Below are 1,153,433 nucleotides of genomic sequence, written 5' to 3'. Positions count from 1 at the left end.
GTGAGGGTAAGGGGACACTATCCTTAAAACAATGCACCCTATATTTCACCCTGCCTAGCTGCGGGCTTGGCACCTTTTAAAAACACACAAGATTGGCACCTTGGCTCATCGCAGTCTTGCCCTATGGGACCCTAGGAAGCACTAAGCCAGGAAGGTCTACTGTAAAAACATCCTACAAGGAACACACAAATGAACACTAGAAACACATAATATGAATATAGATAGATTTCCTATAGTTCTAAAATGCTGACCGTGTTTGAGTAAAAAAAGGGTTCTTATCCGGATATAAAATACATGGTCCACACACATCAAGCAGTATGTCACAAACGTAGAAAACCTGCATGAGTTACATATTTACCATGACCTTAGGACAAAGGCAATACTGGGATAACTAGGACAATAAAATAAAGCCCCACATAGCTAGCAGTTCACCATGACCTTGACATGTTTCCCAATAAAGGTACTGGCTCAGCAGGAGTTGTGTAAGTGATGGTCCATAATTTGAAGCTTGTCTAGGAGGTGACCCATTGATATCAGTCATGCTAACTGCGGTTTAGGCACACTTTCTGAAGGGGTTAACCAGTGGTACAGTTTCATAGGTCAGTCAATAAGAGGTGATCGCAAATATGTACTCTTTTTGTTTTTTACTCAACATATATGTATTTATTGGATTCATATCACAATGACCTGCGATGATGTAGCGGTCTCGCGAGACCGTACGTCATCTGGTGTCATTACCGCGAGGCATTACTGGGAACAGGAGCATCGTGAGGAGTGGGAGACGCCGGAAGGTGAGAATATCACGATTTTTTATTTTTTTAAATTATTAACATTATATCTCTTTACTATTAATGCTGCATAGGCAGCATCAATAGTAAAAAGTTGGTCACACACTATGTTTGACAAGTGTGACCAACCTTTCAGTTTTTCAAGCGATGATACAGATCGCTTAGAAAACGCTAGCATTCTGCGAGCTAATTACGCTTGCAAAACGCTAGTGTTAAGCGGGAAAACGCATGCCAATTCTGCATGCAGTATACCGTGGAAATTTCCGCGGCAATTCTGCAACGTGTGCACACAGCCTTAACCTTGGATTGCCATGGCAGCCATAAGGACCACAACACCGTGATCAAGGGGGAGATTGATAAGGTTACAAAGAGGGAGCCCCCTGCACGCTGTTAACCATACAGATGCCATTGTCCCTATTGAGAGCAGTAGTTAGGCGATTAACAGCTATGGTTGGTGGCAACACTGATTGTGACTGATGCAGCAGGGTGGCTGCTAAAGTGTACAGCTGCTGTATTTTCACCCATTGGGGAAATGTTCTCATTTTAGGTCAGTAAAAAAAAGCGTATTGATGGTCATTAAATGGCTGAGACATTGAACATAGCATTCCCAATCATTACCTCCTTGCTCATACAGTCGTTTTTACATGTAGAGTGAAAGAAAGAAGAAAAAAAAAAAAAGATAAAAAAAAAAAAAAACCACCAGCAGCCAGAGGAAATTAAAAACTCTATGGCCATTATACTTTACCCCCTAAAACTAGTTACATATAAGAGTTAATAAAGGAATCTCTCGCGTCAAAAACTCAAATAATATACTTTAAATTTCGAACAAACACAAAAATACAGCATATCAATACATTGTAAATAGAACAGTTTACAGATCTGCAATAGGCATTAATTTTGTGTTTAGTGAACAGCAACTATGTGTCATGGTACAGAACATGGTTTGTGTCCTGCTCTTTCAGGGTTAATATTGCTGGCCTCTCTGGATCTGGGAGGGGTATTTATACACACTCCAGACCAGGATTCCCTGTCACTATACTTTCATTTAGTCTGTGTCTGACCCCTTGAGTGTGTGCTCGGTTTGCATTTGCTTGTTTTGCTCTCTGTGCTTAACTCTACTTGTTTGTTCTGTTGGCTTTCTGACCTTTGGCTCCCTTCTTGACTATCCCTCCTCCTCACCCCTCGGTTACCTTGTTATTTCCTGGTTTTGATCTTGGCACGTTTAACTACTCGCCAGTGTATATCGTCTCCTCTGCAACCCGGCGTCTGGCGCCGCTCTCGACCACCTCCTACCCAGTCACGTGCTTCAGGTCCTGTTTGCTACTCGGCGAGTTCCCCGCTGCTCTGCTCCCTTGCTGCGGCACGCAGCTCTCCCCGCATCAGCTATACCCGGGAGTCGTGACACTATGCAGTTAGTATTACATATTGTCCTTACTGACAATTGTGGTTATCAGTTATAGTTTTTCAATGCAGTTTGTCACTTTAGGTTTTGCAGAAATCATCTATTTCAATTGGTTCTAATAATGGTAAAAGTTTTTGCTCCTGTAGACGTCTTTGATATTCTCATAGACTAGTATTAGCGACGGATGGCCTCATGTTTCATCAGTCTTTCGAAAATTGTTTATCCGGCTGGAGAAAAAAGGACATAGTAACGTTTTTTTGTGTTTGTTCAAAAAACGGACGTCGCCGTCCGTCATTTGCTAGAATGCAAGCCTATGGCGTCAGATCTGTCAAATGACAGAATCCAGTGACGGATTCAGTTTTTATTAACTGAGCATGCTCTGATTTTTTTAGGATCCAATTAGCTGGATCAGCTAGTTGGATCCAGCGAAAAAAAAGGATCCGTCGCATCAGTTTTTCACAATCTGTGACTGATCAGTTTTTTTTCAACATTCGTCAGATTGTGACTGATGGCAAAAAACTGGTGTGTGAAAGCAGCCTAAGGCTTCTTTCACACTTCAGTTGTTTGGCGTCAGTCTGCTCCGACATTGTGACGGATTCGTTAAAATTGTTGAGCAAACGGTTCTAACAGATCCGGTTTTTTTTATGCATCCGTGTATCTGGGAAAAGTATGTACTTTTTGGAGCATGCTCAATTGAAAAAGCGGATTGGGGCGACGGATCCGCCAAATGACGGTCGCGACGGATCGCCCATAGGCCGCCATTCTATGAAATGGCAGACGCGATGGATCCATCGCGAACCGCCATTTCGGCGCAAACAAAAAACGTTGCAATGTCCGTCAATGTCTAGACAACGTCCGCCAAATTTCAACGGATCCGTCACATGGCGGATGGAACGGACGACCATCCGCCACAATCAGAACGCTAATGCGAGTCTATGGTAAAATAGCGGATCCACCAAAAAAAAAAAAAAAAAAAAAAAAGATGCGGATCCACTATTTGACGAAAACGGCGGATTCAAACTGACGCCAAAAGACTGAAGTGTGAAAGAGGCCTAAGGCTATTTTCACAAATCCGTTTTTTCAGATCCGTTGCAATGCATCGTTTTGGGGGGAAAAAACGGATCCTGCAAATGTGCCCGCAGGATCCGTTTTTTTCCCATAGACTTGTTTTAGCGACGGATGCCTCACTGAAAGTGCAGCTACAAGGAGAAAATGAACTTTATTCCTCCCAGTAACTGCTGGCTTGCAGTCATAAAGGTGTGCCTGGAGTGGTTTCTGCCATTGCTCCATAGCAGAGGGCTTGTTCTTTGCACATTAGGCATACATTTCTCAACTATAACATTTTCGTGTACATATGACGTCTTCATGTCTGTTACATTGTTTTGATGAGTGAGGTGACCGAAAAAAAGAACTGTATGATTAACATAATATATCTTGTTAGCACTTTTACATGCACGGTGATTTTTTTCAATAGGAAAAAGATGGGGCGGCGGGGAAATGGGTATTAATCAGAGAGGCGGTACAGAGATCAAATTGTAACCCTGAAAGAGCTGCAGAGTTCCCAAGCAGAGACTGGAATATCTGTCCATATGACCACAATAAGTCGCACACTCCATAGAAGTGGCCTTTATGGAAGAGTTGTCCAAAAAAAAAAAAAAAGCCTTTACTTACACACAAAAATTGTAAGGCTTGTTTTGAGTTTGTTAAAAGACATGGGAAATGCCCCAAATGTTTGGAGGAAGGTGGTCAGATGAGACCAAAATTGAACTTTTGGCCACAAAAGGTAAACACTGTCTGGCACCAAAACAACACAGCTTATCACCCCAAGAACACCATTCCCACAGAGAAAAATGGTGGTGGCAGCATCATGCTGTGGGGGAGTGGGGAGTTTGGCAGCAGGAACAGGGAAAATGGTCTGAACCGAGGGGAAGATAAATGATGTGAATTACAGGGATATTCTTGAGTAAAACATGTTTCAGTCTGTCCGCGATTTGAGACTGGGACAGAGGTTCACATTCCAACAAAACAATGTTCCAAAGCATACTGCTAAAAGCAACAGTCGAGTGATTTAAGGCCAAAACGAGTAAATATTTTGGAGTGGCCTAGTGAAAGCCCAGACCTTAATCCAATTGAGAATCTGTGGATAGACTTGAATATTGCTGTTCATCAGAGGAAACCATCGAATTTGAAGGAGCTGGATCAGTTTGCCTTGAGAATCCCAGTGGCAAGATGTGAAACGCTCAGACTTATCCAAAACTGCTGGTAGCTGTAATTTCCGAAAAAGGAGGGTCCACAAAGTACAGACTTTAGGGGGCTGAATAGTTATGTACACTGAAGTTTTTCAGTTATTTCGTTTCATTTGTTGTTTGCTTCACAATAAAAAGAAAGCGAAATGTTTCCTGCTGAAAGAATGTCCTTTACATTAACTGATTCAACACCTCCCACCCCCCCAAAAAAAGGTCACAAAATGCCAAGGGGTGAATACTTTTGCAAGCCAATGGATTTTTTTTTTTATACAACTTATGTTAATCTGCTACTGTATACTTTTGATTTATAAACCTCTAAAGGAACTTTAAGGTAAAAAACAAGCATTGCACCATATAGTGAAATTGCGGTTGACCTACGAGACTCCGTTTCAGAAGAAGACTAAGATGGCAGTTAAGGGGGCCATCAGCAGGCCCCAAGCTGCCATGACAACACAGAATCCCTATAATAGCATTGGGAGCCATTTAATTGACAGTCAACAACACATTGGAGCAAGCTCCAACTGCTGTTGTTGAAGGAAGATGCTGGCTGTGCAATACAGCTGGCATTGGCAGGGCATGGGGCAGACTGTTTGAGCTCACTAAATACACCCACCATGACCATATGATGTAAAGTTTCTGTAGTGTTCAGTTAAACAACTTGCGTGCCAGGAAACCTTGTTTCATTAAATCTGTTATGCTTACAATTATGTTGCAAGAATGCAAGAGCAAAGAGAGAACCCCAAAAATATCACTGCATTCAGTAAGGATTCCAAAAATACTACAGATTGCCTTACCTAATATACTCCCTTTATAACGGCGACCTTTTTCACCCGCCACAGCAGCATCAGCATCTTCTATACGCTCAAATTGGACAAATCCATAACGACGGAACATGGAGAGAGCTGGAAAATTAGTAATTGTTATAATAGAGAAAAAAAAAAATAGTCCCACTGAAATGCCCTGAACAAAAATTGTCATGAATAGTTTTTAGTTTTTACTAGATTATCTACAAGAACTGCCTATATTGGGCCCCTAAAGTGTATTAAAAACAAGGACAACATCTGGAAGGAGTTTGTATGTTCTCCCCATGTTTGCGCGGGATTCCTCAGATTTCCTCTCACACTCCAAAAACATACTGATAGGGAATCTAGAATGAGCCCAATTGGGGACAGTAATGATAATGGATGGAAAGCAATGTGGAATAAGATAGCGCTATATTAAAGGGAACCTGTCACCCCCGTTTTTTCAGATTGAGATATAAATACTGTTAAATAGGGCCTGCGCTGTGCGTTACAATAGTGTATGTAGTGTACCCTGATTCCCCACCTATGCTGAGAAATACATTACCAAAGTCGCCGTTTTCGCCTGTCAATCAGGCTGGTCTGGTCAGGTGGGCGTGGTGACATCGCTCTTTTCTTCCCCAGCTTTCCGTTGGTGGCGTAGTGGTGTGCGCATGTCGCAATGACGAATCCACTGCGCGCACGTGAAGAAGCAGCGCGCGATCTGCGCTATTACCCTCTGTCATCGGTGGGCGCGGCCATCCTCCTGGGGCCGCGCGTGCGCAGATGGAGTGCTCTGCTGCACGGGGCTTCAGGAAAATGGCCTCGGGATGCCGCGCGTGCGCAGAAGAGATCGCGGCGGCCATTTTCCCAAAGCCGAGTTTGCATCTTGGCTTTGGGAAAATGGCCGCCGCGATCTCTTCTGCGCACGCGCGGCATCCCGCGGCCATTTTCCTGAAGCCCCGTGCAGCAGAGCACTCCATCTGCGCACGCGCGGCCCCAGGAAGATGGCCGCCCCCACCGATGACAGGGGGTTATAGCGCAGATCGCGCACTGTTTCTTCACGTGCGCGCAGTGGATTCGTCACTGCGACATGCGCACACCACTACGCCACCAACGGAAAGCTGGGGAAGAAAAGAGCGATGTCACCACGCCCACCTGACCTGACCAGCCTGATTGACAGGCGAAAACGGCGACTTTGGTAATGTATTTCTCAGCATAGGTGGGGAATCAGGGTACACTACATACACTATTGTAACGCACAGCACAGGCCCTATTTAACAGTATTAATATCTCAATCTGAAAAAACGGGGTGACAGGTTCCCTTTAACAATGCATAATAAATAATGACATCTGCAAGTATAGCACTAAACTGCAGAGGTCAGCAGGGTTTTTGCTCATTTTTTCTCTTGTAGGTTTTAGAGGTCAGCGTTTGGCAGCAACCATCAGGTGTGCATTTATGGCTCCATCTGCAGAACCAGTGAAGGACTTGCCAAGACCATTGACGTGACGGTTCTCAAACCGCAGCGTGAGCAGAAGATTTTATTTATTCTTGTTTTTTCCTTTTTAACTACGTTCCCTGCTTTCAGTACATGGGCAACTAACAATTTGCCCTTTTTGATTGTCAGACTCTTAAGAGCCAAAATGTCGCTACTCTTCTATTAACATACTGTAGTTGTATGAGGGCTTATTTACGCTGAATAGGTTGTGAAGTTTTTTCCTTTTAATAATCCAAATTTTCAATAGGAGAAGTTTTTAATGAATATTTATGACATACAATTTTAATTTTTATTGTCCCCCCCGGGGACTTGACTTGAGGCAGTGAAACATTGTTTTTATTGCTTTGGAATACATAGCATTTAGCCAGTCAATAGTGCAGGAAACCTATGGCAGATACAGGTGGTAACCTGTGGTACACCAAATAATGGTGGTAATGGTCAAACACAAAGGGTGGCAAATGTCAAACACATGGGAGTCCAGGCCAAAATGTAGCTTTCAAGAATATTTACTCAATTACAAAAGATTTTCTAGGCTGTAGTAAAAAGTAAAATGAAAAAAAATTACCCCATACGCCAAAAAGCACATTTTATTCAAACTAATTTACAATGACAATGTCCTGCCATTAAATTAAAAGTAATACTAACCACTGATTTTTCCGTATTTGGAAAACATCGCTTTCATTTCTTGATATTCCATTACTTCTGTAGGTAAATTGCCAATAAAAATTCTTCTGTCCAAATCTTTTGGATCATCGCTGTCAGTTCGGTGGCGAAGCATATTTGACAAATTCCAATGGAACTTCGCAGAAAAAAAAACGTCCAGGCATAGAGTTTTAAAATATGTTAAGCGCCAGCATCATCACAAAATAGCTTTTTTTTTGGTTTGTTTTAAAAACTGACCATGTAATAACCAAATTACTTGATATAGAATATTGACTGTTTGAAATACTTGAGAAAACAAAAAAGCTGCTAAAGATGAAAAGCATTGAAACAAAACTGGTTTAGTAAAATGCAATTTATTATACAAGTTTAAAGTCAACAACAAACAGTGGAAAAAGTAGTAAAATTATCCTACAGGAATCAATAGAAGACAAACTGAAAACCACCAGATTATTTCTATGCACGTTTTTAACTGGCTCCTTGCAAAGTTACCGTAATAAAAACAACGGTTTATATAAGAAAACAACTAATCAAACAATTGAAACCCACACGCAAAAAGGTTTCATTTTTTTTAGATGGTCTTAGATTTGGACACAGGAAAAATAATAGAAATTCTCCAAAATATTTGTGAATCTCTGCCTCTTCTAGAATTTGTAAAGGAAAAGAACATTCTCCTAAAAACGCTACCGTGACCAGAGCCTAAGCTCTTTTTTAGGAACCAAAGTCACCCATGCATTAATACTTAATCAGTTCGATGCCATGAAGAGGCTGCTTAACCAAATCTCTAAGGCCGGCTTCACACTTGCGAGTTTTACGGACGTAAGAGCGCAGAAACTACGTCCATAAAACTCGCAAAAAATACGGCACAATTATTCTCTATGCCCCTGCTCCTATCTGCCGTATTATACGGCTTTCTACGGCCGTACAAAATCGTAGCATGCTGCGTTTGTCACCGTACTGTGCAAGAAATACGCCAATGAAAGTCTATGGAAGCGTGAAAAATACGGATTTCACACGGACAAGCAGTGTGACTTGCGAGAAATACGCAGCGCTGTTAGAGAGAAAAGCCGGTAATTCAGTGCGGTGTACAGTAAAATCACACTGACAGCTTACAGTAGAATAGGTAGAATAAATGTGTACACATAGAATAGATATATATATATGAATAGATATAGATATATAGAGAGATATATAGATATAGATATATAGAGAGATATATAGAGAGATATATAGATATAGATATATAGAGAGATATATAGAGAGATATATAGAGAGATATATAGAGAGATATATAGAGAGATATATAGAGAGATATATAGAGAGATATATAGAGAGATATATAGAGAGATATATAGAGAGATATATAGAGAGATATATAGAGAGATATATAGAGAGATATATAGAGAGATATATAGAGAGATATATAGAGAGATATATAGAGAGATATATAGAGAGATATATTATATATATAGAGAGATATATTATATATATAGAGAGATATAATATATATATAGAGAGATATAATATATATATATATATATATATATATATATATATATATATATATATATATATATATATATATATATATATATATATATGTATATGTCAGTGAGACACATATGTATATATATTAATATTTTTTCCAGCGCTATACAGCTTGAAAGCCGGTAATTCAATTACCGGCTTTTTCTTTCTCCTTCCTAAAACCCGACATGATTTGAGACATGGTTTACATACAGTAAACCATGTCTTCTCTCCTTTTTTTTGCAGATTCCACACTACTAATGTCAGTAGTGTGTATCTGCAAAATTTGGCCGTTCTAGCTCTTAAAATAAAGGGTTAAATGGCGGAAAAAATTGGCGTGGGCTCCCGCGCAATTTTCTCCGCCAGAGTAGTAAAGCCAGTGACTGAGGGCAGATATTAATAGCCTGGAGAGGGTCCATGGTTATTGGCCCCCCCCTGGCTAAAAATATCTGCCCCCAGCCACCCCAGAACAGGCACATCTGGAAGATGCGCCTATTCTGGCACTTGGCCACTCTCTTCCCATTCCCGTGTAGCGGTGGGATATGGGGTAATGAAGGGTTAATGCCACCTTGCTATTGTAAGGTGACATTAAGCCTAATTAATAATGGAGAGGCGTCAGTTATGACACCTATCCATTATTAATCCAATTGAATGAAAGGGTTAAATAAAACACAAACACATTATTTAAAATTATTTTAATGAAATAAAAACAATCGTTGTTGGAGTATTTTATTCTACGCCCAATCCAGTCACTGAAGACCCTCGTTCTGTGAAAGAAAAAACATAATAAACCAACAATATACTTACCCTCCGCAGATCTGTAACGTCCAACGATGTAAATCCTTCTGAAGGGGTTAAAACATTTTGCAGCAAGGAGCTTTGCTAATGCAGGCTGTTCCTCGCTGCAAAACCCCAGGGAATGAGTCTAAATATAGATCAATGAGCTATATTTAGCTTCATTTGCGGTGAGGCGCCCTCTGCTGGCTGTTTATAGATCGTGGGAACTTGCCTAGAAAGCCTGGGAGCTTTCTAGGAAATTTCTCACGATCTATGAACATCCAGCAGAGGGCGCCTCACCGCAAATGAAGCTAAATGTAGCTCATTGATCTATATTTAGACTCATTCCCTGGGGTTTTGCAGCGAGGAGCAGCCTGCATTAGCAAAGCTCCTTGCTGCAAAATGTTTTAACCCCTTCAGAAGGATTTACATCGTTGGACGTTACAGATCTGCGGAGGGTAAGTATATTGTTGGTTTATTATGTTTTTTCTTTCACAGAACGAGGGACTTCAGTGACTGGATTGGGCGTAGAATAAAATACTCCAACAACCATTGTTTTTATTTCATTAAAATAATTTTAAATAATGTGTTTGTGTTTTATTTAACCCTTTCATTCAATTGGATTAATAATGGATAGGTGTCATAACTGACGCCTCTCCATTATTAATTAGGCTTAATGTCACCTTACAATAGCAAGGTGGCATTAACCCTTCATTACCCCATATCCCACCGCTACACGGGAATGGGAAGAGAGTGGCCAAGTGCCAGAATAGGCGCATCTTCCAGATGTGCCTGTTCTGGGGTGGCTGGGGGCAGATATTTTTAGCCAGGGGGGGGCCAATAACCATGGACCCTCTCCAGGCTATTAATATCTGCCCTCAGTCACTGGCTTTACTACTCTGGCGGAGAAAATTGCGCGGGAGCCCACGCTAATTTTTTCCGCCATTTAACCCTTTATTTTAAGAGCTAGAACGGCCAAATTTTGCAGATACACACTACTGACATTAGTAGTGTGGAATCTGCAAAAAAATGGAGAGAAGACATGGTTTACTGTATGTAAACCATGTCTCAAATCATGTCGGGTTTTAGGAAGGAGAATGAAAAAGCCGGTAATTGAATTACCGGCTTTCAAGCTGTGTAGCGCTGGAAAAAATATTAATATATATACATCTGTGTCTAATGATATATATATATATATATATATATATATATATATATATATATATATATATATATATATATATATATATATATATATATATATATATATATATATATATATATATAACAGTATATATATCTTTTTTTTTCCTTTTGGGACACATGGATCATTTCTATAGCGGTATGTTGGTTTTGCAAGCCTGCGAGAAAACCACGCAGTACGGATGCCATACGGATTACATACGGAAGATGCCATGCGCAAAAAACGCTGACACACCCTGCCTACGGAGGAGCTACGGACCACTATTTTCGGGACATTTCAGCGTATTACGGCCGTAATATACGGACCGTATTTTCATACGCTGAGTGTGAAGCCGGCCTAAGGCTGGTTTCACACTTGCGTTTTTGTCTGCAGCGTTTTTTTAAAAAAAAAAAGGCATGCGTTTTTTTCCCCCTGTATTTAACATTGAAAACGCATGCGTTTTTTTGTGTATGCGTTTGGTCGCGTTTTGCAACGCATGCGTTTTTTTTTCTAAAATGCTACTTGTAGTATTTTTAGAAGCGTTTTTTGGACCAAAAAAAAAACGCATGCGTTTTCATGCGTTTTTTTGGGGTCAAAAAATGCATTGGAGTCAATGGGGATGCATGCGTTTTTTGGTGCACGCGTTTTTTGCGTTAAAAAACGCACGCGTTTTTTGCGTTAAAAAACGCACGCGTTTTTTGCGTTAAAAAACGCATGCGTTTTTTTATTAAAAACCCTGAAAACAAACTAATATGACACCCCCCAACGTAAAGGTGATAAAGGGATCCTAACCCTACCCCTAACCCTAAGGGATCCTAACCCTACCCCTATCCCTACCCCCTTTATGGTTAGGGGTAGGGTTAGGATCCCTAAGGGTTAGGGGTAGGGTTAGGATCCCTTTAGGGTTAGGGTTATGATCCCTACCCCTAACCCTAACTATTTGTTTATAGTGGGTTTTTTACTTTATTTTAATGATTGGCAGCTGTCACACATTTCTCAGCATGCGTTTAAAAAACGCAAACGCATGAAAAAACGCATGTAAACGCGGTAAAACGCCGAGGTTTTTACACCACATGCAAAAACGCATGCGTCAAAAAAACGCAGCGTTTGCATGCGTTTTTTCACCATGCGTTTTTTGCGTTTTTTACCGCAAAAACGCACCCAAAAAACGCAAATGTGAAACCAGCCTAAAACCTGGCTTTTGCTGGCAAACTAATCAGGGGCTCCTATGTTGAAAGAGGCTGCGTGTCATGGAGAGCCTCACCTTTCACTAGGAAATAAAACACCTTATTCCTCATGCAGCACCGTGTTAAGCTCGGCCATCTGAAAACGGTCCTCATTTGAAGTTAACATGTTTTCATGAACTTTGGACGTTACTAGATAAAGCTACATTATAAACCAGAACAAAGATAAAGGGCATTGCTTGCCTACAGTCACTGCTTAAAAATATTACAACCTTGAAGGATTTTTTTTTTAAAGGGAACCTGTCACCCCGAAAATCGCGGGTGAGGTAATCCCACCGCCATCAGGGGCTTATCTGCAGCATTCTGTAATGCTGTAGATAAGCCCCCGATGTTACCTGAAAAAGGAGAAAAAGACGTTAGATTATACTCACCCAGGGGCGGTCCCGCTGCTGGTCAGGTCGGATGGGCATCTCTGGTCCGCTGCGGCGCCTCCTATCTTCTTTCCATGACGTCCTCTTCTGATCTTTAGCCACGGCTCCGGCGCAGGCGTACTTTGCTCTGCCCTGTTGAGGGCAGACAAAGTACTGCAGTGCGCAGGCGCCGAGCCTCTGACCTTTCCGGCGCCTGCGCACTGAAGTACTATCCTCTGCCCTCAAGAGGGCAGAGCAAAGTACGCCTGCGCCGGAGCCATGGCTGAAGATCAGAAGAGGACGTCATGGAAAGAAGATAGGAGGCGCCGGAGCGGACCGGGGACGCCCATCCGACCTGACCAGCAGCGGGACCGCCCCTGGGTGAGTATAATCTAACGTCTTTTTCTCCTTTTTCAGGTAACATCGGGGGCTTATCTACAGCATTACAGAATGCTGCAGATAAGCCCCTGATGCCGGTGGGATTACCTCACCCGCGATTTTCGGGGTGACAGGTTCCCTTTAAAATATGTATAGCAAAAAGTGTCGCCCTTTCTCAACACAAGCTAGGCCAGAGTATGCACTAGGCCTTAGTAACTTTGTGTTGAGGGTAACATCATTGCTCCATCCACTATTGCCTCCAGTAATGTTTTGGCAATGATGACAAAACATCTTTTCACAAAGACTATATAAAGTTAAAAGGGCTATAAAGGAATATAAAATATGGTAAAGCAAAGTGTTCTTCAAATAAAGGTGACGAAGGTGACGCATTCGGTTTTTTTGTAACCTTAATTTTAACCTGCTACAGTTCTTCAGTACTTCTGGTTTATGGGCATTATGTCCAAGCCCCAGTAAGATACAAATGTTCTCAGAGGAGAAGAAAACAAAAAACTACACAGCTTTTGACAGAAAGACATAAGTAGTACTTTTCCCATCATACTAGTGCTAAAAGGCACTGACCCACGACAGATGACAACAGCAAGTTGCAGTTGTTTTTAGTGGTGCGACTTGTATGAGACCTGCTGTTTAAACGACATGCCACTATGTAGCCCCAGTCTCATCCATACATCACTGAGCCATTACCACTTCTACATCAGTCTTTATTTCGGGTAAGGCTACTTTCACACTAGCGTCGGAATCTCCCCGTCGCAATGCGTCAGGGAGAGATTCAGACGCTAGCGTTTAGCGCATTGCACAATGAAGGCAGCGGATGCATTTCTCCGGCGCATCCGCTGCCCCATTGTAAGGTGCGGGGAGGTGGGAGCGGAGTTCCGGCCGCGCATGCGCGGTCGGAAAAAGCGGTCCGTCAGGAGCAAAAAAACGTTACATGTAGCGTTTTTTGCTCCCGACGGTCCGCAGAAGCACGACGCATCCGTCGCTCGACGGATGCGACGTGTGGCAATCCGTCGCAAATGCGTCGTCAATACAAGTCTATGGGGAAAAAACGCATCCTGCAAGCACTTTTGCAGGATACGTTTTTTCTGCAAAACGACGCATTGTGACGGATTGCAGAAAACGCTAGTGTGAAACTAGCCTTACATTGGTTTCATAGGTCACACATTCCTTCATATGGAACATTTTGTTCTGCATCCAGATGCTTAGCAACTAAACTCAAAATTACAATGCATGGTTAGGATGTGTGCACACATCTTTAAGACACCAGGAAACCTGCTGAAGTTTTCCTAGGAAAAGCTGGCAGTTTATATCCTGAAGCAGCTTCACTGACATTATTGACTGCATCCATTTTCTATTCTATAGATTAAACTATAACTCGAGAGCGGCTTCCTAGAGGAAGCTGTCCAATCAGTGAACATACAATTTCATTTAACGGCTTCATGGTTTCCGAACCCTCGAAGGGGTTAAAATAATTAACAAAAGACTAAACATGTGCACAGCAACGTCATTTTCACATTGCAGAGCATAGTTTTCATTTTCTGAGGTTGCTTTGGGGCACTTTTTGAGGCAGGTTCCAGACAAAATTCACCTGAAAAAGATGATGTACACAACCTCTTGTACCCTCTCCCCAATCTACAGTTTGTTTTGGAGAAAAAAAGCTAGACTTTACTAACCCTCTCCTGGTGCAGCACCGAGTCGTTATTGCCTGCAGCGCAGAAGTTAGTAAGAGTTTCCTGACCAGGTCAATTTTTCAGTTCTGACCAGTGTCAGTTTATGTAGTAGTAACTCTGGAACATTTCAAATCCCAGTGATTCTGAGATTGTTTTTTTGGGTGACACATTGTTCCTTATGCTATTTGTAACTTTAAATCAAAATATTTCAAGCTTCGTTATGAAACTATGAAAAATTTTGCAGCTTTAAGTTTTGATGCCCGTAAACAAGATAGTCATGCCACACAAAATTTAAAGGTACCACATCCCATCTGAAGTGACTGAGGGTCCTATGATAGAAAGCATTAAGCTACTTACTGGTAGCGGCATTTTTCGGAGGCCCATGACAGCACTACGAGAGAGGGGATCCGCCCTTCAGGAACAGGAAACCTACAGATACAAAAGGGCGGCACCTCTCCCCATGCATCAGTTGTATTTCAGAGCCTGAGAGGACTACCGCGGTTAGTAGCACACAAATATACATTATATACAGTTTATGTACAAAAATAATCCATCATATTGAACTATATACCACACTTGAGATCTATCTATCTCATTATATATACTATAGGAAGTGCAACCCCCACGTGAATAGGGAGGGAACTAAGGGTGCTGTCATGGGCCTCCGAAAAATGCCGCTACCAGTAAGTAGCTTAATGCTTTATTCGGATTCCCATGACAGCACTACGAGAGAATTACAGAGATGTAAACTACCTTAGGGAGGGACTATAGCCTGCAGCACCCTTAACCCGAAGGTGAGATCAGAAGAGAACCCCAAGTCCAACCTATAGTGCTTGAAAAAGGTGGAAGGGGATGACCACGTAGCTGCCTTACATATCTGGTCGATCGACACTCCAGATCTTTCAGCCCAGGATGTAGCCATGGCGCGGGTGGAATGTGCCCTCAGATTCTGCGGAGCCGGACCTCCACCTGCAGTATAAGCCAGAGAGATAGCCTCCCTAATCCACTTCGCTAGCGTGTACTTTGAAACTCTAAGACCTTTCCTGGGACCTTGGAAGGATAGAAACAACGCATCCTCTCTCTTCCAAGCATCAGTGACTGATATATATTCTAATAGACATCTCCTAACATCTAATGTATGGAGTAACTCCTCTTTGGAATTAGAAAGATTAGGGAGAAATGACGGTAACACTATCTCCTGAGATCTGTGAAAATCTGAGGCCACTTTTGGTAAATAAGCTGGATCTGGTCTGAGGACTACTCTGTCCTGTAAAAATTCTGTATAAGGGGACAGCCTAGAAAGAGCCTGTATGTCTCCTACCCTACGAGCAGATGTAATTGCCACCAAAAACGCTGTTTTGAGGGATAGTAATTTAAGTGAGGCTGAATGTAAGGGCTCAAATGGTTCCTTAGTCAAGGCTGAAAGGACTAGATTGAGATCCCAAGGCATTGACCTATTCCTGTGTATAGGTCTGGATCTACTAGATGCTTTGATAAACCTTGATACCCAATAATTACCCGCAATGTTACAAGAAAATAGAGCCCCCAGGGCTGATACTTGTACTTTTAGTGTACTTGTGGATAGAATTAGCTCTAGCCCCCTCTGCAGGAATTCTAGAATCTGGTTGATTGGTATACCCTCTTCAATATTAAAATTTGAAGAGGCCAGAAACTTCCTCCAAGTTCTAGAGTAGATCTTAGTTGTTATGTTTTTCCTACTCTTCATAAGGGTATCAATTAGGTTTGGAGAAAAACCTCTGCTTTTTAACAATGACCTCTCAAAAACCATGCCGTCAAATGGAGACCCTTCACTTGTGGATGGTTGATCGGACCTTGATGAAGTAAGTCCGGAATGTCCGGCAGCACCCAGGGGTCTTTCACGGACATGGTCCTGAGCCAGGAAAACCAAGCTCTTCTGGGCCAGAACGGAGCGATCAGTATGACTCTCGCTTGATCCTCCCTTATCTTTCTGACCACCAGCGGCAATAGATTGAGCGGGGGGAACGCATATGCCAATCGGAAATCCCATCTGATCAGGAAGGCATCCACTGCCAGTGGATATTCCCTGGGATTTAAGGAACAGAAATTTATCGTCTTTCTGTTGTGCTTGGTGGCAAATAAGTCCACTTCTGGATGACCCCACATGCGGACAATCCGGTTGAAGATCTTTGTGTTCAGAGACCATTCTCCTTGTTTTAAGGTGCTTCGACTTAGAAAGTCTGCTCTTATATTCTCTCTCCCTCTTATGTGAACTGCGGATAAAGATAGAAAATGGTTTTCTGCTGTCTGGAGCAGGCGATCCGCTACTTCCATCAGGGACTTGGAGCGTGTTCCACCCTGGTGATTCACATAGGCCACTGCCACCTGGTTGTCGGAGAGGATTTTGACATGGTGACCCTGTAGATATACGAGGAGTTCTTTAATTGAGAATTCAATTGCCATTAACTCCTTCTGATTGGAAGAGGCTGATGTTTGGGGATCCCATAACCCCTGGACTACTACGTCACCCATGTGTTACCCCCACCCCGTGGGGCTGGCGTCCGTCGTAATTACCCGAGTCACTTGAGTCACCCAGGGAACTCCTGCTGACAGATTGTCTTCCTCTAGCCACCATTTAAGAGATGCCAGAACCTCTGGACTCAATGTCATCTGACCCTGCAAGGAACCCTGTAAGACTATCATAATTCAGTACTTCAAACTGTAAAGGTCTGGAGTGGAACTGTGCCCAACAGACGGCGGGAATACAGGAAGTTAGGGAACCTAATAAAGACATAGCCTGTCTAAGAGTCATGGTTGGTTTATTAATTGCTTTTAATACCTGTTGTTGGATATGGAGCAGTTTATCAGGTGGAAGACGGCATTGTTGGGACTCGGAATCTAACAGCAGCCCTAGAAATCTCTGGGTTTTTAGGGGTTGTAATCGGGATTTTTCATAGTTTATAATCCAGCCCAGATGTTCTAGTTTGGACATAGCTGTTTTTACCTGAGCAAGGCAATGGTCTGCTGAGTTTCCAACTATCAGGAAATCATCCAGATAAGGGATTATGAGGATATCAGATTCACGTAAGTGCGCCATGACCTCCGCAACAACTTTAGTGAATACTCTGGGAGACGTTGAGAGGCCGAAGGGAAGGGCTCTAAATTGAAAGTGTCGAACAATACCCCCCATAGACACCGCCACACGTAGAAACCTCTGAAAGTTTTCATGGATAGGAACATGATAATACGCATCTTTTAAGTCCACAACTACCATGAAGCAGTGTTTGAACAACATTTTTATTGCAGAGCTGATTGACTCCATTTTAAATGTGGCCTTAACCAGGTATTCATTAAGGGATTTAAGGTTAATAATAGTCCTAAATGACCTGTCTGGTTTTTGAATCAGAAATAGAGGAGAGTAGAATCCACTCCCTCTTTCTGACTCTGGGACCTCAATCAGCACGTTTTTAAGGCATAAACTCACAACTTCTGCCTCTAAAGCCGTCTGTTCAATAGTGGAGGAGCGTAAGGGGGTTAACAAATTTATCCCGAGGCCAGTGAATAAATTCCAATTTCAGACCTTCTGAAATAATACCTCGGACCCAGTCACTATTTGAGATGTTAGTCCATGCGGAAGAGAAGGCTGACAATCTCCCTCCCACAGGGATTGCTAGTCATTGGTCCGGTTTCTTACGTTCTTTTGAGGAACGGCGGAACATGTAACCCGTACCTTTCCTGCGTCTATCCTCAAATCTAAAATTCTCTCTAGAGGGCGAGGATGCGCGCTTCCTTCCGCGACCAAATCTCCTCCTGTTGAATGGACGCCGAAAAGAGGCTGATGACAAACTAGGGAATTTTTTCTTGTCATCTCCAGCCTTTTCAAGCAGCTCATCCAAGGTTGGCCCAAAGAGATATTCCCCTTTGCATGGAATAGCGCATAATTTGGACCTTGATTGAATGTCACCCGACCAACATTTCAACCACAGGGCTCTACGAGCCGCGTTGGAGAGTCCTGCTGCTCTGGCCGCCATTCTGACCGAATCGACCGACGCGTCCGACAGGAAAGCCACAGCATCTTGAATCACCGGAAGCGCACTTAGAATAGAACTTCTGGAAGCGCCTTCTTTAAGCTGGGATTCCAACTGTTCCAGCCAGACCATTAGGGATCTGGCTGTACAAGTCGCAGCCACTGCCGGTCTCAAGGATCCGGCTGCCATCTCCCAAGTACCTTTAAGGAAAGTATCCGCCTTCCTGTCAAGAGGGTCTTTAAGGGATCCCATGTCCTCGAAAGGTAATGCGGCTCTCTTTGATGCCTTTGCCACAGCGGCATCTAATTTAGGGGCCTTGTCCCAGGTATCCACAGTCGTATCCTCAAAGGGATACCTGCGTTTTAAAGCTGGTGGTAATGAGCCTTTCTTCTCCGGTTTCTTCCATTCTCGGAGAATCAGGTCTTGAATTTTATCATTCACCGGGAAGGATCTACGCTTCTTGTGTTCCAAGCCACTGAACATTAGCCCAAGACGGGAAAGCTGAGTCTTAGGTTCTTCTAGGCCCATCGTACCTCTGACCGACTTAACTAATTTATCCACCCGGTCCAGAGGCAGACAGAATCGGCCAGATTCCTCTTCTGATGACGAGGAAGAGAGATTTGAGCCATAAGAACCTTCCTCTTTATCTTCCTCTGACGAATCAGAGATCACCGAGGCTCTCTGTTTTGAACTTCCCGCCTGGGACATAGACCGCAGGGATTCCCTTACTTCTGTACGGATCATCTCACGTAGATTAGCCGTAGAAGCAGATTCTTCCGCTACCTAGGGGAGGACAATAAGGGTGATACCATCTATCTAGCCTGATGTCACTCAACCCCTCCACTCCTGTAGACCTCACCATCTGTTGTATACAGGAGGCGCATAATTTTTTAGTATAAGAATCTGGTAACGGGACTTCACACAGGGCACACTCCTTATGTTTCGACTTTGCACTTTTCTTCCCCTAGAATGACAAAGTATAAGGGGCCCGCGTCACTGAGTGAGCATTCACGTAGATCTCTTACCAGTGTACGCCAACAAAGGTACCGGAACACGAGGGGGTTCTTTGCCAGTCGATGCTCTAGATCCCTGCTTGGACGAGCTTTTACGGCTGGACTGGTCACTCCTGGCATGCTCCTTCTCCGTGGGCTTTTGTCGCACCTCCTCCGACAGCTGAAGCTGCCGCTCACCATCACTCTCCATGATGTGGATGTGACCAAAGGCAGAGCTCTAAATCCAGCTCCTGCTTAAATCCCCCTCAGATCCGGTCAGCAGGCTGCCTGGCGCTACTCTCATTGGTTCCTGCTGATGAGGCAACAGCTGGGGGGTCAGCGCAGTGTGTGAGGAGTCCGGCGTTCAGGATCGATGGGCGCCGCCATCTTGGATGAACTGCGCATGCGCAGTTCCCCAGTGACCCGGAAGCGCCTGCTGACTCTGCCCCCTCGACGTCACTGCACCCGAAAACGCTCCAGCTAACGCTGAGAGCGATGCAGGACGCCGAAGAGCACGCAGCAGCGCTCCGGATAGCGTTCCCCTCCTGGCACCGCTACCTCACCACCGCGCTGCACCACCACATGAACCGAAGGAGCGCTATACTTACCGGGGCCGGCGCTGAAGGAGATCAGGAATCCTCTGGACTCTGCTCCCTGCTGTCTACGTCACTGACGTGCAGTCCAGCCAGGACCACCGTGACATCTTCCAGGGGCTTCCGCACCAGCCGAGGTAGGAGACCCCCCCGCTACCTGATTCGGTCCGGCCGGCCTGGGATCCATTACGAGATTCATCTGTAGGATCCTGTCCCTTCAGGAACAGGAAACCAACTGATGCATAGGGAGAGGTGCCGCCCTTTTGTATCTGTAGGTTTCCTGTTCCTGAAGGGCGGATCCCCTCTCTCGTAGTGCTGTCATGGGAATCCGAATAAAAATTACATTTTAATCACATTATGTTTTAGCCCCAAATTTTAAAATTTTCACATGGTGAAAACTGGCAACAAAGTTTGTTACACTCTCTGCTTAACATGGTAATACCCTATATATGACTACAGTACTGCTCAGCCACACAAACTCTGAATATTCTTTTTCTGTCAGGTTTTAAATTTCAGTTAAGGGACTAGCACATACGAGAACCCTTGAAAAGGGTTGCAAGCTTGCATATTTTGGCCAAAAAATTGAGCAATAGCTCAGGTAATGTATTTTGTACATTATTTTCATCCATGCATGCATGTTCGTTGAGTGTATGTGGTGCCTGTCCTTGTGGGGTCCACTTACACAGTGCTGGGCAGCCCATCTGATCCATTAGTATTGGCGTCATCAATAGGCTGTAAGAAAAACACTGCAAGGAACTGCTGACTTGACATCAGAGCTGCCGACAAGAATAGGCACTTGAAGCAACAGACTCTGTAGTAGACCAAAAGAGTGAGTAAAGGTACTGTCACACTAGACGATATCGCTAGCGATCCGTGACGTTGCAGCGTCCTCGCTAGCGATATCGTCCAGTGTGACAGGCAGCAGCGATCAGGCCCCTGCTGGGAGATCGCTGGTTGGGGAAGAAAGTCCAGAACTTTATTTCGTCGCTGGACTCCCCGTAGACATCGCTGAATCGGCGTGTGTGACACCGATTCAGCGATGTCTTCGCTGGTAACCAGGGTAAACATCGGGTAACTAAGCGCAGGGCCGCGCTTAGTAACCCGATGTTTACCCTGGTTACCATCCTAAAAGTAAAAAAACAAACACTACATACTTACCTACCGCTGTCTGTCCTCCAGCGCTGTGCTCTGCTCTCCTCCTGCTCTGGCTGTGAGCGTCGGTCAGCCGGAAAGCAGAGCGGTGACGTCACCGCTCTGCTTTCTGGCTGCCCGGCGCTCACAGCCAGACCAGAGAAGCAGAGCGCCGAGGACAGACAGCGGAAGGTAAGTATGTAGCGTTTGTTTTTTTACTTTTTAGGATGGTAACCAGGGTAAACATCGGGTTACTAAGCGCGGCCCTGCGCTTACTTACCCGATGTTTACCCTGGTTACCGGGGACCTCGGGATCGTTGGTCGCTGGAGAGCTGTCTGTGTGACAGCTCTCCAGCGACCAAACAGTGATCCGGATCGTTGTCGGTATCGCTGCAGCGTCGCTATGTGTGACGGTACCTTAAGAGTGTTTTTTTCCTTTTGTAAAACAAACTGCAGCCGGGAGACCAAAAAAATCCCTTTAAGGCCACGAGCAAATGTTGAGTATTTGGTCAGTATTTTACCTCCGTATTTGTAAGCCAAAACCACGTCACCACTTCTGCATTTTTTACCAGCTCCTGGTTTTGGTTTACAAATATGGAGGTAAAAAACAGGTCAAACACTGAACGTGTGCACATGGCCCAAGAATGATGTTATATCACCGCTTTTAATGTAAATGCCCTCATTCACATTAGACTGGTCCAGACAACATAAGCCAACAGTAATGTACAAAGACAGATTATGTTGGGCAGTTAGAATTTTAACACCAAATCCTCTCGATCATCAGGAGCTAATCTACTGCCAGACCTATAACGCAGAAGCTCTCGATTGATGTGTATGTGGGGGAATTGGGAGATACAGAAAGCAGTCAAATGAGTGCTCAGCCAACAGCTATCATGTAGCCAGCTTTAATCCATAGCAAACAACTACTTCCCGCTTTTAGGCTATGTGCACACGTTGCGGATTGTATGCGTTTTTTGCAGAGTTATTTCGCTGCGAAAACACATACACAACACAGCCCATTGAATTCAATGGGATTCCGCAATGCTGTGCCATATTCGCCATTTTCCGATACCAGCAGCGTCTCCATTTTTCATGATCTCGGGTCGGGTGAGGGCTTATTTTTTGCGTGCCGAGCTGACGTTTTTAATGATACCATTTTGGTGCAGATACGTTCTTTTGATCGCCTGTTATTGCATTTTAATGCAATGTCGCGGCGTCAAAAAACGTAATTCTGGCGTTTCAATTTTTTGGGGGGCTACGCTGTTTAGCGATCAGGTTAATGCTTTTTTTATTGATAGATCGGGTGATTCTGAACGCGGCGATATACATGTGTAGGTTTGACTATTTTTATTGTTTTATTTTGAATGGGGCGATTTAAACTTATATTTTTTTTCATATTTTTTTAAACTTTTTTTTTTTTTTTTTTTTTTTACTTTTGCTATGCTTCAATAGCCTCCATGGGAGGCTAGAAGCTGGCACAACTCAATCGGCTCAGCTACATGGGAGCTATCATTAGATCGCTCCTATGTAGCTGAAATCCTGCATTGCAGCAGCACTCCATCTGCGCACGCGCGGCCTCAGGAAGATGGCCGCCCCCACCGATGACAAGGGTAATAGCGCAGATCGCGCGCTTTTTCTTCACCTGCGCGCGATCTCTTCTGCGCACGCGTAGCATCCCGCGGCCATTTTCCTGAAGCCCCGTGCAGCAGAGCACTCCATCTGCGCACGCGCGGCCCCAGGAAGATGGCCGCCCCCACCGATGAAAGGGATAACAGCGCAGATCGCGCGCTGTTTCTTCACGTGCGCGCAGGGAATTCGGCACTTGGACATGCGCACACCACTACGCCACCAACGGAAAGCTGGGGAAGAAAAGAGCGATGTCACCACGCCCACCCGACCAGCCTGATTGACAGGCGAAAACGGCGACTTTGGTAATGTATTTCTCAGCATAGGTGGGGAATCAGGGTACACTACATACACTATAGTAACGCACAGCGCAGGCCCTATATAACAGTATTTATATCTCAATCTGAAAAAACGGGGTGACAGGTTCCCTTTAAAGTAAAAGTATGGCCACAATGCCCTGTTATTTGCAGCCTGGTTCTGGTTTAATTCACGTTAGAAGTTTTGGTGCAATAGCCTCTTCGTGAATAGGGCCGTCGGCAGCTCTGCAGTAGCCCCTCCGCATTCTTATGAGCCCATTTTAAATTTTGCGCTGGTGCCGCCCGCAGAGCTTGCACACATTCATGACCCACTGCAGGTTGCTAGCGAACAGTGAACTCACTGAGCTCAACTTGCGTGAGCTCAAGTGACATTTTCTCACAGTGCTGAGGTCATCGCAGTTCAGCCCAGCTGGGAACACAGCCTCGATGATCTGCAGTAACCTCTATTGGGTCACCGCAGTGATTCTCAGCCTGGACGGTCGCATCTTGGCAACGTCCAGGTTGCAAACCAATTATCCCCAGACATGAATTACGGCGTTGGACAGAAAGTCAGACAGGTTGGGGATATTTTTTATTTTTGATTCATTACAGGAGAAAGAGGGCTTCGGTGGAATTAGGAGAGTATAAACTATGTTTGTTATTTTTAAATAAAAATGGAAAAGCGTGTTTTGTTTTTATTTCCCTGAAATGAAGTGTCATTAGAGATCATCGGTTCAGGGGCTGAGCTAGTTTCTGCGTGATGTGCACAATGACAGCGCAGTTTCTTGCTGGCTCAGATCCGCAGTAAGAAACTGGAAGCAGAGCACCATCACTTCCCATTGTCAGAATACCCGGTGTGCAGAGACCAAGCGCCACCTCTGCAAGTGACATCCCTGTTCTCTGCATGCCAGGTATTCTGGCAACGCACACTGACTGTGCTCTCTGTTGCCGATTGGATACTGATGATTGGCCCTTGTCAGTGCAAAGTATGAGATCTAATTTGGCTAAGGGAGAGGCTCTGGAAGGGTACCGTCACACAGTGGCACTTTGGTCGCTAGGATGGCACGATCCGTGACGTTCCAGCGATATCCTTACGATCTCGCTGTGTCTGACACGCTACTGCGATCAGGGACCCCGCTGAGAATCGTACGTCGTAGTAGATAGTTTGAAACTTTCTTTCGTCGCTGGATCTCCTGCTGACATCGCTGAATCGGCGTGTGTGACGCCGATTCAGCGATGTCTTCACTGGTAACAAGGGTAAACATCGGGTTACTAAGCGCAGGGCCGCGCTTAGTAACCCGATATTTACCCTGGTTACCAGTGTAAATGTAAAAAAAAAAAAAAAAAACACTACATACTTACATTCCCGGTGTCTGGTCAGGTCCCTCGCCTTCAGCTTCCCGCACTGACTGGTGAGCGCCAGCCGGCCGTAAAGAACAGCGGTTACGTCACCGCTCTGCTTTCCGGCGCTCACTGTCAGTGCAGAGAAGCACAGCGCCGAGGGACGCGACAGGAATGTAAGTATGTAGTGTTTGTTTTTTTTTACGTTTACGCTGGTAACCAGGGTAAACATCGGGTTACTAAGCGCGGCCCTGCGCTTAGTAACCCGATGTTTACCCTGGTTACCGGGGACTTCGGGATCGTTGGTCGCTGGAGTGGTGTGTGACAGCTCTCCAGCGACCAAACAGCGACGCTGCAGCGATCGACATCGTTGTCGTATCGCTGCAGCGTCGTTTTAGTGTGACGGTACCCTTAGGGGTAAAGTTTCTCCTTGTGAAGAGTGACACACCAGCTCTGGCTTGTCAAGCTAAGGAGGCTTATTCGCTGTACAATGCTACTCTGGGAAATTTATATTAGAAAATAGTTTACATCACGGGTGGGGAACATGCAGTGACTTCATGCGGTCCTGTGCTTTTCTACTGGTGATCTGTGTTCCCCACCAGTGCTGTATGCGCTTCCTGCGTGTGATGTGCAGACAGCGCCTCCTGCGTGTGATGTGCAGACAGCGCCTCCTGCGTGTGATGTGCAGACAGCGCCTCCTGCGTGTGATGTGCAGACAGCGCCTCCGCGACTACTATGTGGTGTATATACAGCTGTCTCAGCGTCTCCTATGTGATGTGATTTACATAGCTTATTATATTGACACAAACCTGGAAAAGCAGCTGTGAGAAGTAACATGACCATTATCACCTAACATCACAGCTGCACCAAAATAAAAGCAGCTCCAGCTGTCACATTAAAGGTGAGTAACTGTAATTGTTTGACTAAATATACCGGGGTAATTTTCAAGGTGATTATTTTTGTGTGACCCCCCAAATGATGGTAGAAATTTCTAAATGGGCCCCGGCTGGAGAAAATGCAATCCAGGGGTGGGGAACCTATCGCACTAAATAGATAAAAATGAATGTTCATCCTAAATCCCTATTTTGGACCACCCATTTAAAATAACCTCTGGTGGCAGACTCTCTGTCCCACCTAGAGAACTTAGCAGCTCAGTTACATATTACGAATAATGTGTCTGTCTCTGGAATAAGACATCGGATCACAGGTATCGTTTTACTCAGCTTCCTATGAACTGTATGCACATATAGACAATATAGGAGGGTTGATCCTACTTACAGATTCACATTAACCCCTTAGTGACAGAGCCAATTTGGAACTTAGGCTACTTTCACACTAGCGTCGGCCCGTCGCAGTGCGTCGGCCCGTCGCAGTGCGTCGGGCCGACGTACCGACGCATCCTGTCTCAACGCTGCACAATGGGGGCAGCGGATGCATTATTACAACGCATCCGCTGCCCCATTGTGAGTTGGGGGGAGGAGGGGGCGGAGTTCCGGCCACGACACACCAAAAACGTTACAAGCAACGGCGGTTGTGATGTGTGACAATGCGTCGCTAATACAAGCCTATGGAGAAAAAACGCATCCTGCAGACAACTTTGCAGAATGCATTTTTTTCTGCAAAACGACGCATTGTGACGGAGGCCAAACAACGCTAGTGTGAAAGTAGCCTTAAAGGGAACCTGTCACCCCGTTTTTTCAGATTGAGATAAAAATACTGTTAAATAGGGTCTGCGCTGTGCGTTACAATAGTGTATGTAGTGTACCCTGATTCCCCACCTATGCTGCGAAATACATTACCAAAGTGGCCTTTTTCACTTGTCAATCAGGCTGGTCAGGTCAGGTGGGCGTGGTGACATCGCTCTTTTCTTCCCCAGCTTTCCGTTGGTGGCGTAGTGGGGTGCGCATGTCCAAGTGCCGAATCCACTGCACGCAGGTGAAGAAAAAGCGAGCGATCTGCGCTATTACCCTTGTCATTGTCGGCTTCAGGAAAATGGCCGCCGCGATCTCCATCTGCGCACGCGCGGCATCCCGCGGCCATTTTCCTGAAGCCCCGTGCAGCAGAGCACTCCATCTGCGCACGCGTGGCCTCAAGAAGATGGCCGCCCCCACCGATGACAAGGGTAATAGCGCAGATCGCGAGATCGCATGCTTTTTCTTCACCTGTGCGCAGTGGATTCGGCACTGCGACATGCGCACACCACTACGCCACCAACGGAAAGCTGGGGAAGAAAAGAGCGATGTCACCACGCCCACCTGACCAGCCTGATTGACAGGCGAAAACGGCGACTTTGGTAATGTATTTCGCAGCATAGGTGGGGAATCAGGGTACACTACATACACTATTGTAACGCACAGCGCAGGCCCTATTTAACAGTATTTTTATCTCAATCTGAAAAAACGGGGTGACAGGTTCCCTTTAACGACCAAGAAATTTCTAACAATTCTGACCACTATCACGTTATGCGGTTATAACTCTGGAATCATGCCGATTCTGAGACGGTTTTTTATTGTGACATATTGTACTTCATGTTAGTGGTAAAATTTCTTCGATATGACTGGCGTTTATTTATGAAAAAAAAAAATATGGCAAAAATGTGGAAGATTTTCAAACTTTGAATTTTTATACTCTTAAATCAGAGAGATATCACACAAAATAGTTACTGCATTTTTCAGACTATAAGACGCAGTCTTCCCCCACAAATATTTTTTTTTTTTTAAGGGAAAATGGGGGTGCGTCTTTTAGTCGGAATATACTTACAAATACTGTGGCGGCAGCAGGAGTCGGGCGATTCTGTGGCGGTCCCGGTCCGATGAGAACACTCCCTTCCCAGGCTGGTGTGGCAGTGCTCTTTGGTGCGGTGGGCTCCACCGGCATTTTGTGAAAGCCCAGAGGCCACCCGCACATCCATTGTTGCGATGTGGTGGTCTCTGGGAAAATGGCCGCCGGGTGTGGTCATTGTGGTGCACGCTCCGATTGAGATCTTGGCAAAGAACTTGTCTACTGCGATCTCGGGACAAGATCTTGTTGCCGATATCTCAATCTGCTGCGATGCAGTGGCCTCCGGGAAAACGGTTGCCGGGGGCGGCGCATGTTCAAATTGAGATCTTGTCCCGAGATCTCGGGATGAGATCTTGCTGCCAACATCTCAATCTGAGCATGCGTTGCCCCCAGTGGCCATTTTCCAAGAGGCCACCGCATCACAGCAATGAATGTGTGGGAGCCTACGGGCTTTCATGAAATGCAGGCGGAGATCCCACACCACAAAGCACCACCGCCACACCAGCCTGGGTGACCACGATCCACCAGCGCTGCCGATCCCCCTGGTAAGCTGAATTGAACTGTAAGATGGACCCCCATTTGACACATTAATTTTTTTCCCTATTTTCCTTCGGAAAATTTGGGGTGCGTCTTATGGTCCGGTGCATCTTATAGTCCAAAAAAAATAAGGTAATAAGCAACATTTCCTGCATGTGTACTTTATATCAGCACAATTCTGGAAACAATGTTCTTTGTTAGGAAGTTATAAGGGTTAAAAGTTTTCTAATTTTTCCAACAAAATTTACAAAACCATTTTTTTTAGAGACCACTTCACATATGAAGTGAGTTGGGGGGGGGGTCAATATAGCAGAAAATACCCAAAAGTGACACCATTCTAAAAAATTGCACACTTCAAGGTACACAAAACCACATTCAAGAAGTTTATTAACCATTCAGGTGCTTCACGAGAACTAAAGCAAAGTGGAAGGAAAAAAATTAACATTTTACTTTTTTCACAAAAATCTTTGGAACCAATTTTTTTTATTTTTACAAGGGTATCAAAAGACAATGGACCACAAAATTTCTTGTGCAATTTCTCCTGAGTACGCCGATACACCGCATGTGGGGGTAAGCTATTGTTTGTGCGCATGGAAGGGAGGGAGCACCATTTAACTTTTTGAACACAAAATCGGCTACAATCAATGATGGGTGCCATGTCACATTTGGAGACCCCCCAGATGTACCTAAACAGTGGTACCCCCCAATTCAAATTCCAACCATAGATCAACCAGATATCTTCCCTCTCGTAATCACAGGTCCTCCCAAAACCTTCTCTCCTCCACACTTATTCGCTCCTCACCCAACTGAATCCAAGACTTCTCCTGAATATCCCCCATCCTCTGGAATTCTTTGCCCCAACACCTCCATCAACCACATTCGGATCCTTCAGATGGAACCAGAAAACCCATCTCTTCAGGAAAGCTTACAGCCTGCACTGACCCCACTGCCTCCTCACCACCACCAGAGCTACCTCCTCACCAACACCGGAGCTACTGCAAGCCCCCAACCCACTGTCTCCTTCACCACCATCCTGTAGAATGTAAGCCTCACAAGGGCAGAATCCTCGCCCCTCTGTATCAATCTGTAATTGTTAGTTTGCTTGCTATGATATCTGTAAGGCTAGTTTCACACTAGCGTTTTGCTGATCTGCAAACTTCCTCCGTGAAGCCCCACCCTCGGCCACACCTCCGCCGCTAGCTCCGCCCACTTCTGCATGCGGCCGGCATGCGGCCTGTGTACCTATCTTTAACATTAGGTACGCAAGTCGTGCAGCTGTATGCGGATGCTTCCGCATGCGTCGTTTTGATGCGGAGAAAAAAAATTGCTACAAGCTGCATCCTACGCTGGTCGCGGCATCGTCATCCGCATATAGCGGCAAGACCTGCGTACCTAATATTAAAGATAGGTACGCAGGTCGCATGCAGCAGTAGGCGGAGTTAGCGGCAGAGGTGCAGCCAAGGGCAGGGCTTCACGGAGGAAGTCCGCAGCCCTCCGCAGATCAGCAAAACGCGAAAATGAAATCGGCCTAATTTGTATGTCACCCCTTCTCATGTACAGCACCATGGAATCAATGGTGCTATATATTATTATTATTATTATTAACCTACTTTAGCCAAACCCTAACTAATAAACAGGGGATGATAAAGTGGGGGGTTTACTTACTTTTTTTTTTTATTTTGATCACTGTGATAGGGTCTATTACAGTGATCAAAATGAAGCAATGAAAAAAAAATTTCCTATTTTTGCCGGTTGGCAGATCTCAGCGGGCGCACTGCACATGTGCCCACCATTTTCTCCTGTAAAAAGATGCTGGCGGCCTAGGGGACTTCACGGGGGGATTGCAGGGACAACAGAGGTACTGAGGAGGAAATCAGGGGACTATATTCCTATTAAAGGGAACCTGTCACCCCGTTTTTTCAGATTGAGATAAAAATACTGTTAAATAGCCGAAATTGCACCTCGGCTTCAGGAAAATGGCCGCCGCGATCTCCATCTGCGCACACGCGGCATCCCGCGGCCATTTTCCTGAAGCCCCGTGCAGCAGAGCACTCCATCTGCGCACGCGCGGCCTCAGGAAGATGGCCGCCCCCACCGATGACAAGGGGTAATAGCGCAGATCGCGCGCTTTTTCTTCACCTGCACGCAGTGGATTCGGCACTTGGACATGCGCACACCACTACGCCACCAACGGAAAGCTGAGGAAGAAACAGTGATGTCACCACGCCCACCCGACCTGACCAGCCTGATTGACAGGCGAAAACGGCGACTTTGGTAATGTATTTCGCAGCATAGGTGGGGAATCAGGGTACACTACATACACTATTGTAACGCACAGCGCAGGCCCTATTTAACAGTATTTTTATCTCAATCTGAAAAAACGGGGTGACAGGTTCCCTTTAAATGGAAAATCTGATTTATTTATTTTGTTGCAGTCGGCGTTATACCGCTAGTAATGGCGATCGCAACACCGGGGTCGGTAAAAACAAACACGAATCATGTTCTCTGGGGGCCGCTATACACTTATTTCTCAGCGCCGTTAAAAAGCGGCGCTGTGGTTTAAAGGGAACCTGTCACCCCGAAATTCGCGGGTGAGGTAAGCCCACCGGCATCAGGGGCTTATCTACAGCATTCTGTAATGCTGTAGATAAGCCCCCGATATTACCTAAAAGATGAGAAAAAGACGTTATATTATACTCACCCAGGGGCGGTCCCGCTGCTGGTCCGGTTGGATGGGCGTCTCTGGTCTGCTGCGGCGCCTCCCATCTTCATTACAAGACGTCCTCTTCTGATCTTCAGCCACGGCTCCAGCGCAGGCGTACTTTGCTCTGCCCTGTTGAGGGCAAAGTACTGCAGTGCGCAGGCGCCGGGCCTCTGACCTTTCCGGCGCCTGCGCACTGCAGTACTATCCTCTGCCCTCAAGAGGGCAGAGCAAAGTACGCCTGCGCCGGAGCCGTGGCTGAAGATCAGAAGAGGACGTCTTGTAATGAAGATGGGAGGTGCCGCAGCAGATCGGAGACACCCGTTTGACCTGACCAGCAGCAGGACCGCTCCTGGGTGAGTATAATATAACGTCTTTTTCTCCTCTTTTAGGCAACATCGGGGGCTTATCTACAGCATTACAGAATGCTGTAGATAAGCCCCTGATGCCGGTGGGCTTACCTCACCCGCGATTTTCGGGGTGACAGGTTCCCTTTAAGTACCCTTAACTGCCACCGTTAAAAGGCGTATCGGTGGCCGTTAAGGGGTTAAAATGCATATTTAAAAGAGGTTGTCCATTACTCTTTTCATTTATGACTTCGGATAGGTCATTAATGCGGGGTCCCCACACCGGCACCCCACAGATCAGCTGGGTCAGGAAGTACCCACTTGCTGAGCTGATCCGTCCACTGATGGTGGTCGGGGGCTTGGTACTGCACATCGCCTCCTATTGAAATCAGTGATGCAGATGTGTAGCCCCCTGCAGCGGTTACTATCAGAGGACTAGCTTGGTAAGAGAGTACATCCGGCCGGCTGACCGGTGTGTTAGTTTGCACTTTGGAGGGTCGCACCACGGTCTGCTACATGCCAGCGCCAACTGGAGATATGATTGGTTTCATCAGATCAGTGACTACATGAACGGGATTAAAACCAAGGAGCAGCAAAGTAACAGTAATCATCACAGTATCAAATAAGGAACACCTGACAAATTCACATCACGGAAAATCCGGCTCCATGCACGTAGTGTAAATATACATGTAACCACCGTGTCGGAGTCTGCACTCATCACTACCGTAGCAGTGCATTACCGCAGCAGTGCATTACCGCTGCTGCACCTTGTAAACCGTGGTACAGCATGGCATGGCCGGGGCCTCATCGTGCGCGCCATAGTGCGCAGGCAGAACACATGCATATTGCCGCCAATGCACTGCCCGACGTGCACAATCACCGTTAAACATGGCGCTCACCTACTCCGAGCGTCGTCCTTGCTTTCTCTGCACACGAAACCGTTCCCGAACACAAAGCCTGCTCACGTCCCGGAGCGCCCCACAACGAAGTCTTGCTTTACGGCAAACCCCGCCTATCTCCTTGGCCTCGGAAAGCCGAGCGCTTGCGATTTGCCGCGCCAGAATCGTGACGTCACCTTCCTGACCAACCTTCCGTCGCCATCTTGTCTCCGAACGGTTCTTGTCAGTTAATGGCTGGTGATGACGTAGAACACGTTACCTGCTCAATTCTTATTTCAAAATACGTTAAATAAACGTTATGTCAGAAAAAAAACAAGAGAATGTAGTTCTGTCATAAAGAGCTGGTTAGTTTTCCTCACGGGCCAGAAGTCACTGGCAGATTTGCTTAGGGCATAATGCGTTATATCTTTTCTGAGGTAAAATATGTTCACATCTGTTTTTAAACACAACTGTATTTCTTTTTTCTGCCTGTAGCCTTGCCAATTCAGATAAAAATCAAAGAAAAAGGCATAAATACTTAAAAATTTACAAAGGAATATTAAACATGCTCCAGCCTTGAGGCTATGTGCACACGCTGCGGATTACTCTGCAGATTTTTCCAGACTGATTTTGGTAAATCCGCAGGTAATCCGCACTGCGGATTTACCTCATTTTTTGTGCGGATTTCGCCTGCAGTTTTACATCTGCGGATTCCTATTATGGAGCAGGTGTAAAAGCGCTGTGGAATCCGCATAAAGAATTGACATGCTGCGGAATAAACAACGCTACGTTTCCGCAGCATGTGCACTGCAGATGTTGTTTTCCATAGGTTTACATGGTACTGTAAACTCATGGAAAGCTGCTGCGAATCTGCAGCGGACAATCCCCTGCGGATCCGCAGCTAAATCTGCAGCGTGTGCACATACCCTTAGGAAGTAAGCTGGTTTCGGCCTCTGGAGCCCTCAGGTTTTTCAGCATGGTGGCTCAGAGATTAGAACCTGATGGGGCACTGGATTCAAATCCCCCCAATGTGGTTTCCTCCCACACGCCGTAGACATACTGAGGGTATTTTCACACTGGACATTTTTGCTGCTTTTTTCTGCAGCAAAACGTGATTTCTTGGTTGGAAATAAGCTGCGGCAAAAACGCAGGTTTAGTTGCGTTTTTAGTGCATTTTTTGGGCTAACTTGTGTCTGTTTGTCCATGTTAATGTCCCTGACTTTTCTACAGAAAAAAAACTGCAAACAATGATACCTTCATTTTTTCAACACCCATTCAAGCCAATGGGTGAAAAACTCTGCAAAAACGCTGAAGTGGCATGGTCTATGTTCAAAAAAAGCAGCAAAGCACAAAATCTTGATGACAAAAAAAACAATGTGTGTATGAGATTTTTGAAATCCCATAGGCTTTGCTGGTACTGTAAAAAGCAGCTGAAAATTAGCATTAAAAAAGAAAATGCAGCAAAAATGCCCAGTGTGAACATACCTTGATAGGGAATTCACATTGTGAGCCCCAATGGGGACAGTGCCAATGATGTCTGTAACACGCTGTGAAATTAATGGCGCTGTATAAGGTTGGTTTCACACTTGCGTTTGGCTGGTCTGCGTATGGCTGCGTACATCCTCCGTTAAGCTCCGCCTACTTCTGCATGCATCCTACTTCGTCCTTTGTACCTGCGAACGCAACTCTTTGTGTTCCCGTGCGGTTGGCGGGCACGTCAAAATGCCGCATGCGGAAACATCTGCATACAACGCATGTCCCTGCGTACCCAATGTTATAGCAGATCCGTTGAAAAACCGGATCCGTTGCATCCGTTTTTTCATCCGTTTCTTCCATTTTTTTTTTCCACGGATCCATTTTTTCATATCTCCAAATGGGAGGCTTCCAAACGTGATTGGCTACTGTAAAATAATGGAAACCTATATATTGAGTGTTTTAACACCCCATCTTTGAGAGGTTGTAGAGCAAGTGGCAGAAATAGAAGGAGTTCTAGCAAATATTGTGACCATCTATCCATCAGGCAGGTTGCTGGCAGGCTTCTTGCTTGTATGCTTCTTGCTGGTACATTGAGGAAAGAAGCCACATGGCAGGTTTATGTAGATTTGGGGCTGTCTGGCCAATTGGCTACTAAATACAGATTTGGAGCATGCCCATTGTAAAAAAAAAATGGAATCCATCGCTGCATTCCGTCATTTGACAGATAGCGACGGATCCTGCGCCCATAGGCTTCCATTCTAGACAACGACGGATGCCGCTGGAACTGTCGCTGTCCGACTTTTTGATGCAGACAAAAAACGTTACTTTGTCCGTCCTCTCCAGACGACGGATAAACAAATTCTGATGGATCCAGAGCACGACGGACGAAACGTGAGGCCATCCGTCGTAATCCGTCGCCAATACAAGTCTATGAGAAAAAAACGGATCCAGCGGGCAAATTCCCTGGATCCGTTTTTTTTCACAAAACAACAGATTTTGACTGAAACAAAAAGACTGAAGTGTGAAAGAGACTCATATACAGGTGCTTCTCACAAAATTATAATATCAAAAAGTTTCAGTTCTTCAATAGAAAAAGTGAAACCCATATAGAGTCATTACAAACAGTGATCTATTTCAAGTATTTGTTTCTGTTAGGCTATGTGCACGCGCTGCGGATTTTGCTGCGGATCTGCAGCGGTTTTGACGCTGCGGATTCGCAGCAGTTTTCCATGAGTTTACAGGACCATGTAAACCTATGGAAAACAAAACCTCAATGCACAGCATTACACCTGCTCCATAATAGGATTCCGCAGGTGTAAAACCGCAGGTGGAATTCGCACAAAAACCGTGGTAAATGCGCTGTAATTCTGCAGCAAAGCCGCAGGTAATTCGCAGTGCGTTTTACCTGCGGATTTACAAAAACAGGTGCGGAAAAATCCGCAGAGATTCCACCTACGTGTGCACATACCCTTACACATCAGTTTATTGCTATCACTCGCAATCCATTGAATTTTGAATAAAACGGTCTGGCGACTGATGCCGACGAATCCATTTTTTTTTTTTCATAGACTTGTATTAGCGACAGATTGGCCTCACGTTTCATCTGTTGTTCGCCGGATCCATCTAAAATTGTCCGGCGGCCGGAGACAACGGACAAAGTAACGTATTTTTGTGTCCGTCGAAAAAACGGACAGCGACGGATCCATCGCCGTTCGTCGGTTGCTCGAATGGAAGCCTATGGGCATCGGATCCGTCAAATGACAGAATCCGGCGACGGATTCCATTTTTTTAAACTGATCATGCTCCTATCCAATCAGCCAGATCTGCTGGTCGGATCCATCCAAAAACTGGATCCGTCGCATCAGTTTTTCACAATCTGCGACAAATCCGTCGATCCTTCTAGCCAGCGGATTGTGACTGACGGCAAAAAACTGATGTGTGAAAGGGGCCTTAATGTTGATGATTATGGCTTACAGCCAATGAAAACCCCAAAGTTATTATCTCAGTAATTTGGAATATTTTATAACATGGTGCTGAACACGGCTCTCTTCATTTTCCCCTGCTTTGCCGGCAATCAGCGCGAGCAAGGGAGAATGATGAGGTATATTTAAGTGGTAAAAGAGACAGCAGGCGGCGGCGGTGGAACAAATAGAGGAAAAGTATAATAGAAACATATGCACCACTTCTGCATTTATCACCCACTCCTGGTTTTGGCTTACAAATACTGATGTAAAATACTGACCAAATACTGCTAGTGTGACGGTGCCTTCCCCTGCTGCTGCTAATAACAGTGACAGCAGGAGCGCTATAAATAAATGAAAAAAATGGTGTGGGTTCCCCTGTATTTTCTATAACCAGCCAGGCAAAACTTAATTTTAAAAAACGGCATGGGGTTGCCCCCATTGTTGACAACCAGCCTTGCTAAAGCTCACAGCTAGGGGCTGGTATTCTCAGTCTGGTAAGGGGCCATGGATATTGATTCCCCCAGCCTAAAAATAGCAGCTTGCAGCTGCCCACAAAAGGCACTATTAGATGTGCCAATTCTGGCGCTTTGCCTGACTCTTCCCACTTGCCCTGTACGGTGGTAAGTGGGGTTGATGTCACTTTTGTATTGTCACGGCTCACAGTGCTAGCATGGATCTCACCGAAGTAATCGCAGTTCAGCCCGGTCTTATAGACTGAGAATACCAGCCCCTACCTGTGAACTTTAGCAAGGCTGGTTATCAAAAATAGGGGGAACCCACACCGGTTTTTAAAATCATTTATTTAAATCGTTTTAAAAAAGCAGCGTGGGGACCCCTCTATTCTTGATAACCAACCTTGCTGAAGATGACAGCTGAGGGTTGCAGCCCCCACCTGTGAGTTTTGCCTGGCTGGTTGTAAAAAATGCAGGGGAATCCACACTGTTTTTTTCATTTATTTATTTATAGTGCAGGCGGCGGCTGATGAATACCCCTATCAGCCTCTCCTACTGTCACTGTTATTAGCATTGGCAGGCTGATGGGAGTAATAGTCCCACCAGCCGCTGCCTGCTGTCTCATTTAGCACTTATATGTAACTCTCATCATTCTCCCCTGCTTGCGCCGATCGCTGGCAGAGAAGGGGAGAATGATGAGAGCCATGTTCAGCACCCGGCGCCGGGGAACAGCGCTTACTGTAACGCTTCTTCCCCAGCGCCGGTGCGTGTCACATGGATGACATCCATGTGTGTTATGAGTATGCACATGTGTGGAACATTTTGTGGCCCATGCTGACATTAAAAAACGGACATATCAGCCTGCTTTGCCCACAGACACACAGTCCTTGGAAACACACTAACATGTACACAAACCCATTCACTTGAATAGGCAAATAATGCTCTGTTCCTCCCGAGTCTCTCCGTATGGCTAAGTAGTACTGTACAGCCACATATGGGGTATTGCCACGTTCAGTAGAAATTGTGGGACAACTTTTGGTGCCATTTTTACCCACTTCTTGTGTGAAAATTTAAAATCTTTGGCTAAAACAATATTTTGGTGTTAAAAATGTAGTTATTTTGTCTTCAACGCCCAATGGTAGAAAATTCTGTGACACACACATGGTGTCAATATGATCACTGCACCCCTAGATGAATTCATTGAAAGGTGTAGTTCGTAAAATGGAGTCACTTATAGGGGGTTCTGCTGTCCTGGCACGTCATAGGCTCTCCCAGTGGTTCATGGCACCTGCAAACCATAACCGTAAAATCTTGCGCTCCTTGCCACTTGAGCTTTGAACTGTGCCTGGAAAATATTTCCCGATTACATGTAGGGTATTCGCACACTTAGGAAAAAATGGATGTCAGTTTGTTATAAAAACTTTCCTATTAGCCCTTAGAAAAATTAAAAACTTGGGGCTAAACAACATTTTAGTGGTAAAAATGTAATTTATTCTTTTTTTACCGCTCAGTGGTATGAAATTCTGTAAGGCACATGTGGTGTTAATATGATCACTGCACCTCTGGATGAATTCATTGGGGAGTGTAGTTTGTAACATGAGTTCACATATAGGGGGTTTCTGTTGTTCTGGCACCTCAGAGGCTCTGCCAATGTGACATGGCACCCTCAAACCATTCCAGCAAAATCTGAACTCCAATATGGCGCCTCTTCCCTTCTGAGCTCTGCACTGTACTTCAAAAGTAGTATTCCCCTATATATGGGTATCGGCGTACTCAAGAGAAACTGCAGAATAACTTTTGGGGTCCAATTTCTCCTATTGCCCTGTGGAAAATAAAAAATTGTTTTTGTGGAAAAAATATGATTTTTTATTTTCACGGCTTTACGTGAGGTAAAGGGGTTAAAATATATATATATATATATATATATATATATATATATATTGATTGTATGACTTAATATTGAACAGAATTAAGTATGCTGACATTCCCTTATATACAATATGAGCCCCCACATAGCCCCGTCAATCAAAAACTAAAACGATCATCCTATGGGGATCTTATTCATGTAAACCATAACAAAAAAAAACGTAAAAAAACTCTATTTAGTTTAAAAACCCAATACATAAATACTTAAATGCAGACATATTTGCACAGAAAAACAGTGATTAACCCATTTACCCCCAAGGGTGGTTTGCACGTTCATGACCGGGCCAGTTTTTACTATTTTGACCACTGTCCATTTATGAGGTTATAACTCTGGAACGCTTCAACGGATCCCGGTGATTCTGACAATGTTTTCTCATGACATATTGTACTTCATGATAGTGGTAACATTTTTTTGATATTACTTGCGTTTATTTGTGAAAAAAAACAAATTTGGCGAAAATTTTGAAAATGTCGCAATTTTCCAACTTTGAATTTTCATGCCCTTAAATCACAGAGAAATGTTCCACAAAATACTTAATAAGTAACATTTTCCACATGTCTACTTTACATCAGCACAATTTTGGACCAAGCATTTTTTTTGTTAGGGAGTTATAAGGGTTAAAAGTTGACCAGCGATTTCTCATTTTTACAACACCATTTTTTTTAGGGACCACATCACAATTGAAGTCACTTTGAGGGGTTTATATGATATAAAATACCCAAGTATGACACCATTCAAAAAACTGCATCCTCAAGGTGCTCAAAACCACATTCAAGATGTTTATTAACCCTTCAGGTGCTTCATAGGAATTTTTGGAATGGTTAACAAAAAATGAACATTAACTTTTTTTCACAAAAAAAATTACTTCAGATCCAAATTTTATTTTACCAATGGTAACAGGAGAATTTGGACCCCGAAAGTTGTTGTACAATTTGTCCTGAGTACAATGATACCCCATATGTGGGTGTAAACCCCTGTTTGGATGAATGGCAAGGCTCGGAAGGGAAGGAGCGCCGTTTCACTTTTCAATGCAAAATTGTCTGGAATTGAGATAGCACGCCATGTCGAGTTTGGGCGGCCCCTGATGTGCCTAAACAGTGGAAACCGCCAACAAGTGACACCATTTTGGAAAGTAGACCCCCTAAGGAACTTTTCTAGATGTGTGGTGAGCACCTTGAACCCGCAAGTTTATAATGTAGAGCCGTAAAAAGAAAAAATCATATTTTTTTCACAAAAATTATTTTTTCACCCCCAATTTTTCATTTTCCGAAGGGTAACAGGAGAAATTGGACCCCAAATGTTGTTCTGCAATTTGTCCTGAATACGCTGATACCCCATATGTGGGAGAAAACTACTGTTTGGGCACACGTCGGGGCTCGTAAGGGAAGAAGTGGCGTTTTGGAATGCAGACTTTGATGGAATGGTCTGTGGGTGTTATGTTGCGTTTGCAGAGCTCCTGATGTAGCTAAACAGTAGAATCCCCCCACAAGTGACCTCATAATTGAAACTAGACTCGCCAATTGAACCACAACCCTAACCCTAACACACCCCTAACCCAATCGTAAATGTAATCCAAACCCTAACTCCAACTCTAGCCCCAATCCTAATCCTAAAGGTACCATCACACTAAGCGACGCTGCAGCGATACCGACAACGATCCGGATCGCTGCAGCGTCGCTGTTTGGTCGCTGGAGAGCTGTCACACAGACAGCTCTCCAGCGACCAACTATGCCGGTAACCAGGGTAAACATCGGGTTACTAAGCGCAGGGCCGCGCTTAGTAACCCGATGTTTACCCTGGTTACCAGCGTAAAAGTAAAAAAAAAACAAACACTACATACTTACCTTCCGCTGTCTGTCCCTCGGCGCTCTGCTTCTCTGCCCTGTGTAAGCACAGCGGCCGGAAAGCAGAGTGGTGACGTCTGGACAAGAAAAGAAGATCATTAGCCATACTGCAATGAGGATAACAGTTCACAGGCCCAGGCACTATTCCTCCACATAGTCCCCTACATACAATATAAGCCCCCACATAGCCCCCTATATACAGTAAGAGCCCCCACATAGCCCCATACATACAGTATGAGCCCACACAGCCCTCTACATGCAGAATAAGTTCCCACATAACACCCTACACACAGTATGATCCATTACATAGCCCAAAAGTTACAGTATGAGTCCTCACATAGCTTACAGCTTGTAAGCAGACCCTGGCACTTTGACTGACAGCTCCCGATGCAGTGCATCATTACAGAGCCAACTGTATTACTGAAAGCCAACGGTTCCTGGGATGAATAAAGTCAATTTTTCCCCATGAGCTGCACTTTTAGTACAGCTGTCGGGCACCTTTTCAAACAATATTAACCTGTAGATTAACCCTACATCTGCAGGTTAGTAGTGTTATCTGACATGACAGGTTCCCTTTAAAGGGTTTGTTCACTACTCAGACAACCGCATCTCAATCCGTATGTTGCCCCCTTGTAAAATAACAACAATTATACTCACTGCTGGTGCTGTACCAGCAGCACCGTTGGTATGGCACCGGTGGTGAATATAAGTGTTGGTATTTTACAAGAGTGAAACATACAGATTAAGATGGGGTTGTCTGAGTAGTGGAAAAGCCCCTTAAGGCTCTGTCAGAGGCCAGTGTGTGGCGCCCCAGGGTCCTGGTCGTCGCAGTGGTATTGCTTTCCTCTCAGGGAAGAGTGATGCTACGTTTGGAGGCAAAGAAGGATAACTGCATCCAGGTATCATAAACATGCAACACATTTCACACTCCAGGCCACCAGGGGGAGCTCTTGCTCCTATTTATTAGGTCACTCCCCACATAGGTAAAACTGGTCGCCTGTAGGGAAAGTTAGTTACTGGCTGAGCTCCGCTCAGTTAGTTGGTCCCTGACAGGGGTGGGATCCTGTCAGAGAACGAAGGAGAAGGACACAGAGCTGTGCATGCCCTCAGAGCTGTATCTCCTAGGACGAGACATCGAAGGCAGAACTGTATTGCAGCGAGCATGCAAGGAAGTCGTAGCAAAGGAGAGGATACCAGAAAGGGACCAGCCCTGCACAGGCTGCCTCCTTCTGAGGCGCAGAAGCCTGGTAGCCGGAACACAGAGGGAGTAAGGACCTTTATGCTTTGATCCAGAGACTGGCAGGACAGCTAATTTCACGTTACCTGCCCGCCCTACACCCAGGAGGCACAGTGGCACCCCTTAGAGGCTGGGGCATGATAGAGTCCCTATAAACCGCCTCAAGCCACCAGTCATACGGGTTTGTCCTATCCTATATGGGGGACAAGAGAGAAAGACATTACATCTGTGAGGACCTTATGTGAAACCTTAGGCAGTAAGGAACTACAACACTGCAGCGAAAGGGAAGGCTACTGATTTCCACCTGGACAAGGGGACTCTGGACTTGCCTACAAACCGGCCGGACTCTGCCTGCCCTGTGATCCGGTGCTCTGGACTGTGGATGCTGAAGTCTTCAGTAAAGGTAAAGAGACTGCAACCTTGTGTCCTCGCTCTTCTCTGCGCCTCTCACCATACCACCATCTACACACCGGGAAGCCCTGGGGACATCCTTCACCCTGACCGAATACCACAGGTGGCGTCACGAACACAAACTTTATCCTTTTAAAGACCTTTCCCTTTTACACGGACGTCCCAGGGCCACGGACCAGGTCAGCTACCGTGACATCCCCCTGTGAACCGCAGGACCCGGTACCGAGTACCCCGCTGCCCTGACGGGGCGATCCATATGTGTCCGGTATGTATGGTGACAGTTTTCACACAAGCTGGACACACTTACACACATAGACACTTTCAAATGAATGGGTCTGTGTACATGCAAAGTGTGTTTCCAAGAACCGTGTGTCCATGGGCAAAACACGCTGACATGCCCATTTTTTAATAGCAGCACAGGCCGTAAAATGTCCCACACATGCACCCGGATGACATCCATGTGTTATCAGTGTGACACGTACCGGCGCCTGGGAAGCAGTGGTACTGTTAGCGCTGTACCCTGGTGCTAAAGACCACTCTTATCGTCTTATAAGGGAGAATGTTGAGAGTTATATTTAACTGCGAGAGCAGGAGGCTTATGGGACTACTACTGCCATCATCCTTCACCTATTGCTTCTAATAACAGTGAGAGCTGATGTTTGACAGTTTCTACTCTACTAACTGGACCTGCTACTATGGAGTACAAGGCATTAAGCAGCACGATAAAACATTATACTGCAAAGTTATCACATGCAGGGTGGGTGGCAAAAAAAAGAACCTTGTTTCCCTTGTGTGGTTTTTACAGGATACTGCTTATCGGGCCTTGTAATGTCCACACGGTGTAAGGAATTTAAGAGAGAGTAAGCTTTAACTGTATTTTATTCTTCTCTTTTCCTCCAGCCCACAGCATAACAGCAGCATAAGATTTTCTCCTCAGGCCAGAACTGAAACTGAAACTGAACTCAACTCCCGCCCTCGCTTTCTTAAAGAGACAGATCTAATTCTTATACATTGCATCATCCCCCTTTTTTATATATATATATATATATATATATATATATATATATATATATATATATATATTAACAACCTAAAACAAATATTGACAATGTAACAACACGAAAATGTCCAAGAAAAACCATATGTCTGTATTGTCTTATTCCCCTTTTTTTAAAACTATATCTCTGCAATAAGTCTCGATGGAGCCCTTCTTTCCCGTGTAGGGTAATGTCTGGGTTCATTGGGGGTGTCCAATGCTGACGGATCAGTCACCTCTTGTTGGTCCTCTCCACCGTCGGGTATCAAATCTTCCACTGGTGGGAGTTCATTACCATTGTTCTGCGGTATGATTTTAAAATGTGAGGAATTTCGAGTGATGGAGTGTCCGTCTCGCTCAGCCGTGACCATACTGCCTTTCCTCTCAGTAACATTATATTTTGCAGGACTATATACAGCTGAGGTTTTGTTGGTTGATTTTTGACGCACAACAACCATATCACCTCTTTTGATGGCACATGGCTGTGCCCGTCGCCTTCTGTCTGCATAATGTTTCATGGCTTGCTTGTTAAAGAAATCCGTTGATCGCACTGAAGAGTCATTTGGTAAGGGATAACTGGTCACATCAGGGATCCGTGTACGAAGAGTTCTGCTGAACATTAGATGAGATGGCGCAGCATTAGTGGTGGAATGTGGCGTGTTGCGGTAATTGCGCAGGAATTTGTATAGTGACTGTTTCAGTGGGGTGTGCTCCAGGCTAGCTGCCTTGATTCGTTTCCCCATGGTGCGCATGAAACGTTCTACGATTCCATTAGCTTGCGGCCAGCAAGGTGTGATTTTTCTGTGGCTGAACCCCAAGTATTCAGAAAACTGTGCAAACACATGTCCATTGAATGGAGGTCCATTATCTGTTTTGACCACTCTTGGAATGCCATATGCAGAGAATATGTCGTCCAGTTCTGGTATGACACTATTAGCAGACGTTGAAGAGATGAATGAAATGACAGGGTATCTAGAATATTCATCAATTGTTACTAGAATGTATTGGCCATTTGGTAATGGTCCATATATGTCGACTGCCACTTCCTCCCATACAGCAGTAGGTAACGGAGACATTTGTAATGGCTCTGGAGTTGATGATGGAGTAATTAATTGACAAGTGGAGCAATGTCCAATCTTCTCTTCCACCAATTTTTCCATATTTGGGAACCACACTTTTTCTCTGAGTAACTTTTTTGTGCCAACAATTCCTAGATGACCTTCGTGTGCTATCTGTATGACTAGGTTGCGCAAGGCCTTAGGTACAACCAGTTTGGTACCACGAAGGATGAGTTGATCTTCAGTGACTGATAATTCCTCACGTACATTTGAAAATAGTTTTAACTCTTTCAGATCAATCCCCTCTTCAGGAATTTTTTTCTTTTGAATTTCATGCCACCTTCTATTTTGGATAATTTGTATTAAGGCACAGAGTGTCTTGTCACTTGTTGTCGTATTCACAAACTGATCAACAGAAAGTGCTTTTGGCACGGCGTGAGCTGCAACAAAGTGGATGTATTCTTCAATGGAGGAATGCACAGGTAAATCATCATTCGTGGGATGTCTTGAGAGATAATCAGCCGGATTGCTGTATTTTCCAGGTTTGTGAACAATTTTGTAATTATAGTCCTGTAGACGTAGACCCCATCATTCTATCCGTGCTGGCATTTTAGCTCGGGGATTTCCAAAAATTGTAAGGAGAGCTTGATGATCTGTGACAATAGTGAAGGGAGCGCCATAGAGAAATAAATGAAAGTGTTCAAATCCCCAGACGACTGCCAAACTTTCTTTTTCAGGTTGTGAATATTTTCTTTCAGTGCTTGTTAAGCTTTTACTTGCATAAGAAATGATGTGGGGACTTTGATTGTCATCCTTGTATTGTGTTAAAATTGCACCCAGTCCCATAGGACTAGCATCCACAATCAGTTCAGTTCGAAGAGCTGGATCAAAATAGGCCATGGTGGTTGTTGAGCAGAGTTCGTTTTTGATTGTTTCAAAAGAGGCCTGACAGTCTTGGGACCATTGAAAAACGCAATTTTGTTTCGTAAGTTCCCTTAATGGAGTGCTGATTGTCGAAAAATTTGGAATATATCTAGCACAGTAACTTGCCATTCCAAGAAAAGAGCGCACTTCACTGGCATCCTGTGGAATTGAAGCTGCTCTGATGGATTCCACTTTCTTGGGATCAGGTCGTACTCCTTCCGCCGAGAAAATGTGACCATAGAACTCCAATGAATTTTTACCAAATTCGCATTTTTATTTGTTTAAAGTGAGTCCAGCAGAGAACAGACATTCAAAGATAGCATATAGAGCACGATTATGTTCAGCTTGAGTTTTCCCAAAAACCAGTATGTCATCACTGTAATTAAAGGCATTTGGAATATGTTGAATGACTCTCCTTATCGTATCCTGAAAAATTTCTGCTGCTGAGCAGACCCCAAACGTCAATCTTTTGTATCTTCTGAGACCCACATGGGTGGAAAATGTTGTTAAGTATCTGGATTCTGGACTCAATTGATGATAGCCCTTATTGAGGTCGAGCTTTGAAAAAACAGTTGCTCCATTTAATAAATGAATAATGTCATCAATTGTGGGTGAGATGTGTCTTTCCCTTTGAATAGCAGTATTGGGCAGGCGCATGTCAACACACAGTCTTACCTGCTCTGGAGTCTTTGGTTTTGGAACTACCACAAGTGGAGAGACCCACGGAGTGGGACCAGAAACAGTTTCAATGACATCATCATCCATGAGTAATTGGAGTTCCTTTTCTACCTTCTTTCTCAGGTGAAATGGAATACGCCTGTGAGCCTGGGCTACTGGACGGACACTGTCATCCACATGAAGATGCACTTGAGAGTCCTTTAATTTTCCTAGTCCACTAAATAGGGAGGGAAAACTATTCACCATGGCTTGTACATCCAGGTCCGCAGGGTCGGTTATGGTATGAACAATCTGGATGAGTCCTAGCTTCAAGGCAGTGTGATAGCTGAGAAGACAGCCTCCTGATCCTTGTAATGTGTGAAAAGTGGTTTTCTGCCTATTTTCTTTATAGCTAAGTTCAGCATCAAATTGTCCCATTGTAACTAGAGGTGTTTTAGATCCATATGGGAAGATTTTAGTATGCACTTGCTGTAAGGCTGGCTTTGTTTTCAACTGTTCATAAGTATTGCTGTCTATGATATCCACTGAAGCTCCTGTATCTATTGTAAAGGTGATATCCGTGTTGCAGATGGTGAGTGTAATACATGGAGACTGCACTGAGCCAGTGACAGAAGTTGTGAACACATAGTTCTCAGCCACAGACATTTCTTCTATATCCTGATTTACCATTTTTATATTTGCAGGCTTTGTCATTGGCAGAGGAGACTTGTTGGGCGCTGATTTGCAGACAACTGCAAAATGGTTCCCTTTTCCACATTTACTGCAAGTTTGTCCTATAGCTGGACATTTGTTCATGTGGTGAGGGAAATCTTGTCCACATCTATAACATTTCTTCTGTTGCGGGGCCTGCTTGCCTTGTGCACTGTTATGTTTGAGATTATGCACATGTAAATGATCCCCACTCTCCATTGCAGTTGCCTGATGATCTGCTATCTCTATAGCACGGGCCATCTTGAGTAAATCATGCAGAGAGAGATCCTGCTGCAGAGCTTTACGCCTTAGGCTACGTTCACATTAGCGTTGCGCGCCGGTGCGTCGGCGACGCAACGGCGACGCAACGCGCGACGCACCAAAAACGCGCGCAAAAACGCTGCGTTTTGCGACGCGTGCGTCGTTTTTTGAGGAAGATCGGACGCACGAAAAATGCAACTTGTTGCATTTTCTTGCGTCCGACGCTAGCGTCGAAAACGACGCACATGTCGGAAAACGCTACCAAAAAAACGCACGCGTCCCCATGTTAAACATAGGGGCGCGTCGCCGCTGCGTCGCCGACGCAACAGCGACGCACATTAGCGAAACCCTAATGTGAACGTAGCCTTATGGTATTAGACGAGCAGGTGACAATTACTTGAGTTAGGATTTCATCATCTACGTCAGTAAATGCACACCCATGTGCTAGTTCTTTTAGCCGGGTGACATAGGTGTCTATGGATTCTTCTGGAAGCTGCTTAGCAATCCTGAACTTGTATCTTTCATATCTGATGTTTTGTTTAGGGTTGAAGTAGTCGGTGAGAGCTTTGGAGCATTTGCTGTACGTGTCTGTCTCCGCTGCTGGTAATGTGCTGTATATGTCATAGACTCCTGTGCCCGCACAATGCAGGAACACGGCTTTTTTTCTGTTCTCCTCTTTTATATCTATTGCTTCCAGGAAATTCTCAAATCGATTTAACCATTTTCTCCAGTTATGAGAGAGATTAGTGACATCAGTCATATCAAACTGTGGGAACATGTGCAAGTATTCAGCCATGTTGGAGTCTCTCAGTGGTGCTGGCGTGTGAAGCAGTAAAGCAGGGGTCAGTACTCACAGTAGCAGGTGATTCAATCCCATCCTCGTCGCCAGTTGTAATGTCCACACGGTGTAAGGAATTTAAGAGAGAGTAAGCTTTAACTGTATTTTATTCTTCTCTTTTCCTCCAGCCCACAGCATAACAGCAGCATAAGATTTTCTCCTCAGGCCAGAACTGAAACTGAAACTGAACTCAACTCCCGCCCTCGCTTTCTTAAAGAGACAGATCTAATTCTTATACATTACAGGCCTCATTCATCAAAACTGTCTTACAATAAATCTACAGTTTTTTCTTACACATAGCAAACGGTGAATTAGAGCAAAGCTTTCTTTTTACCAGAGCAGTGTAAGAAATTAAGGAAGCCCATAGTATCCTTCCCCATCTGTTAAGTGACATCCTTTGCAGAGGGCAGTAGTGTTATTTGTGTGTCCTACATGATGTATTTGATTTATCAAAGAATTGCCATGCTGGAGGCCTATGTTACCACAGAAAGCAACAGAAATTATGCTGTTGCTTTCTAGTCAGTGTTTTACCTCCCCACAGAGAATTCAGTATATGCTATCTTTATTTTCCATAATGCACTGTTTCACTTAAAGTACGGTAACAAGCAGAAATACACACATGGCCACTGGAACGCAACATAGATAATGCAGAGTTAAATTATATATACAGTATATAAATCCATGAAGGTGCATTCCATGGCCACAATTACGGACTAGTAAAGGACCCACTGAGATCAATATGAGAAACCACACAAACAAAAATTTACAGTGGAACAAAAGCCAAAACAGTAAAGCAAAAATATTGCAAACATACATTTATTAGTACAAAAAAGATCAATTGACAACAAACATGGCTAAAAGGTGACGAGCAGTGCCGCATAGAAATAGGCAGTAAGAGACAGCATGATATCCACAGCTATATAATAATATAGGCTATAGATCCCCAAATAGTACAAGCAACAGTTCATGAATCAATGTCATCCTAGGAGTACTATACCTAGTGGTATGCAGCAGGGACACACGCAATCTCCTGCCCTCCCCGACGCGCGTTTCGGAAGTCTCCTTCCTTCCTCCTAAGCCCCCTGAGGAAGGAAGGAGAATTCTGAAACGCGCATCGGGGAGGGCGGGAGATTGCGTGTGTCCCTGCTGCATACCACTAGGTATAGTACCGCACATATAGTGGAGATAGGATTTCATAAAATCCCAGCCACTATGCTGTAACATCTGGCCGCTGCAGGTTGTACGTTGCAGCTGTACGTACCGTCCAATCCACAGCGTTTACTGACTGTGGAACCATACCCTTATATGAGAGCTATAAGTCAGACACTGTTAGGTCTGCTGACCATGCAGTCTAAAACTTATTGCACATTGTATGTTCTGTTAAGAGGAACCTGTCAAGGGATTTATACTGCCAAAACCGTGTACAGCATGAATCACGATATGATGCTGCACTGCAATACACACCGCATGGCAGTGACATCATACGTTGCCCATAGGAGGCTCTGTGACTGCTACAGACGAGGATGCCAAGGGAAGGCGAGTAGAATGGTTTTTTTTATGCTTTAGAGAGCAGCGTCAGAATGGGGACATATACAGTATACCAGGGATGAACCCAGGATAGGGGACATATATACCAGGAAGAGGCCCAGAATGGGGGACATATATACCAAGAATGGGCAGAGATGAGGGACATATATATCAAGAAATGGCCCAGCATAAAGACACATATACCAGGATCATTTATAAAAATAAATACTTGAAATTGATCACTCAATTTGAAATTACTCTATATAATATATGAGTTTCACTTTTTGTGTTGAAGAACTGAAATAAATTAACTTTTTGATGATATTCTAATTTTGTGAGAAGCATCTGTATATGCCAAAAAGGGACTCAGGATGGGGGACATATGTGGCACCCCAGGAGTTCAGGTACCACAGTGGTATTGCCGTCCTCTCGGGGAGGGTAATGCCATGCCTGGAGACAGGAGGAATCCCTTTGGCAGGTAACCTTACATGCAACACATTCTGATTCCAGGCCAGAAGGGGGAGCTCTACACCCGACTTGAGGGGAGCTGCTCTCTCTGGCCGGGAGGATGAGTCAGTTGCTAGGCAGACAAGCAGACAGTTGACCGTTGGTAGAAGACAGTGAAGGAGCACAGAGGTACTTAGGAGCTAGAGAAAGACTGCTACAAGGCCTCTCTAAGCTGAGTGCAGAAACCGGGTACCGAGAGCCGGAGGCTGAGGGGGACTGCAAGCCCCACAGCAGAACCGGAGGGCAGGAAACTAAAAGGCACTTGCCCACATAATACCTGAGGTACAGCAGCAATCAGAGTCCAGAGTCACCGTGAACAGAGACCCAAAAAAGACGGCTCAAGTTGCCTACCGTGCAGGTACTGTCTCTAGACAGGGAAGAAAGAGGGCCTTGTTCGAGAGCTACAGGCAGCAAGGGACCACAGACCAGCGCATAGTGGAAGGCTCCCAAACTGACCTGTCAAGGGGATTTCCACCTGTCTTCAGGCTGCCTGGACTCAAGCTACACCTGTTAACGGTACCCTGGACTGAGGCTGAATACCATCTCAGTAAACCAGGTAAAGACTGCAACCCTGTGTCCTCCAATTATTTTTGGCATTCACCATCCCTGCCAAATACACCGGGAGCCCTGGGGACACCACTTCACCTGTGGGAAGCGACACCATCCTTGCTGCAGCACCATCGCCCCCCAGAGGACCCTTTTAAGCAACGTCGGTCACCTCTGACCGAGAACCACAGGTGGCGTCACAAACTTTCCTTATTTCCACAACCCCTTTAAAGACCGTCCCTTTAACATGGGCACCCAGGGCCACGGACCGGGTCGCCACCACCGTGACGCGTCCCTTTAAGCAACAGACTCGGTACCGAGTACTCAACGGCCCTGACGGGCGACTCATTTTGGCGTCACGAACAAGATGGACTGACCCTTTGAAGTGGGTCTTGTGCACCTAAGTGACTATACTTAAAAGAGAGACTTTAATAAGTTGTATGCCAGAGACTTTAATGGGCTTCTAAAACATCGCCATCAAAACATCGACATAACTGCATCACACCATAACTGCCACCATCACCGCGTCACACAGTACTCGCACTTTGTTTTAAAAATAACCGCCAACAGCTACCGGAAGGAACGCCGTGAGAGCGCAGGAAAAGAGGGGTGTGTCATTGTGGGCGGAGCCTGAAGTGAGAGCCGCAAGTGAGGATGCCGTGCAGCAATACCGCAAGTGAAGACGCTGCACAGCTGCACAGGACGGAGGGTTGGGAGAAGAGCCCGACCGCTGACAAGAGGAACTGCTGCAGACCGCACACCGGAGAAACTGCTACAGTCTCCAGAAGAGAAAAAAACACTGGGCCTCTATAACGTTAGCAAGGGGACATGTCTGACCCGGGAGAAAAATTGGTGGCGGTCGCAGCCGCAAGCTCCATGATGCCCCCAGACCCCGCAGTGGATGCAGCCGCAGGTCCTATAATGCCACCAGGTTCCGCAGTGCCCGCACCTCCTGCCAGCCGGCCAGACCTCACCTCAGTAACTGCTCCCATAATGCTGCTATCCATGCCCTATATACCAGGAGCGGCCTGGCTTCCACAATATCTGGAGAGTCCCATACACTCAGTGACTTTAACCCCTTTCTGACATTGGACGTACTATTCCGTGTTATGAAAGGCAATTCAGTACTACAATGGACATAGCGGTCAGAGCACATACAGTGATCTGACAATAACCCAAAATCATAGAACGAGCTCTGAGACGTGGGAACTCTGCAGACCGCAATCCCTAATCCTCTCCAAACAACACTAGAGGCAGCCGTGGATTGCGCCTAACTCTGCCTAGGCAACTCGGCACAGCCTGAGAAACTAACTAGCCTGAAGATAGAAAATAAGCCTACCTTGCCTCAGAGAAATACCCCAAAGGAAAAGGCAGCCCCCCACATATAATGACTGTGAGTTAAGATGAAAAGACAAACGTAGAAATGAAATAGATTCAGCAAAGTGAGGCCCGACTTTCTTAACAGATCGAGGATAGAAAAGGTAACTTTGCGGTCTACACAAAACCCTAAAGAAAACCACGCAAAGGGGGCAAAAAGACCCTCCGTACCGAACTAACGGCACGGAGGTACACCCTTTGCGTCCCAGAGCTTCCAGCAACAAATTAGACAAGCTGGACAGAAAAAATAGCAAACAAATAGCAAAGAAGAACTTAGCTATGCAGAGCAGCAGGCCACAGGAATGATCCAGGGAAAAGCAAGTCCAACACTGGAACATTGACAGGAAGCCAGGATCAAAGCATTAGGTGGAGTTAAGTAGAGAAGCACCTAACGACCTCACCAGATCACCTGAGGGAGGAAACTCAGAAGCCGCAGTACCACTTCCCTCCACCAACAGAAGCTCACAGAGAGAATCAGCCGAAGTACCACTTGTGACCACAGGAGGGAGCTCTGCCACAGAATTCACAACAGTACCCCCCCCTTGAGGAGGGGTCACCGAACCCTCACCAGAGCCCCCAGGCCGACCAGGATGAGCCACATGAAAGGCACGAACAAGATCGGGAGCATGGACATCAGAGGCAAAAACCCAGGAATTATCTTCCTGAGCATAACCCTTCCATTTAACCAGATACTGGAGTTTCCGTCTAGAAACACGAGAATCCCAAATCTTCTCCACAATATACTCCAATTCCCCCTCCACCAAAACCGGGGCAGGAGGATCAACAGATGGAACCATAGGTGCCACGTATCTCCGCAACAATGACCTATGGAATACGTTATGTATGGAAAAAGAATCTGGAAGGGTCAGACGAAAAGACACAGGATTAAGAACCTCAGAAATCCTATACGGACCAATGAAACGAGGTTTAAACTTAGGAGAGGAAACCTTCATAGGAATATGACGAGAAGATAACCAAACCAGATCCCCAACACGAAGTCGGGGACCCACACAGCGTCTGCGATTAGCGAAACATTGAGCCTTCTCCTGGGACAAGGTCAAATTGTCCACTACATGAGTCCAAATCTGCTGCAACCTGTCCACCACAGTATCCACACCAGGACAGTCCGAAGACTCAACCTGTCCTGAAGAGAAACGAGGATGGAACCCAGAATTGCAGAAAAATGGCGAAACCAAGGTAGCCGAGCTGGCCCGATTATTAAGGGCGAACTCAGCCAAAGGCAAAAAGGACACCCAGTCATCCTGATCGGCAGAAACAAAGCATCTCAGATATGTTTCCAAGGTCTGATTGGTTCGTTCGGTCTGGCCATTAGTCTGAGGATGGAAAGCCGAGGAAAAAGACAAGTCAATGCCCATCCTACCACAAAAGGCTCGCCAAAACCTTGAAACAAACTGGGAACCTCTGTCAGAAACGATATTCTCTGGAATGCCATGTAAACGAACCACATGCTGGAAGAACAATGGCACCAAATCAGAGGAGGAAGGCAATTTAGACAAGGGTACCAGATGGACCATCTTAGAAAAGCGATCACAGACCACCCAAATGACTGACATCTTTTGAGAAACGGGAAGATCAGAAATAAAATCCATAGAGATATGTGTCCAAGGCCTCTTCGGGACCGGCAAGGGCAAAAGCAACCCACTGGCACGAGAACAGCAGGGCTTAGCCCGAGCACAAATCCCACAGGACTGCACAAAAACACGCACATCCCGTGACAGAGACAGCCACCAAAAGGATCTAGCCACCAACTCTCTGGTACCAAAGATTCCAGGATGACCAGCCAACACCGAACAATGAACCTCAGAGATAACTTTATTGGTCCACCTATCAGGGACAAACAGTCTCTCCGCTGGACAACGATCAGGTTTATTAGCCTGAAATTTTTGCAGCACCCGCCGCAAATCAGGGGAGATGGCAGATACAATTACTCCTTCCTTGAGGATACCCGCCGGCTCAGACAAACCCGGAGAGTCGGGCACAAAACTCCTAGATAGAGTTGAGCGACCTTGACCTTTTTAGAGTCGAGCCGGGTTTCGCGAAACCCGACTATCTCAAAAGTCGGGTCGAGTGAAATCGGCCGATTATGGCGAAAAGTCGGGATCGACCGAAACACGAAACCCAATGCAAGTCAATGGGGCAGCATAGTCGGCAGTGAGTGGGGGCCAGGAAAACACCTAGAGTGCCCATTTTAATGTCAAAACCATCCATTCTTCTTAATGAAGCTTGTCAAGCGTAATTTACCTTATAATAATTGGAAGGCATTTGAAATTGGGGGTCATTTGGCTAAAGTTGTGTGGGGTAGGGCTGGTTCAAGTAATTAGTGGGCCCAGGAAATCTGGACCACGTCACGGCAGTGGAGCAGGGAGAGGTAAGTATTTCAACTTTGCAAGTGCTGTGATCCTGAGCAAGCAGGGGGGGCCTACTTGTTGGCATTGGCACTGGCACAGGGCCCCTCAAAGTACAGCGGTGTGTTTGCACGGCGGGGGCGCCTCCCACCGGCAGCAACACTTTTGCGTACTATGAGAGGCCCTGTGCCAGTGACGTCGCCAACTAGTATTCCTCCCCCCACCTGATGAAGGAACCTGCACTTTCATCTGCACCTTCCTCTTTGTCCCCGTGTAAGGTGGTATGGTATGCGGGAAGAGCAACCTGACTTTCAGCAGGGTCACAATGTTGTTGTGTAGCATGCACGGGGAATGTTGCGTTATGGGTCAATGTACCAGCAGACTCATCTATCACTGGCTGGGCAATGGGCACGATGAAGTGGAAACACAGATATAGGCCCAAAGAATAAAGTGGGCTAAATGCAGTTCAAAATTGGTAACACAGGAATAACCAGGGGGCATTGCAGTGGAGGACAACTGGAATGAGAGGCTGACACAGAGAGTAGGGCCAAATCAGTAAGTAGTCGAAATGCAGTTCAAAATTGGCAACCGTAGTAAACAGGCGGCACAGCTTTGTTCAGTGGAGGAGAACAGCAAGGAGTGGCAGACACCGATAGTAGGCCCCAACCCAACTAGTAGGCCAAATGCAGTCTAACATTAACAACTACTTAACGAGAGCCTGAAAATGGAATTTCAGGACAGGAAACCAGGAGAACAGCAAGGAGTGGCAGACACCGATAGTAGGCCCCAAACCAACTAGTACGCCAAATGCAGTTGTTCCATTTAACCACAATTTAATGAGAGCCTGAAGATAGAAGCTCAGGAAAGGCAACCTGGGGAACACCTTGGAGTGTAACACACCATCTCTCTCCACCCCATACCCATTTTGTAGGCCTAATGCAGTGTACTTTTCTACAACTACTAAACGAGAGTCGGAAGACCGAAGCAATGGCAAGGAAACCTGGGGAACACCTTGGAGTGTAACACACCATCTCTCTCCACCCCATACCCAATTTGTAGGCCTAATGCAGTGTAGTTTCCAAGAACTACTAAACGAGAGCCGGAAGATCGAAGCTCAGGAAAGGCAACCTGGGGAACACCTTGGAGTGTAACACACCCTCTCTCTACACCCCATACCCAATTTGAAGGCCTAATGCAGTGTAGTTTCCAAGAACTACTAAACGAGAGCCGGAAGATCGAAGCTCAGGAAAGGCAACCTGGGGAACACCTTGGAGTGGAACACACCATCTCTCTACACCCCATACCCAATTTGAAGGCCTAATGCAGCGTAGTTTCCAACAACTACTAAACGAGAGCCGGAAGATCGAAGCTCAGGAAAGGCAACCTGGGGAACACCTTGGAGTGTAACACAACGTCTCTCTACACCACGGAAGGGCTGATTCTTAGGAAGGAAGGCTGTTGGAAATAAGCATTGCGCGTCCGAGGGTGATTATATTCTTATTAGGTATATACTCACCCTCGGACGCGCCCTGCTTCTTTATTTGGAATGAATGTTTATTTGCAATGTGGTGTTGACTTTCTCTATTATTTTGGTAATTAATGATTTTATTATTTTCATTGTTTTGCATCTTCTCGGCAATAATATAAAGAAGACGCGACAGGACAACACTCGGTGGATGCCATATCTGTGTTTTCAATTTAAAAAACCTTTCAGTTAAATACTTGCAGGATAAAGTAATTGTAGCTGGTGGCCATTTTTAGTACTGTACCAGATTTTAGTTGTGTGTTTGTTTTTAATGTTAAAATGTCCGCATTTGATATCTCACCAGTATTTTCTTTTTTATAAGCAAAATACTTTTTTTTTTATTTTATGATGTTGGTTCAAGGGGTACACGGGCAGCAGTAGACAGGTCAGTGGAGGCCTAGTGGAAGGAGGGACCGCAGACAGGCTTCGAAGCCCTAACATAATAAATTGGGCTGCCTGTAGGCAGTTTAAAATTGGTTCCAGGGGAACACGGGCAGCAGTAGACAGGTCAGTGGAGGCCTAGTGGAAGGAGGGACCGCAGACAGGCTTCGAAGCCCTAACATAATAAATTGGGCTGCCTGTAGGCAATTTAAAATTGGTTCCAGGGGAACACGGGCAGCAGTAGACAGGTAAGTGGAGGCCTAGTGGAAGGAGGGACCGCAGACAGGCTTCGAAGGCCTAACATAATAAAATGGGCTGGCTGTAGGCAATTTAAAATTGGTTCCAGGGGAACACGGGCAGCAGGAGACAGGTCAGTGGAGGCCTAGTGGAAGGAGGGACCGCAGACAGGCTTCGAAGGCCTAACATAATAAAATGGGCTGGCTGTAGGCAATTTAAAATTGGTTCCAGGGGAACACGGGCAGCAGTAGACAGGTAAGTGGAGGCCTAGTGGAAGGAGGGACCGCAGACAGGCTTCGAAGGCCTAACATAATAAATTGGGCTGCCTGTAGGCAATTTAAAATTGGTTCCAGGGGAACACGGGCAGCAGTAGACAGGTAAGTGGAGGCCTAGTGGAAGGAGGGACCGCAGACAGGCTTCGAAGGCCTAACGTAATAAAATGGGCTGGCTGTAGGCAATTTACAATTGGTTCCATGGGAACACGGGCAGCAGTAGACAGGTCAGTGGAGGCCTAGTGGAAGGAGTGACGGCAGACAGGCATCAAAGGCCTAACATCATAACATTGGGCTGTTGGCAATTTAAAATTGGTTCCAGGGGTACACGGGCAACAGTGGTCTGGTCAGTGGAAGTCTAGTGGAAGGAGTGACGGCAGACAGGCATCAAAGGCCTAACATAATAACATTTGGCTGTTGGCAATTTAAAATTGGTTCCAGGGGTACACGGGCAACAGTGGTCTGGTCAGTGGAAGTCTAGTGGAAGGAGTGACGGCAGACAGGCTAAGAAGGCCTAACATAACAAAATTGGGCTGGCTGTAGGCAAGTTTAAATTGGTTCCAGGGGAACACGGCCAGCAGTGGCCTGGTCAGTGTAGTAGTTGTAGAAAGAACGGACCGCAGACAGGCTTCGAAGGCCTAACATAACAAAAATGTCAAAACAATGGTATTGTCAGTGCCAGGCATTGAAGGATGTCAGCGCATAGACTAAACATTGGTGAAGCTGTGAGAGATAATTTTGCTAGTGGTAGAGCACTGTTTGAGCTGGGGGGGGAACTGTCTTGTGGCCGGCGGTACAGGCCCAGGGCCCCTCATATTACAATGGTGTGTCTGACGTTGGGTGCGCACCACCACCGCCAGAGACACTTTATTGTACTATGAGGGACCCAGTGGCAGTGCCGTCGACCAAAAGCGGGCACACCCACCTCTTCAGACAAACAGCACTCTCACGGGTGCTGGCGCAAAGTGGCGATACCACGGCCCCGTGTGGGGAGTTTGGCCATTTTGTTAGGAGTAAACATGTCGTATGCTGGACAATCAGGTGCAGAAAATTACGAGATTGGAAAAGTCATTCAGAAGAGTCCACAGGCAAGACCTTTTCATAGGAAAGTTAGGTGTCAGCCGGGCAAGGTGGGGCAAAAGATTTCGAAATCCAGTTGTGGTTCATTTTAATGAAGGTTAGATCATCTACATTTTGGGTAGCCAGACGAGTCCTTTTTTCAGTTAGTATTGAACCTGCAGCACTGAATACTCTTTCTGATAGGACACTAGCTGCCGGGCAAGCAAGCTCCTGCAATGCATATTCTGCCAATTCTGGCCAGGTGTCTAATTTGGATGCCCAGTAATGAAATGGGAATGACGGTTGAGGGAGAACGTCGATAAGGGATGAAAAATAGTTTGTAACCATACTGGACAAATGTTGTCTCCTGTCACTTTGAATTGATGCTGCAGTACCTGTCCTGTCTGCGGTCATAGCAAAATCACTCCACAACCTGGTCAGAAAACCCCTCTGGCCAACGCCACTTCTGATTTCTGCCCCTCTAACACCTCTGGTCTGCTGGTCCCTGGAGCTCGTGTGAGAACGATCACGGGCGCTGTGTGCAGGGAATGCCAGAAGCAAACAGTCAACAAGAGTTGATTGTTTTGTTGCTAATATTAGTTCCAAGTTCTCATGTGGCATAATATTTTGCAATTTGCCTTTATAGCGAGGATCAAGGAGGCAGGCCAACCAGTAATCGTCATCGTTCATCATTTTTGTAATGCGTGTGTCCCTTTTGAGGATACGCAAGGCATAATCCGCCATGTGGGCCAAAGTTCCAGTTGTCAAATCTGCGGTTGTGCTTGGTTGAGGGGCAGTTGCAGGCAAATCTACGTCACTTGTGTCCTTCAAAAAACCAGAACCCGCCCTTGCCACGCCACCAATTTCCAATGACCCCGGGAAAGCTTCCTCATTAAAAATATACTCATCCCCATCATCCTCCTCATCCTCCACCTCCTCTTCGCCCGCTACCTCGTCCTGTACACTGCCCTGACCAGACAATGGCTGACTGTCATCAAGGCTTTCCTCTTCCTCTGGTGCAGACGCCTGATCCTTTATGTGCGTCAAACTTTGCATCAGCAGACACATTAGGGGGATGCTCATGCTTATTATGGCGTTGTCTGCACTAACCAGCCGTGTGCATTCCTCAAAACACTGAAGGACTTGACACATGTCTTGAATCTTCGACCACTGCACACCTGACAACTCCATGTCTGCCATCCTACTGCCTGCCCGTGTATGTGTATCCTCCCACAAAAACATAACAGCCCGCCTCTGTTCGCACAGTCTCTGAAGCATGTGCAGTGTTGAGTTCCACCTTGTAACAACGTCTATGATTAGGCGATGCTGGGGAAGGTTCAAAGAACGCTGATAGGTCTGCATACGGCTGGAGTGTACAGGCGAACGGCGGATATGTGCGCAAAGTCCACGCACTTTGAGGAGCAGGTCGGATAACCCCGGATAACTTTTCAGGAAGCACTGCACCACCAGGTTTAAGGTGTGAGCCAGGCAAGGAATGTGTTTCAGTTGGGAAAGGGAGATGGCAGCCATGAAATTCCTTCCGTTATCACTCACTACCTTGCCTGCCTCAAGATCTACAGTGCCCAGCCACGACTGCGTTTCTTGCTGCAAGAACTCGGACAGAACTTCCGCGGTGTGTCTGTTGTCGCCCAAACACTTCATAGCCAATACAACCTGCTGACGTTTGCCAGTAGCTGCCCCATAATGGGAGACCTGGTGTGCAACAGTGGCAGCTGCAGATGGAGTGGTTGTGCGACTGCGGTCTGTGGACGAGCTCTCGCTTCTGCAGGAGGACGAGGAGGAGGAGGAGGGGGTGCGAACGGCTACAGCCAACTGTTTCCTAGACCGTGGGCTAGGCAGAACTGTCCCAAACTTGCTGTCCCCTGTGGACCCTGAATCCACCACATTTACCCAGTGTGCCGTGATGGACACGTAACGTCCCTGGCCATGCCTACTGGTCCATGCATCTGTTGTCAGGTGCACCTTTGTGCTCACAGATTGCCTGAGTGCATGGACGATGTGCTCTTTAACATGCTGGTGGAGGGCTGGGATGGCTTTTCTGGAAAAAAAGTGTCGACTGGGTAGCTCGTAGCGTGGTACAGCGTAGTCCATCAGGTCTTTGAAAGCTTCGCTTTCAACTAACCGGTAGGGCATCATCTCTAACGAGATTAGTCTAGCTATGTGGGCGTTCAAACCCTGTGTACGCGGATGCGAGGCTAAGTACTTCCTTTTTCTAACCATAGTCTCATGTAGGGTGAGCTGGACTGGAGAGCTGGAGATCGTGGAACTAGCGGGGGTGCCGGTGGACATGGCAGACTGAGAGACGGTGGGAGATGGTATTGTTGCCGCCGGTGCCCTAGATGCAGTGTTTCCTACTACGAAACTGGAGATTCCCTGACCCTGACTGCTTTGGCCTGGCAAAGAAACCTGCACAGATACTGCAGGTGGTGCAGAAAATGGTGGCCCTACACTGCCGGAAGGGATGTTGCGTTGATGAGTAGCTTCATTGGCCGAGAGTGCTACAACCTTAAGGGACGTTTGGTAGTTAGTCCAAGCTTGCAAATGCATGGTGGTTAAATGTCTATGCATGCAACTTGTATTGAGACTTTTCAGATTCTGGCCTCTGCTTAAGGTAGTTGAACATTTTTGACAGATTACTTTGTGCTGATCAATTGGATGTTGTTTAAAAAAATGCCAGACTGCACTCTTTCTAGCATCGGATACCTTTTCAGGCATTGCAGACTGAGCTTTAACCGGATGGCCACGCTGTCCTCCAACAGGTTTTGACTTTGCCACGCGTTTTGGCCAAGATACGGGCCCGGCAGATGGAACCTGTTGCGATGTTGATGCCTGCTGCGGCCCCTCCTCCTCCGCTTCAGAACTGCTGCCGCCTGCACCCTGTTCCCCCAATGGCTGCCAATCGGGGTCAAGAACTGGGTCATCTATTACCTCTTCTTGTAGCTCGTGTGCAACTTCGTCTGTGTCACCGTGTCGGTCGGTGGTATAGCGTTCGTGATGGGGCAACATAGTCTCATCAGGGTCTGATTCTTGATCAGCACCCTGCGAGGGCAATGTTGTGGTCTGAGTCAAAGGACCAGTATAGTAGTCTGGCTGTGGCTGTGCATCAGTGCACTCCATGTCAGATTCAACTTGTAATGGGCATGGACTGTTAACTGCTTCACTTTCTAAGCCAGGGACGGTATGTGTAAAGAGCTCCATGGAGTAACCCGTTGTGTCGCCTGCTGCATTCTTCTCTGTTGTTGTTTTTGCTGAAGAGGACAAGGAAGCGACTTGTCCCTGACCGTGAACATCCACTAACGACGCGCTGCTTTTACTTTTACCAGTTTCACGAGAGGAGGCAAAAGAGCTAGAGGCTGAGTCAGCAAGATAAGCCAAAACTTGCTCTTGATGCTCCGGCTTTAAAAGCGGTTTTCCTACTCCCAGAAAAGGGAGGGTTCGAGGCCTTGTGTAGCCAGACGACGAACCTGGCTCCACAGCTCCAGACTTAGGTGCAATATTTTTTTTTCCCACGACCACCTGATGCTCCACCACTACCACTACCCTCTTTACCAGCTGACAACGAACGCCCCCGGCCACGACCTCTTCCACCAGACTTCCTCATTGTTTTAAAAACGTTACCAAACGAACGGTATTTGTTGCTGTCACACAACTTACACGGTGAGCTATAACTTCAGTATGATTTAGCTACCCCTTTACAGGTGGGTGAGACCACAACGAAAATCAGCCACAATGTTACACACTCTGTTGTTGTTGGCAACAAATGAGATGGCACACACGCAGGACTGTCACTCAAGCGCAAATGTAAATATTTATCTCCCACTGATTTGTGTTTGTTTTTTTTAAAAGGGAGACTTCAGAAAAAAAAAAAATTAAAAAAAAATTATTTTTTACAGAAGAATTTATAAAACAAATAAAATGAAATGATTGTTTCAGGGAGAATTTAGGAAAAAAAAAAAAAAAAGGCTTTGTAGGGCCCACTGAGTGAGAGAGGACGCACACAGGAGTCAGGAGTGGCACACAAGCCCAGAGGCCAATATTAATCTCCCACCGATTGATTTAGTTATTTTTTTTGGTAGATTTTGGAACCCAAATCAAGCAAAAAAATTAATAGGCTTTCTATGGCCCACAATTGGGGAGAGAGAGAGAGATGGCACACCCAGGAGTCAAGACTGGCACACAAGCAGAAGGGGCAATATGAATCTCCCACAGATTTTTTTTTTTTTTTTTTTTTTCAGGGAGACTTGAGAGAAAAAAAAATACAAAAAAAATGATTTTTTTCAGGAATAATTTAGAAACCAAAGAAAATAAAATGATTGTTTCAGGGAGAATTTAGAAAACAAATAAAACAAAAAATAGGCTTTCTAGGGCCCACTGAGTGACAGATGACGCACACAGGAGTCAGGAGTGGCACACAAGCCCAGAGGCCAATATTAATCTCCCACTGATTGATTTAGTTATTTTTTTTGGTAGATTTTGGAACCCAAATCAAGCAAAAAAATTAATAGGCTTTCTATGGCCCACAATTGGGGAGAGAGAGAGAGATGGCACACCCAGGAGTCAAGACTGGCACACAAGCAGAAGGGGCAATATGAATCTCCCACAGATTTTTTTTTTTTTTTTTTTTTCAGGGAGATTTGAGAGAAAAAAAAATACAAAAAAAATGATTTTTTTCAGGAATAATTTAGAAACCAAAGAAAATAAAATGATTGTTTCAGGGAGAATTTAGAAAACAAATAAAACAAAAAATAGGCTTTCTAGGGCCCACTGAGTGACAGATGACGCACACAGGAGTCAGGAGTGGCACACAAGCCCAGAGGCCAATATTAATCTCCCACTGATTGATTTAGTTATTTTTTTTGGTAGATTTTGGAACCCAAATCAAGCAAAAAAATTAATAGGCTTTCTATGGCCCACAATTGGGGAGAGAGAGAGAGATGGCACACCCAGGAGTCAAGACTGGCACACAAGCAGAAGGGGCAATATGAATCTCCCACAGATTTTTTTTTTTTTTTTTTTTCAGGGAGACTTTAGAGAAAAAAAAATACAAAAAAAATGATTTTTTTCAGGAATAATTTAGAAACCAAAGAAAATAAAATGATTTTTTCAGGGAGAATTTAGAAAACAAATAAAACAAAAAATAGGCTTTCTAGGGCCCACTGAGTGACAGATGACGCACACAGGAGTCAGGAGTGGCAGACAAGCCCAGAGGCCAATATTAATCTCCCACTTATTGATTTAGTGATTATTTTTGGTAGATTTTGGAACCCAAATCAAGCAAAAAAATTAATAGGCTTTCTATGGCCCACAATTGGGGAGAGAGAGAGAGATGGCACACCCAGGAGTCAAGACTGGCACACAAGCAGAAGGGGCAATATGAATCTCCCACAGATTTTTTTTTTTTTTTTTCAGGGAGACTTTAGAGAAAAAAAAATACAAAAAAAATGATTTTTTTCAGGAATAATTTAGAAACCAAAGAAAATAAAATGATTTTTTCAGGGAGAATTTAGAAAACAAATAAAACAAAAAATAGGCTTTCTAGGGCCCACTGAGTGACAGATGACGCTCACAGGAGTCAGGAGTGGCACACAAGCCCAGAGGCCAATATTAATCTCCCACTGATTGATTTAGTGATTTTTTTTGGTAGATTTTGGAACCCAAATCAAGCAAAAAAATTAATAGGCTTTCTATGGCCCACTATTTGTGAGAGAGATGGCACGCTCAGGACTGGCACACAAGCCCAGAGGCCAATATTAATCTCCCATTTTTTTTTTTTCCAGGGAAAATTTATAAACCCAATAAAAAAAATAATAATAAATAGGCTTTCTATGGCCCACTATCTGAGAGAGAGAGATGGCACGCTTAGGACTGGCACACAAGCCCAAAGGCCAATATTAATCTCCCACTGATTGATTGATTGATTTTTTCAGGTAGAATTATGAACCCAAATCAACCAAAAAAATAAATAGGCTTTCTATGGCCCACTATTTGTGAGAGAGATGGCACGCTCAGGACTGGCACACAAGCCCAGAGGCCAATATTAATCTCCCACTTTTTTTTTTTTCCAGGGAAAATTTATAAACCCAATAAAATAATAAAAAAATAGGCTTTCTATGGCCCACTATCTGAGAGAGAGAGAGAGAGAGATGGCACGCTTAGGACTGGCACACAAGCCCAAAGGCCAATATTAATCTCCCACTGATTGATTTAATGATTTTTTCAGGTAGAATTTAGAACCCAAATCAAGCAAAAAAATTAATAGGCTTTCTATGGCCCACTGAGTGAGAGATGGCACACACAGGAGTCAAGACTGGCACACAAGCAGAAGGGGCAATATGAATCTCCCACAGATTTTTTTTTTTTTTTTTCAGGGAGACTTTAGAGAAAAAAAAATACAAAAAAAATGATTTTTTTCAGGAATAATTTAGAAACCAAAGAAAATAAAATGATTTTTTCAGGGAGAATTTAGAAAACAAATAAAACAAAAAATAGGCTTTCTAGGGCCCACTGAGTGACAGATGACGCTCACAGGAGTCAGGAGTGGCACACAAGCCCAGAGGCCAATATTAATCTCCCACTGATTGATTTAGTGATTTTTTTTGGTAGATTTTGGAACCCAAATCAAGCAAAAAAATTAATAGGCTTTCTATGGCCCACTATTTGTGAGAGAGATGGCACGCTCAGGACTGGCACACAAGCCCAGAGGCCAATATTAATCTCCCATTTTTTTTTTTTCCAGGGAAAATTTATAAACCCAATAAAAAAAATAATAATAAATAGGCTTTCTATGGCCCACTATCTGAGAGAGAGAGATGGCACGCTTAGGACTGGCACACAAGCCCAAAGGCCAATATTAATCTCCCACTGATTGATTGATTGATTTTTTCAGGTAGAATTATGAACCCAAATCAACCAAAAAAATAAATAGGCTTTCTATGGCCCACTATTTGTGAGAGAGATGGCACGCTCAGGACTGGCACACAAGCCCAGAGGCCAATATTAATCTCCCACTTTTTTTTTTTTCCAGGGAAAATTTATAAACCCAATAAAATAATAAAAAAATAGGCTTTCTATGGCCCACTATCTGAGAGAGAGAGAGAGAGAGATGGCACGCTTAGGACTGGCACACAAGCCCAAAGGCCAATATTAATCTCCCACTGATTGATTTAATGATTTTTTCAGGTAGAATTTAGAACCCAAATCAAGCAAAAAAATTAATAGGCTTTCTATGGCCCACTGAGTGAGAGATGGCACACACAGGAGTAAGGAGTGGCACACAAGCCCTGAGGCCAATATTTTTCTCCCACTGATTGATTGATTGATTTTTTCAGGTAGAATTATGAACCCAAATCAACCAAAAAAATAAATAGGCTTTCTATGGCCCACTATTTGTGAGAGAGATGGCACGCTCAGGACTGGCACACAAGCCCAGAGGCCAATATTAATCTCCCATTTTTTTTTTTTCCAGGGAAAATTTATAAACCCAATAAAAAAAATAATAATAAATAGGCTTTCTATGGCCCACTATCTGAGAGAGAGAGATGGCACGCTTAGGACTGACACACAAGCCCAAAGGCCAATATTAATCTCCCACTGATTGATTGATTGATTTTTTCAGGTAGAATTATGAACCCAAATCAACCAAAAAAATAAATAGGCTTTCTATGGCCCACTATTTGTGAGAGAGATGGCACGCTCAGGACTGGCACACAAGCCCAGAGGCCAATATTAATCTCCCACTTTTTTTTTTTTTCCAGGGAAAATTTATAAACCCAATAAAATAATAAAAAAATAGGCTTTCTATGGCCCACTATCTGAGAGAGAGAGAGATGGCACGCTTAGGACTGGCACACAAGCCCAAAGGCCAATATTAATCTCCCACTGATTGATTTATTGATTTTTTCAGGTAGAATTTAGAACCCAAATCAAGCAAAAAAATTAATAGGCTTTCTATGGCCCACTGAGTGAGAGATGGCACACACAGGAGTAAGGAGTGGCACACAAGCCCTGAGGCCAATATTTTTCTCCCACTGATTGATGTTGTGATTTTTTCTGGTAGATTTTGGAACCCAAATCAAGCAAAAAAATAAATAGGCTTTCTATGGCCCACTGAGTGAGAGATGACACAGACAGAGATGGCACTCTAGCAGAAATGTCAATCTTAATCTCCCACAAAAAAAAAAAAAAAAAAAAAGGAACTGTCCTTCAATTACTATCTCCCTGCAGTAATCTCAGCCAGGTATGGCAGGCAGCAATAAGGAGTGGACTGTTGCACAAATTAAATAAAAAGTGTGGACAAACAAACAAGATAGCTGTGCAGAAAGGAAGGAACAAGAGGATTTGTGCTTTGAAAAAAGCAGTTGGTTTGCACAGCGGCGTACACACAGCAATGCAGCTATCAGGGAGCCTTCTAGGGCAGCCCAATGAGCTACAGCGCTGAGGAAAAAAAAAAAAAAAGCAGCTTCCACTGTCCCTGCACACCGAAGGTGGTGTTGGGCAGTAGAAATCGCTACAGCACAAGCGGTTTTGTGGTTAATGGACCCTGCCTAACGCTATCCCTGCTTCTGACGAAGCGGCAGCAACCTCTCCCTAAGCTCAGATCAGCAGCAGTAACATGGCGGTCGGCGGGAACTCCCCTTTATAGCCCCTGTGACGCCGCAGACAGCAAGCCAATCACTGCAATGCCCTTCTCTAAGATGGTGGGGACCAGGACCTATGTCATCACGCTGCCCACACTCTGCGTTTACCTTCATTGGCTGAGAAATGGCGCTTTTCGCGTCATTGAAACGCGACTTTGGCGCGAAAGTCGCGTACCGCATGGCCGACCACGCACAGGGGTCGGATCGGGTTTCATGAAACTCGACTTTGCCAAAAGTCGGCGACTTTTGAAAATGTTCGACCCGTTTCGCTCAACCCTACTCCTAGACAGAGCATCCGCCTTCACATTTTTAGAGCCCGGAAGGTACGAAATCACAAAGTCAAAACGGGCAAAAAACAGCGACCAACGAGCCTGTCTAGGATTCAACCGCTTAGCAGACTCAAGATAAGTCAAGTTCTTATGATCAGTCAATACCACCATGCGATGCTTAGCTCCTTCAAGCCAATGACGCCACTCCTCGAATGCCCACTTCATGGCCAGCAACTCTTGGTTGCCCACATCATAAATTCGCTCAGCAGGCGAAAACTTCCTGGAAAAAAAAGCGCATGGTTTCATCACTGAGCAATCAGAACCTCTCTGCGACAAAACAGCCCCTGCTCCAATCTCAGAAGCATCAACCTCGACCTGGAACGGAAGAGAAACATCTGGTTGACACAACACAGGGGCAGAAGAAAAACGACGCTTCAAGTCTTGAAAAGCTTCCACAGCAGCAGAAGACCAATTGACCAAATCAGCACCCTTCTTGGTCAAATCGGTCAATGGTTTGGCAATACTAGAAAAATTGCAGATGAAGCGACGATAAAAATTAGCAAAGCCCAGGAACTTTTGCAGACTTTTCAGAGATGTCGGCTGAGTCCAATCATGGATGGCTTGGACCTTAACAGGATCCATCTCGATAGTAGAAGGGGAAAAGATGAACCCCAAAAATGAAACCTTCTGCACACCAAAGAGACACTTTGATCCCTTCACAAACAAAGAATTAGCACGCAGGACCTGAAAAACTGTTCTGACCTGCTTCACATGAGACTCCCAATCATCCGAGAAGATCAAAATGTCATCCAAGTACACAATCAGGAATTTATCCAGGTACTCTCGGAAGATGTCATGCATAAAGGACTGAAACACTGATGGAGCATTGGCAAGTCCGAATGGCATCACTAGATACTCAAAATGACCCTCGGGCGTATTAAATGCAGTTTTCCATTCATCTCCTCGCCTGATTCGCACCAGATTATACGCACCACGAAGATCTATCTTGGTGAACCAACTAGCCCCCTTAATCCGAGCAAACAAATCAGATAACAATGGCAAGGGGTACTGAAATTTAACCGTGATCTTATTTAGAAGGCGGTAATCTATACAAGGTCTCAGCGAACCATCCTTCTTGGCTACAAAAAAGAACCCTGCTCCTAATGGTGACGATGACGGGCGAATATGCCCCTTCTCCAGGGATTCCTTCACATAACTGCGCATAGCGGCGTGCTCAGGCACGGATAAATTAAACAGTCGACCTTTTGGGAATTTACTACCAGGAATCAAATTGATAGCACAATCACAATCCCTATGTGGAGGTAGGGCATCGGACTTGGGCTCATCAAATACATCCCGGTGTGAAGAGCAGAACAAAAATGATTACCTCCGACTGAGTGTGATCCCGACATTTCCTGGCGCCAGAACAGGGACCCGAGGTCTGTGTATTCCTTCAAGAACACCGGCAGAATACGAACGAAAAGAGAATCTGGGATAATGGACGGCAGATGAACAAAAACCTGGCCAGGTAAGAGACACTGTTAGATCTCTTATATCTGCCCTGCACTGTCCGTAAGATTTTCTGTGTCGTGTTCTTTAGCGGGTAGTTCTAGTAGAGGAGGATACCTATAGCTCGGGTTCTTGAACTATTTAGGAATTGATCACCTCACGGAGTACGGCATTGAATGAGAGTGAATGTGAATAGACGGTGTGTGGAAGTTGGGAATAGCCCTATAAGCCGCCCAGGGGGTTGAAACAGAAGAAGTGACTGTCCCACTGGGCAACGTGGTTGCGTCCTTTCGGGGAGACCTCCGCGCCTATGTTCAATCTCTGATCCTGTCTTTGACAAAAACCTGGTGACGGATAAGTGTATGATAGTATGAGCCCAGGACAGATAAATTAGCCTGGGACAAGAATACGTTGTATGTGATAGTATAAGCCCAGGACAGATAAATTAGCCTGGGACAAGATACGTTGTATGTTCTTTTTCTTTTTCTGTCTGGTTGCATTTGTGTTGTTTGCTATAGGTGTAGGAATCAGGATTTTCTTACATCAACACAGTTTAAACATCCTAGCTCCTTAGGAAGAAGGTAACGAGGTATTCTCATACCCAAACGCCACCTAGGGCAAGAAAAAGACATCCTAGCTCCTTAGGAAGAAGGTAACGAGGTATTCTCATACCCAAACGCCACCTAGGGCAAGAAAGCTCAGGATAAGAAAATGGGGAATAAGCAAACAAAGTCGGAACCAGAAGAATTAGATATCTATACTATCATAAAGGAGAGAAGTGGTGAAGATGCCACTAAGGGGCTGAAAAAGATTTTTAGTAAGTTTGGAGTTACTATGGCAGAAGCTTTTAGTAGAAAACTATGGGAAGGAATTCAGGAAAGGAAAAAAGGCATAATCAGAGACAAGAAATGGATAGATCAGATCCAAGCATTGATTGATGTCTCTAGGGTAGCAGAAAATGAGGGATGGACATATAATCAACAGAGTAAAAAGTGGTGTATTAGACCCACAGGCTGTGGAGTAAAACAAAATGTGGAATCTAAAAATACCCCACTCCCATACCTTAACCCACATGCCCCATCTTTTCTCCAAACACCACCTCAAAGTTTAGCCGGACCAGGAGGATGGGTATGTCCGCACTGTGGACAACAAAATCCAGACTGGAGAAATGATTGCCTAGCCTGTGGTACACCTAGACATGGCGCTGTACTTGCCCCTGTTAGGGTAGTACCAAGACCCTTTAGGGAACCTGGTGCTGACGGAGTAATGGGAACTAGATATCACCAAACTCGACAATATTTCCCTTGGTCCCCCGCTGAAGGCATGTCTCTCTTGCATAACGCACCAGATCCCACCCAGTGTCCAGTTAGATTTGCACAATATATACAGCAAATTATGCAGACTCACGCTGGAGTTTGGGCAGATGGAGAAGAATTATGTAGAATGAAAATGACTCCTGGACTCTTCCAGGAGCTATTAGCGAATCTACAGGTACATAGGCCCCAAGCAGGAGATGGTGCCTTACAAACGATAAAATCAGGTACACAATTTGTAGATCACTTAATGGTTTTCATGAGGGAGAGACAGAGGCAGAGAGGAACAACGGGAGTGGTGGCTCAGAAATCTGGACAATCAGTAGACGAATATTATCTAAGTGTAGAAAATAATTTCAGAGATGAAGGCATGGATCTAACCGCTCCAGGAATGATGAGGTTAGTTACAAAAACCTTTATAGATGGATTGTCTCCAAAAGTGAAGGAAAAGCTTAAGGCCGCAACCCCTGATTGGAGAACCTTGGAAGACCCACACCTGGCTAGACAGAAAGCTGTAGGGATAGAAATGGACTTAAGAGAAAATTCTAAGCCAGTAAGAATTGCACAGGCTAATACTGGCTCTGCTAATCAAAAGTTTACTTGTCATTACTGTAAGAAGCCAGGACATTTCCAAAGGGAATGTAGGAAGAGAAAAACAGATATAGATTCAGGAACCTTTGTACCCAAAAATAGGATAAATAACCCAGTGCCTGATCAAACAGACAGCTCAGAGTGACTGAAAGTTATGCAGGTCTCTCTTCCTTCTAGAAGACCAATAATACAAGTTGAAGTCGAGGGTAAAAATGTACCTTTTCTGATAGATACGGGAGCAACATCCTCCATTTTAAATCAGGACTTTTTACCATATCCTGACAATATATCCTCAAAGGTTACATATGCAGAAGGGTATGATGGTAAAATTCAGGCGTTGCCCTTTACAAAACCTTTAAATGTGAGCTTTGGCCCTAAAACTTTTGTATCCAAATTTTTATTTGCTAAAGGTGCACCTACCTGCTTGTTGGGTACTGATGTCTTAAGTAAAATGCATGCAAACATCCATTTTAGAGAAGATGGCACAGTTATGCTGACCATCCCTGAAGATGCAGAAACTCTGGAACCATATGTTAGAATACAGGCAATGGAGGATTTTCCCGAAATTTACACTCAACAAGCAAAAATTGACTTGTCTCGGGTTCCTGACAGCCTATGGGCAAAAGGAGACACTGATGTAGGATTTTTATCAGTAGCTCCTATACTGTTAGAAACTGCCCCGGGAACCATATTACCTCAGCTTAGGCAATACCCCATCAGCGCCCAGCAAGAACAGGCGATTTCTCAACAAATTCAGGATTATGTGTTACAAGGTGTTTTGGTAGAAATCAGGTCACCCGCCAATACACCCTTATATCCTGTTAAAAAGAAAGTGTCCTCCAAAGAAACTATGGTGAAATATCGCATGGTGCACGACTTACGGGAAATCAATAAGGTTTTGGCACCGGTCACCCCTGTGGTACCGAATCCTCATACCTTACTGTCTCAAATTCCCAGCACTGCTGCATATTTTACGGTAATTGACTTATCAAACGCATTTTTTTCTGTGCCACTACATAAGAACTGTTGGCATTTGTTTGGCTTTACATTCAAGGGTAAACAATTAGCATGGACAAGATTGCCACAAGGTATGGTACACTCACCAACTTTGTACTCTGAAGCAATGCAGACCGTGCTAAAAAATTTCATCCCAGAACCAGGAGTAGTCATTCTACAGTATGTAGATGACTTACTTATTTGTTGCCCTGATGAACAGACGGCAGTTACCTCAACTGTTAATTTCTTAATTTTCCTAGCGCAAGAAGGCTGTAAAGTAAATAGACAGAAACTCCAGGCTTGTCAACAAACAGTCGTGTTTTTAGGTCACTGCATATCACAGGGCATCAGACACCTCACACCTCAACGTACGGAAGCCATACGTAACATGCTTGAACCCAGGAATCACAAACAGCTGCGTGCTTTCCTAGGTATTGTTTCACACTGTAGACAGTGGATCATACATGCAAGTCAACTCATGCAGCCTTTATATGACTGTATTGCCAACACACCATATTCACTCAGTGAAGAGGCTAAACAGTCATTTTCCTCTTTGAAAACAGCACTGGTATCAGCTCCGGCTTTGGGACTCCCAGACTACACTAAACCTTTTCAATTGATGGCAGCTGAGATATCCTCACATGCTACAGGGGTGCTCACACAAAAACATGGAAACAAACAGAGACCTGTGGCATACATATCAGCTCATCTGGACCCTGTAGCTAGAGCCGCACCTTCTTGTGTAAGAGTAGTAGCCGCAATTTCACTGTTATTAGAAAAAGCTTCTGAGATTGTTCTTGATCACCCACTTCTAGTTCAGACCACTCATGATGTACATGGCATTCTTAACCAGGTCCAACCTAAACATATTTCAATGGCCAGACACCTCCGTCTCCAATGTTCCCTACCACTGCCGCCCAACATTTCCTTTGCCAGGATTCAGACTCTAAAGGTACCTTCACACATAACGATATTGTTAACGATATCGTTGCTATTTGTGACGTAGCAACGATATCGTTAATGAAATCGTTATGTGTGACAGCGACCAACGATCAGGCCCCTGCTGGGAGATCGTTGGTCGCTGAATAAAGTCCAGAACTTTATTTCGTCGCTGGACTCCCTGGAGACATCGCTGGATCGGCGTGTGTGACACCGATCCAGCGATGTCTTCACTGGTAACCAGGGTAAACATCGGGTAACTAAGCGCAGGGCCGCGCTTAGTAACCCGATGTTTACCCTGGTTACCATGCTAAAAGTAAAAAAAAACAAACAGTACATACTTACCTACAGCTGTCTGTCCTCCAGCGCTGCGCTCTGCACTCCTCCTGTACTGGCTGTGAGCCGGAAAGCAGAGCGGTGACGTCACCGCTCTGCTTTCCGGCTCCCAGACAGTACAGGAGGAGAGCAGAGAAGCAGAGCGCAGCGCTGGAGGACAGACGGCTGTAGGTAAGTATGTACTGTTTGTTTTTTTTTACTTTTAGCATGGTAACCAGGGTAAACATCGGGTTACTAAGCGCGGCCCTGCGCTTAGTTACCCGATGTTTACCCTGGTTACCGGCATCGTTGGTCGCTGGAGAGCGGTCTGTGTGACAGCTCTCCAGCGACCAAACAGCGACGCTGCAGCGATTCGGATCGTTGTCGGTATCGCTGCAGCGTCGCTAAATGTGAAGGGGCCTTTAATCTCGCGTCTTTGCTCCCTTTAGAGTCTGAGGGGGGTACCATACCTGAGGAAACTGCACTCTCCAACTCCTTTGAAACTGCACTCTCCAACTCCTTTGACCCATCAAAGTCAATGCATGATTGTGTACAATTAATGGAACAAGAGACTCAGGGCTTATGTAATGTACGTGACAAGCCACTCTGTAATGCTACATTTGAACTTTTCATAGATGGCAGTAGATATGCAGATATGAATGGACAATTTCATACAGGTTATGCGGTAGTACCTCAGCATGAAGTGCTGAAAGCAGAACCTCTCCCTGCTAATCAGTCTGCACAAGAAGCAGAACTTACGGCATTAGTTGAAGCTCTAAAAATAGCCAAAGATCAGACAGCAAACATATACACTGATTCTAGATATGCACATGGCATTATTTTCGATTTTGGCGTAATATGGAGAGCCAGAGGTTATATGACTGCTTCAGGCCAACCTGTTAAACATGCCTCCCTCATTAGACAGATTCTGGAGGCAGCACAAGAAACTAAAGAAATAGCGGTGATAAAGGTAGCTGCACATGTGAGACTCGACACCGAGGAAGCCAGGGGTAACGATAAAGCCGATAAGGCAGCAAAACAGGCAGCACGTAAACCCTTACATCATGCCCACACACTAGATAGCTCTGAAGATGATGAGGAAAGATTGAAGGAAGCTCAGAAACAGGTAGACGACGAAGAACGAGGGCAGTGGCAGAAAAAAGGGGCAGAAGATCAGCAAGGATTATGGAAAAAAGGAACTTTGTTGTGTTTACCCAGAGCCTGGTACCCCGCAGTGGCAAGTGACCTCCACCTACCCACGCATGTGTCGGCAAATGGTATGACGCTCAAGGTAAAAGAAAGGTGGTTGGCTCCAGGCTTTGGTAATTTTGCTCGGAACATGTGTGCTGCATGCGCTATATGCCTGGCACACATTCCAGGTCAGGCCATTAAAACCCCAACCAAGCATCATGTAAGACCACTGTATCCCTTTCAAAGACTCCAGATCGACTACATCCAACTTCCTAGGTACAATGGATACGAATATGTGCTTGTGTGTGTGGACATGTTCTCAGGGTGGCCAGAGGCTTATCCAGTTCGTAAAGCCTCAGCAAAAACTACTGCCATTAAAATAGCACATGAACTGATACCCCGTTACGGCATGCCTGAGGTGATCGAGTCAGATAGGGGTACCCATTTTACTGGGGAAATATTCCAGAATGTTATGAAAATGTTGGGAGTAGAAAACCAGTTTCACACTCCATATCATCCACAGACTTCAGGTAAAGTGGAAAGATTAAATGGGACAATAAAATTAAAAATCCAGAAGGCCATGGCAGAAACAGGAAAGCCTTGGACCGAGTGTCTACCACTTGCCCTGTATTCCATCCGAAACACCCCAAGGGGGAAGGCTAAGCTGTCACCACATGAGATTCTTTTTGGTAGAGCAGCAAATTTGGGTTGTTATTTTCCACAACAACTGATGTTGAATACTGAGACTTTAACTGCTTATGTACAAGAATTACAAAAACGTTTAACTAAAGTGCATTCGCAAGTTTTTGCTTCCCTTCCAGATCCAGAAAATCTCGAAGGAGGCCACAAGTTGGAACCTGGTGATCAAGTCTACGTGAAAAGACACACCAGAAAGACTCTGGAACCGAGATTTGACGGACCTTTCCAAGTCCTGTTAACAACTCCAACAGCAGTCAAGCTTGAAGGAAAGGCATCATGGATACATGCAAGCCATTGCAAAAAAGCAGTATAAGACTCATGATATTGATGTTAATAATGTTAACCTCAACGGAGGCATGGGAAAGACTGAATTCTCTAGCCCCTTTGAACAATAGATTCGTACAACATCATAGAAAATTAGTGCATGACTTGTTAAATAATACGCAACCCCTGGCAGATTGTTGGATCTGTACCCATTCACCAGTATCAGCCACAAGTATACCTTTTCTAGCAGTTCCCGTGTCAGCTGAAGAAATATTCGCTTGGCCTAATTGTTCAGACAACCTGGCCAACAACCAACCTGGCAATACTAGACTATGGAATACTACAATCGCCATACCAATTGTGGGATGGGTAGAATTTCCTTGGTGGCAGGGCAATCTTACAGGAAAAATAGACAACTTACAATATTTAGCATTCAAGGGAGGAAAATGGGTACCTAGGAATAAGACTGGATTAACTGATTTAGAACAGGTCCCCACTGAAAATCTACAGCTCAGTTTCAGTACAACCACCCCTTCCTCTGATGCTTTCAAACCTACAGTATTGGAAAGATACATACATAATAGAAAATGGGAACATTCTGAGTTGTTCCCCCAAGGTGATGCAGACAGTTGTACAAGTAAGCCGGGGAACCTGGTTTGTAATGAATCCAATGAGTATGTCAACGGAATGCATGTATGTGGGAATCCCGCAGCCGGGTACTGTAGCCCCTTGGGACAAAAACCCTCTTGGTGTATGCTTCAGAATGTATCTAGTTTTGTGGATTTGGCTCACAGATTGGTATTGCAGCACTCAGCTTTGTGGGATCTGCCTGAGGGTACATTTTGGATATGCGGAGAAGGAGCATATAAATGGCTTCCCGTAGGTATAAAGGGTACTTGTACATTAGGACGCCTAACCCCGGCTACTTTCATAATTTCAAATAAACAAGTGAATATGCAAGCCGTGCCCAAGCACACACTGTATAAAAGAGCTGCAGATAACTCACCACGTCCCTCGGGGAGGCCGCATATAGTACAAATGGGAATTCCCAACAAAATTGCTAGTACCATTTTTATTTATCCTATGTTAACACAGATGTGGGATAAATTAGTTAGAGCCACGGATTATCTAAATGATCAGATTTGGGATATATTGGACATATTAAATACTAGTATAGCTGTACAGAATCAGCTTATAATAGTCACTAACCAACATACCCTGGTATTGGATTACCTAACTGCCTCACAAGGGGGTATGTGTCAAATCATCGGACCCACCTGCTGTCATTATATAGACCCGAATAGTACTATGAGTATGAGATTTAAATTAAAAGACGTACAACGACTCAGGGATCAGTATGACAAAGACAATGACCAAAATAAGGATAGCTGGTGGTCAGATACCTTTTCTTTTCTTAACCCGGCCAATTGGTTCAGAGGGATCGGTGGGTGGGTTACCGGGATTATGCAAAGCCTAATACATACAGTTATGGTTATTGTAATTATATATGTATTATTCAAGGTTGTACTCAAGGGTATCTCGGTATGCACAAATAAATTTTGTGTAATGGATGCGAGAATATAAAGTTTTTTTTTTTGTAATATCACAAAAAGAATGACTAAAATGATCGACAAGGTTTTGAATGGAATATGTCAAAGGGGGGATTGTGAAGAGCAGAACAAAAATGATTACCTCAATGAACAAAAATTTAAAAAAAAGAATTTGTGATAAATATTGACCTGTCCATTCAAGGACATTTTAGCTATAGTATGAAATCCTGTTTTTCTTGTCTGTGGAATTGCCTTTGTACTGTTTGTTGTGAAACTGCCGCCCACGAAACTGTTTTCTTTTCTTTTCTTTCTTTCCTGTTTTGTCTCTTTGTTTAAACATGCAAAACTTGTATAACCACTAAACCTACTGAAACAACTATATAAAGAAGGGATAGCACCTTGAAGGCAGGCGTGCTTCAGAGACTTCCCAGTGATACACTATACAAGACGTGTCTTGTATATTATTTCTGGTGATTCCCCACTTCCAAAGGCTGCTCCGACTGAGTGTGATCCCGACACCGGTAATCAGACAAGAACTCTGGAACCTCAGAAGGGGTGGATGACGAAATTGACAGAAATAGAACATCACCATGTACCCCCTGACAACCCCAGCTGGACACCGACATGGATTTCCAATCTAATACTGGATTATGGGCTTGTAGCCATGGCAACCCCAACACGACCACATCATGCAGATTATGCAACACCAGAAAGCGAATAACCTCCTGATGTGCAGGAGCCATGCACATGGTCAGCTGGGTCCAGTATTGAGGCTTATTCTTGGCCAAAGGCGTGGCATCAATTCCTCTCAATGGAATAGGACACTGCAAGGGCTCTAAGAGAAACCCACAACGCTTAGCATACTCCAAGTCCATCAAATTCAGGGCAGTGCCTGAATCCACAAATGCCATGACAGAATACGATGACAAAGAGCAGATCAAGGTAACGGACAGAAGAAATTTTGACTGTACCGTACCAATGGTGGCAGACCTAGCGAACCGCTTAGTGCGCTTAGGACAATCAGAGATAGCATGAGTGGAATCACCACAGTAGAAACACAGCCCATTCAGACGTCTGTGTTCTTGCCGTTTAACTCTGGTCAAAGTCCTATCGCACTGCATAGGCTCAGGTTTAAGCTCAGGTAATACCGCCAAATGGTGCACAGATTTACGCTCACGCAAGCGTCGACCGATCTGAATGGCCAAAGACATAGACTCATTCAAACCAGCAGGCATAGGAAATCCCACCATGACATCCTTAAGGGCTTCAGAGAGACCCTTTCTGAACATAGCTGCCAGCGCAGATTCATTCCATTGAGTGAGCACGGACCACTTTCTAAATTTCTGACAATATACCTCTATCTCATCCTGACCCTGACAAAGAGCCAGCAAATTTTTCTCTGCCTGATCCACTGAATTAGGTTCATCGTACAGCAATCCGAGCGCCAGGAAAAACGCATCGATATTACTCAATGCAGGATCTCCTGGCGCAAGAGAAAATGCCCAGTCCTGAGGGTCACCGCGCAAAAAAGAAATAACAATCAAAACCTGTTGAACTGGATCACCAGAGGAGCGAGGTTTCAAGGCCAGAAATAATTTACAATTATTTTTGAAACTCAGAAACTTAGTTCTATCTCCAAAAAACAAATCAGGAATAGGAATTCTTGGTTCCAACATAGCTTTCTGATCAATAGTGTCTTGAATCTTTTGTACTCTTGCCGAGAGCTGATCCACAAATGAAGACAGACTTCTAATGTCCATCGCTACACCTGTGTACTGAACCACCCAAATGTCTAGGGGAAAAAAAAGGCAAAACACAGTGCAAAGAAAAAAAAATGGTCTCAGAAATTCTTTTTTCCCTGTATTGAGAATCATTAGTACTTTTGGCTTCCTGTACTGTTATGAAAGGCAATTCAGTACTACAATGGGCATGGCGGTCAGAGCAGATACAGTGATCTGACAATAACCCAAAATCATAGAACGAGCTCTGAGACGTGGGAACTCTGCAGACCGCAATCCCTAATCCTCTCCAAACAACACTAGAGGCAGCCGTGGATTGCGCCTAATTCTGCCTAGGCAACTCGGCACAGCCTGAGAAACTAACTAGCCTGAAGATAGAAAATAAGCCTACCTTGCCTCAGAGAAATACCCCAAAGGAAAAGGCAGCCCCCCACATATAATGACTGTGAGTTAAGATGAAAAGACAAACGTAGAGATGAAATAGATTCAGCAAAGTGAGGCCCGACTTTCTTAACAGATCGAGGATAGAAAAGGTAACTTTGCGGTCTACACAAAACCCTAAAGAAAACCACGCAAAGGGGGCAAAAAGACCCTCCGTACCGAACTAATGGCACGGAGGTACACCCTTTGCGTCCCAGAGCTTCCAGCAACAAATTAGAGAAGCTGGACAGAAAAAATAGCAAACAAATAGCAAAGAAGAACTTAGCTATGCAGAGCAGCAGGCCACAGGAATGATCCAGGGAAAAGCAAGTCCAACACTGGAACATTGACAGGAAGCCAGGATCAAAGTATTAGGTGGAGTTAAGTAGAGAAGCACCTAACGACCTCACCAGATCACCTGAGGGAGGAAACTCAGAAGCCGCAATACCACTTCCCTCCACCAACAGAAGCTCACAGAGAGAATCAGCCGAAGTACCACTTGTGACCACAGGAGGGAGCTCTGCCACAGAATTCACAACAATTCCGTCCATGTGTGCCCTAATTCCCAAGGACGGAATAGTACGTCCAGCGCGATAGGCCGCGCTCACAGGGGGAGCGCGGCCGATCGCGGCCGGGTGTCAGCTGACTATCGCAGCTGATATCTGGCACTATGTGCCAGGAGTGGTCACGGACCGCCCCCGGCACATTAACCCCTGGCACACCGCGATCAAACATGATCGCAGTGTTCCGGGGGCATAGGAAAGCATCGCGCAGGGAGGGGGCTCCCTGCGGGCTTCCCTGAGACGATCGGTACAAGGCGATGTGCTCACCTTGTACCGAGCGTCTCCTCCCTGCAGGCCCCGGAACCAAAATGGCCGCGGGGCTACTTCCGGGTCCAGCAGGGAGTACTTCCGGGTCCAGAGCAGGCTCTGGTAACTAAGCAGCAGGGCACGCCAGATCGCTGATCTGACACAGTGCTCTGCAAAGTGTCAGATCAGTGATCTGTCACTATACAGTGATGTCCCCCCTGGGACAAAGTAAAAAAGTTAAAAAAAATTTTTTTTAGATGTGTAAAAAAAAAAAAAAAAAATTCCTAAATAAAGAAAAAAAATATTGTTCCCATAGAAACAATAAAAGTACACATATTTAGTATCGCCGCATCTGTAACGACCCGACCTATAAAACTGTCCCACTAGTTAACCCCTTCAGTGAACACCGTAATAAAAAAAAAGAGGCAAAAAACAACGCTTTATTATCATACCACCGAACAAAAAGTGGAATAACACGCGATCAAAAAGACGGATATAAATAACCATGGTACCGCTGAAAACATCATCTTGTCCCGCAAAAAACGAGCTGCCATACAGCATCAACAGCAAAAAAAAAAGTTACAGTCCTCAGAATAAAGCAAAGCAAAAATAATTATTTTTTCTATAAAATAGTTTTTATCGTATAAAAAGCGCCAAAACATAAAAAAAGATATAAATGAGGTATCGCTGTAAACGTACTGACCTGAAGAATAAAACTGCTTTATCCATTTTATCAAACGCGGAACGGTATAAACTCCACCCCCCCCCCAAAGAAATTCATGAATAGCTGGGTTTTAGTCATTCTGCCTCACAAAAATTGGAATAAAAAGTGATCAAAAAATTTCACGTGCCCGAAAATGTTACCAATAAAAACGTCAACTTGTCCCGCAAGAAACAAGACCTCACATGACTCTGTGGACCAAAATATGGAAAAATTATAGGTCTCAAAATGTGGTAACGCAAAAAAAGCGTCTTTTAGTGTGTGACGGCTGCCAATCATAAAAATCCGCTAGAAAACACGCTATAAAAGTAAATCAAACCCCCCTTCATCACCCCCTTAGTTAGCAAAACATAAAAAAAATAAAAAAATGTATTTCCATTTTCCCATTAGGGCTAGGGTTAGGGCTAGGGTTGGGGTTAGGGTTAGGGTTGGGGCTAGGGTTGGGGCTAGGGTTGGGGTTAGGGTTGGGGCTAGGGTTGGGGCTAGGGTTAGGGTTGGGGCTAAAGTTAGGGTTGGGGCTAAAGTTAGGGTTGGGGCTAAAGTTAGGGTTAGGGTTGGGGCTAAAATTAGGGTTGGGGCTAAAGTTAGGGTTAGGGTTACATTTACGGTTGGGATTAAGGTTAGGGGGGTGTCAGGGTTAGGGGTGTGTTTAGGGTTATGGTTGGGATTAGGCTTAGGGGTGTGTTGTTAGGGTTTCATTTCGAATTGGGGGTTTCCACTGTTTAGGCACATCAGGGCTCTCCAAAGGCGACATGGCGTCCGATCTCAATTCCAGCCAATTCTGCGTTGAAAAAGTAAAACAGTGGTGCTTCCCTTCCGAGCTCTCCCATGCGCCCAAACAGGGGTTTACCCCAACATATGGGGTATCAGCATACTCAGGACAAATTGGACAACAACTATTTGGGTCCAATTTCTCTTGTTACCCTTGGGAAAATAAAAATTTGGGGGTCTAAAAAAACATTGTGGGAAAAAAATTAATTTTTATTTTCACGACTCTGCGTTATAATTGTAGTGAAACACTTGGGGGTTCAAAGCTGTCAAAACACATCTAGATAAGTTCCTTAGGGGGTCTACTTTCCAATATAGTGTCACTTGTGGGGCTTTCAATGTTTAGGCACATCAGGGGCTCTCCAAACGCAACATGGCGTCCCATCTCAATTCTCAATTTTGCATTGAAAAGTCAAACGGCGCTCCTTCCCTTCCGAGCTCTGCCCAAACAGTGGTTTACCCCCACATGTGGGGTATGAGCATACTCAGAACAAATTGCACAACAACTTTTGGGGTCCAATTTCTTCTCTTACCCTTGGGAAAATAAAAAATTGGGTGCGAAAAGATGGTATTTGTGAAAAAATATGATTTTTTATTTTTACGGCTCTGCATTCTAAACTTCTGTGAAGCACTTGGTGGGTTAAAGTGCTCACCACACATCAAGATAAGTTCCTTAGGGGGTCTACTTTCCAAAATGGTGTCACTTGTGGGGGGTTTCAATGTTTAGGCACATCAGGGGCTCTCCAAACGCAACATGGCATCCCATCTCAATTCCAGTCAATTTTGCATTGAAAAGTCAAACGGCGCTCCTTCCCTTCTGAGCTCAACCATGCGCCAAAACAGTGGTTTACCCCCACATGTGGGGTATCGGCGTACTCAGAACAAATGGCACAACTTTTTTTTTTCTTCTCTTACCCTTGGGAAAATAAAACAAATTTGAGCTGAAGTAAATTTTTTGTGAAAAAAGTTAAATGTTAATTTTTTTTAAAACATTCCAAAAATTCCTGTAAAACATCTGAAGGGTTAATAAACTTCTTGAATGTGGTTTTGAGCACCTTGAGGGGTGCAGTTTTTAGAATGGTGTCACACTTTGTTATTTTCTATCACATAGACCCCTCAAAATGACTTCAAATGTGATGCGGCCCCTAAAAAATATTGGTGTTGTAAAAATGAGAAATTGCTGGTCAAATTTTAACCCTTATTACTCCCTAACAAAAAAAATTTGGGGTTCCAAAATTGTGCTGATGTAAAGTAGACATGTGGGAAATGGTACTTATTAATTATTTTACATGACATATCTCTGTCATTTAAGGGCATAAAAATTCAAATTTGGAAAATTGCAAAATTTTCAAAATTTTCGCCAAAATTCCGTTTTTTTCACAAATAAACGCAAGTTATATCGAAGAATTTTTACCAAAATACGCTTTTATTGAGCCATGGTACAGTAGCAACGTTTCGACCACCACTTGGTCATGCTTGACAAAGACCAAGTGGTGGTCAAAACGTTGCTGCTGTACCATGGCTCAATAAAAGCGTATTTTGAAGATTTCTACACCTGGGTGGAGCGCTGTTCATTATGCATTATTTGAAATATATCCTCTGACAGAGCATCAAAAGGTCAGCATTCTAATTGGCCAACTAATTGGCACAATCCTAAGAGAGGTAAAATCCTGGCCACATATAGAAAACTAGATGGTGGCCTGATTCTAACGCATTGGGTATTCTAGAATATGCATGTCCACGTAGTATATTGCCCAGCCACGTAGTATATTGCCCAGCCACGTAGTATATTGCCCAGCCACGTAGTATATTGCCCAGTCACGTAGTATATTTCCCAGCCATGTAGTATATTGCCCAGTAACGTAGTATATTGCCTAGTCACGTAGTATATTGCCCAGTCACGTAGTATATTGCCGGGTCACGTAGTATATTGCCCAGTCACGTAGTATATTGCCCAGCCACGTAGTATATTGCCCAGCCACGTAGTATATTGCCCAGTCAAGTAGTATATTGCCCAGTGACGTAGTATATTGCCCAGCCACGTAGTATATTGCCCAGTTACGTAGTATATTGCCCAGTGACGTAGTATATTGCCCAGCCACGTAGTATATAGCCCAGTTACGTAGTATATTGCCCAGTTACGTAGTATATTGCCCAGTGACGTAGTATACAGCACAGAGCCACGTAGTATATTGCCCAGCCACGCAGTATATTGGCCAGTCACGTAGTATATTGCCCAGCTACGTACTATATTGCCCAGCCACGTATGTCACAGGTTAAAAAATAAAAAATAAACATATACTCACCTTCCGAGGACCCCTTGTAGTTTGGTTCGTAGGCGCGCAGGACCTGTGATGACGTCGCGGTCACATGACCGTGACGTCATGTCAGGTCGTTCTCGCGCAGGCGCGCAGGACCTGTGATGACGTCGCGGTCACATGACCGTGGCGTCATGGCAGGTCCTTCTCCCATACCATCCTTGCCACCGGAACCTGCCGCTTGCATGGAGCGGTCACCAGAGCGTAGCCAGGAGCGGGAAAGGCGGTGGAAGGTCAGTATATAATTAATTTTTTTTTCATTATTATTTTTAACATTAGATGTTCTTACTATTGACGCTGCCTAGGCAGCATCAATAGTAAAAACTTGGTCACACAAAGTTAATAGCGGCGGTAACAGAGTGAGTTACCCGTGGCATAACGTGGTCCGTTACCGCTGGCATTAACCCTGTGTGAGCGGTGACTGCGGGGAGTATGGAGCGGGCACCAGGCGCTGACTGCAGGGGAGTAGGGAGGGACTAATAGGACTGTGGCCATCGCTGATTGGTAGCGGCAGCCATGACAGGCAGCTGACGAGACCAATCAGCGACTTGGATTCCATGACAGACAGAGGCTGCGACTAATGAATATCTGTGACAGAAAGAAGGAAATAAAGAAGGACAGACAGAAGGACAGACAGAAAGACGGAAGTGACCCTTAGACAATTATATAGTAGAAGGGACTGTGCAGCAAATCTTTGGCAAACTTAAAATAAACTTTGACACCCGCACCGTTGCAGAAATCAAAATGAAGTTTTTCGGGTACAAGCAGGGAACACAGGATAGCATACGGGACTATGCCCTTAATCTACAGGAGGCACTGCAGGACATCAAACAAGTTGACCCTAACAGCGTACAGGATGGGACCCATCAGATTAATGAGACCACCTTGACGATGGTTGATGGGCTCACACTATTTGGCCAAATTCTGTGCAAAGCCTCTCTCAAATATTTTTCCTAATGTTCAAAAGCCATTTTGCTATTCATATTTCATGTATTTCATATTAGACATGCTTTGGCACGATAGAGTGCAACCTTTTTTTGTATATTGTATATGGAGGTAGCTGCTCCTGGTATGCACCTATTCACATTAGTTTGGATGTGCCAGTCGTTTTTTTGTCATTTCTATGTTAGCTTACTGACTGAGCACTCCTCCCTTCACCATGTGGTTTTTAATTACATCTAATCACACTTGGTTCCGACCAACCCATATGTAGGCTTTGCTGAAAGAGGTGTCCACATTCACCCAAGCATACAGACATTAGCCTTCGGTAAGTGATCACATTTGGACAGGGAGGTCAAGGACCCATCAGATTAATGAGACCACCTTGGCGATGGTTGATGGGCTCACACTATTTGGCCAAATTCTTTGCACAGCCTCTCTCAAATATTTTTCCTAATGTTCAAAAGCCATTTTGCTATTCATATTTCATGTATTTCATATTAGACATACTTTGGCACGATAGAGTGCAACCTTTTTTTGTATCGCGTACAGGATGGAGACAAGCTCTTAAAGGAGCAGTTCATTGAGGGACTCCTATCCAGCACGGGGACCCATCTGCGCATCCTGGCCTTGCAAAACCCTGACCTGGACTTTGCGCAATTTAAAGACAGGGCCATCTGGGTGCTGCACGAACCTCAGCCCCGCCGCACATTGCCCCCTTGGCATCCAGCCCTCACGTACCACCAGGAGGTAGCATCATGTCCTCAGGTCCCCGTTTAGGCCGACGCACAGATCCTGGATGATGATCCTTCCACAGGACTACGCCTCCAGGTGCAGGAACTGACAAAAAGCGTAGCTGCACTAGCCATGACCGTGCAGTCCCTGCAGGAATCTCCGAAAGAAAAGATCAAGCTGGCTGCCAGCCCTGAGGACGTCCCCTGGCAAAGACCGAAGAGGATTCTGCCAACCAGAGGAAGAGATAATGACCGCTATCATCAGGACTGATGACCCATCTGCTGCCACTGCAACCAGGCAGGACATATTGCAAGGTACTGTCATTTAAACAAGCGACCCCTGGGGCAGAGGGCCAACCCCCAGGAATAAGACGACCAGGCCCACAAAGTTGGCGAGCCAAGTATGTCGGAGGACGACTGGTCCTCCCCATTGTAATCGACGGCATCACTTGAACGCTTTATTGGACACTGGTTCTCAGGTGATGACTATGCCTTACATCCTATATAAACGGTACTGGGCTGACACAGACATTACCCGTGGCCCAGATAGTGATTTAACAATAGTTGCCAGTAATGGTCAGCCTTTGCCACAGGTGGGGTACAAAGAGGTCACCATTAAGGTTTGCCGGGTACAATTGAAGGCCCAAGGAATCGTGCTGATATTGATCGACGTGAATGTAACCCTATGATGACCACTGGTACTAATGTTGTTGAAAATTGTCTTGCCGAGGTTATTGTCTTGTTATAACAGGTGGCCGAAACTGCTGGTTCCAGTGAGCAACGTGTCCTACAGAAAGAAATCAGACCTCTGGTGCAGAGAGTACAAATCTCAAAGTACACATTGGTAGCATTTTCAAATATTTATACACCCACTATTCCAAAGCTCAATAAGGGTATACATCATATATGCTACATATGGCGGACCATATAAAGATAGGCCATTCGTTATATAGACTAAAGCAACAACACACGAGAAAACAAGGAACAATAGGCCAGATATATTGTAAAAAGTATAACAAATCTTTATTTAAATAGATACAATAAAACAGGTGAAACAGTGAGTATTCCTACAGGACATGTTTGTCAATAGAGTCAGCATAAACGGGACATGGGAGGTCTGGTGGTAGTAACTACAAAAGTATTCATATATAATAACTCAATATGTTATATTTTAATGTTATCCAAGAATAGTCCCCATTCATATAAATGGCGAGCAAAGCAAAACCCCTGCATTTGATAAGTATCCATAAAGGATAGTATAGAACACAAAAGATTGCTCCCAGTATTAATATATTATAGGGTATCGCCATTATATTCTTACCAGATGGATGGAATGCAAACGCCCAAATCCTAATAAGGGGACACACCAGAGGCTTCCACGTCGCCCCGACGCACGTTTCGGCACAGCCTTCGTCAGGGGTTCTAGTGAGCAACGTGTCCTACAGAAAGAAATCAGATCTCTGGTGCAGAGACAACAGGTAGAATTATCTGGTGGAGAAATTGGACGTGTCACAGTGAGTGATCCGATCCCCATTGCAATACCCCCCAGGAGTGAAATGTTGATATGGTGTCGGGCAGCAATAGGCCTCAGAGGTAAAGACTACCAGGCCCTGGGGGAACCTGTGTATTCAGATAGTAGGCCCACAATCCTGACAGCCAGAGGGGTGGTTGATGTCCGCAAGGGGAGGGTACCAGTACGTGTCCTTAACTGTGGAGAGAAAGAGGTCCACTTAACCAGATATGCCACACTTGCCAAACTGTTTACTGTTGATAATAATGCAATACAGCAACAGAACCCTTGGTCCTGTCCAACCAGGCCGAGGACAATGGCTCTGCAGGACAATTAGAAGATTGGTGTCAGAAATTACACTTGGGCACTGACTGTACCCCATCACACCACAAACAAGGGGCTTACCGGGTGGCCCATGAGTATGAGAGGTTATTAAGCAATCACCCACAAGATTTTGGGCAGGTAAAAGGGGTTCAACATCATATTTCCACAGGAAATCATCCGCCCATAAAAGAGAGGTACCAGCCTGTACCTCCAGCTCACTACCAGTGTGCCAAAAGTATGTTACGAGAGATGAAGGAGGCTGGGGTAATCAGAGATAGTTGTAGCCCCTAGGCAGCTCCATTAGTCCTCGTCAGGAAGAAGGATGGTACAATGAGGATGTGTGTTGATTACAGGCAGATAAACCACATTACACATAAGGATGCCCACCCATTACCCAGAATTGAAGAGTCATTAGCTGCTTTAAAATCTGCTATTTCTCTACCCTGGATCTCACTAGTGGGTATTGGCAGGTTCCCGTAGCAGAGGCGGATAAGGAAAGACGGCTTTCACAACGCCGATGGGTCTCTCTGAATTTAACTACATGCCGTTCAGACTGTGCAACGCACCAGGAACATTCCAGAGGATGATGGAGTGCTGTCTTGGGCACAAGAATTTCAAAACCGTCTTGTTGTACCTGGACGATGTCATTGTCTTCTCCAAGACATATGAGGACCACCTGAAGCACCTGGCCAAGGTGTTCGATGCTCTGTCCAACTTTGGCCTAAAGGTAAAACCATCCAAATGTCATCTGTTAAAGCCCAAAGTGCAGTACCTGGGCCATGTGGTAACCGCCAAAGGAATGGCACCAGACCCTGACAAGGTCACAGTGATTAGAGACTGGCCGAAGCCCAGCAACATCCATGAAGTCCGACAGTTCCTTGGGTTGGTAGGCTACTACAGAAGATTTATTAAAGACTTCACCAAGATAGCCGCACCACTACAAAACCTGTTAGTAGGCCAATCTAAGAAAACCAGGGGAAAGAACACCCCGTTTGACTGGAACGACAGACTGGAGGGATCCTTCGGTCGGTTGAAGGTGGCTCTCATGGGAGATGAGGTTCTGGCCTACCCAGAATATGACCAACCGTTCGTGCTGTACATGGATGCCAACAACGTGGGATTTGGAGCCGTGTTGTCCCAGGTACAGAAAGGCAAAGAAAGGATAATTGCCTACGCCAGCAGGAAACTTCGTCCCACCGAAAGGAACCTGGAGAAATACAGTTCCTTCAAGCTGGAGTTCCTCGCCGTAGTCTGGGCGGTAACAGAGTGGTTAAAACACTACCTGGCCTCCGCAAGATTCACAGTTTTCACGGACAACAATCCGCTGACACACCTGGAGACGTCAAAACTAGGTGCTTTGGAGCAGTGATAGATGGCCTGATTGTCCAATTATGAATTCACCATCAAGTACCGGGCAGGGCACAAGAATGCCAATGCCGATGCGCTGTCCAGGATGCCTAACTTACCAGAGATGGGAGAAGATTCGGAAGAACTCGAAGAAATAGAGTTACCAGCTTTCCATCGCCCTCTGGCGACTCAGTATTCCCATTATGTGAGGAACAGGCGTAAGGACAAGCAAGAAGCTACGCTGAACCCATTGCCTCATCATGGATGGGCCGAGACACAGGACAGTGACCCAGCAGTCCGTCTGGTCAAGGACCTGCTGATGCAAGCCGATTCGCACCCTAGTCCAGATGCTCCACAAGAGACTCAACAGCTGTGGAAAGAGAAAGGCAAACTGTTTATGTATGACGGTAAGCTGTGTCGGAGGAATATTGACCCACGCACTCAGACAGTGGTCCCAAGACAAGATGCGCCAATGGTTCTGGAAGCGTACCACGATGGAGCAGGACACTTTGGATGGAAAAAGTTAGAGATCCTACTTCGTGGAAGGTTTAACTGGATTGGAATGAGAAAAGCCATTGAAAGGTGGTGCCGAGACTGTGGCCCATGCAACCTGCGCAGAAAGGACCGTGACAGCCAGAAGGGAACACAGGGGTCACCGCCGAGGCCCCAACGCGCGTTTCGCGAAGCCGACGCGAAACGCGCGTTGGGGCCTCGGCGGTGACCCCTGTGTTCCCTTCTTATGGGTAAGAGCTATTTAACCGGGCTGAGTAGGATATTCGCCGAATATGGTGATCAGTATCCCACTGCGGGAAGTATATGGATAGACTCTTAGTTATCCGATTTATGTAGCACCCTTTGCTTTAATATGCACTTTTGGCACTTTGAGATGTTAAATTAACAGGGATTCACAGGGGCTGCCGCCCTGTAGATTTTTTCTGTGTTTTCCTCTAGTTCCTTTCTGTGTACATTATGTTTGTAATGATTTATTGTCTTAAATTATTTGTTATGTGACGGTTTCTGACCAATAAAGATATGTATTTATACTTTTTCTAAATGGGACTTATACTCCGTGTTTTTCTCTGGTGTTCTCCTAGTATCTAGAGATCATCTCAAATTATGCCCTGACAAATTGAGAGACAAAGAAAAGATCCAAGTACTACTCAACCAAAGATAGAAGAAAAAAAGAGGATCCCTACCGTTCTTGGAGATTTTCCCCGGTCTTGGACTCAAGTACATCAGGCCATAGTGATACCTGTCTTGGCTTCTCCTCAGCAGGAAATACCAGAACAAAATATGATTCAAGACCATCCTGAGACAGAAGAAACTTTACACCAGCGGGCTCAAGTAGGAAACGTCACCCCAGCAGTGGAACAAGAGAATCCACCATCTGCTATCGGTAAATCTGTCAGACCCATGGTGAATCTAAGAAGTCGCAGACATTTGCCCACTTTACCAATACCCATAGTACCAGAAGTCAGATCCCAGCGCGTTACAGGGACTGCTGTAAATAATTGTTGTTATCTGTTTTAAAAATATTTGCTTATGCTTGTTGCAGGTTTAAAATGGACAATAGAGTAATGGACAGTGAATAGCCCAAAAACTGTTATTGTACATAGTTGGCACCCTCAAGGTGCACCCTGGTAATGCCCACATTGCTGGCGTGGGTAGAAGCTTGTTACTTCACAGACCTGAAGCTAAAACCATCTGGCGTGGTGAGCACCGGGTCTGGATACGCCTTGTAGCCCACCTAAGGTCTACATTGGGGGTTTATGACGGATCCCCCACATCAGTAGTCTTGCTAATGAACAAGGACACCCTGGTATAAGACCAGTTGCACTTTTGTAAATATGTTGGCAACGTTTAAGCCAAAAATGCCTCCCATAAGGGAAGAATAAGTTTAAACCTGTTTTATGTTTTTCAAAATGTTTTACACCTTTGTAACCTGTTGTTTACAGTATGTTTCCTTTTCCCAGTCTGGGAGTACCGGATTTAGTGGGGGGGAATGTGGCACCCCAGGAGTTCAGGTACCACAGTGGTATTGCCTTCCTCTTGGGGAGGGTAATGCCATGCCTGAAGACAGGAGGAATCCCTTACATGCAACACATTCTGACTCCAGGATAGAAGGGGGAGCTCTACACCCGACTTGAGGGGAGCTGCTCTCTCTGGTCGGGAGGATGAGTCAGTTGCTAGGCAGACAAGCAGACAGTTGACAGTTGGTAGTAGACAGTGATGGAGCACAGAGGTACTTAGGAGCTAGAGAAAGACTGCTACTGGGCCTCTCTAAGCTGAGCGCAGAAACCGGGTACTGAGAGCCCGAGGCTGAGGGGGACTGCAAGCCCCACAGCAGAACCGGAGGGCAGGAAACTAAAAGGCACTTGCCCACATAATACCTGTAACAATTATAGTGGTACACTGAGGAATCTCTTGGCTTGAGACAAATAAGGCAACTGAACCAAAGTGCAGTGTAAAGTCTGTATTATTGAAATAAACACAGGTGCAAGGCGTGAGCAAGTTCAAACACAGCAAACAAGATGATATCAGAAGTGCCTTAGCAGCTCTGTTGCAGGCAGACTCAGTGTTTATATGCACAAACGTGGATGCAGCATGTGCACAACAGTTCAAGTAAATAGCAAACAAGGTCCTTCTTAGGAGTAGTTCAGTTGCAGCTCTGCTGCGGGCAAAGTCTTATGGGTGTAGCACCCTCTGTGGTGAAGCAGATAATAAGACACAGTTCATACTAGGTTTAGCAGTCACTAGAAAAGAGTCCAGAAGCAGTGCAGAGCTTCGAGTCCAGAAACAGTCAAACTGGCAGCGGATACCAAACTAGATTGGCTGTAGCAGGCAGAGCTTACGTGTCCTAGCAGGCAGGAGAAGATTGCAGATAGACACAGGCAAAAACAGTTGCAGCACAGACACCACTGAGAGCTGCTCCTGATGATCTGTCTCCAATACAATGGTAAGAGGTATGGTCACCTGATCGACAGGCCCAGAGATTAAAGGTGACCCATCCACTGTCTCCATGGCAATTGGGGAAGCATCTTTTTCCACAACCCCTTTAAAGACCGTCCCTATAACATGGGCGCCCAGGGCCACGGACCGGGTTGCTGCCGCCGTGACACATCCCTTTAAGTAACGGACCCGGTACCGAGTACCCCACGGCCCTGTCGGGCGACTCACATATATACCTGGAAGGGGCCCAAATGAGAGGCATATATACCTGGAAGAGGGCAATGATAGGGGACATTACTACATAATGTGCGTGCAACATGTACCGTATATACTCGAGTATAAGCCGAGATTTTCAGCCCATTTTTTTGGGCTGAAAGTCCCCCTCTCGGCTTATACTCGAGTCATATACCCGGGTGTCGGCAGGGGAGGGGGAGCGGGGGCTGTGTAGTCATACTTACCTGCTGCGGCGCGGTCCCTGCAGTCCCTGGCTTCTCCGGCGCTGCAGATTCTTCCTGTACTGAGCGGTTACATGGCACCGCACATTACAGAAATGAATAGGCGGCTCCACCCCCATAGGGGAGGAGCCGCATATTCATTGCTGTAAATGATCGGTGCCATGTGACTGCTCAATTACAGGAAGAAGCTGCAGCGCCGGAGAAGCCAGGGACTGCAGGGACCGCGCCGCAGCAGGTAAGGGGAGCGCAGCGCTATAATTACCTGCTCCTCGCTCCGGTGCGGCTCCGTCTGCAGCGTCCTCTAGCAGTGACGCTCAGGTTAGAGGGCGCGGTGACGTAGTCAGTTCGCGCCCTCTGCTGAGCGTCAGTGCTGGAGACGGAGCCGCAGAGGAGCATGTAATTATTGAAAGCGCTGGCGTCCTGAGAAGAGAGGTGAGTATGTGATTTTTATTGCAGCCGCATTCTATATGGCACAGCATTAAAAGGAGCACCTATTGGGCCATAATCAAAGGTGCAGAGCATATATGGCACAGCATTATAAGGAGCACCTATGGGGCCATAATCAAAGGTGCAGAGCATATATGGCACAGCATTATAAGGAGCATCTATGGGGCCATAATCAAAGGTGCAGAGCATATATGGCACAGCATTATAAGGAGCATCTATGGGGCCATAATCAAAGGTGCAGAGCATATATGGCACAGCATTATAAGGGGCATCTATGGGGCCATAATCAAAGGTGCAGAGTAGGGTTGAGCGAAACGGATCGTTCATTTTCAAAAGTCGCCGACTTTCATGAAACCCGACCCGATCCCTGTGTGGGGTCGGCCATGCGGTACGCGACTTTCGCGCCAAAGTCGCGTTTCGTATGACGCGCTTGGCGCCATTTTTTTCAGCCAATGAAGGGGCGTGGGCAGAGTGATGACATAGGTCTTAGGGGCGTGGACGCCTATCGCCATGTTGTCGCTTGTGCGCTGTAGCGATTTGCACTGTGTAACACCAGCTTTTCAGTTGAGAGAGAGAGAGAGAGAGAGGGAGAGAGAGAGAGAGAGAGAGAGAGAAAAAAAAAAAAATAAATAAATAAATTCCCGTTGGCTTTGCATTGGGTTTCGTGTTTCGGTCGATCCTCGACTTTTCGCCATAATCGGCCGATTTCACTCGACTCGACTTTTGAGATAGTCAACGGTGCAGAGCATTCTATATGGCACAGCTTTATGTGGAGCATCTATGGGGCAATAATGAACGGTGCAGAGCATTCTCTATAGCACAGTTGTATATGGAGCATCTATGGGGCAATAATGAACGGTATGGAGCATCTATTTTTATTTTTGAAATTCACCGGTAGCTGCTGCATTTTCTACCCTAGGCTTATACTCGAGTCAATAAGTTTTCCCAGTTTTTTGTGGCAAAATTAGGGGGGTCGGCTTATACTCGGGTCGGCTTATACTCGAGTATATACGGTATGTCCTTGTAGCATTTAGAACGCTACAATGGCCCATACATCTGATCAGGGCCGGACTGGCCATCGGGCACTTCTGGCAAATGCCAGAAGGTCCGGTGCCAGTAATGGGCCACTGCACACCGACTCATCCCCCCCACCGCATTCAACTATACCGGTGACTATGAGGCAGGTACAGTTGAATGCAATGATGGAGGAGAGAGCGTCTGCTAATGCCCCCTCTCCCATCATTCTCCGCTCTGCCTCTGACACTGCGGGTGCACGCGCACTCACTGTGCACCAGGCAGGGCAGCGGCAGCCGCCGAGACAGCAGCAGGGAGCAACGCGGGCATGGGGAGAGGTGAGGAGTGTTTTTTTTTTTTTACTAGACTGTGGGGCCATTCTCGGGGGGGAGGAGAGATGCGGGCTGTGCTGTATACTACTATGTGGGCTGTGCTGTATACTGCTAAGTGGGCTTAGCTGTATACTGCTACGTGGGCTGTGCTGTATACTGCTACGTGGGCTGTGCTGTATACTGCTATGTGGGCTGTGCTGTACACTGCTTCGTGGGCTGTGCTGTATACTACTGTGTGGGCAGTGCTGTATACTACTGTGTGGGCTGTGCTGTATACCAGGGCTGGACTGGCCATCGGGCACTTCTGGCAAATGCCAGAAGGGCCGGTGCCAGTAGTGGCCGCTGCACACCGACTCACCCCCCCCACCAGCGCAGCCACCGCATTCAACTATACCGGCGTCTATGACGCAGGTACTGTTGATTGCAATGATGGAGGAGAGAGCGTCTGCTAACGCCCCCTCTACCATCATTCCCTGCTCTGCCTCTGACACTGCGGGTGCACGCGCACTCACTGTGCGCCAGGCTACATGGGCTGTGCTGTATACTGCTACGTGAGCTGTGCTGTATACTGCTATGTGGGCTGTGCTGTATACTACTGTGTGGGCTGTGCTGTATACTACTGTGTGGGCTGTGCTGTATACTACTGTGTGGGCTGTGCTGTATACTACGTGGGCTATGTTATCTGCTATGCGGGTTGTGCTATATACTATGCAGGTTGTGCTATATACTATGCGGGCTTTGCTATATACTATGGGGGGTATATTATATAGGCCGTGTTATATACTATGTGGCTGTTATATACTATTGTGGGGGTATATTCTATTCTATGGGGAGGCTGTGTTATATACTATGGGGGGTGTTTTATATTCTATGGGGGAGGCTATGTTATATACTGTGGGGGGCTGCATTATATTCTATGGGGGCTACATTATATATTATGGGGAGGTGGCCTGTATTATATTCTATGGGGGGCTGTATTAGATTTTATGAGGGATGACTGCATCATACTCTTTGATGGGGCTGCATTATATTCTGTGGGGAGGTGGGCTGTATTATATTCTATTCGGAGCTACATTATATTCTATGGGGGGGGCTGTATTATATTTATATTCTTTGAGGGGTGATTGCGTCATACTCTATGAGGGAGGCTGCATTATATTCTATGGGGTGACTGTATTATAATCTGGGGTGGCTGCATTATACTCTGGGGTGGCGCATTATGCTCTGGGGTGGCGCATTATATTCTGTAGGGTGGTGGCTGCATTATACTGTATTGAGGACTATGGGGAATACGTTATACTATATGAAGAACTATGGGGTGCATTATGCTATGGGAAGTGAATTGTACTACATGGATGACTATGGTGGTGCATTATACTATATGGAGCACTATGAGAAGTGTATTATACTATGTGGAGCACTGAGCAGTGTATTTTAATATATGGAGGACTTTAGAGAGTGTATTATACTATATGGAGGACTGTGGTGCACATTATAATATATGGAGGACTATGGGGTGTATTTTACTAAACAAGTAAAATGCTGCATATTCAGATTGTTTTTGCTGGAACAAAACTCATTGTTCTCAGCAGCACATTGCCGGTGTAAACTGTAGATGTGCTGCTGATAATATGATACTGTATGGGGATCGGTTAGTGATCTGTTAGTGATCATTCTGTCCCATCATTATTCCTCAGTTGGTGGAAAGAGGCCGGGAAACAAGCGTTGAACAATTTCAGTATTGTCGATCAAACTGATTTAGCAGCCTGAGATCAGCGCATGTAAATACAACCAAAATAGTTTTGTGTGATGTGCAATATGTTAACATTTGGGGCCCCATTTTAAACTTTGCCTAGGGCCCCACTTTGCCTAAAACGGGCCCTGTCTACAAGTGTACAAAGATATTATACAGTCACCATGTGACAAGTGGGCCTGTGTAACTTCAAATGCCAGGGCTGAATTTTAGTCCCAGTCCGGCCCTGCATCTGACAAAATGTCAGCATAACAGCGCAATTGTGGCCATGCCTTTACTTTATGTTACTAAATACTGCTGGTAGGTTGTCGTTAACATCCAATGAGTAAAGGTGCTACGTGCACCAGAAACGCGTTGCTGTTCTCATTTTAAGAACTAAAATTCGGATGTTAAGATGCCTTTAAAAATTTACCAATGAAGACACAAATTTCAGATCTATAAATCTGGATTCTTTTCTACTATACTGTAACTGGTTCCACTCCTGGCAGTAACATTGAGCTCTGGATGAAATCAGGCCGATATCGTGAGCTGACTCTACGTTATCATAGTTTGGTTCTGCTCCTGGCAGTAACATTGAGCTCTGGATGAAATCAGGCTGATATCGTAAGCTGACTCTACGTTATCATAGTTTGGTTCTGCTCCTGGCAGTAACATTGAGCTCTGGATGAAATCAGGCTGATATCGTAAGCTGACTCTACGTTATCATAGTTTGGTTCTGCTCCTGGCAGTAACATTGAGCTCTGGATGAAATCAGGCCGATATCGTGAGCTGACTCTATCTTATCATAGTTTGGTTCCGCTCCTGGCAGTAACATTGAGCTCTGGATGAAATCAGGCCGATATCGTGAGCTGACTCTACGTTATCATAGTTTGGTTCTGCTCCTGGCAGTAACATTGAGCTCTGGATGAAATCAGGTCGATATCGTGAGCTGACTCTACGTTATCATAGTTTGGTTCCGCTCCTGGCAGTAACATTGAGCTCTGGATGAAATCAGGCCGATATCGTGAGCTGACTCTACGTTATCATAGTTTGGTTCCGCTCCTGGCAGTGACATTGAGCTCTGGATGAAATCAGGCCGATATCGTGAGCTGACTCTACGTTATCATAGTTTGGTTCCGCTCCTGGCAGTGACATTGAGCTCTGGATGAAATCAGGCCGATATCGTGAGCTGACTCTACGTTATCATAGTTTGGTTCTGCTCCTGGCAGTAACATTGAGCTCTGGATGAAATCAGGCCGATATCGTGAGCTGACTCTACGTTATCATAGTTTGGTTCCGCTCCTGGCAGTAACATTGAGCTCTGGATGAAATCAGGTCGATATCGTGAGCTGACTCTACGTTATCATAGTTTGGTTCCGCTCCTGGCAGTAACATTGAGCTCTGGATGAAATCAGGCCGATATCGTGAGCTGACTCTATCTTATCATAGTTTGGTTCCGCTCCTGGCTGTAACATTGAGCTCTGGATGAAATCAGGCCGATATCGTGAGCTGACTCTACGTTATCATAGTTTGGTTCCGCTCCTGGCAGTAACATTGAGCTCTGGATGAAATCAGGTCGATATCGTGAGCTGACTCTACGTTATCATAGTTTGGTTCCGCTCCTGGCAGTGACATTGAGCTCTGGATGAAATCAGGCCGATATCGTGAGCTGACTCTACGTTATCATAGTTTGGTTCCGCTCCTGGCAGTAACATTGAGCTCTGGATGAAATCAGGCCGATATCGTGAGCTGACTCTACGTTATCATAGTTTGGTTCCGCTCCTGGCAGTAACATTGAGCTCTGGATGAAATCAGGCCGATATCGTGAGCTGACTCTACGTTATCATAGTTTGGTTCTGCTCCTGGCAGTAACATTGAGCTCTGGATGAAATCAGGCCGATATCGTGAGCTGACTCTACGTTATCATAGTTTGGTTCCGCTCCTGGCAGTAACATTGAGCTCTGGATGAAATCAGGTCGATATCGTGAGCTGACTCTACGTTATCATAGTTTGGTTCCGCTCCTGGCAGTGACATTGAGCTCTGGATGAAATCAGGCCGATATCGTGAGCTGACTCTACGTTATCATAGTTTGGTTCCGCTCCTGGCAGTAACATTGAGCTCTGGATGAAATCAGGCCGATATCGTGAGCTGACTCTACGTTATCATAGTTTGGTTCCGCTCCTGGCAGTAACATTGAGCTCTGGATGAAATCAGGCCGATATCGTGAGCTGACTCTACGTTATCATAGTTTGGTTCTGCTCCTGGCAGTAACATTGAGCTCTGGATGAAATCAGGCCGATATCGTGAGCTGACTCTACGTTATCATAGTTTGGTTCCGCTCCTGGCAGTAACATTGAGCTCTGGATGAAATCAGGTCGATATCGTGAGCTGACTCTACGTTATCATAGTTTGGTTCCGCTCCTGGCAGTGACATTGAGCTCTGGATGAAATCAGGCCGATATCGTGAGCTGACTCTACGTTATCATAGTTTGGTTCCGCTCCTGGCAGTAACATTGAGCTCTGGATGAAATCAGGCCGATATCGTGAGCTGACTCTACGTTATCATAGTTTGGTTCTGCTCCTGGCAGTAACATTGAGCTCTGGATGAAATCAGGCCGATGTCGTGAGCTGACTCTACGTTATCATAGTTTTAAAGTATGCAAGATTTGTTAAACTGCATGAACCAGTTTGACCAATGTGAGCATTTTAAAACTGTATAAGAATTAGACAGCATTGATAAATATGCCTCAATGTGTGCTGTAATGGTAATTTTGTAGGAAACTGTCAGTTTCTATTTTAGAAAAATGAAACTTCCACTGTTATGTTATTTTAAATAGTCTAAAGCACCATCTAGTGGTGAAAATGGGTAATGTAGCAAAGTACATTTTTCTGGCAACCTTTCCACATACTTTCTGTTCTCTGTGAAAACTAGCACACAATACATGTTATGTAAATGTATCAAGCCTACCTATGTTTTTGTTTAGTAGCTTTGCTTGTGAACCCTGTATTCATGTGCCTTTTTTATGCACTTGATTCTGGAATTTTAAAAGTCTGTTGATCTGTAAAATGTATCTTAGTTCTAAATCCCATTTTCCAGAAAGCTTGATATTCTGGTAATTGCTACTTGCGCTAGATTGCAATAAAATATTTGATAAAACTATATGCAATAAAATACAAAAGTAATTTCACTGAAGAAGAAGCAGCTTGAGCTGAGCTATCCTGATCATAAAACACTGTCATCGTCACAGATTTTCTGTTAACATTTTTATTTCTTCTGTTTTATGTATGGTTCTGTTGTCTTCTGATAATCCACAAAGCAAAGGAAATAAAGATACTCAGGGACCTCAATTTTATTAATAAATGATGATGTTACATTTATATTAACCCCTTCATGACCCAGCCTATTTTGACCTTAAAGACCTTGCCGTTTTTTGCAATTCTGACCAGTGTCCCTTTATGAGGTAATAACTCAGGAACGCTTCAACGGATCCTAGCGGTTCTGAGATTGTTTTTTCATGACATATTGGGCTTCATGTTAGTGGTAAATTTAGGTCAATAAATTCTGCGTTTATTTGTAATAAAAACGGAAATTTGGCGAAAATTTTGAAAATTTTGCAATTTTCACATTTTGAATTTTTATTCTGTTAAACCAGAGAGATATGTGACACAAAATAGTTAATAAATAACATTTCCCACATGTTTACTTTACATCAGCACAATTTTGGAAACAAAATTTTTTTTTGTTAGGAAGTTATAAAGGTTAAAATTTGACCAGCGATTTGTCATTTTTACAACGAAATTTACAAAACCATTTTTTTTAGGGACCACCTCACATTTGAAGTCAGTTTGAGGGGTCTATATGGCTGAAAATACCCAAAAGTGACACCATTCTAAAAACTGCACCCCTCAAGGTACTCAAAACCACATTCAAGAAGTTTATTAACCCTTCAGGTGCTTCACAGCAGCAGAAGCAACATGGAAGGAAAAAATTAACATTTAACTTTTTAGTCACAAAAATTATCTTTTAGCAACAATTTTTTTATTTTCCCAATGGTAAAAGGAGAAACTGAACCACGAAAGTTGTTGTCCAATTTGTCCTGAGTACGCTGATACCTCATATGTGGGGGTAAACCACTGTTTGGGCGCACGGCAGGGCTTGGAAGGGAAGGAGCGCCATTTGACTTTTTGAATCAAAAATTGGCTCCACTCTTTAGCGGACACCATGTCACGTTTGGAGAGCCCCCGTGTGCCTAAAAATTGGAGCTCCCCCACAAGTGACCCCATTTTGGAAACTAGACGCCCCAAGGAACTTATCTAGATGCATAGTGAGCACTTTGAACCCCCAGGTGCTTCACAAATTGATCCGTAAAAATGAAAAAGTACTTTTTTTTTCACAAAAAAATTCTTTTAGCCTCAATTTTTTTCATTTTCACATGGGCAACACGATAAAATGGATCCCAAAATGTGTTGGGCAATTTCTCCTGAGTACGCCGATACCTCATATGTGGGGGTAAACCACTGTTTGGGCACATGGTAAGGCTCGGAAGGGAAGGAGCGCCATTTGACTTTTTGAATGAAAAATTATTTCCATCGTTAGCGGACACCATGTTGCGTTTGGAGAGCTCCTGTGTGCCTAAACATTGGAGATCCCCCAGAAATGACCCCATTTTGGAAACTAGACCCCCAAAGGAACTAATCTAGATGTGTGGTGAGGACTTTGAACCCCCAAGTGCTTCACAGAAGTTTATAACGCAGAGCCATGAAAATAAAAAATAAAAATTATTTTCTCAAAAATGATCTTTTAGCCTGCAATTTTTTATTTTCCCAAGGGTTACAGGAGAAATTGGATCCCAAAAGTTGTTGTCCAGTTTCTCCTGAGTACGCTGATACCCCATATGTGGGGGTAAACCACTGTTTGGGCACATGCCGAGGCTCGGAAGTGAAGTAGTGACGTTTTGAAATGCAGACTTTGATGGAATGCTCTGTGGGCGTCACGTTGCGTTTGCAGAGCCCCTGATGTGGCTTAACAGTAGAAACCCCCCACAAGTGACCCCATTTTGGAAACTAGACCCCGAAAGGAACTTATCTAGATGTGTGGTGAGCACTTTGAACCCCCAAGTGCTTCACAGAAGTTTATAATGCAGAGCCGTGAAAATAATAAATACGTTTTCTTTCCTCAAAAATAATTATTTAGCCCAGAATTTTTTAATTTTCCCAAACTGTAACAGGAGAAATTTGATCCCAATATTTGTTGTCCAGTTTCTCCTGAGTACGGTGATACCCCATATGTGGGGGTAAACTACTGTTTGGGCACATGCCGGGGCTCGGAATTGAAGTAGTGACGTTTTGAAATGCAGACTTTGATGGAATGCTCTGCGGGCGTCACGTTGCGTTTGCAGAGCCCCTGATGTGCCTAAACAGTAGAAACCCCCCACAAGTGACCCCATTTTGGAAACTAGACCCCGAAAGGAACTTATCTAGATGTGTGGTGAGCACTTTGAACCCCCAAGTGCTTCATAGAAGTTTATAATGCAGAGCCGTGAAAATAATAAATACGTTTTCTTTCCTCAAAAATAATTATTTAGCCCAGAATTTTTTATTTTCCCAAGGGTTACAGGAGAAATTGGACCCCAAAAGTTGTTGTCCAGTTTCTCCTGAGTACGCTGATACCCCATGTGTGGGGGTAAACCACTGTTTGGGCACACGTCGGGGCTCAGAAGGGAAGTAGTGACTTTTGAAATGCAGACTTTGATGGAATGGTCTGCGGGCGTCACATTGCGTTTGCAGAGCCCCTGGTGTGCCTAAACAGTAGAAACCCCCCACAAGTGATCCCATTTCAGAAACTAGACCCCCTAGACTTATCTAGATATGTGGTGAGCACTTTGAACCCCCAAGTGCTTCACAGACGTTTACAACGCAGAGCCGTGAAAATAAAAAATCATTTTTCTTTCCTCAAAAATGATGTTTTAGCAAGCATTTCTTTATTTTCACAAGGGTAACAGGAGAAACTGGACCCCAGTAATTGTTGCGCAGTTTATCCTGAGTATGCTGGTACCCCATATGTGGGGGTAAACCACTGTTTGGGCACACGTCAGGGCTCGGAATTGAGGGAGCACCATTTGACTTTTTGAATACGAGATTGGCTGGAATCAATGGTGGCGCCATGTTGCGTTTGGAGACCCCCTGATGTGCCTAAACAGTGGAAACCCCTCAATTCTAACTCCAACACTAACCCCCCCACACCCCTAACCCTAATCCCAACTGTAGCCATAACCCTAATCACAACCCTAATTCCAACCCTAACCCTAAGGCCATGTGCCCACGTTGCGGATTCGTGTGAGATTTTTCAGCATCATTTTTGAAAAATCCGCGGGTAAAAGGCACTGCGTTTTACCTGCGGATTTTCCGCGGATTTCCAGTATTTTTTGTGCGGATTTCACCTGCGGATTCCTATTGAGGAACAGGTGTAAAACGCTGTGGAATCCGCACAAAGAATTGACATGCTGCGGAAAATACAACGCAGCGTTTCCGCGCGGTATTTTCCGCACCATGGGCACAGCGGATTTGGTTTTCCATATGTTTACATGGTACTGTAAACCTGATGGAACACTGCTGCGAATCCGCAGCCAAATCCGCACCGTGTGCACATAGCCTAATTCTAAAGGTATGTGCACACGCTGCGGAAAACGCTGCGGATCCGCAGCAGTTTCCCATGAGTTTACAGTTCAATGTAAACCTACGGGAAACAAAAATCACTGTACATATGCTGCGGAAAAACTGCACGGAAACGCAGCGGTTTAAATTCCGCAGCATGTCACTTCTTTGTGCGAATTCCGCAGCAGTTTTACAACTGCTCCAATAGAAAATCGCAATTGTAAAACCGCAGTGAAATGCGCAGAAAAAAACGCGGTAAATCCGCCATAAATCCGCAGCGGTTTAGCACTGCGGATTTATCAAATCCGCAGCGGAAAAATCCACAGAGGACCAGAATACGTGTGCACATACCGAAACCCTAACCCTACCCCTAACCCTAGCCCTAACCCTAACCCTACCCCTACCCCTAGCCCTAACCCTTGCCCTAACCCTACCCCTACCCCTACCTTTAACCCTACCCCTAACCCTACCCCTAACCCTACCCCTACCCCTAACCCTACCCCTAACCCTAACCCTAACCCTATTCTAACATTAGTGGAAAAAAAAAATTTCTTTATTTTTTTATTGTCCCTACCTATGGGGGTGACAAAGGGGGGGGGGTCATTTATTATTTTTGTTATTTTGATCACTGAGATATAATCTATCTCAGTGATCAAAATGCACTTTGTAACGAATCTGCCGGTCGGCAGATTCGGCGGGCGCACTGTGCATGCGCCCACCATTTTGGAAGATGGCGGCGCCCAGGGAGAAGACGGACGGAGCCCGGCAGGATCGGTAAGTATGATGGGGTGGGGGGGAGCACGGGGGGGGATCGGAGCATGGAGGGGGGGAATCGGAGCGCAGCAGGCGTGGAACGGAGCACGGGGGGGCGTGGAACGGAGCACGGGGGGGCTGGAACGGAGCACGGGGGGGTGGAACGGAGCACGGGGGGGTGGAACGGAGCACGGGGGGGTGGATCGGAGTGCAGGGGGGGTGATTGGAGCACGGGGGGAGCGGACAAGAGCACGGGGGGGAGCGGAGCACTGGACGGAGGGGAGCCGGAGCAGTGTACCGGCCAGATCGGGGGGCTGGGGGGGCGATCGGTGTGGTGGGTTGGGGGCACATTAGTATTTCCAGCCATGGCCGATGATATTTCAGCATCGGCCATGGCTGGATTGTAATATTTCACCCGTTATAATAGGTGAAATATTACAAATCGCTGATTGGCAGTTTCACTTTCAACAGCCAATCAGAGCGATCGTAGCCACGAGGGGGTGAAGCCACCCCCCCTGGGCTAAACTACCACTCCCCCTGTCCCTGCAGATCGGGTGAAATGGGAGTTAACCCTTTCACCCGATCTGCAGGGACGCGATCTTTCCATGACGCCACATAGGCGTCATGGGTCGGATTGGCACCGACTTTCATGACGCCTACGTGGCGTCATGGGTCGGGAAGGGGTTAAAGGGGTTGTCTCATGTTCTTAAGTAATGTACATAAACACTTCTGCGCATGTGACTGCCAGAGGTTAATATACAGTTAGGTCCAAAAATATTTGGACAGTGACCGAACCTTTGTGATTTGGTCTCTGCGTGCAGCTATTTTTTTTAATGTAAAATGAAACAACTGAGATGCCATTAAAGTGTTGACTTTCAGTATACCTATCAACTTTGTAAGAACAGAAAGAGGGACCAATCATGCGGCATGTGTATCACTCTGCTGCAAATTGTGGCCACACCCCAATCCACTCCCATTTACCATTTTTTTTCTACCCTGGCAGGAGGAAATGTCAGAGGGGCGGTGGTAGTGAGGGAGTCGGGACAGTTAGCAGGCGCCCCAGACTGTAGGGTGTAGATCCAAATCCGGGACTGTCTTCTGTATACAAGACAGTTGGTACTAGAGGTAAGGCTGGTTTCACATTTGCGGTTGTGTCTGCAGCCTTTCGGACACATACATCCGCATGCATCTTGATTTCCTATCTTTTACATTGTAGACGCAGTTTGCATGCGTTATCCCTCCGTTTGCTTACGCATGCGTATTTTGGCGGTGTGCGGCTGGGCGCGGCTGACGCACCATGTTAGAATTTTTGTGGCGGCAAATTACTGCCGCCATACGCATGCGGATGCTTGCAGAAGGAGTGCGTCAAATAATTGCATTACAGTCTATGGGAACGCATGCTTACATAATGACTTGCGTTTGCGTACGCATGCGTTCTTCTGAGTAAACATGTCTAGGAACTTGTTTTAAGCCACCCCCCAAACAAACCTTATAAAAGTAGGTGTGGGCGGTGGAAATCCATTACTCTCAAGACTCTGGAAGCGAGAAAAGCATTGCAGCACACCAAGTTTGGAAGACTATCAAAATGTAAGTATTCAAGCTATGCGTCTGCCTGTCTGTTTTTCTCCCTGCAGTCTGTAATCATTTCTATCTTTCTTGCAGCATTCCTCCACGGAGGATCAGAGCTCACACAGTGGACATGAGACTGAAGTGAGTACATTTGCTGCTGATTGGTAACTATTCACTGTCACTATTACACATGTGGCAAAATATTTATTTTTATTTTTACAGAACCATTTCAGTGCAGATGAGCAGCAGACTCAGGCCCAAGTTCCGGTGGCAAAACGGTGTGTAAGTATTATTGACTGTTTTTATTTATCTTGTAGATTGTGAGCCCTCGCGGGCAGGGTCCTCTCTCCTCCTGTATCAGTTGTGACTTGTATTGTTCAAGATTATTGTACCTGTTTTTATTATGTATACCCCTCCTTACATGTAAAGCGCCATGAAATAAATGGCGCTATAATAATAAATAATAATAATAATAATTTATTCTTGACTGTTTATGGGATGCTTGACTATTTATTTTTTTTATTTTTGACTGTTTTTGTTTTAAGGGCAGAGACACACTGCCGTATTTCTCTTGCGATAATCGCATCGCACTGCACGGACTGGCCGGCACCTCTCCTGACCCAAGTATGACAGAATGATGGATTACTATGCTGCTGTCAGGAGAGCTGACATCCAGTACCAGTTTTACAATGCGATTCTCGTACGAGAAATACGTCAGTGTGTCCCTGCCCTAGTGTTATATCTTTCCAACATTAATGTCTTTTTTCATTTTTAGGTCCCACAACGGGAGGAGGATTTTATTGATAACGACCTTCTCATCACCTTGGTGCAGGAGCGAGTTGCGTTGTGGGACACCCGGGAGCAGCAGCACTCGGACGCTGTGGTGATTTGGCGGCTGTGGAATGAGGTGGCCCAAGCGCTGATGGATGACTGGGACATCGCCACGTCACGTGTCAGAAAGGCTTTTCGTAAGTATTGCAGTGTGGTCTGATGCGGCAGTGAACCTGAAGGCCGGGATCACACAACCGTGTGTGATGCGATAAACTCAGCGTCGGACTGGGGCACCGGGACACCGGAGAATCCTCCGGTGGGCCCCGCCCCCTGGCCCTGCCTGCCTCCTTCATTTGTCCCTGCAGTGCCCAGGCTGCCTCATTCACGCTCGCATAGTGTGTGATCATCTCATGTCCTGTGTGAGAAGTGCAGCCGCGCTGCAGCTCCTTCTCCACATCACATGACATCACATCACCACACTAGTGGACCATTCATTACCGCGCGCTCAGTGCTGGGCTGGCTGCAGACAGTGCAGTGGCTAGTACTGTCTGCAGCCGCTGCAGTGCCGACTGTGCGCTACTGGCTGCCTGGCTGCTATCATGCTATTGAGAGCAGGCAGCCCGTGCGCAGCGATTCGCCGCTCAGCAGACCCGGCCACGGCACCACCCCTCACCCCTCACCCCACCAGCACCAGTCAGGAGTCACTCAGTCTCAGTCACATACCATTGCATACATTTGATTTGCATGAGCATCATTCATGATCTTCTCAACTCCGCCTCCTCTTCTAGTTCTGTGGTCTGGTTGGACTACGGTATTCTAATGCTGATTGGCTGACATGCAGCCAATCAGCATTAGTTTTGCTTTGTGTGACCTCACAAGCCACAGCACAGAGTGAGCTGTGCTGTGATTGGTCGACTGTCCTCCTGCCCAAGCAGCACAGAGCCTGCACAGGCGCACTGAGTCCTGCACGATCATTCATAGTCGGAGTCGGAGAGGCTGCAGTGCTGCCTGTAGCTGATGGTTCAGAGACAGTCCAGGAATTTCCTGTCTTAGTTAGTGAGTCACTACTATTGTAATAAATCAATGTACTAATGTATGTAAAGCCCCCGTCACACACAGCGAGATCGCTAGCGAGATCGCTGCTGAGTCACAAGTTTTGTGAAGCAACAGCGATCTCAGTAGCGATCTCGCTATGTGTGACACGTAGCAGCGACCAGGCCCCTGCTGTGAGATCGCTGGTCGTGTCGGAATGGCCTGGGCCATTTTTTGATCGTTGAGGTCCCGCTGGGTAGCACACATCACTGTGTTTGATACCTTACCAACGACCTCGCTGACAGGACGTCCCATTGAATCGTCATGAAATAGCATCGTTGTACAGGTCGCTACAGGTCGCCGCATCGCTGCTGCGTCGTTGGTGAGATCTCACTGTTTGACATCTCACCAGCGACCACTTAGCGACGCTTGAGCGATCCCTGACAGGTCGTATCGTTGTCGGAATCGCTCAAGCGTCGCTATGTGTGACGGGGCCTTAAGACAGTATGTGAGTAAAATATGCCTGCAGCCTGCAGCAGTAGACAGCCACTGAGACAGTTATGGGAGGCCCCCCCGGCCCCTGCAATAAAGCGGTGACACAAGGTGTGGGTCTGGGGGGCCCCCATATAAAATTTCTAATTTCCTGTGGTCCACCTTCCCCACTGTCTCCTAATTTGCTGTGGGGCCCGGACACCTCTCCCATCATTTCACCTCTGGGGAAGGGCCCCAAAGGGGCACACAGGGGGCCCTCAAGAAATTAGGTGACACAGTGGGGAAGGCAATATACTACGTGACTGGGCAATATACTACGTGGCTCTGTGCTGTATATACTACGTGGCTGGGCAATATACTATGTCGCTGTGCAATATACTATGTGGCTGTGCAATATACAACGTGGCTCTGTGCTGTATATACTACGTGGCTCTGTGCTGTATATACTACGTGGCTGGGCAATATACTATGTCGCTGTGCAGTATACTATGTGGCTCTGTGCAATTTACAACGTGGCTCTGTGCTGGTTATACTATGTGGCTCTGTGCTGTATATACTACGTGGCTCTGTGCTGTATATACTACGTGGCTCTGTGCTGTATACTACGTGGCTGGGCAATATACTACGTCGCTGTGCAATATACTACGTGGCTCTGTGCTGTATATACTACGTGGCTCTGTGCTGTATATACTACGTGGCTCTGTGCTGTATACAACGTGGCTGGGCAATATACTACGTCACTGGGCAATATACTACGTGGCTGGGCAATATACTACGGGGCTCTGTGCTGTATACTACGTGACTGGGCAATATACTACGTGGCTGGCCAACATACTACGTCACTGGGCAATATACTACGTCGCTGTGCAATATACTACGTAGCTGGGCAATATAGTATGTCACTGGGCAATATACTACGTAACTGGGCAATATTCTACATGGCTCTGCTATATACTATGTGGCTGGGCAATATACTACGTGACTGAGCAATATACTGTACTACGTGCCTCTGCTATATACTACGTGACTGGGCAATATACTATGTGGCTGGACAATATACTCCGTAACTGGGCAATATACTACATGGCTCTGCTATATACTATGTGGCTGGGCAATATACTACGTGACTGAGCAATTTACCGTACTACGTGCCTCTGCTATATACTACGTGGCTGGGCAATATACTATGTGACTGGGCAATATACTATGTGGCTAGGCAATATACTATGTGACTGGGCAATATACTACGTGACTGGGCAATATACTATGTGGCTGGACAATATACTCCGTAACTGGGCAATATACTACATGGCTCTGCTATATACTATGTGGCTGGGCAATATACTACGTGACTGGGCAATATACTATGTGGCTGGACAATATACTCCGTAACTGGGCAATATACTACATGGCTCTGCTATATACTATGTGGCTGGGCAATATACTACGTGACTGAGCAATATACTACGTGACTGAGCAATTTACCGTACTACGTGCCTCTGCTATATACTACGTGGCTGGGCAATATATTGCGTGACTGGGCAATATACTGCGTGACTGGGCAATATACTACGTGAATGGGCAATATACCACGTGGCTGGGCAATATACTACGTGGCTGGGCAATATACTACGTGGCTGGGCAATATACTACGTGGCTGGGCAATATACTACGTGGCTGGGCAATATACTATATGGCTGGGCAATATACTACGTGCCTGGGCAATATACTACGTGGCTGGGCAATATACTACGTGGCTGGGCAATATACTACGTGGCTGGGAAATATACTACATGGCTGGGCAATATACTACGTGACTGGGCAATATACTACGTGGCTGGGCAATATACTACGTGGCTGGGCAATATACTACGTGCCTGGGCAATATACTACGTGGCTGGGAAATATACTACATGGCTGGGCAATATACTACGTGGCTGGGCAATATACTATATGGCTGGGCAATATATTACGTGACTGGGCAATATACTACGTGACTGGGCAATATACTACGTGGCTGAGCAATATACTACGTGGCTGGGCAATATACTACGTGCCTGGGCAATATACTACATGGCTGGGCAATATACTATGTGCCTGGGCAATATACTACATGCCTGGGCAATATACTACGTGGCTGGGCAATATACTACGAGACTGGGCAATATACTACGTGGACATGCATATTCTAGAATACCCGATGCGTTAGAATCGGGCCACCATCTAGTAAATATATATTCACCTCCCGCACTGGCAGCGTTCCAGTGATGTTGGGGCTGGATCTCATTGTTATGAGCACTGATGGGCGGCTTTGGTTTGGGCAATCCCTTTCAACTGAGTGATACATAATTGTGATTATACAGCATTTTACATGTTTGGAACGGTTGTACTGTCAGAAGCTGTGTGTCTCAATGACTCCCCTTGTAATGTCACTCACCCGAAATATTACAGCATCTCCCCTGACCACAATGGGCTGTGATTAGTGTTGAGCGATACCGTCCGATACTTGAAAGTATCGGTATCGGATAGTATCGGCCGATACCCGAAAAATATTGGATATCGCCGATACCGATATCCGATACCAATACAAGTCAATGGGACATCAAGTATCGGAAGATATTCTCATGGTTCCCAGGGTCTGAAGGAGAGGAAACTCTCCTTCAGGCCCTGGGATCCATAGGGATGTGTAAAATAAAGACTTAAAATAAAAAATATTGATATATTTACCTCTCCGGCGGCCCCTGAACTCAGCGCGGGTAACCGGCAGGCTTCTTTGTTCAAAATCAGCGCTTTTAGGACCTGAGAATCACGTCCCGGCTTCTGATTGGTCGCGGGCCGCCCATGTGACCGCCACGCGACCAATCACAAGCCATGACGTCATTCACAGGTCCTTAACGCGCTCATTTTTAAAAAATGAGCGCGGTAATGACTTTCAAAGACGTAGCAGCTTGTGATTGGTCGCGGCCACGCGACCAATCACAAGCCGCGACGTCACCGCAAGCTATTAACGCGCTCATTTTTAACCCCTTCGCGCCATGCGCCGTACTAGTACTGCGCTGCCGGCACTGCATTAGTGCCAGCCGCAGTACTAGTACGGCGCCGCCATTTTCCGGTCACCGCGCGGCACCGCGCGGTGATCGGGTTCCGGTGTCTGCTGTCCCTGACAGCAGACCATCCGTGCACGCAGCCCCGAGTGCCTGCACCGCCCCCCCGCATCAGCGATCGCTGTGATTGGCTGGTCAATTCTGACCAGCCAATCACAGCGATTTGACAATAAAGTTTAAAAAAAAAAAAAAGCATGTGACAGGCTGTGATTGATGCTGTGTGACGTCGCACCAATCACAGCCGTCACAGTAGGTGGGGTGATCACCACGTCACCTCACCTGATTAACCCCTATGGCGCTGATTGGCTGAACAATAGCTTCTAGCCAATCAGCGCCAAAGGGGTTAATTTAAAATACCGATCACCGCCCTGCACGCCATCATTCTCTCAGATTTGGCGTGCAGAGCGGTGGTCTAAGCCCCTCTGTCACCTTAGTCAAATAATCCATTGGTGGCCAGTGCGATCGTCCCTGCGATCTCCTGCTTCCAGCTTGTGCTCCAGCTTGTGCTCCAGTGCTGTGTGCTCTCTGCTGCCATCTGCCTGCTGTGTGACTCCTGTGATCACAGCAGCAGCAGCACCTCCCCCACCCCTTTCCCATCCCCCCATCCCTGTTCCAGTACCCCCTCCCTCCCCCACCCTCCAATTGAAATTTTTGCGCACTTTTTTGCGCTTTTTTTCCTGTGCGCGGCGTCCCGCGCAGAGCATTCGTGCTCTTCCTGTGTCCGCAGCGCTCTGATCAGTATCGCTGCTGATCAGAGACTGCGCCACAGGACTTTTTTTTTTTAGTTAGTTAGTGTAGCGGACATTGCAGTCTAAGCGACGTCCGTTTTTTTTTTTTTAGAAAAAAAATTGTAGTTAGTACAGTGTAGTTTTAGACGTAACAAGGTAGCGTAGCCGGCGTCAGTGTTTGGTGACGTCCCTCCATCCCTGTTCAAGTACCCCCCTCCAATTCAATTTTTGCGCACTTTTTTGCGCTTTTTTTCCTGTGCGCGGCGTCCCGCGCAGAGCATTCGTGCTCTTCCTGTGTCCGCAGCGCTCTGATCAGTATCGCTGCTGATCAGAGACTGCGCCACAGGACTTTTTTTTTTTAGTTAGTGTAGCGGACATTGCAGTCTAAGCGACGTCCGTTTTTTTTTTTTTAGAAAAAAAATTGTAGTTAGTACAGTGTAGTTTTAGACGTAACAAGGTAGCGTAGCCGGCGTCAGTGTTTGGTGACGTCCCTCCATCCCTGTTCAAGTACCCCCCTCCAATTCAATTTTGTGCGCACTTTTTTGCGCTTTTTTCCTGTGCGCGGCGTCCCGCGCAGAGCATTCGTGCTCTTCCTGTGTCCGCAGCGCTCTGATCAGTATCGCTGCTGATCAGAGACTGCGCCACAGGACTTTTATTTTTTAGCTAGTTAGTGTAACGGACTTCGCAGTCTAAGCGACGTCCGATTTTTTTTTTTTCTTTTACAAAAATATAATAGTAGTTAGTACAGTGTAGTCTTAGACGTAGATTAGCTGGTGTCACAGCGTTCGTGACGACCGGTCTTTTTTTTTTTTTTAGAGAAAAAAAAAATTGTACAGAGTAGTTTAGTGGTAGCGTGTTAGTGTAGCCGGCGTCACAGCGTTAGTGACAACCGATCATCTTTTAGAAAAAAAAAATCGTACTGAGTTTTATAGGTAGGGAGGTAGCGTCTTGTGCATAAAAAAAATCTGCTATCGCCGGATAATCTCTAGTGCATTAGGGGAGCGTACGTCACACTGTTAGTGGCGTTCGCTTTTCTTTTGTAAAAAGAATAATTAGTTGCGTCGTCTAATTTTTAGTGCGTTTGGGAAAAAAAAAATGGCCCATTCGTCAACAAGGCGCTATTCACCAGAGGAGGCTTACGCCATCCTTGCGTCCGACACAGATTCAGCCAGTGAGGAAGATCCCACGTTCCTCTATTCCTCCTCCTCCTCATCCTCCTCCTCATCTGGTGAGGAAAGACCCCTAATAAGGCGCCGTAGGACCCAGGCAACTCCTGCAGCAATCGATCCCGTATGGATTGCACCCTCGGAAAATTTTCAGCCCGTCATTCCGGATTTCAGCAGCAGCTCAGGAATCCAGTTTGACACGACTGGCCTCACTGAAATTGATTTCTTCAAATTCTTTTTCAGTGATGAAATAATAAATATTATGGTGGCCCAGACGAACCTGTATGCCCAACAATTTTTCACCCAAAATCCCACGTCATTTTATGCCAGATGGACCCCCGTAAATGCAGCAGAGATGATGACATTTTGGGGAATTGTGCTGCATATGGGCCTAATCAAAAAGCCAAAGCTTCGGCAATACTGGAGTACTGACATTCTCTACAGTACACCGGTATTCCGCATGGCCATGAAAAGGACACGATTTGAAGCGATCCAAAAATTTTTGCATTTCAGTGATAATGCGCAGTGTCCTCCCCAAGACGATCCAAACTTTGATCGTCTATATAAAATTCGTCCAGTGGTTGAACACTTCAGCAGAAAATTTGCTGAGGCGTACACACCCCAGAGGGACATCGCTATTGATGAATCTCTCGTTCATTTCAAAGGGAGGCTAAAATTCCGACAGTACCTGCCCAGTAAGAGGTCCAGGTACGGAATAAAGTTGTACAAACTGTGCGAGAGTACCTCAGGGTACACCCACAGATTTAGGGTCTACGAGGGTAAGGACACCCAGATTAACTCCCCTGAATGCCCCCCCATCCTGGGGGTGAGTGGGAAAATTGTGTGGGAATTGCTGCACCCACTGGTGGATAAGGGTTATCACCTCTACATTGACAACTTTTACACCAGCATCCCACTCTTCAAGGCCCTCTCTGCCAGAGGTACAGCTGCATGTGGCACCGTGCGAAAAAATCAGCGAGGCCTCCCTAAGCCGCTAATTGGGCAAACGCTAAGAAAAGGGGAAAGCAGAGCCAAATGCAGCGACAACATGCTGGTGGTCAAGTATAAGGACAAAAGGGATGTCCTTATCCTGACCACCATACACCGTGACAACAGCACCCTTGTCACTGTTCGTGGGACCACAACACAAGTCCCAAAGCCAGATTGTATCCTGGATTACAATCGGTACATGGGTGGTGTGGATCTCTCAGATCAGGTTCTCCAACCATACAGTGCCATGCGAAAAGCTTACGTATGGTACAAAAAATTGGCCGTGCACATTGTACAGATGGCACTGTACAATGCTTTTGTGCTGTCCCGATCTGCAGGCAATACGGGGACCTTCCTTCAGTTTCAGGAGGTAGTCATCAAGGCCCTAATGTTTGGCACTCAGGGAGGTGAGGGTCCCAGTACTTCTGAATCTGATAGTGCCCGTATTGTCCAAGGTCAACATTTCCCAGGACAGGTTCCCCAAACAGCGAGGACAGGACGATCACAAAAACGGTGCAGAGTATGTTCCAAGAGGGGAATCCGAAAGGACACAATTTACCATTGTGAAACCTGCCCTGAGAAACCTGGCCTTTGCATTAAGGATTGCTTCAAAGCATACCACACGTCCACAAATTAATAAAAATTAGTTTATACCCTGTTGACACAACACACTGTGTAGTTTCCAACATGGGGTCACTTGTGGAGTGAGGCACTTGCAGGTTTACGGTGCTCACCACATATCTAAATAAATTCCTTGGGAGGTCCAGTTTTAAAAATAGGGTCACTTGTGGAGTGAGGCACTTGGAGGTTTACGGTGCTCACCACATATCTAAATAAATTCCTTGGGAGGTCCAGTTTTAAAAATAGGGTCACTTGTGGAGTGAGGCACTTGGAGGTTTACGGTGCTCACCACATATCTAAATAAATTCCTTGGGAGGTCCAGTTTTAAAAATAGGGTCACTTGTGGAGTGAGGCACTTGGAGGTTTACGGTGCTCACCACATATCTAAATAAATTCCTTGGGAGGTCCAGTTTTAAAAATAGGGTCACTTGTGGAGTGAGGCACTTGGAGGTTTACGGTGCTCACCACATATCTAAATAAATTCCTTGGGAGGTCCAGTTTTAAAAATAGGGTCACTTGTGGAGTGAGGCACTTGGAGGTTTACGGTGCTCACCACATATCTAAATAAATTCCTTGGGAGGTCCAGTTTTCAAAATGGTGTCACTTGTGGAGTGAGGCACTTGGAGGTTTACGGTGCTCACCACATATCTAAATAAATTCCTTGGGAGGTCCAGTTTTCAAAATGGGGTCACTTGTGGAGTGAGGCACTTGGAGGTTTACGGTGCTCACCACATATCTAAATAAATTCCTTGGGAGGTCCAGTTTTCAAAATGGGGTCACTTGTGGCGGTTTTCCACTGTTTAGGCACATCAGGGGCTCTGCAAATGCAACGTGACGCCTGCAGACCAATCCATCTAAGTCTGCATTCCAAATGGTGCTCCTTCCCTTCCGAGCTCTGCCATGCGCACAAACAGTGGTTTTTCCCCACATATGGGGTATCAGTGTATTCAGGATAAATTGGTCAACAACTTTAGTGGTCCATTTTCTCCTTTTACACTTGTGAAGATAAAAAAATTGTTGTTAAAAGATCATTTTTGGGAAAAAAATGTGAATTTTTATTTTTACACCTCTACGTTCTAAACTTTTGTGAAGCACCTGGGGATTCAATGTGCTCACCACATAGCTAGATAAGTTCCTTGAAGGGTCTAGTTTCCAAAATGGGGTCACTTGTGGCGGTTTTCCACTGTTTAGGCACATCAGGGGCTCTCCAAACGGGACATGGTGTCCGATCTCAATTCCAGCCAATTTTGGTTTGTAAAAGTCAAATAGCGCTCCTTCCCTTCCGAGCCCTGCCGTGTGCCCAAGCAGTGGTTTTCCCCCACATATGGGGTGTCAGTGTATTCAGGATAAATTGGTCAACAACTTTAGTGGTCCATTTTCTCCTTTTACACTTGTGAAGATAAAAAAATTGTTGTTAAAAGATCATTTTTGGGGAAAAAATGTGAATTTTTAATTTTACGCCTCTACGTTCTAAACTTTTGTGAAGCACCTGGGGGTTCAATGTGCTCACCACATAGCTAGATAAGTTCCTTGAAGGGTCTAGTTTCCAAAATGGGGTCACTTGTGGTGGTTTTCCACTGTTTAGGCACATCAGGGGCTCTCCAAACGGGACATGGTGTCCGATCTCAATTCCAGCCAATTTTGGTTTGTAAAAGTCAAATGGCGCTCCTTCCCTTCCGAGCCCTGCCGTGTGCCCAAGCAGTGGTTTTCCCCCACATATGGGGTATCAGTGTATTCAGGATAAATTGGTCAATAACTTTAGTGGTCCATTTTCTCCTTTTACACTTGTGAAGATAAAAAAATTGTTGTTAAAAGATCATTTTTGGGGGAAAAATGTGAATTTTTATTTTTACGCCTCCACGTTCTAAACTTTTGTGAAGCACCTGGGGGTTCAATGTGCTCACCACATAGCTAGATAAGTTCCTTGAAGGGTCTAGTTTCCAAAATGGGGTCACTTGTGGCGGTTTTCCACTGTTTAGGCACATCAGTGGCTCTCCAAACGGGACATGGTGTCCAATCTCAATTCCAGCCAATTTTGGTTTGTAAAAGTCAAATGGCGCTCCTTCCCTTCCGAGCCCTGCCGTGTGCCCAAACAGTGGTTTTCCCCCACATATGGGGTATCAGTGTATTCAGGATAAATTGGTCAACAACTTTAGTGGTCCATTTTCTCCTTTTACACTTGTGAAGATAAAAAAATTGTTGTTAAAAGATCATTTTTGGGGGAAAAATGTGAATTTTTATTTTTACGCCTCCACGTTCTAAACTTTTGTGAAGCACCTGGGGATTCAATGTGCTCACCACATAGCTAGATAAGTTCCTTGAAGGGTCTAGTTTCCAAAATGGGGTCACTTGTGGTGGTTTTCCACTGTTTAGGCACATCAGTGGCTCTCCAAACGGGACATGGTGTCCAATCTCAATTCCAGCCAATTTTGGTTTGTAAAAGTCAAATGGCGCTCCTTCCCTTCCGAGCCCTGCCGTGTGCCCAAGCAGTGGTTTTCCCCCACATATGGGGTATCAGTGTATTCAGGATAAATTGGTCAACAACTTTAGTGGTCCATTTTCTCCTTTTACACTTGTGAAGATAAAAAAATTGTTGTTAAAAGATCATTTTTGGGGGAAAAATGTGAATTTTTATTTTTACGCCTCCACGTTCTAAACTTTTGTGAAGCACCTGGGGGTTCAATGTGCTCACCACATAGCTAGATAAGTTCCTTGAAGGGTCTAGTTTCCAAAATGGGGTCACTTGTGGCGGTTTTCCACTGTTTAGGCACATCAGTGGCTCTCCAAACGGGACATGGTGTCCAATCTCAATTCCAGCCAATTTTGGTTTGTAAAAGTCAAATGGCGCTCCTTCCCTTCCGAGCCCTGCCGTGTGCCCAAACAGTGGTTTTCCCCCACATGTGGGGTATCAGTGTATTCAGGATAAATTGGTCAACAACTTTAGTGGTCCATTTTCTCCTTTTACACTTGTGAAGATAAAAAAAATTGTTGTTAAAAGATCATTTTTTGGGGAAAAATGTGAATTTTTATTTTTACGCCTCCACGTTCTAAACTTTTGTGAAGCACCTGGGGATTCAATGTGCTCACCACATAGCTAGATAAGTTCCTTGAAGGGTCTAGTTTCCAAAATGGGGTCACTTGTGGCGGTTTTCCACTGTTTAGGCACATCAGTGGCTCTCCAAACGGGACATGGTGTCCAATCTCAATTCCAGCCAATTTTGGTTTGTAAAAGTCAAATGGCGCTCCTTCCCTTCCGAGCCCTGCCGTGTGCCCAAACAGTGGTTTTCCCCCACATATGGGGTATCAGTGTATTCAGGATAAATTGGTCAACAACTTTAGTGGTCCATTTTCTCCTTTTACACTTGTGAAGATAAAAAAATTGTTGTTAAAAGATCATTTTTGGGGGAAAAATGTGAATTTTTATTTTTACGCCTCCACGTTCTAAACTTTTGTGAAGCACCTGGGGGTTCAATGTGCTCACCACATAGCTAGATAAGTTCCTTGAAGGGTCTAGTTTCCAAAATGGGGTCACTTGTGGCGGTTTTCCACTGTTTAGGCACATCAGTGGCTCTCCAAACGGGACATGGTGTCCAATCTCAATTCCAGCCAATTTTGGTTTGTAAAAGTCAAATGGCGCTCCTTCCCTTCCGAGCCCTGCCGTGTGCCCAAACAGTGGTTTTCCCCCACATATGGGGTATCAGTGTATTCAGGATAAATTGGTCAACAACTTTAGTGGTCCATTTTCTCCTTTTACACTTGTGAAGATAAAAAAATTGTTGTTAAAAGATCATTTTTGGGGGAAAAATGTGAATTTTTATTTTTACGCCTCCACGTTCTAAACTTTTGTGAAGCACCTGGGGGTTCAATGTGCTCACCACATAGCTAGATAAGTTCCTTGAAGGGTCTAGTTTCCAAAATGGGGTCACTTGTGGCGGTTTTCCACTGTTTAGGCACATCAGTGGCTCTCCAAACGGGACATGGTGTCCAATCTCAATTCCAGCCAATTTTGGTTTGTAAAAGTCAAATGGCGCTCCTTCCCTTCCGAGCCCTGCCGTGTGCCCAAACAGTGGTTTTCCCCCACATATGGGGTATCAGTGTATTCAGGATAAATTGGTCAACAACTTTAGTGGTCCATTTTCTCCTTTTACACTTGTGAAGATAAAAAAATTGTTGTTAAAAGATCATTTTTGGGGGAAAAATGTGAATTTTTATTTTTACGCCTCCACGTTCTAAACTTTTGTGAAGCACCTGGGGATTCAATGTGCTCACCACATAGCTAGATAAGTTCCTTGAAGGGTCTAGTTTCCAAAATGGGGTCACTTGTGGCGGTTTTCCACTGTTTAGGCACATCAGTGGCTCTCCAAACGGGACATGGTGTCCAATCTCAATTCCAGCCAATTTTGGTTTGTAAAAGTCAAATGGCGCTCCTTCCCTTCCGAGCCCTGCCGTGTGCCCAAACAGTGGTTTTCCCCCACATATGGGGTATCAGTGTATTCAGGATAAATTGATCAACAACTTTAGTGGTCCATTTTCTCCTTTTACACTTGTGAAGATAAAAAAATTGTTGTTAAAAGATCATTTTTGGGGGAAAAATGTGAATTTTTATTTTTACGCCTCCACGTTCTAAACTTTTGTGAAGCACCTGGGGGTTCAATGTGCTCACCACATAGCTAGATAAGTTCCTTGAAGGGTCTAGTTTCCAAAATGGGGTCACTTGTGGCGGTTTTCCACTGTTTAGGCACATCAGTGGCTCTCCAAACGGGACATGGTGTCCAATCTCAATTCCAGCCAATTTTGGTTTGTAAAAGTCAAATGGCGCTCCTTCCCTTCCGAGCCCTGCCGTGTGCCCAAACAGTGGTTTTCCCCCACATATGGGGTATCAGTGTATTCAGGATAAATTGGTCAACAACTTTAGTGGTCCATTTTCTCCATTTACACTTGTGAAGATAAAAAAATTGTTGTTAAAAGATCATTTTTGGGGGAAAAATGTGAATTTTTATTTTTACGCCTCCACGTTCTAAACTTTTGTGAAGCACCTGGGGATTCAATGTGCTCACCACATAGCTAGATAAGTTCCTTGAAGGGTCTAGTTTCCAAAATGGGGTCACTTGTGGCGGTTTTCCACTGTTTAGGCACATCAGTGGCTCTCCAAACGGGACATGGTGTCCAATCTCAATTCCAGCCAATTTTGGTTTGTAAAAGTCAAATGGCGCTCCTTCCCTTCCGAGCCCTGCCGTGTGCCCAAACAGTGGTTTTCCCCCACATATGGGGTATCAGTGTATTCAGGATAAATTGGTCAACAACTTTAGTGGTCCATTTTCTCCTTTTACACTTGTGAAGATAAAAAAATTGTTGTTAAAAGATCATTTTTGGGGGAAAAATGTGAATTTTTATTTTTACGCCTCCACGTTCTAAACTTTTGTGAAGCACCTGGGGGTTCAATGTGCTCACCACATAGCTAGATAAGTTCCTTGAAGGGTCTAGTTTCCAAAATGGGGTCACTTGTGGCGGTTTTCCACTGTTTAGGTACATCAGGGGCTCTCCAAACGGGACATGGTGTCCGATCTCAATTCCAGCCAATTTTGGTTTGAAATAGTCAAAAGGCGCTCCTTCCCTTCCGAGCCCTGCCGTGCACCCAGACAGTGGTTTTCTCCCACATATGGGGTATCAGTGTATTCAGAAGGAATTGCACAACAACTTTCGTGGTCCATTTTCTTCTTTTACCCTTGTGAAAATAAAAAAAATGTTGCTAAAAGATCATTATGTGGAAAAAAAAGTTAAATGTTATTTTTTTCCTTCCACATTCCGTTAATTCCTGTGAAGCACCTGAAGGGTTAATAAACTTCTTGAATGTGGTTTTGAGTACCTCGGGGGGTGTAGTTTTTAGAATGGTGTCACTTTTGGGTATTTTAAATCCTATAAGCCTCTCAAAGTGACTTCAAATATGATGTGGTCCCTACAAAAAATGGTTTTATAAAAGTTGATGAAAAAATGAGAAATCGCTGTTTAACTTTTAACCCTTATAACTCCCTAACGAAAAAAAAATTGGTTCCAAAATGTTGCTGATGTAAAGTAGACATGTGGGAAATGTTATTTATTAACTAATTTGTGCGATATGAGTCTCTAATGCAAGGGTATAAAAATTCAAAGTTTAAAAATTGCAAAATTTTCAAAATTTTTGCCAAATTTCCATTTTTTTCACAAATAAACAAAGGTAATATCAAATAAATTTTACCACTATCATGAAGTACAATATGTCACGAGAAAACAATGTCAGAATCGCCAGGATCCATTGAAGCGTTTCAGAGTTATAACCTCATAAAGGGACAGTGGTCAGAATTGTTAAAATTGGCCCTGTCACTTAGGTGAAAACAGGCTTCGGGGTGAAGGGGTTAAAAATGAGCGCGTTAATGACTTTCAAAGACGTAGCGGCTTGTGATTGGTCGCGTGGCCGCGACCAATCACAAGCCGCTACGTCTTTGAAAGTCATTAACGCGCTCATTTTTAAAAATGAGCGCGTTAATAGCTTGCGGTGACGTCGCGGCTTGTGATTGGTCGCGTGGCCGCGACCAATCACAAGCCACTACGTCTTTGAAAGTCATTAACGCGCTCATTTTTAAAAATGAGTGCGTTAATAGCTTGCGGTGACGTCGCGGCTTGTGATTGGTCGCGTGGCGGTCACATGGGCGGCCCGCGACCAATCAGAAGCCGGAACGTGATTCTCAGGTCCTAAAAGTGCTGATTTTGAACAACGAAGCCTGCCGGTTACCCGCGCTGAGTCCAGGGGCCGCCGGAGAGGTAAATATATCAATATTTTTTATTTTAATTCTTTATTTTACACATCTCTATGTATCCGATACCGATACCCGATACCACAAAATTATCGGATCTCGGTATCGGAATTCCGATACCGCAAGTATCTGCCGATACCCGATACTTGCGGTATCGGAATGCTCAACACTAGCTGTGATATCACAACAGCTCCATAACTGATGCCAACCTCATAAAACGACATATGTGATGAGTTATCTGCTGTGATGACCAGGTAGTGCCAGTCATAGATCCCTATGACATTTCTTGTATCTGTAACCATATAGGTATTTGGATATAGCTGTAGAATGGGCCCCTAGGGTCAATTCCTCCTGTGGGCCCCAGACACCCCAGTCCGACGCTGGATAAACTCCTGCAAGTTTCTCGCATCACACACGATTGTGTGATCCCGGCCTAAAGTGCATTGTTTAACAATTTTTTTCTCCCTATTCACAGTGATCAAAGTTAAAACCCGTTGGTGTTCAATGAAAGATCACTTCAACAAGGACCCGAGACAGGAGATCCAAGTTCACAGTGGTGCAGCAGCAAGGATAGGGAAATACAAGTACCACCGGCTGTTTGCTTTCCTGAGGCCTGTCCTTGGTCAGAGAACGTAAGTATGTTTGTGTTGTATTCCATTGTGTTGTATTCACTAATCTGAATTTTTCTATTCCACAGGAGTTGGCGCTTTTACAATTTATTTTTTTGGTAGTAATGTTTTACTTTTTCTTTGCACAGAACCTGTAGCAGCACCCTCGAACCTAGATCATCCTCTAGAACGGTCCTTCATCAAACTGCCACGGATCAGTCCCAGCCATCCACCAGCGAAGCAGCAAGTGGGCTGGCGTCACAGGCTGGAGAACAGGCAGCTGGTCCTTCAGAGGTGCCCCTGTCCCAGTCCTCTGCCTCTTTTTTGGGGGCTCTTCCCGTTAGAAGGCCTCGGACAGGTCACTCATGCCCGAGTTTATTCACTTGAGCTCGGTCTTCCAGAAGGGCTCAAAGGCGCTGGGAGATAGACTGGAAAGTGGACTGACCTACTTTAATACACTTTTCCAGGATGTCAACCAGCGCCTTAACCATCAGGAAGCCGACCTCCAGAGACCAGGACACCATTTTTTTAACCAGATAAAGTAGGGCATGTCGGAACACCTTACGCCTGAACACCAGCTCAACGTGATGCAGGCCTGCAACGCTGCTTCCGTTCAGGCTATGTTGCAGACTCAGTACTTCCACCAGGCACAGGTGCCACCAATTACACACTTAACAGCAATACCGAGTCCTGCTGCATGCCACTGTACGGCCACCACTATGCCTAGTCCTGCCGCAGACCACTACACCGCCACCACATGCCGGGTGCTGCTGCAATCCACACCACCGCCATGCCGAGTCCTGTTCCTGCACGGCTGCCCACCGCCACCATCAGTAGGCCGCCAGAAGATCCTGCACGGCTGCCCACCGCCACCACCACCAGGCCGCCAGAAGTACCTGCAGAGCTGCCCACCACCACCACCAGTAGGCCGCCAGAAGTACCTGCATGGCTGTCCACCGCCATCACCACTAGGCCACCAGATGAACCTGCACGGCTGTCCACAGCCACCACCAGGCCGGGTCGAGTAGATACACGCCCTGCTGACTGCACCACTCCCACCCTCCCAAGGAGAAACAAAAAAAGAAGGATGTCACAGAAAAGTGGACATAAATTAAAAAGGACTAAAGGCAGCAGAAGTGTCATACTACCTCCACCCTCACCTCCCAATGTGTCTGTGTTGTCCAGTTTTTCTCTCCCTTCCAATGTGTCTCTCCCATCCCATGCTTCCACTCCTAATGTGTCTACTCCTTCACCTCCCAGACCCCACAAGTTTAGTTACCCCTTCCCCTGGAACCCCTTCATCGTCCACTGGTAGCCAATCCTCCCAGCTCCACACCCCCCAGGTCCATAACATTTTCCCCTCATAGGTTCGTAAATTTTTTTTTTTTGTAAATAAATTTGTGTTGTTTTCCCCCAATCACTGATTGATCTTTGTCTCTTTTGTCGCCGTCAACATACACCGTGTGCCGTCAACACATATGTCGCCGTATACACGCACTGTGTTTTTGCCACCTCATATCTTCATGACACACAAAAATACAGCTCCTCTTTTTTATTGCTATAAGTCACCTTTTTGTAAATGACTCCTCTCCATGGACTGAATTAATCAGTCCGACTCTAACCTCTACAACATGGGAAAGACCAAAGAGCTTTCTAAGGATGTCAGGGACAAGATCATAGACCTGCACAAAGCTAGAATGGGCTACGAAACCATAAATAAGACGTTGGGTGAGAAGGAGACAACTGTTGGTGCAATAGTAAGAAAATGGAAGAAATACAAAATGACTGTAAATTGACATTGATCTAGGGCACCACGCAAAATCTCTCCTTGTGGAGTATCCTTGATCATAAGGAAGGTGACAGATCAGCCTATAACTACCATCCCCACTGTCAAGCATGGAAGTGGGAACATTATGTTTTGGAGTCGTTTCTCTGCTAAGGGCGCAGGAATACTTCACTGCATCAATGGGAGAATGGATAGAGCCATATACTGTAAAATACTGAGTGACAACCTCCTTTCCTCCACCAGGACATTAAAAATGGGTCGTGGCTGAGTTTTCCAACAAGGCAATAATCCAAAACTAGGGGCGGACACAGACAGCTTCGGGCCCCTGTGCAGGAAATGTGTCTGGCCCCCCCTCCTTTTAAGGCGACAAAGCTAAGGGACTGTGCTATACATAAGTTAGTACACGTTATACTAAGGGACTGTGTTAGACATAATAGTGAAGAGCGAGTATACTCGTTGCTTGGGTTTTCCCGAGCACGCTCAGGTGGTCTCCGAGTATTTTTGACTGCTCGGAGATTTAGTTTTTGCTGACACAGCTGCATGATTTACAGCTGCTAGCCAGCCTGAGTACATGTGGGGGGTTGCCTGGTTGCTAGGGAATCCCCACATGTAATCAAGTGGTCTAATAGCCGCAAATCATGCAGCTGCGGCAAGAAAAACTAAATCACCAAGCAGTCACAAATACTCGGAGACCACCCGAGCATGCTCGGGAGAACCCAAGCAACGAGTATACTCGCTCATCACTAATAATAATTTATAATAATGTCTTCCTCCAACTCCCTCTGTTCTTAAATCCATTATAATCCCCTGCATCCCATTATTGCCCTCTTCACCACCTCCATTATTTCTTTCTCCCCACCACCCCATTATTGCCCATTCCACCACCTCCATCATTGCCTCCTCCTCACCACCCCTATCATTGTCCTTTCCACTGCCACCATCATTGCCTTCTCCCCCACCACCCCAACATTAACCATTCCACCACCTCCATCATTTCCTCCTCACCCAGCACCCCTATCATTGCCCTCTCCATCAACTCAATCATTGCCTTCTACCCATCACCTCCATCATTGCCCTCTCTGTCAACCTAATCATTGCCTTCTGCCCCATCACCCCCATCATTGCCCTCTCTGTCAACCCAATCATTGCCTTCTGCCCCATCACCCCATCATTGCCCTCCGTCAACTCAATCACTGCCTTCTTCCCCATCACCCCATCATTGCCCTCTCCTCCACCTACACACACACAGACACACACAGCACCATTAACCTCTCTGCACAAACACACCTCACCTCTGCGCACAGTATCCTGAAGCCGCACCATCGCTGGCAGCTTCTGTCTCGCACAGCCGTGGCGCTGAATGATGTAATTCAGCTGCGGCTGTGTGACAGGAAGCGCGGGCAGGAAGCAGGATGGATCCATTCCCTGCAGCTCTAATCCGCTGCCTTCTTCTCTTGCAGGCAGTGAAGTTGCAGCGATTGTTCCTGCCCGCCGCACATGAGGGCAATCTGGCCAGGGGCCTCCCAGAGGCTCAGGGCTGGATAAACTGGCCAGATTGCCCTCATTATTATCCGCCCTGCAGGCAGGGCTGGTTTTACGCAAAGTGGGGCCCTAGGCAAAGTTTAAAATGGGGCCCCAAATGCTAACATATTGTACATCACACAGAAGCATTTCGGTTGTATTTACATGCTCTGAGTTAAGGCCGCTAAATGAGTGTGATCGACAATATTGAAATAGTTCAATGCTTGCTTCCTGGCCTCTTTCCACCGTTTGAGAAAGAATGATGGGAACAGAATGATCACTAATAGATTACTAACAGATCACCATACAGTACAATGTTATCAGAAGCACATCTACAGTTTACACTGGCGATGTGCTGCTGAGAACAATTATTTCTGTTCCGGCATAAACAATCCAATCACTCGATGAATATGCAGCAATTTGCTTGTTTAGTATAATATACCCCATACTCCTCCATGTATTATAATGTGCACCACAGTCCTCCATATTATAAAATGCACTCCCCATAGTCCTCCATATAATATAATATGCCCCATAGTCCTCCATGTAGTATAATACACTCCCCAGTCCTCCATATAGTATTATACACTTCCCCTAGTCCTTCACATAGTATAATACACTCTTCATAGTGCTCCATATAGTATAATGCACCGCCATAGTCATCCATGTAGTACAATTCATTTCCCATAGTATAATGCACCCCATAGTTCTTCATATAGTATAATTTATTCCCCATAGTCCTCGATACAGTATAATGCAGCCTACATATAGTATAATGCAGCCACCCCATAGAATATAATGCAGCCCACATAAAGTATAATGCAGCCACCCCACAGAGTATAATGTAACCCCGAACAGAATATAATGCAGCCCCCTCATAGAGTATGATGCAAGTGCAGCGCCCCAGAGACCTGGTCGTTGCAGTATAGCGCTCTGCCACTAAGGGGAGCAGCGGTACGTCTGATGGCACTAAAGAGTTATCCTGACCAGGTATCACCAGAACACATTACACTTCACACTTCGGCCACTAGGGGGAGCAAAAGGCTTTATTTATTGGGCCACTCCGCACATTGGTAAAACTAGAGGTTGGGGAGGAAGTTAGTCAGAAGCTGACTGGGTTGGAACCAGGCAACATCCCGTGGCAGGGGGTGTTGCAGGGAGAAGGCACAGGGGGGTCCCTGTCAGGCGTGGGAACCTGGCAGGTGCCTAGCGACAGAACAGAACGTAACGGAACCGCGCCTGCACACCCTGCGGCGGTGTCCAGGAGAGAGACACGAGGGGAAGGATATTGTGGAACAGTGTAAACGAGATCAGCACAAAGGAGAGCCAGTAAGAGTCGTGCCGAGAGAGGAAGGCAACATCTTACTGAGGCGCGTAGTCGGTGGCCGGATCACCGTAGGAGTAACTGACTTCAGGCCTTACTTCAAATTCCGCTGGACAGTTGATTATAGGTTGGCTGTCTACCTTTCACACCTACGAAGACATAGGGGGCAACATTGGGAGAGGGGCGTCTCTAGGGTCCCGGAAGACCTCCAAGCCTTCCCGTCAAACGGGTGGCGTCCTAGCCATAACATACCTGGGGGACGTTAGAAACTAGTAACATCTGGAACCAGGGAACGAGAGAGAGAGAGAGATGTAGAGAACGAACGAACGAGAACAGCAGTTGTGAGGACTATTCCGAATGCTCAGCAGGGTAGAACTGCAACACACAGGCGCTATTGGTAGGCAACGATTTCCATCTGCGAGGGAAACTCTGGATGCGCCCATCGGACCGGCCGATCTCAGAGAGCCCTGTTGAACGTACTCTGGATTGAGGATCCTGAAACCTTCAGTAAAGAGGTAAAGAGACTGCAACCTTGTGTCCTCGTTATTGACTGCGCCTTACACCATCACCATCCACCTTACTGGGAAGCCCTGGGGACATACTTCACCTGTGGGAAGTTATAACATCCAGCTGCCATTCCATCACCCCAGTGGACCCCACAGCAGCGTCGGTCACCCTGACCGAACACCACAGGTGGCGTCACGAACCCTTGACAGACTGTACAAATCCCTTTACTGGACGCCCCTTAGCAGGGTCACGGACCGGGTCTAGCCACCGTGACAGCCTCAGAACCGAACCAGAGAGGCCCGGTACCGAGAACCCGTGGCCCTGTGTCTGGGGGCGCTCCAACTTGGCGTCACGGACAGGATCGTACTTAAGCCAGAAGAATTGGGTCATGTGTGCCTTGGAACTGTGATTGAAACGTGTTTGGACTGTGATTTATTGCAAGGACTGTGTATTGCTATTTGCCGCCAAGATCCCCGCCAAAACCGCCGCCATTGCAGCGCCACGAGGAGCGCAAGAGAAGAAGAAGGGCGTGGAAGTGGGCGTGAGTGAGCTGGAGAGCGCGAAAGATAATGGCCGCCCAGTCTAAATATTTCTACACCTTGAGGACGTGTCCGTCAGCAGCCGAGATCCGCCTCCTGATCCTCAATGGGGGGCGGAGGAACAAGAAGCGAATCCGCCCACGAAGGAGAGAGCGGGAAAGAGACCAGGAAGTGAGTCACGTGGAGGACGCCATGACAAGCCGCCCGGGACCGGAGCATGGGGTCGGAGCCGAGGACTCCCCCAGCTACCCAGAGAGATACCGCGGCCAGGCGTCACCTGTTGGCCCCGACTTCCTGCAGGCTGAAGTGGACGAGCTCAGCGATCGACTCCGGCGGACGCAGTGGAGCACTGAGGCCGGGTGGAAGGAGATCGTCACCGGGGGCCTCACCAGACGTCTGTCGGCAGCCTCATCTGGTCCGGAGCAAGGAAGAAGTTCCAGTGCTCCGAAGCCAGAAAGCAAGGCCGTGCCGAAAAGCGAGATACTGCAAACAGAGATGACGACGCTACAGCGCAAGGCCCCGCAGTCAGTGTTCCAGATCCCAGCTGAGATGGAGCAGGCCAGCACCGGAGGGACCGCATCTGAAGCACGTATGAAGAACGACCCTGCCCCAGTAACAGAAGACCTACTGATAGGCTACGTAGCAGCGCCACCTGCTGCCATGACTAAGAATAACTCTGAACTGACAAATCCTAATACTACTACCACAGTGGGCATTATTGCCGCTACTGAACCTACTACCAAAATTGACATTCGAACCCAGATGATACCTGAAAAACTGATTAGTGACATTGATACCGCATCGGATGAGAAAAGAGATATGCAAAGCCATGAGACCCCCATCTGGAGTGAGGGAGCTCCCTATGTGGCACTTGGTAGTCGCCAGTATCCAGCTGGGCTACCCCATGAGTTACAGCACTAAACCTTGAAACCCCGACAAATGTACATAGTTATTGAACTGTTTCCTGTTTTGCTGCTTTAAACCCGACCAGGGTTATTTCTTAAAGGGGTCCCTTTGTTTACCCGGGATCCCTAATGTTTTCTATTTCTTTTTCTACTTTTGCACAAAGTTCATCATTGTTTCAAAGACTGCCGGATCATGGACAGTGAATGATTCAGAACTGTTTTGTATATAGTTTGCACCTTCTTAAAGGTGCTCCCTACTGGTTTTACAAGCGAAAGAAGACTTTGCGAAGATAATGCTTCTGGACATGTCTAGTGTTGAGCATTCCAATACCGCAAGTATCGGGTATCGGCCGATACTTGCGGTATCGGAATTCCGATACCGAGATCCGATACTTTTGTGGTATCGGGTATCGGTATCGGATACATAGAGATGTGTAAAATAAAGAATTAAAATAAAAAATATTGATATATTTACCTCTCCGGCGGCCCCTGGACTCAGCGCGGGTAACCGGCAGGCTTCGTTGTTCAAAATCAGCGCTTTTAGGACCTGAGAATCACGTCCCGGCTTCTGATTGGTCGCGGGCCGCCCATGTGACCGCCACGCGACCAATCACAAGCCGCGACGTCACCGCAAGCTATTAGCGCGCTCATTTTTGAAAATGAGCGCGTTAATGACTTTCAAAGACGTAGCGGCTTGTGATTGGTCGCGGCCACGCGACCAATCACAAGCCGCGACGTCAAAGCAAGCTATTAACGCGCTCATTTTTAAAAATGAGCGCGTTAATGGCTTTCAAAGACGTAGCGGCTTGTGATTGGTCGCGTGGCCGCGACCAATCACAAGCCGCGACGTCACCGCAAGCTATTAACGCGCTCATTTTTAAAAATGAGCGCGTTAATGGCTTTCAAAGACGTAGCAGCTTGTGATTGGTCGCGTGGCCGCGACCAATCACAAGCCGCGACGTCACCGCAAGCTATTAACGCGCTCATTTTTAAAAATGAGCGCGTTAATGGCTTTCAAAGACGTAGCGGGTTGTGATTGGTCGCGGCCGCGACCAATCACAAGCCGCGACGTCACCGCAAGCTATTAACGCGCTCATTTTTAAAAATGAGCGCGTTAATGGCTTTCAAAGACGTAGCGGCTTGTGATTGGTCGCGTGGCCGCGACCAATCACAAGCCGCGACGTCACCGCAAGCTATTAACGCGCTCATTTTTAAAAATGAGCGCGTTAATGGCTTTCAAAGACGTAGCGGCTTGTGATTGGTCGCGTGGCCGCGACCAATCACAAGCCGCGACGTCACCGCAAGCTATTAACGCGCTCATTTTTAAAAATGAGCGCGTTAATGGCTTTCAAAGACGTAGCGGCTTGTGATTGGTCGCGTGGCCGCGACCAATCACAAGCCGCGACGTCACCGCAAGCTATTAACGCGCTCATTTTTAAAAATGAGCGCGTTAATAGCTTGCGGTGACGTCGCGGCTTGTGATTGGTCGCGTGGCCGCGACCAATCACAAGCCGCTACGTCTTTGAAAGTCATTAACGCGCTCATTTTTCAAAAATGAGCGCGCTAATAGCTTGCGGTGACGTCGCGGCTTGTGATTGGTCGCGTGGCGGTCACATGGGCGGCCCGCGACCAATCAGAAGCCGGGACGTGATTCTCAGGTCCTAAAAGCGCTGATTTTGAACAAAGAAGCCTGCCGGTTACCCGCGCTGAGTTCAGGGGCCGCCGGAGAGGTAAATATATCAATATTTTTTATTTTAATTCTTTATTTTACACATCCCTATGGATCCCAGGGCCTGAAGGAGAGTTTCCTCTCCTTCAGACCCTGGGAACCATGAGAATACCTTCCGATACTTGATGTCCCATTGACTTGTATTGGTATCGGATATCGGTATCGGCGATATCCGATATTTTTCGGGTATCGGCCGATACTATCCGATACCGATACTTTCAAGTATCGGACGGTATCGCTCAACACTAGACATGACGCAGAAGGTCTTGCTTTCCGTGAACTTGCAGACAGAGAGAGAATCTGCACTACCTCCTAGAGACTTGGGTCCCTCTTAAAGGGAATGTTTACATGATTGCAATAAAAGTTAAAAAACGTTAATGATGTTCAAATTTAGATAATGTTGATAGAGATTGAGGACAGGAAAGCTTGAAGTGAACCCGTAGGGGTTAGAGAGAGAGTCCTCCTGAGAACTTTAGAAAGATGGTCGGCACAATGGCAGTAGGCCCAGCCAAGGAGCTAGGCGGTCCTGCATTGGTGAAGTGAGAACGGAAAAGAAAGTTGAGTTGTTGTAGTACTTGATAGTAGGCCTTTAGTGGGTTCAGCTTATACGCCCTTAAAGGAAAGGTTAAACCAAAGTTTGCACTTAGTAGAATACCCGGCTGGGTACTGAGAGTTATTTATAGTCATAATGTTATTTAAAAATATTTAACTGTTATTTTTGTTTGTAACGTTCAAGTGTCCTTACCTCCCATAAAGGGAAGCACCTTTTCTATTTACTTGTTCTTAGCATTCAAAATTTTGAATGTCTTTCACCGCATTATATTGCTGTTCTTCTTCCCAGTCCAGGAGTACTGGATTTAACTGGGGGGGGGGGGGAGTGCAGTGCCCCAGAGACCTGGTCGTTGCAGTATAGCGCTCTGCCACTAAGGGGAGCAGCGGTACGTCTGATGGCACTAAAGAGTTATCCTGACCAGGTATCACCAGAACACATTACACTTCACTGTTGTGAATTCTGTTGTCGAACTCCCTCCTGTGGTCGTGAATGGTACTTCGGCGAGTTCTGTCCATGGACTCCCTCTGGTGGCTGTGAGTGAAGCTGCTGCTTCTGAGGTTCCTTACACAGGTGACGTGGTTTATCCTTTGGTTGGCTGCTCTATTTAACTCCACTTAGATCGTTACTCCATGCCAGCTGTCAATGTTCCTGCATTGGTTCAGTTCGCTCTTGGATCTTTCTGGTGACCTGTCTTCTCCAGCAGAAGCTAAGTTCCTGATAGTTATTATTTGTTCATTGTTTCCTTGTCCAGCTGGTTATCATGATTTTGTCTTGCTAGCTGGAAGCTCTGGGATGCAGAGTGGCATCTCCGCACCGTTAGTCGGTGCGGAGGTCTTTTTGCACACTCTGCGTGATCTTTTGTAGTTTTTTGTGCTGACCGCAAAGATACCTTTCCTATCCTCTGTCTGTTTAGTAAGTCTGGCCTCCCTTTGCTGAAACCTGTTTCATTTCTGCGTTTGTGACTTTCATCTTTACTCACAGTCAATATATGTGGGGGGATGCCTTTTCCTTTGGGGAATTTCTGTGAGGCAAGGTAGGCTTTATTTTCTATCTCTAGGGCTAGCTAGCTCTTAGGCTGTGAAGAGGCGTCTAGGGAGTGTCAGGAACGCTCCACGGCTATTTCTAGTCGTTGTGATAGGATTAGGGCCTGCGGTCAGCAGAGCTCCCACATCCCAGAGCTTGTCCTGTGTGAGTTTAACTATCAGGTCGTGCCGGGTGCTCCTAACCACCAGGTCCATAACAGTACAGCTGGCCCGAAGTATTAATGCATCTCAATAGAGGGATAAGAGAAGTTCTGAGACCATTTTTTTTCCTGTGCACTGTGTTTTGTCTTTCTTTTCCCCTAAACCTTTGGGTGGTTCAGGACACAGGTGTAGATATGGACATTCAAGGTCTGTCCTCTTGTGTGGATCATCTCACTGCAAGGGTACAAAACATTCAAGATTTTGTGGTTCAGAATCCTATGTTAGAGCCTAGAATTCCTATTCCTGATTTATTTTCTGGGGATAGATCTAAGTTTCTGAATTTCAAAAATAATTGTAAACTGTTTCTAGCTTTGAAACCCCGCTCCTCTGGTGACCCCGTTCAACAAGTAAAAATCATTATTTCTTTGTTGCGTGGTGACCCTCAAGACTGAGCATTTTCCCTTGCGCCAGGAGATCCTGCATTGCGTGATGTTGATGTGTTTTTTCTGGCGCTTGGATTGCTTTATGATGAACCAAATTCAGTGGATCAGGCAGAAAAAATCTTGCTGGCTTTGTGTCAGGGTCAGGATGAAGCGGAGGTGTACTGTCAGAAGTTTAGAAAGTGGTCTGTGCTTACTCAGTGGAATGAGTGTGCCCTGGCGGCAATTTTCAGAAAGGGTCTTTCTGAAGCCCTTAAGGATGTCATGGTGGGATTTCCCACGCCTGCTGGTCTGAATGAGTCTATGTCCTTGGCCATTCAGATCGATCGGCGCTTGCGTGAGCGCAAAGCTGTGCACCATCTGGCGGTATTCTCTGAGCATAGGCCTGAACCTATGCAGTGTGATAGGACTTTGACCAGAGCTGAACGGCAAGAACACAGAAGTCAGAATGGGCTGTGTTTTTACTGTGGTGAATCCACTCATGCTATCTCTGATTGTCCTAAGCGCACTATGCGGTTCGCTAGGTCTGCCACCATTGGTACGGTACAGTCTAAATTTTTTTTGTCCGTTACTCTGATTTGCTCTCTGTCGTCCTATTCTGTTATGGCATTTGTGGATTCAGGCGCTGCCCTGAATTTGATGGACTTGGAGTTTGCCAGGTGCTGTGGTTTTTTCTTGGAGCCCTTGCAGTATCCTATTCCATTGAGAGGAATTGATGCTACGCCTTTGGCCAAGAATAAGCCTCAGTACTGGACTCAATTGACCATGTGCATGGCTCCTGCACATCAGGAGGATATTCGCTTTTTGGTGTTGCATAATCTGCATGATGTGGTCGTTTTGGGGTTGCCATGGCTACAGGTCCATAATCCAGTGTTGGATTGGAAATCTATGTCTGTGTCCGGCTGGGGTTGTCAGGGGGTACATGGTGATGTTCCATTGTTGTCAATTTAGCCTTCCACTCCTTCTGAAGTCCCTGAGTTTTTATCAGATTACCGGGATGTATTTGAAGAGCCCAAATCCGGTGCCCTACCTCCTCATAGGGATTGCGATTGTGCTATTAATTTGATTCCTGGTAGTAAGTTTCCTAAGGGCCGTCTGTTTAATTTATCTGTGCCAGAGCACGCTGCTATGCGGAGTTATATAAAGGAATCCTTGGAGAAGGGTCATATTCGCCAGTCGTCGTCACCATTGGGAGCAGGGTTCTTTTTTGTGGCCAAGAAGGATGGCTCTTTGAGACCTTGTATTGATTACCGCCTTCTTAATAAGATCACAGTCAAATTTCAGTATCCTTTGCCGCTGCTGTCTGATTTGTTTGCTCAGATTAAGGGGGCTAGTTGGTTCACCAAGATAGATATTCGAGGGGCGTATAATCTTGTGCGAATTAAACAGGGCGATGAATGGAAAACAGCATTTAATACGCCCGAGGGCCATTTTGAGTACCTGGTTATGCCATTCGGGCTTTCTAATGCTCCATTTGTGTTTCAGTCCTTTATGCATGACATTTTCCGAGAGTACCTGGATAGATTCATGATTGTATATTTGGATGACATTTTGGTCTTTTCGGATGATTGGGAGTCTCATGTGAAGCAGGTCAGAATGGTGTTCCAGGTCCTTCGTGCGAATTCCTTGTTTGTGAAGGGGTCAAAGTGTCTCTTTGGTGTTCAGAAGGTTTCATTTTTGGGTTTCATTTTTTCCCCTTCTACTATCGAGATGGACCCTGTTAAAGTCCAGGCCATTTATGATTGGACTCAGCCGACATCTGTGAAGAGCATGCAGAAGTTCCTGGGCTTTGCTAATTTTTACCTTCGCTTCATCGCTAATTTTTCTAGTATTGCTAAACCGTTGACTGATTTGACCAAGAAAGGTGCTGATGTGGTCAATTGGTCCTCTGCGGCTGTAGAGGCTTTTCAGGAGTTGAAGCGTCGTTTTTCTTCTGCCCCTGTGTTGTGCCAGCCAGATGTTTCGCTCCCGTTTCAGGTCGAGGTTGATGTTTCTGAGATTGGAGCAGGGGCTGTTTTGTCGCAAAGAAGTTCTGATGGCTCGGTGATGAAACCATGTGCCTTCTTTTCTAGAAAATTCTCGCCTGCTGAGCTCAATTATGATGTTGGCAATCGAGAGTTGTTGGCCATGAAGTGGGCATTCGAGGAGTGGCGACATTGGCTTGAAGGAGCTAAACATCGCGTGGTGGTCTTGACGGATCACAAGAATTTGACTTATCTCGAGTCTGCCAAACGGTTGAATCCTAGACAGGCTCGATGGTCGCTCTTTTTCTCCCGTTTTGATTTTGTGGTTTCATACCTTCCGGGATCTAAGAATGTGAAGGCTGATGCCCTGTCAAGGAGTTTTGTGCCTGACTCTCCGGGTGTTCCGGAGCCGGCGGGTATTCTTAAAGAGGGGGTAATTTTGTCTGCCATCTCCCCTGACTTGCGGCGCGTGCTGCAGAAGTTTCAGGCTGATAGACCTGACCGTTGTCCTACGGAGAAACTATTTGTCCCTGATAGATGGACTAGTAGAGTTATCTCTGAGGTTCATTGTTCGGTGTTGGCTGGTCATCCTGGAATCTTTGGTACCAGAGATTTGGTGGCTAGATCCTTTTGGTGGCCTTCTTTGTCACGGGATGTGCATTCTTTTGTGCAGTCCTGTGGGACTTGTGCTCGGGCTAAGCCCTGCTATTCTCGTGCCAGTGGGTTGCTTTTGCCCTTGCCGGTCCCGAAGAGGCCCTGGACGCATATTTCCATGGATTTTATTTCTGATCTCCCTGTTTCTCAAAGGATGTCGGTCATTTGGGTGGTTTGTGATCGCTTCTCTAAGATGGTCCATTTGGTACCCTTGTCTAAATTGCCTTCCTCCTCTGATTTGGTGCCATTGTTTTTCCAACATGTGGTTCGTTTGCATGGCATTCCAGAGAACATCGTCTCGGACAGAGGTTCCCAGTTTGTTTCGAGGTTTTGACAGTCCTTTTGTGCTAAGATGGGCATTGATTTGTCTTTTTCTTCGGCTTTCCATCCTCAGACTAATGGCCAAACCGAACGAACTAATCAGACTTTGGAAACATATCTGAGATGCTTTGTTTCTGCTGATCAGGATGATTGGGTGTCCTTCTTGCCTTTGGCTGAGTTCGCCCTTAATAAGCTGGCCAGCTCGGCTACTTTAGTTTCTCCTTTTTTCTGTAATTCTGGTTTCCATCCTCGTTTCTCTTCAGGGCAGGTTGAGCCTTCGGACTGTCCTGGTGTGGATACTGTGGTGGACAGGTTGCAGCAGATTTGGACTCATGTGGTGGACAATTTGACATTGTCCCAGGAGAAGGCTCAACGTTTCGCTAACCGCCGGCGCTGTGTTGGTCCCCGACTTCGTGTTGGGGATTGGTTTGGTTGTCGTCTCGTCATGTTCCTATGAAGGTTTCCTCTCCTAAGTTTAAGCCTCGTTTCATTGGGCCATATAAGATTTCTGAAGTTCTTAATCCTGTGTCATTTCGTTTGGACCTTCCAGCTTCTTTTGCCATCCATAATGTGTTCCATAGGTCGTTGTTGCGGAGATACGTGGCGCCTATGGTTCCCTCCGTTGATCCTCCTGCCCCAGTGTTGGTCGAGGGGGAGTTGGAGTATGTGGTGGAGAAGATTTTGGATTCTCGTGTTTCGAGACGGAAACTCCAGTACTTGGTCAAGTGGAAGGGTTATGGTCAGGAAGATAATTCCTGGGTTTTTGCCTCTGATGTTCATGCTGCCGATCTAGTTCGTGCCTTTCATTTGGCTCATCCTGATCGGCCTGGGGGCTCTGGTGAGGGTTCGGTGACCCCTCCTCAAGAGGGGGGTACTGTTGTGAATTCTGTTGTCGAACTCCCTCCTGTGGTCGTGAATGGTACTTCGGCGAGTTCTGTCCATGGACTCCCTCTGGTGGCTGTGAGTGAAGCTGCTGCTTCTGAGGTTCCTTACACAGGTGACGTGGTTTATCCTTTGGTTGGCTGCTCTATTTAACTCCACTTAGATCGTTACTCCATGCCAGCTGTCAATGTTCCTGCATTGGTTCAGTTCGCTCTTGGATCTTTCTGGTGACCTGTCTTCTCCAGCAGAAGCTAAGTTCCTGATAGTTATTATTTGTTCATTGTTTCCTTGTCCAGCTGGTTATCATGATTTTGTCTTGCTAGCTGGAAGCTCTGGGATGCAGAGTGGCATCTCCGCACCGTTAGTCGGTGCGGAGGTCTTTTTGCACACTCTGCGTGATCTTTTGTAGTTTTTTGTGCTGACCGCAAAGATACCTTTCCTATCCTCTGTCTGTTTAGTAAGTCTGGCCTCCCTTTGCTGAAACCTGTTTCATTTCTGCGTTTGTGACTTTCATCTTTACTCACAGTCAATATATGTGGGGGGCTGCCTTTTCCTTTGGGGAATTTCTGTGAGGCAAGGTAGGCTTTATTTTCTATCTCTCGGGCTAGCTAGCTCTTAGGCTGTGAAGAGGCGTCTAGGGAGTGTCAGGAACGCTCCACGGCTATTTCTAGTCGTTGTGATAGGATTAGGGCTTGCGGTCAGCAGAGCTCCCACATCCCAGAGCTTGTCCTGTGTGAGTTTAACTATCAGGTCGTGCCAGGTGCTCCTAACCACCAGGTCCATAACACTTCACACTCCGGCCACTAGGGGGAGCAAAAGGCTTTATTTATTGGGCCACTCCTCACATTGGTAAAACTAGAGGTTGGGGAGGAAGTTAGTCAGAAGCTGACTGGGTTGGAACCTGGCAACATCCCGTGGCATGGGGTGTTGCAGGGAGAAGGCACAGGGGGGTCCCTGTCAGGCGTGGGAACCTGGCAGGTGCCTAGCAACAGAACGTAACGGAACCGCACCTGCACACCCTGCGGCCGTGTCCAGGAGAGAGACATGAGGGGAAGGATATTGCGGAACAGTGTAAACGAGATCAGCACAAAGGAGAGCCAGTAAGAGTCGTGCCGAGAGAGGAAGGCAACATCTTACTGAGGCGCGTAGTCGGTGGCCGGATCACCGTAGGAGTAACTAACTTCAGGCCTTACTTCAAATTTCGCTGGACAGTTGATTATAGGTTGGCTGTCTACCTTTCACACCTACGAAGACATAGGGGGCAACATTGGGAGAGGGGCGTCTCTAGGGTCCCGGAAGACCTCCAAGCCTTCCCGTCAAACGGGTGGCGTCCTAGCCATAACATACCTGGGGGACGTTAGAAACTAGTAACATCTGAAACCAAGGAACGAGAAAGAGAGAGAGAGAGCTGTAGAGAACGAACGAACGAGAACAGCAGTTGTGAGGACTATTCCGAATGCTCAGCAGGGTAGAACTACAACACACAGGTGCTATTGGTAGGCAACGATTTCCATCTTCGAGGGAAACTCTGGATGTGCCCATCGGACTGGCCGGTCTCAGAGAGCCCTGTTGAACGTACTCTGGATTGAGGATCCTGAAGCCTTCAGTAAAGAGGTAAAGAGACTGCAACCTTGTGTCCTCGTTATTGACTGCGCCTTACACCATCACCATCCACCTTACTGGGAAGCCCTGGGGACATACTTCACCTGTGGGAAGTTATAACATCCAGCTGCCATTCCATCACCCCAGTGGACCCCACAGCAGCGTCGGTCACCCTGACCGAACACCACAGGTGGCGTCACGAACCCTTGACAGACTGTACAAATCCCTTTACTGGACGCCCCTTAGCAGGGTCACGGACCGGGTCTAGCCACCGTGACAGCCTCAGAACCGAACCAGAGAGGCCCGGTACCGAGAACCCGTGGCCCTGTGTCTGGGGGCACTCCACAATCACCCCTCATATAATATAAATATAATACAGCCCTCCATAGAATATAATGTAGCCCCGAATAGAATATAACAGCCCACCTCCCCATAGTATATTATGTAGCCCCCCCATAGAATATAATGAGGCCCCCCATGGTATATAACACAGCCTCCCCCATAGAATATAATGTACACCCCATAGTATATAGCACAGCTTCCCCCATAGAATATAATATACCCCCAATAGTATATAACACAGCTCGCATAGTATAAAGCACAGCCCGCATAGTATATAGCACAGCCCGCATAGTATATAACACAGCCCGCATAGTATATAGCACAGCCCGCATAGTATATAGCACAGCCCGCATAGTATACAGCACAGCCCGCATAGTATACTGCACAGCCCGCATAGTATATAGAACAGCCCAGCCTCATAGTACACAGCACAGCCCGCAAAGTATACAGCACAGCCTCATAGTATATAGCCCAGCCTCATAGTATATAGCACAGCCCAGCCTCATAGTATATAGCACAGCCCAGCCCCATAGTATATAGCACAGCCCAGCCTCATAGTATATAGCACAGCCCAGCCCCATAGTATATAGCCCAGCCTCGTAGTATATAGCCAAGCCTCATAGTATATAGCACAGCCCAGCCTCATAGTATATAGCACAGCCCAGCCCCATAGTATATAGCAGAGCCCAGCCTCCTCATAGTATATAGCACAGCCCAGCCCCATAGTATATAACACAGCACAGCCCCATAGCATATAGCACAGCCCAGCCCCATAGCATATAGCACAGCCCAGCCTCATAGTATATAGCCCAGCCCCATAGTATATAGTACAACCCAGCCCCATAGTATATAGCACAGCACAGCCTCATAGCATATAGCACAGCGCAGCCTCATAGTATATAGCACAGCGCAGCCTCATAGTAGATAGCACAGCACAGCCTCATAGTATATAGCACAGCCCATCCTCATAGTATATAGCACAGCCCAGACTCATAGTATATAGCACAGCCCAGCCCCATAGTATATAGCCCAGCCTCATAGTATATAGCCCAGCCTCATTGTATATAGCACAGCCCAGCCTCATAGTATATAGCACAGCACAGCCTCATAGTATATAGCACAGCCCACATCTACCCTCGTCCCCATAGAATGGCCCCACAGTCCAGTACTCACTGTATAGTTAAAAAAAAAACACACTCCTCACCTCTCGTCATGCCCGCGCTGCTCACCTGCTCCTGTCTCAGTGTCTGGCACACAGTGAGTGCTCGATGACATCATCGCGCACCCGCAGTGTCAGAGGCAGAGCAGAGAACGATGGGAGAGGGAGCATCTGCTGACGCTCTCTCCTCCATCATTGCTTTGAACTGTACCGGCACACGCCGGTATAGTTCAATGGGGCGGGGGAATGGGCACTGGCGGCAGGTGGGCCCCCCTGCCTCACAAGGGGTCCCATAGCAGCTGCATGACTTGCCGCTAGCTGGGGGCTCCTGGGGGAGCGGAGGCCCTAGGCAGCTGCCTGTCCCAAACGCCAGCCCTGCCCCCAGAGCCTCTGGGCCCTTGTGTAGCCGCACCGGTTGAATCGGCGGTATGTCCACCCATGCCCAAATCATAGGCAAGAATTGGCTCAAAAAAAAGCACATTAAGGTCATGGAGTGGCCTAACCAGTTTCCAGACCTTAATCCCATAGAAAACTTATGCAGGGAGTTGAAGCTCCAAGTTTCCAAGCGACAGCCTCAAAATCGCAATGATTTAGAGATGATCTGCAAAGAGGAGTGGACCAAAATGCCTTCTGACATTTGTGCAAACCTCATCATCAACTACAAAAAAAAGTATGTCTGCTGTGCTTGCCAACAAGGGTTTTGCCACCAAGTATTAAGCCTTGTTTGCAAGAGGGAGCAAATACTTATTTCTCACTGCAAAATGTAAATAAATTTATTTTATTTGTATAATGTGATCTTCTGGATTTTATTTTTGTTATTCTATCTCTCAATGTAAAACTTAACCTACTCTTAAAGTTATAGACTATTCATGTCTTCTTCAGTGGGCAAACTTACAAAATCATCAAGGGATCAAATACTTATTTCCCCCACTGTAGAGGGGATGGAAACATAGTATGGAGAAAAAAATGTTTAAGTACCGTATATACTCGAGTATAAGCCGAGATTTTCAGCCCATTTTTTGGGGCTGAAAGTCCCCCTCTAGGCTTATACTCGAGTCATGCCCGGGGGTCGGCAGGTGAGGGGGAGCGGGGGCTATCTAGTTATACTTGCCTGCTCTGGCGCGGTCCCTGCAGTCCCTGCTTCTTCCAGCGCTGCATCTTCTTCCTGTATTGAGCGCTCACATGGTACTGCTCATTACAGTCATCCATAGGGGTGGAGCCGCATATTCATGACTGAAAATGAGCGGTAACTGTGACCGCTCAATGCAGGAAGAAGATGCAGCGCTGGAAGAAGCAGGGACTGCAGGGACCGCGCCAGGAGCAGGTAAGTATACAGGGAGGGGAGTGCTGCGCGATATTTACCTGCTTCTCGCTCCAGTGACGCTCAGGTCGGAGGGCACGGTGACGTAGTCAGTGCGCGCCCTCTGCTGAGCGTCAGTGCTGGAGACGGAGCCGCACGAGGAGCAGGTAAATATTGAAAGTGCCGGCGTCCTGAGCGAAGAGAGGTGAGTATGTGATTTTTTTTTTTATTGCAGCAGCAGCATTCTATATGGCACAGCATTATATATGGAGCATCTATGGGGCCATAATGAACGGTGCAGAGCATTCTATATGGCACAGCTTTATAAGGAGCATCTATGGGGCCATAATCAACGGTGCAGAGCATTATATATGGCACAGCTTTCTATGGAGCATCTATGGGGCCATAATCAACGGTGCAGAGCATTCCATATGGCACAGCTTTATATTGAGCATCTATGGGGCCATAATGAACGGTGCAGAGCATTATATATGGCACAGCTTTCTATGGAGCATCTATGGGGCCATAATCAACGGTGCAGAGCATTCCATATGGCACAGCTTTATATGGAGCATCTATGGGGTCATAATGAACGGTGCAGAGCATTATATGTGGCACAGCTTTATATGGAGCATCTATGGGGTCATAATGAACGGTGCAGAGCATTCCATATGGCACAGCTTTATGTGGAGCATCTATGGGGCCATAATGAACGGTGCAGAGCATTCTATATGGCACAGCTTTATGTGGAGCATCTATGGGGCCATAATGAACGGTGCAGAGCATTATATGTGGCACAGTTTTATATGGAGCATCTATGGGGACATAATGAACGGTGCAGAGCATTATATGTGGCACAGTTTTATATGGAGCATATATGGGGCCATAATGAACGGTGCAGAGCATTATATATGGCACAGTTTTATATGGAGCATCTATGGGGCCATAATGAACGGAGCAGAGCATTATATGTGGCACAGTTTTATATGGAGCATCTATGGGGCCATAATGAACGATGCAGAGCATTATATATGGCACAGCTTTATGTGGAGCATCTATGGGGCAATAATGAATGGTGCAGAGCATTATATGTGGCACAGTTTTATATGGAGCATCTATGGGGCCATAATGAACAGTGCAGAGTATTATATGTGGCACAGTTTTATATGGAGCATCTATGGGGCCATAATGAACGGTATAGAGCATTATATATGGCACAGCTATATATGGATAATCTATGGGGCAATAATCAATGGTATGGAGCATTATATATGGCACAGCTTTATAAGGAGCATCTATGGGACCATAATGAACAGTGCAGAGCATATATGGCACAGCTTTATGTGGAGCATCTATGGGGCCATAACAGAGGCGTAGCTAGGTGTTCAGCTCAGGGGGAACGAAACTTCTCAGTGGGCCCCTAACCCCTGATTACAACTATGATGGTGCACTGTAATCATGGGCAGGGCCGGCGTTTGGCACAGGCAGACCAGGCAGTCGCCTGGGGCCCCCACCTAGAAAGGGGGCCCCCTGCCTCTACAGCCCCTGTATGAAGTGCCCAGAGGGTGTACAGCAGTGAAGCAGCAGTCCCAGAACGTGTCTCCCAAACCCCCCTTGAGACACCCTCAGTGCTGTGATTTACTCATTTGGTCCCGGAGCTCTGTGCTGATTGCTGTAGGATCAGGTTTCACAGTCACATACAGCAGGAATCAGCATGGGCTCTGACCAGTCACTAAATCATTGCTTGTAATCTGATAGGGCGATGTCCTGTCACTACTGTCTGGATGACACAAGACAGGAATATTGTCTGCTGAATCAGGGCATTTATTATATAGAAATAAATGAATTCCCACGTGAAATAATAAGGATAAACCATACACATATATAGTACAGGTGTGCATAGGAATCAGCGTTTTTGGTGCTTTTTTTTTTGCAGCCAAAGCCTGCTCTCTTGGCAGTAAAAACACTGCTTTCAAAACACCCATTTTTTAGGGTATGTGCAGGGAATCCGGAAATGGCGGCCCTTTGGATGCAGCGGACATGTGCTGCGTCCAAAGTGCTGCCATCTTTTGAACACAGGTGATTCCACGTGTGTTCATTGAACCGTGTGGAATCCCTGGGTCCTATACATTGCAGGGGTGAGATTTCTCTTGCGGAGACTCGCGTCTGCGCAAGATAAATTGACATGCTGGGGTCTGGAGAGACGCAGTTGTGAAATTCAGTCAACGGAAAATAAAAGGGTGTGCAGGAGATTTCTGAAAATCTCAGTTTTTGCTTGTGTTGTAAACTGCTGTAAACTTATTATTTGCAGAAGAAAAAGCTGCAAAAATTCTGCCTATGAACATGGCCAAAAGCTGCTTTTCAAAGTGCCAGCAGTGACCCTGCATACAGCTAATAGTGGCAGACCCATTGGCCGATATAAGGCCCCTAAATATGGGGGCCACAGTGCAATGTTATCATTTAGGGCCCCCACTTTAAATTTTTGCCTAGGGCCCCACTTTGTCTAAAACCGGCCCTGATCATGGGTATAGTAGAACGTCAGCAGATGATCCTGCTGTAGGTAAAAAAAGATCTCCAAAAAGACCAACACTGATATTACCACCATACAGTGACCATATAGTGGTGGATACCAGTTGTACAAAGCATACAAGTGATTACAGTACACTTGTAGATGGTGATCTACAGCTGACGTTCTTTTTGATGGAATCGTTCATTTTTCCTGTCTTTTCCATCTGGACCAGACCGACATGACTTCTTCCACCCAGGACTGCTGCAGAGATTACAACAAAGACACATTTCACTTTTCTACTGTATGCGGTCACGTGGGGCCACCGATTACAGTCATGAATATGCAGCTCAACCTCCCTGTAAATGAGCGGCCCCACGTGACCGCATACATGAGAAGGTGCGGCCAGGACAGGAAGCAGCGCCAGCGAGGGAGCGAGCCGGGTGAGTATTTTAAGAACAGCGGGGGAGCGAACAGGGGGTGGGAGGGGGGTGGGGACATGGATCTTTATTTTAAACACGAGAAACTTAAAAAAAAAAGAAGGAATATTCATATCTTCTCTGCAGCAAACGCTGCTGCAGGGAAGAAATGAATGGCGGATTCAGCACCAGATGCTGGTGCGTGTGGTACCCAGCACGGTGCGTGTGGCACCCAGTGGGCACACGGGCGGCACATTTGTGCTGCACGTGTGCCACACTGATGTGCCACAGAAACACAGGGGCACACGGACACGGATAATTCCGGTACCGATTTTTCCGGTACCGGAATTATCTGGACGTGTGAGACTGCCCTTAGGGGGTTTTGCTGTCTAGACAGAGTATTTGTTCAGGGTCCTGCACCAATATATGATCTCCTATACGCACCTATTTGCGGTTTCTATTTTCTTCTGTCTTGCTATTTATCATACATATATTCAGCCTCAACTTTTTTTATTTTTAATACAAGGTTTCATAATGGGGTTTTCATGTTTACTACCTTGGATTTACTGATATGAGATCATGCAGACACTGTACTGATAGGATCCTGACCTTGGCTATAGGATGGATGGATAGATATCCTATAGCCGGGATTAGGGTCCTATCAGACCAGTGTTTGTGTGATCTCATATCAGTAAATGCAGTGTGTGTATATATATACTAACAAGACAGGTCAGTAATGTGCACTTATAGATTTGACCCCGGCTGCAGGACCCCACAGAGAAGGATATATGTCACACACACACACACACACGCACACACACACTCTACAGTGCCTCAGATACACACACACACTCTACAGTGCCTCAGATACACACACACACACACACTCTACAGTGCCTCAGATACATACACACACACACACACACTCTACAGTGCCTCAGATACATACACACACACACACACTCTACAGTGCCTCAGATACATACACACACACACACTCTACAGTGCCTCAGATACACACACACACTCTACAGTGCCTCAGATACATACACACACACTCTACAGTGCCTCAGATACATACACACACACACTCTACAGTGCCTCAGATACATACACACACACACACATCTACAGTGCCTCAGATACACACACACACACACTCTACAGTGCCTCAGATACACACACACACTCTACAGTGCCTCAGATACACACACAGACTCTACAGTGCCTCAGATACACACACACACACACTCTACAGTGCCTCAGATACACACACACACACTCTACAGTGCCTCAGATACATACACACACACACACACACACACACACACTCTACAGTGCCTCAGATACACACACACACACACACACTCTACAGTGCCTCAGATACATACACACACACACACACACACACTCTACAGTGCCTCAGATACATACACACACACTCTACAGTGCCTCAGATACATACACACACACACACACACACACTCTACAGTGCCTCAGATACACACACACACACACTCTACAGTGCCTCAGATACATACACACACACACACACACACACACTCTATAGTGCCTCAGATACACACACACACACACACTCTACAGTGCCTCAGATACATACACACACACACACACTCTACAGTGCCTCAGATACATACACACACACACACTCTACAGTGCCTTAGATACACACACACTCTACAGTGCCTCAGATACATACACACACACTCTACAGTGCCTCAGATACATACACACACACACACACACTCTACAGTGCCTCAGATACATACACACACACACACTCGACAGTGCCTCAGATACACACACACACACACACTCTACAGTGCCTCAGATACATACACACACACTCTACAGTGCCTCAGATACATACACACACACACACTCTACAGTGCCTCAGATACATACACACACACACACTCGACAGTGCCTCAGATACACACACACACACACACTCTACAGTGCCTCAGATACACACACAGACTCTACAGTGCCTCAGATACACACACACACACTCTACAGTGCCTCAGATACACACACACACACTCTACAGTGCCTCAGATACATACACACACACACACACACTCTACAGTGCCTCAGATACACACACACACACACACTCTACAGTGCCTCAGATACATACACACACACACACACTCTACAGTGCCTCAGATACATACACACACACACACTCTACAGTGCCTCAGATACACACACACACACACTCTATAGTGCCTCAGATACATACACACACACACTCTCTACAGTGCCTCAGATACATACACACACTCTACAGTGCCTCAGATACATACACACACACACACACACACACTCTACAGTGCCTCAGATACACACACACACACACACACACACTCTACAGTGCCTCAGATACACACACACACACACACACACACACACACACACTCTACAGTGCCTCAGATACACACACACAGACTCTACAGTGCCTCAAATACACACACACACACACACACACACTCTACAGTGCCTCAGATACACACACACAGACTCTACAGTGCCTCAGATACACACACACACACACAGAAATCTGTACTGATACAGCACCACTGTCCTGTGACTGTCTTGTTCTTCTCTGGACACTCAGAACCGTGCTGTGCTGTGTTCCTCCTGACTTCTCTGCAGCAGAGCAGACACGCTCACACAGCGAGCATTGTGGGCGTGACTCTGCTGTATACTGGAGTCAGCCAGCAGACAGGTACAGTGCAGGCACCTATCCTCCTTTGTGCATGTATTCCTCTGGCTCTCCCCGGTCACTGCCCGCAGTAGAGCAGAGAGATCGTGTCTCCCTGCTCTACAACGGAGCATGGAGATTAACTATATCAGCGGGCTGTGCACGCTGATATAATTAAGTGTAGTGTAGCTCCAGGTGGGCCCCTGTGAGCGGTGGGCCCGGGGCGGCCGCACCCTCTGCCCCCCTGGTAGCTACGCTACTGGGCCATAATGAACGGTGCAGAGCATTATTTGTGGCACAGTTTTATATGGAGCATCTATGGGGCCATAATGAACGGTGCAGAGCATTATTTGTGGCACAGTTTTATATGGAGCATCTATGGGGCCATAATGAACAGTGCAGAGCATTATTTGTGGCACAGTTTTATATGGAGCATCTATGGGGCCATAATGAACAGTGCAGAGCATTATATGTGGCACAGTTTTATATGGAGCATCTATGGGGCCATAATGAACAGTGCAGAGTATTATATGTGGCACAGTTTTATATGGAGCATCTATGGGGCCATAATGAACAGTGCAGAGTATTATATGTGGCACAGATTTATAAGGAGCATCTATGGGGCCATAATGAACAGTTCAGAGCATTATTTGTGGCACAGTTTTATATGGAGCATCTATGGGGCCATAATGAACAGTGCAGAGCATTATATGTGGCACAGTTTTATATGGAGCATCTATGGGGCCATAATGAACAGTGCAGAGCATTATATGTGGCACAGTTTTATATGGAGCATCTATGGGGCCATAATGAACAGTGCAGAGTATTATATGTGGCACAGTTTTATATGGAGCATCTATGGGGCCATAATGAACAGTGCAGAGTATTATATGTGGCACAGATTTATAAGGAGCATCTATGGGGCCATAATGAACGGTGCAGAGCATTATTTGTGGCACAGTTTTATATGGAGCATCTATGGGGCCATAATGAACAGTGCAGAGTATTATATGTGGCACAGTTTTATAAGGAGCATCTATGGGGCAATAATGAACAGTATGGAGCATTATATGTGGCACAGCTTTATGTGGAGCATCTATGGGGAAATAATGAATGGTATGGAGCATCTATTTTTATTTTTGAAATTCACCGGTAGCTGCTGTATTTCCTACCCTAGGCTTATACTCGAGTCAATAAGTTTTCCGTTTTTTGTGGCAAAATTATGGGGGTCGGCTTATAGTCGCATCGGCTTATACTCGAGTATATACGGTAGATTAGATAGGAAAAAAGTGGGGTAAGGCCAGGGAAAGAGGAAAAGGAGATCTTAAAATATAGCTTTATATGTTGTTACATCAGAGTTTACATATAAACGTTGTATTACAATCATGGTATATATAATGCAAAAAGTAACAAACAACAACTTACTACAACTCAATGTTAAAAAAAAAATGAATTTTTCACGGTCAAGAAAGTGGTAAACGTACAATATTTGCTAATACAGGTATATTTTCCAATACGGTCTTTAAGGAAAGTTGTTAATTCACACTTCCAATTTGTTAATGTCTTTTGAGCACATTGTTTGCTATAGCATGGATATTTTCATAGGTATATGTAGCATAACTTTCTGAATAATGTCTGAGATCTTAGGGAAATTTGTTTTTTTTTCCCGAAAGGCAGCAATGGAATTTTTGACCACCAAGAAATGGTGAGTTAAAATATATTTGAGTGACATTAACAGTCTCCATATTAAGTCATAGAAGTGACATTTGAAGAGTAATAGTTACATCTTTATTTAGCAATTGATTAACCAAAGAGGACATCTTCATCCATAACTTCCTTATTTTAGGGCATTTCCAGAAAATGTGTAATATGTCACTGTTCTGACTACAGTTCCTCCAACATTGTGGGGAAACATTTGGAGTTGCTTTAGCCAGTCTCACTGCGGAAAAGTACCATTTAGTAAGGAATTTACAATATGACTCATGAAGAGATATACAAATATTGTAAGGATATGTTAATTCCACACTCTTCTGCCGTTCTTCTGGGGTAAATGAAGTAAATTTCAAAATGTAGATTTTTTTTCGCAAGTTGTATCATTTTTGAGCAAGACATTAATATTGCTAGTTTTCCAAAGACAATTATTATTTAAGTTACATACGAGCTGGTCAATTATCTATGATAAAGGGTGCTTCTTTAGTAACAAATCTTGGATTGTTTCCCTACTAAGGAGGAGATGTAGGAAATCTTTACTTAGCGATTTATATTTTTGTTTAAGCTTCGCAAAGGGGATAAACCTATTTCCATCGTGCAGATCTTTAACCTTTTTTTTATCCCTAAATGAGACCAATTTGCTGTTACGTCAATTTTATTAAAAATTAGAAAAATTGAAATGGGGAAATTTTTACTTTGTTCAAATTACATGGTTTTCTTTATGGGTCTTTCCAGTTTTTTTCCAAGTTGGATAGTGGCTGTGCAGCGCCCCAGGGTCCTGGTCGTTGCAGTAATATCATTCTCCTATAGGGGGGAGTGATGTTACGTCTGAAGGCAATAAAGGAGATCACTTTACCAGGTATCACAAAACATGCAACACACTTCACACTCCAGTCCACCAGGGGGAGCTATGCTCCAACAGTATTTATTAGGGCACTCCTCACAATTAGGTAAAACTGGTGGTCTGGATAGGAAGTTAGTCAGAAGCTGACTGGGCTTCACCCAGGCAGTTCCTGTCAGGCAGACAGAGAGGAAGGAGGAACGTCTAGCAGATGCCGACAGAGTGGTCCCTGGCAGGGGTGGGATCCTGTCAGAGGCCTAGACAGAAAGACACGGAGCTGCAACTGCCTACCGATGCGGCAGCTTCCTAAGGAAGGACACGAAAGAGAATTGTATTGTAGAGGGTGAGAATTGAAGTCATAGCAAAAGGAGAGGAAAACCGGAAGGAATTCTGCCCTACAAAGGCTGCCACCTTCTGAGGTGCAGGATCCGGTAGCCAGAACACAGAGGGAGCAACAGTCTCCATGCCTTGCTCCAGAGACAGGCAGGACAGCTAACTCCACGTTACCTGCCTGACCTATACCCAGGAGGCACGGTAGCAACTTGTGTTGGCTGGGGCGTGCTAGAGTCCTTGTAAAAAGCCTCAGGCCACCAGTCATACGGGTTGTTCCTATCCATCTGGGGGACAGAGAGAAAGACATAACATCTAGGACACCAACAACAGTTGTGAGGACCTTATGAGAAGCTCAGCAGTAAGGTACTACAACATCCAGGCGCTAGAGGAAGGCTACTGATTTCCACCTGGATAAGGGGACTCTGGATTTGCCTTCAGACCGGCCGGTCTCTGCCTGCCCTGTGATTTGGTGCTCTGGACTCTGGATGCTGAAGCCTTCATTAAAGGTAAAGAGACTGCACCCTTGTGTCCTCGTTCTTCACTGTGCCTCACACCATCCACCATCTACACACTGGGAAGCCCTGGGGACATACTTCACCTGTGGGAAGGTATACCATCTAGCTGCCATAACATCACCCCCAGGGCCAGCGTCAGCACCTGGGCAAGTGCCGGGGCCCTGGCGAGACGGGAAGGGGGGCCCATTTATGGTAGTAATGGTACAACTACTGTACACACACATGCGCTCCTGGGGGCCCCGCAGCCGGACTACATCCCTGCTGTGTGTGACTCAGTCATTCAAATCCCTCTCCCAGCCAGGACTCGGAGCCTGGCGGAGCACATCCATCATCCCCGACGGCACCCCGGCAGCAGGTGGCACAGAGCTCTCTGAGGGTTTTGCTGGTGCTGTGCAGCTGCAATACTCACCTCCGCTGTCACCATGGATATGAAGAGAGTCACTTCCGGGCCGGCGGTCATCTGTCCTGTCACTTCCAGTCAGGTGAGAGCTCGTCATCCTAAGAGGCAAGAGCTCAGAGAAGATCATCCATTCCACGTCCACAGTCCAGGACAGGTCCAGTCCATCGGCAGGGCCAAGCGGAAGATGAGCAGCAGCTGCAGTCAGATGCACGGTCGGTGCACCCTGACCCTGTGTCCACAATGGGGGCGCCGGCGCCGCGTCAAGCAGTGAGTGAGTGAGTCTTCCGTCCCAACACATTGCGGGAGCGGGGGGATGCAGCCTGCTGAGCCTGGGAGCCAGCTGACTCCGAGGACAAGGTACGACCTGTAGAGGCGGCGGCGGGAGTGGATCATGGTCTCTGCAACTTGCAAGACAGACAGTACTGTCTGGGACTTGTGCTACAATATGGTATGTTAGCGATGCTGGGACTTGTTGTAGGCATAGACTACTGTATATACTAAATGGCTGGCTGTGTTATATACTACATGGGTGGTGTTATATACTACGTCATGGGGCTGTGCTATACTACGTGCGCTGTGCTGTATACTACGTGGGCTGTGTTATATACTGCGTAGCTGTGCTATATACCGCGTGGGCTGTGTTATATACTGCGTGGGCTGTGTTATATACTGCGTGGCTGTGTTATATAATGCGAGCCTGTGTTATATACTACGTGGGCTGTGCATGTACTATGTGGGCTGTGCTATATACTGCGTGGGCTGTGTTATATACTGTGTGGCTGTGTTATATACGGCGTGGCCGTGTTATATATGGCATGGCTCTGTTATATACTGCGTGGGCTGTGCTATATTTTGCGTGAGCTGTTTTATATACTGTGTGGGCTGTGCTATATACTGCGTGGACTGTGCTATATACTGCGTGGCTTGTGCTATATACTGCGTGAGCTGTGCTATATAATGCATGGGTTGTGTTATATACTGCGTGGCTGTGTTATATACTGCGTGGGCTGTGTTATATACTGCGTGGGCTGTTACATACTGCGTGGGCTGTGTTATATACTGCGTGGACTGTTATATACTGCGCATGCTGTGTTATATACTATGTCGGCTGTGTTATATACCGCGTGGCTGTACTTTTTACTGCGTGGCTGTGCTATATACTGCGTGGGCTGTGTTATATACTGCGTGGGCTGTGTTATAAACTGCGTTGGCTGTGTTATATACTGCATGGGCTTTGTTATATACTGCATGGGCTGTGTTATATACTGCATGGGCTGTGTTATATACTGCGTGGCTGTGTTATATACTGCAAGGGCTGTGTTATATACTGCGTGGGCTGTTATATACTGTGTGGGCTGTGTTATATACTGCGTGGACTGTGTTATATACTGCGCATGCTGTGTTATATACTGCATCGGCTGTGTTATATACCGCGTGGCTGTACTTTTTACTGCGTGGCTGTGCTATATACTGCGTGGGCTGTGTTATATACTGCGTGGGCTGTGTTATATACTGCGTGGGATGTGTAACAGCCTGAAGAACCACCTCTTCCGACAAGCATATAATCTGCAGTAAACACCAATCAACCAAACTACTGCATGACCAGCTGTACCCTCGTCTACTGTATTCTCACCCATCCCTTGTAGATTGTGAGTCTTTGCGGGCGGGGTCCTCTCTCCTCCTGTACCAGTTATGACTTGTATTGTTTAAGATTATTGTACTTGTTTTTATTATGTATATACATACGACATACTTCATACGACATACTTACATACATACATACTACATACATACAACATACATACTACATACAACATATATACTACATACAATACATTCATACATTACATATATATAGACATACAGTACATATAACAGAGTACATACTTACCATCACTTGTCACTTTGATCCCCGAAGCCAGTGTCACCTGTAAAAAAAATTAAAATAACAAACAAACAATATACTCCCTGATCCGCAGAAATCCACGAGTGTCCCACAACGATCTCCCGTGGAAAGCAGCAGCATCAGCTGATGCGACCGTTCTCTAGGGGATCCAGGAATACAATGATGGGATGGAGGTATCCTTCCGCACTGTATTCCTCCGCCACTGTAAAAAATAGTCCCTAGTCTCACTTTTGGCACTGCTGTGTGAGAAAGTTCCCACACAGCAATTGCCATAAAGTGAGACTACAGTAACCTCTCAGTGATACACTGCAGGAGCCATTGTCTCCTGTCAGTGTGTCACTGGAGGTCCTATAGAGCAGTGACATCACCCGATGTCACTGTTCTATAGGGGAGATTGTCATGGAACACTTGTTATTAATTGGACTGCGTCAGACAGGGAGTATACGGTTTATTATTTTACATTTTTTGCAGGCGCTGAAGTATGGTAAGTTTGGTTAAATTAAGGATAATAAAATACTTTTTTCTGGCTGTGTCTTTATTTTGTTTTTAGCTCTTTCACTACTCTAGGATTAATAATGGATAGGCGTCTTATTGACGCCTCTTGATTATTAGCCCGCTTAATATCACCTTACAATAGCAAGGTGACATTAACCCCTTACTACCCCATATCCCACCGCTACTCGGGAGTGGGAAGAGAGGGGCTAAGTGCTGGAATTGGCACATCTTACAGATGCGCCATTTCTGGGGCGGCTGCGGACTGGTATTTGTAGCCAGGGGGGGGGCAATATCCATGGCCTCTCTCTAGGCTACGAATATCAGCCCGTAGCTGTCTGCGTAGCCTTTCTGGCTATAAAATATAGGAGGACCCCACGTAATTTTTTTGGGGGGGTCCCTGTCATGATTCCAATGGCCGGGAATCACAAAAGGACAAGCACCAACGAGCTCTAGGGTGATGGAACCTGAGCTGACCGCGACCCTAAACCTGAACACACAAATAACAATAGCCGGGGAACGTGCCTACGTTGATCCTAGACGTCTCGCACCAGCCGAAGATCTAACTTCCCCTATTAGAAGAAACACAGACCTCTCTTGCCTCCAGAGAAATACCCCACAGAAATAGCAGCCCCCCACATATAATGACGGTGAAATGAGAGGAAGGCACATACACAGTATGAAAACAGATTCAGCAAAATGAGGCCCGCTAAAACTAGATAGCAGAGGATACAAAAGTAAACTGCGCAGTCAGCAAAAAACCCTTCAAAAAACCATCCTGGAATTACTTGAACTCATGTTCCAACTCATGGAACATGAGGAGCAATTACAGCCCACTAGAGCAACCAGCAGCAAAGAAACAATTATATGCAAGCTGGACAAGACAAAAATAAAGCAAAACGTGGAACAAGAAAATCAAAAACTTAGCTTGTCCTGAAGATTACTGAAGCCAGAAGCTGAGGTAACAAAACACTCTGAAAACCTTGATAGCCGGCGGGGAAATGACAAGAAAGCCCGGTTAAATAGGAAACTCCCAAATCCTAATAGAACAGGTGGACACCAGAGACAGCAGAACACAAATCACCCAGTACCATCAGTAACCACCAGAGGGAGCCCAAAAACAGAACTCACAACAGTACCCCCCCCTTGAGGAGGGGTCACCGAACCCTCACGAGAACCACCAGGGCGACCAGGATGAGCCCTATGAAAAGCGCGGACCAAATCATCAGCATGAACATCAGAGGCAACCACCCAAGAATTATCCTCCTGACCATAACCCTTCCACTTGACCAAATATTGGAGTTTCCGTCTGGAAACACGAGAATCCAAGATCTTCTCTACAACATACTCCAATTCTCCCTCCACCAGCACCGGAGCAGGAGGCTCAAGCGAAGGAACAACAGGTACCTCATACCTCCGCAACAACGACCGATGGAACACATTATGAATAGCAAACGATGCCGGGAGATCCAAACGAAACGACACAGGGTTAAGAAATTCCAAGATCCTATAAGGACCGATGAACCGAGGCTTGAACTTAGGAGAAGAGACCTTCATAGGAACAAAACGAGAAGACAACCACACCAAGTCCCCAACACGAAGTCGAGGACCCACGCGGCGACGGCAATTAGCAAACTGCTGAGCCTTCTCCTGGGACAACTTCAAATTGTCCACCACATGACTCCAAATCCGATGCAACCCATCCACCACCATGTCCACTCCAGGACAATCAGAAGGCTCCACCTGACCAGAGGAAAAACGAGGATGAAACCCCGAATTACAAAAGAAAGGAGAAACCAAGGTAGCAGAACTAGCCCGATTATTAAGGGCAAACTCGGCCAGCGGCAAAAAGGTAACCCAGTCATCCTGATCAGCAGAAACAAAACACCTCAAATAAGTTTCCAAGGTCTGATTAGTTTGCTCCGTCTGGCCATTCGTCTGAGGATGGAATGCAGACGAAAAGGACAAATCAATGTCCATCTTAGCACAGAACGTCCGCCAAAATCTAGACACAAACTGGGATCCCCTGTCAGAAACGATGTTCTCCGGAATCCCATGCAAACGAACCACGTTCTGGAAAAACAGAGGGACCAACTCAGAGGAGGAAGGCAACTTAGGCAAGGGTACAAGATGAACCATTTTAGAAAAGCGGTCACACACAACCCAGATGACAGACATTTTTTGAGAGACAGGGAGATCCGAAATAAAGTCCATGGAAATGTGCGTCCAAGGCCTCTTCGGGATAGGCAAAGGTGACAACAATCCACTGGCTCGAGAACAGCAAGGCTTAGCCCGAGCACAAACCTCACAAGACTGCACAAAAGAACGCACATCCCTCGACAAGGAAGGCCACCAAAAAGACCTGACCACCAAGTCTCTAGTACCAAATATTCCAGGATGACCTGCCAACGCAGAAGAATGGACCTCGGAGATGACTCTACTGGTCCAACTATCCGGAACAAACAGTCTCTCAGGTGGACAACGATCAGGTTTACCCGCCTGAAACTCCTGCAAAGCACGTCGCAAGTCTGGGAAGACGGCCGACAAAATCGCCCCATCCCTAAGGATACCAGTGGGCTCAGAATTTCCAGGGGAGTCAGGCACAAAACTCCTAGAAAGAGCATCCGCCTTCACATTCTTTGAACCTGGCAGGTATGAAACCACAAAATTGAAACGAGAGAAAAACAGTGACCAACGAGCCTGTCTAGGATTCAGACGCCTGGCAGACTCAAGGTAAATCAGATTTTTGTGATCAGTCAAGACCACCACACGATGTCTAGCACCCTCCAGCCAATGACGCCACTCCTCAAATGCCCACTTCATGGCCAAACGTTCCCGATTACCCACATCATAATTCCGCTCAGCGGGCGAAAATTTTCTAGAAAAGAACGCACATGGCTTCATCACCGAGCAATCGGAGCTTCTCTGTGACAAAACCGCCCCCGCTCCAATCTCGGAAGCATCAACCTCAACTTGGAAAGGAAGCGAAACATCAGGCTGACGCAACACAGGAGCAGAAGAAAACCGGCGTTTAAGTTCCTGAAAGGCCTCCACAGCCGCAGGAGACCAATCAGCAACATCAGCACCCTTCTTAGTCAAATCCGTCAAAGGCTTAACAACACTAGAAAAATTAGTTATAAAACGACGATAGAAATTAGCAAAGCCCAAGAACTTCTGCAGACTCTTAAGAGATGCAGGCTGCGTCCAGTCACAAATAGCCCGAACCTTGACGGGATCCATCTCAATAGTAGAAGGGGAAAAAATATACCCCAAGAAAGAAATCTTCTGGACTCCAAAGAGACACTTTGAGCCCTTTACAAACAAGGAATTAGCCCGCAGGACCTGAAACACCTTCCTGACCTGCTGAACATGAGACTCCCAGTCATCAGAAAAAAACAAAATATCATCCAAATACACAATCATAAATTTATCCAGATATTCACGGAAAATATCGTGCATAAAGGACTGGAAGACTGAAGGAGCATTAGAAAGTCCGAAAGGCATTACCAAATACTCAAAATGGCCCTCAGGCGTATTAAATGCGGTTTTCCACTCATCACCTTGCTTTATTCGTATAAGATTATACGCACCCCGAAGATCAATCTTAGTGAACCATTTAGCCCCCTTAATGCGAGCAAACAAATCAGTCAACAAAGGCAAAGGATACTGATATTTTACGGTAATCTTATTCAAAAGACGATAATCTATACAAGGCCTCAAGGACCCATCTTTTTTGGCCACGAAAAAAAAACCTGCTCCCAAAGGGGACGAAGATGGACGGATATGTCTCTTTTCCAAGGACTCCTTAACATAATCCCGCATAGCAGTATGCTCTGGCACTGACAGATTGAACAAACGACCTTTAGGAAATTTACTACCAGGAATTAAATCTATAGCACAATCGCAATCCCTGTGAGGAGGAAGCGAAATGAGCTTAGGCTCCTCAAAAACATCCCGATAATCAGACAAAAATACAGGAACCTCAGAAGGAGTAGATGAAGCGATAGAAATCGGAGGTGCATCATCATGAACCCCCTGACATCCCCAGCTTAACACAGACATTGTTTTCCAGTCAAGGACTGGATTATGAGTTTGTAACCATGGCAGACCAAGTACTAGAACATCATGTAAATTATACAATACCAGGAAGCGAATCACCTCCTGATGAACGGGAGTCATACGCATGGTCACTTGTGTCCAGTACTGAGGTTTATTCATAGCTAAAGGTGTAGAGTCAATTCCCTTCAAAGGAATAGGGACTTCCAGAGGCTCAAGACTAAACCCACATCGCTTGGCAAATGACCAATCCATAAGACTCAGGGCAGCGCCTGAATCTACATAGGCATCGACGGAAATGGATGATAATGAGCAAATCAGAGTCACAGACAGAATGAACTTAGACTGTAACGTACTAATGGCAACAGACTTATCAACCTTTTTTGTGCGTTTAGAGCATGCTGATATAACATGAGCTGAATCACCACAATAAAAGCACAACCCATTTTTCCGCCTATAGTTTTGCCGTTCACTTCTAGACTGAACTCTATCACATTGCATTGTCTCAAGTGCCTGTTCAGAAGACACCGCCAAATGGTGCACAGGTTTGCGCTCCCGTAAACGCCGATCAATCTGAATAGCCATAGTCATAGACTCATTCAGACCCGTAGGCGCAGGGAACCCCACCATAACATCTTTAATGGCCTCAGAAAGGCCATCTCTGAACTTTGCAGCCAGGGCGCACTCATTCCACTGAGTAAGCACTGACCATTTCCGAAATTTTTGACAATATATTTCTGCTTCATCTTGCCCCTGAGAGAGAGCTAATAAAGCTTTTTCAGCCTGAATCTCCTGGTTAGGTTCCTCATAGAGCAAACCCAATGCCCGAAAAAACGCATCCACATTAAGCAACGCAGGATCCCCTGGTGCCAATGCAAATGCCCAATTTTGAGGGTCACCCCGCAGGAAAGATATAATAATCTTAACCTGCTGAGCAGGGTCTCCAGAAGAGCGAGATTTCAAAGAAAGGAACAGCTTGCAATTGTTCCTAAAATTCAGAAAACTAGATCTATCTCCAGCAAAGAACTCTGGAATAGGAATTCTAGGTTCAGACATAGGAGCATGTACAACAAAATCTTGTATATTTTGAACCTTAGCAGCAAGATTATTCAAGCTGGAAGCTAAACTCTGGATGTCCATGATAAACAGCTAAGGTCAGAGCCATTCAAGGATTAAGAGGAGGAAAAAAAAAAAAAAAAATATCAGCCAGGCTGCAATTAAGGCTAGGCAGCAACCTCAGAGGAGAAAAAAAAAAAAAACTTCCTCAGACTACTTTTCCTCCTACTTCAGCCCAAACATTTTGGGCCGGCTATACTGTCATGATTCCAATGGCAGGGAATCACAAAAGGACAAGCACCAACGAGCTCTAGGGTGATGGAACCTGAGCTGACCGCGACCCTAAACCTGAACACACAAATAAAAATAGCCGGGGAACGTGCCTACGTTGATCCTAGACGTCTCGCACCAGCCGAAGATCTAACTTCCCCTATTAGAAGAAACACAGACCTCTCGCCTCCAGAGAAATACCCCACAGAAATAGCAGCCCCCCACATATAATGACGGTGAAATGAGAGGAAGGCACATACACAGTATGAAAACAGATTCAGCAAAATGAGGCCCGCTAAAACTAGATAGCAGAGGATACAAACTGTCATGATTCCAATGGCAGGGAATCACAAAAGGACAAGCACCAACGAGCTCTAGGGTGATGGAACCTGAGCTGACCGCGACCCTAAACCTGAACACACAAATAACAATAGCCGGGGAACGTGCCTACGTTGATCCTAGACGTCTCGCACCAGCCGAAGATCTAACTTCCCCTATTAGAAGAAACACAGACCTCTCTTGCCTCCAGAGAAATACCCCACAGAAATAGCAGCCCCCCACATATAATGACGGTGAAATGAGAGGAAGGCACATACACAGTATGAAAACAGATTCAGCAAAATGAGGCCCGCTAAAACTAGATAGCAGAGGATACAAAAGTAAACTGTGCGGTCAGCAAAAAACCCTTCAAAAAACCATCCTGCAATTACTTGAACTCATGTTCCAACTCATGGAACATGAGGAGCAATTACAGCCCACTAGAGCAACCAGCAGCAAAGAAACAATTATATGCAAGCTGGACAAGACAAAAATAAAGCAAAACGTGGAACAAGAAAATCAAAAACTTAGCTTGTCCTGAAGATTACTGAAGCCAGAAGCTGAGGTAACAAAACACTCTGAAAACCTTGATAACCGGCGGGGAAATGACAAGAAAGCCCGGTTAAATAGGAAACTCCCAAATCCTAATAGAACAGGTGGACACCAGAGACAGCAGAACACAAATCACCCAGTACCATCAGTAACCACCAGAGGGAGCCCAAAAACAGAACTCACAACAGGTCCCCCTATTTTAATAGCCAGTAAAGGCTACGCAGAGAGCTGCAGGCTGATATTCATAGCCTGAGAGGGACCATGGGTATTAACCCCTTCCCAGGCTACAAATATTGGCCTCCGGCAATTGGTGCAGTTTTGGGTGCGGTTTTAGGTTGCAGTTTTGATGCAGTTTTTGGTGCAGTTATGATGCAGTTTTTGAAGCAGTTTTGATGCAGTTTTTTTAATGCAGTTTTTGGTGCAGTTTTGATGCAGTTTTTGGTGCAGTTTTGATGCGGTTTTTGGTGCGGTTTTTGATGCATTTTTGGTGCAGTTATTATGATGTAGGTTTTGGTGCAGTTTTTGGTGCAGTTTTTGATGCATTTTATGCAGTTTTTTGTGCAGTTTTGATGCAGTTTTTGGTGCAGTTTTTGATGCAATTTTGGTGCAGCTTTTGGTGCAGTTTTTGTGCAGTTTTTGTGCAGTTATGATGCAGTTTTTGATGCAGGTTTTGATGCAGTTTTTGGTGAAGTTTTTGATGCAGTTTTGGTGCAGTTTTTTATGCATTTTTTATGCAGTTTATGCAGTTTTGGTGCAGTTTTTGGTGCAGTTTTTGCACGGTTTTGAAGCAGTTTTTGGAAATAAATAAATAAATAAACGGAAAATGTGCATGATTTGAATGGAAACATGCTTGAAAAACGGATTCGGAGGCCAGATTCATCATTTCACATCTCAGTTTCATACGTTTTTCGCCGGATTCGTCGATGTGCGTTCTTCGCCGGACAGAAACACGGTTCCTCTGTATGTGTTTTCCGTCGAGCGGAAACATCTTTTTTGACGGATCCAGCAAAAAACGGATGAAACATGTGGCCATCAGGTGCAATCCGGCGCTAATACATCTCTATGAGAAAAAACGTATCCAGCAGAAAAAAAAGGATCTTTTTTCAAAACTCGCCGGATTGTGCCTGATGGCAAAAACCTGATTTGTGACATTAGCCAGATAGATATATAGATAGAAACATCTATGTATCTATAGATATATCTATAGATAGATATATCCATAGATAGGCCGATGTTGATTAATGAACACAAAGAAAAAAACAGGGAAAAATGGCGTGTGCTCCCGCACAATTTTCTGCGCCAGAGGGGGAAAGCCGACGGCCGAGGGCCAATATTTGTAGCCTGGGAAGGGGGTAATACCCATGGCCCCTCCCAGGCTATGAATATCAGCCCACAGCTGTCTGCGTAGCCTTTACTGGCTATTAAAATAGGGGGACCCCCCAAAAAAAATGACGTGGGGTCCCCCTATATTTTATAGCCAGAAAGGCTACACAGACAGCTGCGGGCTGATATCCATAGCCTAGAGAGGGGCCATGGATATTGGCCCCCCCGGCTACAATTACCAGTCCGCAGCCACCCCAGAAATGGCACATCTGTAAGATGCGCCAATTCCGGCACTTAGCCCCTCTCTTCCCACTCCCGAGTAGCGGTGGGATATGAGGTAATAAGGGGTTAATGTCACCTTGCTATTGTAAGGTGAAATTAAGCAGGGTTAATAATGGAGAGGCGTCAATAAGACACCTATCCATTATTAATCCTACAGTAGTGAAAGAGTTAAAAACAAAATAAAGACACAGCCAGAAAAAAGTATTTTATTATTCTTAATTTAACCATACTTACAATAATTCAGCGCCTGCAAAAAACGTAAAATAATAAACCGTATACTCCTTGTCCAACGCAGTCCAATTAATATTGAGTGTCCCACGACGATCTCCCCTGTGGAACAGTGACATCGGGTGATGTCACTGCTCTATAGGACCTCCAGTGACACACTGACAGGAGACAATGGCTCCTGCAGTGCATCACTGAGAGGTTACTGTAGTTCACTGGTATCACTTTATGGCAATTGCTGCTTGGGAACTTTCTCACACAGCAGTGTCAAAAGTGACACTAGGGACTATTTTTTACAGTGGCGGAGGAATACAGTGCGGAAGGATACCTCCTTCCCGTCATTGTATTCCTGGAGCCCCTAGAGAGCGGTCGCATCAGCTGATGCTGCTGCTCTCCACGGGAGATCGTCGTGGGACACTCGTTTATTTCTGCGGATCAGGGAGTATATTGTTTGTTTGTTATTTTCATGTTTTACAGGTGACACTGGCTTCGGGGATCAAAGTGACAAGTGATGGTGAGTATGTACTCTATGTTATATGTACTGTATGTCTATATGTATGTATTGTATGTAATGTATGAATGTATTGTATGTAGTCTGTATGTAGTATGTTGTATATATGTAGTATGTATGTTGTATGTGTGTAGTATGTATGTATGTAGTATGTATGTTGTATGTATGTAGTATGTATGTATGTAGTATGCATGTAGTATGTATGTATGTAGTATGTATGTAGTATGTTGTATGTACAGTCATGGCCAAAATTTTTGAGAATGACACCAAAATTATATTTTCACATGATCTGCTGCCCTCTGATTTTTATTAGTGTTTGTCTGATGTTTATATCACATACAGAAATATAATTGCAATCATATTATGAGTACCAATAGGTTATATTGACAGTTAGAATGAGTTAATGCAGCAAGTCAATATTTGCAGTGTTGATCCTTCTTCAAGACCTCTGCAATTCTCCCTGGCATGCTCTCAATCAACTTCTGGACCAAATCCTGACTGATAGCAGTCCATTCTTGCTTAATCAATGCTTGCATTTTGCCAGAATTTGTTGGTTTTTGTTTCTCCACCCGTCTCTTGATGATTGACCACAAGTTCTCTTTTCTTTTCAATGTTCTTTTTATTGATTTTCATTAACGAACAGATGTACAAACATGTATAAAATACAAAAAAGAGAACAGTTAATAGAACGACATTAGATAAACTTCGAGTAAAAGCTCTTAGGACAAACATAGAGTTTTGAGGTCACTCAGATTATATGTAGGTAAGACAATTGTATTATATGAATGATGAGTAGTTGTCAATTGGAAGATACATAAATCTTCTTTTATACTAAGAGGTAGGAAGGTGTTCCTGCAATCAGACATTAATTATGTTCCGTCTAATACTGCTGGTCGTCGAAAGATAAAAACAACACAATTAAAGGAGAAAGAATTTAGAGAAGAAAAGGAGGTAGAAAAGAAGGGATCAGAATTCGGGGATAAAGATGGGCAGGGGGGGTAGCACCTTGTTCTGCAGTCGGCCTTGTTTAAGGTATGTCTTCAGACATCAGATGTTTGTTAGACCTATAGAGGGCCCAAGGGAGCCATGTTTCTTTGAATGATGGGATCGTATGGTTCACGGAGGCTGCTAATTCAGCTTATCTGTAAAGTTGGTCAATTTTGGATAATAGTTGTGGGAGTGTGGACCACAAGTTCTCAATGGGATTAAGGTCTGGGGAGTTTCCAGGCCATGGACCCAAAATCTCTATGTTTTGTTCCATGAACCATTTAGTTATCACCTTTGCTTTATGGCAATGTGCTCCATCATGCTGGAAAAGGCATTGTTGGGTGCCAAACTGCTCTTGGACGGTTGGGAGAAGTTGCTCTTGGAGGACATTCTGGTACCATTTTTTATTCATGGCTGTGTTTTTAGGCAAGACTGTGAGTGAGAGCCGATTCCCTTGGCTGAGAAGCAACCCCACACATGAATGGTTTCAGGATGCTTTACAGTTGGCATGAGACAAGACTGGTGGTAGCGCTCACCTCTTCTTCTCCGAATAAGCTGTTTTCCAGATGTCCCAAACAATCGAAAAGGGGATTCATCAGAGAAAATGACTTTGCCCCAGTCCTCAGCAGTCCACTCTCTGTACCTTTTGCAGAATATCAGTCGGTCCCTGATGTTTTTTCTGGAGAGAAGTGGCTTCTTTGCTGCCCTCCTTGAAACCAGGCCTTGCTCAAAGAGTCTCCGCCTCACAGTGCGTGCAGAAGCACTCACACCAGCCTGCTGCCATTCCTGAGCAAGCTCGGCACTGCTGGTAGTCCGATCCCGCAGCTGAAACAGTTTTAAGATACGGTCCTGGCGCTTGCTGGTCTTTCTTGGGCGCCCTGGAGCCTTTTTGACAACAATGGAATCTCTCTCCTTGAAGTTCTTGATGATGCGATAGATTGTTGACTGAGGTGCAATCTTTGTAGCTGTGATACTCTTCCCTATTGGGCCATTTTTGTGCAGTGCAATGATGGCTGCATGTGTTTCTTTAGAGATAACCATGGTTAACTGAAGAGAAACAATGATACCAAGCACCAGCCTCCTTTTAAAGTGTCCAGTGATGTCATTCTTACTTAATCATGACTGATTGATCGCCAGCCCTGTCCTCATCAACACCCACACCTGTGTTAATGGATCAATCACTAAAACGATGTTAGCTGCTCCTTTTAAGGCAGGACTGCAATGATGTTGAAATGTGTTTTCGGGGTTAAAGTTTATTTTCTGGGCAAATATTGACTTTGCAAGTACAGTAATTGCTGTTAAGCTGATCACTCTGACATTCAGGAGTATATGCAAATTGCCATTAGAAAAAATGAAGCAGTAGACTTTGGAAAAATTAATATTTGTCTCATTCTCAAAATTTTTGTCCATGACTGTATGTATGTAGTATGTATGTTGTATGTATGTAGTATGTTGTATGTATGTTGTATATATGTATGTAGTATGTATGTAGTTATATAGTATGATATATGTATGTATGTATGTAGTATTGTTGAGGAGAGCCATAAGATCAAATACTTAATTAACCTCAAGACATAAGAGGTTGTATTGTTTAACCTTACTTAAGCTTTCTCAGATCAAAGTGAGACCCTAAAGATGGCTGCCATTTCCTGTATCAGCAAGATAATGCCCACCCTGATGACCTCATGGATCCACCCACAGTGACGCCCACCTTAACGACCTCATGGACCAACCCACCCTGATGACCTCATGGATCCGCCCATGGACTTGCTCATTGCCCAACCCACTAACCAATGGAATGCATCCGATCACTCCCATTTTAAAGCTAACTGAGCCCCCCTTACAGGGGATATATAAACTTGTGTCCTGACTCCTGACTAAATAAAGCCCCTTGGAGCTGAGCCATAGATTGATCATGGAGAGTTTACATCTGACTGTGTGTCATATGTTTATTTCTTTAGTGCGCACCTGATCAATATCCATTAGGCCAGGAGTAGGCAACTAGAGAGTGAACATTTTTTAATTGTTCAACCCAACAGTATGTATGTAGTATGTTGTATGTAGTATGTATATTTGTGGGGTTTTTTTTAACATTCAACACATTAGCCGGATGATGGGACTACTACTGTTCCATCATTGGCTAATGTGTCAATCGCTGTCATTGTAGCAGGCATCGCCCGATGGGACTTGTAGTCCCATCGGACGATGCCTGCACACACAGACACAAAGACCCCCAAGAGGCCCGCACAGACCCCCGACAGCCGACACAGACCCCCTAGAGGCCCGCACAGACCCCCGACAGGCCCGCACAGACCCCCAACAGGCGCGCACAGACCCCCAGAAACCCGCACAGACCCCCGGCAGCCCGCACAGACCCCCGGCAGCCCGCACAGACCCCCAGCAGCCCGCACAGACCCCCGGAAAGCCCGCACAGACCCCCGGCGGCCCGCACAGACCCCCGGCGGCCCGCACAGACCCCCAACAGGCCCGCACAGACCCCCGGCAGGCGGCCCACACAGACCCCCGGCAGGCCCGCACAGACCCCCGGCAGGCCCGCACAGACCACCGGCAGCCCGCACAGACCCCCGGCAGCCCGCACAGACCCCCGGCAGCCCGCACAGACCCCCGGCAAGCCCGCACAGACCCCTGGCAGGCCCAAACAGACCCCCGGCAGGCCCGCACACTTCATTTTCATTCCGATATTTGTGTCCCATTGACTTGCATTGGTTTCCGGTATCGGAATTGGTGATATCCGATATTTTTTGGGTATCGGTCCGATCCAATCTAATCCGATATTTCCTGATATCGGAAGGTATCGCTCAACACTAGTCATTACCTCTCCATATAAAACCTGGCCAGACCTTCTCTTCCTTGCCAGAGAAAGCTTGGCTTCCTAGCTCATAGGAGATGCTGTGCTGAATTGGAGATCATTGTTACTACTAATGTCTGTTGCATGCTGTTTTTAGGGTGTAGATTTTCCTCAATGCCCTATTGACATTTGGTTGGTACATTCCTATCATTCTGTGTATACCTCTGTACCTTTGTGTTTGTATGTTTCTTGCCTTCTGTTATCCTTGTCTGACTTATGTGTTGATACACTAGCATTTCTGTCAAAGGTCTCCTTGGGGATGGGAGGGAACATCATAGTAATAACAGGACTAGAGTAAGGCTTGAGGCCCAAACCTCCTCACTAGGGTTGAGCGACTTTTAGTTTTTTAGGGTTGAGTCGGGTTTCGCGAAACCCGACTATCTCAAAAGTCGAGTCGAGTGGAATCGGCCGATTATCGCGAAAAGTCGGGGATCGACCGAAACACGAAACCCAATGCAAGTCAATGGGGAAGCATAGTCGGCAGTGAGTGGAGGCCAGGAAAACACCTACAGTGCCCATTTTAATGGCAAAAACATCCATTCTTGTTACTGAAGCTTGTCAATCTTAATTTACCTTATAATAATAGGCATTGGAAATTGGGGGTCACTTGACTAAAGTTGTGGGGGGTAGGGCTGGTTCAAGTATTTAGTGGGCCCAGGTAATCTGGACCACCTCAGGGCAGTGGAGCAGGGAGAGGTAAGTATTTAAACTTTGCAAGTGCTGTGATCCTGAGCAAGCAGGGGGGGGCCCACTCGTTGGCATTGGCACAGGCACAGGGCCCCTCAAAGTACGGCGGTGTGATTGCACGGCGGGGGCGCCTCCAACCGGCAGCAACACTTTTTGCGTACTATGAGGGGCCCTGTGCCAGTGACGTCGCCAACGAGTATTCCCCCCCCACTTGATGAGGAAACCTGCACTTTCATCTGCACCTTCCTCTTTGTCCCCGTGTAAGGTGTTATGGTATGCGGGAAGGGGAACCTGACTTTCAGCAGGGTCACATTCTTGCTGTGTAGCGTGCATGGGGAATGTAGCGTTCTCGGTCAATGTACCAGCAGACTCATCTATCACTGGCTGGGCAATGGGCAGGATGAGGAGGAAACAAAGATATAGGCCCAAAGAATAAAGTGGGCTAAATGCAGTTCAAAATTGGTAACAGTATTAAACAGGTGGCACTGGTTTGTTCAGTGTAGGAGAACATCAAGGAACGGCAGACACCGTTGGTAGGGCCAACAAAACAAGTAGGCCAAATGCAGTGTTATATTAAAAACAATTTAACGAGAGCCTGAAGATAGAAGCTAGGGAAAGGCAACCAGGAGAACACCTTGGAGCGGAAGACACCGTTTGTAGAACCCAGACCCAACTTGTAGGCCTAATGCAGTGTGGTTTCAACAACTACTTAACGAGAGCCTGAAGATTGAAGCTCAGGAAAGGCAACCAGGAGAACACCTTGGAGCGGCAGACACTGGTAGTAGGCCCCAACCCAACTAGTAGCCCCACTACAGTTGTTCGATTAAAAAACTATTTAACAAGAGCCTGAAGATTGAAACTCAGGAAAGGCAACCTGGAGAACACCTTGGAGTGGCATACACCATTAGTAGGCCCCAACCCAACTAGTAGCCCCACTGCAGTTGTTCGATTAAAAAACTATTTAACAAGAGCCTGAAGATTGAAGCTCAGGAAAGGCAACCTGGAGAACACCTTGGAGCGGCATACACCGTTAGTAGGCCCCAACCCAACTAGTAGGCCAAATGCAGTTGTTCCATTTAACAACTATTTAACAAGAGCCTGAAGATTGAAGCTCAGGAAAGGCAACCTGGAGAACACCTTGGAGCGACATACACCGTTAGTAGGCCCCAACCCAACTAGTAGCCCCACTGCAGTTGTTCGATTAAAAAACTATTTAACAAGAGCCTGAAGATTGAAGCTCAGGAAAGGCAACCAGGAGAACACCTTGGAGCGGCATACACTGGTAGTAGGCCCCAACCCAACTAGTAGCCCCACTGCAGTTGTCCGATTAAAAAACTATTTAACGAGAGCCTGAAGATTGAAGATCAGGAAAGGCAACCTGGAGAACACCTTGGAGTGGCAGACACCGTTAGTAGGCCCCAACCCAACTAGTAGCCTCACTGCAGTTGTTCGATTAAAAAACTATTTAACGGGAGCCTGAAGATTGAAGCTCAGGAAAGGCAACCTAGAGAACACCTTGGAGCAGCATACACCGTTAGTAGGCCCCAACCCAACTAGTAGCCCCACTGCAGTTGTTCGATTAAAAAAACTATTTAACAAGAGCCTGAAGATTGAAGCTCAGTAAAGGCAACCTGGAGAACATCTTGGAGCGGCATACACTGGTAGTAGGCCCCAACCCAACTAGTAGCCCCACTGCAGTTGTCCGATTAAAAAACTATTTAACGAGAGCCTGAAGATTGAAGCTCAGGAAAGGCAACCTGGAGAACACCTTGGAGCGGCAGACACCGTTAGTAGGCCCCAACCCAACTAGTAGGCCAAATGCAGTTGTTCCATTTAACAACTATTTAACAAGAGCCTGAAGATTGAAGCTCAGGAAAGGCAACCAGGAGAACACCTTGGAGCGGAAGAATCAGTTTGTAGACCACAACGAAACTTGCGGCCCCAATGCAGTTTTATAATTCTGACAGGCTGAAAACCAGCCTTTTTTTTTTTTGTAGAGGAGAACATCTGTATTAAGTGGCACAGTGTTGTGAATTCTGTGCCAGAGCTGCCTCCTGTGGTCACAAGTGGTACTTCGGCTGATTCTCTCTGTGAGCTTCCGTTGGTGGAGGAAAGTGGTACTGCGGCTTCTGAGTTTCCTTCCTCAGGTGATGTGGTGAAGTCGTTAGGTGCTGCTCTATTTAACTCCACCTAGTGCTTTGATTCTGGCCTCCAGTCAATGTTCTAGTATTGGACCTGTTTCCTCCTGGATCGTTCCTGTGGCCTGCTGCTCTGCATAGCTAAGTTCTGCTTTGCTATTTTGTTTGCTGTTTTTTTCTGTCCAGCTTGTCTATTTGTTTTTCCCTGCTTGCTGGAAGCTCTGAGACGCAGAGGGTGTACCTCCGTGCCGTTAGTTCGGTACGGAGGGTCTTTTTGCCCCCTTTGCGTGGTTTTTGTAGGGTTTTGTGTTGACCGCAAAGTTACCTTTCCTATCCTCGCTCTGTTCAGAAAGTCAGGCCTCACTTTACTAAATCTATTTCATCTCTACGTTTGTCTTTTCATCTTTACTCACAGTCATTATATGTGGGGGCTGCCTTTTCCTTTGGGGTATTGCTCTGAGGCAAGGTAGGCTTATTTTCTATCTTCAGGCTAGCTAGTTTCTCAGGCTGTGCCGAGTTGCATAGGGAGCGTTAGGCGCAATCCACGGCTGCCTCTAGTGTGGTTGGAGAGGATTAGGGATTGCGGTCAGCAGAGTTCCCATGTCTCAGAGCTCGTTCTATGTTTTTGGGTTATTGTCAGGTCACTGTATGTGCTCTGACCTCTATGTCCATTGTGGTACTGAATTACCTTATCATAACAGTACTGGAGGCCCAAAGTACTAATGATTCCCAATAGAGGGAAAAAAGAAGTTCTGAGACCATTTTTTTTTCTTTGCACTGTGTTTTGCTTTTTTTTTCCCCTAGACATTTGGGTGGTTCAGGACAGAGGTGTGGACATGGACATTCAGGGTCTGTGCTCTTCAATGGATAATCTCGTTATAAATGTACAAAAGATTCAAGATTTGGTGGTTCAGAAGCCTATGTTAGAACCAAGAATTCCTATTCCTGATTTGTTTTATGGTGATAGAGCCAAGTTTGTGAATTTCAAAAATAATTGCAAACTGTTTCTGGCCTTGAAACCTCGCTCCTCTGGTGACCCAGTTCAACAAGTGAGAATTATTATTTCTTTTTTGCGTGGCGACCCTCAAGACTGGGCATTTTCCCTTGCGCCAGGTGATCCTGCATTAAGTAATATTGATGCGTTTTTCCTGGCGCTCGGATTGCTGTACGATGAGCCTAATTCAGTGGATCAGGCAGAGAAAAATTTGCTGGTTCTGTGTCAGGGTCAAGATGAGATAGAGGTATATTGTCAGAAATTTAGAAAGTGGTCCGTACTCACTCAATGGAATGAAGGTGCGCTCGCAGCTATTTTCAGAAAGGGTCTCTCTGAAGCCCTTAAAGATGCAATGGTGGGATTTCCTATGCCTGCTGGTCTGAATGAGTCTATGTCTTTGGCCATTCAGATCGGTCGACGCTTGCGTGAGCGTAAATCTGTGCACCATTTGGCGGTATTACCTGAGCTTAAACCTGAGCCTATGCAGTGCGATAGGACTTTGACCAGAGTTGAACGGCAAGAACACAGACGTCTGAATGGGCTGTGTTTCTACTGTGGTGATTCCACTCATGCTATCTCTGAATGTCAAAAGCGCACTAAGCAGTTCGCTAGGTCTGCCACCATTGGTACGGTACAGTCAAAATTTCTTCTGTCCGTTACCTTGATCTGCTCTTTGTCATCGTATTCTGTCATGGCATTTGTGGATTCAGGCGCTGCCCTGAATTTGATGGACTTGGAGTATGCTAGGCGTTGTGGGTTTTTCTTGGAGCCCTTGCAGTGTCCTATTCCATTGAGAGGAATTGATGCTACGCCTTTGGCCAAGAATAAGCCTCAGTACTGGACCCAGCTGACCATGTGCATGGCTCCTGCACATCAGGAGGTTATTCGCTTTCTGGTGTTGCATAATCTGCATGATGTGGTCGTGTTGGGGTTGCCATGGCTACAAGTCCATAATCCAGTATTAGATTGGAAATCCATGTCTGTGTCCAGCTGGGGTTGTCAGGGGGTACATGGTGATGTCCCATTTCTGACTATTTCGTCATCCACCCCTTCTGAGGTTCCAGAGTTCTTGTCTGATTACCGGGATGTATTTGATGAGCCCAAGTCCGATACCCTACCTCCGCATAGGGATTGTGATTGTGCTATCGATTTGATTCCTGGTAGTAAATTCCCAAAAGGTCGACTGTTTAATTTATCTGTGCCTGAGCACGCCGCTATGCGGAGTTATGTGAAGGAGTCCTTGGAGAAGGGGCATATTCGCCCGTCATCGTCGCCATTAGGAGCAGGGTTCTTTTTTGTAGCTAAGAAGGATGGTTCGCTGAGACCTTGTATAGATTACCGCCTTCTAAATAAGATCACGGTTAAATTTCAGTACCCCTTGCCATTATTATCTGATTTGTTTGCTCGGATTAAGGGGGCTAGTTGGTTCACCAAGATAGATCTTCGTGGTGCGTATAATCTTGTGCGTATTAAGTGAGGCGATGAATGGAAAACTGCATTTAATATGCCCGAGGGCCATTTTGAGTATCTAGTAATGCCATTCGGACTTGCCAATGCTCCATCAGTGTTTCAGTCCTTTATGCATGACATCTTCCAAGAGTAACTGGATAAATTCCTGATTGTGTACTTGGATGACATTTTGATCTTCTCGGATGATTGGGAGTCTCATGTGAAGCAGGTCAGAACGGTGTTTCAGGTCCTGCGTGCTAATTCTTTGTGAAGGGATCAAAGTGTCTCTTTGGTGTTCAGAAGGTTTCATTTTTGGGGTTCATCTTTTCCCCTTCTACTATCGAGATGGACCCTGTTAAGGTCCAAGCCATCCATGATTGGACTCAGCCGACATCTCTGAAAAGTCTGCAAAAGTTCCTGGGCTTTGCTAATTTTTATCGTCGTTTCATCTGCAATTTTTCTAGTATTGCTAAACCATTGACCGATTTGACCAAGAAGGGTGCTGATGTGGTCAATTGGTCTTCTGCTGCTGTGGAAGCTTTTCAAGAGTTGAAGCGTCGTTTTTCTTCTGCCCCTGTGTTGTGTCAACCAGATGTTTCGCTTCCATTCCAGGTCGAGGTTGATGCTTCTGAGATTGGAGCAGGGGCTGTTTTGTCACAGAGAAGTTCTGATTGCTCGGTAATGAAACCATGCGCCTTCTTTTCCAGGAAGTTTTCGGCTGCTGAGCGAAATTATGATGTGGGTAATCGAGAGTTGCTGGCCATGAAGTGGGCATTCGAGGAGTGGCGTCATTGGCTTGAAGGAGCTAAGCATCGCGTGGTGGTCTTGACTGATCATAAGAACTTGACTTATCTCGAGTCTGCCAAGCGGTTGAATCCTAGACAGGCTCGTTGGTCGCTGTTTTTTGCCCGTTTTGACTTTGTGATTTCGTACCTTCTGGGCTCTAAAAATGTGAAGGCGGATGCTCTGTCTAGGAGTTTTGTGCCCGACTCTCCGGGTTTATCTGAGCCGGCGGGTATCCTCAAAGAGGGAGTAATTGTGTCTGCCATCTCCCCTGATTTGCGGCGGGTGCTGCAAAAATTTCAGGCTAATAAACCTGATCGTTGCCCAGCGGAGAAACTGTTTGTCCCTGATAGGTGGACGAATAAAGTTATCTCTGAGGTTCATTGTTCGGTGTTGGCTGGTCATCCTGGAATCTTTGGTACCAGAGAGTTAGTGGCTAGATCCTTTTGGTGGCCATCTCTGTCGCGGGATGTGCGTTCTTTTGTGCAGTCCTGTGGGATTTGTGCTCGGGCTAAGCCCTGCTGTTCTCGTGCCAGTGGGTTGCTTTTGCCCTTGCCGGTCCCGAAGAGGCCTTGGACACATATCTCTATGGATTTTATTTCAGATCTACCCGTCTCTCAAAAGATGTCACCATAGAAATGACAAAAAAAAGACTCGCACATCCAAACTAATGTGAATAGGTGCATACCAGGAGCAGCTACCTCCATACATAAATATACAAAAAGGGTTGCACTCTATTGTGCAAAAGCATGTCTAATCTGAAATATATGAAATATGAATAGCAAAATGGCTTTTGAACATTAGGAAAATATTTAAGAGACGCTTTGCACAGAATTTGATATAATCAAATAGTGTGAGCCCATCAACCGTCGTCAAGGTGGTCTCCCATCTCCCGTCTCCTCCCATCACCATGTGGTTTTTAATTGCATCTCATCACACTTGGTCCCAGCCAACCCATATATGTAGGCTTTGCTGAACAGAGGTGTCCACATTCACCCATGCATACAGACATTGGCCTTCGGTAAGTGTTCACATTTGGACAGGGGTGTGTGGGACCCATCAGTTATGAGACCACCTTGACGACGGTTGATGGACTCACACTATTTGATTATATCAAATTCTGTGCAAAGCGTCTCTTAAATATTTTCCTAATGTTCAAAAGCCATTTTGCTATTCATATTTCATATATTTCAGATTAGACATGCTTTTGCACAATAGAGTGCAACCCTTTTTGTATATTTATGTATGGAGGTAGCTGCTCCTGGTATGCACCTATTCACACTAGTTTGGATGTGCGAGTCTTTTTTTTGTCATTTCTATGGTAGCTGACTGACTCAGCACTCCTCCCATCACCATGTGGTTTTTAATTGCATCTCATCACACTTGGTCCCAGCCAAACCATATATGTAGGCTTTGCTGAACAGAGGTGTCCACATTCACCCAGGCATACAGACATTGGCCTTCGGTAAGTGTTCACATTTGGACAGGGGGGTCAGGGACCCATCAGTTATGAGACCATCTTGACGACGGTTGATGGGCTCACACTATTTGATTATATCAAATTCTGTGCAAAGCGTCTCTTAAATATTTTCCTAATGTTCAAAAGCCATTTTGCTATTCATATTTCATATATTTCAGATTAGACATGCTTTTGCACAATAGAGTGCAACCCTTTTTGTATATCTCAAAAGATGTCAGTCATTTGGGTGGTCTGTGATCGCTTCTCTAAGATGGTCTATTTGGTACCCTTGTCTAAATTACCTTCCTCCTCTGATTTGGTGCCATTGTTCTTCCAGCATGTGGTTCGTTTACATGGCATTCCAGAGAATATTGTTTCTGACAGAGGTTCCCAGTTTGTTTCGAGGTTTTGGCGAGCCTTTTGTGGTAGGATGGGCATTGACTTGTCTTTTTCCTCGGCTTTCCATCCTCAGACTAATGGCCAGACCGAACGAACCAATCAGACCTTGGAAACATATCTGAGATGCTTTGTTTCTGCTGATCAGGATGACTGGGTGTCCTTTTTGCCTTTGGCTGAGTTCGCCCTTAATAATCGGGCCAGCTCGGCTACCTTGGTTTCGCCGTTTTTCTGCAACTCTGGGTTCCATCCTCGTTTCTCTTCAGGGCAGGTTGAGTCTTCGGACTGTCCCGGTGTGGATACTGTGGTGGACAGGTTGCAGCAGATTTGGACTCATGTAGTGGACAATTTGACCTTGTCCCAGGAGAAGGCTCAACGTTTCGCTAATCGCAGACGCTGTGTGGGTCCCCGACTTCGTGTTGGGGATTTGGTTTGGTTATCTTCTCGTCATATTCCTATGAAGGTTTCCTCTCCTAAGTTTAAACCTCGTTTCATTGGTCCGTATAGGATTTCTGAGGTTCTTAATCCTGTGTCTTTTCGTCTGACCCTTCCAGATTCTTTTTCCATACATAACGTATTCCATAGGTCATTGTTGCGGAGATACGTGGCACCTATGGTTCCATCTGTTGATCCTCCTGCCCCGGTTTTGGTGGAGGGGGAGTTGGAGTATATTGTGGAGAAGATTTTGGATTCTCGTGTTTCAAGACGGAAACTCCAGTATCTGGTTAAGTGGAAGGGTTATGCTCAGGAAGATAATTCCTGGGTCTTTGCCTCTGATGTCCATGCTCCCGATCTTGTTCGTGCCTTTCATATGGCTCATCCTGGTCGTCCTGGGGGCTCTGGTGAGGGTTCGGTGACCCCTCCTCAAGGACGGGGGTACTGTTGTGAATTCTGTGGCAGAGCTCCCTCCTGTGGTCACAAGTGGTACTTCGGCTGATTCTCTCTGTGAGCTTCCGTTGGTGGAGGAAAGTGGTACTGCGGCTTCTGAGTTTCCTTCCTCAGGTGATGTGGTGAAGTCGTTAGGTGCTGCTCTATTTAACTCCACCTAGTGCTTTGATCCTGGCCTCCAGTCAATGTTCTAGTATTGGACCTGTTTCCTCCTGGATCGTTCCTGTGGCCTGCTGCTCTGCATAGCTAAGTTCTGCTTTGCTATTTTGTTTGCTGTTTTTTTCTGTCCAGCTTGTCTATTTGTTTTTCCCTGCTTGCTGGAAACTCTGAGACGCAGAGGGTGTACCTCTGTGCCGTTAGTTCGGTACGGAGGGTCTTTTTGCCCCCTTTGCGTGGTTTTTGTAGGGTTTTGTGTTGACCGCAAAGTTACCTTTCCTATCCTCGCTCTGTTCAGAAAGTCGGGCCTCACTTTGCTACTTTGCTAAATCTATTTCATCTCTACGTTTGTCTTTTCATCTTTACTCACAGTCATTATATGTGGGGGCTGCCTTTTCCTTTGGGGTATTTCTCTGAGGCAAGGTAGGCTTATTTTCTATCTTCAGGCTAGCTAGTTTCTCAGGCTGTGCCGAGTTGCATAGGGAGCGTTAGGCGCAATCCACGGCTGCCTCTAGTGTGGTTGGAGAGGATTAGGGATTGCGGTCAGCAGAGTTCCCACGTCTCAGAGCTCGTTCTATGTTTTTGGGTTATTGTCAGGTCACTGTATGTGCTCTGACCTCTATGTCCATTGTGGTACTGAATTACCTTATCATAACAGCGCAGACAGACACTGCTAGTAGGCCTTACACCACAAAGTTGGCTCACTGCAGGTTGAAAAAAAGGTACATGGGTACACGTTCGGCATTGGTGTGCTCAGCGGAGGACAAATGGAAGGATGGACCGCAGACAGACTTAGTAGGCCTACAATAAAGAAAGTAGGCTCTATGCACTTTTAAATAGGTTCCAGGGATACACAGGCAGCATTGGTGTGGTCAGCGGAGGACTATTGGAAGGAGGGACCGCAGACAGACTTAGTAGTCCTAAAATAAAAAAAATTAGGCTCAATGCAGTTCGAATTATCTTGCAGGGGTACACAGGCAGCATTGGTTTGTTCAGCGGAGGACGATTGGAAGGAGTGTCTGACACAGTTAGTACTCCCAAAAAATAAATAGATGTTAATGTCTCTCCAAACAACTAAACAAAAAAAAAAAAAGGGTGGTATACTTAGGTACAGGGGTGGGTTCCTCTGCTGAGTTTCAGACATAGTAATTTGGCGCCGCCAAGTATTTACTGGTGTCAATATAGGACACTGACCCTGACTATTTTAACTAGCATCATACATGTCAACAAATTGGTATTGTCAGTGCCAGGCATTGAAGGATGTCAGCTCATAGACTAAACATTGGTGGAGCTGTGAGAGATAATTTTGCAAGTGATAGAGCACTGTTTGAGCTGGGGGGGGGGGTAGGAAAACTCTCTTGTGGCCGGCGGTACAGGCCCAGGGCCCTTCATGTTACAACGGTGTGTCTGACGTTGGTTGCGCGCCATCACCGCCAGAGACACTTTATTGTACTATGAGGGACCCAGTGGCAGTGGCGTCGGCCAAAAGCGGGCACACCCACCTCTTCAGACAAACGGCACTCTCACGGGTGCTTGCACCAAGTGGCGAGACCACGGCCCCGTGGGGGGGAGTTAGCGCATTTAGGGAGGTGAAAACATGTTGTATGCTGGACAAACAGCTGCTGCAGATTAAGAGATTGGAACAGTCAGTAAGACCAGTCCACAAGCAAGACCTTTTTATAGGAAAGCTAGGTGTCAGCCGGGAAAGGTGGGGCAAAATAATTCGAAATCCATGAGTGGTTCATTTTAATGAAGGTTAGATCATCAACATTTTGGGTAGCCAGACGAGTCCTTTTTTCAGTCAATATTGAACCAGCAGCACTGAATACTCTTTCTGATAGCACACTAGCTGCTGGGCAAGCAAGCTCCTGCAATGCGTATTCTGCCAATTCAGGCCAGGTGTCTATTTTGGATGCCCAGTAATCAAATGGGAATGACGGTTGAGGGAGAATATCGATAAGGGATGAAAAATAGTTAGTAACCATACTGGACAAATGTTGTCTCCTGTCACTTTGAATTGATGCTGCAGTACCTGTCCTGTCTGCGGTCATTGCGAAATCACTCCACAACCTGGTCAGAAAACCCCTCTGTCCAAGGCCACTTCTGATTTGTGCACCTCTAACACCTCTGCCCTGTTGCCCCCTGCAGCTCGTGCGAGAACCATCACCGGCGCTGTGTGCTGGGAATGCCTGAATCAAACGGTCTACAAGAGTTGCTTGTTTAGTTGCTAATATTTGTTCGAGGTTCTCATGTGGCATGATATTTTGCAATTTGCCTTTATAGCAAGGATCAAGGAGGCAGGCCAACCAGTAATCGTCATCGGTCATCATTTTAATAATGCGTGGGTCCCTTTTGAGGATACGTTAGGCATAATCCGCCATGTGGGCCAAACTTCCAGTTGTCAAATCTGCGGTTGTGTTAGGTTGAGGGGCAGTTTCAGGCAAATCTACGTCACTTGTCTCCCTCAAAAAACCTGAACCCGGCCTTGCAACGCCACCAGTTTCTATTGGCCCCGGAGAAGCTTCCTCATTCAAAAAATACTCATCCCCATCATCCTCCTCGTCCTCCTCCTCTTTGCCCGCTACCTCGTCCTGTAGACTGCCCTGACCAGACAATGGCTTTCCTCTTCCTCGGCTGCAGACGCCTGCTCCTTTATGTGCGTCAAACTTTGCATCAGCAGTCGCATTAGGGGGATGCTCATGCTTATTATGGCGTTGTCTGCACTAACCAGCCGTGTGCATTCCTCAAAACACTGAAGGACTTGACACAGGTCTTGTACCTTCGACCACTGCACACCTGACAACTCCATGTCTGCCATCCAACTGCCTGCCCGTGTATGTGTATCCTCCCACAAATACATGACAGCACGTCTCTGTTCGCACAGTCTCTGAAGCATGTGCAGTGTGGAGTTCCACCTTGTTTCAACGTCGATGATTAGGCGATGCTGGGGAAGGTTCAAAGACCTCTGATGGTTCTGCATACGGCTGGAGTGTACGGGCGAACGGCGGATATGCGTGCAAAGTCTGCGCACTTTGAGGAGCAGGTCGGGTAACCCCGGATAACTTTTCAAGAAGCACTGCACCACCAGGTTTAAGGTGTGAGCCAGGCAAGGAATGTGATTCAGTTGGGAAAGGGCTATGGCAGCCATAAAATTCCTTCCGTTATCACTCACTACCTTGCCTGCCTCAAGATGTACACTGCCCAGCCATGACTGAGTTTCTTGCTGCAAGAACTCGGACAGAACTTCCGTGGTGTGTCTGTTGTCGCCCAAACACTTCATTGCCAATACAGCCTGCTGACGCTTGCCACTAGCTCCCATAATGGGACACCTCGTGTGCAACAGTGGCAGCTGCAGATGGAGTGCTCATGCGACTGCGGTTTGTGGACGAGCTCTCGCTTCTGCAGGAGGACGAGGAGGAGGAGGAGGGGGGGCGAACACCTACAGCCAACTGTTTCCTAGACCGTGGGCAAGGCAGAACTGTCCCAATATTGCTGTCCCTTGTGGACCCTGCATCCACCTCATTAACCCAGTGTGCCGTGATGGACACGTAACGTCCCTGGCCATGCCTACTGGTCCATGCATCTGTTGTCAGGTGCACCTTTGTACTCACAGATTGCCTGAGTGCATGGACGATGCGGTCTTTTACATGCTGGTGGAGGGCTGGGATGGCTTTTCTCGAAAAGAAGTGTCGACTGGGTAGCTCGTAGCGTAGTTCAGCGTAGTCCATCAGGGCTTTGAAAGCTTCGCTTTCAACTAACCGGTAGGGCATCATCTCTAATGAGATTAGTCTAGCAATGTGGGCGTTCAAACCCTGTGTACGCAGATGCAAGGATAAGTACTTCCTTTTCCTAACGAGAGTCTCATGTAGGGTGAGCTGGACTGGAGAGCTGCAGATCGTGGAACTAGCGGGGGTGCCGGTGGACATGGCAGACAGAGAGAGTTGGAGATGGTATTCTTGCTGGTGCCCTACATGCAGTGTTTCCTAATACGAAACTGGTGATTCCCTGACTGATTTGGCCTGGCAATGAAATCTGCACATTTACTGCAGGTGGTGTGGGAAATGGTGGGCTTACAGTGAGGGAAGGGATGTAGCGTTGCTGACTAGCTTCATTGGCCGAGGGTGCTACAACCTTAAGGGACGTTTGGTAGTGAGTCCAGGCTTGCAAATGCATGGTGGCTAAATGTCTACGCATGCAACTTGTATTTAGACTTTTCAGATTCTGACCTCTGCTTAAGGTAGTTGAACATTTTTGACAGATGACTTTGCGCTGATCATTTGGATGTTGTTTAAAAAAATGCCAGACTGCACTCTTTCTACTATCGGATACCTTTTCAGGCATTGCAGACTGAGCTTCTTTAACCGGATGGCCATGCTGTCCTACAACTGGTTTTGGTTTTGCCACGCGTTTTTGGCCAGATACGGGCCTGGCAGATTGAACCTGTTGCGATGTTGATGCCTTCTGCGGCCCCTCCTCCTCCGCTTCAGAGCTACTGCCACCTGCACCCTGTTTCCCCAATGGCTGCCAATTAGGGTCAACAACTGGGTCATCTATGACCTCCTCTTCTATCTCGTGTGCAACTTCGTCTGTGTCACCGTGTAAGCCGGTGGTATAGCGTTCGTGACGGGGCACCATAGTCTCATCAGGGTCTGATTTTGGATCAGTACACTGCGAGGGCAATGTTCTGGTCTGAGTCAAAGGAACATCATAGTAATCTGGCTGTGGCTGTGCATCTGTGCACTCCATGTCCGATTCAACTTGTAATGGGCATGGCCTGTTAACTATTTCACTTTCTAACCCAGGAACGGTATGTGTAAAGAGCTCCATGGAGTAACCCGTTGTGTCGCCTGACGCATCCTTCTCTGTTGTTCTTGGTGAAGAAGACAAGGAAGCGACTTGTCCCTGACCGTGAACATCCACTAACGACGCGCTGCTTTTACATTTAGCAGTTTCAGAAGAGGAGGCGAAAGAGCTAGAGGCTGAGTCAGCAAGGAAAGCCAAAACTTGTTCTTGCTGCTCCGGCTTTAAAAGCGGTTTTCCTACTCCCAGAAACGGGAGCGTTCAAGGCCTTGTGTAGCCAGACAACGAACCTGGCTCAACAACTCGAGACTTAGGTGCTATATTGCTTTTCCCACGACCACCTGATGCTCCACCACCACTACCATCATTACCAGCTGGCAATGACCGCCCACGACCACGACCTCTTCCACCAGACTTCCTCATTGTTTGAAAAACGTAACCAAACTAACGGTATTTGTTACTGTAAAACCAGTTACAAGGTGAACTCAAACTTCTGTTGGATTTATATATCCCTTTATAGGTTGGTGAGACTGCAGGGAAAATCAGGCCCAATGTATAACAGTACACAGCTTCAGTGGCAGACAGATATGCCACTAACAGGACTGACGCCGGAATGTAAGTATGTAGTGTTTGGTTTTTTTTACATTTACACTGGTAACCAGGGTAAACATCGGGTTACTAAGCGCGGCTCTGCGCTTATTAACCCGATGTTTACCCTGGTTACCAGTGAAGACATCTCTAAATCGGCGTCACACACGCCGATTCAGCGATGTCTGCGGGAGATCCAGCGACAAAATAAAGTTCTGGACTTTCTGCTCCGACCAGCGATGTCACAGCAGGATCCTGATCGCTGCTGCATGTCAAACACAACGATATCGCTATCCAGGACGCTGCAACGTCACGGATCGCTAGCGATATCGTTGTGAAGTTGGTCAGTGTGAAGGTACCTTTAGATTTTGGTGTAAGGTTAATGATGGCTTGTAGCATTTCAAGTGAAAATGTGCCTGTGTCTGACCCCTTCATGACAGGAAGTATTGTAAGTTTTGTTTTCGTTTTTTGCTACCCTTCTTCCCAGAGTCATAACTTTTTTATTATTCCATCAATATGGCCATGTGAGGGCTTAATTTTTGCAGGACAAGTTGTACTTTTAAACAACATCATTGGTTTTAGCATGTCATGTAATAGAAAACGGGAAAAAATTCTAAGTGTGGTGAAATTGCAAAAAAGTGCAATCCCACACTTGTTTTTTGTTTGGCTTTTTTGCTAGGTTCACTAAATGCTAAACTGACCTGCCATTATGATTCTCAAGGTCATTATGAGTTCATAGACACCAAATATGTCTAGGTTATGTTTTAGCTAAGTGGTAAAAAAAATTATTTTGATTGCCCGTTATTGCATTTTAATGCAATGTCACGGCGACCAAAAAAACATAATTCTGGAGTTTCAAATTTTCTTCTCGCTTTTTTTATTGATAGATCGGGCAATTCAGAATGTGCCGATACCAAATATGTCTAGGTTTGATTTTTTTATTGTTTTATTTTGAATGGGGTGAAAGGGGGTGATTTAAACTTTTATATATATATATATATTTTTTTTTCATATTTTTTAAAACATTTTTTTTAAACTTTTGCCATGTTTCAATAGCCTCCATGGGAGGCTAGAAGCTGGCATAGCCTGATCGGCTCTGCTACATAGGAGCGAAGCTCAGATGGCTCCTATGTAGTAGATTTACTGCATTGCTATGAGCGCCGACCACAGGGTGGCGCTCATAGCAATCCGGCATCAACAACCGTAGAGGTCTCAAGGAGACCTCTGGTTGTTATGCTGACGCATTGCTGACCCCTGATTACTTGACGCGGGTCAACGATGCGCTCATTTCCGGCCCGATGGCCGGAAGCGCTAGTTAAATGCCGCTGTCAGCGATTGACAGCGGCATTTAACTAGTTAATAGCGGAGAGTGGATCGCGATTCCACCCACTGCTATTGCGGGCACATGTCAGCTGTTCAAAACAGCTGCCATGTCCCGACTTTGATGCGGGCTCACCGCCGGAGCCTGCATCAAAAGAAGAGATGCGACCGCCGCAGTACTAGTACGGCAGAGGTCAGGAAGGGGTTAATGACTATCATATTCCAAGAACAATAATCTTTTGATTTTTCTTTGATTTTCAAAATTTTTTATTGAATATCTGATGATGAAGATAAATTTTGTTGAGATTTTTCCTTAATTTTTATTTTTTCCCTATTTTTTCCTCTTGTACAGTGGGGCAAAAAAGTATTTAGTCAGTCAGCAATAGTGCAAGTTCCACCACTTAAAAAGATGAGAGGCGTCTGTAATTTACATCATAGGTAGACCTCAACTATGGGAGACAAACTGAGAAAAAAAAATCCAGAAAATCACATTGTCTGTTTTTTTTAACATTTTATTTGCATATTATGGTGGAAAATAAGTATTTGGTCAGAAACAAACAATCAAGATTTCTGGTTCTCACAGACCTGTAACTTCTTCTTTAAGAGTCTACTCTTTCCTCCACTCATTACCTGTAGTAATGGCATCTGTTTAAACTTGTTATCAGTATAAAAAGACACCTGTGCACACCCTCAAACAGTCTGACTCCAAACTCCACTATGGTGAAGACCAAAGAGCTGTCAAAGCACACCAGAAACAAAATTGTAGCCCTGCACCAGGCTGGGAAGACTGAATCTGCAATAGCCAACCAGCTTGGAGTGAAGAAATCAACAGTGGGAGCAATAATTAGAAAATGGAAGACATACAAGACCACTGATAATCTCCCTCGATCTGGGGCTCCACGCAAAATCCCACCCCGTGGGGTCAGAATGATCACAAGAACGGTGAGCAAAAATCCCAGAACCACGCAGGGGGACCTAGTGAATGAACTGCAGAGAGCTGGGACCAATGTAACAAGGCCTACCATAAGCAACATACTACGCCACCATGGAATCAGATCCTGCAGTGCCAGACGTGTCCCACTGCTTAAGCCAGTACATGTCCAGGCCCGTCTGAAGTTTGCTAGAGAGAATTTGGATGATCAAGAGGAGTTTTGGGAGAATGTCCTATGGTCTGATGAAACCAAACTGGAACTGTTTGGTAGAAACACAACTTGTCGTGTTTGGAGGAAAAAGAATACTGAGTTGCATCCATCAAACACCATACCTACTGTAAAGCATGGTGGTGGAAACATCATGCTTTGGGGCTGTTTCTCTGCAAAGGGGCCAGGACGACTGATCCGGGTACATGAAAGAATGAATGGGGCCATGTATCGTGAGATTTTGAGTGCAAACCTCCTTCCATCAGCAAGGGCATTGAAGATGAAACGTGGCTGGGTCTTTCAACATGACAATGATCCAAAGCACACCGCCAGGGCAACGAAGGAGTGGCTTCGTAAGAAGCATTTCAAGGTCCTGGAGTGGCCTAGCCAGTCTCCAGATCTCAACCCTATAGAAAACCTTTGGAGGGAGTTGAATGTCCGTGTTGCCAAGCGAAAAGCCAAAAACATCACTGCTCTAGAGGAGATCTGCATGGAGGAATGGGCCAACATACCAACAACAGTGTGTGGCAACCTTGTGAAGACTTACAGAAAACGTTTGACCTCTGTCATTGCCAACAAAGGATATATTACAAAGTATTGAGATGAAATTTTGTTTCTGACCAAATACTTATTTTCCACCATAATATGCAAATAAAATGTTAAAAAAACAGACAATGTGATTCTCTGGATTTTTTTTTCTCAGTTTGTCTCCCATAGTTGAGGTCTACCTATGATGTAAATTACAGACGCCTCTCATCTTTTTAAGTGGTGGAACTTGCACTATTGCTGACTGACTAAATACTTTTTTGCCCCACTGTATATAGAAGACAATGTAATAAGAATTTCTCTTAAAGCCGCCATATGTGCAATCTAAATTACGAAAGGCCACTTGTTTCATGTGTGTTTTCCCTAAAATAGCTTTTTTTTTATCTCTGTTTCAATTTCGCTTTTATAGGTAGGAGATAACATAAAAAAGAATTGCATTTCCAAAGTAAACTGGTTTGAGTGGGAAGGCCCAGGGAGATCACTCCTAAAACCGATGAGTGGCTAGGGAAGGTCTTTGGATTTAGTTTGATCCTTTTCAATTTAGAAATAGTAAATATATCCGTCGGAATTAAGTCAATCTGGGAAGATGTTTTGTGGACCTCAGAATAGTATGTGAATTCTATCGGTGACGTATTTATACATCTAAGGGCTCATACTCACTTGCGCGAGACTCGGATGAGTCTTGCATGGCAATACCCGGCGCTGCTGCCGGCACTCAGATCGGAGCGTGTGATTACATGCAGCCGCACGCTCCGCTCCTGAGTGCCGGGTGCCGGGCCGGGTATTGCCGTGCGAGACTCATGCGAGTCTCGCGCAAGTGAGTATGAGCCCTAAAGGTGTCTATAAGTTCGTGTTTTTGTAGCCACTTCTTTAAAGTTGTGTAGGAGGAATGGGAGAGAGAAGTTGAATCTAAAATTGTATTGCAGACTAGATTAAAATCACCTAACAATAGGATATCTCCTTTATAATTTCTTACTAGATGGTGGCCCGATTCTAACGCATCGGGTATTCTAGAATATGCATGTCCACATAGTATATTGCCTAACCACGTAGTATATTGCCCAGCCACGTAGTATATTGCCCAGCCACGTAGTATATTGCCCAGCCATGTAGTATATTGCCCAGCCACATAGTATATTGCCCAGCCACATAGTATATTGCCCAGCCACATAGTATATTGCCCAGCCACATAGTATATTGCCCAGCCACATAGTATATTGCCCAGCCACATAGTATATTGTCCAGCCACATAGTATATTGCCCAGCCACATAGTATATTGCCCAGCCACATAGTATATTGCCCAGCCACATAGTATATTGCCCAGTCACGTAGTATACAGCACAGACACTTAGTATACTGCCCAGTCACGTAGTATATTGGCCAGTCATGTAGTATGCACCATATCCCTGTTAAAAAAAAGAATTAAAATAAAAAATAGTTACATACTCACCTTCCGGATCGAAGCGGCCAGTTACCGATACTCCTCACGCGCTCCGGTCTGAAGAGTGCATTGCGGTCTCGCGAGATGATGACGTAAGGGTCTCGTGAGATCGCACGTCACCATCTCGCGAGACCGCAATGCATGGAGCGGTCACCGGGGCGTCGCAAGGAGCATCGGTAACTGGTCGCTTCGATCCGGGGGCCAACCGAGGGTGAGTATGTAACTATTTTTTATTTTTTTAAAATTATTTTTAACATTAGATATTTTTACTATTCATGCTTCATAGGCAGCATGAATACTAAAAAGTTGGTCACACAGGGTTAATAGCAGCGTTAACCGAGTGCGTTACACCGTGGTCAACGCTGCCATTAACCCTGTGTGAGTGCTGACTGGAGGGGAGTATGCAGGCGCCGGGCACTGACTGCGGGGAGGTAGGAGCGGCCATTTTCTTCCGGACTGTGCCCGTCGCTGATTGGTCATGGCTGTTTTGCAGCGACCAATCAGCAACTTAGATTTCCATGACAGATAGAGGCCGCGACCAATGAATATCTGTGACAGACAGACAGACGGAAGTGACCCTTAGACAATTATATAGTAGATATTCTTTTTATAAGATTATGCAAGAACTGAATTTGGATTTTATTTGAAGAGTAAGTGTTTACTATTGTGCACAGGGCCGCCATCAGGGCATTACTGCCCTGACTGGCTTATAGGGCCCGATGACCGGAAGGGGCCCGCATCAGGCCCTCCCTCTTCTGGTCATCGGGCCCCAGTGGCAGGATTCTGCCGGTGCAGTAACTGAACCTGTGTCTGAGACGCTGGTTTAATTAAACTCTATTGCCATGCGTGCCCGGGCCCGCACTGAAATAGTTAAAAGCTGCCAGCCAATCGGAGGCTGGCAGCTAACGTCAGGATGCACGTCGCCAACGTATGACATCATTGTCATTCGCAAGTGCGCACCTGGACTGAATTGAGGGAACTTTGCCACAGGAGCACAGCAAGGTAAGAAGAAAGGAGTTTTTTTTATTTTTATTGAAAGCGGCAAGCCCGGGACAGACTGGGAAACCCAGGGGCAGGATGGGAGACATGGGGGGGGGGGGGGGAGAACAATGGACATACACAGGGAGACACAGGGGGAAGTATGGAGACACTGGGAAATATGGAGACACTGGGAAAAATGGAGACACTGGGAAAAATGGAGACACTGGGAAAAATGGAGACACAGGGGCAGAATGGGAGACACATGGGCAGAATGGGAGACACACAGGCAAGATAGGAAGCACTGGGGGAACAATGGACATACAGGGAGAAGTATGGAGACACGGGGAAGTATGGAGACACGGGGAAATATGGATCATGGGGAAATATGGAGATACGGGAAAATATGGAGAGACAGGGGGCAGTATGGAGACCTGGTGACATATGGAGACACAGGGGGCAGAATGGAGATATAGGGGCAAGAATGGAGATACAGGGGGCAAGAATGGAGATACAGATGGAAGTAAATTATGGAGACACAGGGGGAAGTATGGAGATATGGTGAAATATGGAGACACAGGGGGCAGAATGGAGATACAGGGGCAAGAATGGAGATACAGGGGGAAGTAAAGTATGGAGACACAGTGGGAAGTATGGAGACACAAGGAGAAGTATGGAGACACAGGTGGAATTGTGGAGACACAGGGGGAAGTATGGAGACACAGGGGGAATTATGGAGACATGGGGAAATATGGAGACACGGGGAAATATGGAGACACAGGGGGCAGATTGGGAGGCACAGGGGGAAGTATGGAGACATGGTGAAATATGGGGACACGGGGCAGAATGGAGATACAAGAGGCAAGAATGGAGATACAGGGGGAAGTATGGAGACACAGGGGGAAGTAGGGAGACACAGGGGGAAGTAGGGAGACACAGGGGGCAGAATGAAGACACAGGGTGTAGAATGGAGACACGGGGCAAGAATGGAGATACAGGGGGCAAGAATGGAGATACAGGGGGAAGAATGGAGGTACATGGGGAAGAATGGAGAATCCGGGGGAAGAATGAAGGCATGGGGCAGGATGGGAGATACAGGGGGAAGAATGGAGATACGGGGGAAGAAGGGAGACAAGGGGGCAGGATGGGAGACACGGGGGCAGGATGGGAGACACGGGGGCAGGATAGGAGACACGGGGGCAGGATGGAGACACGGGGGCAGGATGAGAGACACGGGGCAGGATGGAGACATGGGGACAGGATGGAGACACAGGGTCAGGATGGAGACACGGGGGCAGGATGGGAGATACGGGGGAACAATGGAGACACGGGGAAGTATGGAGACATGGGGAAATATGGAGACACGGGGCAGAATGGAGACATGGGGAAAGAATGGAGATTGTTGTGAATTCTGTGGCTGAGTTCACTTCTGTGGTCACAAGTGGTATTGCAGTCTCTGGGCTTCCTCCCTCAGGTGTTTTGGTGAGCTCGTTGGCTGCCTTGCTATTTAGCTCCACCTGAGTCTGTCTTCCTTGCTCCTTGTCAATGTTCCAGTGTTGGATCTGAGCTACTGCATCTTTCCTTGGGCCTGCTGCTCTGCTAGATAAGTGCTTCTAGTTTGTTTTCTGTTTTTTTTCTGTCCAGCTTGCTATTGTCTTTTGCTGGAAGCTCTGAGAAGCAGAGGGGTGCACCGCCGTGCTGTTAGTTCGGCACGGTGGGTCTTTTTGCCCCTTTGCGTGGTTTTCGTTTTAGGGTTTTTTGTAGACTGCATAGTTCTCTTTGCTATCCTCGCTCTGTCTAGAATATCGGGCCTCACTTTGCTGAATCTATTTCATTCCTACGTTTGTCTTTTCATCTTGCTAACAGTCATTATATGTGGGGGGCTGCCTATTCCTTTGGGGTATTTCTCTGAGGTAAGTCAGGCTTGTATTTCTATCTTCAGGCTAGTCAGCTCCTCAGGCAGTGCCGAGTTGCATAGGTAGTTGTTAGGCGCAATCCACTGCTGCTTATAGTTGTGTGAGGATAGATCAGGTACTGCAGTCTACAGAGATTCCACGTCTCAGAGCTCGTCCTATTGTTTTTGGTTATTGCCAGATCTCTGTATGTGCGCTGATTACTGCACGCTGTGTTGCCTGATTGCCAGCCATAACAGTACAAGGAGCCACACCAATGATTCCCAATAGAGGGAAAAAAGAAATCCTGACATCATTTTTTTTTCTTAGCTCTGTCTTCAGTCTTTTTTTCCCCCTAGACATTAGAGTGCTTCAGGACACAGCTGTGGACATGGATATTCAGGCTCTGTGCTCCTCAATGGATAATCTCGTTGTAAATGTACAAAAGATTCAAGATACTATTGATCAGAAATCGATGCTAGAACCAAGAATTCCGATTCCTGATTTGTTTTTTGGTGACAGAACTAAGTTCCTGAGCTTCAGAAATAATTGTAAGCTATTTTTGGCCTTGAAACCTCATTCTTCTGGTAATCCTATTCAACAGGTTTTGATTATTATTTCTTTTTTGCGCGGCGACCCACAGGACTGGGCGTTTTCTCTTGCACCAGGAGATTCTGCATTGAGTAATGTTGATGCATTTTTCCTGGCGCTCGGATTGCTTTACGATGAGCCTAATTCAGTGGATCAGGCTGAGAAAAATCTGCTGGCTTTATGCCAGGGTCAGGATGATGTAGAAGTATATTGTCAGAAATTTAGGAAATGGTCAGTACTCACTCTGTGGAATGAATCTGCACTAGCGGCTTTGTTCAGAAAGGGTCTCTCTGAAGCTCTTAAGGATGTAATGGTGGGATTTCCTATGCCTGCTGGTTTGAATGAGTCTATGTCCTTGGCCATTCAGATCGGTCGTCGCTTGCGCGAGCGTAAATCTGTGCACCATCTGGCGGTACTGCCTGAGAGTAAACCTGAGCCTATGCAGTGCGACAGGACTATGACTAAAGTAGAACGGCAAGAACACAGACGTCTGAACAGACTGTGTTTCTATTGTGGTGATTCTACTCATGCTATTTCTAATTGTCCTAAACGCACTAGGCGGTTCGATAGCTCTGCCGTTATTGGTACTGTACAGTCCAAATTCCTTTTGTCCATTACCTTAATGTGCTCTTTGTCATCGTATTCTGTCATGGCGTTTGTGGATTCAGGCGCTGCCCTGAATCTGATGGATTTGGATTATGCTAAACGTTGTGGATTTTTCTTGGAGCCTTTGCGGTGTCCTATTCCGTTGAGAGGAATTGATGCTACCCCTTTGGCCAAGAATAAGCCTCAGTACTGGGCCCAGCTGACCATGTGCATGGCTCCTGCACATCAGGAAGTTATTCGCTTTCTGGTACTGCATAATTTGCATGATGTGGTCGTGTTGGGGTTGCCATGGCTACAAACCCATAATCCAGTATTGGATTGGAACTCTATGTCGGTAACCAGCTGGGGTTGTCAGGGAGTACATGGTGATGTTCCATTTTTGTCTATTTCGTCATCCATTCCTTCTGACATCCCAGAGTTCTTGTCGGACTTTCAGGATGTATTTGAAGAGTCCAAGTCTGATGCCCTACCTCCGCATAGGAATTGTGATTGTGCTATCGATTTGATTCCTGGTAGTAAATTCCCTAAGGGTCGTTTATTTAATTTGTCCGTACCTGAACACACCGCTATGCGCAGTTATGTGAAGGAGTCCCTGGAGAAGGGACATATTCGCCCATCGTCGTCACCATTGGGAGCAGGGTTCTTTTTTGTAGCCAAGAAGGATGGTTCGCTAAGACCGTGTATTGATTACCGCCTTCTTAATAAGATCACTGTTAAGTTTCAGTATCCCTTGCCATTGATTTCTGACTTGTTTGCTCGGATTAAGGGGGCTAGTTGGTTTACTAAGATTGATCTTCGTGGTGCGTATAATCTGGTGAGAATCAGGCAGGGAGATGAATGGAAAACGGCATTTAATACGCCCGAGGGTCATTTTGAGTATCTGGTGATGCCGTTCGGACTTGCCAATGCTCCATCTGTTTTTCAGTCTTTTATGCATGACATTTTCCGTGAGTATCTGGATAAATTCTTGATTGTTTACTTGGATGACATTTTGATCTTCTCAGATGATTGGGAGTCTCATGTGAAGCAAGTCAGAATGGTTTTCCAGGTACTGCGTGCTAATTCCTTGTTCGTGAAGGGATCAAAGTGTCTCTTCGGTGTGCAGAAAGTTTCATTTTTGGGGTTCATCTTTTCCCCTTCTACTATCGAGATGGATCCGGTTAAGGTTCAGGCCATCCAGGATTGGACTCAGCCGACATCTCTAAAAAGTCTGCAGAAATTCCTGGGCTTTGCTAATTTTTATCGTCGCTTCATCTGTAATTTTTCTAGCATTGCCAGACCATTGACCGATTTGACCAAGAAGGGTGCTGATTTGGTTAATTGGTCTTCTGCTGCCGTGGAAGCTTTTCAGGAGTTGAAGCGTCGTTTTTGCTGTGCCCCTGTGTTGTGTCAACCTGATGTTTCTCTTCCGTTCCAGGTCGAGGTTGATGCTTCTGAGATTGGTGCAGGGGCGGTTTTGTCACAGAGAGGTTCTGGTTGCTCAGTGTTCAAACCATGTGCTTTCTTTTCCAGGAAATTTTCTGCTGCTGAGCGTAATTATGATGTGGGCAACCGAGAGTTGCTGGCCATGAAGTGGGCATTCGAGGAGTGGCGTCATTGGCTTGAGGGTGCTAAGCATCGCGTGGTGGTATTGACTGATCATAAGAACTTGACTTATCTCGAGTCTGCCAAGCGCTTGAATCCTAGACAGGCCCGTTGGTCGTTATTTTTTGCTCGTTTTGATTTTGTGATTTCATACCTTCCGGGCTCTAAAAATGTGAAGGCGGATGCTCTGTCTAGGAGTTTTGTGCCCGACTCTCCGGGGTTATCTGAGCCGGCGAGTATCCTCAAGGAAGGAGTCATTGTGTCTGCCATCTCCCCTGATTTGCGGAGAGTGTTGCAGAAATTTCAGGCTAATAAACCTGATCGCTGTCCGGCCGAGAAACTGTTCGTCCCTGATAGGTGGACTAGTAAAGTTATCTCTGAACTTCATTGTTCGGTGCTGGCCGGTCATCCAGGAATCTTTGGTACCAGGGAGTTGGTTGCTAGATCCTTCTGGTGGCCATCTCTGTCACGGGATGTGCGTGCTTTTGTGCAGTCCTGTGGAATTTGTGCTAGGGCTAAGCCCTGCTGTTCACGTGCCAGTGGGTTGCTTTTGCCCTTGCCGGTCCCGAAGAGGCCTTGGACACATATTTCGATGGATTTCATTTCTGACCTTCCCGTTTCTCAAAAAATGTCGGTCATTTGGGTGGTCTGTGATCGCTTTTCTAAAATGGTCCATCTGGTGCCCTTGGTTAAATTGCCTTCCTCCTCTGATTTGGTGCCTTTGTTCTTCCAGCATGTGGTTCGTTTACATGGCATTCCTGAGAATATTGTTTCTGACAGAGGTTCCCAGTTTGTCTCGAGGTTCTGGCGAGCCTTTTGTGGTAGGATGGGCATTGACCTATCTTTCTCCTCGGCCTTCCATCCTCAGACTAATGGCCAGACCGAACGAACCAATCAGACCTTGGAAACATATCTGAGATGTTTTGTTTCCGCTGACCAGGATGATTGGGTGTCATTTTTGCCGTTGGCTGAGTTCGCCCTTAATAATCGGGCCAGCTCGGCTACCTTGGTCTCTCCATTTTTCTGCAATTCTGGGTTCCATCCTCGTTTCTCTTCAGGACAGGTTGAGTCTTCGGACTGTCCTGGTGTGGATTCTGTGGTGGACAGGTTGCAGCAGATCTGGACTCAGGTAGTGGACAATTTGACCTTGTCCCAGGAGAAGGCTCAGCTTTTCGCTAATCGCAGACGCCGTGTGGGACCCCGACTTCGTGTTGGGGATTTGGTTTGGTTATCTTCTCGTCATATTCCTATGAAGGTTTCCTCTCCTAAATTTAAACCTCGTTTTATTGGTCCGTATAGGATTTCTGAGATTCTCAATCCGGTGTCTTTTCGTCTGACCCTCCCAGACTCCTTTTCCATACATAATGTATTCCATAGGTCGTTGTTGAGGAGATACGTGGCACCTATGGTTCCATCTGTGGAGCCTCCTGCCCCTGTTTTGGTGGAGGGGGAATTGGAGTATATTGTGGAGAAGATTTTGGATTCTCGTGTCTCTAGACGGAAACTCCAGTATCTGGTCAAATGGAAGGGTTATGCTCAGGAAGATAATTCCTGGGTTTTTGCCTCTGATGTCCATGCCCCAGATCTTGTTCGTGCCTTTCATGTGGCTCATCCTGGTCGGCCTGGGGGTTCTGGTGAGGGTTCGGTGACCCCTCCTCAAGGGGGGGGTACTGTTGTGAATTCTGTGGCTGAGTTCACTTCTGTGGTCACAAGTGGTATTGCAGTCTCTGGGCTTCCTCCCTCAGGTGTTTTGGTGAGCTCGTTGGCTGCCTTGCTATTTAGCTCCACCTGAGTCTGTCTTCCTTGCTCCTTGTCAATGTTCCAGTGTTGGATCTGAGCTACTGCATCTTTCCTTGGGCCTGCTGCTCTGCTAGATAAGTGCTTCTAGTTTGTTTTCTGTTTTTTTTCTGTCCAGCTTGCTATTGTCTTTTGCTGGAAGCTCTGAGAAGCAGAGGGGTGCACCGCCGTGCTGTTAGTTCGGCACGGTGGGTCTTTTTGCCCCTTTGCGTGGTTTTCGTTTTAGGGTTTTTTGTAGACTGCATAGTTCTCTTTGCTATCCTCGCTCTGTCTAGAATATCGGGCCTCACTTTGCTGAATCTATTTCATTCCTACGTTTGTCTTTTCATCTTGCTAACAGTCATTATATGTGGGGGGCTGCCTATTCCTTTGGGGTATTTCTCTGAGGTAAGTCAGGCTTGTATTTCTATCTTCAGGCTAGTCAGCTCCTCAGGCAGTGCCGAGTTGCATAGGTAGTTGTTAGGCGCAATCCAATGCTGCTTATAGTTGTGTGAGGATAGATCAGGTACTGCAGTCTACAGAGATTCCACGTCTCAGAGCTCGTCCTATTGTTTTTGGTTATTGCCAGATCTCTGTATGTGCGCTGATTACTGCACGCTGTGTTGCCTGATTGCCAGCCATAACAGGAGATATAAGGGGAAGTATGGAGACACAGGGAAGTATGGAGACATGGGGAAGTATGGAGACACAGGGGGAAGTATGGAGACACAGGGGGAAGTATGGAGACATGGGGGGAAGTATGGAGACACAGTGGGGAGTATGAAGACACAGGAAAGAATGGAGAAACAAGGGGCAAAATGGAGACACGGAAGAATGGAGATACATGGGGAAGAATGAAGATACAGGGGGAAGGATGGAGACAAGGTGAAGTATGGAGACATAGGGAAATATGAAGACACAGGGGGCAGAATGGAGACACAGGGGGCAAGAATGGAGACACAGGGGGCAAGAATGGAGACACAGGGGGCAAGAATGGAGACACGGGGAAGTATGGAGACATGGGGAAATATGGAGACACGGGGCAGAATGGAGACATGGGGAAAGAATGGAGATATAAGGGGAAGTATGGAGACACAGGGAAGTATGGAGACATGGGGAAGTATGGAGACACATGGGGAAGTATGGAGACACAGGGGGAAGTATGGAGACACAGGGGGAAGTATGGAGACATGGGGGGAAGTATGGAGACACAGTGGGGAGTATGAAGACACAGGAAAGAATGGAGAAACAAGGGGCAAAATGGAGACACGGAAGAATGGAGATACATGGGGAAGAATGGAGGTACATGGGGAAGAATGGAGATACAGGGGGAAGGATGGAGACAAGGTGAAGTATGGAGACATGGGGAAATATGAAGACACAGGGGGCAGAATGGAGACACAGGGGGCAAGAATGGAGACACAGAGGGCAAGAATGGAGACACAGGGGGCAAGAATGGAGACACAGGGGGCAAGAATGGAGACACGGGGAAGTATGGAAACACAGTGGGAAGTATGGAGACACAGGGAAGAATGGAGACACGGCAAAGAATGGAGACACGGGGAAGAATGGGAGACACGGGGGGAACAATGGAGAAACAGGGGGAAGTATGGAGACATGAGGAAATATGGAGACACGGGGCAGAATGGAGACACGGGGCAAGAATGGAGACACGGGGTAAGAATGGAGATATAAGGGTAAGTATGGAGACACAGGGGAAAGTATGGAGACACAGGAGAGAATGGAGATACAAGGGGCAAAATGAAGACACTGAAGAATGGAGATACAGGGGGAAGAATGGAGACAGTCAAATATGGAGACACAGGAGGAAATATGGAGACACAGAGGGAAGTATGGAGACACAGTGGGAAGTATGGAGACACAGTGGGAAGTATGGAGACACAGGAAAGAATGGAGATACAAGTGGCAAAATGGAGACACGGAAGAATGGAGATACAGGGGGAAGAATGGAGGTGCATGGGGAAGAATGGAGACACCGGGAAGTATGGAGACACAGTGAAGTATGGAGACACAGGAAATATGGAGACACAGGAAAGTATGGAGACATGGGGAAGTATGGAGACACAGGGGGCAAGAATGGAGACACAGGGGGCAAGAATGGAGACACGGGGCAAGAATGGAGACACGGGGCAAGAATGGAGACACAGGAGGAAGTATGGAGACACAGGGGGAAGTATGGAGACACAGGGGGCAGAATGGAGACATGGAAGAATGGAGATACAGGGGGAAGAATGGAGGTACATTGGGAAGAATGGAGACATTGGCCAGGATGGGAGATACAGGGGGCAGGATGGGAGATACGGAGGGAAGGATGGGAGATACAGAAGGAAGAATGAGATACAGGGGGCAGAATGGAGACATGGGGCAAGAATGGAGACACGGGGCAAGAATGGAGATACAAGGGAAAGTATGAAGACACAGGGAGCAAGAATGGAGAAACAGGGGGAAATATCGAGATAGATGGGGCAGGATGGAGACACATGGTGCAGGATCATGGGCAGGATGGATACAATGGAGACAAATAGGGCAGATGGGGCTCGGTCACGGGATAGATGGGGCAGGATCATGGGACAGATGGGGCAGGATTACAGGACAGATGGGGCAGGATCACAGGACAGATGAGGCAGGATTGGACATCCCATGAGTGCAGAATGGCTACTCATAAGGGCAGGATGGAAGACAATATGGGGCCAGGATGGGAGAACATATGGCTGGAGCCAGGTATAAGACACACGGGGGCCAGGATGGGGGATGTTATTACCATAAGAGCTAATTAAGGGATATTATTACTGCAGTCATGTATTTATTTTATTTTTTGAGGATACTGTTTTAAATGCTGGAAGTGGTCCTGTTACTGTGCAGAGCGACACTATGCTGCCTATTTTTCTTCATCTGGTGTAGTTTAGAAGTTGGTAAAAAATTAAGTAATGCGTTCTGCAAGCAGAGCTCTAGCTAACTGATATTTCCTGCAGAGATAAGCCCTGGCTGGAAGAGATGGCAGTCTGTGCTGGATGAAGATGAAAAACAAAGATGAAGGACTTCACCTAGAGACTTCACTGGAGAGTCAGTGTGTTACCTGTATACCTGTACACTGACACTATGCACTGTATACTATATACAAGCGGTCCTGTGTACAATGTCACCAGTGATCACTGTATTACCTTTACACTGACACTATATACAGAGCTCCTGTGTATAATGTCATTGATCACAGTATAACCTGTACAATATATACAGTTCTCATGTGTATGTCACTGTTGATCAATGTATTACCTGTACACTAATACTGTATACAGAACTCCTGTGTATAATGTCACCGGTGATCACTCTATTACCTGTGCACTGACACTATATACAGAGCTCCTGTGTATAAAGTCACTAGCGATCACTGTGGTACCTCTACACAGACATTGCATACTAAGTACAGATCTCCTGTGTATAATGGCACTTATGGTGATATTGGTATTGTGTTTTTTTTATTTTTTATTAATGATCAGTATTGTAGTATTCAATCACTATGTGGTGGTAATATGTTGTCCGGCCAAGGTGTGGCAGTATTTGTTCTTTGTATTTGCTATTATTTGGTCACTATGTGGTGGTTATATGTGGTCTGGTCGTAGTGTGGTGGTATTTGTTCCTTGTATGTGGTATTATTGGTCACCGTGTGGTGGTAATATGTGATCTGGACATGGTGCAGTGGTATTTGTCCCTTGTATGTGATATTATTTGGTCACTGTGGTGGTAATATGTGGTGTGGACATGGTGTGGCAGTATTTGTTTCTTGTATGTGATATTATAGGTCTCTATGTGGTGGTAATATGGTGTATGGTCATGATGCAGTGGTACTTGTCCCTTGTATATGATATTATTCGTCATTTTAAAAATTGAAAAATAAAAATATACCTAAGTTTATTGGATATTTTAACAAATGATTAATAGGATAGAGTAGAGTAGAGCTTGGCCAAAAGAGTCTACCTTGTCGTGGTGGAGGCTTAAAAAATCTCTTGGCCAAAACAAAAGCTGCTGGCTTTATGTATGATCTGGTGATGAGAACATTTAGGCCGGGATCACACATGCGAGAAACACGGCCGAGCCTCGCATGTTAATACCCGGCACTGCACCTGGCTCTCAGAAACAGAGCATGCGGCCGCATAGCAATATATGCAGACGCATGCTCTGTTCCAGAGTGCTGGGTGCAGTGTCAGTTATTAACATGCGAGACTCGGCCGTTTTTCTCACATGTGTGATCCCGGCCTCAATGTGTGATTGGTGAGAAGTGGCGTTTTTCCAAGAGAGAGCGGTGGAGCTGTAGACAGTTCAAGGGGTGGAGGCATTGCTGTGGTGGAGCCTGGGCGGAGTCTCGGGTGGGCCCTGAAAATTTTGCCAGTATGGGACCCCGAAATTCCTAGTGGCAGCCCTGATTGTGCATAAGTGGCTATTCATATAGCATACAAAATATAATATCTGCCTTCGGTATCAAAATATTCAGATTCCAACTTAAACAATACTGAGTATTTTATGATTGTAATCACCACTGCGTGTTTCTTTTCGTTTAAGGAGTTAATGATATAAGGATAATTTTTATGGATTAATTTGGGGTGTTTTTTTCCCTCCTTAATATTGTATCTTGTATACAAATTATGCCTGCATTACTATTTTTAATTTCCTTCCAAGTCAAGCACTGGAGCTTGATCTTCTGCTGCCTACTGTTAGAATCTATTTCGTTTTCACCATCCGCCATCTTGTTGTGGTTTTCAGGCTGCTGGTCTTTTTCCTCTGGTGCTGGGTTTGTCCTAGGTCAGGTGATTGTATCACCCTTTATTACCCAGCACCTGCCTCCCAGTCCTTGCTGGACAACAGTATTAATCCTTTAGTGTCCTAGCTTGGTGCCTTGAGCTTCCTGTGTATTATATTGTGCAGTTCTGGGATCTCTAGTTCTGCCAGTTTTGTTTTTGGTTTTCCATTCGTTTCTGCAGCTTACTCTATTTTCCTACTAGGAGGTTACCTGTTTTTGTTCCCAGTCCCTAGATCGTTCAGGGATACCCTTCCCCCTACCTGTAGGTCTTCGCTTGAGTTTAGTCTAGGAAAAGTCGGTGGGTCTATTCACAAAGAAAAGGTTGCCCACTCCATCGTGGGGTTTCAGCCTAGTCGTAGTACAGGGTCAGCTTTTCCCCCTAGTCCTGAGTTGCAGATCCATAACACCTACTCCATCAGCACCCCGCCACACCTCCAGTATAATCCTTGTGACAGATTGTCCATAATATTTAGACAAGGGCTACAAAGCAAGTCCTAGACAAGTTGTGTTACCAAAACACTTTTACGATACAAGGCCTCTAAGGGTTGCTTTCATTACCAAGTTTAGAAGTGCAATTTGGGTTTAAAAATATCCAAATGCCAGATGCGTTATTTCACATGAGACCTGCATTGAAGCCAAGAGTGTGGTATTTTTTGCAACTTTTGTATTAGGGTAACTAATCTATCACAAAGCAGTTCTATTAACAATTATTAGAAGAAATGCAGCACATCGATCTTCACAAATACCTTTATTTATATAAACCAGAATAACATTTTGAATGCACTCTATATTCAGACTCATTCAGATGTCTGATTTTCGCATACGAGTGCTTTCTGTGGTTTTCATGGATAGCACTCGTACCTGTGATAGTCTATTTACTTGTTTTTACATTTTCTGCAGATTGTGGAACCATGTCCAATTTTGATCCAAAGATCAGATCAAAATCAGCAATAAAAGTCGATGGGCCCATGAAAAAATCAAACCACACTCGGATGACATCCAATTACAATCCGATATCCACGGATTGTCGCAAAGAAGAAACTGTTTTTTCTCCATGTACGAGAAAAACAGATGACACTCGGACTACTCTTTGATCAAACTGTGATCTATGTGTGATCAAAATAATCGGTCTGTCTTTCTCGTATGTGAGAAATACGGACATCTGAATGATGCCTTAGGAGGAGGGATGATCAAACTCGAACTGGAAAGTTAAGGGTCCGTACTGAACACCTAGTGTACATTACCGAACCCTAAACAGAGAATTTTTACAGTATGTCCTTTTTCCTTTTCGGGTTTGCCAGTCTAATAAAGCTTGTTAAAACAGCACAGTCAGTCAACAGGCTTGTAAACTGTGGGCACTTCCGGAGCCATCACAGCCATGTCAAGTATTTGCATGGCTGTAATTGGATGGCACAGCATGAGACCTGGCCTGTATAAAGGCCAGAACATGAGTGCCGCTGCTATTATACTTTCATTATTGTAGGCAGGGCCGGTGTCAGCACCCGGCATACCCGGGCAAATGACGGGGCCCTGGTGAGACAGGAGGGCCCATTCAGGGCCGGCGTTAAGGGCAGGCAGCTGCCAGTGCCTAGGACCACCGCTCCCCCAGGGGCCCTCAGCTAGCGGCACATCACGGAGCTGACTCGGCAGGGGAGGGGGAGCGGCCGGGGGTTGTCTAATTATACTCACTCCTGGCGGCTGGTGCGGTCCCTGCAGGTCCCCGACTCCCCAGCTTCCTCCTGTACTGAGCGGTCACTTGGTACCGCTCATTACAGTAATGAATATGCGGCTCCACCTTCCATAAGGGTGGAGCCGCATATTCATTACTGTAATGAGTGGTAACGGTGACCACTCAATACAGGAAGAAGCTGCTGGCGCCGGGAAGCATGGACTGCACAGCACCAGGAGCAGGTGAGTATAACAGGGAGGGGAGCGCTGCGCGATATTCACCTGCTCCTCGTTCCAGCCGCCACTCTGTCTTCCACGTCCTCTGCAGTGACGCTTAGGTCAGAGGGCGTGGTGATGTGGTTAGTGCGCGCCCTCTGCCTGAGCGTCAGTGCAGAAGACGCTAAAGAAGATGGAGCGGCGGCTGGAACGAGGACAGGTGAATATTGAATGTGCCGGTGGCCTGAGTGACGGAGAGGTGAGTATGTGATTTTTTTTTTATCACAGCAACAACAAATGGGGCAAGTGTCTGTATGGAGCATCTTATGGGGCAATAACGTTTGTGCAGCACTATATGGGGCAAGTGTCTGTATGGGGCCATAATGTTTGTGCAGCACAATATGGGGCAAGTGTCTCTATATACTACATGGCTGTTCTATATACTACGTGGGCCGTGTTATATACTACGTGGGCTGTTATATGCTACGTGGGTTGTGCTATATACTAGATGGCTGTTCTATAAACTACGTGGGCCGTGTTATATACTATGTGGCTGTGCTATATACTATGTGGCTGTGTTATATGCTATGTGGGCTGTTATATACTACATGGCTGTGTTTATATGCGATCATGATTTGTGGTATGTGTTAAAGGGGGGGCCCACTGAGACTCTTTCGCCCGGGGCCCTCAAAAACCTGGAGCCGGCCCTGATTGTAGGGATAGGATGCAGCTGGAGTGAGGGACAGATTCTGACTGGGCACTCTGCAAAAAAATGCTGTGTGTACTCGGCAACCCATATCTGTGTTAGTAGTGTGCTAAAAGCTGCTGTATGTACTCTGCATGCCCACCAGTGGAAATACTAACCTTTAACACCTTACCGGCATCGGGTGTAACAGTACGCTGATGTTGGTATCCCTCCTTTTGATGTGGGCTCTGGCAGTGAGCCCACATCTTTTCTGGGATGTGTCAGCTGTTTTGAACAGCTGACATGTGCCCGCAATAGCCGTGGGTGGAATTACGATCCACCCGCCAATATTAACTAGTTAAATGCCGCTGTCAAATGCTGACAGCGGCATTTAAATAACGCTTCTGGCAATCGCGCCAGAGATACGCACACCGGTGACTTGCGTCACCTGATCGCAGGTCAACAGTGTGTCGGCATGGCAACTCGAGGTCTCCTGGAGACCTCTATGGTTGTCAATACAAGATTGCAGTGAGCGCAACCCAGTGGACGCCGCTCATAGCAAATCAGCAATTCTATACATAGAGGCGATCTGACGATCTGCCTCTATGTAGCAGAGCCAATCGGGCTATGGCAGCTTCTACTCTCCTATGGAGACTATTGAAGCATGTGTGGTGCCCCAGGGTCCTGGTCGTCACAGTGACATTGCTATCCTTACGGGGAAAGTGATGTTATGCTTACGCTTGGAATCGATGAAGGATATCTCTTTATCAGGTAATCGCAATGCACACAACATGTTTACACTCCAGACCACAAGGGGGAGCTTTTGATCCTATTCCTAGGTGACTCCCTGTTAGGGCTAGCGGAGCGCACCAAATAATTAGAGAAAAGGAATAAGGTGCGTTCGCAGCCCGTGGGTCCACCATGCAGAGATGGTACCTGCAGCTAAGCAATGATGGACTATATGGCGGTACAATGAGGATACACACGGGTTAGCTTTACCCTGTGTGGAAGAAGCGAACCCTGTTGCGTCACAGGGCCGCAGTACCGCACGTAACAAAACTAATAATTAAATAGCACGAGAGTGCGAGCTGTGCCGTACTGGTCGGACGCCACTAACCACCCAGACATGGGCTAAAGAAGCGCTCTAATGGTGCGTGGCGCCGTACTGGTAGTCACAGCAGTAGACGCTGTTTCGTGTGACTGTTTACGTGAACATAAAGACACAGATGATTGGCCTCGGGGAGACCAAAACATCCAACACTGCGGAGACACCATCACGTGTTTCTCAACGCAGTGATTCCAGAACACTGCCCCCATCCCTTATGGGAAATATGCAGATGCATGTAAAGAAGCTGCGGAGACACCATCACGTGTTTCTCGATGCAAGCAGTGAATAGCCAGGCCTTTCCCCGGGAAGGAACAACCACGGGAAGGGCAGCATCCTATGAAGGAAAGCCACCTATGCCAAGCATGGTATCCATCCACAGACAGCTGTTTCGGGGTGTTTGCTCCTCATCAGTGTGGAGTAGGAATCTGGCTATTAGGAGCAGTGCCTAGTAAAAAGGCTATAAAGGCACAGATGATTGGCCTCGGGGAGACCAAAACATCCAACACTGCGGAGACACCATCACGTGTTTTGAACAGCTGACATGTGCCCGCAATAGCCGTGGGTGGAATTACGATCCACCCGCCAATATTAACTAGTTAAATGCCGCTGTCAAATGCTGACAGCGGCATTTAAATAACGCTTCTGGCAATCGCGCCAGAGATACGCTCTTTATTATTATTAGTGAATAGCCAGGCCTTTCCCCGGGAAGGAACAACCACGGGAAGGGCAGCATCCTATCCCGGGGAAAGGCCTGGCTATTCACTGCTTGCGTCGAGAAACACGTGATGGTGTCTCCGCAGCTTCTTTACATGCATCTGCATATTTCCCATAAGGGATGGGGGCAGTGTTCTGAAATCACTGCGTTGAGAAACACGTGATGGTGTCTCCGCAGTGTTGGATGTTTTGGTCTCCCCGAGGCCAATCATCTGTGCCTTTGTAGCCTTTTTACTAGGCACTGCTCCTAATAGCCAGATTCCTACTCCACACTGATGAGGGGCAAACACCCCGAAACAGCTGTCTGGAGTGAGGTTTTCTGGAGCAATCCAGACTCTTTTGCAGAGAATTCTGTTTTTTTCTGTGGTCATTTGTACCGACAGCTTTGAAGATGAGTTATGTGAAGAACACCATCCGAGTGACGTTGGAGCCATCTATCCGGGCAAGGAACAGCGTGGTCTTTATTGTACGTGACCTTATTGAGGAAAAGGCTGGAGGAAAGCGGGAGAACATCTATAGCATCAATGAGTTCCCTAATCAAGGTAACTACGATGTTACTTTTATGTCGGAGCATTATTGCCTGAATGTCTATGAGTGGTTTCGGAATCATGCCGGAGATCCCTGTTTGAAGGGAGTCAAATGTGAACCACTGTTTGGTCTTCAGGAAAGGCAGGTGACTATCACTGTCTATAACCCCTTTACTGAACCTGCATTGTTGGAGAGCTTCCTCTCACAGTATTGTGACTTTGTTTCAAAGGGAGAGAAGCAAGTGAACTGTTTAGGAATCTTCAATTGTCGATACAAATATCGTGTAAAGTTCAGAAGAGATCCTGGCAGTGTGGGTGGGTTCAGACACCCTCCGGCAAACTTCTCTGTGGCAGGGCATAGGGGTTTCCTCACGTACCCTGGGCAGCCTCTGTTTTGCAGGAGATGTTTCTCTTTTGGACATGTCCAGGCAGACTGCCAGAAGGGGCAGTGTTGCCGAAACTGCAAGAAGGAGGGGCATATGGCTGGTGATTGCCCGATGGCTAAGACCTGTGATGTGTGTGGTAGTAGTGACCACATGTATAAGGATTGTCCGTGGAGGGCGCCTAGACGCTCAGAGAGTGAATGGAGAGAGGAGGAGGAGAGAAGGAGGAGGTTGGCGACTATCAGGAAGGAAACTGAAAGAATGGAGAGAGAGGAAAGGAGGGAGAGGGAGAGGGAAAGACGCTCTGTGACTCCAGATGACATTGTGCTAGCACCCCGTGGTACTATGAGTGATGCACAGAAGGAAGATAAGGAGTTTTGGTTGGCGGCAAAAAAAGTAGAGAAGGGGTTTAATAAGGAAGATCAGGAAGAAGATGAGGAAGAAGATGATGACTCTACTGTGCCTGAAATGTTTTCTCTTGAGGAAGCAATGGATGCAACGGAGGAAGACGTGCATATTTCTGAAGCTGAGAGCCCTGTGCACCCCTCAGATCCTCAGAATATTAGAGGGCTTTCTTCAGATCAGGACAGGGGTGCGAATAAGTGTCAAAGGGAGGAGGATGGGGAAAGTGATGAGGCATGCAGTAGTATGCCTAAGAGGAAAATTGGGCCAGCTAAAAAAAAATGGAGTGAGCACGAAGGGGTTAGTGGTTCAGAGACTTGCTGTTCAGTCCAAATGGCAGAGGAGGACAATGGTGATACTGGGTAAAATGAAAGCTCAGTGGATCTGTTTTTTTTTTCTCTCCTTTCTGTGAGTCTTGACCTTTGTCAAGGGCTTTTTGTGTAATGTGTGTAGTTTTGTGGTAATTTTTGCATTGTTTTTTTGTTTTTATAGTATGGGTTTTTCTATAGTTTCTCAAAATGTGAGAGTTTTTAAGAAAGCGAGGAGGAGAGCAGCAATTTTGGATTTTTTAGCTATGCAGAGTGCATCTATTTTTTGTTTGCAAGAATGTGGGATTGTGGATGGTGTGAAAGGGGATGAGTGGTCTTATGGTGCGTCTGTGTGGTCTGGTAGTGCAAATAATAGAAATGATGGTGTGGGTATTTTAGTTAAGGGGCAGGAGGTTGTTTTGAATAATTATTTGGTGGTGGAGGTGGGGAGGTGTATCTTAGCAAATTTTGAATATAAAAATGCTAAGTTTTGTGTTATCAATATTTATGCGCCAGTAGAAAAAAATGAGCGTAAGTTATTATTTGAAAAAGTGAAGCTTTTTGTTCCAGGAAGAGTGCCTGTGGTGATTGTGGGTGATATGAATTGTGATGTGGGGGGAGTGAATGTGGATGTGTCTGGAAAAGTTTTGCTGGAGTTAGTTACTGACTTTGATTTGAGTGATATGCAGCGTGTGTGTAAGGTTAACCCTTTGTTAGATACCTTTTTTTCTGATAGTGGAAGAGCACAGTCCAGGTTGGATTATTGTTTTATTTCTAAAAATATTATTCCTGTTGGATATAAGCAGGATAGGGTCGTTTTTTCGGACCATGTTTGTGTGTTGTGCGAGTTAGATATTAATGTTAGTGGTGTGTTTGGAAAGGGTTTGTGGAAATTAAATGTGAAATTGTTGGAAAATGAAGCTGTGAGGAAGGAGTATGTGAGAAAGTATGAACAGTGGTGTAAAAGTAAGGAAAGTTTTGGGAATGTTTGTGAGTGGTGGGATTGGGTTAAGAGGCAGACAAAAAAGTTTTTTAAAAGTGTGGGGTATGAATTTGCGGCAATTAAGAGGGAAAAGTTTGTTAAGTTGAATGCCCGTTTATGTTTATTGTATAAATTGAGGGAAGGAGGAATGGAGGTGGAGGAGGGGATAAAAAAGGTTAAAAAAGAAATTAAAGAGTTTTTGGAAGAGAAAGGGAAGAGTATTATTTTTAGGGCAAAAATTGATAGAATGGAGCAAGATGAAAGGTGTTCGAGGTTTTTCTTTAAAAAGGTTTTTGGGAAAAAGCAGAGTATGGGTGTTTTGAATGCAGAGGATGGAAGAGAGGTAAGTGGGGAGGATATGTGTGAACATGTGGCTAAGTTTTATGAGGAGCTGTATGCAGTGAAGTGGAGGGATGAGGCTTTGGAGGAGGATGTACTAAGTGTATTAGAAAATAAATTGAGTGAGATGGAGAGAGAGAGAGTGATGGGTGAGGTGACAGGTGATGAGGTATGGAAGGTAATGAATAGCATGGCGTTAAATAAGACTCCAGGAGAGGATGGACTTCCTATAGAGTTTTATAGGGTGATGTGGCATGTGATTGGTAAGGATTTTGTGGATATGTGTAAGTATATGTGGTCTAGTATGGAGGTGGCTGAGAGTATGCGTGCAGGGATGGTTGTGTTAATACCTAAAAAAGGAGATTTGAAGAGTTTAAAAAATTGGAGACCGATAACGTTGTTGAATTGCGATTATAAGATCTATGCGAAAGTAATGGCGAATAGGATGCGTGATGTCATAGAGAGTGTGATTGGGGATGAACAGTGTTGTGCAGTGCCTGGGAGACGTATACATGAGTGTGTGTGTATGTTGAGAGATTGTTTGTGGGACTGTATGAGTCGGAAGAAGAGTGTATTTGTTTTGAGTTTGGACTTTGAAAAGGCGTATGATCGGTTATCACATAGTTTTTTGTTCCGGGTATTATTGAGAATGGGGTTTCCGCCTGATTTTGTTTGGAGGGTGAGGAGCTTATATAAAGACATTTATAGTTGTGTTTTGATGAATGGTTCTGTGGGTAGAAGAGTGAATGTTTTTTCAGGTGTGCGACAAGGTTGTCCTTTGTCTCCTGTGGTTTTTATTTGTGCGATTGAACCGTTGCTTTGTATGTTGAGGAAAGATAAAGTGATTAGAGGAGTACAAGTGCCAGGAGGTGGAGGGAGGGAATGGAAGGTTAGTGCTTATATGGATGACGTGTGTGTGTTGTGTGATTCAGAGTATTCTGTGAGGCGGGTGAAGTTATTAGCGTCTATTTTTTGTGGTGCGTCAGCATTTAAGGTGAATTGGGAGAAGAGTGAGTGTAAGGTTTTTGGGGGAGGGGTTTTAAGTAAGGATGTAGGAGTGAATGAGGTGACTGGGTCTATTAAGGTTTTGGGGGTGAAATTTTCAGAGAGTTTGGATGGGAAAGAAAGTTGGGATGATGCGAAAGGAAAGGTTGAGCGGAAGTTATGTTTTTGGAAGATGAGAAGTCTTTCGTTTTTTGGAAAAATCTTAGTTATTAAAAGTGTGATTTTGCCTATTTTCTTATATATTGCAGTGGTCTTTCCGCCGGGGTATATGTGTATGAGGGGGTTAAATAGGATTCTGTTTGTGTTTTTGTGGAATTCTAGAATGGAGAGGGCTAGGAGGGAGGTTTTGGTGAAACGTTTAGAAAAAGGTGGGTTGGGTTTTCCAAATCTTGAGGTGTTTTTTGGTGTAAATATTGTGGTTTTTGTGTTGAGGGTGATTAGGATGGATGGCAAGTTTTCTTGTCTGTGTAGGTTTTTGTTTGGGGCGTATTTATTTCGTTTGAAGTGGCGAGAGAGGGATCTGAGGTATCCGGTTGCTTTTGACGTGCCTAGATGGTATGTGTGGGTTTATAAATTTTTGGTGAAGTATGAGTTATGTGATGTGGATGTTAGGTTGTTGAGTAATAAGAAGGCTGTATATAGGATGATTGAATGTAGAGAGACAGAGTGTGGAATAAACATGGTAAGAGGGAATGATATAGAAAAAGTATGGAAGAAAGTGCGGTTAGACGGTATGACGAATAGGCAGAGTGAGATTGTGTGGCAGTCTTTGCATGGAGTGTTACCAGTTAGGGAATTTCAGAAGAATCGTGGGTTGGGGAGAAATGATATGTGTCCGAGAGGTGGGTGTGGTGGAAGGGAGAGTGTAATACATGTGTTTTGGAATTGTCATTATGCTAGGGAGGTGATTGGAAGAATGGGACCGTTGTGTAAAGAATTGTGTGGTGTGAGCTTGTTATCATTCGAGTTGTTCATGTTTGGCTTGGGAATGTGTGATGGAGTGAAGGAGAGAGTGTTGTGGTTAATAGTTGCATGTATAAAGGAAGTATTATGGGATGTGAGCAATGTGTATGTTTTTAAGAGAAAGGAAATTGTAGTAAAGAATAGTCTAAAAGTGATTTTGGGGAAGATGTATGTGTGTTTTCTATGGGATAAAAGAAGAAGGGGGGAGGTGGATGCCGAAGGGATTTGGAAGGTGAAGAAGTGGAGATACCTTGTAAATATGTCTTGACTTGTTTTTTCTGATGTTGTAGTAAACTGAAATTTTACGATGATGATGGGAACAGCTTTTGTGTTTTGGATTTGATGCAGCTGTTTGGGATTTTTCTTTGGTCTTGGATTTCTGGACCGTGGATTTTCCCATCTGAGGGAAGAAAAAAAAAAAAAAAAAAAAGAAACAGCTGTCTGTGGATGGATACCATGCTTGGCATAGGTGGCTTTCCTTCATAGGATGCTGCCCTTCCCGTGGTTGTTCCTTCCCGGGGAAAGGCCTGGCTATTCACTGCTTGCGTCGAGAAACACGTGATGGTGTCTCCGCAGCTTCTTTACATGCATCTGCATATTTCCCATAAGGGATGGGGGCAGTGTTCTGGAATCACTGCGTTGAGAAACACGTGATGGTGTCTCCGCAGTGTTGGATGTTTTGGTCTCCCCGAGGCCAATCATCTGTGCCTTTATAGCCTTTTTACTAGGCACTGCTCCTAATAGCCAGATTCCTACTCCACACTGATGAGGGGCAAACACCCCGAAACAGCTGTCTGTGGATGGATACCATGCTTGGCATAGGTGGCTTTCCTTCATAGGATGCTGCCCTTCCCGTGGTTGTTCCTTCCCGGGGAAAGGCCTGGCTATTCACTGCTTGCGTCGAGAAACACGTGATGGTGTCTCCGCAGCTTCTTTACATGCATCTGCATATTTCCCATAAGGGATGGGGGCAGTGTTCTGGAATCACTGCGTTGAGAAACACGTGATGGTGTCTCCGCAGTGTTGGATGTTTTGGTCTCCCCGAGGCCGATCATCTGTGCCTTTATAGCCTTTTTACTAGGCACTGCTCCTAATAGCCAGATTCCTACTCCACACTGATGAGGGGCAAAAACCCCGAAACAGCTGTCTGTGGATGGATACCATGCTTGGCATAGGTGGCTTTCCTTCATAGGATGCTGCCCTTCCCGTGGTTGTTCCTTCCCGGGGAAAGGCCTGGCTATTCACTGCTTGCGTCGAGAAACACGTGATGGTGTCTTCGCAGCTTCTTTACATGCATCTGCATATTTCCCATAAGGGATGGGGGCAGTGTTCTGGAATCACTGCGTTGAGAAACACGTGATGGTGTCTCCGCAGTGTTGGATGTTTTGGTCTCCCCGAGGCCAATCATCTGTGCCTTTATAGCCTTTTTACTAGGCACTGCTCCTAATAGCCAGATTCCTACTCCACACTGATGAGGGGCAAACACCCCGAAACAGCTGTCTGTGGATGGATACCATGCTTGGCATAGGTGGCTTTCCTTCATAGGATGCTGCCCTTCCCGTGGTTGTTCCTTCCCGGGGAAAGGCCTGGCTATTCACTGCTTGCGTCGAGAAACACGTGATGGTGTCTCCGCAGCTTCTTTACATGTTTACGTGAACAGTCATACACAAGAAATGGGTTTTTTAAGGATCGACTTGCACTCATCAACACACACAAAATTACAATTGTATACTAGCGCATGGCCATGCGGCCATGCAAACCTTTTATAGCTGCAGTATGTACAGGACCTTCCCAGCAGGACCAATGGGAGGCTGCCACAGAAGTTGAGCACCTTCAGGACCTTCCTGGAGGACCAATGGAATCTGCTGCAGTATCTGAGCATGTGACCCTCGATCTCCAATCTCCAATATATATATTCCCCAGAAAAACGGTACCCGGAATACCGAGGTTGTAAGGGACTCTGAACTGCAAGTTACCTGTCTGCCTCAATACCCAGGAGGCACAGTGACGCATAGAGCCCGGGTCATGATAGAGATCCAGTAAAAAGGCTTGAGTCACCTGTCATACGGGTTTGTGTCCTATCCTATATGGGGACAGATAAGAACTGTGAGGACCTTATCAGAAGCCATAGGCAGTAAGGGACTACAACACCACCGTGCTAGAGGAAGGCTTTTAACTCCACCTGGTAAAGTGGAACTCTGGATTCGCTTCCAAGCCGGCCGGACCCTGCCTGTACCTGTGATCTGGTGCCCTGGACTGCGGTTGCCTGAAGCCTACAGTAAGCCAGGTAAAGAGACTGCAAACCTGTGTCCTAGTTCTTTACTGCACCATTCACCATCTTCCATCTACACACCGGGAGCCCTGGGGATATACTTCACCTGTGGGAAGTTATACCATCTAGCTGCCATAACATCACAAGGACCCCTTAAAGCAGCGTCGGTCCCCACTGACCGAATACCACAGGTGGAGTCACGAACATAAACTTTATTCAATCTCCCTTTTACATGGGTGACCAGGGCCACCGACCGGGTCGCCACCACCGTGACAGCCCACTGGGAAAACACCAGACCTGGTACCGGGTACCCCACGGCCCTGGCGGGCAACTCACATGCCAAAAGTAAGAAAAATAAATAAATAAAAGTTGAAATCACTCCCTTTTCGCCCCATTCAAAATAAAACAATACAAATAAAATCAAACATACATATATTTGGTATTGCCGCGTTCAGAACCGCCAGATCTGTCAATGAAAAAAAAGGATTAACCTGATCGCTAAACAGCATGGTGAGAAAAAAAGTAAAAACGCCACAATTATGTTTTTTTTTAAATGCAATAACGGGCCATCAAAAGTACATATCTGCACCAAAATGGTATCAAGAAAAAATGGAGATGCTACGGGTCTTGGAAAATGGTGCAATTTTTTAGGTTTTTTTTAGCAAAGTTTTGAATTTTTTTTTCACCCCTTTGATAAAAAAGTGGAACGCCCCCAGTAGGGCAGTGGGGTACTCGGAGCCGGGCCCTTCGGTTCTCAAGGGGGATTTCACGGTGGATGACCCGGTCCGTGGCCCTAGGGGCGTCTGTTGTAAATTGGGGGAAGGTCTTTAAAGGGATATGTTCGTGACGCCACCTGTGGTATTCAGTCAGGGTGACAGATGGTGCTTAGGGGTCCACTGGGGTGATGTTATGGCAGCTAGATGGTATACCTTCCCACAGGTGAAGTATATCCTCAGGGCTTCCGAGAGGTATAGATAGTGGATGGTGTGAGGCGCAGTGAAGAACGAGGACACAAGGTTGCAGTCTCTTTACCTTTTTACTGAAGGCTTCAGCATCCACAGTCCAGAGCACCAGATCACAGGGAAGGTAAAGTCCAGCCGGTCTGAAGGCAAATCCAGAGTCCCCTTATCCAGGTGGAAATCAGTAGCCTTCCTCTAGCACCTAAGTGTTGTAGTCCCTTCCTGCTGAGGTTCTCGGTAAGGTCCTCACAACTATTGCAGATGTTATTTCTCTCTCTCCCCCAGATGGATAGGAACAACCCGTATGACTGGTGGCTTGAGGCTTTTTACATGGACTTTAGCACGCGCCGGCCTCCCATCGTTGCCACCGTGCCTCCTGGGTAAAGGTCAGGCAACTAATATGGAATTAGCTGTCCTGCCGGTCTCTGGAGCCAGGCCAGGAGACGATGACTACCTCGGTGTTCCGCCTACCGGATCCTGCGCCTCCGAAAGGAGGCAGCCTTTTACAGGGCAGAACTCCTTCTGGTTTCCTCTCCTTTTGGTATGACTTCGTTTCTCACTCTCTGCAACACAATTCTCCTTCAGTGTCTCTTTCTTAGGATGCTGCCACACGTCGGGCCGACGCAGCTCCGTGGCCTTCTGTCTAGGCCCTTGACAGGATCCCACCCCTGTCAGGGACTCACTACCTGAGTGGAGCTCAGATAACAGCTAACTTGGTGAAGCCCAGCTCGCTTCTGCCTCACTTCCTATCCAGACCACCAGTTTTACCTAATTGTGAAGAGTGCCCTACTAAATAGGAGCATAGCTCCCTCTGGTGGACTGGAGTGTGAAGTGTGTTGTATGGCTTGTGATACCTGGTAAAGAGATCTCCTTCATTGCCTTCAGACGTAACATCACTCCCCCTGGTGGAAGAATGACATTACTGCAACGACCAGGACCCTGGGGCGCTGCAAAAGAACCTAGACATGTTTGGTCAGTTTTAGCATTTAGTGAACCTAGCAAAAAAGCCAAACAAAAAACAAGTGTGGGATTGCACTTTTTTGCAATTTCACCGCACTTGGAATTCTTTCCCATTTTCTAGTACATAACATGGTAAAACCAATGGTGTTGTTCAAAAGTACAACTCGTCCCACAAAAAATAAGCCCTTACATGGCCATATTGATGGAAAAATAAAAAAGTTATGGCTCTGGAGCTAAAAACGAAAACACAAAACTGAAAAAAGCTCCGGGGGTTAAGGGGTTAAGCCTATGTTTGTACTCTGTATTCCCATCTGTGGGAGAACTGTCCTTTAAGCCGCTGTATGTACTTTGCACCTCCTGTCTGTGGGAGTACAGTCCTCCCCCCATCTGTGGGAGTGCTGTCCTTTAAGCCACTGTGTGTACTCTGCATCCCTCCACCTGTGGGAATACTGTTCCTATGCCAAACAAGTGATTTGACTGTACTGCTGTGTTTATATAAGTAGTGTAATAATAATTGTACTCTGCTGCATTTTTTCGTGAGTAGTGTGTGTAAAAAATAAGTGTATTCTGCAGTTTTTTGTAGCCTCTGTGTGTACTTTGCCAAAAAGCCTCTGTGGGAGTACTCTGAAAAAAGCCTCTGTGGGAAACTCTGCAAAACAGCCTGTGTGGGTTGTCTGTATCTTCCCAGCGACTTTCTAGTGAAGCCCGTGAGCTGCTTTGAATGCCACCATGATATGAACACGGTTGTTCTTAATTCTCCTCTTCCAAAACTGTCCCCTGGCAGGACATTTGTGTACCTGGCCACTGGTGGTGCAGGAACTCATCTCGAAGACATGTGTGGATGCCTGGTCTGATAATGGTGTGAATGGTCTCTGTTCCTCCTCCTCATCCACCTGTGCCACCACCTCATCAATCATCACCTAAAGCTTTGTTTTTGTAGGAGGCTGTAATGCTCACACCCAGACTGGATGGCATGAGCGAGGATTGTAGCCCCACTGTGCCACAAACCAGACTACCCGGGAGGGGCATGACTAAGCAGCTACCTTGGTGTTCACTGGAGCCTCTAGTGGTGAAGACAGGCTTGTGCAGCAGGTAGCTGCTAGGTATCACTCCAGGGCTGTGTCTGGTAGAAGCAGCTGACCCCACAGGGGGACAGAACACTAATGACAGGTGCGGGCAAGTACTGATGGGCACAACTGGTACTCTGGTGGGCATGGCTGGTGTTATGAACAGGTAATTCAGAACCACAATGGACATTGAAGTTCAGAGCACACAAAGTGACCTGACATTTACCAAAAACATAGGACGAGCTCTGAGACGTGGAAACTCTGCTGACCGCAATCCCTAATCCTATCACACCACACTAGAGGTAGCCGTGGATTGCGCCTAACGCTCCCTATGCAACTCGGCACAGCCTGAGAAACTAACTAGCCCTGAATATAAAAAAATAAGCCTACCTTGCCTCAGAGAAATTCCCCAAAGGAAAAGGCAGCCCCCCACATATAATGACTGTGAGTAGAGATGAAATACAAACACAGAGATTAAATAGATTTAGCAAAGTGAGGCCCGACTTACTGAATAGACCGAGGATAGGAAAGATAGCTTTGCGGTCAACACAAAAACCTACAAACAACCACGCAGAGGGGCAAAAAGACCCTCCGCACCGACTAACGGTACGGAGGTGCTCCCTCTGCGTCTCAGAGCTTCCAGCAAGCAAGAAAAACCAATATAGCAAGCTGGACAGAAAAAATAGCAAACAAAAAACAACACAAGCAAAACTTAGCTTATGCAGGATAGACAGGCCACAGGAACGATCCAGGAGGAAGCAAGACCAATACTAGAACATTGACTGGAGGCCAGGATCAAAGCACCAGGTGGAGTTAAATAGAGCAGCACCTAACGACTTAACCTCATACCTGAAGAAGGAAACTCAGAAGCCGCAGTACCACTCTCATCCACAGGAGGGAGCTTGGCCACAGAATTCACAACAGTACCCCCCCCTTGAGGAGGGGTCACCGAACCCTCACCAGAGCCCCCAGGCCGACTAGGATGAGCCACATGAAAGGCATGAACCAGATCGGCAGCATGGACATCAGAGGCAAAGACCCAGGAATTATCTTCCTGACCATAACCTTTCCACTTAACCAGATACTGGAGTTTCCGTCTCGAAACACGAGAATCCAAAATCTTCTCCACTATATACTCCAATTCCCCTTCAACCAAAACCGGAGCAGGAGGATCAATAGACGGAACCACAGGTGCCACGTATCTCCGCAACAATGACCTATGGAACACGTTATGGATGGAAAAAGAAGCTGGAAGAGTCAAACGAAAAGACACAGGATTAAGAACCTCAGAAATCCTATATGGACCAATGAAACGAGGCTTAAATTTAGGAGAGGAAACCTTCATAGGAATATTACGAGATGACAACCAAACCAAATCCCCAACACGAAGTCGGGGACCCACACAGCGCCTGCGGTTAGCCAAACGTTGAGCCTTCTCCTGGGACAAAGTCAGATTGTCCACTACATGAGTCCAAATCTGCTGCAACCTATCCACCACAGTATCCACACCAGGACAGTCCGAAGACTCAACCTGCCCTGAAGAGAAACGAGGGTGGAACCCAGAATTGCAGAAAAACGGCGAAACGAAAGTAGCCGAGCTGGCCTGATTATTAAGGGCGAACTCAGCCAAAGGCAAAAAGGACACCCAATCATCCTGATCAGCAGAAACAAAACATCTCAGATATGTTTCCAAGGTCTGATTGGTTCGTTCAGTCTGGCCATTTGTCTGAGGATGGAAAGCCGAGGAAAAAGAAAAATCATTGCCCATCCTAGCACAAAAGGCTCGCCAAAACCTCGAAACAAACTGGGAACCTCTGTCAGAAACGATGTTCTCTGGAATGCCATGTAAACGAACCACATGCTGGAAAAACAACGGCACCAAATCAGAGGAGGAAGGCAATTTAGACAAGGGCATCAAATGGACCATCTTAGAGAAGCGATCACAAACCAACCAAATGACCGACATTCTTTGAGAGACGGGGAGATCCGAAATAAAATCCATTGAGATATGTGTCCAAGGCCTCTTCGGGACCGGCAAGGGCAAAAGCAATCCACTGGCACGAGAACAGCAGGGCTTAGCCCGAGCACAAATCCCACAGGACTGCACAAAAGAACGCACATCCCGCGACAGAGATGGCCACCAAAAGGATCTAGCCACCAAATCTCTGGTACCAAAGATTCCAGGATGACCAGCCAACACCGAACAATGAACCTCAGAGATAACTTTATTCGTCCACCTATCAGGGACAAACAGTTTCTCCGCTGGGCAACGGTCAGGTCTATTAGCCTGAAATTTTTGCAGCACCCGCCGCAAATCAGGGGAGATGGCAGACAAAATTACCCCCTCTTTGAGAATACCCGCCGGCTCAGGAAAACCCGGAGAATTGGGCACAAAACTCCTAGACAGGGCATCCGCCTTCACATTCTTAGAGCCCGGAAGGTACGAAACCACAAAGTCAAAACGGGAGAAAAACAGCGACCAACGAGCCTGTCTAGGATTCAACCATTTGGCAGACTCGAGATAAGTCAAGTTTTTGTGATCAGTCAAGACCACCACGCGATGCTTAGCTCCTTCAAGCCAATGACGCCACTTCTCGAATGCCCACTTCATGGCTAGCAACTCTCGATTGCCAACATCCTAATTTCGCTCAGCAGGCGAAAATTTCCTGGAAAAGAAGGCGCATGGTTTCATCACCGAGCAATCAGAACTTCTCTGCGACAAAACAGCCCCTACTCCAATTTCGGAAGCATCAACCTCGACATGGAACGGAAGCGAAACATCTGGTTGGCACAACACAGGGGCAGAAGAAAAACGACGCTTCAACTCCTGAAAAGCTTCCACAGCAGCAGAAGACCAATTGACCACATCAGCACCCTTCTTGGTTAAATCAGTCAACGGTTTAGCAATGCTAGAAAAATTAGCGATGAAGCGACGATAAAAATTAGCAAAGCCCAGGAACTTCTGCAGACTCTTCAGAGATATTGGCTGAGTCCAATCATAAATAGCCTGAACTTTAACAGGGTCCATCTCGATAGTAGAAGGAGAAAAAATGAACCCCAAAAATGAAACCTTCTGAACACCAAAGAGACACTTTGACCCCTTCACAAACAAAGAATTAGCACGCAGGACCTGGAACACCATTCTGACCTGCTTCACATGAGACTCCCAATCATCCGAGAAGACCAAAATATCATCCAAGTATACAATCAGTAATTTATCCAGGTACTCTCGGAAGATGTCATGCATAAAGAACTGAAACACTGATGGAGCATTAGAAAGTCCGAATGGCATAACCAGGTACTCAAAATGGCCTTCGGCGTATTAAATGCTGTTTTCCATTCATCGCCCCGTTTAATACGCACAAGATTATACGCACCACGAAGATCTATCTTGGTAAACCAACTAGCCCCCTTAACCCAAGCAAACAAATCAGACAGCAGCGGCAAGGGGTACTGAAATTTGACCGTAATTTTATTTAGAAGGCGGTAATCAATACAAGGTCTCAGTGAACCATCCTTCTTGGCCACAAAAAAGAACCCCGCTCCCAATGGCGACGATGACGGGCGAATACGACCCTTCTCCAAAGACTCCTTCACGTAACTCCGCATAGCGGCGTGCTCAGGTACAGATAAATTAAACAGTCGACCCTTAGGAAACTTACTACCAGGAATCAAATCGATAGCACAATCACAATCCCTATGCGGAGGTAGGGCATTGGACTTGGGCTCATCGAATACATCCCGGTAATCAGACAAGAACTCTGGGACCTCAGAAGGGGTGGATGATGAGATAGACAGAAATGGAACATCACCATGTACCCCCTGACAACCCCAGCTGGACACAGACATTGATTTCCAATCTAATACTGGGTTATGGACTTGTAGCCATGGCAACCCCAACACGACCACATCATGCAAATTATGCAACACCAGAAAGCGAATATCCTCCTGGTGCGCAGGAGCCATGCACATGGTCAGCTGGGTCCAATACTGAGGCTTATTCTTGGCCAAAGGCGTAGCATCAATTCCTCTCAATGGAATAGGACACTGCAAGGGCTCCAAGACAAACCCACAGCGCCTAGCAAACTCCAAGTCCATCAAATTCAGGGCAGCACCTGAATCCACAAATGCCATGACAGAATAGGAAGACAAAGAGCAGATCAAAGTAACGGACAAAAGAAATTTCGACTGTACCGTACCAATGGTGGCAGACCTAGCGAGCCGCTTAGTGCGCTTAGGACAATCGGAGATAGCATGAGTGGAATCACCACAGTAGAAACACAGCCCATTCTGACGTCTGTGTTCCTGCCTTTCAGCTCTGGTCAAAGTCCTATCGCACTGCATAGGCTCAGGTTCATGCTCAGATAATACCGCCAAATGGTGCACAGATTTACGCTCGCGCAAGCGTCGACCGATCTGAATGGCCAAAGACATAGACTCATTCAGACCAGCAGGCATAGGAAATCCCACCATGACATCCTTAAGGGCTTCAGAGAGACCCTTTCTGAAAATAGCTGCCAGTGCACATTCATTCCATTGAGTGAGCACGGACCACTTTCTAAACTTCTGACAATAAATCTCTATCTCATCCTGACCCTGACACAGAGCCAGCAAATTTTTCTCTGCCTGATCCACTGAATTTGGTTCGTCGTACAGCAATCCGAGCGCCAGAAAAAACGCATCAATATTACATAATGCAGGATCTCCTGGCGCAAGGGAAAATGCCCAGTCTTGAGGGTCGCCACGTAATAAAGAAATAATTATCTTAACTTGTTGAACTGGGTCACCAGAGGAGCGGGGTTTCAAAGCCAGAAATAATTTACAATTATTTTTAAAATTCAAAAACTTAGCTCTATCTCCAGAAAATAACTCAGGAATAGGAATTTTAGGTTCTAACATAGGATTCTGAACCACTAAATCTTGAATATTCTGTACATTTATAGCGAGATTATCCATCAAAGAGAACAGACCTTGAATGTCCATGTCCACACCTGTGTTCTGAACCACCCTGATGTAAAGGGGAAAAGAATGTCAGAACACAGTGCAAAGAAAAAAAAAATGGTCTCAGAACTTCTCTTTTCCCTCTATTGAGAAGCATTAGTACTTTGGTCCTCCAGTACTGTTATGAACAGGTAATTCAGAACCACAATGGACATTGAAGTTCAGAGCACACAAAGTGACCTGACATTTACCAAAAACATAGGACGAGCTCTGAGACGTGGAAACTCTGCTGACCGCAATCCCTAATCCTATCACACCACACTAGAGGTAGCCGTGGATTGCGCCTAACGCTCCCTATGCAACTCGGCACAGCCTGAGAAACTAACTAGCCCTGAAGATAGAAAAATAAGCCTACCTTGCCTCAGAGAAATTCCCCAAAGGAAAAGGCAGCCCCCCACATATAATGACTGTGAGTAAAGATGAAATACAAACACAGAGATGAAATAGATTTAGCAAAGTGAGGCCCGACTTACTGAATAGACCGAGGATAGGAAAGATAGCTTTGCGGTCAACACAAAAACCTACAAACAACCACGCAGGGGGGCAAAAAGACCCTCTGCACCGACTAACGGTACGGAGGTGCTCCCTCTGCGTCTCAGAGCTTCCAGCAAGCAAGAAAAACCAATATAGCAAGCTGGACAGAAAAAATAGCAAACAAAAAACAACACAAACAAAACTTAGCTTATGCAGGATAGACAGGCCACAGGAACGATCCAGGAGGAAGCAAGACCAATACTAGAACATTGACTGGAGGCCAGGATCAAAGCACCAGGTGGAGTTAAATAGAGCAGCACCTAACGACTTAACCTCATACCTGAAGAAGGAAACTCAGAAGCCGCAGTACCACTCTCATCCACAGGAGGGAGCTTGGCCACAGAATTCACAACAGGCTGGCACACAGGCAGGCGGGTACAACTGGCAGGCAGGCATGGCTGGCATTCTGGCAGGCGGGCATAGGTGGCTCTCTGGCCGGCAGGTGGGGTACAGACAGGAGGAACAGGAACTATTTTGAGAAGTACAGGAACACTGGCAGGTACGTGTGGGATGTGGGAACTGGTAGGCACCAGTTCAGACTAGAGGCATAAAGCTTTGGGAGGCACAGGAACACAGGAAGGTATGAGTGGGATAAGGGAACTGGTAGGAACCAGTTCAGACTGGAGGGACAAAGAGCCATGGGGTGTGGAGTGGGAGCAGAGAAGAGCGGAAGGATGCGGGACGGGAGCAGAGTAGAGCGGCAGGATGCGGGACGGGAGCAGAGCAGAGCCACTTGATGCAGGACGGGAGCTTAGAAGAGCCACAGGATGCAGGACAGGAGCAGAGCAGAGCCACAGGATGCGGGATGGAAGCAGAGCCACAGGACGCGGGACGGGAGCCGAGCGCAGGATGTGGGACGGGAGCAGAGCTGCAGGATGCGGGACGGGAGCAGAGCAGAGCCACAGGATGCGGGACAGGAGCAGAGCAGAGCCACAGGATGCAGGACGGGAGCAGAGCAGAGCCACAGGATGCAGGATGGGAACAGAGCCACAGGATGCGGGACAGGATCAGAGCCGCAGGATGTGGAACGGGAGCAGAGCTGCAGGATGCGGGACGGGAGCAGAGCAGAGCCACAGGATCCAGGACGGGAGCAGAGCAGAGCTGCAGGATGTGGGACGGGAGCAGAGCAGAGCCACAGAGGATGCGGGATGGGAGCAGAGCAGAGCCACAGGATGCGGGACGGGAGCAGAGCAGAGCTGCAGGATCCGGGACGGGGGCAAAGCAGAGCTGCAGGATGCGGGATGAGAGAAGAGCAGGGAAGGCTACAGACAAGAATACAAATAGGTTTAGATATAGGACTTAATTCAGACAAGGACAGACATGGGAACAAGTTTAGGATAAAGGATTCAGGCCTGGGTATACAGCCCCCAGGGTAGAAGAAACGAGACACACAGGAAACAGGAACAGGCCTGGGTATACAGCCCCCAGGGTGGCAGAAGCGAAAAGGACAGGACCTGGCAACTCAGTTGCAGAAAGCAGACTGAGAGTGTTTGATGCTCAGGCATCTCCTTATGAGTGGAGATGCCTTAAGTACCCCATACTTTTTAGCAATAGGCTGGGGACAAATTAGGAGTGTGCACACTGTCTCTATATGACTCAGGAAGTGCTGACACCCTAAGCATACAGCCAGAAAGTATGCAGCAATCAAGGACATGAGGTTCAGAGCATGGAGCAGGCAGGGGACAGAACTCACAGCATAGCCTGGAGTGGTGAGTAAGATGGGAGATGGGAAGCCATGCAGTGATCCCGGAAGGGATGTTACAGAGGCATAGAAGTGGGATAATATCCTACCATTCAGTCAGAAATCTACAAGCCATTAACCCTCATACACTTTCAGACTCCCTACGCTCATCATTGTCCCCAATATCTTCTTTTTCCTGTCCTGATCTGGCTGTACATCACTTCAATGACACTCTTAGAAGCACCCTTGACTAGAGTTGAGCGACCTTGACCTTTTTAGAGTCGAGCCGGGTTTCGCGAAACCCGACTATCTCAAAAGTCGGGTCGAGTGAAATCGGCCGATTATGACGTAAAGTCGGGATCGACCGAAACACGAAACCCAATGCAAGTCAATGGGGCAGCATAGTCGGCAGTGAGTGGGGGCCAGGAAAACACCTAGAGTGCCCATTTTAATGTAAAAACCATCCATTCTTCTTAATGAAGCTTGTCAAGCGTAATTTACCTTATAATAATTGGAAGGCATTTGAAATTGGGGGTCATTTGGCTAAAGTTGTGTGGGGTAGGGCTGGTTCAAGTAATTAGTGGGCCCAGGAAATCTGGACCACGTCACGGCAGTGGAGCAGGGAGAGGTAAGTATTTCAACTTTGCAAGTGCTGTGATCCTGAGCAAGCAGGGGGGCCCACTTGTTGGCATTGGCACTGGCACAGGGCCCCTCAAAGTACAGCGGTGTGTTTGCACGGCGGGGGCGCCTCCCACCGGCAGCAACACTTTTGCGTACTATGAGAGGCCCTGTGCCAGTGACGTCGCCAACTAGTATTCCTCCCCCCACCTGATGAAGGAACCTGCACTTTCATCTGCACCTTCCTCTTTGTCCCCGTGTAAGGTGGTATGGTATGCGGGAAGAGCAACCTGACTTTCAGCAGGGTCACAATGTTGTTGTGTAGCATGCACGGGGAATGTTGCGTTATGGGTCAATGTACCAGCAGACTCATCTATCACTGGCTGGGCAATGGGCACGATGAAGTGGAAACACAGATATAGGCCCAAAGAATAAAGTGGGCTAAATGCAGTTCAAAATTGGTAACACAGGAATAACCAGGGGGCATTGCAGTGGAGGACAACTGGAATGAGAGGCTGACACAGAGAGTAGGGCCAAATCAGTAAGTAGTCGAAATGCAGTTCAAAATTGGCAACCGTAGTAAACAGGCGGCACAGCTTTGTTCAGTGGAGGAGAACAGCAAGGAGTGGCAGACACCGATAGTAGGCCCCAACCCAACTAGTAGGCCAAATGCAGTCTAACATTAACAACTACTTAACGAGAGCCTGAAAATGGAATTTCAGGACAGGAAACCAGGAGAACAGCAAGGAGTGGCAGACACCGATAGTAGGCCCCAAACCAACTAGTACGCCAAATGCAGTTGTTCCATTTAACCACAATTTAATGAGAGCCTGAAGATAGAAGCTCAGGAAAGGCAACCTGGGGAACACCTTGGAGTGTAACACACCATCTCTCTCCACCCCATACCCATTTTGTAGGCCTAATGCAGTGTACTTTTCTACAACTACTAAACGAGAGTCGGAAGACCGAAGCAATGGCAAGGAAACCTGGGGAACACCTTGGAGTGTAACACACCATCTCTCTCCACCCCATACCCAATTTGTAGGCCTAATGCAGTGTAGTTTCCAAGAACTACTAAACGAGAGCCGGAAGATCGAAGCTCAGGAAAGGCAACCTGGGGAACACCTTGGAGTGTAACACACCCTCTCTCTACACCCCATACCCAATTTGAAGGCCTAATGCAGCGTAGTTTCCAACAACTACTAAACGAGAGCCGGAAGATCGAAGCTCAGGAAAGGCAACCTGGGGAACACCTTGGAGTGGAACACACCCTCTCTCTACACCCCATACCCAATTTGAAGGCCTAATGCAGTGTAGTTTCCAAGAACTACTAAACGAGAGCCGGAAGATCGAAGCTCAGGAAAGGCAACCTGGGGAACACCTTGGAGTGTAACACACCCTCTCTCTACACCCCATACCCAATTTGAAGGCCTAATGCAGTGTAGTTTCCAAGAACTACTAAACGAGAGCCGGAAGATCGAAGCTCAGGAAAGGCAACCTGGGGAACACCTTGGAGTGTAACACAACGTCTCTCTACACCACGGAAGGGCTGATTCTTAGGAAGGAAGGCTGTTGGAAATAAGCATTGCGCGTCCGAGGGTGATTATATTCTTATTAGGTATATACTCACCCTCGGACGCGCCCTGCTTCTTTATTTGGAATGAATGTTTATTTGCAATGTGGTGTTGACTTTCTCTATTATTTTGGTAATTAATGATTTTATTATTTTCATTGTTTTGCATCTTCTCGGCAATAATATAAAGAAGACGCGACAGGACAACACTCGGTGGATGCCATATGTGTGTTTTCAATTGAAAAAACCTTTCAGTTAACTACTTGTAGGAGAAAGTAATTGTAGCTGGTGGCCATTTTTAGTACTGTACCAGATTTTAGTTGTGTGTTTGTTTTTAATGTTAAAATGTCTGCATTTGATATCTCTCCAGTATTTTCTTTTTTGTAAGCAAAATACTTATTTTTATATTTTCTGATGTTGGTTCCAGGGGTACACGGGCAGCAGTGCCCTGGTCAGTGTAGTAGTAGTTGAAAGAATGGACCGCAGACAGGCATCGAAGGCCTAAAATAAAAAAATTGGGCTGGCTGTAGGCAATTTTAAATTGGTTACAGGGGTACACGGGCAGCAGTGGTGTGGTCAGTGGAGGCCTAGTGGAAGGAGTCACCGCAGACAGGCATCGAAGGCCTAAAATAATAACACATGGCTGTAGGCAATTTTAAATTGGTTCCAAGGGTACACGGGCAGCAGTGGTGTGGTCAGTGGAGGCCTAGTGGAAGGAGTCACCGCTGACAGGCATCGAAGGCCTAAAATAATAACACATGGCTGTAGGCAATTTTAAATTGGTTCCAGGGGTACACGGGCAGCAGTGGTGTGGTCAGTGGAGGCCTAGTGGAAGGAGTGACCGCAGACAGGCATCGAAGGCCTAAAATAATAGCACATGGCTGTAGGCAATTTTAAATTGGTTCCAGGGGTACACGGGCAGCAGTGGTGTGGTCAGTGGAGGCCTAGTGGAAGGAGTCACCGCAGACAGGCATCGAAGGCCTAAAATAATAACACATGGCTGTAGGCAATTTTAAATTGGTTCCAGGGGTACACGGGCAGCAGTGGTGTGGTCAGTGGAGGCCTAGTGGAAGGAGTCACCGCAGACAGGCATCGAAGGCCTAAAATAATAACACATGGCTGTAGGCAATTTTAAATTGGTTCCAGGGGTACACAGGCAGCAGTGGTGTGGTCAGTGGAGGCCTAGTGGAAGGAGTGACCACAGACAGGCATCGAAGGCCTAACATAACAAAAATGTCAATACAATGCTATTGTCAGTGGCAGGCATTGAAGGATGTCAGCGCATAGACTAAACATTGGTGGAGCTGTGAGATAATTTTGCAAGTGGTAGAGCACTGTTTGAGCTGGGGTGGGGGGAAACTGTCTTGTGGCCGGCGGTACAGGCCCAGGGCCCCTCATATTACAACGGTGTGTCTGACGTTGGGTGCGCACCACCACCGCCAGAGACACTTTATTGTACTAGGAGGGACCCAGTGGCAGTGCCGTCGACCAAAAGCGGGCTCACCCACCTCTTCAGACAAACTGCACTCTCACGGGTGCTGTCGCCAAGTGTCGATACCACGGCCCCGTGTGGGGAGTTTGGCCATTTAGTGAGGTGTAAACATGTCGTATGCTGGACAATCAGGTGCTGAAAATTACGGGATTGGAAAAGGCATTCAGAATAGTCCACAGGCAAGACCTTTTCATAGGAAAGCTAGGTGTCAGCCGGGCAAGGTGGGGCAAAAGATTTCGAAATCCAGTTGTGGTTCATTTTAATGAAGGTTAGATCATCTACATTTTGGGTAGCCAGACGAGTCCTTTTTTCTGTTAGTATTGAACCTGCAGCACTGAATACTCTTTCTGATAGGACACTAGCTGCCGGGCAAGCAAGCTCCTGCAATGCATATTCTGCCAATTCTGGCCAGGTGTCTAATTTTGATGCCCAGTAATCAAATGGGAATGACGGTTGAGGGAGAACATCGATAAGGGATGAAAAATAGTTTGTAACCATACTGGACAAATGTTGTCTCCTGTCACTTTGAATTGATGCTGCAGTACCTGTCCTGTCTGCGGTCATAGCAAAATCACTCCACAACCTGGTCAGAAAACCCCTCTGGCCAACGCCACTTCTGATTTCTGCCCCTCTAACTCCTCTGGTCTGCTGGCCCCTGCAGCTCGTGTGAGAACGATCACGGGCGCTGTGTGCAGGGAATGCCAGAAGCAAACGGTCAACAAGAGTTGATTGTTTGGTTGCTAATATTAGTTCCAAGTTCTCATGTGGCATTATATTTTGCAATTTGCCTTTATAGCGAGGATCAAGGAGGCAGGCCAACCAGTAATCGTCATCATTCATCATTTTAGTTATGCGTGTGTCCCTTTTGAGGATACGTAAGGCATAATCCGCCATGTGGGCCAAAGTTCCAGTTCTCAAATCTGCGGTTGTGCTTGGTTGAGGGGCAGTTTCAGGCAAATCCACGTCACTTGTGTCCCTCCAAAAACCAGAACCCGGCCTTGCCGCGCCACCAATTTCCAGTGGCCCCGGAAAAGCTTCCTCATTAAAAATATAATCATCCCCATCATCCTCCTCGTCCTCCTCCTCCTCTTCGCCCGCTACCTCGTCCTGTACACTGCCCTGGCCAGACAATGGCTGACTGTCATCAAGGCTTTCCTCTTCCTCAGCTGCAGACGCCTGATCCTTTATGTGCGTCAAACTTTGCATCAGCAGACGCATTAGGGGGATGCTCATGCTTATTATGGCGTTGTCTGCACTAACCAGCCGTGTGCATTCCTCAAAACACTGAAGGACTTGACACATGTCTTGAATCTTCGACCACTGCACACCTGACAACTCCATGTCTGCCATCCTACTGCCTGCCCGTGTATGTGTATCCTCCCACAAAAACATAACAGCCCGCCTCTGTTCACACAGTCTCTGAAGCATGTGCAGTGTTGAGTTCCACCTTGTTGCAACGTCTATGATTAGGCGATGCTGGGGAAGGTTCAAAGAACGCTGATAGGTCTGCATACGGCTGGAGTGTACGGGCGAACGGCGGATATGTGAGCAAAGTCCACGCACTTTGAGGAGCAGGTCGGATAACCCCCGATAACTTTTCAGGAAGCACTGCACCACCAGGTTTAAGGTGTGAGCCAGGCAAGGAATGTGTTTCAGTTGGGAAAGGGAGATGGCAGCCATGAAATTCCTTCCGTTATCACTCACTACCTTGCCTGCCTCAAGATCTACAGTGCCCAGCCACGACTGCGTTTCTTTCTGCAAGAACTCGGACAGAACGTCCGCGGTGTGTCTGTTGTCGCCCAAACACTTCATAGCCAATACAGCCTGCTGACGTTTGCCAGTAGCTGCCCCATAATGGGAGACCTGGTGTGCAACAGTGGCAGCTGCGGATGGAGTGGTTGTGCGACTGCGGTCTGTGGACGAGCTCTCGCTTCTGCAGGAGGACGAAGAGGAGGAGGAGGGGGTGCGAACGGCTATAGCCAATTGTTTTCCTAGACCGTGGGCTAGGCAGAACTGTCCCAAACTTGCTGTCCCCTGTGGACCCTGCATCCACCACATTTACCCAGTGTGCCGTGATGGACACGTAACGTCCCTGGCCATGCCTACTGGTCCATGCATCTGTTGTCAGGTGCACCATTGTGCTCACAGATTGCCTGAGTGCATGGACGATGCGCTCTTTAACATGCTGGTGGAGGGCTGGGATGGCTTTTCTGGAAAAAAAGTGTCGACTGGGTAGCTCGTAGCGTGGTACAGCGTAGTCCATCAGGGCTTTGAAAGCTTCGCTTTCAACTAACCGGTAGGGCATCATCTCTAACGAGATTAGTCTAGCTATGTGTGCGTTCAAACCCTGTGTACGCGGATGCGAGGCTAAGTACTTCCTTTTTCTAACCATAGTCTTATGTAGGGTGAGCTGGACTGGAGAGCTGCAGATCGTGGAACTAGCGGGGGTGCCGGTGGACATGGCAGACTGAGAGACGGTGGGAGATGGTATTGTTGCCACCGGTGCCCTAGATGCAGTGTTTCCTACTATGAAACTGGTGATTCCCTGACCCTGAAGGCTTTGGCCTGGCAAAGAAACCTGCACAGATACTGCAGGTGGTGCGGAAAATGGTGGCCCTACACTGCCGGAAGGGATGTTGCGTTGCTGACTAGCTTCATTGGCCGAGGGTGCTACAACCTTAAGGGACGTTTGGTAGTTAGTCCAGGCTTGCAAATGCATGGTGGTTAAATGTCTATGCATGCAACTTGTATTGAGACTTTTCAGATTCTGTCCTCTGCTTAAGGTAGTTGAACATTTTTGACAGATGACTTTGCGCTGATCAATTGGATGTTGTTTAAAAAAATGCCAGACTGCACTCTTTCTAGCATCGGATACCTTTTCAGGCATTGCAGACTGAGCTTTAACCGGATGGCCACGCTGTCCTCCAACAGGTTTTAGCTTTGCCACGCGTTTTGGGCAAGATACGGGCCCGGCAGATGGAACCTGTTGCGATGTTGATGCCTGCTGCGGCCCCTCCTCCTCCGCTTCAGAACTGCTGCCGCCTGCACCCTGTTCCCCCAATGGCTGCCAATCGGGGTCAAGAACTGGGTCATCTATTACCTCTTCTTGTAGCTCGTGTGCAACTTCGTCTGTGTCACCGTGGCGGTCGGTGGTATAGCGTTCGTGATGGGGCAACATAGTCTCATCAGGGTCTGATTCTTGATCAGCACCCTGCGATGGCAATGTTGTGGTCTGAGTCAAAGGACCAGGATAGTAGTCTGGCTGTGGCTGTGCATCAGTGCACTCCATGTCAGATTCAACTTGTAATGGGCATGGACTGTTAACTGCTTCACTTTCTAAGCCAGGGACGGTATGTGTAAAGAGCTCCATGGAGTAACCCGTTGTGTCGCCTGCTGCATTCTTCTCTGTTGTTGTTTTTGCTGAAGAGGACAAGGAAGCGACTTGTCCCTGACCGTGAACATCCACTAACGACGCGCTGCTTTGACATTTACCAGTTTCACGAGAGGAGGCAAAAGAGCTAGAGGCTGAGTCAGCAAGATAAGCCAAAACTTGCTCTTGCTGCTCCGGCTTTAAAAGCGGTTTTCCTACTCCCAGAAAAGGGAGCGTTCGAGGCCTTGTGTAGCCAGACGACGAACCTGGCTCCACAGCTCCAGACTTAGGTGCAATATTTTTTTTCCCACGACCAGCTGATGCTCCACCACTACCACTACCCTCATTACCAGCTGACAATGAACGCCCCCGGCCACGACCTCTTCCACCAGACTTCCTCATTGTTTTAAAAACGTTAACAAACGAACGGTATTTGTTGCTGTCACACAACTTACACGGTGAGCTATAACTTCAGTATGATTTAGCTACCCCTTTACAGGTGGGTGAGACCACAACGAAAATCAGCCACAATGTTACACACTCTGTTGTTGTTGGCAACAAATGAGATGGCACACACGCAGGACTGTCACTGAAGCGCAAATGTAAATATTTATCTCCCACTGATTTGTGTTTGTTTTTTTTAAAAGGGAGACTTCAGAAAAAAAAAAAAATTAAAAAAAAATTATTTTTTACAGAAGAATTTATAAAACAAATAAAATGAAATGATTGTTTCAGGGAGAATTTAGGAAAAAAAAAAAAAAAAAGGCTTTGTAGGGCCCACTGAGTGAGAGAGGACGCACACAGGAGTCAGGAGTGGCACACAAGCCCAGAGGCCAATATTTATCTCCCACTGATTGATGTAGTGATTTTTTCAGGTAGATTTTGGAACCCAAATCAAGCTAAAAAAAATAATAGGCTTTCTATAGCCCACAATTGGGGAGAGAGAGAGAGATGGCACACCCAGGAGTCAAGACTGGCACACAAGCAGAAGGGGCAATATGAATCTCCCACAGTTTTTTTTTTTTTTTTTTTTTTTTTTCAGGGAGACTTGAGAGAAAAAAAAATACCCAAAAAATGATTTTTTTCAGGAATAATTTAGAAACCAAAGAAAATAAAATGATTGTTTCAGGGAGAATTTAGAAAACAAATAAAACAAAAAATAGGCTTTCTAGGGCCCACTGAGTGACAGATGACGCACACAGGAGTCAGGAGTGGCACACAAGCCCAGAGGCCAATATTAATCTCCCACTGATTGATTTAGTGATTTTTTTCAGGTAGATTTTGGAACCCAAATCAAGCAAAAAAATTAATAGGCTTTCTATGGCCCACAATTGGGAGAGAGAGAGAGATGGCACACCCAGGAGTCAAGACTGGCACACAAGCAGAAGGGGCAATATGAATCTCCCACAGATTTTTTTTTTTTTTTTTTTTTTCAGGGAGACTTGAGAGAAAAAAAAATACCAAAAAAATGATTTTTTTCAGGAATAATTTAGAAACCAAAGAAAATAAAATGATTGTTTCAGGGAGAATTTAGAAAACAAATAAAACAAAAAATAGGCTTTCTAGGGCCCACTGAGTGACAGATGACGCACACAGGAGTCAGGAGTGGCACACAAGCCCAGAGGCCAATATTAATCTCCCACTGATTGATTTAGTGATTTTTTTCAGGTAGATTTTGGAACCCAAATCAAGCAAAAAAATTAATAGGCTTTCTATGGCCCACAATTGGGGAGAGAGAGAGAGATGGCACACCCAGGAGTCAAGACTGGCACACAAGCAGAAGGGGCAATATGAATCTCCCACAGATTTTTTTTTTTTTTTTTTTCAGGGAGACTTGAGAGAAAAAAAAATACAAAAAAAATGATTTTTTTCAGGAATAATTTAGAAACCAAAGAAAATAAAATGATTGTTTCAGGGAGAATTTAGAAAACAAATAAAACAAAAAATAGGCTTTCTAGGGCCCACTGAGTGACAGATGACGCACACAGGAGTCAGGAGTGGCACACAAGCCCAGAGGCCAATATTAATCTCCCATTTTTTTTTTTTCCAGGGAAAATTTATAAACCCAATAAAAAAAATAATAATAAATAGGCTTTCTATGGCCCACTATCTGAGAGAGAGAGAGAGATGGCACGCTTAGGACTGGCACACAAGCCCAAAGCCCAATATTAATCTCCCACTGATTGATTTAATGATTTTTTCAGGTAGAATTTAGAACCCAAATCAAGCAAAAAAATTAATAGGCTTTCTATGGCCCACTGAGTGAGAGATGGCAGACACAGGAGTAAGGAGTGGCACACAAGCCCTGAGGCCAATATTTTTCTCCCACTGATTGATTGATTGATTTTTTCCGGTAGAATTATGAACCCAAATCAACCCAAAAAATAAATAGGCTTTCTATGGCCCACTATTTGTGAGAGAGATGGCACGCTCAGGACTGGCACACAAGCCCAGAGGCCAATATTAATCTCCCACTTTTTTTTTTTTTCCAGGGAAAATTTATAAACCCAATACAAAAAATAATAATAAATAGGCTTTCTATGGCCCACTATCTGAGAGAGAGAGATGGCACGCTTAGGACTGGCACACAAGCCCAAAGGCCAATACTAATCTCCCACTGATTGATTGATTGATTTTTTAAGGTAGAATTATGAACCCAAATCAACCAAAAAAATAAATAGGCTTTCTATGGCCCACTATTTGTGAGAGAGATGGCACGCTCAGGACTGGCACACAAGCCCAGAGGCCAATATTAATCTCCCACTTTTTTTTTTTCCAGGGAAAATTTATAAACCCAATAAAAAAAAAAAAAATAAATAGGCTTTCTATGGCCCACTATCTGAGAGAGAGAGATGGCACGCTTAGGACTGGCACACAAGCCCAAAGGCCAATACTAATCTCCCACTGATTGATTGATTGATTTTTTAAGGTAGAATTATGAACCCAAATCAACCAAAAAAATAAATAGGCTTTCTATGGCCCACTATTTGTGAGAGAGATGGCACGCTCAGGACTGGCACACAAGCCCAGAGGCCAATATTAATCTCCCACTTTTTTTTTTTTTCCAGGGAAAATTTATAAACCCAATAAAATAATAAAAAAATAGGCTTTCTATGGCCCACTATCTGAGAGAGAGAGATGGCACGCTTAGGACTGGCACACAAGCCCAAAGGCCAATATTAATCTCCCACTGATTGATTTATTGATTTTTTCAGGTAGAATTTAGAACCCAAATCAAGCAAAAAAATTAATAGGCTTTCTATGGCCCACTGAGTGAGAGATGGCACACACAGGAGTAAGGAGTGGCACACAAGCCCTGAGGCCAATATTTTTCTCCCACTTATTGATGTTGTGATTTTTTCTGGTAGATTTTGGAACACAAATCAAGCAAAAAAATAAATAGGCTTTCTATGGCCCACTGAGTGAGAGATGACACAGACAGAGATGGCACTCTAGCAGAAATGTCAATCTTAATCTCCCACCAAAAAAAAAAAAAAAAAAAAAAAGGAACTGTCCTTCAATTACTATCTCCCTGCAGTAATCTCAGCCAGGTATGGCAGGCAGCAATAAGGAGTGGACTGATGCACAAATTAAATAAAAAGTGTGGACAAACAAACAAGATAGCTGTGCAGAAAGGAAGGAACAAGAGGATTTGTGCTTTGAAAAAAGCAGTTGGTTTGCACAGCGGCGTACACACAGCAATGCAGCTATCAGGGAGCCTTCTAGGGCAGCCCAATGAGCTACAGCGCTGAGGAAAAAAAAAAAAAAAGGAGCTTCCACTGTCCCTGCACACCGAAGGTGGTGTTGGGCAGTGGAAATCGCTACAGCACAAGCGGTTTTGTGGTTAATGGACCCTGCCTAACGCTATCCCTGCTTCTGACGAAGCGGCAGCAACCTCTCCCTAAGCTCAGATCAGCAGCAGTAACATGGCAGTCGGCGGGAACTCCCCTTTATAGCCCCTGTGACGCCGCAGACAGCAAGCCAATCACTGCAATGCCCTTCTCTAAGATGGTGGGGACCAGGACCTATGTCATCACGCTGCCCACACTCTGCGTTTACCTTCATTGGCTGAGAAATGGCGCTTTTCGCGTCATTGAAACGCGACTTTGGCGCGAAAGTCGCGTACCGCATGGCCGACCACGCACAGGGGTCGGATCGGGTTTCATGAAACTCGACTTCGCCAAAAGTCGGCGACTTTTGAAAATGTTCGACCCGTATCGCTCAACCCTACCCTTGACCAAGTAGCTCCCCTCACCCCCAGAACCTCCAAACACAGAGTGAAACAGCCCTGGCTCACTCTCCACATTCGATCCCATCACAGAAGAAGAAGTCTCCAAGCTCCTCTCCTCTTCTCGTCCGACTGCATGCACTACCAACCCCATTCCCTCACACCTCCTCCAGTCTCTCTCTCCAGTCTCACAACTCACCTAACTACAATCTTTAATCTCTCCCTCTCCTCTGGCATTTTCCCCTCCTCCTTCAAACACTCTATCATTATTCCATTGCTAAAGAAACCCACCCTTGACCCATCTTGCACAAACAACTACAGACCAGTCTCCAATCTCCCCTTCATCTCTAAACTCCTGGAGCGCCTGATATACTCCCACCTTACCCGTTACCTCTCCACTCACTCCCTCCTAGACCCTTCACAGTCCGGTTTCCGCCCCCTACATTCGACAGAAACTGCACTCATCAAAGTGACCAATGACCTTCTGACAGCAAAACGTAACAGTGACCAATCTCTGCTCATTCTTCTCGACCTTTCTGCAGCTTTTGACACTGTTGACCGCCCTCCCCTACTCTCTAGGCTCCAGTCACTAGGCATTAAGGACACTGCTCTCTCCTGGTTCTCCTCCTATCTTTCTGATCGCTCCTTCAGTGTTCTGTTCTCTGGCTCCACTTCATCTCCTCTTCCTCTCACTGTCGGGGTACCTCAGGGCTCAGTACTTGGCCCACTTCTCTTCTCTCTCTACACGGCCGCCCCAGTTCGACAGACCATCAGCAGATTTGGCTTTCAGTACCATCTTTATGCTGATGACACACAACTATACACATCATCCCCTGACCTTACCCCCGCTGTACTACAGAACACCACTGACTGTCTGTCTGCAGTCTCCAAGATCATGTCTGCTCTCTATCTGAAACTCAACCTCTCCAAAACTGAACTTCTTTTGCTCCCGCCATCTACTAACCTCCCTAAATCTGACATTTCCCTCTCTGTGGGTGACACCATAATAACACCCCGGTGGCAGGCTGGGTGTTATGTTTGACTCCGATCTCTCCTTCACCTCCCATATACAATCTCTTGCCCGCTTGTGCCGCTTACACCTAAAGATCATCTCTAAAATCCGCCCTTTTCTCACCATGGAAACAACAAAAACCCTCACTGTCGCCCTGATCCACTCCCGCCTGGACTACTGTAATGCTCTATTAATTGGCCTCCCCCTCACTCGACTTTCCCCTCTCCAGTCCATCCTTAATGCAGCAGCCAGGTTCATCCATCTGGCTAATCATTACTCGGACGCGTCCGCTCTTCGCCAGTCGTTACACTGGCTGCCCATTCATTACAGGATACAATTCAAAGTACTTGTTCTCACCCACAAAGCCCTCCACAATGCGGCACCCCCTTACATCTCCTCCTTCATTTCGGTCTATCAGCCTAGCCAACCGCTGCCCTCTGCAAATGACTTTTGACTAACCTCTGCACTAATCCGTACCTCCCACTCCCGACTCCAAGACTGCTCCCGTGCTGCGCCAATCCTCTGGAATGCTCTACCCAAAGATATTAGGACCATCCACAATTTGCATAGTTTTTGGCGCTCGCTCAAAACACAATTGTTCAGAGCGGCTTACCACGTTAACTAATGAAAGTAATTTTATGTTTGTGTGTGTGTAGCCCATTCACTATCTCCATCTATCCCCCACCCCCTGAAGATGGCTGGACCATCATTGTAAATGCATCATTGTAAATACACACCTGTGCTTTGTATCTCCCCCACCTCATTGTAGATTGTAAGCTCTCACGAGCAGGGTCATCTTATTTCGCTTTAATTATTGTATTTTTAACGTTGTTACTTATGACTGTTGTGTTTGAAACTTAAACAGTAAAGCGCTGCGGAATATGTTGGCGCTATATAAATAAAGATTATTATTATTATTATTATAATATCGCTGATGATGGCATCATCAGTGCTAGCCATGTTCATGGAGTACTCAAAGCAGCACAATACGGCACACCCGTCTCCACGTGGAAGCCCATTCGTTGGTCATGAATTTATATTGTTCCGCAAGGCAATTCACCAGTGCGTGTTGCAACTCAGTCTCCAGTATCACCTGCTGATGCTCGAACAGTCTCTCCTACATGTGCAAGGTGGATTTCTGCTTTGTGTGTATTTCACATATGAGGTGGTGAGCTGGAAGGCGGATGTGAAGCTGCAGCACAGACAGGCTAACAGCATCAGGGTGAGAATGCTGAAAGCGCGCACAAAAGGCCTACAGTTTCAGCAACAGTTCTTATACATCTGTGTAATTTTTAAGGAAGCTCTACACCACTAAATTCAGCACATGCATCAGCCAAGGGATGTGTGTGAAACCAGCTAGGCTCAGAACTGCCATGAGATTTCGCCTATTATCTCACACCACCAGGCCAGGCTTGGAGTTTAGCGACACCAACCGCACATCTGTCTGTTCCACATCCACAGCTCCTGCTCAGTGCAGGATTTTTCACACAAGCAGATGAGTTTCAGAATAACCTGCTGTAGTTTACCCCTGGCTGTGCTGAAGTTGGTGGAGCAGGGGTTATGCTGACCGGATGAGGAAGCCTTGGAGGAATGGAGTAGGAGGAGGAGCCAATATGGACAGAGAAACATCCAGCAATCCTTTATGGTGGTAGGGCAAGCACCAAAACATTTTCTGCCTCAGGCCCAGCCACTACAATATTTAGCCAGTGGGCAGTTAAAAAGATATAATGCCCCTTCTTTTGCTTACTGGTCAATGTACCTGTGGTTATATGGACCTTTTACACTGATGGCATTACGCAGTGCAAACTTGATTTTGTACACAACATGTTAGTGCAGGGCAGGTATAGCCCACCTTAAAAAGTAGTGGTAGCTGGGAAACATGTACTGTGTGTGGTTTCCATGATCCCTATGTATCCCATGTGTATTCTACACATGTAGATTATGGGATCCAGTTTTTGGGCTATGTACAGCAGAGCATTTTAATGGGATGTTGTCGCTGGCTATGTTCATGGACAAAAAAAGGCTAGGGGCCAGCTTTGGAGTTTTGGCACACTGCTCCTTTGTTTGCTGTGCAGCTCGGGCAGCGAGACCACCACCTCTTCCTCCGAACTGCCATCATGACTCGGATGGCCTTGATTACATGTGGAGTCTAGGACCTCATCATCTCCTATAGCATCATCATCCCTCTCTAGTCTGTCCGTTATTCTGCCACCCTACTAGTCCACTCCTGTACTCACTACTCTTCTGATTCCCCCTTTGCAAATCCCTTCATTGTCTCCCAATTGCACAATGTATATGTTCGGAATACCTGCAATAGACGCAATTGTCCTCCTTCAGTTTCCAGACTGCTCGCCTGGTTGAGCCGCACTGGGGGTGGAGATAGTGTACATTTGGGTGGTGTGACTACACACGGTGGTGCCTCATGTGTGGAAGTAATGAGCGATGTGGGAACACAAAATATCATGCTTCCCACTGATTTCATGGTCTGGGAGATATGGGATGCTGTGCCTCCCAATTGCAGGACACTGCCTTGCCTGGTGTTAGCCAATGGTGGGGATTTGTGCACCCTGCTGTTCAGGTGAGCAGGGAGTGATTCCCTGGACATAACTGGGAGGAATGTACCACCTAATTATTACCCTTGGATTAGGGCTTTCTTTATGAGGCTTGCTTCTAATCCAGCTCTGTGCTGTTTATCCAGTTCCCTTGCATAAGTGTATGATGACTGCTTCCTGGTTGAGCTCTGGTTGCTTCTCAGTAGTTGCTAATGATCATTATTGGTTCTTCTTTATTAGCTTTCATTTAGGTTTTATTATATCTTTATTAGGTTTTCATTTGGGTATTTTGCTAACTTTGGATTTACTCTTGTACCTGACTCCACATTGCCCACGTCACCAGACTCCAGCTACCCAGAGACAGCAGTCTGGAAAGGGCTCTTTAACTTTGGGAGTGGGAGAATATCCCATCCCTTAAAAACTTGCCTATGAGTGGTGGCTTGCATAAAATACATTTGTGACTGCATTTTTGCAGGTCCGATGCAAGTGGTTAGAGTATCTATTCCTGTGCATAACAGTATCCACTGTGATAGAGCGCCTCACTTGGCTGGGCACAGAGGTATATCTGGAACACTGTCTGTCATGATTCACACCATGACTGTCACCCCTACGTCACGGATCGGGGTGACGTTAGGTCAACAGACGGCTATCACATGTGCAGGGGGGCTTATCTTAGTTATCCCTCTACTGCTATCAATGTGATGAAAACACACACAAGGTTATTGACCTATCGATGTACAGCAGGGGCTTATTTTAGTAATCCCACTGCTCTACAATATACCATGAACTGCAGGGATTAATGTATATCCCGCTTTACAGTTCCACTTGAGAACTTGCAGCTCTCTGGCGCCCCCTTACCCTCAGGTCAGATTAGGTACTGCACCCAGGGTAATTAATCGCCAGAAAGGATGCTTGCTATGTACTGGCTATTGGGCACGCTGCAGCGAGGCGACATAACTACTCCCACTCAGGCAGGAACAATAATTATCAATGCCGCTGTCGTTACAATGACTCCCAAAGGCCCAGAACAAGGTATGCTGCCACCAGCTTCGATTAACGGGTCCGAAGCCAACCCAAAACAGTAGCGTAATTCCCTTCAGAAGACTTAGGGCAGGGGTGTCAAACTGCATTCCTCAAGGGCTGCAAACAGGTCATGTTTTCGGGATTTCCTTGCACTGCACAGGTGATAATTTAATCACCTACACACATAATGATTGCAGCACCTTGTGCAAAGCTAAGGAAATCTTGAAAACATGCATGGTTTGCGGCCCTTGAGGAATGCAGTTTGACACCCCTGACTTAGGGTACGTTTTAGAGCAGGAAGAATGAAAACTAGTAATTTAAATATTTTACTCCGAAAGATTAAGGCAGTGTTTATAAAAAATCTTACAAGGATGTTACAATAACAGACAATTGAAAATATGTACAAAGGTAATTATAAAATAACGGGTTAAATGAGAAGTTAACACTTACATGGGTTCAGGTCATTTCAGGCACAACCAGGCTAGTGAGCGGAGTTTCCAAATATCCCAATGCATCAGGGCTGGCAGTAAGGGCTCCTCAGGTAAGACTCAAGGCTGGGTTAAGTGTAGAGACTTATAAACTGCCGCCTCGTAACATCACTAAAGGGGTTGAGTTAACATCGCCCTCCCCTCTCCTCAGCTGTATAGTTTTATCCAACAATTCTTATAATTCTTGTATTTTTGTTCCCAAACATGTCAGAATCATAACACACCCAGCATTCATCTTATTTTAAAATTGGCTTTCTATTTATACCAAATTTTGGCTTGTTGGGACACCCAGTTCCGGAGAAATCCGTACTCTGTACCCATTGGAAATAGAAGCTCGCTCTTACAGTGGCTGACAAATCCGCCGATGGAGATTCGCAAAATGGACTTATTATTTTCCCAGCCCAAATTGGTGACTTAGTATCTTACTATAACAGAACAAAGACCCTCATGGATTTTGGGAGTCCTAGGCCAGTTTCAGCTGGAGGAAGATTTGAGCCTACATCAGCGCAATATAAATTCTTGTGGGGGGGCCATGAGGGATGAGTAAGTTGCCTAGAACGTGGAATTTGCAGCTAGAAGCCATAAAATCTCTTCTACACACACATTCCAGCAAGCAAAATACAGAGTGAAGGGGGGTAAACGCCCACTCTATATGTGCTGGCAAGAGAAACTAAAACTTATATTATACATTATCGTCACACTGTCTCTTTAAGAAATGCTTGGTTTATTGTAGCAGCATAAACCAAGCTATGAAAGTAAACACAGCCCTCTGGGCAAAACAAAGAAACAAAAAAAAGAAGCACAGTCCTTTGCCTAGTGGGATCAGCCCACCAACAGACAGCAATGTGCACAGTTCAGATGAAGCACACAACTTCCTGAAGTCCTCTCTCCAGGAACCACTAAACACTGGAAGCTCTGCCAGTTAGCCATTTAAGCCCTGACCTTGTGATTCCCCCATCATGTGACTGATCACATGATTCTGACATCAGACAGGTCCTGGCAGCTCTGCAGGTACAGATATGTGGGCATTCCCCCTCCCGCTCTATGAATGTCCACTAAAACCAGCCCATTATATATTTTTATATAAACCGTCCCAACACGCCGTGTGCTGGAGAAAGCTAATCAGGCTTCACATCACTGACACCATCATGCGCAGTGACACGTATCCTCCCTTCCATCACTTCACCAGTGACTCTGTCACACCACTTTAAATGGAACTTGTCAGCCGGATTGTGAACAGTAACCTACACACAGTGTCAGGTCAGCGCTGTTATACTGATTAAAATGATACCTTGGTTGATGCAATCCATCTTGTGGTTGTTTTTTAATCTTTATTTTCAGTTTTAAGTTAAAGGGACTCTGTCACCTGAATTTGGCGGGCTCTCTGTCCGGTCCGATGGGCTGTGTTTCTCTCCTTTCATGCACCCCTTCCTTTCCTGCTGGCCACAATATTATCTTGAATATGAGCCTGTTTCCTCCGTAGTTCACGCGTGCGCAAAGCAATCTTGCCTTGCGCACGCGCAGTATGCTTTGCCCAACTGCGGGCAAAGCCGAAAAGCATTAGTGCGCATGCACTATGTCCCGGAACACAGCGAAATACTTCCGGCACATAGTGCGCCGGTGCATGCGCACTAATGCTTTTCGGCTTTGCCCGCAGTTGGGCAAAGCATACTGCGCATGCGCAAGGCAAGATTGCTTTGCGCACGCGTGCACTACGGAGGAAACAGACTCATATTCAAGATAATATTGCGGCCAGCAGGAAACGAAGGGGTGCATGAAAGGAGAGAAAACATCGCCCATCGGACCGTTAACAGAGCCCGCCAAATTCTGGTGACAGGTTCCCTTTAATGATATGCTCGTGCCCTGGGGCGGCCTGTGATGGCCTTCATGTGGTGCTCTGATAAAGTATTCATTAAGCAGACTGCTGGCAGATCTCTGATCCCTCAGTGATCTGTCCCCTAGTTTGTATAATGAATATCTGTTCATACTGAAGAAAAAAACAAAAAACACTCCTGCAGGCAAGTGTTGGCCATAGCACCTGCTCTTCAGCAAAATCGCATGTTTATTGTCCAGTTAATAAGTATTTTTGATGTTATTGAGCAAGTGTAAAAAAAATCAATTTGAAAATGGCACCCGCCTCGCTTGCGCAGTAGAAGCTATCGGTGTGCAGAGATCCGATAGCTACTATTGCGTAGGCGGTGACATCTTGCTGGAGCAAAACTACATTTCCTCCCCCAAGATGGCACTGCCTGCACAGTAGCAGCTATTGGTGTGTATAGAGATCCGATAGCTACTATTGCGCAGGCGGCGCCATCTTGAAGGAGGAAATTTTTTTCCTTCTCCAGCAAGATGGTGCCGCAGGCGACTGCGCAATAGTAGCTATCGGATCTCTATACACACCAATAGCTGCTACTGCGCAGGTGCGGGTGCCATTTTCAAATTGATTCATTTTTTTTTTACACTTGCTCAATAACATCAAGAATACTTATTAACTGTGGACACTAAACATACGATTATGCTGCATCGCAAGTGCACCAGCTGGCACCTGCCTGCAGAAGTGTTTTTTGTTTTTTTTCTTCAGTATGTACATTATGCAAACTAGGGGGCAGGTTACTAAGGGATCAGTGACCTGTCAGCAGTCTGCATTATGAATAATTAATCAGAGCACCACATGAAGACCCCTCCCCCACAGGCCGCCCCAGGGCACGAGCATATCATTAACTAAAAACTGAAAATAAAGATTAAACAACAACCACAAGATGGATTTCATCAACCAAGGTATCATTTTAATCAGTATATTGGTGCCGACCTGACACTGTCTGTAGGTTACTGGGCACAATCCTACTGACAGGTTCCCTTTAAGCTACTAACATTGACATACAAAGCCATCCATAATCTGTCTCCTTGATATATCTCTGAACTAATCTCCTGATATCTCCCATCACATAATCTCTGGTCCTTCCATGACCTCCTTCTCTCCTCCACAATAGTACGTTCCTCATCCAGTCACCTTCAAGACTTCTCCCAAGTATCCCCCATTCCTTAGAATTCTATGGCCCAACACTTCTGATTATCCCCTACTTTCTGAAATTTCAAGAAGATCTTGAAAACGCATGTCTTCAGAACAGTTTACAGTCTGCAATGACCCTGCTGCCACCTCACCAACACCTTAGCAGCTGCAGCTCCTCAACTGATCCTCCTTCACCATTATCCTGTAGAATGTAAGGCAGCAAGGAAAGGGTCCTCTCGCCTCTGTACCTGTTTGTCACTATTAGCTTGTTCATTGAAATTTCTATTTGTGTATTGTGTGTAACCTCTCCTCAAGTACAGCCCCATTCAATCAATGGTGCTTTAAAAAAGTATAATAATAATCCATGATGTTCCTCACCACTGCCCTCCTTACCTGACTATACACAGCAGAAAACTGCAGCAGTTGGCACCTGTTTCATCATCATCATCATTATCATCATCATGATCATCCTCATCCTCAGAGATGTGCTTCGGTGGTTCTGCAGCACCCCAGGTCACCGGTTGCTGCAGTGATGTTGCCTTCCCTTCGGGGAGGCTGATGTCTCGCTTGGAGGCAAGGGGGATTCTCTCTATCAGGTAAGGCACTCACATTCAACACATCTAAATCTAGGCTAGGAGGGGGAGCTCAGGACCCGGATTCAGGGGAGCTTTCCTTAGCTATAGGCTTCCTTGTCTGGAGGAGGAGATAGGCAGTCTGAGGGATACAGTGGAGGGAGACAGTTGGTCTCCAGAAGAGGAGAAGGACATATGGAGCAGACGTGGGGGCGAGCAGCCACGAGGGAGCTGCTACCCCTGGAAAGAGAAATATCGTGAGGAGTTGAATTGTGGAGGAGCTTAGAGGGAAGAAGCACAGAGGAGGAAGAGGCTCAGCAGGGGAACAGCAGAAGGACACCCTGGGAGCCAGAGCGCAGAACCGGGTACCTGGAGCCCGAGGCTATAGTGGGACTCTAGGATGCTTAGCAGAACTGGAGGGAATAGGACTTTATGTCAATTGCCTGCATTAAGTCTGAGGTGAAGCAGTAACCCTAAGAGCCGGGTCATCTAAGAGATCCTATAAACAGGCTCAAACTGCCTATTATACAGACATCTGTCTCAGGACAGGAGAGAGGGGACGTGCACTGAGCTTCAAGTGGCAGGGACTCCACCAGCTAAAGTAGCACAAGTAGGAAAGGCTTACGGACCTCACCTGGAAGTGGGATCTCCTATTGCCTCCAAGCCGGTCAGACCATAGCTATCATGCACCTGGAACCCTGGACTGAGGACTATAACTACCATCAGTACACCAGGTAAAGACTTTGCAAACTTGCATCCTCGTTCTTTGCTCATTCATCAGCTTGCACCATCTTGCCATACACTTGGGAGGCCCTGGGGACCCCACTTCACCTGTGGGAAGCGTCACCATCTTACTGCATACCATCACCCCAGAGGACCCCTTTAACCCCTTCATGACCTTGGGATTTTTCGTTTTTCCGTGTTCGTTTTTCACTCCCCTCCTTCCCAGAGCCATAACTTTTTTATTTTTCCGTCAATTTGGCCATGAGGGCTTATTTTTTGCGGGACGAGTTGTACTTTTGAACGACATAATTGGTTTTAGCATGTCGTGTACTAGAAAACGGGAAAAAAATTCCAAGTGCGGTGAAATTGCAAAAAAAGCGCAATCCCACACTTGTTTTTTGTTTGGCTTTTTTGCTAGGTTCACTAAATGCTAAAACTGACCTGACATTATGATTCTCCAGGTCAGTACGAGTTCATAGACACCTAACATGACTAGGTTATTTTTTATCTAAGTGGTGAAAAAAAATTCCAAACTTTGCTAAAAAAAAAAAAAAATTGCGCCATTTTCCGATACTCGTAGCGTCTCCATTTTTCGTGATCTGGGGTCGGTTGAGGGCTTATTTTTTGTGTGCCAAGCTGGCGTTTTTAATGATAGCATTTTGGTGCAGATACGTTCTTTTGATCGCCCGTTATTGCATTTTAATGCAATGTCGCGGCGACCTAAAAAACGTAATTCTGGCGTTTCGAATTTTTCTCTCGCTACGCCTTTTAGCGATCAGGTTAATGCTTTTTTTTAATTGATAGATCGGGCGATTCTGAGCGCGGCGATACCAAATATGTGTAGATTTGTTTTTTTTTTTTATTGATTTATTTTGATTGGGGCGAAAGAGGGGTGATTTAAACTATTATATTTTTTTTATTTTTTTCACATTTTTTTTAAACTTTTTTTTTTACTTTTGCCATGCTTCAATAGCCTCCATGGGAGGTTAGAAGCAGGCACAACTCGATAGCCTCTGCTACATAGCAGCGATCTGCTGATCGCTGCTATGTAGCAGAAATGGAGGTGTGCTGTGGCTCACAGCCACCGGTGATCAGTAACCATAGAGGTCTCTAGGACCTCTATGGTTACCATCCTGACGCATCGCCGACCCCCGATCATGTGACGGGGGTCGGCGATGACGTCATTTCCGGCCGCCCGGCCGGAAGCGGTAGTTAAATGTCTGCGTTTGACAGCGGCATTTAACTAGTTAATAGGTGCGGGCAGATTGCGATTCTGCCCGCGCCTATTACGGGTCACATGTCAGCTGTTCAAAACGTTAAGCATCGGTCCTCACTGACCGAAAACCATAGGTGGCTTCAGGAACATAGACATTACAAATTCCCTTAACCCCTTAATCCCATATGACGTAGTGGATCGGCCGCGCTCATGGGGGGAGCGCGGCCGATCGCAGCCGGGTGTCAGCTGACTATCGCAGCTGACATCCGGCACATTAACCCCCGGCACACCGCGATCAAACATGATCGCGGTGTGCCGGCGATATAAGGAAGCATCGCGCAGGGAGGGGGCTCCCTGCGGGCTTCCCTGAGACCCCCGGTACAAGGCGATGTACTCACCTTGTACCGAGCGTCTCCTCCCTGCAGGCCCCGGATCCAAAATGGCCGCGGGGCTACTTCCGGATCCTGCAGGGAGTACTTCCGGGACCAGAGCAGGCTCTGTTGCCTAGCAGCAGGGCACGCCAGATCGCTGATCTGACACAGTGCTCTGCAAAGTGTCAGATCATGATCTGTCACTATACAGTGATGTCCCCCCTGGGACAAAGTAAAAAAGTAAAAAAAAAATTTTTTAGATGTGTAAAAAAATTTTTAAAAAATGTTCCTAAATAAAGAAAAAAAAATATATTGTTCCCATAAATACATTTCTTTATCTAAATAATAAAAAAAACAATAAAAGTACACATATTTAGTATTGCCGCGTCCGTAATGACCCAACCTATAAAACTGTCCCACTAGTTAACCCCTTCAGTGAACACTGTAAAAAAAAAAAAAACGAGGCAAAAAAACAACGCTTTATTATCATACTGCCGAACAAAAAGTGGAATAACATGTGATCAAAAAGACAGATATAAATAACCATGGTACCGCTGAAAACTGCATCTTGTCCCGCAAAAAATGAGCTGCCATACAGCATCATCAGCGAAAAGATAAAAAAGTTACAGTCCTCAGAATAAAGCGATGCAAAAATAATTATTTTTTCTATAAAATAGTTTTTATCGTATAAAAAGCGCCAAAACATTAAAAAATGATATAAATGAGGTATCGCTGTAAACGTACTGACCCGAAGAATAAAACTGTTTTATCCATTTTTGCCAAACGCGGAACGGTATAAACGCCCCCCTAAAAGAAATTCATGAATAGCTGGTTTTTGGTCATTCTGCCTCACAAAAATCAGAATAAAAAGCGATCAAAAAAGTCACGTGCCCGAAAATGTTACCAATAAAAACGTCAACTCGTCCCGCAAAAAACAAGATGTCACATGACTCTGTGGACCAAAATATGGAAAAATTATAGGTCACAAAATGTGGTAACGCAAAAAATATTTTTTGCAATAAAAAAGCGTCTTTTAGTGTGTGACGGCTGCCAATCATAAAAGTCCGCTAAAAAACCCACTATAAAAGGAAGTCAAACCCCCCTTCATCACCCCCTTAGTTAGGGAAGCATAACAAAATGTTAAAAATGTATTTATTTCCATTTTCCCATTAGGGTTAGGGCTAGGGTTAGGGTTGGGGCTAGGGTTGGGGCTAGGGTTGGGGTTAGGGTCGGGGTTAGGGCTAGGGTTAGGGCTAGGGTTGGGGCTAGGGATAGGGCTAGGGTTAGGGCTAGGGTTAGGGCTGGGGCTAGGGTTAGGGTTGGGGCTAAAGTTAGGGTTGGGGCTAAAGTTAGAATTAGGGTTGGAGCTAAAGTTAGGGTTAGGGTTGGGGCTAAAGTTAGGGTTAGGGTTGGGGCTAAAGTTAGGGTTGAGGCTAAAGTTAGGGTTGGGGCTAAAGTTAGGGTTAGGGTTACATTTACGGTTGGGATTAGGGCTAGAGGTGTGTCAGGGTTAGGGGTGTGGTTAGGGTTATGGTTGGGGTTAGGGTTAGGGGTGTGTTGGGGTTAGGGATTCAGTTAGAATTGGGGATTTCCACTGTTTAGGCACAAACGCGACATGGCGTCCGATCTCAATTCCAGCCAATTCTGCGTTGAAAAAGTAAAACAGTGGTCCTTCCCTTGCGAGCTCTCCTGTGCGCCCAAACAGGGGTTTACCCCAACATATGTGGTATCAGCATACTCAGGACAAATTGGATAACAGCTATTTGGGTTCAATTTCTCTTGTTACCCTTGGGAAAATAAAAATTTGAGGGTCTAAAAAAACATTTTTGTGGGAAAAAAATTAATTTTTATTTTCACGACTCTGCGTTATAAACTGTAGTGAAACACTTGGGGGTTCAAAGCTGTCAAAACACATCTAGATAATTTCCTTAGGGGGTCTACTTTCCAAAATGGTGTCACTTCTGGGGGTTTCTACTGTTTAGGTGCATCAGGGGCTCTGCAAATGCAACGTGACGCCTGCAGACCAATCCATCTAAGTCTGCATTCCAAATGGTGCTCCTTCCCTTCCGAGTTCTGCCATGCGCCCAAACGGTGGTTCTTCCCCACACATGGGGTATCAGCGTACTCAGGACAAATTGGACAACAACTTTTTGGGTCAAATTTCTCTTGTTACCTTTGGTAACATAAAAATTTGGGGGGCTAAAAAAACATTTTTGTGGGAAAAAAATAATTTTTAATTTCACGACTCTGCGTTATAAACTGTAGTGAAACACTTGGGGGTTCAAAGCTGTCAAAACACATCTAGATAAGTTCATTGAGGGGTCTAGTTTCCAAAATGGTGTCACTTGTGGGGGGTTTCTACTGTTTAGGTGCATCAGGGGCTCTGCAAATGCATCGTGACGCCTGCAGACCAATCCATCTAAGTTTGCATTCCAAATGGTGCTCCTTCCCTTCCGAGCTCTGCCATGCGCACAAACAGTGGTTCCCCCCACATATCGGGTATCAGCGTACTCAGGACAAATTGGATAACAACTTTTGGGGTAGAATTTCTCCTGTTACCCTTGGAAAAATACAAAACTGGTGGCTAAAAAATAATTTTTGTGAAAAAAAAATAATTTTCATTTTCACGGCTCTGCATTATAAACTGTAGTGAAACACTTGGGGGTTCAAAGCTGTCAAACCACAGCTAGATAAGTTCCTTACGGGGTCTACTTTCCAAAATGGTGTCACTTGTGGGGGGTTTCAATGTTTAGGCCCATCAGGGGCTCTCCAAACGTGACATGGTGTCCCATCTCAATTCCAGTCAATTTTGCATTGAAAAGTCAAATGGCGCTCCTTCCCTTCCAAGCTCTGCCATGCGCCCAAACAGTGGTTTACCCCCACATGTGGGGTATCGGCGTACTCAGAACAAATGGCACAACAACTTTTGAGGTCTAATTTCTTCTCTTCCCCTTGGGAAAATAAAAAATTGGGGGCGAAAATATCATATTTGTGAAAAAATATGATTTTTTATTTTTACGGCTCTGCATTATAAACTTCTGTGAAGCACTTGGTGGGTTAAAGTGCTCACCACACATCTAGATAAGTTCCTTAGGGGGTCTACTTTCCAAAATGGTGTCTCTTGTGGGGGGTTTCAATGTTTAGGCACATCAGGGGCTCTCCAAATGCAACGTGGCGTCCCATCTCATTTCCAGTCAATTTTGCATTGAAAAGTCAAATGGCACTCCTTCCCTTCCGAGCTCTTCCATGCACCCAAACAGTGGTTTACTCCCACATGTGGGGTATCGGCGTACTCAGAACAAATGGCACAACAACTTTTGGGGTCCAATTTCTTCTCTTACCCTTGGGAAAATAAAACAAATTGGAGCTGAAGTAAATTTTTTGTGAAAAAAAGTTAAAAGTTAATTTTTTTTAAACATTCCGAAAATTCCTGTAAAACACCTGAAGGGTTAATAAACTTCTTAAATGTGGTTTTGAGCACCTTGAGGGGTGCAGTTTTTAGAATGGTGTCACACTTGGTTATTTTCTATCATATAGACCCCTCAAAATGACTTCAAATGTGATTTGGTCCCTAAAAAATATTGGTGTTGTAAAAATGAGAAATTGCTGGTGAACTTTTAACCCTTATAACTCCCTAACAAAAAAAATTTTTGGTTCCAAAATTGTGCTGATGTAAAGTAGACATGTGGGAAATGTTACTTATTAATTATTTTACATGACATATCTCTGTGATTTAAGGGCATAAAAATTCAAATTTGGAAAATTGCAAAATTTTCAAAATTTTCGCCAAATTTCAGTTTTTTCACAAATAAACGCAAGTTATATTGAAGAAATTTTACCACTATCATGAAGTACAATATGTCACGAGAAAACAGTGTCAGAATCGCCAAGATCCGTTGAAGCGTTCCAGAGTTATAACCTCATAAAGGGACAGTGGTCAGAATTGTAAAAATTGGCCCGGTCATTAACGTGCAAACCACCCTTGGGGCTTAAGGGGTTAAAAGACCTGTCCCTTTAATTGTATGCCCAGGGCCACGGGCCAGGTCGCAGCCACCGTGACATCCCCTTTAAGACCGGACCTGGTACCGAGTACCCCACGGCCCTGGCAGGGCGCTTCAGTTCTCTGACCGTTTACAGTAATCCTCCAGTCAAATTCGAGATCAAGTTCAGACCCAAACCAAACTTTTTGCTGTAAATTCAGCGAACCTGGTGAACCTGAATATCCGCAGGTTCGTTCATCACTACTTAGGAGCTAACTCACCAATAACTGTAATAAAGAATCATCAGGTTGTCATTGCTATTAGTTTTGTTTCATAAATCAAAAGGCTGAGAAACAAAAAATACTTTTTTTCTGTCAATGACACAAGTCACTGTACGAAATTGAAGGGGTTAGACATAAAATGCTACTTTCATCTGACAATTTGCATGAAATAGTCCACATCACAGTAAGGTGAGAACACATTATGATTGAGGTTAACACAAAATACATTCATACACATTAATAGTCACTGTTTTTCAACAAATAAATTGCTTATGCCCGAGTTACATTTTAGCCAACTGTGTGGCTTTGTGCCCAAAGTACTATAATCACTGGTGAAAATGAGAGAAAAAGAATGACTTTCCCCAAGTTAGAAGCAAAAGAGTTCACACTGGATCACAGAGTAAAATAAGACCCCCATCTATTACTGTCAAATTGTGTTCTCTCTCTATAATTACACTGTGAAAAAATATGATGCCTACACTCTGACTTTTCAGGGTTTTTTTTATTCAACTTTTACTGGAAGTGGGTATTAATTTGGAATGGAATATACACTGCTCAAAAAAATGAAGGGAACACTTAAACATCAGGATATAACTCCAAGTAAATCAAACTTCTGTGATATAAAACTGTCCACTTAGGAAGCAACACTGTTTAACAATCAATTTCACAAGCTGTTGTGCAAAAGGAATAGACAACAGATGGAAATTACTGGCAATTATCAAGACACAATCAGTAAAAGAGTGGTTCTGCAGGTGGGGACCTCAGACCATATCTCAGTACCAATGCTTTCTGGCTGATGTTTTGGTCACTTTTGAATGTTGGTTGTGCTTTCACACTCGTGGTAGCATGAGACGGACTCTACAACCCAAACAAGTGGCTCAGGTAGTGCAGCTCATCCAGGATGGCACGTCAATGCGAGCTGTGGCAAGAAACTTTGCTGTGTCTGTCAGTGTAGTGTCCAGAGGCTGGAGGCGCTACAAGGAGACAGGCCAATACACCAGGAGATGTGGAAGGGTCCGTAGGAGGGCAACAACCCAGCAGCAAGACCACTACCTCAGCCTTTGTGCAAGGAGGAACAGGAGGAGCACTGCCAGAGCCCTGCAAAATGACCTCCAGCAGGCCACAAATGTGCATGTGTCTGCACAAATGGTTAGAAACTGACTCCATGAGGATATTCTGAGTGCCCGACGTCCACAGATGGGGGTTGTGCTCACAGCCCAACACAGTGCAGGATTCTTGGCATTTGCCACAGAACACCAGGATTGGCAAATTCGCCACAGGCACCCTGTGCTCTTCACAGATGAAAGCAGGTTCACACTGAGCATATGTGACCGACATTGCAGAGTCTGGAGACGCCGTGGAAAGCGATCTGCTGCCTGCAACATCCTTCAGCATGACCAGTTGGGCAGTGGGTCAGTAATGGTGTGAGGTGGCATTTCTTTGGAGGGCCGCACAGCCCTCCATATGATCGCCACAGGTAGCCTGACTGCCATTAGGTACCAAGATGAGATCCTCAGACCCCTTGTGAGACAATATGCGTTTATGGTGTGGTTGGACCTGGGTTCATCCTAATGCAGGACAATGCCAGACCTCATGTGACTGGAGTGTGTCAGCAGTTCCTGCAAGATGAAGGCATTGAAGCTATGGACTGGCCCGCCCGTTCCCCAGACCTGAATCCGATTGAACACATCTGTGACATCATGTTTCGCACCATCCACCAACGTCACGTTGCACCACAGACTGTCCAGGAGTTGGCGGATGCTTTAGTCCAGGTCTGGGAGGAGATCCCTGAGGAGACCATCCACAGCATCATCAAGAGCGTGCCCAGGCATTGCAGGGAGGTCATACAGGCACGTGGAGGCCGCACACACTACTGAGCATCATTTCCGTGTCTTGAGGCAATTCCACTGAAGTTGGAAGAGCCTGTAACGTCATTTTCCACTTTGATTTTGAGCATCATTCCAAATCCAGACCTCTGTCAGATATTAGTTGTGATTTACATTGATAATTTTTAGTTTTTTTTTGTTCTGAACACATTCCACTATGCAATGAATAAAGATTTACAACTGGAATATTTAATTCAGTGATATCTTGGATGTGGGATTTTAGTGTTCCCTTTTTTTGAGCAGTGTACATATACCAGCATACAGGGCAACATGAACTTATCCAGACAAATAAGGTAGACATGATAAGATTTACAGATCAATAAAGTAATCACTTAACCGGAACGTGTTTGGGGTCGAGGAAGTCTCTGTGACCCGCTACACACATTTGCTGGAATTTTCAGGCAAGGGAGCTGTTTGATGACAACCAATCGCTGACACAGCTAGCCCACTGTATGACTGAGGTAACCTCCTCCTGATGCAAAGACAAACAATGCATTGGATTCAGCCAGGAGCACACACTGTGTATGCTCTGCTCCCACCCTTAGAAAACTGTATTCAGTATCTGTGGAACTAAATTCAGATTTCCTTCAACAATAGCATGGGGGATATCTTGTAGAAGGTTTTCTTTTCTATTTCATTTATAAGGTTTTCTTGAAAGAATATTAAAATCGCTTGCTCTGAGTTTAATTAAAATTAAAGTGACAGTTATGTTTTAAAGGTGCAGTACATGACATGTATCTTCTACTGCCCTTTTGGGCACTGCACTAAGCATAATTGATTGCATTAGTCATTTTTTTAGGTTTTACATACTGTACAGCATTAAGGGTTATCTGGTAGTTAAATTCTCTCCTTGCTTCTATACCTGGGTTTTCTCATTTTCTTTTTTACTTCATTGTCTTCATTGTGAACCTGTCACTAATATGTTATTATCTTCTTGTAGAGTCTCTCTCAAAGGATTGAGTGAGGGATTATGAGTGACTTCTTGGATGCCTTCATTCACCAGCTCTAATTCCTTTACCTCTTCTTGGCTATCGATACATTCTTCATCTATTAGTGTAAACATATTGTGGATAAATGGTGATGAATGACTGGAGGCTTGGGAGATTGTTTGTGCTTTTAATGTGATATAATAGCATCCAATGTTTCATCATTACATATATGCTCTGCTGTTCAATAAATCCTTTTGTGAAATCGTCAGCAGATTTTATTTACTCAGTTTTTTTAAACTATGATTGGGGATACACATCTCAAATCTACTTTCCTAATTCAACAATTCATTGTAAACCTTTATTAACGCTATATCCTGATTTTGTAGAACTGAATATGTGACTAATTTAGTCTCTCCAACTGTATCATTCATTAGGGGAAATGCAAATTAGCCCTATTTTGGAAAGAAGAAGGCTGTCACTCTAGAGCCAGGTATGCAAGGTTGACACCCTAAATAATAGGCAAAATCCCAAAACCATATTGACAGTCTGGGTAAAAGGACACTAAAGTAGTGCACCCCCAGACAAATAAATCCGCTCCATAAAGTACGTAAAGAAAAAAAGGAGAACACGGAGCATACCATAGGATAATATATAAGCAAAGTCTTTATTGATATACAGTACAGACCAAAAGTTTGGACACACCTTCTCATTTAAAGATTTTTCTGTATTTTCATGACTATGAAAATTGTACATTCACACTGAAGGCAACAAAACTATGAATTAACACATGTGGAATTATATACTTAACAAAAAAGTATGAAGCAACTGAAAAAAATTCTTATATTCTAGGTTCCTTAACCCCTCTGTGACCTTAGACGTACTATCCCGTCGAGGTGCCCTGGGCTTATCTGACCCTGGACGGGATAGTACGTCATAGCCGATCGGCCGCGCTCACGGGGGGAGCGCGGCCGATCGCGGCCGGGTGTCAGCTGCTTATCGCAGCTGACATCCGGCACTATGTGCCAGGAGCGGTCACGGACCGCCCCCGGCACATTAACCCCTGGCACACCGCGATCAAAGATGATCGCGATGTGCCGGCGGTACAGGGAAGCACCGCGCAGGGAGGGGGCTCCCTGCGGGCTTCCCTGAGCCCCCCGCAGCAACGCGATGTGATCGCGTTGCTGCGAGGGTCTCCTCACCTCCCTCCCTGCTCGAGCCCCGGATCCAAGATGGCCGCGGATCCGGGTCCTGCAGGGAGGGAGGTGGCTTCACAGAGCCTGCTCAGAGCAGGCACTGTGAAGCAGCCTGCACTCCTATCAGATCAGTGATCTGACAGAGTGCTGTGCAAACTGTCAGATCACTGATCTGTGATGTCCCCCCCTGGGACAAAGTAAAAAAGTAAAAAAAAAAATTTCCAAATGTGTAAAAAAAATAAAAAAAAATATTCCAAAATAATGAAAAAAAAAAAAAAATATTATTCCCATAAATACATTTCTTCATCTAAATAAAAAAAAAAAACCAATAAAAGTACACATATTTAGTATCGCCGCGTCCGTAACGGCCCGACCTATAAAACTGGCCCACTAGTTAACCCCTTCAGTAAACACCGTAAGAAAAAAAAAAAAAAAACGAGGCAAAAAACAACGCTTTATTATCATACCGCCGAACAAAAAGTGGAATAACACGCGATCAAAAGGACAGATATAAATAACCATGGTACCGCTGAAAGCGTCATATTGTCCCGCAAAAAAAGAGCCGCCATACAGCATCATCAGCAAAAAAATAAAAAAGTTATAGTCCTGAGAATAAAGCGATGCAAAAATAATTATTTGTTCTGTAAAATAGTTTTTATCGTATAAAAGCACCAAACCAAAAAAAATGATATAAATGAGGTATCGCTGTAATCGTACTGACCCGAAGAATAAAACTGATTTATCAATTTTACCAAACGCGGAACGGTATAAACGCCTCCCCCAATAGAAATTCATGAATAGCTGGGTTTTGGTCATTCTTCCTCACAAAAATCGGAATAAAAAGCGATAAAAAAATGTCACGTGCCCAAAAATGTTTTCAATAAAAACGTCAACTCGTCCCGCAAAAAACAAGACCTCACATGACTCTGTGGACCAAAATATGGAAAAATTATAGCTCTCAAAATGTGGTATTGCAAAAAATATTTTTTGCAATAAAAAGGGTCTTTCAGTGTGTGACGGCTGCCAATCATAAAAATCCGCTAAAAAACTCGCTATAAAAGTAAATCAAACCCCCCTTCATCACCCCCTTAGTTAGGGAAAAATAAAAAAAAATGTATTTATTTCCATTTTCCCATTAGGGCTAGGGTTAGGGCTAGGGTTAGGGCTAGGGCTAGGGTTAGGGCTAGGGTTAGGGCTAGGGTTAGGGCTAAGGTTAGGGTTAGGGCTAGGGTTAGGGCTAGGGTTAGGGCTAGGGTTAGGGCTAGGGTTAGGGCTAGGGCTAGGGCTAGGGTTAGGGCTAGGGTTAGGGCTAGGGTTAGGGCTAGGGTTAGGGCTAGGGTTAGGGTTAGGGCTAGGGTTAGGGCTAGGATTAGGGTTAGGGTTAGGGTTGGGGCTACAGTTAGGGTTGGGGCTAAAGTTAGGGTTAGGGTTTAGATTACATTTACAGTTGGGAATAGGGTTGGGATTAGGGTTAGGGGTGTGTCAGGGTTAGAGGTGTGGTTAGGGTTACCGTTGGAATTAGGGTTAGGGGTGTGTTTAGATTAGGGTTTCAGTTATAATTGGGGGGTTTCCACTGTTTCGGCACATCAGGGGCTCTCCAAACACGACATGGCGTCCGATCTCAATTCCAGCCAATTCTGCGTTGAAAAAGTAAAACAGTGCTCCTTCCCTTCCGAGCTCTCCTGTGTGCCCAAACAGGGGTTTACCCCAACATATGGGGTATCAGCGTACTCAGGACAAATTGGACAACAACTTTTGTGGACCAATTTCTCCTGTTACCCTTGGGAAAATACAAAACTGGGGGCTAAAAAATAATTTTTGTGGGAAAACAAAAAGATTTTTTATTTTCACGGCTCTGCGTTATAAACTGTAGTGAAACACTTGGGGGTTCAAAGTTCTCACAACACATCTAGATAAGTTCATTGAGGGGTCTAGTTTCCAATATGGGGTCACTTGTGGGGGGTTTCTACTGTTTAGGTACATTAGGGGCTCTGCAAACGCAATGTGACGCCTGCAGACCAATCCATCTAAGTCTGCATTCCAAATGATGCTCCTTCCCTTCCGAGCCCTCCCATGCGCCCAAACGGTGGTTCCCCCCCACATATCGGGTATCAGCGTACTCAGGACAAATTGGACAACAACTTTTGTGGACCAATTTCTCCTGTTACCCTTGGGAAAATACAAAACTGGGGGCTAAAAAATAATTTTTGTGGGAAAACAAAAAGATTTTTTATTTTCACGGCTCTGCGTTATAAACTGTAGTGAAACACTTGGGGGTTCAAAGTTCTCACAACACATCTAGATAAGTTCATTGAGGGGTCTAGTTTCCAATATGGGGTCACTTGTGGGGGGTTTCTACTGTTTAGGTACATTAGGGGCTCTGCAAACGCAATGTGACGCCTGCAGACCAATCCATCTAAGTCTGCATTCCAAATGATGCTCCTTCCCTTCCGAGCCCTCCCATGCGCCCAAACGGTGGTTCCCCCCCACATATCGGGTATCAGCGTACTCAGGACAAATTGGACAACAACATTTAGGGTCCAATTTCTCCTGCTAACCTTGGAAAAATACAAAACTGGGGGCTAAAATATAATTTTTGTGGAAAAAAAAATATTTTTTATTTGCATGGCTCTGCGTTATAAACTGTAGTGAAATACTTGGGGGTTCAAAGCTCTCACAACACATCAAGATGAGTTCCTTAGGGGGTCTACTTTCCAAAATGGTGTCACTTGTGGGGGGTTTCTACTGTTTAGGTACATTAGGGGCTCTGCAAACGCAATGTGACGCCTGCAGACCATTCCATCTAAGTCTGCATTCCAAATGGCGCTCCTTCCCTTCCGAACCCTCCCATGCGCCCAAACGGTGGTTCCCCCCCACATATGGGGTATCAGCGTACTCAGGACAAATTGGACAACAACTTTTGTGGTCCAATTTCTCCTCTTACCCTAGGGAAAATACAAAACTGGGGGCTAAAAAATAATTTTTGTGGGAAAAAAATTTTGTTTTATTTTTATGGCTCTGCATTATAAACTTCTGTGAAGCCCTTGGTGGGTCAAAGTGCTCACCACACATCCAGATAAGTTCCTTAGGGGGTCTACTTTCCAAAATGGTGTCATTTGTGGGGGGTTTCAATGTTTAGGCACATCAGTGGCTCTCCAAACGCAACATGGCGTCCCATCTCAATTCCTGTCAATTTTGCATTGAAAAGTCAAACGGCGCTCCTTCCCTTCCGAGCTCTCCCATGCGCCCAAACAGTGGTTTACTGCCACATATGGGGTATCAGCGTACTCGGGACAAATTGGACAACAACTTTTGAGGTCCAATTTCTTCTCTTACCCTTGGAAAAATAAAAAATTGGGGGCAAAAATATAATTTTTGTGAAAAAATATGATTTTTTATTTTTACGGTTCTGCATTATAAACTTCTGTGAAGCACTTGGTGGGTCAAAGTGCTCACCACACCTCTAGATAAGTTCCTTAGGGGGTCTACTTTCCAAAATGGTGTCACTTGTGGGGGGTTTCAATGTTTAGGCACATCAGTGGCTCTCCAAACGCAACATGGCGTCCCATCTCAATTTCTGTCAATTTTGCATTGAAAAGTCAAACTGCGCTCCTTCCCTTCCGAGCTCTCCCATGCGCCCAAACAGTGGTTTACTGCCACATATGGGGTATCAGCGTACTCAGGACAAATTGGACAACAACTTTTGAGGTCCAATTTCTTCTCTTACCCTTGGAAAAATAAAAAATTGGGGGCAAAAATATAATTTTTGTGAAAAAATATGATTTTTTATTTTTACGGTTCTGCATTATAAACTTCTGTGAAGCACTTGGTGGGTCAAAGTGCTCACCACACATCCAGATAAGTTCCTTAGGGGGTCTACTTTCCAAAATGGTGTCACTTGTGGGGGGTTTCAATGTTTAGGCACATCAGTGGCTCTCCAAACGCAACATGGCGTCCCATCTCAATTCCTGTCAAGTTTGCATTGAAAAGTCAAATAGCGCTCCTTCCCTTCCGAGCTCTCCCATGCGCCCAAACAGTGGTTTACTGCCACATATGGGGTATCAGCGTACTCAGGACAAATTGGACAACAACTTTTTGGGTCCAATTTCTCCTGTTACCCTTGGTAAAATAAAACAAATTGGAGCTGAAGTAAATTTTTTGTGTAAAAAAGTTAAATGTTCATTTTTATTTAAACATTCCAAAAATTCCTATTAAACACCTGAAGGGTTAATAAACTTCTTGAATGTGGTTTTTAGCACCTTGAGGGGTGCAGTTTTTAGAATGGTGTCACACTTGGGCATTTTCTATCATATAGACCCCTCAAAATGACTTCAAATGAGACGTGGTCCCTAAAAAAAAATGGTGTTGTAAAAATGAGAAATTGCTGGTCAACTTTTAACCCTTATAACTCCCTAACAAAAAAAAAAATTGGTTCCAAAATTATGCTGATGTAAAGGAGACATGTGGGAAATGTTACTTATTAAGTATTTTGTGTGACATATCTCTGTGATTTAATTGCATAAAAATTCAAAGTTTGAAAATTGCGAAATTTTCAAAATTTTCGCCAAATTTCCGTTTTTTTCACAAATAAACGCAGGTACTATCAAAGAAATTTTACCACTATCATGAAGTACAATATGTCACGAGAAAACAATGTCAGAATCACCAGGATCCGTTGAAGCGTTTCGGAGTTATAACCTCATAAAGGGACAGTGGTCAGAATTGTAAAAATTGGCCTGGTCATTAACGTGCAAACCACCCTTGGGGGTAAAGGGGTTAAAGTAGCCACCTTTTGCTTTGATGACTGCTTTTCACACCTTTGGCATTCTCTTGATGAGCTTCAAGAGGTAGCCACCGGAAATGGTTTTCCAACAATTTTGAGGGACTTCCAAGAGATGCTTAGCACTTGTTGGCTCTTTTGCCTTCACTCTGCAGTCCAGCTCACCCCAAACATCTCGATTGGGTTCAGGTCTGGCGTAGCACCCCATCAATCTCCTTCTTGGTCAAATAGCCCTTACACAGCCTGGAGGTGTGCTTTGGGTCATTGTCCTTTTGAAAAATAAATGATGGTCCAACTAAACGCAAACCGGATGGAATAGCATGCCGCTGCATGATGCTGTTGTAGCCATGCTGGTTCATTATGCCTTCAATTTTGAATAAATCCCCAACAGTGTCACCAGCAAAGCACCCCCACACATTACACCTCCTCCTCCATGCTTCACGGTGGGAACCAGGCATGTAGAGTCCATCCGTTCACCTTTTCTGCGTTACACAAAGACACGGTGGTTGGAACCAAAGATCTCAAATTTGGACTCATCAGACCAAAGCACAGATTTCCACTGGTCTAATGTCCATTCCTTGTGTTCTTTAGCCCAAACAAGTCTCTTCTGCTTGTTGCCTGTCCTTAGCAGTGGTTTCCTAGCAGCTATTTTACCATGAAGGCCTGCTGCACAAAGTCTCCTCTTAACAGTTGTTGTAGAGATGTGTCTGCTGCTGGAACTCTCTGGCATTGCCCTGGTCTCTAATCTGAGCTGCTGTTAACTTGCGAATTCTGAGGCTGGTGACTTGGATAAACTTATCCTCAGAAGCAGAGGTGACTTTTGGTCTTCCTTTCCTGGGGCGGTCCTCATGTGAGCCAGTTTCTTTGTAGCGCTTGAGGTTTTTGCCACTGCACTTGGGGACACTTTCAAAGTTTTCCCAATTTTTCGGACTGACTGACCTTAATTTCTTAAAGTAATGATGGCCACTCGTTTTTCTTTACTTAGCTGCTTTTTTCTTGCCATAATACAAATTCTAACAGTCTACTCAGTAGGACTATCATCTGTGTACCCACCAGACTTCTGCTTAACACAACTGATGGTCCCAGCACCATTTATAAGGCAAGAAATCCCACTTATTAAACCTGACAGGGCACACCTGTGAAGTGAAAACCATTTCCGGTGACTACCTCTTGAATCTCATCCAGAGAATGCCAAGAGTGTGCAAAGCAATCATCAAAGCAAAAGGTGGCTACTTTGAAGAACCTAGAATATAAGACATCATTTCAGTTGTTTCACACTTTTTTGTTAAGTATATAATTCCACATGTGTTAATTCATAGTTTTGATGCCTTCAGTGTGAATTTACAATTTTCATAGTCATAAAAATACAGAAAAATCTTTAAATTAGAAGGTGTGTCCAAACTTTTGGTCTGTACTGTACATATAAATATTAAAATTCCAATCAGTAATGCGTCATAATATATATGTTCCAATGAAAAACAGAAGAACTGCCACTCCAATGTACCCCAATGGTGCTGCAAAAAAAACCCCAAAGGGGAGGAGGAAAAGCACAATATACTCCCCATGTAAGGTGCAGAAATAGGTAAGCCCATAGAGAGAAGATAGATCCGGTACGCCTATCACATGTCTCAGCCCATAAGTAAAGTGCACATCTATCTAGGGCATTATATCAATAATAAAAGGTGGGCTTACAAGCAGAGGGGTGCAGAGGAGTGACACAGCCGGAGAGAGGACCCCCGACGCGCGTTTCGCGGCACTGCCACGCCGCTTTCTCAAGGGGATATGTTGACACCCTATAAGAATAGAGGGATAATTTGCATATCCTTTTCCCAAGAAGTATTGCCTAGCTTCCCTACTTCAACTGTCACGCAGTGACTGTATGTGATTAGGGAAAAAGGCCCTGCAACATCCTTAGGATTGGGGCCCTAACTATCCCTGCAATTTACTGTACCTGCGGTATTTAACTGGAGGAAATAGGGTCAATCTGCCGATTTAATAGGACAGTATTGTAATGCAATCTGTTGATTGAAAGTGCGCATGCAGGAAGAAAATGAACATATTTCCTCCCAGAAGCCGGCTTTCATTCACGAGGCATGCACAGACCAGCTACAATCACCACTCAGTGACAGCTGTGTGCCCCGGCACTTTAATTGACAGTTCGCGCTGCAGATACACCCTGCACCCTGAGCTCTCAATCAAATTGCTGGGGCGTGTTTACAACCGCTGCTTAATGTGTACTGACCGGTAACTGTTGCTGCACAACCCCCATGACTAAAAGCCAGAGACTTCCAGGAGGAATAAATGTCATGGGTTTTCCTTAACCCTTGGATTTCAGCAGCAGAGATACAGTGTATCGTGTGTTGCGGAATATCATTCAATGTGACTAATGCATATGGAATCCACAAGTTGTCCCACACAGAATCTGCTGTTAGTTTTTAGCATGGAAAATTGATAATCTTATCTGTTTGGCGAGTGTTATAGTACGGTGCCAAAAATCTGCAGCAAATATTATTATTATTATTATTATACATTTTTATAACGCCATTTATTCCATGGCGCTTTACATGTGAAAAGGGGCAAAAACAGACAAATACAATAAACATGAGCAAAAAACAAGGCACAGAAGGAGGGAGGACCCTGCCTGCGAGGACTCACAGTCTGTAGGGAATGGGTTAGGACACACTAGGAGAGGGTAGAGTTGGTCGTGCGGCGTTTCAGTAGGTTGAGGATCACTGCAGGCTCTAAGCTTGTCGGAAGAGGTAAGACTTCAGGTTCTTTTTGAAGGTTTCCATGGTAGGTGAGAGTCTGATGTGTTGGGATAGAGTTCCAGAGTATGGGGGAAGCACGGGAGAAGTCTTGGTTGAGGTTGTGGGAAGAAGAGATAAGAGGGGAGTAGAGAAGGAGATCTTGTGAGGATCGAAGGTTGAGTGTAGTTAAGTACCGGGAGACCATGTCACAGATATATGGAGGAGACAGGTTGTGGATGGCTTTGTATGTCATAGTAAGGGTTTTAAACTGGAGTCTCTGGACGATAGGAAGCCAGTGAAGGGCTTGGCATAGGGGAGAGGCTGGCAAATAGCGGGGAGACAGGTAGATTAGTCAGGCAGCAGAGTGTAGGATGGATTAGAGTGGTGCCAGAGTGCTAGAGGTGAGGCCAGAAAGTAGGAGGTTGCAGCAGTCAACGCGGGAGAGAATAAGGACGTGCGCTAGTGTTTTTGTGGTTTCGTTGTCGAGGAATGCATGGATCCAGGAAATATTTTTGAGTTTGAGATGGCAGGAGGAGGCAAGGGCTTGGATATATGGCTTGAAAGAGAGGACAGAGTCGAGGATCAACCTGAGGCACCGAGCATGCGGGACTGGGGAAGGTGAGCAGCCATTGACATTGATGGAGAGGTCTGGTGGAGGGGTAGAGTGAGATGAGGAAAGATGATGAATTCTGTTTTGTTCATGTTCAGTTTTAGAAAGTGAGCAGAAAAGAAGGCTGAAATAGCAGACAGACAGTGTGGGATTTTGGTGAGTAAGGAGGTGATTTCAGGTCCGGATAGGTAGATCTGCGTTTCATCAGCGTAGAGATGATACTGCAAACCATGGGATTCTATGAGCTGTCCCAGGCCGAAGGTGTAGATGGAGAAGAGTAGGAGGTCCCAGAACTGAGCCTTAAGGGACACCAACAGACAAGGGGCGAGGTGAGGAGGTGGTGTGGGAGAGGAATACACTGAAAGTTCGGTCTGTTGGATATGATGAGATCCAGGATAGGGCCAAGTCTGTGATGCCTAGAGATAATAGAATCTGTAGCAGGAGGGAATGGTCCACAGTGTCAAAGGCAGAAGACAGGTCCAGGAGAAGGAGGACAGAGTAGTGTCGCTTGCTCTTGCCCTTAGTAGGTCATTGGTAACTGTAGTTAGGGCAGTTTCAGGTGAGTGATGGGGTTGGAAGCCAGATTGTAACCGGTCAAAGAGGGAGCAGGAGGAGAGGCGGGAGGACAGTTCAAGATGGACATGCTGTTCCAGTAGTTCTGAGGCATAAGGGAGAAGAGATAATAGGCGATAGCTAGACACAGAGGATGGGTCGAGGGAGGGCTTTTTGAGGATGGGTGTGATCTTGGCATGTTTGAAGGATGAGGGGAAGACACCAATTGTGAGTGAGAGGTTGAAGAGGTGTGTTAGGGTTGGGATGAAGACTGTGGTGAGGTTAGGGATGAGGTGGGACGGGAGCGGCTCAAGTGTGCAAGTGGTGAGATGTGATCTAGAAAGGAGGGTGGAGAGCTAATCTTCTGTCATAGTGGAGAAGCTGGTTTTGGAGGAACAGGGTTGAACAGCTAAGAGGGGCATTGGGCGCTGCGGGCCAATGCTTTCACTGATTGTATCGATCTTTTCTTTAAAGATAGAGGCAATGTCTTCCGCAGAAATGAGAGGGGAAGGAGGAGGTGCTAGGGGACGGAGGGACTGCTTGTATGCGATGAAGTGCTCAGCAGAGTGGGATCTCTTCCATCTCCTCTCAGCGACCCTGGAAGCCCGTCTCAGTTTTTTGGTCAGGCTGGTCAGCCAGGGCTGTCTGTTGAACGAGTTTTGCTATGCGTGAGGGGGGTGGCCGAATCGAGTGTAGCTGTGGTGTTATAAAAAGTGGCAGCAGCATCTGTGTCATGAAGGGAAGCTATGTCTGTAAGAGGGAGAAGGGACTTAGAGAGGTGTTTGAGATTTCTGTGAGGGTGAGTGAGTTTGTGGAGTGGGGGTTGCGCACTAGGAGAGGAGAGTATGGAATATAGAAAGTGTGCATTTATCCAACGAACGCACATTTCTTATTGAAATTATAGAATCTTGATTTCACCGGTACTTTAGTGGAGAATCCACGCTAGAACTATGTGTAAAGAAAATGAACATACCTGAGAAACTATTTATAGAATGTCAGCAGAATATAAACTTCTCAGAATAAATGAGTACACTCCTTTTGAAAAGTAAGATTTTAATCAATCAATAAATCAATCTGACACTGAACAATTTCCAAAATTTTATTTCCTAACATGAAAGTAAGGTTAATACTATAACTTTATTACAAAATCTTGAGATTTACTCAAATTAGTTGATGCAAAAATGAATACATCCCACATCAAACATTACTACCTATAGTATTTTGTATGACCACCATGATTTTTAAGGACAATACCATGTCTTCTATCCCTGGAATAAACAAGTTGTTGACATATTGCAACATCTAGCTTTTTCCATTCTTCAAAAACGACCTCTTTTAGTGGATGATGGATGGAAAGTGATGCTCAACTTGTCTCTTCAGAAGTCCCCATAGCTGTTCAACTCCGTTCACATCAAGAGACATATTTGGCCACTGAATCACTCTCAGCCTGGTCTTCACAAATGCAACAGTGGGCTTAGATATCTTGCATATCTTGGATCATTGTTGTGTCGGAAAAGTGCAGGTCTACCGAGCGCATGGAGTGATGGTAGCATCTTCTCTTTCAATACAGAGCAGTAAATCTGTGAATTCGTGATACATAAATGAAATATAGCTCCCCAATACCCACAGCACTCTTGCAACCCCACATAAGGACACTGCCACCACCATGTTTCACTGTAGACAGCATGCATTTTTCTTTATACCCCTCACCTTTGTGATGCGATACAGTTTTGAAGCCATCATTTTAAAAAATGTTTACTTTGGTCTCCTTACTCCAGAGTATAGAGTCCCTTTAGTCTTCATATTTTTAACCCCTTTGCCCCAAGGGTGGTTTGCACGTTAATGACCAGGCCAATTTTTACAATTCCGACCACTGTCCCTTTATGAGGTTATAACTCTGGAACGCTTCAACGGATCCAAGTGATTCTGACAATGTTTTCTCGGGACATATTGTACTTCATGATAGTGGTAAAAATTCTTTGATAGTACCTGCGTTTGTTTGTGAAAAAAACGGAAATTTGGCAAAAATTATGAAAATTTTGCAATTTTCCAACTTTGAATTTTTATGCAATTAAGTCACAGAGATATGTCACAAAAATACTTAATAAGTAACATTTCCCACATGTTTACTTTACATCAGCACAATTTTGGAACCAAAATTTTTTTTTGTTAGGGAGTTATAAGGGTTAAAAGTTGACCAGCAATTTCTCATTTTTACAACACCATTTTTTTTTAGGGACCACATCTCATTTGAAGTCATTTTGAGGGGTCTATATGATAGAAAATACCCAAGTGTGACACTATTCTAAAAACTGCACCCCTCAAGGTGCTCAAAACCATATTCAAGAAGTTTATTAACCCTTCTGGTGCTTCTCAGGAATTTTTGGAATGTTTAAATAAAAATGAACATTTAACTTTTTTTCACAAAAAATTTACTTCAGCTCCAATTTGTTTTATTTTATGAAGGGTAACAGGAGAAAATGGACCCCAAAAGTTGTTGTACAATTTGTCCTGAGTACACCGATACCCCATATGTGGGGGTAAACCACTGTTTGGGCGCATGACAGAGCTCAGAAGCGAAGGAGCGCCGTTTGACTTTTCAATGCAAAATTAACAGGAATTGAGATGGGACACCATGTTGCGTTTGGAGAGCCACTGATGTGCCTAAACATTGAAACCCCCCACAAGTGACACCATTTTGGAAAGTAGACCCCCTAAGGAACTTATCTAGAGGTGTGGTGAGCACTTTGACCCACCAAGTGCTTCACAGAAGTTTATAATGCAGAACCGTAAAAATAAAAAATCATATTTTTTCACAAAAATTATCTTTTCACCCCCAATTTTTTATTTTTCCAAGGGTAAGAGAAGAAATTGGACCCCAAAAGTTGTTTTACAATTTGTTCTGAGTACGCTGATACCCCATATGTGGCAGTAAACCACTGTTTGGGCGCATGGGAGAGCTCGGAAGGGAAGGAGCGCCGTTTGACTTTTCAATGCAAAATTGACAGGAATTGAGATGGGACGCCATGTTGCGTTTGGAGAGCCACTGATGTGCCTAAACATTGAAACCCCCAACAAGTGACACCATTTTGGAAAGTAGACCCCCTAAGGAATTTATCTAGATGTGTTTTGAGCGCTTTCACCCACCAAGGGCTTCACAGAAGTTTATAATGCAGAGCCGTAAAAATAAAACAAAATTTTTTTCCCACAAAAATTATTTTTTAGCCCCCATTTTTGTATTTTCCCGAGGGTAACAGGAGAAATTCGACCCCAAAATTTGTTGTACAATTTGTCCTGAGTGTGCTGATACCCCATATGTGGGGGGAACCACTGTTTGGCCGCATGGGAGGGCTCAGAAGGGAAGGAGCGCCATTTGGAATGCAGACTTAGATGGAATGGTCTGCAGTTGTCACATTGCGTTTGCAGAGCCCCTAATGTACCTAAACAGTAGAAACCCCCCACAAGTGACCCCATATTGGAAACTAGACCCCCAGGGAACTCATCTAGATGTGTTGTGAGAACTTTGAACCCCTAAGTGTTTCACTACAGTTTATAATGCAGAGCCGTGAAAATAAAGAATCTTTTTTTCCCACAAAAATTATTTTTTAGCCCCCAGTTTTGTATTTTTCCAAGGGTAACAGGAGAAATTGGACCCCAAAAGTTGTTTTCCTATTTGTCCTGAGTACGCTGATATCCCATATGTTGGGGTAAACCCCTGTTTGGGCACATGGGAGAGCTCGGAAGGGAAGGAGCACTGTTTTACTTTTTCAACGCAGAATTGGCTGGAATTGAGACCTGACGCCATGTCGCGTTTGAAGAGCCCCTGATGTGCCTAAACAGTGGAAACCCCTCAATTATAACTGAAACCCTAATCCAAACACACCTCTAACCCTAATCCCAACAGTAACCCTAACCACACCTCTAACCCTGACACACCCCAACCCTAATCCCAACCCTATTCCCAACTGTAAATGTAATCTAAACCTTAACCGTAACTTTAGCCCCAACCCTAACCCTAACTTTAGCCCCAACCCTAACTGTAGCCCCAACCCTAACCCTAACCCTAGCCCTAACCCTAGCCCTATCCCTAGCCCTAACCCTAACCCTAGCCCTAGCCCTAACCCTAGCCCTAACCCTAACCCTAGCCCTAACCCTAACCCTAACCCTAGCCCTAACCCTAACCCTAGCCCTAACCCTAGCCCTAACCCTAACCCCAACCCTAACCCTAGCCCTAACCCTAGCCCTAACCCTAATGGGAAAATGGAAATAAATACATTTTTTAAATTTTTCCCTAACTAAGGGGGTGATGAAGGGGGGTTTGATTTACTTTCATAGCGGGTTTTTTAGCGGATTTTTATGATTGGCAGCCGTCACACACTGAAAGACGCTTTTTATTGCAAAAAATATTTTTTGCATTACCACATTTTGAGAGCTATAATTTTTCCATATTTTGGTCCACAGAGTCATGTGAGGTCTTGTTTTTTGCGGGACGAGTTGACATTTTTATTGGTAACATTTTCGGGCACGTGACATTTTTTGATCGCTTTTTATTCCGATTTTTGTGAGGCAGAATGACCAAAAACCAGCTATTCATGAATTTCTTTTAGGGAAGGCATTTATACCGTTCCGCGTTTGGTAAAATTGATAAAGCAGTTTTATTCTTCGGGTCAGTACGATTACAGCGATACCTCATTTATATCATTTTTTTAATGTTTTGGCGCTTTTATACAATAAAAACTATTTTATAGAAAAAATAATTATTTTTGCATCGCTTTATTCTCAGGACTATAACTTTTTTATTTTTTCACTGATGATGCTGTGTGGTGGCTCGTTTTTTGCGGGACAAGATGACGTTTTCAGCGGTATCATGTTTATTTATATCAGTCTTTTTGATCGCGCGTTATTCCACTTTTTGTTCGGCGGTATGATAATAAAGCGTTTTTTGCCTCGTTTTTTTTTTTTTTCTTACGGTGTTTACTGAAGGGGTTAACTAGTGGGCCAGTTTTATTGGTGGGGTCGCTACGGACGCGGCGATACTAAATATGTGTACTTTTATAGTTTTTTTTATTATTTAGATGAAGAAATGTATTTATGGGAATAATATATATATTTTTTTTCATTATTTAGGAATATTTTTTTTTATTTTTTTTACACATTTGGAAATTTTTTTTAAACTTTTTTACTTTGTCCCAGGGGGGGACATCACAGTTCGATGATCTGACAGTTTGCACAGCACTCTGTCAGATCACCGATCTGACATGCAGCGCTGCAGGCTTCACAGTGCCTGCTCTGAGCAGGCTCTGTGAAGCCACATCCCTCCCTGCAGGACCTGGATGCAGTGGCCATCTTGGATCCGGGGACTGCAGCGAGGAAGGAGGTAGGAGACCCTCGCAGCAACGCGATCACATCGCGTTGCTGCGGGGGGCTCAGGGAAGCCCGCAGGGAGCCCCCTCCCTGCGCGATGCTTCCCAATACCGCCGGCACATCGCGATCATGTTTGATCGCGGTGTGCCGGGGGTTAATGTGCCGGGGGCGGTCCGTGACCGCTCCTGGCACATAGTGCCGGATGTCAGCTGCAATAGGCAGCTGACACCCGGCCGCGATCGGCGGCCCTCCCCCCGTGAGCGCTGCCGATCGCATATGACGTACTATCCCGTCGAGGGTCAGATAGGCCCAGGGCACCTCGACAGGATAGTACGTCTAAGGTCAGAAAGGGGTTAAACATGGGCCCTGGCAACTTTTTGTGCCTCAGTTTAAGGAGTGACTTACTCTTTGGATGAAACTCATGCATGCCATTCCTCTGCAGTGTATGCTATATTGTGTCATGGGAAACACTCACTACGGTTTGGCTTTCTACTTCTTTCTCAAACTGCATTGACCTGGGTATCATTCATTCTCTATGGGACTGCTCTGTCCTCATATTGTACATTTATGCATTTAGTAGGGTTTAAAGGGGTTTTCCCACGAGCAAAGTAAATTTTAAATTTGATTTTTATCAATACATCTTGGAATAATATCAATTTCCTGTAATGCCAGTGGTGCAGACCTGGGCAAGATGCGGCCCGCGGGCCGCATCCGTCCCGCCTGATGGTTTTAAACGGCCCGCCAGCTAGCTGTCACTTCTGACAGCCGCCCCCGGCACCGCTCGGCCAGCTGCTTCTGAGGCGGACCGCTGGTGGCTGGAGTGAAAGCTAACTACCACATGCTCCCATGACAGGCTATACAGCTGAGCATGTCTGTGCTCGGACACTGTGTGCAGACGGCTGCAGGCAGCACATGTGACCACACAGCTAGCGGGTGTGAGGATGCGGCACGCTGACACTGCGCGGCATGCACGGTGCCCGCCAGGATGCAGCGTGTGAGGATGAGTGCGGGGATGAGCTCAGCTTCCACTTCCGGGGGAGGACACAGCAGCCGGAGCCGTAGTACTGGCAGTGGCAGCAGCGGATCGCATGGGTGAAGGGAAGCAGCCCGCGTCCTGTCTGTGTAGTCCAGGCTGCACTGCAGCTGCTCCGGTAAGGCTCCTGCTCACACGTGGGGCGGGGGGTGTACGGGTGCCATCACTGTGTGGTCATAGAGGACTTATATGCGGGCTCCCCTCCCCCAGGCGCCAATGTCACATGCGGCCACATTCCGTGCAGGTCCCGCTGCCGCAGATGTCGGCACCTGCAATGGTGGCAGCAGGACGTGCAGAGCTCCTTGTATGCCCCCTGCTCCCGCCGCGCTGCTATCTTGTCCTTTGTGGTCCCCTTCAATGCTGGGGCACGCTTCTCACCCCTCGTAGGTTCATGCCGGGGAGTCCATTCTTTTTGGAATAATAGAATGCAGTGTCCTGTGGTGACAACTACTCCTCTCAGCACGTGTGGGGCGTGCTGGGAGTAGTAGTGCACTAGACATGATTGAAGACCACTGAAATGCTGAGTAATGGTTACACGAGTATTTGGGGGTCAGATGTGATTCATTGCTTTGCAGGAAAAGTACATGTTTGGTGCGCAGGTAAATGGTGTGTAGCAGTGTCCTTGTTCCTGCTGACATCTCACAGATGTTTATTCTCCGTCGCCCTCTTATGACTGGACGTAAATCTGTCCTTCTGATTTATATTCCCTGGATCCAATCTGACCTCGGCCAGTCTCCCACAGTAAGGCTGTCATTGAGACATTATCCATTGGTTTCACTCATCCTTCACCTATGGTCATCCCATCAGATCTGGTATCAGAACTCTGCGTCGTGTCAAAGGGCTCTCATCCACCAATCAGTGCTCCGCTGAGGCTCTGTCACGTATGTTTTCTCATCCAAGAAAATTGGGTCAATTATGCAAATCACAACATGATCATAGTGTGCTCCGATTCTCTCAAAATGAGTTAATTATATTAGTCCGGCCCTCTAAAACCATCCATATTTCTCATGCGGCCCCATGGCAAAATTAATTGCCCACCCATGCAGTGGTGTGAGGATGCCCAGCAAGTGACACGAACACAAGGGGAACACCAGGGAAGATATACAAGGATGATAGGGAGAAGGAAGAGGGGTCACCTCCTAACATAAACGTGAGTTAGATCCCTGCACTCCCTATCATCTCTAGATAGCTCCTTCCCCCCCACCCATATGCTTAATCCATCGCTGGCCATGAACCTATCCCGTCTAGTGCATAGGCCAGCGAAACACTAGAGAAGAAGGGGCAACCACAACCAATATATAGATATAAATACCAGAAAAGGACACCAGAGAAGAAGTAGATATAAAATGCCTTTATTATATATAGATGGCAAAAAAATATATATAATTTATAAAAGTAACAATGTGCGCACAACAGGACAAAAAAAGTATATACTAATTAATATAAAAACAATGTATAAAAACAAGGAAGATGGAAAGGACTGACCCAAATAAATTCGTATATTTAAAAGTAGGTGCTACCTCTAAAAAACATATGATAAAAAATATTGATACAACAATAATGGTGGGTAAAAAACGAAAAAACGAAAAAAACTGGAGCATAAATTGAATTCCTGAGGTAGTATATATGAATAAAAACCGTATTAACTAAAGTGTGACGTGACAATAATTAATAAATACCCATAAATATCAGCTCCATTAATGCAGGAACAAATAATTAAATGTATAATTGTATGTTATAGAGTTGTATTTTTAAAGGTGCTAGGTGGCAAAAAAATGTGCAAAATCAGCAATTAATAAGGTAAAGATCACACCCAATAATAAACTGTAAAGGAATTCAATTTATGCTCCAGTATTTTTCGTTTTTTTTCGTTTTTTACCCACCATTATTGTTGTATCAATATTTTTTATCATATGTTTTTTAGGGGTAGGACCTACTTTTAAATATACAAATTTATTTGGGTCAGTCCTTTCCATCTTCCTTGTTTTTATACATTGTTTTTATATTAATTAGTATATACTTTTTTTGTCCTGTTGTGCGCACATTGTTACTTTTATAAATTATATATATTTTTTTGCCATCTATATATAATAAAGGCATTTTATATCTACTTCTTCTCTGGTGTCCTTTTCTGGTATTTATATCTATATATTGGTTGTGGTTGCCCCTTCTCCTCTGTTAGTGGTTTGGTCCACATTTCTTCCACAGAAGACTGGTCACTGATATGAACTATTATTAGGTTTTATTGCTAATCATAGCACGGGTATAAGCAAGCAGTGTTTGGTGTATTTGTGGTTTTGTCCAGCGAAACACTAGTCCCACTCATGGCAACCAACATGGCATTACTGCTTTTACTGCTGTATGGGGCCTGATGAGCAGAAGAGCCCTTGATGCTGTATGGGGCTCTTGTGCTTCTGCTCACTGGGCCCCAGGGTATTTTAAAGTATGTTGCATCTCTGTGATGCGCATCTTCTGTGACATGCTGGTGATGGTGTGTACGCGATGACAGAAGCGGAGCTGCAAGGGATCATATGAGAGGTAAGTATGAACAACTTTTTTTTTTACAAATTGAATTACATGGGCTTATGAGGGGGCGAGCGATGACAAAATTGAGGGTGTGAGACAGGGGACAATGAATGATGATGTACTGATGTGGGGCAGCGCAAATAATGATGAATTGGAGTGGGGGACAGCAAATGATGAATTGAGGTTGAGGAATGCAAATGATGAATTGAGTGTGGGGGATGGGGGACGGCAAATTATTAATTAAAAGTGGGGGACAGGGGATAGCAAATGATGAATTTATGGTGTGGGAAAGCAAATGATGGTGAATTGAGGGTGGGTAATGGGGAAAGCAAATGATAATGGTTTGAGAGTGGGAGAGAGTTAATTATGAATTGAGTATAGGGGAGAACAAATGATGAATTGAGGGTGGGAGTGGGAGAAACCAAGGACATGACATAATGAATTAAGGCAGAGGGGCATGTAAATATAATGAATTGGGGGAGCAAAGTAAAGTAGAAGTTGAGGGATGTGTTCTGGAAGTGGAGCTCGAGATAACTGTGTTTTTTTATGCAGCGATGAATCCTGGCTGGAAGAAGTGATGGCGGTCTGTGCAGAATAAAGAAGAAAAGCGAAGATGATGGACTTCAACTAGAAACATCATCACTGAGTCAGTGTGTTACCTGTACACTGACACTATACACTGTATCACTGTATACTATATACAGAGCTATTGTGTATAATGTCACTGGTGATCACTCTATTACCTGTACACTATACACTATACACAGAGCTTTTGTGTATATTGTCACCAGTAATCAATGTATTACCTGAACACTGGCACTATATACAGAACTCCTGTGTATAATGTCACTGGTGATCACTGTATTACCTGTATACCTACACTGTACACTGTATACTATGTACAGAGCTCCTATGCATAATGACATTTATGGTAATATTAGAATTGTGTTTTTTTTTTTTTTACTAATGATCAGTATTGTAGTATGTGGTGGTAATATGTGGTCTGGTCACGGTGTTTTGGTATTTGTTCCTTATATGTGGTATTATTTGGTCACTATGTGGTGGTAATATATGGTCTGGTCATGGTGTAGCGGTATTTGTCTCTTTTATGTGGTATTATCCAGCCACTATGTGGTGGTAATATGTGGTCTAGTCATGGTGTGGTGGTATTTGTTCCTTGTATGTGGTATGATTTGGTCACTATGTGTTGGTAATATGTAGTCTGGTCAGGATGTGGCAGTATTTGTCCCTTGTATGTGAGGGATACTGCCTAGCCAGCCAGATCAGCCATACCTCCTATCCAGCCAGATCAGCCATACTGCCTAGTCAGCTAGATCAGCCATACTGCCTAGTCAACCAGATCAGCCATACTGTCTAGCCAGTCAGATCAGCAATACCACCCTGCCAGATCAGCCATACTGCCCAGCCAGTTAGATAAAACTAACCCCAGCAATCAATGGGGTGACAGATGTTACAGCCAGATCTCCCTCACACCCAGTATTAACCACTTTAACCTTTATGTGTACGGCCTGGAGAGGTGGCATTAGGTTCTCAATAAGGCACTCACACAAGGCACCTGCTTTGACCTTCTCCATTTCTGTCTGTTTTCTGCTGATGTAATGTGTAACTATGTGATGTCACTGCTCTCATATCTATAGTGGATGTATATTATGTCTCACTGTAAATATGATACAATTTACAAATTCTGGTACAATTTTCTGTTACGTGTTAGCATTAACCTTCTAGGCCCAGGAAGGGAAGTACAGCAGCCATAGTTCCCTAAAGGTTTCCTCTGCAAGAGGTTTTCCTCCCCTGAGTGCTGGGGGGTTTATTGTTAATGAGTTGGAGGTTTACCATTTTCATTTCTTGAATGAAATAATAATAATGTGATTTTTAATAAAATTTGGTTGCTTTAACATTCAGTAAAATATTTTTTGTGTTTCTTTCACAATCTTGAGTTGGGATTTTCTTGAGAATCAGGATCTAGCATCTATGATCAAGCCATGAAGCCAAATTTGGAGATGGAACATTTTTAACCCTGTGCTGGAAGACAGAACAGAGCAGAAATGATGAAGTTTTACTGCACAAAAAGCACAAGTTCACACTCTTCCTTGCATTCAGATAATGGGGGTGATTCAGGGCCGGACTGGGACTAAAACTCAGCCATGGCACAAAAAATTCACCAGCACACATATGTGGCACCCCTGGGGTCCAGTCGCCACAGAGGTACTGCACCTCACCCAGAGGTGTGGTATCCCACTCTCAGGTAAGGAGGAAGCACTATCCAGGACTCTAACACTCGCACCCAACACACACTAGTTCAGTTGGGGGACCTGCGCGTACCCTAAGGGAGGATGGCCTCATCCCAGGCTGGATAGGAAAGGGTGTTGGTGAGTGGGTAGGGTAGGTAGAGAAGGGGAGGAGCTTATTAGGAAGAACAGTGCAGTGAGCAGATTGAGTCTTATAGTGATGGGCAGTCCAGCTCTTTTTGGCTCAAAAAACGACTCTTCTTGCACATAGTGCTACTTTTACTACTTTTATCACTCCAGTCCTTTAATTATAATGTAGCATTGCCATGTTCTCAGATTGTAAGCTCCTGGGACCAGGCCCTCACTCCTAGTCTGTATTTCTGACTTGTGCTATTTTCTAAAATCCATGTACTAACCTGTTCTAATTGTCCCCCCTTTTAAGCCGGGGAGAATGCGCTCATGCAGCGGAGCTGGAGAGAATGCGCTCATGCAGTGGAGCCAGGGAGAATGCGCTAATGCAGCGGAGCCGGGAAGAATGATGCCTGCAGCGAGCAGGCCCCGGACCTCAGTGTGTGACAGAACACTGCTCGCTAAGTGCAGCAGAGGTCCGGGGCCTGCAGGCGTTATTTTCTCCAGCTCCTCTGCATGATTGGTCACATGGATTATACGGGGGGACATTTAAAACAGGTGAGTATAAGGATATTTTGTATTTTATCCTTATTTTTACAGGTGGAGACAGTGGGAGCAGACTACTAATCTCATCACATCCCCGCCATCCTGTAGAATGTAAGCCCGCAAGGGCAGGGTCCTCGCCCTTCTGTATCAGTCTGTCATTGTTAGTGTGTTTACTGTAAGTGATATTTGTAATTTGTATGTAAACCCTTCTCATATACAGCACCATGGAATCAATGGTGCTATATAAATACCAAACACTACATACTTACATTCCGGTGTCTGTCCCCCAGCGCTGTGCTTCTCTGCACTGACTGTGAGCGCCAGCCGGAAAGCAGAGCGGTGACGTCACCGCTGTGCTCTGCTTTCCGGCCGGCGCTTACACAGTGCAGAGAAGCACAGCGCCGGGGGACAGACATCGGAATGTAAGTATGTAGTGTTTTTTTTTTATGTTTACGCTGGTAACCAGGGTAAACATCGGGTTACTAAGCGTGGCCCTGCGCTTAGTAACCCCATATTTACCCTGGTTACCAGTGAAGACATCGCTGAATCGGCGTCACACACGCCGATTCAGCGATGTCTGCGGGAGTCCAGCGACGAAATAAAGTTCTGGACTTTCTGCTCCGACCAACTATGGCACAGCAGGATCCTGATCGCTGCTGCCTGTCAAACTCAAAGATATCGCTAGCCAGGGCGCTGCAACGTCACGGATCGCTAGCGATATCGTTCAATGTGACGGTACCTTAAGTAAAAAGCCCCAATCTGCTTTCGTTGTTCTGACTTGAATTTAAGGCCGGGGTCGCATCAAGTCCTTGCACTGCCTCAGGCATTTGGGACCAGAGCGTTCAGCTGCATAGAAATACATGCAGCCGCACAGTCCGGTCCTGAGTGCCGGCGGCAGTGCCGGGACTTGATGCGCGAGTTTCTCGCATTGAACTCGCAAGTGTGACCCCAGCCTAACGCTCATCATTCTTCCCTGCTCACAATGATCGCCGGCAGAGCAGGGGAGAATGATGAGAGCTGTGTTCCGCACCTGGCACTGGGGAACAGGGTTGCCACACATGTACCGCAAGTATTACACACATGGACACTGACAGGGCCGGCTCCAGGTTTTCGAGGGCCCCAGGCGAAAGAGTCTCACTGTGCATCTACTATATAATTGTCTAAGGGTCACTTCTGTCTGTCTGTCCTTCTGCCTGTCCTTCTGTCTGTCATGGATATTCATTGGTCGCGGCCTCTGTCTGTCATGGAAATCCAAGTCGCTGATTGGTCGCGGCAAAACAGCCACGACCAATCAGCGACGGGCACAGTCCGGAAGAAAATAGCCGCTCTTTACTCCCCGAAGTCAGTTCCCAGCGCCCGCATACTCCCCTCCGGTCACCGCTCACACAGGGTTAATGTCGGCGGTAATGGACCGTGTTATGCCGCGGGTAACGCACTCCGTTATGGCCGCTATTAACTCTGTGTGTCTCCAACTTTTTACTATTGATGCTGCCTATGCGGCATCAATAGTAAAAAAAATGTAATGTTAAAAATAATTAAAAAACAAAAAACCTGCTATACTCACCCTCTGTAGTCCGCCAAGCCGCTTGCGCCTGCCGCCATCTTCCATTCCCAGCGATGCATTGCGAAATTACCCAGAAGACTTAGCGGTCTTGCGAGACCGCTAAGTCTTCTGGGTAATTTCGCAATGCATCCTGTGAACGGAAGATGGCGGCAGCCGCACGCCCATCGCCACAGCGCCGTTGGATCCCAGGTGGTGAGTATGTAACTATTTTTTATTTTAATTCTTTTTTTTTAACAGGGATATGTGCCCACACTGCTAAATACTGCGTGGGCTACATGGCTGCTATATACTACGTGGGCAGTACTATATACTACATGGCTGCTACATACTACGTGGGCAGTACTATATACTACACGGCTGCTATATACTACGTGGACAGTACTATATACTACATGGCTGCTATATACTACGTGGGCAGTACTATATACTACATGGCTGCTATATACTACGTGGGCAGTACTATATACTACATGGCTGCTATATACTACGTGGGTAGTACTATGTACTACATTGCTGCTATATACTACGTGGGCAGTAATATATACTACATGGCTGCTATATACTACATGGACAGTACTGTATACTACATGGCTGCTATATACTACGTGGACAGTACTATATACTACATGGCTGCTATATACTACGTGAACAGTACTGTATACTACATGGCTGCTATAATCTACGTGAGCAGTACTATATACTACATGGCTGCTATATACTACGTGGGCAGTACTGTATACTACATGGCTGCTATATGCTACGTGGGCAGTACTATATACTACATGGCTGCTATATACTATGTGGACAGTACTTTATACTACATGGCTGCTATATACTACGTGGGCAGTACTATATACTACATGGCTGCTATATACTACGTGGGCAGTACTATATACTACATGGCTGCTATATACTACGTGGGCAGTGTTATATACTACATGGCTGCTGTATACTACGTGGCCTGTGTTAGATACTGCGTGGGCTGTGTTATATACAACGCATCGGGTATTCTACAATATGTATGTATGTATATAGCAGCCACATACTATATAGCACATACTATATATTACGTGGCTGGGCAATATACTACGTGCCTGGGCAATATACTACGTCACTGGGCAATATACTACGTCGCTGGGCAATATACTACGTGGCTGGGCAATATACTACATCACTGGGCAATATACTACGTGACTGGGCAATATACTACGTGGTTGGGCAATATACTATGTGACTGGGCAATATACTACGTGCCTGGGCAATATACTACGTGCCTGGGCAATATACTACATCACTGGGCAATATACTACGTGGCTGGGCAATATACTACGTGGCTGGGCAATATACTACATGGCTGGGCAATATACTACGTGACTGGGCAATATGCTACGTGGCTGGGCAATATACTACGTGGCTGTGCTATATACTACGTAGACATGCATATTCTAGATGGCTGCGTTAGAATCGGGCCACCATCTAGTAAAGTATAATGAGTCATGAAAAAACAGTCTCCAAATCAATGGGATATGTTGAAGCATTTCAGAGTTATTACCACGTAAAGTGAAACTGTTCAGATTTCAAAACTTTGGCCCTGTCAATAAAGGGGTTGATATATAAATGGTTGGGCTCATCAGAACTGAATCCTAACAGAGATAAATATCTCCATTTCAGTAAAAATATAAGTATATACATTTAGAGGTGTGGGGAGGCCCAAATAGAACTTTTGCTATGGTGCCTTGTGAACTCTCTGTAGGCCCCAGCTTGCAGGGTGGTGATAGTGAGGGCCATCTGGCCTGTTTCTCAGAGCCCAAGGCTCTGGGGGTCCCATGGCCAGGTTGTCCTCATCATATAAGGAATGTAGTGCAGGGAGGGGGGCCCAGACATATTTCTTGCACAGGTGTCCCAAGCAGTCAGGGTCCGCCCCTGACCCATTCATATAGTCATCCACACCAGATCAATATGAAAATCAATAGAAAATAAATAGTTAGCCATTAATAGTTTTCAGTTAGCCATTAAAAGGTATCAACCACTGAGGACTCTAAATTATAAGTATGACTGCTACGACCCACAAACCGTTTTTCCCATTAAGTGACACCCATACCTCCCAACTTTTGAAGCTGGGAAAGAGGGACAAAGTTTGCGGCGTGCGTTGCGCGCCGCGGCAAGTTTTAGGCCACGCCTCTGACCACACCCATTCACTAGTCACACCCATATCCACATCTCAACCACACCCATTTAGCACTGCTGATCACACTGTTCATAAAGAATAATTATAAACAAAAAAATATGGCCACACAGTGCTCCATACTGTATAATGGCCACACAGTGCTCCATACTGTATAATGGCCACACATGATGCTCAATACTGTATAATGGTCACACATGATGCTCCATACTGTATAATGGCCACACAGTGCTCCATACTGTTTAACGACCCCACATGATGATCAATACTGTATAATGGCCACACATGATGCTCCATACTGTATAATGGCCACACATGATGCTCCATTCTGTATAATGGCCACACATAATGCTCCATACTGTATAATGACCGCACATGATGCTCCATACTGTATAATGGCCACACATGATGCTCAATACTGTATAATGGTCACACATGATGCTCCATACTGTATAATGGCCACACAGTGCTCCATACTGTATAACGACCCCACATGATGATCAATACTGTATAATGGCCACACATGATGCTCCATACTGTATAATGGCCACACATGATGCTCCATACTGTATAATGACCCCACATGATGCTCCATACTGTATAATGACTGCACATGATGCTCCATACTGTATAATGGCCGCACATGATGCTCCATACTGTATAATGGCCGCACATGATGCTCCATACTGTATAATAGCCGCACATGATGCTCCATACTGTATAATGACCGCACATGATGCTCCATACTGTATAATGACCGCACATGATGCTCAATACGGTATAATGGCCACACATGATGCTCCATACTGTATAATGACCGCACATGATGCTCCATACTGTATAATGACCACACATGATGCTCCATACTGTATAATGACCGCACATGATGCTCCATACTGTATAATGGCCACACATGATGCTCCATTCTGTATAATGGCCACACATAATGCTCCATACTGTATAATGACCGCACATGATGCTCCATACTGTATAATGGCCACACATGATGCTCAATACTGTATAATGGTCACACATGATGCTCCATACTGTATAATGGCCACACAGTGCTCCATACTGTATAACGACCCCACATGATGATCAATACTGTATAATGGCCACACATGATGCTCCATACTGTATAATGGCCACACATGATGCTCCATACTGTATAATGACCCCACATGATGCTCCATACTGTATAATGACTGCACATGATGCTCCATACTGTATAATGGCCGCACATGATGCTCCATACTGTATAATGGCCGCACATGATGCTCCATACTGTATAATAGCCGCACATGATGCTCCATACTGTATAATGACCGCACATGATGCTCCATACTGTATAATGACCGCACATGATGCTCAATACGGTATAATGGCCACACATGATGCTCCATACTGTATAATGACCGCACATGATGCTCCATACTGTATAATGACCACACATGATGCTCCATACTGTATAATGACCGCACATGATGCTCCATACTGTATAATGGCCACACATGATGCTCCATACTGTATAATGACTGCACATGATGCTCCATACTGTATAATGGCTCCACATGATGCTCCATTCTGTATAATGGCCACACATGATGCTCCATACTGTATAATGACCGCACATTATGCTCCATACTGTGTAACGGCCACACATGATGCTCCATACTGTATAATGGCCACACATGATGCTCCATACTGTATAATGACCGCACATTATGCTCCATACTGTGTAACGGCCACACATGATGCTCCATACTGTATAATGGCCACACATGATGCTCCATACTGTATAATAACCGCACATGATGCTCCATACTGTATATTGGCCGCACATGATGCTCCATACTGTATATTGGCCGCACATGATACTCGTACCGTATAATGGCCACACATAGCTACTCCTACACACGCGGCTGCGCTCCGTACACTTTGCATAAACGGCTCTGCTCCGTACACACGGCTCTACTCCATACATCTCATACACACACGGCTCCGCTCCGTACACCTCGTACACATTCAGCTCCGCTCCATACATCTCGTACACACGGCACTTCTCCATACACCTCATACACACACCGCTCCGCTCCATACACATTGCACAAGCTGCTCCGCTCCGTATACCTTGCACACACACGGTTCCGCTGCGTACACCTCATACACATACGGCTCCTCTCCATACATCTCGTACACACACGGCACTACTTCGTACACCTCGTACACACAAGGCTCCGCTGTATACACATTGCACACGCTTCTCCGCTCCGTATACCTTGTACACACATGGCTCTGCTCCGCACACCTCGTACACACATGGCTCTGCTCTGTACACCTCGTACACACGTGGCTCCACTCCATACACCTTTCACACTCTGCTCTCATCCGCACACCTCGTACACACGCGGCTGTGCTCCGTACATCTTGTACACACGCGGCTGTGCTCCGTACACCTCGTGCACACGACTCCGCTCCGTACACCTTTCACATGCTGCTCCGCTCTGTACACCTTGTACACACGCGGTTGTGCTCCGTACACCTCATACACACGCGGTTGTGCTCCGTACACCTCATACACACGCGGCTGTGCTCCGTACACCTCTTACACACGACTCCGCTCCGTACACCTTTCACATGCTGCTCCGCTCTGTACACCTCGTACACACGCGGCTGTGCTCCGTACACCTCGTACACACGACTCTGCTCCGTACACCTTTCACATGCTGCTCCGCTCTGTACACCTTGTACACACGCGGCTCTGCTCCGTACACCTTGTACACACGCGGCTCTGCTCCGTACACCTCGTACACACGCGGCTGTGCTCCGTACACCTCGTACACACGCGGCTGTGCTCCGTACACCTCGTACACACAACTCCGCTCCGTACACCTTTCACATGCTGCTCCGCTCTGTACACCTCATACACACGCAGCTGTGCTCCATACACCTTGTACACACGCGGCTGTGCTCCGTGCACCTCGTACACACGACTCCGCTCCGTACACCTTTCACATGCTGCTCCGCTCCGTACACCCCGTACACACGCGGCTGTGCTCCGTACACCTCGTACACACGACTCCGCTCCATACACCTTTCACATGCTGCTCCGCTCAGTACACCTCGTACACACATGGCTCCGCTCCGTACACGTCTTACACACACGACTCCGCTCCGTACACCTTGCACACGCTGCTCCGCTCCGTACACCTCGTACACACGCGGCTGCGCTCCGTACACCTCATGCACATGGCTCCGTACACCTCGTACACACATAGCTCTGCTACATCCACACTCTAAACACCTCCTGACCTCACACATATGCTGCCTTACCCTCCTCCGGCGCCATGGCAACTGTTGTGAATTCTGTGGCAGAGTTCACTCCTGTGGTCACAAGTGGTACTTCGGCTGATTCTCTCTGGGATCTTCCTTCTGTGGAGGAAAGTGGTACTGCAGCTTCTGAGTTTCCTTCCTCAGGTGATCTGGTGAGCTCATTAGCTTCTTCTCTACTTAACTCCACCTGATGCTTTGATCTATGCTTCCTGTCAATGTTTCAGTGTGGGACTTGTTTTTTCCCTGGATCATTCCTGTGGCCTGCTGCTCTGCAAAGCTAAGTTTTGCTTATGTTTTTTGTTGCTATTTTTCTGTCCAGCTTGCTTATTGGTTTTTCTCGCCTGCTGGAAGCTCTGAGACGCAGAGGGACCACCTCCGTACCGTTAGTCGGTGCGGAGGGTCTTTTTGGTCCCCTCTGCATGGTTTTTTTATAGGTTTTTGTGCTGACCGCAAAGTTATCTTCCCTATCCTCGTTCTGTTCAGCTAGTCGGGCCTCGCTTTGCTAGATCTGTTTCATCTCTGTGTTTGTGTTTTCATCTTGCTCACAGTCATTATGTGTGGGGGGCTGCCTTTTCCTTTGGGGAATTTCTCTGAGGCAAGGTAGGCTTATTTTTCTATCTTCAGGATTAGCTAGTTTCTCAGGCTGTGACGAGGCGCCTAGGTTCTGGTCAGGAGCGCTCCACGGCTACCATTAGTGTGGTTTGATAGGCTTAGGGATTGCGGTCTGCAGAGTTCCCACGTCTCAGAGCTCATTCTATTATTTTGAGTTATTGTCAGTTCGCTGTATGTGCTCTGACCTCCATGTCCATTGTGATTCTGAATTGCCTTTCATAACAGGCAACCAGCAAAGTCCTGTACACGGAGGTCCTCCTCCCGATCATGTGACCCCTGACTCCTCCCATCCTGTGACCTCATCACAGGTCCTGAGCAGCCATTATGTGGTGTGCTGCTGTGCGGGCCGGGTGCAGGGACTCAGGGAGCTCTCAGCTGACCGGGTGATATCACATACCTCCCAACCAGTGGGGGACAATTAATGTCCCACCCGGGATCGCGGGGCTGACTGTCAAAATCAGTACAGTCCCGCTGGATCCGGGACGGTTGGGAGGTATGGACACCACAACAATTATTTAACATGTAAAAGTTTACTGGGAAATATTCTCATAAAAACTTCCATGTTTTACTTTGGCTTAAATTATTTGGTCGCAGCTTAACATAGGCAATATCTGCCAACAAATGGGGTGTAGGGAGATTATCTGCCTTCCGGTCTCCCGGTGCAGGTATCTTCACATCCAACAAACTCCACCCTTCCGCAGCTGCAACTGTAAAAACCATAACAAAAAGGGGAGGGAGGGCGGGAAACAGGATGTGGCGTCGGCTCTCCCCGGCGCCAAGTCAGGAGGCAAGCCCTGCCCCCCGCACCCAGCGGGGCGTAATCCCAAAATACTATTTGCCTCACAAAATGGGATATCTCATTTTAACCAGGGGGAGGCGCAGCAGTCAGGGGACAGCGGCATAAGCCGCAGTGTCCCTAATTTTCTATCTACTAGCTAACACGGTACCAAGATATATATCTTTCCTGTAGAAAATAAATAATCATTATCCTATTATTAATATTCAAATTATAATTACTATTCTGAAGAATACCTTTAAAAGAAAGCCTTAATTTGTATGTGTTGTTGAAGTGTGTGAAGTTCCCTTACAGAAATCCCCTAGTTCTTCCTGTAATGATCCATGTGGTTCCCAGTTTCACTTTCACTCCGCAGCAATCCTTGGGCGGGTCTTACTGTGTAATTCAGAACAGAGAACCCATAATAAGATCTTGTCGGCAGAGGTCCTGGGTCATTGCAGTAGGTGCTCTAACTGGATGGGCTTGCTGAACCTCCTATGTTCTTCTTTTGGGGTTATTCCTGAAAACTCCACTGGGGACCCCAAGATCCTGTGTGTCACAACTGCTATCTAAAGATTCCCCTGGGACCATCCTATTGATATCATCACAGAGAGGTCTTGCAATGTCCCCTTGGATTATACTGTTGGTCTTCTGCATCTGCTACTGCCAGGTGAGACATGACAGAGGCTACGTACTGTAATCACTATTTATATAGTCACAAATATTCATAACCAGCAAACTTGATGCTCCTCTGCCCTCATGTGTCTAGCATGCCTGTGTGCTACATCAATCTTCGCTCTAGTTTCCCCAAGAGTTAATATTTGTTTGTTCCTCATTTCTAATACCGGTAATTTCCGAGCACCTGCTGTTTGCCTCCCTGGGGACCTTATCTAAAGTCGGCAAAATGCTGTGTACTATCTAAATGTGTGCGCACTCCGGTATCCCACTGGTAGGCTCATTTTATGCCATGATCGACTAATCTTTTCTGTGTTAACAATGAATACATCTTGGAAAGTTGTACACTGTGGCAGTACTGCTGTTTACAGAATAACCCATTGAGAATTATGTTTAATGAAGCCACCGTTCAGTAAAAATTAACCCCTTAGTGACAGAGCCAATTTGGTACTTAATGACCGAGCCAATTTTTGCAATTCTGACCACTGTCACTTTATGAGGTTATAACTCTGGAACGCTTTAACAGATCCCGCTGATTCTGAGATTGTTTTTTCGTGAGATATTGTACTGCATGTTAGTGGTAACATTTCTTCGATATTACTTGCGATTATTTATGAAAAAAATGGAAATATGGCGAAAATTTTTAAAATTTTGCAATTTTCAAACTTTGTATTTTTATGTCCTTAAATCAGAGAGATATGTCACGAAAAATAGTTAATAAATAACATTTCCCACATGTCTACTTTACATCAGCACAATTTTGGAAGCAAATTTTTTTTTGTTAGGGAGTTATAAGGGTTAAAAGTTGACCAGCAATTTCTCATTTTTACAACACCATTTTTTTTTAGGGACCACATCACATTTGAAGTCATTTTGAAGGGTCTATATGATAGAAAATACCCAAGTGTGACACCATTCTAAAAACTACACCTCTCAAGGTGCTCAAAACCACATTCAAGAAGTTTATTAACCCTTTACGTGCTACACAGGAACTGAAACAATGTAGAAGGGAAAAATGAACATTTAACTTTTTTTTGCAAACATTTTAATTCACAACCCTTTTTTTCTTTTCACAAGTGTAAAAACAGAAATGTAACCATGAATTTTGTTATGCAATTTCTCCTGAACACGCCAATATGTGGGGGTTAACCCACTTTTTGGGCGCACCGCAGAGCTTGGAAGTGAAGGAGCGCCGTTTGTCTTTTTCAATGTAGAATTGGCTGGAATTGAGATCGGACGCCATGTCGCGTTTAGAGAGCCCCTGATGTGCCTAAACAGTGGAAACCCCCCACAAGTGGCACCATTTTGGAAACTAGACCCCTTAAGGAACTTATCTAGATGTCTGGTGAGAACTTTATACCCCCAGGTGCTTCACAGAAGTTTGTAACGTAGAGCCGTGAAAATAAAAAATCACATTTTTTGTACAAAAATGATTTTTTTGCCCCCAAATTTTTATTTTCACAAGGGTAACAGGAGAAATTAGACCACAAAAGTTGTTGTGCAATTTCTCCTGAGTACGTCAATACTCCATATGTGGAGGTAAACCACTGTTTGGGCGCACCGCAGAGCTTGGAAGGGAAGGAGTGCCGTTTTACTTTTTCAATGTAGAATTGGCTGGAATTGAGATCGGACGCCATGTCGCGTTTGGAGAGCCCCTGATGTGCCTAAACAGTAGAAACCCTCCACAAGTGACCCCACTTTGGAAACTATACCCCCTATGGAATTTATCTAGATGTGTGGTGGGAACTTTGAATGCCCAAGTGCTTCACAGAAGTTTAGAATGCAGAGTCGTGAAAATAAAAAATATTTTTTTTCCACAAAAAAGATATTGTAGCCCCCAAGTTTTTATTTTCACAAGGGTAACAGGAGAAATTGGACAGTAATAGTTGTTGTCCAATTTATCCTGACTACGCTGATGTGCCATATGTGGGGGTAAACCACTGTTTGGGCGCACAGCAGAGCTCGGAAGGGAAGGAGCGCCGTTTTGGAATGCAGACTTTGATAGAATGGTCTGTGGGCGTTATGTTGCAATTGCAGAGCCCCTGATGTACCTAAACTGTAGTAACCCCCCACAAGTGACCCCATTTTGGAAACTAGACCCACCAAAGAACTTATCTAGATGTGTGGTGAGAACTTTGAATGCCCAAGTGCTTCACAGAAGTTTAGAATGCTGAGTCGTGAAAATAAAAAATATATTTTTTTCCACAAACAAGATTTTGTAGCCCCAAGTTTTCATTTTCCCGAGGTAACAGGAGAAATTGGACCATGAAAGTTGTTGTCAATTTATCCCGAGTACTCTGATGCCCCATATGTGGGGGTAAACCACTGTTTGGGTGCACGGCAGAGCTCGGAAGGGAAGGAGCACCGTTTTTTAATGCAGACTTAGATAGAATGGTCTGTGGGCGTTATGTTGCGTTTGCAGAGCCCCTGATGTACCTAAACAGTAGTAACCCCCCACAAGTGACCCCATTTTGGAAACTAGACCCCCCAATGAACTTATATAGATGTGTGGTGAGAACTTTGAATGCCCAAGTGCTTCACAGAAGTTTATAATGCAGAGTCGTGAAAATAAAAAATATTTTTTTTTCCACAAAAAAGATTTTGTAGCCCCCAAGTTTTTATTTTTACAAGGGAAACAGAAGTAATTGGACCCCAAAAGTTGTTGTCCAATTTATCCCGAGTACGCTGATGCCTCATATGTGGGGTTAACCCACTGTTTGGGTGCGCGGCAGAGCTCAGAAGGGAGGGAGCACCATTTGACTTTTTGAGCGCAAAAAGAGACAGGTGAGTATTGGGGGGCTATCTGGGAACCCATTTCTCTGTCCTATGATGTGCGATCACATCGGAGGACAGAGAAATTAAAAGGGAAATCGCGTTTTTCTTTTTTTTGCGATCGCCGGTAAACGGTTAATTAACGGTTAATTAACGGCGATCGCAAAAGCGGGGTCGGTAAAAAAACCCCGAATCATGTTCTCTGGGGTCTCGGCTACCCCCGGCAGCCGAGACCCCGGAGAAAATCTGACTCTGGGGGGGCGCTATTGACTTTTTCCACAGCGCCGTTAATTAACGGCGCTGTGGTTTAAGTACCCTTAACTGCCGCCGTTAAAAGGCGTATCGGCGGTCGTTAACGGGTTAATATAACCAGAAAATACCAACAAGCAAGTAAACAATGAAATTAAAGACGATATTGACGTGCTTCTTTTGTATCAAGCCTAAAATTTCTTATGTGCAGTAGATCTACGTATAAAGCAGTTTAACCAGATTTCTATTGTGGCCTATCAGTGGTTGGGATGCTTTATGCCCTCTTTCCAGTTTCGGACTTGGGTGCCAAGGGCCCACCAGTTATCAACTCCATGGCCCAACTTGTCAGCTACATGCAAATGTGACGTTATCCTTAATCACAAATTTATGTAACAATGAACTGGGTAGATTGTTAAATGAATAAGATGCTGCCACTCTCTGTACATAGTGATTCAAGTATATAGTGCCAATTACTGCTCATAAAAGAGGGTGGTGGCCCACTCTTGCACAGCGGCCCACCGGTGGATTCCCCTGTTCTCTTGTGGGCCAGTCAAAGTCTGCCTCTCTCTGTTTTCCTTAATATTTTGCATCATTAACAACATGATAGTGATACCAACCGATAATTTAAGGTGCGTTTACATTACCCAATTTTACAGCGTTAACTGACCTCTATTCAGTAAATATTTACTGAATGGGGATCATTTAATATTTTGTTCACACAGGTAGATCGCGCTTCAGATGAGTACTGAATAATCTATAAAATATCTGTATTAGATCGTTCTGTGCACATAGACTGCCATTGCTCCTTGGCAGTACAAGTCCTGTTGCACAGGATAATGAGCTGCCGAGAATGATGATCTTTTGTGCAAGCCACCTCCACCTGATCTTTTGTGCACAAGTGTTGTGCCCCTTTATTAGATGATAGACAATCTACTTAGACTGCAGGATTATTGTAAAATGAAAGTTCCTACGGACACTCATTCACAATAATCTTGCAGTGTAAATGGACATTTAGTTATAGATTTCCTTGTCCATAAAATGACATTAGGCTGTGGTTATGTACTGTAGCAAGACCAAAAAAGTTTACCAGTCAAGGTTGGTGTCAGACGAGTATTTAAAATATTGTCCGAGTTTCATCCAGAAAACTCTGACGATTTTCTGCCAAATTGTCATCCATGTGCAATGTGTGTTCGCTTTTATGTCCGTGTGACATCCATTTTTTTTACACTTCAACATTTTAAAATCTGTATGATCGTATACAAATGTCCTGGGTTAATAATGGCAATGCATCCGTTACTATCAGATGGTAGTGATCTTTTTTTGCGCACCCATTTTTTGCTTCATGTGATTAAGGTAGTTTTCAAATCCTGAAATACTCATAGTAAAGAAAGCAAAAGTAAAACCTCTGTAAATGTGGATGAGAGTCAAGGAGTTGTAATAGCTGCCTGTTTGCACGAGTTAGGTTAGTTTCTTTGATAGTCCTCCTTGTTAGTAGACCTCTTGGATTGTAATCCAATAGAAACTGGTCAGTGGGACAAGCTAAGAGACGACAAACATCATTCTTATCTAATGCTTCTGTTAAAAATACAAATTTAGATGAACAGTTCAGAAGAGTATACTGTAACCCAGAGGTGTCAAACTGCATTCCTCGAGGGCCACAAACAGGTCATGTTTTCAGGAATTCCTTGTATTGCACAAGGTGCTGGAATCATTCTGTGCAGGTGATTAAATTATCACCTGTGCAATACAAGGAAATCCTGAAAACATGACCTGTTTGCGGCCCTCGAGGAATGCAGTTTGACACCTCTGCTGTAACCAGTCATGTAGGGAAGTACAATAACCAAAACCTTCCACAACGTCCATGAACATACTCCCGTCATCATGACCTGACAAATGATCAGGGCATATTGTGACAAAGTTGTACATAAAAATACAGTGCCTTGCAAAAGTATTGGACCCCCTGGAACTTTTCAACCTTTTCCCACATATCATGCTTCACTGAGCCTCTCATTACAGTTGTCCTCTACCGCTGAAAAAAGCTAAGCCGCCTGTGTACTCCTCTTACCAATTTTGAACTGCATTTAGCCTACTTACTTACTTGGGCCTAGTAACTGTGTGAGCCTCTCATAACAGTTGTCCTCCTCCGCTGAACAAAGCTATGCCGCCTGTGTACTCCTCTTACCAATTTTGAACTGCATTTAGCCTACTTTTTTATTTTAGGCCTAGTAAGTCTGTGTTAGCCTCTCATAACAGTTGTCCTCCTCCGCTGAAAAAAGCTATGCCGCCTGTGTAATCCTCTTACCAATTTTGAACTGCATTTAGTATACTTTTTTATTTTAGGCCTAGTAAGTCTGTGTGAGCCTCTCATAACAGTTGTCCTCCTCCGCTGAAAAAAGCTATGCCGCCTGTGTACTCCTCTTACCAATTTTGAACTGCATTTAGCCTACTTTTTTATTTTAGGCCTACTAAGTCTGTGTGAGCCTCTCATAACAGTTGTCCCCCTCTGCTGAAAAAAGCTATGCCGCCTGTGTACTCCTCTTACCAATTTTGAACTGCATTTAGCCTACTTACTTATTTGGGCCGAGTAACTGTGTGAGCCTCTCATAACAGTTGTCCTCCTCCGCTGAACAAAGCTATGCCGCCAGTGTACTCCTCTTACCAATTTTGAACTGTATTTAGCCTACTTTTTATGTTAGGCCTACTAAGTCTGTGTGAGCCTCTCATAACAGTTGTCATCCTCCGCTGAAAAAAGCTATGCCGCCTGTGTACTCCTCTTACCAATTTTGAACTGCATTTAGCCTAATTTTTTATTTTAGGCCTAGTAAGTCTGTGTGAGCCTCTCATAACAGTTCTCCTCCTCCGCTGAACAAAGCTATGCCGCCTGTATACTCCTCTTACCAATTTTGAACTGCATTTAGCCTACGTTTTTATTTTAGGCCTACTAAGTCTGTGTGAGCTTCTCATAACAGTTGTCCTCCTCCGCTGAAAAAAACTATGCTGCCTGTGTACTCCTCTTACCAATTTTGAACTGCATTTAGCCTAATTTTTTATTTTAGGCCTAGTAAGTCTGTGTGAGCCTCTCATAACAGTTGTCCTCCTCCGCTGAACAAAGCAATGCCGCCTGTGTACTCCTTTTACCAATTTTGAACTGCATTTAGCGTACTTTTTTATTTTAGGCCTACTAATTTTGTGTGAGCCTCTCATAACAGTTGTCCTCCTCCGCTGAACAAAGCTATGCCGCCAGTGTACTCCTCTTACCAATTTTGAACTGCATTTAGCCTACTTTTTTATTTTAGGCCTACTAAGTCTGTGTGAGCCTCTCATAACAGTTGTCCTCCTCCGCTGAAAAAGCTATGCCGCCTGTGTACTCCTCTTACCAATTTTGAACTGCATTTAGCCTACTTACTTACTTGGGCCTAGTAACTGTGTGAGCCTCTCATAACAGTTGTCCTCCTCCGCTGAAAAAAGCTATGCCGCCTGTGTACTCCTCTTACCAATTTTGAACTGCATTTAGCCTACTTTTTTATTTTAGGCCTACTAAGTCTGTGTGAGCCTCTCATATCAGTTGTCCCCCTCTGCTGAAAAAAGCTATGCCGCCTGTGTACTCCTCTTACCAATTTTGAACTGCATTTAGCCTACTTACTTATTTGGGCCGAGTAACTGTGTGAGCCTCTCATAACAGTTGTCCTCCTCCGCTGAACAAAGCTATGCCGCCAGTGTACTCCTCTTACCAATTTTGAACTGTATTTAGCCTACTTTTTATGTTAGGCCTACTAAGTCTGTGTGAGCCTCTCATAACAGTTGTCATCCTCCGCTGAAAAAAGCTATGCCGCCTGTGTACTCCTCTTACCAATTTTGAACTGCATTTAGCCTAATTTTTTATTTTAGGCCTAGTAAGTCTGTGTGAGCCTCTCATAACAGTTCTCCTCCTCCGCTGAACAAAGCTATGCCGCCTGTATACTCCTCTTACCAATTTTGAACTGCATTTAGCCTACGTTTTTATTTTAGGCCTACTAAGTCTGTGTGAGCTTCTCATAACAGTTGTCCTCCTCCGCTGAAAAAAACTATGCTGCCTGTGTACTCCTCTTACCAATTTTGAACTGCATTTAGCCTAATTTTTTATTTTAGGCCTAGTAAGTCTGTGTGAGCCTCTCATAACAGTTGTCCTCCTCCGCTGAACAAAGCAATGCCGCCTGTGTACTCCTTTTACCAATTTTGAACTGCATTTAGCCTACTTTTTTATTTTAGGCCTACTAATTTTGTGTGAGCCTCTCATAACAGTTGTCCTCCTCCGCTGAACAAAGCTATGCCGCCAGTGTACTCCTCTTACCAATTTTGAACTGCATTTAGCCTACTTTTTTATTTTAGGCCTACTAAGTCTGTGTGAGCCTCTCATAACAGTTGTCCTCCTCCGCTGAAAAAGCTATGCCGCCTGTGTACTCCTCTTACCAATTTTGAACTGCATTTAGCCTACTTACTTACTTGGGCCTAGTAACTGTGTGAGCCTCTCATAACAGTTGTCCTCCTCCGCTGAAAAAAGCTATGCCGCCTGTGTACTCCTCTTACCAATTTTGAACTGCATTTAGCCTACTTACTTATTTGGGCCTAGTAACTGTGTCAGCCACTCCTTACAGTTGTCCTCTGCTGAACAAAGCAATGCGCCAGTTTAGTCCTGTTAGCAATTTTGAACTGCATTTAGCCTACTTTCTTATTTGGGCCTACTAACTGTGTCTGCCCCTCATTACAGTTGTCCTCCGCTGAACAAAGCAATGCCGCCAGTTTAGTCCTGTTAGCAATTTTGAACTGCATTTAGCCTACTTGCTTTTTGGGACCTACTAACTGTGTCAGCCTCTCATTACAGTTGTCCTCCGCTGAACAAAGCAATGCCGCCTGTTTAGTCCTGTTACCAATTTTGAACTGCATTTAGCCTACTTTCTTATTTGGGCCTATATCTGTGTTTCCTCCTCATCCTGCCCATTGGCCAGCCACTGGCTAGATGAGTCTTCTGGTACATTGACCCAGACCACTACATTCCCCTTGCACTCTACACAGCCAGAATCTGACCCTGCTGAAAGTCAGGTTCCCCTTCCCGCATACTATACCACCTTACACGGGGACAAAGAGGAAGGTGCAGATGAAAGTGCAGGTTTCTTCATCAGGTGGGGGGGCATACTCATTGGTACTGGCACAGGGCCCCTCATAGTACGCAAAAGTGTCTCTGGCAGTGAGAGGCGCTCTCCGCCGTCAAACACACTGCCGTACTATGAGGGGCCCTGTGCCAGTGCCAACCTGTGGGCCCCCCCTGCTTGCTCAGGATCACAGCACTTGCAAAGTTGAAATACTTACCTCTCCCTGCTCCACCGCCGTGACGTATTTCGCGTTTCCTGGACCCACGAAAATCTTGAGCCAGCTCTACCCCCCCACAACTTTAGCCAAATGACCCCCTGTTTTCAATGCCTAACTATTATTATAAAGTAAATTAAGATTGACAAGCTTCAGTAATACGAATTGATGTTTTTGGACACTGTAGGTGTTTTCCTGTCCTCCACTCACTGCCGACTTTGATTTCCCATTGACTTGCATTGGGTTTCGTGTTTGGTCGGCCCCTGACTTTTTGAAATAATCGGCAGATTTCACCCTACCCGACTTTTGAGAAAGTCAGGTTTCGCGAAACCCGACTCGATCCTAAAAAAGTAAAAGTCGCTCAACTCTACTCCCTAGGATGCTAATTGGGCAGCTGCTCAGAAAGGGTGACAGTAGAGCCCAATGTAGCGACAACCTGCTGGTGGTCAAGTACAAGGACAAGAGGGATATCCTTTTCTTGACCACCATACATGGTGATGGCAGTATCTCCAACAATGTACGAGGTACCTCTTCACATTTCACCAAACCAAAATGTGTACTGGGGTACAACAAGAACATTGGGGCAATCAATACAAATGAACCAAAAGGAGAGTACAATATTCTGAATAAAAATAAGTTTATTATATAGCTACAGATAGATAATGACATATACCAATACGAACAGTCACATTTAAGACAAAGTAAAAAAACCTGACTTCACAGGTGTAGCGCCCAGGATCAAACGCGCGTTGGGGCTGCATCGCTCAGGCTCTAACAGTGGAGACTTATGGGTGAGGATTATAGCGTGGCCATTTATAAGGTTCTTAATCTTTTACTACGATTAGGTCTTTTACTTTAATTACCCAGTCTATGACTGACTAGATGTCCTTGCATTATTAGTACTTTTTTGCACATTGGCACTTTTGTAGGTCTGTCTTGCTATTCTAATCATTTAAACTGGTTGTAACATGATTGAGTGGATAGCAATGTCTGCTCTCTGAGCCTCATTGCTAATACTCCTTTCCCATCCACTTATACATGTTGATCCTGGGCGCTACACCTGTGAAGTCAGGTTTTTTTACTTTGTCTTAAATGTGACTGTTTGTATTGGTATATGTCATTATCTATCTGTAGCTATATAATAAACTTATTTTTATTCAGAATATTGTACTCTCCTTTTGGTTCATTTGTGTTGATTGCTGTCTGAGAGTGTTCTGGGCTAAATTTAGCGCCCCCCATGATGACATTAGAGGGGATTTGATATTTTGGAATATGTTTTCTGTCTTGAAGACTGTGTTGCTTGCAAGAACATTGGGGCAGTTGATCTCTCTGATTAAGTTCTCCAGCCATGCTGTGCCTTCAGAAAAGCCAAGGTATGGTACAAGAAGCTGGCCGTGCACATTGTACTGATGGCAATGTAAAATGCTTACATGCTATCAAGATGTGCAGGCCAGATCGGTATTATGTACCTTTAGTTCAAGGATGTAGTGATTAAGACCCTAATCTTTGGCAGTCAGGAAGGAGCATGCCCGGTACTCACTGTACTTCTGGAACTGAAGGTGATCGTATCATTTCAGGCCAGCATTTCGCTGGTGAGGTCCCTCAAACCTCAAGGAAAGGCAGGTCGCAAAAGAGGTGCCGAGTGTGTTATAGAAGGGGGATACACAAGTGTATCATTTGCCAATGTGACACCTGTCACAACAAACCTGGCATGTTTATAAAAGAATGCTTCAAACTGTACCACACATGCGTGGACTACTAATTTCATTTCTGACTTACATAGTCAGAGCGGCCTATCACGTTCCCTAATAAAATTCATATACTAGGATAACACCAGATCAGTTCCAAAATAGAGTTGACCATTCCATCACAGTCTGCATTCCAAAACGTCACTCCTTCCTTCCCGAGCCCTGCTGTGCACCGAAACAGTAGTTTTCTTCCACTTATGGGGTATCAGCATACTCAGGAGAAATTTCACAACAATTTTTGGGGTCCATTTTCTCCTGTTAAAAAAATGTGATTTTTTTTAAAATTTTTACAGCTCAATGTTATAAATTTCTGTGAAGCACTTGGGGGTTCAAGGTGCTCACCATACATTTAGATAAGTTCATTGAGGGGGGTCTGATTTCCAAAATGGGGTCACTTGTGGGGGATTTCTGATATTTAGGCACATCATGGGCTCTCCAAACGTGACATGGTGTCTGCTCTCGCTTTCAGCCAATTTTGAGTTCAAAAAGTCAAACGGTGTCTTTTCTTTCCGAGCCCTGCCGTGCACCCAAAAAGTGGTTTTCCTCCACAAAAAGATATCGGTGTACTCAGTAGAAAGTGCACAATGATATTTGGGGTCCACTTTCTCCTCTTCCCCTTGTGAAAATAAAAAAAAATTGGTCTAATGTAAAATGTGAAAAAAAGTAAAATGTTCATTTTCTCCTTTCACATTCCATTAATTCATGTGAAGCACCTCATGGATTAATAAACTTCTTGAATGTGGTTTTGAGCACCTTGAGCGGTGCATTTTTTAGAATGGTGTCACTTTTGGGTATTTTGTGTCAAATAGGCTCCTCAAAGTCACGCAAAATCACTTCAAATGGGATATCGTCCATAAAAAAATAATGGTTTTGTGAGTTTTGTTGTAAAAATGAGAAATGGTTGGTTAACTTTTTAACCCTTATACATTCCTAACAAAAAAAATTATGTTTCAAAAATTGTGCTGATGTAAAGTAGATATGTGGGAAATGTTATTTATTATCTTTTGTTGTGTGAAATAACTCTTTGATTTAAGGGCATAAAAAATAAAAGTTTGAAAATTGCAAAATTTTCTCCAAATTTCCAATTTTTTTCCACTGACAAAAGCAAGTCATGTTGAAAAAAATGTTACCGCTATAATGAAGTACAATTTGTCAAGAATAAACCGTCTCAGAATAATTAGTGGGATGCATTGAAGTGTTACCTCATAAAGTGGCAGTGGTCAGAATTGTAAAATTTGGCTTGGTCATGAAGGTGAAAACAGGCTTGGGGGTGAAGCGTTAAAAACAACTATGTACATGACGGGATAAAAGTTATAAAATAACTTTAAGATGATGTAAAAATAATTAAATATTTATTTGCAAAATGACTAGAATTGGAAAAATAAAGCTATTGTCCCCTAGACGCTCAGCCTGAAAGCAGCATACCATGGACATGGAGTAATGCTGATGTGTAGCCTCCCCACATGCATATGATAATGCCTATGAAAGATTACCAGCAGCCTTCTCTCATTCATGAAAATTAGTACAGAGTATAATATAGAATAGAATAGAATTTTAACATGACCTTTCAGACAAGGAGAACTAAGTGACAAATAATTTTATGAATCATCATAAATAATCTCATGCTGTTTCTTCCCTTCATTTACTATTTAATTCCCCATGCACCGCTGCTTCCGTGTACGATGTTATTGGGAAAGGTTATTTTGCCTTTATTACAGGTCTACTAAATGGGTTTTTCCATGCTGAGATTATGTAAGGGATTTTCCAGTTTATGTAAATAAATATTAACCATTATAATATGAAACACATCCAAATACGCTTTGTTAAGGCTGTAGAAAGAGTGTGGTAAAAAGTGTTTCTGCTAGGAAATGTAAACAATTTTAACTGTTAAGTACTGTATATAAATTTGAAAAAAAAAAACAGAATTACAAAATAAATAAAAATTGATCATATTTAGGTTGTGTGCTCCTAGTGTGACTAGAAAGAGAAACCATCTAAAACATTTATAAACAGACATAGAAAAACTAATATCAAACTTCAATGAAAGTGTCATCTTCTCCATATAAAATGTGCACGCAACTTATAGGAACCAGTCCTCCACGCTGCTGGACACAGGAGAAACATGGCAACATTGGTGGACACAGGGGCGGACATAACGCTGGTGCAGCCGTGCAGCTGCACAGGGGCCCGAAGGAGAGGGGGCCCAGTCAGGTGCTGTACTGTATTGTTCTCTGATAGAGCCAACAGCAGCATCTTCACAAAGAGGAGAGGAAGAGGGCCGTACCTGAGTGTTTTGCAGTCAGAGAGGTGCGTGCACTCTACAGAATATGTTAGAAGGGCCTCCTTCCTCTCCTCCTACTTGATCCTGCCACGTATGTTATCAGATATGAGCACCTAGGGACTCTTTGAGAAAGCCACTTGGCGAAACGTACATTGGAGTCCTTTCTCCTTGAGAAAGCCACTTGGCGAAACGTACATTGGAGTCCTTTCTCCTTGAGAAAGCCACTTGGCTAAACGTACGTTGGACTCCTGATTATCCTTAAGATAGTCTAGTAACATACTCTCTCTGCTTTTATAGATGTATACACTTGTAGTGATATCTTTGTGGTGATGTCTGTATATGATTAGCTATTTATTAATCCACTTGAATTAAATACATACTTGTATATGGACTTCACCCATAATAGTGATTTTGTCACATGATGCAAGAACACCAGTTGCCTGTTATACCCGCTTCCTATATGTTTTTTCTATGATTTCCCCATATAGAATTGCATGCCCTCTATATGTCCTTTATTCTGTCTGTGACAGACAGTTTTTATTCTTATGTTATAATAGAAATCTTTTTAATGAATATTTTTTTGTTTAAATTCACAATTCTTGGTAGGTGTACATTTTGTTGTGATTTCCCTATATGGAATTGCATTCCCTCTATATGTCTTTTATTCTGTCTATAACAGTTAGTTTTTATTCTTATGTTATAACTAGATGGTGGCCCGATTATAACGCATCGTGTATTCTAGAATATGCATGTCCACATAGTATATTGCCCAGCCACGTAATATATTGCCCAGCCACGTAGTATATTGCCCAGTCACGTAGTATATTGCCCGGCCACGGAGTATATTGCCCAGCCACGTAGTATATTGCGCAGCCAAGTAGTATATTGCACAGTCACGTAGTATATTGCCCAGCTACATAGTATATTGCCCAGTGACGTAGTATAATGCCCAGTGATGTAGTATATTGGCCAACCACGTAGTATATTGCCCAGTGACGTAGTATATTGGCCAGCTACGTAGTATATTGCCCAGCCACGTAGTATATTGCCCAGTGACGTAGTATATTGGCCAGCCACGTAGTATATTGCCCAGCTACGTAGTATATTGCCCAGTGACGTAGTATATTGCACAGTGACGTAGTATTCAGTACAGAGCCACGTAGTATATTGCCCAGTCACGTAGTATATTGCCCAATGACGTATATTGCCCAGCCACGTAGTATATTGCCCAGCTACGTAGTATATAGTACAGAGCCAAGTAGTATATTGCACAGCGACGTACTATACAGCACAGAGCCATGTAGTATACAGCACAGCCACGTAGTATATTGCCCAGTCACGTAGTATATTGCCCAGCTACGTAGTATATTGCCCAGCCACGTATGTCACAGGTTAGAAAATAAAAAATAAGCATACTCAACTTCGGATCCTAGGGCCCCTTGTAGTTGTAACATACTCACCTTCGGATCTGGCGCAGGTGATGAGCGCGCGGCTGCCGCCATCTTCCGTTCCCAGGATGCATTGCGAAATTACCCAGATGACTTAGCGGTCTCGCGAGGCCGCTAAGTCTTCTGGGTAATTTCGCAATGCATCGCTGGGAACGGAAGATGGCAGCCGGCGCAAGCGGCTCGGCGGACAATGGAGGATGAGTATAGCAGTTTTTTTGTTTTTTTTATTATTTTTAACATTAGATTTTTTACTATTGATGCCGCATAGGCAGCATCAATAGTAAAAAGTTGGGGACACACAGGATTAATAGCAGCAGTTACGGAGTACGTTACCCGCGGCATAACTCGGTCCGTTACCGTCGGCATTAACCCTGTGTTAGCGGTGGCTGGAGGGGAGTATACGGGTGCCGGGCAGTGAATGTGGGAAGTAAGAAGCGGCCATTTTCTTCCGGACTGTGCCCGTCGCTGATTGGTTGTGGCTTTTTTTCTGCGACCAATCAGCGACTTGGATTTCCTTGACAGACAGAGGCCACGACCAATGAATATCCATGACAGACAGACAGAAGGACAGAAAGACGGAAGTGACCCTTAGACAATTATATAGTAGATAACAATTTTTTTATTGAATATTTTTTGGTAACTATTTCCATTTCTTGGTAGGTTTATTAAATTTTCAAGTCATGCCACAGTTTTGGATTTAGGTAGGGACTTTGACTGAGCCATTTAAACACATGAACATGTTTTGAAATATTTTTGATTATAGCTCTTGCAGTATGTTTAGTGTTGCCCTGGCTTCAAGTCTTTTGTAGCCTCTAACAGGTTTTCCTCTAAGATTGCATTGTACTTAGATCCAGTCATCTTTCTATCAACTTCAACTAGCTTTCCTGTCCCTGCTGAAGAAAAGCATCCCAACAGTATGATGCTTCCACCAATATGTTTGAGGTTGGGAATGGTGTTTTCTGGGTGTTGTGCGGTATTCGTTTTTCACCACACATACTGTTTTGCATTTAGCCCTAAAAGTTCTACTTTGGTCTCATTTGGCCAGATCATTTTCTTCCACATGCTAGCTGTGTTCCCCACATTTCTTTTTGCAAACTGCAACAAGATTTCTTTTGAAATTAATATAAATGGTGGCGCAGAATGTGAAAAAGGTATCAATCCTTGCTAAGATACCAAAGCAACCTCCACACTTAGTTGGTAAATGAATGAATAACCCAATAAAATTATGTACCTAAGTACAAATAGGTACGCGCTTGATAATAGCCAGTGAAATATTTACAATAGGGAGAGGAGTGGAATGACCAATATGGGTAGTAAAAGATAGTGCAGTTTCTCAATATTTCCACCAAAAACTACCCTTGTTAGAACCAATGGTCGGTAGGAAGAGTAATGAGCATAAGTGTTCCTACCTCCAGTGACAAGTCTGCGGTGAATTGAGAAGCTGTAGTGCTGCCGCTATGTTTCCGAGGAACTCCAGGTACAGAGTGCTGATAAAAAATCCAAACTGGTGGCTGCCCCGGCCGGTAGCAGCCACCTGAAACTAACCTCCGGGTTGGAACGGGGTCCTGTGATGCCAGACGCCGCGTGGTGTGAGAGCGGTAAGTCCGGGTGAAGCGCAGGACCTGCGTGACGTATCTGGTCACGTGACCGTTACCAGGGCCCGGGAGTGAGTACGGAACGCAGTGAGGGTCAATCAACCGACCCTGAAGAAGGAGACAGCAGTCTCAGAAACGCGTCCGTTGATTGACCCTCACTGCATTCCGTACTCACTCCCGGGTCCTGGTAACAGTCACTGTTGTGAATTCCGCTCTTGGGCTCCCTCCGGTGGTTGTAACTGGCACTTTTGTGAGTTCTGCTCTTGGGCTCCCTCTTGTGGTTTCTAGTGGTATGGCTGCTCCTTGGAGTTAGCTGTCATCAGCTGCCTCCACTTATCTTCTCTTCTGCTCGGCTATTTAGGTCTGGCTCTTTCTTCAGCCAGTGCCACTTGTAAATTGTTCCTGGTTGGATTCACATCTCTTTGGAGTTCCCTGTTATCCTGACCAGTTCAGCTAAGCTAAGTTTTTGCTTGCTCTTTTCTGTCCATAGATTGTGGACTTATCCATTCTGTGCTTTCTATGTTTGTCCAGCTTATCAGTGTGAATTAATTCTGTCTTGCTGGAAGCTCTGGGAGGCAGATTTGCCCTCCACACCTTTAGTCAGGTGTGGAGATTTTTTGTAAACTCTGCGTGGATTTTTGTAGTGTTTTATACTGACCGCACAGTATTCCATCCTGTCCTATCTATTTAGCTAGCCTGGCCTCCTGTGCTCATCCTGGTTTCATTCTGTGTATGTCTTTTCCCTCTCCACTCACAGTCATTATTTGTGGGGGGCTAATCTATCCTTTGGGGACTTTCTCTGAGGCAAGATAGTTTTCCTGCTTCTTTCTTTAGGGGTAGTTAGCTCTTAGGCTGTGACGAGATGCCTAGGGAGAGTTAGGAGCATTCCACGGCTACTTCTAGTGTTGTGTTGAGCTTAGGGACTGCGGTCAGTATAGTTACCACGTCCTTCAGAGCTCGTTCCATGTTGCTCCTAGACCACCGTATCATAACAGTACAAGTGGCCAAAAATGAATTAAATGTGTCTCAAAAGAAGGAAAAGAAAGTTCTGAACCATTTTTTTTTCTGTGCTTTGGTTTGTCTTTTTTTTTTTCCTCTTGATATCTGGGTGGTTCAGGATATATGCTTTGGCATGGATGTTCAGGGTTTGTTTTCTCGTGTGGATCAACTTGCTGCAAGAGTACAGAGTATCCAGGACTATGTTGTCCAGACTACGACTTTAGAGCCCAGAATTCCCACTCCTGATTTGTTTTTTGGGGACAGATCCAAGTTTTTGAACTTTAAAAATAACTGCAAATTGTTTTTTGCTTTGAAACCCCGTTCTTCTGGTGATCCCATTCAGCAAGTAAAAATCATCATATCCTTGCTGCGTGGTGACCCTCAAGACTGGGCTTTTTCTCTTGAAACAGGGGATCCGGCATTATTGAATGTAGATGCATTTTTTCAAGCGCTCGGATTATTGTATGACGAACCTAATTCTGTGGATCATGCAGAAAAAACCCTGTTAGCCTTGTGTCAAGGTCAGGAAGTGGCAGAGTTATACTGCCAGAAATTTAGAAAATGGTCTGTGCTCACTAAATGGAATGAAGAGGCTCTGGCTGCTATTTTCAGAAAAGGTCTTTCTGAAGCCCTTAAAGATGTTATGGTGGGCTTTCCTACGCCTGCCGGTTTGAGCGAATCTATGTCTCTAGCCATTCAGATTGATCGGCGTCTGCGCGAGCGCAAAGCTGTGCACCATATGGCAGTATCCTCTGAGCAAAGTCCTGAACCTATGCAATGTGATAGGATTTTGACTAGAATAGAACGGCAGGAATTCAGACGTCAGAATAGGCTGTGTTTTTACTGTGGTGATTCGGCTCATGTTATCTCTGATTGCCCTAAGCGTACTAAGAGAGTCGCTAGGTCTGTTACCATTAGTACTATACAGCCTAAATTTCTCTTATCTGTGACCCTGATTTGCTCATTGTCGTCCTTTTCTGTCATGGCATTTGTGGATTCAGGCGCTGCCCTGAACTTAATGGACTTAGAATTCGCCAGGCGCTGTGGTTTTTCCTTGCAGCCTTTGCAGAGCACTATTCCTTTGAGGGGTATTGATGCTACACCCTTGGCCAAGGATAAATCTCAGTACTGGACACAGATGACTATGTACATGGCTCCTGCACATCAGGAAGATTGCCGTTTTCTGGTGTTGCATAACCTGCATGATGTTGTTGTACTGGGATTTCCATGGTTACAGGAACATGATCCGGTGCTGGATTGGAAAACTATGTCGGTGACTAGTTGGGGTTGTCGAGGAGTACATAGTGACGTTCCTTTGATGTCAATTTCCTCTTCCCCCTCTTCTGAGGTCTCTGAGTTTTTGTCGGATTTCCAGGATGTATTTGATGAGCCCAAGTCCAGTTCCCTTCCTCCACATAGGGACTGTGATTGTGCTATTAACTTGATTCCTGGTTGTAAGTTCCCTAAGGGCCGACTTTTCAATCTGTCTGTGTCAGAGCATGCCGCCATGCGGAGCTATGTTAAGGAATCTTTGGAGAAAGGGCATATTCGGCCCTCTTTGTCACCATTGGGAGCGGGTTTCTTTTTTGTTGCTAAGAAGGATGGCTCCTTGAGACCCTGTATTGATTATCGTCTTCTTAATAAGATCAAGGTCAAATTCCAATACCTCTTGCCTTTGCTTACTGATTTGTTTGCTCAGATTAAGGGGGCTAGTTGGTTTACTAAGATTGACCTCCGAGGGGCATATAATCTTGTTCGTATTAAACAGGGTGATGAATGGAAAACTGCATTTAATACGTCCGAAGGCCATTTTGAATACCTTGTGATGCCATTTGGGCTCTCTAATGCTCCATCTGTGTTCCAGTCTTTCATGCATGATATTTTCCGCAATTATCTTGATAAATTCATGGTCGTATATTTGGATATTTTGATTTTTTCCGATGATTGGGAGTCTCATGTGAAGCAGGTCAGGATGGTGTTCCAGATCCTTCGTGATAATGCTTTATTTGTGAAGGGGTCTAAGTGCCTATTCGGAGTTCAGAAGGTCTCTTATTTGGGTTTTATTTTTTCTCCCTCGTCTATAGAAATGGATCCTGTTAAGGTCCAAGCTGTTCATGACTGGATCCAACCCACATCTGTGAAGGGTCTTCAAAAATTTTTGGGCTTTGCTAATTTCTATCGCCGTTTCATTGCCAATTTTTCCAGTGTGGTTAAGCCCCTTACTGATTTGACGAAGAAAGGCGCTGATGTGACGAATTGGTCCTCTGAGGCTGTTGAGGCCTTTCAGGAGCTTAAACGCCGATTTACTTCTGCCCCTGTGTTGCGTCAACCGGATGTTTCTCTTCCTTTTCAGGTTGGGGTCGACGCTTCTGAGATTGGGGCAGGGGCCTTTTTGTCTCAGAGGGAGTTTGATGGTTCTTTGATGAAACCGTGTGCTTTTTTTTCCAGAAAGTTTTCGCCTGCGGAACGCAATTATGATGTCGGCAATCGGGAGTTGTTGGCTATGAAGTGGGCGTTTAAGGAGTGGCGACATTGGCTTGAGGGAGCTAAACACCGTGTTGTGGTCCTGACCGATCATAAGAATCTGATTAACCTCGAGTCGGCCAAGCGGCTGAATCCTAGACAGGCTCAATGGTCCCTGTTTTTCTCCCGTTTTGATTTTGTGGTCTCGTATCTTCCGGGATCTAAGAATGTTAAGGCTGATGCCCTCTCTAGGAGTTTTTTGCCTGATTCTCCTGGAGTCCTTGAGCCGGTTGGCATTCTAAAGGAGGGGGTGATTCTTTCAGCTATCTCCCCTGATTTGTGGCGGGTGCTTCAGGAATTTCAGGCTGATAGGCCTGACCGCTGTCCAGTGGGGAAGCTGTTTGTTCCTGATAGATGGACAAGTAAGGTAATTTCTGAGGTTCATTGTTCAGTGTTGGCTGGTCATCCTGGGATTTTTGGTACCAGAGATTTGGTTGCTAGGTCCTTTTGGTGGCCTTCCTTGTCACGCGATGTGCGTGCTTTTGTGCAGTCCTGTGGGACTTGCGCCCGGGCCAAGCCTTGCTGTTCCCGGTCTAGTGGGTTGCTTTTGCCTTTGCCGGTCCCTGAGAGGCCCTGGACGCATATTTCCATGGATTTTATTTCGGATCTTCCTGTTTCCCAGAAGATGTCTGTTATCTGGGTTGTTTGTGACCGGTTCTCTAAAATGGTCCATCTGGTACCTTTGCCTAAGTTGCCTTCCTCCTCAGATCTGGTTCCATTATTTTTTCAGCATGTGGTTCGTTTGCATGGCATTCCGGAGAATATTGTGTCTGACAGAGGTTCTCAGTTTGTCTCTAGATTTTGGCGGGCCTTTTGTGCTAGGATGGGCATTGATTTGTCTTTTTCTTCGGGTTTCATCCTCAGACTAATGGCCAAACTGAGCGAACTAATCAGACCTTGGAGACCTATTTGAGATGCTTTGTGTCTGCTGATCAGGATGATTGGGTGTCTTTCTTGCCGTTGGCCGAGTTTGCCCTTAATAATCGGGCTAGTTCGGCTACTTTGGTTTCAGCTTTCTTTTGTAATTTTGGTTTTCATCCTTGTTTTTCTTCTGGGCAGGTTGAGCCTTCTGATTGTCCTGGTGTTAATTCTGTGGTGGACAGGCTGCAGCAGATTTGGACTCATGTGGTGGACAATTTGACGTTGTCTTAGGAAAGGGCTCAAAGTTTTGCTAACCGCCGTCGGTGTGTTGGTCCCCGGCTTCGTGTGGGGGATTTGGTTTGGTTGTCTTCTCGTCATGTTCCTATGAAGGTTTCTTCTCCTAAGTTTAAGCCTCGGTTTATTGGTCCTTATAAAATTTCTGAAATTATTAATCCGGTGTCTTTTTGTTTGGCTCTTCCTGCCTCTTTTGCCATTCATAATGTTTTCCATAGATCTTTGTTGCGGAGATATGTGGTGCCCGTTGTTCCCTCGGTTGACCCTCCTGCCCCGGTGTTGGTTGAGGGAGAGTTGGAATATGAGGTTGAGAAGATTTTGGATTCTCGTTTTTCGAGGTGGAGGCTTCAGTATCTTGTCAAGTGGAAGGGTTATGGCCAGGAGGATAATTCTTGGGTTGTTGCCTCCGATGTCCATGCCACCGATTTGGTTCGTGCTTTTCACTTGGCTCGTCCTGATCGGCCTGGGGGCTCTGGTGAGGGTTCGGTGACCCCTCCTCAAGGGGTGGGGTACTGTTGTGAATTCTGCTCTTGGGCTCCCTCCGGTGGTTGTAAGTGGCACTTTTGTGAGTTCTGCTCTTGGGCTCCCTCTTGTGGTTTCTAGTGGTATGGCTGCTCCTTGGAGTTAGCTGTCATCAGCTGCCTCCACTTATCTTCTCTTCTGCTCGGCTATTTAGGTCTGGCTCTTTCTTCAGCCAGTGCCACTTGTAAATTGTTCCTGGTTGGATTCACATCTCTTTGGAGTTCCCTGTTATCCTGACCAGTTCAGCTAAGCTAAGTTTTTGCTTGCTCTTTTCTGTCCATAGATTGTGGACTTATCTATTCTGTGCTTTCTATGTTTGTCCAGCTTATCAGTGTGAATTAATTCTGTCTTGCTGGAAGCTCTGGGAGGAAGATTTGCCCTCCACACCTTTAGTCAGGTGTGGAGATTTTTTGTAAACTCTGCGTGGATTTTTGTAGTGTTTTATACTGACCGCACAGTATTCCATCCTGTCCTATCTATTTAGCTAGACTGGCCTCCTGTGCTCATCCTGGTTTCATTCTGTGTATGTCTTTTCCCTCTCCACTCACAGTCATTATTTGTGGGGGGCTAATCTATCCTTTGGGGACTTTCTCTGAGGCAAGATAGTTTTCCTGCTTCTTTCTTTAGGGGTAGTTAGCTCTTAGGCTGTGACGAGATGCCTAGGGAGAGTTAGGAGCATTCCACGGCTACTTCTAGTGTTGTGTTGAGCTTAGGGACTGTGGTCAGTACAGATACCACGTCCTTCAGAGCTCGTTCCATGTTGCTCCTAGACCACCGTATCATAACAGGTCACGTGACCAGATACGTCACGCAGGTCCTGCGCTTCTCCCGGACTTACCGCTCTCACACCACGCGGCGTCTGGCATCACAGGACCCCGTTCCAACCCGGAGGTTAGTTTCAGGTGGCTGCTCCCGGCCGGGGCAGCCACCAGTTTGGATTTTTTATCAGCCCTCTGTACCTGGAGTTCCTCGGAAACATAGCGGCAGCACTACAGCTTCTCAATTCACCGTGGACTTGTCACTGGAGGTAGGAACACTTATGCTCATTACTCTTCCTACCGACCATTGGTGCTAACAAGGGTAGTTTTTGGTGGAAATATTAAGATTTCTTTTGGCTTGCTTTCAAAACTGGCTTTTTTATTGCAACTCTTACGCAAAGGTCAGATTTGTGGAGTATATGACTAATAGTTTTCCTATGGACAGATTCTCTCACCTGAGCTGTGGATTTCTGCAATTCAACCAGAGAGACCATGGGCGTCTTGGCTATTTCTCTAATTAGTGCTCTCCTTGATTGCATGTCAGTTAAGGTGGACGGCCATGTCCTGGTAGATTTGTAGTTGTGCCATACTCCTTCCACTTTTGGATGATGAATTTAACAGTGCTCCGTGAGATGTTCAGAGTTGGGGCTATCTACTATATAACTGTCTAAGGGGTACTATCATCTGTCCTTCTGTCTGTCTGTCTGTAACGGTTATTCGTTCGCTGATTGGTCTCGGCAGCTGCCTGTCATGGCTGCCGCGACCAATCAGCGACGCGCACAGTCCGGAAGAAAATGGCCGCTCCTTACTCCCCGCACTCACTGCCCGGTGCCCGCATACACCCCTCCAGTCTGCCCTCACACAGGGTTAATGGCAGCGTTAACGGACTGCGTTATGCCGCGGTGTAATGCAGTCCATTACCGCTTCTATTAACCCTGTGTGACCAAGTTTTTTACTATTGACGCAGCCTATGCAGCGCCAATAGTAAAAACATCGAATGTTAAAAATAATTAAAAAAATAAAAAATGATTATATACTCACCTACGCCGCCTTTCCCGCTCCTCGTGATGCAACCAGCACGTTCCGGTCGCACGGATGGTCTGGCAGAAGGACCTGCCATGATGTCACGGCCATGTGACCGCTATGTCATCACAAGTCCTGCGCGCCTGCGCGGAAATTTCCTGCCGTGACGTCACGGTCATGTGACTGCTACACGGTCATGTGACCGCGATGTCATGACAGGTCCTGCACGATAAGGACCTGCCGTGACGTCATGGTCATGTGACCGCGACGTCAGCACACCCTGGGAGCGGAAGATGCCGCCTGCACCCAACACAGGCGACAGTGCTACAACGCGCCTGCGGAAGGTCAGTATATGTTTTTTTTTTTTTTTTATCCTGTGTCATACGTGGCTGGGCAATATACTACATAGCTGGGCAATATACTACATGGGCTGTGCAATATGCTACGTGGCTCTGTGCTGTATACTGCGTCACTGGGCAATATACTACGTCACTGGGCAATATACTATGTGGCTCTGTGCTGTATACTACGTCATTGGGCAATATACTACGTCACTGGGCAATATACTATGTGGCTGGGCAATATACTATGTGGCTCTGTGCTGTATACTACGTCACTGGGCAATATACTACGTCACTGGGCAATATACTACGTGGCTGGGCAATATACTATGTGGCTCTGTGCTGTATACTACGTCACTGGGCAATATACAACGTTACTGGGCAATATACTACGTTACTGGGCATTATACAATGTAACTGGGCAATCTAATACGTGGCTGGACAATATACTACGTGGCTGGGCAATATACTACGTGGCTGAGCAATCTACTACGTGGCTGGGCAATATACTACGTAGACATACATATTCTAGAACAGGGGTCCCCAACTCCAGTCCTCAAGGCCCACCAACATGTCATGTTTTCAGGATTTCCTTAGTCTTGCCCAGGTAATAATTGCATCACCTGTGCAATGCAAAGGAAATCCTGAAAACATGACCTGTTGGTGGGCCTTGAGGACTGGAGTTGGGGACCCCTGTTCTAGAATACCCGATGCGTTAGAATCGGGCCACCATCTAGTTTTTTTAATAATCTAACACTGCTTTACTTTTCTCCACAACTTTATCCCTGACCTGTCTGATGTGCTCCTTGATTTTCATGATGATGTTTGATCCCTAATATTCTTAAGCAAACCTCTATGCTTCACAGAACAGTGGTAGTTATACTGAGAATAAGTTGCACAGAGGTAGATTTAATTTAGTAATCATGTAACTTCTGGAGACAATTACCGTAGTCACTCAGGATTTTAGCGGCATTAGACTCAGGGAGGCTAAATGCAAATGCATCACAATTTTCAGATTTTATATTTTTAAAATAATTAGAAAACCATGTATCATTTTCTTTACTCTTCACAAATACTTTCTACTTTGTGTTGGTGTATCACATACAATCCCAATAAAATACATTGTAGGTGTAATGTGTAAAAACATGAAAAAGGTAATGGGGTATGAAAACCTGTCCACTGTACTGTATATAGAAAATTCTATTTTTGCCTCCGTGTTTTAATTCCTCTCCATTTTACTGCTTACTTTCAGTAAATGGAAATATTCAGTGTCACACAGACCTGATTTTCACATATGAAGGCTCTTTACTTTGCTGTATTCAGTCTAGACCAGACCTGGGCAAAGTATGGACTGAGACAGCTGACAGGCTGAAAACACTGGTCCACGGACCACATCATGTGGTTGTCGTTCTCGCTTGGCATTCCGATTTCACCACAATCTGCATCCTTAGGATGAAAACAGTGCTGAATATAATGGTGGGGGAGGGAGCTGCCGGCTTTTTTTTCCACATTCAGTGTGTGCTACTGAGAAAGCAGATGCGATGACCTTACTACATTGCATCTGCTTTGCGGATCATCAGTGTACACATCAAAGACCAAAGCTGAGAGTCGGGCAAACAGAAGCAAGGTGAGTATATGTTTCTTTTTAATGTGTGAATGTGTGTGGGATGTGTGTCTTTGTATAGAAGGACTATGGCTAATACTGTATATGGGGAGGCTATGTGAGGGTTCTTCCTCTATATAGCTGGACCATGTGGGGTTTCATGCTGTATATAGGGGTATGTGTGGGGGTCATCCTGTATATAGGGAGGCTATGTGGGGCTCATGCCATATATGGGAGGCTATGTGGGGTCTCATACTGTTTATAGGGAGTTTATGTGTGTGCTCACGCTGTACATAGGGAGGCTATGTGGGGGCAGGGGCGTACCTAGAGCTTTTGTCGCCCTAAACAGCTGCAGCACCGGCCGTGGCCCGGTGACACCCCCCCGCATTGTGCCGCCCGGGGCGGCCCGCCACCCGCACCCCCCTTCCTACGCCACTGTGTGGGGGTCATATTGTACATAGAGTGACTATGTGGGAGCTCATGCTGTATAGAGGGGGCTATGTGGAGGCTCATCCTGTATATAGGAAGGATATTTGGGGCTCATGTGTATATGGGAGGCTATGGGGAGTGCTAATATTGTATATAGAAGGGTATGTGTTGGCACATGCTGTATATAGGGAGGCTATGTGGGGGCTCATCCTGTATATAGGAAGGCTATTTGGGGCTCATGTGTACATGGGAGGCTATGTGGAGTGCTAATATTGTATATAGTAAGGGTATGTGTTGGCACATGCTGTATATAGGGAGGCTATGTGGGGGCTCATAGTGTATATAGGGAGACTGTGGGGGCTTATGTTGTATAGAAGGGGTTATGTGGGGCTTATATACTGTAGCATATAGGGGGACTGTGTGGGGGCTCACACTAAATAGGTGGGCTTTGTGAGGGCTCATATGATATATCGTGGGGATGTCAGCATACTTAATACTGCTCGATATTAAATGATACAATTAATATTAATATAATAGTTATAATTAATATGTTAATATTAATATTGGGCAGAATTGATTTCAGCCAATTGATTTGGCCCTCCACAACAGTCATGGTCTCTTATTATAATAATAATAATAATTCGTATTTATATAGCGTCAGCATATTCTGCAATACTTTACAATAGGGCAGCACGGTGGCGCGGTGGTTAGCACAGCAGCCTTGCAGCGCTGGAGTCCTGGGTTCAAACCCCGCTAAAGACAACATCTGTAAAGAGTTTGTATGTTCTCTCCGTGTTTGCGTGGGTTTCCTCTGGGTTCTCTGGTTTCCTCCCACATTCCAAAGACATACTGATAGGGAATTGAGATTGTGAGCCTCAACGGGGACAGTGATGATAATGTGTGAAACTGTAAAGTGCTGCGGAATATGTTAGCGCTATATAAAAATAAAGATTATTATTAAGCGGTGACATATACAGACAATAGATTCAATACAAGGTAAGGCAGTTTAACCCCTTTCTGACCTCGGACGGGATAGTACGTCCGAGGTCAGATCCCCTGCTTTGATGCAGGGCTCCGCGGTGAGCCCGCATCAAAGCCGGGACATGTCAGCTGCCCTATTACGGGCACATGTCAGCTGACATGTGCCCGTAATAGGCGCGGGCAGAATCGTGATCTGCCCGCACCTATTAACTAGTTAAATGCCGCTGTCAAACGCAGACAGCGGCATTTAACTACCACTTCCGGCCGGGCGGCCGGAAATGATGTCATCGCCGACCCCATGATCGGGGGTCGGCGATGCGTCAGGATGGTAACCATAGAGGTCATAGAGACCTCTATGGTTACTGATCACCGGTGGCTGTGAGCGCCACCCTGTGGTCGGCGCTCACAGCACACCTCCATTTCTGCTACATAGCAGCGATCAGCAGATCGCTGCTATGTAGCAGAGGCGATTGTGCTGTGCCTGCTTCTAGCCTCCCATGGAGGCTATTGAAGCATGGCAAAAGTAGAAAAAAATAAAAAAAATATAAAAGTTTAAATCATCCCCCTTTTTTCCCCAATCAAAATAAATCAATAAAAAAAAAATCAAATCTACACATATTTGGTATCGCCGCACTCAGAATCGCCCGATCTATCAATTAAAAAAAAGTATTAATCTGATCGCTAAACGGCGTAGCGAGAAAAAAATTCGAAACGCCAGAATTACGTTTTTTGGTCGCCGCGACATTGCATTAAAATGCAATAGCGGGCGATCAAAAGAACGTATCTGCACCAAAATGCTATCATTAAAAACGTCATCTCGGCAAAAAATAAGCCCTCAACCGACCCCAGATCACGAAAAATGGAGACGCTACGAGTATCGGAAAATGGCGCAATTTTTTTTTTTTTAGCAAAGTTTGGAATTTTTTTTGCACCACTTAGATAAAAAATAACCTAGTCATGTTAGGTGTCTATGAACTCGTACTGACCTGGAGAATCATAATTGCAGGTCAGTTTTAGCATTTAGTGAACCTAGCAAAAAAGCCAAACAAAAAACAAGTGTGGGATTGCACTTTTTTTGCAATTTCACCGCACTTGGAATTTTTTTCCCGTTTTCTAGTACACGACATGCTAAAACCAATGATGTCGTTCAAAAGTATAACTCGTCCCGCAAAAAATGAGCCCTCACATGGCCAAATTGACGGAAAATTAAAAAAGTTATGGCTCTGGGAAGGAGGGGAGTGAAAAACGAACACGGAAAAACGAAAAATCCCAAGGTCATGAAGGGGTTAAACAGTTGGAGTAGGGCCTGGCTTACAATCTACAATCCCCAAGGGAAAATTAAGTGCCCTCTCCTGATCTAGACTATTTCCTTTTTGCTAACCACATTACCACCAGTTTCCATTTCACTTATCGCCCAAGGCTAGCTTATAACACACCCTCAATTTGACGAGAGATTACACTGTTGTACAAATTTCAAAATTTGTCAGGTTTCGTTAGGAAACGAGCCATTTCTTAATGATTTTGACCTCCTGAATTCAAATCTGACAATGAAAATTTGTAGTTGGCTCCTGTTTCTGTGATATCAAAGAATTTTCCTTTTATTGCTACATATAATTAATGCATACAAGTTTCAGGACTTTGAAACATTATTATTTTGGCAAATATAAAGATACAAAATATTTTGTTATGCCAAATTTTTTTATATTTATTTGGAGGAAACGTAGCTATAATTCAAATAACTAAAACATGTCTAAACACTGTTGTGAATTATAAAAAGTACAGAGATTGCACTACACAATTTGGTCCTCATTCAGTGACAACTTTTTTGCTTGTCTCTTGTACTCCTGCATCGGATAATCTCTTACAATTGTCCAACAGTAATCTGCATTGATGGATTCTATTTTCCTTGAAATATTTTCTTCACAGTCGCAATATCTTGGTGAAATCTCTCACCATGCTCGTCTCTCTCTGCTCATCAGTTCAGTGGAAAAAAGTCTAGATGCAAATGTAATAAATTAATCTCTAAGGAAATGTTACAGCCAAAATCCTTCTATGCACATCTATTGCAGCATATGCGTGGAGTCCAACTCTTGTCCTGATCTCCTATTCTGCAACTAAAATACAGGTTATAGGCTTTCATTATTATGGTAGCCAAGTTTCGCCTTTGTGATGGAAAAGTGACTTCTCTGCATATGTAGCAAAAGCTATCCAATTTGTTAATGCAAGATTGAGGTTTATCTGAAAAAACATATAGAAACATGGCAAATGCTAAGAACTTAAGCTAAGAAATCCTAAAACTGTAAATCTTGAGCAGAGAGTGTTTATAAAAGTAGGACATGCAACTATGATTAGGATTACATCATCGGAGCCAAGTTGGCATTTTTTGATGATAGAATATGATGATCTAATATGATAGAATGCTGAAGGCTCAATAGACTAAATAGATGACGTAATAGGCTAACTACTAACAATGCAATAATGATGATGAAATAATTAACACGCAATTTTTTTTATAAGCCTACATGAAACGTTTCATAAGTAATTACTACCTCCTCTGGGTCTTGAAAATTAGAGACAATCAGCAAATTTAAGCATCATATTAGTTTTCAGCACCACAAAATTAGTTGAGTTCAACCGTTTTCGTCTCTGAACCAATTTGGCTGTAGAACACGATTATCAGTTGAGAATGTTTCTGTTTACTGGAAGCAATCAGAGATATTGTCAATTTTAAGGAACAAATAAAATTGAAAATAGAGAACAAAGCTCACTGCCATTTAAAAAAAAAAATCTGATTAGTTCCGCAGCCTGAGATAGGTAGTAGCATGGCTAGATTTTCACCGAGCAGATCATTTTCTTCTATGCTATCAGCACAGTGCCAGTTTAGCTGAGTAAACCACAAGTCAAATTTGACAGTGTGCCTCAAATAGCTCAGGCACTTAACTCATGAAAGAATTGTATGTGAACTGACAACAGTAAATGGAAAAAGAAGACTTGGAAGTATGGAAATCCCCTTTTTTATATCCATTTGAATCTGCCATATTAGCCCTATATTTGTAAAAATAAAAAATTGGAAAACTAGAATCCTTCTATATTATTTCAAACACTCTTTTTCGGTGATTACTTTGTATCTCCGTTCATACTGCACCCACACACAAACAAATGATACACCATTTGAAAGGTAAACTTGCCCCCCTCAGCAAGAAAATAGCCAAACAAACCACACATCCACGATGTTATCACAAACATTAATTTTCATAAAACTGCAGTAAGGAAAACTGACCTGCAGGTGGCACCACACTACCCCAAAGCATACTAATACAAAGCTGAAACAAATCCTAACATTTGCCTTGGGGGCTTTCCAGCTTGCAGAACTCCTTGCCCAGCCGATTTCAGGCAGGTACATATAAAATATTTGCTACATATGTGGAAGTAGAATAAAAGTAAAACTTTACCTGTTTAAAACTTCAGCTTTAACCCCTTACCGGCATCGGACGTACTATACCGTCCGATGCCGGCTCCCCTGCTTTGATGCAGGGCTCCGCGGTGAGCCCGCACCAAAGCCGGGACATGTCAGCTGTTTTGAACAGCTGACATGTGCCCGTAATAGGCGCGGGCAGAATCGCGATCTGCCCGCACCTATTAACTAGTTAAATGCCGCTGTCAAACGCAGACAGCGGCATTTAACTACCGCTTCCGGCCGGGCGGCCGGAAATGACGTCATCGCCGACCCCCGTCACATGTCCGGGGGTCGGCGATGCGTCTCCATTGTAGCCATAGAGGTCCTTGAGACCTCTATGGTTACTGATTGCCCGTCGCTGTGAGCGCCACCCTGTGGTCGGCGCTCACAGCACACGTGCAATTCTGCTACATAGCAGCGATCAGCAGATCGCTGCTATGTAGCAGAGCCGATCGTGCTGTCCCTGCTTCTAGCCTCCCATGGAGGCTATTGAAGCATGGCAAAAGTTAAAAAAAAAAGTTTAAAAAAATGTGAAAAAAATAAAAAAAACATAAAAGTTTAAATCACCCCCCTTTCGCCCCAATCAAAATAAATCAATAAAAAAAATATCAAATCTACGCATATTTGGTATCGCCGCGCTCAGAATTGCCCGATCTATCAAATAAAAAAAAGTATTAACCTGATCGCTAAACAGCGTAGCGGGAAAAAAACTCGAAACGCCAGAATTACGTTTTTTTGGTCGCCGCGACATTGCATTAAAATGCAATAACGGGCGATCAAAAGAACGTATCTGCACCGAAATGCTATCATTAAAAACGTCATCTCGGCACGCAAAAAATAAGCCCTCAACCGACCCCAGATCACGAAAAATGGAGACGCTACGAGTATCGGAAAATGGCGCAATTTTTTTTTTTTTTTTTTAGCAAAGTTTTGAATTTTTTTTCACCACTTAGATAAAAAATAACCTAGTCATGTTTGGTGTCTATGAACTCGTAATGACCTGGAGAATCATAATGGCAGGTCATTTTTAGCATTTAGTGAACCTAGCAAAAAAGCCAAACAAAAAACCAATGTGGGATTGCACTTTTTTTGCAATTTCACCGCACTTGGAATTTTTTTCCCGTTTTCTAGTACACGACATGCTAAAACCAATGATGTCGTTCAAAAGTACAACTTGTCCCGCAAAAAATAAGCCCTCACATGGCCAAATTGACGGAAAAATAAAAAAGTTATGGCTCTGGGAAGGAGGGGAGCGAAAAACGAACACGGAAAAACGAAAAATCCCCTGGTCATGAAGGGGTTAAAACTGAAGATATAAATGAATGCAGCCTAAAAGGGACCGGACAAGTTCTGAACCATCAGATTGTCCGTATTATTGGACAGTCATTGAAAAGTCTCTTCCTTCTAAGGTTGCAGCTTATTGGTGACCTGGAGTCACCTATGGTTCCAAGTAAAAACTGCAGCGTTGGCATAACTCAGATAGTACATTGTTTCCCAATGGGAAAGATTGGTGGAAACAACCTTGCAAAAATTGAAAAAAAAAAACCCAACCATATGGAAAAAAAGGTAAAATAATCTGCAGATATTGGATTTTTTAAAGGGATATTCCCAATTATTATACAATGGTGTAAATGCGCTCAGTTATTGGGTCAATTCTTTATCATTTTTACTGTCAAAGTGGCACTGCTGTACAGGGAGCTGCTCCATTCACATACATAGGGCTGTGTTGCACTTCCCTACACTGTAGATAGATAGCAGTACTGCTGTGGAGGGGAAGAAAATGCTGCTGCCCCTGTTCTTTTGCAAGGTCATGACAATCTGACCCCTTCTGATCAGTAAGTAAAATACCATTATGTTTAATGTTGGGGGATTTCCTTTAGGCTGGATTCACACACAACATATAAAAAATCATTCCATTTTACACGGACGAGAATCGCAGATATTTTCCCTGAACAGTGACCCTTATGTCATCCGTGTGCGGTGTGAGAATGCAATTTTCTCCCATGTAAGCATCCGTGTGACATCCGTATGACATCCATATGGCAAAATTTTCTTGCCAGCTTGCAAAATGGACATATAATGGGTCCATGGGCTCAACTATTCATGAAAACATATACAGCACCCCCAACAACCAATTTGCGATATTTTTTATACATGTCCTATTCTAGCTGTTCAGACCTGAGAGCCAACTACCAATTAAGTAAATCAGGTGATGTGCATCTCTGTAATGAGGAGGGGTGTTGTCTTCTGACATCAACACCCTATATAAGGTGTGCTTAATTATTAGGCAACTTTCTTTCCTTTGGCAAAATGGGTCAGAAGAGAGATTTGACGGGCTCTGAAAAGTCCAAAATTGTGAGATGTCTTGCAGAGGGATGCAGCAGTGTTGAAATTGCCAAATTTTGAAGCTTGATCACCGAACAATCAAGCATTTCATGGCAAATAGCCAACAGGGTTGCAAGAAGCGTGTTGGGCAAAAAAGGCGCAAAATAACTGCCCATGAATTGAGGAAAATTAAGCGTGAAGCAGCCAAGATGCAATTTGCCACCAGTTTTGCCATATTTCAGAGCTGCAACATTACTGGAGTAACAAAAAGCACAAGGTGTGCGATACTCAGGGACATGGCCAAGGTAAGGTATGCTGAAAAACGACCACCTTTGAACAAGAAACATAAGATAAAATGTCAAGACTGGGGCAAGAAAAATCTTAGGACTGACTTTTCAAAGGTTTTATAGACTGATGAAATGAGAGTGACTCTTGATGGGCCAGATGGATGGGCCAGAGGCTGGATTAGTAAAGGGCAGAGAGCTTCACTCCAACTCAGAAGCCAGCAAGGTGGAGGCGGGGTACTGGTATGGGCTGGTATCATCAAAGATGAACTTGTGGGACCTTTTCAGGTTGAGGATAGAGTGAAACTCAACTCCCAGACCTACTGCCAGTTTCTGGAAGACAACTTCTTCAACCAGTGGTACAGGAAGATGTCGGTATCGTTCAAGAAAAACATGATTTTCATGCAGGACAATGCTCCATCACATGCCTCCAACTACTCCACAGCGTGGCTGGCCAGTAAAGGTCTCAAAGAAGAAAAAATAGTGGCATGGCCCCCTTGTTCACCTGATCTGAACCCCATAGAGAACCTGTGGTCCCTCATAAAATCTGAGATCTACAGGGAGGGAAAACAGAACACCTCTCGGAACAGTGTCTGGGAGGCTGTGGTGGCTGCTGCACGCAATGTTGATCGCAAACAGATCAAGCAACTGACAGAATCCATGGATGGAAGGCTGTTCAGTGTCATCATAAAGAAAGGGCTAGATTGGTCACTAATTTTTGGGGTTTTGTTTTTGCATGTCAGAAATGTTTATTTCTAAATTTTGTGCAGTTATATTGGTTTATCTGGTGAAAATAAACAAGTGAGATGGGAATATATTTGGTTTTTATTAAGTTGCCTAATAATTCTGCACAGTAATAGTTACCTGCATAAACAGATATCCTCCTAAGATAGCCAAATCTAAAAAAAAAAACCACTCCAACTTCCCAAAAAATTAAGCTTTGATATTTATGAGTCTTTTGGGTTGATTGAGAACATAGTTGTTGATCAATAATAAAAATAATCCTCTAAAATACAACTTGCCTAATAATTTTGCATGCAGTGTAGTATTTATTGTATTACTATTCAACTAGCAATTTGCACAAAGTTGTTACACGCTGTCAATTTTCTAAATTAAAATTTAATTAATTATTTTTAAATTAAAGGACTTGTATCACTAGTCCAACTCATGTTCATGTGCCCTAAAAGGAATATTGTTGAGATTTGGGAACGCTGGACATTCATATTAATTGTTAGCTTTTAGTACTCATTGCTGTGGATGGTGAAATTGTAGAGAGTAAAAGGGTTATAAAAATGGAATACAGGCTTTGGAAGTTATCATCAATACTCATCAAAGGGGGTTTCTGTTTCCCACCATATAAGCACCCTTTCAGTTAGGTATTTAAAAGGAATTTATGGTAAAAAAATGACCTATTGTTTAAGTCAAATATGAGGACATCTCAGCTGTTGCACCCTAGCCCCTTCTGTACGCAGTGTCTACTGTATATGTCACAGATACAAAGCCATAACACACCATAGACATTTTTGTTTACATTTTTTTATATTAAAGAGGACCTGTTAGTTCTCCTTCATTTTCAATTTTAGTTAAAGTTGTTTTCCAACTCTATGATACTGATGACCATGACCTATTCTCAGAATAGGGCATGAATATCAAATCGATGGGGGAAAACACACGGCACTTGTATTGATCAGCTGTTACCAGCAGTGTCTGCGAATGTAAGCATGTATGAAGTGAAAAACCACATCTGGTATTCACCCCCACTGTCCAGATTAAGTAGGGGCACACAGTTTTGGCAAGGTGAATAGTAACACCCAGTTGTCAAATTTTTTCATAAATCTGTAAGGACATCAGCGAAACAGTACAACATACATTTCTAAGAAAATATGTCCCAGAATATCTATTTCATAGAGAATACAATATTAGATATTAAAACAAACATTTCAAGAGTGATGACAGATCTATTTTAAAATGTCTACTGTGATTCAGATCTCCAAAACTGCTGCTTCAGCAGAACAGACAAGATGACTTTCCCCATAACAGTGAAGACAAATGAAACAAACATAAAACATAGATAAAAAAACAGATATAGATAACAAAAAATGACCATGTATGCTACTATACTGTATATTTCTAGCTACAGTAGTTAAAAAGATCACTAATGTAAATGATGGAAACAATAATCTTAATTTGACAGCATTAAACACTTTCACTTCATAAAAATTGTACTGATGAGTTTTGTTTTTGCTAATACTAAAAATGAATGAAAAAGAGGAACTTACTTCTTTTTAAAGAAAAATTAGGGTATTTTTTTTATTCTCAAGTAATGAAGACCAAGAAGTCAAGATTACAATTTCTAGTCTATCTTGCTGTCCGTAAATGCATTCGTCCGTATTTCTACTTTAGTTGTCATCAGTGTTAGGGCTGGCGGAATGCACCAAGTAAATACAGAGATAGTATAGGTGAGTTCGCAGCCTGGGGTCCACCGTGCAGGAGTGGAACCTGCTGCTAGTAAATGGCGGTACTATGCCTGAATAGACACGGGTCCTGTCACCTGGTCTGTATAGGAGCGATCTCTGTTGCTTCACAGAGTTGCCGGGACTAAAGATAACGCTGTACCCTGTTAGCATTCACAGGGCGCAGCAAATGGATAATAGTGGGATCCCTGCAACTCACCCCCACTATGCTGGTGGTTGATCCCGCTCTGACCCTCGGTGGCTTTTGAGCCCATGCCTGAGGATGCCCTGAGTCAGATGCTGGGATCAAACGGGAGTTCCCACCCTACACTGACGGATTGTTAGGAGACGCTAAAGATAGCCGCACAGAGTGCGTACAGTACCGCAGCAGCGGTCACTGCAGGATAGAAGCAGCATATTTTGTGCCTGACTATCTGGCGCTAGACAGCTACAACACTCACGAGCATTCAACAACTCTAGGGATGGGAATGATTCGGAGCTTTCACCAGAACAGGCATACATCCACACAAATACAGATTTATACTAGCGCATGGCCGTGCTTTTATAGCTGTAGCACTCAAGGACCTTCCTAGTGGTCCAATAGGAGCTGCTACAGGACCTGAGCGTGTGACCAATGGGAGGTCGTCCTGTGGGCATGCTCAGTATGGGAAAAGCAGGACTTAGTCCCTGAAACGCCTGTTCGCTGCTGATCAGTACTGGCTACAAAGGCAGAACCTGGAAAGGCAGCAGTAACCAAGCGCGCAGTATCCGCTGAGCAGGCTCCACTGCGGCTGGAGGAGAATGGGAGATGGCAGCGGAGATGGTTCAAGATTCCCCCTGTGCAGCGGCTTGAACTCGACTCCTAACAGTCAGTCTCTCATTTAAAGGGGATGTGAAGTAGGACACGTAATGTTCTTCGGTGGACTTACATACAACCACTCGTAACATCTTTCTTAACTGCTGTTACTGTGCTATTTGGTTTAAACCCCTTAAATAAGGCAGTATACTCTGATCACAGTTCCATTTTAATTACAAGCTCCCATACACATTAGATAGCTGTCGGTCAAATGATTGTTCAACTGACACCTGTCACTCCCAAGCCCCCCAGACACAGGAACACTTTGCTCGACTGTCCCCTCCTGTGTTCACTATGATAGAATTACTGTCATAATCATCTGACTATGAAATATCTCCCTGCCAAGCTAAAAGAACGGCCATTGAAATGTCAACATAGATCCTTTTCCAACATTACTTGCCAGGGGAGAGTCGGGTGGCTCCCATACATATTAGATGGTGGGTCGATGCTGCCGAAATTAGTAGGTTGGGCCAATAATAGCATGTAAGAAATGTATTCTCTCAATTATACAACTTTTAAATATTTTTTAATTTGATTATTGATTGGGATAATTGTGGTAAATTTCTGTGCTGCTGAATCACTAGAATTCCAGAATTATTAGTACATGTGGCTTTATTATACTAGGAGTTCAAGACTCCTTCATCAAGGACACACCACAGGAACACCTCCAGATGAAGGAGTCTTGAACTCTGAAACATGTAGAATAATAAAGCCACATGTACTAATAATTCTCGAATTCTAGTGATTTAGCAGCGCAGAAATTTACCACAATTATCCCAATCTGTATCTAACGGCTGGTCCTTCCTGGACTTGTGGATCTGCTGCAGCAAATCCTTTCAATGGTTCAACTCAGCTACATCTGGTGAGTGCAATCCTATGGATTAAGCTTTTAACCTTCTCAGATAAGACGCTATCTGTCCTCTTTCCTTCAACAGTTTTCATATTACTTTGATTTTTAGAATTATATCATTATTTACTTCCAAGCCTGCCAGTTTACAAATTTCTGTAAACCTCTTTACATCTTGTTTTTTATATACAATGCTGTGCAAAGGTTTTACATAGGTGTGGAAAAAATGCAGCAAATCTTCGTAGAAATTTGTAGAAGTGTTAATAATTAATTTTAATCAATGAACAAAGTGCGGTATTTGGTGTGACCTCCCTTTGCCTTTGAAACAGCATCAAAGCATCATTCTTCTAGATACACTTGCCCCCAGTTTTTTGAAGGAACTCGGCTCTAAGGTTGTTACAAACATCTTGGAGAACAAACCTCAGATCTTCTGTAGATCTAGGCTTCTGGTTGCATGAGACAAAGCTTGGGACAGAGCTTGAATCAGCATTTCTAGCTTAAACATTGATCAGGTGGATGAATGACAGGTGTAGGCCTGGTGCTTTGAGAGACCTGCCAAATTCTGGCAACACGCATGAGTCCCAACTCGGAGTCCAAATGCTTCCAAAAATTAGGGGCAGAAACCAAGAAAAGTGGCATCAATTGACCCACAGTAGAAATTTGATAATGGCATAACATCACTCAGCCATCAGCCATGCATGAAGTATCAGGGTCTGGGCGAACATTCACAGCTTTGAATTTAAGTTTAAATTAAGACGAGGTGGGTGAGAGACCGGTGTAAGCCTGCTTTGCTGGGAACCCGGATATCTAATGCAACAGCTCAAACTGTAGACCACTAATGTTAGAAAAATTTAAGGATAGTAACACAGGTAGTTGACTAATCAGTTCACACACAATAGAAATTTTAGCATGGCACAGCAGCAGTCAGCCATGGGCCATGCATGAGGTACAGAGTCTGGGCCAGCATTTACAGCTTTGATTTGAAGTTCAAATTAAGACGAGGTGGGGGAGGGACTGGTGTAGGCCTGCTGTCCTGACAGCCCTGATACCTCGTGTAACGGGGTCTACCAAGCTGGGGTACCTCTTTCAGTACCACCCCGTGTTTCAGGAGGTCCAATCTGCTTTTGCTGGATTCTGAATGAAGGACACTGGCTGGACTTCCTTGATTACATGAGAGCATATAAAAGCTGACTGCTACCCCACGTATTTCCAGTCTAAGAACAACCTTTATTTACAGCACACAGAATATATAACACAGATACACCGGGCAGGCCAATAGGAAAACACAGCTGGCCAGACATACATTACAATAGCCGCAGGGGGCCGGAGCCTGCCGCTATTTACTGTGGGAATTACAAAGGTGGGGGGAGGTCAGAAAGAGAATATCTTGTCCAGGGGCGCAGCCTGTGGACTGATGCATTTCACATGGAACCTATTATACATAATATATACTGCATAACATATTCTTGGTGCTGGGGGTTCTGTAACATGGCTCCCCTTATCAGCGACGCAATCGGCATACACAGTCTGATCCTTAACGGATCGGTTTGGGGATGACCGAAGTTTATGGGGTTGGTGCGAGTTCCGTTTGTCGACTTAGTCCATCGGCATTACCGTTTTGTTTGCCGGGTCTGTAGTGGATGGTGAAGTCCAGAGGTTGTAGGGCTAAACTCCACCACAGTAATCTGGCGTTGTCTCCGGAGACCCGATTAAGCCAGACTAGGGGATTATGGTCCGTTAGGAGGGAAAACTGTTGTCCATACAAATATGGTTGTAACTTTTTGAGTGCCCATACTATTGCCAGGCACTCCTTCTCGATGGCCGCATAGCTCACTTCACGGGGCAGTCGTTTCCGACTCAGGTAAGCTACCGGGTGTTATTGGCCGTCCGGCCCGACTTGGCTCAGTACTGTCCCCAATCCAAACATAGAAGCGTCTGTGTGGACAAGGAAACGTTTAGTTGGATTGGGTGCGGCCAATACAGAGGTATTGGTGAGGGCGTCCTTTAGCTGGCGGAAGGCTTCCTCACACTCTGGGGTCCAGGTTACCTGGCGGGGTTGGTTCTTAAGGGTCAGATCAGTGAGGGGCTTGGCTACGAATTTCCTGTAACACCCAGCTGTCCCTAGAAACGCCATGACCTGGGTTTTAGTGCGTGGGGTGGGCCATTTGGCTATGGCCTCAATCTTGGCTGGTTCTGGTCTCTGTTTCCCACTTCCCACCCAATGTCCTAAATACTGAACCTCTGCTTTGCCCACGTGACACTTGTTTGGGTTCAGGGTGATTCCGGCCTTGTGGATCTTGTCTAATACTGTCTCTAGGTGACTTAGATGCTCTTCCCATGTCGCGCTGTAGATGGCGACACACAACCCATTGGTTTGTGGGTGGTATGGGGCGCTTCTAATGGACTTTACGCCGCACAGCTTCCACAGTTGGTTGGTCACCTCTGCTGTAAACTGGGTACCCTGGTCTGAGATAATCTCCCGGGGAAATCCAACCCGTGAGAAAAACTGGAGCAAGGCAGCCGCCACCGTCTCTGCCAGTATGTTAGGTAACGCAACCGCCTCTGGATACCGTGTGGCATAACCTACCACTGTCAATATATACCTTTTCCCTGACGGACTGGGTTTGGCTAACGGCCCTATCAGATCGACTGCTACTCGGCTAAATGGTTCCTCCACAATGGGGAGGGGGCGTAATTTGGCCTTGCATCGATCTCCCCTCTTGCCAATGCGCTGGCAACTGTCACAGGTCTGGCAGTATTGACAAACATCATAGGTTAACTCCGGCCAAATGAAGTTTTGTGTCAGACGATGCCTGGTGCGACTGACGCCGAAGTGCCCGGCCAAGGGTATGTCATGAGAGATTCGCAGTAACTCCTGCCTATACTTCTTGGGAACTACCAGCTGTCGTTTTATAGTGGGGCTCGTCCCTGTGTGGTGCTGCTCTGTGATCCGGTAGAGGAGTCCCTGCTTCCATATAAACTGTTCCCCTTCCAGTACCCCTCTCCCCTCCTGTGCCTTCCCACGATATCCCTCCAATGAAGGATCCTCAAGTAACTCCCTCTTAAATTCATCTGGGGTGGCCCAAGAAATGTGTCTGGCTATGGGAATACGTGTAGGGCTGGGATGTCTTACCTGGGTCTCCTCTGAGTGTGATTCCGCCTCTGCAGCTCGAGCTTGTCTCTGGGTGGTCACAGGATATGTCTCAGCCAGAGGGGCAACCGAGAAGGCAGACAACATGGGCCCCAAGTCATTTCCCAGCAAAACGTCTGCAGGCAAATCCTCCATCAAGCCGACCTCAACAAGGCCATCCCCAACTCCCCAGTTCAGGTGAATCCTGGCAGTGGGCAGTCGATGTATGGCTCCCCCTGCTACACGGACTGCCACGGTCCGGTCCGTCTTCTCTTGGTCCCGGACGAGATGAGGCTTCACAAAGGTCAAAGTTGCTCCGGAATCTCTTAGTCCCTGCATGCGTTTCTCATTAACCCACACGACCTGTCGATGCTGTTGTCGATTATCTGCCTGGGCTGCCTGCACGGGGTCTACTTCATGCAGCACTTCCTCCATGTCTTCCACCCCTTGGTAAGTTGTAGCCCCCAATGCCGGGTCAGCTTCGCCTTGGTAGCAGTGTACAGCGGCCCGGCGGAAGGTAGCTGTTCCCGCCTTTGGCCACTGGGTGTGCTGAGTCCGGTTGGGACATTGTCTTTGCAGGTGGCCCAGCTGATGGCAGGTGTGGCATCGCGCCCCAGGGGAACTGTGGTAGGCTGGGTTTCTAGCTGGTCCCCCTACAATCTTCGGTGGTTTGGGGCCCTCCAGCTCCATGGGCGGACCCCTAGTGATCATCTTTGATCCGGACAACTGAGGCCTCCTGGAATCATGATGTTCATCGGCCAGACGAGCGGCTTCCTCAAGAGTCATTGGCCGCCTGTCCCGAAGCCATTCCTGTGTCTCAGGGTTTAGTCCATTAAAGAATCGTTCTAACAAGAAGAGCTGGAGGACGTCCTCCTTAGTGGTTGCTTGGCTCCCTTGTCTCCACTGTAGCAGTGACCGCCGTAATTTACAGGCCCATTCAGCGTGGGTATTGGTTACTCGTTTTATAAGTCCGCTGAACTTTTGGCGGTATGCCTCTGGTGTCAGCGCATACCGGGCCAAGATCACTTCTTTGATCCACTCATAGTCCATACAGTCCTCATCAGGTACCGTGCGATAGGCGTCCGCTGCCCGGCCTGTCAGCTTGCTGGCCAGAATCTGAACCCGTTCCTCCGGCTTCACTTGATGAAGGGCACACTGCCGCTCAAAGTCCTGTAGAAAGCCATCAATGTCTTCCTCTGCCTCCCCCAACTGCCAACTGTCGGAAGGCATTATACTGGATCTTTTTGTGGCTTACTGTTGAAGGTACCTGGGCGGAAGCCAGAGCTCCCCCTGCTCGCTGACTCTCCTCTCTCCGCTCTGCCATCTCCATCTTGGCCAGCTCCACTTTGGTCCGCTCTGCCATCTCCATCTTGGCTAGCTCTATCCTGGTCCGCTCGGCCATCTTTTCCTTCAGATCAGTACGCACATCAGCCATCACCTCTCGTATGATCTCTACTGCAGGGTTTGGGCCATAGAACGCCAGTCTGTTCTTTACCTCCCTCTGGAATTCAGTCTCCTCCACATTCACATTGGGGGGCACTGCACTGTCGTGTTCCATGATGGCTGCTATCAAGTCCGCTTTTGTTTTGTTGCTGGCGATTAACCCTCGGGCTTCCACCAGATCTTTTAATGTAGTCCTCTTTAACTTCTGGTAGTTGTCTTCCATTCATTCCTTTCCTCCTGTAGAAGGGGTATCATATCCCACTGCTGCCACCAGTGTAACGGGGTCTACCAAGCTGGGGTACCTCTTTCAGTACCACCCCATGTTTCAGGAGGTCCAATCTGCTTTTGCTGGATTCTGAATGAAGGACGCTGGCTGGACTTCCTTGATTACGTGAGAGCATATAAAAGCTGACTGCTACCCCACGTATTTCCAGCCTAAGAACAACCTTTATTTACAGCACACAGAATATAAAACACAGATACACCGGGCAGGCCAATAGGAAAACAGCTGGCCAGACATACATTACAATAGCCGCAGGGGGCCGGAGCCTGCCGCTATTTACTGTGGGAATTACAAAGGTGGGGGGAGGTCAGAAAGAGAATATCTTGTCCAGGGGCGCAGCCTGTGGACTGATGCATTTCACATGGAACCTATTATACATAATATATACTGCATAACATATTCTTGGTGCTGGGGGTTCTGTAACACCTCGTGCAACAGCTCAAACTGTTTTTCTGCTCAGCCACACTCAGGTGGCACAAATATCAGTTTTGTAGACTATTGCTGTTTAAAAAAATGTAAGGATAGTAACACAGAGAGTAGACTGACGGGAGCTCTACTGCTACAGGCAACACACATGAAGGAGACTCAACTTGGAGTCCAAAAATTAAAAAAATAGGGGCAGACACCACTAAAGTGGGATCAATTTCCCCAGAGTAGAAATAGTATAATGGGGCTCTGACATCCATTCCACTCCAGGCAAATAACCAGATGGGGCCCCAACTTGGAGTCTCCACATTTCAAAAAATTATTAGCACACACCACTAAAGTGGCATCAATTTCCACAGAGAAGAAATATTATAACGTGGATCTGACACCCCTTACACTACAGGCAACCCACCAGATGGAGACCCAACATGGAGTCTCCACATTGCCACACACCACTAAAGTGGCATCAGTTTCCTCAAAGGAGAATAGTATAATTGTGCAGCATTTTGAAAACCTCAGTTACTGGTCAGGTTACTCAACTCCCTTTCTTTGTCAGCTGCAGAGCAGTATTATTATTTATTGTTATAGAGTCATTTATTCCATGGTGCTTTACATGTGATAGAGGTACGCATAATAAAAAACAAGTGTCAGGACTCTAGATTCCCTGTTTTCATTTGTGGTACTTTTCATCCATTTCCAAGATGGCGTCTGCTGCCTCGCTTCTGCTCATGTGATCCGCCTTCCCTGTTTTTATAACCCTGGTTCACATCCAACTCCTCGCTTGTGTATTCTGCTAGAATTCCTGGCTTGTGCTACAAGAGACTTTCCTCTTCAGATACTCCGGCTCTGCCTCCTCAGCAAACCTTCCCAGCTCTCAGTGGTGTCTGTGCTGCAAGGTGTTTTGCCTGTGTCTATCTGCAATCTTCTCCTGCCTGCTAGGACACATAAGCTCTGCCTGCTACAGCCAATCTAGTTTGGTATCTGCTGCCAGTTGACTGTTTCTGGACTTGAAGCTCTGCACTGCTTCTGGACTCTTTTCTAGTAACTGCCAAACCTACTATGAACTGTGTCTTATTATCTGCTTCACCACAAAGGGTGCTACACCCATAAGACTTTGCCCGCAGCAGAGCTGCAAATGAACTACTCCTAAGAAGGACCTTGTTTGCTATTTACTTGAACTGTTGTGCACATGCTGCATCCACATTTGTGCATATAACACTGACTCTGCCTGCAGCAGAGCTGCTAAAGCACTTCTCCTGATATCATCTTGTTTGCTGTGTTTGAACTTGCTCACGCCTTGCACCTGTGTTCATTTGTATAATATAGACTTTACACTGCACTTTTGTTCAGTTGCCTTATTTGTCTCAAGCCAAGAGATTCCTGAGTGTACCACTATAGTTGTTACAAGTACAATAGTCTGAAACAATACAAGTTACTGACTGGTACAGGAGGAGAGAGAACCCTGTCTATGTGTGCTCACAGTCTACAATGAATGGGTGAGGATTCAATAGATGAGGGTGGAGCTGGTCATGCATCGGTATGGTGGAACGATGGTTACTGTAGGTTGTAGGCTTGTCAGAAGAGGTAGTTCTTCAGGTCCCTTTTGTCATGGGATTACCGCAACAGAGAGGAGCCAGAAGACCGCATCATCTGATTGCTCCTACTCCTGTGCTGAAAAGAAGCACTTCACCTTCTTTTCTTCTTTTTAAATGGTGTTTATTTCTTTTGGCAGAACAAGGGTTAATCGGCCAAGCTGGAAACTCTGGGAGTCTGAGCTCTCAGCTGAGCTCATTCAGCCACTCATATCCCCTATATAATCTGGGTCCTGATTGAAACACATTGTCAGAGCTAGATTATGCTGCATGGTTTGGAGGAGAGGTGTTTTGGTGCTTATTATGAGGAGTTTAAAGGAGTTATCTGTGACTGTTGTGTGTGAGTGCATTGTAAGTGTGATAATTCCCTTCCCTCCTCTTATTTTGTTTTTTCCCCAACCTCCACTCCTCGGTGCATCCCTCTGTTATTTGTGACTGAGTATTTGTATGCCAGGTATTTTCAGTTACCCCTAGTGCGTGTTGCCTTGTTCATCGGGTTAGTGTACTTTGGTGCACGGCAGCTCCTCTCTTTCCTGTGTGGGGGAAGGGAAGAGACAGAGGGCTGATTCAGGAAATGAGGCAAGGGTGGACACCCCAGCATCTTTACCTTCAGAAATATCCAGGAGAATAGGGCAAACTAGGGCACTCCCTAGTGTTAGTGACAGGGAAGGAACCCCTGGTCCCGGGTCACCCGACAGCTGAGTCATGACACCTTTTGATGGTGTCAATGGTAGGCGAGAGTATGATATGTTGGGGTAGAGAGTTCCAGAGTAGAAAGGATGCACTGGAGAAATCTTGTATGCAATTTTGGGAAGAGGAGATAAGAGGGGAGTAGAGAAGGAGATCTTATGAGGGTCAGAGGTTGCATGCAGGTAAGTACTGGGAGACTAGGTCAGATATGTATGGAGGAAACAGGTTGCAGATGGCTTTGTATGCCATGGTTAGGGTTTTGAACTAGAGTCTCTGAGTAATGGGGAGCCAATGAAGGGATTGACAGAGAAGAAAGGCTTGAGAATAGTGGGAGGGATAGATGGATTAGTCAGGCAGCAGAGTTTAGGATATATTGGAGGGGTGCAAGACTGTTAAAAGGGAGGCCACAGAGCAGGGGGTTGCAGTAGTTGAGGTGGGAGATGATGAATGCATGGACCAGGGTTTTTGAAGATTCTTGATTAAGGAATGTACGGGGCTAGGAAAAAAAAATTATTTGATATTTGGCAGGAAGTAGAAAGGGCATGGATATGTGTTTTGAAGGAGAGATCAGAGTCCTGGGTTATCCCAATGCAGTGAGCTTGCCGGATGCCCTAATTTCTTGTAGATGAAGGACAGAAAGAGCATGTGCTCCAGTAGATGGCAAGCACTGCATGAAGTGGCCTCTCCTCCTCTTCCTCCACCTTAACATCACACACAGTACAGTGCTCAGAGGTGGCACCCAAATTACCCTTGTTTGCCCTCATGAAACAACTCTCTAACCGCCCAATTAACTGTTGCAAACCACAGATGGGCGAGTCTGCAGAGCTGTTCGCACATTCTATCTCTTGGGCATCAGAGGTCTGCTCCAAAGATTCACATACGCAAGAGGAGGAAAGCATCTGCACTGATGGTCATATTTTTTTTAAGTTGGATCAGAAGTAGGGTCCAAGCAGAATCCAGACCCTTGTCTCCAGATGTTAACCTCTGGGGTTGGAGGTAATCCTGATGAGATTCAGATACCTGAGGAGCACATGGACTGTATTGTGCTGTCAGTGTAGAAAGAGGCAGAGGGTGACTCTCAGAGTGAGGACTGGGAGAACAGAGAGGATGACGATGAAGTTGTATGTCCCATATGGTGTGAACCCAGAGGCACGCAGCTGAGTACATTACATTGCAGCTTGCCGCATGGATGATGACGCAATGATCCTGCATCCTCAGCCACAACTCTGGCTGTGACCAGCAGCGGCCGTGGGTCTGTAGTTTGCATGGGCGGCAAAGGTTGCCTAGCCTGGGCCATTTTTGAGACCAAAAAGGTTATCCAACTCACGCTATCTGCAACATTGTAAACAAAAGACACATTTGAGGTAATAATTCCAATAACTACTACATGCATGAATCGGCAAATGTGCGATCAACATGGGTTAGTCTGTGAATCTCACTGCATTAAAATGTGAATAAACATAAACCATACAAGGTACCATTAGTATAGTGGTGCCACAGAGACCAAGACCAATGCACATGTCTCATATAGGTGCACCTACGGGACACTCCCAAACATACTATAGAACATAAGAAAAAATGGGGATATAGTCCAATGTGATCAACAATTGTAAATTTATTAGAATGTTATACATAATATATAAATGAATAGATAAAAATACATACACAAGGATCAGGTAAAAAGATGTGGACAGTATGTCCTGACAACAATTGATCTTATTTGTCTCGGGTAAAAAGTGCTACAGTGCCGCGGAAACAACCCCATAGAGTCCAAACAATGATTTATAGTAAGAATACAAGTGTCACAGTAATTGTAATAAATTGAGCGCTATACCATAATTAGGACCGGGTTGTACCTTTTTGGAGGTGCATTGAACAGCAAGGCAGATTGCTACAGAGGAGAAAAAGAAAAAAAAATCTTTAAATCTCTAGCTTAGGCTACGTTCACATTTGCGGTGCGTCGGGCGCAACCGCGGCGAATCATGCGCCATGTGCCCCTATATTTAACATGGGGGGCGCAACGACATGCGTTGTGTTGCGTTTTGTGACGCATGCGTTTTTTGAGCGCAAGCGTCAGGGCGCAGAGGACGCTGCTTGTTGCATTTTTTTTGCGCTATAAAAATGAACGCATGCGTCACAAAACGCAGCGTTTTGCTGCGTTTTGCATGCCTTTTTGCATGCGTTGTGCGTTGCGTCACCGACGCAGCACACAACAACGCAAATGTGAACGTAGCCTTAGCGAGTGTGAGCGAGCTGAGTGTGACCTGAGCGTAAGTGTGAACGGAGGTAAGTGTGACTTGTGATTTAGTGAAGAGGTATTTGGAAAGCCTTTCACAAATACCTGTGTGAATTGGTGTGAGTTGCTGAATTGGGAGTAGCTATATTCACAAGGGGTTAACTTAGGGTGGGGGCTCATAATTAAGGGTTTATAAGGGGCAGCTGGTTGGGACTCAAGTCCTTTTTGGAGGTGCATTGAACAGCAAGGCAGATTGCTGCAGAGGGGAAGAAAAAAAAAATCTTTAAATCTCCAGCTTAGCGAGTGTGACCTGAGCGTAAGTGTGAACAGCGGTAAGTGTGACTTGTGATTCAGTGACTTTGGATTCAGGGAGTTTCCAAGGGAGGAATTGCTGAATTGCTGTCTGTATTTTATTAATACTTTGTATTTATTTTTATTTAACGATTTTGTCTGGTGCAATCCCCATTAGGAAATGTGCTCCACTATTGTTAATGCCATCCAGTGCACATCTTGCCACATGTATGCAGTCCTTGATCAGCCGGTCAAGGGTGCATACTGCTGTGTGAGATGTGAGCACGTTGAGCATTTGGAAGCCCAGATTCTGGATCTAAATGTGCAGCTGGCAACACTGAGATCCATAGACAATATGGAGAGGAGTCTTCTGCTCACTGAGCAGACACTTAATGGGATAGATGAGGGGGGGGGGGAATGGTAGGATGGAGCCGCAGGACAGTGAAGTAGCAAGCTGGGTGACAGTTAGGAAGCGGGGTAGAGGGAAGAGTGCCAGGGAGGCTAGTCCTGATCTGGCACACCCCAATAAGTTTGCTAAGTTGGCAGATGAGGGGGGTGCCAGTACAGGGGTAGCACTGCTGCAGCCAGGCATGTCCTCTGAAAGCCGGAGGAGTGACTGCTCCAGTAAGGAGGGAAAAAGGAGAGCAGGGCAGGCCAGACAGGTGCTGGTAGTGGGCGAGTCAATTATTAGGGGAACAGATAGGGCAATCTGTCCCAAAGACAGGGATCGTCGAACGGTGTGCTGCCTACCTGGTGCTCGAGTCCGACACATCGCTGATCGAGTGGACAGATTACTGGGAGGGGCTGGTGAGGACCCAGCGGTCATGGTGCACATTGGCACAAATGACAAAGTTAGAGGTAGGTGGAAGGTCCTTAAAGATGATTTCAGGGAACTAGGCTGCAAGCTGAAAGCAAGGACCTCCAACGTGGTATTTTCCAAAATACTGCCTGTACCACGTGCCACGCCAGAGAGGCAACGGGAGATTAGGGAGGTTAATAAGTGGCTCAAGAATTGGTGTAGGAAGGAGGCGTTTGGGTTCCTTCAGAACTGGGCCGACTTCTCAGTTGGCTACAGGCTCTACGCTAGGGACGGGCTGCATCTCAATGGGGAAGGTGCAGCTGTGCTGGGGGAGAAAATGGCTAGAAGGTTGGAGGAGTGTTTAAACTAGGGATTGGCAGGAGGGTATTCATTTTATAGGAGGGGAAGATAGTGCAGATAGAGACCTGGGCACAAATAAGGAAGTTGGGGGTGGCGGTGGCATGGGGGGTGGGGTTTGAACAGTTAATAATTTAAGAAAGAATAGAGGTACAGAGATTAACATTAAGTGCATGTATACTAATGCCAGAAGCCTCGCTAACAAAATGGACGAATTAGAACTAATGTTGTTGGAGCATAATTATGACATGGTGGGGATATCTGAAACTTGGCTGGATGAGAGCCATGACTGGGCTGTTAACTTGCAGGGCTATAGCCTTTTCAGAAATGACCGTACAGATAAGTGAGGGGGAGGTGTGTGTCTCTATGTAAAATCGTCCTTAAAACCCATAATATAGGTGAATTTAATGAAAATGTAGAGTTCCTGTGTGTGGAGATAAGGGGAGGGGAAAAAATAATAAATTACTGAGAGGGGTTTGTTATAAATCTCCAAAAATAGTGGAAGCAATGGAGAATATCCTCGTAAAGCAAATAGATGAAGCTGCGACTCAAGGAGAAGTCATTATTATGGAGGACTTCAACCCTGAAATACATTGGGGAACAGAAACCTGCAGTTCCAGCAAAGGTAATCGGTTTTTGACAACTATGAGAGACAATTACCTTTTACAACTGGTTCAGGACCCAACAAGAAGGGGGGCACTGCTAGACCTAATATTAACCAACAGGCCAGACCGCATATCAAATATAAGGGGTGGGGGTCACTTGGGGAATAGTGATCACAAAATAATAAGTTGTCATGTATCCTTTAATAAGATGTGTAGTAGAGGGGTTACAAAGACACTAAACTTCAGGAGGGCAAATTTCCAACGGATGAGAGATGATCTTGGTGCAATTAACTGGGACGATATCCTGAGACATAAAAATACACAAAGAAAATGGGAGACGTTTATTAGCATCCTGGAAAGGACCTGTGCACAGTATATACCGTATGGGAATAATCATACCAGAAATAGGAGGAAACCAATATGGCTAAATAGAGCTGTAAGGGGCGCAATAAGTGACAAAAAGAAAGCATTTAGAGAATTAAAGGAAGTAGGTAGTGATGAGGCATTAAATAAAGTCTGTAAAAAGCAAATCAAGGCAGCAAAGATTGAGACAGAGAGACTCATTGCCAGAGAGAGTAAAAATAATCCCAAAATATTCTTTAACTATGTAAATAGTAAGAAACTAAAAAATGATAGTGTTGGCCTCCTTAAAAATAGTCTGGGTGAAATGGTGGATGAGGATGAGGAGAAAGCCAATTTGCTAAATGACTTTTTTTCATCAGTATTTACAAAAGAAAATCCCATGGCAGACAAAATGACTAGTGATAGAAATTCCCAATTAAATGTCACCTGCTTAACCCAGCGGGAAGTGCGGTGGCGTCTAAAAATCACTAAAATTGACAAATCTCCGGGCCCGGATGGGATACACCCCCGAGTACTGCAGGAATTAAGTACAGTCATTGATCGACCATTATTTTCAATCTTTAAAGAGTCCATAATAACAGGGTCTGTACCACAGGACTGGCGTATAGCAAATGTGGTGCCAATATTCAAAAAGGGGACAAAAACTGTACTTGGTAATTATAGGCCAGTAAGCTTAACCTCTACTGTGGGTAAAATCCTGGAGGGCATTCTAAGGTATGCTATGCTGGAGTATCTGAAGAGGAATAACCTCATGACCCAGTATCAGCACGGGTTTACTAGGGACCGTTCAAGTCAGACTAATTTGATCAGCTTCTATGAAAAGGTAAGTTCCGGACTGGACCAAGAGAACCCAGTAGATGTAGTGTATATGAACTTTTCAAAAGCTTTTGATACGGTGCCACACAAATGGTTGATACATAAAATGAGAATAATGGGGATAGGGGAAAATATGTGTAAGTGGGTTGAGAGCTGGCTCAGGGATAGGAAACAAAGGGTGGTTATTAATGGAACACACTTGGACTGGGTCGCGGTTAGCAGTGGGGTACCACAGGGGTCAGTATTGGGCCCTCTTCTTTTTAACATATTTATTAATGACCTTGTAGGGGGCATTCAGAGTAGAATTTCAATATTTGCAGATGACACTAAACTCTGCAGGGTAATCAATACAGAGGAGGACAATTTTATATTACAGGATGATTTATGTAAACTAGAAGCTTGGGCTGATAAATGGCAAATGAGCTTTAATGGGGATAAATGTAAGGTCATGCACTTGGGTAGAAGTAATAAGATGTATAACTATGCGCTTAATTCTAAATCTCTGGGCAAAACCGTCAATGAAAAAGACCTGGGTGGGTGGGTGGATGACAAATTCATATTCAGTTGCCAGTGTCAGGCAGCTGCTACTAAGGCAAATAAAATAATGGGATGCATTAAAAGAGGCATAGATGCTCATGAGGAGAACATAATTTTACCTCTATACAAGTCATTTGTTCGACCACACCTAGAATACTGTGCACAGTTCTGGTCTCCGGTGTATAAGAAAGACATAGCTGAACTGGAGCGGGTGCAGAGAAGAGCGACCAAGGTTATTAGAGGACTGGGGGGTCTGCAATACCAAGATAGGTTATTACACTTGGGGCTATTTAGTTTGGAAAAACGAAGACTAAGGGGTGATCTTATTTTAATGTATAAATATATGAGGGGACAGTACAAAGACCTTTCTGGTGATCTTTTTAATCATAGACCTGAGATAGGGACAAGGGGGCATCCTCTACGTCTGGAGGAAAAAAGGTTTAAGCATAATAACACGCGGATTCTTTACTGTAAGAGCAGTGAGACTATGGAACTCTCTGCCGTATGATGTTGTAATGAGTGATTCATTACTTAAATTTAAGAGGGGACTGGATACCTTTCTGGAAAAGTATAATGTTACAGGATATATACACTAGATTCCTTGATAGGGCGTTGATCCAGAGAATTAGTCTGATTGCCGTATGTGGAGTCGGGAAGGAATTTATTTCCCCAATGTGGAACTTATTCTTTGCCACGTGGGTTTTTTTTTCCTTCCTCTGGATCAACATGTTAGGTCATGTTAGGTTAGGCTATGGGTTGAACTAGATGGACTTAAAGTCCAACCTTAATAACTATCTAACTATGTAACTATGTGTGCCCACATATGTGCTTACCCATAGCTTTACTGAGTCAGGATATGTCTTCACGCCGCCACCGACGCGCGTTTCACCTCTTTCTCAAGGTGCGGTAATGTGCTGTGTGCCCGGCCGCCCTTAAATATCCTCACCATTCCGTGTCTATCTTGATGGTGCATGTGTGAGGATCCATGCGCCGGTGATTGCATAACTTCCGGCAAGGAAGTTTGGTATAATTATAATTTGGTATAATTATTATATATTGTATATTATATATATGTCACTTTATAGTACACATGTTGTTATTTTTGTAGTCTGTTTGATTATTTTTGTAGTCTGTTTTATTATTACATACACTGTATGCTATAATTATGTCATCAATTATTGCACATTACCCTGATTAATTGTTCCTTAATTACGATTATTAGTATGTTGTATTTTCTAACATATCTGCGTGATTAGTTAATCAATTATTGCACATTGCACTTTACCCTGATCAGCGGTTCCTTGTTATCATGACTATTAGCGTTCTGTATTTCTAGTATACCTGCGTGATTAGATCTTGTTACAGCCTCCCTTTCCGTTATGGCACCACCTCCGGGTTCATGTGCGCATGTCTGGAGCCTGGGCATTGCGGGGCATTGCCGATGGCGCTGGGTGCTGACGTGTGCGGGTCAGTGACCCCCATGTGACGTCTTCCTGGCCCGAATGTCTGACGCACCTTGCCGGAAGTTATGCAATCACCGGCGCACGGATCCTCACACATGCACCATCAAGATGGACACGGAATGGTGAGGATATTTAAGAGCGGCCGGGCACACAGCACATTACCGCACCTTGATAAAGAGGTGAAACACGCGTCGGTGGCGGCATAGACACGTGTCCTGACTCAGTAAAACTATGGGTAAGCACATATGTGAGCGTACAACCCGGTCCTAATTATGGTATAGCGCGCAATTTATTACAATTACTGTGACACTTGTATTCTTACTATAAATCATTGTTTGGACTCTATGGGGTTGTTTCCGCGGCACTTTAGCACTTTTTACCCGAGACAAATAAGATCAATTGTTGTCAGGACATACTGTCCACATCTTTTTACCTAATCCTTGTGTATGTATTTTTATCTATTCATTTATATATTATGTTTAACATTCTAATAAATTTACAATTGTTGATCACATTGGACTATATCCCCATTTTTTCTTATGTTCTATTGCATTAAAATGTGGCCTAGCGGGCTTCGGCAACCACTGGCTGTCCCATCATCCGCATCTGCTGTTTTTTCCTCCGTCACCGTGGCAAGTGTTCTTACACAGGTCTCCAGCTGCAGAACCTCCACTTGTTTACACGCTACATTCGAGGTCAATCAACTGTCAATCGACATCAACTGTTACGGACATTTACATGCCTGCTGTTTTGACTGATCTCAGACACAGAGTACATTACATCATTCTCAATCCACCATAACATCTCTGCCTGCACCTCATTCACAGTCCAGCAGTTTGTCATGTTCACCCTACTGCACCCTCTCTCAGCACAGCAGCCAGCCCCCGGTCCCGCAGTTGTGGTCACATGAAAGATTGTTTCCTCCTACACTTGGCAAAGCTAAGAGCTTGAACTTCACCATCTCCATTCTGTTGGCCATGGAAAAACTGCCTTTCCTCTTGGTAGATAGAGATGGTTTCAGAAATTTGATGGCCGTCGCAGTCCCCCAGTACCAGTTGCCCAGTCACCATTGCTTATCTAAGAGAGATGTGCCTGCGCTACACCAGCATGTTGCAGACAACATCACCCCTTTTTTGAAAAAACCTATGTCTGCCAGGGTGCATTTCACCTCTGACACCTGGACGAGCAAGCTTTACAAGTCTTGGAATCCCCCTGGCTTGCAGGGTGCTTGGGGATGGAGAACTAAACCACTACACACCAGAGGATGGAGAAATAAACTACTAGACAACAGGAGTTGGAGAACTAAACTACTAAACACCTAGGGTGGGATAACCAAAATACTTCACACCAAGGGGTGGTGAACTAAACCGCTAGACACAAAGGGATGGAGAAACTTGGGGATTCAAAGTTCTCACCACACACCTAGACAAGTTCCTTAGGGGGTCTAGTTTCCAAATTGGGGTCACTTGTGGAGGTTTCCACTGTTTAGGCACATCAGTGGCTCGTCAAATGGAACATGACGGCCGCAGAACATTCCATCAAAGCCTGCATTCCAAAACGTCACTACTTCCCTTCTGAGCCCTGACGTGTGCCCAAACAGTAGTTTTCTCCCACATATGGGGTACCAGCTGTAAGACTCATGCTGGTGTGGTAGTTGGAGGCAGGTATATCTCGCCCAGGTGTTTGTCCTATGTGAATTAGGCCACTCAGTATCTTCAGGGTGCTAATGGGTTAATAAGTGCAGGAATAAAAGATGACCAGCTGGGGGTTTCCAGCGTCAGCCTGGGGCACACAGATTGCCTGTCTGTGTGAGACAAACGTGAGTGAGAGCTGTGTTCAGGAATTGTGTAATGTTAGCTGGGTGGGAGAAGCCCCCCCAGCTGTTGAGATAGCAACGTGTTGGTTTAGTTAGCGCCGGACAGGCTAGGATTTATTTTTATGTTTTGTTTTTCTATGTTGCTTTCACGTTAATAAATCTGACCTGAGGTCAGCTTGCTGAGAAACCTGCTGTACGCCTCAGATTAAATGCACAAACCTCGTGGCCTTTGACCCCAGCAAAGGCTATCCCAGACTGTTGTGTCACATTGTGGTGGAGAACGCGGGCATACCGTGGCACAGGCGACAGCATGGAAGACGTGGTGAAAGCCTTAGTGCAGTCCACTGCCGTACAGCAGCAGGCCACTGCCGCACAGCACGAAGCTAATCGCTTGATGGCCGCACAGCTGAAAGAGATAGTCGACATGACGGTTGCAGACCGCCAACTTCTCCAACAGGTGGCGCAGCGTCTGGCGAGCATGCCTGTTGCGGACCCGGAAGCAGAGTCCAGAAGGATCCATGTGAGTCGATACTGGCAAAAGCTGACTGTAGAAGATGACGTCGAGGCATACCTGACAACGTTTGAGCGGACGGCATTGAGAGAGAAGTGGCCGAAGGCACAGTGGGCCGATTTGATTGCCCCGTTTCTCTCCGGCGAGGCCCAAAAAGCTTACCATGATTTGGACCCAGAGGTCGCTCAGGACTTTGAGAAGCTGAAAGCTGAGATCCTGGCCCGGCTCGGTGTGACGACGGCTGTCCGGGCACAGAGGGTACATCAGTGGACATACCTGCAAGATAAACCGGCGCGGTCTCAGATGTTCGACCTGATCTACTTGACAAAGAAATGGCTGCAACCCGAGGTACTGACAATACCCGAAATAATCCAGCGGGTTGTCCTGGACAAGTACCTGAGAGTACTACCCCCAGCGCTGAAAAGGTGGGTAAGCCAAGGAAATCCCACGACAGCGGATCAACTTGTGGAGTTGGTCGAGCGTTATTCCGTGGCAGAAGGACTTCCCGATGACACCGCCAACCCCCGGTCTGTGCCTCCTCCTCGTGGAACCGGTAAGACTGTTCCAGGGACCACGGGTGAAGGAAAATCGCTTAAAACTGTGGGGGAGGAGCCCGGGACTGCTCGCACTCCGAGACCAAGAGTATTGGACGGTGGTCTCAGTAGGGGACCTGTTAGGTGTTTCCGCTGCCATGAGAAGGGTCATGTTTCTGCGAACTGTCCTGTTACCGCTGAACCCATGCAGTGCAACGTTATAGACTCTAAAAAACGCATGTCTTTGGTTACACAGCTAGTGAGTGTGAATGCGGGTCAAAATGATACAGCGAAACACCTGTGTGAATTATCTGTTGATGGGAAAAATGTTGTGGCATTACTAGACTCTGGAAGTGTGGTGACTCTGGTGAAAGCTAGTCTGGTGGCACTTCCATCTGGTCCGTCTGACAAGTTTTCTGTAACGTGTGTGCATGGTGACACCTGCTCGTACTTAACAGCGGTCATATGGATTTCTACTCCCTATGGGTCAGTGCAGCACAAAGTGGGACTCGTTCCCGCATTGTTACAGGATGTAATCCTGGGCAGGGATTTTCCCTACTTTTGGCAGTTGTGGGAGAATCAGTTGCTCCTTCACGGTAGCTGTACCCGTGAATCTTCTCCCATGCCATCTGGAGGTCCCGAGTCCCTAGAGGAGACCCCACAGGAAGATGTTGCTGGGGAGGTTAGTGAATCTAACCTTCCGTACCCCTTTTCTGTCATGGCGGGGGAAACGGAGGAAACTGAGGAACCCCAGCGAGAGGCGGTGGCAGATAGCCATCTGGCACCCTGCCTGCCAGATTTGGGGGTCCAGGTGGATGACTTCCACAGCGAGCAAATGAAAGATCCTACCCTGACTCCGGCTAGGAAAAATGTAAAAATGATAGATGGGGTACCCGTAGAACCTGACACTAGGCTAGCGTACCCGTATATGGTTCTTGAAAATGATTTGCTCTACCAGGTAGAAAAAAAGGGGAAGACACAGTGCAACGGTTAGTGGTACCCAAACCTTATCGGCGGAAGGTACTGGATTTGGCCCACGGACATATAATGGGGGGACATCTGGGGGTACAGAAAACCACAGAAAGGATATTGCATTGTTTTGTGTGACCTGGAATACATTATGATGTGCGTAACTATTGTGAGTCCTGTCCAGAGTGCCAAATCGCGGCCCCTAAATCTGGGTTCCGTAGCCCTTTGGTACCCCTTCCTATCATTGGGGTCCCTTTTGAGAGAATTGGGATGGATTTGGTTGGGCCCCTTCCCCGATCCGCACGTGGGCACCAACATATCCTCGTCATCGTGGACTATGCCACTCGTTACCCGGAAGCCGTCCCTTTGCGTAACACAGCTACCAAGACGATCGCCAAGGAATTGGTACAAGTGTTTAGTCGGGTGGGAATTCCAAAACAGATACTCACCGACCAGGGGACTCCATTTATGTCGAGGGTAATGAAGGAGCTCTGCAGGCTCTTACAAATAGACCCGTTGCGTACGTCTGTCTATCACCCTCAAACAGATGGCCTGGTTGAGCGCTTCAACAAAACCTTAAAACAGATGTTCCGGAAGGCGATAGACAAAGATGGGAAGAACTGGGATTACTTGTTACCCTATTTGCTGTTTGCCATTAGGGAAGTTCCCCAGTCTTCCACAGGGTTTTCGCCTTTCGAACTGTTGTACGCCCGTCGTCCCCGGGGACTGCTGGACGTCGCAAAAGAAACCTGGGAAGGACAAGTCACTCCCTTTAAAACGGTGATCGACCATGTAACACAAATGCAGGATCGTATTGCCGCTGTCATGCCCATTGTTAGGGACCATATGTTACAGGCCCAGGGAGCCCAGAGGCAAAGTTATGATAGAGGCGCTAAGGTCCGTACATTTGCACCCGGCGATAGGGTGTTGGTCCTAATCCCTACGGTGGATAGTAAATTCCTGGCGAAATGGCAGGGCCCATTTGAGGTCCGAGAAAGAGTTGGTGAAGTGAACTATAAAGTGTACCAGCCGGGTAAGAGAAAACCGGAACAGATTTATCATGTGAATCTGATAAAATCCTGGAAAGACCGCTCTGCCCTAACGGCGGATCTGCCCCGTCCGGTTTGTTCACCTACCGTACCGGAGGTGCAGGTTGCCGAGACTCTCTCAGAACGACAAAAATCTGAGGTTAAGCAATTTTTGTTACAGAACCGACAGTTTTTCTCCGAAAAACCTGGCCGGACTAAGTTGGTGAAACATGAGATTGTCACAGAGCCTGGCGTCACTGTTCATGTGAAGCCCTACCGGATTCCGGTAGCCCGCCGTGAAGCCGTCTCCCGGGAAGTGATGGCAATGTTGGACTTAGGAGTCATTGAGGAGTCGCACAGCGCCTGGTCCAGTCCAATTGTGTTGATACCTAAACCGGATGGCTCCATCCGGTTTTGTAATGACTTTAGGAAACTGAATGCAGTTTCTAAATTTGATGCGTACCCTATGCCCCGGGTCGATGAGTTGATCGACCGGCTTGGTAAAGCCCGATACATTACGACCCTGGATTTAACAAAGGGGTACTGGCAGATTCCTCTGGCCGAGGCGGCCAGAGAGAAGACGGCATTTGCTACACCAGAAGGTCTGTTCCAGTATGTCTATATGCCGTTTGGACTTCACGGAGCTCCCGCAACGTTCCAGAGATTGATGGATCGAGTCTTGAGGCCTCATAGACAATACGCTTCTGCCTACCTGGATGACATCGTAATTTACAGCATGGACTCGGAAACTCATATCCAGAAGGTACAAGCGGTGATTGATGACCTGCGAGATGCAGGTTTAACGGCAAACCCCAAGAAATGCCACATCGGGCTTGAAGAAGCCCGATACTTGGGCTACGTGATTGGCCGAGGAGTGGTTAAACCCCAGATCGACAAAATACAGCCAATTCAGGGCTGGCCACAGCCAGTGAACAAAAAACAAGTACAGGCTTTCCTGGGGATTTCCGGCTATTATCGCCGGTTCATACCCAATTTTGCAGCCATGGCTACTCCCTTGACGGATCTTACCAAGGGGAAGGGTTCCATCATGGTAAAATGGACCTCAGCTGCTGAAAAGGCCTTCCACAGCCTGAAACGGGCTTTGTGCTCTCAGCCCGTACTAGTGACTCCTGATTTCAGCAGCGAGTTTGTGGTACAAACTGATGCCTCTGATACTGGTGTCGGAGCTGTACTTTCCCAGGTGAGGGACGGAGTCGAACACCCGGTCCTCTACCTCAGTCGGAAACTGAATGTACATGAGCAGAGGTATGCGGTGGTTGAAAAAGAGTGCCTAGCCATTAAATGGGCTCTCGACTCCCTCAAGTATTACCTGGCTGGTAGGAAGTTTAGGCTGGTCACAGACCATGCCCCTCTCAAGTGGATGCACCTCCACAAAGACCGTAATAGTCGGGTAACCCGGTGGTTTCTTGCCCTGCAGGCTTACTCTTTTACGGTGGAGCACCGACCTGGGGTGCAGATGGGGAACGCCGATGCCCTATCCCGAGTGCACAGTTTCAAGAGTGTTCTTGCTCGACTGGAGTGGTCTGAGCAAGGGGGGGGATATGTAAGACTCATGCTGGTGTGGTAGTTGGAGGCAGGTATATCTCGCCCAGGTGTTTGTCCTATGTGAATTAGGCCACTCAGTATCTTCAGGGTGCTAATGGGTTAATAAGTGCAGGAATAAAAGATGACCAGCTGGGGGTTTCCAGCGTCAGCCTGGGGCACACAGATTGCCTGTCTGTGTGAGACAAACGTGAGTGAGAGCTGTGTTCAGGAATTGTGTAATGTTAGCTGGGTGGGAGAAGCCCCCCCAGCTGTTGAGATAGCAACATGTTGGTTTAGTTAGCGCCGGACAGGCTAGGATTTATTTTTATGTTTTGTTTTTCTATGTTGCTTTCACGTTAATAAATCTGACCTGAGGTCAGCTTGCTGAGAAACCTGCTGTACGCCTCAGATTAAATGCACAAACCACGTGGCCTTTGACCCCAGCAAAGGCGATCCCAGACTGTTGTGTCACACAGCGTACTCAGGACAAATTGGAAAACAACATTTGAGGTCCAATTTCTCCTGTTACCCTTGGGAAAATAAAAAATTGGGGACTAGAAAACTTTTTGGTGGGGAAAAAAATATAATTTTTTCTTTAACGCCCGGGCATTATAAACTTTAGTGAAGCCCCAGGGGATTAAAAGTGCTCATCACACATCTAGGTAAGTTCCTTAGGGGGTCTAGTTTCCAAAATAGGGTCACTTGTGGGGGGTTTCCACTGTTTAAGCACATCAGGGGCTCGTCAAACGCAACATGGCGTCCGATCGCAATTCCAGCCAATTTTAGGTTGAAAAAATCAAATGGTGGTCCTTCACTTCTGAGCCCTGCCATGCAGCCAAACAGTAGTTCCCCCCCCACATATGGGCTATCAGCGTACTCAGGACAAAATGTACAACTTTTAGGGTCCAATTTCTCCTGTTACCTTTGGGAAAATAAGAAATTGGGGTCTAAACGATCATGTCTGTAGAAAAAATATGATTTTTTATTTTCATGCCCGGGCATTATAAACTTCTGTGAAGCCTCTGGGTGTTCACAGTGCTCATCATACATCTAGATAAATTCCTTAGGGGGTCTGGTTTCCAAAATGGGGTCACTTGTTGGGGGTTTCTACTATTTAGGCACATCAAGAGCTCGTCAAACGCAACATTGCACCGGATCGCAATTCCAGCCAATTTTAGGTTGAAAAAAATCAAACGGCGCTCCTTCACTTCTGAGCCCTGCCGTGTGCCCAAACAGTGGTTCCCACCACATATGGGGTATCAGCGTACTCATAGTAAAATGCACAACAACTTTTACTGTCAAGTTTCTCCTGTTACCTTTGGGAAAATAAAAAAATTGGGGTCTAAACGATCATGTTTGTGGAAAAAATATGATTTTTAGTTTTCACGCCCGGGCGTCATAAACTTCTGTGAAGCCCCTGGGGGTTCAAAGTGCTCATCACACATCTAGATAAGTTCCTTAGGGGGTCTAGTTTCCAAAATTGGGTAACTTGTGGGAGGTTTCCACTGTTTACGCACATCAGGGGCTCGTCAAACGCAATATGGCGTCCGATCACAATTACAGCCAATTTTAGGTTGAAAAAAATCAAACGCCGCTCCTTTCCTTCCGAGCCCTGCCGTGTGCCCAAACAGTGGTTCCCCCTCACATCTGGGGTATCAGCATACTCAGGACAAATTGGACAACAACTTTTGTGGTCTAATTTCTCCTTTTACCCTTGGGAAAATAAAAAAATAGTTGCTAAAAATCATTTTCGTGACTAAAAAGTTAAATTTTCATTTTTTCCTTTCACATTGCTTCTGCTCCTGTGAAGCACCTGAATGGTTAATAAACTTCTTGAATGTGGTTTTGATCAGCTTGAGGGGTGCAGTTTTTAGAATGGTGTCACTTTTGGGTATTTTTTGCTATATAGACCCCTAAATGTGACTTCAAATGTGAGGTGGTCCCTAAAAAAATGGTTTTGTAAATTTTGTTGTAAAAATGAGAAATCGCTGGTCAACTTTTAACCCTTATAACTCCCTAACAAAAAAAAATTGTTTCCAAAATTGTTCTGATGTAAAATAGACTTGTGGAAAATGTTATTTATTAACTAAATTTTGTGATATATTTCTCTGTTTTAAGGGCACAAAAATTCAAAATTTGAAAATTGCAAAATTTTCCAAATTTTCGTCAAATTTCCATTTTTTACAGAAATAAATGCAAGTTCTATAAAATAAATTTTACCACTATCATAAAGTACAATAAGTCATGAGAAAACTTTCTCAGAATCGCCAAGATCCGTTGAAACGTTCCAGAGTTATACCCTCATAAAAGGAATGTGGTCAGAATTGTAAAAATTGGCCCGGTCATTAAGGTGCAAACCACCCTCTGGGCTTATGGGGTTAATAAAATAAACATTCCAACAGTATAGGGCTCACCACAATCAGGCAGTCTTTAAATAAATATGCCTTGAAGATCACAGTCACACAGCTCAAGAGTTGTGGACAGCTATCCAGGCTGAGTGTGAACAATGGCTGTCTCCACTGAACCTGGAGGAAGGGAATGGCGTGTGCAATATCAGTGCAAACCTCGTGGCAGCCCTATGCCGTGGTAACATTACACACGTGCCTAGCATAGCCCACGTACTCAACCTGGTAGTACAGCAATTTCTCTGCCACTATCCCAGCCTGGATGCGCTGCTGCAGAAAGCACGGTCATTGTGTGCTCACTTCCACTGTTCGCACCCCGCGAGCGATCGCTACAAATGTCTTTTGTTCTACCACCGGTTGATATGTGATGTGCTCACACAATGGAAATCCACTCTGCACATATTGCAGCGACTAGCAACAGCAACGAGCCCTGGTGCAGTATGTGAATTTGCATAGCCTGTCCCATCAGAGTACAGACGTGGTGCAAATCACGCTTGTGGAGTGGGCACAAATGAATGACCTCTGCACCTTTCTGCACAGTTTCTAATGGCTGCTAAGATGATTAGAGCTGACAGTGCTGTCATCAGCATTACTATTCCAGTCATTTACATATTGGAGTCCACGAGAGGAGATGGTGGTCGCAAAGGAAGAGGAGAAAGCAAGAGGATGCGAAAGGGATAACAATATCTCTAAGTTCTGTACTGTCGTCATGCAAGCGGGTGCCGTGGGAGGGTGGATTACAGTGATCGAAGGGAGTCATGTTACCAGACAAACTGTTAGTGAAGGTGCAGGAGCCGAGGAGGAAGAGGTGATGGGCGTGCAACAGTCAGAATATGAAGAGGATAATGATTCCCTCTCTGTTGTTCATGGCAGAAGGAGATGTTGGAAGCAAGCTTGAGTGTTACACCACCACTAACACACCATGAACTTGTACCTCATGTAAGCGTCTAACATATGAATGCCTTCATCCTGCACTATCTGCAACATAATGCCTGTATTGTTAGAATTAGAAATAGTGTGTCCTGATGAATAAGCACATCTGGCTGTCCCCTGAAAGTGTAGACTGCCTAAATTTCATCAAGATGAACAAGTCATGGCTCCAATGATTTTTGCACCCCTGTTGCAGACTGGGCAGAATAGGCGATAGTATAGATTTTAGTGCGTTGCATTGATCATGCATTATTGCAGTCTGTGACACCTTTGTCATGGTTTTTGTGCTGGCTGTTGCTACTGCTGCTGATGTTACTAACAATGTTTTGAAATGTGGAGACACCATCTGGTGGGTTGCCTGTAGAGGAAGGAGTGTCAGAGCCACATTATACTATTTCTACTCTGGGAAAATTGATGCCACTTTAGTGGTGTCTGCCCCTAATTTTTGAAATGTTTGGACTCCAAGTTGGGTCTCCTTAATGTGTGTTGAATTAATTTGGCAGGGTTCTCAAAGCATCAGGTCTACACCTGTCACTCATCCACCTGCTACTGATCAATGTTTAAGCTAGAAATGCTGGTTCAAACCATGTCCCATGCATCCATACTGCGCAATTATACTGTTTGTACTCTGGGTCAGTTGAGCGATTGGAGAGTTGTGATGTGGGGCGAAACAAGGATAATTGGGGTGCAACCTCTGAGGACTGTACTGTGTGTGATGTTAAGGTGTAGGAAGAGGAGGAGAGGCCACTTGATGCAGCGCTTGCCATCCACTCGAGTACATGCTGTTTACTGCCCTTATCTACAAGGTGTACCACTGTGTGGCCGCCAAAGAAAGGTAGTCAAGTAGCCCGTCCATTAATAAAACTTGTCAGTTGTCTTTTAATAGGATGTTTGTTCAGTAGAGCTTTCAGTAGCATTACCACCTGCCACATGTACATCTCGATCACCAAGCCTATGCCATCTTCCACCACAGCTTTGCTTTTTCCCACTCATGTTGGATGTACCCCTAGGCCCACACCAGGCAGTCTCCTGTTAGTAAATTAACAATGTATATTTATTTGTTGAGATAGTGTGGCTGGACTACAAAATTATCACAAAAGATTTAGATGCTGAAATGTGGACTCCTGGAAGGACAACATTTGGCACAAAGCATTTAGATGCTGAAATGTATAACTGTTGGCTGGAGCACAATAATAGAACAAACTATTTAGATTAGGAAATGTGGCCTCCTGCTTGCACCACAGTTTTAGCTCAAAACAACTTTGATTAGGATATGTGGCCTCCTGCATGCAGCACAATATTAGCAACAACAATTTAGATTAAGAAATGTGGCCTTCTGCTTGCTCCAAAGTATTACCCCAAACAATTTTGATTAGGAAATGTGGCTTCCTGCCTGACCTAAAATATTAGCACAAACAATTTTGATTATGAAATGTAGACTGGTGCCTGCACCACAGTATTAGCACAAAGGATTTATATTATGAAATGTGACCAGGTGCCTGCACCACAGTATTAACCCAAACAATTTATATCATGAAATGTGGCTAGGTGCCTGCATTACAATATTGGCATTTAGAATATGAAATATGGGCTGTTGTACATACCACAGTATTAGCCCAAATTATTTAGATGAGGAAATATGGCATGGTGCCTGCACCACAGCATTAGCCCAAACGATTTTGATCATGAAATGTGGACTGGCACCTGCACCACAGTATTAGCACAAAGGATTTAGATTGTGAAATGTGGCCTGGTGCCTGCACCAAAGTATTAGCCCAAATTATTTAGATTATTAATGTGGCCTGGTGCCTGCACCACAGTATTAAGACAAAAATTTTGACTATGAAATGTGGCCTCCTGCTTGCATTAAACTATTAGCACAAATGATTCTTATTAGGAAATGTGGCCTCCTGCCTGCACCACAATATTAGCCCAAACAATATAGATTATGAAATGTGGCATGGTGCCTGCACCACAGTATCAGCCCAAATGATTTTGATTAGGAAATGTGACCTCCTGCCTGCACCACAATGTTAGCACAAACTATTTTACTAGAAAATGTGGCCTCCTGCCTGCACCACTATATTAGTTCCTACAATTTTAATTAAGAAATGTGGCCTATTGCCTGCACAATAATATTAGCACAAACATTTTTATTTAGAAAATATGGCCTCCTGTCTGCATCACAATATTATCACAAACGATTTAGATTAGGAAATGTGGCCTCCTGCCTGCACCTCAATATTACCACAAACGAGTTAGATGCTGGTAGGTCGATTTCACACAGGATCCTATCTAACTGAACTATCTGGCAATAAATCACCTATCTGACTACTTACAACAAGAGCAGCCTCCTCCTATCAGTTATACTGATAAAATGGCGCCACCAAAACAACATGTCCGCTTTTTATCTGGAGTGGAACATGTGACTTCAGCAGCTAATTACAGAAGCCCTTGTGTCTGGACACTGTGGATGGTTTCTGCACCATGACTGGCTGCCAGAATGTCCGCACATTAGGTTAATAAAAAGAAAAAAAGAATAACAGTCCGCCATTCCTCTGACTTCTCCCCAGCACCTCCTCTCATCAAACACGTCCCCCCGCTCATCATACAGCACCACTATACTAGTCCTAACAAATGCATTAGTGGAAATACGATAATTTATCGAACTTCGCCATAATTTTGCCAAATTTGAAGCAAAATGCTCAGTAATCTAAATAAGTATTCAAATGAGCTATGTTTGTGCCAAATTTGAGATTGGCAAACGTTTTACAAACAAGTTTGCTCATCTCTAATTACAAACTGTATTGAAGAATTTAGGCACAATAACCATTATGGTTTTAACTAAATATATTTGAGGCCATTGCACTTGAACAGTCCATATTGGCCTAACAGCCAAAAAAGGGAAAACAGAAACAACTCTCAACTCATAATGGGTATGCAATTGTGGGCATATAGAGAAAAGGGCCCCTGTGCAAGAACATTATATGGGCCCTTTGCAATCCCAGAGCTCCTAAAAATGCAAAAGGGCACCTACTTTGAAGGTTGAAATGAGCCCCATTACTTCTTGGTCCCCTGTAAAGCCACACAGGTTGTACCAATGATAAGTCCGCCCCTTTGGCTACCTCATACCCTCATTTATAGCCAAAGCCTACTAATAGTCTGGGTACACATCTTTCAAAAATTGTATAACTTCATGGTGTTTTTTCACTGTTGCATTCTACGTCCCCATCATATTGACAGCCTGTGCTCTTTTCAAATGGTGCACAAGACAGGGCGTACACTCAATTTTTCCAGCAACTAGCAGACTGTTATCAGCTGTCCAATTGTATAAGTATAAGATGTCAGTTGTTGACCTAAGCTTGAGAGCAACTACATATACCGTATTCACATTTGATTACATGTTAATGTATGAATGACACACAGTACAAAGTCCCTATATATGAGAAGCTCACGGACGAAAAATAGAGTTTTCTGTACTGTTCGGCATAATAGACAGTAGGAACATTTTGGACTAGTCCTTGATGACTCTTTACATGCTACAGTAGATATTTATGTAGGGAAGTTTCTAGCAAACTACTGAAGTGCAGAATGTAAGCCATGCGCCATGACAAGTTTTTGAACTTTCATAATTGTTATTCATTTTACCAGCACGATCTCAGCACGTTTCCTCCATGGCTTCTAATATAGAAAATACTTTGTCATTTTTCTTTGGGAGCAGGCATTTTCCTAGTCATCAGAAAGACTGATGCAGCAACTAAAATACTGTTATTCTTCATCACATAGAAAAACAATGATAACATATTTTATTATCTACTAACAGAGTGGGAATTACTAATATGAACTATCACATTGGGGAAAACTTACATTTAATGAATACCTTATCTTCTGCTGCTCTCAACACATGCTGCCTGAGACGAGCGCTTATTAGAGGAATTCTGTGTGTAGGGAGACCTGTTTAATAGCTCACAAAGGGGCTCATTTATGAAAACTTGTGCAAGTAAAAAGTAGACCATTTTTTATGGTATATATTATAGGTTAGAAAGTTGTTTGCAATGGGCAATGTGTTTCTTGCAGCCATTTTTATATTCTAAATGGGTCCTAATGAATGGTTTACCTGAGCAATTCGGTATGTATTTGACATAACACTAATGTCTATACTGTATCTTCTTTTTGTAGAGTTCAGAATTGCAGTGTGATGATAAAGAATACGAGAAAAACAACAGATGTTGTTCATTATGTGACCCAGGTAAGCATATATTGGATACAAATCAGTAAAAAAAACCATCAGGCCTATTCAGCAAGCTGGTATTTCCACAATTTTGGATCCTAGACCAGCTTTGACAACTTTAAGAAAATTGTGCAGGAGGGGATGTGATCAAGAGTCAAATTCATCATAATTTAAGCTCAAAAAGTGGTGTAAATTACAGTAGAAATATGTGCCAACTTCTGTCTTGCATAGTTTTCTGGAGGTGGCACACAATAGTTGAAACCATTAACCCCTACATGACCTTGGAGGTATCCATACGTCCAGGTTGTTAAGTACTTACTGACCTTGGATGTATGGATACGTCCAGGCGATATTGCACTCACAGGAGCTGTGTGTGTGAGATCGCCGACGGGTGTTCATTTGACATAACAGCTGACACCAGGAGCAGTGCCCACACACTTCTGTCAGATTAACCCTCCTCTAAATGCTGTGATCAAATTTGATTGCACCATTTAGAAGGCAGGCAGAAGGAGGAGTCTCCCTCTGCTCTCCAATCAGCGCCGCAGCGACGTCAACTTGAGGGGCCGATTGTTGCCATGGTGACCTGATGTCGTCATGATTACTCTGGGTCCCTAGACTCTGGCAAGTCAGGCAAAATAAGGCAAAAAAATATGTTTTTATCATACCACCAAACAAGAAGTGTAATAAAGTGTGATTAAAAATACTAATGTAAATAAAAATGGTATAGCTGAAAACGGCATTTTGCCTTGCAAAAAACAAGCTGCCACACAGCTCCATTAACGTAAAATTTAAAAAGGTTCTAGCTCAGATGCGATGCTAAGATATTTCTTTTTATTTAGTTTAGTTTTTATTGCGTAAAAGCGCCCAAGCTAAAAAAAATTGGATATAAATGTGGTATTGCTGTAAACGTACTGACCAATGAATAAAGCTGCCTTATATAATAATAATTTTATTTATATAGCGCCAACATATTCCGCTGCGCTTTACAAATTATAAAGGGGATTTGTACAGACAATGGACATTACAGCATAACAAAAATCAGTTCAAAATAGATACCAAGAGGAGTGAGGGCCCTGCTCGCAAGCTTACAAACTATGAGGAAAAGGGGAGACGCGAGAGGTGGATGGTAACAATTGCTTTAGTTATTCGGACCAGCCATAGTGTAAGGCTCGGGTGTTCATGTAAAGCTGCATGAACCAGTTATCAGCCTAAGTATGTAACAGTACAGACAAAGAGGGCTATTAACTGCATAAAGTGTATGAGAACATGATGCGAGGAACCTGATTTTGGGTTAAGTTTTTTGAATGGGCTACACAGGGATAGTTAGGTAAATGCGCTGAGGTGGTAGGCCAGTCTGAACAGATGCGTTTTTAGTGCACGCTTAAAACTGTGGGGATTGGGAATTAATCGTATTAACCTGGGTACTGCATTCCACAGAATTGGTGAAGCATGTGAAAACCACACGTAGAATGGCATAAAAAACACACAAAAACAACTCCTGAATTGCTGTTTTTTGTTCATTATGCCTCCAAAAAAATAGAACAGAAAGCGATCAAAAAATGTCATGTGCCTGAAAATAGTGCCAATAAAAACGTCAAGTTGTCCCCCAAAAAACAAGCCCTCACATGACATTGTTGACAGAAATATAGAAAAATTATAGCTCTCAAAATATTGCAATGTAAAAACTTGCTTTTGCCAAAAAAAGCATCTTTTAGTATGTGTACAACCAAGAATAAAACTCAATATCTGGTATTGCTGTTAGCACACTGACCCGATAAAGTAATCTAATCACTTGTATCGCACGAGGAATGGCATAAAAAATGAATAAAACCAATTCTTCTCCTGCTGTTAATTTGTTCAATCTGCCTCTCAAAGATCGCAGCAAGGCTCAGCTCACATTTATCCTGCGCTCTGTGCTGAGCTCTTAAACCAGCATTTCCATGTAAATCTCTTAATTACATGTTTCAAACGGAACCCCCGGCGTAAAATTCCCTATAATGAGACAAATGGAGGCACTGTGGACTCCGTCTGGCCTATGATTTGGCGGTGTCCATCTTTTGGCTTCCATAAAAGCGCGGTCGGCCACAGTTTTGTGCACCTCTGAAAAGAAGGAAATCACTGAACAGAGGCCAGATGGAGCACAGAGTAACTCTGCTGCCTAATTATAGTGAATGGTTTCCTTAGGGGTTTCATCTGAATCATGTAATTGGGAGATTTAGATGGAAACCCGATGTAAGTGCTCAGCATAGGGCACAGAATAAATGTGATAACAAACGTTATGTAAAATGTTCCCAATAAAAGTTTCAAAATAATCCACAAAAATACCCACTCAGGTCCATCATCATCTGTTAAAAGAAATATAGGGGCTTCCATGTTACTCGTAGTGCTATCGCTCCTCGCCCCCCAAAAATATCCAGCAAATTCTGCACTCCCAAATCCAAATGTCTCTCCTACTTCTGAGCCTCATAGTGTGCCTATACCACATTTAGCATCCACATGTTTGGCATTTCTGTAGTGATGAGAGCCTGCCTAATTTACGAGTGCGTGTATTCAAAGCACGAGCACGAGCTGGATATAAAGTACTGGGCATCACTACTGCCACTACAAAATGGGGTCACTTGAGGGGGTTTTCTGCTATTCTAGCACTTATAGGCTCTGTAAATGGAGTCTGCAAGCTATTCTAGAAAAATCTGCACTCCAGGAGGCAAAAAGCGCTCCAGGAGGCAAATAACATCCCTCCTGAGTTTCGCTTTGTGGCTAAGCAGTACTGTACAGCCACATATGGGGTATTTCCACATTTAGCAGAAATTTTGTAACACATTTTCGTGCCATTTTTACCCATTTTCCCTAGTGAAAATTTAAAAATTGGGACTAAAACTAAATTTTTGTGATTAAAATGTAATTACCGGTATTTTTTCTTCACTGCCCAATGCTATAAAATTCTGTGACACACCCGTGGTGTCAATATGATCACTGCACGCTTAGATGAATTTATTGAGAAGTGTAGTTTGTAAAATGGGGTCACTTATGGGAGGGTTCTGCTGTTTTGACACCAAAGGTTCTCCCAGTGGGTCATGACACCCACAAACCATAACAGTGAAATCTGCCGTAAATTCTCAGTTTTGCACTGTGCTTGAAAAGTAGTTCCCGATTTCATGTAGGGTATTGGTATATTCAGCTGAAATTGCATAATATACTGAGACATCCGTTTTTTCCTGTTAGCCCTTATAAAAATGTAAAATTTGGGGTAAAACAAAATTTTAGCAATAAAATCGCTCAATGGTATAAAACTCTGTGAGGCACATGTGTTGTCAAAATGCTCACTACAGCCCTAGATTAATTTATGGAAAGGTGTACTTTGTAAAATGATATCACGTATGGGTGATTTCTACTGTTCTGGCACCTCAGGGGTTCTGCCATTGTGACATGGTACCCTCAAACCATTCCAGCAAAATCCAAGCTCCAATATAGTGCTGTTTCCCCTTCTGAGCTTTGTACTGTGCCTCAAAAGTAGGTTTTGACCTCATATGGTGTATTGTGTACCTGGGAGAAATTGCACAACAAATTGTATGGTACAAAAAAATTGGGCCTAAAAGAACATTTTTTTTGGAAAAATGTGATTTTCCTATTTTTACAGCTTAATGTTATATAACCTTCTGTGAAGCACCTGAGGGCTCTGTTTAGGCACTTCAGGAGCTCTCCAAAAGCGAAATGGTGTCCGCTAATGATTCCAGCAAATTTTGGTTTCAAAAAGTCAAATGGTGCTCCTTCTTTCTAAGCCCTTCCATGTGCCCAAACAGTAGTTTTCCCCCACATATGGGATATCGACATACTGAGAAGAAATTGCAAAATTCTCCTGTTACCCTTGTGAAAATAAAAAAAACATAGGGCTAAAGAACATTTTTATGGGAAAAATGTGATTTTTTTTTTCTACGACTCTACGTTTTAAACTTATGTGAAGCACCATGGGGTTTAAGGTGCTCAACACTCATCTGGATACATTCTTTGAGGGGGTCTAGTTTCTAAAATGCAATCACTTTTTGTGGCGGGTTTCCACTGTTTAGGCATATCAGTGGCTCTCCAAATGCGACATGGCATCCGCTAATGATTCCAGCAAATTTTGCTTTCAAAAAGTCAAATGGCACTCATTTCTTTGAGAGCCCTGCCACGCACCCAAATAATAGTTTTTCTCCACGTATTGGGCAACGACGTACTCAGGAGAAATTGCACAACAAAGTGCCTGATGCATTTTCTCTTGCTACCCTTATGAAAATGCTAAATTTGGGACTAAAGGAACATATCTGTGGAAAAAATTTGATTTTTTTTGTACGATTCTACGTTTTAAACTTAATGTGAAGCACTCTGGGGTTCAAGGTGCTCTCCAGACATCTAGATACATCTCTTGAGGGGTCTAGATTCCAAAATGGCATTACTTGTGGGGGGTTTCCACTGTTTAAGCACATCAAGGGCTCTCCACATAGCATCCACTAATGATTCCAGCCAATTTTGCATTCAAAAAGTCAAATGGGACGCCTTCCCTTCTGAGTCCTGTCGTAAAGAAAAATTTTTGTCAAAAAAAGTTAAATGTTCATTTTTTCCTTTCACATTCCAGTGAATCATATGATGGGTTAATTTGCTTTTTGAATGTGCTTTTGAAAACTTTGTGGAGTGCAGTTTTTAGAATGGTTTAACTTTTGGGTATTTTTCTGTCATATAGATCCCTCAAAGTCAATGGAAAAATGAGAAAAAAATGTTTAAAAAATTGTGCTGATGTAAAGTAGACATGTGAGAAATGTTATTTATTAACTATTTTGTGTGACATAGGTCTTTGATTTAAGAGCATAAAAATTAGAACAAAATTTTTTCAAATGTCTGTTTTTTTTCACAAATAAAAGTAATCTTTATCAAACACATTTTACCACTTTCATGAATCATTACCTTTCTGAATTTTTTCCTCATTTTCCAATACACTATATGGTAAAATCAATGGTGTCAGTGAAAAGTATAACTTGTCCCCAAAAAAACAAGCCCTCATAGGGCGATATTGATGGAAAAACTAAAAAGTTATGGCTCTGGAAAGAAGGCGAGGAAAAAAGAAAAATCAGAAAAAGAAAATGTCCATGGCCACTCCTGCAGCTTTTTTTCCTGCTTTTTTTATAATTACCGCCTTAGTTAGCAACCAGTAATGAGTTTAAAGTGTGTGCATTAAAATACTTAGAAGTGGCTGTGTTCTGTCATTTCTAGTGCAGCTCCTATCCTTTCCTGCATCATGGGTCTGCAAGCGATACTATCAGGCTCACACAGCATCTCCTGTGTGGACCAGAGGTCACTCCCTCAATCTAAGGCTATGAGACTAAGAACAATGCTCTCATAGGCTTACATCATGAAATAAACTAATGGTCAAATGTGTGAGCCGGCAAGTCAGAGCTGTGGTACATGATGCAAGAGAAAAACTGAGGTGTTATCTGAACATGCTCGGGTGCTAACGATGTCTTCAGCGTGCTTGAAAAATTTGTTTGAGTCCCCGCGACTGCGTGTCTCGCGGCTATTTAACAGCCACAACACATGCAGGGATTGCTTGCTCGTTAGGCAATCACTGCATGTGTTGTGGCTGTCGAACAATCGTGAGACATGCAGGCTCGGGGACTCGAACATATTTTTTGAGCACATCGAAGACACTCGGTTAGCACCCAAGCCTGCTCTGATATCACCTTATTTGAGCACGTTCATTCATCACTATTAACTATTTTTATGTGTTTCAATGTCTAAATTTATCATTCACAGGAGAAAGACTGCTCGAAGACTGCACAGAGCTTAATAAGACATTATGCATCCCCTGTTCTGTCGGAGAATACCAGGAAAAATACAATAGAGAAACTAGCTGTCTTCTGCACAAAGAATGCAATGAGCGTACGTGGATCTGTGATTTCTCTGTACGGATGCACTGCTGATCTAACTGCGCTTTCGGTGCTTCCTCCTTTGACTCAGTAGACATGTGATCACTGGGGTTAAGGGGGGAGGAGGAACTGCTGAATCCTAGGAGACTCAGATTAGCTCTGCTATGCAGCCAGACTACATTTCTGCTACAACTTAAACTAATATACCAGTTCCAGTTACAAGGGAAATCAGAAAAACATGTAGATATTGAAATGTCCTTCAAAGGTTTTTTTTTAACCTTATGTAGGGCACAATATGTTGAATATATGAATAATAAATAATAAAAAAAACACTGACAATCCATATCGCTGTTATTGTATAAGCATAATTGTTACAGAACATGAAGCAAAATTTTAAATGTATTTTAGTGGTCCCTTGCGGTCGTATGATTTTTTACGCTAAGGTATGTGATCTAACAACTCACCAACTACCCACCACATCTCCAGACCCAACAAGGAATTAAGGTGCTAATGCTGCCTGGCTATGTTAGATGTATAAATATATCGTTATAGGACATGTTCATCATACTAATAGCAAATAATACATGCTCACATTTACAGAGGCTACCTCACATATGAGATTAATCCAAATTTACTCTATAATCCATCATGACTTTGAAGCTTAGTACGCAGTTGTGTCCAGGCTGTTTTATAGATGTATTTCTAATGACGCATGATGTTTCTATCAACATTATTGAATATATTCAATCGATTTCTTGACTTGTCTTAACCTGTTTCAGATTTTTCTTAGTTTTCTAACCAATATGTTCTTTTTACATTAGAGCTTGGATTTCAGATTATAAGTAAGGGAACATCAACCCAAAACGTAGATTGCAGATGCCAATCTGGGAAGCACTGCTCAAGCGAAGCCTGTGAGACGTGTGTGCTGAACAAAGTGTGTGGACCAGGAGAAGGTGTTATACAGAGGGGTAAGAGAAAAGATATGGTCAACTGAAGTGGTTAGAAGAGGAAATTCAGAAACATCTTGGAAAAAAAAGTGTAATATGACATGACCATGCCTTCCAATTGCTGCCTATGGACCACTATAAACATGTCACCAAATGATAAACCAGATCGCAGACTTTTCCTTTAATTTAAGACCCATTAATTTAATATGGCTGATATGGAAGAAAAAACACATAGCACTCCATAGCGCACGCAACATGGAATAGAAAAAAACATCAGTTTTGACCAATTCCAGCTCTAATCACTTGATGATATTGTAGTACACAATACTGTTGTTAAAGAGGACCTTTCACCACATTTTTCATGTTTAACTGGACACAGGATGTAATACTGTCTGCAGAGCTGAATAAAAAAAAATGTTTGTGTGTTGTTTTTTTTAATTACATTTCTCCATTGCGGAAATATTAGCAATCAAAGTATTTCATAGCTGATAAGTCAATTTTTCGTAAATGCATGAGGGTGTTATCAGAAAGTTTTCACTGAGGATATATACAGTATTTCTTTCCCTTGTATGATGTTGACCAATCATAAGCAGCGATCAACTTTTAGGCTGTGTGCACACGCTGCAGTTTTTTCGTGTTTTTTTTGCGTTTTTTCTTGATAAAAACGCTATAAAACCACAAAAAAACTGCATACAATAAGCATCCCATCATTTAGAATGAATTCCGCATGTTTTGTGCACATGTTGCGTTTTTTTCCGCAAAAAAAAATGCATTGCGGATTTCCCACTACTAAATCCATTGGGAAGTGTCCGGAAAAAAACGCGGCAAAAACGCATCAAAACCGCGGCAAAAAGGCGTCAAAACCGCGGCAAAATCGCGGCAAAAGCGCATGCGTTTTCTTGCGGATTTCTTGCAAAAAATGTCCGGTTTTCTCAGGAATTTTCTGCGAGAAAACCTGAATGTGTGCACTTAGCCTTAAGGGAAATACACCTTAGCTAAGACGAATATGCTATTCACTTTGAGATATATGATGATAGACAGCCTAATCTCACTGCAGTGTTGCTGTGAGCACAGCAGACAGATGTGTGATTACTAACACCTTTGAGTTCTCACTTCCAGATAGGCATTGTGAGGAAAACTTCTGTCTGCTATGCTCACAGCAACTTGTAATCGCTCTGCTATGAGATCAGGCTTTCATTACATCTCACACAGGAGTAGCCTGTTCAGAGCCATTGTGGAGTGTTCTTCCTTCCTTTGACTGTTGCTGCCCGCTAATGATTGGTCAGCATCAAACAGGGGATGAAATACACGCCTTTCGGGAAAATTATCTGATAACACCCACTTGGACTTAATGAAAATTAACTCACTATCTACTAAGTACTTTGATTGCTAATATTTCTGCAACAGAGAGACAAAATAAAAATAAAATTAGTTTTATTCTGCTCTGCAGCCACTATAACATCCTGTGTCCATTAACATGACAAATTTGGTGAAAGATCCTTTTTAAGTTGAATTGAATAGTTGGTGTTCTTGATAAACTGCAACTATTGTTCAGGACTATTGGTGACATCTATAAGTCAAGTAAAATAGGTAAAATTAAGGTAATAAGAATGCTGCAGGATATACAATCCATACTAAAATACAATGATTTCAATTACTAGGTATATACGTGCCGTAATGTAACATAATATTACCAATAAATTCTACTTATGTCTTTATCCTACATATTGATAGCTATATTCTGTAGAGCACTAATTACCTGTTTTTTGTTAGGTATTTTACTTATTATCTCCTTAATCCCTTAACGACCTATGACAGATATATCCGTCATAGGTTGCGTCCACCTCTTTAGTGCTGATGTCATTGCTGAGGCCGCACCTTTTCCGGCACATGACAGTTGATCTGATCAGCTGTCATGTTCCCCTAATAGTCGCGGGTGGAATCGCGATCTAGCCACGGCTGTTAACCTGTTAAATGCCACTGTCAGCTCCGGCCATTGACATATAAGTCACATGACCACAGGTCGCTGATGAGTTGGCATGACAACCCGGGATCTGCAGAACACCCCTGTGGTTGTCATTGTTGAACTGCTATGAGCTGGTACTCATAGCAGATGAGCATTTTTGTTACACTGAGCAGGTCTGCAACCCTGCTATGTGTAACAAAAGCTATCAGAAGATCGCAGCTTCTAGTCTGCATTGGAGACTATTGAAGCAAGTAAAAAGTAGAAAAAAAAGTTTTTAAAAATATTAATTTTTAAAAAAAAATATAAACGTTCAAAGTACCCCCCTTTTACCCCATTCAAAATAAAATAATTAGGGTTGAGCGAAACGGGTCGGCCACTTTCAGAAGTCGCCGACTTTTGGCAAAGTCGGGTTTCATGAAACCCGACCCGACCCCTGTGTGGGGTCGGCCATGAAGTCGGCGATCTTCTGAATGTGGTATCGGAATTCCGATCCCGAGTTCCGATATGTTTGCAATATCGGAAATCGGTATCGGAATCCATATTTAATGTAAAATAAAGAATTAAAATAAAAAATATCGCTATACTTACCCTCTGACGCGCCCTGGTACTAACCGGGAACCTTCCTTCCTTCGAATCAGCGCTTGCAGGACCTTGCGGTGACATCGCGGTGACGTCGCGGCTTGTGATTGGTCGCGCGGCCGCCCATGTGACCGCTCGCGCGACCAATCACAAGCCGCGACGTCACGCAAGGTCCTGCAAGCGCTGATTCTTAGGAAGGAAGGCTGCCAGAAAGAAGCAGGGCGTGTCCGAGGGTGAGTATATACCTAATAGGAAGGTCAGAGGGTAAGTATAGCGATATTTTTTATTTTAATTCTTTATTTTACACTTAAATATGGATCCCAGGGCCTGAAGGAGAGTTTCCGCTCCTTCAGACCCTGGGAACCATTGGGCCATTGGACCATTGAACCATTGGGCGGCCGCGCGACCAATCACAAGCCGCGACGTCACCGCGACGTCACCGCAAGGTCCTGCAAGCGCTGATTCGAAGGAAGGAAGGTTCCCGGTTAGTACCAGGGCGCGTCAGAGGGTAAGTATAGCGATATTTTTTATTTTAATTCTTTATTTTACACTTAAATATGGATCCCAGGGCTTGAAGGAGAGTTTCCGCTCCTTCAGACCCTGGGAACCATTGGAAACCCAATGCACTGCATTGGGTTTCGAGTTTCGGCCGACCCCGACCCCGACTTTTTTATAGGATCGGCCGATTTCACTCGACCCGACTTTTGAAAAAGTCGGGTTTCGTGAAACCCGACCCGATCCTATAAAAGTAAAGGTCGCTCAACCCTAAAAATAATTTAAAAAATGCACATATTTGGCATTGCCGCTTTCAGAAACGTCCACTCTATCAAATTATATAAAGAATTAATCCAATTGGTAAATGGCATGACGAGAAAAAAAATAAAACGCCAGGATTACATTTTTTGGTCGCTGCAATGGGCGATTATAACATCGTATCTATCCCAAAATGGTAGCAATAAAAATGTCAGCCTGGCGTACAAAAAATAAGCCTGCACCAAGACCTAGATCCCGAAAAATGCAGATGCTATGGGTCTCGGAAAATGCCATTATTTTTTTTAAAGGAAGACTAATCTATTGTGGTGGTGGGGAATACGGCAGTAAAGAGGAGGTTCACAAATGTCTGGTCTGGGGTTCACGGACTACCAATGTAGCTGTTGGATGGGGTACTGTGAATCTTTTTAGTCAAGTCCAATAGACACTTATAGACACAAGGAATGACAAATATGTAAATGCAGTCTGATTCTTTGTGGATAGCATAGTATTACAGAAGTTATAATAATAGTTTGTATATTGCATTGTATTACACTTTCATGTATGTTTCTTTTTTTTTCTGTTTATGTGTTTATATTTTTGTCAGCTACCAGATTATCTGACACACAATGCTCACTATGCAAAGAGGGGACGTATTCAAGCAAAAAATCAGATGTGGAGCCATGTAAAAACTGGAGCAAGTAAGAAAACACTTACGCAGCATGGTTCAGAACAGTTATATGTAGTATTAAATTCAATAGATAAATATACCATTGCTGGCAGGGTGCCGGAAGATTACCAATATTTAATTTATTTCAGCAGTATTATTGCGCTTATCTGAATTTTCCAAGCTTAACTTCTAAGATCTCCATTCATAGTGAAGTTAGAAAATGTAAGATCTTGCATCTTCGTATCTAACATCTGTAATAAATCTGTATTAATTTTGTATGCCACTAAATACATTTTGAAAACAGTCTAGGGTATTTGTTTCCAGTTCTGAATACATTAAGCAGCTTAGCTCATTAATACTTGAAAATAGGAAATAAAACATAAACTGAATAAGTAAAAATTATTTCAGTATTTTGTGCTCATGAGGAAATCTGTGGAGTATTATGGACTCAAAACCCATTTTCATTAACACACCAATTATAATGTAAAAATGCTAAGTATTTTGAGAATAGAAATAAACGATCTGCCAACAGTAGCTTGTTGATGGTTTCCATACTGCATAGGGTAAAAGCAAATTAGTACATTAAAAGGAAACTGTCATCCACAACCACAGGCAGCACGAATCATATACTGGTTGTGCGAACGCAGCCAGATATGCTTTAGCATTTCAGAGTAAACATACAATTAGGTCCAGAAATATTTGGACAGTGACACAAGTTTTGGCATTTTAGCGGGTTACTAGTGATGAGTAGTGTTGAGCATTCCGATACCGCAAGTATCGGGTATCGGCCGATACTTGCGGTATCGGAATTCCGATACCGAGATCCGATATTTTTGTGATATCGGGTATCGGTATCGGAAGTGTAAAATAAAGAATTAAAATAAAAAATATTGTTATATTCACCTCTCCGGCGGCCCCTGGACATCAGCGGGAGGATCCGGCGTCCGGCACGGCTTCTTTCTTCAAAATGCGCGCCTTCAGGACCTGTGGAATGACGTCCCGGCTTCTGATTGGTCGCGTGCCGCCCATGTGACCGCCACGCGACCAATCAGAAGCCGCGACGTCATTCCTCAGCTAAAGTCCTAGAATGAGCGCCTTCTAGGACCTGAGGAATGACGTCGCGGCTTCTGATTGGTCGCGTGGCGGTCACATGGGCGGCACGCGACCAATCAGAAGCCGGGACGTCATTCCACAGGTCCTGAAGGCGCGCATTTTGAAGAAAGAAGCCGTGCCGGACGCCGGATCCTCCCGCTGATGTCCAGGGGCCGCCGGAGAGGTGAATATAACAATATTTTTTATTTTAATTCTTTATTTTACACTTTAATATGGATCCCAGGGCCTGAAGGAGAGTTTCCTCTCCTTCAGACCCTGGGATCCATGAGGATACATTCCGATACTTGATGTCCCATTGACTTGTATTGGTATCGGATATCGGTATCGGCGATATCCGATATTTTTCGGGTATCGGCCGATACTATCCGATACCGATACTTTCAAGTATCGGACGGTATCGCTCAACACTAGTGATGAGCGAATGTGCTCAGATAATGTGTTAGCATGCTTGTGTGCTAACTGAGTGTTTTCAGAGTGCTCGAAAAATATGTTCGAGTCCCTGCGGCTCCATGTCTCACATCTGTTCGACAGCCAAACCACATGCAGGGATTTTCTGTTTGTAAGGCAATGCACCATGTGTTTCAGCTGTCTAACACACATGAGACATGGAGCCGCGGGGACTCAAACATACTGAAGACACTCGGATAGCCCCGAGCATGCTCGGATGACACCTTATCCTAGCACATTCGCTCATCACTCATTTTTACCAAAACACATGTGCAGACTCACAGTTATAATTTGAGAGTATGCACATCCTAATTGGAGTAAGGGCTTAGTAATTACAGCTCTTTAATATGTAACTGCCTCTTTTTAAAGGGAATAGTATGCAATATACAGTCATGGCCAAAATTTTTGAGAATGACACCAAAATTATATTTTCACATGATCTGCTGCCCTCTGGTTTTTATTAGTGTTTGTCTGATGTTTATATCACATACAGAAATATAATTGCAATCATATTATGAGTACCAATAGGTTATATTGACAGTTAGAATGAGTAAATGCAGCAAGTCAATATTTGCAGTGTTGACCCTTCTTCTTCAAGACCTCTGCAATTCTCCCTGGCATGCTCTCAATCATCTTCTGGACCAAATCCTGACTGATAGCAGTCCATTCTTGCATAATCAATGCTTGCATTTTGCCAGAATTTGTTGGTTTTTGTTTGTCCACCCGTCTCTTGATGATTGACCACAAGTTCTCAATGGGATTAAGATCTGGGGAGTTTCCAGGCCATGGACCCAAAATCTCTATGTTTTGTTCCATGAGCAATTTAGTTATCACCTTTGCTTTATGGCAAGGTGCTCCATCATGCTGGAAAAGGCATTGTTGGGCGCCAAACTGCTCTTGGACGGTTGGGAGAAGTTGCTCTTGGAGGACATTCTGGTACCATTCTTTGTTCATGGCTGTGTTTTTAGGCAAGACTGTGAGTGAGCCGATTCCCTTGGCTGAGAAGCAACCCCACGCATGAATGGTTTCAGGATGCTTTACAGTTGGCATGAGACAAGACTGGTGGCAGCGCTCACCTCTTCTCCTCCGAATAAGCTGATTTCCAGATGTCCCAAACAATCGAAAAGGGGATTCATCAGAGAAAATGACTTTGCCCCAGTCCTCAGCAGTCGACTCCCTGTACCTTTTGCAGAATATTGGTCGGTCCCTGATGTTTTTTCTGGAGAGAAGTGGCTTCTTTGCTGCCCTCCTTGAAACCAGGCCTTGCTCAAAGAGTCTCCGCCTCACAGTGCGTGCAGAAGCACCTCACACCAGCCTGCTGCCATTCCTGAGCAAGCTCGGCACTGCTGGTAGTCCGATCCCGCAGCTGAAACAGTTTTAAGATACGGTCCTGGCGCTTGCGGGTCTTTCTTGGGCGCCCTGGAACAACACTGGAAGCTCTCTCCTTGAAGTTCTTGATGATGCGATAGATTGTTGACTGAGGTGCAATCTTTGTAGCTGCGATACTCTTCCCTGTTAGGCCATTTTTGTGCAGTGCAATGATGGCTGCACGTGTTTCTTTAGAGATAACCATGGTTAACTGAAGAGAAACAATGATACCAAGCACCAGCCTCCTTTTAAAGTGTCCAGTGATGTCATTCTTACTTAATCATGACTGATTGATCGCCAGCCCTGTCCTCATCCTCACCCACACCTGTGTTAATGGATCAATCACTAAAACGATGTTAGCTGCTCCTTTTAAGGCAGGACTGCAATGATGTTGAAATGTGTTTTGGGGGTTAAAGTTCATTTTCTGGGCAAATATTGACTTTGCAAGTACAGTAATTGCTGTTAACCCCTTCCCGACCTGTGACACAGCGTATGCGTCATGAAAGTCGGTGCCAATCCGACCTGTGACGCATATGCTGTGTCACAGAAAGATCGCGTCCCTGCAGATCGGGTGAAAGGGTTAACTCCCATTTCACCCGGCCTGCAGGGACAGGGGGAGTGGTAGTTTAGCCCAGGGGGGGTGGCTTCACCCCCCGCGTGGCTACGATCGCTCTGATTGGCTGTTGAAAGTGAAACTGCCAATCAGAGCGATTTGTAATATTTCACCTAAAAAACTGGTGAAATATTACAATCCAGCCATGGCCGATGCTGCAATATCATCGGCCATGGCTGGAAACACTTAGGTGCACCCACCCCACCGATCGCCCCCCCAGCCCTCCGATCTGTGGTCCGCTCCCCTCCGTCCTGTGCTCCGCTCCCCCGTCCTCCTGTCCGCTCCCCCGTGCTCCAATCACACCCCCCGTGCTCCAATCAAACCCCCCCGCACTCCGATCCCCCCCTCACAGCGATCCCCCCCATGCTCCGATCCACCCCCCCGCACAGCGATCCCCCACCTCGTGCTCCAATCCCCCACCCCGTGTTCCGATCCACCCCCCCGTGCTCCAATCCACCCCCCGTGTTCCGATCCACCCCCCCGTGCTCCGACGCCCCCCCATGCCCTGATCTCCCCCCTTATACTTACCTAGCCTCCCCGGGGTCCGTCTGTCTTCTTTGCTGGGCGCCGCCATCTTCCAAAATGGCGGGCGCATGTGCAGTGCCCGCCGAATCTGCCGGCCGGCAGATTCGTTCCAAAGTGAGTTTTGATCACTGAGATATAACCTATCTCAGTGATCAAAATAAAAAAAATAGTAAATGACCCCCCCCCTTTGTCACCCCCATAGGTAGGGACAATAAAAAAAAAATAAAGAATTTTTTTTTTTTGTTCCACTAATGTTGGGGTAAGAACTAGGGTTAGGGGCAGGGTTAGGGGTAGGGTTAGGGTTAGGGGTAGGGTTAGGGGTAGGGGTAGGGTTAGGGGTAGGGTTAGGGGTAGGGGTAGGGTTAGGGGTAGGGTTAGGGGTAGGGTTAGGAATGTGCACACGTATTCTGGTCCTCTGCGGATTTTTCCGCAGCGGATTTCATAAATCCGTAGTGCTAAACCGCTGCGGATTTATCGCAGATTTACAGCGGTTTTTCTGCGCATTTCACTGCGGTTTTACAACTGCGATTTTCTATTGGAGCAGTTGTAAAACCGCTGCGGAATCCGCAGAAAGTGACTTGCTGCGGAATGTAAACCGCTGCGTTTCCGTGCAGTTTTTCTGCAGCATGTGTACAGCGATTTTTGTTTCCCATAGGTTTACATTGAACTGTAAACTCATGGGAAACTGCTGCGGATCCGCAGCGTTTTCCGCAGCGTGTGCACATACCTTTAGAATTAGGCTATGTGCACACGGTGCGGATTTGGCTGCGGATCCGCAGCAGTGTTCCATCAGGTTTACAGTACCATGTAAACATATGGAAAACCAAATCCGCTGTGCCCATGGTGCGGAAAATACCACGCGGAAACGCTGCGTTGTATTTTCCGCAGCATGGCAATTCTTTGTGCGGATTCCGCAGCGTTTTACACCTGTTCCTCAATAGGAATCCGCAGGTGAAATCCGCACAAAAGACACTGGCAATCCGCGGTAAATCCGCAGGTAAAACGCAGTGCCTTTTACCCGCGGATTTTTCAAAAATGGTGCTGAAAAATCTCATACGAATCCGCAACGTTGGCACATAACCTTAGGGTTAGGGTTGGAATTAGGGTTGTGGTTAGGGTTAGGGGTGTGTTGGGGTTAGGGTTGTGGTTAGGGGTGTGTTGGGGTTAGGGTTGTGATTAGGGTTACGGCTACAGTTGGGATAAGGGTTAGGGGTGTGTTGGAGTTAGAATTGAGGGGTTTCCACTGTTTAGGCACATCAGGGGGTCTCCAAACGCAACATGGCGCCACCATTGATTCCAGCCAATCTTGTATTCAAAAGGTCAAATGGTGCTCCCTCACTTCCGAGCCCCGACGTGCGCCCAAACAGTGGTTTACCCCCACATATGGGGTACCAGCATACTCAGGACAAACTGCGCAACAATTATTGGGGTCCAATTTCTCCTGTTACCCTTGAGAAAATATAAAATTGCTTGCTAAAACATCATTTTTGAGGAAAGAAAAATGATTTTTTATTTTCACGGCTCTGCGTTGTAAACGTCTGTGAAGCACATGGGGGTTCAAAGTGCTCACCACATATCTAGATAAGTTCCTTGGGGGGTCTAGGTTCCAAAATGGGGTCACTTGTTGGGGGTTTCTACTGTTTAGGCACACCAGGGGCTCTGCAAACGTAACAAGATGTCCGCAGACCATTTGTTATGGCTGGCAATCAGGCAACACAGCGTGCAGTAATCAGCGCACATACAGAGATCTGGCAATAACCCAAAACAATAGGACGAGCTCTGAGACGTGGAATCTCTGTAGACTGCAGTACCTGATCTATCCTCACACAACTGGAAGCAGCAGTGGATTGCGCCTATCAACTACCTATGCAACTCGGCACTGCCTGAGGAGCTGACTAGCCTGAAGATAGAAATACAAGCCTGACTTACCTCAGAGAAATACCCCAAAGGAATAGGCAGCCCCCACATATAATGACTGTTAGCAAGATGAAAAGACAAACGTAGGAATGAAATAGATTCAGCAAAGTGAGGCCCGATATTCTAGACAGAGCGAGGATAGCAAAGAGAACTATGCAGTCTACAAAAAACCCTAAAACGAAAACCACGCAAAGGGGCAAAAAGACCCACCGTGCCGAACTAACAGCACGGCGGTGCACCCCTTTGCTTCTCAGAGCTTCCAGCAAAAGATAAAAACAAGCTGGACAGAAAAAACAGAAAACAAACTAGAAGAACTTATCTAGCAGAGCAGCAGGCCCAAGGAAAGATGCAGTAGCTCAGATCCAACACTGGAACATTGACAAGGAGCAAGGAAGACAGACTCAGGTGGAGCTAAATAGCAAGGCAGCCAACGAGCTCACCAAAACACCTGAGGGAGGAAGCCCAGAGACTGCAATACCACTTGTGACCACAGAAGTGAACTCAGCCACAGAATTCACAACAGTACCCCCCCCTTAAGGAGGGGTCACCGAACCCTCACCAGAACCCCCAGGCCGACCAGGATGAGCCACATGAAAGGCACGAACAAGATCTGGGGCATGGACATCAGAGGCAAAAACCCAGGAATTATCTTCCTGAGCATAACCCTTCCATTTGACCAGATACTGGAGTTTCCGTCTAGAGACACGAGAATCCAAAATCTTCTCCACAATATACTCCAATTCCCCCTCCACCAAAACAGGGGCAGGAGGCTCCACAGATGGAACCATAGGTGCCACGTATCTCCTCAACAACGACCTATGGAATACATTATGTATGGAAAAGGAGTCTGGGAGGGTCAGACGAAAAGACACCGGATTGAGAATCTCAGAAATCCTATACGGACCAATAAAACGAGGTTTAAATTTAGGAGAGGAAACCTTCATAGGTATATGACGAGAAGATAACCAAACCAGATCCCCAACACGAAGTCGGGGTCCCACACGGCGTCTGCGATTAGCGAAAAGCTGAGCCTTCTCCTGGGACAAGGTCAAATTGTCCACTACCTGAGTCCAGATCTGCTGCAACCTGTCCACCACATAATCCACACCAGGACAGTCCGAAGACTCAACCTGTCCTGAAGAGAAACGAGGATGGAACCCAGAATTGCAGAAAAATGGAGAGACCAAGGTAGCCGAGCTGGCCCGATTATTAAGGGCGAACTCAGCCAACGGCAAAAATGACACCCAATCATCCTGGTCAGCGGAAACAAAACATCTCAGATATGTTTCCAAGGTCTGATTGGTTCGTTCGGTCTGGCCATTAGTCTGAGGATGGAAGGCCGAGGAAAAAGATAGGTCAATGCCCATCCTACCACAAAAGGCTCGCCAGAACCTCGAGACAAACTGGGAACCTCTGTCAGAAACAATATTCTCAGGAATGCCATGTAAACGAACCACATGCTGGAAGAACAAAGGCACCAAATCAGAGGAGGAAGGCAATTTAACCAAGGGCACCAGATGGACCATTTTAGAAAAGCGATCACAGACCACCCAAATGACAGACATCTTTTGAGAAACGGGAAGGTCAGAAATGAAATCCATCGAAATATGTGTCCAAGGCCTCTTCGGGACCGGCAAGGGCAAAAGCAACCCACTGGCACGTGAACAGCAGGGCTTAGCCCTAGCACAAATTCCACAGGACTGCACAAAAGCACGCACATCCCGTGACAGAGATGGCCACCAGAAGGATCTAGCAACCAACTCCCTGGTACCAAAGATTCCTGGATGACCGGCCAGCACCGAACAATGAAGTTCAGAGATAACTTTACTAGTCCACCTATCAGGGACGAACAGTTTCTCGGCCGGACAACGATCAGGTTTATTAGCCTGAAATTTCTGCAACACTCTCCGCAAATCAGGGGAGATGGCAGACACAATGACTCCTTCCTTGAGGATACTCGCCGGCTCAGATAACCCCGGAGAGTCGGGCACAAAACTCCTAGACAGAGCATCCGCCTTCACATTTTTAGAGCCCGGAAGGTATGAAATCACAAAATCAAAACGAGCAAAAAATAACGACCAACGGGCCTGTCTAGGATTCAAGCGCTTGGCAGACTCAAGATAAGTAAGGTTCTTATGATCAGTCAAAACCACCACGCGATGCTTAACACCCTCAAGCCAATGACGCCACTCCTCGAATGCCCACTTCATGGCCAGCAACTCTCGGTTGCCCACATCATAATTACGCTCAGCAGCAGAAAATTTCCTGGAAAAGAAAGCACATGGTTTGAACACTGAGCAACCAGAACCTCTCTGTGACAAAACCGCCCCTGCACCAATCTCAGAAGCATCAACCTCGACCTGGAACGGAAGAGAAACATCAGGTTGACACAACACAGGGGCACAGCAAAAACGACGCTTCAACTCCTGAAAAGCTTCCACGGCAGCAGAAGACCAATTAACCAAATCAGCACCCTTCTTGGTCAAATCGGTCAATGGTCTGGCAATGCTAGAAAAATTACAGATGAAGCGACGATAAAAATTAGCAAAGCCCAGGAATTTCTGCAAACTTTTTAGAGATGTCGGCTGAGTCCAATCCTGGATGGCCTGAACCTTAACCGGATCCATCTCGATAGTAGAAGGGGAAAAGATGAACCCCAAAAATGAAACTTTCTGCACACCGAAGAGACACTTTGATCCCTTCACGAACAAGGAATTAGCACGCAGTACCTGGAAAACCATTCTGACTTCCTTCACATGAGACTCCCAATCATCTGAGAAGATCAAAATGTCATCCAAGTAAACAATCAAGAATTTATCCAGATACTCACGGAAAATGTCATGCATAAAAGACTGAAAAACAGATGGAGCATTGGCAAGTCCGAACGGCATCACCAGATACTCAAAATGACCCTCGGGCGTATTAAATGCCGTTTTCCATTCATCTCCCTGCCTGATTCTCACCAGATTATACGCACCACGAAGATCAATCTTAGTAAACCAACTAGCCCCCTTAATCCGAGCAAACAAGTCAGAAATCAATGGCAAGGGATACTGAAACTTAACAGTGATCTTATTAAGAAGGCGGTAATCAATACACGGTCTTAGCGAACCATCCTTCTTGGCTACAAAAAAGAACCCTGCTCCCAATGGTGACGATGATGGGCGAATATGTCCCTTCTCCAGGGACTCCTTCACATAACTGCGCATAGCGGTGTGTTCAGGTACGGACAAATTAAATAAACGACCCTTAGGGAATTTACTACCAGGAATCAAATCGATAGCACAATCACAATTCCTATGCGGAGGAAGGGCATCAGACTTGGACTCTTCAAATACATCCTGAAAGTCCGACAAGAACTCTGGGATGTCAGAAGGAATGGATGACGAAATAGACAAAAATGGAACATCACCATGTACTCCCTGACAACCCCAGCTGGTTACCGACATAGAGTTCCAATCCAATACTGGATTATGGGTTTGTAGCCATGGCAACCCCAACACGACCACATCATGCAAATTATGCAGTACCAAAAAGCGAATAACTTCCTGATGTGCAGGAGCCATGCACATGGTCAGCTGGGCCCAGTACTGAGGCTTATTCTTGGCCAGAGGTGTAGCATCAATTCCTCTCAACGGAATAGGACACCGCAAAGGCTCCAAGAAAAATCCACAACGTTTAGCATAATCCAAATCCATCAGATTCAGGGCAGCGCCTGAATCCACAAACGCCATGACAGAATATGATGACAAAGAGCACATTAAGGTAATGGACAAAAGGAATTTGGACTGTACAGTACCAATAACGGCAGAGCTATCGAACCGCCTAGTGCGTTTAGGACAATTAGAAATAGCATGAGTAGAATCACCACAATAGAAACACAGTCTGTTCAGACGTCTGTGTTCGTGCCGTTCTACTTTAGTCATAGTCCTGTCGCACTGCATAGGCTCAGGCTTACTCTCAGACAATACCGCCAGATGGTGCACAGATTTACGCTCGCGCAAGCGACGACCGATCTGAATGGCCAAGGACATAGACTCATTCAAACCAGCAGGCATAGGAAATCCCACCATTACATCCTTAAGAGCTTCAGAGAGACCCTTTCTGAACAAAGCCGCTAGTGCAGATTCATTCCACAGAGTGAGTACTGACCATTTTCTAAATTTCTGACAATATACTTCTACATCATCCTGACCCTGGCATAAAGCCAGCAGATTTTTCTCAGCTTGATCCACTGAATTAGGCTCATCGTAAAGCAATCCCAGCGCCTGGAAAAATGCATCAACATTACTCAATGCAGAATCTCCTGGTGCAAGAGAAAACGCCCAGTCCTGTGGGTCGCCGCGCAAAAAAGAAATAATAATCAAAACCTGTTGAATAGGATTACCAGAAGAATGAGGTTTCAAGGCCAAAAATAGCTTACAATTATTTCTGAAGCTCAGGAACTTAGTTCTGTCACCAAAAAACAAATCAGGAATCGGAATTCTTGGTTCTGGCATCGATTTCTGATCAATAGTATCTTGAATCTTTTGTACATTTACAACGAGATTATCCATTGAGGAGCACAGAGCCTGAATATCCATGTCCACAGCTGTGTCCTGAAGCACTCTAATGTCTAGGGGAAAAAAAAGACTGAAGACAGAGCTAAGAAAAAAAAATGATGTCAGGATTTCTTTTTTCCCTCTATTGGAAATCATTGAAAGGCTCCTTGTACTGTTATGGCTGGCAATCAGGCAACACAGCGTGCAGTAATCAGCGCACATACAGAGATCTGGCAATAACCCAAAACAATAGGACGAGCTCTGAGACGTGGAATCTCTGTAGACTGCAGTACCTGATCTATCCTCACACAACTGGAAGCAGCAGTGGATTGCGCCTATCAACTACCTATGCAACTCGGCACTGCCTGAGGAGCTGACTAGCCTGAAGATAGAAATACAAGCCTGACTTACCTCAGAGAAATACCCCAAAGGAATAGGCAGCCCTCACATATAATGACTGTTAGCAAGATGAAAAGACAAACGTAGGAGTGAAATAGATTCAGCAAAGTGAGGCCCGATATTCTAGACAGAGCGAGGATAGCAAAGAGAACTATGCAGTCTACAAAAAACCCTAAAACGAAAACCACGCAAAGGGGCAAAAAGACCCACCGTGCCGAACTAACAGCACGGCGGTGCACCCCTTTGCTTCTCAGAGCTTACAGCAAAAGATAAAAACAAGCTGGACAGAAAAAACAGAAAACAAACTAGAAGAACTTATCTAGCAGAGCAGCAGGCCCAAGGAAAGATGCAGTAGCTCAGATCCAACACTGGAACATTGACAAGGAGCAAGGAAGACAGACTCAGGTGGAGCTAAATAGCAAGGCAGCCAACGAGCTCACCAAAACACCTGAGGGAGGAAGCCCAGAGACTGCAATACCACTTGTGACCACAGAAGTGAACTCAGCCACAGAATTCACAACACCATTCCATCAAAGTCTGCATTTCAAAAGTCACTACTTTCCTTCTGAGCCCCGACGTGTGCCCAAACAGTGGTTTACCCCCACACATGGGGTATCAGCGTACTCAGGAGAAACTGGACAACAACTTTTGGGGTCCAATTTCTCCTGTAGCCCTTGGGAAAATAAAAAATTCTGGGCTAAAAAATTATTTTTGAGGAAAGAAAACGTATTTATTATTTTCACGGCTCTGCGTTATAAACTTCTGTAAAGCACTTGGGGGTTGAAAGTGCTCACTACATATCTAGATAAGTTCCTTTGGGGGTCTAGTTTCCAAAATGGGGTCACTTGTGGGGGGTTTCTACTGTTTAGGCACACCAGGGGCTCTGCAAACGCAACGTGACGCCCGCAGACCATTCCATCAAAGTCTGCATTTCAAAAGTCACTACTTCCCTTCTGAGCCCCGACGTGTGCCCAAACAGTGGTTTACCCCCACACATGGGGTATCAGCGTACTCAGGAGAAACTGGACAACAACTTTTGTGGTCCAATATCTCCTGTAACCCTTGGGAAAATAAAAAATTCTGGGCTAAAATATTATTTTTGAGGAAAGAAAACGTATTTATTATTTTCACGGCTCTGCGTTATAAACTTCCGTGAAGCACTTGGGGGTTCAAAGTGCTCACCTCACATCTAGATAAGTTCCTTGGGGGGGTCTAGTTTCCAAAATGGGGTCACTTGTGGGGGGTTTCTACTGTTTAGCCACATCAGGGGCTCTGCAAACACAACGTGACGCCCGCAGAGCATTCCATCAAAGTCTGCATTTCAAAACGTCACTACTTCACTTCCGAGCCCCAGCATGTGCCTAAACAGTGGTTTACCCCCACATATGGGGTATCAGCGTACTCAGGAGAAACTGGCAACAACTTTTGGGGTCAAATTTGTCCTGTTACCCTTGGGAAAATAAAAAATTGCGGGCTAAAAAATCATTTTTGAGAAAAGAATTTTTTTTTTAAATTTTCATGGCTCTGCGTTATAAACTTATGTGAAGCACTTGAGGGTTCAAAGTGCTCACCACACATCTAGATTAGTTCCTTTGGGGGTCTAGTTTCCAAAATGGGGTCATTTGTGGGGGATCTCCAATGTTTAGGCACACAGGGGCTCTCCAAACGCGACATGGTGTCCGCTAATGATTGGAGCTAATTTTCCATTTAAAAAGCCAAATGGCGTGCCTTCCCTTCTGAGCCCTGCCGTGCGCCCAAACAGTGGTTTACCCCCACACATGGGGTATCAGCGTACTCAGGAGAAACTGGACAACAACTTTTGGGGTCCAATTTCTCCTGTAGCCCTTGGGAAAATAAAAAATTCTGGGCTAAAAAATTATTTTTGAGGAAAGAAAACGTATTTATTATTTTCACGGCTCTGCGTTATAAACTTCTGTAAAGCACTTGGGGGTTGAAAGTGCTCACTACATATCTAGATAAGTTCCTTTGGGGGTCTAGGTTCCAAAATGGGGTCACTTGTGGGGGGTTTCTACTGTTTAGGCACACCAGGGGCTCTGCAAACGCAACGTGACGCCCGCAGACCATTCCATCAAAGTCTGCATTTCAAAAGTCACTACTTCCCTTCTGAGCCCCGACGTGTGCCCAAACAGTGGTTTACCCCCACACATGGGGTATTGGCGTACTCAGGAGAAACTGGACAACAACTTTTGTGGTCCAATATCTCCTGTAACCCTTGGGAAAATAAAAAATTCTGGGCTAAAATATTATTTTTGAGGAAAGAAAACGTATTTATTATTTTCACGGCTCTGCGTTATAAACTTCCGTGAAGCACTTGGGGGTTCAAAGTGCTCACCTCACATCTAGATAAGTTCCTTGGGGGGGTCTAGTTTCCAAAATGGGGTCACTTGTGGGGGGTTTCTACTGTTTAGCCACATCAGGGGCTCTGCAAACACAACGTGACGCCCGCAGAGCATTCCATCAAAGTCTGCATTTCAAAACGTCACTACTTCACTTCCGAGCCCCAGCATGTGCCTAAACAGTGGTTTACCCCCACATATGGGGTATCAGCGTACTCAGGAGAAACTGGACAACAACTTTTGGGGTCAAATTTGTCCTGTTACCCTTGGGAAAATAAAAAATTGCGGGCTAAAAAATCATTTTTGAGAAAAGAAAAATTATTTTTGATTTTCATGGCTCTGCATTATAAACTTCTGTGAAGCACCTGGGGGTTCAAAGTGCTCACCTCACATCTAGATAAGTTCCTTGGGGGGTCTAGTTTCCAAAATGGGGTCACTTGTGGGGGAGCTCCAATGTTTAGGCACACAGGGGCTCTCCAAACGCGACATGGTGTCCGCTAACAATTGGAGCTAATTTTCCATTCAAAAAGTCAAATGGCGCTCCTTTCCTTCCGAGCCTTACCATGTGCCCAAACAGTGGTTTACCCCCACATGTGAGGTATCGGTGTACTCAGGAGAAATTGCCCAACAAATTTTAGGATCCATTTTGTCCTGTTGTCCATGTGAAAATGAAAAAATTGAGGCTAAACTAATTTTTTTGTGAAAAAAAAGTTCTTTTTCATTTTTACGGATCAATTTGTGAAGCACCTGGGGGTTTAAAGGGCTCACTATGCATCTAGATAAGTTCCTTGGGGCGTCTAGTTTCCAAAATGGGGTCACTTGTGGGGGAGCTCCAATGTTTAGGCACACAGGGTCTCTCCAAACGTGACATGGTGTCCGCTAAAGAGTGCAGCCAATTTTTCATTCAAAAAGTCAAATGGCGCTCCTTCCCTTCCAAGCTCTGCCGTGCGCCCAAACAGTGGTTTACCCCCACATATACAGTATCAGCGTACTCAGGACAAATTGGACAACAACTTTCGTTGTTCAGTTTCTCTTTTTACCATTGTGAAAATAAAAAAATTGTTGCTGAAAAATCATTTTTGTGACTAAAAAGTTAAATGTTCATTTTTTCCTTCCATGTTGCTTCTGCTGCTGTGAAGCACCTGAAGGGTTAATAAACTTCTTGAATGTGGTTTTGTGCACCTTGAGGGCTGCAGTTTTTAGAATGGTGTCACTTTTGGGTATTTTCAGCCATATAGACCCCTCAAACTGACTTCAAATGTGAGGTGGTCCCTCAAAAAAATGGTTTTGTAAATTTCGTTGTAAAAATGAGAAATCGCTGGTCAAATTTTAACCCTTATAACTTCCTAGCAAAAAAAAATTTTGTTTCCAAAATTGTGCTGATGTAAAGTATACATGTGGGAAATGTTATTTATTAACTATTTTGTGTCACAAAACGCTCTGGTTTAACAGAATAAAAATTCAAAATGTGAAAATTGCGAAATTTTCAAAATTTTCGCCAAATTTCCATTTTTATCACAAATAAACACAGAATTTATTGACCTAAATTTACCACTAACACGAAGCCCAATATGTCTCGAAAAAACAATCTCAGAACCGCTAGGATCCATTGAAGCGTTCCTGAGTTATTACCTCATAAAGGGACACTGGTCAGAATTGCAAAAAACGGCAAGGTCTTTAAGGTCAAAATAGGCTGGGTCATGAAGGGGTTAAGCTGATCACTCTGACATTCATGAGTATATGCAAATTGCCATTAGAAAAAATGAAGCAGTAGACTTTGGAAAAATTAATATTTGTCTCATTCTCAAAATTTTTGGCCATGACTGTATAGTGGTATTACAAAACTAACAAAAAGTACCTTACCTATCAATATGCTATAGCCGGATGTGGGGTTAATAGTAAATATAACTTGCAATACAATCTCTAAAATGTAGCTTTTATTGACATATAGACATACATAACAAACATATTAAATCCCCAGTCGAATCTCTAAATGCACTATTGTTACATATGATTAACCTGTTGGTGGTACAGAGTTCAGATATGTGCCCTGAATCAAGTAATCTGGCAGTAAAAAAGAAAAGATTTCACCCAGATCCTTTCAGGGAATTTACGGGTATTTAAAGGAGATCCTCTGAATCATTCAGGGGGAGGCACTTAGTTTTCTTGCCCTCATATCATCTCGTGTTAGAGGAATCTTTAGTCGAAGGCATCTCCCTATGCATTTCCTCTGTAGATTCATTAGGAGAGTGCTAATGGGCTTTCATCTCATTGGCTATGTTTGGCGGGAGGGGGAGGGGGGGGGTAGAGGGGATCACTGCAATTATGGCTAAGAAATTTACCCAGGAGGCATTCCTTTCCTCTATTCTTATTTCTTACTGCCAGATGATTTGATTCAGCACACATATTTGAACTCTGTAGCACCAACACGTTAATTACATGGCATGTATACTATAACAATAATGCATTTAGAGATTTGGATTCAGTATTTTAATATGTGTTTGTTATGTATGTTTATGTGGCAATGCTAGCTACATTTTAGAGATTGTGTTAAAACTTATATTTTAAATTAACCCAATACTCTTTTTAAAGGGACCACGAGTAATTTAATAGGTAGCTCAAAAGCTCTTTAATGGGCTTCATGGGTTATTCCCTCATTAATCCATCATCGGTTAAGCAGACAAAAGGTCTGGAACTGATTCCGGGTGTGGCATTAGCATTTGGAAACTGATGCTGTGAACCCAACAACATGATTTCAAAGGAGACCTCAATGGAAGAGAAACAGACCATCATTAGGCAAAAAAAAAGGAGTCTACTAGAGAGATAGCAGAAATCTTAGGAGAGGCCAAATCAACAGTTTGGCATACTGAAAAAAAAAAACACTGGTGAGCTTGGGAACTCAAAAAGGCCTGGGCGTCTACAGAAGACAACAGTGGTGGCTACTCGCAGAATCTTTTCCATGGTCAAGAAAAACTCCTTCACAATATCGACCCAAGTGAAGAAAACTCTACAGGACTTAGGTATTTAAGTCTACCATAAAGAGAAGACTTCATGAGAGCAAATACAGAGAGTTCACCACAAGAGGCAAACAATTAACCAGCTTTAAAAATAGAAAGGCCAGATTAGACTTTGCCAAAAAAAAAATTGGAAGAAGCCAGACCAGTTCTGGAAAAGCATTCTATTGCACAGATAAAACTAAGATCAAACTGTACCAGAATGATGGGAAAAAGAAAGTATGGAGAAGGCTTGGAACGGTTCATGATCCAAAGTACACTACATACTTTGTAATAATGGTGGAGGCAGAGGGGTGGCATGGGCATGCATGGCTTCCTATGACACTGGGTCACTAGTGTTTATTGATGATGTGACTGAAGACAAAAGCAGTTGGATGAATTCTGAACTCTAGAGGGCTGTACTTTCTCCTCAGATTCAACCAAATGCCACAAGGTTGATTGGACGGCGCTTCACAGTACAGATGGAAAATTACCCAAAACATACTGCAAAAGCAACCTAGGAGTTTTTTTAAGGCAAAGAAGTGGAATATTCTTCAAAGGCCAAGTCAATAACGAAATCTCAACATCATTGAGCATGCATTTCACATGTTTAAGAAAAAAATTAAAGTGAACCTGTCAGCAGGATTGAGCTCAGTAAACTACAGACAGTGTCAGGTTGGTTCTGTTATACTGATGTATACTATAGATAGATACCACTGCGCAGGCACTGCCCCCGGTGCCATTTTAATGGAGCCAATTCTTTTTTCTCTAGCAAAATGGCACAGACTGCGACGCCTACACAGTAGCATCTATCGCATTCCGATAGATGCTACTGTGCAGGTGCCATCGGCGCCATCTTGGTGGAGACAATTTTTTTCCCCCATACAAAATGGTGCCAGCGGCCGTGCCTGCTCAGTAACATCTATCGGACGGTGATAACTGCTATTGCGCAGTCACTGCCACGGCACCATTTTGATGAAAACTTTTTTTTCTCCCCACAATACTATATGATGAAATCATACATGAATATATGCATATTATCCATTGTATCATGCTACAGCACAGTCGCTGCTTGTGTGATGAATGTTCATTTTTTTCCCATGCAATATTCTATGCAGTATGTAAAATTGGGGGCAGGTCTCTGAAGGATCAGTGATCTGTCATTAGCCCATAACATAGTAACATAGTAACATAGTTAGTAAGGCCGAAAAAAGACATTTGTCCATCCAGTTCAGCCTATATTCCATCATAATAAATCCCCAGATCTACGTCCTTCTACAGAACCTAATAATTGTATGTTACAATATTGTTCTGCTCCAGGAAGACATCCAGGCCTCTCTTGAATCCCTCGACTGAGTTCGCCATCACCACCTCCTCAGGCAAGCAATTCCAGATTCTCACTGCGCTAACAGTGAAGAATCCTCTTCTATGTTGGTGGAAAAACCTTCTCTCCTCTAGACGCAAAGAATGCCCCTTGTGCCCGTCACCTTCCTTGGTATAAACAGATCCTCAGCGAGATATTTGTATTGTCCCCTTATATACTTATACATGGTTATTAGATCGCCCCTCAGTCGTCTTTTTTCTAGACTAAATAATCCTAATTTCGCTAATCTATCTGGGTATTGTAGTTCTCCCATCCCCTTTATTAATTTTGTTGCCCTCCTTTGTACTCTCTCTAGTTCCATTATATCCTTCCTGAGCACCGGTGCCCAAAACTGGACACAGTACTCCATGTGCGGTCTAACTAGGGATTTGTACAGAGGCAGTATAATGTGTTGTGAATTCCACTCTTGGGCTCCCTCCGGTGGTTGTAAGTGGCACTTTTGTGAGTTCTGCTCTTGGGCTCCCTCCGGTGGTTTTAAGTGGAATGGCTGCTCCTTGGATTTAGCAGTCAGCAGCTGCTTCCACTGTTGTGAATTTCGCTCTTGGGCTCCCTCCGGTGGTTGTAAGTGGCACTTTTGTGAGATCTGCTCTTGGGCTCCCTCCGGTGGTTGTAAGTGGCACTTTTGTGAGATCTGCTCTTGGGCTCCCTCTTGTGGTTTCAAGTGGTATGGCTGCTACTTGGAGTTAGCTGTCATCAGATGCTCTCATCATGTGTATCCAGACCTCTTTTAATGCACCCCATGATCCTGTTTGCCTTGGCAGCTGCTGCCTGGCACTGGCTGCTCCAGGTAAGTTTATCATTAACTAGGATCCCCAAGTCCTTCTCCCTGTCAGATTTACCCAGTGGTTTCCCGTTCAGTGTGTAATGGTGATATTGATTCCTTCTTCCCATGTGTATAACCTTACATTTATCATTGTTAAACCTCATCTGCCACGTTTCAGCCCAAGTTTCCAACTTATCCAGATTCATCTGCAGCAGAATACTATCTTCTCTTGTATTAACTGCTTTACATAGTTTTGTATCATCTGCAAATATCGATATTTTACTGTGTAAACCTTCTACCAGATCATTAATGAATATGTTGAAGAGAACAGGTCCCAATACCGACCCCTGCGGTACCCCACTGGTCACAGCGACCCAGTTAGAGACTATACCATTTATAACCACCCTCTGCTTCCTATCACTAAGCCAGTTACCAACCCATTTACACACATTTTCCCCCAGACCAAGCATTCTCATTTTGTGTACCAACCTCTTGTGCGGCACGGTATCAAACGCTTTGGAAAAATCGAGATATACCACGTCCAATGACTCACCGTGGTCCAGCCTATAGCTTACCTCTTCATAAAAACTGATTAGATTGGTTTGACAGGAGCGATTTCTCATAAACCCATGCTGATATGGAGTTAAACAGTTATTCTCATTGAGATAATCCAGAATAACATCCCTCAGAAACCCTTCAAATATTTTACTAACAATAGAGGTTAGACTTACTGGCCTATAATTTCCAGGTTCACTTTTAGAGCCCTTTTTGAATATTGGCACCACATTTGCTATGCGCCAGTCCTGCGGAACAGACCCCGTCGCTATAGAGTCCCTAAAAATAAGAAATAATGGTTTATCTATTACATTACTTAGTTCTCTTAGTACTCGTGGGTGTATGCCATCCGGACCCGGAGATTTATCTATTTTAATCTTATTTAGCCGGTTTCGCACCTCTTCTTGGGTTAGATTGGTGACCCTTAATATAGGGTTTTCATTGTTTCTTGGGATTTCACCTAGCATTTCATTTTCCACCGTGAATACCGTGGAGAAGAAGGTGTTTAATATGTTAGCTTTTTCCTCGTCATCTACAACCATTCTTTCCTCACTATTTTTTAAGGGGCCTACATTTTCAGTTTTTATTCTTTTACTATTGATATAGTTGAAGAACAGTTTGGGATTAGTTTTACTCTCCTTAGCAATGTGCTTCTCTGTTTCCTTTTTGGCAGCTTTAATTAGTTTTTTAGATAAAGTATTTTTCTCCCTATAGTTTTTTAGAGCTTCAATGGTGCCATCGTGCTTTAGTAGTGCAAATGCTTTCTTTTTACTGTTAATTGCCTGTCTTACTTCTTTGTTTAGCCACATTGGGTTTTTCCTATTTCTAGTCCTTTTATTCCCACAAGGTATAAACCGCTTACAGTGCCTATTTAGGATGTTCTTAAACATTTTCCATTTATTATCTGTATTCTTATTTGTGAGGATATTGTCCCAGTCTACCAGATTAAAGGCATCTCTAAGCTGGTCAAACTTTGCCTTCCTAAAGTTCAGTGTTTTTGTGACTCCTTGACAAGTCCCCCTAGTGAAAGACAGGTGAAACCATGCACATGTAAAGAAAAAAACACATAAAGCCTCGCCCACAGGCCACCCCAGAGCACTAGAGTCTCATTAATTGAAAACTACAGATAAAGATTAAACGACCACAAGATGAATTTCATCAACCAAGGTATCATTTTAATCAGTATAACAGCGCCGACCTGACCAACTGCAGTAAAGGGCTGGTAGATTATCACAAGGGAGAAAACCAAGCGTTTAGTGTCATCCATGGCTTTCAGACTTTTAGCAATCATTGCCTGAAAAGGATTCTCTACAAACTATTAAAAACTAACATTTTATTTATGGTAAAGTTAATCTGTCCAATTACTTTTGAGTCCCTGAAATGAGAAGGCTTTGTAGAAAAAAGGTTGCAATTCCTAAACGTTTCACAGAATATTTTTGTTCAACCCATTTAGTTAAACCTAAAAGTTTACACTTCAATTGCATCTCAGTTGTTTAATTTTAAATAAAAAATAGCGGCATGCAGAGCCCAAATCACGAAGATTCGGTCATTACCCAAATATTTCTGGACCTAACTATATTTTGAAAAGGTGGCTAGGGAACATGTGTTCCAGATGGCTAGTCTGAGTCAGGTCCCTTGGCAGTTTCTCTCTACACATATACATTCACACAAAGAGAGACTTGTTAGTCAACTGGAGTAGGGAAAAACTGCCTGGAAACCTGACTCCAGCTAGTCAGCCAAGACACATAGTCCCCAGTTGGCTTATTAATTTCTGTTTTCTCTGAAATGCCACAGCATTTTAGATTAAAACATATCTTCGTGCTGCCTGTGGTTTGGGCAACATGAATCTACACCTTGATGTCGGCTGTTGGGCTCACATATATTGACCAATCTATGCGCTAAGTACCTTATTTTTTACTGTAATTTTTCATAGTCATATTGCAGTCTAATTTTTCCATTATTTCATATGTACATAATGTAGCATTTTCTTATTTTCTATGGCAGTAACTCAGTTACATTGTTCTAGAGTTATCATTCTTAGCAATTCTGGGTGCAACCAAATCTTTTTCCATAGTCATATTATTTTTAGTTGACACCTGTTCTCACAAGTTTGGTTGAACTGGTCATTTTCTTCTATATGTAGCAAACCTTTTTTGACTAGAGATGAGCAGACCCCTGGATGTCCTGCAGGTTTGGCCGAACAGTAAAAAAAATTTGAGTTTGGTACCAGAACAGTACTTGGACCCCAAACTAAACCTTGAACATCCAGTGTTTCTCACGCTGTCAGTTGCATGAGAGTGTGGCAAACACTGCTTCTGATCGGCTGTAAAATCATTATTGCTGGTCAGACGACCAAGGTTCCCATGCTGTCAAATGACAATGTGAACCCACAGCTGTGATCGCAGGTGAAAAGATTACCTACAATTACTGGCATGGGCTGATGGGACTACTGCTCCTCCTGCTGCTACTAACAGCGACAGCACGAGCGGCTAATAGGAGTATTCATCAGCTGTCCCCTGTGCTCTAAATAAATAATTTAAAAAAGCATGAGTTCCCCTGTATCTACTATATAATTGTCTAAGGGTCGCTTCCGTCTTTCTGTCTGTCTGTCTGTCCTTCTGTCTGTCACGGATATTCATTGGTCGCGGCCTCTGTCTGTCATGGAATCCGAGTCGCTGATTGCTCTCGCCAGCTGCCTGTCATGGCTACCGCGACCAATCAGCGACGGCCACAGTCCGATTAGTCCCTCCCCTGCAGTCAGCGCCTGGCACCCGCTCCATACTCCCCGCAGTCACCGATCACACAGGGTTAATGCCAGCGGTAATGGACCGCGTTATGCCGCGGGTAACTCATTCCGTTACCACCACTATTAACCCTGTGTGACCAAGTTTTTACTATTGATGCTGCCTATGCAGCGTCAATAGTAAAAACATCTAATGTTAAAAATAATAAAACTAATAAGAAATCATTATATACTCACCTTTCGCGACGCTCCGGTGACCGGTCCATGCAAGCGGCAGGTTCCGGTGCCGTGTATGGGAGAAGGACCTGCCATGACGTCATGGTCATGTGACCGCGACGTCATCACAAGCCCTGTGCGCCTGCGCGAGAGGGACCTGCCATGACGTCATGGTCATGTGACCGCGACGTCACTCATCACAGGTCCTTCTCGCGCAGGAGCGCAGGGCCTGTGATGACGTCCCGGTCACGTGACCGTGACGTCATGGCAGGTCCTTCTCGCGCAGGCGCGCAGGGCCTGTGATGACGTCACGGTCATGTGACCGTGACGTCATCACAAGTCCTGCGCGAGAAGGACCTGCCATGACGTCATGGTCATGTGACCGAACTACAAGGGGCCCTCGGAAGGTGAGCATATGTTTATTTTTTAACCTATGACATACGCGGCTGGGCAATATACTACGTAGCTGGGCAATATACTACGTGACTGGCCAATATACTACATGGTTCTGTGCTGTATACTACGTCGCTGTGCAATATACTACGTGGCTCTGTGCTGTATACTACGTCACTGGGCAATATATTACGTGACTGGGCAATATACTACGTCACTGGCTAATATACTACGTGCCCGGGCAATATACTACGTGGCTGGGCAATATACTACGTGGCTGGGCAATATACTATGTGGCTGGGCAATATACTACGTGACTGGGCAATATACTACGTCACTGGGCAATATACTACGTGGTTGGGCAATATACTACGTGGGCTGTGCAATATACTACGCGGCTGGGCAATATACTGTACTACGTGACTGGGCAATATACTACGTGGCTGGGCAATATACTACATGGCTGGGCAATATACTACGTGACTGGGCAATATACTACGTGGCTGGACAATATACTACATGGCTGGGCAATATACTACGTGGGCTGTGCAATATACTACGTGGACATGCATATTCTAGAATACCCGATGCGTTAGAATCGGGCCACCATCTAGTTTTTCATAACAAGCCAGGCAAAACTGACAGCTGGGGGCTGCAACCCTGCAATACAGGGGTCCCCATGCTGTTTTTAAATTATTTAAGTAAATAATTAAAAAAGACATGGAGTCCAACATTTTTGACAGCCAGCATTGCTAAAGCAGAGAGCAGGGGCCAGGTATTTTCAGGCTGGTAAGTGTCCGTTGATATTGGTCCTCAGCCTACAAAATACAGCCCACAGCTGCCCATAAAAGGTGCATCTATTAGATGCACCAATTCTGGCACTTTCCCCAGCCCTTCCCACTTGCCCTGAAGTGACGTCAAGTGGGGTTCATATCTGTGGGGTTGATATCACCTGTGTATTGTCTTCTTTAATGATTCTAAATTAAACCATACTCATGTCATTGCCCATTCCATTGAAGCCATTGTCTCCTATAATAAAACAAAAATAAAAAACAACCATATCTGTTATGATCAGGTGGCCTTGGAGCTGCATGAGAACTTTCACTGGAGAAAGTGGCCACTATACTGACCGCAACCCTGAACTTAACACCGCAACTAGAAGTAGCCGTGGAGTGTACCTAACACACCTAGACACCTCGTCACAGCCGGAGGACTAAATTCCCCTAAAGATGGAAATCGGAATACTATCTTGCCTCAGAGAAAATCCCCAAAGGATAGACAGCCCCCCACAAATATTGGCCGTGAGTCGGAGAGGAAAAAACATACACAGGCAGAAAAAACAGGATTTAGCACAGGAGGCCTCTCTAGCTAGATAGGACAAGATAGGACAGAGTTCTGTTGTGAATTCTGTTATCGAACTCCCTCCTGTGGTCATGAATGGTACTTCGGCGAGTTCTGTCCATGGACTCCCTCTGGTGGCTGTGAGTGGAGCTGCTGCTTCTGAGGTTCCTTCCACAGGTGACATAGTTTATTCTTTGGCTGGCTGCTCTATTTAACTCCACTCAGATCATTACTCCATGCCAGCTGGCAATGTTCTTGTACTGGTTCAGTTCGCTCTTGGATCTTTCTGGTGACCTGTCTACTCCAGCAGAAGCTAAGTCCCTGCTAGTTAATTATTTGTTCATTGTTTCCTTGTCCAGCTTGCTATAATGATTTTGCCTTGCTAGCTGGAAGCTCTGGGATGCAGAGTGGCACCTCCGCACCGTGAGTCGGTGCGGAGGTCTTTTTGCACACTCTGCGTGGTCTTTTGTAGTTTTTTGTGCTGACCGCAAAGTTACCTTTCCTATCCTCAGTCTGTTTAATAAGTCTGGCCTCCCTTTGCTGAAACCTGTTTCATTTCTGTCAATATATGTGGGGGGCTGCCTTTTCCTTTGGGGAATTTCTCTGAGGCAAGGTAGGCTTTATTTTCTATCTCTAGGGCTAGTTAGCTCTTAGGCTGTGAAGAGGCGTCTAGGCAATGTTAGGTACGCTCCACGGCTATTTCTAGTTGTGTGATAGGATTAGGGGTTGCGGTCAGCAGAGCTCCCACTTCCCAGAGCTTGTCCTGTGTGAGTTTAACCATCAGGTCGTTCCGGGTGCTCCTAACCACCAGGTCCATAACAGTACAGCTGGCCCAAAGTATTAATGCATCTCAATAGAGGGATAAGAGAAGTTCTGAGACCATTTTTTTTTTCTCTGCAGTGTGTTTTGTCTTTCTTTTCCCCTTAACCTCTGGGTGGTTCAGGACACAGGTGTAGATATGGACATTCAAGGTCTGTCCTCTTGTGTGGATCATCTCACTGCAAGGGTACAAAACATTCAAGATTTTGTGGTTCAGAATCCGATGTTAGAACCTAGAATTCCAATTCCTGATTTGTTTTCTGGGGATAGATCTAAGTTCCTGAATTTCAAAAATAATTGTAAACTGTTTCTAGCTTTGAAACCCCGCTCCTCTGGTGACCCCGTTCAACAAGTAAAAATCATTATTTCTTTGTTGCGTGGTGACCCTCAAGACTGGGCATTTTCCCTTGCGCCAGGAGATCCTGCATTGCGTGATGTAGATGCGTTTTTTCTGGCGCTTGGATTACTTTATGATGAACCAAATTCAGTGGATCAGGCAGAGAAAATCTTGCTGGCTTTGTGTCAGGGTCAGGATGAAGCGGAGGTGTATTGTCAGAAGTTTAGAAAGTGGTCTGTGCTTACTCAGTGGAATGAGTGTGCCCTGGCGGCAATTTTCAGAAAGGGTCTTTCTGAAGCCCTTAAGGATTACATAGTATTACATAGTTAGTAAGGCCGAAAAAAGACATTTGTCCATCCAGTTCAGCCTATATTCCATCATAATAAATCCCCAGATCTACGTCCTTCTACAGAACCTAATAATTGTATGATACAATATTGTTCTGCTCCAGGAAGACATCCAGGCCTCTCTTGAACCCCTCGACTGAGTTCGCCATCACCACCTCCTCAGGCAAGCAATTCCAGATTCTCACTGCCCTAACAGTAAAGAATCCTCTTCTATGTTGGTGGAAAAACCTTCTCTCCTCCAGACGCAAAGAATGCCCCCTTGTGCCCGTCACCTTCCTTGGTATAAACAGATCCTCAGCGAGATATTTGTATTGTCCCCTTATATACTTATACATGGTTATTAGATCGCCCCTCAGTCGTCTTTTTTCTAGACTAAATAATCCTAATTTCGCTAATCTATCTGGGTATTGTAGTTCTCCCATCCCCTTTATTAATTTTGTTGCCCTCCTTTGTACTCTCTCTAGTTCCATTATATCCTTCCTGAGCACTGGTGCCCAAAACTGGACACAGTACTCCATGTGCGGTCTAACTAGGGATTTGTACAGAGGCAGTATAATGCTCTCATCATGTGTATCCAGACCTCTTTTAATGCACCCCATGATCCTGTTTGCCTTGGCAGCTGCTGCCTGGCACTGGCTGCTCCAGGTAAGTTTACCGACACAAAAAGAGGACTTACAAATCCTCCAAAAAATTCAAAAAAGTCACAGAAAAAAGCAGAGATGTTTTACCTGCTGAAGCCTCCAACTGAATGCACCAGCAGGGCGCAGCGGACCCGATAAATGATGGCAAACACACAGGTGCAAAAAATACCGATGAAACAACCACTTTCAATCCAGTGTTGGCTGTTTGGCATTAGTGCACAAAAAGATAATAGATACTAGTCTGTATATGGCATAATTCACACACGCAATGCAAGGCATCTGGTTTACAGCCTATTAGTAACGCACATACAGGCGGGCTGCCCAGTGCTACAAAATGCATGCTGTGTGAACAGAGGCCAATAGTTTACAGAGCCATCATGGTCCGACTGCGCCCTGCAAGATAAAGTGCAAAAAGAAAACCACATATCAATGTATGTAAGGTATTAGTTTATATTGGGGCCTCAATACGTAAGCTGGCAACCCACGTCAAGGGTCCTTACAATTTGCCAGTCCTAACGCTAAACATTGAATAAAAGCTCACCGACACAAAAAGAGGACTTACAAATCCTCCAAAAAATTCAAAAAAGTCACAGAAAAAAGCAGAGATGTTTTACCTGCTGAAGCCTCCAACTGTATGCACCAGCAGGGCGCAGCGGACCCGATAAATGATGGCAAACACACAGGTGCAAAAAATACCGATGAAACAACCACTTTCAATACAGTGTTGGCTGTTTGTCATTAGTGCACAAAAAGATAATAGATACTAGTCTGTATATGGCATAATTCACACACGCAATGCAAGGCATCTGGTTTACAGCCTATTAGTAACGCACATACAGGCGGGCTGCCCAGTGCTACAAAATGCATGCTGTGTGAACAGAGGCCAATAGTTTACAGAGCCATCATGGTCCGACTGCGCCCTGCAAGATAAAGTGCAAAAAGAAAACCACATATCAATGTATGTAAGGTATTAGTTTATATTGGGGCCTCAATACGTAAGCTGGCAACCCACGTCAAGGGTCCTTACAATTTGCCAGTCCTAACGCTAAACATTGAATAAAAGCTCACCGACACAAAAAGAGGACTTACAAATCCTCCAAAAAATTCAAAAAAGTCACAGAAAAAAGCAGAGATGTTTTACCTGCTGAAGCCTCCAACTGAATGCACCAGCAGGGCGCAGCGGACCCGATAAATGATGGCAAACACACAGGTGCAAAAAATACCGATGAAACAACCACTTTCAATCCAGTGTTGGCTGTTTGGCATTAGTGCACAAAAAGATAATAGATACTAGTCTGTATATGGCATAATTCACACACGCAATGCAAGGCATCTGGTTTACAGCCTATTAGTAACGCACATACAGGCGGGCTGCCCAGTGCTACAAAATGCATGCTGTGTAAACAGAGGCCAATAGTTTACAGAGCCATCATGGTCCGACTGCGCCCTGCAAGATAAAGTGCAAAAAGAAAACCACATATCAATGTATGTAAGGTATTAGTTTATATTGGGGCCTCAATACGTAAGCTGGCAACCCACGTCAAGGGTCCTTACAATTTGCCAGTCCTAACGCTAAACATTGAATAAAAGCTCACCGACACAAAAAGAGGACTTACAAATCCTCCAAAAAATTCAAAAAAGTCACAGAAAAAAGCAGAGATGTTTTACCTGCTGAAGCCTCCAACTGAATGCACCAGCAGGGCGCAGCGGACCCGATAAATGATGGCAAACACACAGGTGCAAAAAATACCGATGAAACAACCACTTTCAATCCAGTGTTGGCTGTTTGTCATTAGTGCACAAAAAGATAATAGATACTAGTCTGTATATGGCATAATTCACACACGCAATGCAAGGCATCTGGTTTACAGCCTATTAGTAACGCACATACAGGCGGGCTGCCCAGTGCTACAAAATGCATGCTGTGTGAACAGAGGCCAATAGTTTACAGAGCCATCATGGTCCGACTGCGCCCTGCAAGATAAAGTGCAAAAAGAAAACCACATATCAATGTATGTAAGGTATTAGTTTATATTGGGGCCTCAATACGTAAGCTGGCAACCCACGTCAAGGGTCCTTACAATTTGCCAGTCCTAACGCTAAACATTGAATAAAAGCTCACCGACACAAAAAGAGGACTTACAAATCCTCCAAAAAATTCAAAAAAGTCACAGAAAAAAGCAGAGATGTTTTACCTGCTGAAGCCTCCAACTGAATGCACCAGCAGGGCGCAGCGGACCCGATAAATGATGGCAAACACACAGGTGCAAAAAATACCGATGAAACAACCACTTTCAATCCAGTGTTGGCTGTTTGGCATTAGTGCACAAAAAGATAATAGATACTAGTCTGTATATGGCATAATTCACACACGCAATGCAAGGCATCTGGTTTACAGCCTATTAGTAACGCACATACAGGCGGGCTGCCCAGTGCTACAAAATGCATGCTGTGTGAACAGAGGCCAATAGTTTACAGAGCCATCATGGTCCGACTGCGCCCTGCAAGATAAAGTGCAAAAAGAAAACCACATATCAATGTATGTAAGGTATTAGTTTATATTGGGGCCTCAATACGTAAGCTGGCAACCCACGTCAAGGGTCCTTACAATTTGCCAGTCCTAACGCTAAACATTGAATAAAAGCTCACCGACACAAAAAGAGGACTTACAAATCCTCCAAAAAATTCAAAAAAGTCACAGAAAAAAGCAGAGATGTTTTACCTGCTGAAGCCTCCAACTGAATGCACCAGCAGGGCGCAGCGGACCCGATAAATGATGGCAAACACACAGGTGCAAAAAATACCGATGAAACAACCACTTTCAATCCAGTGTTGGCTGTTTGGCATTAGTGCACAAAAAGATAATAGATACTAGTCTGTATATGGCATAATTCACACACGCAATGCAAGGCATCTGGTTTACAGCCTATTAGTAACGCACATACAGGCGGGCTGCCCAGTGCTACAAAATGCATGCTGTGTGAACAGAGGCCAATAGTTTACAGAGCCATCATGGTCCGACTGCGCCCTGCAAGATAAAGTGCAAAAAGAAAACCACATATCAATGTATGTAAGGTATTAGTTTATATTGGGGCCTCAATACGTAAGCTGGCAACCCACGTCAAGGGTCCTTACAATTTGCCAGTCCTAACGCTAAACATTGAATAAAAGCTCACCGACACAAAAAGAGGACTTACAAATCCTCCAAAAAATTCAAAAAAGTCACAGAAAAAAGCAGAGATGTTTTACCTGCTGAAGCCTCCAACTGAATGCACCAGCAGGGCGCAGCGGACCCGATAAATGATGGCAAACACACAGGTGCAAAAAATACCGATGAAACAACCACTTTCAATCCAGTGTTGGCTGTTTGGCATTAGTGCACAAAAAGATAATAGATACTAGTCTGTATATGGCATAATTCACACACGCAATGCAAGGCATCTGGTTTACAGCCTATTAGTAACGCACATACAGGCGGGCTGCCCAGTGCTACAAAATGCATGCTGTGTGAACAGAGGCCAATAGTTTACAGAGCCATCATGGTCCGACTGCGCCCTGCAAGATAAAGTGCAAAAAGAAAACCACATATCAATGTATGTAAGGTATTAGTTTATATTGGGGCCTCAATACGTAAGCTGGCAACCCACGTCAAGGGTCCTTACAATTTGCCAGTCCTAACGCTAAACATTGAATAAAAGCTCACCGACACAAAAAGAGGACTTACAAATCCTCCAAAAAATTCAAAAAAGTCACAGAAAAAAGCAGAGATGTTTTACCTGCTGAAGCCTCCAACTGAATGCACCAGCAGGGCGCAGCGGACCCGATAAATGATGGCAAACACACAGGTGCAAAAAATACCGATGAAACAACCACTTTCAATCCAGTGTTGGCTGTTTGTCATTAGTGCACAAAAAGATAATAGATACTAGTCTGTATATGGCATAATTCACACACGCAATGCAAGGCATCTGGTTTACAGCCTATTAGTAACGCACATACAGGCGGGCTGCCCAGTGCTACAAAATGCATGCTGTGTGAACAGAGGCCAATAGTTTACAGAGCCATCATGGTCCGACTGCGCCCTGCAAGATAAAGTGCAAAAAGAAAACCACATATCAATGTATGTAAGGTATTAGTTTATATTGGGGCCTCAATACGTAAGCTGGCAACCCACGTCAAGGGTCCTTACAATTTGCCAGTCCTAACGCTAAACATTGAATAAAAGCTCACCGACACAAAAAGAGGACTTACAAATCCTCCAAAAAATTCAAAAAAGTCACAGAAAAAAGCAGAGATGTTTTACCTGCTGAAGCCTCCAACTGAATGCACCAGCAGGGCGCAGCGGACCCGATAAATGATGGCAAACACACAGGTGCAAAAAATACCGATGAAACAACCCTGCTGGTGCATTCAGTTGGAGGCTTCAGCAGGTAAAACATCTCTGCTTTTTTCTGTGACTTTTTTCCAGGTAAGTTTATCATTAACTAGGATCCCCAAGTCCTTCTCCCTGTCAGATTTACCCAGTGGTTTCCCATTCAGTGTGTAATGGTGATATTGATTCCTTCTTCCCATGTGTATAACCTTACATTTATCATTGTTAAACCTCATCTGCCACCTTTCAGCCCAAGTTTCCAACTTATCCAGATCCATCTGTAGCAGAATACTATCTTCTCTTGTATTAACTGATTTACATAGTTTTGTATCATCTGCAAATATCGATATTTTACTGTGTAAACCTTCTACCAGATCATTAATGAATATGTTGAAGAGAACAGGTCCCAATACTGACCCCTGCGGTACCCCACTGGTCACAGCGACCCAGTTAGAGACTATATCATTTATAACCACCCTCTGCTTTCTATCACTAAGCCAGTTACTAACCCATTTACACACATTTTCCCCCAGACCAAGCATTCTCATTTTGTGTACCAACCTCTTGTGCGGCACGGTATCAAACGCTTTGGAAAAATCGAGATAGACCACGTCCAATGACTCACCGTGGTCCAGCCTATAGCTTACCTCTTCATAAAAACTGATTAGATTGGTTTGACAGGAGCGATTTCTCATAAACCCATGCTGATATGGAGTTAAACAGTTATTCTCATTGAGATAATCCAGAATAACATCCCTCAGAAACCCTTCAAATATTTTACCAACAATAGAGGTTAGACTTACTGGCCTATAATTTCCAGGTTCACTTTTAGAGCCCTTTTTGAATATTGGCACCACATTTGCTATGCGCCAGTCCTGCGGAACAGACCCTGTCGCTATAGAGTCCCTAAAAATAAGAAATAATGGTTTATCTATTACATTACTTAGTTCTCTTAGTACTCGTGGGTGTATGCCATCCGGACCCGGAGATTTATCTATTTTAATCTTATTTAGCCGGTTTCGCACCTCTTCTTGGGTTAGATTGGTGACCCTTAATATAGGGTTTTCATTGTTTCTTGGGATTTCACCTAGCATTTCATTTTCCACCGTGAATGTCATGGTGGGATTTCCCACGCCTGCTGGTCTGAATGAGTCTATGTCCTTGGCCATTCAGATCGATCGGCGCTTGCGTGAGCGCAAAGCTGTGCACCATTTGGCGGTATTCTCTGAGCATAGGCCTGAGCCTATGCAATGTGATAGGACTTTGACCAGAGCTGAACGGCAAGAACACAGACGTCGGAATGGGCTGTGTTTTTACTGTGGTGATTCCACTCATGCTATCTCCGATTGTCCTAAGCGTACTAAGCGGTTCGCTAGGTCTGCCACCATTGGTACGGTACAGTCTAAATTTCTTTTGTCCGTTACTCTGATTTGCTCTTTGTCGTCCTATTCTGTTATGGCATTTGTGGATTCAGGCGCTGCCCTGAATTTGATGGACTTGGAGTTTGCCAGGCGCTGTGGTTTTTTCTTGGAGCCCTTGCAGTATCCTATTCCATTGAGAGGAATTGATGCTACGCCTTTGGCCAAGAATAAGCCTCAGTACTGGACTCAATTGACCATGTGCATGGCTCCTGCACATCAGGAGGATATTCGCTTTTTGGTGTTGCATAATCTGCATGATGTGGTCGTTTTGGGGTTGCCATGGCTACAGGTCCATAATCCAGTATTGGATTGGAAATCTATGTCTGTGTCCGGCTGGGGTTGTCAGGGGGAACATGGTGATGTTCCATTGCTGTCAATTTCGCCTTCCACTCCTTCTGAAGTCCCTGAGTTTTTGTCAGATTACCGGGATGTATTTGATGAGCCCAAATCCAGTGCCCTACCTCCTCATAGGGATTGCGATTGTGCTATTAATTTGATTCCTGGTAGTAAGTTTCCTAAGGGCTGATTGTTTAATTTATCTGTGCCAGAGCACGCCTCTATGCAGAGTTATATAAAGGAATCCTTGGAGAAAGGTCATATTCGCCCGTCGTCATCACCGTTGGGAGCAGCTTTCTTTTTTGTGGCCAAGAAGGATGGTTCTTTGAGACCTTGTATTGATTACCGCCTTCTTAATAAGATCACAGTCAAATTTCAGTACCCTTTGCCGCTGCTGTCTGATTTGTTTGCTTGGATTAAGGGGGCTAGTTGGTTCACCAAGATAGATCTTCGAGGGGCGTATAATCTTGTGCGAATTAAACAGGGCGATGAATGGAAAACAGCATTTAATACGCCCGAGGGCCATTTTGAGTACCTGGTTATGCCATTCGGGCTTTCTAATGCTCCATCTGTGTTTCAGTCCTTTATGCATGACATCTTCCGAAAGTACCTGGATAGATTCATGATTGTATATTTGGATGATATTTTGGTCTTTTCAGATGATTGGGAGTCTCATGTGAAGCAGGTAAGAATGGTGTTCCAGGTCCTTCGTGCGAATTCCTTGTTTGTGAAGGGGTCAAAATGTCTCTTTGGAGTTCAGAGGGTTTCATTTTTGGGTTTCATTTTTTCCCCTTCTACTATCGAGATGGACCCTGTTAAAGTTCAGGCCATTTATGATTGGACTCAGCCGACATCTGTGAAGAGCATGCAGAAGTTCCTGGGCTTTGCTAATTTTTACCGTCGCTTCATCGCTAATTTTTCTAGTGTTGCTAAACCGTTGACTGATTTGACCAAGAAAGGCGCTGATGTGGTCAATTGGTCCTCTGCGGCTGTAGAGGCTTTTCAGGAGTTGAAGCGTCGTTTTTCTTCAGCCCCTGTGTTGTGCCAGCCAGATGTTTCGCTCCCGTTTCAGGTCGAGGTTGATGCTTCTGAGATTGGAGCAGGGGCTGTTTTGTCGCAAAGAAGTTCTGATGGCTCGGTGATGAAACCATGTGCCTTCTTTTCTAGAAAATTCTCGCCTGCTGAGCGCAATTATGATGTTGGCAATCGAGAGTTGTTGGCCATGAAGTGGGCATTCGAGGAGTGGCGACATTGGCTTGAAGGAGCCAAGCATCGCGTGGTGGTCTTGACGGATCATAAGAATTTGACTTATCTCGAGTCTGCCAAACGGTTGAATCCTAGACAGGCTCGATGGTCGCTGTTTTTCTCCCGTTTTGATTTTGTGGTTTCGTACCTTCCGGGCTCTAAGAATGTGAAGGCTGATGCCCTGTCAAGGAGTTTTGTGCCTGACTCTCCGGGTGTTCCTGAGCCGGCGGGTATTCTCAAAGAGGGGGTAATTTTGTCTGCCATCTCCCCTGATTTGCGGCGGGTGCTGCAGAAGTTTCAGACTGATAGACCTGACCGTTGTCCAGCGGAGAAACTGTTTGTCCCTGATAGATGGACTAGTAGAGTTATCTCTGAGGTTCATTGTTCGGTGTTGGCTGGTCATCCTGGAATCTTTGGTACCAGAGATTTGGTGGCTAGATCCTTTTGGTGGCCTTCTTTGTCACGGGATGTGCGTTCTTTTGTGCAGTCCTGTGGGACTTTTGCTCGGGCTAAGCCCTGCTGTTCTCGTGCCAGTGGGTTGCTTTTGCCCTTGCCGGTTCCGAAGAGGCCCTGGACGCATATTTCCATGGATTTTATTTCAGATCTCCCTATCTCTCAAAGGATGTCGGTCATTTGGGTGGTTTGTGATCGCTTCTCTAAGATGGTCCATTTGGTAACCTTGTCTAAATTGCCTTCCTCCTCTGATTTGGTGCCATTGTTTTTCCAGCATGTGGTTCGTTTGCATGGCATTCCGGAGAACATCGTCTCGGACAGAGGTTCCCAGTTTGTTTCGAGGTTTTGGCGGTCCTTTTGTGCTAAGATGGGCATTGATTTGTCTTTTTCTTCGGCTTTCCATCCTCAGACAAATGGCCAAACCGAACGAACTAATCAGACTTTGGAAACATATCTGAGATGCTTTGTTTCTGCTGATCAGGATGATTGGGTGTCCTTCTTGCCTTTGGCTGAGTTCGCCCTTAATAATCGGGACAGCTCGGCTACTTTGGTTTTGCCTTTTTTCTGTAATTCTGGTTTCCATCCTCGTTTCTCTTCAGGGCAGGATGAGCCTTCGGACTGTCCTGGTGTGGATACTGTGGTGGACAGGTTGCAGCAAATTTGGACTCATGTGGTGGACAATTTGACATTGTCCCAGGAGAAGGCTCAACGTTTCGCTAACCGCCGGCGCTGTGTTGGTCCCCGACTTTGTGTTGGGGATTTGGTTTGGTTGTCGTCTCGTTATGTTCCTATGAAGGTTTCCTCTCCTAAGTTTAAGCCTCGTTTTATTGGTCCGTATAAGATTTCTGAAGTTCTCAATCCTGTGTCATTTCGTTTGGCCCTTCCAGCTTCTTTTGCCATCCATAATGTGTTCCATAGGTCGTTATTGCGGAGATACGTGGCGCCTATGGTTCCCTCCGTTGATCCTCCTGCCCCGGTGTTGGTCGAGGGGGAGTTGGAATATGTGGTGGAGAAGTTTTTGGATTCTCGTATTTCGAGACGGAAACTCCAGTACCTGGTCAAGTGGAAGGGTTATGGTCAGGAAGATAATTCCTGGGTTTTTGCCTCTGATGTTCATGCTGCCGATCTGGTTCGTGCCTTTCATTTGGCTCGTCCTGATCGGCCTGGGGGCTCTGGTGAGGGTTCGGTGACCCCTCCTCAAGGGGGGGTACTGTTGTGAATTCTGTTATCGAACTCCCTCCTGTGGTCATGAATGGTACTTCGGCGAGTTCTGTCCATGGACTCCCTCTGGTGGCTGTGAGTGGAGCTGCTGCTTCTGAGGTTCCTTCCACAGGTGACGTAGTTTATTCTTTGGCTGGCTGCTCTATTTAACTCCACTCAGATCATTACTCCATGCCAGCTGGCAATGTTCTTGTACTGGTTCAGTTCGCTCTTGGATCTTTCTGGTGACCTGTCTACTCCAGCAGAAGCTAAGTCCCTGCTAGTTAATTATTTGTTCATTGTTTCCTTGTCCAGCTTGCTATAATGATTTTGCCTTGCTAGCTGGAAGCTCTGGGATGCAGAGTGGCACCTCCGCACCGTGAGTCGGTGCGGAGGTCTTTTTGCACACTCTGCGTGGTCTTTTGTAGTTTTTTGTGCTGACCGCAAAGTTACCTTTCCTATCCTCAGTCTGTTTAGTAAGTCTGGCCTCCCTTTGCTGAAACCTGTTTCATTTCTGTGTTTGTGACTTTCATCTTTACTCACAGTCAATATATGTGGGGGGCTGCCTTTTCCTTTGGGGAATTTCTCTGAGGCAAGGTAGGCTTTTGTTATGTTTGCTAATGACAGGTGTTATGAAGGCAATCCAGAAACACAGTGTGCTTAGCGATCAGAGCGCACACAGTGATCTGACAAATACCCAAAAATACAAGAACGAGCTCTGAGACGTGGAAACTCTGTAGACTGCACACCTGATCCTATCCTAAACACAACTAAAAGCAGCTGTGGATTGCGCCTAACAACTACCTAGGCAACTCGGCACAGCCTAAGAAACTAGCTAGCCTGAAGATAGAAAAATAGGCCTGACTTGCCCCAGAGAAATTCCCCAAAGGAAAAGGCAGCCCCCCACATATAATGACTGTGAGTAAGATGAAAAGACAAAACGTAGGGATGAAATAGATTCAGCAAAGTGGGGCCCGATATTCTAAGACAGAGCGAGGACAGTAAAGCGAACTTTGCAGTCTACAAAAAACCCTAAAGCAAAACCACGCAAAGGGGGCAAAAAAAAACCACCGTGCCGAACTAACGGCACGGCGGTACACCCTTTGCGTCTCAGAGCTTCCAGCAAAACAAAAGACAAGCTGGACAGAAAAAAAGCAACAAAAAAGCAAAAAGCACTTAGCTATACAGAGCAGCAGGTCACAGGAACAATCAGGAGAAGCTCAGATCCAACACTGAAACATTGACAAGGAGCAAGGATAGCAGCATCAGGCGGAGTTAAGTAATGAAGCAGTTAACGAGCTCACCAGAACACCTGAGGGAGGAAGCTCAGAAGCTGCAGTACCACTTGTGACCACAGGAGTGAATTCAGCCACAGAATTCACAACAGGCTTTATTTTCTATCTCTAGGGCTAGTTAGCTCTTAGGCTGTGAAGAGGCGTCTAGGCAATGTTAGGTACGCTCCACGGCTATTTCTAGTTGTGTGATAGGATTAGGGGTTGCGGTCAGCAGAGCTCCCACTTCCCAGAGCTTGTCCTGTGTGAGTTTATCCATCAGGTCGTTCCGGGTGCTCCTAACCACCAGGTCCATAACAGAGTTCTGTGCGGTCAGTATTAAAACCCTTCAAAAAATCCACAGCAGAATATACAAAAAACTTCCTACATCCAAGTAAAGATGTAGGAGCGTATATCTGCAACTCCAGTGAATCCTACAAACAGAGCAGGAGTAAACTGAAACAAGCACACAACAGTGTGCCACAGATACAAAAAACAAAACACTTATCTTTGCTGAAATTGGCAGCTAAGCAGGTGAGGCCAGGCAGAGATCCAATACTTCCAAAGAAACATTGACAACTGGCAAGGGCTAATGAATCCTGCACACTTAAATATCCCAGTCAGAACAGCAATTAGCAGATACACCTGGCCAGGAATGTGACTCAGAGACAACTGCATTCCCACCTACCACCACTGGAGGGAACCCAAGAGCAGAATTCACAACAGTACCCCCCCTTGAGGAGGGGTCACCGAACCCTCACCAGGACCTCCAGGATTATCAGGATGAGCCAGATGAAAGGCACGGACCAAATCAGCAGCATGAACATCCGAGGAAAAAACCCAAGAATTATCCTCCTGGCCATAACCCTTCCGTTTGACAAGGTACTGAAGCTTCCGCCTCGAAAAACGGGAATCCAAAATCTTCTCAACAACATATTCCAACTCCCCATCAACCAACACAGGGGCTGGAGGATCAACAGAGGGAACAACGGGCTCCACATATTTCTGCAACAAAGATCTATGGAAGACATTATGGATAGCAAAAGAGGCCGGAAGCGCCAGTCGAAAAGACACCGGATTAATAATCTCAGAAATCCTATAACTGGCAAGGGCTAATGAATCCTGCACACTTATATATCCCAGTGAGAACAGCAATTAGCAGATACACCTGGCCAGGAATGTGACTCAGAGACAACTGCATTCCCACCTACCACCACTGGAGGGAACCCAAGAGCAGAATTCACAACACATATCCTGTTGTGAATTCTGCTTTTGGGCTCCCTCCGGTGGCTGTAGGTGGTAATGCAGTTGTCCCTGGCCTGCAGTTCTTGACAGGTGTATCTGCTGATTGCAAATCTGACTGGGATATTTAGGTTTGCAGGACTCATTAGTCCTTGCCAGTTGTCAATGTTTCTTGTGAAGTGTTGGATCACTTTCTGGCTTCTCCTGTTTAGCTGCCAATTCAGCAAAAGATAAGTGTCTGTTTCTGAGGCACACATGCCGTGTGCTTGTATTCTGTGCTATTCATTTGTTTTTCTCCTGTCCAGCTTAGACTGTGTCAGTGTTTTCTCAGTCTTGTTGGATTCTCTGGAGTTGCAGATATACACTCCACATCTTTAGTTAGATGGTGGAGTTTTTGTATTTTCTGCTGTGGATTTTTTGGAAGGATTTTTAATACTGACCGCTTAGTATCCTGTCCTATTCTTTCCTATTTAGCTAGTGTGGCCTCATTTGCTAAATCTTGTTTCCTGCCTGTGTGTGTCTTTTCCTCTACTACTCACAGTCATTATTTGTGTGGGGCTGCCTATTCTTTAGGGTTCTGCTCTGAGGCAAGATAGTATTCCTATTTCCATCTATAGGGGTATTTAGTCCTCCGGCTGTGTCGAGGTGTCTAGGTTTTGTTAGGCACACCCCACGGCTACTTCTAGTTGCTGTGTTAAGATCAGGGTTTGCGGTCAGTATAGTTACCACCTACTTCAGTGAAAGTTTTCATGCTGCTCCAAGGTCACCAGATCATAACAATATCCCTCACCTGTCCATTGTTTTGTATCATGCCATAATCCATGTTTGGGGATAAACATTTTTCAACCTGGATAGTGCCAAGATGCTCCAAAAGGAAAAGTAAATCCAGCAAAAGGCCGTGGTTGCTAGTTTTTATTTTTTTATTCCTAGCAGATAAAATCATTTAGCTAACATATTCTTTCCAGCAGTGTATTACACTTATGAAACAAAATCAACTTATTTCAACTTGCGTCTTATTCATGATCTCATGCCAAGATGCAACCATCCAGGCTGAGAACCACTGGGGAATGAGCAGTATCAGTGACTAGCGGTAATGCCATCAAGGTTTATACCTCCAATCACAGCTGCAGGCTCATGTTGTCAATTGACAGCATGGAAACCGTGGCTATCTAATCAGCGGTAATGATTTTACAGCCTATCAGAAGCAGTATTTGCTGCGCTGTCATGCACATGACAGTGCGGCTAACACCCGGTGTTCGGGGGGCTGAACCCGAACAGTAACACGGACCTTCTGGTGAAGTCCGTGTTTGTTGTCCGTGCCCGAACAGTAGTTGTTCAGCACAAACGCCGAACTATACTGTTCGGGTACACCCATCTCTATTTTTGACATCTGCACTCCTACTCCCATCAGACTCAGGTGATTTTCAGTAGTAAGCTGGTTCCTTCCTGCTCCATAAATTGTAGGCTTCTTGCCTAGGAGATCAGGACAGGCACCCAACAATGAAGTACGCCTTGACGTTGGCAGTTAGGCTCACATATATTGCCCAATCTATGCGTGAAGTTCCTTTTTTTACTGTAATTTTTCATAACAATATTGCAGTTTCAGTTTTCCAATTTTCCATATGTACAGTACATAATGCAGCATTTTCCTATTTTCTATGATGTTACTCTGCTGTCATTATCTGGTTATTTAGATGCTTACAACTCCATGCCCCAGAGAAGTATTGTTTTTGAGTGTATTGCCTCTGAGTCTTCACTCATGCCCTTTCCTTACTCTAGGAATGGCGCCAGCACTAAATTCTTTGCTTGTATAGCTAGTCCTCATGATCTGGGAATAAATGAAGCATGCCTGTCCTGTAGTAAGTAAACTACATATCTTACATCAATCTGTTTCAAAGAGCATTGATTTTATAGGGGACTGTCATTGAGACTGCTGCGGTATAGCAAATTGAAGACAATGAAAGGGGACCCAGCTGTTTCGCCAATATTACAGCTGCTTGAAACATGTCATATTTGGAACAGATAGAGATTTCATTTTCACTCCAGAGTGCATGTTATTTTATTTTTACTATGACTGTTTCTACTAATGCTAAAGTTACCATATTAATATGGTTTTCACATCACGTGTGCTGAACAGATGTTCATTTTCTACCGGATTATAGAAAGGCTTGTTTAAAAAAAAAAAAAAGACAGGCAATTGAGCGTAGTGTCTTTTATAACAAATCAAAGTATACTTTGTAGGTTTCGCTTCCCTTTAACGTCATTCTGTCATTTCTTTTATTTGTTAAGTGGAAACTGCTATAATGAATATAAATTATGAATGTGTAGTCTACATTCTGTTTATTAATAAAATGTTACGGCTGTAAGGAACGACTTTTTTTAATTGCAAAGTGTTGTACAAAGTGGCAGCAGTGATATAAATGTGTTTTATATGAAGAAAACCTCAGCCTGCTTCCACACATTACATGTAACCACTTGTAGTATTATTGCACATGGTATATGTATGACAATCAATAATGATTCACCATGGATGCGACTACCATACGACCTATCATCATATGTAAACACATATCACAGAAAACAGATGATACTCAGTCGAAAAATTCATATAAAATCACAATACTTTATTTATCAAAAAATATTAAAAAATTGACATAAGTTAACTAGAGGAGATGAATAGCACACGGGCTGAACCGTGCTACATGACAACATTGATGAGAGGCATAGAACCAGGGGGTCAATAAGTATATATGCAGACTCTAATACCAATAATTGATAACCAACCCAGAGACAGCGGATTAAATAACCCAACTTATGGGGAGATAATTATACCCTCAGACCCTGGCACTAGGTTCCTATCCATAAAAAGGTAAAAATATGAACACTTCATAGCAAAAAACAGTGGGACTAATAATACCCCATGTCTGCAATGCCGCCGCTATAATAATAACATAATCACAGATGCAGCACATGAAAGTGTAAGAAAATCAAAATACAATCAAAATAATACCCACCGCAGTGTGGCTCGACCCTCCTGGAGCACGCCACACCCCAACGCGCGTTTCGGTTAAAAATCTTCGTCAGGGGGCATTGATTGGATTGTGGAAAGGGTTTAAGAAGGGTTGCACCTGGAAGTAATAGACCCGCAGTGCCGGAAACACCGCAGCGCCGCCATGGCAACCCATAACGCTGGTGCCCGCCGAAATGCTCAAACCAGGGAACTGCCACCGGAAGTGCTTACCCCGCAATGCCAAAAGTGACTAAGCGCCGTCATGGTAACCCACAACGCTGGCGCTGGCCGAGATGCTCCAACAAGGGAAGGCGATCACGGGGGCCCCACGTGACCATCCACCACTCGGCAGAGACCCGGACCAGCGCCTGCGCAGAGGAACCAGACTACTCGCAGCAAATAGAAGTAAGTATGGAGGCCGTACGGCAGCATATAAATAACAGTGGCTACCGCTGCTGCAACCTATATGACATCTGGTGACCTAATGAATGGCATACCATAAACCGCGGCAACCTATAAAATAATCAAACCAACTACCACCAGAGAGATTTCATATACGCAATAATACAGAAGTATATACATTCAATGGAAATTGCAGTAGCTTCACAATACTATATAATCCCTTATATACCCTCCATATACATAGCAATGATGTTACAATAATACACAGTACCATTCTCAGATCCATGCACCGCAAAATAACTAATCAAATGACATAATATTATCCAAACATGTATGTAAATTCATATAGAACATTATATGGAGAGGTAAATTCAGGTCCAATGTCCTTTGAATGGAGCACTTCTTTGCCATATTCCAAAGAGAGAATCAGGATCTTCATTAAAGGCGTCTAATATCGAGCAGGTAACTTCCATCACAACCCACATCATAGAGTAAAACCACGACAAAACTAAAAAAAACTAAAAGACAAATAATGAGAAAAAAAGAAAGACACACACAATAGATAAAATATTAAAAACAACAATGCAGAAATATAGCACTATCCAACCCGCGCTGTAATGCGCTAAGCATGACCAATAACTACAAAAATGGGGCATAGCTGATATTCTCGTTTAATCCCGCTGGGTGGACTGTTTTCAACACCCAGATCCATCTTGATTCCATTTGAGATAGACGTTGAAAAGTACCGCCACCCCGAATACCCACTTCCAATAAATCAATATCTTTTACTTTCAAGAGACTGGCGTCACAGTCATGGAATCTCTTGAAGTGGCGTGGCAATGTCTTTAATGTCGAGATGTCATCGACCGCATCCGCCGCGCCGATCCCCAATACATGTTCCCTAACCCTTATCTTAAGCTGTCGCGTTGTCATGCCAACATAAATTTTGTTGTATGGACAGACAGCATGATAAATGACGTTCTTGCTGGTACAGGTAATACGCTTTCTGATGGTATATTGACGGGAACCATCAGAATTAGAAAACATGCTAGTACGTTCGATACGGTCGTTGCGTGGCGTGTCCCAATATCGAACGTACTAGCATGTTTTCTAATTCTGATGGTTCCCGTCAATATACCATCAGAAAGCGTATTACCTGTACCAGCAAGAACGTCATTTATCATGCTGTCTGTTCATAGGTGGGTTTATTGTGTGTGTACAGTAGGGACATAGGATTATTTTGCCAAGAAGAACATATCTGAGATAGAAAAAGAAGATTATGAGCTTAAAGTAGAGGAATTATTGTAAATGGTGACAGTCTTGGTGGAATAAGTTGGTGCTATACAACCAGCTTTTTTCAGTTTATTTGGTGTGTGGTTCACGGAGCTAAAAAGTTTGGAGGTGGGTTCATTGTGTGCGTACAGTAGGGAGCATGGGAACATGTTAACAAGAAGAACATATCCGAGATAGAAGAAAGAGATTGTCTGCCTAGTTAAGGACAGGACCTAGTGTAAATGGTGATAATCTCGGTGGAATATGTTGGCGTTATTTAACCACCTGTTTCTGTTTATTTGGTATGTGGTTTATGGAGCTTACAAATTTGGAGGGTTTATTGTGTGTTTATAGTAGGGAACATGGGACTATGTTGACAAGAACTTACAACTCGTGAAGAGAATGACTTTATGGGAACAATGATGAGGGCACTTCTGGGAATATTGATGCTACTGCAATCAATGGTACTGTTGTTACATTGAGCTCAGATAATGTTTCTTAGAGGACTAGAATGGATTTCCTTCAGGTAAAGGAAGGAATGTAATCTCAAAACTGTACTTTTGGCCATAATGGCTACTATTAAATATCAATTAGAGGTCCATGTACACAGGATGATGATCTTCTAAATATGCCTGTGCATGCAAACTTTTTTTGCCAATTATTCATCCAGGTAAACATTTACTGCAATCGAATAACAGATTGTAGAACGCTTGTTTGTCATTGATCACATTGTCAGCAGCACATTCCCTCATGTAAACAGGGATGTGCTGTCGTCAATAATTAAATCTGCATGGAACGTACAATTATACGCCAAACCCCTCGATAATTGTAACACGTAAATGTAATTAAATTAATGTTGATCTAACTTTCTATATCATCAATCACCACTTGTTATGGGCAAATTATCTACATGGGCCCATACTTAAGTACGAAAAAACGGAGCATAGACATCCATGACACCATAATTATTAAAAAGGTATAGCGTTTATTCAATAATTCTGTCAATAGTAGCATCAAAATAACACCAATATTAGCATCAGAAAAACATATCTAATGCTGATAGTGCAGTAAGTGCTGTAAGCACTCTGCACATACAGGAAGGTAATAAAAAGGAGACATGGTGGTAGCCAAATCTCAAGGAGGGATAGACACTGTCTCACATATCTCATATATCTTTGTATCATCCCTTACACTAGCACTATTAAATCATATACCATTACATTCAGGGTCCCACCGGTCTCTCCTTACTATAAATAGCATAAGAGCATGGTGCCTATAGTGCACCGTATATTGGATCCGGCTTACCCATAGTGATTTTGCTAGAAAAGGTGTCCCCTCCTGGTCTGGCTCCCCTGGACGCACGTTTCGCGTATATCGCTTTCTCAACAGGGTTAATATACATCCAGTCTCGTGCAGCTTAAGTAGAGTTAAAACCGGAAGTGGGGCCGGGTCGGCGGCGCATGCGCGGTGGCTTCAGAGGCGTGTCATTGCCTAGGCCGTCATAGCAGGGCGGACGTGAGGCGGAAGTCCGCCCATTGACGTCATATGATGCGCGCCCTGCTAGACCAGACGGCTCCAGCTACAGACAAACACCCCCGACGGCAGCGGGCATGCGCTCACCCGGCAGCCATTTTCAAGAAGACCGCGGCCGCAGCCATTACAATAGAGATCATGGAGCTGCATACTCGAACCCCCGCATAAAGTGAGAGCACCGGTGAGTTAATAGCACTAATATAGTGCACAGAGTAAAAGTCTACAAGGGGAATAACATACTACACCTACAGCACTAAAACTGCGGTAGTAGCATGTACCCAAATGGACAGATTCATACAAAAAGTGCCAATCCATGTTTAAGTTTAGAATGTGCCGACAATATTGCAAAACGGAGACTGAAAAGTGCACGTAAGAATATACAGACAACATAGTAAATATTAAAATACAGTAATAAACAAAAACACCACTCTTCTTGTATTCTCAATTCCTTTTTTCCTTTTTTTTCCTTCTTTTTTTCCCTTTTTCTTTCTTATTTCCCATTTTATGTTGCTCTTCATTTCAACCATAAATATGTGATAATATAGGTGCATGGGGGAAGAGGTGCGATACAGCCCAAGAATCATCTAAGGTCCCGGTCATATCTATAGGATAAATTAAAGGATAAAAACAACAACACAAGACAAATTAATACAAAATTACTTTAAAATAGAGCGGCAAATCGACATAGAGAGAGAATAGTGGTCAAATCTCCCCACATCTCGAGTGTCCATAGCCGCACAGGCGCAACAAGACCAAGAGTGGAGCCCCACAGTATCATTCCATGTGGGTCCGTAAGAGCAAGGCATTCAGAGAAATGGGGCGAAGCTTGCACAACGTGAGTGCAGGTGGATTGTCACCCTTAATACCCTAGCTCCAAAAGGATTGAATGAGAAACTGAGATTCGCCCCGTTTCTCTGAATGCCTTGCTCTTACGGACCCACATGGAATGATACTGTGGGGCTCCACTCTTGGTCTTGTTGCGCCTGTGCGGCTATGGACACACTATATTAGATAAAAGTCAGCTAAATCTGTCCATTTTGGCATGACTTGCTGAGCATCTAAATTGCATGGGAGCCTTAGCATACTCCCATTACAGGTGATGTTGGGGGAGAGAAGGACCCAGCATTCTGATGTTAAATGTTAAATGTTCAATCATTTTGTTCATCCTAGTGATAAGAGGTATCTGAGAGAGGCTTAAGCCTCTCACACATTATATGAATGTTCTCCAAAACCACTGATATTGTTGGGTTTCACCCACTGTCTAATGTGCAAGGGGACCCTAAACAGATGATTCTCTGGGGGTTTAAGATCCAGGATGTCCGATTTCAGACTGCCGATCCATTTTTCTCCCTTAAGAAAGCCACAACAAGAGCTGTCTGGGAGCAGTCATAGAGAACACAGGACCACTCAACAGAGAGAGAGAGAGATCTTTTGTATGGGAGACATAGTCAATATACTGTAGCTGCCTGACAAATGATGGTACAAGCAGCCATCTAATGTGTATAGGGGGCTTACTTTAACTCTCCCTATTGAAAACACATGCAATTTTGGACAAGCGTTCATACGCATATGTGTTGGACAGATCATTGTTGGCCGAGTGCTTCATCAAATTACGGTAGTTTCTTACCTGCAATATACAATAACTTTTTCTTTTACAAAAGATGCAATTTATCTGATAACTAACTTTTTCTGTTTTAGATGTGGAGATGCCGATATGATACTACAGATAGGAACTCCAACTACTGATTTTGTTTGTGGTGAGTTATGATCCATGCCTAATGGGATATCATATTTAGATTGATATATTTTCACACTTTGCTCAAGAAGACACTGCAAAAAGGAGAAACTCGATAAAGATAAAAAGTCAGACCCTTTAAAGGTCTTTGCCACATGACGTACGAAAAGCAGAGTGTCAGAGGCCTCTAACCTGGCCAACCAGTTCTCTTGCTTTGTACTGATGAGGAGCAAACACCCCAAAACACGTGTTTGCAATAAGAGTTACTGATTTGTCATCTTAGCCTGTCATGTGGCACGTTTCTTTAAAGGGTTGATATTGACTTTTAGGATTACTAATTCCAACAGCTGGCGCTAGATTTCTTGTACTCTTCCTCTCTGAACAAGCTATTTGCATGTTTAATTTACCAGTGGAGCATTGCATGTCTTATAGGTCTTCCTATGTCACTTGGGCGCTGTCAACAAGAAGCTTTAGCCCTTAAACCCTTGAAAATTATGAGAAATGTAAAGACAAATTAACGTAATCATACATTTTACAAAACTTGTGGAGTGGTTTGGTTGGTAGAAGTCAACCAGTGTAAAATCAATACATAATAAATGAGCCCGTATTGGTTTCTTTCAAAAAGATTGTGGGTAGCAGTGCTAAAATATTCTAGGCTGACTGTAAGCCTGCGTGCAGAGGGGTACTGTGATAACGTGCATTAGCTGAGCACTGGCTGACAGTAGTATACTTTGTTGATGTGGGGAAGTATTGTGCTGGCCCCCGCCAATGTTTGCTGCCGAGTCCACCACTGATTGTTATAATGTGATTTTTTTTCTTTCCTTTCCAGAACCTAGATCCAATACTTGGGTATACGTTGTAGTCATCATGGTGGTCCTGGTGGCACTTTTTGTGCCAGCTATAGTCTTTAGTAAGTACAAAAATAACAGCAAAAGGAGGCCTGCTGCCTATGTAGCAGAGCACTGGAACTGAGCATGCGCTTTAGATTAATATTTGTCCTTTGAAGTGTAGTCTACAGTCTAATGTTTATGTACGTAGGGTCAGCTCCCTGATACCTGACATTGAGAAGGATTGAGTATGTAACATTTCAGGGGTGCCTTTTAGAGGTTTATTCCCCCTTTGTCTATTAAAATATTTATGGATAGTTAAAGGGTTTTTTCACATTCAGGGCATGTATTTAGGGCTAAAAAATATTTTTTCTTTCGGTTTTCTTTAAAAATGTTGCACCATTTGACTTTAACAGGTTCTTTGTTTTGCTACACATTCAACTGTAATGTGGTCTTTGGCCCTAAATCAGCTGAGAGGACCTCAGAAAAACACGGATAAAAGAGCTACACCTTTCCTGTTTGACTGTCAGAATGAGATTCGTGACGGATTCTCAGTTTTTTCTACCCCATCTGAGAGCAGCATGATGTAGGGGCAAAGACCCTGATTTCAGCAATATATAGCTTACTTGGCTGCTTGCTGTAGTTTTGATAAAATCATTGTTTAATCTGCTGCAAATTTAGCAGTTCTTTCAATGCTGAGCTGTGTATAACCCAGCCCAGCAACTGATAAGCAGCTTTCTGCCTATGCACAGTGTAAACAGAAATCTGTCAGTCAGTGGTGGCGTGGGGGTTATATAGAGTTAATGAATATGGCAGTCTACCTGCCAGTAGGTTAACTAGTACTCTGTGGTAAATAAAACAGTGATTTTGTCAAAACTACAGCAAGCAGCTGAGTAAGTAACACATCGTTACTTAGGGTCTATCATATTAGGTGTCAAATACCTGGTGACAGATTACCTTTAAATTAAAGCTACCTTTGGTATCAGGGGATCATTAAAGATTGGGAGACAGGGACTCCCTTCGGCTGCTGTAGGGGAAATGTATTGTTGTATTCAAATGAATAGTTGTCCATGTAACAGACATGCGGGCTGATGAAATAGACTTGTCCTAACAGGATCACCTAGATGACAACCATATAATAGACATCTTATTAGATATCTCATTTCTTACCCAATATTCACCAAAGGTTCAATAATTTTGTACTTTTTTTTTAGTTAGGAAATCATATTGTAAGGACAAGAACAAAAAAAGACAGGTAAGAAAGAGACTAGCGTCCATGTGGAGGCCAGTCCATATAAGAGCTCAATACCCACAGCATTGCTATCATGATTATTTTTGCCTTTTTTCTATTTTTCACAGACTCCACCTAAGGAAAACAATGAACAACAGCCTATGAAACCTGCAGAAGTCAACGTCAACCTTCCTGAAGAAGATCAGGATGATCAAGATATTACAATGCAAGGACTACCGGTGGCCCAGGAGCAGGGGAAGGACTACCACATGTCACAGGAGGAAGTCTGAAAGGACTACAGACGTCAAAATTAGCGAAGGTTTAAAATCATACTTGTAAAATAGGCAAAGGTCTGGCAGTCATTGATATTACTAAGAGTAGAAGTAGAAGCTTCAACGTGTCAGTAAAGACTTCCCTAAAAGACGTACTCCCTGGTAGAAGCAAACACTGAAACGTATGTTGGGGAGCAGCTGCTGTGTTTGTCAGTATCTAAATTACATGGACTCATTTTTTAACATTTTTCTGTTCTGGACTTCTTGTAAGTATTTATTCATGAGTGACAGCCTTTACAGTTTATTGGCAACACTTGGCTAATATGGTGTTTTTATGCCATGTGTTCAATGAATTTACTACACATTGTTTAATGAATTATGGATCATTACTCTTCCTTTACTGTGAGTGTTATGACTTTTTTAACTGTGATTTTATTAAAAATGTGTAATATCAATAAAGGAGAACTATTTTTGCTATTTGGTTGTGGTTTGTATTTCTGTAGGTCTTTCTATATCAGTAATGATGATTAAACTGGGCTTAAAAGGAACCTGTCACCCCCCCCCCTCAGGCATTTGTAACTAAAAGAGCCACCTTGTGCAGCACTAATGCTGCATTCTGACAAGGTGGCTCTTTTAGTTCTTGGTGCTGTAACTACAGAAATAATCGATTTTGCAATTTGTCCAAAATACCTTGAAATAGTCCTGGGGCAGGTCTTTTCCCCCTAATGCAGACGCAGCACCGCCGTCACTCATGCCCTCTTGACGCCTGGCACCGCCTCCCCAGCGTTGTTTTTAACTGTCCCGGTGCCTGTGCTGTTATCTTATGCCTTGGGCGTGCGCAGTTAGCGCTGCCCATCTTCTGACATCATTTGATGTCTTGCTGACTGTGCCTGTGCGGCCTCGCTGCCCGAGATCCCGCCCCGCAGTGTGAATAAATCAGAAGACACTGCAGGGCGGGATCTCGGGCAGCACGGCCGCACAGGCACAGTCAGCAAGACATCAAATGATGTCAGAAGATGGGCAGTGCTAACTGTGCATGCCCCAGGCATAAGATAACAGCGCAGGCGCCGGGACAGTTGAAAACAACGCTGAGGAGGCGGCACCAGGCACCAAGAGGGCATGAGTGACGGCGGTGCTGCGTCTGCATTGGGGGGGGTGGGGGGAGAACTGCCCCCAGGACTTTTCAAGGTATTTTGGACAAATTGCAAAATCGTTTATTTCTACAGTTACAGCACCAAGAACTAAAAGAGCCACCTTGTCAGAATGCAGCATTAGTGCTGCACAAGGTGGCTCTTTTAGTTACAAACGCCTGGGGGGGGGGGGTGACAGGTTCCCTTTAAAAGCATTCTGCCAGCAGGATCAACCCTCCCACCCTCCCACATCATCTATATAAGCATGCAGGTCATAGAGATGTCAATAAAAAGACAGTTTAATATCTGACATGCAATGTGTTATTACTAGTGATGAGCGAATATACTCGTTGCTCGGGTTTTCCCGAGCATGCTCGGGTGGTCTCCGAGTATTTGTGAGTGCTCGGAGATTTAGTTTTCGTCTCCGCAGCTGCATGATTTCCTGCTGCTGGACAGTCTGAATACATGTGGGGGTTGCCTGGTCGCCTTTTAGGAGATGGAAATTTCATTTTCCAGCAGGGCAAGGCCCCAGTCCACACTGCCAAAAGTACCAATACCTCGTGTCATGATTCAGTTTGGGTTTTGAGTCCTATCTGGCCTTTTCCCAGGCTGATCATGTCAAGGGCTAACTTTGCTCTTCCCTCATTCTGGGTTCAGATTTGCTATTTAGCTCTGCTGCATTCTGCAGGCGGTATCAGTTATAGTTTCTGTCTACGGTATATGTAGCTGATTCTGTGTACGCTGTTTCGTCCTGCTGCTTTTGCTGACTGTACCCGTGTCTGTTTATTCCATTTTTCCCATCCCGACTCTGTGTTCCCCTTTCATGTTTGGATTCCCTGGTACCTGTAACTTGGCTTGGACTCTGACCTGCTGTTTTGTTTTTTGTCTTTGGCATATCTGCTCCTGACCCATTTGGCTTGTTTCAGACTCTGTGCTTGGTTATTCCTCTGGTACTGCGCTACAGACGTATATCGACCCGGCTTGTTTTACTATTCCACTGCCACCTGGTGGTGGCTTCGCTGCTGCACTGCAGGTCTGCGCCTGCTGTGTGAAGTCCTCCCTCCACTCTACTGCCATCTAGTGGAGCTGCATCGCATCGGGAGGGTGGTAATGTCAAAATGGGGGCAGGCATGCGGCGCTGTTGTTGCCTAAGGTCATCCTGTGACAATCTAATGACTTTTGCATCTGGGGACTCGTGCTTGAAGCCTACACTTAAAAGCATTGATTTTATCCCAGCAATGCTGTTGCTCTTCAAGAGTTTCATTTGCCCTTTGTTGTCTTCGACGTTGTGCCTTTGCTGCTTTCCTTTCATTGTCATTGGCGTACTTTTTATGAGGAGCCATGTTGGCATTGATATTTGGTTTTTAAAGGGGTTTTCAAAAGTTCATTTTAAAAATTGTTTGTGTCTGACCGTGTACCAAACATATCACAGCTCCTGGGCAGGGGAGGAAGCAAAAGTCAATACTGACATTACAGCAGGAGATCGCAGAGGATACATTTTGTGAGGTAAAATATTTTTTAAAAACAGTCAGTGAAATATTTTACCTCACAAAATGAATCCACTGTGATCCCCTGCTGTAATGTCAGTATTGTCTTTTGCTTCCTCCCCTGCTCAGGAGGTGTGGTATGCTCCTTACATGGTCAGACACACTCATCCCTGTGTCTGACCGTGTACAGAACATACCACAGCTCCTGGGCAGGGGAGGAAGCAAAAAAAAAAACCTGACATTACAGCAAGAGGTCACAGAGGATACATTTTGTGAGGTAAGATACTTATTAAAAACAGTCAGTGAAATATTTTACCTCACAAAATGAGTCCACTGTGATCCTCTGCTGTAATGTCAGTATTACCTTTTGCTTCCTCCCCTGCCCAGGAGATGTGGTATGCTCTGTACACGGTCAGACAGTCAATTTTTAAAATAAACTTTCGTTCGTGGGAAAACCCCTTTAATGTGATTGGCTTCCTCTGCCTGTAGACACTTCAGCCGAATGATTCAATGCACCTGCGAGTAATGAGCGCAGGCACAGTAAATCAGACCGCCGCCATCTTTGTGCAGACAGATAGCAGCGGTCACATTAAAACTGTGCATGCACTCCTTCTGTACAAAGATGGCGGCAGTCAGTGAATCATTCGGCTGATCCCGGCGGTGGCATGTTCGTGATGGTGTTCTACTGGTGGTACCACGCAAGAGGCTGTGTGAGAGTGTGAGTGAGTGTGAATGTGAGTGTGAATGTGAGTGTGTGTGAGTATGAATGTGAGTGTGTGAGTGGTGCTTACAATGTATAGAGTGTGTGTGTGTGGTGCGACGGTGTTCCCCGCTGGTGGTATCGTGCAATAGGTTGGTACCAGCAACAGTTTCCATATTGAGACATCCATCACTTGTGTGTCCCAATATAGCAGTCGGTGAACTTCCTCCGCTTGGAATTCTGGGATACGATGACATCTGGACAAAACAGGAAATGAAAACAATACATGGCAATTATATACTAGCTGAGGAGCCCGGCGTTGTCTCGGAATTGTAAATATCTGTGGTTAGTTATAGCACCTCACTTCTCTCATTTTCCCATCATGCCTCTCATTTTCCCCCTCACACCTCTCATTTTCCCCCTCACTCCTCTCATTCCCCCCTAACACTTGTTAATTCGACCTCACATCTGTCATTTTCCTATCACTCCACTATTTTCCCTCACTCCTCTCATTTTGCACTCACACCTTTTAATTTTCACCTCACACCTCTCATTTTCCCCTCAGTATATACATGTTTGTCATCTCCCTTATATATAGTATACACCTGTATGTAATCTCCTGTATATAGTATATAACTGCATGTCATCTCCTCCTGTATATAGTATGTACCTGTATGTCATCTCCCCAGCGTATAGTATATACCTGCTGTATGTCATCTCTTTCTGTATATTGTATATACCTATGTGTCATCTCCTGTTGTATATAGTATATACCTGCATGTCATCTCTTCGGTATATAGTATATACCTGTATATAATCTCCTCCTATATATAGTATATACCTGTATGTCATCTCTTCCTATCTATATATATAATTGCCTAAGGGTTTTTCCGTCTGTCTGTCTGTCTGTCTGTCTGTCTGTCCTGGAAATCCCGGCTCTCTGATTGGTCGAGGCCGCCAGGCCTCGACCAATCAGAGAGCGGCACAGCATCGACGTAGAAATCCAGCGTCTCTGATTGGTCGAGGCCGCCAGTCTGATTGACACTTCTATATTGATCAGTCCTCCTGACACTTCTATATTGATCAGTCCTCCTGACACTTCTATATTGATCAGTCCTCCTGACATTCTATATTGATCAGTCCTCCTGACACTTCTATATTGATCAGTCCTCCTGACATTCTATATTGATCAGTCCTCCTGACACTTCTATATTGATCAGTCCTCCTGACACTTTTATATTGATCAGTCCTCCTGACACTTCTATATTGATCAGTCCTCCTGACACTTCTATATTGATCAGTCCTCCTGACATTCTATATTGATCAGTCCTCCTGACACTTCTATATTGATCAGTCCTCCTGACATTCTATATTGATCAGTCCTCCTGACACTTCTATATTGATCAGTCCTCCTGACACTTTTATATTGATCAGTCCTCCTGATACCTCTATATTGATCAGTCCTCCTGACATTCTACATTGATCAGTTCTCCTGACACTTCTATATTGATCAGTCCTCCTGACACTTCTATATTGATCAGTCCTCCTGACACTTCTATATTGATCAGTCCTCCTGACATTCTATATTGATCAGTCCTCCTGATACCTCTATATTGATCAGTCCTCCTGACACTTCAATATTGATCAGTCCTCCTGACACTTCTATATTGATCAGTCCTCCTGACACTTCTATATTGATCAGTCCTCCTGACACTTCTATATTGATCAGTCCTCCTGACACTTCTATATTGATCAGTCCTCCTGACATTCTATATTGATCAGTCCTCCTGACACTTCTGTATTGATCAGTCCTCCTCCTGACACTTCTATATTGATCAGTCCTCCTCCTGACACTTCTATATTGATCAGTCCTCCTGACACTTCTATATTGATCAGTCCTCCTGACATTCTATATTGATCAGTCCTCCTGACACTTCTATATTGATCAGTCCTCCTGACATTCTATATTGATCAGTCCTCCTGACACTTTTATATTGATCAGTCCTCCTGACACTTCTATATTGATCAGTCCTCCTGACACTTCAATATAGAGGTATCAGGAGGACTGATCAATATTGATCAGTCCTCCTGACATTCTACATTGATCAGTTCTCCTGACACCTCTATATTGATCAGTCCTCCTGACATTCTATATTGATCAGTCCTCCTGACACCTCTATATTGATCAGTCCTCCTGACATTCTATATTGATCAGTCCTCCTGACACTTCTATATTGATCAGTCCTCCTGACACTTCTATATTGATCAGTCCTCCTGACACTTCTATATTGATCAGTCCTCCTGACACTTCTATATTGATCAGTCCTCCTGACACTTCTATATTGATCAGTCCTCCTGACACTTCTATATTGATCAGTCCTCCTGACACTTCTATATTGATCAGTCCTCCTGACACTTCTATATTGATCAGTCCTCCTGACATTCTATATTGATCAGTCCTCCTGACACTTCTATATTGATCAGTCCTCCTGACATTCTATATTGATCAGTCCTCCTGACACTTCTATATTGATCAGTCCTCCTGACACTTTTATATTGATCAGTCCTCCTGATACCTCTATATTGATCAGTCCTCCTGACATTCTACATTGATCAGTTCTCCTGACACTTCTATATTGATCAGTCCTCCTGACACTTCTATATTGATCAGTCCTCCTGACACTTCTATATTGATCAGTCCTCCTGACACTTCTATATTGATCAGTCCTCCTGACATTCTATATTGATCAGTCCTCCTGATACCTCTATATTGATCAGTCCTCCTGACACTTCAATATTGATCAGTCCTCCTGACACTTCTATATTGATCAGTCCTCCTGACACTTCTATATTGATCAGTCCTCCTGACACTTCTATATTGATCAGTCCTCCTGACACTTCTATATTGATCAGTCCTCCTGACATTCTATATTGATCAGTCCTCCTGACACTTCTGTATTGATCAGTCCTCCTCCTGACACTTCTATATTGATCAGTCCTCCTCCTGACACTTCTATATTGATCAGTCCTCCTGACACTTCTATATTGATCAGTCCTCCTGACATTCTATATTGATCAGTCCTCCTGACACTTCTATATTGATCAGTCCTCCTGACATTCTATATTGATCAGTCCTCCTGACACTTTTATATTGATCAGTCCTCCTGACACTTCTATATTGATCAGTCCTCCTGACACTTCTATATTGATCAGTCCTCCTGACACTTCAATATAGAGGTATCAGGAGGACTGATCAATATTGATCAGTCCTCCTGACATTCTACATTGATCAGTTCTCCTGACACCTCTATATTGATCAGTCCTCCTGACATTCTATATTGATCAGTCCTCCTGACACCTCTATATTGATCAGTCCTCCTGACATTCTATATTGATCAGTCCTCCTGACACTTCTATATTGATCAGTCCTCCTGACACTTCTATATTGATCAGTCCTCCTGACACTTCTATATTGATCAGTCCTCCTGACACTTCTATATTGATCAGTCCTCCTGACACTTCTGTATTGATCAGTCCTCCTGATACCTCTATATTGATCAGTCCTTCTGACACTTCTATATTGATCAGTCCTCCTGACACTTCTATATTGATCAGTCCTCCTGACACTTCTATATTGATCAGTCCTCCTGACACTTCTATATTGATCAGTCCTCCTGACACTTCTATATTGATCAGTCCTCCTGACACTTCTATATTGATCAGTCCTCCTGACACTTCTATATTGATCAGTCCTCCTGACACTTCTATATTGATCAGTCCTCCTGACACTTCTATATTGATCAGTCCTCCTGACACTTCTATATTGATCAGTCCTCCTGACACTTCTATATTGATCATTCCTCCTGACACTTCTATATTGATCAGTCCTCCTGACACTTCTATATTGATCAGTCCTCCTGACACTTCTGTATTGATCAGTCCTCCTGATACCTCTATATTGATCAGTCCTCCTGACACTTCTATATTGATCAGTCCTCCTGACACTTCTATATTGATCAGTCCTCCTGACACTTCTATATTGATCAGTCCTCCTGACACTTCTATATTGATCAGTCCTCCTGACACTTCTATATTGATCAGTCCTCCTGACACTTCTATATTGATCAGTCCTCCTGACACTTCTATATTGATCAGTCCTCCTGACACTTCTATATTGATCAGTCCTCCTGACACTTCTATATTGATCATTCCTCCTGACACTTCTATATTGATCAGTCCTCCTGACATTCTATATTGATCAGTCCTCCTGACACTTCTATATTGATCAGTCCTCCTGATCTATATATATAATTGCCTAAGGGTTTTTCCGTCTGTCTGTCTGTCTGTCTGTCTGTCTGTCCGGGAAATCCCGGCTCTGTGATTGGTCGAGGCCGCCAGTCTGATTGACACTTTTATATATTGATCAGTCCTCCTGACACTTCTATATTGATCAGTCCTCCTGACACTTCTATATTGATCAGTCCTCCTGACATTCTATATTGATCAGTCCTCCTGACACTTCTATATTGATCAGTCCTCCTGACATTCTATATTGATCAGTCCTCCTGACACTTCTGTATTGATCAGTCCTCCTCCTGACACTTCTATATTGATCAGTCCTCCTCCTGACACTTCTATATTGATCAGTCCTCCTGACACTTCTATATTGATCAGTCCTCCTGACATTCTTTATTGATCAGTCCTCCTGACACTTCTATATTGATCAGTCCTCCTGACATTCTATATTGATCAGTCCTCCTGACACTTTTATATTGATCAGTCCTCCTGACACTTCTATATTGATCAGTCCTCCTGACACTTCAATATAGAGGTATCAGGAGGACTGATCAATATTGATCAGTCCTCCTGACATTCTACATTGATCAGTTCTCCTGACACCTCTATATTGATCAGTCCTCCTGACATTCTATATTGATCAGTCCTCCTGACACCTCTATATTGATCAGTCCTCCTGACATTCTATATTGATCAGTCCTCCTGACACCTCTATATTGATCAGTCCTCCTGACATTCTATATTGATCAGTCCTCCTGACACTTCTATATTGATCAGTCCTCCTGACACTTCTATATTGATCAGTCCTCCTGACACTTCTATATTGATCAGTCCTCCTGACACTTCTATATTGATCAGTCCTCCTGACACTTCTGTATTGATCAGTCCTCCTGATACCTCTATATTGATCAGTCCTCCTGACACTTCTATATTGATCAGTCCTCCTGACACTTCTATATTGATCAGTCCTCCTGACACTTCTATATTGATCAGTCCTCCTGACACTTCTATATTGATCAGTCCTCCTGACACTTCTATATTGATCAGTCCTCCTGACACTTCTATATTGATCAGTCCTCCTGACACTTCTATATTGATCAGTCCTCCTGACACTTCTATATTGATCAGTCCTCCTGTCACTTCTATATTGATCATTCCTCCTGACACTTCTATATTGATCAGTCCTCCTGACACTTCTATATTGATCAGTCCTCCTGACACTTCTATATTGATCAGTCCTCCTGATACCTCTATATTGATCAGTCCTCCTGACACTTCTATATTGATCAGTCCTCCTGACACTTCTATATTGATCAGTCCTCCTGACACTTCTATATTGATCAGTCCTCCTGACACTTCTATATTGATCAGTCCTCCTGACACTTCTATATTGATCAGTCCTCCTGACACTTCTATATTGATCAGTCCTCCTGACACTTCTATATTGATCAGTCCTCCTGACACTTCTATATTGATCATTCCTCCTGACACTTCTATATTGATCAGTCCTCCTGACATTCTATATTGATCAGTCCTCCTGACACTTCTATATTGATCAGTCCTCCTGATCTATATATATAATTGCCTAAGGGTTTTTCCGTCTGTCTGTCTGTCTGTCTGTCTGTCTGTCCGGGAAATCCCGGCTCTGTGATTGGTCGAGGCCGCCAGTCTGATTGACACTTCTATATTGATCAGTCCTCCTGACACTTCTATATTGATCAGTCCTCCTGACACTTCTATATTGATCAGTCCTCCTGACATTCTATATTGATCAGTCCTCCTGACACTTCTATATTGATCAGTCCTCCTGACATTCTATATTGATCAGTCCTCCTGACACTTCTATATTGATCAGTCCTCCTGACACTTTTATATTGATCAGTCCTCCTGATACCTCTATATTGATCAGTCCTCCTGACATTCTACATTGATCAGTTCTCCTGACACTTCTATATTGATCAGTCCTCCTGACACTTCTATATTGATCAGTCCTCCTGACACTTCTATATTGATCAGTCCTCCTGACATTCTATATTGATCAGTCCTCCTGATACCTCTATATTGATCAGTCCTCCTGACACTTCAATATTGATCAGTCCTCCTGACACTTCTATATTGATCAGTCCTCCTGACACTTCTATATTGATCAGTCCTCCTGACACTTCTATATTGATCAGTCCTCCTGACACTTCTATATTGATCAGTCCTCCTGACATTCTATATTGATCAGTCCTCCTGACACTTCTGTATTGATCAGTCCTCCTCCTGACACTTCTATATTGATCAGTCCTCCTCCTGACACTTCTATATTGATCAGTCCTCCTGACACTTCTATATTGATCAGTCCTCCTGACATTCTATATTGATCAGTCCTCCTGACACTTCTATATTGATCAGTCCTCCTGACATTCTATATTGATCAGTCCTCCTGACACTTTTATATTGATCAGTCCTCCTGACACTTCTATATTGATCAGTCCTCCTGACACTTCAATATAGAGGTATCAGGAGGACTGATCAATATTGATCAGTCCTCCTGACATTCTACATTGATCAGTTCTCCTGACACCTCTATATTGATCAGTCCTCCTGACATTCTATATTGATCAGTCCTCCTGACACCTCTATATTGATCAGTCCTCCTGACATTCTATATTGATCAGTCCTCCTGACACTTCTATATTGATCAGTCCTCCTGACACTTCTATATTGATCAGTCCTCCTGACACTTCTATATTGATCAGTCCTCCTGACACTTCTATATTGATCAGTCTTCCTGACACTTCTATATTGATCAGTCCTCCTGACACTTCTATATTGATCAGTCCTCCTGACACTTCTATATTGATCAGTCCTCCTGACACTTCTATATTGATCAGTCCTCCTGACATTCTATATTGATCAGTCCTCCTGACACTTCTATATTGATCAGTCCTCCTGACATTCTATATTGATCAGTCCTCCTGACACTTCTATATTGATCAGTCCTCCTGACACTTTTATATTGATCAGTCCTCCTGATACCTCTATATTGATCAGTCCTCCTGACATTCTACATTGATCAGTTCTCCTGACACTTCTATATTGATCAGTCCTCCTGACACTTCTATATTGATCAGTCCTCCTGACACTTCTATATTGATCAGTCCTCCTGACACTTCTATATTGATCAGTCCTCCTGACATTCTATATTGATCAGTCCTCCTGATACCTCTATATTGATCAGTCCTCCTGACACTTCAATATTGATCAGTCCTCCTGACACTTCTATATTGATCAGTCCTCCTGACACTTCTATATTGATCAGTCCTCCTGACACTTCTATATTGATCAGTCCTCCTGACACTTCTATATTGATCAGTCCTCCTGACATTCTATATTGATCAGTCCTCCTGACACTTCTGTATTGATCAGTCCTCCTCCTGACACTTCTATATTGATCAGTCCTCCTCCTGACACTTCTATATTGATCAGTCCTCCTGACACTTCTATATTGATCAGTCCTCCTGACATTCTATATTGATCAGTCCTCCTGACACTTCTATATTGATCAGTCCTCCTGACATTCTATATTGATCAGTCCTCCTGACACTTTTATATTGATCAGTCCTCTTGACACTTCTATATTGATCAGTCCTCCTGACACTTCTATATTGATCAGTCCTCCTGACACTTCAATATAGAGGTATCAGGAGGACTGATCAATATTGATCAGTCCTCCTGACATTCTACATTGATCAGTTCTCCTGACACCTCTATATTGATCAGTCCTCCTGACATTCTATATTGATCAGTCCTCCTGACACCTCTATATTGATCAGTCCTCCTGACATTCTATATTGAACAGTCCTCCTGACACTTCTATATTGATCAGTCCTCCTGACACTTCTATATTGATCAGTCCTCCTGACACTTCTATATTGATCAGTCCTCCTGACACTTCTATATTGATCAGTCCTCCTGACACTTCTGTATTGATCAGTCCTCCTGATACCTCTATATTGATCAGTCCTCCTGACACTTCTATATTGATCAGTCCTCCTGACACTTCTATATTGATCAGTCCTCCTGACACTTCTATATTGATCAGTCCTCCTGACACTTCTATATTGATCAGTCCTCCTGACACTTCTATATTGATCAGTCCTCCTGACACTTCTATATTGATCAGTCCTCCTGACACTTCTATATTGATCAGTCCTCCTGACACTTCTATATTGATCAGTCCTCCTGACACTTCTATATTGATCATTCCTCCTGACACTTCTATATTGATCAGTCCTCCTGACACTTCTATATTGATCAGTCCTCCTGACACTTCTGTATTGATCAGTCCTCCTGATACCTCTATATTGATCAGTCCTCCTGACACTTCTATATTGATCAGTCCTCCTGACACTTCTATATTGATCAGTCCTCCTGACACTTCTATATTGATCAGTCCTCCTGACACTTCTATATTGATCAGTCCTCCTGACACTTCTATATTGATCAGTCCTCCTGACACTTCTATATTGATCAGTCCTCCTGACACTTCTATATTGATCAGTCCTCCTGACACTTCTATATTGATCAGTCCTCCTGACACTTCTATATTGATCATTCCTCCTGACACTTCTATATTGATCAGTCCTCCTGACATTCTATATTGATCAGTCCTCCTGACACTTCTATATTGATCAGTCCTCCTGACACTTCTGTATTGATCAGTCCTCCTGACACTTCTGTATTGATCAGTCCTCCTGACACTTCTATATTGATCATTCCTCCTGACACCTCTATATTGATCAGTCCTCCTGACACTTCTATATTGATCATTCCTCCTGACACTTCTATATTGATCAGTCCTCCTGACATTCTATATTGATCAGTCCTCCTGACACTTCTATATTGATCAGTCCTCCTGATCTATATATATAATTGCCTAAGGGTTTTTCCGTCTGTCTGTCTGTCTGTCTGTCTGTCCGGGAAATCCCGGCTCTGTGATTGGTCGAGGCCGCCAGTCTGATTGACACTTCTATATTGATCAGTCCTCCTGACACTTCTATATTGATCAGTCCTCCTGACACTTCTGTATTGATCAGTCCTCCTGATACCTCTATATTGATCAGTCCTCCTGACACTTCTATATTGATCAGTCCTCCTGACACTTCAATATTGATCAGTCCTCCTGACACTTCTGTATTGATCAGTCCTCCTGACACTTCTGTATTGATCAGTCCTCCTGACACTTCTATATTGATCATTCCTCCTGACACCTCTATATTGATCAGTCCTCCTGACTCTTCTATATTGATCAGTCCTCCTGACACCTCTATATTGATCAGTCCAACTGACACCTCTATATTGATCAGTCCTCCTGACTCTTCTATATTGATCAGTCCTCCTGACACCTCTATATTGATCAGTCCTCCTGACACTTCTATATTGATCAGTCCTCCTGACACTTCTATATTGATCAGTCCTCCTGACATTCTATATTGATCAGTCCTCCTGACACTTCTATATTGATCAGTCCTCCTGACACTTCTATATTGATCAGTCCTCCTGACACCTCTATATTGATAAATCCTCCTGACACTTCTATATTGATCAGTGAGACCGGCACAGCATCGACGTAGAAATCCCGCGTCTCTGATTGGTCGAGGCCGCCAGTCTGATTGACACTTCTATATTGATCAGTCCTCCTGACACTTCTGTATTGATCAGTCCTCCTGACACTTCTGTATTGATCAGTCCTCCTGACACTTCTATATTGATCAGTCCTCCTGACACTTCAATATTGATCAGTCCTCCTGATACCTGTATATTGATCAGTCCTCCTGACACTTTTATATTGATCAGTCCTCCTGACACTTCTATATTGATCAGTCCTCCTGACACTTCTATATTGATCAGTCCTCCTGACACTTCTATATTGATCAGTCCTCCTGACACTTCTATATTGATCAGTCCTCCTGACACTTCTATATTGATCAGTCCTCCTGACACTTCTATATTGATCAGTCCTCCTGACACTTCTATATTGATCATTCCTCCTGACACCTCTAAATTGATCAGTCCTCCTGACTCTTCTATATTGATCAGTCCTCCTGACACTTCTATATTGATCATTCCTCCTGACACCTCTATATTGATAAATCCTCCTGACACTTCTATATTGATCAGTCCTCCTGACACTTCTATATTGATCAGTCCTCCTCACACCTCTATATTGATAAATCCTCCTGACACTTCTATATTGATCAGTCCTCCTGACACTTCTATATTGATCAGCCCTCCTGACACTTCTATATTGATCAGTCCTCCTGACATTCTATATTGATCAGTCCTTCTGACACTTCTATATTGATCAGTCCTCTTGACACCTCTATATTGATCAGTCCTCCTGACACTTCTATATTGATCAGTCCTCCTGATACCTCTATATTGATCAGTACTCCTGACACTTCTATATTGATCAGTCCTCCTGACACTTCTATATTGATCAGTCCTCCTGACACTTCTATATTGATCAGTACTCCTGACACTTCTATATTGATCAGTCCTCCTGACACTTCTATATTGATCTGTCCTCCTGACACTTCTATATTGATCTGTCCTCCTGACACTTCTATATTGATCAGTCCTCCTGACACTTCTATATTGATCAGTCCTCCTGACATTCTATATTGATCAGTCCTCCTGACATTCTATATTGATCAGTCCTCCTGACACTTCTATATTGATCAGTCCTCCTGACACTTCTATATTGATCAGTCCTCCTGACACTTCTATATTGATCAGTCCTCCTGACACTTCTATATTGATCAGTCCTCCTGACACTTCTATATTGATCAGTCCTCCTGACACTTCTATATTGATCAGTCCTCCTGACACTTCTATATTGATCAGTCCTCCTGACACTTCTATATTGATCAGTCCTCCTGACACTTCTATATTGATCAGTCCTCCTGACACTTCTATATTGATCAGTCCTCCTGACACTTCTATATTGATCAGTCCTCCTGACACTTCTATATTGATCAGTCCTCCTGACACTTCTATATTGATCAGTCCTCCTGACACTTCTATATTGATCAGTCCTCCTGACACTTCTATATTGATCAGTCCTCCTGACACTTCTATATTGATCTGTCCTCCTGACACTTCAATATTGATCAGTCCTCCTGACATTCTATATTGATCAGTCCTCCTGATACCTCTATATTGATCAGTCCTCCTGATACCTCTATATTGATCAGTCCTCCTGATACCTCTATATTGATCAGTCCTCCTGACACTTCTATATTGATCAGTCCTCCTGACACTTCTATATTGATCAGTCCTCCTGACACTTCTATATTGATCAGTCCTCCTGACACTTCTATATTGATCAGTCCTCCTGACACTTCTATATTGATCAGTCCTCCTGACACTTCTATATTGATCAGTCCTCCTGACACTTCTATATTGATCAGTCCTCCTGACACTTCTATATTGATCAGTCCTCCTGACACTTCTATATTGATCAGTCCTCCTGACACTTCTATATTGATCAGTCCTCCTGACATTCTATATTGATCAGTCCTCCTGACACTTCTATATTGATCAGTCCTCCTGACAGTTGACGATGTCATAAAGGACGTAGATATCCCGCGTCACTGATTCAGCGACGGGCACAGTATCGACGTAGATGTCATAATGGTTGCCATGGCGACGATGATGTCATAAAGGTTGCCTCGACCAATCAGCGACGGGCACAGTCTGCCGCGAATTCTGGAATCATCATTGTCCATATACTAAGGGGACATGCATATTCTAGAATACCCGATGCGTTAGAATCGGGCCACAATCTCCGTCTGTCTGTCTGTCTGTCTGTCTGTCTGTCCTGGAAATCCCGGCTCTCTGATTGGTCGAGGCCGCCAGGCCTCGACCAATCAGAGACCGGCACAGCATCGACGTAGAAATCCCGCGTCTCTGATTGGTCGAGGCCGCCAGGCCTCGACCAATCAGCAACGGGCACAGCGACGATGATGTCATAAAGGACGTAGAAATCCCGCGTCTGATTGGTCGAGGCCGCCAGGCCTCGACCAATCAGCATCGGGCACAGCGACGATGATGTCATAATGGTTGCCATGGCGACGAAGATGTCATAATGGTTGCCTCGACCAATCAGCGACGGGCACAGTCTGACGCAAATTCTGGAATCATCATTGTCCATATACTACGGGGACATGCATATTCTAGAATACCCGATGCATTAGAATCGGGCCACAATCTAGTATATAGTATATACCTGTATGTCATCTCCCCTGTATATGGTATATACCTGCTGTATGTCATCTCCTCCTGTATATACCTGTGTGTCATCTCCTCTTTTATATAGTATATACCTTGTAACAGGGTCTACTGTGCTGTAGTTCCTCTTTTAGCACCCCCCCATGTTTCAGGAGGTCCACTCTGCTTTTGCTGGATTCTGAATGAAGGACGCTGGCTGGAATTCCTTGATTACGTGAGAGCATATAAAAGCTGACTGCTACTCCACGTATTTCCAGTCTAAAAGAACACACTTTATTCACAGCACACAGAATATATAATACAGATACACAGGGCAGGCCAATAGAAAAAGCAGGCCAGACATACATTACAATAGCCACAGGGGGCTGGAGCCTGCTGATATTCACTGTGGGAATTACAAAGGTGGGGGAGGTAAAAAGGAGAAAACCTTGTCCCCTCAGACCAGGGGCGCAGCCTGTGGACTGATGCATTTCACATGGAACCTATTATACATAATATATACTGCATAACATATTCTTGGTGCTGGGGGTTCTGTAACACGGCTCCCCTTTTCAGCGACGCGATCGGCATACACAGCCTGATCCTTAACGGATCGGTTTGGGGATGACCGAAGTTTATGGGGTTGGTACAAGTTCCTTTTGTCGACTTAGTCCATCGGCACTACCGTTTTGTTTGCCGGGTCTGTAGTGGATGGTGAAGTCCAGAGGTTGTAGCACTAAACTCCACCGCAGTAATCTGGCGTTGTCTCCGGAGACCCGATTAAGCCAGACTAGTGGATTATGGTCCGTTAGGAGGGAAAACTGTCGTCCATACAAATATGGTTGTAACTTTTTGAGTGCCCATACTATTGCCAGGCACTCCTTCTCGATGGCCGCATAGCTCACTTCACGGGGCAGTAGTTTCCGACTCAGGTAAGCTACCGGGTGTTCTTGGCCGTCCGGCCCGACTTGGCTTAGTACTGCCCCCAATCCAAACATAGAAGCGTCTGTGTGAACAAGGAAACGTTTAGTTGGATCGGGTGCGGCCAATACAGGGGTATTGGTGAGGGCGTCCTTTAGCTGGTGGAAGGCTTCCTCACACTCTGGGGTCCAGGTTACCTGGCGGGGATGGTTCTTACGGGTCAGATCAGTGAGGGGCTTGGCCATGCTGCTGTAATTGGGAACGAATTTCCTGTAATACCCCGCTGTCCCTAGAAACGCCATGACCTGGGTTTTAGTGCGTGGGGTGGGCCATTTGGCTATGGCCTCAATCTTGGCTGGTTCTGGTCTCTGTTTCCCACTTCCCACCCAATGCCCTAAATACTGAACCTCTGCTTTGCCCATGTGACACTTGCTTGGGTTCAGGGTGATTCCGGCCTTGTGGATCCTGTCTAATACTGTCTCTAGGTGATTTAGATGCTCTTCCCATGTCGCGCTGTAGATGGCGATGTCATCCAGGTAGGCACACGCATAGTCCTGGAGACCATCCAGAAGCCGGTCAGCCAGCCTCTGGAAGGTCGCCGGGGCAGTCTTCATCCCGAATGGCATAACTTGAAACTGGAATAAGCCAAACGGGGTGACAAATGCCGACTTGGGAATAGCATCAGGACTAAGGGGAATCTGCCAGTAGCCTTTGCATAGATCGATGGTGGTCAAATACTTTGCCCCTGCCAGCCGGTCTAACAAGTCATCCACATGTGGCATGGGATACGCATCCGTCACTGTTTTCTCATTGAGCTTACGATAGTCTACACAAAACTGTGTAGTCCCATCCTTCTTGGGCACTAACACTACGGGGGATGCCCAGGGACTATCTGACTCTTCAATGACCCCTAAACGCAACATCTCTTGTATCTCTTGTCGCATCCCTTCTCGTACAGACTCAGGGATGCGGAAGGAGGGTTGTCGCAGGGGGGTCTGATCCTGGGTCTCAACCTTGTGTTGTGCCAGGTGAGTGTACCCGGGTTTCCCCGAAAACATCCTCTATCGCTGCCTCAACAACTCCTCCGCCTGCTGTCTCTCCCGGGGACCTAAGTCTTCACCCCAGTGTACCTGGTCCCATGTTTTAGACTGAGTCCTCTCCCCTAAGACATCAGGCAAGGGAAGTCCGGCTAAATCCTCTGCTTCAGGTGCACAGATGGCCACTACCTCTTCAGGGCGCTCCCGATAGGGCTTCAGCATATTCACGTGGAACATGCGGATAACCCTGGGGTCGTCACAATCGGCGACATTATAGGTGGTGTCGGCTATTTTCCCCACTACCTGGTAGGGCCCCTGCCATGCAGCTTGGAACTTGTTCTGCCTAGTGGGCTCTAACACCAGGACCTTCTGCCCTATTTCCAAGGTGCGCTCTCTGGCCCTCCGATCATACCATACGCGCTGGCGCCGCTGGGCCACCTGCATGTTCCCACGTACAGCCTGGGTCAGCTCCTGTAGGCGGTCCCGGAATTCCAGCACATAGGGTACAATAGGTACCCCTTCTATGATGCCCTCCCCTTCCCAGTGTTCTAGCACTAAGTCTAGGGGTCCCCTTACCTGTCTCCCGTATACCAGTTCGAATGGGGAGAGCCCCGTGGATTCTTGGGGCACCTCTCGATAGGCAAACAGGAGGTGAGGCAAGAATTTCTCCCAGTCCCTGTAGGTCCTGGTAAAAGTCCCAATGAGTTGTTTTAACGTCCCGTTAAAGCGTTCACACAACCCATTGGTTTGCGGGTGGTACGGGGCGCTTCTGATGGACTTTACGCCTCACAGCTTCCACAGTTGGTTGGTCACCTCTGCTGTAAACTGGGTACCCTGGTCTGAGATAATCTCCTGGGGAAATCCAACCCGTGAGAAAACCTGGAGCAGGGCAGCCGCCACTGTCTCTGCCAGTATGTTAGGTAACGCAACCGCCTCTGGATACCGTGTGGCATAATCTACCACTGTCAATATATACCTTTTCCCTGATGGACTGGGTTTGGCTAACGGCCCTATCAGATCGACCGCTACTCAGCTAAATGGTTCCTCCACAATGGGGAGGGGGCGTAATTTGGCCTTGCATTGATCTCCCCTCTTGCCAATGCGCTGGCTACTATCACAGGTCTGGCAGTATTGACGAACATGATAGGTTACCCCCGGCCAAATGAAGTTTTGTGTCAGATGACGCCTGGTGCGACTGACGTCGAAGTGCCCGGCCAAGGGTTTGTCATGAGAGATTTGCAGTAACTCCTGCCTATACTTCTTGGGAACTACCAGCTGTCGTTTTATAGTGGGGCTCGTCCCTGTGTGGTGCTGCTCTGTGATCCGGTAGGAGTTCCTGCTTCCATATAAACTGTTCCCCTTCCAGTACCCCTCTCCCCTCCTGTGCCTTCCCACGATATCCCTCCAATGAAGGATCCTCAAGTAACTCCCTCTTAAATTCATCTGGGGTGGCCCAAGAAATGTGTCTGGCTATGGGAATACGTGTAGGGCTGAGATGTCTTACCTAGGCCTCCTCTGAGTGTGATTCCGCCTCCGCAGCTCGAGCTTGTCTCCGGGTGGTCACAGGATATATCTCAGCCAGAGGGGCAACCGAGAAGGCAGACAACATGGGCCCCAAGTCATTTCCCAGCAAAACGTCTGCAGGCAAATCCTCCATCAAGCCGACCTCAACAAGGCCTTCCCCAACTCCCCAGTTCAGGTGAATCCTGGCAGTGGGTAGTCGATGTATGGCTCCCCCTGCTACACGGACTGCCACTGTCCGGTCCGTCTTCTCTGGGTCCCGGACGAAATGAGGCTTGACAAGGGTAAAAGTTGCTCCGGAATCTCTTAGTCCCTGCATGCGTTTCCCATTAACCCACACGACCTGTCGATGCTGTTGTTGATTATCTGTCCGGGCTGCCTGCACGGGGTCTACTTCATGCAGCACTTCCTCCATGTCTTCCACCCCTTGGCTAGTTGTAGCCCCCAATGCCGGGTCAGCTTCGCCTTGGTAGCAGTGTACAGCGGCCCGGCGGAAGGTAGCTGTTCCCGCTTTTGGCCACTGGGTATGCTGAGTCCGGTTGGGACATTGTCTTTGCAGGTGGCCCAGCTGATGGCAGGTGTGGCATCGCGCCCCAGGGGACCTGTGGTAGGCCGGGTTTCTAGCTGGTCCCCCTACAATCTTCGGTGGTTTGGGGCTCTCCAGGTCCATGGGCGGACCCCTAGTGACCATCTTTGATCCGGACAACTGAGGCCTCCTGGCGTCATGATGTTCATCGGCCAGACGAGCGGCTTCCTCAAGAGTCATTGGCCGCCTGTCCCGAAGCCATTCCTGTGTCTCGGGGTTTAGTCCATTAAAGAATCGTTCTAACAAGAAGAGCTGGAGGATGTCCTCTGTTATGAACAGGTAATTCAGAACCACAATGGACATTGAAGTTCAGAGCACACAAAGTGACCTGACAATTACCAAAAACAAAGGACGAGCTCTGAGACGTGGGAACTCAGCTGACCGCAATCCCTAATCCTAACACACCACACTAGAGGTAGCCGTGGATTGCGCCTAACGCTCCCTATGCAACTCGGCACAGCCTGAGAAACTAACTAGCCCTGAAGATAGAAAAATAAGCCTACCTTGCCTCAGAGAAATTCCCCAAAGGAAAAGGAAGCCCCCCACATATAATGACTGTGAGTAAGATGAAAATACAAACACAGAGATTAAATAGATTTAGCAAAGTGAGGCCCGACTTACTGAATAGACCGAGGATAGGAAAGATAGCTTTGCGGTCAACACAAAAGCCTACAAACAACCACGCAGAGGGGCAAAAAGACCCTCCGCACCGACTAACGGTACGGAGGTGCTCCCTCTGCGTCTCAGAGCTTCCAGCAAGCAAGAAAACCAATAAAGCAAGCTGGACAGAAAAAATAGCAAGCAAAAATAACACAAGCAAAACTTAGCTTATGCAGGATAGACAGGCCACAGGAACGATCCAGGTGGAAGCAAGACCAATACTAGAACATTGACTGGAGGCCAGGATCAAAGCACCAGGTGGAGTTAAATAGAGCAGCACCTAACGACTTAACCTCAACACCTGAGGAAGGAAACTCAGAAGCCGCAGTACCACTCTCATCCACCAAAGGAAGCTCATAGACAGAACCAGCCGAAGTACCACTCTCGACCACAGGAGGGAGCTTGGCCACAGAATTCACAACAGTCCTCCTTAGTGGTTGCTTGGTTCCCTTGTACCCACTGTAGCAGTGACCGCCATAATTTACAGGCCCATTCAGCGTGGGTATCGGTTACTCGTTTTATAAGTCCGCGGAACTTTTGGCGGTATGCCTCTGGTGTCAGCGCATACCGGGCCAAGATCACTTCTTTGATCCGCTCATAGTCCATACAGTCCTCATCAGGTACCGTGCGATAGGCGTCCGCTGCCTGGCCTGTCAGCTTGCTGGCCAGAATCTGAACCCGTTCCTCCGGCTTCACTTGATGAAGGGCACACTGCCGCTCAAAGTCCTACAGAAAGCCATCAATGTCTTCCTCTGCCTCCCCCAACTGTCGGGAGGCATTATACTGGATCCTTTTTTGGCTTACTGTTGAAGTTACCTGGGCGGAGGCCAGAGCTCCCCTTGCTCGCTGACTCTCCTCTCTCCGCTCTGCCATCTCCATCTTGGCCAGCTCCACTTTGGGCCGCTCTGCCATCTCCATCTTGGTTAGCTCTATCCTGGTCCGCTCGGCCATCTCTTCCTTCAGATCAGTACGCACATCAGCCATCACCTCTCGTATGATCTCTACTGCAGGGTTTGGGCCATAGAACGCCAGTCTGTTCTTTACCTCCCTCTGGAATTCAGTCTCCTCCACGTTCACATTGGGGGGCGCTACACTGTCGTGTTCCATGATGGCTGCTATCAAATCCACTTTTATTTTGTTGCTGGCAATTAACCCTCGGGCTTCCACCAGATCTTTTAATGTAGTCCTCTTTAACTTCTGGTAGTTGTCTTCCATTCATTCCTTTCCTCCTGTAGAAGGGGTATCACATCCCGCTGTCTGCCACCAGTGTAACGGGGTCTACTGTGCTGTAGTGTGTCTTTCAGCACCCCCCGTGTTTCAGGAGGTCCACTCTGCTTTTGCTGGATTCTGAATGAAGGACGCTGGCTGGAATTCCTTGATTATGTGAGAGCATATAATAGCTGACTGCTACTCCACGTATTTCCAGTCTAAAAGAACACACTTTATTCACAGCACACAGAATATATAACACAGATACACAGGGCAGGCCAATAGAAAAAGCAGGCCAGACATACATTACAATAGCCGCAGGGGGCCGGAGCCTGCTGATATTTACTGTGGGAATTAGAAAGGTGGGGGAGGTCAGAAGGAGAATATCTTGTCCCCTCTGACCAGGGGCGCAGCCTGTGGACTGATGCATTTCACATGGAACCTATTATACATAATATATACTGCATAACATATTCTTGGTGCTGGGGGTTCTGTAACATACCTGTATGTCATTTCCTCCTGTATATAGTATATACCTGTATGTCATCTCCTCCTATATATAGTATATACCTGTGTGTCATCTGCTCCTGTATATAGTATATACCTTGTGTCATCTCCCCTGTATATAGTATTTACCTGTATGTCATCTCCACCTGTATATAGTATATAACTGTGTGTCATCTGCTCCTGTATATAGTATATACCTGTGTGTCATCTGCTCCTGTATATAGTATATACCTGTGCCATCTCCCCTGTATATAGTATGTACCTGTATGTCATCTGCTCCTGTATATAGTATATACCTGTGTGTCATCACCCCTGTATATAGTATGTACCTGTGTGTCATCTCCTCCTGTATTAAGCCTTGTTCACATGTTATTTGGTCAGTATTTTTACCTCAGTATTTGTAAGTTAAATTGGCAGCCTGATAAATCCGCAGCCAACAGGAAGCCCTCCCCCTGGCAGTATATATTAGCTCACACATACACATAATAGACAGGTCATGTGACTGACAGCTGCTGTATTTCCTATATATATGGCACATTTGTTGCTCTTGTAGTTTGTCTGCTTATTAATCAGATTTTTATTTTTGTAGGCTAATACCGGACTTGTGTGTGTTTTAGGGCGAGTTTCATGTGTCAAGTTGTGTGTGTTGAGTTGCGTGTGGCGACATGCATGTAGCGACTTTTGTGAGATGAGTTGTGTGTGGCGACATGCGTGTAGCAACTTTTTGTGTGTCGAGTTGCATGTGACAGGTTAGTGAGGCAAGTTGTGTGCAGAAAGTTTTGCGCGTGGAGAGTTTTATGTGTGGTGTGTTTTAGGCATGTGCAAGTTTTGTGTGAGGCAACTTTTGCATGTGTTGCAACTTTTGTGCATGTGGCAATTTTTCCGCATGTGCAAGTTTTGCGTGTGGCGAGTTTTCCATGAGATGAGTTTTGCACGTGTGGTGAGTTTTGCGTGAGCCTAGTTTTGCATGTGGCGAGTTTTGCATGTGGCGAATTTTGCACGTGGCGAGTTTTGAGTGACGACTTTTGTGTTTCGACTTTTATGTGGCGAGGTTGGTGTATATGTGGTGAAATGTGTGCTGAGGGTGGTATATGTGTTCAAGCACGTGGTGGTATGTGGCGCATTTTGTGTGTGTGTTCATATCCCCGTGTGTGGTGAGTATCCCATGTCTGGGCCCCACCTTAGCAACTGTACGGTATATACTCTTTGGCGCCATCGCTCTCACTCTTTAAGTCCCCCTTGGTCACATCTGGCAGCTGTCAATTTGCCTCCAACACTTTTCCTTTCACTTTTTCCCCATTATGTAGATAGGGGCAAAATTGTTGAATTGGAACGCGTGGGGTTAAAATTTCGCCTCACAACATAGCCTATGACGCTCTCGGGGTCCAGACGTGTGACTGCTAAATTTTTTGGCTGTAGCTGCGACGGTGCACATGCCAATCCCGGGCACACACACACACACACACACACACATTTAGCTTTATATAAATTATATTATGTATATATATATTTATATATATAATCCGATTTATAGAAGAAAACTAGTAAATACTGCAATTTTTTCACTCAAACAATTTTTTCACATACACATTTTTCACATGCACATATTTCTTTCACACGCATACATATTTTTTCACCTGGACATTGAATAACATTGGTCCGAGTGCTGTCTGTCTTTGTTTCATTTACAGCACTAAAATTATTATGAAAATATGGTCAAGTGAAAGAGCTGAGAGGGTCGCTTTGATCACATCACATCTAAACATGAAGTATCTGCTGGGTAATATGCATGATCAGGAGATATCGCACACTTGCCCTATTATTACATGACGCTTAGTTGGTGTCTGGACAAATATTTAAGTTATGAAAAAAAATCAGCAGGTACATATAGACATAGTTGCATAGCAAATATCAAAATTTGGATCCCTTATTGTCATGATTTGTGGCACCATGCTCCTACTGTTGAATAATTTTTGGTTCTTGTGCCTTCTTCCTGTCAAGAATCCTCCACTCAGAGTGTCTGGGACTCTATGATGGACAGCTCTGTCATCCTATCCTGTGCTGGGGCGTGCTGATATGTCAGTGCTTTGATTGACAGCTCGGTTGACCTATCTGACTGGGAGATGCAGAGATTTCCAAAGGTGATCCCTATTCTTGGTAATTGCCCTACTATTAAGGTGAGCTGTCTGGCCCAGATCACTGCCAGTCAAAAGCTTGTGCTCTCTGGTGTGGTCACCTGTACCATGTGCTGTAAGTTCTGATCTGCTGTTGATCTTTGGACCCTGTTCTGACTACCCGTTTGTTATTGCCCCTTTGCAACTGATATTCTGCTGCTGACCTTTGGAACGTATTTAGACTGCCCATTTGTTATTGCCCCATTGCATTTGATATACTGCTGCTGACCTTTGGAATGTGTTCTGACTACCCATTTGTTATTGCCCCTTTGCATCTGATATTCCGCTGCTGATCTTTAACTGTGTTTAGACTACACATTTGTTATTGCCCCTTTGGTTATCCATGTGACCTGACTTACAACTTTGTATTTTCCCTTGGTTTACTACGTGCTGTTTTGGTATTGACCCCAGAAAGTCTGACTTCGCTGATTCACGGCCTGGCCGTGGGTTGTGACTAGTGTAAAAGTTCCCTTGACATGACCCTCATTACCCTGTTTCTTTTGCTCAGGGTTGATAACATTATCTCAGCTTCAGCAGTGGAGAGGTGGAGAATCAGAGACGACCAGTTGTATGATAAGAAGGTTAAAGGGAATCTGTCAGTATTTTTTTTTGCTATGAAATCTGAGCAGCAAATTGTAGGGTCAGGGACCTTGATTCCAGTGATGTGTAATTTGCTGGTCTGCATGATGTAGCTTTTATACAATCACTTTTATCAGCTGCAGAATGATGAGTTCTGTATAACACCACCAACACCATTGATTAACACCTCTCTGTGTACACTTTGCCTTGACAGAAAGCCGCTAATCAATGATGGGGGTGGGGTTACACAGCGCAAGAGGACTACATGGCCGGAGACTCTAGTCCTCAAACTATAAGTGAAATATTTACTTCTGTCCCATGTTTTTGAGACACTTCTGATTTTGGCACAAAATATAGTAACATAGTTAATAAGACAGAACAAAGACATTTGTCCATCCAGTTCAGTCTATATTCCGTCAGAATAAATCCCCAGATCTACGTCCTTCTAAAGACCCTAATAACTGTAAGATACAATATTGTTACGCTCCAGAAAGACATCCAGGCCTCTCTTGAACCCCTCGACTGAGTTCACCATCACCACCTCCTCAGGCAAGGAATTCCAGATTCTCACCGCCCTAACAGTAAAGAATCCTCTTCTATGTTGGTGGAAAAACCTACTCTCCTCCAGATGCAGAGAATGCCTCCTTGTGACCTCCACATTCCTTGGTATAAACAGATCCTCGGAGAGATATTTGTGTTGTCTCCTTATATACTTATACATGGTTATTAAATCGCCCCTCAGTCATCTTTTTTCTAGCCTAAATAATCCTAATTTTGCTAATCTCTCTGGGTACTTAAACATACTGCCCAACTAGACCGGTAAATTAACCGAATGCTGAGTCAAAAAAGTGTCTTATACATTATTTTCTATAAAAAGTTACAACTTTATTGACAGACATATTACACATAAAAAAATGATTAAAACAATACCTCTCAACCATAATAAACAGAATAGCTGACAGGTAGACGTGCAAGCTAGAGATTTATGGACATGTGTATACGGAGCGGCAGGTGCATTTGGTATATACTGCACGGTAACTTAGCCCTGTCTATGTAGAAAGGATCTGCGCTTTGCATCTCTTAGATTTATATCTTGCTTTAATAGTAGACTTATTTAGTAGTCATCTATTGTTATTTATATACCGGAGTCGGGTATTGATCGCAATTATTGCACAGCAAACTAGTTCATTCATTATATATAGAAGCACTATGGCTATGACATTAGGATTACTAAATATTTGTTTTATTTATAGTAGGTGACATGTTTGCGCAACATAAAAAAATCCAATTTTGGTTTTTTTATATAGACCTTATTCTATTTAAAGTCGGTAAGTTCTAGTTACGGGTTCTCTGTTTAGCTATATTTGCTCAATACGTCTACCTGTCAGCTATTCTGTTTATTATGGTTGAGAGGTATTGTTTTAATCATTTTTTTATGTGTAATATGTCTGTCAATAAAGTTGTAACTTTTTATAGAAAATAATGTATAAGACACTTTTTTGACTCAGCATTCGGTTAATTTACCGGTCTAGTTGGGCAGTATGTTTATATATCTAGCAAAGTGTTGCCCGCCCCAAGTGTGAGGGTATGGGTTTGGGTTATATGTTTACATCTCTCTGGGTACTGTAGTTCCCCCGTACCATTTATTAATTTTGTTACCCTCCTTTGTACTCGCTCTAATTCCATTATATTCTTCCTGAGCACCGGTGCCCAAAACTGTACACAGAACTCCATGTGCGGTCTAACCAGGTATTTGTACAGAGGCAGTATAATGCTCTCATCATGTGTATCCAGACCTCTTTTAATGCACCCCATGATCCTGTTTGCCTTGGCAGCTGCTGCCCGACACTGGCTTATCCAGGTAAGCTTATCATTAACTAGTATCCCAAGTCGTTCTCCATGTCAGATTTACCCAGTGGTTTCCGTTAAATGTGTAATGATGATATTGATTCCTTCTTCCCATGTGTATAACCTTACATTTATCATTGTTAAACCGCATCTGCCACCTTCCGACCCAAGTTTCCAACTTACCCAGATCCATCTGTAGCAGAATACTATCTTCTCTTGTATTGACTGCTTTACATAGTTTTGTATCATCTGCAAATATCGATATTTTACTGTATAAACCTTCTACCAAATTGTTAATAAATATGTTGAAGAGAATAGGTCCCAACACCGACCTCTGCGGTACCCCAATGGCCACAGCGACCCAGTTAGAGAATATACCATTTATAACCACCCTCTGCTTTCAATCACTAAGTCAGTTACTTACCTATTTACACACATTTTCACCCAGACCCAGCATTCTCACTTTGTGTACCAACCTCTTGTGTGGCACGGTATCAAATGCTTTGGAAAAATCAAGGTATACCATGTCCAATGACTCACCTTGGTCCAGTCTATAGCTTACCTGGGTGTTACATTTGACACCATTCTCTCCTTCACTTCCCATATACAATCTCTTACCCGCTTGTGCCGCTTACACCTAAAGAACATCTTTAGAATCCGCCCTTTTCTCACCATGGAAACAACAAAAACCCTCACTGTTGCCCTGATACACTCCCGCCTGGACTATTGTAACGCTCTATTAATTGGCCTCCCCTCACTTGATTTTCCCCTCTCCAGTCTATCCTATCTATGTACTTTGTATCTCCCCCACCTCATTGTAGATTGTAAGCTCTCATGAGCAGGGTCGTCTTATTGTGCTTTGATTATTGTATTGTTAACGTTGTTATTTATGACTTGCGTTTGAAACTGTTAAACTGTAAAGCGCTGCGAAATATGTTGGCGCTATATAAATAAAGATTATTATTATTATTATTATTATTACCTCTTCATAAAAACTGATTAGATTGGTTTGACAGGAGTGATTCCTCATAAACCCAGGCTGATATGGAGTTAAACAGTTATTCTCATTGAGATAAACCAGAATAACATCCCTCAGAAACGCTTCAAATATTTTACCAACAATAGAGGTTAGACTTACTGGCCTATAATTTCCATGTTCATTTTTATAGCCCTTTTTGAATATTGGTACCATACTTGCTATGCGCCAGTCCTGTGAAACAGACCCCATTGCTATAGAGTCCCTAAATATAAGAAATAATGGTTTATCTATTACATTACTTAGTTCTCTTAGTACTCGTGGGTGTATGCCATCCGGACCCGGAGATTTATCTATTTTAATCTTATTTAGCCGGTTTCGCACCTCCTTCTTGGGTTAGATTGGTGACCCTTAATATAAGGTTTTCTTTGTCTCTCGGCATTTCACCTAGCATTTCATTTTCCACCGTGAATACCTTGGAGAATAAGGTGTTTTATATTAGCTTTTTCCTCATCACCTACAACCATTCTTTCCCCACAATTTTTTTTAAGGGGTCTACATTTTTATTTATGATTCTTTTACTATTGATATAGTTGAAGAACAGTTTTGGATTAGTTTTACTCTCCTTAGCAATATGCTGCCCTTTTTTTCTCTATAGTTTTTTTAGAGCTTTAACCCCTTTCTACCATTATACGAACTATTCCGTCCATGTGACTTTGGCCCTAATTCCCATGGACGGAATAGTATATCACATGCGATCAGCCGCACTCACGGGGTAGCACAGCTGATCACGGCCGGATGTCAGCTGATTATCACAGTTGACATCCGGCACTATGTGCCAGGAGCGGTCACGGACCACTCCCGGCACTTTAACCCCCGGAACACTGCGATAAAACAAGATTGTAGAATTTCGGTGGCATAGGGAAGCATCGTGCAGGGAGGGGGCTCCCTGCGTGCTTCCGTGAGACCCTCAGAACAGCGTGATGTGATCGCGTTGTTCTGAGGGCCTCCTCCCTTCAGGCCCCTGGATCCAAGATGGCCGCGGGGTTCTTCCGGGTCATGCAGGGAGGTGGCTTCTCTGTGCCTGCTGAGAGCAGGCGCGGGCAAGCCTCCTGCACTGCCTGTAAGATCGCTGATCTGACACAGTGCTGTGCAAAGTGTCAGATCAGCGATCTGACACTATATAGTCATGTCCCACCCTGGGACAAAGTAAAAAAGTTAACATGTGTAAAAATATTTTTTTTTTAAATTCCTAAATAAAGAAAAAAAAATATTGTTCCAATAAATATATTTCTTTATGTAACAAAAAAAAAAAAAAAGTTCACATATTTAGTATCGCCGTGTCTGTAACGACCCAACCTATAAAACTCTCCCAGTAGTAAACCCCTTCAGTGAACACTAAAAAAAAAACCGAGGCAAAAAACAATGCTTTATCATCATACCACCGAACAAAAAGTGGAATAAAACGCGACCAAAGACGGATATAAAAAAAATGGCACAGCTGAAAGCGTCATCTTGTCCCACAAAAAACGAGCCGCCACAGCATCAGCAAAAAAAATAAGAAAGTTATAACCCTCAGAATAAAGCAACGCAAAAATAATTATTTTTTATATAAAATAGTTTTTATTGTATCTCTGTGGACCAAAATATTGAAAAATTATAGCTCTCAAAATGTGGTGACGCAACAACTATTTTTTGCAATAAAAAGCGTCTTTTAGTGTATGGCAGCTGCCAAACATAAAAACCCGCTTGTAATACTATTGTAGGAACTCGAGGATTCTGATAGCGTGGGGCAATGAACAGACAGACGGGTTTCTTTAGTGCAAATAGTGTATTTATAAAACAGCAATAACACCCAAAACAATATACTGATAACCCGCAGTGACCTGCAATGAAACAAGTCCTTGAAACATATACAGCAGATCAGCAGAGTTCTAAAGGCAGAGTCCTCAGCAAGGTGATCAAAAATGTGAGTGTGACAGGTGACGTGGTGCAGATCCAAAACACTGTCAGTGCAGAAAGAGTCATATCCAGGTATGAAGTAAACACAGGGAAGCCCAGAACAAGTCCACAAGTTAATCCCAGGTGTGGCATGAACACGGGTAAGTCCACAAACTAGTTCACAAGTTAATCCCAGATGTGGCATAAACATGAGTAAGTCCAGAAACAGGTTCACATTAAAGTATTATACTGGTGTTGTTTCCAACAGCTCCCGCCGGGGGTAGTAACTGAAGGATTAAGTAGCAACACACAGTCCAGAAATATAGTCCAGAAACATAGTTCAAAAACACAGTTCTTACCAGGAGGAGTGAACCAAGGGTTAAGTTCCAAAGTCAGCAGACTAATGATAACATGGAGAGTGTAGCTTACATATGCAGAGAATGGCCAGAGCCAGAGGTAGAGGCACACTCAGAACAAGCAGCTGAGCTGAAAGGGAATAGAAGCAGAATACTCCAGCAAGGAAGCTGACACCTGAACCGGGTTTTAAACAAATGAACAGGAAGTATGGCAGACAAAAACAGCAAACTCCATCTTAACAAAGGGCAAGATCATTCACAAGGTGATTTGGAAAACCCGGAATACTGACATTACTCTCCGCCTAGAAACGGCCTCAGGATGGTCCTGGACCAGGCTCTGCTTTATAAATTTAGTAAAACAATTGGGTGTTCAAAGTGCACATTAGATATCTAGAAAAGTTCCTTAGGTGATCTAGTTTCCAAAATGGGGTCACATGTAAGGGGTTTCCACTGTTTAGGCACATCAGGGGCTGTCCAAAATCCAAACGAGAGATGGCGTCTGATCTCAATTCCAGCCAATTCTGCATTGAAAAAGTCATACGGTGCTCCTTCCCTTCCGAGATCTGCCATCTGCCCAAACGGTGGTTTACCCCTACATATGGGGTATTGGCGTACTCGGGACAAATTGCACAACAACTTTTCGGGTGTAATTTCTATTGCTGCCCTTGAGAAAAAAAATTGGGGGCGAAAAGATAATTTTTGTGAAAAAATATGATTTTTTATTTTTATGGCTCTACATTATAAACTTCTGTGAAGTACTTGGGGGTTTAAAGTGCTCACTACATAAGAAAAGTTCCTTAGGGGGTCTAATTTCCAAAATAGTGCTCCTTCCCTTCCGAGTTTTGCCATGCGCCCAAATAGTGGTTTACCCCAAAATATAGGGTATCGGCGTACTCAGGACAAATTGTACAACAAATTTTGGGGTCCAATTTTTCTTGTTACCCTTGGTAAAATAAAACAAATTTGATTTAAAATATTTTTTTTGTGAAAAAAAGATAAATGTTTTTTTTTTTTTTTAAACATTCCAAAAATTCCTGTGAAACACCTGAAGGGTTAATAAACTTCTTAAATGTGATTTTGAGCACCTTGAGGGGGCAGTTTTTAGAATGGTGGCACTTTTTGGTATTTTCTATCATATAGACCCCTCAAAGTGTCTTCAAATGTGATGTGGTCCCAAAAAAAATGGTGTTGTAAAAATGAGAAATCGCTGGTCAACATTTAACCCTTATAACTCCCTAACAAAAAAAAATTTGGGGTCCAAAAGTATGCTGATGTAAAGTAGACATGTGGGAAATGTTACTTATTAAGTATTTTGTGTAACATATCTCTGTGATTTAAGGGCATTAAAATTAAAATTTGGAAAATTGCTACATTTTCATCAAATTTCCATTTTTTTCACAAATAGACGCAAGTAATATCAAAGAAATTTTACTACTATCATGAAGTACAACATGTCATGAGAAAAGAAGGTCAGAATCACCAGGATCCGTTAAAGCATTCCAGAGTTATAACCTCATAAAGGACAGTGGACAGAATTTAAAAAATTGGCCCGGTCATTAACGTGTAAACCACCCTTGGGGGTAAAGGGGTTAAGGCTGGGTTCAGATTACGTCCAAGCAGTCCATTAGACGGACTGCGTTACACCGCAGCATAACGCGGTGTAACTCAAACAGTTAACGCTGCCATTAATCTCTACAATATTTCAGGCGCATCGCTAGCGCACACCCAAAATGGTTGTGCGCTAGCGATGTGCCGTCATTGAGTGACAGACCCTGGGACGCGGGCTGCAGCATTTCCGGGTCCGTCACCGCTAGCACAGATAGAGCATCTGCTAGCTTTATCTGTGCTAGTGCGATGGCATGTCGGCACTTGTGTCAACGCAGCCTGTTTAACGCATGTGTTGAACGGGCTGCTGTTACCGCACTGTGAACCTAGCCTTATGGTCAGGGCCGTATTTGCCACTAGGCACGTGAGGGCACATGCGGGGGTGGCACCTGAGCAAGGTTTTTTTCTTTTTAAAGTCTGGGATCAACCACTCGCCCACCTTCCCATCTCCTTGAAGACGACATACTCACCTTCCTCCAGCGGTGCCTGCAGCTCTGATGGTCTCAGTGCCGGCAGCTCATCCTGTAATCAGCGGTCACGTGGTACCGCTCATTAAGGTGATGAATATGGATGCATATTCATTACCTTAATGAGTGGTACCATGTGACCGCTCACACAGGAAGAAGCTGCCATGCTGGGAGTCAGGACAGAGATGCAGGGAGTCCATTCAGTGTGCAGTGAGGAGGGTGAGTATGACGGCCGGGGGAGGATGAAGGAGGATGGAGGAGGAGAAGGCGGATGGGGAGGATGCTGGAGGATGAAGGAGGATGGGGAAGGATGGGGGAGCCACACATACAAGGATGGGAGGGGGAAGCAGAGCCACGCATAAAAGGATGTGAGGGGAGCAGAGCCACGCATATAAGGATGTGAGGGGGGAGCAGAACCACACATACAAGGATGTGGGGGGGAGCAGAGCCACGCATACATGGATGTGAGGGGGAACAGAGCCACGCATACAAGGATGTGAGGGGGGAGCAGAGCCACGCATACAAGGATGTGAGGGGGCAGCGGAGCCACACATACAAGGATGTGAGGGGGAGCAGAGCCACACATACAAGGATGTGAGGGGGGAACGGAGCAATGCATACAAGCATGGGAGGGTGGAACAGAGCCACGCATACAAGGATGTGAGGGGGGAGCAGAGCCACGCATACAAGGATGTGAGGGGGAGCAGAGCCACACATACAAGGATGTAAATCTGACAGGGAGAAGGACTTGGGGATCCTAGTTAATGATAAACTTACCTGGAGCAGCCAGTGCCAGGCAGCAGCTGCCAAGGCAAACAGGATCATGGGGTGCATTAAAAGAGGTCTGGATACACATGATGAGAGCATTATACTGCCTCTGTACAAATCCCTAGTTAGACCGCACATGGAGTACTGTGTCCAGTTTTGGGCACCGGTGCTCAGGAAGGATATAATGGAACTAGAGAGAGTACAAAGGAGGGCAGCAAAATTAATAAAGGGGATGGGAGAACTACAATACCCAGATAGATTAGCAAAATTAGGATTATTTAGTCTAGAAAAAAGACGACTGAGGGGCGATCTAATAACCATGTATAAGTATATAAGGGGACAATACAAATATCTCGCTGAGGATCTGTTTATACCAAGGAAGGTGACGGGCACAAGGGGGCATTCTTTGCGTCTGGAGGAGAGAAGGTTTTTCCACCAACATAGAAGAGGATTCTTTACTGTTAGGGCAGTGAGAATCTGGAATTGCTTGCCTGAGGAAGTGGTGATGGCGAACTCAGTCGAGGGGTTCAAGAGAGGCCTGGATGTCTTCCTGGAGCAGAACAATATTGTATCATACAATTAGGTTCTGTAGAAGGACGTAGATCTGGGGATTTATTATGATGGAATATAGGCTGAACTGGATGGACAAATGTCTTTTTTCGGCCTTACTAACTATGTTACTATGTTACTATGAGGGGGCAGCAGAGCCATGCATACAAGGATGCGAAGGGGGAGCAGAGCCATGCATACAAGGATGGGAGGGGGGAGCAGAGCCACGCATACAAGAATGGGACAGGTGGAGCCATGCATACAAGATGGGACTGGGGAGCCATGCATACAACAGGTGGAGCCACACAGAGCAAGACAAGAGGGGGGGGCACACATGATGGACAGTGATGAGGGGACAATACATACCCAGCTTATACTCGAGTTAATAAGCTTACCCAGTTTTCCGTGGCAAAATTAAGTGCCTCGGCTTACACTCGGGTCAGCTTATACTTGAGTATATACGGTATGTAATACATACGAATGTGTGTGTGGCTATATCTATATAGCTTTGTCATCATAAAAGGAGGTGGGTGTCCGACCCTGCCCTGGGATCAATTGTACTCACATCTTACAGAAGTGAGTACAATTGAGGCTCTGACTGCTGGGTCAGAGCGATGTGAGCAGTGTGATAAGATCATGTGATCACGGTGCTGATGTCGCTCACTCGCAGTGCAGAGACGAACACTGGTGGTAAGTTCTCCAGTGGAGCAGAAGACACTGAAGATTAAGTGCCCGGGGGGGGGGGGGGGGAGGCAATTTGAGTAGGGATGGGGGATTTATTATGCCTGCGGAGAATTTGAGTGGGGATAAGGGGATTTATTATGTGTGGGGAAAATTGGAGTGGGGATGGGGGTGTTTAAGGTGTGGGGGGAGATTTGGAGTGGAGATGGGGTTATTTATTGTGTGCGAGGAGATTTGTAGTGGGGATGGGGGGGATTTAATGTGTGGGGGAGATTTAAGGACACAAAATGTAGAGCAAAGGGGGAGATGGGGAAACAGTACTGGGGGAATGGGGGGCATGTATGAGGAAACAGTACTGGGGGAATGGGGGGCATGTATGAGGAAACAGTACTGGGGGATTGAGGGGCATGTATGAGGAAACAGTATGGGTGGATGGGTGCAGACATTATGGGGAGCGACAGGGGAATGTATGTGGACACAGTATGAGAAGCAATGTGAAAAATGTATGTAGACAGAGTATGGGGAGTGAGGGTGATGGGATGTGTGCAGACAGTATGAGGAGTCAGGTGAGCAGGCAGTATAGAAAGTGAGGGGGTAAATATATGAGGAGACAGTATGGTGAACAGGAGGGATGTGAGAGGAGACAGTATGAGAAGGGAGGGGAATAGTGTGAGGAGACAGTGTGGGGGGAGAAAAGTAAGTGGGCACAGAATAGAAACTGCGTAGTGGGGGTGTAGCATGGGAGGACAGTGTAAGGGCACAGCCAGGAGGGGACAGTATACCAAGGAGGGGGAGTGTGATGAGAGAGTACAGTATAAATACTGGGCCCTATAGGGGGGACAAAGTGTGAGAGGACAGTGTGAAGAGGGGGCCGGTATGGAAAGGAGAGGTCAGTGTAAAGAGCATGTACCGTAAGAGGGACAGTGTGTGTGTCATATTTTGTAGCAATAATATAGTGAGGGGCAATTTTTTATTCAGGATAATTATAATGACACTTCTATCTTTAAGGACATCACATGGAGATTTTCAGCAAAAGAGCGGAGAAGATGTAAGTCTGCAGAGACGGCTGTGGATGAGAAAACTCATCATGGGGTCAGGACAAGATGAAGAAAAGAAGGAGAACGACTCCAGAGATGACATCATCTCTAAAGGTACCTGGATGTAAATGTTATTTGTGATACTGACTAATTCTCATGTTTTTATTTATGTTAGGAGCATTAAAGGGGAGGTCCAGGTTTGTAATGAGACTGCAGTCATTCTATGTGATTGCAGACTTCTGACTGCTCACAGTGCGCCCTGCACGCTGTCAGGATTCTCTCGTGCTAGTGACTTACATACATGTGGTCACGTACCGACTAGACATGTGTGGCCTCACTTAATGAAAATGAACTGAGCGAGGCCGGGCAGGTCTAGTCGGAATTTGGTCAGAAGTATACAAATCACATGCTTGTGCTGACATGCCTGTCCACCGGCAAGGAAGAATCCTAAAAGTGTGCAGTGCATTCGTTGTGAGAATTCAGTAGCCTGCGATGTCAGGATTTAGCTCATTTGCGATTTTCATACTTATGGTCCTGTGACAACGAGCTTCTCTTCTGCTTCTCTGTTTTTCACTGAACATTGAGAGCATTAGGGAGAGCAGCTCGTTGGTACATGACTAAGTATGCAAATTGCATGTGTGCTGGGGGGGGGCGCCAAAATGAATTCTTGCCCCAGGGTGCCAGAAACCCTAGATACACATCTGCCGGTATGCTACTGCGAGCGGTGATTACCGGGTCCGGTAGAGGGATGTCTGTGCACAGGCAGTGAAGCAGGCAGGGCCTGCGTCAGTACCCGGGCAAGTGCCGGGGCCCTGGCGAGACAGGGGGGCCCATTCAAGGCCGGCATTAGGGGCAGGCAGCTGCCAGTGCCTAGGACCACGGCTCCCCCAGGGGCCCTCAGCTAGCGGCACATCACGGAGCTGACTCGAAAGGGGAGGGGGAGCAGCCGGGGGCTGTCTAATTATACTCACCTACTCCTGGCGGCTGGCGCGGTCCCTACAGGTCCCTGACTCCCCAGCTTCTTCCTGTACTGAGCGGTCACATGGTACCGCTCATTACAGTAATGAATATGCGGCTCCACCTCCCATAAGGGTAGAGCTGCATATTCATTACTGTAATGAGCGGTAACAGTGACCACTCAATACAGGAAGAAGCTGCCGGCGCCAGGAAGCAGGGACTGCACAGCGCCAGGAGCAGGTGAGTATAACGGGGAGGGGAGCGCAGCTCTGCGCGATATTCAGCTGCTCCTCGTTCCAGCCGCCGCTCCATCTGACTCTTCAGCATCTTCTGCAGTGACGCTGAGGTCAGAGGGCGCGGTGACGTGGTTAGTGCGCGCCCTCTGCCTGAGCGTCAGTGCAGAAGACGCTGAAGAAGATGGAGCGGCGGCTGGAACAAGGACAGGTGAATATTGAAAGTACCGGGGGCCTGAGCGACGGAGAGGTATGTGATTTTTTTTTTTTTTTTTTTTTTTTTTTTATCGCAGCAACAGCAAATGGGGCAAGTGTCTGTATGGAGCATCTTATGGGGCAATAACGTTTGTGCAGCACTATATGGGGCAAGTATCTGTATGTGGCCATAACGTTTGTGCAGCACTATATGGGGCAAGTGTCTCTATATACTACATGTCTGTTTTATATACTACGTGGGCCATGTTATATACTACGTGGGCTGTTATATCCTACTTGGGCTGTGCTATATACTAGATGGCTGTTCTATAAACTACGTGGGCTGTGTTATATACTATGTGGCTGTGCTATATACTATATGGGCTGTTATATGATACATGGGCTGTGCTATATACTACGTGGCTGTGTTATATGCTACGTGGGCTGTTATATACTACATGGCTGTGCGATATGCTACGTGGCTGTGCTATATACTATGTGGGCTGTATTATATACTACATGGCTGTGTTTATATGCGATCATGAATCATGGTATGTGTTAAAGGGGGGGCCCACTGAGACTTTCTCCCAGGGCCCTCAAAAACCTGGAGCCGGCCCTGGAGGCAGGGACTGAGGGTGTGCACAGAGAGGATGGAGACCCAGAGACTGCCCGTCTTAGTTTACGCCGTAGCCTGGAGCCCTCATTATCATAAGAATATGTCAGTTAATAAATTGTTTTTCTAAAGCTTTATAGTGTAGTTTTAGGTCAGGGAAGGATGGTTACAGATGAGCTAGCAAGGTGCAGGGACAGGTAGTGATGGCTACTTGCAGACATGTGCAGCACTTGCGGTTTTGCACTTGCAGTGAGACAAAAAGACCACTGCTAGCAGCGTTTTTTTTCCATTGCTGCAAGTACCACATTTACCAGATCGCGGCAAAACCGCAAGTGCCGCACATGTCCGCAGGTCCCATAGGGAATGAATGAGGCCGAACGCAGTGTTGCCGTAAGTGATCCTTTACGCGGCAGATGCAGAAAAACTGCCGGATCTGCTGCAAAAGGCTACTTTCACATCAGGATTTTAGCCAAAGTCACTGCCAATAGTGTCATACTCACCAATGGGAAAGGCAGCACTAAAAGTGCCTGGGGCAGCAGAAACTCTAAATACGGCCCTGTTAATGGTGCCACCCTCCTGCTTTAGTAGTTTAAATGCTTTCTTTTTACTATTAATTGCCCCTCTTACTTTTTTCCTATTGGGTTTTTCCTATTTCTTGTCCTTTTATTCCCACAAGGTATAGACCGCTTACAGTGCCTATATAGTATGTTCTTAAACATTTCCCATTTATTATCTGTATTCTTATTTCTGAGGATATTGTCCCAGTCTACCAGATTAAGGGCATCTCTAAGCTGGTCAAACTTTGCCTTCCGAAAGTTCAGTGTTTTTGTGACTCCCTGACAAGTCCCCCTAGTGAAAGACAGGTGAAACTGTACAATATTATGGTCGCTATTTTCTAGATGCCCGACCACCTGCAGATTTGTTATTCTGTCAGGTCTATTAGATAGTATTAGGTCTAAAAGTGCTGCTCCTCTGGTTGGATTCTGCACCAATTGTGAAAGATAATTTTTCTTGGTTATTAGCAGAAACCTGTTGCCTTTATGGGTTTCACAGGTTTCTGTTTCCCAGTTAATATCCGGGTAGTTAAAGTCCCCCATAACCAGGACCTCATTATGGGTTGCAGCTTCATCTATCTGCTTTAGAAGTAGACTTTCCATGGTTTCTGTTATATATGGGGGTTTGTAACAGACCCCAATGAGAATTTTTCTACTATATTTCCCTCCATGTATTTCGACCCATATGGATGAGACATCCTCATTCCTTTCGCTAATATCCTCCCTTAAAGTGGAATTTAGACAAGACTTTACATAGAGACAAACCCCTCCTCCTCTCCTCATCACACTGATGAAATTCTAATAAAAAATACTTATGTGTGAATAAAGCCTAATGCAGCTTTTGTGTGTGTAATGTAAGCTGTAACATGCGACACTAACAAGATCATTTGTAAAAACTTTGTATCTTTTATGTTTTATGTAAATGCTTTTGTTTAGGGTATTCCAATTGTAAACTGCTTTAATCCAATGCTCTGTAATATAAATAGATATACAGTGGGTATGAAAAGCATTCAGACCCCTTTCAATTTTTCACTCTTTGTTTCATTGCAGCCTTTTGGTAAATTCAAAACAGTTCTTTTTTCTCATTAATGTACACTCTGCACCCCATCTTGACTGAAAAAAACCTGAAATGTAGAATTTTTTGCACATTTATTAAAAAGGAAAAACCGAAATATCACATGGTCATAAGTATTCAGACCCTTTGCTCAGTATTGAGTAGAAGCACCCTTCTGAGCTAGTACAGGCATGAGTCTTCTTGGGAATGATGCAACAAGATTTTAACATCTGGATTTAGGGATCCTCTGCCATTCTTCCTTGCAGATCACCTCCAGTTCCGTCAGGTTGGATGGTGAACGTTGGTGGACAGCTATTTTCAGGTCTCTCCAGAGATTCTCAATTGGGTTTAGGTCAGGGCTCTTGCTGGGCCAGTCAAGAATGGTCAGAGTTGTTCTGAAGCCACTCCTTTGTTATTTTAGCTGTGTGCTTGGGGTAATTGTTGGAAGGTGAACCTTCGGCAAAGTCTGAGGTCCAGAGCACTCTGGAAGAGTTTTCCTCCAGAATATCTCTGAACTTGGCCACATTCATGCTTCCTTCAATGGCAACCAGTCCTCCTGTCCCTGTAGCTGAAAAACACCCCATAGCATGATGCTGCCTCCACTATGTTTCACTTGTTGGGATTGTATTGGGCAGGTGATGAGCAGTGCCTGGTTTTCTCCACACATACCGCATAGAATTATCACCAAAAAGGTCTATCTTCATCTCATCAGACCAAAAAATCTTATTTTCCATAGTCTGGGAGTCCTTCATGTGTTTTTTAGCAAGCTCTATGCAGGCTTTCATACAATATGTCTTGCACTGAGGAGAGGCTTCAGTCGGGCCACTCTGCCATAAAGGCCCGACTGGTGGAGGGCTGCAGTGATAGTTGACTTTGTGGAAGTTTCTCCCATCTCTCTACTGCATCTATGGAGCTCAGCCACAGTGATCTTGGGGTTCTTCTTTACCTCTCTCGCCAAGGCTCTTCTCCCACGATTGCTCAGCTTGGCTGGACGGCCAAGTATAGGAAGACTTCTGGTGGTCCCAAATTTCTTCCATTTAAGGATTATGGAGGTCACTGTGCTCTTAGGAACCTTGAGTACTGCACAAATTCTTTTGTAACCTTGGCCAGATCTGTGTCTTGACACAATTCTGTCTCTGAGCTCCTTGGCCAGTTCCTTTGACCTCATGATTCTCATTTGGTCTGACTTGCACTGTGAGCTGTGAGGTCTTATATAGACAGGTGTGTGCCTTTCCAAATCAAGTCCTACCAGTTTAATTAAACACAATTGGACTACCATGAAGGAGTAGAACCATCTCAAGGAGAATCACATGGAAATAAACAGCATGGGACTTAAATATGAGTGTCTGAGCAAAGGGTTTGAATACTTATGACCATGTGATATTTCAGTTATTCTTTTTTAATAAATATGCAAAAATTTCTACATTTCTGTTTTTTTTTTCAGTCAACATGGGGTGCAGAGTTAACATTAATGAGAAAAAAAATGAACTTTTTTGAATTTACTAAATGGCTGCAAGGAAATAAAGCGTGAAAAATTTAAAGTGGTCTGTATACTTTCTGTACCCACTGTATAATAATAATAATAATAATTTTTATTTACTGTATACTATTAGTGCACATGTAGCTACTTAACTTATTTTCACTGGATCATCCCCTTATCAGCTATATACAGGATAGGTGATGATCATGCCGACTGCGACTCCATTACTTATGGGGCTGCTGAGTACTGCGCCTGGCTTAAGGTACCGTCACATTAAGCGACGCTGCAGCGATATAGACAACGAGCCGATCGCTGCAGCGTCGCTGTTTAGGTCGCTAGGAGACGTCAAACACCGGCAACAGCTGAATGATGCAGGAGCGATCCAGTGACGTACTTATCGTTCTCGCTGGTTGTTCGCTCCATGAAAAACCATTGCAGGCATCTTTGCTTTTGCTGTCAAACATGACGAATCACGCCGACCTGACGACCAAATAAAGTTCCGGACTTCTAGCTACGACCAGCGATGTCCCAGCAGGATCCTGATCACTGCGTGTCAAACACAACGAGATCGCTTTCCAGGACGCTGCAACGTCACGGATTACTGTCGTTCTCGTTGGAAAGTTGCTCAGTGTGACGGTACCTTTAATCTGCAGGCTAATAGCATTCTGAAGCTGTTTGGCACCCAGCTGCCAGAGGAAATTAACTTTTAGAGGTGGTGCTTGCGCTGTTTTAGTCACTGATCAGGGTAAACCATGTCTGTAACCGCATCCCCGGCATTGACTGACAGCCGGCTGTAAGGGGTCGTGCACATGACTATATCTTCGCTTCAATTGCAATCCGACATAACATTGATCTTGGACCAATGGGACTATATCCAAGTCAGATTTTTCCTTGGAGCGAGCAGGTCTGAAGAAAAAAAATTGCTCTGCCATGCAAGTCAACGAGTCTATGGACACCATCAGACTGCAGTCGCATGACAACTGAGTTTAGTCTGATTTCCACAGACTGATAAAATGGAGAATAAAGAGAAATGTTTATCTCCACCTTCTCTTCATCCGAGAGAATCGAACCTTTCAGAGTTTGATCAGAGTATGATTTGCATAATTGTCCCGATTCTCTTGGATGAGAGAATACACGTTGGTGTGACCCTAACCTAATGCTGAGCCAGCTGCCAGTCAGTGATGGGGTGTGGTGTACTGAGCGGTGACTGTAGCCATGCCGGCCCACCCCTGTAACTGAAAGCCCGATGGTCACAGGAGCAATAAGGTTAATTTCCATCTAGGGGCTCTTAGTGCCCATATCTGCAGGTTAATAGCGTTTTTTACATGATGGGTTCCCTTTACATTTTGCAAAACCAGATACTAATTATCACTTGTCTAAATACGTAAATTCGTGTAGAAAAATAATTTACTATTTTACTATTTTGTCCTCATACATTAACAAGGATAATTTATGAACGTACAGAATGTGAGCCCTTTTTTATTCACTGTGCATGGATTTTGCTAATTAAAATGCATTTGTATGTAATGCCAAGGTAGTACCGTTCTTCCTTTTTCCTGATACTTTTAGTTTTTCTGGAACTGGCTCTTTATAAATGATGGTAAAAGTATTCTTAAATGTGTTTTGCATAGCAATCGGGTTGCAGTCATAGTAATAAATTCGAGCTGCATGGTGGACAATCTATTAAAGCGAAAGAATAGATGTCTTCCCTTAAGGAAAATCTCAACTTCTTAATGTCTTACTTAAAAATAATATATTTCTAATTCTTTGCTTTGCGTAATTCCTGTCTATTTTGTGTTACATAATTTTTATTGATTCTTCAAAATATACATGTTTTTTATTGTGAAGTGTAATCGCTGTCTAGCAGAATTTAGTGGGATATTAAAATAAATAGAAAATTACCCAAATCCAGTACACAAAGGTAAAGCAGGTAATTCGCCCAGTTATTCAACATTTTATGAACAATTTAAATGAAACATTAATAAAAACATGATTTATATTTAAATGTGTAATTTGTAGTCTAGAATTTTCCAACACAACTTACTATTTTTGATAATATAATCTTTATTATAATCTTTATTTTTATATAGCGCTTTACATTTTGCACACATTATCAAAAGAACATGAACATGATAAGAACACAAACTTTAAGACTACTGTGCTTTGCACTTTCTCTCAATTAACCCCTTTACCCCCAAGGGTGGTTTGCACGTTAATGACCGGGCCAATTTTTACAATTCTGACCACTGTCCCTTTATCAGGTTATAACTCTGGAACGCTTCAATGGATCCTGGTGATTCTGACATTGTTTTCTCGTGACATATTATACTTCATGACAATGGTAAAAATTATTTGATAGTACCTGCGTTTATTTGTGAAAAAAACGGAAATTTGGCGAAAATTATGAAAATTTCGCAATTTTCCAACTTTGAATTTTTATGCAATTAAATCACAGAGATATGTCACACAAAATACTTAATAAATAACATTTCCCACATGTCTACTTTACATCAGCACAATTTTGGAAACAAAATTTTTTTTTGTTAGGGAGTTATAAGGGTTAAAAGTTGACCAGCAATTTCTCATTTCTACAACACCATTTTATTTTAGGGACCACATCTCATTTGAAGTCATTTTGAGGGGTCTATATGATAGAAAATACCCAAGTGTGACACCATTCTAAAAACTACACCCCTCAAGGTGCTCAAAACCATATTCAAGAAGTTTATTAACCCTTCTGGTGCTTCACAGGAATTTTTTGAATGTTTAAATAAAAATGAACATTTAACTTTTTTTCACAAAAAATTTAATTCAGCTCCAATTTGTTTTATTTTACCAAGGGTAACAGGAGAAAATGGACCCCAAACATTGTTGTACAATTTGTCCTGAGTATGCCAATACCCCACATGTGGGGGTAAACCACTGTTTGGGCGCATGGCAGAGCTCGGAAGCGAAGGAGTGCCATTTGACTTTCAATGCAAAATTGACTGGAATTGAGATGGGACGCCATGTTTCGTTTGGAGAGCCCCTGATGTGGCTAAACATTGAAACCCCCCACAAGTGACACCATTTTGGAAAGTAGACCCCCTAAGGAACTTATCTAGAGGTGTGGTGAGCACTTTGACCCAACAAGTGCTTCACAGAAGTTTATAATGTAGAACCGTAAAAATAAAAAATCATATTTTTTCACAAAAATTATCTTTTCGCCCCCAGTTTTTTATTTTCCCAAGGGTAAGAGAAGAAATTGGACCCTAAAAGTTGTTGTACAATTTGTCCTGAGTACGCTGATAGCCCATATGTGGGGGTAAACCACTGTTTGGGCGGATGGGAGAGCTCGGAAGGGAAGGAGCGCCGTTTGACTTTTCAATGCAAAATTGACAGGAATTGAGATGGGACCTCATGTTGCGTTTGAAGAGCCACTGATGTGCCTAAACATTGAAACCCCCCACAAATGACACCATTTTGGAAAGTAGACCCCCTAAGGAACTTATCTAGAGGTGTGGTGAGCACTTTGACCCACCAAGTGCTTCACAGAAGTTTATAATGCAGAGCCGTAAAAATAAAACAAAATTTTTTTCCCACAAAAATTATTTTTTTAGCCCCCAGTTTTGTATTTTCCTGAGGGTAACAGGAGAAATTGGACCCCAAAATTTGTTGCCCAATTTGTCCTGAGTGCGATGATACACCATATGTGGGGGGAACCACTGTTTGGGCACATGGGAGGGCTCAGAAGGGAAGGAGTGCCATTTGAATGCAGACTTAGATGGAATGGTCTGCAGGTGTCACATTGCGTTTGCAGAGCCCCTAATGTACCTAAACAGTAGAAACCCCCCACAAGTGACCCCATATTGGAAACTAGACCCCCAGGGAACTCATCTAGATGTGTTGTGATAGCTTTGAACCCCCAAGTGTTTCACTACAGTTTGTAACGCAGAGCCGTGAAAATTAAAAAAAAAAATCTTTCCCCCCAAAATTATTTTTTAGCCCCCAGTTTTGTATTTTCCCGAGGGTAAGAGGAGAAATTCGACCCCAAAAGTTGTTGTCCAATTTGTCCTGAGTACGCTGATACCCCGTATGTTGGGGGAAACCACCGTTTGAGCGCATGGCAGAGCTCGGAAGGGAAGGAGCGCCATTTGGAATGCAGACTTAGATGGAATGGTCTGCAGACGTCACATTGCGTTTGCAGAACCCCTAATGTACCTAAACAGTAGAAACCCCCCACAAGTGACCCCATATTGGAAACTAGACCCCCCAGGGAACTAATCTAGATGTGTTGTGAGAACTTTGAACCCCCAAGTGTTTCACTACAGTTTATAACGCAGAGCCGTGAAAATAAAAAATCTTTTTTTTTCCCACAAAAAATATGTTTTAGCCCCGAGTTTTGTATTTTCCCAAGGGTAACAGGAGAAATTGGACCCCAGAAGTTGTTGTCCTATTTGTCCTGAGTACGCTGATACCCCATATGTTGGGGTAAACCCCTGTTTGGGCACACGGGAGAGCTCGGAAGGGAAGAAGCACTGTTTTACTTTTTCAACGCAGAATTGGCTGGAATTGAGATCGGACGCCATGTCGCGTTTGGAGAGCCCCTGATGTGCCTAAACATTGGAAACCCCCCAATTATAACTGAAACCCTAATCCAAACACATCCCTAACCCTAATCCCAACAGTAACCCTAACCACACCTCTAACCCTGACACACCCCTAACCCTAATCCCAACCCTATTCCCAACCGTAAATGTAATCTAAACCCTAACTGTAACTTTAGCCCCAACCCAAACTGTAGCCCTAGCCCTAACCCTAGCCCTAACCGTAGCCCTAGCCCTAACCCTAGCCCTAGCCCTAACCCTAGCCCTAACCCTAACCCTAGCCATAGCCCTAGCCCTAACCCTAGCCCTAACTCTAACCCTAGCCCTAATGGGAAAATGGAAATAAATACATTTTTTAAATTTTTCCCTAACTAAGGGGGTGATGAAGGGGGGTTTGATTTACTTTTATAGCGGGTTTTTTAGCGGATTTTTATGATTGGCAGCCCTCACACACTGAAAGACGCTTTTTATTGCAAAAAATATTTTTTGCGTTACCACATTTTGAGAGCTATAATTTTTCTATATTTTGGTCCACAGAGTCATGTGAGGTCTTGTTTTTTGCGGGACGAGTTGGTGTTTTTATTGGTAACATTTTCGGGCACGTGACATTTTTTGATCGCTTTTTATTCCGATTTTTGTGAGGCAGAATGACCAAAAACCAGCTATTCATGAATTTCTTTTGGGGGAGGCGTTTATACCGTTCCGCGTTTGGTAAAATTGATGAAGCAGTTTTATTCTTCGGGTCAGTACGATTACAGCGATACCTCATTTATATCATTTTTTTATGTTTTGGCGCTTTTATACGATAAAAACTATTTTATAGAAAAAATAATTATTTTTGCATCACTTTATTCTCAGGACTATAACTTTTTATTTTTTTGCTGATGATACTGTATGGCGGCTCGTTTTTTGCGGGACAAGATGACGTTTTCAGCGGTACCATGGTTAGTTATATCTGTCTTTTTGATCGCGTGTTATTCCACTTTTTGTTCGGCGGTATGATAATAAAGCGTTGTTTTTTGCCTCGTTTTTTTTTTTTTTTTTCTTACGGTGTTTACTGAAGGGGTTAACTAGTGGGCCAGTTTTATAGGTCGGGCCGTTACGGACGCGGCGATACTAAATATGTGTACTTTTATTGTTTTTTTTTTTTTTATTTAGATAAAGAAATGTATTTATGGGAATAATATTTTTTTTTTTTTTCATTATTTTGGAATATTTTTTTTTATTTTTTTTACACATTTGAAATTTTTTTTTTTTACTTTTTTACTTTGTCCCAGGGGGGGACATCACAGATCAGTGATCTGACAGTTTGCACAGCACTCTGTCAGATCACTGATCTGACATGCAGCGCTGCAGCCTTCACAGTGCCTGCTCTGAGCAGGCTCTGTGAAGCCACCTCCCTCCCTGCAGGACCCGGATCCGCGGCCATCTTGGATCCGGGGCTGGAGGGAGCAGGGAGGGAGGTGAGACCCTCGCAGCAACGCGATCACATCGCGTTGCTGCGGGGGGCTCAGGGAAGCCCGCAGGGAGCCCCCTCCCTGCGCGGTGCTTCCCTGTACCGCCGGCACATCGCGATCATCTTTGATCGCGGTGTGCCAGGGGTTAATGTGCCGGGGGCGGTCCGTGACCGCTCCTGGCACATAGTGCCGGATGTCAGCTGCGATAAACAGCTGACACCCGGCCGCGATCGGCGGCGCTCCCCCCGTGAGCGCTGCCGATCGCATATGACGTACTATTGCGTCCTTGGGAAGTAAAGCCCACCCCACATGGACGCAATAGTACGTCTAATGGCAGAAAGGGGTTAAAGATGTACTACCATTTTGTATAGAACTGTGTCTCCATGGTTACTGTAAGGTGAATTGGAATGGTGGTGTGCCACCATGCCAATGGTACTCATCGCAAGTAACCATGGAGACACCTTTGCATACAAAGGTCCATAGGTCCATGGTAGCCTGAGTGGTGTCTGGTGTCCCTTATTAGGGTTGACAGAATGATCGCAGACATACAATAGGAGTAGTTGAAGATAACTTTACTCCTGAAGAGGCAATACACTTGATAGTTACAGAGTCTCCTATAGGGCAACACTCGTGGTGGATACAAAATGTATCAGGTACCTGCATTGTGGAGGGTCCGGAACTGTCGAGGCTGCATCCAGTGTTGCCGGAGTGAAAGATTGGGGAACCGGACAGGTCCAATGACCCGCAGAAAGGGGACATGGCTAAGCCGGGCAGTGTACAGTAAGCGCGGGAAAGAAGTCTCAGTTTCCCCGTCGGCAGTGAGAGCAGAGGCAAGTGTGCGGCGTGCTCCGCAGTGTGAAAGACAGGATGGAGTTGAGCCATGGCAGAGCTTTCGCGTACATGCTGTTAAGCCAGTGAGTGTGCTGAGAGCCGCATGCCCAGCTAAGCAGAGTACAGTGCTCGCGCGGAGGAGCGGGTGCCACGTGCAGGACCTTGAGGTGTGTTCCCCATTGCTGACAGTCACTGCGGCAGCAGACCTGTTGTACAGAGACTCCTGCAGCGCTCCCCATTTTGGCTGCACAGATTTATGGACTAGGGGTTCAGCCGTCAGAACTGGTGACTGCACATTGCCGCCAGAAGCTGAACCCTGCTTTATTGGAATTCTTCTGAGGACACCACACCGGCCTTTGTCGGTACTCCAAGTCCCATAAGACTATGTGTGGATAATGACCAGATAGGACTATGATAAGTGCCATTTAAATATCAGACTGTTGAGTTAACCCCTTAACCCCCCCTTGTATATTGTTCGTTGCTCATTGTTTATTAACTCCCTGTGAGGAGACCATTGCCATCTCACTTGTTAAAAAAAATAATAATATTGTTATACATCCTTGTTCTGCAATCCCTGCGTTACAGTATCCCCGCACCTGCTTACATAACCAGGCATCTTGCACTTATGTACAGTGCAGAGCAAAAGTTTGGACACACCTTCTCATTTAAATATTTTTCTGTATTTTCATGACTCTGAAAATTGTACATTCACACTGAAAACTATGAATTTACACATGTGGAATGATATACTTAACACAAAAGTGTGGAAACAACTGAAATTATGTCTTATATTCTAGGTTCTTCAAAGTAGCCACCTTTTGCTTTGATGACTGCTTTGCCCACTCTTGGCATTCTCTTGATGAGCTTCAAGAGGTAGTCACCGGGAATGGTTTTCAATTCACAGGTGTGCCCTGTCAGGTTTAATAAGTGGAATTTCTTGCCTTATAAATGGGGTTGGGACCATCAGTTGTGTTTTGCAGAAGTCTCATGGATACACGAATAGACTGTTAGAATTTGTATTATGGCAAGAAAAAAGCAGCTAAGTAAAGAAAAACGAGTGGCCATCATTACTTTAAGAAATGAAGGTCAGTCAGTCCGAAAAATTGGGCAAACTTTGAAAGTGTCCCCAAGTGCAGTTGCAAAAACCATCAAGCGCTACAAAGAAACTGGCTCACATCAGGACCACCCCAGGAAAGGAAGACCAAGGGTCACCTCTGCTTCTGAGGATAAGTTTATCCGATTCACCAGCATCAGAAATCGCAGGTTAACAGCAGCTCATATTAGAGACCAGGTCAATGCCACACAGAGTTCTAGCAGCAGACACATCTCTACAACAACTGTTAAGAGGAGACTTTGTGCAGCAGGCCTTCATGGTAAAATAACTGCTAGGAAACCACTGCTAAGGACAGGCAACAAGCAGAAGAGACTTGTTTGGGCTAAAGAACACAAGGAATTGACATTAGACCAGTGAAAATCTGTGCTTTGGTCTGATGAGTCCAAATTTGAGATCTTTGTTTCCAACCACCGTGTCTTTGTGCGATGCAGAAAATGTGAACGGATGGACTCCACATGCCTGGTTCCCACCGTGAAGCATGGAGGAGGAGGTGTGATGGTGTGGGGGTGCTTTGCTGGTGACACTGTTGGGGATTTATTCAAAATTGAAGGCATACTGAACCAGCATGGCTACCACAGCATCTTGCATCGGCATGCTATTCAATCTGGTTTGCGTTTAGTTGGACCATCATTTATTTTTCAACAGGACAATGACCCCAAACAACTCCAGGCTGTGTAAGGGCTATTTGACCAAGAAGGAGAGTGATGGGGTGCTACACTAGATGATCTGGCCTCCACAGTCACCAGACCTGAACCCAATCGAGATGGTTTGGGGTGAGCTGGACCGCAGAGTGAAGGCAAAAGGGCCAACAAGTGCTAAGCATCTCTGGGAACTCCTTCAAGATTGTTGAAAGACCATTCCTGGTGACTACCTCTTGAAGCTCATCAAGAGAATGCCAAGAGTGTGCGAAGTAGTAATCGAAGCAAAAGGTGGCTCACACTTTTTTGTTAAGTATATAATTCCACATGTGTAAATTCATAGTTTTGATACCTTCAGTGTGAATGTACAATTTTCATAGTCTTGAAAATACAGAAAAATCTTTAAATGAGAAGGTGTGTCCAAACTTTTGGTCTGTACTATATCTCTCCTACAGTTGAACTAGTATCCATTGCCTGAGGTAAACTATGTTAGTACAAGTCGGAGCTTCCGGCTTCACATCTCTATGGGGGTTTCTTCGGACCTCAGATAACACACACCATTTGTAGCCAGCTATGACACAAACTTCACACATCTTTCAGGCGGTCTCCTTGCAAGTGTCTGAACTCTACTCCTGAGAACAGGATCCTTTTAAGAGACACTGTCACCAGCAACTACACTATATTGCTAAAAGTATTGAGATATCTACGTATTACACTTACCTACAAGAGCTTTTATGACATCCCATTCTAAAACCATAGGCATTAAAATGACCCTTCTACAAAAGCAATCCAACTCCAAAGTTCACGCTTATTAGATACATTTCGGAATCAGTGGCGGACACAAACAGAAGTGGGCCCCTGTGCAAAGAATAATAATATATGGGCCCTGTGCAGTTTAAAAGCTCATCATAATGCACAATTCCACTTGCTTTGGAGGAAGAAATTGACGCCCTTATGTTATGTCCGCCCCTGCTCGGAATCATTCCTAGTTGACTTAGATAGAAACTGGAAAAACAATTAAGTGCAAATTGGGTTTTATGCAATGTACAAAAGAACAGCAAAATACAGTGAATTACCCATCTGATACCATTGTGTGGCCACAACAGTATAATACGTTTTTAGAAACCCCAATATTTACCACCCACATTCCTTAGGGCTCTTTCACACGTTCGTGTCTCCGGTATGTGTGGTGACAATGTTCACATGTACTGGAGACACTGACAAACTTAGACTCATTCAACTGAATGGGTCTGTGCACATGTCAGTGTGTTTCCACAGACCATCTGTCTGTGGGAAAACATGCTGACGTGTCTGTTTTTTACTGTCAGCATGTGCTGCAAAACATCCAACACACATGCACACGGAGAACACACATAGATGTCATCCATGTGACATGCACTGGCACCTGAGAAGCAGCTCTACAGTAAGCACTGTTCCCCGGTGCTGAAGATGGCTCTCATCATTCTCCCCTGCTCTGCCAGCAATCAGCGCGAGCATGGGAAAATGATGAAAATTGTATTCAGGTGATCACAATGACAGCAGGTGGCGGCTGATGGGACCTTTACTCCCATCAGCCTACACCTGCTGCCACGAAGAACAGTTTCAGCAGGAGCGGCTGATGAGAGTATTCTTCACCAATCGCCTGCGCTGTAAATAAATAAATAAATGAATAAACCAAGAGTAAGTTCCCCTCTATTTTCCAGCCAGGCAAAACTGACAGATGGCTGTCAGCTTCAGCAAGGCTAGTTATCAAGAATAGAGGGGTCCCCACGCAGTTTTTTAAATTATTTAAATAAATAATTTAAAATAATGGCGTGGGGTCCCCCCATTTTTGACAACCAGCCTTGCTAAAGCTGACAGCTGGGGGCTGGTATTCTGAGGCTGGTATGGGGCCACAGATAGGGGCCCACCCCAGCCTAAAAGTAGCAGCCCAAAGCTGCCCAGAAAAGGCACATCTATTAGATGTGCCAATTCTGGCGCTTGGCCCTGCTCTTCCCAATTGAACTGTAGCAGTGGCAAGTGGGGTTCATAATTGTGGAGTTGATGTCACCTTTGTATTGTCAGGAGAAATCAAGCCCACGGCTTGTAGGAGAAATAGTTTTCAACCTGGACGATGTCAAGATGCGACCGTCCAGCCTGAGAACCACTAGTAAATGAGCTGCTCTGAGTGCAGCATCTTTGACCAGCAATGACATCATTGTGTATACCGCCTGTCAGTGAGGCTGCGTTCCCAGCAGAGCTGAACTGCAGTGACCTCAGCAACACGGGAAAAAGTCAGTCATGAGGTCACCTGAATTCAAGCTCAGTGTCTTCAGAGCAGATCACAGTGAGAATTTTTCAAAAATACAGAGGAATCCATGCCGCTTTTTCATTTATTTATTGCGCAGAAGCTGGGTGATGAGTACTCCCATCAGCCACTCCTACTGTCACTATTATTAGCGGCATGCTTTCATTGTGATCACTTGAATACAACTCTCATCATTCTTCCCTGCTCACGCTGATCACCGGCAGAGCAGGGGAGAATAATGAGAGTGGTCTTTAGCAGCTTACTGTAGCGCTTCTTCCCTGGTGTGCAAGTATTGCACACACGGACACACAGGCACGTTCATCTCCGGTACCGCCACCTGAGCCAATAACACTGTATATAAGGTGGCTTGCAAAAGTATTCACCCCCTTGGCTTTTCACGTATTTTTTTACATTACAACCTGTGTTTAAATATTTTTGCAATCTGATTGGTGTGTTTAAGTTGGTGAAGTGAATTGAGAACAATATAGGCATAAATTACATTTGTGGGATCAAATAACAAAAAATTGTCAAGTGCAGATGTATTCACCTTTTTGTGATAAAGTCCCTAAAAATTTCTGGTGCAAGCAATTACCTTCATAAGTCGCGTGCTTAGTGAAAGGAAGTCCATCTGTGTGCAATCTAAGTGTCATATGGTCTGTTAGTATATACCCACATTTTCTGAAAGGCCACAGAGGCTGAAACACATTAAGAAAGAGGGACCACTAGCCGAAAAACAATATGAAGACAAAGGAGATCTCCAAAAAAGTCAGGAACAAAGTTGTTTAGAATTACAATTCAGGGTTGCTTTATAAAAAAAATATTCCAATCTCTGATGATTCCCTGGAGCAACATCAAATCCGTTATAGTCAAATGGAAAGGACATGGTGCCACAAGAAACCCACCAATAGAAGGCTGCCCACCAAAACTCTCAGCCCGGGCTAGGAGGGCATTAATCAGAAAGGCAGCACAGAGACCAAAGGTAACCCTTAAAGAGCTGCCCACACTGCATAGAGGTGGCCTTTTTGGAAGAGTGGGCAGAAGTAAGTCTTTACTTACACACAAAAATTGTAAGGCTCATTTTGAGTTTGCCAAAAGCCATGTGGAAAAATCTCCAAATGTATGGAGTAAGATGCTGAGGTCAGATGAGACCAAAATTGAACTTTTGGTCACCAAGGTAAACTCTATGTCTGGTGTTGTGAATTCCGCTCTTGGGCTCCCTCCGGTGGTTGTAAGTGGCACTTTTGTGAGTTCTGCTCTTGGGCTCCCTCCGGTGGTTTTAAGTGCAATGGCTGCTCCTTGGATTTAGCAGTCAGCAGCTGCTTCCACTGATTGTCTATTCTGCTCGGCTATTTAGCCTGGCTCTTTTCTTCAGCTTGTGCCACTTGTCAATGGTTCCTGGTTGGATTCACATCTCTTTGGATTTCCCTGTTATCCTGACCAGTTCAGCAAAGCTAAGTCCTTGCTTGCTCTTTTCTGTCCACAGGTTGTGGACTTATCCGTTCTGTGCTTTCTATGTTTGTCCAGCTTGTCAGTATGAATTAATTCTGTGTAGCTGGAAGCTCTGGGAAGCAGATTTACCCTCCACACCTTTAGTCGGGTGTGGAGATTTTTGTAAACTCTGTGTGGATTTTTGTAGTGTTTTATACTGACCGCACAGTATTCCATCCTGTCCTATCTATCTAGCTAGACTGGCCTCCTGTGCTCATCCTGGTTTCATTCTGTGTATGTCTTTTCCCTCTCCACTCACAGTCATTACTTGTGGGGGGCTATCTATCCTTTGGGGATTTTCTCTGAGGCAAGATAGTTTTCCTGTTTCTATCTTTAGGGGTAGTTAGTTCTCAAGCTGTGACGAGGTGCCTAGGGAGTGTCAGGAGCATCCCACGGCTACTTCTAGTGTTGTGTTGAGCTTAGGGACTGCGGTCAGTACAGGTACCACTTCCTTCAGAGCTCGTCCCATGTTGCTCCTAAACCACCAGATCATAACAGTAGATGTGGCCAAAAATGAATTAAATGCATCTCAAAAGAAGGAAAAAATTCTGAGCCATTTTTTTTTCTGTGCTCTGTTCTGTCTTTTTTTCCTCTTGATCTCTGGGTGGTTCAGGATTTATGCTCTGGCATGGATGTTCAGGGTTGGTTTTCTCGTGTGGATCAGCTTGCTGCAAGAGTACAGAGTATCCAAGATTATGTTGTCCAGACTCCGGCTTTGGAGCCTAGAATTCCTACTCCTGATTTTTTTTTTTGGGGACAGATCCAAGTTTTTGAACTTTAAAAATAACTGCAAATTGTATTTTGCTTTGAAACCCCGTTCTTCTGGTGATCCCATTCAGCAAGTTAAAATCATCATATCCTTGCTGCGTGGTGACCCTCAGGACTGGGCATTCTCCCTTGAATCAGGGGATCCGGCATTGCTGAATGTAGACGCATTTTGTCAAGTGCTCGGATTATTGTATGACGAACCTAATTCTGTGGATCATGCAGAAAAAACCCTGTTGGCCTTGTGTCAAGGTCAGGAAGCGGCAAAATTATACTGCCAGAAATTTAGGAAATGGTCTGTGCTCACTAAATGGAATGAGGATGCTCTGGCTGCTATTTTCAGAAAAGGTCTTTCTGAAGCCCTTAAAGATGTTATGGTGGGCTTCCCTATGCCTACTGGTTTGAGCGAATCTATGTCTCTAGCCATTCAGATTGATCGGCGTCTGCGCGAGTGCAAAGCTATGCACCATATGGCAGTGTCCTCTGAGCAGAGTCCTGAACCTATGCAATGTGATAGGATTTTGACTAGAACAGAACGGCAGGAATTCAGACGTCAGAATAGTCTGTGTTTTTACTGTGGTGATTCTGCTCATGTTATTTCTGATTGCCCTAAACGTACTAGGAGGGTCGCTAGGTCTGTTACCATTAGTACTGTACAGCCTAAATTTCTTTTATCTGTGACCCTGATTTGCTCATTGTCGTCCTTTTCTGTCATGGCATTTGTGGATTCAGGCGCTGCCCTGAACTTAATGGACTTAGAATTCGCCAGGCGCTATGGTTTTTCCTTGCAGCCTTTGCAGAGTCCTATTCCTTTGAGGGGCATTGATGCTACACCATTGGCCAAGGATAAACCTCAGTACTGGACGCAGATGACCATGTACATGGCTCCTGCACATCAGGAAAATTGCCGTTTTCTGGTGTTGCATAACCTGCATGATGTTGTTGTACTGGGTTTTCCATGGTTACAGGAACATAATCCAGTGCTGGATTGGAAAACTATGTCTGTGACTAGTTGGGGTTGTCAAGGGGTACATAGTGACGTTCCTTTGATGTCAATTTCCTCTTCTCCCTCTTCTGAGGTCCCTGAGTTTTTGTCGGATTTCCAGGATGTATTTGATGAGCCCAAGTCCAGTTCCCTTCCTCCACATAGGGACTGTGATTGTGCTATTAACTTGATTCCTGGTTGTAAGTTCCCTAAGGGCCGACTTTTCAATCTGTCTGTGCCAGAGCATGCCGCCATGCGGAGCTATGTTAAGGAATCTTTGGAGAAAGGGCATATTCGGCCGTCTTCGTCACCATTGGGAGTGGGTTTCTTTTTTGTTGCTAACAAGGATGGCTCCGTGAGACCCTGTATAGACTATCGTCTTCTTAATAAGATCACGGTCAAATTCCAATACCCCTTGCCTTTGCTTTCTGATTTGTTTGCTCAGATTAAGGGGCTAGTTGGTTTACTAAGATTGACCTCTGAGGGGCATATAATCTTGTTCATATTAAACATGGTGACGAATGGAAAACTGCATTTAATACGCCCGAAGGCCATTTTGAATACCTTCTGATGCCATTCGGGTTCTCTAATGCTCCATCTGTGTTCCAGTCCTTCATGCATGATATTTTCCGCAATTATCTTGATAAATTCATGGTTGTATATTTGGATGATATTTTGATTTTTTCCGATGATTGGGAGTCTCATGTGAAGCAGGTCAGGATGGTGTTCCAGATCCTTCGTGATAATGCTTTATTTGTGAAGGGGTCTAAGTGCCTATTCGGAGTTCAGAAGGTCTCTTTTTTGGGTTTTATTTTTTCTCCCTCGTCTATGGAATTGGATCCTGTTAAGGTTCAAGCTGTTCATGACTGGATTCAACCCACATCTGTGAAGAGCCTTCAAAAATATTTGGGCTTTGCTAATTTCTATCGCCGTTTCATTGCCAACTTTTCCAGTGTGGTTAAGCCCCTTACTGATTTGACGAAGAAAGGCGCTGATGTTATGAATTGGTCCTCTGCGGCTGTTGAGGTCTTTCGGGAGCTTAAACGCCGATTTACTTCAGCCCCTGTGTTGCATCAGCCGGATGTTTCTCTTCCTTTTCAGGTTGAGGTTGACGCTTCTGAGATTGGGGCAGGGGCCGTTTTGTCTCAGAGGGATTCTGATGGTTCTTTGGTGAAACCGTGTGCTTTTTTTTTCCAGAAAGTTTTCGCCTGCGGAACGCAATTAGGATGTCAGCAATCGGGAGTTGTTGGCTATGAAGTGGGCATTTGAGGAGTGGCGACATTGGCTTGAGGGAGCTAAGCACCGCATTGTGGTCTTGACTGATCATAAGAATCTGATTTACCTCGAGTCGGCCAAGCGGCTGAATCCTAGACAGGCTCGATGGTCCTTGTTTTTCTCCCGTTTTGATTTTGTGGTCTCGTATCTTCCGGGATCTAAGAATGTTAAGGCTGATGCCCTCTCTAGGAGTTTTTCGCCTGATTCTCCTGGAGTCCTTGAGCCGGATGGCATTCTTAAGGAAGGGGTGATTCTTTCTGCCATCTCCCCTGATTTGCGGCGGGTGCTTCGGGAATTTCAGGCTGATAGGCCTGACCGCTGTCCAGTGGGGAAGCTGTTTGTTCCTGATAGATGGACAAGTAAGGTGATTTCTGAGGTTCATTGTTCAGTGTTGGCTGGTCATCCTGGGAATTTTGGTACCAGAGATTTGGTTGCTAGGTCCTTTTGGTGGCCTTCCTTGTCGGCCTTCCTTGTCGCGCGATGTGCGTGCTTTTGTGCAGTCCTGTGGGACTTGCGCCCGGGCCAAGCCTTGCTGTTCCCACACTAGTGGGTTGCTTTTGCCTTTGCCGGTCCCTGAGAGGCCCTGGACGCATATTTCCATGGATTTTATTTTGGATCTTCCTGTTTCCCAGAAGATGTCTGTTATCTGGGTTGTTTGTGACCGGTTCTCTAAAATGGTCCATCTGGTACCTTTGCCTAAGTTGCCTTCCTCCTCAGATTTGGTTCCATTGTTTTTTCAGCATGTGGTTCGTTTGCATGGCATTCGTAGAATATTGTGTCTGACAGAGGTTCTCAGTTTGTCTCTAGGTTTTGGCGGGCCTTTTGTGCTAGGATGGGCATTGATTTGTCTTTTTCTTCGGCGTTTCATCCTCAGAATAATGGCCAAACTGAGCGAACTAATCAGACCTTGGAGACCTATTTGAGATGCTTTGTGTCTGCTGATCAGGATGATTGGGTGGCTTTCTTACCGTTGGCCGAGTTTGCCCTTAATAATCGGGCTAGTTCGGCTACTTTGGTTTCACCTTTCTTTTGTAATTTTGGATTTCATCCTCGTTTTTCTTCTGGGCAGGTTGAGCCTTCTGATTGTCCTGGTGTGGATTCTGTGGTGGACAGGCTGCAGCAAATTTGGACTCATGTGGTGGACAATTTGACGTTGTCTCAGGAAAGGGCTCAACGTTTTGCTAACCGCCGTCGGTGTGTTGGTCCCCGGCTTCGTGTGGGGGATTTGGTTTGGTTGTCTTCTCGTCATATTCCTATGAAGGTTTCTTCCCCTAAGTTTAAGCCTCGGTTTATTGGTCCTTATAAGATTTCTGAAATTATCAATCCGGTGTCTTTTCATTTGGCTCTTCCAGCCTCTTTTGCCATTCATAATGTTTTCCATAGATCTTTGTTGCGGAGATATGTGGTGCCCGTTGTTCCCTCAGTTGATCCTCCTGCCCCGGTGTTTGTTGAGGGAGAGTTGGAATATGAGGTTGAGAAAATTTTGGATTCTCGTTTTTCGAGGTGGAGGCTTCAGTATCTTGTCAAGTGGAAGGGTTATGGCCAGGAGGATAATTCTTGGGTTGTTGCCTCCGATGTCCATGCCACCAATTTGGTTCGTGCTTTTCACTTGGCTCGTCCTGATCGGCCTGGGGGCTCTGGTGAGGGTTCGGTGACCCCTCCTCAAGGGGGGGTACTGTTGTGAATTCCGCTCTTGGGCACCCTCCGGTGGTTGTAAGTGGCACTTTTGTGAGTTCTGCTCTTTGGCTCCCTCAGGTGGTTTTAAGTGGAATGGCTGCTCCTTGGATTTAGCAGTCAGCAGCTGCTTCCACTGATTGTCTATTCTGCTCGGCTATTTAGCCTGGCTCTTTCCTTCAGCTTGTGCCACTTGTCAATGGTTCCTGGTTGGATTCACATCTCTTTGGATTTCCCTGTTATCCTGACCAGCTTGTCAGTATGAATTAATTCTGTGTAGCTGGAAGCTCTGGGAAGCAGATTTACCCTCCACACCTTTAGTCAGGTGTGGAGATTTTTGTAAACTCTGTGTGGATTTTTGTAGTGTTTTATACTGACCGCACAGTATTCCATCCTGTCCTATCTATCTATCTAGCTAGACTGGCCTCCTGTGCTCATCCTGGTTTCATTCTGTGTATGTCTTTTCCCTCTCCACTCACAGTCATTACTTGTGGGGGGCTATCTATCCTTTGGGGATTTTCTCTGAGGCAAGATAGTTTTCCTGTTTCTATCTTTAGGGGTAGTTAGTTCTCAGGCTGTGACGAGGTGCCTAGGGAGTGTCAGGAGCATCCCACGGCTACTTCTAGTGTTGTGTTGAGCTTAGGGACTGCGGTCAGTACAGGTACCACTTCCTTCAGAGCTCGTCCCATGTTGCTCCTAAACCACCAGATCATAACAGTCTGGCACATAAAGACACAGCTCATCACCTCCAAAACACCATCCCCACAGTGAAACATGGTGGCGGTAGGCATGTCTTTTGGCAGAAGAGACAGGGAAAATGGTCCGAGTCGGGGGGAACATGTACAGTGTGAAATACAGGGATATTCTTGAGCAAAACCTTTTTCAGACTGTCAGTGATTTGAGACTGAGAAGGAGCTTCACCTTCCTACAACACAATGACCCAAACCATACTGCTAAAGCAATACTTGAGTAGTTTAAGGGAAAACGTGAAAATGTTATGGAAAGGCCAAGTCAAAGCCCAGACCTTAATCCAAGATTGCTGTTCACCAGAGGAAACCATCTAACTTGAGCTGGAGAAGTTTTGCATTGAGAAATGGGCAAAAATCCCAATGGCAAGATGTGGAATGCTCATGGAGACTTATCCAAACCAACTTGCAGATGTAATTGTCGCAAAAGAAGGCTCTACAAAGTACTTACTCTAGGATGGTGAATAGTTATGCACACTAAAGTATTCAGTTATTTTGTCCTATTTTTTGGGTCACAATAAAAAGAAAAACAAATGTTCACAGTTGTAGGAATGTTCTGTACATGAACTCATTCATACCTTCAAAAATCCCATGAAATTTCAGATTGTGAGGTAGCAAAACATAAAAAAAGCCAAGGTGGGTTGGGTGGGTGAAAACTTTCGCAAGCCTGTGTATGAGAACAGAAAACACAGAAGGTCTCCAATACTTAACATCCGATCTGCAACATATGTATCCTGAGCTGGTTTGTGGGCCTAATGTGAATAGTAAATATTTTATATACGGTGGGTAGAAGTTATGTAGTTAAACAGCAAATTATTTGATTTGAGTGAGAGGAGCTATAAACATTATAGTGTAGTACAGTAATTACAGTATTCTGTTTTACATGAGAAAAATTCATTTTTGCACATGAAAAGAGCTATTACCAAGTACCTATAGAAATGTGTGTGTATGTTTTTTTATACAATACACAACTTTTTGCTGTTACTCATTGTTGTTCTAATTTTACTCCTTGCCACAATTCTCAAATGATATGTGTGTACTGATATCATCAGTCTGTAACCACCATCTTTAATTTATTATCGCTCATACTGGAAAATCAATGCAACAAACTTGTAATATTTTGTTAGGTCATTAAGAATATTTTTTGTCAAAATTCTGCTACACTAATAATTGCATAAGTCCTAAAATCCACAAAAATCAACTTGTGAGAAGATAGGAAGAACAATTTCTTACACTGGAGTCTTCTTATGATGCCAATTTTCGTGATCAGCATGATAATGCTAATGCTACGTAGGCATGGATCCCAGGTCTACAACTAGGGTAGCGGAAGACTTAGGTTTGCTGTTAGAGGTCCGAGTCATAAACACATTTCTGTGTTACTCTATACAGTGTGTGGCATTTTCTGTTAAATACTGTTTTGAGGAGATGGTAACATTAGGTCAGATTAATTTTTGGTTTGGTTATCTCAGTGTTTTTTAGCTCACCCGGTGAGGTGGATCCTCCAAGCCTCAGGTCCTGGTGAGCACAGAGGCTACAGTCGTCAGGGCAGGAGGCAGGTAAGGCATGCGGGAAACAGATACTGGAGGTTCTGCAGGCTACAGGTGGACAAGACACTGGGAGGCGGATATGGAGGAGATATTGGAAGCACTGGAGGGCTCAGGCAGACAGGACACTTGGGAGCAGATATAGAGCAGATATTGGAAGCACTGGAGGCTGCAAGCAGACAGGATACAGGAGAATTAAGAGTTTTAATACCAAGACACAGGTGTGTATTGGTGAGCTTTATATAGGCCTAGACAGATGATAAAATGGGAGCACGTCAGGCCACTTGCAAAGCTCAAAGTGTAGCACAAGGGAGGGGTTGAAGGAAGCAAAGCCCATACCTGGGACAGGTGTATAACACTAAGCAGGGAACAAAAGCATAGATATGATTAAATTGAACATGTTTTACCTTTCTTCCCCAACATCTGCTGAACCATGTAGCCGCCTTTCTCTTCCATTTCCCAATTGCCCTGCTATCTGAATCCTCAGGATGCAGATAGCGTTGAATATAATGGTGGAGGACAGAGCTACCCACTCCTCTTTTCCCCATGTGACTGAGACAGCAGATGACATCACTAATAGTGTTGAGCATTCCGAGACTGCAAATATCGGATATCGGCCGATATTCGCTGTATCGGATTTCCGATACTGAGTTCCAATATTTTTAAGATATTGTATGCTGGAATCGGAAGTTCCTATGGTGCAATGATGTATTTTAATGGAGTGTGGGCGGTGCGTGGGCGGAGACTGCATCTGTGTGTGCGGGCAGGGTCTGTGCGTGACTGTGGGGGGATCTGTGCGGGCCTGCCGGGGGTCTGTGTGGGCCTGCTGGGGGTCTGTACAGGCCTCTCGGGGGTCTGTGCGGTTGGCCGGGGGTCTGTGCGGCCTGCCGGGGGTCTGTACGGGCCTCTCGGAGGTCTGTGTGGTCTGCCGGGGGTCTGTACGGGCCTTTTGGGGTGTCTGTGTGGCCTGCCGGGCATCTGTGTGGCCGGTCGAGGGTCTGTACGGGCCTCTCTGGGGTCTGCGCGGCCTGCCAGGGGTCTGTACGGGCCTCTTGGGGGTCTGTGCGGTCTGCCGGTGGTCTGTACGGGCCTCTCTGGGGTCTGTGCGGCCTGCCGGGGGTCTGTATGGACTGCTGGTGGTCTGTGCGGCCTGTCGGGGGTCTGTGCGGCCTGCCGGGGGTCTGTGCGGCCTGCCGGGGGTCTGTGCAGCCTGCCGGGGGTCTGTCCAGCCTGCCGGGGGTCTGTACCGGCCTCTCTGGGGTCTGTGCAGCCTGCCGGGGGTCTGTACGGGCCTCTCGGGGGTCTGTGCGGGTGTGCAGGCATCGTCCGATGGGACTACAAGTCCCATCGGGCGATGCCTGCTACAATGGCAGTGATTGACACATTAGCCAATGATGGGACAGTAGTAGTCCCATCATCCGGCTAATGTGTTGAATGTAAAAAAAAAAAAAAAACTACATACAACATACATACAACATACATACATATATACTACATACATACTACATACATACATACTACATACATACTACATACATGCATACTACATACATACATACTACATACATACATACTACATACATACTACATACAATACATTTATACATTACATACAATACATACATATAGACATACAGTACATATAACATAGATTACATACTCACCATTACTTGTCATTTTGATCCCCGAAGCCAGTGTCACCTGTAAAAAATATTAAAATAACAAACAACCAATATACTCCCTGATCCGCAGAAATCCATGAGTGTCCCACGACGATCTCCGGTGGAGAACGGCAGCATCAGCTGATGCAACCACTCTCTAGGGGCTCCAGGAATACAATGACGGGAGGAAGGTATCCTTCCGCACTGTATTCCTCCGCCGCTGCAAAAAATAGTCCCTAGTCTCACTTTTGGCATTGCTGTGTGAGAAATTTTCCCACGCAGCAATTGCCATAAAGTGAGACTCTGAGAGGTTACTATAGTTCAGTGATGCACTGCAGGGGCCATTGTCTCCTGTCAGTTTGTCACTGAAGGTCCTATAGAGCAGTGACATCACCCGATGTCACTGTTCTATAGGGGAGATCGTCGTGGGACACTCGTTATTAATTGGACTACGGCGGACACGTAGTATACGGTTTATTATTTTACATTTTTTGCAGGCGCTGAAGTATGGTAAGTATGGTTAAATGAAGAATATTAAAATAATTTTTTCCTAATGTGTGTTTTATTAACCCTTTACTAGTATTGTATTAACCCTGCTGTTTTGTTCGCATTTACTATACACTTGTAGTGTTCCGGGTCACTATGACCCGGCTTATTAAACCTTGATTTTAGACACTCTAACTCCATTATTTTATACTTTTTGCTTACTAAACTGTTTGTGAACATGTTTGGTAGTAAAAAAAAAAAGAAAAATGAACTAGAAATCCTTTTTTTTTGTTTTTATTCTGAAAAAACAGATCAATGAGCAAAACGAAAATAGAAAACTACACATATTTTGTAATTAAAAAAAACTTTGTAAGTAAACAATAATAATAAAGTCTGAGAAAAAAAACAGCTTCAAAAACAATAAGAGCTTCTATACTACATCAAAGCATACCAGTGCTCAATATCCAGCAATCTATCATGCTAAGTGTAGAGCAGTGTATCACACAGTAATAACACTAATTACATGTAATAAAATAAAAGTATTCCTTTACAATATACAATCTATCAATAGAATTGATTAGTAAAAGCATAACAAGCAACATACCTGTAGAAAACAAAGATACTGCCTGGAACAGAGATATCCTGGAACAGAGGTATGTACACAGCTGCTCTCCAAAGAAACTGAAAGGTAACATGTCTGGGCTAGCATATGTGTACTGATAAGAGCAGAGAAGATAAGAACCCCTCTGAAAACAAGCAGATAAGCCAGGAAGACAGACTTACTTTACAAAAAAAACATCTTAGACAGCGCGTTCTGAGCAGTCCGTTCTGCACATAATATACACGTGTAGTGCACACCTAGTGATCTCTCCGGATGCACTCTACATTTTAGAATAGACTGCGCACCAAAAATAATCAATATAAAGCCATTTTTATGGTGCGCAGATCTCAATGCATATCCCCAGTAGAGCGCGTGTACGACCCCATTGAAATAATTTAGGAAATAAATCAATTGATATACAATAGTAGATGCAATAAATAGACCCAACTGAGGTTATAACTCCTTTATTTCACTGAAAATATGGCCTCACAGCTGTAAAAAACGATGTCGGGTCACTATGACCCGAACACAACAAGTGTAACTTTTTGCGTGTAGCAAAAAGTAAACGGAAAAAAAAAAAAATACTCATAGGTAGGTCCCCCCCAAATGAGGAAAAGTCAAGGAGTCTCAAGTTTTAGAGACTTACAGAAAAAAATCTACAGGGCCGCAAAAAGTCTGTTCGGGTCACTATGACCCGAACAGAACATCAGGGTTAATAATGGATAGGCGTCTTATTGACGCATCTCCATTATTAACCCGGTTTAATGTCACCTTATAATAGCAAGGTGACATTAACCCCATATTACCCCATATCCCACCACTACACGGGAGTAGGTAGAGAGGGGCTAAGTGCCGGAATTGGCGCATCTGTAAGATGCGCCATTTCTGGGGCGGCTGCAGACTGGTATTTGTAGCCGGGGAGGCCAATATCCATGGCTCCTCTCTAGGCTATGACTATCAGCCCGCAGCTGTCTGTGTAGCCTTTCTGGCTATAAAATATAGGGGGACCCCACATCATTTTTTTGGGGGTCGCCCTATTTTAATAGTCAGTAAAGGCTACGCAGACAGCTGCAGGCTGATATTCATAGCAGGCTACAAATATTGGCCCCCGGCCATCGGCTTTCCCCCTCTAGCACAGAAAATTGCACGGGAGCCCATGCCGTTTTTTTCCATTTTTTAAAAAAATTAATCGCTCATTAACCCCTTTACCCCCAAGGGTGGTTTGCACGTCAATGACCAGGCCAATTTTCACAATTCTGACCACTGTCCCTTTATGAGGTTATAACTCCGAAACGCTTCAACGGATCCTGGTGATTCTGACATTGTTTTCTCGTGACATATTGTACTTCATGATAGTGGTAAAATTTCTTTGATAGTACCTGCGTTTATTTGTGAAAAAAACGGAAATTTGGCGAAAATTTTGAAAATTTCGCAATTTTCAAACTTTGAATTTTTATGCAATTAAATCACAGAGATATGTCACACAAAATACTTAATAAGTAACATTTCCCACATGTCTCCTTTACATCAGCATAATTTTGGAACCAATTTTTTTTTTTGTTAGGGAGTTATAAGGGTTAAAAGTTGACCAGCAATTTCTCATTTTTACAACACCATTTTTTTTTAGGGACCACGTCTCATTTGGGGTCTATATGATAGAAAATGCCCAAGTGTGACACCATTCTAAAAACTGCACCCCTCAAGGTGCTCAAAACCACATTCAAGAAGTTTATTAACCCTTCAGGTGTTTAATAGGAATTTTTGGAATGTTTAAATAAAAATGAACATTTAACTTTTTTACACAAAAAATTTACTTCAGCTCCAATTTGTTTTATTTTACCAAGGGTAACAGGAGAAAATGGACCCCAAAAGTTGTTGTCCAATTTGTCCTGAGTACGCTGATACCCCATATGTGGCAGTAAACCACTGTTTGGGTGCATGGGAGAGCTCGGAAGGGAAGGAGCGCCGTTTGACTTTTCAATGCAAAATTGACAGGAATTGAGATGGGACGCCATGTTGCGTTTGGAGAGCCACTGATGTGCCTAAACATTGAAACCCCCCACAAGTGACACCATTTTGGAAAGTAGACCCCCTAAGGAACTTATCTGGATGTGTGGTGAGCACTTTGACCCACCAAGGGCTTCACAGAAGTTTATAATGCAGAGCCATAAAAATAAATCAAAATTTTTTTCCCACAAAAATTATTTTTTAGCCCCCAGTTTTGTATTTTCCCTAGGGTAACAGGAGAAATTGGACCCCAAAAGTTGTTGTCCAATTTGTCCTGAGTACGCTGATACCCCATATGTGGGGGGGAACCACCGTTTGGGCGCATGGGAGGGCTCGGAAGGGAAGGAGCGCCATTTGGAATGCAGACTTAGATGGAATGGTCTGCAGGCGTCACATTGCGTTTGCAGAGCCCCTAATGTACCTAAACAGTAGAAACCCCCCACAAGTGACCCCATATTGGAAACTAGACCCCTCAATGAACTTATCTAGATGTGTTGTGAGAACTTTGAACCCCCAAGTGTTTCACTACAGTTTATAACGCAGAGCCGTGAAAATAAAAAATCTTTTTGTTTTCCCACAAAAATTATTTTTTAGCCCCCAGTTTTGTATTTTCCCAAGGGTAACAGGAGAAATTGGTCCACAAAAGTTGTTGTCCAATTTGTCCTGAGTGCGCTGATACCCCATATGTGAGGGTAAACCCCTGTTTGGGCACACAGGAGAGCTCGGAAGGGAAGGAGCAGTGTTTTACTTTTTCAACGCAGAATTGGCTGGAATTGAGATCGGACGCCATGTCGTGTTTGGAGAGCCCCTGATGTGCCGAAACAGTGGAAACCCCCCAATTATAACTGAAACCCTAATCTAAACACACCCCTAACCCTAATTCCAACGGTAACCCTAACCACACCTCTAACCCTGACACACCCCTAACCCTAATCCCAACCCTATTCCCAATTGTAAATGTAATCTAAACCCTAACCCTAACTTTAGCCCCAACCCTAACTGTAGCCCCAACCCTAACCCTAGCCCTAACCCTAACCCTAGCCCTAACCCTAGCCCTAACCCTAGCCCTAACCCTAGCCCTAACCCTAGCCCTAACCCTAGCCCTAACCCTAACCCTAACCCTAGCCCTAACCCTAACCCTAGCCCTAACCCTAGCCCTAGCCCTAACCCTAGCCCTAATGGGAAAATGGAAATAAATACATTTTTTTTATTTTTCCCTAACTAAGGGGGTGATGAAGGGGGGTTTGATTTACTTTTATAGCGAGTTTTTTAGCGGATTTTTATGATTGGCAGCCGTCACACACTGAAAGACGCTTTTTATTGCAAAAAATATTTTTTGCAATACCACATTTTGAGAGCTATAATTTTTCCATATTTTTGGTCCACAGAGTCATGTGAGGTCTTGTTTTTTGCGGGACGAGTTGACGTTTTTATTGGTAACATTTTCGGGCACGTGACATTTTTTGATCACTTTTTATTCCGATTTTTGTGAGGCAGAATGACCAAAAACCAGCTATTCATGAATTTCTTTTGGGGGAGGCGTTTATACCGTTCCGCGTTTGGTAAAATTGATAAAGCAGTTTTATTCTTCGGGTCAGTACGATTACAGTGACACCTCATTTATATCATTTTTTTATGTTTTGGCGCTTTTATACGATAAAAACTATTTTATAGAAAAAAATAATTATTTGCATCGCTTTATTCTTAGGACTATAACTTTTTTATTTTTTTGCTGATGTTGCTGTATGGTGGCTCGTTTTTTGCGAGACAAGATGATGTTTTCAGCGGTACCATGGTTATTTATATTTGTCCTTTTGATCGCGTGTTATTCCACTTTTTGTTCGGCGGTATGATAATAAAGCGTTTTTTGCCTCGTTTTTTTTTTTTTTTTCTTACGTTGTTTACTGAAGGGGTTAACTAGTGGGACAGTTTTATAGGTCGGGTCGTTACGGACGCGGCGATACTAAATATGTGTACTTTTATTGGGTTTTTTTTTTTATTTAGATGAAGAAATGTATTTATGGGAATAATATTTTTTTTTTTTTTCATTATTTTGGAATATTTTTTTTAATTTTTTTTACACATTTGGAAATTTTTTTTAACTTTTTTACTTTGTCCCAGGGGGGGACATCACAGATCAGTGATCTGACAGTTTGCACAGCACTCTGTCAGATCACTGATCTGACTAGCAGCGCTGCAGCCTTCACAGTGCCTGCTCTGAGCAGGCTCTGTGAAGCCACCTCCCTCCCTGCAGGACCCGGATCCGCGGCCATCTTGGATCCGGGGCTGGAGGGAGCAGGGAGGGAGGTGAGACCCTCGCAGCAACGCGATCACATCGCGTTGCTCCGGGGGTCTCAGGGAAGCCCGCAGGGAGCCCCCTCCCTGCGCGGTGCTTCCCTGCACCGCCGGCACATCGCGATCATCTTTGATCGCGGTGTGCCAGGGGTTAATGTGCCGGGGGCGGTCCGTGACCGCTCCTGGCACATAGTGCCGGATGTCAGCTGCGATAAGCAGCTGACACCCGGCCGCGATCGGCCGCGCTCCCCCCGTGAGTGCGGCCGATCGGCTATGACGTACTATCCCGTCCAGGGTCAGATAAGTCCAGGGCACCTCGACGGGATAGTACGTCTAAGGTCACAGAGGGGTTAAGGCCTCTTTCATACTTGCGTTGGTACGGGTCCGTTGCTATGCGTCGGGTCGACGTACCGACGCACGTTGTGAAAGTTGTGCACGACATGGGCAGCGGATGCAGTTTTTCAACGCATCCGCTGCCCATTCTGAAGTCCTGGGAGGAGAGAACGGAGTTTCGGCCGCGCATGTGCGGTAGAAAATGGCGGACGCGACAGACAAAAAATGTTCACTTGAACATTTTTTCGTGCCGATGGTCTGCCAAAGCACGACGCATCCGTTGCACGACGGGCGCGACGTGTGGCCATCCGTCGCAATCCGTCGCTAATACAAGTCTATGGGTAAAAAACGCATCCTGCGAGCACATTTGCAGGATCAGTTTTTTTCCGCCAGATCCATTTTTTTCTCAAAGAGTTGTACTAGCGCCGGATTGCGCCTGATGGCCACACGTTTCATCCGTTTTTTGCAGGATCCGTCAAAAAAGCTGATTCCGCCAGACGGAAAACGCATACAGAGGAACGGTTTTTCTGTCCAGCGAAAAAACGCACAGCGACGGATCCGGCAAAAAACAGATGAAACTGAGATGTGAAATGATGAATCCGGTCTCCGAATCCGTTATTTCATGCATCTTTCCATTCAAATCATGCACATTTACCGTTTATTTATTTCCATAAACTGCATCAAAACCATGCAAAAACCGCACCAAAATCTGCATCAAAACTGCACCAAAAACTGCATCAAAACTGCACCAAAACTGCATCAAGAACTGCATCATAACCGCACCAAAAACTGAATCAAAACAGGTAACTTTGACATAGTGGGAATAACCGAGACATGGTTAGATGAAAGCTATGACTGGGCAGTTAACTTACAGGGTTACAGTCTGTTTAGAAAGGATCGTAAAAATCGGAGAGGAGGAGGGGTTTGTCTCTATGTAAAGTCTTGTCTAAAGTCCACTTTAAGGGAGGATATTAGCGAAGGAAATGAGGATGTCGAGTCCATATGGGTCGAAATTCATGGAGGGAAAAATGGTAACAAAATTCTCATTGGGGTCTGTTACAAACCCCCAAATATAACAGAAACCATGGAAAGTCTGCTTCTAAAGCAGATAGATGAAGCTGCAACCCATAATGAGGTCCTGGTTATGGGGGACTTTAACTAACCGGATATTAACTGGGAAACAGAAACCTGTGAAACCCATAAAGGCAACAGGTTTCTGCTAATAACCAAGAAAAATTATCTTTCACAATTGGTGCAGAATCCAACCAGAGGAGCAGCACTTTTAGACCTAATACTATCTAATAGACCTGACAGAATAACAAATCTGCAGGTGGTTGGGCATCTAGGAAATAGCGACCACAATATTGTACAGTTTCACCTGTCTTTCACTAGGGGGACTTGTCAGGGAGTCACAAAAACACTGAACTTTAGGAAAGCAAAGTTTGACCAGCTTAGAGATGCCCTTAATCTGGTAGACTGGGACAATATCCTCAGAAATAAGAATACAGATAATAAATGGGAAATGTTTAAGAACATCCTAAATAGGCAGTGTAAGCGGTTTATACCTTGTGGGAATAAAAGGACTAGAAATAGGAAAAACCCAATGTGGCTAAACAAAGAAGTAAGACAGGCAATTAACAGTAAAAAGAAAGCATTTGCACTACTAAAGCAGGATGGCACCATTGAAGCTCTAAAAAACTATAGGGAGAAAAATACTTTATCTAAAAAACTAATTAAAGCTGCCAAAAAGGAAACAGAGAAGCACATTGCTAAGGAGAGTAAAACTAATCCCAAGCTGTTCTTCAACTATATCAATAGTAAAAGAATAAAAACTGAAAATGTAGGCCCCTTAAAAAATAGTGAGGAAAGAATGGTTGTAGATGATGAGGAAAAAGCTAACATATTAAACACCTTCTTCTCCACGGTATTCACGGTGGAAAATGAAATGCTAGGTGAAATCCCAAGAAACAATGAAAACCCTATATTAAGGGTCACCAATCTAACCCAAGAAGAGGTGCGAAATCGGCTATATAAGATTAAAATACCGTATTTTCCGCTTTGTAAGACGCACTTTATTTCCCCCAAATTTGGGGGGGAAATGTGGGTGCGTCTAACAAAGCGGATATACCGCTTACCATTACAGGCTGGGAGGAGGGGGTGTCCGCCGCCGCTACCGCCTGCCGCCGCTGTCGTCCGCCGCCACTGCCGGGGTTGTCCGCTGCTGCCCCGGGTGATGCTGAAGGCTCCGGTGCTGCGGGGGGCTCTGGCGACATTTTGTGAAAGACCAGAGCCCCCCGGCAGTTCTTCCATGCGTTCCAGTATGACTAATTCCGGGAAAATGGCCGCCGGAATCTCGGGAGATGAGATTTCAGCGCTGAGATCTCATCTCTCGAGATTCCGGCGGCCATTTTCCCGGAGTTAGTTCCAGTATGACTGACTCCGGGAAAATGGCCGCCGGAATCTCGGGAGATGAGATTTCAGCGCTGAGATCTCATCTCTCGAGATTCCGGCGGCCATTTTCCCGGAATTAGTCATACTGGAACGCATGGAAGAACTGCCGGGGGGCTCTGGTCTTTCACAAAATGTCGCCAGAGCCCCCCGCAGCACCGGAGACAGCCCTACAGCACAGGAGCCCCCTGCAGACCCCTCATCCCAGCCTGCAGCAAAGGAGCCCCCTGCAGACCCCTCATCCCAGGCTGCAGCACAGGAGCCCCCCTGCAGCACAGGAGCCCCCTGCAGACCCCCTCATCCCAGCCTGCAGCAATGCTCCACTCCTGCCTCCGGCAACGAGCCTGGGACCCTGATCCACCACAACCACAACCCCTGGTAAGTAATAAGACGCATGGATTATAAGACGCCCCACCAATTTATTAAAAAATAGTTTTTTCCTATTTTTCTCCTCAAAATTTGGGGTGCGTCTTATAATCCGGAGCGTCTTACAAAGCGAAAAATACGGTAGATAAATCTCCGGGTCCGGATGGCATACACCCACGAGTACTAAGGGAACTAAGTAATGTAATAGATAAACCATTATTTCTTATTTTTAGGGACTCTATAGCGACAGGATCTGTTCCGCAGGACTGGCGCATAGCAAATGTGGTGCCAATATTCAAAAAGGGCTCTAAAAGTGAACCTGGAAATTATAGGCCAGTAGTCTAACCTCTATTGTTGGTAAAATATTTGAAGGGTTTCTGAGGGATGTTATTCTGGATTATCTCAATGAGAATAACTGTTTAACTCCATATCAGCATGGGTTTATGAGAAATCGCTCCTGTCAAACCAATCTAATCAGTTTTTATGAAGAGGTAAGCTATAGGCTGGACCACGGTGAGTCATTGGACGTGGTATATCTCGATTTTTCCAAAGCGTTTGATACCGTGCCGCACAAGAGGTTGGTACACAAAATGAGAATGCTTGGTCTGGGGGAAAATGTGTGTAAATGGGTTAGTAACTGGCTTAGTGATAGAAAGCAGAGGGTGGTTATAAATGGTATAGTCATCTAACTGGGTCGCTGTGACCAGTGGGGTACCGCAGGGGTCAGTATTGGGACCTGTTCTCTTCAACATATTCATTAATGATCTGGTAGAAGGTTTACACAGTTAAATATCGATATTTGCAGATGATACAAAACTATGTAAAGCAGTTAATACAAGAGAAGATAGTATTCTGCTACAGATGGATCTGGATAAGTTGGAAACTTGGGCTGAAAGGTGGCAGATGAGGTTTAACAATGATAAATGTAAGGTTATACACATGGGAAGAAGGAATCAATATCACCATTACACACTGAATGGGAAACCACTGGGTAAATCTGACAGGGAGATAGACTTGGGGATCCTAGTTAATGATAAACTTACCTGGAGCAGCCAGTGCCAGGCAGCAGCTGCCAAGGCAAACGGGATCATGGGGTGCATTAAAAGAGGTCTGGATACACATGATGAGAGCATTATACTGCCTCTGTGCAAATCCCTAGTTAGACCGCACATGGAGTACTGTGTCCAGTTTTGGGCACCGGTGCTCATGAAGGATATAATGGAACTAGAGAGAGTACAAAGGAGGGCAACAAAATTAATAAAGGGGATGGGAGAACTACAATACCCAGATAGATTAGCGAAATTAGGATTATTTAGTCTAGAAAAAAGACGACTGAGGGGCGATCTAATAACCATGTATAAGTATATAAGGGGACAATACAAATATCTCGCTGAGGATCTGTTTATACCAAGGAAGGTGACGGGCACAAGGGGGCATTCTTTGCGTCTGGAGGAGAGAAGGTTTTTCCACCAACATAGAAGAGGATTCTTTACTGTTAGGGCAGTGAGAATCTGGAATTGCTTGCCTGAGGAGGTGGTGATGGCGAACTCAGTCGAGGGGTTCAAGAGAGGCCTGGATGTCTTCCTGGAGCAGAACAATATTGTATCATACAATTATTAGGTTCTGTAGAAGGACTTAGATCTGGGGATTTATTATGATGGAATATAGGCTGAACTGGATGGACAAATGTCTTTTTTCGGCCTTACTAACTATGTTACTATGTTACTATGTTAAAACTGCACCAAAACTGCATCAAAAACAGCATCATAACCTGCATCAAAAACCACACCAAAAACCTGCATCAAAAACTGCACAAAAAACGACACTAAAAACAGGATCAAAAACTGCACCAAAACCTGCATCAAAAACTGCACCAAAAACTGCATCAAAACTGAACCAAAAACTGCATCAAAACTGTACCAAAAACTGCATCAAAAATCGCATAAAAAAAACAAACCAAAAACTGCATCAAAAACTGCACCAAAAACTGCATATAAAAATCGCATCAAGAACTGCATCAAAAACCGCAGTTTTGATGCGGTTTTTGATGCTGTTTTTGATGCAGTTTTTGGTACAGTTTTGATGCAGTTTTTGGCGCAGTTTTTAATGCAGGTTTTTTGTGCGTTTTTGATGCACTTTTTGGTGGTGTTTTTTATGCAGTTTTGGTGCAGTTTTGATGCAGTTTTTGATGTAGGTTTTTGGTGCCGTTTTGATGCAGTATTTGGTGCAGTTTTTGATGTAGGTTTTTGGTGCGGTTTTTTATGCTGTTTTTGATGCAGTTTTTGGTGCAGTTTTGATGCAGTTTTTGGTGCAGTTTTTGATGTAGGTTTTTGGTGCATTTTTTGATGCAGTTTTTGGTGCATTTTTGTGATGCGGTTTTTGGTGCAGTTATGATGCAGTTTTGGTGCAGTTTTGGTGCAGTTTTGATGCAGTTTTGATGCAGTTTTTAGAAATAAATAAACGGAAAATGTGCATGATTTGAATGGAAACATGCATGAAATAACGGATTCGGAGGCTGGATTCATCATTTCACATTTCAGTTTCATCTGTTTTTTGCCGGATCCGTCGCTGTGCGTTTTTTCGCCGGACAGAAAAACCGTTCCTCTGCATGTGTTTTCCGTCTGGCGGAAACAGCTTTTTTGACGGATCCTGCAATAACGGATGAAACGTGTGGCCATCAGGCGCAATCCGGCTCTTATACAATTCTATGAGAAAAAAACGGATCCGGCGGAAAAAGCGGGTCCTGCAAATGTGCTCGCAGGATGCATTTTTTACCCATAGACTTGTATTAGCCACACATCGCATCCGTCGTGCAACGGATCCGTCATGTTTTGGCAGACCGTCGGCACGAAAAAACGTTCAAGTGAACATTTTTTTGTCTGTCGCGTCCGCCATTTTCTACCGCACATGCATGGCCAAAACTCCGCCCCCTCCTCGGACTTCAGAAAAACTGCATCCGTTTCCCACGTCATGCACAAATTTCACAACGTGCGTCGGTATGTCGGCCCGACGCATAGTGACGGACCTGTACTGACGCAAGTATGAAAGAGGCCTTAACCCCTTCCCGACCCATGACGCCACGTAGGCGTCATGAAAGTCGGTGCCAATCCGACCCATGACGCCTATGTGGCGTCATGGAAAGATCGCGTCCCTGCAGATCGGGTGAAAGGGTTAACTCCCATTTTTCCCGATCTGCAGGGACAGGGGGAGTGGTAGTTTAGCCCATGAGGGGTGGCTTCACCCCCCCGTGGCTACGATCGCTCTGATAAAAGTGAAAGTGTTGAAAGTGAAACTGCCAATCAGAGCGATTTGTAATATTTCACCTATTAAAACTGGTGAAATATTACAATCCAGCCATAGCCGATGCTGCAATACCATCAGTCATGGCTGGAAACACTAATGTGCCCCCACTCCACCGATCACCCCCCCAGCCCCCCGATCAGTTCTATGCACCGCTCCGTCCTGTGCTCCGCTCCCCCGTGCTCTTGTCCGCCCCCCCGTGCTCCAATCACCCCCCGTGCTCCGATCCAACCCCCCTGCACTCCGATACACCCCCCGTGCTCCGATCCACCCCCCCGTGCTCCGATCCACCCCACCCATGCTCCGTTCCACCCCCCGTACTCCGTTCCACCCCCGCGCTCCGATCCACCCCCCCATGCTCCGATCCCCCCCCGTGCTCACCCCCCACCCCATCATACTTACCGATCCTGCCGGGGTCCGTCCGTCTTCTCCCTGGGCGCCACCATCTTCCAAAATGGCGGGCGCATACGCAGTGCGCCCGCCGAATCTGCCGGCCGGCAGATTCGTTCCAAAGTGCATTTTGATCACTGAAATGATCCCTCCCCCTTTGTCACCCCCATAGGTAGGGACAATAAAAAAATAAAGAATTTTTTTTTTTCCACTAAGGTTAGAATAGGGTTAGGGTTAGAGTTAGGGTTTCGGTATGTGCACAAGTATTCTGTTCCTCTGCGGATTTAAACCGCTGCGGATTTATGGCGGATTTACAGCGGTTTTTCTTCGCATTTCACTTCGGTTTTACAACTGCGATTTTCTATTGGAGCAGTTGTAAAACCGCTGCGGAATCCGCAGAACGAAGTGACATGCTGCAGAATGTAAACCCCTGCGTTTTTGTTTCCCATAGGTTTACATTGAACTGTAAACTCATGGGAAACTGCTGCGGATCCACAGCATTTTCCGCAGCGTGTGCACATACCTTTAGAATTAGGCTATGTGCACACGGTGCGGATTTAGCTGCGGATCCGCAGCGGATTGGCCGCTGCGGATTCGCAGCAGATTGGCCGCTACAGATTCGCAGCGGATTGGCTGCTGCGGATTCGCAGCAGAGTTCCATCAGGTTTACAGTACCAAGTAAACCTACGGAAAACCAAATTCGCTGTGCCCATGGTGCGGAAAATACAGAAAATACGGAAACGCTGCGTTGTATTTTCCGCAGCATGTCAATTCTTTGTGCGGATTCCGCAGCGTTTTACACCTGTTCCTCAATAGGAATCCACAGGTGAAATCCGCACAAAAACACTGGAAATCCGCAGTAAAGCCGCAGGTAAAACGCAGTGCCTTTTACCCGCGGATTTTTCAAAAATGATGCTGAAAAGTCTCAAACGAATCCACAACGTGGGCACATAGCCTTAGGGTTAGGGTTGGAATTAGGGTTGTGGTTAGGGTTATGGCTACAGTTGGGATTGTGTTGGGGTTAGTGTTGGAGGTAGAATTGAGGGGTTTCCACTGTTTAGGCACATCAGGGGTCTCCAAACGCAACATGGTGCCACCATTGATTCCAGCCAATCTTGTATTCAAAAAGTCAAATGGTGCTCCCTCACTTCCGAGCCCCGACGTGCGCCCAAACAGTGGTTTACCCCCACATATGGGGTATCAGTGTACTCAGGACAAACTGCGCAACAATTACTGGGGTCCAATTTCTCCTGTTACACTTCTGAAAATAAAAAAATGCTTGCTAAAACATCATTTTTGAGGAAAGAAAAATGATTTTTTATTTTCACGGCTCTGCGTTATAAACGTCTGTGAAGCACTTGGGGGTTCAAAGTGCTCAAAACATATCTAGATAAGTTCCTTGGGGGGTCTAGTTTCTAAAATGGGGTCACTTGTGGGGGGTTTCTACTGTTTAGGCACACCAGGGGCTCTGCAAACGCAACGTGACGCCCGCAGACCATTCCATCAAAGTCTGCATTTCAAAATGTCACTACTTCAATTCCGAGCCCGGGCATGTGCCCAAACAGTAGTTTACCCCCACATATCAGGTATCACCGTACTCAGGAGAAACTGGACAAGAAATATTGGGGTCAAATTTCTCCTGTTACCCTTGGGAAAATTAAAAAATTCTGGGCTAAATAATTATTTTTGAGGAAAGAAAACATATTTATTATTTTGACGGCTCTGCATTATAAACTTCTGTGAAGCACTTGGGGGTTCAAAGTCCTCACCACACATCTAGATTAGTTCCTTTGGGGGTCTAGTTTCCAAAATGGGGTCATTTGTGGGGGATCTCCAATGTTTAGGCACACAGGGGCTCTCCAAACGTGCCCTGCCGTGCGCCCAAACAGTGGTTTACCCCCACATATGGGGTATCAGCGTACTCAGGACAAACTGTACAACATTATTTGGGGTCCAATTTCTCCTATTACCCTTGGTAAAATAGGAATTTCCAGGCTAAAAAATCATTTTTGAGGAAAGAAAAATTATTTTTTATTTTCATGGCTCTGCGTTATAAACTTCTGTGAAGCACTTGGGGGTTTAAAGTGCTCAATATGCATCTAGATAAGTTCCTTGGGGCGTCTAGTTTCCAAAATGGGGTCACTTGTGGGGGAGCTCCAATTTTTAGGCACACGGGGGCTCTCCAAACGTGACATGGTGTCCGCTAAAGAGTGGAGCCAATTTTTCATTAAAAAAGTCAAATGGCGCTCCTTCCCTTCCAAGCCCTGCCGTGCGCCCAAATAGTGGTTTACCCCAATATATGAGGTATCAGCGTACTCAGGACAAATTGGACAACAACTTTCGTGGTTCAGTTTCTCCTTTTACCATTGGGAAAATAAAAAAATTGTTGCTAAAAGATAATTTTTGTGGCTAAAAAGTTAAATGTTAATTTTTTCCTTCCATGTTGCTTCTGCTGCTGTGAAGCACCTGAAGGGTTAATAAACTTCTTGAATGTGGTTTTGAGTACCTTGAGGGGTGCAGTTTTTAGAATGGTGTCACTTTTGGGTATTTTCAGCTATATAGACCCCTCAAACTGACTTCAAATGTGAGGTGGTCCCTAAAAAAAAATGGTTTTGTAAATTTCGTTGTAAAAATGAGAAATCGCTGGTCAAATTTTAACCCTTATAACTTCCTAGCAAAAAAATTTTTGTTTCCAAAATTGTGCTGATTTAAAGTATACATGTGGGAAATGTTATTTATTAACTATTTTGTGTCACATAACTCTCTGGTTAACAGAATAAAAATTCAAAATGTGAAAATTGCGAAATTTTCAAAATTTTCGCCAAATTTCCGTTTTTATCACAAATAAACGCAGAATTTATTGACCTAAATTTACCACTAACATGAAGCCCAATATGTCACCAAAAAACAGTCTCAGAACCGCTAGGATCCGTTGAAGCATTCCTGAGTTATTACCTCATAAAGGGACACTGGTCAGAATTGCAAAAAACGGCAAGGTCTTTAAGGTCAAAATAGGCTGGGTCATGAAGGGGTTAATGAGCGTTTAATTTTTTTTTGAAAAAAACAGCGTGGGCTCCTGCGCAATTTTCTGCACCAGAGGGGGAAAGCCGACGGCCAATATTTGTAGCCTGCTATGAATATCAGCCCGCAGCTGTCTGCGTAGCCTTTACTGGCTATTAAAATAGGGGGACCCAAAAAAAATGACATGGGGTCCCCCTATATTTTATAGCCAGAAAGGCTACGCAGACAGCTGCGGGCTGATATTCATAGCCTAGAGAGGGGCCATGGATATTGCCCCCCCGGCTACAAATACCAGTCTGCAGCCGCCCCAGAAATGGTGCATCTGTAAGATGCACCAATTCCGGCACTTAGCTCCACTCTTCCCACTCCCATGTAGCGGTGGGATATAGGGTAATAAGAGGTTAATGTCACCTTGCTATTATAAGGTGATATTAAGCCGGGTTAATAACGGAGAGGCGTCAATAAGACACCTATCCATTATTAATCCAATACTAGTAAAGGGTTAATAAAACACACACACATTAATAAAAAATTATTTTAATATTCTTCATTTAACCATACTTACCATACTTCAGTACCTGCAAAAAATGTAAAATAATAAACCGTATACTACGTGTCCGCCGTAGTCCAATTAATAACGAGTGTCCCACAACGATCTCCCCTATAGAACAGTGACATCGAGTGATGTCACTGCTCTATAGGACCTTCAGTGACACACTGACAGAAGACAATGGCTCCTGCAGTGCTTCACTGAACTATAGAAACCTCTCTGAGTCTCACTTCATGGCAATTGCTGCGTGGGAAAATTTCTCATACAGCAATGCCAAAAGTGAGACTAGGGACTATTTTTTACAGTGGCGGAGGAATACAGTGCGGAAAGATACCTGTTGTGAATTCTGTGGCCAAGCTCCCTCCTGTGGTCGTGAGTAGTACTTCGGCTGGTTCTGTCTATGAGCTTCCTTTGGTGGATGAGAGTGGTACTGCGGCTTCTGAGTTTCCTTCCTCAGGTGATGAGGTTAAGTCGTTAGGTGCTGCTCTATTTAACTCCACCTAGTGCTTTGATCCTGGCCTCCAGTCAATGTTCTAGTATTGGTCTTGCTCTCTCCTGGATCGTTCCTGTGGCCTGTCTATCCTGCATAAGCTAAGTTTTGCTTGTGTTATTTTTGTTTGCTATTTTTTCTGTCCAGCTTGCTATATTGGTTTTTCTTGCTTGCTGGAAGCTCTGGGACGCAGAGGGAGCACCTCCGTACCGTTAGTCGGTACGGAGGGTCTTTTTGCCCCCTCTGCGTGGTTGTTTGTAGGGTTTTGTGTTGACCGCAAAGCAATCTTTCCTATCTTCGGTCTGTTCAGTAAGTTGGGCCTCACTTTGCTAAATCTATTTCATCTCTGCGTTTGTATTTTCATCTCAACTCACAATCATTATATGTGGGGGGCTGCCTTTTCCTTTGGGGTATTTCTCTGAGGCAAGGTAGGCTTATTTTTCTTTCTTAGGGCTAGCTAGTTTCTCAGGCTGTGCTCGAGGTGCATAGGACTGGTCAAGAGCGCTCCACGGCTACCTCTAGTGTGGTTGGATAGGATTAGGGATTGCGGTCAGCAGAGTTCCCACGTCTCAGAGCTCGTCCTATGTTTTTGGTAATTGTCAGGTCACTTTGAGTGCTCTGAACTTCAAGGTCCATTGTGGTTCTGAATCTCCTGCTCATAACAGTACTGGAGGCCCAAAGTACTAATGCTTCGCAATAGAGGGAAAAGAGAAGTTCTGAGACCATTTTTTTTTCTTTGCACTGTGTTCTGTCTTTCTTTTCCCCTTTACATCAGGGTGGTTCAGAACACAGGTGTGGACATGGACATTCAGGGTCTGTTCTCTTTGATGGATAATCTCGCTATAAATGTACAGAACATTCAAGATTTAGTGGTTCAGAATCCTATGTTAGAACCTAAAATTCCTATTCCTGAGTTATTTTCTGGAGATAGAGCTAAGTTTTTGAATTTTAAAAATAATTGTAAACTATTTCTGGCTTTGAAACCCCGCTCCTCTGGTGACCCAGTTCAACAAGTTAAGATCATTATTTCTGTATTACGTGGCGACCCTCAAGACTGGGCATTTTCCCTTGCGCCATGAGATCCTGCATTATGTAATATTGATGCGTTTTTTCTGGCGCTCGGATTGCTGTATGATGAACCTAATTCAGTGGATCAGGCAGAGAAAATCTTGCTGGCTCTGTGTCAGGGTCAGGATGAGATAGAGATTTATTGTCAGAAGTTTAGAAAGTGGTCCGTGCTCACTCAATGGAATGAATGTGCGCTGGTAGCTATTTTCAGAAAGGGTCTCTCTGAAGCCCTTAAGGATGTCATGGTGGGATTTCCTATGCCTGCTGGTCTGAATGAGTCTATGTCTTTGGCCATTCAGATCGGTCGACGCTTGCGTGAGCGTAAATCTGTGCACCATTTGGCGGTATTATCTGAGCATAAACCTGAGCCTATGCAGTGCAATAGGACTTTGACCAGAGCTGAAAGGCAAGAACACAGACATCAGAATGGGCTGTGTTTCTACTGTGGTGATTCCACTCATGCTATCTCCGATTGTCCTAAGCGCACTAAGCGGTTCGCTACGTCTGCCACCATTGGTACGGTACAGTCGAAATTTCTTTTGTCCGTTACTTTGATCTGCTCTTTGTCTTCCTATTTTGTCATGGCATTTGTGGATTCAGGCGCTGCCCTGAATTTGATGGACTTGGAGTTTGCTAGGCGCTGTGGGTTTGTCTTGGAGCCCTTGCAGTGTCTTATTCCATTGAGAGGAATTGATGCTACGCCTTTGGCCAAGAATAAGCCTCAGTATTGGACCCAGCTGACCATGTGCATGGCTCCTGCGCACCAGGAGGATATTCGCTTTCTGGTGTTGCATAATCTGCATGATGTGGTCGTGTTGGGGTTGCCATGGCTACAAGTCCATAACCCAGTATTAGATTGGAAATCTATGTCTGTGTCCAGCTGGGGTTGTCAGGGGGTACATGGTGATGTTCCATTTCTGTCTATCTCATCATCCACCCCTTCTGAGGTCCCAGAGTTCTTGTCGGATTACCGGGATGTATTCGATGAGCCCAAGTCCAATGCCCTACCTCCGCATAGGGATTGTGATTGTGCTATCGATTTGATTCCTGGTAGTAAGTTTCCTAAGGGTCGACTGTTTAATTTATCTGTACCTGAGCACGCCGCTATGCGGAGTTACGTGAAGGAGTCCTTGGAGAAGGGTCATATTCGCCCATCATCGTCGCCATTGGGAGCAGGGTTCTTTTTTGTGGCCAAGAAGGATGGTTCGCTGAGACCTTGTATTGATTACCGCCTTCTAAATAAAATCACAGTCAAATTTCAGTATCCTTTGCCGCTGCTGTCTGATTTATTTGCTCGGATTAAGGGGGCTAGTTGGTTCACCAAGATAGATCTTCGTGGTGCGTATAATCTTGTGCGTATTAAACAGGGCGATGAATGGAAAACAGCATTTAATACGCCCGAGGGCCATTTTGAGTACCTGGTTATGCCATTCGGGCTTTCCAATGCTCCATCAGTATTTCAGTCCTTTATGCATGACATCTTCCGAGAGTACCTGGATAAATTCCTGATTGTATATTTGGATGATATTTTGGTCTTCTCGGATGATTGGGAGTCTCATGTGAAGCAGGTCAGAATGGTGTTCCAGGTCCTGCGTGCTAATTCTTTGTTTGTGAAGGGGTCAAAGTGTCTCTTTGGTGTTCAGAAGGTTTCATTTTTGGGGTTCATTTTTTCTCCTTCTACTATCGAGATGGACCCTGTTAAAGTTCAGGCTATTTATGATTGGACTCAGCCGACATCTCTGAAGAGTCTGCAGAAGTTCCTGGGCTTTGCTAATTTTTATCGTCGCTTCATCAATAATTTTTTTAGTATTGCTAAACCGTTGACTGATTTAACCAAGAAGGGTGCTGATGTGGTCAATTGGTCTTCTGCTGCTGTGGAAGCTTTTCAGGAGTTGAAGCGTCATTTTTCTTCTGCCCCTGTGTTGTGCCAACCAGATGTTTCGCTTCCGTTCCAGGTCGAGGTTGATGCTTCTGAAATTGGAGCAGGGGCTGTTTTGTCGCAGAGAAGTTCTGATTGCTCGGTGATGAAACCATGCACCTTCTTTTCCAGGAAATTTTCGCCTGCTGAGCGAAATTATGATGTTGGCAATCGAGAGTTGCTAGCCATGAAGTGGGCATTCGAGGAGTGGCGTCATTGGCTTGAAGGAGCTAAGCATCGCGTGATGGTCTTGACTGATCACAAGAACTTGACTTATCTCGAGTCTGCCAAACGGTTGAATCCTAGACAGGCTCGTTGGTCGCTGTTTTTCTCCCGTTTTGACTTTGTGGTTTCGTACCTTCCGGGCTCTAAAAATGTGAAGGCGGATGCCCTGTCTAGGAGTTTTGTGCCCAATTCTCCGGGTTTGCCTGAGCCGGCGGGTATTCTCAAAGAGGGGGTAATTTTGTCTGCCATCTCCCCTGATTTGCGGCGGGTGCTGCAAAAATTTCAGGCTAATAGACCTGACCGTTGCCCAGCGGAGAAACTGTTTGTCCCTGATAGGTGGACGAATAAAGTTATCTCTGAGGTTCATTGTTCGGTGTTGGCTGGTCATCCTGGAATCTTTGGTACCAGAGATTTGGGGGCTAGATCCTTTTGGTGGCCGTCTCTGTCGCGGGATGTGCGTTCTTTTGTGCAGTCCTGTGGGATTTGTGCTCGGGCTAAGCCCTGCTGTTCTCGTGCCAGTGGGTTGCTTTTGCCCTTGCCGGTCCCGAAGAGGCCTTGGACACATATCTCATAGTAACATAGTAACATAGTAACATAGTTAGTAAGGCCGAAAAAAGACATTTGTCCATCCAGTTCAGCCTATATTCCATCATAATAAATCCCCAGATCTACGTCCTTCTACAGAACCTAATTGTATCTCTATGGATTTTATTTCGGATCTCCCCGTCTCTCAAAGAATGTCGGTCATTTGGGTGGTTTGTGATCGCTTCTCTAAGATGGTCCATTTGGTGCCCTTGTCTAAATTGCCTTCCTCCTCTGATTTGGTGCCATTGTTTTTCCAGCATGTGGTTCGTTTACATGGCATTCCAGAGAACATCGTTTCTGACAGAGGTTCCCAGTTTGTTTCGAGGTTTTGGCGAGCCTTTTGTGCTAGGATGGGCATTGATTTGTCTTTTTCCTCGGCTTTCCATCCTCAGACAAATGGCCAGACTGAACGAACCAATCAGACCTTGGAAACATATCTGAGATGTTTTGTTTCTGCTGATCAGGATGATTGGGTGGCCTTCTTGCCTTTGGCTGAGTTCGCCCTTAATAATCGGGCCAGCTCGGCTACCTTGGTTTCGCCGTTTTTCTGCAATTCTGGGTTCCACCCTCGTTTCTCTTCAGGGCAGGTTGAGTCTTCGGACTGTCCTGGTGTGGATACTGTGGTGGATAGGTTGCAGCAGATTTGGACTCATGTAGTGGACAATTTGACTTTGTCCCAGGAGAAGGCTCATCGTTTCGCTAACCGCAGGCGCTGTGTGGGTCCCCGACTTCGTGTTGGGGATTTGGTTTGGTTGTCATCTCGTTATATTCCTATGAAAGTTTCCTCTCCTAAGTTTAAGCCTCGTTTCATTGGTCCGTATAGGATATCTGAGGTTCTTAATCCTGTGTCTTTTCGTTTGACTCTTCCAGCTTCTTTTTCTATCCATAACGTGTTCCATAGGTCATTGTTGCGGAGATACGTGGCACCTGTTGTTCCATCTGTTGATCCTCCTGCTCCGGTTTTGGTTGAAGGGGAGTTGGAGTATATAGTGGAGAAGATTTTGGATTCTCGTGTTTCGAGACGAAAACTCCAGTATCTGGTTAAGTGGAAAGGTTATGGTCAGGAAGATAATTCCTGGGTCTTTGCCTCTGATGTCCATGCTGCCGATCTGGTTCGTGCCTTTCATGTGGCTCATCCTGGTTGGCCTGGGGGCTCTGGTGAGGGTTCGGTGACCCCTCCTCAAGGGGGGGGGTACTGTTGTGAATTCTGTGGCCAAGCTCCCTCCTGTGGTCGTGAGTGGTACTTCGGCTGGTTCTGTCTATGAGCTTCCTTTGGTGGATGAGAGTGGTACTGCGGCTTCTGAGTTTCCTTCCTCAGGTGATGAGGTTAAGTCGTTAGGTGCTGCTCTAATTAACTCCACCTAGTGCTTTGATCCTGGCCTCCAGTCAATGTTCTAGTATTGTTCTTGCTCTCTCCTGGATCGTTCCTGCGGCCTGTTTATCCTGCATAAGCTAAGTTTTGCTTGTGTTATTTTTGTTTGCTATTTTTTCTGTCCAGCTTGCTATATTGGTTTTTCTTGCTTGCTGGAAGCTCTGGGACGCAGAGGGAGCACCTCCGTACCGTTAGTCGGTACGGAGGGTCTTTTTGCCCCCTCTGCGTGGTTGTTTGTAGGGTTTTGTGTTGACCACAAAGCAATCTTTCCTATCTTCGGTCTGTTCAGTAAGTTGGGCCTCACTTTGCTAAATCTATTTCATCTCTGCATTTGTATTTTCATCTCAACTCACAGTCATTATATGTGGGGGGCTGCCTTTTCCTTTGGGGTATTTCTCTGAGGCAAGGTAGGCTTATTTTTCTTTCTTAGGGCTAGCTAGTTTCTCAGGCTGTGCTCGAGGCGCATAGGACTGGTCAGGAGCGCTCCACGGCTACCTCTAGTGTGGTTGGATAGGATTAGGGATTGCGGTCAGCAGAGTTCCCACGTCTCAGAGCTTGTCCTATGTTTTTGGTAATTGTCAGGTCACTTTGTGTGCTCTGAACTTCAAGGTCCATTGTGGTTCTGAATCTCCTGCTCATAACAGATACCTTCCTCCCGTCATTGTGTTCTTGGAGCCCCTAGAGAGCGGTCACATCAGCTGATGCTGCCGTTCTCCACCGGAAATCGTCGTGGGACACTCGTGGATTTCTGCGGATCAGGGAGTATATTAGTTGTTTGTTATTTTAATCTTTGTTACAGATGGCACTGGCTTTGAGCATCAAAATGAAAAGTAATGGTGATTATGTACTCAATGTTATATGTACTGTATGTCTGTATCTATGTATTGTATGTAATGTATGAATGTATTGTATGTAGTATGTATGTGCTGTATGTATGTAGTATGTTGTATGTATGTTGTATGTGTGTAGTATGTATGTAGTATGTATGTAGTATGTTGTATGTATGTTGTATGTATGTATGTAGTATGTATGTGGTATGTTGTATGTATGTATGTATGTAGTATGTTGTATGTATGTAGTATGCATGTAGTACATTGTATGTATGTATGTAGTATGTATGTATTATGTTGTATGTAGTGTTTGTATGTAGTATGTATGTAGTATATTGTTTGTATGTATGTACAGGGTGGAGCGCGGTAATTTGCTGATTTGGGAATGAAATTAAAAAATTATGATCATTAGAAAAATTTATTTTATATTTTAATTATACTGAACAGTAATGGAATTTTTAAATTACATTGTTTTAAATAGTGTATCTGACAAATGTCGACCTTCGCTATACACACTGCTGCATACGTTTTCTGAAGTTTTCATGAACTCTAACAAGCATGTCCACTGGTATTCTGCCAATTTCAGCTTCAATATTGTTCCTTAGGTCTTCCAAGGTGTTGGGACGGTTGATATACACCTTAGACTTCAGGTAACCCCAAAGGAAAAAAATCGCATGGGGCTAAATCTGGTGAGCGTGCTGGCCAGTTCACATCTCCCCTCAAAGAGATAAGCCGTCCAGGAAACATTTGCCTCAAACTAACCCTCGCTGTGTGTGCAGTGGCACCATCCTGTTGGAACCATGTATCCTCTAGTTCCATTGCCTCAAGAGCCGGCTGAAAATAATCCTGTATCATAGACAAATACCGTTCGGAGTTCACAGCTATGGCACGACCATTATCCTGAAAAAAGTAAGGACCAATGATGCAACGTCTTGAAATGCCAAGAGCAAATGATTGCTTCCGAGCAGAGCGTTTCGGAGATTGCAGTACTGCTGCTCTAACTCTCTCGATGTTTTGTGGTGTTGTAATCCTTCTCTCAGGTCCTCTTCGTACACATGACACATTCCCTGCTGTTCTGAATGCATTCACCCAATTTACAATTGATTGCCGTCCAGGAACACGTCCGCGTGGAGGAACAGCGAATTGTAAACGAAAAGCACGCTGCACTGCAATGATCGAGTGGGCATTTGAAAAATACGCTTCAACACAAAATGACCTCTCCTCACGTGTCCACTGCATGATGGCAACTGAAAGGCAGAGGAATACAAATCTCCCATCAGCCACTGTAAGCCACACCCACTCTCCCCTCTCTTCGACCGACAGTGCCGCCACAGCATGCAGTGCAAAAAAGCAAATTACCGCGCTCCACCCTGTATGTAGTATGTATGTAGTATGTATTTAGTATGTTCGTAGTATGTAGTATGTATGCTTTTGTTTTTTTTACATTCAACACATTAGCCGGATGATGGGACTACTACTGTCCCATCATTGGCTAATGTGTCAATCACTGCCATTATAGCAGGCATAGCCCGATGGGACTTGTAGTCCCACCAGACGATGCCTGCACACCCGCACAGACCCCCAAGAGGCCCATACAGACCCGTGTTAGGCCGCACAGACCCCAGAGAGGCCGGTACAGACCCCTGGCAGGCCGCACAGACCCCCGGCAGGCCGCACAGACCCCCAAGAGGCCTGTACAGACCCCCGGTAGGCAGTACAGACCCCCGGCAGGCCACAGAGACCCCAGAGAGGCCCATACAGACCCCCAGCAGGCCACACAGACCCCCCGACAGGCCGCTAAGACCCCAGAGAGGCCCGTACAGACCCCCGGCAGGCCACACAGACCCCCCGAGAGGCCTGTACAGACCCCCAGCAGGCCGCACAGACCCCCTGCAGGCCACAGAGACCCCCAGCAGGCAGCATAGACCCCCTGAGAGGCCCATACAGACCCCCGGCAGGCCGCACAGACCCCTGGCTGGCCGCACAGACCCCCAAGAGGCTTGTACAGACCCCCGGCAGGCCAACACAGACTCCCGGCAACCCGCCCAGACCCTGAGAGGCCCGTGCAGACCCCCGGTAGGCCTGCACATAGCCCCCATGGTCCCGCACAGACACGCAGTCTCCGTCCACGCACTGCCCACACTCTTCCCCCCTCCAGAAGAGGATGAACAAGGACAGAAGGGGCTTATTTTAATTCCGATATTTGTGTCACATTGACTTGCATTGGTATCAGTTATCGGTATCAGCGACATCCGATACTTTTGGGATATCGGCTGATTCAATCTGATACCGATATTTCCGAATATCGGAAGGTATCGCTCAACACTAATCACTAATTATGTATAGTGTCGAGAGCATAAGTGCTCTAGTGCACACAGCAAAGACTGGAGCAGAGCTCAAGGAGAACGGGAGCAAGATGAGTGTGTATTTTTATAAGTGTGACATGTGTGTCTGTATGTAGGGGGCTAAATGAGGGTTCATAATGCATATTGGGAGACTAAGTGGGGGCTCATACTGAATATAGGTAGATTATGTGAGGGCTCATACTGTATATAGGGGGGCTGTGTTGGATTCATAACGTATATAGTGGCAATGTGGGGATCATACTGTATATGGGGGATATGTAGGCGCTCATACTGTATATAAGATTTGTGTGTGGGATAATATTTTATATAGGGAAGCTATCTGTGGGCTCATACTGTATATAGAGGGGCTATGTAGTGCTCATACTGTATATAGGGGGCTTTTACTATATATAGGGGCTGTGTGGGGTCTTGTGCTGAGTAAAAGGGGCTCATACTGTATATAGAGGGCTGTGTGAGTGCCCATGCTATATAAAGGTGGGATTGTGTTTGGGTTCGTGCGGTATGTAGGAGTTGCTGTTTGTGGGCTCATGTTGTGTATAGGCACTGTATCGGGGCTAATACTGTATATAAGGGGCTGTGTGTGGCCTCATACGGTATATAGGAAGTATCATAATACTTAATTCTGCCCAATATTAGGTGATACAATTAATATTAATATTAAATTATAATTATAATTATTATATATATAATAATATTAAGCCAAATTATTTTCTGCCTATTGGTTCATCCCTCCACAACAGTCACGATCTTTCATGTGGCCCCGCGGGAGCTGCAGCCAATCTTTGAGCTCAGCGTCTGATGCCATCTATGTAGGAAAAGCAGCTGAGCCCAGTAATTGGCTGCAATAGTTCCAAGTAATGTTGAGTGGTACCATCCGATATTTGAAAGTATCGGTATCGGATGGTATCGGCCGATATCCGAAAAATATCGGATATCGCCGATACCGATATCCGATACCAATACAAGTCAATGGGACACAAATATCGGAAGGTATCCTGTAATGGATCCCAGGGTCTGAAGGAGAGGAAACTCTCCTTCAGGCCCTGGGATCCATATTCATGTGTAAAATAAAGAATAAAAATAAAATATTGATATACTCACCCTCTGACGCGCCCTGGTCGTCACCGCTGCAACCGCCTTGCTTTCGTTCCGAAGAATGAGCGCGTTAAGGGCCTTCGATGACGTCGCGGCTTGTGATTGGTCGCTGAGCGGTCATGTGACCGCTCACGCGACCAATCACAAGCCGCGACGTCATCAAAGGTCCTTAACGCGCTCATTCTTAGGAATGAGCGCGTTAATGACATTCGATGACGTCACGGCTTGTGATTGGTCGCGTGAGCGGTCACATGACCGCTCAGCGACCAATCACAAGCCGCGACGTCATCGAAGGCCCTTAACGCGCTCATTCTTCGGAACGAAAGCAAGGCGGTTGCAGCGGTGACGACCAGGGCGCGTCAGAGGGTAAGTATATCAATATTTTTTTTTTTTTATTCTTTATTTTACACATTAATCTTAATCCCGATACCGATTCCCGATATCACAAAAATATCGGAACTCGGTATCGGAATTCCGATACCGCAAATATCGGCCGATACCCGATACTTGCGGTATCAGAATGCTCAACACTAGCTCCAAGTGATGTAGACGTGATGTCACCTCTGCAACCAATCAACAAAGACTGTAGCAGTGACCGAGAGGTATCACTGGACCCAGATAGAGTAAGTAAAAGCTGTCAGTCTCCTAGCCTATTGCATAATAAGAGTTAAACAGGATATCTACTTTAATATCTTAAGAGGCTGTCTACACATCTCACTGAGGTTACTTAGCAGGAAATCTAATTTAAGTGGAAAATCATCACTCTGATTTCCAAATAAGTCCGGAAGGAATTACATTCATATATGTTATGTTTGGATTTGTGGTCCTTAAAGTGTAAAATGTAAGCAAATATGGTTATGAATCACTTTTCTTTGCTAATTTAGAAAACTAAATGTAATTACTTATAAATGAAATAAGACTTTAGATTCATTAGGCATAGTAAGCTGGAAATGGTGAAATGCTTTATTATATTTGGAGCACTTTCCAATATATTAGTCATCAGTCTGTTTATGTTCCCAATTTTAACACCTCATTGGATGTGGAGATAACCCGTTGTTAATACATGCTAGTGAACTGATTTAATCAAATGCAAAAAATGAATGTAGCGTTTAAAGAGATCCCTAATGGTATTCTGATGAGTTTCTGATGAGTTTCCCATCTACACAACTTGTTAAAATTCTTTCAACCATTTTTTCCAGAAGCATTCACCGTAGCCACCTAAGTACCGCTCAAAGATCTTTAGTTTTTCTACACATTGTGGGTCAGGAAAGGGGACTATGAGTATGACAATGAGTACTAAAAGTGGTGCATGGTGAACCTAAGAATTTTCCACTGAATTACTGGATAGCAAGGGCAACAGCAGGATGGTCCAGAGGGGCGCAGAACGTGTAAAATCCAACTGCTTTTATCCTGCTGCCTTCCACCAGACCACAACTAAAACCACATCCTCACATTGAGGAGGTTTTGAGAAATTCACTATTGTGAGGGTCTTTTAGGTTAGACTTCTACAGACATCCAGCGGTAGTCACTGCATTGGAGGATTGTCTTGCTGTCATTGTTTGTCATTCTGTATGATAACTGAAAATCACTGTTTAATTGTGTTGGAATCTGCACAGGTGACAATTTCCTACTATCTGTAAGTTCCACCTTTATTGGGATTTTGTTGCACCATAGATAGTTTTGAAGGAGTTACGGTAATACATGTTTGGACTTACTTTGATGAAATGTTGCCACCCCTGGTCTTGGTCACTTTTTTTTTTTTTTCAGTCAGACAATCATTATGTTCATAAATTGTGAGGAACAATGTGCAGGATAAATATCTTGAATGCTGCCAATCCATCAACCTAAAAGGATATATCAAGCTTAAAGTGATTGTCCAGTTTAAACAAGTTATCACTAGAGATGAGCGTGTATTTTTAGAGCAGTTACAAGATTTCCAGTATTAAGATTCCCACTGATTTATTCTCCGCTAATCAAATTTTTGGGGAAAATTTTGATAATTTATTGATCAGTGGGATCTAACCACTATGACCTGCACTGATTAGCAGGACAAAGAACTTTTATCCCTATTTCAATACAGCAGCAATGGACATGCTCGACTGCTGGTCCATTCATTCGGTATAGGGCTGCTGAGCAGTGCGCTCGGCTTTTTCCAGCAGTCCCATAAAAAATAAATGGAGTGACAATCTGGCATTTGACCTGCCATGTCATTTTGTAACTAATACATTTTTCCTCTAGTGACAAAAATTTCCCATTCTGTCAACTGGTTCGGGACACCCACCGATCAGCAAGTTATCACCAATCCTGCGGATAGGTGATAACTTGTTTTGAAACATTAAAGAACCATTCATTGCCTGGAATATGTGAGAAATGCAACAATGGCATGTTGCTAATGGCATGCACCAAAGTTACCAAGGGGCTTTCCAACACTTTTAGCATAGCTTTGTACCTACTACCTTGACAAGTCCTAGAAGAACCAGATTAATTTGTGCTTTTATTTTGAAAAAGAAAAAGAATACTTACTTTATTGCATTTTTGCCCACAGTCTCAATCCTGCGCTCATGGCTTAAAATGGGTGGGGTTTATTCCCTGCGCAAAAGTAACATCATCATAGGGGCGTTCTTGAGCATTCATTGTGATTGGTTTAAATGTCATAATCTTGAGCTTTAAAATATTAATAAATATGTTTCTGGCAGCCATCTACAACCTCTTCTGCGGACAACATTGTTTTTCCAGGGAAATCAAGGTTATGTCACTGAAGGAGGGTACAGAGTCGGTTTGCTGTGGGCAGGAACTGAGTTCTCTTTGCCCTGAAACCCCAAATCTAAACAGGAGTCAAACAGGTGTAGGATGCTGTGCTGTGGAGTTCGTGCTTTACTTACTTTTTGTTTGGGAGCCATTGTTACCTCCCCGTCCATGGAACTGGATCCAGCTACAGAGAAGACAGGAGACCTTAGGTCAGGTTTAACAGATTCAGCTTTACTGTCCAGTTCAGTTACACACAGCTGCAGCATACATATTAAGACAGGGTCCTTTCTTGGTGATGTCCCCTTTTTCCTGTGTACTATCAGTCTGCCCAACCTGACCCCGACTCAACCTTCACTGGCTGTTGGTACCAGGGATCTTCTATCCAGCAGTATACCTTTCATGAGATCCACCATCTTTACCTTCCGCTGAAACCTGGTCAACAACTTCCTCACAGAGGAGACATAGATATGACACTTAATACTTCTTCAGGGCCCTAGACCCAAGACTGCCCCAGCGTCCTCATGAACCTTCAGATGGCACTGATAGACTGTTTGAGAACCTGTTGACACTGTATTGTCGAGCCTTCCTCTGACACCTGACACATCCACTCACACCTGACTCTGAACTAGACTAGACTCCAATCTCTAACTCAACATAATCAGCAAGTGCTTCTACTATTATCTCATCTAACCCCCTCCTAACTAGTGGGCTAATGACTTGTTAACGATATGTTTCCCTGTGTGAAGAAAACTATATCAGTACCCTGTTAATGATTCCACTAGTGATTCCACTAGACCTCTCCACATTCCGAGGGACAGCCTTGAAGCAGAGCCTCCAGGAGAACCGAGACACAAACCGGCCATAAGGATAAAATACAACACTCTTTATCAAACACATAACTTAACATATTAAACTTCATGTTTACCCTCTTTTTGCCACAACATCTTCCGTCTCCTTCCCACATCACAGAGGGACAATTTTAGAAGAGAAGATCAGGTTGCTTTATTTCATCTGTACATAAGGTTCTTTCTGCCTGACCTAGTTTGTTTTTTGACTCTGACCCTGAGTTGTCTCTGGATTGTCCCATCCTGATTGTAACCATGGCTTTATTCTTGATGTTGCATCAACCTCTGCTCAGGATGCTCTTCGCTGTATACACACTGAAAATTGATGATTGAAACTTACAAGTCCAACTGAGAAAGTCCATACGTCCATATCATGATAAAGAGGAAGGATGGGTTGATCCACTTCTCTGGTGAGGAGAGTAACATTAGCTATATCCTTAGAGGCAATGTTGTAAGGAAATTTCAGTGCCAAAAAACTGATATATATTGAAGTAAGTGATAAAGTATACAAGCTTCTATATCTAACTATTCCCTTTCAGTCTCTTGCTGTTTCCCGTCTCTGATTTTTATATCTCTCCTTTACCCCTCCCTTCCTCTTCCACAACCATCTCTGGTTTATGGGTCTCTGAGGCCTCCTCTGATTAAATGATTTCTTCCTTTTCAGCAGAAAAACTAATAAGAGCCTCAAAGGATTTTTCTTTTGACTTAAAAAAGAACAAATATCTTAATTTGCATCCACCCAGCAAACTAATTGGTGGAAAATGAAACTGGTGAAGCCGGTTAATTAAATGAGGACAGAGTGAAATCCGACCAGATCCTGATTAGCTGGCGCATTAATTCAGCTTGTGTGAATTTAGATGAGTTGGGAGCGGAGAAGAGGAGGGAAAGGAGGGATGGGAACCTCAGAGAGAGGTGACTGTAGACCGACAGGCAATCTCAAGATATTATATGGATAAATTGGTATACAAACAGCAGGAGTTCAGTGTGGTATGGGAAAGCAAAATAGGATCTCAACGAAACTTATTTGTTTACTCAGTTGTGGCTTAAAAGAAGAGCAATCAACCTCTTGGGTTACAATGAAAGATGATTACAATAGAATGCTGAAATTAATCTACTATGACCCATCTGCATTCATCCAATTGCTGGATGCCTCACATTGTGCCAAATCCTGTAATAAGACCGGTCATGTTCAAATAATGCAGCCTCTTGACTCCCAATAGATCAGAGAACAACAACAACCATTGCCATTGTGTTTCTAGACTCAATCTTTAAACTGTATATCTATTCAAATTACGGGTGTACTGTGACATATATAACTATTCAGAAGTAAGAAGCATTTGTATCAGAAATGTATAACCTTGGTTACAAACAACAAGAAGAACAAACTTTCATCCTTACTGCTAGAGGAAAAAGTATATACAGTCATGGCCGAAATTGTTGGCACAATTTCAAGGCCATCACTGTATACAGTAGATGTAAAGAGTCTACACACCTCTACTATATAATTGTCTAAGGATCACTCCCATCTTTCTGTCTGTCTGTCTGTCACGGATATTCATTGGTCACGGCCTCTGTCTGTCATGGAAATCCAAGTCGCTGATTGGTCGTGGCAAAACGCCCACGACCAGTCAGCGATGGCCATAGTCTGGCAGCAAAATGGCTGCTGCTTTACTGCTCTGCAGTCAGCGCTGAGCGCTCACACAGGGTTAATGCCAGCGTTAATGGACTGCGGTGTAACACACTCCGTTAACGCAGCTATTAACCCTGTGTGACCAACTTTTTACTATTAATGCTGCATATGCAGCATGAATAGTAAAAAGATCTAATGTTACAAATGATAATAATTGAAAAAAAAGGTTATTTTCACCCTCCGACGTCGCGCTGTCATTGGCAGTGCAAGCTAGTGATGGGTAGTTCGTGAGTGAGTAGTTCAAAATGAACTAATCTTCAGAGTGAACTAGTTCATCTAGTTCACCATCCTGACAGAGATTAGTTCATTATGAACTAAACAGCAAGTGGGAGGAGACAAAGAGTGATCCCTCATACAGCTCCTCACACTGAAGATCCCTGCTCTCACACTTGCTCTTTATAGCTCCTGATGCTGGAAAAGAAGGTAGTAACATAGTAACATAGTAACATAGTTAGTAAGGCCGAAAAAAGACATTTGTCCATCCAGTTCAGCCTATATTCCATCATAATAAATCCCCAGATCTACGTCCTTCTACAGAACCTAATAATTGTATGATACAATATTGTTCTGCTCCAGGAAGACATCCAGGCCTCTCTTGAACCCCTCGACTGAGTTCGCCATCACCACTGTTGTGAATTCTGTGGCTGAGTTCACTTCTGTGGTCACAAGTGGTATTGCAGTCTCTGGGCTTCCTCCCTCAGGTGTTTTGGTGAGCTCGTTGGCTGCCTTGCTATTTAGCTCCACCTGAGTCTGTCTTCCTTGCTCCTTGTCAATGTTCCAGTGTTGGATCTGAGCTACTGCATCTTTCCTTGGGCCTGCTGTTCTGCTAGATAAGTGCTTCTAGTTTGTTTTCTGTTTTTTCTGTCCAGCTTGCTATTAACTTTTGCTGGAAGCTCTGAGAAGCAAAGGGGTGCACCGCCGTGCTGTTAGTTCGGCACGGTGGGTCTTTTTGCCCCTTTGCGTGGTTTTCGTTTTAGGGTTTTTTGTAGACTGCATAGTTCTCTTTGCTATCCTCGCTCTGTCTAGAATATCGGGCCTCACTTTGCTGAATCTATTTCATTCCTACGTTTGTCTTTTCATCTTGCTAACAGTCATTATATGTGGGGGGCTGCCTATTCCTTTGGGGTATTTCTCTGAGGTAAGTCAGGCTTGTATTTCTATCTTCAGGCTAGTCAGCTCCTCAGGCAGTGCCGAGTTGCATAGGTAGTTGTTAGGCGCAATCCACTGCTGCTTATAGTTGTGTGAGGATAGATTAGGTACTGCAGTCTACAGAGATTCCACGTCTCAGAGCTCGTCCTATTGTTTTTTGGTTATTGCCAGATCTCTGTATGTGCGCTGATTACTGCACGCTGTGTTGCCTGATTGCCAGCCATAACAGTACAAGGAGCCACACCAATGATTCCCAATAGAGGGAAAAAAGAAATCCTGACATCATTTTTTTTTCTTAGCTCTGTCTTCAGTCTTTTTTTTCCCCTAGACATTAGAGTGCTTCAGGACACAGCTGTGGACATGGATATTCAGGCTCTGTGCTCCTCAATGGATAATCTCGTTGTAAATGTACAAAAGATTCAAGATACTATTGATCAGAAATCGATGCTAGAACCAAGAATTCCGATTCCTGATTTGTTTTTTGGTGACAGAACTAAGTTCCTGAGCTTCAGAAATAATTGTAAGCTATTTTTGGCCTTGAAACCTCATTCTTCTGGTAATCCTATTCAACAGGTTTTGATTATTATTTCTTTTTTGCGCGGCGACCCACAGGACTGGGCGTTTTCTCTTGCACCAGGAGATTCTGCATTGAGTAATGTTGATGCATTTTTCCTGGCGCTCGGATTGCTTTACGATGAGCCTAATTCAGTGGATCAGGCTGAGAAAAATCTGCTGGCTTTATGCCAGGGTCAGGATGATGTAGAAGTATATTGTCAGAAATTTAGGAAATGGTCAGTACTCACTCTGTGGAATGAATCTGCACTAGCGGCTTTGTTCAGAAAGGGTCTCTCTGAAGCTCTTAAGGATGTAATGGTGGGATTTCCTATGCCTGCTGGTTTGAATGAGTCTATGTCCTTGGCCATTCAGATCGGTCGTCGCTTGCGCGAGCGTAAATCTGTGCACCATCTGGCGGTACTGCCTGAGAGTAAACCTGAGCCTATGCAGTGCGACAGGACTATGACTAAAGTAGAACGGCAAGAACACAGACGTCTGAACAGACTGTGTTTCTATTGTGGTGATTCTACTCATGCTATTTCTAATTGTCCTAAACGCACTAGGCGGTTCGATAGCTCTGCCGTTATTGGTACTGTACAGTCCAAATTCCTTTTGTCCATTACCTTAATGTGCTCTTTGTCATCGTATTCCGTCATGGCGTTTGTGGATTCAGGCGCTGCCCTGAATCTGATGGATTTGGATTATGCTAAACGTTGTGGATTTTTCTTGGAGCCTTTGCGGTGTCCTATTCCGTTGAGAGGAATTGATGCTACACCTTTGGCCAAGAATAAGCCTCAGTACTGGGCCCAGCTGACCATGTGCATGGCTCCTGCACATCAGGAAGTTATTCGCTTTCTGGTACTGCATAATTTGCATGATGTGGTCGTGTTGGGGTTGCCATGGCTACAAACCCATTATCCAGTATTGGATTGGAACTCTATGTCGGTAACCAGCTGGGGTTGTCAGGGAGTACATGGTGATGTTCCATTTTTGTCTATTTCATCATCCATTCCTTCTGACATCCCAGAGTTCTTGTCGGACTTTCAGGATGTATTTGAAGAGTCCAAGTCTGATGCCCTACCTCCGCATAGGAATTGTGATTGTGCTATCGATTTGATTCCTGGTAGTAAATTCCCTAAGGGTCGTTTATTTAATTTGTCCGTACCTGAACACACCGCTATGCGCAGTTATGTGAAGGAGTCCCTGGAGAAGGGACATATTCGCCCATCGTCGTCACCATTGGGAGCAGGGTTCTTTTTTGTAGCCAAGAAGGATGGTTCGCTAAGACCGTGTATTGATTACCGCCTTCTTAATAAGATCACTGTTAAATTTCAGTATCCCTTGCCATTGATTTCTGACTTGTTTGCTCGGATTAAGGGGGCTAGTTGGTTTACTAAGATTGATCTTCGTGGTGCGTATAATCTGGTGAGAATCAGGCAGGGAGATGAATGGAAAACGGCATTTAATACGCCCGAGGGTCATTTTGAGTATCTGGTGATGCCGTTCGGACTTGCCAATGCTCCATCTGTTTTTCAGTCTTTTATGCATGACATTTTCCGTGAGTATCTGGATAAATTCTTGATTGTTTACTTGGATGACATTTTGATCTTCTCAGATGATTGGGAGTCTCATGTGAAGCAAGTCAGAATGGTTTTCCAGGTACTGCGTGCTAATTCCTTGTTCGTGAAGGGATCAAAGTGTCTCTTCGGTGTGCAGAAAGTTTCATTTTTGGGGTTCATCTTTTCCCCTTCTACTATCGAGATGGATCCGGTTAAGGTTCAGGCCATCCAGGATTGGACTCAGCCGACATCTCTAAAAAGTCTGCAGAAATTCCTGGGCTTTGCTAGTTTTTATCGTCGCTTCATCTGTAATTTTTCTAGCATTGCCAGACCATTGACCGATTTGACCAAGAAGGGTGCTGATTTGGTTAATTGGTCTTCTGCTGCCGTGGAAGCTTTTCAGGAGTTGAAGTGTCGTTTTTGCTGTGCCCCTGTGTTGTGTCAACCTGATGTTTCTCTTCCGTTCCAGGTCGAGGTTGATGCTTCTGAGATTGGTGCAGGGGCGGTTTTGTCACAGAGAGGTTCTGGTTGCTCAGTGTTGAAACCATGTGCTTTCTTTTCCAGGAAATTTTCTGCTGCTGAGCGTAATTATGATGTGGGCAACCGAGAGTTGCTGGCCATGAAGTGGGCATTCGAGGAGTGGCGTCATTGGCTTGAGGGTGCTAAGCATCGCGTGTTGGTATTGACTGATCATAAGAACTTGACTTATCTCGAGTCTGCCAAGCGCTTGAATCCTAGACAGGCCCGTTGGTCGTTATTTTTTGCTCGTTTTGATTTTGTGATTTCATACCTTCCGGGCTCTAAAAATGTGAAGGCGGATGCTCTGTCTAGGAGTTTTGTGCCCGACTCTCCGGGGTTATCTGAGCCGGCGAGTATCCTCAAGGAAGGAGTCATTGTGTCTGCCATCTCCCCTGATTTGCGGAGAGTGTTGCAGAAATTTCAGGCTAATAAACCTGATCGTTGTCCGGCCGAGAAACTGTTCGTCCCTGATAGGTGGACTAGTAAAGTTATCTCTGAACTTCATTGTTCGGTGCTGGCCGGTCATCCAGGAATCTTTGGTACCAGGGAGTTGGTTGCTAGATCCTTCTGGTGGCCATCTCTGTCACGGGATGTGCGTGCTTTTGTGCAGTCCTGTGGAATTTGTGCTAGGGCTAAGCCCTGCTGTTCACGTGCCAGTGGGTTGCTTTTGCCCTTGCCGGTCCCGAAGAGGCCTTGGACACATATTTCGATGGATTTCATTTCTGACCTTCCCGTTTCTCAAAAAATGTCGGTCATTTGGGTGGTCTGTGATCGCTTTTCTAAAATGGTCCATCTGGTGCCCTTGGTTAAATTGCCTTCCTCCTCTGATTTGGTGCCTTTGTTCTTCCAGCATGTGGTTCGTTTACATGGCATTCCTGAGAATATTGTTTCTGACAGAGGTTCCCAGTTTGTCTCGAGGTTCTGGCGAGCCTTTTGTGGTAGGATGGGCATTGACCTATCTTTCTCCTCGGCCTTCCATCCTCAGACTAATGGCCAGACCGAACGAACCAATCAGACCTTGGAAACATATCTGAGATGTTTTGTTTCCGCTGACCAGGATGATTGGGTGTCATTTTTGCCGTTGGCTGAGTTCGCCCTTAATAATCGGGCCAGCTCGGCTACCTTGGTCTCTCCATTTTTCTGCAATTCTGGGTTCCATCCTCGTTTCTCTTCAGGACAGGTTGAGTCTTCGGACTGTCCTGGTGTGGATTCTGTGGTGGACAGGTTGCAGCAGATCTGGACTCAGGTAGTGGACAATTTGACCTTGTCCCAGGAGAAGGCTCAGCTTTTCGCTAATCGCAGACGCCGTGTGGGACCCCGACTTCGTGTTGGGGATTTGGTTTGGTTATCTTCTCGTCATATTCCTATGAAGGTTTCCTCTCCTAAATTTAAACCTCGTTTTATTGGTCCGTATAGGATTTCTGAGATTCTCAATCCGGTGTCTTTTCGTCTGACCCTCCCAGACTCCTTTTCCATACATAATGTATTCCATAGGTCGTTGTTGAGGAGATACGTGGCACCTATGGTTCCATCTGTGGAGCCTCCTGCCCCTGTTTTGGTGGAGGGGGAATTGGAGTATATTGTGGAGAAGATTTTGGATTCTCGTGTCTCTAGACGGAAACTCCAGTATCTGGTCAAATGGAAGGGTTATGCTCAGGAAGATAATTCCTGGGTTTTTGCCTCTGATGTCCATGCCCCAGATCTTGTTCGTGCCTTTCATGTGGCTCATCCTGGTCGGCCTGGGGGTTCTGGTGAGGGTTCGGTGACCCCTCCTCAAGGGGGGGGTACTGTTGTGAATTCTGTGGCTGAGTTCACTTCTGTGGTCACAAGTGGTATTGCAGTCTCTGTGCTTCCTCCCTCAGGTGTTTTGGTGAGCTCGTTGGCTGCCTTGCTATTTAGCTCCACCTGAGTCTGTCTTCCTTGCTCCTTGTCAATGTTCCAGTTTTGGATCTGAGCTACTGCATCTTTCCTTGGGCCTGCTGTTCTGCTAGATAAGTGCTTCTAGTTTGTTTTCTGTTTTTTCTGTCCAGCTTGCTATTAACTTTTGCTGGAAGCTCTGAGAAGCAAAGGGGTGCACCGCCGTGCTGTTAGTTCGGCACGGTGGGTCTTTTTGCCCCTTTGCGTGGTTTTCGTTTTAGGGTTTTTTGTAGACTGCATAGTTCTCTTTGCTATCCTCGCTCTGTCTAGAATATCGGGCCTCACTTTGCTGAATCTATTTCATTCCTACGTTTGTCTTTTCATCTTGCTAACAGTCATTATATGTGGGGGGCTGCCTATTCCTTTGGGGTATTTCTCTGAGGTAAGTCAGGCTTGTATTTCTATCTTCAGGCTAGTCAGCTCCTCAGGCAGTGCCGAGTTGCATAGGTAGTTGTTAGGCGCAATCCACTGCTGCTTATAGTTGTGTGAGGATAGATTAGGTACTGCAGTCTACAGAGATTCCACGTCTCAGAGCTCGTCCTATTGTTTTTTGGTTATTGCCAGATCTCTGTATGTGCGCTGATTACTGCACGCTGTGTTGCCTGATTGCCAGCCATAACACACCACCTCCTCAGGCAAGCAATTCCAGATTCTCACTGCCCTAACAGTAAAGAATCCTCTTCTATGTTGGTGGAAAAACAACACTATAGTAAAACACTATACCACACATCAAATAGTAAATACAAATATAATAGTAATAATGCAAACTGAAATTGTACAGTAGACAGACACAGATCATGTGTGTATGAGAGAGAGTGTTTCTGTGGTGGTTCATGCCCCTCACCAGTCTTTGTGATAAGATCCGCCTCCTGTAGAGCATCAGCCTCAATACAGAACATCTAGTTCAGCAGTTCATATAGTTCATTTAGTTCACAGGTCACATGACATGATGCATTCCCTATCGGCTCCTCCCAGGATAGGGTGGAGAATTATCAGGCTGTCTAATAGGAAGATTTTCTTTGCCCCATAGCAACCAATCACAGGTCAGCTTTCTGATACTGCAGTAGTGCAGTGCTCTGCCAAGTGAAATCTGAGCTGTGATTGGTTGCTATGGGCAGCTTGGTAAATCTGTAGTTCTGTGTAGTTTCACCACATCTCTTCCTTTTGCCACCTACTGCAGTGGTGTGAAATGAATACTGACTGCTCAGTGCTCAATACCAGAGACTGCAAGTGACCATAATGTGTGCAGATAATACACTGAAGAGAAAGAGAAGCCGGGTATGGAATCATTTCACACTTAGTCTACGTTCACATTTGCGTTGTGCGCCGCTGCGTCGGAGACGCAACGCACATAAAAACGCACCAAAACGTACGCAAAAACGCTGCATTTTGCGACGCATGCATCCTTTTTTGCCGAAATTTGGACGCAAGAAAAATGCAACTTGTTGCATTTTCTGCGCCCGACGCTTGCGGAAAAAAAAACGCATGCGTCGCACAACGCATGTCCATGCGTCCCCCATGTTAAATATAGGGGCGCATGACGCATGTGTCGCCGCTGCGTCGCCCGACGCAAGCACGCAAAACACTAATGTGAACGTAGCCTTAGTGGAGATCAGAAGAAAGCAAAATGTTCCTACTGCTCAAATGTGAGAAGTGTAGCTTGCGGTTCTGTGGGCAATCTGTCACGCCATTTAAATATTAATAATAATAAATATTTCACAAAGAAAAAAAAAATTACTAACTTGAATAAATAACTTTTGAATTTTTTTTTTCTCCAGACTGAGTACCCCTTTAACAAGAGTTTGTTATGTAATGATCAGATGTATTAACTATTTCTGATCATTTTAACAAAACTATAACTCATCCTAGGAGACACAGCTTCTGTGTAACGAACTAGAACTGATCCATCTCTTCTCAGCAGAATCCAGAGAAATACTGAACTAAATGAACTAATCTTTTGAACTAATCTTTTCAGTGAACTAGTTCATGGTGAACTAATCACCAAAATGAACTAGATTTCCCATCACTAGTGCAAGCGGCAGGTTCCGGTGCCAAGGTTGCTATGCGAGAAGGACCTGCCGTGATGTCAGTCATGTGACTACGACGTCATCACAGGTCCTGTGCTCATACCAACCCTGGGACCGGAAGCTGCCGCGTGCACCACACACGGGCGCCAGGACTTCAAGGGGCCTTCGAAAAGTGAGTATATGTTTATTTTTTAGTTTAAGTCTTTTTTAACCATGCATATAGTGCCCACATTGCTATGTACTACGTGGGCTGTGTTACTACATAGCTGTGCAATACACTACGTAGCTGTGCAATACACTACCTGACTGTGTTATATACTACGTGGCTGTGCGATATACTACGTGTCTGTGCAATATGCTACATGGCTCTACAATATACTACGTGGCTATGTTATATACTACGTGGCTCTGCTATATACTATGTGGCTGACCAACATACTACATACCTGTGCAATACACTATGTGGCTGTATTATATACTACGTAGCTCTACTATATACTACGTATGCTGTGTTACATACTACGTAGCTCTGTTATATACTACATAGCTATGTTATATACTACGTGGCTCTGCTATATACTATGTGGCTGACCAACATACTACATACCTGTGCAATACACTATGTGGCTGTATTATATACTACGTAGCTCTACTATATACTACGTATGCTGTGTTACATACTACGTAGCTCTGTTATATACTACGTCGGTTACGTTATATACTACGTCACTATGCAATATAGTACGTAGCCTGTGCTATATACTACCTACATATTCTAGAATACCCGATACGTTAGAATCGGGCCACCATCTAGTCTGTTATAATGCCATGCTTTTGTCATGTATAATAGTCATATAACCATACCCAGAACTTTATTCAGAACTTTTCCATCTTTAAAGTCACTAATGTGTAATTCAGCTGAAAAAAAATTAAAATCCTTTAGGGTGGGAAAAGAAAAATACAGAACTTAAATAATGTGGTTACATAAATAGGCTTACCCTTCATCTAATACTTTTTTGAAGTACACTTTGAATTTATGACAGCATTCAGACTTTTTCGGTAGAAGTCAGCATGGCACATCTAGAATGGGCAATCTTTGCCTACTCTTCTTGATCGAAAAATATATCAGATTGCAAGAGCATCTATCGTATACAACCATCTTCAGGTCTGGACTCTGGCTGGGTCATTCCAAACAGAGTAATCTTTTTCAAGTGTTTATTTCTGTTAATGTTGATGATTATGGCTTACAGCCAATGAAAACCCAAGTCACTATCTCAGTAAATTAGAATACTTTATAACACCAGTTGAAAAATAATTTTAAAATCCAAAATGTTGGCCTACTGAGATGTACTTAGTCGGGGCTCCTTTTGCATCAGTTACTGCATCATTACTCCAGTGGCAGTTCACTCCTTGTGAATCTCCCCTACATTTTTGAATGGCATTTTCTTAACAATCCTTTCAAGGCTGCAGTTATTCTGGTTGCTTGTGCACCTTTTTCTACCACACTTTTTCTTTCAACTCAACTTTCCATTAATATGCTTGAATACAGCCCTCTGTGAACAGACAGCTTCTTTAGCAATGACCTTTTTTGGCTTACTCTCCTTGTGGAGTGTGTCAATGACTGCCTTCTGGACATCTGTCAAGTCAGCAGTCTTCCCCATGATTGTGGAGCCTACTGAAACAGACTAAGGGACTTTTTTAAATGCTTAGGAAGCAGGTGTTTTTTGTTAATTTTTCTATTTTACTGAGATAATAACTTTTGGATTTTCATTGGCTATAAGCCATCATCATCAACATTAACAGAAATAAACACTTGAAATAGATCACTCTGATGGTAATGACTCTATATAAAATATGAGTTTCACTTTTGTGTTGAAGAACTAAAATAAATTAACTTTTTGATGATATTCTGATTTTGTGAGAAGCACCTGTATCTATCTAATGTCTTGGAATATTTTGACTGATAATTTAAAAAAATTAGATCCTTTTGCTGTGTTGTAAGCTATTTGTGGACCATGGCTTTTTCTGTAAAATGCAACTTGGAAAATGTCAGTAAAATCCTAGTAGAACAGCTAAACTTTATATGGAGTTAATCAGAATCACCATTATTAGTGGCAACTGTGGACTGACTACTATTTAACATGAGCTTAAATGTGATTTGCTATTTCTGAACATCACCACATCCACAATTATAGTAGAGTATTCAAACTTACGCAACCAAACTATTCTAGTGTTATCTTTTTATTTCCACTTTCAAACTGATTTCAGTATCTCAATGGATTTGTACAGATAAGTGGCATTAAAAGTAGAAAAATTCTGAAATGATTCTTGGTACATTTTTTTTTTTTATAAAAACCTGGCATTCAAATATGTACCATCTTTTGGTGAATCCTTTACAGTTAGATGAGTTATGAATAAAACACAACAGCAAATACTAGCACTAGTAGTATTGGGAAAAGAAAGGGAGCAGAATACTTTGACACTGTTACCTACTGTAAGTTATTCTATCCTGGCTAGCAAATGTAACAGTTCCAAAATGCTACATTAATACACAATGCCAATCATTCATAGCAGAAAATAAGAACTAGTCAACTGTTGGGCACCAAAGTTCTAGAAGCCCATTGATAACCAAAGACTAAAATTGCAGACCTAACACTGACTTTACCAGAAAATAATAAGAAAAAGACAATATAGACAACTGCTACTAAAAATATGACTTTTAGATTTGATTCTTTTTATGTTGCTGGTGGTCAAGCTGTACGAAATCCACATACTGTATATAATAAGACACATGCATATGTGTATACTCAGTCATAACTCACATTTTTAAATTGGAAAGATGCCACAGTCCCCAAAAACAAAGTAGAAGAAATTGGCAAGTTTTCTGTTTTTTATTATTTGGCTGAGCGCTTGGTTTATATTGCATTCCTTACCTCTTTTGGGCCACACTCCAGAAAATGAGGGTCACGTGTGGCCCCTGGCTATAATTTGGGCATCACTGGAATTACTATTAACATCAAAGACAGCAATGCATAAAACACTATCAATGACCAGACAATGACCCATCTGGATGGGTTTCTAAGTCCAATAACATAGTTCAAAAATATCTTTAACCCCTTTCTGACATTGGACGTACTATCCCGTTGAGGTGGGGTGGGCCCCTATGACCACGGACGGGATAGTACGTCCAGCGCGATTGGCGGCGCTCACGGGGGGAGCGCCGCCGATCGCGGCCGGGTGTCAGCTGCCTATCGCAGCTGACATCCGGCACTATGTGCCAGGAGCGGTCACGGACCGCCCCCGGCACATTAACCCCCGGCACACCGCGATCAAAGATGATCGCGATGTGCCGGCGGTGCAGGGAAGCATCGCGCAGGGAGGGGGCTCCCTGCGGGCTTCCCTGAGCCCCCCGCAGCAACGCGATGTGATCGCGTTGCTGCGAGGGTCTTACCTCCCTCCCTGCCTGTTCCAGACCCGGATCCAAGATGGCCGCGGATCCGGGTCCTGCAGGGAGGGAGGTGGCTTCACAGAGTCTGCTCAGAGCAGGCACTGTGAAGCAGCCTGCACTGCTCTCAGATCGGTGATCTGACAGAGTGCTGTGCGAACTGTCAGATCACCGATCTGTGATGTCCCCCCCTGGGACAAAGTAAAAAAGTTAAAAAAATTTTTTTCAAAATTTCAAAAATTTCAAAATGTGTAAAAAAAAATAAATAAAAAAAATATTCCAAAATAATGAAAAAAAAAAATATTATTCCCATAAATACATTTCTTTATCTAAATAAAAAAAAAACAATAAAAGTACACATATTTAGTATTGCCGCGTCCGTAACGGCCCGACCTATAAAACTGGCCCACTAGTTAACCCCTTCAGTAAACACCGTAAGAAAAAAAAAAAAAAAACGAGGCAAAAAACAACGCTTTATTATCATACCGCCGAACAAAAAGTGGAATAACACGCGATCAAAAAGACAGATATAAATAACCATGGTACCGCTGAAAACATCATCTTGTCTCGCAAAAAACGAGCCGCCATACAGCAACATCAGCAAAAAAATAAAAAAGTTATAGTCCTGAGAATAAAGCGATGCAAATAATTATTTTTTTCTATAAAATAGTTTTTATCGTATAAAAGCGCCAAAACATAAAAAAATGATATAAATGAGGTGTCACTGTAATCGTACTGACCCGAAGAATAAAACTGCTTTATCAATTTTACCAAACGCGGAACGGTATAAACGCCTCCCCCAAAAGAAATTCATGAATAGCTGGTTTTTGGTCATTCTGCCTCACAAAAATCGGAATAAAATGTGATCAAAAAATGTCACGTGCCCGAAAATGTTACCAATAAAAACGTCAACTCGTCCCGCAAAAAACAAGACCTCACATGACTCTGTGGACCAAAATATGGAAAAATTATAGCTCTCAAAATGTCGTAACGCAAAAAATATTTTTTGCAATAAAAAGCGTCTTTCAGTGTGTGACGGCTGCCAATCATGAAAATCCGCTAAATAACCCGCTATAAAAGTAAATCAAACCCCCCTTCATCACCCCCTTAGTTAGGGAAAAATTAAAAAAATGTATTTATTTCCATTTTCCCATTAGGGCTAGGGTTATGGCTAGGGTTAGGGTTAGGGCTAGGGTTAGGGTTAGGGCTAGGGTTAGGGTTAGGGCTAGGGTTAGGGTTAGGGTTAGGGCTAGGTTTAGGGCTAGGTTTAGGGCTAGGTTTAGGGCTAGGGTTAGGGCTAGGGTTAGGGCTAGGGCTAGGGTTAGAGTTAGGGTTAGGGCTAGGGTTATGGCTAGGGTTAGGGCTACAGTTTGGGTTGGGGCTAAAGTTAGGGTTAGGTTTAGGGCTAGGGTTAGGGCTACAGTTTGGGTTGGGGCTAAAGTTAGGGTTCGGGTTGGGGCTAAAGTTACAGTTAGGGTTTAGATTACATTTACAGTTAGGAATAGGGTTGGGATTAGGGTTAGGGGTGTCTCAGGGTTAGAGGTGTGGTTAGGGTTACTGTTGGGATTAAGGTTAGGGGTGTGTTTGGATTAGGGTTTCAGTTATAATTGTGGGGTTTCCACTGTTTAGGCACATCAGGGGCTCTCCAAACGCGACATGGCGTCCGATCTCAATTCCAGCCAATTCTGCTTTGAAAAAGTAAAACAGTGCTTCTTCCCTTCCGAGCTCTCCCGTGTGCCCAAACAGGGGTTTACCCCAACATATGGGGTATCAGCGTACTCAGGACAAATAGGACAACAACTTTTGAGGTCCAATTTCTCCTGTTACTCTTGGTAAAATACAAAACTGGGGGCTAAAAATAATTTTTGTGGGAAAAAAAAGGATTTTTTATTTTCACAGCTCTGCGTTATAAACTGTAGTGAAACACTTGGGGGTTCAAAGTTCTCACAACACATCTAGATTAGTTCCCTGGGGGGTCTAGTTTCCAATATGGGGTCACTTGTGGGGGGTTTCTACTGTTTAGGTACATTAGGGGTTCTGCAAACGCAATGTGACGCCTGCAGACCATTCCATCTAAGTCTGCATTCCAAATGGAGCTCCTTCCCTTCCGAGCTCTGCCATGCGCTCAAACGGTGGTTCCCCCCAACATATGGGGTATCAGCGTACTCAGGACAAATTGGACAACAACTTTTGGGGTCGAATTTCTCCTCTTACCCTCGGGAAAATACAAAACTGGGGTGTTAGGGGTCGAGTTCCCGCTTCTGCACAGGGGGAATCTCGGGCCACTTCCGCTGCGGTCTCCCATTCTTGTCCAGCCGCAGTGGAGCCTGCTCAGCAAGGACGTCGGTCCCAGCGTCTTGCTCATTCTCACTCTGTTCTGAGAGTTAGTGCTGCTTCTCCAGTCTCTGCCTTTAAAGTCAGTGCTGGTCAGCAGCGAGCGGACTTCTCTGGGACTAAGTCCTTGTCTGCATGTACTGAGCATGCCCAGCGTAAGGTCTCCCGTTGGAGATCGAGGGTCATGTGCTCAGGCTCTGCAGCACATTCCATTGGTCCTCTTGGCAGGTCCTAGAAGGGCAAAAGTGCTGTGGCCACTTCCTGTGCTGCTGCTATATAAACTGCGCATGACCGCACGGCCATGCGCTAGTATTGTCTTACAATTGCTTATGTGTGTATGTTGTGAGTGCAAGTCGTCCTTGGAAACCCCTACCCTAGTGAATGTCTGTTCGCGGAAGGTGTATGGCTGCTACCTAGCGCCCGACTTAGCCTACAGCACTAAACACACATCACAGCGTCCTGTAGCTGTGCCTGCCAGTACGGCGCCGTGCGCCTGCCTTGCGCTTTCCATACCCGAGTCTGGGTGGTTAGTGGCGTCCGTTAGTGCGGCATCGCTCGCACTCTTGTGCATATAGATTTCTTAAGGTTCTCTACACACCCAGTTGCGGTGTTACGCCAGCAAGGGTCTAATCGGGCTCCAATCCCTTCTGGGGTTAAGTCCGCTGACCACTTGCTCGCGCACTAGTGCGGTACTGCGGTCCTGTGAATTAACAGGATCGCTTTCTTCACGCTGGGTGAGGTTTAACCCACGCGTGTATACTTTAGTGTACCGCCATATTGTCTGCTAATTGCTAGCAGCAGGTTCTCACCTGCACGGTGGATCCCGGACTGCGAACGCACCTTTATCATCTGTCTTGGTGCGTTCCGCCGGTCCTAACAGAATACTAGCGCCAGGGTCTGGCTAGTAAAATGGCGGACGATCAGCGTTCACAGCGGTACATCCAGCAGCTGGAGGGAAGGTTGGCGGCTCTTGAGCGTTCAACCTCAGCTGTGGATGTTACTGCTGTCGCTGTTCAGGCTGCAAGTGTGGCTGCAGCTACCTTGTCCACTGCCGCTCCTGTACCGACGCTATCTCGCCTCCCGCTACCAGAGAAATTTTCTGGTGACAGTAAGTCCTGTAGGGGTTTCGTGAGTCAGTGCTCAATACATCTCGAGCTTCTGGCCTCTCGTTTCCCTACAGAGCGGGCTAAGGTGGGCTTTATAATTTCCTTATTGTCGGACAGGGCGTTGCAGTGGGCTACGCCGCTGTGGGAGCGTGGCGATCATGTGGTGCAGAGTGCTCCGCTATTCCTGAACACTCTGAAACAGGTCTTTCTAGGACCTCGTGTCACCCATGACACGGCGCTCCAACTGTTGGCACTGACTCAGGGCTCGTCCTTGGTCAGCCTTTTTGCCGTCCATTTCCGCACTCTGGCATCTGAGCTGGAGTGGTCGGATAAAGCCCTTATCCCTATATTTTGGAGGGGGCTGGCTGACCACGTTAAGGACGCTCTGGCCACTAGGGAGATTCCCGCCACACTGGAGGAGTTAATAGCAGTATCTACTCGCATTGACCTCCGTTTTCACGAGCGGAGGTTAGAGCGAGCCCAGTGTAGGCAGAGGTTTCGGCTGGCTCCCACCTTCGCCAAACCTTTGGAATCTCCAGTTCAGGCTCCTGAGTTCCAGGAACCTAAGGTGGTGTCACGAGCGGGATCTAAGTCCCAGACGGCTCGTGCACTCCAGGGTTGCCAGGTTTGCCAACAGTCAGGACATCTTGCCACCAGATGTCATCAGCGGTTGAGGAAACGTCAGCGTCTAGTGGTAGTAGGTGGAGGTGCACTAGACACTGCGACGTTTGCCTCCAAATTGTCCTTTAAGGGGACAATTACCTTTGGCTCATCCTCCCACTCGGTAGACCTCTGCGTGGATTCTGGGGGCGGAGGGCAATTTTATGTCTTCTGCCTTCGCCCAACGTCACGCAATACCCCTGGTTATGCTATCCCAATCAGTAACGGTACGAGTGGTGAATGGGTCGACACTCCCCGCACAGATAACACATCAGACCATCCCTGTTACTCTGTCCCTGTCGCCATCCCATCAGGAGATTATTTCTCTGCTCGTCATTCCTGAGGGTATTGATGAGGTCCTGTTGGGGATACCTTGGCTACGGTACCACTCTCCTCACATCGAGTGGTCCTCAGGCAGAATTCTGGGATGGGGTGAATCATGTGGGGGTAGGTGTCACCGAGAGTGCGTTCAGGTTGCTACTACTGAGGTACCCGCAGATCTATCCTCTCTCCCCAAGCAATATTGGTCTTATGCAGACGTGTTCTCCAAGAGGGCGGCGGAGACCCTTCCGCCCCATCGCCCCTATGACTGTCCTATCGATCTCTTGCCTGGTGCTGAGCCTCCCCGGGGTCGAGTCTATCCGTTATCTCTCCCGGAAACGGAGACAATGTCTCAGTACATACAAGAGAATCTGGCAAGAGGGTTCATTAGGAAGTCAGTGTCACCTGCTGGGGCAGGGTTCTTCTTCGTGCAGAAGAAGAATGGAAAACTACGTCCATGCATAGACTACAGGGGTCTTAATGCTATCACAGTTAAGAACAAGTACCCTTTGCCGTTGATATCTGAGCTTTTCGATAGGCTTCTGGGAGCTAGAGTGTTTACGAAACTAGATCTGCGGGGTGCTTACAACCTGATTCGCATCCGTGAGGGGGACGAGTGGAAAACGGCATTTAACACCAGAGATGGGCACTATGAGTATCTGGTGATGCCCTTCGGGCTCTGTAATGCACCTGCCGTTTTTCAAGACTTTGTCAACGACATCTTCCGGGATATGCTTTCCACCTCGGTTGTAGTCTATCTGGATGATATTCTCATCTTTTCTCCAGATATTGACTCCCACCGGAGAGATGTTGGCAGAGTCTTCGACCTCCTACGGGCAAACTCTCTTTACGCAAAGTTGGAGAAGTGTGTGTTTGAGCAGGAGTCCTTACCTTTCCTGGACTATATCATCTCCGCCCAGGGATTGGCTATGGATCCTGCCAAACTACAGGCTGTGATGGACTGGCATGAGCCCCATTCTCTTAAAGCGGTGCAGCGCTTTATGGGGTTCATAAACTATTACCGCCAGTTCATTCCCCACTTCTCAACTCTGGTGGCTCCCTTGGTAGCCCTCACCAAGAAGGGAGCGAATCCCAAATTGTGGTCGGAAGAGGTCTCCAAGGCCTTCACTTCTATTAAGTCCCACTTTGCTAGCGCTCCCATCTTACATCGTCCCGATGTGGATAAGCCATTCCTACTGGAGGTGGATGCCTCGTCCGTTGGTGCTGGAGCAGTCCTCTACCAAAAGGATGCTCAAGGTCGGAAGCATCCATGCTTCTTCTTCTCCAAGACCTTCACGCCAGCGGAGAGGAACTACTCCATCGGGGACAGGGAGTTGCTAGCAATGAAGTTGGCCTTTTCGGAGTGGAGACATCTTCTGGAAGGTGCGCGGTTTCCCTTCCAAGTTTACACGGACCACAAAAATTTGGTCTATTTGCAGACAGCCCAGCGGCTAAATTCTCGCCAGGCCAGATGGTCCCTGTTCTTCTCCCGGTTCCACTTTTCCCTTCATTATCTCGCCGGGGAGAAGAATATCCGTGCTGACGCTCTCTCTCACTCCCTTATGTCAACTGAGGAGGAGGAAGAGGAGCCTCGGCTTATTGTCCCTTCCGAGAGCCTGAGAACCGTGGCGCCGGTTTCGCTAGAGTCTGTGCCTCCGGGCAAGACTTTTGTGCCCATTAATTTGCGACCGGAGGTTCTCTCTTGGGCTCATTCGTCCAGGGTGGGTGGACACTTTGGGACAAAGAGGACATCTGAGCTACTGGCGAGGACGTACTGGTGGCCGCATATGGTCCGGGATGTCAGGGATTATGTTCTGGCGTGTGTCTCCTGCGCCAAAAATAAATCTCCGCGTCAAAGGCCAGCTGGTTTGCTCTATCCCTTGCCGGTGGCAGATAGGCCCTGGGAGATGGTCGGGATGGACTTTGTTGTGGGTTTGCCCAAGTCTCGCGGCTGTACCATCATTTGGGTCATCACCGATCATTTCTCAAAAATGGTGCATTTGGTGCCGCTGCCGCGGTTACCTTCTGCACGAGCCTTGGCAGCGTTGTTCATCAGACATATCTTCCGCCTACATGGTATGCCAGACAAAATTGTCAGTGACCGGGGTCCCCAGTTTGCGTCTCGGTTCTGGAGAGAGCTCTGTCGTCTTCTCAGTATTGAGTTGAATCTCTCTTCCGCTTATCATCCCGAGACGAATGGGTTGGTAGAGAGGGCCAACCAGACCTTGGTCACATACCTGCGACATTTTGTTTCAGCCAGGCAGGATGACTGGGCATCCTTGCTATCATGGGCAGAGTTTGCACTGAACAACGCCGTTGCAGACTCCACTGGACAAACCCCATTCCTCCTCAACTATGGTCAGCATCCACGGGTACCTGTGCCTATGCCCGTGTCTTCCGCCGACTCCAGGGTGGCAGACTGGGCTGTGGAGGCACGGGATATTTGGGACCGCACTCAGGATGCCATTCGGGCCTCTAAGGAGAGAATGAGGTCCTCCGCTGATGCTCATCGGCGCCCCGCCCCGACCTTTGCTCCTGGCGACTTGGTGTGGCTCTCCGCCCGTAACATCAGGCTGCGAGTTGAGTCCGCTAAATTTGCTCCTCGCTACTTGGGTCCATTCAAGGTCCTCGAGCAGGTTAATCCTGTGGTCTATCATTTGGCCCTTCCGCCACGCCTGGGTATCACCGACACCTTTCATGTGTCCCTCTTGAAACCCGTGTATATGTCCCGCTTTTCCGAGTCATCTGCTGGGACATCGGGTTCGTCTACGGACGATTATGAGGTGAACGCTATTTTGGGGTGCAAGGTGGTGCGTGGTAAAAAATTTTACTTGGTGGACTGGAAGGGTTATGGCCCCGAGGACAGGTCCTGGGAGCCTGTTGAGCACATACGGGCTCCGCAGCTCATTGCTGCCTTCGAACGTAGCGAGGCCCAAGGAGGGGGGGGGCCCTAGGAGGGGGGGTAATGTTAGGGGTCGAGTTCCCGCTTCTGCACAGGGGGAATCTCGGGCCACTTCCGCTGCGGTCTCCCATTCTTGTCCAGCCGCAGTGGAGCCTGCTCAGCAAGGACGTCGGTCCCAGCGTCTTGCTCATTCTCACTCTGTTCTGAGAGTTAGTGCTGCTTCTCCAGTCTCTGCCTTTAAAGTCAGTGCTGGTCAGCAGCGAGCGGACTTCTCTGGGACTAAGTCCTTGTCTGCATGTACTGAGCATGCCCAGCGTAAGGTCTCCCATTGGAGATCGAGGGTCATGTGCTCAGGCTCTGCAGCACATTCCATTGGTCCTCTTGGCAGGTCCTAGAAGGGCAAAAGTGCTGTGGCCACTTCCTGTGCTGCTGCTATATAAACTGCGCATGACCGCACGGCCATGCGCTAGTATTGTCTTACAATTGCTTATGTGTGTATGTTGTGAGTGCAAGTCGTCCTTGGAAACCCCTACCCTAGTGAATGTCTGTTCGCGGAAGGTGTATGGCTGCTACCTAGCGCCCGACTTAGCCTACAGCACTAAACACACATCACAGCGTCCTGTAGCTGTGCCTGCCAGTACGGCGCCGTGCGCCTGCCTTGCGCTTTCCATACCCGAGTCTGGGTGGTTAGTGGCGTCCGTTAGTGCGGCATCGCTCGCACTCTTGTGCATATAGATTTCTTAAGGTTCTCTACACACCCAGTTGCGGTGTTACGCCAGCAAGGGTCTAATCGGGCTCCAATCCCTTCTGGGGTTAAGTCCGCTGACCACTTGCTCGCGCACTAGTGCGGTACTGCGGTCCTGTGAATTAACAGGATCGCTTTCTTCACGCTGGGTGAGGTTTAACCCACGCGTGTATACTTTAGTGTACCGCCATATTGTCTGCTAATTGCTAGCAGCAGGTTCTCACCTGCACGGTGGACCCCGGACTGCGAACGCACCTTTATCATCTGTCTTGGTGCATTCCGCCGGTCCTAACACTGGGGGCTAAAAAATAATTTTGGGGGGGAAGATTTTTTTTTTTTAATTTTCACGGCTCTGCGTTACAAATTGTAGTGAAACACTTGGGGGTTTATAGCTATCACAACACATCTAGATGAGTTCCTTATGGGTTCTAGTTTCCAAAATGGTGTCACTTGTGGGAGGTTTCTACTGTTTAGGTACATTAGGGGATCTGCAAATGCAATGTGACACCTGCAGACCGTTCCATCTAAGTCCTCATTCCAAATGGAGCTCCTTCCCTTCCGAGCCCTCCCATGCGCCCAAACAGTGGTTCCCCCCCACATATAGGGTATCAGCGCACTCAGGACAAATTTGACAACAAATTGTGGGGTCGAATTTCTCCTGTTACCCTCGGGAAAATACAAAACTGGGGGCTAAAAAATAATTTTTGTGGGAAAAAATTTTTGTTTTATTTTTACGGCTCTCCATTATAAACTTCTGTGAAGCCCTTGGTGGGTCAAAGCGCTCAGCACACATCTAGATAAGTTCCTAAGGGGGTCTACTTTCCAAAATGGTGTCACATGTGGGGGGTTTCTACTGTTTAGGTACATTAGGGGCTCTGCAAACGCAATGTGACACCTGCAGACCATTCCATCTAAGTCTGCATTCAGATGGCACTCCTTCCCTTCCGAGCCCTCCCATGTGCCCAAACAGTGGTTTCCCCCCACATATGGTGTATCATCGCACTCAGGACAAATTGGGCAACAAATTTTGGGGTCCAATTTCTCCTGTTACCCTCAGGAAAATACAAAACTGGGGGCTAAAAGAATAATTTTTGTGAAAAAATATGATTTTTTATTTTTACGGTTCTACATTATAAACTTCTGTGAAGCACTTGGTGGGTCAAAGTGCTCACCACACCTCTAGATAAGTTCCTTAGGGGGGTCTACTTTCCAAAATGGTGTCACTTGTGAGGGGTTTCAATGTTTAGGCACATCATGGGCTCTCCAAACGAAACATGGTGTCCCATCTCAATTCCAGTCAATTTTGCATTGAAAAGTCAAATGGCGCTCCTTCGCTTCCGAGCTCTGCCATGCGCCCAAACAGTGGTTTACCCCCACATGTGGGGTATTGGCGTACTCAGGACAAATTGTACAACAATGTTTGGGGTCCATTTTCTCCTGTTACCCTTGGTAAAATAAAACAAATTGGAGCTGAATTAAATTTTTTGTGAAAAAAAGTTAAATGTTCATTTTTATTTAAACATTCAAAAAATTCCTGTGAAGCACCAGAAGGTTTAATAAACTTCTTGAATATGGTTTTGAGCACCTCGATGGGTGTAGTTTTTAGAATGGTGTCACACTTGGGTATTTTCTATCATATAGACCCCTCAAAATGACTTCAAATGAGATGTGGTCCCTAAAAAAAAATGGTGTTGTAGAAATGAGAAATTGCTGGTCAACTTTTAACCCTTATAACTCCCTAACAAAAAAAAATTTTGGTTCCAAAATTGTGCTGATGTAAAGTAGACATGTGGAAAATGTTACTTATTAAGTATTTTGTGTGACATATCTCTGTGATTTAATTGCATAAAAATTCAAAGTTGGAAAATTGCGAAATTTTCATAATTTTCGCCAAATTTCCGTTTTTTTCACAAATAAACGCAGGTACTATCAAAGAATTTTTACCATTGTCATGAAGTACAATATGTCACGAGAAAACATTGTCAGAATCACTGGGATCCGTTGAAGCGTTCCAGAGTTATAACCTCATAAAGGGACAGTGGTCAGAATTGTAAAAATTGGCCCGGTCATTAACGTGCAAACCACCCTTGGGGGTAAAGGGGTTAAAAAAGGGAGTTCCTGCTGTACCCAAAAATTGACTAGGTGTGTAGGGTCAATTATAGCTAACTATTGATTTGTTATCTGCTAGTTCTTTCTTGTTCTCCTACTTTGGGACATCAGCTGTCCATCTGTCTACCAAGTTTGATTTCTTTTGCCCTGTGTATAGTTATATTTGCTAGTAAGTAGAGTTGTAGTGGCTGAATGGAAGTCCTGGAGAACGGCCTCTTTCCTGACGAATCTTATTTGTTTAACTGGCCTGGTCTTATGGCAATGTTGCAGCGTTATGCACATGTCACATATCAAAAGAAGAGCCACGGATGCCGTCACATAAGTTTTCATGGCAAGCATTTAGCAGCCACAGCTTGTTCAGAGTCAATAGATCGGGTCCTACAACTTGATTTGCACCAGAGTTAGTAGTGAGTGTTACTAACTGTTACCCTTTAAGTAGATACAATAATGTTTGTGATCACATTTAAGACACGCAATAATAATTTAGTAGAAGAAACTTTTATTTTGTCCTTTGAGGAATCATGATAAATAATGACAATCCCTCTTGGAGTTGTGGTAGTGTACTGTGGGAAACGTAGTCATTATAACTGCACTGTGTAGGCGATAGATGTAGATGACAGATCACAGGTGCAAGAGTTGATGCAATGAAAGTTTATTACAATGACAGCTAATACTGCAGATATGCCCTCATAAGGATCACTGTCAATCCTTTGAGGTTACCCTGTTAGATTCAGCTGTTTTGGAGTCTGGAGTCCCAGCTGGTGATAATGGCATCAATGATCATCATGAGGAGGAGGTTGCTTAGGAGATGAATGCAATAATGTATATAAAAAAGTACATGTACTCCAAAAAACTCTTAAAAAGAACCGTAGGAATGAAAAAAAATATGAATAATTTTTACATAGTCTGATAAAAATGTAAACTCACTTTATAGGTTTGATAGCTTGAAGCTATCTGATTTGGCTTCAGCTAAATCTTTTCTGAAGCTCTCAGATGTTGCAGTATACTGGATAACAATGGTTATGCCTACCTTCTTTACTGCATTGCTCATTGCTTTAAGTCTTATCTGAATTACCTTAGTTGCTTATTTGATATCATGCAACAATTTTTTAATTGTGAAAAATTCATGTTTTTGAATTTGCAGCTCCAAAAGGTTGATGACCACCTTTAGCATAAGCAGAGAAAGCAACGGCGGTCACACACTACTGCTCCCTTCTCAACGGGGCAAAGGTCTCCTGTTCTCGTGATCAGTGGAGGTTACAGCAGTCAGCCCCCCACATCCATTATACTCTTATCACTTAACTTTGGAATAGGTGACAAGTATTGTTTGTGGGATAACTTCTTTAAGGCAATAATCACCCAATATCTATCTTCTGACATATCACAGATATATGTCACAATACCAAATGTATGGAATGGAGTTTGTTAAATGTGATCTCCTTTAGTTATTAAAACTATAGAACACCGATTCCAAACTGTTTAAAGGGGTTATCAGGTACTGTTTTTATTTTTCCTAGGCACTTATGAGCAGATAGTTGCTAACAACCTGTTTGTGCTGCCCTGCAACGATCTCTCCCAGCTAAAAGCGGTTATGGATCACTCCTGCCAGAAATTTTCCTGCTTCCTCTAATGTCACATCAACAGATCAGTTCCTTTTCTTCTGCTCTGCCCTGTTGATGGGGATTCACTGCCGATGGTATGTTGATCAGCAACTTTCTCCCTGCTGTGTTAGCCAGCTGACCCTAGCAAATTCTATCAATTTACATGACATTGGCAAAGACACGCCATCGACAGAACAGAGCGGAATAGAAGAAACTGCTCTGATGATGTGACATCACAAGAAGAAGGAAAATCGCTGGCAAAACCGGTCAATTAGTTATCTGAGCCGGAGAGATTGTCGCAGTACAGCACATGAAGGTAGCTAGCAATTATCTGTGGTAAGTGCTTAGCATCATAGGAAAAATAAAGAAGTTCTGGATAACCCCTCTAAATATTTTAAATCACTGGGACCTCTTAACACTCAACTATTCAATTCAATGGAGCAAACTGATTTATCAAAGCAAGGCTTCAAGGTGTTCAGGCATTATTTAGAGTACTGTAACCTCTATATTCTGGAAATCACTGTCTGTATTCCCAGTGAGATCTAACACATATCTGTGAGAGGTCCGGAAATATTTTTTGACAAGAAGTCGCCAGGAAGCCAAATTAACGAAGGAACACTAAATTGTTAAAACAATTATTTAAGTGTGATACATATGGATTGCTGGAAAAAGTACATGTGAAATGGTGTCAGAATGTGATTAGAGATTGTTTATGGACTGCTTTGATCTTGCCAGAGAAGGTAAGGAACATGAGTGTCAAGGGTGGGAGAGATCTGTAAATAATCGGGCACCAGTGGAATGAACAATTAATGATCATAGTAGAGCAATGTCATGTGGTGTTTACATATTGATATGTAATAAATATGGAGCAAATCTGCCCCTGTAATTAGCGTGTAAGGTCTTGGTACCCTGAAAATTGAGGGAATAACTTGGGCTAGGAGCTCTGGCTTTCTTCATGTCCCTTGTGTCCAGCATATAGAGCTGCCAGTTGGCGAAATCTAGGACCCCAAGAACCCAACTGAGAAAAGTCTTGTTCTGAACTTGTAGACCAACTGCTGATTGAACTGAGAGATGCAGCACTGGACCCTGAGCCCTCAAAGGCATAAGTCTGGAAGGAATCATAAGGAGGCACTGATGAGTCCTGATCTGCGAGCCTCACTTTTCTACTGATGTAGTCTTTGAATAGTGAGAAGTCCAGTTCAGCTCCTGGAAACCACTGAGGCAAGGGGTGACGCTGAGTAGCAAGAGTACTACTGTCCCCTCCAGCTTCACTTCCTTCACTGAAATTGTACAAGCTGCGCAAGGCTGACATATCATATGCCTCTGTGTCCTGTTCTCCACCTCCTTCGTCATTGTACTTGATGACGTTATCCCTCATGTCTTCATCTTCATCTGATGAAAGATGACCCTGGTGGTGTCGTTTTAAGGCCAGGATAAGAAGAATCAGCACTGTAAGCAGTAAAATATGAGAATGTTTAAATGATGTAGTTAAAATAATAAAATACAACCAACAAACCTCTATGTCCTCTGTGTCCATGTAACTTGGGAGCTACCTTGTCTAACAAGGTAGGCCTTGTGAAAAAGAATTTTTTGCTCAAAAAGCACTAGATTTCTTGCTGGTTATTCAGAATATTGTTTCAGCCTCACTATTAAAATATTTGTGCAGTCAGCCATAAAAAATCTGAAAACAGCTTAGAATATTATAAAATGAACAAAGTAGTAATCAAATATTAGCTATCCCCTACCACCCCAACTTTCTACATTCACATCGGTCTTCACTTCTCTGCTGGCGACCAAGTGTAGTCTAGCTTCATGACTAACTGAGTCAATCTGTGATCGATGGGACATGATCAGTTGCAAGAAACGATACATACCTGTGTGGAACCGGGAATCATTGGAATCGGAGAGGCATTATTGGAGAATCGATATGGTAAGTATGACTCCTTCATTAGTTTTATTTCATAAGATTGTATGCTCTTTTCAGATGTTTTCATGGCAGCAATTACTGCTTTAGTCAAGGATTATACTACATACAGTACATTTATTTTGAGTCTAGAACTTCTGTGGTTTTATGTGTTACATCTCCTTTCATGAATTCATACATGCATACTCGATATTTACCGGAATGTTCTTTAAACTCTCGCGTTCCCTTATTTTTTTGACAAAAAATATATATAAATGCCTGTGATATCTGATTACTTTCCCAATTGCCCTTTAAAGGGAATCTGTTACCAGGATTTATCTGCTGCATGCAGATCTAACAGTTCTCTGAATGCTGAGCTCTGTATAACCCCGCCCACACAACTGATTGGTAGCTTTTTGTGCACACTGTGTATAGGCAGAAAGCTGCCAATCAGAGGTATGGGTGGAGTTTGTTATACAGCGCTCATGAATATGGAGGACTACATGACAGCAGGTTTACAAGTTCTTAGTGACAATCTCCTGCTCTTAAAACTGTGATAATATCAAAACTACAGCAAGAAGCCTTGTAAGTGACACTGCAGAAATCAGTGTGTCTGTCTCTACATTATGCTCCTCTCAGATTAGGTGGCAAACATCAGGTGACTGACATCATACAGCCAGTGAGTGATACACGCTGCCCTTGGATTGGGTACCATGTATTATATGTCAGGTTCCATGACAGCTGATACAATTAAGAGAGAGAACAATTTAACTCTCTGCGTAATACTCGTTACTCTTTATTTCAGTGCTCTCGTTTATTTCCCCTTACTATAACAATAGCTAAGCATTTTCAATGAATGCTTTTTTTAGGACCAGGAGACATAGTTACCTTTCCCATGACTGACGCTTCATCACCACTGTTTCCATGACAATCTGCAGCCATATTTTGCCCAGCTCCTGCAATGGTGTGTTGTTTCCACCACTTATCACTGACATATAACAGCTGCAGCCAGGGAAATGTCAGCATAGGAGGAACGGGGGATTGGAAAGGTGAACACACTTTTTTTGTGTTTCATACTATAGTCGGCAATTTAGACATTTCCTTAACAAAGTAAATCCCTCAGTGGTTGATACCTTTTACTGGCTAACTGAAAAGATGGTAACAAATTGCAAGCTTTCGAGTTTACTCAGGTCTCTATCAGGCAAAGACTAAAAGAAATTCTGGAGAATCCCATATTTATGCACCTATTAGAGGTATGCCATTGTGCGCAAAGTCAGATCAGAAATACTCCATTATTGGCTTCCATTATTGGCTCATATGTCACCATGTATAGAAAAGGCCCTAAGTACCTATTTGATTAAAATTGTCAATAAATAGCCTGCTTCATCCCAGTTTTGATATGATAAAGATCTCTACCGGCGGTTTTATTCTATATTTCGTAAGTGCCGGTGATATCCCTTTATTGAGTGATAGTGTTACACTTAGGACCTATCATGCAACACTGAGTGATGATTCTAGGTGTCCAGTATGTCTGTGGAGCACAGTAGATTTAATGCATCTCTTATGGAGTTGCACCAAGCTAAATTGGTTTTGGATTGTGGTAATAGACAAAATAAATTCAGACTTTTCTGCTCAAATGACTCCTGATCCATTGCTATGTTTTGGATTGTCTGGATGAGATGCAAGGTGATGAGTTTCTGTAGCTGGCAGTCTATAGCCTCTAAATGGATGTCCTCTTATCTTTTAATAGTAGCCAAATGGGTGAATGTTGTAAATCGCATTTCTTGATTTGAGAAGCCGACCTACCGGCACAGATCTTACAGAACAGAAGATGGATTTTTGTATAACACATAAATACGTTTTGACTCTTACACTTGGCCTACATTGGGAATTTTCCTATCAAATTGTTAGGTTTTTTGCTTCCTAGCTGTATTTTTTTATTGTAGCCTTCTCCAAATGAGAAAACATCAGTTATTAAGGCGGAAAGCTACGAAACGCCATATATTTTGCACATGCAGAAGAAATGTGATGTTACATGGTTGTTCTTAGTTCTCCAAAATCGGAGCCCTTCTTTGCAGCAGTACTCCACTTTGGCTAATAGAGAGATCTCCTAAGCAAGTTACCCCTTCTATGTAACCAATACGTCCAAATAAAGCATACGGGTTTGGGCAGGGGTACAATTGGGAGCAAAGGTTATTTTTTTATAATGCACTGGTAAAAATAATTTATAGTTGTGTTTGAATTTGGAAATAATGATATAAAAATATGATGAAGTAAAGTATATGTGAAGTTGGGATATACAAAATTAATAAAAACACTTGTAACTTACCTACAAGTATGAGAACACAGACCAACAAGGCAATAAGCGCTCCAGGGCTCAGACTCCCAGCCATCACATAGGCAGTTGTGTTACATGACTGCACCGCACCTGTGCTGTCACACCCACACACCCGAATGGTAAGAGTTCCTGTGCTACTCAAAGCTGGAGTACCTCCATCCACAACTAGTATTGGCAAGATAAACATATCCTGTTCCCTTCTGTCAAATGGCACTCGATGTGTATGTACAGACGCTGTGGTATCTGTAATGTAGAAAATACATGGTATTGGCACTGCAATTAGGTAACATTTAACCCTCTTTCTTTGTAACACTCAAGATAACCTAGCTGAGAGATAACCTTGCTTAAAGAGGACTTGTCCCTGAAAACAAAAATTGAGATAAATACCTTGTAGAAATCTCTGAACTCCCCTGATTCTGCCGCTCTTTTCCATTTTGCACTGCATCACGTAATTGCAGAGATATTCACATTTGTTACTTTTGGAGCACAGTATGTGAAATCTCTGCTTGTAGTTCAACTGGTTATTTCTTTAGTCACTTCTAGGGGCATGTGCTTTTACCCCTCGTTCCCAAATTCGGCCAATCACAGCTCGGCTCCTTCTGAACCTTATAGAGTGCTAGATCAGTTGGCGAGCTGTGCTTGACAGCGTCTGGGAGGGAGGGGTGATAGCGTACATCTCCAGAGATGAGGAAACATCCAGTTGAACTACCAGCAGAGATTTCACTGTGTTCCAAAAATAACAAATGTGAATATCTCTCCAATTAAATGATGCAACGCGGAACAGAAAAGAGAGTCAGAATCAGGGGAGGTATTTAACTCAATTTTTTGGAGCAAGTGACAAGTCCTCTTTAGTTGTATTTGTAAAGGCTCTCATTTCTAATCACTTAAAACTTTTCATTGTAAAAAAAAAATTGACCTGGCAAGAATAATGGTTGAAGAATTTCTTTAGATGAACTTTTTCAAGTGCGATTTGTTTTTCAGAGCCCAATTATGGAAAGCTATACAAAATGATCTCTATTGAAGTAAGAAGTGATAGGAGTAAAATTTAATCTAACCTTTCATTTAAAATTAATTTAAAATTAATAATAAATAAATAAAAGGAATTATTATTGACAATGACCTTATTTTCTATGATAAGAAATAGTATTTGATGCTGGGAAGTGTTAGTGTGTAAAGCGTTCATTGCAAAGTTATGTGCACTAACCCTAAATGGTAGCAAATCCGAAGATCTTAACCCTATGAGCTTGTGTCATGCACTTGTAGGCTTTACCAAATTGCTGTCTGTAGGCATCATACTCTTCTTCGAGTTGCGTGTCCTTAGGGAATTATAGGCTTTAAAATGGATCCATAATAAAGCTATGTGCATGAGTCTTAAAAACTGTTGGTAGTTTTAGTAAGGGTAGTGGAAAAACTGGGCTATCCAACATTGATCTCATACATATCATGAAGAATAATGTTACATGACAATACAATCAAATTGATGGTATTTGTAAGAAAGTGAATGGATGGATATCATGGATGGCATGATTAAAGTAGATATATGGTAGGTGACCAGCATATGGCTCACCCTTGACATTGAGCAGAGTAAAGTGATGCTCGGCGCTGGGTTCTGGAGCAAGTCTGAAGTAGAATCGATGCCCCCCCATTGGCTCATCTCGATCCACCACACTGATGGTCTGAATCAGCTACAGCAAAGGGAGCACAGGTTATTTGTTCAAGTTCGGTAAGGATGGATAATACATGTTTCAATACAAAGGAGAAATGCAAGTTTTCTAATAAGGTCATTTACTTTTAGAATCAAAATGCATAAATTATTTGTTGTTAGCTAAAATAGCCAATATACTGCCCAATTTACTGATGTCTTATCTCATGTATACTGTGCTTTGGTTGTCTAAGGAGGACCCATTATCTCGACCAACATCAGCACCGTGTTCATCCAAGAGTACAAGGAGTGTCTTAGACTACTGAAGCACAACGTGCATAGGGTACAAAGGCATAGCTATAGTGGGAGCATTGGTTACAGTTGTACCCAGGCCCTGGATCTTTGAGTGGGACCCAAATGGTTCTTTTGGCCCATAATAGAGTCCACTACTGTTTATGATCCTTGATAGTTGGGGTCCTGTTTGAGAATGCATTGCATAATGGTCAAAAGCTTCAAGTTACCCCACTAATTGTGTTGCGTAAGAATATGGTTGCCATTTTAAACAAATAAAGAGCAAATGGCAATCGGACAACTCATGCCAGAAGTAGTAAAAATGAGGGCACCAGGTATGTCAATTATACAATCTGCATTTCATTGTGTATTTTTTATGAACTTGTGGGTCACTTTAATTGTGTTATATCTTGTCTTTAAAGATGACTTGCCAATAGGTAAAAAGTGGGCAGTTTTCCTCTTATTTTATTCCCACACCTCCACTGATTAATCCATTTCCTTTTTTAAATTACCCATATAGTTCCAGAGATATGGGCCTTTTTTGTTTTTACTGCTAATGGTATGGTTTTTACTAAGGGGGATGGCTTACATGATTCTTTGGGGGATGTTTATAAAGGCTACTCTACATTATTTTTTTCTGTGAGCAACTCCCCCTTGATAAAGGCGATCAAAAATAGCACTGAATAGATATGCCCATATCTCTGGGACCATATGGTGAATTAAAAAAAAAAAACAACAAAGCAAACAAAAAAAGACTAATCAGGTGAACAATGGAAATACAATAAGAGCAAATACTGGCGACTTTTGACCCAAGTGCACCCTGGGAATACGAAATACAAACATATTTACTCGGTTCCATTCGTTTTATTAGCAGTCAGGCAGAAAAATCTATAACATACTATATAGCATTTAACAGAGCTTAGGCATGAAGCACAAATAAAAAGGTAAAAATCTGGTTAATATACAGGTTATATTGGCTAGATATATGGTAATCTTGTGCTGAAATTATTCGTATTATTTGGTGCTGACATAAAAAGACAGTCTAATGTGTGACAACAGTGAGAAGAGGAAAGCTTCTAATATGGCTTGGGGATCTCACAGAATGCACCATTATAATATAGTGTTATTCACCTTAAAAAAAAAAGTATTTCATGAGAAGTTTTCCTGTTCATCATAGTAATAGGGGTGTGCAAGGTTAGATATCAGCAGATTGGTAAAAGTGATGATTTAGGGGAAGAAAAATATCTCATAGTCCCTTTATTTACTTTTATGTAGGGATAAATGACAGAACATTACCTGTCCTGGAAGGGCATCTTCACACACAGAAGATTCATGGGGTGAAGCTAGCTCTGGAGGATTGTCATTTACATCCAGGATGCGTATCCTCAGAGACAGGATGGAAACTTTTTCAGGGTCATCTGTAGGATACATTACGGCATTGAATGAACTACTGTATTTCTTTAAAAGAAAGACATTATATAACCTTATATAAAATCAATATGCTGAAACACATCTAATATTATCTAAAAACAATTAAAATATGAATCCGTGAAATACTAAATTATATATTGGCAATGGACAAAATGCAAGCACAAGCTGTAAGCTAGAGAACTGTTGTAAAAAAAATGCGTTTGTACAGAAATATAGTCAACATATATGATAAATACAGCATTAGGGGAATGGGTACGGAAAGTATTCAGACCCATTTACATTTTTCACTCTTTGTTTCATTGCAGCCATTTGGTTTTCTTTTCTGAATTTACCAAATGGCTGCAATGAAACAAACAGTGAAAAATTTAAAGGTCTGAATACTTTCCGTACCCACTGTATTTCCCTACATAATTATTTACATTTCCTAGATTTGGAGCCTTGAACTTAGTGTACACAGTTTACCCTTTTCTGACAAATTTTCATCTCTGCATTTTCGTTTTTTCCCCAACCTTTTACGAGTCATAACTTTTTTTTATTTTTACATCAACATAGTCATAGGAAAACTTGTTCTCTGCAGGATGAGTTGCAGACACCATTCGCTTTATCATATAAAGGGCTGAAAAAGGGGAACAATATTACAAGTTAGTTGAATTGGTGAAAAGAACGCAATGCTGGCGTTGTTTTATGATTTACATTTTTTTGGCATTCATTGACCTGACAACAAATCTTCAATTCACACAAACCTGACCCACTGGATGTACAGTATCATAGAGTCAGGAGCTAGGCATAGAAGAATATACAAAAATCTCTCTAATATGCCACAAATAAATCAATATTAGCAACCCCATAGTTGTGTACTTACAAAAAACCCAAAACAAAATATTGCTACGCACACAGGTGGCACACATGGTTTCATGGACCCCTTGTGTCACAGGGCCAGGCTTACCTATAAGGAACACAACTAAGCAATTACCAGGTGTTCACTGGAGCTCCTGTTGGTGGGGTCAGGCTTGGCTGCAGGTAGCCACCAGGTACCACTCCTAGGCAGTCCCCGGTATTGCATCTGCTACACAGACATGAATATGGACTTAGACTGTGTTCAGACTAATAAGTTCTAGGTCCTCTGCACAATGGTTACTGACACGGAGAGACAGGACTGATTCAGATACTGCCTGAGTAGCTTCAGAATACAGGTACTGCTGGTGCTGCTTCAGTATTCGGACACTGATTGTAGCAGTCCGGATATACAGGGTACTCGGATAGACACACGTTCATACTCACAGGTCTCGGATATAGATTCAGGGACTGGCCATACATGGATGGGGAGAAGAGGTTCTGGCACTGGCCATAGTACGACCAGGGTACTAGGATAGGTATATGTTTATACTTACAGGTCTCGGACATAGATTCAGAGACTGGGCGCACATGGACCGTGGGATGAGTTTCTGGCACTGGCTGCACTACGACCAGGGACTTTGGATTAAGGACTGGCTGCACCAGAACCAGGGAGTTCAGATTCAGGGCAATGGCTGCACCAGGATCAAGGACTTTGGGTTAAGGACACTAGCCACACTGGCACAAGGGGACCTTACAACTTTACAGGTAGAACACCATACTACCTAATGACTCAATGTGTTGCTTGGCACTTCCCTATTGGGGAGGGTGCCTTTTAAAAAAGACATTTATACTAAATTCCTCTCAGCTATAGGTTGAAGGAATTTTACTATATGAGCGCTGCCCCTTCAAGAGCTCGGGAGTGGGTGCTCTAGACGCGCCATCTGGACACAGAACAGGAAGGAAGCAGGGAGCAAGACAGGTGACCACACATGGAGGGGTAAGGGGAAGCATGCAGGAGCGCTGGCAATTTCATTACATATATTATCCCCTTAACAACCACCACTGCGCATTAAAATGGCAACCGTTAAGGGGTCTTAGTCCCCTTAAAACAGCAGTCGGGAAAAAGATTATAGGACCCCCCAGCGTCAGAAAATCTCTGGGGTTACTTTCAGCTAAAGGGAGTAGCTGATATCCTGGAGAACATGATCAAGGCTGGTTTTTCTGGTCCCTGATCATGTGATCATCATTATTCATTGAATAATGGCGATCAAGTAAAAAAAAGTGGATCAACTATTACAAACATTTCTCTCTTTTCTGACATGATATATATGTCAGAAGATAGATAAATTAGGCCCCCAATCCCTCCGGTATTTCCGACACCCTCCCTCCAGCTCTATCCCCCGGCCCTCCACCTCCTCTTCCTGAAAAAAAAATGGTTGGCGCATGCGCAGATCTGCTGGCCCGCACCTCGTCAACAGCAGGGAGTTTTCCTAATGGTTCATTTTGATCACTGTGATAGACCCTATCTCAATGATCAAAAGCCAATAATTAGTATGACATCCCTCCTATGTCACCCCTGTAGCCAGATTACTTTTTTTTATTTTATAATTTTTATTTCTTTCATTCTTTGCCATTAGGGTTATGCTTAGGGTTAGGGTTGGGCTTAGAATTAGAGTTGAACTTAGGGTTAGGGTTGGACTACGGTTAGGGTTTGGGTTGGGCCAGGGTTAGGGTTAGCGATGGGGTTATGTTTTTTCAAAAGTAAAAAAATGATGACGATATGATGACTAGTGTTGAGTGCAACTGCTTGCTACTCGACTTGCGCTCAACACCAATGACATATTCAATGTGACAACAAATGTTTTCAAATTCATGGAAGTACATTTGGGTTGAAAATCCTTGCTATACCCCTGGACAAAATGTTTGAGGGTGCAGTTTCCAAAATGGGGGTCCCTTGTGGGGGAAGTTTCCACTGTTTAGCACATCAGGGGCTCTCCAAACACGACATGGCGCCCACTATTGATTCTTGCCATTCTTGCGTTCAAAAAGTCAAACAGTACTGCTTCCCTTTTGAGCCCTGCTGTGTGCCCAAATTGTTGTACTTGGAAGAAATTGTGGAACAAATTTTAGGTCCATTTTCTCCTGTTACTCGTGTGAAAGTAAAAAATTTAGGGCTAAAGCAACATTTTTGTGAAAAAAGTAAAATATAAATTTTTATCCTTACACATTCCATTAATTACAGTGAAGCACCTGAAGAGTTAATATATTTCTTGAATGTGGTTTTGAGGCCTTTGGGGGGGGGGGTGCAGTTTTTAGGTATTTTCTGTCATGTAAACTGCTGAAAGTCACTACAAATGTGACGTGGTCCCCAAAAAAATTGTTTTGTGAATTTTGTTGGAAAAATTAGAAATTGTTGATCAACTGTTAACCCTTCTAACTTCCTAACAAAAACAAATTATGTTACAAATATTGTGCTGATGTAAAGAAACATCTGTGAAATGTTATTTATTAATTATTTTGTGTGGTATAACTATCTGATTTAAGGACTTACAAATTTAAAGTTTGAAAATGGCGAAATTTTGGGATCTGTTGAAACATCCCTGAGTTATTACCTCATAAAGTGATACTATCAGCTATGGAGGGTCACCATTATTAAAACATAACCTTTAATATAACTTGCCTAAAATTATTGGAACCCAACAGAAAAACATATATAAATACACAAAGTGCTCAAATTAACCAGTGCTCAAAAATATAAAAGAATGGAACGGTCTCACCACTCAGGACGGACACATGGGTATAGTAGATATTTTCAGCCAGTTAAGCTATGAAGAGTAATGGTCCAGGGGAATAGCAGCGGGACGAGGTATATAGATACTGTCTACTCTGTAGTCCCTGTGTAACTCCTGTCCTGACAAGGGCAGGCCCCAAGTGGACCCTGCTATGGACAGCCACCAAATGAATGAATGTAAATAGACAAGCTTCCTCTTCTCCCTACACGTTTCATCACCAGTGTAGGAGACTCATCAGGGGAGCACTGGTTAATTTGAGCACTTTGTGTATTTATATATGTTTTTCTGTTGGGTTCCAATAATTTTAGGCAATTTATATTAAAGGTTATGTTTTAATAATGGTGACCCTCCATAGCTGATAGTATCTGTTTTCCCTGAGGGTGTTGTACGGTGTGGATTTATCTACACTATTGCTTTTTTACCTCATAAAGTGACCCTGGTCAGATGTAAAACAATTTTCTGGGTTATTAAGGTCAAAATTGGCTCCATCACTAAGGGGTTAAAGCTAATTAGTAAAAATTTTATTGTGCATAAAAAATAGCAATATGCTTAAGAAATCTTTACAATGACTTTCCAGACCAAGTCATAGGTCACATGTGGGGTGTAAATACTGAATCCAATAAATAAGTAATCAATTCAGTAATGCTTAAATCAAAAACACACACTAATAGTAAAGTGAGTCTTGTGCACAGTAGAGTATGCCATATAAAAAGCCCACTATATGATTCTTCATTTCAGTAGAATTACATTAATACCAAGCTTGTATAGTTTCTTTTTTTTAAGTGGGTAAAAAATTCAGAAAGTTTTTTCCTGTGTCAACTTTTTCTGATATTCATAACTTTTACTTTCAATGATTGCTTTTTTATTGTGTTTTTTTGGAGGAGGTGTGACTGAAAATGGCTATTCTGCCGTTTCAATTTTTTTTTCTTTATATTTTCATAGGTCAGTTTTTATGGTGCAATATGATTATTCTTTATCTGTTGCTTTTTTTAACTGAGAAAAGGAGGTGATTCAAACTTTTAGATATATTTTTAAAAATAATTATTGTTTAATTTTTCCCTCATTCATTTAGTCCTCATTATGTGACCAAAACCTGTCATCATTTAATTGCATGGTCTATGAACAATATTGCTACAGTATTGCAGTAGATCAAAGTAATGATGTTCTTCTTTGAAGCACAGTGCAGCCTATAGCTTGGTTTCGTGGAAGTTGGTGGTGGCACGGGCTTGCAGTCTTTGTAACTCATAACCTCCCCGTAATTGCAATGTGTGCTCAGGGTTTGGGGGGGGAGAACAATAGAAAGTGACGGAACTTAAATACTTCAATCAGTGGTTGACAGCAGCATTTAACTACTCCTACACCTACGTCCGACATAGAATAGGATATAACGGTATGTCCTTTTTCAGAAAAGGGCTAAGCTGACTATATATTTAAAAAAACTAATGTCATAAACATACACGGAGATGTGATAAAAAGTAAACTGCCTGATATAAATGCCATGCCTAGAGCATGTGAAAAAGGTAAAAGCATAAAAAGGCAATTGACGCCATTTAATGCAGTTTATGTATCTACATCTTTCATATAATATATATGGGGCTATAAGGAGGACCGCTGCACTATCCGGACTTACAATGGGTGAGCATTAGCTTTGAATTTACATGTGCCTTAGGGATAGGGTAGTACGTTACTAGCACATGTGTGCTGACCTTACGATTGATTTTCCTTGCGTATAGTTTGTTTATCCCTTCCATTGTGGCCGTTTTGTACTTGTATATGTATATACAGGTCCTTCTCAAAAAATTAGCATATAGTGTTAAATTTCATTATTTACCATAATGTAATGATTACAATTAAACTTTCATATATTATAGATTCATTATCCACCAACTGAAATTTGTCACATCTTTTATTGTTTTAATACTGATGATTTTGGCATACAACTCCTGATAACCCAAAAAACCTGTCTCAATAAATTAGCTTATCAAGAAAAGGTTCTCTAAACGACCTATTACCCTAATCTTCTGAATCAACTAATTAACTCTAAACACATGCAAAAGATACCTGAGGCTTTTATAAACTCCCTGCCTGGTTCATTACTCAAAACCCCCATCATGGGTAAGACTAGCGACCTGACAGATGTCAAGAAGGCCATCAATGACACCCTCAAGCAAGAGGGTAAGACCCAGAAAGAAATTTCTCAACAAATAGGCTGTTCCCAGAGTGCTGTATCAAGGCACCTCAATGGTAAGTCTGTTGGAAGGAAACAATGTGGCAGAAAACGCTGTACAACGAGAAGAGGAGACCGGACCCTGAGGAAGATTGTGGAGAAGGACCGATTCCAGACCTTGGGGAACCTGAGGAAGCAGTGGACTGAGTCTGGTGTGGAAACATCCAGAACCACCGTGCACAGGCGTGTGCAGGAAATGGGCTACAGGTGCCGAAATGGGCTACAGAGAAGCAGCACTGGACTGTTGCTAAGTGGTCCCAAGTACTTTTTTCTGATGAAAGCAAATTTTGCATGTCATTCGGAAATCAAGGTGCCAGAGTCTGGAGGAAGACTGGGGAGAAGGAAATGCCAAAATGCCTGAAGTCCAGTGTCAAGTACCCACAGTCAGTGATGGTGTGGGGTGCCATGTCAGCTGCTGGTGTTGGTCCACTGTGTTTCATCAAGGGCAGGGTCAATGCAGCTAGCTATCAGGAGATTTTGGAGCACTTCATGCTTCCATCGGCTGAAATGCTTTATGGAGATGAAGATTTCATTTTTCAGCACGACCTGGCACCTGCTCACAGTGCCAAAACCACTGGTAAATGGTTTACTGACCATGGTATTACTGTGCTCAATTGGCCTGCCAACTCTCCTGACCTGAACCCCATAGAGAATCTGTGGGATATTGTGAAGAGAAAGTTGAGAGACGCAAGACCCAACACTCTGGATGAGCTTAAGGCCGCTATTGAAGCATCCTGGGCCTCCATAACATCTCAGCAGTGTCACAGGCTGATTGCCTCCATGCCACGCCGCATTGAAGCAGTCATTTCTGCCAAAGGATTCCCGACCAAGTATTGAGTGCATAACTGAACATTATTATTTGATGGTTTTTTTGTTTGTTATTAAAAAACACTTTTATTTGATTGGATGGGTGAAATATGCTAATTTATTGAGACAGGTTTTTTGGGTTATCAGGAGTTGTATGCCAAAATCATCAGTATTAAAACAATAAAAGATGTGACAAATTTCAGTTGGTGGATAATGAATCTATAATATATGAAAGTTTAATTGTAATCATTACATTATGGTAAATAATGAAATTTAACACTATATGCTAATTTTTTGAGAAGGACCTGTATATGTATATATATATATATATATATATATATATATATATATATATATATATATAATATATATATACAGTGGGGCAAAAAAGTATTTAGTCAGTCAGCAATGGTGCAAGTTCCACCACTTAAAAAGATGAGAGGCGTCTGTAATTTACATCATAGGTAGACCTCAACTATGGGAGACAAACTGAGAAAAAAAAATCCAGAAAATCACATTGTCTGTTTTTTTAACATTTTATTTGCATATTATGGTGGAAAATAAGTATTTGGTCAGAAACAAAATTTCATCTCAATACTTTGTAATATATCCTTTGTTGGCAATGACAGAGGTCAAACGTTTTCTGTAAGTCTTCACAAGGTTGCCACACACTGTTGTTGGTATGTTGGCCCATTCCTCCATGCAGATCTCCTCTAGAGCAGTGATGTTTTTGGCTTTTCGCTTGGCAACACAGACTTTCAACTCCCTCCAAAGGTTTTCTATAGGGTTGAGATCTGGAGACTGGCTAGGCCACTCCAGGACCTTGAAATGCTTCTTATGAAGCCACTCCTTCGTTGCCCTGGCGGTGTGCTTTGGATCATTGTCATGTTGAAAGACCCAGCCACGTTTCATCTTTAATGCCCTTGCTGATGGAAGGAGGTTTGCACTCAAAATCTCACGATACATGGCCCCATTCATTCTTTCATGTACCCGGATCAGTCGTCCTGGCCCCTTTGCAGAGAAACAGCCCCAAAGCATGATGTTTCCACCACCATGCTTTACAGTAGGTATGGTGTTTGATGGATGCAACTCAGTATTCTTTTTCCTCCAAACACGACAAGTTGTGTTTCTACCAAACAGTTCCAGTTTGGTTTCATCAGACCATAGGACATTCTCCCAAAACTCCTCTGGATCATCCAAATGCTCTCTAGCAAACTTCAGACGGGCCCGGACATGTACTGGCTTAAGCAGTGGGACACGTCTGGCACTGCAGGATCTGAGTCCATGGTGGCGTAGTGTGTTACTTATGGTAGGCCTTGTTACATTGGTCCCAGCTCTCTGCAGTTCATTCACTAGGTCCCCCCGCGTGGTTCTGGGATTTTTGCTCACCGTTCTTGTGATCATTCTGACCCCACGGGGTGGGATTTTGCGTGGAGCCCCAGATCGAGGGAGATTATCAGTGGTCTTGTATGTCTTCCATTTTCTAATTATTGCTCCCACTGTTGATTTCTTCACTCCAAGCTGGTTGGCTATTGCAGATTCAGTCTTCCCAGCCTGGTGCAGGGCTACAATTTTGTTTCTGGTGTCCTTTGACAGCTCTTTGGTCTTTGGAGTTTGGAGTCAGACTGTTTGAGGGTGTGCACAGGTGTCTTTTTATACTGATAACAAGTTTAAACAGGTGCCATTACTACAGGTAATGAGTGGAGGAAAGAGGAGACTCTTAAAGAAGAAGTTACAGGTCTGTGAGAGCCAGAAATCTTGATTGTTTGTTTCTGACCAAATACTTATTTTCCACCATAATATGCAAAAAAAAAATGATAAAAAAACAGACAATGTGATTTTCTGGATTTTTTTTTCTCAGTTTGTCTCCCATAGTTGAGGTCTACCTATGATGTAAATTACAGACGCCTCTCATCTTTTTAAGTGGTGGAACTTGCACTATTGCTGACTGACTAAATACTTTTTTGCCCCACTGTGTATATATATATATATATATATATATATATATATATATATATATATATATATATATATATATATATATATATATATATATATATATATATACGCTCCCCCAAGTCTTATAGTGGAGCAGTGGTCCTCCTTTTGAGTATCAGTTGCTGTCCTTCCTTCTATCTGCTTATCTATTGAAGCATGTTATATGTAATCATGGTATATGTTTAATAAAAGTTGTTTCAATTACTGTGTGGGTGTTATATATACTCTTTTTTTCTTGTGTAGATAATCTTTCATATAATGTAAATGTCCAAGTTTGTTTCCAACTCTTATATTGTTTTATTTTTTAATTTCTACTACCTCCGTGGTTTGATTTACTGTAAAACCCTTTCTTTTACTTAAAGGGAACCTGTCACCCCCAAAATCGATGGTGAGGTAAGATCACCATCTGTTAGGACTGGCGGAACGCACCAAGACAGATGATAAAGGTGCGTTCGCAGTCCGGGGTCCACCGTGCAGGTGAGAACCTGCTGCTAGCAATTTGCAGACAATATGGCGGTACACTAAAGTATACACGCGTGGGTTAAACCTCACCCAGCGTGAAGAAAGCGATCCTGTTAATTCACAGGACCGCAGTACCGCACTAGTGCGCGAGCAAGTGGTCAGCGGACTTAACCCCAGAAGGGATTGGAGCCCGATTAGACCCTTGCTGGCGTAACACCGCAACTGGGTGTGTAGAGAACCTTAAGAAATCTATGTGCACAAGAGTGCGAGCGATGCCGCACTAACGGACGCCACTAACCACCCAGACTCGGGTATGGAAAGCGCAAGGCAGGCGCACGGCGCCGTACTGGCAGGCACAGCTACAGGACGCTGTGATGTGTGTTTAGTGCTGTAGGCTAAGTCGGGTGCTAGATAGCAGCCATACACCTTCCGCGAACAGACATTCAATAGGGTAGGGGTTTCCAAGGACGACTTGCACTCACAACATACACACATAAGCAATTGTAAGACAATACTAGCGCATGGCCGTGCGGTCATGCGCAGTTTATATAGCAGCAGCACAGGAAGTGGCCACAGCACTTTTGCCCTTCTAGGACCTGCCAAGAGGACCAATGGAATGTGCTGCAGAGCCTGAGCACATGACCCTCGATCTCCAACGGGAGACCTTACGCTGGGCATGCTCAGTACATGCAGACAAGGACTTAGTCCCAGAGAAGTCCGCTCGCTGCTGACCAGCACTGACTTTAATGGCAGAGACTGGAGAAGCAGCACTAACTCTCAGAACAGAGTGAGAATGAGCAAGACGCTGGGACCGACGTCCTTGCTGAGCAGGCTCCACTGCGGCTGGACAAGAATGGGAGACCGCAGCGGAAGTGGCTCGAGATTCCCCCTGTGCAGAAGCGGGAACTCGACCCCTAACACCATCATCAGGGGCTTATCTACAGCATTCTGTATATAAGCCGTCGATGTTACCTGAAAGAGAAGAAAAAGATGTTAGATTATACTCACCCAGGGGCGGTCCTGCTCCGATGGGTGTCTCAGGTCCGCTCCGGCGCCTCCTAGCTTCATTCCATGATGTCCTCTTCTGGTCTTCACACCCCGGCTCCGGCGTAGGTGTACTTTGTCTGTCCTGTTGAGGGCAAAGCAAAGTACTGCAGTGCGCAGGCGCCTGGCCTCTCTGACCTTTCCGGCACCTGCGCACTGCAGTACTATCCTCTGCCCTCAACAGGTCAGACAAAGTACACCTGCGCCGGAGCCGCGGCATTAAGACCAGAAGAGGATGTCATGGAATGAAGATGGGAGGCACCGCAGCGGACCTGAGACACCCATTTGACCAGACCGCAGCGGGAACACCCCTGGGTGAGTATAATCTAATGTCTTTTTCTCCTCTTTCAGGTAACATCGGCGGCTTATCTACAGCATTACAGAATTCTGTAGATAAGCCCCTGATGACGGTGGGCTTACCTCACTATCGATTTTGGGGGTGACAGGTTCCCTTTAAGGGGGTGCCTTGGCGTACAAGTCTGTAGTCACTCTATTTATGCATGCATACTTGTGAATTTTTACATTGCATGCACTGCTCGCTGTGAGCAACCTAAGGTGCCAGCGTCTTGTGACTGCAAGTATGTGATTTTCATAATTCCAGCCATATTCTGGAAAGTCATGTCCGGCCTCACTCAATACACTAGCATTCTACTCTAGTTGCCCATCTAGTTGGCAACTGACCGCATGTTTGCAAATCGCATTCTTGTGATCACAGGCCCACAGCTACCGGCACTGGAGAATCCCCAGAGCTCGTAGTGTTTCTAATTTGAGGATTCAAAAGTCAGCTTTTACATAGAGTGACTGCAGACTTGTGACCTAAGGCAGGATATCTCCTCCTTTAATATATTGTAAAGGATGTAATGATAGCTTCTGTTACTCAGCTTAGAGAGTGAATCTAGATACTGAAAAAGGCATTTTAAATTTCAATATTGGGATGTGCAAACTGTTTTTGACCTAAGTGAAGAAATGCTCTCCATTTGCGAGGTACTGTAGGGTGTGTACAGTCAAAGTGTGGCCAGATTCAGGGGTAAGCACACACAAATATAAAACTCATAAACACCACTTCAATGGATAAAATATAGGCGTGCACTCAAAATATGGCTTCCCTAAGAGATGAGTGATTGATATGACTGGTGAGGAGCCTGCAAATATATTTGCTGATGGAAATTGAAAAAAAAAAAGTGATATGAGCTTAAAAAGGAATATTGACTTGAACTAACCTGCTTCCTTGGCCTGCACTGTTAAATTGTGCCACCCAGAGGTTTCACGGTCCAGGGCTTTGGTTATCCTCATCTCACCGGACTCTTCATCAATTTCAAAAATCCCATCATCAGAAGTTTTTTCCAGTGTGTATCTGGGTGACAGTGCCAAACAAATATGAAGTGAGAAGATCAGAAGTAAGAGATGGAATAAGAAGGAGGCAGAAGGAAGGGTTGCATACATGAAATCTTACCGTGAGTTACGTCAGCAATATTCAAATCCTCATTCCATTACATATAACTGTAATACTACATAACCGGCAGATTTACTTGGGTCTATGTGCAAACACCACAGATATTTGCCCCCACCAGAATATATTTGCCCCCGGAGGTCTCAGGCGGGAGCTATTGTCATGTTTTCTATCACGATTCTAACCTTTTTATAGAGATGAAACATGGCATGGGTAGCATCATCCATCTGACCAATATTAAGTTGAAAGTGTTAGGACAGCCATACAGTGATGTGAGTGATTGTGTTATGTTCATCAGTTCACAATGACTTTGAAAGTATATTTCCCATAAATATCGGATTGATGCAAAACCCAAAATTCATCACTAGCCACTGGTTCCAGAGTGTTTGACATAATTCATTGGAAAAGAGGAAGATCTTGCCTCGGCAATTGTACTTCTCTGCCTCTGAGTATATGAAATCCAGACTTGGTGGCTGGCTCCCAGAGCAGATCCCCTGTTATAATTACCTGTTCACGACAGGAGGTCCTATTTCAATTGAGGGTTAAAGGTCAGCTGTTTGTCACTTCCCTAGTTATAAGTAATCCCATATGTTCAACATGAGGGTGACATGTACCCTCTCTGGAGAGGTCTTTATTTTTCTCTAAGACAATCGATGTAGCCCAAAACACAGCCTGCAACTAGGCATATTTTCTGAAACTCTCTTGCTGGGGACCATTGCAGGAGACCAGACTAGTCTGGTTCCTCCAACGGCCGTTATAAAAACCCTGATTGAGGGAGAGAGGGAAAAAGACAGGTGCGGTGCTTCCTCTGAGTGTAATACATTTTTATCAACAATGAACAATTCTTTTAGCTATGATTATGCTCACCTTTAATCAATAGATAAAAAACAAACCACATACAAAATACACACTATAGTGTTTTTATATGTTGTCTGTTTTTTGTTTTTTTACCTGATGAAGGCTGTACTGTAAAAATAGTTGCTGAAACGAGTTGTATTGTATTTTAACATTTTTTCTTTGAGAAATTAAATTAATCTTTTGGAATTTTCACTGAAAGTGGATGCATTTATGAAATAAGAAGGTGACTAGCGCCACATTTGTTTGGACTTTCTCTTCACTTTGAATCCTCCAATGGCCAGCTATATCAAAGGGCTGCTGCAGGTGTTTGACAACTTTCTCCCTAAGTACCTGCGATGGAGAGACCTGTAAATCAATAATATATATGGCTGCAATCGCCATCGCTAAACACTTAGCTTCCAGCCACCTCTGTCTGTCTTTGCATCATGACACCTGCATCTATGGAGTAGCTGGTTCCATATTTCGCCTCCTGATGACCCATATGATGGGGAAACGCGTCGAGGCTGTGGCTGGAAGCTAAGTGTTGGGTTAACACCCGGACATGCTTTTATTGAATCATTCATTGATGTTCGCTAATTTGTAGGCTGTGGTGGAAGCTGTCTTTTTTGGGTTAACACCCTGATATGCTTCTTCTGAATCACTCATTGATCTTTGCAAGTTTGTTTATTATTTTTATTATGTCTCCATGTGAACTATAATGTATAGATGACTGTTATTTGAACCAGGCTGTTTAACCTATCATCTCTTGGTTTATATGATTCCCCCCTCCCCCTCCCCTTTTTTTCTGGGGTTTAGGATCCGTTTCAATTGTGAAGCGGCCATTATATTTACCTGGTGTGTATTGATTAATTCCTTCATATGCATTGGCATTACAGGTTACATCTCATTTTTGAGAGACTAGTATTTTGTTGGATGGGGGTTATTTTATTGCGTACAATGACCTTTTAATAAGCTCTTTCCCTTCAACTCTTTATATTGCTTATTGTTTTCCCACCTATAGCGAAGTAGGATTTAACAGGGCTAGTCGGGGACAGCCGTCGCAGAGTGGGGGCGCCAAATAATCGTGTCTACCAGGGTGCCAACCTCCACTGCTAGGAAGGGATAGCAGTTTAATATAGGGAAATTGCTAGGTTATTGTAATAGACCAATTGTGTTATTATGTCTCGCACTGGGATAAGGTATTTTTAAAATAATATTACCTTAAAATATTTGATTTTTAAGGGATTACATGTTATATACTTTTTCCAATGTAATACATGTTCTTTATGCCTGCACCACCCAGAAGACAGCCGACAAGGCAATTTCTGAGGATTTGGGTTGAAATAACACACAGAAAAAAGTGACTTGGTGCCTGGAATAACCCTTCTTTTTTTGAAAAAAATAATAACATTTATACTGACCTCTGTTGCCGGTGCTGTTCCTGCAGTGTCAACACTGGTTCTCCAGGGAATTGCGTAACATTGTTATGTAATAATCTGCAGGAACGCGGGATTACGCCACAGACAGGAGGCAGACCGAGAGTTAAAGTATTTATTTAACAAAGAACAATACTCCTCGCAGGGAGTAGGAGGTTGAAGGGGGAAGGTAAGGAATGAGGCAGAACTGGGAGGATGGCAGGGTAGGACAGGTGCGAATGGAAGTACAGTAATAAAGAGGTTAAACTTATCGAACTGGAGACTTCTGATGTGAGGAAGTTCAAGGTTCCAACGGTGGCACCGATAACAGCCGAGCGCGTCATCTCGATAAAGTCTCTGACAGGGGGGAGTCCAACGGTGGCACCAAGAACAGCGGCGCAGGTCGTCTTGTCATAGCCTCTGGGAGGTTCACGTGCTCAAAATGTATTTAGCTCGGTACAGAGTCTAGTATGGGGAGCCACTGGAACGGGACTTCACTCCACGGTGTACACAAGTCCTTGGTAGAGTGGCTCTGGCCTAGCCGTCTATCTCTCTCTCTCTGCATCGCACACTCAGTGCAGTCTCTGCCTTCAACTTGGGTCACCTCCTAGCGTGGAGGGTAGTAGGGAGCTGAAAGTCAGTCGACCACAAATGGTGGACCTGTATGCAGGGGTCTGTCAAGTATGCGGTCACTCTAGGGCATAGCGTGTGTGGTACTCACTACCACGTCAGTTACGGCACCTGGCTTAGCTTCGCATGGTTCTTTACAGCTCCACTCTGCTGGAACGGCTCTGCACTGCTGGTTCAGCTCATCACAGCTGGCACGGCTCTGCTGGCATGGCTAATCCCCCCAGCAATACAGTTCCTATCCTGGACAGCAGCAGCATGGCGTGTCACAGGCCCAGCATTCTCAGGTGGAGGAAGCCAAGCGTGCTGCTCACCACTCTACGCACTACACTCACTTGGCGCTAGCCCCTCTTGCAGCTTGCTCTTTTCCTTCTTATACTCCTGTGGCTGCGTGCTCTTTTTAGGCTCTCCCCACCCCTTCCTGTCAGCAGGAAGCTCCGTCTCTCTCCTCCTTCCCTCCTGCAGCAGGGGAAGGTCCGCCTCTCTCAGACTTACCCCCTGGAAACAGAGGATGCAACCTTTTTAGTTCCGGACTTGGCATGCAGGTACCCGCAGTCCAGACCACATCTTTACATTTGCATCACATGATCCCAGCAGCCAATCAATCTCCTCGCCTCACTCTCCCGTCAGATGTATCACATACATCTAAAGTAAGGGAGAGAGCAGAAGCTCTTACTTCCTCCAGATGTATGTGATATGTCCGAAGGCGAGGAGAGGGAAGCTGCTGCTGATTGGTCACAGGGGTTGCATGATTTAACAATGCTATACAATCACCAGGAGAGCCATTGCTGACACCACTGAAATGGCACTGACAATGGAGTTCAATATAAATCTTATTTTACTGGGGGCAAAGATATGGATTGAAAAGGGGTTATCTGAGTCGAGAACCCATATAACTTCATTTTCTGCAGAACACAGGCAACAGTTAGAATGCTAAGGCTAACATTTATATGGCGGTATTTGAGGACAGGTTTGTGTACCATTCCATCCTTTGGCGCCACGTCAGAGCCTGGTGGCGTTACATCGATGACATTTTTGTTGTTTGGGAGGGGAGTTTGGTCGACCTAGAGGAGTTTCATGTCAATCTTAATGAGATTTATCCAGAATTGCAATTTACTTTGTCACATTCGACTTCACAGATTCAGTTTTTGGACACTTTAGTCTATAAAAATGGAGGTAGATTAAAAACGGACATTTTTATTAAGGATACGGATAAAAACAGTTTATTGTCATTCAACAGCAACCATCCTAGAAAGATGGTGGATTCGCTCCCATGGAGCCAATTATTAAGGGTACGTAGAATTGTATCTGATGATAATCTAGTTGATCAACGGTTGGAGGACATGTGTTTGAAATTTGTGGCTAGGGGCTATCCAAGAAAAAATGTGGAAGCATTTAAAGCTAAAGCCCGAAATTCAACAAGGGATAGTGTCCGTATGAAAATCTCCTCCAGAAACGTTTGTGATCGCATTCCTTTTGTTTCCACCTACAACTCTGTGAGTAATAGGATTGGTGGTGTAATAAAAAAGCATTGGGCCCTCCTACAACGAGGTTTACCACAGGTGTCAGGTTTTAAATTGCCCCCCATGATGTCATATAGGAGGGGAAAGAACCTAGGAGATAGATTAATGAGATCTGATTTTGGGACTTCTAAAAATGTGGTTCAGAAAACATTGAGTACACCGAAACATGGGAATTTCCCATGTCTCGGATGTGCTTGTTGCAATAACATGCTGAGGGGTGACTATTTCTGCCATCCCCACACTGGGAAGAAATTCTATTTAAAGGAGAGATACACATGTTTGTCCAGTTATGTTATCTACATGATTACCTGCCCTTGTGGTCTCGCCTATATTGGCGAAACAACTATGGAGGTGAAAGCTCGTATCACCAAACATAAAAGTACGATCAGAACGGGACTCACTGAGTTGCCAGTACCAAAACACTTCATTGATAGGAAGCATTCAGTGAATCAGCTTAGATTCAGGGTTATTGATCATGTTCCGGTTTTGAGAAGGGGTGGTAATAGGCTACAAATGCTTAAAACCAAGGAGATGAAATGGATCTATACGTTAGGTTCGTTACAACCAGGGGGATTGAATATCGATTTCAATCTCCATGGATGTGCCTATTAAATAGAGCCCCCCTTTGAGATATTATGTGTTTTTTTCCCCCTCTTCTTTCCGTACATGTTGCTCATCATGTTTTTAACATTGTGGGTATTTGTTATGTTTTTATTGTAACAGGCACACATGTGACAGTCGGTGGATGGATAAAATTGGATAGTTTACATGGATATGGGATATTTCTATCTCTAAAGAAGAAGCCTCTCCAAGTTTCCGACTGCCTCAGTGTGGCTGTTATGTATTTTATATTATATGTTCACTATAGTGGTGATAGATATAGTATATTTTGCTATGCCTTGATCTATATCTATGCGTTGACTTGCTAAGATTTAATTAGAATATACTATGTATCGGTGATCTCTATTTAATATTCTCTAAATTAGTTTCATTATTAATGCGTTTTCCCTTGATCCCTGACCTGCTAGTCGGTGCTGGGATATAGGTGGTGTGGGCGCAGTTATGCATTGCGTGTGGTCGGTGCTTATTGGTTCCTATCTGTACGCACTGCGCCTGTGCCTAGACTCCTTCTCCTGGACTGACTGGGAGGCGGGGCTTGGTGATGACGTGATGATGTTTACCAGCGTTTCCGTGGTGACCGGCCTGACTCGCGGGTGTGTGGAGGCGCGGCACTGGCTTCTGTCATTTCCGGGCGCGGCCTCTGTCGGGTCATGTGACGAGGCGCAGTTCTGGTATGACGTAACTGTGCCTGCGCCCCACTGCCTTCAAGCATGGTTAGCGATCATGGCGCCGGGTGATACCGATGTGGGTATGTGACTACAAGAGATCGCATGATTGGGTAAATCTTAGATGTTTTATGTTAGATTAAACGGGATTGGCTATGCTAGGCCTGGAACGTCTGCTAGTCCCACACAGGAAGTTCTAGTCAGATGATTAATTGTTTACTATGGCAACGAATACAGGCGGTGAGATCGAGGAAAGCTAAAATATAAACAAGCACTTGGTTTTAGTGTTTTAAGCAATCTTTTTTCACTGGTATAGAAATGAGGATGAATGTTACTATGTTTATATATACACTACAATACCTGATGTCTATTTTGTTTATGTTTATACAATGTTGATTTATATTGTGAGATGGGCGGTACTTGTTAGCGATTGGCTCCCTGTGTGGTGTCCACGCTATTTAAGACCGCCTGTCAGCCATGTTTGTATGCTTGAAAAAGACCAGCATATGGTCGAAACGTCGCTTGTGCTTAATGGCCGAATAAAGGATTTATTTTAATCTATACACCCGGTGGAGCGCTGTTCCTTTGTTCAGACTGAGAATGCTAAGGCTGGCGCCCATGATCTGGAACTAGCAGCGCTGTGGACGCAGCGGATGTTCGCTATGTCCAAAGCGCTGCCTTCTATTGAAAGCAGGTAAAACTGCATGTGTTCACTGAACCGTGCGGATTCATCACATTCAATACATATTATGGATGTAATTTCTCTTGCGGAGATGCGCCGCATGTGGAAAGACGCGACGCATGTCAGTCTCAGAGTGTGATCTGCAGGCATCTCTGGACACATAGTGGACATGGGCTTTCTAGAAATCCCATCCACTATGCTGTAACATCTGGCCACTGCGGGTTTGATGCTGCATAAGTATGCAGCGTCCAACAACCAGAAGTTCCTGATTGTGGGTACATACCCTAAAAGTGCAATTTTATAGTGGCTGTATATCTTTGTGTTTAGCTCATATTATCAGATTGCGCTGACAGACCTCCTTTAAGAGTGTGAACATGTGCATTTACAGAAGCTGAGGGAACGCCCCAGGTGACCTAGCACCCAAGGCTTTTTACCACCATCAACCTTCTTATCAATTGTATAGCAGTATTGCTTTTAGGGCTCGCACGAGCGATGATTCTCCCTTCTAAGAGCAATGAACAGATTATGGTACTGACACTCTGCTGAAACGCAGAGATTATGCCGAGCATCAGTTTATTGTGATTCCATTCTCTCGGATGAGAGAGTAGTATTATACGTGTGGAGATAACAGTGAACATAATTTCTCCATCTTCTCCACTGTGTCCGCATAAATTGGACTGCACTCGGATGACATCTGAGTACAGTTCGATGATTTCAGCGCACTCAAAGACTTGAATGGGGGCTAATGATTCAATTTGCGGAGCAGCTCACAGAATCATCATTAAAAAAAACCCACAGATTTGCACTGCCCCATAGTATAACATTGGTCCAGGTGCTATCCGATAAAACATCAGATAGCACTCCTCTGAGTTATACGCTCGTGTAAGCGAACCCTTACATTATATAACACACTGTGGGTATCTTTGCTTCATATTGGTAGGTATTATTTGGTTATGGTGGCAATCACTTATTTATTTACTGTACTATATTATATTAGGAAACTGTATGGAAAGCATTTATTCAATCTTTGCAACTTGTAGACACCTTAATTTCTGATGCCTAAAATTAGGCAATATTTGGTATGCAAATTGGCAAACTGTATGACAGTCTAACATGAGGTGGGCACATCCAAGACAACAGCAGAATAAGAATGATTCCACATGAACAGCAATTCCTTATTACTATTCAGCATGATACCTGATGGAGTTGTTTGCTTTATCTGGATCAGTAGCTGTGATTATCCCAATCACAGAGCCAACATGTGCATCCTCTGACACTTCAATTATCCCACTCAATGGATGAAATTGAGGAGGTTCATCTACATCCAGCACTGCCACTTTTACAATTGCTTGATCCCGGAAAGTCCCCAGATCGGAGAAGCGAGGGTCCAAAAAACGATTTTGGGCTTCCAGAACCAATGAGTGCTCCTTCTGGGTCTCAAAATCCAGCGGCTGTAAGACATAGTGAAGAAAAGTTGTTGATAGCGTGTTGCTAAGGCACTGCTTCTAAATGATGATTATGTAAAAAATAATACATAATTTCAACATGACAACGGTAAATAGATGCAAATATCAATTACTCGCAATCACCTTACTGTCTGCGTCCTTATTTAACATGCTTGATAAATGGATGCGCTCAATATTTCTGCCTCCATCGAAATCAAGAATACCCTTATTAATGATTGCCTTGTAATTACTTTAAGATAAAAAGACATTTCTCCAGCCCTGGAATTTAAATGATGTTTAGTCTGGAGTCGGAAGGCTCACAGGCTGTGTTGGCCACATTTGAGAAAGCTAATAATTGTAATTGTGCACATGTCAATGCAGCTTACCACATAAATCACCATAATATATTCCACAAATCAACTGAATATTGTTGGTTTCTAAGGAAGAAAACCTGTGGCGCTAATGGATATTTAAAGTGGGCTCGCTGATTTGAGGAATATAATTATAACTGAAGCTATTGTTTGGATACCAGCTGATTCTACGAAAAGACGTTTGTTACAGGTTTCACTTTTCTCTTTATATATGTGATAAATGCACATGTATGTGTGGGCAGGGCTTTAAACCGGGCAGAGCTTTTGTGTGGCCCTTTTACATACAAGGATTCCTTCTTTGGGATGATTCTATGACCTGTAATAGGTTTACTGAGATTGTGGAAGACAAGCACAGCCATTACAGTTTCTCAAAAAAGGCATTAGCTTAAAGGGGTATTCTCGTGTTATGAAATTGATATCGCTTTTTAGACAACATGAAAATAAGCAAGTTTGCAATTGACTTGCTTTTTCTATCTGCTTTAATTCTCCCGTCGTGAGAGACTTATCTTACATAGTGTACAGCTTGCTGCTAAGAAGAACAACCACCAGAGCTTGGTCAAATATGCATATTAGTAACATTCTAGGCTTAGGAGCTAACTCATTAGATACTAATGTCTAAAGCCAATTTATTTCTGCACGCGATGCTCATACTCAATACTGAATAAATTAAGATGTTTTGAAAATTTAGTTTCCATTTTTTTATCATTTACATATTGTGAAGAATATGAGAGATATAATTTCATGTCAACGATTTGTATACTATGGGGCTTGATTTTATAAAACCCACTTCAGTGTGCACCTGTTACAGAACACCTAGACCCTCTTCAGTATGCAGCTAGTTCAGCAGGGTAGCCAAGCCTCAAAGGCTGTGAGTGACAGATCTCACACTCTGACCAGCTCAGAGCAAGACAAAGGCCTGCATGCCTTATAGTCCTGCTGAAGCTGCAGAGAGGTTCTGGAATATTCCAGAAACAATTCTATAAGGAGTTAAGGAGATACTATACATCCTAGCCATATATTGTGTATATTTCTGAGACCGCCAAAACATGGCAAAAGCCTGCCATGGTCTTGAAACATTCTAGCCCCCAGGGTATGGAGATTAATAGGACAGCTAGTAGAAACCAGATAGCAAAGCTATCTTTGGTCTTAACGTGTAGCAGGGCCCTGGCTCGATCTGATGGTGTCAAAACCTCCTCCCTAGGAACGTCTATTAAGGAATTATGACTCATCTGAGGTTTTGGAGTTTTTAGCTGCAGAGGCAAGGAAAAGGGATTTAGGTTCATTCGAGAGGTCAGAAGGGGAGTGACCGACAGGGGATAAAGGCTAGTGTAAGGCAATGTGGTCCTTTCCTTTGTATGCTTGCTGGTTTCTTCAAAAGTGGGGGGCACATCGAGTAATGTTCTGAGAAGGGACCAAGGAGACAGCTGGCAGCCCATGCCACCTGCGGCCCAGCACACACACATGGTCGAACATCAAACCTGTAATTGACATATATTCTGCTTATATCTTTTGTCCTACCACTATCTGTAATTGCATTTCTGACCATTGTGTATGTATAACCATTGTGTATATAGTGTATTGTCTATATAATTTAACCCAGGGCTGCTCTTTTATCTCAATCCACAAATCTACATGTCTGTTTCTCAGTTTAACTTTCCATTCTTTCATGCTATGGTGCTGGTTTCTGGCCCGATATAATCCCGTTAACAGACTGGGCTTCTATCTATCGAGGAACTGGTGGAAGTCCTACCAGATTGGCAGTGCTCTGTTTCACTTGTGCTAGTGAAAGGGGCCTATTATCCTGTCAGGGTTGTGAGTGAGTGTGATGCCATGTCAGTGAATGCATGGGCCACATCCTCTTACTCCTCGTGCCTCTCTGGGCTCATGTGGACAGGATTAGTCTGTGTAAAACTGTCCCAAGCTCACCTTACATGTCCCCAGGGGGTGTGGAACTTCACATTGATGAAAGTTGGGAGACCGCATTATGTGATCCGTCTGACCTAATAGTGACATCATGTGGGGTTGAGAGTTGTGGGTGCATTACATTAAGGTGGCAGCGGTGGGATTCTACGTTATCTCTCTGTTGTCTTCCTTCACACATTTCATTAACATATCTATCGATCCTGTCATTTCCATAATTCCATGACTACTTCTTTATTATAGCAATATTGAGAACTTTATATTTTTTTACAATTCATATTTTGTAAACTTTTCTTAGTTTACACTGTATTTTTTAGTCCCCACGGTGACAAATGGCTTTACAGGTGAACCAAGATGGCAGCAATGAAAGTCTTCAACAGGCTTACAGCTGCCATGGCAACCCATCGTCCCCCAAAGATCATTTTGTGCAGGTGGGCTATGGGCAATGGAAAGCAACTGCTGCCACATTCCTAAGCTCTTAGATGCAGCTTTCTCGATTGACACGGGGATCTAAGAGTCTAAAGGGGTTGTACATTATTCTGACAACCCATTGTGAATCAGTTTGTCCCCAGTAAAATAACACTTATACTCCCCTCCAGTGCCGGTACTGTTCCAGCAGTGTTGGCACTCGTTTTCCTGGGGATCACATTATACTGCTACGTCATGTGATCCCCGCGCCCCATGAGAACTGGCGTCATTCTCCTGGACGTATCAGACATTAAGAGGAAGTGAGTGGTCAGCCGCAGCTCTGACTTCCTCTTGATGCCTCATTCATCCAAAGATGGGGATAGAGAAGCCAGTGAAGATTTGGCAGGGATCCCATGACTTAACAGTGTGATCCTGAGAGAGTGAGGGGCACCACCACTGGAACAGAGCAAGCATTGGAGGTGAGTATAAGTGTTGTTATTTTACTGGGGGGCAAACATGCTGATTGAGAAGGGGTTGTCTGAGTAGTGAACAACTCCTTTAAATTGTTGTGATGGGACCTTGCTCTAATAAGAGCATTTGCTCTTGAGTGCCATTTGTATCACACAGCTGGCGCAAGCATTATATGGAGCGAGCCCAGGTCCTAAGCCAATTCCTTATGGTGATGGCACACTTCCACTGTACATGTACCCTTGCTAAAGGGTTGAACAGTTTTACAGCCATCTGAAGCAATAAAATGTTGGCAGTTTACCCTAACCTCATTGTAATAACATGTTCACGCAAGGTGCAAATGATTCTTTTTGAAGAGCCAGCGGCAACCGCTCATTAATTATAACAGTACAGCATAAACAGGGGTACCATCACTCAGGTTGGTCAATTACTTTATAGGTCCAATTCAACAATGCTGTTCAAGAATTTGTTGTCTGTAATGAGCTGTGATAATGCTTTTTTTTACATGTGCTGCTCAGCACATTGGAACATGCAGTAGGCTGGATAGCAGGCAGTGCAGGCACAGCGTTACCAGCCTAGAAGCTGCAATTTTACATCATTCTCTGGCACCCTAGTGGACTCAGAAATAGCATATGGCTTTTTTTTATAATCTCCTTCTATGCGCCTTCACGTAATTGACCATTGATCCCTTGATTTCAATGTGGCTTGACTTAACTACTCTTTCTCCTCATATTTTGTAAGACTACTTGTTGCTGAGCCTTTGTCTGGATCTCATTATGCATGGTTTCCTGCCTTGCTATCCACTATTGGTGACTAAGTGCTTGTTCTTGGCTTCCATTCATGTGTGACCGGCTACTGATGACTGTATACTCTATGGGCAGCAGCGTGTTCAGTTAAGGCTCTATTAAACTTTCTTCAAAAACTTCATCGGCAATCTTGTCTAATTTGACAAGTAGAATATGCTGCACACAGCACTATTTTTTATGTCATAATGAAGGACAACTTGATGAAATCCTACAAATGCCAATATAAGTCAATGAGGGACATTGGGCATTGATGGTATTTGTTGCATGATGGATGGGCAGTTATACTCAAAAACTACGAAGCAAGTAAAAATAATAATCTAAGTCATCTTCTACTATTTAACTGAAATTATTCAGAGAATAAACATGGGGGAATACCACATCAGGGCTAAATATTACAGTAGCACGGTGGTGCAGTGGTTAGCACTGCAGCCTTGCAGCGCTGGGGTCCTGGGTTCTAATCCCACCCAGGACAACATCTGTAAAGAGTTTGTATGTTCTCTCTGTGTTTGTGTGGGTTTCCTCTGGGCACTCCGGTTTCCTCCCACATTCCAAAGACAAACTGATAGGGATTCTAGATTGTGAGCCCCATTGGGGACAGCGATGATAATGTGTGTAAAGCGCTGCGGAATATGTTAGCGCTATATAAAAATAAAGATTATTATTATTAAAGGAAAAGAGGCTCCTATAAGTAAAATATATGCTATGTAGGACTTTTTCTCCTGAGCATCTGTTCATCAGAAAAATACTTTATGTCCAATATGATATTCTGAGCTACTTGGCATCTGGTCCTGTTATGCAGACTGCAAATGAAAAAATGATTAGATTAATTACTAGTCTAAAAAGTTGTCCATTTTTTCAGGCCAGTTTTTTTTCTGAAAAGCCTTTTTTTTTTAAACCTAAAAAAACATTTTTGTAATTGACTTTTAAAATGTTGCACTATTTTACTTTCACAGAGGTTTCCCTGCACAATCAACTTTGATGTGGTCTGTGGTTATATATCAGCCAAAAATATACAACATGTATTTAAGTAAGAGACAAATTGTCCTTAAATGAGTACCTCCTAGACAAATGTTGAGTTTAGAGATTTTTATGCCAATCTTGGCCGACTTCACAAACTTTTTGAATAGTGGGCAGACAGCTTGGGTTCGAGGGGGCCACGCATGTATGCTAGTCCGTTACTTGTGAACATTTCTGTTGGTCGCGCACAACAGTTGTAAGATGCCCCAAAATATTAATGAATCTGGGTCTTTACCTTTAAGATACTGATAGGGTTGGCGGATTGCACTAAATAAATTTAATAGAGACGTGCGATTGCAACTCGGGGGCCACCGTGCAGAGATGTTAAACTGCAGCTAGTGTGAACAATGACGGTACACACATTGAACGATAGCTAGCACACGTCAAACGTCACTCAGTGAACTACACACGAAGCTGTGTCACTCGCAGACAGAAACAGAATAGATGCTCTGCAATAGAGCTGTGTCACTCACACACAGTAACAGAGTAGATGCTCTGCTATAGAGCTGTGTCAGTCGCACACAGTAATGGAATAGAAATAATGTTAGATACGATCCCTGTTAGCCTCACAAGGGATCGAAACCCACACACGGGGTAAATAGCAAACAGTGGTCACACAGCCAGCAAAACCACTCAGCCAATTCCTCTCCTGAGGTGCGGGAATTCTATTGGCTAAACGCCAGCCCTGAATTCTCTCAAACTCCTCTCCGGAAATGCCGGAATTCTAACGGCTTACCGCCGACCCTGAGCACATGCAGACATAGACCATACTGTTGCAATGTCTCATACACACATGTAAAATGGTTGATACTAGCGCACCCGTGTGTGGTTCTGAGACCCTTTTATATGTCCAGCTCAGGTCCAGTAGGACAAGACCTTACTTCCGGACCAATCCGGAGCTGCCACATCGCCAAAGCAGCTGATGACCGACCACCAATGAGACGTCACCACATCACGAACATGCTTAATAGGGTGATTTCTGGATTTAGTCTCTAGAGCGTTGGCTCGTCGCTGCCTACCACTGGTTACCATAGGTTTGGCTGAAGAGCCAGCAGTAACCAGATGAATAGCAAGAGCGATGTCTATGCTCAGCAGTACCCACAGCGGCCAAAGCTGAATGGGAGACCGCAGATGCAAACAAGGCTTGGGATCTACCCTGTGCAGCGTGAGAATCCCGGCGCCTAACAGATACAACATGAATCTGGGATAGGTGGGGGTTTCCAAACAAGTGTCTGATAAGAAGAGTTGATGATAAATAGAGGATTTGAATGTCATACTCTTACCAATCACACAATAAAGGGTTTGTCCCATCTTTATGTTTCAGGAGCAAACTGCTCCCCAGCCTCCCGACTACCTGATGATTAACAAACAGTTCAGACCAGCAGCATGGGTTTGAAAGTTCAGACAGCTTTAGAGCAGCACTCCCAAACTCTATAGCACAGAACTTTAAAGCAGTGCACTCCTTTATCTAGCAAACTAGTCACTTTTGATAAACTACATGGTGGCAAATAACCAAGGCAAAGAGCAAAACATTACAGGACTAAAAATCCCCCATTCTTGATAATGGAGACGATTTCTAAGAAGAGTTAAATTGCCAAATTGCTAGTTTTTTTTATAAGCAAATCCTTATCTGATTTACAAAAACTTTTCATAAGTTGGGCAATGTTTTTTTTTAAATAAAAAGAAAGTTAGTCATTGGTGGTCTCCAGCTGAACATGAGATAATGCTCTTCGGCAGCTGACCGCTGAGACATGTGTCTGGCTGATACTATTGTTAGTGCTCGCCTGGTGAAAAGGATCTGCTAAGTTTCAGGTCAGGTTGAACACATAGACCAGGTGATGACGCAAATAGGACTTAGACAACAGGCTATGGAAGGCAGGAAGCAAGTGGGGCAGGACACAATAAAAAGAAATTCAGGCAAACATATGAGAGCAGATGAAGGGTTAAATGGAAGGTTTGAACCAGGATGTAGATACAGGCTGAGTAAACCACAGGTGGTTGTAAGTATGATTGTAGTATAATGTGAAAAATCTCTAAATTAAGGTTAGCAATAGTTACAGCAGATGAAGGCTTAATTAGAATTTCTGATTAACAGTAGATGCATGTTGCAGAAACCACAGGAATTTGTAAAGATGTTTGCAGCTGATGCAAGTAAATGGTGGCAAACTCCAAGACAAACAACAACTGAACACTCCACTGACTAAATACTGAGACGCCACATGTGTGTATGTCAACCTTAAAAAGCCATGAACAATGATAACCGGTATGCCGAAGAGCTTGTGTATACAAACGCTGAGCACAGCAAAGTGAGGAGGCCATAAAGTAAGGGGAAAGAGCCTGACCCTGGATTTTAAATGTTTTCCTAACTACTTCCAATAGGTGGCAGTAGTGAGGCAGCTTTATCTTTTTCTGGTAGAGAGCTAATTATCATATCTTATATCCACTATCTTCTAATAATTTGCTGTTCACATTCCCTTTAAAGGGAATCTGTCAACACATTAGATTTATCTAACCTATTAATATGGGCATACAGGCTATAGACTGCTGAAAAAGTCCTCCCTGTATCCCTCATATCAGATGCCTTGTTGTGGAAAAGTAATCTTTTATTGCTTTATGTAAATGACCTTTTCCAGGCTATGGGACAGACATTGCCCGGATAATGCTGCCTCTTCGCTTTATTACTCTCTCTTTTTCCTCCCACATTGTCATTGTGTCCCTGTTACGTCAGGTGCACAGCCAGAAATCCCACGCCTGCGCATCGTATTCCGCCATTCTATGGGCATTGGCTTAATGTAGCTTCTTCACAGGCGCCGGCGAGTTACTGATACTTCCTCTCCCAGTGATCTCCAGGGTGCACTTCCGAATCCGTCCTCCCTTCATGGACAGTAACCCTATTGGTTCTGCTAACATCCTCAATAGAATGAAAAAGCAATAAATCGGCACTCAGTGTTGAATTGTGGTGCTCGTGGAAGGAGAATGCAAATGGAGAAACAGGTCCCAGCACTCACGTGTTGAATAATTGCTGTTTATTTCAATTCAGTGCATAGAAATCCAATTAAACTTTTCAGCCCATCCCAATTAGATGAAAGCCTAGGGTGGGCTGAAACGTCTAATTAGATTTCTATGCACTGAATTGAAATAAACAGCAATTATTCAACACGTGAGTTCCGGGACCTTTTTCTCCATTATAATCCTCAAAAACCTGAACCTCCCACTCCCGTTTCCAAGACTTTTCATGAGCTGCGCCACTTCTCTGTAATGCACTACCAAGAGCAATACAATTAATTGCCAATACCCTCAGTTTTAAGTGTGCCTTAAAAACTCACTTCTTTAGACTGTCGGCTCACCTTATTTATGTAACTATTCCAGTTTTTCCCTTCCAACATTTTCTTCCATATCTGATCCCTCATAGCATCTGCTCACACACCCTCCATGCACTTAGCAGCCCTCTGTGTCTGTACTTGTACACATACTGGCTGGTGACCGGTTCATGCAGTGTATTGTGAATGTTGTATTTATTATATTGATGGCAGGACCTTACAGGACAAGCACTTTTTACCATTTACCTTTCGTGTCTCCCCTATTTCCTCATAGATCATAAGCTTGTGAGCAGGGCCCTTGCTCCTCTGGGTATCTGTTGAATTATGTGTTGCTCTGTAATGTCTTTATTGTCTGTACAAGTTCCCTCTATAATGTAAAGTGCTGCGGAATATGTTGGCGCTTTAGAAATAAAATATTATCATCCATAAGGCATACAGGTATGTCTGTAACCTGTATGCCCATATTAGTAGGTTGTGGTGACAGATTCCCTTTAACTAATACACATATCACCATAATGATCTAGTTTTACAGTATTTTAATTTGGTTATATACTATTAAAATTACCTATTTTTATTATACTAGAGCAAACTTTTGTAGAGCATCGCGTGGACCACCAGACTATGAATTCACTAATGAGATCCCTTTGGTACTTGATAGTCTTCTGCTAGAACTTTAAGGTTATTTTTCCCTATGTGTTACAAAAGGGCCCCATGGGACCTGACATTTCTGCCTCCTCTCTTTCTTGCTAGAAGACTATAAATCACATGGATCAATAGTTAGGAGTTTCCTTTAAATGAAAGAGTCCCAAAGTGAAGGCAACCTGATGAGCTGCAGGGATAAAACATTTGTGCCGGGAGAGGATAAAGATGTGTCATTCTAGTTTGTAGCTAGTAGCAACTTTACTTGCAAAGCAGTCTTTCCTAAGTAGTATTGATTGGGTATACATGGCAGATATATACAGTATATATATATATATATATATATATATATATATATATATATATATATATATATATAATTATTTATAGGGCACATGAGCCCATTTCATCTGCTTGCATTAAGGGAGTTCATTTACTCTCTCAAAGATTAAACTAATTGTATTCCACATCCTAAGGGGGGTGTCCACTACTTTTCTATTGATGACCTATCCTTAGCATAAGTAAACACTATAAGATTGGTGGGGGTCCAACATTTGGAACCCCATATAAACATCAGTTATCATCTCTAATGGTGGCCAAATGTAAACAGTGCACAGAGCAGAACAGTATAGCTGTGAACACTGAATAGTGGTTGGATATGTTGAGGAGAGCCATAAGATCAAATACTAAATTAACCTCAAGACTTAATAATAAGAGATTGAGAGAAGCGACCCATAACGTTTATTATTTAACCTTACATAAGCTTTTTCAGATCAAAGTGAGACACTAAAGATGGCTGCCATTTCCTGTTTCACCACACCATTTGCTGGTATCCAAGATAGCGCCCACCCTGATGACCTTATGGATTCACCCACAATAACGCCCAGCCTGATTACCTCATGGATCCACCCACAATGACGCCCATCCTGATGACCTCATGGATCCACCCACAGTGACACCCACCTTGATGACCTCATGGACCAACCCACACTGATGACCTCATGGATCCACCCACGGACTTGCTCATTGCCCAATCCACTAACCAATGGAATACATCCGATCACTCCCATTTTAGAGCAAACCGAGCCCCCCTTACAGGGGTTATATAAACCTGCGTTTTGACTAAATAAAGCCCTTGGAGCTGAGCCATAGATTGATCAAGGAGAGTTTACATCCGACTGTGTGTCTGTCTGGTTTATTTCTTTAGTGCGCACCTGATCAATATCCATTAGGTCAGGAGTAGGCAACTGGAGAGAACATTTCTTATTATTCAACCAAACATATTTGGCATCCAACGTGGGGCCAGCAGAGGAACAGCCCTTAACCCTGAGGACCGGTGGGTGGAACGGCAGGACGCGCTGAATACCCCGAACTTGGAGACTGATCACCTCCTTATCAGAACACGGTAAGTCTGCTGATTTTTATAATCTGTAGTCTTTACCTGTGTCCTTCAGGGTATCCTGTGCAGATTGTCTGACTGTGTCCGGTTTTTGCGGTATCTGTAAGACATCAGAAGGGTCTCTCTGCTGCTGGTCATTTAATTGCAAGAACCGTCACATGTTTTAGTTGCCTACTGCCTGTTAGGTGTTGTGAAGAGGGGAGATGACTGGTAGTTAGGAGAGCAAGTGGATTTTTCAGCGTTTTTTTCTTTTCTTTAAAATATATATACAGTGGGGCAAAAAAGTATTTAGTCAGTCAGCAATAGTGCAAGTTCCACCACTTAAAAAGATGAGAGGCGTCTGTAATTTACATCATAGGTAGACCTCAACTATGGGAGACAAACGGGGAAAAAAAAATCCAGAAAATCACATTGTCTGTTTTTTTATCATTTTATTTGCATATTATGGTGGAAAATAAGTATTTGGTCAGAAACAAACAATCAAGATTTCTGGCTCTCACAGACCTGTAACTTCTTCTTTAAGAGTTTCCTCTTTCCTCCACTCATTACCTGTAGTAATGGCACCTGTTTAAACTTGTTATCAGTATAAAAAGACACCTGTGCACACCCTCAAACAGTCTGACTCCAAACTCCACTAAGGTGAAGACCAAAGAGCTGTCAAAGGACACCAGAAACAAAATTGTAGCCCTGCACCAGGCTGGGAAGACTGAATCTGCAATAGCCAACCAGCTTGGAGTGAAGAAATCAACAGTGGGAGCAATAATTAGAAAATGGAAGACATACAAGACCACTGATAATCTCCCTCGATCTGGGGCTCCACGCAAAATCCCACCCCGTGGGGTCAGAATGATCACAAGAACGGTGAGCAAAAATCCCAGAACCACGCGGGGGGACCTAGTGAATGAACTGCAGAGAGCTGGGACCAATGTAACAAGGCCTACCATAAGTAACACACTACGCCACCATGGACTCAGATCCTGCAGTACCAGACGTGTCCCACTGCTTAAGCCAGTACATGTCCGGGCCCATCTGAAGTTTGCTAGAGAGCATTTGGATGATCCAGAGGAGTTTTGGGAGAATGTCCCATGGTCTGATGAAACCAAACTGGAACTGTTTGGTAGAAACACAACTTGTCGTGTTTGGAGGAAAAAGAATACTGAGTTGCATCCATCAAACACCATACCTACTGTAAAGCATGGTGGTGGAAACATCATGCTTTGGGGCTGTTTCTCTGCAAAGGGGCCAGGACGACTGATCCGGGTACATGAAAGAATGAATGGGGCCATGTATCGTGAGATTTTGAGTGCAAACCTCCTTCCATCAGCAAGGGCATTGAAGATGAAACGTGGCTGGGTCTTTCAACATGACAATGATCCAAAGCACACCGCCAGGGCAACGAAGGAGTGGCTTCGTAAGAAGCATTTCAAGGTCCTGGAGTTGCCTAGCCAGTCTCCAGATCTCAACCCTATAGAAAACCTTTGGAGGGAGTTGAAAGTCCGTGTTGCCAAGCGAAAAGCCAAAAACATCACTGCTCTAGAGGAGATCTGCATGGAGGAATGGGCCAACATACCAACAACAGTGTGTGGCAACCTTGTGAAGACTTACAGAAAACGTTTGACCTCTGTCATTGCCAACAAAGGATATATTACAAAGTATTGAGATGAAATTTTGTTTCTGACCAAATACTTATTTTCCACCATAATATGCAAATAAAATGTTAAAAAAACAGACAATGTGATTTTCTGGATTTTTTTTTCTCAGTTTGTCTCCCATAGTTGAGGTCTACCTATGATGTAAATTACAGACGCCTCTCATCTTTTTAAGTGGTGGAACTTGCACTATTGCTGACTGACTAAATACTTTTTTGCCCCACTGTATTGTCTGTGGTACAGTACACAGTTTGTCACCTGTGATGCGATTTTCAGTTCCGTATAGGAGAAACTAGGACCTGGAGTGAATTGACTCGGCCTAGTAGGGGCCCGTTAACTTGGAGTGAGATGACTCAGTTCGGCGCCTAATAAATTGTGCAGCAGCCTGTTAACTTGGAGTGAGATGACTCAGTTTGAGCCTAATAAATTTAGTTTTTCCTTGTGACTTGGAGTGAATTGACTCAGAACAGGGCCTGGTAATTTAGGAGTAATTTGATTAACCCCTTCAAATCGCAGCCCTTTTTTGTTTTTGCGTTTTCGTTTTTCACTTCCCTCCTTCCCAGAGCCATAACTTTATTATTTTTCCGTCAAAATGGTCATGTGAGGGCTTATTTTTTGCTGGACGAGTTGTACTTTTGAACGACACCATTGGTTTTACCATGTCTTTTACTAGAACACGGGAAAAAAATTCCAAGTGCGGTGAAATTGCAAAAAAAGTGCAATCCCACACTTGTTTTTTGTTTTGCTTTTTTGCTAGGTTCATTAAATGGTAAAACTAACCTGCCATTGTGATTCTCTAGGTCATTACGAGTTCATAGACATCTAACATGTCTAGGTTATTTTTTATCCAAGTGGTGAAAAAAAAAGTGCCATTTTCCGATACCCGAAGCGTCTCCATTTTTCGTGATCTGGGGTCAGGTGAGGGCTTATTTTTTGCATGCCGAGCTGACATTTTTAATGATACCATTTCGGTGCAGATACGTTCTTTTGATCGCCCATTATTGCATTTTAATGCAATGTTGCGGCGACCAAAAGAATGTAATTCTGGCGTTTTGGATTTTTTCTCGCTACGCTGTTTAGTGATCAGTAGGTTTGAACGAAACGGGTCGAGATTTTTCAAAAGTCGCCGACTTTTGGCAAGGTCGGGTTTCATGAAACCCGACCCGACCCCAGTGTGGGGTCGGCCATGAAGTCGGCGATCTTTTGAATCTGGAATCGGAATTCCGATACCGATTCCCGATATGTTTAAGATATCGGGAATTGGTATCGGAATTCAGATTAAAGTGTAAAATAAAGAATTAAAATAAAAAATATCGCAATACTTACCCTCTGACGCGCCCTGGTACTAACCGGCAGTCTTCCTTCCTTAGAATCAGCCTTCCAGGACCTGGCGGTGACGTCGCGGTGACGTCGCGGCTTGTGATTGGCCGCGCGGCCGCCCATGTGACCGCTCGCACGACCAATCAGAAGCCGTGACGTCACCGAAGGTCCTTCAAGCGCTGATTCTTAGGAAGGAAGGCTGTCGGAAGGAAGCAGGGCGCTTCCGAGGGTGAGTATATTCCTATTAGGTATATACTCACCCTCGGAAGCACCCTGCTTCCTTCCGACAGCTTTCCTTCCTAAGAATCAGCGCTTGAAGGACCTTCGGTGACGTCACGGCCTCTGATTGGTCGCGCGAGCGGTCACATGGGCGGCCGCGCGGCCAATCACAAGCCGCGACGTCACCGCGACGTCACCGCCAGGTCCTGGAAGGCTGATTCTAAGGAAGGAAGACTGCCGGTTAGTACCAGGGCGCGTCAGAGGGTAAGTATTGCAATATTTTTTATTTTAATTCTTTATTTTACACTAAAATATGGATCGCAGGGCCTGAAGGAGAGTTTCCGCTCCTTCAGACCCTGGGAACCATGGAAACCCAATGCACTGCATTGGGTTTCGAGTTTCGGCCGACCCCGACCCCGACTTTTTTATAGGATCGGCCGATTTCACTCGACCCGACTTTTGAAAAAGTCGGGTTTCGTGAAACCCGACCCGATCCTATAAAAGTAAAGGTCGCTCATCCCTAGTGATCAGGTTAATGCTTTTTTTTATTGATAGATCGGGCGATTCTGAATGCGGCGATACCAAATACGTGTAGGTTTTTTTTTTAATTGTTTTATTTAGGATGGGGCGAAAGGGGGGTGAATTAAACTTTTATATTTTTTATATTTTTTCATATTTTTAAAAACATTTTTATTTACTTGTGCCATGCTTCAATAGCCTCCATGGGAGGCTAGAAGCTGGCATAGCCTGATCGGCTCTGCTACATAGCAGCGATCATCAGAACGCTGCTATGTAGCTGAAATGCAGGTGTGCTGTGAGCGCCGACCACAGAGGGGTGCTCACAGCAGGCCGGCATCAGTAACCATAGAGGTCTCAAGGACCTCTATGGTTACCATCCTGATGCATCGCCGACCCCCGATCATGTGACGGGGGTCGGCGATGACATCATTTCCGGCCGCCCGGCCGGAAGCGCCGGTTAATAGCGGCGGGTGAATAGCGATTTCACCCGCCGCTATTGCGCGCACATGTCAGCTGTACAAAACAGCTGACATGTCGCAACTTTGATGTGGGCTCTGTTATGAAAGGCAATTCAGTATCACAATGGACATGGAGGTCAGAGCACATACAGTGATCTGACAATAACCCAAAATCATAGAACGAGCTCTGAGACGTGGGAACTCTGCAGCCCGCAATCCCCTATCCTCTCCAAACAACACTAGAGGCAGCCGTGGATTGCGCCTAACTCTGCCTATGCAACTCGGCACAGCCAGAGAAACTAACTAGCCTGAAGATAGAAAATAAGCCTACCTTGCCTCAGAGAAATACCCCAAAGGAAAAGGCAGCCCCCCACATATAATGACTGTGAGTAAAGATGAAAAGACAAACGTAGGGATGAAATAGATTCAGCAAAGTGAGGCCCGACTTTCTTAACAGAGCGAGGATAGGAAAGATAACTTTGCGGTCTACACAAAACCCTAAAGAAAACCACGCAAAGGGGGCAAAAAGACCCTCCGTACCGAACTAACGGCACGGAGGTACACCCTTTGCGTCCCAGAGCTTCCAGCAAAACAATTAGACAAGCTGGACAGAAAAAATAGCAAACAAATAGCAAAGAAGAACTTAGCTATGCAGAGCAGCAGGCCACAGGAATGATCCAGGGAAAAACAAGTCCAACACTGGAACATTGACAGGAAGCCAGGATCAAAGCATTAGGTGGAGTTAAGTAGAGAAGCACCTAACGACCTCACCAGATCACCTGAGGGAGGAAACTCAGAAGCCGCAGTACCACTTTCCTCCACAAACGGAAGCTCCCAGAGAGAATCAGCCGAAGTACCACTTGTGACCACAGGAGGGAGCTCTGCCACAGAATTCACAACAGTACCCCCCCTTGAGGAGGGGTCACCGAACCCTCACCAGAGCCCCCAGGCCAACCAGGATGAGCCACATGAAAGGCACGAACAAGATCGGGAGCATGGACATCAGAGGCAAAAACCCAGGAATTATCTTCCTGAGCATAACCCTTCCATTTAACCAGATACTGGAGTTTCCGTCTTGAAACATGAGAATCCAAAATCTTCTCCACAATATACTCCAATTCCCCCTCCACCAAAACCGGGGCAGGAGGGTCAACAGATGGAACCATAGGTGCCACGTATCTCCGCAACAATGACCTATGGAATACGTTATGTATGGAAAAAGAATCTGGGAGGGTCAGACGAAAAGACACAGGATTAAGAACCTCAGAAATCCTATACGGACCAATAAAACGAGGTTTAAACTTAGGAGAGGAAACCTTCATAGGAATATGACGAGAAGATAACCAAACCAGATCCCCAACACGAAGTCGGGGACCCACACGGCGTCTGTGATTAGCGAAACGTTGAGCCTTCTCCTGGGACAAGGTCAAATTGTCCACTACATGAGTCCAAATCTGCTGCAACCTGTCCACCACAGTGTCCACACCAGGACAGTCCGCAGACTCAACCTGTCCTGAAGAGAAACGAGGATGGAACCCAGAATTGCAGAAAAATGGTGAAACCAAGGTAGCCGAGCTGGCCCGATTATTAAGGGCGAACTCAGCCAAAGGCAAAAAGGACACCCAGTCATCCTGATCGGCAGAAACAAAGCATCTCAGATAAGTTTCCAAGGTCTGATTGGTTCGTTCGGTCTGGCCATTAGTCTGAGGATGGAAAGCCGAGGAAAAAGACAAGTCAATGCCCATCCTACCACAAAAGGCTCGCCAAAACCTCGAAACAAACTGGGAACCTCTGTCAGAAAAGATATTCTCTGGAATGCCATGCAAACGAACCACATGCTGGAAGAACAATGGCACCAAATCAGAGGAGGAAGGCAACTTGGACAAGGGTACCAGATGGACCATCTTAGAAAAGCGATCACAGACCACCCAAATGACTGACATCTTTTGAGAAACGGGAAGATCTGAAATAAAATCCATAGAGATATGTGTCCAAGGCCTCTTCGGGACCGGCAAGGGCAAAAGCAACCCACTGGCACGAGAACAGCAGGGCTTAGCCCGAGCACAAATCCCACAGGACTGCACAAAAGTACGCACATCCCGCGACAGAGATGGCCACCAAAAGGATCTAGCCACTAACTCTCTGGTACCAAAGATTCCAGGATGACCAGCCAACACCGAACAATGAACCTCAGAGATAACTTTATTCGTCCACCTATCAGGGACAAACAGTTTCTCCGCTGGACAACGATCAGGTTTATTAGCCTGAAATTTTTGCAGCACCCGCTGCAAATCAGGGGAGATGGCAGACACAATTACTCCTTCCTTGAGCATACCCACCGGCTCAGACAAACCCGGAGAGTCGGGCACAAAACTCCTAGACAGAGCATCCGCCTTCACATTTTTAGAGCCCGGAAGGTACGAAATCACAAAATCGAAGCGGGCAAAAAATAACGACCAACGGGCCTGTCTAGGATTCAAGCGCTTGGCAGGCTCGAGATAAGTAAGGTTCTTATGATCAGTCAATACCACCACGCGATGCTTAGCTCCTTCAAGCCAATGACGCCACTCCTCGAATGCCCACTTCATGGCCAGCAACTCTCGGTTGCCCACATCATAATTCCGCTCAGCAGGCGAAAACTTCCTGGAAAAAAAAGCGCATGGTTTCATCACTGAGCAATCAGAACCTCTCTGCGACAAAACAGCCCCTGCTCCAATCTCAGAAGCATCAACCTCGACCTGGAACGGAAGAGAAACATCTGGCTGACACAACACAGGGGCAGAAGAAAAACGACGCTTCAACTCCTGAAAAGCCTCCACAGCAGCAGAAGACCAATTGACCACATCAGCACCCTTCTTGGTCAAATCGGTCAATGGTTTGGCAATACTAGAAAAATTGCAGATGAAGCGACGATAAAAATTAGCAAAGCCCAGGAACTTTTGCAGACTTTTCAGAGATGTCGGCTGAGTCCAATCATGGATGGCTTGGACCTTAACAGGATCCATCTTGATAGTAGAAGGGGAAAAGATGAACCCCAAAAATGAAACCTTCTGCACACCAAAGAGACACTTTGATCCCTTCACAAACAAAGAATTAGCACGCAGGACCTGAAAAACCGTTCTGACCTGTTTCACATGAGACTCCCAATCATCCGAGAAGATCAAAATGTCATCCAAGTACACAATCAGGAATTTATCCAGGTACTCTCAGAAGATGTCATGCATAAAGGACTGAAACACTGATGGAGCATTGGCAAGTCCGAATGGCATCACTAGATACTCAAAATGACCCTCGGGCGTATTAAATGCAGTTTTCCATTCATCGCCTCGCCTGATTCGCACCAGATTATACGCACCACGAAGATCGATCTTGGTGAACCAACTAGCCCCCTTAATCCGAGCAAACAAATCAGATAACAATGGCAAGGGGTACTGAAATTTAACTGTGATCTTATTTAGAAGGCGGTAATCTATACAAGGTCTCAGCGAACCATCCTTCTTGGCTACAAAAAAGAACCCTGCTCCTAATGGCGACGATGACGGGCGAATATGCCCCTTCTCCAGGGATTCCTTCACATAACTGCGCATAGCGGCGTGCTCAGGCACGGATAAATTAAACAGTCGACCTTTTGGGAATTTACTACCAGGAATCAAATTGATAGCACAATCACAATCCCTATGCGGAGGTAGGGTATCGGACTTGGGCTCATCAAATACATCCCGGTAATCAGACAAGAACTCTGGAACCTCAGAAGGGGTGGATGATGAAATTGACAGAAATGGAACATCACCATGTACCCCCTGACAACCCCAGCTGGACACCGACTTGGATTTCCAATCTAATACTGGATTATGGGCTTGTAGCCATGGCAACCCCAACACGACCACATCATGCAGATTATGCAATACCAGAAAGCAAATAACCTCCTGATGTGCAGGAGCCATGCACATGGTCAGCTGGGTCCAGTATTGAGGCTTATTCTTGGCCAAAGGCGTATCATCAATTCCTCTCAAGGGAATAGGACACTGCAAGGGCTCCAAGAAAAACCCACAATGCTTAGCATATTCCAAGTCCATCAAATTCAGGGCAGCGCCTGAATCCACAAATGCCATGACAGAATACGATGACAAAGAGCAGATCAAGGTAACGGACAGAAGAAATTTTGACTGTACTGTACCAATGGTGGCAGACCTAGCGAACCGCTTAGTGCGCTTAGGACAATCAGAGATAGCATGAGTGGAATCACCACAGTAGAAACACAGACCATTCAGACGTCTGTGTTCTTGCCGTTCATCTCTGGTCAAAGTCCTATCACACTGCATAGGCTCAGGTTTAAGCTCAGGTAATACCGCCAAATGGTGCACAGATTTACGCTCACGCAAGCGTCGACCGATCTGAATGGCCAAAAACATAGACTCATTCAAACCAGCAGGCATAGGAAATCCCACCATGACATCCTTAAGGGCTTCAGAGAGACCCTTTCTGAATATAGCTGCAAGCGCAGATTTATTCCATTGAGTGAGTACAGACCACTTTCTAAATTTCTGACAATATACCTCTATCTCATCCTGAGCCTGACAAAGAGCCAGCAAATTTTTTTTCTGCCTGATCCACTGAATTAGGCTCATCGTACAGCAACCCAAGCGCCAGGAAAAACGCATCAATATTACTCAATGCAGGATCTCCTGACGCAAGAGAAAATGCCCAGTCCTGAGGGTCGCCACGCAAAAAAGAAATGACGATCCTAACCTGTTGAACTGGGTCACCAGAGGAGCGAGGTTTCAAAGCCAGAAATAGTTTACAATTATTTTTGAAACTCAGAAATTTAGTTCTATCTCCAAAAAACAAATCTGGAATAGGAATTCTCGGTTCTAGCAAAGAATTCTGAACCACAAAATCTTGAATATTTTGAACTCTTGCCGTGAGCTGATCCACACATGAAGACAGACCTTTAATGTCCATTGCTACACCTGTGTCCTGAACCACCCAAATGTCTAGGGGAAAAAAAAGGCAAAACACAAAAAAAATGGTCTCAGAACTTCTTTTTTCCCTCTATTGAGAATCATTAGCACTTTTGGCTTCCTGTACAGTTATGAAAGGCAATTCAGTATCACAATGGACATGGAGGTCAGAGCACATACAGTGATCTGACAATAACCCAAAATCATAGAATGAGCTCTGAGACGTGGGAACTCTGCAGACCGCAATCCCTAATCCTCTCCAAACAACACTAGAGGCAGCCGTGGATTGCGCCTAACTCTGCCTATGCAACTCGGCACAGCCAGAGAAACTAACTAGCCTGAAGATAGAAAATAAGCCTACCTTGCCTCAGAGAAATACCCCAAAGGAAAAGGCAGCCCCCCACATATAATGACTGTGAGTAAAGATGAAAAGACAAACGTAGGGATGAAATAGATTCAGCAAAGTGAGGCCCGACTTTCTTAACAAATCGAGGATAGAAAAGGTAACTTTGCGGTCTACACAAAACCCTAAAGAAAACCACGCAAAGGGGGCAAAAAGACCCTCCGTACCGAACTAACGGCACGGAGGTACACCCTTTGCGTCCCAGAGCTTCCAGCAAAACAATTAGACAAGCTGGACAGAAAAAATAGCAAACAAATAGCAAAGAAGAACTTAGCTATGCAGAGCAGCAGGCCACAGGAATGATCCAGGGAAAAACAAGTCCAACACTGGAACATTGACAGGAAGCCAGGATCAAAGCATTAGGTGGAGTTAAGTAGAGAAGCACCTAACGACCTCACCAGATCACCTGAGGGAGGAAACTCAGAAGCCGCAGTACCACTTTCCTCCACAAACGGAAGCTCCCAGAGAGAATCAGCCGAAGTACCACTTGTGACCACAGGAGGGAGCTCTGCCACAGAATTCACAACAGGGCTCACCGCCGGAGCCCACATCAAAGGGGGTGACACGGCATGCGCAGTAATAGTACGGCGCATGTCGCGAAAGGGTTAAGTAGGGAATAATTGGTTTGTAAAGTACGGAACACGGAAGTCAGACAGGGACCACGTGACAAGAAGGAATAGGAAGTGTGTGCTGCAGACTCAGTTCTCTTTAGTAATAAATTGAGCGCCCCCCGAGGAAGCAGCATATGCGAAACGCGCGTCGGGGCTCCCTTTCCCGCACACGGCTGCAGGTTGGTACCCTTTGTATGTACTCTCTTATCTGGATTATGCAGGCAGACTTTAGGCTTCATTCATTCTATTATATGGGATTTTCCTTTTATTATTGATCCATGCCTTTGGTCTTGGCAAGCTTGTGCCATATAGGATACTTTGCCATATTTAGCTTACATTAAGCATTTTTTTGATACTACCTGGTATACATTTCTTTGCACTAGGCACTTTTCTTACATTGTCCTGCATACTGTGTATCTCCCTGCATCAGCACTTTATCTTAGAGCATTCATTATACGTGTATTATCCCTGATTACCATGTGCTCAGTGACCCTTATAAAAAATCAGTATGATTTTATTATTTGCACTATGCAATATATACTTAATTGATGTATGGTATTTTGCACTTTTGGTATCAGTGTTATTGACCAAGTTTTTTGCTCTATAAAATGTATCACTCGTTCCGTGTGTGGCACTAGTGTCGCCTTTTTTATCTTTTCATTGCATCCCATTATTTGGTTTCTATTCATTTTGTCTGTATTTGTGTATGGTTCTTTAATAAAGTGTTACATTTTAGCTCTTAGTGTCCATTTCTCTTTTGGGATTCTTTTCAGTTCTCTTTAGAATCTCAGGTTTGAGTCATCTCCCTCGTCTTATTGTTTGTTTGGTGTTTGTTATCTTGATATATATATATATATATATATATATATATATATATCTATAGAAAGATGGAGAAATTAATGCAGTTCTGCCGTATTGGCACTAAGCCAAATTCAGATGGCAAGTTAGACATGGGTACATTAGTGGCGACTCGTGAAGGGAAGCGTCAAATTTAACAATGTAAAAAGCTCATGTAGTTGTGTGGAATACCAGAAGGGGGGAGGTTACAGCCCCTGGAGTGGAAGACTGTCTTGAAAGAAAGAAAAGGTATCTTAGAAGATAATGGATTCTTGTCTGCTGCTAGGGCATGGGAAAGAGTCTCTGAAAGTCTGTATAGAGAAAATTGGGTAGAAGAGGAAAGGAATAAAAGGGTAGAGTTTTGAGTTATGTGTATTACAAAAATATATCCTGTGAGCGGCCACCACCGTAGAATGGTGGCCCAGAGCCATGTGCTAACTCTGACTTCAGCCATTTTGTGGATGGGCCATATGCTTATTCTGATGGCAGCGGCCATTTTGTGGATGGCAAATATAATGCTGGCGGCAGCCATTTTGTGGATGACAAATGTGTTAATGCTGGCAGCAGCCATTTTGTGGATGGCAAATGTGTTAATGCTGGCAGCAGTCATTTTGTGGATGGCAAATGTGTTAATGCTGTTCAGCAGCCATTTTGTGGATGGCAAATGTGTTAATGCTGGCAGCAGCCATTTTGTGGATGGCAAATGTAATTCTGGCGGTAGCCATTTTGTGGATGGCAAAAGTGCTAATTCTGATGGCAGCCATTTTGTGGATGGCAAAAGTGTTAATTCTAATAGCAGCCATTTTGTGGATGGCAAATGTAATTCTGACAGCAGCCATTTTGTGGATGGCAAATGTAATTCTGGCGGCGGCCATTTTGTGGATGGAAAATGTGCTGCTCCTGGTGGTGAACATCCTAGACTAAGGCTACACACCAAGTCACTAAATCCTTGTTACCCAGTAATGACCACTAACGGCCAATACTATATTCCTTCGGGAAGTGAACAGGCTTTACCCATGTTTCCCATTTCAGTGGTTTCCAATGGGGCACCGACCCTTTCCCCTATCACTCCTGTGAATCTAGCAATCCTCCCACATGGATCGTCCCCGGCACCGACCCTTTCTACTGTCACTTCCACTGCCAATTTAGCCGCACACCCACACGAGATGCTCCAAGCAATGGCCTCTCCTCCCAATGCTTCCACTACAACAGCACTCTCACGCAGTCTACCTAACCTTATACTTGGTACCTCACAGGCTAGGGGGAGGGAATGTTGGCAACCTATTTTTGAAAAAGAACTTCCTGAGGGAGCCTTGTTAGTGGTGGGAAAGGGTGACCTAACAACAATGGAGACAGGCGCTATTGTTAATGCTGCCAATTCTCGGTTAGAGCACAATGGAGGTGTAGCTAGAGTTATAGTGGAAGCAGGAGGGGTGACTATTCAAGCTGACAGTCGAATTATTGTTGAGTCACGTGGTCAGATAGCTGTTAGGGACATAGCAGTTACTAAAGCTGGCAATCTTCCGTGTAGAATGATCATACACGCTGTGACCCCTACTTTTGACCCTATTCATTCAGACATTAGAGCTCAACAACTTTGTGCAGTAATAACTCGCATTTTAGAGTATGCGAATATTAGTGAGCAGATTGAGACCTTGACAATTCCCGCCATTGGTGTTGGCATTTTCAGTTTCCCTGTTCATGCATGTACAAGGGAAATCATTGGAATTATAATACACAAGAGTAGCCCCCCAAGCATTTGCTGCCTCTCTGAAATCAGGTTAATTAGTAATGAGGACAGGACTGTTAAAGCTTTTAAGACTGCCTGCATCACCTGGACCCCACACCACGATACTGGAGCAGCCCAAATAGAGCCCCTCATTCCAGGACTGTTACCTCCTCCTGCTCCTCATACAGAAGTGATTACATCTGTACTCCTGGTGCCATCTCTACTCCCACCTCAAGTGCCACCAACAGTGCCAATGCTCATGTCTGAGGAGCCCATCTCTACTCTGTTGAACCAACTTCCAGATCCTGAAAAACAGCCAATGCTTTTCGATAGAAGCATGCTTCAAATCCAAAGGAATTACTCAGTGACGTGGCAAGATCTAATTTCCCTGGCAAATCTTACAGCACGCGTTGCATATTGGCCTGTTATGGAGATCGCTTTCAATGATGCCTCACTTGCCAGTGACACCACATGGGACTCTGGTATTTTGTTCTGGCAACAACTTAAGACATGGGCCTCGGATAAGTTGGCTGATCAGTCAACATCTTTCAAGGATGTCATGCAGCAACCAGGGGAATCGATGGAGAGATATCATGCTCGCCTAGATCAAATGTTTAATGAACTTGGCTTCAGTAATCAAATAAAAGTTCAACGGACTCTGCTCGTCTCCTCTTTTGTTGAAGGCCTTTGGGAAGCCCTGAGAAAGCAATTTCAAGCAATCAGACCTGAATATGCTACATTGGATCCTAAGGATGTTTTAACGATAGCTAAGGGATTAGAAAAAGCACTCTCTTGGAATCCCAAATTCTAATATCATCTGAGGACATCCAGTTCTCTTAATAGCTCCACACGACATTATTGCTATTCTTGCTACCTAAACATCTGTTGGTGCAGCGTCATATGAGACTCCAATGTTCGCTCTTGGTTCCGGATAATGTCACTCTTGTCCGCTGCGCCATCCTTAAACTGTTCATGCTGCTCCCTCTTTCCAGGGGGGATGTGGATGATGAAGCTGATGCTCTCTGTGAAGATGTTTCTACACACTCAGAGGAGGATCATGACTGTCTTGAATAAATGCAGGAAGAAGTAGCCTCCAAGAAAAAAATACTTGTCTGAAGACCCATTCCCACATGCTGACCTGATGTTCTTCACTGATGGTTCCAGATTTGCAGATGAAACAGGAAGGTTCCATACGGGATATGCCATGGTTACACATGACCAAGTCATCTCAGCCGGATCCTACCACCGCACATGTCTGCACAAGAAGCGGAACGTAAGGCTTTGACACTGGCTTGTCAGGAAGCGACGGAGAAGCTGGCTCATGACTTCGGCAGTATCTGGGCAGCCAGAGGATACCTAACGTCCAGTGGAACTCCTGTAAAACATGCTGCTACCATACAAGAACTTGTAGCCAATCTAGATCTACCTTTGGAGGTTGCAGTGATCAAGATCAAAGTTCATGGGAAATTGGATTCTCCAGAAGCAAGGGGGAACTGACAAAACAGCAAAAACTTATGCTGCAGATCCATTTTGGGAAAGAGAAAGCAGCGATGTACGTGTCAGAAGACACTGAAGAAGGGCCTAAAAGCTTTCTTATGAGGATTATCCATCTACATCAAGACAAGACATCAGATGATGAAAAGAAGTCATGGCAAGAAGGAGGAGCTAAAAAAAGGGATGAAGATGGAGTCTGGAGGGTGAACAAAAAGCTCTGTCTACCCCGTAATCTGTACTCCTCGGTGACAGAATGGGCACACGTTATCACCCAGAGGCAAGAATCAGATGAATGACCTGATTTGGAAGACTTACATAGCACCTGGGATCTCTACTGTCACCCAAAAATATTGCAATTCCTGCCTTGTGTGTGCAACATGCAATCCAGCACTGCCCCAGAAAGTTACTCAAACATTTGGCTAAACCACTCTATCTCTTTCAGAGGATTCAGATAGATCACATTCAAATGCCAAAAGTAGGGAAGTACAAAAATGTACTTGTAGTGACTGACATGTTCTCAGGATGACCCGAAGCCTATCCAGTAACCAACATGACTGGCAGAGTGACTGTTAAGAGACTGATGACTGAAGTAGTATGCAGATATGGGGTCCCAGAGGTAATTGAGAGTGACCAAGTACCCGCATGCATTGCAGCACTGACTAAGGAACTATGGACATTGGTGGGAGCTGATTTGGGTTTACATACTCCATATCACCCACAGACCAGTGGGAAAGTAGAAACACTGAATGGCACCTTCAAAAATAAAATACTGAAAGCCAGTTAGGAGGTCAGACTTGGACAGACATTTTGCCCGTTTCCTTATACTCAGTCAGAAACACTCCAAGGGGTCCTACTAAACTTACACTATTCGAGATTCTTTTTGGGGGGCCTCTACGGTTGGGTCAATATTTTCCACAACAGCTAGCCTTAGGAAGTGATACTCTTGTAAATTATGTAATTGTCCTTACTAAAGAACTGTCAGTAACACATGTACAAGTTTTATCATCCATTCCAGGTCCAGATTCCAGTGAAGGTACCCATGCTTCCGACCTGGTGACTACGTGCTGGTAAAGTAGTTCATCAGAAAGACATCCCTGGAGTCGAGATTTGAGGGTCCCTACCAAGTGCTCCTGACTACTCCTACTTCGGTGAGGGTTGCTGAGCATCTCCTGGATCCATCTCTCACATTGTAAACTTGTTAGACAGAAAGGGACAGAGTAGGATCTGACCTGCTTGTCAAAGTCCAGCTACAAAGGGAGGTTTTCCACAAGGGAAAACTTGTCTTAATCTGGTGAAAACTCCAATAACCCCCTCCCCGGCGAGACGGTCAGATTTAGGATGTGTACATCAGGGTTAGTCACATGTGTGTTTTATGTAACCATGGAGATGGGAGATGGGAGAGTAATAGATCCAGCAGGTAGGAAAGTCCCGAGGACACGGGTAGCGCACTCCGATATACATAAAAAGGTTGCACTCTATCGTGCCAAAACACGTCAAATATGAAATACATGAAATATGAATAGCAAAATTGCTTTTTGAACATTAGGAAAATTTTTTTTGAGACGCTTAGCACAGAATTTGGCCAAATAGTGTGAGCCCATCAACCATCGTCAAGGTGGTCTAATAAAAAAACTGATGGGTAACTGACCTTCCTCAGTTACCCATCAGTTTTTTAATGAGACCACCTTGACGATGGTTGATGGGCTCACACTATTTGGCCAAATTCTGTGCTAAGCGTCTCAAAAAATTCCTGATGACCTCATGGATCCACCCACAATGATGCCCACCCTGATGACCTCATGGATCCGCCCACAGTGACGCCCACCTTGATGACCTCATGGACCAACCCACCCTGATGACCTCATGGATCTGCCCACAGACTTGCTCATTGCCCAACCCACTAACCAATGGAATACATCCGATCACTCCCATTTTAGAGCTAACCGAGCCCCCCTTACAGGGGTTATATAAACCTGTGTTCTGGCTAAATAAAGCCCTTGGAGCTGAGCCATTGATTGATCAAGGAGAGTTTACATCCGACTGTGTGTCTGTCTGGTGTATTTCTTTAGTGCGCACCTGATCAATATCCATTAGGCCAGGAGTAGGCAACTGGAGTGAACATTTCTTATTGTTCAACCTAACAGATACAGAGTCAGTGGGCAGAGATGTGCTGCTCTACTTCGTACACTCTTTGTATTCACCTGCCGCCATAAGAGATAACAGCTAAGGACAGAACTTTAATATAGAAGTAGCAGACATCGAATTACATAATCCAGCTCAGTAGTTTGAAGGGTCATTTACACTGCATGACAATTGTTCATTAGTGTTGGTAAAAATGCTAATTTCATGATTATCTTGTTGTGTAAACAACTGCCAATCACATGATGACCGAGAAAAACACTTGGTTATTGGGTAACATGATATTTTATGTAGCACAAAAGATCATCATTCTCGGCAGCACATTGTGCTGAGTAAACAGGAATCTCATTGCCGAGAACTATGGCAGTATGTAGGCACTGAGTGATCTAGTATACTGTAGATCACTCAGTGCACATTGTTTAATTTATACTGCCTGTGTAAACAGCCATTTAAACCACCACCGATGAGTAACAGTTTACCTAATGGTGGTCACAACATTCCGCCATTGAATCTATGTAGAAAGACCTTAAGGTAAGGTAAGGTAACTGCATCAGGACTCAATCTTTCTATGACAATGAATTTATGGGTCATAGGAGGTTGTAATTTTTAGCTAATCCCATTTTTTTAGACTGAGCTACAAAAGATACCCAGATCAGCAGGTGCCCCAAGCAATCATCTGTAGCCTGCAATGATGAAAAATAATCTGAAGCCTACAAAATGTGGATATCTTGCCCAACATCATCCAAATCTAGCAGTAAATCCTGCACTTGCTTTATTCACCTGAAGGCTGGTGCATGCACCTTGGTCAGAGAACGTTATCGACATCATGGGGCTGGTTATCTTCACTGGAAGATGCTCGGAAGTGCGATTACCTACACTGCAGGAGGCTCCAATAATCTTGTCTCGCTCATTGGTCTTCTTGAGGGAGATTTGCATCAGCTTAGGACAAGTGTAAGGCCTATTTTTACAGAACTATAATGTTACACTTAGAAATGTGCATAGGACAAAGCAATGAGGGTATTTGGAATATCGTAAAACCAGATGACAGGTTCCCTATAATTCCTTTCCAGCAATACTGAAGGGAAAATGAGGCATTATATGGTGCCTCTGTAACACCTCAGGTAACCGGTTGTTACAGTGGCATTGCTTTCCTCACGGGGAGAGTGATGTCATGCTTGGAAACGAGGAAGGATCCCTTTAAAAGGTATTCAGCACATACAACACCATTCTGACTCCAGGTGGTCAGAAGGGGGAGCTCTACACCCGACTTCAGGGGAGCTGCTCTCTCTGGTTGGGAGGAGGAGTCAGTTGCTAGGCAGTTGCTAGGAAGCTAGGGAGAGTTAGTCAGTTGGTGATAGCGAGGAGTGAGGAAGGAAAGCTGGGGCCGTGCAGACGAGTGATTCTGCAGCTCCTGGGAGGAGAAAAGAGAGCAGAGCAACTTGTAAATAGACTGAAAGGAGGAAGGAACAAAGGCAAAGTGAAGAGCTGGAGAGAGAAGTTGCGACTGAACTTCATCCATGCTGAGCGCATTTACCGGTAGCCGGAAGACCGAGGTTGTGGGGGTAACTTTATGCCCCATGGCAGAAACCAGCAGACAGCTAGAGTTCAAGTTACCTGTCCACCATTAACACCCGAGAACACAGTAACAGATAGAGCCCGGGTCATGATAGAGATCTGTAAAAAGGCTCGAGTTACCTGTCGTACGGGTTAGTGTCCTACTAAAGGGGGACAGAGAGAATGTGAGGACCTTGAGTGAGGCCTAAGGCAGCAAGGGACTGCAACAAAGCACTAGAAGGAAGGCTTCCAACCACACCTGTATAGGGGGATTCCTGAGATGCTTCCAAGCCAGCTGGACCACCACTAGCACCTGTGATCCGGTACCCTGGACTGTGGCTGCCTGAATCATACAGTAAAGTGGTAAAGAGACTGCAACCCTGTGTCCTACGTTTCTTTCTACACCACCACCTACCACCTGTCTCTACAACACCGGGAGCCCTGGGGACCCAGCTTCACCTGTGGGAAGCCATATCATCCCAGGCAGTAAGGGACTACACACCATGCTAGTAGGAAGGCTTTTAACTCCACCTGGTAAAAGGGACACTGAACTCACTTCCAAGCCAGCCAGACCCTGCCTGTACCTGTGATCTGGTGCCCTGGACTGCGGTTGCCTGAAGCCTTCAGTAAACCAGGTAAAGAGACTGCAAACCTGTGTCCTCCGTTTCTTTATCACTACCCACCTTCTCCAGCTACACACCAGGAGCCCTGGGGACCCAACTTCACCTGTGGGAAGTTATACCATCTTAACTGCCATAACATCACCCCAGTGGACCCCTTTAAGCAGCGATGGTCACCCCTGACTGAATACCACAAGTGGCATCACAAATTTTTATTATTTCACATATCCCTTAAAAGATCATCCCTTTTACATAGGTGTCCAGGGCCACAGACCGGGTCACCGTTGCCGTGACACATCCCTTTAAGTACCGGACAGGTACCGAGTACCCCACTGCCCTAATGGGTGACTCACCTATTGACATACATGAGCCCTGATATGCCAGATTGCCAATGATGCTCTTGAAATAAAATGTATAGTGATAAAATTGTCATTTTTTATTTGTTGAAAAGTTGTTAGTTAAACAACAGTTAATAGGTGAAACTGGACCCCAAAATTTATTGCGCAATTTCTCCTGAACGTGGTGCTGCACCATATGTTGTCAGAAATGACTGTTCAGACAGATGTCAGAGCTGAGGAAGAAGGAGAGCTACTTGGCTTTTGGAACCCTAGAATAGTATGCCGGCGACATTTGCAAAGCCGCTAAAAGTGCCAGAACAACAGAAAAACCCCAAAAGGGACCCCATCATAGAAATTGCTCCTCTCAATGAATTCATCTACAGCTGCAGTGACTAATTTGTAATATCCAAGCCAGGGCTTTTTTCTGGAGAATTGAAAATATGCCAGTTTAGTTCCCGTACATTATTCCCCCTACAGCAGGGGTAGGGAATCTCAGGCCCTCAATGACCTTTAATCATTCCCTGGAACCACAGTGCTTGGGCCAGCAGCTGTATTTTGATGGCTGCTGACCCATTAATTTCTTCTTGCTCTGTAACCACGGGCACAAAGTGTTCACTACTGAACGCTGAGGCATGTGCAACAAAAGATTACATCCTGGCACCAGTGAAAACGTCAGAATGTACTTGAAGGGTGGAGTTAGCAATTGATTTGTACGGCCCCCAAAGGATGGTATAATAACATGGCCCTTGTCAGAAAAACGATTTCCCACTTCTGCTCTACATTGAAGAGCCCCCATATATTGTAGTGTAACCCAAACATTGTGCCCAGCTTGTCATTCTCGAGGCAAGCAATCCGTAAATTGTTAATTGAGCTCTCCCCTCTACAATAATGCCAAACATGTGGCTGTTGACTAAGATTTAGGCACAGTGGGGCTCATGAAGAGGGGGGCATTTGGATTTGGGAGCGCAGAATTCACTGGATTTTATTTGAGGGGGCGGGAGCCACGTTGCTTTTTCAGAGTCTTTGTTCTACAAGTAACATGAAAACCCTCTATATTTCCATTGACAGATGATGGACCTGAGTGGGGACTAGTTTTGTGCGGGATAAATTAGGGATTTTATTGATAACATTTTGGGGTACATAACATTTGTTGATCACTTCTAGTATAAAGCTGGGATCACATTCCTGTGCTCTACGCTGAACACTTAAGTTGGGGTTTCCGTGTAAATCCCACAAAATGCGATTCAGATGAAATCCCCAGAATCACTTACTCCAGTGAGGCAGATGGAGACACCTTGGACTCCATTTGCCATCTGTTCAGCTGGTATCCTTCTTTTTAAGCATTCACAGAACTAGTGGTCAACCACACTTGTACACTAAAAAGATACTTAAATGATTGGACACCACCAGAACACAGTGACTCTATCTGTCTCATTATAGGGAGAGGTTTTGTCTGAATCACATTTTTGGGGATTTGCATGGAAATCCTGATTTAAGCGCTCAGCAGAGAGTGCAGGATAAATGTGATCCAAGCCTTGTTTTTCAGTTTTTGGGAGGCACAATGAACAAATAGACAGAAGTACAAGAATAGTTATTTTTATTTTTGGGCTGTTCACCGTGCAGTATAATTGATAAAGTGGATTGTTTCTTCTGGTTGGTGCAAATACAGAGATACTAGATGTATTTCTTTTTTATGATTTGCTAATGTCACACAGTAAAATTCCATTTTTATAAAAAATAGTTTTTTTGTTGTCATATTCTGGGAGGTGTTAGCTTTTAATATTTTTGAGAATCGAGCTGTTTGAGGGCCTACTTTTTGCGTGATAAGTTGCAGATTTTTTTGTACCATTTAGGATACATAACATTTTTTGTTTCGCTTTTTATTCAAATTTTTTAGAAACAGAATGAACAAAAAACAGGAATTCAATTTTTGTTTTTATTTTTTATTTTTTGCTCCATTCACTGTGCGGTAAAGCTGATAAGACCAATTTGTTCGCCGATCTAAGTATGATTATTACAGCAATACCATTTTTTTATGCTTTGTTACTTTTACAAACTATAAACAATATTTTGCAAAGCTTGATTTGTCTTTGCATCATCATATTCTGAGAGCTGTAACTTTTTTTGTTGTTGAAAGAGCAGCATTATGGCTTGCTTTTTGCTGGATGGTTTGGCATTTTCATTTATACCATTTTTTTTACATATGTCTTTTTGATCGCAAATCGGCTTTTCATTATTTTTGTGAACTTTTTTTGTGTTTCTTTGACCTTATTACATATCATATATATTTTTCTACTTTTTCACTCAGTCTTATTGAACGACATGTATAATTTTGATCTCTAGTCTCATTCATAGCAGTACTCGGGTATTGCAGGGCCTGAGTCCTGTCAGTGACTCGCTGACTGTGCCAGCTTATAGTAGAATCTCACAGGCCACTGTACCCTGGGGTCATCAGGTGGCCTCAGTGTACGATGGCACCGATCAGCACTCGCGATTATGATCACGGGGTCGATCCTGCCATAATGTTTTTTTAACCACCATTTAACCACTTAGATACCACTGTTGCAATTGACAGCTGTATTTAAAGAGTAAATTACCCCGATCGGCTCCAAAACTTGCCAGTGCCAATACTGCAGTACGTTAGCTGTCACGTACAGCTGTCACCCACAGGAACTGCGTCAGAGGGAAGATGCAATTTTAAAAAGGCTGTGAGGAATAAGGCCGCTGAACGACTGCCGTTATAATGCGTAATGGTGGTCATTAAGAGGTTAAAACTCTGTAGTTTGCTACTTTTATGAACATTTTGACTGGCTGTGCTATAGAGAGGGGGTAGACATACCATTGTTGCAACCTGCGCAGCTGTACAGGGCTCCAAGAGGTAAGGGGGTCACTTCTACCTCCAAATCAGGTTTGCATTATGAGGAGCTTTTGGACTGCAGTGGACCTGTATGTTGTTCTTGCACAAGAGCTCTCGAGTTACTATACGTGGTTGAGCTTGAGGACACTGTTGCTGAGACTGTTACCATGGGAAATGTAGACAGACTAAACTACAATTGAACTATGGAGGGCACTTTGGCTGCCATTGTTTTAGAAGAACTGTAGCATATGAAAAAGTGGAAATAGGGCCCAAATTGCCCCACATACAGTATTTAGCTATCCTAGTTCAAAAGTTGTCAGAAAGCGGCTACTAAATGTCTGTGTATAGCAGTGTTTCCCAAGCCCAGTCCTCACGGCCCCCAACAAATCGTGTTTTCAGGGCTTCCTTAGTATTACACCAGGAAGAGAACCTGTGGCAGATGCTGATTTGGACAATACTATGGGATCCAGAAAACATGACGTGTGGGGGCCGTAAGGACTGGTGTTTGGGAAACACTGGTGTATAATGTGCCTCTGATAACGCACCATTCAGTTATCTGACCAGGTTGTGAAAGAACGGGAGTTCGTCACTTCCTGGCCAGCCATAGACCACCAGAGCAGCTTACTTTGGAGCCATTGGAGTTTTAGTTGGTGAGAATATATCTTATTCATTTCTACCCTTGCAACTATATTTTAAGTCGTACAAACCCTTAAAATTCTAAATCAAATCGCTAAATCCCCAAATATCCCAAATCACATGCTGAGCAATGTCAAGCTTCCTTCACATCGGCATTTTTATTTCAAATCTTCTGTTTTGTCATAGGTACAGAAACACAAAAGTAACAGCACATAATGGACACGGTTGACCATAAAATTGTATGATAGGTTTTGACCATGATAGCCAGAATTTGTAGTAAAATCTCCACTGGTGGATCAGAATCAATTTTCCAATACAGTTGTGAACATAGCCTTAAAGGGGTTGTCTGGTCCAAATCGATAAGTCTGCAGTCACTCTGTGTGACCGGTGGGTGCATACAGTATGTGTTATACATACTCACAGCCAGAGTCTGTCAAGTGGGCGCAGCCTCACTCAATACATTTGTATAAAGAGAGGCTGCGCCCACTGGCCAGAAGTATGTATAACTCGTAACTCAGTATTAGTGATGAGCGAATATACTCGGTACTTGAGATTTCCAGAGCATGCTCGGGGGTCCTCCGACTATTTTTTAGTGCTCGGAGATTTAGTTTTCCTCACCTCAGCTGAATGATTTACATCTGTTAGCCACCATAAGTACATGTGAGGGTTGCCTGGTTGCTAGGGAATACCCACATGTACTTATGCTGGCTAACAGATGTAAATCATTCAGCTGAGGTGAGGAAAACTAAATCTCCGAGCAGTCATAAATACTCGGAGGACACCCGAGCATGCTCGGGAAATCTCGAGTAACGAGTATATTCGCTCATCACTACTCAGCATGTATAACGCATACATACCCTCCGTTTCCAGCTTAGAAACCAGGGCATCCCTGCAGCAGACAGTGTGTGCGCTGAGGGGGATTCATTCATGAGTCTGCAGTCACACAGAGTGACTGCAGACTTATCGATTTGGACCGGACCGGACAACCCCTTTAAGGATGTAAACTGAAACCAAATCTTGGGGTCTGCAGCAACAATACTATACAAGGGGGCATTCTTTGCGTCTGGAGGATAGAAGGTTTTTCCACCAACATAGAAGAGGATTCTTTACTGTTAGGGCGGTGAGAATCTGGAATTGCTTGCCTGAGGAGGTGGTGATGGCGAACTCAGTCGAGGGATTCAAGAGAGGCCTGGATGCCTTCCTGGAGCAGAACAATATTGTATCATACAATTATTAGGTTCTGTAGAAGGACGTAGATCTGGGGATTTATTATGATGGAATATAGGCTGAACTGGATGGACAAATGTCTTTTTTCTCTTGAAGCTCATCAAGAGAATGCCAAGAGTGTGCAAAGCAGTCATCAAAGCAATAGGTGGCTACTTTGAAGAACCTAGAATATAAGACATATTTTCAGTTGTTTCACACTTTTTTGTTAAGTATATAATTCCACATGTGTTAATTGATAGTTTTGATGCCTTCAGTGTGAATTTACAATTATCATAGTCATGAAAATACAGAAAAATCTTTAAATGATAAGGTGTGTCCAAACTTTTGGTCTGTACTGTAGGTTTAGCAAATAATAGTAATTTATTACTTATTATTAGTGTTCAATAAGGAAGCGATGAATTAAGTGTATCCTAAACTGAGATAGAGATAGCCCAATTTACCAGTAGGTGGCGCTGATGTGACAAGTTACCGTATTTTTCAACCACTTACTAACATGCACAGCTATCAGACCACAGCAATTCGGAGAAGGTGTATCATATGTTTTTCACTATTCCCAGGTACAAAAAAGAGCATAAATGATACTGACTCGCAAATCTCAATAGCTATTTACTGTGCTAGAATAATTTACCTGTAGAGACTGAATAGGCACCTAGAGAATATATTAGGGACGGTAAAAGGGAAATAGGCCAGGGGCAACCATAAGGGATATGCTTACTTATAGCTTCCTTCAGTGACTACATTCATGAAAGATATCGGATGTTTAAAGGACACATATCATCACATTTTTTTTCTGCAGTTATATGCTTTATACAGTATCTAATATATAATTGCCTAGAATACTACTTCCTGCAATTTGTGCCAACTTCCGTGGCTTTGTCCGGAGCTAATGTCCGGAGCTAATGTCCGGAGCTAATGTCCGGAGATTAATTGCCTAGAATACTACTTCCTGCAATTTGTGCCAACTTCCGTGGCTTTGTCCGGAGCTAATGTCCGGAGCTAATGTGCGGAGCTAATGTGCGGAGCTAATGTGCGGAGCTAATGTCCGGAGCTAATGTCCGGAGCTAATGTCCGGAGATAAGTGACGTCAACAGTGTCCAGTGTCTGATTGGTTGCCGCCTGCTGCGAGCGACCAATCAGAAACGTGCCGTACTGTGACACACTCCGCCCGCCATTTTGGTGTGATTTTTGAATTTTTACCTCACAGCAAGTTTCTACTGTGTGGAGGCGGGCCCAGTGACGTTGCTCTTCAAGCTCCTGCCGAATTTCGTCAAAAAAATGATAATACCATTTACCAAAACTATATATATTTAGTTGTGAAGTGGTTCAGTGACATTTTCACACCAATTTTGAACTTTTGTTTGGTGTTTTCTCCATATACTGCCTATTATTTTTGTTCTTTCTTACTATTATTTATTAATTGTATTATTCTTACATTTGAATAAATAAAGTATATATGGATTCTAGACTCCCGATTCTTTAGAATCGGGCTGCCATCTAGTATACTATATTATGTGGACAAAGTGAGACATGGAAATTGGGGCTCATCCTGAATTGTCTATAAGAGAGAAGAATTAGATAAGTACCGTATTTTTCGCTTTGTAAGAAGCTCCGGATTATAAGACGCACCCCAAATTTTGAGGAGAAAAATAGGAAAAAACTTTTTTTAATAAATTGGTGGGGCTTCTTATAATCCATGCGTCTTATTACTTACCAGGGGTTGTGGCTGCGGTGGATCAGGGTCCCAGGGTCGTTGCTGGAGGCTGGAGTGGAGCATTGCTGCAGGCTGGGATGAGGGGGTCTGCAGGGGGGCTTCTGTGCTGCAGGGGGCTCCTGTGCTGCAGGCTGGGATGACGGGGTCTGCAGGGGGGCTCCGGTGCTGCAGGAGGCTCCTGTGCTGCAGGCTGGGATGAGGGGGTCTGCAGGGGAACTCCGGTGCTGCAGGGCTGTCTCCGGTGCTGCGGGGGGCTCTGGCGACATTTTGTGAAAGATCAGAGCCCCCCGGCACTTCTTTCATGCGTTCCTGTATGACTGACTCTGGGAAAATGGCCGCCGGAATCTCAGGAGATGAGATCTTACATGCGTTCCTGTATGACTGACTCCGGGAAAATGGCCGCCGTAATCTCGAGAGATGAGATCTCAGTGCTGAAATCTTATCTCCCGAGATTCCGGCGGCCATTTTCCCGGAGTCAGTCATACAGGAAAGCATGGAAGAAGTGCCGAGGGGCTCTGGTCTTTCACAAAATGTCGCCAGAGCCCCCCGCAGCACCGGAGCCTCCAGCATCACCCGGGGCAGCAGCGGTGGCGGGCGAGGTGACAGCGGTGGCGGGCGAGGTGACAGCGGTGGCGGGCGGCGACGGCGGCCACCCCCTCATCCCAGCCTGTAAGTGGTATATCCGCTTTGTAAGACGCACCCCCATTTCCCCCCCAAATTTGGGGGAAATAAAATGTGTCTTACAAAGCGGAAAATACAGTAATTTGTTTTGTCAGAAGATTTTGTAGCAGAGATAATTGAATGGATTGATTGTTATTGATATAGGCGCAAGCTATTATGTCAATACCAATCCCATAGGTCTCATAGACCTTTATTACAGATTTATCATTGCTCATTGCTCATAATTTATCATCTTACTTAAAGGGAGTTTCCCACAAGCAAAGTACATTTTAATCAAAAGATCTTGGAATAATAATAATTTCCACAATTGGATGTGTATAAAATAAAATGTTCCTGTGCTGAGATAATCTTATAAATGTGCCCCTGCTGTGTACTGTGTAATGGCTGTGTCTGACCATACAGGGACCTGGTCTGATCATACCACAGCTCCGACCGTACTTATTTGGAGTACAGATGATGGCAGTGAGAGAGTCAGCACTTGTATCCTCCTCTGAGTGTTCTGCCTATCCAGACAATCTTCTGAAGCAGCTGATCTCCAGAATTAGTGAGACACAGGCGTTGAGTCTTTCATTGCCATGTTCGGTAATCCACATGAACACTTTTTTATATCAATGAAGATAAAGGCAAACACAAACTTGGGAAAGCAGAGGTTTGGAAGCAATTTTCCATGCAATTTTTCATAGGAATGAAGACAAATTCCCTAATAAAATGATTTGCAAAATGTTTAGAATTGAGAGTCCTCAGTAGTTGATACCTTTTAATGGCTACCTGAAAAGATGGTAACAAATTGCAAGCTTCCGAGACTACTCAGGTCGCTTCATCAGGCATAGACTAAGGCCGGGATCACACATGCGAGAAACACGTCCGTGTCTCGCATGTGAAACCCAAGCTCTGGCGCCGGCACTACAGAGCGGAGCGTGCGGCCGCATAGCAACACATGGAGCCGCACGCTCCGCTCCCAAGTGCCGGCGCCAGAGCTTGGGTTTCACATGAGAGACATGGACGTGTTTCTTGCATGTGTGATCCCGGCCTAATGAAGAGACCTGAGCAGTCTCGAAAGCTTGCAATTTGTTACCATCTTTTCAGTTAGCCATTAAAAGGTATCAACTACTGAGGACTAGGGTTGAGCGACCTTTACTTTTATAGGATCGAGTGATCGAGGATCGAGTCGGGTCGAGTGAAATCGGCCGATCCTATAAAAAAGTCGGGGTCGGGTCGGCCGAAACTCGAAACCCAATGCAGTGCATTGGGTTTCTGTTGTGAATTCTGTGGCAGAGCTCCCTCCTGTGGTCACAAGTGGTACTTCGGCTGATTCTCTCTGGGAGCTTCCGTTTGTGGAGGAAACTGGTACTGCTGCTTCTGAGTTTCCTTCCTCAGGTGATCTGGTGAGGTCGTTAGGTGCTTCTCTACTTAACCCCACCTAATGCTTTGATTCTTGCTTCCTGTCAATGTTCCAGTGTTGGACTTGTGTTTCTCTGGATCATTCCTGTGGCCTGCTGCTCTGCATAGCTAAGTGCTTCTTTGCTATTTGTTGCTATTTTTTCTGTCCAGCTTGTCTATTTGTTTTGCTGGAAGCTCTGGGACGCAAAGGGTGTACCTCCGTGCCGTTAGTTCGGTACGGAGGGTCTTTTTGCCCCTTTGCGTGGTTTTCTTTAGGGTTTTGTGTAGACCGCAAAGTTATCTTTCCTATCCTCGTTCTGTCTAGAATATCGGGCCTCACTTTGCTGAATCTATTTCATCCCTACGTTTGTCTTTTCATCTTATTCACAGTCATTATATGTGGGGGGCTGCCTTTTCCTTTGGGGTATTTCTCTGAGGCAAGGTAGGCTTATTTTTTCTATCTTCAGGCTAGTTAGTTTCTCAGGCTGTGCCGAGTTGCATAGGGAGCTTTAGGCGCAATCCACGGCTGCCTCTAGTTGTGTTTGGAGAGGATCAGGGATTGCGGTCTGCAGAGTTCCCACGTCTCAGAGCTCGTTCTATTATTTTGGGTTATTGTCAGATCACTGTATGTGCTCTGACCTCCATGTCCATTGTGATACTGAATTGCCTTTCATAACAGTACAGGAAGCCAAAAGTACTAATGATTCTCAATAGAGGGAAAAAAGAAGTTCTGAGACCATTTTTTTTTCTTGGCTTTGTGTTTTGTCTTTTTTTCCCCCTAGACATTTGGGTGGTTCAGTACACAGGTGTAGCGATGGACATTAGAAGTCTGTCTTCATTTGTGGATCAGCTCTCGGCAAGAGTACAAAAGATTCAAGACACTATTGATCAGAAATCTATGTTAGAACCAAGAATTCCTATTCCTGATTTGTTTTTTGGAGATAGAACTAAGTTTCTGAGTTTCAAAAATAATTGTAAGTTATTTCTGGCCTTGAAACCTCGTTCCTCTGGTGATCCAGTTCAACAGGTTTTGATTATTATTTCTTTTTTGCGCGGCGACCCTCAGGACTGGGCATTTTCTCTTGCGCCAGGAGATCCTGCATTAAGTAATATCAATGCGTTTTTCCTGGCGCTCGGATTGCTGTACGATGAGCATAATTCAGTGGATCAGGCAGAAAAGAATTTGCTGGCTCTTTGTCAGGGTCAGGATGAGATAGAGGTATATTGCCAGAAATTTAGAAAATGGTCAGTGCTCACTCAATGGAATGAATTTGCGCTGGCAGCTATGTTCAGAAAGGGTCTCTCTGAAGCCCTTAAGGATGTCACGGTGGGATTTCCTATGCCTGCTGGTTTGAATGAGTCTATGTCTTTGGCTATTCAGATCAGTCGACGCTTGCGTGAGCGTAAATCTGTGCACCATTTGGCGGTATTACCTGAGCTTAAACCTGAGCCTATGCAGTGCGATAGGACTTTGACCAGAGTTGAACGGCAAGAACACAGACGTCTGAATGGGCTGTGTTTCTACTGTGGTGATTCCACTCATGCTATCTCTGATTGTCCTAAGCGCACTAAGCGGTTCGCTAGGTCTGCACCATTGGTACGGTACAGTCAAAATTTCTTCTGTCTGTTACCTTGATCTGCTCTTTGTCATCATATTCTGTCATGGCGTTTGTGGATTCAGGCGCTGCTCTGAATTTGATGGACTTGGAATATGCTAAGCGTTGTGGGTTTTTCTTGGAGCCCTTGCAGTGTCCTATTCCATTGAGAGGTATTGATGCTACGCCTTTGGCCAAGAATAAGCCTCAATACTGGACCCAGCTGACCATGTGCATGGCTCCTGCACATCAGGAGGATATTCGCTTTCTGGTGTTGCATAATCTGCATGATGTGGTCGTGTTGGGGTTGCATTGGCTACAAGCCCATAATCCAGTATTGGATTGGAAGTCCATGTCGGTGTCCAGCTGGGGTTGTCAGGGGGTACATGGTGATGTTCCATTTTTGTCAATTTCGTCATCCACCCCTTCTGAGGTTCCAGAGTTCTTGTCTGATTACCGGGATGTATTTGATGAGCCCAAGTCCGATGCCCTACCTCCGCATAGGGATTGTGATTGTGCTATCAATTTGATTCCTGGTGGTAAATTCCCAAAAGGTTGACTGTTTAATTTATCCGTGCCTGAGCACACCGCTATGCGCAGTTATGTGAAGGAATCCCTGGAGAAGGGCCATATTCGCCCGTCATCGTCGCCATTAGAAGCAGGGTTTTTTTTTGTAGCCAAAAAGGATGGTTCGCTGAGACCTTGTATAGATTATCGCCTTCTTAATAAGATCACTGTTAAATTTCAGTACCCCTTGCCTTTGTTATCTGATTTGTTTGCTCGGATTAAGGGGGCTAGTTGGTTCACCAAGATTGATCTTCGTGGTGCGTATAATCTGGTGCGAATCAGGCGAGGCGATGAATGGAAAACTGCATTTAATACGCCCGAGGGTCATTTTGAGTATCTAGTGATGCCATTCGGACTTGCCAATGCTCCATCAGTGTTTCAGTCCTTTATGCATGACATCTTCCGAGAGTACCTGGATAAATTCCTGATTGTGTACTTGGATGACATTTTGATCTTCTCGGATGATTGGGAGTCTCATGTGAAACAGGTCAGAACGGTTTTTCAGGTCCTGCGTGCTAATTCTTTGTTTGTGAAGGGATCAAAGTGTCTCTTTGGTGTGCAGAAGGTTTCATTTTTGGGGTTCATCTTTCCCCTTCTACTATCGAGATGGATCCTGTTAAGGTCCAAGCCATCCATGACTGGACTCAGCCGACATCTCTGAAAAGTCTGCAAAAGTTCCTGGGCTTTGCTAATTTTTATCGTCGCTTCATCTGCAATTTTTCTAGTATTGCCAAACCATTGACCGATTTGACCAAGAAGGGTGCTGATTTGGCCAATTGGTCTTCTGCTGCTGTGGAAGCTTTTCAAGAGTTGAAGCGTCGTTTTTCTTCTGCCCCTGTGTTGTGTCAACCTGATGTTTCTCTTCCGTTCCAGGTCGAGGTTGATGCTTCTGAGATTGGAGCAGGGGCTGTTTTGTCGCAGAGAGGTTCTGATTGTTCAGTGATGAAACCATGCGCTTTTTTTTCCAGGAAGTTTTCGCCTGCTGAGCGGAATTATGATGTGGGCAACCGAGAGTTGCTGGCCATGAAGTGGGCATTCGAGGAGTGGCGTCATTGGCTTGAAGGAGCTAAGCATCGCGTGGTGGTATTGACTGATCATAAGAACCTGACTTATCTCGAGTCTGCTAAGCGTTTGAATCCTAGACAGGCTCGTTGGTCGCTGTTTTTCGCCCGTTTTGACTTTGTGATTTTGTACCTTCCGGGCTCTAAAAATGTGAAGGCGAATGCTCTGTCTAGGAGTTTTGTGCCCGACTCTCCGGGTTTATCTGAGCCGGCTGGTATCCTCAAGGAAGGAGTAATTGTGTCTGCCATCTCCCCTGATTTGCGGCGGGTGCTGCAAAAATTTCAGGCTAAGAAACCTGATCGTTGTCCAGCGGAGAAACTTTTTGTCCCGGATAAGTGGACAAATAAAGTGATCTCTGAGGTTCATTGTTCGGTGTTGGCTGGTCATCCTGGAATCTTTGGTACCAGAGAGTTAGTGGCTAGATCCTTTTGGTGGCCATCTCTGTAGCGGGATGTGCGTTCTTTTGTGCAGTCCTGTGGGATTTGTGCTCGGGCTAAGCCCTGCTGTTCTCGTGCCAGTGGGTTGCTTTTGCCCTTGCCAGTCCCGAAGAGACCTTGGACACATATCTCTATGGATTTTATTTCAGATCTTCCCGTCTCTCAAAAGATGTCAGTCATTTGGGTGGTCTGTGATTGCTTTTCTAAGATGGTACATCTGGTACCCTTGTCCAAGTTGCCTTCCTCCTCTGATTTGGTGCCATTGTTCTTCCAGCATGTGGTTCGTTTGCATGGCATTCCAGAGAATATCGTTTCTGACAGAGGTTCCCAGTTTATTTCGAGGTTTTGGCGAGCCTTTTGTGGTAGGATGGGCATTGACTTGTATTTTTCCTCGGCTTTTCATCCTCAGACTAATGGCCAGACCGAACGAACCAATCAGACCTTGGAAACCTATCTGAGATGCTTTGTTTCTGCCGATCAGGATGACTGGGTGTCCTTTTTGCCTTTGGCTGAGTTCGCCCTTAATAATCGGGCCAGCTCGGCTACCTTGGTTTCGCCATTTTTCTGCAATTCTGGGTTCCATCCTCGTTTCTTTTCAGGACAGGTTGAGTCTTCGGACTGTCCTGGTGTGGATACTGTGGTGGACAGGTTGCAGCAGATTTGGACTCATGTAGTGGACAATTTGACCTTGTCCCAGGAGAAGGCTCAACGTTTCGCTAATCGCAGACGCCGTGTGGGTCCCCGACTTCGTGTTGGGGATCTGGTTTGGTTATCTTCTCGTCATATTCCTATGAAGGTTTCCTCTCCGAAGTTTAAACCTCGTTTCATTGGTCCTTATAGGATTTCTGAGGTTATTAAGCCTGTGTCTTTTCGTCTGACCCTCCCAGATTCTTTTTTCATACATAACGTCTTCCATAGGTCATTGTTGCGGAGATACGTGGCACCTATGGTTCCATCTGTTGACCCTCCTGCCCCGGTTTTGGTGGAGGGGGAATTGGAGTATATTGTGGAGAAGATTTTGGATTCTCGTGTTTCAAGACGGAAACTCCAGTATCTGGTTAAATGGAAGGGTTATGCTCAGGAGGATAATTCCTGGGTTTTTGCCTCTGATGTCCATGCTCCCGATCTTGTTCGTGCCTTTCATGTGGCTCATCCTGGTTGGCCTGGGGGCTCTGGTGAGGGTTCGGTGACCCCTCCTGTGAATTCTGTGGCAGAGCTCCCTCCTGTGGTCACAAGTGGTACTTCGGCTGATTCTCTCTGGGAGCTTCCGTTTGTGGAGGAAACTGGTACTGCTGCTTCTGAGTTTCCTTCCTCAGGTGATCTGGTGAGGTCGTTAGGTGCTTCTCTACTTAACCCCACCTAATGCTTTGATTCTTGCTTCCTGTCAATGTTCCAGTGTTGGACTTGTGTTTCTCTGGATCATTCCTGTGGCCTGCTGCTCTGCATAGCTAAGTGCTTCTTTGCTATTTGTTGCTATTTTTTCTGTCCAGCTTGTCTATTTGTTTTGCTGGAAGCTCTGGGACGCAAAGGGTGTACCTCCGTGCCGTTAGTTCGGTACGGAGGGTCTTTTTGCCCCTTTGCGTGGTTTTCTTTAGGGTTTTGTGTAGACCGCAAAGTTATCTTTCCTATCCTCATTCTGTCTAGAATATCGGGCCTCACTTTGCTGAATCTATTTCATCCCTACGTTTGTCTTTTCATCTTACTCACAGTCATTATATGTGGGGGGCTGCCTTTTCCTTTGGGGTATTTCTCTGAGGCAAGGTAGGCTTATTTTTTCTATCTTCAGGCTAGTTAGTTTCTCAGGCTGTGCCGAGTTGCATAGGGAGCTTTAGGCGCAATCCACGGCTGCCTCTAGTTGTGTTTGGAGAGGATCAGGGATTGCGGTCTGCAGAGTTCCCACGTCTCAGAGCTCGTTCTATTATTTTGGGTTATTGTCAGATCACTGTATGTGCTCTGACCTCCATGTCCATTGTGATACTGAATTGCCTTTCATAACAGGTTTCCAATGGTTCCCAGGGTCTGAAGGAGCGGAAACTCTCCTTCAGGCCCTGGGATCCATATTTAAGTGAAAAATAAAGAATTAAAATAAAAAATATCGCTATACTCACCCTCTGACGCGCCCTGGTACTAACCGGGAACCTTCCTTCCTTCGAATCAGCGCTTCCAGGACCTTGCGGTGACGTTGCGGTGACGTCGCGGCTTGTGATTGGTCGCGCGAGCGGTCACATGGGCGGCCGCGCGACCAATCACAAGCCGCGATGTCACTGTGATGTCACCGCAAGGTCCTGGAAGCGCTGATTCGAAGAAAGGAAGGTTCCCGTTTAGTACCAGGGCGCGTCAGAGGGTAAGTATAGCGATATTTTTTATTTTAATTCTTTATTTTACATTAAATATGGATTCCGATACCGATTTCCGATATTGCAAACATATGGGAAATCGGGATCGGAATTCCGATACCACATTCAGAAGATCGCCGACTTCATGGCCGACCCCACACAGGGGTCGGGTCGGGTTTCATGAAACCCGACTTTGCCAAAAGTCGGCGACTTCTGAAAGTGGCCGACCCGTTTCGCTCAACCCTACTGAGGACTCTCAATTCAAAATATTTCTCTATTTACTGGCTAACACGGTACAAGGTAAAAAAGTAATGTGAAGTTTAGTTGTTCTTTAAGTGGTGCTGTACTGCAACAGATACAATCATGGCCGAAAGTGTTGTCACTCTTGAAATTGTTCCAGAAAATTAAGTATTTCTCCCAGAAAATTATGGCAATTACAATTATTCCCTTTGTGTGTATTGGGACAACACAAAAATACAGAGATTAAAAGGCAAATTGGACATAATTTCACATATAATCCCCAAAATGGAAGGGTCAAAATTGTTGACACCTTCCCAAAATTGTGGGAAAACGACTTTGTTTCAAGCATGTGATGCTCATTCAAACTCACCTGTAGCAAGTAACAGGTTTGCCAATATGAAAATTACACCTGAAACAAAAAAGGGGAGACGGTTGACGCAACCTTATATTGTGTGGCTGTGGGTGCCAAACTAAGCATGGAGTACAGAAAGATTGGAAGAGAACTGTTTGAGGACTTGTGAACTAAAATTATTGATAAATATCAACAATCTCAAGGTTACAAATCTATCTCCAGAGATCTTGATGTTTCCTTGTCCTCGGTGTGCAACAAAATCAAGTTTACAACTCATGGCCCTGTAGCTAATCTCCTTGGAAGTGGACGACAGACAAATTGATGGAAGGTTCCAACGCAGGATAGTGCAGATGGTGGATAAGAAGCCCCAATTGAGTTCCAAAGAAATTCAATCTATCATGCAGACTCAGCATGCATCAGTGTCAGTACAAACTATCTGTTGACATTTGAATGAAATGAAACGTTATGGCAGGAGAAACAGGAGGACCCTGGGCTGACACAGACATGAAAAAGGTAGACTGCAGTTTGCAAAAATGTACATGAGTAAAGTAAGCATCTCTAGGACAGATGAGACCAAGATAGAGCTTTTTAGTAAAGCACATCATTCTACTGTTGACTGAAAATGGAATAAGGCCTACAAAGAAAATAACACAGCACCTACAGTCTAATATGATGGGGGTTCAAAGATTTTTTGCTGCCTCTGTCACTGGATTCCTTGACTGTGTGCAAGGCATCATAAAATCTGAAGACTACCAAAGGGTTCTGGGTCACAATGTAGTGCCTAGTGTCAGAAAGCTGGGTTTGCATCCTAGGTCATGGTTCTTCCAGCAGGACAATGACCCCAAACATACTTTAAGATACACCCAGTAATGGATGGAAACAAAGCGCTGGAGAATTTTGAAATGGCCAGCAATAAGTCCGGATCTAATGGTCCAAAATTCCAGTAGTGAGGTGTAAAAAGCTTGTTGATAGATATAGGAAGCGATTGATTGCAGTCATTTATTCCAAAGGGTGTGTAACCAAGAATTAAGTTGGGGGTGCCAACAATTTTGTCCAGCCCATTTTTGAGGTTTAGTGTGAAATTATGTCCAATTTGTATTTTTGTCTTTGTTTTGTGCTGCTCCAATACACACAAAGGAAATAAACATGTATAACAAAACATGTGCAATTGCAGTCATTTTCTGGGAGAAATACTTAATTTTATGTAACAATTTCAAGGATGCTAATACTTTTGGCCATGACTGCAGGCAGAAAAGTCCTGGTTTAATAAGAAAACTCTAGAACCTCAGCATTCTAAGGTAATATCACTTTAAAATTCTGACCACCTGCAATCTTGAAGTGATGGCATATCCTAGTGACTGTAGCACTGACTTATCTGGTAGTGAGTAATACTACTGCTCATCATGCGCCACCTGGTGCATGGTAACATGACAAACTGCCAGCACTTCTCTAATACTTACATCTAGTGATGAGCGAGTGTACTCGTTGCTTTGGTGGTCTCTGAGTATTAGTAACTGCTCGGAGATTTAGTTTTTGTTGATGCAGCTGCATGATTTATGGCTGCTTGCAAGCCTGAGTGCATGTGGGGGTTGCCTGGTTTCTAGGGAATCCCCATATGTATTCAAACTGTCTATCAGCTGTAAATCATGCAACTGAGGCAATGAAAACTAAATCTCTGAGCACTTACAAATACCCTGAGACCACCCGAGCGCGCTCGGGAAAACCGAGCAACGAGTATACTCGCTCCTCACTACTTATGTCTCATGCACAGCAGAGATGCATAACCAAAGTTTCTACCTTACAGTTCTGTACTATATACATGTAAGTGCAGCACCCCAGGTTACCGATTGCTGCAGTGATGTTGCTTTTCCTTTGGGGAAGGTGATGTCATGCTCAGAGGCAAAGGAGTTCTCTTCACCAGGTAAGGCACACACATGCATCACATTCTGAATCCAGGCCAGGAGGGGGAGCTCAATACCCGGATTCAGGGCACTTTCCCTACGCTTTATGTATCCTGACCTGGAGGAGGAGCTAGTTAGTTGTTCAGAGACACAGAAGTAGAAGGAAGTCTGGAACTGAGTGCAGACAGAGAGGTCTGGCAGCCAAGAGGGAGCTGCAGCCTCTGGAAGGACAGATGACCTGAAGGGTTGTTGTATGTGGAGTAGCCAGAAGGGAAGGAGAACAGGAGAGGAACAGAGCTCAGAGGAGAACTGTGGCAGGGCTCCCTCATAGCTGAAGCACAATAGTCTGGAATTGGGATCCCGAGGCTCTTGTGGGACTCTAGGACACAGTGCAGAACCGGAGGGCATGACACTTTACGCTACCTGCCCACACCCCGCCTGAGACACAGCCACACCAGAGGAGCCCGGGGCATGTTAGAGTCCCAGTCAAAAGGCTCAAGCTGCCTGTTGTGCACGTACCTGTCCCAGGACAGGAGGAAACTGTGACCCTGTAGGATGCCTCAGGCAGCAGGGACCTCACCTTGAAAGACGCTAGTTGGAAAGGCTCACGGGCCTCTACTGGTACAGGAGAACTCTCATTTGCCTCTGAGCCGGCCAGACCACCATCATCCGTGCCTGGTACCCTGGACTGTGGCCAGCAACCTGCAGTAAATCAGGTAAAGACTTACAGTATAACTTGTCTCCTCCATTCATTCACTGGCTTTACCATCTACGCCACACACCATAGGACCCCTGGGGACTCCGCTTCACCTGTTGGAAGTGTAACATCTGGGCTGCCGAAACATCCCCCCAGGGACCCCTCTAATGCATTGTCAGTCCCCCTATTGACCGATCCCCACAGGTGGCGTCACGACAAACTTTTAACATTTAACCCCCTTTAACGTTGATGCCCTGGGCCACTGACCGGGTCGCAGCCACCTTGACATCCCCTTTGTGACCGAACCCGGTACCGAGTATCCCACTGCCCTGTGGGCGCGTCATAAGCATTAATTGTGCCCCAGTTTGCTGCCTCCAAACGTCCTCAGGGAGAATCCACTAGAAGGCATGCTTCAATGGGAGAATATCTACATAACACAGAATCCACTGGAATATATACATTATATATACATTATTTTCCTGCTTTATTTGTAAAAATGAATGCATTCACATGAAATTGAAGTACTGTATATATGGGTACAGCATGGGCCCATAGGCTTTTAAGGGTAGTGATATTACAGTCTGCACAATTTAAACCACATACATGTCCTTAAAGGGAACCTGTCACCAGGTTTGGCCGATAAGAGATACAGCCATCACCTTTGCCCTCAACCAGACGTGCAAGAGAAGAAAAATAACTTTATTATTCTCACCTGTGGGGCGGTCCGGTCCAAGAGGTGTTGCTCTTTTTGGTTCGGCACCTCCCTTCTTCTTGCGATGCCGCCTTCCTACTTGCTTCATGTGGATAATGCATCTCCCCGGCACCACGCTCCTGCGCAGGCGTACTACTATGCCCTGTTGAGCGCAGAGCAAAGTACTGCAGTGCCCAGGTGCTGTCAATATATAGTGTACAGAAAGCTGTTGTGTGGTTAGCTTTCTGAGCTCTGCTACATGCTACATCTAAAACTCTGATTGTATCACAACTGCTGCACCCAGTAAATTAAGTGATATATAGATGGAATCAGGGTATCTTTCTCTACATTATGCTGCTCTCAGATGAGGTAGTGAAAATCTTGACACTGATTCCTTTTAATACGGCCATATTTCTGACTGACAATGCAGATTTACAGTAAAAGCTGGGTGACAACAATTATGATTGATTAGTAGTATAGAGTTAGCTGCATAGAGCCGTAAATGACTCCGTGCAATAGAACAACTAATTGACACTTATTTCCATGTAATAATGAGATCTTAGAGAGGAATGGTTTTGAATTCGGACCATGTCACTGCATTCAAAACAAAATAATGAAAAAATACAAAATAAAATATAGGTTTAGTCTCTGAACCAGCTTGCCACACAAAGGCATATTCAGTGCGCTGAACAGTGGCAGAGACACAGCCTGGATCCAAGGCTATGCCATTGTTTGGAAAAGCAAACATCATTATGCCTCTCTCTCTGGGTAGGGGTAGTCAATAACATAAAGAAAGAAAAAACAGAGGCGTTCAATAATACAAAGGAGAAAAAGAAGCCACTTCACTAAAAAGTCCAAACTTAATAGCTCAGGTTATTCTACCCCACCCGTTACAATGGATTTCAATATCTTTTGTCCGGTATTGAATAGCTATCATGGTGGATCCCCATGACTACCATCAGACGTCAATATACTCATAGATCTATAGTAGTTTTCACCTGATTTTTTTTTACAGGGGTTGTCACCGACTAATTACACCAAAGACACATTATACAAGCGGACTAGCTGATTTTAGGTGTATTGCTGAGACAGCTTTCCCCAAAACAGATATAATTATTACATTGCTGAACAGAATTTCTGAAAACTGGGCGTAAGATTTAAAAAATGATATTTACTGATGATTAGAGTTGGCGTGAATCGATTTTCAGAACAGGGTTCATAGTCCCTGGGCAAGAGCTCTGAGAACTACCTCCTACCTCCCTCCATTTGCAGCACTCCTCTTGATTAGCCAGCCTATTGCTATGCCACACGTGTGTCACGGTGATGACATTGCACTAGGTTAGCTATCAAAAAGGAGAGCCCCAGATGTTGGAAGGTAGGAAGTAGTTCTCAGGGCTCCCATCCGTCGGCCACAGATGACCGACGTGGACCAGATCCAACAAATCGATTTGCACCAACTGTGCTGATGACATTTTATACTGTATCAATATCACATTGTTCCAAAGCTCCAGAACAAAATATTTTTGGTATGATGTCAACAGGGTCTTATACAAAAATCGTAGGGCTACAAAACAAAACTCGGAATGGGTCTACTCCCTTTGCGAGTTGTATTACTCTGAATGCAGTGAGCTCCCTCTAATGGTGCTGCAGCTAAACCTTTACTGAACCTGAGAAGGGTCAGGACCCATATCTCCAAACGTCCCGTATCTCCAAAGGTCCCGTATCTCCAAAGGTCCCGTATTAGTGGAGTAGGCAGTCTTGAAAGATCACTGCCAAATGTGAGTTATGTTCCACACCTTTCATATGTTCTGGATCATCCAGAGTAGCCAAGGTTACTTTGCGCTACCTATATGAAGTCATAACCAACAAGTATATTTGTCTTTCTTTTTAAACTGTAACTACTAAGCGTGCTATACCTCTGTGAGGTGAAGCAAATAAAGTCACTAATTCTTCGAAAATACTCAGAGACCACATGATACCTCTTGCTTACGCTGAGAAGAAAAGAAGCACATTTCACACAAGCCATATCATTTGAAAAATTGGAAACAAAGTAAAGTTCTGAAAAGTAAAATGAAGACACGCTGTGCTATTTCTAGATCACTATTCAAATATCAGCTAATTTGTGACATTGACCAAGTTAAAGTCTTTGTACAAAGGTCAGACATCCTTGTCTTTTCTTCCTTCCATTGAAGCAGATGTTCAAACGACTCCCAGGCGGACAATGTGCCTCAGGTTTTTCGCAAAGCATTTAGTAAAATTGGAAAATATGACAGTAGAATGAAGTCAACGTTTTAGACGTCAATAAGTCATTCTATGCAAAGAAGAGCTTGAAATGAAATGAGGACTGGACTGGAGATGGTTCCTTAAAGGGTTGTGTGATACCCTTTGTTGGGATATTTGTGGGGAAAATTAATACGGCAGCAATGTACTGACTTTGCAAGACGTACTTGAAGATGACAGAAGAGCAGAGAATGCAAAAAGTCCAGATCTTTCCCCAGGGGTCAACTGACCTCAGTTACACCTAACACATCATGTAAGCTTTTGGAATTTTCTCAAATAAATCAACAGGTTTTCACAAACCTATGAAGTCCATGCCATCACTTGTGTGAACCGGCTACTATCAACCTGGGCTAAGACTGAGTTTGGCTCCCATCCACACATGTCCAGCCTGATTCTGTCTCGTATGTGCAAGTCACTGTGCTAAGAGAAGACGTTCTCATGCTGGCCACTGACTCTGAGGAGTGCGCACATCATGACCTGATATGGTGGAGAAGCGTAATCCCATGCTCCATCACTGCATTGGGGAGGACAGATTGGAAGGTGGGATGGGAGGCAAATGTACCATGATATTCAGTGACTGTTTATATTTACTTTTTAATAACTACTGAGATTATCATAATGACATGATACATCATTTTCAAAGGGGATTTGATTTAATCAAAATATTTTGCTGACAATATTATTTGTAATGAGAAATTTTATAGTAAATTAGAGAATAGTGTAAAATAGAAGCAAACAACAGATGGATAGATAAATGAATAGAGTTAAGTAAAGTTTCCGCATTTCATTTTACTGGAACTACACATGTGAGACGATTACATTGCCCTTGGATGACAAATCTGAGCTGACTATATTTATGTATAATGTTTCTCCTTACAGATACTCCCAGAACATACTCATTTTGGAAGCAATTCTCAATTTCAGATAAGTGTGGGAGAATCAAAGGAGTCTGACTCCCCCTCTCCACCAGAAATAGTGTTGAACATTTGTTCACAGCTATTGCCCAGTAATTTATAGCTCTGTACACCTCTGCACATTTGCTTCGTTCCTCCTGCCCAATCTGTGATGTATATTATTTACTATATGAATTCTGTGTAGCATTTCCTTTACTTATGAGCATATGGTCAATTTGTCGCGCTTTGTTTTAGTAGTCCTAATATAATAATAAATAATAACATTTATTTAGTATAAATTCTGCAACACTTAATTCAGAGGAGACATGTACAGATATTACAAAGTAACACATAATTCAACAGTTACCAAAAGAAGTGAGGGTCCGGATCTAAAGTTGCAATCTTGAATAAGGGTATTCAAACAATGCTGCATGAACCGGTCACCAGCCAGAGACAGAGGGCTACCAAGTGCATGGAGGGCGTGTAGACACATGGACCTGGGTCATGATTTACATATAGCTCTAAAGTCAATCCACTTTGTTTTTTGTCAACGTGAAAGTTTATATTGTCTACTTGACATGGTGGAACCTTTGGGTCACCATACTGTATGACTCCCTCTATACAATCATGTAATATCCTTCCAGAGGGAGCAGATGGGCTCTGTCTGGAGCAGTGTGAAGGGTGTGAGCTTCTTAGTTCAATCCTGTCTATCTATTCATTGAAGCAGGGGTTGGTTATACTAGCCATCGACTTTGAAAAATCATAATTTATTGTACGTATTGTAACATATGATTTTATAGAACTGGTGCTAGCCTTTAATATTTATTGAAGCTCAATAAAACATTGACCTACAAATGATTGGAGATGTCAATTCTAAATGATACATTCCTCTTACGTCAAAATATATAATAGCTTGTCTTATGTTGCCATTGAACAAAATGAAATGTTACTGAAACCAAGTCAAAACTTATATTTCGACTGGACAGTTTAGTAACAGCAAAAAAATTCTACCCATATACCATGATCATCCTATGCCGAGGAGTTAAAGATCAGAAACCATTTTGTGTGACAAAATGCCATGCTCTCTAGGTAGATGACTAATGCATGCAGGATGACAATGCTATCAGACTCATGCCCCATAAGTCAGTACCTGCAGAATGCTGAGGACAGCCTCTTGAGTGTCTGCATCTGTTGTCACACTGAAGTATGCAGCTGCTTCTTGCTGCTGGATCTGGTAGAACATGTCTGTGTTCTCCCCCACATCAGCATCTTCCGCTCTTACACGACCAATGACTGAGCCCGGAGAAGCCGACTCCATTACGCTAAACCGATAAAGCTCTAAAACAGAAAAAGAAATTATGGATTTTATGAAATGCATTTTAAATGTCTAAAATCGTCTTAAAGAGGTTCTTCACTTCAATTGTAGTTCATACAGATATCTGATCATTATGGCATTAAGAGTTGGAGATAATCCTCCTTTTCCCTTGTCTACCATAGTAAAGTGCTTTGATCAGAAGGCATGGTATCCTTGACAACCGATCAGTCTTAGATCAACTGGGCTTTCAACGTAAAGCTGCAGGGCTCTATGTGAAAGTCAAGCCTCCAATCGGTCAAGTTGTGTCATTACCTATTTTTCTAGGGATACGTTCAGGAGAAACCCATTCTTATATATAGCTATATGCCTTGCATTGAATCTGAAAGCACCTTATAGAGGTCCCCTTTTATGAAAAAAAGACTGGCCTAGACTAGGGTATTTGTATTTTCAACACTTTCCCAATCTGGATCATGTTCTCAAGTTCTGGTATTTAAAGCATTTGGACCTCTTTTAATTCTGTATTATACATATGTGCTGCTTTCTTCCTTCTACATGCTTGTTAATGGCTTCCTTATCAATCTACAACTTATTTTATTCTCTTTTACTTACTTTGAGGAAACCTTGGTGGGTTGTCATTGATGTCAGTGATCACGATAGTTACTGTTGTTGACCCAGAGAGCCCTCCCATCTGCCCAGCCATATCTGTGGCCTGTATCACAAGGTCATAGCGGTCCTGAGACTCCCGATCAAGGTCTGGTACTGCTGTTCGGATCACACCTGGGATAGAAAGAACACATCAAATAGAACAGTACCATAATATGACTACAGTGTAATAACAATTTATTTACATTACAAGGACAAAAATATCGGGACACCTACACATTACAGCTACAGGAGCTTTTATCACATCCCTTTCTACAGTACATCCAAGGGAATTAATAAGGAGTTGGTCCTCACTTTGCATCTAACATAGCTTCCATTCCTCTGCCAAGGCTTTCTACAAGACTCTGGAGTGTGTCTGTGAGAATCTTTACCAATTCATCCAGAAAAGCATTTGTGAGGTCAGACACCAATATTGGATGAAAGGGTCTTGTTTGTAATCACCATTCTAGTTCATCACAAAAGTGTTGAGGCATGGCAGCCATTAGAAAGTGTTGGGTTCCATATGGTTCAAGAATCAGAGCTCCCTGTGACCATTCTAGCATCACTTCTAATATTCCTCCGATCCACTGTATATTCTAGAATATACAAATGGTCTATTCCTACCATCTGTACCACACTCAAAGGAATTTTTGGCACAGAACTTTAAGACTCGGACACCTTGATTACACATGATCTCCCACGAATTACAGTAAAATCACGACAAAATTTTGAATGTTTTGCTTTGCATTTTTTAGTAAAATCCACAGGAAAAATCTGCAAAAAGAAATAACATGCTTTGGATTTGAAATGTCCATCGCAAGTCAATTTCTGTGCAGATTTTTTTTGCCAGTGCATGTGTGAAACTTTTTACCAGATGGCTGTATATACAGAAACATGGTCACCACCTGTCACTCATGCTGTGGAGTGAGGAAAGAGGCTGGGGTGTTATGCACATGAATACACTGGATTCAAAAATAATGTGTTCCTAGTCAATGTCTTAGGGTTGACTGTAATATATAAAAGAAACAATGGCATCAGGGTCTTAAAAATATGAAAAATCCTTTGAGAAAGGCGAACTGTTGAGCCAAAATATCACACACTATATGGTGGTAATAAATCCACCCTTTTTCATATTTTCAATACCCTGTATTGTACCTCTTTAATATATACTGTATTGTACCTCTTTAATATATTCTTTGGATTCTTTTCAAGGAGTTGTTACAATATGTATATTTTTTAAGCAGGTGTGGAAACGATGCTGCAAGAATAGAAGTGTTACTAGTTTCATTTTATTAATTTATAAAAATAAAGGCCAGAAGTCGTCTTCAATTATGATCAAAAACCATACTTTTGACATGGAAACAAGGCCAAGAGACAAATATTTCTCATTTTGATTCTATGCACGAAAACATAGGAACTGGAGTGCAGGAATATTACAGCAGGATTTCTGGACTGATGAATCAGAATGTGAAATATTTGTCTGAAACAGAAGACCATTTGTTTGCCTAAGGGTTGGAGGGGGGTACAATAATGAGTATCTATAAACAACAGCATGGTGGAGATGCCTTGCATGTTTAGGGCTGTAATTTAGCAAATTAGGTTGGGATTATGGTCAAGATTTATGTTTTCCTCAATGTTGAGAAATACAGGCAAATAATAATCTCTCACGCAATACAATCAGGGAGGTGTTTGGTTGACTACAAATTTATAGGACAATAACCGCAAACACACAGCAGAGCAAGTAGTCCTAGAAGTGATGATATGGGCCCAAAGATCACTGATCACAACATCATTGAGGATTACATGAAGAGGACAATGATCCAAAACACACCACGAAGTCCACCTCTGAATGGCTTAAGAATAACAAAATTAAGACTTTGGAGTGGCCTAGTTAAAGTCCTGACCTTAATCCAATTGAGATGCTGTGGCATGGCCTTACAAAGGTTGTTCATGTTCGGAGACAATCCAATGTCGCTGAATGACAACAATTCTGAAAAAATGAGTTTGCCAAAATTCCTCCAGAGCATTGCAAAAGACTCATTGCCAGCTATCATAAAAGCTTGATTGCAGTTGTTACTACTAAGGGTGGCCCAACCAGTTATTAGGTTTACAGAGCAATCACTTTTTCGCACAGGGCCCTGTAGGTTTGGATTTCTTTTTCCCTTATTAATAAAGAACTTCCTTTAAAAACTGCATTTTGAGTTTTCCTGTGTAATCTTTGTCTAATATTTAAATTGGGTGATCTTAAACCTTTAAGTATGACAAACATGTAAAAGAATAGGAAATCAGGAAGGGGCAAACAATTTTTCACTCACTGAATACAAGAACCATTTCCAAAATTTTGACAAGACTCAGTTTCACGGAACATTTTTTTTTTTAAAACGTGGCATGAAAGTAAAGTTTGTAATACAACTTGCATTACAAAATATTCAGTTTTAATCAAATTAGTTGTAACAAAAATGAATACGCCCCACATCAAAAACTACTGCTTCTAATATTTTATATGACCTCCATTATTTTTAAGGACAGCACCAAGTCTTCTAGGCATGGAATGAACATGTTGGTGACAAACTGCAACATCTATCTTTTTCCATTCTTCAAATACGTCCGCTTTTAGATCCAGGATGCTGGATGGAGAGTGATGGTCAACTTCTCTCTTAAAGGGAACCTCACCCCGTTTTTTGAGATTGAGCTATAAATACTGTTAAATAGGGCCTGCGCTGTGTGTTCCTATAGTGTATGTAGTGTACCCCGATTCCCCATGTATGCTGAGAAATAACTTACCAAAGTCGCCGTTTTCGCCTGTCAATCAGGCTGGTCAGGTCGGGAGGGCGTGGTGACATCGCTGGTTCTTCCTCAGCTTTACGTTGGTGGCGTAGTGGCGTAGTGGTGAAGACACAGCGCGCGATCTGCGCTGTCATCCCTTTCGTCGGTGGGGGCGGCCATCTTCCTGGGGCCGCGCGTGCGCAGATCGAGTGCTCTGCTGCACGGGGCTTCAGGAAAATGGCCGCGGGATGCCGCGCGTGCGCATTAGAGATCGCGGCGGCCATTTTCCCAAAGCCGAGTTTGCATCTCCTCATAGGTGTTTTATTGGGTTCAGATCTGGAGACATATTTGGCCACTGAATCACTTTCAACCTGTTCTTTAAAAATGCAACAGTAGCCTTAGCTGTGTGTTTTGCATCATTGTCATGTTGGAAAATAAATGTCTACTAAGGGCATGGAGTGGTGGCGGAATCTTCTTTTTCAACATAGACCAGGACATCTGTGAATTCATGATAACATCAATGAAATGTAGCTCCCCATCACCAGGAGCTCTCATGCAGCCCCACATAAGAACACCACTATGTTTCACTGTAGGCACTATGCTTTTAGAAAATGGTATATTTATTAGTCCTGAAGTTTTACATTGTAAAGTTTACTGTTAATTTCATCTTAAATGCAAAATTTTAAATAATGGAAAAAAAACCTCATATATAATAATGGAAGAATTATGTCTTGAGCATTACAACATGCCATACTGGAGCCTTTTAAGCAAACACATTGTCAGCTCTGAAAAAACTTTCGTAGCATTTAACAGCTAATGATTAAACACAGCGATTGAAGCGTTTGGAGTATATTTCATACTCTGACAGTTCATTTCAGTTCAACTGAGAAACGGCAACCGTGAGTGAATAAAGCTCTTGGGGTGACAGGGCTAGCAGAAATATCACTGTATGCTGTAAAGAAGCTTTTTACATGTGCATTTGGAGATGAAAAAGCAGTGGCAATGTTCTGTTGCCCTCTAATGAATACTATTCGGCTTTGTTGTTCAGTTGATATGATGCACTTAAACCACTCTCATAACAATCACCTGTACAACGCTTCTATTTCAGGAAGGAAAAACAAGAATAGCAGATTTACCGTGTGAACATCACACAGGCTCGCTACGCTACAAGCCTTCCTAATCCCAGCATAGAGGTTTCAGAATGCTTTTCTGCACGCTAAGGCATTTTCGGCATGATTGCTGTCTGACAGCTAACAGCCCCAGTGGTGCAAAGGCTCAAAAACATGGAATTAATTAGACCAAAAACAACGATTTCAGTGGGACTGGTTGACCACATTGTTATGAGGGCTTCCCATATCTTTTATCAACAGCTATTGGAGATGAGAAGGCTTGAGAATATTACATTTAGATGTCAGTTCCTTTGTTCTCAAAGGATATAAGCCATCAACAAAAGAGTTTAGTAGTGCCTTAATTTCCCTTTTTTCAAAAGTGAGCACATACACACCCATTGTAGCTAAGCCGGCATGTTTATGAGAGGACAGGAGAGTTAGTTGTTGGCCAAACAAGAATTTGCACACAAATGAGTACTTTCCTTTACTGTGGGTTTACTGGCTCAATGATCGCCTACAGCACAATCAACTGCTTAGCTACAACTTCTGACTGCCTGTACAAAGTTTTGAAAGGCAGAATTTTTTTTGAAAATTCATATTTAACCTTCTTCCACTCAATGGCACCTAAGCTGACCACCAACTTTACCTACCACTCATATCAGGGTGCCATGCACATTTATCCTGGAATTGTTTAAAGGGAATCTGTTAACAGGTTTTTGCCACCTGATGTGAGAGAAGCATAATGTACAGACAGAGACCCAGATTCCAGTGATATGTCACTTATTGGGCTACTTGCTGTAGTTTTGCTATCTAGATTATCACTAGAGCACTAGTAAACCAACTGACATGTAGTTCTTCATGTTCATGAGCTCTATGTAACCCCATCCCCCACAACTGATTTGTGGCTTTCTGCCTATGCACACAGGTATGCGCAGAGATCTCATCTCACGAGATCTTGGTGCTGAGATCTCCATCTGCGCATGCGCTGCCCCCGGCAGCCATTTTCCCCGGAGTCCACCTCATAGTAAACCATGTAAGTGAAGGGGCTCTGGGCTTTCGCAAAATATCGACAGCAGCACTGAACACCCGCAGCGGCGCACATCCGAACACCCCCTCATCCCAGACTGCAGCCTGCACCAACGCTCCACCCGTGCATCCTCCAGCAGCAACCCTGGGACCCCGCTTCACCACAGACACCACCCCTAGTAAGCAATAAGGCACATGGATTATAAGAAGCACCACCATTTTATTAAAAAAAAGGTTTTTTTCCTATTTTTATCCTCAACATTTGGGGTGCGTCTTATAATCCGGTGTGTCTTATAATCCGCAAAATATGTTAATTGCGATAATCAGGTTCTCTACCCATACATTATGCTGGGGTAGCAAAAATCTGGTGACAGATTGTCCCTTAAATAACAGTTCCCTATAAAAATTACTATTGTCAGGACTGCTCTTTTCAGTAACAAAAAATAGAAGGATGCAGGGAAGTTTGAATTCTCCATGATTCATTTGCGAATCTATTAGCAGACAACAGGCTGCTATTTACTGCCTATAGTTTATGAATGAGATTCATTTCCCTGCAGGCAAGTGTTCTTGGTTGGCTTCCTCAGCCCTTTCAAAATGAAATCATGTTAGGGAATTTCTATTTTTCCAAATGTCTGCTACCATTGAGAATAAATCTGAATCACATTGTACAGAATAACTGTTTTTATAGAGATCTCCAAATATTTCACCTTACAACCTTTTAACCTGACAACAGTAGAGAAGCAGTCTCTGACAACTCCTCTGAGACATTCATAGCATCAAGTGAATATTTCTGTTACCATCGCTGATTTATCATTAATTTCCATGGAAAGACCCCATACAGCCGTCTCCCTGTAGACGTAGTTGGGGGTAAACAAAATGTTCTCTTTTCATTTAATTTAGTGAATGGTTGCAGGGAGTTATTATTTTTTCTTCACTTGCAAACCCCAATAAAAATATAAAATGCCTCTTCAGAAAGGAAGAAAACTTGAACTCAAGTCCCACCTATTAGAATCAGTAATCCTAATAGTCAATATCAACCATTTAAGGGGCCTTGCCATTTAATTTAGGGTAAGAAGCAAATATAGAAGGTCAGTTTTTTTCAGACACGTGTTTCGGAGTGTTTGCCCCTCATCAGTGTAAAGCATGAGAACTGATTTGGCTGGGTTCTACCCCTTAGAACACCTATAAAGATTTCCAAACCATTTCAGGTACAGCTTTCATCCCCAGCCCTTCCCACAATCGTAAAACACCAAGAATACTAAAAGTTAACCAGTAAATAACCATAGACCCCCAGAGACATCAGATATTAACTTATACTCGTCCTGAACCTGTTTGGGTAATGAATATTAATTTTATCTTTTCATAATACCTAATCTCCAGCAATATGGAATATTGACTCCTAAACCACTAAGCGTAAAGTAATTCGAATGAGACGTAGCATATGTAGGAAATTGTTAAAGGGAGGCTTCTCAGTGGGCATATTGCCATCTCTGACATGGGCACTAGTGAAACTTTGATTTTTCTACTTTTGCATCAAGTGACCAAATTGCCTTCATATTTATTATATTTCTACAGGTATTCTATTCTATAGAATATTCTGAGCAAAACCATATATTATTTTGATCCAAAACATACTATTTCGATTTTACAGCTCTCGTTGTCGGCTTAACCAATGTCCCTGCAAATGGGTGTTGACGTTCCATTCCAGATTTGTGGCATTGCACCGATGCGTGTTTTGTTTTGATTAGTATTCACAGCCAGTGGCGCTGTGGGACTGGCATCTACATAAAAGGTTTCTTGGTACCCCGGTAACCTGGTACTGTAATGAAAAACAGTACTGTGAATAGGAATATTAAATTTAAACTGAAGGTTAACCTACTTTATGAACCTACAGGAACATATTGTGAATTTGTGAAAAGAGTCACTTCATTCTGCAGAAACAAATTTCCAATGACTTCTCAGTCGGATGCCTCCACAGATCACGGGTTGTTACGCTGCTATTATCTATACCCAGTGCCCTTGCATAGCGCCATGGTTTTATTACAATGCTACCGCAGATGAAAAGCAGTCATCTAAATGATCACACAATATTAGAAATTGCTACTAAAGTAACTCACTAATATTTTATCATAGGTTTCGAGAGGATCTGTCACTTGGCATAGATATACTGTATCGTATGCAATGTTTTACCTGGACTAAATGTTCTTCTAACTCCAGCTTTTTGTTTGGTCATGCACCTCTGCTGTATATTCCAGATATATTGGCCCCTGCCCTCTTTGTTTTTTTGCAGCCTGTATGTAAATCTAATGTTCACTAGTCTGCAATCACATAGAGTGACTTCAGACTTGCTGCCTAAGGCCGACAACCCCTTTAAATCTACCATTCAATGGTATTAGTGGGGATTGCCACTTTAATATAAGTAAGGCATAATTATTGTGTAAAGGGAATCTGTCAGCATGTTTTCGCTATGTAATCCAAGAACAGCATGATGTAGAGCCTGATTCCTGTTTAGTGTAATTTTTTTTTTAAATAAAAATAATTGTTTTATCAGAAGGAGATTATCTCTAGTGGACTGCTTGGCCTGTTATAAGGTAGTCTAACCACTCCTCCACCACTGATTGGCAGATTTCTACCTCTTGTACAGTGTACACAGAAAGCTGCCAATCAGTGGTGTGGGCGGGGTTATACAGAGAACTGGTAGATCTGAAGCAGATTTTAATAAAAACAGTAAAAGCAGATGACACATTGCTGGATTCAGGGTCTCCGCCTCTATATCATGTTTTCTCAGAACAGGTAGCAAAAATGTGGAGACAGTTTCCCTCTTACCCAGGGATGTCAAATTCAAAAATACAGTAGGCCAAAATTAGAAACTTGGACAAAGTTGCAGGCCAACCTTGATATTTATTTAAAAAAATGTCCACAATATATGACGTTTTTCTTTTTCAGAAAATATAACAATGAACATTTTCCTATGGAAACAAACTTAAGTTTTGTTTTAACATTGAATCTCGAACAAGCAAAGCTTAAAGGGGTTAACTTTATGAGTTAACTTTAATCAACAGATCTTTGAATAATTAGTGAGCTCCACATGTGAATGTGTATAAAAAATGTTCCTGTGCTGAGATAATCTTATATATGTGCCACTGCTGTTTACTGTGTAATGGCCGTGTCTGACCGTGCAGGAACATGGTCTGATCATATCACAGCTCCTGGGCAGGGGGAGGAAGCAAGAGAGAGTATACAGACATTACAGCATGGGACCATAGCTGATTCTTTCTGTGAGGTAAAACATTGCTTAAAAACAGTCCTGTCCTGTCAGTCAGTATACTTTTTTGCTTCCATCCCTGCCCAGGAACTGTGATATGTGCAGACCATGTTTCTGTACGGTCAGACTAACATTGGTGAAATGTGATCCGATGCTTTGTTGGATTGCACTTGGGACCGATAATACGGCCATCTGTACCTGCCCTTAAACGCAGAAATTACCTGCTGGTTAAATTCACTCCCGACTTGCACCATGCATGTACGGCAGATGTCGTGAAGCCGTTAAAACGCATTTTATTTTCTATGCAAATACTCCTTCATAGTCAGTGTGCGTGTGCCGCCCTGCGGTTAGGGTTCAGGCAGTTAGGCGGTAAGGTGTCATTGATAGTGCTCACTTGGCTACAGCAGGCGCTTCCTGAACCATAACTGGAGCGCTGCACATGCTCACTGACTATGAAGAAGTCAGCAGCGCACACACGGTGTGAGGATGGGTTTTCTTTTCATTTTCACCTCCTGTCAACTGCCGCTGCTTGCTACAACTAGAAGTGTAGCGACCATCTTGAAAGAGAAGAAGAGTGCAGAGAAGATCACTTAGGCCTCTTTCACACTTCTGTTTTTTACAATCAGTCACAATCCGTAAAAATGTTGAAAAGACGGATCCTGTGCAGATTGTAAAAAAACGGGTGCACCGCGTCCGTTTTTTTGACGGACCCGTCGAGGCAGTTGTTGCCAGAATTGGCTATGTGCACACGTTGTGCATGCGTCTTCGCTGCGTTTTTCTGCTGCGAAAACACATACACAACACAACCCATGTTAAAAATAATGTAAAAAATTAGAAATCGTGATATTATTACTTTCCGGCATCCCCCGCAGCCTTCCCGATGCTCGCAATGCTCCCGGCAGCTCCCGTTCCCAGTAATGCCTTGCGAGACAATGACCTGTGATGATGTAGCGGTCTCGTGAGTCATTTCCCAAGGCATCACTGGGAACTGGAGCTGCAGGGAGCATCGTGAGCATCTGGAAGGCTGCGGGGAACGCCGAAAGGTGAGAATATCACGATTTATTATTTTTTAATTATTTTTAACTGCACAGGCAGCATCAATAGTAAAAAGAGAGAGAGTGAGAGAGAATTTCCCTGACTGGAAATTCTTCCGCGCATGCTCAGTTTCAAAAGACGGCATCAGTTGCTGGATTCCTGCTTTTGACGGTCAGCGACGGATCCTGTGTCCATAGGCTTCCATTAAAGCCAACGGCGGACAGCGCAGGATAAGTTGCAGAGCGATTTTCCGACGTACACAAAAAACGTTCTTCTGTGCGTTTTCTCCGCCTGACGGACAGCGATTTTCCAACGGATCCAGCACGCGACGGATGAAACGGAAGGCCATCCATCACAATCCATCACTAATACAAGTCTATGAGAAAAAAAACGGATCCAGCAGAAACATTTGCTGAATCCGTTTTTTTTTCACAAAACGACGCATTGTGACGGAAAAAGAAAGACGGAAGTGTGAAAGAGGCCTTATGTGCGAAGTTAGCGCTATCAACCAGCGTAAGGGAACTGCTCAGTATGCAAACTGATCGGAGTACAACTGTGCAACGAGCTCGTGGCTACTCCAAGGGTGCAAGTTTTCTAAGTAATTACAGCAATTAAACATATACTAGGGGCTAAGTCCAGGGGCATAACTACAACAGGCGCAGGGGTTGCAATCGCAAACGGACCCTGGAGCCTGGGGGGGGGCCCTAAAAGTCCCTTTGGCCTATAGAAAAAGACTATTGCTATTAAAGATTTCAAATATTTGGGGGCCCCTTTGAAGCTTTTGCATTGGGGCCCATGAGTTTCAAGTTACTCCACTGGCTAAGTCCCTTATATAATGGTTTAATTACCGTAGTTTAATTTGCATTTTGGGGATGACTCTCTTTAAAGAAGTTGTGCCATCTTCATATTTATATTAGTTAGCGAAAAAAATGTATTTTTGATGTTTTTTCAGTGTATTTCTATTCCAAATAATACATGTTTATAGAGATCTTTCTGTTTAATTACAAGAATGGTGCCCATAAGCGTTAGTAATATTGTGGCCCTGTGTATGTGACTGTTATTAGGTGGTCGAGCATGCGTATTAACTCTTTATTCTCTTGTCACTGTGGATAAAAGTATAGTTCTGTAAAAGTATAATCCTTCACCCTGATTAGTTCTCACCTAGAACAGTAAAAAGAGGGGATACTTTATACAAAGCTGGCCAGGACAGCAGAGTCTAATTTTGCTGCTGCATGTCGCTTTCAAGAATTATTGCACTTCCTTGGCCATCTTTCTTCTTTTACAGTAGCCACACACAGCCGGAAAAATGAGATTTCTACCATTCTGGCCAGCTTTATATATGCTATTTCTGGCTGTTTGCTGCAAAAGAACAAATCTGGTCAGGATGGAGAATCATACTCAACCTTCGGTGGCAGGAAAATAAAGATTGACTGCGCATGCTCGGCCACCTAATAACGGCTCCATACAAAGGGCCACAAAACAGGCGATATTACTAACCTTTAAGAGCATACTGCCTCTAATAAAACATAAATATCTTTATAACTGTGACGCCCAGGAGACCGGGGTACCCAGCACCGGACCAATGGGGTCTGTCTCTTAAGCGGGATGTCACGGGTGGCTTGACCCGGTGCTGTGGCCTCAGGCAATGCACAGTGTAAGGGGTATCATGAGGGAACAGGCACTTACTTGATCAGCAGCAGGTTCTCCCAGCGGTGATGATCCTGATCCTGGATAGATAGCTATTGTCCAAATGAAAGTCTGAGGCACTGAAACGTTTAACCAGTTTACTTCAACATAAAAGGATTTACAACCAGTCCTGTCACCGGAGTCTGTATGGAAACTCTGAGTTACTTTGACCCTGCCGGGGTCTTCGCCTCTTATTGTACGCAATTTCTGTGTGGCCCTGCTGCTGTATGTGAACTGGCTGCCGGCCCAATCTGTCCCCTCCGGGTCCTGGTTCGACGGGCAACCCGAGTCCTTTTATCGGCTTACCCCCTCCAGGAGTACCGCTGAACTCTGTGTCTGTTGCTGCGTCCGGCCCTAGTGAAGCTGATATCACCTCACGTTTTTCCGGTTGCTGTATTATATATAATGAGTACAGCCACGGATCCGGTATCCGTCTTTGCGCCTGTCCTGGGTAGTGATTAATGCTACCCGGTTTTCACAATGTCCTTTTTCTCTGTCCCTTTTCTCCTCAGGCCGGTGATTTGGGCCTGGAAACCGTCATAGGGCTGTTAGAAATTCAGCTGTATGACCTCTCACTATCAGCTCCTTAGCCCAACTGCCAGTTCTTCTCTCAGACCAGAATGGATCAAGGGGAGTCTCTGGAGCTCCCCCTTCTGGCCGGAGGTGGTAGTGCAGTCTTGCTATTTTAGTATTTGTATCCAGTGTCAGTAACTGTTTTTGTGGCAAATACCCCTAGGGGTGCCACATTCCCCCTTAGTTAAGAACAGTACTCCGGGACTGTGGGACGATAACATTTTGAAATAACAATTAATATGTACAGAGTCTTAAAAATGAAAAGTTACAAAAACCACTCAAGGAAACAAAAATAGAGTTCTGTAAAAAGTCACTTCAAATAGCGTCCATTAATACAGTTCTATCCTTGAAGGTACTAGGAAAGGCACTGCACTTTGTGTCCAGGAATTTAGTTCCATTTTTCCAACGGAGTTACCAATATAAAGTCTAAAGAAAGTTCAAAAAGAGCAAAAAGCAAAGTTCAAAAAGCAGTCTTTCCGGAACTTTGATTTAGTGCCTCCGGGCTGATAAAAAGTTCAAGAATATACAAGAAGTTCATACAGACAAGTCTCTGTAGGTACTGGGCTTAAACGTTGCAGACTGATAACAATGACTATACTACATTTTCTGTTTAACTATATACGGCATAACATATATACAATTCACATTATGAGCTTTATAGTTGGTAATCTGCATACCTGGCTGGTAATTGACCCTGGGTACTACGCTGTGATCTACGTAATAACGGTATCTCTTCATGTGGTGTACTACTGTCTACTGCGGATGTAGTATCTGCCCGCTCTGCTAAAGATAATTCCATAACTATGGAGTTGGCAAGTCCACCGTGAATGGGATTACTCTTTTCAGGAATCTGTTCTTCCTGGCCTGGAACCTCCTGTAGTACGGGGTCAGCCTCTTCCTGTCTTGGGACTTCTGGTATTGGGTTCGGTGTTGGTTAAAAGGCCACCATGGGAACCACTACTGCACCATGGTATGTTAGTAGGGTTTTGGGAAAGTCTCCTATACAGGTGTGATACACTTCCTCTTCTTTTTCCTTTACTGGTTGAACCTGTATGGGTTGAATAACTTCTGGTTCTGGCTGGACAACGTCTGGCTCTTTCAATGCTTCCGGGCATAATTTAAGATTGTCTCTTGACACTAGTACAGATGTTAAGCCTCCGTTTTTGCTAATGAGACACATTTTAGGATTATCCACTCTTGTTGGTAAAACTGTGTAGGGTACGGCTTCCCACTGATTGTCCAGTTTATTGGTTCGACGATTTCTCTTGAGCACTTGGTCACCCGGTCTTAATGGGGTCGCTAGAGCATTCTGGTTGAAAGTTCGCTCTTGTCTTTCTCTAGTTTGCTGAAGGCTTCTTTCCACACTCTCTTGCACTTGGCGATACTGCTTTTGCCGTATGATATCCCAATTGGAGTCTTGAACTTCTGCGTCTGGTTTCAGAATTCCCATTTCTAGATCGATTGGTAATTGGCCGGGTCTTGCACGCATAAGATAAGCTGGGGTGCAGTTGGTGGAGCTCACCGGGACATGATTATACAGATCCACCAAGTCAGGCAATTTCTCTGGCCATTGATTCCTTTCTGTCTCAGGTAAAGTCTTTAGTAGGTCTATTACAATATGGTTCATCTTCTCGCATAAGCCGTTTGTTTGTGGATGATAGGCTGTCGTCCTGATCTTTTTGCAACCATACATATTACAGAATTCTCTGAAGATCTCTGATTCAAAGGCTGTACCTTGGTCGGTGAGAACCTGTTCCGGATATCCATGGGGTCTACAAAAGTACGTTTGGAACGCTTTGGCTGCTGTTTTTGCTGTCAGATCTTTTACGGGTACTACTACCAAGAAGCGTGAATAATGGTCCACGATGGTCAAGGCATAGACATAGCCGGACCGGCTTGGTATTAACTTCACGTGGTCTATGGCTACAAGTTCAAGTGGTTGTTTGGTGATTATGGGCTGCAGTGGTGCTCTTTGGTTCTTTTGATCGTTTCTTCTGAGGTTGCACGGGCCACAATTTCTGCACCACTGTTCGATTGATTTTCTCATCCCGACCCAATAAAATCTTTCTCTTAGAAGTACTTCTAACTTTTTCCAACTAAAGTGACCAGCACCATTATGGTAAGCTTCGAGGACCATCTTGACATCTTGTTTAGGCACGATAATCTGCCAAACCAATTCATGTGTTTTCGGATTGGTGTAGCTTCTACAGAGCTTCCCTTGATACAGGAACATTTTGCCTCTCTCTTTCCAGAGTTGATGCGTCTCTTCTGGGGCATTCTCATCGGGATATGCACTTTGCTCAGTTAACAGTTCCTTCACCAACTTCACAGCCGGATTGCTGTCTTGGGTGTCAGCCCATCTATGGTGTGCTAACGGATTAAAATTCACCTCTTGTTGTTTCTGATAGGTACTTGACTGATGATGTTTTGCCTTGGGACGATGGAAGGCTGGTAGTTCAATTTCTTCAAGCTCCCCCGTTTCTTCTTCTACATCTCTCAAGTGTGGCATCCGGGATAGGGCATCGGCATTTCCATTCTTGCGACCTGCTCGATACTTGATCTTGAAGTTGTAATTAGATAACCGGGCTATCCATCGCTGTTCTAACGCACCTAATTTGGCTGTGTCCAGGTGGGTCAACGGATTGTTGTCAGTATAGACAATAAATTCTGCAGCGGCCAGATAGTGTTTGAAACGTTCCGTCACAGCCCAAACTACTGCCAGTAGTTCCAATTTGAAGGAGCTATAATTTTCTGGATTTCTTTCAGTAGGCCGGAGCTTTCTACTTGCAAAGGCGATGACTTTCTCCCGACCTTCTTGCTTTTGTGACAGCACTGCTCCTAGTCCCACATTACTGGCATCGGTGTAGAGGATGAAAGGTTAATGGTAATCTGGGTATGCCAGAACCTCTTCTCCGGTTAGTGCCTTCTTTAGTTGTTCAAAGGAGTCTTCCCTTTCATCGTTCCACTGAAAAGGAGGGTTTCGGTTTGAAGGTTTCTTCGTCTGCCCTACCAAAGTGTCTTGCAAGGGTGCTGCCAACTTGGTAAATCCTTTTATAAATCTGCGATAGTAACCCACCAATCCCAGGAATTGTCTCACTTCTTTTGCGCTGGTAGGTCTTGGCCAATCCCTTATGGCGCTTATTTTCTCGGGATCTGGTGCTACTCCCTCCGAACTCACGATGTGTCCCAGGTACTGTACCTTTGGCTTGAGAAGGTGACATTTGGATGGCTTGACTTTCATGCCATACCTGGATAAGGCTTCGAACACTTCTGCCAGGTCTATTAAGTGTTGTTCATAAGTCTTTGAGTAGACGATCACATCATCTAGGTACAGGAGGACGGTCTCGAAGTTCTTGTGTCCGAGGCAGCATTCCATCAGCCGCTGGAAGGTACCGGATGCGTTGCAGAGTCCGAACGGCATGCGATTAAATTCACATAGACCCATTGGTGTGGTGAATGCCGTCTTTTCCTTATCTCTCTCAGCCACAGGGACTTGCCAATACCCGCTTGTTAAGTCTAAGGTGGAAAAATAATTAGCAGATTTCAAAGCAGTCAAGGACTCTTCTATCCTAGGCAAGGGGTAGGCGTCTTTATGGGTGATGTTATTAATCTGCCGGTAGTCTACGCACATTCTCATAGTTCCATCTTTTTTTTTGACAATCACTAGAGGGGCCGCCCAGGGGCTACAGCTGTCTCTTATTACCCCGGCCTGTTTCATTTCCCTCAGCATATCTTTTGCACATTGATAGTGAGCGGGCGGTATGGGTCTATATCTTTCTTTTATTGGGGGATGGTCACCTGTGGGGATTGTGTGTTCTACCCCTTCTATCCGTCCGAAGTCCAATGGGTGTTTACTGAAGACTTGTTCATATTCCGTCACTAGCCTATACACCCCTTGTTTTTGATGGGTAGGTGTTGAATTTATGCCCACGTGTAGCTGTTGGCACCAATCCTCCATTTCTCCATCTGAGCCATTGCCTTCCACCTGACAGGTTGGTTCTAAGGGCTCAATGGTTGTGATGGCATTGTTGTCAACAGTATATAGCTTTGCCATTGTAGCATACCTTGGCAAAGTGACCTCTTCCTCTCCACAGTTCAAAAGTCGTACCGGCACTCGTCCCCGGTGTACCTCGACTATCCCTCGTGCTGTGAGTATAGTGGGCCTGCTGTCGGTGTACACTGGTTCTATTAAGGCTTGATAATCTCGTCCCTTAGTACCAATGGCTGCTCTACACCATACCAGCATTTCCGTTTTTGGTGGGATTACAATAGATGTCGGATCACTTACCCTCACACTGCCGATTTCTCCACCTGCAACTTCTACCTGTTGCCTTAACATCAATACTTTTATTTCCCTCCGGAGAACTCTCTGCTGGCAGGATTGGGCAGTTTCAGCAATTTGCTGTAAGACAGAAATGACTTCGGAAAAGCAGTTCTCTAACACAGAGGTCCCCAACTCCAGTCCTCAAGGCCCACCAACAGGTCATGTTTTCAGGATTTCCTTTGCATTGCACAGGTGATGCAATTATTACCTGGGCAAGACTAAGGAAATCCTGAAAACATGACATGTTGGTGGGCCTTGAGGACTGGAGTTGGGGACCTCTGCTCTAACACATTCATTCCTATCAATACAGTTGGTTCACAGTTCCGCCGGTCAACATCAACAACAATTATACCCTGTTTCTTCAATTCTACTTTACCAATCTTTATGGTCATCTCCCTGAATCCTAGTTTCGGTACCAACTTACCATTACTGGCCCATATATCTAGTTCAACATCAGAGGGCCCTTTATCAACATCTGCATCAGCCCAGTACCTCTTATAAAGGATATACGGTATAGATGAAATCTGGGAACCTGTGTCCAGCAAAGCGTTGAGGGGCATTCCGTCCAGCACGATAGGGATAATGGGTCGTCCTCCGATATACCTGTCGTGCCAGGGTGTTGGGCCTTGAAAGTTCATTCCTGCGAAGCGGCCCGCATTCCCAGGGGATTCCCGTTTAAATCACAATCTCGTGCAAAGTGGCCTGGCTGCTGGCAACGGCGGCAAATGGGCTGTCCATCCGGTTGGTAGCGGTCGCGGGGTCGTCCTCTCCATGTCGGGTATCTCCGGGGTCTCATCCATGGAACACCTTCTCTACGGTCTGACAACTCCATCTTGGGTCCTCTCATCTCCTGCATGGTTTTAGCCATTGAAGCAACAACATCAGTTAAAGAGTCAAGCTTTTGTTGAAAAGCCTCATTAGTACTGGGCCCCAGGGGCTTAGCAATGGCCCCGGACATAGCTGATGTCACTGGTACTCCATGTTGTTGAGGAGCCTCTGCCATGAGTTGCGCAGGCTCCTGATCCCGAGGTGCCTCTGCCAGCTGGAGACGTATAACGCTCTCCTTTAATTGGGCAAATGTCAATTCAGGGTTCTTAAAAACAAGCATGCTCACATGCCCCCGGTGAGAAGGGGTGTAGAGTCCCTCAATAAATTGATCTCTTAGCAGTTTATCCGCTCCGGTATTAAAAATGGGTTCAGCCAGTGTAAGTGATTTAAGGGCTTCCTGCAGGTTTAAGGCAAAGTCTCTCACGCCCTCATTAACTTTTTGTTTGCAATTAAAGAATCGTACTTTAGCTTTGCTGCTGGCAGTGGTTTCAAATGTAGCTTTTAATCCAGCAAATATGCGTTCAACAGTGCCTTTTAGATCAGCTGCCCATGCTGTGACTTCTCGCTTAGCATGGCCACTTAACTGCATCATCAGGAGACTAACACGCTGAACTTCACCCACGGGGAACATGTCAAAATGGGCCAGCATCTTTTCTCTGAAATCGTCAAGGGTATTAGGCTCACCTTCATACATTGGAAGCCATGGGCCACCCGGGGTATATGGCATCAGCACAGGCATGATGGGCGCCACTCCTTGCACCGCTGCGCTACCAGACTCTCTATCGACACTCTGTCTTTCAGCTGCATTAGCGTCGCCGGATGCTGCGGCGTCTCCGTGCTGCGACATACTGTGCCCCCTTAGTTAATCCGGACCCTTCCGGTCCTCCGCTTCCGTCGGGATAGTGTAGATTCGTTCCGCTGTGCAGCAGGATCGATTTTCCCCTTGCTCTGATGTCAGAGCGCTCAGCTTGGTGCCGCCCACAATGACACGCCCCCTGCTGCTCCCACCCACCGCGCTCTGTAATGGCGGATTCTGAAGTTTTTCAGTTAGACTGGGGCTCAGGTGATGGCGTAGCTCAATTAACAGTCTCGTGCCTAACGGTTATGAGGTGATTACCTCAGGGGATGGCGGCCATCTTTACTCCATTATAACCAATGGGGAAAAGTCACTTTCAATAGTTTTCAATGGGGAATGGATTTTTCTTTAATAAAGTCAATTTTCAAGATTTTTCATCCAAGTTTTCACAGTTTTGGGCTCCAATCACGGCACACAATACCCGGTATACGGGCTGGCTAGATCCTGTTCGTGACGCCAATTGTGACGCCCAGGAGACCGGGGTACCCAGCACCGGACCAATGGGGTCTGTCTCTTGAGGGGGATGTCACGGGTGGCTTGACCCGGTGCTGTGGCCTCAGGCAATGCACAGTGTAAGGGGTATCATGAGGGAACAGGCACTTACTTGATCAGCAGCAGGTTCTCCCAGCGGTGATGATCCTGATCCTGGATAGATAGCTATTGTCCAAATGAAAGTCTGAGGCACTGAAACGTTTAACCAGTTTACTTCAACATAAAAGGATTTACAACCAGTCCTGTCACCGGAGTCTGTATGGAAACTCTGAGTTACTTTGACCCTGCCGGGGTCTTCGCCTCTTATTGTACGCAATTTCTGTGTGGCCCTGCTGCTGTATGTGAACTGGCTGCCGGCCCAATCTGTCCCCTCCGGGTCCTGGTTCGACGGGCAACCCGAGTCCTTTTATCGGCTTACCCCCTCCAGGAGTACCGCTGAACTCTGTGTCTGTTGCTGCGTCCGGCCCTAGTGAAGCTGATATCACCTCACGTTTTTCCGGTTGCTGTATTATATATAATGAGTACAGCCACGGATCCGGTATCCGTCTTTGCGCCTGTTCTGGGTAGTGATTAATGCTACCCGGTTTTCACAATGTCCTTTTTCTCTGTCCCTTTTCTCCTCAGGCCGGTGATTTGGGCCTGGAAACCGTCATAGGGCTGTTAGAAATTCAGCTGTATGACCTCTCACTATCAGCTCCTTAGCCCAACTGCCAGTTCTTCTCTCAGACCAGAATGGATCAAGGGGAGTCTCTGGAGCTCCCCCTTCTGGCCGGAGGTGGTAGTGCAGTCTTACTATTTTAGTATTTGTATCCAGTGTCAGTAACTGTTTTTGTGGCAAATACCCCTAGGGGTGCCACATAACCTTATATTTTAATGGGAGGAAATTGAAAAAATAGCAAAAATACAATTTTCTTCATAAATATGAATATGATTTACCGTATATTTAAGATTTCTGATGGAAAGTTCAAAATACGCTAAAATTGACACGCAGAGAACATCGGGGGGATTATGTGTATGCAATCAACTGTAACTTTTTGTGGTCATTAATCCTCACTGGTTGCTAATGTATTTTCTATCGACATAACCCTCACTTTATTTTTAAATGCCACAATCACAGAATGTAAAATGTGCAATCATCTATACATCGTGGAAATAGACGCTCTATTCCATAAATTAAAGCTGTCTCCAGGACATGGTCACTTAAAGGTGTAATAAATGAGCTTAACAAAAGGTCAGCTCTGCATCTTAGATAATACAGTATTATTCTGTACTGGCTACTGTTATGTTTACGATGTAAGGACCTGAATGTTGGTGAGTACACAGAGTGATTGACAGCTCTTGGCTAAAGGTACCGTCACACTTAGCGACGCTGCAGCGATACTGACAACGATCCGGATCGCTGCAGCGTCGCTGTTTGGTCGCTGGAGAGCTGTCACACAGACAGCTCTCCAGCGACCAACGATCCCGAGGTCCCCGGTAACCAGGGTAAACATCGGGTAACTAAGCGCAGGGCCGCGCTTAGTAACCCAATGTTTACCCTGGTTACCAGCGTAAAAAAACAAACAGTACATACTTACATTCAGCTGTCTGTCCCTTGCCGTCTGGTTCCTGCACTGACTGCTGGCCGTAAAGTGAAAGTGAAAGCACAGCACAGCGGTGAGTCACACAGCGGTGACTCACCGCTGTGGCTGTGCTCTGCTTTCACTTTACGGCCAGCAGTCAGTGCAGGAACCAGACGGCAAGGGACAGACAGCTGAATGTAAGTATGTACTGTTTGTTTTTTTACGCTGGTAACCAGGGTAAACATCGGGTTACTAAGCGCGGCCCTGCGCTTAGTTACCCGATGTTTACCCTGGTTACTAGTGAAGACATCGCTGAATCGGTGTCACACGCCGATTCAGCGATGTCTACGGGGAGTCCAGCGACGAAATAAAGTTCTGGACTTTCTTCCCCGACCAGCGATCTCCCAGCAGGGGCCTGATCGCTGCTGCCTGTCACACTGGACGATATCGCTAGCGAGGACGCTGCAACGTCACGGATCGCTAGCGATATCGTCTAGTGTGACAGTACCTTAAGGTTCTACAGATTAGTCCCATGTAGAGAGAACACTATCTTAAAGAGGTTATCTGAAACTAATATTGATTTTCATCCTAAATGTCTTTCTATTTATTATAATGTAGTTTTTCTAATATGGTTTAATTAAAAAATCCCCACTGTTCTCTCTCTAACCTGTCTGCTTTATTTTTTTTAACTATATCTCTTTTGATGACGCTTCAAGTGAGAATCCCTAATGCATGTAGGTACCATCCAACGAGGTGTCATCAGGGGCCAGAGGCTGCAGTCACTGTTTAGTCCCCACCCTGAAACAAAGTGTAATCAGTGATATCTGCAATATTCTTCTCAGTGCACAGTGACAGTGCGCTCCTTCGGCTGCAGTCACTGTTTAGTCCCCACCCTGAAACAAAGTGTAATCAGTGACATCTGCAATATTCTTCTCAGTGCAAGTGACAGTGTGCTCCATCCGCTGAAGTCACTGTTTAGTCCCCACCCTGAAACAAAGTGTAATCAGTGATGACAGCAATATTCTTCTCAGTGCAAAGTGACAGTGCACTCCACGCCGGCTCTAATTATAGCATCAGTGCGCATTGTAAGATGAGGACACAGCAAGCAGAGACCAGCCCTGCCTCCGAAAATGTTGTGCACTGGGAACAAAATTGCATAGTAAGACCACGTTCTCACCTTCAGTATTTGGTCAGTATTTTACATCAGCATTTGTAAGTCAAAACCAGGAGTGGAACAATCAGAGGAAAAGTATAATAAAAACACGTCACCACTTCTGGATTTGTCACCCACTCTTTGTTTTGGATTACAAATACTGGTGTGAAATATTGACCAAATACCAAACGTGTGAATGTGGTCTAAGTAGGGAGCTTGTACTTAGCATACATCGGACTTGCAACAGTAGGTACAAGCCAAACCCCTGAAACAGACGTCACTGATAATAACACTTTATCTCTTGGCGGGGACAAAGGCTGTGGCATTGATTGCAGCCTCTGCCCCCTGATAACATCTCATTTGAGTATCACAGCATACTCTGGGCATTCTCAAATAGTCATTAAAATGGAAATAGTTAAAAAAAATTAAACGTTAGATTAGAGAGTGAAGGGTTGGGATTTAATTAATTAAACCATATTAGAAAAACTATTGCACCATTAACATAAATAGACACACATTTTGGATGTAAATCCATAATAGTTTCGGGCCAACCCTTTGATTCTTTGAAGGCTTTAACAGACAATATTTGCATTGGCCAATCTGAATAGCAAATCCCAGGGAACACCCAGATCCATATACAAGGATTTGGTTGCCTTTTATACAAAAGTCTCTGTGCTATGTCCATCAACTCGCTAATGGCCGGTGAAGCAAGTTAGCAGGAGTAAAGCATCAGGAGCAGAATAAATGCTTATAACTGGCAATGAATCAGATGTCAGGGGAAGTTTGAATAAAGTGCGGTGCTGTACCACTGGCCACCGGACACCATCCTGCAATTTGTCTACTGACTGGCTCCACTCATTGACTGGTCAGCAACACCTAATTTACATGAATTAACTCCTTCCCGCAGGCTAATTATCATTTTTCTGTTCGTTTTGCCATCCCCCTTCTTCAGAAGCCATAACTTTTTATTTGTCTGTCTACAAAGCCATATGAGAGCTTGTTTAATGTGGGATGAGTTGTAGTTTTCTAATGACGCTATTCATACTACCATACAATCTACTGGAAAATTTGAAGTTTGGTGAAATGGTGCAGAAAATTAATTTTACCATTTTTTTGGGAGGCTTGGTTTTTAGTGTCCATTTTGCATTAAAAACTTACTTAGCAAAATGATTCCCCAGGCCAGTATGATTACATCAATTCCAAACTTGTATATATTTATATACGGTATTTTTTTCTTACATTGTAAAAACTATATGGGGACATTTGTAAAAAAAAAGTTTTTATTACCATTTTTGAGACACATAACTTTTCATTTTTCTGTCAATGGGGCAATGTGAAGGCTTATTTTTTGTGAACCAAGCTGATGTTTTTATTGATACAATTTTGGGGTACATAAGATGTTTTGATTACTTTTTATTGCATTTTTTTGTGGTGAGGTGAAGTGACCCAAAAAGATGGCAATTCTGGCGTTTCATGTATATGTTTATTTTTTTTTAAATTTCTTTATTTTTTATATGGGAAAAGAAGAGCGATTAAAACATTTCAACTTTTTTTTATTATCTGATTTAATTTGTGGTCCCCTTTGGAGACTTGATCCTGCAATTGTTTTATCTTATGCTGTATGTACTGTATTACTAAAATATTACAGTATATAGTAAACATTTCCACCAAGATGGCCTTCAAGAAGCAGCAACCAATACACTTGGCAACCAATACACTTAAATGCCACTGTCAGAGACTGAAATAAATTAAAGGGAAATGCATTATCCCCAGCAGTTTACAGGGATAGGTCATTACAGAAAACTCACCTGAAGCAGTTGTGCAAGGCACAACACTATTCTGTGCGTATGGATGAAACTCTCCAAGGCTGTATTTACTTCCACGGATTTCTGAGGCTTTCGACAGGAAACAATTTACCAAGGACAAAAAAACAAACAAAAGCACGGTAACCTGAGGCTGCCAAGGACGGGAACATCCAGAGGTATAAGTAACAGTCTTTTATTCATGCAACGCGTTTCAGATTCGATAGGTCTCCTTCATCAGGCATATGAATATCAACTGTGAAACGCGTTGCATGAATAAAAGACTGCCAGTTATGGATGCTCCCATCCTTGGCAGTGCTCCTGTCACCACCCTTTTGGGTTTTTTTTCTCCTTGGTATACTCTCAGAGATTTACATTGGCATTAGAATTGATAAACAGCAGCAATTAGAGCACTGGTCACTGCTGTTATAGGCAGATTTCGACTGTATAAACCATGGGGAGTGTAGTGATAAGTCTAAAACCATGCTGTGCTCTAAGAAAGGAAAGGCAGGGGAGGAATGGTTTAGATTTACCACTGCGCTCCCCACGCCACTGCAATTGCCATCTTGGAAGGAGGAGGAAAGGAACGCCGATCTGAGCAGAGGAATACAGAGACTCCCGGTGGGGTGGCTATACACACGAAATGTACAGTCACTTTTCAGTCCCAGGGTGAAAGGCTGCTTACGCATTAACTAGTGGACACAACTGTATTTGCACAATTGTACGATACGATACGATACACTTTATTGATCCCGTGGGAAATTATACTGTATAATGCCAGCCACAGCCCAGAATTAATAAACCACGTGATCCACACTTAGAAATATGACTCTTTTTAGGCTTTTAATTGGTGCTTTAAGTAGATGGTTAAATAGAGCATATTTTTAAAGAAGGGAAACATCAGTATATTACACAGAATAAATGGAACATTGTTTCTTGACCACTTCCAACATATGATGTAAATTTAAATGATTGATAAGACTTGGCTATTTTTATTTAGATACTGAAAATGATTACTACTGCTTCCCAAATTATGGGCCGACTAACGATAATATATAATAGAGTAGTCACTCACAAAACTCTTGTCTTGGAATATGCATGTATTTTATGTCAGCACTCTCCAATGACTTGTCAGATTTACTGTACACATGTAAAGCTGCTACGTTTGTCATCAAAAATGCTTATCTTAGCGCCTGAAGTTTGTAATTAAGGGGTCAGTGATTGGCAGAATGCAGTTCTATACTGCTGATGTGGGTCTTTCCAATGGTTCTTTACAAGCGTCCATGACAGCTTCCTACTGTAGATTGATAGATGTCAATAGTTAGCGAACATGATGTGGTAATGAGGAAGCTGTAGTAAAAAGGCTTAAGTGCTTGACTAGCTGGAGACTGCGTGCATTGTTCATCATTCACCATAATTTATGGTCACAACAATTAATTAACATGCATTTGGGATGGAAGGTTACATTTAAAGCAACAGAACAATCTGCCTTACGCCTGTCAGTATCAAGACTGATATAGTGATGTCTCCACTTTTCTTAAATGGATTTCTGTGGCCACCAAGTTCTATATTTCCTTGTGAATACCTTAGTCATGGTGACAAATGTCCTTACCTGTCTTGCTGTCCACAGTGAAATGCTTCTCCCCCTCCAAGACACTGTATACCACTCTGGCACTGCTTCCATAAGCAGGGTCATCTGCATCAAATGCTGAAACCGCCATAACAGATGTTCCTATAAGGAGGACAGAAACAGATGTCATAATCCCAGTAATCATTTGGCCTACGTTCTCTTGATGAGCTTTTGGTGTATTTTTGATGCTGCGTATTTTGGCTGCTTCAAAAACGCAGCGTCTTACAATTCCAGCAAAGTGGATGAGGTTAATTGAAATCTCATGCCCACTGTGCTTCTTTTTAATGCTGCGTAATCTGACCTGTGGTACATGTTTCAAATCCGCAGCAAGTCAATTGCTCCGACAGGTCCGCTGAATTTTCTGTTCAGATTTTCCCCAATGACTTGTATTAGATGCGAAAATTCCGCAGATAAAAAATGCACATGCGTTTTTAGTGCATTTCCATGGCCAAAACACATCAAAACGCATGTATCCGCTCCTACGTATGTTAATGCCAATAAATTTTTTTCAAAGCCAAATACCAGGAAGTATTAAACACAAAGCCACTCTACTTAACCCCTTAACGATTGCCGATATGCCTTTTAACGGCAACAGTTAAGGGTACTTATTCTTGAGTGCCACTTTATAAGTATATAGCGCCCCCCAGCGTTGGAAAATCTCCGGAGTCTCAGCAACCAAAGGTAGCCGAGATCCCAGAGAACATGATTCAGGTCAGTTTTTACTGTCCCCCCTGTCACGTAATCGCCATTATTCAGCCAACAATGGTGATCGTAAAAAAAGTCCACTTCTCAATTAATTTCTCACTCCTCTGATATCATCTAGCATATCAGAGGAGAGAGAAATGGGGTCTCCCAAGCCCCCCGGTACATCCACCATCCCTGGGCCATCCTACTCCATCCCCCGGCCCTCCGTGTCATCTTCCTGGAAGAAAATGGCGTGTACATGCGCATTGTGTCCGCCGAGATCTGTCTGCCGTTGCTCGGCAACAATGGGAGATTTTTCCTAATGGCTCATTTTGAGCTCTATTACAGATCCTATCACAGTGATCAAAATAAAAAAAAATGTAAATCAAACCCCCTTAGTCAGATAAAAAAATAAAAAAAAATTGTAATTTTTTCCATTCTTTGCAGTTACAGTTAGGGTTAGGGTTGGCGTTAGGGTTGTGTTGGGGTTAGAGTTGTTGTTACGGTTAGGGTTGGGATTAAGGTTAGAGATAGGATTGTGCTGGAGTTAGGGTTGGAGTTAGGGCTGTGTTGGGTTGGAGACAGGGGCGGACTGGGCCGGGTGGCAAAGATGCAAATGCCCCCCCGGGCCGCTCCCCCAGCAGCTGCTCAGGGCCAGCCGCCTGGTGGTGGCTGAGCAGCCGCACATCAAATTGTTTGCCGCCGTGTGTGCTGCACTGTGACGCGGCCGGCAGCACACGTCTATGCCGGGTCCGGGAGCTGTGCACGGCTGTCACCTTGACAGCTACACAGCTCCTGCTCCCTCCATGATCTCTCTATGCTTCCGGGTCAGGTGTCATCATCTCACGCGCCGACATGTCCCGACCAGGATGCTAGAAGCAGAGAGGCGCTGCAGGGGAGCGAGTGGTGATGTAAGTATAAAAAGAACTTTTTTTATTAAATGGTGGTAATTGCAAATGAGAAGTGGGGAGGGGTGAAAGGAGACTGCACATGATGGAATTTGGGGGGTTAAATGAGGCTGCACATGATGGAATTTGGGGGGTTAAAGGAAGCTGCACATGATGGAATTTGGGGGGTTATAGGAGGCTGCACATGATGGAATTTGGGGGCTTAAAGGAGGCTGCACACGATGGAATTTGGGGGTTAAAGGAGGCTGCACATGATGGAATTTGGGGGGTTAAAGGAGGCTGCACACGATGAAATTTAGGGGGTTAAAGGAGGCTGCACATGATGGAATTTGGGGGGTAAAGGAGGCTGCACATGATGGAATTTGGGGTGTTAAAGGAGGCTGCACATGATGGAATTTGTGGGGTTAAAGGAGGCTACACATGATGGAATTTGGAGGGGTTAAAGGAGGCTGCACATGATGGAATTTGGGGGTTAAAGGAGGCTGCACATGATGGAATTTGGGGGTTATGGAGACTGCTCATGATGGAATTTGGGGGTTAAAGAGACTGCACATGATGAAGGGGAGTGGGGCCGCACATGATGGAATTTGGGGGTTTAAGGAGGCTGCACATGATGAGGGGAGTGGGACCGCACATGATGGAATTTGGGGGTTAAGGAGACAGCACATGATGAAGGGGAGTGGGGCCATACATGATGGAATTTAGAGGTTAAGGAGACTGCACATGATGAAGGGAATTGGGGCCAAACATGATGGAATTTGGGGGTTAAGGAGAATGCACATGATGAAGGGGAGTGGGGCCGCACATGATGGAATTTGGGGGTTAAGGAGAATGCACATGATGAAGGGGAGTGGGGCCATACATGATGGAATTTAGAGGTTAAGGAGACTGCACATGATGAAGGGAATTGGGGCCAAACATGATGGAATTTGGGGGTTAAGGAGAATGCACATGATGAAGGGGAGTGGGGCCGCACATGATGGAATTTGGGGGTTAAGGAGGATTGCACATGATGAAGGGAATTGGGGTCAAACATGATGGAATTTGGGGGTTAAGGAGAATGCACATGATGAAGGGAAGTGGGGCTGCACATGATGGAATTTGGGGGTTAAAGGAGGCTGCACATGATGCAGGGGGAGTGGGGCCGCACATGATGGAGTTTGGGGGTTAAGGAGACTGCACATGATGAGGTGAGTGGGGCCGCACATGATGGAATTTGGGGGTTAAGGAGGACTGCACATGATGAAGGAGGAGTTGGGCTGCACATGATGAAGTGGGGGAGTTGGGCTGCACATGATGAAGTAGTGGTAAGGGGGACTGCACATGAAGTTTGAGGTAAAGGGGACTGCACATGATGGGGGACTCGTAAGCTTGCAATCTATGAGGTTGCATAATAACCAATTATATATTGATTGTGGGTGGACCTCTGTATTCAGATGTGTAGTGTAAAAAAAAGGGAAAAAGTGGGGAATGTGCTCTGGAAGTGGTGCTCTGGGTAACTGTGTTATTTTATGCAGAGGCGAGTCCTGGCTGGAAGAAGCGATGGCGGTCTGTGCTGCATGAATGAGAAAAGCAAAGATGAAGGACTCCAGCTACAGACGTCACTGGTGAGTCAGTGTTTTACCTGTACACTGACACTATACACTGTATGCTATATACAGAGCTCCTGTGTATAATGTCACTGGCAGTGGTGATCACTGTATTACCTGTACACTGGCACTTTTTACAGAGCTCCTGTGTATAATGTCACTGGTGATCCCTGTATTACCTGTACACTGACACTATATACAGAGCTCCTGCATATAATGTCACCAGTGATCACTGTATTACCTGTACACTGACAGTAAATACAGAGTTCCTGTATACAATAGCACTTAGTATTGTGTTTTTTTTTATATTAATGATCAGTATTGTAGTATTTAGTCACTATGTGGTGGTAACATGTGGTCTGGTCATGGTGTGGCGGTATTTGTTCCTTGTATGTGGTATTATTGGTCATCAGGTGGAGGTAATATGTGGTCTGGACATGGTGCATTGGTATTTGTTTAGTGATGAGCGAGCATACTCGTTACTCGAGATTTCCCGAGCACGCTCGGGTGTCCTCCGATTATTTTTTAGTGCTCAGAGATTTAGTTTTCAGTGCCCAGCTGAATGATTTACATCTCTTAGCCAGCTTGATTACATGTGGGGATTCCCTAGCAACCAGGCAACCCCCACATGTATACTTATGCTGGCTAACAGATGTAAATCATTCAGCTGCAGTGATGAAAACTAAATCTCCGAGCACTAAAAAATACTCGGAGGACACCCGAGCGTGCTTGGGAAATGTTGAATAACGAGTATACTCACTCATCACTATATTTGTTCCTTGTAAGTGGTATTATTCAGTCACTTTGTGGTGGTAATTAGAGTTGAGCAAAACGGATCGGACAAATTCAAAAATCGCCGACTTTCGGTAAAGTCGGGTTTCATGAAACCCGACCCGATCCTAGTCGCTTTTCGTATGACGCTTTCAGTGCCATTTTTCAGCCAATGAAGGAGGACTCAGAATGTGGGCAGCGTGATGACATAGGTCTCGGTCCCCACCATCTTAGAGAAGGGCATGACAGTGATTGGCTTGCTTTCTGCGGCGTCACAGGGGCTATAAAGGTGCGTGCACGCCGACCGCCATCTTACTTCTGCCGATCGTAGGATAGGGAGAGGTTGCTGCAGCTTCATCAGAAGAAGGGATATAGTTAGGGAGGGAAGATTAAGCCCCCAAACTGCTTGTGCTGTAGCGATTTCCAATGTCCAACATCACCATTTTTTTGCAGGGACAAGGGAGGCTATATTTTTGTGCATCAGCTCTGTAGCTTATTAGGCTGCCTTATAAGGCTCCTTGATAGCTGCATTGCTGTTTGCACGCTGCTGTGCAAACCAACTGCTTTTTTAAAAGCAAAAATCCTGTTGCTCCTTTCTGCACAGTTATCTTGTTTATTTGTCCACACTTTTGTGTGCAGCAGTCCTTTTTATTGCTGCCATACTTGTCCTGAGATCATTGTAGGGAGATTGAAATTGTACTACAGTCCTTGTATTTGTTCATATATCTTCCAGCCACTTTCTGCCACTTACATTGTGTTGTTTTATGCACAGGGCCTGATGTTTGGTTTAGTCTCCCCCCAAAAAAAGTGAGATTCAAATTATCACAAAGTGGATATACTGCAGTCCTGTTAGTTTGTGGTATATCAGCCAGCCACTTTCTGCCACTTACATTGTGTTGTTCTATACACTGGGCCTAAGTTGTGGTTCAGTCTCCCCCAAAAAAGGAGATTTAAATTCTCACAAAGTGGATATACTTCTGTCCTGTTAATTTGTCGTATATCAGCCAGCCACTTTCAGCCACTTACATTGTGTTGTTTTTTGCACAGGGCCTGATTTTTTGTTCAGTCTACCCCCCCTCCCCCCCAAAAAAAAGGGAGATTTAAAATCTCAACATGTTTATATACACCTTCTACCTTGTTTTACAGTACCATATAACGGTTGTTATTCTGGTTAGATTTTCCAAAAAATGAGGAAGTCAGGTGGAAGAGGCCGTGGGCAGTGGTTGCGAGCTGGTACTGATGGTGGTGGTGATGCATCTGGTGGTAGTGGCAAAAGCACAATAGCACCTAAGGCTGGAGGTGTTGAGCCAGCGTCATCGTCTGGCTACACAAGGCCTCGAAGGCTCCCTTATCTGGGAGTAGGAAAACGGCTTTTAAAGCCGGAGCAGCAGGAAAAAGTTTTGGCTTTCCTTGCTGATTCAGCCTCTAGCTCTTTCGCCTCCTCTTCAAAAAGTTCCAAATATAAAAGCAGTGAGTCGTCAGTGGATGCTCCCGGTCAGGAACAAGACGTTTCCTTGTGTCCTTCACCCAAACCAAAAGTGAAGGATGCGTCAGGCGACACTACAGGTTACTGTTACTCCATGGCGCTCTTTACACATACCGTGCCTGGGTTGGAATCGGAAATTGTTAACTGCCCATTACAAGATGAATCGGACATGGAGTTCACTGATTCACAGCCACAGCTAAATTATAATGCTGTTCCATTGACTCAGATCACTACATTGCCCTCGCAGTGTACTGAGCCAGAATCTGACCCTGATGAGACTATGGTGCCCCGTCCCAAACGCTATAGCACCTTACACGGTGACACAGAGGAAGGTGCACATGACATTGAAGAGGAGGTGATAGATGACCCAGTTGTTGACCCAGATTGGCAGCCATTGGGGGAAGAGGGTGCCGCTGCCAGTAGCTCAGAAGCGGAGGAGGATGATCCGCAGCAGCCATATACATCGCAACAGCTGTCACCTGGCAGGCCCGTATCAGGCCAGAAACATTTGTCAAAAGCAAAAACAGTTTTAGGACAGCGTGGCCATCTGGTGAAAGTAGCACAGCGTGCAATGCCTGAAAAAGTATTCCATAGTAGGAAGAGTGCAGTGTGGCAATTTTTTAACCAAGATCCGAATGATCAGTCAAAAGTTATCTGTAAGAAATGCTCAAAGACCTTTAGCAGAGGGAAGAATCTTCAAAATTTAAATACAACGTGCATGCTTAGACATTTAACCAGCATGCACTTGCAAGCCTGGACTAACTACCAAACGTCCCGTACCGTTGGTGCACCTGCTCAGAATGAAGGTAGTCAGCAACGCTACATTGCTTCCCTTACTGTAAGCCCACCAGTTAGGACCCCACCAGCAGCAAATGTGGAGGTATCGTCGCAAGGCCAAAGCAGTCAGGGAATCACAAGGTTATTGGTGGGAAACACTGTATGTAGGCCAACTGTTATGGACCTGGTGGTTAGGAGCACCCGGCACGACCTGATAGTTAAACTCACACAGGACAAGCTCTGGGATGTGGGAGCTCTGCTGACTGCAACCCCTAATCCTATCACAACAACTAGAAATAGCCATGGAGCATTCCTGACACTCCCTAGACGCCTCTTCACAGCCTAAGAGCTAGCTAGCCCTAGAGATAGAAAATAAAGCCTACCTTGCCTCAGAGAAATTCCCCAAAGGAAAAGGCAGCCCCCCACATATATTGACTGTGAGTAAAGATGAAAGTCACAAACGCAGAAATGAAACAGGTTTCAGCAAAGGGAGGCCAGACTTACTAAACAGACAGAGGATAGGAAAGGTATCTTTGCGGTCAGCACAAAAAACTACAAAAGACCACGCAGAGTGTGCAAAAAGACCTCCGCACCGATTAACGGTGCGGAGATGCCACTCTGCATCCCAGAGCTTCCAGCTAGCAAGGCAAAATCATGATATCCAGCTGGACAAGGAAACAATGAACAAATAATAACTAGCAGGAACTTAGCTTCTGCTGGAGTAGACAGGTCACCAGAAAGATCCAAGAGCGAACTGAACCAATGCAGGAACATTGACAGCTGGCATGGAGTAACGATCTGAGTGGAGTTAAATAGAGCAGCCAACCAAAGGATAAACCATGTCACCTGTGTAAGGAACTTCAGAAGCAGCAGCTCCACTCACAGCCACCAGAGGGAGTCCATGGACAGAACTCGCCGAAGTACCATTCACGACCACAGGAGGGAGTTCAACAACAGAATTCACAACAGCCAACATCGAGAATACCATCACCAACCCTCTCTCAATCTGCCATGTCCACCACCACCACCACCACCGATAGTTCCACCATATGCACCTCTCCAGTCCAGCTCACCCTACAAGAGACTCTCGTTAAGAAAAGAAAGTACTCATCTTCTCATCCACGTACACAGGGTTTGAACCCTGTGTAGAAAAACATGTGAGGCCTACCGCCTCAATGCATTAACCTAACTATCCCTGTGTGGCCCATTAAAAAAAAAAAAACATAATTGGGTTCCTCGCATCATGTTCTCATACACTTTATGCAGTTAATAGCCCTCTGTGTCTGTACTGCTACATACTTAGGCAGTTAACTGGTTCATGCAGCTTTACATGAACACCCGAGCCTTACACTATGGCTAGTCCGGCTAACTAAAGCAATTGTTACCATACACCTCTCGTGTCTCCCCTTTTCCTCATAGTTTGTAAGCTTGCGAGCAGGGCCCTCATTCCTCTTGGTATCTATTTTGAACTGTGATTTCTGTTATGCTGTAATGCCTATTATCTGTACAAGTCCCCTCTATAATTTGTAAAGCGCTGCGGAATATGTTGGCGCTATATAAATAAAATTATTATTATTATTTTTATTATTATAATTTGAATGCCCACATTGCCAGACTAATCTTGTTAGAGATGATGCCCTACCGGTTGGTTGAAAGCGAAGCTTTCAAAGCCCTGATGGCCTACGCAGTACCATGCTATGACCTACCCAGTCGACACTTCTTTGTAAGAAAAGCCATCCCAGCCCTCCACCAGCATGTCAAAGACCGCATTGTCCATGCACTGAGGCAATCAGATGCATGGACCAGTAGGCATGGCCAGGGACGTTACGTGTCCATCACGGCACACTGGGTTAATGTGGTGGATGCAGGGTCCACAGGGGATAGCCATAGTGTTACAGTTCTGCCTAGCCCACGGTCTAGGAAACAGTTGGCTGTCGGCGTTCGCCCCCCCTCCTCCTCGTCCTCCTGCAGAAGCAAGAGCTCGTCCACAGACCGCAGTCGCACGAGCACTCCATTCGCAGCTGCCACTGTTGCACACGAGGTGTCCCATTATGGGACACCTAGTGGCAAGTGTCAGCAGGCTGTATTGGCAATGAAGTGTTTGGGCGACAACAGACACACCGTGGAAGTACTGGCCGAGTATTTGCAGCAACAAACTCAGTCATGGCTGGGCAGTGTACATCTTGAGGCAGGCAAGGTAGTAGTCAGTGATAACGGAAGGAATTTTATGGCTGCCATCACCCTTTCAGAACTTAAACACATACCTTGCCTGGCTAACACCTTGAACCTGGTGGTGTATTGCTTCCTCAAAAATTATCCAGAGTTACCAGCCCTGCTCCTGAAGGTGCGAAGACTTTGCTCGCACATCCGCCGGTCGCCCATACACTCCAGCCGTATGTTGAAACATCAGCAATCACTGAATCTTCCCTAGCACCGCCTAATAATCGACGTTGCAACAAGGTGGAACTCCACACTGCACATGGTTCAGAGGCTGTGCGAACAGAGGCGTGCTGTAATTAATTTGTGGGAGGATACACATACACGGGCAGGCAGTTGGATGGCAGACATGGAGTTGTCTGGTGTGCAGTGGTCGAAGCTCCAAGACCTCTGTCAAGTCCTTCAGTGTTTTGAGGAATGCACATGGCTGGTAAGTGCAGACAACGCCATCATAAGCATGAGCATACCACTAATTCGTCTGCTGATGCAAAGTTTGATGCACATTAAAGAGCTGGCGTCTGTAGCCGAGGAGGAGGGAAGCCTTGATGACAGTCAGCCATTGTCTGCTCAAGGAGCTCTCCTGGACGAGGTGGCAGACAAAGAGGAGGATGATGGGGATGAATATTTATGGGAGGAGGATGCTTCACAGGGGGCAATAGAAACTGGTGGTGTTGCAAGGTCAGGTACAGGGTTTTTGTGGGACACAAGGGATGTTGATTTGCAAGAAAGTGCTCCTCAACCCAGCACAAGCAGTGAATTGACACCTGGAACATTGGCCCACATGGTTGAGTATGCCTTGCGTATCCTAAAAAGGGACCCCTGCATTATCAAAATGATGACCGATGACGATTACTGGTTGGCCTGCCTCCTGGATCCACGATATAAAGGAAAATTACAAAATATCATGCCACATGAGAGCCTTGAGCAAATATTGGCTACCAAACAAGCAACTCTTGTAGACTGTTTGGTTCAGGCATTCCCAGCACACAGCGGCGGTGATGGTTCTCACACGAGCCGTTGGGGGCAACATGGCAGAGGTGTTAGAGGTGCAAAAATCCGAAATGGCATTGAACAGAGGGATTTTATGACCAGGTTGTGGAGTGATTTCGCAATGACCGCTGACACGACAGGTAGTACTGCATCGATTCAAAGTGACAGGAGACAGCATTTGTCCATTATGGTTACAAACTACTTTTCCTCCCTTATCGATGTTCTCCCTCACAGGTCATTCCCCTTTGATTACTGGGCATCTAAAATAGACATCTGGCCTGAATTGGCAGAATATGCATTACAGGAGCTCACTTGCCCTGCTTCTAGTGTGCTATCAGATAGAGTCTTCAGTGCTGCTGGTTCAATACTGACCGAAAAAAGGACACGTCTGGCTACCCAGAATGTTGATGATCTAACCTTCATTAAAATGAACCAATCGTGGATTTCAAATTATTTTGCCCCACCTTCTCCTGCTGACACGTAGCTTGCCTGAAAAATGTCTTGCTTTTGGCCTCCTCCTACTGACTTCTCCAATTCTGCCATTTGCAGCTGCTGAATGTCCACCATAGGCCATTTTTATACCTCCCTAAATGGGCTGACTCCCCCCACAGGGCTGTGGTCAATGAAATGTCTCTGAAGGTGGTGGTGCACAACCAACGTCAGACACACCGTCGTAATATGAGGGGCCCTGTGCCAGTACCGCCGCACATGAGAGAGTGTTCCCCCCAGCTGGAACAGTGCTCTACTACTTGCAATACTTACCTCTCCCTGCTCCACCACTGTGTAGTCTGTGCTGTTAAATCCTTCAATGGCACTGCCAATACAAATTTGTTGAAATGATAGTTGATAGTTAAAATATATAGGGGCCCTGGCCTCCATTTAGACCAGTTAATACTTTGCGCCTACTACCACTGTCTGCTACTCAGCAGAGGAGCCCACCCCAGTACCTAGCTATGCCACCTGTTTAGTCCTGTTACCAATTTTGAACTGCATTTAGCCTACTTTTGTATTTGGGTATCTACAGTTAGGTCCATATATATTTGGACAGAGACAATATTTTTCTAATTTTGGTTATAGACATTACCACAATGAATTTTAAACAAAACAATTCAGATGCAGTTGAAGTTCAGACTTTCAGCTTTCATTTGAGGGTATGCACATTAAAATTGGATGAAGGGTTTAGGAGTTTCAGCTCCTTAACATGTGCAACCCTGTTTTTAAAGGGACCAAAAGTAATTGGACAATTGACTCCAAGGCTATTTCATGGACAGGTGTGGGGAATCCCTTTGTTATGCCATTCTCAATTAAGCAGATAAAAGGCCTGGAGTTGATTTGAGGTGTGGTGCTTGCATTTGGAAGGTTTTGCTGTGAAGTAAACATGCGGTCAAAGGAGCTCTCCATGTAGGTGAAACCAGCCATCCTTAAGCTGCAAAAACAGAAAAAACCCATCCGAGAAATTTCGACAATGTTAGGAGTGGCAAAATCTACAATTTGGTACATCCTGAGAAAGAAAGAAAGCACTGGTGAACTCATCAATGCAAAAAGACTTGGGTGCCCACGGAAGACAACAGTGGTGGATGATCGCAGAATAATCTCCATGGTGAAGAGAAACCCTTTCACAACAGCCAATCAAGTGACCAACACTCTCCAGGAGGTAGGCATATCAATATCCAAATCTACCATAAAGAGAAGACTGCATGAAAGTAAATACAGAGGGTTCACTGCACGGTGCAAGCCACTCATAAGCATCAAGAATAAAAAGGCTAGACTGGACTTTGCTAAAAAAAAATCTAAACAAGCCAGCACAGTTCTGGAATAACATTCTTTGGACAGATGAAACCAAGATCAACCTCTACCAGAATGATGGAAAGAGAAAAGTATGGCGATGACGTGGTGCAGCTCATGATCCAAAGCATACCACATCATCTGTAAAACACGGCGGAGGCAGTGTGATCGCTTGGGCATGCATGGCTTCCAGTGGCACTGGGTCACTAGTGTTTATTGATGATGTGACACAGGACAGAAGCAGCTGAATGAATTCTGAGGTATTCAGAAACATACTGTGTGCTCAGATCCAGCCAAATGCAGCAAAACTGATTGGTCGTCGTTTCATACTGCAGATGGACAATGACCCAAAACATAAAGCCAAAGCAACCCAGGAGTTTATTAAAGCAAAGAAGTGGAATATTCTTGAATGGCCTAGTCAGTCACCTGATCTCAACCCAATTGAGCATGCATTTCACTTGTTAAAGACTAAACATCAGACAGAAAGGCCCACAAACAAACAACAACTGAAAACTACCGCAGTGTAGGCCTGGCAGAGCATCAAAAAGGAGGAAACACAGCGTCTGGTGATGTCCATGAGTTCAAGACTTCAGGCAGTCATTGCCAACAAAGGGTTTTCAACCAAGTACTAAAAATTAACATTTTATTTAAAATTATTGAATCTGTCCAATTACTTTTGGCCCCTTTAAAAACAGGGTGGCACATATTAAGGAGCTGAAACTCCTAAACCCTTCATCCAGTTTTAATGTGGATACCCTCAAATGAAAGCTGAAAGTCTGTACTTCAACTGCATCTGAATTGTTTTGTTTAAAATTCATTGTGGTAATGTCTATAACCAAAATTAGAAAAATATTGTCTCTGTCCAAATATATATGGACCTAACTGTAACTGTGTCTGCGCCACTCATTACAGTTGTCCTCCACTGAACAAAGCTAGGCCGCCTGTTTAGTCCTGTTACGAATTTTGAACTGCATTTAGCCTACTTTTTTATTTTGGGCCTACTATCTGTGCCTGCGCCACTCATTACAGTTGTCCTCCACTGAACAAAGCAATGCCGCCTGTTTAGTCCTGTTACCAATTTTGAACTACTTTTAGCCTACTTTTTTATTTTGGGCCTACTATCTGTGTCTGCGCCACTCTGTTGTGAATTCTGCTTTTGGGCTCCCTCCGGTGGTTGTAGAGGGTAATGCAGTTGTGCCTGGACTGCAGGATTGGACAGGTGTATATGCTAATTGCAAGGCTGACTGGGGTATTTAGCTTTGCAGGACTCTTTAGTCCCTGCTAGTTGTCAATGTTTCTTGTGAAGTGTTGGATCACTTTCTGGCTTCTCCTGCTCGCTGCCAATTTCAGCAAAGATAAGTGTTTGGTTTTTGTTTCTGTGGCAAACTGCCGGTGTGCTTGTTTCAGTTTTATTCCTGCTCTGATTGTAGGATTCACTGGAGTTGCAGATGTACGCTCCTGCATCTTTTAGTAGATGTAGGAAGTTTTTGTATATTCTGCTGTGGATGTTTTGAAGGGTTTTATACTGACCGCACAGAACTCTGTCCTATCCTGTCCTATCTAGCTAGAGTGGCCTCCTGTGCTAATCCTGTTTTTCTGCCTGTGTATGTTTTTTTTCCTCTCCGACTCACCGCCAATATTTGTGGGGGGCTGTCTGTCCTTTGGGGATTTTCTCTGAGGCAAGATAGTATTCCTATTTCCATCTTTAAGGGTATTTAGTTCTCCGGCTGTGACGAGGTGTCTAGGTGTGTTAGGTACACTCCACGGCTACTTCTAGTTGCGGTGTTAAGTTCAGGATTGCGGTCAGTACAGTGGCCACTTTCTCCAGTGAAAGTTCTCATGCAGCTCCTAGGTCACCGGATCATAACAGTACAACTGGCCAACAATGAGTTAATTGCATCTCAGAAGAAGGGAGGAAAGGTTTTGAGCCATTTTTTTTTCTCAGCCTGTTTTGTCTTCTCCTCCCTCTTAATCTCTGGGTGGCTGAGGAACCTAGTGCTAACATGAATGTTCAGGAGTTAGCTCCTCGTGTGGATCAGCTTGCTGCTAGGGTACAGGGTATTTCGGATTATATTGTTCAGACTCCTGCTTTAGAACCTAAGATTCCCACTCCTGATTTATTTTTTGGTGACCGATCCAAATTTTTGAGTTTCAAAAATAACTGCATTGAGACCCCGGTCCTCTGGTGATCCCATTCAGCAGGTTAAAATCATCATATCCCTGCTGTGTGGTGACCCACAGGATTGGGCATTTTCCCTGGAATCAGGCAATTCTGCTTTGCTTAATGTTGATTCTTTCTTTCAAGCATTGGGGTTATTGTATGATGAGCCTAATTCTGTGGATCAAGCTGAGAAGACCTTGTTGGCCCTATCTCAGGGGCAAGAGGCGGCTGAATTGTATTGTCAGAAATTCAGAAAATGGTCTGTGCTGACTAAATGGAATGATGATGCTTTGGCGGCAATTTTCAGAAAGGGTCTTTCTGAATCCGTTAAGGATGTTATGGTGGGGTTTCCCACACCCTCCAATCTGAGTGATTCTATGTCTTTGGTAGTGTTGAGCGATACCGTCCGATACTTGAAAGTATCGGTATCGGATAGTATCGGCCGATACCCGAAAAATATCGGATATCGCCGATACCGATATCCGATACCAATACAAGTCAATGGGACATCAAGTATCGGAAGGTATTCTCATGGTTCCCAGGGTCTGAAGAAGAGGAAACTCTCCTTCAGGCCCTGGGATCCATAGGGATGTGTAAAATAAAGAATTAAAATAAAAAATATTGATATGCTCACCTCTCTGGCGGCCCCTGGACATCACGCTGCTAACCGGGAGGCTTCTTTGTTTAAAATGCGCGCCTTTAGGACCTGCGAATGACGTCCCGGCTTCTGATTGGTCGCGTGCCGCCCGTGTGACCGGCACACGACCAATCAGAAGCCGCGACGTCATTCGCAGGTCCTTAATTCCTAGAATTAGGAGTTTTTGTGAATGAGAATGACGTCGCGGCTTCTGATTGGTCGCGTGCCGGTCACATGGGTGGCACGCGACCAATCAGAAGCCGGGACGTCATTCGCAGGTCCTAAAGGCGCGCATTTTAAACAAAGAAGCCTCCCGGTTAGCAGCGTGATGTCCAGGGGCCGCCGGAGAGGTGAGCATATCAATATTTTTTATTTTAATTCTTTATTTTACACATCCCTATTGATCCGATACCCGATATCACAAAAGTATCGGATCTCGGTATCGGAATTCCGATACCGCAAGTATCGGCCGATACCCGATACTTGCGGTATCGGAATGCTCAACACTAGTCTTTGGCCATTCAGATTGACCGGCGCTTGCGGGAACGCAGAACTGTGCGCGCTATGGCGTTATCCTCAGAGCAAATTCCTGAGCCTATGCAGTGTGATAGGATTCTGTCTAAAACGGAACGACAAGGTTTCAGACGTCTCAACAGGTTGTGTTTTTATTGTGGCGACGCTTCTCATGTCATTTCTGTCTGCCCTAAGCGGACAAAAAGGATCGCCAGTTCATTTACCATCAGTACTGTACAACCTAAATTTCTGTTATCTGTGTCCTTGATCTCATTGTCATCATTTTCTGTCATGGCGTTTGTGGATTCAGGCGCCGCCTTGAATTTGATGGACTTTGACTTTGCTAGGCGTTGTGGTTTTCCCTTGCAGCCTTTGCAGAATCCTATTCCTTTAAGGGGCATTGATGCTACACCCTTGGCTAAAGATAAGCCCCAGTTTTGGATACAGGTGACCATGCGCATGGCGCCAGCCCACCAGGAAGATTGCCGATTTCTGGTGTTGCATAATTTGCATAATGCTGTCGTGCTGGGTTTTCCGTGGTTGCAGGTCCATAATCCTGTTTTGGATCGGAAGTCCATGTCTGTAACTAGTTGGGGTTGTCAGGGGGTTCATAATGATGTTCCTCTGATGTCAATCGCCCCTTCTCCCTCTTCTGAAATTCCGGAGTTTTTATCTGATTTTCAGGATGTATTCGATGAGCCTAAGTCCAGTTTCCTTCCACCGCACAGGGACTGCGATTGTGCTATTGACTTGATTCCAGGCTGTAAGTTTCCTAAGGGTCGACTTTTCAACCTTTCTGTACCTGAACATACCGCCATGCGGAGTTATATTAAGGAGTCTTTGGAGAAGGGGCATATTCGTCCATATTCTTCACCGTTGGGAGCAGGGTTCTTTTTTGTTGCTAAAAAAGATGGTTCTTTGAGACCCTGTATTAATTATCGCCTCTTAAATAAGATCACGGTCAAGTTTCAATACCCCTTGCCTTTGCTTTCTGATTTGTTTGCTAGGATTATGGGAGCTAGTTGGTTTACTAAGATTGACCTTCGGGGGGCTTATAATCTTGTTTGTATAAAGCAGGGTGATGAATGGAAAACTGCGTTTAACACGCCCGAAGGCCATTTTAAATATCTTGTGATGCCATTCGGACTCTCTAATGCCCCATCTGTTTTTCAGTCCTTCATGCATGATATCTCCCGGAGTTATCTTGATAAATTCTTGATCATTTATTTGGACGATATTTTGATTTTTTCCGATGATTGGGAGTCTCATGTGCAGCAGGTCAGGATGGTATTTCAGATCCTTCGTGACAATGCCTTGTTTGTGAAAGGGTCTAAGTGTCTTTTTGGGGTGCAGAAGGTTTCCTTTTTGGGCTTTATTTTTTCTCCCTCATCTTTTGAGATGGATCCGGTTAAGGTTCAGGCCATTCATGATTGGATTCAGCCCACATCCGTGAAGAGCCTTCAGAAATTTTTGGGTTTCGCTAATTTTTATCGCCGTTTCATTGCTAATTTTTCCAGCGTGCTTAAACCCTTGACTGATTTGACTAAGAAGTGCGCTGATGTGGCGAATTGGCCCTCTGCGGCTGTCTCTGCCTTTCTAGAACTTAAACGTCGTTTTTCTTCTGCTCCAGTGTTGCGTCAGCCGGCTGTTTTTCTTCCGTTTCAGGTTGAGGTTGACGCTTCTGAGATTGGGGCAGGGGCCGTTTTGTCTCAGAGGGATCCTGTTGGTTCCTTGATGAAACCGTGTGCCTTCTTTTCCCGTAAATTTTCGCCTGCGAAACGCAATTATGATGTCGGCAATCGGGAGTTGTTGGCTATGAAGTGGGCGTTTAAGGAGTAGCGACATTGGCTTGAGGGAGCTAAGCACCGTATTGTGGTCTTGACTGACCATAAGAATTTGATTTACCTCGAGTCTGCCAAACGGTTGAATCCTAGACAGGCTCGATGGTCCTTGTTTTTTTCTCGTTTTGATTTTGTGGTCTCGCACCTTCCTGGTACTAAGAATGTTAAGGCTGATGCCCTCTCTAGGAGTTTTTTGCCTGATTCTCCTGAGGTTTTGGAACCAGTCGGTATTTTGAAGGAAGGGGTGGTCCTTTCTGCCATTTCTCCTGATTTACGACGGGTTCTTCAGAAATTTCAGGCTGACAAACCTGACCGTTGTCATGTGGGGAAACTGTTTGTTCCTGACAGATGGACTAGTAGAGTGATTTCTGAGGTTCATTGTTCTGTGTTGGCTGGTCATCCTGGTATTTTTGGTACCAGAGACTTGGTTGGTAGGTCCTTTTGGTGGCCTTCTTTGTCGCGTGATGTGCGGTCTTTTGTGCAGTCCTGTGGGACTTGTGCGCGGGCCAAGCCTTGTTGCTCCCGTGCTAGTGGGTTGCTCTTGCCATTGCCGGTCCCCGAGAGGCCCTGGACACATATTTCTATGGATTTTATTTCCGATCTTCCTGTTTCCCAAAGGATGTCAGTTATCTGGGTTGTTTGTGACCGATTCTCTAAGATGGTTCATTTGGTGCCTTTGCCTATATTGCCTTCTTCTTCTGAATTGGTTCCGTTGTTTTTTCACCATGTGGTCCGTTTGCATGGTATTCCAGAGAATATTGTGTCCGACAGAGGTTCCCAGTTTGTTTCTAGGTTTTGGCGGGCCTTTTGTGCCAAGCTGGGCATTGATTTGTCTTTTTTTTCTGCATTTCATGCTCAGACAAATGGCCAGACTAAGGGAACTAATCAGACCTTGGAGACCTATTTGAGATGCTTTGTGTCTGCTGATCAGGATGATTGGGTGGCTTTTTTGCCATTGGCCGAGTTTGCCCTTAATAATCGGACTAGTTCGGCTACTTTGGTTTCGCCTTTTTTTGTAATTTTGGTTTTCATCCTCGTTTTTTCTTCTGGGCAGGTTGAGCCTTCTGACCTTCCTGGTGTGGATTCTGTGGTCGACAGGTTGCAGCAGATTTGGGCTCATGTGGTATACAATTTGGTGCTGTCTCAGGAGGAGGCTCAACGTTTTGCTAACCATTGTCGGTGTGTTGGTTCCCGGCTTCGGGTTGGGGATCTGGTTTGGTTATCTTCCCGTCATGTTCCTATGAAGGTTTCTTCCCCTAAGTTTAAGCCTCGATTTATTGGTCCTTATAGGATTTCTGAGATTATTAATCCGGTGTCCTTTCGCCTGGCGCTTCCGGCCTCTTTTGCTATTCATAATGTCTTCCATAGATCTTTGTTGCGGAAATATGTGGAGCCCGTTGTTCCCTCTGTTGATCCTCCGGCCCCTGTGTTGGTCGATGGGGAGTTGGAATATGTTGTTGAGAAGATTTTGGATTCTTGTTTTTCGAGGCGGAAGCTTCAGTACCTTGTCAAATGGAAGGGTTATGGCCAGGAGGATAATTCTTGGGTTTCTGCCGCTGATGTCCATGTTGCTGATTTGGTCCGTGCCTTTCATCTGGCTCATCCTGATCGTCTTAGGGGCTCTGGTGAGGGTTCGGTGACCCCTCCTCAAGGGGGGGGGTACTGTTGTGAATTCTGCTCTTGGGTTCCCTCCAATGGTTGTAGATGGGAATGCAGTTGTCTCTGACTCGCAGTCCTGGCCAGGTGTATCGGATGATTACAATTCTGACTGGGATATTTAGGTGTGCAGGATCCTTTAGCCCTTGCCAGTTGTCAAGGTTTCTGGTGAAGTGTTGGATCTCTTTCTGGCTTCTCCTGCTGGCTGCCAAATTCAGCAAAGATAAGTGTTTTGTTTTTGCATCTGTGGCACACTGCTGTGTGCTTGTTTCAGTTTTATTCCTGCTCTGATTGTAGGATTCACTGGAGTTGCAGATATACGCTCCTACATCTTTAGTTAGATGTAGGAAGTTTTTGTATATTCTGCTGTGGATTTTTTGAAGGGTTTTAATACTGACCGCACAGAACTCTGTCCTATCCTGTCCTATCTAGCTAGAGTGGCCTCCTGTGCTAATCCTGTTTTTCTGCCTGTGTATGTTTTTTCCTCTCCTACTCACCGCCAATATTTGTGGGGGGCTGTCTATCCTTTGGGGATTTTCTTTGAGGCAAGATAGTATTCCTATTTCCATCTTTAGGTGTATTTAGTCCTCCGGCTGTGACGAGGTGTCTAGGTGTGTTAGGTACACTCCACGGCTACTTCTAGTTGCGGTGTTAAGTTCAGGATTGCGGTCAGTATAGTGGCCACTTTCTCCAGTGAAAGTTCTCATGCAGCTCCAAGGTCACCGGATCATAACAGCCTACTAACTGTGTCTGCACCACTCATTACAGTTGTCCTCCACTAAACAAAGCTATGACGCCTGTTTAGTCCTGTTACCAATTTTGAACTGCATTTAGCCTACTTTATTATTTGGGCCTATATCTGTGTTTCTTCCTCATCCTGCCCATTGCCCAGCCACTGCTAGATGAGTCTGCTGGTACATTGACCCAGACCACTACATTCCCCTTGCACTCTACACAGATATAATCTGACCCTGCTGAAAGTCAGGTTCCCCTTCCCGCATACTATACCACCTTACACGGGGACAAAGAGGAAGGTGCAGATGAAAGTGCAGGTTCCTTCATCAGGTGGGGGGGCATACTCGTTGGTGATATCACTGGCACAGGGCCCCTCATAGTATGCAAAAGTGTCTCTGGCAGTGGGAGGCGCCACCCGCCGTCAAACACACCGCCGTACTATGAGGGGCCCTGTGCCAGTGCCAAGTGCCAACGAGTGGGCCCCTCCTGCTTGCTCAGGATCACAGCACTTGCAAAGTTAAAATACTTACCTCTCCCTGCTCCACCGCCGTGACGTATTCCGCGTTTCCTGGGCCCATGAAAATCTTGAGCCAGCCCTACCCCCCACAACTTTAGCCAAATGACCCCCTGTTTTCAATGCATAACTATTATTATAAAGTAAACTAGATTGTGGCCCGATTCTAACGCATCGGGTATTCTAGAATATGCATGTCCCCGTAGTATATGGACAATGATGATTCCAGAATTCGCGGCAGACTGTGCCCGTCGCTGATTGGTCGAGGCAACCTTTATGACATCATCGTCGCCATGGCAACCATTATGACATCATCGTCGCTATGCCCGTTGCTGATTGGTCGAGGCCTGGCGGCCTCGACCAATCAGAGACGCAGGATGTCTACGTCCTTTATGACATCATCGTCGCTGTGCCCGTTGCTGATTGGTCGAGGCCTGGAGGCCTCGACCAATCAGAGACGCAGGATGTCTACGTGCTTTATGACATCATCGTCGCTGTGCCCGTTGCTGATTGGTCGAGGCCTTGCGGCCTCGACCAATCAGAGACGCGGGATGTCTACGTCCTTTATGACATCATCGTCGCTGTGCCCATTGCTGATTGGTCGAGGCCTGGCGGCCTCGACCAATCAGAGACGCGGGATTTCTACGTCGATGCTGTGCCGGTCTCTGATTGGTCGAGGCCTTGCGGCCTCGACCAATCAGAGAGCAGGGATTTCCAGGACAGACAGACAGACAGACAGACGGAAAAACCCTTAGGCAATTATATATATAGATTAAGATTGACAAGCTTAAGAAATAAGAATTAATGTTTTTGGCATTAAAATGGGCACTGTAGGTGTTTTCCTGTCCTCCACTCACTGCCGACTTTGATTCCCCATTGACTTGCATTGGGTTTCGTGTTTCGGTCGGCCCACGACTTAATAATCGCAATAATCGTCCGATTTCACCCAACCCGACTTTTGACAAATTAGGGTTTTGCGAAACCCGACTCGATCCTAAAAAAGTAAAAATCACTCAACTCTAGCGGTAATATGTGATCTGGTCATGGTGTGGTCATGGTGTGGCAGTATTTGTTCCTTTTATGTGATATTATTCGGTCACTGTGGTGGTAATGTGTGGTCTGGTCATGGTGTGACGATATTTGTCCCTTGTACTGTATGTGGTATTTATGGTTGTTTAAAACAAAATGTAAATGTATGTCACTCATTCTCTTAAAGAAAAATCCATAAAAATATATTTATTTTTAATAGTTTAGAGTAGAGTAGGGCCCGGCCGAAAGAGTCTACCGTGTCGTGGTGTCAACTTAAAAATTCTTTTGGCCAGAAAAAAAGCTGCTGGTTATTAATGTGATCTGGTGTTTGATGGGAACTGTTAATATCTGATCGGTGAGGATGTGGTGGAGAAGTTGAGTTTTTCCAAGAATGAGCAGTGGGACAGTGGAGGTGGAGGTGGAACTGGGGTGGAGCCTGGGCGGAGGCTCAAGGCAACCCGAAAATGTTGCCAGTATGGGGCTCCGAAATTCCTAGTGGAAACCCTGGTCTGTCTCATAAGCTGCAGACCGCAGCTTCCTGAGACTTCAGTGTGCTCACTCAGGCAGCGCGATGACATTATTGCCTCATGCCGCTCTACGGACCGGAAGAGAAAAATATGGGGGAGAACTGGGCCCATCCTACTATATATATGGGGAGAACTGGGGTCATCATTCTAGATATTTGGGGAGAACTGGGGCCATCATAATATATATATATATATATATATATATATATATATATATATATATAATAGTTTAGAGTATATATATATATATATATATATATATATATATATATATATATACAGTGGGGCAAAAAAGTATTTAGTCAGTCAGCAATAGTGCAAGTTCCACCACTTAAAAAGATGAGAGGCGTCTGTAATTTACATCATAGGTAGACCTCAACTATGGGAGACAAACTGTGAAAAAAAAATCCAGAAAATCACATTGTCTGTTTTTTTTAACATTTTATTTGCATATTATGGTGGAAAATAAGTATTTGGTCAGAAACAAAATTTCATCTCAATACTTTGGAATATATCCTTTGTTGGCAATGACAGAGGTCAAACGTTTTCTGTAAGTCTTCACAAGGTTGCCACACACTGTTATTGGTATGTTGGCCCATTCCTCCATGCAGATCTCCTCTAGAGCAGTGATGTTTTTGGCTTTTCGCTTGGCAACACGGACTTTCAACTGCCTCCAAAGGTTTTCTATAGGGTTGAGATCTGGAGACTGGCTAGGCCACTCCAGGACCTTGAAATGCTTCTTACGAAGCCACTCCTTCGTTGCCCTGGCGGTGTGCTTTGGATCATTGTCATGTTGAAAGACCCAGCCACGTTTCATCTTCAATGCCCTTGCTGATGGAAGGAGGTTTGCACTCAAAATCTCACGATACATGGCCCCATTCATTCTTTCATGTACCCGGATCAGTCGTCCTGGCCCCTTTGCAGAGAAACAGCCCCAAAGCATGATGTTTCCACCACCATGCTTTACAGTAGGTATGGTGTTTGATGGATGCAACTCAGTATTCTTTTTCCTCCAAACACGACAAGTTGTGTTTCTACCAAACAGTTCCAGTTTGGTTTCATCAGACCATAGGACATTCTCCCAAAACTCCTCTGGATCATCCAAATGCTCTCTAGCAAACTTCAGATGGGCCCGGACATGTACTGGCTTAAGCAGTGGGACACGTCTGGCACTGCAGGATCTGAGTCCATGGTGGATTAGTGTGTTACTTATGGTAGGCCTTGTTACATTGGTCCCAGCTCTCTGCAGTTCATTCACTAGGTCCCCCCGCGTGGTTCTGGGATTTTTGCTCACCGTTCTTGTGATCATTCTGACCCCACGGGGTGGGATTTTGCGCGGAGCCCCAGATCGAGGGAGATTATCAGTGGTCTTGTATGTCTTCCATTTTCTAATTATTGCTCCCACTGTTGATTTCTTCACTCCAAGCTGGTTGGCTATTGCAGATTCAGTCTTCCCAGCCTGGTGCAGGGCTACAATTTTGTTTCTGGTGTCCTTTGACAGCTCTTTGGTCTTCACCATAGTGGAGTTTGGAGTCAGACTGTTTGAGGGTGTGCACAGGTGTCTTTTTATACTGATAACAAGTTTAAACAGGTGCCATTACTACAGGTAATGAGTGGAGGAAAGAGGAGACTCTTAAAGAAGAAGTTACAGGTCTGTGAAAGCCAGAAATCTTGATTGTTTGTTTCTGACCAAATACTTATTTTCCACCATAATATGCAAATAAAATGTTAAAAAAACAGACAATGTGATTTTCTGGATTTTTTTTTCTCAGTTTGTCTCCTATAGTTGAGGTCTACCTATGATGTAAATTACAGACGCCTCTCATCTTATTAAGTGGTGGAACTTGCACTATTGCTGACTGACTAAATACTTTTTTGCCCAACTGTATATATATGCAACTTGTGCCATCGTCCTATATTTATTGTGGGAACTGGGGCCATTGCACTACATATACTATATACAGGGCCGCCATCAGGGCATTACTACCCTTACTACTGTATGGGGCCCGGTGATGAGGAGCAAAAAGGGGGGCCCGAACAGGCTGGCAGCTCGTGCCCTCCCTCTCTTTGCTTCTCCTGAGCCTCATCGGGCCCCTGGACATTTTGTTCAAGGCTTCCGAACCCCCTATGCATAACAGCACTGTGGTGTTTTAAAGATATACCTACAGTATTGTTAATGCATTCGGAGAACGGAAAATGGCACTGTACCTTTAAAAGCTGCGGCCGGCCCAGGTGCATCATGGTCCTGCCTGACGTCACACGCTGTTCCGCTCCATTTCTTCATTCGGTAGCAGAGAGAGCAGCGTGAGGTGTGTCACGCGGGGGCGGACTGCAGATGACGGAGGAGCAGAGTGAGTCTCTCCGGTGATCCCATCTGCTGAGTTGTTTGTAATCCTCTCCTGTGTGATACTGTCTGCTAAGCCTTGTATCTAATCCTATACTATGTGATACTGTCTGCTGAGCCATGTATCTAATCCTATCCTGTGTGATACTGACTGCTGAGCCATGTATCTAATCCTATCCTGTGTGATACTGTCTGCTGAGCCGTGTATCTAATCCTATCCTGTGTGATACTGTCTGCTGAGCCATGTATCTAATCCTATCCTGTGTGATACCGTCTGCTGAGCTGTGTATCTAATCCTATCCTGTGTATTACTGCCTGTTGAGCTGTGTATCTAATCCTATCCTGTGTGATACTGACTGCTGAGCCATGTATCTAATCCTATCCTGTGTGATACTGTCTGCTGAGCCGTGTATCTAATCCTATCCTATGTGATCCCATCTGCTGAGTTGTTTGTAATCCTCTCCTGTGTGATACTGTCTGCTAAGCCATGTATCTAATCCTATACTATGTGATACTGTCTGCTGAGCCATGTATCTAATCCTATCCTGTGTGATACCGTCTGCTGAGCTGTGTAGCTAATCCTATCCTGTGTATTACTGTCTGTTGAGCTGTGTATCTAATCCTATCCTGTGTGATACTGACTGCTGAGCCATGTATCTAATCTTATCCTGTGTGATACTGTCTGCTGAGCCATGTATCTAATCCTATCCTGTGTGATACTGTCTGCTGAGCTGTGTATCTAATCCTATCCTGTGTAATACTGTCTATTGAGCTGTGTATCTAATCCTATCCTGTGTGATACTGTCTGCTGAGCTGTGTATCTAATCCTATCCTGTCTGATACTGTCTGCTGAGCTGTATCTAATCCTATCCTGTGTGATACTGTCTGCTGAATTGTATCTAATCCTATCCTGTGTGATACTGTCTGCTGAGCTGTGTATCTAATCCTATCCTGTGTGATACTGTCTGCTGAGCTGTGTATCTAATACTATCCTGTGTGATACTGTCTGTTGAGCTGTGTATCTAATCCTATCCTGTGTGATACTGACTGCTGAGCCATGTATCTAATCCTATCCTGTGTGATACTGACTTCTGAGCCATGTATCTAATCCTCTCCTGTGTGGTATTGTCTGCTGAGCTGTATCTAATCCTATCCTATATGATACTGTCTGCTGAGTTGTATCTAATCATATCCTGTGTGATACAGTCTGCTGAGCTGTGTATCTAATCCTATCCTGTGTATTACTGTCTCTTGAGCAGTGTATCTAATCCTATCCTGTGTGATACTGACTGCTGAGCCATGTATCTAATCCTATCCTGTGTGATACTGACTGCTGAGCCGTGTATCTAATCCTATCCTGTGTGATACCGTCTGCTGAGCTGTGTATCTAATCCTATCCTGTGTGATACCGTCTGCTGAGCTGTGTATCTAATCCTATCCTGTGTATTACTGTCTGTTGAGCTGTGTATCTAAACATATCCTGTGTGATACTGACTGCTAAGCCATGTATCTAATCATATTCTCTATGATACTGTCTGCTGAGCCATATATCTAATCCTATCCTGTGTGATACCGTCTGCTGAGCTGTGTATCTAATCCTATCCTGTGTGATACTGTCTGCTGAGCTGTATCTAATCCTATCCCGTGTGATACTGTCTGCTGAGTTGTATCTAATCCTATCCTGTGTGATACAGTCTGCTGAGCCATATCTAATCCTATTCTGTGTGATACTGCCTGCTGAGCTGTATCTAATCTTATCCTGTGTGATACTGTCTGCTGAGCTGTGTATCTAATCCTCTCCTGCGTGATACTGTCTGCTGAGCCATGTATCTAATCCTCTCCTGTGTGATACTGTCTGCTGAGCTGTGTATCTAATCCTCTCCTGTGTGATACTGTCTGCTGAGCTGTGTATCTAATGATCCTATCCTATGTGATACTGTCTGCTGAGCTGTGTATCTAATCCTATCCTGTGTAATACTGTCTGCTGAGCTGTGTATCTAATGATCCTATCCTATGTGATACTGTCTGCTGAGCTGTGTATCTAATCCTCTCCTGTGTGATACTGTCTGCTGAGCTGTGTATCTAATGATCCTATCCTATGTGATACTGTCTGCTGAGCTGTGTATCTAATTCTATCCTGTGTGATACTGTCTGCTGAGCCGTGTATCTAATCCTCTACTGTGTGATACTGTCTGCTGAGCTGTGTATCTAATCCTCTCCTGTGTGATACTGTCTGCTGAGCCATGTATCTAATCCTCTCCTGTGTGATACTGTCTGCTAAGCTGTGTATCTAATCTTATCATGTGATACTGTCTGCTGAGCTGTGTATCTAATCCTCTCCTGTGTGATACTGTCTGCTGAGCTGTGTATCTAATGATCCTATCCTATGTGATACTGTCTGCTGAGCTGTGTATCTGATCATATCCTGTGATACTGTCTGCTGAGTTGTATCTAATCCTATCCTGTGTGATACCATCTGCTGAGCCGTGTACCTAATTGTATCCTGTGTGATACTGCCTGCTGAGCTGTATCTAATCTTATCCTGTGTGATACTGACTGCTGAGCCATGTATCTAATCCTATCCTGTGTGATGCCGTGTACCTAATCCTATCCTGTGTGATACTGCCTGCTGAGCTTTATCTAATCCTATCCTGTGTGATACTGAATGCTGAGCCATGTACCTAATCCTCTCCTGTGTGATACTGTCTGCTGAGCTGTGTATCTAATCTTATCCTGTGTGATGCCGTGTACCTAATCCTATCCTGTGTGATACTGCCTGCTGAGCTTTATCTAATCCTATCCTGTGTGATACTGAATGCTGAGCCATGTATCTAATCCCCTCCTGTGTGATACTGTCTGCTGAGCTGTGTATCTAATCTTATCCTGTGATACAGTCTGCTGAGCAGTGTATCTAATCCTCTACTGTGTGATTAGCTGTATCTCGTTCTTCCCTGTGTGACCCCATCCGGTGGGCACTGTGGTATAACCCCTTCTTGCTGTTTTAGGTTGGGTGGTCTTGGAGGTCATCGCTTCTGCCGTTCTGTTCTTCTTACTGGGGGTTTACGGATGAGCAGGTGGAGGCGGAAGGCAGATCAGGCGGAGGGCGGGCGAGCAGGGTGAGTGTCTCCAGTGAGAAGAGGCTTCAGGTAGCTCACTGTGGCTGTGTATGTACTGGTATCGTGTGGCTGATGAGGGAAGGCGAGTGGGGACTGGGGGCCGCATCCAACAAGGCCCAGGGGGAGGCTAGTGGGGACTGAGGGCCGCATACAACAGGGTCCAGGGGGAGGCTAGTGGGGACTGGGGGCCTCATCCAACAGGGTCCAGGGGGAGGCTAGTGGGGACTGAGGGCCGCATACAACAGGGTCCAGGGGGAGGCTAGTGGGGACTGGGGGCCTCATCCAACAGGGTCCAGGGGGAGGCGGCCGGTCCATGTGCAGACCGATATTCACCAGAAGTGGAGCTTTTCCAAGAGAGGGTGGAGGAACTGTGGAAAGTTCGTGGGGTGGAGGCGGTGCTAGGGTAGAGGTGAAACTGGGGGTGGAGCCTGGGCGGAGTTTCAAGGGGGCCCCAAAAGTTTGACAGTATGGGGCCCTGAAATTCCTAGTGGCAGCCCTGACTATATATGTGGGGCAGTGGGATACTTTCACTATATATATCATCATACATCATATGGGGCTGTTGGGCCACCATTTTCCATATAGGGGGCTGTAGGGACATGATACTATATATAGAGTGAATACGGGATCATCATACTATATATGAGGGTGTGAGGTGCATAATATCGCAATTAGAGAGCTGTAGGGGACCGTCATACATATATACATATATAGGGGGTTTTGGAGACATACTATGTGTGGGGAGCTATAGTATATATAGGAAACTGTAAAGCCTCATACTATATATAGGAGGCAGTTGGGACATCATATTGTATATAGGGGCTATGTAGCCATTTTACTATATATAGGGAGTTTTGGAGTCCTCAATGAATAATAAAGGGGTATTGGGGGCTGTAGAACCATCATTCTGTATATACAGAGCTGTGTGGGTGCTCAGCAGACATTATTTGTTATGAATGGGCACATTATTAGTTTTGATAGGGGCACTCAGGATCCTTTTTTTGGGGGGGATAGTGTTACTTTAAGTGAGCACTCAAGGGTATTTGTTGCTGGAAGGGGGCACTTGGGATATTATATCCTTCAAAGGCCCATACATGTCACTGCACAGTAGGGGCATTACTACTTTCTGTGGGACACTTTAATTTTGGGGGGGTGGGAGTAATCCTAGTAATAACACAATATTAAATTAAATATTGGGGCCAGTGGTCCACACTGCAGGTGCACACAGAGTGGGGAGTTTTTGTAGGTTGGGAATAGATGGAGACAGTGCTAGAAATGTGAGAAGTCAAATGTACCTTTGCTGTAATCTGTGCAGATGAGCCCTGGCAGGAGAAGTTGTCATGTCGGTCTGGGCCAGATAGAAATGTGAACGACCCGAATCAGAAAGAACGTCATGTGTAAGTTACTATATAAAACTGTACTGTAATCACTTATTCTGCGGAATGGTATCTAACAATATACGGTTACTGTTAGGTTGTAATATTGCTTTTTAGGTAACATTTTTTTAAAAATTTAGTAGCAGCTGAATGTAATTCAGTCATAGTAAAGGGTGTATGGTGGCATCATTGGTCTTTGTACAGAGTGTAGTTTCATATAGAGGTAATGGTGATATTGTAATATTATGTATTCGCTGTGTAGTAGTGACAGTAGTAGGCACTGTGTAGCCGTATTGTATGTATGATTGTAAGTAAGCTCCGTTATGGCACCATATCTAAGCAGTAAACTTGGTTCTAGTACTGTATCAATGTAGTAATCTAGATTATGGTACCGTATGTATGCCGTAATCTCGGTTCTGCTCCAGTTTCTATGTAGCAGGCTTGGTTCCATGTAGTAGACTTATTAAGCTCGGTTCTGTTCCCTTATCTCTGTAGTAAGCTCTGTTCTGCTCCCATATCTCTGTAATAAGCTCGGTTCTGCGCCCATATCTCTGTAGTAAGCTCGGTTCTGCTCCCTTATCTTTGTAGTAAGCTCCATTCTGCTCCCATATCTCTGTAGTAAGCTCGGTTCTGCTCCCTTATCTCTGCAGTAAGCTCTGCTCTGCTCCCATATGTCTGTAGTAAGCTTGGTTTTGCTCCCATATCTCTGTACTAAGCTCTGTTTTGCTCCCATATCTCTATAGTAAGCTCCGTTCTGCTCCCATATTTCTGTAGTAAGCTCTGTTTTGCTCCCATATCTCTGTAGTAAGCTCTGTTCTGCTCCCATATCTCTGTAGTAAGCTCGGTTCTGCTACCATATCTCTGGAGTAAGCTCGGTTTTGCTCCCATATCTCTGCAGTAAGCTCTGTTCTGCTCCCATATCTCTGGAGTAAGCTCGGTTCTGCTCCCATATTTCTGTAGTAAGCTCAGTTCTGCTCCCATATCTCTGGAGTAAGCTCTGTTCTGCTCCCATATCTCAGTAGTAAGCTCGGTTCTGCTCCCATATCTTCGGAGTAAGCTCGGTTCCGCTCCCATATCTCTGGAGTACGCTTGGTTCTGCTACCATATCTATGCAGCAAACTCTGTTCTATTCCCATATCTATGAACCAGCCTGTTTTTAAAGCCTGTTATCTCTGCTACTTTTATGCAGTGGCCAGAGATTATTAGGGAAAAGGAGGGCCACCGCAACTGAAGGGCCACTGCCTTGTGATTGCCCCCCCAGGCTGAAAAATGCCAGCCAGCCCTTGGTTGGAGATAGAATTCGGGGGTTTCCACTGTTTAGTCACATCAGGGGATCGGTAAATGCACATGATGCTTGCCATCAATTCCAGCCAATTTGGCGTCCAAGAAGTCAAACAGTACTCCCACCCTTCAAAGTTCTGCCATGTGCCTAAATAGTAGACTTTCCCCACATATAGGGTATCGGTGTACTCAAGAGCAATTGCTCAACAAATTTTGAGGTCCATTTTCCCCGTTGCCCTTGTAAAAATAAAAAAGTTTGGGTCTAAAGTAAATTTTTTGTGAAAAAAGTTAAATGTTAATTTTTTCATTCTGCATTGTTTTAGTTTTTGTGAAGTACCTGAAGGGTTAATAAACTTCTTGAATGTGGTTTTGAGCACCTTGAGGGGTGTAGTTTTTAGAATGGTGTCACTTATGGGTATTTTCTGTCATACTCACCCCTCAGTCACTTCAAATGTGATGTGGTCCCTATAAAAATGGTTTTCTAAATTTTGTTTGAAAAATGAGAAATCGATGGTCAACTTTTAATCCTTATAACGAACTAACAAAAAAATTACATTTCCAAAATTGTGGTGATGTAAAGTTGACATGTGTGAAATGTTATTTATTAACTATTTTTTGTGACATAACTCTATGATTTGAGGGCACAAAAATGAAAAGTTTGACAATTGCAAAATTTTCATAATTTTTGCTAAATTTCAGTTTTTTCATAAATAAACACAAGTCATATAGATGAAATTTTACCACTATCATGAAGTACAATATGTCCCCAAAAAATAATCTCAGAATTAGTGGGATCCGTTAATTCATTCCAGAGTTATAACCTCATAAAGTGACAGTGGTCAGAATTCTAAAAATTGTCTTGGCCATTAAAGGGGTAAAGCATGACACACGAAACAGAGACAAAAAACGCAGTGTCAAAAACATGATCAAGACACATGTTAAAAAATGTACTCAAAATGCAATAAAAAAATGCAGGTAACTAGAGATGAGCAAACCCAAACTTAAAAGTTCGGGGTTTATACTACACTCCAAACATGGACTTCTCCTGGAAGTCCGTTTTAATGTTCAGAGGTCCGAGGGAAGTCCAGGGGAAAGAGATAGAGGGAGGGAGGGACAGAGGTAGAGAGGAAAAGAGGGAGGGAGAGAGAGAATTTTCCACCTCTAAAGTTCATGCTCTCATTGAGTTCAATGGGATTCAGGTTCACATTTGAGAAGTTTGGGTACAGTTATGGTACCCAAACCAAACTTTGGATTAAAGTTTCATCCTTTACCAGTATCCGAACTTTCATGGGTCTGCTCATCCCTAAAAGTAATCTAATTTAAATAATAGGTGCGGAAATGCTGTAGAATTCAGCAAAGTAAAAAATGCACCAAAAGCTAATAGTGGGAACATAGCCTTAGCCCACATTCACACTTTCAGAATTTGGTCAGTATTGTACATCAGTGTTTGTAAGCCAGGAGTGGGTAAAGAGTACAGAAGTGTTTCTATTATACTTTTCCTCTGATTTTTCCACTTCTGGTTTTGGCTTACAAATACTGAGGCAAAAAATTCACCAAATGCTCAACGTGGCCTTATGGCCCAACTTGTCCAGGAAAATTGACTCACCAACAGGAGACAGCTCAGGGACACTTCCAATGTATGGGGCCTGCAGGAACCGAGGTTCACTATCATTAATATCCTGCACTTTAATGATGAATTCAGACTCTGGTTCAAGTAGTCTATCTGTGTGTCTATCTCTGGCCTGGGCACGGAGGGTGTAGAAGGTCTTGTGCTCCCGATCCAAGCGCTCGGTGGCATGTATATCTCCAGTCAGTTCATCGATGATAAAGATGGAGCCTGCTCCCTCTCCAGAAATAGTGTATTTAATGGAACCATCTCCTTCGTCTGAGTCTGAGTGAATCTGTAAAGACAAATGGGATGTTGATACGAATCAGAAGAACTGAGATGAAAAAAACAAATATGACAACGTTTATTATCTGACATAAAATGAAATATTGAATGTAATTCAGGCAAAAAGCTGAACTAAACATACAGTTTAAGTAGAGCAAAATCATTCAGTTCCCTAGGAGACCGAATAATGTCACAATGACTGTGCCCTGTGACAAGGGCACTACCATGACAATGAAGGGGACAGAGACAACACAGTGAATATATGTTCAGTGAGGTTCATGGGATGGATGGAGAGGGGTCCTCCAGCATCACTGTGTGGGGGTTCTTACACAGAAAGAAAGGGTCTTCAATTGTAACAAAATGAAATAGACTTTACTGGCTGATCTCAAAAGAGAAGTAAAAAAATGCCTAAAGTTCCAGGATCTGAATAGTTAAATCATAAAATCCTTCATTTTTTTAATTACCGTAATTTTGCATAGCATGGAAAGTCATAAAACTTTGCTAATCATTTATTATGGCATTTGTCTTCATGACTCTGAAAAAAAATTGCATTCATGTGTCCTCTAAACCCCTGGTTTTTCCCAGCTTATTTCCTGAATTTAGCTGCATTGATATCAAAGCATGCTCATATAAAGTACTGCTGCTGGCAGTGAAAAGGTCAGCATCCGTGTCCTCCTCTGAGGGTTCTGTTCAGGGCTCACACTCATCTGCATTTATAAAATTGGTAGATGCTGTTCCTGAAAAGACGAGTGTTATGCAAGTGTCATGGAAGCGTCATTCAAGTAAAATGTGATCTTTCTCACCTAGTATCTGTATGACATCTGTAGGATATGCATATGCAATCCGTATGCAATGCCTACATAGATAGATAGATATGGGATAGATTGACAGATATATGTCATTGAGATATATAATCAGTGCAGGGCATGTATAGTTTACTGTACATAGGAAATCAATAAATTAAAGAAAAAATGGTGTGGGGTCCCCCTAATTTTTCTTAACCAGCTGAGGTAAAGCCATGGGGGCATGATGTCAATACAAAGCTAACATCAACCCCAATACTATTACCACACTGGCCACGGCACCAGGGAAAGTGGGAAGAGCAGAGGCTAAGCATCAGAATTGGCATACCTAATTTCTGGTGCGGCTGAGAGCAGATGTTCTTAGTCTGGGAGGGAGCCAATATCCATGGGACTTTCCTAGCCTATTAATATTAGCCTGCAGCTGTCTACCTAGCCTTTGCTGATTCCTAATCATAGGGGGCACCCCACATCATTTTTTGGGCAGTGACCCCATTTTAATAACCAGTAAAGGTTAAGTAGATACCTGTGAGCTGATATTAATAGCCTGGGAAGCTCCATGTTTATTACCACCTTCCCAGGCTATAAACATCAGCCCCCAGCTGTTGGCTTTCCCTCAGCTGGTTAACAAAATTGAGGGTGGTTCTACGCCATTGTTTTTGGAGATATTTTTCATTCATTGTAAAAACATGTTAAACAACATAAAAACATTGGTCAGTAAAATACACATGAAGAGAAAATATAAAGGTCCCTATATCCAAAACAAACTCATCAATGCTATGGGCCTACTTAGGTGTTTTAAGTACTCCTTTCTGTAAATCTGTTAACACAAGTTAAGTTTAAAAGTATTTTTCAGTACAGATATGCTGTAACACTACTCAAAATTACATGTTTGTATAAAGCATGAAATAAAAGAACGTGAAGGTGTGTTTTTTTTTTTTTTTTTTACATTTATAACATCCCTTGTGTCAAACGATGAACTCCATGCGTTGTCCTAATGCAATTTCCTGGATTTTGGACACATTGATGCGTTTTATAAGGATGAAATGGCATACGCATAGTCCGTGTGCTGTGCAATTTTTTCCTTGCACCCACTTACTTGCATTGGTAAGTATCATCTGATATATGGATATACGCAGCCACTCGAAGCATGCTGTGATTTTTTTTCCTACTCCGATCTGACGTGAGAACAAAAATCGCAGATGAGCAGGGAATCATGGAATAACATTAGTCAGAGTGAAATCTGATTTTTTTATCGGATTCCACTAGTCGGCTTTAAATGCAGATGATTATGAGCCCTTATCAGAAGAATCCTCTGCATAAGGCTTGCTTATGCTGAAAGTTAATGAGTGCAACCAGAGCTCCGATCACTCCTATATAACGTCTTTAATGTGTGTCAAGAAAAAGACCCTTGCTGCCCCCTATATACTGTAATGGAAGAATTGGATTTGTTTACACAAACTCCACAAGAACAGACACAGTGAGGGTCTGTCAAACCTTCTGCAGGGCATTGTACCGATAAGCAGAATGCTCAGAGAGAACAGAGGTGCTGACCCTCTCACTGCTATCATCAGTACTCCAAATCTATGTGTTCTGATGTCAATTCAGCTGAAGGCAGGCAAATAGACTGGGAAAAAGCAGAGGATTGGAAGCCACTTCCATGCATTTTTTTACGTGATTGAAGACAAATCCCCAAAGTGATTTTTAAATGTTCATAACTTTCCAGGCTGGACAAAATTATTTATGAAAAATAAAAGTTTAGTTACTCTTTAAATTCAACCCAGGCATTATATTTGGGCATGATTCCTGCATGTACAGTTACATGTGTTACTATTCTCGCAGATTTTGGCTATACACTTTAGTTGACTCTACAAATTCATCATATTTTTGCCTTTCTCTGAATCAGAACTGTACCTTAAAAGTTATCTGTCAGTGGAATCAACCCTCCTAAGCCGTCTATATGGGAATGCAGGTCATAGGATGCTGAATGAAATGATACCCTGATGACTTGTTTCAGAGAAATCCATGTTTTTCTTATATATAAATAATCTTTTCAGGGCTATGGGCCGGACTCTGACCTACATGAGAATCTGCCTCAGAGATTATTTTTAATAAAAGGGGGCATTACCAATTTGAGACATGTAACTAAAACTGAACAGGACACCTGAACTTTGTCTCCTTATAAACAAATTTGCTGCAGCTCTCACAGCTCTGCTGTATTGTAACTCTATTGCAATCCTGTCTGCCTGTGAGCTGGAAGCTGAAGATGAGAGAAACCTGCAGATGTGTCAGGTATAGTGTTGAGCAGTCCGATAATGCAAATATCGGGTATCGGCTGATATTTGCGGTATCGGAATTCCGATACCGAGTTCTGATACTTTTGCAATATCGGATACCGGAATCGGAAGTTCCCATAATGCAAAAGAGCCAGTTTCATTTAATTCAGCCTATGAGGAATCATTAGAAGTGTAGGCACATCCTGTTCTGCATGTTAGGCATGTAACTACTGGCATGGCTAAGATTGGCTGATGAAAGGATGTCATGATGCACTATAAAAGTCGCCGCCGCCATTTTGGGTTCTCTCTGCTGTGAATTGAGTTAGGGACAGGACGCTGTGTTCTGACCGAGGGCCAGTTTTGAGATAGCGATTTGCTTCTTTGTGCTTTACCCAGGTAAATTTAGCAACCGCTGTGGGAGAACCGTGTTTTTGCCTTGCAGCGCTGTTCACGGCTGTCTGCAAGGTGTCTGTGTGAGTGCAGCTCACTCTGTAGTCTGTTCTGCCGCCACAGCTGGTTGTAGTCAGCTCAGGGTGCGTCACTGCCTCATACTGTTCCATTGTCCTTTTTTCAATTAGTGCTGCCTGCTGCACATTTTTTCAAATTTATCCTATTAGTGGGTTTCCATCCGTATCCTGCTAGATTGTGGAAAAACACTATATAGGATTACATAGAGGAGCTTTTTTTGACCTTGCAGCGCCATTCACTGCTGTCTGCATGGTCTCTGTGTGAGTGCAGCTCACTCTGTAGTCTGTTCTGCGAAAAAAAAAAAAAAAAGTTAATAAAGTTAACCAAACACTCCACTTTACAGTTGTGTAGGCCACATTAGTTCATATTAAAGTCTAGTCCACACTTAGTGTTTCGTATACGTGTTAGCAGCTGTTCAGGAATAAGCACACTAACCCCTAAGTACTTTTCTGCCTATCTTTATCAGTCTACCAAGATGAAGAAGGCAGGGAGTAAGGCACGTGGTCATGGGCGTGGAGTTTATGCATGGAGAGGACGTGGGGATTCTGTTCCTGCTGCGGGCACCAGTGACTCATCATCCCCCAGTTTTAGCAGGGAACAGTCCTTCATACGCAGCTTTGTAGGAGCTCACCGTACCCCGCTGCTGCGGGACGAACAAATTGATGGATGGCAGCTAACGCATCGATTTCAATTAGTGCCACATCCTCTCAGGCACAGAGCACTGAAGAGCACCCATCTGTCTCTTCACCACCTGCCAAATTGCCCAGGCAGTCAGAGAGCCCAGGACAGGAGACATCTCTACTTCTGTTCTCTGAATCTCTTGGCTTGGAAAGAGGGGGCCAGCCAAGCAGCATTCGAGAAATGGAAGAAGAGGCAGTATGCAGTGATGCCCAAGAGCTTTGAATCTGAAGAGGCGGGTGGGCCAGTGCCTCTGGTCAGCACACCTCAGTACGCATCTGATGATGAGACTCAGGTGCCACTTTCTGGTGTGTACTGTGCTGCCGAGACTACCCAGGAGAAGCAGTTGTTGGAAGAGGGTAGTGTAGATGATAAGGTCCTTGACCCATCATGGCATGAGGTACAGGAAGGTGGTGGGAGCAGCTCTGAGGAAGAGATTCCCCAAACGGCCCAAAGAGGGAGAGGGAGGGGGAAGACTGCGTTGCCTGTAGCCTCCACTTTGGCACCCATTAGGAGCATGCCTCTTCCAAAAGCCAAAACTGGTGCTCCCAAGACTTGCAGTGCCTGGTCCTTTTTTAACACAGTTGCAGATTGCATTTGCTTTGTCAAATGCAAGCTGTGTCATCAGAAAGTCAAAAGAGGGAAAAGTGTCAGCAACCTCAATACCACAAATATGTGGAAACATGTGGGACAAAAGGCGGCCATTCTCGGGAAACCACCCCCAAGCACAGGCTTTGAATGCTGGAATTGCAAAACTACTATCCCTTGAAATGCTGTCATTCAGGCTGGTGGAGACTGACACCTTCTGTAACTTGATGGCATTGGCAGTCCCACAATACAACATGCCCAGCCGCTTTTATTTCAGCAGGCAAGCCATCCCTGCCCTGCAAAAGCATGTGGAGGGAAACATTAAACATGCGCTACTAAACGCCATCAGTAGCAAGGTCCACCTCACCACCGATGCGTGGACCAGTCACCATGGACAGGGATGATACCGTTTCCTCGCTGCCCATTGGGTAAATGTTGTGGAGCCGGGTAAAGATTGTGAGAGTGGCGCTGTACGTGTTCTGCCAACTCCAAGGATTGCAGGAATCCAGTCTGTACACATTGACTCCTCCTCATACTCCAGTTCCTCTTAATCAGCGCTGCAGGAGCCATCACAGTCCACCTCCACAAGGACCCATAAATGCTTACCTGTTAGGACTGGTATGAGCACAGCCGTGGCCAAACGTCAACAGGCCGTATTGAAATTAATTTCTTTGGGGAATCAAAGCCACACAGCGCAGGAGCTCTGGAATGCCATCAAGCAGGAGAGCGACGTATGGTTTGTGCCAGCGAATCTCCAGCCAGGCATGGTAGTGTGTGACAATGGCCAAAATCTGGTGGCAACTCTGGGCCTAGGCAACCTCCCTCACATCCCATGTCTGGCACATGTGCTCAACTTGGTCATGCAGAGTTTTTTGAGGGACTATCCGGATCTTGATGCACTGCTGCACAAGGTCCGCCTAGAGTGTGCTCACTTGCGGCGTTCCAGGATGGCAAGATCGCGCATTACAGCTCTGCAGCGCCGATTCCGCCTTCCGGAACATTGCATCATATGTGACCTACCCACCAGGTGGAATTCAACGTTACATATGTTGGAGTGGTTGTGTGAGCAGCAGCCAGCAGTAATGGAGTACCAGCTGCATCAGGCGCAAAGAATTTGCACTGCGCGCCGTTCAGTCTTCACAACCATTGGGTGGGCCACTATGAAGGAAATCTGCCAGGTTTTGCGTGCCTTCGATGATTCCACGTGGATGGTGAGTTCAGGTGATGCACTAGTCAGCATGACTATCCCCCTTATCTGCCTGCTTGAAAATACACTGCAAGCGCTAAGGGATGAGGTTGTGGAAGAGGTGGAGGATGAGGAGTCATAAATGCCATCTGCTTCTGGACAGTCTGCGCAACGTAGTTCCTCACAAAGGCCTAGGCAGGAGACACTTTGTGAGGAGGATGAGGAGGAGTCAATGGAGGAGGAAGACATCTGTCTAGAGGACGGAGTTACACAATTCTCCAGTAGTCAGTATGTAGAGCGAGGGTGGGGTGATGCAGAGCAGGCAGAGATCTCGCCTCAAGCAGGGGACAGCGTCTCTTGGCCAGTTGGCAGTCTGCAGCACATGGTTGATTTCATGCTGCAGTGCCTGAGAAATGACCGCCGCATCGCCCACATTCTCAACACGGCTGATTATTGGTTGTACACCCTCCTAGATCCTTGCTACTGGGACAACTTTCAAAGCCTCATAACACCGTTGAACCGGGAGTGTAAAATGCGGGAGTACAAAGACACACTGATGCAGTCCATCATCTTCTCCAGTCCAATCAAGAGCAGTGCTGCTAGTGCTTTGCAAAGCAGCTCAGTGCATCGAGGCAGTGGAGGAAGCTCTGCACAAAGAGGGAGTAGAAGCAGTGCCTCAGCACAAGGCAAGACCAGTATGGCCCAACTGTGGCAAAGTTTTGTGTGCCTGCCACAAATGTCTACACCATCACAGACGGCTCCAGTCAGCAGAAGGCAACGTTTCCGTCAGATGGTGACAGACTACATGTCTTGCCCTCTCAGTGTACTCCCATACGGCTCTTCCCCCTTCAAGTTTTGGGTCTCTAAGCTGGATACATGGCCAGAGCTTAGCCAGTATGCATTTGATGTGCTGGCTTGCCCTGCTGCTAGTGTATTATCGGAATGCATCTTTAGTGCCGCAGGTGGTGTACTAACAGACCGTCGCATGCAACTATCCTCCGATAACGTTGACTGGGTTACTTTTCTGAAAATGAACAAGGCCTGTATCTCGCAGGAATTTGCCACTCCTCTTCCAGATTAAATGATTGGTTGGCAACAGTATCCAGGTCTCCTGTTGTGTTCATGTTTCTACCACCTGAACTGTAATCCCTGGGCTACAACACCACCAATTGCTACTCAGAATAACACTCTGCTGCCGTGTGTGTTATTGGGTTTCAGTAATGTCAGCTGATCCCCAGCTGTGTATCCGGCAATTTGTCCTGCTACCTCCACGCTGACACAACAGATATTAAACTGCCTCGAGTGCAGGCCTCGGCCTACACTCTGCTTCTCCTGGATTCCCTGGGCTCCAACACCGCCAGATGCTGCTTGGAAGTGCCGTTTGCACAGAGAAGAACACTCGCTCCTGTGTTAGTGGGGTTCAGTAACGTCAGCTGCTCCCTAGCTGTGCATCCAGCAATTTCTCCTGCTCCCTCCACACTCACAGTACTACAGAAATTAAAGGGAACCTGCCCCCCACCAGGTGTTTGTAACTGAAAGAATCACCTTGTGCAGCACTAATGCTGCATTTGGACAAGGTGGCTCTTTTAGTTATTCTCCTTGCACACCCTGAACTAAACACTTATAAAATGTGCCCCTTCATACCGTGAAAGTCCCAGAGCCTGACTTTCCTTAATAATCAGACGCGGCACAGCCGTCATTCATACCCCCTTGGTGCCGTGCGCCGCCTCCTGAGTGTTGTTTGATTCTGTCCCGGAGCCTGCGCTGTTATGTTATCCATTGGCCATGCGCAGTTAGCGCTACCCGTCTTCTGACATCATTTGATGTAATGCTGACTGCGCCTGTGTGGTCGCGCTGCCCGAGACCCCGCCCCGCAGTGTCTTCTGATTTATTCACAGTGCAGGGCTGGGATTCATGGGCATGCGCAGTGCATATCTTCACCTCTCCCTCATCTCCCTCCACCTTCTTCAGACTGTGTGCTGTCAGCTGATCCCTAATCGCCATGCCATGCACTTAGGGATCAGCTGACGCCGCACAGTCTGAAGAAGGCAGAAGAAGATGACTGAGGGGCGAAGATATGCACTGCGCATGCCCATGAATCCCAGCCCCGCAGTGTGAATAAATCAGAAGTCACTGTGGGGCGGGATCTCGGGCAGGACGGCCGCACAGGTGCAGCCAGCCTGACAACAAATGTTGTCAGAAGACGGGCAGCGCTAACTGCGCATGGCCAAGGGATAACATAACAGCGCAAGATACGGACAGATCCAAACGCTGAAGAGGCGGCGCCCGACGCCAAGATGGTGTGAATGATGGCTGTGCTGCATCTCATTAAGAAGGAAAGTCCCGCCTCCGGGATGGTTTCACGGTATGAGGGGCCACATTTTATAAGTGTTAACTTCAGCGTGTGCAAATAGCATAAGTAAAAGAGACACCTTTTCCTTGTGTAGCATTAGTGCTGCACAAGGTGGCTCTTTTAGTTACAAATGCCTGGGGGGGGTTAAAGATTCCCTTTCAACTTGCTCCAATTAGGCTTCAGCCTACACTCTGTTTCTCATGTAATCACTGGGCTCCAACAACGCCAGTTGCTGCTCAGAAGTGTCTTTGGCACTGGTACTCCCTCCTGCCCAGCCTGGTTCCAGCACGCCAGCTCTTTCCGGGTAGTGTCAAGGTCACTTTGCCTTCAATACGTTGTCCTATCGGGTTGTGGTCGGGTTACCCATTTCTATGGTGCCTGCAGTTTAGGAGCTTCCTATGTGGGCTGCGGGAACTGGCAATCAAGGCTGGTTCTGTAGTGCCAATAGGACAAGCTCCCCCTGTAGGACTGTGGCTTTTTGGTAACTACGGCCGGCTCATGGCCTAGCAATTTTTTTTTCTGTGGACCCTCTGCTGCCTATCTGAGTTCCAGCACCATTAGCTGGTTCTTAGGAAGACAATCTTGAATAGGTCCTCCTGGTTTCAGTACCGTTAGCTAGTTCCAGGCAGAGCCTTTGGCTTAGGGGCCTCCTTTTGGGTATCCGAGTTCCACCAACATCTGGTGGTCCTTGGTAGTGCTTTCTGGCATGGGTACCTCCTGCTTAGTAACCGAGTTCCAGTACGTCAGCTGGTCCTCGGTAGTTCCATTGGCTCTTGTTCCTTCGGCTGCCCATCCGTGTTCCAGTACCATCAGTTGGTTCTCGCCAGTGTCTTTGGCTCTTGTACCTTCTGCTCCCCATCCTGGTTCCAGTACCGTCAGCTGGTTCTGGGCAGAGCCTTTGGCTTAGGTGCCTCCTTCTGGGTATCCGAGTTCCACCAATGTCTGGTGGTCCTTGGTAGTGCTTTTTGGCACATGTACCTCCTGCTTAGTAACTGGGTTCCAGTACCGTCAGCTGGTCCTTGTTAGTTCCATTGGCTCTTGTACCTTCGGCTACCCATCCTGGTTCCAGTACCGTCAGCTGGTTCTCGGCAGTGTCTTTTGCTCTTGTACCTTCTGCTCCCCATCCTGGTTCCAGTACCTTCAGCTCGTTCCAGGCAGAGCCTTTGGCTTAGGTGCCTCCTTCTGGGTATCCGAGTTCCATCAACGTCTGGTGGTCCTCGGTAGTTCCATTGGCTCTTGTACCTTCGGGTAGCCATCCGGGTTCCAGTACCGTCAGCTGGTTCTCGGCAGTTCCTCAGCCTTCTTGTACCTTCTGCTACATTTCCAAGTTCAAGACCCTAAAGACGACAACCCTGAAGACCACCCTGAAGAGGATGACGACCCCTGAGACGACCCTGGAGAGGATGATGAAGAAGAAAGTGTAGGAGAAGTAAAAAAGAACGTGAAGAGCATAGAAGTAGAGAAACCCTCAACCTACTGTCTCCTTCCCCATAATCCTGTAGAATGTAAGCCCGCAAGGGCAGGGTCCTCGCCCCTCTGTATCAGTCCGTCATTGTTAGTTTGTTTACTGTATGTGATATTTGTAACTTGTATGTAACCCCTTCTCATGTACAGCACCATGGAATCAATGGTGCTATATAAATAAATAATAATAATAATAATAACATAAATATCTGACAAAATATAAAAAATCTTAACATAGTCAATATCTTTGTAACTCCGAACGTCTTAAAAAAAAAAAAATTCCTGCTATTCCATTTGATTGGCCTAAACCTCTATGCATTTAATGTCTCCTCCACCTCCCCCAATACATCCTACATTATTCTTAGTTGTTTTCCTTCATGTTGAATTAACCTACAAGGAAAGAAAGTGTTTATTTTAATTCCGATATTTTTGGCCCATAGACTTTCATTGGTATCGGGTATCGGTATCGGCGATATCCGATATTTTTTGAATATCGGCCGATCCAATCCGATACCGATACTTCTGGATATCGGAAGGTATCGCTCAACACTAGTCAGGTATAATCACACACAGCTCTGCGATGAGATCAGGAGACCTGAAGAGCATTATACATCACAGTGGTGACACCTCCTTTCATTTACAATAATCTCTGGAGGCAGACTCTCATGCTGATCAGTGTCCTGAGCAGCTCATTTGCATATAAGAAAAAACATGGATTTCTCTGGAATAATACATAAGATCACAGATATCCAGGTATCATTTTATTCAGTTTCCTATGACCTGCGTGTCTATATAGACGGCTTAGGAAGGTTAAGCCTACTAAAAGATTCCCTTTAACAAGCAGGACTACATAAAAATACGCATATTCTCAAACTTACAAAATATAGAGTTGAAATCAAAATTTATCCACCACCAATGCATATTAGATTTAGCAGCAACATTTACAACTTTCTAATGTATGCAATAAACCAATCATAAAAGAAAAACAGATAACAGTGAAAAGAGAGAATGTAGTCAGAAGAGCAGGAGAAATTATAATTTTGTCCCTGCGCAGGTATCTGGAGATTTACTTTATACCAAACCCTTTAGCATTCAGAAATAAAACAAGATACAACTGCCCATGACATGCATACCACACTTAACACCTTCGCAAGCTTGGGTTTTCCCGTTTTTGAGTTTCTATTTTTTGCTCCCCTTCTTCCCAGAGCCATACCTTTTTTTTATTTTTCAGTCAATATAGCCATATGAGGGCTTGTTTTTCGCGGGACAATTTGTACTTTTGAACAACACCATTGGTTTTTATAATGTACTGGAAAATGGGAAAAAATTTAAAGTGCAGTGAAATTGCAAAAAAACTGCAATTCCACAATTGCTTTTCTTGTTTTGTTTTTTAACAATGTTCATTAAATGCTAAAACTGACCTTTCATTATGATTCTCCAGGTCATTACGAGTTTATAGACACCAAACATGTCTAGGTTATCTTTTTTAAGTGGTAAAAAAAATCCAAAGTTTCTAAAAAAAAAAAAAAAAAAAAAAAAGATACCATATTCCGATACCCGTAGCGTCTCCATTTTTTCTGATCTGTGGCTGGGCGAGGACTTGCTTTTTGCAGGCTGAGCTGATGTTTTTATTGATACCATATTGGTGTAGATACAATAATTTGATCACCCGTTATTGCATTTTAATATAATGTTGCGGCAACCAAAAAAACCGTAATTCTGGTGTTTTCATTTTTTTGCTTATTACGCAGTTTACCGATCAGATTAATTATTTTTATATATTGATAGATCGGGCGATTATGAATGCGGTGATAGCAAATGTGTGTATTTTTTATTTGATTTATTTTATTTTAATGGGGCGAATGTGGGGTGATTTGAACTTTTATATATATATTTTTTTAAATATTTTTAAAAACATTTCTGTTTTTTGTTTTCACTAGCTGTTAGGCTAGGTTCACATTGCGTCAAGTACATGGCGTCAAACGGATGCGTTAAACGCATGTACAGAAACGGAGCAAAAATATGTGAAATTCGTCGTCACGGTAACGCTAGCGTTAACGCATGTGATCGCGTTTTTTCATTTTGATGTCCGTTTACGAAGTATCCGTTTGTCTGCGTTTGTCACTGTCAATAAAGTTGTTCTTTTTTTTTTTTTTTTTCCCTTTTGTCATTGTCGGGTGTGGGCACAGACTCATTCTCCATTTTGAAAGCATTGAGTGAACTTCTGCTAGCAAGATGTTTGTGTCTGAGCTCGTCAGATTTCGCTTGATGCGGTTGCGACTTCGGCAGAGAAAGCGTAGTTCGCAAAGGAGATATTGGATCCACGAAGTGAATTTCTTGCGGAGTACATATGGTGCCTTTCACACCCTGTATGTGCAGCTTCGGGATCATCCCTTCAAATTCCAACGCTATCTACGGATGTCCATTGAGACCTTTGATGTTCTGCTCTCACATGTGAAGGATGAGATACATCATCATCGCAGCACTTTTCGTGAAAGCATCAGTGCGGAGCAACGTTTAGTAGTGACTGTGAGGTAATTATACATTTTTTTTATCATTCTATTGACAAAGACTAGATCTCGGTATCGTGTGGCCTAATGTTCATTTTGCAATTGTATATTATATTGTCAACTAGCCTTTAGATGATCATTAAAATCCTAATTTTTTTTTTTTTGTTTTTGAATGTCAACAGATATCTGGCTACCGGAGAAACTTTTGCGTCACTGCATTACCAGTTTCGACTTGGGAAGTCAACAATTTGTCAACTGGTTCGGGAAACTTGTGATGCCATTTGGAACAACTTGCAACCACTTGTGCTACCAACACCAACATCAGAAATGTGGCTAGCAATTTCCCAACAGTTCGAGGATGTGGCTAATTTCCCCAATTGTATTGGTGCCGTGGACGGAAAGCACATTCGGATTCAGAAACCTGCACATAGTGGTTCCCTCTACTATAACTATAAGAAATACTTTTCTATAGTATTGATGGCGATTGCGGATGCCAGGTACCGTTTTGTTGCTGTGGATATTGGAGCTTATGGCCGGACTAACGATTCCAGAGTATTCAGAGACTCCAACATGGGCCAATGTTTGTACAACCAAAGTTTAAACATACCGTCATCACGACCTCTTCCGGGGACCGAAGGCCCAAGTTTGCCCTATGTTTTAGTTGGTGATGAGGCCTTCCAACTAGGACAAAATCTCCTCAAGCCCTACTCAAGCCGTAGTCTAGACTCCAGCAGGCGCATTTTTAATTATCGCTTGAGCCGGGCTAGACGTTATGTGGAGTGTGCCTTTGGGATTTTGACATTAAAATGGCGGATTTTACTAACCTGCATGCAACTGCAACCAGACAATGTGGACCGTGTTGTGAAGGCATGCATCTGTCTGCACAATTTTGTGGCGAGACATGAACCCCAGTTGGTAGACCCCAATGATTGTGAGTCGAACCTCAGTAGCATTGAATCGACTACAGTTCGTTCTGCATCACAAATAATGAGGATTCGTGATCAATTTGCACACTACTTCACACATGAAGGCCAGGTTCCATGGCAAGACAGACACGTGTGAAAATAATTTAAAGTCTTCCTGATGTCGTGTAAAAAGTTACGTAGTGTAAAAAGTTATGTTGTTTAACCTGATGTCGTGTAAAAAGTTACGTAGTGTAAAAAGTTATGTTGTTTAACCTGATGTCGTGTAAAAAGTTACGTAGTGTAAAAAGTTATGTTGTTTAACCTGATGTCGTGTAAAAAGTTACGTAGTGTAAAAAGTTATGTTGTTTAACCTGATGTCGTGTAAAAAGTTACCTTATGTCGTGTAAAAAGTTAAAGTTAAAGTCATACAAGAATCTGAAATTTGAAACAGTTTACTAAATGTTTTTGTATTTTCCCAACAAACTGTTGGTACACAGGTGTAACATATGATATCCCATAGGGATGAAAAAAAAAAGGAAAATAGAAATTAACAACAAAACCCCCCCCCCAAAAAAAAAATTCCAACGCGGTAATTGCACCTGGCTGTGGACAGTGAACTGTACTAAAGACTTTGGTACTGCACGGGAGTATTGTCTGCCCAACTATATGATGGACTACTACATTGTCTTTGAGGTTCCACGCTCGTTTCACCCCGGCCTCTATATTGAGGGTTGTAGGGCGGCATGTCCAGTCTTCTTCTTCCCGATGGAGCGGGTTCCTCGGTGCCCACAAATTCCTCTACAAGCTCGTTAAGTCTTTGTCGAAACATAAGGTTTCTATGTGCCGGGATATTTTGTACTACAGGCACATAGGATAATAAAAGTAGCTTCCACTCATTAGCAGAGTAGACAGACTCGCGTGCTTGCAGCTCGGTAATTTCTCGTCTCAGGTCTTTGAGCTCACTGCGACACATGTCCTCTACCCGTTGGAGTCCATCCACGATAATTGCATCTGCTTCATCTTTTTGAGATGCTCGCTTGCGTCCACGCTGTGATTGCAACCGGGCACTCACACCTGCAGCAACAGTGCTTCTATCCGCAGATCGTGGCTCGGTGATGCCAGACACATCTTCAGGTTGCGTTGGTTCCACTGAAGAAGGCTCAAGTTCCTCTGCTGGTCTAGGAGCAGCGGTACTGCATATCGTGCTGTAACCCAAAAACAAAAATTACTTATTTTCCTTTAAACAATTTAGTCTCGCACACAGACCTTCTTGTACTTACGAGCGCTGAGACACTGTTTTCTGAAGAAAGAGCAGTTGGTCATAATGCACATACGGTGTCACCCGTTTGCCACTTGATCCGCTTGGTGCATTCTGACTGTTCCGGTAGTCACGGACAAAGCGATCGCGGATGGACTTCCAACGGGTATGGACAGCATCGGCTTTAAATTTAAAAAAAAAAAATATATATATAAAAATAGTAGATTGTGTTAAGATATAGGAAAAATTGTTCATAGTTTGCTACGATAGTTGATATATAAATAGTAGATAGATAGTTGTTAGATAAGAAATAGTGTAGAAATAGTGTATAGATAGATAGATATATAGTGTACAGATAGTTGATAATTGAGAGATAGATAGCAGACAACAAGTGGATAGGTTGATAGGATAGAAAATTTTTTTTTTTTTAAACATTTTCCGATGTTACGTCACCAATATTTACCAATTTTTTTCTTTGAGGTTGTCGACTTCTCCATGTATCGGGGATCAAAGTGACAGATTATTTGATCCCACAACTTCCGGTTCTTCACGATGTCATGGTGGGAGCTGTCGCTCTGGTCCCATATGGAGGGGTTGGCTTCCACAAGGTTAATAAGTGTCTCATTGTGGATAGTCAATGGCTCTTCGTCAACGACAATCCTTTTTTTTTTTGGCGCTGACTTGGACTATGTAAACACAAAACGTTATGTTGATAGTGTCAATTTCACTGGATGGCCATATTCATATATACAGAGATAGATAGATACATAGATATAGCAATATATAGATATATAGATAGATAGATAGATGTAGATAGATAGATATACATTGATAGATAGATAGATAGATACATAGATATTGATAGATAGATATATAGATAGATAGATAGATACATAGATATTGATAGATAGATATATAGATAGATAGATACATAGATAGATAGATAGATATAGATTGATAGATAGATATTGATAGATAGATATATAGATAGATAGATACATAGATATAGATAGATAGATAGATAGATACAAAGATATTGATAGATAGATATATAGATAGATACATAGATTTAGATAGATAGATATAGATAGATAGATACATAGATATTGATAGATAGATACATAGATATAGATAGACAAATAGATGGAGCGATAGATAGTTGATAGATAGTTTATAGGTATAGTAGATAGAAAGTGAATAGATAGATTGTTGGTAAATATTGGATAGAATATTTCTATTTTATATTTACCACTGGCAGTTGTGGCGACGACAGACGGCTAGGGACCTTTTTTCTTTTTTGTCCTCCTTGTGCCACAACCTATTGTGTATGTAAAATGTAAAAAAAAATATTTTAACATTAAATAATGTTAACATTCATTGGATCAATAAATTTATGCCTGAAAAATTCAACATGTGTGCTATGTACCTTTGTTGTTTTTGCGTGTTTTTTTGGGGGAGGTCTAACAGCCTTGGGCTCAGAAGACTCCTATTCACAATAAAACAATAAACAGGATTGTTATGCCTAGCTCAATACAATGGAGTTTCACACAACATGGTTTTTTAAAGTGCAAGCCTACCGACTCAGAAGAAAAAATCGCAGACACGCTGCTGCTGCTGACATCTGTATCCGACATCTGTGTGCAACAAAACAATACATTTTTAGTACACACACATCCGACGGACATTACAGACTCCCATGATGTATACAGAGATATATAATATATAGAAATGTACTTACAATTTAGCTACGGCAAAACACTCTGTCACGTGCAGGAGACTTTGTGTGAGTGGGATATTTTAATGGCCGAAGTCACATTTCCTGTCACATGACCACATGTGACCACCTTCAAAAGCTATTAAAACGTGTGGTTCTATTTGGAAATTTTTCATGATTTGCGTCTGACTGCGTTTGCCATAGCCTTCTATGGCAGAATGAACGCTTCCGTTAGTAGTGCGTTAGCTTGGCCGGACCCGAAAACGCTGCAAGCCGCGTTGAAGGTCCGTCAGAAAAAAAACGTTATGTGACAAACGCATACCAATTTAGGGATGCGTCACGATGCGTCAGACAATGCAAGTCTATGGGCGCGTTAGTATGTGCGTTACATTGCGTTTTTACTACTTAAAAACGAGTCCGTTAGACGGACACACCTAGCGCAATGTGAACCCAGCCTTAGGGCTAGCGGAACGCACCGAGTAAATATAGATGTTTTATTATAATTGATGCGTTCGCAGCCTGGGGTCCACCGTGCAGGAGAACCTGCTGCTAGCAATGGCGGCACTATATGGAGGTATGAACTAGCTCTGTTATTTCACAGAGTAGCCGTGAAAGCAAAGCACTGCGCCCTGCTAGACTTCACAGAGGCACAGGCTAACTGCCCAACAGAGAGCAGTTAGTGGTCATGCATGCACACAAAACTCCTTGCCGGAGGTGCCAGCATTCTAGGGGCTTATTTCAGCCAGGTCCCTGAATACATACAAAGACACAATCTCCTTGTCGGAGGTGCCAGCATTCTAGGGGCTTATTTCAGGCGGGTCCCTGAACACAATCTTACATGACCACACTGGCACAAAGAACATAACTTAGAAAGATACTAGTGCATGGCCATGAGGCCATGCGAGCCTTAAATAGTTGCAGCACGTACAGGACCTTCCTAGAAGGACCAATGAGAGGCTGCTACAGAGCCTGAGCACCTACAGGACCTTCCTGGAGGACCAATGGATTAAGCTGCAGTATCTGAACATGTGACCCTCGATCTCCACTGAGAGATCTTACTCTGGGCATGCTCAGAACAAGAAAAGCAGGACTTAGTCCTAGAAGCATCTGCTCGCCGCTGCCCAGCACTGGCTTCAATGGCAGAAGCAGGGAAAGCAGCAGTAACTCTTTGTACAGAGTCAGACTGAGCAAGACGCTGGGACTGACGCCTCCGCTGAGCAGGCTCCACTGTGGCGGGAGAAGAATGGGAGACCACAGCGGAGATGGCCTGAGATTCCCCCTGTGCAGAGGTGGGAACTCGACCCCTAACACTAGCTTTAATAGTTTTCATGGGAGACTAGAAGCTGTGATCATCCGATCACTTGTGCTACATAGCGAAAAACATGCAGCAAAAATGCTCAGTTGCCATGAGGCTCGACAACTGGGCCACGCTCATAGCAATCCAGCAATGACAACCACAGGCATCTGCTGCAGACCCTGGGTTGTCATGCTAACTCATTGGCAACCCATGGTCATGTGACACGTGCACCGTTTGTCGGGATTAGTAACGCGCTTCTTGAGAAACCAAATTGTGAGGAAGCATGAGCAATCTCAATGCTACAAGTCCATCTCCAAAGACCTGAATGTTCCTGTGTCTACCGTGCGCAGTGTCATCAAGAAGTTTAAAGCCCATGGCACTGTGGATAACTTCCCTAGATGTGGACGGAAAAGAAAAATTGACAAGAGATTTCAATGCAAGATTGTGCGGATGTTGGATAAAGAACCTCGACTAACATCCAAACAAGTTCAAGCTGCCCTGCAGTCCAAGGGTCCAACAGTGTCAACCCGTACTATCCGTCGGCATCTGAATGAAAAGGGACTGTATGGTAGGAGACCCTGGAAGACCCCACTTCTTACCCTGAGACATAAAAAAGCCAGGCTGGATTTTGCCAAAACTTACCTGAAAAAGCCTAAAACATTTTGGAAGAATGTTCTCTGGTCAGATGAGACAAAAGTAGAGCTTTTTGAGCAAAGGCATCAACATAGAGTTTACAGGAGAAAAAAAGAGGCATTCAAAGAAAAGAACACGGTCCCTACAGTCAAACATGGCGGAGGTTCCCTGATGTTTTGGGGTTGCTTTGCTGCCTCTGGCACTGGACTGCTTGACCATGTGCATGGCATTATGAAGTCTGAAGACTACCAACAAATTTTGCAGCATAATGTAGGGCACAGTGTGAGAAAGCTGGGTCTCCCTCAGAGGTCATAGGTCTTCCAGCAGGACAATGACCCAAAACACACTTCAAAAAGCACTAGAAAATGGTTTGAGAGATAGCACTGGAGACTTCTAAGGTGGCCAGCAATGAGTCCAGACCTGAATCCCATAGAACACCTGTGGAGAGATCTAAAAATGGCAGTTTGGAGAAGGCACCCTTCAAATATCAGGGACCTGGAGCAGTTTGCCAAAGAAGAATGGTCTAAAATTCCAGCAGAGCATTGTAAGAAACTCATTGATGGTTACCGGAAGCGGCTGGTCGCAGTTATTTTGGCTAAAGGTTGTGCAACCAAGTATTAGGCTGAGGGTGCCAATACTTTTGTCTTGCCCATTTTTGGAGTTTTGTGTGAAATGATCAATGTTTTGCTTCATTCTCTTTTGTGTTTTTTCATTTAAGACAAATTAAATGAAGATAATAATACCAAATAATTTGTGTTTGCAATCATTTTCAGGAAGAAAATGAGTATTATCTGACAGAATTGCAGGGGTGTCAATACTTTTGGCCATGACTGTATACATCCAAAGTGGTAAAGGGGTTAAAAGGTTTGCTTCAAGTCAAAGATGTCGTATAATAATATGGCAGCCTCAGATGCCCCATAACAGTGTGCCTTCTTCAAATGTTCCATATGCTTGTGACAGATGTCCATATACCTGTCTACTATGTGTGCTTGTCACAAAATAACCCCATTTTTTTGCCTTAGCTAACCTGGAATTGGTCAATTGAAAAAAATTAACAACAAAAGTTGTATGAAGAGATATTTTTCCACCAAAGAAGATGTTTCTATTCCAATTAGGCATCACAGCACACATATGGGAACTCTGCCAACATGCTTAGTATTTATGTGCTAATAGGGAGCAAAAGTAACAAAGCAATCTATGAAAATCATAAAGTCAAACTTCTTTTTGCCACAGTGGGTAATGGCACATTCGTGATTTAACACTTTAATAGTAATTACTCCCAATGGCATTTACTTACTGGGATTGTGTATCAGATTTTTCACAAGATTAAAAATCTGTATTCATTGAAATATATTTTAATAATATTATGCGGGGATACGTTACTAGAGTCTGTTAAGAAATAAATTCCCATTGTTCTCAGCACACACCTGTTCTTGGTATGCACCTTTCGCCTCGGTTAATATTTTTGCATAGCGTCTTGTTTGTTACATATGTACTGTACTCTTTTAAAAGTAACCTGTCACGTGAAAAAATGTTAATTTTCCCCAGCAGCATTCAGGTTTCATTCATGGGAATGGCCCTGTTACAGTTTCAAGTAAATAAGGCAGCACACTGCAGCACAAAACATGCAAACATGAAACACGAAAATTGAACTGCATTACTGCACTAGAAATATGAAAAATGAGAGCGTTTAGCACATAAAAATGGCCAAGTTTATGTGTACCCGGTAGCCACTTTACGGCATCTCTCTTATACCAGGTCCTACACTTGCCTTTCCTCACTGAGAATGGGTACCTGTGAAACCTCTTCTTAGACTAAAATTCTCTCTCTCTGTGGAGGGGTATTGGACCTGCTGTAATTAAAACACCTGTGGCTAGGAGGCGGAGTGTATACATTTCTCTAAATGTATTCTTTAGCCTTCTGATCGAGCACTCCGCCTCCTAGCCACAGGTGTTTTAATTACAGCAGGTCCAATGCTCTGCTGGAATTTTAGACCATTCTTCTTTGTAGGACCTGGTATAAGAGAGATGTCGTAAAGTGGCTACCAGATACACATAAAATTGGCCATTTTTATGCGCTAAACGCTCTCATTTTTCATATTTCTAGTGCAGTAATGCAGTTTAATTTTCGTGTTTCATGTTTGCATGTTTTGGCGCTGCAGTGTGCTGCCTTATTTACTTGACTATATACGAGTTGGCGACTCTAGGTTCAACACCTGTTCACACTTAGTCTATGTTTGGATGTGACGGCCTGTTACAGTTTCAGTCTTGAGGAAATATTGGTTGTACTGTATGGCCCAGCCATCTTTAAAAATACAGTGTAATACATATAAACCTCCATAAGCCAGTCACCAGCCATTATCCGTGCATGTACAGGTATGAGGTTCATTTAGCTGCAAGATGTCTAGGGAGTGTTGGTAAAAGAAGGAGTAAGGTTCTCAAGACTAATACGGAAAATTAGTTAGAATAGGTAATGTGATAGGCTAGGCCAGGTGTTTAAATAGGAAAGGGTTCTTTACTGTTAGAGCAATCAGACTGTGGATTCCTGACCACAAAAGGTAGTAATGGCAGATACTATAACAGCATTTAAAAAGGACTAAATGCTTTCCTCACAACATTTGGCATTATGGTCTAAAAATAATCTAGCGATAGAGAATGTAGAACTGATGGAGAAAAGTTGGACTTGATGGACCTGTATGTTTTTTCAACCTTTGTTGAAACATTTGTTGGACTGCCTGCTCTCTGACATGCCACTATAGAGAGGGAAGGGGAGAGAGGAGCACAGGTGGAGGGAGAAACAGAAATAACATGATGAGCACTCTAACAAGTCTTTTAAGAGCTTTCTAACAAGTCAGCATAGTCTCAATTACAAATTTAGCAATAGAGCCCGTAAAGATTAAAAAACGGGTAAAAAGCAGGATGCAAGTCACTTAATAGTGTAACATAGTGTTTTTCCTCATGTACACACACATGACGGCTTATTCTGAAAAGTTATTTGAAAATATAGCTACTTATTAAAGCCGTGGAAGTCAGGAAGTAAAATGATAGTTTTAAGTAGTACCGTATATTCCAGTGAACTGGTGCAGCAGAAGAAAAATAATGGAGATGGTAGTGCAAGGTTCAGTTAAGGAGGATGTTACTCTTAGAGCAAAGGTATGGTAGTAGACGAAGATGAGGGACAAGATATCGGCTGATGCAGCATTGTGGAGGCCTTTGTAGGTGATGGTAATAAGGGTATTGACATCAGTGTGTGGTTTAAAAGAAGTATGAGTCTGGGTGTTGTATTGAGGATAGATTGGAGAATGAAGAGTTTAGAGCATGGTGAGTAATCAGGACAAGAATGAAACAGAGCAACAGTAGTCATTTTTTGTAGTTTCCACTGTAAGAAAGGTAGGATACTGAAGATATTTTTCAGGTGTAGGCGAAATGAGTGTGTAAGTGAAGGACAGATTTCAGAGGTTAAGTCAGACATAACAAGAGAGCGAGCATCATGCAAAGCAGTTATGGTAGTACGACACACTGAGATAGAAATAGCAGGACTTAGTAAGTTAGTAGATACAGTATAAAAAATTGCTACAATTCCCATGAACTCAGTCTTTTTTAGGTGGGTTACTTTTGGTGTTTACAAGCCCAGGGTTGTAGTGACTCTATGTCCTATCCAAGGATCCTTTTCTGGAAGGTCACTCTGTCTTGTCGGTTACTTCAGTATCTTGCTATTTCCCTATCCGTTAGTCTCCTCTCTCTCTCTCTCTCTGAATCTACATTAAGGCAGCTCTAATCACATAGAACTTTCCACTCGCACATAAACTTGAACTCTAATTAACTGGCAGTCTCTTTCCCTAACACTAATGGCTAGTCCCAAGCATTAACACTATCCTATTTTACCTTATCGTCATCATTACATAGACTACAGTCACTATGTGTCCCTATGTTACCTATCTTTTACACTATTCTATCCTACACTGTACATTACTAACATTGGTTATCTTATACTACTCACAAAAAGTTTGGGATATTTGGCTTCAAGGTGAAATTTCAGAATGATCCTAAAATGCACTCTAATCTTTTCCGATGAACTTAATGTGACCATCTCTAAACGTTATAATGCACATGTCCAACTATTCAATCTTTCAGAAATTTTTGCAAAATTTAACAAATGGCAAAACTAACCCTTTAGTGACAGAGCCAATTTGGTAATGACCAGGCCAATTTTTACAATTCTGACCACTGTCACTTTATGAGGTTATAGCTCTGGAACACTTCAACGTATCCCACTGATTCTGAGATTGTTTTTTGTGACATATTGTACTTCATGTTAGTGGTAAAATTTATTCGATATAACTGGCATTTACTTAGGAAAAAAATGGAAATTTGGCAAAAAATTTAGAAAATTTTGCAATTTCAAACTTTTAGTTTTTGTGCTCTTAACTCAGAGAGTGGTGTCCAACGAAATAGTTAGAAAAATAACATTTCTCACATGTCAAATTTACATCAGCACAATTTTGGAAACATAATATTTTTATGTTAGGGCTAGGGTTGAGCGACTTTTCTTTTTATAGGATCAGGTCGGGTTTCACGAAACCCAACTTTTTCAAAAGTCGGGTCGAGTGAAATCGGCCGATCCTATAGAAAAGTCGGGGTCGGGGTCGGCCGAAACACGAAACCCAATGCAGTGCATTGGGTTTCTAATGGTTCCCAGGGTCTAAAGGAGAGGAAACTCTCCTTCTGGCCCTGGGATCCATATTTAAGTGTAAAATAAAGAATCAAAATAAAAAATATTGATATACTTACCCTCGGACACGCCCTGGTTCTCACCGGCAGACTTCCTTCCTAAGAATGAGTGCCTGAAGGACCTTCGATGACGTCGCGGCTTGTGATTGGTCGCGTGAGCGGTCACATGGGCGTCACACGACCAATCACAAGCTGCGACTTCATCTAAGGTCCTTCAGGCGCTGATTCTTAGGAAGGAAGGCTGCGGGTTAGAACCAGGGCACGTCCGAGGGTGAGTATATACCTATTAGGAATATACTCACCCTTGAACGCGCCCTCGGACGCTTCTTTCCTAAGAATTAGCGCCTGAAGGACCTTAGATGACGTCGCGGCTTGTGATTGGTCGCGTGACCGCCCATGTGACCTCTCACGCGACCAATCACAAGCTGCGACGTCATCGAAGGCCCTTCAGGCGCTCATTCTTAGGAAGGAAGGCTGCCGGTGAGAACCAGGGCGCGTCCGAGGGTGAGTATATCAATTTTTTTTATTTTTATTCTTTATTTTACACTTAAATATGAATTCTGATACCGATTCCCGATATCTTAAACATATCGGAACTCGGTATCGGAATTCCGATTCCAGATTCAGAAGATCGCTGACCTTATGGCCGACCCCACACAGGGGTCGGGTCGGGTTTCATGAAACCCGATTTTGCCAAAAGTCGGCGACTTCTGAATCTGGCCGACCCGTTTCGCTCAACCCTAGTTAGGACGTTATAAGGATAAAAAGTTGACCATCGATTTCTCATTTTTCCCAACAAAATTTACATAACCAATCAATACCCAAAAGTGACACCATTCTAAAAACTACACCCAAGGTGCTCAAAATCACATTTGAGAAGTTTATTAACCCTTCAGGTGCTTCACGATAACTAAAGCAATGTGGTAGGAAACAATTAACATTTTACTTTTTTCACAAAAAAATTACTTAGGAACCAATTTTTGTAATTTTCACAAGGGTATCAGGAGAAAATGGACCAAAAAATGTGTTGTGCTATTTCTCACGAGTACGCCGTATGTGGTTGAAAGCCACTGTTTGGGTGCATGGCAGGGTTCAGAAGGGAGGGAGTACCTTTTGACTTTTTGAAAGGAAAATTGGCTAGAATCAATGGATGCGCCATGCCGTGCTTGGAGACCCCCTGGTATACCTAAACAGTGGAACCCCCAATTCTAACTCCAAACCTAACCCCACCACACCCCTAACCCTAATCTCCAACCCTAACCATAACCCTACCCACAACCCTAATCCCAACACACCCCTAAACGTAATCTCAATCATAACCATAATCCCAACCATAACCACAACCCTAACTTTAGCCCAACCCTAACCCTAACCTCAAACCCTAACTGTAGCCCAAACCTAATTTAGCCCAATCCTAACCCTAGCCCAACCCTAACTCTAACTTTAGCCCAACCCTAACTTTAGTCCAACTCTAACCCTAATGGAAAAATGGAAATAAATACTTTTTTTAATTTTATTATTTTTACCTAACTAAGGGGGTGATAAAGGGGGGTTTGATTTACTATTTTTTTTTATTTTAATCACTGTGATAGGGTCTACACAGTACACAGCAGGGGCACATTTATAAGATTATCTCAGCACAGGAGCATTTTTTTAAACACATCCAATTGAGAAAATTACTATTATTCCAAGATCTATTGATTAAAATGAACTTTGTTTGTGGCAAAACCTTTTCAAGTACTCTGAGCATGACAGAGCACTTCCAGATCCTCTGCCTTCAGCTTGATTGATAGCTCATTGTCTGTATGATGTCAAGTGCCAGGAAACTAGGCAGGTAACAATCTCAGGAGGTAGCTGTTTGTGAAGTACTCTGTTACGCTCAGAGCATTTTCTGTCGCATTTGCAAGTGCATTAAAATGGTGAATCCTTGGGACTGCATCAACAGATAGAAGAAATAAAGGGGGTTGATAGATTTAGCATTAGAGACCTGCTGCCCAGATATGTGGTTTCCGGGGGAAGAGGGAATTGATATTACTGACAGATTCCCTTAAAGAAGTTGTCCAGTACTATAACTTTGTTTTTCATAAATCTTGCTATTATGTGCCGCTGAAAACATCCACTGTGTTTATTTCAACAATATTACCTTTTATCATGCTATACCAGCACATCTTCAGTACTGGATCCAGCTCTCATGGGGTTAATCGACAACTTTCTTTCTCCTGACTTATTGTGCTCTAATACTACAAGTTCCATGATGCATTGCACAGGCCTCTAAGCCCAAACCTAGCAAACCCACTCCAAAACACACCCAAACCCCTCCCTCCTCTAGCTTCAAAATGATTTGTGATGTCATTTCTGTCCAACTCCTCTTTTACATTTGTCCAACCCACACTCCATTACACACAGATAGATAGATAGATAGATAGATAGATAGATAGATAGATAGATAATACATAGATAGATATGGGATGGATAGATAGATACATAAAGAGCTATATCTATATATCTATATCTATTCCCATAGATATGTCCATATCCATGTTTCTACACCCCTTCACCCCTGGAGCTTTTTTTGTTTTTTCGTTTATCGTTTATTCGTTTTTCGTTTATCTTCTTTCCAGAGCCATAATTTTTCCATCAATATGGCCATGTGGGGGCTTATCTTTTGCGGGACAAGTTCTACTTTTGAAAGACATCATTGGTTTTACCATGTCATGTAACAGAAAATGTGAAAAAAATCAAAGTGCGATGAAATTGCAAAAAAACTGCAATCCCACACTTGTTTTTTGCTTGGCTTTATTGCTAGGTTCACTAAGTGCTAAGACTGTGTGCACACGTTACGGATTTGATTGCAGATCACAGCGTTTTTTGGCGCACGGAATTGCATCAAATCCGCAGTGTAGTGCACAACCAATGTAAGTCTATGGGAGCCACAGACTGGTTGTGCACATGCTGCGGAAAAGGCCGCACCGAAACGCAGCTTTTTTTTTCCGCAGCATGTCACTTCTTTTGTGCAGAGCTGCAGCGTTTCTGCACCCATAGACTTGCATTGAGTCGGGAACATCCGCAGCAAAACCGCAGATGTAAAAAAGATCTGCAGTTTTGCTGCGGATGTGGGTCCGAGAAACGCTGCAGTTCGGGAGGAGGGAAGTGTGTGGGCGGTGACTGTGTGCGTGTATGTGTGTGCGGGCGGGGTCTGCAGGCTGTTCAGATGTGTGTGGGTGTGTGCGGGACTGTTCGGGCGTGTGTGGGACTGTTCGGGTGTGTGCGGGCGGGGTCTGCGGGCTGTTCGGATGTGAGCGGCGCTGTGTGGGACTGTCAGGGTGTGTGCGGGTCTGTGTGTGGGGGGTCTTAGGGGGTGTGTGTTTGTGCAGGCATCATCCGATGGGACTACAAGTACGCAGCATCCAATCTGCAGGTAATCCAGATGTAATCCGGACAGTGGACACGCACTCTACACTATCCATACATCTATCAATAGATATATCTATCCATAGATATATCTATCCAGATATATCTATCCAGATATATCTATAGATAGATATATAAATACATAGATGCATGCATCTATAGATCTATCTATATGTAGATCTATCTAGCCATCTCATCTTTCTGTGTGTGTAATGGAGTGTGGGTTGGACAAATGTAAAAGAGGAGGTTGGACAATAATGACATCACAAATCTTTTTTTTGTTCAATAATACTTTATTTAACTTTCAAAAACGCATACAAAAACGCATTAAATAATGCATAAAAACGCTCAAAAAATGCACAAATAGCTGCATCAAAATCTAATAAAAAATGCATCGAAACTGCGCAAAAACTGCACCAAAAACTGCACCAAAAACTGAGTCAAAACCGCGCAAAAAACCGCACCAAAAACTGCATCAAAACAGCACTAAAACCTGAATCAAAATCGCGTAAAAAAAGCACCAAAAACTGCATCAAAATCGCGCAAAAACTGCACAAAAACTGCATCAAAAACACATCAAAACAGCACCAAAACCTGAATCAAAATCGGGCAAAAACCGCACCAAAAACTGCATAAAAATCGCACAAAAAACGCACACAAAAACTGCACAAAAATCTGCATCAAAAACGCATCAAAACTGCACCAAAACTGCGCAAAAAATGCACCAAAAACTGGATCAAAAACTGCATCAAAAACGCATCAAAATTGCACCAAAACCTGAATCAAAATCAGCCTAGAGAGGGGCCCCGGATATTGGCCCACCCCTGGCTACAAATACCAGCCAGTAGCCGCCCCAGAAATGGCGCATCTGTTAGATATTCTTAATTTCACCATACTTACCGTACTCGATCACCTGCAAAACAATTAAAATAATAAACCAACCATATACTACCTGTGCACCATAGTCCAATTAATAAAAAGTGTCCCATGACGATCTCCCCTCTAGAACAGTGAAATCAGGTGATGTCACTGCTCTATAGACCTTCAATGACACACTGACAGGAGACAATGGCTCCTGCAGTGCATCACTGAGGTTACCTGAGTTCAGACACTGTCACTTAATGGCAAAGCTGTGTGAGAATTTTCCCACACAGCAATGCCACAAGTGAGAGTAGGGACTATTTCTCACAGGGGCGGAGGAATACATTGTGAGGAATACATTGTGGAAGGATACCTACCATCATTGTATTCCTGGAGCCCCTGGAGAGCGGTGACATCAGCTGGTGCTGCTGCTCTCCACGGGAGATCGTCGTGGGACACTCGTTTTAATTGGATATCTGCGGATCAGGGAGTATATTGCTTGTTTATTATTTTAATATTTTTTACAGGTGACACTGGCTTCAGGGATCAAAGTGACAAGGTGATGGTTAGTATGTACTCTATGTTGTATGTACTGTATGTATGTTGTATGTATGCACTGTACGTATGTTATGTATGTGGCATGTTGCATGCCGCATGTCACTTGGTGCATGTTGCATGTTTCATGTCGCATGGTGCATGTTGTATGTTGCATGTTGCATGGTGCATGTTTTATGTCGCATAGTGCATATTGTATGTTGCATGCTGTATGTACTGTATGTCTATATGTATGTTGTATGTACTGAATGTTAGGTGTCGAGTTCCCGCCTCTGCACAGGGGGAATCTCGAGCCATCTCTGCTGCGGTCTCCCATTCTTCTCCAGCCGCAGTGGAGGCTGCTCAGCGGATACGTCGTTCCCAGCGTCTTGCTCAGTCTCACTCTGTGCATAGGATTACTGCTGCTTTGCCTGCTTCTGCCATTGAAGCCAGTGCTGGGCAGCGGCGAGCAGACGCTTTTGGGATCTAAGTCCTGCTTTTTCCCTTCTGAGCATGCCCAGGGTGAGATCTCCCATTGGAGATCGAGGGTCACATGCTCAGATGCTGCAGCGGTTCCCATTGGTCCTTTATTGGAAGGTCCTGAACGTGCTGCAGCTATATAAGCTGCGCATGACCGCACGGCCATGCGCTAGTGTACATTTAGAAACGTGTGTGTGTTGTGAGTGAAAGTCGTTCATTAAAATCCCCTCCCTATTGTATGACTGTTCGCGTGGAAGGTGGGTGATTGCTATCTAGCACCCGACTTAGCTACCAGCACATTACTCCATACAGCGTCTAATTGCTGTGACCGCCAGTGCGGCGCCGTGCGCTTTCACAGCGCTTTCCTGACCCAAGCCTGGGTGGTTAGTGGCGTCCGCCAGTGCGGCACCGCATGCACTCTCGTGCATCTGTTATTATTTACTTTGGTTACGCTGACACCCCCTTAGCGGTGTTGAGCGCAAGTAGTCTAGTCGGACTTGGATCCCAAGTCTTGGAACTGAGCTTAGTGACTCCTTGCTTGCGCTCTTGTGTGTAGTACCACGGCCCTGTGACTTAACAGGGTTCGCTTCCTTCACACAGGGTGAAGTTAACCCGTGTGTGTATTCACATTGTACCGCCATATAGTCCATCATTACTTGGCAGCAGGTTCCATCTCTGCACGGTGGACCCCGGGCTGCGAACGCACCTTAATCTATATTATTATTTGGTGCGTTCCGCTAGCCCTAACATTACACTAGCGCCAGGGTCTGGCTAGTAATGACGGACATACAGCAATCCTTGCGGTATATCCAGCAGCTGGAGGGTAGGTTGGCGGCTCTCGAGAGCTCAACCTCAGCTGTGGATGTTACCGCAGTTGCTGTACAGGCTGCTAACGTGGCTGCAGCAACCTTGTCCACTGCCACCCCTGTTCCGACATTATCTCGCCTCCCACTGCCAGAAAAATTTTCTGGAGATAGCAAATCTTGTAGGGGATTCGTGAGTCAGTGCTCTATTCACCTTGAGCTCCTGGCTGCACGTTTTCCCACAGAGCGGGCTAAGGTGGGATTTATTGTCTCACTCTTGTCGGACAGGGCGTTGGAATGGGCTACGCCCATGTGGGAGTGTGGCGATCATGTGGTGCAGAGTGCTCCGCTGGTTCTGAGCACTCTAAAACAGGTCTTTTTAGGACCTCAAGTCACCCATGATACTGTGCTCCAACTGCTGGCATTAACTCAGGGCGAGTCCTTGGTCAGCCATTTTGCCGTCCACTTCCGCACTTTAGCTTCTGAGCTGGAGTGGTCGGATAAAACCCTTATCCCCATATTTTGGAAGGGGCTGGCTGATCACTTGAAGGACGCTCTGGCCACTAGGGAGATTCCTGCCACACTGGAGGAGTTAATAACTATCTCTACTCGTATTGACCTCCGTTTTAACGAGCGGAGGTTAGAACGAGCCCAGTGTAGGCAGAGGTTTCGGCTGGCTCCTACCTTCGCCAAACCTCTGGAATCTCCAGTCCTGGTTAATGAGTCACATGAGACCATGGAAGTGTCACGAGCGGGATCTAAGTCCCGGACCGCTTGTGCACTCAAGGTCTGTCATGTTTGCCAGCTGTCAGGACATCTTGCCACCAGATGTCCCCAGCGGTCGAGGAAACATCAGCGTCTAGTGGTAGTGGGTGGAGGTACACTAGACACGGCGACGTTTGCCTCCAAATTGTCCTTTAAGGGGACAATTATTATAGGCTCATCCTCCCACTCGGTACAGCTGTGCGTGGATTCTGGGGCGGAGGGCAATTTTATGTCTTCTGCCTTCGCCCAACGTCACGCAATACCCCTGGTTATGCTAGCTCAACCAGTAACGGTACGAGTGGTGAATAGGACGACTCTGCCCTCACAGATAACACACCAGACCATCCCTTTTACTCTGTCCATGTCGCCATCCCATCAGGAGATTATATCTCTGCTCGTCATTCCTGAGGGAATTGATGAGGTCCTGTTGGGAATACCTTGGCTACGGTACCACTCTCCTCATATCGAGTGGTCCTCAGGCAGAATTCTGGGATGGGGTGAATCTTGTGGGGGTAGGTGTCAGAGGGAGTGCGTTCAGGTTGCTACTACAGAGGTACCCGCAGATCTTTCGTCTCTCCCCAAGCAATACTGGTCTTATGCAAACGTGTTCTCCAAAAAGGCAGCAGAGACCCTTCTGCCCCATCGCCCCTATGACTGTCCTATTGATCTCTTGCCTGGTGCTGAGCCTCCCCGGGGTCGAGTCTATCCGTTATCTCTCCCGGAGATGGAGGCAATGTCTCAGTACATCCAGGAAAATCTGGCAAGAGGATTCATTAGGAAGTCAGTGTCACCTGCTGGGGCAGGGTTCTTCTTCGTGCAGAAGAAGAATGGAGAATTGCGTCCATGCATAGACTACAGAGGTCTTAACGCTATCACCGTTAAGAATAAGTATCCTTTGCCCCTGATATCTGAGCTCTTCGATAGGCTTCGGGGAGCAAGGGTATTTACTAAATTAGATCTGTGGGGTGCTTACAATCTGATTCGCATCCGTGAGGGGGACGAATGGAAGACGGCTTTTAACACCAGGGATGGGCACTATGAATATCTGGTGATGCTCTTCGGGCTCTGTAATGCCCCAGCCGTCTTCCAAGACTTTGTGAACGACATCTTCCGGGATATGCTCTCCACCTTGGTCGTAGTCTATCTGGATGATATTCTCATCTACTCTCCAGATATTGACTCTCACCGGAGAGATGTTTGCAAAGTCTTCGACCTCCTACGGGCAAACTCCCTCTATGCTAAGTTGGAGAAGTGTATGTTCGAGCAGGAGTCCTTACCTTTGCTGGGCTATATCATCTCCGCCCAGGGATTGGCTATGGATCCAGCCAAACTACAGGCTGTGATGGACTGGCAGGAACCCCATTCACTTAAAGCGGTGCAGCGCTTTATGGGGTTCATTAACTACTATCGTCAGTTCATCCCACACTTCTCAACTTTGGTAGCTCCCTTGCTTGCCCTCACCAAGAAGGGAGCAAATCCCAAGTTGTGGTCAGAGGAGGTCTCCAAGGCCTTTCTCTCAATTAAGTCACACTTTGCTAGCGCTCCCATCCTATATCGCCCCGATGTAGATAAGCCATTTGTCATGGAGGTGGATGCCTCTTCCGTTGGTGCTGGAGCAGTCCTTTTCCAAAAGGATGCTCAAGGTCGGAAGCATCCTTGCTTCTTCTTTTCCAAGACCTTCACATCAGCGGAGAGGAATTATTCCATCGGGGACAGGGAGTTGCTAGCCATGAAGTTAGCTTTTTCAGAGTGGAGACACCTCTTGGAGGGAGCTTGCTTTCCCTTCCAAGTGTTCATTGACCACAAGAACTTGTTGTAACTGCAGACAGCCCAGCGGTTAAATTCTCGCCAGGCCAGATGGTCCTTGTTCTTCTCCCGGTTTCATTTCACCCTCCATTTCCTTTCTGGGGAGAAGAACATTTGGGCCGACGCTCTCTCTCGCTCCGTTGTGTCATCTGTGGAGGAGGAAGAGGAGCCCCGGCTTATTGTCCCCACCGAGAGCTTGAGAACTGTGGCCCCGGTTTCGCTAGAGTCTGTGCCTCCGGGCAAGACTTTTGTACCATCTAGTTTGCGACCGGAGGTTCTCTCTTGGGCACACTCGTCCAGGGTGGGTGGACATTTTGGTTCCAAAAGGACATCTGAGTTACTGGCGAGGACATACTGGTGGCCGCATATGGCTCGTGATGTCGCAGAATATGCTCGAGCGTGTGTCTCTTGTGCCAAGAACAAGTCCCCTCGGCAACGGCCAGCTGGTTTGCTTTACCCTCTGCCGGTGGCGGACAGGCCCTGGGAGATGGTCGGGATGGACTTTGTAGTGGGCTTACCCAAGTCTCGTAACTGCACCATTATCTGGGTGATCACCGACCATTTTTCCAAAATGGTGCACTTGGTGCCTCTTCCATGGCTACCTTCTGCACGGGCTCTGGCTGTGTTGTTCATCAAACACATCTTTCGCCTACACGGTATGCCAGACAAAATTGTTAGTGACCAGGGTCCCCAGTTTGCATCTCGATTCTGGAGAGAGCTTTCTCGTCTACTCAGTATTGAGTTGAATCTCTCTTCGCCATATCATCCCGAGACGAATGGGTTGGTAGAGACGGCCAACCAGACCTTGGTCACATATTTACGACATTTTGTCTCTGCCAGGCAGGATGACTGGGCATCCTTGCTACCGTGGGCAGAGTTTGCATTTAACAACGCCGCAGCTGACTCCACCGGTCAGACTCCATTCCTCCTAAATTACGGCCAGCATCCACGTGTTCCTGTGCCCATGCCTGTGTCTTCCGCCGATTCCAGGGTGGCAGACTGGGCTGTGGAGGCATGGGACATTTGGGACCGCACTCAGGATGCCATTCGGGGCTCCAAGGAGAGAATGAGGTCCTCCGCCAATGCTCATCGGCGCCCCACTCCGAACTTTGCTCCTGGCGACTTAGTGTGGCTCTCCGCCCGTAACATCAGGCTGCGTGTTGAGTCCACTAAGTTTGAACCTCGCTACTTGGGCCCCTTCAAGGTCCTCGAACAGGTTAACCCTGTGGTCTACCGTCTGGCCCTTCCTCCACGCTTGGGTATCACCGACACCTTTCATGTGTCCCTCTTGAAACCCGTATTCATGTCCCGGTTTTCTGAGTCATCTGCCGGGACATCAGGTTCGTCTACAGACGATTACGAGGTGAACGCTATTTTGGGGTGCAAGGTGGTACGTGGCAAAAAATTCTATTTGGTGGATTGGAAGGGTTATGGCCCAGAGGACAGGTCCTGGGAGCCTGCTGAACACATTCAAGCTCCACAGCTCATTGCTGCCTTTGAGCGTAGCGAGGTCCAAGGAGGGGGCGGGCCCTAGGAGGGGGGGTAATGTTAGGTGTCGAGTTCCCGCCTCTGCACAGGGGGAATCTCGAGCCATCTCTGCTGCGGTCTCCCATTCTTCTCCAGCCGCAGTGCAGGCTGCTCAGCGGAGACATCATTCCCAGCGTCTTGCTCAGTCTCGCTCTGTGCATAGGATTACTGCTGCTTTGCCTGCTTCTGCCATTGAAGCCAGTGCTGGGCAGTGGCGAGCAGACGCTTTTGGGATCTAAGTCCTGCTTTTTCCCTTCTGAGCATGCCCAGGGTGAGATCTCCCATTGGAGATCGAGGGTCACATGCTCAGATGCTGCAGCGGTTCCCATTGGTCCTTTATTGGAAGGTCATGAACGTGCTGCAGCTATATAAGCTGCGCATGACCGCACGGCCATGCGCTAGTGTACATTTGGAAACGTGTGTGTGTTGTGAGTGAAAGTCATTCATTAAAATCCCCTCCCTATTGTATGACTGTTCGCGGAAGGTGGGTGATTGCTATCTAGCGCCCTACTTAGCTACCAGCACGTTACTCCATACAGCGTCTAATTGCTGTGACCGCCAGTGCGGCACCGTGCGCTTTCACAGCGCTTTCCTGACCCAAGCCTGGGTGGTTAGTGGCGTCTGCCAGTGCGCACCGCATGCACTCTCGTGCATCTGTTATTATTTACTTTGGTTACGCTGACACCCCCTTAGCGGTGTCAAGCGCAAGTAGTCTAGTCGGACTCGGATCCCAAGTCTTGGGACTGAGCTTGGTGACTCCTTGCTTGCGCTCTTGTGTGCGTACCGTGGCCCTGTGACTTAACAGGGTTCGCTTCCTTCACACAGGGTGAAGTTAACCCATGTGTGTATTCACATTGTACCGCCATATAGTCCATCATTACTTGGCAGCAGGTTCCATCTCTGCACGGTGGACCCCGGGCTGCGAACGCACCTTAATCTATATTATTATTTGGTGCGTTCCGCTAGCCCTAACACTGTATGTGTGTAGTGTATGTCTATATGTATGTTGTATGTATGTTATATGTATGTTGCATGTACTGTATGTGTGTACTGTATGTTGTACGTATGGTATGTTGCATGTTGTATGTACTGTGTGTGTAATCTATGTTGTATGTATGTACTGTATATGTGTTTTTTTTACATTCAACACATTAGCCGAATGATGGGACTACTATTGTCCCAACATTGGCTAATGTGTCACTCACTGTCACTGTAGCAGGCGTAGCCCGATGGGACTTTAAAGGTACCTTCACACATAACGATATTGTTAACGATATCGTTGCATTTTGTGACGTAGCAACGATATCGTTAATGAAATCGTTATGTGTGACAGCGACCAACGATCAGGCCCCTGCTGGGAGATCGTTGGTCGCTGAACAAAGTCCTGAACTTTATTTCGTCGCTGGATCTCCCGTGGACATCGCTGAATCGGCGTGTGTGACACCGATCCAGCGATGTCTTCACTGGTAACCAGGGTAAACATCAGGTAACTAAGCGCAGGGCCGCGCTTAGTAACCCGATGTTTACCCTGGTTACCATCCTAAAAGTAAAAAAACAAACAGTACATACTTACCTACCGCTGTCTGTCCCCGGCGCTGTGCTCTGCTCTCCTACTGCACTGGCTGTGAGTGTCGGTCAGCCGGAAAGCAGAGCGGTCCCAAACTATGATTGATATGGAGACAACCAGAATAATTGGAACTTATGACTGTCAAAATGAAAGAGTTGCTAGGATCCTGGCAAAACACTGGGATGTCTTATCAGCCGATCCCGATCTGACCCATATGATCGGACCAAGACCTTTAATAACATACAGAAAAGGCTGGTCCTTAAAAGACAATTTGGTACATAGTCACTTCAAAAGGCCTACCCCTGAGGGTACATGGCTAGATAGAAAAACCTGTGTTTTTTTTCAAATGTGGTAGTTGTGTTAACTGTAAGTTTATGAAACCGTGTAAGTTCATCATTAGTTTATCTACATGCAAAAAGTTTTTTCTTCGTGATTTTTCGAACTGCAAAACCACTGACCTGGTCTACATTGCTACATGCAGCAGTCCTAAGGACTATTTTGGTAAGACGAGGAGGGGGTTTAGGAGGAGAGTAGGCGAACACTTAGGTGACATCAGGCATAGACGAGACACCCTTATAGGTAGACAAATGAACGAGGCACATCAATGAAATGTTCATGAGATTTCATTTAGTATCATTGAAGTTTATACACGAAATCCGAGGGGTGGCGATTTTGACAGGTTACTGTTGCAAACAGAATGTACATGGATTTACCGAATAAATTGCATTGCACCATTAGGACTCAATGAGAACTTATCCCATGCATGCTTCCTGTAAATATCTAGTCCCTTTGTGGCTGCCTCCTCCTACTCTCCCTCTTTGAATCAGTAACTGGTGTGTTGGCTTAGGTTGCTTTTCACTATTCCCTTTCCATTGTTTTTCATTGAAATCTGTACCTGAATATTGATTCTTTTATGCTTGCTGTGCGACCAATGCTGACCCTGTCTTTTGATAGGGTATACAGTATTTACTGTGATTATTAAAGCTAGTATCATTAATAATTTCTTCATCTACAGTTACTGTACTTTAATTTCCACCTTCTCCCATAGGTGTATATATATATATATATGTATGTATTGGCTTATAAATATCAGCCCCAGCCTCATGTGCCATTTATAATGTTGGTAATATTGCCCTGTAAATATGAATATGTCCAAGATAATGTGGTTCATTGTAGCACAATATTGTTACCATTTATGATATCTTATTGTTATATTGGCAACTAGAGTTCAACAGTGCCGTTAAGTATCCATCTATGCAGTGGCTGCTGTAGTGACGAATACAGGGAATAATACACGTTCAGCAGAGGTGCTGTTGACCAGAGGCTTGGTGATTTATGAGCATGCGTATTAGCGGGGGGTAAGGCCCTTTATACTTACATGTCCTGGGTTTCCCTCTGCTCGGGACGTAGTAACCATATGGAGCTATGAACAACTTGGACATGCCCAGGGATTGTCACTTAGTATTGGTCATGCGCGTAGAGATACACCCGACCGCTTGTTGCCTATCAACTATACAGCGCTATGCATTGTCTAGACATGTGCAGTCCAGCATCTAGGGAGCGCTGTGTAGTTCCGGTCATGCGAGCTGTAACAAGCGCGTTTTTCTGCGCTCCAGCTGGAACGCACGCCAGTAATAGCTCCGGTGGAGCACAGCACTAGAGGTAATATCCATTGCTATTAAAGATATGGGTGATGTGTTTGATTTGCCACATGAACATGGTGCAGGCTAACTAGATAAGTTAAATCGCACTGCTATATAACTAATGGCCCGAGGTCCATGTTTGGTATGCCGTGTTAATAATAGCCCCCCTATATCGAAGACAAATCTAGGATCTGAAAGGATCTTCCTCTAGTAGTGCTAGTAAAGACCTCCTACCTAAGTGGGGCTAATCTATATATGCATGGGAGTTGGTGGATGACTCCATGAAGCATCATGGCCTCCTGATGATCCGTGAAGGTGAAACGCATTGAGGCGTGTTATAACATCAAAATATGATGAGTATTTTTCCTTGCTTGCTGCTATACTTTATCTATATGAGTATACATTGGTAGATAATTGTGTTTGAGCCTGATATGGTATATTTATTGATTAGTCATTGGTATGGCCACCAATGTAATACAATACAAAGGTGTACTACTCCTGCCTATATAGCTAGCCATAGGGCATCTGAGGGATAGCCATCGTGGAGTGGGGGCGCCATATCCACTGAATATTAGGGTGCCTACCCCCACTGACAGGCAGGATCGAAAAACAGCAGGGAGCAGCATAGCAAGAGTATTTATGTTCACTTTAGCACTAATTTGCAGTTTTTGCACTTTTCTGTCTGTGTCTCTCACCCTGTCACAAATTGGCCTTTTGGCAAAGTAATAGCCAATATCGGCTTTATCGTATTTCTGTCTGCTTATTTCCTGTTGAGTAATTGGTAGCCCAACTGTGACACTAATCCAGGGCAACAACAGGAGACTTAGGGGCAGTCGATGGTGAGCGGGGGCACCAGTCTCGATTGTGTATTAGGGTGCCAACCTCCGCTGCTAGGTAGTGCTATAAAGGGTCTGTGATAGGGTTATATGTCGAGAGCACGGTTGTCTGTTGTGTTTGATTGTGGTTGTTTTTCTTGGTTTTATACATTGATTAAAGGTATGTTTTATCTGTAATCTCGAAAAGGATTTTAGGTCATTTGCTTATATTTTTGCACACAGAGACACACACACCAATGACCCCACCGCACAGCCCCGCAGACCCCCCGCACACTCCAGCACCACCAGCAGATCCTAGCACCGCCCACAGACCCACCGCGCAGAACCCTGCATGTAGATCCCATCAGACGTGTCATTCGCGAATGATCCGACACAAGGAGTTGGATCACCAAAAAGAGCCGGACTGCCCATCACTGCACGGCCCATCCCAGCACAGCCAGCAGACCGCCCTGCCCGCAGACCCCAGCACTGGCTTCACAGCCAGCAGACTGCCCTGCCCCACCCGCAGATCCCAACACAGCCCCGCAGGCTGACCCTAGCACTGCCCACATCCCAGTCACTCTTGATGAGTGACCGCTGTCTGTGGAGGCTGGGTCACGCCTGCTGATGACGTCACATCAATTTCCAGAGTCTGGAAATTGATGTGACATCGGTGGAAATTAGCGGCAGCTGTTATGACCTGGTGGTCAGGACAATAATGGACCTGGTGGTTAAGAGCACACGGAATGACCTGATAGTTACTGATAATAAGGACGAGCTCTGGGACGTGGGAACTCTGCTGACCGCAATCCCTAAACCTATCAAACACACTAGAAATAGCCGTGGATTGCGCCTAACGCTCCCTATGCAACTCGTCACAGCCTAAGAAACTAGCTAGCCCTGAAGATAGAAAAATAAAGCCTACCTTGCCTCAGAGAAATTCCCCAAAGGAAAAGGCAGCCCCCCACATATAATGACTGTGAGTAAAGATGAAAATACAAACACAGAGATGAAATAGATTTAGCAAAGTGAGGCCCGACTTACTGAACAGACCGAGGATAGGAAAGGTTACTTTGCGGTCAGCACAAAAAGACCACGCAGAGGGCGCAAAAATACCTTCCGCACCGACTCACAGTGCGGAGGCGCTCCCTCTGCGTCCCAGAGCTTCCAGCAAGCAAGACAACAAATTAAATAGCAAGCTGGACAGAAAAATAGCAAACCAAAGAAATACAAGCTGGAACTTAGCTTCTGATGGGAAGACAGGTCACAAGAACGATCCAGGAGTGAACAGACCAATACTGGAACATTGACAGGTGGCATGGAGCAAAGATCTAAGTGGAGTTAAATAGAGCAGCAGCTAACAAATTAACCTCGTCACCTGTGAAACTCAGAAACACCCACCAGAGGAAGTCCATGGACAGAACCAGCCGAAGTACCATTCATGACCACAGGAGGGAGCCTGACAACAGAATTCACAACAGGCAGCTGCAGCCTGGGGGTCACGTGACCCGGACTCAGCTGCCGGCATAGCGCCGCTCACAGGCAGTATCGCAACATAAAGTATTTACAAAATTCATTAGGGGCCACAGGGGGATACATTGGGTTTAAAAAGAAGATTGCAAAGAGTGATATCAGATTAGATGACAATACACCAAGAATTCGAGGAAAGTGGAAATGAAGAGAAGATTAAAGTTAGGATGGTATTTAAGCTCAGGAGGGGTCAAGAGATGCTTTTCTAATGGGTAATAAATACATCTTTAAAAGAGGAGAGATACCAGAAGAAAAAGAGAGGTGAAATATATTAGTCAGATCAGTAGTGACAGCCGAGGGGAAGACTTAAAGTGTGAAGGAACAAAGACACTAATGTAGGTAGTAGGGTAAAAATAAGAGTGGACCCTGGTGACTTTATCTTCTGATAGGGCCTGAGGTGAGAGTAAAAGGTGGGAGGCTTTCACCCCAACCGAACAACATTCATTGCCATGAACACATGGAAAGGGAAGGTGCAGGAACACATCGAAAAAAATATTTTCCCTTCTCCACATCTATGGTCAGTCTGAAAAGTATAGCTTATAGTGGCAGATATGTTTATGGTTTCCAGCAAGAAATGCCTATTTTTACACCGCAAAAAACAAAAGTGATGAAGTGTTAAATGTACATATGTTAGATGAAGGTTGTCCATACAGAATAATAGGCTATAACACATGATTTTATATGCTTTAACTCTTTCAATGTTACCCACATACCCTATGCCAAAAACTATCTGCAAGTTTAGGCATTCATCTGTCTAGACTTCCTCACATCCACAAAAGCCCTCACCAATCTGCTCCAGCATGATTGCACTTCTGACGAGCAGCTTCCCTCGAGAAGACCTATCTATTCAAGGCCTTTGAATCTAGTCATTCCTATGGGCTAGGAAGTGTATATTTCATAATTCCTTCAGAGCGAAGAAAAAAAAATCAATGTAAGTATTCTGTAGCCGTGGCTGTTAGAGGCTGCTTTGGGTTTGTAGAATATAATAGGCCTATTCTCAACATTATGTTTCTCAACATGTGCTTCTGGTGTTATTCCCTGGTGGTATACTAATAGCTGATTATCCTGGAAAAAAACCTGAATTTAAGTTCCCGACAACTGTAAAATTAAATCCAACAACAATTATTACATTTATCGCTAGTTTGTTCTGCTGGGGGGAAGGTGCAATCAATTGCTGGCTCACTCATGAAGCGGCAAAGATCTGCATACATTGAATTGTATATTATGTATGAGGAGTATGTACTGTATAAATACACACCTATATAAATACATACAGTGCTCAGCATAAATGAGTACACCGCCTTTGAAAAGTAAGATTTTATCAATATGTCTCTGAACACGACAGAGTTTCATAGAACATTTGTTTAACATATAACTTGAAAATAAGGTTTATAATATAGCTTTCATTATAAAATCTACAATTTTACTCAAATTAGTTGATTGATGCAAAAATGAATGCACACCACATCAAAAACTACTACATCTATGACCTCCATGATTTTTAAGAACAGTGCAAAGTCTTCTAGGTGCATGGAATGAGTAAGTTGGTGAAATTACAATATCTCTTTTTCCATTATTCTAGAACAATCTCTTTTAGAGCCTGGATGCTGAATGGAGAGTGATGCTCAACATGTGTCTCTTCAGAATACTCCATAGGTGTTTGATTGGGTTCAGATCAGGAGTCCGACTTGGCCAATGATTCACTTTCACCCTCTTCTTATTCAGAAATGCACCAGTGGCCTTAGATTAGTTTTTTGGGATGTTTTTTCATGTTAAAAAAGTGCATGTCTTCCAAGGGCACAGAGAGATGGCAGCATCTTTTCTTTCAATATAGAGAAATGCATCTGTGAATTCATGATAGCATCAATGAAATGTAGCTCTCCTTCACTAAGAGCTCTCATGCAGCCCCACATAAGGACATTGCCACCACCATGTTCCACTGTAGGCACCATGTATTTTTCTTTATACTCCTCACCTGTGTGTCACCATACAGGTTTGGATAGATCAGCTCCAAAAACATTTATCTTAGTCTCATCCCTCCAGAGTATAGAGTCCCAGTAGTCTTCATATTTTTCAGCATGGGCCCTGTCATATTGTAGGCAGTCTTTTTTGTGCATGGGCTATAGAAAAATGTTCCTAATGCCCATGCATTAGACAGTAGAAAAAAATACCATATGGAGTCATTAACTTTTTCGGAGGTCATAACTTAATATTCAACACTGAAGCATTACTTCGGGCATAAAGAGAAGCCCAAAAACCTAGAGTATATTAAATAAACAATAAACCTTTATTAGTTAAATTAGATGGTGGCCCGATTCTAACGCATCGGGTATTCTAGAATATGTATGTCCACGTAGTATATTGCACAGGCACGTAGTATATTGCCCAGTCACGTAGTATATTGCCCAGTCACGTAGTATATTGCTCAGCCACGTAGTATATTGCCCAGCCACGTAGTATATTGCCCAGCCACGTAGTATATTGCCCAGCCACGTAGTATACTGCCCAGCCACGTAGTATATTGCCCAGCCACGTAGTATATTGCCCAGCCACGTAGTATATTGCCCAGTCACGTAGTATACAGCACTGTCACGTAGTATGCACCATATCCCTGTTAAAAAAAAGAATTAAAATAAAAAATAGTTATATACTCATCTCCTGGAGCCTCTGGATCGAAGCGGCCGGTTCCCGATGCTTGGCGCGCGGTCCAGTCCCAAGAGTGCATTGCGGTCTCGGGCGATGATGATGTAGCGGTCTCGTGAGACTGTACGTCATCATCTCGCGAGACCGCAATGCATGCAGCGGTCACCGGGACGTCGCGAGGAGCGGAAAAGGCCGGTTCCTGATCGGGGGGGGGGGGGCACCGGAGGGTGAGTATGCAACTATTTTTTATTTTTTTTATTATTTTTAACATTAGATATTTTTACTATTCATGCTGCATAGGCAGCATGAATAGTAAAAAGGTGGTCACACAGGGTTAATAGCAGTGTTAACCGAGTGCGTTACACTGCGGTCAACGCTGCCATTAACCCTGTGTGAGCGCTGACTGGAGGGGAGTATGCGGACGCTGGGCACTGAGTGCGGGGAGGAAGGAGCGGCCATTTTTTTCCGGACTGTGGCCGTCGCTGATTGGTCACGGCAGCTATGACAGGCAGCTGCCGAGACCAATCAGCGAATGAATAACCGCGACAGAAGGACAGACAGACGGAAGTGGCCCTTAGACAATTATATAGTAGATAAACAAAAAATAATAAAACTACAAGTGCTTCTATTTAAATGCGGGGATATATAGCCTACATTGACACCAGCCAGATATACATACATAGTGCAATTACCACCTGTAAGACTATAAAGTGACTATTTGCAATAAAGTTCACTTAACAAATAATTATACATTTCATTTATACAAACCAGGTCCACATGACATATACCAGTATAGATAGTAACCAAATTAATGTATAAAGTGACTGTGCAAGTATAGTATACCTATAAGGTTAAAGTTCTAATAGATGAGGCACTTACATGTAATGCTGCTGGTTAAATGACTTCCCCGCTGCCTCAACAAGCGTTTCACCCTTTGTTTATCAAGGGGCATGTGTTCAGCCAGTTTAAATAGATTCAGCCACTCAATCGCAACATGTGTATGAGCAAATTAAAGGGACTCTGTCACCCGAATTTGGCAGGCTATGTAAATGCCCTGTTTTCGGTCTGATGGGCAGTGTTTCTTCTTTTTTCCTCTACCCCATCCTTCCCCGCTGTCCGCAATATATTCCGAAATTGTAGTAGGTGTCCTCCATAGTTCACGCGTGCGCAATGCAATCTTGTCTTGCGCACGTGCAGTATGATTTGGCCATCTGCGGGCAAAGCCAAAAAGCATTGCTGCACATGCACCAGTGCACTAAGTCCCGGAACACAGATAAATACTTCCGGAACATAGTGTGCCGATTTGTGTCCTGGGTGATGCTACTAGTCTGTAACGGCACATGCAACGTTGGGCCTGTGGACTGCACATTTACCGCCATTGCATGGCAATGAAGGATTCATGAGTGTCCGACTTGGCCACTTTTAGAAGATCCAGGGGCTCTCAACCGTGTGGGAAAAATGTATTTTTTAATTTTTACAGCATAACATTATAAAACTCTATGATGCACCTGTGGGTTCAAGGTACTCAGCACTCCTCTAGATACATTTTTTGAGGTGTGCAGTTTCCACAATTGAGTCACTTGTGGCAGATTTCCACTGTTTTGGCACATGACGGGCTCTGCAAACACGACATAGTGTCAGTTATCTATTCTAGCCAATTTTGCTCTCCATAAGTCAAATGGTGCTCCTTCACTTCTTAGCTGTGACATGCGCCCAAACAGAAGCTTTCCTCCACATATGTTTTGTCGTAATCAGAAGAAATTGCCCAATAAATTGAATAATTAACTTACTCCTTTTACCCTTGTAAAATGCAAAATTTGGGGCTAAGTGAACATTTTTGTGGAAAAATTAAAAATGTTAATTCTTTTTTCTTGTTATTGTTTTGCTTCCTGTGAGGCACCTAAACAGTTAATAAACCTCTTGAATGTGGTTTGGTGCACTTTTAGAGGTGCAGTCTTTAAAATGGTGTCACTTTTGAGTATTTTCTGTAATATTGGCACACTAAATATGATGTGGTCTCTAAAAAAACGGTTTTGTTAATTTTGTTGGAAAAATGAGAAATTGCTGATACATTTTTAACACTTCTAACTTCCTAATAAAAATAATGATTTTTCCAAAATAATGCGATGTAAAGAAGAAATATGGGAGATTTTATTTATACGTTATTTTGTACAGCATGACTAACTGGTTCAAGGATGCAAAAATTGAAAGTCTGAGCATTGTGATAGATATACTCAAAATTTTTGCCAAAGTTCTGATATTTCCACAGATAAATGCAAAACATTTTTACCTAGATTTACCACAAACATAAAGTACAATGTATCAAGAAAAAAAAAACAGAGTTATTACCGCATAACCTGACACTGGTTGGAATTGTAAAATTTAGCCTGGTCAGGAAGGTAAAAGCAGGCTTGGGGTGAAGGTTTAACCCCTTTGAGATGGAGCAGGAAAAGATGTGGGCTCAGCGCCGGAGCCTACATCAAAGGGGGAGACACGACATGCACTGTACTAGTACGGCGCATGTCGTGAAAGGGTTAAAGAGGACCTGACATCAGCATTTACCACTAGAAAGTATTGGGAGCACTTTATGAGTCTGTATTATCACTAAGTGCTGCAGTATGTTTAAAAAAGAAGTTGAATGCCGCTCTGATATCATGCCTACAGTGGCGTGATTGGCATGCCAGAGTGTGCAAGGAGAACAGGGAGTGGGAAAGCAATCACACCACTGTGTCCATGGTACCAGTACACTGTTGGAGCTAGTGACAGCAGCATAGGACTAGTCCAGGTGCACACATGCCAACATTAAGGGTATGTGCATACGTTGCGGATTTCCCTGTGGAATTTTCTGGCAGAAAACGCAGGTAAAAATCCGCGGGTTTTTGATGCGGATTTTCATGCGTTTTTTTATGCAGATTTGTTTGCGTTTTTGTAACCTAAATAAAGATCTATTATTTAACAAAAAAATAATTGTGATGTCATTTCTTTGTGCAACCTCTTATTTTACATCATTGAAGAATAATGTTTACACACAGACAGACAGATAGATGATAGATAATAGATAGATCTGTAGATAAATAGATGATAGATAGATAATACCAAGGCCGATGTTTAGTAATAAGCCTAATAAAATGGTACATAAATAGTTAAATAAAGACACACACACACACAAATCTGCACGCAATATCTTTAATTTAAAAAAGGGGAAGGAAATTACGTGGGCTCCCGCGCAATTTTTTGCACTAGAGAGGGAAAGCCAACGGTTGGGGGCAGATGTTTCTAGCCTGGGAAGGGGGGTAATACCCAAGGAGCTTCACAGGCTATGAATATCAACCGGCAGCTGTATAATTAGCCTTTACTGGCTAATAAAATTGCGGGACCCCTCAAAAAATGACGTGAGGTACCCCTATAATTGCCAGAAATGCTATGCAGACAGCTGCAGGCTGATATTCATAGCCTAGAGAGGGGCCATGGATACTGACCCCCCCTGCTACAAATACTAGCTCCCAGCTGCCCCAGAAATAGCACATCTGTAAGATGCGCCAATTCTGGCACTTAGCCTCTCTCTTCCCATTGCCCTGTAGCGGTGGCATATGGGGTAATAAGGTGTTAATGTAACCTTTGATCATAAGGTGACATTAAGCCCGGTTAGTAATGGAGAGGCGTCAATAAGGCACCTATCCATTTCTAATCCTATAGTATTGAAAGAATTAAATAAAGACACAGCCAGAAAAAAGTATTTTAATATTCTTAATTTCACCATACTTACAACCACGCCTAATTCCCCGAAGCCATTGATCACCTGCAAAAAATAAAAAATAATAAACCAACAATACACTCCTTGTTCCGACACAGTCCAATTAATAACGAGTGTCCCACGACAATCTCCCCTATAGAACAGTGACATCGGGTGATGTCTCTGCTGTACAGGGCCTCCGACGATGCCCTGACAGGAGATAATGGCTCCTGCAGTGCATCGCTGAAAAGGAGACCTGAGTTCAGGCTCACTTTACGACAATGCTGAGTGGGAATTTTATCACACAGTGCTGCCGGTGAGAGAATGAACTCAGGTGACCTCTCTCCCGGCAGTGGCGGAGGGATACATCGGGGAGCATTACCTCCGCATGTCAGTTCATCGCAGAGGTCTTGTAGAGCACTGACATCGCCCGATGTCACTGTTCTACAAGGGAGATCATCGTGGTACACTGGTTATTAACTGGACTATGGTGGAAAGGTAAGTATAGGTTGGTTTATTATGTTATTTTTATTACAGGAGATTGAGGGCTTTGGGGACTATGTGATTGGTGAGTATGTACTGTATGTTATATGTTGTATGTACTGTCTGTTATGTATGTCCTGTATGTCTGCTGTATGGTCTGTATGCTTTGTTTTTTTCTTTTACTACTGAACACATGCATTGTCTGATGGGACAACTTTCCCATCATCCGCAAGCTGTCACTGTGAGCATTCATAGCAGGATGGGAGCAGCAGTCCCATCAGAAAATTGCTGCTTACACAGACCCGCACACACACAGGGACACACACACACGCACACACACAGATCCGCACACACACATACACACAAGCCCCCGCACACAGACACCCACATCTTCTCCACACATACATACAGTTTCCGCCCACACACATAGTCTCCACCTACACTCCGTCCACACACTCTTTACCCTCCTGATCTGCAGCGTTTCTCACACCCGCATATGCAGCAAATCCGCAGATCTTTTTTACACCTGCGGTTTTGCTGCAGATTGGCCTGACTGAATGGAAGCCAATGGGTGCAGAAAGCTGCAGATCCGCAAAAAGAATTGACATGCTGCGGAAAATAGAACGCTGCTAATCTGCGCTGATTTTTCCGCAGCATGTGCACAACAATTCTTCATTACACATAGACTAACATTGCTTGTGCACTACACTGCGGATTTGATGCAATTCCGCATGTCCAAAAATGTTGCGGATCCGCATCAAAATCTGCAACGTATGCACATAGCCTAAAGGATTTTCCCACAAACAAAAGTATATTGTAATCAATACATCTTGGAATAATGATAATTTCCTTAATTGGATGTGATTAAAACAAATGTTCCTGTGCTGAGATAATCTTATAAATGTGTCCCTGCTGTGTACTGTGTAAGAGCTGTGTCTGACAGAGACATGGTCTGATTATATCCCAGCTCCTGGGCAGGGGAGGGACACAAAGGACGGTATACAGATATTACTGCATGGGATCACAATTGATTCTTTCTTTGAGGTAAAACATTGTTTAAAAACAAGCAGCAAATGTTTTACCTCACAGGAAGAATCAGCTGCAATCCCATGATGTAATGTCTGTATACACTTTTGCTTTCTCCCAGGCCATACAGGCCATGTCCCTATACGGTCAGACACAGCCATTACACAGTACACAGCAGGAGCACATTTATAAATATTTGTTTTTGCTGTCATGCCAGGCCTATTTTTTTTTTATTCAGGTAGGAGATAATCCCTTTAAGCTGACAGATTCTCCTTAACAGCTTCCTATTCCTAAATCACCAGGAATACTAGATATAAATCTTTAAAGGGGTATCCTCATCTCCAAGATCTCAATATGTAGTAGGCGTAATAATAACATTAGCAAATACTGTACCTCTAATTAGAAATGTAGTATAGTTCTCCTGATTCGCTGTGTTGTTTACCCCATGTGCAGGGCATTCCAGTAGCTTAGATATCCATGGTTACGACCACTGATATAGTGACAGTCATTTGTTAGTTGTCATAACCATGGATATCTAAGCTACTGCAATGCCCTACATTCCCTGTGAAAAAGCTACCGTGAAACGCGCGTCGGGATTGTACCAGACCCTGGTGGACACCAACCATGACATGGGTAAGCACCACTAATGAAATGATATACTTTCAGCACACGTCGTGCACCATACATATGAAAGAAGTGGTTTATACGATGGATCATATATCCATACTGTCTATCTGACAGACTGAGGTAACCACTAGTGAGAATCACTTTTTTCTCACTTTGGTTACTTGAATTGACCCTAAATTCTCAAACCTCTCCCACCATTCATTGTGCCTTGACAGTGAGCATGTGTTTACCCCAGGTCGCTATTTATTCCAGGTTGTTTGTCCTTGTAACTTTTAATCAGTGTTTTACATGGTTTGTGATTATGCAAATAAACTTTTTGATACATGTTTATATCTATTGTATTGTACTTCCTTTTTTTGTATTTATATACTACATTTCTAATTGGAGGCATTTGCTTATATTATTACTAGATGGTGGCCCAATTCTAACGCATCGGGTATTCTAGAATATGCATGTCCACGTAGTATATTGCACAGCCCATGTAGTATATTACCCAGTCACGTAGTATATTGCCCAGCCACGTAGTATATTGCCCAGCCACGTAGTATATTGCCCAGCCACTTGGTATATTGCGCAGTCACGTAGTATATTGCCCAGTCACGTAGTATATTGCCCAGTCACGTAGTATATTGCACAGCCCACGTAGTATATTGCCCAGCCACGTAGTATATTGCCTAGACACGTAGTATATTGCCCAGACACGTAGTATATTGCCCAGCCACGTAGTATATTGCCCAGTCACATAGTATATTGCCCAGCCACGTAGTATACAGCAGAGCCATGTAGTATATTCTCGCGCAGGACCTGTGATGATGTCGCGGTCACATGACCGTGACGTTATGGCAGGTCCTTCTCGCGCAGGGCCTGTGATGACATCGCGGTCACATGACCGTGACGTCATGGCAGGTCCTTCTCCCATACCACCGGAACCTGCCGGTTGCTTGGAGCGGTCACCGGACTGTAGCCAGGAGCGGGAAAGGCGGCGGAAGGTGAGTATATAATGATTTTTTATTTTTTTTTAGTATTTTTAACATTAGATGTTTTTACTATTGGTGCTGCATAGGCAGCATCTATAGTAAAAACTTGGTCACACAGGGTTAATAGTGGCGGTAACGGAGTGAGTTACCCGTGACATAACGCGGTCCATTACCGCTGGCATTAACCCTGTGTGAGCGGTGACCGGAGGGGAGTATGCGGGCACTGGGCACTGACTGCGGGGAGTAAGGAGCGGCCATTTTCTTCTGGACTGTGCCCGTCACTGATTGGTCGTTGCTGTTTTGCCGCAACCAAGCAGCGACTTGGATTTCCATGACAGACAGAGGCCGCGACCAATTAATATCCGTGACAGACAGACAGAAGGACAGAAAGACGGAAGTGGCCCTTAGACAATTATATAGTAGATTATTACACCTACTACATATTGGGATAGAATCTTGGAGATTGAAATACCCCTTTAATGCACAGAAACTTTAGATGTTAGCTCATAACCTTGACTATTACCATTATTCCATATTCTAGCAGATATATTAGATATTAACCCATAAACCTCTGTCAACCACTAGGAATATACAGCTAGGAATATTGTCGGTAAACACTTATGCCTAAGGTTTGGGTTTATATGGCACGATGCTGGAGCGAGAGCAGTCTTAATCTTTAGCATTACGTACACGGAAAGTGGTAGCGGCACTGTCTATTTCCTAGCATAAAACAACAGAAGACTGTGGCAGATTCTGGGCACCTCATCTCCAGACACGATTCTCATACCTGACTTATATATTCTAATCATTAGTACAAGCAACAAGTACATTGCTATCTCGGTTTTTCCACTTATTAGCAGGAAGCATTTGCTTCGAGCCAGGGACAAGCTCAACTTGGTATTGTCACAATTTCAGCAGGCGAGAAGTGTTGCCCCTGCCAAAAAAAGCATTGCTAAAAAGAATGAAACTGCTGTATTTAATGTTTAACTAAACCCATAACATGAAAGCTCTTATTAAGGAGCTCAATGTAATGGACATCCATTCACATATATCAAAGTGATAAATGTCCATTGTATAATACATTTTCTCTAGGCTGTTTTTTTTTTTAAGCTTTTTGTTTCTAAGAAGCTTTAATGATGATGTCTCTTGGCATAGAAAACACTGACATCCTGACAGCAAAAACAACCACAGAGTGGAATCTGGTTTTTTTTTGCTGCTTCTTTGTAAAATTGTAAAATTTTGTTGAAAAGTATCTTTCTGGAACACTATTGTTCTTGAAAGAAAAAAATCCCTCTAAAAAATCCGCAATGAATAGAAGTCATTGAGATGTCCTCATCTATTTTGGAGATTCTGCTTATTTGGAGATTTATGCATATCCATACGCTTTAAAACCAAGTAATATACCAATAAAAACTGTAACAAAAAAAGTTGCAAAGTTGCCCTGTTTTGCAATACGAGACTACATTACACAATGGCTCCAATTTTGGGAGTCTTTTGCCATTATATTGGTGGTCCATATAGTCCAAAATAACTTTCCTTATCAATCCCTATCTATTTAGTGCCATAATCTAAACTATTTTCTAACATACTTGCATAAAACATTCCCTATCCTCCCGTAACTACACCATCTAACTGATTGTCTATTCTTTTTTCACTTTCTTTTTGATGACGCTTCGTTTGAAAATCCCAGTGCATGCTGGGATATTCAAATGAAGCGCCATCTTGGGGCTGAGGCTGCAGCCCCTACCTCCTCCCTGGAATGAAGTGTCAATCAATGTAAGAATGTAGGAAAATCAAAATAAAAGTAAAAGTATGCATAAAAATGAAAACAGCCGACCAGGATAAAGTAAGTTTGGAAAAAGAACAAACTGAAAGCAGCATACGTTCTATGCACCAAAAACGTAAATCTACCTGAAACACCGATTTTACACAGACTAACTGGGAGTGAAATAATACCTGATGTAGAAACCTAAATTGTATTAGCAGTTCCCTCACATTAACAACTGATGGAGAAAGTGAGTCCTTACTTCCTCCCAATCACTGTCAATTCCTCCCAGTCTTACAGCTCCATTTGGCCAAAGGATGCTCAAAAAGTGTGGCAGCAGACATAGACTGGGCACTATATTTACACCTCGGGAGTTTTGCTAGACAAGAGGATCTTAGTACATTTTCTAAATGGGAGGTGCCCAACTTAATCTGGAGGGAGCTAAAATAAAGACATGCATGCAAAAACATTGACAGAAGGTCAAGTTTGGAAGGGCAAATTGAGATTTCAAGGCATCAAAAGTAGGGAAGATATTCAATTACATAAGAAGTTGACCCAAGTACTTAAGCCATTTCCCCTCCCCAAATCTCTGTGCTGGGTGGTCCCACAGATGAGGTAAAAGAGATTATGTCACAGGGGGTTTAGATATTAATCCTGTTACTATGCATACTCGAGCAACAGTTTTTACTAGAAGAAGCTTGAACTGGCACGGAGCCTTGCATCTACAAAGATTGTTTGACAAGGACCCCTTGTAAGGCTTTAGCTGCATTGCTCATATCCAGGGCCCAGTTTGCATATACCAGATGTGCTACTAAGTAGAAATTCCTTATATTAGGAGCTAGCAAACCTCCTTACTCCCCAACAGCCTACAGCATTGCTAGTTTGAATGTAGGGAATCAACCCTGCCTATAGAAGGTGCATCGAATCTTGTTTGCAAAGAACCTAGGGGAAAGATGACAGAACAAGTATGAAAGAAATATAGACATCTGGATTGATTTATCATCTTAAAAACATTTACTCTTCCCAATGAAGTGGAAGTGGAATTTCCATCGGTCACAAAGCAGTCCAACACCAAGTGGATGGAGGAACAGGGACAATCCTATTGGCTCGAGAAGTCAAGCAGCCTTCCATTTTTATTCCATGTTTTCCCCGTTATCCTTGTGAAAATGAAAAATTTGAGGCTAAAGCAACATTTTTGTGGTACATATTACACAGTACCACAATTCAATTTGTTATTGCACATTGTGGTACATATTAAAATTTTAATTTTTCCTTATCAGATTGCTTTAATTCATGTGAAGCACTTAAAGGATTAATAAACTTCTTGAATGTGGTTTTGAGCACCTTGAGGGGTGCAGTTTTTAAAAAGGTGTCACTTTTGGATATTTTATGTCACATAGGCTACTCAAAGGGACTTCAAATGTGATGTTGTCCCTGAAGAAAATGATTTTGTAAATTTTGTTGGGAAAATGAGACATTGCTGATAAACTTTAACCTTTCTAACTTCCCAAAACAAAAAATATGCTTAAAAAATGATGTTGATGTAAAGTAGACACGTGGTAAATGTAATTTATTAACTATTTTGTGTGTTATGACTATCAGGTTTAAGGGCATAAAAATAAACAGTTTGGAAATTGCTACATTTCCTAAGTTTTCTACAAAATTCTGATATTTTCACAAATAAAGGCAAAAAGTATTGATTCACTACTAACACAATGTACAGTTTGTTATGAAAAAAAACAAATCTCAGAATACCACAAGAGGGCACCTTGAGGGGTGCAGTTTTTAGAATGGTGTCACTTTTGGGCATTTTCTGTCATATAGACCCCTCAAAGTCACTTCAAGTGTGAGGTGGTCCGTAAAAAAATGGTTTTGCAAATTTTGTTCCAAAAATGAGAAATCGCTGGTCAACTTTTAACCCTTATAACGTCCTAACAAAAAAAAATTATGTTTCCAAAATTGTGCTGATGTAAAGCAGACATGTGGGAAATGTTGTTTATTAACTATATTATGTGATATAACTCTCTAATTTAAGGGCATAAAAACTAAGAGTTTGAAAATTGCTAAATTTTCATAATTTCCGACAAATTTTTGTTTTTTTCACAAATAAATGCAAGTCATATCAAAGAAGTTTTACCACTATCATGAAGTACAATATGTCACGAGAAAACAGTGTCAGAATCACCGGGATCCATTGAAGCGTTTCAGAGTTATGACCTCATAAAGTGACAGTGGTCAGAATTGTAAAAATTGGCCCTGTCACTTAGGTGAAAACAGGCTTTGGGGTGAAGGGGTTAAAAACACTCGCTTAACAATTATTTTGCTTTGTAAACAGATTTTCAATCACCTGATGCACAAGCAAAATGCTCGTTCAACAGATTAAATGATCTGTTATGCAGTATAAAAATTGAATATTAATATAATTGTCCCGTGTATACAGGACTCGAACTGACAAGAACAAAGGCATCCTGTGTGCTTTGCTGTATCTAATATAGACTGCTCAATGCGTATCGGTTACTTTGGTGTGCTTGTGTAAACAGGCATTCACACGACTGCCAATCCATAAATGTTTACCGGCCGGCGGTCTTATCATGCTGCCAGTCTGTCTGTGTAAACAGACCCTTATGTTTACTTGGTGCTCTGTTCATTTTGTAAGAGAATTAGAAAAGGATCATTTCCTTGTTAGTGTTACATTGGACACGCAATGTTTTGGTCATGATAGAAAACCGGAATGAAGAAAGTTTCATAGAGTGAGACGAAACAGGTCTAGAATAGACACGTGCAGCCTTCCCAGGAGCTCGCATTTCCTGCTCGCAAATCCAATGCTTCTAAAGTTGACAAATGCTGTGATTTGGCATTACTCCAAGCTGAATAAGCTCCATACAATGAAACGCAAGACAATACAGCTAACTCTCCTCTCAACATATCGCGTCTTCAGCTTTAATTTCTCATTAACAACGTTAATTAGACATATCCTAATTAGATGTTTTATAGATAGCAATTCAGTGTTATGTAAGAATGACAATGTCTTAGTTTGCTTAGTTGGAGTTTGTCAAAGGAACAAAACATTCAAACAACTGCCTAAAAAAGCTCATTGTCACTGGATATGGAGCTACTTAGAAATGTGATATCTACAGGTAGAATTTATTTTCTGCTTTCTGCTGCTTGTAGAGCACTAGAGGTGCCTATACACACTCGATTAACGTCAGCTCATCCCACTGATTTCAGTGGCCAACCTACTAATGTACAGGTGCTTCTCACAAAATTATATCATCAAAAAGTTAAATTATTTCAGTTCTTCAATACAAAAAGTGAAACTCATATATTTTATAGAGTCATTACACAGAGTGATCTCTTTCAAGTGTTTATTTATGTTAATGTTGATGATTATGGCTTATAGCCAATAGAAACCCAAAAGTCATTATCTCAGTAACTTAGAATAATTAACAAAAACACATGCTTCCTAAGCATGTAGATGGACACAAGACATTAAACTGAGGCTCTGTCAGATAAATGTGCCTTATTCAATGTTATACCCTGCAAGCCTTAGGGTGGTAGCAATGAACTCCACCTTCTTCTTTGAAACGCCTAAATGTATGAATGGATTAGAGTGGGAGACGCCTTTGGGACACCCTGATAAGACTGTCAACATCTACTTGATACGAGTTAGATGAATGATTAATGTGGACTTCTTGTGGTGTTCTTGATTCATGTTACTCATGATTCTAAAGTTGTCATAATGGTCAACTCATACGTCTGAAATATATATGCTACTGATTAGGGTCATATGCTGGGTTGTGGACCCTTCTCCTCCTTCACCCTACACCCCTCCCTTGTTTTTCTTTTTCTTTTCTTTCCTCTTTATGAGTGCTGATAGGTCAATGTGGTGATATGGATAAATCTGTTAAGCTTACAATACTTGGTACTTGGAGATGCAGGGCTATGTTAATTTGCTCTGCTTCTTCTGCCAGATTATGACCCCTAGGATGTTTAGTACATAGACAGTGGTATTTGGTCTTGACTTCTCCTGGAGAGGGGACTGTTCTATAGACTTCTAGAATCACATAAAACAGCAAATTTCTGAGGCTGAAGAGGATTAACAGTAATCCAGATCTTTCAAGGAACAATCTTCAGATCTATATAAAAGATTTGCAGATAGAGGATACCCGAGATCTCTTTTTTATGCAGCTCTTCTCCTTCCCTTTTGCCTCACTCTGGTCACACTGGTGCATTTGAACAAAGCATTACACTGCTTAAGAATAAATAACACCACCGCAGTCTCCAGATGCAGTATACAAGTAGCCCCTAATGGGACTCCAGCACCTCTCATGAAACATTTCCTCTCCTTGCCTTTCTACTATGAGTAAGGTTTGAAAAAGACCCAATGGGTCAAAACGTTACCTTATCCCATTGGAATACCTTATTGTCTCAACTGCAGTAAATCATATAATTTTGGTGTTTTGAAAATAAAATTCTAAATTGTTTGCAACTTAAAGGAATTTTGCGTGCGACTGTTTATCCTTGGGGTTAAGAATAAAGGTAGGAGATTTATTTTCAGTTTTACTTATAGTCCTATGGATAGACAGTTTAGGGCGACCATTAATAAACATTAGCATGGGCTGGAAAAAGAATAAGGGATTGCAGAAATAGTGTCACGGGGACCTTTAATTTCTAATAAGCAAACAACTAACCTCAAATATTTATTAGTACAAAACTGCATTAAAACAAAATTGAGTAACTGGTTAGAGGATAGTATTCCAAAGAGGAACTTCAAATGTGGACACTGATCATTTTGCTCATATCATTTGACATCCAAAGAACTTAATATAGGAGGGGTTAAACATAAGGTCTGCGATTTTATGTCTTGCCGCACCTGCTATACGGTGTATGTCATCTTCTGCCCCTGTAGATTTTTTTTACATCGGCAAAACCATTCGACCTCTTTTTGTTCGCATTAGGGAACATTTTAATTCCATATAATCGGGAAAGGTGCTCTCAGACTATTCAAACATGACAGAGAATGTCATACTTGTAATCTTGCGATTCTGTGCATTGTGGGGATTGAAAGGGTTAAGTCACCTGTCCAGGGAGGGGATCACCACAGGTTGTTACTTAGGAGAGAAGCTGAATGGATCCTGTGCAAACAAGCACAAGGTTCAGCATGGTTTAATTATAAGGTCAATATGTCTGTTTTTCTATGATTTGATAATGTCTGTTCATCTATTTTAAATATGTGCACATAGCATTTTTTAATTTTGTATTTTTTTGGTGTTGTTATGAGTCTACCGTATGGTGGGTGTATCGTAGTCTCTGATGATTTTGGATGACATCAGGAGTGGGGAGGCTCTGTACCAATACCTGTATATGAGTCCCGTCACTTCCTTTTTACCTAGGGACCCATAGAAACATATACCAGTGCGAAACGGCCATCGTCCTGACACTTGTCCACACGATTTTCTCCTGCCTCTGCTGTTTTATGTGATTCCAGATTAAAGGATTATTTTTAAAGGGCCACCATCTTTTCTACATTGTATCAAAGACTTGGTCATTGTGATCTTTTATATGGGTGAGCACCCGAGTGTCCCGGAGCGGGTGCACCAAAATGTTTGAGCTCCTGTGAATTACGGACTACAAATGCACGGCTGGGCCAATTCTGCTATTCTCTAAAAGTGTGTTCTATAGACTTCACTGTCATCCCTGTTACATGTGGGTTAATAGAGGAGTTATAATAATAATAATTATATTTATTTTTAGAAAGCGCTAACATATTCCGCAGCGCTTTACAGTTTGCACACATTATCATCACTGTCCCCCATGGGGCTCACAATCTAAATTCCCTATCAGTATGTCTTTGGAGTGTGGGAGGAAACCGGAGTACCCGGAGGAAACCCACGCAAACATGAGGAGAACATATAAACTCCTTGCAGATGTTGTCCTTGGTAGGATTTGAGCCCAGGACCCCAGCGCTGCAAGGCTGCAGTGTTAACCACTGAGCCACACGTGCTGCCCATGGGGAGTTATCTTTGGGTTGGTAAAAGTTGAGTTAGGATCTGTGTTTGGGAATGCTATATTTGCTGATGTTTAGCCGGAATGTATAAGTTTGAAGATAATTCTATCTGATATGAGCTCTGCGTCATGGTGTGAAATTGCTATAGAAAATGGCTAATAATACAACTTTTTTTGTCATGAAATGTTAGGGGGTATTGAGTCTGTAAAATGCAGGGCTATTCTAGATTATAGAAAACCTTTCCCTCCCGCAATAATTTGTCCACAAGATACTCATTTAACTGGGGACAAAATACACATGTTGAGGCACCCTAGAATGGTCAAAGCTTTCATGAATACTCAGTACAATCAAGAGGGTGACTGTATTGATCCATCGTAATGTTCCTCTTAATTGCCAATTGGTTAAAATTGATTAAGAGGGCAGATACATTTGCACTATGGGAAAATTAAATAATATGGACTGTATTATTGTGGCGGTCTACATACCACCCTCGTATTCTGGAACGGTATTACAGGAAATTTTGCAATATATCAGCCAAGCTAAACAAACACCACATATAATCTTGGGCAATTTCAATAACACCATAGATAAGACTTTAGATATATTTCAAAAGAGAACGGGTTGTCGAGGTGGGTTTAACTACTTTTTTGAAAAATATACAGGAAGTGAATCTTTTGGATCTTTGGAGAATCCAAAATGCTTTTAGACTATATTTGTTCTTCTCACCCACATATGGCTCCCTTTCCGTATAGATTTGGCACTTGGAACTGTAAGACCATGCTGGGAGATGGTAGGCTTTCACCCTCTATGAATGAAGCCACTATTGCTTTTATCCCTAAGAAAGAAAAGTCCCATCTTCCAGAATCGTATCATCCAATTTCACTACTAAATACGGACAATAAAATACTAGCTAAAGCCCTTGCAAACCACCTTTCTAGAGTAGATACGCGTACCATACATCCAGATCAGACATGATTAATGCTGAATAAGTGGGTAGCAACCAATATCAGACACCTATATTTAAAAATGCAAATACCTTCAGAGGACAGCTGTTCTGAAGCAGTGGTGTTTCTGGAAGCAGCCTAGGTGGTATCAATGAAGAGGTTTCTAATAAATCATTTTGGAACCCTTTCAACTCTTACAATTAATTGGGATAAATCTTCTCTTATGACCCTAGGCCCGAAGCCATCTGCATATAAAGAACTCTGAGGTCAACTAAAATTAGTGACATCATTTATGTATTTGGGAATTCAAATCAGTGAAATTTTAACAGATTATGAAATGCTAAATATATTACCAATGCTAGTGAGATTCCAACAAAAACTAATAAGTGATGTATACTTCCGTTGTCTGTAATAGGGAGAGCTAACCTAATTAAAATGGTTCTTATGCTACAAGTTCTTTATATTCTGCATATATTCTGGCTGCCTAGGTGTATTTTCTATAAAATTGACAGTATTTTTCGAAACTTGCTATCTAAGAAGGGGATTGCCAGGATTAAGTTACGAACTTTGCATAACCCTAAAACCAATGATGATTTAGCAATACCAGATCCCTTTCTATATTATTTTTCTTCGCAATTAAAACATCTAAGAGGCTGGAACGGGGAAAATGTGACACCTACTTTCTCAATGACCATGGTGAGATGGGTGCTAAAGGGATACAATTTGGTCCAAACCTTGGACTCTGGGAGATTTTTGATGGCACTCCTGTGACGATGCTTGGTTTAGGTAGAATTTGGAAAAAAAGCCAAAGATCTATATAAAACAATGTTTCACAAAATTCTCATTGATTTGGAAAAACTCCAACTACTTAAAACTTGATAAACTAACAGAGTTTGATTTTTGGGAACAAAAGGGTATCTGCACAATAACCCAATTGTATAGTGAGGGGTATTTTATAATATTTGAGATACTCAATCAAGAATTTGTCTTAGAGAACAATAGGTTTTTCCAATATTTACAACTCAGACATGCCCGTGCAGCTCAAGCCAAATCTAATATATTGACCCCAATGGTGTCTGCACCTTTCCAGGATAGGATGGTGTCTGGGGAGACCCAAAAGGGGCGATCACTCTATATTATAAATGTTTATTGAAATCTAGGCTGAGAGGGGGAGCCTGTCATCTAAAAGAGAAATGGCAGAAAGATGTTGGCCCCCTAAATGATGAGACATGGGATGCTATAGAGCAGGATATTCTTAGGGTGTCTGCTAGTCAGGTAGACTCTCCCATTTATTCAGAATTCATAGGGTTTATAGGACACCTGTTCTATAAAATGGGGGTAAAATCATATTTTTTACTTTCAGAGGTATTGAAGAGATGTAATAGATCTTATAAACTTGGTGTATGATTGTCAGATTCCTTAGGAACCTTTAATTTGTGTTCTTGCCTACACAGCTAAAATTCCTATGAGTGAGAATCGCTGACTGGCTATTGCACATATACTATCTGAGGCCCCGAGAAATAAAGCTTCATATTGGAAAAATTAGAATCCTAAGGTTGTTGGAGAGGTAATAAATGGGTTGAATAAGAGTATACGTCTTGAGAAATATGTTTACCAGAAATAGGACATATCAGAAGTTTGAAGATATTTGGGCACCCTGACTGAATATACCAAATCTGGCCCCCCTAACATTAATGTGGTCTACGTTAGAGCACTCTTACGAATGTTTTGAACTATGAGCAGATCAGGTTATTAATATGTGAGTCTCTAATAAATATATGTTACCATAAGTGCCCTTACTGTTATGATGGCAGGCGTTGTTTTTATGTATTTGCCAATGTTTATATGGGTATCTTTGTATTCTTTTATCAACAGCAGCATAGGTAGGGGGGATAATGTGCATGGGGTTAATTGTATTGTATTTTTTAAAATGTTTAATAAAAATTATCTGATAAAAAAAATTGTGGCATGTTTGGTGATCAGCTTCAGAAGCCCCCCAAAACACCTGAAATGTATGGCTATTGCTATAACAGACCAGTCAGACAAACAGGGCTGGATCTCCCAGAGCGAGAGCCGTTATTTATTAGAAGCTCTTGCTATGAAGCATTATAGTCTTCAGAGGCCATAAAGAGAAGAGTCAATCTGACTAGGTAAGTCTTTTACCCAACTATTCTCCCTAAAAATCTACTAATTATAATTTGATCTCATTAGCCTTGGCATGCTTTCTCACTGTGTTCTGGCCCTGTCGGGGCCTATGTTTGAACCCACCGCAAAAAGGGATTCGTGCGTATGTGCTGACGGGGTGATAGACTATAACAGTGCCAACAGAGCGAATGTGTGCTCTGCCATGCATCATTTTTAGGCGTATACACCCAGGCATAGTAAACGTCTGTCTCCAGTAAGCATATATGCACACATTCGCTTTATCGGTACCATTATAGTCTATGACTCCATAGCTGTGTAGCCCGAATCCCTTTGTGAGATGGAATTCGGGCATAAGCCATGACGGGACCAACGATCTGGTGCCAGAAGCACCCTTACTCTGGAGTTGGCAGCAACACAAACTATATATAGCATGCCAATATAAACTTTGTACTTTATACAAAGCATATGGCAACAAGTGGCCCAATTTGAGGTTTGTCTATCTAACATCTTGGGAGATGACATCAGTGGCCTAAAAGAGGCTGTGAATTCTGTAAGTAGTCATACCACTTCAGCTTTGATTGATGAATCCTTTCACTAAAATTGTTAGACCCTTCAACTGTCCCTTGCCTATAGGAATAACATTTAAAAGAAGCTGCACAAAATCCTTTAGATTTCAAAGTCCTTTTATGTAATATTGGCAATTATTAAGCTCACAAGACATTCTGAACTTAAGCAATTATGAAGTTCCCTGCCTCAAGCTTGCAAATAATGAGGAGTTGACGCAGAGTGTGTATTTTTACAATCCCCAATAAAAAAATAGCTAATCAAACAAAAGTTCAGCTATTGCTAAATGTATTAGGATCTGAAGGCAGAGAGTAATGCAGTCATAGAAGAAGACTATAAAAAAGTAATTACATAACAGTTTTTTTTATTTAGACAATATTATCAGATTCTGGGACTGTGTGTGAATTTGCGGCAGTTCTGCTGAACTAGATATGATTCAGTACAGGGAAAGAAGCGATTTCTATTCAGAACGGAGGAATCCATAGCAGTCAAAATACATTGAAATCAAGAGTATTGGAATAATTTCTTATTAAGAAAAAATTGGTGGGTTGGATGGTGGAAGCCGGATAAATAAAGAAATACATAGGGGGAATGGTTAGCGCTTTGTCAGGATTAGGTACATATGCCCTTTTCCCATCCATTATAAGTTTTTTTTTCTACCTTAAAGGAACTGTCCACTATGACCAAAAATATGGTGACACCAGGGTTCACATATGGGAACCCTCTGATCTTTGGAGAAAACCACAGCAAGTCCTGTAGAATGTAAGCCCGCAAGGGCAGGGTCCTCGCCCCTCTGTATCAGTCCGTCATTGTTAGTTTGTTTACTGTATGTGATATTTGTAACTTGTATGTAACCCCTTCTCATGTACAGCACCATGGAATCAATGGTGCTATATAAATAAATAAAAATAATAATAAGTATACAGTTTCCAGCAGTGCAGCCACATGAGAGATCGTTTCATAGGTTTTATAGTTTTAGGCTGTGTGCACACATAACAGATTTTAAAACGCTGTAAAACCGCGAAAAAAAACGCTCACATTAAGCATCCTATTTTATAGAATGCAGTCCGCATTTTTTGTGCACATGCTGCATTTTTTTCCTGAGCGGATTCGCATTCCAGAAAAAAAACGCAGCATGTTCATTAAATTTGCGGAATCGCGGGGATTCCGCACACCTAGGAATGCATTGATCTGCTTACTTTCCGCATGGGGCTATGCCCACCATGCGGGAAGTAAGCAGATCATGTGCGGTTGGTACCCAGGGTGGAGGAGAGGAGACTCTCCTTCACGAACTGGGCACCATATAATTGTTTAAAAAAAAAAGAATTAAAATAAAAAAATCGTGATATACTCACCTTCGATGGCCCCCGAAGTCTTCCTGCCTCTCAGCGCTGCACGCGGCCCCTTCCGTTCCTGTAGATGGTGTGCGAAGGACCTGCGATGACGTCGCGGTCACATGACTGCAATGATGTCACGGTCACGTGACCGCGACGTCATGGAAGGTCCTGCACACACACACCATCTATAGGAGCGGAAGCCGCTGAGGAGATCGGCTGTCTGCAGGGTGAGTATAACCATTTTTTTTAATTTTTTTAATTATTTTTAACATTCTATCTTTTACTATTGATGCGGCATAGGCAGCATCAATAGTAAAAAGTTGGTCACACTTGTCAAACACTGTTTGACAAGTGTGACCGACCTGTCAATCAGTTTTCCAAGCGATGCTACAGATCGCTTGGAAAACGCTAGCATTCTGCAAGCTAATTATGCTTGTAAAACGCTAGTTTTCTGCGGGAATATGCATGCCAATTCCGCATGCGATATGCCCGCGGCAGGAGGCGCAGAATTGCCGTGGAAATTTCCGTGGCAATTCTGCAACATGTGCACTTAGCCTTAAAGGTTGAAGGTAGACTTAAGTCCACCATGTCCAACCTATAGGCTAACATGCTAATCCAGAGGAAGGCAAAAACCCCATGGAACAGACGCTAATGGCTTCCATTTGTGACAATCCGACTAGTTCCCTTAATCAATGCCCAATCACAGAGTCTAGGACCCATTTGTAATATTATATTTTTCAAGAAAGTTATCCAGGTTCATCTTGAATTTTAGTAGTGGATCAACCATTACAATATGTGGCAGAGAGTTCCACAGTCTCACTGCTCTTACAGTAAAGAATCTGTGTCTGTACAGTAAATAATCTGCATTACATATTGCCCATTGAATCTACATTGCATATTACCCATTGAAATCAATGGATATGTCCTACAGAAACAGAGACGAGACTCCGCTCCAATAAGGACTGTAGATAGAAGTGCCGACTACCTCTTCGAAGTAAATAAATCCTGTTTTAAAATTCCAATTCGAAACTAAAAAACTTTTTAACCTGTGAATACATCATAGTGTGATGCAGTTTTACTACCCTTTATTGAAAGGGACAAAAACAAGGGTTAGATCTAATAGATGTCAATAAATTCACAAAAGTGCGACCCAACCAATGATGCGTGAATCCAGACCTGGACATCTAAATGGCTGATTTTTCTTTGTTCTACTGGATATAGCACAGCTTGGAAATTGGTGCTGAAGTCCCTCAAAAAGTCCTTCCTTTTGGAGCAATCCAGTACTGAGCTGAATGTTATAGTTAGTATATTTGGGAATATTTATCAGCTTTAATATATTTTCCTATTTTAAAACCAGATAAGACCTTTAATGTTTACGCGTTAACTTGTTTTCCTTTTTTCCATTTTCCATAAGTTATATTGAATCAGTTTTCTATGTTAGTATTCTATGGTGAAATGCAATGTCGCACTTTACAAGCTTTCAAGTCTTTCCAGTATATTAAATCATATCCTTAGCAGCCCCCGGGTGTTTAATTGTGAGAGAATGACAGGAGAGACTTTCTTAGGTATTATTGGATTATGGGACACAGATAAATACAATGGTACAATAGGGCAAGGTAGAAGAGTAATGGATTGTTCTCCTGGGTGTTTTTACATCTATCTGTACAGTAATACCATTCAGCGCATGAACATGAAGGTGAATGCAACCTAGCCAGGTAAAAATAGTGTTATTTAAGTAATAGTCAGTTCTAATTACAATGATAAACCTGGTACAAAAAAACAATAGATTGCTGTGAACTGCATGTAGGAACAGCTAGGCCCATTGCCTGTATAGTTAAGGTACGTCACACTAGACGATATCGCTAGCGATCCGTGACGTTGCAGCGTCCTGGCTAGCGATATCGTCCAGTGTGACAGGCAGCAGCGATCAGGCCCCTGCTGTGCTGTCGCTGGTCGGGGAAGAAAGGCCAGAACTTTATTTCGTCGCTGGACTCCCCGCAGACATCGCTGAATCAGCGTGTGTGACACCGATTCAGCGATGTCTTCACTGGTAACCAGGGTAAACATCGGGTAACTAAGCGCAGGGCCGCACTTAGTAACCCGATGTTTACCCTGGTTACCATCCTAAAAGTAAAAAAACAAACACTACATACTTACCTACAGCCGTCTGTCCTCCAGCGCTGTGCTCTGCACTCCTCCTGTACTGGCTGTGAGCGTCGGTCAGCCGGAAAGCAGAGCGGTGACGTCACCGCTCTGCTTTCCGGCCGCTGTGCTCACACAGACAGTACAGGAGGAGTGCAGAGCACAGCGCTGGAGGACAGACGGCTGTAGGTAAGTATGTAGTGTTTGTTTTTTTACTTTTAGGATGGTAACCAGGGTAAACATCGGGTTACTAAGCGCGGCCCTGCGCTTAGTTACCCGATGTTTACCCTGGTTACCGGCATCGTTGGTCGCTGGAGAGCGGTCTGTGTGACAGCTCTCCAGCGACCAAACAGCGACGCTGCAGCGATCCGGATCGTTGTCGGTATCGCTGCAGCGTCGCTAAGTGTGACGGTACCTTTATACTAATGTTAAAAAAAATGGAGATGAAAGGACACGAGAGTTTAACAGCATAACCACTATATGAACAATATTCAAAGGAATCTCTCATCAGGTTTTTGCTATCTCATCTGTGAGCAGCATAATGTAGGGGCAGAGAACCCGATTCCAGGGATGTATCACTTAGTTTACTGGGTACAGCAATTTTGATAAAATCAGTTTTCTCTGTGGCAGATCTAGCAATTCTCTAAATGCTGAGCCCAGTATAACCCCGCCCACATCACTGATTAGCAGCTTTTTTGTCAATACACAGTGTACACAGAAATCGGCCAATCAGTGGTGGGGGTGGGACTACACAGAGCAGTTGACTAGGAGGCACAAGACACCTAGTCTTGTAGTGATAATCTCCTGCTCTTAAAACACTGATTTTATTGAAACAGCAGCCCAGTAACTGACATGTTGCTGGAATCGGTGTTTCTGCCCTAGATCATGCTGCTCTCAGATTATGAAGCAAATATCTACTGTGAGATTCCCTTTAACTGTAAAAAAAATCAACATTAGTATAGATAGATTATTATTTTATATTATTATGATTATTATCTTCAGTTAATCACCCCACACCATCCAAGTACTGTAAATTTTGTCCTACAGTTTCCAAAATAAAAGTGCCATACAGTATCATAATAATACTGTTTCAGACAAACCCCAAGTTTTAGTGTCATAAAGGGCTACAATTATACTTAAAAAAGCATGCTAACATAATAACACTAAAAGTGCTAACATAGTACTGCCATATTGTGTCTTTTAGGTAACATGACACACTTATAATACTGTTCTTCTTACACTGAATTAAGGAACATTCAGCTCTATCGTTCCATGCAATCCACTCAGCATCCTGTCCTTCAATAAAGTGGTTTTCTAACTTCTCAATAAGGCGATTATGTTTGGAAAGTGTTAAAGGCCACATATGCATTTCACTAAAATGTGTATCTGATATGTCTGGGAGCCTCCTGACTCTCCCTAGACAAATGATCTTGGGGGATGTAAAGATCAGACAATTTGAATTTCATACACTCACAGACTCCCAATATACTATATTTAAGGTACACTAACACTATCCTGAATTAACTACCCCCAACTGCCCCTCCCTTATGTATCCCCCACAGGGATATCTTCCACGAGCCAATCAAATAATCACACTTTATCCCCCTGGCCCTATACTCCTCCCCTCATAAATTCACGCCCAAACTCTATTCCTCACCTTAACCCCTTACTACCACAAAATACGGCCTAGCAGACCTCCTGAATCATGCGGCTCTCCCCTTAATCCCCCTATGGAGGATACAGTTCGGGCCATTACTCTACATTGCATAACCCATAGCCTTATTTATTGGATGATTGTATATGCCAACTTGTGTACATAAGTATTAGGGTATTGTATGCACGTTGAGTATTTGACTGCAGAAATGTCTGCAACTTTCTGGAACATTAGGAATTTGTTAGCAGCAAAAACACAACAGAAAAAATGTGCATTTTTATGATTTTTTTGTGCATTTTTTATGCGTTTTGTACAGCAATGAATGCTGTATGCATGGATATTGGTCTCTCCCTGACTAAAAACATCAGCTCTCAGGCACCAGAGAAAAGGCGCATCCATAAATGGGCCAATTCTGTCACATGGCGCTCTTCATACTTACCCTGGTGTAGTGGCGAGTGGGATGATAGTATTGGAGTTGATATCACCTTTGTATTGTAAGTAGAGATGAGCAAATATTTCAATGTTCGGTTCGGCTTACGATCGCCGATTTTGCAATATTCGCTGATTTATTAGTCAAATATTCGGCAAACATAGCCGAACGCAATTGAAGTCAATGTGAGGCAAAAACAAATGCATACTCAACACCTTCAAACCTTCCCAAAAGTTGCCAAAACACGTCAAGTTAGGGGCAGACACAGGGAAAGTGGCCTTAATTCACCCACAGTACAAATTTTAGAATGTCACTGCAGCAATCAGCCAGGCATGAGGTATCGGGGTCTGGGACAGTATTTACAGATTTGAATTGAACGTCAAATTAAAATGAGGTGGGCGAGGGATCGGTGTAGGTCTCCTGTGCTGGTTGCCCTGATACCACATACAACTCCTCTACCTGCTTTCATGCTTAGCCACACTCAGGTGGCACAAATATCAGTTTCATAGATTACTATTGCCAGAAAAATGTAAGGATAGTAACATGTGTAGTTGATTCAAAATAGGTGGCGGCCTATCGAACTACTGCTACAGGCAACACACATGAAGGAGACCCAACCAGGAGTCTACACATTTACAAAAATTTGTGGTAAACACCACCAAAGTGGCATCAATTTTACCAGAGTAGAAATAGTACAAAAGGAAGCAATACCTCTTCCACCACAGCCAACCCAGCAAATGGAGACACAATCAGAAGTCTTCAAATTTAAATAATTAGGGGCAGACACCACTGAAGTGGCATAAATTATATCAGAGTAGAAATAGTATAATGGGGAGTGACATCTCTTCCACTACAGCCAACCCAGCCAATGGACAGCCAACCAGGGGTATTCACGTTTTCAACAATTAGTGTCAGACACCAACAAAGTAGCATTAATTTCACCAGAGTAGAAATAGTATAATGGGGAGCGACATGTCTTCCACTACAGCCACTTATAAAAATGAGATCTCCTCTACTGTATCACATTAGTAACAGAAGAAAGAATTGTTTTATTGTGGATGAGGCCTGTATGACAAAGAAGATAAGTTCCAAACAATTTAAGACTCTGATCTAGCCTGCTGTATCACATTTGCCACAGAAAAAAATAAAAATATTTATTTTTACTGTGCAACAGCTCTGCACACAGAACAATTTCACCACCACTAAATGACAAGGTGGGATATGTGCTGTATCATGTTTAGCAAACAGAAAAATGTGTTTTTTTAACTCTGCAACAGCTGTGCAGAAAGATGAATTTTACCGCCACTAAATGACAAGATGAAATATGGTGTGCTGAATCACATTAGCAACTTCAAAAATAATTTTTATTTACTCTGCAACAGCTCTGCACACAGAACAACTTTACAACCACTAAATAACAAGGTTGGATATGGCATGCTGTATCACATTTAGCAACAGAAAAAAATGTTTTTTGTTTAACTCTGCAACAGCTGTGCAGAAAGATGAATTTCACCTCCGCTAAATGACAAGGTGAGATATGGCATGTTGAATAATGTTAGCAATTAGAAAAAATATTTTTATTTACTCTGCAACAGCTCTGCACTCAGAACAATTTTACCGCCACTACATGACAACATGAGATATGGCACGCTGAATCACATTAGCAACTGCAAAAAATATATTTTGTTACTGTGTAACATCTGTGGATTGATTTCACAGGCACAGATGACACTAGTTATTTAAACTATTTGACTTAGAAACAACCGCATAGCTAACTAGCTAAAATCTACCCCTCTACCCCTAGCTAAAATCTAACTAGCTAAAATCTACACCTCTCTGAGATGTTACCAGGGCCTGCTCCAGGTTTTTGAGGGCCCCGGGCGAAAGAGTCTCAGTGGGCCCCCTTTAACACATATCACGATTCATGATCGCACATAAACACAGCCATGTAGTATATAACACAGCCCACGTAGTATATAGGACAGCCACATAGCATATAACACAGCCATGTAGTATTTAACAGCCCACATAGCATATAACACAGCCACATAGTATATAGCACAGCCACATAGTATATAACATGGCCCACGTAATATATAGAACAGCCATGTAGTATATAGAGACACTTGCCCCATTTAGTGCTGCACAAATGTTATGGCCCCATACAGACACTTGCCCCATATAATGCTGCACAAACGTTATTGCCCCATAAGATGCTCCATGCAGACACTTGCTCCATTTGCTGTTGCTGCAATAAAAAAAAAATCACATACCTCTCCGTTGCTCAGGCCACCGGCACTTTCAATATTCACCTGCTTCTCCTTCCAGCTGCCGCTCCATCTTCTTCAGCATCTTCTGCACTGACGCTCAGGCAGAGGGCACGCACTAACCACGTCACCGCGCCCTCTGACCTCAGCATCACTGCAGAGGACGTGGAAGACGGAGCGGCGGCTGGAAAGAGGAGCAGGTGAATATCGCGCAGCGCAGCGCTCCCCTCCCCGTTATACTCACCTGCTCCTGGTGCTGTGCAGTCCCTGCTTCCCGGCGCTGGCAGCTTCTTCCTGTATTGAGCGGTCACCGTTACCGCTCATTACAGTAATGAATATGCGGTTCCACCCTCATGGAAGGTGGAGCCGCATATTCATTACTGTAATGAGCGGTACCATGTGACTGCTCAGTACAGGAAGAAGCTGGGGAGTCGGGGGACCTGCAGGGACCGTACCAGTTACCAGGAGTAGGTGAGTTTAATTAGACAGCGCCCGTCCGCTCCCCCTCCCCTGCCAAGTCAGCTCTGTGATGTGCCGCTAGCTGAAGGCCCCTGGAGGAGCGGTGGTCCTAGGCACTGGCAGCTGCCTGCCCTTAACGCCGGCCTTGAATGGGCCCCCCTGTCTCGCCAGGACCCTGGCACTTGCCCAGGTACGCCGGGTGCTCACGCCGGCCCTGGATGTTACAGTGACAAAATGGCGATAAAACAAGATGTTCGCTCTTTATATACACTGCGTGCAGAATTATTAGGCAAGTTGTTTTTTGGATCACATGATACTTTTTATACATGTTGTCCTACTCCAAGCTGTTCAGGCTTGAGAGCGAACTACCAATTAAGTAAATCAGGTGATGTGCATCTCTGTAATGAGGACATCAACACCCTATATAAGGTGTGCTTAATTATTAGGCAACTTTCTTTCCTTTGGCAAAATGGGTCAGAAAATAGATTTGACGGCTCTGAATAGTCCAAAATTGTGAGATGTCTTGCAGAGGGATGCAGCAGTGTTGAAATTGCCAAACTTTTGAAGCGCGATCACCGAACAATCAAGCATTTCATGGCAAATAGCCAACAGGGTCGCAAGTAGCTTGTTGGGCAAAAAAGGCGCAAAATAACTGCCCATGAATTGAGGAAAATTAAGCGTGAAGCTGCCAATATGCCATTTGCCACCAGGTTTGCCATATTTCAGAGCTCCAACGTTACTGGAGTAACAAAAAGCACAAGGTGTGCGATACTCAGGGACATGGCGATGGTAAAGAAAGGCTGAAAAATGACCACATTTGAACAAGAAACATAAGATAAAATGTCAAGACTGGGCCAAGAAATATCTTAAGACTGACTTTTCAAAGGTTTTATGGACTGATGAAATGAGAGAGACTCTTGATGTGCCAGATGGATGGGGGCCATAGGCTGGATCAGTAAAGGGCAGAGAGCTCCACTCCGACTCAGACACCAGCAAGGTGGAGGTGGGGTACTGGTATGGGCTGGGATCATTAAAGATGAACTTGTGGAACCTTTATGGCTTGAGGATGGAATGAAGCTCAACTCCCAGACCTACTGCCAGTTTCTGGAAGACAACTTCTTCAAACAGTGGTACAGGAAGAAGTCGGTATCGTTCAAAAACAACATGATTTTCATGCAGGACAATGCTCCATCACATGCCTCCAACTACTCCACAGTGTGGCTGGCCAGTAAAGGTCTCAAAGAAGAAAAAATAATGACATGGCCCTCTTGTTCACCTGATCTGAACCCCATAGAGAACCTGTAGTCCCTCATAAAATGTGAGATCTACAGGGGCTGAAAACAGTACACCTCTCGGAACAGTGTCTGGGAGGTTGTGGTGGCTGCTGCATGCAATGTTGATCGTAAACAGATCAAGCAACTGACAGAATCTATGGATGGAGGCTGCTGAGTGTCATCATAAAGAAAGGTGGCTATATTGGTCACTAATTTTTTTTGTTTTTGCATGTCAGAAATGTTTATTTCTAAATTTTGTGCAGTTATATTGGTTTACCTGGTGAAAATAAACAAGTGAGATGAGAATATATTTGTTTTTTATTAAGTTGCCTAATAATTCTGCACAGTAATAGTTACCTGCACAAACAGATATCCTCCTAAGATAGCCAAATCTAAAAAAAAATAAAAACACTCCAACTTCCAAAAATATTAAGCTTTGGTATTTATGAGTATTTTGGGTTGATTGAGAACATGGTTGTTGATCAATAATACAAATAATCCTCTAAAATACAACTTGCCTAATAATTCTGCACGCAGTGTAGTGAGGGACATGTGATTTTAGCAGCAAATGACACAAGCCGTTGTGTCTGGGCATTGTAGATATTTCCTGCACTCGGAATGGCTAGCCACAATGTGCATGTCATGACTCTGGACAGGATGGTTCCGCCTCCATCCTGGTCAGGTCAGTGTTAATTCAGTCCAAGAGAAGAAAATGTCCAGCTTCACCGAATCCGTGAAAAAATGTTTTCTTTATTCACAAACTTAAACATGGAGGATACAAACGTCAGCACAAACCATATGGGTAAGAATCTCTACGCGTTTCTGGAGACTAAGCTCCCTTAATCATGACAATTGTAAGTAAGTAAGTAAACACTACACTTATTGCACACTATCACTACATACAGTAGCTACATCACATGTCTTACTGCAAAAGTCAGAATTTGATTTATTTCCAGTTTTCTTTTTTATATGTAAGGCCCGTTGTATGATCTGCTACATTAGTATTGATGCGCACAATAAATGTGGCAGGACTGTGCGCATGTAATACTCGCCTGAGCCTTGCATACCGGGTGACTATATTAGAATGTCAGTCCTGTGCTTACAATCCCATCAATACAAAGCCAATTATATCCAGTGAAGTGCCTTATTGCAATCAAAAAGAATGTGATTTTCTATCGCGGACGCATTGTTTCAAATCACACGTAATCCAACTTAAGCTTTTTAAATAAGCAGAATTTAATATTCAGTTGTTTGGTATCCCCAGAGAAAGAGAAAACTTCAGCACTTTCCTTTAATTCTCAGCAAGTTAATTAAACGTGTGAGCTTTGTGTTTAATCCCTTTTATATCTAAAATAGATCTTTCTGTATTCTGTCTTCCTTGGCAGGCTCTGACCCTATAATCCTATTAAACAAGAGAGATCTGCACTTGGAGAACAGTAAACAACAAGAACAGCAGGGGGCGCTACTGTATCTACAAAAACACTCTTTAGGCGTGTGTCATTTTGTGATTATTGTGTATCAATGTAACAGGGCTTTTCCAAGGAGTTAGATTGAGATGCCTACGAGCACAGTATCACCTATTATACTGCACAGTATTAAGCACAAAGCGGTTGAGTCTCTTAAGGACAATGGGAAACTTACAAGACACCAGAGCTTCAACTCAGACAAGTAAGATTTTCCAAATGGCATTGTGCCCAGATATATCTTCTATCTTTGAGAATGTTGCCAGCTGGAAGCTCTGAAGTCACCGCAGTTGCTGCAATGAAGTCTCGTATCACAAAAATGCAAAGATTTCAACTTTTTTTGCTACATTTAGTTTATAAGGGTACCGTCACACTATACGATTTACCTACGATCACGACCAGCGATATGACCTGGCCGTGATCGTAGGTAAATCGTAGTGTGGTCGCTGGGGAGCTGTCACACAGACAGCTCTCCAGCGACCAACGATGCCGAGGTCCCTGGGTAACCAGGGTAAACATCGGGTAACTAAGTGCAGGACCGCGCTTAGTAACCCGATGTTTACCCTGGTTACAAGCGTAAAACTAAAAAAAACCAAACAGCACATACTTACATTCTGGTGTCCGTCAGGTCCCTTGCCGTCTGCTTCCCGCACTCACTGACTGCCGGCCGTAAAGTGAAAGTGAAAGCACAGCCGCTGTGCTCTGCTTTCACTTTACGGCCGGCAGTCACAGTGCGGGAAGCAGACGGCAAGGGACCTGACGGACACCAGAATGTAAGTATGTGCTGTTTGTTTTTTTTAGTTTTACGCTTGTAACCAGGGTAAACATCGGGTTACTAAGCGCGGCCCTGCGCTTAGTAACCCGATGTTTACCCTGGTTACAAGCGAACGCATCGCTGGATCGCATCGCTAGATCGCTAGATCGGTGTCACACACACCGATCTAGCGATGACAGCGGGAGATCCAGTGATGAAAGAAAGTTCTAAACGATCTGCTACGACGTACGATTCTCAGCAGGATCCCTGATCGCTGCTGCGTGTCAGACACAGCGATATCGTAACGATATCGCTGGAACGTCACGAATCGTACCATCGTAGCGATCGAAATGGTATAGTGTGACGGTACCCTAAGGCAAACATTACATTAAAGAGGTTGTTCACTACTTTTACATTTATGGCCTATCCTTAGGATAGGTCATCAATGTTGGATCGGTCGGGGTGCAACACCTGGCACCCCTGCCAACCAGATATTATTGGCGGTGGTTGCTGGCCGGAATTACTCAATTGCAAAGCTGACCTTCTACTTGGAGTGGTTGGGGCTTGGTACTGCTCATCTGCCTACTATTCAAATCAACAGGAGGCAGATGTGTAGTACCCTGCAGCAACCATTACAAGTAGAATGAGCAGCTCGGCAAGTGAGTACTTCTGGACGGTGTCCGCCACTGCCACCAATAAGAGTTGATCGGTGGGGATGCCGAGGGTCAGGTCCTAGCCGATCAGACATTAATCACCTATCCTAAGGATCGGCCATCAATATAAAAGTAGTGGACAACGTCTATAAATAAAATTGCGACTTCAGAGGATGCATATCTACTGTGGACAACGCTGACATTGAAGTAGGTACCAGGATGCAGTAACGCTCAGAATTAGAACAAGGGTTAACAGAGGGATTTAATGTAACAGCGTTACTCCACACAGGGAGAGGATAAATGGAGGGGAGGATGAACAAGTTATACTTGGTAAACTTATCAGTTCTGGAATTGGGTAGGGGAGAGTTCAAAGGTATCAAAACCTATCGATCTGACGTAGATGAGGAACAGTCTCTGCAAGAATGGCGGTGACGTCCCGGCTTGAACACTTGAAGGATCCAGAGTCGTCCTGGTGCGGAAGCAGTCCTGGGTGCCGATGTCATTGGTGGTCCTGAGATGTCCGGTCGTGGATCCTGGATCCAAGAGAGGAACCGCTGGAAAGGTGACAGTCCCTTCTTTTAAGTGCCAGCACAATGCTGCAGTATGCAGGAGCAGATATATTAGGCAGCCGTACTCACTCTGCGGCTTGGTTGCCCCGTCTCGATGTACGCCCCCTGCGGTTGAGTCGTGAAGAGGAATCGCTCACTGTCAGGGATACCGGTAGGCGTCTCTGCCTTTCATCTCCGGTAAGTCTCCGTGGGCCCCTCGGGCTTGGCCCTACTTTGTCCTGACTATACAGCAAGGGAGGATTCACAATCCACCTCCGTGCACCACAGCTTATCACAGGTATTGAATGCATAATATATCAAATATATCAGAGATGACCCCATTTAAAACATCTTAGCTGGTGCTTGCTTCCAATGTCGTCATTCAAGTCATGAGGATAGAGCAAAACTCTACTACTGTCATCCATGAGGAAGTAAGAAGACACAAACTAGAGGAGGAACCCAACTTCCCATAGTGATCATAGCCACCATAGAATTCATTCTTCAGTAGGTAGTACACCTAGCCCACATTTCTTGCAGTGCAATGACCCAAAATTTGCAGTAAATAAAAGGTTTTCTAGTGGAGTGGTCCATGCGAAGTAGAATGTAGATTAGATGGTGGTCTCAAAGATTAGGTTTTACTGTACTTTACTTTGAAATTCCAAATCTGTACTTGAAGAGTTTTTCTCATCTCGGAAGTGTTTGGCATATCCATACATTTTGATATAAATGTCTGATAGATGTGGGCCCCAACAATATAACCAATACCTATCATGACAATGTTGGAATTTGTCCCTTGCCTTGTGACTGCACACAGAAGTCAACAGAGAGAGTTGTGCATTTTCGGGCTACCTCTTTGCTGACAGCAACCAAGAGATTTTAGTTTCTGTTGTTCAGATAAGTGGGGGGTCCCACTTGTGTCCCATAAATCTATAAAATGAGAATTTTAACATTCACCTCTTGTTTTTATCAGTGACATATGGGACATAACTATCCATCTAGGCTTACAAATTCCCATATAGCTTTTCCTGGACATGGCTTCTGATATCGTCATTGCTGCCTCTAATTTTCCACAATCATGATCCTTGATTAGTACATATGAGCGAATTGATTAATTGCAAAATTAATTTGTGTCATATTTTTAGGAATTCGTGGAACGCGACAAATTCTAACGATTTATAACGTTGTTTTGCACAAGTTACCTACAGTGGCTGCAGACCTTTTAGACATTGCGGAAGATTGTTGAGTCAGTCTAGATCCAAGAGGTATCGTTTCTCCTTGTGGACAGTGACATGTCAAGCATGCCGAGATGAGGAGACTTTTAAGCCGCAATGCTCCTCTGGGAAATATGCAAACTATCTTTTCAGAGAAGAAGAGGACTAGAACTTTAGTGCCACCTATAGGAAGTAGCATTTGAATCAGCCAAAGAAGATTCACATGACCTTGAGCGTGGCTGAGCTGGCATACCTATATTTGCCTTGCGGCTATCTTATCACATGGTATAGCACAGCCAATCGGAAGGTGCCATCATAGCCTGTATAAAAGCAAAGGTAGGGAATGTAACAGCCACTGTTTTTGTGAGAGTATGTCACAACTCACAGCTCAACAATAGAGATATGGAGTGAAAGCCATAACACAGTGAATAAACATTGCTTACAGTGTGTGACTAACAGATACCTTCCAATTACCCATAGCCATATATGTTAAGGTCACTTTGTCATTATAATGGTTGTGTTTTAATTAAAGAGCTTGAAATGACTTGGAAACAGTTCTAGGAGACCTCAGCTTTTCAGGTCGATTGGAAAACGTGTGATTACTCAAAAATCTACCTTGGGAAGAATTTGTAGAACTTGGTAAAATTGACATTTCAGAACATTTGTTCATCTCTATTAACTAGTAAATATTTCTAAATGTGCACAAGTAGCCCACTTCTAAACTCTACAAAATATAAATCTGGAAGTAAAAGTGAGAAACCCACAACATCTGTGTCAGAATAATTCCCCCAAGCATCTGTAACTAAAAATACATTAGGGAGTAACTCATAATGCACCCCTTCTTCATACCTATTTGTATAATATTTTCTGTACATAAGTAAAGAGGTTGTCTAGTTTAGAAAACCAGTTTTAAAATATTGTAATGTATTCTATGTTTTGTTAATAAGCCACAGTGAATACTGACAATAAAAACCTTTTGCTCTCTGAAGGACCCAGCCCGTCCATGCTTCACACAGACATTCCACTCTTTCCAAAGGGAATGATGCAATGCTTTATATATCCTGTAGAGGCGCTTTAGGGAAACTGAACACCTGCTGCTTGTTGGCTGAAATTATAAAATTTTATTTTTAGAGAATCCTTCCAACATTGCTATTATATAAATGACACAGCTGATTTGGACTACTTGCTGCACCATTATTTAGCTACCAAACAGCTTTATAGTAACCCAATAAAAAATATTCTACAGTAATATTATCCCCTTTCTGACATCAGACGTACTATCCCGTCGAGGTGGTCAGGGCCCATATGACCACCGACGGGATAGTACGTCATCACCGATCAGCCGCGCTCATGGGGGGAGCGTAGCCAGGTGTCAGCTGATTATGACAGCTGACATCCGGCACTATGTGCCGGGAGCAGTCAAGGACTTCTCCCGGCACACATTAATCCCGGGAACACTGATCAAACATGATCGCAGCGCTCCGGCGGCATAGAGAAGCATCGCACAGGGAGGGGGCTTCCTACGTGCTTCCCTGAGACCCTCGGAACAACGCTATGTGATCGCGTTGTTCCGAGTGTCTCCTCCGGCCTCCTCCCTGCAGGCCCTGGATCCAAAATGGCCTCGGAGGGCCTTCCGGGTCCTGCAGGGAGGTGGCTTGCAAGCGCCTGCTGAGAGCAGACAGCGGCAAGCCTGCAACAGAGCCTGTCAGAACGCTGATCTGACAAAGTGCTGTGCAAAGTGTAAGATCAGTGATCTGACACTATAGCATGATGTCCCACCCTGGGACAAAGTAAGAAAGTTAAAAAATATATATATTTACATGTGTAAAAAAAATACAAACCCTGAATAAATTTATAAAAAATATATATATTGTTCCAATAAATACAATTCTTTATGTAAATAAATAAAAAAAACAATAAAAGTACACATATTTAGTATCGTCGCATCCGTAGCGACCCGGCCTATAAAACTCTGCCACTAGTTAACCCCTTTAGTGAACACCGTAAAAAAAAAAAACGAGGCAAAAAACAATGCTTTATCATACCGCCGAAAAAAAAGTGGAATAACACGCGATCAAAAAGATGGATATAAATAAACATGGTACCGCCGAAAACGTCATCTTTTACCGCAAACAAGAAGCTGCGATACAGGTTCATCAGCAAACAAAATAAAAAAGTTATAGCCCTCGGAGTAAAGCATTGCAAAAAAAAAATATTTTTTCTATAAAACAGTTTTTATTGTATAAAAGTGCTAAAACATAAAAAATGATATAAATGAATGAGGCATCGCTGTAATCGTACTGACGCAAAGAATACAACTGCTTTATCAATTTTACCAAACGAGGAAAGGTATAAACGCCCCCCCAGAAGAAATTAACGAATTGCTGGTTTTTGTTCATTCTGCCTAACAAAAATCTGAATAAAAAGCTATCAAAAAATGTGATGTGCCCGAAAATGGTACCAATAAAAACACCAACTTGTCCCACAAAAAACAAGACCTTACATGACTCTGTGGACCAAAATATGGAAAAATTATGGCTCTCAAAATGTGGTGCCGCAAAAAATATTTTTTGCAATAAAAAGCGTCTTTTAGTGTGTGACAGCTGGACAAACATAAAAACCTGTACATAACACTAGCGAAACAAAGGGGAGTATCGACACCAAAATGTGATAGAAAGAGTGTTAGGGTTGGCGGAACGCACCAAATATATTGTTTATTAAAAGGAATTGGTGCGTTCGCAATCCGGGATCCACCGTGCAGGAAAGTACCTGCTGCTAAATAATGGCGGCTCTATATGGCGGTATATATTAACTCTGTTAGCTTCACAGAGTAACCACGAGAGGTGAGCTCTGTGCCCTGTTAGACTTTCACAGAGGCACAGGCCAACTACCCAGATGTGAGCAGTGAGTGGTCATGCATGCATACTTAATCTCCTCGCCGGAGGAGCCAGCATTCTAGGGGCTTATTTCAGCCGGGTCCCTGAACACACTTATACACAATCTCCTCGCCGGAGGTGCCAGCATTCTAGGGGCTTATTTCAGCCGGGTCCCTGAACACATACAAACACATGACCACATTGGTGCAAAGCATATAGCAACAGACGATACTAGTGCATGGCCGTGCGGTCATGCGCAGTTTATATAGTTGCAGCACAGGAAGCTGCTACTGAAGTTTTTTGCCCTTTCAGGACCTTCCAGAAGGACCAATGGAAAGTGCTGCAGTACCTGAGCATGTTTTGCCCTTTCAGGACCTTCCAGAAGGACCAATGGAATGTACTGCAGCACCTGAGCATGTGACCGAACATGTGGCCCTCAACCTCCAATGGGAGACCCTGCCCTGGGCATGCTCAGTGTGAGTAAACAAGGACTTAGTCCCAGAGAGGCTCGCTCACCGCAGATCAGTGCAGGGTACCATAGGAAAGCCAGAAAAGGCAGTAGTGACCCTATGCACCGAATCAGCCCCAGCGAGACGCTGGGAGCGACGTCTCCACTGAGCAGAGCCCACTGCGGCCGATACCGAATGGGAGACCGCAGCAGACACGGATCGAGATTCCCCCTGTGCAGCAGAGGAAACTCGACTCCTAACATTACCCCCCCCTCCTAGGGCCCCCCCCTCCTTGAGCCTCACTACGCTCAAAAGCTGCGATAAGCAGCGGAGCCCGAATATGCTCCACAGGCTCCCAGGTTCTATCCTCTGGGCCGTGACCCTTCCAGTCCACCAGATAAAATTTCTTGCCACGTACCACCTTGCACCCCACAATAGCATTCACCTCAAACTCATCCGTGGATGAACCCGATGTCCCAGCAGATGACTCGGAAAACTGGGACAAATGAACGGGCTTTAAGAGGGAAACGTGGAAAGTATCGGTGATACCAAGGCGTGGAGGAATAGCCAAACGGTAGACCACAGGGTTGACCTGTTCCAGAACCTTAAGCGGGCCAATGTAGCGAGGAGCAAACTTAGTGGACTCAACTCGCAGCCTGATGTTATGGGCGGAGAGCCACACTAAGTCGCCAGGAGCAAAGACCGGAGCGGGGCGCCGGTGTGTATCAGCCGAAACCCTCATTCTCTCCTTGGAGGCCCGGATGGCATCCTGTGTGCGGTCCCAGATGTCACGTGCCTCCACCGCCCAGTCTGCCACCCTAGAATCGGTGGATGACACGGGCATGGGCACAGGGACACGCGGATGCTGGCCGTAATTAAGGAGAAAAGGAGTTTGACCAGTGGAATCGGCTACGGCGTTGTTCAGGGCAAATTCCGCCCAAGGTAGCAAAGATGCCCAGTCATCCTGCCTAGCAGAGACGAAATGTCGCAAATATGTCACCAGAGTCTGGTTGGTTCTCTCCACCAACCCATTCGTCTCGGGATGGTATGCAGAGGAGAGGTTTAACTCTATGCTGAGTAAACGGCAGAGCTCTCTCCAAAACCGAGATGCGAACTGGGGACCCCGATCGCTGACAATCTTATCAGGCATACCATGCAAACGGAAAACGTGTTTAATGAACAACACCGCCAAGGCCCGTGCTGAGGGTAACTGAGGAAGCGGCACCAAATGCACCATCTTGGAGAAATGGTCGGTGACAACCCAAATAATGGAGCAGCCACGCGACTTGGGTAGACCAACCACAAAGTCCATCCCGACCATCTCCCAGGGCCTGTCTGCCACCGGTAGAGGGTAAAGCAACCCAGCAGGCTGTTGCCGAGGAGACCGATTCTGGGCGCAAGAAACGCACGCCTGAATATAGTCCCTGACATCTCGGGCCATATGCGGCCACCAGTATGTTCTCGCCAAAAGCTCAGATGTCCTCTTGGTCCCAAAATGCCCACCCACTCTGGAGGAGTGAGCCCAAGAGAGAACCTCCGGTCGCAAGTTAGCTGGCACGAAAGTCTTGCCTGGGGGCACAGACTCTAGCGAAACCGGAGCTACAGTTCTCAGGCTCTCAGAAGGGACAATAAGCCGAGGCTCCTCCTCCTCCTCCTCCGATGACACTACGGAGTGGGAGAGAGCGTCGGCACGAACGTTCTTCTCCCCGGAGAGAAAATGGAGAGTAAAATGGAACCGGGAGAAGAACAGGGACCATCTAGCCTGGCGAGAATTCAGCCGCTGGGCCGTCTGTATATACACCAAGTTCTTGTGGTCAGTGAAGACTTGGAAGGGAAAGCGAGCTCCCTCCAAGAGGTGTCTCCACTCTGAAAAAGCCAACTTCATGGCTAGCAACTCCCTGTCCCCGATGGAATAATTCCTCTCCGCTGGTGTGAAGGTCTTGGAGAAGAAGAAGCAAGGATGCTTCCGACCTTGAGCATCCTTTTGGAAAAGGACTGCTCCAGCACCAACGGATGAGGCATCCACCTCCAAGATAAATGGTTTATCTACATCGGGGCGATGTAGGATGGGAGCGCTAGCGAAGTGTGACTTAATTGAGAGAAAGGCCTTGGAGACCTCCTCTGACCACAACTTGGGATTTGCTCCCTTCTTGGTGAGGGCAACCAAGGGAGCTACCAAAGTTGAGAAGTGTGGAATGAACTGACGATAGTAGTTAATGAACCCCATAAAGCGCTGCACCGCTTTAAGAGAATGGGGTTCCTGCCAGTCCATTACAGCCTGTAGCTTAGCAGGATCCATAGCCAAACCCTGGGCAGAGATGATATAACCAAGGAAAGGCAAGGACTCCTGCTCAAACACACACTTCAACTTGGCGTAGAGGGAGTTTGCCCGTAAGAGGTCGAAGACTTTGCGAACATCTCTCCGATGGGAGTCAATATCTGGAGAGTAGATGAGAATATCATCCAGATAGACTACGACCGAGGTGGTGAGCATATCTCGGAAGATGTCGTTCACAAAGTCTTGGAAAACGGCTGGGGCATTACAGAGCCCGAAGGGCATCACCAGATATTCATAGTGCCCATCCCTGGTGTTAAAAGCCGTCTTCCATTCATCCCCCTCACGGATGCGAATCAGGTTGTAAGCACCCCGCAGATCTAACTTTGTAAATACCCTTGCTCCCCGTAGCCTATCAAAAAGCTCAGATATTAGGGGTAATGGGTACTTGTTCTTAACGGTGATGGCGTTAAGACCCCTGTAGTCTATGCATGGACGTAAGTCTCCAGTCTTCTTCTGTACGAAGAAGAACCCAGCCCCTGCCGGTGACACTGACTTCCTAATGAATCCTCTTGCCAGATTCTCTTGGATGTACTGGGACATTGCCTCCGTCTCCGGGAGAGATAACGGATAGACTCGACCCCGGGGAGGCTCAGCACCAGGCAAGAGGTCAATAGGACAGTCATAGGGGCGGTGAGGCGGAAGGGTCTCCGCAGCTCTTTTGGAGAACACGTCTGCATAGGGCCAATAGTGCTTGGGGAGAGAGGAAAGATCTGCGGGTACCTGTGTAGTAGCAACCTGAACGCACTCCCTCTGACATCTACCCTCGCAGGATTTACTCCATCCCAAAATTCTCCCAGAGGACCACTCAATATGAGGAGAATGGTAGCGAAGCCATGGTATCCCCAACAGGACCTCATCAATTCCCTCAGGAATGACTAATAGGGAGATTATCTCCTGATGTGATGGAGACACAGATAGCGTGAAAGGAATGGTTTGGTGGGTAATCTGTGAAGGTAGTGTTGACCCGTTTACCACTCGAACGGTTACTGGCTTGGCGAGCATCACCAAGGGTATTGCGTGACGCTGGGCAAAAGCGGAAGACATAAAGTTACCCTCTGCCCCAGAATCCACGCATAGCTCGACCATAAGAGTGGATGGGCCTATGGTAATTGTCCCCTTGAAGGACAACTTTGAGGCAAACATCGCCGTGTCTAGTGTACCTCCTCCAACTGCCACTAGACGCTGACGTTTCCCCGACCGCTGAGGACCCTTGGAGGCAAGATGTCCTAACTGCTGGCAAACATGATGGACCTTATGTGCACGGGCGGACTGAGACTTGGATCCCGCTCGTGTCACCTCTAAGGCCTCATGTGACTCGGACGCCTGGACTGGAGATTCCAAAAGTTTGGCGAAGGTGGGAGCCAGCCGAAACCTCTGCCTACACTGGGCTCGCTCCAACCTTCGCTCGTGAAAACGAAGGTCTATGCGAGTAGATACGGCTATGAGCTCCTCCAGTGTGGCGGGAATCTCCCTAGTGGCCAAAGCGTCCTTCACATGGTCAGCCAGCCCCCTCCAAAATACGGGAATGAGGGTTTTATCTGGCCATTCCAACTCAGACGCTAATGTCCGGAATTGAACAGCAAAATGGCTGACCATGGTTGAACCCTGAGTCAAAGCCAGCAGTTGGAGCGCTGTATCATGGGTGACTTGAGGTCCTAAAAAGACCTGTTTCAGAGTGTCCAGAAACCTAGGAACACTCCGCACCACATGATCGTTGCGCTCCCACAGCGGCGTAGCCCACTCCAACGCTTTGTCCGACAGTAGAGAGATTATGAATCCCACCTTTGCCCGCTCAGTAGGGAAACATGCAGCCAGAAGCTCGAGGTGTATACCACATTGGCTCACGAAACCCCTACAGGACTTACTGTCCCCAGAGTATCTCTCAGGCAAAGGAAGGTGAGATAGGGTCGGAACAGAGGTGGCAGTGGGTAAAGCTGCTGCAGCCACGCTAGCAGCCTGAACAGCTATTGCGGTAACATCCACCGCCGAGGTTGCACGCTCAAGGGACGCCAACCGGCCCTCCAGCAGCTGGATGTACCCCTGCAATCGCTGTTCATCCGCCATTACTTAGCCAGATCCGGGCGCTAGTATACTGTTAGGGTTGGCGGAACGCACCAAATATATTGTTTATTAAAAGGAATTGGTGCGTTCGCAACCCGGGATCCACCGTGCAGGAAAGTACCTGCTGCTAAATAATGGCGGCTCTATATGGCGGTATATATTAACTCTGTTAGCTTCACAGAGTAACCGCGAGAGGTGAGCTCTGTGCCCTGTTAGACTTTCACAGAGGCACAGGCCAACTACCCAGATGTGAGCAGTGAGTGGTCATGCATGCATACTCAATCTCCTCGCTGGAGGAGCCAGCATTCTAGGGGCTTATTTCAGCCGGGTCCCTGAACACACTTATACACAATCTCCTCGCCGGAGGTGCCAGCATTCTAGGGGCTTATTTCAGCCGGGTCCCTGAACACATACAAACACATGACCACATTGGCGCAAAGCATATAGCAACAGACGATACTAGCGCATGGCCGTGCGGTCATGCGCAGTTTATATAGTTGCAGCACAGGAAGCTGCTACTGAAGTTTTTTGCCCTTTCAGGACCTTCCAGAAGGACCAATGGAAAGTGCTGCAGTACCTGAGCATGTTTTGCCCTTTCAGGACCTTCCAGAAGGACCAATGGAATGTACTGCAGCACCTGAGCATGTGACCGAACATGTGGCCCTCGACCTCCAATGGGAGACCCTGCCCTGGGCATGCTCAGTGTGAGTAAACAAGGACTTAGTCCCAGAGAGGCTCGCTCGCCGCAGATCAGTGCAGGGTACCATAGGAAAGCCAGAAAAGGCAGTAGTGACCCTATGCACCGAATCAGCCCCAGCGAGACGCTGGGAGCGACGTCTCCGCTGAGCAGAGCCCACTGCGGCCGATACCGAATGGGAGACCGCAGCAGACACGGATCGAGATTCCCCCTGTGCAGCAGAGGAAATTCGACTCCTAACAAAGAGTATACAATTTTTATTAATAAATACATATACAGCGAGATAACATATACAAACACAAACATGGAGGACTATAGCAACTCCACCATGTGAAGAGGAGGGAAAAACCAACCGGTACACAAATGGTGAAGCATGCTAGTACATATACGACCTGGGCAGATAGTTCAAAAGATACTAATGGACCAGGATACCAAGGGATACAAATATAAAAACATCATCCCTTCAATGCCATATCGGCTCTGTCTCAAATTATATCGTATAATCCTGGATATGATGTCATATCAAAAAATCTCAGAACTTACCCATCATAAGTCCGCACTAGCGTAGCCTTCCCACGACCCCTGACGCGCGTTTCGCGCTGATCGCTTCTTCAAAGGGGAAGTGTGGGTCACTCATATTGCGCTATTTAAGGGATGTCAGCACATGAATGTAATTAGCGCATGCACGCCCAAAATCCCTCCACACATAATAAAGTGCGAACTCCATATGCGTCAATGGTGCGGCGCTCATGGTGGCGAAAAAGAACGCCAATGGTACCGATATCCATCCGCGCCGCACCTGTTAGACGCCATGGAGAAGAAGCAGCGTGGGACGGATCGGGCAGCGCATGCGCACCACTGACGCCAAGAAACCGGAAGCGCATCATCGCTGGAGACCGGAACTTCCAATACTACAGTTCCGGACCTACAGCGCCTGCGCATAAGCCATACGTTGTGTCATACAATCAACAAAGAGTGTTGCCATGGTCAGGGAAATCGCGCCTGCGCATAACAATAGTAGCCAGGTCCTAAAACAAGAGTCCCTTGTTAAGTGCATACCGCTTGTGTGTGGCACGTCTATTATGCAGCTGCCTTAGCGGTGAACTATACAGAGGAGAGTTTCTCTTCAGTCCCAACTAATAAACAGGTAAGTATTTCACCTACAGACACAAAAGAGAATAGTAAAACCAAAAACACTCAGTTTGAAAAAAATGTTGCAGTAATCCGCAAGTGCTAGTAAAAGATGTAAAAAACAGGGTATTTGGTTGATACGTTTTTTGCAAAAAATGTATACTAAGCTGCTCTACCAAACTTCACGGTATACCCTTATCAGAGCAGTCCTAACTAATGTATGCAATCCCTATCTGATGTATTTAAAAACCTGATCATCTGTATATTACCTGTGTGAACAGGGTTCAGAGAGGAAAAATCCATGTGTGCATACAGAGAAGAACAGCTTTTGTGCAGATAGCCCAAGAGGAGTGGTGGGTAGCTCCCCAGTCTTGTAGACACAAGAGAACATGCTTTGCAAAAAAGAAAAAAAAGAGCATGAACCGCACATCCCAAAATCATACGTTGATCTAAAGCCGCTAGGCAAAAATTAATATAACTGAATATGAGGTTTTCAGTTTAACATTCTGATCAGACTGTATGAAGCCCACTGCCCCTTCACGGCAAACCTCGTAGTGGGTCCTATCGCCCTAACGGAGCAGAGCCGTGCGGGGCCCACCGCCACAGCGGCCATGCACCAGCAGGGCGGACGGCCTGTTGCCCCACAGCACCCATGCTGCAAGACTGAGTCCCCAAGACTCCAGACCGCGCCGCCCCACCAGCACAAAGCCACAGCAACAATGGCCGCCACACAGCACCAACACCATACAGACACAAGAGAACAATTATGGAAACAGGAACACATGGGCTCCTTGCACAGTGAACAAGTCTGTAGGATCATGTTCACACACCACCAAGAAACCTGAAGACACAAAAGAGAATAGTAAAACCAAAAACACTCAGTTTGAAAAACAATTATGAACAGAATCCATCAAAGAAAAAAACACATGGAGGGACAAAAATACAAGACAAAAACATCGAGTGCACATATTAATGTGTCTAAAACTGCAGATAATGCATTCACAAAAGTGTATAGGCGTGCTTATATCACCTAGTGGACTGAAAGCCCCTAAGCTGAAATAAAAAAGACTTGTGTCCAAGTGCACAGGGAAAATACCTACGTAACGTGATATAAATATATATATAATCACTGACTTCAAGATCGGTCAGAACTCCAAAACAGAGGGGATGTAGCGAAACCAGCCTATTATTGGGTCGGCGGCCTGTGCCACGTCGCCATGGAAAACCTGTCTCTCCCAAAAACCGAGAAACAGGTTTGCATACGACGGCGCACAGGCTGCGCCCATCGCGGTACCCTGCGTTTGCAGAAAAAAACGATCTTTAAATACAAAAAAATTGTGTGTTAACGCAAATTCCAACAAATCCAAAACAAAATCCGAAAAATGACCATCCCAGTTGGTTTCCCTCAGGAAGAAGCGTGACACACAAGACATATCAACCCTGAAGACCCTTCCCAGACATTTTCGGGAACGGCATGGATGTAATCCTAAGGGGTTGAGTATAAGGGGTATTGACCACATTCACGGGGGCATTAGAGGCGGTGACCTCAAACAGATTCTTGCCCAACGTGAGTGTAGGTGGACAAATCCCAGCACTCTCTAATCTAATAATCATCTTCACTTCCCTCTTACCTCCCCACCTGTCCTCCTCTGCTGACCTGCTCCTCAACCTCAAATCTGTCCAACAAACACATAAAACAAGTCGGCCACTCTCTTTCTCCCACCTGCTCTCTCTCTCTCTCTCTCTCCTTCTCCTCACTGCTGGAGACATATCTCCCATCCCTGGACCCCCACATCTCATATCTCCCATTACTACTCCCTCCTATCACTCCCTATCCAACATGAACTTCCGCAATCTTTCCAACATAAAACCCGTGCCCCTGACGTCCACCCCCCTGCTCCCTCTCTCTGGAGCACTCTGGAATGCCCGCTCAATCTGCAATAAGCTTCATGTGATTCACAACCTTTTTCTCTCCCGCAATCTTGCCTTCCTTGGCCTCTCAGAAACATGGCTAACACCCTCTGACACCGCCTCCCCTGCTGCGCTGTGTTACGGAGGCCTCCACTTTACCCACACGCCTCGACCCGGCAACAAACATGGTGGAGGAGTGGGTCTTCTCCTTTCTTCAAACTGCACCTTTAACCCAATCCCACCTCTTCCCTCCCTTATCCTCCCCTCTTTTGAAGTCCATTCTGTCCGCATCTACTCTCCCTCCAACCTCCAAGTGGCCGTCATATAACGACCTCCGGGCCCGGCCACTGCCTTTATTGACCAATTCTCCACCTGGCTTCTTCACTTTCTCTCTGCTGACACTCCCACCATCATCATGGGTGACTTCAACATCCCCATTGATACCCTTCAGTCAACAGCCTCCAAACTTCTGTCCCTTACCTCATCCTTTGGACTTACTCAGTGGTCCTCCGCAGCCACCCACACGGATGGGCATACACTAGACCTGGTATTCACCCGTCTCTGCTCTCTATCTAACTTCACCACCTCCCCTCTCCCTCTATCCGACCACCATCTGCTCACCTTCTCATCCCTGTCCTCCTCACCAATCATCCATATCCAGCAACATGCGCACCCACGCAGAAACCTTGCACACCTAGACACCCACACACTCTCTGACTCCATCCTACCACTAGCATCCATATCCTCACTCCACGACACTGACACTGCTACTGCTTTCTACAATGCCACTCTCGCATCAGCTATTGACACGGTTGCCCCTCTCGTCCATGGCAGAGCGTGACGTATCAATAGACAACCTTGGCATAATAACACCACCAAAAAGCTAAAGCAAGTGTCCAGGGTTGCGGAGCGGCGTTGAAAGAGAACACACTCGCAAGACGACTTCACTGTATTCAAACAAGCAACACTCGCTTTTAAATCTGCACTCACCTCTGCTAAACAGGTCTACTTCACAACCCTCGTATCTTCCCTATCCCACAACCCCAAACAGTTATTCAAAACATTTAACTCCCTCCTCCGCCCCCCACTGCCCCCTCCAACCTCCCTCATCTCTGCTGAGGACTTTGCCACACACTTTAAAAATAAGATCGACCAGACAAGGCAAGTCTTTATTATTCAACCACCACAACCCCTTTGTATACCAGACCAATGCCCAAACCCCATAACCTCCCTATCCAACATCACTGAAGGGGGACTTAATTGTCTCCTCTCCAAATCCCACCTCACCACCTGTGCGCTCGACCCCATCCCATTCCATCTCCTCCCCAACCTCACCACCACACTTATCCCATCCCTAACCCACCTCTTCAACCTATCACTAACTTCTGGCACCTTCCCCTCTGCGTTCAAACATGCCACAATCACGCCTATCCTTAAAAAGCCAGCCCTCGATCCAACTGCTATGTCCAGCTATCGCCCAATATCGCTGCTCCCATTTGCTTCCAAACTCCTGGAGCAGCACGTCCATGCTGGACTCTCCTCCCACCTCTCATCTAACTTGTTGTACGACAATCTACAATCTGGTTTCCGCCCCCATCACTCAACTGAGACTGCCCTGACCAAAATCACTAACGACCTACTTACCGCCAAAGCTACTGGACAATACTCTGTACTCCTCCTTCTAGACCTGTCCTCTGCTTTCGACACAGTTGACCACTGCCTCCTACTGCAGATGCTCTCCTCCTTTGGCATCAAAGACCTCGCCCTATCCTGGATCGCCTCGTACCTTTCCAACCGCACATTCAGCGTCTCCCACTCCCATACTACCTCCTCATCCCACTTTCTCTCTGTTGGAGTCCCCCAAGGCTCTGTTCTAGGACCCCTACTCTTCTCAATCTATACACTTGGCTTGGGACAACTCATAAAGTCCCATGGATTCCAGTACCACCTCTATGATGACGACACTCAGATCTACCTCTCTGGCCCAGACGTCACCACTCTGCTGTCCAGAATCCCAGAGTGCCTATCAGCCATCTCCTCCTTCTTCTCCTCTCGCTTCCTCAAACTCAATGTGGACAAATCTGAACTCATCATCTTTCCTCCATCCCACAAATCTTCCTTACCTGACCTATTTATCGCAGTCAATGACATCATGCTTTCCCCTGTACCCGAAGTCCGCTGCCTCGGAGTAACCTTCGACTCTGCCCTGTCCTTCAAACCACACATCCAAGCTCTTTCCATCTCCTGTTGCCTCCAGCTCAAAAATATCTCCAGGATCCGTCCCTTCCTCAACCCCCAATCTACTAAAATGCTTGTGCACGCCCTCATCATTTCCCGCCTTGACTACTGCAACATCCTTTTCTGTGGCCTCCCTGCTAACACCCTTGCACCTCTCCAGTCCATCCTTAACTCTGCTGCCCGACTAATCCATCTCTCTCCTCGCTACTCCTCTGCTTCCCCCCTCTGCAAGTCTCTTCACTGGCTCCCATTCCCTCAGCGTATCCAGTTCAAATTACTAATACTGACCTACAAAGCCATCCACAACCTGTCTCCTCCATATATCTCTGAACTAATCTCTCGATATCTTCCCTCACGTGATCTCCGGTCCTCCCAAGACCTCCTTCTCTCCTCCACACTTATTCGCTCCTCATCCAATCGCCTCCAAGACTTCTCCCGAATATCCCCCATCCTCTGGAACTCTCTGCTCCAACACGTCCGACTATCAACCACAGTCGGATCCTTCAGACGGAACCTGAAAACTCATCTCTTCAGGAAAGCCTACAGCCTGCACTGACACCGCTGCTGCCTCATCACTATCGAAGCTACCGCCTCACCAACACCGGAGCTACCGCCTCACCAACACCGGAGCTCCTGCAACCCTCAACTTACTGTCTCCTTCCCCATAATCCTGTAGAATGTAAGCCCGCAAGGGCAGGGTCCTCGCCCCTCTGTATCAGTCCGTCATTGTTAGTTTGTTTACTGTATGTGATATTTGTAACTTGTATGTAACCCCTTCTCATGTACAGCACCATGGAATCAATGGTGCTATATAAATAAATAATAATAATAATAATAATAATAGATACAGTAACACCAAGAGGGTTAAATGAAACAGTATCCTTTGCCCCATTTTTGTGAGGTTTTCCCTGTTCCCCACACCTTTGTCCGCGTGCAGATTATTTATAAGGACTTTGTATGGAATATATCTTGGAATCATGGTATGATTTTAATTTTGTGTTTCTTTGTCTCCCTTTTTTCAGTTTTATGTTTCTATAGTGTATTTTTCTCTCTCACATGATACGTACATCTTCGCGCTGTTATTATTGGATCTTGGCTATCAAGATCTTCGAGGACGGATGAAATTTCAAGACATCGATGCCGTGCGTTCTTGTGGGCTATGATCTGGATTAGTCAAGAAGGACTTGTGGGCTGATGTGGGTTCATGGACTCTTTGGACACTTATCTTGTGCACTTCTTGTAGGTTTTAAGCATTATATATGTAATGTTGCAGTCAGTTATGATATGCGACTTTGTTTTAGTCTTCACTAAATCCCCTCTGTTTTGGGGTTCTGACCGATCTTGAAGTCAGTGATTATATATATATTTATATCACGTTATGTAGGTATTTTCCCTGCGCACTTGGACACAAGTCTTTTTTATTTCAGCTTAGGGGCTTTCAGTCCACTAGGTGATATAAGCACGCCTATACACTTTTGTGAATGCATTATCTGCAGTTTTAGACACATTAATATATGCACTCGATGTTTTTGTCTTGTATTTTTGTCCCTCCATGTGTTTTTTTCTTTGATGGATTCTGTTCATAATTGAATTTATTATTAGAATATTTATTTATTATATTGCGCTTTTTTGATCCGAATTTTCCTGGTATGGGTCATATCAGGAGATCTCAGTGTATATACGTCATCCACAATGAAAGAGTGTTAGCCACGATAAAAATCTTTAGAAGTGGGGTTTATGGGACCTGAGAGTTGCAGTGCTGCAGAACGGTCTGTCTGACTAAAATATAGATGGAGTAGGCGGTGATCTTTTGATATGATCTGTAGGAGTAAGTAAGGTGTAGGTGAAATACTTACCTGTTTATTAGTTGGGACTGAAGAGAAACTCTCCTCTGCATAGTTCACCGCTAAGGCAGCTGCATAATAGACGTGCCACACACAAGCGGTATGCACTTAACAAGGGACTCTTGTTTTAGGACCCGGCTACTATTTTTATGCGCAGGCGCGATTTCCCTGACCATGGCAACACTCTTTGTTGATTGTATGACACAACGTATGGCTTATGCGCATGCGCTGTAGGTCCGGAACTGTAGTATTGGAAGTTCCGGTCTCCAGCGATGATGCGCTTCCGGTTTCTCGGCGTGAGTGGTGCGCATGCGCGGCCCGATCCGTCCCATGCTGCTTCTTCTCATTGGCGTCTAACAGGTGCGGCGCGGATGGATATCGGTACCATTGGCGTTCTTTTTCGCCCCCATGAGCGCCGCACCATTGACGCATATGGAGTTCGCACTTTTTTATGTGTGGAGGGATTTTGGGCGTGCATGCGCTAATTAGATTCATGTGCTGACATCCCTTAAGAAGCGCAATATGAGTGAGACACAGGTCACACTTCTCCTTTGAAGAAGCGATCAACGCGAAACGCGCGTCAGGGGTCGTGGGAAGGCTACGCTAGTGCGGACTTATGATGGGTAAGTTCTGAGATTTTTTGATATGACATCATATCCAGGATTATACGATATAATTTGAGACAGCGCCGATATGGCATTGAAGGGATGATGTTTTTATATTTGTATCCCTTGGTATCCTGGTCCATTAGTATCTTTTGAACTATCTGCCCAGGTCGTATATGTACTAGCATGCTTTACCATTTGTGTACCGGTTGGTTTTTCCCTCCTCTTCGCATGGTGGAGTTGCTATAGTCCTCCATGTTTGTGTTTGTATATGTTATCTCGCTGTATATGTATTTATTAATAAAAATTGTATACTCTTTCTATCATATTTTGGTGTCGATACTCCCCTTTGTTTCGCTAGTGTTATGTACTTATATTTAGGAGTGACACTCCTGTGTATATGACCTTTATGGTTTGATATTTGGGAGAGCGTTTTTGGTGGACTATGACCATGCTCTCGGCCACTTATTGTATGAAAAGCTTAACGATTACTGTTTTAGTATAAAACATAAAAACCTGCTATAAATAGTAAATCAAACCCACCCCCATCACCCCCTTAGTTAGGAAAAAATTATAAAATAAAAACATGTATTTATTTTCATTTTCCCATTAGGGTTAGGGTTGGGGCTAAAGTTATGGTTAGGGTTGGGGCTAAAGTTAGGGTTGGTGCTAAAGTTAGGGTTAGGGTTGGGGCTAAAGTTAGGGTTGGGGCTAAAGTTAGGGATGGGGCTAAAGTTAGGGTTAGGGTTGGGGCTAAAGTTAGGGTTGGGGCTAAAGTTAGGGATGGGGCTAGAGTTGGGATTACATTTACAGTTAGGTTAGGAGTGTGTCAGGGTTAAGGGTATGGTTAGGGTTGGGATTAGGGTTAGTGGTGTGTTGGGGTTAGGGGTATGTTGGGGTTGGGATTAGGGTTAGGGGTGTGGTTAGGGGTGTGGTTAGGGTTGGGATTAGGGTTAGGTGTGTTGGGGTTAAGGGTGTGTTGGGGTTAGAGGTGTGGTTAGGGTTGGGATTAGGGTTAGGGGTGTGTTGGAGTAAGTGTTGGAGTTTGAATTGGGAGGCTTCCACTGTTTAGGCACACCAGGGGCTCTGCAAACGCAACATGACATTCGATCTAAATCCATACAATTCTGCATTGAAAAAGTAAAATGGTGCGCCTTCCCTTCCAAGCTTTGCTGTGCACCCAAACAGTGGTTTACCCCCACATATGGGGTATCAGCATACTCAGGACAAATTGAACAACAACTTTTGGGGTCCAATTTCTCCTGTTACCCTTGGAAAAATACAAAACTGGGGTCTAAAATATTATTTTTCTGGAAAAAAAAAGGATTTTTTTATTTTCACAGCTCTGCATTATAAACTTTAGTGAAACACTTGGGGGTTCAAAGTTCTCACAACACATCTACATAAGTTCCTTGGGGGACTAATTTCCAATATGGGGTCACTTGTTGGGGGTTTCTACTGTTTAGGTACATCAGGGGCTCTGCAAGCACAACGTGAAGCCCGCAGACCATTCCATCAAAGTCTGCATTCCAAAACGCCGCTTCTTCCCTTCCGAGCTCGGCCATGCGCCCAAAAAGTAGTTTTCTCCCAAATGGGGTATCAGCGTACTGAGGACAAATTGAACAACAACTTTTGGGGTCCAACTTCTCCAGATACCCTTGGGAAAATACAAAATTCGGGGCTAAAAGATCACTTTTGTGTAAAAAATAAATGATTTTTTAAATTTTCACGGCTCTACATTATAAACTTCTGTGAAGCACTTGGGGGTTCAAAGTGCTCATCACACATCTAGATAAGTTCCTTAGGGGGTCTATTTTCCAAAATGTTGTCACTTTAGGGGGGTTTCCACTGTTTAGGCACAGCAAGTGCTCTCCAAACAAGACATGGCGTCCTATCTCAATTCCAGCCAATTTTGCATTGAAAAGTCAAATGGCGCTCCTTCCCTTCTGAGCTCTGCCATGCGCTCAAACAGTGGTTTACTCCCACATATGAGGTATCAGCATACTCAGGACAAATTGTACAACAACTTTTGTGGTCCAATTTCTCTTGTTACCCTAAAGGTACCGTCACACTTAGCGACGCTGCAGCGATACCGACGACGATCCGGATCGCTGCAGCGTCGCTGTTTGGTCGCTGGAGAGCTGTCACACAGACCGCTCTCCAGCGACCAACGATGCCGGTAACCAGGGTAAACATCGGGTAACTAAGCGCAGGGCCGCGCTTAGTAACCCGATGTTTACCCTGGTTACCATCCTAAAAGTAAAAAAAAACAAACAGTACATACTTACCTACAGCCGTCTGTCCTCCAGCGCTGTGCTCTGCACTCCTCCTGTACTGTCTGTGTGAGCACAGCGGCCGGAAAGCAGAGCGGTGACGTCACCGCTCTGCTTTCCGGCTGACCGACGCTCACAGCCAGTACAGGAGGAGTGCAGAGCACAGCGCTGGAGGACAGACGGCTGTAGGTAAGTATGTAGTGTTTTTTTTTTTTTACTTTTAGGATGGTAACCAGGGTAAACATCGGGTTACTAAGCGCGGCCCTGCGCTTAGTTACCCGATGTTTACCCTGGTTACCAGTGAAGACATCGCTGAATCGGTGTCACACACGCCGATTCAGCGATGTCTGCGGGGAGTCCAGCGACCAAATAAAGTTCTGGACTTTCTTCCCCGACCAGCGACAGCACAGCAGGGGCCTGATCGCTGCTGCGTGTCACACTGGACGATATCGCTAGCGAGGACGCTGCAACGTCACGGATCGCTAGCGATATCGTCTAGTGTGACGGTACCTTTAGTAAAATAAAACAAATTGGATCTGAAGTAAATGTTTTGTGAAAATAAGTTAAATGTTCATTTTTTAAACATTCCAAAAATTCCTGTGAAACACCTGAAGGGTTAATAAACTTCTTGAATGTGGTTTTGAGCACCTTGAGGGGTGCAGTTTTTAGAATGGTGTCACACTTGGGTATTTTCTATCATATAGATCCCTCAAAGTGACTTCAAATGTGATGTGGTCCCTCACAAAAATGGTGTTGTAAAAATGAGAAACTGCCGGTTAACTTTTAACCCTTATAACTCCCTAACAAGAAAAAATATTGGTTCCAAAATTGTGCTGATGTAAAGTAGACATGTGGGAAATGTTACTTATTAAGTATTTTGTGTGACATTTCTCTGTGATTTAAGTGCTTGAAAATTCAAAGTTGGAAAATTGCAAAATTTTCAAAATTTTCCCCAATTTTCCATTTTTTGTCACAAATAAACTCACAAAGTAATGTCAAGGAAATTGTGTGACATTTCTCTGTGATTTAAGTGCTTGAAAATTCAAAGTTGGAAAATTGCAAAATTTTCGCCAATTTTCCATTTTTTGTCACAAATAAACTCACAAAGTAATGTCAAGGAAATTTTACCACTAACATGAAGTACAATATGTCATGAGAAAACAATGTCAGAATCACCAGGATCCATTGAAGCGTTCCAGAGTTATAACCTCATAAAGGGACAGTGGTCAGAATTGTAAAAATTGGCCCGGTCATTAACGTGCAAACCACCCTTGGGGGTAAAGGGGTTAAAAATATTAAAAGATGTTTTTTTTTACTGTACCAGGTGCAAATTCGTTTACACCGTAAATTGTAATCTGCTACAAATATTAAATGTAAGTAATGAGTATAACTTAATCATAATGAATTTGAAATCTCTGCAAATTAGATCATTCTCATTATCTTTGCCTCTAATTCACATAAACCAGCAGTGTATATAACTGTTAACTAGATATCGACCGCCATATGGCAAAATTATAATGCCTCTGGCTGACTACAAATAGAAAAAATATGCAACATATTGGGATCCTGGAGACTGAGAAAGAAGTCTTGGGTCCCAAAAAATCCTTAAAGGGATAACTGACCTGCACACAGGAAGGCATACAAAACTACATAGAAAACAGCATCAGACACCCTCTAATTTTAGGAGCTCGAACATACTCATAGAGAATCGCAGATAAAAACTTGCTGCTATTCAGCTAATTTGATTTCCACAGGTAGAAACACACAATTATGCACTGTGGGATCTCTCTGCTTCCATTCGCTACATGCCAAGCAATAAACAGACTTGTGAATACACTGTATCTACACGAAAACATTAATAAGTATTTGGGAGAATTACATAAAAGTGTAGTACATAAACAGATAAACCAATGGCAAAAAAATAATACATAACTACACATAAATCCTTGGCTGAGGTTCTTTTTTATAAACTACTAAATAAAAGAAACACTATTCAGAACTACAAAAGCAAAGAACGAGTGCTCATTTAATGCAGAACTTTGCATATAATTTGCATTCTGAGAGGGAAGGAGAGGAAAAGGGAAAGGGGCAAAGCACATGAAAGGTCAAGACTAAGGCAGGAAAAAAAACGATAATATTATACCATTGGATCTATGTGGTTTTTGTCCATGTGGAGAGCGCTAAGTTGGTGTAAAGAGACTTATTGGCCACGCAATGCTCCTCTGGGAATTTAAATTTACAGATAGCATCTTTAGCGTGGAAGAGGACATGAACTCCAGTGCCAGCTATCGGAGGTAGCTATCCAAAAAGTCAATATCGACCCTTGGCACAAGACTTAGGATAAGAAGCCAAACCAAAAACTCCATTTGTAGACACATGTTTCGGGGACTTTATCCCTCATAAGTGCAAAGCAGAAGAATTGGTTTGGCTAGGTGAGAGGCTCTGACAGGTGGTCTAAAAAGTAAAGTTTCTACTTGTAAAGTATGAAACGTTGGTGTAAGGAGAATTATAGGCTATGCAATGCTCCTCTGGGAATTTAAAGGAAACCTGTCAGCTGGTACATGCTGCTCAAACTGTGGGCAGCATGTATCAGTCACTGGCTGTAGTGTCTTGGCAATGTATGTTTGTCAAAGCATTTCAGAGAAAACATGTTTTTAATTGTCACTGGAGATGGAGAATGCACTACTAATAGTCATATAGGCGGGATCCCGGCAGCTTTTCCCTTGCCTGCTCACAGTGATTGGCAAGCCTTTGCGTGCACAAAGGCAGAGAGAGACTTGCATGTCACTGTCAGTGGATGGGGAGAATACGCTAGGGACTCGCCTGTACGACTAGTGTATGGCATTAGTGGGATGGCTTTTGCATTTCTTTGATCAAAAAACATGTTAACTAAGTACCGTATATTATTTTCATGTACTATGCTGTTTATTTATATACTGCAGGATATTCAATCAATATGATTGTCTTTGCATTGTTTTTTTGGGGGGTATAGCACAGTCTAGGGTCCCTGCGGCTATTACAAGTATGTTTTAACCTGAAATGCTTTACAGAAACACACATACAGTTAAGTCCATATATATTTGGACAGAGACAACATTTTTCTAATTTTGGTTATAGACATTACCACAATGAATTTTAAACAAAACAATTCAGATGCAGTTGAAGTTCAGACTTTCAGCTTTCATTTGAGGGTATCCACATTAAAATTGGATGAAGGGTTTCAGCTCCTTAACATGTGCCACCCTGTTTTAAAGGGACCAAAAGTAATTGGACAATTGACTCCAAGGCTATTTCATGGACAGGTGTGGGCAATTCCTTTTGTTATGTCTTTGTCAATTAAGCAGATAAAAGGCCTGGAGTTCATTTGAGGTGTGGTGCTTGCATTTGGAAGGTTTTGCTGTGAAATAAACATGCGGTCAAAGGAGCTCTCCATGCAGGTGAAACAAGCCATCCTTAAGCTGGGAAAACAGAAAAAACCCATCCAAGAAATTGCTACAATATTAGGAGTGGCAAAATCTACAGTTTGGTACATCCTGAGAAAGAAAGAAAGCACTGGTGAACTGATAAATGCAAAAAGACCTGGGCGCCCACGGAAGACAATAGTGGTGGATGATCGCAGAATAATCTCCATGGTGAAGAGAAACCCTTCACAACAGCCAACCAAGTGACCAACACTCTCCAGGAGGTAGGCGTATCAATATCCAAATCTACCATAAAGAGAAGGCTGCATGAAAGTAAATACAGAGGGTTCACTGAACGGTGCAAGCCACTCATAAGCATCAAGAATAAAAAGGCTAGACTGGACTTTGCTAAAAAACATCTAAAAAAGCCAACACAGTTCTGGAAGAACATTCTTTGGACAGATGAAGCCAAGATCAACCTCTATCAGAATGATGGAAAGAGAAAAGTATGGAGAAGGCGTGGTACAGCTCATGATCCAAAGCATACCACATCATCTGTAAAACACGGCGGAGGCAGTGTGATGGCTTGGGCATCCATGGCTGCCAGTGGCACAGGGTCACTAGTGTTTATTGATGATGTGACACAGGACAGAAGCAGCCAAATGAATTCTGAGGTATTCAGAGACATACTGTGTGCTCAGATCCAGCCAAATGCAGCCAATCTGATTGGTCGTCGTTTCATATTACAGATGGACTATGACCCAAAACATAAAGCCAAAGCAACCCAGGAGTTTATTAAAGCAAAGAAGTGGAATATTCTTGAATGGCCAAGTCAGTCACCTGATCTCAACCCAATTGAGCATGCATTTCACTTGGTAAAGACTAAACTTCAGACAGAAAGGCCCACAAACAAACAGCAACTGAAAACCACCGCAGTGAAGGCCTGGCAGAGCATCAAAAAGGAGGAAACACAGCATCTGGTGATGTCCATGAGCTCAAGACTTCAGGTAGTCATTGCCAACAAAGGGTTTTCAACCAAGTACTAGAAATGAACATTTTATTTAAAATTATTTAATCTGTCCAATTACTTTTGGTCCCTTTAAAAACAGGGTGGCACATGTTAAGGAGCTGAAACTCCTAAACCTTTCATCCAATTTTAATCTGGATACCCTCAAATGAAAGCTGAAAGTCTGAGCTTCAACTACATATGAATTGTTTTGTTTAAAATTCATTGTGGTAATGTCTGTAACCAAAATTAAAAAAATGTTGTCCCTGTCCAAATATATATGGACTTAACTGTATATGGCTAGGACACTACAGCCAGTGGCTGATACGTGCTGCCCACGGTTTGGCAGCATGTTTCAGCCGACAGATTCTCATTAAATATGCAATTAACCTTTTCAGATAGGAAGACAGGAACTCCATTGCCGCATATTGGAGATATTGAATATTATGCCATTAAAATATTTGATAATACAAAAGAATGTATTGAAGTGAGCATTCTAAAAAAAAGTAAGCAATATGTCTATGGGTGATATTACGTTAAAAGAGGGGATCTCAAGTCGATAAATTCCTCATGTCAGTAATGATATCTTGCGTAAATCATTTATGAGTGCAAACAGTTTGATTAAGTCCAAATTGTTTCATGCTAAGGAATTTTGTCCTCTAAAACAGCAATAACATGTTCAAAGTCCCAAATGTCTCAGAATGTTATTGTGTTTCTCTATTCAGCTGCAGACCTATAAAATAACAATCAAAGCCTTTAACCCACCCTCCCTGGGTCTAGCACTGCTTCTTTTCCTCCTCTCTGGTCTTTGATGAAAGTGCATGTTGCCTCTGCAGCTAATCACTGGGGTCAGCAATGATGCTGGTGCACATAGCACTAGCTCCTAAGTTCAGTGAATGGCTGCAGTGCTGATAAGCGCTGAAAATTTCACCACTGCACCCTATCAACAAAGACTGGAGAAGCAACAGAGAAGCAGTGCTGGATCTGCATGGATGAGTTACGGCTGTGATTGTTATTTTATTATCCAAAGACAGATGTGCGGGATCCTGAAGAATTTGAAGGGTTCCTTTAGTAGGATGTTGAGATCATTACGTATTTGTTCAAAGGATTTGATTTTTCCACCTTTAGTTTGGATGAAAAATTAAAATACATTGTCAATCTTCCAATCAAATAAAGGTGGAGAGGGATTGACCCACGAACATATATGGAGTATTGAATAAATCCTGTACTTAAATTCATAAATGGTATTTAATGCCTTCAAACATCTTGGTGCACACAGTATGCTGCTGCACTCATTGGTTTGTATAAGGTGCTGTCATTAGAGTTGAGCGACCTTGACCTTTTTAGAGTCGAGCCGGGTTTTGCGAAACCCGACTATGTCCAAAGTCGGGTCGAGTGAAATCGGCCGATTATGACGTAAAGTCGGGATCGACCGAAACACGAAACCCAATGCAAGTCAATGGGGCAGCATAGTCGGCAGTGAGTGGGGGCCAGGAAAACACCTAGAGTGCCCATTTTAATGTCAAAACCATCCATTCTTCTTAATGAAGCTTGTCAAGCGTAATTTACCTTATAATAATTGGAAGGCATTTGAAATTGGGGGTCATTTGGCTAAAGTTGTGGGGGGTAGGGCTGGTTCAAGTAATTAGTGGGCCCAGGAAATCTGGACCACGTCACGGCAGTGGAGCAGGGAGAGGTAAGTATTTCAACTTTGCAAGTGCTGTGAACCTGAGCAAGCAGGGGGGGCCCACTCGTTGGCATTGGCACTGGCACAGGGCCCCTCAAAGTACAGCGGTGTGTTTGCACGGCGGGGGCGCCTCCCACCGGCAGCAACACTTTTGCGTACTATGAGAGGCCCTGTGCCAGTGACGTCGCCAACTAGTATTCCTCCCCCCACCTGATGAAGGAACCTGCACTTTCATCTGCACCTTCCTCTTTGTCCCCGTGTAAGGTGGTATGGTATGCGGGAAGAGCAACCTGACTTTCAGCAGGGTCACAATGTTGTTGTGTAGCGTGCACGGGGAATGTTGCGTTATGGGTCAATGTACCAGCAGACTCATCTATCACTGGCTGGGCAATGGGCACGATGAAGTGGAAACACAGATATAGGCCCAAAGAAGAAAGTGGGCTAAATGCAGTTCAAAATTGGTAACACAGGAATAACCAGGGGGCATTGCAGTGGAGGACAACTGGAATGAGAGGCTGACACAGAGAGTAGGGCCAAATCAGTAAGTAGTCGAAATGCAGTTCAAAATTGGCAACCGTAGTAAACAGGCGGCACAGCTTTGTTCAGTGGAGGAGAACAGCAAGGAGTGGCAGACACCGATAGTAGGCCCCAAACCAACTAGTACGCCAAATGCAGTTGTTCCATTTAACCACAATTTAATGAGAGCCTGAAGATAGAAGCTCAGGAAAGGCAACCTGGGGAACACCTTGGAGTGTAACACACCATCTCTCTCCACCCCATACCCATTTTGTATGGCCTAATGCAGTGTACTTTTCTACAACTACTAAACGAGAGTCGGAAGACCGAAGCAATGGCAAGGAAACCTGGGGAACACCTTAGAGTGTAACACACCCTCTCTCTACACCCCATACCCAATTTGAAGGTCTAATGCAGTGTAGTTTCCAAGAACTACTAAACGAGAGCCGGAAGATCGAAGCTCAGGAAAGGCAACCTGGGGAACACCTTGGAGTGTAACACACCCTCTCGCTACACCCCATACCCAATTTGAAGGCCTAATGCAGCGTAGTTTCCAACAACTACTAAACGAGAGCCGGAAGATCGAAGCTCAGGAAAGGCAACCTGGGGAACACCTTGGAGTGTAACAAACCCTCTCTCTACACCCCATACCCAATTTGTAGGCCTAATGCAGCGTAGTTTCCGACAACTACTAAACGAGAGCCGGAATATCGAAGCTCAGGAAAGGCAACCTGGGGAACACCTTGGAGTGTAACACACCCTCTCTCTACACCCCATACCCAATTTGAAGGCCTAATGCAGTGTAGTTTCCAAGAACTACTAAACGAGAGCCGGAAGATCGAAGCTCAGGAAAGGCAACCTGGGGAACACCTTGGAGTGGAACACACCATCTCTCTACACCCCATACCCAATTTGAAGGCCTAATGCAGCGTAGTTTCCAACAACTACTAAACGAGAGCCGGTAGATCGAAGCTCAGGAAAGGCAACCTGGGGAACACCTTGGAGTGTAACACAACGTCTCTCTACACCACGGAAGGGATGATTCTTAGGAAGGAAGGCTGTTGGAAATAAGCATTGCGCGTCCGAGGGTGATTAGATTCTTATTAGGTATATACTCACCCTCGGACGCGCCCTGCTTCTTTATTTGGAATGAATGTTTATTTGCAATGTGGTGTTGACTTTCTCTATTATTTTGGTAATTAATGATTTTATTATTTTCATTATTTTGCATCTTCTCGGCAATAATATAAAGAAGACGCGACAGGACAACACTCGGTGGATGCCATATGTGTGTTTTCAATTTAAAAAAACTTTCAGTTAACTACTTGCAGGAGAAAGTAATTGTAGCTGGTGGCCATTTTTAGTACTGTACCAGATTTTAGTTGTGTGTTTGTTTTTAATGTTAAAATGTCTGCATTTGATATCTCACCAGTATTTTCTTTTTTATAAGCAAAATACTTATTTTTATATTTTCTGATGTTGGTTCCAGGGGTACACGGGCAGCAGTGACCTGGTCAGTGTAGTAGTAGTTGAAAGAATGGACCGCAGACAGGCATCGAAGGCCTAAAATAAAAAAATTGGGCTGGCTGTAGGCAATTTTAAATTGGTTCCAGGGGTACACGGGCAGCAGTGGTGTGGTCAGTGGAGGCCTAGTGGAAGGAGTGACCGCAGACAGGCATCGAAGGCCTAAAATAATAACACATGGCTGTAGGCAATTTTAAATTGGTTCCAGGGGTACACGGGCAGCAGTGACCTGGTCAGTGTAGTAGTAGTTGAAAGAATGGACCGCAGACAGGCATCGAAGGCCTAAAATAAAAAAATTGGGCTGGCTGTAGGCAATTTTAAATTGGTTCCAGGGGTACACGGACAGCAGTGGTGTGGTCAGTGGAGGCCTAGTGGAAGGAGTGACCGCAGACAGGCATCGAAGGCCTAAAATAATAACACATGGCTGTAGGCAATTTTAAATTGGTTCCAGGGGTACACGGACAGCAGTGGTGTGGTCAGTGGAGGCCTAGTGGAAGGAGTGACCGCAGACAGGCATCGAAGGCCTAAAATAATAACACATGGCTGTAGGCAATTTTAAATTGGTTCCAGGGGTAGACGGGCAGCAGTGACCTGGTCAGTGTAGTAGTAGTTGAAAGAATGGACCGCAGACAGGCATCGAAGGCCTAAAATAAAAAAATTGGGCTGGCTGTAGGCAATTTTAAATTGGTTCCAGGGGTACACGGGCAGCAGTGACCTGGTCAGTGTAGTAGTAGTTGAAAGAATGGACCGCAGACAGGCATCGAAGGCCTAAAATAAAAAAATTGGGCTGGCTGTAGGCAATTTTAAATTGGTTCCAGGGGTACACGGGCAGCAGTGGTGTGGTCAGTGGAGGCCTAGTGGAAGGAGTGACCGCAGACAGGCATCGAAGGCCTAAAATAATAACACATGGCTGTAGGCAATTTTAAATTGGTTCCAGGGGTACACGGGCAGCAGTGACCTGGTCAGTGTAGTAGTAGTTGAAAGAATGGACCGCAGACAGGCATCGAAGGCCTAAAATAAAAAAATTGGGCTGGCTGTAGGCAATTTTAAATTTGTTCCAGGGGTACACGGACAGCAGTGGTGTGGTCAGTGGAGGCCTAGTGGAAGGATTGACCGCAGACAGGCATCGAAGGCCTAAAATAATAACACATGGCTGTAGGCAATTTTAAATTGGTTCCAGGGGTACACGGACAGCAGTGGTGTGGTCAGTGGAGGCCTAGTGGAAGGAGTGACCGCAGACAGGCATCGAAGGCCTAAAATAATAACACATGGCTGTAGGCAATTTTAAATTGGTTCCAGGGGTACACGGACAGCAGTGGTGTGGTCAGTGGAGGCCTAGTGGAAGGAGTGACCGCAGACAGGCATCGAAGGCCTAAAATAATAACACATGGCTGTAGGCAATTTTAAATTGGTTCCAGGGGTAGACGGGCAGCAGTGACCTGGTCAGTGTAGTAGTAGTTGAAAGAATGGACCGCAGACAGGCATCGAAGGCCTAAAATAAAAAAATTGGGCTGGCTGTAGGCAATTTTAAATTGGTTCCAGGGGTACACGGGCAGCAGTGACCTGGTCAGTGTAGTAGTAGTTGAAAGAATGGACCGCAGACAGGCATCGAAGGCCTAAAATAAAAAAATTGGGCTGGCTGTAGGCAATTTTAAATTGGTTCCAGGGGTACACGGGCAGCAGTGGTGTGGTCAGTGGAGGCCTAGTGGAAGGAGTGACCGCAGACAGGCATCGAAGGCCTAAAATAATAACACATGGCTGTAGGCAATTTTAAATTGGTTCCAGGGGTACACGGGCAGCAGTGACCTGGTCAGTGTAGTAGTAGTTGAAAGAATGGACCGCAGACAGGCATCGAAGGCCTAAAATAAAAAAATTGGGCTGGCTGTAGGCAATTTTAAATTGGTTCCAGGGGTACACGGGCAGCAGTGGTGTGGTCAGTGGAGGCCTAGTGGAAGGAGTGACCGCAGACAGGCATCGAAGGCCTAAAATAATAACACATGGCTGTAGGCAATTTTAAATTGGTTCCAGGGGTACACGGGCAGCAGTGACCTGGTCAGTGTAGTAGTAGTTGAAAGAATGGACCGCAGACAGGCATCGAAGGCCTAAAATAAAAAAATTGGGCTGGCTGTAGGCAATTTTAAATTGGTTCCAGGGGTACACGGACAGCAGTGGTGTGGTCAGTGGAGGCCTAGTGGAAGGAGTGACCGCAGACAGGCATCGAAGGCCTAAAATAATAACACATGGCTGTAGGCAATTTTAAATTGGTTCCAGGGGTACACGGACAGCAGTGGTGTGGTCAGTGGAGGCCTAGTGGAAGGAGTGACCGCAGACAGGCATCGAAGGCCTAAAATAATAACACATGGCTGTAGGCAATTTTAAATTGGTTCCAGGGGTACACGGACAGCAGTGGTGTGGTCAGTGGAGGCCTAGTGGAAGGAGTGACCGCAGACAGGCATCGAAGGCCTAAAATAATAACACATGGCTGTAGGCAATTTTAAATTGGTTCCAGGGGTAGACGGGCAGCAGTGACCTGGTCAGTGTAGTAGTAGTTGAAAGAATGGACCGCAGACAGGCATCGAAGGCCTAAAATAAAAAAATTGGGCTGGCTGTAGGCAATTTTAAATTGGTTCCAGGGGTACACGGGCAGCAGTGACCTGGTCAGTGTAGTAGTAGTTGAAAGAATGGACCGCAGACAGGCATCGAAGGCCTAAAATAAAAAAATTGGGCTGGCTGTAGGCAATTTTAAATTGGTTCCAGGGGTACACGGGCAGCAGTGGTGTGGTCAGTGGAGGCCTAGTGGAAGGAGTGACCGCAGACAGGCATCGAAGGCCTAAAATAATAACACATGGCTGTAGGCAATTTTAAATTGGTTCCAGGGGTACACGGACAGCAGTGGTGTGGTCAGTGGAGGCCTAGTGGAAGGAGTGAACGCAGACAGGCATCGAAGGCCTAAAATAATAACACATGGCTGTAGGCAATTTTAAATTGGTTCCAGGGGTAGACGGGCAGCAGTGACCTGGTCAGTGTAGTAGTAGTTGAAAGAATGGACCGCAGACAGGCATCGAAGGCCTAAAATAAAAAAATTGGGCTGGCTGTAGGCAATTTTAAATTGGTTCCAGGGGTACACGGGCAGCAGTGGTCTGGTCAGTGGAAGTCTAGTGGAAGGAGTGACCGCAGACAGGCTTCCAAGGCCTAACATAACAAACTTGGGCTGGCTGTAGGCACTTTTAAATTGGTTCCAGGGGTACACGGGCAGCAGTGACCTGGTCAGTGTAGTAGTAGTTGAAAGAATGGACCGCAGACAGGCATCGAAGGCCTAAAATAAAAAAATTGGGCTGGCTGTAGGCAATTTTAAATTGGTTCCAGGGGTACACGGGCAGCAGTGGTGTGGTCAGTGGAGGCCTAGTGGAAGGAGTGACCGCAGACAGGCATCGAAGGCCTAAAATAATAACACATGGCTGTAGGCAATTTTAAATTGGTTCCAGGGGTACACGGGCAGCAGTGACCTGGTCAGTGTAGTAGTAGTTGAAAGAATGGACCGCAGACAGGCATCGAAGGCCTAAAATAAAAAAATTGGGCTGGCTGTAGGCACTTTTAAATTGGTTCCAGGGGTACACGGGCAGCAGTGGTCTGGTCAGTGGAAGTCTAGTGGAAGGAGTGACCGCAGACAGGCTTCGAAGGCCTAACATAACAAAATTGGGCTGGCTATAGGCACTTTAAATTGGTTCCAGGGGTACATGGGCAGCAGTGTATGGTCAGTGGAAGTCTAGTGGAAGGAGTGACGGCAGACAGTCTTCGAAGGCCTAACATAACAAAATTGGGCTGACTGTAGGCACTTTTAAATTGGTTCCAGGGTAACACGGCCAGCAGTGGCCTGGTCAGTGTAGTAGTTGTAGAAAGAAGGGACCGCAGACAGGCTTCGAAGGCCTAACATAACTAAAATGTCAAAACAATGGTATTGTCAGTGCCAGGCATTGAAGGATGTCAGCGCCTAGACTACACATTGGTGAAGCTGTGAGAGATAATTTTGCTAGTGGTAGAGCACTGTTTGAGCTGGGGGGGGGAACTGTCTTGTGGCCGGCGTTACAGGCACAGGGCCCCTCATATTACAACGGTGTGTCTGACGTTGGGTGCGCACCACCACCGCCAGAGACACTTTATTGTACTATGAGGGACCCAGTGGCAGTGCCGTCGACCAAAAGCGGCCACACCCACCTCTTCAGACAAACAGCACTCTCAAGGGTCCAAGCGCAAAGTGGCGATAGCACGGCCCCGTGTGGGGAGTTTGGCCATTTCGTGAGGTGGAAACATGTCGTATGCTGGACAATCAGGTGAAGAAAATTACGAGATTGGAAAAGTCATTCAGAATAGTCCACAGGCAAGACCTTTTCATAGGAAAGCTAGGTGTCAGCCGGGCAGGGTGGGGCAAAAGATTTTGAAATCCAGTTGTGGTTCATTTTAATGAAGGTTAGATCATCTACATTTTGGGTAGCCAGACGAGTCCTTTTTTCTGTTAGTATTGAACCTGCAGCACTGAATACTCTTTCTGATAGGACACTAGCTGCCGGGCAAGCAAGCTCCTGCAATGCATATTCTGCCAATTCTGGCCAGGTGTCTAATTTGGATGCCCAGTAATCAAATGGGAATGACGGTTGAGGGAGAACGTCGATAAGGGATGAAAAATAGTTTGTAACCATACTGGACAAATGTTGTCTCCTGTCACTTTGAATTGATGCTGCAGTACCTGTCCTGTCTGCGGTCATAGAAAAATCACTCCACAACCTGGTCAGAAAACCCCTCTGGCCAACGCCACTTCTGATTTCTGCCCCTCTAACACCTCTGGTCTGCTGGCCCCTGGAGCTCGTGTGAGAACGATCACGGGCGCTGTGTGCAGGGAATGCCAGAAGCAAACGGTCAACAAGAGTTGATTGTTTTGTTGCTAATATTAGTTCCAAGTTCTCATGTGGCATAATATTTTGCAATTTGCCTTTATAGCGAGGATCAAGGAGGCAGGCCAACCAGTAATCGTCATCGTTCATCATTTTTGTAATGCGTGTGTCCCTTTTGAGGATACGCAAGGCATAATCCGCCATGTGGGCCAAAGTTCCCGTTGTCAAATCTGCGGTTGTGCTTGGTTGAGGGGCAGTTGCAGGCAAATCTACGTCACTTGTGTCCCTCAAAAAACCAGAACCCGGCCTTGCCACGCCACCAATTTCCCGTGCCCCCGGGAAAGCTTCCTCATTAAAAATATACTCATCCCCATCATCCTCCTCATCCTCCACCTCCTCTTCGCCCGGTACCTCGTCATGTACACTGCCCTGACCAGACAATCGCTGACTGTCATCAAGGCTTTCCTCTTCCTCTGGTGCAGACGCCTGATCCTTTATGTGCGTCAAACTTTGCATCAGCAGACGCATTAGGGGGATGCTCATGCTTATTATGGCGTTGTCTGCACTAACCAGCCGTGTGCATTCCTCAAAACACTGAAGGACTTGACACATGTCTTGAATCTTCGACCACTGCACACCTGACAACTCCATGTCTGCCATCCTACTGCCTGCCCGTGTATGTGTATCCTCCCACAAAAACATAACAGCCCGCCTCTGTTCGCACAGTCTCTGAAGCATGTGCAGTGTTGAGTTCCACCTTGTTGCAACGTCTATGATTAGGCGATGCTGGGGAAGGTTCAAAGAACGCTGATAGGTCTGCATACGGCTGGAGTGTACAGGCGAACGGCGGATATGTGCGCAAAGTCCACGCACTTTGAGGAGCAGGTCGGATAACCCCGGATAACTTTTCAGGAAGCACTGCACCACCAGGTTTAAGGTGTGAGCCAGGCAAGGAATGTGTTTCAGTTGGGAAAGGGAGATGGCAGCCATGAAATTCCTTCCGTTATCACTCACTACCTTGCCTGCCTCAAGATCTACAGTGCCCAGCCACGACTGCGTTTCTTGCTGCAAGAACTCGGACAGAACTTCCGCGGTGTGTCTATTGTCGCCCAAACACTTCATAGCCAATACAGCCTGCTGACGTATGCCAGTAGCTGCCCCATAATGGGAGACCTGGTGTGCAACAGTGGCAGGTGCGGATGGAGTGTTTGTGCGACTGCGGTCTGTGGACGAGCTCTTGCTTCTGCAGGAGGACGAGGAGGAGGAGGAGGAGGAGGAGGGGGTGCGAACGGCTACAGACAACTGTTTACTAGACCGTGGGCTAGGCAGAACTGTCCCAAACTTGCTGTCCCCTGTGGACCCTGAATCCACCACATTTACCCAGTGTGCCGTGATGGACACGTAACGTCCCTGGCCATGCCTACTGGTCCATGCATCTGTTGTCAGGTGCACCTTTGTGCTCACAGATTGCCTGAGTGCATGGACGATGCGCTCTTTAACATGCTGGTGGAGGGCTGGGATGGCTTTTCTGGAAAAAAAGTGTCGACTGGGTAGCTCGTAGCGTGGTACAGCGTAGTCCATCAGGTCTTTGAAAGCTTCGCTTTCAACTAACCGGTAGGGCATCATCTCTAACGAGATTAGTCTAGCTATGTGGGCGTTCAAACCCTGTGTACGCGGATGCGAGGCTAAGTATTTCCTTTTTCTAACCATAGTCTCATGTAGGGTGAGCTGGACTGGAGAGCTGGAGATCGTGGAACTAGCGGGGGTGCCGGTGGACATGGCAGACTGAGAGACGGTGGGAGATGGTATTGTTGCCGCCGGTGCCCTAGATGCAGTGTTTCCTACTACGAAACTGGTGATTCCCTGACCCTGACTGCTTTGGCCTGGCAAAGATACCTGCACAGATACAGCAGGTGGTGCACTAAATGGTGGTCCTACACTGCCGGAAGGGATGTTGCGTTGATGACTAGCTTCATTGGCCGAGGGTGCAACAACCTTAAGGGACGTTTGGTAGTTAGTCCAAGCTTTCAAATGCATGGTGGTTAAATGTCTATGCATGCAACTAGTATTGAGACTTTTCAGATTCTGACCTCTGCTTAAGGAAGTAGAACATTTTTGACAGATGACTTTGCGCTGATCAATTGGATGTTGTTTAAAAAAATGCCAGACTGCACTCTTTCTAGCATCGGATACCTTTTCAGGCATTGCAGACTGAGCTTTAACCGGATGGCCACGCTGTCCTCCACCAGGTTTTGGCTTTGCCACGCGTTTTGGGCAAGATACGGGCCCGGCAGATGGAACCTGTGGCGATGTTGATGCCTGCTGCGGCCCCTCCTCCTCCTCTGCTTCAGAACTGCTGCCGCCTGCACCCTGTTCCCCCAATGGCTGCCAATCGGGGTCAAGAACTGGGTCATCTAATAACTCTTCTTGTACCTCCTGCGCAACTTCGTCTGTGTCACCGTGTCGTTCGGTGGTATAGCGTTCGTGATGGGGCAACATAGTCTCATCAGGGTCTGATTCTTGATCAGCACCCTGCGAGGGCAATGTTGTGGTCTGAGTCAAAGGACCAGCATAGTAGTCTGGCTGTGGCTGTGCGTCAGTGCACTCCATGTCAGATTCAATTTGTAATGGGCATGGACTGTTAACTGCTTCACTTTCTAAGCCAGGGACGGTATGTGTAAAGAGCTCCATGGAGTAACCCGTTGTGTCGCCTGCTGCATTCTTCTCTGTTGTTGTTTTTGCTGAAGAGGACAAGGAAGTGACTTGTCCCTGACCGTGAACATCCACTAACGACGCGCTGCTTTTACTTTTACCAGTTTCACGAGATGAGGCAAAAGAGCTAGAGGCTGAGTCAGCAAGATAAGCCAAAACTTGCTCTTGCTGCTCCGGCTTTAAAAGCGGTTTTCCTAATCCCAGAAAAGGGAGCGTTCGAGGCCTTGTGTAGCCGGACGACGAACCTGGCTCCACAGCTCCAGACTTAGGTGCAATATTTTTTCCCCCACGACCACCTGATGCTCCACCACTACCACTACCCTCATTACCAGCTGACAATGAACGCCCCCGGCCACGACCTCTTCCACTAGACTTCCTCATTGTTTTAAAAACGTAACCAAACTAACGTTATTTGTTGCAGTCACACAACTTACACGGTGAGCTATAACTTCAGTATGATTTAGCTACCCCTTTACAGGTTGGTGAGACCACAGCGAAAATCAGGCCCAATGTTACACACTCTTTTTTTGGTGGCTGCAAATTAGAGAGATGCCCCACACGCAGGACTGTCACTGAAGCACAAATGTTAATATTAATGTCACACTATTATTTTTTTTTTATTTTTATTTTTTTCAGGAACACTTTAGAAACCCCCCCCAAAAAAAAAAAAAGATTTTTGCAGGGAGAATTTAGAAAACAAATGTAACAAACTATATGCTTTCTATGGGCCACTGAGTGAGAGATGACGCACACAGGAATCAGGAGTGGCACACAAGCCCAGAGGCCAATATTTTTCTACCAATGATTGATGGAGTTATTTTCTCTGGTAGATTTTGGAACCCAAATCAAGGAAAAAAAATGTAGGCTTTCTATGGACCACAATTGGAGAGAGAGAGAGAGAGAGAGAGAGATGGCACACCCAGGAGTCAAGACTGGCACACAAGCAGAAAGGCCAATATTAATCTCCCACTGTTTTTTTTTTTTTTTTTTTCAGGGAGACTTTAGAAAAAAAAATAATAAAAAAAATGTGATTTTATCAGGAAGAATTTAGAAACCAAATAAAATAAAATGATTTTTTCAGGGAGAATTTAGAAAACAAATAAAACCAAAAATAGGCGTTCTATGGCCCACTGACTGAGAGATGACGCACCCAGGAGTCAAGACTGGCACACAAGCAGAAAGGCCAATATTAATCTCCCACTGTTTTTTTTTTTTTTTTTCAGGGAGACTTTAGAAAAAAAAATAATAAAAAAAATGTGATTTTATCAGGAAGAATTTAGAAACCAAATAAAATAAAATGATTTTTTCAGGGAGAATTTATAAAACAAATAAAACCAAAAATAGGCGTTCTATGGCCCACTGACTGAGAGATGACGCACCCAGGAGTCAAGACTGGCACACAAGCAGAAAGGCCAATATTAATCTCCCACTGTTTTTTTTTTTTTTTTTCAGGGAGACTTTAGAAAAAAAAATAATAAAAAAAAAAAGATTTTATCAGGAAGAATTTAGAAACCAAATAAAATAAAATGATTTTTTCAGGGAGAATTTATAAAACAAATAAAACCAAAAATAGGCGTTCTATGGCCCACTGACTGAGAGAGAGAGAGAGAGAGATGGAACGCTTAGTACTGGCACACAAGCCCAAAGGGCAATATTAATCTCCCTTTTTTTTTCCAGGGAGAATTTCTAAAACCCAAAAAAAAAATAAAATAGGCTTTCTATGGCCCACTATTTGTGAGAGAGATGGGACGCTCAGGACTGGCACAGATGGCACGCTCAGGACTGGCACAGAAGCCCAGAGGCCAATATTAATCTCCCTTTTTTTCTGGGAGAATTTATAAAACCAAAAAAATATTTAAATAGGCTTTCTATGGCCCACTATTTGTGAGAGAGATGGCACGCTCAGGACTGGCACAGATGGCACGCTCACAACTGGCACACAAGCCCAGAGGCCAATATTAATCTCCCTTTTTTCAGGGAAAATTTATAAAACAAAAAAAAAAAAAAATAGGCTTTCTATGGCCCACTATTTGTGAGAGAGATGGCACGCTCAGGGCTGGCACAGATGGCACGCTCAGGACTGGCACACAAGCCCAGAGGCCAATATTAATCTCCCTTTTTTTCAGGGAGAAATTATAAAACCCCCCAAAAAAATAAAATAGGCTTTCTATGGCCCACTATTTGTGAGAGAGATGGGACGCTCAGGACTGGCACAGATGGCACGCTCAGGACTGGCACAGAAGCCCAGAGGCCAATATTAATCTCCCTTTTTTTCTGGGAGAATTTATAAAACCAAAAAAAAATTTAAATAGGCTTTCTATGGCCCACTATTTGTGAGAGAGATGGCACGCTCAGGACTGGCACAGATGGCACGCTCACAACTGGCACACAAGCCCAGAGGCCAATATTAATCTCCCTTTTTTCAGGGAAAATTTATAAAACAAAAAAAAAAATTAAATAGGCTTTCTATGGCCCACTATTTGTGAGAGAGATGGCACGCTCAGGGCTGGCACAGATGGCACGCTCAGGACTGGCACACAAGCCCAGAGGCCAATATTAATCTCCCTTTTTTTCAGGGAGAATTTATAAAACCAAAAAAATAAATAAATAGGCTTTCTATGGCCCACTATTTGTGAGAGAGATGGCACGCTCAGGGCTGGCACAGATGGCACGCTCAGGACTGGCACACAAGCCCAGAGGCCAATATTAATCTCCCTTTTTTTCAGGGAGAATTTATAAAACCCCCAAAAAAATAAAATAGGCTTTCTATGGCCCACTATTTGTGAGAGAGATGGCACACTCAGGACTGGCACACAAGCCCAAAGGCCAATATTAATCTCCCACTGTATTTTTATCAGGGAGAATTTATACACCCCACAAAAAAAAATACAGAAAAATGAAAAGGCTTTCTATGGCCCACTATGTGAGAGAGATGGCACACACAGGGATGGCACTCTAGCAGAAATGCCAAATTGCCAATCTTAATCTCCCACCAAAAAAAAAAAAAAAAAAAAAACAGGGAATGTCCTACAATTACTATCTCCCTGCCTGCAGTAATCTCAGCCAGGTATGGCAGGCAGCTACTATCTCCCTGCCTGCAGTAATCTCAGCCAGGTATGGCAGGCAGCAATAAGGAGTGGACTGATGCACAAATGAAATAAAAAGTGTGGACAAACAAAAAAGATAGCTGTGCAGAAAGGAAGGAACAAGAGGATTTGTGCTTTGAAAAAAGCAGTTGGTTTGCACAGCGGCGTACACACAGCAATGCAGCTATCAGGGAGCCTTCTAGGGCAGCCCAATGAGCTACAGCGCTGAGGGGAAAAAAAAAAAAAAAAAAACTTCCACTGTCCCTGCACACCGAGGGTGGTGTTGGACAGTGCAAATCGCTGCAGCACAAGCGGTTTTGTGGTTAATGGACCCTGCCTAACGCTATCCCTGCTTCTGACAAAGCGGCAGCAACCTCTCCCTAAGCTCAGATCAGCAGCAGTAAGATGGCGGTCGGCGGGAACGCCTCTTTATAGCCCCTGTGACGTCGCAGACAGCAAGCCAATCACTGCAATGCCCTTCTCTAAGATGGTGGGGACCAGGACCTATGTCATCACGCTGCCCACACTCTGCGTTTACCTTCATTGGCTGAGAAATGGCGCTTTTCGCGTCATTGAAACGCGACTTTGGCGCGAAAGTCGCGTACCGCATGGCCGACCCCGCACAGGGGTCGGATCGGGTTTCATGAAACCCCGACTTAGCCAAAAGTCGGCGACTTTTGAAAATGTTCGACCCGTTTCGCTCAACCCTAGCTGTCATGGCAGTTTTCACATCATTGTAAGGCGACTCTTGTATAAATGCCACCATTGCAGTGAGTGTGCCACAATTTTCTTGGTAATGGAGTGTGTCTGAGTAGATTAGCAGACCAAATTAGATTCAGCTACAGAAGGAGCCTAAAACAAGGATTACAGATCACAATCTGATATATTTGTGCAGCTAAGAAATATACCTTTTTGGGAGGCCCAAGCCATCCTATAAGGTATACTTTTATAAAACTTTCCTGGGACTGTGACTCACCTAGAATAAATAGCAGTACAAGAATGGGTAATGAATGATCTGTAAGGCCATGTGCACACGTTGCAGTTTTTACCGCGGATCCGCAGCGTTTTTGACGCTGCGGATCTGCAGAAGTTTTCCATGCGGTCTACAGTACCATGTAAACCTATGGAAAACCAAATCCGCTGTGCTCATGCTGGGGAAAAAAACGCGCAGAAATGTAGCGTTGTTTTTTCCGCAGCATGTCAATTCTTTGTGGGATCTGCAGCGTTTCTGCACCCATTGACTTGCATTAAGTCCTGCAATTCCGCAGCAAAACCGCAGTGACCGATGTCACTGTTCTATAGGGGAGATCGTCGTGGGACTCTCTTTATTAATTGGACTGCATCGGACAGGGAGTATACACTTTATTATTTTACGTTTTTTGCAGGCGCTAAAGTACGGTAAGTATGGTGAAATTAAGAATAATAAAATACCGTATATACTCGAGTATAAGCCGACCCGAGTATAAGCCGACCCCCCTAATTTTGCCACAAAAAACTGGGAAAACTTATTGACTCGAGTATAAGCCTAGGGTGGAAATGCAGCATTTACCGGTGAAATTCCAAAATAAAAATAGATCATTATTTCCCCATAGCTGTGCCATATAGTGCTCTGCACCGTTCATTATTGCCCCATAGCTGTGCCATATAGTGCTCTGCACTGTTCATACTGCCCCATACCTGTACCATATAGTGCTCTGCACCATTCATACTGCCCCATAGCTCTGCCATATAGTGCTCTGCACCGTTCATACTGCCCCATAGCTGTACCATATAGTGCTCTGCACCATTCATACTGCCCCATAGCTGTGCCCCATATAGTGCTCTGCACCGTTCATTATTGCCCATAGATGCTCCATATAAATCTGTGCCGCTGCTGCTGCAATAATAAAAAAAAAAGCCATACTCACCTCTCTTGCTTGCAGCTCCCGGTGTCCCGTCCCGGCGTCTCCGCACTGACTGATCAGGCAGAGGGCGCCGCGCACACTTAATGCGTCATCGCGCCCTCTGACCTGAACAGTCAGAGCGGAGCGACGCCGGGAAGATTGAGCGGCGCCCGGCGGCTGGAACGTGGACAGGTAAATATGACATACTTACCTGGTCCCGGCGTCCGGCTCCTTCTCCCACACAGCTGTCTTCGGTGCCGCAGCCTCTTCCTCTATCAGCGGTCACCGGCACCGCTGATTAGAGAAATGAATAGGCGGCTCCACTCCTATGGGAGGTGGAGCCGCCTATTCATTTCTCTAATGAGCGGTCCCACGTGAACGCTGAAGAGGGGTAGAGCTGCAGCACAGAAGACCGTGGGATGGCAGGGGGAGTGCCAGGATCGCTGGAAGCAGGTAAGTATGCCTCAGCGCCCTCACCCCCTCACCCGCCAACCCTGCCACCCACCTTGACTCGAGTATAAGCTGAGAGGGGCACTTTCAGCCCAAAAATTTGGGCTGAAAATCTCGGCTTATACTCGAGTATATACAGTACTTTTTTCTGAATGTATTTTATTTTTTTTAACTCTTTCACTATGTAGGATTAATAATGGATAGGCATCTTATTGACGCCTCTCCATTATTAACCCGGCTTAATGTCACCTTACAATAGCAAGGTGACATTAACTCCTTATTACCCCATATCCCACCGCTACTTGGGAGTAGAGATGAGCGGTGTTCGAGTCGAAAGGTTCGCCAATTTCAAATTCGAGCTGTTTTGGGCGGTGTTCGAGTCGTTCAACGAACCCGAACAATTTGCTTAAAATTCGGCTGTTCGAGTTTCTGTTCGATAACTGTTCGTTCTCCAAAAGCCTAGCTTGATTTGCACATTAAAACTGTTTATCATTGTTAATAGACTGTTTCAGTGTATAGTGGGCGGGGGATAGATCTGTGCAGAAATAACGCCAATCTCCATTTTTTTTTCTTTCCCGCATTTACAGTGGGGCGGTGCAGTCTCTCAGCCTATCAGCAGTGCACAAACACATAGCAATGTGCATGTGATACACACAAGCAAGGGCATGTGTCATTGGCTGTGTATGTCACATGTCCTTGCCCTATAAGAACCAGCCATTTGCCCCATTGCCACCATTTCCTCACTGCTGCAGCTTAGTGTTAGACGGCACTGCTGCTGCTGTGGGCGTTATACAGACTAAGAGTGTTTTTTTGGAGCGAATAGTCAGAGAGATAGGTTTAGGGAGTCGGGAGGAGTCGGGACTAGTTGTAATATCAGCCCTTTTCAGGGTAGGTTACAGCAGTTCATAGCACTCTTTGCCAGGCAGGTCTGTGCCAGTGCTGTGCAAGTGTTTGTCACAGCATTTGGTGTAATCTAGCTCAGCCAAATATTTTGGGCTAGTAGCATTGTCTGATAGTCATCTGAGTAGCCCGCCTGTGAAGCTAGCTACACCGCCTGTGTATCTCAATTTTCACTGCATCTAAACCAGTTATTAGTTTTGGGCCTAGGAGCAGTGTCTGCACGTCAGCAGAGTAGCCCGCCTGTGAAACAAACTATACCGTCTGTGTATCTCAATTTTCACTGCATCTAATCAAGTTATTAGTTTTGGGCCTAGGAGCAGTGTCTGCTAGGGTTGAGCGAAACGGGTCGTTCATTTTCAAAAGTCGCCGACTTTTGGCAAAGTCGGGTTTCATGAAACCCGATCCGACCCCTGTGCGGGGTCGGCCATGCGGTACGCGACTTTCGTGCCAAAGTCGCGTTTCAATGACGCGAAAAGCGCAATTTCTCAGCCAATGAAGGTAAACGCAGAGTGTGGGCAGCGTGATGACATAGGTCCTGGTCGCCACCATCTTAGAGAAGGGCATTGCAGTGATTGGCTTGCTGTCTGCGGCGTCACAGGGGCTATAAAGGGGCGTTCCCGCCGACCGCCATGTTACTGCTGCTGATCTGAGCTTAGGGAGAGGTTGCTGCCGCTTCGTCAGAAGCAGGGATAGCGTTAGGCAGGGTCCATTAACCACCAAACCGCTTGTGCTGTAGCGATTTCCACTGCCCAACACCACCTTCGGTGTGCAGGGACAGTGGAAGCTACATTTTTTTTTTTTTCCCCCTCAGCGCTGTAGCTCATTGGGCTGCCCTAGAAGGCTCCCTGATAGCTGCATTGCTGTGTGTACGCCGCTGTGCAAACCAACTGCTTTTTTCAAAGCACAAATCCTCTTGTTCCTTCCTTTCTGCACAGCTATCTTTTTGGTTTGTACACACTTTTTATTTAATTTGTGCATCAGTCCACTCCTTATTGCTGCCTGCCATACCTGGCTGAGATTACTGCAGGGAGATAGTAATTGAAGGACACTCCCTGTTTTTTTGTTTTTTTTTGTGGGAGATTAAGATTGACATTTCTGCTAGAGTGCCATCCCTGTCTGTGTCATCTCTCACTCAGTGGGCCATAGAAAGCCTATTTATTTTTTTGCTTGCTTTGGGTTATAAAATCTACCTGAAAAAATCACTACATCAATCAGTGGGAGAAAAATATTGGCCTCAGGGCTTGTGTGCCACTCTTGACTCCTGTGTGCATCATCACTCACTCAGTGGGCCATAGAAAGCCTATTTATTTTTTTTGCTTGATTTTGGTTCTAAAATCTACCTGAAAAAATCACTACATCAATCAGTGGGAGAAAAATATTGGCCTCAGGGCTTGTGTGCCACTCCTGACTCCTGTGTGCATCATCACTCACTCAGTGGGCCATAGAAAGCCCATTTTTTTTTTTTTTTTGCTTTATTTGGGTTCTAAATTCTACCTGAAAAAATCAATAAATCAATCAGTGGGAGATTAATATTGGCCTTTGGGCTTGTGTGCCAGTCCTAATCGTGCCATCTCTCTCTCTCAGATAGTGGGCCATAGAAAGCCTATTTATTTATTTATTTTTTTATTGGGTTTATAAATTTTCCCTGGAAAAAAAAAAAAAAGTGGGAGATTAATATTGGCCTCTGGGCTTGTGTGCCAGTCCTGAGCATGCCATCTCTATCACAAATAGTGGGCCATAGAAAGCCTATTTATTATTTTTTTTATTGGGTTTATAAATTTTCCCTGGAACAAAAAAAAAAAAGTGGGAGATAAATATTGGCCTCTGGGCTTGTGTGCCACTCCTGACTCCTGTGTGCGTCATCTCTCACTCAGTGGGCCATAGAAAGCCTTTTTTTGTTTTATTTGTTTTCTAAATTCTCCCTGAAAAAATCATTTTATTTTCTTTGGTTTCTAAATTCTTCCTGAAAAAATCATTTTATTCTATTTTTTTTTTCCTAAAGTCTCCCTGAAAAAAAAACAAAAAAAAAAACAAATCAGTGGGAGATTAATATTGCCCTTTCTGCTTGTGTGCCAGTCTTGACTCCTGGGTGTGCCATCTCTCTCTCTCTCCAATTGTGGGCCATAGAAAGCCTATTATTTTTTTAGCTTGATTTGGGTTCCAAAATCTACCTGAAAAAATCACTACATCAATCAGTGGGAGATAAATATTGGCCTCTGGGCTTGTGTGCCACTCCTGACTCCTGTGTGCGTCATCTCTCACTCAGTGGGCCATAGAAAGCCTTTTTTTGTTTTATTTGTTTTCTAAATTCTCCCTGAAAAAATCATTTTATTTTCTTTGGTTTCTAAATTCTTCCTGAAAAAATCATTTTATTCTATTTTTTTTTCCTAAAGTCTCCCTGAAAAAAAAAAAAAAAAAACAAATCAGTGGGAGATTAATATTGCCCTTTCTGCTTGTGTGCCAGTCTTGACTCCTGGGTGTGCCATCTCTCTCTCTCTCTCCAATTGTGGGCCATAGAAAGCCTATTATTTTTTTAGCTTGATTTGGGTTCCAAAATCTACCTGAAAAAATCACTACATCAATCAGTGGGAGATAAATATTGGCCTCTGGGCTTGTGTGCCACTCCTGACTCCTGTGTGCGTCATCTCTCACTCAGTGGGCCATAGAAAGCCTTTTTTTGTTTTATTTGTTTTCTAAATTCTCCCTGAAAAAATCATTTTATTTTATTTGGTTTCTAAATTCTTCCTGAAAAAATCATTTTATTCTATTATTTTTTTTCCTAAAGTCTCCCTTAAAAAAAAAAAAAAATCAAATCAGTGGGAGATTAATATTTACATTTGTGCTTCAGTGACAGTCCTGCGTGTGTGGCATCTCTCTCATTTGTTGCCACCAACAACAGAGTGTGTAACATTGTGCCTGATTTTCGTTGTGGTCTCACTCACCTGTAAAGGGGTAGCTAAATCATACTGAAGTTATAGCTCACCGTGTAATTTGTGTGACAGCAACAAATACCGTTAGTTTGTTTACGTTTTTAAAACAATGAGGAAGTATGGTGGAAGAGGTCGTGGCCGGGGGCGTTCATTGTCAGCTGGTAATGAGGGTAGTGGTAGTGGTGGAGCATCAGCTGGTCGTGGGAAGAAAAATATTGCACCTAAGTCTGGAGCTGTGGAGCCAGGTTCGTCGTCTGGCTACACAAGGCCTCGAACGCTCCCTTTTCTGGGAGTAGGAAAACCGCTTTTAAAGCCGGAGCAGCAAGAGCAAGTTTTGGCTTATCTTGCTGACTCAGCCTCTAGCTCTTTTGCCTCCTCTCGTGAAACTGGTAAATGTCAAAGCAGCGCGTCGTTAGTGGATGTTCACGGTCAGGGACAAGTCGCTTCCTTGTCCTCTTCAGCAAAAACAACAACAGAGAAGAATGCAGCAGGCGACACAACGGGTTACTCCATGGAGCTCTTTACACATACCGTCCCTGGCTTAGAAAGTGAAGCAGTTAACAGTCCATGCCCATTACAAGTTGAATCTGACATGGAGTGCACTGATGCACAGCCACAGCCAGACTACTATGCTGGTCCTTTGACTCAGACCACAACATTGCCCTCGCAGGGTGCTGATCAAGAATCAGACCCTGATGAGACTATGTTGCCCCATCACGAACGCTATACCACCGACCGACACGGTGACACAGACGAAGTTGCACACGAGCTACAAGAAGAGGTAATAGATGACCCAGTTCTTGACCCCGATTGGCAGCCATTGGGGGAACAGGGTGCAGGCGGCAGCAGTTCTGAAGCGGAGGAGGATGGGCCGCAGCAGGCATCAACATCGCAACAGGTTCCATCTGCCGGGCCCGTATCTTGCCCAAAACGCGTGGCAAAGCCAAAACCTGTTGGAGGACAGCGTGGCCATCCGGTTAAAGCTCAGTCTGCAATGCCTGAAAAGGTATCCGATGCTAGAAAGAGTGCAGTCTGGCATTTTTTTAAACAACATCCAATTGATCAGCGCAAAGTCATCTGTCAAAAATGTTCAACTACCTTAAGCAGAGGACAGAATCTGAAAAGTCTCAATACAAATTGCATGCATAGACATTTAACCACCATGCATTTGCAAGCCTGGACTAACTACCAAACGTCCCTTAAGGTTGTAGCACCCTCGGCCAATGAAGCTAGTCAGCAACGCAACATCCCTTCCGGCAGTGTAGGGCCACCATTTTCCGCACCACCTGCAGTATCTGTGCAGGTTTCTTTGCCAGGCCAAAGCAGTCAGGGTCAGGGAATCACCAGTTTCGTAGTAGGAAACACTGCATCTAGGGCACCGGTGGCAACAATACCATCTCCCACCGTCTCTCAGTCTGCCATGTCCACCGGCACCCCCGCTAGTTCCACGATCTCCAGCTCTCCAGTCCAGCTCACCCTACATGAGACTATGGTTAGAAAAAGGAAGTACTTAGCCTCGCATCCGCGTACACAGGGTTTGAACGCACACATAGCTAGACTAATCTCGTTAGAGATGATGCCCTACCGGTTAGTTGAAAGCGAAGCTTTCAAAGCCCTGATGGACTACGCTGTACCACGCTACGAGCTACCCAGTTGACACTTTTTTTCCAGAAAAGCCATCCCAGCCCTCCACCAGCATGTTAAAGAGCGCATCGTCCATGCACTCAGGCAATCTGTGAGCACAAAGGTGCACCTGACAACAGATGCATGGACCAGTAGGCATGGCCAGGGACGTTACGTGTCCATCACGGCACACTGGGTAAATGTGGTGGATGCAGGGTCCACAGGGGACAGCAAGTTTGGGACAGTTCTGCCTAGCCCACGGTCTAGGAAACAATTGGCTGTAGCCGTTCGCACCCCCTCCTCCTCCTCTTCGTCCTCCTGCAGAAGCGAGAGCTCGTCCACAGACCGCAGTCGCACAACCACTCCATCCGCAGCTGCCACTGTTGCACACCAGGTCTCCCATTATGGGGCAGCTACTGGCAAACGTCAGCAGGCTGTATTGGCTATGAAGTGTTTGGGCGACAACAGACACACCGTGGAAGTTCTGTCCGAGTTCTTGCAGAAAGAAACGCAGTCGTGGCTGGGCACTGTAGATCTTGAGGCAGGCAAGGTAGTGAGTGATAACGGAAGGAATTTCATGGCTGCCATCTCCCTTTCCCAACTGAAACACATTCCTTGCCTGGCTCACACCTTAAACCTGGTGGTGCAGTGCTTCCTGAAAAGTTATCCGGGGTTATCCGACCTGCTCCTCAAAGTGCGTGGACTTTGCTCACATATCCGCCGTTCGCCCGTACACTCCAGCCGTATGCAGACCTATCAGCGTTCTTTGAACCTTCCCCAGCATCGCCTAATCATAGACGTTGCAACAAGGTGGAACTCAACACTGCACATGCTTCAGAGACTGTGTGAACAGAGGCGGGCTGTTATGTTTTTGTGGGAGGATACACATACACGGGCAGGCAGTAGGATGGCAGACATGGAGTTGTCAGGTGTGCAGTGGTCGAAGATTCAAGACATGTGTCAAGTCCTTCAGTGTTTTGAGGAATGCACACGGCTGGTTAGTGCAGACAACGCCATAATAAGCATGAGCATCCCCCTAATGCGTCTGCTGATTCAAAGTTTGACGCACATAAAGGATCAGGCGTCTGCAGCTGAGGAAGAGGAAAGCCTTGATGACAGTCAGCCATTGTCTGGCCAGGGCAGTGTACAGGACGAGGTAGCGGGCGAAGAGGAGGATGAGGACGAGGAGGATGATGGGGATGATTATATTTTTAATGAGGAAGCTTTTCCGGGGCCACTGGAAATTGGTGGCGCGGCAAGGCCGGGTTCTGGTTTTTTGAGGGACACAACGTGTTTGACGTGGATTTGCCTGAAACTGCCCCTCAACCAAGCACAACCGCAGATTTGAGAACTGGAACTTTGGCCCACATGGCGGATTATGCCTTACGTATCCTCAAAAGGGACACACGCATAACCAAAATGATGAATGATGACGATTACTGGTTGGCCTGCCTCCTTGATCTTCGCTATAAAGGCAATTTGCAAAATATAATGCCACATGAGAACTTGGAACTAATATTAGCAACCAAACAATCAACTCTTGTTGACCGTTTGCTTCTGGCATTCCCTGCACACAGCGCCCGTGATTGTTCTCACACGAGCTGCAGGGGCCAGCAGACCAGAGGAGTTAGAGGGGCAGAAATCAGAAGTGGCGTTGGCCAGAGGGGTTTTCTGACCAGGTTGTGGAGTGATTTTGCTATGACCGCAGACAGGACAGGTACTGCAGCATCAATTCAAAGTGACAGGAGACAACATTTGTCCAGTATGGTTACAAACTATTTTTCATCCCTTATCGATGTTCTCCCTCAACCGTCATTCCCATTTGATTACTGGGCATCAAAATTAGACACCTGGCCAGAATTGGCAGAATATGCATTGCAGGAGCTTGCTTGCCCGGCAGCTAGTGTCCTATCAGAAAGAGTATTCAGTGCTGCAGGTTCAATACTAACAGAAAAAAGGACTCGTCTGGCTACCCAAAATGTAGATGATCTAACCTTCATTAAAATGAACCACAACTGGATTTCGAAATCTTTTGCCCCACCTTGCCCGGCTGACACCTAGCTTTCCTATGAAAAGGTCTTGCCTGTGGACTATTCTGAATGCCTTTTCCAATCTCGTAATTTTCTGCACCTGATTGTCCAGCATACGACATGTTTACACCTCACTAAATGGCCAAACTCCCCACACGGGGTCGTGGTATCGACACTTGGCGACAGCACCCGTGAGAGTGCAGTTTGTCTGAAGAGGTGGGTGAGCCCGCTTTTGGTCGACGGCACTGCCACTGGGTCCCTCCTAGTACAATAAAGTGTCTCTGGCGGTGGTGGTGCGCACCCAACGTCAGACACACCGTTGTAATATGAGGGGCCCTGGGCCTGTACCGCCGGCCACAAGACAGTTTCCCCCCACCCCAGCTCAAACAGTGCTCTACCACTTGCAAAATTATCTCACAGCTCCACCAATGTTTAGTCTATGCGCTGACATCCTTCAATGCCTGCCACTGACAATACCATTGTATTGACATTTTTGTTATGTTAGGCCTTCGATGCCTGTCTGTGGTCACTCCTTCCACTAGGCCTCCACTGACCACACCACTGCTGCCCGTGTACCCCTGTAACCAATTTAAAATTGCCTACAGCCATGTGTTATTATTTTAGGCCTTCGATGCCTGTCTACGGTGACTCCTTCCACTAGGCCTCCACTGACCACACCACTGCTGCCCGTGTACCCCTGGAACCAATTTAAAATTGCCTACAGCCATGTGTTATTATTTTAGGCCTTCGATGCCTGTCTGTGGTCACTCCTTCCACTAGGCCTCCACTGACCACACCACTGCTGCCCGTGTACCCCTGGAACCAATTTAAAATTGCCTACAGCCATGTGTTATTATTTTAGGCCTTCGATGCCTGTCTGCGGTCACTCCTTCCACTATGCCTCCACTGACCACACCACTGCTGCCCGTGTACCCCTGGAACCAATTTAAAATTGCCTACAGCCAGCCCAATTTTTTTATTTTAGGCCTTCGATGCCTGTCTGCGGTCACTCCTTCCACTAGGCCTCCACTGACCACACCACTGCTGCCCGTGTACCCCTGTAACCAATTTAAAATTGCCTACAGCCATGTGTTATTATTTTAGGCCTTCGATGCCTGTCTGCGGTGACTCCTTCCACTAGGCCTCCACTGACCACACCACTGCTGTCCGTGTACCCCTGGAACCAATTTAAAATTGCCTACAGCCATGTGTTATTATTTTAGGCCTTCGATGCCTGTCTGCGGTCACTCCTTCCACTAGGCCTCCACTGACCACACCACTGCTGCCCGTGTACCCCTGGAACCAATTTAAAATTGCCTACAGCCATGTGTTATTATTTTAGGCCTTCGATGCCTGTCTGCGGTCACTCCTTCCACTAGGCCTCCACTGACCTGTCTACTGCTGCCCGTGTTCCCCTGGAACCAATTTTAAATTGCCTACAGCCAGCCCAATTTATTATGTTAGGGCTTCGAAGCCTGTCTGCGGTCCCTCCTTCCACTAGGCCTCCACTGACCTGTCTACTGCTGCCCGTGTACCCCTGGAACCAACATCAGAAAATATAAAAATAAGTATTTTGCTTATAAAAAAGAAAATACTGGAGAGATATCAAATGCAGACATTTTAACATTAAAAACAAACACATACAACAAAAATCTGGTACAGTACTAAAAATGGCCACCAGCTACAATAACTTTCTCCTGCAAGTAGTTAAATGAAAGGTTTTTTCAATTTTAAACACAGATATGGCATCCACCGAGTGTTGTCCTGTCGCGTCTTCTTTATATTATTGCCAAGAAGATGCAAAACAATGAAAATAATAAAATCATTATTTACCAAAAAAATAGAGTAAGTCAAAACCACATTGCAAATAAACATTCATTACAAATAAAGAAGCAGGGCGCGTCCGAGGGTGAGTATATACCTAATAAGAATATAATCACCCTCGGACGCGCCCTGCTTCTTTCCGACAGCCTTCCTTCCTAAGAATCAGCCCTTCCGTGGTGTAGAGAGAGGGTTTGTTACACTCCAAGGTGTTCCCCAGGTTGCCTTTCCTGAGCTTCGATCTTACGGCTCTCGTTTAGTAGTTGTTGGAAACTACGCTGCATTGGGCCTACAAATTGGGTATGGGGTGTAGAGAGATGGTGTGTTCCACTCCAAGGTGTTCCCCAGGTTGCCTTTCCTGAGCTTCGATCTTCCGGCTCTCGTTTAGTAGTTGTTGGAAACTACGCTGCATTAGGCCTACAAATTGGGTATGGGGTGTAAAGAGATGGTGTGTTCCACTGTAGAGAGATGGTGTGTTCCACTCCAAGGTGTTCCCCAGGTTTCCTCGCCAATGCTTCGATCATCATGCTCTCGTTTAGTAGTTGTTGGAAACTACGCTGCATTAGGCCTACAAATTGGGTATGGGGTGTAGAGAGATGGTGTGTTCCACTCCAAGGTGTTCCCCAGGTTTCCTCTCCATTGCTTCGATCTTCATGCTCTCGTTTAGTAGTTGTTGGAAACTACTCTGCATTAGGCCTACAAATTGGGTATGGGGTGTAGAGAGATGGTGTCTTACACTCCAAGGTGTTCCCCAGGTTTCCTCTCCATTGCTTCGATCTTCCGGCTCTCGTTTAGTAGTTGTTGGAAACTACGCTGCATTAGGCCTACAAATTGGGTATGGGGTGTAGAGAGATGGTGTGTTACACTCCAAGGTGTTCCCCAGGTTTCCTCTCCATTGCTTCGATCTTCCGGCTCTCGTTTAGTAGTTGTTGGAAACTACGCTGCATTAGGCCTACAAATTGGGTATGGGGTGTAGAGAGATGATGTGTTACACTCCAAGGTGTTCCCTAGGTTTCCTCTCCATTGCTTCGATCTTCCGGCTCTCGTTTAGTAGTTGTTGGAAACTACGCTGCATTAGGCCTACAAACTGGGTATGGGGTGTAGAGAGATGGTGTGTTACACTCCAAGGTGTTCCCCAGGTTTCCTCTCCATTGCTTCGATCTTCCGGCTCTCGTTTAGTAGTTGTTGGAAACTACGCTGCATTGGGCCTACAAATTGGGTATGGGGTGTAGAGAGATGGTGTGTTCCACTCCAAGGTGTTCCCCAGGTTGCCTTTCCTGAGCTTCGATCTTCCGGCTCTCGTTTAGTAGTTGTTGGAAACTACGCTGCATTAGGCCTACAAATTGGGTATGGGGTGTAGAGAGATGGTGTGTTCCACTGTAGAGAGATGGTGTGTTCCACTCCAAGGTGTTCCCCAGGTTTCCTCGCCAATGCTTCGATCATCATGCTCTCGTTTAGTAGTTGTTGGAAACTACGCTACATTAGGCCTACAAATTGGGTATGGGGTGTAGAGAGATGGTGTGTTCCACTCCAAGGTGTTCCCCAGGTTTCCTCTCCATTGCTTCGATCTTCATGCTCTCGTTTAGTAGTTGTTGGAAACTACGCTGCATTAGGCCTACAAATTGGGTATGGGGTGTAGAGAGATGGTGTCTTACACTCCAAGGTGTTCCCCAGGTTTCCTCTCCATTGCTTCGATCTTCCGGCTCTCGTTTAGTAGTTGTTGGAAACTACGCTGCATTAGGCCTACAAATTGGGTATGGGGTGTAGAGAGATGGTGTGTTACACTCCAAGATGTTCCCCAGGTTTCCTCTCCATTGCTTCGATCTTCCGGCTCTCGTTTAGTAGTTGTTGGAAACTACGCTGCATTAGGCCTACAAATTGGGTATGGGGTGTAGAGAGATGGTGTGTTACACTCCAAGGTGTTCCCCAGGTTTCCTCTCCATTGCTTCGATCTTCCGGCTCTCGTTTAGTAGTTGTTGGAAACTACGCTGCATTGGGCCTACAAATTGGGTATGGGGTGTAGAGAGATGGTGTGTTCCACTCCAAGGTGTTCTCCAGGTTGCCTTTTCTGAGCTTCGATCTTCCAGCTCTCGTTTAGTAGTTGTTGGAAACTATGCTGCATTAGGCCTACAAATTGGGTATGGGGTGTAGAGAGATGGTGTGTTCCACTGTAGAGAGATGGTGTGTTCCACTCCAAGGTGTTCCCCAGGTTTCCTCGCCAATGCTTCGATCATCATGCTCTCGTTTAGTAGTTGTTGGAAACTACGCTGCATTAGGCCTACAAATTGGGTATGGGGTGTAGAGAGATGGTGTGTTCCACTCCAAGGTGTTCCCCAGGTTTCCTCGCCAATGCTTCGATCATCATGCTCTCGTTTAGTAGTTGTTGGAAACTACGCTGCATTAGACCTACAAATTGGGTATGGGGTGTAGAGAGATGGTGTGTTCCACTCCAAGGTGTTCTCCAGGTTGCCTTTCCTGAACTTCTATCTTCAGGCTCTCATTAAATTGTGGTTAAACGGAACAACTGCATTTGGCGTACTAGTTGGTTTGGGGCCTACTATCGGTGTCTGCCGCTCCTTGCTGTTCTCCTGGTTTCCTGTCCTGAAATTCCGTTTTCAGGCGCTCGTTAAGTAGTTGTTAATGTTAGACTGCATTTGGCCTACTAGTTGGGTTGGGGCCTACTATCGGTGTCTGCCACTCCTTGCTGTTCTCCTCCACTGAACAAAGCTGTGCCGCCTGTTTACTACTGTTGCCAATTTTGAACTGCATTTCGACTACTTACTGATTTGGGCCTACTCTCTGTGTCAGCCTCTCATTCCAGTTGTCCTCCACTGCAATGCCCCCTGATTAGTCCTGTGTTACCAATTTTGAACTGCATTTAGCCCACTTTATTCTTTGGGCCTATATCTGTGTTTCCTCCTCATCCTGCCCATTGCCCAGCCAGTGATAGATGAGTCTGCTGGTACATTGACCCATAACGCAACATTTCCCGTGCACGCTACACTGCAAGATTGTGACCCTGCTGAAAGTCAGGTCCCCCTTCCCGCATACCATACCACCTTACACGGGGACAAACAGGAAGGTGCAGATGAAAGTGCAGGTTCCTTCATCAGGTGGGGGGAGGAATACTAGTTGGCGACGTCACTGGCACAGGGCCTCTCATGGTACGCAAAAGTGTTGCTGCCGGTGGGAGGCGCCCCCGCCGTGCAAACACACCGCTGTACTTTGAGGGGCCCTGTGCCAGTGCCAATGCCAACGAGTGGGCCCCCCCTGCTTGCTCAGGTTCACAGCACTTGCAAAGTTGAAATACTTACCTCTCCCTGCTCCACTGCCGTGACGTGGTCCAGATTTCCTGGGCCCACTAATTACTTGAACCAGCCCTACCCACCACAACTTTAGCCAAATGACCCCCAATTTCAAATGCCTTCCAATTATTATAAGGTAAATTACGCTTGACAAGCTTCATTAAGAAGAATGGATGGTTTTGACATTAAAATGGGCACTCTAGGTGTTTTCCTGGCCCCCACTCACTGCCGACTATGCTGCCCCATTGACTTGCATTGGGTTTCGTGTTTCGGTCGATCCCGACTTTACGTCATAATCGGCCGATTTCACTCGACCCGACTTTTGAGATAGTCGGGTTTCGCGAAACCCGGCTCGACTCTAAAAAGGTCAAGGTCGCTCAACTCTAGTGTCTGCATGTCAGCAGAGTAGCCCGCCTGTGAAACTAACTACATCGCCTGTGTATCTCAATTTTCACTGCTTCTAATCCAGTTAATAGTTTTGGACCTAGTACCACAGTTTGGCCACTCAGTTCTGCTCAGTTTTCATCCATCCGTTGTTGTGCCAACGACTACAGATACAGAGTTGACAATTAGTTAAGCACAAAAGGCCTGCTGCTGGTGGAAAGGGGAATAGGCGTGATGGAAAGGTAAAAAAAGGTTGTGTCCGTGGGGTAGGTGGTAAAGCAGCAGTAACATCTGCAGAAGAAAGACAATCTTCCAGCCAAAGTGAGATGTCTACTTCTTTTCGTGGACAATTTGATATGATCCCTTTCTTATGACCATCGCTACAAGCATCGCCAAAAATTCCAGATGAGGCACAAAAACAGCAGGTGCTTGAACGGATATCAAGTGCTCGTTCAAGTGGACTCTCCTCCATGTCAACTTCAACATCACAACTTCTCCAGTCCTCAGAGTTGTCACCTCAATTGCACTTACTTCCTCACTGCTCCCAAGTCTCCAGCTGCCCGTCTGAGCATGGGGTAACACACATGGTTGAGTCTGTAGAGCTGTTTACGCATACTATAGCCTGGGAATCAGAGGTCTGCTCCAGAGCTTCTGTGAATCCAGACGAGGAAATGATCTGCACTCACAGAATCTTTGTGAGTCGGATCCAGGCCCAGATGAAGAAGGTTCTGAGCATAATGTAGACCCTCGTTCCCAAACTGTTACTCCTGTTGGTGGAGACAATGAGGAAGATGATGATGAGACTGAGATACCTGATTGGAACGAAAACTTGACTTTTCGGTCGGGGCAGGAAGAGGTTGGCTCTGAGGACGACGGGTGTGAGAACACACAGGATGATGATGACGAGGTTGTAGACCCCACTTACTGTCAACCCCCAGTCTGCCAGTCCATGAGGTCAGCAGAGGAGGTGGAGGAGGATGCTAGTGTAGTGACGAGTCTGACGATGAGGTAATGGTGCGCCTTCCTGGACAGAGATGGAGTACTGGAAGCACCTCAAAAACTGCATCCTCAACCCCAACTGTGCCTCAGACCAGAAGTCGTGGTGGCTCTTCAGGTCGCACGGGCTCTAAGCCTTGCATAGCCTAGGCATTTTTTGACATCGCAAAGGATGACCCAACTCATGTTGTCTGTAAGATTTGTCAACAAAATCTCAGTAGAGGCCAAAAAATCACTAGCTTGAGTACTTCATGCATGAACCGTCACATGGATATGAGGCATAAGTTGCAGTGGGAAGCTCACTGTGCTACAATGCGGCCTAGTGGGCCGGGTCAACCACCGTCTGCCCCATCAAGTGCATCCGCGTCCTCTTCATCCTCTGTGACTGTGGGGACAGCAGTCGCACATGGTTTTGGATGCAGACCTTCCATCTCATTACCCACAAAAGCCAGTGTGATTGGCAGGTCGTCAGTACATTTGCAAGTGGAAACACCTGCTGGTGTTGAGCGCTCTCTGACATCGACACCACATTTTGATCGAGGCAACATAACATCTCCGCCTGCACCTTCCTCACAGACCAGCAGTTTGCCATGGACACCCTACTCAACTCCGTCTAAGCATGGCAGCCAGCCCTCACTCCCTCAGATGTGGACAAGTAAAAGACCATTTCCTCCTAGCCATGACAAAGCTAAGAGGTTGAACTTCTCCATCTGCAAGCTGTTGGCTACAGAAATGCTGCCTTTCCGCCTGGTGGACACAGAGGATTTTTGAGACCTTATGTCCGTCACAGTGCCCCAGTACCAGATACCCAGTCGCCACTACTTCTCAAAGAAAGCTGGGCCTGTGCTACACCAACATGTCGCACACAACATCACCGCTTCCCTGAGAAACTCTGTGTGTGACAGGGTGCATTTCACCACAGACACTTAGATGAGTAGACATGGACAGGGGCGTTACATGTCGGTGACTGGGCACTGGGTAACTACAGCGACATCAGGAGAAGGTGCTGCTGTCCAAGTCTTGCCGTCCCCATGAGTTGCTCATCGATCCTTTGTATCTAGAAGTTCCTCCACTGCTTCTGCCTCCTCAACCTCCTATCGGTCCTCCACCTGTACCCAAAGCCTGTCTGGTAATGCCACCCACGTTGTAACTGCGCAGAAGGAATCCTGCACACCTCCTCACTATGCTTTCACCAGAGCTCAACGGCATCAGGCAGTGTTTACATTGAAATGTCTGGGAAATGTGAGTCACACAGCTGAGGAGTTGTGGTCAGCTCTGGAGACCGAGTTCCATCAATGGTTGTCTCGACTCAACCTGCAGCCAGGGAAGGCTGTGTGCAACAATGCTGCAAAACTGGGTGCGGTCCTTTGCCGTGGCAATGTCACACTCGTGCCTTGTATGGCTCACGTTTTGAACCTCGTTGTCCAGCAATTTTTATCCCACTATCCCGGACAAGATGGCAGAGGGCACGGTCGCTGTGTGCTCACTTCCGCCATTCGCATCCCGCAGCTCGATGACTTGCATCTCTACAGACGTCGTTGGGCCTGCCAGTTCACCAGCTGAAATGCGATGTGCCCATATGGTGGAATTCAACTCTGCACATGTTGCAGCGACTGTGGCAACACCGACGAGCCCTGGTGCAATACGTTATGACGTATTGCCTGGGCCAACGAGATCAAGAGGTGGGGCAAATCACGCTGCAGGAGTGGTCTCAGATCAGGGACCTATGCACCTTTCTGCACAGTTTTGAAATAGCAATGAAGATGTTTAGTGCTGAAGATGCCATTATCAGCATGACCATTCCGGTGATGTACATGCTGGAGCACACCTTACACAGTGTTCGGAGTCAGGTGGTGGAACAAGAGGAGGAGGAGGAGGAACAGGAGGAGACGTATGCGGAAGGGATCATATCTCCAAGGTCAAGAAGGTTGGCAGCACCAAGGCGGCTGGCATTTTAGGTTGGGGGAGAGGGATTACTGAGGGCGCATGGTAGCAGCCAAACTGTTGAGGAAGGTGCAGGAGGCGAGGAAGAAGTGGAGGACGAACTGGCGCTGGGCATGGAAGACTCATCAGATGAGGGAGACCTTGATCAAATTTCTGTTGTGCGAGGTTGGGGGAAGAGGGCAGACGAAAGAAGCATGATTCTCACCTTGCAACCACCAAGACAACAAGGACTTGGTCCTCCTGGATGCGCAAGACACATGAGTGCCTTCTTGCTGCACTACCTGCAACATGACCCTCGGATTGTCAGAATCCGAAGTAATGCCAACTACTGGGTTGCTTCACTCTTAGATCCCCGGTAGAAAAGCAAATTTGGCAAAATAATTCCTGCCATAGAAAGGGATTCACGCATGCAGGAGTATCAGCAGAGACTGTTACAGAATCTAACATCTGCTTTTCCACAAAACACCAGTGGAGCACATAGTGAATCTCTGAGTTCTAACTTGCCAACCGTGGGACTATCGAGTCATCACTCAAACCGTAACAGTAACATCGTATCTGGTGGTAACAGCAATTTTTTCCAATCGTTTCAAGATTTTTTTAGACCATCCTTTGCAAGGCCACAGGAGACAAGAAGTCTGACGCACAGCCAACGCCTAGAGAGGATGGTACAAGAGTATCTCCAAGTTAACATCGATGCCATGACTGTGGAACTGGACCCTTGCTCATTTTGGGCTTCCAATCTTGAAAAATGACCTGAGCTCACCACTCACGCCTTGGAGATCTTGTTGTGCTCCGCAGCCAGCGTTCTCTCTGAACGTGTGTTCAGTGCTGCTGGTGGTGTGCTGACAGATAAGCGCACGCGACTGTCCAATGACAATGTAGACAGACTAACGTTCATCAAGATGAACAAATCCTGGATCCGCAAGGACTTTTCTACCCCTATGTCATCTTGGGGAGACTAAAAGCTTGATGATTTTCGAAAATCACCTCACCAACAGTTTTAAAAAAACTCTGGCGAAATTGATGCCACTTATGTGGTGTCTGTGGCAGAATTTTTGGAAAAATGGAGACTCTTTTATTTAGTCCCCTTGCTGAGTTTTACATGATGTTGCCATCGTCAATTCCAGGTGGGTTGTGTCGTCTACAGAGTTGTTTACTCATACTATGGCCTGGGATTCAGAGGTCTGCTCCAAAGCTTCAGTGTCTGCTAGTAAGAAGAGTAGCCCAGCCACCCACCGCCTGTTTACCTAAGTACTATTTTTAACAGCATCTGGCCCAGGAAATCCTTTTGGGCCTAGTAGAATTTGGTGCTACTCATCAGCGTACCCCACCCATGAAGCAAGCTACACCGCCTGTTTACCTAACTACTATTTTGTAATGGCATCTAGCCCAGGAAATCCTTTTGGGCCTAGTAGAATTTGGTGCTACTCAGCAGCGTACCCCACCCATGAAGCAAGCTACACTGCCTGTTTACCTAACTACTATTTTGTAACGGCATCTAGCCCAGGAAATCCTTTTGGGCCTAGTAGAATTTGGTGCAACTCAGCAGTGTACCCCAGCCATGAAGCAAGCTACACCACCTGTTTACCTAACTACTATTTTGTAACGGCATCTAGCCCAGAAAATCCTTTTTGGCCTAGTAGAATTTGGTGGTACTCAGCAGCGTACGTCACCCATGAAGCAAGCTACACCGCCTGTTTACCTAACTAATATTTTGTAATGGCATCTAGTCCAGGAAATCCTTTTGGGCCTAGTAAAATTTAGTGCTACTCAGCAGCGTACCCCTCCCACGAAGCAAGCTATACTGCCTGTTGATCTAATTACAAATTTTTAACTGCATCTAGCCCAGGAAATCGTTTTGTACCTAATAGCATTTTGTGCTACTCAGCACAGTACCCCACCCATGAAGCAAGCTACACTGCCTGTTTACCTAAGTACTATTTTTTAACGGCATCTGGCCCAGGAAATCCTTTAGGGCCTAGTAGAATTTGGTGCTACTCAGCAGCGTACCCCACCCATGAAGCAAGCTACACCACCTGTTTACCTAAGTACTATTTTTTAACGGCATCTAGCCCAGGAAATCCTTTTGGACCTAGTAGAATTTAGTGCTACTCAGCAGCGTACCCCACCCGTGAAGCAAGCTACACCGCCTATTTACCTAAGTACTATTTTTTAACGGCATTTGGTCCAGGAAATCCTTTTGGGCCTAGTAGCAATTTCTGCTACTCAGCAGAGTACCCCACCCATGAAGCAAGCTACACCGCCTTCTTTTTTCTCAATCTAACCCCTTGGCTCTGGGGTGTCCACTCTCCCTCCAGCTCTCTCCTTCTCACAGGTGGACTACCGCATGTTTTCACACTGTGGCGAATCTTTTGGGCCCAAGCATAAGAAGTCGTCAAGGTATTGGATAATATGTGCCGCCTTACAAACATCCATGACGACACATTCGAGGAAGCAACTAAACGCCTCAAATAGTGAGCAGGATATGGAGCACCCCATGGGCAAACAGCGATCTATGTAGTATGCTCCTTCACAGAAGCAGCCTAATGGGAGGGCACTATTCGGAGGCACAGGTAGTAACCGGAACGCCCCCTCAATGTCTGTTTTGGCCATTAGGGTGCCCATTACCAACTTCTTGACCCGCCTGATTGCCTTGTCAAAGGAGGTACAGTACATAGTACTGTACTTGGTTCCGCGTTGATGTTGTCGTTTACTTACCTGTCCCTTGGATATGACAAAACGTGGATTAGTCTGAATGTATTGGGTTCATTTTTTGGCACAACTCCCAAGGGGGGTACCACTATGTCTTCTAAGGAAAGTGTTCTGAATGGACCCGCTGCCATTCTACCTAAAGATATTTCTTTTTTTCTTTTTTTCGTCAAGAAGTCTGAGTGTTGGTAGAGTGAGTTTAGATTTTTACTCCAGCCTTTCTTGATTTTAGAAGGGCATGACATGCCTATATCTGTGTCTCCTCCTTTTACTCCTCCACCTCTTTTCTTTTCGCATGACTATATGTAGTTGTGACTTTTCCATGTGTTTGTTGTGTCTTCTGAGCAGTTTGTCAGCTTTTGGACACCTTTTAAGGTGTTTTCTATGTGTTTTCCATGTGTTTGTATGTGTTTGTGTTTGCCTGCCATTGGTTTCAATGGGGTTCGACGGTGTTCGTCGAACGTTCGACAAACACAGGGACGTGTTCGACGAACCGAACCCGAACACTAGGGAGGTGGCTCAACACTACTAGGGAGTGGGAAGAGGGGGCTAAGTTACGGAATTGGCAGGTCTTACAGGTGCGCTATTTCTGGGGATGCTGCGAACTGGTATTTGTAGCTGGGGGGGCCAATATCCATGGCCCCTCTCTAGGCTATATCAGCCCGCAGCTGTCTGCATAGCCTTTCTGGCTATAAAATATAGGGGGACCCCACATCATTTTTTTGGGGGGTCCCCCTATTTTAATAGCCAGTAAAGGCTACGCAGACAGCTGCGGGCTGATATTCATAGCCTGGGAGGGGCCATGGGTATTACCCCCTTCCCAGGCTACAAATATTGGCCCCCGGCCGTCGGCTTTCCCCCTCTGCTGCAGAAAATTGCGCGGGAGCCCACGCCATTTTTTTTCTTTCTTTTTTTTTTTTAATTAAATGCTCATTAAGAAACATTGGCCTTTCTATTATATATCTATGGATATATCGATCTCTAGATATATTTATAGATAGATATATCTAAAGATACACAGATGTATCTATCCATATATCTGGTTGCTTTCACACATCAGGTTTTTGCCATCAGGCATAATCCGACGAGTTTTGAAAAAAACAGATCCGTTTCTTTCCACTGGATCCTTTTTTCTCTCATAGAGTTGTACTAGCGCCAGATTGTGCCTGATGGCCACACGTTTCATCCATTTTTTGCCTGATCCATCAGAAAAGCTGTTTCCGGCGGAAGGAGAAAACGTACAGAAGAACAGTTTTTCTGTCCGGCGAAAATACGCGCAGCGACGGATCCGGCAAAAAATGTATGAAACTGAGATGTGAAATGAAGAATTCGGCTTCTGAATCCAGTTTCTCATGCATTTTTTCCATTGAAATCATGCACATCTTTCATTATCTATCTATCTATCTATCTATCTATCTATCTATCTATCTATCTATCTATGTGTGTAATGGAGTGTGGATTGGACAAAAATGTAAAAGAGGAGGTTGAACAAGACATGACATCACAATTTTTTCAAAAATGCATACAAAACTGCATAAAAAACCGCATCAAAAAACGCGCAAAACACGTCAAAACCGCACAAAAACCACATCAAAAATGCACCTGCGTTTTCTGCCAAGACCTGCGGATTTAGTGCAGAAAAATCCGCAGGCAAATCTGCAACGTGTGCACATACCCTAAAGATTGAGCAGCTTAGAATGGATTTTCATATGGTATGCAACGGCCATTTTTAATGATTAAATTCTTCCAAAAGTCTTCGAATACAAGTAAATAGTTTAGGGTAAAAGAGTGCTGTGGGATTTTAGGGAATGGTCACATCTGAATAAAATATACGGTCTGCGTCTGCTTCTACCTTAAAACCAAAATTCTGGGACATTTTTCATTTCAAGTCAGAGTTATAATTATTCTCAGAGCTTCTGACTTGAAGGGATTAACTCACAGTCCGGAGCAAAATTCAAAATGAGTTATACTGTTACACATATTTTGGAAGGGATCTCAGATAAATGAAACATGTGGTCAGAATACATACTGTGTGGTGAAATGTCTAGGCTAAAGGCTCAATGAAGGTGATAAATAAAAAGTATGGGTAAAGGATATTCCTATACAGTATATATTTGGCTATATATTTATATATATTTAAAGATATATTTGGCTATACAGTGTTGGAGGGGACTTCCTCTGCTTCTGATTGACAATGCTCGCTTCCCAGAATGCTGCCGCATGATCGCATGCACATGCAGTAGTTGCGTGCGTTCAGACGACACTCGCTGCACTTCTGGGTGTGATAGAGTACTGAGTAGTGATGAGCGAGTATACTTGTTGCTCGGGTTTTTCCGAGCATGCTCGGGTGGTCTCTGAGTATTTGGATGTGCTTGGAGATTTAGTTTTCGTCCCCACAGCTGCATGATTTGCGGCTTCTTGACAGCCTGAATACATGTGGGATTCCCTAGCAACCAGGCAACCCCCACATGTACTCAGGCTGGCTAGCAGCTATAAATCATGCAGCTGTATCAACAAAAACTAAATCTCCGAGCACTGACAAATACTCGAAGACCACCCGAGTGTGCTCGGAAAAACCCGAGCAACGAGTACACTCGCTCATCACTAGTACGAAGCGGTGTCAGAATACAGGAAACAGGGAGGAGAAGGCACATGGCCACTAAGGTCTTGAGGCCGCAGGTATGCCAAAAGCATTCAGACAGTGCTTGTTCTGCGAAGCAAGCACTGTCATTTAGGAGTGGAGGAATTGCTCGAATATGCAAATGAGGAGGTGTGACAGTGAACCAAATTTTTGTCCACACTAAGGGAACATTGAAGCCTTTTCATTTGCATAAGAATTAAAACTTCTTTTCTCAGGAACTTTACCAGTAATAGGTACAGTGGTAGTATGGTTGTTATAGGGACTATAGGGCATGGGATCATCTGCTAAAAATAATAACAGAGACTTTGTAACAGACATGGGAAACCCATATGTGGTTTACAGCATGAAGGCGTTTGAGGTTTGCCACTTCCTCTTCTATAACGAAGAATGCAAGTCAACAAAATGCAAAAGACGAAAGGACTGGGAGATCTGGTGAAGACCACCGCTGATCGCCTGCATCTATTTACATGGAGGATTGGTATAAATACACACAATCACTGGGGTACTTGTGAGATATTGACACTGGAACAAAATGTTATTTTCTCGAAAAGAGCCTGGAATTGGCCTCCAGAACGATCAACTTATTCAACCATATCTAGTCATACTAAATAATTGCACGTTATGCCTTGAACCTTTATAGGAATAGCAGAGAGCTTTGCACTGACATTTTTGTGACTAGGAACTAATAATTTAAGTTACCTGTTCAACAGGAATTGCCTTATCACCGTTATATATAATAATACAGTATTTAATGGCACTTTGGTTTTTTTTCAGTCACTACTTAAAGTAGCAATATAAGTTAACATAGAAAATCATGAAAAACATTTTTGTGGCCTGATAATGAGAGCAAGAAAATATTATACTGTAGATTCAGATAGGTAAGGCCTATGTGTTACGTATCAATGAAGATACAGGAAAGAAATATATCTTGGTACCGTGTTAGCCAGTAGATAGAAAAATATTTAGAATTGAGAGTAGAGTTGAGCGACCTTGACCTTTTTAGAGTCGAGCCGGGTTTCGCGAAACCCGACTATCTCAAAAGTCAAGTCGAGTGGAATCGGCCGATTATCGCGAAAAGTCGGGGATCGACCGAAACACGAAACCCAATGCAAGTCAATGGGGGAGCATAGTCGGCAGTGAGTAGAGGCCAGAAAAACATGTACAGAGCCCATTGTATTGGCAAAAACATCCATTCTTGCTACTGAAGCTTGTCAATCGTAATTTAGCTTATAATAATTGTAAGGCATTTGAAATTGGGGGTCATTTGGCTAAAGTTGTGGGGGGTACGGCTGGTTCAAGCAATTAGTGTGCCAAGGACATCTGGACCACGTCACGGCAGTGGAGCAGGGAGAGGTAAGTATTTCAACTTTGCAAGTGCTGTGATCCTGAGCAAGCAGGGGGGGCCCACTCGTTGGCATTGGCACTGGCACAGGGCCGCTCAAAGTACAGCGGTGTGTTTGCACAGCGGGGGCGCCTCCCACCGGCAGCAACACTTTTGCGTACTATGAGAGGCCCTGTGCCAGTGACGTCACCAACGAGTATTCCTCCCCCCACCTGATGAAGGAACCTGCACTTTCATCTGCACCTTCCTGTTTGTCCCCGTGTAAGGTGGTATGGTATGCGGGAAGGGGGACCTGACTTTCAGCAGGGTCACAATCTTGCAGTGTAGCGTGCACGGGAAATGTTGCGTTATGGGTCAATGTACCAGCAGACTCATCTATCACTGGCTGGGCAATGGGCAGGATGAGAGGGAAACAGATATGGGCCCAAAGAATAAAGTGGGCTAAATGCAGTTCAAAATTGGTAACAGGACTAACCAGGGGGCATTGCTTTGTTCAGTGGAGCACAACTGGAATGAGAGGCTGACACAGAGAGTAGGCCCAAATCAGTAAGTATTCTAAATGCAGTTCAAAATTGGCAACAGTAGTAAACCGGCGGCATAGCTTTGTTCACTGGAGGAGAACAGCAAAGAGCGGCAGACACAGATAGAAGGCCCCAACCCAACTAGTAGGCCTAATGCAGTGTTGTTTTTAACAACTACTAAACGAGAGTCGGAAGACCGAAGCAATGGAGAGGAAACCTGGGGAACACCTTGGAGTGGAACACACCGTCTCTACACCCCATACCCAATTTGTTGGCCTAATGCAGTGTAGTTTTCAACAACTACTAAACGAGAGTCGGAAGACCGAAGCAATGGAGAGGAAACCTGGGGAACACCTTGGAATGGAACACACCGACTCTACACCCCATACCCAATTTGTAGGCCTAATGCAGTGTAGTTTTCAACAACTACTAAACGAGAGTCAGAAGACCGAAGCAATGTAGACGAAACCTGGGGAACACCTTGGAGTGGAACACACCGTCTCTACACCCCATACCCAATTTGTTGGCCTAATGCAGTGTAGTTTTCAACAACTACTAAACGAGAGTCGGAAGACCGAAGCAATGGAGAGGAAACCTGGGGAACACCTTGGAATGGAACACACCGACTCTACACCCCATACCCAATTTGTAGGCCTAATGCAGTGTAGTTTTCAACAACTACTAAACGAGAGTCGGAAGACCGAAGCAATGGAGAGGAAACCTGGGGAGCACATTGGAGTGGAACACACCGTCTCTACACCCCATACCCAATTTGTAGGCCTAATGCAGTGTAGTTTTCAACAACTACTAAACGAGAGTCGGAAGACCGAAGCAATGGTGAGGAAACCTGGGGAACATCTTGGAGTGGAACACACCGTCTCTACACCCCATACCCAATTTGTAGGCCTAATACAGTGTAGTTTTCAACAACTACTAAACGAGAGTTGGAAGACCGAACAATGTAGACGAAACCTGGGGAACACCTTGGAGTGGAACACACCGTCTCTACACCCCATACCCAATTTGTAGGCCTAATGCAGTGTAGTTTTCAACAACTACTTAACGAGAGTCGGAAGACCGAAGCAATGGAGAGGAAACCTGGGGAACACCTTGGAGTGGAACACACCGTCTCTACACCCCATACCCAATTTGTAGGCCTAATGCAGTGTAGTTTTCAACAACTACTAAACGAGAGTCGGAAGACCGAAGCAATGGAGAGGAAACCTGGGGAACACCTTGGAGTGGAACACACCGTCTCTACACCCCATACCCAATTTGTAGGCCTAATGCAGTGTAGTTTTCAACAACTACTAAACGAGAGTCGGAAGACCGAAGCAATGGAGAGGAAACCTGGGGAACACCTTGGAGTGGAACACACCGTCTCTACACCCCATACCCAATTTGTTGGCCTAATGCAGTGTAGTTTTCAAAAACTACTAAACGAGAGTCAGAAGACCGAAGCAATGTAGACGAAACCTTGGGAACACCTTGGAGTGGAACACACCGTCTCTACACCCCATACCCAATTTGTTGGCCTAATGCAGTGTAGTTTTCAACAACTACTAAACGAGAGTCGGAAGACCGAAGCAATGTAGACGAAACCTGGGGAACACCTTGGAGTGGAACACACCGTCTCTACACCCCATACCCAATTTGTAGGCCTAATGCAGTGTAGTTTTCAACAACTACTAAACGAGAGTCGGAAGACCGAAGCAATGTAGACGAAACCTGGGGAACACCTTGGAGTGGAACACACCATCTCTACACTCCATACCCAATTTGTAGGCCTAATGCAGTGTTGTTTTCAACAACTACTAAATGAGAGTCGGAAGACCGAAGCAATGGCGAGGAAACCTGGGGAACACCTTGGAGCGGCAGACACCGTTAGTAGGCCCTACCGAAGTAGTAGCCCAAATGCAGTTTTCAAATTCATAGAGGCTGAAAACAAGACTATTGACGCTCTGCTTTTTTCAAAGGAGGACAGCTGTATTGAGTGGCGAAGACAGACACAGGTAGTAGGCCTTAAACCAAAAATGTGGCTCAATGCAGTTTAAAAAAGGTTACAGGGGTACACAGGCAGCATTGCTCTGGTCAGTGGAGGACAATTTCAATAGTGGACCGCAGACAGACTTTGTACGCCTACTATTAAAAAAAGGATGCTCTATGCAATTAAAAATAGGTTACAGGGGTCCACGGGCAGCAGTGGTGTGGTCAGTGGAGGAGTATTGGAAGGAGGGACCGCAGACAGGCGTAGTAGGCCTAACATAACAAAATTAGGCTGTAGGCACTTTAAAATTGGTTCCAGGGGTACACGGGCAGCAGTGGTGTGGTCAGCGGAGGACAATTTGAATTAGGGACTGCAGACAGACTTTGTAGGCTGTCCCCTGTGGACCATGCATCCAACACATTAACCCAGTGCGCCGTAATGGACACGTAACTTTTTGTGGACATGCCTACTGGTCCATGCGTCTCTTGTCAGGTGCACCTTTCAACTGTTTGATTGCCTGAGTGCTATGATAATGCAGACTTTTTCATGCCGGTGGAGGGCTGGGATGGCTTTTCTCGCAAAATAAATGTCGACTGGGTAGCTTGAACCGTGGTACAGCGTAGTTCATCTGTGCTTTCTAAATATAAAACAAAGAAAAAAAGTAGGCTCCATGCACTTTCACCTGGGTTCCAGGGGTACACGGCCAGCATTGGTCTGGTCAGTGGAGAACTATTGGAAGGAGGGACCGCAGACAGGCTTAGAAGGTCTAACATAATAAAATTGGGCTGTAGGCACTTTATAATTGCTTCCAGGCGTACACGGGCAGCAGTAGACAGGTCAGTGGAGGCCTAGTGGAAGGAGGGACCGCAGACAGGCTTCGAAGGCCTAACATAATAAAATTGGGCTGTAGGCACTTTAAAATTGGTTCCAGGGGTACACGGGCAGCAGTAGACAGGTCACTGGAGGCCTAGTGGAAGGAGGGACCGCAGACAGGCTTCGAAGGCCTAATATAATAAAATTGGGCTGTAGGCACTTTAAAATTGGTTCCAGGGGTACACGGGCAGCAGTAGACAGGTCACTGGAGGCCTAGTGGAAGGAGGGACCGCAGACAGGCTTCGAAGGCCTAACATAATAAAATTGGGCTGTAGGCACTTTAAAATTGGGGAGTTTGGCCATTTAGGGAGGTGTAAACATGTCGTATGCTGGACAATCAGCTGCTGCAAATTACGAGATTGGTAAAGTCATTCAGAGTAGTCCACAGGCAATACCTTTTCATAGGAAAGCTAGGTGTCGGCCGGGCAAGGTGGGGCAAAAGAATTCGAAATCCAGTTGTGGTTCATTTTAATGAAGGTTAGATCATCAACATTTTGGGTAGCCAGACGAGTCCTTTTTTCGGTTAATATTGAACCTGCAGCACTGAATACTCTTTCTGATAGGACACTAGCTGCCGGGCAAGGAAGCTCCTGCAATGCATATTCTGCCAACTCTGGCCAGGTGTCTAATTTGGATGCCCAGTAATCAAATGGGAATGACGGTTGAGGTAGAACATCGATAAGGGATGAAAAATAGTTAGTAACCATACTGGACAAATGTTGTCTCCTGTCACTTTGAATTGATGCAGCAGTACCTGTCCTGTCTGCGGTCATAGCAAAATCACTCCACAACCTGGTCAGAAAACCCCTCTGTTCAACACCACTTCTGATTTCTGCACCTCTAACACTTCTGGTCTGCTGCCCCCTGCAGCTCGCATGAGAACGATCACGGGCGCTGTGTGCTGGGAATGCCTGAAGCAAACGGTCAACAAGAGTTTATTGTTTGGTTGCTAATATTAGTTCCAAGTTCTCATGTGGCATAATATTTTGCAATTTGCCTTTATAGCGAGGATCAAGGAGACAGGCCAACCAGTAATCGTCATCGTTCATCATTTTCGTAATGCGTGTGTCCCTTTTGAGGATACGTAAGGCATAATCCGCCATGTGTGCCAAAGTTCCAGTTGTCAAATCTGCGGTTGTGCTTGGTTGAGGGGCAGTTTCAGGCAAATCTACATCACTTGTGTCCCTCAAAAAACCAGAACCCGGCCTTGCCATGCCACCAATTTCCAGTGGCCCCGGAGAAGCTTCCTCATTAAAAAAATACTCATCCCCATCATCCTCCTCGTCCTCCTCCTCCTGTTCGCCCGCTACCTCGTCCTGTACACTGCCCTGACCAGACAATGGCTGACTGTCATCAAGGCTTTCCTCTTCCTCGGCTGCAGATGCCTGCTCCTTTATGTGCGTCAAACTTTGCATCAGCAGACGCATTAGGGGGATGCTCATGCTTATTATGGCGTTGTCTGCACTAACCAGCCGTGTGCATTCCTCAAAACACTGAAGGACTTGACACATGTCTTGTATCTTCGACCACTGCACACCTGACAACTCCATGTCTGCCATCCTACTGCCTGCCCGTGTATGTGTATCCTCCCACAAAAACATAACAGCCCGCCTCTGTTCGCACAGTCTCTGAAGCATGTGCAGTGTTGAGTTCCACCTTGTTTCAACATCTATGATTAGGCGATGCTGGGGAAGGTTCAAAGACCGCTGATAGGTCTGCATACGGTTGGAGTGTACGGGCGAACGGCGGATATGTGAGCAAAGTCCGCGCACTTTGAGGAGCAGGTCGGATAACCCCGGATAACTTTTCAGGAAGCACTGCACCACCAGGTTTAAGGTGTGAGCCAGGCAAGGAATGTGTTTCAGTTGGGAAAGGGAGATGGCAGCCATGAAATTCCTTCCGTTATCACTCACTACCTTGCCTGCCTCAAGATCTACTGTGCCCAGCCACGACTGCGTTTCCCTCTGCAAGAACTCGGACAGAACTTCCGCGGTGTGTCTGTTGTCGCCCAAACACTTCATAGCCAATACAGCCTGCTGACGCTTGCCAGTAGCTGGCCCATAATGGGAGACCTGGTGTGCAACAGTGGCAGCTGCGGATGGAGTGGTTGGGCGACTGCGGTCTGTGGACGAGCTCTCGCTTCTGCAGAAGGACGAGGAGGAGGAGGAGGGGGTGCGAACACCTACAGCCAACTGTTTCCTAGACAGTGGGCTAGGCAGAACTGTCCCGAAATTGATGTCCCCTGTGGACCCTGCATCCACCACATTCGCCCAGTGTGCCGTGATGGACACGTAACGTCCCTGGCCTTGCCTACTGGTCCATGCATCTGTTGTCAGGTGCACCTTTGTACTCACAGATTGCCTGAGTGCATGGACGACGCGCTCTTTAACATGCTGGTGGAGGGCTGGGATGGCTTTTCTCGAAAAGAAGTGTCGACTGGGTAGCTCGTAGCATGGTTCAGCGTAGTCCATCAGGGCTTTGAAAGCTTCGCTTTCAACTAACCGTTGGGCATCATCTCTAACGAGATTAGTCTAGCTATGTGGGCGTTCAAACCCTGTGTACGCGCAAGCGAGGATAAGTACTTCCTTTTTCTAACCAGAGTATCATGTAGGGTGAGATGGACTGGAGAGCTGGAGATCGTGGAACTAGCGGGTGTGCCGGTGGACATGGCATAATGAGAGACGGTTGGAGACGGTATTGTTTCCGCTGGTGCCCTAGATGCACTGTTTCCTACTACGAAACTGGTGATTCCCTGACCCTGACTGCTTTGGCCTGGCAAAGAAACCTGCACAGATACTGCAGGTGGTGCGGAAAATGGTGGCCTTACAGTGACGGCAGGGATGTAGCGTTGCTGACTAGCTTCATTGGCCGAGGGTGCTACAACCTTAAGGGACGTTTGGTAGTTAGTCCAGGCTTGCAAATGCATGGTGGTTAAATGTCTATGCATGCAACTTGTATTGAGACTTTTCAGATTCTGACCTCTGCTTAAGGTAGTTGAACATTTTTGACAGATGACTTTGCGCTGATCAATTGGATGTTGTTTAAAAAAATGCCAGACTGCACTCTTTCAAGCCTCGGATCCCTTTTCAGGCATTGCAGACTGAGCTTTAACCGGATGGCCACGCTGTCCTCCAACAGGTTTTGGCTTTGCCACGCGTTTTGTCCCATCTACGGGCCCGGCAGATGGAACCTGTTGCGATGTTGATGCCTGCTGCAGCCCCTCCTCCTCCGCTTCAGAACTACTGCCGCCTGCACCCTGTTCCCCCAATGGCTGCCAATCAAGGTCAACAACTGGGTCATCTATAACCTCCTCTTCTAGCTCGTGTGCAACTTCGTCTGTGTCACCGTGTAAGTCAGTGGTAGAGCGTTCGTGACGGGGCAACATAGTCTCATCAGGGTCTGATTCTGGATCAGTACCCTGCGAGGGCAATGTTGTGGTCTGAGTCAAAGGACCAGCATAGTAGTCTGGCTGTGGCTGTGCATCAGTGGACTCCATGTCAGATTCAACTTGTAATGGGCATGGCATGTTAACTGTTTCACTTTCTAAGCCAGGGACGGTATGTGTAAAGAGCTCCATGGAGTAACCCGTTGTGTCGCCTGCTGCATCCTTCTCTGTTGTTGTTTTTGCTGAAGAGGACAAGGAAGCGACTTGTCCCTGACCGTGAACATCCACTAACGACGTGCTGCTTTTACATTTACCAGTTTCAAAAGAGGAGGCAAAAGAGCTAGAGGCTGAGTCAGCAAGGTAAGCCAAAACTTGCTCTTGCTGCTCCGGCTTTAAAAGCGGTTTTCCTACTCCCAGAAAAGGGAGCGTTCGAGGCCTTCTGTAGCCAAACGACGAACCTGGCTCCACAGCTCCAGACTTAGGTGCAATATTTTTTTTCCCACGACCACCTGATGCTCCACTACCACTACCATCATTACCAGCTGACAATGAACGCCCACGGCCACGACCTCTTCCACCAGACTTCCTCATTATTTTAAAAACGTAACCAAAGTAACGGTATTTGTTGCTGTCAAACAACTTACACGGTGAGCTATAACTTCAGTATGATTTAGATATCCCTTTACAGGTGGGTGAGACCGCAAGGAAAATCAGGCACAATGTTACACACTCTGCTTTCGGTGGCACCAAATGAGAGAGATGCCACACACGCAGGACTGTCACTCAAGCACAAATGTCAATATTAATCTCCCACTTTCTTTTTTTTTTTTTTCAGGGAGAATTTAGAAACCAAATAAAAAAAAAATAGGGTTTCTATGGCCCACTATTTGAGAGAGAGATGGCACACCCAGGAGTCAGGACTGGCACACAAGCAGAAAGGCCAATATTAATCTCCCACTGATTTTTTTTTAATTTTTTCAGGGAGAATTTAGAAAACAAATAATAATAAAAAAAATAGGCTTTCTATGGCCCACTATTTGAGAGAGAGAGATGGCACACCCAGGAGTCAAGACTGGCACACAAGCAGAAAAGGCAATATTAATCTCCCACTGATTTTTTTTTATTTTTTCAGGGAGAATTTAGAAACCAAATTAAAAAAAATAATTTTTTCAGGGAGAATTTAGAAACAAAAAAAAAAAAAAAACTAGGCTTTCTATGGCCCACTATTTGAGAGAGAGAGATGGCACACCCAGGAGTCAAGACTGGCACACAAGCAGAAAGGCCAATATTAATCTCCCACTGATTTTTTTTTATTTTTTCAGGGAGAATTTAGAAACCAAATAAAAAAAAAATATTTTTTCAGGGAGAATTTAGAAACCAAATAAAAAAATTGATTTTTTCAGGGAGAATTTAGAAACCAAATAAAAAAAAAATAGGCTTTCTATGGCCCACTATTTGAGAGAGAGAGATGGCACACCCAGGAGTCAGGACTGGCACACAAGCTGAAAGGCAAATATTAATCTCCCACTGATTTTTTTTTATTTTTTCAGTGAGAATTTAGAAAACAAAAAAAAAAAATAGGCTTTCTATGGCCCACTATTTGAGAGAGAGAGATGGCACACCCAGGAGTCAGGACTGGCACACAAGCAGAAAGGCCAATATTAATCTCCCACTGATTTTTTTTTATTTTTTCAGGGAGAATTTAGAAACCAAATAAAAAAAATGATTTTTTCAGGGAGAATTTAGAAACCAAATAAAAAAAATTGATTTTTTCAGGGAGAATTTAGAAACCAAATAAAAAAAAAAAGCTTTCTATGGCCCACTATTTGAGAGAGAGAGATGGCACAACCAGGAGTCAGGAGTGGCACACAAGCAGAAAGGCCAATATTAATCTCCCACTGATTTTTTTTTATTTTTTCAGGGAGAATTTAGAAACTAAATAAAAAAAATTGATTTTTTTCAGGGAGAATTTAGAAACCAAATAAAAAAAATTAAAAAAAGGCTTTCTATGGCCCACTATTTGAGAGAGAGAGATAGCACACCCAGGAGTCAAGACTGGCACACAAGCAGAAAGGCCAATATTAATCTCCCACTGATTTTTTTTATTTTTTCAGGGAGAATTTAGAAACCAAATAAAAAAAAATAGGCTTTCTATGGCCCACTATTTGAGAGAGAGAGATGGCACACCCAGGAGTCAAGACTGGCACACAAGCAGAAAGGCCAATATTAATCTCCCACGGTTTTTTGTTATTTTTTCAGGGAGAATTTAGAAACCAAATTTAAAAAAAAATAAATAAATAGGCTTTCTATGGCCCACTATTTGAGAGAGAGATGGCACACTCAGGACTGGCACACAAGCCCAAAGGCCAATATTAATCTCCCACTGTTTTTTTTTTTCAGGGAGAATTTATAAACCCCCCCAAAAAACCAGAAAAATAAAAAGGCTTTCTATGGCCCACTATGTTAGAGAGATGGCACACACAGGGATGGCACTCTAGCAGAAATGCCAATCTTAATCTCCCACAACTTATTTTTTAGGGAGAATTAAAAAAAATAAAAAAAATAACAGGGACTGTCCTACAATTACTATCTCCCTGCAGTAATCTCAGCCACGTATGGCAGGCAGCAATAAGGAGTGGACTGATGCACAAATTAAATCAAAAGTGTGGACAAACAAACAAGATAGCTGTGCAGAAAGGAAGGAACAACAGGATTTCTGCTTTGAAAAAAGCAGTTGGTTTGCACAGCGGCGTACACACAGCAATGCAGCTATCAGGGAGCCTTCTAGGGCAGCCCAATGAGCTACAGCGCTGAGGGAAAAAAAATGTAGCTTCCACTGTCCCTGCAAACAAAAGGTGGTGTTGGACAGTGGAAATCGCTACAGCACAAGCGGTTTGGTGGTTAATGGACCCTGCCTAACGCTATCCCTGCTTCTGACGAAGCGGCAGCAACCTCTCCCTAGGCTCAGATCAGCAGCAGTAAGATGGCGGTCGGCGGGAACGCCTCTTTATAGCCCCTGTGACGCCGCAGACAGCAAGCCAATCACTGCAATGCCCTTCTCTAAGATGGTGGGGACCAGGACCTATGTCATCACGCTGCCCACACTCTGCGTCCACCTTCATTGGCTGAGAAATGGCGCTTTTCGCGTCATTGAAACGCGACTTTGGCGCGAAAGTTGCGTACCGCATGGCCGACCCCACACAGGGGTCGGGTTTCATGAAACCCGACTTTGCCAAAAATCAGCGACTTTTGAAAATGAACGATCCGTTTCGCTCAACCCTAATTGAGAGTCCTCAGTGGTTGATACCTTTTAATGGCTAACTGAAAAGATGGTAACAAATTGCAAGCTTTCGAGACTACATACATCTCTTCATCAGGCAAAGACTAAAACAAATTCTGAAGAATCACATATTTATGCACAACATAGTATAGAAAAAAAACCCCACCATGGATAAGCCAGGTGACATGAAGCAGAATTACCATGGGTGATAAACAGTTACGTCCATAAATATTGGGCCAATTCTTAGATAAGGATTGTTTTATTGTCCTGTGATTAGGGTCTCTGTTGTGGTGACCCTTCATGGTCTGAGGGGCAAGTTCCTTAGTTGATGTAAAAAGACATAAATCCGTGGGACACATTCATTCCTGCATTTAGAGTGTCAAAGGTCGTCATCAGTTTATATTCCCAGATTCTCCTTTCTCTCTAGGATTTGAATTTCCCCTTTAACACAAGTAATTTCATGTCCATAATGTTATGATTTGGGAGACAGAAATGTATTGCCACAGGTAGATTCATTCTTTTTTCTCTTATTGTATGGCGATGAGAGTTCATCCTTGTTCTCAATTTCTGCCCTCGTCTCCCCCACATACAGACCCCCAGTTGGACATTTAGTACATATAATTAGGTACACCACATTGGAAGTGACGCAGCTGAAAGTACCTGGGATCTTGTAGTCCTGATGTGAATTGGGGATCTTTATCTTGTCCGTGGTCATTATATATGGACAGGTTTTACATTTTTTCTGGTTGCAAGGAAAGGTTCCTGCAGCTGTTGGAGAGGACAGGGAGCTCTTGACAATGATGCTTCTTAGATTTGGGGGCTGCCTAAAACACAGTAGTGGGGGGTCTGGAAAAATGGATTGTAATCGGGCATCTTTTTGCAGTAAAGGTTGTAATTTCCGTGTAGCTCCCTTTAGCACCTCCAGATTTGGATCGTAGGTAACCACTAGAGGCACCCGGTTGTTTTCTTCTTTAGCTTTGTAATGTAGCAGGTGATTCCTTGATATTCTGGTGGCTCTTGTGATCTGATTTTCAATTGTTCTTGGATGGTAGCCCTGATTCAAAAAGGTCTTTCTGAGGCGACCAAGGTGTTTATCCCTATCCATTGGGTTGGAACATATACGATTGTATCTGATGGCTCGGCTGTAGACAATAGAGTTTTTTATGTGTTTTGGATGGAAACTGTCCCATTTAAGGTATGTTGGACGGTCGATTGGCTTCTGATACAGGGATGTCTCTATTTTATTGTTCTGCAGCTTAATGATGGTGTCCAAAAAGTTAATTTCAGTGCAGGAGTAGTTGAGTGTCAAGTTGATGGTAGGATGAAATTGATTAAACTGTTCATGGAACGTCTTTAGCTGTGGCTCAGACTCCGTCCAGATGATTAAAATGTCATCAATGTAGCGGTAATACGCCAGAGGCCTGATGGGACATGAGGACAAAAAGTCGCTTTCAAGCTTGGAATTGAAAAGATTTGCATAAAGTGGGGCCATTTTACTTCCCATTGCTGTGCCAGTCTCCTGTAGATAGATCTTCTTGTCTAGCTCAAAGTAATTGTGGGTAAGGATGAATTTTATAAGTGTCACCACAGAATTTGCATCAGTCCCTGCGTTTTCCAGGAAGAATTTGCAGGCATTTAATCCATCCTGGTGTGGGATATTGGAGGACAAAGATTCCACATCCATGGTGGCCAGGATGGTTCCTTCTGGTAGAAGACCTATTGCTGAAAGTTTATTCAATAGGTCAGTTGTGTCCTGAATGAAGCTGGGTGTATCCTTTACCAGGGGTTTAAGAATACCCTCTACCCATCCAGATACCTGCTCAGTAAGGGTGCCCACACATGAAATAATTGGTCTTCTTGGGTTTCCAGATATGTGGATTTTGGGAAGCATGTAGAATGTCCCTGTTCTTGGACTTTCTGGTATCAGGTCATTGGTTCTTATGGATTCTTCAGGCAGACAAGATACCAACTTGCCCACTTACAATCCATTTTTCCAGACCCCCCACTACTGTGTTTTAGGCAGCCCCCAAATCTAAGAAGCATCATTGTCAAGAGCTCCCTGTCCTCTCCAACAGCTGCAGGAACCTTTCCTTGCAACCAGAAAAAATGTAAAACCTGTCCATTTATAATGACCACGGACAAGATAAAGATCCCCCAAGTCACATCAGGACTACAAGATCCCAGGTACTTTCAGCTGCATCACTTCTAATGTGGTGTACTTAATTATTTGTACTAAATGTCCAACTGGGGGTCTGTATGTGGGGGAGACAGGGCAGAAATTGAGAACAAGGATGAACTCTCATCGCCATACAATAAGAGAAAATATGTGGCAATACATTTCTGTCTCCCGGATCATAACATTATGGACATGAAATTACTTGTGTTAAAGGGGAAATTCAAATCTCAGAGAGACAGAAGAGTCTGGGAATATAAACTGATGACGACCTTTGACACTCTAAATGCAGGAATGAATGTGTCCCACGGATTTATGTCTTTTTACATCAACTAAGGAACTTGCCCCTCAGACCATGAAGGGTCACCACAACAGAGAACCTAATCACAGGACAATAAAACAATCCTTATCTAAGAATTGGCCCAATATTTCTGGACGTAACTGTTTATCACCCATGGTAATTCTGCTTCATGTCACCTGGCTTATCCATGGTGTTTTTTTTTTTTATACTATGTTGTGCACAAATATGTGATTCTTCAGAATTTGTTTTAGTCTTTGCCTGATGAAGAGACGTATGTAGTCTCGAAAACTTGCAATTTGTTACCATCTTTTCAGTTAGCCATTAAAAGGTATCAACCACTGAGGACTCTCAATTCTAAATATTTTTGTATCAATTAAGTACATTCTAGTTAAAGGCAGTGTCATTGTCAAGTTGGAAAGTCCAGTGACCCATACATTGGGAATTCAGTTCTTTTCAGAGGGTGACAAATAGAGCATTTACCTTTGCTTTGGGGCCATTAGTCTTTGGGGATCTACAGCTATTTATCTGGAGAGCTTTATATACAGTCATCTGTCCCTGGGATCAGCACACGAGGGTCATATGAAGAACACTGATATGGGGTAACTTTTGAAAGTCCTGTTCAATGACCAAGATTGTGTTGTCCAATGGAAATTTGTTTGTCTATTGTCAGGGAAACTCTTATAAATGTATGAAAAATGTAAAAACTGAGTGTTTCCAGCTAAGTAAGGGGGTGTCCAAGAATACCATGACACAGTCCAACCAGTGCTGAATATGCCAGACTTTGTAGGGATATAGCACTCAGTTATTAATTTATTCATATATTTTAATGTTGATCAAAAATATTTGCAGGACCCTGTTCCAGCGACCACATCAGTAGCCTGTGGCTGACGGACCAGAGCCCTAGAAATCTCCTAACTGCCTGTATTTCCAGCTCACCTACATACCATGTTTCCCTGAAAATAAGACCTATCCCAAAAATAGGCATTAGTATGGTTTTAAAGGATTTTTGGAGTATGCTTAAAATATAAGCCCTAATCAAAAAATAAGCTCTAGATACAGTCGGGACTGGCGTTTGAGGGTGGCGGGTGGGCAAAATGGTCAATTGTCCATGACCAAGGTTCATGGTTGAAATAGTTTAAGGACTTTTAGTCACATAGTGACATGAAAATAATGTAGATGGTTGTTTATGGAAAAAAAAAATAAAAGATAGCCCCTGAAAATAAGTCCTAATCCATCTTTCGGAGCAAAAAATAATATAAGACGCTTATTAGTCTTATTTTTGGAGAAACATGGTATTAGTAGTCCCAAAAGGATTTCATGTGTGCATTGTGGAAGGCCTACTAATCAGAAGGGGCACTGGGGATGATGGCAGGTAGGACGAAGTACGCAGGGCTTTGGTCCGACAGCTCCAGACAGGTTACGTGACAGCAGGACCAGAGTCCTGCAAATGTTTTTTGTCAATCCTAACAAATTTTGAAGACAAACGTAGGAACGGAACTACCATGCTTTAGGGGGAAATTATTTTCTATAACATGCATGTCAGGAGGGTGACAAGGCAGCGTTTATTTTTTGATGTTGTGTAATTGCTCATCATAAACTATCACAGTAAAAATACCAAACCCCATGTAGGCGCAGTGATCATCGCAAACATCTCTCCTTATGTAACATCACAAACATTAACCATTAAAATTGGCAGTGTCAGTTGAAAATTAAAAGGCTTTTTTACATTCAATCTTATACAGTCAGCATCCAAAAATCTTTAAGTGTTGAAAGGGCAGTATCAGCTGAAAATCAAATGGCTTATCTACATATAAATTTCTTGTAGGCAGCATCTCTGGTTAAGGGAATGTCTGCCTATGACAGTGTATTTGACAGAAAGGCATGTATTAGTATTTGTGGATCTCAATCCGACATTTGATAGCTTAAGAATACGAGTAAGAGCTTATTCAAATTTCCCTCTAATGTGATTTTCAGGACTTAGTATAGGCATGGAAATGCATTATATATAGACAAGAGACTTACAATAGTGCGATTGCATTATATATTGAAGATAGTAGGGTGCCCTGGGGGCAAGTATCAATAATGGAGATCTTATGAACTGGAGCATTCTTTAAAACTGCATTCACTATCGTTGTCAGCCTACCCTCAATATTTCTCAAAATGTCACATGACGGTTGCAGATTACGTGATTAACTATAATAGTCCATTCGTATGAGTCTCTTTTGACAATGCGAAGTAGCATACGGTCCTCCGGAGAACGGCAGATTACATTTAATGGTATTACTATGAACCTTTCTAATGACAAAATAGAAAAATCTATTGGCAGGTGTGCTAAAACACAGTGCAATTAAAGCCTAAATATGGTACACTTTACGGGCGTCATCTCGGCAGCATCCTAAATCCATTTTAGAGAACATAATGGCATGTGTGTCCTGTGCTTATAGTTTTCTGTCACATTATCAGTATAGCTAAATACTGTATGTAAAATGCTGATTCTAAGACTTATTAAAGGGGTTGTCTCAATCTAATATTTCCAGTCTTTTTGACCTACAGTATAGCACAGGCATGGATGGTGTTGCAAGGATGGGGAAACTTGGAAATTGCCCAGGGCTCCCATGCCGTAAGGGGACTCCTGCTTTGCTGTACACAGTTGCAAATAGAGCTGTTAGGTCGAGATCAGGAGGATCCAGCAGCATCTACAAGCAAGATGTGCTTCAGCTAACTCCTGACAGTCATTCGGGAAGGATGAGGTGATGGGGGTTGATGTCTTGCACCATGAGACGATACATTGATGGGAAACGCGCGTTGGGGAACGTGGCTGTGGTCTAGGCAGGACGGACTAATAGAATGGGTAATTATTCCCTGCATTGATTGTAGTTTCTGAACATGCGCAGTGTACAACAAAAGAACTCAAAGATATATTGTAACAGATACTGGATTCCTGCTCCCATATTTGATGATCTTTTTGGTACCAATCCACATTGAGTGACAATTGAACGTAGGGGTACCAGTTTCTATAAATGTCTGTTATGAACTTCTAACATGGGATAATATATTTTTGGCTTTTCTGCACTTCACTATGAAGTTCGGACTTATACTCCAGCCTCTCTTTTTTCACCCACAGATTAAATCAAATTTTTCCCGTGCTAAGTTTACCCATGTATTTTTTTTATTGTTAATTTTATGTATCAACAAACTTTTATAGTTTTGGCATCTTTTAACTCTATTTTCTTCGTGTTTGGTAATTTGGAAATATTTGGCAAGCTATCCTCTGTGAACATCAACAGTTTCTCAGGCTCATTTATAACATATAGATATCAGAGCAGCCATAAATGCTATTTTCCACACTACTCTGTCGTGAGTTTACCACATTTTATCTTGTTGCCCTTTGTGATAGTAATTGATGATTAATAGGCGGCATTATCAGAACTTCTACAGGAAGTTGTACTAAATTTATACTAAAGGGTCCAGGGTGTACGGGCTGCGCAGTTCCTAATAGCTCATTATAGAGCATCTGTTTTATGCCTGTCTAATAATCCACAACTGTAGTAATTATAAACCATGTAATTAATTATTTCAGTCCCTCACATGCAATCTGATAGACAGTAAAAAGCTGCTTATGAGGTGACACTGGGCCCTCATTATCTACTGGGCCCCTGTCCAACTCCATAGGTTGCACATATGGTATGTCCACCCCTGCAAGGCGGTAAAATATAGGGTTTTATTGCAGTTCGAATACGTTTTTCTCACATATTATAATTTTCTCTGTGTAGTAATTCTGTCCTATAGACCTGAAGTAGCAGGAGCATGGACAACTGTTGGAACATGTCTACATGTCTGTGTATCAGCGCGTATGTATGTCTCTATCTCTCCACTTTCTTTTTTTAGGAGTTATTTTCAAAAACATGACAGATTTTACTGTATATAGCACATTTATTACACAGGTTCTTAAATAGGCATGAGCATTACACATCAGCGTGAATTATGGAAGACGGTTAGTTGTGACTATAATAATGTCTGCAAAACAATTTACCGAGCACTATAATATTCTGCAGAAACATAGGCTTGTGACAGCAGGTAAAGATTGATCAGTGCATCCAGCCTGCACATGTTATTTATTAATGACTTTGTCTGGCAGAGGTTGATTTTGTCACTCGATCTATGTTGGTCAAGGTCCAGCAATTCAGCTTCTCAGCCAAAGCGCTGTAGGCCCTTGTTACTGGCTGGGAAGAAGCCACATATACGCTCCTATAGGGCAGATCAGAAACCATCTTATAAACACATTTTCTAATTTTGTCAGGTAATGATCCTTTTAATCCTTTTATCACGGAAGAGGGTATTAGCCACACAGGCTGAAAGGAACAGTGTATGGGCAGCTTACTCATAAAGAGCTTGTAATACATTGGTCTAAAATATCTGCTTTCTTCTTTTAGATACAGCGCCATTGTTTTACACAGGCTGTAGCTGGTATTATAGCTCAGTCCCATTCACTTGCCAATGGTATAGACATCTTACCATATGCCTCTGAACTAGTTTTCATATTCTGATTATGCTGTGTCTTGGCTATTGTGGAAGAATTTATCAAAGCTGGTGGAAATAAATAATAATGGGACAATTGCCCATAGTAAGAAATCAGATCCAGTTGTAATTTTCCAGAGATCCTTGAAGAATGGGCAACAAAACTGAGTTAGTTGCTTTGGCCAACTCCTTGACTTCTCTCTGATACCTCTTTAGAGAAATCTTTTTCATTACATGGTGACTAAAATTAGACCAAGTATATACACTCCTCAACATTGAGATAGCAACACAAAAAAGGAAAATGTTTTCGAATTATGGAAATCTCAGGACGGATAGATATGTTAATCAGATGCTAATGGTAAAAATATTGAAACTAAATTTTAAAAACATCTCATTTTATTCAGTATTGATACCTGCACTTACACGCCTTGGCTGCTATCAATGAGGTTATTAATGGTTGTCTGAAGAATGTTCTGCCATGATGTTTGCACCTGGGCAAATCATCAACATCAGCTGCTAGCAGCTACCTTTGCAATTGTTGCTGAATGGTGTCCAAGATTTGTCTTCGATAGGAGATAAGTCGTGAGACGCTACAGTCTATGGTAGCATGTTTAGGCCACACAGGCTGCTCACAGTAGCAAGAACAACATGTGGCCTGCCATTGTTATGTTGAAAAATGGTTCTTGGGAAATAGCCTTATCACTGGTTCCATGTTTGATACTGCAACATCCAGCTACTGGTCTTCCATTGACCTTGTGCCACCATACTCAAAGGTTATCATGGTGCCGAACAAGATGACAGTCTATCCTCTTTAGCGATGAATCTTGCTTTTGTCCTTGATGCAATGGTAGCTGCATATTGGACTAGAGATGTGGGCCAAGTCATGAAGAGGCCTTTGTGGTTGAATGTCACACCGGTCCTTCTCCCAGTATTATAGTGTGGGATGGCATAATGTATGGTTGCTGGACTCCTGCAGTCTTCATTCTATGTACTATAACATATTGACGTTAAATATGGTTGTTGAACCTGTGAAATGGCTATTAATCTAAAGTATGCCAAGAGCTATTTTTCAAAATGACAACTCCAGGCCACAAGTTTATTAGAACTACTGTACATAGCCTGCATAGCATAAACATGATACCATGGCCTGAAGATCCTCCAGACTTTTCTATCATTGAGCACATCTGGGTAATTGGTTGGCAATTGCAAAAGGGAGCTGCCAGCAGCGAATCTTGATAATTTGTGTATCCAAGTGCATTCGGTGTAGCAGAACGTTGCTCAACCATTAATAACCTCATTAAGAACCAGCCAAGGTGTGTTAGTGCATGTTAGTGTATGTATTTCTATGCCTGACTCTAATACTTGATAATTAATAAATACAATTATTTTTTACATTTTCTTTCAATTTTTCATCATTTGCATATCATTAACATGGCTTTCAATCCTGTGATTTTCAAAATTCCATGAAGTTTCCTTCTTGGTTTTACGACTTTGATGCTGAGGATTGTATTTTGCGTGGGTCTCTCTTTTGTAGGCAGTGGTCAGACCTAGCACAAAAACATACTGTCCATTTTTTATGGCTGAGATAAGCAGAAAAGTTCCTGAACAGTGATCCGTATTCAATGTGAGCATCCGATTTTTTTCTCCAAAAAGTATCCATGTGTCAGCCGTATGGCATCCGTGTGGCATCCGTGCGGCGAGATTTTCTCGCCAGCTTGCAAAATGGACATATAATGGATCCATGGGCTCAAATATTCGTGAAAACATATATAGTCCATATCAGGGCCAGACTGGCCATCAGGCACTTCTGGCAAATGCCAGAAGGGCCGGTGGCAGTAGTGGGCCGCTCGCCAGCACGGACTCCCCCCCCCAGCGCCGTCTGCCCCCCCAGCTCTGACTCACCCCCCCGCCAGCGCCACCGCAATCAACTATACCAGCGTCTATGATGCCAGTACAGTTGAATGCAATGATGGAGGAGAGAGCATCTGCTGACGCTCCCTCTTCCATCATTCATCGCTCTGCCTCTGACACTGCAGGTGCGCGATGACATCATATCATTGCGTACCTGCTGTGTGTCGGGCAGACTGCAACCACTGAGACATGAGCCAGGAGCAGAGCGGGCACGAGGAGAGTGTTTTTTTTAAAAAATATCAATGAGTGATAACTGGATTGTGGGGCTATATTACATTGTATGGGGGCTGTGCTGTATTACATTCTATGGGGGCTGGCTGCATTACATTCTATGGGGGCTGTGCTGCATTACATTCTATGGGGGCTGACTGCCTTACATTCTATAGGGGCTGGCTGCATTACATTCTATTGGGGCTGTGCTGCATTATATTCTATGGGGCTGTGCTGCATTACATTCTATGGGGGCTGGCTGCATTACATTCTATGGGGCCTGGCTGCATTACATTCTATGAGGGATGGCTGCATTACATTCTATAGGGGCTGTGCTGTATTACATTCTATGGGGGCTGTGCTGCATTACATTCTATGGAGGCTGGCTGCATTACATTCTATGGGGCCTGGCTGCATTACATTCTATGAGGGCTGGCTGCATTGCATTCTATGGGGGCTGTGCTGTATTACATTCTATGGGGGCTGTGCTGCATTACATTCTATGGGGGCTGGCTGCATTACATTCTATGGGGCCTGGCTGCATTACATTCTATGAGGGCTGGCTGCATTACATTCTATGAGGGCTGGCTGCGTTACATTCTATGGGGGCTGTGCTTTATTACATTCTATGGGGGCTGTGCTGCATTACATTCTATGGGGCTGTGCTGCATTACATTCTATGGGGGCTGGCTGCATTACATTCTATGGGGGCTGGCTGCATTACATTTTATGGGGGCTGGCTGCATTACATTCTATGGGGGCTGTGCTGTATTACATTCTAGGGGGGCTGTGCTGTATTACATTCTATGGGGGCTGAGCTGTATTACATTCTATGGGGGCTGTGCTGCACTATAATCTATGGAGGCTGGCTGCATTACATTCTATGGGGGCTGTGCTGTATTACATTCTAGGGGGGCTGTGCTGTATTATATTCTATGGGGGCTGTGCTGCATTACATTCTATGGGGGCTGTGCTGTATTACATTCTATGGGCGATGTGCTGTATTACATTCTATGGGGGCTGGCTGCATTACATTCTATGGGGGCTGGCTGCATTACAATCTATGGGGGCTGGCTGCATTACATTCTATGGGGGCGTGCTGCATTACATTCTATGGGGGCGTGCTGCATTACATTCTATGGGGGCTGGCTGCATTACATTCTATGGGGGCTGGCTGCATTACAATCTATGGGGGCTGGCAGCATTACATTCTATGGGGGCGTGCTGCATTACATTCTATGGGGGCGGGCTGCATTACATTCTATGGGGGCTGGCTGCATTACATTCTGTGGGGGCTGGCTGCATTACATTCTATGGGGGGCTGTATTACATTCTATGGGGTGTTGTGAATTCTGTGGCTGAATTCACTCCTGTGGTCACAAGTGGTACTGCACCTTCTGGGCTTCCTCCCTCAGGTGTTCTGGTGAGCTCGTTGGCTGCCTTGTTATTTAACTCCACCTGATTCTGTCTTCCTTGCTCCTTGTCAATGTTCCAGTGTTGGATCTGAGCTTCTGGATCTTTCCTGTGACCTGCTGCTCTTCTTAGATAAGTGCTTCTTTGCTTTTGTTGCTGTTTTTTCTGTCCAGCTTATCTATTCATTTTTGCTGGAAGCTCTGAGACGCAAAGGGTGTACCGCCGTGCCGTTAGTTCGGCACGGTGGGTCTTTTTGCCCCCTTTGCGTGGTTTTTTGTTTTAGGGTTTTTTGTAGACTGCAAAGTTCTCTTTGCTATCCTCGCTCTATCTAGAATATCGGGCCTCACTTTGCTGAATCTATTTCATCCCTACGTTTTGTCTTTTCATCTTGCTAACAGTCATTATATGTGGGGGGCTGCCTTTTCCTTTGGGGTATTTCTCTGAGGCAAGTCAGGCTTGTATTTCTTTTCAAAAAACCTGATCTGCACATCCAAACATAGACACAGTGTGAACAGGTGCTGAACCCAGAGTCGCCAACTCGTATATATTTAAGTAAATAGGGCAGCACACTGCAGCGCCAAAACATGCAAACTTGAAAACACAAAATTTGAACTGCATTACTGCACTGAAAATATGAAAAATGAGAGCTTTTAGCGCATAAAAATGGCCAATTTTATGTGTACCTCGTAGCCACGATAAGGCATCTCTCTTATACGAGGCCCTACGCTTGACCTACCTCTCTGAGAATAAACGTCTCCATCTGAATGGGTACATGTGAAACCTCTCCTTGGACTCAAATTCTCTCTCACTGTGGAGGGGTATTGGACCTATTATAATTAAAACACCTGAAGCTAGGAGGCGGGGAGTGCACGATCAGAAGGCTAGAGAATACATTTCAAAAAACCTGATCTGCACATCCAAACATAGACACAGTGTGAACAGGTGCTGAACCCAGAGTCGCCAACTCGTATATATTTAAGTAAATAGGGCAGCACACTGCAGCGCCAAAACATGCAAACTTGAAAACACAAAATTTGAACTGCATTACTGCACTGAAAATATGAAAAATGAGAGCTTTTAGCGCATAAAAATGGCCAATTTTATGTGTACCTCGTAGCCACGATAAGGCATCTCTCTTATACGAGGCCCTACGCTTGACCTACCTCTCTGAGAATAAACGTCTCCATCTGAATGGGTACATGTGAAACCTCTCCTTGGACTCAAATTCTCTCTCACTGTGGAGGGGTATTGGACCTATTATAATTAAAACACCTGAAGCTAGGAGGCGGGGAGTGCACGATCAGAAGGCTAGAGAATACATTTCAAAAAACCTGATCTGCACATCCAAACATAGACACAGTGTGAACAGGTGCTGAACCCAGAGTCGCCAACTCGTATATATTTAAGTAAATAGGGCAGCACACTGCAGCGCCAAAACATGCAAACTTGAAAACACAAAATTTGAACTGCATTACTGCACTGAAAATATGAAAAATGAGAGCTTTTAGCGCATAAAAATGGCCAATTTTATGTGTACCTCGTAGCCACGATAAGGCATCTCTCTTATACGAGGCCCTACGCTTGACCTACCTCTCTGAGAATAAACGTCTCCATCTGAATGGGTACATGTGAAACCTCTCCTTGGACTCAAATTCTCTCTCACTGTGGAGGGGTATTGGACCTATTATAATTAAAACACCTGAAGCTAGGAGGCGGGGAGTGCACGATCAGAAGGCTAGAGAATACATTTCAAAAAACCTGATCTGCACATCCAAACATAGACACAGTGTGAACAGGTGCTGAACCCAGAGTCGCCAACTCGTATATATTTAAGTAAATAGGGCAGCACACTGCAGCGCCAAAACATGCAAACTTGAAAACACAAAATTTGAACTGCATTACTGCACTGAAAATATGAAAAATGAGAGCTTTTAGCGCATAAAAATGGCCAATTTTATGTGTACCTCGTAGCCACGATAAGGCATCTCTCTTATACGAGGCCCTACGCTTGACCTACCTCTCTGAGAATAAACGTCTCCATCTGAATGGGTACATGTGAAACCTCTCCTTGGACTCAAATTCTCTCTCACTGTGGAGGGGTATTGGACCTATTATAATTAAAACACCTGAAGCTAGGAGGCGGGGAGTGCACGATCAGAAGGCTAGAGAATACATTTCAAAAAACCTGATCTGCACATCCAAACATAGACACAGTGTGAACAGGTGCTGAACCCAGAGTCGCCAACTCGTATATATTTAAGTAAATAGGGCAGCACACTGCAGCGCCAAAACATGCAAACTTGAAAACACAAAATTTGAACTGCATTACTGCACTGAAAATATGAAAAATGAGAGCTTTTAGCGCATAAAAATGGCCAATTTTATGTGTACCTCGTAGCCACGATAAGGCATCTCTCTTATACGAGGCCCTACGCTTGACCTACCTCTCTGAGAATAAACGTCTCCATCTGAATGGGTACATGTGAAACCTCTCCTTGGACTCAAATTCTCTCTCACTGTGGAGGGGTATTGGACCTATTATAATTAAAACACCTGAAGCTAGGAGGCGGGGAGTGCACGATCAGAAGGCTAGAGAATACATTTCAAAAAACCTGATCTGCACATCCAAACATAGACACAGTGTGAACAGGTGCTGAACCCAGAGTCGCCAACTCGTATATATTTAAGTAAATAGGGCAGCACACTGCAGCGCCAAAACATGCAAACTTGAAAACACAAAATTTGAACTGCATTACTGCACTGAAAATATGAAAAATGAGAGCTTTTAGCGCATAAAAATGGCCAATTTTATGTGTACCTCGTAGCCACGATAAGGCATCTCTCTTATACGAGGCCCTACGCTTGACCTACCTCTCTGAGAATAAACGTCTCCATCTGAATGGGTACATGTGAAACCTCTCCTTGGACTCAAATTCTCTCTCACTGTGGAGGGGTATTGGACCTATTATAATTAAAACACCTGAAGCTAGGAGGCGGGGAGTGCACGATCAGAAGGCTAGAGAATACATTTCAAAAAACCTGATCTGCACATCCAAACATAGACACAGTGTGAACAGGTGCTGAACCCAGAGTCGCCAACTCGTATATATTTAAGTAAATAGGGCAGCACACTGCAGCGCCAAAACATGCAAACTTGAAAACACAAAATTTGAACTGCATTACTGCACTGAAAATATGAAAAATGAGAGCTTTTAGCGCATAAAAATGGCCAATTTTATGTGTACCTCGTAGCCACGATAAGGCATCTCTCTTATACGAGGCCCTACGCTTGACCTACCTCTCTGAGAATAAACGTCTCCATCTGAATGGGTACATGTGAAACCTCTCCTTGGACTCAAATTCTCTCTCACTGTGGAGGGGTATTGGACCTATTATAATTAAAACACCTGAAGCTAGGAGGCGGGGAGTGCACGATCAGAAGGCTAGAGAATACATTTCAAAAAACCTGATCTGCACATCCAAACATAGACACAGTGTGAACAGGTGCTGAACCCAGAGTCGCCAACTCGTATATATTTAAGTAAATAGGGCAGCACACTGCAGCGCCAAAACATGCAAACTTGAAAACACAAAATTTGAACTGCATTACTGCACTGAAAATATGAAAAATGAGAGCTTTTAGCGCATAAAAATGGCCAATTTTATGTGTACCTCGTAGCCACGATAAGGCATCTCTCTTATACGAGGCCCTACGCTTGACCTACCTCTCTGAGAATAAACGTCTCCATCTGAATGGGTACATGTGAAACCTCTCCTTGGACTCAAATTCTCTCTCACTGTGGAGGGGTATTGGACCTATTATAATTAAAACACCTGAAGCTAGGAGGCGGGGAGTGCACGATCAGAAGGCTAGAGAATACATTTCAAAAAACCTGATCTGCACATCCAAACATAGACACAGTGTGAACAGGTGCTGAACCCAGAGTCGCCAACTCGTATATATTTAAGTAAATAGGGCAGCACACTGCAGCGCCAAAACATGCAAACTTGAAAACACAAAATTTGAACTGCATTACTGCACTGAAAATATGAAAAATGAGAGCTTTTAGCGCATAAAAATGGCCAATTTTATGTGTACCTCGTAGCCACGATAAGGCATCTCTCTTATACGAGGCCCTACGCTTGACCTACCTCTCTGAGAATAAACGTCTCCATCTGAATGGGTACATGTGAAACCTCTCCTTGGACTCAAATTCTCTCTCACTGTGGAGGGGTATTGGACCTATTATAATTAAAACACCTGAAGCTAGGAGGCGGGGAGTGCACGATCAGAAGGCTAGAGAATACATTTCAAAAAACCTGATCTGCACATCCAAACATAGACACAGTGTGAACAGGTGCTGAACCCAGAGTCGCCAACTCGTATATATTTAAGTAAATAGGGCAGCACACTGCAGCGCCAAAACATGCAAACTTGAAAACACAAAATTTGAACTGCATTACTGCACTGAAAATATGAAAAATGAGAGCTTTTAGCGCATAAAAATGGCCAATTTTATGTGTACCTCGTAGCCACGATAAGGCATCTCTCTTATACGAGGCCCTACGCTTGACCTACCTCTCTGAGAATAAACGTCTCCATCTGAATGGGTACATGTGAAACCTCTCCTTGGACTCAAATTCTCTCTCACTGTGGAGGGGTATTGGACCTATTATAATTAAAACACCTGAAGCTAGGAGGCGGGGAGTGCACGATCAGAAGGCTAGAGAATACATTTCAAAAAACCTGATCTGCACATCCAAACATAGACACAGTGTGAACAGGTGCTGAACCCAGAGTCGCCAACTCGTATATATTTAAGTAAATAGGGCAGCACACTGCAGCGCCAAAACATGCAAACTTGAAAACACAAAATTTGAACTGCATTACTGCACTGAAAATATGAAAAATGAGAGCTTTTAGCGCATAAAAATGGCCAATTTTATGTGTACCTCGTAGCCACGATAAGGCATCTCTCTTATACGAGGCCCTACGCTTGACCTACCTCTCTGAGAATAAACGTCTCCATCTGAATGGGTACATGTGAAACCTCTCCTTGGACTCAAATTCTCTCTCACTGTGGAGGGGTATTGGACCTATTATAATTAAAACACCTGAAGCTAGGAGGCGGGGAGTGCACGATCAGAAGGCTAGAGAATACATTTCAAAAAACCTGATCTGCACATCCAAACATAGACACAGTGTGAACAGGTGCTGAACCCAGAGTCGCCAACTCGTATATATTTAAGTAAATAGGGCAGCACACTGCAGCGCCAAAACATGCAAACTTGAAAACACAAAATTTGAACTGCATTACTGCACTGAAAATATGAAAAATGAGAGCTTTTAGCGCATAAAAATGGCCAATTTTATGTGTACCTCGTAGCCACGATAAGGCATCTCTCTTATACGAGGCCCTACGCTTGACCTACCTCTCTGAGAATAAACGTCTCCATCTGAATGGGTACATGTGAAACCTCTCCTTGGACTCAAATTCTCTCTCACTGTGGAGGGGTATTGGACCTATTATAATTAAAACACCTGAAGCTAGGAGGCGGGGAGTGCACGATCAGAAGGCTAGAGAATACATTTCAAAAAACCTGATCTGCACATCCAAACATAGACACAGTGTGAACAGGTGCTGAACCCAGAGTCGCCAACTCGTATATATTTAAGTAAATAGGGCAGCACACTGCAGCGCCAAAACATGCAAACTTGAAAACACAAAATTTGAACTGCATTACTGCACTGAAAATATGAAAAATGAGAGCTTTTAGCGCATAAAAATGGCCAATTTTATGTGTACCTCGTAGCCACGATAAGGCATCTCTCTTATACGAGGCCCTACGCTTGACCTACCTCTCTGAGAATAAACGTCTCCATCTGAATGGGTACATGTGAAACCTCTCCTTGGACTCAAATTCTCTCTCACTGTGGAGGGGTATTGGACCTATTATAATTAAAACACCTGAAGCTAGGAGGCGGGGAGTGCACGATCAGAAGGCTAGAGAATACATTTCAAAAAACCTGATCTGCACATCCAAACATAGACACAGTGTGAACAGGTGCTGAACCCAGAGTCGCCAACTCGTATATATTTAAGTAAATAGGGCAGCACACTGCAGCGCCAAAACATGCAAACTTGAAAACACAAAATTTGAACTGCATTACTGCACTGAAAATATGAAAAATGAGAGCTTTTAGCGCATAAAAATGGCCAATTTTATGTGTACCTCGTAGCCACGATAAGGCATCTCTCTTATACGAGGCCCTACGCTTGACCTACCTCTCTGAGAATAAACGTCTCCATCTGAATGGGTACATGTGAAACCTCTCCTTGGACTCAAATTCTCTCTCACTGTGGAGGGGTATTGGACCTATTATAATTAAAACACCTGAAGCTAGGAGGCGGGGAGTGCACGATCAGAAGGCTAGAGAATACATTTCAAAAAACCTGATCTGCACATCCAAACATAGACACAGTGTGAACAGGTGCTGAACCCAGAGTCGCCAACTCGTATATATTTAAGTAAATAGGGCAGCACACTGCAGCGCCAAAACATGCAAACTTGAAAACACAAAATTTGAACTGCATTACTGCACTGAAAATATGAAAAATGAGAGCTTTTAGCGCATAAAAATGGCCAATTTTATGTGTACCTCGTAGCCACGATAAGGCATCTCTCTTATACGAGGCCCTACGCTTGACCTACCTCTCTGAGAATAAACGTCTCCATCTGAATGGGTACATGTGAAACCTCTCCTTGGACTCAAATTCTCTCTCACTGTGGAGGGGTATTGGACCTATTATAATTAAAACACCTGAAGCTAGGAGGCGGGGAGTGCACGATCAGAAGGCTAGAGAATACATTTCAAAAAACCTGATCTGCACATCCAAACATAGACACAGTGTGAACAGGTGCTGAACCCAGAGTCGCCAACTCGTATATATTTAAGTAAATAGGGCAGCACACTGCAGCGCCAAAACATGCAAACTTGAAAACACAAAATTTGAACTGCATTACTGCACTGAAAATATGAAAAATGAGAGCTTTTAGCGCATAAAAATGGCCAATTTTATGTGTACCTCGTAGCCACGATAAGGCATCTCTCTTATACGAGGCCCTACGCTTGACCTACCTCTCTGAGAATAAACGTCTCCATCTGAATGGGTACATGTGAAACCTCTCCTTGGACTCAAATTCTCTCTCACTGTGGAGGGGTATTGGACCTATTATAATTAAAACACCTGAAGCTAGGAGGCGGGGAGTGCACGATCAGAAGGCTAGAGAATACATTTCAAAAAACCTGATCTGCACATCCAAACATAGACACAGTGTGAACAGGTGCTGAACCCAGAGTCGCCAACTCGTATATATTTAAGTAAATAGGGCAGCACACTGCAGCGCCAAAACATGCAAACTTGAAAACACAAAATTTGAACTGCATTACTGCACTGAAAATATGAAAAATGAGAGCTTTTAGCGCATAAAAATGGCCAATTTTATGTGTACCTCGTAGCCACGATAAGGCATCTCTCTTATACGAGGCCCTACGCTTGACCTACCTCTCTGAGAATAAACGTCTCCATCTGAATGGGTACATGTGAAACCTCTCCTTGGACTCAAATTCTCTCTCACTGTGGAGGGGTATTGGACCTATTATAATTAAAACACCTGAAGCTAGGAGGCGGGGAGTGCACGATCAGAAGGCTAGAGAATACATTTCAAAAAACCTGATCTGCACATCCAAACATAGACACAGTGTGAACAGGTGCTGAACCCAGAGTCGCCAACTCGTATATATTTAAGTAAATAGGGCAGCACACTGCAGCGCCAAAACATGCAAACTTGAAAACACAAAATTTGAACTGCATTACTGCACTGAAAATATGAAAAATGAGAGCTTTTAGCGCATAAAAATGGCCAATTTTATGTGTACCTCGTAGCCACGATAAGGCATCTCTCTTATACGAGGCCCTACGCTTGACCTACCTCTCTGAGAATAAACGTCTCCATCTGAATGGGTACATGTGAAACCTCTCCTTGGACTCAAATTCTCTCTCACTGTGGAGGGGTATTGGACCTATTATAATTAAAACACCTGAAGCTAGGAGGCGGGGAGTGCACGATCAGAAGGCTAGAGAATACATTTCAAAAAACCTGATCTGCACATCCAAACATAGACACAGTGTGAACAGGTGCTGAACCCAGAGTCGCCAACTCGTATATATTTAAGTAAATAGGGCAGCACACTGCAGCGCCAAAACATGCAAACTTGAAAACACAAAATTTGAACTGCATTACTGCACTGAAAATATGAAAAATGAGAGCTTTTAGCGCATAAAAATGGCCAATTTTATGTGTACCTCGTAGCCACGATAAGGCATCTCTCTTATACGAGGCCCTACGCTTGACCTACCTCTCTGAGAATAAACGTCTCCATCTGAATGGGTACATGTGAAACCTCTCCTTGGACTCAAATTCTCTCTCACTGTGGAGGGGTATTGGACCTATTATAATTAAAACACCTGAAGCTAGGAGGCGGGGAGTGCACGATCAGAAGGCTAGAGAATACATTTCAAAAAACCTGATCTGCACATCCAAACATAGACACAGTGTGAACAGGTGCTGAACCCAGAGTCGCCAACTCGTATATATTTAAGTAAATAGGGCAGCACACTGCAGCGCCAAAACATGCAAACTTGAAAACACAAAATTTGAACTGCATTACTGCACTGAAAATATGAAAAATGAGAGCTTTTAGCGCATAAAAATGGCCAATTTTATGTGTACCTCGTAGCCACGATAAGGCATCTTTCTTATACGAGGCCCTACGCTTGACCTACCTCTCTGAGAATAAACGTCTCCATCTGAATGGGTACATGTGAAACCTCTCCTTGGACTCAAATTCTCTCTCACTGTGGAGGGGTATTGGACCTATTATAATTAAAACACCTGAAGCTAGGAGGCGGGGAGTGCACGATCAGAAGGCTAGAGAATACATTTCAAAAAACCTGATCTGCACATCCAAACATAGACACAGTGTGAACAGGTGCTGAACCCAGAGTCGCCAACTCGTATATATTTAAGTAAATAGGGCAGCACACTGCAGCGCATTTTTATGCGCTAAAAGCTCTCATTTTTCATATTTTCAGTGCAGTAATGCAGTTCAAATTTTGTGTTTTCAAGTTTGCATGTTTTGGCGCTGCAGTGTGCTGCCCTATTTACTTAAATATATACGAGTTGGCGACTCTGGGTTCAGCACCTGTTCACACTGTGTCTATGTTTGGATGTGCAGATCAGGTTTTTTGAAATGTATTCTCTAGCCTTCTGATCGTGCACTCCCCGCCTCCTAGCTTCAGGTGTTTTAATTATAATAGGTCCAATACCCCTCCACAGTGAGAGAGAATTTGAGTCCAAGGAGAGGTTTCACATGTACCCATTCAGATGGAGACGTTTATTCTCAGAGAGGTAGGTCAAGCGTAGGGCCTCGTATAAGAGAGATGCCTTATCGTGGCTACGAGGTACACATAAAATTGGCCATTTTTATGCGCTAAAAGCTCTCATTTTTCATATTTTCAGTGCAGTAATGCAGTTCAAATTTTGTGTTTTCAAGTTTGCATGTTTTGGCGCTGCAGTGTGCTGCCCTATTTACTTAAATATATACGAGTTGGCGACTCTGGGTTCAGCACCTGTTCACACTGTGTCTATGTTTGGATGTGCAGATCAGGTTTTTTGAAATGTATTCTCTAGCCTTCTGATCGTGCACTCCCCGCCTCCTAGCTTCAGGTGTTTTAATTATAATAGGTCCAATACCCCTCCACAGTGAGAGAGAATTTGAGTCCAAGGAGAGGTTTCACATGTACCCATTCAGATGGAGACGTTTATTCTCAGAGAGGTAGGTCAAGCGTAGGGCCTCGTATAAGAGAGATGCCTTATCGTGGCTACGAGGTACACATAAAATTGGCCATTTTTATGCGCTAAAAGCTCTCATTTTTCATATTTTCAGTGCAGTAATGCAGTTCAAATTTTGTGTTTTCAAGTTTGCATGTTTTGGCGCTGCAGTGTGCTGCCCTATTTACTTAAATATATACGAGTTGGCGACTCTGGGTTCAGCACCTGTTCACACTGTGTCTATGTTTGGATGTGCAGATCAGGTTTTTTGAAATGTATTCTCTAGCCTTCTGATCGTGCACTCCCCGCCTCCTAGCTTCAGGTGTTTTAATTATAATAGGTCCAATACCCCTCCACAGTGAGAGAGAATTTGAGTCCAAGGAGAGGTTTCACATGTACCCATTCAGATGGAGACGTTTATTCTCAGAGAGGTAGGTCAAGCGTAGGGCCTCGTATAAGAGAGATGCCTTATCGTGGCTACGAGGTACACATAAAATTGGCCATTTTTATGCGCTAAAAGCTCTCATTTTTCATATTTTCAGTGCAGTAATGCAGTTCAAATTTTGTGTTTTCAAGTTTGCATGTTTTGGCGCTGCAGTGTGCTGCCCTATTTACTTAAATATATACGAGTTGGCGACTCTGGGTTCAGCACCTGTTCACACTGTGTCTATGTTTGGATGTGCAGATCAGGTTTTTTGAAATGTATTCTCTAGCCTTCTGATCGTGCACTCCCCGCCTCCTAGCTTCAGGTGTTTTAATTATAATAGGTCCAATACCCCTCCACAGTGAGAGAGAATTTGAGTCCAAGGAGAGGTTTCACATGTACCCATTCAGATGGAGACGTTTATTCTCAGAGAGGTAGGTCAAGCGTAGGGCCTCGTATAAGAGAGATGCCTTATCGTGGCTACGAGGTACACATAAAATTGGCCATTTTTATGCGCTAAAAGCTCTCATTTTTCATATTTTCAGTGCAGTAATGCAGTTCAAATTTTGTGTTTTCAAGTTTGCATGTTTTGGCGCTGCAGTGTGCTGCCCTATTTACTTAAATATATACGAGTTGGCGACTCTGGGTTCAGCACCTGTTCACACTGTGTCTATGTTTGGATGTGCAGATCAGGTTTTTTGAAATGTATTCTCTAGCCTTCTGATCGTGCACTCCCCGCCTCCTAGCTTCAGGTGTTTTAATTATAATAGGTCCAATACCCCTCCACAGTGAGAGAGAATTTGAGTCCAAGGAGAGGTTTCACATGTACCCATTCAGATGGAGACGTTTATTCTCAGAGAGGTAGGTCAAGCGTAGGGCCTCGTATAAGAGAGATGCCTTATCGTGGCTACGAGGTACACATAAAATTGGCCATTTTTATGCGCTAAAAGCTCTCATTTTTCATATTTTCAGTGCAGTAATGCAGTTCAAATTTTGTGTTTTCAAGTTTGCATGTTTTGGCGCTGCAGTGTGCTGCCCTATTTACTTAAATATATACGAGTTGGCGACTCTGGGTTCAGCACCTGTTCACACTGTGTCTATGTTTGGATGTGCAGATCAGGTTTTTTGAAATGTATTCTCTAGCCTTCTGATCGTGCACTCCCCGCCTCCTAGCTTCAGGTGTTTTAATTATAATAGGTCCAATACCCCTCCACAGTGAGAGAGAATTTGAGTCCAAGGAGAGGTTTCACATGTACCCATTCAGATGGAGACGTTTATTCTCAGAGAGGTAGGTCAAGCGTAGGGCCTCGTATAAGAGAGATGCCTTATCGTGGCTACGAGGTACACATAAAATTGGCCATTTTTATGCGCTAAAAGCTCTCATTTTTCATATTTTCAGTGCAGTAATGCAGTTCAAATTTTGTGTTTTCAAGTTTGCATGTTTTGGCGCTGCAGTGTGCTGCCCTATTTACTTAAATATATACGAGTTGGCGACTCTGGGTTCAGCACCTGTTCACACTGTGTCTATGTTTGGATGTGCAGATCAGGTTTTTTGAAATGTATTCTCTAGCCTTCTGATCGTGCACTCCCCGCCTCCTAGCTTCAGGTGTTTTAATTATAATAGGTCCAATACCCCTCCACAGTGAGAGAGAATTTGAGTCCAAGGAGAGGTTTCACATGTACCCATTCAGATGGAGACGTTTATTCTCAGAGAGGTAGGTCAAGCGTAGGGCCTCGTATAAGAGAGATGCCTTATCGTGGCTACGAGGTACACATAAAATTGGCCATTTTTATGCGCTAAAAGCTCTCATTTTTCATATTTTCAGTGCAGTAATGCAGTTCAAATTTTGTGTTTTCAAGTTTGCATGTTTTGGCGCTGCAGTGTGCTGCCCTATTTACTTAAATATATACGAGTTGGCGACTCTGGGTTCAGCACCTGTTCACACTGTGTCTATGTTTGGATGTGCAGATCAGGTTTTTTGAAATGTATTCTCTAGCCTTCTGATCGTGCACTCCCCGCCTCCTAGCTTCAGGTGTTTTAATTATAATAGGTCCAATACCCCTCCACAGTGAGAGAGAATTTGAGTCCAAGGAGAGGTTTCACATGTACCCATTCAGATGGAGACGTTTATTCTCAGAGAGGTAGGTCAAGCGTAGGGCCTCGTATAAGAGAGATGCCTTATCGTGGCTACGAGGTACACATAAAATTGGCCATTTTTATGCGCTAAAAGCTCTCATTTTTCATATTTTCAGTGCAGTAATGCAGTTCAAATTTTGTGTTTTCAAGTTTGCATGTTTTGGCGCTGCAGTGTGCTGCCCTATTTACTTAAATATATACGAGTTGGCGACTCTGGGTTCAGCACCTGTTCACACTGTGTCTATGTTTGGATGTGCAGATCAGGTTTTTTGAAATGTATTCTCTAGCCTTCTGATCGTGCACTCCCCGCCTCCTAGCTTCAGGTGTTTTAATTATAATAGGTCCAATACCCCTCCACAGTGAGAGAGAATTTGAGTCCAAGGAGAGGTTTCACATGTACCCATTCAGATGGAGACGTTTATTCTCAGAGAGGTAGGTCAAGCGTAGGGCCTCGTATAAGAGAGATGCCTTATCGTGGCTACGAGGTACACATAAAATTGGCCATTTTTATGCGCTAAAAGCTCTCATTTTTCATATTTTCAGTGCAGTAATGCAGTTCAAATTTTGTGTTTTCAAGTTTGCATGTTTTGGCGCTGCAGTGTGCTGCCCTATTTACTTAAATATATACGAGTTGGCGACTCTGGGTTCAGCACCTGTTCACACTGTGTCTATGTTTGGATGTGCAGATCAGGTTTTTTGAAATGTATTCTCTAGCCTTCTGATCGTGCACTCCCCGCCTCCTAGCTTCAGGTGTTTTAATTATAATAGGTCCAATACCCCTCCACAGTGAGAGAGAATTTGAGTCCAAGGAGAGGTTTCACATGTACCCATTCAGATGGAGACGTTTATTCTCAGAGAGGTAGGTCAAGCGTAGGGCCTCGTATAAGAGAGATGCCTTATCGTGGCTACGAGGTACACATAAAATTGGCCATTTTTATGCGCTAAAAGCTCTCATTTTTCATATTTTCAGTGCAGTAATGCAGTTCAAATTTTGTGTTTTCAAGTTTGCATGTTTTGGCGCTGCAGTGTGCTGCCCTATTTACTTAAATATATACGAGTTGGCGACTCTGGGTTCAGCACCTGTTCACACTGTGTCTATGTTTGGATGTGCAGATCAGGTTTTTTGAAATGTATTCTCTAGCCTTCTGATCGTGCACTCCCCGCCTCCTAGCTTCAGGTGTTTTAATTATAATAGGTCCAATACCCCTCCACAGTGAGAGAGAATTTGAGTCCAAGGAGAGGTTTCACATGTACCCATTCAGATGGAGACGTTTATTCTCAGAGAGGTAGGTCAAGCGTAGGGCCTCGTATAAGAGAGATGCCTTATCGTGGCTACGAGGTACACATAAAATTGGCCATTTTTATGCGCTAAAAGCTCTCATTTTTCATATTTTCAGTGCAGTAATGCAGTTCAAATTTTGTGTTTTCAAGTTTGCATGTTTTGGCGCTGCAGTGTGCTGCCCTATTTACTTAAATATATACGAGTTGGCGACTCTGGGTTCAGCACCTGTTCACACTGTGTCTATGTTTGGATGTGCAGATCAGGTTTTTTGAAATGTATTCTCTAGCCTTCTGATCGTGCACTCCCCGCCTCCTAGCTTCAGGTGTTTTAATTATAATAGGTCCAATACCCCTCCACAGTGAGAGAGAATTTGAGTCCAAGGAGAGGTTTCACATGTACCCATTCAGATGGAGACGTTTATTCTCAGAGAGGTAGGTCAAGCGTAGGGCCTCGTATAAGAGAGATGCCTTATCGTGGCTACGAGGTACACATAAAATTGGCCATTTTTATGCGCTAAAAGCTCTCATTTTTCATATTTTCAGTGCAGTAATGCAGTTCAAATTTTGTGTTTTCAAGTTTGCATGTTTTGGCGCTGCAGTGTGCTGCCCTATTTACTTAAATATATACGAGTTGGCGACTCTGGGTTCAGCACCTGTTCACACTGTGTCTATGTTTGGATGTGCAGATCAGGTTTTTTGAAATGTATTCTCTAGCCTTCTGATCGTGCACTCCCCGCCTCCTAGCTTCAGGTGTTTTAATTATAATAGGTCCAATACCCCTCCACAGTGAGAGAGAATTTGAGTCCAAGGAGAGGTTTCACATGTACCCATTCAGATGGAGACGTTTATTCTCAGAGAGGTAGGTCAAGCGTAGGGCCTCGTATAAGAGAGATGCCTTATCGTGGCTACGAGGTACACATAAAATTGGCCATTTTTATGCGCTAAAAGCTCTCATTTTTCATATTTTCAGTGCAGTAATGCAGTTCAAATTTTGTGTTTTCAAGTTTGCATGTTTTGGCGCTGCAGTGTGCTGCCCTATTTACTTAAATATATACGAGTTGGCGACTCTGGGTTCAGCACCTGTTCACACTGTGTCTATGTTTGGATGTGCAGATCAGGTTTTTTGAAATGTATTCTCTAGCCTTCTGATCGTGCACTCCCCGCCTCCTAGCTTCAGGTGTTTTAATTATAATAGGTCCAATACCCCTCCACAGTGAGAGAGAATTTGAGTCCAAGGAGAGGTTTCACATGTACCCATTCAGATGGAGACGTTTATTCTCAGAGAGGTAGGTCAAGCGTAGGGCCTCGTATAAGAGAGATGCCTTATCGTGGCTACGAGGTACACATAAAATTGGCCATTTTTATGCGCTAAAAGCTCTCATTTTTCATATTTTCAGTGCAGTAATGCAGTTCAAATTTTGTGTTTTCAAGTTTGCATGTTTTGGCGCTGCAGTGTGCTGCCCTATTTACTTAAATATATACGAGTTGGCGACTCTGGGTTCAGCACCTGTTCACACTGTGTCTATGTTTGGATGTGCAGATCAGGTTTTTTGAAATGTATTCTCTAGCCTTCTGATCGTGCACTCCCCGCCTCCTAGCTTCAGGTGTTTTAATTATAATAGGTCCAATACCCCTCCACAGTGAGAGAGAATTTGAGTCCAAGGAGAGGTTTCACATGTACCCATTCAGATGGAGACGTTTATTCTCAGAGAGGTAGGTCAAGCGTAGGGCCTCGTATAAGAGAGATGCCTTATCGTGGCTACGAGGTACACATAAAATTGGCCATTTTTATGCGCTAAAAGCTCTCATTTTTCATATTTTCAGTGCAGTAATGCAGTTCAAATTTTGTGTTTTCAAGTTTGCATGTTTTGGCGCTGCAGTGTGCTGCCCTATTTACTTAAATATATACGAGTTGGCGACTCTGGGTTCAGCACCTGTTCACACTGTGTCTATGTTTGGATGTGCAGATCAGGTTTTTTGAAATGTATTCTCTAGCCTTCTGATCGTGCACTCCCCGCCTCCTAGCTTCAGGTGTTTTAATTATAATAGGTCCAATACCCCTCCACAGTGAGAGAGAATTTGAGTCCAAGGAGAGGTTTCACATGTACCCATTCAGATGGAGACGTTTATTCTCAGAGAGGTAGGTCAAGCGTAGGGCCTCGTATAAGAGAGATGCCTTATCGTGGCTACGAGGTACACATAAAATTGGCCATTTTTATGCGCTAAAAGCTCTCATTTTTCATATTTTCAGTGCAGTAATGCAGTTCAAATTTTGTGTTTTCAAGTTTGCATGTTTTGGCGCTGCAGTGTGCTGCCCTATTTACTTAAATATATACGAGTTGGCGACTCTGGGTTCAGCACCTGTTCACACTGTGTCTATGTTTGGATGTGCAGATCAGGTTTTTTGAAATGTATTCTCTAGCCTTCTGATCGTGCACTCCCCGCCTCCTAGCTTCAGGTGTTTTAATTATAATAGGTCCAATACCCCTCCACAGTGAGAGAGAATTTGAGTCCAAGGAGAGGTTTCACATGTACCCATTCAGATGGAGACGTTTATTCTCAGAGAGGTAGGTCAAGCGTAGGGCCTCGTATAAGAGAGATGCCTTATCGTGGCTACGAGGTACACATAAAATTGGCCATTTTTATGCGCTAAAAGCTCTCATTTTTCATATTTTCAGTGCAGTAATGCAGTTCAAATTTTGTGTTTTCAAGTTTGCATGTTTTGGCGCTGCAGTGTGCTGCCCTATTTACTTAAATATAGGCTTGTATTTCTATCTTCAGGCTAGTCAGTTCCTCAGGCTGTGCCGAGTTGCATAGGTAGTGTCAGGCGCAATCCACAGCTGCCTTTAGTTGTGTTTAGGATAGGTTCAGGTATTGCGGTCCACAGAGATTCCACGTCTCAGAGCTCGTTCTATTGTTTTTGGGTTATTGTCAGATCACTGTATGTGCTCTGATTACTGGCACACTGTGTTACTGGATTGCCTACATAACAGTACAAGGAGCCAAACTAATGATTCTCAATAGAGGGAAAAAAGAAGTTCTGACATCATTTTTTTTTCTCAGCTCTGTGTTCAGTCTTTTTTTTCCCCTAGACATTAGGGTGCTTCAGGACACAGCTGTGGACATGGATATTCAGGCTCTGTGCTCTTCAATGGATAATCTCGTTATAAATGTACAAAAGATTCAAGATACAATTGATCAGAAATCTATGCTAGAACCAAGAATTCCTATTCCTGATTTGTTTTTTGGTGATAGAACTAAGTTTCTGAGCTTCAAAAATAATTGTAAGCTATTTCTGGCCTTGAAACCTCATTCTTCTGGTAATTCAGTTCAACAGGTTTTGATTATTATTTCTTTTTTGCGCGGCGACCCTCAGGACTGGGCATTTTCTCTTGCGCCAGGAGACCCTGCATTGAGTGGTGTCGATGCGTTTTTCCTGGCGCTCGGATTGCTGTACGATGAGCCTAATTCAGTGGATCAGGCTGAGAAAAATTTGCTGGCTTTGTGCCAGGGTCAGGATGATATAGAAGTATATTGTCAGAAATTTAGGAAGTGGTCAGTACTCACTCTGTGGAATGAATCTGCGCTGGCAGCTTTGTTCAGAAAGGGTCTCTCTGAGGCTCTTAAGGATGTCATGGTGGGTTTTCCTATGACTGCTGGTTTGAATGAGTCTATGTCTTTGGCCATTCAGATCGGTCGTCGCTTGCGCGAGCATAAATCTGTGCACCATCTGGCGGTATTGTCTGAGATTAAACCTGAGCCTATGCAGTGCGATAGGACTATGACCAGAGTTGAATGGCAAGAACACAGACGTCTGAATGGGCTGTGTTTCTACTGTGGTGATTCCACTCATGCTATTTCTGATTGTCCTAAGCGCACTAAGCGGTTCGATAGGTCTGCCGTCATTGGTACTGTACAGTCCAAATTCCTTCTGTCCATTACCTTGATATGCTCTTTGTCATCGTATTCTGTCATGGCGTTTGTGGATTCAGGCGCTGCCCTGAATCTGATGGATTTGGATTATGCTAAACGTTGTGGATTTTTCTTGGAGCCTTTGCGGTGTCCTATTCCGTTGAGAGGAATTGATGCTACACCTTTGGCCAAGAATAAACCTCAGTACTGGGCCCAGCTGACCATGTGCATGGCTCCTGCACATCAGGAAGTTATTCGCTTTCTGGTGCTACATAATCTGCATGATGTGGTCGTGTTGGGGTTGCCATGGCTACAAACCCATAATCCAGTATTGGATTGGAACTCTATGTCGGTATCCAGCTGGGGTTGTCAGGGGGTACATGGTGATGTTCCATTTTTGTCTATTTCATCATCCACTCCTTCTGAGGTCCCAGAGTTCTTGTCTGATTATCAGGATGTATTTGAAGAGCCCAAGTCCGATGCCCTACCTCCGCATAGGGATTGTGATTGTGCTATCAATTTGATTCCTGGTAGTAAATTCCCTAAAGGTCGTTTATTTAATTTATCCGTGCCTGAACACACCGCTATGCGCAGTTATGTGAAGGAATCCCTGGAGAAGGGACATATTCGCCCATCGTCATCACCTCTGGGAGCAGGGTTCTTTTTTGTAGCCAAGAAGGATGGTTCGCTGAGACCGTGTATTGATTACCGCCTTCTTAATAAGATCACTGTTAAGTTTCAGTATCCCTTGCCATTGTTATCTGACTTGTTTGCTCGGATTAAGGGGGCTAGTTGGTTCACTAAGATAGATCTTCGTGGTGCGTATAATCTGGTGAGAATCAGGCAAGGAGATGAATGGAAAACGGCATTTAATACGCCCGAGGGTCATTTTGAGTATCTAGTGATGCCGCTCGGACTTGCCAATGCTCCATCTGTTTTTCAGTCTTTTATGCATGACATCTTCCGTGAGTATCTGGATAAATTCCTGATTGTTTACTTGGATGACATTTTGATCTTCTCAGATGATTGGGAGTCTCATGTGAAGCAGGTCAGAATGGTTTTCCAGGTCCTGCGTGCTAATTCTTTGTTTGTGAAGGGATCAAAGTGTCTCTTCGGTGTGCAGAAAGTTTCATTTTTGGGGTTCATCTTTTCCCCTTCTACTATCGAGATGGATCCGGTTAAGGTCCAAGCCATCCAGGATTGGACTCAGCCGACATCTCTGAAAAGTCTGCAAAAGTTCCTGGGCTTTGCTAATTTTTATCGTCGCTTCATCTGTAATTTTTCTAACATTGCCAAACCATTGACCGATTTGACCAAGAAGGGTGCTGATTTGGTTAATTGGTCTTCTGCTGCCGTGGAAGCTTTTCAGGAGTTGAAGCGTCGTTTTTGTTCTGCCCCTGTGTTGTGTCAACCAGATGTTTCTCTTCCGTTCCAGGTCGAGGTTGATGCTTCTGAGATTGGAGCAGGGGCGGTTTTGTCACAGAGAGGTTCTGGTTGCTCAGTGTTGAAACCATGTGCTTTCTTTTCCAGGAAGTTTTCTGCTGCTGAGCGTAATTATGATGTGGGCAACCGAGAGTTGCTGGCCATGAAGTGGGCATTCGAGGAGTGGCGTCATTGGCTTGAAGGAGCTAAGCATCGCGTGGTGGTATTGACTGATCATAAGAACCTTACTTATCTTGAGTCTGCCAAGCACTTGAATCCTAGACAGGCCCGTTGGTCGTTATTTTTTGCTCGCTTCAATTTTGTGATTTCGTACCTTCCGGGCTCTGTCTAGGAGTTTTGTGCCTGACTCTCCGGGTTTATCTGAGCCGGCGAGTATCCTCAAGGAAGGAGTCATTGTGTCTGCCATCTCCCCTGATTTGCGGCGAGTGTTGCAAAAATTTCAGGCTAATAAACCTGATCATTGTCCGGCCGAGAAACTGTTCGTCCCTGATAGGTGGACTAGTAAAGTTATCTCTGAACTTCATTGTTCGGTGTTGGCTGGTCATCCAGGAATCTTTGGTACCAGGGAGTTAGTGGCTAGATCCTTCTGGTGGCCATCTCTGTCACGGGATGTACGTACTTTTGTGCAGTCCTGTGGGATTTGTGCTAGGGCTAAGCCCTGCTGTTCACGTGCCAGTGGGTTGCTTTTGCCCTTGCCGGTCCCGAAGAGGCCTTGGACACATATTTCGATGGATTTCATTTCTGGCCTTCCCGTTTCTCAAAAGATGTCAGTCATTTGGGTGGTCTGTGATCGCTTTTCTAAAATGGTCCATCTGGTGCCCTTGGTTAAATTGCCTTCCTCCTCTGATTTGGTGCCTTTGGTCTTCCAGCATGTGGTTCGTTTGCATGGCATTCCTGAGAATATTGTTTCTGACAGAGGTTCACAGTTTGTTTCAAGGTTCTGGCGAGCCTTTTGTGGTAGGATGGGCATTGACCTATCTTTTTCCTCGGCTTTCCATCCTCAGACCAAATGGCCAGACCGAACGAACCAATCAGACCTTGGAAACATATCTGAGATGTTTTGTTTCTGCAGACCAGGATGATTGGGTGTCCTTTTTGCCGTTGGCTGAGTTCGCCCTTAATAATCGGGCCAGCTCGGCTACCTTGGTCTCTCCATTTTTCTGCAATTCTGGGTTCCATCCTCGTTTCTCTTCAGGACAGGTTGAGTCTTCGGACTGTCCTGGTGTGGATTCTGTGGTGGACAGGTTGCAGCAGATCTGGACTCAGGTAGTGGACAATTTGACCTTGTCCCAGGAGAAGGCTCAACTTTTCGCTAATCGCAGACGCCGTGTGGGTCCCCGACTTCGTGTTGGGGATCTGGTTTGGTTATCTTCTCGTCATATTCCTATGAAGGTTTCCTCTCCTAAATTTAAACCTCGTTTTATTGGTCCGTATAGGATTTCTGAGATTCTCAATCCTGTGTCCTTTCGTCTGACCCTCCCGGACTCCTTTTCCATACATAATGTATTCCATAGGTCGTTGTTGCGGAGATACGTGGCACCTATGGTTCCATCTGTTGAGCCTCCTGCCCCTGTTTTGGTGGAGGGGGAATTGGAGTATATTGTGGAGAAAATTTTGGATTCTCGTGTCTCTAGACGGAAACTCCAGTATCTGGTTAAATGGAAGGGTTATGCTCAGGAAGATAATTCCTGGGTTTTTGCCTCTGATGTCCATGCTCCAGATCTTGTTCGTGCCTTTCATGTGGCTCATCCTGGTCAGCCTGAGGGCTCTGGTGAGGGTTCGGTGACCCCTCCTCAAGGGGGGGGTACTGTTGTGAATTCTGTGGCTGAATTTACTCCTGTGGTCACAAGTGGTACTGCACCTTCTGGGCTTCCTCCCTCAGGTGTTCTGGTGAGCTCGTTGGCTGCCTTGTTATTTAACTCCACCTGATTCTGTCTTCCTTGCTCCTTGTCAATGTTCCAGTGTTGGATCTGAGCTTCTGGATCTTTCCTGTGACCTGCTGCTCTGCTTAGATAAGTGCTTCTTTGCTTTTGTTGCTGTTTTTTCTGTCCAGCTTATCTATTCATTTTTGCTGGAAGCTCTGAGACGCAAAGGGTGTACCGCCGAGCCGTTAGTTCGGCACGGTGGGTCTTTTTGCCCCCTTTGCGTGGTTTTTTGTTTTAGGGTTTTTTGTAGACTGCAAAGTTCTCTTTGCTATCCTCACTCTATCTAGAATATCGGGCCTCACTTTGCTGAATCTATTTCATCCCTACGTTTTGTCTTTTCATCTTGCTAACAGTCATTATATGTGGGGGGCTGCCTTTTCCTTTGGGGTATTTCTCTGAGGCAAGTCAGGCTTGTATTTCTATCTTCAGGCTAGTCAGTTCCTCAGGCTGTGCCGAGTTGCATAGGTAGTGTCAGGCGCAATCCACAGCTGCCTTTAGTTGTGTTTAGGATAGGTTCAGGTATTGCGGTCTACAGAGATTCCACGTCTCAGAGCTCGTTCTATTGTTTTTGGGTTATTGTCAGATCACTGTATGTGCTCTGATTACTGGCACACTGTGTTACTGGATTGCCTACATAACAATGGGGGCTGGCTGCATTACATTCTATGGGGGCTGACTGCATTACATTCTATGGGGCTGGCTGCATTACATTCTATGGGGGCTGTGCTGCATTACATTCTATGGGGGCTGTGCTGTATTACATTCTAAGGGGGATGTGCTCTATTACATTCTATGGGGGCTGGCTGCATTACATTCTATGGGGGCTGGCTGCATTACAATCTATGGGGGCTGGCTGCATTACATTCTATGGAGCTGGCTGCATTACATTCTATGGGGGCTGGCAGCATTACATTCTATGGGGGCTGGCTGCATTACATTCCATGGGGGCGTGCTGCATTACATTCTATGGGGGCTGGCTGCATTACATTCTGTGGGGGCTGGCTGAATTACATTCTATGGGGGCTGTATTACATTCTATGTGGGAGGGCTGTATTACATTCTATGTGGGAGGGCTGTATTACATTCTATGGGCGGCTGTATTACATTCTATGGAGGGGCTGTATTACATTCTCTGGGGGCTACATTATATTCTATTGGGGGCTGTATTATATTCTATGGGGAGGTGGGATGTATTACATTCTATGGGGGGGCTGTATTACATTCTATGGGGTGCTGTATTATATTCTATGGAGGGGCTACATTATGCTCTATGAGGGGGTACCATATATTATATATGCAGGGGCTGCATTATACTATATGAGGGGGCTGCATTATATTCTCTGGGGGGTTACATTATACTCAGGGGGCTACAATATATTCTGTGGGGTGGCTGCATTATACTATGGGGTGGCATTATACTATATGTGGGCTGCATTATACTGTATCGAGGACTATGCGGAATACATTATACTATATGAAGAACTATAGGGTGCATTATACTATGGGAAGTGAATTGTACTACATGGATGACAATGGCAGGGCATTGTACTATATGGAGCACTATGAGGAATGTATTATACTATTTGGAGGACTGAGAAGTGTATTATACTATATGGAGGACTGTGGCAGTACATTATACTATATGGAGGACTGAGGAGTGTATTATACTATATGGAGGAATTACAGTGTGTTTTAATATATGGAGGACAATGAGGAGTGTATTATACTATATGGAGGACTGAGGTGCACATTATAATATATGGAGGACTATGGAGTGTATTATACTAAACAAGCAAAATGCTGCCTATTCATCGAGTGATTGGATTGTTTATGTGGGAATAGAAATCCTTGTTCTCAGCAGCACAACGCCGGTGTAAACTGTAGTTGTGCTGCTGATGACATGATACTGTATGGGGACAGATTGATCTAATTGTGATTGTTCTGTTCCCATCATTCTTTCTCAGTTGGTGTAAAGAGGCCAGGAAACAAGCAAACGATTTCACTATTGTCGATCACACTTGTTTAGCGGCCTGAGATCAGCGCATGTAAATACAGCAGAAATGCTTCGCAGGGAGACCAGGCAAGGATGATGACAGTTGTACAGTAGTGAGCACCCGGCACCTGGGAATAACGCTAACTCTACTGCTTTTCCCAGCCGCCAGAGCATTTAATTCTGGTATGTGTAATGATTTTTAGGGTTGATGTCAGCTGCATAATGTCAGCTGCCATCAATCCCTGGTGTAAATAATGGAGAGGTGTCTATCAGACACCCCCACTACTAGCTCAGACCTGGCGAGACCCAGCGACTCTGAAGAGTGGTGACGGTCGTAACAATACCGCTCTTCACAGTCGCCGAGCTCAGTGCAAGACCCGGAATATGTGAAGAGCGGTGACGTTACTGATGTCACCGCTCTTCAGAGTCACCATGTCTCGTGCTGCGCAGCAGAACCAAAAGTGGCTGTAGGCAAAGACTATGGAGCATCAGAATGAGGTTATCAACGAGATCCAGTTATGTATGTAAAGTAGCGGCTTTTCTTGGTACTGCAACTAAAAGCAATAAATAGGACTGAGCTATAATGTTGCACACAGCTGTAATCATATGTGTCATGTCACACTCCCCTCACTTCTTGTAATCTACAAGTGTACAAAGATATTTTACAGTCAGCATGTGACAAGTGGGCCTGTGTAACTTTAAATGCAATATAATCAGTGAGACATATATATAGTAAGATTGCACTTACCAAGTGTATTGGGGGACACTCGCTTGGCACGGGATTAACGTACACAGGCACTGTTCTTCCAAAAAAAACAGTCACTTTGGTTTATTAAAGACTCATAAACCGTACCAGGAACAGTCCATTACACATTCCATCAGGATATCACATTAAGTCTGCGGCAACTCAACACGCTGGTCCTCCTGACCAGTTGCCGTGGGTTACCACACAGTTCATTTAACATACGAAGCACCAACAATCAATTGTACCTTATGGGAGCTTCTGCTCCACCTGCCGACTCCTTGTCAGTCCTCTCTCTTGGGAAGGCTGCCTCACGGGGATCACCAACTTGCCAGGTCGGCACACAATATCAGTCCAGACCCGCCGAAGGACTGTAGCTTCCCCACACAGTAGCTGTCACTGGCTCTGCAGATCCCTGTCCTCACCTCGTGCTGTTCAGGGATCCGGTCCTACTCCCAGGACCTCCCAACACCCAGGTTACTCAGGATCACACAGGTGGCCTGTCCAGGTACTATTCAGGACGTCCATTCCCGGTCCGGGACCAACCAATACCCAGGCCACCAGTAGCAAAGCCCCATCATGTGCTCTTCAGGAAACCTCCTCCCAGGTTTTCCAACACAGGTAACTCACAGTGAACATGCACAGGACCTGTGACCCACACCCTGGTCACCTTATATATCCTTAACCACTCCCTGGGTGGAAGTGTGGGTGTGTGGCTAGTTTGTCCCGTCCATCTCACATAACTAGCCCTGCCAAACCTCCCATGACTATTACGCAACATGCAACATACTTAACCATGATCCCTCTGTAGGCTATTAATATCTGACCTCAGTCACTGGCTTTCCCACTCTGGCGTAGAAAATTGCACGGGAGCCCACACCATTTTTTCTGTGATTCAACCCTTTATTTTAACACCTAGAGCTCCAAAATTTGAACACACAAAATACTAACATTATTAGTGAGGAATATGTAAAAATCTAACGGATAAGAAATGGTTTACTGTATGTAAACTATGTCTCATATCCTGTCGGGTTTGGTAAGGAGTTAGCAAAAGCCGGCAATTGAATTACCGGCTTTTATGCTATCTAGCGCTGTATTAAATATAAATATATTGTGAGGCTGTGGCCTCTGATACAGCTAGGGGGCGCTGTTTGTTCTCCCCAGAATGTGCATGCAGACGGATGAAGTCCTTAGGTGTGCATGAGAGTCACAGATTTCCGGTCTGGGTTTTCCAGGTGGCTGAAGGCCACAGGTTTGTGTGTGTTTAAAAACCCTTCAGTAAAGGGTATGGGTGTGTCAGGCCGTGTCAGGTGTCTGGCCAGGTGCACGTCAGTGTCAGTCTGGGGTGTGCAGGTCTGCAGAGTGCATGGAGGCCAGCAGAGCCAGCACCCAGGGCAGCTGAATAGCCTGGCACCCGCAGCGTACACAGAGATGCAAGTCGTCTATGGTACTGGTCTCTGATGTGGACAGTCCTGTGCCCGGAGGTGGATGTCCTGTGCCCATAGGAGTCAGATGTGGACAGTCCTGTGCCCGGAGGTGGATGTCCTGTACCTGAAAGAGGACTAGCATGTGCAACGATTGCAAACAGGTGGATATGGTGCCCGGCTGCTATCTGGAGGATATCCTGAACTGTGTACGACTGTGTGAGTAAAGAGTCTGTAAAGAGACTGTGATACAGCGATGCAGGACACCCACGAGAAGTAGTCAGAGGAGGGCTGGCGTGTGTAGTGTCTGCAACATATGAGGCTGTGTGTATGGAGACGTATAGAGACTGTGAAATGGCGTGCGGTTGCCCAGGGAAACTGGACAAGGGAAGTCTGGCCTGTTTAGGGACCGCAAATCTAAAGCCATGTGATATGTATTACTTTGGACTGGTGTAAACTGTTCATTGAAGTTATATGCATTTATGTGAAGTGGACTTTAATGCTGTGAAGAAACACATTAAAAGAGACTATTGTGTTTGAATTTGTGGGTCACTGCTTCTTCACTGCGTTCAAAGCTACTGCAGCTTTACAATATATATATATGTGTGTGTCAATGAAATATATACTGTATATACCTATTTTGTGTGTAGATATTTATTTTATCTATTCTATTCTATTCTAACCTGTCAGTGTGATTTTACTATACACCGCACTGAATTACCGGCTTTTCTATAGGACAAGTCACACTGTTGGTCCGTGTGTAATCCGTATTTTTCTCGCCCCCATAGACTTTCATTGGCATATTTTTGGAGGAATACGCTGACAATCGCAGCATGATGTGATTTTCTCAGCCCATTAAATACGGCAGAGAAATATATGGCTGATGGAAGCTGTCCCATAGAGAAACATTGGTCCGAGTGCAATGCCTTGTTTTTGCACCTCTCCCTCGCCCGTATTTCTCTCTAGTGTGACCCCGGTCTTAGGCTGTTTTTTTAGACTGGTTTCATACTTGCGTGTGGCTGGTTTGCGTATGGCTGCATAGTTCCTCCCTTAAGATCCACCTACACACCGCCTACTTCTGCATACATCCTGCGCTGTCCTGCGTACCTATCTTTAACATTTGGTACGCAGGAACATGCGTTGTATGCAAATGCGTCCGCATGCGGCATTTAGACGTGCCCGACGACCGCATGGGAACTCATATAACAAGTGTCCCTGCATACCCAATGTTAAAGATAGGTACGCAGGACGACACAGGACGCATGCGGAAGTAGAAATGGCATAGGCGGAGCTTAAGGGAGGAACTACGCAGCCATACGCAGACCAGCCACACGCAAGTGTGAACTTAGCCTTATGTTGCCTATGAAGATGATCTTAACTTTAGGTGAGGAGCCTAAATGTCAATTTATATTATGTGAATAAGGCCGGGTTCACATTGCGTCCTGGCAGTGCGTTAGATGGACTACATTACACCGCGGCATAAACGCGGTGTAACGTAGTCCGTTAAGGCCGCCATTGACTGCAATGTCAGACGCATCGCTAGCGCACATTGTTATGACACGTGAGTCCGGTGCCCAATCAGCGCTGGTGCCCCTGTCTCTGCCTTCTGTCGAATTGAACCTGAAGAGGAAGTTAGGGCTGTCATTGATCTCTGACTTCCTCTTCATGTTCAATACGACAAAAGGCAGGGACACTGACATCAGCGCTGATTGGGCACCGGGCTCACGTGTCACAGCAACAGCATGAGAGTCCCGGGAGAGCCAGTGCCACACCACTGGAATGGCGCAAGCACAGGAGATGAGTTTTAACAGAGCTGAGCATGGGGTATAACAAGGGGTTGTCCAAGTACTGTACAACTTCTTTAACTAAAGTTACTTTATTAGGTGACAAATATTTTGATTGCTAATATCTCCGCAACGAAGAGCCAAAATGAAAAACAAACCAAAAATTTGGTGAAAGGTCCAAATGCAATCTTGTATTGAAAATACCTCCTTATCCAGATAAATGATTACTCACAGTCTATTGGGGCCTACCTAGGTTGCTATTGCACAGTAATGGAAGAGGAGGATGTGCAGTAAACACATAGCCCTTCGGGCTACGTCTCCTTGCTACTGGTGAGTGCATACTCTGGACATGCACACTTCACTCGACCAACCAAGAAGGAAATTTGAGTAAATGGGGAACAAGAAGAATGAAAATAATGGATTTGAAGGTATAAGATATTGCAAGCAGTATGCATACTTTCCATACTTTAATTTTTTGCTGTACCCGAGCTTATAAATAAAAATGAGACAACCCATGTAACGAAAAAATCTTGTTCACATGCCCAGTGTACCAGTAATAATTTTCTATTAAGTAAAAGGTTGGGTAATCCAAGAGGAATATGGAGGAGGCGAGATACTTGACATGACTTGACATGCTGCTTTGTGCTGTAGAGCTAAGGAGATGAGTCTCTACAGTCATTATTTAGACAATGGTATTGCACTTAGCAAATGACCCTGTAGCTCCATGCATAGAGTAATAATTATGTGCATGGTTTTACAATGATTACTTAGTAAGGTTGGGAAGAAAATCTGGTCAGGTGGAAACTAATGGCTACCTTAGTCTCAATGAATGAAGTCTACTATAGATAATAGTAAAAGTATGGTTTTAACATATAATAAGGAGAAATTAGTGGCATCTCAGGTTGATTGGTCTATGTTGTATAAGACACACAGGGCTTCTCTTTAGCGCATTGAAGGCTATGCTACATGTAAGGCTGGTCTTATGGTCACACAGGGTACATCACCGATCGCTGCTGACGGGAGTGCAACAGGTTCTAATGGCACTTGAGGCTTATGGCCCTGATCACAAACTTGATGCCCTAAACCTATGGTAAGGCAAATGCATGAGATTGTACTACATTCCTTACTTTACGGATTGGGGAGTATTTGAAAGTATTATTTAAGCACCTAAGGCTATGTTTCCACGGTCAGTATTGGCTGAGGATTGGATTCTGCATACAGCCACAGCGTCCAATCCGCAGTTGCCAGATGTTACAGCATGGTGGAGGGGATTTCATGAAATTCCATCTCCACTATGCACGCATGGATGCCTCCAGCTTCCCTGCGTAACCGGACATGCGGTGCGTCTTTCCAGACCGCAGCATGTCAATTTATCTTGCGGAGAGGCTCAGGCTCTGCAAGATTTATATCACCATCCTATGTATAAGACGCGGTGATTCAGCATGGTTCAATTTATACTGACTCTTTTCCAAAAAACCTGTTTATCATTTTGCTCAATTTCTCCTTTTCTACAGGAAGTCTGTTTATATATATATCTTTTTCTAGTAGTAAAACATCCCTTCCCGCATTGTAACAGCTGTTGTCCTTGAGATCAGAGCTTAGACACCACAACATCTTACCAAACTCTCTTTAAGGGAATCTGTCACCGGGGTTTTGCTGCCCCATCTGAGAGAAGTCTGATATAGGGACATATTCCCTGATTACAGAGATGTATTACTGGGTTGGTTGCTGCTGTTTTGATAAAATCCCTGTTTTATCTGCTGCAGATCTAGCAGTTCTCTGAATGCTTATACAGAGATAACCCCACCCACACCTCTGATTGGCAGCTTTCTGTGTACACTCTGCTTTGGCAGAAAGCTGCCAATCAGGGAAGGAGGCGTTGTTGGACTGTATGTCAGCAGGTTCTCTGGTAATAATCTCCTGCTGATAAAACAGTGATTTTTCTAAAAACTCCAGAAAATAGCAGAGAAAGAGGCCCATGACTGGAATCAGTATCTCTGTTTTTTTGTCTCGACTTATGCTGATCTTAGATTAGACAGCAAAAACCTAGTGACAGATTCCTTATAATTCAGAAATAGAATATGCTCTTTTAGTATTCACAACTATGTTGCCTTTTGATCTAGACTCTCTCTATCCTTCTGCATAAATTACCTATGCAAAAATGGAGCAATTTTATTGTTAGGACCTTGCTTAGACCTAAAACAAATGCTCAAGTAAACTTTTTTTCTTTCAACTTCAGCATCGGGAAAACTCATACCTTATAATACAAATTTGCATTGTTGCTATTGATGTACAAAAATAACTTGAGAACTTGAAGAAAAAAAAATAAAAATTGAAGTCCCATAGAAAATTGTTTGCAAGCACATGCCCTGGCCTTGGAGACCCGAATATCAGACATTACCTGGTTGGCAGACAAACTTGTATAAATTGAATTTGTATATGAAATGTGTCTTCAATGAAGAAAGGATTTAAAGGTGCACTTGATTGCAATGCAAATTCGCTAAGTAAATTTTCCAGACTTTGATGAAGAGGAAAGACGGCAACAAAAATCCATGAAATTGAAATGGAATAGATGATGTGAATATTCTCTCGTGCTTTCATGACTAGACCTCTATTACTCCTAGCAGCGTGATTACCCTGCGGTATAACGTGTCTCAGGTTTGCTCTCAAACCTCATCTCGTGAGCATGATCTCTCAGTGTTTGATTCGCCCACGTGTCCCCCTCAGGCTTTTGGCTCCATTTGCTCTCCCCTAGGCTTTGACTTTTCCCTTGTGAGGACCTTCAGACACTGTGTCCTCCCTACGTTCTCTCCTTCAGGCACTGTTCTGTGAGTTTACCCTTTACAAGCCGCCCCCACCCAGTGCGCCTCTCAATCTGAAGAGCTGTCACACGTCTCCTTACCTTCCCCACATATAGTGGTTCTGTCCCTGTGTATTCCTCCACAACAAAGAACTGATTCCACACCCAGCCGCGCTTCACCCGTCCGGACACCTCTAACGACAATCCTGTCTCCATGGAAACCATTCCCAAGAGCTTCGAGCTGCAGAAAATCAGCACCACAGTCCAGGCAAAGCCTTGTGCAGCCATCCCAAGTCCACAGGATCCTTGGGGCGTCACATCACGCAGGGGGCATAGGTACACAAGGAGTCGTAATGGCACAAGAGAACTTCATTCTTCTTTTACTAGTTTGCAGACATTCTCTCAAGACATTTTCCAAGTACGTGAAACCACTTGCTGTCAAAATAAGTCAACGATATCCCAGGGTGGACTAGGAGGCACCTAAGTGCAATTCAATGGACTGTTTAAGTAGGGCCGGTGTGGCCTTCTATTATTATGCCGTGATTTATACTTTATCGGCTCATATAGGGTTCTGCATGTATTGGATGAGGTTTATACGTAGGTGCAAACACACTTTATTCTCATCCAAAAATACCATGCTGGCTTCGGATACCATTGATTTTCTGCCGCACAGTGGAGATCTTCATTGTGCATTTGCGCCCAGTAGGCACGTATGATCTCGGACTACAATACACAAATGATAATGAACTTATTCAGGTACTGTAATAAACTCGCACTTCAAGCTGTCTTTTGCTGTAGTGTAATGGACTTGAGTTCCTCTTTTGAACAGCTAAACCCAGCTGTTCTTTAATATAACGTTCCTCTATACAATACAATGCTGGAATATGCTGTGCAGTATTAAAAGACACTCAGCTGGTGTGTACAATACTTGGAGGTAATTAAGATATCTCAGGAAAACCAGATTGCATTAATATGGTAGGCACAGCTGTTTCGGAATATACCGTGATGCAAAATACAATTTAGTAGGATATATAATGGATTCATATGGTGATATGCAACACGCTGGACTATGCTACCATGTATGAAAAATTGTAGTCATAAAGAAATCTATATTAGGGGATATAGTCCCTTTTTACCTACAGTGGATTGTTGCCAACATAGTATCGTAATGTATATATAATACATAATAAAATATATCTGTAGCTATGCTGGTCATTGAAAAGAAGGCTCAAAAACTGAGGATCCTTGACATTGAAGGTAATGTGCCAAAAATCTTTAAAAAATCGTTAGATGATGGGAATATCATCGGCCCGGGCTCATTTGGAACAAGGTGGGTCACTTTTTCAACTCTTAGTACACTGAAGTGAAAAACATGTATGACTTGTCAAGCTTTGACTGTGTGGGTCTCTGTTGAAGTTTTCTGTTGAATCATCCAGTTTGCTTCCTTTTAAGCCGGTTTAGAACCGTACCACGCGATGCTTGTCTCACTGTAGAGATGGAGACATCAATGTCCTTTTCATCTTCTTGGCCCAAAAGAAGACAGCGGGAAGACCTGTCCGTGGTGCTGAATTTCTATTCATATGTTCTGGTAGCCGTTCAGCAGTCTGAGACCTGATGAGAGAAAGAAATACGGATATTTTGTCTGTGATATCATTTAGTTTGGGTCAGGATACAACATCAGTTGAGGTTTCTTCACATCAGTTCTAATTAAAATCGTGTAAATGTATATGAAGAAACATGCAATTCTTGCATCTACTGTTACTTTTATTACGGAAATTTTAATTGGATGTAACAATAAAAATATCCAGATTTTTTATTCGACCAGCATAAAAATACATTTTTCACAAAAGATAATAAAACAAGTCCAGATGCTCACATTTAAACACATATGCCATACATTCTACATTTGTAGCGTCTGCTTTGTCGACCAAATAAAATATGTTAAGTGGGCAATATGGAGGGATTTTACGCCTCACCGACAAGCACCCCATAAATGTCGAGGCTAACTGTAAGGAATACAAAAGTCATAGGTGGGTGATTGAATTACTGACCAGAATAAAAGGCTTCCACCCAAAGGACCCATTTACTTGATATACCCCTGTGAAAACAAACTTTATAGGAGCATAGAGGGGGAGATTTGTTAAAAGAGTTGTCCACTACTTGGAAAACGCCTTCTTAAATTATGTATTTCCCAGTGTAAAATAAAAATAGCAAATACTCACCTGGCGCCATTTATGCAATGTGAGTGCTGCAGCCAATCAGCGGCTGCAAACAGGCTGCTTTGATAGCACTTCCCTCAGTCAAAGCTTGGACGTGAGACTTGCAGCTCATTGATGGCCACTGATTGGCAGCAGCGTTCATGAGTTATAACCGACTCTGATATTGCTGAATGAGGTCGTTGTGGGAGTTGATTCTCTGTTTATTTTATTTGACACTGGAGAATATAGTATTTAAGAAGGGGTTTCCAAGTAATGGATTACCCCTGAAGGCTAAATGCACCAGAAGACCGGCCCATTTTGCACCAAGAAAAAGTCATTTATGATTTGTACTATATTTATTATGTGTTTTTTATGTTTTCTGCAGATTGTCTGAAAAGTGGTGTTGCCTCACATGTGTGGCCTAAATTAAACATTTTACACCAAAAAATGCAGGAAAATTTGTGTTCAAATTTTTGGCACAAATGTAAGCTAACGAATAGGTGGTATGAACTTAGATTAGGCAGGCTATCGATGCACCCCACTTTTTGGATAGCATTCACCACTTTGATAGAGTTGGTGCATTTTAAGATTGTCTAGTCTAATGGTACATTTACACAAACAGCATTCACACCATTACATGAGTGCAAATTCATGACATACAAGACATATGGTGCTCATTTACCATCCTATTTACATAGGAGGAAGAACAAGAAGGGGGACAGAGCAATTGCTAATACAAGTGTCCTGTTCCCATACTGTTTTGTGTCTGTCAATGTGCTGCCAGATTATTTTTTTGATGGCATAAATGATCCAACCAACTGACAAACATTCTGCTTGTTTGTTGAGCCATTATCATGTTATGCGGTCCATTGTGTTCCTAGAAATGATCATTTGACGATTATTGGCTCATCTAAGTGCATCATTAGTTTGCAGTGTCTAAAAGTTAGACGGTATTAATAAATATGCCACACAGTGTTTAATCCGACATATAACGTATAGTTTTGTCATATGCTCCCTTCCTAACTTTGATGCAGGAACTGAGCCCACATATTTGCCAGGAGATGATGGCTGTGTTATTCAACTATTTTCTGCCTCTTCACTTGGGGTGTGCTGTTCTATCAGTTCACTGGCTCACCTTCAAAGCAATAGCGGGACGTCGATGGGTTGCCATTACAGCTGGGTGTCTGATAAAGGTCTCCGTGATCATAATGACTGTGCTCCTAAAAGTAACAGCCATAGGCTGGATTTCATACAAAAGTGTGATTTATTTTACTATACACAGCAGTAGTCGTCAGATTGCAGGTTCACATTCCCTGATGGGACTACAAAAGTCAGTGAAAAATCATATATGATCTATAAGTTTCGAATCAGGCATTTTTCCCCAAGAAAATATGTACAAAGCTACAGATTTATGATATTGCTAGATTGGTAAAAGTCTGATCTAACAAAGTAAAATAATTAATTAACCCACTTGGTAAATGGCAAAGTGAGAAAAAAAAAATTTCCAAACCTGAAAAAAATGCAATCAGAGGCGATCAAAACATCATTTCTACCCCAAAATCACAACCAAAACTGCATCCAAGACTTCTCCCATGCTTCCCCTATTCTCTGGAATTCTCTATCCCAACACATCCGGCTTTCGCCTACCATAGAAACCTTCAAAAAGAACCCGAAGACCCACCTCTTCCGACAAGCCTACAGCCTACAGCCTGCAGTGATCCCCAACCTACTGAACCGCCGCACGACCAGCTCTACCCTCTCCTAGTGTATCCTCACCCATCCCCTGCAGACTGTGAGCCCTCACGGGCCGGGTCCTCCGTCCTTCTGTACTCCTTAGTGCCTTGTTTTACTTATGTTTATTGTACTTGTCTATATTTGCCCCGTTCACATGTAAAGCGCCATGGAATAAATGGCGCTATAAAAATGTATAATAATAATAAAATTGTATTAACCCCTTAATGACAGCCAATACATCTTTTAACTGACCTGATGTATAAGAGAATAACCTCCCCATACAGGTGACAATCCAGCAGCTGTCGGTTGTGCACTATAGCTGACAACTTGGTGCATCAGCCACGATCAGTGTTTGCACCATCCAAATCTGTTTAACCCCTTAGATGCTGCTGTCAATAGTGACTACATCATTATAAATGATTAACAGAGAGTGGGGGCTTCCTATTTAACCAAATTGGTGCCCTCAGATCTTGATTTTGTGGTCCTGATGTTTGCCATGGCAATTCATGACCAAATAGCGGCCTTAGACTCTGATTGCTGTAGCAATCTGTTCAGAAGTTAGAGACATTTAGGTGGTAAAAATGCACATTTTCATTCCTATCATGACACTTTGCATTAATTCTTGTAAAGCACCTGAAGAGTTAATAAACTACCTGACTGCAGTTTTTGATATGTCAGGGGGTGCTGTTTTTAAAATGGTATCACGTTTGGGGGTTTCCCAATATATGAGACCTCTAAAGTCACTTCAAACATGGATAAGTCTCTAAAAAAATACATTTTGTAAATTTCCTTGAAAAAATGAAAAATTGCTGCTACATTTTTAATCCTCCTAAAATGCTAAAAAAATAAAATAACATTTTACAAATGGTGCTGATGTAAAGCAGACGTATTAATGGTTTGCTGTGGTATGACCATCTGGATTAAAGAGATAATCATTCAAATTTTGAAAATTGCTAATTTTTTAACATTTCTCTCAAATTTTTGATTTTTTTTATAAATAAACACAAAACATATTGACCTAAATTTACCATTATCATAAAGTATAATGTGTCACGAAAAAACAATCTCAAAATCACTGGGCTTTGTTGAAGTGTTGCAGAGTTATTACCACATAAAGTGACACTGGTCAGAGTTCAAAAATGTGGCTCCGTCACTAAGGGGTTAATAAAAACCTCAGCTCAGAGTGCAAACACCAGCCCTCACAAAGCCCTATTACCAGAAAAATGACAACGTCACGGGTCTTGGAAAATGGTGACAAACGTAAAAAGGAATGTCACCATTTTAATAAAAAGTAAACCATGTATGTTTGGTATCACTGTAATCATACTGACCTGGAGAATCGCAATTTAAGGTCATTTTTACCATATAATGAAGGCTGTAAAAAAACCAAAAACAATTGCAGAGGTTTTTTCGTAGTTTTTCCACACTTGGAATTTTTTCCCCACTTTCCAGTAAATGGAATGGTGTCATTCAGAAGTACCCGGCTAGTCTTCTCGCTGCTCCCGATGTCTATGAACCAGGTAGATGGAATGCCCCACTCAGAGCCACCGAGCTCACTGATTGGCTGCTTCGCTGTCAATATGATGTCAGTGCCGAAGCCAAAACCATACACCGAGAGCAGCGACAAGACTCACAGATGGACCCCGAGGAAGGTGACTACTGAGCGGTTTGTTTCTGTAGTGTAACACGTGGTCAGGGATTAACATTTACTGAAAATGAAAAACCCCTTGGCTAGTGGCTTTCTAGGTGCGCAAAAACATAATAATGACAGCAGGTTCGACAATTGGAGCCCAATATCAGTTCTGAGAATTGAGGGAGGGTCTCATCCATATTTTACTTGTGTTTTTCCCCTTATCTGCAAAGTTGGTGGACTGGAGTGCTGCGGTGCAGGGAAATATTGTAGAGCTGGTATTACAGCTTCATTCCTCCTATTATTAGCGGAGGACCCCATCGTCATTCCCCCATCCATCAGGCAGTGATAACATATGCTAGTGATATGCAATCACTCCTAGGAGAAAACCCTTTTAAAGATGTATTAAATTGGAATATTACAGTTTTTAGAACTGTGACACTATACATTAATAGCATATTATAATAAAACAGCAGCAATTCTGGCAAGTATAAAATATAAGTTATGTATAAGGTTACTTCTTCAAGGAGTTTTCATTCATTATCTATCCAGCAGTAGCATCTTTAGTACCTGCACCTGCTGTTTAGTCATGTTCTAGCTCCCCAATGTAGACCTGGATAGATATTTTAGGTAATTCAATTAACTCTTCATATGCACTAAAAATATAATGGCATGGAATTGCAGATACCATGTTTCTCTGCATTACTATTCCTCTAAGCCTACTTGTACTGTAGACGCAATACTCTATGTTTGGCTGAGCTCTACTGTACATCATGTTGACAATAAAAATTACATCCCAGTCTCTGTTTCACACAGACTCCTGTCAGAATGACTGCGAGTCAATGATCAGGACAAATTGAATACATCCAGACCGTATCAATATTTATTTCATTCCACAAATGGGGATGACGTGTGGCAACCCGACAAAATAAAAGATTGACTAACTCTCTATTGAACCTAGTTAAATGGAATTCATGAGGATGGAAGCTCAAAGTCAAATACCCTAACACACAAACACACGCAAACACCCTACACTAACACACACCATCACACACCCTACAGTAACACACAAAATGCACTAATACACACACACACATATGCTGTACTAACACACAAACACAGACACATACAAACCCTGCCCTAAGGCACCAACACATACACCTGCACTAGCACACCCTACACTAACATACACTATCACACACACCCTACAGTAACGCACAAAATGCACATATACACACACCCTGCACTAATATACACACACTCCATACTCTATGAAAATAAAGATCAGAGCACAAATTGTATAATAAATTACTGACAACAAACAAAAACATTCAGTGTGTCGGTATGACAAAAAACTCCCATAATTATACAAAAAATTTGAAAAATGGAGTCAAGAGAAATGTTAAATGAAAAAGAAAATAATGTATTAAATATAGTTAAGCAATAAGAAGTATATCTAAAAGGTATCAATGTATATAGATACACATACATTTCAAATGAGTGTCAGAAAAATTAAGGACACCTGTAAAAACTGTCTAAAGAACAACACTGATAAATATGAATATTCGACCAGAGGAATCCAGTTCTTTGAAAAAAAAAGACCATGGAATAAAGTGTGTATACATCTTTAAGAGCACGTAGTAAATTGGTTAATCAAAGACAGATCCTCACCCATCATGGTCGCAGACTCGCAGTGTGTCAAAGGACTTCCAGCCCCTACACGCGTTTCGCGTAAACTTCTTCGGGGAGCCATCAATGATGTTTGCACATTTGTTCCATGGTTTATTTTTTCAAAGAACTAGATTCCTCTGGTCGGATATTCATATTTATCAGTGTTGCTCTTTGGACAGTTTTTACCTGTGTCCTTCATTTTTCTGATACTCATTTGAAATGTATGTGTATCTATATATATTGATTCCTTTTAGATATACTTCTTATTTTTTTAACTATATTTAATAAATTATTTTATTTTTTCATTTGACATATCTCTTGACTCCATTTTTCACATTTTTTGTATAATTATGGGAGTTTTTTGTCATACCGACACACTGAATGTTTTTGTTTGTACTAACACACAAACACAGACACACAATAAGACACCAACACACACTCCTGCACTAAGGGTACCGTCACACAGTGCAATTTTGATCGCTACGACGGCACGATTTGTGACGTTACATCGTCGCTTAATTATCGCTCCACTGCAGTCACACTTCACGATGTACGGCGCTGGAGCGATAATTTCATGACGTATTTGCGATGTAGAAGTCGTATGGGACAGTCGTACGGTCGTGTCACACAAGACGATTCAGAGCAAATTTTGCATAATCTGTGCGTGACGTTGTTCCCTAGGGGGCGTGTCGAGCTGCTAGCTATGTGCTGATAGGCCACAGGTTCGGTGCACACAATTGGTTGGAAAATTTGTCACCTGAGCGCTATTGTTTCCAAGCCACCTCACCGGTTTCAAAATTTCCTTTCTTCACTTTGTACTTGGACACTTGTTGGACTAGGACATCGGATTCAGTATTTCACAGAATATTCCACGCTTTGCACCGCAGCTTCGAGGTATGTTACACCGCTTGGGCATAGTGGATGGAACGATGTACTGTCGTCATGAGCGCTTCGTTCCATCGCTGAAGCGATGCGGATGGTACGCTGTTGTGACTGGTTGTGACTGGTGGGCTAGAGCGTGGTAGATGGAACGCTGTTTGGTCGGCATGACCGCTTCGTTCCGCCGCTGAAGCGATGCGGATGGTACGCTGTTGTGACTGGTTGTGACTGGTTGTGTCTGGTGAGCTACAGCGTGGCAGATGGTACAATGTATGGTCACCATGAGCGATTTGTGTGGCTGCTGTAGTGAAGCAGGCGGTACACTGTTTTGGGTTATGGTGGCCTGTGGCGTGGCAGATGGAACAATGGATGGTAGGCATGAGCTCTTTGTGTGGCTGTTGTTGTTAAGCGTTTGGCACACTGGCAAAAGTATTGTTTAAAGGACTCTTTGTCAACCGTGTAATTTTTTTTTTTTTTATAATTATTTTTCAGATGTCAAATCGTGTGGAATTCATCAGGGAATTCATCGAAATATACCAGCCTTTTCCCTGCCTCTGGAAAATCAAATCTCCAGAGTATTGTAACAGGGAAAAGAGGCAGGAGGGTTATTTAAAGCTCATAGCGCTTTACAATCGTCATGCACCAGAAGAGCCAGCAAACGAAGCGGTTATTAAAAAGAAAATTCAGGCGCTCCGCACGGTGTGGAGGAAGGAGCTGAACAAGGTTCTTCACACTACAAAGTCCGGGGCTTCCACCGAAGATGTTTATGTGCCAAAGCTTTGGTATTTTGAACATCTGAATTTTCTGAGGGACCAAGAGGTGCCACGGACTTCCACGTGTTTTCGCTTGTTGGCACCTGTGGAACAAATTGTTTCGGAGAACCACGCCGAGCAGGAGTCACAAGGGCAACAAGTAAGTAGCTCTTTGGACGAAAGTTCACCAATGTGTCCTATAATTACATAATTTTTCTCTGCATTTTATGTTTTATACTTCTGATTATCACATCAGTTTGAAGTTATTACAAAAACATGTCCACATAAGTAACCCTGTCGCAGTAAAGTATTATATGTGGAACATAATATGTATGAAATGGCGATATTTCTAAACCATACCATCTAAGCAATATAGAAAATAGTATCGCTTCAAGCTGCCGATGTACTCTTGTTGAGACTATTTAGACTATAAAATATTCATCAGGTTCCCCTAGCAGTCAGAACAGTGTAGTTAAAAGTATTAAATAAATGGGAAGGTTAAAGAATATTACTAAGCTTAAAATATATTACAACCTTTTTTTACCTACTACGAATATATAGTTTGGATGCGGTTATGGTGGTCAAACTTTTTGTTGCCAGGTTCGTAACTTGTTTTTTTTTTTTTTCCCCCAGGATGACAGTGCGCAGGACAGTACACTGGACTGTTCACAGGACTGCACGACAACAGATTTAGTGGAGGCGGCACCTGCCAGGACTCAATCAAGGCAAGGTCCAAGGAAACGGAAAGCCACCTCAGACGTTTCACATGAACTGTTGAGCCTTGCAAAAAAGGTGTTAACAAACAATGTTAGCCCTGCGTTGCAGGGGTTTGGACACTATGTTGTTGACAAACTGGCCAAAATGGACGACAGCCAAAGAACACTAGCGGAGCGTCTAATATTGGAAGCAGTAAACAAGGGTACAGATGGCGATTTGGACAAGCACACTCGTTTGGTCTATTCCCGGCCAATGCAGCGGACAGAGCCCTCATATTACAATGGTTGGTCACAGTGTCAGACACCAATGCGACACAATGCTCACGTTTCCCACTTCGGCCAGCCACCCCCTAACCACTCCTACACGCCAATACCTTCACATATGGCTTCGCCCGTCAGGCACCAAAGTTATCAGCCGGAAGAATCGTCGTATCACAATTTGTGATTTCCTAACTTCTTTTACATTACTTTTTATTTTATTGTCTTGTTAAAATAATGTTTCAAATAAAAGCTTTTATTAGAAATTCTATCACGACTGTTTGATTGGTGTGTCTCGATCACAGCACTGTATGAGGGCACAAATTAACGTAACAAATTCATGTACAGTTAACTAATACAAAAAAAATGGAATCATAGTTTAACTAAATATTTTTAATGTAACAACCAAAAATGTATTATTGGCCCGCCTCCAACTGCTGGCACATGTCCCGAAGCTTCTGCAGCTCCTCCATTGCCACATTGTGCTGCTCCTGAATCCGCGCCATAGTGTGGATAAGCCTTTCTATGCCGGCTTCAAGATCCTCCTTGTTCACACTGACGACAGCTGTGGGTCAAAAAACATAACATTAATAACACAGTAGTCTCCCGATGTGTCTTTGCTTCTGTGAAGGAAAAAAGAAAAAAAAACAGTCAGCATATAAGGCAATACTGACTTGGGGGGGGGGGGTGTTTGGGTTGGGGGTGAAAGAGTGGGCCTGCCACAAAATCAAAATAACTTTATTGTGGGAACCTACTAGGATGTTGAGGCACGGAGGGCACTTCGGGATCAGAGTCCATGTTGAATGCCTCGTGCTGTCGGCGGCGGCGCTGTCTCTTTGCCTCTGTGAAGGGAAAAAAAAAAAAAAGGTCTGTTAGCATATATGGCAACACTGGCTGCCGGGGGAGGGGGGGAGAAGAGGGGACCTGCAACTGAATCCAAATCACATAATTGTGGGAACCTACTAGGATCTGGAGGAGTTGACCCGGAGGGCACAGATCCAGAAGAGGCTGTGCGGGATGCCTCGTGGCGGCGGTGGTGCTGTGTCTTTGCCTCTGTGAAGGAAAAAAAAAAAAAAATTAAAAAAAAAAGGTCTGTTAGCATATATGGCAACACTGGCTGCCGGGGGAGGGGGGGGGGGGGAAGAGGGGACCTGCAACTGAATCCAAATCACATAATTGTGGGAACCTACTAGGATCTGGAGGAGTTGACCCGGAGGGCACAGATCCAGAAGAGGCTGTGCGGGATGCCTCGTGGCGGCGGTGGTGCTGTGTCTTTGCCTCTGTGAAGGAAAAAAAAAAAAAAATTTAAAAAAAAAGGTCTGTTAGCATATATGGCAACACTGGCTGCCGGGGAAGGGGGGGGGGAAGAGGGGACCTGCAACTGAATCCAAATCACATAATTGTGAGAACCTACTAGGATCTGGAGGAGTTGACCCGGAGGGCACAGATCCAGAAGAGGCTGTGCGGGATGCCTCGTGGCGGCGGTGGTGCTGTGTCTTTGCCTCTGTGAAGGAAAAAAATAAATAAATTAAAAAAAAAAAGGTCTGTTAGCATATATGGCAACACTGGCTGCCGGGGGAGGGGGGGGGAAGAGGGGACCTGCAACTGAATCCAAATCACATAATTGTGGGAACCTACTAGGATCTGGAGGAGTTGACCCGGAGGGCACAGATCCAGAAGAGGCTGTGCGGGATGCCTCGTGGCGGCGGTGGTGCTGTGTCTTTGCCTCTGTGAAGGAAAAAAAAAAAAATTTTTTAAAAAAAGGTCTGTTAGCATATATGGCAACACTGGCTGCCGGGGGAGGGGGGGGGGAAGAGGGGACCTGCAACTGAATCCAAATCACATAATTGTGGGAACCTACTAGGATCTGGAGGAGTTGACCCGGAGGGCACAGATCCAGAAGAGGCTGTGCGGGATGCCTCGTGGCGGCGGCGGTGCTGTCTCTTTGCCTCTGTGAAGGAAAAAAAAAAGGTAGGTCTGCAGTTAGCTGTGCCACATAGTACTTTTCACCGTTCATACTGTCCCATAGCTGTGGCACATAGTGGCTCTGCAACGTTCAAACTGTCCCATAGCTGTGCCGCATAGTGGCTCTGCAACGTTCATACTGCCCCATAGCTGTGGCACATAGTGGCTCTGCAACGTTCAAACTGTCCCATAGCTGTGCCACATAGTGGCTCTGCAACGTTCAAGCTGTGGCACATAGTGGCTCTGCAACGTTCAAACTGTCCCATAGCTGTGCCACATAGTGGCTCTGCAACGTTCAAGCTGTGGCACATAGTGGCTCTGCAACGTTCATACTGCCCCATAGCTGTGGCACATAGTGGCTCTGCAACGTTCAAACTGTCCCATAGCTGTGCCACATAGTGGCTCTGCAACGTTCAAACTGCCCCATAGCTGTGCCACATACTTTTGGGTACCTGCGTACTGACCTCTGCGAATCTCCTTGCGAAGCTCCTGCAGGCGCTCTGGGCTTTTGGACTTGAGATCGCCCCATTTTTTCACAATCTGGGCCTTACTGCGAGTTATCCCAAACCGCTTCCTGAGGCCCTCAGACACCACACGGACAACTTCCTCCTTGTGCTGGTTGCGGTGCAGCACCAGCCCAGTTGTCTCGTACTGCATCCGATCCATTGTTCCAATAAGGAACTTGAGCTCTGGGATGCCCATAGGAGGATCACGGCGACTGGCAGCCATTATCAAGATGTCAGGGAACCAAAACAAGCTAGCGCAGGCACGCCGGAACGCTGTAACGTCATCACGCCGTCATAGACCACGAGCGTACATTACGTGACGCTCCGGCGTTAAATAACCATCCTTCGAACGGCATTTACTATGTGCGTTCATTCCGTACCGCTCAGCCGTCACAAATGTGACGCTGTCCATAAACGGCAACGCTATTGCGATGCCGATCTGGCGGCAGGACGGCGGAGTACAGCTCCTCCTCTGGGCGTTGCTGTTCAGGGTCATTCCATCTAAAATGGCGGCGAGAATGCGTTCTGCTCCTCTGGGGCAGCCAGAGCTCCTTTTTTCTATTAGACAGATGGATGCCCTGGATTATGAGGGTCTGGAGAGCCGCCCTGCCCACCCACACATCCACAAGCGGGAAGTGCTCGGCCACATAGCCAGAATGATGGAGAGGAGGTTTGGCGTCTGCCGCAGTCAGCTTCAGCTGCGTAAAAAATGGGCTGACCTCCGCTATAAAACGCCACAAATGTTTGCTGAGTTGCGTGCGGAGGCAAGGCGAGGCAAGTACTAGTATGGGGGGATTGGGAGATGCACGCTGTCAGGAGGGGGGGGGGGTTTGGGAGGGAGGCTTGCGCTCATGGTCGCCAACGTGACCTCAAATGCATTAAAACACATGCCCCGTTTTTGTAAAATTTAGTTATTTTCCAAGCAGAATATGCGTTGTCCGTGAGAAAACTTGTCGGGTTCCCTAATCTCAACCTCCATCTTGAAATTATTATGATGTCCATTATTTTTAGTTTCTCAATTTCCCAAAAATATTAACGGAGGAGGTTGGCCTACTGATGAAATAATACGTTTTCCAAAGACAGGAAGACCATTGAACACCAGAGCCCACATACATGTCTGAGTATCACACCCCTGTAAAGTGTGATCTCTATTTTATGTTTGAGTATATTGTAAGCTTTGATCTGCAGCACTCAACATTTGTGTGTAAACATTGTGATTCTTTACTTTAGGTGTAGAGAGACAGCGGCGGCAAGTGAGACCCACCATTGCCACCAGTACCCCATCTTCAGACACCAGTGGGAGCCCACAGTCCGGGACATCACGTAAGTTCACAATCATTGATTGCATTTTTTTTAACATCACACGGGACATAACAGGGTAGCTGAAATATTTGAAGACATTACAGACGCAATAATGACCCAGCGGCCTACCACGCCTCCACCATCTGTTGCGACCATGCACCCTCGCACCCCTGTGAAGTGTGATATAAATTTTATGTTTCAGTATATTGTTAGCTTTGATCTGCAGCACTCTACATGTGTTTTTAAAGATTGCGTTTGTTAACTTTATGTGTAGAGAGACAGCGGCGGCAACAGGTACCTGCCATTGCCAGCAGCACCACAGCATCCACCACCAGCGGGAGCCCACAGTCCGTGACGTCACGTAAGTTAACAATCATAGATTACAGTTTTTCAACTGCATACGGGACATAAGAGGGTAGCGGAAATATTTGAATACATTACAGACGCAGTAATGACCCAGCGGCCTACCACGCCACCACCAGACAGCAGACGGCCTCGCACCCCTACACCACCCTCAACACCTCCCTTCCGACACTCCTCTTCCTCCCCCGGGTCGGCGGCATTCTCCCCAGAACATAACATACGTAAGTGACCAAAACAGCGAGCGCTTCCCAACGGCGTGTTCCATAGTTAACCAGATCTGTTATTATTTCCTTTAAGGTGCTGCAGCAGTGGCCAGATCGCTGGGGTGGGAAATTAGCAGCTCTGGTTCTGGCAATGAGGAACCGGCGTCCCTTCTCCGTAAGTATCAAGATAATACGAGTGGTTTTCTGCTGGATGTCACAATAGACAACTAAAACTGTAAAATTTAATAAAATTTACATCGCCCTGTGGTGCCAGACCAAATAGAAATTTACAACACACAAAATTTGGTCCTGCCCCAGAGGTCGAGATGTATTTTCAGCGGAATCAACGTTGGTTCTCCAACCTCTTCTATCCACAGAACCGCCCACCGTAAGAGAGCTCCTGGCGAGACAATTGCGCCTGGAGCGGACAGCAGCGCTCCTGCAGCAGACAGCAGCGCTCCTCCAGACTCAAGTAGAGCAGCAGGGCGTGACGCTGCGACACCTCTTGGGCCGTGGAAGGAGATAATTTTTTTTTGGGGGGGTTTATGTTATATTTTGTTGTTTAATAATTTAAAACCAAGAAATTGTTACAAAAAAACCCAAAAATCTTCGCATTCTTTCTTTAATGTTTACCAAGCTATAAGGGTTAACAGCACCATTTTATAGGCATCACATTTAAAGTTATTTAGAGAGGTTTATATGACAGCAAAGCAAAAAAAAATATTTTTTTATACGGCGCGATCCTGCCAGGGTACAGCTCCAGAACCATTAAAGTACTGACAGTATTTTTCGCGACAGTCCCTTGCATCGTCTGCCTGTCTGCCAGATCCAAGAGCTTGAAGAGCTGTAAAATTATCAGGTTGTGTACGCCATTCCCCGGGCACAATATCTCCGGTTCTTGCGTCCACTGCATCAATAAACAAAGGAGGAGAATAGGAGCTCGTATCATGACGTCTCAGGAAATTATGGAGCACACAGCATGCCAAAACCACAAAGTCTATAGACGGCAGCTTCAAGTTGATAGCTGTGTGGAACACTCTAAACCGATTTGCCATAATCCCAAAGGCATTTTCAACCACACGACGGGCCCTCGACAACCGGTAATTAAAGATTCTGCGCTCCGGTGTGAGTGTTCTCTGTGCAAATGGCTTCAGCAAATGTGGATGAAGAGGGAAAGCTTCATCAGCGATGAAGACAAAATTTAGGTTTGCTTTTGTGTCTTCATTTAGTGGCAACAGCAGTTCATTGTTCCTCAAGCTTTCCCCAAATGAAGTGTGTTCAAAAACACCACCGTCGGAGACTCGACCATTCATGCCAACATCCACATCGACAAACTCATAGTTCGCATTGACAAGGGCCATGAGGATCACACTGAAATATCCTTTGTAGTTGAAAAAAAAGGATCCAGAGTTGGCTGGTTGCGTGATGCGCACATGCTTTCCATCTAATGCACCACCGCAGTTTGGAAACTGCCACAGCTCATCAAAATCGGAAGCAATCCTCTTCCAGTCATCCGCCGTCTTGGGAAACTGCAAGATGAGAAGGAAACATGTACAAATTAGGTCAAATATATTATGCACATACACTCTCATGTGGACATCCTACAGTGATTGAGGCGCAGTATGGATTAGTATAACAAAGTCAACAACCCTGAGTATGCAGGCAGCCATTTTTTCAGATGGCTTCGGTGACTCAGAGGGGGTGCTAAACAATATATCTAAATTATATAATCAATAAAATTACGTTGGGAGCAGCAAATAAAAGAAGGGTGGCGCAGGGTTGGAGCAGCACATATCAGAATGGAGACGCAAAATGGTAGCAGCACATGTCAGACTGGAGGCGCAGGATCACAGCAGCACATGTCTGAATGGGGGCGCAGGATGGGAGCAGCACATGATAGGATGTAGAACATATACCAATAGAAATGCTCGCCATCAGGGTGTAGAACGGGTTCAATAGCTAGTATAATATATCGACATAACACAGCAGCCAAAAAAAATATAGTAGTACCTCCATATAATGCCTTAAGCTCTGCACAATGGCCTCGCATGTCTCCGGAATCACAACGCTCAGGAAAGGTCTGGAAACAGCGGCGGAAAACTGCAAATCCTGAAGAGACCTTCCTGTTGCCAGGAACCGCAGTGTCACCGCCAACCTTTCCTCCACGGGCACGGCTGCACGCATCGGCGTATCACGCCTTTGTATGAGTGGCGTAACAGCAGACAGTATTATTTTGAAGGATTCCTCGGACATCCGAAGGTAGTTTCGGAAATCATGAGGGTTATTGTCACGTAACTCTCTTATGAGACCCATGTGTGACAATGTGGATCTTTTCTGCAGCCAGCTCCGGGTCCACATGCGACGTTTTCGTTTAGGACGTCTCTCCTCTTGGAGACGTGCTGCCTCAAACACCAGGGCAGCAGCAACAACAGAACTCTCATCGGAAGTGAGCATAGTTCCTAAAAAGAAAACAAACGTACAATAAATACACGTGCTTACAAAACAATGTTCTGACCATTGATCTAATAACTATATATGTTACTACTGGTATTAAATGGGGCAGTCAACCATCTCGATCTGTAAAAGGATTAATTAATTGGGCCACGCTACAGCTGTGTACCTGAGGTTCTCAGGCCTACCCTACTCAAAGGAACAATCGACCACACTCCAGCGTTTATCCCCGTTGAAGCTCAACATATGCTACGCTGTAGCGTTATACATACCTTTAGCGGTAAAAGTCTAGTAGTTAAAAGTCCAGGGAATCCAGCGAATTTAGGAGTTCTGTTTACAGCACGTGCTACAGAGAGAAATGAATAGCGCGCTCGAGAGCTTCGGTTTTATCCGCTGGGAACAATAGTCCTTTGTCGAATGAGCGCACAGTATTGTACCGCCCAATCAGCACACGGGAGGTGGAGAATTCAGCGCTCCTACGTAGCCAGCTCCTCCGCCCTTTACATCGTATACAATATCGTGCACACCTTTGTTACACCATGCGATCATGCCGCCACAGCGGGACACTAGACGACGAAAGAAAGTTTCAAACGATGTGCTACGACGTACGATTCACAGCGGGGTCCCTGATCGCAGGAGCGTGTCACACACTGCGATATCGTACCTATATCGCTCGAACGTCACAAATCGTGCCGTCGTAGCGTTCAAAATTGCACTGTGTGACGGTACCCTAACACCCACCCTGCACTAACACACACAGACCCTGCCCTAACACACCTGAACTAACACATAAATACCCTGTCCAAACACAAACACAGACACACACAGACCCAGTCCTAACACAAACACACATACCCTGCCATAACACACACATCTTGCCCAAATACTCAAACAAGCTGTCCTAGCACATGTCCACACACCTTGCCCTAACACACACATATACACCCTCCTGCCCTGACACATACATACTCTGCCCTAGCAAATACACCTCATGACATAACACATTAACACCCTGCCTTAAAGAGAATCTGTCACCTAATTTTGGCCCTATAAGCTTCGGCCACCCACATCAGGGGCTTATCTACAGCATTCTATAATGCACGCGCTGGGAATGTTCAGAGAGGCCCGGCACCTGCGCACTGCATTACTTTGCTCTGCCCTCAACAGGGCAAATCAGTACGCATGCGCAGGAGCCGCAACAGAAGCAAGGAGGATGATGACATCGTATGAAGATGGGAGGCGCCAGACCCGGACCTGCGACGCCCATCAGACCGGACTGCACCGGACCGCCCCTGGGTGAGTATAATCTAACTTGTTTTTCTTATCTTTCAGGTTACATCAGGGGTTTATCCACAGCATTGCAGAATGCTGTAGATAAGCCCCTGAAGGCGGTGGCCGAAGCTTATAGGGCCAAAATTAGGTGACAGATTCCCTTTAACACAAACAGCATGCCCTAGCACACACCCTGTGCCATAACACACACATACGGTACATACACTCCTCTTACATCAAATAATTTTCTTCTCACAGCCATAAATCTTATCTTTTGTCAAGTAAGATAATTTTCTATTGTTTATTTTGTACCTGGGTCATGTTCTATAAAATCTCCTTCAGAGCTTCCCGTACATAACGTACATGATTTGAGGCTCCTGCTTCAACCCTGTGGTTTGCTGTTTTTGCTGCACCTGTGACAAATTCTGCTGCACATGGGACAGTTGCTGCCTCTCCTGTGCCTTGAGTCAGAATGTGATGGACCATTTTTACAACCATTGAGGATGAATTCTAATTGTTATCTAATTAGAGATCTCTTTTAATTTAAGACACATACAGTATATTAACAAGATCAGAAAAGTCTGGTAGGGGGTGATCACACCTTTGGCAAGACAGTGGGCAACAGATATTCTGTATATGAGTGAACACCAATTAAAGAAGTGGTTGTGCTATCCGAGTGAGAATTATAGAAGCAGCCGATATGTTTGTCGTGAGTGACCGACTTTTCAATTACAGTAGTGTGGCACCCCAGGAGTTTGGGTACCACAGTAGTGCTGTCTTTCTCACGGGGAGGATGGTGCTATGTCTGGAGACAAGTGGGATTTCCTTTGGTAGGTTTACACACACACACACACACACACACACAACACCTTCCAATTCCAGACCAGGAGGAGGAGCTCAAAACCCTGTTGTAGGGCAGCTTCCCTGAAATAAAGAAACTGGTTTGGAGGCAGAGTGAGCTCAGTCTGGATGGAGTAGGAGTCTGTGTGTGAGGACAGGCAGGAGTGGAGCACAGAGGAAAGTGAGAGCTCCAAGAGGCCACGAGCAGGCCTCTGAAGAGTTACAAGAATCCGGGTACCGGGAGCCCGAGGCGTTTGTGGATTATAAAAGAGCAGAATCGGAGGGTATTGTTCTACAATGACTATGCCCATAATTACCTGTGGCACAGCAGCACCTAGGAGCCTGGAGTCACCGAGAACAGACCCCAGTTCACACGGCTCGAGCTGCCTGCCATACTGGTACCTGTCCTAGGACAACAGAATGATTAATGATTAAAGACCTTGTTGAGACACTTAGTGGCAGCAGGGACTTAGAGATAGATAGTGCAGAGTGGTAGGCTCCCACATGACTTACCCAGGGGAACTTGCTGTTCTCTGGACTGCCTGGACATCTCTGCCTGCCCTGTGATCTGGTGCTCTGGACTGTTGACGCTGAAGTCTTCAGTAAAGGTAAAGAGACTGCAACCTTGTGTCCTCGTCCTTCTCTGCGTCATTTACCATCCACCATCTACACATTGGGAAGCCCTGGGGATATACTTCACCTGTGGGAAGGTATACCATCTAGCTGCCATGACATCAACCCAGAGGACCCCTTAAAGCAGTGTTGGTCCCCACTGACCGAATACCACAGGTGGCGTCACGAACATAAACTTCCCTTTTACACTGGCGCCCTGGGCCACAGACCGGGTCGCAGCCACCGTGACATCCCCCTGTGAGCACCGGACCAGGTACCGAGTAACCCTTAGCCCACGGGGCGACACAGTAGTCTTCTCCAATATGTTTATGATGCTCGTCATCTTGTTTGGCTTGCCTCCTGATGTCAGTCAGGAGACCCATGTTCTTTGGAGGTGTAAGTCCACAGTGGGCAGACAGAAATGAGTTTTCTGGATGGTATTTCCTCTTTAAATCCCTTCTACTAGTAAATTAAATAAATCTGGAAACATTTTTAGTTTAGAGAATTGCTATTTATTTCAATTCAAGAAAGTTCTTACCGTAAATGTGGATCCAAACAGAAGCTTCACATTAAGTTTCATTCTTTTTTTGTAAGTCCATTGTATAATCCTCCATTTTTGTTGCAATACTAACAGTGTACTGTGACATGTATATTTATTAGTACGTTTTCTAGGTCAATAGATAGCATTATTTGACGAATTGAAAAACATCAAGTGGTAAGCCAGTACAATCAGGCTAGCAAGCTCTGGAGACACGATCATTATTGGTTACTGGTGAGGATGAGAAACTGGGGAATTGTGGTTGTACCGCAGATATTTACACTTCTGTTTCCTTATAGTAGAAAGTAATAAGGTGCGGAAGAATACAATGTATTCCATATTGGAACTAGAAAACATACATTTTTAATTTAAATATTAAAATAGTCATTTAGTTATGTAATTCTCTATGTACTGTTGGTGCCATATGAATTCAATCAATTGGGTAATCAGACATTGCCTTTTTTTGCCTAAGTCTAACACTGTTAAAGGGAATCTGTCAGCAGGTTTTTGCTATGTAATCTGCCAGCATCATGAGGTAGGAGCTGAGACACTAATTTCAGCAATGTGTCACTTATTACGCTGTATGCTGTTGTCTTAATACAAAGTGTTTTATCCCCAGGAGATTGTCACTGCCTGGGTTGCTCACGTTAGACCTAGTCCAACCATAACCCCAGCACTGATAAGCAGATTATTGTCAATAGATAATGTACACAGAAAGCTGTGGTTTGGGCGGAATTAGCTTTCTGAGCTCTGCTTTATGCTACATTTAAGAACTCTGATTGTAAAGGTACCGTCACACTAAGCGACGCTGCAGCGATACCGACAATGATGTCAATCGCTGCAGTGTCGCTGTTTGGTCGCTGGAGAGCTGTCACACAGACAGCTCTCAAGCGACCAACGATCCTGAAGTCCCCAGGTAACCAGGGTAAACATCGGGTTACTAAGCGCAGGGCCGCGCTTAGTAACCCGATGTTTACCCTGGTTACCGTTGTAAATGTAAAAAAACAAACACTACATACTTACATTCCCGGTGTCTGGTCAGGTCCCTCGCCTTCAGCTTCCAGCACTGACTGAGCGCCGACCGTAAAGTACAGCGGTGACGTCACCGCTGTGCTCTGCTTTACGTCTGGCCGGTGCTCACAGTCAGTGCGGGAAGCTGAAGGCGGGGGACATGACCAGACACCGGGAATGTAAGTATGTAGTGTTTGTTTTTTTACATTTACAACGGTAACCAGGGTTAACATCGGGTTACTAAGCGCGGCCCTGCGCTTAGTAACCCGATGTTTACCCTGGTTACCAGTGACGACATCGCTGAAGCTGCGTCACACACGCCGATTCAGCGATGTCAGCGGGAGATCCAGTGACAAAATAAAGTGCTGGACTTTCCCCAGCGACCAACGATCTCCCAGCAGGGGCCTGATCGTTGGTCGCTGTCACACATAACGATTTAGTTAACGATATCGTTGCTACATCACAAAAAGCAACGATATCGTTAACGATATCGTTATGTGTGACGGTACCCTAAGACAGCTGCTGCACCCAGTAAACTAAGTGATACATAATTGGAATCAGGGTCTGTTTTACTATATTATGCTGCTCTCAGATTATGTAGCAAAAACCTGTTGACAGATTCTCTTAAAACAGCTTTCCTACAGTAACAATCTACTAACGTACTTATTCTCCAAAAGGTAGTTTATAGACTGGTCATTATTTGGGTACCGGACTTGAAACGCACACTTATGATAAGAAAAGGAGTCCTGAGCCCATTGTTTGAATGGAATAGCTGTCGATCGTGTGAACTGCTTTCTATATCTATGAGGCTGATGAAGAGTTCTGGACACTATACTGGGCTATTTCTTTTAGGCTGTGGTCAGATAAATGTATAAAAAATTGTCAGATTTTCATCCAGAAAACCCGGACAATTTTCATTTTTAATGTTATCCATGCACCATCTGTGTATCCATATTTTACGTCCGCTTTGCATCCGTGTTCCCTCTGTTTTTACGCAACAACATTTTAAAACGTACTTCATCAAAAGTTTCCTACATTAATAATGACAATGTATCCATAGAAATCGGATGCAGTACAGATGATCCATACAGGATCCATTTTTTTGCGCATACATGTCATCCGATACTCGGAAGAGAATAGTGTATGCTCCGAGTGTCCAAGTGGAAAAACTTTTATATTATTATCATTAATTTATATAGCACCATTGATTCCATGGTGCTGTACATGAGAAGGTGTTACATACAAATTACAGATATCACAGGGGCGAGGACCCTGCCCTTACGGGCTTACATTCTACAGAGTGGTGGGGAAATAGACAATAAGGGTTGAGGGTTGCAGGAGCTCTAGTGTTGGTGAGGCCGTAGCTTCAGTAGTGGTGAGGAGGCAGCGGGGTCAGTGCATGCTGTAGGCTTTCCTGAAGAGGTGGGTTTTCAGGTTCTGTCTGAAAGATCCAAATGTGGTTGATAGTCGGACGTGTTGGGGCACAGAATTCCAGAAGATAGGGGATATTCGGGAGAAGTCTTGGAGGCGGTTGGGTGAGGAGCGAATAAGTTTGGAGGAGAGAAGGAGGTCTTGGGAGGACCGGAGATTACATGAGGGAAGATATTGGGAGATTAGTTCAGAGATATATGGAGGAGACAGGTTATGGATGGCTTTGTAGGTTAGTATTAGTAATTTGAACTGGATACACTGAGGGAATGAGAGCCAGTGAAGAGATTTTCAGAGGGGGGAAACGGAGGAGTAGTGAGGAGAGAGATGAATTAGTCGGGCAGCAGAGTTAAGGATGAACTGGAGAGGTGTAAGGGTGTTAGCAGGGAGTCCACAGAAAAGGATGTTGCAGTAGTCAAGGCGGGAGATGATAAGGGCATGCACAAGCATTTTAGTAGATTGAGGAAAGGACGGATTCTGGAGATATTTTTGAGCTGGAGGCGACAGGAGGTGGAAAGAGCTTGGATGTGCAGTTTGAAGGACAGGGCAGAGTCAAGGGTTACTCCGAGGCAGCAGACTTCCAGTACGGGGGAAAGCGTGATGTCGTTAATTGCGATAGATAGGTCAGGTAAGGAAGATCTATGAGATGGAGGAAAGATGATGAGTTCAGATTTGTCCACATTGAGCTTGAGGAAGAGAGAGGAGAAGAAGGAGGATATGGCTGATAGACACTCTGGGATTCTGGACAGCAGAGAGGTGACGTCTGGGCCAGAAAGGTAGATCGGAGTGTCATCAGCATAAAGATGGTACTGGAATCCTTGGGACTTTATCAGTTGTCCCAGGCCAAGTGTATAGATTGAGAAGAGTAGGAGTCCTAGAACAGAGCTTTGGGGAACTCCAACAGAGAGAGGGTGGGATGAGGAGGTAGTGTGGGAGTGGGAGACGCTAAATGTTCGGTTGGAAAGGTAGGATGAGATCCAGGATAGGGCGAGGTCTTTGGTGCCAAAGGAGGAAAGGATATGTAGTAGGAGGCAGAGGTCAACTGTGTCGAAAGCAGAGGACAGGTCTAGAAGGAGGAGTGCAGATTATTGTCCGGTAGCTTTGGCTGTAAGTAGATCGTTAGTAATTTTGGTCAGGGCTGTCTCAGTTGAGTGATGGGGGCAGAAACCAGATTATAGATTGTCAAAGAGCAAGTTAGATGAGAGGTGGGAGGACAGTTCTGCGGGGACGTGCTGCTCCAGGAGTTTCGAGGTGAATGGGAGCAGCAATATTGGGCGATAGCTGGACATAGCAGTTGGATCAAGAGTTGGCTTTTTAAGGATAGACGTGATTGTGGTATGTTTGAAAGCAGAAGGGAAGGTGCCAGAACTTAGTGATAGGTTGAAGAGGTGGGTTAGGGATGGGATAAGAGTGGTGGTGAGGTTGGGGAGGAGGTGGGGTGGGATGGGATGGGATGGGATCAAGTGCACAGGTGGTGAGGTGCGATTTGGAGAGGAGACAGTTAAGCCCCGCTTCAGTGATGTTGGATAGGGAAGTTATGGGGTTTGAGCATTGGTCTGGATACAAAGGGGTTGTGGACATGCCTTGTTTGGTTAATCTTATTTTTAAAGTGTGTGGCAAAGTCCTTAGCAGAGATGAGGGAGGTTGGAGGGGGCACTAGGGGGGGCGGAGGAGGGAATTAAATGTTTAGAATAACTGTTTGGGGTTGTAGGATAGGGAAGATACGAGGGTTGTGAAGTAGGCCTGTTTAGCAGAGTTGAGAGCAGATTTAAAAACGAGTGTTGCCTGTTTGAATGCCGTGAAGTCGTCTTGCGAATGTGTTTTCTTCCAATACCACTCTGCAACCCTGAACATTCGCCAGAGCTTTTTAGTGGTGTTATTGTGCCAGGGTTGTCTATTGATACGTCGCACTCTGCCATGAAAGAGAGGGGCAACCGTGTCAATAGCTGATGCGAGAGTGGCATTGTAGAAAGCAGTGGCACTGTCTGTGTTGTGGAGTGAGGATATGGATGCCAGTGGTAGGATAGAGTCAGAGAGTATGTGGATGTCTAGGTGTGCAAGGTTTCTGTGGGGGTGCGCATGTTGCTGGACATGGGTGACCGATGAGGGGGACAGGAATGAGAAAGTGAGCAGATGATGGTCGGATAAAGGGAGAGGGGAGGTGATGAAGTTAGATAGAGAGCAGAGACAGGTGAAGACCAGGTCTAGTGTATGTCTGTCTGTGTGGGTGGCTGCGGAGGACCACTGAATAAGTCCAAAAGATGAAGTAAGGGACAGAAGTTTTGAGGCTGTTGACTGAAGGGTATCAGTGGGGATGTTGAAGTCACCCATGATGATGGTGGGAATGTCAATAAACCTACAAGGAGGGCAAACAAATTAATATAGATGCTCCACCATGATACAATACAAGAAAACCGAAGAAACAATGGACACAAGAGCTCAGAGTAACAATGTAATCAACTTTATTAAGAGCAATTTAAAAACTAACAGCAATCATTATATGCAAAATACCATATATATATATAAGACACAAAAGATGCAATGAATAAAAGTGGAGGCGAACCTAGTACCACGCATATATGAAAAAATGTACTCAGGAGCAAATCACGTGATGGCTATGAGGTCAAGAAGCCATATAAATATAAGCAAAATAACAATTTAGCGAAAAATAGTAAGCTATAAGACCTAAAAATTGGATAAATGTGCCAACCATATAAACAATAATAGGTGACTAAGCTCCGAACAGCAGGAGGGAAAGGCAGATGTATAAACCGCTACATGGGAAAATCCCATTAAGGTGCAGTGCATATGGATAAATCCCGCAGTGCTAAATAATCCATCTGATCCACAATGTTTGGCATATGAAACTATAAACTCCTAATGTCAATGTCAGTAATATACCACATATAATCCTAGGCAGATGTATAAACTGCTACATGGGAAAGTCCCTTTAAAGTGCAGTGCATAAGTAGATCCCACAATGCTTAATAATCCATCTGATCCCAAATTTTTAGGCATGTAAATCTGTAAGCCCCTAATATCAAAATCAATAAGGTACCACATATGATCCTAGGAGATACCGGGCAAAAGGGGAAGACTGAGCCAGTGAAGGGTTAAAGTATGTACCGACCTGCTGTTAACATGCGTGGAAGAGGGAGCCCCGACGCGCGTTTCGCAGTAGTTGCTTCCTCGGGGGGCGCAGATGATGGTCGGATAAAGGGAGAGGGGAGGTGATGAAGTTAGATAGAGAGCAGAGACAGGTGAAGACCAGGTCTAGTGTATGTCTGTCTGTGTGGGTGGCTGCGGAGGACCACTGAATAAGTCCAAAAGATGAAGTAAGGGACAGAAGTTTTGAGGCTGTTGACTGAAGGGTATCAGTGGGGATGTTGAAGTCACCCATGATGATGGTGGGAATGTCAGCAGAGAAAAAGTGAAGAAACCAGGTGGAGATTTGGTCAATAAAAGCAGTGGCCAGGCCCGGAAGTCGGTATATGACGGCCACTTGGAGGTTGGAGGGAGAGTAGATGCAGATAGAGTGGACTTCAAAAGAGGGGAGGATAAGGGAGGGTGGAGGTGGGATTGGGTTAAAGGTGCAGTTTGAAGAAAGGAGAAGACCCACTCCTCCACCATGTTTGTTGCCAGGGCAAGGGGTGTAAGTGAAGTGGAGGCCACTGTAACACTGCGCAGCAGCAGAGGTGGAGTCAGAGGGTGTTAGTCATGTTTCTGTGGGGCCGAGGAAGGCAAGCTTGTGAGAGAGAAAATGGTCATGAATCACATGAAGCTTATTGCAGATTGAGCGGGCATTCCAGAGTGCTCCAGAGAGAGGGAGCAGAGGGCTGGGCATCAGGGGCATGGGTTTTATGTTGGAAAGACTGCGGTAGTTCATATTAGAGGAGCGGTAGGAGGGGGTAGTAATTAGGTTTGGGAGATATGTCGCAAGCAGTGAGGAGAAGCAGAAAAAGGGAGAGCAGGTGGGAGAAGGAGAGTGGCTGGCTTGTTTTATGTTGTATTAGGACAGATTTGAGGTTGAGGAGCAGGTCAGCAGAGGAGGACAGGTGGGTAGGTAAGAGGGAAGGGGAGATGATTATTTGGCGAGAGGGTGCTGGGGTTTATGGATAACGAAGGAGAGAGAGGATTAGTGGAGCAAACACTGTAAGAGCATACGTAAACATGGTGAAGGAGTAAGATGGGTTAATACAAAAGCTAGATCCAAGTAATAAGAAGTGCTTATTCAGCAGACATACCCAAAAGAGACAGATACATAGAGTGGGGTTCTGACTCCTGCCGTGACTAATTGCCATTGAAATAACTGCAGTTTCACGATACTTTAGCTGCAGTGATACTTTTGCTGCAGGGAGAAGCGTGCCCCCCTAGAATGCTACTAAATTTATAGGACTAAGTAGAGGATCAGGTGAGAGGGATTGTTGGACCTTATGTGAACAACCCTATTGATTTACGGTGGCCAGTATGGTGCTCGAATTTTTCATATTATACTCTAGTCTGAACAAGGCCTTAGTCGACGGGTTGGAAAACTTTTTTCTGCCAAGATCCATTTGGATATTTATATAATCCTTCGGAAGCCATGCAAATTGTGCTCTATCTCTGCCCACAAAGTGTGTCTTGACGCTGGCACTAGTGTCATGATGTACTGTTTCATTGCACGTGCCTCAACATTCAGTAATGAGCACTGTGTGCGTGTGCTCACAGAGTAAGAAGAAATTGAAAGGCCGGAGGCTGTCAAAACACAGCTGCTGGCCCAAGTACTGCTGTCCCCGGGAATCTGCCAAGGGGGCCGGAGAAAAGGTAATGGTGAGGTGCAAATGGCCCGTGGCCCAGGGGTTCCCCACCCCTGCTCAGTCCAATAGGTATTGATCGGATTGCCAATTCTCATGCTCGTCCACTCAAACAAAGTATTGAGAATCCTTTGTCCTATGACATGGGGACCCTTAGCGATCAGCAACTTACCACCTATCCTGAAGATAAATTATTAATTTTCGATTGAAGGACAATCTTTTTAAGCCACATTTTTCACATTACAGCTCAAGTCACACTGGCACAAGACATGTGCTTCGAAAGTTGCAGGACTAATATTTTACAAATTAGCCCAGTATGCTAATTACATATTTTTGGCAGATAGACAACACATAGTTATGGCCACAGCATGTTCTGAAAGGAGTCACAACAATGACATGTGCCATGAATCGTCTCGTCTCAACCAATTAGTCTGGGTGCTGCCATAATTATGGTTTGCACTTTTTGAACAGTGCCCCAAATGGGAGTTTGTCACACCGTTTAGCACCCTCTGAAGCACACCGCTATCACCATCTTGTAGATGCTCTTTAACAAAGAGGCTGACAGATTTTCCATATTCCCCACTCTTCTCTAATTATGGCTGAGCAGAGTAACAGTAATCAGACATAACCCACAGTTACACGGCCCATGTGAAGGACCGTACAGATGCTGAAGCATGGAGAGCAAATTACATCTCTCAGATATACAATAATCTACAGGGCAGTTTATTAGCCGCAAACTCAACAAGAAATTTTAAATGTCTGCAAAAATAAAGACCCCCTGAGGGAAAAAGATGAATCTTCTTCTAATTATGAGTGAGAAAGAAGTTACCTACAGTACTTCCTTCATGTACTGTATGCTCGTGCAATTTCACTCCTTCATTACTGAAAGAAAAATAAAACAAAAAATTGGAATCCCTTGTCGCTTTAACATAAATGCTTAATTTTATCAAATTCAATCCCATCATTAAAAGAATAATCACAATATTTAATGTCCTTATAAAAACATCAACAAAATGTTAGGTTACCTCAGCTCACCTCCGCCAACAGAACTGCCTTCAAAATTACGCAGAAATAATTACAGACACGTGCACTGCAGATATGACGTGGACGATTTTATACCAGGATAAGGTAACTTTACACTTCTAGGAGGATCTCAGATGGACTGTTTACCATAGGGATCTGTTGGGATTAGATGTTTGCTGTGTACAACCATTTTATCAAAACTCATCTTACACCGTTCTCCAGGGAACAGATCCTACCTTGGAATTTACAAAAGCAAGCTAGTACAGATCCCAGCTATGTGCCATGAATACATAGTGAGCACTGGGAGCGGACATGCACAGCCGCACATACACTCACAATCTTGCCGTTTGGCCCTAAGGTATTAATAGACAACGTAAATGGTGAAAAAGCGTTACATTAGATTAGAAATTGAATGAAAATTCCCATCGGGGATAGGTATTTATTAACTCAATCCAATATACATGGTGTATGTAATATCAGTTCTACATATCTTAGATAGATAGATCAAACAAAGAAGAACTGCTTACATTTTTGCGCCAGGAGCAGTGTGAAAGACTGGTGGAAAGCATGCCAAGACGCATGAAAGCTGTGATTAAAAATCATGGTTATTCCACAAAATATTGATTTCTGAACTCTTCCTGAGTTAAAACATTAGTATTGTTGTTTCTAAATGATTATGAACTTGTTTTCTTTGCATTATTTGAGGTCTCAAAGCACTGTTTTTTTTTGTAATTCTGACGACTTCTCCTTTTCAGAAAAAAAATACAAAATTTATTGCTTGGAAATTCAGAGACGTTGTCAGAAGTTTATAGAGCAAATGAAAAAATTACATTTTACTCAAAAATATACAGTGCCTTGCGAAAGTATTCGGCCCCCTGGAACTTTGCAACCTTTTCCCACATACCATGCTTCAAACATAAAGATACCAAATGTAATTTTTTGGTGAAGAATCAACAACAAGTGGAACACATATGTGAAGTTGAACAAAATTTATTTGTTATTTAAAATTTTTGTAGAAATTCAAAAACAGAAAAGTGGGGCGTGCAATATTATTCGGCCCCTTTCACATAATGCATTGTTGCGCCACCTTTTGCTGCAATTAAAGCTGCAAGTCGCTTGGGGTATGTCTCTATCAGTTTTGTACATCAAGAGCCTGAAATCCTTGCCCATTCTTCCTTGGCAAACAGCTCGAGCTCAGTGAGGTTTGATGGAGATCGTTTGTGAACAGCAGTTTTCAGCTCTTTCTACAGATTCTCAATTGGATTGAGGTCTGGACTTTGACTTGGCCATTCTAACACCTGGATACGTTTATTTGTGAACCATTCCATTGTAGATTTTGCTTTATATTGTGGATCATTTTCTTGTTGGAAGACAAATCTCCGTCCCAGTCTCAGGTCTTTTGCAGACTCCAACAGGTTTTCTTCAAGAATAGTCCTGTATTTGGCTCCATCCATCTTCCCATCAATTTTAGCCATCTTTCCTATCACTGCTGAAGAAAAGCAGGCCCAAACCATGATGCTGCCACCACCATGTTTGACAGTGGGGATGGTGTGTTCAGGGTGATGAGCTGTGTTACCTTTACGCCAAACATATCGATTGGCATTGTTGCCAAAAAGTTTGATTTTGGTTTCATCTGACCAGAGCACCTTCTTCCACATGCTTGGTGTGTCTCCCAGGTGGCTTGTTGCAAACTTTAAATGACACTTTTTATCGATATCTTTGAGAAATGGCTTTCTTCTTGCCACTCTTCTGTAAAGGCCAGATTTGTGCAGTGTATGACTGATTGTTGTCCTATGGACAGACTGTCCCACCTCAGCTGTAGATCTCTGCAGTTCATCCAGAGTGATTATGGGCCTCTTGGCTGCATCTCTAATCAGTCTTCTCCTTGTTTGAGATGAAAGTTTAGAGGGCCGGCCGGGTCTTGGTAGATTTGCAGTGGTATGATACTCCTTCCATTTCAATATGATCGTTTGCACAGTCCTCCTTGGTATGTTTAAAGTTTTGGAAATCATTTTGTATCCAAATCCAGCTTTATACTTCTCCACAACACTATCACGGACCTGCCTGTTGTGTTACTTGGTCTTCATGATGCTCTCTGTGCTTCAAACAGAACCCTGAGACTATCACAGAGCAGGTGCATTTATACAGAGACTTTATTACACACAGGTGGATTATATTTATCATTAGTAAGCATTTAGGACAACATTGGATCATTCAGAGATCCACAATGAATTTCAGGAGTGAGTTTGCATTACTGAAAGTAAAGAGGCCGAATAATATTGCACGCCCCACTTTTCAGTTTTTGAATTTCCACAAAAATTTAAAATAACCAATGAATTTCAATCAACTTCACAATTGTGTTCCACTTGTTGTTGATTCTTCACCAAAAATTTACATTTGGTATCTTTTTATTTGAAGTGTGATATGTGGGAAAAGGTTGAAAAGTTCCAGGGGGCCGAATACTTTCACAAGGCCCTGTACCTATAAAGAGAAAAATCAGACAAACTGAACATTTTTCAGTGGTCTCTTAATTTTTGCCAGAGCTGTATATCAACTTTAGATTGCTATGGAGATTGATTAGATGATTTGCAAATGTAAGTAAACCATTTATGGGATCATGAAGAACTTCAAAGAGAGGTATTAATTTACTGTTAAGAATTTTTTAGGGCATGCAAGAAAGTCCAGTAAGTGTCAGGACTATCTCCTAAAGAGGATTCAGCTACGGGATCGGCTTCATATCAGGAAAGAGCTTGCCCTTGAATGGTAGCAGGTTGTTGTCAGTGCATCTGTATCCACAATGTGACATAGGCTTTTGTAGGCCGACCTGGCGTCATAAATGACAACAAAGAAGCCACTTCTTTCCAAGAAAAACATCAAGTAGAGACTGACGTTCTGCAGGAAGTATATGGATTGGACTGCAGAGGGCTTGGGTAAAGATATGCTTCTGATGAACACCCCCTTACAGACTATTTTGGGACATCTATAAGAATAATTGTGCCTAGAAGAGAAGGTGAGCACCACCATACGTCCTGTGTTATTGAAACAAAAATAGAAATCCTCTGTCCTTTCATGCGTGACGTTGCTTTCCATCCAAGGTAAGTGATTTTCCCTAAGACACTGCCATTAATAAAGAATGGGATCTAAACATCCTGAAGAGCAACTGCTCTCAATGATCCAGGAGCAATTTTTTGCTTTTTTTCAACATGATGGAGACCATGGCAAAAGTGATGACTGAGTGGCTCAGCAAACATAAACATTGAAATTTGGGGTACATGACCAGAAACCTCCCCAAACCTCAATCTCAATGAAAACTTATGGTCGATCCTGAAAAAGTTGACAAATGAAAACACAGAAATTGTGATAAGCTCCAAGCATTGGATAAGTACGAATGGCTTGTCATCAGTCATGATTTGGCCAAAAAGCTAATATTCAGCATGCCTTGATGAAGAACAGGAAACTTGAATAACAAGTTTCATCACTGTAAATATTGAGTCTTTGCATTAACTTGATATATGTGTCACTAAAAGTGTAAAACCTTAAAAAATGCTGATAATTGTACTGCAGTAGCCATAGAAACATCTAGCTAAATATCTAAAAGCGCCGAAAGCAAACTTTGTGAAAAGCAAAACGTGTGTCAGCGTCAAAACTTTTGGCCAATATTGTATTAAACAAGCTCTAAAATTTTTACTAACAATTAGCCTGCAAATAAGGTTATTCTCTGGAAGGACTTGATTATATTATTACAATTATTTCACAAACACTTTGCTAATTATATATATATATATATTTTTCCTTTCAATGTTGTTTTTAAGATAATAAACGTAGGAATGGAAAAGGGGACTTATTGGAAGTGTTACGTGACACAAGTGAAACATTAGCTACTTTAAGATTCAAAGCTGTTCTTCAAGGCTCTTATTGAAGACTATAACAATGCTGCTCAAATGTCTGAGAGACACTTTACTGCTTGGAAGAGAAAAGTGCATGAAAGAATGTACTTATTACAGGAAATATAAAGCATTTAGTGCTATTAAAGGAGCATTAAACATAAAATGTTCTGCTTATAAAGAGAGCTGCTAATATCACTCACACAGACAATATGTTTATGAATGTTCCTGGAGGTTCTCAACAATGGAGATATCCGATGTAGACGTGCCTAGCTATAGGGGTGCCAAGGCAGCAAATATATCTGCTCCCTAATACTTGAAAAGACCCAAATGACCTTCATAACAAAAGACCTGTATTAAAAATAACACCTAGTAGGTAGAACTTTTCCTTTAGGACCCACTTATCCTTTTAGTGGTATAAGCCATGGTCCTTCGTGTAGAGATCATGGCAGCAATCCCAATGTAGATCACTGCAACCAGTTATTCCCGGGCCTAAATTAACCATTAAAAGTTACAGGACTAATGTTTCTTTAGGTCCATGTAAATCTACTGTATATTACAATATCTAGATTCTCTAACTTCTGTAACTTCAGTATTTTCTTGCATAGACCCTCAGGTCAATAATCCACACACACACCATATTATTGGTTACCAACTTATGTTTTGGAAAGTGATCTAAAAAACCACAAATAATATTAGCAAACATCACTGAAAATTAATTTCAAGCAAAGAGGGATCAATACCACGTAATAATACAGACAATATAGTTTAAAAATATCTGGTATAAGTAATGTAGCCTTTGAAGAGAATTTGTTAGCAGGTTTCTTCAATTCAATTAGTGTTTTATTACTGCACCACTCCATCATTTTTTTTAATGTAGTGGTGCCACTAATCTACTTTCCCAGACCCAAGTATTATAGTTACCAGCCGCCATCTTTGGTTCTTCCCGACACTGCTCTGGTCCCATACCTCCATCTTGTGTCCAGAAGTCAGAGGTAACAGTCACAAGCTATGAGAATATCTTTCTAGCCTCATTTCTGGCTCCATAGACTTACATTAAGTTATGACTTTCAGATCCCTAAACAAACTTAGGAGCGTTCCGGCAGGTCGTAAACTAGTGACGACCGACCGGAGTGGCGTCAGAAACAGCTTAAGTCCGTAACTGTCAGTATAAGACAAGGGGCAAGGACCTTAGATTAGTAACACCACTCCAGGGCTGCACTAAAAAAATGCCGGAGTGAAGCTTTAATTTCCTTTGTGTTGAGATTTATGCTCCAACCCTACTATGAGAAGAAGCTTTTGCTCGTATTTTATCGACAATGCTTATTGGTTTGATCCAAATAGAGTGGCATGAGATCCGATGTCTCTGTAATTGCGCGTAACTTTTAAAGCACTGAATAAAAACTTGGTTTTGGGCAAACATCCTTTTGTGGTACTTCTTTAAGAAACCAGTTATTTAAAGAAAACAATTAAATGTATTATTCATCCATGTTTGCTCACTGTCATCGGCGTGATTATGCCTCCTGTAAACAGCTTCTAGTTTCCAGTAATATCATTAAAAATTCCCTATCAAGTAAATAGCCCTTGAGAATTCGATGTCCACGGTTAAATGTTTTTCATCTCATTTCTTTTAACTACTATTGTTGGGATGACATTTACATCTCAGTGACAGTATCCTTATTAATAACAAAGCCATAACCTTTCACAACGAGTCAATGGAATGTTATTTAGTGTGGGACAGACTCTGTGATCAGTATTGAATTTAATTTAGTGGAGGGCAAGCACCCCTGATCAGTGGTGAGTGTCATTCAGTCGGAGGCAGACTGACTGATTGGCGATGTGCAGCACAGCGGAGGACAGCCTAATTGATCGGTACTAAGTGTTATTCATTAGATGACAGACCCTTTGGTAAGCAGGAAGGAGGCAGATTGAATCGGAGCTCTGGTGTTTGGGTTATTTTCAGCTGTTTTTATGTTAACGTATTCAGCTTTGTTATAGACAGGAAAAATAAGACAATACCTTTGACTAAGCCAAATTATAATAGTAAGCATCGATGGACTATAATTTCATTGCATTCTTCACTATGTATGGTTACAGGACAGGACAAGCAGGCCCATTTACGTAAATGCTCTTTATAAGAGTGGGTGTGAATTAGTCAAAGGATTTCATTGTTTTTCTACATAGACATTTTGAATACTGTGCTGTCCTCAGATGTGTTGAACTTGGGTACATGACGCCCACCAGATTACTACAGTGAATTATCCTGAGACATTCACCATACGGAACAAATTTATGTTCACTCTATTGCATTTTAAAATTTTCCCACACTGGTTATATGTGTAGTCATGAGTAATAGTTTATTTATGGGATATCCCCATAACATGATAGATCCCTTACGCAAATAAATTGTCACTGAGGTTTAATATGATGTATCAGAACCATGGCCTACCAGAGGTTCCTCTCCCCCTTCCCCTATGGGCCAGTCAAGAGCTAGTCCTTAGTCACAAGCAATATCTTTAACTTAGGAGGTTTTTCCTACTGTATTATCAAAGCATTGATGACCTATCCATATAGAAGAATAGTCACATTTTTAGTTGAGGTAATGGGGCTTAGACCTGTTATTGATCACAGTACATCCAAATTCATCTGGTACTTGAGGATATACAATAAAGAATGCATGGTGCATGCTGAACCATCAGTGAAAGATCACTTTAAAGATAAATGCCACAGGATAATTATGGAATGAGACACTGTTGTGTTGCATTTATCTTCTGTTTTAACATTTAATTTTCATCCAATGGTCTCTATATGTCAAAGATCATAACTGCTGTACCTTAGATACAAAATGGCTGTGATTGGAAGGGGAAGTAAAAATGCAAGATGTAACATCAACTTTCACTCCCTCTCCATATGATGAAGGGTACATATATGATTGCTGGTCTGTCTACTGAGAACTCCTCCAATTCCATGAATGGAAGGGTCAAACTCCTCTTTGTGAATGGAGCTATATAGTGAATATGTGCAACCACCACTCTTAAAGACATTGAATGGAGCTGTGGTCACACATGCTCAATACTGCTCAACAACCACAGAAGATATGGGAACGTTCTCATAATCAGGGTTGAACTGGCCCAAAGGGGAACAGGAGAACCCCTCATGGGGCTACTTATCCTCTTATATGAGCAGTAGCTTGCACAATACAGTTGATTCACTTTGTACAGACAGAAGCAGCAAACTCATCATTCAATAAACAAACTACCTAGTTTATTATATATAAATCTATGAATGTGGTTTAACATAATATTTGCATGTAGCTATACAGTGGGCCCCTAGAGTCAATGTTACTGCTGGGCACTGGGAACCCCAGTTCTACTCATAATTACTAAGGGTTCCAGCGACTCTACATTTATTATCTATCCTTTTGATAGATGATATAGGTAATTTTATCTATTTTAACAGTAGACTAGAATGCTGCTTTAAAAATATACACCATATATACAAATATATAAAAGTATATACTTATTACCTTTTCTCTGCAGATTTCACTAAAAGTAATTCTATATGTGAATGCCAGTTATCCAATCTTACAATCATATTTGATTTAAACTAAAACCTGAAGCCATTTTGTTAATGGAGGCTCACTCAAGACAGGATGAAACGGAGGTTGCTTAAGCATGAACTGCTACTTAATCTGTAAATGGTTGGGAATATCTGCTTCTGAATTGGCTATTAAGTAGAGAGAGATGTCACTCACTATTGTAAGCATTGTATCCCAGAGAGTAGTACCTAGTTTGATCTACGCAGCAGAAAAACCGCATTGCTGGCACTGATTATTGTTCACCAGACAGAAAAAAATGTAGTTGAAAATGTGAGTTGTTATAGAGTGTGGGCATTTGCCGAGTGTAAAGGCTGTCTAGTATGTCAGTCTTCCTTAACAAACTAGATTGAAAAGCGCTAGCATTCATGTCAAATGCTAGAGAAGAAATGTAACTGTTCCGTGGTACCATGAAAAAAAAGACGATTCGCAGGAGTGCTGAATGATACATGTGCAGTCTTTCAATCCTATGACCTAGAGTATGCTAGAATATTTCCGTTGACTATTCATTGAGAACTGCTTTTTAGATCTTTCTCCAACCTCAGTCATATGCGTGACCTTCAACACGAAATTGCGGAGTCCAATATGGAATGTTACATCTGCATGCTGGTCAACCACTGGGAGGCTTCTTCTTGATCTTCACTCTTGATCATTTATTTATCAATGCTAGATGTACCCCAAAGGAGATTATCTAGCAAATATTTTAATAATAATTCTAATTAGTTCTGTAAAAACCAGTATTGGCTTTTTTTTAAATCCAGCCTGTTTGGTCTCTGAATGCTTATAGCAACCAAACCAAATCCATGGAATACTTTTTACTGAACAGTTATTAAATACTTTACCACATTCAGTATCTCAGATTGTATGAAAATGCACAAGATGTAGAGACACTGTATAGAGACATTCATGCACAGCCTTAATTTATCTTATCATATTCCACAGCATTTTACAGACATCATCATCATCATTGTCCCCATTGGGGGATCATGAGCTTAATTCCCTATTAGTATGTCTTGGAGTGTGGGAGGAAACCGGAGAACCAGGAGGAAACTCACACAAACATGGGTAGAACATACAATCTTCTTGCAGATGTTGTTCTTGGTGGGATTGGAACTTAGGACCCCAGTGCTGTAAGGTCATGCTGCTTGCGGTAGTAAATTGATTTCCTATCTATTTTAGTAAATTTTGTAAATTGATTTCCTATCTATTTTAGTAAATTGATTTCCTATCTATTTTAGTAAATTTAGTAAATTGATTTCCTATCTATTTTATCTATATTGTGGTTATTGACTTTTCTGAGTAATCCAATGGATGTCTAAGGTAAGTCACTCTAACAATTTAAGGCAGGAACCTACTCATATAATATAGATAATTAAGAAGATAATGAAAAAAGGTAAACTAAAAAAAGGCATTGGGCAGAGGAGAGAGGGTCAGGGAACTTCATGTCATAGGGTAGTGGCGACATTAAAAAGTTGTACAAACACATAGACTCAAAGGAGGACACACATTAATTTTGGATGCCTATTCTGAACAGAAATTATATTAAAGGGCTTATCCAGGGCTATTTTTTTTAATATGGGCCTAAAAACTAACAGGTAGGAAGTTATTGGCTACCTGCCTTCTCTACCTGGTGCCAGCTCAGAGCGGTCTACTGCTGGCAATTCAGCTGCTCAACATCAACAGAGCAGCTCTTCATCTTCTAGGACACAGCTAGGCAGGGGGATCTGGCAGTTAATCAGCGTGTTGTCAGCAGTCATGCCATGTCAACAGGGCACAGCAGAAGAGAAGCCGCTGCTCAGTCGACGTGACGTCTGCTGAATTGCCAGTAGGAGCGGTCTGCGACTGCTCTGAGCCGGCAGAGATTGGCGCCGGGCACAACAGGCAGGTAGTAGGCAGCCCTGGATAAACCCTTTAAGAAAAGTCTTGAAAAAACCCAAAGGAGGAATGTACCATTTTCAGGGGCAGTGCAAACAGAATAGCTGGCATGTCTGGTAAGAATGCTGCATGGCCAATTAACTTTTGCTATACGATCCACTTTAAAGCACAAATGATGCCAGTTATGTTGAGATAACAATATGTGCATTGTCTATATCAAATGAAAACATCATATTATCTTAAAATATGCCAAATAGTCGTTGCCCAAATTTATTATTCTCACAGTCACATTCACATCTTTAAGAAACCACTGTTGAACCTTGAACTATTTCAGAACTTTTATCTCCATCTCTGATGCACATAAATCCAGCATTTGATGAACAGTTAAGAAGGCAGACACAGAATCGGGTTTGGGAATGTAATGTCAAAATGATGACACTGCCATAAAATGACTGGAAAAGGTGTCCTGACACTGAACTGATATATCCAAGCAAAAAAAAGAGAAAATAATCATCCAAAATCTTTTAAGTGCCATGCCTCGGCAGACAAGCCGCCCTAAATCACTATTATATGTAAGCTTATAGGCACATCTGTATATCTTGTATACTCTATTATAGGATAAAGCCCTTTATTTCTTCCCAATGTGAATTATGTCTCTGTAGAAAAATTACATTTCTGAAATTCTCTATCACGGGACAGGAGATTTTAATCAAAGATTTGGCGTTAAGCTTGAATTATTTATCATCCAATACAGGAGGAAACAAATGACTGAGTCTCTCTCAGCACCGCTGTTATAGCAGAGGCCCTCTGGGGCAAACAAGATCCGAGCTACAGAAGCAGAGTATTCCTTGATTGTCCTGTTATCAACGCAGCGGCTGGTATACCTGTGACATGGTAGAAGGTGTAGCGGCATTACACCTAGAGAAATAAATAGATTCATGTCAGCATTCTCACTTAAAGGGGTTTTCCACTATATTTTAAGTCATTTGACCCAAATAATATATAAAAAAATGAAATAAAAAAGATTTACTCACTTCCCTGAGGAGTCCTGCTGTGTCCTCTCCCCACCGGTCTGCCAGCAATAACATCCAGCGGATTCTTGACTCCAGGCGGAATGACAAGACTACAACCGCTTAGTGGCTGCTCATTTACTACAACTGCCATGTGACATTCCCACAAGCTGTTTCTTCCTGCAGTTCAGCGGGGAACATACACTGACGAGCAAAAGGGTAACAATGTTTTGAAGTTTTGACTTTCAGGCTTCATATCTCACCATCCACTACTGCTTCTAATGTGAGACTACTAGTGATGAGTGAGTATACTCGTTACTTGAGATTTCCTGAGAATGCTCCACTGGTCTCTGAGTATTTAGATGTGCTCGGAGATTTAGCTTCTGTCTCCGTAGCTGCATGATTTGCAGCTGCTAGCCAGCCTGAGTACAGGTGGGAGTTGCTTGTTTGTTAGGAAATTCCCACATGTATTCAGGCTTTCTAGCAGCTGCAAATCATGCAGCTACGGAGACAGAAACTAGATCTCCGAGCTTGCCAAAATACTCAGAGACCACCTGAGCATGCTTGGGAAATCTCATGTAACGAGCATACTCGCTCATCACTAGAGACTAACATCATTTTATAGACAATCATATTGGATAAATCATACATACATTTGACCGGTAACTATTTTGCGTATGATTAGTTATGCAGATTCTTTTCATGTCGCTGCATTGTTACTTTTTTGCTCCTGGTGGTGGAAAAATCTTTTTCTTCCAGTCTACTACAAAATACAACCTGTTCTACCATTCCCTAATATCTCTGTGTGTTATTAGGTTGATTCACAAGAAAAAAGTCACTGGTTTGAATCGAGGAGCAGCCATGAAGAAGATTTTCCGAGAAAAGAGAAAACAGCATCATCCAGCTCATCAATTGCCGTCTCACAAGTAAAAAAATTGCCAAATTGCATCATATGAGTGAGATGACAGTTGGAATAATACGAAATAACATCCGTTCCTCCATTCAAAATCCAAGAGGTGGATGTCCAGGCAAAATATGGAGTTAGTATGTCTGCTCATTGCAAGGTCTGTCTGTTTTGGTGTGACAAATACAGCAGTGGAGGTGGCTGGTATGCTTCATAATAGTGAGATCACAGATGTTCACGCAAGCACTGTGCGATGTTCGTTACACAAGTCTGGAATGGTGGCCCGAAAAACGGTGAAAAAGCCTCAACTTCAATATCATCATAATAAGCTCGAGTTTACAAAAAAGTACGAAAAGTGGACAGTGGATTGGAATTTGTTGATTTTGAGTGATGAGACAAGAGTCAATACAAGAGAAAAAAGGACTAACAGATTGAGAAGTTTAAAAAACTGTCAAGTTCGTTGAAGTTAGCTAAAGGCATTGAAAACTTGACAAGGATTGATGGTGGTCTCAATACTGAGCTATATGTGAGTATCCTACAATACATGTTACTTTGTATACTCAGGAACTATGGGTGTGAAAAGGAGAAAAGAATGACATAGGGTCCCAGCAGGACAGTGTCCTGAAGCATACGTCAAGTTTGGTAAAAAAAAAGATGATTCCATGACAAAGAATTAAAGGTGCTGGATTGGCCTCTACAGTCCCCAGACCTCAACCCAAGCAAACAACTGTGGGTAGAGTTTAAGAAAAAGCTGTATACATGCGCAAGTGAGTCGATCAGATTTTGGTTGAGACATGCTTGAATCTGATCGAAAGCATACCCAGAAGGATTTAGGCTGTGTTGAAAGCAAAAGTAGAAATTACAAAATACTAACAAAATACTAAAAATGTAAATGTAGATTTTTACCAAAATATAGATTCAAAAAGCAGAAATAGCCAATCTTAGCCAGAAGCATTCTGTACTTGCTTCTCTATAATAAATAACCTATTACCGATTAGTGGACAAGTCCATATAGCTACAACAATATGAGTACTAAGTACCCACAGACCACTATATCACACTGTTATAAAATCAATAAAGTTTATTGAAAATAAGTTAAAAATAGTACATCCTACCATATGAAATTTGTCAAAGAGAATTAGTCAAAAGATTCCATGAGCAGCAGAAAAAATCGCATCCAGCCATGTCATGTCAAGCATGCTTGACATGACATGGCTGGATGCGATTTTTTCTGCTGCTCATGGAATCTTTTGACTAATTCTCTTTGACAAATTTCATATGGTAGGATGTACTATTTTTAACTTATTTTCAATAAATGTAGATTTTTAGAAGCAAAATAGTAACAATGCAGTGACATGACAAGAATCTGCATAACTAATCATACAATAAATAGTTGCAAGTCAAATTTATGTATGAGATAGCCAAGATGATTGCCTATAAAATGCTGGTGGTCTCGCGTTCCAAGCAGTACTGGATGCTGAGATTTGGAGCCTGAAAGTCAAAAGTTCAAAACATGGTTACCTTTTTGCTCATCAGTGTGCATGTGAGAAAGAAAGAATGGCACTCTTCAGGGAAGGGAGTATAGTTTTTTTAATTTTATTATACCCCCTGGATCAAAGGAGCCTTACTAAGAAAAGTTGTGGAACACACCTTTAAAGGGGTACAAAGTACATTTTAATTAATAGGGACAGGGAGAAGGACTTGGGGGTCCTAGTTAATGATAAACTTACCTGGAGCAGCCAGTGCCAGGCAGCAGCTGCCAAGGCAAACAGGATCATGGGGTGCATTAAAAGAGGTCTGGATACACATGATGAGAGCATTATACTGCCTCTGTACAAATCCCTAGTTAGACCGCACATGGAGTACTGTGTCCAGTTTTGGGCACCGGTGCTCAGGAAGGATATAATGGAACTAGAGAGAGTACAAAGGAGGGCAACAAAATTAATAAAGGGGATGGGAGAACTACAATACCCAGATAGATTAGCGAAATTAGGATTATTTAGTCTAGAAAAAAGATGACTGAGGGGCGATCTAATAACCATGTATAAGTATATAAGGGGACAATACAAATATCTCGCTGAGGATCTGTTTATACCAAGGAAGGTGACGGGCACAAGGGGGCATTCTTTGCGTCTGGAGGAGAGAAGGTTTTTCCACCAACATAGAAGAGGATTCTTTACTGTTAGGGCAGTGAGAATCTGGAATTGCTTGCCTGAGGAGGTGGTGATGGCGAACTCAGTCGAGGGGTTCAAGAGAGGCCTGGATGTCTTCCTGGAGCAGAACAATATTGTATCATACAATTAGGTTCTGTAGAAGGACGTAGATCTGGGGATTTATTATGATGGAATATAGGCTGAACTGGATGGACAAATGTCTTTTTTCGGCCTTACTAACTATGTTACTATGTTACTAATATATTTTGGAATAATAATAATTTCCACATTTTGATCTATTAAATAAAATGTTCCTGTGCTGAGATAATCTTATAAATGTGCCTCTGCTGTCTACTGTGAAATGGCCGCGTCTGACTGTGCAGCAACATGGTCTTATCAAGCCACAGCTCTTGGGTAGTGGAGGAATAAAAGTGAGTTAAACACACAGGACAGCACGAGATCACAGATGATTCTTTCTGTGAGGTAAAACATGTTTCTAAACAGGCAGTGAAATATTTTACCTATACAAACAGCAGCTATGATCCCCCGCTATCCTGTCTGTATACTCGCTTATTCCTCCCCTGCCCAGGAGCTGTGGTATGATCTGACCATGCTCCTGTATTGTCAGACACAGCCATTACACAGTACACAACAGGGGCACATATATAAAATTATCTCAGGACAGGAATGTTTTTTTTTTTTTATCCAATTGTGGAACTTATTTTGAATCCAAGATCTATTGATTACAATGTACTATGTTCATGGGGCAACACCTCTAAGCCCTGAAGCCAGTGTCACCTGAAGGTCTGTCCACATTAGTCTTAAGTGACAAGTACAGTGAGGCTATTCAACCAGCAGCAACATGAATAAAGGAGGCCCTCAGGACAGAGGAGGAAGCAGACATTCCCAATCAGCAGAAAACACATACCACCCACCTGTCAGGGTTTTCTATAGTTTTAGAATAAAAATAAAGCTGGGCAACTGCATAAAAGCTTACATAGTTATCCAGCAATTTGTGATTTTAATGCACTCCCTAACATTCTCTCTCCCAGTTACCAACAAGTACCAGTAATTTCCCCCTGCCATGGAGACCCCTGAGGATGTTTCAGATTACTAAATTCTGCCCTAAACTTATTTTCCAGTTGGTGACCAGTTCCTTTTTGTACCAAACAATCTTGTTTTATTTTTATATTATTTTATTATTAATGATTTTTCGATGATTGTATCAAAATTTGGGACTTGCACCAGAATTGTGCTATTTTTGCCAAAATTTCAAAAATCATAAAAAAATATTCATGTTATCTTATCATGCCTTAAGGCCATGTTGACAGGCTAATGGTATTTGTCAGGATTTTGGTTTGTATATTCAGTGCTTCAATCCTAAAAAGTAAGTGCTGACATTCCATAGGCAATGCATGCATAGCATGGGCTCAAGAGAAATGTTGAAAAGGTAATTTTCACACCACTGAATTATAATAGGTCTAATCCACAGCAGATTTCTGCCACAGCCATAGCCTAAGTTAAAATCCTGAAGCATATGTAACAGAAAAATCCATATACAACTCCAGGCATGCTGTTGACTTTTACATCAGCAATATGTCTTTTTATTACTCTAACAAAAAATGAGACATATGCTCTAGAACCACATTCTTTGAACTCAGTGACAGTCTGGGTTTCATAATTGTGATTTTGTTTTCCATAGTTTGAGAAGCTCCTTGTTATGTCTACTGAAAAGTCTTCTATAGCAGGTGGTGCAAAGGAAATCATTTTAAGCTCTGACTATATGAGGAAGGTAAAAGACAAGTAAAATAAATATTATTGTGCCTTATTTTTCTTTCATTTTGCAACTTTCTACACGTACAGTATATGTTTGCTTGTGTTTTTTAGATGTAGGAAACAAAGAGTTGTTGTAAATGATACATTCCCTAAGTTGGATAAAGTCAGCAGTGAGGACCACAGGAGTAAGTGTTGGGGTCATTCTTTTGAATCTCTTTAATAATGCCCTTGTCGATGGGATTGACAGTAAAATATCAGTTTTTGCTGATGGTACAAAACTATAATAGGATAACAAGAATCTATGCTTGGCCATGTATTATTGTAATATTACTTAATGATTTAGATAAGACGTCTATATGGGTAAACACATGGCAGAAGAAGTTTAATGAGTTGTCCGGTCTAAAATGAAAAGTCTGAAGACTTGTGTGACTGCAGACTTGTGAATCCTCTCAGCGCACATACTATTCACTGTGAGTGTTAGGGTTGGCGGAACCCACCGAATATATTTACTAGAAGAATTGGTGCGTTCGCAACCCGGGATCCACCGTGCAGGAAAGAACCCGCTGCTAAGTAAGGCGGTGAAGTATATTGGTATAAACGAACTCTGTTACTTCACAGAGTCCGTTAGCAAAGAGAACGCTGTGCCCTGTTTAGCTCACAGGGGAACACAGCTACTTAGTAGAGCCGACAATGGTCATGCAGTCAAATGCAAACACGCAGCTCCTCTCCGGTGGAGCCAGAATTCTAATGGCTATTAGCCAGCCATGAATCCACTCACATAAAACTCCTCGCTGGAGGTGCCAGCATTCTAGGGGCTTATTTCAGCTGGGTCCCTAAATGCACACAAAAGAAACTCCTTGCCGGAGGTGCCAGCATTCTAGGGGCTTATATCATCCGGGTCCCTGACTGCACACACATGACCACACTGGCGCTGAGCACATACATAATTTACACTAGCGCATGGCCGTGCGGACCTGTGAATGTTTTGTAGTTGCAGCTCTACAGGACCTTCCAGGAGGACCAATGGGAGCTGCTACAGGGCCTGAGCATGTGACCCTCGACCTCCAATGAGAGGTCCTCCCATGGGCATGCTCAGTGTGTGCAAAGCAGGACTTAGTCCCAGAAAAGCCTGCTTGCTGCAGACCAGTAAAGGGTACAATAGCAGGGCCTGAAAAGGCAGCAGTAACCCTTTGCACAATACCAGACTGAGTGAGAGATGCTGGGACTGATGCCTCCGCTAAGCAGGCTCCACTGCGGCTGATGCAGAATGGGAGACCACAGCGGACATGGCTCGAGATTCCCCCTGTGCAGCGACGTGAACTCGACTCCTAACAGTGAGGAGTTGATGTTGTCTGCCCTGGAAACAGCTATCAAGTATGTGATATGAATACTCCCGGGCAGAATCAGTCTAGTGGGCACATCCTCGCTCAGTACAATTTCTCCCTGTCTTCCACTCTCTCAAAGACAGTCAGGAAAGCCTCAACATCATCCTCCAAACTCATCTTTGTTAAATCCTCCTGTAACGTTTTCCTCACCCGGATAGCTTCACTTTGGCTGGTGTGTGGTGCCATCTACCTGGCTCGGACACTTTCTGCAAGGAGAGCCATCTTCTGCTGATGCTGCTGCTGAACCTGCTGTAACTGCTGCTGATGCTGTTATATCTGCTACTGCATTTGCTGTATCTGCTGCTGACACTGTTATATCTGCTACTGCTTCGCCTGAACTTAATTGCTCCATAAGCTCCTCAATGCTTTCTGACTGTGCTTTCAATGCTTTAGCTGCCTTTACCCAGGATATTAAATCTTTACACTGCAATCGCCTGTGCTCTTTGGAACTTCATGCCTGCATTCTCCACCAAGTGTAGGGACTCACTTTTTGGTAGGCATTAGGCCTTAGTTAGCGTTCACATAAGCAATGCAGTTTTGGTCCAAACCTGCAGTTTTTATTGTTTTCCACAGGTTGCACAGCAACAAAACAAGGTCAAAAACATGAATCCCTAGCCTGGTCCAGGTGCTAACTAAACAGAACAGACCCTGGAAACTCACAAATGGCTGAGCTAAACCTAGCTTGATCAAACCAAATAGGTATTGTCCATAGCAACCTCTGACACCTTTGATTCTCTGCAAATGGCATGTACAACTCTTCTCAGAGAGGGATTCTGGCTTTTCTCTATCTTCAGCTCCAAGACACATCCAGTCTGGTCAGTTTCCCTGAGCTGACTGATGAACACCTAGTCTATTTATATGCAGAGCTAGTCAGGTGAACCAATCAAAGTCTGCAGAGCTAGGATTTAATCTTAGCCTCCTTGGCATTACTACGATATACATTCAGATGAACACATAGATACAAGGGAGACATCTGGAGGGAACAATGTGCAGGGTGATGGGAGAGCTGTGTCTGCAGTTGTTTGCATAAAAGCAACGATTCAGCTCTGTTGAATAGTGTATCCCACCCAAACAGCATAAAAGTCACATGACTGTGATATCACATAAGATTCCAGAGCTAGGAAGCCAAGAGAAATGGACATGACACTGTAGGAAGCCAAAGTATTGTCAGCCAAAGATTCCTGTGATCAAGAGAGTGGCTCAGGTTACAGAAAGCTTAATTTTTCAAAAGAGCTTTTCTATAGCAGTTAGGTCATATAAAAGGGACTTATAAAGTAGTGACCAACCCCTTTAAGATAGGTTGAACGTGATGGACGTATGTCTTTTTTCACTCTAAGTAATTTTGTCTTGTGTAGGCAAACTCTAGACCCAGGTACACAATGCACCTATAAATGGCTAACTGAGTTGTATTTTTATTGATGTCCAAGGTCATGTTCCTATGACATCAAATACATGTTTATATCATTTATGATGTCCACTTAGTGTGTATGCCGGGAAATGTTCCCAATGTACATGCTAAGAATATCTATAGGTTACAATTAGACCAAGTGCGGCCAAAAGAGTGTCATTTCAGAATCTATTGTGCCGCTATGCAAAAAAGTAATAGCTTAACAGTAGTCTACATAATTCTCTACAAAGGGATATGACAGAAAATTGTAGGCTTTTTAACAATCAGACTATACGGATTCTGTTGGTGGCTTCCATTCATTGACTTTTTCCAGCATATAAGTCAAATGGAGGTCATAAATGTGATATTAACATGGCTTTCGAACATTATTTTGGCATATGGTGGTGTGAGTAGACTAGCCTACAAATTTCAGGATTCAACACACACCTTTCACAAGTTTTACCCATGCTACATTAACTCTTTTAGCTAATTATTAGTATCCAGGTCCTTGAACATCAATCATGGGTTAGGAATATTTTCTCATTGGTAAATTGCCTTTTAAAATAACATAATGCTTTATCTGGACAACTTGTCTTTGTATCCTCACATTGTAGTACAAAATATAGTCAGGTTATGTGTACTAGAGACATACTGATTATAGCTACAACCTTCACGCTGTCCAGAAAATGACCAAAGGGCTCTGTAACCAAGAGTTGAGATGTATAGAAGTAAATGAAATATACAAAATAAAGCTAATATTTAGATACATTCATCTTTAAACTACACTAATACTATAGGAAAGCAGAAACAAAAAAGCTGACATTTTGGTAAAAGCGCTAATAAGAAAGACTAGTTTATGTGAAAATAATGCAAGGGAGGCAACTGAAGATCAATATAAATCATTTACATCTCCATCCTAATTTACTGGGCTAAAGACATTGATATATTGAAAACAGTGAGAGGGAAAGTTTGCAGTGACAGAAAATGAATATAAAGCAGCCAATACATATTGTACATAGGACTGTAAGAAGGAAGCCAGATTTTGACATAGAAGCAAAATATAGCACTGTTTAGTATAGGGTAGTAATATACTGTTTCACTATGTATTAAAGGGTGTCATGATCCGTTCCAGGGTTTAATCCTGTCTGTCCTTTTTCCGGGCGGATCATGTCAAGGGTTAACTTTGCTCTGCCTCATTCTGGGTTCAGGTTTGCTATTTAGCTCCAATGCATCCTGTATCAGCCATAGTTCTGCCTTTGGCGTGTGAACCTGACTCTGGTAGCTCTTGATCTGTCCTGCTGTGATCCCTGACTTGCCCCGTGTCTGTTGACTCCATCTGTCTGCCCTTTTCCCAGTGTTTCCCTGTTTGTTGGCTTGATTCTCTGTTTTTTGACTAAGCTCATCTTTGGACTCGCTTCTGCCTTCTGTCTTTGTCTTATCCGCTTCTGACCGTTGCTGAACCCCCTGGCTTATTCCTGACCATGTATACTGCTGCTACTATTGGTACTTCTGCTTCTAACGGCTTTTTGACTCGGCTTGTCTGACCGCTCTCACCACTTGGTGGCGTCTGTGCTGCTGCTCTGTGTGTGCAGTCTTACTTCCCTCTCAAGCTTCTCCTGGTGGAGGTTGCACTATACTACACTGCAGCAGCATGACAAAGGGGTTGCCCAGTAATGTGATGACCCTTTCTCAATCACCATGTTTCCCCCTTATAAAATAATAACGTCTATAATCTCACCTCGAGCGCGCACGCTATTCAAGTAGTGATGGCTCTGGCTTTCCCAGGGCTCACATGACATTATGTCACACGATCACTGTTGGCAATCAGTGGTCGCTTTCCATCCTTCAGACAAATCAAACATCTAAAGGAAGTGATTGCTGCGGCTGATCTCTCGCCTTTTCTCACCTCTGGATATCTGATTTGACTGAAGCAGCTGCTGATTGGCCACTGGAATGGTGTCGGCACCGGAGGGGAGTATAAGGTGTTATTATTTTATAAGGGCGAAACATGGTGATTAAAAAGGAGTTGACTGAGTAGTGAATAACTCATTTAATTAGAGAATTTCTACTAAGAACTAGTCTACACAGGGGATAGAAGCAGGGGCGTAACTACCACGGTCGCAGCAGTCACCACTGCAACCGGGCCCGGGGGGCCAGGGGCCCGGTAGGTCAGAGGCATGCCAACACCAGCAAAAATTTAAAATATGTTGCCGTGCAGGAGATTCCTCACGCATGGCAACAGACAGACCTGCCCTCCACCTGACCTTCCGGGCCCATACATCAGCTCAGTAGCTGACACCTGAACTGTTAGAAAGCAAGAGCTGAAGGACCTGTGGTGATGTCATCATCATCATAGGTCCTTCACCATTTATCAGCTCCACCTCCTGATCACATGACGATGACATCACCACAGGTCCTTCAGCTCTCAGCAGCAGCTCCATCCTGGTTGTGTGCAGCTCTTGTTCTCTGGTATCAGCCAGCAGCAGATTTATGGTTCCTGCCGTTCTGGTGAGATGTGGAGTCAGATAGGGCAGAATGTGGAGACAGATGGGGCAGAATGTGGAGATAGATGGGGAAGAATGTGGAGTCAGATAGGGCAGAATGTGGAGAAAGATGGGGAAGAATGTAGAGTCAGATGGGGCAGAATGTGGAGAAAGATGGGGCAGAATGTGGATTCAGATAGGGCAGAATGTGGAGCCAGATGGGGCAGAATGTGGAGAAAGATGGGGCAGAATGTGGAGGCATATGGGGCAGAATGTGGAGGCAGATGGGGCAGAATAGAGTCAGATGGGGCAGAATGTAGATACAGATGGGGCATAATGTGGAGGCAGATGGGGCAGAATGTGGAGGCAGATGGGGCAGGATATGCGCAGAATGTGGATTTGGGTGGAAAATATTTTAGCGTAGATCCTATATGTCCCTTTGATTGTCAGTAACCCTTGTTGGTCAAGGGAGGTGACTGCAGCTTTCTGTAATATACAAGTAGGTTATGAGCAAGAGGGTGGGTTATTTAGAAATGTTCCAACCAGCAGCTCTGCATTAGCTACTGCATGTTGTCTCATTTCTAGCTGCATGAATTGACTCCCACCCGCACAAGAACACACGGGCTACACATGGTCACATATGTGGTACCAAAACACTATGTGTAGGAGCAGCTCCTCCTAGCATCAGTGGCACACTTCCCTGACTTGTGGACCTGCATGCCTTGTCATGTATTGTCAAGCTCTACATACATACAACACAGCAACATCAACACATGCCAAGCAGCACACATCGCTGACCAACAACCACACGACTGCCTGAAAGTAGCATCCGGTTATCATCACTGGGGAACTAATACTGATCTGTTCAGCTTTACTAAGGTGCCATTATTAGAAATCCTGACTTCACCAGAAAATTCTGATAAAGAGTTGCTCATTGGAGCCAATAACAATCCAAGATGGACCAGAAATGATCCATCTAAAATACAAGCAAAACCAAGACTAAGTATTGCAACCAACCAACCAACCAACCGAATCGGCATGAGAAAATAATCACAGATCTTCACTGCCTCATAGCATACCACTGGGCCAAGTTCTGTCCGATAAACATCACATACCACTCGGCTGTGTTATATTCTCATATGAGCAAGCCCTTGGGTAGAGAGGATACAAAACCCCAGCCAAGAGTGAGTTCCAGGATCCGATAGTCAGAGCTAATTGCTGAGGAAGCAGAACTGTAACCTATTGAGCAACAAATCGAGAAAATTATAGACGATATATAAAGCAAAGGCGGAACAACAGAGGCTTTGTCAGGGGGAGAGGACTCACCGTTACAAGAGTGTAACATTATAAATTATGGCCCCAGATCAAGCTGACAGAGCTGAGCACAATCACGAATGGTTTTGAATAGGTATTTATCATAGGATAGACATGTGACAAAAATTAAAACCGGTACATCAGAAAGAGTTTATCCACTGAGTTCTATAGATCATAGTAATATGAGGAAGACGCACAAGGGAAAGAAATGTCTACAGCAACATAGAGTGGCCAATGTGTGAATGAGTCCCATAAACTCAAGCTTAAATGAAAAGCGGACTGGGTTAACCCTTCTTGTGCCAGATCTTTACATCTCCCACACAACACAGTCTACAGTATAGTCGCAATGCATATATGTAGCAGATCCATAGACGGTGGTAGAACAACGTCATAAAACAAACACAATCTTCAAAATTTCAGAGACTGTATGTGATCAACAAGCGCAGCTTAACTCCTTTCTACCCTCGGGCGGAATAGTACGTCCGAGGGCAGAACCCCGTTTTGATGATGTGGGCGCCGGCGGTGTGCCCGCCTCAAAGCCGGGACATGTCAGCTGTTTTGAACAGCTGACATGTGCCCGCAATAGGCGAGGGCGGAATCGCTATCTGCTCATGGAACGCCTGCCAGGGCCGTGGGGTACTCGGTACCGGATACGGTACTCAAAGGGATGTGTCACGGCTGCAATTACCCAGTCCTGAGCACCCATGTTAAGGGAAAAGTCTTTAAAGGAGTGATGAATAAAGTTTGTGTTCGAGACACCACCTGTGGTATTCGGTCAGGGATGTCCGACGCTGCTTAAAGGGGTCTGCTGTGGTGATGTTATGGCAGCTAAGATGGTATAACTTCCCACAGGTGAAGTTGGGTCCCCAGGGCTCCCGATGTGTAGATGAAGATGGTGGGTGGTGCGGTTAGAAACAGAGGACACAGGTTTGCACTCTCTTTACCTGGTTTACTGAAGACTTCAGGCAACCACAGTACAGGGCACAAGATCACAGGTATAGGCAGGGTCCGGCCGGCTTGGAAGCGAGTTCAGAGTCCCCTTTACCAGGTGGAGTTAGAAGCCTTCCTACTACTAATAATAATCTTTATTTTTGTATAGCGCTAACATATTCCGCAGCGCTTTAAAGTTTTGCACACATTATCATCGCTGCCCCTGTTGGGGCTCACAATCTAAATTCCCTATAAGTATGTCTTTGGAATGTGAGAGGAAACCGGAGTACCTGGAGGAAACCCACGCAAACACACAGAGAACATACAAACTCTTTGCAGATTTTGTCCTTAGTGGGGTTTGAACCCAGGACTCCAGGGCTGCAAGACTGCTGTGCTATCCACTGCGCCACCGTGCTGCCTACTAGCGCTGTGGTGTAGTCCCTTGCTGCCTGTGGCTTCTGTCAAGGTCCTCACTGTTCTCTCTGTCCTCCATAAAGGTGGGACACTAACCCGTATGAGAGGTGGCTCGAGCCTTTTTACAGGGTCTCTATCTCGACCCAGGCTCTATGTGCCACTGTGTCTCCAGGTGTTAGGGCAGACAGGTGACGTGTAGTCAAGCTGTCCTGCCGGTTTCTGCTGTGCCACTTGGACTTCGACACAACCCCGGTCTTCCATTACCGGTGTCTGCGCTCTGCCAGGGGGGAGCTCAGACGCAGCTATTCTCCCCAGGTTTCACTCTCCTGTTCTCCACTCTCCTGCATGCTCATTACAAGCTGTTCTTCCTTCTGTGTTATCTCTGTCCAGGAGCTGCAGCACCCTCTTGGCTGCACTCTTGGCCCCTCTGCTTTCCTCTCTGCCTCAGACTGCTCCACTCTGCTGTCTGGCACTCGCTCCTTCCTCTCACTGACTCTCTGACTTTCCCTCCAGACCGGGATATATAGGGGAGCCATCCACAAGCTGGGTCAGAGCTCCCCCTTCTTCCCTGGAGTGTGAACATGTTGTATGTTTGTGTTTACCTGATAAAGAAGATCCTCCCTCGCTTCCATGCGTGACATAACTCTCCCCGTAAGGAAAGCAATGTCTCTGTAACAACCAGGACCCTGGGGTGTTACACTAACGCCTATTAACTAGTTAAATGCTGCTGTCAAACTCTGACAGCGGCATTTAACAAGCGCTTCCTGCCATCTGGCCGGAAATGCGTGCACCGGTGACCCCATCACATGATCGGGGGTCTTCAGTGCATTGCCATAACAACCAAAGGTCTAAAGCAGACCTCTATGGTTGTTGATGCCAGATTGCTATGAGCGCCACCCTGTGGTTGGCGCTCATAGCAATGCAGTAGTTCTACTACATAGGGACGATCTGAGCATTGCCTCTACGTAGCAGAGGTGATCGAGTTGTGGCAGCTTCTAGCCTCCCATGGAGGCTATTGAAGCATGGCAAAAGTAAACAAAAAAGTTTTAGAAAATATGAAAAAAATTAAAAAAATATAAAAGTTTAAATCACCCCTTTTTTGCCCCATTCAAAATAAAACAATAAAAAAAATCAAACCTACACATATTTGGTATCGCCTCATTCAGAATTGCCCGATATATCAATAAAAAAAGTATTAACCTGATCGCTAAACAGCGTAGCGAGAAAAAAAGTTAAAACGCCAGAATTACCTTCTTTTGGACGCCGCAACATTGCATTAAAGTGCTATAATGAGCAATCAAAAGAACGTATCTTCACCAAATTGATATCACTTAAAACATCAGCTCGGCGCACAAAAAATAAGCCCTCACCCAATCCGACATCTTGAAAAATGGAGGAGCTACGGGTATCGTAAAATTGCACAATTTTTTTTTCTTTTTTAGCAAAGTTTGGACTTTTTTTCACCACTTAGACAAATTTGGTGTCTATGAACTCGTAATGACCTGGAGAATCATAATGGCAGGTTAGTTTTAGCATTTAGTGAACCTAGCAAAAAAGCCAAACAAAAAACAAGTGTGGGATTGCACTTGTTTTTACAATTTCACCACACTTGGTATTTTTTTCCCATTTTCTAATACATGACATGGTAAAACCAATGATGTCTTTCAAAAGTACAACTTGTCCCGCAAAAAATAAGCCCTTACATGGCCATATTGATGGAAAAATAAAAAAGTTATGGATCTGGGAAGAAGGGGAGCGAAAACGCAAAATGCAAAAACGAAAAACCCGGGTCATTAAGGGGTTACAGTGATTTCGATTTTACTGTGTTTTAAAAATCCTTTTAAATGTAGGGTGAAAATTCAATTTTCGTTGACTATGTGAGGAGGATCCAGGGGGCTATCTGTCTATGTAATAAAGGGGGGGGGGGGACAGAGGTCTGAATGAAGGGAGGAGTATGGAGAGTCCTGATAGTGACAGGAAGATGCAGAGAGAGGACAGAGTGCCGTCTGTGGTGGGCCAGGGATGCGAGGGAGACATTTCTGAATTTGTGCCTCTAGCTTCATTCATATGCATTTGTGGACCTATAAATCTTTGATGGAAGAAAGTGTATCCTTATTCATAGCTCTTGCAAGAATTGCTTGCTTAGCTGTCACTATTCCCTCCGCCTTTTCGCACTGTCCCCAGGGACATTCAACTCCCCCACCTGCTGAATGCGAATATTAATGACGGCAGAATTAATTTCAAACAGGACGGGTGGGCACATAAACTCGGAGATCGCACTGAACAGGCCCCTTTGTATGATAATGTTTTTCCCTTGTGACAGAAAACCCCATATGCACCTCATATAGCGCTGCTCACACAGACACCGCATACGGAGGGAGGTGGATTATAGCCAAGAGCTATGTATATGTGAGACACTTAGAAATCACAGTCTTGGGAAATGTGCTGTGATATATAGCTACATGGCAAATACATAACATCACAATGAAGTGAGATATGAATGCGCCAAGCAGGTCATGCCAGTGGGATGATTTTACAGAGACGAACAATTGCCTATGGGCAGATTATGGGTGTCAAAACTGTGTCTTCGCTACCAGATACTAAGACAAAAATAGCTAGGGGACTAGTATTGGCAGTGACAGTCACACCATATGTGCAGCCTCGGCAACTGCACAGGGGCCCTGGAGGCAAAAAAGCCCATTTCCAACATAAAAAAGAAAATAGTGCTGACTACTTTCTACTAGATTGTATGTATAAGGTTATTTATTATTGGTGGACTTATATCCAACATAGAAATTGGCATGCTCGAAAAATGCTGTCATACAAGTACTACATTCTCAGTAAAGGACCTCTCATAGAGCAAGCAATACATTTCCTGCACAGGGGTCATTGTTCTCTGAACTTTGGGGACAATATTATTCACCAGGGATGTAATGATCACACCCTCTGCAACCGCGACTGGAAAGGGAGGTAAAGCGGCCCACCTGATTGCCTGCTCAGTCACTCCTTTTAGTGGTAATACCTGCAGTGAGAGCTGTGTGGACAGAGACTACTACTGCTGGGATTACACAGACATTCACAGCACCAGACTGTAAAGATTCTCTTCCTGCACTGCTCTGGACTACAACTCCAAGCAGACATTGCTCCTCTCTGCATCACAGGGGAGGAGGAGCAGCAGAGGAAGGGGCTGATTGTCTGAGCAGGTTGGAGAATAAAGGTGGAGATAGCAGCAACGGAAGCAATGTGTGTGATCCTCCATTACAGAAATGTGAGCGTCCGATCCTGGAGAGCAGGGGATAAGAGGCAAAGAGTGAGTGCTAATAGTCCAACCGCTCAGTATGTGAAGGGAGAAGATAATCCCACAGCTGATCCACATCTACAGACCAGCCTGATTACCAGGAGATATGTAGCATCCCAGGGTACTAGTTGTTACAGTGGCATTGATTTCCTCACGGGGAGAGTGATATCACTCTTGGAAGGCAAGGAAGATCTCTTTCATCAGGTAAACACAAGCATACAACATGTTCACACTCCAGGCCAGAAGGGGGAGCTCTGATCCAGCTTATGGGTGGCTCCCCTATATATATATTCTGGTCTGGAGGGAAAGTTAGTTTGCTCCTGTCAGAGAGACAGAGGAGGAGGGAGTAGTAAGAGGGAGCTCCCTGTCAGAGGGGGCTAGAGAGAGATTGCCAGAAGGGAGCTTGTCGAGGAACATCAGCTTAGGCGGAGCTGCTACGAGAGGAGTGCAGCTGAGCAAACATGGGAGTCTGCAGCTCCTGGCAGACAGCGAAGAGAGGTAAAGGACTGAGGGGCCGTGCAGCCATGAGAAAGTGCTGCAGCTCCTGGACAGATATAACACAGAAGGAACAACAGCTTGTAGAGAGCGTGCAGGAGAGCGAAGCACAGGAGTGACAATTGGGGAGGACAACTGCGACTGGGCTACCTCCTTACAGAGCGCAGACACCAGTAGCCGGAAGACCGAGGTTGTGAGGGACTCCAATACTTACAGCAGAAACCGGCAGGACAGCTGGACTATATGTAACCTGTCCGCCCTAGTACCCAGGAGACACAGTGGTGCATAGAGCCTGGGTCGTGACAGAGACCCTGTAAAAAGGCTCAAGCCACCTGTCATACAGGTTTGTGTCCCACCTTTATGGAGGACAGAGAGAACTGTGAGGACCTTGACAGAAGCCACAGGCAGGAAGGGACTACACCACAGTGCTGGTAGGAAGGCTTTTATCTCCACCTAGTAAAGGGGACTCTGAACTCGTTTCCAAGCCGACCGGACCCTGCCTGTACCTGTGATCCGGTGCCCTGGACTTTGGCTGCCTGAAGTCTCCAGTAAACCAGGTAAAGAGACAGCAAACTTGTGTCCTCCGTTCTTCACTGCACCACTCACCATCCTCATCTATACACCGGGAGCCTTGGGGACATATTTCACCTGTGGGAAGTTATACCATCTTAGCTGCCATAAAATCACCCCAGTGGACCCCTTTAAGCAGTGTTGGTCCCCACTGACCAAACACCACAGGTGGCATCAAGAGCACAAACTTTATTCTGCAAACCCCTTTAAGGACATTCCCTTTTAACATGGGCGCCCAGGGTCATGAACCGGGTCGCCACCATTGTGACATCCCCCTTTAAGTACCGGACCCAGTACTGAGCACCCCACGGCCCTGGCGGGTGTTCCATATGTCCATCACTGCTAGGAGTGTGTTTGCTGTCTCTTACAGGGGAAGTGCCATCTGTAACTGAGGGCCAGCAGTGTAAGTAGAATTGGGGAACTTATGTGTGATTCCAGTACTGTTGTACCTCCCCAGACATTGCCCTGTGCTATCACAACATCTAGGCTGGCTGCAAAGCATGTCCTTTACCTTTAAGTGCATAGCACATCTGCTGTGTTGGTGTGATATCCTTTGTTCACTGCTCTTTGTTATGCCCCTGCCTTTTACATCTTTAACTCCTGTACAATAAACCTGTTAAGTGTTTCAACCTCATCTCTTGTGAGTGTGTACAGAGTCTACCTCTGGCAGAAGAGGAAGACTCTCTGCATCCCAATACAGCTCCAAGCAAAATTTGGGTGGAGGCACTGCGCCATATTTAGGTGAGAACTACCGGACTACCCTGCCAACGAAGGCAGCTAAAAGGAGTGTTACATAACTATATCGGTGTTTTTGTGGCGTGGATACTTACTCACTGTGGCGGAGCAGCGAGACCTAGCTCACTAGCTCTGGTAAGCTATGGTACATCATAGACTGATTAATGTCTGTGGTAATTTACCCTGCAGCCTGACACATGATCATCACCTGACCGCAGGCTACATGGTAAAGTAGAGGGAGAATGTCACTGCTCGTCCTGAAAGCGGGTATGATTTTTTTTAATTGAAAATCAGAGTATTGGAGGAAACTAAAAAGGACATCAATAGTTTGATGGGGACAAAGAGAGCATTATTTTTATTGCATGGGGTAAAGGGGGTATTACTATTATTGTATGGGGCATAGGAGGCATTAGTAATATTGTATGGGAACATACATATTTTATGGAGCACAAACATGGACATAATTATTGTATGTGGGGTAAAGAGACACAACATTTTTGTATAGGGCTTCAAAGAGGGATATAATTATTGTGTTGGGGCACAAAAAGAGACATATCTTTATCATGTGGGGCTGCAACTAGGGACAGGATTACTAATTGGAGCCACAAAGAGGGAAATAATTAATTGAATGGGGGTGCAAAGAAAGACATAATTATTGTATGAGGCACACAGTGTGACATTGCAAAGGGGTAATGACTTCTTTGTGAAGAATCAAAGGTAGTACTGTTACTGCGTGAAGGCATTGAGCAGGCACTATAGCTCTGTGGAGCTACACACTGTATTGTTGATATATTTGTTTTTTTTTTTATGTTTTCTTTTGGGGAAGAGGGAGATATTTCTTTATAGATCATAGCAAACTCACAGGGTCCCATGTGTCAAAGCAAAAACCTCATGGATGTGGGCTGCCCATGTCCAAAACTTACACCGTGGCATGTAGGACTCTAGTCACCTCCCTGTCATTAGCCACTAACCATCCTATTCATTAAATTTATTTGAATAATGGACAATTACTATGTAAACATTTGACAATTAGGTGAAGAACTAAACAAGTAAATGCCCCTCCCTGTAACAGAACTCCTATTGCTAAATTGCACCAATTGCTAAATAATGTTGACTTATCGTTCTCATACAACGTGTGAAGAATAAGGCTGGAGTCACATGAGCATATATTATCACCGAGAGATCAGATTGATTATATAAATGACACTCGATTCAAACTCTGATCAGGGTTTGAGCCGAGTGTCAACTTAGTGTCATCTGATTGTCTCGGATGAGAGAAATCGTGTCACAGGTCAGAAGATGGAGAACAAAACTTCTCCATTGTGTGAGTCCATGGAAATCAGACTGTACTCAGATATCATCCAAGTGCAGTCCAATTTTTTCCATGTCCCCATAGATTTGTGCTATGATTTTTTTAATACTGATGCGGCAGAGAAAAAACACTGATCAGCACTGCCCCATAGTACAACATTGGTCTGAGTGCTATCTGATAAAACATCAGATAGCACTGGTTTGATGTATACGCGAGATATAAATGTGATCGTGATATTAGTAGCTAGCATGGATCACATTTTTTTGGCTCACTTAAAAAAATACACGACTCCTATATATGCAAAAACACTCGTGGAGATACTTGGTGAGCTTGCTGGGCAAAGCTACTAACTAGCTTTTGTGTTCTTCTAACTGGCCACTTGGATCGTAAGCATGGCCATCATACACAGTATTCATAGCAAAGTTTTAATAAAGTTAAACCCCATGCATTTTAGAAAAGCTCCTTTTCTAGTAGGACCTGGCAATAGCCTAAGGGTGTCCATATACATTAAACTAAAATTGCCAGGTGTAATGTAACTTGGACTTGGCTCATTGATAACTTGAAAAAAGTAATCACGTTATGATTTTTTGTCCAGTAGAAAAAAAGATCTATCATACTAAAACTTTTCTTTCAAAGAATATCCCAGAACAATCTTCCGTCCTTCGCGCAGTGTAATTGCACATGCATGGCCTGGTTAAATTACTGTAATCACCAAACCTATGTATTACCACATCAAAGGAATTAGTTTTACAAACCATTAACTAATTTAATGAGCATTACTAAAGGCCCCTTCACATTTAGCGACGCTGCAGCGATACCGACAACGATCCGAATTGCTGCAGCGTCGCTGTTTGGTCGCTGGAGAGCTGTCACACAGACCGCTCTCCAGCGACCAACGATGCCGGTAACCAGGGTAAACATCGGGTAACTAAGCGCAGGGCCGCGCTTAGTAACCCGATGTTTACCCTGGTTACCATGCTAAAAGTAAAAAAAAAACAAACAGTACATACTTACCTACCGCTGTCTGTCCTCCAGCGCTGCGCTCTGCTTCTCTGCTCTCCTCCTGTACTGTCTGTGAGCCGGAAAGCAGAGCGGTGACGTCACCGCTCTGCTTTCCGGCTCACAGCCAGTACAGGAGGAGAGCAGAGCGCAGCGCTGGAGGACAGACAGCTGTAGGTAAGTATGTAGTGTTTGTTTTTTTTTACTTTTAGCATGGTAACCAGGGTAAACATCGGGTTACTAAGCGTGGCCCTGCGCTTAGTTACCCGATGTTTACCCTGGTTACCAGTGAAGACATCGCTGGATCGGTGTCACACACGCCGATCCAGCGATGTCTCCAGGGAGTCCAGCGACGAAATAAAGTTCTGGACTTTATTCAGCGACCAACGATCTCCCAGCAGGGGCCTGATCGTTGGTCGCTGTCACACAGAACGATTTCATTAACGATATCGTTGCTACGTCACAAATAGCAACGATATCGTTAACAATATCGTTATGTGTGAAGGTACCTTAAGTTAAAGGTGTTATGCCAAGTCTGGTAGCTATCCCTTATCTGTGGGGATAAGTGGGAAAAGGGATAGCTTCCCGGTCGCTGGGTCCAACAGCTGGAACATCTACAAATCTCGATAATGGAGCATAAGTGCGAAAGTATATGCATCTCCGCAATATTCATTTTTATTGGGATCGCCGGAGATAGCCAAGCATTGCACTCAGCCATCATTCCCATTAAGAATGAATAATGTGACCATGCACATGCTTGACCTGCTCTACATTTAGACTTGGCTCTTTTAGGCCTTATTTTGGGATTGATGTGGGTTCCAGTGGCCTGAATCCCAGTGACTGGGGATGTCTATCCAACAAATAGGGGTTAACTTCCCAGCTTGGCACAACCTTTTTAAGACATTGTCAAAGAAGAAAAATTCTTTGTGGCCTCCATGTCTTGTGACTCAGTTGAGTTGTGACTCATTGTTGAACTAGTACAAATCACCTGAATGTTCCAGCTTTTAAAGAGTGGGATTTTCATTATGGTTTTATAAGAGGGAATTATGGTCCATTCAATTCACTAAGACATAAATGTTGCTTCTATACATTCCATAGGCAAACCTAAACTTTAAGTATTCATAACACAGCACTGGTGACAAAGCCATAAGGAATTCTACAAATGGGGACATCACGACGTACAATTTTCCTGAGTAATTTAGCCATAATAATAAAAGTACCTGTCAATTTTCTTCCGCAGAACAATCTAGATCAGTGTTTTTCAACTCCAGTCCTCAAAACCCCTCAACAGGTCAAGTTTTCATGATATCCTTAGTATTACACAGGTGACAATTTCATCACCTGCTCAAGCATTAATTCCATCACCTGTGCAATACTAAGGAAATCATGAAGACATGACCTGTTGGTGGGTGTTGAGGACTGGAGTTGAGAAACACTGGTCTAGATAGTATCTGAGCTAGGCTTGGATCTTCTGACCAGTACTCCATATCCTTATTTATGCCCACAAGGCTGTTGAATTTGGGCTTGGGGACCATCTGTGGCTTGTCCGGATATTGCATTCCCTACGCAGACTATGAATTTCAGATTTGTGAAAACACTTATAAGACTTGTACACTTTTAGAAAAGTGGACCCCAACAATTCCTGCACTATAAAATAACAATAACAGTGATCGATCGCTATTATCACTGCTGCAGCCAATCACTTAGATCAGCGGCTTGCATTGTCTTAGTGGATTCACTGAGCTCAGTGATTGGCGGCATCCATGAAGTGACCAGTGATGTAATCGCTACAGCCAAAACACAGACTTCAGCAGCAGGGAATAAGCACTGGAGCGAGGGGGGTGAATATTATCTTGTGTCCAGAACAACCTCCACCCTTATGTATAAAATATTAAAACTCTATTTCAAACTATTAAAAAATAACCCACTTACCAACACACACAAAAAAGATTAATTCATATGTGGTAATATTTAATCCAATTAGTGAAGAAGTATGGAGAATGGAAGCAACAAATATTCCATAATCACCTTATACCATATATTCCCCAAAAGAGATATTAAAAAATATTCTTTATATTTAAAGTGCACAAAAAGGGATATACAAGGAAACAAACCCCAGGTGATTAAGTAGAATATCCCTTTAAATAGACCATACCAAGTTCTGTTGTTCCAAGTTCCAATGCTGGTGAATATCTTTATAATGGGAGTCTCTAAGAACCAGTCTCCCAAGTCCCTGTATCCATGGGTTTCCCCCTTATCAGTGGCCAGGGTCCATCAGGGGACAATCGACCATATTGGACGTGATGGTCCATATTCCAAACAGCAAGGTGCAATCATGTACAGTACTATATGTCTTTATTATTTTACATTACAAGAATTGTTTGAGGTCCAACTTTCTAAAAATGGGAAACCTCTTTAAGATTGTCCACTTGGGATTGAAGGTTCGCTGGACGATATCACCTATGGAAGGTTTAATGGAAGCTTTGCCAGAAGCAAAGAAATAAGTTGAATTGGTAACAAAGGGTTGTCTCGTCATAGACAGTGGTGCCAGATCACCACCAGGATGTGTCGCCAATATCTAATCTTCAGGGGGATGCTATGACCCTGGCTCTCCCCAATTTCTTGTTTTTTAATGGCAAAGGCTGATTATACGGCCATTCGAAGAATCCTAGTAGCGTTCATTCTAGCAGTTCTAGGCCATTCATTTTTAAATGGGGTTTTCATCACTCCCCCATACTTTGGATGCATATTTTAGAGAAATGTCTCAAATTTCTATAATGAGAAAACCCTTTTAACAGCGGTGGCTGATTTTTTTTTCCTATTTTAGAGAAAAATGATCTCTAAATAAAACATAACAGTATGCAAATTACCGTTAATCTCACAACACACTTTATGATTAAAAGGAATTGTAAACTTGTTAAAAAATTGACTGCTAAATTGCCTTCCTTGAAGCTGTCTAAGATACATTTTTATGATTACTATAGGACACTGAAGTCGAGCCATGGTTGTTAATTTTGCCATTTTGCAAACGCTACATGTCCTACATGACAAGTCTTTTCCTCTGGGAAGATAAATATATGTACACAGCCCTGCGTGCTTTTTTCTAAAGCAGTCTACCTTATGCATTAATCAAATTTGTAATAACCTTGTTGGAGAAAACCACTGCATTTAGATCAGAATATGGCATGATGTATAATCTCTATACTGCAAGCACCACTAGACAGACAGCATTCCTGCTAAAGGAAAAATGGAGAAACGCGACAGATGCAGAATTCCATCTGGAGGAAATCCCAGACTGCTTAAGTATATTCCATTGACTCTCTGATATCCCTTCTTTTGAATTAAGATTTTGTTTTAACATTAAAACTGTAAAAAATACAAGAAAATGCAATAAAGAAACCATCCAATAAACATAAAAATATATATTGAAAGTGCCCACAGATTGAGCTTCCAAAAAAAACTATATAGCTAAAGTTTAACCACTATTTTTACCAATAGTACACATGAAAATAAGAAACTTTGTAATAGATCTGATCAGAGAAATCTGCTTCTTTCTCCTCCTGGACTGATCATTCATTCTTCAAATTCTCAATTCACAGGTAAACTCTGTCTTCATTGAATACAGCTATTCCCATTACTGAGATAGATTGGTGCTATGTAGAACTGTAACTCTCATTTCAGGAGAATTTGCAGCAGAATGTACGTGTACCCTCTCCATAGAATGTTCTAAGCACCAATTTTCATCTCTTATCTCATTAATGGTAACATCTGTCTTCACTAAATACAGATATTATAGATTTTACTCATGAAAATTGAGAATGAAAGAGCAAACCAGGAGGCGAGAGAAGTCAATTTCTCTGATTAATATTACAGACTTTCTGATTTTCATGTGTACTATTGAATTGTGAAATAAAAATTAAGACGATGGCTACTCTTCACGCGCAAGTCTGTGTTCTTATCTGAAACTGCAGTGTAGGCTTTTTAAAATAGACCTTTAGTATAGAAAAATAGGAGACAGAAAAGCGCAAATAGGGTCTTATCCCCAGGATTGCTTCTAATGAATTGTGAGAGAACTGCTCACCTGGTGGTACACAGTACAGGCGTGTAATTTTTCAGCTGCTGCAGATCCACAGGTCGGTGCTGCGACCACTTAGAACCATTAAAATAGATGAAATGTAGATTAAATCGACAAATAATGGATCCAGATATAATTGTAAGGTGTTCGGGTGGTTTATTCAATGCGTTTCGAAGCTCATGGCTTCTTCTTCAGGAAGTTTCCACACAAAGATATGACACGTGGTACTGTTGCCCCGCTTATATACATTCAGAATTCAAATAACGGCGCCAAGCAGTCTTCTGGCATGTGACAGATAGTGTCAAAGTTAAAAAAAAAAGCCGTATTATATAAAAATAAGCTATTTTCAACATTTACGTAAATCATTGATATCATGATTACAATTGACGAACAATATACTAAAATTTCACTTATTTTTCAGATTCTGAAATACTACTACTTGGACACTACTTGGACAATGTCTTGTCATACCCCTCGCTTGGCTCCAAAAAAATAATAAAAGCTTATACTCACGTCCTGTGCCACCACTGTTCCCAATAGTGTGAGGACTCATTTTCCCGGAGCTCCTATGCTGTTATTGTGACACGTGACGCCGGTGCCCAATCAGCACTGGCATCACTGTCTCCGCCTTCGGACAAATCGAACATGACAAGGAAGTTAGAAAGCAGCTGGAGCCCACACTTCCTCTTCATGTTTGATTTGTACTAAGTGACAACAGCGCTGATTGGGCATCAGCGTCATGTGTCACAACACCGCATAAGAGCCCCCGATAGAGTGAGTGCCAACACCGCAGGAACGGCGCCGGCCTGGGAAGTGAGTATAGGCTTTATTATTTTATGGGGGCCAAACATTTTGTTCAAGAAGGGGTTGTCCTAGTAGTGGACAATCTCTCTAAGCCTGCATGGTCTAGGGATTCTAATGAGAACATTTCCTTTACTGATTTCTATCAAGAGTCAAATTAATAAAATTTACAAAATACACTGCATATCGCCTACATATGAGCATACATAACTCACAAAATTCAGAAGTGGTCTTGTTTTCAGCAGATTATTTAATCTTCATAGTATATGACTTCATACTTATCACTCCAGTATTTAAATGTGTTACTATTTTCCATAAAAACAATTTTTAATGTTACGTGAGGGAAACACAGTAACTCTAATTGTTTAATTAAAATGAACCACCACTCTAGTCACTTTCCAAATTGCCCTGAAATGGTTGTCTCTAGGATTCTTCCATATTTTGGAAAGTATATAGCTAATAAGACTATTTTACTTCTCACCCTCTAAGGCATTTTCATGAACACACTATCTATAAAGCATATCTATGTAAAAAGAAAGTATGAACACTTGAATGTGGTCTTGAATCCCCTCCTGTTACTTCCTATAAGCTCAGCTCTTTGACCACTAGGATTATTCTCCTTTTAGTTTTTAGAACAATAAATCTGACTGCGAATGTCAGCCATATTAACTTCCTTGTGGTTGCTTTTCCTGTCATTCGGTCACTCAATGGGTACCTCATCCCAGTTGCTTAATAATAGTATCTGAGGATGCCTAACAGCCCCTCAGACAAAATTGTCTGAAATTTATACGCTAGAAGATTAAAAAGCACAGAATGCTGTGGAGAGTCAAGAAGGAAGTAGCTAACTTCTTCTCTTACAAGAGAAGTCAATAGACTAATAATCCATGTCAAGTACAAAACTATTTATTGTGTAACCCTCACCAAATATATTCTCTGCCAGCTATCAGCCTGGTATTTCAACCATAAACAACTAGACATATGAAGATAACAGATGACCTCTCTTGGCACAAGTGTGGTCACCGTCTGGCCATATTCCCTAAATATAAAGCAGCCAAACTGGGAACCAACAGATTAGTAAGCGACCAGATCCCCCCATACAGGGAACATTATCAGTAATAATGTGAACATGAAATAAGGAATTTCTGCTTCTTCCTCTTGTTTTACATTTTACTAGTCAGATTCCAAGAGTCTTGGGCGATTACATGAATGTATGAACCATTTCATTGAGACAACTGTCAATTATTATGCCACACTGGGGAGGGGGGGACTCTCCTTTCCAAGATCTTTTGAGATTAGAATTGGAGGTTGTGAATAACAGACGCCATGCGCACAAAAAGCTGTTGATTGCCGTGGCTGATGCTGGCACAGTTACGATGTGTTCGGTTTTGTATTTTGCTGCATAGTATTAGACTTTTTGATGTCAAGGACGAGCAAGATTACATGAATAAAACTGGTTTCTCAAAGAGAGCGATTTGCCAGCGAAATACCATGGAAGTAAAAAGGAACAACTTTTACTGATTCCATTCCGCAGATGTTTGTGCCTCTAAAATACATGGCTGTTTATTAGTTATTAAAATTGAGGTAAGGTCAATTATGTAAATGTGAAAAAATATTTCTCAGAAGTACATTTACCTTTTGTGACATTCACCGTCAGCCTGACATTCAGCAAATACATAAAAGGATCTTTTTTTTTAACTGCATGAAGGATTTTACATTTTTAAACAATGATCATTTTTTTGCCAGTGAATAATCCAGAAATATAAATGTTTCAGGGACTGTGCAAAGCAAGGAAGCAGTGAGGGAAGAATGTTCTGTGCACACAGGTCCAATGTAGACCGATGTGCTGCCATGGTTCTATAGCTACAGATGTTTAAGTAGTGACGGAGCCAAATTTTTTAAATCTGACCTGTGTCACTTTATGTGACAATAAGGCTACTTTCACACTGGCATTTTTTGCCAGACGTCGCAATGCGTCGTTTATGGCAAAAAACGCATCCTGCAAAGTTGTTTGCAGGATGCGTTTTTGCACCATAGATTAACATTAGCGACGCATTGCGACGCTTTGCCACACGTCGCAACCGTCGTGCGATGGTTGCGCGCGTGTTGTGGCGGACCGCCGGGAGCAAAAAACGTTACATGTAACGTTTTTTGCTCCTGGCGGACCGCTTTTTCTGACCGCGCATGCGCGGCCGGAACTCCGCCCCTACCTCCCCGCACCTCACAATGGGGCAGCAGATGCGCCGGAGAAATGCATCCGCTGCACCCATTGTGCAGTGCGTTAAACGCTAGCATCGGAATCTCTGCCCGACACATTGCGACGGGGAGATTCCGATGCTAGTGTGAAAGTAGCCTAACTCTGCAATGCTTCAACAAATCCCAATAATTTTGAGACTGTTTTTTCGTGACATATTATACTTTATGATAATGATAAATTTAGGTCAACATGTTTTGTGCTTATTTATAAAAAATATCAAAAATTTGAGAAAAATGTTAAAAAATTAGCAATTTCCAAAGTTTGAATGATTATCCCTTTAATTCAGATAGTCATACCACAGCAAACCATTAATAAATAGCATTTCCCACATGTCTGCTTTACATCAGCACCATTTGTAAAATGTTCTTTTATTTTGTTAGCATTTTAGGAGGTTTAAAAATGTAGCAGCAATTTTTCATTTTTTCAAGGAAATTTACAACATTTATTTTTTTAGGGACCTATCCATGTTTGAAGTGACTTTAGGGGTCACATATATTGGGAAACCCCCAAACGTGATACCATTTTAAAAACAGCACCCCCTGACATATTGAAAACTGCTTTCAGGTAGTTTTTTAACCCTTCAGGTGCTTTACAGGAATTAATGCAAAGTGGTATGACAGAAATGAAAATGTGTATTTTTACCACCTAAATGCCTCTAACTTCTAAACAGATTACTACAGCCGACAGACTCTAAGGCCGCTATTTGGTCGTGAATTACCATCGCAAACATCAGGACCACACAATCATGATCTGCGGGCAACAATTGGGATAAAGAGGAAGCCCCCACACTCTGTTAACCATTTATAATGATGTAGTCACTATTGACAGCAGCATCTAAAGGGTTAAAAAGATATGGACGGCGCCAACACTGATCGTGGCTGGTACAGCAAGTTGTCAGGGAGAGTGTACAGCCGACAGCTGCTGGATTGTCACCAGTATGGGGAGGCTATTCTCTTATATGTCAGGTCAGTTAAAAGACGTATTGGCTGTCACTAAGGGGTTAATGCCCTATCAAGGATATATCCATCATGGAGTGGGTTAGCTTGTGCATAGTTGACTAAGTTGCTGGGCCCGCTTCATACACTGCAGATGCTGGTTATATTAGATATCAGATATGTGTCTTAGCTGCCATCTTGGTATTTTTAAGCAGCTCAGCCACACACTGAACTTCAAAAAGACAAGAGATTTTCACTCTGTATTGCCAAATCTTAACCCCTTCACCCCCGGAGCTTTTTTCATTTTTTTTGCTTTTGTTTTTCACTCCCCTTATTTCCAGAGCCATAACGTTTTTAATTTTCTGTCAATATGGCCATGTGAGGGCTTATTTTTTGCGGGACGAGTTGCACTTTTGAACGGCACCATTGGTTTTACCATGTCGTGTAACAGAAAACGGGAAAAAAATTCCAAGTGCGATGAAATTGCAAAAAAAGTGCAATCCCACACTTGTTTTTTGTTTGGCTTTTTTGCTAGGTTCACTAAAAGCTAAAACTGACCTGCCATTATGATTCTCCAGGTCACTACGAGTTCATAGACACCAAACATGTCTAGGTTCTTATTTATCTAAGTGGTAAACAAAATGCCAAAATTTGCTAAAAAAAAATTAAAATTGCGCAATTTTCCGATAACAGTAGCGTCTCCAATTTTCGTGATCTGGGGTCAGGTGAGGGCTTATTTTTTGTGTGCCAAGCTAATATTTTTAAGGAACCCTCACCAGAGCCCCCAGGCCGATCAGGATGAGCCAGATGAAAGGCATGAACAAGATCGGCAGCATGAACATCAGAGGCAAAAACCCAGGAATTATCTTCCTGACCATAACCCTTCCACTTGACCAGGTACTGAAGTTTCCGTCTCGAAATACGAGAATCCAAAATCTTCTCCACCACATTCTCCAACTCCCCCTTAACCAACACCGGGGCAGGGGGATCAACGGAGGGAACCATAGGCGCCACGTATCTCCGCAACAACGACCTATGGAACACATTATGGATGGCAAAAGAAGCTGGAAGGTCCAAACGAAATGACACAGGATTAAGAACTTCAGAAATCTTATAAGGCCCAATGAAACGAGGTTTAAACTTAGGAGAGGAAACCTTCATAGGAACGTGACGAGATGACAACCAAACCAAATCCCCAACACGAAGTCGGGGACCAACACAACGCCGGCGGTTAGCGAAAAGTTGAGCCTTCTCCTGGGACAATGTCAAATTGTCCACCACATGAGTCCAAATCCGCTGCAACCTGTCCACCACCGCATCCACACCAGGACAGTCCGAAGGCTCAACCTGCCCTGAAGAGAAACGAGGATGGAAACCAGAATTACAGAAAAAAGGAGAAACTAAAGTAGCCGAGCTGGCCCGATTATTGAGGGCGAACTCAGCCAAAGGCAAGAAGGACACCCAATCATCCTGATCAGCAGAAACAAAGCATCTCAGATATGTCTCCAAAGTCTGATTAGTTCGTTCGGTTTGGCCATTAGTCTGAGGATGGAAAGCCGAAGAAAAAGACAAATCAATGCCCATCTTAGCACAAAAGGACCGCCAAAACCTCAAAACAAACTGGGAACCTCTGTCCGAGACGATGTTCTCTGGAATGCCATGCAAATGAACCACATGCTGGAAAAACAATGGCACCAAATCAGAGGAGGAAGGCAATTTAGACAAGGGCACCAAATGGACAATCTTAGAGAAGCGATCACAAACCACCCAAATGACCGACATCCATTGAGAAACAGGGAGATCTGAAATAAAATCCATGGAAATATGCGTCCAGGGCCTCTTCGGGATCGGCAAGGGCAAAAGCAACCCACTGGCACGAGAACAGCAGGGCTTAGCCCGAGCACAAGTCCCACAGGACTGCACAAAGGAACGCACATCCCATGACAAAGAAGGCCACCAAAAGGATCTAGCCACCAAATCTCTGGTACCAAAGATTCCAGGATGACCAGCCAACACTGAACAATGAATCTCAGAGATAACTCTACTAGTCCATCTATCAGGGACAAACAGTTTCTCCGTAGGACAACGGTCAGGTCTATCAGCCTGAAACTTTTGCAGCACACGCCGCAAATCAGGGGAAATGGCAGACAAAATTACCCCTTGTTTAAGAATACCCGCCGGCTCCGGAATACCCGGAGAGTCAGGCACAAAACTCCTTGACAGGTCGTCAGCCTTCACATTCTTAGATCCCGGAAGGTATGAAACCACAAAATCAAAACGGGAGAAAAAGAGCGACCATCGAGCCTGTCTAGGATTCAACCGTTTGGCAGACTCGAGATAAGTTAAATTCTTGTGATCCGTCAAGACCACCACGCGATGTTTAGCTCCTTCAAGCCAATGTCGCCACTCCTCGAATGCCCACTTCATGGCCAACAACTCCCGATTGCCCACATCATAATTGCGCTCAGCAGGCGAGAATTTTCTAGAAAAGAAGGCACAGGGTTTCATCACCGAGCCATCAGAACTTCTTTGCGACAAAACAGCCCCTGCTCCAATTTCAGAAGCATGAACCTCAAACTGAAAAGGGAGCAAAACATCTGGCTGGCACAACACAGGGGCAGAAGCAAAACGTCGCTTCAACTCCCGAAAAGCCTCTACAGCCGCAGAGGATCAATTGACCACATCAGTACCTTTCTTGGTCAAATCAGTCAACGGTTTAGCAACACTGGAAAAATTAGCGATGAAGCGACGATAAAAATTAGCAAAGCCCAGGAACTTCTGCAAGCTCTTCACAGATGTAGGCTGAGTCCAATCGTGAATGACCTGAACTTTAACAGGGTCCACCTCGATAGTAGAAGGGGAAAAAATGAAACCCAAAAATGAAACCTTCTGAACACCAAAGAGACACTTTGACCCCTTCACAAACAAGGAATTCGCACGAAGGACCTGGAACACCATTCTGACCTGCTTCACATGAGACTCCCAATCATCCGAAAAGACCAAAATGTCATCCAAATATACAATCATGAATCTATCCCGGTACTCTCGGAAGATGTCATGCATAAAGGACTGAAACACAGATGGAGCATTAGAAAGCCCGAATGGCATAACCAGGTACTCAAATTGGCCCTCGGGCGTATTAAATGCCGTTTTCCATTCATCACCCTGTTTAATTCGCACAAGATTATAGGCACCACGCAGATCTATCTTGGTGAACCAACTAGCCCCCTTAATCCGAGCAAATAAATCAGACAGCAGCGGCAAAGGATACTGAAATTTGACTGTGATCTTATTAAGAAGGCAGTAATCAATACAAGGTCTCAAAGAACCATCCTTCTTGGCCGCAAAAAAGAACCCTGCTCCCAATGGTGACGACGACGGACGAATATGACCCTTCTCCAAGGATTCCTTTATATAACTCCGCATAGCGGCGTGCTCTGGCACAGATAAATTAAACAGACGGCCCTTAGGAAACTTACTACCAGGAATCAAATTAATAGCACAGTCGCAATCCCTATGAGGGGGTAGGGCACCGGATTTGGGCTCTTCAAATACATCCCGGTAATCTGATAAAAACTCAGGGACTTCAGAAGGAGTGGAAGGCGAAATAGACAGCAATGGAACATCACCATGTACCCCCTGACAACCCCAGCTGGACACAGATATAGATTTCCAATCCAACACTGGATTATGGACCTGTAGCCATGGCAACCCCAAAACGACCACATCATGCAGATTATGCAACACCAAAAAGCGAATATCCTCCTGATGTGCAGGAGCCATGCACATGGTCAATTGAGTCCAGTACTGAGGCTTATTCTTGGCCAAAGGCGAAGCATCAATTCCTCTCAATGGAATAGGATACTGCAAGGGCTCCAAGAAAAAACCACAGCGCCTGACAAACTGCAGATCCATCAAATTCAGGGCAGCGCCTGAATCCACAAATGCCATTACAGAATAGGACGACAGAGAGCAAATCAGAGTAACGGACAAAAGAAATTTAGACTGTACCGTACCAATGGTGACAGACCCAGCGAACCGCTTAGTGCGCTTAGGACAATCGGAGATAGCATGAGTGGATTCACCACAGTAAAAACACAGCCCATTACGTCTGTGTTCTTGCCTTTCAGCTCTGGTCAAAGTCCTATCACACTGCATAGGCTCAGGCCTATGCTCAGAGAAGACCGCCAGATGGTGCACAGCTTTGCGCTCACATATGCGCCGATCGATCTGAATGGCCAAAGACATAGACTCATTCAGACCAGCAGGCACATTCATTCCACTGAGTAAGCACAGACCACTTTCTAAACTTCTGACAGTACACCTCCACTTCATCCTGACCCTGACACAAAGCCAGCAAGATTTTCTCTGCCTGATCCACTGAATTTGGTTCATCATAAAGCAATCCAAGCGCCAGAAAAAACGCATCAACATCACGCAATGCAGGATCTCCTGGCGCAAGGGAAAATGCCCAGTCTTGAGGGTCACCACGCAACAAAGAAATAATGATTTTTACTTGTTGAGCGGGGTCACCAGAGGAGCGGGGTTTCAAAGCTAGAAACAGTTTACAATTATTTTTGAAATTCAAGAACCTAGATCTATCCCCAGAAAATAAGTCAGGAATAGGAATTCTAGGCTCTAACATAGGATTCTGAACCACAAAATCTTGAATGTTTTGTATCCTTGTAGTGAGATGATCCACACAAGAGGACAGACCTTGAATGTCCATACCTACACCTGTGTCCTGAACCACCCAAAGGTCTAGGGGAAAAGAGAAACAAAACACAGTGCAAAGAAAAAAAAATGGTCTCAGAAGTTCTCTTATCCCTCTATTGAGATGCATTAATACTTTGGGCCAGCTGTACTGTTATGACCTGGTGGTTAGGAGCACCCGGAATGACCTGATAGTTAAACCTCATACAGGACGAGCTCTGGAATGTGGGAACTCTGCTGACCGCAAGCCCTAATCCTATCACACACACTAGAAATAGCCATGGAGCGCTCCTGACCAGACCTAGGCGCCTCGTCACAGCCTAAGAACTATCTAGCCCTAGAGATGGAAAATAAAGCCTACCTTGCCTCAGAGAAATTCCCCAAAGGTAAAGGAAGCCCCCCACATATATTGACTGTGAGTAAAGATGAAAGTCACAAACACAGAAATGAAACAGGTTTCAGCAAAGGGAGGCCAGACTTACTAAATAGACAGAGGATAGGAAAGGTAACTTTGCGATCAGCACAAAAACCTACAAAAGACCACACAGAGTGTGCAAAAAAGACCTCCGCGCCGACTCACGGTGCGGAGGGACCACTCTGCATCCCAGAGCTTCCAGCTAGCAAGACAAAATCATGATAACCAGCTGGACAAGAAAACAAAAAACAAATAATGACTATCAGGAACTTAGCTTCTGCAGGAGAAGGCAGGACACCAGAGAGATCCAGGAGCGAACTGAACAAATGCAAAAACATTGACAGCTGGCATGGAGTAACGATCTGAGAGGAGTTAAATAGAGCAGCCAACCAAAGGATTAACCACGTCACCTGTGTAAGGAACCTCAGAAGCCGCAGCTTCACTCATAGCCACCAGAGGGAGCCCATAGACAGAACTCGCCGAAGTACTATTCACGACCACAGGAGGGAGCTCGACAACAGAATTCACAACAGGCACCCAAGTGATGGGTGTCTCAATATGGAAACTGCTGGTGGTACCAGGCTCTTGTGCGGTACCAGCAGCGGAACACCGTCGCACCCCACACACACACTGTATACACTGTACGCACCACAGACACACACACACTTTATGCGCCATGTGCACCACACACACAGACACACACTGCATACGTCGTATGCAGCCTCTTGAGCGGTACCACCAGTCGAATACCATCGTGAACACGCCGTCGCCAGGATCAGCCTAATGATTCACTGACCACCGCCATCTATGTCCAGGAGGAGTGGATGCGCAGTTTTAATGTGACCGCTGATATTGTATCTGTCCGCACAGAGATGGCGGTGGTCTGATTTACTGCACCTGCGCGAATTCCGCGCAGGTGCAGTGAATCATTCGGCTGATCCCGGCGGCAGATGCATGACGTTTCTACGGGCAGAGGAAGCCGGTCACATCAAAGGGGTTTTCCCCACAAATAAAAGTTCATTTTAATAATTGTCTGTGTCTGACCGTGTACAGAGCATACCACATCTCCTGGGCAGGGGAGGAAGCAAAAGGTGATACTGACATTACAGCAGGGGATCACAGAGGATATCTTTTGTCGGGTAAAATATTTCACTGACTGTTTTTAAACAATATTTTACCTCATAAAATGTATAAAATGTTACCTTTACATACTTTGCTTTCATTTTAACACAGGGGGAGGGGTGAATGCACATGGGAAAGAGGACACACAGGGGGGAGACAACTCAAACGAGAGAACACATGAGGGAATTAGACAGCAAAGTGGTGGAGAAAGATAGAGAGCAGTCAAGGGGGGAGAGCACATGGGGTACACAGGTCAAAGAAGAGATGAAATGAGAGGAAAAGACATCAGATGGGGGAGAGAGAAAGAGCACAGGGGTGAGAGACAGAGCACAGAGGGAGACAGCTCAAACGGGACAGCACATGAGAGGGGAACACAGCACAGGAAGGAGAGAGACTGCAGACAAGGGGGATAGCACATGGGGTAGACATGTCAAAAGAGAGCGCACAGATGGGAGAAGTCAGCACATGGGGAAAGAGAGAGTGGATAGGTGGGGGAGCATATGGGGCCACCATCTAGTATAGTATAAGTGATCAGTTGATTGCAAATTCAAGTTTCCTAAGGGGACTAATTTTTTTTTTTAATATATAAAAATACAAACCACCGTCTTTTTCTCCCATTAACAACAAAGAAATTAAAAGCCTCAAAACACACCCTGTATCACCGCATCCATAAAAGTCCTGTATATCAAAATTAATAAACACATATAGCAAACACTCTAAAGAGAAAATAAAATGGAACGGAAGGTTAACTGTTTTTCGGGCACCACACTTTTATAAAAAAAAAAAAACAGGAAGCGATCAAAACACCATATCTACTCCAAAATGATATCAATAAAACCATCAGCTTATCACATGGAAAATAAGCCTTCACACAATTCCTTCAAGAGAAAAATAAAAATGTTATGAGACACAGAAAACGGAGACAGAAACCAAAATGTTTTCTTTTTTACTAATTTCTAAATGTTTGTAATAATAAAAAAGAAAATATTGTGCTAGTTGGGTATTGGTGTAATCAAACTAACCTGGAGAATAATCTTTCTAACTCATTTTTAGCATGCAATGAACACCATAAAAAGAAAACCCAAATAAGGTTTTTATTCACCATTTCACCATTTTGCAACTTTCATCTCACTTTTTTCTGTTTTTTAGTACATTCTATGATAAAATGAAAGCAAGCCCTTACCTATCTATGTCGACAGAAAAATAAAAAAGTTATGGCTCTTGGAAGTAGTCAGGGAAAAAACGCGATCGCAAAAAGGAAAAATTGCCTGAGCCTTAAGGGGTTAAGTCACGTGTTGCTCCCTTATATTTAAGCCCCATCAACGTTTTAAGAAAAGTGATAAAGGCATCTAGAAATAAATTTAAGTTGCATTTTGGCCCAAAAATACATGAGCCAAAATGTGCTACTCTTTCCTCTCCAGGAAACTAACGTACAAGCCTTAAAAAATCCCTCCCCCCCTTTGTTTTTAGCTAAATCTGGACTGGGAAAATAACTTCACACTGTGCAGTTATATGTGAAGAAACAAAATTGTCTTTTATGAGACAAGCTACATTAAAACAAGGAAAGATTGGTATATTTATAAGGTATTAGCATGCGGCGACAGAGCTACTTTCTCCCTGTAGAAGAACTGAATTTTATGAGTTGAAATTTCAATGGAATGTCTTTTTTTACTATCTAAATGTATTTCATATAGGTGAACACGCACATAAAAAAATAACACACACGCAAAAGGAAAAAACAAAGTTGACTACTTCACAACCATAAGGCAAGAAGATCCTGGAGATGAATTTTGGTTTGTTTTTCTTCTTGCAGATTACATTTGCAACTGTTTATGCCTATTCATGCTAATTTTGTCAAAATCTTCCTTACTGTGTCTCCATTACGGCAATGCCTCTCCCTCACACATTGGATTCAATTTTGTCAATGTCATCATCAATTTACAAGTCAACCAAAGCAACTGTAAAATAAAGAAAAGGTTGTCCAAAATAAAAAAAAAAAAAGAAGAGCAGGGGAAGAGTCAAAATACTAAAATAACATAAGCCCTCTCCCCGTATACATTTCACGAAAGTAGGCTGAACCCACAGATATTGACCATTAGTCTAATATATCAGGGCTTTCCCATTCCCCGACAACAGAGGATGTCAAAGAAAAAAGGATCCAGCCTGTTGGATTTCCCAAAACCGAGACTATTGGTCCTATTAAGTCTATTGCTTAATCATCTGCCAGAAAAGTCAGGGAAGGGCTCACTCATGGACCTGAGGCTGAGGGTTCATATGTACTGTATGTGGGAGTAAGGGGAGATAGCTGTTGTCTAACAATGGGAATAATGGGAAAATGTGAATAATTGGACCTTTGGTGTAGGTGGTAAAAAGTTATATGAAAGGAAAACTATCGCCAGAAAACCAGAAAATTACGTATTGGTTAAATCAGGCTTTTGTGATATCTACCATATAATTGTCTAAGGGTCACTTCCGTCTCTCTGTCAAAGATATTCATTGGTCATGGCCTCTGTCTGCCATGGAAATCCAAGTCGCTGATTTGTCGTGGCAAAACAGCCATGACCAATCAGCGACGGGCACAGTCCGGAAGAAAATGGCCGCTCCTTCCTCCCCGCAGTCAGTGCCTGGCGCCCGCATACACCCTCCGGTCAGCGCTCAAGGTTAATGGCAGCGTTGACCGCACTCCATTAACGCTGCTATTAAACCTGTGTGACCAACTTTTTACTATTCATGCGGCCTATGCAGCATGAACAGTAAAAAAATCTAATGTTAAAAATAATAAAAAAATGAAATAAAAAATCGTTATATACTCATCGTCCGTCGGCCCCTCGGATCCACAACAGGCCTTTCCCGCTCGCGATGCTCCGGTAACTGGTCCATGCTGCGAACTCGCGAGATGATGACGTAGCGGTCTCGCGAGACCGCTACGTCATCATCTCGCGAGACCGCGATGCACTCTTCAGACCGAAGCGCGCGAGGACCATCGGTAACCGGCCGCTTCAATCGGGAGGCTCCGGAAGGTGAGTATGTAACTATTTTTTATTTTAATTCTTTTTTTTAACAGGGATATGGTGCATACTACGTGATTGGCCAATATACTACGTGACTGGGCAGTATACTATGTGGTTGAGCAATATACTATGTGGCTGGGCAATATACTCTGTGGCTGGGCAATATACTATGTGGCTGGGCAATATACTACGTGACTGGGCAATATACTATGTGGCTGGGCAATATACTACATGGCTGGGCAATATACTACGTGGCTGGGCAATATACTATGTGGCTGCGCAATATACTATGTGGCTGGGCAATGTACTATGTGGCTGAGCAATATACTATGTGGCTGGGCAATATACTACGCGGCTGGGCAATATACTACGTGCTGGGCAATATACTATGTGGCTGGGCAATATACAACATGGGCTGTGCAATATACTATGTGGCTGGGCAATATACTATGTGGCTGGGCAATATACTACGTGGCTGGGTAATATACTACGTGACTGGGCAATATACTATGTGGCTGGGCAATATACTATGTGGCTGGGCAATATACTACGTGGCTGGGCAATATACTACGTGACTGGGCAATATACTATGTGGCTGGGCAATATACTATGTGGCTGGGCAATATACTACGTGGCTGGGCAATATACTATGTGGCTGGGCAATATACTGTGTGGCTGGGCAATATTCTACGTGACTGGGCAATATACTATGTGGCTGGGCAATATACTACGTGGCTGGGCAATATACTACGTGGCTGGGCAATATACTATGTGGCTGGGCAATATACTATGTGGCTGGGCAATATACTACGTGGCTGGGCAATATACTATATGGCTGGGCAATATACTACATGGGCTGTGCAATATACTCCGTGGCTCTGTGCTGTATAATATGTCACTGGGCAATGTGCTATGGCGCTAAGCAATATATTACGTGGCTGGGCAATATACTACGTGGCTGGGCAATATACTACGTGGCTGGGCAATATACTACGTGACTGGGCAATATACTATGTGGCTGGGCAATATATGTGGCTAGGCAATATACTACGTGGCTGGGCAATATACTATGTGGCTGGGCAATATACTATGTGGCTGGGCAATATTCTACATGGGTTGTGCAATATAGTGCTGTATACTACGTCACTGGGCAATGTACTATGTGTCTAGGCAATATACTACGTGGCTGGGCAATATACTACGTGGCTGGGCAATATACTATGTGATTGGGCAATATACTACGTGGCTGGGCAATATACTATGTGACTGGGCAAAATACTACGTGGCTGGGCAATATACTACGTGGCTGGGCAATATACTACATGGCTGGGCAATATACTACGTGACTGGGCAATATACTACGTGACTGGGCAATATACTATGTGGCTGGGCAATATACTATGTGGCTGGGCAATATACTACGTGGCTGGGCAATAAATTATGTGGCTGGGCAATATACTATGTGGCTGGGCAATATTCTACATGGGTTGTGCAATATAGTGCTGTATACTACGTCACTGGGCAATGTACTATGTGGCTAGGCACTATACTACGTGGCTGGGCAATATACTATGTGGCTGGGCAATATACTATGTGACTGGGCAATATACTACGTGGCTGGGCAATATACTACGTGACTGGGCAATATACTACGTGGCTGGGCAATATACTACGTGGCTGGGCAATATACTATGTGGCTGGGCAATATACTACGTCACTGTGCAATATACTATGTGGCTGGGCAATATACTACGTGGTTAGGCAATAAACTACATGGACATGCATATTCTAGACTAACCGATCCGTTAGAATGGGGCCACCATCTAGTATATAGATAGAAACAGTAGATAGATAGATAGATAGATAGATAGACAGATAAAAAAGATCAAAATTATATATATATATATATATATATATATATATAATTTTGACATTGGCCACTGGGTCTTTTTTAGATACAGACTTATTCTTGTTCCAGGAAACAACACATGTACATTGCCACAATGGTCAGACATGTACACTATCTTTTGTATTGAAGTGTCTAATGGGCCTGCGCACACATCAATGAGAAGGGAGGGCGATGAGGGGAGATATGATATCACCTATTGTGATTGGTGGATTCTGTGCTATTAGCTGTGTTTTGAGGTGTTAATTGTCATTGTAATTCTGCCTTTCATAATAAGAAAACTCCTGTAAACTCTTTTTGAAAGGACAGGAAGTATGAATCTAAAAAAAGACTCAGTGGCCAGTGTGAAAATTGCAATATGACAAATTGTATGTATTCTTTTTAATAAACTGTGTTGTGAAAAAAATATTACCAAATTAAAAAAAAATGCATGTAACGCAAAAACCTGATTTAATCATTAGCTCATTTTCTGATGACAGTTTCCCTATTAGTTATTTTGTAATTTAGTCACATCCCCTACTATTTGTCACTTATTTAAAAGTCCTGAGCAACCACTTTTAATTCATTCAAAGACATGCAAGGATGCATAATTTCTGCACATCACCATAGCAATGGCATTTTTTTAGATGGTCGATAAGTAGGCTCCTGAGGTTTATAATTGTTTGTTGGTCAAGAAGAGGTTAATACTCATGAACCTGAAAACGCCAGGACGTCTGTGGAAAAATTCCGGGGGTTTGATTTGGTAAAATCGGCAAAGAATTTTAATGTGACATGTTTATTATTTTTCATTCTAAAAATATGTAAATGGCTTCTCTTTTACAAGAAAGAGAAACAACCTCTGAAGTGCTATTTACTGACATTATCTTCTTTTTGGAGGGGAGATATTTACATATTTTCCCATAAAGCATTACTTTATTTTTCTGCTGATTTTCCCTATGAGAGTCAGTATTCCAGTGAGATACAACTTGTTAATAACCACCCAAATTCTCAATTTACAAAACTAAAAGCAATTATCTCTGTACAGGAAAAGATTTGAATAACTGAATCATATATAGATCTTAAAGGGAAGCTAACATCAGAAAATGACCTATTGTTTAAATCAAGTTTTTTGTTACAAGTATTTTTAATAATTAATTTGCCATTTTGTTTTCGTATCACAATCTTCATTAAAAAGGTAATTAAATGAACAATCTTGCATTTTTTATACTGGCCAATTGAGCGTTTTAAAACTTAAAATTTCAGTCCTTTTATGAAAAGCTTAGTTAAGTTTTCTTAACAGTAGATACATGATTAGAATGATAGGTAATACCTCTGTACACAATTGATAAAACTGGATCCTCCAATCAAAATACGTGATTTCACACCTGATCCTGCCCTCTCACTTCAGATACTATGTGCATGTGTTGCTTCCTTAAACAAAAGCAAGTATGAGTTTAAAAAATCCCCAGTGACCAGTATGATTATTGCAATATTTCAAAATTTTATTTTTAATACAGATTGCGCTATGTAAAAAGCCAATATTCAAAAATAAATAAATCTAACCTAAAAATCTGATTTAATTATTAAGTTGATTTCTGGTGATAAGCTTCCCTTTAATAACTTATTTGCAGACAAATAACTTAAAAGGTCCAGGGCTCCAGTGTAAAATGTCTAATAGGGGCCCAATCAATCAAGTGCTCTTTTTAATATGAGTGGGCTCTTTGGCATCCCTCTGGCTCCTGTGGATAGATACAGGTGATTTATCTACAACCAACAAATCAATTATTGGTAAACAGTAATTAAAGGGGTTGTTTCATCAAGAAAACTCCTATATAAAATAATTTGTGACTTGACAGAAAGGAACAGATGAAGTGTAGAGGTGGCCATGCATGGAACTATCTTCATTATATTGTATGGACGCAGTGAAACACTAGACTGTTCTAGCAACTCAATTAAACCACAATTGGAAGAGTCACATGCATCAAATATTCTTCAAATGCAGTTAAAACATTTCAGGATGGAAGCTGAGATCTGTATTTATTTTTGCAGACTCTAGTGAAAAGACTTGAGAAACAACACTGATCATCTATCTACAAGATAGGTTATACTAAATAATTACTTGGGGTCTAATCAATGGAATCCCAAGAACTGAAGATTTGTGTTCCCATGTAAAACAAGCAGTATTGCACGTGAATGCATAAAGCGTTGGTCAAGCATGCGCACTACTGCTTCACTCAAATGGGGATACAAGACTTTTAAAGGGACTCTGTCACCTGAATTTGGAGGGAACAATCTTCAGCCATGGAGGCGGGGTTTTGGGGTTTTTGATTCACCCTTTCCTTATCCGCTGTCTGCATGCTGTCTGCAATAGTGGATTGAAGTTCATTCTCTGTCCTCCGTAGTACACGCCTGCACAAGGTAATCTTGCCTTGCGCAGGCGTGTACTATGGAGGACAGAGAATGAACTTCAATCCAATATTGCAGCCAGCATGCAGCCAGCGGGTAAGGAAAGGGTGAATCAAAAACCCCAAAACCCTGCCTCCATGGCTGAAGATTGTTCCCTCCAAATTCAGGTGACAGTGTCCCTTTAATCTTAGGATAAGCCCCCAGTGACTATGCATATGTCACCTATTTTGTCCAGCTTGTGAAAAGAGTTGATCAATGTTTTTTTCTCATGTCTTTTACTATAATCACCATGGAATCTGGTACCCTCATACTTGGGAAATATGGACAGACAATTGTTTGGGCCCCCAAATGATCATATATTTCCTATTTCCTCTCCTGTGGTTAAGTGTTAAAGCACCACTTCAGCATTCCCTGCCCCCGGTCTTATACTTACCAACTGCAATCTTCATCTGTTCCCAGTTTGTGACCTGCCGGATCACTCCAGTGTTTGCTGGGTGATCCAAAAGTCAAAACTCAATGTAAGTCTATGAGAGCCATATCGAGGCCATAACGAGGGTCTCAGTCTTAAATTTACAGCTTGTGTACGATATCTCTTAATTCCGGTCAGTCAGAAGTTGGGATTACAAGATGGTGGTGCGGGACCGAAGCAATGCAGAAAACAGCTGAAGACAGCAACTGGTAAGTATAAGTCTAGGGGCAGGAGTTTAGATTAGTAGCACCGCTGCAATGCTCCAGAACTGGAGTGGTGATTTAAATGTTGTCCAACACTTTAATACACTGCAAGAGTACAAGTCCACCTTCAAACTACTGGTAGATATGTCCCTTATTACCCCAGTAATGTAGAAATAAGACTTGTTATCCACAAATGGAAGAAAGCCAAGAACCTGCACAAAAGCATGATTTTTCAGAGCAGTGATTATTTTCCAGTATGCAGATTTTAGAGTGTTTTTACTCTATAGTCTCATACATCAAATGCCTGACCATAATATTCCTATGTGCTCCGGTTTCCTCACACACTCCTACAAGATGCTCATTAGGGAATTTAGATTATGAGCCCCAATGGGGACAGTGATGACAATATCTGTATGGCACTGCAGAAACTGCTGGTGCTACAAAAGCAAGCCTAATAATTAATTAACATCCAGCCTGTTCTGTAAGTCACTTGTTGCCTCTGTTACAAGAGTTTTAATAATTTTAGTCATTTTTATCAAATACCATACCAGCATTTCCAGACCAATGAGTGTTGGATTAAAGCACCTTTTCTGTGCTAGGCTAACTAGCTTGCTTGGAAATAGACCATTTAAATTCACGTGGATACAGGCTCGGACTGGCCCACCGGAGAACCGGAGGATTCTCCGGTGGGCCCAGGCACTTCTCCAGGGCCCCCACTGCTACAGGCCCCCCCCCCCCCGCACTCACCCGCCTCCCTCCCACCCACCCTCCTTGAAGACGATACTCACCTGACCCTGCTCCAGCGATGCCTGGTCTCGGCGTCAGCAGCTCCTCCTGAATGAGCGGTCACGTGGTATCGCTCATTAAGGTCATGAATATGCGCATATTCATGACCTTAATGAGCGGTATCACATGATCGCACACACAGGAAGAAGGTGCTGCGCCGGGAGTCAGGACAGAGGCAGAGGGTTGTCGGCGCGGCCGCGCGGTGTGTGGGGTGGGACAGGTGACGCCGGTCAGGTGAGTATGAGGGATGGGGGGACAGGGGGATGAAGGAGGACATAAGCCAGCGCGCCATGCAGGAGCAGGAGCGGGAGCGGGGGGGTGTGGTGGAGAGAAGCCATGCATACAGGAAGGGGGAATATGAGCCAGAGCCATGCATTCAGGAGGGGGAATATGAGCCATGCATTCAGGGGGGGGATATGAGCCAGAGCCATGCATTCAGGAGGGGGGAATATGAGCCATGCATTGGGGGGAGGGAATATGAGCCAGAGCCATGCATACAGGAGGGTTAATGTGAGCCATGCATTCAGGGGGAGATATGAGCCAGAGCCATGCATACAGGAGGGGGGAATATGAGCCAGAGCCATGCATACAGGAGGGGGGGATATGAGCCATGCATTCAGGGGGGGGATATGAGCCAGAGCCATGCATTCAGGAGGGGGGAATATGAGCCATGCATTCGGAGGGGGGGGGATATGAGCCAGAGCCATGCATACAGGAGGGGGAATATGAGCCATGCATACAGGAGGGGGGATATCAGCCACCATGCCTACAGGAGGGGGGGTCATTATACAGTATTGAGCATCATGTGGGATCATTATACAGTATGGAGAACTGTGTGTGGGCATTATACAGTATTGAGCATCATGTGTGGCGGTTATACAGTATGGAACATCATGTGTGACCATTATACAGTATTGAGCATCATGTGTGGCCATTATACAGTGTGGAACATCATGTGTGGCCATTATACAGTATGGAGCATCATGTGTGGCCGTTATACAGTATGGAGCATCATTTGTGGCCATTATACAGTATTGAGCATCATGTGGGATCATTATACAGTATGGAGCGCTATGTGTGACCATTATACAGTATTCAGCATCATGTGTGGCCATTATACAGTATGGAGCATCATGTGTGGCCATTATACAGTATTGAGCATCATGTGGGATCATTATACAGTATGGAGCGCTATGTGTGACCATTATACAGTATGGAGCACTGTGTGGCCATTATACATTATGGAGCATCATGTGTGGCCATTATACACTATGGAGCATCATGTGTGGCCATTATACAGTATTGAGCATCATGTGTGGCCATTATACAGTATGGAGAACTGTGTGTGGCCATTATACAGTATGGAGCATCATGTGTGGCTATTATGTGTGGCCATATTTCTTTTTGTTTATAATTATTGTATATAAAACAGTGTGATCAGCAGTGCTAAATGGCTGTGGTTGGGACGTGGATATGGGTGTGACTAGTTGTGAAATGGGTGTGGTCAGAGACGTGGCCTAAAATTTGCCGCGGCACACTACGCGCGCCACAAACTTTATACCTCCTTCCCTTCTTCAAAAGTTGAGAGGTATGGTACCACATTTGCAAGATCACAGCAAGTGCCGCAAATCCCATAGGGAATGAATGAGGCCGAATGCAGTGTTGCTGTAAGTGATCCGTTACGCGGCAGATGCAGAAAAACTGCCCGATCTGCTGCAAAAGGCGACTTTCACATCAGTGATTCTTGCCAAAGTCACTGCCGATAGTGTCATACTCACCAAAGGGGGAGGCAGCACTAAAAGTGCCTAGGGCAGCAGAAAATCTAAATATGGCCCTGGGGGGCTACATTATATTCTGTGGGGGGACTGCAATATACTCAGGGTACTACATTATATTTAGGGGGTGCTACAGTATACTCTATGGGGGGGCTGCATTATATTCTGTGGTGGAACTGCATTCTCTCAGGGGACTGCATTATATTCTGTGAGGGGGCTACCCCAACCCTTGCTACATTATTAAGACGTGGACTACTTTATTTTACACCCTGATATTAGCGCTTTTTTCCGCACAATTGGTGGTCTTGTATCTATTTCTATGTAGCTACATAGTGGGCCCCAAGAATGATTTTCTCTGGTGGGCCCAAGGTGCTCCAGTCCGATGCTGCGTGGATACTAAGTCAGCTATGCGACAGTAGGCTATCCATAGGCTGCAGATCTTCTTTCCATTATCTGCAATTAAATTGGTATATTTGGATTCTTCAGGGACCGTTATGTAATCTTTATGGGAGAAGACACAAAGTGGGTGCTATTCTCCAAACTGCTGTTGCTAAGTGGTAAAAAAAGTAAAAAATGGTTTGCAAGAATCCATAATCTACAAACGTTATTCAATTATTCAAGGCATAGAATTGGCCCTTAGTAACTGCAACGTAACATCAGAAATTAACGACCCTATTGGCTGCTTGTTATACTTGGTATCAGTATTAATGATATTTGCATACTTTGGAAAAGGCAATGGGTAACCTGGAAATTACACAATATTTAAATAACTGATTTTTCTTCTAAGTATGTTTTAAAATGTCTTTTTATGAGACTATCACTAAAAATATACCTGTTTTTATGTGATAATTATTGATTTAAAAAATCTTTAAATATTGCATTAGCAAGATCCAATATACTGACCTTCCTGACTTTTGCATTTCTTTGTCAGCTTTGCTGTATAGAGTGGGACAGGACGAGGAGTCTTTTTTATCATTAGAGAGCAGGAGGCTGGCTCTGTCTTACTGGTGGAAGCTTAGATAAGGCAGGATAGTAGTACTATATGCACACATTTAAAGCACTACAAGCAACTCCCCTGCTATCGCCGGTTCTCCAGGGGATGAGGTTGTACTTCAACACTTATCGGAGACTATAAAAGTGTCTAACAATTAGCTGTCAATATATAACTAATTTCAGATGCTATGAAACACATGATATATAATCTATATATAATCTATATAGAAGACACAGGAAGGAAACGTGTATCATCTATATGGTTGCCCTTAGAAAAGTTTTTAGAAATAAAAAAAAGGTGTAGCCACAACAATTAGGCAAATTAGGACATATTAATCAATACAGACCTAAAATACACCAGCTTTATTAGAATCATAGAATGTTAGAGTTGGAAGTGACCACCGGGGTCATCGTGTTCAACCCCCTGCTTAATGCGGGATTCACTTAATCATCTCAGACAGATAGATGTCTGTCCAACCTCTGTTTGAAGACTTCCATTGAAGGAGAACTCATCACCTCTCGTGGCAGCCTGTTCCACTCATTGATCACCATCACTGTCTAAAGCTTTTTCAATATCTAATCTGTATCTTCCCCTTTCAGTTTCATTCCATTGCTTCTCGTGTCTCCATGTGCAAATGAGAATAAAGGTACCTTCACACTGAACGATATCGCTAGCGATCCGTGACGTTGCAGCGTCCTGGCTAGCGATATCGTTCAGTTTCACACGCAGCAGCGATCAGGATCCTGCTGTGATGTCGTTGGTCGCTGCAGAAAGTCCAGCACTTTATTTCGTCGCTGGACTCCCTGCAGACATCGCTGAATCGGCGTGTGTGACGCCGATTCAGTGATGTCTTCACTGGTAACCAGGGTAAACATCGGGTTACTAAGCCCAGGGCCGCGCTTAGTAACCTGATAATTACCCTGGTTACCAGCGTAAAAGTAAAAAAAACAAACACTACATACTTACCTTCCTCTGTCTGTCCCCGGCGCTCTGCTTCCTGCACTGGCTGTGAGCGCCGGCCAGCCGGAAAGCACAGTGGTGACGTCACCGCTCTGCTTTCCGGCCGCTGTGCTCACAGTCAGTGCAGGAAAGCACAGCGCCGAGGACAGACAGCGGAAGGTAAGTATGTAGTGTTTGTTTTTTTTAACTTTTACACTGGTAACCAGGGTAAACATCGGGTTACTAAGCACGGCCCTGTGCTTAGTAACCCGATGTTTACCCTGGTTACCGGCATCATTGGTCGCTGGAGAGCTGTCTGTGTGACAGCTCTCCAGTGACCAAACAGCGACGCTGCAGCGATCGACATCGTTGTCGGTATCGCTGCAGCATCGCTGAGTGTGAAGGTACCTTAAGGATGATCCCTCTACACTGTGACAGCCCTTCAGATATTTGTTGACAGCTATTAAGTCTCCTCTTAGCCTTCTATGCAAGCTTCACATTCTCAGATCCTTTAACCGTTCCTCGTAGGAAATACTTTGTAGCCAGCTCACATCCTGATAGCTCTCCTCTGAACTTGCTCCAGTTAAAATGTGCCCAGAGCTAGACACAGTATTCCAGATGAAGATGAAGCCTGATCAAGCAGGAGTAGAGGGGGATAATTACTTCACATAATCTAGACTCTATGCTTCTTTTAATACATCCTAGAACTGTGTTTGCCTTTTTTGTTGTTGCATCACTGTTGACTCATGTGATCTATTAGTATACCCAAGTCTTTTTCACAAATGGTGTTGCTTAGGCTACATTCACATTGGCGTTCCGCCAATGTGCGTCGCTGTTGCGCCGGCGACGCAGCGGCGACGCAGCGGCGACGCGCCCCTATGTTTAACATAGGGGACGCGTGCGTCGTTTTGGTGGCGTTTTTCGCCACGTGCGTCGTTTCCGACGCTAGCGTCGGACGCAAGAAAACGCTACATGTAGCATTTTCTGTGCGTCCGATTTTCGTCGGAAAACGACGCACGCGTCGCAAAACGCGCGTGTTTTTGCGCGCGTTTGCGCGCGTTTTAGCGTGCGTTGCGTCGCCGACGCACGGCGGCGCAACGCTAATGTGAACGTAGCCTTAGTTCTAATTCTTCCCATTCTGTAGTTGTAATTTTTGTTTTTCTTGAGCAGATGTAGAATCTTGCATGTATCCCTGTTAAATACCATTCTATTAGGTCTGCCCATTGTTCAAGCTTATCTAGATCCTTCTAAATCCTTTCTCTATCTTCTCTAGCGTTAGCTATCCTTTGTAGTTTTGCATCATCTGCAAATTTGACTACTTTACCTTCAGTTCCCTTATCCAGATCATTTATAAAAATGTTGAACAACATTGGGGCCTGGACACAGCTTTGTGTTATTCCACTTGAAACACTCTTCCATTTGGATGTGCGACCATTTACTATCACTCTTTGAGTACGGTCAATGAGCCAGTTATAAATCCAACCATAGCCTTGTAAATCCCATACTTGGTCACTTTTTCAATGAGGATTGTATAAGATACTTTATCAATTGTTTCTCTTCTAGATGCAGCCTGAGTTGAGGCCATCTGGCCTTGTGCATGGCCCAAGCTATTAGCAAAAAGGATTTAGATTCTGAAATGTCACCTAGTGTCTGGCTCAGACTATTAGCACAAACTATTTAGAATCTGAAATGTGGCATGGTGTATGGTCCACACTAGTATCAGAAAGGATTTAGATGCTGGAAGCCCAATTTCACACAGAATCCTAACTGAACTATCTGACTACTTGGAGCAGCAGGAGCAGTCTCTCTGCGCTGTTACACTGACAAAATGCCTCAAAAACATGTCCACTTTTTATATGGAAAGAGACATGTGACTTCTGCAGCCAATGACAGAAACCCTTGTGTCTTGACTAGTGTTGAGCATTCCGATACCGCAAGTATCGGGTATCGGCCGATATTTGCGGTATCGGAATTCCGATACCGAGTTCCGATATTTTTGTGATATCGGGAATCGGTATCGGGATTTAGATTAATGTGTAAAATAAAGAATAAAAATAAAAAATATTGATATACTTACCCTCGGACGGGCCCTGGTTGTCACCGCTGCAATCACCATGCTTTTCTTCCTAAGAATGAGCGCGTTAAGGACCTTCGATGACGTCGCGGCTTGTGATTGGTCGCGTGAGCGGTCACATGACCGCTCAGCGACTAATCACAAGCCGCGATGTCATCGAAGGTCATTAAAGCGCTCATTCTTAGGAAGAAAAGCATGGTGATTGCAGCGGTGACAACCAGGGCCCGTCCGAGGGTAAGTATATCAATATTTTTTATTTTTATTCTTTATTTTACACATTAATATGGATCCCAGGGCCTGAAGGAGAGTTTCCTCTCCTTCAGACCCTGGGAACCATTACGGATACCTTCCGATATTTGTGTCCCATTGACTTGTATTGGTATCGGATATCGGTATCGGCGATATCCGATATTTTTCGGATTTCGGCCGATACCATCCGATACCGATACTTTCAAATATCGGACGGTATCGCTCAACACTAGTCTTGACAATGTGGATGGCTTCTGCACCCAGATTGGCTACTGGAATCTCCACACATTAACCACTTCACTCCCAAGCATGTTTTCAACTTCATGCCCGGACCAAATTTTACAATTCTGACCAGTGTCACCTTATGTGGTAATAACTCTGGAAAGCTTCAACGAATCCACTGATTCTGAGAATATTTTTTCGTGACATATTGCACTTAATGACAGTAGTCAAATTTCTTTGTTATGACTTGCGTTTATTTGTGAAAAAAATGGAAATTTGCAGAAAATTTTAAAAATTTAGCATGAAACATGAAAGCTTTCTGCCCTTAAATCAGAGTTATTTCATACAAAATAGCTAATAAACAACATTTTCCACATGTCTACTTTACATCAGAACAATTTTTAAAACATATTTTTTTGTTAGGAAGTTATAAGGGTTAAAAGTTGACCAGTGATTTCTAATTTTTCCAACAAAATTTACAAAACCATTTTTTATGGACTACATTACATTTGAAGTGACTTTGAGGGGCCTATATGACAGAACATACCCAAAAGTTGTAGAATTATAAAAAGTGCACCCCTCAAAGTGCTCAAAACCACATTCAAGTTTTTTTTTAACCCTTCAGGTGCTTCACAGGAATTTTTGGAATGTGGAAGGAAAAAATGAATATTTCACTTTTTGTCACAAATTTTAATTTAGACCCACTTTTTTATTCTCTCAAGGGTAACAGGAAAAAATGGACCCCAAAATATGTTGTGAACTTTCTCTTGAACATGCCGATACACCATATGTGGGGGAATACCAGTTTGGGCACACGGCAGGGCTTGGAAGGAAGGGGCACCATTTGACTTTTTGAATGTAAAATTTGCTGGAATAATTATTGAACACCATGTTGCATTAGGAGAGCCGTACATATACTTAAATAATGGAAACTTCATACAAGTGACACCATTTTGGAAACTTATCTAGCTGTGTAATGAGGACCTTGAACCTCAAGGTGCTACTCAGAAATGTATAACATTGAGCCGTGAAAATTAAAAAAATCCCATTTTCCCCACAAAAATATTTTTTGCCCCAAATTTTGCATTTTCACAAGTGCAACAGGAGAAATTGCACTACACAATATGTTGTGCAATATCTCCTGAGTACGCCAATACCCCATATGTGGGGGAAAACTACTGTTTGGGTGCACAGCAGGGTTTGGAAGGGACGCAGCACCATTTGACTTCTTGAATGCAAAATTTTCTGGAATAATTAGCTGACGCCATGTCGCATTTGGAGAGCCCCTGATGTGCCTAAACAGTGGAAATCCCCCACAAGTGACACCATTTTGGAATATAGACCCCTCACGGAACTTGTCTAAATGTGTGGTGAGCTCCTTGAACCCCCAGGTGTTTTACAGAAGTTTATAACATTGAGTTGCAAAAATAAAAAAAATCAAATTTTTCCAACAAAAATATTATTTAGCCCCAATTATTTTATTTTCACAAGGATAGCAGTAGAAAACCAACACCAAAATTTGTTGTGCAATTTCTCCTGAGTTCGCAGATACCCCATATGTGGGGGCAAACTACTGTGTAGGCTCATGGCAGGTCTCAGAAAAGAAGTGACGTTTTGGAACGCAGACTATGATGAAATGGTCTGCCAGTGTCATGTCTCACTTTGAGAGCCCCTAATGTGCCTATATAGTGGAACACACCCACAAGTAAACCTATTTTGGGAGCTAGACCCCTCAAGGAAAGTATCTAGAAGTGTGGGACGCACCTTAAACCCTCATCTGCTTCACAGAAGTTTATAACGCAGAGCAGTGAAAATAATAAAAATCTAATTTTTCCCATAAAAATTGTATTTTAACCCCATTTTTTTATTTTCACAAGGACAGCAGGAGAAAATGGACCCTAACATTTTGTTTAATAATTTCTCCTGTCTTTGCCAATACCCCATATGTGGTCAAAAACTACTTTTGAGGTACAGTACAAAGCTCAGAAGGGAAGAAGTGCCATATTGGAGTTCACATTTTGCTGAACTGGTTTGAGGGTGCCAAGTCAATTTGGCAGAGCCCCTGATGTGCCTGAACAGCAGAACCCCCATGAGAGACTCCATTTTACAAACAACACCTCTCAATGAATTCAACTAGGGATACAGGTAGGTCACAGAATTTTTTACCATTGGGCAATGAAGAAAAAAATTATTATATTTTTACCACCCAAATTTTACTTCAGCCGCAGATTACATTACAATTTCTGCTGAATCTAGAAATACCCCAAATGTGACTGTACAGTATTGCTTAGCCATATGGTGAGACTTGGGAGGGACAGAGAGCTATTGTCAAATTTTCTGATCACCCAGCAAACATTGGAGTGATCCGGCAGATCTCAACCTGCAAAAGTCCGACTGGAGAGGTGCTGAGTAGTGATGAGCGAATATACTCGTTACATGTGGGGGTTGCCTGGTTGCTAGGGAATCTCCACATGTACTTATGCTGGCTAACAGATGTAAATCATTCAGCTGCGGCAAGAAAAACTAAATCTCCGAGCACTAAAAAATACTTGGAGGACCCCCGAGCATGCTCGAGAAATCTCGAGTAACGAGTATATTCGCTCATCACTAGTGCTGAGAGCTGATGAAGATGGCAGTTGGTAAATATAATACTACTAGATGGTGGCCCGATTCTAACGCATCGGGTATTCTAGAATATGCATGTCCACGTAGTATATTGCCCAGCCACGTAGTATATTGCCCAGCCACATAGTATATTGCCCAGTCACATAGTATATTGCCCAGCCACGTAGTATATTGCCCAGCCACGTAGTATATTGCCCAGTCATGTAGTATATTGCCCAGTGATGTAGTATATTGCCCAGCCATGTAGTATATTGCCCAGTGACATAGTATATTGCCCAGCCACGTAGTATATTGCCCAGTCACATAGTATATTGCCCAGTGACGTAGTATATTGCCCAGCCACGTAGCATATTGCCCAGTTACGTAGTATATTGCCCAGTGACGTAGTATACATCACAGAGCCACATAATATATTGCCCAGCCACGTAGTATATTGCCCAGCCACATAGTATATTGCCCAGTGACATAGTATATTGCCCAGCCACATAGCATATTGCCCAACCACGTAGTATATTGCCCAGTCACATAGTATATTGCCCAGCCGCGTAGTATATTGCCCAGCCACGTAGTATATTGCCCAGTCATGTAGTATATTGCCCAGTGACGTAGTATATTGCCCAGTGATATAGTATATTGCCCAGCCACGTAGTATATTGCCCAGTCACATAGTATATTGCCCAGTGACGTAGTATATTGCCCAGCCACGTAGCATATTGCCCAGTTACGTAGTATATTGCCCAGTGACGTAGTATACATCACAGAGCCACATAATATATTGCCCAGCCATGTAGAATATTGGCCAGTCACGTAGTATATTGCCCAGCTACATAGTATATTGCCCAGCCACGTATGTCACAGGTTAAAAAATAAAAAAATAAACATATACTCACCTTCTGAGGGCCCCTTGTAGTTCAGTCACATGACCGTGACGTCATGGCAGGTCCTTCTCGAGCAGGCGCGCAGGACCTGTGATGACGTCGTGGTCACATGACCGTGACATCATGGCAGGTCCTTCTCGTGCAGGCACGCAGGACCTGTGATGACATCGTGGTCACATGACTGTGACGTCATGGCAGGTCCTTCTCCCATACCATCCTTGCCACTGATACCTGCCGCTTGCATGGAGCAGTCACCGGAGCGTCGCGAAAGGTGAGTATATAATGATTTATTTTTTTTTCATTATTTTTAACATTAAATGTTTTTACTATTGACGCTGCATAGGCAGCATCAATAGTAAAAACTTGGTCACACAGGTTTAATAGCGGCAGTAACGGAGTGAGTTACCCGCGGCATAATGCGGTCCGTTACCGCTGGCATTAACCCTGTGTGAGCTGTGACTGCGGGGAGTATGGAGCGGGCGCTGACTGCAGGGCAGTAGGGAGGGACTAATCGGACTGTGGCCATCGCTGATTGGTCGCGGCAGCCATGACAGGCAGCTGGCTAGACCAATCAGCGACTTGGATTCCATGACAGACAGAGGCCGCGACCAATGAATATCCCTGACAGACAGAAGGACAGACAGACAGAAAGAAGGAAGTGACCCTTAGACAATTATATAGTAGAAGGGCAAGGAACCTAGATTTGCAGCACAATCCAGTGTTGCAACAACAACAAAAAAATACTGGAGTGGTGCTTGAAACATTGATTTAAACGTTTCTTTTATAATTGTTATGGTAAATGTTTTATATTTTTCTTTCATTATTATTTAGACAATTAAATATACCTATATATCTTTGATAATTTAGTATTTTAGTATGAGTTTTATAAGTTTTATTCATAAAAGCAATAACACATGGCATTGTCTCTGATAAAGACATATCTTTGTGTTAAAGTTTTCCTTTGTTTCTAAAAGTATAGCAAACTGGACAGAGCTAGTTTCAAGGAATTCAGCAGAATCGATAATTTACGACTTTGTTATTCCCAACTTAAATATTTTCTTTCTTAGGTAATGTAATGTATTAAGCCATTCCCCTTTTCTTATCTTTGTGATATTAATAAAAACTTCTGACTGAGTATCTGAGATTCAGACAAGCCTCGTACACTTACAGAAACTGGATGTGTGCTGTTACCTCTGATTAATCGACTCCCTGATTTGATCAAAACTGGCAAACATGTAAAACCTTTTGAGTTTCTCCTTTCTTTCCATATAGAAGGTTTCCTCATCATAATCTTTCTTATGATCTGATTCTTACTTTGGTAGATGGCTATACAATCTAAAGGGGTTGTCTGTTTTTGAAAACTTTACCTTATTCAGAATCCTCATTTTTGAGGCACAACGGAAAATGGTTAGAAAAACAACTTTTTCTTTGAGAAACTTGTGCTGTTCATCCCATTCATTGATTTGACATTAGGTAACAGTTCATTCTCCTTTTATTTTTTTAAGCAAAATTGAACACTTTCTGTCTAGCTTCCCCTTAGATTACAACTTAACATTTGAGTTCTTAGTCACTAGATCTTTATGAGCTAATTATCAAGAGATGTTTTAACAGTTATTGGATGTCCAAATTGAACCCCTCCCTTCAAGATTCCTGCAATAAAGGCTTGTTGTGTACCACTGTATGTTGCAGTATGGGTGCAGACATATAGTTTTAAGGTAAACAATCATATTATGGCAGCGCATTACTGACAGAGAAAGCTCTGTATGATTTTGTGTGAATATAGAGACATACTTAAGATCTTACAGTCTACAGGTGGTATATTTTGGCTTGCAAAACACGGAGTCTGTCGAATCTTGATTTTTAGTACTCTTGAGGATTTGTTTGTAGATCAATGTTTGTGCAACTTTCATGGCAGTCTACAATTCAGAGTGAAGGGCTGAAGGACATTCTATAGTGCTGCGATCTCTTAGGCTGGGTTCACATTGAGTTATAGGCGTACGTTAGATGGACTACATTACACTGCAGCATAACGCGGTGTAACGCAGTCCGTTAATGCTGCCATTAAGTCCGATGTCGGACGCATCACTAGCACACGCCCACAATGGGCGTGTGCTAGCGATGTCCCTTCATTGAGTGACGGACCCTGGGACACGGGCTGCAGCATTTCCTGGTCCGTCACTGCTAGCGCAGATAGAGCTAGCAGATGCTCTAACTGCGATAGCGCGATGACATATCGGCATTTGCGTTAACAGCAGCCCGTTAACACATGTGTTGAACGGGCTGCTGTTAACGCAATGTGAACCTAGCCTTACATGGTTATGAAGCTCTTATTTCTTTCTGCGTTAACTTGTAACAGTTATTACATGTCATTGTGCAGGGTTTACAAATGTTCATCAAGCAAAATGGGTCAACAATTTAAGCCAACAAAAATTATCAAGAAATTACTCGAATTAACATAAATAAACATTGCTTTTTAACACGAATAAACTTTTCAGACAAAAGCAAAACATAAAACACCTCTACTAAAGGTCCTTAATAGTGATGAGCGAGTATACTCGTTGCTCGGGTGTTCGAGTATTTGTAATGCTCGGAAATTCAGTTTTCCTTGCTGCAGCTGCATGATTTGGGGCTACTAGACAGCTTGATTACATGTGGGGATTCCCTAGCAACCAGGCAACCCCCACATGTACTCAGGCTCTGAGCAGTCATAAATACTCGGAGACCACCCTAGCGTGCTCAGGAAAACCCGAGCAACGAGTACACTTGCTCATCACTAGTCCTTAAGTATTACAGTTCTACCATACTTTAAATGCTTCTAAAATATGTTAATATCTGAAATATGGAATTTAAAGTTCTGACATTGGCATATTCAAAACTAATGAAAAGTATGAAAATATGTATTTATAAAAATACATAAAACACAAAGAAATAAGAGTGCAACAAAATAAAACAAAATCTTTAACAAACAAAATAAAACTATTCCTTTGTTTTAAAATAAAAGTTTTAACTAGAGTCTAGCATAATTGGGATTATATGTTAATATGTGATAATATAATGTATATACAATTTATAACATCTATTAATTCAATTTACATACAGTGGGGCAAAAAAGTATTTAGTCAGTCAGCAATAGTGCAAGTTCCACCACTTAAAAAGATGAGAGGTGTCTGTAATTTACATCATAGGTAGACCTCAACTATGGGAGACAAACTGAGAAAAAAAAATCCAGAAAATCACATTCTGTTTTTTTTTAACAATTTATTTGCATATTATGGTGGAAAATAAGTATTTGGTCAGAAACAAACAATCAAGATTTCTGGCTCTCACAGACCTGTAACTTCTTCTTTAAGAGTCTCCTCTTTCCTCCACTCATTACCTGTAGTAATGGCACCTGTTTAAACTTGTTATCAGTATAAAAAGACACCTGTGCACACCCTCAAACAGTCTGACTCCAAACTCCACTATGGTGAAGACCAAAGAGCTGTCAAAGGACACCAGAAACAAAATTGTAGCCCTGCACCAGGCTGGGAAGACTGAATCTGCAATAGCCAACCAGCTTGGAGTGAAGAAATCAACAGTGGGAGCAATAATTAGAAAATGGAAGACATACAAGACCACTGATAATCTCCCTCGATCTGGGGCTCCACGCAAAATCCCACCCCGTGGGGTCAGAATGATCACAAGAACGGTGAGCAAAAATCCCAGAACCACGCGGGGGGACCTAGTGAATGAACTGCAGAGAGCTGGGACCAATGTAACAAGGCCTACCATAAGTAACACACTACGCCACCATGGACTCAGATCCTGCAGTGCCAGACGTGTCCCACTGCTTAAGCCAGTACATGTCCGGGCCCGTCTGAAGTTTGCTAGAGAGCATTTGGATGATCCAGAGGAGTTTTGGGAGAATGTCCTATGGTCTGATGAAACCAAACTGGAACTGTTTGGTAGAAACACAACTTGTCGTGTTTGGAGGAAAAAGAATACTGAGTTGCATCCATCAAACACCATACCTACTGTAAAGCATGGTGGTGGAAACATCATGCTTTGGGGTTGTTTCTCTGCAAAGGGGCCAGGACGACTGATCCGGGTACATGAAAGAATGAATGGGGCCATGTATCGTGAGATTTTGAGTGCAAACCTCCTTCCATCAGCAAGGGCATTGAAGATGAAACGTGGCTGGGTCTTTCAACGTGACAATGATCCAAAGCACACCGCCAGGGCAACGAAGGAGTGGCTTCGTAAGAAGCATTTCAAGGTCCTGGAGTGGCCTAGCCAGTCTCCAGATCTCAACCCTATAGAAAACCTTTGGAGGGAGTTGAAAGTCCATGTTGCCAAGCGAAAAGCCAAAAACATCACTGCTCTAGAGGAGATCTGCATGGAGGAATGGGTCAACATACCAACAACAGTGTGTGGCAACCTTGTGAAGACTTACAGAAAACGTTTGACCTCTGTCATTGCCAACAAAGGATATATTACAAAGTATTGAGATGAAATTTTGTTTCTGACCAAATACTTATTTTCCACCATAATATGCAAATAAATTGTTAAAAAAAACAGACAATGTGATTTTCTGGATTTTTTTTTTTTCAGTTTGTCTCCCATAGTTGAGGTCTACCTATGATGTAAATTACAGACACCTCTCATCTTTTTAAGTGGTGGAACTTGCACTATTGCTGACTGACTAAATACTTTTTTGCCCCACTGTATAGGAAAGGGAGTGTTAATAAAAATGTCTTATAAAAGTTATAGGAAGTTAACCCACCCCCATTATAATCAATATCTATTTTTTTAAATACTACTCATCAGATATAGTGATTATTTCGTAAGAAATTATGCAAATCTCATTGCGTGCACAGGTAGTTGACATAATTTACCATGAATAGGTGAACACCTTTTAACTTTGATTGTAGAGGCTTAGGGATTTGTTATATTAAATGTATCTACACCTTAGGTTATAGTCTCCAGAATATTCTCTGATACTGGGAGTGAGCAGTCATGTGACCACTATAATGCGATTTGCATACTTCCGGCCACATAGAACTAGACATGTCCAGTGCGCGTCTAGTCGGCACTTGACTACATGTATGGAAAAAGGATACTTGCAGTCACACGTCGTGCTGACATCAAAGAATCCTCTCAGCACTCAATGCTTGCGATCTGAATTTACAAGTCTGCAGTCACATATAGTAACTGCAGACTTGCACTCTAAGGCTGGACAAGCCCTTAAAGCAAGGGTGAAATTGATGCGTTGCAAAAGTTCAAGGCCATAAGTCAGTTAATAGTGGTTCTACGGGGGTGTAACAGAAACAAAGTCACAAATGTATTGGTGTGGAATAGAATTCAGCAACTAAAAAGACAAAATCAGGACTAAGTGCTGAAAATGGAACCAGAAAGGTATGAAAATATATGTGTTAGTTTAGCGCCAGTGCCGCTTCACAAGTCCCCTTCCTCCTCTCAGCAGGAACCCCGTCGTATTCACTTACCCTCCCATTCTGCTCCGGTCTCAGCAGCGTCTGCTTTCACCCAGGACCTTAGCACGATACCCAGGTTTACTGGGAGTGTGTTTAGGGAGTGCGTTTTCTGCCTCTTAATTTGGCAGTGTGTGCGCTTCTCAAAACATGCCCAGCAATTAGCAGCGAGATGTCTGATATATAAGGCTCCCTTCGCTATTGGGAGGTGCCTTAGCAACATTATCTATCAGTCTGCATTCCTGTTACCTAGTCGTAAGGTCCCTGTACCTGTGCTCCCAGAATATGAACCTGTCCATCCTGTCTGAACCAGATTCTGCTCATCCTGTCTGAACTTGATCATGTCCATCCTGCTTTAACCTGAGCCTGTCCTACCTCTAGCCAAGTCCTGAGCCTGATCTGTCTTGTCCTCATCTATACCGTTACATTTACCTGTTCAGTCTGAATGAGCACCTGTGATCCTGCTCCCGAGCTTGCCTTGTGTTCCTGGAACTATGTGGTGCGTTACTGATCCTGAACCTGTTTTTTCTAACCAGCTGCATATCCTTCAGTTAGCAAGTTCTTAACTGGTTCTGGTTCCCTGCCTCTTTGGTGGTCAGCTGCTACAGCTCCAGGGTCTGTCCTGGATTGGCAACGGGTGTCCACTTGGGTTCAAGTCTAACCACACCATCTGGGATTCTAGTGAAGAAACAGGTGTTTGTTTAGTTACGCCCCTTCAGGCTTTCCCAGAACAGTGGTACAGTGGTTCCACAACCACGTGCTAATAGTTTGCTAAAGGTACCTTCACATTTAGCGACGCTGCAGCGATACCGACAACGATCCGGATCGCTGCAGCGTCGCTGTTTGGTCGCTGGAGAGCTGTCACACAGACCGCTCTCCAGCGACCAACGATGCCGGTAACCAGGGTAAACATCGGGTAACTAAGCGCAGGGCCGCGCTTAGTAACCCGATGTTTACCCTGGTTACCATGCTAAAAGTAAAAAAAAACAAACACTAGATACTTACCTACCGCTGTCTGTCCTCCAGCGCTGCGCTCTGCTTCTCTGCTCTCCTCCTGTACTGTCTGGGAGCCGGAAAGCAGAGCGGTGACGTCACCGCTCTGCTTTCCGGCTCACAGACAGTACAGGAGGAGTGCAGAGCGCAGCGCTGGAGGACAGACAGCGGTAGGTAAGTATGTACTGTTTTTTTTTTTTTACTTTTAGCATGGTAACCAGGGTAAACATCGGGTTACTAAGCGCGGCCCTGCGCTTAGTTACCCGATGTTTACCCTGGTTACCAGTGAAGACATCGCTGGATCGGTGTCACACACGCCGATCCAGCGATGTCTCCAGGGAGTCCAGCGACGAAATAAAGTTCTGGACTTTATTCAGCGACCAACGATCTCCCAGCAGGGGCCTGATCGTTGGTCGCTGTCACACATAACGATTTAATTAACGATATCGTTGCTACGTCACAAATAGCAACGATATCGTTAACAATATCGTTATGTGTGAAGGTACCTTAAGGCAATGGAACCTGCTGACTGTCATACCCCTCCATCGGAGAGACCAGCAAGATAAGATCTTGAGATTTCTGTGGACTGTGAACACTCACCTGAAAACACTATAACATCTGCAGCACTAACCCCTCTGGTTCAAGCTGCAGCAATCTCGTCCGTAACTATTCAGTCCGCAAGTCATGTTCCAGGTCTTGGACCCCGTCTGTCTTCACTATCATGTTTTGACAGAGATCTGAAGCAATGCCAAGGATTTATTAACCAGGGCTTTCTGCACTTTGAACTACTGTATATTTATCAGAACCCAAAGGAAGGAAAAAAGGAATGTATTTAACAATACGCAAAATTTATTAATGCATTTACATCAAAATAAATAAATAAAAATAAATAAAAATGGATGCCTCATGTCAGACAATAGAGACACAGAAAAAAATTGACTAACACCCTTTTTTTTAGGTAAAGTATAGTGTTGCATTAAGCTAAGTGGTCACAATCACCTGCACATTTGGCTGCATGAATAGATATATATTGCATTATATTTTCAATCCTAGGCTAAAGTGCTTGTTGTAAAAGTGTATGTGACTATACATGTTCATATAGAAGGATAATATTAATCAAGTAGTCATAAGGTGCCATGGTGCGTGGAGAATCTACTGTTGCTGTTGTCTAGAGTACAATGAATACAGCAATGAATACATTCATAGAATAGGACTGAATAAATGGTCATAAGGTGCCACAGTGCATAGAAAATAAGCTGTTGTAAAGTGCAATAGTAATTTATACCATCATCACATATAAAATATGACAATATAAGTGTAACACCCACATTGAGTAAAGTGCATAATGAATTATACATGGGGTAAGCCAAAATTTTCTGCGTCTCCCATCCCAACACGCATTTAGAGGATTAATATTCCGGGTGAGTGCTCAAATGGAGAGGTTATGATTATTTAAAGTGCCCATGGACCAATCTGAAATCGTTTGTGCTGACACGTGATGTCAGTATGAAATGGAGGCTGATCACTGTGATGAAGTCCGCCCCATCCTAATCATGTAAGCTGTGATAATTGTCGGCTCATCTGGTACTGACATCACTGCTGCAAGGGACCTCCCACTTCCGGTGGTGATGGAATGCATGCATTCCACCCGGACGTTTGGGCTCAGCAAACTACATCTTCTGCCATCTCCTCTATACTTGTGTCATAGTTTATCTGGACGATATCTTGGTATTCTCTCCAGATCTGCCCTCTCATAGGTGGAGTGTTCGCCAAGTCCTGCAGTGTCTTAAGGAGAATAGCCTGCATGCTAAATTTGAAAAATGCAGTTTTGAACAATCGTCTGTTTTTTCAGGTAATATCATCTTGGACACAGGCTTGAAGATGGATCTGGAGAAAGTGTCTTCCATCCTCAAGTGGCTGTGCCCTGCTGGCATAAAGGCTATCCAGTGATTCCTAGGATTCGCCAATTACTACCGACAATTTATTCTGCATTTCTCGTGCTGACAGCTCTCATTTCTGTTATGATCTTTTAGGGTGCTAATCCAAAGGTATGGACTCCTGTGGCTGAGAACACTTTTCTCTCCCTGAACAGGTCTTTTCCTCCACTTCAGTATTACATAGACCAAAAGTGAACAAACAATTCTTGCTGGAGGTAGATGCTTCGTCTTCTGGGGAAGGAGCAGTTCTCACCCAAAAGTGTCCCTCCGGTTGTATGGTTACCTCTGTTTTTTTCTCCAAGGCCTTCTCTGTACCGGAGTGCAACTATTCGATTGGTGTCTGAGAGTTGTTGGCAATTAAGATGGATCTAGAAGAGTGGTGGGATCTTCTCGAGGGAGCAGTCCATCATATTGTGATTTATACAGACCATAAGAACCTGGCCTATCTATAGGTAGCACAAAGATTGAACCTTCACCAGGCTAGTCGGTCGTTATTTTTTGCCAGTTTTGACTTTGTTCTGCATTTTCAACCAGCTGCCAAGAATATCAAGGCTTATGTACTTTCTCACTCCTTTCTGTCCATCTACCAAGGAGGAGGAACAACTCAACATCTAGCCATCCAAGATAGTTACTATGGCTCCGGTAAAATTGTCCCAAATTCTTCCAGGAAAGACCTCAGTGGAAAAATTGGATGAGAGGCGAGTCCTGCTAAGAGTTCACTCCTCTAAGGTGGCCAGCCATGCCAGGCAAAGAAAGGCATTGCAGCTGATCTGACATCACTATTGGAAGGTCCACCATGTGCAAGGAAATTATGGAGTTCGTTACCGCCTGTCCTTTCTGTGCCTGCAACAAGTCCAAGGCAACTGCAGTCCAGGTGATTGCTACCGCTGTTTTTTGCTCTCTGTGCCTCAGTAGCATATCTCCATGGACTTTATCACGTACCTACCTGTGTCTTCTGGCTACTCTGTCATCTGGGTAGTGGTGGATCACTCCTTGAAAATAGCTCATATTACTGCATTGCCAAGCCTGCCTTCCACTCCAGAGCTTGCGAGCTTTGTGCAAACTTTTAACAGTAGTGGTGACCTTCTCTTCTGCGTACTATCCTCAATCCAACGGACAGAGAGAGTCAGCCAGGTTCTGGCCAGCTTCTTGTAGCACTTCACAAATGCAAATCATGATGATTGGGTCAAACGCTTACCATGGGCAGAGTTCTCCTATAACAATCACGTGAGTCTTCGTCACTGTCCTTTGGGTGACAGCCAGGAATCATTCTTCTGGTGTCAGCTACTTCTGGTGCACCAGCAGCCAATGCTTTCACAAAAGATTTCTCGCAGGTATGGTAGGACACAAAAGCCACTCTAGAGAGATTGCTTGAGTGTATGAAGAAACATGTGAACAAGAGATGCTTGTACCCACCTTGTTAACATCCAGGGGATAAGGTGTGGCTACCTTCTAAGTACATCCATCTCAAGATCACATCCTACAAGTTGGGCACTCACTTCATCGGTCCCTTTGAAGTTATCAAGTAAAATAAAGCTGTATCTTATAAATTGAAACTGCCAGTCTTTTTAAGAGTACCCACATGTCCCTAGTGAAGCTGGTCATCTTCAATTCCTTCTTCAAGGATCCTGGTACAAAGCCTGTTCCCATCAGCTCTGAGGATGTCTTTGAGGTGAAGATTATCTCAGCCTTGAAGGTGAGAGTAAAAACTTTTCTTAGTTGATTGGAAGGGATTTGGACCTTAAGAAAGGTCTTGGGTGCCCAAAGAAAATATTCAAGCTCCACTTCTTCTACAGAAATTCCTTGCGGGTTTGAAGAAAAGGAAGGGAATTAGAACAGTGCTGGTGCCCCTGCACAAGTTCACTTCCTCCTCTCATGAACGCTGGCGTGTTCATTTCCTTTCCAAGCCTACTCTGATCACAGCTGCATCTGCTTCCCCTCAGGACTGCGCACGGTACACAAGTCTCCTGGGAGTGTGCTTAGGGTGTGCTTTCTGCCTGTTAAAGAGGCAGTGTGCTATTCTGATAAAATCCCCAGCCAATAGCTTGTTGTAAGGTCCCTGTACCTGTGCTGATGTCTTCATTAGGTGATAGATCAGCACAGTTTCTATACTGCATTTATTTCCTACTAGCTGAAGAGCCCGGCGTTGCCTGGGCATAGTAAATATCTGTGGTTAGTTATAGCACATCACTTCTCTTATTTTCCCATCACGCCTCTCATTTTCCCAATCACATCTTTAATTTTCCCCCTCACATCTCTCATTTTCTCCCTCACACCTCTCATTTTCTCCCTCACTCCTCTCATTCCCCCCTAACACTTGTCATTTCGACCTCACATCTGTCATTTTCCGATCACTACACTATTTTCCCTCACTCCTCTCATTTTGCACTCACACCTTATACATCTCCTGTATATAGTATATACCTGTATGTCATCTCCCCTGTATATAGTATATACCTGCTGTGTGTCATCTCCCCTGTATATAGTATATACCTGTATGTCATCTCCTCCTATATATAGTATATACCTGTATGTCATCTCCTCCTATATATAGTATATACGTGTATGTCATCTCCTCCTATATATAGTATATACCTGTATGTCATCTCCTTCTATATATAGTATATACCTGTATGTCATCTCCTCCTATATATAGTATATACCTGTGTGTCATCTCCCCTGTATATAGTATATATCTGTGTGTCATCTCCCCTGTATATAGTATATATCTGTGTGTCATCTCCTCCTGTATATAGTATATACCTGTATGTCATCTTCTATATATAGCATATACCTGTATGTCATCTCCTCCTGTATATAGTATATACCTGTAGATAATCTGCTCCTGTATATTGTATATACCTGTGTGTCATCTCCTCCTCTATATAGTATATACCTGTGTGTCATCTCTCCTGTATATAGTATATATCTGTGTGTCATCTCCCCTGTATATAGTATATACCTGTGTGATCTCCTGTATTAGACCTCATTAACACGTTATTTGCTCAGTATTTTTACCTCAGTATTTGTAAGATAAATTGGCAGCCTGATAAATCCCCAGCCAACAGGAAGCCCTCCCCCTGGCAGTATATATTAGCTTACACATACACATAATAGACAGGTCATGTGACTGACAGCTGCTGTATTTCCTATATGGTACATTTGTTGCTCTTGTAGTTTGTCTGCTTATTAATCAGATTTTTATTTTTGAAGGCTAATACCAGACTTGTGTGTGTTTTAGGGCGAGTTTCGTTTGTCAAGTAGTGTGTGTTGAGTTGTGTGTGGCGACATGCATGTAGCGACTTTTGTGAGATGAGTTTTGTGTGGCAACATGCGTGTAGCAACTTTTTGTGTGTCGAGTTGCATGTGACAGGTTAGTGTAGCAAGTTGTGTGCAGCAAGATTTGCGCATGGCGAGTTTTGCGCGTGGTTAGTTTTATGTCTGGTGCCTTTTGAGTATGTGCAAGTTTTGTGTAAGGCAACTTTTGCATGTGTTGCAAATTTTGTGCATGTGGCAATTTTTCCGTGTGTGCAAGTTTTGCGTGTGGCGAGTTTTCCATGAGGTGAGTTTTGCACTTGTGGCGAGTTTTGCGTGAGCCTAGTTTTTGCATGTGGCGAGTTTTGCGCGTGGCGAGTTTTGAGCGGCGACTTTTGTGTTCCGACTTTTATGTGGCGAGGTTGGTGTATGTGTGGTGAAATGTGTGCTGAGGGTGGTATATGTGTTCAAGCACGTGGTAGTGTGTGGCGCATTTTGTGTGTGTGTTCATATCCCCGTGTGTGGTGAGTATCCCATGTCGGGGCCCCACCTTAGCAACTGTACGGTATATACTCTTTTGCGCCATCGCTCTCATTCTTTAAGTCCCCCTTGTTCACATCTGGCAGCTGTCAATTTGCCTCCAACACTTTTCCTTTCACTTTTCCCCATTATGTAGATAGGGGAAAAATAGTTTGGTGAATTGGAAAGCGCGGAGTTAAAATTTCACCTCACAACATAGCCTATGATGCTCTCAGGGTCCAGACGTGTGACTGTTCAAAATTTTGTGGCTGTAGCTGCGACGCCTCCAACACTTTTCCTTTCACTTTTTTCCCCATTATGTAGATAGGGGCAAAATTGTTTGGTGAATTGGAAAGCGCGGGGTTAAAATTTCCCCTCACAACGTAGGCTATGATGCTCTCAGGGTCCAGACGTGTGACTGTGCAAAATTTTGTTTCTGTAGCTGCGACGCCTCCAACACTTTTCCTTTCACTTTTTTCCCCATTATGTAGATAGGGGCAAAATTGTTTGGTGAATTGGAAAGCGTGGGGTTAAAATTTCACCTCACAACGTAGCCTATGACGCTCTCAGGGTCCAGACGTGTGACTGTGCAAAATTTTGTTGCTGTAGCTGCGACGCTTCCAACACTTTTCCTTTCACTTTTTTCCCCATTATGTAGATAGGGGCAAAATTGTTTGGTGAATTGGAAAGTGCGGGGTTAAAATTTCCCCTCACAACGTAGGCTATGATGCTCTCAGGGTCCAGACGTGTGACTGTGCAAAATTTTGTTTCTGTAGCTGCGACGCCTCCAACACTTTTCCTTTCACTTTTTTCCCCATTATGTAGATAGGTGCAAAATTGTTTGGTGAATTGGAAAGCGTGGGGTTAAAATTTCACCTCACAACGTAGCCTATGACGCTCTCAGGGTCCAGACGTGTGACTGTGCAAAATTTTGTTGCTGTAGCTGCGACGCTTCCAACACTTTTCCTTTCACTTTTTTCCCCATTATGTAGATAGGGGCAAAATTGTTTGGTGAATTGGAAAGCGCGGGGTTAAAATTTCCCCTCACAACGTAGGCTATGATGCTCTCAGGGTCCAGACGTGTGACTGTGCAAAATTTTGTTTCTGTAGCTGCGACGCCTCCAACACTTTTCCTTTCACTTTTTTCCCCATTATGTAGATAGGGGCAAAATTGTTTGGTGAATTGGAAAGCGTGGGGTTAAAATTTCACCTCACAACGTAGCCTATGACGCTCTCAGGGTCCAGACGTGTGACTGTGCAAAATTTTGTTGCTGTAGCTGCGACGCTTCCAACACTTTTCCTTTCACTTTTTTCCCCATTATGTAGATAGGGGCAAAATTGTTTGGTGAATTGGAAAGCGCGGGGTTAAAATTTCCCCTCACAACATAGGCTATGATGCTCTCAGGGTCCAGACGTGTGACTGTGCAAAATTTTGTTTCTGTAGCTGCGACGCCTCCAACACTTTTCCTTTCACTTTTTTCCCCATTATGTAGATAGGGGCAAAATTGTTTGGTGAATTGGAAAGCGTGGGGTTAAAATTTCACCTCACAACGTAGCCTATGACGCTCTCAGGGTCCAGACGTGTGACTGTGCAAAATTTTGTTGCTGTAGCTGCGATGCTTCCAACACTTTTCCTTTCACTTTTTTCCCCTTTATGTAGATAGGGGCAAAATTGTTTGGTGAATTGGAAAGCGCGGGGTTAAAATTTCCCCTCACAACGTAGGCTATGATGCTCTCAGGGTCCAGACGTGTGACTGTGCAAAATTTTGTTTCTGTAGCTGCGACGCCTCCAACACTTTTCCTTTCACTTTTTTCCCCATTATGTAGATAGGGGCAAAATTGTTTGGTGAATTGGAAAGCGTGGGGTTAAAATTTCACCTCACAATGTAGCCTATGACGCTCTCAGGGTCCAGACGTGTGACTGTGCAAAATTTTGTTGCTGTAGCTGCGACGCCTCCAACACTTTTCCTTTCACTTTTTTCCCCATTATGTAGATAGGGGCAAAATTGTTTGGTGAATTGGAAAGTGCGGGGTTAAAATTTCACCTCACAACATAGCCTATGACGCTCTCGGGGTCCAGACGTGTGACTGTGCAAAATTTTGTGGCTGTAGCTGCGACGGTGCAGATGCCAATCCCGGACATACACACACACACACATACACACACACACATTCAGCTTTATATAGTAGATTCATGTACTCCTTATTGACAGTCTTTCTTTCTCCACCCAGAGACTAACTCCCTGCGACTGAGATATATTTTCCCCTTTCTACTTTTGAGATCTATGCGACAGCCCCTCCCCCCACACACCTCTGCTATCTGTACCAGTTAACACAGAGAAAATAGAGTAGAAGAACAGAGAGAGCAGTAGGAACCAGTATCGCTGTCGGATTTGTAACATTTTTGCATAGCACTCAGCTAGATATGGAAATTACAGACATCTGCATCAGCTAAATGGTAAAAACATTTCAATGTAGGCTACTTAGCATGTTGCTTAACTTTAATTTAAGTACGAAAAATTAACAATAAAAAAATTCAGCATGAAGTTATATGTAGTCTTTAAGTGTATATTCGCACAGCATGTTTTAGATGCTGGAATACCCGAATCGATTTTGAAGCAGAAGATGCTTCAGTAAAACACCAGCAGCGTTTCTCCTGAAGTGCCTTCTTTGATGTCTTATGGATCAGGTTTAGGCAGCTTTACCACCTTGTTTTCTTTTCTTTTTTAATTACATATTTGAGATAGTTTCATCAGAAGAATGATCAGGTTACTTAGTTTACCAGTTTCAAATAGAGATGAGCGAATGTGCTCTGATGAGGTGTGATTCGATCATGGTCGGGTGCTAACCGAGTGATTTCGGCATGCTCGAATTATTTGTTTGAGTCCCCGTGCCTGCATGTCTCGTGACTGTTCAACAGCTGCAGCACATGCAAGGATTGGCTAACAAACTGGAAATCCAAGCATGTGTTGCAGCTGTCGAGCAGCCATGAGACATGCAACTGCGACTAGGGTTGAGCGAAACGGGTCGTTCATTTTCAAAAGTCGCCGACTTTTGGCAAAGTCGGGTTTCATGAAACCCGATCCGACCCCTGTGCGGGGTCGGCCATGCGGTACGCGACTTTCGCGCCAAAGTCGCGTTTCAATGACGCGAAAAGCGCCATTTCTCAGCCAATGAAGGTAAACGCAGAGTGTGGGCAGCGTGATGACATAGGTCCTGGTCCCCACCATCTTAGAGAAGGGCATGGCAGTGATTGGCTTGCTGTCTGCGGCGTCACAGGGGCTATAAAGGGGAGTTCCCGCCGATCGCCATGTTACTGCTGCTGATCTGAGCTTAGGGAGAGGTTGCTGCCGCTTCGTCAGAAGCAGGGATAGCGTTAGGCAGGGTCCATTAACCACCAAACCGCTTGTGCTGTAGCGATTTCCACTGCCCAACACCACCTTCGGTGTGCAGGGACAGTGGAAGCTACATTTTTTTTTTTTTTTCCCTCAGCGCTGTAGCTCATTGGGCTGCCCTAGAAGGCTCCCTGATAGCTGCATTGCTGTGTGTACGCCGCTGTGCAAACCAACTGCTTTTTTCAAAGCACAAATCCTCTTGTTCCTTCCTTTCTGCACAGCTATCTTGTTTGTTTGTCCACACTTTTTATTTAATTTGTGCATCAGTCCACTCCTTATTGCTGCCTGCCATACCTGGCTGAGATTACTGCAGGGAGATAGTAATTGAAGGACACTCCCTGTTTTTTTTTTTTTTTTTGTGGGAGATTAAGATTGACATTTCTGCTAGAGTGCCATCCCTGTCTGTGTCATCTCTCACTCAGTGGGCCATAGAAAGCCTATTTATTTTTTTGCTTGATTTGGGTTACAAAATCTACCTGAAAAAATCACTACATCAATCAGTGGGAGAAAAATATTGGCCTCAGGGCTTGTGTGCCACTCTTGACTCCTGTCTGCATCATCACTCACTCAGTGGGCCATAGAAAGCCTATTTATTTTTTTGCTTGATTTTGGTTCTAAAATCTACCTGAAAAAATCACTACATCAATCAGTGGGAGAAAAATATTGGCCTCAGGGCTTGTGTGCCACTCCTGACTCCTGTGTGCATCATCACTCACACAGTGGGCCATAGAAAGGCCATTTTTTTTTTTTTTTTTGCTTTATTTGGGTTCTAAATTCTACCTGAAAAAATCAATAAATCAATCAGTGGGAGATTAATATTGGCCTTTGGGCTTGTGTGCCAGTCCTAAGCGTGCCATCTCTCTCTCTCAGATAGTGGGCCATAGAAAGCCTATTTATTTATTTTTTTTTTTATTGGGTTTATAAATTTTCCCTGGAAAAAAAAAAAAAGTGGGAGATTAATATTGGCCTCTGGGCTTGTGTGCCACTCCTGAGCGTGCCATTTCTCTCACAAATAGTGGGCCATAGAAAGCCTATTTATTTTTTTTTTTTTGGTTTTATAAATTCTCCCTTAAAAAAAAAAGGGAGATTAATATTGGCCTTTGGGCTTGTGTGCCAGTCCTAAGCGTGCCATCTCTCTCTGTCTCTCAGATAGCGGGCCATAGAAAGCCTATTTATTATTTTTTTTATTGGGTTTATAAATTTTCCCTGGAACAAAAAAAAAAAAGTGGGAGATAAATATTGGCCTCTGGGCTTGTGTGCCACTCCTGACTCCTGTGTGCGTCATCTCTCACTCAGTGGGCCATAGAAAGCCTTTTTTTGTTTTATTTGTTTTCTAAATTCTCCCTGAAAAAATCATTTTATTTTATTTGGTTTCTAAATTCTTCCTGAAAAAATCATTTTATTCTTTTTTTTTTTTTCCTAAAGTCTCCCTGAAAAAAAAAAAAAAAAAAAAATCAGTGGGAGATTAATATTGCCCTTTCTGCTTGTGTGCCAGTCTTGACTCCTGGGTGTGCCATCTCTCTCTCTCTCTCCAATTGTGGGCCATAGAAAGCCTATTATTTTTTTAGCTTGATTTGGGTTCCAAAATCTACCTGAAAAAATCACTACATCAATCAGTGGGAGATAAATATTGGCCTCTGGGCTTGTGTGCCACTCCTGACTCCTGTGTGCGTCATCTCTCACTCAGTGGGCCATAGAAAGCCTTTTTTTGTTTTATTTGTTTTCTAAATTCTCCCTGAAAAAATCATTTTATTTTATTTGGTTTCTAAATTCTTCCTGAAAAAATCATTTTATTCTATTTTTTTTTTCCTAAAGTCTCCCTGAAAAAACAAAAACAAAAAACAAATCAGTGGGAGATTAATATTGCCCTTTCTGCTTGTGTGCCAGTCTTGACTCCTGGGTGTGCCATCTCTCTCTCTCTCTCCAATTGTGGGCCATAGAAAGCCTATTATTTTTTTTAGCTTGATTTGGGTTCCAAAATCTACCTGAAAAAATCACTACATCAATCAGTGGGAGATAAATATTGGCCTCTGGGCTTGTGTGCCACTCCTGACTCCTGTGTGCGTCATCTCTCACTCAGTGGGCCATAGAAAGCCTTTTTTTGTTTTATTTGTTTTCTAAATTCTCCCTGAAAAAATCATTTTATTTTATTTGGTTTCTAAATTCTTCCTGAAAAAATCATTTTATTCTATTTTTTTTTCCTAAAGTCTCCCTGAAAAAAAAAAAAAAAAAAACAAATCAGTGGGAGATTAATATTGCCCTTTCTGCTTGTGTGCCAGTCTTGACTCCTGGGTGTGCCATCTCTCTCTCTCTCTCCAATTGTGGGCCATAGAAAGCCTATTATTTTTTTTAGCTTGATTTGGGTTCCAAAATCTACCTGAAAAAATCACTACATCAATCAGTGGGAGATAAATATTGGCCTCTGGGCTTGTGTGCCACTCCTGACTCCTGTGTGCGTCATCTCTCACTCAGTGGGCCATAGAAAGCCTTTTTTTGTTTTATTTGTTTTCTAAATTCTCCCTGAAAAAATCATTTTATTTTATTTGGTTTCTAAATTCTTCCTGAAAAAATCATTTTATTCTTTTTTTTTTTTTTTCCTAAAGTCTCCCTGAAAAAAAAAAAAAAAAACAAATCAGTGGGAGATTAATATTGCCCTTTCTGCTTGTGTGCCAGTCTTGACTCCTGGGTGTGCCATCTCTCTCTCTCTCTCCAATTGTGGGCCATAGAAAGCCTATTATTTTTTTAGCTTGATTTGGGTTCCAAAATCTACCTGAAAAAATCACTACATCAATCAGTGGGAGATAAATATTGGCCTCTGGGCTTGTGTGCCACTCCTGACTCCTGTGTGCGTCATCTCTCACTCAGTGGGCCATAGAAAGCCTTTTTTTGTTTTATTTGTTTTCTAAATTCTCCCTGAAAAAATCATTTTATTTTATTTGGTTTCTAAATTCTTCCTGAAAAAATCATTTTATTCTATTTTTTTTTCCTAAAGTCTCCCTGAAAAAAACAAAAAAAAAAAACAAATCAGTGGGAGATTAATATTGCCCTTTCTGCTTGTGTGCCAGTCTTGACTCCTGGGTGTGCCATCTCTCTCTCTCTCTAAAATTGTGGGCCATAGAAAGCCTATTATTTTTTTTAGCTTGATTTGGGTTCCAAAATCTACCTGAAAAAATCACTACATCAATCAGTGGGAGATAAATATTGGCCTCTGGGCTTGTGTGCCACTCCTGACTCCTGTGTGCGTCATCTCTCACTCAGTGGGCCATAGAAAGCCTTTTTTTGTTTTATTTGTTTTCTAAATTCTCCCTGAAAAAATCATTTTATTTTATTTGGTTTCTAAATTCTTCCTGAAAAAATCATTTTATTCTATTTTTTTTTCCTAAAGTCTCCCTGAAAAAAAAAAAAAAAAAACCAAATCAGTGGGAGATTAATATTGCCCTTTCTGCTTGTGTGCCAGTCTTGACTCCTGGGTGTGCCATCTCTCTCTCTCTCTCCAATTGTGGGCCATAGAAAGCCTATTATTTTTTTTAGCTTGATTTGGGTTCCAAAATCTACCTGAAAAAATCACTACATCAATCAGTGGGAGATAAATATTGGCCTCTGGGCTTGTGTGCCACTCCTGACTCCTGTGTGCGTCATCTCTCACTCAGTGGGCCATAGAAAGCCTTTTTTTGTTTTATTTGTTTTCTAAATTCTCCCTGAAAAAATCATTTTATTTTATTTGGTTTCTAAATTCTTCCTGAAAAAATCATTTTATTCTATTTTTTTTTTCCTAAAGTCTCCCTGAAAAAACAAAAAAAAAAAACAAATCAGTGGGAGATTAATATTGCCCTTTCTGCTTGTGTGCCAGTCTTGACTCCTGGGTGTGCCATCTCTCTCTCTCTCTCCAATTGTGGGCCATAGAAAGCCTATTATTTTTTTTAGCTTGATTTGGGTTCCAAAATCTACCTGAAAAAATCACTACATCAATCAGTGGGAGATAAATATTGGCCTCTGGGCTTGTGTGCCACTCCTGACTCCTGTGTGCGTCATCTCTCACTCAGTGGGCCATAGAAAGCCTTTTTTTGTTTTATTTGTTTTCTAAATTCTCCCTGAAAAAATCATTTTATTTTATTTGGTTTCTAAATTCTTCCTGAAAAAATCATTTTATTCTTTTTTTTTTTTTTCCTAAAGTCTCCCTGAAAAAAAAAAAAAAAAACAAATCAGTGGGAGATTAATATTGCCCTTTCTGCTTGTGTGCCAGTCTTGACTCCTGGGTGTGCCATCTCTCTCTCTCTCTCCAATTGTGGGCCATAGAAAGCCTATTATTTTTTTAGCTTGATTTGGGTTCCAAAATCTACCTGAAAAAATCACTACATCAATCAGTGGGAGATAAATATTGGCCTCTGGGCTTGTGTGCCACTCCTGACTCCTGTGTGCGTCATCTCTCACTCAGTGGGCCATAGAAAGCCTTTTTTTGTTTTATTTGTTTTCTAAATTCTCCCTGAAAAAATCATTTTATTTTATTTGGTTTCTAAATTCTTCCTGAAAAAATCATTTTATTCTATTTTTTTTTCCTAAAGTCTCCCTGAAAAAAAACAAACAAAAACAAATCAGTGGGAGATTAATATTGCCCTTTCTGCTTGTGTGCCAGTCTTGACTCCTGGGTGTGCCATCTCTCTCTCTCTCTCCAATTGTGGGCCATAGAAAGCCTATTATTTTTTTTAGCTTGATTTGGGTTCCAAAATCTACCTGAAAAAATCACTACATCAATCAGTGGGAGATAAATATTGGCCTCTGGGCTTGTGTGCCACTCCTGACTCCTGTGTGCGTCATCTCTCACTCAGTGGGCCATAGAAAGCCTTTTTTTGTTTTATTTGTTTTCTAAATTCTCCCTGAAAAAATCATTTTATTTTATTTGGTTTCTAAATTCTTCCTGAAAAAATCATTTTATTCTATTTTTTTTTCCTAAAGTCTCCCTGAAAAAAACAAAACAAAAACAAATCAGTGGGAGATTAATATTGCCCTTTCTGCTTGTGTGCCAGTCTTGACTCCTGGGTGTGCCATCTCTCTCTCTCTCTCCAATTGTGGGCCATAGAAAGCCTATTATTTTTTTTAGCTTGATTTGGGTTCCAAAATCTACCTGAAAAAATCACTACATCAATCAGTGGGAGATAAATATTGGCCTCTGGGCTTGTGTGCCACTCCTGACTCCTGTGTGCGTCATCTCTCACTCAGTGGGCCATAGAAAGCCTTTTTTTGTTTTATTTGTTTTCTAAATTCTCCCTGAAAAAATCATTTTATTTTATTTGGTTTCTAAATTCTTCCTGAAAAAATCATTTTATTCTATTTTTTTTTTCCTAAAGTCTCCCTGAAAAAAAACAAAACAAAAACAAATCAGTGGGAGATTAATATTGCCCTTTCTGCTTGTGTGCCAGTCTTGACTCCTGGGTGTGCCATCTCTCTCTCTCTCTCCAATTGTGGGCCATAGAAAGCCTATTATTTTCTTTAGCTTGATTTGGGTTCCAAAATCTACCTGAAAAAATCACTACATCAATCAGTGGGAGATAAATATTGGCCTCTGGGCTTGTGTGCCACTCCTGACTCCTGTGTGCGTCATCTCTCACTCAGTGGGCCATAGAAAGCCTTTTTTTGTTTTATTTGTTTTCTAAATTCTCCCTGAAAAAATCATTTTATTTTATTTGGTTTCTAAATTCTTCCTGAAAAAATCATTTTATTCTATTTTTTTTTCCTAAAGTCTCCCTGAAAAAAAAAAAAAACAAAACAAATCAGTGGGAGATTAATATTGCCCTTTCTGCTTGTGTGCCAGTCTTGACTCCTGGGTGTGCCATCTCTCTCTCTCTCTCTCCAATTGTGGGCCATAGAAAGCCTATTATTTTTTTTTAGCTTGATTTTGGTTCCAAAATCTACCTGAAAAAATCACTACATCAATCAGTGGGAGATAAATATTGGCCTCTGGGCTTGTGTGCCACTCCTGACTCCTGTGTGCGTCATCTCTCACTCAGTGGGCCATAGAAAGCCTTTTTTTGTTTTATTTGTTTTCTAAATTCTCCCTGAAAAAATCATTTTATTTTCTTTGGTTTCTAAATTCTTCCTGAAAAAATCATTTTATTCTATTTTTTTTTTCCTAAAGTCTCCCTAAAAAAAAAAAAAAAAAATCAAATCAGTGGGAGATTAATATTTACATTTGTGCTTCAGTGACAGTCCTGCGTGTGTGGCATCTCTCTCATTTGTTGCCACCAACAACAGAGTGTGTAACATTGTGCCTGATTTTCGTTGTGGTCTCACTCACCTGTAAAGGGGTAGCTAAATCATACTGAAGTTATAGCTCACCGTGTAATTTGTGTGACAGCAACAAATACCGTTAGTTTGTTTACGTTTTTAAAACAATGAGGAAGTATGGTGGAAGAGGTCGTGGCCGGGGGCGTTCATTGTCAGCTGGTAATGAGGGTAGTGGTAGTGGTGGAGCATCAGCTGGTCGTGGGAAAAAAAATATTGCACCTAAGTCTGGAGCTGTGGAGCCAGGTTCGTCGTCTGGCTACACAAGGCCTCGAACGCTCCCTTTTCTGGGAGTAGGAAAACCGCTTTTAAAGCCGGAGCAGCAAGAGCAAGTTTTGGCTTATCTTGCTGACTCAGCCTCTAGCTCTTTTGCCTCCTCTCGTGAAACTGGTAAATGTCAAAGCAGCGCGTCGTTAGTGGATGTTCACGGTCAGGGACAAGTCGCTTCCTTGTCCTCTTCAGCAAAAACAACAACAGAGAAGAATGCAGCAGGCGACACAACGGGTTACTCCATGGAGCTCTTTACACATACCGTCCCTGGCTTAGAAAGTGAAGCAGTTAACAGTCCATGCCCATTACAAGTTGAATCTGACATGGAGTGCACTGATGCACAGCCACAGACAGACTACTATGCTGGTCCTTTGACTCAGACCACAACATTGCCCTCGCAGGGTGCTGATCAAGAATCAGACCCTGATGAGACTATGTTGCCCCATCACGAACGCTATACCACCGACCGACACGGTGACACAGACGAAGTTGCACACGAGCTACAAGAAGAGGTAATAGATGACCCAGTTCTTGACCCCGATTGGCAGCCATTGGGGGAACAGGGTGCAGGCGGCAGCAGTTCTGAAGCGGAGGAGGAGGGGCCGCAGCAGGCATCAACAACGCAACAGGTTCCATCTGCCGGGCCCGTATCTTGCCCAAAACGCGTGGCAAAGCTAAAACCTGCTGGAGGACAGCGTGGCCATCCGGTTAAAGCTCAGTCTGCAATGCCTGAAAAGGTATCCGATGCTAGAAAGAGTGCAGTCTGGCATTTTTTTAAACAACATCCAATTGATCAGCGCAAAGTCATCTGTCAAAAATGTTCAACTACCTTAAGCAGAGGACAGAATCTGAAAAGTCTCAATACAAGTTGCATGCATAGACATTTAACCACCATGCATTTGCAAGCCTGGACTAACTACCAAACGTCCCTTAAGGTTGTAGCACCCTCGGCCAATGAAGCTAGTCAGCAACGCAACATCCCTTCCGGCAGTGTAGGGCCACCATTTTCCGCACCACCTGCAGTATCTGTGCAGGTTTCTTTGCCCGGCCAAAGCCGTCAGGGTCAGGGAATCACCAGTTTCGTAGTAGGAAACACTGCATCTAGGGCACCGGTGGCAACAATACCATCTCCCACCGTCTCTCAGTCTGCCATGTCCACCGGCACCCCTGCTAGTTCCACGATCTCCAGCTCTCCAGTCCAGCTCACCCTACATGAGACTATGGTTAGAAAAAGGAAGTACTTAGCCTCGCATCCGCGTACACAGGGTTTGAACGCACACATAGCTAGACTAATCTCGTTAGAGATGATGCCCTACCGGTTAGTTGAAAGCGAAGCTTTCAAAGCCCTGATGGACTACGCTGTACCACGCTACGAGCTACCCAGTCGACACTTTTTTTCCAGAAAAGCCATCCCAGCCCTCCACCAGCATGTTAAAGAGCGCATCGTCCATGCACTCAGGCAATCTGTGAGCACAAAGGTGCACCTGACAACAGATGCATGGACCAGTAGGCATGGCCAGGGACGTTACGTGTCCATCACGGCACACTGGGTAAATGTGGTGGATGCAGGGTCCACAGGGGACAGCAAGTTTGGGACAGTTCTGCCTAGCCCACGGTCTAGGAAACAATTGGCTGTAGCCGTTCGCACCCCCTCCTCCTCCTCTTCGTCCTCCTGCAGAAGCGAGAGCTCGTCCACAGACCGCAGTCGCACAACCACTCCATCCGCAGCTGCCACTGTTGCACACCAGGTCTCCCATTATGGGGCAGCTACTGGCAAACGTCAGCAGGCTGTATTGGCTATGAAGTGTTTGGGCGACAACAGACACACCGCGGAAGTTCTGTCCGAGTTCTTGCAGAAAGAAACGCAGTCGTGGCAGGGCACTGTAGATCTTGAGGCAGGCAAGGTAGTGAGTGATAACGGAAGGAATTTCATGGCTGCCATCTCCCTTTCCCAACTGAAACACATTCCTTGCCTGGCTCACACCTTAAACCTGGTGGTGCAGTGCTTCCTGAAAAGTTATCCGGGGTTATCCGACCTGCTCCTCAAAGTGCGTGGACTTTGCTCACATATCCGCCGTTCGCCCGTACACTCCAGCCGTATGCAGACCTATCAGCGTTCTTTGAACCTTCCCCAGCATCGCCTAATCATAGACGTTGCAACAAGGTGGAACTCAACACTGCACATGCTTCAGAGACTGTGTGAACAGAGGCGGGCTGTTATGTTTTTGTGGGAGGATACACATACACGGGCAGGCAGTAGGATGGCAGACATGGAGTTGTCAGGTGTGCAGTGGTCGAAGATTCAAGACATGTGTCAAGTCCTTCAGTGTTTTGAGGAATGCACACGGCTGGTTAGTGCAGACAACGCCATAATAAGCATGAGCATCCCCCTAATGCGTCTGCTGATGCAAAGTTTGACGCACATAAAGGATCAGGCGTCTGCAGCTGAGGAAGAGGAAAGCCTTGATGACAGTCAGCCATTGTCTGGCCAGGGCAGTGTACAGGACGAGGTAGCGGGTGAAGAGGAGGAGGAGGACGAGGAGGATGATGGGGATGATTATATTTTTAATGAGGAAGCTTTTCCGGGGCCACTGGAAATTGGTGGCGCGGCAAGGCCGGGTTCTGGTTTTTGGAGGGACACAAGTGACGTGGATTTGCCTGAAACTGCCCCTCAACCAAGCACAACCGCAGATTTGAGAACTGGAACTTTGGCCCACATGGCGGATTATGCCTTACGTATCCTCAAAAGGGACACACGCATAACTAAAATGATGAATGATGACGATTACTGGTTGGCCTGCCTCCTTGATCTTCGCTATAAAGGCAAATTGCAAAATATAATGCCACATGAGAACTTGGAACTAATATTAGCAACCAAACAATCAACTCTTGTTGACCGTTTGCTTCTGGCATTCCCTGCACACAGCGCCCGTGATCGTTCTCACACGAGCTGCAGGGGCCAGCAGACCAGAGGAGTTAGAGGGGCAGAAATCAGAAGTGGCGTTGGCCAGAGGGGTTTTCTGACCAGGTTGTGGAGTGATTTTGCTATGACCGCAGACAGGACAGGTACTGCAGCATCAATTCAAAGTGACAGGAGACAACATTTGTCCAGTATGGTTACAAACTATTTTTCATCCCTTATCGATGTTCTCCCTCAACCGTCATTCCCATTTGATTACTGGGCATCAAAATTAGACACCTGGCCAGAATTGGCAGAATATGCATTGCAGGAGCTTTCTTGCCCGGCAGCTAGTGTCCTATCAGAAAGAGTATTCAGTGCTGCAGGTTCAATACTAACAGAAAAAAGGACTCGTCTGGCTACCCAAAATGTAGATGATCTAACCTTCATTAAAATGAACCACAACTGGATTTCGAAATCTTTTGCCCCACCTTGCCCGGCTGACACCTAGCTTTCCTATGAAAAGGTCTTGCCTGTGGACTATTCTGAATGCCTTTTCCAATCTCGTAATTTTCTGCACCTGATTGTCCAGCATACGACATGTTTACACCTCACTAAATGGCCAAACTCCCCACACGGGGCCGTGGTATCGACACTTGGCGACAGCACCCGTGAGAGTGCAGTTTGTCTGAAGAGGTGGGTGAGCCCGCTTTTGGTCGACGGCACTGCCACTGGGTCCCTCCTAGTACAATAAAGTGTCTCTGGCGGTGGTGGTGCGCACCCAACGTCAGACACACCGTTGTAATATGAGGGGCCCTGGGCCTGTACCGCCGGCCACAAGACAGTTTCCCCCCACCCCAGCTCAAACAGTGCTCTACCACTTGCAAAATTATCTCACAGCTCCACCAATGTTTAGTCTATGCGCTGACATCCTTCAATGCCTGCCACTGACAATACCATTGTATTGACATTTTTGTTATGTTAGGCCTTCGATGCCTGTCTGTGGTCACTCCTTCCACTAGGCCTCCACTGACCACACCACTGCTGCCCGTGTACCCCTGTAACCAATTTAAAATTGCCTACAGCCATGTGTTATTATTTTAGGCCTTCGATGCCTGTCTGCGGTGACTCCTTCCACTAGGCCTCCACTGACCACACCACTGCTGCCCGTGTACCCCTGGAACCAATTTAAAATTGCCTACAGCCATGTGTTATTATTTTAGGCCTTCGATGCCTGTCTGCGGTCACTCCTTCCACTAGGCCTCCACTGACCACACCACTGCTGCCCGTGTACCCCTGGAACCAATTTAAAATTGCCTACAGCCATGTGTTATTATTTTAGGCCTTCGATGCCTGTCTGTGGTCACTCCTTCCACTAGGCCTCCACTGACCACACCACTGCTGCCCGTGTACCCCTGGAACCAATTTAAAATTGCCTACAGCCATGTGTTATTATTTTAGGCCTTCGATGCCTGTCTGCGGTGACTCCTTCCACTAGGCCTCCACTGACCACACCACTGCTGCCCGTGTACCCCTGGAACCAATTTAAAATTGCCTACAGCCATGTGTTATTATTTTAGGCCTTCGATGCCTGTCTGCGGTGACTCCTTCCACTAGGCCTCCACTGACCACACCATTGCTGCCCGTGTACCCCTGTAACCAATTTAAAATTGCCGACAGCCATGTGTTATTATTTTAGGCCTTCGATGCCTGTCTGCGGTGACTCCTTCCACTAGGCCTCCACTGACAACAACACTGCTGCCCGTGTACCCCTGGAACCAATTTAAAATTGCCTACAGCCATGTGTTATTATTTTAGGCCTTCGATGCCTGTCTGCGGTGACTCCTTCCACTAGGCCTCCACTGACCACACCACTGCTGCCCGTGTACCCCTGGAACCAATTTAAAATTGCCTACAGCCATGTGTTATTATTTTAGGCCTTCGATGCCTGTCTGCGGTCACTCCTTCCACTAGGCCTCCACTGACCACACCACTGCTGCCCGTGTACCCCTGTAACCAATTTAAAATTGCCTACAGCCATGTGTTATTATTTTAGGCCTTCGATGCCTGTCTGCGGTCACTCCTTCCACTAGGCCTCCACTGACCACACCACTGCTGCCCGTGTACCCCTGGAACCAATTTAAAATTGCCTACAGCCATGTGTTATTATTTTAGGCCTTCGATGCCTGTCTGCGGTCACTCCTTCCACTAGGCCTCCACTGACCACACCACTGCTGCCCGTGTACCCCTGTAACCAATTTAAAATTGCCTACAGCCATGTGTTATTATTTTAGGCCTTCGATGCCTGTCTGCGGTCACTCCTTCCACTAGGCCTCCACTGACCACACCACTGCTGCCCGTGTACCCCTGGAACCAACATCAGAAAATATAAAAATAAGTATTTTGCTTATAAAAAAGAAAATACTGGAGAGATATCAAATGCAGACATTTTAACATTAAAAACAAACACATACAACAAAAATCTGGTACAGTACTAAAAATGGCCACCAGCTACAATAACTTTCTCCTGCAAGTAGTTAACTGAAAGGTTTTTTCAATTTTAAACACAGATATGGCATCCACCGAGTGTTGTCCTGTCGCGTCTTCTTTATATTATTGCCAAGAAGATGCAAAACAATGAAAATAATAAAATCATTATTTACCAAAAAATAGAGTAAGTCAAAACCACATTGCAAATAAACATTCATTGCAAATAAAGAAGCAGGGCGCGTCCGAGGGTGAGTATATACCTAATAAGAATATAATCACCCTCGGACGTGCCCTGCTTCTTTCCGACAGCCTTCCTTCCTAAGAATCAGCCCTTCCGTGGTGTAGAGAGAGGGTTTGTTACACTCCAAGGTGTTCCCCAGGTTGCCTTTCCTGAGCTTCGATCTTCCGGCTCTCGTTTAGTAGTTGTTGGAAATTACGCTGCATTGGGCCTACAAATTGGGTATGGGGTGTAGAGAGATGGTGTGTTCCACTCCAAGGTGTTCCCCAGGTTGCCTTTCCTGAGCTTCGATCTTCCGGCTCTCGTTTAGTAGTTGTTGGAAACTACGCTGCATTAGGCCTACAAATTGGGTATGGGGTGTAGAGAGATGGTGTGTTCGACTGTAGAGAGATGGTGTGTTCCACTCCAAGGTGTTCCCCAGGTTTCCTCTCCATTGCTTCGATCTTCCGGCTCTCGTTTAGTAGTTGTTGGAAACTACGCTGCATTAGGCCTACAAATTGGGTATGGGGTGTAGAGAGATGGTGTGTTACACTCCAAGGTGTTCCCCAGGTTTCCTCTCCATTGCTTCGATCTTCCGGCTCTCGTTTAGTAGTTGTTGGAAACTACGCTGCATTAGGCCTACAAATTGGGTATGGGGTGTAGAGAGATGGTGTGTTACACTCCAAGGTGTTCCCCAGGTTTCCTCTCCATTGCTTCGATCTTCCGGCTCTCGTTTAGTAGTTGTTGGAAACTACGCTGCATTAGGCCTACAAATTGGGTATGGGGTGTAGAGAGATGGTGTGTTCCACTGTAGAGAGATGGTGTGTTCCACTCCAAGGTGTTCCCCAGGTTTCCTCGCCAATGCTTCGATCATCATGCTCTCGTTTAGTAGTTGTTGGAAACTACGCTGCATTGGGCCTACATATTGGGTATGGGGTGTAGAGAGATGGTGTGTTCCACTCCAAGGTGTTCTCCAGGTTGCCTTTCCTGAGCTTCGATCTTCCGGCTCTCGTTTAGTAGTTGTTGGAAACTACGCTGCATTGGGCCTACAAATTGGGTATGGGGTGTAGAGAGATGGTGTGTTCCACTCCAAGGTGTTCTCCAGGTTGCCTTTCCTGAGCTTCGATCTTCCGGCTCTCGTTTAGTAGTTGTTGGAAACTACGCTGCATTGGGCCTACAAATTGGGTATGGGGTGTAGATAGATGGTGTGTTTCACTCCAAGGTGTTCTCCAGGTTGCCTTTCCTGAGCTTCGATCTTCCGGCTCTCGTTTAGTAGTTGTTGGAAACTACGCTGCATTAGGCCTACAAATTGGGTATGGGGTGTAGAGAGATGGTGTCTTACACTCCAAGGTGTTCCCCAGGTTTCCTCTCCATTGCTTCGATCTTCCGGCTCTCGTTTAGTAGTTGTTGGAAACTACGCTGCATTAGGCCTACAAATTGGGTATGGGGTGTAGAGAGATGGTGTGTTCCACTGTAGAGAGATGGTGTGTTCCACTCCAAGGTGTTCCCCAGGTTTCCTCGCCAATGTTTCGATCATCATGCTCTCGTTTAGTAGTTGTTGGAAACTACGCTGCATTAGGCCTACAAATTGGGTATGGGGTGTAGAGAGATGGTGTGTTCCACTCCAAGGTGTTCTCCAGGTTGCCTTTCCTGAACTTCTATCTTCAGGCTCTCATTAAATTGTGGTTAAACGGAACAACTGCATTTGGCGTACTAGTTGGTTTGGGGCCTACTATCGGTGTCTGCCGCTCCTTGCTGTTCTCCTGGTTTCCTGTCCTGAAATTCCGTTTTCAGGCGCTCGTTAAGTAGTTGTTAATGTTAGACTGCATTTGGCCTACTAGTTGGGTTGGGGCCTACTATCGGTGTCTGCCACTCCTTGCTGTTCTCCTCCACTGAACAAAGCTGTGCCGCCTGTTTACTACTGTTGCCAATTTTGAACTGCATTTCGACTACTTACTGATTTGGGCCTACTCTCTGTGTCAGCCTCTCATTCCAGTTGTCCTCCACTGCAATGCCCCCTGATTAGTCCTGTGTTACCAATTTTGAACTGCATTTAGCCCACTTTATTCTTTGGGCCTATACAGTGGGGCAAAAAAGTATTTAGTCAGTCAGCAATAGTGCAAGTTCCACCACTTAAAAAGATGAGAGGCGTCTGTAATTTACATCATAGGTAGACCTCAACTATGGAAGACAAACTGAGAAAAAAAAATCCAGAAAATCACATTGTCTGTTTTTTTTTACATTTTATTTGCATATTATGGTGGAAAATAAGTATTTGGTCAGAAACAAACAATCAAGATTTCTGGCTCTCACAGACTTGTAACTTCTTCTTTAAGAGTCTCCTCTTTCCTCCACTCATTACCTGTTGTAATGGCACCTGTTTAAACTTGTTATCAGTATAAAAAGACACCTGTGCACACCCTCAAACAGTCTGACTCCAAACTCCACTATGGTGAAGACCAAAGAGCTGTCAAAGGACACCAGAAACAAAATTGTAGCCCTGCACCAGGCTGGGAAGACTGAATCTGCAATAGACAACCAGCTTGGAGTGAAGAAATCAACAGTGGGAGCAATAATTAGAAAATGGAAGACATACAAGACCACTGATAATCTCCCTTGATCTGGGGCTCCACGCAAAATCCCACCCCGTGGGGTCAGAATGATCACAAGAACAGTGAGCAAAAATCACAGAACCATGCGGGGGGACCTAGTGAATGAACTGCAGAGAGCTGGGACCAATGTAACAAGGCCTACCATAAGTAACACACTACGCCACCATGGGCTCAGATCCTGCAGTGCCAGACGTGTCCCACTGCTTAAGCCAGTACATGTCCGGGCCCGTCTGAAGTTTGCTAGAGAGCATTTGGATGATCCAGAGGAGTTTTGGGAGAATGTCCTATGGTCTGATGAAACCAAACTGGAACTGTTTGGTAGAAACACAACTTGTCGTGTTTGGAGGAAAAAGAATACTGAGTTGCATCCATCAAACACCATACCTACTGTAAAGCATGGTGGTGGAAACATCATGCTTTGGGGCTGTTTCTCTGCAAAGGGGCCAGGACGACTGATCCGGGTACATGAAAGAATGAATGGGGCCATGTATCGTGAGATTTTGAGTGCAAACCTCCTTCCATCAGCAAGGGCATTGAAGATGAAACGTGGCTGGGTCTTTCAACATGACATTGATCCAAAGCACACCGCCAGGGCAACGAAGGAGTGGCTTCGTAAGAAGCATTTCAAGGTCCTGGAGTGGCCTAGCCAGTCTCCAGATCTCAACCCTATAGAAAACCTTTGGAGGGAGTTGAAAGTCCGTGTTGACAAGCGAAAAGCCAAAAACATCACTGCTCTAGAGGAGATCTGCATGGAGGAATGGGCCAACATACCAACAACAGTGTGTGGCAACCTTGTGAAGACTTAGAGAAAACGTTTGACCTCTGTCATTGCCAACAAAGGATATATTACAAAGTATTGAGATGAAATTTTGTTTCTGACCAAATACTTATTTTCCACCATAATATGCAAATAAAATGTTAAAAAAACAGACAATGTGATTTTCGGGATTTTTTTTTCTCAGTTTGTCTCCCATAGTTGAGGTCTACCTATGATGTAAATTACAGACGCCTCTCATCTTTTTAAGTGGTGGGACTTGCACTATTGCTGACTGACTAAATACTTTTTTGCCCCACTGTATCTGTGTTTCCTCCTCATCCTGCCCATTGCCCAGCCAGTGATAGATGAGTCTGCTGGTACATTGACCCATAACGCAACATTTCCCGTGCACGCTACACTGCAAGATTGTGACCCTGCTGAAAGTCAGGTCCCCCTTCCCGCATACCATACCACCTTACACGGGGACAAACAGGAAGGTGCAGATGAAAGTGCAGGTTCCTTCATCAGGTGGGGGGAGGAATACTAGTTGGCGACGTCACTGGCACAGGGCCTCTCATGGTACGCAAAAGTGTTGCTGCCGGTGGGAGGCGCCCCCGCCGTGCAAACACACCGCTGTACTTTGAGGGGCCCTGTGCCAGTGCCAATGCCAACGAGTGGGCCCCCCCTGCTTGCTCAGGTTCACAGCACTTGCAAAGTTGAAATACTTACCTCTCCCTGCTCCACTGCCGTGACGTGGTCCAGATTTCCTGGGCCCACTAATTACTTGAACCAGCCCTACCCACCACAACTTTAGCCAAATGACCCCAAATTTCAAATGCCTTCCAATTATTATAAGGTAAATTACGCTTGACAAGCTTCATTAAGAAGAATGGATGGTTTTGACATTAAAATGGGCACTCTAGGTGTTTTCCTGGCCCCCACTCACTGCCGACTATGCTGCCCCATTGACTTGCATTGGGTTTCGTGTTTCGGTCGATCCCGACTTTACGTCATAATCGGCCGATTTCACTCGACCCGACTTTTGAGATAGTCGGGTTTCGCGAAACCCGGCTCGACTCTAAAAAGGTCAAGGTCGCTCAACTCTAACTGCGACAACTGGAACATATCATTTGATCATGCTGAAGTCACTCGGTTAGCACCCAAGTATGCTCAGATAACACCTTATCCGAGCATGTTTGCTCATCACTACCTTCAAAGCCTGAAGCAGATAAAAGAAGTTACAAAAGACGGATCATATGTACAGCAAATGGTTTTGACATTGTTGTGTTTGTGAAAAAGATGCTGTTGTAAAACTTTTTTAAGATCATTTTTTTGAGATGTTGAGGGGGAGGTGTATGGGACTGAACAACCCACTTAAAGATATTTTAACATTATATGTCTCCTTTAACATGAATACTATTATCAGCGAGTGACATTGAACTCAATGATTTTCTCTTTTCAGCATAAAATACCAATCGGCCCCAGGGAGAAATGTCCAAGCTGTGTTGTAATGAATTTGATATGGTATGCCAAGTTTTGAGTTAGTTTTTTTCTAAAGTATGTTATGTACTTTATGAAATTGTCAAGCTGCGGATTCCGTCCTGATGTACTCCTCACAGGAGTGACAAGCTAACAGACTGATTGCCATTGCCAATTACATGCATTATATAAAAAAAACAATGTTCAGAATTTTACGTCTGACAATGCAGCCAGAATGCTGCTATAGGAACCACAATACAGTACGTTAAAGCCTAGCCAATGACAAGCTCTATCCTCCCTCTCACAGCCCAAAGAAAGATGCAGAAAATGTTTCCTCAAAAGAGAAATAAACGGGAGTGAGAGAAAAGAGAACAGCAAAGTGGTAGATGATTGTTATAGAGCAAAATAAAAAAGCAAAGAAACCTTCATGTAAAGCCAATACTCTGGAATACACACTTTACAAGCACACAGTAATAACACCTAGAGCACTTACAAGCTCTTTTCTATAGAGCATGACATCTCCTCTCTAAGCCGGCCAGATCCGGTCAGTCTCAGCGCCCATGTGCACCTCTGATGCTCTAGAAGTAAATTTGTCTATGACTGCAGATTCAGAGAGTGCACAGTTTGAGCCACCCATGCAACAAGGACACTGGTCAGAGCTGTCACTTACTGCTTGGACAACCCCTTCGCATTCCCCATGTTTGGCCCCTTTACAATAAAACATTCATACTTACCTCCCGTGCCTGCGCCGTTCCAGCAGTGTCAGTATTGGCTATCCTGAAGCTTACATGAGTTTATTATGTCATGTCAACCCTGTCTCCAAACAGCGCTCACGTCACTGTCCCTGCCACTGCCTTCAGATGTATAAGAAATTAACAGGAAGTGAGAAGCCGCTGCAGCTCTCACTTCCTGTTATTACAGACAGCACACTAGTTAGTCAGCGGGTGCCCAGGCCTCCCTAGCAATTCATCCAATACTTGCCAAAAATATAGAAAGGAAAAAGGAGGCAGAACTCTAAGAAGTTTTTTCAAAAAAATAAGATGGATTTTAATAGACCCCATGGCGTGGCGACGTTTCGGCTCACATGAGTCTTTTTCATGCAGTGAGCACATTATACAAACAGGTATATATAGGGGTGATTAAACCAACATCAGTTAAGGAATTATTCATAAAAAGTGCAATACAATACATTGCTTTGTCGATAGTGCAATATATATGACAGTCATGTGTTGATCTAAAGTGCCTGTGCTATAAAGTGCTTAATAGAGACATGTACAGTTATATCAGAAACACATAAATTGCATTTGATTGTTAAGTTGACGCATCTGTGACATACATTATAATGGTTTACATTGGTGTACATTGCTGTATTTTATATTGAGAACATGCATGCCGAGTTCGGCGTCCATAGCATCTCACTGCGCATGTCTCAGCGTGTCATATGTTTGTCATAAGCTGAGCAGCCAATCAGGGCATAGGTGCGGCAGGTTTTACCCGCGTATGTGCATTTTAGAGAAGAGGACGTACCGGCGCCACATTTGATATCTCATACCAAAAATACATCACTACGTCTGTCCGCAATACTTTTACTCCACCGTTACCCATATTGTTGTTGCTTGAAAGTTAGGTATATTTATAATTAATCTCTTAGTTCATTTATAGCTACTTTATTGAAATATGTTATTAAAGTTGAACTATGCTTATTAGTCTTTACTTAATTTCTCTATATAGGTGGCCAGAGTAGGGTAATACATATATATCTTAATAGAGTATTAAGGAAGTAGGGATGTTGGTATTGAACCCTTAGCCTAGCATTCCGAACAGTCCCCTGTATGGGGATACTTTCAGAATAGGAGACATGGAACCCCTCCGAGTACACATGCCTCGACCAATGTGACCATAACGGTAATTCTGGGTACATGCACCAATCCACAACACAATAAAACCACAAATTCTATATAGGATAATATAATACTGTTCTATTATTTATTAATAATTGCTGACCGATCAAGACAACAAGAATAATTATAGCTTACAATTTTTTTAAATAAAAAAATAAATAAGTAAAAAAAGAAGAAAGACAAGCTGAATTTTCCTTCTTCATTACAATGTTTTTTTCCTGAGTGAGTATATATCCCCACAGTGATTCTCAAGATATTGTGATGTATCTGTGAAAATACACATAGATATCAAAGGTTAAAAACATACCAAAAAATATATTTTCTGTTGAACTTGGAGATGCTTAGATCTCCATTATACTACCATGGATGAGGTATATTATTATTATTAACCCAAGGTGGAACCCTACAAAGTCTTTGTTGATTACTAGATTATTGAGTGAATTTTGAAGTCTACATTTAGGCCTGACGGTTTAAGAGTGTTTAATTTATTGTTCCACTCTAACTATGCTAGTTATGTATACGTCTGAAGGCAGCGCCAGTGATGCCAGTGCTGAATGGGCACAGGGCTCTCGTGACATAATAACCTCACATGAGCCCCGGGAATGCGAGTGCCAACAATGCTGGAATGGTGCTCAGAGGGGAAGTGAGTACAAGAGTTTTATTTTATTTTGGAAGCCAAGTGGCTGGGACGTGGTGCATTCTTAAATGGAACGTGACAGGTGATCGTGGATTGAGCAGCATGATACTGGTTGCATGATTTTAGCTATGCATGTTTGACTGTAAAACGCTGCAGCATTTCAAAGAAAAACATACCGTATATACTTGTGTATAAGCCGAGTTTTTCAGCACACTGTTTTGTGCTGAAAACACCCCCCCTCGGCTTATACACGAGTCAATTGTCCCTGAAAGATGGTGAGGGAGGGGAGCGGCGGAGCAGCGGGTCACAAAGGAAGGAGATGGCAGCTGTGGCTAAAGCCTTTGCCGCTGCTAAAGAGAAATTAATATTCACTGTGCTGGCAGTGAATATTCATTTCTCTGTAATAAGGCACAGTGACAGCCGCTGGCTTCCAGCACACATCCTGCTTACCTTCCCTGCGTGCCCTCTCTGCATCTCGTTCGTTCCGGTGCCAGCAACTCTTCCGGCCGAGCGATCACATGGCTCCACTCATTAAGATAATGAATATAAATGCCTTTCCACTCCCATAGGTATGGAGTGTATATTCATTACCTTAATGAGGGGGGCCACGTGATCACTCGGCAGGAAGAGCTGTTGGATTCGGAACGATATGCAGCAAGGGCACGCAGGCAAGGTAAGTAGAATTTTTTTTTTGTTTGTTTTTTTTAGAAGCCATGCATACAAGAATAGGGGATAAGGAGCCATGCATACAAGGAAAAGGGATAAGGAGCCATGCATACAAGGACATGATGGTGGAGCCATGCACACAAGGACAGCGATGGGGGAGCTATGAATACAAGGACAGGGACCGGAGAGCCATGCATACAAGGACAGGGACCGGGGAGACATGCATACAAGGACAGGGACCGGGGAGCCATGCACATAAGGACAGGGAGCGGGGAGCCATGCATACAAGGACAGGGATGGGAGAGCAATGCATATCTGGATAGAGATGAGGGAGCAATGCATACCCGACATATACTTGAGTCAATAAGTTTACCTAGTTTTTCATGGCAAAATTAGGTGCTTCGGCTTATACTCGGGTCGGCTTATACTCAAGTGTATACGGTACTTTAAAAGCCGCCCAAACTATTTTAGACTCCTATGTCCTGTCCTTTCAGGAAAACATATCAGTAGGCTCTTTATCATCAATATGTTTAGATGATGCTATGAGGTGTTGGTGAAAAATCCTGAAATACTGCAGTTTTCACTCTAGTCACTGAGCCTCACAATAGGCTGTTACTTCTTGTTAGGTAGATATTCTGTGATGATCACAACTCAGCTTGTACATTGACTACAACAGGTCACTGAGCATGCCTGAAGAAAATGATATCCATATGGCCACTGTAAAACACATCCCTAAATGCTTCTGATCAAGCAGAGTAGCAACTCATTCCAAATGGCCATGCCCATAATGGTGTACAAAAAACTCAATAAAAACCTACAGATAAAAAAAAAATGTTTTTTTTCAGTGCTTCTCTGGTTTTAATTAGTAAAACAAAAAGACCTAAAAAATAGCTAGGTAACACTTTCCCTTTCAGATGATCTGACACGTGATAGCACAGCTTACAGTAGTATGGACCGCATGCTGATTCTGTCTCCGCTTAGCTGTTGTGGTATTTGGCTGCTGTATATAAATCTGCAGTGCTAGTAAATGGAACTTTATACAATTCCTATTCACACTTTTCATTTTTTTTCAACTGTGATTTTGAATTAGTTTTAGATCATGCTGTGGCTTTCTGAGATTTCAGTATCCTCTTGGTATATCAAATGGATTCAGAATATAAAAATGCACGTAGGAACCCTAGGTGTCATTTTTTATTTCAGAAAAGGGGGTTTTCCACAGAAACAATTCTGGAAACATTAGATGAAAAATTCCTAATGCTAATTTATGTTATAGAGTGTGAAGAACTAAATAATTTATATTCAATATTCAGCTATATCTAAATTCATCCTCTGCAGGATTACAATAACAGATAATACCACTATACACCACAGGATCCAGCATTTACAATAAGTGATAACTCCCTATGTCCCCCCCCAACAATGATTTTTGCACACCCTTATTAGATGAAAAAAAAATATCTAAATCCATCTATTGCTGCTAATTTACATGTGGATTTCCTGAAACAACATGAGGTTAGAGTACAGAAAAGCCCCTATGGCCAGTGCAAAAATTGCAAGATTTATAAAAAAAAAATAATAACACAGAGTGTAATGAAAACAAAAATTGACATTTAAAGCAGAAAAAAAAATAGCGCTAAGAGCTGATTTAAATTATAAGTTATTTCTTATAAAAAATTACTTTTAAGGTAGTGACCTCCCAGAGATGAGATCACGCAGCACAGTGACATGACTCCATCACACTGCCTGCTACTGCAGACATTAGGAAAGCTACCCACTGCTCCTGGGAGTGTGGTGAGGAGGGTTTCCATTTATGTTGCTTTTAAAGAAAGGGTAACGAAGAACTGAAGCAATTATTACTGTGTAGACAGGGTCGTTACAACCACAGTCGCCACAGTCGCCACTCTAATCAATTCCGGCGGATAAGGGGATCAGAAACTTTAACTGGATGTGTCTTTGTACAAATATCCAGGTGAAATGTAATGCGGTACACAGACACATCGGGTCCGTGCATCACAATATACACAGCCGGCCAGCAGCTGACTTTAGTGTGCACATGATGGGACACATGGCAGTGACGTCACGCACTTCCGTCACACTCCGAAGTCAGCTGCTGACTTCACAAGAGGAAACGAGCGGTGAGGGAGCAAAGGAAATGCATTTATTTATCATTTTTAAAAAATCAGTGGCCATACTAGTACATGGATGACTATGGGGTGCATTGTACTTTAGAATGACTATGGGGTGCGTTATACTTTATAGATGACTATTGGGGCCCATTATATATTAGAATGACCTTTGGTTTGCATGATACTTTATGGATAACTATGGGGGTGCTTTATACTTTATGGATGACTACTATGGGGTATATTATACTTTATGAATGACTATAGGCTGTCCATTATACTTTATGGATACCAACCAAAACAACAAAAGACATGGATAGCCAAAAATATCAAGCAGGAAATAGATAATAGATAATAAAATGCCTTTATTAGGTAGAAATGGCTAGATAATAAAATTAGTAATAGAAATTGTACACGTATCAGGACAAGAATAACATCATTAATATATATATATATATATATATATATATATATATATATATATATATATATATACATATATATATATATATAGCCAAATAAAAAATGGCAGACCCTATTACCCCATTTTATAAATATATTCCTCAATTGGGTAATCCAAAAATAAAAATCAAAAATAAAGTAATATAGTGATATACACCGCCCCCCAAAATAAAGGGAACACTTAAACAACAGAATATAACTCCAAGTAAATCAAACTTCTGTTAAATCAAACTGTCCACTTAGGAAGCAAGACTGGTTGACAATCAATTTCACATGCTGTTGTGCAAATGGAATAGACAATAGATTGAAATTATTGGCAATTATCAATACACACGCAATAAAGGAGTGGTTCTGCAGATGGGGACCACAGACCACGTCTCAGTACCAATGCTTTCTGCCTGATGTTTTGGTCACTTTTGAATGTTGTTTGTGCTTTCACACTTGTGGTAGCATGAGCCGAACTCTACAACCCACACAAGTGGCTCAGGTAGTGCAGCTCATCCAGGATGGCACATCAATGCGAGTTGTGGCAAGAAGGTTTGCTATGTCTGTCAGCGTAGTGTCCGGAGGCTGGAGGCACAACCAGGAGACAGGCCAGTACACCAGGAGAGATGGAGGGGGACGTAGGAGGGCAACAACCCAGCAGCAGGACCACTACCTCAGCCTTTGTGCAAGGAGGAACTGGAGGAGCACTGCCAGAGCCCTGCAAAATGACCTCCAGCAGGCCACAAATGTGCATGTGTCTGCGCAAACAGTTAGAAACCGACTACATGAGGATGGTCTGAGTGCCTGATGTCCACAGATGGGGGTTGTCCTCACAGCCCAACACCATGCAGGATGCTTGGCATTTGCCACAGAACACTAGGATTAGCAAATTTGCCACTGGCGCCCTGTGCTTTTCACAGATGAAAGCAGGTTCACACTGAGCACATGTGACAGAGTCAGCAGACGCCGTGGAGAGCGATCTGCTGCCTGCAACATCCTTCAGCATTACCGGTTTGGCAGTGGATCGGTAATGGTGTGGGGTGGCATGTCTTTGGAGGGCCACACAGCCGTCCATGTGCTCGCCAGAGGTAACCTGACTGCCATTAGGTACTGAGATGAGATCCTCAGACCCCTTGTGAGACCATATGCTGGTGTGGTTGGCCCTGGGTTCCTCCTAATGCAGGACAATGCCAGATCTCTTGTGGCTGGAGTGTGTCAGCAGTTCCTGCAAGATGAAGGCTTTGAAGCTATGGACTGGCCTGCCCATTCCCCAGACCTGAATCCGATTGAACACATCTGGGACATCATGTCTAGCACCATCCACCAATGTCACGTTGCACCACATACTGTCCAGGAGCTGGCGGTTGCTTTAGTCCGGGTTTGGGAGTAGATCCCTCAAGAGACCATCCGCCGCCTCATCAGGAGCATGCCCAGGCATTGTAGGGAGGTCATACAGGCACGTGGAGGCTACACACACTACTGAGCATCATTTCCTTGCCTTGAGGCAATTCCACTGAAGTTGGTTCAGCCTGTAACTTCATTTTCCACTTTGATTTTGAGCATCATTCCAACGCCAGACCTCCGTGGGGACATTAGTTGTGATTTACGTTGATCATTTTTAGGTTTTATTGTTCTCAACACATTCCACTATGTAATGAATAAAGATTTACAACTGGAATATTTCATTCAGTGATATCTAGGATGTGGGATTTTAGTGTTCTCTTTATTTTTTTGAGCAGTGTATATAATTCATAATTGGGGAGGGGGGGGCGGTCCAAATCTTGTGCTAGGGACCATTAGACTCTAGTTACGCCACTGTGTGTAGAGGCACAAAGGGGAAATTATTACTTTCTGCAGGCATAGAGGCAGGCTATGTTAAGACTGAATAGTGGGAGTATTAATATGTGGAGCCACAGAAGGAACATTATTCGTGTGTGAAGTCACAATGGGGGCACTTCTACTTTGCGCTGGTACCAAGATGGCATTATTACTATATGGAGACACAGAGGGTGCGCTTTTAATATACCGATGCACAATTTGGGGATTATTACTGTGTGGAGGCACAATGAGGACATTTCAACTATCTGTAGGCACAGAGGCAGGCTTTGTGAAGACTGAATAGGGTGAGTATTAATATGTAGAGGCACAGAGGGGGCACTATTAGTTTTTGAAGGAACATTAGGGTCACTACTAGTGTGTGGAGGCACCAAGATGACACTATTACTATATGGAGGCACAATACAGCAGTATGTGGTTTGTGTAACTGAGAGTAATGTTGGCAGGGTGCTGGAGAAGCAATTAGTCACAGAAAATATTTGTACAGTATACACATATACCAGGTTACCAACAATCCAGAAATTCCTGGACAGTCCAGAAAAATGAGGAACGTTTTCTTAAAAAAAGTAATGCATCTGTGATTTTTTGAAGCAGGAGAACGTTATACAGATTATTATGACTGAAATTACCATGATTTGACAGTCCACAGTGAATGCAGCTGATGTCTTCATATCAGAATTATGGGCTGTAGACATGCACCACTCACATTCTTAATGATTTATTATGGTTTTCCAATGTGTCCATATAGGTTATTGGCTGTTTATGATTTTTTTTGCCACAAACAAAGAGTAGACCTTTCAGCTCTCAAATGCTAGGGATGAATTTCACTCCCAGTCTAGACATGCTTCACCCCCACACAATTATGGCAATAAAATTTTCCATTATTTTCAAGTCATAATCATCTAGATAATTCACAAGCATTACTCCAGACGAAATATAGATCTATGTACTGCCTCTCTGTTCTAATAGAAAAGGGCCCAAATTGGGACATACCCTCTATTAAATGCATATGTGCTTATTGACATATGTCATAAAGGTAGAATCCATATTACGTGTATTCCGAATGCTCTGTTACAGGGGTTGTCCAGGTCTAAGATATGGAGGACATACCCTTAGTAGAGGTCAACAATTATAAAACAGTGGGGTCCATTACCTGGTATCCACACCGATTAGCTCTTAGGGCAGGGGTGTCAAACTGCATTTCTCGAGGGCCGCAAACCATGCATGTTTTCAAGATTTCCTTAGCTTTGCACAAGGTGCTGTAATCATTATGTGTTTAGGTGATTAAATCATCACCTGTGCAGTACAAGGAAATCCTGAAAACATGACCTGTTTGCAGCCCTCGAGGAATGCAGTTTGACTCCCCTGTCTTAGGGTATGTTCACATTAGCGTTTTGCGGGGCTGCGTTGGGCGCAGCCGTGGCGACGCATGCATCATGCGCCCCTATATTTAACATGGGGGCGCATGGACATGCATTGTCTTGCGTTTTGTGACGCATGCGTCTTTTTTGGCGCAAGCGTCAGGTCGCAGAGGACGCAGCAAGTTGCATTTTTTTTGCGTCCAAAATCATGCCAAAAAAGGACGCATGCGTCACAAAACAATGCGTTTTGCATGCGTTTTTGTTTGCGTTGTGCGTTGCGTCGCCGAAGTAGCCCCGCACAACGCAAATGTGAACGTAGCCTTAGTGTCCGTTCACTTCAATAGTAGCTGAGCTACAGCACCCAAGAACTGGCACTACAGAGTTTAGTATTCTGGTTCCATACACGTTTACTTCCGGCAGCTGCAGGACCTGGGAACATGACCCATGTGCAAGATTCTCACAAATCTGATGTTGGTGACATATCCCAGAATTACGCATTTCAGCTCCGTTCAATGCGTATGCATGCGGCCACAACTAGAGCCATATATACAATATTGATGACCTATCCTAAGGAAAGCTCATCAATTTCTTGCAACCAGAAGACCCCATCGAATTAGTTTTTTCAAAATATGCTGTTTCCAGGGTGACACTCGGCAAGGGTTGCCAACTTGACCTTTTATTTTTTTCTGGACATCTTATTCTAAAATATCACGGGCGAACAACATGTTTTACGGACAAACTGGGAAACCATAACAAAACATTACGATTCTAAGTGTCTACAATCCATAATTCTGATAAGAAGACATCATGTAAAATGATGAGAATTACAATCCAAATAATCTGTAAATGTTCCTTCAGCTTCAAAAGAAATCATGGACATCTCAAATTATTTTTTACGGGTAAATATAGTGCCATATTTTCATGGACTGTCATGGACTTTCTGGACAGTTGGCAGCCCTGGACTTGACCCAAGAAACAAAGATTCACATTCAAGGATGAGGCCTGCAATATACTGTAGTTCTGTATTCTGGCCCAAAATGGAAATACCTGTGTGAATGAGTCAAGACGCAGGATGGTTATTGAAAGCAAGGTTTCACCTGAGATGACCCTTGTATCAATATTATGGAGAATAATTCATATGAACTTTTTAATGTATACCTATTACATGAATTACTCCCACTTGCCAAAGAAATGATTAGAGAGAAGCACTTGTGAAGTGTTGTGGAGAGAAAACCCCCATAGACTGCGGCGCGGCCCATTGAAGATGCTTTTACAGAATTGACATTCTGTTTATGTCCCCCTCCCCCAACATTAACTGCACTACCATATCATTTCAGATTCTATCTGAACGACTCCTATAGTATGGCTCATCCTGATTTTTTATAAGAGAATGAAAACAGATCTACAATAAACCCTATACATACGATGTGTCATTTGTAATACTGCTGTTTTTCTGCATGATCGACTGGCCTTTGGGCTCAACCAGGCACACTGGACTGGATGTGACTGCTACCTCTGTAGCTACAGCGCTAGCAGAGAGAAAAATACATTTTTTTCCTACAGATCCAAAGTTTGGATCTCTATTGTTTTCAATGGGGTTCAAGTTTGGCTATAATTTTGGAACCTAAACCTTTTCTCTGCGTAATGCACGTGTAGCCATTTTTTAATATATATATTCTCTTCTTCTTGGATCTCTGCTTCTTCTCCCCTCATTATATTATTATCCTTATTCTTTTTGTATCATCGCCTCATTATTGGAAAGATGGTAAGTCACTTGCATTGTGTGAGTGGAGAGTATATGGTTAAACCAATGGTTAACTTGAGCTTTTTGCTAAGCCTTTTTAGAAACTGGTGGTTGTTTTGGCTTAAGGTTCTTTCTTAGGTAAAATATTTATTAAAGTTACCGTATTTTTCGGACTATAAGACGCACCGGACCATAAGACGCACCCCAAATTTGGGGTGAAAATTGCAGAAAAAAAGATTTTTTATAACATGGGGGTCCGTCTTATTGTCCGAATTTACCGTATCTTATGGCGGTGGCAGAGCAGGGTCACAGGAGGCAAGGTGGGATGATGCTGGGATGAGGAGGTGCTGGGATGAGAAGGTGCTGGGATGAGAAGGTGCTGGGATGAGAAGGTGCTGGGATCAGGAGGTGCTGGGATCAGGAGGTGCTGGGATCAGGAGGTGCTGGGATCAGGAGGTGCTGGGATCAGGAGGTGCTGGGATCAGGAGGTGCTGGGATCAGGAGGTGCTGGGATCAGGAGGTGCTGGGATCAGGAGGTGCTGGGATCAGGAGGTGCAGTGAGAGGTATGGCGTGAGAGGGGTCCCTGGCGTACCATGCAGGCTTACCTAGGTGGCAGAGGTGCGGTGGCAGAGGTCCGGTGGCAGAGGTGCGGTGGCGGGGGTGTGGCAGCAGAGGAGGCGCAGGAAGCGGGGTCCCTTTCCCCGGTATGGTGATGCAGCAGGCCCGGTATGCAGCAGAGCCGGGTGAATCCTCTTGTTATCGGTGGGCGCGGCCATCTTCCTGAGGCCGCGCGTGTGCAGATGAAGCGCTCTGCTCCCGGGGCTTCAGGAAAATGGCCGCGGGAGGCCGCACGTGCGCAGATGGAGATCGCGGCGGCCATTTTCCTGAAGCCCCGGGAAGCAGAGCGCTCCATCTGCGCACGCGCGGCCTCCGGAAAATGGCCGCCACCACCGATAACAAGAGGATTCACCCGGCTCTGCTGCATACCGGGCCTGCTGCATCACCATACCGGGGAAAGGGATCCCGCTTACTGCGCCTCCTCTGCCGCCACACCCCCGCAACCGCACCTCTGCCACCGGACCTCTGCCACCGCACCTCTGCCACCTAGGTAAGCCTGCATTGCGACTATTAGATGCACCCCCCATTTTCCCCCCTTTTTTTTGGGGGAAAAAGTGCGTCTTTTAGTCCGAAAAATACGGTATATTTTTTAAATTACACTTAATAAAGATGGACAAGGCCAATGCCTTCACTTTATCTTATTATTATTATTATTATTTATTGTTATAGCGCCACTTATTCCATGGCGCTTTACATGTGAGGAGGAGTATACATAATAAAAACAAGTACAATAATCTTAAACAATACAAGTCATAACTGGTACAGGAGGAGGGTGGACCCTGCCCGCGAGGGTTCACAATCTACAAGGGATGGGTGAGGATACAGTAGGCGAGGGTAGAGCTAGTTGTGCAGCAGTTTGGTCGATCGGTGGTTACTGCAGGTTGTACGCTTGTCGGAAGAGGTGGGTCTTCAGGTTCTTTTTGAAGGTTTCGATGGTAGGCGAGAGTCTGATGTGTTGTGGTAGAGGGTTCCAGAGTAGGGGTGATACGCGAGAGAAATCTTGTATGCGATTGTGGGAAGAGGAGATAAGAGGGGAGTAGAGAAGGAGATCTTGTGAGGATCGGCGGTTGCGTGCAGGAAAGTACCGGGAGACGAGGTCACAGATGTATGGAGGAGACAGGTTGTGGATGGCTTTGTATGTCATGGTTAGGGTTTTGTACTGGAGTCTCTGGGTGATGGGGAGCCAGTGAAGGGATTGACAGAGGGGAGAGGCCAGGGAATAGAGGGGGGACAGGTGGATTAGTCAGGCAGCAGAGTTTAGAATTGATTGGAGGGGTGCGAGAGTGTTAGAGGGGAGGCCACAGAGCAGGAGGTTGCAGTAGTCAAGGCGAGAGATGATGAGGGCATGGACTAGGGTTTTTGCAGATTCTGGGTTGAGGAATGTACGGATTCGTGAAATATTTTTGAGTTGAAGTCGGCAGGAAGTGGAGAGGGCTTGGATATGTTGTTTGAAGGAGAGATCAGCGTCAAGGATTACCCCAAGGCAGAGAGCTTGTGGGACTGGGGAGAGTGGGCAGCCATGCACTGTATCTAGTATTTTATGTTTGGTAAGGGATGATGCTAGTATTTTAAGGCAATCTGCCAGCAGGTTTTTGCTATGTAATCTCACAGGAGCAAAATGTATGGCTAGAAACCCTGATTCCAGTTAAGGCGGTGTTTTTTTTTCAATAAAATCAGTATTTTATCAGCACGAGATTATCACCACAGGACTAGATGTCTTGTGCCACGTAGTCCGCTTGCCCTGTATAACAGGCACCATCGCTGATTGCTAGCTTTCTGTCTACTACTACTCAGACAACAGAGAGTGAGGGTAAAACAGTGTGGCAATGCTTTACTGAACCACAAAACAGGCAGATGACACATAGAACAGTCCCAGCAAAATTCCCTAGCATGGTGCACATTACAGAGTCTCACCCTTCCGCTGACGCGCCGGGATAATGGCAGATATTACGTCGGAGCTCCCAGGGTCGGCTACTCCACCTGTGGTACACACAGAGAGGAGGTAACAAGCATAGAAAAATGACAGTCCATTGAGTTCATATGAGGTGCAAGGCCAGTTGACACGAGAGTCTCAACCTGGCTTATCCGAACATCTTCATGGAGCCAGGCGACCAGTGGGTCCCAATCCTGGCTTTCTCCAAATGTATCCATGGTCCAGCGATGGTCATTGGAGTAGATCTGCATTCTTCCAACCGGAGCTGAAAACCCCTAGGTTGTTTCCTGTAGAATGTTAGATCCGTGTCCCTCGTGATGGTGCCATGATATTGGCTGCTGTCTTGTATCTGGTCCTTTGGATGTATGTGTTTTGTCAGAATCTCTGGCTGTCTCTCTCCCTGTCTTTGAGTCTCTTTATACAGAGGCATGTAACCTATTTTTAGATTTACCTAGTGTCCTTCAGTCCAGCATCAAGATGAAGGGAAAATGCTGATGAGATCAAGTAGCATTTAATATATTTTCATAGTTTTTCCCTCTCTGTTTTCAGAGCCAACAAACTGGCTTCATAATACAATGCATAATTAGCATATCAGCAAATATCACTAGTCATCAAAGATAAGCTCACACTATGTTATATGAAACATCAGCTTACAAGTCACTATTACAGGCTTACACAAGCAAAAGTAGAGATAATAGCATATTTATCTTGGTTTGGTAAAAATAGTCATCTGGGTAATTAAGATATAATCCAGTTTCTTCACAGACCGCTACAATACCAGTGAGTGACACATCACTGGAATCAGGCTTTCAGACCCTACAGTACATCATGCTGTTCTCAGATTATACAGCAAAAACAGTCTGTTAGATACCCTTTAAAGTAGAAGGTTTGGTGTGCACCAAATAATCTTATGATAATCCAATGGCTCTACAATACACACTTGTACATTCTGCGTTCGCGAATCTATGTTACAAAGCCATTGGACCCTGTAATAATGACCAAAATGGGTTTTCAAGCAATTATGTCCTGTGTAATGCAGCCTAAATGACTCAGAAGCAACATTAGAATATTACAAGACTTCCCAAAACATTGTATAGGGGAAATAGTCTCCCATGATTAGCCATACAATGTCAGTCTTTGGATAAATATTGGTTAACAGCTGTGACATTATCTTCTACGGACCCAAAATCTATATTTATGGGATCTCTTCTAATTCTTAATGGCCAAGTCTGTGTACAGTAATACAGCAATATATTCCGGCCTTGGAGAGGTAATGTAAATGTAATTTTGTCTGTCTCTTCAATAAAGCAATGGGATTAGTCTGATGTCATAAGAGTCGTTCCTGTGAAGGTAATGTATCACGTAAAAATGTATTCTACTTCTCTAATTAATGAGGTAACTCAAGTGTTAGCAAATGTCTTATTGAAAACCCATTCGGTTTTAACCTCCTCTCAATCACCTTGTTCAGGCTCACTTCTGATTCACAAGGGCACATCACGGAGTACTAGGAAATGGATTTTGGCATTTTATGTAACTGTCACAGGCTGTAGGGATTCAAAGAATTATTACTGTAATCATTTTAACAATTTCAGATTGCAGCAAATGATGTGGTAGAATTAAACGGAACGCTTCAGATAAACACCCATACCCTACCATAGCAATCATAGTGCTTTCATGCCTTCACAGTCATGCCATGTATTATATGAATAAAGCATGCAATACCTGTCAAACTGAATAAAATCTAACAATGCAAGTATAACTTTAGTAAAAGCCTAATGTAAAGGTACTGTATACTAGACTAAAACCCAACAAAAGTGCCTGTTCACGTTAAATAGATGCTATTACATGGATTGGTTTAGTTTAGAATAGGAAATCTATACTATGCCATTTTAAATATGGACTAGTGTGCACATTTGCATCCTTTAAAATGACTGTATAATTAGAAAATGACCTATTATTTAAATCTGATTTTTGTATATTTTTTAAAATTTTTGCAATGGTTTTCCTTTTCATATTATGATCTGTTTTTTTTAAAAAAGAAAGATTTTGCAATTTTCACATTTGCCAATGGGGCTATTTTAGACTCAAATTTCCTGTTCTTTCAGAAGTCTCATTATTATCCTAAGTAAGATTACAATGACAAAAACACCTCTATGTAGAATCCACCAATCACAATAGGTGTTGCAAACCCTCTTCGCTCTGTAACAGAGGCACTGTTCGTGGTCACCTGACAGGGCTAAAGATGGCTACTGTAAGGGGGACGGTAGCACCGCGGTTACCTGTGTGCCGGGTCCAGAGCTGAAAAGGCTGCATCCTCTGTTCCAGGAGAGAAGCTTTAGTGAGGCGGACCTTCCTCTGTTGCCTGGGAGAAGCTGGAATGAGGGATAACTTCCTCCTGACCGAAGGGGGCGGAGATATAAAAGGGAAAAGCGCACGCAGCAGAGCAGTTTGGCGCCAACCCAGGGCAGCACGCATGAAGGTGAGTGACGTGCTCCGCTTCCCCTCCCCACTACAGGGTACCGGCTCTGCGGCAGGGCCCTACCATCTGAAGAGGACCGCCACACTGAGGGGAAAAGTGCCCAGCAGCGATCCAGAGAGACGGACCACTCCAGAGAGAGGGACCACTACAGAGAGTGCAGAGCCAAGTGTGTTCAGCAGCAACCAGGGAGAGAAGTGCTCCATCCCTGGAGCACCAGCCACACGCAGTTCAGCATCTGTTGTCTCCCACCGCCAGCCGCAGGGACCAGTGAGTGCGGCGGTCCCGGAGCATCCGTATAGCACAGCACCGTGCTCAAGCACCCCCATCGCCACTGCTGACAGACTGTGAGGAGAAACGTGCTGGGTGTCCATTGATCACCACGGAGCAAGGTGCTGAACATTCCAAGCTAGTGAGTACTGTGTGCGAGCTGCCAAAGAGAGATCGGGTGCAGCACTCTGCAAGAAAAGCAGCGCCCCAGTGGTTATCGGTGCTTCAATCTTGGCAGGAGCAGGCAGCACGCAGCATGGTGAGAGGAGAGCAGTGTGCCCAGTGGCTGACAGAGATCGAGGCGCTGTGTGCTTCATGACCGTGAGTGCAGCGCGCGTGCCGCAAAGAGAGAACCAAGTACTGGATAGACTTTTGTAACCCACCTAACCAGCATATACTTTCCCGCTCATGGGAGACCCTGATTTTGCCAGTTTATATTTGCTGAGCCACATTGGGCTCGTACAGTACTGTGGCCCGCACCCTTATCAGCCACTGTAACATATGGACTAGGCTCAGTGGAAGGTACCGGAGTCAGACAGCTGCCGGCAGAAGATGGAGCATTGTTGCCCACAGAACCTTCCTGAAAAAGACACCGCACCAGCCGTTGCCGGGGCTATTGAGTTGACAGCAGGAGTTACAGTTTGAGAAACTCCTGACCCAAGTACAACCGAACTGCCGTTATCTGAACTGTTGTTCTTCACCTCACGATATCCTTTGCCATTTAAACTGTTTAATCCCCTGTTTAACGCTTTACCTCCCTGCGTGGAGTATACCCCTGATATTAAACCTGTTAACCATTGCTCTGCCTCCGGTCCATCACTGCATCCCGCCACCTGCTAACATGCCACAAACAGGCGTGGCCAGGGCCGGTGTTAGTCAAAGTAATGCCCTGGGCAAAGTTTAAAGTGGGGCCCCAAATGCTCATATATCACCATCACACAGAAACATTTCTGTTGTATTTACGAGGGCAAGGTTCAGGCTGCTAAACAAGTGTGATCAATGTTGCTCAATGCTTGCTTCCCGGCCTCCTTAGGGTAGGTGCACACTTTCAGTAACTGGCAGCTCTTTGGATGCAGCACATGTCCACTGCATCCAAATCACTACTGGCTATTAAACACAGGTGAATCTGCATGTGTTCATTGAACCGTGCGGATTCCCTGTTTCCAATACAATGTACGGGTGAAATTTATCTTGCAGAGACAAATAAAGATAAATTCACATGTTGCAGTCTGGAGACACGAGCCGCATGTCCGTCTCCGCAGGTGAGCTGCGGGTGTCTGTGCACATACAGTGGGCACGGGATTTCTTGAAATCCCATCCACTAATCCACTATGCTGTAATATCTGGCCGCTGCACAAGTACGTGACATCCAGGTACAGGTAGTCCTCGATACAGTATAATGCAGGTCCTATTTGTTACATATCGTAAAATGCACTCCCCATGGTCCTTGGCAGAGAATACTGCAGCCCCCCTCATAGACTATACTGCAGCCCCCTCAGAGTATAAATGCAGCCACCTCAGAGTATAATGCAGCCCCACACACACACACAGTATAATGCAGTCCCCTCAGAGTATGATACAGCCCCCTCAGATTATAATGCAGCCCCTCACCGTATAATGGAGCCCCACACACACACAGTATAATGCAGCCCCCTCAGAGTATAATGCAGCTCCACACACACAGTATAATGCAGGCCTCACCCCCACAAACACACACAGTATCGTGTAGCCCCTTCACATACAGTGTAATGCAGCAATCCCACGCACAGTATAATGCAGCACCACACACAGAATAATGCAGGCCTCACACAGTATAATTCAGCCCCCCCTCAAACACAGTATAGTGTAGTACTCCTACACACTATCATGCAGCAGACACACACACTATAATGTAGACAGACAGATATACACACACACACACAATACCTACCTCTCCTCAATCCCCAGCTGCTCTGATTTTAGCAGAACGTCTCAGCATCTTATTTCTCAATCCCCAGTTGCTCTGACTTCTGCAGAGCATCTCAGCATCTTAGGCCTCTTTCACACTTCCGTCGTTGGCTGTGCATCATAGTGCAGTGAAATGACGCGTCAACAGACGTTGTGAAAATAGAGGAAAACGTGTGTGACGCATCCAGTATTTTGACGGATGCGTCGACTGAGTTCTTGGGCGAGAGAGAAGATTTTTTTTTTCCCCAGATTTCAAATCTTTCCAAGCATGCTCACAGTACAAAAACGGGATACATCGCTGGATTTCTGTGTGTGACGGTCAGCGACGGATCCTGCGTCCATAGGCTTCCATTATAGCCGATGACAGACCGCGCAGGACCGGTCGCTGAGCGATTTTCCGACGTGCACAAAAAACGTTCCTCTGAACGTTTTCTCTGCACAACGGACCACTATTTTCCGACTGATCCAGTGCATGACAGATGAAACGGATGGTCAGAAAAATTTTCAGGATCCTGTTTTTTCAAAACTCAATGGATTTTGACTTGAGACAAAAGATGGAAGTGTGAAAGAGGTCTTATCCGCTCCACTGCTGAAACACTCTGAGTCAGAGAGGGGAGTGATGGGAGAGGGAGTGTCAGATGATGGTCTCTCCCCATCACTGTTATCAAATTTATCGGCATCTATGATGCCGATAAGTTGAATGCACGATGCGGGGAGGGGGCGGTGCCAGGCCCATAGCAGCCACTGGCTGGGAGCCCCTAAGGAGCGGGGGACCTAGGTGGCTTCCTGGTCTGCCTACCCCCAACACCAACCCTGGTCATAGCACTAGCTACTCCGTTTTCCAGCTCCCCGGGGTTGTCCTGTCTTCACCCTTTTCCCCCTATACATAAATCTGGACTTAACAGAGACCCCTAGGTTGAGGCTATGTAGCTAGCTGCTGTTCGGTGGTGCAAGCTGGCAAGCTGAATGTAGTCTGGTCAGAACCAAGAGGTCAGCGCAAGAACCAAATTATAAGGCAAGAGAGTAGTAAAAAAGCAGGCAAGGTCAAAATCAAGAGTGTCTACTGGGAATTAAAGCAGGATATTAAGATGATCACTGGAGCTAGTCAAATTATAACTGGCAGTGGACGGCAGGGTCTCAGGAGCTTAAAAAGCTTGCAGCCACATCAAGGCCAAACGGGAGGAAGCAAACACTGACAAATGTTAACTCTTGATCTCTGAACATGAACAAAGCTACAAGTCCTAGAGGACACAGAACTAGTGTTGTTGTCTTGTATCGTCTGCAACCAGAGTGTTGCGCAAATTGGTAACAGAAGCAGAGACAAGAAGGGCAGGCACTGATACAGATGCCACAATATCAGTATTTTACGAGAGGCCTTTGTACCCTTAGGGTACCGTCACACTATACGATTTACCTACGATCATGACCAGCGATACGACCTGGCCGTGATCGTAGGTAAATCGTAGTGTGGTCGCTGGGGAGCTGTCACACAGACAGCTCTCCAGCGACCAACGATGCCGAGGTCCCCGGGTAACCAGGGTAAACATCGGGTTACTAAGCGCAGGACCGCGCTTAGTAACCCGATGTTTACCCTGGTTACCAGCGTAAAAAAAACCAAACAGCACATACTTACATTCCGGTATCTGTCCCTTGCCGTCTGCTTCCCGCACTCAGTGACTGCCGGCCGTAAAGTGAAAGCACAGCACAGCTGTGACGTCACCGCTGTGCTCTGCTTTCACTTTACGGCCGGCAGTCAGTGAGTGCGGGAAGCAGACGGCAAGGGACCTGACGGACACCGGAATGTAAGTATGTACTGTTTTTTTTTTTTTACATTTACGCTGGTAACCAGGGTAAACATCGGGTTACTAAGCGCGGCCCTGCGCTTAGTAACCCGATGTTTACCCTGGTTACAAGCGAACGCATCGCTAGATCGCATCGCTAGATCGGTGTCACACACACCGATCTAGCGATGACAGCGGGAGATCCAGCGACGAAAGAAAGTTCCATACCATCTGCTACGACGTACGATTCTCAGCAGGATCCCTGATCGCTGCTGCGTGTCAGACACAGCGATATCGTAACGATATCGCTGGAACGTCACGAATCGTACCGTCGTAGCGATCGAAATGGCACTGTGTGACGGTACCCTTAGGGCCGTATACAGGGAGAAATCCCACCATACCATGACCAGCTCACATATTACCATCACTTGGTGACCAAATAATACCAATACCAAATAACTGATTTTATTAGCCGACATCCGCAATCTTTCCTCTGGCCCATAACCCTTCCAATGAATGAAATATTGAAGAGATCCTCTAACAACCATAGAGTCAAGGATCTTTTGTACCTCAAACTCAAGATTGCCCTGATCAGGATGTGAGAAGGACTACTGACAAAAGTTAGCTCTTGATGTCCCAGCATGGACAAGACTACAAGTCCTCAAGGACACACAACTAGAGTTGTAAAAAAAACCTCATAATCAAATATTTTTAAGAAAAAATGTAACATAAAAACCTGATTTAAACAGCAAGTTATTTTCTGCTAACATATTCTCTTCATAGGTGTTGTCCTATCTGGACTGGGTATCCCTTTTTCTAAATGAGGACCTGCAGATCATCAGCTACTTGCAGTATTCTCTGCAGGTAAATCGCTTCTAGCCATCGGCTGTAATATTTTTGTAAATCGGCATGAGGCTGCACCCACTGCAGCGCCCACTCCATTGGAAATGTTGTATTACATGGAGCTAGTTTAAATGGTCATGCTCAAGTCTCCAGAATGCAAGTTGCTCACTGTAGTTCATTTCTGCTGTAGCTAATTAGATATAGTAAGGTCTGAGCTGCTAATGCAAAAAACTGACTACAGGCTGTTAGGAATAACCTGACCATATGTTGCTCATTCGGCAATAACAGCTGATTGTGTGCAGAGAAGACATGTTTGCTTCTGTTTAAAAAGGTTTATCTTCATCAGAACATCTTTCATATATAACTATATATTGGTTAAAGCTGATATTTTTGATTGTTTATAGACCTGTGAGTGGAAATGAATCATAAAATAAAAAATAAGGATTACTGTGAAGGATGGCACTTGAGAGATCACACAGAATCCCACTGCTGCCACCACAAGTGACAAACCCACACCTCGCCACCCACTTGACGTCACTATTATGTCAGATGGATCACGTAATGCAGTCTCCCCACTATCACTATCGTAACGTTCTATACCCCCTGGGAACACGAGGTAAGCTTGGTACAATTTTACACAGACACCCCTAGTCCACACGGACCCAGAAAGGCATGGAGCGTGAGAGGATGTGGCCTAAACAGTCACTGACGTGGCACCACACTTGCTCACAACCCTGACAGTCTGAGAGGCTCTTTCACTTGCAGCAGTGAAACAGCACTATCAGCCTGGTAGGACTGCCACCATTAGCTAAAAGCCCAGTCTGTTAATGGGATTATATCGCAACAGAAACCAGCCCCGCTAGCATGGAAAGGTAAATCGAGAAATGGACGTTTGGATTTGTGGATTGAGATAAAAGCGCAGTTCATGGCTAAATTATATATTTAATCGCCTTAAGGGCACACTTGAAAATACACTATATAAACAATGGTTACACATATACAATGGTCAGATATGCAAATACAGATAGTGGTAGGATAAAAGATATCAGCTACCAGTAGATGGAAGGCCTGACCTTTGGGAGGAGGGGCTGCCACACTGGAGGCTTGTGGTCCCTTCTGTTCCTTGACTTCTCCCCATACAATGTGCATGATATGTGGTTGCAATCTCCCACAGAAAAATAAATCTTCCATGCTGTACATAAGCATTTAACCCTTTTTGGTCAACTTCCCTCCTGCCCTCTGGGCTGAAACTAAATACTCTCCCCTTGTCTCTGGCAGCTAAAAACTCCAAATCCTAAGATGAGTCATAACTCTTTAATGGACGGTCCTACGGAGGCAATTTTGGCACCATCAAATCCAGCTAGGCTCCTGCTATGCTCCATGCCCCTGGTTGTTAGAACGGGTCAAAACCCAGGCGGGCATTGTAGCATATATATATATATATATATATATATATATATATATATATATATATATATACATACAGTTAAGTCCATATATATTTGGACAGAGACAACATTTTTCTAATTTTAGTTATAGACATTACCACAATGAATTTTAAACAAAACAATTCAGATGCAGTTGAAGTTCAGACTTTCAGCTTTCATTTGAGGGTATCCGCATTAAAATTGGATGAAGGGTTTAGGAGTTTCAGCTCCTTAACATGTGCCACCCTGTTTTTAAAGGGACCAAAAGTAATTGGAGAATTGACTCCAAGGTTATTTCATGGAGAGGTGTGGGCAATCCCTTCATTATGTCATTCTCAATTACTGTAAGCAGATAAAAGGCCTGGAGTTGATTTGAGGTGTAGTGATTGCATTTGGAAGGTTTTGCTGTGAAGTAAACATGCGGTCAAAGGAGCTCTCCATGCAGGTGAAACAAGCCATCCTTAAGCTGTGAAAACAGAAAAAACCCATCCGAAAAATTGCTACAATATTAGGAGTGGCAAAATGTATAGTTTGGTACATCCTGAGAAAGAAAGAAAGCACTGGTGAACTCATCAATGTAAAAAGACCTGGGTGCCCACGGAAGACAACAGTGGTGGATGATCGCAGAATAATCTCCATGGTGAAGAGAAACCCCTTCACAACAGCCGACCAAGTGAACAACACTCTCCAGGAGGTCGGCGTATCAATATCCAAATCTACCATAAAGAGAAGACTGCATGAAAGTAAACAGGGAGGGTTCACTGCACGGTGCAAGCCACTCATAAGCATCAAGTATAAAAAGGCTAGACTGGACTTTGCTAAAAAACATCTAAAAAAGCCAACACAGTTCTGGAAGAACATTCTTTGGACAGATGAAACCAAGATCAACCGCTACCAGAATGGTGGAAAGCGAAAAGTATGGCGAAGGCGTGGTACAGCTCATGATCCAAAGCATACCACATCATCTGTAAAACACGGCGGAGGCAGTGTGATGGCTTGGGCATGCATGGCTGCCAGTGGCACAGGGTCACTAGTGTTTATTGATGATGTGACACAGGACAGAAGCAGCTGAATGAATTCTGAGGTATTCAGAGCCATACTGTGTGCTCAGATCCAGCCAAATGCAGCCAAACTGATTGGTCGTCATTTCATACTACAGATGGACAATGACCCAAAACATAAAGCCAAAGCAACCCAGGAGTTTATTAAAGCAAAGAAGTGGAATATTCTTGAATGGCCAAGTCAGTCACCTGATCTCAACCCAATTGAGCATGCATTTCACTTGTTAAAGACTAAACTTCAGACAGAAAGGCCCACAAACAAACAGCAACTGAAAACCACTGCAGTGAAGGCCTGGCAGAGCATCAAAAAGGAGGACACACAGCATCTGGTGATGTCCATGAGCTCAAGACTTCAGGCAGTCATTGCCAACAAAGGGTTTTCAGCCAAGTACTAAAAATGAACATTTTATTTAAAATTATTTAATCTGTCCAATTACTTTTAGTCCCTTTAAAAATAGGGTGGCACATGTTAAGGAGCTGAAACTCCTAAACCTTTCATCCAATTTTAATGTGGATACCCTCAAATAAAAGCTGAAAGTCTGAACTTCAACTGCATCTGAATTGTTTTGTTTAAAATTCATTGTGGTAATGTCTATAACCAAAATTAGAAAAATGTTGTCTCTGTCCTAATATATATGAACGTAACTGTATATAATGCCACTGGAGACCTGTGTATTACCTGTACACTGACTCTCTATACAGAGCTCCTGCGTGTAATGTCATTGGTGATCACTGTATTACCTGTACACTGGCACTATATACAGTACTCCTGTGTATAATGTCACCGGTGAGCACTGTATTAAGTATACAATTACACTATACACTATATACAGAGCTCCTGTTATTACTGTATTACCTGTACACTATATACTATTTACACAGTTTTTGTGTGTAACATCACTAGTGGTCACTGGTCAGAGTAATTACCTTACACTGACACTATATACAGAGCTCCTGTGTATCATGTCACTGGTGAGTCGCTGTATTACCTGTACACTATACACTATATACAGAACTCCTGGGTATAAAGTCACCAGTGATCACTGTATTACTTGTACATTATACACTATATACTATCTCCAAAGCTCATGTGTATAATATCACCTGCGATCACTGTATTACCTGTACACTATACACTATACAGAGCTCATGTGTATAATGGCACTGATGGTAATATTAGTTTTATTAGTATTGTGGGTTTTATCAATGTTCAATGTTATAGTGTTCGGTTGCTATGTGGTGGTATTATGTTCTATGTGGCATTATTTGGTCACTGAGTGATGGTAATGTGTGAGCTGGTCATGGTATGGTGAGATTTCTCTCTGTATATGGTGGTATTTGGTCACTATTTGGTGGTAATATGTGGTCTGGTCATGGTGTGGTGGTATTTTGCGCATATTTGGCCTGTGGCTACTGAGGCCAAAGTTTAGGTGCAAAAGACAGTTGATCTGACAGATGGAAAGTAGGTCATCCTTTCCAATTAGCACTAATTTTCAAAATTTGTAGAAAACCCCTTTAATCTCCTACACACTATACTAAGAAGTGACTGACAGTGACTGGAACAATGTGGGTTGGAGGCAATGAGACTTACTATGAAGGTAAAGGTGGGGTAAGCAGGGGAAAGTGCTTACTTGTATTTTGTGGATAAGGAAAGTGCGCATGAAATACCACAGTGAAATATGTAGAGGTTTATATGTGTAACCAGCAGTAGTTTACCATCTGTCCTGGAGGCTGCAGGTCTCACATGGATCACAGCATATATTATTTTGAGAAAGCAGTCTACTGTCTCCAATCTTGACAGGGGGTCTGGCTGGGAACCAGGAAGAATGGGGAATGTTTCACACCTTTGGCTTTTTGAAGAGAGATGTCAATTACAGCCTGACACTATCTATCCATGAGAAACTTTACACAGGGAATCTCAGAGGAAATAATATATTCTTTGGGGAACGGACGTGGTCTAATCAAAAACAAGCAATTATAATATTAACATGAGAGGCTGGTCTAGAAATTTAACCTCCAGAGTAACTCTATAAATTAGGCTTGTACGTAAATGTATATAAAGTTGTTCACATGTGGGGGCAGCCTGGGAAGCTGATGTGTTCCATTCCATATTTCTCCCTCCCTCAGGGAGCAGAAAGCAGACTACAAAGTTAGCTATTTCTGTAAGTTTTCTCCTGTTTATTTTTATAACTGTTTTGCATATTTGTGTGTCTTTTTATTACCATATTTTATACCTTTTCCTTGTAAGCACTGCATTTTTGTATTAAAGCATAAAACTTTAACAAGTTGAACCTTGTATGTTCTAAAGAATCCACAGCCTTAAAGTGTTTGATCCTTATGATTGGCAGACAATGGTAGTAATATTTCTGGGACTCATCGCCGATTTGTTCAGTGAGTGGTGGCAACATGTATGACCGTGTGTGTGGCCTGGGTCGGTGTGTGATTTATGCTCCCATTACAGCATAGGACAGTGGTTGAATGCTGGACTGAGAGAAGGGAGATAGATTAACCCTTGCAGGTGCAACCCCAAGTCGCGTGCTGTGAAGCGGGCACGTGACAAATTGGTGGTAGCACTGGGGGATCTGTGACAACCACGATGCCCCTTGCTACATTTACCTTAAAGTGTCCTTTTAATGCTTCCAATCTGTCTAATCTTGCTACATGCAAAACTCACCAGGGGAGTACTAGCAGGGGAGTAATCAACAGGGTTGGTAAAGTTTAGGACAGAAACAATTTGACTGATGTCAGCACATGGAGAAACCCTCATTTATTCTATAAGGATTAGTGATGAGCGGGTTTACTCGTTGCTTGGGTTTTCCCGAGCACGCATGGGTGACCTCCGAGTACTTATGACTGCTCGGACATTTAGTTTTCATTGCGGCAGCTGAATGATTTACAGCTATTAGCCAGAATGAGTACATGTGGGGGTTGCCTGGTTGCTAGGGAATCCCGAAATGTAATCAAGCTCGCTAGTAGCTGTAAATCATTCAGCTGCCGCGATGAAAACTAAATCTCCGAGCACTAACAAATACTCGGAGATCACCCGAGTGTGCTCAGGAAAACCCGAGCAACGAGTACACTCGCTCATCACTAATAAGGATCCATGACCAGTTTATAAAAAAGATGTGAAAAATAACTGTATGGGGATCAAGCTGCAGATGCTAGTGCTGGGTAGAGATACAATCTCAATAGGCAGAGGATCAGCTGGATAGGGAAACAACCTCAATAGGCAGAGGATCAGGAAGTGCTTTGTCATACCCAGGTCACTTAACTATTAATTTACATATTAATTAAAAAACTAATCTCCAAGGAATGCAGCAACAGATAGAAGAAATAAAGTTGTCGATGGATTTCCATTTTAAAGACCTGCATGCCCATATGTTCAGTTTTGAGTGCTCAATCTTACTGACAGAATTCCTTTAATACAGGTGTATCCACTATATTTTATATCCCTGGCCTACAAATATAAATATATCCACTGCTTCTGGAGGAAAGAAGGTTTCACCATCATCATAGAAAGTTTGTTATTACTGTCAAAGCAGGGAGTCTACATAACTTTCTGCCTTAGGACACTGTGCTGGAATTAATTAAATTAATTCAACCTTTAATTAATTAAAGGGGTTAGATGCTTTTTCTCTAGAATGGAAAAAAAATTCCACATTAACTGTATCAGATTACTTGGGATGTGTAATTAAATCATAGATTTTATCTTTGAATTGGCATTCTATTTCTCCTGCTTCCAAGATGGCTGGCACAATGGCACGGGGAGTGCAGAGGTAATTCACTGAAAATGATCTAAAAATTCAAACAGCTTCACAGAAAAAAAGTCACACTACTATTGCACTAATATTTAACAGATTTGCAATGTATCCATAAAAATCCAATTCTATACTGTGGCTCCGCATGGCATCCAATTTTTTTTCATGTTCCCCAAAAGGCTTTAATGGGCGAGTCTCATCCGATTTATGGAAGAAACTAGTGCATGCTGCAATTTTTTTCACATACAGATTTGGCCAGTGAAAGAAATCACTGTTCTGAACTGCCTCATTGAATAACATTAGTCTAAATGCTGTCTGATTTTTCACCGAACAGCGCTCGGAAAAACAAATCGGCCATATGAGCGAGCCGCTAGTGACCCCCATACTATCAGATCTGCAGACTATATAAGTACACCTCACAGGCATAGACACCCCAATTTATCCAGCCAACACCAAAGATCATTCGTAGTGTGGTCTGGAGTGCAGCGGTAAGTCTGATCGACGTCTCCTATGCCTTTCCTCTGCTAGAAAAGGGAAGGAAAAGTAGCAAGGTATGGTTTAGACTCACCAGTACATTCCCATGCCAACATGGTCACTATCTTGAAAGTAGAAGGAAAAGAATTAATCAAAGCGGAGAAAGAAGCAGGAAGCAAACAGAGGGGTCCAGGTAGGGTGACTATACATGATATATAGTCATTTTTCAGTCTTAAGAGGGGGTCACTTTAGGAAGGATTAATCCATAAAAAGGTAAAAACAATATCCAGTGGGGAAAATAAGTATTTAATGCATTGCCAAATTTGCACGTTTTCCTACTGTATCTACAATGAATTGAGAGGTCTGCAATTTTTATCGTAGGTACACTTCAACTGTGGGAGACAAAATCTTAAAAAATAATAGGGAAAATCACATTGGATGATTATTACATAATTGATTTGCATTTTATTGCATGAAATAAGTAGAAAAACAGAACTTAATATTTGGTAAAGAAACCTATGATTGTAGTTACAGAAGTCAGACGATTACTGTAGTTCTTCACCAAGTTTGCTCACACTGCAGAGGGATGTTTGGCCCACTCCTCCATACAGATCTTCTCCAGACCTTTCAGGTTTTGGGGCTGTCGCAGGGCAACATTAAGTTTCAGCTCCCTCAAAAGATTTTCTATTGGGTTCAGGTCTGGAAACTGGCTAGGCCACTCCAGGACCTTAAAATGTTTTGTACGGAGTCACTCCTTAGTTGCCCTGGAAGTGTGTTTCGGGTCATTGTAATGCTGAAAGACCCAGCCTCGACCCATCTTCAATGCTCTTACTGAGGGAAGGCAGTTGTTGGCCAAAATCTCGCCATACATAACCCCATCCATCCTCCCTTCAATATGGTGCAGCCGTCCTGTCCCGTTTGCTGAAAAGCACCCCCAAGTATGATGTTTCCCCCATCATGCTTCAGACTTGGACAGTGTTCTTGGGGTTGTTCTCATCTTTCTTCTTCCTCCAAACCATTGAGTAGATACTAGTGATGAGCGAGTGGACTCGTTGCTCTGGTTTTCCCGAGCACGCTAGGGTGATCTCCGAGTATTTGTAAATGCTCGGAGATTTCATTTTCATTGCCTCAACTGCATGATTTACAGCTGCTAGACAGCTTGATTACATGTGGGGATTCCCTAGCAACTAGGCAACCCCCACATGTACTCAGGCTGGCTAGCAGCCATAAATCATGAAGCTGCATCAACAGAAACTAAAGCTCTGAACAGTTACAAATACTCGGGGACTACCCGAGCAACGAGTACACTCACTCATCACTAATAGACACCAAAAAGTTCTAGTTTGGTCTCATATGACCACATTACCTTCTCCCATGCATCCTCTAGATCAACCAGATGGTCATTGGTGAACTTCATACGGGCCTGGACATGTGCTGGCATAAGCCAAGGGACATTGTGTGCCCTGCAGGATTTTACAGCATGACAGCATAGCGTGTTACTACCAGTAATGTTGGGGACTGTGGTCCCATCTTTATTCAGGTTATTGACCAGGTCCTCTCATGTAGTTCTTGATTGATTCCTATTTTTTCTGAGAATCATCTTTACCCCACGAGGTGAGATCTTGCATGGAGCCCAAGACTGAGGAAGATTGACAGTTGTCTTATGTTTCTTCCATTTTCTAATATTTGTGCCAACAGTTGTTGCACTTTCACCAAGCTGCTTGCCTATTGTCCTTGTGAGAACCAAAATTCTTGCTGGTTGTTAGGTGCTCAAATACTTATTTCATGCAATACATTGCAAATCAATTATGTAAAACTCACACAATGTGATTTTCTGCAAAAACCACAAAAGACACACTGGCGCTAAAAGGATTCTGAAGCTGCTGATATCACGACAAACGCTGTGCCACCTTTGTCAGAATAAAGAAAACGTACATAAAAAGTAGTATATCGCGCTACAGCTATGGCCTAGAAATTGCCTAATAACAAAAGAACCGCTTTCAGTAGAATGTTTATTTGGGACTACTGCTTAATACTAGAGTTGAGCGACCTTGACCTTTTTAGAGTCGCGAAACCCGACTATCTCAAAAGTCGGGTCGAGTGAAATCGGCCGATTATGGCGAAAAGTCGGGATCGACCGAAACACGAAACCCAATGCAAGTCAATGGGGCAGCATAGTCGGCAGTGAGTGGGGGCCAGGAAAACACCTAGAGTGCCCATTTTAATGTCAAAACCATCCATTCTTCTTAATGAAGCTTGTCAAGCGTAATTTACCTTATAATAATTGGAAGGCATTTGAAATTGGGGGTCATTTGGCTAAAGTTGTGTGGGGTAGGGCTGGTTCAAGTAATTAGTGGGCCGAGGAAATCTGGACCACGTCACGGCAGTGGAGCAGGGAGAGGTAAGTATTTCAACTTTGCAAGTGCTGTGATCCTGAGCAAGCAGGGGGGGCCCACTTGTTGGCATTGGCACTGGCACAGGGCCCCTCAAAGTACAGCGGTGTGTTTGCACGGCGGGGGCGCCTCCCACCGGCAGCAACACTTTTGCATACTATGAGAGGCCCTGTGCCAGTGACGTCGCCAACTAGTATTCCTCCCCCCACCTGATGAAGGAACCTGCACTTTCATCTGCACCTTCCTCTTTGTCCCCGTGTAAGGTGGTATGGTATGCGGGAAGAGCAACCTGACTTTCAGCAGGGTCACAATGTTGTTGTGTAGCATGCACGGGGAATGTTGCGTTATGGGTCAATGTACCAGCAGACTCATCTATCACTGGCTGGGCAATGGGCACGATGAAGTGGAAACACAGATATAGGCCCAAAGAATAAAGTGGGCTAAATGCAGTTCAAAATTGGTAACACAGGAATAAGCAGGGGGCATTGCAGTGGAGGACAACTGGAATGAGAGGCTGACACAGAGAGTAGGGCCAAATCAGTAAGTAGTCGAAATGCAGTTCAAAATTGGCAACCGTAGTAAACAGGCGGCACAGCTTTGTTCAGTGGAGGAGAACAGCAAGGAGTGGCAGACACCGATAGTAGGCCCCAACCCAACTAGTAGGCCAAATGCAGTCTAACATTAACAACTACTTAACGAGAGCCTGAAAATGGAATTTCAGGACAGGAAACCAGGAGAACAGCAAGGAGTGGCAGACACCGATAGTAGGCCCCAAACCAACTAGTACGCCAAATGCAGTTGTTCCATTTAACCACAATTTAATGAGAGCCTGAAGATGGAAGCTCAGGAAAGGCAACCTGGGGAACACCTTGGAGTGTAACACACCATCTCTCTCCACCCCATACCCATTTTGTAGGCCTAATGCAGTGTACTTTTCTACTACTACTAAACGAGAGTCAGAAGACCGAAGCAATGGCAAGGAAACCTGGGGAACACCTTGGAGTGTAACACACCATCTCTCTCCACCCCATACCCAATTTGTAGGCCTAATGCAGTGTAGTTTCCAAGAACTACTAAACGAGAGCCGGAAGATCGAAGCTCAGGAAAGGCAACCTGGGGAACACCTTGGAGTGTAACACACCCTCTCTCTACACCCCATACCCAATTTGAAGGCCTAATGCAGTGTAGTTTCCAAGAACTACTAAACGAGAGCCGGAAGATCGAAGCTCAGGAAAGGCAACCTGGGGAACACCTTGGAGTGTAACACACCCTCTCTCTACACCCCATACCCAATTTGAAGGCCTAATGCAGCGTAGTTTCCAACAACTACTAAACGAGAGCCGGAAGATCGAAGCTCAGGAAAGGCAACCTGGGGAACACCTTGGAGTGTAACAAACCCTCTCTCTACACCCCATACCCAATTTGTAGGCCTAATGCAGCGTAGTTTCCGACAACTACTAAACGAGAGCATGAAGATCGAAGCTCAGGAAAGGCAACCTGGGGAACACCTTGGAGTGTAACACACCCTCTCTCTACACCCCATACCCAATTTGAAGGCCTAATGCAGTGTAGTTTCCAAGAACTACTAAACGAGAGCCGGAAGTTCGAAGCTCAGGAAAGGCAACCTGGGGAACACCTTGGAGTGGAACACACCCTCTCTCTACACCCCATACCCAATTTGAAGGCCTAGTGCAGCGTAGTTTCCAACAACTACTAAACGAGAGCCAGAAGATCGAAGCTCAGGAAAGGCAACCTGGGGAACACCTTGGAGTGTAACACACCCTCTCTCTACACCGCATACCCAATTTGAAGGCCTAATGCAGTGTAGTTTCCAAGAACTACTAAACGAGAGCCGGAAGATCGAAGCTCAGGAAAGACAACCTGGGGAACACCTTGAAGTGTAACACAACGTCTCTCTACACCACGGAAGGGCTGATTCTTAGGAAGGAAGGCTGTTGGAAATAAGCATTGCGCGTCCGAGGGTGATTATATTCTTATTAGGTATATACTCACCCTCGGACGCGCCCTGCTTCTTTATTTGGAATGAATGTTTATTTGCAATGTGGTGTTGACTTTCTCTATTATTTTGGTAATTAATGATTTTATTATTTTCATTGTTTTGCATCTTCTCGGCAATAATATAAAGAAGACGCGACAGGACAACACTCGGTGGATGCCATATCTGTGTTTTCAATTTAAAAAACCTTTCAGTTAAATACTTGCAGGATAAAGTAATTGTAGCTGGTGGCCATTTTTAGTACTGTACCAGATTTTAGTTGTGTGTTTGTTTTTAATGTTAAAATGTCTGCATTTGATATCTCACCAGTATTTTCTTTTTTATAAGCAAAATACCTTTTTTTTATTTTATGATGTTGGTTCAAGGGGTACACGGGCAGCAGTAGACAGGTCAGTGGAGGCCTAGTGGAAGGAGGGACCGCAGACAGGCTTCGAAGCCCTAACATAATAAATTGGGCTTCCTGTAGGCAGTTTAAAATTGGTTCCAGGGGAACACGGGCAGCAGTAGACAGGTCAGTGGAGGCCTAGTGGAAGGAGGGACCGCAGACAGGCTTCGAAGCCCTAACATAATAAATTGGGCTGCCTGTAGGCAATTTAAAATTGGTTCCAGGGGAACACGGGCAGCAGTAGACAGGTAAGTGGAGGCCTAGTGGAAGGAGGGACCGCAGACAGGCTTCGAAGGCCTAACATAATAAAATGGGCTGGCTGTAGGCAATTTAAAATTGGTTCCAGGGGAACACGGGCAGCAGTAGACAGGTCAGTGGAGGCCTAGTGGAAGGAGGGACCGCAGACAGGCTTCGAAGGCCTAACATAATAAAATGGGCTGGCTGTAGGCAATTTAAAATTGGTTCCAGGGGAACACGGGCAGCAGTAGACAGGTAAGTGGAGGCCTAGTGGAAGGAGGGACCGCAGACAGGCTTCGAAGGCCTAACATAATAAATTGGGCTGCCTGTAGGCAATTTAAAATTGGTTCCAGGGGAACACGGGCAGCAGTAGACAGGTAAGTGGAGGCCTAGTGGAAGGAGGGACCGCAGACAGGCTTCGAAGGCCTAACGTAATAAAATGGGCTGGCTGTAGGCAATTTACAATTGGTTCCATGGGAACACGGGCAGCAGTAGACAGGTCAGTGGAGGCCTAGTGGAAGGAGTGACGGCAGACAGGCATCAAAGGCCTAACATCATAACATTGGGCTGTTGGCAATTTAAAATTGGTTCCAGGGGTACACGGGCAACAGTGGTCTGGTCAGTGGAAGTCTAGTGGAAGGAGTGACGGCAGACAGGCTAAGAAGGCCTAACATAACAAAATTGGGCTGGCTGTAGGCAAGTTTAAATTGGTTCCAGGGGAACACGGCCAGCAGTGGCCTGGTCAGTGTAGTAGTTGTAGAAAGAACGGACCGCAGACAGGCTTCGAAGGCCTAACATAACAAAAATGTCAAAACAATGGTATTGTCAGTGCCAGGCATTGAAGGATGTCAGCGCATAGACTAAACATTGGTGAAGCTGTGAGAGATAATTTTGCTAGTGGTAGAGCACTGTTTGAGCTGGGGGGGGGAACTGTCTTGTGGCCGGCGGTACAGGCCCAGGGCCCCTCATATTACAATGGTGTGTCTGACGTTGGGTGCGCACCACCACCGCCAGAGACACTTTATTGTACTATGAGGGACCCAGTGGCAGTGCCGTCGACCAAAAGCGGGCACACCCACCTCTTCAGACAAACAGCACTCTCACGGGTGCTGGCGCAAAGTGGCGATACCACGGCCCCGTGTGGGGAGTTTGGCCATTTTGTTAGGAGTAAACATGTTGTATGCTGGACAATCAGGTGCAGAAAATTACGAGATTGGAAAAGTCATTCAGAAGAGTCCACAGGCAAGACCTTTTCATAGGAAAGTTAGGTGTCAGCCGGGCAAGGTGGGGCAAAAGATTTCGAAATCCAGTTGTGGTTCATTTTAATGAAGGTTAGATCATCTACATTTTGGGTAGCCAGACGAGTCCTTTTTTCAGTTAGTATTGAACCTGCAGCACTGAATACTCTTTCTGATAGGACACTAGCTGCCGGGCAAGCAAGCTCCTGCAATGCATATTCTGCCAATTCTGGCCAGGTGTCTAATTTGGATGCCCAGTAATCAAATGGGAATGACGGTTGAGGGAGAACGTCGATAAGGGATGAAAAATAGTTTGTAACCATACTGGACAAATGTTGTCTCCTGTCACTTTGAATTGATGCTGCAGTACCTGTCCTGTCTGCGGTCATAGCAAAATCACTCCACAACCTGGTCAGAAAACCCCTCTGGCCAACGCCACTTCTGATTTCTGCCCCTCTAACACCTCTGGTCTGCTGGTCCCTGGAGCTCGTGTGAGAACGATCACGGGCGCTGTGTGCAGGGAATGCCAGAAGCAAACGGTCAACAAGAGTTGATTGTTTTGTTGCTAATATTAGTTCCAAGTTCTCATGTGGCATAATATTTTGCAATTTGCCTTTATAGCGAGGATCAAGGAGGCAGGCCAACCAGTAATCGTCATCGTTCATCATTTTTGTAATGCGTGTGTCCCTTTTGAGGATACGCAAGGCATAATCCGCCATGTGGGCCAAAGTTCCAGTTGTCAAATCTGCGGTTGTGCTTGGTTGAGGGGCAGTTGCAGGCAAATCTACGTCACTTGTGTCCCTCAAAAAACCAGAACCCGCCCTTGCCACGCCACCAATTTCCAATGACCCCCGGAAAGCTTCCTCATTAAAAATATACTCATCCCCATCATCCTCCTCATCCTCCACCTCCTCTTCGCCCGCTACCTCGTCCTGTACACTGCCCTGACCAGACAATGGCTGACTGTCATCAAGGCTTTCCTCTTCCTCTGGTGCAGACGCCTGATCCTTTATGTGCGTCAAACTTTGCATCAGCAGACACATTAGGGGGATGCTCATGCTTATTATGGCGTTGTCTGCACTAACCAGCTGTGTGCATTCCTCAAAACACTGAAGGACTTGACACATGTCTTGAATCTTCGACCACTGCACACCTGACAACTCTTGTCTGCCATCCTACTGCCTGCCCGTGTATGTGTATCCTCCCACAAAAACATAACAGCCCGCCTCTGTTCGCACAGTCTCTGAAGCATGTGCAGTGTTGAGTTCCACCTTGTAACAACGTCTATGATTAGGCGATGCTGGGGAAGGTTCAAAGAATGCTGATAGGTCTGCATACGGCTGGAGTGTACAGGCGAACGGCGGATATGTGCGCAAAGTCCACGCACTTTGAGGAGCAGGTCGGATAACCCCGGATAACTTTTCAGGAAGCACTGCACCACCAGGTTTAAGGTGTGAGCCAGGCAAGGAATGTGTTTCAGTTGGGAAAGGGAGATGGCAGCCATGAAATTCCTTCCGTTATCACTCACTACCTTGCCTGCCTCAAGATCTACAGTGGCCAGCCACGACTGCGTTTCTTGCTGCAAGAACTCGGACAGAACTTCCGCGGTGTGTCTGTTGTCGCCCAAACACTTCATAGCCAATACAGCCTGCTGACGTTTGCCAGTAGCTGCCCCATAATGGGAGACCTGGTGTGCAACAGTGGCAGCTGCAGATGGAGTGGTTGTGCGACTGCGGTCTGTGGACGAGCTCTCGCTTCTGCAGGAGGACGAGGAGGAGGAGGAGGGGGTGCGAACGGCTACAGCCAACTGTTTCCTAGACCGTGGGCTAGGCAGAACTGTCCCAAACTTGCTGTCCCCTGTGGACCGTGAATCCACCACATTTACCCAGTGTGCCGTGATGGACACGTAACGTCCCTGGCCATGCCTACTGGTGCATGCATCTGTTGTCAGGTGCACCTTTGTGCTCACAGATTGCCTGAGTGCATGGACGATGCGCTCTTTAACATGCTGGTGGAGGGCTGGGATGGCTTTTCTGGAAAAAAAGTGTCGACTGGGTAGCTCGTAGCGTGGTACAGCGTAGTCCATCAGGTCTTTGAAAGCTTCGCTTTCAACTAACCGGTAGGGCATCATCTCTAACGAGATTAGTCTAGCTATGTGGGCGTTCAAACCCTGTGTACGCAGATGCGAGGCTAAGTACTTCCTTTTTCTAACCATAGTCTCATGTAGGGTGAGCTGGACTGGAGAGCTGGAGATCGTGGAACTAGCGGGGGTGCCGGTGGACATGGCAGACTGAGAGACGGTGGGAGATGGTATTGTTGCCGCCGGTGCCCTAGATGCAGTGTTTCCTACTACGAAACTGGAGATTCCCTGACCCTGACTGCTTTGGCCTGGCAAAGAAACCTGCACAGATACTGCAGGTGGTGCAGAAAATGGTGGCCCTACACTGCCGGAAGGGATGTTGCGTTGATGAGTAGCTTCATTGGCCGAGGGTGCTACAACCTTAAGGGACGTTTGGTAGTTAGTCCAAGCTTGCAAATGCATGGTGGTTAAATGTCTATGCATGCAACTTGTATTGAGACTTTTCAGATTATGCCCTCTGCTTAAGGTAGTTGAACATTTTTGACAGATTACTTTGTGCTGATCAATTGGATGTTGTTTAAAAAAAATGCCAGACTGCACTCTTTCTAGCATCGGATACCTTTTCAGGCATTGCAGACTGAGCTTTAACCGGATGGCCACGCTGTCCTCCAACAGGTTTTGACTTTGCCACGAGTTTTGGCCAAGATACGGGCCCGGCAGATGGAACCTGTTGCGATGTTGATGCCTGCTGCGGCCCCTCCTCCTCCGCTTCAGAACTGCTGCCGCCTGCACCCTGTTCCCCCAATGGCTGCCAATCGGGGTCAAGAACTGGGTCATCTATTACCTCTTCTTGTAGCTCGTGTGCAACTTCGTCTGTGTCACCGTGTCGGTCGGTGGTATAGCGTTCGTGATGGGGCAACATAGTCTCATCAGGGTCTGATTCTTGATCAGCACCCTGCGAGGGCAATGTTGTGGTCTGAGTCAAAGGACCAGCATAGTAGTCTGGCTGTGGCTGTGCATCAGTGCACTCCATGTCAGATTCAACTTGTAATGGGCATGGACTGTTAACTGCTTCACTTTCTAAGCCAGGGACGGTATGTGTAAAGAGCTCCATGGAGTAACCCGTTGTGTCGCCTGCTGCATTCTTCTCTGTTGTTGTTTTTGCTGAAGAGGACAAGGAAGCGACTTGTCCCTGACCGTGAACATCCACTAACGACGCGCTGCTTTTACTTTTACAAGTTTCACGAGAGGAGGCAAAAGAGCTAGAGGCTGAGTCAGCAAGATAAGCCAAAACTTGCTCTTGATGCTCCGGCTTTAAAAGCGGTTTTCCTACTCCCAGAAAAGGGAGGGTTCGAGGCCTTGTGTAGCCAGACGACGAACCTGGCTCCACAGCTCCAGACTTAGGGGCAATATTTTTTTTCCCACGACCACCTGATGCTCCACCACTACCACTACCCTCATTACCAGCTGACAATGAACGCCCCCGGCCACGACCTCTTCCACCAGACTTCCTCATTGTTTTAAAAACGTTACCAAACGAACGGTATTTGTTGCTGTCACACAACTTACACGGTGAGCTATAACTTCAGTATGATTTAGCTACCCCTTTACAGGTGGGTGAGACCACAACGAAAATCAGCCACAATGTTACACTCTGTTGTTGTTGGCAACAAATGAGATGGCACACACGCAGGACTGTCACTGAAGCGCAAATGTAAATATTTATCTCCCACTGATTTGTGTTTGTTTTTTTTAAAAGGGAGACTTCAGAAAAAAAAAAAATTAAAAAAAAATTATTTTTTACAGAAGAATTTATAAAACAAATAAAATGAAATGATTGTTTCAGGGAGAATTTAGGGAAAAAAAAAAAAAAAAGGCTTTGTAGGGCCCACTGAGTGAGAGAGGACGCACACAGGAGTCAGGAGTGGCACACAAGCCCAGAGGCCAATATTAATCTCCCACTGATTGATTTAGTTATTTTTTTTGGTAGATTTTGGAACCCAAATCAAGCAAAAAAATTAATAGGCTTTCTATGGCCCACAATTGGGGAGAGAGAGAGAGATGGCACACCCAGGAGTCAAGACTGGCACACAAGCAGAAGGGGCAAAATGAATCTCCCACAGATTTTTTTTTTTTTTTTTTTTTCAGGGAGACTTGAGAGAAAAAAAAATACAAAAAAAATGATTTTTTTCAGGAATAATTTAGAAACCAAAGAAAATAAAATGATTGTTTCAGGGAGAATTTAGAAAACAAATAAAACAAAAAATAGGCTTTCTAGGGCCCACTGAGTGACAGATGACGCACACAGGAGTCAGGAGTGGCACACAAGCCCAGAGGCCAATATTAATCTCCCACTGATTGATTTAGTTATTTTTTTTTGGTAGATTTTGGAACCCAAATCAAGCAAAAAAATTAATAGGCTTTCTATGGCCCACAATTGGGGAGAGAGAGAGATGGCACACCCAGGAGTCAAGACTGGCACACAAGCAGAAGGGGCAATATGAATCTCCCACAGATTTTTTTTTTTTTTTTTTTTTTCAGGGAGACTTGAGAGAAAAAAAAAATACAAAAAAAAATGATTTTTTTCAGGAATAATTTAGAAACCAAAGAAAATAAAATGATTTTTTCAGGGAGAATTTAGAAAACAAATAAAACAAAAAATAGGCTTTCTAGGGCCCACTGAGTGACAGATGACGCACACAGGAGTCAGGAGTGGCAGACAAGCCCAGAGGCCAATATTAATCTCCCACTGATTGATTTAGTGATTATTTTTGGTAGATTTTGGAACCCAAATCAAGCAAAAAAATTAATAGGCTTTCTATGGCCCACAATTGGGGAGAGAGAGAGAGAGATGGCACACCCAGGAGTCAAGACTGGCACACAAGCAGAAGGGGCAATATGAATCTCCCACAGATTTTTTTTTTTTTTTTTCAGGGAGACTTTAGAGAAAAAAAAATACAAAAAAAATGATTTTTTTCAGGAATAATTTAGAAACCAAAGAAAATAAAATGATTTTTTCAGGGAGAATTTAGAAAACAAATAAAACAAAAAATAGGCTTTCTAGGGCCCACTGAGTGACAGATGACGCTCACAGGAGTCAGGAGTGGCACACAAGCCCAGAGGCCAATATTAATCTCCCACTGATTGATTTAGTGATTTTTTTGGTAGATTTTGGAACCCAAATCAAGCAAAAGAATTAATAGGCTTTCTATGGCCCACTATTTGTGAGAGAGATGGCACGCTCAGGACTGGCACACAAGCCCAGAGGCCAATATTAATCTCCCACTGATTGATTGATTGATTTTTTCAGGTAGAATTATGAACCCAAATCAACCAAAAAAATAAATAGGCTTTCTATGGCCCACTATTTGTGAGAGAGATGGCACGCTCAGGACTGGCACACAAGCCCAGAGGCCAATATTAATCTCCCACTTTTTTTTTTCCAGGGAAAATTTATAAACCCAATAAAATAATAAAAAAATAGGCTTTCTATGGCCCACTATCTGAGAGAGAGAGAGAGATGGCACGCTTAGGACTGGCACACAAGCCCAAAGGCCAATATTAATCTCCCACTGATTGATTTAATGATTTTTTCAGGTAGAATTTAGAACCCAAATCAAGCAAAAAAATTAATAGGCTTTCTATGGCCCACTGAGTGAGAGATGGCACACACAGGAGTAAGGAGTGGCACACAAGCCCTGAGGCCAATATTTTTCTCCCACTGATTGATTGATTGATTTTTTCAGGTAGAATTATGAACCCAAATCAACCAAAAAAATAAATAGGCTTTCTATGGCCCACTATTTGTGAGAGAGATGGCACGCTCAGGACTGGCACACAAGCCCAGAGGCCAATATTAATCTCCCATTTGTTTTTTTTTCCAGGGAAAATTTATAAACCCAATAAAAAAAATAATAATAAATAGGCTTTCTATGGCCCACTATCTGAAAGAGAGAGATGGCACGCTTAGGACTGGCACACAAGCCCAAAGGCCAATATTAATCTCCCACTGATTGATTGATTGATTTTTTCAGGTAGAATTATGAACCCAAATCAACCAAAAAAATAAATAGGCTTTCTATGGCCCACTATTTGTGAGAGAGATGGCACGCTCAGGACTGGCACACAAGCCCAGAGGCCAATATTAATCTCCCACTTTTTTTTTTTTCCAGGGAAAATTTATAAACCCAATAAAATAATAAAAAAATAGGCTTTCTATGGCCCACTATCTGAGAGAGAGAGAGATGGCACGCTTAGGACTGGCACACAAGCCCAAAGGCCAATATTAATCTCCCACTGATTGATTTATTGATTTTTTCAGGTAGAATTTAGAACCCAAATCAAGCAAAAAAATTAATAGGCTTTCTATGGCCCACTGAGTGAGAGATGGCACACACAGGAGTAAGGAGTGGCACACAAGCCCTGAGGCCAATATTTTTCTCCCACTGATTGATGTTGTGATTTTTTCTGGTAGATTTTGGAACCCAAATCAAGCAAAAAAATAAATAGGCTTTCTATGGCCCACTGAGTGAGAGATGACACAGACAGAGATGGCACTCTAGCAGAAATGTCAATCTTAATCTCCCACAAAAAAAAAAAGAAAAAAAGGAACTGTCCTTCAATTACTATCTCCCTGCAGTAATCTCAGCCAGGTATGGCAGGCAGCAATAAGGAGTGGACTGATGCACAAATTAAATAAAAAGTGTGGACAAACAAACAAGATAGCTGTGCAGAAAGGAAGGAACAAGAGGATTTGTGCTTTGAAAAAAGCAGTTGGTTTGCACAGCGGCGTACACACAGCAATGCAGCTATCAGGGAGCCTTCTAGGGCAGCCCAATGAGCTACAGCGCTGAGGAAAAAAAAAAAAAAAGGAGCTTCCACTGTCCCTGCACACCGAAGGTGGTGTTGGGCAGTGGAAATCGCTACAGCACAAGCGGTTTTGTGGTTAATGGACCCTGCCTAACGCTATCCCTGCTTCTGACGAAGCGGCAGCAACCTCTCCCTAAGCTCAGATCAGCAGCAGTAACATGGCGGTCGGCGGGAACTCCCCTTTATAGCCCCTGTGACGCCGCAGACAGCAAGCCAATCACTGCAATGCCCTTCTCTAAGATGGTGGGGACCAGGACCTATGTCATCACGCTGCCCACACTCTGCGTTTACCTTCATTGGCTGAGAAATGGCGCTTTTCGCGTCATTGAAACGCGACTTTGGCGCGAAAGTCGCGTACCGCATGGCCGACCACGCACAGGGGTCGGATCGGGTTTCATGAAACTCGACTTCGCCAAAAGTCGGCGACTTTTGAAAATGTTCGACCAGTTTCGCTCAACCCTACTTAATACTATACTAGATAACCAGCTCTAGATATCAGTCTTCAAGCCCTGATTTTGTGCACCAAATAGATGGTATTCGCACTATACCTGTCAAAAGAGTGTGTGTGGTATGTGATAGCAGGTATCAACCACACCTCACACACACTAAAGAATATATAGAATACAGTTAGGGCCAGAAATATTTGGACAGTGACACAAGTTTTGTTATTTTAGCTGTTTACAAAAACATGTTCAGAAATACAATTATATATATAATATGGGCTGAAAGTGCACACTCCCAGCTGCAATATGATAGTTTCCACATCCAAATCGGAGAAAGGGTTTAGGAATCATAGCTCTGTAATGCATAGCGTCCTCTTTTTCAAGGGACCAAAAGTAATTGGACAATGGACTCTAAGGGCTGCAATTAACTCTGAAGGCGTCTCCCTCGTTAACCTGTAATCAATGAAGTAGTTAAAAGGTCAGAGGTGGATTCCAGGTGTATGGTTTTGCATTTTGAAGCTGTTGCTGTGAGCAGACAACATGCGGTCAAAGGAACTCTCAATTGAAGTGAAGCAGAACATCCTGAGGCTGAAAAAAATAGAAAAAATCTTTCAGAGAGATAGCAGACATGCTTGGAGTAGCAAAATCAACAGTTGGGTACATTCTGAGAAAAAAGGAATTGACTGGTCAGCTTGGGAACTCAAAAAGGCCTGGGCGTCCACGGATGACAACAGTGGTGGATGATCGCCGCATACTTAATTTGGTGAAGAAGAACCCGTTCACAACATCAACTGAAGTCCAGAACACTCTCAGTGAAGTAGGTGTATCTGTCTCTAAGTCAACAGTAAAGAGAAGACTCCATGACAGTAAATACAAAGGGTTCACATCTAGATGCAAACCATTCATCAATACCAAAAATAGACAGGCCAGAGTTAAATTTGCAGAAAAACACCTCAAGAAGCCAGCTCAGTTCTGGAAAAGTATTCTATGGACAGATGAGACAAAGATCAACCTGTACCAGAATGATGGGAAGAAAAAAGTTTGGAGAAGAAAGGGAACGGCACATGATCCAAGGCACACCACATCCTCTGTAAAACATGGTGGAGGCAACGTGATGGCATGGGCATGCATGGCTTTCAATGGCACTGGGTCACTTGTGTTTATTGATGACATAAGAGCAGACAAGAGTAGCCGGATGAATTCTGAAGTGTACCGGGATATACTTTCAACCCAGATTCAGCCAAATGCTGCAAAGTTGATTGGACGGCGCTTCATAGTACAGATGGACAATGACCCCAAGCATACATCCAAAGCTACCCAGGAATTCATGAGTGCCAAAAAGTGGAACATTCTGCAATGGCCAAGTCAATCTCCAGATCTAAACCCAATTGAGCATGCATTTCACTTGCTGAAATCCAGACTTAAGACGGAAAGACCCACAAACAAGCAAGACCTGAAGGCTGCGGCTGTAAAGGCCTGGCAAAGCATTAAAAAGGAGGAAACCCAGCGTTTGGTGATGTGCATGGGTTCCAGACTTAAGGCAGTGATTGCCTCCAAAGGATTTGCAACAAAATATTGAAAATAAAAATATTTTGTTTGGGTTATGTTTATTTGTCCAATTACTTTTGACCTCCTAAAATGTGGAGTGTTTGTAAAGAAATGTGTACAATTCCTACATTTTCTATCAGATATTTTTGTTCAACCCTTCAAATTAAACGTTACAATCTGCACTTGAATTCTGTTGTAGAGGTTTCATTTCAAATCCAATGTGGTGGCATGCAGAGCCCAACTCGCGAAAATTGTGTCACTGTCCAAATATTTCTGGCCCTAACTGTATATAGGTGTCCGGCGCAAATGTTAAATCGTGCCAAATGGTGTATAGTGAGTGTAGGTACTCAGCACTGGCAATAACTGTGGTCCAGATATTTCATTCACTGACCCACAGATATTGCCAGTGCAGCACTGGCAAAAACTTGCAGTGCATCAAATACTTATTTTCCCCACTGTTAGTGAAGATGACAACAGTATGAAAGTACAGTAGGTCGTTATGGAGCAGTTATACCACTTCAAGATGGCTTCAAGATATTCTGGCCTTGAGTAATAATAACTCTATTTGAGAGTATGCAAAAACGATGTTGCAGACCAGTTAGGGTGTGTATACATGAGACGTGTACAGTCACTTTCCAGTGCCTGGGTGATTGGTCTCTTTTATTAGCCAAATAATATAACATTTCAGGTAACAAAGTATTTTGTATTGATGATTCTATTAGTTAGTATTATGAGCTAGGTACTAACGCCATAAGCATTGATGATCCTAAAATAAATTCACCATACCTGCTTTATACACACATTTATTTAGCTATAGGCAGTAGCAGAAAAGAAGTTTCAAAGCCTTACCCAGAAGCAATGTTACGACTAAGGATGCTTATTCTAGAATACTTGGCATGGCAAAAAAAATATACAGATTTTATTTATATAAGCGACAATCAAGGTTAAACTGCTGGATTCTGATTATGTGCCCTGCTGCTGTCATTTTCGGAATACCAAGAAGACAAGGCATTATCTTAATGAGAGGTCACGTAAATGGTATTTTCATAAACGACATCTCCTACAATAGTGACGCCTTTTTGACGATTTAATTGAAAAAATTAAATCACAATGTCCACTCCTGTGCTTCGGGATAATTTGTATCATGCTGCCAGCCCTCTACTTTCCATGGTAGTGACAAGGTAAAAGATCTTAGCAAAGTTAAAGCCATACATCCATACATTTGTGGTGGTCAAAAGGATTGACATGGACCCTGAAAAAGAAAGGATTCCTACATTGTAGGGTTGTAAAACTTAATAGAATGAGCCCTGCTGTGATTACATACACCTCTGATGTCAAGAGCAATTCCTGTGGCAGTTTCAGGGTCAGAGTTATTGGTTTCATATCCACATAGATGCCCCTATAACCTTATACTGAAAGGACAACAAAGACCACAATGTTCTTCACTAGGACAGAGGACCTTCATTCGACCATCATTCGATCATTAGACCATCATTCATCATCATCAAGCCTGACTTAATTAAAAGGCCAATGAAGTATGATGCGCTGTATTTAAAGAAGTTGTCCGGTCCACATCAGTAAGTCTGTAGTCACCGGAATTTGCCGGTATCTGACCCGAAACTGGAAGGTACTGTATGTATGCGTTATACATACTCAGCTCCAGTGTGAAGGGACTCTCTTCTATACACCTGTATGGAGCAAAGCTGCGCCTATTGGCTGGGAGTATGCATAACTCATACATATCCTCCGGTCCCCGGTCTGAAGCCGGTTAATCCCCGCTGCGCACAGTGCGTGTGCTGGGGGGGATTCATAAGTCTAGTGTCAAACAGAGTGACTGCAGACTTATCTTTTTGGACCCGACAACCCCTTTATCATGCGACGCACCCCTCTTAACATATTAGGCACATTTCTTGCTGTGTGTGCGTGTGCCCAGAAAATCTGATCAACGTCAGTCACTGATGTCCACTATAATTTATCCTAAATACTGATGTGACTTATAGTACATTTTTCTTGCTTCGTACGGCTCTGAACGCTTCCACCAAACTACACTGTTCACATTCTAGGAAAGTATGGCAAGTAGCAGGAAAAACAGAAAAAAGGTGAACATTTTTCTGAAAATATGTGTGTGTGGCTGTGAGATAACTTGTGGGGTTTTCCTTTACACCAGTTTTTTGGGAAAGAGGAAATGATAAATTCCCCAGTGACTTCATATATTATAGTGTGTGATTTAAGGATATAGTCACAAGATGCAATTGTGCTGCTTTTTTATTACGGATGCATTCTTTCCACAAATTTGGAAAATTGTGGCAAAGAAATGCAACAAATTTCTTTATTTTACTCACTTATATGGCGCCATTTATTCCACAACACTTTGCTTACATTATTATCACTGTCTCTATTGGGGCTCACAATCTAAATTCCCTATGAGCATGTCTTTGGAGTGTGGGAGGAGACCGAAGAACCCGACAGAAACCCACGCAAACACGGAGAGAACATACAAATTCCTGCAGATGTTGTCCTTGGTGAGATTTAAACCCAGGACCCCATTGCTGCAAGGCTGCTGTGCTAAGCACACTAATAACACTCTAGGTTATTATGGTTGTATGGATACCAACTTTTGGAAAGGTTATTTTTTTGTTTTTTTTTACATTTTTCTCATGCGTGTTTTATCCATTTTATTTTTTTTTAATTTGCTCACTAGTAGATCATAAAAGTTCTCTGGGGAACATTTTGTCATCTTTTATTCTTCATTTTTCCCACTGTAACTGGGGCACCAATAGGAGCCTTAGTTACATGGTAAAATTGTCACCTACTGTGCCTAACATCACTGGCAGAGTTAATCTGGGTATGTTTTGACCCAGCAGCTCAGCTTTGCTGTCGATCAAGTAATTGATGTTTCTGTACCCTAAATAGTGCTCACTGAGTGTTATGTAGCATGCAAAGGAGAAGACAGAAGCAGTACTAAACCTATTCTGTCTTCTCCCAAAGATCCCCAGCTGTGTTATATAGCCAGAGACATTAATGATAGACTGCAGGAGCAAGAGCTTTATCCCCTCTGTGTAGACTTACAATAGGAAGACGTTAGAGGTCAAGAATAAGTGCCGTAATTTTATAGTGATTGGATCAGCTTAATTGTAAAATGCTGCAGAATATGTTGGCGCTGTAATGCTGCCACAGCGCAGTATCATGTGTCCTATCCCAGGAGTTGCTGGAGAGGGAAGATAGGTAGAACTGTGGCTCAGTGGATAGCATTGCAGCGCTGGAGTCCTGGGTTCAAATCCCACCAAGTTCAACATCTGCAAGGAGTTGGTATGTTCTCCTCGTGTTTGCGTGGGTTTTTCTCCAGGTACTCCGGTTTCCTCCCATATTACAAAGACATACTGATAGGGAATTTAGATTGTGAGCCCCATCAGGGACAGCGATAATAATGTGTGCAAAATGTAAAGCCCTGTGGAATATGGTAGCGCTATATAAAAATAAAGATTATTTATTTATAGAACTCACGGAGTAACACTTCAGTGCAGCAGCGCAGGCGCCACTAGATGGTGAGAGATAGGTCTGACATGCCGGGTCAGGAACGGATAGGAAATGCAGTACCAAGGGAAATAGTAATACACGTGGTCAGATACAAGCTAAAGAAGTCGGAGCCAGTCGGAAGCAGAGACGTGAGACAGCGAAACAGGTCAGAGGACAAGCCGGGTAAATACCAAGGTCATATGATGGGGAGCAAACAGCAAGACAAGGGGGGAAGCAGGAATGGGAAGGCAGGGGAACTGAGTAAATGGACAGGGGACAAATCTGGGTGTAACGGGGTCAGTTGCTCAAGCCAGGGGCCAGAACTATAGCTGATGCTGCCTGAAGGCAGCCGTGGATTGAAACAGCAAAGCAGATCCCAAAATGAGGCAAAGAAGGTTAACCCCAGCATGACCAGACCGGGGAGAGAATAACAAGAAACAAACCCCGGCCTGGATCATGACAGGTGCTATATACGGTAAATAAAATTATTATTATGCAGTTAAAAGTGTTTTCAATTAAAAAAGTTTCTTAGGGGCTTGGATCTATAAAAAATAATTAATACTCCCTAACCAGTCCCCACCTGCATCCAGAGTACGCCACTAAGTGACACAGGAAAAGGAAACTTCAACATTCTGCTAGTAATAGGACCATGGTCTCATCTGATTGGTTTCTGCAGTCAGGTGAATAGAGCAATGCAACAAACTAATGAGGTGCTGCTAAAGTCACCTGACCTCGGCAGCCAGTCAGAGGCCCTAGTGGTCCTGCTGCTGGTGGAATGGTGACATCTCTGTGTAAGCACAAACCACAGAGCAGCTTCTGGATCCAGATTATGACCAAAAGTTCAGTATCAATAAGTTTGTTTTTTTTTTTTACAGATCCAAGTCTCTGGACAAACTCTTCAAGAACTCTCAGGTAGCTATTGATTTCAATGGAAGTTTAGAAGTGGCCAGCTTGTAAATGCAGCTCTTATGAGCCCCCTCTATTAGTTTATCATGTCTATATGTCTTACTTCTGGAAAGACATTTTCTGAAGGCCACATTCACTATTTCTAATCCCTAAGTATAAAATAATAAACTTGAGATTTGTATGCTTTTGATAGCAGTAACTATCTCAAGATATAAATTATTGAAATTATTTTGCTATAACACATATTTCAGTGACTATAAAGCCGCATTTCTTAATAAAATACAGCTGTCATGTAGTCTATTCTGTCTATCATGATCCTATAATTCAAGCACAGGATATTTATTGGTACAATGTAAAGCTATTTGTTTGACAAATGTATTTTATTAGCAGCATTGTTTATGGAGCCTTAGCTGATAGAAGGGGAGCAATGCATTCAATTATGTATCTGTTAGAGGATTGTCTATATCTATATATTTCTTTTAATGATTGTGAAGACTCGATGAGCCTTCACTTAAACTTTATGCATAGTGGAGCCATAACAGGTGCAGACATGTTCTGAGCTTCTTGAGAACTAGAGAAGGAAAGATGAATAGCTGTCAATGAGACGGGTACATTGAAAGTGGCTTTTAATTTTACTTCTAAAGCAGATGCCTAATGAGATGCCAATCCCAATGCAAACTCAAAACACAACATTCTCACACAGTATTTCTAACCCTTGTTGGGTTCAAAGAAATGGTAGTGCCCCCTGAGGGTACAAATTCAATTTTAAAATGCAATGAGATTTCTGGATTTCTACTACAAGAAGCTCTCAAGGAGCGGAAGACGAATCATTTCTGAAAGTAAAGATATATTCTAACTGTTCTAATATATGAACCGGCAACATAAGCATATAGACATCTTAACCCCTTCATGGTACTTGATGTATACATACGTTATTCAATGTGTTGAGGTTTATAGAGCGGCACAGTTCGTGAGATTGCTCCACAGATGGTGGTTGTGTCCTACAGCTGGATTTTCTTTGTATTGTTTAAAGGGAACCTGACAGTGAGTACTTGCTGATTGGACCATGGGCATCATGTACCACACACAGAATGTATGACATTTAGACAAAAACATAGTTTAAATGTTGGCCAGGGACCAAATCGCATGGTTGACTAGTCAAAAAGACCAGTCCCTAAGAGCTTTTCCACACCCCTTGAGTGACGAGTCTCTCCCTGTGTGCGTTTATAAGGTAAAACCTGTCAGTCATTGGCAGTGGGTGGGGATAAGTCATCAGGGACTGGATTTTTCAACTAGTATCCAATGTGGCTTGCTCCTAAGTGGATTTTCACGTATATATATATGTTGAAATGCCACAGCATTTATGAGTCACACATACGTGGCTGTAATCAAATATCCAGTGTCTCAAATATGCTGCCCGTGGTTCAAGCAGCATGTATCAGCTTGCAGGTTCCCTTTAACTCCTTAATATAATAGTTAATTACTGATAGGTCCTTCTCAGTTGCACAAACACTTGGGCGCCCATTGGCCATCCTGTGACGTGAAAAAAGAACTTAAAAAAAAATACAAAAATCATGAAAATTCAAATCACCACTATTTTCACCCATTAAGAATAATTACAAGAAAAGCACATTTGGTCTTTCTGCATCTGTAAAAGTATGGTCTATGAACATATAACATTATTTAATTCATATTGTACATATAAAGAAAAAAATTGAAAGACCAAATTTCTTATGTTATCTCAACAAAATTTTTCACCAAAAATGTAATAAAAATAGATCCAAATTTCATGTATACGCCATAATGTTAACATGAAAAACTAAAGCACAGGACACAAGGAAAAGGTCCAGTCTAACCATGAATGAGGATTGTCACAGGTATAAACACAGGCAGCGGCAGCAGCCTCTCTTGTATGGAGTCCAGTAACTCATGATGCGTTCAGTTGAGACTCCCACTGTTGATCTCCCTGAGATGTGCTGCAGCCATTCATGTCCGGCAGCAGCTCTCTCATAAACAACACAGGAGTGCTTGGCCGAACAGGTGCTACTATGTACAGTACAGACCAAAAGTTTGGACACACCTTCTCATTTAAAGATTTTTGTGTATTTTCATGACTATGAAAATTGTACATTCACACTGAAGGCATCAAAACTATGAATTAACACATGTGGAATTATATACTTAACAAAAAAGTGTGAAATAACTGAAAATATGACTTATATTCTAGGTTCCTCAAAATAGTCACCTTTTGCTTTGAAGACTGCTTTGCACACTCTTGGCATTCTCTTGTTGAGCTTTTTTCTCTTTTTTTAAGCACAAAACTTCATCAGCATGCACAGAGATAAATGTATTTGATAAAAATGTAGCAGAAAATACGCATTTGCCTTACTGTCGAGAGCAGGTTTTGCCTGCCAAAAAAAAAACCGCAACATGTGAATGCAGCCTAAGATAGCTGCCAGACAAATGGCCCCAATGGAGCTCACAATCTAGATTCCCTATCAGTATGTCTTTAGAGTGTGGGAGAACCCGCACTCAAGGAAACCCACGCAAACACAGGGAGAACATACAAACTCCTTGCTGATGTTGTCCTTGGTGGAGTTTGAATCCAGGAACCTGGAGCTCAAGGCTGCAGTGCTAAGCACTGAGCCACCGTGCTGCCCAAATATTGCCATGGTTAATGGATGTTATTTATTTGCTCACCTGATTAAATGTTGCGATCCTTGAGTTTATGGCGAACATTCAGAGAAAAGTTTAAAGTAGGTCTAATAATTGTTCTGAGTGATGAAATAAATTTCCATTAGTTTGAACTGATTATTTAAGTACCATAGAAATAATGATTGTCAGCCGGCTTGCCATTTATTATCATTATGTCTGTACCGCACCTCTCCAGACATGTACCGTTTGACTATATTAGGTTCATTGCTATGTGGTAATTGGATTTGAGAGATTGAATTGCTCGGAATTACTAACAAGGGTATATAAATGACTTCCTGTCAGCTGGAGTGGCCAGCACCTGATGTCCTCTCTGGGTGACCACTGTTTGGTCACCGGACGTTCTACCTCTTAAGAGGCTCCATTCACAAACTTGTTTTAGGTCTCTTCTACTCAAGACAAGAATTCTAAGAAGATTATACAAGAAAGGAAAGTTGTACAACATTAAAGGCACATATTTCTGAATAAAATTATGCGCTGAAACATATTTTGTCTTTTGTTTTCAAAATGTGTATTTTTAGATGTTATGTTCTTTATACGGTTAATGAAGCGGGCTTTTTGCATGACTAGCTGCTCAGAACTGTGAAAAGCAGTTGCGAGATTTGTTTTCTTGTATGTACATGGATGTAAGAAACGTCAGGCAGAAAATGATCTATTGATTGTTTGGGCAGCATGTATCTCCTGCCTTTAAATTTACAATATTTTCCACATGCAGATATAGCAGACACTGACCAAACAGTTTACTAGGAGCTAAACATTAGTGATGAGCGAACGTGCCAGGATAAGGTGTTACCGGAGCATGCTCGGGTGCCAAACGACTGTCTTCGGCGTGCTTGAATAATATGTTTGAGTCCCCGTGGCTGTTTGACAGCAGCAAAACATGAGGAACTACCTAACAAACAGGCAATCCCTGCACGTGCTGAGGCTGTCAAACAGCCGAGAGACATGTAGTGGTGTTGACTTGAACTATCTTTCGAGAATGCCGAAAAAACGTCATCGGATACCACCTTATCCAAGCATGTACGCTCATCACTACTAAACATAGTTTCCACACCACAGCTACACTAGAGGCGTCCACACACATTAGATGAAAATTTACTAAACACGCCAAGTTTTATGTAAATGAAAGTGAGAACTCTGCTACATCTATACAATGGTGTTTCCAGATGATTTTAACTTGATAGGTCATTCAACATACAATGCCACAAACACCGCCTATTAGAGGCACATGTGATTGGCTGGAAGCGTCAGCTAATTAGCCTGAACATTTAAAGGGAATGTATCACACAGGATTAGATGCATAGCTCAGTAATTAGTATCACACCTTATATGATTAGATACACAACTCAGTGGACTGTATTAGACATGATGGATTAGATACACGGCCCAACAGACTGTATCACACAGGAAAGGATTAGATTATACGGCTCCACAGATTAGCACATATGATAGGATTAAATACATGGCTCAGTGGTCTGTATCACACATGGTAGGATTAGATACATTGATATGTAGACTGCATCACATGTGATATGATTAGATACACGACTCCGCAAACGATATCAAATATGATGGGATTAGATACATAGCTAAGTCATAACAGAGGGAAATTGTAACCCAAGCGCACAGCGTAGGTCTACAAAAAAAATGGCACTGGGCACCACCTACAGCTGTGAACTGTCATCATGCCAGGTCCGCATGTGACAATGCCATGTCATAGGATATAGAGTTGAACACCGACCATAATCTCTTATGGCCTGGGACTGCTGTATTTTCAGGAAGTGTCATGATGTGATACACAGCAGCAACTAAAAATGGCAGTCCCCAATGGTTCAGTTAAAAAGTTAAAAAAAAATAAACATTGCACCATTTAATCTTCTACATTTATAAATTAACTTTTTTTTAAAACATAGTCCAAACATTTAAAGGGATTGTTCAGGCAAAATTAAAATTTGATGTTTCCGCATAAAAATATATACAGTACAGACCAAAAGTTTGGACACACCTTCTCATTTAAAGATTTTTCTGTATTTTCATGACTATGATAATTGTAAATTCACACTGAATGCATCAAAACTATGAATTAACACATGTGGAATTATATACTTAACAAAAAAGTGTGAAACAACTGAAAAAATGTCTTATATTCTAGGTTCTTCAAAGTAGCCACCTTTTGCTTTGATGACTGCTTTGCACACTCTTGGCATTGTCTTGATGAGCTTCAAGAGGTAGTCTTCGGAAATGGTTTTCACTTCACAGGTGTGCCCTCTCTTAGGACTATCAGCTGTGTATCCACCAGACTCCTGCTCAACACAACTGATGGTCCCAACTCCATTTATAAGGCAAGAAATCCCACTTATCAAACCTGAGAGGGCACACCTGAGAAGTGAAAACCATTTCCGGTGACTACCTCTTGAAGCTCATCAAGAGAATGCCAAGAGTGTGCAAAGCAGTCATCAAAGCAAAATGTGGCTACTTTGAAGAACCTAGAATATACGACATATTTTCAGTTGTTTCACACTTTTTTGCTAAGTATATAATTCCACATGTGTTAATTCATAGTTTTCATGCCTTCATTGTGAATTTACAATTTTCATAGTCATGGAGATACAGAAAAATCTTTAAATGAGAAGGTGTGTCCAAACTTTTGGTCTGTACTGTACATGCTGAAGTCAGGGGAATTTACCAGATCATCGTGTCTGATGTCTTCAATGAAGCACTGCTACAGTCACCTGATCGTAATGACCAATCAAAGACTAAAGTGTGCCTGCTGCTAGAGGAATGGTGATAAGGAAAGTCACTGTGAGGCCTGTGCTGGATCATGGTAAGGGTTAGCAGGTGAGTATCACTTCTTTTGTTATTTTTTAAATACCAAGCCACTAGTGAAATTTTAATTTTCTCCGGACAATCCCTTTAACTATCTATTCTCTGCATTACTTATAGGAGTTATCTGGAATATTGGCTTTAGGGCTAAGAACGTAACAACCTGCCTATTCTGCCATGTGACAAGCTCTCCTGACTCAGGTGACAATTTTCCAGCGTCATTTAACATCACGTCAAGCAGAGCAGCTTTTCCATTTACAGTCTTCTATGTGGACAGAAGTCACTGCCAACATCATGCTGATTGACAGCCGTCTCTCTGCAGTTAGGTAGCAGGGAGTCAGTTGTCAATCAGCATGACCTCACATTAAAGAGAGCAGAGCGTAAAAGACGAAGCTACTCTGTCGACGTGACATCACCAGAAGTAGGAGAATCACCAGGCAGTAAGTTCTCAGCCCCATAGCTGAAAAACCTCAAAGTCCCAGATAACCTTTTAAAGTACATTTCCTTAAGGTAGGGGCACACGGTCAATAAATACTGCGGGTTGGATGCTACGTACTTGTCCAGATGTTACAGCATAGCGGATGGAATTTCAAGAAATCTCATGCCCACTATACGTCCAGAGTTGCCTGCGGATCACCTTCGGAGACTGACATGCGGCACTACTTTCCAGACCACAGCCTGTCTATTTATCTTGCGGAGACGCAAGTCTCTGTAGGATAAATTTCACCAATACAATGGATGCAGTAAATCTGCACGGTTCAATAGACGGCAGCAGCGCTTTGGATGCTGCGGACATGTGCTGCGTCCAAAGCACTGCCAATTTCTGAACGTCTGCACATACCCTTATTGTCTATTAGAGCCTCACTTCTTGCTGCAAAAGTTCTGGGAGGCAACACATTTGGCTTGATTGACTTTCAAGGCATGCTTGATTGTAAGGTTCACATTAATACAAGATTCTACATTGAACCCTATATTTGGATTCCTGTCAGAATCCCCTAAAAAAATGTATTTTGATGGGAACTCTGATAAAACCCTGATAAAGCCTTTCACTTGAATGAAGCTTTTGAAGTCATTGTGGACACTGTCTGACCTATGACTTGGCAGTATTTGGATTCAGATATGCACAAAAATGTGTGAGTCTGAAACATAGTTAGCGACATATTCGTGTAAAAAAAAAAAAGACGAATACTGTCAGGACAGAGGCCAGGGGGTGTCCACAGAGACTCCATCAGCTACATTCACGGGAATGGTTTCACCGTGGCTTTGTAGTGGTTCCCATCAGAATATAACTTATCAGGAATTCTGAACACTCAGATAGTGCTCAACAGACTGTATTAATATGAGCCTAGCCTAAGGGTTGTACATTTTTCACAAGAAGTGAGGTTAAAACCTTATTTAAAATACATTTAGAAAACCTGCTGGTAGTAATTGTAAATCCTGCACGTTCCAGCAATGCTGCTCTTCGTAATGACTAAGATAACCATTGCTCGAAACACGTTGGCCTCATTGCTGATGCCAACAGTATCTTTGATTACGGACTAAATACAATTTGGGGATTTTAACCTCACTCCTGGTGCTGGATATACAGCTCTTGGATTCATTCTCATTCTTGATTTAAAGGTAAAAAACTTATTTTATTGAATCACCTTAGTTTCTTTCTTTTCCTTTAAAGGGAACCTGTTACCAGTCTTTGAACCTATGAACAAATGCCATCACGTTTAACTGCACCTGTTCTACATTCCACAAACGGGTCTATCAGCTTCTGACTCTCCCTGTATACCTCCCAAAAAATGTGATATGCTCCCATGCTGTATGTAAACGATGATGAGCTGGTCTGATGGGCGTCCTTGCTGCTGCGTCTGTGCCTCCTCTTCTGCTCCTAATTGCATCCTCCTGCTTTGATTGATGTGGATGATGCATCCTGCATCATCAACATAGCAAACCAAGATCTCGTGCCTGCACAGTAGCCTCACAGGACCGCGCAGTCGCACTCTGCTCTGCACTACTAGTATGAGCAGAGCATAAAAGAGCACTGCGCAAGCACATAGCAACGTCATCGGAATGAGCTTACTGCACAGGTACGAGATCTCGATTCGCTATGTGGACGATGCAGGACACGTCATTCACATCAAAATATCGAACTGAGATCTTGCATCTCGCACTCTACTCTGTACTACTGAGAGCAGAGTATAAAACAGCACTGCACAAGTGACTAGCTTTGACTGATGCGAATGACATGTCCTGCGTCATCTACATAGCAAATCGAGATCTCGGGCCTGCACAGTAACTTAATTTCGATGACGTCGCTAAGTGCTTGTGCAGTGCTGTTTTATCAATATTGGAGTTGGTAGACAGGGGTGGAAACTTTCTCGAACGTGGTCTAATGGAAGGTGGAATCTTACCCTGATGGAGGTAAGATTCCACCTTCCATTAGACCACGTTCGAGAAAGTTTCCACCCCTGTCTACCAACTCCAATATTGATCTGTTTGTTCAGGTGGTCACCCAGGATCTCCTAAAAATACCACAACGTTTTGGGAGGGATAATCTCAGTCGTGAGGAAAGGTCGAGGCTGCAGTATCTGAAAAACATCCAAGATATCGTTCTGAAACCAGCCGACAAGGGAGGGAATGTGGTCATTTGGCCCAAAGCAATGTATGAGAAAGAGGCCTATCGGCAATTAAATAATACCGTATGTTACAGAAAATTGACCTTTAATCCCTTGTCGGCTTTCAGCTCTGAATTGGAAGATATTCTTAATTCGGCTGTTGAGGGTGGGGTTATCACCAAGGAACTTGCCCTGGCCCTCCGTGTAACAGAGCCTGCAGCCTCGACCTTTTACCTTCTCCCCAAGATACATAAGGATGCCAGGGTGCCACCGGGCAGACCCATTATCTCTGGGAATGGAAACTTTCTCGAAAACGTTAATCAGTGGATAGACTTCCATCTACAACCTCTTGTTGAAGATTTGCCTTCCTTCCTGAGGGACACTGGAGAGCTCCTCAAGAAGGTTGACTCTGTTCATTTGGACGGAGATGCCATCCTGACTACAGCTGATGTAGAGTCATTGTACACTAGCATTAGGCATCAGGATGGTTTAAATGCAGTACGCTTTTTCCTCGGCATGTCAAGTTCTTCCTCTGATTTTTGTAATCTTATACTTACCCTGCTGGAGTTCGCGCTAACGCATAATTTTTTTGTTTTTAAGGGGTCCTTTTTCCTGCAGCTCCAGGGAACAGCTATGGGAGCGGCCTTTGCGCCCTCCTATGCTAATCTGTTCCTGGGGCTGTGGGAAAGGGACCTCTTCCTGTCAGATCGGTGGGAGTCGATGAACCGGGTCCCGCTTTGGACCCGGTACATCGACGACGTATTCCTGATCTGGCATGGCTCCCCAGAGGAGTTATCCACATTTATGGATTTCTTGAATGACAACTGTTTGAACATTCATCTAACCTTTAACTGGGATCCTGTTAGTATCGAATTTTTGGACGTTATGGTGAGAAAGGACTCCTCTGGTCTTATACAAACTGACCTATTCCGTAAACCCACCTCTACAAATACTTTATTGCATGCATCTTCCTGTCATCCCTCCCATATTATTAGAGCAGTACCAACAGGTCAATTTCTCCGTTTACGAAGGATATGTTCATCTGAGTCAGATTTTGAACGACAAGCGAAGGAGTTACAGATACGTTTTCTCAACCGTGGTTACAGTAGGCGGGCTGTTAAAAAGGCCTATAATCGGGCTAGGTCCACTACACGTACATCTCTACTTTATAATCATGTAGAGGATAGAAATTCTAACCAACAATTACGTTTTGTTACCAACTTCAACTCCCAGTCTGACAAAATCCGTGAGGCACTACGGAAATCCTGGCCCATTCTGAAGGTTGATAGGACCATTGCCAAAATTCTACCGGAGCGTCCTCTCATATCCTTCAGAAGGGCGAGAAATTTAAAAGATCATCTTACGCGGAGCCACTACGAGGGAATACCGAGAACTACATTTCTCGATGGTTTCCCTACTCGTTGTGGCTCCTTTCCATGTGGCCACTGTGTTGCGTGCCCCAACGTAGATCGGATAGACACGTTTTCCAATTCCGCTGGTAGTAAGACCTTTAAGATCAAAAAAGAGATTACTTGTAACACACGCTTTGTAATCTATTATGCCACCTGCCCTTGTGGCCTTATCTATGTTGGCCTTACGATGCGTCAATTTAAAGTACGTATACGCGAACACGTACTTGGGATTGAATCTGCGGCAGGATGTACGGACCACTCTACTTTAAAAACGATCCCTAGACACTTTAAGTCTTTTCATGGGAGTAATGGGAGACTTATTCGTTTTCGTGGGATTGACGCTCTGAATGTGGGCATACGGGGTGGTAAGTTGTCCTCCAAATTGGCTCGTCTTGAGTCAAGGTGGATTTGGACACTGCAGACTGTATACCCCCTTGGACTCAATGAGAACCTTAGTTTTGCCCCCTTTTTGTGATCATCTGGCTGTGGGGATCTCTTTTGGCTTCCAGTTCCTCACTAGACGTGTTTTAATTTGTTTTAATACACTTTTTATATATTTTTAGATTCTTACTTCTTGGTCGTGTATATGAAGTGCTGCTTCGCCTGCTGACCTTGGAATATGAAGTCTGGAACTCCTTCACTAGTTGGGACTATGCGTCTTGGAGCAGGATTTACCTACTGTATCATTATCATTATTTTATCTTTTTGAATTATGAGGCATATTTGTTTGAACCATATGGCATATGTGTATATACTTTGGAAGTGAGATTTGTTTATTTATTTTGCACTAGTATATACTTTTGAGATCTACACTTCTGAGTAATTATATGAATTATGTATGATTATGTCTCCCAGATTTTAGTGACGTATCTGTATTATATCACTGTATTATATCTGGTGTCTGTGACCTATTATAGATATGTCCTCTTCTGGATATGTATATTTACAACTTTTTTTCCTTTTTGCTGATAGGTGTGGATTTTGATTTTATTTGTTTTCATATATTCCGGTGTGTCCTGCTCCCCCAGATATATATATCTTTCCACACCATATATGTCTGCGTGTATGTTGCCTTTTGGCATCTTAATACTGCTTTTTGACTATATGGTGGTTTGTACCGCTATTTCATCTGTGCGCATGCTCGTACCTGCCGGCCTTAGGTAGCGGCGCCGTCTGGAGCTTTGTTGTGTGCGGATCACGTGGGGCCCCACGTGACTCCGGCACGCACGGCCTGGAGGACGCTTTGCCTGGTCGCTAGGATACGACCGTGTGCTTCCTGTGCTCAGTCTTTGAGCACTTCTGGTGCATCAGCTTATGCACGCATAGTCCCGATTACTCGGCGTCCTTGTTGCTAGGGAACGCCCGAGTATTTCCGGCCCTCACGATTGAAGCACTTCCGGTACTCGGCCTTTTTAATCTCCGGTCTCACCACTGTTTAGCGTGCCCCCTGACGAAGGTTTCCCGAAACGCGCGTTGGGGCGGGCGCTGGGACCCACTATCTGCCTGCACTTGCTGTTATCTCCCGGGTGATGTATTTATTTATTATTGTTAATGTAATATAGGTCATATTGATTATACTTGGTTATACATCCAGCTCCTGTTTTGCTGAGCTGGGATGACGTATATGTACATGTTTATCTGGTATGTTTATCTCTTATATTTCCCTATGTTGCACCTTACAATGGTTGTTATGTACTCTCGCCCGGGAATACCTATTATGATTATGTTCTATACATCTTACATTTCTTAAATGGCATTTTGTGGTTTCCCAGTACCCTTGCTTTCTATTCCGTCTGGTGACTTCTTGTTGCTGTCACCACTCTCATGCCCTGCACTAATAAAGCATTTTTATAGACTTTGGCTATCTTTTGGAGTTTGTTCTCCCCCCCCCCCATACATCACAGCAGAACAGAGCAGAATGCGCCTGCGCGGTCCTGTGAGGCGAGAGATCTTGATTTGCTATGATGTAGGACACGTCATCCACATCAATCAGAGCAGGAGGATGCGATTAGTAGCAGCGAGGAGGAGCAGATGCCGCAGCGAGGATGCCCATCAGAACGGACCGCCCTCCTTTAATTACAGTGCGGGAGCATATCAAATGTTATTTTTTGGTATACACAGGAGGAGTCAGGAGCTGATAGACACATTTGTGGAATGCAGCACAGGATTTGTTAAAGGTGGTGGTATTTGCTCATAGGCTCAAAAACTTGTGACAGGCTCCCTTTATTTATTTATTTTTTTAATATATATATATTGGATTAACATTTTAGTGGGTTGGAACCAACTGCTAGTTTTCCATAAAAATGTTGTCTAAAGTTACAATGGATTCAACTTACAATGTTGATCCCAGAACCAGTTAATAATGTAACTTGAGGGACCACTGTAAATGGTAAGCATACATGGAAACCACAACCACATCAGCAAGTGTAAAAAAATAAGATTAGAATAAGAAATTTGATATGACACTAGACTTTTCCTAACAAACAAGGCAAGGGGGGAATATGCAGGAACAAGATAAGCCATACACATTAGACTAATGACGCCGATATCGACAGGTTCCGAACAAATGTTTGTTGCAAGATTAAAAAGTACATGTCATGTCAAAAAAGTTATCAATATTCAAATATAGGGTTAATCTGCAGGTTAATAGCGTTCTAATATACAGCCGCCGACTGATGGGATAAAATTAACTTTATTGTCCCCGGCAGCCTCCATCTTTCAGTCATATATGCACGTCTTCAGTTAAAGGGAACCTTTCACCATATTTTGGGCTCATAAACCCTGCTCATCACCTTTAAGATCATGTAAATGGGATCCCTACAATTCAATACCTTTTTATCTCTGAAAATGTGTGTGGCACCCCTAGGGGTATTTGCCACAAAAATAGTTACTGACAGTAAGTACAAATACTAAAATAGCAAGACTGCACTACCACCTCCGGCCAGAAGGGGGAGCTCCAGAGACTCCCCTTGATCCATTCTGGTCTGAGAGAAGAACTGGCAGTTGGGCCAAGGAGCTGATAGTGAGAGGTCATACAGTTGAATCTCTAACAGCCCTGTGACTGTTACCAGGCCTAAATCACCGGCCTGAGGAGAAGAGGGATAGAGAAAAAGGACATTGTGAGAACCGGGTAGCATTAATCACTACCCAGAACAGGCGCAAAGACGGATACCGGATCCGTGGCTGTATTCATTATATATAATACAGCAACCGGAAAAACGTGAGGTGATATCAGCTTCACTAGGGTCGGATGCAGCAACAGACACAGAGTTCAGCGGTACTCCCAGAGGGAGTAAACCGATAAAAGGACTCGGGTTGCCCGTCGAACCAGGACCCGGAGGGGACAGATTGGGCCGGCAGCCAGTTCACATACAGCAGCAGGGCCACACAGAAATTGCGCACAATAAGAGGCGAAGACCCCGGCAGGGTCAAAGTAACTCAGAGTTCCCATACAGACTCCGGTGACAGGACTGGTTGTAAATCCTTTTATGTTAAAGTAAACTGGTTAAACGTTTCAGTGCCTCAGTCTTTCATTTGGACAATAGCCATCTATCCAGGATCAGGATCGTCACCGCTGGGAGAACCTGCTGCTGATCAAGTAAGTGCCTGTCTCCTCATGATATCCCTTACACTGTGCATTGCCTGAGGCCACAGCACCGGGTCAAGCCACCCGTGACATCCCCCTCAAGAGACAGACTCCATTGGTCCGGTGCTGGGTATCCCGGTCTCCTGGGCGTCACAATTGGCGTCACGAACAGGATCTAGCCAGCCCGTATACCGGGTATTGTGTGCCATGATTGAAGCCCAAAACTGTGAAAACTGGGATGAAAAATCTTGAAAATTGACTTTATTAAAGAAAAATCCATTCCCCATTGAAAACTATTGAAAGTGACTTTTCCCCATTGGTTATAATGGAGTAAAGATGGCCGCCATCCCCTGAGGTAATCACTTCATAACCGTTAGGCACGAGACTGTTAATTGAGCTACGCCATCACCTGAGCCCCAGTCTAACTGAAAAACTTCAGAATCCGCCATTACAAAGCGCGGTGGGTGGGAGCAGCAGGGGGCGTGTCATTGTGGGCGGCACCAAGCTGAGCGCTCTGACATCAGAGCAAGGGGAAAATCGATCCTGCTGCACAGCGGAACGAATCTACACTATCCCGACGGAAGCGGAGGACCGGAAGGGTCCGGATTAACTAAGGGGGCACAGTATGTCGCAGCACGGAGACGCCGCAGCACTCGGCAACGCTAATGCAGCTGAAAGACAGAGTGTCAATAGAGAGTCCGGCAGCGCAGCGGTGCAAGGAGTGGCGCCCATCATGCCGGTGCTGATGCCATATACCCCGGGTGGCCCATGGCTTCCAATGTATGAAGGTGAGCCTAATACCCTTGACGATTTCAGAGAAAAGATGCTGGCCCATTTTGACATGTTCCCTGTGGGTGAAGTTCAGCGTGTTAGTCTCCTGATGATGCAGTTAAGTGGCCATGCTAAGCGAGAAGTCACAGCATGGGCAGCTGATCTAAAAGGCACTGTTGAACGCATATTTGCTGGATTAAAAGCTACATTTGAAACCACGGCCAGCAGCAAAGCTAAAATACGATTCTTTAGTTGCAAACAAAAAGCTAATGAGGGCGTGAGAGACTTTGCCTTAAACCTGCAGGAAGCCCTTAAATCACTTACACTGGCTGAACCCATTTTTAACACCGGAGCGGATAAACTGCTAAGAGATCAATTTATTGAGGGACTCTACACCCCTTCTCACCGGGGGCATGTGAGCATGCTTGTTTTTAAGAACCCTGAATTGACATTTGCCCAATTAAAGGAGAGCGCTATACGTCTCCAGCTGGCAGAGGCACCTCGGGATCAGGATCCTGCGCAACCCATGGCAGAGGCACCTCAACAACAGGGAGTGCCAGTGACATCAGCTATGTCTGGGGCCATTGCTAAGCCCCTGGGGCCCAGTACTAATGAGGCTCTTCAACAAAAGCTTGACTCTTTAGCTGATGTTGTTGCTTCAATGGCTAAAACCATGCAGGAGATGAGAGGACACAAGATGGAGTTGGCAAACTGTAGAGAGGATGTTCCATGGATGAGACCCCGGAGATACCCGACATGGAGAGGACGACCCCGCGACCGCTACCAACCGGATGGACAGCCCATTTGCCGCCGTTGCCAGCAGCCGGGCCACTTTGCACGAGATTGTGATTTAACCCCTTCCCGACCTTTGACGCCACGTAGGCGTCATGAAAGTCGGTGCCATTCCGACCCATGACGCCTATGCGGCGTCATGGAAAGATCGCGTCCCTGCAGATCGGGTGAAAGGGTTAACTCCCATTTCACCCGATCTGCAGGGACAGGGGGAGTGGTAGTTTAGCCCAGGGGGGGTGGCTTCACCCCCTCGTGGCTACGATCGCTCTGATTGGCTGTTGAAAGTGAAACTGCCAATCAGAGCGATTTGTAATATTTCACCCATTATAACGGGTGAAATATTACAATCCAGCCATGGCCGATGCTGAAATATCATCGGCCATGGCTGGAAATACTAGTATGCCCCCACCCCACCCCTCCGATCGCCCCCCCAGCCCTCCGATCTGGCCGGTACACTGCTCCGGCTCCCCTCCGTCCAGTGCTCCGCTCCCCCCGTGCTCTTGTCCGCTCCCCCCGTGCTCCAATCACCCCCCCGTGCTCCAATCACCCCCCATGCACTCCGATCCACCCCCCCCGGTGCTCCGTTCCACCCCCCCGTGCTCCATTCCAGCCCCCCCGTGCTCCGTTCCACGCCCCCCGTGCTCCGTTCCACCCCTCCCGCACTCCGATTCCCCCCCCCCGTGCTCCGATCCCCCCCCCGTGGTCCCCCCCACCCCATCATACTTACCGATCCAGCCGGGGTCCCGTCCGTCTTCTCCCTGGGCGCCGCCATCTTCCAAAATGGCGGGCGCATGCGCAGTGCGCCCGCCGAATCTGCCGGCCGGCAGATTCGTTCCAAAGTGCATTTTGATCACTGAGATATAATCTATCTCAGTGATCAAAATAAAAAAAATAATAAGTGACCCCCCCCCCCTTTGTCACCCCCATAGGTAGGGACAATAAAAAAATAAAGAAATTTTTTTTTTCCACTAATGTTAGAATAGGGTTAGGGTTAGGGGTAGGGGTAGGGGTAGGGGTAGGGTTAGGGCTAGGGTTAGGGTTAGGGCTAGGGGTAGGGTTAGGGTTAGGGCTAGGGGTAGGGGTAGGGTTAGGGTTAGGGTTAGGGCTAGGGGTAGGGGTAGGGTTAGGGTTAGGGCTAGGGTTAGGGTTTCGGTATGTGCACACGTATTCTGGTCCTCTGCGGATTTTTCCGCTGCGGATTTGATAAATCCGCAGTGCTAAACCGCTGCGGATTTATGGCGGATTTACCGCGGTTTTTCTGCGCATTTCACTGCGGTTTTACAACTGCGATTTTCTATTTGAGCAGTTGTAAAACCGCTGCGGAATCCGCACAAAGAAGTGACATGCTGCGGAATGTAAACCGCTGCGTTTCCGTGCAGTTTTTCCGCAGCATGGGCACAGCGATTTTTGTTTCCCGTAGGTTTACATTGAACTGTAAACTCATGGGAAACTGCTGCGGATCCGCAGCGTTTTCCGCAGCGTGTGCACATACCTTTAGAATTAGGCTATGTGCACACTGTGCGGATTTGGCTGCGGATTCGCAGCAGTGTTCCATCAGGTTTACAGTACCATGTAAACATATGGAAACCAAATCCGCTGTGCCCATGGTGCAGAAAATACCACGCGGAAACGCTGCGTTGTATTTTCCGCAGCATGTCAATTCTTTGTGCGGATTCCGCAGCGTTTTACACCTGTTCCTCAATAGGAATCCGCAGGTGAAATCCGCACAAAAAACACTGGAAATCCGCGGAAAATCCGCAGGTAAAACGCAGTGCCTTTTACCCGCGGATTTTTCAAAAATGATGCGAAAATATCTCACACGAATCCGCAACGTGGGCACATAGCCTTAGGGTTAGGGTTGGAATTAGGGTTGTGGTTATGGTTAGGGGTGTGTTGGGGTTAGGGTTGTGGTTAGGGGTGTGTTGCGGTTAGGGTTGTGTTTAGGGTTATGGCTACAGTTGGGATTAGGGTTAGGGGTGTGTTGGGGTTAGTGTTGGAGGTAGAATTGAGGGGTTACCACTGTTTAGGCACATCAGGGGTCTCCAAACGCAACATGGCGCCACCATTGATTCCAGCCAATCTCGTATTCAAAAAGTCAAATGGTGCTCCCTCACTTCCGAGCCCTGACGTGTGCCCAAACAGTGGTTTACCCCCACATATGGGGTACCAGCATACTCAGGACAAACTGCGCAACAATTACTGGGGTCCAATTTCTCCTGTTACCCTTGTGAATCAAAAAAAATGTTTGCTAAAACATCATTTTTGAGGAAAGAAAAATGATTTTTTATTTTCACGGCTCTGCGTTGTAAACGTCTGTGAAGCACTTGGGGGTTCAAAGTGCTCACCACATATCTAGATAAGTTCCTTGGGGGTCTAATTTCTAAAATGGGGTCACTTGTGGGGGTTTCTACTGTTTAGGCACACCAGGGGCTCTGCAAACGCAACGTGACACCCGCAGACCATTCCATCAAAGTCTGCATTTCAAAAGTCACTACTTCCCTTCTGAGCCCCGACGTGTGCCCAAACAGTGGTTTACCCCCACTCATGGGGTATCAGCGTACTCAGGAGAAACTGGACAACAACTTTTGGGGTCCAATTTTTCCTGTAACCCTTGGGAAAATAAAAAATTCTGGGCTAAATAATTATTTTTGAGGAAAGAAAACGTATTTATTATTTTCACGGCTCTGCATTATAAACTTCTATGAAGCACTTGGGGGTTCAAAGTGCTCACCACACATCTAGATAAGTTCCTTTCGGGGTCTAGTTTCCAAAATGGGGTCACTTGTGGGGGGTTTCTACTGTTTAGGCACATCAGGGGCTCTGCAAACGCAACGTGACGCCCGCAGAGCATTCCATCAAAGTCTGCATTTCAAAACGTCACTACTTCAATTCCAAGCCCCGGCATGTGCCCAAACAGTAGTTTACCCCCACATATGGGGTATCACCATACTCAGGAGAAACTGGACAACAAATATTGGGGTCAAATTTCTCCTGTTACCCTTGGGAAAATTAAAAAATTCTGGGCTAAATAATTATTTTTGAGGAAAGAAAACGTATTTATTATTTTCACGGCTCTGCATTATAAACTTCTATGAAGCGCTTGGGGGTTCAAAGTGCTCACCACACATCTAGATAAGTTCCTTTCGGGGTCTAGTTTCCAAAATGCGGTCACTTGTGGGGGGTTTCTACTGGTAAGCCACATCAGGGGCTCTGCAAACGCAACGTGACGCCCGCAGAGCATTCCATCAAAGTCTGCATTTCAAAACGTCACTACTTCAATTCCAAGCCCCGGCATGTGCCCAAACAGTAGTTTACCCCCACATATGGGGTATCACCATACTCAGGAGAAACTGGACAACAAATATTGGGGTCAAATTTCTCCTGTTACCCTTGGGAAAATTAAAAAATTCTGGGCTAAATAATTATTTTTGAGGAAAGAAAACGTATTTATTATTTTCACGGCTCTGCATTATAAACTTCTATGAAGCGCTTGGGGGTTCAAAGTGCTCACCACACATCTAGATAAGTTCCTTTCGGGGTCTAGTTTCCAAAATGCGGTCACTTGTGGGGGGTTTCTACTGGTAAGCCACATCAGGGGCTCTGCAAACGCAACGTGACGCCCACAGAGCATTCCATCAAAGTCTGCATTTCAAAACGTCACTACTTCACTTCCGAGCCTCGGCATGTGCCCAAACAGTGGTTTACCCCCACATATGGGGTATCAGCGTACTCAGGAGAAACTGGACAACAACTTTTGGGGTCAAATTTCTCCTGTTACCCTTGGGAAAATAAAAAATTGCAGGCTAAAAGATCATTTTTTAGAAAATAATTTTTTTTTTTTTTTCATGGCTCTGCGTTATAAACTTCTGTGAAGCACTTGGGGGTTCAAAGTCCTCACCACACATCTAGATTAGTTCCTTTGGGGGTCTAGTTTCCAAAATGGTGTCATTTCTGGGGGATCTCCAATGTTTAGGCACACAGGGGCTCTCCAAACGTGACATGGTGTCCGCTAATGATTGGAGCTAATTTTCCATTTAAAAAGCCAAATGGCGTGCCATCCCTTCCGAGCCCTGCCGTGCGCCCAAACAGTGGTTTACCCCCACATGTTGGGTATCTGCGTACTCAGGACAAACAGGACAACAATATTTGGGGTCCAATTTCTCCTATTATCCTTGGCAAAATAGGAAATTCCAGGCTAAAAAATCATTTTTGAGGAAAGAAAAATTATTTTTTATTTTCATGGCTCTGCGTTATAAACTTCTGTGAAGCACCTGGGGGTTTAAAGTGCTCAATATGCATCTAGATAAGTTCCTTGGGGGGTCTAGTTTCCAAAATGGGGTCACTTGTGGGGGAGCTCCAATGTTTAGGCACACAGGGGCTCTCCAAACGCGACATGGTGTCCGCTAACAATTGGAGCTAATTTTCCATTCAAAAAGTCAAATGGCGCGCCTTCCCTTCCGAGCCCTGCCGAGTGCCCAAACAGTGGTTTACCCCCACATATGAGGTATCGACGTACTCGGGAGAAATTGCTCAACACATTTTAGGATCCATTTTACCCTACTGCCCATGTGAAAATGAAAAAATTGAGGCGAAAAGAATTTTTTTGTGAAAAAAAAGTACTTTTTCATTTTTACAGATCAATTTGTGAAGCACCTGAGGGTTTAAAGTGCTCACTAGGCATCTAAATAAGTTCCTTGGGGGGTCTAGTTTCCAAAATGGGGTCACTTGTGGGGGAGCGCCAATGTTTAGGCACACAGGAGCTCTCCAAACGCGACATGGTGTCCGCTAACGATGGAAATAATTTTTCATTCAAAAAGTCAAATGGCGCTCCTTCCCTTCCAAGCCCTGCCGTGCGCCCAAACAGTGGTTTACCCCCACATATGAGGTATCAGCGTACTCAGGACAAATTGACAACAACTTTCGTGGTTCAGTTTCTCCTTTTACCATTGGGAAAATAAAAAAATTGTTGCTAAAAGATAATTTTTGTGACTAAAAAGTTAAATGTTCATTTTTTCCTTCCATGTTGCTTCTGCTGCTGTGAAGCACCTGAAGGGTTAATAAACTTCTTGAATGTGGTTTTGAGTACCTTGAGGGGTGCAGTTTTTAGAATGGTGTCACTTTTGGGTATTTTCAGCCATATAGACCCCTCAAACTGACTTCAAATGTGAGGTGGTCCCTAAAAAAAATGGTTTTGTAAATTTCGTTGTAAAAATGACAAATCGCTGGTCAAATTTTAACCCTTATAACTTCCTAACAAAAAAAAATGTTGTTTCCAAAATTGTGCTGATGTAAAGTAAACATGTGGGAAATGTTATTTATTAACTATTTTGTGTCACATATCTCTCTGGTTTAACAGAATAAAAATTCAAAATGTGAAAATTGCAAAATTTTCAAAATTTTCGCCAAATTTCCGTTTTTATCACAAATAAACGCAGAATTTATTGACCTAAATTTACCACTAACATGAAGCCCAATATGTCACGAAAAAACAATCTCAGAACCGCTAGGATCCGTTGAAGCGTTCCTGAGTTATTACCTCATAAAGGGACACTGGTCAGAATTGCAAAAAACGGCAAGGTCTTTAAGGTCAAAATAGGCTGGGTCATGAAGGGGTTAAACGGGAATCCCCTGGGAATGCGGGCCGCTTCGCAGGAATGAACTTTCAAGGCCCAACACCCTGGCACGACAGGTACATCGGAGGACGACCCATTATCCCTATCGTGCTGGACGGAATTCCCCTCAACGCTTTGCTGGACACAGGTTCCCAGATTTCATCTATACCGTATATCCTTTATAAGAGGTACTGGGCTGATGCAGATATTGATAAAGGGCCCTCTGATGTTGAACTAGATATATGGGCCAGTAATGGTAAGTTGGTACCGAAACTAGGATTCAGGGAGATGACCATAAAGATTGGTAAAGTAGAACTGAAGAAACAGGGTATAATTGTTGTTGATGTTGACCGGCGGAACTGTGAACCAACTGTATTGATAGGAATGAATGTGTTAGAGAACTGCTTTTCCGAAGTCATTTCTGTCTTACAGCAAATTGCTGAAACTGCCCAATCCTGCCAGCAGAGAGTTCTCCGGAGGGAAATAAAAGTATTGATGTTAAGGCAACAGGTAGAAGTTGCAGGTGGAGAAATCGGCAGTGTGAGGGTAAGTGATCCAACGTCTATTGTAATCCCACCAAAAACAGAAATGCTGGTATGGTGTAGAGCAGCCATTGGTACTAAGGGACGAGATTATCAAGCCTTAATAGAACCAGTGTACACCGACAGCAGGCCCACTATACTCACAGCACGAGGGATAGTCGAGGTACACTGGGGACGAGTGCCGGTACGACTTTTGAACTGTGGAGAGGAAGAGGTCACTTTGCCAAGGTATGCTACAATGGCAAAGCTATATACTGTTGACAACAATGCCATCACAACCATTGAGCCCTTAGAACCAACCTGTCAGGTGGAAGGCAATGGCTCAGATGGAGAAATGGAGGATTGGTGCCAACAGCTACACGTGGGCATAAATTCAACACCTACCCATCAAAAACAAGGTGTGTATAGGCTAGTGACGGAATATGAACAAGTCTTCAGTAAACACCCATTGGACTTCGGACGGATAGAAGGGGTAGAACACACAATCCCCACAGGTGACCATCCCCCAATAAAAGAAAGATATAGACCCATACCGCCCGCTCACTATCAATGTGCAAAAGATATGCTGAGGGAAATGAAACAGGCCGGGGTAATAAGAGACAGCTGTAGCCCCTGGGCGGCCCCTCTAGTGATTGTCAAAAAAAAGGACGGAACCATGAGAATGTGCGTAGACTACCGGAAGATTAATAACATCACCCATAAAGACGCCTACCCCTTGCCTAGGATAGAAGAGTCCTTAACTGCTTTGAAATCTGCTAATTATTTTTCCACCTTAGACTTAACAAGCGGGTATTGGCAAGTCCCTGTGGCTGAGAGAGATAAGGAAAAGACGGCATTCACCACACCAATGGGTCTATGTGAATTTAATCGCATGCCGTTCGGACTCTGCAACGCATCCGGTACCTTCCAGCGGCTGATGGAATGCTGCCTCGGACACAAGAACTTCGAGACCGTCCTCCTGTACCTAGATGATGTGATCGTCTACTCAAAAACTTACGAACAACACTTAATAGACCTGGCAGAAGTGTTCGAAGCCTTATCCAGGTATGGCATGAAAGTCAAGCCATCCAAATGTCACCTTCTCAAGCCAAAGGTACAGTACCTGGGACACATCGTGAGTTCGGAGGGAGTAGCACCAGATCCCGAGAAAATAAGCGCCATAAGGGATTGGCCAAGACCTACCAGCGCAAAAGAAGTGAGACAATTCCTGGGATTGGTGGGTTACTATCGCAGATTTATAAAAGGATTTACCAAGTTGGCAGCACCCTTGCAAGACACCTTGGTAGGGCAGACGAAGAAACCTTCAAACCGAAACCCTCCTTTTCAGTGGAACGACGAAAGGGAAGACTCCTTTGAACAACTAAAGAAGGCACTAACCGGAGAAGAGGTTCTGGCATACCCAGATTACCATAAACCTTTCATCCTCTACACCGATGCCAGTAATGTGGGACTAGGAGCGGTGCTGTCACAAAAGCAAGAAGGTCGGGAGAAAGTCATCGCCTTTGCAAGTAGAAAGCTCCGGCCTACTGAAAGAAATTCAGAAAATTACAGCTCCTTCAAATTGGAACTACTGGCAGTAGTTTGGGCTGTGACGGAGCGTTTCAAACACTATCTGGCCGCTGCAGAATTTATTGTCTATACTGACAACAATCCGTTGACCCACCTGGACACAGCCAAATTAGGTACGTTAGAACAGCGATGGATAGCCCGGTTATCTAATTACAACTTCATAATCAAGTATCGAGCAGGTCGCAAGAATGGAAATGCCGATGCCCTATCCCGGATGCCACACTTGAGAGATGTAGAAGAGGAAACGGGGGAGCTTGAAGAAATTGAACTACCAGCCTTCCATCGTCCCAAGGCAAAACATCATCAGTCAAGTACCTATCAGAAACAACAAGAGGTGAATTTTAATCCGTTAGCACACCATAGATGGGCTGACACCCAAGACAGCAATCCAGCTGTGAAGTTGGTGAAGGAACTGTTGACTGAGCAAAGTGCATATCCCTATGAGGATGCCCCAGAAGAGACGCATCAACTCTGGAAAGAGAGAGGCAAAATGTTCCTGTATCAAGGGAAGCTCTGTAGAAGATACACCAATCCGAAAACACATGAATTGGTTTGGCAGATTATTGTGCCTAAACAAGATGTGAAGATGGTCCTCGAAGCTTACCATAATGGTGCTGGTCACTTCGGTTGGAAAAAGTTAGAAGTACTTCTAAGAGAAAGATTTTATTGGGTCGGGATGAGAAAATCAATCGAACAGTGGTGCAGAAATTGTGGCCCGTGTAACCTCAGAAGAAACGATCAAAAGAACCAAAGAGCACCACTGCAGCCCATAATCACCAAACAACCACTTGAACTTGTAGCCATGGACCACGTGAAGTTGACACCAAGCCGGTCCGGCTATGTCTATGCCTTGACCATCGTGGACCATTATTCACGTTTCTTGGTAGTAGTACCCGTAAAAGATCTGACAGCAAAAACAGCAGCCAAAGCGTTCCAAACGTACTTTTGTAGACCCCATGGATATCCGGAACAGGTTCTCACCGACCAAGGTACAGCCTTTGAATCAGAGATCTTCAGAGAATTCTGTAATATGTATGGTTGCAAAAAGATCCGGACGACGGCCTATCATCCACAAACAAACGGCTTATGCGAGAAGATGAACCATATTGTAATAGACCTACTAAAGACTTTACCTGAGACAGAAAGGAATCAATGGCCAGAGAAATTGCCTGACTTGGTGGATCTGTATAATCATGTCCCGGTGAGCTCCACCAACTGCACCCCAGCTTACCTTATGCGTGCAAGACCCGGCCAATTACCAATCGATCTAGAAATGGGAATTCTGAAACCAGACGCAGAAGTTCAAGACTCCAATTGGGATATCATACGGCAAAAGCAGTATCGCCAAGTGCAAGAGAGTGTGGAAAGAAGCCTTCAGCAAACTAGAGAAAGACAAGAGCGAACTTTCAACCAGAATGCTCTAGCGACCCCATTAAGACCGGGTGACCAAGTGCTCAAGAGAAATCGTCGAACCAATAAACTGGACAATCAGTGGGAAGCCGTACCCTACACAGTTTTACCAACAAGAGTGGATAATCCTAAAATGTGTCTCATTAGCAAAAACGGAGGCTTAACATCTGTACTAGTGTCAAGAGACAATCTTAAATTATGTCCGGAAGCATTGAAAGAGCCAGACGTTGTCCAGCCAGAACCAGAAGTTATTCAACCCATACAGGTTCAACCAGTAAAGGAAAAAGAAGAGGAAGTGTATCACACCTGTATAGGAGACTTTCCCAAAACCCTACTAACATACCATGGTGCAGTAGTGGTTCCCATGGTGGCCTTTTACCCAACACCGAACCCAATACCAGAAGTCCCAAGACAGGAAGAGGCTGACCCCGTACTACAGGAGGTTCCAGGCCAGGAAGAACAGATTCCTGGTCAGAGTAATCCCATTCACGGTGGACTTGCCAACTCCATAGTCGTGGAATTATCTTTAGCAGAGCGGGCAGATACTACATCCGCAGTAGACAGTAGTACACCACATGAAGAGACACCGCTATTACGTAGATCACAGCGTAGTACCCAGGGTCAATTACCGGCCAGGTATGCAGATTACCAACTATAAAGCTCATAATGTGAATTGTATATATGTTATGCCGTATATAGTTAAACAGAAAATGTAGTATAGTCATTGCTATCAGTCTGCAACGTTTAAGCCCAGGGCCTACAGAGACTTGTCTGTATGAACTTATTGCATATTCTTGAACTTTTTATCAGCCCGGAGGCACTAAATCAAAGCTCCGGAAAGACTGCTTTTTGAACTTTGCTTTTTGCTCTTTTTGAACTTTCTTTAGACTTTATATTGATAACTCCGTTGGAAAAATGGAACTAAATTCCTGGACACTAAGTACAGTGCCGTTCCTAATACCGTCAAGGATAGAACTGTATTAATGGACGCTATTTGAAGTGACTTTTTACAGAACTCTATTTTTGTTTCCTTGAGTGGTTTTTGTAACTTTTCATTTTCAAGACTCTGTACATATTAATTGTTATTTCAAAATGTTATTGTCCCACAGTCCCGGAGTACTGTTCTTAACTAAGGGGGAATGTGGCACCCCTAGGGGTATTTGCCACAAAAATAGTTACTGACAGTAAGTACAAATACTAAAATAGCAAGACTGCACTACCACCTCCGGCCAGAAGAGGGAGCTCCAGAGACTCCCCTTGATCCATTCTGGTCTGAGAGAAGAAATGGCAGTTGGGCCAAGGAGCTGATAGTGAGAGGTCATACAGTTGAATCTCTAACAGCCCTGTGACTGTTACCAGGCCTAAATCACCGGCCTGAGGAGAAGAGGGATAGAGAAAAAGGACATTGTGAGAACCGGGTAGCATTAATCACTACCCAGAACAGGCGCAAAGACGGATACCGGATCCGTGGCTGTATTCATTATATATAATACAGCAACCGGAAAAACGTGAGGTGATATCAGCTTCACTAGGGTCGGATGCAGCAACAGACACAGAGTTCAGCGGTACTCCCAGAGGGAGTAAACCGATAAAAGGACTCGGGTTGCCCGTCGAACCAGGACCCGGAGGGGACAGATTGGGCCGGCAGCCAGTTCACATACAGCAGCAGGGCCACACAGAAATTGCGCACAATAAGAGGCGAAGACCCCGGCAGGGTCAAAGTAACTCAGAGTTCCCATACAGACTCCGGTGACAGGACTGGTTGTAAACCCTTTTATGTTAAAGTAAACTGGTTAAACGTTTCAGTGCCTCAGTCTTTCATTTGGACAATAGCCATCTATCCAGGATCAGGATCGTCACCGCTGGGAGAACCTGCTGCTGATCAAGTAAGTGCCTGTCTCCTCATGATATCCCTTACACTGTGCATTGCCTGAGGCCACAGCACCGGGTCAAGCCACCCGTGACATCCCCCTCAAGAGACAGACTCCATTGGTCCGGTGCTGGGTATCCCGGTCTCCTGGGCGTCACATGTGTTTTATACAAGTCCCTTGCTGCATGTAAATTGCCCAGTTCGGTCCAATGGGCGAATCCAGATTGCAATAATCGCTGCCCCGGTCCCTTCAAACTCAGCCTCTTCTCACTGGATGTAAGTGGATGTTGTCTCTATGTCATCCACACAGTGCCCAAAGTTTTGTGCTGGTGCAGTGGAATCAGACGGGCAGCCCAAAGTCAAGTCACCAGCTCACTGACTGCTCAATAGGTCAGAGTGAGGTGTGCCTCATTTACGTTCAGAGAGATGAGGTGTCGTTTTAAGGGACCTGGGCGGCCCGGAGTGCTATCTGGATTTGCCCATGGGACCAGACCATGCTATCTACATCCTTTGTGGGACATGTATAAAACAAATTTTTGGAGGTATGCAGGGGCACCTCTGAGGATATAAAGGAGTTGTAGGAACCACATTCACATGATCTTAAAGGTGATTGGCAGAGTTTATAAGCAACAAAAATGGTGATATATTCCCTTGAAGGATCTGGCATGTTTTCCTTTAAGGATCGGGCATGTTCTATTTTGGAATGCCGATCCTTCTCTTCTCTCTGATATAAGACACTGCCAAACATGGCCAAATGTGTGCTCCTGTGTATAGCAAAACCAGCCAAGATAGCTGCCGGCCGAACGATCAGCTGCAGCCTCACTTGGCTGACAGTCATCTCATGCGTATGGTTGGCATTTAGATATTCCATTACACCTGTGTAGTGATAAAAAGACTTGGCTAAGATACAGCATAACAAACAAAACTAGACTTTTATTTCTGCACTGAGGGCCTTATTTTCCATGTTTTCAGCTGATTTGGAGCTGATTTGCTTACGACAATGTGTATTAGTAACACAGCTTACGAGACCGCAATCAGTTTACAACATATTATTCCATGAATGCCAAGATTCTCACTTCTTTTGTGTATTTTTCTTTATAGTGTAAAAACTGGCAGAAGAAACTTAATAAATGTTGGCATTTTTCCACATTAATTTGCAGCACTACCGTTCTTCAGTGCAGTCGTTTTGATAAATGTCTATAATTGTATTTCTTAAAGAAGAAAAATTGATATAGGCGGTCACTAAGCATCTTATAGACTGCCTGCTGTCAAGAGGACAAATACGGCTGGTGTAGTGGTGGTAGTGCTGGAAACTTTGCCTGTGCCATGTAAATTATATAGGGGCTCAAGATTATGTATGGACACTGGCATTATATTGCATAGCTGTACAAGCCATTGTGCTAGGCACAGGTTAAAAGGGAAAACCCTGGAGGTGTTTTATGGCTGAATATTGCAAATAAACATTTCAAGCGCTTATATATAGATGGCTTATTAAAGTTTAATGGCCTTTTAAACAGGAAAATAAACTAAAGTAAAGAATCATTATAAATTCATAACATATTTATAATATGCATGTCATTGTTATCTTTACCTACTACTGCAGTGCCGGATATAAATAATAAATGACACTTATGAATGGTATCGAGGACATAAAAATACAAGAGGCCCATGATAAACTCACAACTTATGGACACAATTTCTGTTACCCCAGGAAAAACTCATACGTTTCATATATTACAAATGGATTGCAAATGCAGAAAGATTTGTGGATATTTTATAATATCAGCCTGTACTTCGGAAACTGAAAAATATAATAAATGTTGTAATTCCCAGTAGAGAGAGTGATGGATGGCAGATGATAACTCCCCCATTCTCAGGTTAGAGGGGGCTGAAATTGTATACTTGCAGGCATGGGATAAAGGCCTGACAAACCGAGAGGAATCACAACCGTAATTCATTTGGTGAATGGGCTGTCGGTGGACGCTTCCACCCACCTTCTGTCCAACATGTTTCTGAAAAATAATAGCCGCCTTGGTGTTTGCTCTTCTTTATTTATGGTGTACTCTGTTTTGCTTCCATTTTTTACTTAAATCAATGCCATGATCAACATTTATATGAATTGTGTGGTTTAAAACATCATATTATGTCCCTTATAGCTGTAAAGCAACCATGCTTTATCCTGAATTTACTGATTCGATGCCCTGGTTTTCTATTGCTTTGCTGTTTGTGGAAAGCTCTTATATGGCCATTTTTATTAGAACGGCGAAGATTATTTTTCTAGTATATATTAGTTTTAGTTTTCACAAAGCCCTTGATAAGCCCAGATGATCCTAAATTGTCACTGTCACATACAATGTAAACTGCGATCACAGAACTCCTTCAAAAGTTGGTGCCTGTTTATTTTATACTAATTAGAAAATCCAGCCACCCACAAAAACTTTTTCCAAAAATCGGACTGAGAAAGAACCAGACAATTATAGGATGTTCAGAATAGCTCTATGTGCGGCAATACTTTACCTATGTCTAGAGGATGCATACTAGTTATGATATACAGTTAGGGCCAGAAATATTTGGACAGTGACACAATTTTCGCGAGTTGGGCTCTGCATGCCACCACATTGGATTTGAAATGAAACCTCTACAACAGAATTCAAGTGCAGATTGTAACGTTTAATTTGAAGGGTTGAACAAAAATATCTGATAGAAAATGTAGGAATTGTACACATTTCTTTACAAACACTCCACATTTTAGGAGGTCAAAAGTAATTGGACAAATAAACATAACCCAAACAAAATATTTTTATTTTCAATATTTTGTTGCAAATCCTTTGGAGGCAATCACTGCCTTAAGTCTGGAACCCATGCACATCACCAAACGCTGGGTTTCCTCCTTCTTAATGCTTTGCCAGGCATTTACAGCCGCAGCCTTCAGGTCTTGCTTGTTTGTGGGTCTTTCCGTCTTAAGTCTGGATTTGAGCAAGTGAAATGCATGCTCAATTGGGTTTAGATCTGGAGATTGACTTGGCCATTGCAGAATGTTCCACTTTTTGGCACTCATGAACTCCTGGGTAGCTTTGGCTGTATGCTTGGGGTCATTGTCCATCTGTACTATGAAGCGCCGTCCAATCAACTTTGCAGCATTTGGCTGAATCTGGGCTGAAAGTATATCCCGGTACACTTCAGAATTCATCCGGCTACTCTTGTCTGCTCTTATGTCATCAATAAACACAAGTGACCCAGTGCCATTGAAAGCCATGCATGCCCATGCCATCACGTTGCCTCCACCATGTTTTACAGAGGATGTGGTGTGCCTTGGATCATGTGCTGTTCCCTTTCTTCTCCAAACTTTTTTCTTCCCATCATTCTGGTACAGGTTGATCTTTGTCTCATCTGTGCATAGAATACTTTTCCAGAACTGAGCTGGCTTCTTGAGGTGTTTTTCTGCAAATTTAACTCTGGCCTGTCTATTTTTGGCATTGATGAATGGTTTGCATCTAGTTGTGAACCCTTTGTATTTACTGTCATGGAGTCTTCTCTTTACTGTTGACTTAGAGACAGATACACCTACTTCACTGAGAGTGTTCTGGACTTCAGTTGATGTTGTGAACGGGTTCTTCTTCACCAAATTAAGTAACATAGTAACATAGTTAGTAAGGCCGAAAAAAGACATTTGTCCATCCAGTTCAGCCTATATTCCATCATAATAAATACCCAGATCTACGTCCTTCTACAGAACCTAATAATTGTATGATACAATATTGTTCTGCTCCAGGAAGACATCCAGGCCTCTCTTGAACCCCTCGACTGAGTTCGCCATCACCACCTCCTCAGGCAAGCAATTCCAGATTCTCACTGCCCTAACAGTAAAGAATCCTCTTCTATGTTGGTGGAAAAACCTTCTCTCCTCCAGACGCAAAGAATGCCCCCTTGTGCCCGTCACCTTCCTTGGTATAAACAGATCCTCAGCGAGATATTTGTATTGTCCCCTTATATACTTATACATGGTTATTAGATCGCCCCTCAGTCGTCTTTTTTCTAGACTAAATAATCCTAATTTCGCTAATCTATCTGGGTATTGTAGTTCTCCCATCCCCTTTATTAATTTTGTTGCCCTCCTTTGTACTCTCTCTAGTTCCATTATATCCTTCCTGAGCACCGGTGCCCAAAACTGGACACAGTACTCCATGTGCGGTCTAACTAGGGATTTGTACAGAGGCAGTATAATGCTCTCATCATGTGTATCCAGACCTCTTTTAATGCACCCCATGATCCTGTTTGCCTTGGCAGCTGCTGCCTGGCACTGGCTGCTCCAGGTAAGTTTATCATTAACTAGGATCCCCAAGTCCTTCTCCCTGTCAGATTTACCCAGTGGTTTCCCGTTCAGTGTGTAATGGTGATATTGATTCCCTCTTCCCATGTGTATAACCTTACATTTATCATTGTTAAACCTAATCTGCCACCTTTCAGCCCAAGTTTCCAACTTATCCAGATCCATCTGTAGCAGAATACTATCTTCTCTTGTATTAACTGCTTTACATAGTTTTGTATCATCTGCAAATATCGATATTTTACTGTGTAAACCTTCTACCAGATCATTAATGAATATGTTGAAGAGAACAGGTCCCAATACTGACCCCTGCGGTACCCCACTGGTCACAGCGACCCAGTTAGAGACTATACCATTTATAACCACCCTCTGCTTTCTATCACTAAGCCAGTTACTAACCCATTTACACACATTTTCCCCCAGACCAAGCATTCTCATTTTGTGTACCAACCTCTTGTGCGGCACGGTATCAAACGCTTTGGAAAAATCGAGATATACCACGTCCAATGACTCACCGTGGTCTAGTCTATAGCTTACCTCTTCATAAAAACTGATTAGATTGGTTTGACAGGAGCGATTTCTCATAAACCCATGCTGATATGGAGTTAAACAGTTATTCTCATTGAGATAATCCAGAATAACATCCCTCAGAAACCCTTCAAATATTTTACCAACAATAGAGGTTAGACTTACTGGCCTATAATTTCCAGGTTCACTTTTAGAGCCCTTTTTGAATATTGGCACCACATTTGCTATGCGCCAGTCCTGCGGAACAGACCCTGTCGCTATAGAGTCCCTAAAAATAAGAAATAATGGTTTATCTATTACATTACTTAGTTCTCTTAGTACTCGTGGGTGTATGCCATCCGGACCCGGAGATTTATCTATTTTAATCTTATTTAGCCGGTTTCGCACCTCTTCTTGGGTTAGATTGGTGACCCTTAATATAGGGTTTTCATTGTTTCTTGGGATTTCACCTAGCATTTCATTTTCCACCGTGAATACCGTGGAGAAGAAGGTGTTTAATATGTTAGCTTTTTCCTCATCATCTACAACCATTCTTTCCTCACTATTTTTTAAGGGGCCTACATTTTCAGTTTTTATTCTTTTACTATTGATATAGTTGAAGAACAGTTTGGGATTAGTTTTACTCTCCTTAGCAATGTGCTTCTCTGTTTCCTTTTTGGCAGCTTTAATTAGTTTTTTAGATAAAGTATTTTTCTCCCTATAGTTTTTTAGAGCTTCAATGGTGCCATCCTGCTTTAGTAGTGCAAATGCTTTCTTTTTACTGTTAATTGCCTGTCTTACTTCTTTGTTTAGCCACATTGGGTTTTTCCTATTTCTAGTCCTTTTATTCCCACAAGGTATAAACCTCTTACACTGCCTATTTAGGATGTTCTTAAACATTTCCCATTTATTATCTGTATTCTCATTTCTGAGGATATTGTCCCAGTCTACCAGATTAAGGGCATCTCTAAGCTGGTCAAACTTTGCCTTCCTAAAGTTCAATGTTTTTGTGACTCCCTGACAAGTCCCCCTAGTGAAAGACAGGTGAAACTGCACAATATTGTGGTCGCTATTTCCTAAATGCCAAACCACCTGCAGATTTGTTATTCTGTCAGGTCTATTAGATAGTATTAGGTCTAAAAGTGCTGCTCCTCTGGTTGGATTCTGCACCAATTGTGAAAGATAATTTTTCTTGGTTATTAGCAGAAACCTGTTGCCTTTATGGGTTTCACAGGTTTCTGTTTCCCAGTTAATATCCGGGTAGTTAAAGTCCCCCATAACCAGGACCTCATTATGGGTTGCAGCTTCATCTATCTGCTTTAGAAGTAGACTTTCCATGCTTTCTGTTATATTTGGGGGTTTGTAACAGACCCCAATGAGAATTTTGTTACCATTTTTCCCTCCATGAATTTCAACCCATATGGACTCGACATCCTCATTCCCTTCGCTAATATCCTCCCTTAAAGTGGACTTTAGACAAGACTTTACATAGAGACAAACCCCTCCTCCTCTCCGATTTTTACGATCCTTTCTAAACAGACTGTAACCCTGTAAGTTAACTGCCCAGTCATAGCTTTCATCTAACCATGTCTCGGTTATTCCCACTATGTCAAAGTTACCTGTAGATATTTCTGCTTCTAGTTCTTCCATCTTGTTTGTCAGGCTTCTGGCGTTTGCGAGCATGCAGTTTAGAGGATTTTGTTTTGTTCCAATCTCCTCACTGTGGATTGTTTTAGAAATGTTCTTACCTCCCTTCTGAGTATGTTTTCCTGGGTCGTCTTTGTTCGAGTCTAATGTTTTTCTTCCCGTCCCCTCTTCTTCTAGTTTAACGCCCTCCTGATGAGTGTAGCGAGTCTTCTGGCGAATGTGTGTTTCCCAGGTTTGTTGAGGTGTAGTCCGTCTCTGGCGAGGAGTCTATCATACCAGTAATTCACACCGTGGTCCAGGAATCCAAATCCTTGTTGTTTGCACCATCGTCTTAGCCAGTTGTTTGCATCAAGGATCCTGTTCCATCTCCTGGTGCCATGCCCGTCTACTGGAAGGATAGAAGAAAAAACTACCTGTGCATCCAGTTCCTTTACTTTCTTCCCCAACTCTTCAAAGTCCTTGCAGATTGTCGGTAGGTCCTTCCTTGCCGTGTCATTGGTGCCAACATGTATCAGAAGAAATGGGTGGACGTCCTTGGAGCTGAAGAGCTTTGGTATCCTATCGGTCACATCCTTGATCATCGCACCTGGAAGGCAGCATACTTCTCTTGCAGTTATGTCCGGTCTGCAGATGGCTGCTTCGGTGCCTCTCAGTAGTGAGTCTCCCACCACCACCACTCTTCGTTGCTTCTTGGCTGTACTTTTTGCTGTCACTTGTTGCTGTGTGCCCTTTTCTTTTTTGCTTGCTGGTATTGCTTCATTCTTAGGTGTGCCATCTTCATCCTCTACAAAGATTTGATATCGGTTCTTCAGTTGTGTGGTTGGTGATTTCTCCATGGTCTTCTTGCTTCTTTTGGTCACATGCTTCCACTCATCTGCTTTTGGAGGTTCTCTGACACTTTTTGCACCTTCTGTGACCAGTAGAGATGCTTCTGTTCTGTCTAGAAAGTCTTCATTCTCTTTGATGAGTTTCAAAGTTGCTATTCTTTCTTCCAGACCCCGCACCTTTTCTTCTAAAAGGGCCACTAGTCTACACTTCTGACAGGTGAAATTGGATTCTTCTTCTGGTCGATCTGTGAACATGTAGCACATGCTGCAGCTCACCATGTAGGTTGTCACATCTGCCATGTTGCTCCTAGATCCTGCTGACTTGCTGTGTGTTTTCCTTCTTGTGTAATCTACTCAGCCAAGCTCTCTTGCAATAATGTCCTACAGGCAAAGCTTGAATCCCTGGTTTGGTGATGCTTTCGAAGCAGCTGGTCCTGGCTGTACCCAACGATCTTCTAGCTTAGGGAGACTTCGCTTCTCCCAGAAGGCACCTGGAATATGCAAATTAGCCTCCTGAAGCTTGAATCCCTGGTTTGGTGATGCTTTCGAAGCAGCTGGTCCCGGCTGTACCCAACGATCTTCTAGCTTAGGGAGACTTCGCTTCTCCCAGAAGGCACCTGGAATATGCAAATTAGCCTCCTGAAGCTTGAATCCCTGGTTTGGTGATGCTTTCGAAGCAGCTGGTCCCGGCTGTACCCAACGATCTTCTAGCTTAGGGAGACTTCGCTTCTCCCAGAAGGCACCTGGAATATGCAAATTAGCCTCCTGAAGCTTGAATCCCTGGTTTGGTGATGCTTTCGAAGCAGCTGGTCCCGGCTGTACCCAACGATCTTCTAGCTTAGGGAGACTTCGCTTCTCCCAGAAGGCACCTGGAATATGCAAATTAGCCTCCTGAAGCTTGAATCCCTGGTTTTGTATGCGGCGATCATCCACCACTGTTGTCATCCGTGGACGCCCAGGCCTTTTTAAGTTCCCAAGCTCACCAGTCAATTCCTTTTTTCTCAGAATGTACCCAACTGTTGATTTTGCTACTCCAAGCATGTCTGCTATCTCTCTGATGGATTTTTTCTTTTTTTTCAGCCTCAGGATGTTCTGCTTCACCTCAATTGAGAGTTCCTTTGACCGCATGTTGTCTGCTCACAGCAACAGCTTCCAAATGCAAAACCACACACCTGGAATCCACCCCTGACCTTTTAACTACTTCATTGATTACAGGTTAACGAGGGAGACGCCTTCAGAGTTAATTGCAGCCCTTAGAGTCCATTGTCCAATTACTTTTGGTCCCTTGAAAAAGATGACGCTATGCATTACAGAGCTATGATTCCTAAACCCTTTCTCCGATTTGGATGTGGAAACTATCATATTGCAGCTGGGAGTGTGCACTTTCAGCCCATATTATATATATAATTGTATTTCTGAACATGTTTTTGTAAACAGCTAAAATAACAAAACTTGTGTCACTGTCCAAATATTTCTGGCCCTAACTGTATATGACCATATTTATCTCAAAGATTATTGACAGTCATGTTTTTTAACATGTACACACCGACAAGACATAAGTGAATTTCCTGAAATTTGTTTGAAGTAGACAACAAATTCGATTCCAACCAAAAAAAATATGTCCAAGTCAAAATTGTTTTCAAAATGTGTTCGCTATACGCTTATTCCTCCATCTACCCAAAAGCATAATAAACAGAGGGCCAGGAAGGGGTTAAAAATAATAAAAGCTTATACTCACGAGTCCTAGGATTGCCCTTCTCCTATCTTGCCTCATAAGCCAGGACCTACAAAGCCAGGACCTCCAAAACCTCCTGTTACTACAGCTATTTGGATTTTTTGACATTGGTCTCACGTGGCCACGTGTGGCATGAGTGTTGAGTTGGGACTATTTGAGGAAGATCCGAAGAGCAGCTAAAGAGTGACTGGAATGAGCGAGCAGACGGCCCAGAAGGGAGTTGTTACAGCAGGATAGATGAGAGGCGAGCCTAGACTGATGAGTATAAGCGTGTATTATTTTTTAACCACTTTCTAGCTTTATGAAGAATTAGCAGCTAAAAGGTCACCAGCATGCTGAATTCATGGAAATTGAGTTACAAAAAATTTGGATTCAATTGAGGGTGCATTCAATTGATCACAAATCGATTCTTTCACATCTAACTCAGACTTAAGCTGAACAAAGTCTTGACTTAACAATTGGCTCCAAAAGATTTGTCCCATAACTATTTGCCCTAACACTACCATAAATATGCCTAGTTTGTTCAATATGGCAGGACATTTCTAAGGTGGAAGCACGAATGACACCATGAAACTCATGCAAGGTTTGATCTGATTTTTAACCCAGTCTATCTGATTCCTGTTTCGTCCAATGATAGATGTTGGATGAGTCTTCCTTTAACCATAGACATTGTGAGCTTTACAAATATATTATTGGATGAACAACACATGACAAGAAGTGTCAAGACTATGAGTTAGGTGCTGTGAAGTGGTAGAAGAAAATTACAAAAAAAAAAAGACTACTAGTAACAATGAATTCAGCAGCTATGCATACCATGCATAATTGACTTTAATTTTCAGGTCTCCTTGAAAAAGGAAAGTCATTGCCAACCACAACCATCTCAAAACTTGAAGTTTGATTTTTTGGCACAGGTCCTGTATCAACAACAGGTTTGTCACTGATGATAGGAAGTTCTTTTTTTGTTCTAAAGTGGCATTTTACTATAGTAAAAGATACAAGAAATAAAACATCTTGCCATTCCATAATGCTGAACTTATCAGAGAATAGCTCCCGATAGGACCTTACCATTAGTCCAATTACCTTCAATAAAACTGCTAAATTCTAATGAAATCTATGTAGAGAAGCTAAATAAAAAGCTTGCATTATCCAGATGGAGTCTTAGACCATGTTATTAATATATGCTCAAGAAATTAGCTATTGGACTGAAAGGGTGAAAATTCAGGAGCTGTCTTCAGAGAGAATTAAAGAAGAGAATTACCGAATAGAAAATAAATAAATACAAGGTAACATAAGCATCATCAGCTGAAGCCAACCAGATACTGTCATCTTAGCCATCCTCCAGGCCCACCTATCATCCTAAACATCCCCTAGCCCCACCTATTCATGTAGCCCAGGGTACCAAGGTACTTTCATATTGGTCTATATAAAAACAACCATACGCAGGCTGCTAGTAAATGGTGGTCTTCAAAAACATGAAAATGTTTGAAAAAATCTATCAGAGCTTTGAAGAATGAGGTGAGATTTGGCTTTCAGCAACTTAACAAAACATTTGTATTTCCGTTTTATTCCTTCACACATTTTCATGCTTGTAGTTATAGTAGTTTAGGTCACAAGAGTCAGATTGTATAACTAGTAACTCAAAATTAAAAACCTTTGAGGTTTTATTATTTTGATAGAGGTAGAATGCAGAGACTTAAGAGGTTTCATATTTTTGATCCAGAGGAAGGCAAAAAATCCATGAAGCAGATGCTAATTGCCCCATATTAGAAAATTCCCTGTTGACTCCATATAAAACAATCAGACTAGTTCCCTGGATCGATGTCCCATCACAGAATCTAGTATCCATAACCTGTAATATTATATTTTAGAGGAAAGTCATCCATGTTAGGGCATGTTAGGTTAGGCTATGGGTTGAACTAGATGGACATATAGTCTTCCTTCAACCTTAATAACTATGCTGCCCGTGAACTTGCATAGTGAACCAACCATTACAACATCATGTGGCAGAATGTCCCATAGACTCAACTGTGAAGATAATTAAACCCCCTTTCCTTTAGGTGTAGAGGATGCCTCCTTGTCCCTGTTGAAGGCCTATGTGTAAAAAGATCATTAGAAAGATCTCTGGACTCTCCCTTCATATATTGAAAACATATTTCTAGATTTCCCCCAAGCTACCATTTTTCCAAACTGAATAACCCAAAATTTGATTACCTGTCTCAATAGCCTTTTTTCGTATATGAAATATTCCATAAACACTTATCACTTATTCATAGGTGATAGATAATAAATGTATAATCAATACACTTATCTTCATGAGACTGCCAGTGATCCTAAGAATGGGGGTCCCTATGTCCCCTCTATGAATGAAGTGTATGGGGATATGTGCGACCACCACTTCAATAGACAGTGAATGGTCAGCACATGCTCACAACTACTCGATTCGCATAGGGGTCTTTGGGACCCCCATTCTCAAGATAGGACATTTATCATATGTCTTGTAGATAGGAGATATTTGTGTATGATACATTCCCTTTAAGCAGTATCCTTTACAATGAATTTGAATTGGTCATCAGAGAGAAAGCAGTTGAACCATCGCATTTAGTCTGAAGTGTTGTATTGCTTTGCATCTATGGAATTTTCTCTGTGACCATATAATACATGGTATAATAATAATGGAACCAGGCGCGCTATTATGCAAAGATAATCAAGGGAGGTTCAAAAGCCAGAAGTAAAAACAAATAATGATGCCAAAAAGAAGAAAAACACTACTGTAAGGCATGCACACTACACCAAAATAATAAAATATAATCATTTCATTGACCCACAATTACAGAAAACAGAAAACACAAGTAAAATCATGTGAGAACAACCACCCAAACCCACTGCAATAAACAGATACAATAAGTGCAATGCAATCTTATAACCCTGAGGCAATATAGCTCCTAATAAATATTTATCCAATGCACCCTGGGATATCAATAATTAGGACATGTCAAAATTTGGACGATCCCTAGTATGTCCTAAAATGGACCAAATCAGGAGGAAAGAACTCAGCGTTGTAGAACCAGCACAGAGCATCCCTACAAGTAGGGTAAATGTAAGGAACCCCCCAAAAACCTGGGTTTATACGATGAGCGCTGTGAGTAACAGATCAGTCAAACAGGACTGATATTGGTAACCAATGACTGATAAACCACTGAAGGAGTAATGGCCAAATGTACCAGAAAAGACACACAGAAGGAAAGCCTGGAGAGCCAGGCAGGAACGTCCAAACAGCAGGGGATATGCGTGGGGGAAGCCGCACGGGTTACGGCGATACGCGTGAGTCATTCTGGGGTCCCCCCGCCGCTATTAACTAGTTAAATGCCGCTATTAAATGCTGACAGAGGCATTTAACAAGTGCATCTGGACATCCGTCAGGAAATAGGCGCACCAGTGACCCCTGTCACGTGATCGGGGGTCATCGGTGCATTGGTATAACAACCAGAGGTCTTCTGAAGAGCTCTATGGTTGTTGATGCCAGATTGCTGTGAGTGCCCCCCTGTGGTCAGTGCTCATAGCAATGCTGTAATTCTACTACATAGGAGTGATCTGAGCATCGCCTTTATGTAGCAAAGCCGATCAGGCTATGCCAGCTTCCCATGGAGGCTATTGAAGCATGGCAAAAGTACAAAAAAATTTTTCAAAAATAAGAAAAAATAAATAAATAAAAAAGTTAAATCACACCCCTTCACCCCATTCAGAATAAAACAAAAACAAACCTACACATATTTGGTATTGCCGCGTTCAGAATCGCCCAATCTGTCAATAAAAAAGAATTAACTTGATCGCTAAACGGCATAGCGAGAAAAAATTCAAAACGCCAGAATTACTTTTTTTGGTTGCCGCGACATTGCATTAAAATGCAATAACAGGCGATCAAAAGAACGTATCTGCACCAAAATGGTATAATTAAAAATGTCAGCTCGGCACGCAAAAATATTAGCCCTCACCCAACCCCAGATCACGAAAAATGGAGATGCTACGTGTATCGGAAAATTGCACAATTTTTTTTTTTAGCAAACTTTGGAATTTTTTTTCACCACTTACATAAAAAGTAATCTAGACATGTTTGGTATCTATCAACTCATAATGACCTGGAAAATCATAATGGCAGGTCAGGTTTAGCATTTAGTGAACCTAGCAAAAAAGCCAAACAAAAAACAAGTGTGGGATGGCACTTTTTTTGCAATTTTGGAATTTTTTTTCTGTTTTCTAGTACACAACGTAGTAAAACCAATGGTGTCACATGGCCATATTGAGGGAAAAATAAAAAAAAGTTATGGCTCTGGGAAGGAGGGGAGCGACAAACGAAAACGCAAAACCGAAAAGAGCTCGTCATTAAGGGGTTAAGTCACCACTCCAGCGATATTTTTATTGCAGTGCTAGAGTGGTGAAAGTTACATGCCCCTATTCTTATACTTACGAGCTGCCATCTTTGTCTTTTATTGGTGCCACTTCGCACTGTCTCAAGCAGTTTTTGACCATTTGCTCCACTGTTTGCTGGGTGATCCGGAAGTCATAACTCAACCTTAGTCTATGAGAGCCAGGACGAGAGGCTTTCAGTCAGTAAGAAGTTGCCGTCTAGAGCAGCACCGGAGCAGCACCGGGAGCAGCTGAAGATGCAGAAGATGGCAGCTTTTAAATATAATACTAGGGTCAGGGAACTTACATAAGGAGCACCACTCCCGCATTGAAATAAAAAAACGCTGTAGTGGTGCTTTTAAAGATTTATTGCCAAAAAAAAATCTAATTTGAAACCACTGAAGCTGCAATAAATGTGTGATTTCTTATAAGGATATTTTTTTTCAATTATTGGAAATGTCATTAGGGTAATACTATATATACACATTTTTTGGCTGTAAATAAATGAAATGATTTTCAAAAATTATTGGTCTGATTTCTCCTTACAAGAGCAGTCATCATTACCGTATAGTTGGACTGATGACATAGATAAATCATTTTCTGTCCATAAGTGCCTAGGCACATTCACTTTTACTGACAAAACTATTGGCTAAACCTATGTTTATCTGACAGCCTCGAATCCCAATCTCTCCATCAAAAATCACATTCAGTGTGACCAAATATATGTATTATTGTCTCTCGTAGTAGAAGGTCAATTGGCTTGAAGAATATTCCGCAATACAAGAGAAGAGCAATTCAGTTTGTGCTGCCATAGTCTGGCACCTACAGTGGCTTGTAAAAGTTTGGGCACTCCTGGCTAAAATTGCTGTTATTGTGAACAGTTAAGCAAGTTGAAGATGAAATCATTTCTAAAAGGCCAAAAGTTAAAGATGATACATTTCCTTTGTATTTTAGGCAAATAAAAAAATATCTAGGCTAACAAAATAAAATAACATTTTAAAAATGGTGCTGATGTAAAGCAGACATGAGGGAAATTTTATTTTTTTATGTTTTTCTGTGGTATAACTATCTGGATTAAAGGGATAATCATATAAAGTTTGAAAATTGCTAATTTTTTTAAAATTTTTGTCAAATGTCTGATGGTTTTTATAAATAAACACAAAACTTATCGACCTAAATTTACCGTTATCATGAAGTATAATGTGTCATGAAAAAACAATCTCAAAATCAGTGGGATTTGTTGAAGCGTTCCAGAGTTATCTAATATATAAAACCGAATGTGTGTGTGTGTGTCCGGGATTGGCATCTGCACCGTCGCAGCTACAGCCACAAAATTTTGCACAGTCACACGTCTGGACCCCGAGAGCGTCATAGGCTATGTTGTGAGGTGAAATTTTAACCCCACGCGTTCCAATTCACCAAACAATTTTGCCCCTATCTACATAATGGGGAAAAAGAGAAAGGAAAAGTGTTAGAGAGAAATTGACAGCTGCCAGATGTGAACAAGGGGGACTTAAAGAGTGAGAGCGATGGCGCCAAAAAGTATATACCGTACAGTTGCTAAGGTGGGCCCCGACATGGGATACTCACCACACACGGGGATATGAACACACACACAAAATGCGCCACACACTACCACGTGCTTGAACACATGTACCACCCTCAGCACACATTTCACCACACATACACCAACCTCGCCACATAAAAGTCGAAACACAAAAGTTGCCGCTCAAAACTCGCCACGCGCAAAACTCGCCACACGTGCAAAACTCACCTCATGCAAAACTCGCCACATGTGCAAAACTCGCCACACATGCAAAACTCACCTCATGGAAAACTCGCCAGACGCAAAACGTGAACACGTAGAAAAATTGCCACATGCACAAAAGTTGCAACACATGCAAAAGTTGCCTCACACAAAACTTGCACATACTCAAAACGCACCACACATAAAACTCGCCACGCGCAAAACTTGCTGCACACAACTTGCTACACTAACCTGTCACATGCAACTCGACACACAAAAAGTTGCTACACGCATGTCGCCACACAAAACTCATCTCACAAAAGTCGCTACATGCAAGTCGCCACACGCAACTCAACACACACAACTTGACACTTGAAACTCGCCCTAAAACACACATAAGAGTTGGATTATGTGTGAACTAATATATACTGCCAGGGGGGAGGGCTTCCTGTTGGCTGGAGATTTATCAGGCTGCCAATAGCAATCAATCACAGCTCAGCTTCTATTTTGCTACAGTTAATTAATCTGAGCTCTGATTGGTTAATATAGGCAACAAAGGACATTCTCAGTGTAACAAAGCTTGTATATATAAAAATGATTGTATGTGTATATCAACGATGATGTCATAATGGTTGCCATGGCGACTATATCATAAAGGTTGCCATGGAGAAGATGTCATAATGGTTGCCATGGCGACGATTATGTCATAATAGATTGCAATGGTGACGTGATGTCATAATGGTTGCTATGGTAACAATGATGTTATAATAGGTTGTAATGGTGACGGTTGTGTCATAATGGTTGCCATGGTGACGATGATATCATAAGTTGCCATGGCGACGATGATGTCAGAATGGTTGCTATGGCAAAGATGATTTCTTAATGGGTATATTGGCACGGAACTATGGGATGGAGGATGTGTAATGGATATATGGGCACAGGACAATGGGATGGAGGATATGTATGATAGGTATATGGGCACAGGACTATGGGATGGAGGATATGTATGATGGGTATATGGGCACGGGACTATGGAATGGAGGATGTGTATGATGGGTATATCAGCACGAGATTATGGGATGGAGGATGTGTATGATGGGTATATGGGCACGGGACTATAGGATGGAGGATGTGTATGATGGGTATATGGGCATGGGACTATGGAATGGAGGATGTCTATGATGGGTATATGGGCACGGGATTATGGAATGGAGGCTGTGTATGATGGGTATATGGGCACGGGACTATGGGATAGAGGATAATCATTTTAATTTGTTATAACTAACCGCAGTTAGTTACTATGCCAGGGCAACGCCGGGCTCTTCAGATAGTTACCATATAAAGTGACACAGATATTAAAAATTTGGCACGGTCACTAAGGGGTTAACTTTGCATCTTTCATCAATTCAGAAATGGGGGACTTTAGGGGTCTGCAATTACAAATACATATTAGATTTGTATCACTCCCATGTTTTATGTTCTACCTTAAATACATAAGAGATTAGTCAAACCACCTGGTCGTCCCATCGTGCCCCTGACCGATTCAGTCCTGTCACCTCTATCTATGGTACTGGAAAAAATTTTAACTCCACTAGTTAAGACCACCCGCTCCTTCCTACTGGATACCAGTGACTTCATTCAAATTATCAAATCATTGGGCCCCTTAGCCCCCTCTTCCCTGCTTATTACCTGGGATGTCAACAGTTTATATACCTCAATAATACATGAGAAGGGCCTAGCAGCCACAGATAGACTTCTGAGTGAGAACAGAGTGGACATCAAAATTCGTCACTTCTGTGCCGACCTTTTGGGCATGGTACTCAAAGAAAATTACTTCATGTTTCAAGACACCTTCTATGCCCAACAACAAGGCACAGCCATGGGAGGGAACGTAGCGCCCCCTTACGCAATAGCATACATGGTGGCTTTTGAAAGTGACTTTGTGTACAATCACCCTTTATTTACGGCTCACTGCAGGGTTTGGCGGAGATATATCGATGATATATTTTGCGTCTGGGATGGCCCTATTGAGTCACTCTTGCCTTTTGACCAACACATTAACAGCATCTGGCCTGAACTCAAATTTACCATACAACATGACACGCACAAAATTAGCTTTCTGGACACCCTGGTATACAAGGAGAGGGAGGGTCGTTTGGGTATCGATTTATTTACAAAACCTACTGATCGTAATGGTCTCTTGCATTTTTCCAGCTGCCACCCACCCTCCATTAAGAGATCCATCCCCAAATCACAGTTTCACAGGGTAGAAAGGATTGTCTCCGATATGGATATAAAAAAAACTAGACTCATGGAGATGGAACAAAAATTCACTGATAGGGGTTACCCCCAAGGGGTATTGACAGATGCCAAACAGAACTTATCACCCAGCAAACCCAAGGATAATCAAAAGAGAATCCCCTTTGTGTCTACCTTTCATCCATTCTCGGGCCTAGTACAGTCCACCATTAGGAGACATTGGAATATTTTATCCAAAAGCTACCCGACAGTTCCAGAATTCAAAGTACCGTTCCTACCATGCTTCAAGCGAGCTAGGAACCTCAAGGACAGGTTAGTCAAGGCGGATATTGGCTCAGGCTCAGTGGTCCCAAAACAAACTTTTCTACAAACCCAGAAACGTGGTACATTCCCCTGCCTCAACTGTCTTCAGTGCAGTAACGTACAAAAGGGTTCCTCTGTTTTTCACCCAAAAACTGGTAAGGCCATTCCCATAAAAGGTTTTTACACCTGTGAGTCCACATTTGTGGTCTATCTCATCAAATACACATGGGAAGAAGGAATCAATATCACCATTACACACTGAATGGGAAACCACTGGGTAAATCTGACAGGGAGAAGGACTTGGGGATCCTAGTTAATGATAAACTTACCTGGAGCAGCCAGTGCCAGGCAGCAGCTGCCAAGGCAAACAGGATCATGGGGTGCATTAAAAGAGGTCTGGATACACATGATGAGAGCATTATACTGCCTCTGTACAAATCCCTAGTTAGACCGCACATGGAGTACTGTGTCCAGTTTTGGGCACCGGTGCTCAGGAAGGATATAATGGAACTAGAGAGAGTACAAAGGAGGGCAACAAAATTAATAAAGGGGATGGGAGAACTACAATACCCAGATAGATTAGCGAAATTAGGATTATTTAGTCTAGAAAAAAGACGACTGAGGGGCGATCTAATAACCATGTATAAGTATATAAGGTGACAATACAAATATCTCGCTGAGGATCTGTTTATACCAAGGAAAGTGACGGGCACAAGGGGGCATTCTTTGCGTCTGGAGGAGAGAAGGTTTTTCCACCAACATAGAAGAGGATTCTTTACTGTTAGGGCAGTGAGAATCTGGAATTTGCTTGCCTGAGGAGGTGGTGATGGCGAACTCAGTCGAGGGGTTCAAGAGAGGCCTGGATGTCTTCCTGGAGCAGAACAATATTGTATCATACAATTAGGTTCTGTAGAAGGACGTAGATCTGGGGATTTATTATGATGGAATATAGGCTGAACTGGATGGACAAATGTCTTTTTTCGGCCTTACTAACTATGTTACTATGTTACTATGTTAAATGCCCATGCGGTCTGGCCTACGTGGGCGAGACCACGCAAGCAGTGAGGGACAGGGTGGCCCAACATAAATCCACTATCCGATGTAACAAGACACATCTCCCCCTCCCACACCATTTTGCCATAAAAAACCACAGCATTGCCCAACTCCGGTTCCAGGTTCTAGAACAGGTGGACATCCCTAGAAGAGGACAAAACTATACCAGAATGCTCCAAAGGAGGGAAGCATACTGGATCTACACACTTCAGACCCTAGAACCAAAGGGATTAAATAGAGATTACGATGTCTCAGCTTTTTTGTAATTTTCTGTATTATAGTGTATAAGGCGTTAGCACATCTATCGGATGTGTTGACCTTGCTTGACTGATTTTGTCCTGATTTTAACTGCCTTTTATTTTTCTCCACAGAACCGCTAATCACGCCCTGCACACCGAGCACTGGTCTTACCCCATATGGTACAGTATCTATACACTATGCCTATTTAGATATAGAGTGCTAGCCTGGTCTCTATATCACCTGTGTGTGACCACCTTTTAGGGTCTTGCTTTGATCTCTCAGGTCAGCAAATCCCCCCTTCTCTTTATCGGATTGTTCTCCCTATAGAGTGCCCCTACATTTGGCCTGTACCCCGCTCTAATATCAGCGCTCAGCCCCTTTTATCCAGCGGTCCACCTGTGTTTTGTTTTTGCTCGGGGCCATGGCCCCCTCCTGCACACGGCCACCACCAGCTTTTACACTAGGTCCTGGTCTTTCATGCACAGGCGCCATTCAGCCCTGATCTTCTCATCCTCTCTGCGCACACGCAGCCGACCCGGTCACGTGTCTCCTATGACGCGACGGGTCAGGTGACCGCCGGGCGTCGCGCACTTAAACCCGGAAGTGCCGCCGCCTGGCACCAGCCCCGGGAGTATCGCAGCCTCTGCAGCACGGCGCCGGCGTCCTCCGGTTTAACAGGTACTTACAGTTTCCCAGTCCAGTGGTGCTCGCCTTTTCCTGTACTCTCCTCGGCCCAGTCTCCTAGTTACCCATTACCTGCTTTTATTCCGCAGCGCTCCTGCTCCTGCGAGTATTTCGCTTCCCTCAGCGCTCGTCTCTCATACCCTCAGACTTACAGGTAACAGTGACTATGTTAGGGGGGTATCCCTACACTGAGCTACATAGGCAGCATCTTGCAATGTGTTCCTCTGTTTCTCCCTGTTGTACTCCCTAGGCGCCCTCCCTCTCGCGGGACTGCTCTGATGCTGGCACCTTATGGGCCTTTTCAGATCTTCTGCGTCATCCAGGTAGTTATGTTGGGACTCTCTTAGACAATCCTTCCGTAGCACATGGTGTTCTGTGGATTTTACTGGCTATTCTTTGATCAATGTATGCAGGCTCTAGGTGGTCACACTTCAGGACTGGTCCTTGTGCCCTGAAGGTCCTACGGGGCTTTTTGCCCAGGCATATTGTACCATCCCTGCACAATGGCATTAGTGTATTATTCACATTTTTGTGTTTTTATGTTTTAGGCTGTTCACTTTGCACCTTAGCCCATCGACCACTGGTCATGAAGGTCACCGCACTTTCTGTATCCTTTGGGGGTGGTCAATCCGCAGTCCACTCGCCCGTTTCCCTAGCAGGACTTGATATTCTTCTTCTTATTGTTCCTATACACGTCCACAGTCTTTAGCATTTCTTCTACGAAGCTCACGACTCACGGAACACCAGGCCGGATCCGTTTAGACCGCCACTGTTCTTGCCTACTATTCAACAAGTGATGTCTATTTATTTTTTGATTTCGTTGAGCAATATGTATTGTATTTGTATCTTTTCTGTGCATCATTTTTTCTAAAAACATTTTTTTGTGTTTTTCTACGTATGTATTACAGTACTCAAAATAACCATTTCTGATGAAGGTCTTATGATTAGACCGAAAACGTTTAAATGTGGAACTGGATGCACCAAATAAACAAATTGTTCACTTCTTGCAAAAATTATCTCCTGAGTGCCAAGTAATTTATTATTTATGATTGATGGGTTGGATACCTAACTTGTGCACCTCCAACAAACCCTGAGTGCCGTGTCTTCTATTACTACATATTAGATTGTCAGCAAATCCCCTCCAATATGACTGATATCAGAGCACTGCCCATGAGCAAAATGTACTGAATGAACATTGAGTGAAACATAGGCATATATAACATATTAGGGGTATCCAGCCTTTGTGTAGAACTGAAGAATTTGTCAATCGCAATCTGTATTTAAATTATCACTAAAACTGTATTGTGACAATCCCAGGACCCATCAGAGGGAACCGTATATCTGTATGTGCTCTTTAAGATAGTGTATGTTTCCTCTGGGATCTCTGGTTTCTTCCACTGATCCAGGAACATACTGGTAGGTTTATTGCCTTTCTAAGCAATTAGTCCGGTCTAGTTGTGCACAGTAAATGTGCCTTTTGTAGGGAAAATTATATTGTCAGCTCCACTGAGGCAAGGCTGACTTGAAAGACTAAATTCTCTCTACAGTGCTGCATAATAGAGGTCAGAGCAGTCAGACACAGTCAGTGGCAATGGTAAGGTAAAAGACAGACAGATGCACAATATATTTGCACTATATAATACACATCAATGGAAAAAAGATCAATATAGATTAGTTTCAGCTCACACCTGCAAGAAGAATTTCATTCAACTTTCCATCATAGGAGAAAAAAAAATAGCATTCATGTAGGAGTATACGACAACTGCAGGCTTATACTGTTGTGGGACTGTCTGTAAAAGGCAGCAGTTGGTGATGTGTTCTATACTATATCGTATGTCCTCTCTCTCTCTGGTTTGTTTTGTGCATGTCAGTTCTCTTCCTGTAAGGGCTCGCTCACACTAGTGTCTGTCACAGGATGAAAAACAATGATATGTCGAATGACCCCAATGAGTTTTATGGGGTTTGTATTTCATTTTTTTAATAGAATCTACAATGGAAGCTCCTACCTTACAATGTCTTACAATGTGGGACTTTGGCTGATGTTATGAAGGTGCTGTGTCTGACATCCTGGCTGTTAATGGGGTGGGTGGCAATGTATGGAGGCACACAATGGCAAGAACTGTAAGCGTATGTTCACACTGAGCTTTATTAGGTGGATTTTATGTATGCACATTTTTCTGCATGCGGCATTTTATTTTGTTTTTGATTCATTCAATAGGTAAAATTGGAGCATTTCTAATAGTAAAACAATTCCAAGAATGGATGAAACAGTATAGGTGCATTTTCCCATGATATCCAATAGGACATTTATTTAAAAAAACAAAACTAAGCCATTTTATGTGCACTTTAAAGTAAAACACTCAGTGTGAACATACCTTAATCAGGAGACATGGTTTCACTTTTCTAATCAAAATGATCTTCCGCAAGAGCTCATTTGTTATTATAAAGAATAATATGGCAATTTGCAAAAAATATGACATGGCTTCTCATTGTCTAATAACTTACAGGATGAGTACATGTTGTTTCATAAAAGAAGCCGATAATGTGTAATAATATAAAGATCAGATATTTAACAGCGGTTACATGAATGAGATTCCTTTTTCTGACTCAGCAAGCCACTGTGAACCATTGGCGTAATTTCTTGGGATAAATAAAAGCTGCGTGTGTAACCTAAAAGAAACCCTCGTGAACCATTAAAGACCTATTTGCAGAGATTGTAATCACTGATACAATATTTCTCACTGATGATAATCTGAGCATTGAAATTGACTATAACCTTTGGCCACGCCATGCTGCACACTAGGAGGGAGCACAATTCACCTTGACCTTTCTAGGCCATCAATAAAATGGCAGAAATATAAAACTGTCAGAACCAGTGTGACACTTACACGGTTACACTGGCGCGTCTACTGAACAGCACATAGATCACCATAGAACCTTGTAGTGATCTCATATCAGCTTAGGCTACTTTCACACTGGCGTTTTTTGCCAGACGTCGCAATGCGTCGTTTATGGCAAAAAACGCATCCTGCAAAGTTGTTTGCAGGATGCGTTTTTGCTCCATAGATTAACATTAGTGACGCATTGCGACGCTTTGCCACACGTCGCAACCGTCGTGCGACGGTTGCGCCGTGTTGTGGCGGACCGCCAGGAGCAAAAAATGTTACATGTAACTTTTTTGCTCCTGACGGACCGCTTTTTCTGACCGTGCATGCGTGGCCGGAACTCCGTCCCCACCTCCCCGCACCTCACAATGAGGCAGCGGATGCGCTGGAGGAATGCATCCGCTGCCTCCGTTGTGCAGTGCGTTAAACGCTAGCATCGGAATCTCTGCCCGACGCATTGCGACGGGGAGATTCCGACGCTAGTGTGAAAGTAGTCTTAACAGGACTGTGGGATGCCGGTCGGGATGCTGCAGCTAAAATACCGATCATAAAAATGTGTCTGAACTGGCCTAAAGGTACTATGACGTGAAACCTACAGGGGTATTAATCTTCCAACCTAAAACTCACCTCACTATTGTCTCTTAAAGGATAAGACATAACTTGATTAGAGTGAATCTGTCAACATGTTTTGCTGTGTAATCTGAAAGCAGCATGATGTAGGAGCTGAGATCCTGATTCCAGTGATGTATTACTTACGAGGCCGCTAAGTGAAGTTTTGCTAGAATCCCTGTTTATTTCTGTTGTAGATGTAATAGTGCCAAGATTGATAAACTGTGTATAACTCCACCCACAACCATGATTGGCTGCTTCCTGTGCATACCGCACATTGTGAGCAACCTGCCGATAAGTGGTCGGGGGCAGGGTTACACAGATTAGCTGGACTGGCTTGCACATAAAACCTAGTCCTGCATTGATATATCTCTTCCTGATAAAATGCTGATTATATTGAAACTACAGCATACAGCCTAATAAGTGACACATAACTGTAATCAGGCTCTCCTGCCCTATATTATGCTGCTCTTAGATTAAATAGTAAAAACCTGCTGACAGATTCCCTTTAAGGAGGACAGTTCACCAAATTTTTCATTCGGAACTGGACCCAGGATGGAGAGATGAATAAAATGTTGAGCAGAATAAAATATTGGTTGCTTAATGCAATAAAATGTTGTATAATTTTTCATTTTGCCTCTGGGTTGCGAAGAAATTAGCAAAATATTGGCATCTAATGAGCTAAGTTTTAAGTTCAAGTGGGTGTTATCAGATAGCAGCTCATACAGGGGAAAGAAGTACACGCCCCAGTGAAAACTATCTAATAACACCCACTTGGACTTGACTAACGTTAACTCATTAGGCCCCAAATACCTTGCTAAAATCTATGCAGCAGAAAATCGAAAATTAAAAAAAAATTACAAAATCATTTTAGTCCGTTCTGCAGCCACTAATACATTGTCTGTCCATATCCATCATGAAAGCTCATTTATTTCAATAAAGAAATAGAAGATCTGTCATGGTCAGATTGTTAATAGCTTCCAAATACAGGCAGAGATATTTATTTGTGCTGCAAAAGAAACAAAAAAAAGAAGGAAAGAGCAAAAACAGTCATGGAGAAATATATTTTTTCTTCCATTTATTGATGATTCGGAGAACTTCTCTTTAAAAAGATGTTCAGAAGCATTTCTAAACTTTCCACTGGATAAGTTAATAAATACTGGATTGATTGAAATCTGACAACTGGGATTTCAATGATCTCTATAACTACGGGCTATGTTCCATGGTACGGACAGAAACAGCCGAGGAGTGTGTTGCATACTTGGAATCGGTAGAAGTCCCAGTGGTAGTTTCAGTGCAATGATGATAAAAGCGTCTGACCAGAAAACCTCTTTATAATATACTGTATATAACATTGTGCTATGATTGTATTAGTCTGCTAAGTTGTTCTGTGCGTGTTCGTATGTTTCAATGAGCAGAGTAACGGTATCCCACCAAGAGCCTCCTAGCAAAAATTATTGATAAATACTAAAAAGTAGACGAGTCTAAATCAACGTGAACATCGTCAGAAGCTGTAGTCTGGACCCCACTGTTAAAACTACTTTACTGTCAATTGCTTGAACCTCTGGGTTGACAGACTGTAATTTTGTGCTTTGGACTCTGCTGTAGACTGAGCACAGAGCCAAGACCTGTGTGAGAACATGCTGGCATTGCTCTGTCAGGAGCAGACACTTAACCAGAGGGGGAGGATGCAAAAGATATTCAGGCTCAGAGTTTATATTTCTTGTATGATTTCACAAGATGTAAAATCCGAAGCGTACACAAAAACGGCAAAAATACAGAAAATATGAATGACGTTGTTAAAGTAATTTCCTTCCATTGTTGCGATGTGTTCTGAACAGTTCCCATTTCAGACAAGTATTGCTATGTAAGGCCCAATCCTCGACATGCCCCAGTAAATTAATTTACAATTCTTTCAAACATGACTCTGTCTGTCTACTTTTCAATGAGAATTAAAAGTGATACTTTTTTAAAAAAAAAAAAAGCTTTTCTTGTATTATAATGACTTATGAAGAGTCATGTGGGGGTTCACGCTAGGGTTAGGGCTAGGGTTGGGGCAAGGGTTAGGGTTGGGGCTAGGGTTAGGGTTAGGATTGGGGCTAGGGTTAGGGCTAGGGTTAGGGTTGGAGCTAGGGTTGGGGTTAGGGCTACAGAAAGGGTTGGGGCTAAAGTTAGGGTTAGGGTTGAGGCTAAAGTTAGGGTTAGGGTTGGGGCTAAAGTTAGGGTTAGGGTTTGGATTACATTTACGGTTGGGATTAGGGTTAGAGGTGTGTCAGGGTTAGGGGTGTGGTTAGGGTTATTGTTGGGATTAGGGTTAGGGGTGTGTTGGAGTTAGGGGTGTGGTTAGGGTTGGGATTAGGGTTAGGGGTCTGTTGGGTTAGGGGTGTGTTGAGGTTAGGGGTGTGGTTGGGGTTAGGGGCATGTTCGGGTTAGGGGTGTGGTTAGGGTTATGGGTAGAGTTGGGATTAGGGTTAGGGGTGTGTTTGGATAAGGGTTTCAGTTACAATTGGGGGCTTCCACTGTTTAGGCACATCAAGGGCTCTCCAAACGCGACATGGCGTCCGATCTCAATTCCAGACATTTCTGCATTAAAAAAGTAAAACAGTGCTCCTTCTCTTTTAAAGCTTAATATTTTTGGAAGCTGGAGTGTGTTTTTTTTAGTTTTGGCTACCTTAGGAGGATATCTGTTTGTGCAGGTGACTATTGCTGTGCAGAATTATTAGGCAACCTAATAAAAACCAAATATTTTCCCATCTCACTTGTTTATTTTCACCAGGTAAACCAATATAACTGCACACAATTTAGAAATAAACATTTCTGACATACACCAAAAAAATTAGTAACCAATATAGCCACCTTTCTTTATGATAACACTCAACAGCCTTCTATCCATAGATTCTGTCAGTTGCTTGATCTCTTTACGATCAACATTGCGTGCAGCAGCCACACAGCCTCCCAGACACTGTTCCGAGAGGTGTACTGTTTTCCCTCCCTGTAGATCTCACATTCTATGAAGGACCACAGGTTCTCTATGGGGGTTCAGATCAGGTGAACAAGGGGGCCATGTCATTATTGTTTCATATTGAGACATTTACTGGCCAGCCACGCTGTGGAGTAGTTGGAAGCATGTGATGGAGCATTGTCCTGCATGAAAATCATGTTTTTCTTGAATGATACCGACTTCTTCCTGTACCACTGCTTGAAGAAGTGGCAGTAGGTCTGGGAGTTGAGCTTCACTCCATCGTCAACCCAAAAAGGTCCCACAAGTTCATCTTTGATGATACCAGCCCATACCAGTACCCCACCTCCACCTTACTGGCTTCTGAGTCGGAGTGGAGCTCTCTGCCCTTTACTGATCCAGCCTCTGGCCCATCAAGAGTCACTCTTATTTCATCAGTCCATAAAACCTTTGAAGAGTCAGTCATAAGATAATTCTTGGCCCAGTCTTGACGTTTTATCTTATGTTTCATGTTCAGAGGTGGTCATTTTTCAGCCTTCCTTACCTTGGCCATGTCCCTGAGTATTGCACACCTTGTGCTTTTTGTTACCCCAGTAACGTTGCAGCTCTGAAATATGGCAAAACTGGTGGCAAATGGCATATTGGCAGCTTCACGCTTGATTTTCCTCAATTCATGGACAGTTATTTTGCACCTTTGTTTGCCCAACACGCTTCTTGCAACCCTGTTGGCTATTTGCCATGAGATGCTTGAATGTTCGGTGAACATAAAAAGTTTGGCAATTTCAAGACTGCTGCATCCCTCTGCAAGACATCTCACAATTTTGGACATTTCAAAGCCCGTCAAATCTCTCTTCTGACTCATTTTACCAAAGGAAAGGAAGTTGCCTAATAATTAAGCACACCTTATATAGGGTTTTGATGTCATTAGACAACACCCTCCTCATTGCAGAGATGCACATCACCTGATTTACTTAATTGGTAGTTGGCTCTCACACCTGAACAGCTTGGAGTAGGACAACATGTATAAAAAGTATCATGTGATCAAAATACAACTTGCCTAATAATTCTGCACTCAGTGTATAGACCCCTCAAAATTACTTTAAATGCGATGTGGTCCCTAAAAAAAAATGGTGTGGTAAAAATGAGAAATTGCTAGTCAACTTTTAACCCTTATAACTCCCTAACAAAAAAAAATTGGTTCCAGATTTGTGCTGATGTAAAGTAGACATGTGGGAAATGTTACTTATTAAGTATTTTGTTTGACATATCTCTGTGACATAAGGGCATAAAAATTCAAAGTTGGAAAATTGCGAAATTTTCAAACTTTTTGCCAAATTTCCTTTTTTTTCACAAATAAACGCAGGTAATATCAAAGAAATGTTACCACTGTCATGAAGTACAATATGTCACGAGAAAACGAAGTCAGAATCATCAGGATCCGTTGAAGCGTTGCAGAGTTAAAACCTCATAAAGGGACAGTGGTTAGAATTGTAAAAATTGGCCTGGTCATTAACGTGCAAACCACCCTTGAGAGTTAAGGGGTGAAAAGGAACCTGTAACCTTGTACATGTGGTCTGATCTGTGGACAACAGGGTGTATAAGAGAAGCTGAGCAGAATTATATATATATATATATATATATATATATATATATATATATATATGATTGTGGGAAAAGTTTCAGCATAACTTTTATTTTATTCATTAAAATCCCTGGTGTTAGCATACATATGGGTCCAGTGTGCGGGCCTATTGGTGATTGACATCTTTTGACATCTATCTCTACATGCCCAATCATACAGGGAAGACTGTCAAACACTGAATGCGACTGCATGCAGGACCCTTATACATGCAAACACTAGATATTTAAATGAGTAAAATACAAGTTTTACCAACAGTTTTCCCACAATAATGTCAGTCTGATCAGCTCCTCCTGCCTGCAAAACATATACTATTCTAAACATGGCATGTTCCCTTTAAATTATCAAGATTAGTGGCATAAATTAAAGCCTTGTCTTATGGTCCGAAGGGACATTTGAGCATAGGTTTCTGATAACTAGCATATGTAGGCTTTCCTTAGCCTGAGGCACACATTTAGTTTACCTTGATAGCCATCTAAATAACCTGTTTTAAAGGAGCACTCCCATCAAAGTTTTTATCCTCTTAATATATTGCAATCATCATATTATTGTTATGAACTTGGTTGTGGAACCACTGTGCCATAGTCCAGCGAGAACCTGGAGGGACTTATCTAAGCGACCACCTGGTTCTTCACTAGAGCCCCAGATGGTGTGGTTAAACTTGAACCCAGGTGGATGCCAGGTTCCTCTCTCTCTAGGACAGACCCCAAAGCCATGGCAGCTGACCCTAAAGGGCAGGGAAGCAGGACCAGCTAGTAACTGGACAGCAGGGGGGAAGTGTCTGGTAGACTGATGCTGGATCAGGTATGAACAGGATAGGTCCAGGAACACAGGATGGACTTGGGTACAGGATCCCAAGTACAGACAAGGCGAGCACCTCGGGCAGCAGCAGACAAGGAAAGAGAAGAAAGAGCGGGACGTAGGCCGTGGCAGTGAGTGAGTCGCGTCCCTGCCAGGGAAAAGGGGCAGTGTGCAGGGATGCCGGTGCTATGCTGGCAGCTTTAGCTTATAAGATATGGCATTAATTCGCTTGATCACTTCAAAAGGGACAGATGAAGTGAAGAACCAACTTGTAGGATTGGATCTTGAGAAGGATGTACTAAGAAGATAGCCACACCTTAACCTCTAGAAGATAAAAAAAGGTGTCTCAAGCATCTCTTTCTGTATGCCTTTTCGAGAAATACTTTGTGAGAGCATCAGCTGCTGGAACTCCAGCTATTGCCCAAAGACAATCAAGAATGGAGAACTTGCAGAAAACTCACTTACATGGTTGTAATTGGAGAACTCTGCCCATAGTAAGAGCTTGACCAAATTGTTAAAGGCCCCTTCACATTAAGCGACGCTGCAGCGATACCGACAACGATCCGGATCGCTGCAGCGTCGCTGTTTGGTCGCTGGAGAGCTGTCACACAGACCGCTCTCCAGCGACTAACGATCCCGAAGTCCCCGGGTAACCAGGGTAAACATCGGGTAACTAAGCGCAGGGCCGCGCTTAGTAACCCCATGTTTACCCTGGTTACCATGCTAAAAGTAAAAAAAAACAAACACTAGATACTTACCTACCGCTGTCTGTCCTCCAGCGCTGCGCTCTGCTTCTCTGCTCTCCTCCTGTACTGGCTGTGAGCCGGAAAGCAGAGCGGTGACGTCACCGCTCTGCTTTCCGGCTCACAGCCAGTACAGGAAGAGTGCAGAGCACAGCGCTGGAGGACAGACAGCGGTAGGTAAGTATCTAGTGTTTGTTTTTTTTTACTTTTAGCATGGTAACCAGGGTAAACATCGGGTTACCAAGCGCGGCCCTGCGCTTAGTTACCCGATGTTTACCCTGGTTACCAGTGAAGACATCGCTGGATCGGTGTCACACACGCCGATCCAGCGATGTCAGCAGGAGTCCAGCGACTAAATAAAGTTCTGGACTTTATTCAGCGACCAACGATCTCCCAGCAGGGGCCTGATCGTTGGTCGCTGTCACACATAACGATTTCATTAACGATATCGTTGCTACGTCACAAATAGCAACGATATCTTTAACAATATCGTTATGTGTGAAGGTACCTTAAGATGCGCGTTAGGGAAGTGCTGCATTAAATTAGCTGATCCTCTCTACCCATCCTTTGGGTTAAGAGTGGTATGCAGATGAGAAGTCCAGCACTATTTTCAGAAGTTTGCACAAGGCTCGCCAGAATCTGGATGTGAACTGGACACCTCAGTCGGACACGGAGTGAAGTGGAAACTCGTGAAAATGCACAATCTGATGGATGAATTCTCCACAAGCTCCGCAGTGGATGGGAGGCCCAACAATGGGGTAAAATGTTCCATTTTTGAGAAGTGATCTACCACTACCCAGATGGCGGAGCAGCCAGAGGACACACGGAGGTCTGTAATAAAGTACATGGTGATATGCTGCCAAGGCACCAAGCGCACAGGAAGTGGTAGGAGTTGCACGGAAGGGAGTTGCCTGGGAGTTTTGTTGCGGGCACAAGAGAGACAAGGCAGAAACAAACTCCAGAGAGTGGTCAGAGATGAGAAATGCAGAATGAATTGACGCTATTAATTAGCGAATCATAGGAATCGCAGGATTGCCTTAATGGCATCAGGGCACTGCCACTTGGTGATGGAAAACACTTTCTCCAAATCCATCTTCAAGCCCGTGTCCAAGATGATATAACCTAAGAAAAGCAGAGAATATTGTTCAAAAACTAATTTTTCAAATTTAGCACACAGGCGATTCTACCTAAGTCGCTACAGGACTTGATGAACATTCTACCCTTAAGAAGGCCGATCTGGAGAGCAGACCAAGATATCCTCCAGGAATACCACAACACAAATACAAAGAAGGTCTCAGAAGATGTCTTTCACAAATTTTTGGAAGACAGCTGGGCAACTGCTGAGCCCAAAAGGCATAACTTGGTACTCGTAATGACCATCCCGGGTGTTGAAAGCAGTCTCTCCATTTATCTCCTCGGCGTATCTGGATTAGATTATATGATCCTCTCAGTTCCAGCTTGGTGACAATCCTACACCTTTGAGGCAGTCGAACAACTCTGGAATCAACAGAAATTTATATTTGTTCTTAATCGTGGTCTGATTGAGACCTCTATAATCTATGCAAGGCTGGAGGGTCACATCCTTTTTTTTTAACAAAAAAGAAGCCAGCTCCTGCTGGAGAAGAGAACTTTTGAATGAATCCTATTGCTAGGTTCTCCTTTACACATTTGGACATGGTTAAGTGTCTCTGCCTAGGGCGGGGTATATACAGCCTCATGGGGGTGATGACCAGGTCTATAGGGCAGTCGTACGGCCTATGTGGAGGTAACATCTCTGCTTCTTTCTTATCGAAGATGTTGGCATACGACCAGTAGGCAGATGGTAATCTTGTAATAAAGACATCCCACCATGGAGAGCAGTATCGCGGATCTCACACACATACTAATAGTATAATGTTTGGGAAAGTACCGGTGCTAGAGATCCATCAGATCAGAGGTTTTCTAGATGGTAATCTTGGCAGAGAAGAGGTTGCTACCAGCAATTGAACAGGTCATACAAGTACAACAAGATATTTCTAATGTCAGGACTGTCCCCACCAAAGCACCTCTCTGGATCTCTAGTGAAGGACTGGTTCATGCACACAGAGCCACGTAAGACAAAAGAGAAGTGGATGAGACCGACTAGGGAGCACGTAGAAGTCAATGTTCTAAGTATGCAGCATTCCAAACTGAATCTCTACTTGTTCGATGACCACAGGGATGACTTCAGATAGGGGTCTCACATTGATGGATGACACCAACAACAGAATCTGAAGTCGTTGAACTGGGATCTTGTAATGATCTACCACTACTTGCTGGATAAAGCTCCCTGCACTCTGTAATTCAGGTTTGCTGTCTCAATGAATCAGGAACCTCCACATGCCACAGATATGGTCAGCATCAATGGTGGAGAGTGACTACTGACTTCATAGGAAAACAATGGATGAGGTGTCCTGTACCTCCACAATAGAAGCATAGATCATTGGCTTGCCAGATCTCCCGCTGCTGCTCTGTCAGCTCTAATCTGTCAACCTGCATAGGTTCTAGATAGGTTTCAGCCATGAATGGCTAAGGAATGAGGGGGAGCTAGACAATATGGTATTCTTTCACTCGTTGTCTCTCATGAGCGCTCCTGGAGGACAATGTGCATGGACAGGGAAATTAGATTGTCCAGTGTAGTGGGAATGTCTCGATCAGCTAGCTCATCATTGATCCTTCCAGACAATCTCTCATAGAAGGCAGCTACCAGTGCCTTATTGTTCCAGACTTGCCTGGTGTTATGGACTGACCTGGTTTGGAGCAGTGGTATTGCAATCACTAGGTGCAGCAGCAGCAGGTAGCATAGTCAGGAATAGCTAGAAGTCCGTGCACAGGAACAGCAATGAAGTATCTTGATGATAAGGAGCAGGTGAAAGGAAGCTTGACTAGAGGCTGGTAGATCAATAATCTTGCAAGGAAGGAACTGCTATGCCAGGTTTAAATAGGGTGTTCAATCAGGATGGAGCCAATCAGAAAAACAGGGTGGTGACCAAAGGAATTCAGGGTGGAGACCATCAGAAACAACATAGGTACAAGTATTTAGTTGGCACGGAACTATCTAGACAGCAGAATAGCTTAGAGGGAAGAGATGCCGTGTGGTGCACAGGAGATGCTGGGTTCGAATCTGACTTGGTCTCCTTTCTCCCACAACGGGTTGAGCCATGTAAGGGTTTCTCCTCATAGAAGGGGCATGAGGTATGCCACCTTCACCCAATCAGATGAAAACTGGTGAGCCAGCAATTCAAAATGCAGAGAGCACTGGTTAATGAACTGTTGGCACTATTTGGGATCTCCAACAAAATGTGGTGGAGCAGACAAACGGAGTCCTGGAATGTAACTAGTGGGCTGCACAGTCACTATTGAGGTTGCTGCAGTTTGGACCAGAGTGTACACAGCTCCAGATGTCAGAGCGTCCAGTTGGTTGGTCACTGTGCGCAGATATGACATGATCTTGTCTTGCTGGTCTCTGACTGGTCACCTCCCAGAACAGCTCTGTGACTCTAGAGGTATGAGAGTCAGCAGGTTCCATGGCCTTAGCAAACTTTTATGCATGTGGCTGTGGAACCACTGTGCGACAGTCCAGGGAGAGCATGGAGAGGCGTAACTAAGTGACCACTTGGTTAGTCACTAGAGCCCCTGATGGTGTGGTTAGACTAGAACCCAGGTGGATGCCAGGTGCTACTTCAGGATAGCCACAAAGCCACGGCGGCTATCCCAAAAGGGCAGGCAAGCAGGACTGGCCAGTGATTGGATAGCAGGAGGGAAGTGGATCGTAGACAGATGCTGGATCAAGCACAAACAGGATAGGTCCAGGGACTCAGGAAGGACTTGGGTACAGGATCCCAGGTGCAGGGTCAGACTGGACAGATGAGGATAGTCGTATGTGTGTGGACAAGGCAGGTCTGGCTGAGGGCAAGGTAGGGACAAGATGGACTCGGGTATGGTTAACAGCAGGCCGGACAGAGTCAAGTGGTGACAGGATGGACAGGGTCAGATTCAGGAAGCACAGGAAGCTCTGATGCAAATGATGTCAAGGCATCTCCCATTTGGGGAGTGTGTCTTAAGTACCTAATGCCTCCCAGCCATTGGCTGGGGACGTTTTGTAGATGCGCATATGTCCCTTTAAAGAAGCAGGGAGTCCCAAGTCCTATGCATTCTCCCAGGAGATCTGTGTGTCATTTACAGATCCTGGGAAGAAACATATGCTGCTGAAGTGTGTTCGGTTAAGTGAACACAGCGGTATCTCTACTTGGAAGAGGAAGGGGAACTCGTACAGGGGCGTCAGTGCTCTCCTAACAATTGTACTGCATTATGTACTTACAACTTCTTATTTTGCCTTTCTACCCAGTAAATTCTTTTCTTTTCTCTGCTCCATGTAGAAACAGTCTCTTTTCCCTGCATAAGCCATCCCCCTCTTCAGTTCCTGACCCAGATGCTCCCTCCTCCCCTGTCAGGCTTTTTTGCAGTGACTGATAAGTCATGCAGGGAAAATTGACTTCCTGTTTCTACATGGAGCTTAAAAGAATTCAACTAGTGAATTTTTAATGATGTGATGTGATAGATCTAATGGAAAAGAGAAGATTTAGCCAGGTAGAAGGGCAAACTGAGCAATTGTAAGTACACAGTGCTATAGAATATGATAAGTGCAATATATTCCGAGGATAAAACTTTGACGGGAGAGCCTCTTTAATATAATAAAGTGATTTGATGGTGCCCTTTCTGCATCTAGCACATGGTGTACGTCCCCAGCCACCCTACCCAAGTTATTGCAACTCTATGGGTTGGGGGGGGGGAGTATGGAAACAGAGGAGTGATAGCAAATAGTGGCTCTCCTCAATAAGGCATGAAGGGACATATCTGTATATATCTGATCCCATAGTAATTGCAGCCATACCAGATGCAGTTCATATGTGATAAAACAAAATAGTGAGCATAATTTCCCATCCTTTGTTCCCATACATGAGTACCACATATAGTACCCAGTTATAAATTTGTAGCAGCACAAATAGGGGACATCTTGTCCTCAGACGAACCCTCAAGCAAACAGGATTGTTATAGCAGATCACACCTTTTATAGGGTTCTTCTTTAACATGTGTTAAAGTCATACTGTACTTCATAGATACAATACAAACACCTTATTTTATTGTTTATTGTGATAAATTCTTTATAAAAAGATTCTTCTTGCTCCCAGAATGTATTTATATTTTCCACCCATTGGGTATTGTAGGATATAAATAGGAATTTCACTCTTATCCTGGGCAATGAGCATAAAACAAAATGTTCTTAATTTTCTTTATATTGTGCATACATATTAAAAGAACTTAGATTTGAACAGATTTAATGCTTATTCAGTGGAGTTGAAATGATATATCATTCATAATATTCCATGGAACAGGACCTCAGATGGCTTGTGCAAGAAAATTCCATGTTTTATCAAGCAGGGATTAACATGCCTTTACAATTAACTGTAACTAAAGGACTCCATGGAATGGCAATATCTAGCTCAAACCACATCATACCCATAGACAGTTGTGAATGTTTTGTGTAGCTTTTTATTTATGTATGTATATATATACATATATATATATATATATATATATATATGTATATATATATATATATATATATGTGTGTATATATATATACATACATATATATACGGTATATATATAGCAACCTTACAAGTCATTATCGACCTTTTAACGAGCCTTGAAATATTATTTTAGTTAAAAGCAAAATCAGAAGCTCAATTGCAGACATGGTGTTTCCGGGTATTGCCCCTTATCAACACAAAGTATGAGATCTTATTTGGCTGGGTGGGAGGCTAAGAATGGGTTCTAAGGGGTAAGGTTTTTCCTTGTGGAGAATGACATGCCAGGTCTGGCACACCAGTATATGTAGACTTAACTGTCTTGCATGCTCCTCTGGGAATTAAATATACTAATTGTCTGTTCAGAGAAGAAGAGACATTGAAAAGGTTTAAAAGATATGAGAAAAACAACAACTCTGAGAGGAATAAAAAAAAATTTCTCAAAATGTAAAATGTATGCTCGCTCTATTTGACCATATTCCTCCTGCTGTCATAAAAAAACAAAACAAATAAAACCTAAAACTCTCCAAATACTTGGGAGAGGAGGATGCAAACTGCTGCACTGTCTCTTAACCCTTTTGCGCCAGGGCCTGTATTTTCCTTTCTGACCAGGCCCATTTCATAAATTCTTACTAGTGTCACCTTATGTGGTAATAACTCTGGATAGCTTCAACGTGTCCCGCTGATTCTGAGATCTTATCTTTGTGATATGTTGTATGTAATTGGTAAATTTAGGTCAATGTTTTTTTCTGTTTATTTGTGAATATATTTGAATTTTGGAGAACATTTTCAACATTTTGCAATTTTCAAAATTGTATTTTTACACCCTTAACCCCTTAGTGACAGAGCCAATTTGGTACTTAATGACCGGGCCAATTTTTACAATTCTGACCACTGTCACTTTATGAGGTTATAACTCTGGAACGCTTCAATAGATCCCGCTGATTCATAGATTGTTTTTTCGTGACATATTGTACTTCATGTTAGTGGTAACATTTCTTTGATATTACTTACGATTATTTATGAAAAAAACAGAAATATGGCGAAAATTTTAAAAATTTAGCAATTTTCAAACTTTGTATTTTTATGCCCTTAAATCGGAGAAATATGTCACAAAAAATAGTTAATAAATAACATTTCCCACATGTCTACTTTACATCAGCACAAATTTGGAAACAACATTTTTTTTTGTTATGGAGTTATAAGGGTTAAAAGTTGACCAGCAATTTCTCATTTTTACAACACCATTTTTTTTAGGGACCACGTCACATTTGAAGTCATTTTGAAGGGTCTATATGATAGAAAATACCCAAGTGTGACACCATTCTGAAAACTGCCCCCCTCAAGGTGCTCAAAACTACATTCAAGAAGTTTATTAACCCTTTACGTGCTTCACAGGAACTGAAACAATGTGGAAGGAAAAAATGAACATTGAATCTATTTACATTTAATTTTGTTTTTCCTGCTATATTTATGATTACACGACTTACCGTATTTTCCACTTTGTAAGATGCACTTTATTTCCCCCAAATTTGGGGGGGAAATGGGGGTGCGTCTTACAAAGCGGATATACCACTTACAGGCTGGGATGAGGGGGTGTCCCCCGCCGCTGCCGCCCGAACCGGCTCCGCTGCCGCTCGCCACCGCTGTCACCTCACCCGCCACCGCTGCTGCCCCGGGTGATGCTGGAAACTCTGGTGCTGCGGGGGGCTCTGGCGAAATTTTGTGAAAGACCAGAGCCCCCCAACACTTCTTCCATGCGTTCCTGTATGACTGACTTCGGGAAAATGGCCACCGGAATCTCGGGAGATGAGATTTCAGCGCTGAGATCTCATCTCTCGAGATTCCGGCGGCCATTTTCCCGGAGTCAGTCATACAGGAACGCATGGAAGAAGTGCCGGGGGGCTCTGATCTTTCACAAAATGTCGCCAGAGCCCCCCGCAGCACCAGAGACAGCCCTGCAGCACCGGAGCCCCCCTGCAGACCCCCTCATCCCAGCCTGCAGCACAGGAGCCCCTGCAGACCCCCTCATCCCAGCCTGCAGCACAGGAGGCTCCTGCAGCACCGGAGCCCCCCTGCAGACCCCATCATCCCAGCCTGCAGCACAGGAGCCCCCTGCAGCACAGAAGCACAATGTTTGCATTGCATATATTTTGAGAGCTATAGTTTGTTTATATTTCTGCTGACAGTCATGTCAGGGCTTGTTTTTTGCGGGATGAGTTGGTGTTTTTATTGGTACCATTTTTGGGCACATAATATTTTAGATCGCTTTCTATTCAGATTTTTGGGAGGCAAAAAGTGGGGCCCGTACTGCAAGCCTCAGCCTGTAGAGGGGAGGGCCTCTAATAGGGATTAAGCAGAAGTAAATTAGAATGGAGTTTTGGGGGGAGAGTTAGGATCTAAAATCATGGAATAAAGGAAGGTAGGAGGGGATTCGGATGAAATTATTGTGGGAGTTAGTAAAAGGGGGTGTGAATGGGGCCATTTGATTGGTTAAGGGGACTGGGTATATAAGGAGGATTGGAAGGGGCTGGGACAGTCTGTTAGTGCATCTGAGTCAGGGACACAATACCATGATGGAGAGACTCTATTCAAGCACTTTAAGGGTATGTGCCCACGCTGCGGATTTTCCTGTGGATTTTTCCGCAGCGGATTTGGAAAATCCTCAGTGCAAAACCACTGTGGTTTTCACTGCGTATTTTCTTGCGGTTTCTCCTGCGGATTCTTCTGCGGGTTTTCACCAGCACTTTCCTATTGGTGCTGGTTGAAACCCGCTGCGGAATCCGCACAAACAATTGACATGCTGCGGAAAATTATCCGCAGCGTTTCCGCGCGGCTTTTTCCGCAGCATGTGCACAGCGGGTTTTTTTCCCCATAGGTTTACATTGTACTGTAAACTTTGGGAAAACTGCTGCGGATCCGCAGCGGCCAAATCTGCTGCGGATCCGCAGCAAAATCCGCAGCGTGTGCACACAGCATTAGAAACTGTCAGCAACAAAGAGCACAACTTGGCTGCAGGAGCAGTTGTGGCTGTTGAGTGGCAGCAGCGACAGGTTAGCTGTGGACTCGATGCCCCCAAAATGCCCTAGAAGGTCATGGCCTCCTGAGAGAGTGAGCCCTGAACTGCCATCCAGGGCACAAAGAAAGGTGGGAACCCACACAGGGACCATCCGAGTTGGGATGCGAGCAGCCGGGAGACGCAAGAGGCTTTGAATCTGCACCAAGAGTCTGCTATGATTGCGAGTATGCGTAGGAGCTGGGAGGTGATGTCATCTTCTGGTGTGGAGGTGCCAGCGTCATAGAGAGATGAGGTCAAGGGGCGCTGGAAGGAGGTACAAGGAAGTGGCTGGAGTATCCCGGGACCAAGGACCTTAGCGGGCAGTCCAGCGCTCTGCCTCCTTGGGAGGACTGAGCATGCAGAGTGGCCCTGGGAATATAGAAAAGACCGATAGGACACCTGCTACATCATGCAGGGCCAACAAAAGAACAAGAAGCAGACGAGCTGTAGGTCCAAGGGATGACGGATCGTAACGGGAGGATGAGGACTTTCGGAGGATTGCTGGCTGGAGGCATGTAGCTTAAGTGCCTTCCACTACTGCAGGCACTCTGGACATTCACAACACTGATGCAACAAGGGCCGAGGGGTCCTTGGTTGCAGGGGCATCACTGATGGAGTCTGAGGATGAGGGCGGATGAAGGCAATTGGAGGATTGCTGGCTGCAGGCGTGCAGCTCAAGTGCCTTCCACCACCGCAGGTACTATGGACATTCGCAACACTGACGCAACAAGGGCCAAGGGGTACTTGGTTACTGGGGCGTCGCCCGGTGGAGTCTGAGGAGGAGGGCTGAGTATCTACAGGAGAAGAATCGGAGGACCATTGGGGGAGATACACAGCAGTCATCTCGAGGGGGACTCAAAATCGGCCCGGTAAGCATTGTGGTCACTGTAATGCAGTGAGTGGTTGCGATGAGGGTGGCTCGCGACAGGTTGTGTCTGAGGGGTCGGCAGGTAGCGAGGTGTCGCAGTTGTTGGGAATAATTCCTGAATTGATGGGCGTGGCTATGTCTTCCCCAGCTGCGGTGTGGCAAGCGGGTGGGGCACACATAGCACAAACGGCTCCTGTGGTTTCAGCCTCGGAAGTGGTGGCAAGTGATACTAAGCTTGGGGCCCCGCTTGAGGGGGCCCCTGAATCAGAGAGTGCGGGGAGTATTGACCCAGTGAGACTAGATGATAAGGCTTGTGGGAAAGTATATGTGTGTCTTGATGGGCCATTGGGTGCACATTTAAAACCGGAGGTGAAAGAGAAGATATGGAGGGATGAATATGTAGATTTTTTTGCTTTTGCTGTTGGAGAAGTTTAATTAGGACAGGGTGAAGTTGACGGAGAGTAAGAAAGAGGAAGAGGAAAGGCGTAGGTATCGGTTGATTCCCCAAACTTTTGCCAACTGGCTGCAGGCCTTCTCTACATTGGCTAGTGTGGTGGGGAAAAAGGCCCCAGAAAAGTGTTCTTCTCTCTCTTTTGCTATCTGGAACAGTTTAGACAAAGATGGGATAACAAGGACATAAGTTTATGGATGCGTTTAATGTTGGTACCAAGAGCATCTTAGTCTTCCTTTCTTGGGGCCACCAGGGTTTCTGCTAGTTCAGGGGCACTACCGGCGGGAGCAAAGAAGGATTTGTGTTGGCGCTTTAATGAGAAGGAATGTCCTTTAACATCCTGTAGGTTTAAGCACAAATGTTCCGGTTGCAGGGGGACACCACAACTTCACAAAGTGTTTTAAGAGAGGAAAGGGAAAGCCTGGGGAAGCTGCGGGTAAGAGGGACAACTCCAGTGAGGGTAGAGTGGATGGAGCAGTATTTAGATAATTACCCTGATAGGGAGGCAGCATGTTTGTTGAAGGAGGGTTTTCGTTTTGGTTTCAAGATCCCTTCTTCAGTTGTGAAGGAAGTGTCAGTTTTGGTTCGGAATTTGAGGTCTGATATGGAGCAACCAGAGTTAGTTGGTCAAAAACTGGGTAAGGAAGTGGAGTTGGGCAGGATGGCGAGTCCATTTAGGGAATTATTATTACCGCATTTAAAGATTTCTCTGTTGGGTTAGATCCCAAAGAAGGAACCAAATAAGTATCGGTTGATACACCATTTATCGTACCCAGAGATGGAGTCGATCCATGACAGCATTGATCCAGAGTTGGTCTCGGTGTCTTACATCTCATTCGATAAGGCGGTGGAGTGGGTAAGGTGGTATGTTCATGGTGCACTGTTGGCCAAGATGGACATAGAGGCGGGTTTTTATTGTTGCCGGTTCATCCCAACAGTTTTCACCTGTTGGGCTGTTTTTTGAAGGACATTATTACATTGATTGTTGCTTGCCCATGGGTTGCTCTATCTCATGTGGGTATTTTGAGAAGTTTAATTCCTTTTTGGAATGGGTGGTTCGCACGGAGGCAGGCGCAGATTCTATTATTCCCTATCTTGATGATGTTTTGTGTATTGGACCAGCTGGGTCTCCAGTGTGTGCAATATTATTGCGAACGATGGAACAAGTAGTTGAGAGGTTTGGGATTCCTTTGGCCCCAGAAAAGACTGTGGGTCCAACCACCACGCTGTGTTTTCTGGGCATTGAGACAGTGTTGATGTAACGTCGTTTGCCATTTTAGAAGCTGGAGGATTCGAAAAGAGTCATACACAAGGTGTTGAGAGCCCGCAAGATTCGTTTGCACCAGTTGCAATCTTTACTGGGTAAATTGAATTTTGCGTGCAGGATTTTACCCATGGGTGGAATATTTACCAGGAGGTTGGCTGTAGCAATGGCGGATGCGACTCACCCACAGCATTTTATTCGGTTGAATACAGGGCAAAAAGTGGATTAACACATATGAGAGTAGTTTTTGGGCAGTTATAACGGACGATCGTTGTGGATGTATGATGTGGTTGACAATGTTGACTTGGAGTTGGTTATTGATGCTGCAGTATCATTGGGATTTGCAGCCTATTTTCAAGGTAAATGGTTGGCCGGGAAGTGGTCAGAGGAGTGGAGAGTGAATGAATTTATGGGTCTTAGAGCTTTTCCCCATTGTGGTAGCCGTGGAAGTGTGGGGGGGAGACTTTGCGTGATAACATGAGCATGGTGAAGAGTATTAATCACTTGTCAGCTCATTCTTCTAATGTGGTGAATTTGATGCATCATTTGGCACTTCAATTCTTGCATTTGAATGTATGGTTGGGGGCGAAGCATGTCCCATGAGTCAAAAATTCCATTGCTGATGCAATTTCTCGCTTTCAGTGGGGTCTGTTTAGAAGCTGGCGCTGGAGTTGGAGCAGCACGGAACACAATGGCCGGCAAGCTTATGGAATCTGGCATCGGATCAGCAATGAGGTTGATTGCAGCATCTGTGGCTCCTGGGACGTGGCATCGATATAATTCTGTGTGGGACTGTTGATGAAGGTTGGAGTCGAGTACAGGGAGTTAGAAGGGACAGAAAAACGGTCATAGGAGCGCATGCGAGATGGCGAGTTGATAAAAAATCTTCATTTATTAGTTTCCACAAGGCATTTCAACAGAATAGCTCCGTCTCCCTCAGGTGACCGTTTTTTTGTCCCTTCTTGTTTGATCCTCTTGCGAGGCATCCGGCTGGAGCTGCAGCATATCTTCCGTTTTAACAACCTCTAACACCAGCTTGGCGCTCCTGTGAAGCTGTTCATCATTTTCTTTTTCTCTAGAGTACAGAGAGTTGCCAGTCAGATGAAGATAGAGTGGATCTGTTATTATACATGATCGGCAGGTCATGTGAGGAATGGGTGTCGTTGTTGGTGTTGAATAGTCGAATTGGCACTTTTGTTCAAATTGTCTGGCGTGGAAGACGTTACCAAGGCTTTTGAGATACGACAAGCATTGAAGGAGTACAGGAAAGGAAGGGCAGTTCGGGACTGGAGGCATCTTATCCAATTTCATATGTTGGGTAGACTGTTAGCAGCGTTGGAGAAGGTGTGTCGGTCTAAATAAGAGACAATGTTGTTTCAGACGGCATTTAGTTTAGCTTTCTTTGGCACATTTCGAATAACGAATTAGTGATTAAGAATTGCTGTCATCAAGGGGGTTTGCAATTTCATGATATGGTATTTGAACCCAAGGTTATCTTTTGTTTACTTCAGAGGATGAAGACAGATATCTATAGCAATAGTTATAGTTGTATGGTGGAACTGTGAGTGGTGGAAGGATTAATGGAGTGCCCGGTATATAGAACATCTCAATTTTTATTGGTAAGGGGCAGAGCCGGGGGTTCTTTGTTGATTCATCAGGATGGTTCGGCTTTGTCTAAATTCCAGTATATAGCCATATTCAGGAGGTGCTTAGGTTCAATTGGCATAGATGATTCAAAATTCGGGTCCTATTCGTTTCGTATAGTGCAGCGGCAGTATGTAAGATTGGGAGATGGGAGTTATTGTGTCATATGACCATACAGGAATGCTGGATATTTAACAGTGGAAAAGGGGGTTTGCCTGTGGGGTTGCAAGTTACAATTTTGGTTGTTTTCTTTTGCAGATGGTCCACTGTTGGTGTGGGTGTTAGGACACTTGTGCGTAATGTGGGGAGCTTTATGGGCTGACGTCAGACCGTCCATCTGGCAGCTTGGGTTAAGACAGTATGAAGCAACAGGATGGTGGATTGGGATTAGTGGAATGCTATGGTCCGGGTTGGTTCCAGAATTTTGTTTTTATGTGGGTTTGGATAGACCCCCAGATGTTTTATTGATTCATGTGGGGGGGTAATGATTTGGGGGTCCGCACTTCCAGGGATTTAGTTTGGGACAATAAGTTTGACTGTTTGCGGCTCATGGCTGCTCACTCGGGGATGGTCATTGTTTGGTCCAATATTGTGGCTCATTTTGACATGCCCACCAGGGCCGTGGTGTACTTGGACCCGGGTCAGACAGTTCTTTTGGGAAGTCACGGTGCCGTGATCCGACTCCATGGCCCTGGCTGTGCCATAAAATGGATAATATGTATATGGGATTTAACGTGATGCCACCTGTGGTGTTCGGCAGCGGGTGGCCGATGCTGCTAAAGGAGACCACTGGGGCTGATGGTGACGCAGCTGGGATGGTTCTGCTTCCAACAGGTGGAGCAGGACCCCAGGGCTACCGCTTGCGTTTATGTCAGGCTTAATGTATCTTGTGGTGCAGGACTCAGGGCGCAAGAGATAAGTGAATAACACAAGGGCTGTAGTTTTCTTTTCCTTGATGGTTGATAGTACAGACCGGGGTACTGGTAACAGATCATAATGGAGAGCCGGGCAGCCTGGAAGAAATTTTTGGATACATCTGGCCAGGTAGGTACAGAGGCCTTCCTTCTGTGCTGCCCTCCCTTTTTCCTTGCTGCCTAACAGCTCACCCTCATGGCAGGCAGCTCGAGCCTATCACAGGTGCCGCTACTTTGTGTCGGCTCCAGGCTCTGGTATACTCCTGTGCCGCCGGGTATTATATCAGGCCAGGAGACCTGCAGTCCCCTGCCCTCCAGATTTAGCTGCCGGGACTTCAGTACCCACGCAACCACGGACTCCGGTATCCGGTTCCTAGTGCTCAGCTCTGGAGCAAGTTTAATCACAGCTCCACTCCCCAGGTTCTGTTCAACTTCTCTTCTACTGACACCTGGTAAGAGAACCCTTCCTTGCTTTCAGGCATCACATTACCCCCTATGAGGGAGGCAATGCCACTGTGGCAACTGGACTCCTGGGGTGTCACATTTTGGCATGGAAATGTGGTCATTCAGTGGAACACATAAATAAGGCCCGGATTAAGGTGAATCGGGAGATGTCACTTTTTTTGTCTAGGAACGGGGCGGTGGTAGTACAGCATCTCGATCTGGGGTACATTTGACACCTCAGTATATATATCTGGGCACTGGGTTTGAGAGAGGGTTTAGAGAAGGCTGGTAAGGTGTGGAGGGACATTCATGCACAAGGTGTCATGCATGTCTGACGTGGCGGGAACGGGTCTGTGGAGAGCCAGGTGAAGGTAGCAGAGGGGAGAGTAGGGGGCCCGTTTTGGTGGGACAGTTACCTACCCCTCCCCTCTTTTGCTTTATTTGGTGGTCAGAGTATAATTTAATTAAATGGATGCCTACTGGGCTGAGGTCTCAGTGGAACAATTAAATTTGTGGCGCCATTCAGTTGGGTCCTTGAACCAGTGTGGTGCGGATGAGTGCATAAGCAGGAGGGTACTTGAACCGGTGTGGTGCAGTTGAGGGTCTTAGGTGCGGCTGATGGCGCAAAAAAGCTGGTGCACCTTATTTGGCAATGTTATATTGATATGTTCATTTGTGTATGTAAATATGTTAATAAACAGGGCTGCTGTTGCCAATTTATCCAAAAGGTTCGGAATGTGTGATTATTGTAGGTGTAGGGGTTACACAAGATGGGGATTGAAAGGGGGGCTGAAAAAATAAACAGGGACACCTCATATATGACCCACAGAAACAAGCAAACATATTTCAAGATTACTATTCCTGTCTATATTCATTACCCTCCACTCTGCCCATAGACCAGATTGATAGATCTGAAAGACTCAAAACTTACCAACCTTGAGTGCGGAAGCCCTTTTAACACTAAACAACATAATAACTGAAGAACTGGAGAATACAATTAAAGAATTTCCCCAGGGTAAAGCCCCAGGACCTGATGGGTTTACATATTTATATTTCAAAACATTCCAGAAAGAATTAATGGCCTTTTATGTTACCGCTCTTTAATTCCTTCATGTCAGGTTCTCCCATTCCCCCCTTTATGCTGAGTTCACATACCACAGTAATACATAAACAGGGAAAGGACCCTGCTGATTGCGCCAGCTATCGTCCTATATCCCTACTAAATGCCGATCTTAAAATATTTACTAAAATCCTGGCTAATAGATTGAGTTTGCTTCTTCCGGATTTAATCCATAAAATCAGGTCGGTTTTGTGGCAAATAGGCAAGCGGGTGATAACACTAGACGTACTATAGATCTTGTTGATGTCCTTGAAAGAAATGGGTAATCTGGTCTTCTACTCAGTTTAGATGCTGAGAAGGCATTCGACCGACTGAGTTGGCCTTTTTTATTTGCGTCTTTACGCAGGTATGGCCCATCGGGTCCATTTCTTCAGGCTATACAAGCTTTATATTCCTTGCCCAATGCTGTGGTTAAACTCCCCCATGCGTCTTCCTCTCGTATCAATATCTCAAATGGATCTAGACAAGGGTGTCCTCTCTCTCCCCTGCTGTTTGTCCTCTGTATAGAGCCCTTGGCTTCCAAAATAAGGAATAATCCAGATATCCAGGGCATTAAGGTATGGAAGAGAGAGTTCAAGTTGTCTCTATTTGCGGATGATATTCTCCTCACCCTCACCAACCCACACATTTCCCTCCCTAATCTCCAATCTACATTGACAGAATATGGACTACTCTCAGGGTACAAGGTAAATACAACAAAGAAGCTCTCCCAATTAACTTACCGTGTGCAATGGTGGACGTTCTGAAATCCAAGTTCAAATTTGCTTGGAAGGACACCAAAATTAAATATTTGGGTATTTTCCTGACTGGCTCTTACGACTCCCTTTATAGACATAATTTCCCGGCCTTCTTTCAAAAGATTAATGGGTTACTTTCTAGATGGTCTAAACTTCCTCTCTCACTTTTGGCAGAGCAAATGCGATAAAGATGTCTATTATGCCTAAGTTCTTATACATGGTGGAGGTTTTGCCGGTGCCAATCGCACGAGCGGTGTTGAGGAGGTTTCAGACTGTGCTTCTTAATTTTTTTGGGGGTCAGAGACGACATTGAATATCTAAATCACTCCTCACATCTCCAAAAACGCAGGGGGGTATTGCCTTTCTAGACATCTGGAGATATTACTTGGCCGTGCACCTTAGAAGGATACCAGCTTGGGCCTCCTTGCGGGCTTATAGCAAATGGGTAGAAATCGAGAAACTTTGGATGGCTCCAGCGCATCCCAATTCATTGCTATGGGGAGATGGGAGTACATGCCCCTCAATGCCTCTGCTGGGCTCTATGGCATTTACAATGAAAATCTGGAGGATAAGCAGCAAGGCCTTTCCATTGATCTCCCCCAAGTCCCCTATGATATCTTTCCTTTTTACACCCTCCATACCTGATAGTCTTACTGCAGCTATGACAGAAACATGGCTTCAAGCACAATTATTTTATTACGCGGATATTGTAGACCCCTTTAATAGAAATATTCTTCCTTTGCAGACTCTTAGAGAGCGGTTTAAACTCCCACTTAGGACCTACTTCTCATACTTACAAATCCGCCACCTGGCTTTAACTTTATATAAAAACACAATGTTCTCCACCCCCACTCCCTTTGAGCGACTCTGTAAAGGGAATCCCTCTACAAAGGGTTTGATCACGGACATTTATAGTATACTGTTCACTCCGCCATCAGACCCCCCTCCTAAACATGCTTACATGATAAAGTGGGAGAGATACCTGGGGAGGGAACTTCCGCTTCCTATCTGGCAGGTCATATGTTCTAAGGCAGCTAAATCATCACCATGTATAACATAAAAGGAAAATCAGAACAAGATACTGATGCATTGGTATCATACGAGGTTTTACATAATATTTACCCTGCCACGTCGGATAAATGCTGGAGAGGAGATGCCTGGGGGCTGTGGGCTCATTGCCACATATACTGTATTCTGGGATTGCCAGACTATATCCCCATTCTGGAAGAGAGTACAGGGGTTGATTTCTCAGGTGTTAGATGTAGAGATTCCTCTGGATCCTGTGACTTTTTTGCTTAATGTTCCCACCGTGCCCATGACAAAGGGCACAGCCAGGCTTCTCCTCCATATCCTAACATCGGCGAAGTGTCTATTAGCCTCGTACTGGAAGAAAAGATCAGCTCCCTCCATGAAAAAACTCCGGATGAAGATTAAAGAAATGAGACGTATGGAGAATCTTACGGCTTGTATTAATAATCAACTTGATTTTTTCAATCGCATCTGGGCTCCATGGGTTGACTATGTAACTAAGCTAACCAACTGATGTTACGTGCCTTTTTTTTCTTTCTGTGTCTTTTCCCCTCCCTGACTTTTTCCCTATCCCTTCCCTGTACCCCACCTACTCTTAGATGATGCATTAGATGATTGCCCTAAGTTTAGTAGGAGCAGCAGTGCTGCGCACTGTGCCACTGGAAGAAACATCTAAAATTTTTTGCATTGTTTTGCTTAATTTTGCTACAACTATACTTATGTTTATGATGTTATTTGAATGAGAAAAAGGAAAATTTTTCAAAAATAAACAGTTAAAAAAAAAGAAAGGGGGGCTGAGTTAAACATTCCTAGGTCATGAACAATAACCAGCAATTCAGGATTTCTTTTTTGAGGGGTTTTGTTAATGCTGTTCACAGTGTGATAAAATGGATAAGGCAGCTTTATTCTTTGGGTCAGTATGACTACATACTTTTTATACGTGTTCTTTTTTTGTTTGTTTTTACATAAATATACGTTTTATTGGTTTAATCTTTGTTTCATTTCTATATTTACTTTGTGATTTTTTTTTTATTGTTTAAAAATATTAACCTATTTAAAACTTTTTTACTTAGTCCCTTTATGGGATTTCAATTTTATTTCTCGGATCGCTGGTCACATGCAAAAAACGTAGAGAAACTTCGGCGCTACATAAAGCCCAGCAAACGTTGTTATTTACCATCGGCGGTCGTGAAGGGGTTTAATCCTGTAGTAATGGTCGCAAAAATGCATGCACATAGTGAGTACTGTGCTTGAAAAATGCAATGAAAAAATGTAGGTCCAGACGTGCTTGAAAAATGCAAGAAAGTGGTTTAATCAATGCGTTTCAAAGTCCAAATGACTTCTTCATCATACATGCGTGTGGTAATTTCCTGAAGAAGAAGTTACTTGGACTTTGAAACGCGTTGATTAAACCACTTTCTTCCATTTTTTAAGCACGTCTGGACCTACATTTTTTCAGCAGTGCGGATTAAATCCACAGAATGCCTTTTAATTTATTCTACGGAGCCGTGCACATCTCCAATTTTTTATTTGGATAGTGTCTGTCTGAGGAAAAATCGCTGCATGTCCGAGTTTGATCCGATATTGGTAGTTTGATGTTTCACACGCACTTATTGACTTGAATCAGACTCTGCAATTCAAGTCAATGAGTGCGTGTAAAACATCGAACTGCACTTGGATGTTATCTGAGTCCAATCAGATTTCCACGAACTTACAGTATAGAGAAGATGGGGACATTTTTTCCTCCATCTTCTCCTCATCCGAGAGAATCAGAGCACACTCTGACCAAACTCTGATTACAGTTTGATCAGAGAGTGATTTACATAATCAGCCGATTCTCTCAGATGAGAAAGTCTAGGGTCATCTGCACCTAGGCCAATGGAATTATTAGGTTTATATATTCATTAAATTTATTGTTATTAGGTCTAGATTTTTACACTTTCGGCCTTAGCCTTTAACCCCTTAATCCCATATGACGTACTATACCGTCGAGGTGACTTGGGACTTAATTCCCAGTGACGGGATAGTACGTCATATGCAATCGACCACGCTCATGGGGGGAGCGCGGCCGAACGTGGCTGGGTATCAGCTGACTATCGCAGCTGACATCCGGCACTATGTGCCAGGAGTGGTCACTGACCACTCCCGGCACATTAACCCCTCGAAACACTGCAATCAAACATGATTGCAGCGTTCCGGGGGCAAAGGAAAGCATCACACAGGGAGGGGGCTCCCAGCAGGCTTCCCTGAGACCCTCGGTAAAAGGTGATGTGCTCACCTTGTTCCGAGCGTCTCCTCCCTGCAGGCCCCAGATCCAAAATGGCCGTGGGGCTACTTCCGGGTCCTGCAGGGAGGTGGCTTACAAGCGCTTGCTGAGAGCAGGCACTGGTAAACCTGCAGCCCTGCTTGTCAGATCGTTGATCTGACACACTGCTGTACAAAGTGTCAGATCAGCGCTCTGACCCTATAGTGTGATGTCCCCCCCGAGACAACGTTAAAAAATAAAAAAAAAAAATTTAGTTGAATAAAAAAAAAAATTCCTAAATAAAAAAAAAAAATGTTCCCATAAATAAATTTCTTTATCTAATTAATAAAAAAATAAAAGTACACATATTTAGTATCGCGGCGTCTGTAACGACCCCACCTATAAAACTGTCCCACTAGATAACCCCTTTAGGGAACGCCGTAAAAAAGAGGCAAAAAACAACGCTTTATTATCATACCGCCGAACAAAAAGTGGAATAACACGCGATCAAAAAGACGGATATAAATAACCATGGTACCGCTGAAAACGACATCTTGTCCTGCAAAAAATGAGCCACCACACAGCATCATCAGTGAAAAAATAAAAAAGTTATAGTCCTCAGAATAAAGCGATGCAAAAATAATTATTTTTTCTAAAAAATACTTTTTATCGTATAAAAGCGCCAAAACATAAAAAAAGATATAGATGAGATATCGCTGTAATTGTTCTGACCCGAAGAATAAAACTGCTTCCTCAATTTTACCAAACGTGGAATGGTATAACCGTCTCCCCCAAAAGAAATTCATGAATAGCTGGTTTTTGGTCATTCTGCCTCACAAAAATCGGAATAAAAAGCGGTCAAAAAATGTCACGTGCTCGAAGATGATACCAATAAAAACGTCAACTCGTCCCGCAAAAAACAAGACCTCACATGACTCTGTGGACAAAAATATGAAAAATTGGAGCTCTCAAAATGTGGAGACGCAAAAACTATTTTTTGCAATAAACAGCGTCTTTTAGTGTGTGACAGCTGCCAATCATAAAAATCCACTAAAATACCCGCTATAAATAGTAAATCAAATCCCCCTTCATCACACCCTTCGTTAGGGAAAAATAATAAAATTTAAAAAATGTATTTATTTCCATTTTCCCATTAGGGTTAGGGCTAGGGTTAGGGTTAGGGCTAGGGTTAGGACTAGGGTTAGGGCTAGGGTTAGGGTTAGTGCTAGGGTTAGGGCTAGGGTTAGGGTTAGGGTTAGGGCTAGGATTAGGGTTGGGGCTAGGGTTAGGGCTACAGTTAGGGTTGGGGCTAAAGTTAGGGTTAGGGCTACAGTTAGGGCTGGGGCTAAAGTTAGGGTTAGGGTTGGGGCTAAAGTTAGGGTTAGGGTTGGGGCTAAAGTTAGGGTTTGGGTGGGGGCTAAAGTTAGGGATAGGGCTACAGTTAGGGTTGAGGCTAAAGTTAGGGTTTGGATTACATTTACAGTTGGGATTAGGGTTAGGGGTGTGTCAGGGTTAGGGGTGTGGTTAGGGTTATGGTTGGGATTAAGGTTAGGGGTGTGTTGGAGTTAGGGGTGTAGTTAGGGTTGGGATTAGGGTTAAGGGTGTGGTTGGGGTTAGGGGTGTGGTTGGGATTAGGGGTGTGTTTGGTTATGTTTCAGTTAGAATTGGGGGTTTCCACTGTTTAGGCACATCAGGGCTCTCCAATTGTGACATGACGTCTGATCTCAATTCCAGCCAATTCTGCGGTGAAAAAGTAAAACAGTGCTCCTTCCCTTCCGAGCTCCCCCGTGTGCCCAAACACCCCATATGTATCAGCGTACTTAGGACAAATTGGACAACAACTTTCGGGGTCCAATTTCACCTGTTACCCTTGGGAAAATACAAAACAGGGGGCTAAAAAATAATTTTTGTGTAAAAAAAAGAATTTTTATTTTCACGGCTCTGCATTATAAACTGTAGTGAAACGCTTGGTGGTTCAAAGCTCTCACAACACAGCTAGATAAGTTCCTTAGGGGGTCTACTTTCCAAAGTGGTGTCAACTGTGGCCAAACGCAACATGGCATCCCATCTCAATTCCTGTCAATTTTGCATTGAAAAGTCAAACGGCGCTTCTTCCCTTCTGAGCTCTGCCATGCACCCAAACAGTGGTTTACCCCCACATATAGGGTATCAGCATACTCAGGACAAATTGCACAACAGCTTTTGGGGTTCAAATTTCTTCTCTTACCCTTGGGAAAATAAAAAATTGGGGGTGAAAAGATCATTTTTGTAAAAAAATATTATTTTTTATTTTTACGGCTCTGCATTATAAACTTCTGTGAAGCACTTGGTGGGTCAAAGTGCTCACCACACATCTAGATAAGTTCCTTAGGGGGTCTACTTTCCCAAATGGTGTCACTTGTGGGGGGTTTCAATGTTTAGGCACATCAGCGGCTCTCAAAACGCAACATGGCATCCCATCTCAATTCCAGTCAATTTTGGATGGAAAAGTCAAATGTCGCTCCTTCCCTTCCAAGCTCTGCCATGCGCCCAAACAGTGGTTTACCCCCACATTTGGGGTATCGGTGTACTCAGGACAAATTGTACAACAACTTTTCTCCTGTTACCCTTGGTAAAATAAAACAAATTGGAGCTGAAGTAAATTTTTTGTGAAAAAAAGTTAAATGTTCATTTTTTTTAAACATTCCTAAAAATTTCTGTGAAACACCTGAAGGGTTAATAAACTTCTTGATTGCGTTTTTGAGCACCTTGAGGGGTGCAGTTTTTAGAATGATGTTATACTTGGTTATTTTCTTATCATATAGATGGTTATCATATAGACCCCTCAAAATGACTTCAAATGTGATGTGGTCCCTAAAAAAATATGGTGTTGTAAAAATTAGAAATTGCTGGTCAACTTTTAACCCTTATAGCTCCCTAACAAAAAAATTTTTGGCTCCAAAATTGTGCTGATGTAAAGTAGACATGTGGAAAATGTTACATATTAAGTATTTTGTGTGACATATCTCTGTGATTGAAGGACATAAAAATTCAAACTTGGAAAATTGCGAAATTTTCAAAATTTTTGCCAAATTTCCATTTTGTTCACAAATAAACGCAGGTAATATCAAATAAATTTGACCACTTTCATGAAGTACAATATGTCACTAGAAAACGTCAGAATTATCAGGATCCATTGAAGCGTTCCAGAGTTATAACCTCATAAAAGGACAGTGGTCAGAATTGTAAAAATTGGCCCGTTCGTTAACGTGCAAACCACCCTTGGGGCTTAAGGGGTTAAGCACACTGCTGAAGGGAGTTATTTATCCTCCTTTATGCCTTTTTGAACTTATGATTCACTCTGAAAACTGCTAAAATCTGTTCTACCAGTGATGAATTCACAGCTACACTGCTCAGTACTGCAAGATATTTTCCTCCATGCTTCTGCTACTTCTGAACATGATGTTTACAGAGACAGGAAAGCAGTAATCCCTCATGTCTCTGTGTACTGTGTATATGAGACATCTACCCACTAGCTTAGCTGCAACTGCAAATTAAAATTACAACCTGTAAAGGGAAAAATATGTGGAAAAATGCAGGATACAAGTCATATTACTGTATATCCGAAAGTTGACATCCCTAAGTTATACACACATAACAACTCAATTTGAAAAGTCACCAATAGGAATTCTTAAGGTATATTTTATGATAAATAGCGTCACAGATGGGTCCTACAGGTCCACCAGGTCCACATTCTATCCATACAGATCTTGTGCACATCCACATATAACTTCTCAGTAAAATTTGTTGCCATCTTTGGAACCTCTCTGACTATTATTTTGTTAATCGAGTCTGTGCCCACTATAAGATTTTCTGGTGGGTTAGCCTAAACCTGTCAAGAATTGTGGTAGTGAGGACCCAGAAAGATATGCTTATCTCCTACAATGTGTGGGTCTTCCACCTTTAATTGGCGTGCTGTGTAAGATTTTCTTTTGAAATATTTTTTTTCTTTTTTCATTGGAAACACAGTAGAGTATCTTTCGTATAAATACTGTATATGATGATTTCAATTTCAGTTTTGCTTATTATTTGTATTAGATGATAGTTTTAGCTAAGCTGATAAACCCATCTAAAATACATTGTCACATAATTATAGAATAGGCATTATATTGTTCTTCTTAATCAGTGCAAACTTAATTAGTGGCAGAGCAGTGTATTTTATGCAATTTGTATTCATAATTGCTTTTTAACATTTGATTATTTTGGTTTTAGTCTATACTTCATTTTAAACTAATTATTAAACAAATCAAAACTTGTTCATTGAGATTCCGACTTTTTATTTTTGCAAATTTTTGAAAATTTGTCACGTTATGTGTTGCGTTGTAAAATATTGTTTTTTATGCTTTTGATATATTGCACATAAATATGTCCACCAGAAGGCATACTATATCTATTCATGTCAAGTGTTTCTCAAGGTTTATAGAAAGAGGTAAAAAAAATTTCAGACCTTCAAAGAGATTGTTGGTGTCACAACACGATGAGAATAGTTCTCCTTCTTAAAATTCATAGAGTGCCATAAAAACATTACATAAGTAGGTTGGCTGGCAGAAATATCTCCATGTGATGGGAGATGGTTTAAAGGTCCTTCATAGGGCAGTCAGGCAATCTAGATGGTGGTCAACAAATTTCATCCCAATTAAAAAAATATATAAAAATATACTGGGAGATCTCAATACATCTCCTTGACCAGCTGGTCATCACACTTTTCTCCCATTTTCCAGTGGTCTTCACCATGGCTAAAGGATCTGGCCTCAGCAGCAGATCCAGCTTCCTTCTAGGACATTCTGTACACTACGCATACATATATATGTATATATATATATATATATATATATATATATATAACCACTTTCTCATATACAGCACCATGGAATCAATGGTGCTATATAAATAAATAATAATAATAAAAAACTATACTATAATCCAACCTGGTAAATAATGTAAAAAAAAGTCCCCAAAACTTAGTGGCAAATCTGCTGTTTTCTGTTTGTTCCACCTGTGATAAGAAACTCCTTACTAAAGTTGTTGATTGGAAATCAAAATGTTTAGGGTCTTTGAATTCAACCGAAATACAAAAGTCGAAAGAAAACCCAATATCAGTTGGGTACTGTTGCAATCGTAAAAACTTACAGAATAAAACTATCATAACATTTATCTCATGGTGACCATAGTAAAAAATCACCAAACCAATGGCAGAATCATTGTTTTTTTTAATCACCCAATTTCTTAAAAAGATGAATAAATATATTTATTGAACAGATTATATGTACAGGAAGTAATGCCATGTAAAAGTACAATTCATCTTGTAAAAAATTAGCCCTCATAGGTCAATAAAAAAAAAGATTTTGAAACTGAAAAAAAATGTAGACAAAGACCTAAATGTTATTATGTGCCTAGCTAGATTATGTCCTTAAAGGTAATCTATCAGTAATTTTAACTTCCATCCCCCCCAAACTGCATATATGAATTTGCAGGTGTTTGAAATGTAAATAAACCTTTATTTCTTCTATCTGTTGCTGCTTTACTGAATAATTAGTGTTTCATTACCAATACAAATAATGCATTAAGTTCTCAGGGTGTGACCAACCAATTAAGAAGCCTCTGCTTTCCGAGATTGTTTTCTCACTCAACACTAGCCTCTTTAGCTGGATTAGTAGCTCACTGGCTGTGTGACATCAGGCACAAGGCAAGGAAATCAGGCAGTAGGCTATTAATCAAGCTAAAGAGGCTGGTGCCAGGCAGGGAAAAAACTTAGTTGGCAGAGGCTCATTAAGTGCTCTGTCACGGTCAGAGCATTTAACACCTCATTTGCATGTCACTTAAAATGCAAAATAGTCTGGAAAGCAGCAACAGATAGAGAATATAAAGGTGTCAAAAAACGTCAATGGATTTACATTTTAAATACCTGTTTGTCCATATATGAGGTTTGAGGGGGTGGTTGAAATTACTGACAGATTCCCTTAAAGGGAATAAATCTATCACAAACAATACTTTCCTTGTACATTAGCTCATTATTTCGCCCTAATATCACACTAGTTGCAGTTATTCCCCATTTGATTTACTTTTTTTCAGTCTTGAACATTATCTGCTGTCATGCATCCATTGACCACACTGACCTTCTATTACCCTTACGTCTAGCCTTTCAATTCCCAACATTGTCTGGTGTACTGATGTACACAACATTTTCTCTGTTCACACTCTAACCCTTTGCAATATGGTCTCTGTTCTTCACATTCTACAAAAGCAGCTCTTACAAAACAACTGACAGTTGCATTTTGGATGTTTTTGCTGCATTTTGACACAGTAGATCGCGCCTTGTTTCTCAAGGCTTCTAATATCATGTATTTGATATTTGCTTCATTCTTTAGAAGTAACGTTGCAAGTTGATTACAAGACGTAAAACAAGGAGCAAACACATTATTTCTCTTAAATAATGTGTTTGCTCCTTGTTTTACGTCTTGTAATCAATTATTATTTTTTTTTTTTTTAAAGACTAACTATAAGGCCACGTTCACGTGTCCAGTATTTGGTGAGTTTTTTACCTCAGTATTTGTAAGCCAAAACCAGGAGTGGAACAATCAGCGGAAAAGTATAATAGAAACACGTCACCACTTCTGTATTTATCACCCACTCCTGGTTTTGGCTGACAAATACTGAGGTAAAAAACTCACCAAATACTGATAGTGTGCACATGGCCTATTAGAAACACGTCACCAGTCACCACTTCTGTATTTATCACCCACTCCTGGTACTGGTTTTCAGATATTGAGGTAAAAAACTCACCACATACTGACAGTGTGCACGTGGTCTAATAGGGGCAGCCATACATTCCTGTATTAGTTGTATTGGCTGTACATCAAGATATTAGTGCTATATAGGGTTGAGCAAAACAGGTCGGCCATTTTCAGAAGTCGCCGAATTTTGGCAAGGTCGGGTTTCATGAAACCCGACCCGACCCCTGTGCGGGGTCGGCCATGAGGTCGGCGATCTTCTGAATCTGGTATCGGAATTCCGATACCGATTCCCGATATGTTTGCAATATCGGAAATCGGTATTGGAATCCATATTTAAGTGTAAAAGAAAGAATTAAAATAAAAAATATTGCTATACTCACCCTCTGACGCGCCCTGGTACTAACCGGCAGTCTTCCTTCCTTAGAATCAGCGCTTGGAAGACCTTCGGTGACGTCGCGGCTTGTGATTGGTCGCGCAACGGCCCATGTGACCGCTCACGCGACCAATCACAAGCCGTGACGTCACCGAAGGTCCTTCAAGCACTGATTCTTAGGAGGGAAGGCTGCCGGAAAGAAGCAGGGCGCGTCCGAGGGTGAGTATATTCTTATTAGGTATATACTCACCCTCGGACGTGCCCTGCTTCTTTCCGGCAGCCTTCCTTCCGTAGAATCAGCGCTTGAAGGACCTTCGGTGATGTCGCGGCTTGTGATTGGTCGCGTGAGCGGTCACATGGGCCGTCGCGCGACCAATCACAAGCCGCGACGTCACCGAAGGTCTTTCAAGCGCTGATTCTAAGGAAGGAAGACTGCCGGTTAGTATCAGGGCGCGTCAGAGGGTAAGTATAGCGATATTTTTTATTTTAATTCTTTCTTTTACACTTAAATATGGATCCCAGGGCCTGAAGGAGAGTTTCCTCTCCTTTAGACCCTGGGAACCATAGTAACCCATTGCAATGCATTGGGTTTCGGCCGACCCCGACTTTTTTATAGGATCGGCCGATTTCACTCGACGCGACTTTTGAGAAAGTCGGGTTTCGTGAAACCCGACCCGATCCTATAAAAGTAAAGGTCGCTCAACCCTAGTGCTATATAAATCTTGTGGACTATTGAAGTCTTAGTTTTGTCCCTTAGGTTCTTAGTTGAAGTTGAGTTTTGCCCCTTAATCCAAAGATTAGCACGTGCCGGGGGGGCTACAAATATCTGTGAGTATACTGAATAGTGCTTCTATTTAAAAGTTAAATTACCCATTCTCTGCCAGCTCTGTCTTAGCTATTCAGCTGACAAGAAAGCTACAAAAAGACAGAAAGATGTTTGATGTGGCATCCACTACAGAAACTGGGATATTATTAGATGCTTTAATATAAATGGCCACATAAAAAAGGTTTTTGGTTATCTCTCTTTCGGGATATTCAGGTCCAATTTACTTGCTAAGATCATACATATTTCCCATTGGCAGGGTCATGACTAACGGGGTGAATGCCACTTATCAGCGGCTGATCCCTCTTGACCGGGGGATCTCCTCAAGGATAATTTACCAATTTGGAGGCTAAAATGATATTAGGCTGCACTGCTGTAATAAAGAATTCTTAGGACCAAGATGATTTGGAAGGTTTTTATGTCCACAACGCGCTTCAGTGCTGGACTAGAAGTGAAAAAATGAAATGCGTTTGCTTTTTTCACTTCTAAAAGCGCAGGTCCAGCATTAAAACGCGTTGTGGAAATAAATGCTGTTCAACTCATTTTGGTCCTAAGGATTTTTTTTTTTACAGCAGTGCAGTCTAATATCGTTAGCATCCAAATTGGTCAGCATTTTGAAGTAGGGGCAGAGACCTTGATTCCATCGATGTGTCACTTACTAGGTTGCTTTCTTCAGGTTTGATAAAATCACTATTTTATATTCTCCAAATCTACCAGTTCTCTGAATGCTGAGCTCTGTATATCCCGATCATTGATTGGCAGCTTCATGTGTTCACTGTGCATAGGCAGAAAGTTTCCAATCAGTGGCGAAGTTATACAGGCCTAATGAATATGAGAGACTACATGGCACCAGGTTTTCGAGTCCTCTAGGGATAATCTCCAACTGATAAAACTGCGATTTTATTAAAATTACACCAAGCAGTCCATTCAAGGGAATCTGTCTCCAGGTTTCTGCTACATCATCTGAAAGCACTGTAATGTAAGAAAAAAAGACCCTGATTACAGCGATGTGTCACAACTTCTGCACAGAGAAAACTACCAGAATTCTTAGATGTAGCAGAGCTACACCATATCTTTCTGTGTACATTGTCTATTGACAGCTACTTATCAGAGGAGAAGGTGAGGTCAGACAACAGCTCTCCTGAGCTCCAGTGCTGGCATTGATAATTTAATGATGATAAAACCTTCATTCTATGGAAAGAACAGCACACAGCCTAATAAATGACATATCGCTGAAATCTGTGTCTCAGCTGCCTCCTCATGCTGCCCTCAGATTGTATAGAAAAAACCTGCTGACAGATTTCTTTTAAGTAACACATCACTGGAATGAGGGACTCTGCCCCTACATTATTCTGCTCTCAGATTAGGTGTTAAAACCTAGTGACATATTCTCTTTAAAATGTTTCTGCATTTGTAATGCAGTCTTTCTTACAAACTTACATAAATCTAACCCCCCCACCCCGTCGATGCCTAGAAGCCCATTGTCTTGGGCTTATACATTACTCTGACTTGTCCCTTATTCAGGTGCGATGCTAAATCACTCACAGTAGACACTACTAAATCATTAATTCATGCCTTCATCATTTATTGCCTGGACTGTTGTATCACTTTATTAATTGGCTTTTACTAACTAAACGGGCTCCTCTTCAATCATCTGTGAATACTTTAGCAGGTTGAACTTTCTGTCTATTGGTTATAGTAACACTTGTGCGGCTTACCAGTCATTGCGAGAATACAGAATGCAATTTAAAGCTTCGCTTGTTGCCCGCATAGCTTTCCGCAAGCTTGAAGCTTCCGAAAAACCTTATTTCTGTTTACCTTTTTATGTGCAATCTCACATCAGGCAATGTCCTATGGCTACCATCTTCTATTATCACACATCCCATTTCCTTCTCCAACATTTCAGCCATGATACACCTCTGCTCTGCCTCACACTAATTGTATTCAATATTCCAGGAAGATATCTCTCTAGTGATGACTGTCAGATTTCCTAACTGCAAAACAGTTTAGATCCCCCACCTAATTCGCCCTAAATCAAGACAATAACAGCGTAACAGGATCCTGATTGTGCTTGCAACCTCCTTATTCATTTCTATATGCCCATTTATAGAGGGTTGAATCACTTGAATGAACAGAGCAAGAGATGAATTGCTATCAGGCAAATGCATCTTTAATACATGTTAAGAGGGAGCTAGCAAGCTGACTGTTCTATTGGAATCAAATTTCTTTACCTTAAAAGAACAGCTAAAACGTTTGTGTTTCTATAACTCATTGATGGGAGAAATCCAGAATATCAAACAGTACAAAAATGTACATCTTCATATATTACTATAATTTTCCACCCGCAAATGACCAGGCTGGTTTAATGCTTGATGGCCAATTATTTTTTTTGATTGTTTTAATTAAAGTGTGCATTTAAACAGCCATAACTTATTATTATTATTATTATTATTATTATTTTTCTGTCTATATAACTATAAAGATGGTCATGAATATCAAACAATAGAAAAATGTAGATCTTCATATATTACTGTAATTTTTACCCGCAAATGACCAGGCTGGTTTAATGCTTGATGGCCAATTATTTTTTTTGATTGTTTTAATTAAAGTGTGCATTTAAACAGCCATAACTTATTATTATTATTATTATTATTATTATTATTATTTTTCTGTCTATATAACTATAAAGATGGTCATGAATATCAAACAATAGAAAAATGTAGATCTTCATATATTACTGTAATTTTTACCCGCAAATGACCAGGCTGGTTTAATGCTTGATGGCCAATTATTTTTTTGATTATTTTAATTAAAGTTTGCATTTAAACAGCCATAACTTTTTATTATTATTATTTTTCTGTCTATATAACTATAAAGATGGTCATGTTTTTTTTTTTGGCGAGACAAGTTGTTTTTTAAATGACACCATTTTGAATCACATGTAATATATTGATTAGAATAGATGCAATCTCATTTCCATGTATAAATTCATACATTAACAGTACAAAAAAAACCTACACATCAATTATTCCTTCCAAGGACCTCACAAAGGACAAGGTATTCATTACATGCGGAAGAAAGGCAATTCTGGCAGTTAAATAGGAATGGGATCTGTACAGTTAGAGCAGTCAGACTGTGCAAAGCCCTACTAAAAGATGTAGTAATGGCAGAGACTATAACAAATTGCAAGCTTTTGAGACTACTCAGGTCTCTTAACCATTCTATGCCTGATAAAGAGACCTGAGTAGTCTTGAAAGCTTGTAATTTGTTACCATCTTTTCAGTTAGCCATTAAAAGTTGTCGACCATTGAGGACTCTCAATTCTAAATATCTACTGGCTAACACAGTACAAAGATATATTTTTTTCCAGAGACTATAACAGCATTTAAAAAAGGCTGGATGCTTCTGTCATAACAAATTGCATTGTTGTTTATCGATGTAACTATTACTCTATGTCTTCTACTGGACAACCCCTTATTAATAAGCCCAGAGAGGTGAGAAAAAAAAATGATACTCACCTCCTGGACCTCTGTTATTCCTTCATACTTAGGGGAATGCAATAATTGGGTGTAGCATTCATGTGACACCCTCGCAAGACATTGACCTGGTACGGGATGAAGTACAGGGGAGCAGTGCCAAACCAGTAGGTGAGTATCACATTTTTTCTTCATCTTCGTTGACCCACCAGTAAGGAGTTGTTCAGTAGTGGACATCTTCTTTCCAATTATCCATAATTGATGGATAAAAGATTGCAGTTACATGTTCTTGTTTTAGGCTATGGTAGGGCAAGCACTAACTCGTGAAGTCCTCTGCTGTAAGAACACTAGGAGAACATATAGGATAGCGGTTTCCAATGGGTGACAGCAGAAAACCAGCCTTCTTGATCTTGGAGAAGAATTAATTTGCATACAATTTTCCCCAGAAGCATTGCCTGGCCTAAAAGTCTCCCTACACTAGCTTGGGAAGCTCAATAACATTATCTCCTATACCTAGTATAAGAGCTAGAACATAGATAGAATATGTGCAACAGTTTTTTTGATCGTCCAAATGGTCCTTTATTTCATTTTGAACAATAGGTCTCCAACAAAAGTAAAAAAATAAATAATATGCAACTAACATTGTAACACATAAATAGAGAATCTGCGCACCATTAAGAGGACATTATCTCTATCTAAATGAGAACCTGCATTTAAAGTACACACGTATGAAGCTATTTATAGCAGTACCGTCCAATTATCGCAAGCTGTGACCCATATACTTGTTATTACCATGAGCTGATGGGCTGGAAAGTATTCGCAGGCTATAGAATAAATACAGTGTTGAGACTCTTTGGGGGGCCCATGTGATTGATTGATCATCAGTTCTCAATGTCTGAGTGTGAATAACAAGGTAAGATGAGTATTTGCTGGCAATGTACAGAATAATAATGGAGGGTATTATGTGCATACATAAAAGGACATTGAGCCATGGGAGAAATAATGCTTTTACATGGGACAGTGTTTAACTATTTAATAGCCCAGTACACATAAGAGGATATAAGCATACATAAGATGGTACCGCGTGTGGCTAAGAGGATAATATGGACACCTATATAGTGTAAATCCTAAATTCCTGACAATAGGTTTTGCATTGAGTATAAATGCTCCGGGGTATGTGTAAGTGGAAACAATTCATACAGACAGCAGCTTATCCTATCAGACCAATGCTCACTAATGAAATGCTCCCAGGAGAACTGTTCGGTTTAGTTATTAACATTTAGTTGGATTCTCGAGGGATAACAGAATCCCAGCAGATTTGTCCGCTAGCCGTAGAATAAGGACAATATTTAACATAATCAGTTCATTCAGTATCTTTTCCACTCACCAGCCTCTATAAAGTCAGCCTCTATTCCGCATATCTTTTCTGCCTTATATATCACAAGGAAAATCACATTTCTGTTCTACTGAGATACAAATACCAAACACATGGTAGAGTAATTGCAGTGACGTTTCATCTATTCCATTGCTGCAGTCCAGATATTAGGAATTCATGGAGGGAAAGTCTTTCTCCTTATTACTGAGGCCGATTACATATACCATAAGGACAGAAGACTCCAGTTGTTGTCACGGGTGTGTCAGAGGCTGCAGACAGTCGCATTGAATCTCCCCCAGCCTTAATGGTGTCACCTGGATCTAGGTGTTTATAACTCCCAAGTTCCTGTTGGGAGTTGCGGGTGTTATTTTCTGTTTGCACTTCCCTGTTGAGGCTTGGAGCTGCAGCAGTCGGCTAGCGTCCTCTTTGGAGTTTGAAGGACGACGGGGTTTCTCTCTGAGGCTACTCAAGCTAAGTGTCTGAAAGCACAGCTCTTTCATAGGAAACACTGAAACTCTTGGCCGAACCAAGTGTCCTTAACCCTTTACCGACATATGACGTACTGGTACATCATATGACAGGTCCCTGACTTTGAGGAAAAAAAATTAAAAATTTCAAAAAACTGACCGTCACATCCAAACATAGATCAAGTGTGAACAGGTACTGAACCTAGAGTCACCAACTCGTATACAATCAAACAAATAAGACTGTGTACGAGTTCGTGACTCTAGGTTCAGCACCTGTTCACACTTGATCTATGTTTGCATGTGACGGTCAGTTTTTTAAAATTTGTTTTTACTAGCCTTCTGACCGAGCACTCTGCCTCCTAGCCACAGGTGTTATGATCTGGTAATTCAGTACCACAATGGACATAGAAGTCAGAGCACATACAGTGACCTGACAATAACCCAAAAACATAGAACGAGCTCTGAGACGTGGGAACTCTGCTGACCGCAATCCCTAATCCTCTCCAACCACACTAGAGGAAGCCGTGGATTGCGCCTAATGCTCCCTATGCAACTCGGCACAGCCTGAGAAACTAGCTAGCCTGAAGATAGAAAATAAGCCTACCTTGCCTCAGAGAAATACCCCAAAGGAAAAGGCAACCCCCACATATAATGACTGTGAGTTAAGATGAAAAGACAAACGTAGAAATGAAATAGATTTAGCAAAGTGAGGCCCGACTTTCTGAACAGAGCGAGGATAGGAAAGGTAACTTTGCGGTCAACACAAAACCCTACAAACAACCACGCAAAGGGGGCAAAAAGACCCTCCGTACCGAACTAACGGCACGGAGGTACACCCTCTGCGTCCCAGAGCTTCCAGCAAGCAAGAAAAAACAAATAAGCCAGCTGGACAGAAAAAAACAGCAAACAAAATAGCAAAAGCGGAACTTAGCTATGCAGAGCAGCAGGCCACAGGAACGATCCAGGAGGAAACAGGTCCAATACTAGAACATTGACTGGAGGCCAGGATCAAAGCACTAGGTGGAGTTAAATAGAGCAGCACCTAACGACTTCACCACATCACCTGAGAAAGGAAACTCAGAAGCCGCAGTACCACTTTCCTCCACTAACGGAAGCTCACGGAGAGAATCAGCCGAAGTACCACTTGTGACCACAGGAGGGAGCTCTGCCACAGAATTCACAACAGTACCCCCCCCTTGAGGAGGGGTCACCGAACCCTCACCAGAGCCCCCAGGACAACCAGGATGAGCCATATGAAAGGCACGAACAAGATCGGGAGCATGGACATCAGAGGCAAAGACCCAGGAATTATCTTCCTGAGCATAACCCTTCCACTTAACCAGATACTGGAGTTTCCATCTTGAAACACGAGAATCCAAAATCTTCTCCACAATATACTCCAACTCCCCCTCCACCAAAACCGGGGCAGGAGGATCAACAGATGGAACCATAGGTGCCACGTATCTCCGCAACAATGACCTATGGAATACGTTATGAATGGAAAAAGAATCTGGAAGGGTCAGACGAAAAGACACAGGATTAAGAACCTCAGAAATCCTATACGGACTAATGAAACGAGGTTTAAACTTAGGAGAGGAAACCTTCATAGGAATATGACGAGAAGATAACCAAACCAAATCCCCAACACGAAGTCGGGGACCCACACAGCGTCTGCGATTAGCGAAACGTTGAGCCTTCTCCTGGGACAAGGTCAAATTGTCCACTACATGAGTCCAAATCTGCTGCAACCTGTCCACCACAGTATCCACACCAGGACAGTCCGAAGACTCAACCTGCCCTGAAGAGAAACGAGGATGGAACCCAGAGTTGCAGAAAAACGGCGAAACCAAGGTAGCCGAGCTGGCCCGATTATTAAGGGCGAACTCAGCCAAAGGCAAAAAGGACACCCAGTCATCCTGATCAGCAGAAACAAAGCATCTCAGATATGTTTCCAAGGTCTGATTGGTTCGTTCGGTCTGGCCATTAGTCTGAGGATGGAAAGCCGAGGAAAAAGACAAGTCAATGCCCATCCTACCACAAAAGGCTCGCCAAAACCTCGAAACAAACTGGGAACCTCTGTCAGAAACGATATTCTCTGGAATGCCATGTAAACGAACCACATGCTGGAAGAACAATGGCACCAAATCAGAGGAGGAAGGTAATTTAGACAAGGGTACCAAATGGACCATCTTAGAGAAGCGATCACAAACCACCCACATGACTGACATTTTTTGAAAGACGGGAAGATCTGAAATAAAATCCATAGAGATATGTGTCCAAGGCCTCTTCGGGACCGGCAAGGGCAAAAGCAACCCACTGGCACGAGAACAGCAGGGCTTAGCCCGAGCACAAATCCCACAGGACTGCACAAAAGAACGCACATCCCGCGACAGAGATGGCCACCAAAAGGATCTAGCCACTAACTCTCTGGTACCAAAGATTCCAGGATGACCAGCCAACACCGAACAATGAACCTCAGAGATAACTTTATTCGTCCACCTATCAGGGACAAACAGTTTCTCCGCTGGGCAACGATCAGGTTTATTAGCCTGAAATTTTTGAAGCACCCGCCGCAAATCAGGGGAGATGGCAGACACAATTACTCCCTCTTTGAGAATACCCGCCGGCTCAGATAAACCCAGAGAGTCGGGCACAAAACTCCTAGACAGAGCATCCGCCTTCACATTTTTAGAACCCGGAAGGTACGAAATCACAAAGTCAAAACGGGCAAAAAACAGCGACCAACGAGCCTTTCTAGGATTCAACCGCTTGGCTGACTCGAGATAAGTCAAGTTCTTATGATCAGTCAAGACCACCACGCGATGCTTAGCTCCTTCAAGCCAATGACGCCACTCCTCGAATGCCCACTTCATGGCCAGCAACTCTCGATTGCCAACATCATAATTTCGCTCAGCAGGCGAAAACTTCCTGGAAAAGAAGGCGCATGGTTTCATCACCGAGCAATCAGAACTTCTCTGCGACAAAACAGCCCCTGCTCCAATCTCAGAAGCATCAACCTCGACCTGGAATGGAAGTGAAACATCTGGTTGACACAACACAGGGGCAGAAGAAAAACGACGCTTCAACTCTTGAAAAGCTTCCACAGCAGCAGAAGACCAATTGACCACATCAGCACCCTTCTTGGTCAAATCGGTCAATGGTTTAGCAATACTAGAAAAATTGCAGATGAAGCGACGATAAAAATTAGCAAAGCCCAGGAACTTTTGCAGACTTTTCAGAGATGTAGGCTGAGTCCAATCATGGATGGCTTGGACCTTAACAGGGTCCATCTCGATAGTAGAAGGGGAAAAGATGAACCCCAAAAATGAAACCTTCTGAACACCAAAGAGACACTTTGATCCCTTCACAAACAAAGAATTAGCACGCAGGACCTGAAACACCGTTCTGACCTGCTTCACATGAGACTCCCAATCATCTGAGAAGATCAAAATGTCATCCAAGTACACAATCAGGAATTTATCCAGGTACTCTCGGAAGATGTCATGCATAAAGGACTGAAACACTGATGGAGCATTGGCAAGTCCGAATGGCATTACTAGATACTCAAAATGGCCCTCGGGCATATTAAATGCAGTTTTCCATTCATCGCCTCGCATAATACGCACAAGATTATACGCACCACGAAGATCTATCTTGGTGAACCAACTAGCCCCCTTAATCCGAGCAAACAAATCAGATAACAACGGCAAGGGGTACTGAAATTTAACCGTGATCTTATTTAGAAGGCGGTAATCTATACAAGGTCTCAGCGAACCATCCTTCTTGGCCACAAAAAAGAACCCTGCTCCTAATGGCGACGATGACGGGCGAATATGCCCCTTCTCCAAGGACTCCTTCACGTAACTCCGCATAGCGGCGTGCTCAGGCACAGATAAATTAAACAGTCGACCCTTTGGGAATTTACTACCAGGAATCAAATTGATAGCACAATCACAATCCCTATGCGGAGGTAGGGTATCGGACTTAGGCTCATCAAATACATCCCGGTAATCAGACAAGAACTCTGGAACCTCAGAAGGGGTGGATGACGAAATAGACAGAAATGGGACATCACCATGTACCCCCTGACAACCCCAGCTGGACACCGACATGGATTTCCAATCTAACACTGGATTATGGACTTGTAGCCATGGCAACCCCAACACGACCACATCATGCAAATTATGCAACACCAGAAAGCGAATAACCTCCTGATGTGCAGGAGCCATGCACATGGTCAGCTGGGTCCAGTACTGAGGCTTATTCTTGGCCAAAGGCGTAGCATCAATTCCTCTCAATGGAATAGGACACTGCAAGGGCTCCAAGAAAAACCCACAACGCCTAGCATACTCCAAGTCCATCAAATTCAGGGCAGCGCCTGAATCCACAAATGCCATGACAGAATAAGATGACAAAGAGCAGATCAAGGTAACGGATAAAAGAAATTTTGACTGTACCGTACCAATGGTGGCAGACCTAGCGAACCGCTTAGTGCGCTTAGGACAATCAGAGATAGCATGAGTGGAATCACCACAGTAGAAACACAGACCATTCAGACGTCTGTGTTCTTGCCGTTCAACTCTGGTCAAAGTCCTATCGCACTGCATAGGCTCAGGTTTATGCTCAGATAATACTGCCAAATGGTGCACAGATTTACGCTCACGCAAGCGTCGACCGATCTGGATGGCCAAAGACATAGACTCATTCAGACCAGCAGGCATAGGAAATCTCACCATGACATCTTTAAGGGCTTCAGAGAAACCCTTTCTGAAAATAGCTGCGAGCGCACCTTCATTCCATTGAGTGAGTACGGACCACTTTCTAAATTTCTGACAATATACCTCTATCTCATCCTGACCCTGACACAGAGCCAGCAAATTTTTCTCTGCCTGATCCACTGAATTAGGTTCATCGTACAGCAATCCGAGCGCCAGGAAAAACGCATCAATATTACTTAATGCAGGATCTCCTTGCACAAGGGAAAATGCCCAGTCTTGAGGGTCGCCACGCAAAAAAGAAATAATAATTCTCACTTGTTGAACTGGGTCACCAGAGGAGCGAGGTTTCAGGGCCAGAAACAGTTTGCAATTATTTTTGAAATTCACAAACTTGGCTCTATCACCATAAAACAAATCAGGAATAGGAATTCTTGGTTCTAACATAGGATTCTGAACCACCAAATCTTGAATCTTTTGTACATTTATAACGAGCTTATCCATTGAAGAGCACAGACCCTGAATGTCCATGTCCACACCTGTGTCCTGAACCACCCAAATGTCTAGGGGAAAAAAAAGGCAAAACACAGTGCAAAGAAAAAAAAATGGTCTCAGAACTTCTTTTTTCCCTCTATTGGGAATCATTAGTACTTTTGGCCTCCAGTACTGTTATGATCTGGTAATTCAGTACCACAATGGACATAGAAGTCAGAGCACATACAGTGACCTGACAATAACCCAAAAACATAGAACGAGCTCTGAGACGTGGGAACTCTGCTGACCGCAATCCCTAATCCTCTCCAACCACACTAGAGGCAGCCGTGGATTGCGCCTAACGCTCCCTATGCAACTCGACACAGCCTGAGAAACTAGCTAGCCTGAAGATAGAAAATAAGCCTACCTTGCCTCAGAGAAATACCCCAAAGGAAAAGGCAGCCCCCACATATAATGACTGTGAGTTAAGATGAAAAGACAAACGTAGAGATGAAATAGATTTAGCAAAGTGAGGCCCGACTTTCTGAACAGAGCGAGGATAGGAAAGGTAACTTTGCGGTCAACACAAAACCCTACAAACAACCACGCAAAGGGGGCAAAAAGACCCTCCGTACCGAACTAACGGCACGGAGGTACACCCTCTGCGTCCCAGAGCTTCCAGCAAGCAAGAAAAAACAAATAAGCCAGCTGGACAGAAAAAAACAGCAAACAAAATAGCAAAAGCGGAACTTAGCTATGCAGAGCAGCAGGCCACAGGAACGATCCAGGAGGAAACAGGTCCAATACTAGAACATTGACTGGAGGCCAGGATCAAAGCACTAGGTGGAGTTAAATAGAGCAGCACCTAACGACTTCACCACATCACCTGAGGAAGGAAACTCAGAAGCCGCAGTACCACTCTCCTCCACCAACGGAAGCTCACAGAGAGAATCAGCCAAAGTACCACTTGTGACCACAGGAGGGAGCTCTGCCACAGAATTCACAACACACAGGTGTTTTAATCGCAGCAGGTCCATTAGCCCTCCACAGAGAGAGAGAAATTTAGTCTAAGAAGAGACTTCACAGGTACCCATTCAGATGAAGACGTTTATTCTCAGCGAAGAAAGGAAAGTGTTGGACCTGGTATAAGAGAGATGCCGTAATGTGGCTACCAGGTACACATGAATTGGCCAATTTATGCGCTAAACGCTCTCATTTTTTCATATTTCTAGTGCAGTAATGCAGTTCAACTTTCATGTTTCATGTTTGCATGTTTTAGCGCTACAGTGTCCTGACTTTGAGGAACACATGCAAGCAGAAGTGGTGCTATTAATGTCTGATAGTGGCATTTAACAGGCGCCGGCTGGTGGCATGTCATTCCACGCACCCATCGGTGTCCATGACATGATCGTGGGGTGCCAATGGGTTGAAACGATAGCCATGGATCTGCTGTAGATCTCTGTGCCTATTATTATGATACTCATGTGAGAGCCAGCATTTACCCGCCGTTCATAGGAAATCATGATTTTAACAATACATAGCAGTAGTGATGAACCACTATCTATAGAACAAGCGATCGGAGGTTCACAGCTTCAAGTCCCCTAAAAGTACTAATATAGGAAAAAGTGAAAGTTTACCGTACGGTGAGCATGGAAAATAAAAACGATTGTGGAATTTCCCCTTTTTTTCCAATTTCGAAGCACTTGGGTTTTTTTTTACCGTGTTTCAGTGCATCACTTGATAAAATGAATGCTGTCATTCAAAAGTACAACTCGTCCCACAAGAAACAAGCCCTCACGTGGCTATATGGATGGAAAAATAAAAAAGTTATGAATCTTGGAAGAAGGGGAAGGAAAAACGGAAATGAAAAACTGGAAAATAACCCCTTCAGGAAGAGGTTAAAATTGAGGCTGATTACATATTCCATAAGGACAGAAGACTCCAACTGTTCTACATTACTCAGTGGACTCCCCAAACACATTAGACTAAAGGCGGCGGAACCTGGGCCAAGTGTTTCTGTGTATGACGAAGTTGGAAGAGATAGCGGTCGGCAAAACAGCTATCCTACAGTTTTTCTTTTTTTAATAAATTTGCAAACATTTCTACATTTGTTTTTTTTCAGTCAACATGTGGTGCAGAGTGTACATTAATGAGAAAAAATGAACCTTTTTGAATTTACCAAATGGCTGCAATGAAGCAAAGAGTGAAAAATTTAAAGGGATCTGAATACTTTCAGTACCCACTGTATGTAATGAAGGCCTTTATACTTAGAATAGGAGAGATTGCCGAATCGAATAAGACTTTAAAATTGAATCTGTTACTGTTAGCACAGAACGAGTAAGCTACAACTATTTTGTTGGGGTTCCTTGACATAAACCTCGATGATTCCCAACCATCAGAATTTCCTTGTTGCATTAATTAGTTTTAATAAAATGATAATTAGCTTACATGCCTTTTATGTGAAAAAATGTCAAGGCATGGTCTGCTGGAGCTCTTCCTGAAAAGTTTGAAAAAGGCTGCATTAAAGAGTTTGCCATTGATCTTTAGGAGCACACCACACCCAAGCTTTGACTACCTACTTGACTTTCTACTTCCCGGAGTATGGTGTGCTCCTAATTGAAAAATTAATAGTTTGGACAAGTGGAATAATTGCACCACTGACCAGTACCCTCTCCTATGTTGCAAATACAGGTAACTTTGCCTCTGTAGCATTGGGGGATTCGGAGATACAACCTGCTGCAGATCCAGATCTATGAAAAAGAACTTGTAAGCACTTTTGTTCTTTGCCTTGGAGACTGACCACTGGTGATAGACTTCAGCTGTAGCCGGTAATCTAAGGAGTGAGACCGGAGAATGGAGAGTTCCATTTGGGACTCTATTCTGTTACATCCTCCTTATACAGAAAGGTAGATGAGAGTAACAAGACCACATAGGACATTTTAGGAGGACCTTTTCCTTATAAGAGAAAGTAAATACTGCCAAATCCATGTGTGATGTCAGTAGCGACAAAAATTCCTATCTCTCCTGCATTTTTTAGGCAGAATTTCTTCCTTTTATGTGGTAGAAACCAGAAATTGACCTATACATTTATTTTCTGATGGTGCATCGTGTATTGTCTAAACTCATTTGTAGCTGAGATTTTAAATCTAGATGCAAAATAAATATGTGAAGCGGCATATTATACAGATCCAACACTGCAGTAAATTGTTGAATATACAATATCCAATAACTGGCCCCTGCCGGGAACCGCTACCACTGTTTGCTTTTTCTTTCCATTGTTCTGACTGACATATTTTGCTGGGTCATGTACGTAACCTGATTCTCAAACACAAAAGGCTTTTCTAATATAAAAGAGTAAATAGCAAAATTCATAACAGACAATCATATATTAATTCTGGAATGCCGGGTGCAAGACAAACAGATGTTTGATCGCTCGCTTCTGGCTGCAACCTGGCAGTGCTATTTGTACCAAGTTATGCAATAAGTCCTTTTATTGTTTGTGATTAAAAGAGCATCGATAAGGGCACGACCCAGCAAAGCATCAACCTTTTAGGTAATCTTAGTAATTTATCCTTTGGGAAATTCTTCTACAACATCTATATAATGATGTGAACATTTGTTCCACCCAGGAATGGGTCAAGAGGTACACAGATTTCATAGGAAATACCGTTCATACTGTGCACTTGCGTTCAACAAAATCATGTTGGCTTAAAAGTTATGTTCCCAATACTATAGATTTTAGGAGTCAGTGAGTCCACTTTAGGATTAACAGCGATAAGGCAAGGGGGACTTTGGGTTGGGAGCCTTAAAAAGGTTGGCCAGTAAGGGCTGTCCAGTGGCCACTGCTTTTCTTTATTGATGGCCTAGTCTTAATAATATCTGACTGACTGCGATGCGATACCTGGCCCACCCAACAATTAGCTGCTACTGGGGGACAGAAGTTCTCTGATGGCACTGGACCACACAGGTTCTATAAAAACTGTAGTGATCACAACCAGGTGCCCCCTATTAATTTGAAAACTTGGCTATGGCGCTTTTGAAATTTAGGACCTGCTGTGTGCCAGCAGCATCTGAGAACTTCTGGTCGGTACCAGTAACAACTGATTGGCAGGGCTGCCAGATGTCACAATTCCTCCATTCAGATGATGATGGAGTATTTAGGATAAAAAAGTAGGGGCCCAAGTCACAAAGGCTGACCAGGAAGCTCCAGAGATTAAGCAAAGAGACATCTCAGGGCCAAATGCCAAGCTGACGTCAAACATTTACAGTACAGACCAAAAGTTTGGACACACCTTTTCGTTTAAAGATTTTTCTGTATTTTCATGAGTATGAAAATTGTACATTCACACCGAAGGCATCAAAACTATGAATTAACACATGCGGAATTATAAAAAAAAAATTGGAATTTGGAATTATGTACTTAACAAAAAAGTGTGAAACAACTGAAATTATGTCTTATATTCTAGGTTCTTAAAAGTAGCCACCTTTTGCTTTGATGACTGCTTTGCACACTCTTGGCATTCTCTTGATGAGCTTCAAGAGGTAGTCACTGGGAATGGTCTTCCAACAATCTTGAAGGAGTTCCCAGAGATGCTTAGCACTTGTTGGCCCTTTTGCCTTCACTCTGCGGTCCAGCTCACCCCAAACCATCTCGATTGGGTTCAGGTCTGGTGATTGTGGAGGTCAGGTCATCTGGTGTAGCACCCCATCACTCTCCTTCTTGGTCAAATAGCCCTTACACAGTCTGGAGGTGCGTTTGGGGTCATTGCCCTGTTGAAAAATAAATGATGGTCCAACTAAACGCAAACCGGATGGAATAGCATGCCGCTGCAAGATGCTGTGGTAGCCATGCTGGTTCAGTATGCCTTCAATTTTGAATAAATCCCCAACAGTGTCACCAGCAAAGCACCCCCACACCATCACACCTCCTCCTCCATGCTTCACGGTGGGAACCAGGCATGTAGAGTCCATCCGTTCACCTTTTCTGCGTCGCACAAAGACACGGTGGTTGGAACCAAAGATCGCAAATTTGGACTCATCAGACCAAAGCACAGATTTCCACTGGTCTAATATCCATTCCTTGTGTTCTTTAGCCCAAACAAGTCTCTTCTGCTTGTTGCCTGTCCTTATCAGTGGTTTCCTAGCAGCTATTTTACCATGAAGGCCTGCTGCACAAAGTCTCCTCTTAACAGTTGTTGCAGAGATGTGTCTGCTGCTAGAACTCTGTGTAGCATTGACCTGGTCTCTAATCTGAGCTGCTGTTAACCTGCGAATTCTGAGGCTGGTGACTCGGATAAACTTATCTTCAGAAGCAGAGGTGACTCTTGATCTTCCTTTCCTGGGGCGGTCCTCATGTGAGCCAGTTTTTTTGTAGCGCTTGATGGTTTTTGCCACTACACTTGGGGTCACTTTCAAAGTCTGCCCAATTTTTCGGACTCATTGACCTTAATTTCTTAAAGTAATGATGGACACTCGTTTTTCTTTACTTAGCTGCTTTTCTCTTGCCATAATACAAATTCTAACAGTCTATTCAGTAGGACTATCAGCTGTGTATCCACCAGACTTCTGCACAACACAACTGATGATCCCAACCCCTTTTGTAAGGCAAGAAATCCCGCTTATTGAACTGATAGGACTTTGAAGAACCTAGAATATAAGACATAATTTCCGTTGTTTCACACTTTTTTGTTAAGTATATAATTCCACATGTGTTAATGCATAGTTTTGATGCCTTCAGTGTGAATGTACAATTTTCATAGTCAAGAAAATACAGAAAAATCTTTAAATGAGAAGGTGTGTCCAAACTTTTGGTCTGTACTGTATGTCCATGACTTTGAGATATTTTGGAATGAAAGGTTAAGATTAAGAGGTGTATTGTCCATATCATTCACCCATGGGTCAGGTGGGAGCCGAGGACAGAGCAGTGGAATAAAAGGATGAGATGATTAGGTAAGACAAAATAGATTGGGACGTGAGAGTAGATCTTATATGTTTAGCACAGAACTGGGTATTAAATAGAAATCTCACATATATAAAATGTTTCAGCAATATTATCAAAACCTATACTCCCTCCCGCAGCCCCCTTCCCCGATCCGCATTCAGAACTTCCTCAAAGATCTGACACTACCTAAAGTCCCAGACACAGACACAGCTTATCTCCAAGCACCAATCAACTCTGACGAAATAAAAGCAACGATAAAAAATTTGAAAAAAAACAAGGCTCCTGGGCCTGATGGACTCACAGCACAGTACTACAAAAAATTTGACAGCTTACTCATACCTCACATACAGAGCTTCTGTAATGCTCTACTAAACGGAACTCAAATGCCACCTGAATTTTATATTGCCCACGTAACTGTAATTCCAAAACCGAAGAAAGATCACCTTTACCCCAAGAACTATAGGCCTATTTCATTGCTAAACATAGATTTAAAAATTTTTACATCCATAATCACGGCCAGAATCAATAAAATACTACCCATCCTGGTTCATCGAGATCAGGTAGGGTTCATCCCCAAGAGACAGGGCCCTGACAATATTAGGAGGAACCTTAACTTAATACATTCAGCTAATCACTCCAAGCAATCCTTACTCTTGTTAGCACTCGATATAGAGAAGGCCTTTGACTCGGTATCATGGTCATACTTATTCGAAGTCCTCACTAAGTTTGGCTTCCCAAGAGGTATTACCTCTTGCCTTAAACTGCTATATGATCGCCCCACGGCCTATCTGAAATTACCTTCAAACCAGCCTACCCCTATTAACATACAACGTGGTACCAGGCAGGGATGTCCGCTTTCTCCGGCCTTATTCGCATTAGCCATGGAACCCCTAGCGGAAGCTATCAGAGCCAACCCCAACATTAATGGACCTATAATTAGAGACGATCAATACAAGGCTAGCCTTTTTGCAGATGATCTACTATTATCCATAGTCAACCCCGCTATTACACTCCCAAATCTCTTTGTCGCTCTCCATGAGTTTGAACTGGTTTCTGGTCTCAAAATTAACGTTGACAAATCTGAAGCCCTATTTATTAACACCCCCAGAGACATACAAAACAACATAACAACACAATTTAAGTTTACCAGAAATGAGCAGTACTTAACCTATCTCGGCATCAATCTAACGCCCCATAGGTCGACTTTATTTAAATGGAACTATGCCCCCTTAATTAAAAATCTCAAATCGGATCTTACCAGATGGTCATCTATGCCCTTATCCTGGTTAGGTAGGCTACACGCCATTAAGATGGTTTCCTTACCACGATTTCTGTATGTTTTCCGATCTTTGCCCATCCCTGTCCCTGCCAAAACGTTACTAGATATTCATAGCACGATCTCAAAATTTTTATGGCAGGGAAAAAGACCTAGGATAAGACTTAAAACCATGTTTATTAGTAGAAGACGAGGAGGTATGTCTCTGCCCAACTTCACTTTATACCATAGAGCGGCCCAACTAGCCCAGCTAATAAGTGCTAATGCGGACAACCATAGCGCACCCAGATGGGTGAATCTTGAATCTCACTTCCTGACCCCATTCACTCTACCAGGCCTCATGTGGTCGTTGCAAAGACTTCCAAAAGGGATCCATGTATCAGCTCCATTCACAGCACATTCCCTGATGTTATGGAGGAAGGAAAGATTTAAACACTCCCTACAATCCAAAACTTCCTTAATGACGCATATTTTTCATAATCCAGCTTTTCCACCAGGGTTGGAGCCCCGCCCTTTCCATTGGTGGGTGTCTAGAGGTCTAAATACCCTTAAACATCTTACTTCGCCATTTAATATTCTACTCACCAAACAAGAGTTCATCCAAAAGTACTCTCCACCTAGCTCTGAAATATTGCGTATCATTCAAATTTTTCACTTTGCTGAACAGATCCTGGGACATGGTGTCACCCACCGCCCATCGGGTTACGAGCAAATATGTTTAAATGACCCACTGGGCAGGGGAGCCATCTCTTTGATTTACTCAAACCTAAACGCAATATCAGAGGATGTAAAACTCACATATATGATACAATGGGAAAGAGACCTTAATAAGATAATGTCCCCATTGGAGTGGCAAAAGTGCTGCTGCACCCTCTCTAAGGGAAGTCTTCAAACCTCTTTAGTTGAAACATCCATCAAGCTCCTACATAGGACATATTTAGTTCCGAGCAAATTACATGCCATCTACCCAAATCTATCAGATCGGTGTTTCAGGGGGTGTGGAGCTCTGGGAGATCTAAAGCATACGTGGTGGGATTGTCCGGTCGTTTCCACACTCTGGTCAAAGATCAAATCTATTGTAGAGGAGCTTTATGGTGGAACGATTCAGTTAGACACAACGGTGTTCCTGCTGGGAGCTAGATACCCGGGCTTCTCCAACAAACTCCATATTCTAGTCAATCAGCTGTTCCTCGCCGCTAAGCTACACATTGCAACAAAATGGAAAACAACTACCCTATCTCTTTCCTCAGTAATTGACAAGATGAACACTATCATGTTATGTGAACGAATACAAGCTACAAGAGAGGACTCATGGGAGCCTTACTATCAAATATGGAGACCGTGGATTGAAAGGAACTCTAGCAGTAATCTTGACCAAGTCCTAACACTATCTCTATGAGGCCAATCTGGTGTTAAATTGCCTTCCTTTGATTGGGTCCTTATACCCGACCATTGATAGTACTCTGACGCAGTAATGGATCTCTTACCCCCTTCCCCCCCCCTTGTCTTTTTCAACCACCTGTCTTTGTCTCCGTGTTTAACTGTATTGTTTAATTACCATCAAGGTTAATTTAGAATTTGATAATATTCATATATACTCCCCTGCGAGGGATTTTGTTGTGAAACTTTCTTGGTTTTTTGTTGAAAAATAAAAACTTGTTGAAACTAAATAGAAATCTCACAAGGTCAGACATGAATTAATAAAGGGCGATAAACAGAGCATCAGATTGGCCAATAAATCCTGTACTTTCAAAAACAATTGTTTTATTTAATTTTTTCCATGTGATAATCTATTTGTTATTTATTGCGTCTTTGTTGGGTCCTAAATTTATAATGGTGTTGTAGAATTGCCAACAGTCCTGATTTTGCTGGGAAAATCCGGCAAACCATGTTGGATCTCTGCAAGCATCATTCTAAAGTGGTAGTTTTGAGGGTGTCCTAAAGTATTTTGGTGCAATCCTGGCCAGACCCAGTAAAAGCCTAAATGTCCCAGCTTGGAGCTTCAAACCGTTGGTGGGAATTGAGTATATTATAGTAGGGGATAGTAGTAGAGGTTGTTCAGAATTTTTCAAAAATTACTTAAACTCAGGAAATTTGATAAAAGTACAAAATAACTTATACTCACCAGAAAATCCCGGACTCAAGTGCCAAGGCTATATTGGGCAAGGGCAGAATGGTGGCTCAGTGGTAAGCACTTCAGCCTTGCAGCACTGGGGTCCTGGGTTCATACCTCACCAAGGACAACATCTTCAACGCATTTGTATCTTCTCCACATGCTTCTCTGGTTTTTCTCCGGTTTCTTCCTGTACTCCAAAAATATACTTATAGAGAATCTAGATTGTGAGCCCCAATTGGAAGAGTGCTGATAATGTCTGAAAAGCACTGTGGAATTAATGGTGCTATGTAAGTGAGTAAAATTAATAAATAAATGGTAGTCTCATCAGTTTTTACTACTTATTCTGTAGTGATGATGTGCTGACCATGAACACGAGACCTCTGCAGCCAAATTAGTCTTGTCAGAGATATTCTCCCGTACATGCAGTCTGCAGTCTTTGTCTCTGAGAACAGTGCTTGGCTGCTGTGGTCTCTTGTGCATGGTTGGTATGTAAAAAAAAGACAGATGGGAGTACCAGAGTGTTGTCACTGGAATGGTGGAGACTTATGGCATGTGTACATGGAGTTTTTTGAGGAGTCTTAAAAATCATTCAAAAATGCTTGAAATACTCTTCCTATTCATTTTTATTGTAAAACTACCGTACTTTGCTGTTCAAATGTTCAATTTTTTGAGCATTTTTTTCCCACATCATGTTTTGAAAAAAGAAAAGAGAGTGCATGTCACTTGTTTGAAGCGGCTCCTAATGAAATCCACTACACTATCCACTAGTTGACACTGCCCAATCAGACGGCTGAAAAAAAAAGAACAAATAAAGGGAATCTGTCACCAATTTTCACCTATCTAAACTACTAATATGGGAAAGCAGATTATAAACTACTGAAAAAAGTTGTGACACCTGTATGTCTCACATTGGATTACTTTTGCCGAGAAATTATCTTTTATCAGTTTCTGTAAATTCCATGTTCTAGGCTATGGGCAGAACATTGTCCAGAAGATAACTCTACCTTCACGCTTCATCTGCATTTATCTCACCTATCATAAGCATCACTCTGTCCCTGTGACATCGGCCGCTTGAGAGGAAATCTCATGCGTGCATCTTACTGTTCTGTTCCTTCATCCGCAGTGTTCCACCGTTCTAGGGACATAGACATCAAGTGCCTTCTGTGAAGGTGCCGTTACCAGTGTTCTCTGGCACGTCGATAAGCGTGGTGGCCTCCTGACTTCTTGCTTCTCTCCCTGCTCAGCAATGCGCAAATTTTCCTCTCATGCAGATGACATCTGTGATGGGAAGTAAGATATTTGGAAGTGTGGAGATTATTTCTCAACAAGGCATCTGATATGAGGCACACAGGTGGGACTCTTTTTTTTAGCCCTTTATAGCTTGTATGCCCATATTAATAGCTAAGTATGTTGAATGTGGTCACAGATTCCATTTAAGAAAAAATTCTTCCAAAACTCTTCCAAACTGCTTTTGCAAACAAAAAAAAATTCCTCCAAAAACTCCTCCAAGAAGGAACGTTTTCAGAAGCAGACTCCACTAGAAAAGTTGTCATTTTTGACCGCCTGGAAAAAACCCTTACTAAAGTTATTTTATTGTTTTATTACATTCTCAGTTTTAAGGGAAAATTAGAAGAAAAAAAACCTTGAATAACCCCTTTAACAAATTGTCTCACAAGTGGCAACAACATATACAAAACGTATAACATAGTTTGACACTAATGATACAACCTCGTACTAATATTCATCTGGGAAGTTGGGAACTCTACAGAAAATGCCTTCAGGAATATAGCACATCTCTTAAAAATACCAGAAGGGAAAAGAAGAACACAGCAGGAGTGAAATGATTTGGTTTCGCATTTGATTCTTCGTCTAAATAACGTAATTGTCAGACTAATGCACAGGTGTCGGTAGGACATCCCTTGTGTATGGCCATGTACTGGTCTAGTAGACCTTACTTTCCGTAATTACACTGCCGATGATTGAATGTATCACCTCTGCAATTAATGCATTGTGCTCCATTATTTCCTAGGTACTAGTTTCAGTGTTAGCTGTCAGAAGCCCATGATTTATCCATGAAACGAATGAACAAAATGGTTCCTAGGTGTACTGAATCATGTGCCCATTAAACATTAGCTAACAGCAAGTTCGGTATGAGTTTACCTGATCATACATTATTTACTCCTACCTGCTTCCACGGTGGATCTCCGCTTTCCTTTCTGCTCATAGCCTAAGGGTTATCTCTGTCATTTTCTAATCAGAAGCTCTAAAAGCTGCTAATTGCAATGCAAATCACCATGACAGGTGACCTAGTAGAAGCATTTACGTCGTGCTATATGGACCACTGAATATGACAGCATACACGAATACTAAATGCTATTTGTTCAAGTAGTACTTAAGACTTTCTCACAGCTCGTTGAATCTGTTATCTTTATTTTTTGGGGGGTGATTTTCCTCAGCAACTGCAACCATTGGAGACACCGGCTTAAAGTAGTCATTACTTTTATTTAGCTACTCATTGATAAACTTTACAGTTACCCACTCATTAACACAATTTCACACTCAGTGATAAGCCATATACCTTAACAAAAGAAAAAAGAGAGCTGGTTGCAGTCACTGGAGAAAAGCATTTTTCTACATGAACAATCCTTATAACCACCCACTCATTAAAAGACTAGAAAGTGTTCATTATCTTAAGCCAGGAAAACGGCATGAGGAGGCTTGTGAATTGCGGCAATGGTGTTATAACATATGCAGGTACCTAGGATTATTCCAGTTTAAGAAATGTAAATGATAATGTACCGAACGAAAAAAAAGCCTGCATTTCGAGCATTTTTCCCCTGGCCTCACAGGCATCATTAGGTAAGAAACTAGTATGTGTCACTGACTTATCATCTACTGATATATAGCAAAAAATAAGATTAATAATAATTCTGCAATTGTAACATATACTGGAATAAAATATTTAGGGTCGGCCTTAGCGGTGTTAATCTGCCATATCTTGTTTCAGCCATTCTTGCTGAAGGAGATGCAAATGATGTTCTTGCCCTTGTAACCATAACTAACCTTAAAGAAGCACTCCTACTCCCATCAAAGTTTTTATCATCTTAATATATTGCAATCATGATATTATACAGCACTATGCACTTACAATTGCTCATTTTGCCTTTCTACCTGTTAATTCTTCTCGTTTCTATTAGGTCTATGACATCACGTGATGGAAAACAGATTAATCTGATGGCTACAATTTTTTGGCTATTTGTTCACTGTAAAAATCCAATTTCTACAGTGTATTTTTTTGTAAATCTCTTTCCACTTTTTCCAGAAGACTTGAAGATAGATTTTAGAATGCATGAAGCTCAAATTAATTTAGCTACAAAAACACAAGACAGGCCACTTAAAGGGCACCTGACATGTCCCAAAATGCTATTAACCTGTGGATACATGGTTATTCAGCGCCCCAGAGATCTGGTCATTGCAGTATGGCACTCTGCCACTAAGGGGAGTGATGGTACGTCTGGTGGCACTGAAGGAATTCTACTGACCAGGTATCACCACCACACATTACACTTCACACTCCGGCCACTAGGGGGAGAAAAAGGCTTTATTTATTGGGCCACTCCTCACACTGGTAAAACTAGGGGTTGGATAGGAAGTTAGTCAGAAGCTGACTGGGTTGGATTCAGGCAACATCCCGTGGCAGGGGGTGTTGCAGGGAGAAGACACAGGGGGGTCCCTGTCAGGCGTGGGAACCTAGCAGGTGCCTAGCGAACAGAACAGAACATAACGGAACTGCGCCTGCACTACCTTGCGGCGGTATCCTAAGAAAGAGACACAAAGGGAAGGATATTGTGGAACAGTGTAAACGAGATCAAGCACAAAGGAGTACCAGTAGGAGTCGTGCCGTGAGACCGAGGCAACATCCTACTGAGGCGCGTAGCCGGTGGCCGGAACACCGCGGGAGTAACTGACTCTAGGCCTTAAGGTACCGTCACACTAGACGATATCGCTAGCGATCCGTGACGTTGCAGCGTCCTGGCTAGCGATATTGTCCAGTGTGACAGGCAGCAGCGATCAGGCCCCTGCTGTGCTGTCGCTGGTCGGGGAAGAAAGTCCAGAACTTTATTTGGTCGCTGGACTCCCCGCAGACATCGCTGAATCGGCGTGTGTGACACCGATTCAGCGATGTCTTCGCTGGTAACCAGAGTAAACATCGGGTAACTAAGCGCAGGGCCGCGCTTAGTAACCCGATGTTTACCCTGGTTACCATCGTTAAAGTAAAAAAACAAACACTACATACTTACCTACCGCTGTCTGTCCTCGGCGCTCTGCTTCTCTGCTCTGGCTGTGAGCGCCGGGCAGCCGGAAAGCAGAGCGGTGACGTCACCGCTCTGCTTTCCGGCCGCTGTGCTCACAGCCAGACCAGAGAAGCAGAGCGCCGAGGACAGACAGCGGTAGGTAAGTATGTAGTGTTTGTTTTTTTACTTTAATGATGGTAACCAGGGTAAACATCGGGTTACTAAGCGCGGCCCTGCGCTTAGTAACCCGATGTTTACCCTGGTTACCGGCATCGTTGGTCGCTGGAGAGCGGTCTGTGTGACAGCTCTCCAGCGACCAAACAGCGACGCTGCAGCGATCCGGATTGTTGTCGGTATCGCTGCAGCGTCGCTTAGTGTGACGGTACCTTTACTTCGAACTCCGCAGGACAGTTAATTATAGGTTGGCTGTCTGCCTTAAATTTCCTACGAAGACATAGGGGGCAACAGTGGGAGAGGGGCGTCTCTAGGGTCCCGGAAGACCTCCAGGCCTTCCCGTCATACGGGTGCATCCTAGCCATAACATATCTGGGGGACGAGAAACTAGCAACATCTGGAACTAAAGAGAGAGAGAGCTGTAGAGAATGACGAACGAGAACAGCAGTTGTAAGGACTATTCGGAATGCTCAGCAGGGTAGGACTACAACACAAACAGGCGCTAGTGGTAGGCAACGATTTCCATCTGCGAAGGAAACTCTGGAAGTGCCCATCGGACCGGCCGGTCTCAGATAGCCCTGTTAAACGTGCTCTGGATTGAGGATCCTGAAGTCTTCAGTAAAGAGGTAAAGAGACTGCAACCTTGTGTCCTCGTTATTGACTGCACCTCACACATCACCATCCACCTCACTGGGAAGCCCTGGGGACATACTTCACCTGTGGGAAGGTATACCGTCCAGCTGCCATTCCATCACCCCAGCGGACCCCACAGCAGCATCGGTCACCCTGACCGAACACCACAGGTGGTGTCACGGACCCCTGACAGACTGCACCACCTTTATTGGACGCCCCTTAACAGGGTCGCGGACCGGGTCTAGCCACCGTGACAGCCTCAGAACCGAACCAGAGAGGCCCGGTACCAAGAACTCGTGGCCCTGTGTCTAGGGGCGATCCAACTTGGCATCACGAACAGGATCGTACTTAAGCCTGAGAAGCAGGTCATGTGTGCCTTGGAGCTGTGATTGAAACGTGTTTGAACTGTGATTTATTGCAAGGACTGTGTATTGCTATCTGCTGCAAGATTCCCGCCAAAACCGCCGCCATTACAGCGCCACGAGGAGCGCAGGAGAAGAAGAAGGGCGTGGACATGTGGGCGTGGACAAGCTGAGGAGCACGAACGACAATGGCCGCCCAGTCTAAATATTTCTGTACTTTGAGGACGTGTCCGTCAGCAGCCGAGATCCGCCTTCTGATCCTCAGTGGAGGGCGGAGACAAAGAAAACAAAACCGCCCATGAAGGTGGGAGTGGGAAAAGGACAAGGAGGGAGAAAAAGTGAACCACGTGGGAGACGCCATGGCCAGCCGACCGGGATTGGGATCGGAGTGTGGGGTCGGAGCAGAGGACTCCCCCAGCTACCCAGAGAGATACCGCGGCCAAGCGTCACCTCTGAGCCCCGACTTCCTGCAGGCCGGAGTGGACGAGCTCGGCGATCGACTCCGGTGGACGCAGTTGAACGCTGAGGCCGGGTGTAAGGAGACCGTTACCGGGGGCCTCACCAGACGTCTGTCGGTAGCCTCGTCTGGTCCGGAGCAAGAAAGAAGTTCCAGCGCTCCGAAGCCAGAAAGCAAGGTCCTGCCGGAAAGCGAGCTACTGCAAACAGAGATGGCAACACCGCAGCGCAAGGCCCCGCTGTCGGCGTTCCGGAGCCCGCCGTCAGCAGAGTCGGCTGACCCTGAGGACACCGTGGTGGCAGGTAAGAACGCCGACCCTGCCCCAGTGACAGAAGACCTACTGATAGGCTCCGCAGCAGCGCCACCTGCTGCCATGACTAAGACTAACTCTGAACTGACAAATCCTAATACTACTACCACGGTGGGCATTATTGCCGCTACTGAACCTACAACCAAAACTGACATTCGAACCCAGATTGTACCTGAAAAACCGACTAGTGACATTGATACCGCATCAGATGAGAAAAGAGATCTGCAAAGCCATAAGACCCCCATCTGGAGTGAGGGAGCCCCTTATGTGGCACCTGGTAGCCGCTAGTATCCAGCTGGGCTACTCCGACCAGTGCTACCCTCTGAGTTACAGTAACAAACCTCGGAAGCCCGCAAATGTACATAGTTAACTCTTTGCTTTCCTTCCCCTTTTTCTACTTAAACCCGTAGGGGTTAGAGAGAGAGTCCTCCTGAGAACTGTAGAAAGATGGTCGGCACAATGACAGTAGGCCCAGCCAAGGAGCTAGGCGGTCCTGAATTGGGGAAGTTAGAACGGAAAGAAAAGTTGAGTTATTTATATAGTATTTTATAGTAGGCATTTAGTGGGATCAGCTTATACGCCCTTAAAGGAAAAAGTTAAATTATTGTTCAGAGTTTGCACTTGGTAGAATACTCGGCTGGGTACAGAGAGTTATTTATAGTCAACCTGTTATTTAAAAAAATATTTAATCTTGTTTTTGTTTGTAACGTTTAAGTGTCCTCACCTCCCATAAAGGGAAGCCTTGTTATATTTACACGTTTCAAGCATTTCAAAATTTTGTATGTCTTTTGCTGATGTGTATTGTTGTTCTTCTTCCCAGTCCAGGAGTACTGGATTTAACCGGGGGGGGAGTGCAGCGCCCCAGAGATCTGGTCGTTGCAGTATGACACTCTGCCACTAAGGGGTGTGATGGTACGTCTGATGGCACTGAAGGAATTCTACTGACCAGGTATCACCAGCACACATTACACTTCACACTCCGGCCACTAGGGGGAGAAAAAGGCTTTATTCATTGGGCCACTCCTCACACTGGTAAAACTAGGGGTTGGATAGGAAGTTAGTCAGAAGCTGACTGGGTTGGATTCAGGCAACATCCCGTGGCAGGGGGTGTTGCAGGGAGAAGACACAAGGGGGTCCCTGTCAGGCGTGGGAACCTGGCAGGTGCCTAGCGAACAGAACGTTACGGAACCATGCCTGCACTACCTTGCGGCAGTATCCTAAGAAAGAGACACGAAGGGAAGGATATTGTGGAACAGTGTAAACGAGATCAAGCACAAAGGAGTACCAGTAGGAGTCGTGCCGTGAGACCGAGGCAACATCCTACTGAGGCACGTAGCCGGTGGCCGGAACACCGTGGGAGTAACTGATTCTAGGCCTTACTTCGAACTCCGCAGGGCAGTTAATTATAGGTTGGCTGTCTACCTTAAATTTCCTACAAAGACATAGGGGGCAACAGTGGGAGAGGGGCGTCTCTAGGGTCCTGGAAGACCTCCAGGCCTTCCCGTCATACGGGTGCGTCCTAGCCATAACATATCTGGGGGACGAGAAACTAGCAACATCTGGAACTAAGGAGAGAGAGAGCTGTAGAGAACGATGAACGAGAACAGCAGTTGTAAGGACTATTCCGAATGCTCAGCAGGGTAGGACTACAACACAAACAGGCGCTAGTGGTAGGCAACGATTTCCATCTGCGAAGGAAACTCTGGAAGTGCCCATCGGACCGGCCGGTCTCAGATAGCCCTGTTAAATGTGCTCTGGATTGAGGATCCTGAAGTCTTCAGTAAAGAGGTAAAGAGACTGCAACCTTGTGTCCTCGTTATTGACTGCACCTCACACCATCACCATCCACCTTACTGGGAAGCCCTGGGGACATACTTCACCTGTGGGAAGGTATACCATCCAGCTGCCATTCCATCACCCCAGCGGACCCCACAGCAGCATCGGTCACCCTGACCGAACACCACAGATGGTGTCACGAACCCCTGACAGACTGTACCACCTTTATTGGACGCCCCTTAGCAGGGTTGCGGACCGGGTCTAGCCACCGTGACAGCCTCAGAACCGAACCAGAGAGGCCCGGTACCGAGAACTCGTGGTCCTGTGTCTACGGGCGATCTATTAATCTGCAGGTTAATTGCGTTCTAAAATTATGCAGTTGTTGCACTAAAAAGCCCAGCGGGAGAAAATTAACTTTATTCTTCCTGGCAGCCCCCAGCTTTCAGTCACAGAGGCATGGCCGATGCTTTTTCAGTCACCACTCAGTACATTGTGAGCGGCAGCTGTAACTACACCCTGGCACTGACTGACAGCTGGCTCAGCACTGATGCACTGTAGAGTCAGCTGTCAATCAGTGCTGGGGTGTGGTTACATCTGTCATTCACTATGAATTGGGCGGTGACAGAAGCTGTGCCAGCCCACCACTATGACTAAAAGGCTGAGGCCGTCTGGAGGAATAAATCTCATTTATTCCCAGCAGCTGGGCTTACAATGCAGCAGCCGCATGGCTTTAGAATGCCATTTACCTGTAGATTAATCCCATATCTGCAGGTTAATAGTGTTTTAGGACATGACAGGTTCCCTTTAAGCTGATACACTCACTTGATTTCTATGTGGTTTAGCGATTGGGCCTTTGTGTAGGTCAGTCAGGTTATCAAACAAAACTATTTCAGGTAGAAGGGTGACCACAAAGTAAGTGGCCCAACCCGTGAACAGCGGTCATTATCCTTCCGTACTGTCAGAATGTCAGATGGTGAAAGAGTTATTATTCCATGTCTTTCAATGCCACAGATAGTGGTTGACATTGTGTGGCATGGCAATGGGCACATTAATGATGAGTCTGCTAAGGAACAGATCTATTGATTTAGCTTAGCGCTAAGTAATGAGTGTTACAACAGGGCAGAGGATTTGATTTGGTCAATGACATATGACTAACTTTTTCACACCTGAGCTGCTGTTTTTAAGGAGCATAAAATGACAATCACAATAACATGAAAGTACATGAGATCCTCAGATTGTGCCAGTCTATTTCTGTTGACTGTCTATGGAGACTTTCTTGCTAGATGTTATTCATCTGTTGCTGCCATCATTTACAGATAGCACCATCATGATCCTAAGAATGAAAGAGCCCAAGCATTATTGTAGGACGGCTGTTCCATTGCTCATTTTCCTGCACTGGGGTGCGCCTTGCTACCTCTTGTGCATGGACATACAATGCTGTGTCTCAGTTTCTTGCACAGAGGGGAGCAGAAAAAACTGCCATGTAGGGAATAAGCTAAAAGGATCTTCTTTCTTGAGAGGGCAAGGATCCCAAAAATTGTACCTCCATTGATCATGATGTTGTGACATATCCTTGTGATGTGCCGTATCATTATTTGGTGGGAATAACTATGTAAAGGGTGGCCTGAAAATTAACCATAATCATGCTACAGACAGACAAACAGCATCCCCAATAATATTATCACAAAAACACTTTGTAGCAGCTAGGTTACTATGGTATTTGGTTTTTCAGAAAATTGTAATTGCTTTCTTATTACGCCAGCGGATACACAACAACCCCTTATGGCAAACAAGAAAATATGCAGCATGCTATCTTGTTGCCCTTTCTACAGAAAGAGAGGGCAAAGGTGCCAATTCCACGGAGGGTATGCTAACAACTACAAGGCACTGTAAAAAATGACAGCAGGGCTACAGCAAAGCACAGGGAGACATATGAAATGTTTTGTACCTATAGAAATATAGATAAATATATACATAGGTTGGTGATAGATAGATACGATAGATAGATAGATAGATAGATAGATAGATAGATAGATAGATAGATAGATAGATAGATAGATAGATAGATTCAGAAAAAAGAGGCAGCACTCCAGTGCTTTCAAAAATGCAAAAGGAACTTTAATAGCCCTCGTGACGTTTCCACCTTTCGGCTGCAATGAGCCTTTGTTTACAATACATTTCTGTCCCATGCCTCATAGGGTGGGGGAGGGGACAGATAAAGGTTTAACATGAGCATATCAAGGTCGGAGACTCGGGCCTCTCTACCTTCAAGAGTACCCCTGGGACAGGGATAGCTAGGGTCCCAGTTAAAGGGACAGTTTGAGGCCCCACTTTCTTACCAAAGACCGTCACAGCATGACAGTTGAGATTTCAAACAACTCTTTTACCTCACAACAGGGCTGGATTCACATCTATGCTGCTCAGTACTGCTGTGAAATTATCTCCATGCTGCTACTGCTTCTGTCTGCATGCTAACTAATGAATGAAGATCAGAAATACTTCTCTGTGCACTGTTTATGGGAAAAGATATAGCAGCTAGATGTCTCCAACCAGCTCAGAGAACCCTCAGTGAGAAAAAAATGATAAAATTTGCAGGATAAGAGACATATAATGTCCAGAAATTGTGTTATTCCTCATCTACACATAGGACAGCTTATTTTGAAAAGTTACTTCAAAGCATGGTTACCCAGAAATGTGAACACCATGTTTCCCCTATAGAGCTTGTAGGTACAGAAAAGCTAAAGTTAATATATAGCGTAAGACAATGCCCTATGTGTCAGCTTTTTTGCCAGCTATGAGAATAACTAAAGATGTTGTATTTAAAGCAAATGTTTTCATGTATTGTATAAGCCTTATTTTAAGATCCAGGCTGTTTTTGGCTTTCGGCACTACACCAGAAATTTGTATTTGCATCTCACCACTTGTGTAACCCCGCTCCCACCAATCAGTAGCAGCTTGGTCACTATGCAGAATGTACACCGAAAGTCAGGGGTGTGGGTGGGTTTATATGCAGTTTAACTCTTAGGCCATGTTCACACAGTGCGTTTTTTACCGCGGAACCGCGGCGGTTTTGCCGCTGCGGTTCCGCAGCTGTTTTCCATGCAGGGTACAGTACACTGTACCCTATGGAAAACAGGACACACTGTGCACATGGTCCGGAAATTGTAAAAAAAAAGCCGCGCTGAATAGCTCCCGGAAAAAAGAAGGAGCATGTCAATTCTTCTTCCTGAACCGCAGCGGTTCTGCACCCATAGACCTCCATTGTGAGGTCAAAATCGCAGTAAAACCCGCAGATCAAAAATATATCTGCGGGTTTTACTGCGATTTGATGTGCAGAACCGCTGCAGCAGGAAGTGCGGGGGAGCGGGCGGAAGTGCGTGGGCGGAGTGTGGCTGCCCCCCCGTGCTCCGATCCCGCCCCCCCGTGCTCCGATGCCCCCCCCCGTGCTCCGATGCCCCCCCCAGTGCTCCGATGCCCCCCCCGTGCCCTAATCTCCCCCCCTTATACTTACCCGGCGTCCCGGTGTCCGTCCGGCCGTCTTCTCCCTGGGCGCCGCCATCTTGCAAAATGGCGGGCGCATGCGCAGTGCGCCCGCCGAATCTGCCGGCCGGCAGATTCGCTCCAAAGTGCATTTTGATCACTGAGATATAACCTATCTCAGTGATCAAAATAAAAAAATAGTAAATGACACTCCCCCCACTTTGTCACCCCCATTGGTAGGGACAATAAAAAAATTAAGAATTTTTTTTTTTTTTTCACTAAGGTTAGAATAGGGTTAGGGTTAGGGGTAGGGTTAGGGGTAGGGTTAGGGGTAGGGTTAGGGGTAGGGTTAGGGTTAGGGTTAGGGGTAGGGTTAGGGTTAGGGTTAGGGGTAGGGTTAGGGTTAGGGTTAGGGGTAGGGTTAGGGGTAGGGGTAGGGTTAGGGTTAGGGGTAGGGTTAGGGGTAGGGTTAGGGGTAGGGGTAGGGTTAGGGGTAGGGGTAGGGGTAGGGTTAGGGGTAGGGTTAGGGTTAGGGGTAGGGTTAGGGTATTTTCAGCCATTTTAGCCCTAAAAAGCTTCCTAGGAAACACACAGTAAAAAAAGGATAAAAAAACGCATCAAAAAACGTATCAAAAAACGCATCAAAAAACGCATCAAAAACGCATCAAAAAAGGACAAAAAAAGGACCTGCGTTTTCTGCCAAGAGCTGCAGTTTTTTTAAAAAAACTGTCCTGAAAAAAAAAGGATGGAAATCCTGAACGTGTGAACATACCCTTAGCTTTGCTGCATCTACATCAGAGAAAAAAAAGTATCATATGAAAACTACTCCAAGCAGCCCAGTAAGTGATACATCCCTGGAATCAGGATTGTTCGCTTTCTGCTACGCCGCTGAGATTATACATCAAAAACCTGCTGATAAATTCATTTTGAAAGGAATTATTAAACAGAAGCTTTTTTAATCACAAAATTCAGAGCATTTTGCCTATTCTTAGAAAATATCTACCTGTTCCACTGGTACAAGACTCTTATTCAAGTGAATGGGTTACCATACAAGGCCTCTTTTACACGTCAGTGTCTCCAGTACGTGTACTGACAGTTTTCTCACGTCCCGGAGACACTGACACACGTAGAACCATTCAAATGAATGGGTCTATGCACATGTCTCTGTGTTTTCATGGACCGTGTGTCCGTGTTGAAAACACGGAGACATGTCCGCTTATCTCCAGCTGCACGGGCCGCAAAGCGTCCTGCACACGTGCACACGGAGAACAATGTGCACTTTCCTCCGTGTCCACGTACCGCGGTAGGAGAGACAGCGCTACAGTAAGGGCTGTCCCCTCTGCGTGTGGTGCTGAAGGCGGCATTCATCTCTTGTCCCCTGCAGGAGAGAAGAGATGAAAAATCAAGTTTTTTTTTGTTTAAAATAAAGTTTGGGGGTCACCTCCCGCCTTCCACCCCCGTGCGCCCGCCCACTTGATGAGAAAATAGAAACACTCACCCAGCTCCCGCGATGTCTCCTCTCAGCGCCTGCAGCCTGTCTTGTTTGAGCGGTCACGTGGTACCGCTCATTACAGTGATCAATATGCGCATATTCATCACTGTAATGAGCGGTACCACGTGACGGCTTGCACAGGACAAGCTGCCGGCGCTGATAGCAGACATCGCAGGAGCTGGGTGAGTATTTCTCAGCAAGCAGGCGGGCGCACGGGGGATGGGAGGCGGGAGGTGACCCCCAAACTTTATTTTAAACAAAAAAAACTTGATCTTTCATCCCTTCTCTCCTGCAAGCGCTGCTTTTAGCTGAGCAGGACAGAAGGGATGAATGCTGGCTTCAGCACCACAAGCAGGGGACAGCGCTGTCTCTCCTGCACGGTCTGTGTGGTCCTCAGGCGGCACATGGGCGGCACATGGCTGCCGCACTTGTACCACAGTGATGTGCCACGTGAGCACATGAACACACGGACACGGATAACTCCAGTACCGTTTTCTCTGGTACCGGAATTATCTGGACGTGTGAAACTGGCCTAATACATGGTCTAAGAAATCCACTGGAGTAATAGTTACTATTTGCACTGTTTGCAGTAGCTTTTGGCTCTGGCTGGTACAGATTTATTCAAAATTTCACACATCCAATGCAGTAATTAAAAAATGTTACATCAAAGTAATGTTTAATTTTGTTTAGAGTGCCCCTATTCTTGTCAGGTTCTGGTGGAAATAAAAAAAAAAGTGTATGTCACTTCTTGGAAGCATCTCCTAATGGAATCTTCTCCAAACTAGGAACTGTCTATTCAAAGGGCTGCAAAGACAGCTTGAGAAAAAGAAACTGCTTTAAAAAAACATAAAACACTTCTTAAAAGAGTTTTGAAGGAGGTTATCACCTGAGTCTGTTGTGCAAAGGCAGGCACAACAGTGGGGAAATGTGTAGTCAATCCTAATAGCCGCTGCTCTACCCGCTGGACTCCATGAAATCCAGATAGAAATCCAAGGCCTAGCTCTTTCTTCAGGCTGCGTGATGAAGGAGCTAAATCGGCTCCGAAACACATAGCAACGTATTCAATTTTTATACAATCATCCCAGTGGTAGACTTTTCACACCAGTGGCAGCGCTGAACCAAATCACCATTTTTTTTTCTCCTTTCTTGGATAAAATTCTTCCGGAAACTTCCCAAACAAGAAGCACTTCCTAAGGCTTTGTTCACACTGCGTTAGCAGCAGCCCGTTCAGCACATACGCTAACGGGTAACTGTAACGCAAGTGCCGCCGTTTGCATCGCGCTAGCGCAGATAGAGCATCTACTAGCTCTATCTGCGCTAACAGTGACGGACCCGGAAACACTGCAGCCCGCGTCTCGGGGTCCGTCACTCAATGACGGCACATCCCTAGCGCACGCCCATTGTGGGCGTGCACTAGCGATGTGTCCGACATTGCTTTCAATGGCGGTGTTAACGGACTACGTTACACCGCGTTATGCAACGGTGTAACGTAGTCCGTTTAACGGACGACATGAACGCAATGTGAACCTGGCCTAAGGCCCCTTTCACACATCAGTTTTTTGCCATCAGTCACAAGCCGTCAAATTTTGAAAAAAACGGATCCGTCGCAGGTTGTGAAAAACTGATGCGACGGAACCATTTTTTCGTCGGATCCGACTAGCTAATTGGATCCTAAAAAAAATCAGAGCATGCTCAGTTAAAAAAAACGGAATCCGTCGCCGGATTCCATCATTTGATGGTTCCAATGCCATAGGCTTCCATTCTAGCAAACAACGGACAGCGACAGATCCGTCGCTGTCCGTTTTTTCAATGGACAAAAAAAAATTACTATGTCCGTTGTCTACGGCCGCTGAACAAACAATTTTCGATGGATCCGGTAAACGACAGTTGAAATGTGATGCCATATTTCGCAATCTGCATTTTTTTCCAAAATTCAACGGATTGCGACTGATGGCAAAAAACTGATGTATGAAAGGGGCCTAATGCATTTATTGCTTCTGTACATAGCCTTTGTTGTTCTTGCCAACTATTCTTAGTTCCCGCAGACTTATACCACCTATTCACTATGCACTAATAAATACACATGTAGCCCCAGGACTTGCATATGTGGCTTTGGCTAAGACACCCCACTCATTAACTGTGCACATCTTTAATGAACAGAACTGAGTGTTCCAGAATCCAGGCACAGGGGAAACAGCATGCACAATGATCCCTATGGCTATCCTTCTGCATTACATACACAAGAAGAAATGTGGCAGGTGCTTAATGGCATGGAAAGAGCACCCAATGTGCTGACCTGGTTTCGAAAACGTACAGGACCCTGACCTATTATGTAAGCCACTTTCAGACTTTCCTTTAAACACAGCCATAAAGCAGTTTAATAAGCAGACACAATGCTAAATTGTTTTCCGTGAATTATCTGTCACCATTTATCTTAGTAAATGGATATGCCACATTATAATATGCAAAAATAATTGTGTATTTCGTCATTGCATTGTAGACAGCGGCTGCAGAGCATGTTGCTCCACAGTGTATTATTCTGATAAGGGTTATTAAGCTTGTTTTATTGCGATTCGCAGACAAAGTGACTCGGGAAACACAAAACAGACCTGACATTGAATGTCAGATCATAGGGGAAGACTGCAGCACCTTTACAAAGCATATAAATTATACCGATTAACAGGAAACTTTGCAGCACCTTCAATAACATGGATCAAACGCCTCGATTTAGTACATCTCTCTGGAACAAGCCCTAAAACATGACATTTAACTGTATGTCAAGGCCTTTCTTCCGCATGAGCAAGTGTACGACCAGTCAAGCAGAACAAGGAAATACCAAGAGTGGCCATTTTGTCATAGGAACCGGATTGAATAATCACTGCTTGACTTCAAATAGCTGATGGACATCTTACATAGGAAAGAAACATTTTGAGCCAGCTGAAGAATAAATAAAACCCATTGAGCCTTACAAGACTTTTTTGGATTATTTTTTGCAATCAAATATAATTTTAGAGCATTTATTTTCTAAGTTATAGCTGAGCCGATGCTTTTTCACCCTAAAGCAACTGCTCTCCTACAAGACCGGCTGAAATGAGTAATTATTTGATCAAAATTGTCTATGCAATTTTAGTGCGTCTACATTTTTTTTTCTCCGAAACCGGCAGTTTAATTGATTAAGAGTGTCTTCATATTATACTTGTAAAGGCTGTAGGCTGTTTCTTTAGTAATTACCATTCCCTTTTTTTTTTGCTTCCTATCACAAAAGAATGGACATATACCGTAGATCAGCTCACCACTAGTGTATTCAGGTTGCATGGACATCGACTTGGTCCATAGATCATACAATCCCAAACATAGACAAATTCCAGCAATTCAAAAAAAAAATCCCATAAGACTTAAAATGGTAACAGTCATTTCAAGAAATTTTGTATAAATCAATATTACAAGCAACAATGCAAAACATTGTAATACAAGTTATCAGTGAAATCTGCTTTATTTGTCACTTGTCATCCACTAATTCTTCTGATTGTCTCCTGAACTTGTCATCCACTCTAAAAAAAAACATGGAGAGAGGAGAGGTAGTGAGGAGCAGGGAGAGAAAACAAGCAGAGGGAGACACAAAAACATAGCGCTGAGCTCTCTAAGAAATCTTTGACCTCACCAGAGAGATTGATTCACATAGAGGAAGCTCAGTACTGATATATGATGTCCTCCTTGCTTGGGCTGCTTGTCTCCATGTACTGAGCGGTGTATAGAAGAGATAATTACAGCTAAACCTAGAGTCAATTGCAAATTAAGGAGTAGAGCCTGTGGAGGGGAAAATCAGTGAAAATGCAGGACACAAGTCACATAATGGCCAAAAATAGTGTTGCTCCTCATGTACACACAGACTGAGAAAAACTTACAGTTACCCTTTAATGTTTTTTACATCATGATTAAAATAAGGTCCCACAAATATACAGGTTGCTATAATCTAAGCTTCACGTTTTCAGCAAGTTATACTTTATTCATGACCAAAAGTACTAAAGATTATTCTATATACAGCTGAATATAACTCCTATTATCTTAAGTGTCAGCTACACACATATCGCCCTTCTAGTGGCACGTGGAGGCAGTCAAGAGTGTGAAGGGACAGAGGAACTGTGCTCGATACCAAAGAAATAGAGCGCCAAAGCTTTATCAATTATGTTATAAAAGTGCTATACATTATTTATGCTGTTGGTTTCTTAGAAAGTAGAGTTACGCTGTCGGTGTTAATGATCTGTAATCTATACAACAAAAATCAATAGAAAAGCTGTTTAAGAGAAGCAGACTTAGCTAGCTAGTTAAAACTTTAAATTTTTGATTGATTTCAGACTAGTTAGTTACTGCCATAGATATATGGTGATTTTACCCTAAAGCAGAAATGTGAAGCCACTAAGTATTACATTTATAACCTTATGACATAGATGTTAACGGGCATTAATGTGATTTTGACTCCAATATCTTTAAATGTTTGGGCTTTATTCAGGTCATAATATTATGACATAGGCGTTTTGACCTTCTTAGGTCTTCTTCTAGGTCTCTAAGAAGAAGACCTAAGAAGGTCGAAACGCGTTGTTTGTACGCATAAAGCAGCAGTGTGCCCTTTCTTTGATCCCCCTGTGTACATCAAGGATTTCTGCAAAAAGGAATATGAATATTTTAAAGACAAAATAATAAAATGGATTTTAACTGCCAAGTAGGAGAGATCGGCTGGAATTATTTGTTGTTTCCTGTGACTATTCTATTTTGTTTCTAGTTTAACATGAGGGGACCCCTTTACAGAAGTTGTGCCACGTAATGACTGTGTGGGAACATGGTCTGAACATATCACAGCTTATGGCCAGAATAAGAGCAAAAACAGGCATCCGGGGATGGGGTTAAACAACGGAAAAACAAAAATGTTACGGGTCTCATAAAATGGAGACACAAACCGCCAATTTTTTTTTTTTTTTACAAATTTCTATTTTTTTTTGTGGCTTTTATACTACGTCATATTGTACGACTTCGTTAAAGAGTTGATTGTGACTTGTAGGATCGCTACTTCCAACAGGTGGCGCTATAGAGTTTAAGTCCTCTTTTTCTCAGAAGAGGCAATTTGCATATTATATTTCCCAGAGGAGCATTGCATGGCAAATAAGCCTCCTTACCTTGACAAGCCAGAGATGGTATGTCACTCTCCATAAGGAGAAACGATACCCCTTAGACCACAGTCCAGAGCCTCTCACCTAGCCAAATTAGTTATCATGCTTCGCACTGACGAGGGCCAACAGCCCAAAACACCGAGTCTGCGAATTGAGATACTGATTTGGCTTTTATCCCAAGTCATATTGCACGACTCGTTAAAGAGTTGATTGTGACTTGTAGGATCGCTACTTCCAACAGGTGGCGCTATAGAGTTTAAGTCCTCTTTCTCAGAAGAGGCAATTTGCATATTATATTTTTTTTCATTTAATTTAAAAAAAAAATCTGTATAAGTTTCGTATCACTGTAATCATACTGACGTGAAGGATCATAATTCAGAGTAACTTTTACCACAAAATGTACACCATAAAAACAAAACACAAAAAACAATGGTGGTATTGCATTTTGTTTCCCAATTTCACCCCACTTGGAATTTTTTTTGTGCTCATTTTCAATTCATTGAATGGTAAACTGAATGGTGTCATTCAAAACGACAATTCGTCCTGCATAAAAGAAATCTGTCTTATGTCTCATGGAAGAAGGGGAGGAAAAAATGAAAGCAAAGAAAAATTTAAATTTGCTGTGCAAGGACGTGTTTGAAAGGGCTCAACTTGGCTGCAGATATCCTTTGCACTAGTTGGTGATAAGTGAGGTGGGTGTCATTGGATTTTATGTGTGACTAACGTGTCACCAAGATAGGTTCTAAGTTCTCTTCTCTTGGACCTCCTTAAAAAAAGAGAAGCTTATTCCCAGCATTCAAAAGACATGTGTACCAAATGACATGCAATTCTTCATTGTGTGGGCTAATAATCATAATAATAATAATCTTTATTTATATCGCGCTAACATATTCCGCAGCATTTTACAGTTTAACTGTTTCAAACACAACAGTCATAAGTAAAAATATTAACAATAATAAAATGATTAAAGCAAAATAAGACGACCCTGCTCGTGAGAGCTTACAATCTACAATGAGGTGGGGAGATACAAAGTAGAGGTGTGTATTTACAATGATGTATTTACAATGATGGTGCAGCCATCTTCAGGGAGTGGGGGATAGATAGAGATAGTAAATGGGATACACACACACTTACACATAAAATGACTTTGCTTAGGGAACGTGATAGGCCGCTCTGAACAAATGTGTTTTGAGGGAGCGCCGTAAGCTGTGCAAGTTGTGGCTGGTCCTAATATCTTGGGGTAGAGCATTCCAGAGGATTGGCGCAGCGCGGGAGAAGTCTTGGAGTTGGGAGTGGGAGGTACGGATTAGTGGAGAGGTTAGTTGAAAGTCGCTTGCAGAGTGCAGTGATCGGCTAGGCTTATAGACAGAAATAAGGGAGGTGATGTTAGGGGGTGCCGCACTGTGAAGAGCTTTGTGGGTGAGAACAAGTACTTTGAATTGTATTCTGTACTGAATAGGCAGCCAGTGTAATGATTGGCGAAGAGCAGATGCGTTTGAGTAACGATTAGCCAGGTAGATGACCCTGGCTGCTGCATTAAGGATGGACTGGAGAGGGGAAAATAAAGTGAGGGGAGACCAATTACTAGAGCGTTACAGTAGTCCAGGAGGGAGTGGATCAGGGCGACAGTGAGGGTTTTTGTTGTTTCCATGGTGAAAAAAGGGCGGATTCTAGAGATGTTCTTTAGGTGTAAGTGGCATGAGCGGGCAAGAGATTGTATATGGGAGGAGAAGGAGAGATCGGAGTCAAACATAACACCCAGACAGTGCGCCTGCTGCCGGGGTGTTATTATGGTGCCACCCACGGAGAGGGAAATGTCAGGTTTAGGGAGGTTAGTAGATGGCGGGAACAGAAGAAGTTCAGTTTTGGAAAGGTTGAGCTTCAGATAGAGGGCGGACATGATATTGTAGACTGCGGACTGCGGCTACTAATCTTCGGGATAGTTTACAAAGCAGATTAACAGGACACCTAGCGTGTTATTTTCTACCTAAGTCTGCGGAACAACAAGGCTGACCCTTGCCACCAACATATGCACCTCTGCAAATATCAGAACATTCTTGTCATACAGAACAGAAACCTGTTGATTAGTGTTGAGCATTCTGATACCGCAAGTATCGGGTATCGGCCGATATTTGCGGTATCGGAATTCCGATACCGAGTTTCAATATTTTTGTGATATCGGAAATCGGTATCGGGATTAAGATTAATGTGTAAAATAAAGAATAAAAATAAAAAATATTGATATACTTACCCTCTGACGCGCCCTGGTCGTCACCGCTGCAACTGCCTTGCTTTCGTTCCGAAGAATGAGCACGTAAAGGGCCTTCGATGACGTCGCGGCTTGTGATTGGTCGCGACATCATTCTTCGGAACGAAAGCAAGGCGGTTGCAGCGGTGACGACCAGGGCGCGTCAGAGGGTAAGTATACCAATATTTTTTATTTTTATTCTTTATTTTACACATGAATATGGATCCCAGGGCCTGAAGGAGAGTTTCCTCTCCTTCAGACCCTGGGATCCATTCCAGGATACCTTCCGATATTTGTGTCCCATTGACTTGTATTGGTATCGGATATCGGTATCGGCGATATCCGATATTTTTCGGATATCGGCCGATACCATCCGATACCGATACTTTCAAATATCGAACGGTATCGCTCAACACTACTGTTGATATATTTTTTGACCAGCTCGTAAAGAAATAATAGTTCCATGCAGGTTTGCCTCTCATCTTGTTTGCTGTTTATCTCACAAGGTTATGCAGAATTATAGAGATAATTTCCTGTTCATCTCATAAGACACTCCACACCTTTTCCCATAGGAGGTAAATGTGGTGGGAGTGTTATGATGTAGATATTAGGAACAGATGCACACAATTATGGCTGTTAGTGAAGATTGCCTTCCCATGTAGAAGTATCTAAGGAAACATATGTAGAGCACTGTGGGCATTTCTGAAAATGACGCCATTCAAGCACAAGTTGGGTTATTAATATATTATTTCTAGAATCCACTAGTTTGCAGCTCTTGGAATTTTTACACAATTTTGAACCACTAAAATAGGAGGAGCTGATAGAGGAATCGTGGTGGCATGGGTCATGATTATGCCCGCAAGTTCCGTGCACTAGAAATGTTACTCCAGTCCCTGACTAGAGTAACATTTCTGGTAAGGTGCAAGCCACTAATAAGATGAATGGCGTGCGTCTCTTAATAAATTCAGCACATCTTAGTCAAGCACGTTAGTCTTACACAAAAACCCGCTGCATGAAACTGGAGTCATGAAAGGGTATAGTAATACTGAGTGCAACATAGTTTCACATTTTTGGAAACAATTCCAACATATTCGGTTATGTGTCAGTCTAAGGTGGCGCAGTTTCAATAACCCCTGTATAAAAGTGTGAATTGAAGTCTGTTTTTTGGTCTGAACTAAAATGTCCCAATAGAGATGTTGGTAAGTTATATGTCTGTAGTGGCATATAGCAGAGGTTGCACACCATGTGGATGAGCACTAGCTCTCAGGATGTGTTTTTGCAGTTACCGTACGTAATGTAGCTCGTGAGATATGTTAGATCAATATAAGTTGATTGGATGCTGAATATAGGCAATGAATGTACAGTGAACATAGTATATAGTCCGAGAGTCAGAAATCACAATGAATCATCAATATGGCACTTGGAAATACAGAGGTGCTGGGGTAAACAGTGTTGCTTACTTACCTACCCTCCAGCAAGTAATCAGACTCCACTTGTCTTTGTGCAAATTAAGTTTAGATCCTATAAGAAAATACATCCAAGTGGTTCTTATGAGCGACGTCACGCTTTTCTCTCTACTAGTTGTCTTACAGTGGACTAATTGGCGTTCTATGAAATTAGACAAACCTCTTTCAGTATATGTGTGTGTAAGCCTGAGATAATCAGGTTGTGGGAGCGCAATGCCGCCTGATGACAAGGGAATGCATCCTCCTGTATGTACAGCAATGCAGGGAATGGGAAATATCTAGTTAAAATAAAATACCTTCTACTTGTAAATGATGTTTGGAAACACTGTCCTCAGATAAAGCAAAGAAAAAACACAGAGGACATTTATAGCAGTGCTTCTCACTAAATTTGAATAGCATCAAAAAGTTAATTTATTTTAGTTCTTAAGGGGAACCTGTCAGCAGGATTGTGCACAGTAACCTACAGACAGTGTCAGGTCGGCGCCGTTATACTGATTAAAATGATACCTTGGTTGATGAAATTTGTCTTGTGGTTGTTGTTTAATCTTTATTTTCACTTTTTAGCTAATGATATACTCGTGCTTTCGGGCGGAGCTGTGGGGGGTCTTCATGTGGTGTTCTGATTAGGTTTTCATAATGCAGCCTGCTGACAGATCACTGATCCCTCACTGCCCCGCCCCCTTGTTTTACATAATGAATATTATATATACCTTGGACAAAAAACCCTTCTGCAGGCAGGTGTCAGCCGTGGCACCTGCGCTGTAGCATAATCGCAAGTTTAGTGTCCTAGTTGTTGATGTTATTGAGCAAGTACAAAAAAAAAAATCAATTTGAAAATGGTACCCGCAGCGCCTGCTCAGTAGCAGCTATCGGTGTGTATAGATAGAGGTTTTTTTTTGCAGTATGTACAGGTATTCATTATGTAAACTAGGGGGCGGGACACAGAGATCAGTGACCTGTCAGAAGCTATACTGATGAATATCTATTCAGAGCACCACATGAAGACCACCACAGATCGCCCCAGGGGACGTGCATATCATTATCTCAAAACTGAAAATAAAGATTACACAGGATTTCAAGAAATTCCATGCCCACTATGCATGCACAGACACCTGTGGATCACCCGCAGAGACGGACATGCGGCGCGTCTATTCAGACCGCAATATGTCATTTTCACCCACACAATGTATTTGATGCCGTAAATCTGCACGGTTAAGTGAACACATGAGGATTCACCTACTTTCGATAGACGACAGCACTTTGGATGTGGCGAACATGCTCTGCGTCCAAACGCTGCTACTTCCGGATCATGGGCACATAGCCTTACAGATTATCATACCTTACACAGTGGTGGACCACCTCATATCAGCGGTTCCCAGTGGATCACAGTTCTCACGGTAGAGCTATACTCTATTTCCAGAGTCTATTTCGCCTAATGAGTATAAGCTCTTATGATCAGCACAGTGCTCTCTCCACTCTCCCCCACATGTATTTTCTGAGCAAATAGAAGCTTTTCAGTATTGAAATTTGAGCAAATTTATTTGCCCCAAACCAAATTTTTGGTGAAAATTTGGCAAAGTCGGTGAATTAGAATTGTAAAAGATGATGTGTTCATCTCTACTCACGTCGCTTTGCAGACATTCATGCAGGTGATACAAAAAATGTTAAAGCAATTGGCATTGGATGTGCATTTATGGGTGGCAACCATTGAAGAAAGCTGTTAAAGTGAATCTGTCAGCATGTTTTTGCTATGCAATCTGAGAGCACCATAATCTAGGGCCAGAGACCCTATTTCCAGTAATGTATTACTTACTAGGCTGTGTTTTGCTGTTTCAATACAATCAGTATTTTATCAGCAGGAGATTATCACTACGGGACAAGCTGCCTCATGCCTCATAGTCCAATCACACCCGAGCACAGATTTGCAGCTGTGTATCAATATATATTGTACCGTAAAGCTGTGCTGCAGGCAGGGCTACACAGGGATCAACATTCTGAGCTCTGCTAGGTCTGCAGCAGAGAAAACTATGATTCTCTCATAACTGCTGCATCTAATAAACTAAGTAATATATAGCTGAAATCCAGGTCTCTGTCCTTGCATCAAGCTGCTGTCAGATTACATAGCAAAAGCCTACTGACAGATTCCTTTTAAATAGGACATCATGGAGGGCTTACAATCTGAAAACAAGGGTGCCACAAAGGCTATATGTTCTACATGACATACTTTGGATTAAATCAGGTGTAGAATACATATTTCACATACAATGTTGGTGAATGGCTGAAACCAGAACATGATCTTTAAGGAAATAATATAGATATGATGTAGTTCCATTAATGTAACTATTAAAGACAGACATCTGAAAGACATCTGTGTTTTTTATCATTTGTGATCTGTTCCTATAATTTTAAATATATGGAATAAAGAATATTATTTTATCCTAAATGGATCCCGTGCAGGAAGGTTACCTTTTCTAGTCCATGCCACTGACAGCACTTCAGTCTTCCATGCACACTTCCTAAGATACCATTTGATTGACATCTGAATAGGGAGCTGACTATCTCCGTCTTACTAATTGTAATGTAGCAATAATTTTTTTCTGCAGACTAATTATTAAAATGCCGACAACTATTCATAAAATACTGTTTATAGACAACATCTAGAGATATAACTTTCAGTGACATCTTCGTATGATCAAAAGTGAAATAAAAATACAGCTAGCATTGAAAAGTACTGTAATACATTATTGCAATGTAAAATAGAGAGGCTGGCACTGCTAACATTCCCACATGGTGTGATAGGAACGTCTTGTGTAAATAAGAATTAACCGCATCTGATCACCGACGTACGTTTTGTCAGAAATGTTACTCTAACCAGAAACTGAAGTAACATTTCTTGTTTACTTTACGCCACAACTTTTGGTGAATTTATCCGTCAAGCTTTATCACATCCTGTCCTGACTTTGGCAGAGCTGGTCGAAACTTGCATGAGAAGAACGCCAAAAGTCACACATTGTTTTGAGCATTTTTTTCTTGCACAAAAATGTTGCTACATTTGAAGCTGTTTCGCGCCATCAATCTAGCGAAAACACCCTGATGAATCGGCCCTTACGCTTTTCAACCAAAATATCAGGTGCTTAGAATTCTTCAAACTCTAGACACTAATCAAGGTATCTGCAGGTAAACACAGAGATTAAAATGTGTCGAAAGGTGTTTAATTTTTTTTTTAACCCACTGACTTTGGCAGGACTGGGAGAACAACTCTTCACCGATGGCAGATGTTAGGGAAAAAAAAGAATAGGCATGTTGGGTTTCCACATGCCTAATCCATGGTTGACATGGGTAGTATGGTGTCTAGTAGAAGCCTATTTCCCTCTGCCTACTGAGAACAAATGCACGGGGGGCCAACTTCTATTTGAGATGTATGGTCACCGACACTTTATAATATTGGGCTCTTACAATTCTAACAATTCAGACAAGTATTAAATATAGCAAAAAATCATATAACAATATAAATTGCTGATCCCTATTCTTACAACATTGTGATGACATGAACTCAGGCTTGACCGTACCTTCAATAGTATGAATCACGAATGCCTATGTTTAGACTCCCATAATGACGCAAAGATATGTTGACCTTGTAGTGAAATTGAAAGTTCACTTATGTTTCATTATTAATTTTTATCTTTCATAAGGCTTTAGGATAAGTGTAGATGAAACAGGATAAAGTCGTTGGTTGGAGACTAAAGAACAGCAATAGATAGAAGGTTTCTATAAACATTCATGGAACTAGAACTGAAGGTTCAATGCTGAGCAAACATTATGAAAAACCTTATATTCACATTCAACATCGTTCTAGTTTTCAGTTTTTTCCCTCTTCATTTTTCTTAATCCTTCTTTTAGCACACTTTATTGATATTGGCCCCTCTCCAAAAGACCCCACCATTTTCGTCCTTGAGTCTTAGTGCTCAGCAATACACTGTGACCTCACCAGGAAAATTTAATGGATCACTGAATATGAAAGGTAATGCATGTGATTAGAAGCTTCTACAAGCCAAGTAATAATTGCCCTCTTTATTCTATGCTGTGTCAGGATTTCCCAATTACAGAATTACCCATGTGACATTGAAGAGATTATGGTATTTGTGTATATTGTGACATACTAGTGCTTGTGTTACAGGCAGCAGGTGAAGTTTCTATATGTATTTAAAGGATGTCAATGACTTTTTTTGACTTAAAAAACGTTTTGGCTTAAAATCATATTATTGGATTTTATTAAAAAAAATGTACACCATTTGTTGCTGTATGCAAAATGAGTTACCCGAGAATCCATCAGTAGGTCAGTTTTTACAGCAAAGTTTCCAAATCTTATCTTTCTTCTTCTGAGCTCCACTCAGCTTTTATGACCACATGAAAGTTGAGCTGAATTTTGTGGTCATAAATCAGTCGAGAGCTCAGAAAAAGCTCTCATAAGAGTAATAAATTCAGAACCAGCCCACGTCTCAGCTAAAGGTAACCTGTCGTTAGATTGATTCTGTCAAACCCTGGGCATCAGGAATCAGATCCTGGCTGAGCGATTGTAGACAGGTGTTGCAGCGTTTCAGAGAAAAGCAGGCCAAGGTCTTCCGGGAGGAACCTACATAGTCCAATGTGGCCCCTATCCTGCTTTTCTCTGCCCCGCTCCATTTGATTGACAGGTTATAGGGAAATAAGTTGTGAATTAACTGTAGTGAGGCATGGAGGAGACAACTGCAAGGTGCACCGATCTAGGCACGGCTCTCCCTATAGACTCTGACTAGCTTTTATAAACTATATTTTCTCTAAAATGTTACAGTAATTTCACAGCCAGGCTCTAATTCATGCTACCCATGTCAGATATGTCAGACAGCATGAAACAGGTTTCCTTTAACTCATTCTACAGCCAGCAATAGACAATGCACTACAAATTCAATAGACGCAAACGGTGTAAAAGTTTTAATAAAACCCAATGTCAAACATGATTTTTAGGAAGAAATACATGTAATTCAGTAGAATAAAATGTCATTGAAGGTGTCCATACCCTTTAACTGAACTGCCGTAGCTGCAATTTTGAGGGCTTGCTGTAGCTACAATTTTCAGACCTGCATCATGATGGTATTTATCCAGGCGGTTCAACCAGTATTTTTGCTTGCTAGGGCGAATAACAAAATGGCTTCAGAATTGAAAACTGGATTACATACATTCTAAAATGCTTACCCTCTTGACTGGTACCCAGAGGCAAAGCTTTTCACTTCCTGAGTGTTACGTGTCTACATTAAACCTCACATTTCGTGCATCTCATTGTTAGTTATAGGGTTGATATCGGTCTACATAAAGATGTGATTGTCATGAATCAATGTACAACCTCCATATTAAATTTAAGTAAGTGTTCTCCCTATACCTGAGTGATGTTCTGCTGCAGCATGTGCATCCCACAGCCTCATATTAGAGCCACCAAGTAGAACGTTAGACCAGCTTGGGTCATGACTACCTTCAAGTAAAGTATTAAATAACATTAGGGATCAAGACCACCAAACCAGAATCAGCTCTTGGTGAGCTTCTCTCGGTTTGGGCTTTTAGATGGGACTCGCCTCTATAATGCAAGGAGGACATATGGAGAGGTTGCCCTTATAAGACAACCGTTTTAATTAGCAGAAAAATCTACGGTAACTAATAAACCATTATGGATTATCCCATTGAATTTTACATGGTCTTGTATCGATGTTATTAAGGTCATGTCACATTACCTTCCTTCTATTTATGCCAGAACGTGCCACAATTAAATCCATTTAGCTTCAAAAGGCACCAAGTGATCAGTGCGTACCAATAATAAACTATAAAGAGCAAATTGGAGCCAATGATCTCAATAGAGGGACGGAACAGTTTTACCTTGTAATTCCCATCTGGTCAAGCTGTTTTTGAAGGTAATATGGGGAACTGATTGAAAGGCTTAGTTCTCATTCAGACGTCTGATTTTCATGTACATGTTAAATCATTTGTTTTTACAGATAAGACAGGAACCCATTATAATCTATTGGGCCATTTACATGTCTGCTGTTTTTCACAGACCACATGTCTGCAAAAAAAAAATCACAGAGATATGTCTGATTTTGTTCCAAGTCAGTTATCAGAATCGCCCATGCAAGGTCCATGAAAATCATTTTTAACATTTTTAATGATTTTAATATTGCAATGGGCAGAGAAAGCTTTTTTGCACATGAGTAAATTAATGATGATACACTAATAGTAAAAAATGACACTCACCAAATACTAATGAAAATTGGATACAAAACACTGATGAAAACGAGGCAGTTTTTCTGAGTATGAGAAAAATCATTGATGTCCGAATGAGGCCTTGGTATGACATATTTAGAAATTGACTATAACCTGATATGTACTGTATGTACACAAAATCTATACAAAACAATGTGTTTCACAAGGCCGGAGCTAACACTTCACCGCGTATAATGAGCTGTTGCTTATTATATTTTCTGCTATGCTGCCGATTCACATCATTTCTGAGTAACCATTTTTAATAAGCATTTTCTTATGAGTTGCACACTTGTGAAATGAATTTCATGCTTTTCTAGAAAACATTTAAAATCACTACAAATACAGACTTGTATCAAATAAGCTTCCTCATCAATCACTAGGTATATGACATATTCTGTCATTACATTGCTATAACATAGAGCGGTGACCTATGGATGCTGCCGTCATGAATCCGCTAGCAGCCTCTGCGATATAAATTCTAACCAACCTGTTGTCTGATGCATCTGAACATAGCAGCAGCCCAACTATATAGCTATGATGGTACAGAAGGCCATCTAAGCTGGGAACAGATAAGACACGGCAATTTCACAGCTAATGCACTAATATACCAAGATCCTGATTCTAATATTTTGCTGGTGCTGCTTGTGAAGTTTCACCACCAAGATGAACATAAGGAAAAAAGAACTAGTAGAAGAAGTCAATGATAATTCAGGTACAGTGTCCCTTCATTCTGGAACATCCCTTCCCATCCTGTGTAGAAGTAAAGGGTTGCCCGATCCTTTTACCATTGCCCATGAAAGCTACCTACATAAAGACTATGGATGTCCAAAAGGCTTTATTAGCTTGAGTAGGCCAAAATAATGTCATATAAGTCTTCACCATGCAGGTATAAAGTCCATTGGTATACCAGAAAAGAAGATATGAAATAGCATAATACAGTGGACTTAGCTATGCCATACAATGGTATCCAGGAGAAAAGGGTGTTTGTTTTCTTTCACAATGGGACACTATGGTTAACAGATACCTCCATATGGCACTGGTAAGGAGGGTCAGTTTCAAGGAAGTCCGTCAGCACAGAATGATTGCTCAAACCTTGGCATGGCCAAACATTTTGGTGCACCTTCCTACAAAATTGTTTTTTCTCAATCTCCAACACAACTCTGAATTACAGCTTTGGCTTCATAGAGCAGGTCAGAAACAGATAGAAAACAAGTAGGGAGGAAGGTGCACTTAAATCTTTGACCACGCCAAGGTTGCACCATTCCCCTGTACTTGGTTTGAACAGTCAAAATCTGCTGACAAATTGAATTAAGGAAATAAACATGATGACCTAAGTTGGGTTCCTCTCTTGCCACCTCTGGAAGTTAGCACCACTCTGATAGTGGCCTACTATACTGCCTATAATAGTTACTATATCAGGTGGTTATGACGTCTGATAGTTAGCACCTTCAACAGTCACCACCTCTGATAATTACCACTTCTGACAGTTATCACCTCAGATATGTATCACTTCAGATAGTTACCACTTCTGACAGTTACCACCTCAGATATGTACCACTTCAGATAGTTACCACTTCTGACAGTTAAGTTACCACCTCAGATGTGTTCCACCTCAGATAGTTGCCACTGCTGACAATTACCACCTCAGAGACAGTATGTCCCACCTCAGATAGTTACTACTTCTGACAGTTACTACCTCAGATATGTACCACCTCAGATAGATACCACTTCTGACAGTTACCACCTCAGATACACGTATGTTCCACCTCAGATAGATGCCACTGCTGACAATTATCACCTCAGATACAGTATGTCCCACCTCAGATAGTTACCACTTCTGACAGTTACTACCTCAGATATGTACAACCTACTATAGTTACCACTTCTGACAGTTACCACTTCAGATAGTTACCACTTCTGACAGTTACCACCTCAGATATGTTCTACCTCAGATAGTTGCCACTGCTGACAATTACCACCTCAGATATGTACCACCTCAGATAGGTACCACTTCTGACAGTTACTACCTCAGATATGTACCACCTGAGATAGTTACCACTTCTGACAGTTGCTACCTCAGATATGTACAACCTGAGATAGTTACCACTTCTGACAGTTACCACCTCAGATAGTTACCACTTCTGACAGTTACCACCTCAGATATGTTCTACCTCAGATAGTTGCCACTGCTGACAATTACCACCTCAGATATGTACCACCTCAGATAGGTACCACTTCTGACAGTTACTACCTCAGATATGTACCACCTGAGATAGTTACCACTTTTGACAGTTACCACCTCAGATATGTACCACCTGAGATAGTTACCACTTCTGACAGTTATCACCTCAGATATGTTCCACCTCAGATAGTTGCCACTGCTGACAATTACCACCTCAGATATGTACCACCTCCAACAATTGCATTATCAGATAGTAACCACCTCAGATAGTTACCATCTCTGATAATTAACGTCTCAAATAGATAGTTACCACCTCAAATAGTTTCCACCACAGATAGTTAACATCTCACCTTTCTCTGGTATTGTACATATAGGATGTTAAACTGTTCTGAGTAGAAAATTATCCCAATGGAACTAAAGAAAATTAAGTGAAAATTGTCAAAGTAAAGCTAAATGTAACATGTCTTCTATCACAGAGGAATTTATATTGCCTGTGTAATGTTCTTTAGAGAATGGAAGATATTAGTGAAGTAAATGACTAAAACACCTTCTGAGGTGATTAAATGAATACTTCTGAATGTGGAATCTTACATATTGCAGAATTTTTGAAGACTCATAATCGGTCCTGTCAAATGAAAATATTAGCAGTGCCAAATCTGTAATCTGCCTCTCTACAACATCATGCCTTTCTTTTGAAGCGAATCAAAGCCTTAACATATTTGGGATGCTGTATTATATAGTGAATTGATGTGTTGTGCTTCGGTGTATGAACATGTATGATATATTTACATGGAAATGATAAGCTTTGAATTCTTCAATGTAAACCACGTCCATGTTTAAAATAAATGACTTAGATAAGGGGTGCAGAAAGACAATAGGGGGATATGAGCGTGGAGTCACCCTTGGAACTGTTTATAGTCTTCCCTTTCCACCTCAGGACGGTGAGGCCTAGTACTAACTTACGTACACCCATCTCTTGTAGGAGAGTAGGTCATCGTGGCTCATTCATTGGTTTGTTTCAACCCTTCTCTGTATTAACACCTGTGGCATGGACTCTACGGGCAGAAAAGTTTGGTCAAACTGAGTGCCCCTATTAGTGCCCCTATTACCCAAAGGTCTCTTATCAACCGCGGACTGAGTCTATGGTACTACACCATTAGGATGAAATAATTGTATCTTGTTGGTGGGATTAGCACCTACATATAGCAGTCTATATACCTATTTATTGTGTATTTTTCATCCTTTACAAACCAAAAATGGCACTTTTTGGGATATTTGGAGACCAAATACCCAGTACCACACTCTGTTGACTCCTTTAAAATTGTAGAGGCGAGATAAGCCTAGGGTAGTGGCTTTATCATTCTTGAAGATATCTTCTGTGTTAGATATTTTAGCAGCTTTATTATCACATACATTATTAATATATTACCAGACGGCACCTTTATAGCAATCAACAGGTATCCAGGTATTTCATTTAAGCCTATATTACTTTTGCGTAATGGCTGCTCTTATTGTGTCGTCCTTTATTTGTGTGCTATATGACAGATGCTCTATGTACCACCACACAGGGTTGTAATATTGTAAAGTTTCGGCTGTATTGCGTGAACACATGGCAGATTGTGGTATTCAGACATATAATCTGGTTGTTGGGGTTCACTGACAGATGTTGTTGTACTGTAGTAGCTATACGGTGACTATGAACCAGATGGCGGCATTTTCTTGTATTAAATACAATGTTCTTGTCTATTATCTATGTGCAGGTTGTATTCTTCTCATTCTGATGTTTTGTGCTTCATACAAGTGACACATGCCGATGACATGCACCATATGTAATAGGTGATTAGAATGGATAACTTTGCATTGGTGTGCTGTGCCTGACACATAATAAGACATCGGAGGAAGTGTTATTTTATAGAAATACCAGTTGTATACCTGTGACTCATTGTACGGGCGACTAACTTACGTGCTGCCATATATAGGGCTGACTATAGCAATGCAGTAAATGCTGCAATTCTGTGACTCCGGCGTTTTGTCATGTGGCACATGTGCCCGTGTCTTAAATGAGCACTGCCATAAGTGCCGTATTATGTTGCTGCACATGCTTAGAGAATTTATGACTCTGGCATACGGACTGTATTGGGCACACGCTGACGGTACCATGCACAATGTGTGTTCTGTTGCTGAGACGTCCAGACATGGTTGTGTGGCACGGTGCCCTGTATGGCTTTACAGGAACTTATTGCGCCTTAAAATGTTTACTGGAAATTGTGACGACAAAATGTAGGACTCAACCTCCCCCTGGTTTGTGCACTTTTAAAGGCTGTAACATATCCGCCTACCTATGCATATGTGACGCTAAATAGGCATGTACATATGAACATCCAAAAAAAGACGTACGCTATAAAAACGCATGGAAGAACGTCAGACTGAGCCGTCCGTACACATGTGCTCCTCATACAGACACCTATTCTGTACACACAGACAGCTCCATTCACAGACACATCCCTCCCAGAGCCAGCTCGCACACATAGTCCTACCTTCTCAGCCCCTTGTCTCGTGCCTTGGGGTCCTACAGTTGAGGACCAGCAGACAGGTTGCCTCTTGCCCACTCAGCTAGCATCCTCCAATCCCCGTTCCATGCTGAGATCCACAATGAGCATCCAGCGCTGTCTGGGAAGGGGGACTGGGAATGGATATAAGAGCGAAGAAGCCGGGGCTCGAATCCCCCTCTCCTGCTCTCCCCTGCTGGAGATTCTGGGAATGCACAAGGAAAGGAGCAAGATGTGAGACTTGCTTACTGCTCACTGAGCTGGGCTGGAGGAGGCCACTGAATCCTGTAGGGGGGATCTAAATCTGAGGAAATCCCTTAAATGGCACAAACTAAGGGGATCAGCTGCGAAGCCCCCCTTATCCATTAACTCTTTCATTAGTCACCGTGCTGTCTCGAATATATATTAACTACTTAGTGACTAAGGAGCACAGCAAGGCATTTCGCAGCAGTGAGAGGCTGGCCCCCATGGAGTGGCTTGGTTAAGTATTGCTTTTTGATCACATTAGGTGGGGGCGATTGCCTTTTCCTCTTGCTTGTTCCCCACCCAACTGCACTTAATTCTCATGCAAAATTCTGTGGACATCAATTCCTGTTTAGGTGTGTGGCTTACCGACATGATAGAAGAGACATGACTTCATCTGACAGGTCACACAGGGATATCAGTGCTCAGCTGTGGGCTCAACACCGGGGATGTGACCTCCTTAATCTACAGTTATTTATTTGTATCACTGTGGTCCAAAGACAAAACACACTGAAAGAAGCAAAGCATGACACCTTGTGTCAGATAGGGGGGACGCGGGGGAACATGTGGAGATGCCAAGGACGGAGTGACATCCTACATCCTACACTGCTCATTGCCCTGAGGAAGCAGGTAACTTAGTGTGGCAAGGCTGCTACCTAGCGTAACCCTTGCATGCCCAGGCACATCTTAGATTGCTGTTTTCAGCACGGACAATAGGTTATTAATGCTTTCCTCTCAGTTTTTAAGGTGCCAATTTATCACTGTGGCTTAGCTGGTAATAGATTCTGGGATTTTATTTTGCCTTTCCTTTTGTGTTATATATATATATATATATATATATATATATATATATATATATATATATATATATATATATATATATATACATATATATATATATATCAGTATATATATGGAATTTACATAGGAAAAATAATATATAGATGACAGAACTCAAAATAAAAGCCCGACTAAAGATACATTTATTTATACATATATCATTTTCCCATGCAAATTCCATGTATATATATATATATATATATATATATATATATATATATATATATATACTAGTTGGCCCGTGCAAAATTTTCGCACATTGATTGTCGGGGCGCAGGCAATTTCAGGAGAATTAAGCTGGTCAAATGTAGATGTATTTAATGAGATGATGAGCACAGAGACACATGTGTGTCACTGACATATATATATATATATATATATATATATATGTATATATTCACGAATATTTGAGCCCATGGATCCATTATATCCATTTTGCAAGCTGGTGAGAGAATCTCACCATACAGATGTCACGCAGATGCTTACATGCGAGAAAATCGCATCCTTGCACTGCACACGGGTGACATACGAATCACTGTTCAAGTAACATTTCTGCGATTGTCGTCCATGTAAAACAGAACAATTTTTTATATGTTGTGTGTAGATCCCCCAACATTAAACATAATGGTATTTTACTTACTGATCAGAAGGGGTCTGATTGTCAGGACCTTGCAAAAGAACAGGGGAAGAAGCATTGTTTTCCCCTCCACAGCAGCACTGCCATCTATCTGCAGTGTAGGGAAGTGCAACACAGCCCTATGTATGTGAACGGAGCAGCTCCCTGTACAGCAGTGCCACTTTGACAGTAAAAATGATGATGGAGAATTGACCCCCTAACTGAGTGTATTTACACCATTGTATAATAATTGGGAATATCCCTTTTAAAAAAAAAGTAATATCTGCAGATTATTTTACCTTTTTTTTCCCTTTGGTTGGATTTTTTTTTTCAATTTTTGCAAGGTTGTTTCCACCAATCTCTCAATGTACAGTCTGAGTTATGTCAACACTTTTTAGTTTTTCACTTGGAACCAGAGGTGACTCCAGGTCACCAATAAGTTGCAACCTTAGAAGGAAGATAGACTTTTCAATGACTGTCCAATAATACAGAAAATCTGATGGTTCAGAACCTGTCCGGTCCCTTTTAGGCTGCATTCATTTATATCTTCAATTTTAAAGCTGAAGTCTTAAACGGGTAAAGTTTTACTTTTATTCTACTTCCACATATGTAGCACATATTTTATATGTACCTGTCTGAAATCGGCTGGACAAGGAGTTTGGCAAGCTGGAAGGCCCCCAAGGCAAATGTTAGGATTTGTTTCAGCTTTGTATTAGTATGCTTTGGGGTAGTGTGGTGCCACCTGCAGGACATTTTTCCTTACTGAAGTTTTATGAAGATAAATGTTTAAAGTGTATTTTGTGATAATGTCGTGGATGTGTGGTTTGTTTGGCTATTTCCTTGCTGAAGGGGGCAAGTTTACCTTTTAAATGGTGTCTCATTTGTGTGGGTGCAGTATGAATGGAGATACAAAGTAATCACCGAAAAAGAGTGTTTTGAAATAATATAGAAGGATATATATATACTAGCTATTGAACCCGTTCTATGCCCGGGTGGCGAGCATTTATATTGGTATATGGTCTCCATCCTGGTATGTGCTGCTCCCATCTTGCTCCCCCATCCTGTCATATGCTGCTCCATCCTGCGTCCCCTTCCTGTCATGTGCTGCTCCATCCTGCGTCCCCATCCTGTCTTGTGCTGCTCCACCCTGCACCCCCATCCTGTCATGTGCTGCTCCATCCTGCGTCCCCATTCTGTTATGTGCTGCTCCATCCTGCGTCCCCATCCTGTCATGTGCTGCTGCATCCTGCGTCCCCATCCTGTCATGTGCTGTTCCAACCTGCATCCCCATCCTGTCATGTGCTGCTCCATCCTGCGTCCCCATCCTGTCATGTGCTCCCATCCTGCGCCCCATCTTGTCATGTGCTGCTCCCATTCTGCCCCCATCCTGTCATGTGGTGTTCCCATCGTGCGCAACCATTCTGTCATGTGCTGTTCCCATCGTGCATCCCCATTTTGTCATGTGGTGCTCCCATCCTGCGCAACCATTCTGTCATGTTCTGCTCCCATCCTGTGCCCCCATTCTGTTGTAATGTGCTGCAACCATTCTGCCTGTTCCTGTTTCCATTCTGCCATATTTTGCTCCCATCTTTCTCTCTCCGGCTGTGCTGCCCGAGTGCGGGTGTGCTGAGTGCGGCTGTGCTGAGTGCGGCTGTGCTGCCTGAGTGCGGCTGTGCTGCCTGAGTGCAGCTATACTGAGCGCGGCTGTACTGTCTGAGTGCAGCTATACTGAGCGGGGCTGTACTGTCTGAGTGCAGCTATACTGAGCGCAGCTGTACTGCGTGAGTGTGGCTGTACTATGAGTGTGGCTGCACTGCGTGAGTGTGGCTGTACTGTGTGAGTGTGGCTGAGTGTGGCTGTACTGTGTGAGTGTGGCTGAGTGTGGCTGTACTGTGTGAGTGTGGCTGAGTGTGGCTGTACTGTGTGAGTGTGGCTGAGTGTGGCTGTACTGTGTGAGTGTGGCAGAGTGTGGCTGTACTGTGTGAGTATGGCTGAGTGTGGCTGTACTGTGTGAGTGCGGGCGAGTGTGGCTGTACTGTGTGAGTGTGGCTGAGTGTGGCTGTACTGTGTGAGTGCAGGCGAATGTGGCTGTACTGTGTGAGTGTGGCTGAGTGTGGCTGTACTGTGTGAGTGCGGGCGAGTGTGGCTGTACTGTGTGAGTGTGGCTGAGTGTGGCTGTACTGTGTGAGTGCAGGCGAATGTGGCTGTACTGTGTGAGTGCGGGCGAGTGTGGCTGTACTGCGTGAGTGTGGCTGTACTTACTGCCTGAGTACGGCGCTGGCTATAATGGATACAGCACCCCTGCAGCCAGCACAGCGAGGGCTGACTCCGCCAACTCGCATCACTGGTCAAATGCTGGTGACATCATCGAAGGTCCTGGAGCTCTGCTGAGCTCTACATCTACCCTGACCGGAGCTGCAGAGCACGGAGCCCCCATGGCCGCTATATTATGGGGGATACACGGGTGTGTGGAGCCCCCATGGCCGGTATATTGGGGGGATAAGTAAGTTCGGCTGCGTCACTCTTGTCCAGACTGCGCAGGCGCGGTGCGTCGCGCTTGCGCAGTCTATGAAGGCTTCGGACAGAGTGACGCTCCCACCGTTATATTATAGATATATATATATATATATATATATATATACGCACACAAATGCAATTTGCATAGGAACAAGATCGTGCATGACACAGGTGGAAATGTGATTTTCTCCTGCTTCAGAGAAACTATAAGTTTCAGAAAAACTTTACTGCTAAAGTATGACTCGCAAATTGAGTGATTCTTTAAAACACATCTTCTCTGTCTATTCTCCGTGAATCTTGAATCTGAAGAATTGATTCTACCTTACAAATGGTCACTTTACTAGTCTCCGCCAGACCAAATGTCAGTAAAGTTACTATTAAAATTTTGTTCCATATTATACAACTATTTTAGGGGCATTCCCAGGCTGATTTTATCAAGCATGTTTGTGAAGGGTTAAAGTACTAAGCGGTGTGGGTATGCTGTAACCTGTAGTTCTTAAACAGACTGACGTATGGATTGATTGATGCTGTAGATCAAAATACAACTCTGGCAAAAATTAAGAGACCACCACCTCATAACCCTGTCATGGGCAGCCCAATCTCCAGACCTGAACCCCATTGAACACCTCTGGAATGTAATCAAGAGGATGATGGATAGTCACAAGCCAGCAAACAAAGATGAACTGCTTACATTTTTAGAAGCAGTGTGAAAGACTGGTGGAAAGCATGCCAAGACGCATGAAAGCTGTGATTAAAAATCATGGTTATTCCACAAAATATTGATTTCAGAACTCTTCCTGAGGTAAAACATTAGTATTGCTGTTTCTAATGAACTTGTTTTCTTTGCATTACTTGATGTCTGAAAGCACTGGGGGTTTATTTTTAATTTTGACCATTTCTCCTTTTCAGAAAAAAAAAATTCAAAATGTATTGCTTGGAAATTCGGAGACATGTTGTCAGAAGTTTATAGACTAAAAGAACAATTTACATTTTACTCAAAAATATACCCATAAAGGGAAAAATCAGACAAACTGAACATTTTGCAGAGGTCTCTTATTTTTTTGCCAGAGCTGTATGTGCAAGTGTAGGAATAATAATGAAAATAAAGCTAGTCGTTAATTTTTGGTGACCCTGCACAAATCACCGGTATATCATCAAAATGTAATGTTATTATTGTAGCAGTTTCCTTAATAGTAGCAGGAGGGTACAGTTATTAATATGAGTAGGCTATGGAGAGTATGAGCATTCACATGTAATAATGCTGTAACATATCTCTAGGGTATTCATTGATATCATGATCGGCAGGATCTGTCTTCTGGGATTACTGCAGATCCGAAGTGCAAAGGGTCTAATGTGCCATTTGGCTTTTGCCTGCTCAGTGCAGGGAGTTGCCACACAGCTGTATTCAAATGAACAAGGACACAGCTCCGCAGGAAAAAATGGTGAGGGAGCCAGTCCACATTATCCTCGCAGATCCGGATGTGTGGCAATATGCAATCATCTTTAGCGGTGGGTATCATTACGATTGCCCTACAAATCCACGTCAATGATACACTGCAGGCAGTGATAACACAGGGATTTGACATTCCCAGGAACCCTTTGTGCTATTATTAATAATGATTGCTGACAATGACAGCAACACATTAGGTAATTACGTTTTAAGCAATTCTCCAATGTATTTATGTTATTGTGAGAACGTTGTTGCTTTTAAAGAGCTGCTCTACTGATAATATTAGGGAATGATTATTAAATTCTAGGTAATGTTTCTCTTTGTGTAGAGTGACATCCCGTCTCTGGCATGCCAACGTAAGGAGGCTTATTCAGATTGCAATGCTCCTCTGGGAAATTTAATAAGGAAATTGCCTCTTCAGAAAGGAAGAAGACTTGAACTCTATAGCGCCACCTGTTGGAAGTACCAATCCTACAAGTCACCTAGGCAAATCTGTTCTCATACTTTACACTGACGAGGGGCAATACCCCGAAATACCATGTCTGCAAATTGAGATTCTGATCTGGCTTTAATCCTAAGTCATGTTGCAAGACTTGTTAAAGGGAACCTGTCAGCAGTTTTGGCCATTATAAAATGCGGCCACTGCCTTTCAGGGCTTATCTACAGTATTCTATAATGCTGTAGATAAGCCCCCAGTCCGACCTGCAAGTGAAGAAAAAAGTGTTATATTATACTCTCCTTGGGGGGCAGTCCAATGGGTGTCGCAGGTCTGGGTCGGCGCCTCCCATCTTCTTGCGACATCGCCCTCCTGCTTCTTCATCGCTCCCCAGCATCGGTGCATACTTCTCTGCCCTGTTTAGGGCGGAGCAGAGTACTGCAGTGCGCAGGCGATGGGCCTCTCTGACCTTTTCCGGCACCTGCGCACTGCAGGACTTTGCTTATTTTTCTTCACTTGCAGGTCGGTTTAGAATACTGTAGATAAACCCTGAAAGGCTGTGACCGTAACTTGTAGAGGTAAAATCTGTTGACAGGTTCCCTTTAAAGAGTAGATAATGACTTGTAGGATTGCTGCTTCCAACAGGTGGCGCTATAGAGTTAAGGTCCTCTTTCTCTCTGAAGAGGCAATTTGCATATTAAATTCTAAAAATCCATAATGCACTTATGTTGTGTAAAGGTAACAGTGACACAATGGGGACTAATGTGATGGCGAAAAGAATGCTCACACGTTCTACTGGCAAGGATAGACGCAGGTAGACTAGTAATCAATGGTGGCTATACATCTCAGATAGCTATAGGATCAATTGAGAGAAAGATATTACTTCTGACCCACATCATACGCCTACCTTGTGAGGCAAGGGGTGTACATAAAATTCATGGGCACCATAGCAAAAGGTTTAGTTGCCTACTCCTCTAAAAAAAGCAGCAGAGTTGGCAGGGTCATGTAACCCAACTTTTATAAACAGGGAGAAGGACATGTAACCTCTTTTATGGCCATTATATAATTTGATACTCTCAAAAATGTCCTCACCCACACACACAGAGTATAATATCCCCACACCTGTCAGTATGACTGCACCCACTCAGTATAATGCTCCCACAGCCATTATTTAGCATGATACCCCCACACAGTATCATTGCCCCCACAACCACCCACACAGTATGATAGCTCCACAACCCTCCACTACGGAAGATGTACTTACTTCCCCCAGTCAGAATGAGTGCCCAACAGCCCACCCTCACTCAGTATGAAGTCACCTACTGCCCTCAATCTTACAAAGTATCATGGTTCCCACAGTCGCTTCCTCAGTATGATGACCCCCACAGTTTCCCCGATTCAGTATTATGGCCCCAATGCTAGGCTCCCACTCAGTATGATACTTAGTATGATGGTCCCCACAATCCACCATCACTCAGGATCATGGCCTCCAATGCCGGCCCCCATTCAATATGATGGCCCCACTGCCCTCACTTAGCATGTTGACCCCACATTCATACTTAGGAATGAAGAAGTTCCAGCACTACTCTCCAAATATGGTAAATACTCTTCTTTATTATGTCATATTAAAAGCAAGGTTGCAGGCAAGGGGAAAAAAGCGACGGCCGTTTCGCATTCACTAGTGCTTCTATGGGTGATCGTGCTCCCCACAGCCCACGCCATACTCAGGATGATGTCCCCCACATCCCATCCCCCACTCAGCACTATGTCCTTGCCAGTCTAATGTCCACTCAGTATGAGAAATACAATAAACACTACTCACCTTGCACGTTCCCCTGGCGTGCTGCTGAATCGCCCCAGGGTTCTGGTCATTGCAGTAATATAATTTCCCTCTAGGGGGAAGTGATGTTACGTCTGATGTCAATAAAGGAGATCCCTTTACCAGGTATCACAAACCATACACCACACTTCACACTCCAGTCCACCAGGGGGAGCTTTGCTCCTATATATTAGGGCACTCTGTTGTGAACAGGTAATTCAGAACCACAATGGACCTTGAAGTTCAGAGCACACAAAGTGACCTGACAATTACCAAAAACATAGGACGAGCTCTGAGACTTGGGAACTTTGCTGACCGCAATCCCTAATCCTATCCAACCACACTAAAGGTAGCCGTGGAGCGCTCCTGACCAGTCCTATGCGCCTTGAGCACAGCCTGAGAAACTAGCTAGCCCTGAAGATAGAAAAATAAGCCTACCTTGCCTCAGAGAAATACCCCAAAGGAAAAGGCAGCCCCCCAAATATAATGACTGTGAGTTGAGATGAAAATACAAACGCAGAGATTAAATAGATCCAGCAAAGTGAGGGCCAACCTACTGAACAGACCGAAGATAGGAAAGATTGCTTTGCGGTCAACACAAAACCCTACAAACAACCACGCAGAGGGGGCAAAAAGACCCTCCGCACCGACTAATGGTACGGAGGTGCTCCCTCTGCGTCCCAGAGCTTCCAGCAAGCAAGAAAAACCAATATAGCAAGCTGGACAGAAAAAATAGCAAACAAAAATAACACAAGCAAAACTTAGCTTATGCAGGACAGACAGGCCACAGGAACGATGCAGGAGAAAGCAAGACCAATACTAGAACATTGACTGGAGGCCAGGATCAAAGCACTAGGTGGAGTTAAATAGAGCAGCACCTAACGACTTAACCTCTTCACCTGAGGAAGGAAACTCAGAAGCCGCAGTACCACTCTCATCCACCAAAGGAAGCTCATAGACAGAACCAGCCGAAGTACCACTCACGACCACAGGAGGGAGCTTGGCCACAGAATCCACAACAGCACTCTTCACAATTAGGTAAAACTGGTGGGCTGGATAGAAGGAACTAAGGCAGAAGCTGACTGGGCTTCACCCAGGCAGCACCTGTCAGGCAGACAGGGGGAAGGAGGAATATCTACGAGCTGCAGACAGAGTGGTCCCTGACAGGGGTGGGATCCTGTCAGAAGCCTAGATAGAAGGCCACGGAGCTGCGCCTGCCCAACGTGCGGCAGCATCCTAAGAAAGGACTCGTAGAGAATTGTGTTGTAGCGGGTGAGAAATGAAGTCATAGCAAAAGGGGAGGAAACCAGAAGGAGTTCTGCCCTGCAAAAGGCTGCCTCCTTTCTGAGGCGCAGAAGCCAGTAGCTGGAACACTGAGGGAATCATCGTCTCCAAGCCTGGCTCCAGAGACCGGCAGGACAGCTAGTTCCATATTAGTTGCCCCACCTTATACCCAGGAGGCACGGTGGCAACTGTGGGGGCCGGGGTGTGATAGTGTCCCTGTAAAAAGCCTCAGGCCATCAGTCATATGGGTTTGTCCTATCCTTACCATCAGGGGGACAGAGAGAGAAAGAGACATAACATCTAGAACATCTACAACAGTTGTGAGGACCTTACCGAGAAGCTCAGCAGGGAGGTACTACAACACTCAGGTGCTAGAGGAAGGCTACTGATTTCGACCTGGATAAAGGGACTCTGGAATTGCCTTCAGACCGGCCGGACTCTGCCTCCCCTGTGATCTGGTGCTCTGGACTGTGGATGCTGAAGCCTTCAGTAAAAAGGTAAAGAGACTGCAACCTTCTGTCCTCGTTCTTCACTGTGCCTCACACCATCCATCACCTACACTCTGGGAAGCCGTGGGGATATACTTCACCTGTGGGAAGGTATACCATCTAGCTGCCATAACATCACCCCAGTGGACTCCTAAGCAGCGTTGGTCACCCTGACCAAATACCACAGGTGGCGTCACGAACATTATACCTTTAAAGACCTTTCCCCCCTTTTATCAATGGATGCCCCAAGGACCACGGACTAGGTCAGCCACTGTGACATCCCCCTCGAGAACCAAAGGGCCCGGCTCCGAGTAACCCCTAGCCCTTGGGGGCGATTCACTGCTCTAGTCTGTGCAGCGCGAATGCTGAGGCCCCACACTGCAGGCATGATATAGTGATGAGTCTCAAACTCTTAGGGAGAGGTAGAATGGTGGATCAGCCTTAAGCTCTCTGATTCACCATTCCATTCAATGTCATCCACATCCTGAGGATCCAGATGCCGCTGAAATTTTGACTGGCCCCTCAGTTTATGGTCCCCATAGTGGCTGCGTGATCTGCCACTATGTGCGTTACACTCCTGATGTTCACATGTTATCCGTGAGGCATCTCTAGTGGTGGTTTATTTCCAAGAGAACAAAAGAATCAGACATGTTGAACTAGAGAGTGTTTAATTCTTCCTTCCCTCAACATCTGCCACTTTCAGAGTCGTGACCCCCCATACATACTGGATAACCCATCAGGCCTGGATTTATCTGACATTCCCCTAATATGTCTGCCTTAAGAGTGCCATCAAATAAATTGATACTACCTTTGAAAGCCTTGCACCTTGACCACATACCACAAACTGATTTGTTGCCTATTTTTTCTGTGTTGATATTTAAAGCAGTTATTTCTACATTTTCAGGAGCACATGGTTCCTCTTACTCCTTTCTTCCTGTTTGCTGAGGTCGGTAGGTGGGGCCTTGCGCTCCTAGCCAGTTTCCTACTCCACACTGATGAGGGGCAAAAACCCCGAAACAGCTGTCTGTGGATGGATACCATGCTTGGCATAGGTGGTTTTCCTTTATTGGATGTTTTCCTTTATTGGATGCTGCCCTTCCCGTGGTTGTTCCTTCCCGGGGAAAGGCCTGGCTATTCATTGCTTGCGTTGAGAAACACGTGATGGTGTCTCCGCAGCTTACTTTACATGCATTTGCATATTTCCCATAAGGGATGGGGGCAGTGTTCTGGATCACTGCGTTGAGAAACACGTGATGGTGTCTCCGCGGTGTTGGATGTTTTGGTCTCCCCGAGGTCATTCATCTGTACCTTCACATTGCGCTCCTGATTGACATCTTGGTCTAGTGGTACGGTTGTGCCATTGGACCCAACTTTGCACTCTACCGCATCAGAGAAGTGCAAGGGTGCTGAAGCTTATTGAATCATGAGATCCAGCAGTATCAGAGCAGCACTTACAATCAAAGAGCTTGTAAACACTGCTCCTGACCTAGGAGACCAGCCATTGCAGTGATGACTGACAATCTAAGCGATGAGTAGATGACAATGAAGTGGAATGCTTCCACTCTAGAGAACAATGGGGATTTTTCATGTAAATTGTAATGTTGATTTTTTTACAAGCACTTTGCAATTTCACCCATCAAAGAACTTGAGAATAATTGTTTAATCTCGGGACACTTAGTAACCTGAATATGAAGCTGTTAGTCAGATTTCATCCTCTACATTTCGTACACATTATCATTTACTATAAATTGCATTTTGCCCTGCTCCATATGTATTTCCAATGAAATTGAAGTGATGCTTAGAATTGTGTGGCCATACTATACGTAGAGGACGATGGAAATGAAAAGAGAACAGGCAGCATACAATGAGCAAAACTATATCACAGCTGTCCTGACATTGAGACAGCTGGGTGTAGCATTCCTGGCTGTGGGTATTATGTTCCTGATGCTGAGATGTCAGTCTGTATATTTATGTATGGACGTAGAACACCTGTGCATGAATTGCACTCGCGCTGAAGTGATAAAGTAATGCCCGGACTCACCATCTGCATAGTTGGTTGTTATTGTGGATAACAATGATATAGAGTGAATTTAGAAATATCATGAAAAATTTGAATAAGGAAAGGTCACTTATAAGAACTTTATAAGGCTTTTGCGGACATTTAACCATGTATTCATGGCCACATACAGGGTCAGATCTCATGTGGTGAGATCAAGATGTTATTTCCTAAAATTGTAAAAACACTTGGCATCTTCATGTACATCAAGCATGTGGTGGCCACTGAAGGGCTATTGGGTACCTTCAAAGTGAGTGACAATGGCACCATGTTTTACAGCACAGATTTTGTTGGGTTTCATCTTTATGGAGAGGTTATATACAGCATACAATTCAAATATCCTATCCTATCCTATAATACTTTTATATCTGTTTATGGAAAGGCCAGTGATAACAAAGCTAATATTACAGGTCCTGTAGGTGTTGTCATCCATTTAGATGCATTTAAACTAGCTGATAATTGGGAACAAGCATTCCTTAGATGACGACTTGGAATGTACGTTTCTCAATTATTGGCATGTCTAACCAGGCTGCCTATCATCTGAAGAACAAACAAAACATTCTTTAATAGAAAAATTATTTTTAAGCATGCTTAAAAATTATCGTTTTTGGTTGCACTTTGTTCTATATAAACAGGACATGTAGTTGTTCGAAAGTTAGGGAAGCTATCATCAGAAAATGTTGTCATTTTTTTCATATTATGAATAGTCATGAGCGAGCATGCTTGGATAAGGTGTTATCTGAGCATGCTCATGTCTCAATCGAGTATTTCCGTGTGCATGAAAAATATGCTCGACTTGCATGTCTCGCGGCTGTTTGTCAGCCACAACACATGCAGTGATTCCCTGTTTGTTAGGCAAGCCCTGCATGTGTTGCGGCTGTTGAACATCTACAAGACATGCAGCCGCGATGACTCGAGCATTTTTTTAGAGCACGCCTAAAATACTGGATTAGAACATGAGCATTCTCACTCATCACTAATTATGAACTCTTTAAAATAAAACAATATTAGTAACCTTAAGGTACGTTTCTAATGCTCTCCTGGGAAGTTAAATATGCAAATAGTCTCTTTAGAGAAGAAAAGGACTAGAACTCTGGTGCCATCCAGTTGAAGTAGAAATCCTAAAAGTAAATATCGACCCTTTAACAAGCCTTGCCATATGTCTTAGGATAAAAGCCAAATCATATTCTCAATTTGCAGACACTGTGTTTCAGAGTACTGCCCCTCATCAGTGCAAAGTGTGAGATCTGGTTTGGCTCGATTAGAGGTGTCTGACTGCGATCAAGGGGGTAACTTTTCT

General features: G+C 44.1%; 6 protein-coding genes and 2 long non-coding RNA genes across 13 annotated transcripts in view; 3 read left to right on the top strand and 5 right to left on the bottom strand.

Moving 5' to 3' along the window:
- Positions 1 to 31,994, bottom strand: part of NCOA5 (nuclear receptor coactivator 5) — a 55,155-nt gene extending 23,161 nt beyond the window's left edge. The window contains exons 1-3 of one of the 5 annotated variants that reach the window (XM_069752194.1): positions 31,770 to 31,994; positions 7,360 to 7,513; positions 5,231 to 5,338 (exon numbers count right to left, since the gene is read on the bottom strand). In XM_069752194.1, the coding sequence (XP_069608295.1) occupies positions 5,231 to 5,338; positions 7,360 to 7,492 (241 nt within the window). In that variant the 5' untranslated portion in view covers positions 7,493 to 7,513; positions 31,770 to 31,994. The remainder of the gene's footprint in view (positions 1 to 5,230; positions 5,339 to 7,359; positions 7,514 to 31,769) is intronic. The other 4 variants (XM_069752195.1, XM_069752196.1, XM_069752197.1 and 1 more) reach the window with 4 other exon arrangements.
- A 54,375-nt stretch (positions 31,995 to 86,369) lies between these two features.
- On the top strand, positions 86,370 to 119,429 carry LOC138666735 (uncharacterized). Its single transcript, XM_069754918.1, has 8 exons — positions 86,370 to 86,670; positions 87,358 to 87,416; positions 87,536 to 87,679; positions 102,263 to 102,310; positions 102,392 to 102,451; positions 102,945 to 103,137; positions 118,340 to 118,496; positions 118,622 to 119,429. Exons 1-8 carry the CDS (start codon positions 86,370 to 86,372, stop codon positions 118,857 to 118,859), a joined length of 1,200 nt encoding a protein of 399 aa, XP_069611019.1. The 3' UTR covers positions 118,860 to 119,429.
- A 154,812-nt stretch (positions 119,430 to 274,241) lies between these two features.
- CD40 (CD40 molecule) lies at positions 274,242 to 398,393 on the top strand. The gene is made up of 9 exons (XM_069752191.1): positions 274,242 to 274,477; positions 339,422 to 339,491; positions 345,258 to 345,383; positions 346,192 to 346,338; positions 350,220 to 350,313; positions 395,550 to 395,608; positions 396,416 to 396,496; positions 397,628 to 397,668; positions 397,773 to 398,393. The coding sequence occupies exons 1-9, from the start codon at positions 274,430 to 274,432 to the stop codon at positions 397,932 to 397,934; spliced, it is 828 nt and encodes a 275-aa protein (XP_069608292.1). The 5' UTR covers positions 274,242 to 274,429; the 3' UTR covers positions 397,935 to 398,393.
- Positions 398,394 to 512,355: 113,962 nt separating this feature from the next.
- On the bottom strand, positions 512,356 to 1,140,683 carry CDH22 (cadherin 22). The gene is made up of 12 exons (XM_069752190.1): positions 1,140,373 to 1,140,683; positions 834,343 to 835,851; positions 647,712 to 648,006; positions 617,151 to 617,270; positions 593,029 to 593,196; positions 592,255 to 592,442; positions 540,115 to 540,368; positions 532,318 to 532,451; positions 520,796 to 520,917; positions 519,134 to 519,251; positions 517,558 to 517,809; positions 512,356 to 514,774 (listed from the first exon to the last, which is right to left on the bottom strand). The coding sequence occupies exons 2-12, from the start codon at positions 834,526 to 834,528 to the stop codon at positions 514,260 to 514,262; spliced, it is 2,352 nt and encodes a 783-aa protein (XP_069608291.1). The 5' UTR covers positions 834,529 to 835,851; positions 1,140,373 to 1,140,683; the 3' UTR covers positions 512,356 to 514,259.
- Positions 659,784 to 663,892, top strand: LOC138665041 (uncharacterized). The gene is made up of 2 exons (XM_069752189.1): positions 659,784 to 660,343; positions 660,502 to 663,892. Exons 1-2 carry the CDS (start codon positions 660,045 to 660,047, stop codon positions 661,379 to 661,381), a joined length of 1,179 nt encoding a protein of 392 aa, XP_069608290.1. The 5' UTR covers positions 659,784 to 660,044; the 3' UTR covers positions 661,382 to 663,892.
- LOC138665042 (uncharacterized) lies at positions 663,765 to 664,384 on the bottom strand. The gene is made up of 3 exons (XR_011318418.1): positions 664,060 to 664,384; positions 663,909 to 663,968; positions 663,765 to 663,800 (listed from the first exon to the last, which is right to left on the bottom strand). It is a non-coding gene; the product is annotated as an uncharacterized lncRNA (long non-coding RNA).
- LOC138667600 (uncharacterized) lies at positions 844,451 to 845,129 on the bottom strand. The gene is made up of 3 exons (XR_011318849.1): positions 845,042 to 845,129; positions 844,834 to 844,920; positions 844,451 to 844,643 (listed from the first exon to the last, which is right to left on the bottom strand). It is a non-coding gene; the product is annotated as an uncharacterized lncRNA (long non-coding RNA).
- On the bottom strand, positions 849,044 to 851,205 carry LOC138665040 (uncharacterized). 2 transcript variants are annotated; one of them, XM_069752188.1, is made up of 3 exons: positions 851,141 to 851,205; positions 850,428 to 850,876; positions 849,044 to 849,946 (listed from the first exon to the last, which is right to left on the bottom strand). In XM_069752188.1, exons 2-3 carry the CDS (start codon positions 850,869 to 850,871, stop codon positions 849,146 to 849,148), a joined length of 1,245 nt encoding a protein of 414 aa, XP_069608289.1. In that variant the 5' UTR covers positions 850,872 to 850,876; positions 851,141 to 851,205; the 3' UTR covers positions 849,044 to 849,145. The 2 variants fall into 2 exon arrangements, with proteins under 2 accessions (XP_069608289.1, XP_069608288.1); XM_069752187.1 differs by lacking the exon at positions 851,141 to 851,205 and having other exon boundaries at positions 850,428 to 851,093.
- Positions 1,140,684 to 1,153,433: the final 12,750 nt, after the last annotated feature.

This window comes from Ranitomeya imitator, chromosome 2 (genome assembly GCF_032444005.1).
Source record: "Ranitomeya imitator isolate aRanImi1 chromosome 2, aRanImi1.pri, whole genome shotgun sequence".
Lineage (NCBI taxonomy): Eukaryota > Metazoa > Chordata > Amphibia > Anura > Dendrobatidae > Ranitomeya > Ranitomeya imitator.
The sequence above is the reverse complement of the archived record's forward strand: the minus strand, read 5'-3'. Positions and strand labels throughout refer to the sequence as shown.

What these genes read in the sequence shown, in the direction of transcription:
- LOC138666735 (XM_069754918.1), top strand. Translation starts at nt 86,370, where the DNA reads ATGCCTAACTTACCAGAGATGGGAGAAGATTCGGAAGAACTCGAAGAA. An exon ending in GTAAATCTGTCAGACCCATG is followed by an intron (nt 87,680 to 102,262) that starts GTGAATCTAAGA and finishes TCTTTCTTGCAG; the next exon opens with CATTCCTCCACGGAGGATCA. An exon ending in ACAGTGGACATGAGACTGAA is followed by an intron (nt 102,311 to 102,391) that starts GTGAGTACATTT and finishes TTATTTTTACAG; the next exon opens with AACCATTTCAGTGCAGATGA.
- CD40 (XM_069752191.1), top strand. Translation starts at nt 274,430, where the DNA reads ATGTCCCCTTGGATTATACTGTTGGTCTTCTGCATCTGCTACTGCCAG. An exon ending in GCACAAAGAATGCAATGAGC is followed by an intron (nt 345,384 to 346,191) that starts GTACGTGGATCT and finishes TTTTTACATTAG; the next exon opens with AGCTTGGATTTCAGATTATA. An exon ending in TGTGCCAGCTATAGTCTTTA is followed by an intron (nt 396,497 to 397,627) that starts GTAAGTACAAAA and finishes CTTTTTTTTTAG; the next exon opens with TTAGGAAATCATATTGTAAG.
- LOC138665041 (XM_069752189.1), top strand. Translation starts at nt 660,045, where the DNA reads ATGTTTGTGTCTGAGCTCGTCAGATTTCGCTTGATGCGGTTGCGACTT. An exon ending in CGTTTAGTAGTGACTGTGAG is followed by an intron (nt 660,344 to 660,501) that starts GTAATTATACAT and finishes GAATGTCAACAG; the next exon opens with ATATCTGGCTACCGGAGAAA.
- CDH22 (XM_069752190.1), bottom strand. Translation starts at nt 834,528, where the DNA reads ATGGCTGCACAAGGCTTTGCCTGGACTGTGGTGCTGATTTTCTGCAGC. An exon ending in AAGATGCCCTTCCAGGACAG is followed by an intron (nt 519,252 to 520,795) that starts GTAATGTTCTGT and finishes CCTTTGCTGTAG; the next exon opens with CTGATTCAGACCATCAGTGT. An exon ending in CTGTGTTCTCATACTTGTAG is followed by an intron (nt 514,775 to 517,557) that starts GTAAGTTACAAG and finishes TACTGCTTACAG; the next exon opens with TGCTGATTCTTCTTATCCTG.
- LOC138665040 (XM_069752188.1), bottom strand. Translation starts at nt 850,871, where the DNA reads ATGCTCACTTCCGATGAGAGTTCTGTTGTTGCTGCTGCCCTGGTGTTT. An exon ending in GCTTAAGGCATTATATGGAG is followed by an intron (nt 849,947 to 850,427) that starts GTACTACTATAT and finishes CTCATCTTGCAG; the next exon opens with TTTCCCAAGACGGCGGATGA.